Source organism: Rhodnius prolixus, unplaced genomic scaffold (assembly GCF_049639745.1).
Source record: "Rhodnius prolixus isolate KJV_2025 unplaced genomic scaffold, Rpr scaffold_3, whole genome shotgun sequence".
Taxonomy (NCBI): domain Eukaryota; kingdom Metazoa; phylum Arthropoda; class Insecta; order Hemiptera; family Reduviidae; genus Rhodnius; species Rhodnius prolixus.
Genome location: NW_027411603.1, coordinates 38,726,836 through 39,748,857, shown reverse-complemented (window position 1 = coordinate 39,748,857; position 1,022,022 = coordinate 38,726,836). Strand labels below are relative to the sequence as shown.

At 32.6% G+C, this 1,022,022-nt stretch overlaps 24 protein-coding genes, 10 long non-coding RNA genes and 1 other non-coding gene across 74 annotated transcripts; 13 read left to right on the top strand and 22 right to left on the bottom strand.

Annotated features, from left to right (window-relative positions):
- The first annotated feature begins 1,828 nt into the window (after positions 1-1,828).
- On the top strand, positions 1,829-292,138 carry LOC141452675 (neuropeptide F receptor-like). The gene is made up of 4 exons (XM_074125062.1): positions 1,829-1,967; positions 74,768-75,372; positions 247,550-247,802; positions 291,078-292,138. Exons 2-4 carry the CDS (start codon positions 74,809-74,811, stop codon positions 291,431-291,433), a joined length of 1,173 nt encoding a protein of 390 aa, XP_073981163.1. The 5' UTR covers positions 1,829-1,967; positions 74,768-74,808; the 3' UTR covers positions 291,434-292,138.
- LOC141453070 (uncharacterized) lies at positions 14,792-20,347 on the bottom strand. 5 transcript variants are annotated; one of them, XR_012457763.1, is made up of 5 exons: positions 19,957-20,278; positions 19,580-19,758; positions 19,312-19,486; positions 15,336-15,408; positions 14,792-15,250 (listed from the first exon to the last, which is right to left on the bottom strand). It is a non-coding gene; the product is annotated as an uncharacterized lncRNA (long non-coding RNA). The 5 variants fall into 5 exon arrangements; XR_012457761.1 differs by having other exon boundaries at positions 14,795-15,250; positions 19,364-19,486; positions 19,957-20,344; XR_012457764.1 differs by lacking the exon at positions 15,336-15,408 and having other exon boundaries at positions 14,794-15,250; positions 19,957-20,347.
- On the bottom strand, positions 65,865-74,153 carry LOC141452685 (uncharacterized). 4 transcript variants are annotated; one of them, XR_012457536.1, is made up of 6 exons: positions 74,020-74,153; positions 73,305-73,368; positions 73,063-73,209; positions 72,836-72,937; positions 68,917-69,045; positions 65,865-68,758 (listed from the first exon to the last, which is right to left on the bottom strand). It is a non-coding gene; the product is annotated as an uncharacterized lncRNA (long non-coding RNA). The 4 variants fall into 4 exon arrangements; XR_012457538.1 differs by having other exon boundaries at positions 73,066-73,209; XR_012457535.1 differs by having other exon boundaries at positions 72,836-73,209.
- On the bottom strand, positions 135,790-161,942 carry LOC141452687 (uncharacterized). The gene is made up of 6 exons (XR_012457539.1): positions 161,778-161,942; positions 152,336-152,803; positions 145,992-146,231; positions 144,518-144,730; positions 143,927-144,113; positions 135,790-137,685 (listed from the first exon to the last, which is right to left on the bottom strand). It is a non-coding gene; the product is annotated as an uncharacterized lncRNA (long non-coding RNA).
- LOC141452688 (uncharacterized) lies at positions 147,607-152,337 on the top strand. Of its 3 annotated transcripts, none has more exons than XR_012457542.1 (5): positions 147,613-148,236; positions 148,329-148,551; positions 149,686-149,787; positions 151,923-152,109; positions 152,198-152,337. It is a non-coding gene; the product is annotated as an uncharacterized lncRNA (long non-coding RNA). The 3 variants fall into 3 exon arrangements; XR_012457541.1 differs by having other exon boundaries at positions 147,616-148,236; positions 148,346-148,551; XR_012457540.1 differs by having other exon boundaries at positions 147,607-148,551.
- On the bottom strand, positions 171,634-174,363 carry Arl6 (ADP ribosylation factor-like 6). Its single transcript, XM_074125066.1, has 2 exons — positions 174,117-174,363; positions 171,634-172,052 (listed from the first exon to the last, which is right to left on the bottom strand). The coding sequence occupies exons 1-2, from the start codon at positions 174,295-174,297 to the stop codon at positions 171,673-171,675; spliced, it is 561 nt and encodes a 186-aa protein (XP_073981167.1). The 5' UTR covers positions 174,298-174,363; the 3' UTR covers positions 171,634-171,672.
- LOC141452676 (uncharacterized) lies at positions 201,930-208,059 on the bottom strand. The gene is made up of 3 exons (XM_074125063.1): positions 207,972-208,059; positions 207,660-207,812; positions 201,930-202,881 (listed from the first exon to the last, which is right to left on the bottom strand). The coding sequence occupies exons 1-3, from the start codon at positions 207,981-207,983 to the stop codon at positions 202,066-202,068; spliced, it is 981 nt and encodes a 326-aa protein (XP_073981164.1). The 5' UTR covers positions 207,984-208,059; the 3' UTR covers positions 201,930-202,065.
- LOC141452680 (larval cuticle protein A2B-like) lies at positions 230,882-246,830 on the bottom strand. Its single transcript, XM_074125067.1, has 5 exons — positions 246,621-246,830; positions 245,286-245,488; positions 236,430-236,558; positions 235,003-235,116; positions 230,882-231,443 (listed from the first exon to the last, which is right to left on the bottom strand). Exons 3-5 carry the CDS (start codon positions 236,442-236,444, stop codon positions 231,069-231,071), a joined length of 504 nt encoding a protein of 167 aa, XP_073981168.1. The 5' UTR covers positions 236,445-236,558; positions 245,286-245,488; positions 246,621-246,830; the 3' UTR covers positions 230,882-231,068.
- LOC141452689 (uncharacterized) lies at positions 247,239-249,698 on the bottom strand. The gene is made up of 2 exons (XR_012457543.1): positions 249,515-249,698; positions 247,239-247,443 (listed from the first exon to the last, which is right to left on the bottom strand). It is a non-coding gene; the product is annotated as an uncharacterized lncRNA (long non-coding RNA).
- Positions 292,139-301,065: 8,927 nt separating the features above from the next.
- Positions 301,066-301,937, bottom strand: LOC141453043 (uncharacterized). The gene is made up of 2 exons (XM_074125761.1): positions 301,891-301,937; positions 301,066-301,781 (listed from the first exon to the last, which is right to left on the bottom strand). Exons 1-2 carry the CDS (start codon positions 301,897-301,899, stop codon positions 301,296-301,298), a joined length of 495 nt encoding a protein of 164 aa, XP_073981862.1. The 5' UTR covers positions 301,900-301,937; the 3' UTR covers positions 301,066-301,295.
- A 2,131-nt stretch (positions 301,938-304,068) lies between these two features.
- Positions 304,069-311,836, top strand: LOC141452806 (uncharacterized). 2 transcript variants are annotated; one of them, XM_074125244.1, is made up of 4 exons: positions 304,069-304,187; positions 306,505-306,545; positions 309,990-310,115; positions 311,117-311,836. In XM_074125244.1, exons 1-4 carry the CDS (start codon positions 304,151-304,153, stop codon positions 311,768-311,770), a joined length of 858 nt encoding a protein of 285 aa, XP_073981345.1. In that variant the 5' UTR covers positions 304,069-304,150; the 3' UTR covers positions 311,771-311,836. The 2 variants fall into 2 exon arrangements, with proteins under 2 accessions (XP_073981345.1, XP_073981344.1); XM_074125243.1 differs by having other exon boundaries at positions 304,071-304,187; positions 309,918-310,115.
- A 1,574-nt stretch (positions 311,837-313,410) lies between these two features.
- LOC141452841 (uncharacterized) lies at positions 313,411-315,404 on the bottom strand. Its single transcript, XM_074125294.1, has 2 exons — positions 314,689-315,404; positions 313,411-314,579 (listed from the first exon to the last, which is right to left on the bottom strand). The coding sequence occupies exons 1-2, from the start codon at positions 314,824-314,826 to the stop codon at positions 313,659-313,661; spliced, it is 1,059 nt and encodes a 352-aa protein (XP_073981395.1). The 5' UTR covers positions 314,827-315,404; the 3' UTR covers positions 313,411-313,658.
- A 3,839-nt stretch (positions 315,405-319,243) lies between these two features.
- On the top strand, positions 319,244-585,654 carry LOC141452624 (uncharacterized). 3 transcript variants are annotated; one of them, XM_074124951.1, is made up of 14 exons: positions 319,244-319,648; positions 320,653-320,722; positions 321,980-322,418; positions 323,026-323,074; positions 575,559-575,628; positions 575,698-575,870; positions 576,396-576,456; positions 576,720-578,043; positions 578,863-579,145; positions 580,149-580,197; positions 580,501-580,606; positions 581,217-582,820; positions 583,207-583,489; positions 583,627-585,654. In XM_074124951.1, exons 1-14 carry the CDS (start codon positions 319,401-319,403, stop codon positions 583,749-583,751), a joined length of 4,884 nt encoding a protein of 1,627 aa, XP_073981052.1. In that variant the 5' UTR covers positions 319,244-319,400; the 3' UTR covers positions 583,752-585,654. The 3 variants fall into 3 exon arrangements, with proteins under 3 accessions (XP_073981052.1, XP_073981053.1, XP_073981054.1); XM_074124952.1 differs by lacking the exon at positions 319,244-319,648 and adding an exon at positions 320,342-320,429; XM_074124953.1 differs by lacking the exons at positions 319,244-319,648; positions 320,653-320,722 and adding an exon at positions 320,802-320,913.
- On the bottom strand, positions 326,150-385,958 carry LOC141452626 (uncharacterized). The gene is made up of 3 exons (XR_012457501.1): positions 385,904-385,958; positions 333,862-334,022; positions 326,150-328,890 (listed from the first exon to the last, which is right to left on the bottom strand). It is a non-coding gene; the product is annotated as an uncharacterized lncRNA (long non-coding RNA).
- On the top strand, positions 382,701-382,787 carry TRNASTOP-UCA (transfer RNA opal suppressor (anticodon UCA)). The gene has a single exon. It is a non-coding gene; the product is annotated as a tRNA-Sec (tRNA).
- Pits (Protein interacting with Ttk69 and Sin3A) lies at positions 562,164-573,867 on the top strand. The gene is made up of 4 exons (XM_074124954.1): positions 562,164-563,259; positions 566,193-566,519; positions 567,774-568,057; positions 570,076-573,867. Exons 1-4 carry the CDS (start codon positions 562,374-562,376, stop codon positions 570,199-570,201), a joined length of 1,623 nt encoding a protein of 540 aa, XP_073981055.1. The 5' UTR covers positions 562,164-562,373; the 3' UTR covers positions 570,202-573,867.
- A 4,303-nt stretch (positions 585,655-589,957) lies between the features above and the next one.
- On the top strand, positions 589,958-618,943 carry LOC141452608 (uncharacterized). Its single transcript, XM_074124916.1, has 17 exons — positions 589,958-590,146; positions 590,702-590,864; positions 595,459-595,586; positions 596,100-596,343; positions 596,433-596,516; positions 596,692-596,805; positions 596,891-597,013; positions 599,013-599,125; positions 601,028-601,211; positions 602,563-602,650; positions 603,080-603,230; positions 606,894-607,639; positions 612,696-612,939; positions 614,016-614,290; positions 614,369-614,498; positions 615,112-615,435; positions 616,733-618,943. Exons 2-17 carry the CDS (start codon positions 590,777-590,779, stop codon positions 617,186-617,188), a joined length of 3,492 nt encoding a protein of 1,163 aa, XP_073981017.1. The 5' UTR covers positions 589,958-590,146; positions 590,702-590,776; the 3' UTR covers positions 617,189-618,943.
- Positions 618,944-620,819: 1,876 nt separating this feature from the next.
- Positions 620,820-623,271, bottom strand: LOC141452612 (diablo IAP-binding mitochondrial protein-like). Of its 2 annotated transcripts, none has more exons than XM_074124926.1 (6): positions 622,996-623,271; positions 622,792-622,920; positions 622,598-622,719; positions 621,331-621,466; positions 621,140-621,265; positions 620,820-621,069 (listed from the first exon to the last, which is right to left on the bottom strand). In XM_074124926.1, the coding sequence occupies exons 1-6, from the start codon at positions 623,014-623,016 to the stop codon at positions 620,965-620,967; spliced, it is 639 nt and encodes a 212-aa protein (XP_073981027.1). In that variant the 5' UTR covers positions 623,017-623,271; the 3' UTR covers positions 620,820-620,964. The 2 variants fall into 2 exon arrangements, with proteins under 2 accessions (XP_073981027.1, XP_073981026.1); XM_074124925.1 differs by having other exon boundaries at positions 622,598-622,725; positions 622,996-623,270.
- Positions 623,272-623,354: 83 nt separating this feature from the next.
- On the top strand, positions 623,355-668,713 carry Setd3 (SET domain containing 3). 2 transcript variants are annotated; one of them, XM_074124923.1, is made up of 11 exons: positions 623,355-623,490; positions 624,493-624,582; positions 624,652-624,873; positions 624,953-625,144; positions 626,116-626,180; positions 626,378-626,436; positions 661,543-661,660; positions 662,318-662,645; positions 662,717-662,862; positions 663,442-663,612; positions 666,270-668,713. In XM_074124923.1, the coding sequence occupies exons 1-10, from the start codon at positions 623,355-623,357 to the stop codon at positions 663,589-663,591; spliced, it is 1,506 nt and encodes a 501-aa protein (XP_073981024.1). In that variant the 3' UTR covers positions 663,592-663,612; positions 666,270-668,713. The 2 variants fall into 2 exon arrangements, with proteins under 2 accessions (XP_073981024.1, XP_073981023.1); XM_074124922.1 differs by having other exon boundaries at positions 665,978-668,713.
- Positions 626,666-654,505, bottom strand: LOC141452609 (uncharacterized). Of its 4 annotated transcripts, none has more exons than XM_074124917.1 (3): positions 654,380-654,505; positions 630,115-630,234; positions 626,666-629,638 (listed from the first exon to the last, which is right to left on the bottom strand). In XM_074124917.1, exons 2-3 carry the CDS (start codon positions 630,229-630,231, stop codon positions 627,479-627,481), a joined length of 2,277 nt encoding a protein of 758 aa, XP_073981018.1. In that variant the 5' UTR covers positions 630,232-630,234; positions 654,380-654,505; the 3' UTR covers positions 626,666-627,478. The 4 variants fall into 4 exon arrangements, with proteins under 4 accessions (XP_073981018.1, XP_073981020.1, XP_073981022.1 ...); XM_074124919.1 differs by having other exon boundaries at positions 630,127-630,234; XM_074124921.1 differs by lacking the exon at positions 654,380-654,505 and adding an exon at positions 644,114-644,331 and having other exon boundaries at positions 630,127-630,234.
- Positions 668,714-668,817: 104 nt separating the features above from the next.
- Positions 668,818-672,965, top strand: LOC141452611 (ras-related protein Rab-38-like). Its single transcript, XM_074124924.1, has 7 exons — positions 668,818-669,004; positions 669,803-669,835; positions 669,910-670,006; positions 670,296-670,352; positions 670,906-670,966; positions 671,852-672,035; positions 672,775-672,965. Exons 1-7 carry the CDS (start codon positions 668,917-668,919, stop codon positions 672,912-672,914), a joined length of 660 nt encoding a protein of 219 aa, XP_073981025.1. The 5' UTR covers positions 668,818-668,916; the 3' UTR covers positions 672,915-672,965.
- Positions 672,905-675,961, bottom strand: Tim9a (translocase of inner membrane 9). The gene is made up of 3 exons (XM_074124950.1): positions 675,802-675,961; positions 674,975-675,070; positions 672,905-673,306 (listed from the first exon to the last, which is right to left on the bottom strand). Exons 1-3 carry the CDS (start codon positions 675,841-675,843, stop codon positions 673,178-673,180), a joined length of 267 nt encoding a protein of 88 aa, XP_073981051.1. The 5' UTR covers positions 675,844-675,961; the 3' UTR covers positions 672,905-673,177.
- Positions 675,962-677,471: 1,510 nt separating this feature from the next.
- On the bottom strand, positions 677,472-681,230 carry LOC141452621 (phosphorylated adapter RNA export protein-like). 2 transcript variants are annotated; one of them, XM_074124949.1, is made up of 4 exons: positions 680,468-681,230; positions 679,939-680,009; positions 678,668-678,857; positions 677,472-678,057 (listed from the first exon to the last, which is right to left on the bottom strand). In XM_074124949.1, the coding sequence occupies exons 1-4, from the start codon at positions 680,613-680,615 to the stop codon at positions 678,029-678,031; spliced, it is 438 nt and encodes a 145-aa protein (XP_073981050.1). In that variant the 5' UTR covers positions 680,616-681,230; the 3' UTR covers positions 677,472-678,028. The 2 variants fall into 2 exon arrangements, with proteins under 2 accessions (XP_073981050.1, XP_073981049.1); XM_074124948.1 differs by having other exon boundaries at positions 679,939-680,030; positions 680,468-681,228.
- A 2,334-nt stretch (positions 681,231-683,564) lies between these two features.
- On the bottom strand, positions 683,565-685,447 carry Alg13 (Alg13 UDP-N-acetylglucosaminyltransferase subunit). Its single transcript, XM_074124946.1, has 2 exons — positions 685,107-685,447; positions 683,565-684,883 (listed from the first exon to the last, which is right to left on the bottom strand). Exons 1-2 carry the CDS (start codon positions 685,185-685,187, stop codon positions 684,464-684,466), a joined length of 501 nt encoding a protein of 166 aa, XP_073981047.1. The 5' UTR covers positions 685,188-685,447; the 3' UTR covers positions 683,565-684,463.
- Positions 685,448-685,551: 104 nt separating this feature from the next.
- On the top strand, positions 685,552-694,848 carry LOC141452613 (T-box transcription factor TBX1-like). Of its 4 annotated transcripts, XM_074124929.1 has the most exons (8): positions 685,554-686,091; positions 686,360-686,593; positions 688,444-688,546; positions 689,875-689,998; positions 692,638-692,754; positions 693,017-693,173; positions 694,310-694,450; positions 694,708-694,848. In XM_074124929.1, exons 4-8 carry the CDS (start codon positions 689,976-689,978, stop codon positions 694,786-694,788), a joined length of 519 nt encoding a protein of 172 aa, XP_073981030.1. In that variant the 5' UTR covers positions 685,554-686,091; positions 686,360-686,593; positions 688,444-688,546; positions 689,875-689,975; the 3' UTR covers positions 694,789-694,848. The 4 variants fall into 4 exon arrangements, with proteins under 4 accessions (XP_073981029.1, XP_073981030.1, XP_073981031.1 ...); XM_074124928.1 differs by lacking the exon at positions 688,444-688,546 and having other exon boundaries at positions 685,552-686,091; XM_074124930.1 differs by lacking the exons at positions 686,360-686,593; positions 688,444-688,546.
- A 1,115-nt stretch (positions 694,849-695,963) lies between these two features.
- LOC141452617 (uncharacterized) lies at positions 695,964-700,781 on the bottom strand. The gene is made up of 5 exons (XM_074124937.1): positions 700,640-700,781; positions 699,366-699,496; positions 698,203-698,276; positions 697,895-697,993; positions 695,964-696,319 (listed from the first exon to the last, which is right to left on the bottom strand). Exons 1-5 carry the CDS (start codon positions 700,748-700,750, stop codon positions 696,174-696,176), a joined length of 561 nt encoding a protein of 186 aa, XP_073981038.1. The 5' UTR covers positions 700,751-700,781; the 3' UTR covers positions 695,964-696,173.
- On the top strand, positions 700,027-714,525 carry LOC141452623 (uncharacterized). Its single transcript, XR_012457500.1, has 3 exons — positions 700,027-700,308; positions 713,843-713,983; positions 714,240-714,525. It is a non-coding gene; the product is annotated as an uncharacterized lncRNA (long non-coding RNA).
- A 730-nt stretch (positions 714,526-715,255) lies between these two features.
- LOC141452615 (crustacyanin-A1 subunit-like) lies at positions 715,256-719,131 on the bottom strand. The gene is made up of 5 exons (XM_074124931.1): positions 718,939-719,131; positions 717,752-717,882; positions 716,676-716,749; positions 716,347-716,448; positions 715,256-715,695 (listed from the first exon to the last, which is right to left on the bottom strand). Exons 1-5 carry the CDS (start codon positions 719,047-719,049, stop codon positions 715,550-715,552), a joined length of 564 nt encoding a protein of 187 aa, XP_073981032.1. The 5' UTR covers positions 719,050-719,131; the 3' UTR covers positions 715,256-715,549.
- A 137-nt stretch (positions 719,132-719,268) lies between these two features.
- Positions 719,269-730,947, bottom strand: LOC141452616 (uncharacterized). Of its 4 annotated transcripts, XM_074124935.1 has the most exons (6): positions 730,925-730,947; positions 730,675-730,773; positions 727,022-727,152; positions 725,717-725,790; positions 725,464-725,565; positions 724,235-724,502 (listed from the first exon to the last, which is right to left on the bottom strand). In XM_074124935.1, the coding sequence occupies exons 3-6, from the start codon at positions 727,150-727,152 to the stop codon at positions 724,357-724,359; spliced, it is 453 nt and encodes a 150-aa protein (XP_073981036.1). In that variant the 5' UTR covers positions 730,675-730,773; positions 730,925-730,947; the 3' UTR covers positions 724,235-724,356. The 4 variants fall into 4 exon arrangements, with proteins under 4 accessions (XP_073981037.1, XP_073981036.1, XP_073981033.1 ...); XM_074124936.1 differs by lacking the exons at positions 724,235-724,502; positions 730,675-730,773; positions 730,925-730,947 and adding exons at positions 719,269-719,765; positions 729,664-730,613; XM_074124932.1 differs by lacking the exons at positions 730,675-730,773; positions 730,925-730,947 and adding an exon at positions 729,664-730,601.
- Positions 730,948-731,054: 107 nt separating this feature from the next.
- LOC141452618 (lazarillo protein-like) lies at positions 731,055-743,026 on the bottom strand. Of its 8 annotated transcripts, XM_074124944.1 has the most exons (6): positions 742,605-742,982; positions 738,132-738,262; positions 736,842-736,915; positions 736,589-736,690; positions 735,595-735,634; positions 731,055-732,323 (listed from the first exon to the last, which is right to left on the bottom strand). In XM_074124944.1, exons 1-6 carry the CDS (start codon positions 742,653-742,655, stop codon positions 732,218-732,220), a joined length of 504 nt encoding a protein of 167 aa, XP_073981045.1. In that variant the 5' UTR covers positions 742,656-742,982; the 3' UTR covers positions 731,055-732,217. The 8 variants fall into 8 exon arrangements, with proteins under 8 accessions (XP_073981045.1, XP_073981043.1, XP_073981041.1 ...); XM_074124942.1 differs by lacking the exon at positions 731,055-732,323 and adding an exon at positions 742,991-743,026 and having other exon boundaries at positions 735,599-736,690; positions 742,605-742,759; XM_074124940.1 differs by lacking the exon at positions 731,055-732,323 and having other exon boundaries at positions 735,599-736,690; positions 742,605-742,759; positions 742,974-743,025.
- Positions 743,027-745,025: 1,999 nt separating this feature from the next.
- Positions 745,026-748,664, bottom strand: LOC141452587 (uncharacterized). The gene is made up of 3 exons (XR_012457476.1): positions 746,528-748,664; positions 746,280-746,428; positions 745,026-745,738 (listed from the first exon to the last, which is right to left on the bottom strand). It is a non-coding gene; the product is annotated as an uncharacterized lncRNA (long non-coding RNA).
- A 3,349-nt stretch (positions 748,665-752,013) lies between these two features.
- On the bottom strand, positions 752,014-769,519 carry LOC141452584 (protein regulator of cytokinesis 1-like). Of its 5 annotated transcripts, none has more exons than XM_074124884.1 (14): positions 768,465-768,733; positions 768,215-768,353; positions 767,933-768,031; positions 766,664-766,801; positions 766,471-766,587; positions 765,304-765,456; positions 764,166-764,333; positions 763,832-764,055; positions 763,482-763,629; positions 762,736-762,891; positions 757,208-757,291; positions 753,787-753,897; positions 752,749-752,993; positions 752,014-752,338 (listed from the first exon to the last, which is right to left on the bottom strand). In XM_074124884.1, the coding sequence occupies exons 1-14, from the start codon at positions 768,479-768,481 to the stop codon at positions 752,290-752,292; spliced, it is 1,848 nt and encodes a 615-aa protein (XP_073980985.1). In that variant the 5' UTR covers positions 768,482-768,733; the 3' UTR covers positions 752,014-752,289. The 5 variants fall into 5 exon arrangements, with proteins under 5 accessions (XP_073980985.1, XP_073980984.1, XP_073980983.1 ...); XM_074124883.1 differs by lacking the exon at positions 768,465-768,733 and adding exons at positions 769,296-769,406; positions 769,501-769,519 and having other exon boundaries at positions 752,328-752,993; XM_074124882.1 differs by lacking the exon at positions 768,465-768,733 and adding an exon at positions 769,296-769,513 and having other exon boundaries at positions 752,328-752,993.
- LOC141452586 (uncharacterized) lies at positions 768,251-776,379 on the top strand. Of its 3 annotated transcripts, none has more exons than XR_012457473.1 (4): positions 768,251-768,389; positions 772,641-772,803; positions 773,853-774,176; positions 776,242-776,379. It is a non-coding gene; the product is annotated as an uncharacterized lncRNA (long non-coding RNA). The 3 variants fall into 3 exon arrangements; XR_012457475.1 differs by having other exon boundaries at positions 773,853-774,184; positions 776,242-776,367; XR_012457474.1 differs by lacking the exon at positions 776,242-776,379 and adding an exon at positions 774,552-775,155 and having other exon boundaries at positions 773,853-774,184.
- Positions 776,242-932,381, bottom strand: LOC141452585 (uncharacterized). Of its 3 annotated transcripts, XM_074124886.1 has the most exons (8): positions 931,921-932,381; positions 878,241-878,300; positions 850,008-850,109; positions 823,498-823,594; positions 823,278-823,401; positions 785,615-785,789; positions 783,533-783,568; positions 776,242-780,548 (listed from the first exon to the last, which is right to left on the bottom strand). In XM_074124886.1, exons 1-8 carry the CDS (start codon positions 932,294-932,296, stop codon positions 780,235-780,237), a joined length of 1,284 nt encoding a protein of 427 aa, XP_073980987.1. In that variant the 5' UTR covers positions 932,297-932,381; the 3' UTR covers positions 776,242-780,234. The 3 variants fall into 3 exon arrangements, with proteins under 3 accessions (XP_073980987.1, XP_073980988.1, XP_073980989.1); XM_074124887.1 differs by lacking the exon at positions 783,533-783,568 and having other exon boundaries at positions 931,921-932,378; XM_074124888.1 differs by lacking the exon at positions 850,008-850,109 and having other exon boundaries at positions 931,921-932,376.
- Positions 895,165-896,044, top strand: LOC141452628 (uncharacterized). The gene is made up of 2 exons (XR_012457503.1): positions 895,165-895,339; positions 895,495-896,044. It is a non-coding gene; the product is annotated as an uncharacterized lncRNA (long non-coding RNA).
- Positions 932,382-1,022,022: the final 89,641 nt, after the last annotated feature.

Genomic DNA, 1,022,022 nt, shown 5'->3' with positions numbered 1-1,022,022 from the left:
GTGGGAGGCTATAATGTTTTATTACAGTGAACATAAAAATGGGATCCAGTTAACTATACCAGAGGTTGATGGTCCATAAACGAAGAATTTACTATGTGATGAAGATCGCTTCGTCAAGAGATCAGTGCTACTACATAATCACAGCCGTAAATAGAAGTTTTTTTTTTGTTTTTGTAAATATTAGGCCATTTTATGTAAAGAGTTCTCGCGTTAATGGAAGTCCAAGTGAGTAGACGCATGTACAGTTTTATAAAAATAGATCTACTTAAGATTCATTGCTAGGCAAATAGTATTGGGTCTCTCTTTTCGTTAACATGTTAGAACATGATCGAGTAATATGGCAAAGAACAACGAACGTGCAACATGTCAGTTCATTTTTTGACAGGCTCCAATCTTAACTTTTTCAGTGTCAATGTTGATACAGCAATCTTAATATACCAACTTCATTAATACGACTCACAAGACTTGAAAAGCAAGCATCTCTCAACGTGCCCTTCATTACAGATCTCTCTAGTGATGTTCTAAATAAACTATGCATTATTTTCTTTCATCAAATCTTTTAATTCATCAGTCTCAGCTCCTATCTGACAGCATATACATATATATATTTTTGTTTTTTGAGTTGGGTGAAAGGAGAGTTAGAAACTGTTCTAGTTAAACCGCAGTAAATTTACCAAATTGCCCTTGAATTGTAGCAAAGTTGACAGTACTTTAAGTTTAGTTTGTTTGCGGTGATTTATAGCGACTTCACATTGGTGATAGTGTTTACAGCAAGCGGCAACTTAGTTGAATGTGACCATTTCCCCCGGCCACTCTAAGTAATCTCACAATTTATTTTACAATTGACTATCAGGTGGATTGGGTACTTGGGTTTGTAGACATCCCCATTTACTCGTATATTGTATAATAGACATTTAAAATTCTTTTCATTCTTTTCCAATTGTTATGATGTTAAAAGAAGAACTATCAATAATCCATTGGTAAATTGACTAGGGCTTGATTTCATAGATTACTTGTGTTTTTAATTTGTAATTTCGGATTTCATCCATATTCAGAGATGGAGTTGATAAAAATAAGTATAAAGAATTTGATTTCCTCTATATAAAGAACCATCAAAGGTTACTCTAAACCAAAACTTTGATTGGTTAATTTATTATTGGTGAATAAATAAAACTCAAATCATTGAGTAATTGGTAAGTGGTCCAAAAGTCCCAAATCAAAGCTTATTATTTTTGCTAAGAAAAGGGAAGCAGTGCTAACGTTTCGAATTTAAAGATGAAATTTAATATAAAATAAATGTTTTGAGCACTATTGAATGCGAAAAAAGTCTTAGAGAATCTCAAAAGTAAGCTAAAATTTGGCATTTCGTTTTAAGAGTTTAGTCGTTTTTAAGTTGAAATAAGACTGGAGAGGACTGGTTAATGATTCACTCTTCAAACTGTGTCCATTCGTTTTCATAAACCTTCAGTTTTGTTTGATTTTTCATATTCATATTCCCTATTAATAAAAGCAGCGAGCAGTATTTTTTTAAAAAAAATTAAGTATAATCTTTAATAGTAAGTAAATATGTTAATCTAACGTAAAACGATTCAAAATCTGTGGCGTTCACAAACCCATCTCAAGCTCTAAGATAAAAGAAAACAAAATACAAGCCAACATAACTAATGAAATATTTATTTCTATATTATCTTCGGTTTATAACTGTTTAGTTATTTGATTGTAAGTGGATTCTGCGGGAAAGCACAGCATGGGCACAATGTGGTGACGAGAAGGTTGGGGAGCGCGCCTGTGCGACAGCCAAAGAAGAGGAGCCGAGCGCCTGTTGCGCCCTTAAACTGGTTCAGTAGCGACACTAAGGCCGGCCGATGTACGCCAAGCCTCAGGGACCGTCACATAGACAAGCATTTATTACGTACAAAATCTTACCGATCGTATCGACGAAACTGCCCCATAACCCCATATACAAGGTACTAACTAAAAATATATAAAAAATAATTAATTATATCATTATATATAATTTAAAATCCTTTGTTGACTGTTTGAAGAAGAATTTTTAAACGATTTTCTTCAACTTTCGACACAAAAATAATTATATTAAAAAATTAAATATATACATACTATAAATAAAATTTTTCACTAGGATTTACTGAAAACAACTTTTCATTACAACTCATAATAATTATCATCAAATATTTCTCAAGTAAAGAATAACAAATAAAAAAATTTGCTCAAAGCAAATATTCTGAAGTTAAAAGCAGGTTGGGAATTAGGACAACTTTCCTCTATTAACAAGAGTCCTTTTCATCCACTCCACCAATTAAAATATTTCACAATTAATTTCATCCAATCTGAACTTCCTAATTACTTTATTAAATGAACTATTTTAATACTTAAGTTAAATGAAATTTATAATCTTTAAAGGTGCCTTAAATTGTTGAAATCCTTGAAAAAATTGAGGATAATTATATATTTACTTATATCAATAATACATAATTTAAAATAACATTTTCTTTAAATAAATTCTTATTTGTTATACCTACTTTTGAATTAATTTAAAGCAATTAGTTAAATTATGAGAAGCACTTAAATACAAATGTATTTTTGTTTTTAATATAATTACAAATTTAGAATGTAGGCCCAAAACTCATGATTGACGCTAATGAACTGAGAATCAATTTAACGAACTTAAAAAAACATTTTTATGTTTAAACTTTATGTGCGCAAACATTTTTATTTTATTTTGCAACTGTAATTAATTGATTTTATTAATTAATTAACAAATCTTTACACCAAAGTGTCTTATTCTTTAAAAAAAAGTAACAATTACTAAGTGTACAAAATACATAAGAGTTGTAAATATTTATGTAACAAATTCACAGCTTATCAAAGGATATTTTTCTGTGTAGTTACTTTTACATTATTTGTTAACATAATCGTTTTATCTATGCCTTGTAAGCAATCTCTTCTGAATACCATTTACAGTTTTATAGAAATGTGAAATTACAAAAGAATTTACTTAACCCTAATGAGAGATTTAAGCAATATAATCGAAAAATAATGGTACGTATTTGTTTTAATTTAATATTTATTAGATCTTTAAAATGATATTTTATATGATTCCCCCCCCCCCAAACAACCTCAAAAATATATTTATTGCTTTCAAAATCACTTCTTTAATTTTTGTATTCAAATTATTTGCCGTGCAATATGCGGAAGAATTTTTTTACGGAGATATTTCTGTGGGGTGAGTTTACATTTTAAAGTGCATTCTTCACTTATGAAGTGCATTGCTACTAAGCGGTAAGATTTTTGGATGCTGACTTTTTGAATCAACTAATATTTTAAATAAAGTTGTACATCATCAACGATCAGCTTTTTTCATTTGTCTAAATATTTTTATTAGAATAATTAATTGAAGACACATGACCTCTGCTATAAGAATAAATCGTGAAGTATAAGAAGGAATGGCGAGGAACGATTCCCTCCTCAAGCTTCAATGTTCAACTTCTCAAAGTTAAGTACTTTTGAGGTTAGTTGGATTGTTCACAAAGGGAAAAAAGATAAAAGAGTGAATAGAGGATTAGGATGATCAAAGTAGAAACAAGTTTTTTTTTGTCTTGGACAGTTTGATTAGACATTTTACGTTAAGGTTATTGTTGAAAGTTAGGTTTACTTTTAAAAGTTGAATTGTCTGAGAAGTTACTAATAATAGATTTGATTATTTGCTTGGATTTTTTTTTTATTTTATTTTTAATCTAAGGCACGTCAACATCTGAGATGATTGACTCCGAAAGTTATTACTTTCAGTGTTTCAGGACAGTGTTTTCATCTGAATGAAGACAAAAACTGAGGGTCGGTAGCTGGATTCAATCCGCTTGGAAATCCAATGCATGAACCGCTAAACTACTTCCTTCTCTTAATTTAATAATAATACAAAAACATTCTTTCCCAAGTTATTCATTTGATAAAATAATTTTTGGATTTTTTTTTAAAAATATTATCTTTCAATGTAAATTTGCATTCTCATAACTTACAAGGATGGTAAGATTGTTGGATGCTAACTTTTGATGCAACTGATGGTCAGCCGACTGTCAAACTGGGTTTCCAAAGGGTTAACCCCGGTATTTTGTTCAGTTACTTTTTCTATTTGATATTAACTGGGGTAAATTCTGCTGTATAGTGCACAGTACACTGTTACATTCGCAGTTTTAGTCAAAGAATAGCTGTCCGATTACCATTGCCATCTGAATGTCATTGTCTGAATCCAAAATGTTGAAAAAATGTTTAAAAAAAATTAATACTTAAAATACTCCACAATAGAAGCGAGGGCTGCAAAGCTAAGATTTATTGTGGTTCTAGGTTCAATTCCTGGTCTAGGCCTTGGATTTTATTTAATGTTTAATATGCTACATTTAATAGTGAAGAATGTTCGCGGCTAGTCGCCTACGCCCGCGTTACGTAAATTGGTAGTTTGACGTAAAGCCCGCCAGATAAAAATAGGCATTACTTTAGTTTACTTCAAACTTATTAAATTTGAATTAAACAAATCTACTTCTGAATTTTAGTCATTTAAATAATTTTTTTTCAAACTTATAAAGGAGTTTAGAATCGTTTTTCTTCATTCACCTTAATGTGTAGATCCTCAGTTTTTCCGAAGAACTTAGAACATTAGTGGGAAAAAAGATAACCAAGATTTTTTCATTTGTTCAGAAACATATAGATAGAACGTCCATCAAATTGTCATCAGCAGTTTTTTCTTGGAGCTAGAACAGTATACAGGACGCAGTTATTTCTTTTGTCTCTATCGACTTGGAAACTAAATGAAACAAAACAGTAGTAATATTAGAAGTTGGCAGACAACCTTATTGTTTTATTTATAAGGTTATTATTAATGTCTCATCTCTTTTAGTTTGTATTTCAAAAAATCCATTTGATAAGAAACTTCGAATTATAAAAAAGATTGACAGATTCAATTTAAAGAATAAAATAAAAGAATTTTACAGTCTCCTTGATAAGAAAACTTCCATATTTATTTCTTCAGGCTGATAATAATGAATATTTATCTACTTATTACTGTTATTTGTTTGAATGATAATTAGTACAAGTTTAACAAAAATGCCTAATTTGGTTCATTTTTAAAGAAAGGGTTCACATAGCTGCTTTATAACCGGTTATTCGGGACATAAGGGAAACGAAGCGGCAGATTTACAGGCCAGGGAAGACTCTGCTGGACACCGTTGGCCCGGAGCCCTATTTTGGGGTCTCCAAGTGTCTTAAGACTGCGGCCATTAAACTATAGGGGCAGACTAGGTCTAGGACTGGGCAGAGGCAGGTGAAGGAGTTCATCATGGGCTATTCGCCAAGGTTGACTGCAGAATTAATCCGTCAAGGCCGTGGGGCTGTAACAATAATTGTTGGCCTATTAACCTGCCACTGCAGGCTCAGAAAACACATGCATCGCAAGGGCCTGGCAGATGATAGCCTCTGTAGGTTCTGTCTGTCAGGAGGAGGAGGAAACGGTACTGCACGTGTTGTGTCAGTGTGAGGGGCTTGTCTGGGCTAAGGATGTTACTTCTCGGGGGAGGAAAAACCAAGGCCTGTGAGCTTTACCCAAGAGTAGCTCTCCAGAATTAAGAGCCTGATTAAACGGACGGGTCTGGAGGGCGAGTCCTAGAATGGGGAGAGCCACAATAGATACAAAGGGGTCGGCAGTGGCGTAGGCCTTAGGCCGCCCTACTAGAATCTTATCTTATGGCTGCTGTAACTTGAAACTTTCTTACTCCATATTCATTTAAAATAAGTTTTCCCACAATTTGGATCAAATCTCAAGCCTCTTGTGAAAAACTGTTGAGCTAAATTTCTAAAATTTGGATGTGGTCGCCAAATATCTAAAATATACGAGAAAGAGAAAGACGATAAATTAAAGCATATAATAGAAGTTGTTTTTTTAGTTTTAGCAATTTGGTTACTCTAATGTATACAAAATATACCAATTGCATGTTTTTAAAACATTTATTAGACCTGTAGTTCTTAGTAATTCACAAGTCTGGAATTTTGCGACCACGAAAACTCCGTCAAAACGGAAATCATACCCAAATTAATCAAAAGCTGACCAAATCTAATCACTTTTGGAGGCACTGTACTGGTTTCTTTGTTTTGTATGCTCTTTTAAAACAAAGAATTTTAAAGAAATTTCATAATTTCTTTGAAATGTACATTGCTGGTAAGGCACTTACCTTTTTTTTAAAAAAATATTACTAGCTGCTCTTGGAGGAAGGAATGATTCTCCGACAAATGAATACTGTTTTTTTTCTGTAAAATTTGTTTGATCTTATAATGCTTTTAAAAGTATAATACTTTCAAAATTTTGAAATTGTGTTTTTGCTTTGTGTACAAACAAATTCTCCCAAACAAGAAAGAATAATTTACATGTTCTTTTTTTCATCCGCCCGATAATTGATTGATAAATTTTCATTTGATAAATGAGTAACATTTGAAACATTTTCCTGAAAATATGTTTCTGAAATGTTACTTGTGACTTTATTATCTGTATTTATATTTCCTTTCTCTCAATTTTAGAAACTTATTCTTCTTTGTAAAAAAAAAAAAAAAAAAATCAACAATGGTATTATACATAATGTTGAATTAACATAAAACTGTGCACTTGTTGTGGCTTGCCTGTTGCTCGCATGTTCCTCGTTGCACATTCACGAACAAGATTCTGCTACAGGTATAATGTATAAAGTAAAGAAGTCGTTAACACCGGATATTTCCACTTTATTTTACTATATTTCTTAGTATACTTCTTATTTTCTACTTCACAATTCTTTTATCATTTGTATTCCTAATTAAATTTGAATTTCCTGCATAGAATCATAGAGGTATGTCTAAATGAGCAGTATCTCCATCTCGAGATAGTGGAAGTCTGCTAGAGATTATTATTGGGAGTCTTAACTTGCCCGGTATATAGAGAAGCATCTCATCTGTTGGAATATTTTATTGCTGGCTCAGGACGTAATCCCAGCTTATTTGAAAAGTCCCTTTCACTTTTCTGAAGTGAATGTATGCTTTTATCTTTTTTATTTCATAAAAAAAAAAAGCTAGCTTCTACTACTTTTTTACAACTATTTCTACTTTTAAATAACTAGACAAAACTTTAATGGGTAACTTTGTTTTTAAAAACTGGCAGCATTCTGAGAACAATATTATACTTTGTTCCATTTTGATGTTTTGTAAACATTTTTGTTTTTAAAATGTAAGTTTTATGTAATTGTGGAAGACCCATAATGTCTGAAAACTTCAGAGATAAAAATATTCACTTACAAGTTCCAAACTGTACATCCGCACAAAAGACGATCCACAATTCGCTACTCAAAAAACTTATCTGAACTTAAGTACTAGAAATTACTTATCACTTTGATGATCAACTTTTCGACAAACAACCAATTAATATCTCAGTACACATTATGATTATCTTGTATTGATATAAATTGCGGGTACTTGAACCTTATTTCTTTTGCCCTGATATCATTATTCCTCCTTTGCTTTTAACTATAAAAGTAATGTGCACAGATTGATGGTTTCACTTTGTAGATAACAAATAATTTTATTATCTTACCTCAACTCAATATTTCACACAACTCGTGTTTGTCTCTTTCTAATTGCATTAGACGTTGAGGCAAGATTTCGTCGACTATATAATATATTTGATGAGACACTAATGGTTTCCCGTCTCCTTTCACTTTTCATTGTACTAGTGAAAAACCTCGTGTCTTAATTTTCCTGTGATGACGTCGGCTTAAAAGTTACAAAGTTACAATTAATGCTTAAATGTATATTTTGAAAGGTTTTAAGTGAATTTATAGGACAAATTACACTTACCATTTTTTTTTTTTATAAAAAGTGACAGAAAGTCCAAAAAAAGCAAAACACACTAAAATAAAATTTGATGAGAATTTCAAAGTCAATGAGGCTTTATATAAATTTCACTATTTACTAGAATATTTTCCAATTATAGTTAAATTATCACAATAAGTTACACTCATATGGGTCTCACATCAGAATTTTGTTCCTTCTAACAAGATCAATAAGTTTTTTTTTTTAAATTGAGTACAAGAAGTTAACAAATTGAACGGACAAAGTTCATTACAAATGAAGGGAAAATAGAAAGAGAAAAGGCTCCCCTTGGGTATTCTGTTAGTTTACATCCTTCATACCTACTTCCAGCTCTTTAAAATATACACAGCCCAAACCTCACTAACAGGATCTTTAGATGCCAGATCATCCTGCGCTTCCTCCAGTAGAGCCGGTACTAGGATTGTGAGTAAGCTGGCATTTAAACCTTCTACCAGAGTACCAAACTATAAAATGTTAACTATTCTATCATTATTCATATTGTGTAGTTTTAATCTGTAGTAGGATTTAGTTGAAATGTTTCGTCAGTAAAATCAGTACATTATTTTTCTTGGTAATTAGTTTAATATTCAGTATAAGGGTAAAGGAAACAACCATAAGTAATGAGGCTAAATGATCCTGAAGCGCAACCATCTATTAGAGCTCTTAAATTTCTTATAAACCAGCTCTGATGTAATTATTCAAGGCAGTATTATGGAAATGTTAGCTTTTCCGGTAGAGTTAATGAGCTTCCAAACATTTATAAGATTTTCTTTTTAATCTTTTTTGTTTTTATTTGGTACATCTAGTCTATCTATGGTGGTATAATATTACCTATTCCAAAAGAGGTTGTTTAGATGTAATTCTTAATTGTACGAGGAAAATTCTATTGGTAATTCATTTATTTTACTGTAAATTGTGATTTATGAAGGGGGATGTAATTCTTGTCATTCTTGTTGGAAGTTTCGTGGACATCGTCAGTTTCCTTTTGAAGATGACGTACTTACATGTTTCAGCGTTTGGCCTAATTATTAGAGAATAATATTCAAATGATTATATTTTAACTTTTCCTAACTTAGGAAGAGACATCTGTTTAAGGTTGCATTCTTAGATCAATGAATAAATGAATGCGACAGAGTAATGGAATACTGAGGAAATTCACAGTGTATACTAAAGGAGTCCTTTGGTTAGAACAGCACACTTTTGCATTATTCATATTCTGCTTTTATTCACAGAAGGCTCACTTAGTTGATTAATTGGCATTAAATCACAATTTACATAACTATTCAAAGCGATACCATCTTTTAGTTAGTTTTGATTAAATAATATTTAACATATCTCTTTTGCATCAAATCAATGGTATCAAACCTTGACATTCCCTCTCCATTAACCGTGCCTCCTAAATCATCCGCACCTACTCAAATTCTAAATAAAATTAAACAACTTTCTGGAAAGAAAAGTACTGAATATGACTTTACATCTGGACAAATTCTTGTTCGGCTCTGTGTTCATTGGGGTTGGTAGCCATTTTCAATGTACTGCCGACCTCCAGACAGTGTTCTCTGATTACAGACAACACTATTCATCATCGGACAGTAAGCTGTACTCGTATTTTCTATATTATGTACCCTGCCTTAAATTCAACACTGTTGCCTTAACATTCCCTGTCTCTCCACTCGTATCACATCTTTTAACAGACCACAGACTCCAAGATTACATTCCCTTTTTCTGACTCTCCAAAAATATGCCCAATGAACTGCGGGAATTATTTGATAATATTTATTTGTTAGCTTTGTTTCGAGCTCAACTGTTTTTTGAAACGATTAATCATTGATAAAATAAATAAAATCAAACTAATAGAAACGGTACCGCGTACTAAAGACAAGGCATTAGGTCGTTAAGGAAGACAGTTTTCTTTGTAAAACGTTCATGTAAAGTTTAGATTCTCTTAGCTTCTCAACTTGAATCTATAATTCCAGATTATAAAATTGCTCTATCAGATCACTTTAAAATCCAAACAGCAATTTAATTTTTTAAAAAACCTATACGACAGTTATATTTACCTCTAATCTGAAGTTAGAATTAGTTACAAGAGAGAATAATTGTTGAATAACCACTAGAAGGTGGCCTCTTAGTGGAAAACTGCATAGAAATATAACAGGAAAATAGGCAGCCTTTACTGTATCCGATTTCCGGTTTCCTAGAATCTAGGAAGTACATTACTTATGGTATCGCCTATGTCAGGGAACCTTTTTTTTAAACCCAATTATATTTTACTCTTGTTATACCATAACATCACCATTATTTCGGTTAATTAACTTGAGAAATAAGGGTATACTTCATCAAAGTTTAACGAAGCCATCAATTAGTTTGAACTTTATATTGAGCATAAAATTACTTAATCAGTGTTTTGGAGTATGTGTGTTGAGGACAGGAGGGTGGTTGTTTAATAAATTGGACATCGTACACCGTTTGACGTTATGTAAACAGAATAATTATTTAGAATATCCTTTCTTAATTGAAGTAAATATAAATTGTGGTGTTTAAATTGTACGAGAAAGGTATCAAATCTTTCTTTAGAGTACTTTGTGCTTTCTCTAGGGAACCCATTGTGGACACTCTTAGTATTCACTGAGTTTCGGAGATAATAATCGATGGATGCAATTAGTGTGCATTAATTAGTGTGCTCTGGTGAAATATTGTGTTCATCTCTTTGTTCAAATTCATTTATGGCGCATTTAGAAGGTGGCTATTTGAAATACAAACAATTTAAAGGGACTACAATGCATCTTTTAGGTGATAACTGCTTTCCACCAATAGTGGCTGCATTTTCCTTTTTCTCCGCTCGTTGGGCTTGCAAAACTTCTTGCATTATGTACCTGGCTCAAGATACTAGACTCAACATCCACTACTACAAGACCAATCTAATGACGGTAAAATAAATGAATCACTTACTGAGCTACGTTAGCCAATCCCAAGGCACCTTCAGGATCCTTGTTCTCCAGTCGAACAATCCACCTGTATCATTACATTTTATTGGGTGCCCAAAAGCTGGCAGTGCCCAGAGAAGCCTCAAAACTAAAAGTCATAAGAAATTAGTTCTTCTATACCTTTATCATAACATTTATCATTACATTATGTATTGGGTTCTTTGTTTCACATATCACCCAAAGTAGTTGGTGCAATTATAATTATTGAGAGTTCCTTCTAATAAAAATATGTTGAAGTAAGCAAACGAAATTAAGTATTAACCAGATTCAATTTAATTTTCCGTAACTAGGTATAAACAATTTAATTAGTTACAGTTTTAAAGTTGGTTTTCCTTTTTCAATTAATTTCTACAGAAAGCGAGCATTGAAGTTGAAATTCTAATTGCTCTCTTTCTCTAAATTCTCTTTTTCTCTAATGCATTAACTGATATAATTCTAGAATTTCCCAGATGCATCCATTTAACTATTATTATAGTTAAATATGCAATGTTAGTTGAATCTATTTAATATTCAAATGAATTCTCTTTATCGGCAATTGTCAATCCAACTATCGTTTACCAATTCTAATGGAAAAGATATTAAGAAAAATCTAGCAATCAAATTACACGTTCTGATAACTGTGGTGCTTTTCTTCCTGTAAGTCTGTTGAAAAGCTTCTTTTTTTTTTTTCTTTGGTCCTTGAGACATAGTGTGGAAAACTAAAGATAAGGAATTAGTTGCTTCTTACAAAAATCCTTATATTTACACCTCTTTTACTCTGAAGAAGTCAATTATTTTTGTTTCCATTTCATTTGACAAGATTTAAATTAAATGTCATCAAATTTAAGTTAAACGTAGGTATTTTGTATTTTTTTTGGAGATAACTGTAATTGTTTAATTTAAATTAATGATACTGCCCCCTATAAAATTGTAATTATTTATGTTAAGCAGAAATATTATGCTATAAAATTACTATGATTTTTTTTATCTTTAAAGAAGAAGCTGCATTAACCGCTGGCGACAGTTCGTAGGCCGTCGTTTCTTTAATTTCTTGAGTACGAATACAATGATTTGTAATTTCATTTACGTTCAATTTTCGTCCAGAAAGAATCGTTTGTAAATTTTAAAGCTTTTTGCTTCTGGCATACTTGTAAAATGATCAAGTTTGGTTGTAATGATCAAGTTCGTACTTTAATAGTTTGTAGCTTTTTGTAAGTAGTTGTCTGCGATTGGATTTATTTGTAAGAATACCTTGTCTTCATCGTAAATACTAACCATATATCTTTGAATTTTTTATTTGTTTCAGCTTTCAGTTCTTCGAGAGTGTCTCTAAAAGTTTTATTTAAATGTGCTAGCTTTCTCTAAGAATTTCAATTTCATTTGAAACTTTTGAAAAACAATTTATCAGCAGGTAACTTTGAAATTAGTTTTAATAAAAGCAGAAACCAAGAAACATGACCAATTAGGGTGCGAGATTAGGTTCGTTCGTAGGGGATGTGAAAGAAAGAATTGAAGTTGATGTTTTATGCTTACTTCGTGTTTATGCCCTAGGTTCTAGCTATATTCTATTTTTGAAATGTTTTTCGGTCTTCTTCGCAACCATGGACATGAAATTGTGTACGTATTTTCTGTTGCCAGAAATTATCTTTGTCTAGTTTTAGAATTTTTTTTTTATTATTATTTCGTATATTTGTTCTATACCCTACGTATTGCAGATAACAAACTGAATCAAGGAAAAAAGTCCAGAAAAACAAGCGACAGGAAAAAAAAATTTAAGTCGTAGATCTGCGTCACTTTGGCCGCTATCACGTGATCGTCTCTTCCCAAACCTTTAACTTTTTAGGTCAAACTATTTTAGTTTTACATAATGTCTTCGGCCACACGATTCTTGCAGCTCAATACATCACAATGACATATCTATCACTTACCTTCAATGTGATTGCTGTATTTTTTCTCTTACATGTAGCAAAGCAACGTGTAGACCTACAAGGAAAGTTAGCCATTTTGCTCAAAAGATTTTTGAATCTTTGGAGATTTACTTGAAAATGGCTCTAACATTTTCGTGTAAAATACGGACGCTCATTACAGGAATTAAATACATAAGTAAAATTCCTAAGTCCAAGAAAATTGGTTGAGCAGAAATGTCACTTTTCTGAATAAGTAATTCACTTTCCGCCTCAATTCTAAGTTTTAAAGAAATTACAATGTCAATTACAATACATCTGACGGAAAATCGTATGAATTTTTTCACAATTACATTTTAGTTCTGGTGACTGACTTTTATGGCCCACTATAATTGAATTGTGACTTATTTTTACACGTTACTTTGTTACCGAAAGTGTAATGACAATTAACCACTATTTACATTTTTAAATTAAGCGAGAATCAGGTTTGGGCATGTCCCATATCTAAATGAATTGTTTTCGTGTGAGTTACTTCTAGAAATATAACTCCCTTTTGTAAACAACAAATTTAATAATACTATGAATTTACTTTTAGAAATCCTTATACAATTGAATCTCCTTAACAAAAAATTACAGTTTTAAAAGTTAAGTGTAAAGGTTGATTAAACGCCAAATGGTACACAAATCAGCAAGCACCCAACATTTTATTCATACTTCTAGTATCATATTTTTTAGAATGTATTAGATGTCCCAGACCCCTTGTGCTGGCCTTTTATCACCCATTTCTGTTTGAATAATAAAAGATGTATCTCATTATCATAGTAAGTATTAAAAAGGCATTTTATTTTAACTTTATTCCAAATTATTCTTGTGATTTACCTTTATTCTAAATAATCATCACATTCACTCGCATATTAAAAAGAAAAAGGGAAAGTTGGAGTTGGTCTCTCACTGTTGTAATTTGAATTACGGAGTTAAAATGAAATTTCAGACTTGAATTCGTCTTACGTGAGCACAAATTACGTAGTTAGTAACAAATAAATAATACTTGTAATTATAATTCATTCATTGTCAAACTTTAATTTAATTTAACCCTTTAATTGGGAACTTATTGTAAATTAGTTTTATAACCAACTAAAAATATGCGTATCTATTTTGTATTACATATATGTTTAACATTGTGGGAATAACACATAAAAACAATGTAATTGAAGAAAACTACATTAACGTTAATATTAACAAACTAGTTTGAATATGCATTCAATAGAGTTACTTGTTACTCAACGATATTCCTAAAAAAACTTTTTCTAATTGAACTTAATTATATGATTGTATTAATTATCGCCAACTAGGTAATTAAATATAAAAGTTCATCTTCAGTTAAAGTAATTAAGCGTACTCTTGATAATTATTCAAAAAAAAAACTTAATTGATCTTCAATCTTAATAATTCAATCTTTTATTAATTTAAGCAAACTCGCATTTTTAAAACTAAAAGAATTTCTTGTCAAAATTATTATCTCAAATTTGTGCATTCAAACAATAATGTCTAGTTTGTTTTTTTTAAGTAAAACATTGCTCAGGTAACTTAACTTAACTCAAACTCATTTGTCAAGCTGTAGGGTGGATGATATATGTGCATGTTCATCCATATATCATTTGTTTATCCGAACAAGATGGTAAACGTGAAAGTAGCTCCAAAAAAGGGCGAAATCCTACATAATTCTGTTGTTGACTTCTCTTTTTAGTGGGTAGTTCATTAGGCGTCATTTCATTAATAGATTAAAACTATGGTTTCCATCATGTAGTGAGAGAAATCAAAGCTTTGTACGAGAAGACCAATAGTAAATAAGAGTATGTATGTATTGTGTCAAGAAGTCTTTACGGGGATCGAAAAGAAATTCTTTCACATCTTGCTTCTACTGAGTCTAATTAAACAGACAGGATTGGAGTGAGTAATCTAACTAAAATGGGCTACAATAGACCCCTTAAGACGTTGAAGAGAAGACATTCTGGCCAACCACCAAGGAATCTAATCTAATGAGAATACCAAGTTGGTAATATTCAAATATCAATTATAGTTATTCTGCTATGTTGAACATAAATATGAAGCAGGGTGCTTTATTGTTTCCAATATTTATCCTATTGAAATATTTAAATAGAGCTAAATTATTTGAAGGAAAATAATTCTGTCCAGCTGTTAGGAAATAGCGTTATTATACTCAGTGGTTATTTATGTCATAGTTTCTTTTACTTATTTATTTCTTGATTGCATAAAAACGGGTACATTTAAAGCAGTAGAGGCTTGCTTATTTACTTGCATTAATTACCATCTAATGTTAATTCCTTTTTCTGCTTTCTTACATGTTTTAATTTTCTTTTTCTTTGTTTTTTTTAAGTAAGAGTAAAGGCTTTGGATTCACATAGAATTATCAAATCCGAATCTCTGAAATGATCACCTTGCTTCTTATTGTTGTTAGGGAAACTGAAAAAAAGGTGGAAGTAATTAAAAGGCATATTTAAACCTTTGCAGATATCCAATCGTATGCAATAAATTAAAGAAAAGCCACCTTGAGCTGATCGGATCTAATGATTGTATTATAAATCTTGTATTTTATAATCCAACAGATAATCATGTCTTTCCTGCAAATTTATTACTTAGTTTAACAGTCCTTTACTAAATTAATTGTTATTTCAATATTACTATTATTATCATCTGTCAATCTTGAGTAAAAGTAATTGAGTTCTGTATTACGAGGGTCGTTTGAAAAGTCCGTGCAAAGTCAGAGAGATAGCACTACTGGCGCGTATCGAGATGATGTTTAGTTAGTAGTATCACTTGGAAGAACACGCACCAAGTTTCAGCCAGATCGGTATATTTCTTTGTGTTTGGCATTCGTTTGAATCGAGGAAGTCGAGTGATTTTCTCACGCTTGACCAAAAACGAAATCGTGTGAAGTGTTGCAAGGACGGTTTGCAGCTGTTCCAGAAGAATCCGCAGGACTTTAAGCGTCGTTTCGTCACTGTGGATGAAACATGGATACATCACTACACTCCTGAGACCAAAGAACAATCTAAACAATGGGTTACCAAGGGGGAATCTGCGCCAAAAAAGGCGAAGACCGTTCCTTCGGCCGGAAAGATTATGGCGACTGTCTTTTGGGATTCGCAAGGAATAATCCTCATCGACTATCTGGAAAAGGGTAAAACTATTACAGGTGCATATTATTCATCGTTATTGGACCGTTTGAAAACCGAGCTGCAAGAAAAACGCCCACGATTGGCCCACAAAAAAGTCCTTTTCCATCACGACAACGCACCAGCTCACACCTCAGCAGTTGTGGTCGCAAAATTAATGGAAATAGGGTTCCAACTCGTTTCACATCCCCCCTATTCTCCAGACTTGGCTCCCTCGGACTACTATTTGTTCCCCAATATGAAGAAATGGTTGGTGGGAAAAAGATTTTATTCAAACGAGGAGGTGATTGCAGAAACGAATGGCTATTTTTCAGACTTGGACAAATCCTATTATTCGGAAGGGATCAACAAACTAGAGCAGCGTTGGACGAAGTGTATAAGCCTAAAAGGAGACTATGTTGAAAAATAAAAAAGGTTTACCCCAAAAAATTAAGTAGTTTTTATTTTTGCACGGACTTTTCAAACGACCCTCGTACACAATGGGTATTATTCATTTTTAATTGAGATATAATTAAATTTAATTGACAGGATTTTAGTTAATACTTGACGCCAATAATGCTTCTCTTTCAGATACATTTTTTTTTTTAAGCTTGCAGGTTTTTTGATAATCTGACGATTTCAAGTACTCGTCCATCGCACGAAAGGGCACCTAACTCACCTGATAGAATTATCAGATATCTCGATTTCACTGTCAAGATAATCCAGAAATGTAGAGCTTGAATTTAATAACATTCCTCACAAACGTCCAATTGTTCGACCGTAAAAAAAAAAAATTGTATTGGATTCCTGACAGGATTAACTTAAATCCTGTAGCAATCTTAATTTTAATTGGAATAACGGGCTTTGGAAAACTGTTTGGACTTACTAGTAGAGATCAATTTTGATAGGTGGTTAACTTTTATTTTTTCTTCGTTTTTCATAAACTCTTTAGAAGATTAGTGAATTACAAAATTGATTAATATTTTAAAGTGCGATTAAAAAAATGGCTGGGATCAGACAATTTTAGTTTTTTTTTTTTTTTGCCTAAATTAAAGTGTTAACCAGGAATAACATATATCCCACATATCGCTTTATACTTATATTAAGTTCTTCATACAACAAAGTTTAACATGTCAGTCAAATTTGCGCTTGGTTAATCCTTTCCTATATCAATAAGTTTAGCAAGTGAATGTGTGCAGTAAATACCACATTAAATTTTGAACAGGGAACTATATTAACTAAATAATTAATGCTGTTAATCACTTTGCTATACTTGCTGGTAAAGTTTTAAAGAAATTCTTTATTCTTTATTGATTATTAATTAAATGTGGCTAAAACATTTTAACTGAACGCGAATACATGTGGTAAAAAAGTTGAATTGTTTAGAAAGTCAATATTCAAAACAAATTATTTTGTTGGGTAACCTTTAATAACATCTAAAAATTGGAAATTAATCTCAGATTTATCTATCCTTCCCAGCAAGTACTACATAATCCTTAAGTTCTACCTATCGTACCACTTATTTCAAGTTAACCAAGATTCTTTCCCCTCTCCTATTTACCCAATCCAAAGCAGAAGTATTCTCGCTTCAATGTAGTATCTCTCTACACTCTGTATGCGGCTGCTGATCCATCTATTACCAATTCAATTTATTCGTATGCCGATGATACGGCCAACCTGTTCAATAATTCAGATCCGGTAAATGCAATCCAATTTATCCAGTCTCATCTTCATATCCTGAATCCTGTTTTCGCAAATGAAGAATTTAGTTCAACCAGGCCAAATCACACTGTATGCAACAGTGTGCAACAGGTTATGACCTTCACTCACAATTAGTACTTCTCCAAACTAAACTGAGCCAGGTTCCCATCCCTCCCGCAGGTAAAGTTTGATATTTTGGACTCTACCTCGCTTCACATGAAACTTTCGTACTCGAATCAAGCGACATGATATTGAATGATCAAAAGACTACTAAATAAACGATCCAAATTGACTCTTACGGACAAAAAAATTAACTGTACTCAGCCCCACTTGCCCCAATCTGGACACAAGGACTTGAAATGTACGGTACAGCTAATCGCTCCTATCTCAGTCGCACACAATCTCTCCAATAAAATATACTACGCGCTATCGTTAACGCACCTCTCTACATTAGCCGTCAAAGTATTCACACTGACTTGAAATTCCCTTTTGTTCTTGACTTAGCGAAATTCCATCTTGGGGACAGCCATATGGGTTCTTAGTGATCATAGAATATGATAATATTATTATCAAACAGCAACAACTTCAATTGTACGAAGGAGGTACAAGTACTAAGTTAAACTAAGCATACACTAAGAGTTACTAATACGAGTACTAGACATAATAATTACAAAACTGAGCTTACTAATTAATGATTTAAGTATAAGATGATAATATTAATTGATGATTCGGAGTACAATGATCTAAATCACTGAAATGGCTTCTAATGAGATATTTAAATGAACTCTTAAAAAACTGAAAATCCTCTTACAAACAGTCTGGCAATCCGCTTAAGACAGTTCGGTGAGAAGTAGTTGAAAGAACCATTTGCGCTAAAGAGAACGAAAAGACATCCACCTTTATCGGCTCTCCGCTTAAGCAGTCCTCATTAAGCACTGCACCAACCACTCTCTCCTAATGTTAAGACTAGAAAATTTTAAATAGTTTAAACTAAAAAAAAAAGAGTAACTAATAAAAATGAAAATAAAAGAAAAGAAATATGGTGTAATTTCTTTTTGTGTAACCTGAAAAGATGAGTATGAGCTACGTAAATGTAGCAACCATATTGGAGATGAAGATTGAATGAGATATTTGTGCAAAAGCAGTTTCTGTTTACAATTTAATGAAAACATCGTGAAAGCTTTCTACCAAGAATGAAGCATTGATCAAAGCATACCATTCTACACTACCTCAACTGAACTAACACCATAAATAAAGTTTATTGTTCCAGCAAACAGTTGCTTCCATATTATTAAACAAACAGAAATAATACAGAAAACCTCTATCGTAGAAAATAATTTCATTAGCGCACAGATTTTCGCTTGGAATATCTAACAATAAGGAATTTATTTGTTGTCAAATTAAGTACGTTGTTTTTACCCAAGTGCATTTATTAAATACAGAACAACAAAAGTGTATAGGAAATATTTGAGATGTCTTTGTTCACTCATGTTCAATTACATTCGTTAAAAGAATAAGTATTATTACCATAAATATATTGTATTACACCATTTCACCATTTATATCCAAAATTCAATTTTTAAATAAGCAACATGAGTATAAGAAGATCTAGACAATATAGGGTATTATTGTGTATAAACGAACAATATCTCAATGCCAAATATTTACATGAATCTCAAAGTTGACTTCCTAAGCAAATATTACATGATTTGACACATACTCTAGTCTTACAGTCAGCCTTTTCTCTGATCCCAAATAGTCCTCTTTGCAGTCTGAAGCGCCAGAGGCTGCTAGCATTCCTGCTTCATTAGGTTAACCATCAAATTTTAATAATACTGTCCATCTAAAAACTATGTTTAATCAGTGACTTTGCTCATTTTATTGTACATACTGTTTCAAATATCAATAAGAGTAATAACGAAAAATTTTTTATTACTTTTTAGCTCTTATACTGTACAATTTTTATTATACAGTAAGTTGATAGAATATGCAACAACTTAGTTCATTTATGCAAATAAACATTACTAACTTTAGTTGCTATATATTGAACTATTCAACTTTTCATAGAAAGCTTAAGCAGCTGGTAGTACTGTGGCTCCTGGTGTTGCCATAAATCTGAAATATAAAGTATAAAGGATGATTACTGTTATTAATCATTAAAAAAAGTATGAAAATTATTGAATCTTTTCTAGCTAAAACAATTCATTTTTAGTAACTAACAAACTATCACTGGAGCGTGGATAACGTAGTTGGGATTTGTCAGCGAAGAAATTTTTATTCACTTATTTCACGTTAGTGTAGCGAACTGGTTACCTCTTGATATGTACAGCGCTGGTAATAAATCCAAAGCCCAGGGTGGCTCTGTTATGAACAGTGACAGCGCTAGGAGAGGGCACCATAAATCCTAGGCCTGATTCAGTCGTATTCTAACACCTGTGGGGCTAACCAAGGTAAATACGCTCTCATGAAAAGAAATAAAAGCATTATATTCATACATAAAAAAAAAGGTGAGCTATTTTGAATGACAGCTGGTTTTATGTATTTCTGCTGGGAATATTAAATACATTGTTGTAATTTTTTGGTACAAATACATTATTGAATCCCTTTATTCAACTCGGAGGAATTGTACTGTTTTTTTGTTTTTTTTACTTTGCCTATCATTTTACTGATATCACAGCCTTATTTACTTTGGCGAGGAAAAAAAGAAATTTGGTTACCTTGGATACTCTACTGATTACTGATATACATGTGGAGTTCTCGGGTTTTGAATCGATCTAATAGCCTTTAGATTTCTCTTCCTAGAAGCTTCTTACTGCTCACGGTCTCAGTTGTCGACGCTCCTCAAATTATATAAATATAAATTGCTATAAAGATCCTACAGTGAAGTGTACAAAATCTTGGATTGTAAAATAATGTAATTTGCCTTTTAATCAAACATTTTGATTTAAAATGACAAAAGTGATGTAGAGAAAGAAAACTTGATTAAAAAAAATAGTGAAGCATCACTCAATTTTTAGAATTATTTCTACATTCAGACTAATTGTGCAGATACTTTACTTAGCTGAGAGCAGAGAGTGATGATGTTTTCATTCTTTTAAAGACCAATAAAATAATGGTATGTATATCCTCTAATCACATTCACCGGATGTATAGATTCGTCCATCAATCATCACTTTGCTGAAAGCTTACATTTACTTTAAAGCATAATACTATCCGTCACCAGCTAGAGCTATGTTGTACATGCCAAACTATCTGTACTGCAAACATCTCTCTAATTATACCAACAGTCTTCTCTATTCAACTAACTAAATTCCTAAAACCATGTGGGCCAGTAATTTTGAAATACCATTAATTCAAAGATTCAATATCGGATAGTGGTTGCAATTATTCTTTTAGCAATTAATGTAATTAATTTTAAATTGAAAATTATAATTTTTATTAAACAGATTGTTGGCTTTTAAAGGTTATTTAAAATAAAAGGGTGCTGGTGATTGAACAGAAGGTTACTAATTCCCTGAAATGGCAGTGAATTTATGTATCTGAGAACGAATTTCAAACCAAAGTGGTATATGTACCTAACACTCATTATATTCAAGTTCAAATAAAATTGTATCTAGAAAATGATTCCAAAATCCGATTTCGTCTACATATTTCTGAAAATAATTATTACCAAAATAGTTATTAGAACCGTAAAATATAGTGGACCATCATTTTAGAAGAGAGCTAATTTTATCTGCCTTCAAAATTTTGCTTAAATAAAACTTTATTGGAAATTAATGAATGCACAATCTTCGGTTACATTTTAAAAAAACTAGCTTAAGTTTAAGAAAACTAATCAGAAGTGTTACTTCTCTCCATCGAGTTTTGGCACTTCAAAGCGAAGACAAAAGAAGAATCATTTTCGGCATTTCACCCATGCAACAACGATCTACCAAATATAAACTGGCTTAGTATTAATGTTCAAATTTAAAGGCCTGGCGAAATCCTGAGTTGATCAAATCAATACTTCATTAACTTTACAAATACAAGCAAACAGTTTAATTTAATTTAACAATTGGTTATCTCATTCTTTTAGAATATCAGAGATTTATAGCCACTCCCTCAAAACTACTGAAGAGAAGGAGTTTTCCAGTAAAAAGTGGCCTACAAACTTTATAGATCTATCTGTACATTTATGCAACTAGTTAAAAGATACACAGAAACAATTTTTTAAAAAATCTAAATCTCACAGTGAATATTCTTTCAGTAAAAGAAAATTTCGGTTAACTGATTTCAATGTGATATGCAAACTAACCGACATATTTAATTTTCCTTTTTTTGGTTTTTACTGTCAGATGAAAGATCACCCACAACACATAAACAAATACTCAGAGCGAAAGAGTCCAATCTGGAAAAAAAAACTCATTACTTACAGAACCTCAAAATATAATTTTGTATTTTCGGTAAAATATTAAAATAAATGGATGATAGTACAAATTCTTTTTACAAGAGGTTACAAAAAGTGAAAAAATATAAACTGTATTGGTTTTATTGGTTTTTTTAAAATAAGGAAAACCATCTCAGAATTAGTAATTTTCTTTATTGCGTGAAAAATTTTATTACAAATGTGTAATAGAACTGAGATCAACTTTCTCTCTTTAATTTACACAGAATTTTAGAAATACGAATACAGTGTAGTGTAATAATACTTATTTTCAAGTTTGTAGTATTTGAATAGCTGAATACATATTACTTGAAATTCAAATTAACGCAAAGATAAAGATACAGATGACTAAGATTTAAATAATACTGAAAGATGGAAATTTTAATTATTTGTTAATGAGAATACACAGAGGAGAAACTGTAATAGAAGAGGAAGGTTTCGTTCATCTTCATCCTTAACTTCTGTAATATTTATGAAATATGAGAATATTATTGGCCACTTTCTCTACCTTCAAATTGGTAACTTAATAACTGGGCACTTGTTTTTTATTCACTCACCCATCCTATCTGTTCTCTAAAAAACATAACAAAATGTACATATAGTGGACACCGTAGACCTGTTTCAGTAAATTTAGGAGGTAATTGAAAAAAGTCTCCCCATTTCACAATATATTTGAATTCAACGGAGGTCTTTAAATTTACTCCTTCTTTGCTCTTTGGTAAAACTATTTTGGAAAAGAACCACGTTCTTTAACAGCAAAGCATTTTTTTTTTTTTTTTTTTTTACAAAAATGAGGAAATTTCTTTTTATTCAACACTGTCCACTTCATTTAAAAATAAATAAATTTATATAAAATAAAAATGAATTCATTGAACAATAAGCATGACTAGCTGATGAACAATATTAAAAGCAGATAGGAATATTTGTATTTAATCGGATTTCTAATATTTTTTTTATTTTTTTTAATTTATTTTGTTATTTACAATCTGTATAATTCACTATACAATAAGTAGATAGGGAGATAGAAGTATAGAGGCGTGAAAGGCAGGAGGAAAGAAACTGCCCAGCGGCAGCACTTTCTACAGGATATTAATTTTAGGCCTTCAGACTGCGAGGAAGTCGCTGGGCCACTGGCGATTCAGTCGGCGAGGAGGATTGTCAGGAATGTCAGAGGAGGCGAGAGACTGTACTAGAGGATTGGAGCAAGTGGAGAGAGCACTATGGAATTTTTGATATTTAGTCTTGGCTAATTGGTGTATGAAGGAGATGTTGAGGTCGTTGTGTAGAGTGAGGTTAGACACGTAGAAAGGAGCGTCAGCTATCTGTCGAAGTACTTTTGATTGAAATGTCTGTACTGTCCGTATGTTTGTAGGTTTGGCTGAACCCCACAGCTCTAGTCCGTAAGTCCACATTGGTTTGAGGATAGTATTGTATATTAATCGTTTGTGTTCAATGGGTAATTTGGAGCGTCGTCCAAGAAGTCTGTAAAGGATTTCTAATATATATTTGAAAGATTCAAAAGTTTGTACAGCTTTTGTTAGCTCAACCTGTGTAACTGACAACAACAGAAATAAATAAATAAGCCTTAAAGATAGCTTTCCTGAAGAGTCCTTCTCAGAAATGCCAGTAAGCGTTAGTGAAGCTTCTATCAACGAATTAGGAAAAAAGCTTACCACTTGGAAGAGAAAGACATCGAAGCAAGACAATAGCAGACCACTTTAAAGCTGATATGATGGCAGTAAAGTAAGCGTTCAGTACTGGCAAGCAGCATTTTAGATTGTCCTCGACTTTTAATAAAGTGTCATTAAAGAAGCGACACAGTCTTGCGAGTAAATGATGCAGAAAGTACAATTGAACGACAAGGATGGTTCTTAGTTTTGAGCAGAGTAGAACGCAAAAGCCTTGAGGTCTATGTGGGTAACAAAGAGTCCAGGCTCCCTGGAAGATTGGTAGCATCTCTCTATGAGAACCCTCCTAAATTTATCCTGATCGCTGTCGACTCGAATTATAAATTAATCTAATGTAGTTTGCAGTACCCTAGTAGATAATGAGCGCAGAGTTTCAAGTGGATGTTTATTTTTTTGCTACTGTTAATCGGTTAAATCTTTCTAAATTATATATTTTTTATTTATTGATAGACTGAACAATTATCTGGCTGCTAAAACGGGTCTCTTGACTAAGTTACTATCTTATGCACTTCCAGACTATTGAAAATATGAACTGAGAAAGCAATTCATTGCTTTATAGTATTAAAGTATTTAAAACATAGTAATATAATAAAAAGCTAATATTCACGGTAATAAAAAGAAAAGGAAATATGTAAACCTTTCATCGCTTTACCCAAGCAACATTTTTTATTTACTTACTTAATTACCCACTAATTGGGGTCGTAAAATTTGTTGCTGAAATATCATTCCAGCAAAATGTGTAAACGACATAGTTTCATATGAGCTATATAAACAGTTATTCTTCATTAATTACTACATTTTCATTTAATTATCTTACTTTAACAAAACGTAATATCAAATTACAATCTGTGCACTATGGTAATATAATTTTTTTTATTGAAAAAATAATAATTTATTGATAATAATTTACACAAAGAGCTTGTTAGGAATTTGAATACGTTTTTTCTTGGTAATTAAATTACACCACCATGAAACTGCAACAATAGTGGTAATTAATATCAATGACCGTAATATTACACCAACAATCTGGTTCCATTGGGTTTTATTGGGCCTCCACCTACCATGGATAATTTTCATCGGCCAATTACGCTGAAAAAATTTACTTTTTGAACGAGGCCAACTATCATAGTTTAATTAAATTTTAGTTTTCTTTACCTAGCAAAAGATTTCTTATGCTCGATAAAAATTAGCACAATTATGTGGCAATTATTAATAACAATAATAAACCCACTTTGATTTTTCATCTACGGATCTAAGATGAGCCTAAGAGTTAGTTGTAAATGGTGAGCGACACTGAAAATCTAAACTTAAACTTTGGGGAAAAAAATTAAGACCAAGGAAAATAATCACAAAATAAATTAGAAACATAAGATCCCAAATAAAAGGCTGAAAATGGTTTCAGAGTGGACAGAAACACTTCGTACTTAAATTAAATGTAATAAAACTGAGAAAAAATAAAAAAGACAGACTGGAAATTTGCATTTTGAATTTACCACGAACTCTAGTAATTCATTTTAATTTCATGGCCGAAATCAATAGAAAACTGTTTTTTTTTGGAAATGTCTTCCAAATTCCTATCAAGCCTGAAAAAATAGTAGACGAGAGATTTTTTAAAATTTTTCCTAGTAAAAAGAAAGTAATGTAACCGTACTAAATTTTTTGATGTCAAGTTTTCCATTAAAATTTCGTTTTGACTTCTAATTAAAAAATATGAAAAGCGTTTCGGTCAAAATTATTCAACCGAATGTACCAATTCACTGAATAGATTTTTTAGTTTTTGAGATTTCGAAAACAGGACCTTCAATTTTCTTAAAAGATGGGGTGCTTAATTGAACCATTTATTTTATTTAAAAGACTCCTCCATTGGTGCTGTTTTCTGATAATCACACTCCAAGGTATATGACTTCTTTGCTTATTGAAAGAACCTAATCATTTACATTAACATAGAGTTCGTTTACATACCAATTTCCCTCCTTGATTCTGTTATCTTCTTGTTCGTAACCAGGCCACTCTAGAATATTCATTGAATAGGCCTCAAGGAGCTTCTGCATAATGTGTGTCTCGTCCTCTTCGTTCAGAGCTGAATTTAATTTTAATACTTTCATTGGAGAAAGGAAATAGCAGTCATTAACAATTGTGCCTCAGATGTAATATTTCAGAAACTCGGGGTGCACAGTATATCAAACTAAGTCCAATTGCAGAGGTAAAATGAAAAGTATTACCGCAGTGCTTACATTTCTATTGTTCTTGTCTGGACAAAAATAATAAATTTTAAGCGGTTTCAATCTTCCTTCATGTTCTTGCTGAATCAAATAATATTTTTTGCATTTTCTTTTGTTACTTTTAAATTGTACAGATTTCTTGGATAGAGAGAAATTTAAAATGTTACTGCAAAATCACTTCATAAACTTCAATAACTATGCTCGTTTGGATAGAATAAGCATGCCTATAATTTTCACTTATTAAAGGTTTGAATCACTTGAAAACAAAAGTTTTAATATGTTGTGCAGCTTTTCAGCAGAATTTTATTCAGACAAAATGGCTTAAATAAAATAACCGTTTCAGATTGGGTCATTATTTTCAAGGAATCTTTGATTTGGCTCCAAGGATGTTTTACTCAAAGATAATTCTGATTTTCACTCTACGTTGTGTAGACGACCTGGCTTTCCTAACTGAGAATTCAAATCAAAACTTCGCATATTGTCTTAGCATGTTTATGTCAGCTGTGCAAACATGAGTTATCTAATGAACTTAAATTGATATGGTGATGGCCGCATTCTTGTTAGGTAATGTTTATGTTTACATAATATTGCAAGAATATTAACTAAAAATATCATTAGAATAAATGGTCAGGAAAGGTGTTTAATTAGTTAGCCATTCAAAAGTTGTTTTATATATTTGTATGTATACAATTTAAATAATATTAAAGCAACACTAAGTTGTAATTCAAATCCCGGAGCGGTTGAATGCGGCTGAAGATAGACTTATTATTTAGCTTATTCTTAGATATTCAGTTGGATCACATTAGATTTGAAGTTTTGCCACAATATCGGCTGCATAAACTCTCAATTTTGCCATTCTATTATTACTAATCGCCAATGAAGTTAATTGACAATCCACTAATTACAGTTTCTAGTAAAATATTGGGGCCTCCTTGCCTTTGACCAGAGTTTATTTTACCACTTGGTAGAATAGCTTTTTAGCCCAGTTAAAAAACATGTCGAGTCAATCACTCTGTATCTCTTTTGTTATAAATAATCAAACAATGTATTGAGAGTAACTATATTTTGTCCATAACATATTTCATTAAGAACTTATGAACCTTTAAAGGTGCTACCGATTTATTAAATTCAATCCAGAAGTTCATTTTGATATTTAATATACTGCAAACAAAATGTTACTGTGTGACCTGTTTTCAGCTTGATCTCTAGTAAAATGAATGTAAATAAAAAACATCCACACAGACAATACACCCATTTTAATGACGTCCTAAAATTCATTTGTCTTACAAGCGACCGTTGAAAAAAGTGGCAAAGGAAATCTTGAAGGTTGATATATTACAACCATTGTAAGCACATTGTAATAAATACTATATTATAGTACTAGTAGCTACAATTAAAAGCTGAACTATATTTTCTTTTAGATGGAGGTTGGACATCCTATTTCATGTTTTTCATTCCGCTAGCTCTGCCATTAGTTTAATGTTCAACACACACACTCCTGTATACATCAAGTTCTTGGATTTATAGTTTTCCTCTTATCAGTTGTACTTTTTTTCCACCCAAACTATATAACTATGTAGTTCAACAATTTTTTACCATGACGTTAAAATATCGCATAATTTCTAGGTGTGATGTTTACTTTTAGTTTATCATTATTTCAAGTAATTTGTTCATTTTTTTTTTGTTTAGTTTTAGCTGTTTTTTTTGCCGAACTTAGTTCTTTCAAATTTATTAGAATAAACTTCTTTTTGCCCTTTCTCTAAGGCACCACTATAGGCGAGGCCTGCAAAGCTAAGATATAATTAATGTTTGCTTCAATATATAATTTCAATCATATCCTTTTTTTAAATTAGTCAGCAAGGAGTGGGTACAAGGATACATCGGATACATTAAGCTAGATATATTGTGGCGAGTTGGACTGTGGTACACTGCACATCGTGTGTTTAATGTCTGTAATTTTTTTTTAAAAAAGTGTGGTTTTAAGTGTTGGTTTAAATTAAAAAATTTGCAGAAACCGAGTTTTAAGTGCCTTTGATTGTTTTGCGAATTTTCAACAATTTTCATCGAGCCATTTTTGTTTAATTAATTAAAATAACTTTATATAAAGGTGGAATAGGAATACAAGTACAGGTATTTTCAAGTGACGTAAATTACTAATCAGAAAGTGGGGCGAAGGGGAAGATTATTGTGCAGTTTGGAGGTAATTCAGTTTCAAAGGAAAGAGAAGAGACAGGGGCCCCTCTCACAGTCATTACTATTCGTCACTAAGTTCAAAGACTGATCTGCTTGGTATTATTTACTGATTATTGAACTATTCTGCGTTATATAGATCAAGGTCACTTCTTTTTCTCCAGTCAATAATAAAAATAATTTTAAGTACTACGTTCACTCTTTATTAAAACAGTGAAAGAATTTGTCAACAAAAAGTCTACGACCAGCCCAGTGTCCACCGAATGATCGTTTTTCAATTTTGAGATTGAAATTTTGATTTTAGGTCTTTATACTCAGTAGTAATAAGTTTTCAACTTCTGGTTCTGAAGGATTGGGTGATTCTGGACGTACTTGTGAAAAAATGCCAGACTATGGGGAAGTGGGCATGAGTAGCCCTCGGTTAATTTCAGTGATGGAGGAGGTGCTGTCTAATTTGTTAGACGCGAAATTGGCTCCTCTTGCTACCAAAGAAGATTTTGTATCGCTTAAAAATGAAATAAGTTTGCTTAAAGATGAAAATGCCGCCCTAAAGGTAGAAATAGAAGCTTTGAAATCAGTTCACGATAAGGCTGAGTCTAAGTTAGAGGACTTGGAGATTGCGGCCCGTCGAAATAACTTAATATTTAAAGGAATTAATTATTCCCCTCAAGGGGATCTGAAATTGGCGGTCAACGAATTTTGTCATGACATTTTGAAGGTTGAAGTTTCATGTGAGCATTTTAATGTCTTCCTCTTGGTCACTTGAGCAATGCTAATACGCCTTTGTTGGTGTCGTTCACTCGCCCTCAAGACAAATTTAAAATTCTTAATTCAACGAAGTTATTGCGAGGCACGGGCTTTATTATTCACCAAGATCTTCCTGAGGTCACCAGAAAGAAACGGAGTAAACTTATCTTAATTCGAAGAGAAATTCTGAGACTCAACTGTCATCTTAATGTAAAACTTCGTTCAAGCTATTTGTTGGTGGAAAATTTGAAATTCAGTTGGTGTAATCGTATGGGTTTGCGTTGCTCTGATGAAGATGGTACTCAAAAACTAAATAAACTGGTGAAGAATGATCTTACTGACTTTATTTCCGCCCTGCGTACGAATTCCTTGGCTAAAGACTACTTCCTGTGAGTTGGTCAACAAACCTCTCGCCGTTCTCATAAAGACAGCTCTCATCCACACCCAGGGTCATCCTGAAATCAATTCGCCGCCTGCAAGAAGGATTCTTTTAGTTCTGTTATTAATTCTGTTTCTATTATTTGTTATAATATTTCGGGCTTGAATTCCAAGATTAATAATTATAGTGTTAATTTTTTGAATTTTTTAAGAGGGTTTGATATATTTCTTCTACTGGAAACATTTGTAATGGAGAATTCTTTCAATTATTTTAGTAACTATTTTCCAGATTATAAGTTGGAATGGGAATCAGCAGTCAGAACTTCCAAGCATGGTCGAGCCAGTGGAGGTAAACTTATTGCAGTAAGACGATCTCTTAATAATTTAGTTATTTCTACATTCGCTGGTTATCCTGCTGTCTGTCTAAAACAAACTGATGTCATTATCTCGCTTCTTCCGGTTTACTTGAATCCTATTAAGTGGGAGGAGGATTTCTTCAAGCTTGTTGAATCCTTTGAGTTGGATGCAGCTAGGAATGTTATTGTTTTGGGAGATTTTAATGTACGGATTGGTGACTCTCAGCTTCTCTCAGAGGATTTATTTCCTAATAATCCTCAATGTTCACTCTCTAGAATTTCTAAAGATGAGGTAATTAATAAAAATGGCATTAAATTTATTGATTTTTGTAACGATAATGACTTTGTAATACTGAACGGCCGCCTTCCAGGTGATTGTCGTGGTGAATTCACCTTTGTGGGTCCCATGGGTTGTTCGGTAAACGACCTTTGTTGTGTGCCCTTTGATTTTTTACCTTTTATTGAGCATTTCGCTATTCTCAATGAAACTTTCTCAGATCATTTTCCGCTTTCCCTTACTATTAAACTCCACGTTGAATCAAATACTACCTCATTACCTCTAATTCCTCAACTGGTTTGGAAAGATTGTAATAAAGATGTGTACTGTAATAATCTGGATTCGGCCCTTGGTTCATTAAATCATATTCCTTTTAATCAAGTTTATGCAGATACACTTACTGATTGTATTAGACAGGCTTGCCCCTCCCCACCTCCTGTTCACTCTATAATTAAGTCTTTTCAAAAAAAACCCTGGTTTAATTACCGTTGTCTGGTAGCAAGGAAAAAGTCATTCAGATGCCTTAATCTATTTCGGAAAACTGATTCTTTGATTGCAAAAGTAGCTTATATGAAAGCCAAAAAAGAGTATGTTACAGTCTGTGACACACAGAAAAAAGAATATTTTTCGTCATTTTTAGAACTTTTTAAAGCTGCAACGGACTCCAAACAGTTTTGGAACTTAGTAAACCGCTTTCGTAGAAAAAGCTACGTGCTCGGAGGTGATATATCCATCGATCAACTAGTAGGCCATTTTAAATCTCTTCTCAACCCTCCAGTTCTTTCACTTTCTCTCTACGCAGAACCTTTAATTTTTTCTCCTACCTTGGACTGCCCTTTCTCGTTTGATGAGCTTTCTTTATCTATATCTAATCTTAAGCGCAATAGAGCTCCCGGACCTGATCGCATACCCTATGAATTCTACATGTTTGCTTCTTCTGCGTTTATGGAGAGACTTTTAGCTTTCTTTAATTATATTTTAGATCAAGGAGATGTTCCTCCGTCGTTCGGTAGATCAATTATTTTCCCGCTTTATAAGCATGGCGATGTCAATGATGTTGTTAATTATAGGGGAATTTCCTGTTTGAACTCCATGGCTAAAATATTCACCTCTCTCTTGCTCCGCCGTTTGGAACAATTTGTGGTACAAAATGATCTTTTAACTGAATTCCAAGCGGGTTTTAGAAGGGGATATTCCGCAATTGATAATATTTTTGTCTTAACAAACTTAATTAACCTTAAGCTTTTAGAAAAAGGGTCTAAGGTCTACTGCTTCTTTGTTGATCTAAAGGCGGCATTTGATACGGTAGAACATACTTCTTTATTTCTTAAATTATTTAATTTGGGCGTTTCTTCAAGGTTCGTGGGCATTTTGAAGAAGTTATACTCCTTTGCTGCCTGTTCCGTCCGCGACGCATCTTCGATTTCGGAATTCTTTGGGGTGGGTTCTGGGGTGAGACAGGGTTGTTTGCTGAGCCCAATTTTATTTTCCCTGTTTGTTGATGATCTTCCGTCGCTTTTGGAGGGAGGTGTGTTGGTCGGAAATAAGAAGATAAACATCTTGCGTTACGCGGATGATCTTGTTTTGTTAACTGACAATCCACATACCCTTCAAAGAAATATAAGAATTCTAGAAGCATATTGTGATCAATGGAATTTGACGGTTAATCTATCGAAGTCAAAAGTTATGGTTTTCCGGAAAGGCGGGAGATTTGCCTCTGCGGAAAAATGGTATTTTAAAGGTCAGAAAATTGATATTGTAAACAGATATAAATACCTCGGTGTTATTCTTACGCCCCGCCTAGCCTTTGGGTCTCACCTTGAGGGAAAAGTCTCTTTGGCAAAACAGGGTTTAAATAGAATTTGGAACAACTTTATTATAAGTGGAAATGTACCATTGCAGGCTAAGTTCCAGGCTTTCAGAGCTGTCTCTCGAGCTATTGTGTGTTATGGCGCTCAGGTCTGGGGGTTTCGTGCGTTTGAGGTACTGGAAAAGTTTCAAAGATATTTTATAAAGAAATTATTTGCTTTACCGTCCGCTACCCCAAACTACCTTCTGTCCATAGAGTTTTGTTTGGAACCGCTGGAAGTTTATACATTCAATCTCCATGTAAAGTATTGCCTTAAGGTATTATCTCTTCCTGCACACAGACTTCCTAGAATAGTTGCTCTTAAAATAATTGAAAAGAAAACCTATTGGTACAAGCATTGGCTTACTCTCTTCCAATCAAATAACCTCAGTTTTGAAGGCTCTTTGGATTCCTTGCATGGTTGGCGTGCCCAGCTGGATTTGTTGTCCAGAAGTATTAAGGAGTCTCATCTGGAGGAATGTGTGAACCGTGCGGTTCAATCGGAGCGTTTTGTTCTGTACAGATACTTAATCGCAGAATACAGACATAGCACCACGGCAGAGTTTTCTGAAAGTTTAACATTCCTGGAATTGCGCTGGTTTCTTAAGCTGAGGGGAGAACTTCTCTACTTAAATTATAGGCCTTGGATAGACAGAGACCCTGATTTGGAAAAGTGTTCTCTGTGTAACTGTGGTACGCGAGAGGAGGTGTATCACTTTCTTGGAGAGTGTCCTTTGTTAAGAGAATTTCGCCTTGTTTATTTCCGTAAGAGTACACTCTCCAGAGAGGATATTATTTCTTCTTTAACTGGCCAATCAGATCCTCGTCCAATTATCCGTTACGCTCGCCATGCTTGGAAGGCAAGGTACTCCTGGATTTCCGATATGTAATTCTGTTCATTTTGTTTTTTCCCACTCTTTATTTTGCGTTTGATTGAATTTGATTTAATATAAAATTGTTCTTTATATCTCAGTGGAATGCAAAGAAATTATTAATTTAGTTCATTTTATTTAACTTTTATATTAATTTACTTTATTTTATTTAAATTTTATATTAATTTACTTTATTTTATTTAAATTTTATATTAATTTACTTTATTTTATTTAAATTTTATATTAATTTACTTTATTTTATTTAAATTTTATATTAATTTACTTTATTTTATTTTAATTTTATATTAATTTACTTTATTTTATTTTAATTTTATATTAATTTACTTTATTTTATTTTAATTTTATATTAATTTACTTTATTTTATTTAAATTTTATATTAATTTACTTTATTTTATTTTAATTTTATATTAATTTACTTTATTTTATTTAAATTTTATATTAATTTACTTTATTTTATTTAAATTTTATATTAATTTACTTTATTTTATTTTAATTTTATATTAATTTACTTTATTTTATTTTAATTTTATATTAATTTACTTTATTTTATTTTAATTTTATATTAATTTACTTTATTTTATTTTAATTTTATATTAATTTACTTTATTTTATTTTAATTTTATATTAATTTACTTTATTTATTTTATGGAATATTTCGTATTTTTTAATTTATATGTAAGCAGTGCACTCAAGCAGACGGCTTTGCCATTGCTTTATTTATTTTTTAAATCTACTTTGCCTATGTATATATATGATTTCTCAATAAAATAATAATAATAAAAAATAATAATAATATATTGTGGTGATGGTACTGGGTTCGATTCCTAGTCAAGGTCTTGTATTTTATTTAATAATAATAAGAGAAATTTGAATAAGGCACTTTTGGTAACCTCTCTCTGCCTTAGAACCTCCAAGAATAATCCCATAAACAGTTATTTTGAAAATAATAAATTTTTAAGTGAAGATGAAACTATATTACATTATTAGTAGAAGAAGAGATTCCAAATTACCAAACTCAATACTATGAAGTGAATCTCTCTCTTTTTGAAAAAAAAAACTTTCCACTTTTTACTAGAAAGTAGATTGAACTAAGAATAAGAAAAATTGGCTATTACCTTTCGATTTCTAGATAAAAAGCTGTCCTTATGTCCCGTCAAAGCTTTATATTCTCTGTGAGGATTTTTACCTTAAGGATTTTCATCCTGGCCAAAAAAATGGATCGCCCACAAGCAATCAGTCCTGTACAATAGTAATGGTAGCATAAATGTGAATAGCTTATTTTGTAAAATTAAGTATAAAATATAACTATATAAGTTTTTATAATTTTTTTCCCCCCATTTTTGCATTGTATTCTCATTAAATAAGTTTTTCGGTCATACATGAGATATCGAAGATAAATTCTGCCTGTCAAGATTTACTATCCTAGAAGTGAACTACAAGTAAATTGTTTTGAAATCTTAAACAGAACAATTTTTTTAGTTCTTGACACTTTGAAATGGAATAAATGAAGAGAAATTAGTTACAGCTGTTCACCTTTTTTAAAATTATTATTCAGTTAACAATATATTCACTGTTGGTACATTAATTAATTAATTTGTGAAAAGGTACATGTACCTATTACAAAGAGAGTTCAGTTCTGGTTCATTTATTTATAAAATAACAAAACATAATAAATATAAAAGTAAAATACAACCTCTTCGTGATAAATATAATAGAATTATGAAAGTTAAAAATAAATGAGTTTATTTTTAACATATATATATTTTTTTTGTTACTATACAGGGTGTTCAGCATAAGACTACGGTAACTTCGGGAGGCGATTCTGGGCATCATTTGCAACAAAAAATTCCATATAAACTATGGCTCGATTTGGCTCCGTTTTGTAGATATTTTTAATTTTATGTTTTTTCAAGGTACTACTACTTTTTAGCAAACAGTTGTCTATATTTCACAAACTATTACAGCTAAAGAAAGTTCATTCAGCTCATTAGAAAGAAGGTTAAATTTCCTTTTAAATAAGCTAATTTATGTTTCAAAATAATAATATTAAGTATTTCACTTTGTGGCCCAAACATAAGAAATAGCAAGTTTCTAATTTTTTCCAAAAACTTTGACTTCATTTTTCTCAAAAACATTTTATATGAAAAAACCGTGCACTATTCAGGAAAAACATCTACATACGATCACCTTTCGAACGGTATACAATAATTGGGGTTATGTTAAAAATTGACGCAGAAATCTGTGATTAATTGCAAAAAAAGTAGGCCTCAAAACAGCGTCGGCATTATGAAAGGAATTCACCTACCATAAGAATATAACAGATCAGAATCATCAAATCCAGTACGAATTTTCGCAAACGTGTAATTTAATAATTAATTTATTTAAGAACTATATTCAAAAATATATAAATTACATTATAAATAATAAAATAAAATAAAAAGAAGAAAAAGATCTGTTATATTCTTATGGTAGGTGAATTCCTTTCATAATGCCGACGCTGTTTTGAGGCCTACTTTTTTGCAATTAATCACAGATTTCTGCATCAATTTTTTACATAACCCCAATTATTGTATACCGTTCGAAAGGTGATCGTATGTAGATGTTTTTCCTGAATAGTGCACGGTTTTTTCATATAAAATGTTTTTGAGAAAAATGAAGTCAAAGTTTTTGGAAAAAATTAGAAACTTGCTATTTCTTATGTTTGGGCCACAAAGTGAAATACTTGATATTATTATTTTGAAACATAAATTAGCTTATTTAAAAGGAAATTTAACCTTCTTTCTAATGAGTTGATTGAAATTGTTTTAGCTTTAATAGTTTGAGAAATATAGACAACGTTTTGCTAAAAAGTAGTAACACCTTGACAAAACATAAAATTAAAAATATTTATAAAACGGAGCCGAATCGAGCCATAGTTTATATGGAATTTTTTGTTGCAAATGATGCCCAGAATCGCCTCCCGAAGTTACCGTAGTCTTATGCTGAACACCCTGTATATTATTAAGGATGATTCTGTTGAACTCAACGTGCGGATCAATAGTTTTGTGGATGAACTATTGATTTCCAAAAAGCTCCTACATTGGGCAAGTTAAACAATTGCTAAATTATTGTCTAGATTTAATTTTCATTTTACCACTAAAAGATTAAAATTGTTTTATGCAGATATACATTTCTTAGCACTTCTCTGCCTTAACCAAAAACTATTTAATATTTCCTCATTTCAACAGTGTATCTTTTCTAGGTCCAAAACAACCAATTAAATAGTGAATTTATTTGAGATTTCTATAACATATTTCCAATTTGGTTAGAAGCTTCTTCTCTGTCTTTTCTTTATTAACTTTCTTCCTTAATGAAATGAATTATTCAAAATCTTTAGGATTGCCAATAAAAAGTTGGACTATTGCTATACAAAAGAAATTACTGATGCAGATGGCTGTTCTTACAATACTTCGTATTGCGTAAGATGATTCTTAAGTAATACATATAATGGAGATTTTTTTAAAAATGGGAATGACTTTTTTTCTGGAATACTGTGTAAAAGCTCTATTTCTCTACAAAATGAATAACCTTACAATGGAAGCAACATGAACTTTTTTTAATTTTTATTTTTAGAGGAGTTACCAATTCTTTAATCTATCGTAGTGTGTCAATATAAATCATTTCTATCTGACAGCGTCTGCATCCAAACACTCACTGGGTCACTCTCGATACCTAGAGATCATAGCGAGTCAGTAGCTAAAATCTCTTAAGGTTTTTCTGGGCAAACCACTCGGGATTTCGTCTACAGGAGTCTAAACGTAGCTCTCATCGCTTTCATTCCGCTAACTTTGTTATTTGCCGGCTAACTTCTGTTTCCAGCACAGACCAAGTTACATGCAGTGCTCATGGCAAGGAAGATTTGTGTCTCACTCATTTCAGCCCACTTCTTCCTACGGCTTAATTCCATCTAGATGGCTGGAATCCATTGTACGGCTACATTTCTGCTTTCTTCTTCGAACTTAGAATTGTAGTTCCTATATTCTATCGGAGAACAAATGTTTGGGCAAAGCTCCTTTGTGCTGGAAATGTCGGCGTTAGCTGCGTGGATGGGAATCAACCAGTATCACTAACCAAATGCTCACATACTACTGCGGCAATCACTTAATTACAAAAATCAAAAAGTTTTAAAAGAAACTTGTTACTAGTGTTATTATAAAAAATACAACCGATGCTACAGACTGGAAAAAGTGCTAAATAAGATTGTAAATAGTATTAGGGTACTAATTCATTTAGGTTTGACCTGGTGCAGAATATTTAGCTAGCACCCACCTCACTATGACAGCACTAGCACGTAAAAGTTAATTGTTTTAGCTCTAAAGGAAGTTTCAATTAAGTAAAAAACTTACGAAGAGCGTTAGCCAGGTGTGGAGTGTTTCCGTTAGACTCTCCAAGCGAAATGGCTGATTGTAACCCTTTTTATTTATCACTAGTAAAGTAGAAAGTTATCACTTGGCGATTATCACTAGTTATCACCACTACAATAAACTTGATTAAAAGCTGGCAGCCTCTTATAATATGCTTCTTCATCTTTTGTCAGAGCAACAATTGTTTAAAGAGCTAAAGCTAAGAATAAACTGTTCATTGATGTGAGCGGCTGGTCTCAAATAAATAAACACTTATTATTCTTGTTTTTGGTCACAGATCTCTCCCACACTCAGATTGCAACTGTGATTTATTTTTTTCTTGTCGAAAAGATTTAAGTATAAGTAAGGAATATAGAATATTAGGTTTTCTTGCTAGGAACTCTAAGCAATTTAAAAATGTACATACCCCTAATTCTCCATGTGACGGTTCACTAGTAAGGGGTCCTTATTACAATATTATTCGGTCGTAATACCACATATATTTCGACGGAAAATATTTCTAAGAAGAGCTAAACTTGGTTTAAGAATAGCGTTAGCTCTTACGTTCTTCTCAGTGAGCCTTGAGATAAATCAATCCTCTTTGTAATCGAAAAGAATTCATGCAGATCTTTCTAGCAATAAGTGTAAAAGATGATTTACAATAAGACAGTGTTCACATCTTAAATACAATTCATTTCCATCTTCCATCTCAGTATGACAGATTTATAAAAAAAATCTTTCCACATTGAAAGAGTTAGGAGTAATTATCATCAGAATGCACCTCTAATCAGATCTACGAATTGGGCTAACCAATTATGAAAAGCCCAGAAATATTTACCTTAAAATTTAGGCAATTTACTTTGATTACATGAAGTTATTTTTTATTTATAATTCTAAATCAACTTTATTAAACTTGTTTGTTTTCTTTATAACAAATTCTTAATCAAAGGCACCGGTCGAATGCGTTATTTTAAGATTTAAAATCTTGCCTCTACCATATTTCCAGACAATTATCCTCGTCGGCTGAGCCACTGCTCACCTTGCTACCTTTTCCGAGGCTAATCACCGTCATTGTTATTCAAGGGTTGGTTAATACTAACCAAGCAGTGTAATCTTAGGGGTAGATTCTCTCCTCACCGCCGCTATCACATCCACGCAACTCTTCAGCAGATTTACTTATTGTATTATATCGTTTGATAGTAACTTTATATTAATTGATGAAACAATCCACAAAGTGAGTTCAAATTTTTGCTCTAGTTAAAAAAAAAAACATTTAATTATCATTCTTGTGTAGAATTTAGTTTTTATTATTGGCCAGAGGTTAATATTTTGAACCTAATTATTAGGATGTCCAACCTTTCTTTTTGTAAACAGTTTGCTAATTTCACCTGAGTGAGTGATTTTATTCATACCATTAATATGGCAATGAAAACCTTTATGTAAAATCAGTATAAATAAAATTATAAATAAATAAATAAAATAAATAAATAAATAAAATATAAATAAAATTAATTTCAAATTTATTGAAGGTGCATTATTCATTTTTCTAATGCTTTACAACTATATGTAGATTTTTTTTAATATCTAGTACTGTTTTAGAGAGATCTTTGTAAATTTAAAGTGGCCGCAAATGTCTACTTTATTACATTGGGTTTACCTTTTAAAACATAGTCGGACAGTTCTTATGCACAACTTGTGTTAAAGTTTATCTAAATGTATTCAGTATAGACCCAAGAAATTGTTGTTTAGAGATTAAAGCTCATTTATCAATGATAGCTTCATTGAATTGCTATATACTGCTGATAAGTATATAATCTATCAATCTCTAAAGAACCCTTTTCATAGCTTTAATGGATCATGACAACATAGTTCATATAATGATGTGTATACCACATTTCTAATATATATATATATAAGTATATATATTTTCTTGGTCAATATATTGTACATGAATAACTTATCTATGGATACATAGTTCAACATGTTGTAAAGGAAACATTATTTATCTTGTTAACTGAAATGTAAATTGCTCTGAACTTACAAGTCTTTCGTAGAATATCCGTAAAAACCATTTTCTCCTAAAACATATACATTAGAATATGAGTATTTTTTGTAATAAGAAAAAATATTTTTCAAGAAAATTGCGAAATGTTAGAATTCATCTTTAATAAATTACAAAAAGCTATTACTTTGTACCTTCCATGACAACTACAATTATTAAATATCAGTACTGATTAACTTATTCAGAATCCCTGAATAAGAGGTTGGAGTTCTCTAAATCGTTTCAACTAAGTAATGTTGACAACACATTATTATTTTTATTTTTATTTATTTCATTATTATTATTATATTTAATGAAAGGTTAATTCTGGGTTTTAGAACTTCACAATTTAGATATTGTAAAATAGTGAATTACCAGATATGTCAAGATGTCTTTCAGCGACTATAGCGTTAGTTTCGAGTACTTCCCCAAAGGTAAACTAATCTAGCCATATCTTCGGGGATCTTGATTGCTCGACCTAACTACACATCCATTGAGACTCCCTAAGTTCTGTATGTCGTAGGGCTTGCAGTCGGTGGCCAGCTATTTAGTTTTAGCTTGACCTCACTAAATATTAAATTAATGGTTACCAACATTCATAGTATTTTGACTGAGGTTTAATTACTGAAGAAGACAAATGATTTAATTTAATAAGATTGTTTAATCAACGATGTTCTTATATGTAAACAACTAAATGTTCATGTTTAACCATAAAAAAAACTACAACAAACGTTTGGATGTGCTAGGGGCTGTTATTTTATTATTATAGTGCCCTCCACTAGATCAAGAGAATCTAAAAATTACAAAATCTGAAGAAGGAAATGACATTTTCCTCTTATTTCTTTAAAGCTCTAATAAGTAAATAATTCCTTTCAGCATTCTTCCCGTAATAGCGTCACGCTCCAAGGTCCCATTTACACTTTTTGAACTCTAAATGGCCATGATGATAATCTTTTAAATATTGTTGACAGAAACTTGGGATTGAAGGAGGGCTGGTGGTTAAATGGGATATAAAACCATTTAGTAGAATTAAATTCGGAAGTGGTGTTCATTATTAGAATGAAAGGAATGGAGAATCCCTTTTCCACTTGTTTTACATTAAGTAAATAGGGCGGAGAATCCTTCCTCTACTCCCTGGATTACTTTACACGAACTTTGCTCACCCTATTTCTAGTAAGTGATAAGAGTAGTTCCTTATTCTGACCCTTAATAAAATTACTTGGTTAAATTCATTATATTTAGAACTTAATTTTTTAAAAGCTAACTCAAGGATTAGGCCTTAAGTTCAACTCAAGAAAGAAATTTAATACTTTTTCCACAATTTCTGTTTGTTAACTTCCTTGAAAAAAGTAAGCTTTTTATCTTGATTAGAAATTTCAAGTGGTTGGCGCCCGATCTGAAGTCGTTGAATCCACAAAAACAACGTAATAATAAATGAAATATGTTTTTTTTGGTTTGTTTTATAAGCAGTAATAACTTTGCCTTATTTTGTATTAACCTTAATGAACCTTTAGCCATTTCAAAAATTTAATCATTGCTACTTTTGAAGAAACCTCCTGTGAAACTCTCACGAGCTAGTGCATTGTTTCAAACTTAAAACAGTTATTAAAATAATTATAAATGCAATTTACTAAAGGCTAAATAATTGATTCTAGACGAGATACTTGCAATATGAGTGGTTAGCGTTGCTTAGTATTGAGTACGGCAGAATGCTCTTTCTCCAACAGAACTTAAAACAAAAAAAAAGTGATTCTACAGTAAAATGAGTGAAATTTGAAGGTAGCCAATGGTATTTCTTTTTGGCGTTTACATGATCATAAGACCTCTGGCGTTTAAGTGGGGTATTGGATAAAATTAGGCTTGGAAGAGTTGGACCAGACGATTGTGAAGAGTGGTGGAACCTTTGGTACCGTTGAGGATGAAATACAAAGGCAATGAATTAGTCATTATGTAGTGTTTTGTTGGAGACATTATAAAAAGTAACGGGAGAAATTCTTAGATGGACAAACCATCTAATTAGCGAAATGGGGGGCAAAAAACTTTTCAAAAGAAGACATAGATGGCACCTACCCAAGAGGGTGCTCAAGATTTCTCACTGGTTCGATGAGATGAGATTAAAGATGCTAGGAATGCTGTTCGGATTTTAAAACTGCAGGGAACCAAGCCACCTTGAGGAGGCTAAAATCTATTTTAGTTCGATAAGAACAAACTTTTGGGATTTTTTACTGGACTTTAGTTTGTAAGGATTAGATGATTTGAAAGTTCGGAATGACTGCTCCTCCAGGCCCGCAGGATCATATATATACGTGACAAAAAAGTTTGTTTTGTTGAGTTATCTTGATAGACTGCAAAACCGGTTTTATCCTTTTCAGTCTTCCAATACTTCAAATTTAAATAATTAATAAATTAAATTAAATAATTTAATTTATTTTTAAAAATTCACCTAGTTTTTATTAAAAACTTGCGCGTAGAAAACTCCATAATTAAATTTTCATTAGCGCTTTTTAAAGAATAGATTAATTAGATCAAACGTTAAAGTCTGGCCTATTTAATTCCATTTCACTTAATCTTTTACATCAGTACTCTTTCAAAGATATTTAATTAAAACTGTCCGGTAGGACAGTTGTATAAGGGTTGACCATCAAAAACTGCACGAAAAAGCGTAACGTTGAAAAACACCCAACTTTGACAATTTTTTTCTATTTTTCTATAAAAGATAAAATTCCCAAATTTTCTTTAAATCTTACTCCAAATCCTCCTTTATAACTGTAATTTTTTTGCAACCACCCAGATCTAATAGGTTTCGAGAAAAAAGTTGCCGAAAATGAGCAAAAACGGCTTTTTCAAAAAATGTTCTTGTTGTTGTTCTTCTTCTTGTTGTTACCTTTTTTGTAAACAACGTAGCGCCTAAACGCGTGAACCGATTTTCATGAATGAGGTGTCATTCGATTTGGAATTTTATGTAGATGTGCCTTTTGGGAGTCTCGGCGCTGTACATCGAATAGGAGAGGAGTTAGCCCCCTTTATTTAAGGCCCCCTCCAAAATTATTATTACTAATAACTCTGTAAATCTTGGCCCGATTTTGATAGAATTTTGTAGGATGATAGAGTTAGGGCTCCCCTACGTAACAATAAAGCGACGATCTGCTCTTACACTTGTTAAGGGGAAGTATAACAATCGTTTCAAATTATCGACACGTGAACCGATTTTCATGAATGAAGTGTCATTCGAATCGAAATTTTGTACAGATTTGCACTTTAAAAGTCTCGACGCCGTGCTTCATAAGGAGGGGAGTTTGCCCCACCCAAATAAGGCCCTTTCTAAAACTATTATTACCAATATTTCTACAAAGCTTAGTCCGATTTTGATAAAATTTAGCACGAAGAAGTGATTAAAGCTCCTCTACGTGGCTGTGAGGTGCCATCATGCTCTTACACCTACTAAGAGGAAGTACTGCAATCGTTAAAATTATCATTGAGTGAACCTATTTACATCAATGAATTGTCGTTCGATTCAAAATCTTTGCCTTTTAGGGAGAAGTACTATAATCGCAGTTTATTTTTCTTGCTCTTCTTAAAAGGAAGTACTGAAATCACAGTTTAATTTTGCTATTTACGTACAAATACCTTCCTATTTTATTCAAAACGCTTTCTCAAAAAAATTGTTATTGAGGATGGTTTGGGGACCGCAACTATAATCATTACTCCTTAACAAAAACTTACAGTTTAAAATGTTAAGTATAAGGGTTGATTAAACGCCAAAAGGTACACAAATCAGCCGTACCCAACATTTCATGAATACTTCATTGATATTATTTAAGTAATTTTACTGCATTAATTTTCATTAATATTTCTTAGAATTTATTAGACGTCACAGACCCTTATGCTGGCCACTTTCATCTACAAATATTTGTTCAAGTAGCACTGTAGATTGACTATAATATCTATTTATCTATAATAATCAAAGTATTAATTAAAGGTTAAAAAGAAAAACGTTATAAAAAAAATTAAAAAAATTATGAGGCTAAAAAATTCAAAAACTTTTTTAAAAATTGCTTAAACCAACATTCATCAATGATTTTATTTTATTTATTTATTTTTAAATAAAAATCGTCGGTTTAAGTTCATTCTTCGATTAAAGTAATTGTTATTTTATGTAGTAGTCAAACGTGTATAATAATAGGTAATAATTACCTGGCTTTATCGCAAATAATATAGTTTTCTTCAATTACATTCTCAATCTAGGTGTTCTTACCACAATGTTGTATATATGTAATATAAAATAAATAAAATATACATATTTTTTAGGACAGCTAATTATTCCAGTATTTTACTATAAGTAAAATTAGGGGGACTAAATTAAATTATTGAGAAATGAATAATTATTGTTGAATACTCTACTTGTTATTAACTGTGTGTTATTTGTGCTCACGAATATTTTGGTAAGACGAATTTAAGACTGAAACATTGTTTTATATCCTCCGTGATTCAAATTTAAACAATAGTCGACTCTAACTTTGTCTTTTTCCACTTTAACATGCATGCATATATGACTACTCAGAAAAAAGGGCATATTAAAGATAAATCAGAAGAATAATTTGGAATAGAGTTAAAATAAAGTACCTATTGAATAACGAAGATATAATATACATTTAATCATAATTATAACAAAAAAATATTATGAATGAACTGGCCAGCATAAGGGTCTGTGACGTCTAATAAATTCTAAGAAATATTAATGAAAATTAATGCAGTAAAATTACTTAAATAATATCAATGAAGTATTCATGAAATGTTGGGTACTGCTGATTTGTGTACCTTTTGGCGTTTAATCAACCCTTATACTTAACATTTTAAACTGTAAGTTTTTGTTAAGGAGATTTTTGTACCTTTTGGATAGATTTTCCTTTTTGTCTATTTTACAAAGTTACATATCTGCTTTACAGATTTTTTTAAAATTTAGAATAAGAAATTCTATTATTATATTCTGACAAGGTGTTAAGTCGGAACCGTAACTACCAATGGAGAGATCTTTTTAAAGAATGATTATAGTTGCGGTCCCCAAACCATCCTCAATAACAAATTTTTTTTAGAAAGCGTTTTGAATAAAATAGGAAGGTATTTGTATGTAAATAGCAAAATTAAACTGCGATTTCAGTACTTCCTTTTAAGAGGAGCAAGAAAAATAAACTGCGATTACAGTAATTCTCCCTAAAAGGCAAAGATTTTGAATCGAACGACAATTCATTGATGTAAATAGGTTCACTCATTGATAATTTTAACGATTGCAGTACTTCCTCTTAGTAGGTGTAAGAGCATGATGGCACTTCACAGCCACGTAGAGGAGCTTTAATCACTTCTTCGTGCTAAATTTTATCAAAATCGGACTAAGCGTTATAGAAATATTGGTAATAATAGTTTTAGAAAGGGCCTTATTTGGGTGGGGCAAACTCCCCTCCTTATGAGGCATACCGTCGAGACTTTTTAAGTGCAGATCTGTATAAAATTTCGATTCGAATGACACTTCATTTTTAAAAATCGGTTCACGTGTCGATAATTTGAAACGATTGCTATACTTCCCCTTAACAAGTGTAAGAGCTGATCGCCGCTTTAATGTTACGTAGGGGAGCCCTAACCCTATCATCCTACCAAATTTTATCAAAATCGGGCCAAGATTTACAGAGTAATTAGTAATAATAATTTTGGAGGGGGCCTTACATAAAGGGGGCTAACTCCTCTCCCATTCGATGTACAGCGTCGGGACCCCCAAAAGGCACATCTACATAAAATATTGAATCGAATGACACCTCATTCATGAAAATCGGTTCACGCGTTTAGGCGCTACGTTGTTTACAAAAAAGGTAACAACAAGAACAACAAGAACAACAAGAAGAACAAGAACAAGAACATTTTTTGAAAAAGCGGTTTTTGCTCATTTTCGGCAACTTTTTTCTCGAAACCTATTAGATCTGGGTGGTTGCAAAAAAATTACAGTTATGAAGGAGGGTTTGGAGTAAGATTTAAAGAAAATTTGGGAATTTTATCTTTTATAGAAAAAGAGAAAAAAATTGACAAAGTTGGGTGTTTTTCAACGTTACGCTTTTTCGTGCAGTTTTTGATGGTCAACCCTTATACAACTGTCCTACCGGACAGTTTTAATTAAAAAGATTTCTCCAGTGGTAGTAACTCCGACTTAACACTTTTTCAGGTTATAATGATAGAATAGCTTATTCCAAATTTTAAAAAAATCTGTAAAGCAGATGTAACTTTGCAAATAGACAAAAAGGAAAATCTATCCAAAAGGTACAAAAATCTCCTTAACAAAAACTTACAGTTTTAAAATTAAAACTGTCCGGTAGGACAGTTGTATAAGGGTTACTTAACTTTGATTGGTTGATTAAACGCCAAAAGGTACACAAATCAGCTAGTACCCAACATTTCATTAATACTTCATTGATATAATTTAAGTAATTTTACTGCATTAACTTTTCCTTCACATTTTTTAGAATTTATTAGATGTCACAGACCCTTATGCTGGCCAATTTCATCTACAAAATATTAACTCAAGTAGCACACCATTTAACTTAGATTGACTGTAATATCTATTTATCTATAATAATCAAACTATTAATCACAGGCTAAAAAGAAAACGTTATAAAAAATATAAAGATATAATATACATTTTATCATAATTGTAACAAAATAATATTATGAATGAACTGGCCAGCATAAGGGTCTGTGACATCTAATAAATTCTAAAAAATGTGAAGGAAAAGTTAATGCAGTAAAATTACTTAAATTATATCAATGAAGTATTAATGAAATGTTGGGTACTAGCTGATTTGTGTACCTTTTGGCGTTTAATCAACCCTTATACTTAACTTTTAAAACTGTAAGTTTTTGTTAAGGAGATTCTAAATTACATTAATAACAAAAAAAAAAGGTCAGCTCTATTATAACCGAATATTTAAATTAAATTGCTCGATTGAATTTTATATTCTAGAATCAGACAATTAATTGTCTTTCGTCTTCATTTTTTCATCTGCTATCATCAAATTATTTTCGAAAATAGGTATTAAGTGTGATGTGATTTTGGCTTCAAGTAATCCAAAGATCAGAGCTGATGCCCGCTCTGATGGTTCTAATCTCATAGTATTACTGTTAATTTAATTATTATCCCTTAGATAATTTACCTTCGTACTATTCGTTCTGTGCACAGCAGTGGGCGTCAGTTTTTGGTCATAACTTTTTTATAGCAAACGTTTGAGCGAAATGAGAGAAATGTTGATCCATTGTGTGCCTTGTAAGTAAAAAAATGAAACTCAAGTAACCTTGTATCACTCAAAAACGCCAGGGCAGAGGGGGAGCGATTTCCAATTTGTCTTCAGGTTACAGGCGCTAAACTTAAGATTGTGAACATATTGATATCATTCCTCAAAGAGGTGGAGCGAAATTTTGATCTTTCTGGTCACATTTCTTAAAATATTGGTTTCTGCAACCAGTCCTAAATGTATCCTCAATGCAAATAGGTCAGTGATATAATTGTACTACTTGGAAGATGATTGGTTGGCTTTGATTAAGGTTCTTAGGTGACTTATGATTTGTGGCTTGAGATAGAACAGGATTTTTGGGAGAGAAGCTTTAGGCATTGAGTTCTAGTAACCTCTGATCTGTCAATACAGTGACAAGAAAACATTTTTGATCTTCATAGTGAACAGTCAAGCTGGTATACCTTCTTCCAACAAGAGAAAATTTGTCCTCGTTGCGCGGATTTGCCACATCATTTTTTCAATAAGAAGCTTAGAAAATTTGCCTTGGCAGCTTAAATGTTTGGTTTATGATAGATGTTTGAGGCGATTCTTCAACAAAGCATAACTTGGAGGAACGTCATCAACTTCGGCAACAGTAAGCCATCTCTTATCACACATGATAACTCATTCAAAGCAATCCCCACACTTTATTAGATTGTATTGTTAATAATATTAACCTAACGCTTTACCAAGCTTCGTTCTATAGTTTTTACTATTTGGAAGCCATAGAAGAATTAGAACTTTAATAAAAATTAAAAAAGAAGTAAATGTAGTAGTACATAACCAAATCTCACTGTCGACTTAAAGAAGTTTGCAACATTTCTTTCCGGCATTGAACAATTTTCTGCTGAAGGCTCTACTGTCGCTCTGATCAAACTTTCAGCAGTGTACGATAGATCGCAACACACTATGAAAAAGAGGACAGGTTATTCATTCTGGTAGTTACATGTAAACATAGAATAGCTGTGTTTCGAAACTACGATTACTTTACTAATACAATGCTTAACAATTTTCTTCGAAACTAAGAACTTTTTCTATCTTTTTTTTTAAACATGAGAATTATCAAACAATTCCCTACGTGTAAAAATGTTTTTCTTCATTTTTTTTTCTGCTTTCTTGCCTGTAAGATCTGTAACATTTTTAGATGCCACTCCATAGCTTGGAGACTGCCATGAGGCACATGGCCCGCCCTAAGGAGTTCGTACATGTTCTCCAATTCCCTTGAGAGGTAATATTTCTCAATGGGAAAGCCTAGAATGTTTACTAGAGATCGATCAGTCTCTGGTTTCCTTACTCCTGTCTTGACAGTGACATTTTAATTTACAAGATGTTTACCGGGAAGTGTAAGATTCTAGTTAACCTCAACAATTTGTTTTTTTGTTTACTGTAAATATTATTGTTTAATTATTTTCTCATTTTATAAAAGCGCACTTTTACTCTTTTTAACTAAGATAATTTTAAAGTAAATATTTGCATCTAATTATATGACAATTTTTTTTACAAAAAAAAATCAACATACGTATAGTGCATTCGTAAAATTGGAAAACTTTAAGTCCTACTTAAATTAAATATTTCCATAAATATCCATTTCTCATTTCTATTTTTTTCCTTTTCCTTCAGCTGAGCCTTAAAAGAAGGATTCAAAGTTTTGCAGAAGTTATTTTATTATTTTCTTTAAATTGAATCTTTTATCGATTTATTTCTAAAGATCGTTCCCTGCCGACAGTTCATAATTACCATAAATTAATTCAAGAAGTATTTTTTGATAGTTTTATTTAGTATTTAGTTACTAATTCAGTAGTCGAACTTTCATTTTGTTTTTGTTGTATTCCATTTAAATTTTTCATTTAAATTGGTTTAAATTTTTTCTTAACGATTGGTCGCGCCGGAAAAATAAAATTGAATACGGAAATCTTCGCTTACAATTGAGCTTCTATTTATTATTTATAATTTTACAAATTTAAAGAAAATTCTATTGTAACTTGAATATTGAATATTAAAAATTAAATCTGATTTTCACTTTAATGAAGAGTGAAACAGTTCCTCTACTTATTTTAGAACAAAATTTAATGTTTACAAAAATAATTAATATATATTTTTTTAATTTTTATATCTTTTAATATATTTTATTTTTTCCATTTTTTTTTCTTTGGGTTATACTAGGATTTACAAAATATTTGTTGGTGGAAAAGTGTTTAATCGCATAATGGAAATCTCTCTCTCTCTAAGTTAATCCGTTTTTCTATGGCCATGTTTGAATGAAAATCCTCTGCGTCTCTTTAAACCATTCAACATCAAACAGCATAATTCGTTTCGGAGTTTTTCACATGAACATTTAATTTAATATTACATCAAAATTTCATTTTATTCTATTTTTTTGTTGTTAATCAATCCAACTAGGAATAACTTTTCCTTCTTTTTACAAGTCCATGTTCTTTATAACAAAAGTATTTTAGATGTTGTTTTATATATTTTTGTAAAATTATTAATTTTAGAAATGTTATATAAGTCATTATGTGTTTTGAACAATTGGACATCTACAGCTTCTTATATTACCTTTGTGGGAGAAACTGCACAGGATGTTAAGGTTTACTCTAGGGTTCAAACTTGTTAAAAACCGGTCTGAAGATCACTTCTTTTCTGATAGCTGTAAATTGAGAACGCAGGTATTTCCATTGCTTCATTGCTAGCGCGGAGAAATATAGAAATCTTTTGAGAACATCTCCGACAATCGTGGTACTGTTTTTTCTTAATTTATATTACAGTAGTTTGTACATGAGATCCGCTATGAGAATTCTCTTAAGATTAGTTGATTGGTATAGCAAACTTTTGTTATTCTGATTTCTGAGTGTATTCTGATGTTTTTATGAACTCATATTTACGCAATAAAGAAGCTCTTCTGTCAACACATTTTTGTTTTGTTTTTCATATTTGAAATTATCTTTGATGACAGTAACTGGTTTTATTAAATTCAACTTGTTTACCGACAGTATGCGTCATCTACAGGAAACTCAGTTTACTGTGGGAAAGGATATTAAAATTAAGCAGGAAATTCTACTTAGTGGAAAGTTAATTAAAAGAGATATTTCCTGTTTCCCAAAAGTTTATAAGAAAAAGAAAATATGGTTGAATTATTTTTATAGACATTTGTTAAACTAAGAACAATCAATTTTAAGCATTATAAATGACCACTAAAGTATAAATGTGGTCACTTTTGATATTAATGAAGAAAGTCGCAAGTTAGGAGATACAAAATAGTTTCAGAGATTGTGCTATAAAACTACAGAAGAAGAAAACATTTAGACAATTCTGTTTACAATAAATTTTTAATGCTTAATTGTCTTTTTGTTTGTGACTTAATATTATACGTCTGCCTAACACGCTTCGTTCACAAAATATTTGAAAAATACAACGCCAACATTGTTTCGTTCATCACTTTAAGTAGTTTAAAAACAATTAGGTATTTATCGATTTTTATTTATTACTTTTTGTTGTTAAATAATGTAATTTAGGAATAATAACAATTTTCAACTTAAAAAAAAGAGCCTTTTACTTGAAATCCCAGAATGTATCACTCAATATGTCAAGCGATTTTTAAAATAATTTCACAAAGAAAGAAAGTTTTGAAAAGGTTATCTTTGTTTCAAGATCTTGTGAACTTTATCTTAGTCATTTTTTTTCAATAATATTTTAATGCTGATTCTCTTAAACACAGATATTTAAAAGGAAACATTGAATTCCTCCAAACTTTGCCTAGGCCACAATATTTCATTCGCCGAACCGGAAGATTAAAAGAAGCAAAGTAAACTTTTAGCGGAATTTAAGTAAATCCAATATGATTATTACGGACGGGGATATATGCTTAATAATAAAAAGTATTTCTAAGTCCTTTGCAATGATGCTGTAAAGATCTTCCAACTAGCCGTTTCATTTCCGCTATTTACTCTCCTCCATCTTCTTTCTTAAAAATTCATTATTCGTCCATAACTTTCAAAATCAATTTTGATTGCAGGTTAATTTTAGATTGGATATTATTTTATTCATATTTCAAAGATGTGAATATTTCAAGAGAATTCTATAGGATTTAATAATGGCCCCTAGTTGTAGGATTTAATAATGGCATTTCTTTTGGACTGCCAAACCTAATCATTTTTTTTTTTTTAATCCCACTCCTAGTAAGTATTGTGACCATGCCAAAGTTTCGAAATGGTTCTGCACCAGAAATATTTAGTCACGCGTTTTATGTACTCCTGTTTTTAGGTTTATCAAATCTAAAAAAAAAAGTGTTTAATATAAAATCGTCTGGGTCAATAGCAACACATAGCGACGATGAAAATCTTTCAATAGAAAATGCCGCTTGACTGAATAGGGTCTTCTATTTCCTCGTAAAAAAAAAAGCGAACAATTTCCTTTCAATATTTTATACGATTTTGCAAACAATTAGTTCAGTTATGAAAATTCCCGGATGAAATTGAACGATTAAAAATTCAGTTGATTGAAATTTAGGATTTAGTAAAACATGTAAAGCTGGAGATAGCGGATGAATTGAATGTTATTGAGACCCAATTTGGGGATAAAATTAAAGCCATTTTTATTTGAAATCTGGGGAACTTCTTTTGGGTACTAATAGGCACTAAAATAGGCTATATTTTATTTTAATACACTAAATCATATTTAATATGATTTATTATTCATCATAAACTGCTCCACAAAAAAAGTGGCGCACTTTGAAAAAAGCGTTTATTTTTTGTTTTATCACATTTTGGGGAAAGATTATTAGTTTTAATTATTTTCATAAACTGTCAGGGAACAATTAATCGAATCAAGGCCCAAAGTTTCACGTAAATAGAGAAGCAATTCCTCGTTTAATCCCCTTCAGTCTTTTTGTGTAAACAACAACGTGAACTTTACCTCAACAGTAAATAAATTTATTGACCTCTACAGTTGCGTTTCGACTTTTTTCAAGCTGAAAGCATTGCAAACTCTGAATTACAGCAGAGCAAGTGGCCCGTATTATTGCATTAGTTGAGGATGGACGGAGTCAGCGGTACGCAGCTCGAACGTTAGGGTTGCCTGAGACCACCGTCCGTAGAGCCATCCATTGTTACCAGGAGACAGGCCTCTGCACTCGCAGACAAGGTTCGGGTCGACCAAGAGCCACAGAAGCACTTGATGACCGATTTATCAGAATTCACACTCTTAGAAATCGTACATCAACTGCTTCTGAAACAGCTCAAACACTGCTTACTGTTCGTGGAGTTTCACTCAGTGCCGAAACCGTATGAAGAAGGTTTGCTGAAATGAATTTACGCTCTAGGAAGCAAGCCACGGGACCATTGCTCACCGTAGACCATCGGAGAGCCCGTCTAGAGTTCGCTAGGGAACACCGCAACAGGTCTGAGAACGATTGGAGAAACGTTCTCACTTCAGACGAGTCCCGTTTTGCTCTCTATGCACCTGATGGGTTTACCCAGTTTACCGAAGGCCTGGGGAGCGCTACGCTCCGTGCAATATTTCTGGTAGACTACCATTCGGAGGTGGTTCAGTGCTGGTGATGGCTGGGATTTCTATGGAGGCTAAGACTGAGCTCCACGTGTTCAACAGGACAATCTTGAATGCAGATTTGTATGTGAGGGAAATTTTGCAGTAATATGTGATACCCTATGCACCATTTATTGGGAAGAATTTTATTTTTATGCGTGATAATGCCCGACCACACACTGCCGCCTGTGTTATATCTACAGGACACTAGCATTCGTGTTTTGAGGTGGCCAGCACGCAGCCCGGATTTAAATCCAATTGAACATCTTTGGGATGAGCTGGGTAGGCGATTAAGATGGAGAAATAATCCTCCCAGGAGCTTAGAAGAGTTGCGAAGTACTCTGGTGGAGATATGGGAGGAATTAACACAAGATTTCGTGAGAAATTTAATAAGGAGTATGCCGAGGAGATTGGATGCAGTAAGCCGAGCAATACACGTTACTAAAATTCTTATTCTCTTTTTTAATCGGAAGAAATACATTTTTTTTCCAAACTCATATTTTGCCGAGAAGTACTTTCTTGTTAAATTAAAGGTTTTCATTTCTTTTAGATCATTTTTTATTTTATTTTAGCCCTCCCGTAACTTTATACTTCTTATATTTGCTAACTAAAATAAAATGTAGAACAAAAAAGTTACAGAGAAAAAAAAATAACGCATTTTTAAAGTGCGCCACTTTTTTTGTGGAGCAGTGTATTTAATACACTGAAATAAACTAAAGGAAATTTCGATTTTCAAGAAGTGTAATGTGACCGAAAATGCTAATCCCTAAAAGGGATTTTAATTTTTCCGTGATTATCTAGCAGACTATTTCATCTGATGTCTTTAAAGTTATCACGGATCACTCATATCGAAAGCTATAACTTCTCATTGACTATTTCTTTTTCTATGAAAATCTATTTTAAGCGGTGTAAGATCTAAAGTGTCCCTTCGTGTTTGGAATCTTTTTGACTAGAAGTTAGAATCACTTGAACGATTACTTGTTAGCATTAGAAAATGTCTATTCAGATTAACAGATCTCACGTCTTTGTTAGTAATTGTTGTGTTATAAATTAATTTTAAGAAAGGATTCTAGCACGAAATCCATCTTTCTAACGTTAGTGGACCTATATTAAAAGATAAATAACATGAAATATAAGTCGTAGCGTTACGAAAAGTTTGAAAATTTACAGCGAAAGATTTTATTTCTCCATTTGAGCTACACTATGAAAACAGAATGAATGTCCATATCTTTATTTAATTTGGCTTTATTATTTATTAATTTAGTTTTTTCGTATCTCATTGTTCATTTTCATCTTAATTTAATTTTACGTTTTTTGTTCTCTGTTGCTTTGTTTTTTTTTTTTTGTATTCCGCTCTTATCAAACAAAAGCTAGTCTACTTGAATTTATATTAAATTGAAAGAATTTCGATTCAATTAAAAGAGTTTTTAGAATTTTTGTTTATGATACTATGTAAATTTAATTAAATTAATGGAAGAGTAAACCTCATGTAAAAATGCAATCCTTGATTACAAAACCATAAAAGAAACTTCAGTAGAAATGGAAATTTTAGGATTTCCGTGAATACCACGACTCTGTTCTCTAAAATATGATGCGGCTGCATTTACATCATTTTGTGTCGATAAATAGTTTCTATTTATATGGATATTTGATTCAAATTTCATGGGTCCAACATGGAATTTGCTGGTTTCATTGCATGGTTTGACGCAAATATCCGCAGTTTTGGTGAGAAATTCTCTCAGAAATCGCTTGTAAAGGAACATTATTTCTCGTACCTTTACTTAACTTTTCTTTATTCACCAGTATTTTATTGGGAGCACATAAAGGATTTACGTGAATGGTGGTACAGTAAAAGCTCCTTATTCGCGCTTCCTTCATTCGCGTTTTCACTATTCGCGGATTAAAAAAATGCGACCTAATTCCTATATTCGCGGAAGTACACTATGATAATAAAAGGATTCCAATAGGTATCCAACCCAATATCCTTTGTAAATGCCGTCAAATGGACTAATAAAAAAAGTAAAATAGATCTTAGTATTACAACTTTGCCTAAAGTATGTTGTTAAATGATATCGCCGAGGACTTTGACATAAGCCGCCTTCGCCGCGATCGGTGTTTTTGAGAATGTAAACGCACAGAATGAAAGCAATTGTTCGTGATCCAGCAATAGAAAAAAATGGAAGTGGCGTTGTCATTATGGATCGAAGACCGCATCCAAAAAAAGGGTGCCCCTGAGTGGTCCAATGGTCCGGGAGAAGGCAAAGTATCTTTACGCTCATTTTAAAGAACCTGATGGTAGTTGTAGTGGCAAGTTCAAACTTTGACTGCAAACAAAAGCTTTTAAAAACTGCCAAGCAAGAGAAAATTACAAAATTCTTCAAACCATTGCCTAAGCCTTAAGATAATTAATCAAAATGTTAAAAAACTTCAATTAAATTGATTTTTTTATATATTAGTTTTTTTTTATTTTGTCACCTAGGAACGTATCCCCTATAATCCCATATAAATTACCATTCCCTATTCACGGTTTCTGTATTCGCGGCATATTTATGGAACATATACCCCGCGAATAAAGAGCTTTTACTGTACTGCAATATGTATTTTCTCTTTTTGCGTGTGCAAGATCTACGAATGCAGGAACTGCAACTTCATTACTTCCAGCAATTTTTAAGAAACTATCAGTGCTCATATCTTGAATATAAAATTAACTCTTTAGTGGAACTCCAGTAAAATATACTAGCGTTATAGAAACCTTTAACTGGACAGATCACCACTTGCAGGCACATATCACAGACATTACAGTCAGAACATCCAAGAAATGGAAATTTTCTTATTTTAACATTTCACCTGAAAATGTGGAACAAAAAGTGAAAAGAACCCAAAAAAATTATTTTTGTAATGTGTATATATGTTTGTACGTTCAGCATAGGATTTGTAAGGACCTTTGTAGGGCACACCGGTCCTCCCGGTCCCTCATGGGGATCGTTTTACAAGTAGGAGATATCAGTGCTACATCTGGATTTGATATAAAAAGACTCGATGGGAGCAGAAACGCTCTAGGACTTAATTCTCGATTGACCAATTTAAAGGGTAGCTTGAATTCGTACAACCAAAGCGTGAAGTGGCCAAATCAGAGTCCTCACTACCAGAGTTTCAGGGAAGGCATATACCTTAAACTGGCTCTGCTAGACCGTGCTTATCTTCCTTTCCATCTACAGGCTGGCATAGAATATTCATTTATATTGCGGCTGTCCTCGCTCTCAACTCATAACCGTAGTTACTGGAATAATTTTTAACTCCAATACGATTCTAACCCTATTTGAAAGCAATAGCCCTGGTATTACGCAATCTTCAGTAATTCTTAAAGCAGAACAATTTCATATGTGGTAAAGAAGTTCTTGTACAAAATAAACTAATAGAATTCCCGATTTGTTTGTGTATTTTTTTAAAAGACTTTTTCAGTTTCCACAGATTTATTTTTCAAGAAACACGACTTTCTTTACAAATGACATCCTCATCAAGTTATATCTATATTTTTTTCAAGATAATTCATTTATCGGACAATTTTTTTTGGCAGCAATCTAATGTAGGATCTAACTGATGGAACCATATGCAGTGGTCAAAAAAAGTATTCGTACACTTATTTTACTTTATCTACTGAACTTTTGTTTCTAGGATGACTATTTCTTCAGCACTGAAATCGAAGATAGTAACAATGAATTTAATGCTCTCATTTTCTTTTATAAACATAAAGAATTGATTAAAAAGCAGAAAAATAATTTATTATATGCAAAATAAGTATTCATACACTCAGTCTGAATGTTATAATTAAAGCAAAACTAAAGACCTAATATTCTGTAAGCAATCCCTTTGCATTTGTTATTGCCTGAAGCCTCCTTGGCATAGATTCCACCAGGTTTAGTGTGTCTCTTGAGATGTGATTACTGCCCATGATTTCTTTAAATTGGTTATGAGCTCTTTTCTGGAAGAACATTTCAATTTTCGAATTTTCCTCTCCAAATAAGACCATAAATTTTCAATAAGGTTTATATACAGAGACTGTGGAGGGGTGAAAGTTGTTTCCTGGCCATTATAAAGCAGCCATTCCTTAGTACTTTTGGCTGTATGTTTGGGATCGTTATCCCGAACTCTTTCATTCCATTCATTTTATTCTTTTCTTAATATTATGTTTTAAGGAGAGTTTTTGTGTGTTCTGAGTTCATGTTTTCGTAAAAAATACTGTTCTATTTTAAACAGTTAGTATTAAGCTCCTAACTTGTGGACTGCTAAGGCTAAAATTTTTCTAAACAATATAATTAATTTTATAACAGACAACTCCCAAACAACAAACCTTACTAACAATTCATGATGGCCTAAATTACATTTGAAACTAACGTGGCACCTTCGACAAGGTTCTAGAGAGCCTTAAAGGGTTGAACAATTCTAGTAAAAGAAATTAATGTGAGAATTCCAGATTTGTGTTTTTCAGTTGGGGGATCAGTGAATAGATAGCTGCTAGTACATCTAATAGTTACAGCGTTGGAAATTGCTGTACAATGGTTTTTTTAGAGAAGAATTAGTGCAATTCTTGCAGTATCATCACTTTGCCAGAAACACTGACACTTTTGGGGCGTACACATTCTCATGCTGGATGCTTGCCCGTTTTACTAAACCATTTCTACACAAAGAAAACTTACTTGTTATAATATAATAAACAATATGTTGGTAAGAAATTATTGCCAATACTTAATGGTAAATGTTCGGAAACTTCATTAGTAAGGTTAATTTATACTCTTAATTTATAGGATTAAGAACTCCTATTAAAAGAATTTCTTTTTTAATTCAACACCTGAGTTTATAGGCGCCCAGAGTTTTTTTCCAATTAATCAAGTTAATTAATTAAGTTCTTCTATATGGTTATCTATTTAAAATATAAGAGGGAGTAATGCTTTATGTTGTATAAATAAGTAAAGGAGAGAATTGCAAAAAGGCGTACTTAAAAATAAAATAAAATGAATAAATTATTAAAGGTAAATAATAATGAAATGAATACAAATAAATACAGACCTGACAGACGGATTTTATCCATTGTCTATGTGCATCCAAGTAAAGATTAGCTTGGAGAAAAAGTATGATTAGTTTTCATTTTGTTTTTGTATTATTTCTATTTTTGTAATTTTTTTTTTTTGTTATTAAATATTCAAAAAATAAATAAATACAAACAAGAAGACACAGATATCTCAATATTTACCATTTCGTATTAATACTTTAACCGCGTTGTTTAACTGAAATACGTCAACCGAAAGTTTAACTATACATTCATCCACTTATATAACGTCACAGAACACTGAAATCTTTGCTCCAAGATTAAAGTAAAATTGGTTAAAAGGAAGAGTAAATTCATTGCATAAATTTAAGAGTTTTTTTTTATTTTTATTTTGAAGAAAACGAGTGGATAACTTACTTTTACCTATAACTAAGAAGAAGCATTGAAGAGACACGTCTGGCTGCTTCCAGACTGATAAGAAGATTTATAAAAAGAATTATTCAGGTGAAACGAAGTTTTTTTCATTGGCTGATTTGGACACAATTAAGAGTTTTGATCGATTTGTTCTGAATTAATTCAGGCCAGTGTTCCTAGATTTATTAATTTCACTTATAGTGTGTTCAGATTTAGTGGTGTACTACAACAAGCAAGTGAATTATTTGGAGCTATCTTACGATATTGTAAACCCACTAGAAATTCAATACAATTCAGGGCATTTAAAGTTTTATTTTGGGATTGGTTAGGGAAGCGATAAAACCAAACTACGGTTTGTCCCATGCTATTTAAACGATCTAATAGTAATAATAATTTACCCCATATATAGAATTTTTAATTTAATTTCGCCTCTCCCAAATAGTGGAATTACGAGAGGTTTTGATTTCTGAATAATCTTTGACATTGATAATTTATATATAATATCAAGCAAAAATAGCCTTATGTTTTAAAGAGATTTTACTTTATCTGATACTTGTACCATCAATAGACATTTGTAGCACTGTTTTTATACCTCATTATTTGGAGAAATTAAACGTTTGAGAAACAAATCATTGTCATTTACAGGCACAATATGTCGTGCAAATGTTTACTCAAGATTCTTGCTTCTTGCTAAAAGATAAATCTAGTTCTGGTAGGAGCAAAGATACTGTTTTACTGTTGTGCAGTTAGAAGTGGAGACTTTTATTCCATTCTATAGTTAGTCCTTTATAACATATGTCCTAGTGGCCAAAAAGTCAATTTTAGCAAATCTACTAAAGAATTTGTTTTATAGAAAGGCAATATTCGTAAATTAACCTTGTAGAGAAATACTGGCTAAGGTCCAATTTAGCGTTTTATTGGGTCATTTTAGCAGTTCTTCAATAAAATGTTCTCCTTGTTATGGAACATTACTTTTGCTCCAATTCATTGATATTGTTTTCTTTTATATTTTTTCCACAACACTTAAGAACTAGCAAAATAATAATAGAAGAAGCAGTTACAGAAAAGAGTAAATAATTCAATAATAATAATAATAATAATTTGAATAAAAGTTGAAGAGACAATGAACTGTTAAAGTAGAGAAATATACTCGTAGATGGTAATAATTGTCAACTGATATGATTGATTCACAGAAAACCTAATTTCCTTAATGATAAATTTTATGAAGTTTTTTATTATGATTAATTGTACGTTCCAAAAACTTTTTTTTTTGTTATTAAGCTTCAAAAACCTTTGTAAACGACAGAAAATCAGGATAACAAATGTGTTACTCCTTCTTGAAATGTATTGTACAAAATATGCATCTCAGATTTATATATTAGTAACTTATATACGCTTACACTTTTATATAAAAGTTATGGAATATGATATATAATTTATGAGATTTATAAAAGTATAAGAGAGTGGCTAACACACTTTTCTCGTAGTTGAAGGGACCGTCGAAAATTTAATGTAATAAATCTGTCACAAGCGTAATAACACTTCTTGCAACAATAAAAGTAAAAACATAATCCTGTAGAGACTCGTATATTTCTGTCTGGACACTGACTGTTAACTCCAACCGGTTAGAGTTAACTGGCTTGTCTAGAACTTATCTTTTTGGCCAGTAATGTTAAAACCGTAAAGAATTCGAGATTTCAATTTTAGGAATTACTAACATATTCTCATGAATCATAGAGATTTGGGCCAGTAAGTTCGCCATCTTTTTCCTATTATTATTAAAAACAATTATTATTGTTTGGGACTCCAAGCTCAGAGAACTGGGCGTGATTTTAGTGTAAATTTGTTGAAGATTTGTCTGTTTTTTGTTGCCAATTTCCAGAAAACAGCAAAAATTAATTTCCTAATGTATAAATTACTAGTGTGTTCAATAACGGTAGAACTTTATCTAAATATATATTCTTTAGATATAAAAAAAATAATGAAAAAAAGTTTGTAAAAGTTTAAATGGAATAAAAACAATGGAATTATGGACACCAATTGAATTGAGCTTGCCTCAGTCAGAAATCCCATGGCTTTAATTGTTTTTTTGTACCCACATACATAAATTGAAACTGGTGATATTTACTGGTTATGCTAAAACATTGTTTGTGGACTAAATACGTGATTAAATGTTGTGATTTTTGGGATAAATACAGTCACAGTCACAAGAAAAAAAATGGCATATTGAAAATAGCCACTGAATTGAAAAAGAAGGTATGGGCAGCTAAAATTCTTCATTATCGGTCATTTTTTTCGGCAGCTGTCTAATGTAGCGGATCTAACAGATGGGGTTAATTTATTGGATTTTAATGGTACATCTAATAAATTATCATTTATCTTGCCATGTAAAGAAGTGAAGCAAATTATTAAATATTTACGGATATATTCTCAAGATCAGATTTCAAACATTCTCAAGAGCAGCTTTTGCAAAGAGAAGGAAGAAACAGCCTCTTAAATAAGTTTCGTTACATTTGGAATGAGTTTTGATATTTTGTTTACAGAAAAGAATAATAATGAAAAGTTGGACCTAACAAACAGGTGAAATATCTGCTTCTAGAACTATTTCTTTTGGTTAGTCGAGCATACGACTCACAAAGCACACCGAGTCTAATCTAATCTCAACTTACCTTTAAAGTTTTGAATAAGTATAGAATGAATATAGTGAAGAACTGATTTGTGCTGAATAGTTGCTTCTCAGACAGTTAAAAAATCTATTAGAAACTGTTAGATTAACATTTCCATAATCTAATAATAAAACGTAATTGTTTTTTTAACTTTTCTCATGTTTAAATCAAAAGGATTTAAAGTAGTGAAGAAAACTTTAAACCTGGGTGGTGGTTACATTAATGAGTAAAGTTGGTATGTTGTTGGTTGTCGCCTTCAAGCAAGGGAAAGTCTTGAAGTTTCAAGTTTGCAAGCGACAAGTTTTATAGTTGCTTTGACGACGTCCTTTTGTAATAGCCTTCAAATAAAGGAAACATCTTTTGTTTACGATGAGATTCATTTATATTTTTTATTTTCTAAAACTAGGTCTTTGTTTTGTTTTTTTAAATAGTAGTTTATTACAAAGTGAAAATTTGCTAAACCATCTCGTGGTTACACGAGTCATGTTAAAGATGATCTAGTTTTACAAAATTGAAGGTAAGCTCCTCTTATTTGTTGGTTAAAAAACTGTTAACAGTGAGTCAGAGTATCGCAACTTCTCTAAGTAGTTTGTGAAGCAAACAATAACATGTGCGACACAAATGCGGCATGACCCTTTTAAAGGGCAAAGAGTTGTGTGGAATGTAAATGTCATTGGCCGCTGGAAAGCCTAGCAACTTCCTGTTGGGTTTGCAAAGGAAATTAAGTGGTCTGACATCGGTGAAACCATGAGTGAAGAGAGAGACTAACTGTCTCTCTCACAGCGTGACGTTGCCTCTAGGAACGCTAACACGGATCACTTGATAAAGTACAGTTCATATCTCAATCATGTTATAAAAGAGTTAAGGGTGGACGATAAGTGCTGGAGATGACATGCAAAGCCGGAAACCATGAAACCGGAAACAATGGAAAGGGCAAGACTAAGCCTAAATAGATTACAGAAATTAAATCACAATCAAATAGCCAATTAACAAGGGAAGGGATTAGCCATGCAGTTAGCGTACTGGGCTCCCACGCGGAGGTCCCGGGTTCGAATCCAGCTGCTGACCCTTAGATTTTCTCTTCCTAGGAGCTTCTTACAGCTCACTGTCCGGTGATGGACAGTGTTGTCTGTAACGAGAGAATACTGTCTGGAGGCCGGCAGTGCACTGAAAAAAGCTCTGGGCGCCAATAACCTCAGATGATGACGCGCCTTAAATCATTAAAAAAAAAAAAGCCAAATGCATCAGCAGTTGGCTGCTAAGTGCGCTTTTATGAGAAACACCATTTTACACTATAAGTTCAGTCTCAACTCGTGCTGGAAAATAACGAATACAGTCTGTACTCTGGCCTATCCTATGTAACGGATCATATCGTGCAGTTGTTCTAAAAAACATAAGCACGCAACGGAGAATTCTCTGGTAAATCTTTTCCACCAAAAAGCAGGAAAAAAAAGTGTACGAAGCAAAAGAGGAAATCATGAGAAAGTGGCTCTCTGAAAGAGAAACTAGGCTGCTTTTTAGAATCTGATCCTGGGCTCAGCTGGCAAGATCACGAATAGCTTTCACCGCAGCGTTGAATCTCCGTCTCAGGTTATGCATATTAATGCACAATGCGGACATCTTAACTAGTTGTTGATGTGTGAAGCAGTTTTGCAACATTCCCCACCAAAATGAGAAAGAAGTCAGCGAAAACCCGTTTATTTTAGATTACCTTTAAATAAATGATAATTTCGAAGAAACGTTTAGTTCATTTATTATTCTTATCCAAGCAACATTTGTTGTCAGAATGTAAAACAGCTGCTGAAGTTATATACAATAATCTAACTCTAATAAGTTTCATTCTATTATTAAGGACATAAAGTCTTTAGTTTTCAATAGAATCAGTTAGGACATTGTTACTTAAAACTAATTCCAGTCAACATTGGAGAAACCAATAAGAAAGTAACTGATAACTGGAAGGAACAAGCTCATTACTTAACGTACACGGAGAGCCCACGGCGAGAGCTTGCTCACCCTTAATTTTCTGTTTCTAGGAACTTCTTACAACCCACTACTCGGGTCAATGACGTGAACATTCTTTAACAAGGGGACACTTATTGGAGGCCACATTGTACAGTAAAAAGGTTCTGGGAGCAAATGGTGTTGACTTGTTTTCAATAAAAATAAATAAACATATACAGTAGAAAATTAGTAGACGATTATGACTTGATGATTGAAATAATCATCTTGATTTTTTCACAGCAGAAAGAGAATCAATTACAATGATTGAAAATAATTTCAAATAAGTAAACTAATTTTCCAATCTAAGGCTCGTCTCCTTGCAACAAAATATTACGAATGACTTTATTTTCTAGAAAGTACAATTTAACAAAAAGTCCAAACTTCGGGGTTTTCATAATTTAATGAGTGCATTTGGACAAAATGTTCAAAATTCTGATCTTATCTATAGAACAAAATAAACCATAAATCGATTGGTCAAAAAAAGGAACATCATCGATCTAGGTCTAAATTATTTCTTGTTTTTTTTTTTTTTTTTTTTTTAACAAAAAAAGATAGCTGACGGTGACAGAATTCTCATTGGTAAACAGATAGCTCTCTCTAGCTGTTAGTTTCTGTAGCAGCAATAAATTTGTACGCTTGCTACTGCCATCTGTTGTTGAAACCATTAATCATGTCGTTTCTTCGCTTATATAATTATAGTTTTAATAATTATTCTGTAGTGAACATCTAAGCAATGATAACTGATGAGTAGCAACATTTGTGATGAATAATTCAATAAATTTAAATGTATTGCATTATTAGTTGTCAGAAACATTCATACGTTAGAACAGATTTGATGGTTTATGTGGCTTAGGTGTGTGCATATTAATTGTAACTATTCTGTATGTGTACTAAGTAACTATTTTGTTAACGCGTTAAATTGAGAATTTAGCTGGACTGATTTTTAAGTGGCTTTCATCATTTAATACAGAATTTTCTCGACGATGTTAAGGTGCCAACAAAGTGAGTCCCATTCTGTAGGATTGGTCATAACTGGCAAGACTGTTCATACCAAATAATTACTATAATATAATGTATCAAATGGGGATTCCATTCGCAATTTGACTATCAACAATTAAATTCTTAAAAAGAAAAATTGCTGAGGCAGGCCGAATGGTCCAAAATATGAAGCTTATAAGCCTTCCCCATCAAAATAGATTTTTCTTGCATTGTTCGATCTCTTGTCCAAAACTAACTCACATTAAACATGTATACAGTCAAGAGAACTTTAACGGGACACAAACACTAATTAAGAAAAGAGGTTATATAATATACACAAAATGTTTTTACCGAATTAGCAATGGAAAGTTTTATCCTTCACTAGGAAGACCAAGACTGGAGCCAATAAAAAAACATGTCATTAATAAGAAACATAATAAACAAATCGATACCTTAATCACGTCATTAACGGTGTGATATGTCAGCTGTATTTATCTTACTTAATAATTAAAAACTTGTTATCTTTCATAAATATGTTTTGAATTCACACGCACACATGTGCACCCTTTCACACATAAAAACATATACTTGAAACAAGGGTGCTTTTTAGAATATGTAAAGTGAACTCTAGTGTATATTGTACAAGATGTTGTTAGGATGACTTTGTTTTTTCCTAAAGTATCGCTATATAAATTGCCATTTTTATTGTTTACTGCACTATGCAGGATGTTATATACTATTTGAATAATTCATGCAATTTCTTATGTATTCTGAATTCATTTCTACGAACTTATTTCTATGAGTCAAAAGAGAGTTTATCTTTTTCTTTTTTCTACTATTTGTTTTAAAACTATTTGATTCAATGTAAACTGTTCAAAAGATAAAAATAATTTTATTGCATTTTCTCTGAGATGACGCATTGAACATCTGCTCTTGCTAAGGAATATAAACAATTGTGTTTCAAGACATGGTTGATTGAAGGCAAGAATATATATTCTTTATTTTAACCACCTTAGAAATATAAGGCAGCTACGATACGTGATATGAAGTTGAACGGAAGACCATCTGAAAAAAAACAGGCGTTATTTTAACTTTTTTTCAAAACAGACTAAATTCAAAATTGCGAAGATATTGTTTTTAATTCTTAGACGGTTTTCTTGATGTATAGCTTGCGTACAGATGGAGTCTAAGAATTAGATATCCTAGATACTAAGAGCCACACTGTTCTCTGCTTGTTGACACGCCGTTTATTCAATGATACTTCCAAGTAAGATTTGTAAATTCGCTCACTGCTTTTCATTTGGTGAGAGATTGGTATAATGCAAAATCGTGTGTACATAACATAGACAGTGGATACACAAATTATGTCCTGCAGAGTTTCCTTTGCTCTTTTCAATCCACTTGCAAATCAGTTCTTGCCAACAGACATTTTTAAACCTTATTTCTTATCTCTTGAACAGAGGTTCGAATTATGGAAGTAAAAATAAACGGGGAAAAGGTTAAATTACGTTTCCTAAGAATGTTATTCCTGAGCCCATACTTAGTACAGCATTTCAGTTCTATCTGCTAAACAATATCCGTAATTTTTGAGATTCCATATGTAAGGCACGATATAAGGAATGCCATAAATTCATTCTTTTTCAATTAATCCCTCTTCTTCTTCTTCTTCTTCGGAAGGCAATCCTCTCGAAAACGCATACGAATAGAGCTTCCTTAATTATCCTGTAGAATTTTCTTTTTATTAATTTTTATATTACTTTTTATGACTCATTAATAATATACCAACCAAGATAATAAGATATGAGGGAGCGAAATATTGGTTTTCAACCATCTAACATGTTGGAAAAAATTTAGCAGAAAAATAGTTATTATCTTTTACAGTGTAAAATAGTAAAGTCAGAAATGTGAATTTCTCAGTGAACGCCTACCACTTCCCTTATCTCTAAACGAGGGGACCCCCTTGTTTATTTTGTGGCCTAATGTGGCATCTACATAATATTTATAATTTTGTAGCTTATTTTTCATTCTAAATGTATATTTCTGGCAAAAAATGCGCACATTTCTTGCGATAGTTGTACGCCCTGCACAGTTTGGTTTACCTTTTGGATGGTTTTTAGAGGCGAAAATGCTAAGAATGAATTTGAGAAATTCAAATACAGCACAAAATATTTGGAAGTTACTGTAAATTTAATGTGAACAGGTGGGTTAACCATACAACAAAAATTGGGACATACGTTTTCAAAAATAAATCAACTTCTACATTCGTTTCAAGAATAGTTTTATGCACAGCACTTTTGAAAGGAATTTCCTGTCTTCGTGACAGTTAAAAGAATCAGATTTAAATGAATTGACTTCAGGGTTGCAAGCAGAAAAGTATCCTAATAAAAAAAAAAGGTCAGCTGGTTAGATTGTCTGAACTTTGTGAGTTCAGAGCATTAAACTGACAATCTGTGTGATGCTCTATAGCTCTGTTCACTCAATTATTCAGACTGACTTCATTTTGCCAATATTATCTCGACTGTAGAGGAGAACTGTGTAAATTTAAATAGTTATTTTAGCCATTGTTGATATTAATTAATATTAATTATATGGCAATTAATTAATTGCCATATATATATGTAGGTCTGTATCCATCCGAAATATTTCTGTCACTTACTAACTACATACAAAGATTTAGGTCCTTTTTTGCAGCTACAATCAGCTACAATAATGACTTAATAGAGTGTTGTAATTAGTTCCTCAATTCTTAAAATAAATTAATGAATATTTAAATAAAAATTATTTAAATTATAGTACAAAATAATCCAAATAGTTGTAATAGATTTATGTAAGTTTTAACATCAGAGGTAACATTGAAGCCTTTGAAAAAACAAAAACTAAATTACAGTTTTTACAAACTTAAATATTAACCAGTTAAATTGGTTTAAGCACACGTCATTATTACACCAGATAAACGCTTTAGTTATAAAATGGCTTGTTTTGTAAAATACTTATATTGTTGTATATTAAATTTCTATTGTAATGACAGAAAACTGTTATTGCTATAATTTCTATTTAAATTTGAAACATTTATTGAACTTAAATTTACAGTAATTTATTTAAGGAAAACATACAAGCAAATTTGAACATATTATATTATCTTAATTATTTGTCACAACATTATGTTCATACAAAATGTTTTACCTGAATATATATTATATAATATAAAGGAAACTTGAACTCATGTATATATCTCAAATGGACGGATTCAGAATTAATATTATTAACAATTTAAAGATAATGAATTTCTCAGCAGTTAGCTTCAAGGATTTAGGCCAAATAAGAAAACCCTAGCAGCTTATGAAGGCGGAAAAATTGTTGAATTTAAGAGAAGATCTTTGCCTTGCGAAAAACTTTTGGAAAAATTACAGAAGAGTAACTCAACGGGCAGAAGTTACACATTCTTTCACTTCTATTTTCTTAGGCTAATAGAAAAAAGCATGCATTTTTCATTTTACATTTTTACAAGCATACATTTTTTCAATGGCGAGTATTTTACTGCTTAAGCATGAGTATTCATGGATTCGTGCTTGGCTCTATATTGTTCTCAGTATTATTAATAATTTAGAGGCTATAGTTGACGTAAAATAATCACGTATGTAGACGACACTTCGTAGGTAAGCGTGAAGAGGGTCTGACAAGATAAAACTGAATAAGCAATCAAATTAAAGCCTCTATCTCCATTACTGATGGCTTCAGGCTGTACTAAATAAAAAATAATTCTGAGTATTGAAGGCGACAAAAAATAGCAGATTTAGCAAGAATCCAAATAAGAGAAAAAAAACATTTGAACAAGAAAATCGAACGCAAGGGACCGAAATCTAAAGCGCAGTAAAACATTGTTTAATTATTAAATAGTATTTGATTTTTATTTAGTTTTATGTACACTGTAACTGTCACAGGAAACTGTTAAGGAGGAAATATAAATCTGAACACCACCTGTTTACATTATTCTGTTACTGAATAACAATCTTTTGCTATAGAACATTGTACGAGTACTATTCCTGTAGCATTTCCTCCTTGAAACAACTAATTTTCTTTAGTTCATTTAATTCTCAGGGCACGTACAATATCCTGCAATTTTCTGAAAATATCCTGTGTCCCTTGTTTTCTAGACAATAATAAAGTTTTTGGTGTTTTTTTAAAAAAAAAGGTAATTTCATAAATATTGATTACCCTATGTATGTTTGTATTTTTTTCTCTACTTCACAATTTCAACTAGATAAAAAAGTTCCCATTCAACTGTAATGGCCGGTATAAACAAAAAAATAATCAAAATTCCCCTCACAACAACTTACAAAAAGTTTACAAAAACCAAAACATGGATTCGATAAACTACTACTTCCACTCAAACGAATTTCTTTAAATTTGAAATTCAATCTGAACATTTAACCATATTAATATCATGGACAGAAAAATAAGGAAATAAGAGCTAAAATGATAAGCGAAATATTGTATTTTGTCTTACGATTCCAATATTTGTAGTAGAACCAGAAGGTAAGTATTAGATCGTTCTATTTTGGAAACTGAACTTCAAAAACGATGGATAAAAATATGAAAATTAGTGCTAGAATAGCAAGGAAAATATTTAGTTTGACTTTCACCTCTAATATGCATATGATACTAGGGCAAGATTATACAGATTACGTCGTCTCACATTCGAAAAAGGATTTATAAAAGATTGAAAAATAAGGAAATAAGTACTGGAATGACTAGCAATGTAGTGTGTTACCTTTTACACTCTGAATATTTATAGCAGAACAAGATGATATATTAGGCCGCTCTAATTTGGAAACAAAACTTTATAAAATGTAAATTTATAATTCTATTTTCAGTAAGGGAAATTCTCGGGGAAGTTTCATCCCGTTTTTATTTTATTTTTTAGTGTTTTGATAAATATTAGCCTTTTTCTCGGTTTATTGCTCTTGATACGATGCAGGGGCGTACTAGAAGATCGTGTCTTTTCAACAAAAAATTAACGATGTTGAACTGTTTGTTATTGATCCTTTCGACACACCATTACATTTTCGAAAATAAATACTTGTCAAGAAGTGGCAAATCAGTAAACATTAAATGAAAATATTATGTACAATAGAAGGATGTATTTTTTCATTTCCGTTAGCTAAATATTGTGAGGGAAAATTCTTAAAAACTACTTCTCTAAAAAGGTTTGCGGTATTGTAGAAGTTGGAATACAAATCTTTTATAACACCTAAATGGCCAAAAGTACCGTTTTTCTACTAATGTCAAGATCACAATTGAAAGAGCACAATTCTCAGACTGACCCAGCACATTTGTTATTGGTCGGTAAATCATTATCAAATAAAGGAAGTCCAAGACACATTCTGGTTTCTCAAGTTATTCCTTCAACAATAATATATAAAAAGAAATATTGGTTATTCGTTAAAGGCTTGAAATAAAACTTTATATGTAATAAAAAAGGAAATGTGCCGTCACATCTCCCCCCAGAATCCCATTAAAATCAATGTTATCTAAGAAACAGTTTCAAATTTAAGTATGCGTAATACTAAGTGTAAAGTGTACTTAGATTCAACACAGGAGCCTTATCTAGATTGCACTGCCAAGAGGACTGATATTCTTGTGACTCAGCAATTTCGTTAAACATTTCATTCATCAACGTTCCAAGTTACGAGTTCTTCTAAAAAAAGTATCTAGAAAGAATGTAACAAATCAAAATAATAACCTATTTTTGTGTAGTGTAGAATAAATAATGTTCTGTTTAATACAAAAATATAGAAACTAATTTCACAAAAATTTGGGTTAAAAATAGCAAAAAATGTAAAATCAATTCAGTAAAAAAAACTCTTACATTCATCCGATCTCCTTCAATTCGCAAATTCGGTTTCTTTGTTTCTTAAGTTGCATCAACAGCTAAGGTCTTGTCGCTCGAAGCCTTTTTCGGTACAATGCGGGTCTTCGGACAGAGTTCTCATTTTGCCTACAACATATAGCTTGCATTGAGTATTATTCATTTTAAGAAATAGTTTAAGCCATTTTTTATCAAAACTAAAATACCGAAAAACCAAATGAGTTGTGTTATTATTGGTTGAGATATGTTCATCTAAAACCACATTCTTACCTCTCATGGTTTTATCTACTGAAATAGCAAGGAGAATTTCAAAGTAATATTAGAGAAACAGTTATATGAAGTAGCCATAGAAATGTAGCAGTTCTATAACATGTTGAAACGGATGGACATAGTAGCTTGATGATTAATGTGGAGGACAGGTGGTTTAATGAACTCTACTTGTTCCTGTTGGGACATGTCGCCTGAGGAACACTTTCAGCAATATTATTTCAACAGAACTGAGATTTCTAACATCATATCTGTTATTTATTGTTATTGCATTTTGCCACTCTCACTTTGGTACACAATGAGCTGTAAAAATATTCGAAGATATTTGTCGATTGTTTATTCTTAACCAGAAGAAACAGACATATAAGCATTCACAAATTATAGAAAAAAAATTTTATAACCGCAAACTCGGAAGTCTTTAGTCTTTATCATGTACTTTTTGTATTACGCTTGAAATTAAAGCTTGCGAGGCTATTCTCACAAAGATATACACAGCAAAAATTCACAAATAAAGATAGGTGCATGCCATTTTCTAAAAATATTTTGTTTTTTTTTCTAGTTATTAAAAGACAGCACAATTTTGACATTGTTTTTTCATGATCGCAAAGTGAAAGAGCAAAATCGTATGTTCAGGACCCTGAACAACCTCTCGGCTAGTCTCTTATCTTCTGCTTTAAGGCTTCAATCTCTTTTATCTAAAGACTTCTTAATCTTCCGTGTTTCTTTTCTTTTTTACTGGCTGCAGTACAGCGTAGGAATTAATCCACTCCGAATATGCAAATTTTTAAGGTTCGATTCCACAATATATTCGTCTATAGTGTAATGATAGTTTTAGTTTAGAATGAGCTAGTGTAGTGTCTTACAGCAACATTGTCAGGTGCGAAGGACCTTAGTTGTTGAGCACCTTTAAAAAGAACACAATAATAATAATAATATAGTTTGTTCAATGCAGAAAAGTCGTACAAAAATCTGAAATCTAACAGATCTCAATGGGCACTTGCTAGGTAGAATAATAAGAGAACACTTAATGATCATTAAGTATGAAATATGAGTAAAGATCAAAATCTCACTAAGAAATCCATGGTTACCGGATATTTTTACTGGTTCCCTTGTAATACAGTGGATGTTCATACAATAGTCTGGACTAGAAATAAAATAATCGCCTAATTTTTCAATCAGGACTTAACATCCAACCTAACTTAGGCGAAGTGCTGCCTCCGTATACCTTCTCACCTGAATGTTGAGCCAATCTTTGTTAAGCCTAATGTTAGACTGCGTATGCGCCAAAAATCTGAGATCCTTAGATTAAGCAAGTTCCAAACACAGGGATGGATACGAATAATGCTCCAAATTAGTTAATTTGTGTAATTTATATTAATAATTACATTTTCAGGATATATCACAGTCATTTCACTCAAAGTAACAAAGGAAAATTAACTTAATGGCTCTTAAGTTATCCTCTACTTTTTACTGACATTATTATTGTTTTTTTTTTTTTTTTTTTTTTTTGCGCATCAACAGCTGAGGTCATTAGCGCCCGGAGCTTTTTCCAGTGCACTGCCGGCCTCCGGACAGTGTTCTCTCGTTACAGACAACACTGTCCATCACCGGACAGTGAGCTGTAAGAAGCTCCTAGGAAGAGAAAATCTAAGGGTCAGCTGCTGGATTCGAACCCGGGACCTCCGCGTGGGAGTCCAGTATGCTAACCTCATAGCTAATCCCTTCCCTCATTATTATTGTTATTTTTAAACAAAAGGACCGTCGATCTTTGGTAAAAGAAAACCATTAAGAGACGGCAATGAAATTCTAGCTGTAAAGTGGAGCGAGCTACAAAATTAATACATTGTTTCCAGCTGTACGTGAGCCCTAAACTGAATAACTCCATCGCCAACATACAACCGGATATGTTCCTGAGAAACTTTTTCATAGCTTATGATAAATAAGTTTTTAAAAAAAAGGTATTTAAGTTGAACAAAGAAAAGGTCTATGGTATTATCTCCTCTTTTGTATAACTTTAAATATAAGTTAAGTAGGTGTGAACGGAGATAACACCCACATCTACTTACTTTAAAATCAATTTTATTAAAAAAACAGAATGTCTACGCATATTTTTTCTTCGTTTTTAATTTCCCCTTCATATTTTCACAAATTACTTGCCGACTATTCTTATCACAAGCATGCATTGTAGACTTTTATTAACATCCATGGTTATAGTCATTTAGAGCCGAATATAAGAGAAATCGGCTATAGAATATCTGGTACAAGATCACGTAAAATTTGTAATTAAAATTATTTCCAGGTGTGCCAACAACTATGGTCATTAGTGCCTGAAGTCTATTTCAGTGTACTGCCGCTCTTTGGACAGTGTTCTCTAGTTAGAGACAACACTGACAGTTTAGTAAATATTTAAGATAGTAAAAATCCAAGTCCAGGCAAGATTTGAACTTGGGATCTCTGCAGGGAAGTTCAGTGCATTAACCACTGAGTTACTATCTTTTTTAAAAAAATTGTAAAATAGATGATGTCCGGATGAAGAGAACATAATAAATTCTTAACTTTAAAACTAGAAAATGAAATCATTCAAAAGACAAGATAACCGCTACTATAGAGCTAATTAATAAATAAGTTGCATCTTGGGAGAAATTTGCATAGTAGGTATTATTTAGGTAATTGAAGTATGGTTAAGTTAGATTTCCTATTATGCACAACAATAAAGTGACGTTATTAAATTTTCAGTTTTAATTAGACTTCTTAAGAAAATGTTGGATTTACGGAGAGCGAGGGGATTAAATAATAGAGGGATCACTTAAATTATAACTTTGGCCAACGAGTAATGAAAGATTTAAATTAACAAAACTGAAGCTAGCAGTATAACTGGCAGCCATTACTTTTGAGTAAGTTTTGGCAGAGGGCGTGGTCGCAATGAAAGTTCCAGCTTCTGATTGGCCAAACCATCCGGCCATATTATATACCTCTACCTTTGCATTTTGACTGGTTAATTATTTAACATTGATTATTTATTAGAAAAATAATGTTTAGATTTTTTTTGACTAATTTTTCCCCCATAGGTATTTGATAAATTTTTAGAATATGCAATAAAATTTTTTTGTGAAAAATCTATTTAAATGCAATCTTAATTGTTGGTTTATATTATTTCCGAATCAAGGAAAAAGAAACTTATAACATATTTAAGTGATTTTAGAGGGAAAAAAGAATAAACAAAACCTACGGAGGTGTGGTTGAGGATCAATTTTGTAATGGCTTTGCTTTTCATTGGCTGGCGGATTGCTTTTTAATGAATACTGGTTACCCAAACATTATTGTATAAACATGAAGTTATAGAAATGATTAATATTTTAATGCTGAACAATATCTAATCCGAGCAGTAATGAACGGTTAGGATGTGAACCTTACAGAGAAACATCCTTAATTCTTCTAAAAGCTATCTGACCAGCGCCTTATATCTGATCACATATCCTATACACTCAGTGTTCAATGAGGTAGCCTCTTCCTTGTAATAGAAAGAAGTCTTTTTATGATCTCTAAAGTGTATTTACTGTAATATATTATTTATTTCAATATTATATAAATATTATTATCAAGTTGGAAATTTTGTGTATAAAATGACAAAATTGAGTGTCAATGACATCACCTTTACTTCTTTAAACTTATCATGCAACTGCACTTATATAGATGCAATCTTTTAGAGTTCACTGATTTGATGAGGTTCTGAGGAACCTGAATGCTACGCATCCTGGAAAAATAATAAAGCAAATCAAAACTAAATATTCAAAAATGTTTCAAACAATGCTAGAAGTCTAGACTGAAGTGTGAACTTCAAAATGATAATTAAATTATTATAATCATAAAAGGAGGCACCACGGTAGCCGAGCGTTTAGAGGCGATATCTGTAAAGCTAATATCGTATGTATTGTGGTACTGGATTCGATTCCCGGTCTTTGGCCTTGGATTTTGCTAGTCGCCTCCGTCCATGACACCTAATTGGTAGATGGACGTAAAGCCCGCCTGAAAAAATAGGCAATTAATTACTTACTTTAATCATAAAAGTGCCAAGAATTAATAACAAGTAGAAATAATGAAAAGAGAAATCGCATATTTACCTACTAAGTACGGCCAGGAAAGTACTTTTCTAATGTCGCACCGCTTTCTAAGTATCCTAGTAACCTGTATTAAAAGTAGTTAAATTTATCTATCTTAGGCTCCTCAGAAAATATAGTCTACAATAGTAAACACTTAGTTTAGACATTTACTTGTTAGGGAATAGTGTTTATAGATAAGCCAACTGATAACGAAGGTAGGGAAGTTTTGATTACATTAGGCCATTGCATCTAAGACAAAACATTTTTTTTTTTATCAAACCAATTTTTTATTCTGCAAGTGATCTAAACAATTTAATGAAATTTTCACAAAAATTATTTGAAAAACGCAAACTTCAACTACACTTTCCAAAGAAAAATTAATTCAAATGAAGATGCCAAACTTTTACTGGTTATACCAATGAACTATCTAGCTGATAACTTTGCCATTAAATAAAATAAATATGTACTTAAGTTTAAATCTACTTAAAGTCTATCGCTTTCTTTTATCTACTTTGCTAAAAAACTAACTTTAATCTACGTGATAACTTTTCAATGAAAAGGGTTTCAGAATATTTACATTGTCGCAGTAAATTCTGTCAGGAAATGTTGACACAATTTCATTTAAATTTTTTCTAGGCAGAATCTTGTTAGCAAAACGGAGTACTCCACAAGAAAAATGATCTTAAATGAAAGTGCTAGAATAGTAATTAGTAAAGCAAGCTTTTTTTAATCATACCTTCAGAGTTGGAGGTGCTGGATAGCAAATGACATGAACGGAAACAAATCAAACGATTTTGGAAGACGAATACAGGACTATGATACGAGTATAAACAGTATGAAGTACTATTATCTTTGGAAGTATGGTTATTGGTTACAGATGTTTTAAAGGGACAGCACAATACAGCCGGACTACTTGTGAGGTCTGGTGACCATCATACAAACTAAACAACTGGCGTGATTTGAAAATAATTTTTCTGATTTGAAAAGATTTTCCATCGATTAGATCTTACAAGAGTTTGTTTTCTCTATTCTTAGAGGGTTGTATTACTTGATTGTAGTAAGGTCATTGCTTTATTTTGCAGTGCTAAATTTGAACAATGTGGTAATAAAAGACGTTATCCAACATTGATTCGGAATCTTTCGGAATGAATGAATTTTTGGAAAATTTGAATGAAAGATTTAATGAAGAAAGAATAATGACAAATCCAGTCGTAACTTTTATTTTAGGGACTAGATCATTTTCAGGGTTTATTGACAAAGTAATACTTTAACATTATTATTTTACGTTTTAAAGTAGGTGCCTTCTGTCCTGTCTGCTTATGGAATGTGTGTGTAAAAACTAATGAACTTTTGATGAATTCCGTCAAAATAGAATTAGATATTGGAATAAAGTGGAAAAGAATGGAATGGAGTTATTAAGGCCATTAAATTCTTTAACCCAAGTAAGTAATATTTAATTTTTACACTTTCTTTTTATGTTACAGGTGGGGTATGATGGGCTGTAGGACTTCACAAAACTGTTCTAATGGTGTGCAGATTGGTCGGAACTTTTCGTAATAAAATTGAATTGTGCGTGATCATGGAATTAAATGATACATTCAATTTTAGCCTCAACGAGGTGTACAGAATACTAATTGAACACAAAAACGACGATCACAATGTTGATCCAGTGGCTGAAGCGATATTAATCGCTCTGTACGCTTTATTAATTGTTGTCGGTATATTAGCAAATTTGATTGTAAGCTTTGTTGTAGCACGGCGACCTCAAATGCATACTGCTCGGAATTTATACATTGTGAATCTTACAGTTTCGGATATGACTCTATGTTTAGTATGCATGCCGTTTACTTTAGTCAATATATTGAGAAGAGCATGGACTCTGGGTATTGTATTATGTAAACTAGTTCCCGCTTTACAAGGTACAAATATTATGGTATCAATAGGCACGATCACAGTTATCGCGTTGGACAGGTACTTCACTATAGTGAGAGGTCAGGACAGCGCAACCACTCGACGCCGAGTCATCATATCCATTGCGCTCGTCTGGTTCTTCTCCTTTCTGGCCACATTGCCAGTCGTCTTCTTCCAGGTGAGTCAGTCCAGCTTTCTTTTTATTTCATACATTAATATATTTTGGACTTTTGTCTTACAGCAACCAACAAGAGATATTAGGTAGATCTCGAATTATATTAGTAACACAGTTTATGATTTCGAAATTTGAAGTAAAGAACTGAAAAGAAAACTTTGTTTGGCTGTTGCCATTCAAAGAAGAAGTGTGTGATATAATACGAAAGCAAATTATTATATATTTATAAGTAATTGCGTAATTATGTCGTGTAATTGTTTTAAGTCAAGAAAAAGCATTAATACTTTACGTCTGGTTTATTGTTGATATTGTTTAAACCCCTCGTTTATCAACCAAATTCTCAAGAATCCCAATTTCCAGTTCCATTCATTGGTTTAAAGGTATAAACTTGTTTTAGTGATCTATATTGCAGTTAACAGTTGATAATATAATAGAGTAACCTCACAGACATTCTGATTTGCAAGGCCCTTAAAAGCAGTCATGTTCAGGTAGATTGGAAACACTATTTAGCCAATTTTAATTGGCCACATTAATCCTGAATTGGTTAACCACATGTCCTAGAACCCCGTCATTGTATTATGTAAATCTTCACCTCACCTATTCACTCGCCTACATAAATAAAACCTTAATTACACTTCTAATGGTCAGCTAGTTTCCATGTCACTAACGCTTTGCAAGGAATGTGGAAATTATACGTCGCTTCCATACTGGACAATTACTAAAGATCAATAACGTAGGTACTTTGTTCTAAACATGTTTTGTGTTAATGAATATTGAACGTTATTAAATTGAAAGATGATCTTCTATATGGATTAATATTATTACAAATATTTTCTCGCCTTGTTTATACACGACAATGCAGAACACCATAAATTAATTAAAGACAACGTAGGATGAGACCCAAGATAGTTCTAAACGTTCAAGGCGATTTTTCGGGCTAAAGAAGAAATCTGTCAAAATAAGAAAATATCTTAGAAAAAAGAAAAAACGAAAAAAAGTTGAAGGTTTACAGAACTGACTAGAATAGCGTCAGAAATGGACTACGAATATGGAAGAAACATTCTGGAATTGGAGCACGAAAAGGTTAGTTACAGGTAAACTCACTCGTAAAACTTTATCAGATTTTGGGCGTCAATTAGTTAAGATAAAGTTTTTTTGGGGGGTTTAAACCTAATAAAAATTTGTCCAAGAACTGAAGTTCTGTGTTTTTTCTTCAGAAAACCTTGAAACCAAACTCCAACAAAAATTACTAAAAGAAAAGAAGTAGCAAATATTGGAGATGAAGTTCTTTAGGCTCAATATAAATATGCATGTTTCAACACTTAAAAAAAATAAAATAAAATAACAAATATAAGTCTCATGGGCTGAATGGCTGGCAGATTGCCATATTACCCTTAAAAACATATAATCCTTTACTCGACATATATAATAAAATATAGAATAATCTTAGACTCCTTATATTCTTGTAATGAATTTTTATTAAAACATTACCTTGAATTTGCATAGTAATGAAAGTAAAATGTAGAAATAATGACACTCGAAATGACGACCATTAAAGATTATCTTTAGAAAGTTAGAAAAAACACTTACAGTTTTATTGCAGCTATTTTGCCGCATCATTGCTAATTATTTCCAGTTTTTTGTATTCTAATGTTTCATATTCATATTATAGATAGAAAAAGAAACAAACTATTTTTCACTCAATTCTATTTATTTAGAAATTGCGGTCCACCACGGGTCAATCCTCAGAATATTTGTGGATTTGCAAACATATTTTATTAAAAAATTGAGGAAGTACATACTGGCTTTGTCAAATTATTATTTAAAATTAAAACTATCATAGTTAGGGCTGCCGTATTTGAGCCAGACACTTATCAAATTATGTGCAACACTTTCATGTTCAATGCAAAGGAGTAACCATTTACTTACCTCTTAAAATTTAACAACTGTCACTTGAAGAAGATCTCGAGACCTCTGGCGCTTCACTTGATAATCTTCATTCGATTCCATTTAATCTAATTCCAGCTGCTGCTAGCCATCTAACTTTTAAAGAAAGACGTTAAGGCCTTCTTTTTTTTTTTCGAAAGAAATCCAAAAAATTCTTCGATTATATTTCTACAGTTCTATAAACTGATTTTCTTTATTTTGGAAATTCTATTGTTCCAAATCCAAGATTTTAAAGAAAAGTAATATTATTAAGTCGAATTGATTTTAGTGAGACAAACGTAACAAACTCTCTCCATTCTGTTTTTGCAAGGAAGTTCTGTTTCTCTGTTTTCTTACTCACATTTTAAAGCACGCTGTTTATTAGTTACGCCCTATTTACAAATACGAATATAGTTAAAAACAATAGATTTAAAAATATTGAACAAAATTTTGGCGTCTTTTTATGTGACAAACAAACCAAGCAATTAAGTAAGAAGCAGTATTTCACCAAAAGACTCTTCTTGAACAAGTTACTGGCGGCAACAATAATCACAAGAAGAAATTAGCATGCCTGAACATACATAAAACGTCAAAGTAACTTAACTTCATTCATCACTGATAATTAAGTACTATTTAAACGTGTAAAAGATAAATTAAACTCTGGAATACTACTACTCGTATATCTGAGTAAATATTTTCATTCCTACTCTATACAAGTTAAATGACATCAATTATGAATATATTTTACTGACTTGCAACAGGGAATTAACTTCGAAAGTGGAGCGGTTACTTTTAAAGCTATTCTAATTACTTTGATTAGTTAAATACTTTAAAATAGTGCAATCCCTGTGTTTAAAACTTTTCAACTATTTCTATGTATTCACCATTCACCAATCATATACTTTTGACATTTATTAATTAAAACTGTTAAAGGGAAATTTTAATGTTAGAGGGAAATTCTAGTAATTGCCGCCAGAACATAGCGTTGGTAACATGGAGTCTTATTCTAAGTGTAAATTATAATACGTTCTGTATTTTGTATTGTGCCCTTTTATGTGATTAGTGTTTTGCTTAAATAAAGTCTTAAGAATTTATAACGTGTCTTCTCAATTTAAGAACCATTCTATCATCAATTCTATCAAAAACTGTCCGATAGGACAGTTGTACAAGGGTTGATCGTCAAAAACTGCAAGAAAAAGCGTAACGTTAAAAAACACCCAACTTTGACCTTTTTTTCTCTGTCTAAAAGATGAAATGCCCAGATTTTCTTTAGAAAAAAGGAAAAATCGTCCTTTAAAATTGTAATTTTTTTTACAACAACCCAGATCTAATATTTGAGTAATAATTTAAGTCTGAAAATGTTTTTTTGTCTCTAAGGTTGAGAATAATGAGGGAAAAATCATTTCTTGCTTGTTGTTTTTGTGCATAACCTACATGTTATAATGTAGGTATATAACTAAGTCCATATTATATTAACCGTATACAATTCGCCCATTAAGCTCTGAATATCATGTCTGTTATTATAGTTAGCTGAAACACGCTATCAAAATTCAATGGGAAATTATCTCTCACGAGCAATATATTAAAGCGTTCACCATCATTCCAACGTTATAAATGACCCGCTATTATAATAGCCGTTTGTCTCGTTTGCTACAAAGTTTGCTTTAACGACCAATTAATGGCGTCCACATTGGATGAAGCTAAGTGCATAAATACATTTAACATTGTAGTGAAAGCTCCAAGTAGTCTAGCTTTCAGTTATAGAACAGCGCTTAAAGTCGATTTTGTTACTTTCGGAATAAAGACTTCTAGAAGTTTTATACTGATTTAGCTAGGTTTACCAAGTTTAAAGAACTTATCGGAGATAGATAAATCGCGAACTCAAAAACACTTTCAGTATAGTTTTACTTTTGATTGGCAAATTAAATAAGGAACATTATAATCGAGTTAGCTAGAAAATAAATTGAGTAGACGGTTGATAAAATTCCAGAAACTCCTGAATCCAATTTGTAAATTCACACTATGAAGTAGTGGTGCTTAAATATTTGATACATTCTCAATAAATAAGATTTCTAACATTCTTAAAATTTGGAAATTTTATTATAAATTAGATTCTCATAACTAGGGAACGGATTCGTATGTATTTACATATTTTTTTCTAGGCAATTTACAGACGTTTTTCAACTAGAAGTATTCATACTGACACTTTTTAAGCCGTTTGAGTTTACTTTTATTTCACATATTTCCACATATTTGGATGTTATCGCATATTTGATTAAAATAAATAAATATTTCTACATATTTAATCAAAATATGTACATATTTTTTCACATTTTTCATTTTGGGCATATTTTCATAATTGGGAGGTGGTTGACAGGAACTGTGAACCACAGACTGTAGGGCTGTGAATCACAGTGGGTACAATGGTTATTGTAATTTACACAGAATGCTGCTAAACAGTGATGGGCACTTGTTAGTTCTTTGAAGTTGTCTGTTCCTTTCAGCTCGTTCGTTGAAGTGACCAATTCATTTCGTTCGGTCACTTAGTGTATTCTTTTTTGGGTGAAATGCCACGAACATCGGCCTCAAACAAACAACTGGTTGCTAAATATCTTTGCGAGTTTCCAGCAGAACTTTTTCGAAGTGATGGAGACATTTTGTACTGCACAGCTTGTGACAACCGCGTTTCTTGCTCTCAACGTTCCCAAGTCACCCAACATATTGCCACCGGATCGCACATAGAGAATAAAAACAGAAAGAAAGAGAGGACGTCCTGTCAAGCCTTCCTTACATCTCCATCATCAAGTAAGTCTACTCTGAGTACAGATCTGTGTCGGGCTTTGGTTAGAGCAGATATCCCTTTCCACAAACTTAAAAATCCTCATTTCAAAGGATTTTAGTCGTTACAAGTCCATCTTACGCCCAGATCGTCGTCACTTTACGATCCAACATTTGAAATTTCATGTGGTTGCAAACAATTTCGAAGAGTGAAGTTTTCAAAATTGAAAATTTAACACATCTTTTTATAAATAGTAAAAATGTTCTTTGTTGTATAAATCATTATAACTTGTAAAAACAAATTATTTTGTTCCTAATAAATTATTTTAAATTGTAAAAATGTTCTTTTCTTGTATAAATAATTATAACTTGCCCCCCCCAAAAAAAAATCCATTTTCAAAAAAAAAAATGTTCATTTTACTTAAATATTCCAGAAAATATTTTAAGAAAATCACATATTTTCCACATAATTGACGAAAATAAATGCATATTTTAATTAAATATTTGGCATTTTTAAATACAGGGAAAATGCCTCTATTTCCGGAAGAAGTGCCTTTAATAGAATATTTACCGAAAATATTGTAATTAAAGATATAGATGTATACAATTAGTTGTGCGGCAGTTTTAAAATTAAAAAATCTTTACGAAATTCATTTGATTCTAGGAGAGAAAATTACCAATGGACTTCAAACCATAATAACATGTAAATTAGAAACAAAAAAAAATATATTTAAGAGCTAATTAAAACGGCCAATTCATTCTAGTTAACTAAGTCTATTTAAAAAATAATTTAATTAAAACTCTTTTTCGCAGCTTTTGGTGTCTCAAGCAGCTCAAATGGTTTTGGTTATGCATTTAAATTTTTCAAGATGATAATGGTAGTTGAATGAATTTTGTGACTTGAAATGCTACTGTAATATTAAGTTGGTTAAAAGAATGTCGTGATGTTTATTGTTAATAAGCGCCAGCATTTGTGGTCGTCGAGGACAGGAGCGCCTTAAGTCTTAAGTGTGCGATTGGCTATTGGTTATTGAACTTGGTTATAAGTAATTATACACTTCAATTGTAAAGTAAGATGTATCGAAATAAGTTTTCCTTGTCAAGGCTCATCAACCTCAAAAGGACACTTTTGCCTTTTTCCTCCAAACGGAACATCATTCTATGGCATCGTTAAAATGAAGGCACATGATTAAGAGCATTAATTGTTGTGTGACTAGGATTTATTCTTTTATTTTCTTTTGTGTTATAATTTTTTATATTGTTTCAGATAATAATATTTAATTTATTCAAATATTACTGTCAGAATGGTTGGTAATAAAAGCTTAAGATAGAACTGAAAGATACGTTGCTCCACTTTACATACATTTACTTATTAATTGTATATCTGTACATACTACACGATATTAGCATTACCTGTTCGTTTATATCAGCGTAGTTGTTAAACATTAGTTGAACAGAACTCATAATGACACTTAAATAGAGTTTGCAGATAGAATTACAAGGTTACAAACTATTATCATTACCACTCTTCTACGCAACATATCGAGCAGAATACAACATAACGCATCTTACTTAAATTACTAATTGCAATGAAATACTTTCTTTACTTCTTTTCTAATGTAAATTTGAAATATGTTTTTCCTTTGCGCTGTTACTTTGAAATTACGATGATAATTTTCAAACAAAATATGGGCGTTTGTAGTTCTAAATATGCACACTTAATTTTGAAAAATTGCTCTATAAATCTACTTACATTTTTTTTCCTTAATGAACAAATGGATTCATCAACTCATATTAGATATTTTGTGGCATCAAAAAAATGAACTGATTAAATTCATATAAATTAAAACTGTCCAGTAGGACAGCTGTATGAGGGTTGATTGTCAAAAACTTAACGAAAAAGTGTAATGTTGAAAAATATCCATCTTCGGCAATTTTTCCCCCCTCATTTTCAATCTTGAGGTTACAAAAGCAAAGGTTCTTCCCAAACCGTATGGGTTGCTGAAATCTGCTGACTCCCTTCCTCTAAATGAAGAGATGATAAATACCCTACCAATTTTATTATTATTAGATATATCATCTAATGCTGATTGGCCTTAACGTTCCATCATGGCAAAAAATAAAATCTGAACAAGTATTCATCTCCAAATTACGTACAAGAACATCTTGAAATAACCAAGAAAATTGCCAATTTGGTAAAAGCTCCTTGAAAGGTAACCAGTTTAGTCAGCATATTGACATGGATTTTCCACTAACAAAAGAAAGGAAAGCATGTGAAAAATTCAATTTCTCCCACTGAATACAACTTCTCTCTTTTTCTAAACTAATATTGATTGCTAGACTCTTTACTATTAATTTAATCTAACTCACAACAAAGATTTCTCAATGTTCTTCATCTCCGTCTGATTATTAATCTCCCACACTGTTACCCTCACTCTTCCGCATTCAAATAAGTCTCTATTTACTGACCTTAAAAATAAATTATCTCAACTGTGAAACTATTCATAAATTCTCAACTGAATTCAACCCTAGTTCGGCAATCAGACTCCCCGGCATCTCTAAATTATTTCCGCTTCTGAACAAAGTACTTCCTCAAAGAAGTCATCAATTTTTCTTTAATAATGACGTTTATAAATAGAAGTTTTCGAGATCAACATAATAATAACTCCTTGCGTAATAAATCACCATTTCGAAACTCCAGCTTACCTAATAAATTTTCTTAAGATGATATAATATAAAGGCCTGCTCGGTAAAAAAAAAAACTCTCCATACTTTTATTAAATAATTTTATTCAAAACCATCAGCTGTAATTTTCTGCGCGTACTGTACTTTGAAAGAGATCTACTCTGCCGTTGAAGGATAACTAAGATGGCTCCATCAAATGCAAGCACAAAAAAGAAAGAAACACATTCTTTTATTTCCACATTTTTTTTCCTAGATGGAGGTTTCATTTTACACAATGTTTTCTCAACTCTTTATTAAATTTCTCTGATTATATTTCTTTTTTTTATACTTGGCTGAATAATACAAGAATGGTTTAATGGGCAATGTAATATTTTGGAAGTAGTGGTTGGCTCTTGCAATATTAAAAATAATTAATTTTAAACAATTAACCATGGAAACATCTCCAAAGGAATCTCGGTAAGGTCTGTGGTGACTTCATCGTAGAGAAGTGAAATAATTAAAAAGTGTATATTTATGAACAAATGCGTAGGGAGTTTGTAGTAATAATTTATACAAAAATCATCATTTCCTTCAATAAACTATTTTTATCACATTTAAATTGGGACTTCTTTCCATACAGAACACAGTTTCTTATGAAGATTGTGTTGTTAGTCAGTCCAAAGAGTATCACTTCACATAGCACTGCAGCATTTAACTCAATAAGAAACAATACTATTTCACAATAAATGAATTTCATCGCTCCTTTCACCGAAACTCAATGGGTTAATTTAGACACAGTTTACAATACTTAAACTTTCACTTATTTATAGCAGCATCATGCCCTTAATTTTAATTAACTTGATCACCCTTTGAACCAACTTAGCCCTTATATATCTAACGAAACAATTACAGAAATATTGTGACTCCCAAAAGACAGGCAGCAAAAATTTGACCGATCTTTCAGAAATTTTCAACCATTTGTCCAACTTTAATTTTTTAAACTTCATTTGAAATTTATATTTTTTTATTTACATATAATTTTTTAAAACGAAATAATCATTTAATTTCGCTTTACATCTTAGACTTTAATAGAACTTTACATCTACCAATCAGTCTATTTATAAAGAGGTCCATAATAATCAAATTCGATTGAACTTTATTATGCTATTTAAGTCAGAAAGTAGTGATGGTGATTCCCTCAGCAAGTAGTCTCTATTTTCTTTAAACTAAAATAATGAAGTCATCTACCGTGTAAAATGTAAAAGTAATGCTTTTCAAAAATTGAAAACTCCAAATTGGCATCTTGGACAAGTACCTTTCAAGAGAGGGACTTATTTACTTTTAATAAGAATTGGCAGTGTTCCCAATTTTAATTTCATTTATCCACAAACTGTTCTAAACAACAGTTTTAGAATTACGGGATAAATTTGAAAATAAAAAACAAAAATAAACAAACAAAAAATAGAATATTTATTGCAATAAGAAAGAGGAATTGGAGAATGGTTGATGACTGGAGATGTATTGCGAGTTAGAAGAGATTTGATTTTTTTTTTTTTTAGATATTGTACGTCTGTGTTGTCCAAATATAAATAGTAAATAATGTGTGCTCGCTTCCTCTGTATCCTTGACATCTGATCGATGAACATAAACAGACTTTGTCTAAAAATAAGCATTGCCTTTCCTCAAAACAAATGGATAAATTATTGAATAAAATTCAATTTTCTCTAAATTTATCACTTCCCAGTTTAAAAAACACGGAAATTAATGTTTCATCATAATTAATATTATTTTCAATTCACGAAAAACTCTCACGGTAACTTATTTTAGCTGACAAAATTTCTGAACAAACAGAATACGGATGAAACATTTTAAAAATCGTTACACATTTACATGGGATTTCGATTTTAAGGTAAAACTAAGTGATTTATTGCCTGACCTATGCAGCCATTGTCTATTTTTTCTTGCTTGAATTCGTGATAGCAGTTCAATTTTAAACTAAACTCGTAGATTCGACTTCAGCTTTCAATCAAAAAAATGTTAAAAAAATTATGTTATACAACAATGTTCTTCAAATTTGTTCATTATCTATTTAATATGTGGGACTCCGGAAATCGTCAGTTTGAAAATTTATAACTATTGCAATTATACATCTTACGGCCAAAGGCTAAACAAACAATAAAGTAAATATTAAATGTAGCGTAACAATAAATTGGATTAAATAGGAATTAAAGTTTGGTCAGCCGGGTTTTTACTGGCAATACAGCTTAGCTATAGTGAACACAGAACATCCTAGTGACCCATGCATCAATCCGCACAGCTGTTGTGGATGCCTTAGTTGCTTTAGTAATACATGCCACATCTTAAAATAGATGAGAATTTAATAGGAGATTTTAATCTAACGATAAAAAAATTGAGCCTCAGAGATCCAAGAAGAGATAGCAAAAGAGAGGAAGCCAAAATATGGAAGAGAATATGAGAAAAATTAAAAACAAATCTTTATGCAAATATCTACTCAACCAAGCAACATGATTCTGGTGTATTCATGTAGTAAACTGAAGTGACAATAGTTTAAAATAACGTAATTTCTTCTTGTAATAAATAACTATGATAATGTATTAAATAAAACATAAAAATCTAGTAAAACACTTCTATAAGAATTGGAAGTTGGCCAGTAACCGAACTGTCTCGTGTTATATGTTAAAGGCGACACTAGTATTACTGCATTGTGTGCAAAAAGGTTCGAAAAATATTTCATTTTAAGTGTATTCAATTATTTTAAAAATTCACTGAAGTTTTCATAAAAAGAAAATCAAATCCAATGATTTAGTTCCACCTGAATTTTTAATTCTTTTTTTTTATCTGTAAATAATTGTTATTCAGGTGTATAATCTTAAATAAATGTCCAATTGCGTGGCTTAGATTTTTTTTTATATAAACATAATTAGGACAAGACGGTCAGTCTATTTCTTAAAATGCTTAATCTACCATTTTTACTACCATTAGATTAACATTTTATTGCTGCAGTTTGCAGGAACTGATTACGCATATAGAATTTTACATCCAACATTTGAATTCTCAAACTGTTATCTTAAAAATATTACAAGATTGAATTTTGTGAATGAAACTCAAGGAAAACATTTGCTGATTACTCATGAAGTACAAGGAATGGTTTTGATTTTATGGCTGGACTAGTACACATTCTTGTGTACTAATATTGTATTAGCTGTTGATAGAAGACAGGTACAAAAGACTTATGGAGGACTTGAAAAGTAATTAGCAATAGAGAGCTTTTTATTACTGACAGATTGTCATTCAATAATCGGTTGAAATGTACTTATTTTAAAAAGTAATCAACAAATTCTTCTGTTCTGCTTTAGAAAGCTTCGTTATAATTTAATATCATAAAGATCATTAGTATTGACAGACTACCTAATGGCCAAATCAGACTGAGTGCATCCTTTTACCTCTGCATCTTTGTACTGTAAGCTAAAAGAAGACTGATTTAATAAAAAGGAATAATTTAATAATACCTTTCGACTTGAAGAGTTATTTCATAACCTTGCATGATATGTTTGAACTGAGTGATTTTCTCTACGCATCTATAGAGTACACTGGACATCTTAAGAATAGATGGGTTAACAAAGAATCTGACTAATTACATTATCAACTAGCTTCACGAGGAGGGTGTAATTTTAAGGATATCAATTATTTCAGGCTGCAATTTCTTTCTGAGATGCAAGGGCTATGAAGGAGTAGCAAAGCACTTCTCTATCCTTACATTATTTAGTACCGACAATGTAAATTAGAATTCAATTGGTCTATTACAATCTTTAAATGACCTAGCTAGGATTATTTTAATAACAGTAGTCCTTAAATTAACTGCCCTTTCGATATTAGTAAAGTGAAAACTTTCACTTCATCCATATCTATTTAGAGAATTAATTCTAGATTCACAATAATTTAAAGACATTAATTTTTCCACTTTATGTTAAGTAGCATTTCAGAATATTTCTTGCAAGCGATGGTTGAGTTGGAAGGAATTCACCTCATGTTTTGTTGTAGTACTTGGTAACTGTTGCATGCACTAATTGATGAAGAGTTCCTAGATGAACCGACCTAATTTATCTTCACTTCACCCATTTCATCTTTCTGCATCATACACAGCGAAGTGCCTTTTCTCTTTTCTTCAAAAAGAAAAGCAGAAGAATAAGATTTTTTTCAGTAACAAATTAAATAAAGACTGCAGTAAAATTCATTTCATAATATCCCTTCAGTGAAATTTCCTTTTATGTTTTGAGTGTTCAAAGTTCGATATATTTTTGAAAAGAAATTTTCGTCCAAATTTATTGGATAAATAAAAGGTGCCTATGCTTGTTATTTATTTAAGTTTTACCAATTACTTATTTTTCTATTCTTGATGTTATGTTGTTTTCTATTCTCCACAGCTCACGAGTCTTTTCCAGTTCACTACCGGTCTCCATACAGTATTCTCTGTTTTTAGAGAACACTGTAAAAACTGTAAGAGGATTAGAAAGGAAAAGCTAAGAAATGGAAGCTGACTCGACCGGGGATCTCTGAGTGGCAGAGCACTAACTAAACTAATCTCTTAATTCAGAAAGATTATTATTTGAATTATGCGTACATTTACAAGTTTTATTGTAATTTTTCATTTGAGTTAAGTGTTTAAAAATACTTTCCATTATAAATTCAGTGAAATTTTCGAAGTACTAAAATAAAGACTACATGCAATGAACGCTTCTTCCTTGAACAATTTTTGAAGATTGCAGAAAATGCAAGATGTGCAAATAAATTACTCTCTAGAAATTTACTTTAGTCCCTTTTGGTTCCAAAATTTTTTTTTTCTAAATGTATTTTGAGGATGAGGTTACCATTCCATACCAATTTCTATCTTTTGCACTGATGAAAACAAAAAGGAAAAATCATTTCAATGCGCTCTTGTAAACAGTACGCTATTTGATCTTAGTAAAAGGAAAAATGTTTCTATTAAATTGTGAAAGGAAAAATGAGATACATGACAAAGGCAAGGTGAACTCTACTACTTCAATTATTTCCACCGGGTATGGAGAGAAAAGAATCGGTATATTGCTGAAGACATAGTAAAAATGCTAAAAAAAACATGATATTACAAACATAGGGTACCAATATTGGTAATTTTGGCAAAAAGAAGCCAATAGAAAATTGGTAAATGCCAATTCATTGTTTTATGGCCCCACCTCACTAAAAGAATCAAACCAAAAATTATTATTTAAAACTTAAAAACTAATACAAAACTAAAATTTATTTTTATTCAGTTTCACTGAGAGAAATTTGAAACTGATGTTCTGGAAAGATGGTTTTAGTCCAAAAATTAAAAAAGTCTTCTAAGACTTTTCGTAATATAGTTTTCTGATATATCTCTTAACAAAGGCATGCAGAAGATGCAAGCAAATTTTACTACAAATTTGCTTAACAAGGATGAGTTTATCGGCAAAAGGGTTTTATAATGCTAGAATTCTAGTTGGCCTATTGCAAAATACTATTATATCTCAAACACTGAATTTAGTTCTATTGTGCTTAAATGTTTTCAAATTATGAACAAGAGTGATTATGTTAAACTGAAGAACTTGTGTCCAGCCTTAATGTTGACTACCACATCTCACCAGGCGAACAGATAAAATCAAAATACGATAAATTAAAAATAAGTAGGTTAGAGCATGTCCCTTACACTTGGTTTGAGAAGGAAGCCGTTTTATTTAAGGGCAATAATTTTCTTGCATTTGACCAGCTTTACACTATATCTGCCATCAAAGAAAAACCTTATTGTTGGCCGACTCCATCATAGCTTGTTTAGCCAATCAATCAATCGGGTCACATTACTGGATTGATTTTTCACATTTTTGCCGTTTTCTCTAAAACAACTCCGATGATGTTTTTGTTTTGTATTGAAGTTCTTACACAAGCTATGCAAATATAGTACATCTGCATTTCATTTTTATTTCAAATATTTTTCTGAGAAAATTAATCTTTGGCAGATTAAAAAAGAAAAAGTGAAATTGAATAAAGAGCTGTTTTGGAATTTTACACGTTTCTAATTCTTGCCATGATTTTAATATCTTCCTTCCGAGTTTTGAAGAATCAGTTAACTTTAAATTAGTTTCTTCGGAGGTTGGCTAAACCGGCCTACTATGATTTGTTGTAGCGTCCTCCAGTCATGTCTGTTTAATTAAACTTAAAACTTTGTAGATGGACTCTAGGGTAAGGCAAGCAACTTTTTATCTCCTAAGTGCCGAACTCTTAGGCTAACACTCCTTTTTACTCAACAAGTGTAATGGCCCCACATCTTTCTGACAAAGTTATGCCGGCTATCCTTTGACAGGCGGATACAACGCATTTTTTTTTGCACAATCTGTAATCGTTAGAATGACCTTTCGGTCTTGTTGAAGTAAAACGCTAATAAAATTGCGTTCAATTTTCGTTTTTTTGTATCTCTAAACTGTGTTAGCATACTTACTGTGCATTTTGCTATCATAAAAAGCTTCAAGTCCTTTGAGGAAACCCTCCCACGACAGGAGACTGTCGTCTGGACGTCTTGGCTGCCGTTGCCTCACCCTTTGTGCTGAGTATCTCACAAAGACATAGCTTTAAGTATAATAATTACTTAATCATTAATAACTGTGAATAATTAATGTAAATTTTGCAACTTAAAGAGGTCGTGTTGCCTAAATTATTTCTTAGAAACAATCTTATTATGAAAATGGTTATGTTCCATCCTAAAATGAAAAATTTATGCATTTACTTGTAAAAACCAAAACCAGCCTCGAAAAATAAAATAATTCGGTGCTAATACAAATCTTTAGCGAACTTTTTCTTTCTCCCCTCATAACCTAAAACATCCGCACAATAATTTGGAACATTTCTTTTTAGAACGATCATCAAATTGAGCGTAAGCAAGACATAAATTCATTAAAGATGCATTAGAATAGTCTGTACCAAACTTTATGATATACCACTCGCCTAGTTCCCTAACTGATCAAAATTCATGGGACACATTTACTCCGCCGCCAACCATTAGTATTCTATACCCAGTTCAGTATGCAGCAGAAAAAGGTTATTTAATTTAAAATAAAAATATACATTTTGTACTGAATACGTTTTACGGTTTGTTATTTGTATAAACGAATCATATAGTAAATGGAGACGAGCATTCCATTAGATCATTTGGCTTAATTGAAACAGTATTTATTATTTTGTTTTTTATTAACTGTTATTTCGGTCCATGTTTAGTTTATACAAGTCGGATCTACTAATTTGTTTTAACTCATACTTACTGCTTTTTGTAATTAGGGATTAACACATCTGCTTATAGAATTCATACTCATTCATAAAAGGTTTTTTAATACAATTAGATAAAATGTGCTGCTTAATACATGTTTGGATAATAATTTAATTGATATAATTTTTCACATCAATATCATGAAACAAGTTTTGCTGATTTATTTCGCTATAACAAATAAATTTAGAGAATAAATGATTCAAACCAGACATATTAATCAATCAGCCAGATATTAATAATTAATCTCTTTGGTCCAGTCCATTAACATCGCACGATCATTTTATCCAGACCACATTAAAATTGAAAGGCCGTTAAGTATTAGTAAATGTAATGATGCTCGACAAGAATTCTAATTTTAGAAGATAAATATGTAAAAAGCTGAGCACTTTGTATAATTAAAATTTTCGAGAATTGGAATGAAAAGGACAGAAAAATTACTGGATAAATAAGTGATGTAGACTGAGAAATAAAGAGATATGAAACAGAAAGATAAGCTCTTGTTACTCTAATTTCTCTAATGAAAAAAATTATATTCATAGTTATTTACTGAAGAGAGCCAAGTCTAGTTATTCACAAGATAGAATAAAATAGGCCTCTAACTAATATTGATTTTGTTCACTCAAGCAAAGCAAACTGTCAATTAAGTTATCTTTATGCTGAGCAACCGATAGCTAAGCAGGAGGCAAATTAATCTGTTACTTTATTCTAGAAGGGCAACGACGGTTTCAAGGCCTGCTAGTAATTGTATACATCAATATTATAGTGCCCAATTGAAATCTAATCTACCATATTTAATGCTTTATTGTGGGAGTATAATGTGATACTGAGAGCATATTATTTGATCGTTGATTTTATCCGCCATTGCACGTGTGTTTGCTGTATCCTTGATCGATTTTGGAATTTCATCCCTCATCAAAGGTAGATTTAATCACTTTGGTATGGTGATTTTGATTTCACTTTCGTTACCGATCTGCACTATAGTTTAGAAGTCTGCAAAATTATGACATATTACAAAGCTCCAGCCCCATAATTATTTATTTTTAAAGAGCAATGGTGAACCTAGCATAGTTCAGCATTAGGACTAAACTGATTCTATACTAACTACTAATTTCATATTAATCCAACGGTTCTACAGATTCCGATAAGATTAACAAGAAATTAATGAATCTATTAACAGTATAAATAATTAGCTGAAATAAAATATATGAAAATAAGTTTCATTCATTTCTGATTGTTACGAAGCGAGAGATAAGGATTCAAAATTTGAATGTAAGTAAGATTCTGGTAAATTTAACAGGCTGTAACTCGTGAACTATTGTTTCTAGAACGTTCATATTTTATTCAATTGTAGTGTCAAACATGCTCTATAATGGCACAAAGTTTCATTCATTTCTGATTGTTACGAAACGAGAAATGGGGATTTAAAATGAAAAAAGAAAATGCACAGAAGAAATCCCGTCGGCGGGGCTGCTACTGAGTTATTTTAGGTAATACACATTGTTAGGACCTACAGGCGCCATTATTTTTTCGTTTAATAACAAGTTATGCATATCTTTTTTTAGTTTCTTTGTATACACTTCGCATAATGGGTAATTTATTGTAAAGGCGTAAACAACTTCTTGATGATCTGAAAATATTTTTTCGTATATTTACCAATTCAACAGCTGTATCTGAACTGAGCAGTTTTTTCAGTCTTAAAATTAATCGAAACTTTAAAAAAGTGGTCTTGTATAATACAATATTAATCACTGTGTTTTAAAGAGAGGTATACAAAATTATTCTGTAATAAATAACAGAGCTTTTACTCTATTTTTTCTTTTAAAACAGAGGTTTCCAATTAAAAATGACTTCGTGATGTACTCTACGAAGGCATTTAAAGGTAACTTCATCTCGCACTAGTGAGAACTAGTGTTTAAGTATTAAGTAGTCTTGGTTTTATTGGTTTCATGGGTCCCAGCAACTGCTGGTCATAATTACAATTCCGTTATTTTTTTTTCGGTAAGTGTAGCGAATTTTTTTAAAAATATAGTATGATACAATTTACGGATTCAGTTGTGCATTGTTTCCATTATCTGAAACTAATGTCCACAATATGAAGGTGATAAACGATGCTTCAGTGGTTTCCAGAAGGTGAAATCAAGTGCGAAAAGGAAATACCCTACTCTTCCTATTCCTGCGATCTGTGAATGGCGACCAAATTCTCTACAGTTTAATCACTTGGTTCTACTAAATCTGACAATCTATTCATAACAATAGAATATGATACAAGTATTGCTCAAAGTTGCATCACCAGCAACCAGTATACTTTATAATTTAAGCTTTCTGACTTATCTCAGCTTGTTCTTTTACCTATTTAGTCAATTGTATCCAAAAATTTTAAGTTGTAATTATAACTAAGAAATACTGTTCTTTCCAATCAAAGGCAACTAATAATCCATATTTATTGACTTACAATAAATGCACCGCAAATAATTTAAAAGTCAGCTTAACTTAATCAACAATATTTTTTAAATAGAGACGAGATAAACACCTAATAAATTATTTCACTTTTCTGGAGAAGATTAACAAAATTCTAACAATTTACTGTAGGCCAAGCTTCTTATACAAAAAAAAAAAAAAATATATAAAAAATACATTTCTCAATGACCGAGGCGTTGTCTTCTTAAAACAAAACTGTAGTCAATGATATAGCAACAGTATTTTATAACATTGACCTAAACTAATCAAGATTTATATAGAAATGAAGTCGTTCTGTGTCATGCACAGGAATTGCGTACAAGATTATTACTTGGCAGAATGTTGTTTGTGCCAACTGCAGATGTTAGCTCATTAATCATGCCTGTCTGCATCACTTTTCTAGATTACTTTTTCACCTTATTCAGCTAACGAAATATTTAATAATTTATTTCTTAGTTAGTTAGTTATCACGAAAAAAAATATAAAAGAATCTATAAAAGAAATTACTTATAATGTCACACCAGACGCCTAAACTGGGAAAGTATCCACATTTAGAGTAATTGAATTTGTGGAGATTTTTAGCATTGTCATTATTATCAAATCTAATAATAAAACTGATAGAACTTTATGAAATTTTGAGACTAGGCAGGAATGTGGTTTAATGTGTAAGATTAAAGAGGCACCCATGCAAAATTTAGGAGTCTGAATTAGTTTTCTATCGTTTTTAGTAATCATAAATATTTAGAAACATGGTACACTGAAAACTCAGCGTTTCTGTATACTACTATCTAAGAGTCATGTTTAAACATTTAGTTAAAACTTTTCTAAGAGTACAATTAGCGGTTTGCAAATTGTTCAAGTTAGTTGTGAGTATTGGCTTCCCATCAAAGTAAAGATTTTTAAACATTTAGTTGCTCCCATTTATATTTTTTCATTGTTCTTTAAATGTCAAATGTTCATTGATGGTTGGGCATTAAAGAAAATCCGGAGCTAGACAACTTTTAACCAAAGTAATTAAATGAAATGACAGAGTCCTCTATTGGATCGTTAAGGCAATAAAAAAATCAGCTCTCACAAACTTGATTTTTATTATTTTTATTTTATTTACCACGTCATGTCTTTTAGAAGTCTTTTTAGATTCTTCTTCTAGACTAGAATGCAAGTCTTTTGACTTGTTGGCTGAGTGCTGTTAGTTTTATTCAAGTGAAAATTAAAGAGATGTTATTTAAAATTCTATGATTTTTATGCAAGCTTGTTCTCAGACTCATTTATTAACTTCACTAGTAAGGGCAAACCAATCCCTATCCTTTCAGAAGGACCAATGTACGGTGATGCATTAGCCTGAAAATTCAAACAGGTGTCCAAAAAAAATCAAATAAAATCACTGACTACTTGTCAGCTGATACCGTAATGACTAAGTCCCTAAAGAAGTCCACTTCCCTATGAAAGCAGATTTTAAAAAATTGGCTTACTTCAAACCAGAATAAGTTTCAATACGTTCAAATGTATTTAGTTCTACTCTTACCAACCATTAGAACTTATTTATATATACTGCATTCTATTCAACTATTTTATTTGTAACTTAAGTTCTCTTAATTATAGAAAATACAAGCACAAAAGGCTAAAGCATATCTTGCTTTAATTAACTCTATGTAGTAAGGTTTTTTTTTAAAAATTTTTTGCCTTAGCATTAAGCTCGACTTGTATCCAATGTAAATGTTGATATGTTGTGGAGAGGATATAGGCATGAAGCCTGAAACCTCCTTTTATATATATTTGTATAAAAAATTTTAAATTGTAAATGAACATTTTCAAATTCAAATTTTATTTGTAATCATAAATGAAACAATAATAATTGGGTTTTCTTCAATAATTTTATAAAAAACAAAATCATTACGAGTTATACTAAAATTAAAGATGAAAGAGTTGTATGTTTACTAACCAATTTACAATAGTTCGCTGAAATACCTTAATATCTAATGATGCAAACAATCTAATACCATTAAAATAAATTCTAGAATAACTCCAAAGTTATTGCCATTTATGAGTTTAAATATAAATTTACTTAAATGTTTTGCGAATTAGGTTTTTCTTATGAAATAAAGCTCATTCGCGGTGTTTCATAACATTATCACTAATACTGTTTATATTACAAATAGTTATTTATATTACTAAACTTGTAGCGGATCGAAATATAGTCCAATAGATTTTCTGGCTATAATGTCGTGGCTAATTGCCAATTTTGGTGCAACCAAATATTACGAATAATTTTTAAATCGGTGGCCTGAGTTCGAATCTAATCTGCCGTTTTTGTTTTCTGTTTCTGGAGACCCATAATTCACTGTTCGCTAATTGGCAGTATGTCATTAATGAGAGAATACTGTCAGGAGGTTGATGACTGCTGCTTTTAACGGTACAGTCGACTCTCGATAAATCGAAATCCAAGGGACTACAAGAAAAATTCGAATTATCGAGACTTCGAATTATCAAGAAGGGGAAAAAAATCGAATTATTAAGAGTTTTTATTATGTATATATGTAAGTACATACATATATTGAAAATACGTATGAGCTTACCTAAGTTTTAGACATATATAGCCTCAAGTAAAAAAGTAAAAATAACGAAAACGACAAAAAAGAACAAAAAAATTACATATGTATTAACATTTCAATAAATAATAATATACATATGTACCTAATTAAAAAAAATGAAGAACTGTTTTTGTTACAATGTGGCTTGACTTAGTGTTACAAGGAAGCGTTGATGGTGGAATATTGAAAGTTTTGGCGATATCTTTTTCCACTTTTCACGGCTGCGATAATTTTTTTGTATCGGACCCATTAAGGGAGACCTGCTTCCCATCGTGACAAACTAAGATAGAGAACTGGAAAGTTAAACTGGGCTGAAAAGAGGGAAACTTTACGCAGGAAATGAGTAAGCGGAAAATGAGAAGTAAACATTACTAGGGAAAATTCGAATTATAACGAGGGGAAGCGGCCTCGTTCGAATTATAGAGCCTTCTCTCCCCCTGTTGTGAAGAAAAGAAGTTCGAGTTATCGACCGTATCTAAATACACTGAATTTTTTTGATTTACCGAAGTTAGCAGCTGTAGAGTTCGAATTATCCAAAAATTCGAATTATCGAGTTTCGAATTATCGAGTTTCGAATTATCGAGTTTCGAATTATCGAGTTTCGAAAAATCGAGTTTCGAATTATCGAGTTTCGAATTATCGAGTTTCGAATTATCGAGTTTCGAATTATCGAGTTTCGAATTATCGAGTTTCGAATTATCGAGTTTCGAATTATCGAGTTTCGAATTATCGAGAGTTGACTGTATTTAAATAAATAAAAATAATAAAGAGTTCGCTCCTCAGATAGTTATAGTATTACTTTTTTGTAAGCATCTTGCTACTGAAATTCCCTGAAGAATTTGTCGATTTTGTTTTTGAGATTGTAGGAAACTGAGGTAGGCTATGTTGTTAGTACCATTAGTGGTTGGATTACCAAGACTTTAGCCACAGGGGTGTTAGAAATATCTTAATAAGAGGTTACAAAAGGATAAATGATTTACTGAACCAATATTATTTCTAGGACTCAGACAACAGATATGAATAATCTATTGGAACTCATCAAAATCTTCTTTATCATGATGGTTGCTAATTTTCCTTTGGTCTTTACCAATTTTTCCAAGCATCATACTTAGAAGGGCTGAAGGCTACTTCACTTGGTGTGTGGAACTACTCACCAAGACTATTTCGCCATACTCCTTACATCGGAAGAAACATTTGTTGGGAAGGAAACAACTTACGACAACTCATTTCTATTTAATTGGGTGTATTGTGAAAAAAATATTAGAACAGATAAGATGGTTATTTAAATCTTTTGACCGAGGTCTGCAATGCTGTCACATCGGTCAATCATTTCTATTATCAGAACAATGTTGTTCTGTGCAGTTCATTTTTAGCATCCAAAGCCAATTTGGATTCTAAATATTAAATTCTAACGCAGACCTCAATAAAATTGTCAACTTAATTGTTGACTCGTTTAATTAAACCGGTTTCTAACCATTTCTTTACATAAAATAAAATGTGAATTTATTGCAGACTTGCAAGTTTTTAGTATGAAGTTTCAGGGTGTAATACTTTGTTTTAATCAAAAAGACTAAAGATGAATGTTTTCTTCTGCTATACAGTTTATACTGTGGCGTAACAAACTTCTTGTACATATTAAAGTGCACGTCAGCACTCACTATATTGTGTTTGGCTATAAAATGGAAGTACAAAATGTTTTATGAGTCTCGTACAAACCAACGTTTTAAGAAGCTGATAGTATACATTGTTGACTTGGCTAAAAAAGAAATAAAATTTGGGGATAAAAAAAATGCTTCTTGACCTTGTAGTCAAACAGCCCAATAGTCCAGTCTAATAGGCTATTATTAATTGTTAAGATCTGCAGGAGCCATGGCACTATGACTATTACTGACTACGGATCCGTACCCTTTAGACAAAGAGCTAAAAATACTATAAAAAGTTAATTGGAGATTTCCAAAAGTAGTTTGATGGGATCTATGTTACACTTCACTGAATATATAAAAGTAGAATATATAATTTTTTTTTTAAACTTTAATTTAAAAAGTTTTATTACAAAATATGAAATTATTTATAAAATCAGAGATTCTCTTAAAACAGCACTTGTTAGTTTTGAGGATACGGATTAGAGTTTTTGATTAGTTCTTTGGTGCAACATAGTAACTTTTCATTGCATCACATAATTTAACAATTATTGCTCTTGAAAACATTTGGTTTGATAGCGTTACTGCCTTTTAAGTTACATATTTTGAATCTACTTTCCATAGTGGTTATTACACTCTGTTCTTAAACCATATTAGTTGTTTTTAGTGTAATGGTAGTTCAAAAAATTATAATTTTTATTGAAGCACATGTTTCAAAAATTCTAGAATAAAATTTAAGTATACTGACCGTAAATTATTGAAAGTATATAAATTGTTAACAATATAAAAGAAGAGAAATCCAGTTTGAACACACAAACTATATTAACATAATTTTTTAAGTTCTAACGCATATGTAAAGTAATAGGCAATTTTTTGGAGCAGGGCTTAACGTCCATTCGTTGACGGAAGCCGGAGAACATAATTTACTAAAATAGCTTCACAAGGAATTCAAATTGAAGATCTACTCCTAATCCCCGCATTATCAAAACCCCTACACCAACACTCCGAAATTTCGAAAATGTGCACGATTGCAAGACCTTCTCTAACGAGAACGGTAACCTAGTATACAACAGACTAAGTTAATTTAAATAATAATGACGTTTAATTTATACAAGAATGGACAATTTACTTGGTTGAGATAGTAAACAATTAATTACAAATGAAGGAGGGTGCTTGATGTTTTAGAATAGCGAGTAGAAGGGACGTCTATAGTTAGTAACATACATGTTGTACCAGCAATAATCAGGAGCATATGGCCTGTCAGAAGTGAAGCTGTGCGGCTCATCTCTATGTATTACAACTAGCGGGGGCGGTGGACTGCCGCTGTTGACAATAAAAACACCAACTCTTCCGCCCTGTCATTCCATCTTGTTTACTACAGATCCTCTCATCTAATATTAATAAAAAGAAATATTAATTTGAATATGGATTCTCTATATTGACAAACTTACCATCCAAAAACTCGTTGGTACTTTAAATCAATTTTATTAATAGATAGCTGAATTATTGATTTAAATATTTATGCCCAAATTAAAATTTTGGCTAGCTTTTAATAGGTACATCACTTGGGAAAAATAGAAATAAACAAACCAAAAAGGGAATGGAACCTTATACAGATTTCTCTTACATCATTTCTTACACTTTTCAAGATAATTTTTGTTTTAGGAAAACTTGCAGCAACACCAAGTACAAATACTCATTCTCTGAATCTTTCAAAATGTCACTTTTTACGACAAATTTTGCAAGGAAAGCTGATAGGTCTTTACTACCGTATAGTACACTAACTTTAAAAATATTAGTCGTACTAGATTTCTAGAAAAACCGAGGAAACCTTAACATTTTTTTAAAAGAAAATTCTCACTTACAATCATTGAACTCGGAATATTGGGTTTTCATTTAATCCAGAATTAATCAATATTGTATAAACGAACGAAAATGGTATTTTACAGAAAATTCTAACCTATTATCCAATCCAACACAAAAGAAAAAAAAAATTGCAGTGACAGATGAGGTCGATCGATCAAATCTTATTGCATGCCTCAAGATGGTACCTAAAAGAATAATAAAAAATTGTACTTTTGCTGTTTTCTTTCTTTGACATATTAATTTGTACCATTTTTTTTTTTTTATCTTCTTCAGAGGATTTTAAAGTTGAAAATCTGCCAGATGGCCAAACTTCTAGACACAAGAAAATGTGAAAAATGTATTAATCTGTCAAAATATAAAATTAGTCAGATCTCAACTTCTTGTTTTTTAAACTAACTTTAGCGAATTAGTCACTTGACAGCATTTTCTGCAATTAATTTTGTAAAATATACTAAATATTAATGTAATATAAGCATTTTCTTCTTCAATTTAATAAGTAAAGTAAAGTTTACAAACATTATTTTAAACTTTTGTTATTAAATAGCAATTTCTTACAGCTAGAGATCCCTAAAACAAGTAATTTGTACTTACATGAATTACATTAAAGTTTTTAGAAGACATTGCTGTCAAAACACTGTCTTTCTAAAATCTCCTTCTACTTAATTGGACTACTTTTTATTAAAACAAAATATGTTTTGAGAAATATACCGGAACTGTATTCTTCAAAACCTCTTTTAATACTTATTTGTATTCGTTTGGTGTCTTCATTCTCCACCAAATATTTTATTTTAACACAATTTCTACAAAATCTGAATACTAACTAATCAACATGCAAAATATGTATTCAGGTAATCAAGTATGTAAGGCTTGAATCAGTTTTAAATTACTCTTGATTTATCCGTGCTGTTTCCAAGCTATAAATTTTGATGAATTTCCTGCCTGTAAGTGATTAGTGACTTTAAGATGAAAGATACAATTTAAAAATTAAAACGGTAGGACAGGTGCATAAGGGTTGATCGTCAATAAGTGCAAAAAATGAGAAAAACCAGCATTTTCAGAAAATTTCTTGTTCTTGTTGTTGATCATGTTGTTTTTTTTTTTTTTTTTTTTTTTTTTTTTTTTTTTCTCTGGCGCATCGACGTCTGTGGCCATTAGCGCCTGCTACACATTTTCTTTTCTTATTCAAAGGCCACTAGAGCTGGGAAGGTACCCTATTGTCCTATCAGGCTGCCACACACATATCTTGCTCAGCAAGGCAGGGTGGAGCCTAGGCAAACGGAAGCAGACCGCGCTCCCCTCTTACATCATCGGTCTAGCCGACGAGGGGGAATGCGGTTTCGCCGATGGTACCATCCCTTATGTTCACAAGTTGACATTTTCTAAAATTCATGCATTTAAAAGTACTTTGGGTTTTGCTTTAACAATTATAAACATGTGTGTAAGACTTATATAGTAGTATATGACATATGTAACAACGACTTAATCTAGTTCATGTATATAGTCTATCCTAAGGAGGCTATTTCGTAGAATCTAACTCAAGTGTGCAGTACTTTTAACAAATGTTCCTGCACACTCGAAAAGTGACCTAATCCTAAATGAATTTAAACCTAAGGGGGGTTGAAATACTTTTATAAATTTCTTTCAACCCCGGATTAAAAGCCTAAATCTAACAGTCATACCAACATTCTCGCAATAAATACACGTACACTGATAAAATCATTCATGCTAATAAATACGTTCACGCTAATAAATACATTCACGCCTATAAATACATTTACATCAATAGCAATCTCGCAAATAAATACTTTCACGCCAATAAATACACTCACGCTATTAAAAACAATATACTACTCATTCACACAAGGGGAAAGTACTCGATATTCCTTTCCCCTTTAAAAGAACTAAACTATAAACTAACCTAATCTATATCTAAATTTTATCATAATAATTTATATTTTTTAAGAAATCAAATAGCCTCCTTACATAAGGAGAACCCTCTTGGAGAATTGCGCGCTGGTCATGTGGCAGGCCTGCTCTTTCTCTTTGGCTACGCAGTGCCTGACACCCTTCCAACACGTGCGACACTGTCAGCCTTTCTCGGCATCGTGGGCACCTCGGCCTTCTTTCGGCAATAAGGAGGTACCCATGTGTCACACGTGTATGCCCAATCCTTAGCCTCGTTAAAATTACTGATTCATGCCGCGGGTAGTTCTCGACTTTAGCATTTCGCACACATGGTTTAAATTCTTTAAGTTTTTCATCAATATTATCCCACTGACTTTGCCACTTTCTATTTATAATATTTTTCATATATATTTGTAAGTCAGTGGGCCGAACAAGGATGGTATGGTTAGTTTGTGTAGAGGCTGCTCGTTTTGCAGCCTCGTCCGCCCTTTCGTTTCCGGACACGCCAATGTGGCCCGGCACCCAGGCGAACACCACACTTCGACCATGTATGCTTAGCTCGGACAATAAATAGTGTATTTTCATGACCATTGGGTCTGTCGAGAATCTATCCCGGAGAGCCATTATTGCACTTAAGGAGTCGGTAAGTATTAATGCTTTTGTGCAATAATTTCTTTTAATGAACTCTATGGCCTGGCAAATAGCATAAATCTCAGCCGTGTACACGGTCGCGTAATGCGGGAGTGTCCAACTGAGGGTGACTCCCTCCGTGTACAAGGCACTTCCAACTCCGTCGTTTACCTTCGAGCCGTCTGTAAAGATCGGTCGGAAGTCATAATAAAAGTTTAAAAGTTCTAGAAGTCTTTGTCTGTAAACGACGGGTGGTGTTTCTTCTTTTTTAAATATTGCCAGGTCCATGCGGACGCATGCGGAAGGTAGTGTCCATGGTGGGGAAGGCGAGAAGCCCCAATCCATCACCGAACACAATTGCACTCTTTCCGTGTCTAAGAGCTCTTTGGCCCGAACCCCGAGTGGGCGCGTCCGCGAGCGTTGTCTTCTAAATTCATCTTCATGTGGGCTCTCAAATATGGTAGGAAACAAAGTATGAAAACGTTTTCCCCATATTCCGGCAATGTAGGTCAGGGTGAGCTGTTCTCTCCTCAGCTGAGGAGGATGCATCCCTGACTCCACATAGAGGCTTTGCAAAGGACTAGTCCGGAAGGCGCCTGTGAATAATCTAATTCCTTCGTTGTAAATTCTATCTAATAGTTTCAGGCGAGACTTGCGCGCAGAACTATACACTGGGGCTCCATATTCTAACTTGGAACGGGTTAAGGAAATAAAAATACTCTTCAAGATTTCCCGCTCCGTCCCCCATTTGTATCTTCCAAGGAACTTCAATAAATCGAGGGTTCTCCTTGCTTTAGTGCTAATGTAATCAATGTGATCCTGCCAGGTCAACCTACTATCAAATACGAGGCCCAGGAAACGGACACTTTCTTTACAGCGGATCGGTGTGCCATCTAGTACCAGTGTTGGAGGATTGCAGTTCCGTCTTAGGCGACAAAAATGAAGGCACACGGTCTTAGTTTTAGAAAATTTAAATCCGTTCCTAGATGCCTCTTCAGCCACTCTCTCTACAGCCTGCTGTAGGGTTTCCCCGACCTCATCGATATCACTACCTGATAAATAAATAGCGAGGTCGTCAACATATAAGGATACTTGTAGTGGGTCACCTACAACTTCAGCAAGGCTGTTTACCGCTATCGTGAACAACGTAACGCTCAATACCGACCCCTGAGGTATGCCATTTTGTAGTTCGTGTGGGTCCGAAAGGACCGACCCCAGTCGCACTCGGAACCTTCGCAGTTCTAAGAAGCTACGGAGGAACCTCGGCAATCTCCCTCTCAGTCCCCACTCGTGACACTTCCGCAGAATCGCGTATCTCCACGTCGTATCATAGGCCTTCTCGAGATCGAAGAACACGGCCAGCACGTGTTCTCTACGCATAAAAGCGTTTTGCACATAGATCTCGAGGCGGCTCATCTGATCCAACGTGGAACGATATCTGCGAAATCCCGCCTGAAACTGGCTGTAAAGTCCTCTCGTTTCTAACAGATACACTAGTCTATAATTAATTATAGACTCAAGGACCTTACTTAAGCAGGTGGTCAACGAAATAGGTCTGTAACTGGAGGGGTTACTAGGGTCTTTTCCTTCCTTTGGGATCGGTATAATAATAGCGTCCCGCCAACCATCAGGGTATTGGCCGGTATCCCATATGCTGTTATACAATTGGAGAAGGCCTACCTTCCCATTTATGTCCATATTTCTGATCATTGCATATGGGATCCCATCCACTCCTGGGGCAGAGTCTTTACATTTCTGTAAGGCATTGTCTAATTCGTGAATGGTTAGCGGTTCATTGTATGTTTCATTGATAGCGGCATCAAAATCGAGTGGCTGTTGCTCCACGTCACCTTTTCGCCGGAGGAATTCCGCCGAATAGCTCCCCGAGCCAGACACTTGAGAAAAATGCCTGGCCAAGGCCTCAGCGACCTCTTCTGCCTCGGTGACGACGACATCATTTATTTTTAAGACTGGTATCGACGGGGTTTTATGTCCACCAGAGAGGGCTCTTATCTTACTCCACACCTCTTTCAACGTCGATGTTGAGGAGATTTTTGACAAGTAGGAGGTGAGGGTTTCCTTTTTTTCCTTTCTAATTATACGCCTCTCCCTGGCTCTTAATCTTTTGAAGTTTATAAGATTTTCCTCCGTCGGATGCCTTTTGAATCTGTTTAAGGCCCGCTTTTTTGCTGCATTAGCTGCCCGACATTCCGAAGTCCACCAGGGGACAGGGGGTCTAGTGACCTTCCCGCCCACCCTAGGAATAGTGGAGCCAGCTGCAAGAGTCAACCCTTTAGTAAACAAATTTGTATCAAGGTTGACATCCCCTGTAAGGGGTGGTATCAACACTTTGGCAGCATAAGCAGACCAATTTGCTCTTTTGATGTCGTATCTCCAGGGCATAACGTATTCTGACCTGGAGATGGAGCTTGCTACTAATATTGGAAAATGATCACTGTGGTATAATTCTTCTAGTGTGGTCCATTCAAGTCGAACTGCAATTGTGGGAGTTGCCACACTCAGGTCAATTGCACTGAATCCTCCTGAGTGTGCATTAAAATGAGTTGCTTCACCACTGTTGAGGAGCATCAGGTTAGCGTTGTCTATAATCTCCTCAAGAGCTCTACCTCGAGCGTCAGTTCTGACGGAACCCCACCAGGTGCTGTGACTATTAAAGTCACCCATTAGCAGCACCGGTGCAGGGAGTTGCGAGAGTAGATTCTCCAGGTCACCTCTTCGCCAATAGATATCTGGTAGGTAAATACTAACTAAAGTGACCTGCAGTGGTGTAGCTAGGCGCACGGCAACGGCTTGTAAATTAGTTTGTAGTGGTAGCCGCCTGCTGGAGATATTTTCCCTTACACAGACGGCGACTCCGCCATGCGCCCTCCCACCGGGGGCTGGTTGCACTTCTTTACTGTAAACAGTGTACCCAGGGATTCGTATGATTTGTCCTGGGCGAATCTTGGTCTCTTGGAGGCACAACCCGAATGGTTTGTGTTCTCCTACGATTCTGCGCAAACCTTCCATGTTGTTTATGAAACCCCGCATGTTCCATTGAAGAATGGACTCACACATTTAAATATTATTAGTAACCTGACCTGGCAGAAATATTCTATTAACTAAGGATAGACTATATACAATAAAAGCAATACATTTGATAAAAATCTTAAGATAATACATGTTAAAATATTTTGTAGATAAATACCGAATTGGAAGAGCTATATACTTCATTTTGCCGACTCGTAGTCAGTGCCACAATCGTCCCCAGTTTTACCCCTGGGCAAACCCTTTTTCTTTCTTCTTGGAAGGAGGGAAGAGGTGCTTTCACCACCTTCCGATTCTGAAGCATCCATGTCTGTCCCTATTAATTCTCTTTGTTGTTTTAGAGAGCTAACAACAAGCTGAGAGGACGCTTGTTGCTCTAATGTTTTAGTTTTCCCCCTTGTCTTTAAAGGGGGTGGCAAAGAGGATTTTGATATTTTCTTTTTGGGGGATCGTTTTGGTGGATTTACCACCTTCCACTCCCCATCAGAGGGACTCATTTTTTCTGGTGGGAGTGATCCCACCTTTGCATCATTCCTGCTAGTAGCAGGAATGCTTTCTGGTGGTCTTTCGACCACCAGCACCCCTAACGGGGCGTTTTGGATTGGTGGTGGGATTGCTCCCACCTTTGAAGAGTCCCTCCCCACAAATGGGGAGAGCCTCTGAGGTGGTGGGATTTCTCCCACCTTGATAATAGAATCTTTTAAGGTCGAGGAAGGGCCATTTATTTGGACTCCTCGGGTCTTTGCAGGGGTTACAATTGAGTGTGGCACTGATACGGGTGCCCTCATCTTTTCTGCATAGGATATTTCTTTTGTCGCATACGATTTGCTTTCCACTAATGCCCTAGCTTCAAGGTAGGGTAAGTTTTGCAAAGTCTTTACTTTTTGTATTTCTTTTTCCTTTGCTAAAGTTGGGCACCCCGATGATCTGGCATTATGTTCTCCGCCACAGTTCACGCATGTAATTGGTGGTGTGCAATCTCCTTCGTGAATAGATTTACCACAAATGCACACCGGTTCTGCAGCCTTACATCTCATAGCAGTGTGACCAAACTTTTGGCATTTAAAGCACCTCATTGGCGAGGGTATGTATGGACGCACTTTTAATTTATAGAAGGCTGCATCTACCATCTGCGGCGGTTGAGGACGATCGAAAGTGAGGACCAGAGAGGCGGTATCCACTAGGGATCCTTCTTGCCTCCTCTTTATTCTCCTCACTTCTATAACTCCTTGGTCAGCTAGGCCTTCTTTTATGTCCTCTATACTACTATTGAGAAAGTCCCGGCAAGTTATCACACCTTGCGATGTATTTAAACGTTTATGGGGACCAGCTTCCAATTCGGTATCCATATATTTTTGTAGGTTCAAGATAGCTCTAACTTGGTTGCGGTTATCCGCTTCAATACATATTGAACCATCGTTAAGTTTTCTGATACTCTTAGTCTTACCCAAAGTACTTTTAATAAACTTGTGAAGCTTAAAGGAACATTCGTTTGAAAATGTTCCTTCCTTCTTTTTCAAAACAAAAAATCTTCCCCAGTTGTCTTCATCTAAATTAATAAATTTAAAAAATGATTCACTTACCTTCCTGTGGCCACCCTTGGCTTTCTTCCTTGGCGGGGAAGAAGGGCTATAGGGTTGCAGTGTAATCTGCTCCCTAGAAGTCGATGTTCCTAAATCAGTGTCCATGTCCATGCCGAGTTTTCCGCCAGTTGTATCCATTGTAGGGAGTTGAGGGTTAAGGAGTTGGAGATTATTGGTAGTAGGAACGGTAAGGATTTGGGACGATGTAGGTAAGAGGAAAGGATTGGGATTCGTGGGGTGAAGGGAGGTAGTTGGTGGGCTAGGCCCGAAAAAGGTTGGTTGATTCTCCATAGCAATCAACGAAGATTCATCAGGGCGCGTGATCCCGCCTCCACGGACGCTCAATTGGATCCGGTTACTATCCGGATGGATCATCGCACCCCAACATAGACCGGTGCCGCGGAAGACAACGTTCCGGTACCAGGTACCGACCCGTGCCCCCGCGACCCCCTTCCTACCCCTAGGAACCTGTCTGAGACAGTGTTCCCTAGCCGATTTCCTGAAGTAGGGGTATCCTCCAGGTGGAGCTCTTGGGTGAAGCCGAGGCCAAAGACATGTGTTGGGATAAGAAGCCCGCAGGTCAACGTCTCCCTCAATGCCCAGGATCCTCTTTTCCACCCTAGCCCCAAAGCCTCGCCACGGCACGCGAGGGAGAGATATTTATACTCTGACTCTCGACGAGTGCGTGTCCTTGTTCGTGCAGTGTGTGTAGTCGTCTGTATAGTGTGAATGTTAAGGTGTAAGTGATTGTGTGTGGTGGGGAGCTCGAGTTTACCTGTGGGTTCGCTAAGTCCCAAGTAGCTGCACACAGCAACTACCTCTGCAGGTCCTAGGTGTAGTGTGAAAGTGTGAAGGGGTGTCAGTGTGTGTGTTGAAGTGTTGTTAGACTGGGATAACCGCAGGGACGCCAAGCTCCCTGAAGAAGTGGCTAGTCCACTCCCCCCTACGGGGTTTGATCATGTTGTTGTTTCCATTTTTGTAAACAACCTAGCACTAGAACGTGCTGACCTATTTTCATGAATGGGGTGTCATTCCATGCGGAATTTTATGCACCTTTATGGGGTCTCAAAGCTGTATATGTATGCACTTGGAGAATGCTACCTCACATGTTCCAAAAGAAGGCTACCCTTTATGTTTATTTTAGATTAGGCCTTAAAACTAGATGACAGAGACAAAAACAAGTGGAAATCTAGACGAACTGGAACCCAATTCGCTACTTTTTCGGTGTATTTTAACTCACATTTTCCAAACGAAGGCTACCCTTTATGTTTATTTTAGTTTTGGCCTTAAAACTAGATGACAGAGACAAAAACAAGTGGAAATCTAGACTAACTGGATCCCAATTCGCTACTTTTTCGGTGTATTTTAACTCACATTTTCCAAACGAAGGCTACCCTTTATGTATATTTTAGTTTTGGCCTTAAAACTAGATGACAGAGACAAAAACAAGTGGAAATCTAGACGAACTGGATCCCAATTCGCTACTTTTTTGGTGTATTTTAACTCACATTTACCAAAAGAAGGCTACCCTTTATGTATATTTTAGTTTTGGCCTTAAAACTAGATGACAGAGACAAAAACAAGTGGAAATCTAGACGAACTGGATCCCAATTCGGTATTTTTCCGGTGTATTTTATTTAGTTTTATTATTCTGGGTTGTGAGGCTCAGAGGCGTCTAGAAAAGCGTAGGGCTTATTCCTTGAAGAGTGTGGAATTCCACATTTTGAGTTAGTTGGAATTTTGGAACACATGGAATATACAATAGTACGCTAGACAGAAAATTCAAGGCATTAACTTTCGATACACTGGAAATTGTTATTTTTAACATCCATAAAACATTTTTCTTTCCTCCTTGTCAACTAGATTGATGAGGTCTTCTGCACCTGAAATCGACATCTTCATCGATGAATTATATACACAACAATATAATTAGATATATACTTATTATTATCATAAAAAATAGAAGAGTCAGTTGAAGATGAAACTTAACAAATAAAGAATTGTGCAGAGCCATTTATCTGTGAATGCAAGGCTCTTATGGTAATTGTGTGGGGGGCAATCTGACCGCCAACTCCATTGCGAGCAATGTCCGGTGGTGTACCATGTTTCTCTTTAATGGGTTGCACTTCCCAGGATATTAGGATTTGGATTTCACTATTTCACTCTGTTCGCCAAACCATTTATATGATTTTATTAAGCAGTACTTTTGTTACCTTTAAAGCTCTATTTCTAGAAAGTGACACTAAACTTTTGAGCACTCTTACCAAATAGATACCATAAAAAAGTATAGAATATTTTACTGAAGTTTTTTATTTATGATACGATAATAAAACTAGAAGTTTCTAAGCTTGTGAATCGTGACAATTTGCCACTTGAATGTATATACATATATCAAGAAAAAGACAAAGAATTATTGGTAGGACGCTTAACCACACCTCGAGCTCTTCTCTGCCAGTTTCAGATATCCGTTCCAAAAGCGTTTGATTGCGGGAAATGTTGTCAGAGGTAATGGCAAGTCTAATAATTGGCCAAATAAAACGATTATATTCAAATAATTGTCTGTGAAATTCTGATGGTCGATGGAAGACAATGATGCGGAAGAAAAGAATTTCGGTAACAATGTACGAGGGTCGTTTGAAAAGTCCGTGCAAAGTCAGAGAGATAGCACTACTGGCGCGTATCGAGGTTATGTTTAGTTAGTAGCATCTCTTGGAAGAACACACACCAAGTTTCAGCCAGTTCGGTCTATTTCTTTGTGTTTGGCATTCGTTTGAATCGAGGAAGTCGAGTGATTTTCAAATCGTGTGAAGTGTTGCAAGGACGGTTTGCAGCTGTTCCAGAAGAATCCGCAGGACTTTAAGCGTCGTTTCGTCACTGTGCATGAAACATGGATACATCACTACACTCCTGAGACCAAAGAACAATCTAAACAATGGGTTACCAAGGGGGAATCTGCGCCAAAAAAGGCGAAGACCGTTCCTTCGGCCGGAAAGATTATGGCGACTGTTTTTTGGGATTCGCAAGGAATAATCCTCATCGACTATCTGGGAAAGGGTAAAACTATTACAGGTGCATATTATTCATCGTTATTGGACCGTTTGAAAACCGAGCTGCAAGAAAAACGCCCACGATTTGCCCACAAAAAAGTCCTTTTCCATCACGACAACGCACCAGCTCACACCTCAGCAGTTGTGGTCGCAAAATTAATGGAAATAGGGTTCCAACTCGTTTCACATCCCCCCTATTCTCCAGACTTGGCTCCCTCGGACTACTATTTGTTCCCCAATATGAAGAAATGGCTGGCGGGAAAAAGATTTTATTCAAACGAGAAGGTGATTGCAGAAACGAATGACTATTTTTCAGACTTGGACAAATCCTATTATTCGGAAGGGATCAACAAACTAGAGCAGCGTTGGACGAAGTGTATAAGCCTAAAAGGAGACTATGTTGAAAAATAAAAAAGGTTTATCCCAAAAAATTAAGTAGTTTTTATTTTTGCACGGACTTTTCAAACGACCCTCGTACAAGTAAGAGTGGGCTGAAAATAACCTTAAAATTAAGGCGCAGGGATAGCTACTATACGTATGCTAGGGTAGCATTGCTAGCTACAAGAAAATGGCTTTTCTTGGATTAGTTGATGAATGAGGCAATAAATGACGATTGGGTGAAAATGGATTGGAAGATACCGTTCTTTATTAAGTTTAATATTGGTCTCGGTATGGATACACAAAAAAGAATGAATCTTTTCTTTGTTTTCTTATTACTCTTCATAATAATAAAAACAATAATGTCCCTTTTGTTATTACAGAACTTTTTTTTATGCTGTCTTATTATAACTTTGATCAATGAATAGAATTTCTTGTAAAATAGAAGATACGATAGCATATTTAGTAAGAACCTTGAATTTAATACAAGAAAAATGTATTTTTTGAAAGTGCAGAACTACATTGAAAGGCATAAGATATTGTGGTGTTTATCTCGAATAGGAAACCCAAATGTATATGAACTAAGTTCTATTTTCTTTCGAATGGCAACTGTTTTCTTATTCACTTGTCCCTGGTATTTGTTATTCCAATGTAGAATGTTCGTTGTTTTTATAACTCAATAAATTCCAGCGAATGTTTATTTCCATCATGGCAATCATTTTAATAAATGTTAGTATTATAAAGATAGTGTATTAGAACAATGTTTATGAAAAAAAAAATTATATTTCTGGCCTATATGAATGCAGTATTCCAAGCGAGAATAGATGGAAATTTTTGGAGCTATTTCTGCTATAAGACATAAAACTGTGAGAAATTCACTAGGAAAGTCGCGGTTGGAACCTTTGTGTAGCAGTCAATGTAGGTTCTAAACTTGAGAATAAAGTTTGGGCATCACGCAATCATTCGTTCTTTGAACCACCGCGTAAAAGTAGTTTTATACTTACTTAATTCTCAGATGAACTCTATGAATAAAATATGCTTTTGCAAAGTCAATTAACGTAAATTAAAGTAACATTTAATTGAGAAGAGGGGGGAATTTTACCGATTGAAATAATTATGGCCACGGGGGAGATGATTATCAAGAATAATTAGAGAGTGAATTAGAGGTTTTCTGTCTCGTGTGTCGTATTGGATTACGAATACTAAGCACGTACAAAGGCTGGTTATCCCCTGATACTCCTGCATCTTAGAAGTCTTACATTCGCGATAGACGTTAAAAATTGAACAAAACAAAACAAAATGTGAATTTTAATTTGGAGTAAATACAAACTAGTAGGTAGGTGTATGCATTTTTTTATTTTTAAATAAAAATAGTAGGCCTACTTGTTTAAAATATTTCCTAACATTTTCTCAAATATTTCAGAGAGTTTAGAATTTTTTTTTGTTTTATTTAGTGCAGTTTTTAACTTTTGACTTCCTTATTTTAAGACAGCCAACTTTAAAGTTGACTATTGGTCCATCTAAAAGAGTTTTCAATGAATTAAACAACTTGATAAACTAACACTGTTGAGTGCTCGTGAACACGTTTTCTTGTAAAACAAACTTAATTTCTCGTACGAAGATAAAAGGAATCCTGGAAAATGATATACCGTTTGAAAAGCCCATTAAACAAGGAAACTTTTTATAAAAAGTGACAGCGCCTTGGTCTGATAATGATCACATAAAGTCCTAATGAGTTTTCTTAAAAATTTCTATTAATTTTATTTTTCCAGCATCCGGAGGAAGATTGAGGCTGTTTGGAGAATAACTTATGCTTCGAAATGGTATCAATTTTTAGAAAATTTGTCTTTCCAACCGTGTCATCAGAATCGAATTCGGACTAAAACTTTCTGAGTAATTAACAGTTTTATAGGAAAAAAGTAATGATATTAGAAAAAAAAATTAAAGTGGCGTCACTCAAGAACAGTGGAAAATATGAAGTTGGCCAATACGTCATTGAATTCCACTTTAGATGTACTACCCACAGTAGGTCTATGGACAATACTTACTGGTTCACCCTGTATAGGGCTTAAACTGGAAACGAAAGTTTAATAAATAGTTTATTAGAATAACCATCTTACTTCACTCAATCAAGTTGTGAGAGAAAAGAGAAAATTTCATTCAAGATAGAAATCTAATCTTTCTTTGAAGGAGCTTGCCGCAGTTAATTCCTGTTAGGAAATTGAAAAAGGTTATTTCACCCTGAGTGCTAGACGTGTCCATTACAAGTTTTACTGCAAAGAAAAATTATCACGGATACAGCAATCATAGATAAAAATAACTAACCAACGCGACGCATCGAAATGAACAGATACGATTGCTACGCGGCAGCTTGTTTATGGTTTCATAAAAAAAAAAATAAAAAAAAAATTACTTTATGTTTACTGCAACTGGTAAATAAATCTGGATGGGATTAAAACGCTATAGATGTAAGTGGTAGGTCTGTATCAAAGAGGGAATGACAAGGATCCTAAGGGTATCCGGGCTGACATTAAAAACCATCCCACACTTTTACTGCGTAGCAGATTTTAGCGAATCTCGATAGTCACCAACACACAGGTTCAACAAACTCACGAACTCAACGGCAACAATCTGGCTTATCATCACATATTGATTCATAGGCCCAATTCGGCTTTAACAGTATAGTGCTTACATAGAGTAGATTGAAGAATAATAACTGGAGTGAACATCATTGACCAGATTAAAACTGATCGAAAAAAAAATTAAAGTTGATCCAATTTTCAGTTTCGAAAGCCTCTTTCGGATTGAAGTGAAGAAGAAGAAGAAGAAGTCTTTATTTAATTTACAAAATTACAAAATTACATACATGTAAAATAGTATTTCAATTACAGTGAAATTAAATAAAACTAAAAATAAATTCCTTATAAAGACAAACAACATGGTCCGAATTTTTGACCGTCCATGGAGTCTATGATTTATTGTTGCATTTTGTATTTATTTATTTTTGTATATATATATATTAATATATATATATTAATACATATATATATTTTTTTTTATTAAATTATTATTATTATTATTTTTATACTGTTATTATTATTATTACCTTATATACTTCCTTCTTTCTGTCTTAACTATACAATATAAAACATAAAGCATTAAACTGAAAATTGAAAACTGGAAAGCAAAAAATAGATTTATAATTATCCTGGATTAATAAGTGATACTCGTTTTGCATAAGCTACAGTACAATACTGAACCAAAGCAACCCAGTCTTTGCCGTTCAAATAATCCACAAAGCTCTGTCTAGAAAGAGTAGGCGAACCAAAGTAACGACCGCGCAGTTCAGCCAATGCTGGACAATCCGCCAGGAAGTGGAACAGGTCCTCATACTCATTACTGACACATAGATTGCATTCAAGGTCGGTATTCTTAAAATATTTGTAATTCAACGATAATAGATCACCTCGAATTTTAAATATCCATCTCATTGATTTCAAAGAAAAATCATCAGCTAAATACAATCTATTTCCTAAAGTATAATGAAGTTCTTTATAAAATGGGTGACAACTTGTATTAAATACCTTCAATTTGCAAATGTTATTAAAATCACTGTTTAAAGATTCAATTATAATATTAAGCGTAGTTTTCCACAAAACGCTATTGTTACAATTTGTGAAGTTTAAATTAAAATAAATATTAAATTTTTCAGCTTGACTCTTAATTTCTGAAAACCAAAAAATATTCTTTTTTATTATTTCAGTAGCTAAAATTTTGGGATATCTATTTTCGGAAAGGTTTAAGGATCTGAGTAGATATTTATAGTGCAGTTTTAATGTGTAAAGGAAAATAGGCGGTAATTTGGTTTCGAAATGTATTAACGCTGAGGGTGCGTATTTTGGGCATCTCATCAATCTCTTCATGAAAAAATAAAGAACCCTCTCAACCTCGTCATATCTTTTCCATCCCCACAATTGGGCACCATAGCAAATGATATTTCTAGTAACCGAGTTGAAAATTCTAATTTTTGATGAATATGAAATATTATTATTATCAATAAATTGTGACCATATTGAGTTTACGCTCAGTTTTGCTTTTGATGACTTCTTTTTAAGTGTTTAGACATAGATAATGTGGGGGTAAGAATTATGCCGAGATATTTATATTCACTGACCACTTCAATTCTGTTTAAGCCCAAAAACCATTTCTCATTTTTGGCTGGTCTACCGCCATTTTCGGATTGAAGTGATTTGACCCGATAATTCTATTACCAAGTATCTCTTTGAAGTCGTAAAAATCTTGTTTGTCTCTAATATTTTTTAAATTCTATTTTTTAAGTTAGTTTATAAAACAGTTTGATGATTAGAAATAATTGTTAGTAAATGTAAATGTGTACAAAACGGTGGCTATTGATCTGAATTTTCTTATTTGGACAATCATTGATTCCATTTCTACCATTTTAAAAAACCAATTTGTTCAAAGTGTGGCTCTGTAATTGACTTCAACCAAACTCTGAGGAGGAATGGTACAGACATTGTGATGTCATTGTTGTTAATGAATCTTTTGAAACTAATGATATCTGTACTAAATACTTTATTTACAAACTGTTCAATATATTAATTTACTAACTATTCTTTATTTATTTTTTTGGGGGGGAAATAATCCTTTTATTAATAAAATAAATGGTGTATTTTCTGTCTTTCACTTCTGCCAGTTTTAACTGCAGTAAACTTGCAGTCAGCAAGTGATGTTCTCAAATAAACTTTGTGTCACAAATAACATTAAATTCTGACATTTTTCATTTCATTAACTATTCAAACACTTGGCTTGATAATGAGTACGTTTGTGCTTCTACTTATTTAAAAAAAAAATATTTAAAATGGAATTGCGTTGTTCAATTAAGCTCTAACAGCAGTATATCTTTATTATTTATTATATTTTAAAATTTGATGAAAATTTATTATTTTTGTAACAATGATTTCCTAAAAATAAAAATAAAAGAATAATTTTTCTGCTTTAATCTTCTTATCTTTAGGAACAACTTAGATTTATGTGAAGAAAACTTTTTGTATCGTTCTACTCTCTATAAGATAGGGATAGTGACTTAAAATACCATTTCTTTTTTTTTTTTTATAGTAAGGTGTAACCATTAACTGGACTGAAGTGGAACTTAGTCTATTTATCTTTATAAAGTGGCCCAGATTCCAGCGGTCAAAGGGTCAAGCCTGAGAGCAGTGTGTCTCAGTACACTTTTTTATTTCAATTTATTTTTTAGTCTTATAAAAGTCCGTTCAATTCTCTATTGAGACTAACAATTAAAATTTTCTCGTGAAATGTAAAGAAAAAAGACATATCGATTTTAATCGTAGCCCTATGCATTTCTTTAGGCTACAAGTCGATGTTCTAAATTCCAGATTCTTGTTAGCTTCTTTTTCTTCTGCTTTTGTTTTAGCTTTTTAGTTTCTATTAACGCTGAGGAAGTACCCTAAAAATGATTCTGTGAATTAAATATTATACAAGGCTCCTAAATATTTAATAAATATTCTAGACTTAAAATAAGTTTTTTCTACGATATAGAAATTAAACAACGCTTCTAATATGTTAGTTCCAGTACAGTATTGATTGGATCGTTTAGAGGTTAGTGAAACCCATCTGCTCTAAAACCCATAAAATAAATTATTGTATACAAATGATGCAAATAGTATCATGATTTGTACATTCGTTGAAAACTTTATAAAAATCATTAATCAAGTTACTTCTTGCTTCTTCATTAACCACTGCTTCCTTAACTATCGTATTTGCCTCTCTTATACGTGTTGAACCCTGCTATTATTGTCGAACAGTCAAGTAGAAAGTCCATGGAATAGATACTTAAAAAAACTAACAAAGGGCTGGCCTGACTGAACTATCAAATCGAGTTGCAATCAATATAGTTATTTGTTCGCTTAGAGAAAAGAAACAGGCTGCAATATTCACCTTCTATTCTTGATGAAAGAATAAATTATATGATTATTGGAAGTATGAAGTGAGAAGTTAAAGACAGAAAGGTGACATTAAACTTTTTAGGGAAGGGATTAGCTATGAGGTTAGCATACTGGACTCCCATGCGGAGGTCCCGGGTTCGAATCCAGCAGCTGACCGTTAGATTTTCTCTTCCTAGGAGCTTCTTACAGCTCACTGTCCGGTGATGGACAGTGTTGTCTGTAAAGAGAGAACACTGTCCGGAGGCCGGCAGTGCACTGGAAAAAGCTCCGGGCGCTAATAACCTCAGCTGTTGATGCGCAAAAAAAAAAAAAAAAAAAAAAATATATATAGTTATTTGTTCGCTTAGAGAACAGAAACAGGCTGCAATATTCACCTTCTATTCTTGATGAAAGAATAAATTATATGATTATTGGAAGTATGAAGTGAGAAGTTAAAGACAGAAAGGTGACATTAAACTTAGAGAACGTTATTGATGGATTTTTTTTTTTTAATCAAAGCAAAACATTAATCAAATAGTGTTAAACAAAAGAACAAGTTTTTGGGTTATAATTGAGGAAATGGGCGCTAATAACCCTGCAGTTGATGCGCCGAAAAAAAAAATTGAGGAAATGGCCTTTAATAAAATTGTGTAATATTTACGAATAATGTATTTTAGAAATTATATAAATATTTGGTTATTCTAAGCGACAGAAGTATTACTTAAAAAATAAATAAATAAATAAATGATATGAGCCTCAATACTCGTAATCGGAACATTCACATGCATTGAATGGATCAGAGAGGATAATACAAGAGCTATCTGGTTGCATCACTTTTAGAGACCATTTTTTAACTCTACACTGTCTTCTTTTACCTGATATAACCTGATTATGGAGATATACTGTTTATATAGCTCTACTGATATACGAATATTTATACTATTTATCATAAAATGATTCAGGTTCCGGTGATGTATATATATTATATAATAGGGGTCACATTTTTATGCAGGTCATTTTTTAAAACTTATGTAACGATATTTATTTTAGTACTACTTCATATACTTTACTTATCTAAATGGATACATTTATACTTTCATATATTTATTTACTTACTAAATCTTTCTCAACTATTATTATTCTAGAAAACAGAATATCCCTTTTAAATCAAGGATTTGGTTGATTTTTCTGAGGTAGAACTCACACCCTGGAACTGATCTTGTTAAACACAAATAAAAAAAAGTAAATAGAACTCTTTGAACCCACCATTTACAAATTTATATAATCCATGTTTTAAGGAAGTATTGTGACCAACTTTTTGAGATCTACGAGGGTCGTTTGAAAAGTCCGTGCAAAAATAAAAACTACTTAATTTTTTGGGGTAAACCATTTTTATTTTTCAACATAGTCTCCTTTTAGGTTTATACACTTCGTCCAACGCTGCTCTAGTTTGTTGATCCCTTCCGAATAATAGGATTTGTCCAAGTCTGAAAAATAGCCATTCGTTTCTGCAATCACCTCCTCGTTTGAATAAAATCTTTTTCCCGCCAGCCATTTCTTCATATTGGGGAAAAAATAGTAGTCCGAGGGAGCCAAGTCTGGAGAATAGGGGGGATGTGAAACGAGTTGGAACCCTATTTCCATTAATTTTGCGACCACAACAGCTGAGGTGTGAGCTGGTGCGTTGTCGTGATGGAAAAGGACTTTTTTGTGGGCCAATCGTAGGCGTTTCTCTTGCAGCTCGGTTTTCAAACGGTCCAATAACGATGAATAATATGCACCTGTAATAGTTTTACCCTTTTCCAGATAGTCGATGAGGATTATTCCTTGCGAATCCCAAAAGACAGTCGCCATAATCTTTCCGGCTGAAGGAACGGTTTTCGCCTTTTTTGGCGCAGATTCCCCCTTGGTAACCCATTGTTTAGATTGTTCTTTGGTCTCAGGAGTGTAGTGATGTATCCATGTTTCATCCACTGAGACGAAACGACGCTTAAAGTCCTGCGGATTCTTCTGGAACAGCTGCAAACCGTCCTTGCAACACTTCACACGATTTCGTTTTTGGTCAAGCGTGAGCAATCGCGGCACCCATCTTGCGGATAGCTTTGTCATGTCCAAATGTTGATGCAAAATATTATGTACCCGTTCATTCGAGATGCCCACAGCACTAGCAATCTCACGCACCTTCACTCTTCTGTCATCCATCACCATGTCATGGATTTTATCAATGATTTCTGGAGTAGTAACCTCAACAGGGCGTCCAGAACGTTCAGCGTCACTTGTGCCCATATGGCCACTCCGAAAATTTTGAAACTGTTCTAATCGAAGGTGCAGAGTCACCATAATGTTTATCAAGCTTCTCTTTAGTCTCCTGAGGCGTTTTGCCTTTCATAAAGTAGTGTTTAATCAACACAAGAAATTCTTTTTCGTCCATTTTTTGAAAATCACTCGACTTCCTCGATTCAAACGAATGCCAAACACAAAGAAATAGACCGATCTGGCTGAAACTTGGTTTGTGTTCTTCCAAGAGATGCTACTAACTAAACATAACCTCGATACGCGCCAGTGGTGCTATCTCTCTGACTTTGCACGGACTTTTCAAACGACCCTCGTAGTTTTCATAGAAAAATTGTTTTTAAAGTGCCATAATTATCCTATTACACAAGCTTACTCATTCTCTCTGTTGCGACACGATTGACGTTTCTAATACGGAACTAGCTAAAATCTAGTAACTTAAAGAGCTAATTAATTGATGTTTTAAAATTGAATTGCTAACTGCTAGAATAATAAACGATAAAACTGTCATCACTCATCTTTACTGGTTACTCGTTGTATTTACACACAACTTAACAGATCTTGCCCCTCTTTGCCAACCGCTTCTGCTCTCTGACTCTACAAAAATTTCTCTAGCTCAATTCTCAGATAATAATCTGATCTCAAATCTTCAGTTCTAAATTATTATTACTGTGAAAGTTGTATAAGTAACTCAGAACATTAAAATAACTTCTCATCATAAATTTAACAGATCGTCTAGGAACAATTTTCTCACAAAAATGTGATATAGAGTCCATAAATATAGATAGCTTCTAAAATATTTTAATTTCATGTCTAGTCTAGCAGAGTAAAATATTGCCAGTACTGAGGTACAATATACCCTGAGTCAGCCATCCTTACAGTGAACTATTCTGCAATAAACAATAGCCTGTCCGGGTCCATTAACCTGGCGGCACTTTGGTTGAATTTTGAGACAAAACTTTTGCACCGAGCTCGAAACACATTGCACTCTTATGCACCACCAAAAAAAAATCTAAATTCGCCAAGGAAAAGCCACAATAAGCAATTAAAGTTTTTTTCCCGCCAAAAAAAATTTGGCCGGATTTGATTGAAACTTACTTCATTATGTTAAGTACACTTTGCACTCCATTGCACCACTTAAAAAAATTCATTAACTTTAATAATTACGGAGATATGGCCATTCAAAAGATCAAAGGAATTTGCCGCAAACACTGAATTTCGAACCGCGACTTAGTATACAGGTAGAGGAGAGCTAGCACCAGCTAGAACCACAAAAAAAATCTAATAAAATATGCACACATTCAGAAATATAAGGAATTAAAGTGCTAAAAAAAGCATTAACTTGGCGGCACTTTGGTGGAATTTTGGGTAAAAAATTATTGCACCCTGCTCAGAACACTTTGCACTCCTATGCACCACCAATAAAAAAGCTAGCACCACCAAGGAAAAGCCTCAATTTTCCATTTAAAGTTCCGCGCGAAATTTAAATTCAAAAAAAATGAGTCTTATTTGCGGGAAAATTGGAGCGCTTTTTTCCAAAATAGCAAGTACTAGTATTAGAACAACTAGCCCCACACAGGAAATGCCAAAAATTAGCATATTTTCAAAGTAATTTACAAATTATTCGACCGATTTTCCCGCCAACTTACCTTTAACCGGAAGTGCTCTAAATTGAATTGAAACTCATCCTATTTTGTTCATGGTAGCTAGCACCAATATGCACCACAAAAAGAAATTTTGAATTTACACTAAAAGCTGAGATATTGATAATAAAAGTTGCACTGACAGACGTGACCATTAACTTTGCGGCACTTTGGTGGAATTTTGAGAAAAAAATTATTGCACCCAGCTCGGAACACTTTGCAATGCCAATAATAAGCCAGCAACACAACGGAAACTGTAAAAATTCACCAATTGTACGCCAAATATAACTTTAACCGGAAGTGCCCTAAATTGAATTGAAACTCATTCCATTTTGTTCGTGATAGCTAGCACCAATGTGCACCACAAAAAGAAATTTTGAATTTACACTAAAAGCTGAGATATTGATAATAAAAGATGCACTGACAGACGTGACCATTAACTTGGCGGCACTTTGGAGGAATTTTGGGTAAAAAATTATTGCACCCTGCTCAGAACACTTTGCACTCCTATGCACCACCAATAAAAAAGCTAGCACCACCAAGGAAAAGCCTCAATTTTCCATTTAAAGTTACGCGCGAAATTTAAATTCAAAAAAAAATGAGTTTAATTTGTGGGAAAATTGGAGCGCTTTTTTCCAAAATAGCAAGTACTAGTATTAGAACCACTAGCCCCACACAGGAAATGCCAAAAATTAGCATATTTTCAAAGTAATTTACAAATTATTCAACCGATTTTCCCGCCAACTTACGATTAACTTGGCGACACTTTGGTGGAATTTTGAGAAAAAAAATTATTGCACCCAGCTCGGAACACTTTGCACTCCTATGCACCACCAATAAAAAAGCTAGCACCACCAAGGAAAAGCCTCAATTTTCCATTTAAAGTTACGCGCGAAATTTAAATTAAAAAAAAAATGAGTTTTATTTGTGGAAAAATTGGAGCGCTTTTTTCCAAATTAGCAAGTACTAGTATTAGAACCACTAGCCCCACACAGGAAATGCCAAAAATTAGCATATTTTCAAAGTAATTTACAAATTATTCAACCGATTTTCCCGCCAACTTACCATTAACTTGGCGGCACTTTGGTGGAATTTCGCGCGTAACTTTAAATGGAAAATTGAGGCTTTTCCTTGGTGGTGCTAGCTTTTTTATTGGTGGTGCATAGGAGTGCAAAGTGTTCCGAGCTGGGTGCAATAATTTTTTTTCTCAAAATTCCACCAAAGTGTCGCCAAGTTAATGGTAAGTTGGCGGGAAAATCGGTTGAATAATTTGTAAATTACTTTGAAAATATGCTAATTTTTGGCATTTCCTGTGTGGGGCTAGAGGTTCTAATACTAGTACTTGCTATTTTGGAAAAAAGCGCTCCAATTTTCCCACAAATAAAACTCATTTTCTTTTAAATTTAAATTTCGCGCGGAACTTTAAATGGAAAATTGAGGCTTTTCCTTGGTGGTGCTAGCTTTTTTATTGGTGGTGCATAGGAGTGCAAAGTGTTCTGAGCAGGGTGCAATAATTTTTTACCCAAAATTCCACCAAAGTGCCGCCAAGTTAATGCTTTTTTTAGCACTTTAATTCCTTATATTTCTGAATGTGTGCATATTTTATTAGATTTTTTTTGTGGTTCTAGCTGGTGCTAGCTCTCCTCTACCTGTATACTAAGTCGCGGTTCGAAATTCAGTGTTTGCGGCAAATTCCTTTGATCTTTTGAATGGCCATATCTCCGTAATTATTAAAGTTAATGAATTTTTTTAAGTGGTGCAATGGAGTGCAAAGTGTACTTAACATAATGAAGTAAGTTTCAATCAAATCCGGCCAAATTTTTTTTGGCGGGAAAAAAACTTTAATTGCTTATTGTGGCTTTTCCTTGGCGAATTTAGATTTTTTTTTGGTGGTGCATAAGAGTGCAATGTGTTTCGAGCTCGGTGCAAAAGTTTTGTCTCAAAATTCAACCAAAGTGCCGCCAGGTTAATGGACCCAGCCTGTCCACTATCAGACTAGAAACAAAAAGCCCCTCAGAATAGATGGATGTAACTTCTCTCATTCCAGTTTTTACTATTTACCAATCTCCGGACTATCAACTGCTTAGTGCCTACTCTGTTAGCGAATTCCACAAAAATTTAAGATGCAAATTTGATATAAATAGTATGATTACGGAAATGGTTTTTAGTGTGATGTGTGCTAGCATGCAAAGTTAAAAAAACAACAAGAAAAAGCTATTCGCAAGGAAATTGAGGAAATTGATAAAACCAGTCGTGAAGCTACCATTCACTTTTTATTTAAGGGTAGAACCTAAATAGATTGTCAAGTTAGATCTTCAAAGAAGATACAAAACTTTCTTCTTCTTTTTTTATCACGTCATGGGAATATTAAACATGTGTTCCCCGTAGGAGCTTAGTCTAGTAAATTTTTCATCTAGCTAATACTTCTTATTTCTGCAGCAAGAAAAAGTTTTTATTTTTATTTATTTAACAGACAAGATGTCGAAGTTATGTCAGTGTCAATATAGTCAAGTGTCACAAAATCATTCTTTTCCCAACTGGTAGACAGATTGAAACTGCCACAATATATCTTGCATTATTTGACAGAAAAGGGCTGACTAAGGTGATACTTCTTTTAAACGTATACTTCATCCTATAACCTTTTATTCGGTTACACCTCGTAAATCTTGGCTTTTGTTTTTATAAAATTTATTTGTGTTTCAAACTGAAGTTAATTTCTACATAAATAACAAATAATAAGAAGCTCCTTTAATCAAAAAAAGGATATTTTTATCATAATAGTTGAATATTCTGGTGTGAAATGGTTAAGACTTCAACAGAAAACCTCCAACGATGGAATGTTGCGTGGTCTCACTTCCAATGTTCATAAGGATAGTTCCATGAGATCAGTGGACAAGATCTCTCCTCCAATGAGCCCGTCTCTCATCCCGATATATCAGAAGCCTAAATTGAAATTGTCCTGGCACTTATAACGTACACAGTACTTTTTTAACAAGCTCCTGCATGTTTTGGAAGGTGTTTTGGCCTTCAGAGAAATACAGCTATTAGCAGTTCACGAAGTACCCTTCTATAAAGAAAACGCAGGTGCTGAACGCATTTGTTTTTTTTGTTTTTATTTCGGCGGACATTTTTTTTGGTGAATTCTTGGGTGTGCCAAAACGAAAACTTAAACTTCATCGGTGTTTTGTTTTGATATAATCTCAAGTGATGAGCTGTCCTTACTGCTTTACTAATTTGGAGATCGCTGTAACAAAGTTCAAGACGCTTTATAGGTAAGTGAAGAAATCAAATTTCTCCATACAAATCAGGTAAACAAACCACTGAAGTTGGTTGAAACCCAAAACTGGTTAAAAATGAAGATTTAAAAAGCATGATACGCAGTAAATCTAATTCATTCTGTGATCATCAGAAAAAAAAAGAATTGTTTTGTGAAAATAAAGAAGACTTGTATCGGTTGTTTTGACTCTCACTGTTAGTACGAGCGTATAAACGGCTGAAGCTGTCATCGAAGTGCATCAATACTATTAATGCAGTAAACAGGGGTCTGCGTGGGTACGCATTCTTATTCAGGCTGATTGATATCCTTACACCAATTTAGATACAAACACTATAATAAACTGAGGTGAACTGGAAATTTTGAAGCACTAAATGTTAATACACTGTAAAACATTTTTATTGGATGGACTACAATGCTTCTGGTTACCCTACTTTTTTTTGCTCCTTTAAAAGCTGAGATGAGAAAATTAAAATATTTTATTTTAGAACACCCACTTCTAAAGGTGAAGGTTTTATTACCACTTTCTCCGCACCAGTTCACAATCCACGCACTTTACAAGGCCTACGCAATTTTAGTTTCTTTATAAAAGTAGTTCTAAGAGGAATAACTACTTGTATATGATTTTAGAATGTGAGACTGATGTGTTCACTAAAAGAGGCGTAAATAACAACGCATTTTCTTTTAAGGCTTTTTAGATAAAAATAACATTAAACAAAAAAAAAAAGAATTAATTGTTTGTGTGAAATGTTTTAAACTCACCTAAGTATGTGGGTTACTTACAAGACTCTATCTTCCTTTTGTTGATGGGTAAATCTGTGGCCTTCAACATTTCCACAGAAATATGCACGTATATAGGAAGCAGTCTTCTTTGAAAATTGGTAAGACGGAGACGGATCAGCATTCAGAACCTGGGACTCATTAACAACAAATAAGTGTTTGTGGGTAATCGAGGGTACAGTCCATGCATTGTATACAGCATCAGATCTTAATCTAAATTCGTAAAATAAGTGAAATATTTGAATAACCAACCAAATAAGACTCGAATACCATGAGTTGCAGGAAATAAATGAATATGAACAGTTTAAAAAAAAATATATTAATTTCAGCTTTGGTTGAAGTTGGTAGATATTTATTTATTTATGTAAAACGCGTCAAGAACTCAAGATCACTGGCACCCGGAGTCTTCTCCGGAACACAACTGGCCTCCGCACACTGTTCTGTCGTTACCACTGTCTCTAACCGGACCAGTGAGCTGCAAAAAGCTTCTTCCTACTGGGAAGAGAAAAATCTAATGCATGTTATACACAAACCAAGGAGTTCCACGGAGATATTTTACCTATTATTACTTTTGTTTTTGTTTAAATATATACATAACATTAATTTGCAAATATTAAAGTAATTATTTTCAAGCAAAAGCTTTAGATGTTTCTTCTGTTTTATTTCATGTCTACTTTCATCACACTAGTTCCCATCTCGTCTTTATTCATACATTATTATTTCTACTTATCTGCATTTAAAAATAACCATCTCTTTCTTAATATGTTATGGGTTCAATTTTATTATTTTTGTTAATTTTTATTAATAAAATTGTATTCACTAACATTTTTTAGATTTATTTTTCCATCTTTAACAACGAACCAAAAACTCAGAGAAAAATCTTTTCAAATTAGTCCAGATTCTTGCTGAAATTTTCTGAGTTATACAGTCCTTTCGTCCAAGCCATCTTAGTAGCACGAATGAGCAGCTGATGGTCAGTAGTGTCTGTAAAGAAGCACAAAGCTAACTAATAAGTGATTCAGTACGACTTACATTCTCCTTACTTACCCTTGAATGTTCTTCTTCCATTGTTCGTTGCCAATGTAGTAAACGATTATTTTGTGAAAACATCTTAAAACTTCTGTGATAAAACAAATGAAACACCATGGTTATAGGGAAACTGTTTTATTTTAAACTTTCTATTGAGAGATTTTTCGTTAACCACCAATTGTAAAAGTGACCATTATTACAAAAAAAAAAAATTTGAATAATAAATTGGGTGAAAAATATAATAAATATAGAAAGTCACATTCAAATGGGGTGAAGATAGATCCGGTTAATGCTATAAATATATCAGTATCATTTTTCTCTAGCGAACGACATCCCCAGGGAATGGCAGAGCTCTTAGCTATGATTGGGGACCCTCGTCCACCACATTTTCATTTCACTTCAGCTGTGCATCATTAATAAAAGCCAGTACCAAAGGTGAGAGGTAAGTTTCATTTTAGGTGCCAGTCCTTCCACCACAAAAAAAAATCCTTCAAGCACGACTAAGAGCATGATGCTAAATTTGCAAAGAAACGGTGATGTTTCATCCATCTTACCCTACCCCAAAAAAATGGATCTTGTTCAAAAAATATTTTATGAGTTTAGAAAGCGTGACGCAAATATAATATGGAGTACTTCTCCAATAAGGTCATGCTTTCATGATTATCGTAGAGGTCCTTACATTGTTAGAGTATCAACTTTGAATGTGTCTGTGTCCAGGCCATAACTAATATTGATGATGATGACTCCAGTTCCGTATTTGAAATCCATTATTTAGCTAGGCTTTCCCGCTTAGGGCTCTCAGTTATTCTTTGGGTCCCATTTATTCTTTGTCAACAGACAGTTTTGTTTTTAAAAGTGAGAATACTATCTGGAACAAAGCGCAGCTTTTTTTTAATGTGCCGCGAATAACCTTAGCTTTAATACTTTTTTAAAATAGTAATTATTTCACAGTTAACATGTACTAATCATTAAATCATAAAACGAGGGAAGTGATTAGATATGAGGTTAGCATACTGGACTCCCACGCGGAGGTCCCGGGTTCGAATCCAGCAGCTGACCCTTAGATTTTCTCTTCCTAGGAGCTTCTTACATCTCACTGTCCGGTGATGGACAGTGTTGTCTGTAACGAGAGAACACTTTCCGGAGGCCAGCAGTGCACTGAAAAAAGCTCCGGGCGCCAATAACCTTAGATGTTGACGCGCCTTAAATCATGTAAAAAAAAAAAAAATCATAAAACTTTAGCACTGGGAGCATGCAAAGAGCTTCACAACTCATGTTGAAGTGGGTTATACTGGATAGATAGTGGAAGCACTTGAATTAAGAAGTTTCTTTTAAACTTAGCAAAATTAATTGATAAAAGAAAAAACATACAAGTATTTATTCATTAAGCATGAAAAATTTGTTACAATTCATTTTAAATTTAAAATTATCTCAACGTACCGAACTAAACAAACGATACAAACTTCTAGCCAGGCTACTCGACAAACGCTCAAAACTCTCACTACAGAACAAACGACGACTCTATACAGCCCTTCTCACACCAATATGTACTTACGGACTCGAACTTTACGGTACAGCTAAAAAATCCAACCTCAATAGACTACAAACACTGCAATCCAAAATTCTCCGCCGCATACTAGACGCTCCATTCTACGTAAGCAACCACACTATACATACAGATCTCCAAATTCCACTTATCTCCGAACTTGCCAAAATTCGATACAAAAATTTTCACCAAAAACTCTCACTGCATCCCAACCCTTTAGCTGCAAACCTGTCTACAACTACGCTACCCTCCAATCCTCGATGACGGCTGAGGCGCCGTTGGCCCCGTGACCAACTGGGTGACTAACGGCGGCCATCAATGGATGACCGTCATTCACGTCTGCCACGCTATTCACATACATTCATCGCATTTACCTATTGTACCTGTAGGTACAGGTGTAAATTTCATTAAAAGGATAATAAAAAAAAAATAAAAAAAATTATCTCAGTAAAAAATCATAGAATCGTTGGTAGATGTTTTATAATTTTTTTATACTTTTATTAATTTAATGCAATAGGAGAAAAAAAAATCAATATAATAACTTTTAACCTCCCTTCTAGTTACAAAATGCTTGAACTCAAATGTAAAAGCTTAGCCCCTCTACTTGATATAGAATTTTAATATCATACGTTATTTCTTTTGAATAACACATCATTTACTTAGTTGATTATAGTCCATTATTACAGATATTGTTCATTTTATTTTTATATTGTTCTATCTTCTTTTGGTAGAAAAACTAAACTTTAAATCAAAACTACAAAAAATAAAAAGCTGAAATAATGATCAGAGATAAGAAGTTTCTTTATAAACAAAAGTAACTACCAAAACTTTTTTATTTAAAGAATTGGTCATTAATTCCACCAAGAAAAAAGTTTTTTATTAGAAAAATAAAATAAATTATGTTCACCATTGTATTATTTTTAGTCTCTGATGAGAGGCAATTCATCGCCCGAGTAAAGTGATTCCATTAAACTCGTTTAAAGTGAAACAGCTTCACAAAAAAAACAAAAATGTGTATATTTTTTATCACGAAAGAAAAAACGAAAGCACACTTTGTGAGAGCATGAAGGGATTGCTACAAACTGGATATTTTTAAGGGTTGTTTAATGTTCATGGTATCTTACAAAACTTCAAAGAAATTCTCTGCTTCAACATTATATGGTTTAGTAAAATTCCATGCCTTGAAAATTACTTCTTGTCTGTGGCATTTAATGCCTTGCCCTTAACTAAAGAATACAGCTAATGTATGCATCTTTTTTCTAACTGTAAGAGTGTTCCTAAAAGAGACTGCTTTAAGTAAAAAAAAAAAAAAAAAGTAACAAACGAACAAGTTGAGAAATAAAAAAAATAAACCCATTTTTTTCCTAAACGGTTAAATAATTTTTGCAATAGTGTGAGCAGCGTTATCCTTTAAATACATGATTTATTGCTGTTATAATTTATTTGTTTTAAGGAATTTACCTTATCCAAGGGAGCCTTTTTTACATAAAAGTTCATACAGATCAAGTAGCTGAAATTACAAAAAACAAAAAAATATGAATAAAACTTTTCTTATTAACTTAACTAATAATAACATGTTACTAGAGGTTCGATTTTATGTTCAATTCTACACAAAACTGATTTTGTGACTACATACAATGTAGTAAAACAGATCATTAAGTTTGTAAACGCTATCTATCCACTTGAATTAAATCATTTACTCCATTTACACTACCATATTTTTAAATACAATTTGTTCTCAAACTTTCATAAATTTGTAAATCAAAGAAGTGCTGTAAAGTTTTTTAACTTTTACAAATTGTAAATAACGCATATTAATTTTGTTTCTATTTCATACTTCATATGAAAATTCAGACTGAGCTGAGAAAAACTTAATTTGGAAAATTATTTTGTTTATTTATTATCTATTGGAAATTTTAATTATTATTGTGTGCCACAATAATCCACTATTTTTCTATAATTATTATTACAATTAATTTTGAAAAATATGTACATATATTGTGACGAAGTTGACCTGGGCAGAGAAGAAAGGCCTACATTGTTCTAGGGGTTAAGCGACCAAAGTCGGTATCAGGTCACCACTGTGTAGACAAAAGGGCCGGTCTCTACCTGAACTAGAAAGGAAAGGGCTAGATTGCTCAAGGAGTTAGTGACCTGTGTAAAAGCCAGCTAAGAGAAAGGCCTCAGTTGGGGTGGTGGCATATGTGTTTTCCCAGCCAGTGATTGACAGGTAGGAGCGAGACAGAGTGTAGGAGGAGGGCGGCCCCAGCTGAGGTGGTGGCAGTATGTTTTCTCCAGCCAATGAACGTCAGGAGGGCGTGGAAACTTATGCTCAGAGAGTTGGAGGAGGGCAGTCCCAGTTGGAGGGAGGCACGCAGTTAAAAGGAGGCAGACACAGCTGGAGAAGTCAGTTTTAAGAAGTTATTAGAGTTGTTAATCAGTTTTTAATCGAGTTCTAAGAGTTTTACAGTCTTGTAGTTTCTAGTCAGTCAGTGAGTTTTGGAGTTAGTCTTGGAGAGTCAGTGTTGAGACATAGTTAGAGAGAGTCAGTGTTGTGGAGTGCTTCAGTGGTAGCTAGTTGGGCAATTAGTCAGTTGATGAGTAGAGCTGTGTTAGTGCAGCTGAGACTAGTGCAATTCGGTGCAGTGCGGACCAGGGGTCAGTCGTGGAACAGTTTTGTGGCGTTACGTAGTGAGTAAGTAACAGTAAACTGTTGTAAATGGTGACTGTAATGAATAGCGTTAGTTGCCAATAAATGTTCATGTTAGTTAATGTGTGAATAAATCAGGTTATTACTTACAAATTTAGCGAGTTTTATTATTTAATCAAACCCACACATATTATTTAATAACTAGTGGCAGGCATTAGTTATAGTTGTGAAGTTTTTAGTAAAACTTTACAATATTATTACGAATGTAATGATTTTTTAAAGACTTAATTTTATATTTTCTAAGACGCATTCTTATAGAGACAGTGACTTTAGCGATTTCTAATCTTGTAATCTGCAGAGTTAATAATGAAAACCCATTTTGTTGTGGACAGTCTTTTATTGTATCATTTACCTCAATCAATCTAATTAAGCAGATCTGTCTAAGATTTGTTTTATATGATTAAAAGCGCTGGTTATTCATTTATAAATGAACGCTTAATGATTAGATTTCTATATAGAATGGCTGTAGGCTGAATTCAATGCGATCTTTGAGTTGAGAATTAAAGCTCTGTTGAGTGACAATGTCTGTGACTAGAAATTGGGCGAGTGTAAACGTTGTTTGTATACGTGAATGAGTTGATGAATATGGCTTTAGTTAGTGAAATAACCAAACAGATGCATGCATCAACTATTTCAGCAAGTAAATTTATATTATGTGAGTGTTTAGGAAGTTAGATGATGTTTATTTGTGCTGTTAGGTAGGAGTACTCGCTAGAATACCAAGATTCATGAACAAGTAGCTAACCCACATTTGTTTATAGGAAAGATATGCTAGAACATTAAAAAACATTTTTTAAAGTAATGTTCCACAATCCAATAGCCAATCCAATAGTTATTATTAGAAAGAAAAATACCTCTACACTGCTCCAGGCTTCATTATTGTTTCTGATAGTTACCAATCTGACTTAGTACTGTTTACTTTCATAAGAAATAATTTAAAATTGTTATTATATATTTTTTGAATGTTATCAACGTACTTATAAATGGACTCATTCCATTAACAGACAAGACAGAAGACACACCAACCCTGTAATGTAAAAATATTACTTTGTAAACTAGCCCTGAAGATGACCTAGTCCGTAGGTCGAAAACTCGGCAGAATAAATGTATCACGACTGAAATGGCAATTATTTTTTTATCCTATAAGGATTATACTTTATACCTCGATCTATGAGAAGAAAAAAATTATTTCTGTACCTCCAAATCCCCCTTGAAAAACAAAATTATTACTTTTGTTAGGAAATCCTGCTAATAAAAAATGTATTCATTATAACATTTAATAAAAACGCTAAATTACAAATAATAAGAAGTCCATGAACAGACAATTCAGGTATTTCATTGCATTCAACTACTAAGCAAGTAAATGAACCTGTTGTCAATCACTTAAATTGAAACTAAAAATATTGAGTTGATAAAAAATTAGATTACGGTTTAATCATCTGGTCATTACAGATTATACTGTTTTTCTACCTTTTTAGCGGGATTCTATTTTTAGAAGAAGTTTATTGTGTTGATTCTGATTAGATGGGTGATGCCAATTTCAGATCGAACAGAAAGGCAATATTTATACACACACAAACAGAAACAAATACCATCCACATATAAAATAAACACACACCAATGTGTGTGGTAAGTCAACGGTTATTCCGGCACTGATAAAGTGTTGCAACAGTTTAGGTCTGTCAAGATTAATTAAGTTCTTTTTGCGATTCAAGCTTGAAACTAATATTAATTAACCATAATTGGTAGAATTACTGTATAATATCTAAGTAAAGATATTTCAACATATTTACTTCCGACAATTTGATTTCGACAATCTTTTACTACTTTTACACTACTAAACAAAATAAGTCATTTTGCACAGACTATGTTCTCCATATGTTTGCATTACTGCAAATGAATGCAACAAAACAATGTAATATAAAAAATTGATTCTTATAATGTTCAAAACAGAAGAAACGAATAAATAGAAATTGAATTATAAAAGCAGTAAAGTTACAAACTTAGTTGCTAAGTGCTGCAAGTTCAACTGTCCAATCATCCAACCATTTTATCTTTCAAACATTTCTCTCGCAGGCAAAGAAAGAGAAAAATAGTAAAGGAAATACTTTCTTTTCCGGCTTTTCCTTTATCTACTAACATCTGGACTTGATACCATCCTTCCAGTCTTCTTAGGGCGCTCCATCCATCACATTATTTCCGATCTGCCTTTCTTTCTGACTTTATATCTTACTGCAGCGTAATCTTCGCACTTATTTACCATTACTGTTTCATACAGGTTCACTAAGTTACTTATTATATGTGTTATTGTTATCCCAGGATTATGGAGGAATAAGAAAAAGTAAACCTCTTTCTTTCGCTTTCAACAATGGTCATTTATTATTTGAAATACTTTAGCACTTTTGATACTGCAACAAAAAGTAAATTAAACTCGCTGCTTTATCTGTTCCTTTTTCAACCAGCGGCGTGGCTGCTTACTTTCGCCAGGAATAACATTTATTAGTGTAAGGGAACACCAAATCGTCAGATAAGAAAACCTTTAATAAAAAACTACTTTCCCACAATTATCTGTTATGGTCCAAAAATTAAATTCCTCACCTGGTTCACCACCTTTTCTTGCAAATAAAGAGATCAAAGAGAGGTCAACGCGAATATATGCAAACAGAACGCAAATCAAAATTGAGGAACTAGACTGCAAACTCCACTCAGCTACCAACTTAAATTAGTCAATCCTTAATAATAATGAACTTGTGTAGTGTACTTAATTATTGCGAAAGCCTTTTGGCATAGAAATAGTAGTAATTAAGTATGAATATTTCGATAGAACATTTGAAAAAAAAATGAATGTTTTCTCGTACTGTAGTGGTTGCTTTTACCAATTTAATTTTATATTAAATTTGAAATGGTATCAACAAACTTGAAATATGAACTGGATAGAATTAATAATGTTAAATTAATTCAAGCATGAATATTATGCAACATATTGTATCTTCAAGCAAAATTTGTTATACAAGAAAATGTTTACTTTGCAAAATTTTCTGACATAGAGTGAACATAATGTTCATTATTCAGAATTAATTAAGTAGTGGTAGAAAATTGAGTCTGTAAAAGCTCTAAATTTTTTTCATTTTGTTACTCTTAATTAATTCTTATACACAAACTCATCTAAATTTCTCAATTTCTTTTAAAATTGAAATTATTACTACATCACCTCCAGGACTTGGCTAGAAAACAAAATAAAAGTATCTACAACTAAGTAGAGACTTAGTTCTGTAAATGTAGATGCAGTTTATAAATTTGAATGTGTTTTTTTCGAATAACTAGTACAATTATTCAGTGAAAAAATGCTTCTTGCATAAAATTATGGTAAATCATGAATCATTTTATTGATAGAATATAACTTGAGGAAATTACACATTTGTTTCAAAAAATATTTGATGAGGAAAGATAAGATAGATGGGACGGGGCCTACGCCCCACGGCACCGCAGCCACAAAAGGCTTATTGAGCCAGCCCCTTCTTAGTTCTAGTAAGCGAACCCTCCCCTCCTAAAGAGGTTGAGGACTTTCCCTACTAGTTCTTTTTGCGCTACTATCTCCTTCGGCCTCAGCGTTCCAAAGGTATCATTTCAGCGCAATCGAACAGCAGGTGAGAGGCCGTTTCCTCCTCTTCCTGACTTAATCTGCTCAATGGTTCCGAGCTAATAAGCCCCACCTTGCGCAGATGCTTCCTGAACCTACCGTGCCCCTGTGAATAGGCAATCAGAGTAATCTGATTTCTACCCAAGCACAGGGTCTCTTTGGTTCTTTGCTTACACAGTCAAGGCGTCATAGTATTGCTGTGTTTAACCCCAGGACACATCACCCAATTCTTTTCATGCTCCCTCCAGATCCAATCACTGAGAGCCGCACGAACTTACGAAATTACGCATTTGTTTCAAAAAATATTTGATGAAGAAAACTTCAGTGTACCCTTCCTTATACATATACATATATGTATATATTTACTGGGGCACACCCATTTCTTTTGATGAGAGATGAGATTAGTTTGGAGGAGTAAATGCATTATTTGTTCATTTTAAAACAATTCTCTCATTTAGCGTATACCACAATCATTCTTAATGAGATTGTGGTAAGAAAGTTACCTTTTAGGGTTTCGAGATTTGCAGGAAGAGAAAGTTAAAGAAGAGATTCACACAAAGTTTTATACTTTCTCAAACAGCTGTAATTTTCTATGTAAATCTAGACGGAACCACTGATTCAACCACATTATTCGTTGTAAATAACCGTTTAGGTTAGGGAATAATAATAACAATATACTACTAAATTGTCAAGATTTCTGAGAAAGTGGATATCCAAGAACTATGCTAGGAACAGGAAGTGGACCCAGTTTAGAGTTTTCCTTCTCACAGGCTAACTATAGATATAACTTCGGCAAGTTTTTATTCAACTCAGAGAGCCTTGTCAGACGCTACAAAGAAGTAGATTAACGGCTCCAAGGCGATGGATGGATTGGGAATTGCGGTATACAGGGCTTAAACTTAATAATAGGGCAGATTTAGTCGCAAAATATCTCTGCCAAGATCATTATTAAATCCCGGTTGGTAATTTTGTAGGACCGGCTACCGGCCTTAAAAGCCTTTAAGTTATGGGAAGTATATTTAGGCTGGACTGGAACTATGCATGAATTGAATAGTGAATTGAAAGTCAGAAAGAAGTCTTTCACGTCTAGGTACCCCAGTTAGACTAGACTGTAGGGGCAACAAGATGGCAGATCGCTTGTATGGAGAACAGTCCTGCCTAACATTTTCCTTAACATTTTCATAGCAAATAACTTGTCAGTGCGGCCATCAGAAAATGGTTCAGTGGTCGCAGGTGTGGTGGAGAGATACAAGAGAAAAGAAGTCCAGAGGCAGACGTAATAATTTATTATCAGCTACTCGTCTAAATTTACTTCAGCATTACCCCCAGTAAGTCTGAGCACCATTAGCCTGAACCTAGGTTCTTTAAACAGGCCATTGTAGATTGAACAAATACGTGCTTCGCATGAGCCTGACTGAGAATAGTCTGTGCACGTTCTGTCAGAAAGAAGATAAAATAGCGCGCTGTACATATTGTATCAGTGTGAAGGGCTGGTTTGAATCAATTCCAGCTATTCGGAAAAGGAAAAAATCCACGCTTTCATACTTTGCCCACAAGTCTTTTATTAGATTCTTAAGTCTACTTAAACTTCAAGAGTGGAGGGCTACTCTTTTTAGAGGATGTAAATGAAGCCTCTGGATCGAGCGGGCGTAGTATTTTGTCAATCTTTATTGACATATTAAAGAAGGTGTTTAAAGTTCTTTAATTTTATTTTTATGATAGGCAGCTAGACATTAATAGAGTACCTTTCGTCTGTAATGCCATCTAGATATCTAAAAACATCTAGATTTCTAAAAATTTCAAAGACTCTCATTTCACTAAAATACAATCAAGTTTTTAGAAATATTATTTAGCTAGAATAAAGTTATTTCTTCAACCTTAAATTTGTTTTATCTTTTAAAATTAGAGACGTTCCATTTCATTTTATCTTACCTGGTCCTCTTTTGACAAGGAAAAATTTCAACTTTCTGTAAATGAAGTAATCTTTTACAGGCAGCCTGGTACATAAAGGAGGCTGGAGGTTTATATCTTCAACTATTTTGCGTTGGCCAATTTCATACGATGTAGAATATTAGATCCTTTGCTTTCATGTTACTCCAATTCTAAAGAAGAACAAGGAAATGGCATTCTCTTTTCTTTAACGTAAATGTTTAATTTAGTAGTAACATTCAACGACTAAACAAAATTTGGATCTAATTAAAAACAAAAATAGAGAAAAAAAAGTGAGGTAGAACTACTAAAATGCAATCAACAATTTTAGTATGGCAGATATACCGAATATATTCATGGATTTAATATGAGTCCATCTTTACTGACTTAATTCAATGTCAGTTAGAATTCATTCGTGATAACATCTTTTTCGATAAAATACTGTTTTCTAAAAGTCACGTATTCAATTTTGGAGGACACAATAATAGTAGAAATGAAACTTTAATAGGATGAGACAAAACTGGAGAATTCCAAGTCATCGACTCTCGGATAAATTAGAAATTAGATTCGTTCTTCGTCTGCTCCATTTTTAGAAGCAGCTATTGGACAGTAAGCTCGATTGATAGATTCACTACGATTGTAAATGTTTTGAATATTTCCCAAATCTATATAATTTTGAGATATTTATTTTTGGGCCTCCATGGACAGAATTCATCAATAGAAAGTGCAATTTTCCGGATTTTTCCTTTCTTCATTATGCAAGCTTTAAGAAAAGTCTTCACTCATCGTTCTAGTACGAATTTTACAACAATTAAAAACCTATATGAAAGTTCACAACATATATAATTCTCATAGCGATACCAGAATATAATTAATTCAAAGTCTAACTAATAGATAAAATAGACTCAAGAGTTTTAGCCAAACTATTCCATAAATATCTACAATAATGAGTTTTGAAATAAGACTTTCTAGTGCTACTAAATCTTCTAAGTTAGCTCCAGAAACTCTTGAGCTACTAATTCTTGGATATCAATTCGTGACCAATGTTGCTTAGGGATACAGCTTCCCACGTTAAGAGGGAATAAAAGGTCCAATTACATTAAAAATAAATGCTTTTTATTCGGAAATTAAAAAGAAATAAGCTTCTTATTCTTCCCATATAAAAGTAGCATACACTAAGTGCACAGAAATTCAAGACCTTTAAACAAAATAATAAATTTTTATTAATTTTTTTAGACTGCAATGAGTGAATTAAACAATAATAATAATAAAGCTTTCTCGATATTTCATTACAGTAAAAAGCTCAAATAAACGATGATGTTTTTCACAAAGCAAAGTAAAAGGAAAAACGAAGGTTTACTGCCCGAGACTGCAGTAAAAAGAATCTCAATGTTGAACAACATGCGATAGAAAGATATATTTTTTTTTGCACCCTTTAAAGCGAGAAACTGTTTCTTATAGTTGAAAACATCTAGATCTAATCAGTTTGGTTCTTTATGTTGTTGATTTTGTCCGAGATTTGTAGCTTTGTTTTGACTCATCTTTAGAAATTGGATGAAGAATCTTATGGTTCCTCTCCGATTGTAGGAGTATCCAGATACTATCAATTTTACACTTATCTGTTGTACTATTTCTCCATGTATGCCCAAATCTCTTCACTAAATTTGTTTTCAAAAAGGCATTTTAGGCATTGCTCGCTTTTTTTTTTAAAGATCCAGATGTCAAAAAATTGTATTATGATTCCTAAGATGATCTATTCTGTTGATATAAAAATAAACACTTTTGAAGACCAAGAAAGTAACAATTGATAGCCCAAATACGCTACAATTTGCTGAGGTAATCATAAAATATCCGATTTGGGTTCAAATAACTGAAATTGTACTTATTAGAGGTCAGCTTTTAAGAAAAGTCAGACTGTTCGACAGGTTTGGAAAACTTTAACCTATGGGTTATGGTTTGCAAAATTCGCGTTTAATATAAATAAATAGTAAAAAATAAATGAATATACACACATATAAAAAAAGGAACTAGTCAGTCTTAACAAATTCAATGAAAAATTAAAAAGTTAAGAGAGTTGATGTCAAAACTAAATCAATTTAACGATAAGTGAAGCTGAGTAGTAATTTCCATATTTAATTAATGAAAGAATTAATTTATAACTATAAAGAGTAAATTACTTTTGCTTTTTTAACAATAATTCAGGGTCGTTACCTGTCGTATTAGTTAGTACTTAATTCAGCTTGAAAATACTTAAAAATATCAAAAATATTTTCAGAGGATGTCACTTTTATTACATTTTAAATTTCAACTCAGTCTAAAATAATTAGGGCAAAAGAGAGGAGACCTTCTTCGCCAACTAGAGCTCTTATACCTTGTTATAAATATGGATTTAAATTCAAGTTAAACCTTGAATTATATTACCTATTCACATCCCTTGTTTACAATATAGAATATAAGATTATATTTCATTTTGTCATAAGGTATTCTCGAGTACTAAGTCCAGTAAATTTCTATCACTACTAATTAAGGCATAGTACATGATTTATGCCATTTCTAACATAGAATAGTCAAACATAGAAAAAAAGAAATGTACATATGTATGCGCCTCATCATATTTTTCTGAAAAGAAACTTTAAAATATTAATTTTATGTTTGATTGGAGAAAAATATTATGTATTTCTTGTGCCAATGCAACAGCTAACTAAATTCTTTAAGGCTCTTCTTCATCGAAGAATTGAAGCCTTTTTTCTTGAAAATAAATAAATGACAGCAGCTTTTCGTTGAGGCTTACCTCGCTTGATACTATTACAAACATCAATATTCTATTCCGGTTGCAAAATGTTTATAGCTTTTTTGTTACTTTAAAAGCTACTTTTGGCAATATTGACAGGAAGGCTCTTATTTACATTTTCAGTGGTTGTTTAATTTAGAGATGACTTCCATTGTTTAACTGGATCAAAGAAAGATGAGGTACAATTTTTGGACGAACGTAACATTCGTTCCTGCCAAAGAAGGCGTATATTTGTCGTCTCTATCAAGAGCCAAAGTTGTTTACTTTGATTCTAGATATTAAAAACTGTAGAAGTGTTTTTAATATGCATATGATACATGGAAATAACATAATATATAAACTTAATTATTAAATTGTAAATCTTCTGCTTAGCTTTTTTCCTCTGCCATCTTTTTATTTTTTTAAGCTTCTTTAACTTCTATTATTTGTCTTTAACTTTATCTTGATTCTGTTGAAATTACAATTTCATACTTTAAGGACCACTTTTAATTTCTTTTTATTATCATTTTCTTTTCATGTATTAACTTTTAACTTCTGATTACAAAAGATTATAAAATCCATGCAGCACTATGTTTAGTAGTGCATTATTATTTATGCTATCTTCTTTGAGTTGAAATATTTGTAAAATTTAATACTGTTACAAATTCTGAATTCAGTGATATAGTGTGTACGTTGAATAGAAACTCCGTTTAATATAGAAGCTTGTCTAAATCTAAACTCATTTCTTCCTTTGTAGTCTCTCACTGTTTTAGATTCAGAAGCAACAACGTATAAAAACAAGATATTCAAACGTTTGATTAACATAGATATACGAACAATAAGTAAGTTCCACTTGATTCCATTCCCTGAATTTGCGAATTCTGTATTTTAGTACTGAAACAAAAACAAAATACATAAGAACCACTGATTGTTTAATATTAATATTTTCATTTATAAATACAGACTACTCGGAAAATTCTGTGAAATGATCTAAAACGAACGTAACGTTTCATTTGTTTTCATTTCTATAACTTAATTTCTATCTTTAGTTCAAATATTTACAATTGAAATGTTCGCAATTACAATACACTCCAATGAGCATTTCATTTTTCACATTTCAGTAAACCCCAATGTTAGAATGTTTTTTTATCTCCAGCTTCAGGGTATTTCATTTTTTGGATTGGACTTTGATTTTTCCTCTCTCCCTAAATAAATGGAAGTATTTTTTACACATCACAAATGTTAAAAGCCGGGTAGAAGTTCAAATACTTTATTTGTTATATTTGTTTATACTACAAGGGAGAAAAGTTTCATATCTATTCTTTGATCAACTTCAGTCAGAAAATCCGACACTTATAATTACTGTGTTGCACCTACAAATAACAATACATCATAGAATCATACTACTTAGTAATAAGGAAATGTAAATATTTTTAACTCTAAATTGAGATATTGTAACTAGAATACTATGTAGTTATCACCTACTAATTATTTAAGGCTAACTTTTGGACTGAAATTGGACCAAGAATAGTTTGAAACTTTAACTGATGTAAATTTAAATAATTCAACTCAAATAACACAAGGAGACTGGAGACTACAGCCTTTGGAAAGATTTGATGAGCTTAATACTACTTCCAAGATGAGTTAACCAAGTTCTAAATGTGCATTTTTATGAAATAATAATAATAATTTGAACGGCGCATGCTATAAAATAAAACACAATGGAAACCAAGCTCAGTTAAAAGAAATATTAAAATATGAATAGAAAGAAAAAATACGTATTTATCACGTATTCAGAGAAATACAAGCGTTAACATGTTATTGATGTCTCGCATTAATAATGATTGAAATAAGGAACATTCATGGGATACTGTTCATTTAATGGGATATATCAGTTACACTATTAAAAATGTATTGATAGATTATGTACTACATTGCCTCCTTAACGACCACTCCCATCGATGCTCCACATTTGTGTACATACATCACACCTAACATGTTGATAATTGATTAATATGTAAATGTTGAACAAGGAATTGTCTGAGAATGGCGTTCTCGAACATGAAGAACACCTTGACCGTTCTGCAGGTATTTTTAAAAGTTGTGGAAATCAAAAATAATGAGTGGATGCTATAAAATGTGCTAAAGAAAATAAATAAAATTTAATGAAAAGTTGAACGTGGCAGCCATATAAAAATTAGCTGTATTTGCTATCTTGGTTCATGGTAAACGAAGAAAGTAATAATTTACCAGAGGTATCTTTATTATTTCAATTCGTTTTGAACAACTTAAGATCCCCTTAAAATTTATTTTTTTCGTAACCAAATACAATCTGAACCAAAGAACGTCATAGACTGTTACAGCTATGGAATTACTGGAATGGTAGTCGTTAAATATTTCTTCTTCCTGGTTATGAAGATGTTTAAATTAGTATAGAAAAAGCATAATACTGCAAACGGCTCTACAAGGAATATATAGGGTAAAAACCCAGTATTTCATAATTGACTCAAAAGTCGATAGCAGCGCAAAATGATAGAAAACTGATGTAGTAAAAACTGAAAGTTACCACTGCTTGTTTTTATATATAAACTAAGAATCAGAAGTAGTAGAAGATGGAACCACAACAAAATTTATATATAAGCTGGGAAAGGAGATATCGTAAAGGGACTGACTAGGGTCTACTTCTCAGATTGTAGTGGCTGTAATAAAGAGTGCTGTTAGCACTGTGTAAGCCGTCGGTTCCATTTCCTTTCTTATTAAAGATGTGCTCACTTGCTTTTATGCTTAATATATAAAAAAAAGGGTATATTTTCTTAAAAGTTTATGATTTAGATATTAATGATTTTCTCTTTTTTTTGTAATTTTTTCATCTATTTTAAAGTTGGTACATAAAATGCTCAAGTGAACTTTCTTGTCAGCTGGAATCGTATATATCCAGGAATTGGAACATATTCAATGTATATTTCCAAAATACATCAATATGAATCTGTTTCAAGATAGTATCTCGATTAAAGAAGAAGATTAGCTGAGTGGTTAACGTATACAGGACTCCAACGCGGAAACCCCTGCTTCGAATTCAGCTGCTGCCCCTAAGATTTTCTCTTCCCAGCAGTTTCTTACAGCTCAATGTCCGGTGATGGACAGTAAGAGAGAACATTGTCCGGAGGCCGGCAATGCACTAGGAAAATCTCCTTAAATAATTTTAAAAAAATATTTGATTATATAAATAATATGTGATTTATAAATTCTTTCTATTTCAGCTTTAAACTGCATTGCAATTTAACAGTATTTAACTGCATATGGGAGTGAGGGAATAGCCCTAAGTTATTCCAAGTACATATTTGTTCGCAAGCTATCCCTTTATAGCAGTGTGTGATGGATTGAAGTGAGTTCGAGTTGTCTATTGGACATTAAACAATTATCTCTTGTATTCTACGTATACTGCAAGAGTATGGGGGAGTGCTTGCAAGTGTTGGTACAATAAAATAATGTCCCTCTTTACAATCTCCTCTTCCGTTGCTAAATTGTATTCCGTACTAAACGTTGGTATCAGGGATTAGACAAACCAATGTCTTGAACTTGATAAAAGTACTGATTGCCCTCTCAAATTTTCTGAGTGCATTCCAACGGTAGTCAAGTGTTATGGTGTCAGAAAGATCATGTTTTTTACTCCAGGAGGAAGTTTGTGCCTCCATTTGTGGTGGATGGGTTGCTACATCTGCTAATTGAGAAGGGATTGAGTGATATTAACGCACCAGGTGACAGATTGGTGCAAAGAGCACGAGCTGACTGTTAATTAGAAAACAAAGGACTTCTTGTGATCTTCAGGTTATAGAAAAAAAAAAAAAAAAAAGGATTCGAAACATCTTCAAAGAGCCTAAGGCGCATATGGGCTTTGTGGATGGAGACAAGTATTCTTTCTGCAATGCAATTACAGGATCATTGGGGTGGAAGTAATTCAAAACTATTATTTCTATAATCCTACAGTAATTGACGAATTTTTGTGTAAAGACTTGTGATTTGGATGAGAGTTAGAATTTTTAACGGGTAGGTAAGAAGCCTATTCGTAAACCAGGTCCTATGCCATTTTTGAGAACCTTTCAAATTGATGTTTACTTAAAATAATGGACTCTGTAATTTCAATATAATGAACATCTAAATATTTCCTAAATTAATTAGCCATTTTCTTAAAAAAATTCTTGAAATCCTGAGGTAAATAGGATTTTTGTTTTGTTTTGTTTTTCTCCTTAAAGAACGCTTACATAATTTAATATCTGTTTTTAAACAAAAAAAGGACTGAAATTTATCCAATTTGAACATAATATGTTAAATTGATATTGAAATAAATTTTCTAATATTATTATTTGACTAAGAAACATTCAAGATTTAATAATCTGAAGCTGCCACATGTGGAAAGGAAATGAATTATTTCCTCACCACCATTTCACCTGTGATGGGTGGCCTTGCTCAAGGATTCGCATGCCACTCCCCGGGTGACATCTAAATTCATGGTATAATTCTAGACCAATATGGAATAAGTCTTCAACTTGGTTACTAACAAGTTTACACTTTTCCTAAACAGAGTTAGAATTCAAAACTAATTATCTAATACTAATTTTCTATCCATAGAAATTTGTAACTTTAATAAATAAAATAAAACAGAAACATTTAAAAATATCATTTCTTTTAGAATATCAATCATTTTTCTAGATATAAGAAGGTAACAGAAGATAACAGGTTTGTGTTTACATTGTTTAGAAATGATTTGTCATAAGAAAGTTCATAGCAACCGATAGATTTCTCAAAAAACGTTTCTGTGCAACATTCTCCGGAGGTCACCACGTTTTAAGAGTCTCCCTCGTACACACTCACAAAAAAATAGCTTCAAAAAATCTATTCTAGAGTAATACTGAACTTAAAAAAAATTTTAAAACGTTTGAATCGGAAGCTACAGTGGTTGGTAATCAATACAGAAGAAAATAATTTTTTATATTAAAGCGTAGAACATCTGATTTCTCTCGACGTTATATAAAATGTTTCCCTCCTCTTTATCCATTTTAATAAAATAAGCCACTTCTTATATTAGAAAAGATCAAAATACAAGGGAATTTCATTGAGATTTTTATTAAAAGTATGTTATCTTTTACTTAATATAACTCCCGGGCATTATGTCAAGGGGATGATTGCTAAATCTCTTCCAATCTGAGTTTCACGGGTAGATCCAACTTTTTGATTCATCCTCTTCCAACTGGAACACTAAAGCTGCTTTAGATAGAATCAGAAAGGAGGTGCCAATCACTAGTGTCTAAGAACTATCCAAGATTTACTTTCCCTATCAGTGTAAGCAATAAATATAAAATTAATTCGAATATAATAACTTCTAGTGCTCCATTTCTATCATATTTTTTTTTTTCGAAAATTGTATCGTAATTTTTTGTGAATAAATCTTGCATGTTTTCCTGTTGCTTTGAATTCAAAGTAACAATTTTTCTTTAACAGCTGAATGAATCCAAGTGTATCATTAAGCTGTAAGTGCGGGACCTGGTACAGATGGAACTTTTTTCTTTAGCTTCAGGCAATTCTTTCTATTGTCTTTCCCTGATGGAGTAAAGCCAGATGGCCTATAGCATTGTCTTTCTTTTATATTGCAAATTATAAAAAAAAGACTTTTGTTTTGTTTTTTTTAAATAAACAGGCTTTCTAGTAGGTAGATAACTTGTTACTTGCGCAAAGCTATTGTTATTGTTAGTGTTTAAATAGTAAGTCTCATTAAACTGCCAGTGATAGCATCAAAAATCTTGGCCAACAATTCAACCAAAGTACAAATACTTGGGACTAACTGTTCAACTAATTCAAATACTTATGGTAATATAAATGTTAACCACAAAAAAGGATCCAAAGCAAAAATAAGCCTAAACTTGCATGGGATGTGATGTCATTAAAAAAGAAATGCCGTTAAATTTTAATTAGTAAGTGTTTACTTACCGCGATTAAGAAGTAATGTGAGTAATGGGTGAGGCCAGCTTCTAAGCTAGGTTTTTCTATAGAACGTACAGGAAAGATACAAACGGAACAAATACAAATTATTAGTTTACCTAATGAAATATTTGATAATAATTATTTTTTTTAAAAATTGCTCAACCCTGTTCGATAAAGTAATCGTAGTTTTCAAGCTACGAGCATTAACTCTGTGTTTGCTCCTACTTGAATCCGTCAGTTAGCACGATATCTGAACTCAGAGAGCCAGAATTAGTACCTAAGTGTTGATGAATGGCCGTAATATCTTGTCTCCTGAAATCCTATAAAAGCCTCATGAGATTATTACTTAATAATCAAATTATTGATTAAATAATTAACACAATACCTTACGGATTAATAACTTACGTTTTTATTATTATAATAATAAGAAAATAGTACTCATACATCTTTCCCTTGCTAAGATTTATGAAAGGATCTAACTGGACGTTCAGTCTTCTTCTTTCTACAATTCTCCTCCCTCACCAAACCTAACGATCAATCTTAGAACTCTCCATTAATAAGATTTCTTGAAAAAAAATCTATAAGTTTGAGTCAGAGCAGTTAGTAATTAAATTTAAAGGAAAACGTTTTTAACCTTTTCCAATAAATTTATTTGAAAAATAAAAAATTGGATCGATAAAAGGTTTCTAGACTAAGAAGAATATACGAGTACTTTTTAGGCTTAATTGGAATTGAACTAGTCAAGAGCTAGTAACTTTTAGTCGATTTCGACCAGTTGATTTCTATTAAAAGGAACTATGCGTGAGAGTTAATTTATTATTTTCGTATATATGAAATAACGTTGACCTTTATTTATAACTGCTGAAGAAAATTCCATACTCCCTCATATCAACATTTATTTATTTAACTGTTAATGAAGGAAATTGGTAAGTTATAATTGAAATAAGTGGAAAACAAAATTGAAGTAAAATTAATTAGTTTCGTATTCATTAAAAAAACAGACCTGGTATTGATACATTTCTTTGGAAAGCTTTGCAAACCAGTAAACGAAGTTTTTAAAACACCATTTGTGATAAAGATTTGGGTTTAATATTAAAAATACTATTTCTTCTGTCTGGAGAGAAAAAAATGGTTTAAAAATAAAAATAGAGAATACCTGAAATAATGTGAAAATTTTATCTTCCTAGCCTTTTAACAGAGTTTCAATTAATTTCTGGAAGAAGTAGAAATCCGTCCCTCGCTATTTCTGTTATCTCTTTTTTTTTCTATTTGGGTATCCTTCGTACGTTTATTTTTGTGTTTATCTTCCAATCTCAAATTCTTTTAAATAAATTTTCCTTGACCTTAAAACAAAAAAAAAGGATAAAGCTAAATGAAGATATCTTATCAAGGTTTAACCATAGGGAGAACATTTGGAAGTTTCAAACAATCCAAAATATACTTTAATGAAAGTTTGGATTTTTAATTACTTACAAATAGGTTGACAACAAACTTCTATCTTTGCCTCACATCTGTAAATATAATATAGTTTAATTTAGGAAATGTTCGAAGTTCTTGCAGTACAAGGTAATAAAAAGTTATATCACATTAGGATTTTGTTTTTTGTGAAGTAATTGCCGATATCTTTACATAACTAATTGAATCCTCTCTTTCATCTTCGTAAGAACTATATCTTAAACTATCTTATAATGCAAGCACTATTTTAAAGTCCTTAGTAGAAATTTAATTTAATTTAATGCAAACTTGCCTTAATCCAAATTTCGGTAAATGATTTCTTTGAACTGTTTACAAATGTCTGTCAGGAAAGTATTTCTCTCTACCTTTTTGTACATTTTGAAGCCTTTTGTGCACTTTTGTTGATTTTCCTCAGTTATACTGAACTCAGTTCTTTTAAAGAAAATATAAAAAAAAACAGCTTGAGAAACGTAAAATGCGAAAATATTTGAACTGTTTCATCCATCTGTAATTATTTGCTACAATCATTCTACATGGAAAAAAAGATACATATATCACAGCCTATTCTTCCTTCTTCAGAAATTGACATTGAAATTTCATATTCCCTAAAAATGCAGCATTTAATTTACACAACTGGGACAGTAACCACTACTGGAATAAAAAACAAAAAAACCGTTAGTTTGGAAATGTGTCAAAACTGTTCACAAACCCATGATGTCAATAACTGTCAATAACTGACAGGCATTGAACGTTACAAACTTTACTAAATTCACAGCCTATACTGGACTAAAATAAACTGAAATTTCATTCAGAACTACTCTCAGAGAAGCCTGTATATACTCAGAAATTTTATTATTATTATTATTATTATTATTATTATTATTATAGTATAAATATAACTATATTCTTTTGCAGTGTGAGGTGCAAAAATGGTAGCCAAAAAAGCTGCTGAAAAATAGTCAAGAAATGTGGCTTGCCATAAATTGGTGGAAGTTTGCTGAATTCAATTTAATACAAAGAAACATCTTATCAATATGTACGCCGTACATACTGTCACAGTTTTTTTTGTAGTGAAATGTCTTTTCATTGAAGAACAATCCTCTGAGGGCAAGCGACAAGCTTATTACATTGAGACCGAGATGAACTATCCCATGTTGGATACTAACACAACCAACAAGTTCTTGCGATTGTGCTCAAATATGTTTCGATGATAATTGCCCATAGAAAATACTATGAAATGCAAATTCAAATGAAAAAGAAGAGACAAAAAAACATTTGCTTTAGACCGATGTTAATTGCAAACGCTTCTGACAGCACAACTGCATCTAGAGCTTTCAACAAGAGCCAATAGATATCGTTTTAGTTACCTAAATTAACTCTGTTGATATTTCTGATTTTAGTGATACATTTAATATTTTGGTTCAGTTGTTGCTGTTTTAAAATCTTAGAAAAAGTTGTTCAAACGATTCCTAATTACATGACTTTTTTCTAGTATTTACGGAGAAAAAGTGGATTGGCTGTGACTTAATTCGCACTGATATTTTCGTGGGATCTACAATCTCTTCTTTAATAAAGGGTAGATGATGGCAACAATCTAGTCATTTGGCATCATTATTATTATTATTTTATTCTTAACAGCGTCTTTCTACCCGTCCTCCCTCGAAATCTACACCATCTACTTTCATTATTTTTGTGTTTCATTAATTTCTAGAGCTCTAATTAGTCAGTAGCTCTAAATCCACTTCATTTATTATACCAACTTTCACCTTCAGAAACTTATTCTGGAGTAGGGACCCTTGTCATAATTCTCTCTTTATCCTTTTATTAAATTTTCCTTCTTTCTTTGCTTCATAATTAACCTGCACAATATCAAATATTACCTTCTCGCCAGTAAATAATTTTACTCTTACAACAAGCAGAGTTTACTGTGGATGAATTCTAAAAGGCCTTCAACAGGAAGATTGCTGTTGATCCTTGTTAACTCTGCCATGCTTCTTTTACTAAAGCTAGAAACAAATTTGCTCAAAATAGTAATTCTTCAAAAACTCTAAAAGCCAATTTAGAAATTTATCATAAAATTACAATAGAAAACGATACTATCTATAACAGTTACACAATTAATATTAATTGGTTGGTCTGTACAAATGGTTTATGATATTCACTAAGTGATCTGGTGCATCGTTGTGCATGCACTTTCAAATAATTATACTTGTTCATGATGTAGCAGTGAATTAATTAATAATTAGTTGAAATAATGCTACACATTGTTATTCTATATGATAAGTAAACACAACTGTAATTATTATAAGTAATAAGGGGAAAAAAATATCTTTTGTTTGTTTAAGTCTTAATTAAGTTGTAATGACATCTTAACTTTTCCCATTGACGCTGACGTTTTACTAAATTAATCCTCCCTCAGTTTATCTGAATATTTTCTTTTAAACATGTTATTTTGTTGGGAATCTGCTTAATCATAATAAGATCTGTTCAAAATTATTTGACAGAGATAAGTTACCATAAATTAAGCATGGATATTCAATAGATATATTATGTATTAAATCTCTTCTAAACTTTTAAATACATAATGTATTTCAAGAAATACAAGAGGGATTTAATTTTTTTTTTAGATAGACATTAGTTGGATCGTTAAACATCTAGTAGTAACGACAAGATTTGGCAGAGTTTGGCTAACATTGGTTAGAATAAAAAAATAAATAAAATAATAGGCAATCAGCTTATTAAAATTTCAGCATGTTCAACCCCAAGTCATTCTATAAACCGAGGAAGTTGTTATAAACAGAAAAGCCTCCCTGTTTTTCAGTACCTTACAATCAATATCTGCTTTGTGAACTGATTATTAATTATTTAGACAGAATTTGACAGAAAAGCGAAAGCAAAATCAATTGGCTTGGTGTTTGAGGGACGCAATATTTATGTTCTCAATTAGCGTTCATTGGTCACTCTGATTGAAACTCTGGTTAAAAACCAGATGGGAGGTACCCCAGTTCTAGACATTTTTATTTATTTATTTTTTTATTACATTATTTACTATTACTTAAGAGTCTTACTGACGATGTTTTAATGGAATCACTGTCAAGTTGATTAAAATGGAACTTAATTGAAAATTAATTTGCTTTGGAATTCGTTTACCGAATGAACTTGGCCGACTTTTGAAGCATCTGTGTCACAGTGGTTCTGTCGGAAATCAATAATCAAATATTCGATTATCGTAGATTTTTTATAATTGTACCATCTATTTCAAAGTGTTTTGGGAACATCAATCGTTTTTAGGAAAATGAAAAATCTTTGGAACTCAACTATAATAATGTCATCATCCTAACTAATTGCCTTATTTTGTATCTAATTATTTTGACTATGAATTGTTGATTATTGTTGTATTTACTAATTTTTGGCGTTAAGAGAGTTGAGAACCCAAATGCAAATGTTTTCAGAAAAGCAGATCAGAGGAAATAGTCCATAATTTTATTCAAGTTTCCATAGTGACTACAATACAGGTGATAATTCTGGCATTATTTATGCAGATGTATGAATGCTGGAATCCGTTGTTGAAGACGAAACAGAAGTGGAAATTGACGGACATTTCCTAGTTTTTCCAATAAAAAGAGCCTTGAAAATTGGATTTGTGTATTTGGTAAAATAGTTCGCTGTATAGTAAAGCATAACTATCTTTTCTCTTTTTACTAAAAGTTAAATTGAAATTATCATAAATACAAACAAACAAATTTTATTTAAATACAACTTATGTATTTAAATATTAAATACAAACAAACTTTCAAAGTACAAATATTAATTCTGATTTTACTTCAATTACATATAATCATTTAAGCTGCTATGTAAATTGAAGAGAAAAGAAAAAGTTTGTAAAATATAAATAATGCATGATTCATAAATATTTATAAAAGGATATGATGAAGAAGTTTGTGTTAATAATTAGTACATAATTAACGATGAAAAGGATAAACTGAATTTATTTTCTACTTTAATTAAAATGTAATTTATGCTTTAATTTTATTTTCATTTTTTAAAATATCTTTTTCATGATGATTTTGTAGTTATTTTAAACTTTTTTTCACCTAAATTAGCTGAATGTATTAAATAGATGAAAATTGTTGGCCGCACTTCTGGGAGCTGATAACAAATAAAACAGGCTAATCACTTCCACACACAAAAAGGAACATTTTACTGAAAAGGAACATTAGAGAGAAATCAAAATTCAATCCTTCCCCACTTTAATTGCATTGTCGTGGAAAAACTACTCAAATAAAAGTTGTGATGCTACCAGCAACAATCCTTCCAATGTTGTCAGTAAGTGAAATCCATTTGTTTCACTTTAGTGCAATGAGAATACAAGCTTTAAAAAGAACAATCCAATCCCTTAAATGGGGCACAAAATCATAAATTACGTAGTTTTTTGGTCCCTTGGAAGAAAGCCAATCCTCGCTTCTGACAGAAGTGCCCATAAAATAATTTTTCTGAAGAAAACATTTCAAATAAAACTTTATAATCCACTATGAGTATATTTTTTCTCCACAATTTAAATTTGGTCATTGAGAGATCATTTTGAGAAAATCTCAAAAAGAAAATAACCCAATCAGTAAAATATCCTTCGTGTTAAAAAGTTTAGGACGCTACATAGTCGCTAAGCCCCAAAATGAAGTTTAATCTATTATAATATATATAGATTATCTATGTATATAATTTTCAAGACATTTGGTTCAAACGCAGTCAAAAGCATTTTTTAAAATCAAATAAAAGTTATGCTGAGATGTTTCTTAAATGAGAAAAACACTCAAAATTTTAAGTATAGCATGCATATTTTTGGTAGAATCTGTATCTCTCAAGCAAAATTTTAATTGTAAAGAATTACATACTGTAACAAAATGGATAGTAAAGATTACAAAGAGAAAAGTCGATTCTCCTTTCTATTTATTTCCTTTTCCTTTTCATTCTTTTCAAATAGATAGTAGTTCCTAATCCAAATAGATGGTTTCAAAAATTGAAAAATAAAATAAATTAATCTTTTGCCCCATCTTAAACTCTTTCAGAAGTTATAATAAAATATTTTCCCAACATATCCTTTCAATATAAGCTAAAACTTTACATAATAAGAATCGCAAACTTTCTTTCCTGCAAAAAAGTTGAACAAGATTAAAAGAACTAGATCTTTGTATGAATACAAATGATAGGAGAATATCTATTCATAAATGGACGGAGCAAGTTCTAGGCCAAATACTTGGAGCATACAGTAGAATAGAAAAACATGTAAAGAAAAAGCTAGGTTCTTTTTTTGGTTCCAAAGCAGAACATTAGTTCAAAGAAGAACTATTCTTCAGGTCTCCTATCCTGCCATAAAAAAGAGGTAGCGACTTTCATTAGCTCTTTATACTATCAGAGCGTATGATCATTCTATCTAATCTTTCTAAATTTATTTTATTTAAGCAATATTAGTGAAGAAACGTCGTTCATCTTTGTGATCGTCACTACTCCAACAGCAAGGGCCACTTAGAACATCAAGGAGTATTGGCAGGAAGGGATAGAAAAGTAAGTGACTCTGGTAAATAAAAGATCCTATACATTCAGCTAATGTTTTTAATTAGATATTGGATTCATAAGGACAGACAAGGAATAATGGCGATTAACACTAAAGGTTGGGTTAGACACAATGACATTTGTTCACAAGTATTTCGATTGTAGAATTTGTTGCTCCAGAAGAACAAAATGTACACATATACAAAATTAACAGAGTACTTTTTTAAAAGTTATTTTATTTAGTAAATTGAATGATGGGACTTTTGTAATCGATTCCTAAAAAGAATGAAAACAATTTCATTTGCAGTAATTGGAATTAACTGATTAGAATATATTTTAGTAGACAGGAAAATTTAATAGATATTGGAGGGCGTGGCAGTGAAATAAAATATTTATTTGAGTTTCAAATACAGTAATACCTGATATATTTTTACTTTTGTATTTAGAAGCAATTTAATTCTGGCAGATTTCATTTTCTGATATTAATATCAGAAATAAATTTTTTTATTCCTTTATATGGCGCTTAATAAAAGCCTTTTATCACTTTTATTGATGTAAAAAATTTACAAAATCAACAGTTTGATTGGTGATCTTAGATAGTTTTATAACAATTTTATATTTTTTATTCCATCACGTATTTTTTTAAATTTATCTTTTAGCTTGATTTACAACTCCTACTGGCAACAAATGAATATAACTGTATGAGGGCTATCCAACGATGACTATCTTGAGTCGGCTAACTCAGGATACCTATGAAATGATAAAGTGTTCGTGAGATCAACGACGCTGAAGCCTTCAGCAAGGATTTAAGGAAAAAGTAGTTTTAGACAGGTTGTGAATGAGCGGCTTGAAGTGTTGGAAAAATTGGTGTAACGGGATTTGGCTAAGTCAATAACAAAAGCTATTTTTAGGTCAGTGTGGATAGTTTGATTGTTAATGTAGAAAGGTGCAATAACGATGGTCTCTCGAGTATTTTTGATTGGAGGGATTGGATGCGGTTAAGATTGGAGGTGCTTAGCTGTACAATAATGTTCATGTCCGTATGGCCAGATTGGGGCTAGCAGGGCTGTGTTGACTTTTTTGTTTTTGTTTTTTGGTTCATTAAGGTCAATTTGGATCGTTTGTCGATTAGTTTTTTGATCATAGTTATGTAAGTTTGCTTGAGGCAGGTGTTGGGATCCAAGTGAAGTTTGTGTGATGTGTTTTGGCATCGTTGATCTTTATTTTCCATTAGCAAACGATGAAACTTTGACTTCCAGGATATGAAGAGAAGACTGGATGACAGTAATAGATGAAAACTTCAAACCTACTTTGAGGGTAAACCGTTCTGGCAAACTTATTATGAAGGATCTCATACCTTTTTAGTCATAGATTTTTTACCATACCAATTGCACAACATGCATAAAATATCAAAACTGCAGTAAAAGTTTTTTTGAATAAAAAATACTCGCTAAGAGTTTAAGTCAAAAATTACTTATAAAAAAGGAGTTTATATTTTTAACTCTAAGATAAAGTTTTTTAATAAAATTTTCAATTATAAAAAAAAAGATAAACTTATTCTTTCACAAACTTGCTATTTCATTCTTATGTCGTAACTTCCTAACAAACATTTCTGCGGTAATAAGGGCTCTACTTAGTCTTGTATAACATATATTTCCTTCAATTCGCATCTGACCTTTCATCTAATCCAAATTCAAAAGAATGAGGTTTTTTTTTTGTAGTTAAAGATAAAACTTTAAAATATAAAACCAAAAAATAAAAATCAGATATAATTTTCTTCTTTTTTTTAAACTAATTTCTTGGGCTGAGGCCAACTACAGTTTTGCGTATGGGTACAGATGACCCTTCCTTCGGCCCTAGAGATAATAAAGAATAAAAACAATACTCTACGGCTCTTGTTATCTATTTCACTTAGTCAAACTTCTTGAGGTAGTTAATTCACTGAAGCTTATGATACGACAGCAAGGTATTCATCCCAAGAGATGTCTTTTATTTACCTCATTTTATGAAACATTTATCTTAACTTCTTGGATTACCTTATAAAATGAACTATTTATTTACTTCTTCTCAACTTGGTTAAATATATTTTTTTCACTTGAAACAATATTCCTCAAGGAATTCCTTTTTTAATTTAAAATTAATTTCAGGTTCAGGTTAAAATACTATTTTAACGAAATGAATACTTAATAATGTCAGCCAAAATCAATTAAATACACCAAGAATCCAAAAAGCAAAGCTAGTTTTTCTTTCATGAAAAATACAAGTAAAACTAGCTGCAAACATTAGAGAGGCAAACAACAGAACTAAAAATTTTTTCGGCTCGTGAGATTCCCAGTAAGCTGAGCACATATTATTGCACTATTATATTATATAGCAATCATTGCTTTAAATTATTAACATTAAATGGTGTAATTTTTTCCAGATATTTGTGAAAGGTAACCTAATGTTGGAAAAAACAATTAATGAATGAAACAAAAATCAATATTTATTTTTACAGTTTTACAGAAAATTGTTCAAATATCTTACAAAGAACTATAAAAAGACAATAATAGTATCTTACCATTTGGTCAAACGCTGCGAAGCTTGTTAAATGGCCTCATTATGTGTTTGCTTGTGAATTCTATCTGCGTATCTAGTTATTTCCCTTGTTATTTCCAGTAGCAGCTTTAATTAACTTTCTACTTTATAAAGATTATATTTATCTCTATTTAATGTAAACGTAGATTTTATTCATTATCTCGCCATTATTAAACTAAAATAATATCTAGATGGACAGCTGGTCTCATTCAGTTGTGACATAATTCTTTTAGCTTCAAAAAAAAAATGAAACATATTTTTAATTGCCACCCAGTGAGTTAGGTATTAATTTTTATCTATGCTGACTGTGTTCGTCATCAGTGAATCCAGTAAATGTCCGTTTGTGGAGTAGGAACATGTTGTATTCCTCTTCATCTCGATTTTCTGAACGATTTATGAGATAAACACCATATGTTCCATTTGAAATCACTTTATTTTCACTTTAAATCGTCTGAAAAAAAATGGAAGATAATTCATATTTTATTTATTGGTATTATTTGGGCTAAATGTGTCCTATGTTACATAACCTTCAGAAATACTCGAAAAATTAGGAAGTTCCGCCTCTTTACAGCACATCAACTATATTCGCCAAGCGATCCTCATACGAGGGTCATTTGAAAAGTCCGTGCAAAAATAAAAACTACTAAATTTTTTGGGGTAAACCTTTTCTATTTTTCAACATAGTCTCCTTTTAGGCTTATACACTTCGTCCAACGCTGCTCTAGTTTGTTGATCCCTTCCGAATAATAGGATTTGTCCAAGTCTGAAAAATAGCCATTCGTTTCTGCAATCACCTCCTCGTTTGAATAAAATCTTTTTCCCGCCAGCCATTTCTTCATATTGGGGAACAAATAGTAGTCCGAGGGAGCCAAGTCTGGAGAATAGGGGGGATGTGAAACGAGTTGGAACCATATTTCCATTAATTTTGCGACCACAACTGCTGAGGTGTGAGCTGGTGCGTTGTCGTGATGGAAAAGGACTTTTTTGTGGGCCAATCGTGGGCGTTTTTCTTGCAGCTCGGTTTTCAAACGGTCCAATAACGATGAATAATATGCACCTGTAATAGTTTTACCCTTTTCCAGATAGTCGATGAGGATTATTCCTTGCGAATTCCAAAAGACAGTCGCCATAATCTTTCCGGCCGAAGGAACGGTCTTCGCCTTTTTTGGCGCAGATTCCCCCTTGGTAACCCATTGTTTAGATTGTTCTTTAATCTCAGGAGTGTAGTGATGTATCCATGTTTCATCCACAGTAACGAAACGACGCTTAAAGTCCTGCGGATTCTTCTGGAACAGCTGCAAACCGTCCTTGCAACACTTCACACGATTTCGTTTTTGGTCAAGCGTGAGCAATCGCGGCACCCATCTTGCGGATAGCTTTGTCATGTCCAAATGTTGATGCAAAATATTTTGTACCCGTTCATTCGAGATGCCCACGGCACTAGCAATCTCACGCACCTTCACTCTTCTGTCATCCATCACCATATCATGGATTTTATCAATGATTTCTGGAGTAGTAACCTCAACAGGGCGTCCAGAACGTTCAGCGTCACTTGTGCCCATATGGCCACTCCGAAAATTTTGAAACCACTTATAAACTGTTCTAATCGAAGGTGCAGAGTCACCATAATGTTTATCAAGCTTCTCTTTAGTCTCCTGAGGCGTTTTGCCTTTCATAAAGTAGTGTTTAATCAACACACGAAATTCTTTTTCGTCCATTTTTTGAAAATCACTCGACTTCCTCGATTCAAACGAATGCCAAACACAAAGAAATAGACCGATCTGGCTGAAACTTGGTGTGTGTTCTTCCAAGAGATGCTACTAACTAAACATAACCTCGATACGCGCCAGTGGGGCTATCTCTCTGACTTAGCACGGACTTTTCAAACGACCCTTGTATTTCTGTACCGAGAGGGCTCATTTTTAAACTCTTTTTTAATCTCAATAAGTCAATTAGAAATTTTGATAGAAGATAAAAAGAAAAAATATATAAGATTCAGTAGTTTTGTGTTTGAGAGTACGATTATTATTCTGACAAAACAAAAAAGTCACTATGTGATGATCATCCAGTGTTCACGACAAAGTACTATCAACTTGAGAATGGTCTGGATCCCTAGCCAAAAACTTGTTTTTAAAGTTTAAAAAAAAATGCTTTCTTTTTGCTAAAGTAATCCAAAATAATATTCAAAAAATTGTCAGTACAAAGTATTTAAATAATAAATTTTGTTAAACTTAGCAGATTTACATTTATTATGTATATTAGTACAACAAAATGTAATAACATGTAAAAGAGAACAGTAAGGAAAGTATTAATTGGGCACGAATGTTAACATTCCATATTTGGAGCAATTAATATATCATATATAGATTCGTGAAGGTGGTTTAATGCATACAGCAACACATATGCAAGCTTTAACAAGCGAAAATGAAATATGGTTTAGTATGCGAAGTCAATTTCAAATAACAACTGTTTAACAGCAACGCTAACTTCTCTCTAATAACAGAAGCCTAAGCACATAATACGCTGTTCCAATCTAGTTTCAGTGCTCCATGATTACTAAATATTATTTGGATCCGCAATTAATTACTTCATTATTAGTGTATTTACATTATTTAACGAGGGAAAAAAATCATTTCTTTTTTTTAAGCAATAATTGTGGAAATGGAGTGATTTTTGTTGATTTGTGTATTCCATTTTGTAATTTAATATGGATGCCTGCCCTTCAATAATTGTAGAAAAACTGTATTACACTTGGGAGTGGATTTTATTTGATCATAGTAATTTATGGCCATCAATCTTTTAACGATGCCCTGAGAATGATGATGGTTATTTTCTAGCGAATTCTAGATTGATTAAACAAGTTGATTTATAACACTAAACGACAATACCGATATTAAAATATGCGCTTATTAAAAGTGATGGATCGTTTGGTAATAGCTAATGGGTTTTAGTAATCTCAAAGATCTGGTAGCCTCCAGACAGCAGGGGAACGTCGTTCAGAGTTTACGGAATAAAAATCAATTCCACTCCTTCACAAGTTAAGTAATGATTTCTGCGTTATCTAAAAACGGTATTAATTATTCTTTCTTAATTCCTGTGCAAACAGCTTATTTCTCTCCACTTCCAGCCTGGGCTGCTAAGAGAAAAATACAGCTAAACAAGTACAAGCCTCTGCATTAACATTTATTTTAACACCTCTTTTAGCCGGCTTAAACAAATTGAAAAAGTTTAATTCGCAGCTCATCCAATTCAATTAAAAAGGTGCAAAGTTAATAATATATCTCTAAAAATTATAAATAATTCTATTAAAAATACTTGGAAAATTTGTTTCAGTTATTTTAAATATTCGTTTAGGACTACTAAGTTCTAGAGAAATATTTACTATTTGCGTCAATGAGGAACTATTAAAATAAATAGTATTTAAAGTACAAAAACACTTTAAATTACAATTTTTTAAATGGGCTAGGATGTCTATATTGGAATTAAAATTTACGCCGTCATCAAAAAACATTCTCCCAGTTATTATTCAAGGATTGTTTAATATTTCTGCACCGACTGTTCATTACTGCAGATCTGACTGCAGACACCGCAGCACCCAATGTCCGCAGCTAAACCAATTTTTGCTAACATAAGGATACGAATATTTCTGTTTTTATTACATTTTACTGTTTAATTTCTCTTTTTAAATTGTAAATGGATTCATAAATGATGTTTTTTGTTTTACACAAAAATGTATAAAATTATGCAGTAAGAAAGAAAATTGTTCAAAATGGTTGACACTGGATAATGGATTTCTACTTTTTTCCAATAACTTTCCTATGAATGTGTTACGAGCTTTCACATTCTCCATTTATTAACAAAAACATTTAACAAAAAAATTAGAATACTAATGGGCAAATTCAAATGAGGGATAAAGTTGACACAGTGTTAGCTTTGTTTACTTTTCAATAACTCTTTATTTATGTTCAACATTGCAATGTACATGTTTGTTTCAATATATTTGTCAGCAATTCAAGATGTTCTTTAGATTTCAACTGTTTTAATCATAAGATTGTTCACTAGAGGCTAACTTTATTTTGAACTGATCGCTGAATATCATTGTTCTAAGCAAAATGATTAACATTAGTTGAAGCTATCTCGTTCCTTGCATAAATTGGAGTCTGCCGACTAATTTAATTGCACTAAGTGAACTGTAAAAGCAATGAAGAAAAATAATAATAAATGTTTTATTCTATCTAAGGATTGAAATATTATTGATAGTTGGACAGCAATTAATTGTATATTTTTGCATTGTGCTCAATCGTATTTTTTAGTTGCAACTGGATGAAAAAGTAAAATAAATATTTTGTTTATATGAATGTTGTTTTTTTAAATTCTTTTCGAATCGGGATATTACTTTTTTTAATTAAAAATTTAATTGTAAAACAAAGTTGTATCGGCACTCACAAAGAGTTCAGTATTGTTTAAAAAAAATTAAATAAATAAATAAAAAAATCTAAAATACAAAATGTTATCTCCCACTGTTTTCATTTAATGTTATTATAAATACACTATTTTTTGTTTTTTTTTCTTTTAAAATAGAATTATTTTTTTTTAACATCTTTATGATGTTATTATATCCAAACAGAGTAAGTTTTCTGGAACTATTAAGCTGGAAAATCATTTACTAATTTATTGACTCTTCAGCTAATTGTATTGGGGCTAATTGTAATTTTGGAACTGTGCCATTTTTAAAGATCCTGGCAGATAAGATTGCCGTATTATATCTTCCAGTTTTATTAGATGAAAAAAACTACCTAAACAATTTACAATTATGTAAACATCTTGACAGTCGAATTAGAAGTTTTTCTCCTGTTATCTCTTTTTCCAAAAAAATGGTTCTTTACTTGAAACTATTGGCATCAAATGAATTTCAATCTTTCAATCTCTTAGACCAGGACAATTACTTAAAAGCAAAATTTCCAACATATCTTATATTTTTTGATTCAATATAAATTAAGTTTGGCCCATGGCCAAAATAATTCCTTAAAGAGTGTACAAGCGCCGGTTAACGGTGGCCAAAATTTATTGGATTAAAAATATGGCCAATGAATAATTTTTCCTCTTTCATTTCGGCTAAAATGCTGCATTTAAGAAGATATACTGTGATTAAATAAAACTCAGGTTTTTAAGGTAGAATATATTAAGTAGAGGGGCGTTTCTCTTTTTAATTAAGGACACCAAGAGATTCTCATTTATCTGTTACAACGCGACAGGTATACTAGATAAATTTCTGAAATAGTGCTATTAAAAAGTGATTTACTATTTTAGCGCACAATATGCAAATCAAGGCAAATTTTATTACGACAATTCTTATTAATGGATACTTCATTAACAAATATTTCTTTATTTATTCGTGTGCTCTTAATAAAATTTATTTATGTGACCAGCGGCAAGAACTATGGGTCAAGCTCTCTAGGTGGTTATGTTTTTGCTTAATTTATGTAGAACAGGTTTTGGATATGACAGCAAACCAACCGTTTGCTTAGTGTCTATGTTCTCATTTATCAACTTGTTTTATTCCGAGTTAATTCAAGAGAATCTCATAGAATGTTATTAAAAAAATCCTGTTTTTTTTTTTGTGTGTTTAACTTCTTCAAGAAAAACATAATTTCACTGCATAAGTATGAAATTTAAAATATTAATATCAGTTAATTTCCCATTGCTTCTCTTTAAATCACCATTGGCTGATTAAGTCATATTTTGAATTCTTTTAATTTTTTTTAAAGAATAAGATGGATATTTAATTTTACTTTGTCTTAAATCCGATTTTTGTTGATTTGTTGACTACCTTCCTACCTATTTCATTCCATTAAAACCCTATGACATTCACACTCAGCACTAAGCACACTCATCCATTATTCTTTTCTTGGTTAGCCTTCCTTTCCAATTAATTTCTTAACACGTTCTGTATTCTGCAAACAATGAGGGCATAAAGTTGTTAATGGTTTTACTTCGAAAAAGAAAACAACAACAGAGCCGATAAAAACATTATCAGGTTTTGTACTGGCAGGTCCAATTCTCTCAACACTAGAGCCACCAACAAATTTTAAGGGGTCGAAGTAAAAATAAACTTACTAATGAAATACAAAGTATGTAGTGGGTTAAAAAGCCCAAAAGGCGCCTAAATTTTCATCGCGTTTATCTCTAGGTCAAATCAAGGACAAGCATCAGTAGAAAGAAATTTTAAGATAGACTAATAATCATTGACGAAGATTATTTATTATTAGCTTAAACGCACCAAATAATTAAGATATTAAAACTGCATTATTAAGAAAGTAGCTGTATCATGGTTAATCGTTAAACATTGCAAGCAAAAGCGTTATGTGAAAAAACAACAAACATTGACACTTTCTTCTACTTTATAAAAAATAAAATATGAGCAATAATGTAGAGAAATGTTTGATATCTTTTATTATAATGATATATTTTTAAATGAAATTAAAATTCCACCGACGGTCTATGACCATGATTATGTCTTTATAGATGATTGTTTTATTTTGATTATTGTATTTTTAAATGAAGACTTTAAATAAAATAAAAATAATAAAATTTAAATAAAAAATAAAAAATCGTCAGCAATAAACTGTCTAGAAAGTTAAGAACAAATAAAATATTCAAGTCAGAGTGAAAAATTGTATTAAAACTTACAGGTATCTAAATTAAAATGTTTAAACCTGTGAGAAAAAAAAACGGACTTGTATTGTAAATTTATATTCTTAGAAGTGTAAATTAATTAAAAAATAAAATGAAAAACACATAACTTGAAGCAAAAGGGATAACAAAAAGTAATCATCTAAAAAATTCATAAAATCAAAAGTAGAACTAATGTGGAAAATTTATATAAAATTTTCTAGCGAAATTCGAAGCTGTGGAAAAAAAAAATCCTTTTAAGGACAAATTTATGCAAAAAGAAAAGTATTTTTTTTTTAATTTTGTTTTTTTCTGGTTATAAGTAAGTAAGTTAATGAGGAAATTTACCAGAATAGTGAATAAAAAGGCGGCAAATGTAAGAATTATTAATATATAAATAAAAGTAAGAGACCCTGCGTAACAGATCTAAATTAAGAGAGGTAAGAAATGATGTTAGAAAAGGTTTGAGGTTCACAACTCTTGGCTAAGACTAAAAAATAGCGAAGGGCATCGCGGGTAAAAAGATATAAAAAGGGAAGACGTACCATTAGTTAAAGTCAATCCTCACCAGGCCACAGTTAATCAGGTTATGCGGTTTCTGTTAAACTTCTATTAAGTCGTTTTTGGTCTTACAATGTTTTGGTACTAAGGATCTTATTTTAAAATTGTTGGAGTCATTTTAAAGAAAATCAGGGAACCTGAGAAGTAAGCATAGTTTACTTGATCTCACAAATCTTGTGGTATCATTCTTAGTTTTGTTAAAATTATTTATTTATTCATTCCAACTATCTTGCAGCTAATCACTTTCTACACACCACAAAAATAACGTTAGGGCATTTTCTTCAACTGATTGAATAAGATCTCGAGGAATCGTTCCTTGATCACTATCATTTTACAGCACTGGGGTCTGGGGAACGATCTTCTTACATTGAAAGTAAAAATTACCATTTTGGACTGAATAAGTTGTGAAAGTCTTTGTATTATATTAAATTCCCAACTTTGATGGATTCTACGGCTAGCACTTCATAAGCCTGTTTTTTCCCTTATTTTTAAGCACTTTTAAATGAAAATATTGTTATTTTTTGTTGAGTGCTTTGTTCATTAGCACTTGAGTTGTTTACATTTTCCAGTGTAGTTATCGACAGCTTGTAGATGATAGGAATAAATTAACTCCTTCGGATAACTAAGAACTGTGCAAGCGATATCTCCAAAACAAAAACTTGCTAAAAACTGGTGAAAATTTAGGATGATATGATAGCCTAACTGTATTTAATTTCGAGTAAATCTATCAATCATAATATAGTTTATCAATACATTTTTTTATACTTACTAAAAACCTATCAGATTTATTTGAAACACCTTAGCAGAGAGATTAATTTGGGGGAGCTCTTGGGTAACTGCCAAGTTCACATTCTATCTAAAAACCCATCTACAGTTACTCGATATAATTAAAAGAATGGATACATTTTCAACTTTAAATGATACTTTCTAGCACTGATGTAGAAAAACACCTATGAACATGTTAGGCACTTTTATTTGAAACACTTCTAGAAATAATGATATTAAATAGGGGCATAGAATTTGAATAACCATATGAAAGCTAATTTCGTGTTGATTCCAGCGGCACTTCATTGATTACATGAATTATTGTTGGGTAACAAATTCTGAGCACAACAAAAACAACACATAATTATATGTTAACCATTTAGATCTATTATAATACTATTTGTGTATATGTGGCTATTTCTATATGCTTTGTCCAGAAGGAAAAACAAAACAAATTCTAATAAAAAAGAACAACAACTAACCAATTTTTGAATTGGAAGATTGTTTGAAAACACAAATTAAACTGCAATAATGGCAGAATGTGAACAACGTTCAGAATTATTATACTGTTTCAATATTGGCCGGGCCGTTTAAGTTGCCCCGAAAATAATTACTAATATCATGAATTCTGCCAATTACCAAATTTTGTAGAAAACATTAAATCGTAGCATCGCGTGCTTTGAATTTTCTACATGTATTGTTCCTTTTCATGTACCATTTTATTTTTGTTAAATTATTTTACTACATAGAAAAATGTAATTACTAACATTATCAAGCTATTAAATATTTGTATTAAATTATTATAATTTTCAAATAAACCTTTTTACCCCTCGCTTAATTAATTTTCTCATTTTGATCTTATACTAAGAAAGAATTTAAAGAATATTACATAATTGCTTGATATATTATGTTTTATTAACTGATAGAAAGTGTTAAATTTAACTGGTTATGTTTTAAATTTATTACAATAGTTTAGAAAGTACTATTTCCATGAACATTTTTCTAATTTTATTTTTAAACTAAAATTGTCACTGTACACCACCAGATCTTTTTACATAACTCATTCAGATAGATGAATAAAACATCACATTAACATTCTGCCAGAATTGCTTATCAGGTGGAAATATAAAGCCAATCCCACTTCAAGCGTACATATCATCTTCATTCTTCGACAAGTCACTCTCTCTAATCTTCATCCTTGAGACTACTAAACCCTAAGTGTTGAACAATTCATTGGGAATCACACAAAATTGTAAAATGACTTAACAGGCGCTACAAAATCTTTGTTGTGGAAAAAAACAGACTTCTTTAATAAAATATTTTTTGGACATACGGATGTGGGGTTTGAGAGTTAACCAAACAATACCACTTTTAACAGTCAATCCTTCATGTCATTAATACTTAGGAAAATCACAAATTCTACGTACAAAAGTATCCATTTGAGTTCTCCACTTTGGCCTCTAATTTCTTTGACAATCAATTAAAGTTAGCTGTAAAAACAATTCCAGCTCATTCGCAAACTTTCCTCACTCACTACACCAAGCATTCATCCCTAGAGTCTGAAATGCTGCTGGCCCAAGCGACCATCTTCCTTCAAGGAACAACTCTAACTAATAAACCGAAATTTTGCATAGAGTTCCTCCACAAGAAGGCATCTCCCCACAAGGTCTCATGACATGTGATTCTTTTAACAAATAGATTCTCTTATAACATATTGCATAGTTGTGAATGTCTAAGTAAACCGTGTTTTTATATGCGAAGCTGTTTTTTTTGTTTTAGTTTTTAAATCTTGATTTAATGTTCGCATAAATTTTGTATTTGAATAATATATGTAGGTGAGTAAGAGACATTATATTATGCTAATGTAGACACTTTGAAATATTGTGCACTTATCTTTTATCGTTTTTCCAACTGTCTTGGTTAGTCATGTTTGTAATAAATTAAGGGTTAGTGAATCGGCAGGTCTTAAATCAAATTATAATGTACTTTTCACATAGTTCTTTCGATTTTTAAGGTATACATCTTCCACCTTTAAAGAAGCTCCTGACAATGGTAATTTCGCAGTGAGATAGTATTGATAAAAATTGATACTGATATTGATAAAATTGCTCAATGGCCATGGACGATAAAAACCTTCTCATAATAGTTTGTTTCATCAGACTTGAAGCATTTTTTAAAACTTATGTTGATGCTGCTTTAGAAAATATTGTATGGGGAGAGAAAAATGATTTTTTATTTAATTCTCATTGGCTACCGACTGAATACTTAAGAATTAAGTGCAACTTTGTTTTATTTTATAACTGTTTACAAGAGAATTCATTCAAGAGAAAACATTGCTAGTGGTTAACAATACATTCCAATTATATCTTTACTGAACTTATTTTTTCATAAATTTTGGGAGAAGCAAAGTTTTAAAGCATTTGAATAAGTTTCTTTGAACCAAATATTTTCTTTTATATAATTTTATTTAGACATTCATTTAGTTCAGAGAATATGGTTAGTGAATCTCTTCTTTTTCCAAAGAAATACTTGAGATGAAAGCACGAGAGCAGATGCTTCCCAGCGCTAAAGCACCATTCCTTTGAACAAGAGAATTTTTATTGACAAGTATTGGCATTATAAGTATTTATTGATAAGTATATAAGCCTTCCACTTGTATTGGGAGTACAAAGTGATGCTTGCAAGGGCCTCTACTATCAAATATGACGGCGTTATAAGCAGATAACAAATTACAAGAGACTAAGCGAACAGACATATTACTATGTTGATAGCATTGTAATTTAGAACCGAATAGAACCGAAATATCTTGAAATACTAAAATAAAATTACACGCCCGATAAACCACGCAGTAATAATCTAAAAGGATATAAACATTAATAACCAATGCTGGCCTTTTTTCTTCTTCAAAGCTTCTTACTGTTCACGGTCCAGAAATTTAAAAGAACAATTAATATCCTACATTTTTTGATAGTTTTTAGTTAATATAAGTATAAGTGCATTACAATATGAAGCTGAATGTAATATTCTTCAATTTATAAACTTTAAGGCAGCCAGATGGTAAATTAAATGAATAATTTAAGGAAGGTTGCCAGATCGCTCGAGGGTAGCCAGCTTATACATGGATAAGGAGAAGCAGACAGTATTCACTCAACTATAAAATGAGTTGTATGCTATTTCTTAACCCTTATCAGAGGGTTCTCGATTTAGTGTGTAACTAAAAAGCACCATGGGTGGGTAGGTCATCAATGGTAATGTAAACATCGTTATTTTATATCGTGACAAAAAGAAAAAAGAAATTGATTTCACCATCCAGAAAGCAATCAAACTTTTTTCGAATTTTGTGTGTGTTAAAAAAAGAAAGCATGGATAAATGTGTATTAAAATTAAATTTTAATGCTAATGAGTTGCAAACCTGTCAAAACGGGTTTGAACATTTATGGACAAGATTAAATTATAAATCTTTTAGAGCGAGAAGTTTTAAAAAGGCCCTAGTAGCTAGGGCAAACCATTAATAAAACGAGCCTAAGAACTTGGAGTTGAATGAAAGCGAATCATAGCTTATGCTATACCTATTGCTCCAGAATCAGAATTACAACTTCACCAACTTATCAAGCCCCGTTCGAAGAAAGAGACAAAATGTTTGATAAAATATCAGAAACTATTGTTTCTCTAGGCGCCACGGTAGTTGAGCGGTTCGAGGCAAGACCTGTAAAGCTAATATGTATTGTGGCACTGGGTTCGATTCCGAGTCAGTAGGCCTTGGATTTTATTTAATAGTTAATAAAAGTTTACAGTAAAGTATGTTTGCTAGTCGCCTCCGTCCAAGACACCTAATTTGGTAGTTGGACGTAAAGCCCGCCTGAAAAAATAGGCAATTACTTTACTTACTTTACTATTGTTTCTCTATTTGATGATAGAACGATAATTCAAGTAGTAAAGTTGGAAATGTGGTCACTGTTAGCAAATTTCTCCCCTTTGCCAAGAGAAGAGTATAAATTTTGGTTGTCATAATCATTAATAAAAAAAAATCAAAGCTCTGAATAATTGACTAATTCTTAATTATTTGAATTCTATCCAAATTGCAATATGGGCAGAGACTGGGTGAGGCTAATGCCTAAAAAAAAATATAAGTTTTTTGTTCAATCTGTTCTTTCTAAAACTCTTTAAAACAAAAGAATAAGAACTCCTATTGGAAAGTACCATTTCTTAAAAGAGTTGTTTCTGGTTGATTGATTTCTGTTGTATTTCTTAAAGAGAATACTTGACTAAGTTATTTTACTTCTTTAATAGGTATTTTATTTCTCTCTCTCTGTCCATAGAAAGTAATACTCAACAGAGTGCCCAGTGAAGTTCTGCCGACTAAGTAGATTTCGTCACAACTGATATTGACTGAGATAGTTTAAGAGAATTCGACAATTTCAATACTGACAGAACTTTGTTTTGGAAACCATTTATTTTTCATTAGAGCAATCTTATTTCTTATAAATTGAAAATTTATTTTAATGTATTTAACTTACGAATATGAATTAAATTATTAATTATTACACAGTTCTTTTAGGGAAGCTATTTTGAGCAAACCAAGATAACTCAGTATTGTTGTGCCCTTTGATCAATCAATTCAATAAACTTCAATAAACAACATAAAAGGAACAAACAAAACCCTATGATTAGCCTTTATATGTAGTAAGGTTTGTTTGTTCCTTTCAAGTTTGCGGTTAATGAAGGATAGATATTCTGAGTAGTTTCATTTAATTATAGCTGGTATTGTCAAACTTATATTTGAACATAATACGTAGAAAATTGAATTGAATTAATGATGGAAATAATGAGGATAATAAAGTAATTTATTGTATTGAGATTTATTGTATGTATAGAGAGATGAGAAAATCTGTAATATATGTTAATAACCGATTGAAATTTGTACATAAACTGAGGTAAGGTTAGGATAAATGATAATAACATATCAAAACAATTATTATTTATACTATACTATATTCTTAAGAATAATAAATGCACTAAATCGAGCTAATTAAGTTGATTATGATGATCTAGCTCTATGAAATGATTTAGTTGAAAAGAACATTAAGAAGAAATATTGGTTGATTATTAGAGAACTGAGTGTAGCATGATAAGCGCTTGTAGAATGATGGTGATTGAACTTGCAGATTGAGTTTTAGAAATATATTTTCTGTATGCATTATCCGCCTTTTTTACATACAAATTTCTTCGACATCTTTGTATCAGTACTTGGTGGAGATGGATTGGCTTGAATAAAAGGGTAAAAAAATAGCATTCCACTTCACATCTACTTGTCTTTCTCGCATGTAAGTGAAATATCTCAGTCTATTCCCTGTTATTTTTGAATGTAGAGAATCTGATTCTTTTTGAAAGTTGAATTCACATTCACAGCTAAAATTACGGACTAAATAGTTCGAACTTGTTATGCCAACAGTGCTGATCCGTTTATGGTAGAGTAGTTTAGAACTGACAATGCACTAAATTCTGTACGTTATGTATATTAAAGGTATTTACAAACTTTGTTAGAAAAACGTTTATATCGTATACGATTGTAAATTGCATGTCTTGAATTAAAATTCAGGATACGCAGTAATGAATTTCTCCTGTTCCCATCCTTAATATTCTAACTTTATTTCACCAATGGCTTTAACTTCCCTCATTCGAAAAAGAAACTTTAATCAACTGTATCACAGTTTAAGAAAGTTTTCTCATTTCAGAAATATTATAAGAGAAGCGAATGGATTTATTACTCAGAACATGTCAGGTGTCGTAAGATAATGGCAATGATATATTTTTTTCGGTTCAATTTGGCATAATACTCTCCAAGATTTTTGAATTTGGTTGTAATATCCACCTTGGATTAGGTTAACATTTTATAAATGTCTTCAACCCTTGTGATGCTGAAATCCGCTATGTCTCTGAACTATATTTAATGTGATATTTAAAGAGAAAATAAGGCTCCCAATATCTGCTAGCCAATGTACGACACACCAGTAAATTAGAACATACATATGCTACACATATATGAGCTTGAGAAGGTTTTATTAAGTTTAACAAATATATTTCAATGGTTTCGTTAGCTGAAAAGATATTTACATTATTATTTATATTTATTATCACAGACATGATACAGAACAATCTAATCGAACGTAGAAACCGATTGAATTCAACCTCCTATTTATGGATTTTTTGTTCAGTTTTTGTTTTACTGATCATAACACGCTTCGTGGCGTCTTAAATTTTCATTTAATTAAACATGAAAAGATTATTAAGACAGTAATACACTATGTAAATTAAATGAATGATTTTTAATTATTATTCTGGACCTTGAATTATAAATTATTAAAAGAATTAGATCATTTCTAGGGACTTACTGTTATTTATAAACTTGCTAGTATGTTTTAAAAATTCTACACTAAAGTCAGTTAAGTCATGTTTTATAAGCTCTTTCAGAAAGAATTTCATTTAACAAGTTTTTAAATTTACAACGCTGATATTTCAATTTTCGTATTCAGTTAAAATTTCTAAAATTGACTGTAACTCTTCTCAAATATGTTGGGTTCTAGAAATGTAATGTTCCTTAAATATATAATAATTTAATGTTACTCATTTAACTTGCAGTACTTTTGGCCTACTGTAAGGTTCATTTAATTTGGGCAGCTTACCTTAGGAATTTATGTTCTATTAAGGACACAGGATGTCTTGCAATCAGAGTAGTTAAATTTGAATGTACTTAAAAGTCCAATTGTCTAATTCATTTTTTCAAGTTATTAGATGCCATAATTAATTGTTCTTGTTATCCGAATAATTACAGTCAGATAAAGAACGATACAAGGCGAATGGAGGCTTCATTTATAATTTTTAAGTTACAGATTGTTGCCACATCAGAGTCAGTATTTATCAACAAGAACTTCTAAAGTCTAATATAGGGAAGGAAATATTATTTTTTCCCTAAACAGAAGAACTTTTTTCAATAATCCACTTAAAATTACATTTTATATTTTGATTTAGAATGGTTTTACTGGAAAAAAAGATAAAAGATCGAAACTGACTAAGAAACGTTTAATTGAGTGACAATCCTAAGCTTCTGTGTTTGACGTCGTTAAAAGCACACAATTGAATTGTACGTATTGTTACGTCGTGGGCGTTTGAGTGATAGGTTAAACTTTGTTAAAATTATACATTTGCGGTAACGAATGAAAATATTTCCACCTACTAGCTGTCTCCAAGTCAAAATAATTTTGTTTAATAAAAGTTAGTTGAAATGAATTGTCAAAAGCTTTTCATTGTTTGTTTTAAAATTACAAATATTACAACCATTTACAAATTAATGTATTTATTTTTGTTGTTTCGAAAAAAAAATAACTAGGTATTGGCACTCATTACTAAGGTTCAAAACGTACAATTGACCTTTACATTTAATTTTTCAGTAGACGAGTACTGTTAATCAAACCGGAAAAAACAAATTTTTCAATGCCTTGGTAAGCTCAAGTATTCTCATTTTTAGTCTTAAGCATGATTTTATTACCGCAGATCACTAAAAGGAGACTGGAAAACCAAAAGCCTATGAACTATCTTGGCAAGCGAACACCCTGTCAAAGCTCCTTGCCTGGAGTCTAAACACTTGTGGAAGGATTCATGCATTCATGTACCTAGAAGATTTAAAAAGATTTTTTTAAAAAAGTAGATTTGGAAATATTCTGCAATACTGAATTGCATTTCTGTTTTTTTTATTGTTATTTTCACGTTTCAGAAGTTTTTCCCCTCAATAAGTTCACATAATGTGTACTTTTAAAATGAATATTCAACTTTATCTTAGATATTCTCTTCCAATTTTCTTATAATTTATAGTAATTCTTTTGTTTTTCCTTTAAGGAAAACTGGATGATCCTACGAATATCCCACCCTAATCACAAGTACAACATTTATACAATTGATAGTTGTCTGTGCAACTATTTAGTTTAGAGAACCAATGGCAAACTCGAAATCATTAACACACATACTTTCACTTACACATTTAATAAGTTTTCAGAAGCCTAAATTTATGTGTAAACAATGATCCAGTAGAGAGGTAAAATAGATCTTGGAGAATGCAGTCGATTCATGTTATTTAGTTATAAAAAGAATGGCTACTGCACTTATAAACTAACTAAATCCTCATTTTTCTGTGAAGCAAATCAAAGTCTAATTACTAGACAGTTTTTATAAATCAACAAAATCATCAGGCAGAATAAATTTAAATTTAAAGTTTTAGAAATCCATTTATAAATATCACGAGCATTAATCATTAAATTCACGGAATATTTGTTTGCAAACTTTGAAGTTACTTGTTTTTAATAGCGCGTCTTACATGGCCACGATCTATCGCACTTAGATTTTCTACGCTATATTTTTGGCATTCAAATTTTAATTTAAAGAAAGTTAAGGTGATAAATTGGATTTTTTTTTAACTCCCTGTTGTTTTCTTGATAAAATCTTTATCACATTGTGTTAGATTTCAAATCAAGATAATCATTTTATCCATAATATGACACGCCAATAAAATTTAAACCTCCTTAGTTGAAATTCAGAATGTTGTTACCAAATTTGTTAAACAATGATTTTTTATTTTGATTAAAACTGCCTGTAATTTATGGGAAAGCTGATTACTCTAGGTAATTACCATTAACCTGCTGGTCGGAGTAGCTTAAACTGACCTTCATTTTAGCAATTGCATTTACATAACTAACTATATGCTAACCTATGAACTAATAACTACAAATTAGTTAGCGTAGTTATAAAAAGAAAAATAATGCTGTCACAAATGAGTCTTTAAATTAAATGGGTTACATTGGTGCTATTTTTAATTTCCACTCCAGCGATTACAAGAGCCAAACATTCAAAATACCCTAATTAGAACGGTACCGTTGTATGGCAAAGGGTAATTGATGTAACTTAATAAAGTCACGGCACATTGAACATTAATGGCTACTACCACGTAACACGCTAACATCCAGATTTTTCTGGTTGTGGTCCTGCATTCTACCTGGCTGGCACAGTATTAGAAAATTCTCACCTACTCCTATGGGAATTTTATTCTGAAGTGCATGATTCTGTTTTCTATTCGTATGTGTTAAGCTGTTAATCAAAACTATATTTCTTAAACTGTAACTGTTTGTTAACAAAACTGTCTTATCAGAATTTTCAAACGATTGCAATGGATTTTTAAATTTCCAAAACATGATATAAAATTATTTCGAACATCTTAAATAATAATTTATTTAACCGTCAAATAGAATCAAGAGCTGGTCTCTTATTTAAGCGATAAATTGCAAAGTTTATGGCGAAATGGTACTAGCTAATTTGGTCTCTATCAAGGAGATTGTTAAAATGTAAATTGCTTATATCTTTTGTCTGGCCCCACAACCAGCACGGATGTAATTCTCCACCTCATTCCTCAACTTGTCGGTGAAAGACTGGCAAAGCGAACAGCTGTTAGAGTAACTAAGACAGAAGTTTGATAAGAAGGGTATATTACCTCCGGGCAAAATGACTGTAAACCCGGTTTTCTCATTTATTTCAGCAATGTCAAAAAATTTTTTTGTGAGAATGAATATAAGGACTGAGGGAGATAGATCCACTTTGTATGGTATTAAACTTCTTTGTACTCCATTGGATTAGGGAACTGGCTTGGAATGCATGGAGCCTTTTAAAGGAAAGGGGAAAGACAAGCCTTTCTAAGATGGGAAAAGCTCTAGAGACCTCTCTCAGAGAGATAGACAGATAAAACTTTTGTGAAGAATTTTAAATTACTCGCTTTATTGTTGTAATTACAAGAATGGAGAATATAAATATGTAATTGATCTGTAAATGTGACCATTACTACTGATATTGTTTTGATGGACAATGCCAGATATATACATATAAACAAAGATGCAAAAATAATACTTAATTTCTCCGGCTTGTAGACCTTATTAATTAAAGAAACACTTGCATTGCTTAGTAGAGGTTAGCTTGTGAAAGTTCTGACTGAAAGTGGAGGAACTGATTACTGCGCGTATCGTGCGAAGTGCTCCTGGTACAGCTCAGGGTTCGACCCTTCCACCCATGCTTCCAGACTTTGCCAAAGTACACCTCTAAAGACTCCTGAGTCTAATAAAACAGGCAAGATTGGAAAAGTCGCTCTAACTGGTCAGTGCCACGATGGACCTTCTTCTAAGAAGTGAGCGTGGTTGGTTTTCTAGCCAACCAACTTGGAATCTAATTTAATCCATTTTACTTAAGCCGAAGGAATATATAAATTCTTTCCTGATATCTAATTATGATGGAATAAAAAATTTAACACATTTTTTATCAGCGTTTGTTAACAAAAAAAAATTAAATGTTAAACTTGTAACAATTTTATATAATTCACTTTCTATTTTAAGGAAGAGAGCTAAAATATTACTGTTCATAAATTGGGAAGTAAAAAAGAAAAGTTATGCAAATGGTAGTTACAATTGCAGACCTGGCCATTTCTGTATTTACTAAAATGTAACAGGTTTAATAAAATGTCGAAGAAGCGTAAAATATTGTTTATTTCCTGTTGGTGGAGATTAGTACACGCACAATGGAAATGTGTTGAATGGATATTGTAGTTAATTAGAGCAGCTACAATCTATAGAATAATTGAATTCATTATCGGTATATAAATAATTAACAGTGTTCATAATAATTGGGACGTATAATGCATTTAATAAGACCAACTAATCCACTGTAAATCCATTTAACTAGATAATTGATAATTTTTAACCCAGTATTTCGGATGGAGTTTGTTATTTTCATAAAATATAAGCGTCAGTTGAGTAAATAATGTTAGTTTATGGTGCACCAACCAGCAGGTTAACTAAGTAATAACCAAGAGTAATCAGCTCTTATATTATACTATATATTTATATATTTGAGTGGCTGTACAGATGTAAGAAGCTTTATCTTCAACTCAACCAGTTTTTGACTAGCATAGTAAATTAAAGTAAAGTAATCGCCTATTTTTTTCTGAAGGAGCTTAGGTCCCACTTTTACAAATCCATTTATAAAGCAAAACTGTTCTTCACTCATCCTAAGAAATGGAACTTCATTTCAAAAAATAGAAGTTTTTTATCTCAATTTGCTAATTCAAATAAACTAGGGATTCGCTGGTTATTCTCTTATTTTTACCAGACGTTGCAATTAGGTAATTGTAAATGATTAAAAAATTTAAGAATAAACGAAACAAAGTAACATTTGTAATAATTACAAAAATATACATTTATTTATGAAAGTATTATTTACAAAAAAAAAATTCATTTACAATGTTTGTATCAGCTGTTCAGTAAACCATTCAACCCCAACTTGTAAACCTTCACCAGTTAGTCCATTTGTAGCAAATATATGCCACGGTTTATCCTTTATATTTTCTAAACCAAAAGCTGTTGCAATTTTAACACTGGACAGCGCTTCTCTTACATCCATTTTATTAGCTAAAAATAATATTGGTATCCTTCTTGAGGCGATGTCCGGATGCTGTAGAAGCAGATGTAATTCATCTCTGGCTACAGCCAGTCGTAAACGATCACTACTATCTACTACAAATATTATACCGTCGCATGTTTTATAATATTTCTCCCATATATAGCGATATTTTCCTTGTCCAGACATATCAAACGTTGTAAATAATACATTTTGATCTGTAAACATACAAATAAATAAATACATAAAATAAATATTAGTAATTTACGCGTTACAGTAATTATGGATTCTAAAGTAAGATTAAAAACTCTAGGAAACTAATTAAATATTAGGTCAAGTTGATGTCAATCATTCTAAGAAATGGACATTAGACATTGTTGTCTCTGAGGGTATTTGGATATCCCAAGCTACAGGAAACATCACTGAACCCTAATTTCAATACAACTGAGTTTGCTCTTATGTTCAGAAGTTCGTTCCCTTTGACAGTGAACACACTACAGATCAAAACATTGATTTAAGATTACCGACACCAGTGTGAGCCTAAATAGGAAATTTAGGTCATACGCATTTGGATTTAGAGTCTAAAACTAAGTCTACATACATTGATGACTTCTTGTTAAAGGAAAAAAGTTAGACATTATTCCCTTCACATTCAGTTGGATGTGACTGTTTACTGTTTGACAGAAATTCTAAAGGCCAATTTCAACGCCTCACAAGAAAGGCAATCACATTGTGATTCACAGACATGTGGTACAACGATTGGTCAGATTGCTTCAAAGATGAAAACAAAACAACATCTGAACTTTATAAACTTATTTTAACATAGGACAACTTTAAATTGTCTAAGTTTTACTTTATTTTTCAAAGAATATCCTTAGTAATTTTAATGTTCATTTCACATCCCTTTTCAATTCCTGTTGAATATCCTACACTACCTGAGTTTCTTCAAAATTATTCTAGTATAGCAAACTCCAGGGCGTAGATCTTTTGGATTTGGTCCGGACGGGTCAACCTGGTATGCTAGTCAAGCCTGGGAAGGACAGGTATTGCATAAACCATTTTATGGCTTTCTAATCTTTTTCAGAAAAATTACTACTTACATTAGAAAGCTTGGATTTTTAAACATTTTCAGACAAGCAACAAAAAGGGAAAAGCAAAGAAGCAGTTTTACTATGGTTTATAAAAATTTAAAATAAGGACACAAAAATCCAAAAGACAAAGAAAAATAAAATAAATACAGTTCTTGAAGTTCTTTCCAACCTGGTATTCTTGCTAAATGGATCATGCCTTTAACGATAATTTACTACTATAAAAAGAAATTAGAAGGAATAAGACAGACCAGAATTAATTTTAAAATAATTTCTCTGAAAACTACTTCGTATAATTAACAGGTCCTTATCTAAATAGATGAAATAAGAAAGCTGAAAAGAAATGAATTCATGAGAGACCGATTTGTGAACAAGATGTTTTATTCAGAATTGAATTTAAGCGACACTTAATATTTGCTATTCACAACAAGTTTTTACAAATAGTGCTATTTGTGAAATAAGTACAAAAGGTAAAACTTGCCGTCGCTATAGCTGCCATAAAATGGAATAAATATCCAAGAGGAAAGTACCAAACTAAGTTATAGACTTAACTGAAACTAAGTTTAAGCTTCCTAAAATATTTTTCTCGTTTTTGAGATGTTTTTTACTTTCATACCTTTTACAAAAACCATTTTTTTCTGACCCAGAGACTTAAAACGTTAATTTGTAGAGAAATCTCACCATTAAAAATTGAATATTTCTCCAATAATAAGAGAAGTTCAAAATTAAAACAATTCCGAAAATTTTAAGGTTTGTGTGATGAAGCAACAGTTTAGCAGGTTGTTTAATTTTTCTTTTTTTTAATCAGTAACGAAATCAGTAATTAATTTTCTAAAAGAGAGTCTATATTAAAATTAATGAGAATTGAAAATTTTTCATCTTTCATTTCAGTAAAGTCAAGAAATTATAAGAAAAAAGCAGAAATTTTTCTTACTGATTAAAATTTTAATATTTTAAGGAATTTTTCGAATTAATATCGTTAAAATCTTCTTAGTCTTTTAATGGATACTGCTAGAGTTGGCAGAAAACTTGAATTGATTCCTATATGAATAAAACATTTTTGTAATTTCCTTCAACTATGCTGAATTGAACACAAAATTTGGATAACATGATCCAATGTACCACTTTACTAGCACAAGACAAAAGGAGTTAGTTTCTTGTTAGGTAAATTATAAATAAAGAAATTAAACTTACATCTGAATTGTTCAACATTTAATCCAACGGTTGGCACAATTTCTGAATTTTTTTCACCTTCTGATTTTAATTGTCCAACAATTGTAGATTTGCCACTGTTATTCAATCCAATCATAATTACTTTAACTGATTTCTTTTTAATACCAAACAGTGAGCTTATTTTTTGAAGTAATCCAGACATATATGCACTTAAGATAAAAAAGCTGACCGTTATTAACTAGAGTAACCTGAACAGTGATGGAATCAATATTACAGTTTGGCTGTATTGTTATTTTGTGGAGCACCTGGCAACCGTCAGTTGCTTGGTAGTGCGAGGCGCCACATCAATCTAATATTATTCAAATAATTTTTTTTTATTTTTTGAGGGGAATTTGGTGGACAAATATGTTTTTTCTTGTCCTATTCGCATGGACATAGGGAGGATACTTAGTTCAGGGGCATTGAAAGGGGCAGATACCCATAATCTGGATCACTACACTACTTACTACTGTACATCTTCCAGAGCCAGCTGGCTTCGGATCCGGACATTTATTGTTGAAGTGCCGACGGACAAGAAGTAAAGGAATTCTCTTTGGTGACAATAAATGGTTTATTTTTTACTCAAACAATAATTAAATTTAAGTCCATGACTGCAAGTTGTTTAAAATATTTAATGGTACTTAACCAATATCCAAGCTGGCAATGTATTAATTGTTCCATTGAATGGCTTATAAGTTTGGGCAGTTTACGGCTATAGGATTGAAAAAAATACGTATAAAAAAATATAATGAAATAGAATTGCATGCAAAAAACAGGTATTTTGATGAAAGATGGTAACTTTTTTCTAGAGAGAGAACTTTTAGAGAGCATGGTAATTGTGTAGAGAATAAATGTGGCAGCTAATTATCCGAGGCGCTACAAATCTTTATACGGTGTGGTCTAACTAAAAATTATTCCGTATTAGCCTACGGCCATTTTAGAACAATGTAATTATTCTTTCCCAGAAGAAAATGAAATCTTATCTTAGCAACTTTTTGTAGCTTAGCCATTCTTATGAATTACTTACATTCATTAAAAAATTACCCAAAAAAATATATTGGACTCGTTTAAGAACAAATTGCACACATACGAGTTTAAATTATTTATCGCAGTGTAAAAAATAAATTATAGAGTTTGGTAAATAATTTATTACCATCTTATTCCAAAATCGTAACTTTAGTTTAAGCTATTTGCAGGTTATATACTTGCCACCCTTATTGAGTGAAGGGAATAGTCCTGTTCCCCAAGGCACCGTAGCCAGAGAGGTTTATTGTACCATCCCTTAGACAGTTTAGCATGTAAATCCTTCTTATGAGATCCAGAATCTTTCCCACTGAGTATTTTTTGCGATAATCTCCTCCGATCGCAGAAAGCCAAATATCTCATATTTCCACCTTCAATTGATATTATAAATTTGATACTACCGTACTGTAGAGGAACTCTTTGAGATTCATTGCAGTTGTACGATAATATTTTGGTGCTAAGGTATATTTCAATTATGGTGTCATTCCCGCCGTTGACTGACTGAATGAGCTATTCTGCACTTTTTGTAGTTTATTATTTTGGTTACTTACATTTTTAAGATACGTTTTACTATATGTATTAATTGCTTATTTCAGAGATTTCTTTGTATTATTATTATTATTTTAATTTATGGGAAAAATTTAAAAAATAACATTCCTAGATAAAATTAGCAGTACAGAATTTGCTAATCACAATTGAACAATAGTAAGTTGTATAAAACGCTAGCAAACTAGTGAGCCAATAAAACACCAGTATTGCATTTAAGATCCAAATTTTGCAAATAATCTCCAGATTAAAAATCTATTGGAATACACGTTATTAAATTCTCTGATTACGAGAAACAAGGTATTTACAAATTAAATCCAATTGTTTCATTCAAAAACACAGTATTTTCCTTATAAACCAAATATATTAGTGTGTCTACCTGGAAGTATATTTGTGCAACTGTTTTTCAATTGTAAATAAACTTTTCAATTTCAATTGGAAGTATGTAACAAAAAACAAAACGAAATATCGTGGTGTAAAATTCGTTACTTAATCTCATCACCTGTATAATATTAAGGTTAATTAAATATGAAGTTCCAAATTTGGGGTAAATCGGTAACTAATTTAGCCACTTTACCGAATAGTTTGTTTATTTTTTAGGGTTTTTTTCCTCAAATGTTCCCTAATATTCACCTTAATTTAGTAGATCTATTATTTTATTTGATATCTTTTCCAGATAACTTCATTTAAACTTGATTCTTAAGATTCTAATTTTGTAGATTAATATTAAATTAATTTGAAACATATGAACTAACTTTCTGCGCTACATTTAGGGCAGAATGAATCTCACGTTACTTACTTTTTTCTTAAATTACAACTTCCGATACAAGCATTTACTTAACAAATCTATAAACTATTATTTCAGTCAGATGTTTAATGTCTTGAATAGTTGTTTGCTATCAATTGATATTGTAAAGTTTTGTCCTTTTACTAAAAACTTCACAACTATAACTAATGCCTGCCACTAGTTAATTTAATAAGTGTGGGTTTGATAAATAACAAAACTCGCTAAATTGGTAAGTAATAACCTGATTTATTAACACATTAACATTACTCACATTAACATTTACCACCAACTAACGCTATTCATTACAGTTACCATTTACAACAGTCACAACAGTTTACTGTTACTTATTCACTACGTAACACCACAAAACTGTTCCACGACTGACCACTGGTCCGCACTGCACTGAATTGCAAGTCTCAGCTGCACTAACAAAGCTCTACTCACTAACTGACTAACTGCCCAACTAGCTAACTTTGAAGCGCTCCGCAACACTGACTCTCTCAAAACTGTTCCTTCCAAAGTGTCTCTCCAAACTGTCTCTCAAAGACTAACTCAAAGACTAACTTCTCCAGCTGTGCCTTTCTTTTCCAGCTCAGGTAGAGACCGGCCCTTTTTGTTTACACAGTGGTGGCCTGTTACCGACTTTGGTCGCTCAACCCCTAGAACAATCTAGGCCTTTCTTTTCTGCCCAGGTCAACTTCGTTACAATATAGAGTGTTTCAAAGTTTATCTAACTTGCGTGTAATGTGTTCCGTTCAATTTTATAAAATGGGACACATTAATTGCTTACACTGATTTCTCCGCCAAACTTAATAACAGAGTTTACTCAACATTAATTACTAGATTGAAACTATGAATCAGTCACCAAAAAAAATGAAGAACATTAATTACTAGCTTAAGTTGATTTAGTGTCAAGATGGATCCGACAGGATCTTTTTTTCTATCTGGATCCATCTTAAGGAATTATATGTTGCCCGCAGAAGAGCAATCTTAGTTAAAAACAAAAATAGCTAGAGCTACTTTCAGCCAGATACTATTTGCAGAAGACTAAGACAATTTACAAACAACTTCCATGGAAAAGTATGAATTTCTTAGCGATGTTTAGAAAATTTGGGCTTGATATATTGTCTCTTTTATATCGAAAAAAAATGGCGAGTGCATTATGAAAATTAATATCATAATACATTTTTTGAAAAATTTAGATACAACTATGATTATTATACCGAGTAATATTTGTTTTGTAACAAACAAATAACATTTGCAAAATGCTTGGCTAACAGTTGTGCATTTCACGTTGCTAATGTACATAATCGACACGCGCCATTATGTTTACTGCAGTTATAATTATAATAATATAATGATGATATATTATTCAATGCATTCAGTTATCACAATTACCATTTGCATATATGTTTGTGCTCCACATATAATGCACTTTGTAAGATGATAAATGTGAATTTGATCATGTGATTAATAATATTAAGCTTTATCATTATTTATCTTGTCTATATGTTAATTTAATACAAAATTTAACTAAACAATGTATATGTTTACGTGAAAAAGACATATTTCCAGAGACTTTATTCGGTATTTTCATGAAGTAAACTTCAATAGAGTTCGATTAGAGATAAACAGGAACAATTTCTCAATTCCAACTTGAAGAAAATTAGCCATATTAAGAAATGATAATATCTATTTTACTTTTTCCCATTACAAGCTTACAAAGAAATACTTGTCTTGAGGTTCAATGGCCCCAAAATAAAAGTTTTTAGCCCGTTTTGATAATTTATACAGAAGGGATTTTTGAGTTTTCTAGTTTTTCGTTGTGCTGGAGGAGGATAAACCCACTTTTTGGGTGAGGAGAACCCTCTCACGGTTTAGATACTAGTGAGTGGCTTTCCTGGAGCCTATGCAGTTACTATATATTGAAGCGAATCGATTAGTTCTTAGATCAATTAGTAAATTTTTTAAAAAAAGTTAACGTCTTGAAATTTTGTTTTTTTATTTCTTTTTCTCTTCCTTTAAAAAGCGTTTTTCTTTTTTATTTGGAATCTTATTTACTGTATGTATTTCTGTTCGGGTACTATTTTAACTATAGTAATAATGACAATTGAATATTTTTATTTTAGAGATTAGAGATTTTGCTGTTTTATTTTTATTTTATTTATTTATTTTATTATAAATTTTGTAACTATCAACTCCTTGCCAGGAGGAAATGTACTCAAGAGGCAAATAAATATATTCTATTCTATATTCTGTTCTACATATTGAAGCGGAGGGCACCAGGATAACATAAAAGAAAACCTAACAAGAGGAAACAAAAAAAGTGTTCAGGTCCCCGCATCAGATTGTGTCACAATACTCGTTTATAAGGTTGTTATCATTTTTTTGTCAGAAAAACAACAACTTAGATAATAGAAAGTACTAGTACTTCTTTCTAGATTCATTGGGTAGTGGTGCATGGCCTTTCTTAGTTGGTGGATCGATTTGTCTGGTAAATTCCGATAACGAACAAGACTCTAGCCCAGGGGTCGGCAACCCGCGGCTCGCGAGCCGCATACGGCTCTTTTATCCAAATTGTGTGGCTCTTCAGCCTGTCCAAAATAAATTGTATATTTCAATTTTATTGAAACAAATGAAAAGTTCATTTATTAAAGTAAAGATATTTTTTTCCAAAAATGATTTTAAATGTGATAGGTTTGAAATTGAATAGAATTATATTAAAACAAAGTACGTAATTATAAAAGACTGCCACCATTTTCATTCAAATAAAGGTTTAGTTATTATTTATTCGTTTATTTACTTTGAATATGTGAAAATAAATATATAAAATTGTCAAAGTTGACGATCAACCCTTTTTACCACTGTCCTACCGAACAGTTTTAAAACATTTAAAGGTTGTTGAATATCATAAAATAATAATTTGCAAGTTCAAATGATCTACAGAGTTGTTTACACTATCATCTCTGCGGCTCTTGGTAAGATTTATTAAAATTATTTAAGGAAAAATGGCTCTCTACTTAAAATAGGTTGCCGACCCCTGCTCTAGCCTATTAACTTAAAGTGACCACATGTCCCGATTTTGGCGGGACTGTCCCGCGTCCCACCGATTTTTAAAAATGTCCCGCTTTTTAGAAAATTTCTTATTTTAAATGTACTGTAAAAATATATTACCTATTATTTATTAAGTATTATGGTGAATATAAAGGAATAAAAAATACATTAAAAAAAACACATAAAATGCATGCAGAGTAAACTAAATTAGGCTATGTACCGAGTTAGATTTACTCGGTAGTGTTCGATCATTGTCGTTACGTCTCGTACATTGGGATCGTCTAATTGGGTGACATTAAAAAAAGAGATTTTATGGGAATATGTGGAAAAATCTTTTGAATATATTAGTAACCATTTTCCGAAAAATAATATTTGCGAAAATGATCTTTTTGATGAGGTGTCATTGGCAAAAAGATATGTTACAGATGAAAAAATTAAATGTTGATTGCAAATGTGGAAACAGACAAAAAATGGACGGAGTTATTCCTTCATTTCAAACAGAATAATATTCCTAATCAAAATATTTTGAAAATTGTAGAATTCGCGCTCTCCATTCCAGGAACAAATGCAGCAACAGAACGTGTTTTTTCTAGTATCAATAAAATATGGACAACTGAAAAAACGTTGTTAAACATTAAAACTTTAAAATCTATATTAAGTGTAAAATATAATTTGACCAATTCATGTGAAATATTTCACGACATTTTAATAAATGATCCGAATCTATTGCGAGTATTCACTCGGATCAAAAATATCACCTTGAAAGAAAATCATAATTTTGTTTAAATAAAAAATTTAATTTGATTAAAAATCATGATGTTCAAATTATTTTTTACAAATATTTTTATAGTTAACAATAATTGGTAATAAATACATTTTTGTACAAGTACATGAATGTATACAATAAAATATGTATAACTAAATTGTAATTCTCATTTCATCCCATTTGTCCCGCTTTGTCTCAATGAAAATGTGGTCACTTTATATTAACTAGACCAGTGGTTCTTAACCGGTGTTCCGCGAATATGGTCCAAGTGTTCCGCCAAAATTTCAATTTTAAATGTATTGAAAACAAAAAATCGTTCCTTTCTTTTTAAATTTGAATTTTCTACTACCAAAGCTCGCCTATCTTTTTAAGTCATAGTCTTTTACAGCATTTTTCCAGTAGAAGTGAATTAGTGATGGGTAAAATCGTTCATTTTGTCTTTGGAAAAATCTTATAATGCAAAAAAATAGAGTAGATATGTTTGATTCTCTTCAAAATGAAAAGTACGACGAAATCATTCTTGATATAACAGAATATTTAACATTATTAGAAGCCAAACTTGAAAATTATTTTCCATCTTTAAATGTAGAATTTTATGATTGGATACGAAATCCATTTGGCATTTTTGATACATCGCATGCTCAATTTTCCTTACAAGAAAAAGAAGAATTAGTTTCTCTGTCAACAGACCGTAACCTTAAAATGAAATTTTTAGGGGCAACTGTTGATGAATTTTGGATTTCTATCCAAAAAGAATACCCAGTTTTGTCAAGAAAGGCACTAAAAGTTTTAATACAATGTTCAACATCTTATCTTTGCGAGTTGGGTTTCTCAACGTTAACCAACATAAAAACCAAGAAAAGACAAAGACTTACTAGAAGAGGAAATGAAGGTAGCTCCATCTCAAATAAGACCTGATATTGTTCAAATATGTAAGAATCGCCAGCCACGAATTACTCATTAAAACATTTTTTTGTTATTTGTAGCAACGTACTTTTATGTTCATTATTTGATTAATTTCGTTTTCATAATTTATTTTTTAAAACTAAGTAATAATTTATCCTTTTTAATTTTAATTAATACATATATCTTTTTTGAAAATTATATTATATTGATTTTTTATTATTCACTAATTTTAAGTTCTTGCTAAATACCGAATTTCAAATTATTTAATGCTAGTGTTCCGCGAGAAAAATATATACATATAATTGTGTTCCGCGTCTATGAAAAGGTTAAGAACCACTGATATAAACAGTTGAAAATTTTTTGGGTCATGAAATTCTGTAAAATTATGGCCGTGCTATATCTCCCACTGTGAACCACGTATTGATATGGAATTTTTTTCTCTCACACACCTTGTTTTTCTCAATTATAAACTATAGTTATTTGGTGCACAGATCTAAAAAGGTAGAAGATATAAAGGGTTGAAAATTTTATAGGTCATGAAATTCTGTAAAATTATGGCCGTTCTATAACTCCCACTGTGAACCACGTATTGATATGGAATTTTTTTCTCTCATACACTTTGTTTTTCTCAATTATAAACTATAGTTATTTTGTGCACAGATCTATAAATGTAGAAGATATAAAGGGTTGAAAATTTTTTGGGTCATGAAATTCTGTAAAATTATAGCCGTTCTATATCTCCCACTGTGAACCACGTATTGGTATGGAATTTTGTTCTCTTATACACTTTGTTTTTCTCAATTATAAACGATAGTTATTTTGTGCACAGACCTATAAATGTAGAAGATATAAAGGGTTGAAAATTTTTTGGGTCATGAAATTCTGTAAAATTATGGCCGTGCTATATCTCCCAATGTGAACCACGTATTGATATGGAATTTTTTTCTCTCACACACCTTGTTTTTCTCAATTATAAACTATAGTTATTTTGTGCACAGATCTAAAAAGGTAGAAGATATAAAGGGTTGAAAATTTTATGGGTCATGAAATTCCGTAAAATTATGGCCGTTCTATATCTCCCACTGTGAACCACGTATTGATATGGAATTTTTTTCTCTCATACACTTTGTTTTTCTCAATTATAAACTATAGTTATTTTGTGCACAGATCTATAAATGTAGAAGATATAAAGGGTTGAAAATTTTTTGGGTCATGAAATTCTGTAAAATTATAGCCGTTCTATATCTCCCACTGTGAACCACGTATTGGTATGGAATTTTGTTCTCTTATACACTTTGTTTTTCTCAATTATAAACGATAGTTATTTTGTGCACAGACCTATAAATGTAGAAGATATAAAGTGTTGAAAATTTTTTGGGTCATGAATATCTGTAAAATTATGGCCGTTCTATATCTCCGACTGTGAACCACGTATTGATATGGAATTGTGTTCTCTTGTACACTTTGTTTTTCTCAATTATAAACGATAGTTATTTTGTGCACAGACCTATAAATGTACAAGATATAAATGGTTGAAAATTTTATGGGTCATGAAATTCTGTAAAATTATGGCCGTTCTATATCTCCCACTGTGAACCACGTATTGATATGGAATTTTTTTCTCTTATACACTTTGTTTTTCTCAATTGTAAACTATAGTTATTTTGTGCACAGATCTATAAATGTAGAAGATATAAAGGGTTGGAAATTTTTTGGGTCATGAAATTCTGTAAAATTATAGCCGTTCTATATCTCCCACTGTGAACCACGTATTGATATGCAATTTTGTTCTCTTATACACTTTGTTTTTCTCAATTATAAACGATAGTTATTTTGTGCACAGACCTATAAATGTAGAAGATATAAAGGGTTGAAAATTTTTTGGGTCATGAATATCTGTAAAATTATGGCCGTTCTATATCTCCGACTGTGAACCACGTATTGATATGGAATTTTGTTCTCTTGTACACTTTGTTTTTCTCAATTATAAACTATAGTTATTTTGTGCACAGATCTATAAATGTAGAAGATATAAAAGGTTGAAAATTTTTTGGGTCATGAAATTCTGTAAAATTGTGGCCGTTCTATATCTCCCACTGTGAACCACGTATTGGTATGGAATTTTGTTCTCTTATACACTTTGTTTTTCTCAATTATAAACGATAGTTATTTTGTGCACAGACCTATAAATGTAGAAGATATAAAGGGTTGAAAATTTTTTGTCATGAAATTCTGTAAAATTATGGCCGTTCTTTATCTCCCACTGTGAACTACGTATTGATATGGAATTTTGTTCTCTTATACACTTTGTTTTTCTCAATTATAAACGATAGTTATTTTGTGCACAGACCTATAAATGTAGAAGATATAATGGGTTGAAAATTTTATGGGTCATGAAATTCTGTAAAATTATGGCCGTTCTATATCTCCGACTGTGAACTACGTATTGATATGGAATTTTGTTCTCTTGTACACTTTGTTTTTCTCAATTATAAACGATAGTTATTTTGTGCACAGACCTATAAATGTAGAAGATATAAAGGGTAGAAAATTTTTTGGGTCATGAAATTCTGTAAAATTATGGCCGTTCTATATCTCCGACTGTGAACCACGTATTGATATGGAATTTTGTTCTCTTGTACACTTTGTTTTTCTCAATTATAAACTATAGTTATTTTGTGCACAGATCTATAAATGTAGAAGATATAAAAGGTTGAAAATTTTTTGGGTCATGAAATTCTGTAAAATTGTGGCCGTTCTATATCTCCCACTGTGAACCACGTATTGGTATGGAATTTTGTTCTCTTATACACTTTGTTTTTCTCAATTATAAACGATAGTTATTTTGTGCACAGACCTATAAATGTAGAAGATATAAAGGGTTGAAAATTTTTTGTCATGAAATTCTGTAAAATTATGGCCGTTCTTTATCTCCCACTGTGAACTACGTATTGATATGGAATTTTGTTCTCTTATACACTTTGTTTTTCTCAATTATAAACGATAGTTATTTTGTGCACAGACCTATAAATGTAGAAGATATAATGGGTTGAAAATTTTATGGGTCATGAAATTCTGTAAAATTATGGCCGTTCTATATCTCCGACTGTGAACTACGTATTGATATGGAATTTTGTTCTCTTGTACACTTTGTTTTTCTCAATTATAAACGATAGTTATTTTGTGCACAGACCTATAAATGTAGAAGATATAAAGGGTAGAAAATTTTTTGGGTCATGAAATTCTGTAAAATTATGGCCGTTCTTTATCACCCACTGTGAACCACGTATTGATATGGAATTTTGTTCTTTTATACACTTTGTTTTTCTCAATTATAAACGATAGTTATTTTGTGCACAGACCTATAAATGTAGAAGATATAATGGGTTGAAATTTTTTTGGGTCATGAAATTCTGTAAAATTATGACCGTTCTATATCTCCCACTGTGAACCACGTATTGGTATGGAATTTTGTTCTCTTATACACTTTGTTTTTCTCAATTATTAACAATAGTTATTTTGTGCACAGATCTATCTATAAATGTAGAAGATATAAAGGGTTGAAAATTTTTTGGGTCATGAAATTCCGTAAAATTATGGCCGTTCTATATCTCCCACTGTGAACCACGTATTGGTATGGAATTTTGTTCTCTTATACACTTTGTTGTTCTCAATTATAAATTATAGTTATTTTGTGCACAGATCTAAAAAGGTAGAAGATATAAAGGGTTGAAAATTTTTTGGGTCATGAAATTCTGTAAAGTTATTGCCGTTCTATATCTCCCACTGTGAACCACGTATTGGTATGGAATTTAGTTCTCTTATACATATGTTTTTCTCAATTATAAACTATAGTTATTTTGTGCACAGATCTACAAATGTAGAAGATATAAAGGGTTGAAAATTTTTTGGGTCATGAAATTCTGTAAAATTGTGGCCGTTCTATATCTCTCACTGTGAACCACATATTGATATGGAATTTTTTTCTCTTATACACTTTGTTTTTCTCAATTATAAACTATAGTTATTTTGTGCAGAGACCTATAAATGTAGAAGATATAAAGGGTTGAAAATTTTTTGGGTCATGAAATTCTGTAAAATTATGGCCGTTCTATATCTCCCACTGTGAACCACGTATTGATATGGAATTTTTTTCTCTTATACACTTTGTTTTTCTCAATTGTAAACTATAGTTATTTTGTGCACAGATCTATAAATATAGAAGATATAAAGGGTTGAAAATTTTTTGGGTCATGAAATTCTGTAAAATTATGGCCGTTCTATATCTCCGACTGTGAACCACGTATTGATATGGAATTTTGTTCTCTTGTACACTTTGTTTTTCTCAATTATAAACTATAGTTATTTTGTGCACAGATCTATAAATGTAGAAGATATAAAAGGTTGAACATTTTTTGGGTCATGAAATTCTGTAAAATTGTGGCCGTTCTATATCTCACACTGTGAACCACGTATTGGTATGGAATTTTGTTCTCTTATACACTTTGTTTTTCTCAATTATAAACGATAGTTATTTTGTGCACAGACCTATAAATGTAGAAGATATAAAGGGTTGAAAATTTTTTGGGTCATGAAATTCTGTAAAATTATGGCCGTTCTTTATCTCCCACTGTGAACCACGTATTGATATGGAATTTTGTTCTCTTATACACTTTGTTTTTCTCAATTATAAACGATAGTTATTTTGTGCACAGACCTATAAATGTAGAAGATATAAAGGGTTGAAAATTTTTTGGGTCATGAAATTCTGTAAAATTGTGGCCGTTCTATATCTCTCACTGTGAACCACATATTGATATGGAATTTTTTTCTCTTATACACTTTGTTTTTCTCAATTATAAACTATAGTTATTTTGTGCAGAGACCTATAAATGTAGAAGATATAAAGGGTTGAAAATTTTTTGGGTCATGAAATTCTGTAAAATTATGGCCGTTCTATATCTCCCACTGTGAACCACGTATTGATATGGAATTTTTTTCTCTTATACACTTTGTTTTTCTCAATTGTAAACTATAGTTATTTTGTGCACAGATCTATAAATGTAGAAGATATAAAAGGTTGAACATTTTTTGGGTCATGAAATTCTGTAAAATTGTGGCCGTTCTATATCTCCCACTGTGAACCACGTATTGGTATGGAATTTTGTTCTCTTATACACTTTGTTTTTCTCAATTATAAACGATAGTTATTTTGTGCACAGACCTATAAATGTAGAAGATATAAAGGGTTGAAAATTTTTTGGGTCATGAAATTCTGTAAAATTATGGCCGTTCTTTATCTCCCACTGTGAACCACGTATTGATATGGAATTTTGTTCTCTTATACACTTTGTTTTTCTCAATTATAAACGATAGTTATTTTGTGCACAGACCTATAAATGTAGAAGATATAATGGGTTGAAAATTTTTTGGGTCATGAAATTCTGTAAAATTATGACCGTTCTATATCTCCCACTGTGAACCACGTATTGATATGGAATTTTGTTCTCTTGTACACTTTGTTTTTCTCAATTATAAACGATAGTTATTTTGTGCACAGACCTATAAATGTAGAAGATATAAAGGGTTGAAAATTTTATGGGTCATGAAATTCTGTAAAATTATGGCCGTTCTATATCTCCCACTGTGAACCACGTATTGATATGGAATTTTTTTCTCTTATACACTTTGTTTTTCTCAATTGTAAATTATAGTTATTTTGTGCACAGATCTATAAATGTAAAAGATATAAATGGTTGAAAATTTTTTGGGTCATGAAATTCTGTAAAATTATAGCCGTTCTATATCTCCCACTGTGAACCACGTATTGATATGGAATTTTGTTCTCTTATACACTTGGTTTTTCTCAATTATAAACGATAGTTATTTTGTGCACAGACCTATAAATGTAGAAGATATAAAGGGTTGAAAGATTTTTGGGTCATGAAATTCTGTAAAATTGTGGCTGTTCTATATCTCCCACTGTGAACCACGTATTGATATGGAATTTTGTTCTCTTATACACTTTGTTTTTCTCAATTATAAACGATAGTTATTTTGTGCACAGACCTATAAATGTAGAAGATATAAAGTGTTGAAAATTTTTTGGGTCATGAATATCTGTAAAATTATTGCCGTTCTATATCTCCCACTGTGAACCACGTATTGGTATGGAATTTAGTTCTCTTATACATATGTTTTTCTCAATTATAAACTATAGTTATTTTGTGCACAGGTCTATAAATGTAGAAGATATAAAAGGTTGAACATTTTTTGGGTCATGAAATTCTGTAAAATTGTGGCCGTTCTATATCTCCCACTGTGAACCACGTATTGGTATGGAATTTTGTTCTCTTATACACTTTGTTTTTCTCAATTATAAACGATAGTTATTTTGTGCACAGACCTATAAATGTAGAAGATATAAAGGGTTGAAAATTTTTTGGGTCATGAAATTCTGTAAAATTATGGCCGTTCTTTATCTCCCACTGTGAACCACGTATTGATATGGAATTTTGTTCTCTTATACACTTTGTTTTTCTCAATTATAAACGATAGTTATTTTGTGCACAGACCTATAAATGTAGAAGATATAATGGGTTGAAAATTTTTTGGGTCATGAAATTCTGTAAAATTATGACCGTTCTATATCTCCCACTGTGAACCACGTATTGATATGGAATTTTGTTCTCTTGTACACTTTGTTTTTCTCAATTATAAACGATAGTTATTTTGTGCACAGACCTATAAATGTAGAAGATATAAAGGGTTGAAAATTTTATGGGTCATGAAATTCTGTAAAATTATGGCCGTTCTATATCTCCCACTGTGAACCACGTATTGATATGGAATTTTTTTCTCTTATACACTTTGTTTTTCTCAATTGTAAATTATAGTTATTTTGTGCACAGATCTATAAATGTAAAAGATATAAATGGTTGAAAATTTTTTGGGTCATGAAATTCTGTAAAATTATGGCCGTTCTATATCTCCCACTGTGAACCACGTATTGATATGGAATTTTGTTCTCTTATACACTTGGTTTTTCTCAATTATAAACGATAGTTATTTTGTGCACAGACCTATAAATGTAGAAGATATAAAGGGTTGAAAATTTTTTGGGTCATGAAATTCTGTAAAATTATGGCCGTTCTATATCTCCCACTGTGAACCACGTATTGATATGGAATTTTGTTCTCTTATACACTTTGTTTTTCTCAATTATAAACGATAGTTATTTTGTGCACAGACCTATAAATGTAGAAGATATAAAGTGTTGAAAATTTTTTGGGTCATGAATATCTGTAAAATTATGGCCGTTCTATATCTCCCACTGTGAACCACGTATTGATATGGAATTTTGTTCTCTTATACACTTTGTTTTTCTCAATTATAAACGATAGTTATTTTGTGCACAGATCTACAAATGTAGAAGATATAAAGGGTTGAAAATTTTTTGGGTCATGAAATTCTGTAAAATTGTGGCCGTTCTATATCTCCCACCGTGAACCACATATTGATATGGAATTTTTTTCTCTTATACACTTTGTTTTTCTCAATTATAAACTATAGTTATTTTGTGCACAGACCTATAAATGTAGAAGATATAAAGGGTTGAAAATTTTTTGGGTCATGAAATTCTGTAAAATTATAGCCGTTCTATATCTCCCACTGTGAACCACGTATTGATATGGAATTTTGTTCTCTTATACACTTTGTTTTTCTCAATTATAAACGATAGTTATTTTGTGCACAGACCTATAAATGTAGAAGATATAAAGTGTTGAAAATTTTTTGGGTCATGAATATCTGTAAAATTATGGCCGTTCTATATCTCCGACCGTGAACCACGTATTGATATGGAATTGTGTTCTCTTGTACACTTTGTTTTTCTCAATTATAAACTATAGTTATTTTGTGCACAGATCTATAAATGTAGAAGATATAAAAGGTTGAAAATTTTTTGGGTCATGAAATTCTTTAAAATTGTGGCCGTTCTATATCTCCCACTGTGAACCACGTATTGGTATGGAATTTTGTTCTCTTATACACTTTGTTTTTCTCAATTATAAACGATAGTTATTTTGTGCACAGACCTATAAATGTAGAAGATATAAAGGGTTGAAAATTTTTTGGGTCATGAAATTCTGTAAAATTATGGCCGTTCTATATCTCCCACTGTGAACCACGTATTGATATGGAATTTTGTTCTCTTATACACTTTGTTTTTCTCAATTATAAACGATAGTTATTTTGTGCACAGACCTATAAATGTAGAAGATATAAAGTGTTGAAAATTTTTTGGGTCATGAATATCTGTAAAATTATGGCCGTTCTATATCTCCCACTGTGAACCACGTATTGATATGGAATTTTGTTCTCTTATACACTTTGTTTTTCTCAATTATAAACGATAGTTATTTTGTGCACAGACCTATAAATGTAGAAGATATAAAGTGTTGAAAATTTTTTGGGTCATGAATATCTGTAAAATTATGGCCGTTCTATATCTCCGACCGTGAACCACGTATTGATATGGAATTGTGTTCTCTTGTACACTTTGTTTTTCTCAATTATAAACGATAGTTATTTTGTGCACAGACCTATAAATGTAGAAGATATAATGGGTTGAAAATTTTTTGGGTCATGAAATTCTGTAAAATTATGGCCGTTCTATATCTCCCACTGTGAACCACGTATTGATATGGAATTTTTTTCTCTTATACACTTTGTTTTTCTCAATTGTAAATTATAGTTATTTTGTGCACAGATCTATAAATGTAAAAGATATAAATGGTTGAAAATTTTTTGGGTCATGAAATTCTGTAAAATTATGGCCGTTCTATATCTCCCACTGTGAACCACGTATTGATATGGAATTTTGTTCTCTTATACACTTTGTTTTTCTCAATTATAAACGATAGTTATTTTGTGCACAGACCTATAAATGTAGAAGATATAAAGTGTTGAAAATTTTTTGGGTCATGAATATCTGTAAAATTATTGCCGTTCTATATCTCCCACTGTGAACCACGTATTGGTATGGAATTTAGTTCTCTTATACATATGTTTTTCTCAATTATAAACTATAGTTATTTTGTGCACAGATCTACAAATGTAGAAGATATAAAGGGTTGAAAATTTTTTGGGTCATGAAATTCTGTAAAATTGTGGCCGTTCTATATCTCCCACCGTGAACCACATATTGATATGGAATTTTTTTCTCTTATACACTTTGTTTTTCTCAATTATAAACTATAGTTATTTTGTGCACAGACCTATAAATGTAGAAGATATAAAGGGTTGAAAATTTTTTGGGTCATGAAATTCTGTAAAATTATAGCCGTTCTATATCTCCCACTGTGAACCACGTATTGATATGGAATTTTGTTCTCTTATACACTTTGTTTTTCTCAATTATAAACGATAGTTATTTTGTGCACAGACCTATAAATGTAGAAGATATAAAGTGTTGAAAATTTTTTGGGTCATGAATATCTGTAAAATTATGGCCGTTCTATATCTCCGACCGTGAACCACGTATTGATATGGAATTGTGTTCTCTTGTACACTTTGTTTTTCTCAATTATAAACTATAGTTATTTTGTGCACAGATCTATAAATGTAGAAGATATAAAAGGTTGAAAATTTTTTGGGTCATGAAATTCTTTAAAATTGTGGCCGTTCTATATCTCCCACTGTGAACCACGTATTGGTATGGAATTTTGTTCTCTTATACACTTTGTTTTTCTCAATTATAAACGATAGTTATTTTGTGCACAGACCTATAAATGTAGAAGATATAAAGGGTTGAAAATTTTTTGGGTCATGAAATTCTGTAAAATTATAGCCGTTCTATATCTCCCACTGTGAACCACGTATTGATATGGAATTTTGTTCTCTTATACACTTTGTTTTTCTCAATTATAAACGATAGTTATTTTGTGCACAGACCTATAAATGTAGAAGATATAAAGTGTTGAAAATTTTTTGGGTCATGAATATCTGTAAAATTATTGCCGTTCTATATCTCCCACTGTGAACCACGTATTGGTATGGAATTTAGTTCTCTTATACATATGTTTTTCTCAATTATAAACTATAGTTATTTTGTGCACAGATCTACAAATGTAGAAGATATAAAGTGTTGAAAATTTTTTGGGTCATGAAATTCTGTAAAATTGTGGCCGTTCTATATCTCCCACTGTGAACCAAGTATTGATATGGAATTTTGTTCTCTTATACACTTTGTTTTTCTCATTTATAAACGATAGTTATTTTGTGCACAGACCTATAAATGTAGAAGATATAAAGTGTTGAAAATTTTTTGGGTCATGAATATCTGTAAAATTATGGCCGTTCTATATCTCCGACTGTGAACCACGTATTGATATGGAATTGTGTTCTCTTGTACACTTTGTTTTTCTCAATTATAAACTATAGTTATTTTGTGCACAGATCTATAAATGTAGAAGATATAAAAGGTTGAAAATTTTTTGGGTCATGAAATTCTTTAAAATTGTGGCCGTTCTATATCTCCCACTGTGAACCACGTATTAGTATGGAATTTTGTTCTCTTATACACTTTGTTTTTCTCAATTATAAACGATAGTTATTTTGTGCACAGACCTATAAATGTAGAAGATATAAAGGGTTGAAAATTTTTTGGGTCATGAAATTCTGTAAAATTATGGCCGTTCTTTATCTCCCACTGTGAACCACGTATTGTGTAGGCGCTCGAGTACGCCTACACCCAAATGCCCAAGTGGGCGCTGTACGGAATAATAGTAGACAAAGAAGAATAGAAAAACTAAAGAGAAATAAAAGAAAAAGGGGAAGGTACTTACCCTTTGCAAGGAGCGATGTGCGTGAGGTATGTTGATAATCTGCCTGAGAAGCGATGAGAGGAAAGGAAGCTGTGTAGCGGAAGCGTGTATATATGTTTATGTAAATGTGTGTGTGTGTGTGTTGAGCTTTGAGAAAGGGAGGCAATATTTGGGCTCAGGCTCAGAGAAGCGTAGCGGAAGTGGAAATGAGGTAAGCGGAAGAGTAAAGGGGGAATAGTGCAATAAGTGCACTATAAGCGGTGGAATATGCGTGAAGCGATATTCGGGAGAGGCGTTTAGATGCGGATGATGCGTACTGTTAGGTGTCAGCGGAAGTATGAAAGTAATAGCGTACTAAGGGCACTAGATGCAGATGAAAAATGATAGGCGTGAAGTGATGAGTGAAGCGTTGAATATAAGCGTATTAGCACAGAAACACGGAAGCGTAAATAGCGCGGTCCCGCAGAGAACTGTGTAGGCTCGAAAGGTGACCACACGGTCCTAAAGGAAGTAGTGGGGCAAAGGGCTTAGAATAGGAAAAACAAATAAAGGAAATAGAAGTGATAGGTAGTGACGCATTTGGCATAAGAAACGGAAACTAAGATTTTAATATACTGAAAATTATTGAATAAAAAATAAGACTTAGTAATTGGCGATAGTGATAGCAGGAAATTAAGGCGGATGCGTACATTAGTACGCGCGCGGGCGCGAGACTGAGCCGCGGGAGTCGGAAGTTAGTCACGACCGAACATCCCGCCCGCCCTGAAGGCTTGGCTTCAGCGAAGATTGATAAGCGGAATCTCTATTGCGATGGGAGAGGACAGAGCTTGTTTAGCGGTCGGCGGAAAGTGCCGGACGCGGTGGTCACATCAGCCACCCGACAGACGCCATCTCGTCCGGGATGTAAGGCGGTAATGCGGCCGAGCGGCCATTGGCGGGGAGGAGCATTGTCTTCGCGAAGAATGACGACAGTACCCGGCGAGATGGCTGTGGCGGGTAGCAACCATTTCTCACGCTGCTGCAGCGTATGCAGATATTCTTGACTCCAGCGCGTCCAGAAGTCCTGCTGGATACGTTGTGTCAGATTCCACCGGGACAAGCGGTTGAGTGCCAGATGGGTAAGACGGCGCTCAGGCGGAGCGGTTAGGGGGCGGAAAATTAGGAAGTGTCCCGGCGTCAGCGGCTCCGGATCCGCGGAGTCAGAGGAGAGAGCGCAGAGGGGGCGAGAATTAAGGATTGCCTCGACCTCAGTAACCACAGTGAGCAGCTCCTCATACGTTAGCGTTTGCTTCCCAATCACGCGGGAGAGGTGGTGCTTCGCGGATTTAACCGCGGCCTCCCACAATCCGCCAAAGTGAGGACTAACGGGTGGTATGAAACGCCAATCAATACCACGCGTGGAGGCGGAATCAACAAATAACTGCTGATGGCGGGGGTTGCGTATTAAGCGGCCGAGATCACGGAGCTGGTGATGGGCCCCGACAAAGTTAGTTCCGTTGTCGGAAAACACCGTGGTGGGAAGTCCGCGGCGGGCCGTGAAGCGTCTAAAGGCGGCGAGGAACGCGGATGTTGAGAGCTCCGAAGCGATTTCAAAATGAACGGCCTTGGTGGCGAAACAAATGAACGCCACCAGGTAGCCCTTAGTGGTGACAGCTCCGCGGAGGCGCGCACTGGAGATGGCGAACGGGCCAGCGTAGTCAACCCCGGTCACTGTGAATGCGGATGCGGCGGAGATGCGTTCAGTGGGTAAGTTTCCTAGCGGTTGGATAACAGGGCGCGGTTTGACAGAAAAACAGCGGTTACATTTAGCTAAGCGGTGGCGTACCACGTTTCGTCCATTGACGATCCAGTACTGTCGGCGTAAATAGGAGTGGGTAGCAAGCGCCCCAGCGTGTAGTAAGCGTAAGTGTGCGTCATCCACTATTAACCGCGTGAGATGATGATCCTTAGGTAGTAAGAGCGGGTGGCGAAAACCATAAGGCAGCGTGGAGGCGGATAAGCGCCCGCCTACGCGGAGTATTCCATCCTTGTCCGTGAACAGGTTCAACTGACGCACCAATCGATGACGCGATTGGGGGTCTTGTGCTTCCTTCATTTCGACGGGGAACGCATGAGCTTGGGATAAGCGTACTAGCGCGATGAACGCACTCCGTAATTCCGAAGTGCTAAGCCAACCCTGGCGCGGTGTAGCAGAATTACGACAGTTGAACAAAAAACGAAGGCAGTAGGCGGTAACCCGCTTCAAGCGGAGAAGCGATGAATAGCGCGTGAAAAAGGGCTCCTCTTGAGCGGGGAGCGCAAGCGTGAGCGGGGGGTCGGCGCGTTCTTCCTGCTGAACCAGATCCGAGGGCACGGGATCATTAGAGGTAGGCCAGTTATCAAGGGTCTCGGCGAGCCAGGGTGGCCCGGTCCACCAAAGCGGGTGTGGCTGCAGCTGATGCGGTTGCACGCCTCGTGAAGCGCAGTCAGCGGGATTATCCTCAGAGACCACATGCCTCCAAGCATTAGCGGGGATGAGCTCCTGGATGTCAGCTACGCGATGGCCAACAAAGGTCTTCCATCGATGGCTCTCGCCGCGAATCCAGGCAAGCGTGACGGTGGAGTCAGAAAACGCGATCAGATATGCCCCTAACTGCGGGAGCATGGACGAGGCAATGGAGTGCAGCAATTTAGCTAAGAAATGTGCTCCGCACAGCTCCAGCCGCGGCAGCGACATGGTCTTGTTAGGTGCAACTTTCGACTTGGCGGCCACCTGGTGCACTTGGCACTCTCCACGGGGGGAGGTGGTATGCAAGTAGACGACCGCGGCGTATCCATTCTCGGACGCATCGCAAAATCCGACTAAGCGGTGGGTATAAGCGGCGTCGATCGTGGGAAGCAATCGTGGTAAGCGTATACGTCCCAATTCGGGCAGGCGTTGCTGGAATTCGAGCCACGGGGCTGCGAGCTCCGTAGGGAGTTGCTGATCCCAATCAAGTTGCAGCCGGCAGAGTTGGCGAAAAAACAACTTGGCCTTGAAAACGACCGGGGTTAGCCATCCCAAGGGATCGAAAATTCTGGCCATTTGGCTAAGGATGGTACGTTTGGTGGATGCGGGTTCAGCCATGCGCACCGCGTAGAAAAAGCTATCAGTAGTGGGATCCCAACCCAGCCCCAGAATTTTGAGCACAGGATCCCGATCAAGCTGAAGGGGGTCCTCGGAGGTGGGTTGGCGGCAGTGCTCGGGGGGTAGGCTCCGGAGCAACGATGGGCAATTCGTGGCCCACTTACGTAACTCAAAACCGCCCGCCATGAGAAGCCGCCGGACCTGCTCCATCAGATGCTTTGCAGTCACCTCGGAGTCTGCTCCAGTGAGTATGTCATCGACATACACTTCTTCTTGGAGCGCGAGTTTAGCATGGGGGTATTTATCCCCTTCATCGAGCGCGAGTTGGCGGATGGTGCGCAGCGCGAGGTAAGGGGCGGAAGATACGCCGAAAGTAACGGTGTTAAGACGATACGTTTGCAACGGTTCATCTGGAGAGAATCGCCAAATTATGCGTTGATAGTCACGATGGGCAGGTAGCACCCGAATCTGGCGGTACATCTGTCGGATGTCCGCGGTGAATACCACGCGATGGAGGCGGAAACGGAGCAGGAGCGTGGCGATATCCGCTTGTAGCTTGGGTCCGGTAAATAGAAGGTCATTGAGAGAATGTCCGTTGGCGGAAGCGCATGATGCATTAAAAACTACGCGGAGTTTGTTCGGGGGATCGTCTGGGCGATGCACCGCGTGATGCGGAATATAAAATGGCTCATAAGAGGGGGGAGTATCGGACGCGGATACAAGGTCCATATGCCCGCTATCCAGGTAGTCCTGCATAACGTCATGGTACGCGTGCCGAAGCTCTGAGTCTCGAGCGAAGCGTTTTTCCAAGCGGAGAAACTGTCGCGTGGCCACATTTCTGGAAGCACCCAAATGTGGAGCCCGGAGAGGAAGCGGAACTACATAGCGGCCGTTAGCAAGACGATATGTATCGCGGAGGTAGAGGTCTTCGCAAATGCGCTCTTCAGGGGTGAGCGGCAGTCGTTCCGGAACCTTATCCACCTCCCAGAAGCGTCGGACCAAATAGGCGAGGTCTTCGTCTGCGTCTCGGGGAACGGGGTCGAGTACCACAGGAAGCGCGATAGCTGGAGCGACCGATTCGGAAGCGGAGTACGGATTTGCGGATGTGTGAGTGACGCATTCTCTGGTTTCAGCGGCGGAAGGCGCAGGGATGAGAGCCACCGCATCCAGAACGAGAGGTGACACGGAGGAACGCTGGGGAGACGGATTGGACTCGCGAGTATGAAACACAGTTCCGGGCGCGAAGCGTACGTGGATATTCCTAGACAGCGCTGGGCGGTATGGCCCATGAAGTACCCAGCCGTAGGTAGTGCGGAAAGCGCCCGGCGCGCGAAGCGTGGGGCGAATTACCCCAGTGAGCATGAGGTGCGGTAACACATCATTTCCCAACAGCAGCTCAATGGGCTGCGGATAATTAAATGAGGGGTCTGCCAGGGGGAGAGCTTGGAGATGGGGCCAACTGCCAGCAAAAGGCCGCGTGGGCAGCGGAGGAATGATATCCTCTAGGACGGTAGCATGGACCCGCAACAGGGGGGGATCTCCGCAATGGGAGATAAAGAAGTTGGTTCGATACCGGGAGTGAGCGGTAACAGCGCCACCGAGCGTGAGCAAATCGGAGGAGCACCGGTGCAAGGAGGAGCGGAGGTGGTTAGCGAACCGACGCGTAATGAGCGTTTGGTGGCTTCCAGTGTCAATTAGGGCGCGCACAAAACCGTGAATGTTTTGATTCACAGCGTGTACCGTGATGGTAGGCAAAAGTGGGTATGGATACGCGGGGGGGATGGTATAGGCGAGGGGGGTTGGCGGAAACCCTCATTCCGCGTCCAATAAGGGGCGGGGAACGCGGGAGCGGATATGCCTGCGAGAGGGGGGGAGCTCAGCCGGGTTAGGAAGAGCGGGCAAGGGGGGCGATTCATCTTCGAACGCGGGGGGGGAGGGACAGTCCGCCCAACTAAAGCGCGACGGGGGAGACGCTGAGGCAGGTGAACGGTGTGGCGAGGTGGCAGTGGGGTTGTCCACCGGAGTGGCAAGCGGTAAGCGGGGCGGGGAGGTCGAAGGGATAATCTGCGGGGCCACTGGGCGGTCAGTGGGAGACAAGGGTGCCGATGGGAAATCGGAAGACACGGGATGCAACATCGTATGATGTCGTTTGTTACAGACGCGGCAGGACTGCACCGATCTGCAGGCTGTAGTCAGATGTTTAGCGGAGAGGCAATTCCTGCATAATCGGTGAGCATCTATATATGCCCGGCGCTGGGTGATAGACAGTGTCTTAAACCGGGGACACTGCCGAATAGAATGCTTAGCTGCACAGTATTCGCAGCTGTAAACAGACACCGGGGGCGCAGGGGCTACATATTGCGCGGAGGGGTCCCGAGAGGCAATAGCTCCACGGGGCGGATACAGGGGGGTGCGAGCGGAGGCGGAGGGATTAAGCGCGGATGCCCTGCGAGGCGCAGGGGGGGAAGCGCATGCGGAGGCAGGAGTTACGGCCGCGCGAACAGGGGGACCGGAAGAGGTCACCCGAGTGACGGCGAGCGAGCGCCTACGCAGAAACGTGCGTAAGTGTTTTACGGTGGGAAAGGGCTCATCAGCGTAGGCCAGCTCGAAAGCGAGCTGACTCTCCTGGTCAAGGCGGCGAGACAGGAGCAAAAACAGTAGAAAAGAGGCCGGGTCATCCGCGGGGATATTAAGAAACGTCTCTGCACACCCCACCTGCTCCAGCAAGGCCTCCAGATGCTGAGGTGTGGTATGCGGGGGGGTCTGAGGAGCGCGGGGAAGTAACTGGTCGAGCAGCGATAAGGCGAGGTTGCGGTGGCTGTCAAAGTGGCCACACAACAAATCCCACGCCGTTAGGAATTGCGCTTCCTGGAGGGGGATGTGAGAAATGATAGAGCACGCAACCCCGGAAAGCGCCCCCCGTAGATAGGTAAACTTCTGCACCCCGGAAAGTGCGGGGTTGGCGATAATGAGGGACGCAAACTGGTCCTTAAAGTGCGGCCACTCCCGGATATTGCCGGAAAAGTCCGGTATCGGTAGTGGGGGGAGGAGCGGGGCAGCGAAGGTCGCTGCACCGACAGCGGATGAAGCGGGGCAACTTTCTTCGAAGGTGCAGATTATCTGTCGGTGTAAGTCCCGCACTTGCTGGACCTCAGCCGACAATTGGTCTTCTGAGAGGCCTTCAGGAAGCGAGTCTGCCTCTACATAAGGCTCAACGCTTTTAAGGAATGTAGCGTAATCGGCCTCGACCAATCTCGTCATCGAAGCTATGAGCGTTGAGGACAGAGGAGCGACTCTAAGTCGTTCGGCAAAGTCCTCGAGATGTCGATCCAGGGCCAATTTAGTTGCTCTGATTAAGCGAGTGAAGGCAACAAACGATAATGCACCTGCAGTGCCTTTCCCTTTTTTAGGCGCCATAGTGGGTTTTATTAAGCGATGCGGAAGAAGTGGACTGTATATGTGCGAAAATCCGGCCCGGAGGACCAAAATGTAGGCGCTCGAGTACGCCTACACCCAAATGCCCAAGTGGGCGCTGTACGGAATAATAGTAGACAAAGAAGAATAGAAAAACTAAAGAGAAATAAAAGAAAAAGGGGAAGGTACTTACCCTTTGCAAGGAGCGATGTGCGTGAGGTATGTTGATAATCTGCCTGAGAAGCGATGAGAGGAAAGGAAGCTGTGGAGCGGAAGCGTGTATATATGTTTATGTAAATGTGTGTGTGTGTGTGTTGAGCTTTGAGAAAGGGAGGCAATATTTGGGCTCAGGCTCAGAGAAGCGTAGCGGAAGTGGAAATGAGGTAAGCGGAAGAGTAAAGGGGGAATAGTGCAATAAGTGCACTATAAGCGGTGGAATATGCGTGAAGCGATATTCGGGAGAGGCGTTTAGATGCGGATGATGCGTACTGTTAGGTGTCAGCGGAAGTATGAAAGTAATAGCGTACTAAGGGCACTAGATGCAGATGAAAAATGATAGGCGTGAAGTGATGAGTGAAGCGTTGAATATAAGCGTATTAGCACAGAAACACGGAAGCGTAAATAGCGCGGTCCCGCAGAGAACTGTGTAGGCTCGAAAGGTGACCACACGGTCCTAAAGGAAGTAGTGGGGCAAAGGGCTTAGAATAGGAAAAACAAATAAAGGAAATAGAAGTGATAGGTAGTGACGCATTTGGCATAAGAAACGGAAACTAAGATTTTAATATACTGAAAATTATTGAATAAAAAATAAGACTTAGTAATTGGCGATAGTGATAGCAGGAAATTAAGGCGGATGCGTACATTAGTACGCGCGCGGGCGCGAGACTGAGCCGCGGGAGTCGGAAGTTAGTCACGACCGAACATATTGATATGGAATTTTGTTCTCTTATACACTTTGTTTTTCTCAATTATAAACGATAGTTATTTTGTGCACAGACCTATAAATGTAGAAGATATAATGGGTTGAAAATTTTTTGGGTCATGAAATTCTGTAAAATTATGACCGTTCTATATCTCCCACTGTGAACCACGTATTGGTATGGAATTTTGTTCTCTTATACACTTTGTTTTTCTCAATTATTAACAATAGTTATTTTGTGCACAGATCTATCTATAAATGTAGAAGATATAAAGGGTTGAAAATTTTTTGGGTCATGAAATTCCGTAAAATTATGGCCGTTCTATATCTCCCACTGTGAACCACGTATTGGTATGGAATTTTGTTCTCTTATACACTTTGTTGTTCTCAATTATAAATTATAGTTATTTTGTGCACAGATCTAAAAAGGTAGAAGATATAAATGGTTGAAAATTTTTTGGGTCATGAAATTCTGTAAAGTTATTGCCGTTCTATATCTCCCACTGTGAACCACGTATTGGTATGGAATTTAGTTCTCTTATACATATGTTTTTCTCAATTATAAACTATAGTTATTTTGTGCACAGATCTACAAATGTAGAAGATATAAAGGGTTGAAAATTATTTGGGTCATGAAATTCTGTAAAATTGTGGCCGTTTTATATCTCCCACTGTGAACCACATATTGATATGGAATTTTTTTCTCTTATACACTTTGTTTTTCTCAATTATAAACTATAGATATTTTGTGCACAGATCTATAAATGTAGAAGATATAAAAGGTTGAAAATTTTTTGGGTCATGAAATTCTGTAAAATTGTGGCCGTTCTATATCTCCCACTGTGAACCACGTATTGGTATGGAATTTTGTTCTCTTATACACTTTGTTTTTCTCAATTATAAACGATAGTTATTTTGTGCACAGACCTATAAATGTAGAAGATATAAAGGGTTGAAAATTTTTTGGGTCATGAAATTCTGTAAAATTATGGCCTTTCTATATCTCCCACTGTAAACCACGAATTGGTATGGAATTTTGTTATCTTATACATATGTTTTTCTCAATTATAAACTATAGTTATTTTGTGCACAGATCTACAAATGTAGAAGATATAAAGGGTTGAAAATTTTTTGGGTCATGAAATTCTGTAAAATTGTGGCCGTTCTATATCTCCCACTGTGAACCACATATTGATATGGAATTTTTTTCTCTTATACACTTTGTTTTTCTCAATTATAAACTATAGTTATTTTGTGCACAGATCTAAAAAGGTAGATGATATAAAGGGTTGAAAATTTTTTGGGTCATGAAATTCTGTAAAATTATGGCCTTTCTATATCTCCCACTGTGAACCACGTATTGGTATGGTATTTTGTTATCTTATACATATGTTTTTCTCAATTATAAACTATAGTTATTTTGTGCACAGATCTATAAATGTAGAATAAATAAAGGGTTGAAAATTTTTTGGGTCATGAAATTCTGTAAAATTGTGGCCGTTCTATATCTCCCACTGTGAACCACGTATTGGTATGGAATTTTGTTCTCTTATACACTTTGTTTTTCTCAATTAAAAACTATAGTTATTTTGTGCCCAGATCTATAATTTTAGAAGATATAAAGCTGTGGTTCTTAACCGGTGTTCCGCGAATATGGTCCAAGTTTTCCGCGAAATTTCAATTTTTTAATGTATTGAAATTTAAAACTTAGGATAGATACGAAAACAAAAAATTGTTCCTTTTTTTTTTAATTTGTATTTAATTTAAGTTCTTGCTAAATTCCGAATTTCAATTTTTTAATGTTAGTGTTCCTCGAGAAAAATATATACATATAATTGTTTTCCGCGTCTATGTAAAGGTTAAAAACTACTGAACTAGGCGGTACAGGTATCAGTAACTGATGTTATGACTGTTTATTCCAAAAGTCTTTGACTTAGAATGTTGATTATGTAGGAGCGATTTTCCTGATATCTGGCCATTAAATTTTAAAAAAGAGTTGAAGCTAACAAAGCTAGAATACTAAAAATGATAATCGTCAAAGTGATTTGGGAAATTTCCTAGTTTAGTTTTTCTTTAATTTTAATTAGAGATAAAAATACTCGATTTTCCGCAAAGAGTTCTGCCAAATTCATACATATTTTTAAAATGAATACTAGTGGATGTCCTTAGATGAGGGATTTAAAACATGATTATATAATTTCAATTTTTAACTAGTTATTTTATTGCTTTGCTTTGACTTAATACTTTGATTAGACATTTTTACTTAACACTTTGATTAGACACTTTTACTTAATACTTTGATTAGATGTAGATTTCCAGGGAATTTATTTAGATGGTACAAAAAATTCAATAAGCGAACCAGCTGTCTGTAGGAAATGGTAATGGTAATTGACAGCCACTGCCAATACACCAACTTTAATTAAAGAAGAAGGCGAAAAAATCTTAAACTTGTTAAGTAAAGTAAAGCACATTTTATTTGTTTAAATTATTACTTCAGATCAGTCTTAGTACTTTATTGTTCAGTTTATGAATACTGACTAGTGCAATACATTATTTAAAGATAAAAATACTGTAATCAGCTGGTTTATTCACGAACTTTATACTTTCGCCCAAATTTATTGGCTCCCCTTTGTCTGCGAATGGTTGGCACTGGTGCGGAACCTTCTACTTCTTGTTCATCATGGTAATGATGATGTTCTGGAACAAAATGATGCTGTATTTGATGCTCTGGTGTGTGATGCTGTGATATGTGATGTTCTGCAAGAATATGATGGTGTTCTGGTGCATGATGATGATGTTTTTCATTGATGACATGCGCTTGTTTAGCTTTATGCACATATTCATATTCTTTTTCGTGTATTATTGGTTGTAAATCTAAGTTTTGATGTAGATGATGCGGGAAATGTACTATTTGTGGTTCATGTTTATGCTCACTTGATTGATGATTTTCAACATGTTGTGGTTCAATAAAATGATGCGGATGATGTTCAAAATTTGGTATTTCTTCTAATTTATGGTGTTTTTCAGACTGAGTCTCTTCCTGATGATGATGGTGTTTAATTGGATGTTCAACATGATGATAATGTTCTTCGTGTTTATGTGGTAAATGTAGTTCCACGTGTGTCTCATGATGTGCTGGCTCATGATGATGATGTATTTCTTCTCCATGATGATGATGTTGTTGATGTTCATGATGATGTGGCTCACCACTCTTTGTTACTACCGCATTAAAGCCAGCATGCTTGTTTGAAGTATAATGCACTTCTCTCATTGTTCCATCGGCTTCCTTTACTGAATAATATCCTTTCACTTCGTCGCCTTTTCTACTCTCCTTATGACTTTTATGGTCTCCTGTATGATGGTCTTCAACGATGTACTCGAACTTATAGTCTGGCACGTGCTGTGAACAGGGAGATTGCATTTAAATGTATTTATTTCGATAAAAATATAGAAAGAAGATTAAAGATCGGTCTTTTTTTTATGAATTTTTAAATATTGTGGCATTTATCTACAATATTAATTGAAACCTTCAGTAAATATCCGAAATTGTAAAGTTTAAACGTACGAATATATAGTTTTCGTGACCGCAAATTGTTAAACTTAGGATGGAAGATTTGCGAGGAATCGGTCAAATAAAACAACTCGTCTTTTTGCCAACGTTTCTACAAATATATTGTCCTCTCCAGGGCGTGGCTATGCGGGTTGGTTGAGTTACAGAAACTTACAACCAATTCGTTACACCAATTAGTAAAATGAAATTTTTGTAATTTTTGCAGTTTGTTTTCATTGCACATATGTACATGTGCGTCCGTGAAAAGGGCAAAAATGTGTGGTGAGTTTAATGTATTTTATGAACAGGACTAGTTTTGACTGAAATGTTTGTACTGTCCGTAAGTTTGTAGGTTTGGCTGAAACCCACAGCTCTAGTCCGTAAGTCCACATGTTTGTGAATAATACTGTATATTAAGCGTTTGAGTTCAAAGGGTAATTTGGAGCGTCGTCCAAGTAGTCTGTAAAGCAGTTTTGCACGTTTTGTCATTGCTTGGCTTTTAAGTCTAGTGTGTGGGTTCCACGTGAGTCGTTTGTCTATAAAGAGCCCAAGGTAGCGCACTAGATCTGTACAAGGAAGAGGATTGCTGTTGAAGAGGACAGGTGGGCTGGAGCTCCGTCGGAAAGTAAATAAAAAAGAATTTAAAATTTTGAAAAGAAAAGGTTCGGAAAGTCTGACAAAAAAAGGAGTGCAAAATATTAAAGTATAATAATAATTAATTCTGGAAATTTTAACAAGCTGAATTTAATGATGTGCAAATTCTGGATGTTATTATTGTTCCATTTAAGGTGCGTCAAAATCAGAGTACGTTTGAGCTTTTTACAGAATACTGCAGCTGCTGGCATTCCAGAAAAAGTCCATTGATTGCAGACATCTCTGTCTACCACAGAATGGTGACTGTAGGAAACACTCGGGAAGAGAAAATCTAAATACTGGCAGCTGGATTCGAACTCGAGATCTACGCGTGGGAACAGATTGAACAAACCACTGAGCTATTAGCTTGGTTGTTGTTAAAATATTTGTTGTTAATTTAAAGATTTTCAATATAAAGATTTATCTTGATGAACTTTAAAGAAAGAATTATGGTTGTATTATGATCAAAATACCCACCTCACCAAGCTTGGAAGTGAGATTGCAGAAGTTTCTAGGTAGAGAAAAGAATTAATACACGAGAGACAGCCTTTTTAGCTTCAGAACACCACCTCTTCCTAACAACCTAATTAGCAGATTGCTCATTTTTTGTAAATCTTATTTTCTATAAAGTACCTTATATTTTTAGTAATCCATACATCAAAACGATCTTTTTTGTGTTTTTATGTTTTGTTCAAAGAAAACCTTTTAGAATTTAAAATTATATTAACTTTGTAGTCAAACGTAATCCCTTTATAATATCCTCGGAAATTGATAATGATGTTTATTAAATAGAGATTGTAATTTTGTCTGATCTCTCAAGAGATTAATTTCACTGGATGGCGTTTTGGAAAAGATGAAAGGGGAGATTAAATAGGTGTTTTCCGAGAAAATCAGGATTAACTGATTATCTTGGTATTTATAAAGAATTGGCATTTTTTTTTTAAATGAAACACTTCGATTTTACGGTAGAGCTTCTGATATTAATACTGATATTACTAGAAAACAATTCTGTTCTATGCTTAAAATGAAAGAAATATTTAATAATCATCAATTCCTATACAGAATGTCTAATTTTAGGTTTCATGAATCTGCAAAAGACAGGTAATAATTAATTCATTTCCTGAATTGATTTATTACAACAAAGTTCTTTGTATTGTAATACTCGGTTGAGAAATATAGACATTTCAAGGGTAAATTAATATATTTTGAATAATTTAATTTTCAATTGGCTTTATCTGGGGATTACCTTAATTAATTTCGTAATTTACCTTTTGTGTTATAATTTTAGGGTAGGGTAATTAGTTCGAGAATTAATTCAAGACCTTGCGCTAGGAGTTTCTTACAGATCTTATAGGTCCGGTGATGAGTAGAGTAGAGCTCTCTCTTTACAATAGAACGCTAGAAAAAGGCTCCAAACACCAATGAGGTTAAGTATTAAGGGCTTTAATATGATCAAATACAAATTTTGATATTGTTGTAACGTGACTTTTATGATCATTTGTTACAACTATTGCAATTAACGGAAAAATTAAAAAGGAAAGTCTACATCAATTTCTATACTACTGCCATTTTTCAATATTGACCTCATGTAAAGATTCTTTAAAATATGTAATTCACATTCCAATTCATTTACCTTCGTTTATCTTTCCATTATTTAATAAAACAGTACAAAATTTTAGTGATGCTCTAAGTAATATGTTAGGTTTGTTCTACTGTAAAATGATGCAATAATGCTATTACGATGCTTTTGAAGAAAGAGATGTGCTGCAGCCGTAGTAACCGAGAATATTTGCAAAATTAAACAAAAAATGGCGTTTAATTATCGATCTGCAGAAGAAATTATTCCTAGAACGGGAACACTGGTTTCGAAGAAAGAAAACAAGTGCCGAAATCTGAATGTGTGATGGGATAATCTGATCGAAACTATGGAAACTTCACAGATCTGTCATCTAATCTAGACAACGCTAGAGATCTACAATAGTATTCTCTAGTTTTTAACCTCATTTTATGCTTTTTACAGTAGTTATTGTTTAAATAAAATCTTTTTCTATTGAAAATGTCCATATCACGGCTATCTTTCTTAAGAATCTTGGCTTTCCTGCGGGTACCCTTGGTTATCAACATCAACTACACTGACAGCCCGTACACACGGTACTTGATCCTGCTAATATGGTCTGAATTGTGCTAGTTTACGAATTGTGCTCGTATACACTACTATAAAAGACAAACTATGCAATCCACCAACATAGAACTGTTGGGCAAAACAATAATTTACTGCAATTATAAATAATGACAATTACACTAATCTATTAAAAATTGTTCTACATTTTCATAAAAGAATGTTTACACTACATTATTGTTCATTTACCTTGCAGTTGGTTTAATTGCGTGCTGTGTATTTCGTTCGCAAGATAATTTAGAGCGAAAGTGTTTTCTATCCACAATATTTAACTAACAGTTAGAGATAGTCATCCATCTACACAGTTATCTGGTTTATCTAAACAGCCTGCTGCACTTCCTCTATTTCCAAACAACATTGTTAGCATAATTATCTACACATATAACGGTGAAATTCATACCCAAACTGTACACAGTCATCTATCGACTGTTTACATTGGAATTCCCTTTCAACGGCCACAGTAACTCGACATAATTAGCTGTGCTGCACATTCATGCACACTTCATTACCAATTATTTACTGGTGTTTCTATCAGGGACCAGGTAGCTCCATTACGTATTTCTTTTTATTATTTTTTGTAATAATTGTCTCAAAAAGGTAAATTTTCGTAATAAAAGGAAATGAGCAAAATAAGTAAATATATTAGCAGGATTAAAGTTTCAATCTTAGTGGTTCCACAAAAAAGCTTCCTAGTGATTTTCAATGTTCATTGTTACTGCAATTGAAACTAAAATTTCTAAACGGTACACTACATTTCGAAAAGCAATTCCTGTTCAATGACTAACCACTTTCCATTCTTCCTCTTATAACAGATACTGCTGATTTAAAGCAATTTCCAAGTAGGTCAAACAAAAACTTGTTTATAATCTAGACTTACGAAATTTACTGAAAACCAGAGAACAGACTAAACTATACATTCCCTGCCATCAACTATGCAGTCAAACGAATCAAAGCTCCACTTAACATAGCAGTTGTTTTCAGAATTCACTTTTTGTTGAAAAACGTCGTGCGAGAGCCCAGTGGAAGGACACCCTTACCCTTTGGACAAACAGATCTATAACCAACCCACCAATTAAAAGTCAGAACTTTAGTAGCTGCATGAAGAACAGATTTAGGAGTGTACAATGTCACTCACTCCAGAAGATAAATCTCTCTTGGGACAGCATATATGTAAGAAACAGTACCCACTTCCCTTCGTCATAAAGATAGCTCTTGGACTTCATCTGATGATGAAAAATCATCTCTTTTCTTTTCCTATTCCTCGCCAGCATTCACTCCTCGTCCAACACCAAACATAGATATGTTTCTCAGATAAACAACATACACTACACAACATAGTTAGACATCTCTTACCAGCCATACATGAACCTAATGGTTGATGAATTTTCTATCAACAAACCATGCGGCGTCGGCACACCTACACACAAAATTTTACGAAATAGTAACAAAGACATAGATTTCCCCGCACGTTTTTCGATTACCTCCAGACTTATAAACTTAAAGGTTATCGTATGGCCATGGTCTCCGTTTTTGTACACTAATAAAGTCACGAACACTATCTATCGGGGTGGGAATGAATTATCAAGACACAAACCATAAAATTAATAAGCTTCTTCTCTAACTCACCATATTCAAAAAAGTATCTTCTTCTGTTTTATTCGAAATATTCTTAAACTGAAAACAATACTGTAATCATTTACTCACTTAGGCCTTAAACGGCCAAATGACCACTTCGAAAAGCTAATCGGTAGGAGAGGTCATAGATGGAAAGTAAAAAAAATGATTTCCGCAGCAATAAAAATTAACACTATCTTACATAATGTTCTTCATGATGATGTTCCTCTTTGTGATGTTCTACTGGTTCATGACTCGTGCCATGCTCCTCATGTTGTAAATCGTGATGTTCAAAGCCATGATGATGTTCAAAGTGGGCTGTACTAATGGCAAAACTAGCAGCAAATAATAATACCTAATCCAATGTAACAAACAAACAAACACTTCACATTAGTAAGCAGTAAACAAGATAAAGTGATAGAAAAATAAAAAATGCAGTTAGTAATTGATAGAAGAGAAAATGATACTTTAATTGTGCTAAAGCAGAACTAAACACTTTTCTTTCACATCTTACCAGCAAATACATTCTACAGGAAATCGCGTGTTTACAACTGAAGTCTTGACAGGCCGAAGCAGTCTCTTTTATATTACTGGCCGTCGGTGCACATGACTGCACAGTCTACCTTCTAATTCTTCACATTCCAGTTGGAAATTAATGAAATAATAAATTTTAATAACATTATTTAAAGATGGATTCATTTTATTAATTACCTCTCCTTTTTTGCATGGGAATTGATGTAAATTAAATCAAATCTAATGATGCTCCATCTTCATTATGATTTTCTTCATTTCCCTATTATCCAGCATATTACTTCCCAATTAAACACTTTCATTAAAAAAGAATCATGCAGAAGAATAATTGGAAATACCTTCGCATTTATATCAGAGAACTTTTCCGTGTTAACATTTTTTATTTTGTGGTCATCGACCTAACTCAGTGGTTCGGCTTTCTTCAGCGTAACAGGATAAAAGAAATTTTAAATATGTGGAGATTTTTGGCTATTGAATTAATCACTTTTTCTTGAAACTTCGGAAAGAGAGAGATTGAAATATTTCTTGAAGAGCTATAAAATAAAATTTTATAATGATGAACGTTTCCCTCGACTAAACTACTATTTAATGAGAGTTCTTTACATTTCTCTTACGAAGTCATCAAGATCCTTTTATCCACCGAATTAAATGCTCTTCATTCAGCCTATTTTTATTTTGATTGGAAAAGAGAGGGTCTCATTCTTTTTTATGAAATGTAAAGACTAGTTTTACTTTTCGAATTCCTATTTTAGAGTATTACTATTTTCAGAGCTCGCGTCAAGTGTGGCAACGTCACTGGTCATAACCATGACGTTTCTCACCACTCGCCTGCATAAGTCCATTTCTTCCCGCTGCTTTTCATTTATCGTTCAGGTTTCATATCAGATCAATAAAAAGTACAGTACTATATCCTCTTACTAGATGATTTTCCAGCATTTGCCAATTTGATTCCTGATCTATTCACGACGTTCTGACTGCTCTGCACCTCCAGGAATCTTTCTCTTAATCTCGGCTACCGTAAATTCATGAAAGATCTCATTAAGTAATTGTCTCTGTTATCTTAATTAGGACATATAGTCCATATTCGATGATTTGGCATAACGTTTCTGGCTATAATGTCCATATTTCATAACACCAGCAGATTTGTTTTTTACTTTTGGCTATTTATAAAAATGGGTTTTCGTAAAAAGAAAGTATTTTAACCTCTGCAGCCCAAAACCAAAGAATAAAATAAAAATTTTCTTTTATACTGGAAGAAAGCTTCAATAAAAAGACTTTTCTCCCAAAAGAATAATTTCGAGGGACTTCTTTAATTTACTTCGAATAGTGAGTTATCTAGTTGGATTATGTTAGCGATAAAGAAATTAGTTAAACTTTTTTTTTTTAAGAGTTAAACTAAAAAAAATCCAAAGCGGAAGCGGAAATAATTAATCAGCAGAATGAAATAAAAGAATTAAGTGATGGAAAGTTCGTGCTAACTGCGAAGCGTTCTTCATTAAGCTTGCGGTTAGAATGTCATGTACACTGTTCATTTCAACTAAGTCAACTTCTTTTTTTTCTCTCCTTACTTTTATTATTCTAATGAGAAAATGGCTGCTAGAGGGAGCTTGATTAGAAAGAAGGAAAATAATTTCCTTTCTTTATTTTTAAAATTTTAATCGAGTAAACTTAGGAAAATGATTAATTCAGTCAAATAAAACAAATACTAACAGTTTAATTAATGTATTCATCGGCTAGAAAGTGAAGTAAGAAGGTGATATTAAGTTTTCCTCGAAATTAAAATATAGTTTATTAAGTTTAACGAGTATATCCTCACTTTGCCTAGATAAAACATATGACTTATTTTATCGTTAAAGGTAGTCTTCAGTAATTCCCATTATTCTGGCAATCTCCTATTGGCCATCACATTGTCTGTCTTGTTTTCATTGACATGCCTCTTTGTTACTGTAAACTTTATAGTCGTAAGAGTTTTTGCTCTCATAATGTGACTATCCATCATAGATTCTTCTCTTTGATTCATAGGACTTACTTCCTAGGATCGCTGCCTCATTTTTGATTCCTCGCTACTGTTCCAGAAGACTATTACTAATGATTCCACTCAGTGCACTCAGAACTTTAGAAAAAAGAACATGTTTAGCTCGAATCGTGCTTAGGATGAAAAGTAGATCGTGTATGACGACGATAAGAAATATTCTGGACAATGGTTTCGACATGGCTGAGTCCACCTAACATTTCTCAAGAAACGCAAGAAATATTACAAATTTTACAACAACTTCCGGCATACATAGGTCAAAAGAATCTCAACCAAATCCATAATAATATTCGGATATTTTAAAATACTTTACATTATAACAACGCCATGGTTATGATTTTTTTGTCCTTAAATTACAGACAATATTATGTATCTGCAAATCCATTTTATTTGAATTTTATTACTTCATAAAACTTGGCCGATTACGGGGGTAAAAAATAAAACCTTTCCTCATAATACTTAAAATTCATGCCACTAGTTTCACTTTGCTTACTCAGCATAACGCTAGTCATGTAAAGCTTGAATGCTATTTTACCAGAATGTTTAAATCACTATGTGTAAGATATGTTCCTAAAATTATTGTAAAAGGAATTCAAAGAAAATTTGTTAGGAGCTAAGAAAGTTCCAGGAATGCGCGCTGTTCTAAATTCTATAACAATAAAATTCACCGCAAGGCACTAAATTGTTATTGTAAACTTGTAGAGAATTATGGAATAAAGTAGGTAAATAATGCAGCTTACATAAAGTAAACTGCTCTTTTCTGCAAAATTAACTACGACAATGTACGGAACATGGACCTATTTGGTTACATTCAGGGTAATTTTAACTCAGTACTACTACTTATAAGTAGTATGGCATGTATGCCATAAGCATTTACACATTCTAAAGAAAAGTGGTAAAAGATAGCAAAAAAATACAATTACATTAATTTTTGAAAAAGACAAAATATCAGTTTAGATAAAATTGTTGAACTAAATAAGTATTTTTAAAGTAAAGTTTTAAAAGATGTCTATTGGCACCTTTGGTGGAAATAGTGTTAATAATTAAATAATCAATTGACGAGTGCAGAACACTTATAGTTGAACACCTTTAATTAAACCTTGAACAACTTGGAACATTTGTTCCATCAAAGAACTAAGACTTTGCTCGCTAACATCAAAGAATTAAGTTCATTTGTAATTCTCTCAAACTTTGCAAAACTTCTACCCTAACATCTTATATTATACATAGGTTTGACTTTCCTTTGCAATTACATCTTTTCCAGTTAATCTTTTTTTCTGTTTAGTTATAATTCTTTCCTGAACTTTTTAAACTAGTGTTTCTTAAATCTTCTTCTATTATTACTATATTTTATTAATGTTAGTCATAAACGTACCTTCCATTTTAAGAAACAAACTAATAAATATAAAAAGTTGTTTATTTATAAAAAAATAAATTTTATTAAAAAGTTACATTTAAAACATTTGAAATGAATTTTCTTCTTCCTTTTAGGCTTTTTCAAATCAATTTTACTGCAACTTCCCGTTTAGGGCCAGTTTCCTCGAGAGATTTGCACAATGGATTTCTTACAAAAATTTGGCAAACAAATTAGTATTATGCAGTGTATTTTGATTTTCCCTAAACAGGACATTAGCTTAACACTTGCAACAAAATTTGCATATTAACTAATCATTGTGCTCAAGGCCCTAAACCTTAAACAATTAAGGGCTTGTTAAATATGTATAACATATATGTTTTAGCAACGAACCAAGAACTGGCATAACGCTTGAATCCTTATTCAGGAGGGTTAGAATTTTTATTTTTCTGTAGATATCCTGTAGTTGCTTTTACTGATGCCAACGTCCCTGATTATCCATTTACACCAATTAGCATTCATCAAATCATCTACAATCCAAGTTGTTTAACAGAACTCAATAAATTCTGGGGTTACATTAAAACAAGTTAACAATAGTTATTTGTAGGCCATTGCGAAGTAATAACTACAATCAATGTAATAAATAAGTTGACAAAATGAAAAAATTTTACTTTTTTCATTTAAAATTTAATGCGATTTTATATAAATTATCAGTTTTTTGGTCTATTTCTTGAAATTGCGATAAGGGATCAGCTCGAAGTTGATATCCCTGATTTGTATTACTATTTATCATTGTAGAAATACACATTTTGCATAGCTGAATAGAAATTGGCAATGATATTACAAAATAAGCTAGGATTTCTTTTTTCAGTACCTATTTAACAGAACGTGATTACTTGACCAGAGAATGTTATCAGTTTTCAAGCAATATTTTCCTAAACCTATTGTAAATACAGAAAATCAATTATTATAATTGTTTTTACTGTTAAAACTTGTAATAATTGAATTAAAATTATGTAACACATATTAGACACTCTTAATTCAGATTTCAAGGCGGATAAAATATAATAGTTCATTCAGTTGATAATTCTCATTATTTCACTCATTAACACATTATACAAGTATTATCAAAATATAAATTTATTTGATTCTTGCTTGTTCAAATTTCGGTATTTATTGATATCTTTACTAAATTTATACATTAATAAAAACTATAGCAAAACAAAATACTGCTAAAGAAAGTTACATAAATATTTATTGGGTTATTGTAAAAAATCTTTTAAAGTACCTTGTGCAATAAAGATTTGTTATATAGTTTCACGGCACATAAATTGTGCTGGTCACGTAAAGGTGCAATAAGAATTGTTGGCTGGATCGAAAATTTAAAGGCTGTATTTTTCAGATCTAACAAGTCTTATGCTTTTAAAATAAATAAAAGAACAGTATTAACATTTTATTAAATATTTTCAATAAACTTAGAATAATATTTAGCAAGAATCAAGATTAATTAAACTATAAGTGAGCGTATTAAAGTGGTAGTAGTTTCCAGATAGAATCAGTAATAAAGATTAAATGCAAAGAGGATTGTATACATTTGTTCTTTTCTTTAAATAAAATATATTCTGTAATATAGTTTAAATACACTATAATAGATATACTTAAACATATATCCAAAAAAATACGGAATTGTCTGCTACATTGAATGGATTTCCACTGCTTCTTTCAAGACACCTAGAACTACAGCCAGGGATAAGTACTACATCTCAGGTCGCTCTAATTTACCAAAATACAAGTAAAAACCATTGGAAAAATACGAAATTGTCTGCTACATTGAATAGATTTCCACTGCTTCTTTCAAATGACACTTAGAACTACAGTCAGGGATAAGTAGTACATCTCAGGTCGCTCTAATTTACCAAAATACAAGTAAAAACCATTGGAAAAATACGAAATTGTCTGCAACTTTGAACAGATTTCCACTGTTTCGGTCAATGAAACCTAGTATATTCCTTCCTAGGAAGGAACGAGCGAGGATTCGGCCAAAATAAGAAAACAACTCTGTCTGTACGCCGGTGTCTTCCTCAGGGCGTGACTTTGTGAATTAGTAGAAAGGTTCTTTTTTAAAGCAATCTCAAGAATTGCTCTAATATTATGTGGATATTTATTTATTTTATGAACTTTTAATGTTTATTTTATAAACATTTATTTTACTTGGGCGTTTATTTTACTTGAAAAATATTACCAAGTTCTGTTTTGTTTTTCTGGTAGTAAGTTCATTTAATTTTTTATTTTTTAATCGAAGTTCATCAAGCTAATCATCCAATTATGAAGTTTCTCTTAAAAGTGAAGACGCTATTTCCAAAAATAAGTTTCCGAAAATGGGTACCCTTAGAAGAAAGTTGCAACGGTTTGAAGCTCGTCCCCCAAAATAATATAATCACAAAACGCTATTGATTTTACCTTACATTTTGAGTTATACTCAATAATGTTTCATTAATTAATGCTGGATATCTGTGGAAAGCTTCTGTACCAGTTTGAGAATAGCTGCATTTGATTTCTGAATAGCTGTTTCTCTTCTAAATAAGATAATAGACGGCCTTCTTCATCGTGAGGCCTCCCACAATATTCTACACCATCTGTGAAATTCTCACTAAACCAAAACTGCCTCCATTAGTCGTCAATCTAACCTAGCAAGTGAAAAGCAACTTCTAGTATGGGAGGACTTGTTTATCATCAATCTCCTTCAGCACCAAATATCTGATAACCAATTCACTAGATGTAATACAATACATTTCTAAACTCTTCATTTATAAACAGAATTTTCTGGTTTAGTTTAAATAATTCGAAATTGCTATTAGAAATTCTAACAAACATAATTCGTTATTCACTGGTTCCCAAAATCACTAAAAACACAAATTAAAATGGATTATCGTATTTTTGATATTCAGAATTTATTCGTGTGTAATTTAGAATCACGATGTGATTTTAAGATATACGGCTCCCATCCTAAATGTACAACACTGAATTTGATTATATTAAGCAAAAGAATTTATAAATTTTTCATCTTTATTTAATGAGTAGCTATCCATTTTCCCAAAATCTGGCAAATAAAAATGTTTTTTTCTTTTATTAAGGCTGTGACATGTTCAACCAGTGGACTAAGAAGCCATTGACATTCAATTATTTAATTAAAATGAAAATGAACTGAGATTACTACCCGCTTAAAAACACCAGAAATATAATCAATTTATGTATTTAAATCAAAGAGGCGTTCCAGTAAAAGTCCAAAATAACTTATTGTATAAGTAAATTGGAATTATAAGCAGTTAAAATTTGATTAATGTTTTCCACTTCACATTTTCCAAGACAACCATTAATAATAGTGGTGGAAAGCCGACTAAAGTTAGTTGAAGGAAAGTGTGACAGCGTCAAACTGATGTCTAAGATGGGCTGGTAGGTAGAAGGAGGATCCCCCTATTGGAAGAGTTGAAGTACTTGTCATCTAAAAGAAAGAGTCAGGAACTGAAAGTGGACTTGAAGAAATATTCTTTATACTACGAAGACACCAAATCTAGAATTTCCAGTCCTGAGAGGTGTATCAATTAAAAATGATTTTTTTAATATAACTGGTCAATGTTTTAGGTTAAAATCCTTATTTACTTAGTGATAGTGCAGTTAATAACAGAATAAAACTTCTATTTGTACATTATTTAGAAAACGGTTTGGATTTCTGTTTCTAAAATCTGATTACTTATTTATAATAATATCAATTGAAAATTATTACACATCATTTCCGATGACCTAATTCTCGTGTTCCCACATTGCGCTCAAGATATCCTTACCTCATGGGAGCCACGAAGAAGAAAGTAGTGGAAGAGAGTCACTGTCACCTCTTGGCAGTCTTAGAGAGGAAACAAGTGAAAGAGGCTGCGCTAATCCTCAAATTGGATATTAGAAAAGATAGGGCTGGTTTTTATCCACTAATATATTGGTAAATTGAGACAGAAGCTGTGCATACCAATATGTTGGTTTTTTTCAGCCCTAATTAACAATAATGGTTAATGTTCAAACAAGATCACAAAAACGATAAATAATTAAATAATAAAGTTCCCTCATTGCGCTGTTAATCGAAATAAGTTATTGTTAGCTAAAGAGTGTTTAATAAATTTTGTGTGGAATTTCGTATGACTTTCAAATAGTTTTAAAATCCATTTTGTCTTTCCAAAAGACGAAAATCAATTTGGAAAAATTCTAGGTCTTAATTAGTGAGCAGATTTTTACAAATGTAGCTACCTGTGTACAGCTGTAAATTCTGTGGTTTCTATTTACAATTACAGTTGAAAACCAGAGTCTTTTGTAGTAGTGTATGTTACTGGTAGAAGCATGTGATTGAGTGGAAGCCAGGGGCCTAGGTAAAGGGTTTGATAATGATTAATGAGAAGTTCCTAGTTCTCTGAGGCATCCCATTCGATGAAACTGAGAGCAGTTTCCACTTCAATTTACTATTCAAAAGTCTTACTTAATTTAACTACGAAATCTTCAGCTTTTGTCTTAGTTTATAAAGTGTTTGCTTTTAAGAAATTTTCAAAAGGTTCCAATGGCTGTGGTAGGTGGCAACTTGTCCAATAAATCTGCTCCATCCTTAGTAATATTGCCAATATTGTGCAACTTTCAACAAATATAAATATCTTCCAGAATTAACAATCTCCGAAAGACTTATTTCTTGCTTTATTTACTCATTTACTAACTAGTATGTTGTTAATAACAATTATTTAATGATAACAATAAATTAAACTTTGGTTTTTAAATCTCACTTTCTCTAAGAACAAACTCTTTAAATTAATTATAAAATTCATTTTCAAGTAAAAATCCCTTCTTTTATATTACATTGATATTTATTTGGTTTCCGTTTATTGAACAATATTAATCCACAAAATAAATAAATAAGAAATGAATTTTCCTTAGATTAGAGAAAATTAAGACAGCACTTTTTATTCGATTATATAACAGGATAAATATTACAACAAAATAAAAAATAAAAATGAGGTTTTCTCTTCTCTGTTAGAATTTGTGTACATTTATAGTATTTCTATCTCTTTATTTAATTTGACTATAGTCATAAACTTAACTTATTTGTGTTCAAATAGGAAAATTATTCGACTTCCTCGGCTAATAGCTTCAACGTAAATATTTTGTTGGTTTTATTATTCCATCGTGGGTCGTTTAGAGGAAGAAATAGATACTGTTTCTAATTATCAAAAACATTACTGTATAGACGGAAAAAGGCATATAAAACGCTTGAAGATTTAAATTTCTTTACTTATTTATTATTATGTTTCACATTAATTTTTTATGATTATTATTTTTAGAGCCTCTTTTGCTTTTCCACAGATTTGTACAAGATATTGTTGCCTCTCAAATTGTTTAAATTAAATTTTTATTTATTAAATAATTGCAGGTTGAGTCCACTAAATCTTTTCCTTATAGTATCGATTACTGCACAAAAAAAAACAAACTAGAAATGCCTTGAACAAGAGGGTGTAGTAATTTTTACTACATGTGTATCGCGGTTTCAATAAAATTACTACAGAATATTTTGATCTTTGTGCCATTATATTTAATGTTCTATTTGATATTAATGAAATTATTTCACTTTAAATCTGCGTCCCAAGTAGATGAGATAGATTTTTTGTAAGTTGATTATTCGATATAATTTGATTTGATTGCGATCAACGTCGCCAATGATTTAGCCGCCCGTATGCGCGGCATTCGAGATGCACAGAGCAGAATTCAAGACATCTTGTAAAGTGAAGTTCTCAACCTTCTGGTGAGAAAGAGCCTGATATATAGAGTGAAAGAAATTGTTGAAATGCTATTTTAACAAAATTGAAATTATAAAAGCACTACAAAATTACCAGCATTAGATGGAGGTCTTTAGATTTGCTTTTAATTTTTATTGTCAACAAAAATTAATATTATCAAGTACGCTCTTCACATAGTCTTTAACCTAAATAAATTTAAATGATAAAATGTAAAATAATGAATGGCCATACAAAGTACTTTTAAGTGAAAAGTACTAAGTACATCTTTCTTCCTTTAAAGCTGGAGTAAACTTAGACATGCACTTTTTTAATTAAAGTATCCGTCAACCAACCTACAATTTTATTCTAAAATATCTAAAGGACAATTCAAAATTAAACGTTCTAAATTAATTTAGCATTCAGCTTACCACAAGCAATTCAGCCTACCAAAATTTGATTGCCTCACAGGTACTACCATCTTCACTAAGATTAATTGAAAATAATGAAAATAGATTTAGAAATAATAAAAAAAATGATATATTTGAGTTTATCAGTCGTATCTTCGTTCTGTCCCCAACCGGTTTCGGACCACCAACCTCCTCAGAAGTAGATCATTTTAGTGTAGTTCAAACTTCATTAGGTTACCATCTCGCACTACACTTGGTGACTCAAATAATTAATAATTGTTTAATGTACTCGTGATGTTTTTTTAATTTATATTTTATATTTGCTACCGAAGTAGGATATTAGGTCATCAATAACTGTGAATGGTTCTTTAAACGAGGCATGAGAGTGGACCAAAAAATATTAGTTTAGTTGGATGCTGCCCGAAATTCAGCATGATTCGGATTGAGAACAAGAGTACACTGAAAAGAAGAATTGGTAAAAGTGGGTAGAGATTCTTTTAATTGATATTATCAGACGAAAATGTCAATATGGATGAACACTTAAGAACAAGATTTTCCGATATCGAATGAAGAGCTTGATAAAGGTAACACATTTTGACTCCTAGTAGCACGTTTTTTCTCTTTGTCTAACAGGTTTCGGATTTTCATCCTTTAACAAAGGTTGACTCAGCTGATTAAGGTAGAAAATTTAATTTCCTCTTAAAAAGTGTTGGCTATTGCATTGGCTTTCACATTGATGTTTAATAATTATTTTTTTAATTTAATTTAATTAAAATTACAAAATGTAAGATAATCCTTTCAAAGACTTAAAACTATTGATTTTCATAAATAAGAATATTTTTTTAATTTCATTTTCTTTTTTAAACAAATCAACAAATATTTTTTCGGGTCATACTGAATCGAAAGATAAAACTTTGTTGTAAATCCCTACAGAGCAACGGGGTTAAACACAACTTTTTAGCTTCATTCTTTACAAAGCTTTTAAAATAAATGTTATATAAAAAAAAAAGTTTAGGTTTAAAAAAAAACATTCACATCGAAATACTGGTTTGTTTAAAATTCTAATTCACCTATTTTTATGACTAAAGTTTAATTGTATTTAGCAACAATAAAAATATTGGAGAGCCCTCTAAAGTCTCACAGAATTTTAAATTTGTAAACCTAAATTTAAACTAAATCCTAAAATTTTTTCCGAAACTCTTTATCTGGAGCAAACTTAACGGTAAAAATTTTTAAATCATATTAATATTTATTCCCAACAATATCATCTAAAATTAAATCCACGAAATTGACACGAGACGCTCCTGGTGGACAAGTAAAAACTAAATGAAGCAATTAAAGATATTTAAAGTGTATTGTAAGTATTAATATACAGTTCGTTAATACAGCTTACTTTTATTTGGTTAGTTCTTTTTTCTTCAAATATTGTCAGACATAACTTCTCCCTTTGAACACTCCTTAAATAACCCACTTTCCTCTTATTGCTGCAATCCACGTCATAAGACAGACCCATGTTACCATAAAACCATTTCAAAATTCTTTTAAAAACATTCAAGAAACTTCTTTTTTTCTTAGTCTTTAATTCACCAAGCAGTACTGAATTATTCAGTTTAATATATAGGTATTGCTTAGCTGTGGAAGCTCTTAGGAACTTGCAGCACCTTTCACGATACTGCACATTGTGCATCAATTTCACTAGGCAATTGTGAAAGATGGAGTACAAATTCTTTGTTAATACATCATTTAAATAATTCATTTGAGTCCATTTAATTTTTGTTATTAATTAAATGACCAGTAAATACAATTTTCTTTAATTACATAAATTAGGAGGAAAAAGTCAATGCTTTCTAAATAAAAATTAATTGCTGAATAGGATAACACTGCTAATTTACTTTTAGTACGATGCAGTTGGTCGCACAATTCTTAAATTAGTTTTTTACAGTATAGTTTTATTACACATATAAAATAATATTGTATTAATTGAATTTTAACTTTAAAAGTGTGTCTAATACATAAAATAATAACAAATTTAAGAGACTCGATGGTGTTATATAAATAAGCAACTAACAAAAACCATTAATAATTATAAGAATGGTTATTGCGTAGAATGTTAGAAGTAAACACATCTGTTTTATCGAAATACAAATATTTACAAACCTCTTGCGTCTCTTGATGTTGGAAATGATAACTGATTCTGTTCAGATAATGGTGATTCTGGGACGTGGCCAATCACCCACTTATCGGATTACATCTTCTATAAGTCTTTCTAATAAAAATACCCAATCTTGCTGAGAAGTTCTCAGTTTTTGCTGGATATTTAAAACAAAAATCTCATTCAGTTTTTCATTAAAAACAAAAATCAGCCATAATAGTTATTCATATTAATTCCTTTTAATAATTTGAAAAATATTTCTAACCAGATTTGTGGATTGAATGTTTTTTTTTTTTTTTTTGTATAAATTGAGAAACCTGCAGTTTGTAGGTTAAACAAAGTATAATGTAGATAAGACTGTTATTTTAGAGGCTCCATACACAGTAAGCTTGGCGTCTCTGGGAACTCCTGGAAATATTCGAGATAAAGGAAGTTCTACTACCTTTTTGCACGCCACTATTGTCTCAGTCTCTATAAATTTTCAAGTTATAGGTATACACTAGTGAATTTAAAAAATAATATTTCAAACAACCATTTTGTGCAAGAATTATTGGGAAAGTTAGAACACCGGATAGGGATATAAGAACATCTGTTTTCCTTTCACGACAAGCTTATATTTTTTTTAATTCTAAAGAGAGATACTAAATTTTACTTTAAAGCTAATTCAACCGTTGACAGTCAACTTCAGCTTGTGGTAGTTGGACAATGCAGCAGTGTTTGTTGTGGTTGAATAATTAAATGAGATTGAAAGCTCTAAGTTAATGAATGGAAAGTATCCCTTTTAAGGTTCTACTCATTTGATGCATCTATCCATTAAGCAATTAAAGCGTTGTCTGATAGAATCAAGATATTGATTGTCTCCATTTTTCGTCTGATTTACAATCACTCACTTCATTAAGTAGTTTCAAAAGTTTCCACAACAACTAGCCAATACCTTAGACACTGACAGATCACTAACTTGGGATCTATCAATCAATGTTAAAAGCTATTATATACCGTTCAATAGGGTTTCAAAAGACCAACTTAATTATTAAATAAATAATCAAATTTTGATTGTTAAACTCATAAATAGAATTTATGGCTTTGCTTTCTTTTACGTTTCAAATCTGGCCTTTCATGATTCTTAGAGAACAAGCAAATTTGATTGTTTTCTTGTCTAGCCATTTCAATCTCAAACTTCCATTACTCGGTATTGTGCTGCTCCCAACTCTAGCAGTAAAGTAATTGGAAGAGTGACATGATTCCATTTTTAGAACCACCTTTAGCCTATACTTCTCTACTTTCTTTAGGGCGGTTGATACTTCGAGATTGCACCTGATTTATGGCATTTCTTATATATATGTATATACATCTCTTTTGTATCATTAATTTGTCGAGATAACCAAAAGTTTTATTTCCAGCTAATAAATTAGTTTTTGGGGTATGACATTTTTTTTTTTTTTTTTGTAAGTGCATTCATAGATTCCAAAAAGAAAGGAAAATCAAGATCCTTCAAAATAGGTATTTTGTTTACGTGCTACCTTAGACCCCCTTGGCGCGGCAATAAGATTTTGGCCTTAAAATTGTTATTGGTTGTTCGGTTACTCTGATTATTATCAGTTATCTTTCCTGTTTTTCTTATCTTTGTATTGGAATGATGGAAATATTCATATTCCTCACTCCTCCTGAAGTTCCTTCTTTAATGTTAAAATTCCATTACACATGAATATAAATTAATTTAACAAGCTTTTCATGAGATGAATGCTTATAATTTCTACTCTAATCAGGCAATAATAATAGTCTGCTAAGTAATGAGTTGTATTTGCGTTTGATTTAGCTCCTGCATTTCAAATAGATGAAATGTTTTTGAATTAGGTTAACGCTGTTTAAGAAATGTATTAAGGCAGTTTATATTGCCTATTGCAGGCTTGTTCGTTTCACTTCCACGTTTACGTGATTTCTTTTTTTTTTCTAAATAAACAAAATATAAAGCTTTATAAAACGTTAATAAAAACGAATCTCTACTTAAGAGAGAACACTTAATGTTGCAGAATTACAAGCAATAGTTTTTGGAACGAGGGAATTATTCAATGATTAAGAACCTATCAGGAACAGAATCAAGAAGATGAAGGTAGTATTGGTTAGCCGAGTAGAACATTAGGCTAAGTACAGAATGCTCCTGAAAAATGGATTCCCTAACAAAGGGAGAGGAATGCGCCAAAGAAAAAGGACAGATTGTCATCCTGGAGAAAAATTTAAAAAGCGGATTGACACAAGAGCATCAAAGGGGTTGTAACACCGGATGGAAGGTATCGATTAAGATAAATTCAGAACATTCAGTGTTAATACAATGTTAATCGTTCCATGCACACAAAATATTATACATATATGCAAGAGCAGCTTCAAACGCTGGATATTATTGGCTAGTTCTCCTGTACTTGTAGTTTTATTTTGTTGAAGTGTTCCCATCCCCTGTAACACTTGCACTGTTGTGAACTGGTTGTCATTTCTTGCACGATTTCCTTTTTGAAAGAGCTCTTCAACTTTGTACAATTTTCAATATATTCACCAATTTGTTATCTATTTTATTCGCAGTTAGTTTATACATGTATACTCTGCCACAAATTCTTTGAAAAATAAATTTATTCTAATCTAATTCCCTTATATACTTTAAATAAAATTAGTTTGGTTGCACTTTCAAATAAATGAAAGAATAAAGACATTTCTCTCTCTCTTCGCAATAGTTTTTTGTTTTCACAAACTAATTTATTCTTTTTACGTTCATGAGGAAAACAATTCACATTGTTTATTATTCCACTGTTTTCGTTGGATTTTGGGTTTATGCTTAAAGCTTATCTGAGTGATAAGTGTTATGGTTGCCAGTAATGAATTTGTTACACTGGGATATCCAAAAAGAAGCTACGATACCCGAACAAGCGACTTGTCTTATTTCGCTTTGCTAACCAGTTACTTTTACTCCTAGTGAGAGTCTATTGCATTAACTAATCAGCTGATCCTTTTCTTTATTATAAATTATTAAATTCATCTTTGTTAATTTACTTATGCAAAGTTTGTTGTTTAATTGGATTAAGTTTCTATGTATTTCGTTACCTAATTTGAATAGTATGTGTTATGACTCTAAACACAAAACATTTGACGTCAGTACATGACATGTTTAACTGAATAGTCCGGATTTTGATTCATTTATGTTATCTACGAAAGTTAAGAAACAAAGTTATACAACTATTTCGGAGGATATTCATTCAAATTCAAAGTGACAAATGATTACGAGTAAATCAACAATGCTTGTTAAGTATTCATGTTTTAAAAAATAATTGTAAACAATGTCAAATTATATTTTAATACAAAATTTACAAAATGCGAATGAATCTGTGTTCTGCAACTAAAAAAGAAACTAGAAGAAAACTATTCAACAATACCTAAATTATTTATTAAAAATAAGAATAATCTATAAAAATGTTATGAAAGATAACGCATGATGAAATCTGTTGCGAAACACACACACTTCTATTCACAAGATTCTAACTCACAAATATCTAATCTAAAACATCAAAACTCTAAAACTATAAGTAGAAAAGGAACTGTGGTAATCATGACAGTGGAAGCTCTTAGTTAATCTTAAAGGAATTTGGAACTCAAAGGTGGGATAATGTTTGAACATTTTCTGTTGATTACCATTCAATGAAGACAACATACTTGGCCACCTTCTTTTTTATCTGTAAATTCCCTAATATTGATCTATCCAACTTCATTTTTGTGATAATGGGTTACTCAAAACTATTCACTATTTTAATGTACATATTATTTATCTATGGGGAAAAAATATTATTGCCAATTTCGGTCAAAAATGTTTTATTTGTTTTAAAGCTATGCTATCGACATAACATAGGCACTGGATCAACTTCAGGGCTGTGGAACATATTTACAGTTTGTTAACAATGATTCTATTGAAATTACCTAGGTCGAAAGCTTGGCAAAATAAACTTTACTAGACTGAAATGGCAGTTATTTTTTCAATCCCATTGAAACTATGAATCAGTCACCAAAAAGAATGAACAACAATTTATACATAAATATTATATAACAGGACATGTACAGTATGTATTCAAAATACACTATGTATTGTAATAATAAATTATATATTGTACTTATTCAGTTCCTCACATTTTCCAAACCGCTCAGCAAAGAGAGGCTTGAAAGGTTTAGAAGCTTTTTTAAGTTAGGCTAGCATTGTTCCCTTAGCGCAAGACCGTCTGTAACAGCGCCGCTTTCTTAAGTAGATTAAACTCTTTCAGTGAGCTCCTTTCCGCCCCATACTAGAAGACAATATATTGGAATATTCTAATATCGAAAGTTTCCTGAAGGAAAAGAGAATTTCCCATTTTCGGTACATGGCTTCAACATGAAATCTAGTTATCAACTGATTATACTTTAAAAGGAAGAAAAATTTTAATTTCCAGTAATCTCAAATAGGAGCTGGGTGGTTACGTTTTTTAGGGCGTCTCAGATCAGCTCTTACGATCAGCTCGTATTGTCAACAAAGTGCGTTAAAAATTATTTAATTTTATTATTTGACATGATTTCCAGGATAACAAATTTTATATTTGATTACTGTTTATTTAAACACTCGTTGCACAAAATCTTTCTCTCTCTGATACCATTTTTTTTATTGGTTTACTGAACCACTTTAAGTGTGCTAACATTTAGTGATAAAAGGTTTCAACCACACTTTAGTTGGTAACAGAACTAATGGACCTCAAGTACAGGTCGGAAAGTAGAGCACATGTCCGATATTTCAATAGTTTTTTCGTCCTTCTAATACTCGCCGATTTCTAGTATGTCTCTCTTTCTCACAACTTTATGTTTGATTTTTTTTGTTTTTGTTCGTTGTTTTTATTTGTGTTTTCTTTCTGATTGTTATTGCTCTCTCTAATGGTTCTGCAGCGAATCAAACAATAATAGAAAATATCACTGTTATTGCTAATATCTAGGCTAATTGTGTATTATTTGTTTGGTAAACTCTTGCACATTGAGTGTGTATCATATAAATATTGAACTCCACTGAGAACATGATCTAGTATCGTACTTCACTCATTTCTAAACTAAATTGATTAACCTACATACCTCTAAAGATGCATGAAAGTCCGAATCCTATCTGGGATGTGTTACACCTTGCTTGCTAAGACTCAGCACTGCATATTTTCAATTATAAGTTAATTTTCCATTCATTCTGAAAATTAGGAATATTTGATAGAATCGCTCAAACTGGGGTGTGGCCACGTAACTGGCTGATTCGGCTTTATGATGTGCTACGTGAATGGAGTATGATCCATGTGGAAGTTATATTCTCGAGATCCAATAAGCTAGAGCAAAAAAGAAAAAAGAAAAAGTCATAACTTAGGCAATACATTTGAAATTCTTGTAAAAATTTAGTCCTGTCTTGGGAAAGGGAATACTAGTAGGGTTTTGCTACACTAGTTTATCCTTTCTTCTACTTTGAACTATATCACAAATTGTTTGCCAAAAGATAAATAGCGAATTGTAACTATATTCACAATAGAGCAAGTGTTAAGATTGTTGTAACAGAGTCACAGCTGTCATGGAAAACAGGAGATCTACAATATTATACAAACCAAGCTCCAGAGATTATACAATCCAACGTTATCATTTATCTAGGCTACAGAAGACGGCCTTTAGTTCACTATATTATACTGGTTCGGCTAGCCTTCCGTCCCCTTTCATAGAGCTAGCTAGGCCATCTGCTGTTTGGGTTGGAGATCCTGTCATGGACAAGAATAACCACTTCACTGTTACATTCTATTCTGTTCAACATTTTAGACGTTACATCCACATGTGTACTTCGCTTTTAAGGTCATGTTTCATGTTTTTACTTACTTTGGACTCTCGGTTTTTAGGAAGTTATTGAATAATGGATATAGTTATTATTTTAATCAAATAATTAAACCAAAACTTAAAACACTAATTGGATTTTGGATTCTCTTATAAGTTTTATTATCAAGGATGACAGCAGATATTTCAGCCAACGGTTTTTAGTTCTAAAATTTAAGACAGGTATTTATATTTTTCTAAAAGAAAGCAAACCGTTCAATGAAAATATAAACTAAGAGTCTTATTTATCTATTAGTAAAAAAAACCTAATTTTTTACTATCTATGTTGAAATCGTGGATATGTCTGTTAAAGTTGACGACATTCGACGGTTGTGTTACGACAATTGCCCCTCTAGATCGATGTAAACTACCTTTTAGCTGTTCGAGTGAACTTCTAGTCTACCTTCATACCACTGAAGATGATATTTGGTATTCCCAGGACTATAATTTGGAGAAAACTGAATTTGTAAGATGGTGCATTTACACTTCGGCGAAGGATTGGAAGGATTATATAGGTTTGGTGTTGGAAGATATTATGGAACTTCACAATTCTGTTCCGTAGGTACATATTAGTTAGTAATACAGTAAGAGTTTGTTGTATATCGTCAGGGTGGAGTTAAGTCCAAGGAGTTTATTGATTTCAATATTTATTTATTTATCCCAAAGATTCTAGCCATTCTATTCTAGAGAATAGACACCCTCTCCAGCTAGAATCGCTCTGCTCTCGACTACTCCATTGTGTTATATGTGTAGCCCTTCATGTATAACAGATAATAAAGTCCATCTTATTTTAACTATTACTATTTTTGGATTCTCTTATAAGTTTTATTATCAAGGATAATAGCAGTTATTTCAGCCAACGGCTTGCAGTTCTTCCCTGAGATAACTCGTACCATTTTGTTTTTAAAAATGTCGAGCTGCTCCAAATGAGTCTTAGGTGCTGTAGTTAATGGTTCGTCGTTTCCATTATACAGCTGGACGCTTATAAGATCAATGGGCCTTTTCACGAATCTATTGAGAAGCGCAGAATTTCATCCCTGATAGATGCTTTATCGATTTGATTCTACATGTTCTCTTTCGTTCAACTTCTGTATTGTGATTAGATCAGTCAAATTTGGAGACCAGCCAATCTACAGACAGTTCGTATAAAAAATGTGAATGGGTCATTTTATTCTATTTTTAAGAATAAGATAATGTAATCCAGAATGCAAACTATTCATTTACAATGGATTTCGTAAAGTTTAGTTAATTAATAAAATACCAAATCATTTCCTTAGGAATTTAATTCGATTCTTTTAGTTTCTTTTTAGTAATGCAAATACTTTAAAAATATATATTTACATATGAACGTAACTTTCACATTTAGAAGCTACTCAAGCTTAAATAATGATATTATTCATTAAACCATTTGCATACTTCCACATAAATGTGTGATGGACTTCTTGGACAGATAATCAATTCCATGTAATCCCATTTGCACAATTAGTTGAGGAATGACAGATATTTTCTCTGCTTTGACTGTATTAAAGAATTTTACTTTGAATATTTAAATGATTCCTTTTTTGTTAATAATTTCCGTTACGTTATATTTAGCATACTAATACAGATGTCTGAATTTATTATATAAATAAGCAATGAAAAGAAATGAATTTATAGCTGGAGCGCTAGTGGTTAGAGATGTTCAAGTGTATTGTGGGTGCCCTTGATTGTACTGCTATCTATTGCTTTTCTGGTTTATTAAAATAAGGCAAACAAAATAATGTTAATAATATACATCAATTAATGTTAATGTTAATTCTTTCTGAAAGCGGTAAAATTACTTTACTACATTTTAAATACTACCGTGCACGTCAATGGCGCTTTGTTTGCCTAAAGCTTTCACTATCATTTAGAGAAAGAATTAAAATGGTTTGTGGAATTTTTGTAACAGATTTTTTATTATAAATAAATAAAAAAATTGTGTGGAACTTCGGCAATTATTGTCGAAAAACATTCTTTAATGTGTGAATTTCTAACAAAGGAATAAAATATTAAAGAGCATAAATAAGCAAACAAGGCAAGGAGAATAACCGTTGGCAGAAATAATCATTATTAAATTTGGCAACTGTACAATAATAATTATATAATGACGAAAAAGCCTAAAATGTTCAACAAAGTTTAAAAGCTATGAACCATGGAGCTAATCCCAAATTTGGTGATTTATTGTAAGCACTTTTGCCTCAGATGAGAACAAAATGGACCTAACTGTCACCAGGATAAGATAGAAGGCGTTTAGAAAGAAAACGTCATGTAATTGAAAGAAAGTTTTGCTTTTCTTCCTCAATTAAATTAGGAATTAAGCGATAATTTCCTGTTGGATAAATACTCCGTTATAATTATAAATAAATCGTCGGAAGAAAATCTTTGAAAACTTGAAAGATCTAATTATCAATTTCAATATCTCACTAAGATATGGCCATACAAAGGGGTAGACGGATTCTGAAAGCGAGAAGTAATTTCAATAGGCGCAGATTAAGCTGGCAGTTCTCTGGCATATTGTCGTTTTTAACATGCAGAGCCACATCTCCAGTTTGGGACAGGAGTTTAAAAAATGGAAATTAAACATTCGCAAGAGAGATTTCTGTCACATCACGTTTATACTTTAAAAAAAACTTTCCTTCTTCTATACAGCTACCAAATTCATATTCCTTAATGATGACATTATTTACAAAGCCCCATGTTTGAAAAACATGAAACGAATAACGTCGTAGACTACTAAAAATCTGGCCAGTGAAGGGCCTCGTCTGTCTCTAGCTGAATTATCATCTTAGAGAATTAATTTTTGTTTTTTATTTTGAACATCATTGGCTTGAGGTTATTGCTCCCCAAAAATGTATGAAGTACTTTTTATTCAGATTAAGTTATACATTTTTTTTGTAAATTATGCTTTCGATTTTGGAGGTAAGTACCAAGTCGCAAATTGGCTGGCAGCGAACACTCCTCCATTATCAAGTCGGACTATTAACAACGATTTTATTGGATCCTTTCTGAAAGAAATAAGGGAACTCTAAGTAAGTAAAGTCGCAGCTTCCTTTTGTCATTTATTTTAAAAGACTTCAGGAAGCCAGGAACTTCTTGATTTCTCCTTAAATGTTGGTGATGTGATAGAGATCAGTTATCAGAGCCAGAATCTCAATAGAGCCTCTTTTTTTTTCTAGTTTAGCCATTTTTGTAATTTTGTGATATTAGATGTCATAGAGTGATAAATTCGGAACTACACCGTTAGTTTAAGAGGTTAACCTATCACCCTAGAACCTTGTGATTCTTTTTCTTTAATTGCAGTTAAGCATTTAGCACATTATTCATCTAGTTGGCCGCTTATACTCCCTAAAACATGCGTTTCCATGGAAATCAATGGCGAAAATTTGTCACGATGAAGTTGTGTGTGGCCATCATATCACAAAAAAACGAATATCGCTTAAAGTCCAAGTGATATTTCGACTCAATGCCAACAGGGAAAGCGATAATAAGGTTTAGCACGAGATTAGTGAGCAGAGAATACTACTTCTTTTCAGTTTTTTTTTAGATTTCCTGAGTAATAGCTCCTTTGGTTTTCTTCAAACTTTGCCCATTGAAATACAGTTGATCATTACTTTTATTTAGCATATTTTCACCAGAAAAATATCTTTTAGTTAGATCTAAAGAAGAGGTGAAGTTACAACTTACGTCTAAAGTGCTGTTTCAGTATATTGTAGGGTTGCATCACCTCATAACACTAATAGTAATTTATTATATTTGTAAAATTCAACTATAACTGTGCATATCGATATGTTGTTGTTTTTTTTTCAGCCCTCATTAAAAATAATGGTTAATGTGCAAACAAGACCACAAAAAGAAAAAAGTAAATATTTGTAAAATCCCAGAGTTTAAAGAAATCGTTCAATAGCAATTTTTCGTATAAATATCAAATTAACAAATTTTAAGTTTGTTAATTGCGGATAGAGAGTTATGTTAGTGTTTGCTTAATGATTGTTAAACATATTGTTTATAAAGATCATTGTTGTTTAACAAACAGCAGCATTACACCTGTTTAGCAAGCATTTAATCAATAATGTTTTGAATAAATGTTAAAGAAATCTCAACCGTAAAGAATAAATTGTTGTAGATTAGGAATAAAAAAAAATGTTGCCTTTATTGCAGAATGAAATGGAATCAAATAGAATAAACTCCAATGTAGAGGTAAATAAAGAATGGTGTGAGCTGTTTGCCAGGACACTATTTCCTCTAGACCTTAAAAAATGTAAGAAGTACACATTTTTTCCAACGACTTATTACATTTACTTCCAGTTCAACTCCCCGAGGTCGGATTAACTGATAACCTACTATGGACCTGTTACTTTTCAACTACAAAATATTTGACGCCAAACTGTCGATTATTGCATGTTTACGCTTCGTTAAATAAACGTCTGGCAAAGTTTCTTCATAAATAAATTTAGATCGTATAGTGTACATGTAGAATGTGAGTGGTCAGGATGATTTTATAGACTACTTTTTTTTGAGCTTCAATGACTGTTTTTTTAAAAAAATCTACACACATATTTCGGTAGAATCAGAAATTAAAAAGTAATTCAATACAATTTTTTCAGGCGAGATTTACGTCCAACTACCAATTAGGTATCGTGGACGGGAATCAGAAATTACATTAAATGCCTTCCTTTTCGTTATGTTTGTATTTTAACTATGTAAATTTTATAAATGTACAATTAATAAGCAATTATTCTTATAATAATATTATTATTATTCTTTTTTTTTAATTAGATGGTTCGCTTCTCATATGACGAGGCTGATTAATTTAATTAAAAAAGAAAGTCCTAAATGCTTTCATTAACGAATTAATGTACATAGTATGTCCTGAGCAAGATCCTCACGCCTTTCTATACATCTTCTTGACCAAAACAAGAAATATCAATAGTCAAACTAGACTTGCAGAATAAATGGCAGAATGTAACGATTAAACCCAACCTATACTCCGAAGTTAGGCTAGGCGAGCGAAGTTCGTCTCCTATTTCTTCAGTTAATGTTGTAATGAATGCTAATGTTTCAAAAAACCTCACAGCGAGTACTGAGCAACAGGAGGATTTCAATAATAATAGAATAAAATTGGATGTACATAGAATTATGGAGAGGCATAGTCAAGTTCAGGATATGGAAGTGCTTTTCTTGAGTAAAACAAAACTATATTATTATTAAACGATTGTACTGTATTGATTTATGCTTGTTGTTTCCTATCGACCATTTCTCTAGCGGATTTTTGTTCCAATGACTTGCGATTTTTTAAAGCAGTACAAATTCAACTATAACTATACTAAAATAAAGTTTAACAGAAAAATAAATAATAATGTATAAAAAAACAGGTACTTTACATTTCATTAACAATTACTTATAAAACTATTAATTCTCCTGCAATTAATAAACTGAAATTGGTTGTTGGCTTTGCCTGTAGTCTTCAGATCCTGGAAGTGGTAGAATGTGAACAGTTTGTCTTTTTTGCTGAAAATTTGGTTTTCTATAATCTTGCGGTAGATATTGTTGATTTTCATATTTATTATTGTTGACTACAATTTCTGGTTCAGGTGTTGGTGTACCAGATTTCTTAACAACAGCATTAAAACCATTAACTTTATCCGAAGTATAATGTACTTCTCTCAATGTACCGTCAGCTTCTTGCACTGAATAATAACCTTTTACTACATCACCTTCTCTCGTCTCGTGGTGATTTTTAAAATCGCCCGTTTGCTGATCGCTAACTTGATATGCGTACTTGTAGCTTGGCTCGTTATCCTGTAAACATGAAAAATAACATCTTTATTAAATTAAAGGATAATTATTCAGTCGGTTGATGTATGATTCCCTAGTTAATTATATTCTAAACATAATAAAACTAGAAGCGCTGCGGTGCACTTAAAATTGAATTAGCTGGAATAAAATTCAGATATAGCGAACTGTGAATTGTTGAAAGATAAGAAAAGAGTGATAATGAACTAAACTAACTTAAGCAATTATTCTCCATACTAAATTTAAGCTTGTTTAAAGTATAAATTTGGTAACAATCAAGGAAGGGGTTTTGCTGAGTAAGCTAGAGATCTCAGTTCCAATCGATTTATCATTGATCTACCTTCTTAGGAGCCTCTAAAGCTGCGGAAGCCGGTAGTGCACTAAATTTTGAAAGCCACAAATTCTACTTATTAAAAAAGAAGAAACTATGTTACATTAACCTCCCCCTTGTTTAGGGAAACCAAAAGAAAATGAACAGGATAATAAGGCACCTGCTGCCCTTTACTTTCTAGAACAAAAGCTGGAAGACCTTAAATAGTAGATGGGTATTGGAATAGAAGCTAGTTTATCCAAATATCACAAGCAATAAAATCCAACAGAGAGGGTTTTTTTGTCCATAGAAAAGGATAGTTAATGAGAAAACGTATAATTAAGTCACTAAATATTATTTACATCTTCAGTAACTGCCTCATCAAAATACTCATTTACCAAACAAGCTTCGTATATCCTTCATTACATCCTCCTTTCAATGTAGAATGAATGTTTGGCCTAGATTAACATAATATAATGTTGAATAAGGTAAACAATCTAGCAACTAGTTGTTTGAAGTGAAGAGACTGCATATGCATATGATGATATTTACTCCTGGCTGAGAAAAACATTTTATCTGCCCAACTAAAGAGTTTTTTACTGAACAAAATACCATTTAATGATATTTTGTTGCATTATTTACAGATTTTTTTTTTTTTTTTTAAAAAATTAGGTTTGTCTTTGAGAGATTCCGACTCTTTTTTTGTTTTGTTTCTTTAACCTTTAACTAATGCTTACAAGTAGAAAGGAATCAATCATGGCTATTTTTCTATGTTAATTTTATTCTAAAATAATTAAGAAAACAAACAAAAGTTTCAACAGATGCCTATAAGTGGGTAAAATGTCTATTTCAAAAGCGGCACTCGTATTAATTCATGATTCTCTCTGTAATAGATCTAACAGTTTTCTGTAAATTTCTTACACAAATGTTATTTTGAGCCACAATAGATCCATTTGGTCGCGGAGGCGTAGGCTTTTAAGGCCGCCTCTACTAGAATTTAATCTTCACTAATTAAAGCCACTGTGATGGCCATGAGGGTGGCACGGACTACGAATCTAAGATGTACTTTGGTACAGTGTTCGATTCTAATGAGAGAACTTTATAGTGAAGTATTAATATCTGTCCGCCACGTCCTTGACAACTAATCAGTGGTTGAGCGGAATTGGACTTGAATATTAGCTTTTTGCCGTAGTTGAAACGAAGCAAATATTTACATGAATAAATAACCAAAAGAAATAAATTAAACCCACCTAAAAACGTTGACATGGCTTTACATTAATAACATTATTATGTATTACTAAATATAATAAAATGCCTTTTATTCATTACTTATTTATTATTTATTCTTTAATGTAAATTTGTTGGAGGGTTCTCAGGTCTTTCTTGTCTTGTACAGTTTTTGTTTTGGGTAGTCCACTCTTCTGTGGCGCTTACGAGAATTTCAAGTATGAAAACAGTTGGTGAATGAAAGTGCTATTTTACGAATAGATTCTAGAGTATTATTTTTTTATAACAACCGATTGTCTTTAAATATGGATTGATAATTGCACTTCTAATGTTTTTCTCTTGATAAGATGAATGTAAGCTAGTTCTGGATTGTGTAGGATCTATTGCATTGATGTTAAATGATGGACACTGCTTTTGGAACTTCATAAAATACTCCAGAACCTTATTTAACTACCAGAGAAGCAACTAATCCAACCATTAATCCGAAGAAAATTAACATCTGAAGCATTATTAGTGATTTTTCATTTGTAATAACTTGCTGTAAGATAGAGAAGTCGTTTGGAGTATCATTTCAGATCATTAAGTATAGTATTACATTCTTAATACCCTTGTTAAGTGTTAATTAGTATCTAGTGTAGGGTTATGTTTGGAAGTGCAGTCTGTTTTGGGCTTAATATTGAGTTAGTTGATTTGATAATTTAGTAACGCTTAACTTGAGCTAAAATTTATGAGGAGTAATTATGAACAAAAATGTATCTAAACTTCACATTTTGCATTAACATAGAATAAAAGCTTTTATGTAGAGATAACTTCCACCAAAAAGAAAAAACAAAACAAAGTTACAACCAGTTAGTGGCAAGTTGAAAAGTTTTTTCCCCACAATTACATCACCACAAGGCAGACAATATTTCATTTCCTCCAGAGATGCCTTCTAAAGCCTTAATATTTCTTCATAAAGTTACGGCTAAAAGCGGCTACATCTAACTTGCAGGTTTTTCAGTAGTTTTCACTTTGTCGCTACACATTACTTGTTGACTTTCATGAGTAAATTACTGCTAGCACTTTATTATTTTATTTTTCTGTTTATCCAATAAAAGAAATGATTAAGACCAAAAGCAGATTTGAAAATAGTGAATGACTAAACACATTCTATTGCTTTCTCTGATTACATTTCGGCCAGTGTATGACCACTATTCATGATTGTTTTTTATTTAAACTGAAAGCTTTCTTCTTGCAACTTGAGCATCAGATGTTGTTGCTTTCAGATATAGATTAAATAATGTAAGAGAAAGACTTTCAAAGTACAAATTACTTGCATTAAGCACCCCCCATTTTATACCAGTTTAGCGATAAAGTTAAAGTGCAAGGGTTTAAGCTAAAGTTTCTTAGAATTTTCTTGACTTTGCAACTTAAAGTCACTTCTTCAAACAATGTCTCTTATGCTATTGAGAAATTATTATTAACTAAATGTATCCTTGATCTTGGATCCTTGAAGAGGCTTTATTGGTAGTAATTGTCTCTAAGATCCAAAATTTATTTTGACTGATTAAAAACATAACTTCAAGCACTAGTGTTTTAAAAAATCTCAAAATTGAAAGGCTTCACATCTTAAAAAACATCACAATAAGTATCTTCACTTATTGCTGCACTTGAATAATATGTAGTAAGTTGAAATATTGATGTCCCCACATTATTTAGAATAGTCTAGAGTTTGTAACTACAGAAACGTTTGTTTCGTAGGAAATTATTCCTATATCGTCTTTTGTCCATAGGTAAATCCTAGGATAACTCTAAGTGAAGGGTGTTCTTTTTAATTAGGAGGAGAAATGGTTTCATCTTTAAAGGTAAAGGTTTATTTACCTTTCGTTTTACATTTAATACTGCTGATTAGTACCATTTACTTAAAAGTTAAATCTCAAGTAAGGATAGGGCCAAGTATTCAAATTTAAGTTAAAAAAAAAAACTTAAAAAGTACCATTCGTAATATTCGAACGAAATTTAAGAGTTTAGAAAAACTCTTGGCATTACCTCATAATCCTTAACGTTTTCAACGTCATACAGTTGCGGTTTCACCTCTTTGCCTAGGTAGTACTGAGCTGCAGATGAAGTGGTAACACCAACCATTATCAGGCTAAATATTATCTAAAATGTAAAATTGGATTAAATACCTTTTCACCTGATGTTTAAGATATTTAGAATTTCAAATTTACTACATTATCAGATTATTCCATGGATATTTATGGAAATATATAATATATTTGGGTCGCATAATAAGCCTTACCTTTTAGATATTGATAATCGACTTATGTGGGAGTTAAATTTCAGTATTCTATGTTCATATCCCATGTTTGGATTTACTTATTTAAAAAATTCTTATTCCAAACTTGGTTTAAGTAAATAGAAATTTAAAAATTCCATAAAAAGGAAAAACGCGTGACCACGTTCAACACAAAATTAATTAAATTTATGGAATAACATTAAATTTTGTATAAATTCTTGTTTGTGCATGTTGTATAATTACCTACCCTTCTATCAAAATTAACACAAGCTTATTCTCTAATTATTTACTCTTCTGTCAACAGTTACAACGAAATAAACGTAAGCAGTATCATTTAATTTCACTTTCAAATTAAAATACACATTAATGGAGAGCTAATTATTGTATTATTGTAAACTGAATCCTAAAACAGTTTTCTCAGTTTATTTACCCGTAGTATGTGCCTGCATACAAGAACACATGTTTACTGTATGGCTAAATATAGAAGTTATTTAGAACGCTATAAAGAGATGCATAATATTTTAATGAGGAATTACATGAAAAAGTAACGAATGCCTAAAATATTAATACTTCCGTAATAGGATAGTCAGTCAGTTTTTTAATTCTCTGAATGAATAAAGTCATCAAAATGTATGAACATTTCCCTGAGTTATGACCATGTGCACAATACTCGTAGACCCCACGGGACCTGATTTGGCCAGCCCCGAGTATGTTTCTCAGGCCTTCTTATTCTTCTTATGCCCTTCAAAATTCCCAAAATCCTGTCCTTCACTCACTCTCTAATTTCTAACTATGCTGCTACTACACCAAACGATTCTTATAAATATGTTAGTACTCCAAATTCTTCATCACAATCTTTATTGTCAGGGGATCATTAAACAAAAAAAAAACAGTTGTGGCTTTCTGAATTTTTGTTTAAATTATTATTTCTTTGAAAGAAGTTTTGGGAATACTCTGAAAACATATCTTGGCTCTGCATTACATTATTTGATAGTGTGAATGACCAGATTTAGGTTATTAGCTGGGAAATGTTTGGATAATAGGAAAGAGATAAAATAAAGAGTTGTCGGAACCCATTTTAGAATCTATAACACTTAAACGTAGATCAACTTTATCTAAAGAAACTGGAAAAGCGAAGTAAACAAAAATAGAAAATAAATAAATAGAGAGAGCTTACCTGTTGATATGCCATATTGATGTTGATGTAACAGTGAATTACCAAACTATGATATTTAGTATTTAGTGACACTGCTTTTTATACCAGCCATTTATTACACAGTCGAGCGAATTGCAACAGTTTTTGATTCTGAAAGTGAAAACTTGAAAATTACTTTTTAAATGATGAGTGATCACTGGATTATAACAAAATACATTTTATGCTACCATGTGTCAGTATTCAGTTAAGTGCAACATACTATATCATGTTAAAATAAACAATACTTATCGTTATACCCTTTATAATGCTATCATTACAATTGTCCTTAATTAAAAGACGATCGCGGTGTTTAACAGCCAGAACTTCTTTTACACTTTCTTGTCAAATTATTAAGAGTTTATAAAAATATTAATTTATTATAATTATCAATATGGTGGCTCGTTTTACATAGAAAGAGTAAATTCTTGCACTATTAATCTAATTTATTTCTTTTAGGGTTATTGATACTGATAATTCTGCAATTTTCAAGTTATTTCGTGATTCAGTTTACATTCCTTCAATTGGATTGTTAAATGAATTCGTATTCAGTTGGTATTCTTTTTAACGTTTAACATTATGGAATTTAGATTAATACAAATTCTCCAAGAGCTTTTAACATTGCTGTCTTCTATGTTCAATGTTACCTATTTCTAATTTCTAGTAATGAGAAGTGTTACCAAATAGCGAACTTAGGAATTAGGTGAGATATTGGTATAACAGTTATTGCTTCTTCTATCAGCTCACAAACGATCTAAGTGTGGTGAGTGCAAAATAGCAACTTAGAATTCGATAAAATTGTTGATTATTGAACGATGTTTTTGTTCTTTTTTTATCAATTTCTCATACATGAATTCCTGGGTATCCGTTTCTAAAAACAATACTAAAAATATCATTTTTCTGACTAGAAACGTTTAATTCTCACTATGGCATTTCTGAGCGTATGTTGTTTCATGTTTTTTCCCCACTTTTCTTCGATTCGGCCACTTGAGCATCCTTCTGTGACAGTCGATCTCAACTTGGTTCTACCCTTCGCTAACACTGCTCACTTTTGAAAACACGTTCTTCATTGGTTATCTAGTTTTGGGTGCTAATATTGATTTTTTTTTTTTTTTTTTCTTAACAGATGTTAACAAAACATAAATCTCATACTATTGTTATTATAATAACAGCAATAAAAATGAAAATTTATATTGGACAGAGAATTATTTGGAGAAAGAAAGAAAACTTAATAGAGGGAACAACTTAATTTCCGGAAAGTTCTGACAATAGGAAGTGGCGCTTACCTCAGAGTAGAGATTCTGAAATAAGATTTACTCAGATGATAAGTATTTTATCTCGGTTTGCACTCAATTTCTTTTTCTTCTTTATTAAAAAATCTAGTCCTTTCTTTTCGTTGTATTTGCTTTCTTTTTAATTGTGTTTATTCAAATATTAATGCGAAGCTATTTATTTTAAAAACGACTTACATAATCTCCTGAATGTTTTTCTCTTCTCTGTTATGTTTTATAACAAAATTATTTGTCCGCTTTTTTCAGCCATTTGATAGATACCTTTGGTAATTCAAAAAATTCTATTAAAAGAATTATTTCTGGTAACTTTTTACTAAACTATTTTCTAGAGATTTCCTCTGGTTCGAATCTGAAAACTCACTCTTTCCACACATGGAATCAATTCATCAAGTTCTTACCTCGTAACTCATTACCGTTGTTCTTCACAATTTGCATATCTCCAGTGACATTCACTTCTGTACTCTTTTGTAGAAATAGAGCAGCCAGCTGCACTCAGACTCAGAACTTAATCACCATCCTAATTTATCCATATCTTGTCCAAATAGTTCTATAGCAGTAATTGAACCTTCTTCTTTGTCTCAGTACATCAGAATATACTAGAATTCTTTTCCTGACTCCGCTATTTTGCGTACATTCTTTGCTTTCACCATGTTTTCATTACTTCTTATCATCATCCTTTAAACATATAAATTCCTAAACACAAAGCTCTTCTACTGCCTAGGCATTGAGTGTGTCAATAGTTCGCTTACGCATTCCTGACCCAACTTTGGCTTCCCTTGGCCATTAGATCTTTTTAGAATTTCTTTCCCGTATCTCAGCCTACAAGTCGAAGTTAGACCCTTCTTCGCTTGACTCCGTCCGTCTTTTGCACCACTTAATGGTAATTCAACAGGCTCGTTAACTGTTACGTTACTATCAACTAACGTAATCAATTTATTAAATCGCTAGTTTTGTCACACATCATACCAATTTTCGTACAAACGGGTTAAAATTAACAACATTTTTCCCAGTTGATTAACAGCAACTATTCTTTAGATTGATTATGTCAGGACGGCAGTAGCATGTGAAATACTTGCACACTCATGTGATGATCGTTTTCTGGTAAACTTCACTTTTATATAGAAGTACATTATATTGAGCGTGGGTAAAGAGAGTGATTCAGAATTTAATCGAGATATAGTAGACACTTTGTATTAAGTGATACAAGAATGTAATAATCTGCAATGTTACATTACACCATTTTATAGTACAAGTGACGATAATATATAACATCTATTTCTTTCCTGTTCACCTAACAATTTCCATAAATAAACCATTCGGTAAAAGCTTCATCCCAGGAGCTTGGGATATGTGAACTTTCTATTGTACCACCTGGCGAGTTACTTTTCTTTTTTTATTCACTAAAAGGGTGCCATTTTGATGCCAAAAAAAAAGACACTTTCTTTATTCCCATATTTATTGTCCTAAAAATAGTTAGGAAAAAAACAAGCTACTGAAAATGACATTAGTTTTTGACTTTCTGTTACTACCAAGCTTTACGTTTCTTTAAAGGAAACACAAGTAATTCTGATTGATTGCTCATAATTCTGCTTAGTTATAATTTTGGGATAGTTAATTCGCTCTGAATTTTGGGCATTCTGAAATAAGTTCTTTTTTTATTAAAAACACAGAGCAAATATGGGACCAAGCCACAAAGCTTAGCGGTATGATTTTCTGCAGAACTCAAGATTTATAAATTTAATGTGATCAAAAATATTTTCCCGTACGGCAACTAATACACCGAAAAAATAAAAATGAAATTTACGTAAAAGCTACAGGACTTTTCACTCCCCAAAATTGTTGCGATTTAATGGAAAATTTGATTAATTATTTTAGAAAAGTAGATGAATAAATTATAAAATATAATTATTAATTTTGAATTTATCGGCTAGTTATCTATCATCCTTAAACTAGAATTAAGAATGTGTAAGAACTAATAATAAAATTTGCAAAACCAATTATAAAAATTTCAAAATAGAATTAATCAATTTAGAAGCTCTGGAACATGACAGTAAATTCAATGAATGCAAGAGAAAAATTAGTTCAAATGAAATTGCTGTTCGAATAGATATTTCCATAATTAGTATTGTTGAATAATAATCAGGTTAAGAGGGTTTAATACATTATTGATTGGAACTCTCGATAAAATTGAACTGTCACCTGTTCTAATTGAATGGTTCGTTGAAATATTCATTAATGGACTCGAATTCTTCACTTAATTAAAAAAAATGAAAAAATATGGTTTGATATTGAATGAGTATTAATTCATAACATTGTCTATTATGAATTTTATCTGACTACTAAGTCAGATTTTCAGTGATGCAAAATTGGATTATTGTATAAGGTGTTAAGAATTATTTCTTGCAGGTTAAATGTTATTTTTTGATAATTCAGAGAAGTGATTTATATTTTCTTAGAACAATAAAAATCTTGTAAGAATAATTGAAGAGCTTGGTGCAAAAAGGAGTTATCTACAGTTTTTTAAAATTTTTAGTAGGGACAAAAAAACTCGTAAATATGCTTTAAAATGTATTCCTTATGTTGTGTCTGCTGTAAGGATTAGTTAATATATTGTGATGGGGGTCATTTGGGGCTCAATTTGAACTTTCTAGGGCATTTTTTAAGCGTGCTATAAGCAAAAGTTATTTTGCAGCTAACTCTTTTTTGCACCAAAATCATAATTTTCAGTAAAACTTGAGTACTTATTAAATACTTTAGTCAACAGATTTCTTGTTTTTGAGCTTTTAAGTGACATTTTGTGTCTTGTCAAAGCGAATGTTAGATATATTATTATGCCTGTCAAAAAAAAAAAAATAATATCTACCTAATATAAACATTAAATAAACCTAATTTTTTTTTTTCAAGGAATGTAAGAAATGTAAAAGAAAGTTAACTGCAGTAGAAAACTTATTTTTGCTCCAAATCTAGCCTAGGTTAGTGAATAAGTAATAATTATAATAAACGAGTCTGCATAAATTCTACACCAAAATATGTAGAATTGAACATACAATAGGGGGGCGCCACTAAACATATTTTCTGAAAAAAATGTAGATAACTCCTTTTTGCACCAAGCTCTTCAATTACTTTTTTTTAAGGTTAGAGGAGCAATTCTCATCCAATTTTTGTTCTTTTTGCCTTTATTTCATTTCTTTACTCTAAATTATTGTTAAATAAATGCTAAATTATATATTCTCAAACTAAATTTTCGAATTTAGCGTGGTGGGATAGAATAGTTCTCACGTTATAGGGGCTTTTGTACGGTTACTGTACAGTAGTATTGGCAGTCAGCCAAACAACATGGACACATGAAATCATTAGGTTGATTTCTCTTATTCTGAGCAATCCCAAAAAATCATTATTTCAAATCTTACAAAAACAGAAAAGAAAGAAAAAAGATAAATCTAGCATATAAATGCTTACTAATGGTGAAACGAAGATCAGCAAATGTTTTTTTTATGTATTATTACGTTTTGTTACGTGCAAAATGGTGAAAAGTAAACATTTGCAACTACGAGTATACCAGCTTTTATTGCATACTAGCAAATGTGTACTTTTACCTGTACGACTGGAAATTGTAAGTTTATTGAGTCAATAATATTCACTAAACATACATTTACCAAAGTATGTGTACATACTGTGAAGCATCTTGGGAAATGTGAGTTTATGTAGTTGTGTGTACACATTTACTGGTAAATGTGCATGTCCATGATCATTTTAGGTAAATACAAATACTGCAAATTATCAAAAAGAAATGCTGATGATAAAAAACTTTATTTAAAAATGACTAATATTGAGGAAACTGTTGTTATTACTGTATAATTATGAATGAAAAATAGAATCGTGTGTAGTGGTGATTGATGTTGCAAATTCTTATTAAAATTCTCGATTGTGATGACGTTATTTCCGGAAAAAAATTTCACCTAAATTTTGAAAATTTATTGCATGTAAACATTACAAAAGACCTTAGGAATCAATGTTTGTACCACTGCATCATAAATCAGACTAGTAAAATTTGGATATTTAGTTGCCTTACGGTTGTTTAACTACATTAGTTTAAATTTGATTATAAGGCACAGTTAATACCATCATAGTTAATAAGATAAATTATTGCTGCCCTTAGATTTAGGGTTTAAACATCGCCTACTTTATGATATATTGCTGCGCTTTGGAACAAGCAATCTGTTTGCGGACCACATGGACTTGGTTTGAATTATGGTACTTAAGAACAGAAATCATTTTGTAAACCTTTTGGTTATATGTAAAAACGAGCCCTAGAATATTTATTAAGTTCTCAGGTTTATTTGATTAACCACATTTAAAATAAATATGTGATATGCAAAAAGTATTTAGCAAAAAACCATAAAACAATAAAAGTGATAGCACTGTTTATTGATTTAATTAAAACAGGCTTTTGCAGAAATTCACGTCCACGCTTAACTTCTCTCCAAACTACGAATTGTCCAATAGTTTGTAGATTAATCTTCTACAAATTAGTGATCCGTACTACGTTTCTCCGTGCAAGTTCAGCTTAGAGCCTTATCTCTGTAAGATTCACATTACCAAATGCCAAATTATATCCATAACAAGTTCCTCGTCAACCAATTTGTCTAATTCATCAGGTTTTTACAGCTGCGTGGATAAACTGTTATGCCTAAAGTGAATGTATCAATAAGTTACGATTAAACAATTGCTGTCCAGTAATCCAACTGCAATACTCTAAGGATTTCATAGTAAATTATGGCAAAATCATAACAAACATTCTGAAATCTGAAAGAAAAACAGCGTAGTAAGATTAGCTACTGAGAGAACTGCTGAACAGCAGGTGTACCTTAGCCTCGAGCAGTAGCTGTAAAGATGAACAATTATAGCGTTTCTTATTCAATGTTAACAGAATGAAAATTAATTTGGCAAAACTGATTTCTGGCAATAACTTTCCTGTAACCGCTAAAATACAGAAAGCCAAGACTTGGAATACTGGGTAACCAGAATTAAGCTTCCACTCTGTCAAATTTGAGAGTGTAACTGAACAAACCAAATAAAAATATCGATACTTTGATTCTTTTAAAATTAAAAGAGTTTTTAATATCTTTTATTTGAACATCTTTATATTGCTCATTAAAATTGATTTTTTAGAACATTTAATCTTCTCTTAGGAATACTGATTGGTCTATCAATAAATCACAAGTCCGTAATACGACCAACATGGACTTACAGAGTTAGTTGAGGGCTCAACCAAGTGCACAAATTCAAAAAGAATCCAATCCTCCCATTTCAAAATTGTCCCAAAAATCGCTCCAACAACCTGGTAAGTATCCTTCTCACTGATTTAATCCTAGCCTATATTATTCCCTCTATCCAAGGCTTAGTTTATTTCCGTTACAAACATTTCCATATATCACGATCACCCCAATACAAATCCACTTAAAGATGTCTCTGTACTTCTAAGGGATAATTCGATTTCTCTGACATCAATCCAAGAGCCACACTTTAAAACGGCGAGCATTCGATTCTCTCTTTCCCAAAAATGTTAATGTTACTGCTATTGATTCTTAATTCATTTGAAGCAGAAGTAATTCATAAATTATTTGTTTAATTTGGTGAAGATCGCTGGAATAATTCTGAGGAAGAATTGTATCTCATGTGGTATATCTTGGTGAAGTCTACCAGCAGTCTGATCTTTGCCATAAACCACGAATCAGTTTTTTTTATTAATCTAATATTAAAGTGTGTTTTACGCATGAGTTGCAAAGAAAAATCCTGCATAATAAAAATAAGATAGATAGAAATCAAGATAAATGATATATAAATTTAAAAAAAATATGTTTTTAAGTAGGATAAATATGCAATGAACTAACAAAGTTTGAATACTAACTTTACAATCTGCAACGAATTCCAAACGGAGAAAGTCGTGGTTCAAAGTCGAAAAAAATTAAAATTAAATGCAAAATATAAAAGAAAAAAATAAAGTAAAACATTTCTATTGATAAAGACGGTAAAAATACTGAGCTAAAGAAATGATTAAATAATCTCATAATAATATAGGTGAAAAGTATTAGAGAATTCAATGTTCTAACCCCAGAACTGGATAGTGTTCCACTCGTATCTTCTTTCTATTAGACTGTAGCAAGTAGACTGCAATGTTGATGCTGCCTTTAAGACGATTTTAATCCGAAAGTATGTGACATTTGAAACACTCATTTCATTCTAATGACACGTGCAGCTTAATTAAGCTAATGCTGTAGATTGTATGCATTACATTTTATTGAGAAATCTTTAGCTTGTTGATGCTAACTGTTGTGCTAAATGTAGGAATTAAATTGGCAATTTCCACACAGAAAAGGGAAAAATTTCTTGGAAAGAGTCTCGAAGTACATGTTTACAGGATAATTTCTTCATGGATATTAAACATAAGTATTCTTACATTTCTACGGGGGAATTCGTTCTATTTTTCCCTTAAGGTATGACATCATTAGAGCGTAGGTAATTGGCGTAGGTATAACAATGTTGAAAACGTTCGAAATTGATCCAAACATTTAATCTTTAACCAAAATATGCTGTTTAGAATTAAAGAATAGCTGAAAGATGTACATTACAACACCTGAAACGCAAAATGGACCAATCAATCTTCAGTATTCCCTAAATTACATCAAAACCTGCGCACTGGTTGCTGGCCAAAATTGACACATTTACTAATCTAGTGTGGTTATTAGATTTGTGGTCTAACCGCTAATACCCTTACCTTAATTAGCTTATGCAAGACAATGATGTACTACAGAGTGGCATTCCAGATGAAAACTAAATTATTGTCTACATCATTTTCATTGGATACCTTTAATTCAAATAGATTTCTGAAAATCAATGATATTTCTATAATGCTATTATGGGGAATCTAAGACGCGGAGAACCCGGGTTCAAGTTCAACCTACCCTTAGATTCTCTCTTCCTATGTGTCTCCTAGTTCACTATCTGATGATGTAACGAAAGAACACAGTCTGGAGGCCGGCCGTTTTCTGAAAAAAAGGCTGCGGGTGACTTTGATGTCCGATGTTGAAGCGCTTTGAATGAAAATAAAAAAAAAAAAATTAATAAAAAGCTTCATTTTACGCATAAATAAAAATTTCTGTTTCATTTTTGAATGTTAAAAATAAAAACTATTTAGATATTCTGAAAGTTCAGTTCTACTGTTAAATATTCAAATTATTTCTGCTATAAAATGCCCATATTTTGAAGGTTTCGAAACATATATACAATGGAGTTCCATTCCAACATCAAAACTTTTAATTTGTCATTTTTATTCAAAAAAAAAAAAAATCGCACCGAGAAAAAATGAAATGGAAATTTAAATTAGAAGCTGCCTCTGATTCTGTTTTGTATTAAAGTAGAATAAAAGTTTTCTACACTAAAAAATAATAATCTAAAGTATTAAAATGTAAATAATGCAATGTTTTAATACGGTTTCTGGTCCCTGGACCGATATTAATCCGCGCAATAATAACTGAATTAATTTTACCTGTACTTTCTTCATTTCTAGTAAGTAGTCCGTAGATATCAGATTTTTTCATCTAAGGGTGTTTGATGTTAGTAAAATTTACTAACATTAACATTTTTATGAAAAATTTTATCAGTAAAGTTTGAGATCAACCCTTTTTCACAACCCGTAATATAATTGGTAAACGTTTTGAGCTCAAATTACAAATTTTGAATCCATATACACTAAAAAAATCAAAAAACAAACAAACAAAGAATATTATTTAATGAAAATTCTGTTTCAGACGCGTTTCTAGAGGCTGCCTAGATTGCCTTAATAGATATTTATAAACGTGGAAAAGTTAACTTTGTTTGACTTTGTTTAAGGAGTCTGAGGCCAAAGTTTGTTTAATGAGTCTGTGATTTAAACACTTGAACTGAGATTGACCCTAGAAAAAGCGATAATTATAATTTAAGATATTATAATTATTTATTTGCCGCAAGTCAATTTAAAATTTAACACATGGGCTTTGTTTTGATCTGCTTTTCTGTTGTTTTTTTTTTTAATATTCCAACTCTGCTGAATCTCTTTTCTTTTTGATTATTCCGTTATTCTAACATTATCTGCACAAGAATTTAACAAAAGATGGGTTAAGAATTGACAATAGTTTAATGCTTTTGAGATTAGTGAATCCGCTTTCATGTTTCCTTTTCTTTGGAACAACTTATGAAAGTAAGTTCTAGTTTTGTGATGGGGAAAGGATTCTAAAGAAGTTGTAAAAGGTATTAAAACTTTTAATTAGGTATTCAAAAGTTGGCATTTCTTTCTTTTCTTACTGATCTTGAACTTCTAATAGACGCTTTTCTTCTCTTTACCAACAGTTTTTAAAAACCTTTATTTCCCTAGTCATTTACTTTACTTACACAAATTAATAAATTTGCCAAATACTTGTTATTAAATATCTCAATAAATGTCAAAGTTTTCAATTGATTCAAAAAGTTAAAAGGACAGCAGAAGGTGGAATTCTCTTGCACAAGACTTCTTAATAAATATTTATATTCAAAATACAAAATAACAAGTCACATCAAACGTACCAGAGTGAAAGCATGATCTTACAAAATTGATAGATGTTACTGTTACCAAATAACGTCTCATGCACAAAAAGAAGCGAACATGTACAGTTTTTCAAGTACATACTTGCTTTGACATATTCGATAAGGCAATGCACAGACATGTTTAGCTACATGTATGTATATTCATGCACACTTAGTACGTGTAAATAGTGTAGTGTCTTTTAATAACAAATTTCACCTTTATGTACGTATGTTTGGTATGCAAACTATTTAGTTGTGATTTATTTCTTAATTATGTACTTACCAACTGGAATCATAGTTATTATCAAACGGTAACAATAATCTTTCACGTCGTCAAGCCATTTTCTTTTTTTTTTCTTAAAATGATCGGTTTCACAAACATAAGCAAACTCGCTTTTAGCATTCCTTTGGTTTAAGTCCTGCCATCGAAGTCGATTCTTCACTCACTGTTATCATAAATATTGTAAGTATCGATTCATTTCTATTCGACACTTTCTTCCAAGGTAATCATTAGTTTCATTTTGTTATACAGGTTGGAATTTATACTTTTTTTCGCAATAGTAGCGAAGGATCGTTTTAAATTTTAGAGCTTTCTCTGGGATAAAGAAACATTTGTTATCAGCTGTTAATCTTGCCTCGAAATCTTGAGATTAATGATTTTTTTATTTCTAACTTCATTTGAAATCAAAAGCATTAAGTAAATATTTTCAATCATTTATTGAATTAAAATTCACAGATTTTCTTCAGATGTCAACAACCTCCACTCATGGCAAATACGAGTAGAGGTACATAGTTTTTGCTTCAAAGAGGGTAATTCAATCTTTTGTTTGCCTATTAATTTTCCCCTAAATCATATTAAACGCTATCCACATTCTACAACAATGAAACAATTTATTTGACAGAGCAGGGTTACGATTAGATTTCAAATTAAATTACACCTATCAGCCTTACCAAGAAATTACAATTGGTTACTAGCCTTCACATTGCTTTACCTGTCTTGGTGCTGTTACGTACCAAATGGAGTCTGCTTTTCAGGGAAATCCATCTTCTTAGCTATGAAAATTCTAAAGCTGTACCCGAATCTTATTGCGGATCTATTAAGGAACCTGCATTTAAATATATGTAAATTTAGGTATTTTGTAAAACAAAATAAAATGAGCATTTTTTTATAAAAGTAAATTTTTAAATAAATCTAATATTTTTATGTTACAGATAGTGGAACCATTTAAGTTTGAGGCGGTCATCCTGTACGAGACTTGCATAGAGCGATGGCCTAGCCAAGAACTGAAAGTAGCGTATGCAGTGTGCGTTCTAATGATCCAAGCAGTTATACCAGCTCTGGTAGTTGGATGTATACACGCTAAGATTGCATCATACCTTAACGCCCACGCTAAAACCCAAAGAGACTCAAAAAGGGCACAAAGAGAATTGCAAAGAAATAAAAGAACTACACTCCTACTTTCAGGTTAGTTACAATTGTCATTTATCAAACTGTGAGCAAAACTGCTCAAGTGTTAAACGGTATTATTACCATTATTTATTTTCTGTCATCGCATTTCATATTTTACGTATCCTATAAGAACAACATCAGAAGCAGAAAATATAAAAATGTGCTACTTCTGAGTTAAAGCAAAGCAAGTCCGTTAGTAATAGAGTAACAGCTAGGCACAGGTCATTCAGCAGCGTTCTGTTCCTGCAAAAGGGACATCAGACATCCATTCACCCTAATTCTTTATCGCTCATTCACTGCTGGTCATTAAACGATCATTACAGCTCATTCAATCTCATTTACTATCGCTCATTCAAAATGAATAACCATTCACGAATCTTCTGCCTTCAAACAGTTTCTTTAGTTTTTTCTATTTAGTGGATAATTGTCGTTTTCTAAGCCGAATGCAAGTCATTAAATACTACTCAATCAGTACTTCTTTGTTTGCTTTATTACCTCTTTCGTGTAACTAGTTTATTACAAATAACCGTTCAATGAAAGCTGCTGTTACTAGGGGTTTGCAGTAATCCAACAAACCCAACCAAACCGTCAGCCATATTTAGAACAATGAAGAGTTGCGAGAATAAAAATTCACGTAAAATACTTTTAAAGTATGTTCAAAAAAACCTGCTTTGTAAAACCTCTACCCTGTTGCTAGGGCTATTGGGTTAATGTTGATTAATATTACTAAAGGCAATTGTGTGAAAAAGTTAACATCATTGTTACAGACTCTCATGTACATGTTCATTTTTGACGGCTCAAATGCATTACATGCTTAAACGGTTAAACTGAGCAAAAAATGGTAGAGGAAAAATTTGTTGCCCGTCACCTCTAGTTTCAGAATATGTAAATTGATTTTAGATTCCTGCCCGCACAGATAAACAGAGCAGTTGCCCGGCTAACCTGGCTTGCGAGCCAGAGATGGCACCTTTGAAGGCATAGTACATGCTGCCCAAGCTGCATAAAGTGCATTATTTGATAAATTAAGGAATAATTTTGATCCTTTAAATGGAAGAAATTGATCACTTATATATGTAGCAGGAGGTTTCCAATTTTTTCGGTAATTAAACGCAACTCTCCCAAAATTACCGAGAAATTATTAAACCTTCTTGTTTGTAACAGATGTAAAATGATTTTTTAGCTATTTTGTGTATGCTTAAGAACATCTAAAACTCTTAACATTTGATTTTCCTTAGAAAAATCCCTCGGTAAACTATTTATTTTTCGATATTAAGAAAAATACTAGCTTTACAGCCTTGGCAATATTATCAGAAGAAAGGAGATGAAAAAATACATAAAAATGACCTATCGCGTGCTCTTCTTTCTCTTTGATAACAAGTTAAAAAATTGAAACATGATCAGATTTTGAAATGGCCTAGCACCTTTAATTTTTAAGATATCAAATTGCATTTCCCGGTTTCTTTCATAACTTTTTATATTCTTTAAAACTGTGTATATAAAAATGGGGGTCAACTGCAAATCCTTACTTTTGGACGCGCGTATGCGGGCAGGAATATAGAATCAATTCACATATTATGAAACTAGAGGTGACGGGCAACAAATTTTTCCTCTACCATTTTTTGCTCAGATCAACCGTTTAAGCATGAAATGCATTTGAGCCGTCTTAAAATGAACACCCTGTTTAAAAAAATAGTTTGCTTTGTCAATACCTTTTATTTAATACTTACATCTTTATGTAGTTACAGATAAAAAAGAAATATGCAATATCCATAATTTAAAACTATGAGATTTTATCTCTAGACTATAAGCTGGCCAATGAGGAGAGAAAATCGTTCTTGAAGATAGAAATAATCACTAAGATAGATTAATTGTAATTACATTGTATTATTGTTAAAAATGGCCGTAATAGGAGAGCGGTGAAACGTAGACTAATTGCCTTTTAACACAGCTAAAATCTCGTGACGTTTTCATTTGTATTCTTTGCTCGTTGTGTCCCCCTCTACTTCTGCTAAAGTGTATTTCATTCTATTTTATTTTGTATTCTACTTTAGATGAGAAATGTGGAGTATATATATTATCTTTCTATTCGTCGCCATTAATATTTTACAGTCATGTTCTCAATCAGTTTAGATTCTGAACCTAATACTGTAACATATAAAAGTTATTATTTGACACTTCTCCCCTTTTATCATGGTCTCTTTTAAAGTTTCTTAGTTTTCAAAAATCTTGATGTAGTATATCTGCAAACAACTCCTTTCGTGTATTTTAATATTACACCCAATATGCACTCACTATTTGTGACAGTTCTGAGGTAATTTTTAATGTTGTTCTATGTTTTTTACTGCCACTTGTCGATTCAACGGCTCTTCTTTCTTACCATCATTCTCCATCTTGGATGCCTTTGGACATCATTGCCTCCTCCACGCCGTCGGACCTATTGACATTGCTAGAATAAAGATTCTAATTGTCTACTAATAACTTTCACTCCGGTTCCACATGGACCATTTTCTTTTCTGTTGCAAGCAATTACGATGTGGTCGTCCATAATTAAGAGTATTGTTCAGAAAACAATGCTGCCCAAATTCTGGCATTTTTTTTTAACTCTGTACAAAGTTACTGTCTTGAAATTTATTGTTTAGGAAAGATTAATCACTTTCTTTTTTTTCTGATTACTTCTGCTGACATAAATAATTTGTCAGAAGCTGGTGTTGGTGTAGAAAAGTTATTTTATAAGATGATGGATGTAGAGGAGCCCTTTAGTGAGTAAAGTTGTCTCGTTTTCAATGAAAGATACAATATCCATACGGCCATGTTGAAATAAGGCATTTATCCTGCTCTTAAAAACAAGTTTTTTTAAATATGTTTTCTGTCAGGGTAATTACTGGTTTCGAATTCACCGCCATCATCAGCAAGAAAGTTAAGTTTTACTTGGGATCTGTAAAATGTAAAACAAAGAAATTCTCTCGCAGATAAACTTGTAAATATTATTGTTTATTCTTAAAAAAGTGTTTCAATGCCCAGTACAGAAACTCTGCAGAAGTTTACTGAAGGATTTAGACTGAAAGTAGGTGCTCCTGATTTCCCTCCTATCTGAAAAACAGCTTAATTTTCAGATTGTCTAGGACTCTGCTGTGTAAAACACTGGCATGTACAGACATGACGTACGGCTCAGAGATTTGAATCACCTCGAAAGTGGGTAGAAAAAGTATTGATATTTGGTAGGAAATCTTACGCCAGATATTTAGGCCAGTTTGAGTTGGATACGATTGGTGGAGATGGTCCAACCAAGAGATCTACGATCTGTTTTAGCGATCACCACCATTAAACTGGAATGGACAGGGCTTATGGCCAGAATAAGCGTTTCATGATTGTGACAGACATAGTTATTATGTTTGGAACAAGGCTAGACGGACGTTGGAAGATAAGATGGCTGAATATAGCGACGGAGGATGCCAGAAGACAACAGAAGGTTTCAACAGCAATAAAGAAGGCTAGCGGAAATGGGTATATGAGACGGGTATCTAGTGATGGGTTGTAATGCCACTCCAGTAAGTTAAACGAGTATTTAATGAGTTGCCACTTGAAGTGATTGGCGGAAGCTGAGAGGTTTCCGAAACTCAGAAAAGTAAGAGAACTGTTGAGTTCCAACTCACAAAAATCCCCCTCTCTTTTCCCTATCTCTTTCTTCAAGAGCAAAAAATTAAATTTTCTTTATCCTTGCCGCGGGACGAAAAGCACTAAATTTCAAAAGCATTTAATCATTTACTGTAGGATAATTTTCGAAATTAAATAGTTAACTCGAAATAATTCAAACAAATCAAACAATCAAACAAATAAAAGTTCATTTTTGAAACAATTTATTAGATTTTATATCCTCTTTGTTAATTAGAAATTCAATTTGTATAATCTACTTTTTGTAATCGTTCAAAGCTTTTGAACTAAACAGAATGAAATCTCTTTAGGTTTACTAAATATATTCATTCAAAAGCGGGAGCTTTTATTTTAATTTGGTCGACTGGAGCGCCCAACTTATTGGATCCGCCCTGGATTCCACTTGATTTTATTTAGGTTTATAGAGGATAGAAATCTGCAGGAGACAAAATTTTATTTCAATTCGCAAAATGTTCCTAGACTGCACTGGATCCTATTTGAAATCCCTAATTCAATATAAAATTTAAATAATACATTTTTTGGAGTGAAAATAAATTTTTAATAAAATATAGATTCTGAATATCAGATTATTTTATTAAACAAACAGGATAAGGAGTTTCAAAGCATTTGGTTTGCTACGTCCATATGCACACATAAGTTACCCACAATTCAAGACAAATGATTAATTTTATAGCCACAATTCTTTAATATTGAGGGACTTGTCATTTTAATAAAGGATCATGACGGAAAATAGGTAAATTTTAAAGGGAGAAATCAGTTAAAACTGCTTGATTTTACTGGATCTTTACATTACCATCGGCTTTGATAGACGTTTGAATTTCAAAAGTCGAACTTATTACCTTGCCTTGTCATTTTAATAAAGGATCATGACGGAAAATAGGTAAATTTTAAAGGGAGAAATCAGTTAAAACTGCTTGATTTTACTGGATCTTTACATTACCATCGGCTTTGATAGACGTTTGAATTTCAAAAGTCGAACTTATTACCTTGCCTTCTTTTTATTTAAATATTTCAGTTGCAGTAAAAAATAGTAATAATGTAGTTCTTTAAAACGATAGTTTAGGAACAGGAATTGTGAGCATTTAGTGGAAGTAATAATAAACGTTTACCAGATTTATAAAGTATTATGAAAAATATTTCTTTTGAAGAACAGGATCAATACCTTTCTCCAGCATTGCCGAAAGGAAATAGATATCCTTCATCATATAAGATAGCATTTCTACACTAAAATCACCAGTTTCTAACAGATTTTTTAAGTCAGCGTAAGTTATATAAACAAAAAGGAAGTGATTAATATTTTGTAAACAATAAATTATAAGATACCTAACTTCGTACGGAGTACGCTAAAATACCAGACATGTCTTTATGAATTAGTACTCAAGTGGTGGGCGACTAATCACATTTGCCAGCAACAGAAAAGAAAATGCCCATATATTAATTAAAAAAAAAAAGATTTAAAGATTATGTTAAATAAAGCCCTAAGAGTCAGATGTAGCGAAATGATGAAATGATGGCAACCGGAGTGAACGTTCGTTGATGCTGCTAATATCGATAAAACTGGCTGAAATTCCTTAAGGAAAGGTGGCGAGCTTTCTAATTTTAATTTAATAATAAAAAAAAAAAAAGTATCTATTTCTCTTGGGAGAAAGATGGATATTTCTCATATCCATGACTCTGGCGATGACACCCATTAATGACAGAGATTAGTTTTAGAGATTAGATTGCCAGTCTGGGACGTCTGCTCTTGAAGCTTAGGGCAATTTGGAAAACGAAACTCTTAGTCAGTAATGGATATCCAACAAACTCAGTAAAGGAAATGATTGACTCGACAGCAGTTTAAAGAGACCTATGTAGTTATGAACGATAATTTTTCACCCTGAAATATTTAGTATTTATTTTCAGTCAATTATTCGGATTTTTGGCTGATAATTTCTATCACTTTTTAAGTAAAATTAATTCAATTAACTGCGTGAAAATAAAATTAACTTGATTTCTAATCTGCATTTAGGACCATTACAAAGCGCACTCATTATAAGTGAATTTATAAATTTAATTACCTTCTAAAACCATTTAAACCAATACAAAGGGTATTAATTAATGGCTCACAAAACATGTACCGTAACCAAATTTGCATATAGCTTTAATTTGTTTTACTTGGTTGGTTACCGTATCTGCAATCTAATACTATTGGTATTGTCGTGGCAGTGGTTACAAAGCCAATAATATTCGCCAGTCTATAGTTTTTTTTTGTTGTTGTAATTGTAGATCACTGAGCTGTAAATTTTCGGCAACTCTATAAAAGTGTTTTTTGTGGAGTTTGGCTGAAACCGTATTTTGTTTCTGTTCGATATAAATATCCGCAAATCCCTGTGAATTTGAGTGTTTAAAAAATGGAGAATGTCGATTAATTTGATTATTTGCTAACAGAACTAGTAATTTGAAGAATTAAAACAGGTCCCTTTTTCCTCATGGATTCTCATTTCTCATGCATTGATCTATTGTAAATTGTACTTCGATTATTGTAAGTTAATTTATGTCAATAAACAAATGAAAGTTCTTTTCAACTTTAAAAAAAAAAAAAGATTTCGGACAAAAGGAGCTCTCTCAAGAATGGTGAACAGGACATCAGCACACCCTCTGCTCCCCTTTCCTTTGCTGCTATCCATCATTCCATCAGAACTGCAATAAAAGAAAGAAGTCCTGATTGTTTGCACCTTTTGTGATAGTTTTATTTGAATTCAGATTTATGATCACTGATGAAAAAGAATGAAGTCGCGTATTGTTTATATTTCTAAGCGTAATAAACGTCTTTTACCTTGATTAATCTCACTTCTAATTAAGGTTTTATAACCAACTCTGCCAGTATCATTGTTCCTATATAACTGCCTTGCTCTGTGTGGCTTTCTTACTACTCTGCTACCATAAACTCTGATAACTTGATTATTAATATAAAATGGTTGACAGAGTAAATACAAACTCCTTCCTATAATTAAAGCAATAATAAAATATTATTATACACCTCTTTTCTCCTATGTTGATAACTTCATTCCACGTCTCTAGCAATAAAATGAACTTGCAAATGCAATAAATTTTGCTTCTAAAGTTCTTGTCATACCAAACGTTCTTACTGTAGGTCCCTTAATGGGTTTAATTTTAGAGAATTGACGACAGTTTTCATGTATATCTGAAAGTAATTGCTGGGTGACCTGCTGTTGATGTCTAGTAAAATCTAAGTCAAACTCTAAGTCACAGATTCCTCACTTAATTTAGCAGTAACTATTACAAGAAGAATGCGAAAGAAAGAAGGTATGATAATTATCTTACTTTTTTTTTATTTATTTACATCTAAATCGTCGGTAGGCACAAATTATGCTCTACCAAGGATCACATAATATCCCTTAATCAAAAAATCTAGTACGAGGTGTGGCTAATAAATAACGAGACTGATGCTGCTACAGAAGAACTATGCATGCGCCAAAACCTAACGACCGACAGCTGTGCAGCGTAAAGCCTTCTCTTTCGATTGCAGCGTCTCACGTGCTTGTAGAGAAATCAGTCTGACCGGAACCGTCGTTTGTGTAAGAGGTGTTAGTTTCGTTTTGCCGAAAACATGATACTACACACATAGTAGAGCAACGAATTGTCGTGAAATTTCACATCAAAACTTGGTAAAATCGCTACTTAACTTATCTTTTATTAAAAGAAGTTTATGGCGATAAATACTAATCAGGTGCGCGAGTTTTTGAGTGATTCAAGCGTCCAAAACGGATGAAAATATCGATTATAATTAATGAACATTACTACCGTGTGGTGGTTGCTCAACTCCGTGAAAGAGTAAGGAAAAAACGACCCGATTTGTGGAAGAACAAGTCACAGGGTTCTCCATCAAGACACCGCGGCGGCTTACACTGCATTGTCTGCGAAGACCTTTCTAGCCAAGTTCAACATCCCAGTTTTAGGCCATCCGCCTTATTCGCCCTGACCTGGCCCCATGTGACTTTTTTCTGTTCCCCAAAGTCATATCTGCATTAAAAGGAGCACGATTTCAGTCCGTTGAAGATGTGAAAGAAAAAGCGGCACGCGTCATGCAGGAGCTGGCAGAAAAAGACTTCCAGCACTGTTTCGAACAATGGTAAATTCGCATTGAGCGTTGTAGGGTTATGGGAGGGGTGGATATTGAAGGTGATAATAACTAAATATGTATAAATTTAAAATAAAATGTTTTACAGCAATAGTCTCGTTATTTAATAGCCACACCTCGTATCCCACGATTGTTCTTATTAGTTAATACTCATTTATGTATCACATTTTTCTTCTCACACGAAAATTCACTGAAATTGTTTTGTTAAACTATTCAAGAAGCTGTTGAATCTGTCAGAAATTACCTGTAAGTGAGTAATTATAGCAGGGAAGCTTAAAATTGGGTTTGCATGAGGATTCCACCAATAAAATGTATCGTATAAAAGATGTAAGCATTTTAGTGGTAAAATAACTTAAAAAAGTAAAGAAATAGCCTATTTTTCCAGCTCGAGTTTAATGTCGAACAACCGAATTAGGTGTATTGAACGGAAAGCACAAGTTTTGCTGTTAACACTTGATCTAACAAATAGTAAGTATCTCACGCGAATCTCGAATTGGAGATCTATTATAACAAACCCACTCTCTACAGCCAAATGGTATACGGAAAATCGTTCATTTAAAAAGAAAACAAAAAAGCATCGTAACTAGTTTAAGAGTAAATCGATAGACCCATTATCGAGGCAATCGCCACAAACCTAAAAAGTTCTCTTGAGAAATTTATTCTCACATTTATTTATTTAAATTATTATTTAAATAAATTTACTTATTTATTTAACCAAAATTATGGCTGCTGATAGAATAACGAGATAGCAAAAATAAAGAATCTTCGTAAAATGGATTTATAGAAAAGCTTTTAAAAGGGAATTTAAAATATTTATCCTAGAGTATTTTCAAAAATAATTTGTCAGGAACATTAATACCTAACTTGTTCACATTCATATTTTTATTTAGTGATTATCTAACCACAGTAATCAGGATCATTATAGATAGAAATAAGCTATAATGACTATATTATGAAGATTATATTATATTATACAGTTAATATTTATTTTAGACAGATTCCGTTTAAAGTTTCCTTATTTCTGGGTAACTTCCTTGTGGGCCGCAATTTTCTGAAGTGAAAACTCTCCAGTATGGAACTTCACCATGAAAGCTCGTAGTTCTAAAAGGAATTTTCTAATTAAACATACTTTTACTAAACTAACTAAACTATAAATAGTTGATGTTTCAACAATAAAATCTTCATTCTTTATGTTGTAAGTTACGATGGCTAAAGTAAGCCCTCCTTTATGGTGTTATTATATTTACTTTGATTTTTTTTTTTTTGCTTAATCTCTTTTAAAAATAATTTTTAATAAAATAGAACATTTTCTGAAATTTCAAATACTGCTAACTTCTTCGGGTATTAATTTACATAACTCCCTGACCATTAACTTGACAAAACTTTGCCAAATTTTCAGAATTCGTAATTCCAAGCGTAATCGCAATTCTGGAATCTAGTCGCTATCGTAATATTTTCTCTTTTACTAATTAGAAATTAAATATCTAATGAGTTTCAACATAGAACGTTGAAACAAGAAGTCTTCTTTTATTAAAGAAAACCAAAAATTGATCAGCGACATTCATTTATTTAAAAAAAAAGAAAGAAAGAAGTATTGTCGAGGAAATCCTTATTATCACAATTTCTTAAATGTCAAATTGTCTTCAAGCATTGAATATAACCTGTAATTTATTCCTGAAATATAAATTGGTCAGAAGAAATATATCACTAGTCAATCAATACTATCTTCCATATTGCGGGCAGCACTAAGTTTCTATCCCCTGGGGGCTTAAAGTGGTTGACCGACTGTCGTGATAAAGAATGAGAAATCACAAGTGATAGCGGTAATAGTAGCAAGGGGAAGAACTGAGTGGGATAGGGATGAGGCGTCCCCAGATCCAACCCTCGGAGAAGGTTCCCTCTCAGGAAGGAAGGACTTTTTCCTTCAGGGGCCGTTATAACGAGCATTTTATTTTTCATCAAGAAATTATTGCAAAATATTTAACTCTATCAAGGTGAATGTACCGTGAAATACAAATTTAATGAAATGGCTCCTCATCTCATTTAATGACCCTTACCTAACGGAAAAATGATGTAAATAAAAATTATTTTGTGATAAATCTCAGATACTTATTAATTTATATAGCAGTTATTTACTACAGATTCACTTTAATTTATTACCCTTAATTTGAATGCTCTGATTCGGCTTTATTATACTATTTAAATACTTAGTTATTTTTTTTTACATTCCTTTCTCTCCATTCTTCTTAGGCACTCTTTCTTTCCCTGTGTGCGTAGTTTTTGGGTTTTAACAGAATCGCTAAACAATTACAGCTAATTTAAACTGGGTATCCCGTTTTGATGCTAGTATCGTTTCTGCTATTTAGGTGTTGGTGACAATCTTAACCTATAAATAATTCATGAGGGTAATATGAATTTATTAAGATAACTTTTAAATGCTCTCTTCCAATACAGGTAGCTCTATAGCAATTTTGGTTCCACGATTTATCGTTGCTAGGTCCAAATTGGAAATTCGAAAATTGTGAATTATTAATAGTAGACAGGTGAGGATTTCTTATCAGATCCATCTTAATTTATGCATTTACTTCTACAATCATGCTTATTAAAAAACTAACAGAATTGCCAAGTGTAATTTGTCAAATCAGAAGAAGCAGCCGTTATTTACAACAGTTTCCAAATCCAAACCCTGGTTCATTACTGGCTATAATGTACGAGATGCCCAGGATGCTTAATTTTATGGGCATTTTGAATTTTGAGTTAGAAATGTTTCATTATTCTCGCCCCAAATTAAAAGTATTAATATATTATTAGGGAAGGGAATTAGCTATGCGGGATTAGCGTACTGGACTCCCACACGGAGGTCCCGGGTTCGAATCCAGCTGCTGACCCTTAGACTTTCTCTTCCTAGGAGCTCACTGTCCGGTGATGGGCAGTGTTTTCTGTAACGAGAGAACACGGCAGTGCACTGAAAAAAAGCTCCGGGTGCCAATAACCTTAGATGTTGACGCGCCTTAAATCATTTTTAAAAAAATATATATTTAAAGTTGTTCAAATTAAACTTGGAGAGAATATTTCCAAGGGAATCAGTGATTACAAAATAGTCTTTAATAAAAATCTATCACACCTTTTACAACTACCAGACAACATGAAAGAATAAATTAAAAAAAAAAAAAGCATTTGAATCAAATGATGAATCTGCTTTGACTATTTTTGGATGTAAAGCAAATCTACAAAACGTAAATTTTATTTTTAAAAAAATCTAGTAAATTGTTTGAGTAATTACGAGTGAATTTGGAATTCTCAATTTATTAAAATGGCTAGTTTATTATTTATATTCACTTTCAACAAAATATGATCATTCTGGTCTGATAAAGTGATATAATTTTTAGCAATAATATTTTACAGAATTCTACAGATTTGTGCAGAAAAAAAGCGAGAGCATATGCATCATACGCATCAAAGTTATTTTGCCAAGGGCGTTAATAACGTAGACATTTATTCAGATGAAAAAAAAAATACTGTAACACTAGAAGAACAAAAAAAATATTTATATAATATATATAGTAATCTGCAAGCTGTACAAACTTTTTTGAAAAGTTAGGAGACGAATCACTTTTTTGACTGGCCATCTTACTATCTAAAATGAGGATATCAAGTATAAAAAGTTGGAGAATCACATCAGGCAACAGATGTTTGATCTGCACTCCGCACTAAGTACATCCATAGACGTGAAGGAAACGCAATAAATGCAGCCGTATTCACTTATAGCCATCTCCGAACACAAGCGCTTTGGATGCAAAAAATGAGCAAATATTTAGCTCCAAAAAGGAGTGTTTTTTATTGCTTTTTGAGATAGAGAAAATGATTACAGCACTAGAATTTTGCAGATTGTGTTGATAAATAATTGGGAAGGATGCACATAATGAAAGTCTTCGGAACTAATCTAGGAAGAAATAAAGAAGTGGAAATTAGCTTCAAATTGGAAGAAAACTACTGGAGATGGACATCGGATAGTAGATAAGAAAATAAAATCCACCAGAGAAGCAAAGCCCGATGAAGAAGATTGATTGTCTAGTATTAAAAGTTCATTATTTTATATTCCAAATGATAATCACCCCTTTAGAAGGTGAAAGTGACAAATTCATTAGTTTCTTCTAAAGCTACTCCCTGTGCCAAACAGTAGCTAGATAAGCTGTTATTTAGTGCGAGAGACCATTGGAGAAGATAGTAGATACGAGACTATCAATCATCTCCTTCTTCTGGTAGGGTTTTTTGATGAATTTCTGCTGAAATAGGTAAATTCGAAGCTAGCTTCATTCATCTCTTTCTTAGCTATATTAATGGAAGAAATAATGCTTACGTCCAGTAATGTAGAAATAAAAGAAATGAACTGAAAATGAATTAGTGCTGAAAATCTTGTTCTGTTGTTACTACCTCTCATATTAAATTCAAATGATTTAATTGTAGTAATAAACATTCTCGCTTGTTGCATTCGAAATGTATTTATCAAGTCATTTTTGATTGTCCAATGATATCTATTTAACCATAAATTTACCATTATAACATATGTAAACACTTGGTTTTGGACCGAACTAGTCCATTTTCTGTTTTTCTTTTTTATTTATATGTATTTCCACACTTTTTAAAAATGTATAAAAATATATGAAATAGAAGTTGAAAGGAATAGAACAGGTTTGTTTTATTTTAAATATTAAGAAAATGGACATTAGATTGCCAACTCAAGGAAAGAAGGAATTAGTTTTTAAAGAAGTAGACTTAGTATGGGTGCAAATCAGTTAATGTCTCTTGATTTAAAAAAGAGAATGGAATTGCTTATAGAATAAAGTGTGACGAAGGAGGACATGTACGATGAATATGAAGTTACCGATAGCTACTCGTGCAAGTTGTATAAAAATACGTTAATATTATTATTAAACATATCGATAATAATATTAATAATAGAATGAAAACAAAAGCCAAATATAAATGGTACATTATATATTCCAGAGAGTTAAGTAAAATGCTCATGTCACTCAGAACAGAAGGTATTTCAGAAAAGCAAATTTATTTAATGACTTCAATTAATTTTATTCTTTATCGAACAAAAAGCTGTAATTAAACAAAAGAAAGAAATTACCATCTTTACTCTGGAATCGAACATTATTTCAGCACAAAAAATACCATAAAAACAAATCTTAAAATGGGTTTTGCCAATAGAGTAGAATAGATAGATTTTATTAAAATAGTAAATTTTAGTAAATTCCACGTAGTAACTATTCAACGAACACTAACTAGATTAAATGCTAAGATCTGTAGAATTCTCAAATCCAGTCCCATTATAGAAGGAATAGATTTGAGAGCACTATAGAAGTTTAATTTTCTATTAATCTCAGTATTAAATTAATCTGATGATACATTTTCTTAGAAATCTACATAATAATTGAATTAGTTGGAGGCTATGAAGTAACTGATGATCAATATTTTGTTAGCTTTTCTCTACTACCTTATACAGTGAAACAGATACTATTTCTAATAGCCTGATGGTTGAATTCAAGGGTTTTGTAGCTGTTAATCAGGTAAAGTTACAGGACTCAATTTCAAATGCAAAAATATACTTTGACTAGTGAAGAAAGTGAGAAAGAAAATTGTTTTCTCTTTTGGAAAAATTGGACTAAACATTCCTACATAAACATGATTTCTCTGTAGAACGAAACAAACAACAAAAAACACGGCACCAACAGATCTCTCCATAAAACCCAAAAACTTAATAACAATACTTATTGTTCACTGAGGGGGCTATCCCTTAAATAAAAAATATCTGGTGCAATCTCTCTCTCATGACTTCTTATAACTTCTTCAACCTCGCAATATTTCAGCCATATTTAATTCTCAACATTATACAGTTTTTAAAACTTAATTTTAAATAACATTAAATTGAAATTCTAACATTATACAGTTGATTGACTTAAGTAATTTTCCAGTTTAATTGTAAACAACCAAACCAAAAAAGAATTGATAATTCAATAAAACAATTAAATTACTTCTGCTCTCTTTGGGATTTTCAAAGTCACTTAATTTAATTAATTTGGCTTCTTTTTTTTTTATTGGTAAATAAAAAGTAAACTCTATTAAGCTGTCAAACATTTTCTCCATTAAAGCATTTGTAAATTCTATTTTCAACTTTTGATTCTTTTTTTTTATATAGCCTGTGTCTTTACAATTGAAAAATTCTTTTGATTTATTAGCAAGGGATTAGTAGACTCAAAGCCAATAAATTGGAGTCGTTTGTGCCCTAATTTCCATCCCTTTTGTCATTTTATCCTATCAATCAGTCGATGTAATCTGTATTTTGTGATAGAAGCGAAAAATAGTGAAATGAATTAAATTGTATTATCAATCACATCAATTTAACAATTGATTTATATGACTGATCACAAATAACCAATTTGAATTATATTTAAAAAAAATACAGTATCTAACGCTAGCATGAATTTAGTATATATGCGCGCTATCTTACATGCTTGGTTGGAAGCACAAATATTTACACTCATATGCCACAATATTTATCAGTGCCGACAGTGTTTTTAACCTCCAGCAAAGTTCTAATCAATAGTTATACATTTTCTTGGTGTTTATTCTTCCATTTTTATTACGATTGTAATATAAGTTTGTAAGTTAATCATATAAGTAAAGTTTATAAGTAAATTCTCAATGAAATACAAGTTACAAATGGGTACTTTCTCCTTACTGATAGAAAACCATAAGCTTCACACACTGATTCCATTACCTCAGTTTTGCTACATTATCTTCTCAAATCTGTCAGAGACAGGCTTATAAAGTTACCTCTCTGAATTACCTTCACTCAAAAAGCAACAATCTGCATTACACAAAGGTAGTATACTCCATCGATCATGTGCACTCTTCAATGTGGCGAGCCAGTGGTAATCCCTCCAGATAATTCACTATGCTCTTTAGATCCTTCCTGCTCCATTTCATTTGATCAATGGGACCTTGACGAATAAACAGTCTGTATAAATCTCTTCGATTGGTAGCAAGCGTTAAGTTGGCGACATCTCATGTTCATATATCCTCTTTTGATTCTAGCAGCCCAAGTACAGTAAGTATAATTTGTTTTCAAAAATAGTATTTATCAAGTGCCTGTACATATCTATTTGCACAGCGGTGGATCTGTTCTAAACAAATCGAGAGGTTAATTTGACTAGGAGCATTTTCAATTCAAGCCTGGATTACCTCCGATGCGCATTCCTTGGTTCATTGAAGTCAAACTTGTATGAAGCTTTCAATTTGTGATTATTTCCTGTCACTGTGATTTTCAATTGATAAATAGTTTTGACAACTATAAACTTCGCAAACTCCTATAATTTTAAATACATGTAATATGTGATATATGACAGAATTTAATGCACTGACGAGTGTTTTAATGCCTTTTTCTTATTTACATTCTAAAACCTATCTCCTTAGTGCCTTCTCTCTAGACTATGTTCGTACATCTACCAATAGAAACTCGATCACGGTTTGCTTAATGACTCCAAGCGATTAAAGCTACTTGATCTGAATTGATCTTCAGCACACAGTTTGCACATTTTGAGAACTTTAAAAACTTTTTAAAACAATTTTCAATTAATCAGGTTTCTGTTCCACGAATACGAATGCGAAAAGCTTTCCCAATAAAGTGTTTTAATGAATCTTTTTTATTCAGATTTTCAGTAAAGTAACATTACAGCAATATAAAGCAGTCACCTAATTGTACCAAATTGATGACGGAGAAAAATATAGTACAGAATTTGAAATACTTCTTTAAAATAACTTAAATCTTGTTCATTGTTAAGTTCGCTCGAAGAGCAATTGATTGTACAGTAACCTTCTGTATTGTGCTGCTCCCTCTGAAAAATTGAATATTTTAAAATATGAGTGCAGCGTATTTACCGAGCCTTCAGTTTTCATTTATTGGATGGAGATGGATTGTTGTCCCCAAAGCTCTTGATGTATAAATGGCATTTTTATAAATCTTTAATTTCAGTTAAAAATTAATTTCTCTAATCAAAAGATCGTAATTAAAATTGTGATGTAATTCATTGAGTCAACGAAATAATAATGTAAACAAATTTCACCCAAAATTAATAAAATATTTATATGGTATGCAATAGCTTGCCTTGCATTCATAGAGAATAAGTTACGATGTTGAAATGACAAATTACGAATCTTATTACTAGATACTCTAGTATAATCAATCTTGACGAATAACATTTCACATAAAAGTGAAAATTCTTTAGGAGGTGGTGGTAAGAATTGTCGTAGATGTCGCCTGTCACAGTCGTTTTCCTTTTTTTAAACATTTCGAATATCTATCCATCATCGGGTGAAAAAGCTGTGCTCACACTAAGAAATATGTGCTAGTGAAATTCACAAAAGAATGTTTCTCACCAAATAAAATATAAATGGTAAAAAGATTTATGGCACTATAAATTATGTAAGCTGAAAAGAATCTTCAAATGTAATATGAAATAAGGAAATAAATAAAATAGTTCAAACTGGTTTGAAATGATAATTTTATGAATAGAGTTATAATAGAAATTGCGGTATTTTTTTCCTTACAACACGTTTTGTTAGAATAAGTTTTAATACTTATCTTCTTGGTGTTATTGTAATCATACAAATTTGTAAGGTGTTTGGTCAAGAGCTAATGAGTTTCCCGTTTTTCGGAAATTTGCCTTCAAAACTTCAGTCACAATCGGTACCTTTGCAAAAAGGTTACAATTCTTTTAATCGCTGTTTTCTCCCTTCCTGAAAATAAAGTTCAGAATAAGTAAACAAAAGAATAACTTAGAGATCCTCTTATACCGTCTCATTTGGCTCAGGAGAGATATATTGTTGTTCCCTTCAATTAGTTCAGAGTTCAGATATCCCCACTGATCATTCGGAGTTATAGCTGCGTTAAAAAAGAAGAACAAAAAGAACGCAAAGTACGGTGTGAGTTTACTGAATGCAGCTCAGATCAATAATTAACGTTTTCATTCTCCATACCATTCAGTACAATGATTCAGTGAAATATGTGAACCAGATAAACCAAATTCAAAAGAAGGAAATCTGAAATTGGGCTGAGTAAAAGAAAACCAGCTTAATTAAAAAAAAAAAAAAAAGTAGTGAGGTGCACCATCTGGTCGAAGAACAAAGGTATGGGAGGTTTAACGAAAACTATAGTTCTTCAGGAAGAAGGCTGAGTTCAATCTCCAGATTCTAAAATAACTAGAAATTTCCCATGGTTCAATCGGAGTCCCCATCAATGGGGTAAGCATACGTGCAGAAAAGACTGAGTGAGATTCCAGATTACAATCAAAATCGCATCCTAGAAGCCGTCATTTACTACAACAGGATTGATTAAATCTATTTTTCATGAAAAAATTGTTTTCTATGAGTTGAATTTACAATTTAATTATATTAGAAAGGTTTTGCTGATGCCGGATTCAAGGCTGCCTAAAATTTTGGCAAAGCAAATTCATCTAGAAAAGAATATTGTGGCACAAAGAAAATTTAATGTTTACAAATTTGTCAGAAGCTTTAAAAAAAGTTTTTAGAAAAGAAATGATATATAAAGCGCAAAAATCCAGTTTTCTTGCTTTGTATAAAGATCTGAAGTTGTTCTCCCTTAGAAAGTTCTCTATGATCTCTCGGATCACAATAACTTAAGGATTATAAGAGATATATTGAAACTGCGTGGACAGTTAATTAAGCTTGATTTCATTATTTGTAGATCCGAGGAACAAACTAGTTGTTCCCTTTGTAATAGTAATGAAATGGAGGATGTTTATCACTGGGGTGAATGCACTACTTTACAGGAATGGCGTGTGAAATGGTTTGGTAAGAAGTGTCTAACACTGAATGAAGTTGAATGGTGAAAATTGGATAAACTTATTTCATTTCCATAAATATGCCTATAAATATAGAAGCCTACTTGTGCACGAGTTCAAATGTTGAACACAAAGTGAAAATTGAAAAGCGAGATATCTCACTATTATTATTACATATATTATTTGTTATTATTGTATTCACTATTATTATTGTATATATAAATATTTCTTTTAATTATTTTATTTTCAAAGGTATTTATTTTATTAAAGAGATTTGATTGATTATTTAATTCTAAAAGTTTTATTTATTTTGTTTAGATTTCATGTAAATGATGCAGTACACAATGGATGACAAACTCTGGCTGAAGATGTTATAAGCACCAAGCCAATTAGCTTTGAAATTTATTCTTTTATCTATTTATATGTTATATTTTTTGTAAATAAAGCATTTCTATTCTAGTCTACTACAAAAGGGATTAGGCTGTGAAAAGGGCTTTTCTAAAACTTTTTAGCAAGAAAATATTCTAATCTACTGGACCAAACTTCTTTTAACATCGTCTTCACCAACCTTTTCACTTTGTAGGCGCACTTCTGGGAAACTGTGATTATTTCTTAAGAACTTATTTAAATTTTTAATCATCATAAAAACAACTGGAAAACTTATTAATATTCTGTTTTACAAGTTATGTTAAATTATAAAGCCTTGACTAGAAAGATATTCATGTAAAATTCTCTGCTGCCGTCCAAAACTGATTAAATAAGTCAAGAATATAATAGAAATCTGCTATTATTCCTAACAAGAAAAGTTTTTCATTTATAATGTCTTACATGCTAGTGAATGAGGTAATTTAGGTTATGAATAATGTTAAAATAAATAACGCTTTGGTTTTCTGTGCAGAATTTTCGTTGTTTGCAATAGAGGGTTTCCAAGGTTTTTATAATGATTTTTATTTATTGATTTATACTGTTTTTTTTAATAAAAAGTTCGACTTAAATACACTTTTACATTTTGTAAACCCAACCGAGAAAGTTCTTTTTCTTTTTTAGAAACCTCTTTTTTTATTACAATTTTTATTGCTCTTCTATTTTCAATATTTGAAAGTATTTTTCTAATTTAATATTTTGCAACATTCAGAGTATACTAAGCAGTTCATTTGGTTTTGTTAACTTGTGAAAAACGTTCTGCTTGAAAACTTCTGTTTATCTGATTGGAGATTACTGGATGCACTTCATTTTAAGTTGTGGTACAATTCAAATTACTCGTACTATTAAGGAGAAGTTTTAATTTAGAATTTCAACAAATGTATCAGATAGAAAACTGAACTGTATAAATTAAATAAATGTATACGGGCTCTTATTCCCAAAAAATAAAGGGTTGTATCCAATTAGTAATCAATATTTTCTTTTAAAAATACAGCTCTATTCTACTAAAACAAAATTATTTAAATCTTAAAACTAAAATATTTTTTACTTCCGCCGTATCCGAATCATTTACATTTTAAGGCTTTTCGATAGAACTGGTTGACAGAAAATTATGTTTTTCTAAAGTTTGTTCTCCCAATTTTTGCGAATTAGAATTGTGCATTCATGTCTAGATCAGAATATTTTTCTGCAGGACTCGACATGTGCTGATTTTGGTTAATTTTCTTTGCGCTATATTGTTTTGGGTGTCTTAGAAAGGAATTGATCCTAAGAACGATTAAAAAAAAAACTAATAATCTAATTCGAATACGTTTATTAAGAACATATGTTTAATCAAGGACAGTATATGCCCTATCGGATGCTTCTTTAGGATAGAATTCTATAAAAGTAGTTTATTTTATTGAGTTTAAAGCAAAAGAAACCCTGTAAACAGTTTAACCATTTGTGTAGATTAATTTTAGAACTGAATTTCTTTCAAATTATTTATACGAGGGGGTACCCAAAAATAACCGGAATTGCGTTGCCGCGCATGGAGCTTATGTAGTACGTATTTCTGCCGCTAGACGTGTATAGCGCAATTCCTTGCCAGTTCAGTCCTGCCTGTGTTGTCTGCCTGGCTTGTTCTGTTCATCTGCAGTGATTGTTTTTACCAGCGCTGTTTTGTTCTTTTTTCGTTTTTTATTTATGATGGCAAGTTTAAGTGAACAACGTGCAGCTCTGAAATTTTGTTTTCTACTCGGCAAAAATGCTGCTGAAAGTGTTTTAATGTTGAAAACAGCTTACAAAGATGACGCTATGGGAAAAACTCAAGTATACGAGTGGTTTACTCGGTTTAAAAATGGCGACATGTCGATTGATGACAAACCTCGTTCTGGACGTCCATCAACTGCCCGAATCGACGAAAATGTTGAAAAAATTCGAGAGCTGGTGTTCACAGACCGTCGACAGACAATTGATCAACTGTCAGAGAGTAGTGGGTTATCTTGGAGCTCGGTTCAGCGAATTTTAACGGAAGATTTGGGGATGAAAAGGGTTGCTGCCAAGTTTGTTCCTCGAGTTCTGACTGACAATCAAAAAGAACATCGAGTTGAAACATGTCGTGCTTGAAACTGATCCAGACTTTCTGTCAAAGGTCATTACTGGTGATGAGTCATAGTGCTATGGTTATGACCCAGAAACAAAGCAACAGTCGAGCCAATGGAAGACGTCATCTTCACCCCGACCAAAAAAATGTCGTCAAGTCAAGTCAAACATCAAAACAATGCTGATTTGCTTTTTTGATGCCAAAGGCGTAGTCCATTCAGAGTTTGTCCCCCCAGGTCAGACCGTCAATCAAACCTTGTATTTGGAAGTTTTGAAAAGATTGCGCAATAGTGTTCGCCAAAAAAGACCCGATTTGTGGCAAACAGGAGACTGGTTCTTCCACCACGACAATGCACCTGCACACACAGCCATCTCTGTTACACAGTTTTTGGCTAAAAATGGCATGGTTCCGCTGCCCCACGCACCTTACTCGCCTGACCTGGCTCCGTGCGACTTTTTCTTATTTCCTCGCATGAAAAAGGGCATGAAAGGTCACCGATTTGACAACATTGAAGAGGTCAAGAAAAAAACGAAGAAGGAGCTGTCAGCCATTTCTAAAGATGACTACAAAAAATGTTTCGAACAGTGGAAGCACCGGTGGGACAAATGTATTAGTTGTAATGGAGAGTATTTTGAAGGGGATAAGGTTGTTCTGTAAAAAATTTGTAAATAAATAGCTTTTAAAAAATAATTCCGGTTTTTTTTGGGTACCCCCTCGTAGTACTTATTCAGTTTGTTATTCTTTAAAAAAAAAAAAAAAATGAACCACACTGTAAATAAATACAAGTCAAGTACAGTTCGTAAGTTGTTTTGAATAGTTCTGTACTTGGATATGAGAAGTAAGTGGCAAAAAGCAAAATTGTTGGAAAACAACTAGTCTGACGTTCTTTAAACATAAATTTTAGTTAATTTATTGGACTATTTTCATACTTGTTTTTTTGTTGATTACTGTAATTGATTCAATTACTGATTGTAATCTAATTTCAATGAAAACTGATAATACGCTCCTTGATAATGATAATTAATATTAAGTTCTTTAGTTTTCTTTATGTTTTACTAGTAAGTAACTTCTCTTAATATCTTAAGTTAATCTTTATATTGCAATATCTTAATCTTTTAAATTATCTTCTCTTTAGGGAACTAGGTGATCAATAAAACCTATACCAGCAAAATTTGGGTTTTGGCCCAAAGTATCTGCATACTCAGGGGTTTTCATAGAGTGTTGAAGAGAGATGGATGCAAAAGCCTCTCTCTTTCAGCAAACTTTACGGATAAAAGTGTTCTTTGTGCTGGCAGTATCTCTTAATCTTCTCTCTTAAAGTCTATTTCCTTTCATTTTAGCGCAACGCTGCTATTCACATAAATAAATATAGATCAATTTCATTAAAGTTAAAATCACACTAAAGAAACTTACTTTAAAAAAAAAAAAAGCTGTATAGCAGAATAATTATTTATTTCAATTAAACGTATTGGATAGTTTAATGTACGCTTTATTAATTTAAACTGAGAAAGATAATCTCCTTTTGTACTCATATAGAAACACTTCTATTACTTACATTTTCCTCTAGAATGCATTTTTTTTAATTCTGCAACTTTCAATTTAGCTAAAGCTATAGTTTCTCTTCTTGTGCTGTCTCTCCTAGCAGCTAATAACATGTAGCGACACACTCAAGTGCGGCACACTATACAATTTCACCAAACTACAATGTGTACACCATAAAAAGAAACTTTTATATTAACTTTGTTACAAAGTAGTATATTGTGTAGCCATTAGCTATAGAAAATAAAAAGTTAAACAAAATAATAAACAAATTGATATGATGCAATATTTCAATTTAGAATTCTAACTGCACGGAAAAAGTCGCTTTCGAAATGCAGCTTTGCTATAATATTGTGCTATTTCCTTCAATGATCTTGTTTTTCTGCTCACTTTCAGCGACCGTAGCTTCTCCCGAGCACTATTATTAAAGGCGTAACAGGCTTTTAAAACTTTTTTCATGTAGTAACAGCAACAACTACCTTCCTGTTCTAGTACAGCTTTCTCATTTTTATCCTGCATTTATTTGTAAAGATGCATCTTGGGTAAACACTTAAATAGAGCCGAAATTCAGGTAAGATCCTGAACAGCACGATGGTTCAATTTCTAGGAAGATGCTTGGAGATCTCTTCCATAAAATTAGTAACCGCACTAAGGTCTTTCTTGGTTTTGTAAGTGGCCATTCAGAATGTTGTGGCAATTAGATTGCTTAGCTCGTGAGGGTTATGTTAAGATGGCCTGGGGTGCGTTCCACTTGGCGACCACAACGTCCAAAACATACTTTCAGGCGTTCCACTTGGCGACCGCGGTCGTTGTGGTCGTGGCGAAAACGTCACTAATGACGTCATTATTTTCGCCCACACAACGACCACAACGCCCCACCTTAAAAGCTGGGTCGAAGTGGGCTTTCAGAGTTGGCGCAATTTTTAAAACAAAATATGGCGACCGAAAAAATTATCTCATGTAAATGAAAGTATTATTTCATGTAAATAATAGAATGTGTTTCTCGAAAGTCGACAAAAAATAAATAAATAAATAATTACTTATCCCTTTACATACTAAATCACTGAATAACACAAAATCATTTACCTGAAATAACTTTTAAATTCTTCATTTGAATAAAGATCAATTACTCTGATAGCTAATAATACGTGGCCTAAGTTTTCGCTTTTTATCATTGCGATTTTGTAAAATTGCATTCCACTCTTCATCGGAACTAGATAAAGAACTTTCTAAAGCATTATTAATAAATATCCAACTGTTGCCACAAAAGACACTTTAATTTTATTTAAACGTAAATTTTATAAATACTCCAAAATGCAATATAAAAAATTGAATTATATATATTCTTTTAATATAAGTCAACTTTACCAATAATTAATAAAGTTTATTATAACTGCTTATAAATGGGGTTTAAATTAATAAATAACCTCTTCAAGCTTCTAACTTATTTTCGAAGCCGCCATATGTAATGTTTACATGAACGGTTAAAACGCCCACAGTCCGTTCCACTTGGGTTTTCGATCGCAACGCCCACAAGCAAGTGGAACGGCCAAAATCGCGGTCGTGGTCGTGGTCGTTGTGGTCGCCAAGTGGAAGGCACTCCTGGTAAAATTCTGCTAAAGGCAGCCATCAAAGAAAGTATGTCTACAACAGCAAGACGTCGGAATGTTTTTTTAAAGATAACGTTGCCGTCAGAAACAATTGAAAAAAATTTATTGTTAGCTACTCCCGAAATGTATCAAATTATAATTTTAATAAAACTCGCCGGCATTCAGATGGACGTTGGTCTTGTGCATCGCCATCGGTCTTCAAAACTCTTAGCCAGTTTAGTTTTGACAGTAAGAAAAGGAAATGAAGCTGCACTTACGTTTCAGTGGATGTACTTACTTGGCTCAGTGTTGTGCTTCATCGAAAAAGAAAAACTTATACTTTCTTACTTTACCCAAAGCAGTTGCTTTCTGAGTCAATGATTATAGATGAAAGTGCAAAACGGTCGGGGATACAAAAAAGAAAAAAAATGCTCGCTAGGAGGAATGAAATCAGCATTATTAGAAGTATACTCTACTAAAAATTAAAGGAGAGTCAGAATATTTCAGCACTTGGTTGAGTTGTACTTTAATACATAAAAGTCTGACAAAATCAAGATATATCACTTCCCATATTTAATAAAATAGCCGTCCATCTAATGAACTGAAATTATCTTGTTTGTTTTTACTTCAAGTTTGGCTTGAAATATTAAAAAACTAACAAGATTAAATATCCAACAAGACTAGTTGGACTTCTTTATTTTAATCAACAAATCATTAAATTTGCATGTGCTTTGTTTATGAAACATAAAGTTGGTGTTTGAAATTAGTGAGAATAAAAATAAGAACCTGCAATCATTCATGATTAAATTTTAGACCAGGCGTTTGCAGATTGGTGCCGGTGGAGAAAGATTTGTTCAAGTAGTCATGAATGAAAATTAGGACAACCAGAACGCGCACCTGTAGTTGGAAGTTTATTACTTATTGATTACAAAGCAGATGCAAATGGTGGGTTTCCCTCCATTGTGATTGAATTCTGTTAGAGAAAATTTCGTCCTTTGGAAGTTTCTCCTACTTTATACCTCTCTTTCTCTGAGAATAAGTGTGCTCTTTAAACTTCGTATATTAACTACATATTTGTTGGTGAAGATTAAGTTAAGCTTTAAGCTTTCCTCTAGCGTGTCATTACTGTAATTGTACATTTCTATCACCTGTAAAATATTTATGAGATTGAAATGCATAACCAAAATGTTTAAATTTATAAAAATATCTGATCGGGAAGTTCAAAATTCTGTAATTTTGTAGGATGATATAATTTCTCATGAAATATTGATTTTAGAACATTCTGAGGAAGATGGACGTCACACATTCTTCAATACTATCGTTTATTTTCGATGAATTTCTATTGTATCCTTTTTTTTTGCGTAAGAATTCTAAAATTCAAGAAAATTTAATGATGTAAATTGCGTTAAGGTCTTGTAAATGTTCTCAACAGATTTTGTAAATTGTTTTGTTTCATGTAAGAGCAGTATTAAAAATGAAATAGCTGTCTATCGAGAGATAAATTGCTTTAAACACAATTTGGTACTGCAAGTAAATTTAGTTAAATAATAAATATTACTACAATGAATACTGTCCGAAAATGTTAACTAGTGAAAAATATCACATTGAAATCTTATAAAATCTTTAAGAAATCTTAATCCAAAAAATAAAAAATAAATAAATACAATGAAAAATTTACTTCTACTTCTACTGTGCCTAGTGCTTTATCTAGGTATTCTATGTATAAAACTAAAAAGTACGAATTCTAGGCGAATGTCTACTATAAATCGAGTGTTTCCAACGTTTCCAAGCTTCTCAATAGCAACAGCTTGAACACTATTACGAACACTAACTAGGATAAAGTGTACCTGTCTTAATGATACAATGAGGCTATCCGTTTACACAGTTTGTTACAACTTATTGCCGATTCAGCGCGCACATTCCTTGCCATTCACAAGACAATTCAACTTTAGTCCCACGCCCCATATTTCAATAAGATAAATTCCTTATACCAACTTTCTGAATTCCAAAAATGAGGCTAAATTAACCTCATTCTGAATGTTAAAATAACTTGTTTTACAATTCACTGTAGGATTTTTTTATTTAAAAAAATCAACTATTAAGGTATTTTATTGACAGCAATTGTAATAGTAATTATAAGTTGTGACCAATTGAAGTTGTTGACGTAAATGGAGAAGTCATCCATTGATGACGCTAATTGAATAATAATTCGCAACAAAATCAAACTTATTGTAACGCAACCTAAAGTTTTATTGTTAACTGCAACAACTACTGTTGGATTTGTTTACAAATTATGTGAGAGAGAATGCAATTAATTGAACCATTTTTATTCAAATAAGAAAACTAGATCATGTGTAAGAATAGATTTGGTTAATTATGGCTGGCGGTGCTCTTAAATACGAGGGTGTGAATAAACTAATGGTTCCTTTGATTTATCGAACAAAAAAAAAAGGTTCTGTTTAAGGTACCCACAAATAAAGGGAAGGTTAGCAATTGATACAGCATCACCAAATAGTACCAATATGAGGTAAGGTGGCATCTCTTTCGTACTGTTGACTTCCTCTCCATAATCAAGATGAAAGAGCCTGGAGAATGTCTTTTCTATACAACTTGTTAGCGTTGGTTCTCTAGAAGACGAAACCTAAACTGTTTGATCTGCCACAATGACTCATTCTTATTCAAAGGTTGAAGTGCCTCATTTTTTTTTTTACCTTGTACTGTCTCTGGCAATGTTCAGTTTTCAAGGTAGCTCTGAGAGCAGCTAGTTTGTTTGTAAGATCACTGGAATAAATGCTGGAGACTTCGGAAAATAATTGTTCCCATGTCAGTCAGTATCATTTATGCAGTCGTGCCTTTTTTGAAATTATATAAACATCTTTCGAGGTTCGTCAAGGCTTCTTGAAACATCGCACCTGCTTTCATTGTTCATGACCGTTCACACTTAAAGTGTGTATCATTACTAAGGGGCTTTAACTTGCATTATTTGTTCCTGTGTTAAAATTTGAAAGCCATTATAATTGAATAACAGCTAATTTTCAACTCCAGTTTTGTTAACAGAAGAATTGTTCAGAATGTCTACCACAAGAATGTAAACTCACAGCCGGAAAATTAACTTTTCGCTTCGCTACCTTCAAATGAAAGAAATATGTATTTACAGAACTGTATATTTTATAAATAACTAGACTTTCATTTAAGTTTTAACGAGGAAAGCCACTAGAGAATATTGTATTTAATGTTAAAATGCGCAGCGCTCTTAAATAATGTTTTTGAAACTTTTGGAAGAAGAAGGTAGGAGGAGAAAAGAACAAAAATAAATAAATAATTAAGTAGATCTAGGTATATTTGGAAAAGGACAAATGAAAGATAGATAACCTAAAAGATCTGTAAATAATTGTGATTTATTTTTACCCCTTGATAGCGCCTACTTTAAATATCATATTAAAGCAATCTAGGAGAATGCAAAAAGACAAAAGTAAAAAAAGTGTATTTCGCAAAGGTAAACTTATCGCCACTTGGTAATTTAAAAATGAAATTAAATTCGTAAATCAAACTAGCCAGATTGTTTCGGCATTTTATGAACTTTTTTCTAGCAGACATTTATTTATTTTGCACATACCATGTGTGAGAGATTGAATTATTGTCCAATATGTAGTTGAGCGGCCCTCTGGACTAACGAGTGCAGCGTAAAGTTGCTGTAAAAAGTGGCTCCATCGAGTTATATGATATCTAAACACTGTGTGTAGTACTTTTAGTCTTCAATAAGCCATTCATCATAATTTTAGCTAGAATATAAGTTGCAAAATATTATTTGTTTATTGGTGCCAGTGTTTGGAGGTAGAGGGAGCTGGGGTTGCCGTAGAATTATGTAATTAGTCTAGCAGCAAGAGAGATGGTGCTCATCTCTCATTCTATCACATCATGGCCATTGCTAAGGTGATAAATAATTAAAAGCCAATAATTTCGCACATGTCTGCCACTTTGTTTATGAAGATACATTTTTTAAATATTAAAATTGTCTTCAAATATACAGGGTGATCCATTTAAAACGCACCAATCGCGTTTGGGGTTTCATAAGGGCCACTGGTTTTGACAATCAAAGACAATCACTGCTTTTAAGATCAAAGTTACAATTTTATCTATTCGTGAACGGTTTTCAATATTAATTTTCCACCAGAAATACACGTTTTAGGAGGTCCTCTGACTGCGAAAAATGTTATTGGTGACTCAAAGTAAAAAAATAAAAATAATTGAAGATTTTAAAACATGTGGTATAGCGTAATGGTTGTGGGTGAATCAGGATAAATTTGTTTTATCATCAAATAAAAGCAATCATCACACTGTGTTAATGTACCCCGTATGCAAGACTTCTTGACCTATGATTTTACAGTGTATTATGTAGTTTTCACAATCATAAACCAGTGGCCCTTATGAAACCCCAATCGGGTTTTTGGCCGTAACTCCGCCTAAAATAAAGATACAGCATCGGGGGTGGAAAATTTTAAAGCTAAAAATTAAAAAAAAACATATAGTTTACTGCGTGGGTTGTTTCGGAATTCCGCTTTCCTAAAAAGTTATTAGCGATTGGTGCGTTTTAAATGGATCACCTTGTATATCTCATTTGATATTTTAGCTCAATGTTTACCAAGTATAATACTTAAAAGTTCTTATTTTTGTTTGATTTAAACTTCAACCCATGACGCTAGGTAATAATTTCTACATAGAAATGTTTACTTCTCAAGAACCCAGCTTCTGGTTCAAATGTCTACAGAGTGTGTACTTACCACTTGTGGCAGAAGCTTGTGGAAGTCTAATTTCTTTATAAGTACCAGTAGAACCATTATCTGAAATCTTAATTGTTAACATTAGAACGGAAATACAAGCATTCTATGGCAACTGAATCATTTAGTATCGTAGGATCTCACAACGCGTAAAATTAGCGTTTTAAGTTCAGCTGAACGAGTTCAAATTGATGATTTACTGATGAATACAATACATTTCTACCCCCTAAAGTTCAAGAATCCATCATCATTTGAAAAGATTGTTGTAATTTTCTTTTAACCTCTCATTAAAACTGTCCGGTAGGACAGTTGTATAAGGGTTGATCATCAAAAACTGCACGAAAAAGCGTAACGTTGAAAAACACCCAACTTTAGCAATTTTTTTCTCTCTTTCTATAAAAGATAAAATTCCCAAATTTTCTTTAAAATATAGGGCAAATCCTCCTTTATAACTGTAATTTTTTTGCAACAACCCAGATCTAATAGGTTTAGAGAAAAAAGTTGCCGAAAATGAGCAAAAACCGCTTTTTCAAAAAATGTTCTTGTTCTTGTTCTTGTTGTTACCTTTTTTGTAAACAACGTAGCGCCTAAACGCGTGAACCGATTTTCATGAATGAGATGTCATTCGATACGGAATTTTATGTAGATGTGCCTTTTGGGGGTCTCGACTCTGTACATCGAATGGGAGAGGAGTTAGCCCCCTTAATGTAAGGCCCCCTCCAAAATTATTATTACTAATTACTCTGTAAATCTTGGCCCGATTTTGATAAAATTTGGTAGGATGATAGGGTTAGGGCTCCCCTACGTAAATTTAAAATTTAAATCACGGAGGATTTAAAACAGTATTTCAGTCTTGAATTCGTCTTACCGAAATATTCGTGAGCACAAATAACACACAGTTAATAATAAGTAGATTATTCAACATTATTTATTCATTTCTCAATTGTAATTTAATTTAGTCCCCCTAATTTTACTTATAGCAAAATACTGGAATAATTAGCTGTCCAAAAAATATGCATATCTTATTTATTTTATATTACATATATACAACATTGTGGGAAAAACACCTACATTGAGAATAACAATTACTTCAATGGAAGAATGAACTTAAGCCGACGATTTTTATTTAAAAATAAAAATAAATAAATAGATGAAGATGGCCAGCATAAGGGTCTGTGACATCTAATAAATTCTTTGAAAATAATAATGAAAATTAATGCGGTAAAATTACTTAAATAATATCAATGAAGTATTAATGAAATGTTGGGTACTTACTGATTTGTGTACCTTTTGGCGTTTAATCAACCCTTATACTTAACTTTTTAAACTGTAAGTTTTTGTTAAGGAGTTAATAACAGATTACTTTAATTTGAGTAATTTATTAAAAGCTCAATTTGTAAAATGTCAAAGTAAAGTAATGCCTGCTATTTCAGGCGGGCTTTACGTCCAACTAGCAATCAGCTGTCCTGTAAGGAGAGAAATGGTTTTCATTTTTTAATATAAATTTCTTCTTATAATAGTAAATAAATCTAAAAGCGAGACTAGGCAATCGAATCCAGAAACAGTACACATCTCAGCTTTACGTTCAGCATCTCTAACCGCTCGGCAATTGTGAAAAATTACATTATAAAGAAGAAAACAAATAATTACTTTTTCTAGAATCTTTTCTAAATCCAGAAAATAATATAAAGTGAAAACATGATTCAGGTAAACATTATTTTTGATCAGTTTTAGCGGCGATATATCCCGGTTACCTTTTAAAGACAATATTACTTAATAGCTAAGTTAATTGAGACGGCCAAAGCTCCTTTAATAAAGAGAAACGACCATTAAGGTATTTGAACAACATTCTAGCAGGTACCTTAAGTCAATCCATTAAATTAACTACAGCCAGCAAACAAACTCTGGACAAAGTATTTTTAAAAAAATAAATAAATAAATAACTGTAAATGTAAATAATTTTTTTGTTAACCATATTTCTTTTGTAAAAAAACAAATTATTAAATCTGTGTTCTTGTTTCCAGTTCTTTTACGTTTTAAATCAATTCTTCACAATATTTTAGTTGACTTTGTTTCTCATTTTTCTGGTTTATTTATTATTTATTACACTTCACATGTCACAACTTTTCGTTATGCATTTTCAATAGAGTTTCTGCAATTCTAGTATTAGATTATTGTTTACGTGAAATTTTAATCTGTTTTGTGACATAAGTTAGTCTCTTGACTTTTTCTTCAAATGTGGAACAATTTTTTGTATTATATTTCTGTCAGTTATTTATTCTTACGAGGAACTTTGAGACTAGTAAAAAGAGATAGATATATTTTATCCAATATTTTAGATTACAAAACTATTTCTGTTCTTTAAAAATAATAATAATAATAATAAATAAAACGTTTTTAGCCTCTCGCTTTCAATACTACGTCATTATTAGTTATATCATAACATACATCCTGTTTAGATTAACGTAACTCAGAGATCAGGGAACTGAACTACTGGTAACATTACCTTTACCATCATAGACTATTCATTGTCTTGAAGTGCAATACGAGAGTGAGCCAAAATGTTGAATGGTCCAAGGAGAAGCGCCTTTGTCTCTAAGGGTACGTTCACAACGGAGCTGTGAGTATAGATGATAGCAGAGATGATAACTGATAGAGTAAAATATAATCGCTGATTAGTGTGCACAACGGAGCTGTGATACATGCAACATGTCGAGTAGTGAAGAAGAGTTTTTATTGTTCACCAGCAACGAAATGGTATATTTAAAAAAAAAAAGATGTAGAAAATATCATGTACATACCATAAATAAAAAAACGAAGTACTTTGGGCGAATTTCACTATTTATATAAGGAACTTAGAAATTATCCGGATCATTTTTTTTGAATATGTGAGGATGGGTCCAACCACATTTGACTAAATTTTAGAAAAAAATAAGGTCAAAATTAAGAAAACGTAGGAAAAATTGTCATGGAAATCCTATAACTAGAGAAGAAAAACTAGTGATAACTCTGAGGTAAGGTTATATTGAGGAAAAACAAATAAATACACATAAAAATAAATGTAAGCACGATTTAAAAAACAAAATATTGTTTAAAAGTAAATAATAAAATAATAACCAAAAATAATGAGTAAAGACAGCACTAATTAATTTTTCTACCTCCATTTTGAAGCTCCGATACTGGAGTTCAGCTAGCAGAAAAATGAAAAATTCAATTCTATCATCTATGCTCGTTTATAGCAGCGAGTATGAGTCACTAGTCGAAGCTTCGTTGTGCACGCTCACATAAGAATGTACTAGGTTATTCTATAAGCGCTGATGCATCACTGCTATCATCTCCGCTATCATCTATGCTCACAGCTCCGTTGTGAACGTACCCTAAGTCTTTGGCTATGCCAGATCTCCGAATCATCCCCTCCTGGACCTTGTTTTGTCAATGAGAGTATAGAACTGAAAGTAACTAACTAAACAGTATATCCTTTACATGTTTGACGTCATAGCATGTTTGTGTTTCCAACTAAACAATATAACTTCTGATGCAGAAATAGATCTGTTTTATTATGCTACAAATTGAGAAGAATTTTTTTGGCTAGTATACTGGAAACTGAATACTATAAATGTACAGTTATAAGAGTAGAGTTTGTACTTAAAGACGAACGAGAATATCTTAAGATCTACACAGTAAAATGTGTAAACCAAAAATTACTGTACAAAATAGGAATAACTTCATTAGTATAATTGTGGCAAACTTGTTCCACAACTTGAGTCTTTCTTCTAAGCTTAGGTACAACATTTTTTTATGTAATTAGCCTATATTTATATCTCACCTCTCGAATCTGTATACCTAATAATAATTTCTCTTTACAGCATCCTGCATTAAGCACGCTTCATCACCCACATTAATCCTCTTCAATGTTAATTTAGCCTGAATTGCCAAACACTTCTAACATCATGAAGTTTAACATTAAAAATAATAATTTCTCTATTAGATAAACTGAGATTTAGTTAGTACACCCTTCTATCCTTTAATTATTACCTATTTTTATCGTACTTTAGAATTTATTTATAAATCATTTGATGATTAAATTGGCACTTTTAATGAGATGCTTTGAAATGTTCTGTTTTACTTGCAAATTGATTTAAAATCATTCGAAAAATCCTTTTATCTAAGATACAACTCATTTATTAAAGCTTTCTTAGATAAATAAGGGTAGACAACTAGATGAGACCGTAAGTTTTAGATTTTTTTGAAGAACACCCAAAATTCGTCAGTTAACACTAAAAAGTTAATTCTGGTCTCCAAATATTTAAAGTCTTTTGGCAATTTCTCACCAATCCGCATATTTCAGTTAAAAATCCTCTGTAATCTGTAAGATTAATGAAATTATCCATTACTTTAAGACATAAAAGAACTCAATTTTAATTTTTTTTTTTTTTAGAAACGATTTTGTTTTTAAGTTGCACCATTTTGCTAAAGTAAATCATTATCACAAATTAGTGATTATTTTTAAAACAAACCTTACCTATCTTTCCACTTCCTAAAATAACAAAAACAATAAAGAAACGATATTAACTACAAATTTTCTGACATAAAATAGGTTAAATTTTCTTACCATAAGTCAGCCAAAGTTATCAGTTTGAGATGGTAGTTTAAATGTATTTTTTAAAAGTAGGAGAGGCACGTATGAAACATCTTTCAAGATGGAGCATTGAGTTGATGGTTTAACTAGATTATCCTGCTACTTGGCTACACATTCTCCTCGTCTTACAACTTCCAATTTACAAGTTCACTTCAACCTTTTGCCGCAGTTAATGAAATCATTGAAAGTAAACTGTGATCGTCAGGTTACTTATTTTATTGTATATTTAATTTGAAATTAATTAATTTCGCCTCCATTTTCTGTACATCTAAATCTGATGTAGAAATAATTACACAATTATTATACACAATTCTAAACATTTGAACCGTTTGGTTGATTCCGCTTATTTCAGTATGTTTTTATTACAAATAATCTTCTTTTGTTAATTATACTATTTTTTTTGTAACTTCTTCTTTAGATATACGAGTATAAGTCTTATTAATAGACAAACATTTATCTTAGATTTCTACACAATTTATCCACAAATCTTGCTCTCCTCAAAGAAAACCATCTGTACTCCATGCTTCTTTGTGTTGACTCTTCACTTGACCAAAAGAAATGAGAGTAGAATTGATTCTCAAATGCATAGTTCTCGAACATGATTCCGAATTCTAAGAAGAGTTCTTTAAGACAGCATTATTATTTCCAAAAATATAACTCTACTTGTCATTTCTTCAATGTGACAATGCGAGAATACTGAAGCAAGTAATTGCCTATTTTTTTCAGGCGGAACTAAACGTAGGTTCACGCGGGATTCGAACCGAGTATCTCTCACTTACAGATTCACTCTTTATAATCACTACACACCAACGCACTTAGTCAATTAAATACAATAATGAAACTGATTGTTTGGTTTTCTTGAATGGTCCAGCGAAAGAAGTGAAATATGGAAATAGTAAAAGCTAATTTAAGAAAAAAGAAAAAACAGATTTTGCTTTACTGGAACAGACTAAGAAAGCTTTTATCCATCAATATTTTCAAAGCTATAGAAAATGGACTGACTCTTCTAGCCACTATTTGTACTTGGAAGTGAGATCGTTCATATTTTGTGCATCGATTGTTGTTATGCAAAAGCTGACAGTGAATGATAGTTCTTCTAGCCTTTCACCAAAGATTTTTATGTTTTTCCATAGAACTAGTGGGTGAGAATAAGGAAACTTCGAATAGGTTAAAAAAAAATCAGAGAAACCGAATCTGCAATCGTTGAAAGAGGGCTTCCTACCAATAGAATTAGTTTTATTTAAATAAAATCGTGTAGAATAAATAAATTATTCTTTGTTTTGTCTTTAAAAAAAATTATAAATTGCATAACAGTATTGATACTGAAACTAAGATAGTAAATGTTAAACAAAGTCTCTTAAAGCAAGTCCTTATCTAAAAATTGATTAGAGTTGCACCACTTAAGTGTTAGCTACTGTTCTGTGTGATAAAGAACCTTATTATTTTGAAGGACTTCATTTATTCTTATCTACAAAAGGGTCCACTTTTCCATTTTTGCTTCACTGTAGCTAAAAATGTATGTATACTAATTTAGTTTATGTTGTTGGCTACAATAATAATGGTGATGAGTATTTCTTATCTTCAACCATGGTGAGATTAAATTAAGACGGATACTTTGATGTAGAGGTTCTAGAATTTAAACAATAAAAGAAATACCTTGAATTAATATTGAAACATTTCATTGAGGCAGAAATAAAGATAATAGTACGTATTATGTTCGCTGACCAATACAGTTTGCGACTTTCACAGATGCAACTCACTATTCTGTAAATATTTATATTTAAAATTAAAACAAATTAAAGTATTATCTACATTAGATAATAGACGGATAAAATTATCCGTTTTAGAAGTTTACAAAAGGGAGAGAAAGCTATAATAAAATCTCTTTCGCCCTAAAACTGCTAAACAGTTTAAAACAGTCCATGTTGATGGATTTCAATTGGTTAAAACGTTCTAAAAAGGGATCCAAAGAGAAAGTAAAACTTTAGATTAAGGGAAGCAAAGAGTCTAAAGAACAATGAACTAAAAGTATAACAAACTTGGCTTTTCTTTCCTCTCCTAACCTTGCTATTTTGACACTTACTTCTTTGTTTTGTCTTCTGAGATAAAATAAACAAAAGTGGGAACAGATTGATGGCACTGTTTTCTTTTATCTGGTTGGATTTATGGTTGAAATTCTATAATAAGCTCATAATTATTCGAAAATGATATTAACCAATTTATGCTTTATAATCATTGCACCTTTAAATTGAGTAAATCACCTTTTTTTTTTTATAGAAATATATTTAGGTAGTACTTCATTAAATACTGTAATTCTGTTTATTTTGGCTGTCCGAAGATTATAACAAATCCGAAGTGAATACTCATTCGACTCAATTCAATCTTCATCTTTAGTTAGGTTCACTAAAAAAGCAGATAATGTGAATAAATCCCCATTGATGGATAGTATCGCTAATTTGGTATTTCCAGCAGAAATAGTTACAAAAAGAATACGCCTGAAACTAGTCGGATAACAACTAATTTAAGACCATTTGGATAAACTTAAGCAATTTAATATTGGACATAAAGTCGATAAATTTGCTGCACTTTTCAAGAAACTAGAAAAATAACAATGATTGTGCATCTATGCAGAATACATGCAAAAAAAAGAGTGATTAACGACCATTACTACGCGTAATATAGATATTACACTTGCATGTTTATATAAAAGTACATTTCAAGCTTACTTTTGTAACCATTTTAAATTTAATACTGATTTTGGTTTTTAAATTTATTTTATTCCCTTAGTTATAAGTTCATTTATATTCAGCAACATAACTCGGCTATTATATCTTGGCCCACAAACATATCAATGAGGGATGTACGATCGTAATATTTATATTTTATTCTATACTTTTTTCATGTATGTTTAGGTAATGTTTTGTTTGAAAATTCATTATTACGATATTTAATTTTACGTTGAATAAAATATTTGGTATTTTATTAAATAAGATGTTATTATTATAACATAAAAACAAAAAAATTAACCAAATCAAAATAAAGAACTCAGTTAATGAATAAAAGTAAAAAGTTAATATATTGTAAATAAACGCCTATTCTTTCAAGTGGGTTTTACAGCTAATTGTTGTTCATGTAAATAGTTAGTTAATTTAATTGCTTAAATTTCTTATCACATTAATTAAAATTCAAGAATAAGAACGTGAATCGAACCCAATAGAACAATGCATTCTGATAACGAAATAAGATCAATGAAACATTCATTAATATAAGGAACAAAAGTAATATAGGATTTCCTGTTTAAATGAAGAGATGAAGGCAAACTTGAGCCCAAACTTAATGTCGGCATTAATTTAAACAATATTTCAGGTGACTATTTGAATGTAGGTGGTAGTCTCAACATGTTTTTACTTGTGAAAGGTTTGTAATGAAGTGAAGAAATTTCTAAATCACAATTTGAATTGCTAAACAATGTTTACTGAGCTACACAAGTGCTTTTTGATTTTTTTTTTTAATCTGGCCCAGAAAGAAATAACCAATTCGAACTTTCTGCAACTTACCTGAGGAAATTTGTTAGGAAAACCACTTTTTCATCAGAAAAAGGAAAAAAAAAATCTCAAAACATGTATTCTCAGTGAAAGTCTAGAATTGAAAATCTACCCATGTGGAACCGGATCTAGCTTTTATACATGCGGTAAAATGATCACCCAAGTTTAACACAGCCTAAAGTCTTCGAGGTTTTACAAATAAGCAGCAAATGTCACCGGAAATCACAAGTCCATATTATTAAATCACCGTTTCCACCACTTCCTTTTCCTTCCACTTCTTAATTTAATTGTCGTGTTCGCTTAGTAGATGAAATGTTTTATTTCACTTAAGTCGGGCTGACTGGAAAAGAACAAAACACATGAACTCAGCCAATGTTATTTTTGAATAATAGACGTTGCGTAATATTTTTAGTTCCTTAAAAATCTTTACAAATGTCACAAACCAAGAATAATAAAAACAATTCCCTACTTTCCCATTAAATTTAAATAAATTGAAAGAACTTTCTTTAAGAAGTTTGTTTCAGTTTAATTATTTTGTTGAACATAATTTCACTTTGTTATTATTGTCATTATTGTGAAATGTACAATAACTTGGACTAGCCTAACTAGGTGAAAGTTTAGGGTTACAGTAGTCTCAGATAGAACCAAAAATCAGTTTTCTAACAAAATGTTTCAATTAAAAGTAATTGGCTAAAAGTTGAAAGCTTCATATTAAAAGTTGTATTGAGATTGCCGTTTGGGCTCAGCCCTACTTTTTTCCGCTTCTACTTCATCGTTGTTACAACTCATTACAGGGAATATATTATTTTTAGTTTGACTGTCATTTATAAAATAGCCCATTTGACCAGAGGTATGTTCGTAGAGGTTAAAAGGCTTCTTTCTTCTACCACGCGAAATGACCTTTCGGTTGCCATTGACTTCGTGGGTTAAGACTGTAGATTAGATTAGATTAGTCTAGGGCGGCCTCAAGGCCTACGCCACTGCGACCCTTTTGGGCCTATTGTGGCTCCCCTCACTTTAAAGCTCACCCTCCAGACCTGTCCTTTTAATCAGACTCTTAATGCTGGAGAGCGACTCTTGGGTAAAGCTCCTCAGGCCTTGGTTTTTCCTCCCCGAGAAGTAACATCCTTAGTCACACGAGCCCCTCACACCGACACAACACGTTCAGTGCCGTTTCCTCCTCTTCCTGACAAGAACCTACAGAGGCTATCATCTGCCAGGCCCATGAGATGCATGTGTTTTCTGAGCTTGCAGTGGCCAGTTAATAGGCCTACAATCATCCTTATAGCCCCACGGCCTTGACGGATTAATTCTGCAGTCAGCCTCGGCGAATAGCCTTTAATAAACTCCTTCGCCTGTCACTGCCCAGTAGTGGTAAGCCACCACACCTGAAACCTACTCTGCACCCATAAGTTAATGGTCGCAGTCTTAACACACTTCGGAACCCCAAAAGAGGGCTCCGGGCCAACGAAGTGTCCCGCAGAGCCTTAGGGTTAAGGCTGTAATTTAGCCAGATTTTTAAAAAATTCTCCATTCTATCTGAAGTTCTGCGTCCACTTTCAAATGTTGTGCTAGACAAAAGACAGAACAGTTGTCTTCTTGTTTACCCATTCTACCTCAGACAACTACCAAACCAAGAATAAGTATATTATGCGGATTGTCGTATTTTCTGAAATTGATTGTTTGAAATTCGAAATTACTTTAATCGGTACCCATTAACTATTCGATCAACTAGTCAGATCAGGTGAAATGTAAGTTTTGTGAGTGGCAATCAAATTCAATTGATGGAATTAAATCTCTGAAATACAAACCCGCTCCAAGATAAAGAAACAAATCAAAAAACAAACGATAACTGTATATTTAAGTTGAGAGGGGGAATTTAAGTGAAAAAGACAACGGATTTTATCAAAAACTTTCAAGGAAAAACACAGAACCAAGTAAACAGAATTCAGCATTTAAAGATTTCCGTTTTGGTTTCTAACCGAATTCAAAAAAAGAAAACCTCTCTTGAAACTCAAGCTTATCTAATACAACTTTAGAGAACTCAAAGGTCTAATCACAGGATAGCTTATTTAATCATAAATTTGGATAGTTGACTTAATAGCGAAATTTCTACTAGTACTCGTAGTAACTATAATTATAGGTAAGATGCAAATAAATTTATAGTTTGCTTGTTTGAATGGTCTGAAGTCCTATTTAATGGCGATATTAGTTTAGTTGGATGTAAACGAGCTTCTTGATTGCGTTTCAAATTCACTGCAGCCGTCCTGAAGTTTCTTACTGTATCGATTTCATGTTTAAATATCTTTGAATATTACAGTAACAAAGTTTGACTATTATTAGATAAACTTTAGATTACAAACAATTATTGTATTTATGGTAATTGCATAAGTTTGTTTGTATTATTAGTTAATTGCAAATTATTTGTGTAGATTTATAAAAAGTAACACAATTTTAAATAAGTACACTTGAAACTGGCCATAAAAACGCTAAAGATTCTCTCCAACATCGCCTATATAACTCTGTATTCAAGATATTTATTTAGTAATTTCGTAATTTAGAATCTACTTAACTTAGAGGCCATCTATAAATATGAAAATATGAAGATACTGCATTGTCTGGAACAACATGAAGGAGTAGCCTTCCCCATAATTTGGGAACTATCTTAATTGAGGTAGTCAATAAGATTTTCTGTGTTTTAAGAGGAGTTTAGCTGTATGATAAGAAGATTTGTGTGTTAGAGATGAATGGAAATTTTTATAAACGGGAAAGAACTAGGTCTTTGATTTAGGGAAATTTATGTACAGTGTGGAGAGTTCAATTTGATACTTAAAATAGGAGATTGGGCTTAAGTTTGTAGGTAATTGTTAGCTTAGTTTGTTAAGAGTAATTAATAAGAAATGAAACAAAAAGGTAAATAAATAGCCATTGTTTCACATAATATCACGTTAGCTGGGAAACCAAATTTGCCGACAAATAAAACAGTATTGTTAGAACTAACAGATAAAAATGGCGTTACTTTGTAAAGTAACTAGAATAAGATCACGTCGCTTCCTACTTATTTCTTTCTCTCTTTTTTTAATTAGGTTAAAATCAGTATTGTATTCTTTCTACTATTTATCTACTAGATCAAAAAAAAAAAAGGCTTCTGGATGAGTCTAAATTGAAATAGTGTCAGGAAGTCAGGCATCCATCTAATCAATCACTTTCTCAGCCCAGATTCTAGACATGAAATTATTTCCAGTAACACTTTTGAGGTAGAAGCTTTCGATTTATCTGCAACAATTATTTACAGGAAATCGGAAGCAAACTTTCTTCACTATAAATTTCTTTTATTAACTACCAAATATAAAACCCAAATCCTGTACCGGAACAGAGCCCAATAATACGTACAATACATATTAGCCTTGCCGATCTCGAAACAATAAATAAATTTAAGTGTTCTTTGCGTACATGTTCTTTGAGAAATAAAGCTTATTAATTGTTTGACTTTATTTACTTATTTATAAAACAGATCTTCTGTAAAATTGATAATTTAAAATGTCATTCTTTTCTAATTTTTCAGAAAATTTATTTCTATTAAATAAAAGTTATGATAAGTCAGCTGTAGGAACTAAATTCTACTGTGATTTTTATTTTTAGTAAGCTCAGTAGGTGTATTCAGAAGTAATGATGGATTAGTCATTATCTCCATTATATTCAAAAAGATATAGTTTATATTTTAGAATGATTGATAAGTCCCTTGGCTAACTTAATTACCAAATTTATTCAAAGTTTGTGGGTTGAAGGATAGTTAATATCACCTGCTTTTATACCTCAATTTTAACCTCTTTTTTTTCAGAAACATGGTTAACAATTGGGTAGTTTACAATGATTTGGCATATACGTTATTTAAATGGTGGTTTAATATTGAGTTTGGCCTCGAATTGATGTCAATAAGTGCTTAGCATCCAGGTATTTTTAGCTCCCCGTAGGCTATCAAGTGAAACGGATTGATTGAAATATTGATGTGTTGATTTATGTTATCCATCAAACATATCATAGGATGTAATCAAATAAGTTACGTATAAATGGGAAGTGTAAAATAATTTTGTTTACATTTGCCACTTCATCTCTACACCTACCAAATTCTTCTTATCTACTAAATCTGCAGAACTCGTATCTCCTAAAAATCAAACCTACATTTACAGATCATAGAACTTTCTATTAATTCAATCATTCTTGCTGCTTTGATAATTTTTTCAAACGCGATTTCCTACACATTGTTTAGCTTGGACTTAATATTCCATTATTTTAAGAAATTGTGGTTTTAAAGGCATTAAGAACTTTGTAAATTTATGTTCGATACATATTCTTGTGCTTGTATAAACGAAAAAAAGGCAGATCCAACGTTAAAATTTCATTTAAAATGGGTTATCTAGAAATATCATTTTACTGTTTTTTATTCAGAATTGTTTATACTCTTGGAAAGAAAAAATTGATTTTTCTCTAAGCCTGGGCTTAGTACTCAACTAAAGGTCCAGCAACTTCAACTGCAGAAACATTTTTCCTGGAAATTCATTTTATGAGGATTCTGACGCAACAATGATGAAGATTTTCTTATCAAACTTCGTTTTATATTATTTCCGTGTTTCTTATACATATTTGTTATAATATTTTACCACTTTTCAAATGGTTAGTGAAAGCTCTATGCAACTTTGTTTCAATAAATTCCGGTCCGCGGACGGTAACCTTCAATCTGAAACAGTTAGGGAATCGCTTAGCAATTGGATGTAAACAACATTGCAACTGTGTATAGTTTTAAGTCCATTAAAAAGGTAGGAAAAATCGAAAAGTCGTTGTTTCTAGATTTGCATCATCGCCGAAAATGGTCATGTTTGAAGATTGATTCTAGAATGCATTTGTGCAATAAAAATGGCCAATTTTTTTTATTGAATCAAGACTGGAGATGATTAGTGAATTTTTGAGATATTAGTAAAACTTTCTGGACTGTGCTTGAACAAGGCTGTGTTCAAAACACTTCCTAAATGGAAACCCCTTAAAAAAAAATACGGTAAGATGGTTGTCATACAATAGTCTTTTTTAAAAATTAATGTAACCATAAATTACAGAGAGGTATTGACAAGAAATCTACAAAATATACCGGAAATTGTTTCTATTGTTAGCATTGGTCAACGGAAGAAGCCCGAACTACCTATTTGCATGACAAAGAACACCCATATATTTCACAAACCATCCTAAAATTGAATGAGCTAGAGGTAGAAGTACTGCTTCACCCAACATAATCCCCTTAACTCTCGCCAACTGATTTTTCCACCTTAACAAATTGGACAATTTTCTTTCTGGTAGAACCTTCACCACTGAAAATCTGCAACTTCGAATCCTGTAAATGTTAAATACCCTACTACTGCAGCGATGGGATAAATTTGGCTTGTTTCTTGTTGGCAAAGAGGTGCTAACAATAATGGTACTTATTTCGATTAAACTGAACGAGTATCATGCAAGTTACCTAATTTTAAAGTATCCATTTTAAAAGTAGCAAAACTTCCCTGCCGACCACTTATTACTCGTTTCCAGGTAAGTACATTTTATGAAAGTTCTGGGAGCAAAGTGTGGTGCTTACCTGTGTAATTTCATTCAACATTCATGTCTTCCCTGTTTAATATTTACGAGAATTAAAAATTTAAGACTTCTTTATTTCCCTACTAAGATAATAACCTGTTGCTTTTTGCTGGAAAACTTTTCTTGAATATTGATCTTGGATGGCGGGTAGAGACTGTTCTTTAATCTAATTTTAAAAAAGTTATTTTTATTTTAATGCAGGCGTCCTCACCTAAAGATATAGAAATTCAATAAAAATTCAACACAAAGAAAACGCATTACTACAACTCTGAGAATTGCCAACTCTGAGAAAGACATGTTACTCTTTCACAATTATTTGGAATTTCTTCGCCTTCAGTTCATTTTTAGGTTTGTTAATCTTAAGAGTTCCTAAAAATAATGGAATATTATTACACAGATCAAAAACAGAACAAAAATAGTTGATGAAAGAGGAATTCGGTGGCGTAATTATGCAATTTAACTACGAAGCCTAATTTTACAGAATAGTTCAATCGAAATCCCTTAATATCTAATCACACTACCAAATCAGTTGGTGCTGTGGACTGGGTGCAAAAACGTCTAATTTTTTGGGGGCTCTCTAATTGAGTCAGTTACATAAGAATGTGCCCACCGCTAAAAAATTCGCTTGGCAAGCCTTATACAAAGATTGTAATTTAGAAAACAAAATGAAGTTGAAAGCTTATGAATAAGAGGACTAATGGAATCTGAGAATTTCTACTGTCTTATTGGGTTTTATTTGGTATTTTGTAAATCGAAAATGTCCATTAAAATAAGTATGTCGATTAAACACGGCAAGAGTATTATGCCCTTGCTATGTAAACAAAGAACCAAAAAAGACTCTAGGCTTGGGCAGAAATCAGATTACTCTGATTACAGGCCTATTCACAGAGGCACGGCAGGTTCAGAAAGCATCTGTACAAGGTAGGAGCTTATCAGCTAGGAACCGTTGTGCAGATTGTGTCAGGAAGTGGAGGAAATGGCCTCTCACTGGTTGTTCGCTATATCTTTAGAACTCTGTGCCCAAAAGGAACTGGTAGGGAAAGTCCTCAACCTTTTTAGAAGGGGAGGTTTCGACTATCAGACTTAGAAAGGGGAAGGCACAATAAGCCTCTTGTGGCTGCGGTGCCGTGGGGTGTAGTTCCCGGCCTGTATTCTATTTCTCTTTCTATTTATAAGTAAGTCGCTCCAAAAAGTACAAATCAAATAAAATATTAAGAATGTTAAATATTTTTATACAATTTATTTTTATTAAATTAATAAACTTTCAATTTTACTAAACGTTCTCTCACAGATTAGCCAGCCAGATTCTGCCTCCATCTATAACTTTAAATATAGCAAAAAAAGTCAAATAAAAATTGTTGAAAATAATTCATTCTCTATTTTTGTACAGCGGTAGCAGTACTGTTCGCGGTGAGCTGGCTGCCATTGGGACTGTTCTCCTTGATGGCGGACTTACTATATCCTCCAGGCAGCGAGACACACATCTCATCACAAAGTCTATACATCACTCTGGCAGCCTGTCATCTATTAGCCATGAGTTCGGCCATATCCAATCCAGTCGTTTATGGTTGGTTGAATTCAAATATTCGAAGGGAATTAGTACAATTATTGCCCAGTAGATGTACTTCCAGACAGCAGCAATCGCAACAACAGACCACAAATGCACCAAGTCCAACGATAATGTTATGCCAAAATGGGCAGAATATACCCCATCAACAACCGGCCACTACTTATACAGCTCTGTAAATACATATATTTTTTTTAAATTATTTTTGTATAAAACTAAATGTGACATTTTGTAAATCTTTAATAAACAGAATAACTGTAATAAAACAGTATTTGTTTTAATAAATATATAAATAAGTGTGATATAACTTACTTTAGTAGAATAATTAACTGTTAACTCACTGTGTATTATTTAGTAAAAAGAAAAAATATATATATACAATCTGTTTCAATGTATTTACCTAAAATATCAATGTTGTATTTTGGACTGAACATATAATTGTACAGAATAGATAATATCTCTCCTCCCTAATTCTACCATATCCCAGAAGGATGGAATTCCCTGATTTTGGCGGGGTTGAGCCACTCCATAGCCACTGTACACACAGTATATTTTTCCGCTCAATTACTAGTTTGACCCCGGTGTTGGCGGTTATGGTTTCCCGCTAATTTCAGCAGTAAATCCATCTTTTTGTTCAATAAATTTTTGAAAATTAAAAAAAATGTTTAAAATAAATTTTATATATAGAGATATATGTGTAAACTTATTGAAGCATATAAATACTGCTTATATTTTTTAATGTAAGCTCATCAATTAATAATTTATTAGTATTAATATCTATTCGAATTATTAACAAGTAAATAAAGTTATAGGCTATAGTATTAAATGAATGTTAAGTGTGAAATGTTAATATTATACAAATTAAGTTGGAAATATCAAACTTTTTGAAATCAGAATTATAAAAAAAAACATGTAATAAATAAATAAATGCTTATGGTTCGCAAAAAACTATAATTATGTTAAAAAAAAAATGTTTGGACAGCAAAAGTTTGTCTTTCTTTTTACAGGTTCTAAACAGTAAACATCAGTATTTTTTTATCATTTATTTTAGTTGAACTCTGTTAATTTTATTAACAACCAATCGAATCTACTAATTTTTATCCCAATAATATTCTGAAACACAAAATGTTGTTGCATTCTAGTAAGTACTCATCTCCATGATTCCCAAGTTTTGCAAAAACAAAACCAGTTTTATTCTATTAGCAGGGTCTAGCTTCAGTGTCAATAAAGACAGTTAAGCGAATCCTGGCAAATTTAAATAATTAATTACTTTTGCATTAAAAACAGGCATTTCCTTCATTATAACGCTGATAAAAACAGGTCTTAAAAGAAAACAGTAGAAGAAGGGAATATTTAAAATATAATAATATTACTCCTAACTTCCATCAACTTTATATAAAAATCTCTATTACAGTTCATACTAGACTGAACTCTTGGTATTTCATGTAAAAGCATGTTCCATTAAAAGTGTAGAGTGTGATTTTAAAACTGTTTTAAATGACTATCTTTGGTCGTTAGATTACCATAGGAGGCAAATGTGTCCATCTTGAGGAGAACAACACTAGCATTATTTCATTGTTTGTTTTTATAAATCATTACAACTGTTTTTTTCTGATCACACGATGAGAAGAATGGTTTAGCGAGCAGTATTTGTCCAGAACCAAATAAGAAAAATACAATTCACGTGAATTTTATGAAATATACTTTAAATGTAAAGTTTAACTTATGATTATATTTTATTTTGTTGGCAAAGAAGTTGGAAAGTTATTTAATAAATAATAAGAAATTCTAACTTGAAAGAACAGAATAGAAATAACATTGTTATACTCGATGCTATAGGAAGGAAATGTCATACATTCAAAGAGAATTTTTCGGAGACCGTATAAGAGCACTGAGAATACAATTCTGTTATCGTGTCAGAAGGTTTCCTTGGAGATTGGAAAGAAATATAAAGAGAAGAGGTTATTTTATTTTATTTTTAATCAATTTAAGGGTATACGCTCTAATATTTTCACAAAAATTGAAAACACATGAACAAACTTGTTAAATATGTATTTGAATATATTCAAAACGAGTTAGTTTTAATATTTCCTGAACTTTAAATAATGAACATAAGCAATTTAAAACTAGTTGACAAGGCCTGCTTCAGTGGACAGACTGAATAAAAACATTTCAAAGCGATAATACTGTCAAGTGACAATACCTTTACATTGTTCTTCCCAAAACTCATTTTTTTAAATTTAGTCGAACGTCATAAATGAATAGTGTTTTATTAACTACTACTGTTTAGATAAAATTTCCATTTTAATTCTGTCACGTTCATGATGAACAACTGCTTTCAGGAAAGTTTTTGATCTCCTTGTTATTCCTGTGGATCCTTGATTAGTTTCACAGGCTTAATTTCCGTTCTACAAGATTAATACTGAGAGAACAATTTCCCCCAACAGTTTCTTGTTCATTATAAAAATAATTTCCATGTTTTTAATAATTTCTGGGATTTTTTGAGGAGAGAGAAAAAAAACTAAAACGGTTTTTCCCGAATTTTTCAATCTCTTTTCTTTTAAAGAAAATTCCTTTACTGGTCGACCAATATCAATAATTAACGGCGAAGTGCTGAATCCTTAATTTAAAAAAAGAAAGAAAATTAGACCAGCTACATTTTGCAGTTAACTGGAGAGTTGTTTACATTAGTATTGGGAATGTACAATTCCATAACCCTGCCTAGAAGGTTTCTTCGAAGAACGATGCGATAGGAACCAACCACATCAGAGAGGCCAATAAATTTACACCTACAGTAAGCTAAAAAGAGATTATTTCAAGTTGTGAATGGGTCCATTCTTTGAAAATGAATGTGAACGCCACTAATGGTTGTTTCTGCAAGTACTATGCACCATTGCATCTCTCACAGGAGTTGCACACAGAGCATGATGATGTTTTTTTTCTTTTTGTTTATGAATGTAGTAGACTTCAGTAAAACAATTAACAGAATAATTCTGATTCTTCTAATTCTTATAAAGAATTGAATGCAACGAGATTAGAGACTTCCAAAGTCACAATAATTATTTATTATTATTATTTTAATGAAATGAAGATCCATTTTTAGCAAACTGTGCTTTAGATACATATAAAGGATTTACGTGATAAATCTGTTAAATGGGTTGTGCCGGATAAGTAGGCAATTTGACGGTGAATAAAACAATGTGTGGGACCAAAAACAAATTTTAATCACATCTCCTGTACTGAGTTATGACTTCTTATGATTGTGGTTTCTACTATTTCTTTCTCTTACTAAATAATGCGAAGTATTTCGATGCAGTGGACTTTCCCTAGTTGGAGAAGTTTGTCAAACGAGCCGATGAGCAAAGGTTACACAGTTGTAAAAGATAAATCTTAAGAAAAATATTTGGACCTGCGAGAACAAAGGAAGACTTGAGGACCAGGATGAACCAAGAAATGGCTGAACTGTTTGGGGAATCTAATATTGTGTTTTGTAAAAGTTGGTAGCCGGCGAGGGTTGGGGCACATTCACCGGATGGAGGATATAAAGGGTCCAAAGAAATGTGTATTTGAACATCCTGGCAGGAGCAAGCCCCGAGGCAACAGACCAAGGCTGAGATGGCCGAGAGACGTAAAGGACGACGGCCTTCGGACCGTGAAGAATGGAAAACTGTCATGGCTGAGTCTTAAGCCCATCATGGGTTGTGTTGGTCACAGAGTTAGTAAGAAAGTTTGTGAAACCATCTTAGAGGAGATCCTCCCAAAAAATGAATTCATTTATTTTCACTGACTTTATCCGTCGAAGCACCCATTTTAAAATTAACGACGATAGAATGAATACACTTTTTTGCTCCTTGTGAACCTCAAAAACCTGAGAGGCATCGCCAGCGCAGCAGCACCCAATAAAACAGTATGCTTTTGAAAATCAAAATTTATGGAAGTGCTAATATAAGAAATTGCAATAGATCTTTGTGTAAGGGGTTTTCATTGTGTTTTAAACAAAGGAATAACAATTTTTTTCCCCCATTCAGGCAGAAATACGAACTCCACTTTGTCACTTTGTGATTTATTGATCATAAAAAATGAAAAAGAATAAAAATATATATTTTTTTCATTACATCATCGATTCCTGTCGTTTGTATAATAACAAATTTAAAAACATCTTTCATCGTTACTATGAGGGGGAAACGACAGATGATATATTTGCCTACATATTTTCAGTTTTCATTTTCATATTTGATTTCCCTTTTTCTGAACTAACAAATTTGATTTATAAACATATAAATATCTGTATGTAGACGCAAGTACATATAAATACTAACAAAAAAATGTACCCAATTTACTGGCGAATTCATCTCTCACATAACCGAATCTAAGGGCACGTTTATGTGGAAAAAATGTACTAAAGTAAGAAGGAATATATCCATTAAAAACGTAATTTGTGACCATGGAAAACGTATTAATTTTACAAATAAAGTAGTGTCAAAATCTACTGAAACAGTTTAACTAAGTTTTCAAAAATGAGTTCCGCTGCTGTTAAAACGATGACTGAATTAGTTTGATGTTATAAATTCTTACTTTCGATTCTCTAATTCTCAACAATATAAGTAAAAACCATTTTTTAGTTTTTAAGAAAATCAGAATTTGATCAACCCATTCAACTCACAAAAACGATATGGTTGGATGTGGTAAAACCGTAGCAGTCTCAAAAATGTCAATTTAGAGTGATGCCCTAATATGCTACCCTCGGAAATTCTATATTTACGAAGGAGTGCTTACTTGAAAGAGTTCATTTTTATTATTTTATCGAGAAAATGGCGGAAAACTCAGGAAAGCATTTAGACTTAATTAAATATTTAGAACCCCTGGGAATTCTTATTTCTTCCAACTCTTTCTTGATTATTACAAAAAAAAAAAATGCACCCTATCACACTGCTTCCGGTAGCTGGTCGTGTTCATGTCGTCTTAATTTGGCCTTATGCCCATAAGTAGGGCAAGGAAGCCTCAGAGAAGAAGCCACACAAGTTAGAGACTCCAGCTCCTGCGCAGACTATGACAATAGATGAGGTACATTGATCTAGTTACAATGCAACCTAAGTTTGTGACATAATATTGCTTTTTTATACTATTCCTGCAAAGGATTGGTACAATAAGCCTCATTTATCTAGGAAAAGGATTCAATCTAAGAGATGAGCTTACGAAGACAGTAATCTCCGGGGAGACCATTTTGAATTTTGGCAAAAGCCTTAAAAAAAAAAAAATATTGATGGCCAAAGTATGTGTGGTTTTGCCATAAGATTTACAAAGAAATTTTAAATTTACATCAAAACGAGACTCTCAAAAAATTCTGTTTACGCGAGTGGTAACTGTACAAAATATCAAAGTTGAGCTTCTTAGTTCAAATATTTACCTCCAGAGTGAGATAAAATACTTATAGTAATTATTTTACACCAGTGATGCATTAAATTTCCATGAATTAAAACATTAATAGTAAATTATCTAAAATTCAAAATTTCTATTAATGAACTGATGAAGTTATTCTTTAAATAATCTGGCAAAAATTAATGTAATTAAAAGAAATAATCTTCAATGTGCCATAAAGGTTTTAACTACAGCAATAAACTCGAATAAATGCGAATTTAAATTAACAGATATTTGAAGAAATGTGGAAAAAATCTATTTCCAAGCATATAAACTTTATTTTCACAACTTTGGTTAAAAATTTTGCTTAACGACATAAAAAATGTGCTACATTGAATATTTAATAAATGCAAAGTATCTAAGGATTTGTAAGTAGAAAGTTTGGACTTCGTAGAAGTTCATTTTTTAATATGTAAGTATAAGTAATAAATGTACAAATATATTAATAATAAATTGTAAAATCCGTTTACTTATTCCAGTAAAAAATATTAAGTAAAGCCTAAAAATTCTATTTTAAACCCAACATTTTTAAGTTATTCTACGATTCATTCTAGTCCATTAAATATCATTCAATATTCAAGATAAGATGTTTTAAATTTTTAATAATTTTTATCTTCTTTGTTTTGAGAAACAAAATGTCAGAAGAAAAGGCCAATATACCTCTTTGTATACCCCACTCGGTGTGTGTTAAAAACATAGATATGTGTATAAGAGATTTGTTTTCTTAAATAAGAAAGCATTTGCCTGAAAGTCACTGACTCCAAGTAGTTATTAGACACATAAACGAGCTCTACAGGCAACTAGACCATAAAGGGGATCCGTTTTTTCATTTCTTACGAATATTAACTGAAAACTTGAATCTGTTTCAATTGGAAGAATAAAATTCACAGAAGAATAATCGAGTTGTAATGTTCCATATTAATTTCAATGGAGGTTTCTCCAATTTGCTGGTTTTAGATACAAAAACCCAAATTCTAGAAAATAGAAATTCGTTAGAATTGAAAAACAAAAATACTCTAAAACTTAGATCCTTAATCCTTAATTTAACCTACCAAAATAATTGCAAAATAATTTAAGGATATGTGTCAAACGTCTCCTAGCGCACTAAATTCAGTTGGTGCAGAATTAGAATTACATATGTGGACGAAAAACTTCTTTGGTTGGGATAACCTAATTTTATTTAGTTGTTTTTTGGTATCAAATGTAGAGTAAGTTTGTTTATTTAATTTTAGACTATAAATAAACATCCTTTGACGTCAATTCATCCAGAAGAAAAGCCTATATTTTTTCAATTCTCTTCTTGTACCTAAGGGTTTGTAGCAGCTGTTTCTGTTTAATTAAATATGAACCCTCACCTTTGTAGGCCATGTTCGCCGAACTTTATTAATTAACAGTTAATAAAATTCTCATGGAATGATTTGAAATTAAGCTAACCTAGTTGGGCTCTGCCAAATTGTTTTTGCTGAGTAATAAAGCTTATTTATTTTTTTTCGATAATGTTTTAATCAAGGGCAAGATTAAAAAAATATTTTTCATAGTCTGATTAAACTTTATTACCATACTCTTATAAAATTGCAAACTCTTGTTATGTTGTACAGTCAAAAATTAATTTTTATCAAAGAATAAGAAGATCAAGTCATATCTTTTTTGTATAAGATAATAAGAATTTGAGGCAAATATAAAATATATTGTACCTCTTTGTCCAAATTAATGAAAGTTATAGAACCATCCAACAATGTGGACATGACCACATTTTCAACAATTATGAAATTCTTTTGAATTATTTTAAACCTTGTTAACCTAAGTTGACTAATTAGCTTTTCGTGTACTTGTAAAGGCTCTTTGTCTTCTTTTGTATCATTTGAAAAGAAGGGTCTTTATAACATAACTTCCACTTGGTCTTGCAATCCAACACATCTCACTGCGGTATAACTTTTGATCTTCATTAAAAAAGGTAATTAAATTTAACTCTCAACAGTCCATCTGCTGCATATTTCTAAAATATATCAAGAATTTACATTATAATTTTCTGGATCTGGAAAAGATTCTTCTTCTTGTAACATCCATGATGTAGAAAACAGCAAAATTGATGTCCATTCCCGTGTATTTTTTGATAATGTTAAATCACTGGAGATTGAAAGTGTGTGTGTGTTTTTTGTATTAGTTGTTAAACTTCATCGAATACTGTGAACAAAAACAAACTTATAAATCATCAGTATTTGTTTACGATGCAAGCCGAGTCTATCTCTTTCGAACTATTTTCGGTTTTGTAATATTCTGTCAAATTTCAGCCAAATATGGGTTCTTACAGGATTGGAATATCAATTTATATGGTTTTAAATTTAAGGCAATATAGTTATTTATAAATTGTTTCTTTTAAAAAACAATTTTTTATAAAACTTACACAGAATATTTAATTTCAATTCAGCTTGAATTGACTTTAAAGTTTACTTCCTGGTTGAATTTAGACTTAAAATTGCAACAGGTTATTATGTGGTATTCTAAAATTGCTGAGAATTACCTAGAAGAGATTTCAAATGCTTTTCTCAGGAAGAACTCTGATGAATTTATTCTTGAGGTTAGATGTGTTTACCTGTAATTATTTAAATTTAAAATTATTTAATTCAACCTTCTATTTGCTGGTGGAGTGCCAGTTTCCTGAACTGTTCGCACGACTAAACCTTATCTTTAGGTCGTTACCGGTTTTCCTTCATTAAAATTATCTGGAAATTCAAGTTATTCGATAAAATATTATTAATACTTCAAACCATATATGTACTCGTAATTTGCTAAATAGAATTAGTACATATACTCGTATTTCTGACGGCTTTCTGACGTATTTCTGGGTCTAACCCAGACCTTCTTTGATTTCCTCCTTTATTTAAAACAAAATCTATAAACGTTCGAATTATTAGCGAAGAGGAAGGAGGAAACTGCTTTTCTCCAGAAGCATGAAACTTTTCCGACAAGGCAAAGGCAACAATCTGCTACGAACATTGTTTACCAACTTCAGGCTCCTCTCATATTCCTCATTTATTATATAAGTGAAATTAGCAAACCCTAGTTTCTGCGCCAGAAATACCCGGTCACTTTTGCTGTAACTTTCTCATAGCTACTCTCACCTGGGTTTTGCTGGCACTCTGAATGAGTTTCTCAAGGAAAGAAGTGCCAACAAGACTTTTATTTCTTGGGGAAAATCTAACGTTGATAAATTATTTTCTCTACATATTCTGGACAAATCTTGGTCCAAAAAGCAATAAAAGATATATAGAAGAAGTACTTAAAAGAAAAATAATTCATTACAACTTGAAAAAATCTAGAATATACTCGATGAAATAGTGTTGTTGATCTTTAAGTGGGTCATAAAATGGACCGATAAAATATCGTAACATTGATGGGTAAACCAATAGCTTATATATATACATATGCAATACTCTATTGTACCCTCTGCGCTCTGATAATTTAAAGAACTATCCTGTTTATGGGCAGATAAAAAGTTAGAGTTATGGATGGGCAATATTTCACTAGGATTTATCTACTACCCTTTCAAGAAAATATTTTCAGGTCTGCTTAGTTTATTCTTCGAAGATAAAAAAGCAATACTTATTCCAAATTAAATATTTTATATTTAGAAAAACTACACAAGAAACGTATGCAAAATGATGTAACAGTCTGAAAATTTTTTATTAATAAAAGAAAAGAACTTTACCACCTAATTTGAATTCATTGTTTAAATTATTTTTCCAGTTTTTTGTTATGTATTATTTTTATTTTTCGATAAGCAACTTCATTTTTACCGGATTGCCAAATAGTTATTAAATCTTAATACATTTTCACGATTCTATTCATCCTTGAAATTTTATTTTGTAATCAGCTGTCACATTTACCTGACATAACTTCATATTCCTTCTTACTTGGAAATTTTATTGTTAAGGAGGTAATTAAAAGTTACGTATCCTAGCAGAAGCCGGCAGTTGGAAACCTTGCAGGCGCCTACATTTCCTATAATAGCATTACTTTGTAGCATTTCTTATAAAAACAATCCTGCCTGAGGCCTTCCAAGTTTTAAAGGAACCAGAAAATTTGGCAGCCAATAATCGTTGGCAAAACGCAAACACAGCTAAGCAGCTTCTAGTCAAAGATAGTTTTCTGACTTCAAGTCTATTATCTTCAGCCTTAGTTCTTTTTTGTTATTTTTTAAGATTTCGTCAAGTTTCTAGATATTTGTAACCAAAACTTAGTCATGCAGTTAATATAAAAATAATATTTGTTTGATGAACTTAAGCTCAATTTCTAGTTAATTACTGATTCCAAATTACAGGTACAAAAAGTATTTATCCAATCACAGATTATGGTCTCAATGTAAGTGGATATCTATATTTTTTAAATAGATATAGATAGATAATTACTAAACCTGTAATTAAGAAGCTAGACATATAAAACAAATAATTTTTATATTTTTAGAAAGGATGGCAACAGTATCAACTGATCCCTTTGCCTGATAAGTATAAATATATTATCGAAACCCGTTGCAAATACGACAATTTGATCCAGCTGTACAAGATATTTCAAATCAAGTTTAGAACGAGAATAAGGTCTTTAGATTAGAGAAGGACAGGTCCTTCAATGCCAAATCACTGGAATAGGTACTGGTATGGGTACAGGTACTGGAAATGGCCGTAGTTCAGGAACTGGATGTGCTCTGGAAACTCTCACTGGGTGTGGTACGGAAACGGCAACGTGCTCCTGTTTGTTGTCGAATGTTGTCGGAGTGTTATCCTGTCCAGCTCCGATACCTAAGGCAAGTCCAGATTCTAGACCAAGTCCACTTCCAAAACCATATCCGCTACCTAATCCATGTCCGCTTTCTAAACCATATCCAGTTCCTAAACCATATCCCCTTCCTAACCTGTGTGCAAGTTTTGCATCTAAGGACAGATCACCTAAATCTCCACCAACACCGTGTAGACCTTTTACTCCAAAGCCACTGAATCCTGTTCCAATTCCTGAGCCTAATTCATGGCCGCCTGTTAAGCCTCTCTTCATTTGTTTAGCGTCATTAGTTGAAGCCCCCAAGACAACTGCAACTAGTGCTAATGAAACTGTAAGCTGAAATTCAATAATAAATTATTATAATTTTTCAGAAATTGAATAAAGTTAAATTTTTACGAAACATAATAAATAATTCAGGACAATATATTGTCTTTTTAAAAATTACCTTAAACATATTGTATTGTATGACTGACAATACAAAACAAGTCAGAAACTAACGATGTGCTGCAATTGCAGATCCTATTTATATCTAAATTGGGCGGACTTGCCAAACATATCCCACTACAGATATTTGCTTGTTCAGTTACGTTTGGTTACCACGTAGCTTTATGGTGACATATGACAGATATAAAAAACCGGTTAAACACTCTCCCAATCCCTCTGAGTCAGCTATGATATGCTACACATTTCATTAGAGATGGTTTACAACCTTTACTAGATCTCTGACTAATTTCATCAAACGCTAATCTAATATAAGAACCACCATCTTCCAACTGATATATTGAATTAAAAACTCATGAATACCTTTTGAGTAAATTTTGAATTTGAAACAAATACGTCTTTTTACATCTATGGTAAATGTAACTGTCCAAAATACTGCACAATAACTTCGCTAAACCTTCCACTGGCGCTTTCCAAAAATATCTTTGAGCTAGGGAGTCCTTCGCAGCACAACCTTCTAACATTAACTTTCTATCTGTAGTAATACTTGTTCTAATATGTGGTAATAATTCTACCAAACAATTAGAGCAGCATATAAGGCCTTTTCAAGAGATTATACAGACATCATTACAAATCTTTGCAACATTAAATACATTTGTTCGGTCTCCAAACAGATCGAAAAATATGCCACGGCAGAAAGAGTACAAAATAAATTTCTAAAAGTTTAAATTAGAGTCATCATATAAGGAATTTCAGACGGTTTAAAATCCATGTTGACAAATCTAGATTATCTGATTTAAAAAAAAAAAAGAAGTAATTTTTATGTCTGCAAATTAATGCACAATGCAATAAACAGTCCCTGAACTTCTGTCCTCTTTTAAAATTTATTTCGCGCTAATTTACACTTACCTTTAATCTTTTTTATTTAAAAATGTAATTACCTTAAACAATTTAAGAGTATCTAGGAGATGAAAATAAGAAATCAAAAGCCCGTTTAATATTTTTCATAACTTCTTTTCATAGAAAAGTTTTCCTATAACTTTTGCAGCATTTCTTGCAAAAACAATCCTGCCTGAGGCCTTCCAAGTTTTAAAGGAACCAGAAAAGTTTGGCAGCGAATAATTCTTGGTAAAACTCAAACACAGCTAAGCAGCTTCTAGTCATAGATAATTTGAAGTACTATCCTTATTAATTAAAGGAATATTTCATTTAACTCCTTGGCTCACATAAAGTTCGGTCACGTAACTACTTGGAACCAAACTTTGAGTCTGAGAGTCCTTACACTTCTTTATGATTTAAAAGTACGATACTTAGGTTTTAGTGAAGATTATGCTCAGCTGCTTGTGCAATGATTGATTATAAGTTTTATGTAAGTAAAGCTGGGAAATCAAAGTGTTACAGAAAATGATAAAAGAAGAGTGGATGCTTGAAGGGAAAAAGTAGACATAAGATAACATTTTTATTTATTTATCTAATCAATTCTTTTTTATTCAGTATTGAATTCATTCAATTCCTTTTTTATTCATTTTATTGTTTTTATATAATTTTTAAATAAATTGCGGTAGGAAAGTGTATTTACTTGTACAATTCAAAAAGTTTTTTAATTATTTAATTTTATCATTCATTTGCAACGCGCTAATGGGATAACTTCATTTGCAACGCGCTAATGGGATAACTTCATTTGCAACGCGCTAATGGGATAACTTCATTTGCAACGCGCTAATGGGATAACTTCATTTGGAACGCGCTAATGGGATAACTTCATTTGCAACGCGCTAATGGGATAACTTCATTTGCAACGCGCTAATGGGATAACTTCATTTGCAACGCGCTAATGGGATAACTTCATTTGCAACGCGCTAATGGGATAACTTCATTTGCAACGCGCTAATGGGATAACTTCATTTGCAACGCGCTAATGGGATAACTTCATTTGCAACGCGCTAATGGGATAACTTCATTTGCAACGCGCTAATGGGATAATCAACTTTGATTGAACTGCAAAAACCGCTTAGATCATTTTAAATATATTGTATCTTATTCAAAAGCGTATTTTTTTATTTTTTCTTACCATCGAAAAATTAAGCAGAATAATACAACGACTTTTCCAATGTTAGAGAAAATTTAAAGAAATAGAAACCAATTCGTTTATACAATTTTATCCGAATTTAAAATAGCAGATTGCAGTTTCCATGGATATGTAGTGCAATTATTAACTTCATAGAAGTGTATTAGCATGTAGAAGGCAGATTTATAGAAAAAAAATGAAACAAATAGTAATAATAACTTTTTTAGTAATTAGTACGTATGTATCACTTTTATTAATTGAAGTGCAATTAGTTCCTTTTAAGTGTACAGAACTGGGGACAGTGATAATCCTTAGGCGGATCACTTTGAGGTCTAACTTAAACCTGCTCTCACATTAACACTGTGAATTGAGTTCTATATTCGCATATTAAAATCATCACCACTTCTTCAGTTCAATGTGGGAAAGTAGACATAGTAAATCAGTGAACTACTTGAACTGGTGAAGTACAATTTAGAAGAATAAAGTAAAAAGCTAATATGAACATTTACTTGACTTTCTTATGCCACAAGTCTCACTGTATTTAGCTTAACAGTCCCTTGCTATTCAAAACTACGATAGATTTGCGACAAGATTTGTACAGAAAGCAACGCTAGAACGTAAGTGACAATGTCCAATTGGAAATAGAGTATTTTCTCATTCATAAAGTAAAATAACAAGAAAGAAATATGATAGAAATACAATTCAACCTTGCTTTAAATGGAAAAACAAACAAGAGCACTCTAACAGTAACTTAAGGAACTAAGAACCCTTGTTAAAAGACAATACTAACATATACAGGTTTTTTTTTCTTTACAAAATCAACTGTTGTCTTTTGAGTCTCGTGAGTGGGTTCCATGTGGGTCTAGTGTCGAAGAAGAAACCCAGATTAGCGTACTAGATTCGAGTTAGGAATGGCATAGTTGATTAAGAAAACATTGGAGCACGTTTGACGCCTGATCGTGAAAGTTATGTGGACGCATTTGCTTTCATTAATTTTAAGTGCCAACGGATGCAATGAGTGAACCTTATAGGAGATTCAAAAAAGTAATAGCTAAACAAAAGGCGCGAACAACTAAACCGCGTGATAGTTCTAGATCTAAATTAAGCAAACCTAACAAACTAACCCTGTACAAGACTTTTTATAAATCCATCTGGACTTAAAGAATCAGCGCTGTGGGGCTCAACCAAATCCTACAATATCTCCCACCTCTAATCTTTCCAATCAAAGGTCCACCTCCGTATTGTTAATGCTCGCTATTAAGTCATTAACCTCATCCTTCAGAAAGATCTAAATATCCCTTTTGCCACTGAAACGATTCCATTCACGATTCCTCAATTTCCACAAAAGCCAATCCTGCCATCCCAATTCAACAGCTCGAACTATTTACCCCATCCTAATGATCCACCACAACGTCTAAAACTATGTTGGCCTCGTGATTTTCTCTCCTAGATAATTCCATTCACTAAAATTCCCGAGAGTATCAGCACTGGCTAATTTCTCTCTTCCTGTGTCCTTATGGTTGCGTTTTGCATCGGCTTTGCCCAGCCGTTTTTCGCATCATGCATTCTAGTTTACTCTGTTCACCGTTTGTTTGATGTACACATATGTATTTTCTATACAGGTAGCAATAAACATAAATTAATAAAAGAAAAACATACTGTTCGTGGAAAATGCATTTTTACAATACGAATATTTTGTTTTTTTCTGTTTTTAAAAATAATAGTACTAAACAAATCAACTTGTTACATCAAAACAACTCTTCAGAGGAGGCTCTTACTCTGTCTGTTAATTAACAGTGTAATCTGAAACAATGGAACACGGTTCGAACTCGGGCAGTGCACTACTCATAATCACTGCGAGTAACAATAATCTCATATTTTGAAGCGCTTTAAATCTAAAAAGTATAAATAAATTTGTCCAGATCTGGTTAATGTACATTACTTTCTTGATTTTGCACTCCTTTTTGTCATATTTTCGGAATACAGTTATGAGGCATTGCTAATAATAATATTTTTAAAAAGGGCCCTTTCTTAGTTTCCAAGTTGGTTGGCAAACAATTAAAACAGTAAACAGCGTACAGTTCAAGACATTCTTTTTTGCAATTTTCGAGATCCTAATTTTAAATTTAATTCGAACAGAAACTATATTATTTCATACATTTATTCCAGATTTCGGTGCCACCTAGTAGATCTGTAAATTAGGGATTTACTAATATTGATTATTATATTGACTGTTCATATCCTTCACCAAAGGTGAGTTCTTAGAATTCAAGTTCCAAGGAGCACTGACTGTTTAAGATTTTGCTTGTTTCTGCAGTTATGTCAACGCTGATATTCACAAAGAATTAGTAAAAATCATCTAGAATTTTTTCTGACTTCAAGTTAGAAGTTATCTTCTACCGTAGTTCTTTTTTTTTTACTTTTTTTAAGATTTCGTCAAGCTTCTAGATATTTGTAACCGAAAAGTTAGTCATGTAGTTAATATAAAAATAATATTTCTTTGATAAACTTAAGCTCAACTTGTAGATAATTACTGATTCCCAATTACAGGTACAAAAAGTATTTATCCAATCACAGATTATGGTTTCAATGTAAGTGGATATCTATAAATATTAAATATAATTTAGATAGATAATTACTAAAACTGTAATTAAGAAACTAAAGAGATAAAATAAATAATTTTTATATTTTTAGAAAGGATGGCAACAGTATCAACTGATCCTTTTGCCTGATAAGTATAAAGTATATTATCTAAACCCGTTGCGACAAACGACAATTTGATCCAGCTGCACAAGATATTTCAGATCAACTTAATACAAATGCTTTGGCCGTAGAACGTGAATTAGGTTTTAGGATTGGAAAAGGCAATGAAATTGGTATTGGTACTGGAAATGGTCGTGGTTCAGGAACTGGATGTGCTCTGGAAACTCTCACCGGATGTGGTACGGAAACGGCAACGTGCTCCTGTTTGTTGTCGAATGTTGTCGGAGTTTTATCCTGTCCAGCTCCGGTACCTAAGGCAAGTCCAGATTCTAGACCAAGTCCATTCCCTAAACCATATCCGCTACCTAAACCATGTCCGCTCCCTAAACCATATCCACTTCCTAAACTGTGTCCAAGTCCTGAATCTAAGGATAGATCACCTAAATCTCCACCAACACCGTGTAGACCTTTTACTCCAAAGCCACTGAATCCTGAGCCTAATTCATGGCCGCCTGTTAAGCCTCTCTTCATTTGTTTAGCGTCATTATTTGAAGTCCCCAAGACAACTGCGTGCCAAGACTAGTGCTAATGAAACTGTAAGCTGAAAGTCAATAATAAATTATTATAATTTTTCAATAATTGAATACAGTGAAATTTTTACCAAACATAATAAATAATTCAGGACAATATATTGTCTTTTTAAAAATTACCTTAAACATATTGTACTGAATGATTGACAATCCAAAACAAGTCAGAAACCAATGATGTGCTACAGTTGAGGATCCTATTTATATCTAAATTGGGTGGCAGAAGACTGTTCCCACCAATTTTTAACTTGCTAAACATATCCCATTACAAATATTTGCTTGTTCAGTTATGTTTGGTTACCATGTATCTTTACCTTGTAAAGATTCATGGTGACATATGACAGATATAAAAAACCGGTTAAATACTCTCTCAATCCCTCTAAGTCAGCTATGATATGCTACACATTTCATTAGAGATGGTTTACAACCTTTACTAGATCTCTGACTAATTTCATCAAACGCTAATCTAATGTAAGAACCACCATCTTCCAACTGATATATTGAATTAAAAACTCATGAATACCTTTTGAGTAAATTTTGAATTTGAAACAATCTTTTTACATTTATGGTAGGTAAATGTAACTTTCCAAAATTCTGCACAATAATGATCTTCACTAAACTTTCCATTTGCGCTTGCCAAAAAATAGCTAGGGAGTCCTTCGCAGCACAACCTTCTTACATTAACTTTTTATCTGTGGTGATACTTGTGGCAAAAAAGAATAAATAAATAACACTTTGACTGTTCACAAAAACCAATCTACCTCGAACATTGTGTCATCGGCGGATTGCAGGAATTTTTGCCACAAAATTTGTTGGCCGTCTTTCTGCCAAAGAGCATGTTAATTATCCAAAACAATTAGAGCAGCATATACGGCCTTTTCAAAAGTTTATACCGACATCATTACAAATCTTTGCATCATTACATACATTTGTTCGGCCTACAAACAGATCGAAAAATATGCCACGGCAGAAAGAGTACAAAATAAATTTCTAAAAGTTTAAATTAGAGCCGTCACATAAGGAATTTCAGACGGTCTAAAAATCCATGTTGACAAATCTAGATTATCTGATTTAAATAAAAAAGAAAAAGTAAGCAATGTTTACGTCTGCAAGTTAATGCAAATTGCAATAAACAGTCCTTGACCTCTTTTCTGTCCTTTTTTAAAATTTATTTCGAGCTAATTTACGCTTACCTTAAATCTTTATTAATATAATATAATTACCTTAAACAATCTAAGAGTATCTAGGAGATGAAAATAACAAATCAAAAGCCGCTTAATATTTTTCTTAGCTACTTTTCATAGAAAGAAATTAAACATTACTTCACACTTCTGTTTATTTATTTATTTGCAACTGTACAAAAATATACATTTAGCAAAAGTGAAATACTAATAAACATTCGATTGTGCCACTGAGCTGGCTCAGAACCACAACCAGGATGACGGGATGAGAGAAACCAGCCAGCGCTGGAACTCTCTAGGAACTTATTGGGGGTTTAGGAGGCAATGGGGTCACGTGGCCAGCGCCGTTTTAAGCGACGTGGAGGATTGTCAGGATGGGACGATGTGGATAGTGATTGAGCCAGAGGATTTGGGTGATCAGAGAGTTTGCTGTGGAAATTTAGGAATCGGGTGTGGATTAACTCATTTACGAAGGGAATATTGAGATCATGATGGAGGGTGCGGTTGGAGACAGAATGGTGCGTTAACGATTCAGCGGAGGACTTTAGATAGGAAAGATTGGATAGGTTGGATGTTGGATGGTTTGGCGGAGCCCCACAATTCTGCTCCATAGGTCCAATATTGGTCGTAATAGTGTTTTGTAAAGTGTAAGTTTGTTTTGTACGTTCATAGAGGATTTCGGTCCAAGGAGTCTCCTTAGTAGTCCGTAACGTCTGTTCAGTTCTTGTCTTTTAAGTCTTGGGTGAGGGTTCCAGGTTAGACGGCTATCTAGGTAGAGCCCTAGATAACGAACCTGTGTGGAAGTCGGTAGGTCAGTATTGCTAATAGTTAGTGGAGGGCAGGTCTGTCTTCGTAATGTGAATGTTACCTGTATACATTTGGTAGTGTTAAGTTTAATCCTCCATGTTCGGCACCAAGCTTCTATGAGCTCAAGGTGTTCTTGGACAATGTTAGAGACTTAAAGAGAATCAGGGTGGGAAGATAGTATGGCGGTGTCATCAGCGTAGGTTGTGATTAGGGTTTGGGGATGGGTAAGGATGTCAGCAGTATAGATGGTGTATAGGATCGGTCCAAGTTTGCTGCCCTGTGGCACGCCAGCGTGTATTGCATGAAGATCTGAGACCTCTCCACCGCATCTCACTCTGAAACAGTGTAAGGTATCACACTTCTGTAAAATTGTTTCTGTTCATTACCTGTTCGTAATCGTTCTGATACGAATTGATAATATTACATTGAAGCTAGAAAGGCTGGCTCAGTAACGTAAAAGAGGGCAGCCCTACAACTGTGTTTAGAGATCTTAGACTAAATTCCTGAGTATCTGAAATTCGAAGCGTTGGGACAATTGGTTCTGCCTCTCCAAGAGACCTTTTAGTGTACGGAGGTAAAGAGATAAAAGATATCTATATTTTTTTGAATATGATTTAGATAGATATTTACTAAAACTGTAATTAAGAAGCTAAACAGATAAAAATAATAAGTTTTATATTTTTAGAAAGGATGGCAACAGTATCAACTGATCCCTTTGCCTGATAAGTATAAATTATATTACCGAAACCCGTTGCAGAAACGACAATTTGATCCAACCGCACAAGATATTTCAGATCAACTTGATAGAAATGCTTTGGCTGTAGAACGTGAACAAAAGAGATTACAGTCAGCCTTGCAATGGTTGTACCAAGCTCAAGCTGCGGTTAGCATATGTTTCCTATTTATACTAGACCAGCAATCACACAGAATGCACTGAAAGCCCATTAAAGACTCCATAACAAGTTAAAATTATATTTCGAAAATTTTGCCTTATCTATTAAACCAAGTATGAAGTTTGTAAAAATGGAACTAAATCGAGTTTTGGGACTATGTTGGGTTTAATCAATCGAAAGTACTTCAAACATGAAGTAGTAACATTCTAACAAGGCGTAGTAACATTCTACGAAAATAGAGCGATCCAAAAAAAAAAGTGGTGAGCCTTTGAATTTTCTGCTGCGTTAATGTAAAAGAATGTTTCATTTTCCAAACTAATATTAAAATCAAATAGTCTTTAAACAAAAAAGAGTAGATGGTGACCTTGATCTAATAAACTAATTGCACCAATCGTTTAATTCCAACTGTCCAAGACTGTTTTGCCTGTTTTTTTATAACCCTGACCAGTTTCGTACTTTCCCACCTTATTAGAAGTTAATTAATCACTTTCGAGTTGAGAATAAGTCTACTTCAATGTTTCCAATATCATACTACACTTGCTGACTCGAAACTCCGAAAGAACACCCATGTTCAGCATTACCAGCAGTGTACCTAATCACATTTTCAATATAATACAACCATGAGTCAACCTAACTAAATCCAGTTTCCTTATGCGAAGAACAGGAATAAGTTTAAACTAATTGTTGACAGTTAATGATACGCAAGTTTGAATCTCTTCAACTTCTTTTTTTATCATTCCGTCAACATGGATGAAAACCTAACGCTTTTTTTGGATTTTTTTTCGTGAACATTGATTTTTTTTTTTTGTGGTTCCGCCTATTAATTTATTTTTTTATTAATTTATTGACAAAATAACATTTAGTAAAAATGTTATTTTAAAATAAAACTTTAGAGCTATAGTATAAGTAAGTCGTGTGGTTTTCCTCATCATATGATTTAATGTCTTGAAAGATTTCAACATTTGAACATTGTATTTCTACCCAACTGTAGGAGAAATGGGAGGAAGAATCAATTCAAAGGACAGAACAAGTAGCGGACGATGCCCGTGACGATCTAGACAAAGCTACAGATGATGTGCGAATGAAAAGTGCAGACCTACAAAGAGCACGTGAAAAAGCCTCTCGAGCAGCCAGTAAAGCTCGTAAAGCTATTGTTAGCCTTTCCGCGCATGATCAGCTAATGAATCGTGCACGTCAACTAATTTACGAACTTACCGCTCAGGTGATTATGATACAGAGCCAGTTGTTGGAAGTCCAGCAGAAGTATATATTTAATGACTCCAGTACACCGTTAGAAGATACGGATCCGTATGCTTTAAAAAAGGCAAATTTAAGCAATGAATATCGTCAGTTAATTGGAGAACCTCCAGATTTGAATCAAAACTATATTGACTGGATCAGACCATCGATAAGTGCAAATCGTTTAATCAATAATAACTATTTAATTCCTCAGAAGAAAATGCAACAATATGACGTTCGGATGGCGCCGATTCCAGCTAGCAGGGTAGTTGGCTATGTTAACAAATGTCCAATAACAATGGCTCAACAAGATCCATCGCCATTGTTCATACCTGTGGCTGAAAATTGTTATTGCGCCCAACCTTTTACAATAAACAAACCATTCATAAGTTGGCAAAAAAAATAGTTATAAGAAGTGAATCTGAATGGTCGATTTGTAAACTAAATAAAAAAATAAATGCTATCTACTATACTACTGAATTTTCTTTTATTAGTTACTAAGGTGTTTCTTGTAAATTTCCAAATCCGTGCCTCTCCCGAAGGGTTTAATCTCGTTTAGAAATTATCAAGATAAACCCATTACTTTTCTAATGATTAACCAAGTTTATAATGTATCTGATGCTAATGTTTACAAGCTGTGATGGCTGAAAAGTTAATGGTAAGTTCATTACATTCTGTTTCTATTTTAATTTGTCTTGGATAAATCTTTTTAGTGATATTGAACAAAATATCACTAAAAATAGTTAAAACTGTCTGTCTATCACTGTTAAGCGCAAGAAATTATTATTATTTATTTATTTCTTTGCAATTCGGGCAATCACCCAGGTACAATTGAAATATAATTTAAAGTGACATTTAATAATAACGCAACATATAATAATTTATAGAATATACATATACATATATACACATTATTATTATTATTATTAGCTCTAATTAATCCTTGATCTATTAATTCACAAAATGATTATATTAATATCACTTAATAAATTATCATATGCATTTTCTTCTCAACGCCATTAATTATACGATAATTACAGTTTGTGTTTCATAGAGATATATTCAAAATATTCTTCATAGGATAAAAGATATTTGAACAACCTTCGTGAGATTTTATTACAGGGAAAATTTAAATTACTGTATCATTACAATTTAAATAATTTACATTTAATGTAGACTTCATTACATCTACGAAAAGAAATTTAAGACCTATAGTCTAGATTTTAATAAGTTATTAACAAAATGAAATTCATTCAGTTAAAACAGTCGCAGTTAAAAGCCATTGACTAATGTCAGTAGAATATTTTTTAGTTCCTGATTGGATTTTATTCATTGCAGATGGTTTACTCTTAATTGAAAATATTCGCCCCGATTACTCCTCCATATTATTCTATGGAGAGCATTATCCAGCCTCAGCCTATTTCTCATCAGATTCCCTAGAATCTTACCCTTCAAACTGTACTAGGGACGTTTTCTGCACCTTCTCCCTGATGTCTCCTGTCGATAGACACCTATAGATATCAGTAGTTTTAGTGATAAGCAGGTGGGGTGTTTATGTCAGTGTAATTTGTACCTAGTTGAGGCTGAAACTTACTACAGAAGCACAGTTTTTGCTGCAAGATTGAGGAAAGACATACATATGTATAAATTATATTTTGTATTTGTATTAAGTGTAAATAAAAATATAAATACGATGTGATTCTTTATATTATTTATTTATGTACTTATAAAGGACCAAATTATTAAGGATTTATGTACCAAAGGAAATATCTTATTCCTTCTTCTGATTTCTTTCCCTGACAATCGTTTCTAAAAAAAAGAATTATAAGAATAAGAATCGTTAATAAAGAATAACTTTAGCTGATAAGATGTAACTATATCAGATCTGCTGTTAAAATAGAATGAAACATTTTAATAGCCTCTCATTTTTGTCAATCAGTTTTAATTAAAGAGAAGGTTAATCAGCCACTGATTGACTTCAGAACAAAATTAATTTAAGAGCAATTACTTTTTGGAATTGTAAATAATTAAATTTTAATAAACAAATTCGTGTAACATTCTTTATTTACATTTTGAACACAACAAAAACTTTTTGATAACATTTAATGTACATCTTAAAATTAAGGTGGTGTATACAAAAATATATTAAATCTGGTTTCTTAGATCCATAGAGAAGTAGTTTCAGGCGCACTTAAGTCGTTTTATAAAAAAAAAGTTATATACATGTACATTCGAATAGCCAAAACTTAACGATTCTAAACAAAATATTTATATACATCATTCAATTGCTCTTGTTACCATTTTTTATGAAGTGCCCCAGCACCTTCCCAACCTAGACCCTCTCCACCAAATCCTGCTGATCCTTCCCAAACTGGATGTGGTTCTGGTACTACATGTGGCACAGGCACGGGTACTGGAACATGTTTGGTGACTGTAACTGGAACAGGGTGTGGATAAGGTGCAGGTACTGGATGGTTAACTGGTACTGGTACCGGCTTGGCTACGTGGACTGGTACAGGCTTGTGAACTGTTACTGGATAAGGTTTGTTGACTGGCACTGGTACAGGATGTGGCACTGGAACTGGTACTGGACGGGGTACAGGTACTGGATATGGTTGGGCTACATGAACTGGATGTGCTCTGGTAACTGTCACTGGTACTGGTTGTGGTACGGAAACGGCAACGTGCTCCTGTTTGGTGTCGAATGTAGTCGGAGTGTTATCCAGTTCAGCTCCAGAACCTAGACCAAGTCCAGATCCTAGACCAAGTCCAGATCCTAGACCAAGTCCAGATCCTAGTCCAAATCCAGTACCTAAACCATATCCACTTCCTAAACCATATCCACTTCCTAAACCATATCCGCTTCCCAAACCATATCCACTACCTAAACCATATCCACTCCCTAAACCATATCCGCTTCCTAAACCATATCCGCTACCTAATCCATGTCCGCTTCCTAAACCATATCCGCTTCCCAAACCATATCCGCTTCCTAAACCATATCCGCTACCTAAACTGTGTCCAAGTCCTGAATCTAAGGATAGATCACCTAAACCTCCACCAACACCCTGTAGACCTTTTGCTCCAAAGCCACTGAATCCTGTTCCAAGTCCTGAGCCTAATTCAAGGCCGCCTGTTAAGCCTCTCTTCTTTTGTTTAGCGTCATTAGTTGAAGCCCCTAAGACAACTGCAACTAGTGCTAATGAAACTGTAAGCTGAAATTCAATAATAAATTATTATAATTTTTCAGAAATTGAATAAAGTTAAATTTTTACGAAACATAATAAATAATTCAGGACAATATATTGTTTTTAAAAAATTTACCTTAAACATATTGTATTGTATGATTGACTTAATCCAAAACAACTCAGAAACCAATGATGTGCTACAGTTGAGGATCCTATTTATATCTAAATTGGGTGGCAGAAGACTGTTCCCACCAATTTTTAACTTGCTAAACATATCCCACTTCCAATTTTTATGTAACCCATCTTCATAACCTATATAACTTGTTCAGTTACGTTTGGTTACCACGTAGCTTTATGGTGACATATGACAGATATAAAAAACCGGTTAAGTACTCTCTCACTACCTCTAAGTCAGCTATGATATGCTACACATTTCATTAGAGATGGTTTACAACATTTACTAGATCTCTGACTAATTTAATCAAACGCTAATCTAATATAAGAACCACCATCTTCCAACTGATGTATTGAATTAAAAACTAATGAATACCTTTTATCTTTTTACATTTATGGTAAATGTAACTTTCCAAAATGCTGCACAATAATGATTTTCGATAAATTTTCCATTTGCGCTATATATAAAAGCTAGGGAGTCCTTCGCAGCACAACCTTCAAACATTAACTTTTTATCTGTGGTGATACTTGTGGCAAAAAAGAATAAATAAATAACACTTTGACTGTTCACAAAAATCAATTCTAGTAACCATAGAAAGTGCATTGTTTACTATATGATACACAAAAGTATTGCATACGTTTATACTCATAAAAAAAAAATTGCAGTAATACAGTTCATCTATTTGCAGATCTACAAACTAGTGTGAAATATTATACATTAGTTGACGGAATTGTTTTAAGTGACAATATATTTTGAGAACTAATAATTAAAAAAATAAGGTAAACGCAAAAGCACATAAATAGAAATGATTATGCTTCACCATAACGTACATATGTTATTGCACATTTAGATCTTACACTATATTAAAAATTCCAATAATACACTTGCCTGTATAAGTTCATAAACACACCGGAATGTATTCATCCCTACACACAAAATCAAAGAATGTAAAACATATCACTTGTTCAGATACTTTTATTAAAATCGCTTTCCTTGACTGAAAAGGAACGTTGAAATAAAAAAGAGTGTCCAGCAGGTCTCCAAATGGTTATCCTAGCATTATCAGGAGAAACTAAGAACATCTACAGCATTTCTAAAAGCCCCTCCATTAAGTGAATGGAGGCATTCTTCTTTTATCCAACTTTTCCAATGATTTTGCGGGAACGTGCAGACATTCAAGCCCAGCTAGCTTCTGGAGAATGCATTCATCTTGCCGCTTGAAGGAGAGATTACTTACTTGACAATCGAATCTTTCCTTCATAATTAGACAAAAGAAATTCTTTTGTACCCTACCAAGTCCTCGAAGAGCTGATTGATTCGTCTTTTTAATTATAATTTGACCGTATTTTGCAATTTTTGCGATAATTAATGAAGTAATTCTTCAGTCAGTTATCTTTTTTTATGTTATCTACTATTATATTATTATTATACTAAAAACAAGATTTCGAATAAAGCATTTTTTATTGTTGTATGAAATTATTAAACATGACAATCATTAAATGAGGAAATGTTAGAAATTTTAAATAGTTCCGATTGGCCTCTGTTAGCACAATATTGCAAAGCAATAAGTATACACAGTTCTAGTATTAGTTAAATTACTTAGAAGAAATAAATGTTAGATTTATAGGAAAATTCATTTTACATTCTGATAAAGGTTGTTATTTATTATTTACTAATGTTCTTCTGAAAACTTTTATTTACTTCAGATTATTTTCAATTCTTTGTTTTCTTAGTATTAGTTCATTGTAAAAATAATTTGTATTAACCACTCCGCCGACGGTCTTTGAACATGGTAGTGTCTTTATAATTTTTTGTACAAAGAAGTGTATTTTTATTGATATTATTATTTTTAATAAATAAAGACTATATAATAATAATGACAATCATTATTAATTTTCAAACAGTATTCGCTTATCCTAGCTGGCCAGCTTTAATCCTTTTCAGGTGATTGATTACCCATTGCAAAATCATCATTGTGATGATTGGTAATTTTAATTAATTAAAAAAATGTAAATAACTGGTCAAGTAGGAAATTTTCACCTAAAAAATCTTATATAACAGTGTACAGATGTCGCCTCATTTAGAATTTGGGCAATTTGTTTGGTTATATTATGTTGTGCTGTTAAAAGATTGCACATCACCTGATTGAAAAGGTCACCAAACTTTTATTTGAATAAGTAATTCTAACGCTTCCCCATTTTTTTTATTTTTTATGAATTATTATTTCATATTTTGGTATAGAAGATTTTATTTAGTCATTGCATTTTTTGCATTCAAAATCAATGTCACACAAGATGCAATCCAGTTAGAAGATTTGATACCGCGAAAAACTCATTACTAAACTAATCCAGAATTGTTTCAGTCTTCTTTGCTGCTGAAAAAAATACTAAGCGTTTTGTTTTTTTAACAAATTTCAGTGATACCCACTCGTCAATTTAGTTTTTCCAGGCTGAGTTGTAATCTTTAGTTTTTATTGTTTTTCTGTAGGCGAAAAGGAGGGCGAATACTAATAAGCCAGCTATTTTACTTACCTATTTATTTACCACTACAATTATGCAAAATTTTGAAAATTGGGTTCTCACTAGAAATATTCATTGTGAAGGCAATTAAGCTCAAAAAAGTAATGCTTTTTCAGTTCCATTAAAACGCGATGGCAATCTATGCCCAGTTACTTTACTAAAAACAAATGTTAAATCAGTTTACTAAATATATAATAAAACTTTATATAATTTGAGGCAAAGAAACATTTCTTTTAACCTTAATAGTTTTACTAACGCTTGAACACTCTAAAATCTTACAGTTTACTAATGTTATTGCAATCACTATCAATTGATTAGAAGATATTTACTAAAGAGAAATAAAAGAGATAAGATTTGGACGGTGAAAGCACCTTGGAAGACGATCTGCCTGCAAAAAATTGAAACGCGAAATAACGGACGCCAAAAAAAAGGCTAAATTTAAGACTCTTCCGGTATGTGTATAAAGAGATTTATAAAAATATTTACCCTTTTGCCTAATTTTTTTAATTTCAATAAATAATCTCTTGAAGAAAATTAATTACTTGATTAATAGGCACTACTATTAACATGAATACATTAAAGAAAAATAAGTAAAGATATCTATAAACGATTCTTTCGAAATTTAAAAATAAATGTGGTAACTAGCTGGTATAATGAATATTTTAGTTTCTAAAATAAACAAGAGGACAATTGCTAAGATCAGCATCACTTGAAAAGTGTTCTTTTAGTAATGAAACACATAATTCGGAACACTTTAGTTAATTAGAAATACTAAATGAAATAAAAAGCGACAAGTAAATATATACTTTATTTACAAATAATTGAAATAAAAACAGTATTAAGCCTAGTTTTTAATTTAGTGTACATAATATTCGATTTTAAAACTGAACATAAACTTGGAAATCTATTTAGAACTATTTTTATCAAATAAAATATTTAATTTGTCAGAGGGGTGATTCTACTGGTTACAAAACTTTAAAAAGTGCATTGTCCTACTATCTAGCGACAACACTTAAAACTATAATTTCGTAATAGTTCTTTGAAATGCCACTAGGTAGCACAGGCTGCCAATTGTTATCAATAATCATTTCAACTTTTTTTTTTAATTTAAACTTTCAGTAACAATAAATACTGGTTAAATAAATCACAACAAAGAAGTTGCAGTTTCAAAACATGAATTGTATTAGTTACACTTTAGCAAATAAATAGGTTTAAATTATTGTGATTTATAGATAATCACTCATATACGATGAAATAAGAAGTGGTAGTTACAAAAAAAAAAATCACTCATCAATTAATACTAACCCGCAAATTAAAAATACAGGCAAATATGAAATAATATTAGCTAGTACCAAACTATACAAAGAAAGAAACAAAAAACAAATTAAAAAAACTTGCTAATAATCAAAGAGAATGTTTGAGAAACTAATTTAAGTAAGACATTTAATGTAAGTAATAAATAGCCATCAAATTATCCTTCTGATACATCTTTATTATGCTCTTTATTCTGAATAATTATCACACGCAAGCAATCTAGAAAAGAATTAATCTATTACTGTCGTAATTTGAATTTCGGCGTTAAAACGAAATTTCAGTCTTGAATTCGAAAGCAGATCAGGAGAGCACAAATTACATACAGTAGGTAATAAATAGATAATTATTTGTACTAAGTACATCTTTATTTATTTTATAATGCAACAATATAATATTGTGAGGAGAAGATCTTAGAATAATTTAATTATTAATTTATGTGAGTGGGGCTCTAAAGAAATGAAATATCTCTCCGTTGTTTACATTTTTCGTGAAACCTTAATATGATTGAGATATTTAGTAAAATTTTTTTTTTTATTTATATTATTGTTATTATTATCATTATTATTTTAAATCTCATTGAATTTAAATTGAGAAGAATAATAAATTAAGAAACATTTTACACTTTTAATAAAAATACAGTTGATTGGTAATGGAATCGGTAACCTAGCAACATCATGTTTACAACATATGTGACAGTGTAAAGCGGGAAAAATTGCTTGTGATGTAGGTGTTTATTCACTTAAAATATTGATTTGGAAATTCTAAATGAAATAATTAAATTTTTTAATAAATTCGTTGTTTTCTTTGATTTAGTTGATGTAGATTTTTTAGTAATTTAGAATGAGTCTTCGTAATAGGAAAGCAAAATCAAACGTTTCTAGAGTAAGAAGTGCTTTATCAGCTTTAGATAATAATTTCATAAAAGTTACGAGATATTCACCCATTAAAAGGTCTAAAGTTACTTTTAACAAAACTACTTTAAATGATAAAGTACAAGAACCTGTTTTGCCATTTAATGTTCCTGATGAAATTTTACTGCAACATGAAAATCAGCCTAAAAATAGGCCAACAACTACCAGTTTAATAAGGTATGATGTACAAACTTTTCAAAATCGTTTGCACTCATTTTAACTAGTAACAAGGCCCAGAAATTGCTGCATAAACAATTTTTAACTACACAAGAAATAGAAATCTTTCTCAGAGTGTTGCAATATAATATTATTTCCAGCAAAAGGAGGTTCTCGTCAGTATTAATCAATGAAATGTTCTTTATTAGTGTGTCAATGAGAACCTTGTGATGTACTTTTGAAAAATAGTTGTGAAGAACTTAAAATATAGAAGGGTTTCTTAAATTTTGAAGTCTGTGTTCCATTATTGACGTTGTGATGAAATACAAACCAAGGTATGCGTTGATGTTTTTCATCGTTTCAAAGGAGCCTCTCTTATTCAGATGATTTAAAACCTCCGACCTGATAGATTTATGTAAAACATTATGTTATTCAATTGATCTGCATTGGTTAGGTTCCATATCCTCTTATCATTTCTTCCCAATGTAAAAAATTGTCTATTTTTCTAAATAACTTTAACTGAAAAAGTGTACACTTTATCACTTATATTTTCATCCTACTCTTATCTAATAATAATATACCGTATCTTATAATATTTATTTCGAAAGTAGAAAATCAGAAAGAGAAATATCAGAATCTTGAAAAATTTGAGATGTGCATGAAAAAAAAAACAAAAAAACATATGTGCAACAAAAGCAGGCTTCTATTTATATGATCAGTAAATCTATAATAATGAACAAATTTTCAAAATTTGTGTTCATTGAATGAACAAAATTTAGTTTAGTAGTCTGTAATTATACCTGTAATTATTTCTGTCAAATTTCTTGAAATATACCTATCTATAGATATATGTGCTTCAGTGAGTCATATATCAAAGAGGAATTGAATTCTTACTTATTAATTTAGATTTACAACAGTATATAACAAGCTGTTTTCATCTATACTAAATTTTTAATAATAAAAATGATAATTTTGAGGTTAAATGTCAATCTAATTAAGAATTAAAATACCTTTTTTTGTTGTAGGCAATACAAAAGACCCATTAGGAAGGTAAAAAAAGCTCAAAAAAATACAAGAATAGTAGATTCGAGTCAGGTAATATTGTTTAGACATTACTATTATTTTCTTAAAATTAATTTATACCGTATGGTAAATGGGGTGATTTATCAACGGCTGTTAGGACAATAGTTTTCCTAAAGTTTTATCTGAAGATGCAATGGTAATTTGTGTGGTTGCTAGTAATGAATGCTGTATCTGATTAACGGTGCTCTCTCTTACGGTTTTTTGTAAGCCTCTTTTTGTCTGTATATTATATTTCTTAAAATACATATTTCTAAGGATACACGAATTAAGGGTTGTGATTTGCTGCTTATCGGTCTATTAAGAGTCTCCTCTTTTGTTGATTTCAAATGCATAGAGTGTTAGACATTGTACTTTGTTTATCCGTCATGATGGACTTAAGGGAATCAACTACTTCTATTTTACCGTGAGTTTCAGAAGATATAGTCCTAAAAAGCGCCACTGCTTTATTTAGATCAAATTTCGGATATATGCAAATTTCTCCTCACCTCGCATATATGTATAAACGGGAAATAGTGTTAGTCAACAGCTATGCCAACGATATTAGCTATAAAGAGCTGTGTTTATAGTGGAAAATGGCAACTATTAGAGTAGTTGAAGGCAGACATCGTCTGAACGATGTCCCTGAAAGCTTTCATGATTCCTATATGTTACATTTTACCAGACCAACCTTATCAGTGGTTAGAGAGTTTAAGAGTGAAGCATTTCTGTAAGCCTTGGTACGCTAGTTTCCATCGAGTACTAATCCTAGTGATCAGTACCGCGGAGATCATCAGACAGGGAATATCCAGCGAGGTTGCTACAAGCCAGATGTGTCTGTTTGGGCCTGATAAGAATTAGTTGTTAGAATTATTCAGGATTTCTAAGCAAACATAAGTTAGATGCAATATACTTATATAATATTCGAGATCAAATCAACGTTTGCCTATTTCATCTATAAGGGAAATGTAATATACCGATCTTGGCATCTCTGCAGGTATTTCATGTAACAACATTAGCTATAGTTGTATAAAATAATAATTTGTTTTGCAATCCCTTCTTTTGCACTCTATATCTAGCCTGCATTATTTTGTAATTATAAACAGTTCGGATTTAATAAGTGCAGTGATTATACGTACCAACGCTTTACTCTGATAAGCAGTTAATATATACTTGGTATACCCGACATACTGAGGGGAGCAGGCTGCATGAAATGATCTATGATATAATAATCATGCTTTTGATTGTTATGGTAAAAATTATAATCAATTTTGCTCTGCTTGTTTGTTCCAGGACCTTGAAAAAGTCAGAATAGAAATAGATAAAATGGAAAACAAACTTATATCTAAGAGGAATGAAGCTTTAAAAGATTTAAAAAAACCTTCAACTCGACAACAAAAACCAGCTGCTGAATCAAAAGTCAAAATTGATACAATACAAGTGAACAATGCTACCTCATATGATCCGGTTGATTATATGGACGAATTTGTTTTTACCACGCCTGTACGACATCCGCTACGAATGAGTGAGGAGGAATTTTATGTTAATGAATTGAAGAAAAAGGCAATTATTAGTGATAAATTGCCATTTGAACTTGGAACTAAAATCTCCCCAGGCGATAGTGACGCGGTTAAAAAACTGAGAGAACAGTTAAAGAAATGGACTATTTCGGACACAACTCCTCCTTCTACGATACCGCACCAAGCAGCTCTAGGAGATGCGTGTCATACAGGTTAATTTTTGTATTTTTATGTCACTATGTATAATAATTAAAAATTCATATATTTCATTAATAAGATAATTTAAAGGGAAAAAGATAATTACAATTTTCTCGAAATCAGAGACTTTTTAGATAGAGAACAGAACATTAGTACGCACGCATTAACTGTTATACTATTTCACGAAAGTAACTGACTATTTCCCTTAGTACTTCCTAAAGATACTTTTATGGAAATCCCTTCACGATCTTTCATGGTTTCCTGTCTTACAAAACTTAGAGTTAATAAATGTCCAGCCTTTGAGTCTTATCAAAGAAATATGCTCTGATCCTGTCGCTTGCATAAAACTAATTAGACCACTTGATCATAAAATTAATATTTTCTCTGTTCATTACATCTGCTGAGAGAGTTCTGTATCTTAATAGTACAGATCTTAATAGTACTCGCTTTCAAGATATGTTTTTGTAAGAACGCATTCAACATCTAATAATTCTAATGGCTTTAGAAAGAAACATTTTTAAGAATTATAATAATTTGCATGTCCCTTTTCATATTTATTATTTGCTTAGTATAAGTTTAGTATTATTTTGATGGGCCTAAATTTAATATATTTTTTTATAGGTACCACTATTATAAGAGAAGAACCCGAACGAGACTATTCATCATTAAGGTAGGAAGCTCTTTTGTTTATATTTTTAATAACTTTTTCACATTTTGGCTTTATAGATTTTTAATTATCGGTTTTGCCATATTCTTCAAGAGTATTGCCTTCAGTGTTTGCATTAATGTTATAAGTGAACAAGTGAAATGAAAAGTGCAGTTAGAAAATATGAAAATAAACTAGGTAAACATGAAAATAAATTCTTGAATAAGGTAAGTGCACTACAGTTTAAAATTTTTGAATTAACCAACAAAGAAAAGCGAGTCTATATACTTTTAAAAAAACAACTCAAAAACTCTTAATATCATTTGTATTTCTGAGTAATTATATACTCTTTCTAAAACTTGAGATCTGGTGCTTTAGAAACTAAATTCTGAGTCTTTTAATGGAGTACTTTTATGTGTTTGATTCAATCGTTTGCCGCTAGATAGCAGTGATGTTCAGTTTTCGGCAGTTCTATGTTCCCTTAGTACTTTGAATTTAATTTTGTTACATGCAGTTGAAATTAATTTAGGATTTCGCCATATCAGGATAAATAATATCTGTCAAAAGATAAAGTCCGAGTTTTTTATATTTTGGTTAAAAGGTATTTTACATCAATTACAGTTTAACATACAACGGACAGTAGTTTATTGTTCATTTAGATGGCTAATTCACAGGACATTATCTATGAAAAAACTAAAGATTGCCATCTGAACTATTGCAGAAGACGTAAGTCACGTATGACCTCATTTGTTTTCGATCATTTTTTTTACTTCTTGTCTTTCTGAGCCTTCTCTAGTTGGCAGTTCTAACTTCCAAACATTTCTTTTCTTTCCACAGGTATTGTTCTTAACTTTAAAAAAAAAAAATGCCCAAGGTCTCTGTCGCCCCTAGCAACATGAATGAGCAGGTTCGAAACCGGTCCGCCTTGCATAACTATAGTAAGAGTAAAGTGACGCAATCAAACAACAAGTTGTGAGCCCTATACCCCTTCTTTTTAATGCATTATCCTTATTGTGTTTGAGTTGGACCAACACTGGCTGCGAGAGGAATTATATATTGTATTCTTCAGGATTCTATATAATTCATTAAACTGAATATATCTTCAAAATTTGTGGCATATTGGTCATTAGTAGTAAAAATTATTTAACCACACTTTGTTTTTTGTTTTCCTAAAATTTTATAGTTTCATCTATTGAATGAAATAGGAATATTTTTTATTGAACATTTTGTCAACGTTTAGTCTTTATTAAATAGATTCGAAATTAATTTCCACCTGTTTTCTTCGACACTTTTAGAACTTTTTTCATTAGTTCCTCTCTGATACAAGTTAACTACATTTATTAACATTTCTGATAAATATTATTTATTGTATTAAGGTGTCTTTCTGAATTTATTTTCATCTCATTTTGTGACCTGGTGCCACTTTGTTTTAGTGAAATATCCTTGGGGCTATTCATTTAATTATTTTGTCCAGTCTTCTTAGTTCTTTTTAAGTATTGTTTGGTGTGGAAGTATTGACGTTATTTCAACTTTGTACATTGTTTTTTGTTCATAGAAATAATTTAATTAATTTTTTTTTTAATATTGAAGTGACTGATTTTATTAAATACGAGTACAGTGGATGTACATGCCTTATTACTACATTTTATAAATAATGCATTCAGATCGGCCTAATAATGCCGCTGTTAATGTGTAATGCGAAATAGTTTGAAAATTATTCATTTAAAGGGAAGTGATTAGCTATGCGGATAGCGTATTGGATTCCTACGCGGAGATCCCGGGTTCGAATCCAGCTGCTAGAACTTACGATTTTCTCTTCCTAGAAGCTTCTTACTGCTTACTGTTCGGTGACGGACAGTGTTGTCTGTAACGTGAGCACACTGTCTTAAGGTCAGCAGTGCACTGAAAAAAGCTCTGGGCGCCAATAACCTATAGATGTTGACGCGCCTTAAATAATAATATATAATATATTAATAGAATTTTTCATTCTAGATCTATCCATTGCTAATGAAAATAACCTTCCTAATGTTATAAACAATTTTTTTGAAATTATTAAAATTTTGTTATCCTAAAAAAAAACTATTGTTTCTTCAAAATTATGGTAAACAAAAATATTGTACACGTGAATAAGAATTTACCAGGTATGTGACATGTTCTTGAGATTTTTTTAATATTTTTACTGAAACTTTTCCTGCAGGATCCTGTTTAAAATTAGCCTACCATTTCTAGGATGTTTTAAGAAGCAACCAAAGTTCTATGGTCGAGCCCGCGTATCATTCTTTTGTATACTTTTTGCTTTTGTGCTACTAAAGTCAGAGGGTACGAACCATTCTGTTTATGGTTCAACCAAACTGTGCACTGTCTGATTTTAGAAGTGTTAATAATCAAGTTGCTGGAAATAATGTGAAAATTATTTTTTCAATGTACTACTTTAAATAATAATAATAATAATAAATTTGTCACGTGCTCTTCGTTAAAAATATGTAAGAGCTGACCTGGATAGTGCATGATTATTCTTTGATCAAGATCGTTTTGTTAAGTAGATTACCCCTCTCCTTAGGGGAAGTTACTATTTCAGTTTGCTAGCCACTTCCCATTCATCAAGCTAATTCTTTTAAATAAATGTTTTGCTCAGTGAAGCATTTCTTCATTAAAGTTTTTTTATTATGATGGTAAGAAGGATGGAAACTATTGAAGGGCAGAGAGGCTGCCTATTTAGGAACCAAGGGATGATATTGTGCAATGAAGATAGTGTACAGCTGTAAATTGTCACGTGTTCTCCATCCTTTATATGAAGGCATACACACCCTATTATTTAGGTTGCTTAGGTATTATTTATATATATATATACATTATTATTTGGCCATTCATTTGTTGAAGCACCCTTTCAAGATATAGCGCTTTTTATTTCTTGGCGATCCAAAAACCTTCTATTGTTCAAGATATTTCCTATATGAAAGACAAGCTGCTTGCTTCTTTCCTACTGAGTAATAACATCTTGCACAATCCTCTACTATTAAACATTTCTTTTTATCTTCTGCTTCAAGTTACAAATAAAAAAGTATTCATAGTTCTGACACCTTCCTTCTGGCAACATATGTATTTATTAGTAACATTAAAAATGGATTTATTATTTATTGTATGTATGGTGTCGTTCAGCAGTTAAGCTACTGAACAAATCTTTATTTAATATTGCATTAAATAAAAAGATGTCTACTGATCAATGGAGAGCATGATATACATTTAAATAAATCATATTATATTAAAATAAATAATTAAAACTAAAAAAAAAAAAAATTTCTAAGAATGAGCAACAATAAAACTATCTTTTAAAAAATATAATATATGTTATTTATGATAATTATTATTAAAAATTAATAATGTAAATACAGATACATATTCCCACGTGGATTCAAATACAGCTGCAGGCTCTTAGGTTTTCTGTTACTATTAGCCTTCTTACAGCACATTGTCCAGGGACAGGGTTGTAACTAGAGAACACTGTCTTGGAGGCCGACAGAGCCCTAAATAAAAACTCAATTACTTTATGCGCACCCTAAATTAGGCGATTATTTTATTGTACTTTTACAACAGTAAAAAATAGTAAAGAAAGTTACGTACGAGAGAATTTACATCAGATTTTAAACTAATTCTGTGCATCTCACATTCCATGAAGGAAGTGCAATCCCTTTTCAGATTTTTAAACAGAAGTGACAACGCAGTTATTTACGAGATATCTTGTTACGTGCTGCACAATTTTTAGTAATAGTTTACCTACTTAAACGTCGATAACTATACTTTTTAAGAAACATTGATAAAGGAAACGATGGAAATCTGATTTATTTTATTTTCATTCATTAAGGTATGAATTGAGATAAAAATTATGAACATAGTTTTTTACATTCTTATGTTAAACAAGTATAAATAATGATAGAGCAGGTATTAAAGGCATATCGTCATACAGCTGGACTCTGAATGATGCTGTTACACGTTTTGTTTAGTGCATGATTTACGTGTTTTTTGTGCACACAGCTGACTAGATAAAGCTAGCACAGATATAGTTAGTATGTTACATTATCATTCCAGGAAAATATTTGGATGAGCGATAATAGCAAATGATAAAAACTCGTCTTATTTTTTTTATCTATATTTTTAAGAACTGTGCTAAATATTTTTTATTTTGATTCATTAAAAGACATTTTGGATACATTTGTTTACATCATTATTACACTTATACTTTGTTTTATTAATCTTTTAACCTTGACATTTTGACTTGGAAAACGTGTATTTTCCTTAAAAGTAACTCATCCAAAATTTGGCCTCTCACAATTATCACTTTATAATGCTGATTGTATAATGTAAAAGTGAATTAATTATTATTAATTTGAAAACTTATTAAGTTTAATCTTTTAGATTCAGTATTTCTTCTTTAAGACGGTAAATTAGATTTTGTAGATTTAATAATGGTGGCTACTGGTTTGCAAAAGTTGAAAATTATTAATATTTATCTTTTTAATGATTATCTTTTTTTTTTACTTTTTATTTATCAATTTTTTTTTAAGTTGTAGAACATCTTTCAGTGATTAAAATGGCTACGTATGTTATCATGTAGTCTAACAAAGAGTTATAACTTCGCACCAAATAGTGCACTTTTTTGGGGGGCAGTGGGGATGCAATTGCTTTTGAGGGTAACTTCCAGCGGTTCTCAATATCTGCAGTTTTGTTTGTTGATTTAATTTTTTTTTTTTTTAAATGAAATTAGATCTCATTATCACTCCTTATCATTGTCACAAATTATCATTCAGAGTGATCTAATTATCAAGTGTGGTTTGGTTAGGCTGAAATCGAATGGCTTACTGCAGGAGCACTGCTGAGAATGTTAGTATAGCGTTAAGCTTGGACTATTCGGATTTTGTATGGAAAAACATTTTGAATTTTTGATTCAGAATGTTTATGATGTAATGATTTTGACGATGTCTAGTCGAACAGAGCAGACGATAGATAGGGGCAGATGTATATACTCAAGAACATTTTGAAGTACACAGTTTTCAACTCCGCTTTAATGCGCATACGATTTCTTTCTGAAAGACAACCGACTGTTCCTGAAATTTGGTTCTGAATCGTTAAAAAGATTGCCGGTTTTTTTTTTTCTGCATTTAAATGATCGATGTTTCACTGTAAATAGTAAAACTTAATGAATTTTACTCTTTGCTGGACAACTTGTGTAGCCATTTTAATCTCTAAGGAATGATATAATCTATAACCTACCCAAAAATTGACATTTTAAAATTCTGACTTTTTAGTGGCCACCATGTAGTAGGGTTAGTTTACAGAGATAATATTTAACACAATTTGGATGTTGTTTTTTATTAGTTTGTCCATTTCGTGTTGTTTATTCCACTTGTTTGTACCTGTGTTATTAATTTTCTTTTTTAAAAGTCATTATTTCTTCTAATTGAGGAACTTTTAACTTGTTTAATCAAATTAAACGATAATATAAATCGATGTACGTCTTAAAATTGATTTCAATTCCCATCTCTCCCTATTTCAATGACGTGAAGATGAATAGTTACAAAAATTTAATCACCACTTTGAGGATTTAAAAAAAAACTGTAAGAATTGAAGAAGTATACCTATATATACTAGAGGAACACTTTTAGTGAAGGAAGACGGTATAGAAGTCTTATAAGAACGTGATGTGTTGGTCACGAACTGTCGTGACCACTCTTCTTGTATTCCTCTTCATGACCGTTTTTCTGACCTAGGCCTTGATTCGTGATCTACTGCCCACCACACCACCTTCTCAACATTCTCTAATCCTTACAACGTGGTCTCCTCATCTATAGGGCAAATATTCAATATAAAGAATGAAATAGGTAAAAGAAGGTTTATTGAACTTTTTCACAATTATGATTGCGATATTTACTGACTGGACATTTTTGGAATTGTCTTTTTTATTGTATTTGCTTATTTTATTATTCCACTGGTCTGTCGGAATGCTGAGTTTTATATTTATTATTATTTTTGTCTAGACTGATTTTATTCCCATATACGTTATATTTTTCTCTTTATATACAGGGTGAACCAGGGTAAGTATTGTCCATAGGCTTACTGTGTGCAGTACATCTAAAGTGGAGTTCAATGACGTATTGGCCAACTTCATATTTTCCACAGTTCTTGAGTGATGTCACTTTAGTTATTTTTTTTTTTCTAAAATCGTCGTTTTAATACTATTATTATTTAAACCAGAGTTTTCTCTTAATATTTTTAGCCACCATAAATAGAAATTTCGCAATGCATATTGTGAAGGAGCATTTATTGACAGAGAATGGATTATAGCTACTCTAATTTACAGGTTGTAACTAATATATCCTCTCTAACAAAGTGTACACAGTACGAGATTGTGATAAACATACGTTTCTTTTAAGTTAGTTTTGGTTGCTCTAAATAACATCTCAGTAAATAAACATCTGTTTTCCTTCTCCCTTTAATAAACTAAATGATTATTTACCTTAACTCAAGAAAGAAAAAATAATAAACAGAAAAAAAAAAGAACTGTAATTCTTGTTAGCTATTTGTTGCCATGGTTATTCCTTAATATGGGCCAAACTATTTTGTTTAATTAATGATTGAGAAGTGTGTTTGTAGTAAAAACTAAATTTATAATTCTTGCGAAAACCGTAATTTGTTTTTATACTTTTTTGTTTTGTTGTCCATCTTTTAGAAATGTCGAGTTATTTAGTTTGTTTTCCTTATCTTCTAGTGAATGTAGGTTTCTTTGAAAAAGGTTTGTAACTTTTTTTTCCTACTGAAAACAGAATTGAGCTCTTGCGCTGTAATTTAGAAGCTTTAAGATTCAATCGAACATCGTATCCTTTCTTAAAGGGAAAAATCGATTCGTTTTTCTTTCTTTTTTTATATTAATACCTCTTATAAAAATCATTGCCAAAGCTTTTCTTTTTGACACAAATTTCCTTTGAAAGACCAGCAAAAATATATACCGAATTCCAGATTGAATCCAAATCTGGAAACAACAAATAGGGTGAAGGGACCAGTAATTGACTGCTTAAGAAAAAATTCGAGTTTAAGATAGAATAACTTCCGTTATTTTGGCTCCAGGTGTAGGTTGTAAAATTGTACCGCTCCAGTAGGATGTACTTTATTTTATTAATATTTTAAATGCAGTAAATTCGATCTTTATGTCAACCAAAAATGACTTTTTTTGTAAGTATGTCAATGACCCAGTAATTGACATAGCGAATTTTCGGTGGAACCAGTGTTTGACATGGAGTGGGACCAGTAATTGACATACAAATATATTCATGAAACGACATAAGGTATGCATTCAGAATCACTTTTAAATCTAAATAAATCACTTAAATCACTTTTTCAATTGGATTTATACAAAAATCAGTCTATTCATAATTAATTACAATCAGTTCTTAAATAGGCAAACCTAAATAATCTAATATTTTTTCATCGTTACTCTTTTTTATGCAGTTTTTGACGATCAACCCTTACACAACTGTCCTACCGGACAGTTTTAATTAAATCTAAACCAAGACAGGTAATTTGAAGAACAGCCCTTACTTTCAATAGTACCAAGGAGATATTAGCTAACATGCTTGTTAGATCGTACACAATGTCTGTCGGCTCGCTTTTATCTCTTTCTCTCAACCCTTCCGCTTTCTTATCCTTTCAAGTTTCCGCTAAATATTTTGTTACTTAAACCTTTTTTTTTGGTTCTCACTGTACCAAACTCTACTTCCGATTGGACTATGTGGTCACATCCTTGTTTTATTCATTCCGCCTATAACGCTGCTACCGATCGCAACTACGCGACTTTGTGTTCGAGTTGTTGGTGCTTTCTAGTGAACCAAATTTCTCCTACGCTTCCCTTCTTTTGGAGCGCTTCGCTAATATTTTCCACAATCTGTGCTGCCAGTGTCATTTGCTTCGAAACCAAACTATCTGAATGTAATTCATTCTTACTTTCTGCATCTATTCAGTATTTTATTGTTTATTATTACTGAGTTACCTCTTGGGCACATGTATATTATACATTGTGTGCACGTTCATCGCGTCCCGCCACAGGTTCGCATTTGTAACAGTAATAAATAAATGAAACGTCAATGAAAAAAAAACTAGATTAAAAAATATATATCTGTTATTGACTCTTTAACTTGGAAAGGATAGGTATTAAAATACACATACCTACAAATAAACCACTGATATTCACATAACTAGGTAACCAATTGACAAAAATATGTGTTATTAAAATAGGCACACCATAAAAGAAAAAATGAATGAAAAAACAAAATATTCTTTCGGAATCCATAGGAAATGAACATCATAATATATCTTATGTAATTGATAATTAGCCATTTGAAAACCTCACAAATCAACGGTTTTATTAAATTGGTATCGTTCTCCATAAAGTAGTATAGGGCGATCCAACCTTCACGTGTTTAGGAAAGTGGTTTAAAAATGGTTTTCATACCGATTTCATTTTTTTTTAATACAGTTTAGCCTATTTAGCCTATGGGATGCTATATATTCGTCTTCGGTCAACATGTCTGTCAATTGGTAAATACAATAGATCTTACAATCTTTTTTATGTTATTAATGTGTAACATCACAAAGTCTCCAACTTCTCCACGTATGTTTGATTTCGCACCTGGTACTTCTCTTGAGGAAGCTTCACTTTTCCTCTGGCCGTTTCCTTTGATGGAATTCTATGGTTTAGCCATTTCCTCCCTTTCTTCTTTGTCATGTGGCTAGGACCCAAAACTGAGGGAGAATGAGAGATTTTCCAACTCCGATAAGTGGGCGTCGTTTTTATTAGTCACGTAGGCCTCGTGAAGCTGTTCGGCGATCACGATTATTCCAGTTTGTTGTTCATACATTGTTGTTCTCTACAGAATAATCATTCTGCATGCCCTCTTGAAATAAGGCGTACATTTGCTAATTCATTAATTTAAACATATTTTGTTGGAAGTTTCACTATTTATTTTGCCGATTTTTATCAATGATTTTATTTTACAATGTATTGAATTTTTAATTATAATAAAATTTATCAACCTATCTTACCATTTTCCCAGGAAGTCAATCACTGGTCTCAAACAAAAAAGCTGTAGGACTAGTAATTGACATACATGTCAATTACTGGGCAGATTGCCGTTTCAAGGACCAGTGATTGACAGCCCCATTTTAATCCTCAGCGCTTCTTATAATTAAAAAAAACACTACATAAATGAAATCTACAAGTAATACTAATTATAACAGAACATTGATAACCACACGAATACATGAACAAATAAACGAAAAATAAGAAAAAAGAAAAATTATTTTCTTATCAATCCTCCTTAGCAACGGCTTGATTTTTCCTTGATTTTGAACTTTTAACACAAATAACCTTCCACTGATACCAAGGAACCTTCCAATAATTAATATTTTTCCGGAACTGCTGCCCAAAAGCTTCTCAATAACGAAATTGAAAGAATCACCACTAAAAACGGCTCATATTCCTTATAATACCACTTTATTTCTGGTATGTCAATTACTGGTGCCCAGTCAATTACTGGTCCCTTCACCCTATGTCAATTTTTATCAATCTAAATCTCTTTATTAACTTTTAAAAATTAAAATGAAACCCTGAAAAAAAAAGAAGTCGTTTTTGTCACTCAAACCTAATTTGCTAAGTACAAGCCATGTGGATGTGGCTTGGGCGTGGCCGCCATGATAGTTCCAGCTTCTGATTGGCCAATTCATCCGCCCATATTTGACACCTCTGCAATCTGATTGGTTATATATTTAACACTGATTATTTTATAGAAAAATATAGTTTAGAATTTTTTTTTTTACTAATTTCCCCTTCTCCGTAGGTATTTGATAAAGTATCAGATTATGCAATAAAAATTCTGTATGAAAATATCTGCTATAATGTGATCATAGTTAATGGTACATCTTATTTGAGCTTAGGTTAAAACTAAAATTAGGTAGATTTATAACATTTTTTGGGGGAAAAAATGGATTAACATAAATCTGCTTAGATGTGGTTCAGAAAAAGTAAGTCCTCCATTTTGTTGACGTCAATATGGCAGATTTTACTGAAAAGAAAACTGGTTTCCCAAATATTGTTGAATAAACATTTAATTGAAGAGATGATTGACAGTTCAATGCTGTCATTTCAAATCAATTCCAGTAAGAACGATAAATCCGAACGCTACAACCAAATGAAGCAGACTTGAAGGGCGGCAAGCAGCAGTGCATTGATATACTCGTACTGTAGTTTGCTAACTGTGCTGTTTGGTGGCTGTAAAACAAAGAACTCTGCCGCTTGCACAATCACGGCAGCGGAGTAAATATTGCCACTGCAATAATATGCACCAAAGTTGTGTCCTCAAACAACTTTAAAGCAGGCTTATGTCTGTCTGTACAGGATCAACAAGTCTTGTTGAATTGTAAGTACACTTGTGGCTCCCCCTCTACAGCGACTTGGAAAGGAATTCAAAAAGAAACAAGTTCCCACCACCTACCTCTCATCCTGTATTCTTTGGCATCCCCCGCCCACTGCCTCTTCTTCCAACGGAACAAGTATTTCAACTTGTCTAGATTTACCACTTCTGAAATTTTTTGGGTATTTGTACACTTACAGGTTTTATATACTTACTAAGATAGAACACATTGCTCATAGATTGTGCTTAGTTCTTTGTGATTGCCCTATCCATATTTCTCCCCAAATATTTTAAAATTGCAGAATTTAATTAATTTTTGTTTGTTTGTTCGATTCTTATTCTTTTGTTTCCTACCTGCATTAATATCAGCTAACTTCCACAGTTCATCGCGATGGATGCATCTCTTCACCTGCTGTCTCTCAGCGTCTTCTAACTCATTCTAGCCTGTTCTGTCGTCCATCCCCCACTAAGTTATGAAGTGGCCTATCACATTAATGCCAGAACGATGTAGTTAACTGAAATTTAAGGTGCATCAATCAGTATCTGAGATCATTACAAGCTTTTTTCAGTGCACCTCAGCACAGTGTTCTTCACTTAGGTATTGACTTGCTTCGGCGGTACATGTACTAAAAATATTTAGAATTATTACAAAATATTTAGAAGTATTGAAAAGAAAAAAAATAACCGACAGTAAATACGTATCTAAAAGACCTAGTGAAAAAGAGGGGAGATATCTGAATTGTCGGTTAACCGGTTACGAGTGAATTAGTAGAGAATTGTGGAGTGGGGATAACCACGACGAACGATCCGAGTGTAGACTAGTAGTCGAGTGAAATGGGTGTTACATAAAAGTAACGCTGACGTAATAATGACTGAACAGGTCGTCGGCCTCACACACTAGTCAGCGCTTGCAAGGTCAAATATGGCCGCCGTGGCTCGCCTGTGTTGCTAGTTGTTGTTGTTGTTGATGTTCGTATCACTTGCTTAGTCTTGTTTCTTTATATACTAGTTTATTTTTATTTCTTTATTATTATTTTTTTTTTATTTTGTGGCCTTATGAACACACACACACACATACATAGTAATCAGGGGTTTCTTTCCAGACACGTCACAACATGTCTGCCAGCTACGGTATTACAACTTAACGTCTTTTACGTCTCTGATCTTATACCTTCATTTCTGGGAAGTATTACGCTTCAATGATTTCATATTTATTAGTATAATGTTACATTGTCTGCTGTAAAACGCTCTACGCTTCTTACTTTACTTAACAATGGAGTTACTTAAGAGCTTTGTTTAGGTTGTACTACCATTTAAATAATAAAAATAATTATTGTTTTCACTGGTAGGTAGCGCTGATGCTAACAACGAGTATTAGCCCATGATATTCCCCTTTGTAAGAAAAATAATAACTGTATTCTCTTTTATAATATTGTAGCTAGTGACTTGGTCGTCAGAATTGTGGGTTTGGTTCCTCCTATTGGTCATCCAGTTCTTAAAATAGATGACAGTGGCTGTTATATGTGAACATGGAAGGAATGCCAGAAACTAACAGCTTCTACAGCTAGAAGATGTGGTTCAACTGTTTTTAATTAGATGGGTTTGGCTTTATTCTGTTCGTATATGTACTAGAGATGCTGTTTATAGTATCCTCTGTTTCCCCTGGAGAACAAAGTCACATGTATGTGTATATAAATATAGCAACCCCACTACCATTATGGTTATGAAAGTAGAGTGGAAGCCTTAAATAAATACAAATATGCTCACACAGCTCGTTTGTGGATTAAATTTAAAGGAACAGATTATGAAGTACCAGCTTCACCGACGTTAAAACCAAATAGTTGTCCAAAAAAATCCACTACCTCTTCGGTTCTAGGGCATTGTCTTAGAGTTTGGAACCGCCAGTCTTGGAGTTGATAGTACTTAGTCTGAGATATTCGCAACCTTAGAAGCTTCTAGAGCAAGCAGAGTTTTAAAATCTTGTTAAACACTTTTGAAAAAACTCAAAGAAATGTGAGTGAGTAATAGCCTATTTTTTTTAAGGCGGGCTTTACGTCCAACTACCAAAATTAGGTGTCGTGGACGGAGGCGACTAACTAACATACTTTACTGTAAATTTCTCATATTAACCATTAAATAAAATCCAAGGCCTAAGGACCGGGAATCGAACCCTGTACCACAATGCATATTAGCTTTGCAGGTCTTGCCTCTTAACCGCTCGGCTACCGTGGCGCCTATCAAAATGTATATTTTTCTTTAAACAAAAACAAGAAACCTTTAGTATCCTTCTTCTTTACACAAATGGAACAAAACAGTTCGCTTCTGTCTGTCCTTTAGGCTGGAAACATAATGGAGCGGCGAGCAAAGCGGCGATGATAGCGAAGAGCGAAGCGGCAAAAACAAAAACTAGAAATAGATAGAGTTGCTCTATCTTCGCTTTGCTCGCCACTATGCGCGGTCCCATATGTTTACTTGTATTTGATTTCGCCGCTTCGCTCTTCGCTATCAGCGCCGCTTTGCTCGCCGCTCCACTATGTTTCCAGCCTTAGGGAACGTTTTGCGCTTTTATAATTTAAAAGCAAAACATACATCTACTTGTTCTTTTAATCCTGGTAATTAAATATTCAGTAACCACTAAGAGCCTCTTTCAAATTTATTTAAACTCAAATTGCTATTAAAACTTAAAAATTTTAAAAATAAATAAGAAATAGGCCAACAAAAATTGCAAAAGTCAAAATGTTAAATGTTGAAAATCTGGTTAAAAATATGTTTCTGACCCTTCAAAAGTAGGAGTATACTAACCTGAACGACAGTATCGTATTGCTGGTCTACAGTTTCTGGCATCAGTCATTATAAAACGCCCTGATGTTTTGTCTTTTACAATATACGTTTATAGTAAAACTGAATGCTATTTATAGGTCTATTTTATTTATTTTTTTTAATAATTAATTTGTTTTTTTTATCAATTTATTTGATAAAAGGCCGGAATTACCCACAAGCAATACAGCTGACAGTAAAACTTAAATAAAAACAACAGAGGGTAGAAACTAACCCGTTTTAAACCTCTAATTTATAAGATAAATAATAGATTTAACGCACGTTGATTCACTTCCGTAAATCATGAGCCAAGAAGAAAGACAACAGACTATGGGATTAAGAAATACTGACGTTTGGGCAGAAGATATTTTATTAGATTTCGATCCATTGGAATATGGAACGCATGGCAGAACTCTGTAGTTCAATAATTAAAGTATTTTATAGTAGCTATTTGTTTTGTTATCTAATTTTTTAAAGAGATATTCTTGTTCTGTTGTTTGAGCTTTCTGTATCGAATGTTCTTTTTTTTTTACTTAAGTCGATTGTAAGGGTTCCATGTATATTTTTTATCGATAATCGATCCTGGAAGAGGAGTTTGGTTATGAATATTAAGGAAGCAGTGTTATTTTTTGAAATGTAAAATTAATATGCCGACACTTTAATTCTATTTATTTTAAGATTACTGGGTCAGGAATAAAGGGCATTGGGATAGCAGCAGTAGAAAGATGGTAGTTTGATGTAGAGTCCGCTTGAAAAAAAGTAGGCAATTACTTTATTTTGAAATTTGGTTTCACCAAATTTTATAAAAGCGTTTCACCATTATAACACGATAAAACGTTCTAGGGGAAATATTTAAATTAAAGTTAAGGTTAGCCTAAAATTTTGTATGTTGGGATGTTTAAGTTTAAAGACTCACGTGGAACCCACACACTAGACTTAAAAGACAAGCAATGACGAAACGTGCGAAACTGCTTTACCGACTACTTGGACGACGCTCCAAATTGCCCTTAGAACTCAAACGATTACTATACAATACCATCCTCAAACCTATGTGGGACTTACGGACTAGAGCTGTGGGGTTCAGCCAAACCTACAAACATACGGACTGTACAAGACATTCCAATCAAAACTACTTCGACAGATAGCTGACGCACCTTTCTACGTGACTAACCTTACCCTTCACACCGACCTCAACATTCCCTTCATAGACCAATTCGCCAAGACTAAATATCGAAAATTCCATACTGCTCTCTCCACTTGCTCCAATCCTCTAGTACAGTCTCTCGCCTTCTCTGACATTCCTGACAATCCTCCTCGACGACTGAATCGCCAGTGGCCCCGCGACTTCCTTACTGTCTAAGAACTAAACGTAATTATTCACCTATCTCTCCTCTCTCCCACTCATATTCTCCTCTTCACATTCTCCTCTCTCCTATAGAGAGTGCTATCGTTGGGTAGCTTCTCTCCTCCTGCTCTTCCCGCATCAGTTCATCTTGTTTACCTTATTGTATATATTTATACAGATTGTAAATCACAAAATAAATTTAAAATAAAAAATGTTTAAAGAACGCCTTTTGTTCTCATTTCTGACGTTCGCTGAAAAAATAGAAATAAAATATGGAATAATCCCAGTTAGTATGCCAGAATAAAGGGAAAGCCCTTGTTTCGCTAGACTTCTGGAACTGCCTAGACGATTATGAGGAGCGCCTTGGGTAACAGGGACCTAGCTTATCTATCAATTATCAATTGTAAGGAAGGAAAATTTTCAAATGGATAATTATTTCAGAGAACAAAAAAGAACTTAAGCAAATATTTTGTTCTAAAACATGATCCATAATGCCTCGTGTTACGAGCCAATAAGATTCACAAAAAAAATTGCGTAATACCACTTTCGCAATGCAAGCAAGCCAAGCTGAATTATTTATCTATAAATATAACTCTTGAGATTGCACACAAAAAACATGGTAGCTAATAATATTGAACTAATTTTCATCATAATCACTGGTACGAGATGATGCCTTCAAATAAAATTGTAGCAAATTTGGCAAAAAAATTTGTTCACCACACGCTAAAAAAAAATCTACTTAAAACAAAATATCAATTACCAAAGGGCCCTCCCCAGATGTTAGCCAGATGTTTGCTAAAGTTTAGAGAACTGGTTCCTCCTGCACTTTTATCTGCCTCTGACTAACATAATAAATTACTTAATTTATTGCGACATTTCGAAAAATGGTATTTCTAGCCGTAAATATTAAGAAATGGCCGATGTTTAAAAATTGGTATTTCCTAGATATAAGTAGAATATATTTTCTAGTTAATTACCTCTTAACAACAGACAAACAGAAAAATGAGTCATAATTGTGGTCATATAAAAGTTTTCATCGCTATTTGTATTTATTTCAATATTTTGAAACTATTTTTGATTTATTTTCTATTTCATTTCGAGGATTTTATTTAAATTTTAATCACCAGAGAGCTTTTAATCTTACAAACGGAACTCATTAACTCGATTTCATCAGTTTTAGTCAGACTGCCCTAACTGTTTACACAGATTACCGTGGGAGATTCAAGCTTTAGATTGTTGATTATCTTCATAATTTGAACAATACATACCTGTTCCTCTATTATCCCCCAAAAGGCATATCTAGATAGTATTTCGAATCGAAATGACACCTCATTCACGAAAATCGGTTAACACGTATGCGCGCTACGTTGTTTATAACCAAAAAAAAAAACAAAAAGTAACAATTTGTGATAATCTTAGGATGGAAGATTTGCGAGAAAACTGTAACTCAACCAACCCGCATAGCCACGCCCTGAAGAGGACAATATATTTATCGAAACGTTGGCAAAGAGACGAGTTGTTTTTATTTGACCAATTCCTCGCAAATCTTCCATCCTAATTTTAACAATTTACGGTCACGAAACCTATATATTCATTTGTGAAAATGTTATTGCCCATTTTTTCGGGGTAACATTTTTCTCGAAATCTATTTGGTCTAAGTTGTAACAAGAAAAATTACAGTTATAATGGAGGATTTGCCCTATATTTAAAAAAAAATAATGGGAATTTCATATTTTATAGAAAAAGAGAAAAAAATTGTCAAAGTTGGGTGTTTTTCAACGTTACGGGGTTTTTGTGTGCATTTTTAGACGATCATGCTTTATTACAACTGGCCTACCGGGAAGTGTTTATAAATTTTATTCGTTAATTAAAAGAACGAATGAAAAATGGGGGTAATATTTATATTTCCCTCCTTTTTCCATTCCTATTATTTTAATAATTAATTTTTTTTTTTGCGTTTATTGTGCTACAATCAGCGCATGCATTAGCGCTATAAGTAACAATGATACAATAGAGTAATAAATGATAAGGTAACGAGTAGAGAAGTTACCCAGTGGTAACATTCAAAAACATTATATGGTTAGTACCACTCTCTTCACTTGAGAGGAGATCACGAGGCCACACTGTCTCTTAAGACAGTCTTGTCCGGGTTGTCAGGAAGAGTTCTAGAAGAAAAGATTTTGAGCTAGAGTAGGGGTCGGCAACCCGCGGCTCGCGAGCCGCATGCGGCTCTTTTATCCAAATTGTGTGGCTCTTCAGCCTGTCCAAAATATATTGTATATTTTAATTTTATTGAAACGAATGAAAAGTTCATTTATTAAAGTAAAGATATTTTTTCAAAAATGAATTTAAATGTGATAAGTTTGAAATTGAATTAAAATAAAGTACGTAATTATATAATATTTTCATCCAAACACAGGTTTAATTATTATTTATTTGTTTATTTACTTCGCAATATGTGAAAATAATATATAAAACATTTATTTGTTATTGAATATCATAAAGTAATAATTTGAGATTACAAATGATCTACAGAGTTCTTTACTCCTCATCCTTGCGGCTCTTGGTAAGATTTATTAAAATTATTTAAAGAAAAATGGCTCTCTGCTTAAAATAGGTTGCCGACCCCTGAGCTAGAGGATTTATATGAGATTGCTGGCTGAAGTGGAGTTTTCTGTATCGTGTTTTCAGCGACTTGTGCGATAAAAAGAATGTTAAGGTTAAGTGTGTTTAGTCCAGGTTGAAGACATAAAATGGAGTGTTTACAATAGATTGTACAGCGATTGAATCCTTTCGGAGATTGGAGCATTTTGGTTGAACCCCACAGTTCTATTCCATACGCCCAGATGGGTTTCAAAATAGAAGTATAAATCAGTCTTTTGTTTTCCAGAGAGAGTTTTGATCTGTCGTCTTTTAAGTAGTCGATAGCGTCCGTTTAGTTCTGTTCTTTTCTAGTCAAGTGTGAGGGTACCAAGAAAGTCTTCGGTCTAAGTAAAGCCCAAGATAGCGGGCAACGTTCACTACTGGTTGAGGTGTTAGGTTATATTTTTATAATATTAACGGAAATTGAATTTGAACAAAATTTTTCCAAATTTAAAAAAAAAATAGCACCGGAAATACAGATTTTCTGATTTTCTTTTCGCAATTTTCTCAAACATGGCAGCTAAATTCTTTAAACAAAATAAAGGAAAACAAAAAAAAATGTATTCTGCACGTTACGTGAACTACAGTCAGACTCCTATTAATCAGTTATATATAAACTGTACGTGTGTATGTGAGTTCGTAGTTAAAACAATTCATTAGCATTGCAGTACACGTGCTCAATGTAAGGTGCGGCAATCTGAGTCATTCTCGTAAATACTGTCCTTTTGTAATCAGTATTAGTTTTTACTGGGAAAAACAATTTAAAAAACAAAAAATAGAAAGAATATTATTATCATTTATCAGTGATGACGTTTTCTAAAAAAAAGACGTGTTCAAAGAAGATAATGATTTTTGTTTATTCATAAGAAGATAAACAAAAAAGCATTGGTGAAGAGAGATTTGTCAAACAACATCTTTACACTAACTGTACTTTATGGCTTCGTCTAAAAGGACTTTGCAAACTGGAAATGACTAATAATTCACCTGTTGATAGGATAGAAATGCTTTTGCTTTGCTTTGTTTGCAGGAGATGGAAGTCTCCCATTGGTGTCTTTTTACTTTTAAAGAAAGGCCTTTTGAATACATGCTTTTTTGCAAAAAAAAAAAGACAGATTTCTTTTTTGAAGTCCATTCTTTAAAAGATTTTTTTTTTTCTAAAAAGAATTTAGCTTTGAAAATATTTGCACATTATTCTTCTAAAAATTACCAGTTAAGTGCCGCACTAAATCCACTGAATTGGCAAATACTCTTCAGTACCTTCTGCTAGATCTATCTTCAGCTGTACTGGATAGGTCCACTAGTTGTGCTTGTTGCAACGATGTGCATGCCTCTGCAAGGATGTTGCAGCCTTCTATTTATGTCTTTCATTCTTGAAATCTGTCGGAGGTGATTAGATATTTGTTTACTTACTTACTTACTCAAGGGCTATAACGGTCCATGAAGGAGCCGAGCCTCAGCCACTACAGCTCTCCACCTCTTTCTATTTCTTGCCGACGTTCTCCATCTCTGCTGGCCAAAGGGGCTTCCAAATCGTCCTGTACGTCGTTCAACCATCCTAGTCCTACATTTAATTTCTCAGCTCAAGTAGGAAATTACGCTGATCAGTTATCTTCCTCAGGTAATCTCTCTGCCCTGGTGATCGAGAGTATTCAACTATATCTTCCATCTCAATACCCAGTAAGACGCTACATCACTGTCATATTTAGGAGACCAGGTTTTCTATTCCACAAAACATATTCTGCCAAATATATCATTAAATCCAGTCTATAGTTCTTTACTTAATTATACGAGGTCTGTAAATTATGAAATGAGACTGATTTTTTAAAATTTTACTCAAAAAGAATTACAATTCTATATTGTCACCTTCAAAATAACTTCCTTCTGAAGCCACACAGTGCTGGAGACGTTTCTTCCACTCCTCATAGCAGTGCTCGAACTCCGATACTGGAATAGCCTTCAGCTGGTCGGTTTTTACAGCCGTTTGAATATTTTCGACTGTCCCTTGAGGTGATTATTCAACTTCGGGAAGAGAAAAAAAAAAGTCACAAGGACTCAAGTCAGGCGAATAAGGAGGCTGAGGAGCCATAGGAATGTTTTTACTGGCCAAAAACTCGTTTATTTGAAATTGAAAAAAAGCAAGGATGGTCTCCAGCGCTGTGTAGCTTTAGAAGGAAGTTATTTTGAAGGTGACAATATAGAATTGTAATTCTTTTTGAATAAAAATATCAGTCTCATTACTTAATTTACAGACCTCGTAAGTAGGATTTGGAAATGCAGAAAATGGTCCATATCCTTATGAAAGTAACATTTCTTACAAATACATATTTTATTTTTCGATTCAACTTATGCAAAGAACCAAAGAGACTCTGGGCTTGGACAGATATCAGATTACTCTGGTTACAGGCCTATTCACGGGGCAAGGTAGGCTTCAGGTAGCACCTGCACAAGGTGGGGGGCTTATCAGTTCGGAACCGTTGTGCAGATTGTGTCAGGAAGTGGAGGAAATGGCCTCTCATACTCAAGAGACTGCGCTACGATATCTTTGGAACTTTGAGGCCAAGGGAGATTTTAGCGGACAAGGAACTGGTAGGGAAAGACCTCAACCTCTTTAGTAGGGGAGGTTTCATCTATTAGACTTAAAGGGGAAGGCACAATAAGCCTCTTGTGGCTGTGGTGCCGTGGGGCGTAGGCCCCGTACCGCTTTTAAAATCTAATCTATGCAGATTTAAAGTGAAGAATTAAATAAAATGTTGGATAACAGGGTTTTTGAAGCAGGGGGACGCTGTCATGTGGTTTTGTATTTCAAAATGCGTTATCAGAAGCGAAATGCATACATTACGTTAGATCAGCGGTTCCCAATCTGGGGTACACGAAAGATTGTTTAGGGGTACGCAAAAAAAAAGTTATTATGGCGGAAGATATAAAAATTATACAGATATATTATTAATGAGAAAGAAATTATATAATAAATGATTCCTACAACTTAATTACAAAATTATTATAATAAAACTGAATAACATATAAATTGGCAAGAATTAAGTACTCATTCGATGTTACTGCAGTATTTTTTTAAAAAGTAAATATATTTGTATTTCAAAAATTATTAAATTATTTCTTGAAAATGTAAAAATTCGAAAAAATGCTGCTTTAGTTTTGACTAATTATTACACATGACTCGCATATAATTTACTTCTCCTTTATTAACGCTTTGCTGTTTCAATTTACGACCCCTGCAATGGTTATTGGTTTGAAATGTTTACCTATTCATAGATGATTTCTTTAATAGGAACATATCGTATGTATATGTTCTTTACAGGCCACATTATATTCAGATTGTTATGCTGTTAATTTAAAGTATTAAAACTGTCCGGTAGGACAGTTGTATAAGGGTTGATCATCAAAAACTGCACGAAAAAGCGTAACGTTAAAAAACACCCAACTTTGACAATTTTTTTCTCTTTTTCTATAAAAGATAAAATTCCCAAATTTTCTTTAAAATAAAGGGCAAATCCTCCTTTATAGCTGTAATTTTTTTGCAACAACCTAGATTTGATAGATTTTGAGAAAAAAGATGCTGAAAATGAGCAAAAACGGCATTTTCAAAAATTGTTCTTGTTCTTGTTCTTCTTGTTCTTCTTGTTGTTGTTACCTTTTTTGTAAACAACGTAGCGCCTAAACGCGCGAACCGATTTTCATGAATGAGGTGTCATTCGATTCGGAATTTTATGTAGATGTGCCTTTTGGGGGTCTCGATGCTGTACATCGAATGGGAGAGGAGTTAGCCCCCTTTATGTAAGGCCCCCTCCAAAATTATTATTGCTAATTACTCTGTAAATCTTGGCCCGATTTTGATAAAATTTGGTAGGGTGATAGGGTTAGGGCTCCCCTACGTAACATTAAAGCGACGATCAGCTCTTACACTTTTTAAGGGGAAGTATAGCAATCGTTGCAAATTATCGACACGTGAACCGATTTTCATGAATGAAGTGTCATTCGAATCGAAATTTTGTACAGATTTGCACTTTAAAAGTCTCGACGCCGTGCCTCATAAGGAGGGGAGTTTGCCCCTCCCAAATAAGACCCTTTCTAAAACTATTATTACCAATATTTCTATAACGCTTAGTCCGATTTTGATAAAATTTAGCAAGAAGAAGCGGTTAAAGCTCCTCTACGTGGCTGTGAAGTGTCATCATGCTCTTACACCTACTAAGAGGAAGTACTGCAATCGTTATAATTTTCAATGAGTGAACCGATTTTCATCAATGAATTGTCGTTCGATTCAAAATCTTTGCCTTTTAGGGAGAAGTACTGTAATCGCAGTTTATTTTTCTTACTCCTCTTAAAGGGAAGGACGGAAATCGCAATTTAATTTTGCTATTTACATACAAATTACCTTCCTATTTTATTCAAAACGCTTTCTCAAAAAAATTGTTATTGAGGATGGTTTGGGGACCGCAACTATAATCATTCTTTAAAAAGATCTCTCCAGTGGTAGTAACTCCAACTTAACACCTTTTCAGGTTATAATGATAAAATTAAAATTTTCTATTCCCAATTTTAATAAAATCTGTAAAGCAAATATGTAACTTTGCAAAACATACAAAAAGGAAAATCTATCCAAAAGGTACAAAAATCTCTTTAACAAAAACTTACAGTTTAAAATGTTAAGTATAAGGGTTGATTAAACGCCAAAAGGTACACAAATCAGAAGTACCCAACATTTCATTAATACTTCATTGATATTATTTTAAGTAATTTTACTACATTAATTTTCATTAATATTTTTTAGAATTTATTAGATGTCACAGACCCTTATGCTGGCCTGGCCAGTTCATTCATTTTCTTTTTCTTTTTTTTTTTATGATTTAAGTCGCGTCAACATCTAAGGTTATTGGCGCCCGGAGCTTTTTTCAGTGCACTGCCGGCCTCCGGACAGTGTTCTCTCGTTACAGACAACACTGTCCATCACCCGGACAGTGAGCTGTAAGAAGCTCCTAGGAAGAGAAAATCTAAGGGTTTGCAGCTGGATCAAACCCGGAACCTCCACATGGGAATCCAATACGCTAACCGCATAGCTAATCCCTTCCCTTTGTTCATTCATAATATTTTATTTTTTTGTTATAATTATGATAAAATGTATATTATATCTTCGTAATTAAATAGGTACTTTATTTTAGTTTTATTCCAAATTATTCTTCTGATTTATCTTTATTATGCTCTTTATTCTGAGAAGTCACATATATGTATGTACAAGCACGTTAAAGTAGAAAAAGGCAAAGGCAGAGTCGGCTACTATTTAAATTTGAATCACGGATTTAAAATAATATTTCAGTCTAGAATTCGTCTTTCCGAAGTATTTGTGAGCACAAATAACGCGTAGGTAATATCAAGTAAATTATTCAACAATAATTATTCATTTCTCAATTGTAATTTAATGTAGTCCCTCTAATTTTACTTATAGTAAAATACTGGAATAATTAGCTGTCCTAAAAATATGCATATCTTATTTATCTTATACTCTTTAACAAAAACTTACAGTTTAAAATGTTAAGTATAAGGGTTGATTAAACGCCAAACACAAATCAGCAAGTACCCAACATTTCATTCATGCTTAGCTGATATAATTTAAGTAATTTTGCTGCATTAACTTTTTCTTCACATTTTTTTAGAAATTATTAGATGTCACAGACCCTTATGCTGGCTATTTTCATCTACAAAATATTTGTTCAAGTAGCACTGTAGATTGACTGTAATATCTAGTTATTTATAATAATCAAACTATTAATTACAGGTGAAAAAGAAAAACGTTATAAAAAATAAAAAAAAATTATGAGGCTAAAAAATTCAAAACCTTTTTTTAAAAAATGCTTATATCAACATACATCAATGATTTTGTTTATTTTATTTTATTTATTTTTTTAAATCGTCGGTTTAAGTTCATTCTTCGATTAAAGTAATTGTTATTTTATGTAGTAGTCAAACGTTTATAATAATAGGTAATAATTACCTGGCTTTATCGCAAATAATATAGTTTTCTTCAATTACATTCTCAATGTAGCTGTTCTTCTCACAATGTTATATATATGTAATATAAAATAAATAAGATATGCATATTTTTAGGACAGCTAATTATTCCAGTATTTTACTATAAGTAAAATTAGGGAGACTAAATTAAATTACAATTTATTGAGAAATGAATAATTGTTGAATAATCTACTTGTTATTAACTGTGAGTTATTTGTGCTCACGAATATTTCGGTAAGACGAATTCAAGACTGAAATATTCTGTTAAATCCGTGATTCAAATTTAAACAGTAGCCGACTCTAACTTTGTTTTTCTCTACTTTAACATGAATGTATATGTGACTACTAAAAATAAAGGGCATATTAAAGATAAATCCAAAGAATAATTTGAAATGGAGTTAAAATAAAGTACCTATATTTAAAAACGAAGATATAATATACATTTTATCATGATTATAACAAAATAATATTATGAATGATCTAGCCAGCATAAGGGTCTGTGACATCTAATAATTTCTAAAAAAATGTGAAGAAAAAGTTAATGCAGCAAAATTACTTAAATTATATCAGCTAAGCATGAATGAAATGTTGGGTACTTGCTGATTTGTGTTTGGCGTTTAATCAACCCTTATACTTAACATTTTAAACTGTAAGTTTTTGTTAAAGAGTATAAGATAAATAAGATATGCATATTTTTAGGACATATATACCTGAAACAATCAGGTAAAGGGGTTCACTAATGAAAAAAGATTGGGAACCGCTGCCTTAGATTGTTGTAAAAAAAAAAAATGGCAGTTTTGCTTTCAAAGAGATAAGTTGCCCAAACTTCGTGATGTTCAAAAAATTGTAAATCGTTTAAACTTCAAAAAAAATTTACGCCAATATATTTTTTAGTTGGTCGTTCATAAAAAGAGTTCGTTTTTTTTAAGAGTTTACGTCTTGGTATTTTGTCTGACCTATAGGTGTGTAAGCTGCACGTAGAAGGGGGAGAAGTAGGAATCCTGTTTGATAGTAGTGGAGGGCCACGTTGCCAGCACGGAGCAGCCTGCCGGAGTGGCAACTGTGCTTCACGATGGAGTTCAAGGACTAATGACGTCACGCCGGGTGTGGTCCCGCCGCCGTTGGGGGGCCCAACAATCCAGCCACGGAGGGGAAGGCTACACTCACGTCTCATTTCCCCCCCACCACCTCGCCACTATTTCTTTCTTTCACGTACGTACGTACCTCACGAAGCTTTCCAGCTTTTTAGGTGCACACACATGTTAGTACGTATGTACCCAAACCGGACGATAAAAAATATATCTTTCACAGCGGGAAGGAAAACAAATAATAATTTATAAGAAAAATAATTATAATAATAATAGCGATAAATGCACATTTAGCCAGCTTGGCTAGCTAGTTTTAGAGTAATTATATTGTATGAACTGCGTCACAGTGTCTATTTTCGTTGCGTTAGTCATTCAGTAATGGATGAGATAATTTCTGTCTACCATAATTTTTCTGCATTAACAAGTGTTTTGTTAAGGCACGTCAGAAATATGAATATAGAATAATTTTTTTTTTTATTTACGTTCATAATGAAACAGGACCTCGGGAATTTGCGCTGTAATGAAAGTAACGTATTTACGTTTATTTATAGCTTGTGAAAATTTATTTAAATTTTTTGGATTTAATTGTAATAAATATTAATTAACTAGCTGTACCCGTTCACACGTTGCTGTGTTTGACCACCACCCAGTCATTTTATTTTATCCATTTTTCCAATAATTACACTTGGATGAAGACTGTAAGAGTGAGTAATTGCAACCACATAAATTCAAATCAGAATGTATCGTTCGTCTTATCTGTGTCCTGCGAATTCGATTCCTTTGCTGCCTTGCTTGCCTCTGTTCACTCGTTTCTAATGATCGAGCAAGAGCAGTGTGAACTCGATCTCTTTCTTGCCTAGCTTGCCTCTGTTCACTCGTTTCTAATGATCGAGCAAGAGCAGTGTGAACTCGATCTCTTTCTTGCCTTGCTTGCCTCTGTTCACTCGTTTCTAATGATCGTGCAAGAGCAGTGTGAACTCGATCTCTTTCTTGCCTAGCTTGCCTCTGTTCACTCGTTTCTAATGATCGTGCAAGAGCAGTGTGAACTCGATCTCTTTCTTGCCTTGCTTGCCTCTGTTCACTCGTTTCTAATGATCGTGCAAGAGCAGTGTGAACTCGATCTCTTTCTTGCCTTGCTTGCCTCTGTTCACTCGTTTCTAATGATCGTGCAAGAGCAGTGTGAACTCGATCTCTTTCTTGCCTAGCTTGCCTCAGTTCACTCGTTTCTAATGATCGTGCAAGAGCAGTGTGAACTCGATCACTTTCTTGCCTTGCTTGCCTATGTTCACTCGTTTCTAATGATCGTGCAAGAGCAGTGTGAACTCGATCTCTTTCTTGCCTAGCTTGTCTCTGCTCACTTGTTTCTGAAGCTCGTTCTTCTCTTCTCCTTTTTGCTTGATTTGTAGATCGACCAATGGCACTTCGCTTTGGTGGCATAATTGTGGGGTTAAATAAAACGTATTTCCAATTATTTTCTTCAGCTGGAAATCAATAATATTTTTATTTATTCTCGTATTAATAATTTATTCTCGTATTAATAATTGCAAAAAACTGTTTTTCATAGTTTTCATGGTTACACTTTTAACAAAAAATATTTCTAATTAAATGTTATTTTGATATTTTTGGGATATTTGTTCGGGAGCACCTAGAGCCCCAACTCTGATTTTTTTAAAAAAAAATTCAAAAACCTTCCCGGGGATATACCTAATAATTTCCCAAATTTTCACGGCGATTGGATGTATGGTTTTTGAATCTATCGAGTACAAACAAACAAACAGACACACATTCATTTTCATATATAGATTGTAAACAATAAAATGGTCAATATAAATCGCTATTCAAGCAGTTTTTAAGTGTTATACACTTTTGAGTAAATGTCAACGCACTTGGGATTTCGCAATACAAGGAAAGCTGTTTCTGGAATTAAATGGGTTGCAAGTTGGAAACGAATTTTTAGTTTTTGATAAATTTTACGTTGGGAATCCATATTTAGAATTGCATTCTTCTATTTTTTAACTTATTTGCAATTTAATCGAAGATAGATATTAACAATTTATAAAAAAAGCTTGGGAATTAACCGATTTTAATTAATGAGGTGTCATTCGATTCGGAATTTTATGTATATGTGCCTTTTGGGGGTCTCGACGCTGTACATGGAATGGGAGAGGAGTTAGCCCCCTTTATATAAGGCCACCTCCAAAATTATTATCATTAATTACTCTGTAAATCTTAGCCCAATTTTGATAAAATTTGGTAGGATGACAGGGTTAGGGCTCCCCTACGACGATCTGCTCTTACACTTGTTAAGGAGTAGTATAGCAATCGTTTCAAATTATTATCGACACGTGAACCGATTTTCATGAATGAAGAGTCATTCGAATCAAAATTTTTTACAGATTTGCACTTTAAAAGTCTCGACACTTTTAGCCTCTTAAGGAGTTTATGTACAGAGTGATCCATTTAAAACGCATTAATCGCTAATAACTTTTTAGGAAAGCGGAATTCCGAAAAAACTCACTAAGTAAATTATACGTTTTTTTTTTGGTGTAATTTTGCAAATTTTCCACCCCCCGATGCTGTATCTTCATTTTTTGGCGGAGTTACGGCCAAAAATCTGATCGGGGGTTTCATAAGTCAAAAGGGTATAGTCAAATCTGTAAAAAAATTTATCAACTATAATATATTTATATATAATTTAAGGCGCATCTACATCTGAGGTTATATAGGAAGCCTTTTTTTCAGTGCACTGTCGGCCTCTGGACAGTGTTCTTTCGTTTCAGACTACTCTGTCCATCACCGGACAGTGAATTTCTCTTGTTTGCTCGTCTATCGGACTTTTCAACTTCTTAACCTAAATAAAGAAAAAAGAAGTTCTAATTCGATATTTCGATTCGATACTTCGGCAGTAAACTTTTAGACAAAAGCAACCAACTGACAAACAACTGAATAATACTGAAGGTTACAGCCAAAATGTACGATACATTATCATGTGTAATTAATTGTGTATTGTTGTGAAGATTTCTTACAGTTCATTTTTTGTGTATATTAAAATTCATTTCAAGCGATAAAGGGGTACAATTTTTACACTTATTCAGGAAATAACGTAATAATAATAACTCTTGGGGGACTGTAGCTACCGCCATTTCTGTGTAGTACAATACAGTTTAGTAGGCCCCTATTACTAATGTTGTTTATGTCGTAGATACAAATGGCCTTGGTTTACCCTCTAATATTGCGAAAAAGAAAGAAAAAAAACTGTTCTCAAAAGAGTTTAATTGTAGAAGTTTTATGATGTTTAAAGTTTCCTTGATGTTCCAGAAAAATGAACAATCAGTCTTAGGAGTTTGGGCGCTCTTAAACTAATTGCCAAAAAATTACATTTTCTGTAATTTTGACTGCAATTATTCTAATTTTGAAAGCGATTATATTCGGTTAATAATATAATCAGGCGATTATAAATATATTATTTATAATAGAGCTAAATTTTAGTCACAAATCTCCTTTTTGATTCTTAACTAGACGTTTCTTCGGTCTGTACAATTTAGTATTTCAACTCAACTCAACATACGTTATTTTATATCACATGACAATTAATACCAGTAACTAAACAACACTATTACACATCTCCCCTCTGAATTTCGCTTGCTATCACCTTCCCCTGTCCATTGTGCCTACCTTGTCAATATCCTCATCTCTCTTCGATGCGGAGCATTCAAAAAATAGCCAGGACTCTTTTGTTAAAGCCAGCTCGTACAATTGCAGCTAGCTTCTTTCTCGCGGGTCTTCTTCACCAAAGCCTGTCCTGAACCGTTGTCGACTGCAAACCGCAAACAAATTCCTTATCCTTAAGGACACTTTCCAAACTATTTCCAAATTTGCTGCCGTCGGCTGCCTGACGACCCTTTAATCTCGCAAACCATCGTGGAGATAATTTTCTCCTTTTTCCTGCTGCAAACTGTAAAAATTTTATTCGATTTCTAAAAATAGAAACCCTACTCGAAAACTGCCATGGACATCACCTCACACAGCTGCCCATAGCTGGTATCTTTTGGCAGTTCCGGGGAACATAAATCCCTAAGATACTTATAGGCTGCCTCTCTCCTAACAAAGTTGAAAATACCGGTACCTTTTTGCTTTCCGGAATATTATTGGCGATGAAGTATTGTTCCAACCGTTCTTCATAGATCTGCCAATCAACCGTTATTTTTTTTTTATATATGATTTAAGGCGCGTCAACAGCTGAGGTTATTGGCGCCCGGAGCTTTTTCCAGTGCACTGCCGGCCTCCGGACAGTGTTCTCTCGTTACAGACAACACTGTCCATCATCGGACAGTGAGCTGTAAGGAGCTCCTAGGAAGAGAAAATCTAAGGGTCAGCAACTGAGGTTATTGGCACCCGGAGCTTTTTTTCAGTGCACTGCCGGCCTCCGGACACTGTTCTCTCGTTACAGACAACACTGCCCATCATCGGATAGTGAGCTGTAAGGAGCTCCTAGGAAGAGAAAATCTAAGGGTCAGCAACTGGATTCGAACCCGGGACCTCCGCGTGGGAGTCGAGTACGCTAACCCCATAGCTAATCTCTTCCCTATCAACCGTTATTATGTTGAATTCCGGAATACTCCCAACCTGATACATCATACCTGTTGTCGGTACTTCACCCTGACTCTTCCTATTCTCTTCCTGGAGGTGCCATCATTTATTTTACTCGTCGCCAGTGTAATAACTCTACTATTACAACGGAAAGAACTCTAGAATTGTCCAGATATTCTTTAATAGGTTTTACATACAATTTAGTATTTCAACTCAATTTAACATACGTTTTTTTTGTATCACATGGCAATTAATACTAGTAACTAAACGACACTATTACACACGGTCCATCTGCAATTAGATCCACAAATTAGAAAGCCAAAAAAAAACCTTCGCAATTGCTGATGTCATATTTTAACATGTTATCTTTAAATTTAATATCGTATTATAGTTAAATTGTGGCGTATTTGTTTTGATTACTGATTCATTATATTCAAAAAGAAGATAGATTATTGTCAATTTCAGGAATAATTTTTTACTCTTTGCCAATATTCTTTTTTACTTAGTCCGCTTGGCAAAACAATTAGGACTAAAATTACCAGTAATCTTTCTTTTTGAATTATTTTTGAAAATCGTTTGTCATTTTCCTTCAAAAAAATTTTTTTCAATCAAATAATTAACTTTGTCCAAAACATCGAACAAATTCGTGACTAAACAAAAAATTATTTGTTCTGACTTCCCTGTTTTTTAACCAAAAGTTTTTGTTATTATTGTTTGCTTTCTTTGTTTGAAAACAATGTTTACAAAAAAATTGTGATTGCTATTTGATATAATTGTTAAAAGCACAATTTGATGAATAATACAATATTTCATCTATTCTAGGATTCTAATTTCATTAAATGAATAAAAGCCAGCAACATTTTTGGAGAATGTTTAAATAATTAAAATGGTTTTTTCTGCAACCATGTCGGGAAGTTCTCATTACTCTATTAAAATCAGCTGTGTAATGCCCAACTTCCCACACTAGTGGGGGGAAATTCCCATTAGTGTCACTTTCCGCACTAGTGTGTGGAAAAACTTTATTTTGCTTCCTTGATATAAGAAGTTTTGTTATTAACATAAATATTTTCTGTAAAACTTTAATAAGCTTATTTAACGTAACTAAATAATTAAAAAACGAATATTAAAAAATAAAATAAAAATTGAAAGGAATATAGAAATAAAAATAATATTTTAATAAATAATTAGATATTTTTAATTATAACAGTTAAAAAGGTTATAGTGTTACCTTATAGAAATTTAAAATGGATTCTAGTGATGCCTGTTTAGAAAACACTCCTCCATCAATAAAAGAAACAGCAGAAAATGTAATAAGTAATGTAAATACGTAAGTAATGTAAATAATTGTAATATAACAATAAATGTTTATAATAAATAAATTACTTTTTGTAGACTGTAAAAATGAAATTTTTAATTTTATTAGTTAATAAATGGTTGCAGAAAAAATATAATGTTTAACTCTAGTGTAAAGTATTTTCCTCACACTCGGTAATTTGCACTTGCACTCGCATCGCTTCGCTCGCTCGTGCGTGCAAACCCTGCCTCGCGTGAGGAAAAGTACTACTTTCCACACTTGTTAAATAAATAACTATTTTAAACACAACTCTATCATCTTATTTAATTATATTAAAAATTTCTGAAACCGATAGAAATATACAAATTGTTGGTCTTAATAGTTTTAAGATTTTCAAAATTCCCCGAATTGTGGTTAAGTTTTTTAGTGAATATATAATATAAAAGTATCATTGTTGCCAATGATGCTGGCTGCCTTATCCAGCAATGGACCAAGTATTTTAAAGTGTTAAGGGTGGCCATACTGGAGTATATATTTAACTCGACTACCAGTCTCGTGTTTACAAACAATAGTATCTAGCTCTTCACTCTTAACCCACTTGAAAACTTTGACTCGTTTCAAAACTTATTCATTTGCGTTACCATCGTATAGAGGAGACTCCCGTGTTACTAGTTTCCTTTCTTTCAGGCAGTCAAAGTAGTTCCTCTTTCCATTTTTTTTTTTTTTTTTTTTTTTTTTTGGCGCATCAACAGCTGAGGTCATTAGCGCCCGGAGCTTTTTCCAGTGCACTGCCGGCCTCCGGACAGTGTTCTCTCGTTACAGACAACACTGTCCATCACCGGACAGTGAGCTGTAAGAAGCTCCTAGGAAGAGAAAATCTAAGGGTCACCTGCTGGATTCGAACCCGGGACCTCCGCGTGGGAGTCCAGTATGCTAACCGCATAGCTAATCCCTTCCCTTTATTATTATTATTATTATTATTATTATTATTAGTGAATGGGAGTCCTGTATCAAGGCAGCATGGACAAGAGTGTTGATTCCTAGGATTAAATGATGGTATTCTAGGAAACATGGTCAAGTAAATTTCTACTTGACTCAGTCTCTAACAGGTCATGGATTCTTCAGGAAGTATCTGAAGACCATGGGAAAAGTAGAGAGTCCTTGCTGTGTTTATTGTAAGGAAGTTCATGGACGATGCACGGCACACATTTTTCGAGTGTAAGAGATGGGACCAAGAAAGAATGCAACTGGAGTTGGAGATAGGAGGAGCATTACCCCCACAGAATATCGTGGGCAAAATGTTAGCCGAGAAGTCCAATTGGACTAAGGTGGACTAGACCGTCTGCGATATTTTAAAAAAAGAAGAAAGTGGAAGGGGAAAACTTCAGCTGATGGAAAAATGACGGAGTGCATAGTGTTCCTGGTCCAGCCTGAAGTAATGTGATAAAAGGTCCCGGGCTGGGTCCATCAAGAAAATCGAGGAAGTGAGTTTTTTTAGTGGGTAGTAATCCCACATAACCTTTCGCATTGGTACCTTTATGAAGGTTTTCCTCACTTAAAAAAATTATTATTGTTCCAACCGTTCTTCATAGATCTGCCAATCAACCGTTATTATTTTTTTTTTTTTTATGATTTAAGGCGCGTCAATATCTCAAGTTATTGGCGCCCGGAGCTTTTTCCAGTGCACTGCCGGCCTCTGGACAGTGTTCTCTCGTTACAGACAACACTGTCCATCACCGGACAGTGAGCTGTAAGAAGCTCCTAGGAAGAGAAAATCTAAGGGTCAGCAGCTGGATTCGAACCCGGGACCTCCGTGTGGGAGTCCAGAATGTTAACCTCACAGCTAATCCCTTCCCTTAATATTATTATTATTATTATTATTAAAACTGTCCGGTAGGACAGTTGTATAAGGGTTGATCGTCAAAAACTGCTCGAAAAAGCGTAACGATGAAAAACAACCAACATTGACAATTTTTTTCTCTTTTTCTATAAAAGATAAAATTCCCAAATTTTCTTTAAATTATAGGGCAAACCCTCCTTTATAACTGTAATTTTTTTGCAACCACCCAGATCTAATAGGTTTCGAGAAAAAAGTTGCCGAAAATGAGCAAAAATGGCTTTTTCAAAAAATGTTCTTGTTCTTGTTCTTCTTGTTACCTTTTTTGTAAACAACGTAGCACCTAAACGCGTGAACCGATTTTCATGAATGAGGTGTCATTCGATTCGGAATTTTATGTAGATGTGCCTTTTGGGGGTCTCGGCCCTGTAAATCGAATGGGAGAGGAGTTAGCCCCCTTTATGTAAGGCTCCCTCCAAAATTATTATTACTAATTACTCTGTAAATCGTGGCCCGATTTTGATAAAATTTGGTAGGATGATAGAGTTAGGGCTCCCCTACGTAACATTAAAACGGCGATCAGCTCTTACACTTGTTAAGGGGAAGTATTGCGCTCGTTTCAAATTATCGACACGTGAACCGATTTTCATGAATGAAGTGTCATTCGAATCGAAATTTTACACAGATTTGCACTTTTAAACCCTCGACGCTATGCCTCATAAGGAGGGGAGTTTCCCCCTCCCAAGTAAGGCCCTTTCTAAAGCTATTATTACCAATATTTCTGTAACGCTTAGTCCGATTTTGATAAAATTCAGCTCGAATAAGTGGTTAAAGCTCCTCTACGTTGCTAATTCTCTTGCTCCTACTAAGAGGAAGTACTGCAATCGTTTAAATTATCAATGAGTGAACCGATTTAAATCAATGAATTGTCGTTCGATTAAAAAATCTTTGCCTTTTAGGGAGAAGTACTGCAACGTAGTTTATTTTTCTTACTCCTCTTAAAAGGAAGTACTGAAATCGCAGTTTAATTTTGCTATTTACGTACAAATACCTTCCTATGTTATTCAAAACGCTTTTTCTGAGAAATTGTTATTGAGGATGGTTTTGGGGACCGCAACTATAATCATTCTTTAAAAAGATCTCTCCAGTGGTAGTTACGGTTCCTACTTAACACCTTATCAGGTTATAATGATAGAATTGCTTATTCCAAATTTTAAAAAAATCTGTAAAGCAGATATGTAACTTTGTAAAATAGACAAAAAGGAAAATCTATCCAAAAGGTACAAAAATCTCCTTAACAAAAACTTACAGTTTAAAATGTTAAGTATAAGGGTTGATTAAATTATTATTATTGTCTTCCAATGCATGTTTACATTTAGTAAACTTTCGCTAAGTCTTTTAGGGTTTTATTTATTTTATTTTTTTTAATGCGTCATCGTAAATTGTTAACTCTATTCCTTAAATTGTAACTCTCGAGGTGATAAGAGTAAGGTTATTGAGGAGAAATGCGTACTTTGTTCGGAAACATCAGTAAAATTTGATTTCTTCATTAGCAATTGAGAATTACTTTTAGTCATAGTTATAGGAATCAGTCAGTCGATTGGCTTAATTATGCTGAACGATTTCGCTTCTATAGTATAGTAACCAAAAGAAAAAGGTCGAACGAAGGCCATTATCTAAAAACACCATCGAATGTGCTCACTTGCGGAAGTTACCGAATTTTATTTATTTATACAGATACTCGTTAGCTTCCTGTAAACAATTGTTTTAAAATAAATTTTAGAAAAATTAATAAAAACTGTGTTTATTTTCAAAAAAAAAATACCTTCTTTTGGATTTAGAACACATTCAAGGTTGTTCTTTTTCTTATTTAATTCAACAGAAACAGTATTCACAGTCTGCAAATAATCACTATTGATTAGTGGGTTCAAGAATAAACAAAACTGCTTCTAGTAATTAACAACTGGAATTGGAATTGTTCCAACAGCGGAATTAATGCTGACATTTGATGTATTAAATAAATAATTTATTGAAAAATTATAATTAAAAAAGAAAAAACTAAATTTTAGATCAAAAACATTTTACAATTCATTGACGTTTAGTGCACATCTGTGTTTCATGAATTCGTCATGATAGGTTTAATTTATTGATACGATAAATACGAGTTTGGTGTAACAAAATTTGTATAAATAATTATTCATTACGTGAAACAAAATATTCAGTTCGCAAAAAATGCGATTGTTTTTAAGATAAAAATGGTATAATATTTTTACTATAATATTTACTATTTAAATAGAATTTTGTCGCGAGATATGGCTTATCATTGCTTAATATTACTAAAAATAGAACATATGAGGTTATATAGTTGTAAAATAGATAATTTATTGTTACTTATAGTGAAATTTCTAGTTTACCCTAAAGTTACACGCAATAATAATAATAATATTTTTATATATTAAGGGAAGGGATTAGCTATACGGTTAGCATATTGGATTCCGGGTTCGAATCCAGCTGGTGGCCCTTAGATTTTCTCTTCCTAGAAGCTTCTTATAGCCTGTGAAGAAAGAACACTGTCCAGAGGCCGTGCAGTGCTCTAAAAAAAAGCTATGGGTGACAATAACCCTTAAATCATAAAATTAATAATAATTCACACCCTCATGGCGTGCTTTCTAAGAACGGCAGCAGCTTGTATGACATCATAAGAAAGAAGGAGAGTTAAAAGACTGGAAATGGGGGAAGTTTTGAATCCTGGTTTGATCATGAAGAACCAGTAGCAAACTCTTGCAAGAGTGAGAAATAAGATGGTAGGATCATTTTTGTAGTTTCTGCCGCATGAATAGGGAGTCGAATTTGCGAAAAAGAATAGGCTAATTTTAAGGGATTATTTGATTAGATTTAACTTCAATTATCTCGTAAACTACTCGATAGATTTTGTTTATATTTCACCTGCACACGGAGACAACTTTTGTATATAATTGTATAAAATTTCGTATAAATCCGTCGAATAGGAAACTAGATATTTAGAGTTAAATTTCGGTTTCGTTAGAAACAGTGAAATCACTAACTTCAATTATCTCGTAAACTACCCGATAGATTTTGTTTATATTTCACCTGTACACGGAGACAACTTTTGTATATAATTGTATAAAATTTCGTATAAATCCGTCGAATAGGAAACTAGATATTTAGAGTTAAATTTCGGTTTCGTTAGAAACAGTGAAATCTTTAACTTCAATTGTCTCGTAAACTACTCGATAGATTTTGTTTATATTTCACCTGTACATGGAGACAACTTTTGTCTATAATTGTAAAACAATCTCGTATAAATCGGTCGTATAGGAAACTAGATATTTAGAGTTAAATTTCGGTTTCGTTTGAAACAGTGAAATCTTTAACTTCAATTATCTCGTAAACTACTCGATAGATTTTGTTTATATTTCATCTGTATATGGAGACAACTTTTGTCTGTAATTGTATAAAATGTCGTATAAATCCGTCGTATAGGAAACTAGATATTTAGAGTTAAATTTCGGTTTCATTTGAAACATTGAAATCTTTAACTTCAATTATCTCATAAACTATAAGATAGATTTTGTTTATATTTCACCTGTAGATTAGTAGCGTGCCTGATGAATATTATTAAATGTTTAGGTTCGTAAATCATAACTTGAATATTTTTATTTTATAATAAATTAGTATTAGAATTCTAGGGAATAAAAATAACATACGACTACTTTGAAAACAGACAGCAAGATCTATTGTTACCACCAAGTAATAATTTCAATTTAGAGGTGTATAGAAACTAAAAGTGAAGCTAATGGACCAGGTCAGGCTATAAACTTCCACCCTAACCACAGAGAAAACTAGAGTAAGGTTTATTTAACAAAATGAAAGAAATAAAAACAGAGAGATTTTTATAGTTTCGGCCGCACACAATGGTTGGACATTTTATCACATCAGGCACTGGAAATAATTGCTTCTTGATCTCGACTTGGGTCTAACCTAACAAAAACCACTCAGTTCCTGTGGATTTTATAGTTGTAATTTTAAAAGTCACTTTGGTGACTCTTTCACCGTGAGATTTTATTATTAATGTTATTATTAGTATTACTGTTTAATGTAGTTAGAACAATTTTGAAATTCTAAAATTTCTAAAGGCTCCATTTAGATTTTGGGGAAAAGGGATTAAAATCAAGTCCAGAATAATTTATTGGACAATCGATATGTACAGAGATGAGCGAACTTCGTTCATTTCTAGCTTGAGTTCACAATTAACAGCCATAATTAACAGAAAAATCTAAACCATTCCTGGTTTTCCTTAACATTATCTTGCCCTTTTTAGACAAAATATTGTTGTACTTTTTCATTCGTATAGATTTACTTTGATCTCTTTTTGGAGAGTAAACTGGACAGAACAGTGCCAGAAATGAGCCATGTGGTTAACGGATGGCTCCAAGATGGCCTGCGGGACCGGAGCTGGAGTGTATGGGGAGAAACCTAAGGTACTCATTGAGAGTGCTCTTGGGAGATATGCCACCGTCTTTCAGGCCGAGGTTTTTGCCATTAAAGCTTGCGCTGGGGAAAATCTGCTAATGAATCTTAGAAATCGGGAGATTTGCATTTTTTCGGACAGTCAAGCTGAAGGCCCTCTCTTCCTTCAGAACTACCTCTTCCGTGGTCTGGGAGTGTAAAAAAGGCCCTAGATCAACTGGCTCGGCACAATAAAGTCCGACTTGAGTGGGTGCCGGGCCATGTGGGGATTGAGGGGAATGAAATAGCTGATCGGTTGGCCAGGAATGGAGCTAGTTCTCCCTTCTTGGCCCGGAACTAGTCCTGGGGATCACTAGGGGGTGCAGTTCGTGAGGCTCTCAGAGACTGGATCTGGAGAGAACATGAAAAGTGATGCTTCCTGGGGGTCAAACACGGCAAGAGGGTTATGCCCTTGCTGTGTAAACAAAGGACCAAAGAGACTCTAGGTTTGGGCAGGAATCAGATCACTCTGATTACAGGCCTATTCACAGGGCACGGAAGGTTCAGGAAGCATCTGCAAAAGGTAGGGCTTATTAGCTCGGAACCGATGTGCAGATTGTGCCAGGAAGAGGAAGAAACGGCCTCTCACCTGTTATTCGATTGCGTTGCAATCGAGAGACTGCGCTAAGATATCTTTGGTACCTTGATACCAGAAGAGATTGTAGCGCAGAAGGCACTGGTAGGGAACGCCCTCAACCTTCTTAGAAGAGGAGGTTTCACCTACTAGACTTAAGGGAAGGCACAATAAGCCTCTTGGTGGCTGCAGTGCCTTGGGCATGGGTCCCGTCCCGGCGTGTAAAATCTAATCTAAATCTAAAATCTACTTTGATAAATAATGGATTGTCCGGAAAATAATGCAGGATTATGGTTTCAAAAGGAAAAAAATAAAAATTAATTATTTATAACTATTTTTATTAATCAAAATAGTCTCCATTACTTTCTATACATTTCTGCCAACGTGTGGGTAACTTTTCCATATCCTCTGGTATAGAATTTGGAAACGCATTTTCTAATGTTCTTTGGTCAATAAATTTTTTTTATTTTGTAAGTAGCGGTCCAGGTGTCTAAGAAAAAAAATGGTAATCAGTAGGCGAGAGGTCCGATGAGTAGGGCGGGTGTGGCAGAGTCTCAAAGCCAAGCTCCAACAATTTTCGGGAAGTGAAACTTGAGATATGTGGCCGATCGTTGTCATGCAATAAGAATGGGCCCCTTTCGATTGACTAAAGATTGCTTCGTTATTACTAATTTCTGATGCATTACGTCAATTTGGTTACAATACGATTCGGCATTGATGGTTTGGCCAGGATTCAAGAAGCTGTAATGAATCAGACCAAATGAAGCCCACCAAACAGTAACCATCACCTTTTTTTTTTTTTGATGATTTGGGGGATGATTTGGAAAATGTCGTGCTGCTTCTCCTTTGTCCACTTTTCATCGCAAGTCACAATTCTGGACAGAAAAGGATCTCTGTTGTTTCGACAAAGAAGTGCAGCACAAATTTCATACCGCTGATCTTTTTTGGCGGTCGTTTAATGTGTGAGGAACCCAACTTTTAAGCTTTTTCACCTTCCCAATCGCCTTGAGATGGGTCATCGACGGTTGATTTGCTGACTTCGAGTTTTCCTGCCAGTTCTCGAACAGTTTGTTCTGGAATTTTCTTCTCCACCAAAGCGCGGAGAACATCGTCATCAAGGGCAGAACTTCTTCCACGGCTCCTTCTTTGTCTTCAAGGCTCAAGTATCCCACTCGAAATCTCTGGAACCACCGTTGAACAGTGCAGTCACTTGTACTGCCTTCGCCCCAAACTTCGTTGATATTTCTGGCCGTTTGGGCCCCCCGTTCCGGCCGAGTTTGAACTCGTAAAACAAAATTAATAAATGTGTTTACATTTATAAAAGTCGAAAAGTCCAACAAACATAAACAGTTCACTATTTGGAGGGGTACTTTAAAGAAAACATAAAATCCTGCATTATTTTCCGGACAACCTAATATTAATTTGTCTCTGTAATTCGCCTTCTTTCTAAAGAACCTTTTGGTGTAAGTTAACGTAGTTTACCATAATATCGCCATGGATTTTGAAAATCAAACGTCTTGGCCACAAATCTGAACTGAATACCTGGCCCTGGTTTTTCATCCCCACCATTGGCACCAGAAAGTGAACACTTAAGTAGAAATTCCAAGATAGGAGAAAATAAATCAATTCCAGTTAAAATATTTATAACAAAATAAAGTCATATGCATTTATCATTAGATTTTTTTTATTTATTTTTTCGTTTTGCAAAACATCTCTGAAGCAAATATAGTTTTATTTATAGTTCTATTAGTTCTATATCCTGTTTGTTTTCCGCGTATTTCAGTAATTCTCCAGCCTATGATTAATCGATCAAAGATATAAACAGTCTTTGAATATGTAATTAATTATTTCCTCTTATAATAAATATATGTGATTTATTGAAAGGTAAACATTTAAGGGACATTTAACCTTTTTTTTCCAATTTATTATTAGCATAATTAAATTTAGGTTATTAATTTATTTTCTGTTACGTTATTTATTTTTCAAAATTAGAACGTTCTTTGTTTACTTTTTCACAGCCTCCATTTAATTATGAATTCTTTGCTAATAATTTATATCTGTTTGATGCGATATTTAACTTAGTTTATTACTATAAATAATGTAACATCCACTTTTCCTGGAATACAAATAAATGTATCCAAACTTTTAACAAAGAATTGTATCTAAAATTACTGTTTAAATTACACCCAATCAAAATTTTCAACTAATTTAAGAATTTTATGTGAAAGGCCCACAAGATTAGTGGTGGTTGTTGAAATCTATTTGCTGGTCATATTTTTAGAAGAGAAAATGCAGGAAGTTATCCACAGAAAGCGGAAATGGCGAACTGGAGAAACAGGTATTGAGTTTGTAGCGAGAAGGTTATGGGAAGGAAGGTTTTAGTGGGGTTTCAGTGAAGAGAAGGGTTAATTTGATATTCATTCTTGATAATGATACTTGTAAAACATTACATAAATGTCATGCTGTTATAGTACTGTACTAAACTGATAAATTAGAAACATATATTTTTCTTGTAGTCCCTTGGATTTCGATTTATCGAGAGTCGACTGTAATAAAATAAGTAGGTGATAATTTCCATTAGATTTTCAACCTTGATTTTTAATTGTCTGAATAAAAAGTAGTCAAGTGATTTTTGCCATAAATAGAATGTATACCTCTGAAGTTTAGATCCGAAAATGGGTCATTGTGCCATAAATAGCTAATATTAAATATTTCCAACTAAAATTCTTGCGACTTTTATCGAATTTTTAGTACCACAGCTGCCTAAATTGGACTTTAAATAATGAGACAGTTGAAAAAAAATAAAAGTCCTCTTAGTTAAATTAAAATGTCTTTTACCACTCAGTTGCTTTTGAGCAGCGTTTCCTAACCTGTGGTTGGTGGTACGCGAAAAATAATCAATAATGGCGGACATGAAAAATTAAAAAAAAAAAAATTATTTTTTTACCGAAATTTAGAGAAAAGTTAGCTTTATATGTCGTATAAATGGCAATGTTTTAGTGATAATAGTTCATGAGATATTCAAAAATAAATTTTTGATGTTTTCAAATTCGTTTAGAATTCGGTGAAATTTCAAACGTTTACAAGGGTCGTTTGAAAAGTCCGTGCAAAGTCAGACAGATAGCACCACTGGCGCGTATCGAGGTTATGTTTAGTTAGTAGCATCTCTTGGAAGCACACACCAAGTTTCAGCCAGATCGGTCTATTTCTTTGTGTTTGGCATTCGTTTGAATCGAGGAAGTCGAGTGATTTTCAAAAAATGGACGAAAAAGAATTTCGTATGTTGATTAAACACTATTTTATGAAAGGCAAAACGCCTCAGGAGACTAAAGAGAAGCTTGATAAACATTATGGTGACTCTGCACCTTCGATTAGAACAGTTTATAAGTGGTTTCAAAATTTTCGGAGTGGCCATATGGGCACAAGTGACGCTGAACGTTCTGGACGCCCTGTTGAGGTTACTACTCCAGAAATCATTGATAAAATCCATCACCAAGATGGGTGCCGCGATTGCTCACGCTTGACCAAAAACGAAATCGTGTGAAGTGTTGCAAGGACGGTTTGCAGCTGTTCCAGAAGAATCCGCAGGACTTTAAGCGTCGTTTCGTCACTGTGGATGAAACATGGATACATCACTACACTCCTGAGACCAAGGAACAATCTAAACAATGTGTTACCAAGGGGGAATCTGCGCCAAAAAAGGCGAAGACCTTCGGCCGGAAAGATTATGGCGACTGTCTTTTGGGATTCGCAAGGAATAATCCTCATCGACTATCTGGAAAAGGGTAAAATTATTACAGGTGCATATTATTCATCGTTATTGGACCGTTTGAAAACCGAGCTGCAAGAAAAACGCCCACGATTGGCCCACAAAAAAGTCCTTTTCCATCACGACAACGCACCAGCTCACACCTCAGCAGTTGTGGTCGCAAAATTAATGGAAATAGGGTTCCAACTCGTTTCACATCCCCCCTATTCTCCAGACTTGGTTCCCTCGGACTACTATTTGTTCCCCAATATGAAGAAATGGCTGGCGGGAAAAAGATTTTATTCAAACGAGGAGGTGATTGCAGAAACGAATGGCTATTTTTCAGACTTGGATAAATCCTATTATTCGGAAGGGATCAACAAACTAGAGCAGCGTTGGACGAAGTGTATAAGCCTAAAAGGAGACTATGTTGAAAAATTAAAAAAGGTTTACCCCAAAAAATTAAGTAGTTTTTATTTTTGCACGGACTTTTCAAACGACCCTCGTATATCTCTTTTCATATTTATCAGAATTCTGTTATTTTTTTACCGAAATATAGAGAAAAGTTAGGTATATAACTGGTACTAATTGAAATGTTGTAGAGATAATAGTTAACGAGATATTGAACCTTAAATTTTGGTGGTTTTCATATTTCTACAAATTTCAAACGTCTATATCTCTTCTTGTATCTGTCCGAACTAAATAATTTCTTTACGGAAATGTAGAGAAAAGTTAGCTTTATATGTGGTATAAATGGCAATGTTTTAGTGATTGTTGTTCATGAGATATTCAAGAATAAATTTTTGACATAAGTATATAACTGGCACACCTAATTGTTAGTTACACGTAAAGCACGCCTGAAAAAAATAATAAATAAATAAAATAAAGATGATAATAATAATAATAAAATAACACGAAATACAATCATTTTTACGAAGTGGTACAATTTAGCGTGATGTACTACCAAGTGGTACGCGAGCTAAAAAAAAGGTTGGGAAATGCTGTATTAGAGCAAGAAAATGCACTAATACAACCAATTTTTGCTCTTTTTATAGTTTTTTTGTAAAAAACCACTTTATGTCTCTCGATATTTTCATTGTTCGACTAAAAAACAAAACAAATTATTCAAATGAATGATGAATGGATGTTTTAAAATATTATTTTATTTTTAGATTTATTATTTGATTAGTCAGCGTATGGATTGGTTTATTCCTCTTTCTTTGCCGGTCGCCATGACCGTGCACATTTCTACCTAATTTCATTCCCACACTTTTTGAGTTAATCGCTATTTTTGACTAATATCTTCGACATTTATCAACTTTTACAGCATGTTATTTGTTCACAGTAATTTAAAACTTCTTTATTTTTTTTTTGTCAGTTACTACTGTGTACTAAAAGAAGCGAAGAAATGATGATCTCAAAATATTTAAAAACAAAAAACAAAAAATAAATAGTTGAATAATCGGGAAGAACACAAAGTGAGGCTCGTGAATGCGAAAAATGAGGACGCATGTGGAGAAGAATATTAAAAAATAAAAATAAAAATATACTTAATACTCAAACTTAGTATTTAAAAAACTTAAATGCAATGGTGACTTAAGTTAATGCTTGTCGCTTCTTTTTCCTTTTGTGGAAAATTGGTTTTTCAAGGATTTTTTTTTTTTTTGTGAAGCCACTTTGCTTCTACGAGGGTCGTTTGAAAAGTCCGTGCAAAAATAAAAACTACTTAATTTTTAGGGGTAAACCTTTTTTATTTTTCAACATAGTCTCCTTTTAGGCTTATATACTTCGTCCAACGCTGCTCTAGTTTGTTGATCCCTTCCGAATAATAGGATTTGTCCAAGTCTGAAAAATAGCCATTCGTTTCTGCAATCACCTCCTCGTTTGAATAAAATCTTTTTCCCGCCAGCCATTTCTTCATATTGGGGAACAAATAGTAGTCCGAGGGAGCCATGTCTGGAGAATAGGGGGGATGTGAAACGAGTTGGAACCCTATTTCCATTAATTTTGCGACCACAACTGCTGAGGTGTGAGCTGGTGCGTTGTCGTGATGGAAAAGGACTTTTTTGTGGGCCAATCGTGGGCGTTTTTCTTGCAGCTCGGTTTTCAAACGGTCCAATAACGATGAATAATATGCACCTGTAATAATTTTACCCTTTTCCAGATAGTCGATGAGGATTATTCCTTGCGAATCCCAAAAGACAGTCGCCATAATCTTTCCGGCCGAAGGTCTTCGCCTTTTTTGGCGCAGATTCCCCCTTGGTAACACATTGTTTAGATTGTTCCTTGGTCTCAGGAGTGTAGTGATGTATCCATGTTTCATCCACAGTGACGAAACGACGCTTAAAGTCCTGCGGATTCTTCTGGAACAGCTGCAAACCGTCCTTGCAACACTTCACACGATTTCGTTTTTGGTCAAGCGTGAGCAATCGCGGCACCCATCTTGCGGATAGCTTTGTCATGTCCAAATGTTGATGCAAAATATTATGTACCCGTTCATTCGAGATGCCCACAGCACTAGCAATCTCACGCACCTTCACTCTTCTGTCATCCATCACCATATCATGGATTTTATCTATGATTTCTGGAGTAGTAACCTCAACAGGGCGTCCAGAACGTTCAGCGTCACTTGTGCCCATATGGCCACTCCGAAAATTTTGAAACCACTTATAAACTGTTCTAATCGAAGGTGCAGAGTCACCATAATGTTTATCAAGCTTCTCTTTAGTCTCCTGAGGCGTTTTGCCTTTCATAAAGTAGTGTTTAATCAACACACGAAATTCTTTTTCGTCCATTTTTTGAAAATCACTCGACTTCCTCGATTCAAACGAATGCCAAACACAGAAATAGACCGATCTGGCTGAAACTTGGTGTGTGTTCTTCCAAGAGATGCTACTAACTAAACATAACCTCGATACGCGCCAGTAGTGCTATCTCTCTGACTTTGCACGGACTTTTCAAACGACCCTCGTAACAGCTGTCACAAATAAGGCACCTATTAAGTCCTTGTAGAGAGCCCGCTGTTAATTATTTAGTCTCATTTTGTGGATAGGAGAAAGATGTCGGAAGATACAAACAAAAACGGAACCTTACATTATTTATTTGTGTTTTTTTTATTTATTTATTTCATATATCAAGGTGGTCAACCTTGCTGGATAAAATGGTTATAAGTCATAACGTCCAAGACTCCATAGCATTGGCCTGCTTACATACTACAAAGGACAGTGTCTGTCTGCTGTAGCTGGTGGGCAATTTATGTTTGCTACGACGTGTATTGCCCTTATACTAGTGCCAACATAAATAAAAAAAAGTGCCAATGTGGAAGGAAATTTATAATATCATTGTTTTAGACATAAATACACTTAAAAGGTTATATATTGTTCTAAAATAGTCATTCCCAGTAAATAATAAAGTATAATTCTTTCCAGTAACTGGGTAATAAATAGTTGTTAAGTAGAACTGCATACCCTAGAGCTATGAAAAACTGGTTTTTTTATAAAACCAGGTTTCAGTAAGTTAGAATGATTACCTTAATTAGATCTAAAGGTTAAAACGGCTTTCAAAGTGGTTAAGAATTAGTTCCGTTAATATTTTTTGTTTTAAGCAACCTTGTACATTGCTAACATTGTAATTAAACTGGGTTAACATCATTTAGGAGAAATAAAACGTCATTTTTGTTTTTGTTCTGTGCTCTGTTATTGACTTGGTATTGATTTAAAATAGTTTACATTATTTCTGTCATTATGGACAGAGATAAAGTTGAGAAATAGAGGATTTTGGATGAACTCGACTTATATCACTTTCTATGTAGTTCAAACATTAAAACAACCCTATTTATCAACACGTTGCAAAATTAAGTTTTAAATAAATAAAATCGAAGGGATTATACGTGCTATTTAAGACAACAAGATTAAGCGAAAATTTTGCAAATATTTTAAGTTAGCTGTGGAATTCTAGAATAAGTAGGGGAGAAGGGACATTCTCAAGAATTTACATTTTCTGTTACAGAGTGCACAGAATCGTATTATTGAACCTTTTTATTTTGTTTTCTACAACTTTCAAGTCTTCTGAACAGATCTATATCAATAAACAGTTGGTACTCTACATACGAGTATATACCTATATTTTTTTAATTTAAAAATGTGACAAATGTTAATATCTGCCCCATTGGTAGGATACCTTTGAACACAATACTCGTAAAATAGGAGGAGATGATATTACTTTACTCTGAATCTACCTTCTATCAGTTATTTCTCTCACTACTACATTACTTTCTCTTTTAGTCCACTGAAATCTAGTTCAAAAATCAAGAATGACTCAGTTCGGGGATGTTGTACCCGAAGTGTGATGGGTTTAGGAAGTTTGAACAAAATATTCGGTTTGTTACGCTTCTTAATGTAGGTTCGGACCACTTTCCCCTTCTCTGCGATTAAACAAAAAAAAGTCACAAACTTGCAGGTCGGTAGGGGCACATTTTAACTGGGATATCGAAATGTGCCCCCTCTCCTTCCATAAAAGAAAATATAATATCCAATACTTTTTGCAAGCAAGTAGATTTTTGTAAATACTAAATTAAAAAATACGAACTCCAAATGGTAATATAGACTAACAATACTTACACCTTGTCCACTACAATCTTCACAATACACTTCCTAAAGCTGCAACAAAAATTTTACTTCCACCTTACAAAATATAACATTCCTCAATTCTGGACTTTACAAACAATGAAAACGAAAGGAAACTCTGTCAATTATACAACAGGTCTACCACAACATATGGAAAAAATTATCAATCATAAATGTTTTAAATATTTGGCGGGAAATTAAAACTGTTCAAAGGTGCCCTCTCTCCCCTATATTTTAATAAAGTTAGCTTTATTAGAATGTATTTACTGTTCATTATTTTTGGTGACTGAATCATAGTTTCAGTAGGATGAAAAATTAATGCCAGTTTCAGTCATTATAAACTTTGAATATATAGTTTTCGTGCCCTCAAATTGTTAAACTTAGGATGGAAGATACGCGAGGAATCGATCAAATAAAACAACTCGTCTCTTTGCCAACGTTTCGACAAATATATTGTCCTCTTCAGGGCCTGGATATTACAAATACAAAACAATTTACAGAGTCAGTAACATTTTTTAATTTCCTATCATTTTTAATTTCCTATAAAGAATTTAGCGTATTTTACTGTTTATTTTTGTATTACTGATTTTTACTGTTTTTTCTATGTTACTGATTCTGTAAATTGTTTTGTATTTGTAATATCCAGGCCCTGAAGAGGACAATATATTTGTCTAAACGTTGGCAAAAAGGACGAGTTGTTTTATTTGACCGATTCCTCGCAAATCTTCCATTCTAAATTATAAACTTTATTATGCCGAGCTATCGACCTTAGGGACTAGGTCATCTTTAGGGCTAATTTACAATGTACTGTTTTACATCATTAGAGGGTTGGTGTGTCTTCTGTCTTGTCTGTTCACATAGAAGGCACACCTACCCTCTAATGATGTAAAACAGTACATTGTAAATTACCCCTGAAGATGGCCTAGTTCCTAGGTCGAAAGCTCGGCATAATAAGGTTTATCATGACTGAAACTGGCAGTAATTTTTCTTTCTATTGATTAGAATGTAAATTATAGAAGGAATAAGGATTAAACTGCCCTTCTTCCTTGTGCCTCGATGGTATATTCCCAGATGGTTGTATGATAGAGATAAAGAGATTGAGATAATCAGTGTTTAGTGTTGCTGAGAAACTGGACAAGACCAGAACGTTTGACAAGTGAAAGACGATGTCACGTAAAACACAAAAAAGTGACGGTCATCTTTTTTCAATATGTCACGAATCCAGAAGAAGCTTTCTTATTTGAGGGCGTACTGGACGTGGAGTAGTGGTTCACTAAATAGCACTTTAAAATGCTATGCTGGCCGTTCGCTATGAGTGGAAACCAGTGGGGACCAAATCCGTGACTGGAAACCACAAGTAACTCCTCAAACTAACTCATAACGGCCGCTAGATAGCGCCTATCGCAGACAACCCATAACCTTCTTTTCTTTATCATATAAACTTACCTTGAGACTACGCTCTCATGATCTTTTGTATCTCAGTAATTAACTGAACTACAAACTTGCTATGCACTTATAAACAAAACGAAAAAAATTAACTCATTTAAGTTACAATGAAATTAAATTGTTTGTTTTATACATTCGTTAAATTAAATATTCTGGTTATTGACTCAAAATGTGTCTAGAGCAGTGCTTCCCAATCTATGCTGTGCCACGGCTTACGGTAGAAGTGTGCCGTGGCAAAAAAACAAACAGAACTTTGATCAATTATTCCACCTGGTGCATCATATTAGCGTACCTAGATGACATATTTTTGAAGTGTTAAATGAATTCGAGTATGCAGGGCAACGAATCAAACATATTCTCTGTTACTGACAAACTATGCGCATTTCGTCAGAAACTTCGGAATGTGGTCACATGAAATAGAAGCAACTAATTCAGTAGTTATGTTTATGCTGTGGTTGTTGATCCTGGTGTAGTTGTGTTACATGACCATCGTTATTGAACATTTATCACAGCTGGATGAGAAGTTGTAACAATACTTTCCAAGTCTAACTCTTTTTTGACAAAGATTGGATCAGAAACCCATTTCATATCTAAGTTGATATGTCTGGCCTACAATTATTAATGGAAAAGGAACAGCTTATTGACGTTGCAGCTGACATTACACTGCGATTGAAGTTTCTGGAAATGAATTTAGTAGAGTTCTAGATTATGGTTGAAAAAGAATACACATTGATAGGTAGTAAGGCAGTCGGAATACTGCTGCCTTTCAGCACTACTTACCTGTGTGAGAAGGCATTCTCAGCAATGACACTGATCCAAAGGGTGTTTACAAGCACTTGAAAACGACTTACGAGTATGCTTATCAACTCACGTTAACGCTCAAATTGAAACACTTTCACGGTCCTTGCAAAGCCAGCCGGTCGCATTAACACACTGACTGGTATCTTGACTAGTAACTGTTAACTAAATTAGTAAAATACATGCCATAGCTTTTTTTATTGATTGTTTAGTTTATTTGGTAACTTTAATCTCATTTAGAGGTGCTTTTAATCACTTACTTTTAGTTACAGATTTACAAATTTTACATGAATTACAGGCCCTTCTTGACATCAATAGTGGGCAATAAAATAAAGAATTTCTTTGTCATAAGATTCCATTGCTACTGTATACATGTAGTTAATTGTATTGACAGAGAACGGTATAGTCGGGTGAATGATTGGGTTTGTTATTACTATAACAGCTTGCCACGAAATCTAGTATTTTTGTAAGATTGTAGTAGTATTGTTGTTATTACAGCACTAGTTGAGCGTAATACGAGGTCTGTAAATTAAGTAATGAGACTGATTTTTTAAAAACTTTTTATTCAAAAAGAATGACAACTCTATATTCGTCACTTTCAAAATAACTTCCTTCTGAAGCCACACAGCGCTGGAGACGTTTCTTCCACTCCTCAGAGCAGTGCTCGAACTCCGTTACCGGAATAGCCTTCAGCTGGTCGGTTACAGCCGTTTGAATGTTTTCGACTGTCCCATAGTGAGTTCCCTTGAGGTGATTTTTCAACTTTGGGATGAGGAAAAAGTCACAAGGATCACAAGTCAGGCGAATAAGGAGGCTGAGGAGCCGCAGGAATGTTTTTACTGGCCAAAAATTCGTCATCAAATGCATGCTGATTTGTTTTTTCAATATCCACGGAATTGTCCACAAAGAGTTTCTAACTCAAGGTCATATCAACCACCGAGAGGTTCTTGAAAAACTTCGAAAAAGGGTCATTCGTGTGAGACCAAACACCAAGAACAAGTGGGTGTTGCGTCACGATAATTGCTCCTTGTCACACAGCAATTTCAATTCCTGTGGCTCCTCAGCCTCCTTATTCGCCTGACTTGAGTCATTGTGACTTTTTTCTCTTCCCAAAGTTGAAAAATCACTTTAATGGAACTCATTTTGGGTGCAGTCGAAAACATTCAAACGGCTGTAACCCGACCAGCTGAAGGCTATTCCAGTATCGGAATTCGAGCACGGCTGTGAGGAGTGGAAGAAACGTCTCCAGCGCTGTGTGGCTTCAGAAGGAAGTTATTTTGAAAGTGACAATATAGAATTGTCATTCTTTTTGAATAAATTTTTTTTAAAAAAATCAGTCTCATTACTTAATTTACAGCCCTCGTAAGTGATTTTAAAATGAAATGGGAGCATTTCTGTTCCAGTATGCCGTTTACTGTATGACTTGAAATAGTCCATAAGTGAGTGGGCCTATCGGTTTGAAGGCCAACATGACTGGCCTGAACGACGGCCATTGTAACTGGAGGTTCATGACTGACACATAGACATGAACGACGTTATATTCACAGCTGATCGTGAGACCTCCGATGCTGCAAACGTCGTGAAGATTTGTAAGAAAAGTGAAGATTTCAAGTGAATCTTTTGTTTATTTTAAGCTTGCCCAACTATCTTTTTTAAATTATTCAAGTTCAAACAAAATTTATTTAATTAAACTGCAGTAGAAGAGGTCCTATGAATTGTCCTATCAGATTTTTAATCAACGCATCTGCTACATCTGTGAGTCATTTGTCCAAATTTTGGTTATAATAAATCTTGCGCTTATCACTATCTAAATATTTACTTTCAGATAGCTGAATATGGAGCGCTATTTTGTTCATTCTTTCAGCATAAATATATTTGTGTACATATCTCGGTAAATACATTATATCTGTATTGGAATGAATGACGATACAGTAATTGTAGTTTATGTATGTATAAATAAGTAGATAAGTGAGAGATAGTTGTGCTGTATAGTTTTGTGAATGATTTCTAGCGTGTATTAGTGTGAGCTAGTAGATAGGACGATGGCAGACGGTGTGTCTAGGCAGGCGTGACGTCACGCTCACAACAGCCGCTGAAGGGAAGCCACGTGTAACTTGCATGCCAAGGACATCCAGTCGACCATTAATTTGATTAAGAAAGCCACCATCCACCACTGCATACTTGTACTCTCTTGTTTTGGTATTTTCCATTCTAACTATATGTTATATAAAAATGCATTGTAGTAACATCTTTATTTGTTCTACGTCATGATCTATTAACTTGGGCTATTGGGCAATAGGAGTCTTTGTCCGTGACAAGAATTTCTTACAAGTCCACAATTTGAAAAATATCAGTTTTCTCCTGTAATTTATAAATTAAAATTGAACTGTAATTTAAACTTTAAACTTAAGTTAACTTAAATATTGTTATGTACCTAATTTCGAAATGTGTGAATCTATAGAACCTATTCAGTATCAATCAATCATTTATTTTCGCAAGAAATACATCTGTGGTAAAGAAATATTGAGTAGAAATCAATGATTATAGCAAAATGATCAATCATAAGAATGATAAAATTGATCAAATTCAAATTGAGCATAGAATCCAAAAAATATAATTTTTTTTTCTCATTTACTATTATGTATAACTTAAAAGACATTAGGTTATAACCACTATGAATTTATTATTTTCAAATTTTTAATTATAAATCTATTTTACAACTTCTATTACCTACCTCAAATATCTACAAATTTACTGCAAAGGATTATTCTGCTGAAATACTGACTGAGCTTTTATTGCAAGCTAAACCATTGTTTATTCAACATCTAATAAATAAATAATATATTGTTGAAGGGAGATTAACCTTATTTTAATCCAGAACCTTAGTAAGATCTATGTGCATTGAATTTAGTTTTAAATAAAAGCGGTAGGCCTAAATTCGTCGCCATCAGTTTAATGGAATTTCGGCAACATATACCGAGTTTACAAATAATGCTCCTTTACGAAAACTTTAAAAAGTTAAGTATAAGGGTTGATTAAACATAAAAGGTATACAAATCAGCAAGTATCCAAGACAACTAGAAAAAAGTCATGTGAGTGTGCTCATTAGATTTCGTCTAAAATAGTTCCATTAGAATGTATTGGTGATTTAAGGTAATACTATTTGGTAAATGGAAGAATACCTAACTACATACGTAGCGGTAAGGGAAAGTCGTGTGAGTGTGCTCATTAGATTTCGCCTAAAATAGTTCCATTAGAATGTATTGGTGATTTAAGGTAATACTATTTGGTAAATGGAAGAATACCTAACTACATACGTAGCGGTAAGGGAAAGTCGTGTGAGTGTGCTCATTAGATTTCGCCTAAAATAGTTCCATTAGAATGTATTGGTGATTTAAGGTAATACTATTTGGTAAATGGAAGAATACCTAACTACATACGTAGCGGTAAGGGAAAGTCGTGTGAGTGTGCTCATTAGATTTCGCCTAAAATAGTTCCATTAGAATGTATTGGTGATTTAAGGTAATACTATTTGGTAAATGGAAGAATACCTAACTACATACGTAGCGGTAAGGGAAAGTCGTGTGAGTGTGCTCATTAGATTTCGCCTAAAATAGTTCCATTAGAATGTATTGGTGATTTAAGGTAATACTATTTGGTAAATGGAAGAATACCTAACTACATACGTAGCGGTAAGGGAAAGTCGTGTGAGTGTGCTCATTAGATTTCGCCTATAATAGTTCCATTAGAATGTATTGGTGATTTAAGGTAATACTATTTGGTAAATAGAAGAATACCTAACTACATACGTAGCGGTAAGGGAAAGTCGTGTGAGTGTGCTCATTAGATTTCGCCTAAAATAGTTCCATTAGAATGTATTGGAAATCTTAGGTAACTAGAATTTAGTATAAATTTATGATTTCCAGAAAATAACAATATCGGTTCTAAAATGAGAAAAGAGAAAGTATGAGAAAGTCGTGTGAGTGTGCTCATTAGATTAGTAAATAGAAGAAAACCTAATGACATACGAATTAGTAAAAAAAAGTCGTGTGAGTGTGCTCATTAGATTTCGCCTAAAATAGTTCCATTAGAATGTATTGGTGATTTAAGGTAATACTATTTGGTAAATGGAAGAATACCTAACTACATACGTAGCGGTAAGGGAAAGTCGTGTGAGTGTGCTCATTAGATTTCGCCTAAAATAGTTCCATTAGAATGTATTGGTGATTTAAGGTAATACTATTTGGTAAATGGAAGAATACCTAACTACATACGTAGCGGTAAGGGAAAGTCGTGTGAGTGTGCTCATTAGATTTCGCCTAAAATAGTTCCATTAGAATGTATTGGTGATTTAAGGTAATACTATTTGGTAAATGGAAGAATACCTAACTACATACGTAGCGGTAAGGGAAAGTCGTGTGAGTGTGCTCATTAGATTTCGCCTAAAATAGTTCCATTAGAATGTATTGGTGATTTAAGGTAATACTATTTGGTAAATGGAAGAATACCTAACTACATACGTAGCGGTAAAGGAAAGTCGTGTGAGTGTGCTCATTAGATTTCGCCTAAAATAGTTCCATTAGAATGTATTGGTGATTTAAGGTAATACTATTTGGTAAATGGAAGAATACCTAACTACATACGTAGCGGTAAGGGAAAGTCGTGTGAGTGTGCTCATTAGATTTCGCCTAAAATAGTTCCATTAGAATGTATTGGTGATTTAAGGTAATACTATTTGGTAAATAGAAGAATACCTAACTACATACGTAGCGGTAAGGGAAAGTCGTGTGAGTGTGCTCATTAGATTTCGCCTAAAATAGTTCCATTAGAATGTATTGGTGATTTAAGGTAATACTATTTGGTAAATAGAAGAATACCTAACTACATACGTAGCGGTAAGGGAAAGTCGTGTGAGTGTGCTCATTAGATTTCGCCTAAAATAGTTCCATTAGAATGTATTGGAAATCTTAGGTAACTAGAATTTAGTATAAATTTATGATTTCCAGAAAATAACAATATCGGTTCTAAAATGAGAAAAGAGAAAGTATGAGAAAGTCGTGTGAGTGTGCTCATTAGATTAGTAAATAGAAGAAAACCTAATGACATACGAATTAGTAAAAAAAAGTCGTGTGAGTGTGCATATAAGAAGTTAAAAAATATTAAATTGGAAATAAAAATAAATATTAATTGTGCCGAAAATTACCGACAAAAACCGATCACATTCGGTTTGTTAGAGAGAAGAGAGAGAAAAGTGTAATTAAAAAGCACGGCTAAGGCACGTTGGGTTACAGATCTGGAATTCCTAGAATTTCAAGTTCTCTAACCCAACGTGCCTTGATGCCATAGGTTTGGACTGACTTTACTACTCTGTACTTAGTTTATCCGCTATATCTCAGGAACGGATAATCGTAGAAACTTCAAAATTGATATTTCGTTCAAGTGTCACCACAGGAAGCGACAATAAATTTTTGGTCAAAATAGGCCCACAGGAAGTACCACTTTACTGAATAGATTTTTCACTTTTTTCACTTTATTTCAAAAACCGCTTTTCCGATTTTCTCCAAACTTGGTATAATTATAGCTCTCAAATAGTTCTACAACTTTTATTTGAAACATTTTCCTGGAATCATTCGATTAAGGGCACTTTTGGGGGAGAGGGTGGTGGGTTTGTCAGGTAGAATGCCAGTTCGCTATAATATAGGGACTTACTCTTTTTGGTACGCTACCCTCTACTAAATAAATATTTTGTAGATGAAAATGGCGAGCATAAGTATCAGTTACATCTAATAATTCTGAAATAAATTGTAAAAGTAAGAAGTTTTTGACGATTATAACCTTATACAACTCTCCTTCCGGAAAGTTTTATTAATACAGTTTTTAGGATCGTGCATTTAAATGAAACATCAGAGTTAAACATAACTTCATGCCAAGTCACAGGATGTCAGTGGTTGCTCGGAATTTAATGTAGTCCCTGTCAAAAATTAGCTAGAAAAAAATTAACAATTCACAGCAGCTGCTTCTAGTGTTGTAATAATTGAAGCAACCGAAATTTATAAATTAAGTACACAGAGGCTTTTCCCCTAGTAATATATTGTAACAGCATTCGGTAGAATTTCACCTCATTCTGACATTTGACATCAACTTTTATTCCAGACTGTACGTATCAATTTAAACTTTGTAGTATGAAATGAAATGTTTTAAAAAAAAAAAAAATTTTTAGACGTATTTTAATGTAAAAGACTGCACGGAATGGTGGAGGCTTTCAATATCGTTTGGCGGAAATTAAAGTAGGAAATTAACTTCATACTTTTTATATTAAATTATTTATAGATTAAATGTTTTTAATTTATCTAAATGTCGTAACGTTGAAATAACTTTATTATTAATTATTATTATTATTATTATTCCCATAAATGTTTACTCATATGTGTAAATATAAAGTGTTCATTAATTTGTAGGAAAATTAAGAATCGGCAGTAAAGTGGTCATTAAGGAAGTTTTTAACAATTTATCACCTAAAATAAAACAAAACAATAGAATTGCGTATTCACACTTTGTAAACAATTTATGTAAAGCTAATATCAAGTAACATTATATTTTCTTAACTAATTTCCACTTCAGTATAGAATTCTTATATCTTATATAACAAATTTTTCCAAGGCCTTTAATATCATCTGATATATTCATATTTGTATAATTAATTTTGTTTTTTTTCCTTCCACTTTTAATGTAAAATGCAAATGCCAATTGGATATTTCTATTTCTTCTCATTCACTTTTTTATAAGTGCAAAGGAAATAACTTTTAGATTTAATATTGCTAAAGATTTATTCATTTTATACAATCTAATGTAATATTAAATTTTCGCAAATATTCCTAATTATATTCCAATTTAGTATAATTATTTAGTATAATAACTTGTCTTTTAATTATTTCTTGCATTTTAATTCTTAATAACAATTTTTGTGTGCATTAAAAAAAAAATTAGAGCTTCCCAAATTATCTATTTTTTGACGATTAGATGGTGAAATTTTAAATGACAAATACTTCGTAACCTTTTTTTTTTTTGGTTGTTTTAGCTCTAAGCAATATTTGGACAGGATGAGATCATTTATCAGTACACGAATTGTGTCATGTTCAAAAATAATTGAAATTACATCATTTTACTTTCTATGTACTGGGGAAAAGCGTACCAACTCTGTAAAGGACCTTTTTTCTGCACCCATGTAAAAATGTTCTCATTACTCAATTAAAATCAGCTGTGTAAGGCCTAACTTTACCTCACTAGTGGGGAAAAATTCCCATTAGTGTCACTTTCCTCACTAGTGAGTGGAAAAACTTTATTGTGCTTCCTTGATATAAGAAGTTTTGTTATTAAATATTTTCTGTAAAACTTTAATAAGCTTATTTAAATTTATTTTATCTAAATAATTAAAAAACGAATATTAAAAAAATAAAATAAATATTGAAAGGAATATAGAAATAAAAATAATATTTTAATAAATAGATATTTTGAATTATAGCAGTTAAAAAGGTTATAGTGTTACCTTATGGAAATTTAAAATGGATTCTAGTGATTGCTGTTTAGTTTTTTTTTTTTTAGTTAATAACCCTAATGGTATCAGAAAAAATATAATATTTAACTCGAGTGTAAAGTATTTTCCACACTTGTTAAATAAATAACTATTTTTTAATTGAATAAAGTTATTCTCGCGTTACAGTTCTAAATATGTGCAATCTAAAATACTAGAACAAAGTCTGCAGACTTATCTTGAATTAATCAGAATATAACTGGCAAAAATTTATTAATAGAAATGATTAATTTAAAAAAATCCAGTATATTTGACCTAAATAATTGAATAGAGAGAGAAGTGATCGGCCAATGAGTGTAAAGTATGAGACAGTAACAGGGCGCTCCCTTTTTATTTAAATTTATATCTTCCATATATGAACAAGTTTGCTTCCTGACAAAGCAATGTAGGCGTCCTAGATCTTGTAAAATCTCTATTAAACAGTTGTGATTATAGTTAGTTTCAAATATTTTTCACTTTAGACTTCCGTGGGCGTTGGAGTAGTGGTTATAAAAGCTGGTTTTGTAAGTGGGAAGATCCTGGTCTTTACTTACATAATACCATTAAGGGTAATGAATGTTACTAACGAATAGTTGTCTCTCGTGAATCGCAAAAGACTTGTGGGTTACGTTGATTGCCGCTGCAGGAAGGCGCGCTAGACAATGAATAGGTGAGAAAAGGAAGTGACGTAGGGGATACCTCCGGCCTGGGATCTTTTAGCGGCATTTCTTCAAAAAAGATTACAAGAACACTCGATCAGTACGAGGGGCACTATTTATATTTTGAGCCTAATAATAAAAAAAAAACAGTAATTTGTCATTGAAGATGACTTTATTGTTTTTCAAAATATTCTCCTTTATGATCTATACACTTCTGCATGCGTTCGAAACACTTGTCAAAGCATTTTTTCCATTCCGCTTGAGACAACTCCAAAACATGGTTTTCTGAATGCATCAACGGCTTCTTCTGCCGACGAAAATCGTTGTCCACGTAATTTATTCTTGACGTTCGGAAACAAAAAGAAATCATTTGGTGCCAAATCAGGACTGTACGGCGGATGACCTATTAATTCGACTTTTTTGAGTGCTCAAATTGTCGGTGTTGATGTGTGACAGCTGGCATTGTCTTGATGAAGAATGATCCGACGGCGCTTGTTTGTTTTCCTTATTTCATCGAAGACTTCCGGCAAACAAATGGTTGTGCACCATTCAGAATTGACCGTTCTACGTTCCTCTAAAGGCCACTGTTGAAAAAACAGGCGACCATTTGTTTCGAAGTACTTTTGTTGTATTTGGTTCATCTTGAAACACCCATACAGTCGACTGCTGTTTAGTTTCCGGCTCATACGCATATATCCATGATTCGTCACCTGTTACAATCTTATACACGTCTTTTGAAGCACACTGCCATTGAATTTCTTAAGCATTTGTTTGCACCAATCGACACGAGCATCTTTTTGAGATTTTGTCAGATTATGTGGGATCCAACGTTGAACAAACCTTTTTCACGGCTAAATGATCATGCAATATTTTATATATGCTTGTTGAACTAATGCCTAAGGTTGCCTCAATCTCACAGTATGTCACATGACGATCTTGCATTATTAGTTTTTGCACAGCATCAATGTTTTCTGATACAACAACTGATTTTGGACGACCTTCACCGACTTTCGTCGGTGAGCGAACTTTCGACCACGATTGAATTCTTTATACCAGCGTTTCACAGTGGCAAATGATGGGGCTTTATCGCCAAAAGTGGAAGTAAGTTTGATCGATGCACTCCTGTCTTGATAATCCACGTCGAAAGTCGTAATAAATCATTGCACGAAAATTTTCACGAGTTAATTCCACTTTTTTCGCTGAGACACAATTTTCAAGTGACTGTAAACAACACAAATCGCGCTCAAATAACAAAACGTTCTGAAGAAGGTTATGGTCAAAAATGTCAAACTTTCAAGTGGAAACGTCAGATAGCACCTGACAACACTCAGTGTTGCCAAGGCTCAAAATATAAGTAGTGCCCCTTGTATTAATAGAATTTTCATGCTAAGCCACTTTTCGCTGCATAACATTTTAAAGTAGGAATCGATTACAAAACAGGTAAACCAAATTCAAAAGAAAACAAACAAAATATTTAACTTGATTTTAAGACAAAACTAATGTTAAATACAGTTCAGAACCTAACAGAAACTTAAAACATGTTTATTAAACATCATGCAATTGAATTATGCAATCTCTGTTCTCGAACTGCACGGCTAGATCCAAAAGATCACGATGAACATGTTTTCCGCTTCCTATAATGTGTCACGTCAGTTGATTCTTGACTGGAAATGGTTAAACAAAAAAAAAAAAAAAACAAGTTGAGTTAAGACAAGTGAATGCAGACTATCTCCTTATTAAAGGGTACTGCTATAAGCACGCAGGAATTGACATTTTGATGTGCATACTGCATCGCACTTAAGTTTTAAGTTATAGTCAAATCAGTAACATAAGTATACTAGATTTTAGCGTAAAAATGGCAGATTTATTGGCCCGGGAAGGCTCTGCGGGACACTTCGTTGGCCCGGAGCCCTGTTTTGGGGTTTCGAAGTGGGTTAAGACTGCGGCCATTAATTTATGGGTGCAGAGTAGGTCTCAGGAGTGGTGGCTCGCCACCACTGGACAGAGACAGGCGAAGGAGTTTATCAGAGGCTATTCGCCGAGGCTGACTGCAGAACTAATCCGTCCAGCCCGTGGGGCTATAAGGATAATTGTAGGCTTATTAACTGGCCACTGCAGGCTCAGAAAACACATGCATCGCATGGGCCTGGCAGATGATAGCCTTTATAGGTTCTGCCAGGAAGAAGAGGAAACTGCACTGCACGTGTTGTGCCAGTGTGAGGGGCTTGTCTGGCTTAGGTTGTTACTTCTTGGGGAGGAAAAACCAAGGCCTGTGAGCTTTACCCAGAAGTCACTCTCCAGAATTAAGAGTCTGATTAAACGGACGGGTCTGGAGGGTGAGCTCTAAAGTCGGAGAGCCATAATACATCCAAAGGGGTCGCAGTGGCGTAGGCCTTGAGGCTGCCCTAATTTAATCTATTCTATTTCTAGTCTCATCTTCAACGAAATAAACAGCTCGCGTAACAATTCCTTTAAATTTGTTATCGCGAACATACACTCTGTGGATCGAAACAAATTAAATTTGTATCTAATTCAGATATTTTTTACTATCTAAGGCAGGGGTCCCCAAACTTTTTACACAGGGGAGCCAGTCCACTGTTCCTCAGACCGTTGGAGGGCCGGACTATAAGAAAAAACTATGAACAAATCCCTTTGCACAATGCACATATATTATTTTTAAATAAGAAGACAAAACGGGAACAAATATAATATTTAAAATAAAGTAAAAAGTAAAAAGTCAACCAACTGCCCAGTATTTTTCAATGGAAACTATGGGCCTGAGATAACCAATTTCCGGTTTAGTTGTAATCCTTTGCCTTTCTTCCTACTTCTGTTGTTATTTCACACTGCTTCCGGAGCCGTGACGTGTGCGTCTTGCGTCACCGGAAGTAATACTGTACGTCATCACCCGCCACATACAGTGCTCCTCTCACTGACCACCAATTAAAGAGGTGCTCCTTCCGAAGTGCGTCAGGGGGCCGGATAAATGGCCGCAGGATGTAGTTTGGGGGACCCCTGATCTACGGAAACCCATTAACCCCAGTATTCGAGATTATGTTTATTCCGTCGTAGATAAAAGTAAGCTAGCCACTTCTTCATTAAATTAAATTGATCTATTCAGTTCAATTAATGATTTGCTCAATTTCTCCAACAGCTAGAAAATTAATCTAATTCATTTATGTTAAAAAAATATTTCATGTATTTAAATAACTAAGAATGAATTCGACTATGAATTCTAGACCTAGACAGTGTTTAAGTCAAATCATATGTAATCATATGTTCAGTATAAAATTAATTTTTTATAGATTGATAGCTATCCTGTTAAAGTATTATATGTCTACTAGATAGCAGCACTTGTCGGTGTTGTAATATTAGAATTGTATGCAATTTACTTTTTTGTCATGACCTAAGACCCAAGGACGTCTTTAATAACTTTAACGAAATATGATTGTGGTATTTCTAGAAAACTACATAGTTATGTTCACAAATGGAATTTTATCTTAAATTTATAACAATATAATTTAAAAATCCACTGTGCTGTTCTCGCACAGTTAAATTGTACTGGTAATTTACTATATATAAAGAAAATGCAACAGTTTGTCTGTGCCCAGTTGAACCTCGGTGGTCCGGGGTGAAGGCTTCAAACCTTTAGCCGGCTAGCGTCGGAGTGGTTCGATTCCACCTGCTGGGCGATGTTTTTAAGTTAATTTTTGATAATTTTTTAAAACCTCTTTAAATGTATTTAGTTCTCTGCTTATAAATTTAAATTAAAATCGCCTAAAAGAACATTTAAAAATGAAATGAGACTTAAATCTCAGGACTGACAGAATTATGGGATCCAAAATATACCATAAATACAGAGGAAAAGAAAGTTAATTTTGCCACAGATATTACTATATTATACCATATTATACAGGGTGTCTACACAGGGGTGGTCGAAACTTCGGGAGGAGATTCTACAGCTCAAATGCAACAAAAAATATTCTCTTTACTTTGGCCCGATTCTCAATAGTGTCCAAGATATTTGCATTTTTAACTTTTCCGACCATACTCGCGTTTTTTCCCATAAAAACGGCCGTAACTTTTCTATCCTTTATCCTATAACAAATCTGCTTATTCCAAACGAAAGAGCATTAAATTTCCTATAAATTTGCTTGGCACAGAGCCACAGAACGATTCTTATAACAATTACATTTTTACTTTAATGTCTAAAAATTTCTTTCTCGATGATTTTTGTTAAAATTTTCAGCTGCATTTTCTCAATGGTTAATGAATCAAGGAATCACATAATTTCAGAAAAAGTTGCACATTTATTGAGCTTCAAGACCATATGGATGTTTCTGGTTTTTAATAAAACCCTACCCCGAACAGAGGGGGTGTAAATGCAGAAAACTGGGATTTTGCGAACTGACTTTTCATTACTAATTTACTCAAATGTCAATTTTTACCATTTTAGTAACCATTTTAGTTTAGAACAATTATTATTTTATAAAACGGAAGTAAAAAGTAAGGTAGCAATAAAACACAGAAGTGAAAAAGTACAATAGGCAGGTGCCTAGTTAAAATTGCTACAAAAATCGTTCGAACTATTCAAACAAGGAAGTGGGAAAGAATTGTGGCAAATTTTTAGTTTCTTGACTACAATTGTTTGTGCAACTTATTTTAACGACATAATGGAGGCTTTTTTTCATAAAAGTTAATTAATAATAATTCAAAACTAATCGATTTTTGGAGAAGGAACAAAAAGAAAATAACCATTTTCTTTTTGAATTATTATTAACTAACTTTGATGAAAAAAACCTCCATTATGTCATTAAAATAAGTTGCATAAACAATTATAGTCAACTACTGCGTTTTATTGCTACTTTATTTTTTACTTCCGTTTTATTAAATAATAATTGTTAAAAACTAAAATGGTTACTTTTCTTTTTGTTCCTTCTCCAAAAATTGACATTTGAGTAAATTAGTAGTGAAAAGTAGGTTACGCAAATCCCAGTTTTCTGCATTTACACCTCTCTGTTCGGGGTAGGGTTTTATTAAAAACCAAAAAAATCCATATGATCTTGAAGCTCAATAAATGTGCAACTTTTTCTGAAATTATGTGACTCCTTGATTCATTAATCATTGAAAGAATGCAGCTGAAAAATTTAACAAAAATCATCGAGAACGAATTTTTTAGACATTAAAGTAAAAATTTCATTGTTATAAGAATCTTTGGGTTAAGCAGATTTATAGGAAATTTAATGCTCTTTCGTTTGGAATAAGCAGATTTGTTGTAGGATAAAGGATAGAAAAGTTACGGCCGTTTTTTATGGGAAAAAACGCGAGTATGGTCGGAAAAGTTAAAAATGCAAATATCTTGGGCACTATTGAGAATCGGGCCAAAGGGAAGAGAATATTTTTTGTTCCATTTGAGCTGCTGAATCTCCTCCCGAAGTTTCGACCACTCCTCCGTATACACCCTGTATTTTACCATATTACTATATTTACCATACTATATTCTGACTCTAGCAGGAAAGTGAACTCAATTATAGTTTATCAAAATTGATTTTTCTGTGAAATATTGAAAGAAGGAAACAGGATGTTTCATTTCAAAAGTTGAGAGTTGATTAATAGAATTGAAAGCAAAAACTATTTATTTATTTTTAACTTTCTCTAATTCTTAGTAAAATTAAGTAATGCAACCGTTTAATTTTGATCATATACGAGGTGTGGCTATTAAATAACGAGACTGATGCTGCTATAGAAAAACTATGCAAATCTTAACGACCGACAGCTGTGGAGCGTAAAGCCTTCTCTTTCGATAGCAGCGTCTCACGTGTTTGTAGAGAAATCTGTCTGACGGGGACCGCCGTTTGGGTAAGAGTTTCGTTTTGCCGAAAACATGATACTACACATCTAGTAGAACAACGAATAGTCGTGAAATTTCACATGAAACTGGGTAAAACCGCTACTGAAACTTATATTTTATTAAAAGAAGTTTATGGCGATGAACGTTAATCATGTGCGCGAGTTTTTGAGTGGTTCAAAAGGTTTCCAAGATGGCTGAGAAGACGTCGGAGATGATGACCGCCCGGGTCGCCCTACCACGTCCAATACGGATGAAAATATCGATTATATAATTAATCAACATTACTACTGTGAGGTGCTTGCTCAACTCAGTGAAAGAGTAAGGAAAAAAACGGCCCGATTTGTGAAAGAACAAGTCACGGGGTTCTCCATCAAGACAACGCGCCGGCTCACACTGCATTACCCTGTCAAGACGTTTCTAGCCAAGCATAACATCCCATGGTTTTAGGCTATCTGCCTTATTCGCCTGACCTGGGGCCCCATGTGACTTTTATCTGTTTTCCCTAAAGTCAAATCTGCATTAAAAGGAACACGGATTTCAGTCCGTTGAAGCTGTGAAAGAAAAAGCGGTACGCGTCATGCAGGAGCTCAGACAGAAAAAGACTTCCAGCACTGTTTCGAACAATAGTAAATTCTCATGGAGCGTTGTAGGGATAGGGGAGGGGTGTATATTGAAGGTGATAATAACTAAATATTGTATAAATTTAAAATAAAATGTTTTACAGCAATAGTCTCGTTATTTAATAGCCACACCTCATATACAGGGTGACCAGAGATATGCTCCACCCACTTTTTTTTTTAAACGGCGGGAAATTTAGAAAAAATAAAAAACACGTATTTAATCATTTTTAGTCTAGTTTATTTTCAGTGATTGATCCATTTTTTTAAACCCCTTAATGCAAATTGATTTTAATAAAGCTTTCTTAGGTCGAAAATCATGTTATTTTAGAATACTTACTCAGGAATATTAAGTAAAATGTCCAAGTTGAAATCAAGGCGAAGTCGTGTTATTTAGTAATCACACTAATTGAAAAAGAACAGCAACAAATTATAGTCTAGAATTTTCCTTTTAATGGCGCCAAGCAAGAATTTATTTTATTGGCTTTCTTAAATTGTTATTACATCATAAAATTATAAATGGGGAACATTATGATTAGTTGTGATTATTTGGTGATTGGAATTTGGCTAACTAAATCATAACATCTTTATTTTTTAACAATCTACAAAACGCTTTTACTTTTCTTTATAATTACTTTTAGTATTTAGCTATTTATTCCTGCCTTAATTTTATAAATAGGTAATGCTAATGTATTTTTGTTTTATTGGAAAAATATATTTATAAGCATAAAAGAAAATAAGCAAACGATATGTAACTGTATTTGGTTCCACATCATCGTGAAGACTGGTCTAAAAATTTCACGTCGAATTTCTTATTTACTACAAAAGAAATTGTATCGTCTTATTGCGATTTCCGCCTTCTTCTTTTCTTTACTGAAGAATAATAATTTTAATCAATAGATTTAAAATTATTATTTAGATGCAAGGAAACTAGTCATTTAATTATTTATTAACTACTTCTGTTAATGGTGATGGCAATGAAGAATCATTCAGAGATTCTAATTCAGAAACCTTTAGAAACCTATTTAACCAAACTTTACGAGGGTCGTTTGAAAAGTCCGTGCAAAAATAGAAACTACTTAATTTTTTGGGGTAAACCTTTTTTATTTTTCAACATAGTCTCCTTTTAGGCTTATACACTTCGTCCAATGCTGCTCTAGTTTGTTGATCCCTTCCGAATAATAGGATTTGTCCAAGTCTGAAAAATAGCCATTCGTTTCTGCAATCACCTCCTCGTTTAAATAAAATCTTCGTGATGTAAAAGGACTTTTTTTTGGGCCAATCGTGGGCGTTTTTCTTGCAGCTCGGTTTTCAAACGGTCCAATAACGATGAATAATATACACCTGTAATAGTTTTACCGTTTTCCAGATAGTCGATGAGGATTATTCCTTGCGAATCCCAAAAGACAGTCGCCATAATCTTTCCGGCCGAAGGAACGGTCTTCGCCTTTTTTTGGCGCAGATTCCCCCTTGGTAACCCATTGTTTAGATTGTTCTTTGGTCTCAGGAATGTAGTGATGTATCCATGTTACATCCACAGTGACGAAACGACGCTTAAAGTCCTGCGGATTCTTCTGGAACAGCTGCAAACCGTCCTTGCAACACTTCACACGATTTCGTTTTTGGTCAAGCGTGAGCAATCGCGGCACCCATCTTGCGGATAGCTTTGTCATGTCCAAATGTTGATGCAAAATATTATGTACCCGTTCATTCGAGATGCCCACAGCACTAGCAATCTCACGCACCTTCACTCTTCTGTCATCCATCACCATATCATGGATTTTATCAATGATTTCTGGTGTAGTAACCTCAACAGGGCGTCCAGAACGTTCAGCGTCACTTGTGCCCATATGGCCACTCCGAAAATTTTGAAACTACTTATAAACTGTTCTAATCGAAGGTGCAGAGTCACCATAATGTTTATCAAGCTTCTCTTTAGTCTCCTGAGGCGTTTTGCCTTTCATAAAGTAGTGTTTAATCAACACACGAAATTCTTTTTCGTCCATTTTTTGAAAATCACTCGACTTCCTCGATTCAAACGAATGCCAAACACAAATAAATAGACCGATCTGGCTGAAACTTGGTGTGTGTTCTTCCAAGAGATGCTACTAACTAAACATAACCTCGATACGCGCCAGTAATTAGCTGTTTAGAAAAATTGTTAAATTTAGTGTCCCAATCGCTTAAGGAATATTACAAAATTACTTTCCTTATCTAGAAGGCGTTGATTATTTCCTATATTATTGTAAAGGAAATGCGTAGTAAACTGTTCTTTTAAAAAAATATAAAAAAACTGTTGTGAGTAATTTACACAATCATCCAAGTCTTTGATATGAATGTATATAATTTTTGTGTTAAATTTTTTTTTCTAGTCCATTATCATTTTTATGATAATAAAATGATAATGGTATTTTATTTCCTATGGCGATTACAGGTTTCCTTTGTACCATACATAAATCTTGGAATTTCTTTGTTTCTTTCATTATTAATTTAAATATTAATGTACAAATCATTATTTTGGAGATATTATCTAGGAATACGATGGTTACAAAAATTAAACTTAGTCAGCATTTTTTATAATATGAATATATTGGTTTCGTGACCTCAAATTGTTAAACTTAGGATGGAAGATTTGCGAGAAATCGGTCAAATAATACAACTCGTCTCTTTGCCAACGTTTCGACAAATATATTGTCCTCTTCAGGGCCTGGATATTACAAATACAAAACAATTTACAGAGTCAGTAACATAGAAAAAACAGTAAAAATCAGTAATACAAAAATAAACAGTAAAATACGATAAATTCTTAATAATTATTGAAACTTACGTGGCTCTGCGGGTTGGTTGAGTTACAGAAACTAAGAGCCAGAAATGGAGAAGCAGGTATATACGTTCCTTCGGCCGGAAAGATTATGGCGACTGTCTTTTGGGATTCGCAAGGAATAATCCTCATCGACTATCTGGAAAAGGGTAAAACTATTACAGGTGCATATTATTCATCATTATTGGACCGTTTGAAAACCGAGCTGCAAGAAAAACGCCCACGATTGGCCCACAAAAAAAGTCCTTTTCCATCACGACAACGCACCAGCTCACACCTCAGCAGTTGTGGTCGCAAAATTAATGGAAATAGGGTTCCAACTCGTTTCACATCCCCCCCTATTCTCCAGACTTGGCTCCCTCGGACTACTATTTGTTCCCCAATATGAAGAAATGGCTGGCGGGAAAAAGATTTTATTCAAACGAGGAGGTGATTGCAGAAACGAATGGCTATTTTTCAGACTTGGACAAATCCTATTATTCGGAAGGGATCAACAAACTAGAGCAGCGTTGGACGAAGTGTATAAGCCTAAAAGGAGACTATGTTGAAAAATAAAAAAGGTTTACCCCAAAAAATTAAGTAGTTTCTATTTTTGCACGGACTTTTCAAACGACCCTCGTATATACAGATATAGCGGGACTTACACGGGAATTTTGGTAATTACAATTGGACAGATACAATAGACTAATTACAACAAAAGAGTAAATACAATAAATATTGGGAAATTTCTTTAAACAACAAAAACCGTTAAACACAAAACACAGGAGAAACCAAATAACCCTTATGCACTTAATAGCAAATAACCAAAAGATTTGAAGTAAATTTAAAAAAACCCAGCAATAATTATGTACAAAATTTGGATATCTATTTATTTTTTAATGACAAAATTGTAGCAGTTGGCCAAATTCGACGTGTCTGTCCTAAAGTTAACTGTATTGTTCTGTTTTACTATGTGGCACATTTCAAGAAAATTTTGCTTATACTGGTTTTTTCCCCCTATCGAGTACTGTCACATTCTGAAAGTCGAAATTGTGTTTGTTGTCAATGTGGTGTCTGAGTAGCGCCGTGGAATTGTCGTCTTTTTTTTTTGTCTTACAATCATATTGATGCTGGTATACCCTTGCCTTGAGATACTGACTTGTCTGGCCTATATAACAATTGTCACAATCCTGGCAATCAAAAAAGACGAGTTGTTTTATTTGACCGATTCCTCGCAAATCTTCCATCCTAAATTTTTTATAATATTAAGTAAAAAAAATACCCAAGAACCTTTAAAATCATTTAGTATTACGTTTAAAAGTAAAACTTCTTTTACGTTAAAAAAGTAAAGATTTTTGTAATTCCCAAATCTTATAACTAAGGAACGGATTTTTATGTATTTCAAAATGCCAAATATTTAATTAAAATATGCATTTATTTTCGTCAATTATGTGGAAAATATGTGATTTTCTTAAAATATTTTCTGGAATATTTAAGTAAAATGGACATTTTTTTTTATGAAAATGGATTTTTTGGGGGGGGCAAGTTATAATTATTTATACAAGAAAAGAACATTTTTACAATTTATAATAATTTATTAGGAACAAAATAATTTGTTTTTACAATTTATAATGATTTATACAACAAAGAACATTTTTACTATTTATAAAAAGATGTGTTAAATTTTCAATTTTGAAAACTTCACTCTTCGAAATTGTTTGCAACCACATGAAATTTCAAATGTTGGAACGTAAAGTGACGACGATCTGGGCGTAAGATGGACTTGTAACGACTAAAAGATCGTTCAACATCTACAGATGTTATAGGTGCCTTGCTGAAAGAAGTTATCTCGTTGGTTGTAAAGGGTACACGATGTTCTGAGGTGACTTCTGTTCCACTGATAATAACAGAAATCTTGCAGATGGTCTCCCACCCTTTGTTCTTGCTCAGTACTTCTAACAGTTTTGATCTGATCAGATCTCCCTTACTCCCTGGTATTCCTTCCACCTTTTCGATGACTTTTTTAACGTTGGACACGTTTTCTGTCAGTCGAACATTTTGGGACTCAAGTTGGGTAATGGCTTGTGCAAGAAATGCGCAATTGTCAGAAATGAATGCAAGGTCGTTCCTTAAATTAGGTTTCTCGAATAGAGACTTGGCTGTATTTATCGCTACTGCTTCGTCTTCGAGATGTGAAAGGACATTCTTGATTTTATTGTAGTTTTCATAGTAATACTGAGCTGCTTCCAGCCAAGTACCCCATCTTGTCAATATTGGTTCTGGTGGAAGGCACAAGTCTGGATAGAGATCTTTTAGCATTTTAATGCGACTTGGTGCTTTTAAGAACACTTTTTTAACCAAGGAGATTAAGGAATCTACGTCACTGAACAAAGATCGAAAAAAAAATGAAAAATATGAAAAAATATGTACATATTTTGATTAAATATGTAGAAATATTTATTTATTTTAATCAAATATGTATAAATATGCGATAACATCCAAATATGTGGAAATATGTGAAATAAAAGTAGACTCAAACGGCTTAAAAAGTGTCAGTATGAATACTTCTAGTTGAAAAACGTCTGTAAATTGCCTAGAAAAAAATATGTAAATACATACGAATCCGTTCCCTACTTATAACCCATTTCATTCAAAAAGTAATTCCCATTATTTTCATTGGATGCTCTAGTGTTTCCTTTATCTTAAAGCCTATTAATGCTATTAAACATTTAACTAAATCCATTTTTATAGAAATTTTTGAAAGATCGTTTAATTTAAAAATTCTTTCCATCGAGCTGATTTTGTCTGAGAAAAAACTAAGAAAACAATTAAAAACCAAAAAAAAAGGGAAATTTGATTTGAAAGAAGCAAGGTCGTGCAAATATTTCAGCCGGAAAGAGAATGAATATGTCTAAAAACTATTTAGAAATGATGGAATCAATTTTAATTTGAATTTAATCATTTCTTTTCCTTGATAACGCATTTTGGGTATTCCCGGGATTTATTTTTTCCAGAATTCTTTTCTTTTTTTCTCATTTTTTTGAGAAAAGCAACCAGTTAAAAATAAAAACACTTCGCTGCTTAGAGTTTTGATTGTTGCTTTTGCATCTAAAATATAACTTTCGATCTCGATATTCTCCTTTCCATCTAAAAAAGAAATTTAGAATCTTTATCAATGGCTTTATTACTAATAATAATTAACTTTTTAATACTAAACTATTATCAGTTTTATCACTATTTTTCCCCATAAAATTAAGCCAAATTAAGAGGTAACCATTCCCAAACTAATCATAATAAATTTTAGTTATAATTAGAAAGTTATATTAGTTATAAATTTGTCAACTTTTCATCATTAGAACACATAAGAAAATACATGGGCATAGTTCCATCTGTCGAGTTGTATAAATTTACATACATTTTTTCAATTGATAATGATAATATGAAAAAAATGAAAGTAACTGAAATACAAAAATGGTTTATGAAAATAAACATTTTCTGCAACCATGTAGGAATGTTCTCATTGCTCAATTAAAATCAGCTGTGTAATGCCCAACTTCCCACACTAGTGGGGAAAAATTCCCATTAGTGTCACTTTCCGCACTAGTGTGTGGAAAAACTTTATTGTGCTTCCTTGATATAAGAAGTTTTGTTATTAACATAAATATTTTCTGTAAAACTTTAATAAGCTTATTTAAAGTAACTAAATAATTAAAAAACGAATATAAAAAATAAAATAAAAATTGAAAGGAATATAGAAATAAAAATAATATTTTAATAAATAATTAGATATTTTTAATTATAACAGTTAAAAAGGTTATAGTGTTACCTTATAGAAATTTAAAATGGATTCTAGTGATTCCTGTTTAGAAAACACTCCTCCATCAATAAAAGAAACAGCAGAAAATGTAATAAGTAATGTAAATACGTAAGTAATGTAAATAATTGTAATATAACAATAAATGTTTATAATAAATAAATTACTTTTTGTAGACTGTAAAAATGAAATTTTTAATTTTTTTAGTTAATAAATCTAATGGTTGCAGAAAAAATATAATATTTAACTCGAGCGTCAAGTATTTTCCTCACACTCGGCAATTAGCACTTGCACTCGCCTCGCTTCGCTCGCTCGTGCGTGCAAACCCTGCCTCGCGTGAGGAAAAGTACTACTTTCCACACTTGTTAAATAAATAACTATTTCATTCAATTTAAAAATACAATATTTAAAAGAGTAACCTTTTTTTATATAATTTTGAAATTAAAAAACTTAATCACAAAACATTTTCCCGTATTTCCCAGCTGAACGAAAATATTTATTTATTTAACTAGTGTGAAAAGTAGTACTTTTTTCATTTGTGAGGAAAATACTTTACACTTGAGTTAAATATTATATTTTTTCTGCAACCATTAGGGTTATTAACTAAAAAAAAAAACTATACAGGAATCACTAGAATCCATTTTAAATTTCTATAAGGCAACACTTTAACCTTTTTAACTGTTATAATTAAAAATAACTAATTATTTATTAAAGTATTATTTTTATTTCTATATTCCTTTCAATTTTTATTTTATTTTTTAATATTCGTTTTTTAATTATTTAGATACGTTAAATAAGCTTATTAAAGTTTTACAGAAAATATTTAATAACAAAACTTCTTATATCAAGGAAGCACAATAAAGTTTTTCCACTCACTTGTGCGGAAAGTGACACTAATGGGAATTTTTCCCCACTAGTGAGGTAAAGTTGGGCATTACACAGCTGATTTTAATTGAGTAATGAGAAAATTCCTACATGGTTGCAGAAAAATATTATTAATTAAATCAATATAACTATAAAATAATTAATAATTTTGTACAATTTGTATCTTTCTTTTAAATTGTAAATAAATTCTCATTTCAATTTCAATAATATTAATAACCTTCCAGCTCACTATCCTAAATTTCCGTTTCCTGCATTGAAGCTTGTAATTGAGGAAAGGATTAAGTTCCTTAGATTCCCACCCAGAGATTCTGGGTTCGAAAAATAAACGCCTTAAAAATAAAAGATGTAATCAGTTAAACTTTTGAATGATAATAATAATATTTATTTACACACTGTACATATGTACACAAATTTGAAATAATACAGAAATTGAGGTTTCAAGCTTAGCGCCTATAAACGAGTACACTCATCAAATTATATTTAGTTCAGATTAAAGGAAACATATTCACATATTAAGGAAAATTTTTTTAAAAAAAACCTAGCTTTATATACAGGTAGTTGTTACAAAATATGCTTTAAGCGTTTATATTTATATTTTTTATAACCAAGAGAGTTTATATTTTATATTGTAATTAACAATGGCCACTATGTGAGGGTACGGACTATTGTAACAAGTGGAGACGAATTTTTCTAAGAGACAGTAAATAGTAGTGGAGATGCTAGGAACGTCAATTACTGCGTGCATCTAGTCTATGGGCGTTCATCCTTTGAATGAATAGTTTACCTTAAAAGTTATCTTTTATTACATTTTTTGATCATAAAAATTGTTTTAAATATTATTAAATGTTGGATAATTTGTAATGTGTGCTAATTTTTCTGCAGAACATCTAAAAGAATTTAATAAAACCTTTTAATATCGTTAAAGAATAGTGAGTTTTATAACATTACCTTTGTAAGTAGTACTTGCGTGTGGTTGTTTCCTTAATATTTTTTTTTTTAAGGACTACATTAAGCCGAGTAGTTTAAACAAAGCCCCTCCCCAGCTTCATAAGCTTGGGTAACAGTTAAATGCATCCAGTTTTTTTTACATTTTTATAGAGAAATTAAATTTACTTTTTCTTTTTGTTTTTTTTTTTTTCGCTGGAACCCCACCTGGTAGAGATCGATCTATAATATATTTGGGCATCATCAGCGTGTATTGGGAAGAAGTTATGAAGCGCACTTAGTATGTCATGGTATCCTCCTCAGGAAGTCACACCACTTTCAACAATCATATCGCACATACACAAGATTAGATTGCATTATCAAAACACAAACATTACAGCAGACGCACACATACACTTACAGATGGTGATAAAAATGATGCCCTTCTCCTTCCCAGCGCCTTATCACAGCCTACCATCCCAGTTACTAAACCCGGCTACACTTATCACTGTAATATTTGGTCTTATCTAAAAGATATATTCTTCAAAAACATCTCGTTATCGCTCATGTTTACCTCAATATTTTTAACATTTTTTATCAGTTTTTTAATTTAATATTATACATTTTAATTTGTGTAATCAAGATTATTGGGGAGTTAACCATTGATGCCACTTCTTTGATTAATATAAAGATTTTTTTTGTGATTTAAAACATCATTTTTGTGCTCCTTAATTTCTCTTACACTTCGTAATAAGTAGTCTTTCCTTCGTATTGATTTTCGATTATGACTTTTTTACTGAAATGCACATATATAAGATTTCCTTAACTAGGAAAATTGTTTTTTTATCAAATAAAAGAAGATTTGTGTGGCTGTGCATGTTATTATTTTCTCTAAAACGGCCTCCATTGATTATCATTAAATTTATTTTACAAATTGCATTCCCATAGGGCTACTAATTTTATTTGAAACACTCCCTCCCTTCAGAAATTTCCATTCTAATGCAATTCTAGGTAAAGTGAATGCACGTGAAGTGTCATTTCTGCATTACAATCTTATCTAAAATACTCTACCCATCAGAATGACATAGTTACTCTTCAACTTATCAAAAACACTGGCCAAGCCTCCATTTCAAACTCTTAGACACCTTTTATCGCGTTGGTTTTCTACTGGTTACCGTAAAATTTCTGCGGATTCTTGTTTTACACAATTCCTGTATCAATCGGTTTTTCCCGTTTATTACTTAAACACTCAAGCTGAAATGCTCCACAACTCATGAATCAATTGATATACATGTAACGGGAATCCCAATTTATACTTTTTTTTATACGTCACAAAATATTGCTCAAACCAGTATTTCAAATCAAATCAATTTAAATCATTAAAATTACTTAATATTAATTCAATTACAATTAAAAACGTACAGTCTACAACCATTCCTCAAAACTTGCAAATCCCTATGGAAACTTCAAAGCATCCAACTAGAGAACTCAGCGATTTTCGTGAAAGACAAACGAGACTTCCTTGTCTAATATAAGAACTTTTTGATTGAATTGACAATCCATTGAACTCACCGATAAGTTTGGGTGTTCAAAATTTCAACGTGCAATTTCTGGTAAAATATTGAAATATGGATAGAAGTAAATACTTCTTGCTCCTCGTACTTGGAAGATAAACTGTCTATGTTCTTCATGCTAAGATGTCCATTTCTTCTACCAAATATTAAAGGAAAAAATCAAGGTTATTTTAGATTAACTATTACGAGGTAGCCAACACATTAATTTAAGATTTTAAAATTAAAGAATCGTTAAAAATATGTTTTCAAAGCAAGATGGGTGTTTGATGCGAATTGATTCTAGTGTAGGAATTATTTTTAAATTTCTTTCTCATTTAAATATTTTATTTTATTTTTTGTTTAAAGCAAATATTTAAATTATGTTATATATGCTGCGAATTTGATTATGTAAATATGAGGTAGTACTAGTCAATTGTACGAAGTATTAGTCAATATTTTGGAAATTTTTGCCCGAAATATGCAGCTCAATTTGATTTATTAATATTTTTCTACTTCTGCTTTAGTAACAATGTTGCTTACCCTATTCTAAGATGTAGTCCAAGTTTTGAAGCTCCTGAAATTTATTAGGAAATGTGTCTGCATCTATGTTATTGGATGATACAAGAAGTCTGTGATTAGCAATTGTCTGTGACAAGGGATCTTCAAAATTCAATCAGAATTACTCAGCATAAGTTCACATATTCTACAATCCATTTTATAATGGATTGTTTTGGATTTGAGGAAGTTAGTTTTGTTTTTTTTTGATGTGCGAAAGATCGTAGTCTGTTTCCGCTTTAGGAGCGTATGCTCAATTAGTTCGGAGAGTTGTTATTCTTGGGACTAGATTTTTCATGATATGTCTGTTGCTGTTTTTCTTTAGGGTAACTGAGAATAACTGACGATAATAATAATAACAGTAATGTCCTTCATTAAGGATCAGCAGTTATGGGGTTGAACCCAGGTTCTCTGGAATGCGATAACCTCTGAGTTAATCTACTTCCCAATGATTTTCTTAAAAGCAAAATTTTAAAAAAATGAGAATTTTCTATTACTTGTAATAGGTTATCAAACTATAAAATTACTAGATTACATTACAAAATCTATTTTGAAGTTTCCTTAATTTAAATTACTCTTGTGTTTGTCACTTTTTGAGGAAGCAAGGAACTTAATTGTCATGTTTATCGTAGACGAAGTAGACCCTAATTAAATTGTAAAAATGTAAAACCTTGATTCTACTTACGCAATCTTGTTAACGGTTAAACTATGGTCTGGATCTAAAACTATTACTGGCTTTTCAGTTATATTCTACAGAAGAAATATAACTAACTAAACAGTATTAGCAGCAGAAACATGGTATATCTCAGAATAATGTTTTGGTCAGTGAAAAACATAGTATTAAAATCGAAAAGTTTTAAGAACGTAGAAATAAAACGTAAGTAGAGGTGCGCCTACCAAGTGATACTGGTTAGTGTAGATACTCAAGTATCTGGTTAAACATGTTATCGACAAGTTGCAAGTTGTATAGTCAAGTAACAAGTCCTAAGGGACTTTTAATGGTGGAAGTCTATTCAATTTAAATAGTTTCTCTTATATTAAACAAACAGTTGAAGTAATAATGATAAAAAAGTAAACTATTAATTATTTTTTGCTAAGATTCTGGATAAACTTCTTCCTAGACGCAATTAATAAGCTTACCCAATACTACGAAAAGTTGAAGTATTCTGTCAATTATTGGAACTATGTACTTAATGATTCTTCCAAGAATGGGAGTTACTTCATGAACGAAGTTGTTTTTTTTATTTTTCTTTACTAAGTAAGGATAGTATTTTGAAAATGATATTCTTCTGGTTTCCTGTTTTTACCAAAAAATAAACTCTTTTGAGGTCCTCTAAGACTGAAAATATTTTAAAATTTGAAAATCGCAAGAAGCCTGAAACTTTCGATTCAATATTACCTTCGAAACCCGGAAACAGACCTGTCTGTAACTTAGGAATCAAATTCCCTTGATCGGAATTACCTCTTTTCTCGATGTATTTTTATTTTTTTTTTTCAAAAATGGCTTCAAATTTTTATGCTTAAACGTGGATTATACAGTTTAGCCTTTATTGGTAACAATCACCACGTAGCTTCTTCATTTATTTCAGTTTACAGATTATATTTCTTTGGCAGTGTGTTTGATGAATGTATTGTTGCTATATTGTTTACAATTTTCATACATTTTGAACTGTTTTCTTTCAAATTCGATCATGGTAAGCGCTAATTTCAGAGTATTAAAACTATTAGGGCTTTATTATGGAACCTAAGATGTAGTTTTCTTCTTGAGTTATAGTCTCCATCAAAACACAAACTGTAGAATGCTTTCATCAATTTTTTTGAACTAATTTTTGATTTGAGAAGTACTAGAAGGGAGCAATTCATTGCAATAAGATTTTTTGGAGAAGATCATGGTCCAATAAATGCATTGTTCAGTCTGGTTAGTAGAGGTGAACTGTGTTACATTTCCTGACAATCACGTCTTTGATATAGTTCAGTAAATTTTTGAGAATCTTCTTAATCAGCACTGGTCACGTTTGAATGCTGTTCTAGAATGATTGTACGAATAAAAATGAAACTGTTAATTCATAATCGAAGGAGAGTACGAAAGTGGACTCGATATTTACAACTAATTTAAAATTAAATTAAAAAAAAAAGCCTTCCTTTCCTTCGGCTATTGGAAAAACAATCAAATCATCTTGATTGTCCTGCAGCTGTAAGCCCCCTGACGAGATCGCACCGTGTTCATTCAGTCCTCTGCTGCATTAATTATTCAATAAGTTCTGTTATGTTCTGAACAGACCTCGCATTCAAATGATATAAACTTATAAATTTAAACTAATAAGTTATTTAAAAATGGCCTTGAATGGTAATCACAAAATTGTTATAAATATCTAATAAGTTAGTGCATTAAAAAGAAAAAAGTATTAACAATGAGTTATCTCTATTTTACAACGCGAGTTTCTCATATTATAATATGGTAATGCAATCAATCGGATTGCACGGTTTGCATTCCAGATTATAAAATATGAATTACATAATCATATAAATATAGAATGTTTAACTATAAAACTAATATTATGAACAATAACTCTTTTTTATTAATGATTGCAAGGTTGTATGCAAATGAGATCAACTGTATAAGATGATCCGACTAATTGCTAATGAATAATGATCGAATTGCAAGTGCAAAACTTTCAAGCTCGATCTAAGTGGGGTTGTTCTTAAACTTGCTGATAAAAATTCTCACCTTAAGATTAAATATTCGATCGGGTTTGGCACCCGGGCTTGCTCTGGAAACTCAAGGGCATTCTTCCGTTCACTCACTTCCACATCTTGAAGTCCTATTTGTCTGATCGTCATTTTTAAACTCAACTAGGAACATCGTATTCAGCTGAACATCGCGTTGAAGCGGGTGTTCCTCAAGGAAGCATCTTAGGACCTATCTTATATGTTATATACACAGCAGACATACCAATCCATCCTGAAACTGTCCTCTTAATTTATGCAGATGATACCGCTATACTTTCTCCTCACATTGATCCGGTGACTTCACACAGAAACCTTCAAACTCATCTCTTTTCTCTTGAGGAATGGTTTAAAAAATGGAAAATCAAGTTAAATGAAACAAAATCTCAAAATATTACTTTTACTCTCCGCCGGATCACTATGACTCAATTCCAATTCCTCCTGCCAATGTTGGCCGTTATCTTGAACTTTATTTAGACCAAAAACTGACTTGGAACCCGTACACACGACTTAAAAGAACTGAAGTTAACAGACGTTATCGACTACTTAAAAGACTACTAGACTAACGTTCAAAACTTTCACTTAATAACAAACGACTGATTTACAATTCCATACTAAAACCCGCCTAGACGTACAGTATTGAACTGTGGGGTTCAACGAAACGCTCCAAACTTCAACGAATTCAATCTCTCCAGTCTAAAATTCTCCGCACTATCGTTAATGCTCCATTTTACGTTTCAAATCTTACTATCCACACAGATCTGGAAATTCCGTTTGTAGGTCCAGGTTGCACGAACTCGCTATAAAAGTTTTCATCAGAACTTGCACTCTCATTCCAATCCTCTTGTCCCCCATTTAACATCTCATCACCATCCAGATCATCCTCCCAGACGACTAAAACGCCAGTGGCTTCACGATTTTCTCTCTTCTGAAGAGAGTACTTAAATAATGGGCATTTAAGAGCCATGTGTACTACTAAAGAGTATCATAACTGGGATCAGATGTTTCTCTTGGAGGAGGCAAATTACCTTTATCTAATATCAGCGAATCCAGGTTTTTTTACGAGGAATGGGGCATGAAACTGAAAGAAAGGCAAAGGGTTTTGTAAAGAAGGACGAACTGGGTCGATGGTGTAAAAGTTCTGGGTGAAGAATCCTCTTCTTGTCAGATGTTGACACACAAAGACTGAAAAAGAAGGAAGACCTTTAATTCAACGGTATTTGTGCTCGTATACCGAGGATAACTTGCCAGTTAATTCGAGAGAGGGGATCGCTCATTTTTTACCATTATCATCAGATTATTATCTCGAAATTCCTTGATAGAAAAGCTGCAGAAACAAGAGTATTTGGTAGAGATTCTAGGTTAAGATAGAATATTTCTCTATCAGGTTTAAGGCGACTTATCAATCAAAAAAGAATTTCGAAATACTTGACTTCAAAATCAAAAATATTGTCAATTAGCTTTTATTTTATTCAATGTTAATCAACTAGATTTTAGATTCTAATTTCTTAACTAATGGTGTGCTAAAGACTTCTCTTAAACTATTAAGAAAAATTTCCTAATAAACCGGCCCCCCTAAAACAGCAAACTGGAAGAAAATAAATTATCCTGAAAGAAGTATTTAGAGAAATGTCGATGAGGAAACAATCAATATTTTATTATTGTTTACGTTAAATATCTCATTTCAAGAAGAACCTTGAAGTTATTGACTAATTTTTGAAGAACGATCTCACCTCATTTCGGGCATTTTTTTTATTATTATTATGATGCTGATATTTATACTAGACGAAACATTTAAATTTCAAATCGATACACTGTAATAAAATGAAAAGTTAATAGCTAATAAAACTATAATGGGACAGACGGTTGGTTACTGCCCTATCACAACAACATTATCGTTAAAATATCGGCATAAAATGCGTGAATGATTGTAATTTTAATGTTTATATCAAATGAAAAGCCAAGAATGCATTAACGACCGTAAAACCAAATTGATTTGCTGTGATTTATTATCCTGTTCTTCTGTTACAATTTTGCTGCTAAATATTATTAATTGAGAAAGATTTGTAGTTTGATTAGTTTAATAAACTTATTTATCATTTCTCTCCTGCCAATGTTCGTTATCTTGGGCTTTATTTTGATAAAAGGCTGACTTGGAACTCGCACACACGACTTAAACGAACTGAAGAACGAACTAAACAGGCGTTATCGACTACTTAAAAGACCACTAGACCAACGTTCAAATCTTTCAATTAATAACTAACGACTGATTTACAATTCTATACTAAAACCCGCCTGGACGTACGGTATTGAACTGTGGGGTTCAACGAAACGCTCCAATCTTCACAGAATTCAATCTCTTCAGTCTAAAATTCTCCGCACTATCGTTAACGCTCCACACAGACCTGGAAATTTCGTTTGTGGGTCAAGTTGCCCGAACTCGTTATAAAAGTTTTCATCAGAACTTGCACTCTTATTCCAATCCTCTTGTCCGCCATTTATCATCTCATCACCATCCAGATCATCCTCCCAGACGATTAAAACGCCAGTGGCCTCGCGATTTTCTCTCTAGATAAAGAGAGTAGCTAATCCTGGGAGACGACTTAGGGAGTGTTTTCACTGGGTACTTCTCCCCTCAATTAGTGAGTTTGTAGTGGTGTCAGTTATTGTCATTGTTACCTTTGGCGCATCTAGCGCTGGTGTAACTGAACAAATGAATTGAAAAAAATGTATATTTTGTATAATGGTAACTTCTATTCAGTCACATGTCTAGTAACTTTTGTAATCCTAGGAGGGAAACAAGTTAGGATTTAAATTTAGTTTCTTGTATCTCAAATTAACTTAATTAATTGCGAATGTAAAGGAATAATTTGGAAAATGGACTGTTTTTCATTGGAGAATTTATAATAATTTGGAAGATATTTCCTTTTCTCTCAGATTTCAAAAATCAACTTTCTTGGAGAATGTTGCAAACAGAGTTAAAGGGTTCTTTATAAATGAATTGGAGGCGAAATCGGTTTTTGTTAAGCTCTCTGATAAAAAAGCTCCTACTGAAGAAAAAAACTGAATGGCCAAAAAATGCAAATTAACTGTCATTTATTTGTAAATTTTTTAATAAATTAATTGTGATTCTAGTCAAATTCATTCTACATGATGTAACTAAAAATAAAGATTAGAAAGAGTAATGTTAGTCTTCCCTTCTTATTGACTTCTTTTTCTAAGGTTGGTCACAGTGGCGCCAATTACCTCAGGATAAGCACCGTGAGAGTTCTGAACAAGGAATTGTCCTTACAATGGAGTATGTGTTCCTTGCAAGAAGATTGCCATCCCGGTCTCGCCAAACTCTACCAGACTAAAACTCACTTTACACACAATGGTAAAAGATCTGACTAACATTGCTTCATGAGAGAATTTCTTTAAGTTAATTCAAGCAAAATAAACTAACCAGCCAACCCATTCAAACGGTAATTTAGTCTCCGATTATTATTTATTTTTTAGAATTTGTTATTTTTAGCTATTTTTCGTATTCTCAAAACATCGCACTTCCAAAATTCCTTCTTGTAGTTCCTATTTTGGAAAATCTCTTTCTAATGTTGAATTTAATGAGACAATTAAGCTGCGGAAACAGAGAGAGAGAGGCAAAGATTTATGTTTATTCACATTCCTTTAAAAACATACATTATTTCAGAAATTATAAACCTATGTATCTCTTTTCGTACTGTTGAGAATTCAATGATTTCTTTACCAAATTGTAGAGAAAACTAAGCTCTATCACTGGTATAAATTGCAATGTTTTAGTGATAATAGTTAATGAGAAATAGAAGGTTTAATTTTGGGGGGTTTACAAATACGCAAAATTTCAAACCTTTGTATCTCTCTTCGTACTGTTGGGAATTCAATGAATTCTTTACAAAATTGTAGAGAAAACTAAGCTCTATCACTGGTATAAATTGCAATGTTTTAGTGATAATAGTTAATGAGAAATAGAAGGTTTAATTTTGGGGGGTTTACAAATACGCAAAATTTCAAACCTTTGTATCTCTCTTCGTACTGTTGGGAATTCAATGAATTCTTTACAAAATTGTAGAGAAAACTAAGCTCTATCACTGGTATAAATTGCAATGTTCTAGTCTGGCTAGAAGAGTGGATCTAATCCAGAACTGGATTTTCAGTAAACTCTACTTTTACGAGGGTCGTTTGAAAAGTCCGTGCAAAAATAAAAACTACTTAATTTTTTGGGGTAAACCTTTTTTATTTTTCAACATAGTCTCCTTTTAGGCTTATACACTTCGTCCAACGCTGCTCTAGTTTGTTGATCCCTTCCGAATAATAGGATTTGTCCGTCTGAAAAATAGCCATTCGTTTCTGCAATCACCTCCTCGTTTGAATAAAATCTTTTTTCCGCCAGCCATTTCTTCATATTGGGGAACAAATAGTAGTCCGAGGGAGCCAAGTCTGGAGAATAGGAGGGATGTGAAACGAGTTGGAACCCTATTTCCATTAATTTTGCGACCACAACTGCTGAGGTGTGAGCTGGTGCGTTGTCGTGATGGAAAAGGACTTTTTTGTGGGCCAATCGTGGGCGTTTTTCTTGCAGCTCGGTTTTCAAACGGTCCAATAACGATGAATAATATGCACCTGTAATAGTTTTACTCTTTTCCAGATAGTCGATGAGGATTATTCCTTGCGAATCCCAAAAGACAGTCGCCATAATCTTTCCGGCCGAAGGAACGGTCTTCGCCTTTTTTGGCGCAGATTCCCCCTTGGTAACCAATTGTTTAGATTGTTCTTTGGTCTCAGGAGTGTAGTGATGTATCCATGTTTCATCCAAAGTGACGAAACGACGCTTAAAGTCCTGCGGATTCTTCTGGTACAGCTGCAAACCGTCCTTGCAACACTTCACACGATTTCGTTTTTGGTCAAGCGTGAGCAATCGCGGCACCCATCTTGCGGATAGCTTTGTCATGTCCAAATGTTGATGCAAAATATTATGTACCCGTTCATTCGAGATGCCCACAGCACTAGCCATCTCACGCACCTTCACTCTTCTGTCATCCATCACCATATCATGGATTTTATCAATGATTTCTGGAGTAGTAACCTCAACAGGGCGTCCAGAACGTTCAGCGTCACTTGTGCCCATATGGCCACTCCGAAAATTTTGAAACCACTTATAAACTGTTCTAATCGAAGGTGCAGAGTCACCATAATGTTTATCAAGCTTCTCTTTAGTCTCCTGAGGCGTTTTGCCTTTCATAAAGTAGTGTTTAATCAACACACGAAATTCTTTTTCGTCCATTTTTTGAAAATCACTCGACTTCCTCGATTCAAACTAATGCCAAACACAAAGAAATAGACCGATCTGGCTGATACTTGGTGTGTGTTCTTCCAAGAGATGCTACTAACTAAACATAACCACGATACGCGCCAGTAGTGCTATCTCTCTGACTTTGCACGGGCTTTTCAAACGACCCTCGTACTTACTAGTTGGAATAAGGAAACCGTTTTCATTAAAGTACCTAATGCTTCGGCCTTTTCAGCGATTAGCTATTACAAACGCTTCTTTCGTTTTTATTTGATCAGTAGCCCCTCAAGGTGGAAGATTTTATATTAATTATATGAATAAGTAATAGTGAATAAAACTGACAACAATAGTGTAATTGTTCATTGTGAGTAAAACAGTTTATTAACTGATGTGTAAAGATGTTTGAAAAACCTTGTCGCTCGGCTGCCCTGGTGCGATGGTTTCCTTGCTTTACTACCTGTTTCGTAGCTTGTGTTCCTTTTATCCACCTCTTTCTTTAATAATATGAGTTAATGTTTGGAACAGAGTCGGTTTGCTTGGCCACCCATTCACGAGACCACGACTATCTCACTGTATTTACCAATCTAGTTACTACTTTTGTGCTACAAAGCACTTTTTGAAAGTTTTTTACCTAGTTAGACTTCACAGTAAATTCACCATTTGCATTTTTCTTTCGCGAATCTTTAGTTTGCGTGACTTCCCGTTTAACTTGCTTAGTTCTCTTCTTAGCTTAACGTTTACATTCTCTCTTCATTAGCAATCTAAATAAGACGTATCTTCTTTGTTCCATGTATTTAGGTAGAACCTTTACCCAAACAATACATTTAAATAAACCTTTATCTTCTTTTTTTCTATTAAATGATTTCCATAAATAGTTTTTACTATTGTAGTAACAAAGTTATCTTTAAGAAGTTGCTTAAGAAGTAAAACATTCATTATTAAGGTGTTATGTTTGAAATGGCGGTGTTTCTACAGCTCATTTCAAAATTCTACTTAGGGATTCACTGGGATAATATCCGTTAAACTTTGCTGAAGTACTGGAAGATGGATATTTGGCAGATATTATAAAGGAAATAACCGTGATCAGTGCTTTTGAAATAGTTAAAGCTGTTTACTGGTTCACTCTGGTAAACCTGGTCTAAACGAGAAAACTCTCAATGTACGATTTATTTCCGGGGTTTGTTTAAACCCTTGCAGTTATTAAAAAAAACATAGATTTTGATTCTTTTACTAAACTCAGGGTTGAATTTTATTAAAGAAAGAGGATAAAATTTGGTGCTTCATATCTTGAATTGAGAATTAGCTTTTTGTGATAAAAGATGTTACTAGTGTTAAGAAATATTTCGTCTTTAGAACTTAGGAAAAACAAAAAAAAAAACTTGCATTAGCCTTATAAATCTAGTAAACCATAGTTTTACAAAATTTCTATCTATAATGGCCCCCAAACATGTGAAAAAATTAAAGATTACTTTGCGGATCTCCTTTAAAAAAATTTATTTTTAATTATTCGGACAATTCCCCACTTATTGCAAAGTATCCGTTTAACCTAGATATATTCCTTGGAAATTATTATACGCTGACTCTGTTAGATAAAACTGGTTTGACTTGTCTGGAGTTTAGTTAGATGACGTCATATACTGGTATGACAACAAACTGCGCCCTCTTGACCAAACTTATCGTCATGTTTCAACCTTGTGTTGTGCATGCTAGTAAATATAAAATTATTGACTTATTTACTCGAATGAAAAAATTTAAAAAAAAGCAACAAAATGCTTAAATTCTGTGATTCCATAGATTTCATTTTTTAACAAGTTTACGTACATCAGATGGTCGGCAAAAAGAAGTAATTACTACTTTTAGAGGCAAACCTGACGTTTAACAAGCGACAGGTGCCGTGGATGGTAACAACCAGCAAGCTTCTATTTAAAAAATAAATTTCATATTTTCATTTTCCTCCCTCAAGAAGAAAGAGTGTTGCTCGGGTGTCTTTCTTGATCGGGTTAGGCACCCGGGCTTGCTCTGGAAACTCAAGGGCATTCTTCCGTTCACTCACTTCCTCATCTTGAAGTCCTATTTGTTTGATCGTCATTTTCGAATTCAAATCGGGACATCGTATTCAGCTAAACATCGTATTGAAGCGGGGGTGTTCCTCAAGGAAGCATCTTAGGACCTACCCTATATGTTATATACACAGCAGACATACCAATCCATCCTGAAACTGTCCTCCTAACTTATGCAGATGATACCGCTATACTTTCTCCTCACATTGATCCGGTTAACTTCACACAGAAACCTTCAAACTCATCTCTTTTCTCTTGAGGAATGGTTTAAAAAATGGTAAATCAAGTTAAATGAAACAAAATCTCAAAATATTACTTTTACTCTCCGCCGGATCACTATGACTCAATTCCAATTCCTCCTGCCAATGTTGGCCGTTATCTTGGACTTTATTTAGACCAAAAACTGACTTGGAACCCGTACACACGACTTAAAAGAACTGAAGTTAACAGACGTTATCGACTACTTAAAAGACTACTAGACTAACGTTCAAAATTTTCACTTAATAACAAACGACTGATTTACAATTCCATACTAAAACCCGCCTGGACGTACAGTATTGAACTGTGGGGTTCAACGAAACGCTCCAAACTTCAACGAATTCAATCTCTCCAGTCTAAAATTCTCCGCACTATCGTTAACGCTCCATTTTACGTTTCAAATCTTACTATCCACACAGATCTGGAAATTCCGTTTGTAGGTCAGGTTGCACGAACTCGCTATAAAAGTTTTCATCAGAACTTGCACTCTCATTCCAATCCTCTTGTCTCCCATTTAACATCTCATCACCATCCAGATCATCCTCCCAGACGACTAAAACGCCAGTGGCTTCACGATTTTCTCTCTTCTGAAGAGAGTACTTAAATAATGGGCATTTAAGAGCCATGTGTACTACTAAAGGGTATCATAACTGGGATCAGATGTTTCTCTTGGAGGAGGCAAATTACCTTTATCTAATATCAGCGAATCCAGGTTTTTTTTACGAGGAATGGGGCATGAAACTGAAAGAAAGGCAAAGGGTTTTGTAAAGAAGGACGAACTGGGTCGATGGTGTAAAAGTTCTGGGTGAAGAATCCTCTTCTTGTCAGATGTTGACACACAAAGACTGAAAAAGAAGGAAGACCTTTAATTCAACGGTATTTGTGCTCGTATACCGAGGATAACTTGCCAGTTAATTCGAGAGAGGGGATCGCTCATTTTTTACCATTATCATCAGATTATTATCTCGAAATTCCTTGATAGAAAAGCTGCAGAAACAAGAGTATTTGGTAGAGATTCTAGGTTAAGATAGAATATTTCTCTATCAGGTTTAAGGCGACTTATCAATCAAAAAAGAATTTCGAAATACTTGACTTTAAAATCAAAAATTCAATCTCTCCAGTCTAAAATTCTCCGCACTATCGTTAACGCTCCATTTTACGTTTCAAATCTAACCATCCACCCAGACCTGGAAATTCCGTTTGTTGGTCCAGGTTGCACAAACTCGCCATAAAAGCTTTCATCAGAACTTGCACTCTCATTCCAATCCTGTTGTCCGCCACTTATCATCTCATCACCATCCATATCATCCTCCTAGGCGATTAAAATGCCAGTGGCATCGCGATTTTATCTCTTCTCAAGAGAGTAGCTAATCCTGGGAGACGACTTAGGGAGTGTTATCGCTGGGTAACTTCTCCCCTCAATTAGTTAGTTCGATGTCAGTTATTGTCATTGTTACTTATAGCGTGTCTAGCGCGCTGGTCTAACTTTACAAATAAATTTTTAAGAAAATATTTTCATTTATTTATTTGTAAATAAAATGCAGCAATATGAACCAACCAGCAACTTCAAGTACTCTGTTCTTGCAACAATGACACAAACCAACAAACCAAAAGAAAGCCTACAGAAGGAAGAACGATATTTTACTGATAATACAAATAAGAAGTTCAATTAAAACTAAATATTATAGAGAAGTGATATGAAAAGAAAAACAAACGGTTTAACGAACACCAGAACAAACAGATTGGAAACAAAGTAGAAACCATGAAAAGCGAACCGTAGTTCCGAATGTTGTTTAAAGAAGACGGTAGAAGAATCGTTTAGCGTGAAGCATCAAAAAGGTGAGTAAGGTGATGGCCGGAAGCTATGCTTTGTAGACTCCTTCAACTGACACAACATCTGACGGTAGTTTTAGACTGAATGAAAAAAAGAAAATATAATTCCACTTCCTTAACAGCATGTCTTTGAAACATGTTTGAACCATAGCAAAAGGTTATGGCTGTCTAGCCCAGTGCCTTCAGCAGCAAGATGATCCTTTGCTATTACCATATATTATATAGTTACACTAAGCTGGTACCTGTATAACTTAAAATTGCACCTGTATAGTTCATGTTATTATTTACGCATAATGAACCATTTAGATGAACTCCTATTAAATGTCTACAAGTAATGTGTCTACTCCCACTCTTGTCTTTTTTCTCCAATTATTTTTGTACTGTAGGGAATATGGGTTGTTCTAATTATAATCTATTTTCCATAAGGATCTCTTACATAAAATCACCTATAAAAACGATAATAACTTTCACATTTGAGATGTAACAATACTTAATTATAATTTATTTTATTTATAGCTATCATTAACGGGCTATATTTGTAAGAGAAACCCTAAAACATTCATTGTTCTGGTTACAAAACATTTTGGCTGGTTAGACCATCAAACGATCCAAAAATAAAGGAACGGTTATGTAATTCAACTGTACTACTGACTAAAAGTAATTGTATAAATATGATGCGATATTTTGCCTCAAATTAACTTAGTCCAATATAAACTTTGATTCAAAAAGTATAATTTCTTATTCTTTTCTATTAATAACATCTTCAGAAGTCCGAGGACCGGAGACTTTAACAGAAAAGTTTTCGAAGAACTAGCTCAGGATAAAGAGTTTTGAAAACGAATTTTGTGCTCTTTCGAGTTAGAAATGATGGGTAAGTTCATCATGAATGGAATGGCGGTCTTGGATTGGCCACTGCTAAAGATGATTGATTTTGACCTTAAATTTTGCTAAGAAGAATGAAGAAATGGGAATAGTAAATAATTGCGATAAAGACTGGTTTGCATTAGAAGAGAATGCTCTGCAATAAAAATTCTTAGAGGTGTGGCAATGATTTAAATTTTAAGATCAACAAAAATATGAATAAAAGAACTTTGTTCGAGATTCAGTCCTTCGAAACATGTGTAACCACGCCAGTTGCAAGTCTTTCGACTTAGAGTTATCTAATATATCGTAGCGGTTCTAAAATGCAGATATCCAGACGCAGAATGGATATCTTTCATAGCCGCTTTCAAGATAGTCCGCGTCCATTTGCCTTTTTTGTTCAAAATGAAATGATTGTATCCTTATCTTGATGCAGCCACATAGCTGAAGAAAAACATGGCTAGTTATTAGGCTATTGAAACATACCTAGATGGTTCCGGCGGCCAGCTCCTTATCATTGGATCTTGCTAGTTCCAGATTCTCTCTGTTTTCTGTTTAAATTCTCTTTCTTTTGCTTTTTATTGTTTTTGTTCTCAAATAAAGCTCGAATTTGGCTTCAGGGATCCTTCGCGACTAAGCGCTTCTGTTCACCTATTCTCAGCTTACCCATAATTCCTCATTTTTCCTCCTTATGAGTCGATTCACCGAGTAACGGTGCAAGGATTGTACTAAAGATGGCTACCTTGGAACCAACTAGAAGGATGCACTTTCCTTTCTACTCTGTAGATCACTAGTTCTCAGCAAGTTTTACTGCTCCACTTCACCATTAAAATACGTTGCCACTCTTCCAATTGTTGAGAATACCTAGAACCAGCATTAGTACTGGTCGAAGTGACAGAATCATTCAGCACATACTTACCTACTTATCCTTCCAACAATTGAATTTCATTCATGTCTTGATCTTTCGATTCCATTGAGAATGTTTGAGCAAAATACATCCTTATCTTCCCTAAAGTTCCAACTTACAGATATCCGTTTTTATAAAAGTATCTCCCTTGTAGGAAGAACGTTATGCAGCTTTTCAGGTATATACTGTACAAGGTGGTAAGGCATCACGGCCTGTAGATTCTCTTGTAAGGCATCCATCTTTATTTAAACATTTTGTTTTGCTTTTTTGGGGGGGGGATTGGCTTTCGCCATACAGCCAGCATCGTCTAGGTGCTTATCACTAGAATATCACTCACTCTCCATTCTTACTTATAAATACATTCGCTTCACACATTCATCCCTCTACTATATAAAACTATTTACATACAAACTTACAACTAATGGATGGATCAGTACTCTATATCCCTGCCGTCCTTATAGCTTAACCGAAATTAAAATCACGTAATCCTTTCTCTAATCATTTTCTTCCATTCATTCTAACCGGCTATAACTTTTAAATACACTCATATTTCTTAGCTAGCTCTACTATCGTACAGATTTAAGTACATAGATGTTGCTATAGAGAAAATTATGTCTCGTAGCGAAAAGGTGCATCCAAATACCTGTATATGTCGTCAAACATTCGTTACCTTTCTGCTACTTAACGTGGACATATCATTATTATATGTTTGAAATCCTCCTCCTCATTGCAAATTTTAAAATTCCAAATGTAAATAAATAAGTGCAAGATATTTAGAACAGTACTGGGTTTATTTGAACAAATGCGGGCTTGTTACCGTTACAACTATTCGAATTAGGCCATCGTATTGTTTTTACAAATATTTCTTTTCTAGCGGTCCAGCCAGGTGTATTATTTAGTTAATTGATTATTTTAAAATGTGGGTCCCTAAATTGTGTTTTTTAAATTGTATTTTTGATTACATTGGTCAGCTGTTAATTAAATTATATATAGAACATGGTGGTCCAAGGGCGCGTTGCGTGCGTTAGACCCATAGAGGCTCAGGTAATTATCACCTACACTTTAAGTTTTTTTTTTAAATGAATTACTGATGGACGATAAAATTACTGTCCAGAATGGAATCGCTTCCAAAACTTTAATGATTACCAAAGACAGTAAGCCAAAAATCCTTGATAGCAATGATTTAGTTAGCAGAGTTTCTATTTACACAATGTTTAAATAGAAACACCTTATTGTGGCACATTATTTATTAAATTTTTCTTAGTGATTGTACTATCGCAGCATGCATTTTCTTTAATACTCATTAATTTTCTTCTGATTCTCACTCTTTTCACATTTGTTACGGTAATTAAGAGATCTGTAAACTGAGTTTCAACAAACTTGAATCATTCTGGACTTGATGAAGCAAATTGTGATAAGTTATAATTAGGGAACGGATTCGTATGTATTTACATATTTTTTTCTAGGCAATTTACAGACGTTTTTCAACTAGAAGTATTCATACTGACACTTTTTAAGCCGTTTGAGTCTACTTTTATTTCACATATTTCCACATATTTGGATGTTATCGCATATTTATACATATTTGATTAAAATAAATAAATATTTCTACATATTTAATCAAAATATGTACATATTTTTTCATATTTTTCATTTTGGGCATATTTTCATAATTGGGAACTGTGAACCACAGACTGTAGGGCTGTGAATCACAGTGGGTACAATGGTTATTGTAATTTTACACAGAATGCTGCTAAACAGTGACGGGCACTTGTTAGTTCTTTGAAGTTGTCTGTTCTTTCAGCTCGTTCGTTGAAGTGTCCAATTCATTTCGTTCGGTCACTTAGTGTATTCTTTTCTGACAATTGCGTATTTCTTGCACAAGCCATTACCCAACTTGAGCCCCAAAATGTTCGACTGACAGAAAACGTGTCTAACGTTAAAAAAGACATCGAAAAGGTGGAAGGAATACCTGGGAATAAAGGAGATCTGATCAGATCAAAACTGTTAGAAGTACTGAGCAAGAACAAAGGGTGGGAGACCATCTGCCAGATTTCTGATATTATCAGTGGAACAGAAGTCACCTCAGAACATCGTGTACCCTTTACAACCAACGAGATAACTTCTTTCAGCAAGGCACCTATAACATCTGTAGATGTTGAACGATCTTTTAGTCGTTACAAGTCCATCTTACGCCCAGATCGTCGTCACTTTACGTTCCAACATTTGAAATTTCATGTGGTTGCAAACAATTTCGAAGAGTGAAGTTTTCAAAATTGAAAATTTAACACATCTTTTTATAAATAGTAAAAATGTTCTTTGTTGTATAAATCATTATAACTTGTAAAAACAAATTATTTTGTTCCTAATAAATTATTATAAATTGTAAAAATATTCTTTTCTTGTATAAATAATTATAACTTCCCCCCCCCCCCAAAAAAATCCATTTTCATAAAAAAAAATGTCCATTTTACTTAAATATTCCAGAAAATATTTTAAGGAAATCACATATTTTCCACATAATTGACGAAAATAAATGCATATTTTAATTAAATATTTGGCATTTTTAAATACATAAAAATCCGTTCCTTAGTTATAATTAATCTTAAACCGAATAAATGTCAAGAAAAACATCGTACTAAGGAGTTATAAAATATGATATATTGCTGGAATTTGGCCGTTCTTAATAGCATATATCCGCCATCACTTTAGTTAGGCGATTGGAAAGTTGAAATTTGATTTTTCGATGGGCTATTAAGACAGCAATCTGCCAATCGGGGGTACCAGATTTTTTTAATTTGGGCTTTGGTCGTCTAATTTAGAGGTTGTGGCAGGCAAAAATGTTAATCTATTGAATACTTTTTTGAAAATGTCACGAGTTTTTTAGTAATTTTTGTTTTCACTTATAACTGAAATGACGAAATCAAAAGGTGACGCAAGTGAAGAGAAGAACATGGAGAACAGAGTTCCGATACAATTTCTAAGAAACTTTTTTGTGGAACCGATATTCAAGGCTCCAGATTTGAGGATTTCCAGTTACATCTTCGGGCAAAAAGAAAAATTATATTTGAAATCAAATGCAAGTTGAGAGCAGGTAACATTAGTGTTACACTACAGATAGCTCAGAACTTAGACAACTTTAAAGCCTCTTAGACTTGTTAATTCTAATATCATTGTTCTGTAAGTAAAGTTTACATTAATTGACATAAAACTCCGAATAGAATCAGATTAAAGTGCACTTGATGCGCTAGTGCACTATTTTAGAATGGTTACTTGCAAAAAAAACGATAGTATTGCAGTTGTGCTGCACCACGAACTTATTCTCCCCTTGTTTATATGAACCAACCGTTAGGTGAAAGGAACTTCAACTTTTACTCCCATTTCTGTGTCTTCCTTTCAAACAACCTTTTTCAGTTTATCTATTTTGTATGCGCCAGCAATATTATTTCTAATTATTAATATGTTTTACACCTTAATTTATTTGTATTCCCTTTGAGTTTCTTTTTCTATCTTACTTCTTGTGACCATAATTGGATTTTTAAAAGGTATTCATTCGTATTAATTACGTAATAAAAATGCCTTGCTACAAGCTAACGGTACTATTAGACATAAATCATTCATCACTGACCTATGAATTAATCGATGCTATTTAATGTTGTTTTGCCATATCTCTTGTATGCTAGAATATTGCTAAATATTTTATTACCCTCCAGAATTTTTTTACTGTCTTTAAACAATGAAAGGATCATTACCTCGTCCGACGGTCAACTATAAGTTTTTAAGGTTCAACCAGATCCTTTCAATGTTTCTTTAAACACTTCAATAACTCTTTTTTTGGTCCTTTAACCGTAGAAAAGGTCGTCTTTTTACTTTAAAGGGCTTCTGCTAACGGTACTCTTTCTTCTTTCAGTCAATTTTGTTCCCTTTTTCTGCACTTCCTTACTATTCAGTGATTGTTCTTGTCCGGGAATTCAGAACAAAACAAAAAAAAAATATTGAACTTATATTATGAATAGGTGGTTAAGAATTACGGTTAATATGAAGTTCCTAATAACTGGAGGCACATACTTAAAATTCCAAATGTTCCTTTAGTTCTCTTTAGGGTGTAGAGCTAGAGCTGTTTAACTTTTGGAAAACAATTGTAACTTTTGTCTTTTTCTTTGTATTAGCTAAAATTTCATCTTTCTGTTTAACCAAATTGACAATTCATCTTTTCTTATCTTTGGTCAATCAATATTTACTTCCAGAGAGTTTAAACTACTTGATTTCCAAGCTGTGGAGGAAGATGCTTAAACTGCTTTAACCTGTTTTTTTGTTTTCGAAGTCTTAGATTGATAAGTTACGAAATGTATAATAATTAGAATTTGAAATAATTAAATTTAGAATGTCTTGTTAATTGAAACAGCTTCTGAATTTGTTTACTGTTCAAAAAGTATAATGCACACAAATGCTTAAAAACACTTTTCAATATTTGGGCTTATCTTAATGAAATATAAGTATTCCTTAATTTGTTTTAGGCTTCATTAATTTGTTCCTTATCTAGTTCGCTTTATCGTTGTATTCATCTATTTCTCTAAGATCTTTCACGACAAACTGTAGACTTCCTTACATCCAAAATCAAATTTCTTTCTACTTTATAATGTACTTTGCTTTCCACTTCGAATTTCCAAATTTATCAGCCTCCTAAGAAGTGTTTGTTGGGGGAAGTTTTTCCAACAATTTATCAGAAAAATTAACATGTTAAAACTTGTTTATCAGTAGATCTCTCGAGGGAAGGGATTAGCTATGAGGTTAGCATACTGGACTCCCACGCGGAGGTCCCGGGTTCGAATCCAGCAGCTGACCCTTAGATTTTCTCTTCCTAGGAGCTTCTTACAGCTCATTGTCCGGTGATGGACAGTGTTGTCTGTAACGAGAGAACACTGTCCGGAGGCCGGCAGTGCACTGGAAAAAGCTCCGGGCGCTAATGACCTCAGCTGTTGATGCGCCAAAAAAAAAAAAAAAAAAATCAGTAGATCTCAGCGTCTCTTCCATTATCCTACATAATACATGTAAATCTCTCATTGAAGCTGGTTTTAATACTAGTAAACTCAAGTTATTTATACTACAATTGTTATTTGTATGAAGCATTCCTAAAGGGTCTAAGTTGTGTCAGATTTGTCCTTTTTTAAACAAACATCCTAGTTATATTATCACTTAACATTAACAATTTGTGTTCAGAAAACTTGGATTCCAATCTAGCGGCTTTGTCTTAGAATTTTTCTTCTAGGAACTTCTTCTAGTATACTGTAAAAAATACCAAATAATCTTAAGATGAGAAAGTTACACAAAAGAAATATTTTCACAGATGATACAGATAGCCAATCACAATTAACTAAAGAAATAAATTTCTGAAAACAATTAGACTACCAAGTCTCAACTCAATCAAATAAAACTAGCAGCAAACCGCCATTATAGTCAGCCACTTGTAAACCACAGTTGAGAACCTACAAACGGATTATTCTTCTATCGCCTAGCTTTTGGCATCTAAAGAACGACTAGTTGAAGATCTGCACCCAACGAACCATAATTCAAAATATAAAAGAAGCAGAAGAAAGTAAGTTTAGCAATTGTAGAGAGTATTGCAGACTACAATGTACATTGATTTTATATAAAAAATGGTTAACAAAAGTTATTTATCTTATACTTATTAACAATTATATTCAATTTTGTGTTACATTGTTAACATTAAAGGTTCTTTTCTGACGGGTTTGGTTAAATTTTTTATTTTTTTTTATATCAAATCAATGTGTTGTTATCTGTTTTGTAAAAAATATGTTCCACATCCCTGAAGACGATCTAGTCCTCTAGGTCGAAAGATTGGCAAAAAAGATTTACAAAATTATTACTGAAATTTGGGCATCTTTTGTCGTTTAATCAACCCTGATTAACTTAACTTTTTAAACTGTAAGTTTTTATTAAGGAGATTACCATTCCTTTGATTTGCTTTTATAGTTTATAGTATAGGGAATGTTTAGCTGTATTTGTAGTATAGAACTGTAGAGGTCAAAGTACTGAAGGAGAATGGGTAGACTAGTTAGTTCCAAGTCCTACCTGAATGTACAACAATATGTACCGTTAGGTTAAGACCTTTAAACCTACCTACTTAAATTTTGGTTACTCTCACAGAATTCTAAATTTAAACTTACTTCACCTTCGCATGGAGTGAGTTGCTTATCTTGCATTCCCACAATCTCTCTTCCTGTGCAACAATAACTAGGCTCTTCATTTCGCTTTTATTTGTTCATAACAGTATCCTGTATATAGTTCATTTATTTCTTTGGATTAAAATTAGCCTAGAAAACGGTTTAATGAAGAAATCTTCCAACAATATTTTAATTTTGTTATATTTATCGAAAATCCCGGACAGGAAATCCTATTTTCAACAGCGTTTTTACATTTCTTGTTAAGGTTAAAAGAAAATATTGTTAGCAAGTCAAACTTTCAAAATTGAGTTTTCTCGAAAAGTAATATACATTTTGAGATCCTACAGGGTTCGAAAAATGAGCGCAATGTGTGTGTTCGAAACAGAATATCCATTTCATATGCATTCAATCTTTGTATTCAATTTTCTTACTGAACCAACTGAAGACTTTATTGAAACGATTTGGCCAAATTGGTTCCTCAGTTTTTTTACACAATATTTACTTCCCCTCTAAATACCTATCACTTTTATTTGATACTTTTTTTGGTTGTCTAAATTGTTATTTTCGATATAGGCTTCAGAGATCTGCAACTTTAAGCTAACTATTTAAGGGTTTTTTCCAGAATCTGGCTACTGCCACCCATATTAACACGTATTATTTATTTCATTTCAGAATTGTTAGCAACATTCTCTTTAAAAATTAGTGCGTAAATTGTATATTTATGTGGGTCTATCGCGTTCCTAACATTTTTATAAGTGCCTGAGGTTGACAGGCAACATGAACATGTCCAAATCTAAATCAAAACTGAAATTACTCTTTCTTTTTAAACATTGAAGTTTTACAAAAGATAACTTAGTAAATATCTTTTATTTCAACCACATTTTCAACTTAGTAAATTTCTTTATATTTTCTAAATCATGGTATCAATATTTTTCCCTTTCCAATTCAGCACAAATTAAGGATTGTTCTCATTAAAAACTTATTATTATTACAGTTATTGGGATTCAATATAATTTCTCAGCCGGCCATTCTGATGTAAATATTTTGTGCAGTGTCTATATTTTTGCCTTTTTGACTTCCTGAATTTTAATTTTATTTGTTTGCTGCTATTTTCTGAATAATGGCTTCAAGTTTTGTTGATTTAAAATCAGCTAAATAAATCTCTTTAGATTTAGATTTTTCAGAGAATGGCTTTGAAGTTATTACCACTGCACCCTAAAATATCTATAATGGTTCTCTTAAACGTCAGTGTTTGTTTATAGAATTTAGTCAAAACGACAAAAAGTGTACAAAATGTTTAAAAATATGCAATACTGATCTGGAGAATGGCTGTGAGCATGCTAAACCAAACGGTCCAGAATTTTAGCTAATACGAGGGTCGTTTGAAAAGTCCGTGCAAAAATAAAAACTACTTAATTTTTTGGGGTAAACCTTTTTTATTTTTCAACATAGTGTCCTTTTAGGCTTATACACTTCGTCCAACGCTGCTCTAGTTTGTTGATCCCTTCCGAATAATAGGATTTGTCCAAGTCTGAAAAATAGCCATTCGTTTCTGCAATCACCTCCTCGTTTGAATAAAATCTTTTTCCCGCCAGCCATTTCTTCATATTGGGGAACAAATAGTAGTCCGAGGGAGCCAAGTCTGGAGAATAGGGGGGATGTGAAACGAGTTGGAACCCTATTTCCATTGATTTTACGGCCACAACTGCTGAGGTGTGAGCTGGTGCGTTGTCGTGATGGAAAAGGACTTTTTTGTGGGCCAATCGTGGGCGTTTTTCTTGCAGCTCGGTTTTCAAACGGTCCAATAACGATGAATAATATGCACCTGTAATAGTTTTACCCTTTTCCAGATAGTCGATGAGGATTATTTCTTGCGAATCCCAAAAGACAGTCGCCATAATCTTTCCGGCCGAAGGAACGGTCTTCGCCTTTTTTGGCGCAGATTCCCCCTTGGGTAACCCATTGTTTAGATTGTTCTTTGGTCTCAGGAGTGTAGTGATGTATCCATGTTTCATCCACAGTGACGAAACGACGCTTAAAGTCATGCGGATTCTTCTGGAACAGCTGCAAACCGTCCTTGCAACACTTCACACGATTTCGTTTTTGGTCAAGCGTGAGCAATCGCGGCACCCATCTTGCGGATAGCTTTGTCATGTTCAAATGTTGATGCAAAATATTATGTACCCGTTCATTCGAGATGCCCACAGCACTAGCAATCTCACGCACCTTCACTCTTCTGTCATCCATCAACATATCATGGATTTTATCAATGATTTCTGGAGTAGTAACCTCAACAGGGCGTCCAGAACGTTCAGCGTCACTTGTGCCCATATGGCCACTCCGAAAATTTTGAAACCACTTATAAACTGATCTAATCGAAGGTGCAGAGTCACCATAATGTTTATCAAGCTTCTCTTTAGTCTCCTGAGGCGTTTTGCCTTTCATAAAGTAGTGTTTAATCAACACACGAAATTCTTTTTCGTCCATTTTTTGAAAATCACTCGACTTCCTCGATTCAAACGAATGCCAGACACAAAGAAATAGACCGATTGGCTGAAACTTGGTGTGTGTTCTTCCAAGAGACGCCTTGAATTTTCAGAACTGGAAGTTTAGAAAAGAAAAAAGTTATTGTTACAGCTGCAACGCTAAGAGGATTTCAGAGAAATGAGTAAAGTTAGTTTCATTTTATTCCTTTCAGTTGAAACCCAGTGTGTTTATTCAAGGAATGGCGGAATCTTAAGTCCACAATCGAATTTCCAATTCACAGTAGAAAGCCTGTTGTCAACAAACAACTATGAGCTTGTTGAATGTAGTAAAAGTTTGTACACATTTCTCAATAAATATTAAATGGTATGATTGTATTTTATTTTAGTGCGAAACAAATAAAATGCTAGAGAAGGAACTCCATTTATTTCAGTTAATAGAATTGATAAAATCCAAATCTTGGTCACTCCCTTTTAGTAGTAGTTGTGATAACACAACACACAAAAGTAATTTTTTAAAAAAAAACGCTCTTATTCCGCTGTTTTAAACGAACTTCCGGTCGAGATAACGCTAGGATGTACCATTTAAAACGGTTCTTTCTTATCATTTCTATCAAAGGGATGCGATTGGACTTCCGCTTTATTGCTATGGAAATCTCACTTTTTAGATAAAATTATCAGAGGGATAATCAGGATAATTGGTCAAGTGGCAAATTAAAACGTTGTTTCCAGCTGGTATTGATAAAGCTATCGCAATAACTCCACTAATATAGAAGAAAACAATTCGAGAATCGTTTAAAAGCAATTCTTTATTTTCTTACAAGTACTTGTTTTACATCTAGACCCAGCGTTTCCCAACCTGTGGTAAGCGTAATACCAGTGGTACGCGAGTTGCTGGTTGGTGGTACGCGAAAAATAAATAATAAGGGCGGACATAAAAAACTTAAAAAAAAAAATAAAACATAAAAATATCATAGAAACGTTTTTAACTTCTAATACATAAATATTATTTTAATTAATAATATTATACAGTAAAGTTGTTACAATATTACTGTAAGGTTGGTCTGCCTCAAGATATAAGATCAAATTAAATAGCACATTCTACAGTATTAAAATTGTCTTTTATGGAGTATTTTCCCAAAACCGGAAAATACAAATGATAATTAGATTTCAAAAACCCCTTCTATAAAGAAAATTTAGGAAAAGCTACATCATTATCAATAAAAGGTGAAGAAAATTTAATAGAATTATTTTTACAATAATCTTGAAGAGAAAATAATTAACGCAATTTTTAATTATTTAAAAAAAAGTTTAAAACTAGATCTTTCACTTTACAAAGTTTATCAAGTGAATATGAACTTGGAACTCCTTTATTATGTTGTAGCTCTATACAAGTAAAGGTAACAATAATAAAATAACACACTTGGAATAACAAATTTCAAGAAATACAATCATTTTTACGAAGTGGTACACCACTGAACATGATGTACAACAAGTGGTACGCGAGCCAAAAAAGGTTGGGAAACGCTGCTGTAGACATGAAGATCCTTTCATTGCAACCAGTTTTTAGTTGGTAAAATCTTTTTAAAAAAACGTTATTTCCTCTTTTAATTGGATAGTTTGTTGTTATCTTCTGTGGTGTCGATATTTAAAGGAACTTAAAGATAAGGGAAGACCTAACTTGTTTAATGCTTTATCTACTGAAAATGGGATAAGTTCTTGTATCTGAAAGCTCTGGAGAAAAAACTAGCATAATACTCGGAGAAATTTTGCAATTTCAACGAATCCGTAATTTACAAAATTCCAGTCCAGCAGGCAGAGACGATTATCAGGAAGTAATCGAAAGAAAATAAGATCTGAATAACACCAATACAAACTATGTGATCTACAATTACGTAAATATTTCTCAGATACAAAACAAATATTAAATAATATTAATTAACCGCTTTGTTTTTTGTGCAGTTGCAATATAATTTTGTTTATCAAAATAGAAAATATTTGTAATTATCAGATCCAAACTATTCTTTATCGTGAGAATAGTTTATCCAAACTTCATAATGATTTTTTTTATCATGCATAATTATCTCATTTGAAATTTTTCATTGTTGTAGGAACGCTAACACGGAAAAAAATATGCATCATACTGTTTAATAATAATGAGAGAACTTGGGTTCCATTTTTCTTAATTCCATCCACTAAAAAAAAAAATAACGTGAGATAATAGTAATTCTTTCTTAAGAAAAAATCATTATAAAAAGAATGGCCGAGAAGATGGAAGGAATTAAAGTCGTGACTCCGACCATTATTAAAGTTATATTAAAGATGGTATAACAAAGCTACAACTAAAATTATACGTATATTATGATATCGAAGTTATAATGATTTTACTTACATCATTTTTTGTAAAGAAAATATTTATTGACTTTTTAATTAATAATGACATACATAAAGTATTTGTAAATGTATAGATAACATTACCTGCCCTGGCTGAACAAGTTATGTTAAAGGAAAGATAGATTTGGTTATTACAAAGATAGGTTGTAATACTTACTTATTCTGTTTAATTTGACCATTTTATTTAAAAAAAATTATTCATTGATATCTATCAAGTTTTTTCACGCACAATAGTAAACAAATAATCCCAAATAGTTACCAAATAACTTCCCCCTCAAGCAAAAATAATCATTTTGTTTTCTATCCAGTAAGATTTTGTATGTAGGAACTTCCCGTCTGACGAATACATTTTGAAACCTCGTACAAAAATTGTTTCGAGCATGGCGCTTACTTATGATAAACACATAATTCTATGGTAATGTTAGTGGAAAAAGTAAAATTATAATAATGGATGGTTTTAGATAATGATAACAATTATTTATAAATCAAGCTAACTTTTGCGGACGAATTTAACATATTCTGAAAAACTATCTACGAGTAGATATCCATCGCAATCTTAGAGTACAGAAAAGTTGTCAAAGGGTTGAATGTGCAATAATTTGGACAAAAACTAAAGACTGGATCTGAAAACGAACATGCAGATGTTGCCAGTGTAGTGCGTCTTCAAATAACAGAGCGCTATCCAATTAGTATATGTATAAGCCCTTCTACATCAAAGGAAGGCAAGCTGGCTCCTCAATTCATTAAGAAATGGCTACATTAATAAAAGAAAGAATTACAATCAAAAAATAAAAATAATACAAGTGATAATTCCTTCCTAATAGCTGTATTCCATTGAGTCTTAGAATCTTACAAGAATCATGGAAATCAACTCCATACAAAGGAAGTGATGTGCTTCAGAAGGTAAAAAGTTCGTCTTCTAGTTAATTCTGAGAACTTAACTTCCTGAAAATAAAAATTTGTTGGACATACGGAAGAGGTAACCTACACATCATTTGTATAATGTGTAACAGTACGAGTATTTAAGCGGAATTATGTAATGAACCAGATCTAGCTTGCGGGAATTGAGTGACGCGTCTTTGGGATTCCCTCTCAAAAAATTGCTAAACGATAAGCCAAAGGAGAGCAAAGTAAGAGAGTCAATTTATGACCAGATAGATGGCTAAGAATAATATTAAAAATGGTGGACAGAGAAGATAGTGGCGAAAAGCCTCTTACACATTAGAAACGTTGTATTTTAGTCCATCGGGAAAAGTTTTCTTGTCCTAATCATTCTTCTACTCTACCTCAGTGTTTTTCCTACCATAGATGTGGGTGATTTTGGACAGCAATGAGGGCGCTCAACAGCTTATCTTATTATCTTGAGTTTCAGTAACTTAGGAACTCGCTTATCTGTTCTTACCGTGTACTATACCCTTAACTACTTCTACAAACTCTTCTTCTGCCCAACGTTAGGACTCTTGTTAGAAACGTACTCGAGTAACTTCCATTTTCAGTTATTTCATCTTATTTTATCAATAGTAAGAGAAAACAGCTAGGATTGTTTCTCATTAGATCTGTGGTAATATATTAACATCGCACAGCATGATTTTATACGTGACTAAAAATTGTTTGTGCTAAGAATTATTTTGACTATTACTGATATTGTCATGTTGCGTAAAAATTAAAGGAAGTTACTAAACGTCAGTTTAATCACATTTTAACAGGAAATTTTTGAACTTTTACAACTGTCTCTTTCTTTTGCTCCAATTTACAACTAGTTGACTAACTTTAGATAAATATTCGGCTGTTTACATGTCCTTAAACAAAAACATCATTAATTCTCCTAAAGTTAAACAAATTAATGGAACAGAAAAATAAACAAGCATTTATTTTTACAAATGTAGTAAATTAATACTTAATTACAAGTCAAAAATAGGTACATTTTTGTTGTTGTATTCATGTAAAAAATAAAAGAAGTTGCTATTTGTAGCTGGGACAAATTGAAGTTGCCCATGACATGTATAAGATTTTATAAAGTCCTTCTAACGTTCTGTTTAGTTGGATCATGTTCTCTGCTCCAAATTATTGATCCATTTTTAAAACACTTGTTGTCCTCTCTCTCTAGCCTGGCTTCAAGTATAGTTTTATTTTTTTATTATTACTATTATTTTTATTTATTTTTAAACGTGATCTAGCTCGCTAGAGCCGCCATAATGCTACAGATTTAATTAGTTCACCTCTGGTTATTAATATTAGTTATTTTTTCTGACTATACTTGATCTATTTTTATCAAGTATTTCTCCAGTATAATTGTTTGTGCTAAAAGAGTAAGGAAGAATTCATCTGGCCGATTCTGTTTTGCGTTACATTCTCTCCATTGTACTGACGAATAGGAAAAAGCAAAAATCATCCACCATTGATGTTTTCGATTATTTTTTTATTTAAATTTTTAATTAAAAACATTTAGTTTTTCTTAAAATTTAATCATAAATATCACTGAAGTGGTACTTTACATTTTTTCTCTTTTTTTATGTAGGTCATGTTTGCATTGAGTATCACAAATACGCAAAAATATCTTTCCATCGAATCGCACATTCTGCACAACTGGTTCTTTGGGCCTCAAATCTTTAGTGTCGGGAGCGACGCAAGTCTTTAAGACGAAATAACAAGTTTGAGGTAGACCGTAGAACTTTCAAAACTCTTTTTTCGGGAAAAGTTATAGAACTTCTTTTGAAAAGAAAAGAAGAGTTAAAGTACAAATACCACTTTTTCAAAAAGTTAATTTCAAGAATAGTCCATAAAACAAAACAAAAAATGGAGAAATGCGATGAGATAATGTACATTATTTTTTTTTTTAGTTCTGTTTATAATCTAAGGATTCAAGATTGGCGAGGAATCCTTAGTTTTATAATTTACGGTCACGAAGCCTATATACGAGGGTCGTTTGAAAAGTCCGTGCAAAGTCAGAGAGATAGCACCGCTGGCGCGTATCGAGGTTATGTTTAGTTAGTAGCATCTCTTGGAAGAACACACACTAAGTTTCAGCCAGATCGGTCTATTTCTTTGTGTTTGGCATTCGTTTGAATCGAGGAAGTCGAGTGATTTTCAAAAAATGGACGAAAAAGAATTTCGTGTGTTGATTAAACACAACTTTATGAAAGGCAAAACGCCTCAGGAGACTAAAGAGAAGCTTGATAAACATTATGGTGACTCTGCACCTTCGATTAGAACAGTTTATAAGTGGTTTCAAAATTTTCGGAGTGGCCATATGGGTACAAGTGACGTTGAACGTTCTGGACGCCCTGTTGAGGTTACTACTCCAAAAATCATTGATAAATCCATGATATGGTGATGGATGACAGAAGAGTGAAGGTGCGTGACATTGCTAGTGCTGTGGGCATCTCGAATGAACGGGTACATAATATTTTGCATCAACATTTGGACATGACAAAGCTATCCGCAAGATGGGTGCCGCGATTGCTCACGCTTGACCAAAAACGAAATCGTGTAAAGTGTTGCAAGGACGGTTTGCAGCTGTTCCAGAAGAATCCGCAGGACTTTAAGCGTCGTTTCGTCACTGTGGATGAAACATGGATACATCACTACGAGTACACTCCTGAGACCAAAGAACAATCTAAACAATGGGTTACCAAGGGGGAATCTGCGCCAAAAAAGGCGAAGACCGTTCCTTCGGCCGGAAAGATTATGGCGACTGTCTTTTGGGATTCGCAAGGAATAATCTTCATCGACTATCTGGAAAAGGGTAAAACTATTACAGGTGCATATTATTCATCGTTATTGGACCGTTTGAAAACCGAGCTGCAAGAAAAACGCCCACGATTGGCCCACAAAAAAGTCCTTTTCCATCACGACAACGCACCAGCTCACACCTCAGCAGTTGTGGTCGCAAAATTAATGGAAATAGGGTTCCAACTCGTTTCACATCCCCCCTATTCTCCAGACTTGGCTCCCTCGAACTACTATTTGTTCCCACATATGAAGAAATGGCTGGCGGGAAAAAGATTTCGTATATATTCTTTTTTTAATATGAATCCAAATCAATTTACCGTTATCGTTTAGTGGCTGCTACTGAATTTGAGTTGAATTATTGCTAAGATATACTTTACAGCACGGAGTTAATCAAAATGGCTGCTGAAATAAATTATTTATTATTCTATAAAGCAAAAACAAATTTTATTATCAATAAATAAATAAATAAATAAAAAGCTATGACTGAACCAAGTGTTTTTGACACTTAAAGATATTTTAAAAAACTGCAGTTTGTCGATTTGTGCAGTGAACGTCTGATTTGTAAGTGCAAATGCCATTAAGAGTGTAATGAAATGCAATGTAGCATTTGAAAAACAAATGTTAAAAAATTGTAAATTTTAGTAAATAGATTTTCTTCGCGAAGATGACATTATATCTTAGGCTCATATTTAAATTTGGGAATTGGGACAAAATGTTGTACTATTTCGATTAAAGTAGACCCTTTTTATCTTGAAAATTCTGATTATAATATGAATTCATGTAATAACGCTGAATGAACAAACTCATTACACTGATTATGCGATTTACACCAGCCACATGTGATTAGTCTCTATTTGAAACAATTGTCTAAGAAGACTTTACATAGAAGTTAGCAAACAAGTTAGGCTTTTTTTTTTATTTATTTATTTATTTGTAAAGTTACACCAGCGCTAGACACGCTATAAGTAACAATGACAATACATCGAACTAACTAATTGAGGGGAGAAGCTACCCATTAAGTCGTCTCGGATTAGCTACTCTCTTCCGATGAGAGAAAATCGCGAGGCCACTGGCGTTTGAATCGTCTGGGAGGATGATCTGGATGGTGATGAGAGGATAAATGGCGGACAAGAAGATTGAGAGTACAAGTTCTGATGAAAACTTTTGTAACGAGTTCGAGCAACCTGACCTACAAACGGAATTTCCAGGTCTGTGTGGTTAGTTAGAAGTTAGGCTTAGTATTTACTTTTACCACCAAACCTGGTAATGATGGTTTTCTATGCACGTTTTCGACCCACTAGTGATACTCAACAAAGATTCCATCCTTGAAGAACATTTGATTATTTAGAACAGAGAGAGATTTGTTGCAAAAGTTTTATTCGCAAATTTGTTGCATAATTGTAAAGACATTGACTCCATTTTATTGTGAGTCAGCTTGCTAGAGTTTCGATTTCAGATCGTAGAGTTCTTTTTTTTTTCTTTTTCTAGTTTGAAAGAAGTGATTACTGGTGAATCAAGATAAGCTTGGAAGTTGGTTGGATACTCTTAGAATCATGCCAACTTAAGATACACTGACTAAAGTGGGGGCGTAATTCAATAAAACATTATGGGGGCGAGAATTGAAGGTTATTCGCCGTATAGATTTTGGCAACAAAACTTGATCAGCGATAACAAGTTATTTAGTTACCAAAGAGATTAGAAGCCAATCTCTACCATGATATAATTATATATACCATTTATAGCTTGTAGAATATATTTAGAGAAAATGGTAGAATGAAGCTAACGACCTGTACAAACTAAATGAAAGACAAGTAATGCAGTCCGTCCAAATTGATATAGTTAACTAAAAACAGAGTAATGTGACATTTGAAGATTAGAAATTCCTTGAGTACATATCTAGGACTATGAGTGGTATAGTTATAAACAAGGTTTGGCTCATTCACCCTGGTTTAGTGGTGTAGAGTGGCTTGCACTACACACGGCAGGAGTGGCTCCTACATACGATCGGAATGAGCCCTTGGCAGTAGTCCATCCTTCCCAATAAAACATTAACCATACCACGTAGGACTAAAAATATACCGTGGATTGACCCGACTATTAAACTGAACTAATAAACACCATGAGTTTACTACCAACTAATATACAGTACCGGCTCTCGCCCACTAACTTCGTTTTTTAACCACAACTAGTTTTAACAGCTTATTACATATTAACAAAATTAAAGTTTTAATTGTTATTAATAAATAATTCCTTTATTAACATTCAACTTTGCTTAATCCTAGTGATTTTATTTATTTTGGCACCCAATATTCAACAAACTGTAAATATTGTTCATAGTTTTTAGCGGTCAAAGTTGGCACATATTCAATGAACAGTTCATATATTATTTTTTTTAATAATACATCGGGCGATTTCTGCCCTATTTTCTGTTATTATTTCCAAGCGTAGGACCTAGGCCAAAGATTTGCTACTAATCTTAAATCGATAGAAAACCCCAAGTCTTCGTAAATGTTCTTCATATCTTATAATCCTTGTTTCAGGACTTTTTTTAAAATCCAACAGAGACAGGTTTTATGAACCTGCCTCTTTGAATTACTTCCGTCTGCAAATGTATAAGGTGTAAAGAGCATTCCTGGCTATGTAGTTTAACCCCCTAATTTTGCTAGACCCAATTTTTAACACTATTATGCCGGCCGAATTGCCTTCATGTTGAATATGTGGCCACTGATGCGTTAATGGTAATAAGTTCTATAGATTTTTCCAGCATCAGTTAATAATTCTGAGGAAGTTTATAGGCTATAAACATAACTCTTCGAGGATATGCTAGAATTAAGTTTGTCCCAACCCATGTCCGTTTTATTTAATTCCCACATTTTGGCATCCCAATAGCAATTTAGCAATACGGTCTCCAGTTCTGCTAGGGGTTGAGTCCTTCGCCAACTCATTAGAATGAACCCAAAAAAGGTTAACTAACCTTTCTTTCTTTCTTTATCCTTATCCTTATTCTTTCTTCTAAACTAAATAATCAAGTCCTCTTACACTACTTTTGGTGAATCGCTTTTACAAATCCTTTTATCATATTTCAATTTCAAATGTTCTTTCAAATGAAACCGAAAGTTGTATTTAAAAGAGGAAACTATTTTCCTTTATTATACTTTAAAAAGTATATTACGCAATTGCCAGCGAGCCTATAGTTCGTTCTAGTCTGTAGAGCGCAGCTGATTGTGACTACATCTCTTCATGTCATACAGAACCTAAACTCCCTTAGAGAAAGCTCACTGTTACCATGGTCTTGAAAATAACAAACAGAAATCTGACCATCCCTTGTCTTACCAGACATTAAATAATTCCCGGAAAGTAAATTTGATGGCATAAATAATAACTAGAGAACCAAAATTTTGAAATAGAGGACTTTTTTTTGGGGAGGTGAGGCGTCCACTGCATTCCTAAAAGTAAAAATTGTCAGAACATGTAGATTGACTAGATTATTCTAGTTTAAATTCTATTTCCAAAGAGGTAGAAAATATAATTACTAAAATATTATAACTATTTGTGGTCAAAACTTGCCTTCATGATCAGAAAACATTTCACAATCACTTGCTGTTATGATATCATCTATTTAATATCGCCCTCCGCCTGTATTAAACACGCCCAGATTTAAACTTGGATAGTTACGCCTTCAATATAACGCCAACTCACATTTTTCTCTTGGCAAATTTTCAGATTATTATTTTCCCATAATTCCAATAACATGCTAATTTTATTAGCTAACTTTTTTTTTTGTAAAATAAGTTAATAAACTTTTAGTAGCGTTTCTTTGATGTTACAGAAAACACTTTGGATGTTTAGTTTTGCTTAATATTGTTTTAGTTTTTCAAATTTTCTTATGAGAAATTTATATTATCTGTTAATATAAATTCAGTTTCAATAAATATCCGAAAAAGTTCCAAACTAAATAAAGATGTGCGTGATTCTTTCAAAAAACAAATTGCTTAAACAATGTTCTAATTAATGAAAACATAAATCATGAGTTTGTATTCATCACATATTTTCTTAAATTTAACGTAGATTAACAAATATGTGAAAAAATACAGCAATTAGTCATTAAAGAAATAAAAGTACAGAGCTTTTAAATTACCTTGTGCATACCTAGTGATGGATGAAGAACTGAAAGTGATCCATTAAAAATTAGAACAAGAAAGCAATCCACAAATCAGGCAATATGTAATTTAATCTCAATTTTGGGCCTTCGGTGATTTATTTACTTTTATCGTTTACTCAAAATCTTAAATTCATGAATCCAAACCCTTTGACTTCCTTTTACCCGCAGTATTATATGCAAAAACATGAATTTTTATTTCTAGCGTGTCAATCCAAATGACTAGAATGTGTGTGACTAAAGTGTAGCAACGAAAACAGTCACACTTTCGTAAATCATTCTCAATAAACATTTAAATTCGTTATAATAACACATTAAAAGATGTCAGAATGTCAAAATACTAATTTTGTTTAAAAACATTTTTCTATAAATTATTAAGAAATTAGATCTTGACGGAGATGAATAATTAAGGATTTCATAACATTTTTTGAATTACTTTCAAATACTTTTATTTTGATTTGTTTTCTCCAAGCTTACGTTTACCTTAGTTCTAAATTGTAAATATATATATATATATATTTCTAGAACTAAATATATTCCCAACCGGAGTTTATACTTTCTCCTCTATCTTAAAATAGTTTTTGGCAACATCTTATGTTTTAGAGAATTATGCAGAGCTAGAGCGCAGCACCGTTCCATTCCGTGTTCTTTTTTTGAATCTCCTATTTCCCTTTCTGCTTCTAGATATTTTTTTTACTTCCCAAAATATCTATACGTCACGTGGGGAATTATGTAATATCTTTATTTAGCAATAAAAAACAAAATGTTTTACTTTTATATATTGTTGAAAGGAAATATGAGATTTTAACATTCCTTTGTGAGTTCTAAAGTATAATATCTGCATTTGAACACCTAATATAGATAGACAATATTTGAATGAAATAATAAGAATCTATATTTACATTTTAGTTTCAATGAAACAGAATCCCATAACTTTACACAATTAACTTGTGCTTTTATTCAAAATTGATAAGCAATTAAAATTCGATTTGAATTCAAATAATGCAGACCCAGAAACTTGTTTAGAAATGGAGCTCAATAATTGTGAATCAGGAAATTACATCTCAAAAACTTGGAAATTGGAACTTTTGCTTGCATCTATTGGTGCCGTCACAGTCTTGCTTCTTCATTGGATTGTTTTAACTTGGACTTAAATAGCTTTTAACTAAAGAAAAATAATAATTAAATTTTTGGCAACATCGGCAAGGTATTTTATTTACCAACCATTTAGTTTTGGCCGTCAAGGTCAGACTACGAGGGTCGTTTGAAAAGTCCGTGCAAAAATAAAAACTACTTAATTTTTTGGGGTAAACCTTTTTTATTTTTCAACATAGTCTCCTTTTAGGCTTATACACTTCGTCCAACGCTGCTCTAGTTTGTTGATCCCTTTCGAATAATAGGATTTGTCCAAGTCTGAAAAATAGCCATTCGTTTCTGCAATCACCTCCTCGTTTGAATAAAATCTTTTTCCCGCCAGCCATTTCTTCATTTTGGGGAACAAATAGTAGTCCGAGGGAGCCAAGTCTGGAGAATAGGGGGAATGTGAAACGAGTTGGAACCCTATTTCCATTAATTTTGCGACCACAACTGCTGAGGTGTGAGCTGGTGCGTTGTCGTGATGGAAAAGGACTTTTTTGTGGGCCAATCGTGGGCGTTTTTCTTGCAGCTCGGTTTTCAAACGGTCCAATAACGATGAATAATATGCACCTGTAATAGTTTTACCCTTTTCCAGATAGTCGATGAGGATTATTCCTTGCGAATCCCAAAAGACAGTCGCCATAATCTTTCCGGCCGAAGGAACGGTCTTCGCCTTTTTTGGCGCAGATTCCCCCTTGGTAACCCATTGTTTATATTGTTCTTTGGTCTCAGGAGTGTAGTGATGTATCCATGTTTCATCCACAGTGACGAAACGACGCTTAAAGTCCTGCGGATTCTTCTGGAACAGCTGCAAACCGTCCTTGCAACACTTCACACGATTTCGTTTTTGGTCAAGCGTGAGAAAATCACTCGACTTCCTCGATTCAAACGAATGCCAAACACAAAGAAATAGACCGATCTGGCTGAAACTTGGTGTGTGTTCTTCCAAGAGATGCTATTAACTAAACATAACCTCGATACGCGCCAGTAGTGCTATCTCTCTGACTTTGCACGGACTTTTCAAACGACCCTCGTATTTACCATAGTTTCCTAGGATTTAATTCAGCCAGCTGGTTTTCTAGGCAGCATTGAATCCCTCTCAGAATAGAATCCTCCTACAATACAGTGTATTTATGGAGGTCTAGTAATTTCTTCTGAATGCACTGTTAAGAAAACTAAAATTTCTGTAAGGAGTTTTAGTAAAGCGTAGTCGGTCTTCACTTCCGTTATTCATTTTGTACAAACCTTACAAAATCACCAGAAGAAATGTCTTGACTTAATGTGCGAGCTAATATCTCCTAACTTATGATCATATTATAAATTTCATCCATGATATGGAGTTCTAACAGTACTTTATCGACTCTAAGAACGTACATAGAGATTTTAATTACAAATCTAAGCTGTGAATATGAACTAAATATTAGTTCGAAACTGTTCTTTTTTAAGTTGTTTATTTATGTTTATTTTTCACCTCGTTGTTATTATTTTTCTTTAACATATATTATTGCATATGGATTACATGTTTCATTGTAACTCTTACTTTTGTGCTTTTTTATAGTTTTTTCTCCTTAGCATGAAGTACTATTTTATTTATATAAAGTGTTTTTTGAAGCCTGAGTTGCTGATTATAAATTTCTTGGTGTTTGACGACTCTTTGATTTCAGACGATTTAAGGACCATGAACATGTCTGTCATGCTTTTATATTTGTATTTCAAAGTTTATAAGTACCTAAAACTTTTTAATAAAGACATTATTATTATTATTATTAGTTACATTATTATTAGTTCGAAATGTTAGCGCAAAGATTTGTTACTTCTAAACTGACCATAACTCAATATTCCTCAAAAAAAACAAAAGTCCAATAACCAAGTCCAAATAATTACTTTCTTTTTTTTTTCTTTTTTAAACTACCACGATTATAGTTTATTATACCGGGACGTTGGTGCAAATGTTGTGAAGCCAGTGTAAGCAGATGCTGTGTAACAGAGATGAAGAGTTTGGTACTTATTCTAATTTGATTACCGACTAAAACAAGTAATTTAAGAGTTGAATTTGTACACGTGGCACACCGCACAGCAAGGTGGCTTATTCTTCTTTTTTGGTTTAGGATACAAACCGTGGTATTATTAATATTATGATGTAGTGAATGGAACAGGTGGTGTTATACAAAGATGGAGTTTTCTTTTAAAGTTAGTTGGATTTAATGTAATTACTTATCATTATTAGTTTTTTTATTGTAACTTAAGAAATTGGATTGTATTAATTATGATTTACTGATACCATATAAATGTTTGGAAACATTTAGACGATGATTCTCTTTTATTATACGAGTAGAACAGATTACAGAACTAGCAGAGTTCACCTTATTGTTATTCAAGCCCTTATTATGGCTTTACAGAAGAAGGAAATAATTTGAAACGAAAAAACATTTAGAATTAGATTCTTATCTTAGCCATTAAACATTTTATTTTTATATCTATTAGGTTTCTTCAAATTTAATAGTAGAAAATATCCTACTTCCAGTGGTATTTTCAAGTAAAACATTTTCGATTAAGCCAATCAAGTTTTATTTTACATATTTTTGTTAATCAAACTTTTTCATGTTGAAACATGTTTCTCCTTTTTCATGCAGGACGTATTAATGGATGAAAACTTTGTTATTATTATTCAAAATGTAAAATTAAGGAATTATCCAGCCTGCAAATGTTATTTAGGCGTCAAATTTAGTAGTTAAGTAAATTCAGCCAATTTAAACAGCTAAAGTGATCTATCTACTAGATATCTCTCAGCTATCAAACTATGTAACAGTTACGGATGTTGAGCGAAAGTAAACATTAAAAATTTATCATAAATAACATTTTATATCCCAGGTCAGTTCGGAAATGAAATCTACCGCAGTACATCTTGCTCTATTGTGGCATCTTTCTTCTTCTATTGCTTGATTTTTATAAGATTTAAAAGATGTTAACTGTTTGCACGTTTAAATTTATCCAGAACCAATTTTCTTGAAACTAAGTATTTATACTAAACGATAGTTTGCTAATGTGATATGTATATTTCATGAGTGATTTTGGGGGAAACGTGTTAGCCCCCACCTCACCTAGAATCTGAAATCATTTAAAGAAAAAGAAAACAAACAACCATATTCTGTTCAACGAATTGGTCACTTCCTCAAAGATGTTATCCATTTCTGCAGGTGTCCCAAGCCTTACAGCATGACCAACTTCCTTTTAAACTTACATGGAACAAACATTGTATCATTTTTTTGTTTTGTTTTTCTTTCGTGAATCCCATTTTTTGATAACTAGGTTGATTTATGTTTTATTTTGCAGGTGTTTTAAAATCGTTTAATGCCTTGAAATAGAAATTATTAACAAAATAAAGATAAAAATTTGACGTTGAATTAAACATAAGCATACTTATTCGGGCAAAAAGTAGGAAAAGTTTGTTAAGTATGGATTTATTTGAATGCTATAATTTCCAGAAAACATAGCGTCGCTGAAGGTTTCACAAGTCTTAAAAACTGAAATATTAATATCATCCTGAATAATCGCTCAATGCTGGTAGTTGATGTATGAGTAAATCTTCTCAAGATTTTAGAACGCTAGCACAGACAAAGAGTAATTTATCTCTCTTAATACATACTCTCAGCCCCCATTACCGTTAGGCATGGAGGAGCGTATCAAGAGTTATATGAGGAGCTGGAGGCCGACCCAATTCTGGGCCTGCCCTCGGACTTTATGACTCCCAAATATAACTTCAACAAGCCTTTCAAAGTCTGTATTGGGGACCGGGAGGCTTGGAAAAGTGGACCCCCAGTTGTGGGAGATTCAATGTGGTACACAGATGGCTCCAAGTTGGAGGAGGGAGTAGGAGCGGGAGTGTACGGGGCGAAACCGAAATGTAGCTTTTCGGTTAGCCTAGGAAAACTAGCTACAGTTTTTCAGGCTGAGCTAGCTGCTTTTTAGGTTCTGTGCTACCGAGATTAAAGGGCGAAGAATTATTAACTCTAAGGTCGTAATTTTCTCGGATAGTCAGGCTGCTATACGGGCAATTAGTTCCTACCAGGTCAATTCAAGGCTGGTTTGGGACTGTCTGGGTGCCCTGAAGGAAATTAGTGACCAGAATATGGTCTTTCTAGTTTGGGTACCTGGTCATTCAGGACACAAGGGGAACGAAGTGGCCGATTTATTGGCCCGGGAAGGCTCTGCGGGACACTTCGTTGGCCCGGAGCCCTGCTTTGGGGTTTCGAAATGTGTTAAGTCTGCGGCCATCAATGCATGGGTGCAGAGTAAGGCTCAGGAGTGGTGGCTTGCCACCACTGGGCTACGACAGGCGAAGGAGTTCATCAGAGGCTATTCGCCGAGGCTGACCGCAGAATTAATCCGTCAAGGCCGTGGGGCTATAAGGCTAATTGTAGGCCTATTAACGGGCCACTGCAGGCTCAGAAAGCACATGCATCGCATGGGCCTGGCAGATGATAGCCTTTGTAGGTTCTGTCAGGAAGAGGAAGAAACGGCACTGCACGTGTTGTGTCAGTGTGAGGGGCTCGTATGGCTAAGGATGTTATTTCTCGGGGAGGAAAAACCAAGGCCTGAGTGCTTTACCCAGGAGCCACTCTCCAGAATTAAGAGTCTGATCAAACGGACGGGTCTGGAGGGTGAGCTCTAAAGCCGGGGAGCCACAATAGATCCATAGGGGTCGCGGTGGCGCAGGCCTTGAGGCCACCCTAATTTAATCTAATCTAATCTAATACATACTCTCCAATTCATTTTTACATATAGCTACGGTGACCATTCGTACTGTTTTTGGCAGGACAGTACTGTTTTTTAAGACGCTGTCCTTCTTTTCTTTTTTTTAAGCCTAAATGTCCTGTTTTTTATTTATTTGTACTGTTTTTAAATGAAATTTAAATTATGCTCAAATTTAATTTTTGAATGTAAAAATATAGAATAAATGTATAATAATTAACCCTCAAACCACAAGATGAATTTTCCCGACACGAACACCAAGGTAGAGTCGGATCCGACCCGATACTATATTTTCTTGCTTACAGTGAAAAACTCAAATATAACTCAAAATAACACATTTATTTCTATATAAAATGTATAAATTTTTTAATAAATTGTATAATTTTATGGCATTAGTCTATTTAGAATGGACTAATAAGTGAAGAAATGAACTTGAAAAAGGAACTTTGTCTCAATAAAAACAAAACAGTTTACAAAGAGCTTGAATGAAAATTACAGTAAAATAGTGGTGTGGTAACAAAATTATCACATTGTTAAGGAAAAAAATCATTTGATTGTTCGCCATTATCAGTGGGAACAAGTAGGACATATTTTCCAATCGTAAGGAGTAATTCCTTTGGAAAACGCTCGTTTTTCAGTCTTTTTTCTTCTAGAGGAAGCGTCAAGGCAAACGCAAGATTCTTGAGAAACGTCGAACGTGCATCTCCAGAGTAACTTTCTTCATTTTTGTTCCACTTGTGCAGGACAAAACGTATAACGTTAATACCAAGGTCGGGTCGGATCCGACCCAGAATCTGACTTACTGAAAGAAATACAAACCTAGAGAGCGAAGAGACCCCTTACCGAATCGGCGGAAACAGTGTGGCCTCTTCCTAAGGACTCACAGAAAGGGGTATACCGAGTCTAATCGCTAAGAGTTAATTGTGGGGGGAACAATGGAAATATGTTTTCGCCTCGGGTTGGATCCGACCCGCATCTTGTGGTTTGAGGGTTAAGTTCGCAAATAATCGTTTAGAAAAAAAATTTCTGTGTACATTAACTTTGGACGAACCTTTAGCGTAAAACACAACCTGTTTTACCGATAGAGTAGACTAGTCGACTAGTGTAAACAACGATCGCTAAACGTTACAAGAGTTACTATTTACATTTTGTTACTAATTAATAAGTGTATAGTTTAAGCAGTCGCTCAGTTTCGGCTGAATATGGGCCGTATTATATAGCCATTGTTTTGTAATAACCGATCTCGTGTTAATAAACGTATTAATTTTTTTTTGCTCCTTGTCCCGTTTTTTGATACAAAAATAATGGTCACCGTACATCTAGTGCACCTTTCAGTTTTACAAACTCATGTACGTGTAAATAGCATTCTATTTTACTTGATAACTAACTTTACTGAATAGTTTTATTGTGTAATTATGAAAATTAATGGTAAGAAAGCCCTGAAGTCTTTCCGCGATATCTAGTGAATACTCGTGATTCGCATTTTTGCACGAATTCATTACCTTCCTCGTCCAGGAATAGCGATTTTGTAAATTTTCTAGTCAAAAGTTTATTTGGGTCTACCAATACTTGATAGGTATTAATAGATATTTTGAAGTAGAAACAGATTAAATCTCCAAATTTGATCTCACTTTAGGTATAGTATAGATTTTTAGCTATCAATTTTTATACTTTCACTTGCTTAACATTCATTCACTTTACCTGCTTATTTATAAATCCTTTTTCATTCAATAGTTCGCGCAGTTTTCTTTTAACAGTTTACTATAATAAATTTCTACAATTTATTACTAACACCAAGTTTGAGAATCATTTATTTTATTTTAAGAAGTATTTTTCAATATTGAATTGAAAAAAAAAGAAATGAGCGTACTGAATGAATAAATAAAGCAAAAGAATAGAAACAAAAGTACCGGATATAGTTTGCAGATGGTGGTACTTATAACAAAAGTACTAAGAATAAAAAAATGTCCATGTTGTATTGTGCTTCAGGATCCCGTTGAAAATAAGAAGGAAGGAATTATAATGAAGTAAAAGAGATGGATCTTTCAATATAAATGCAAGAAGAGAAATATCGGAATTGTCATTTATTTTTTACCTTTTATTTTTTCAACCTAAAAGATTTCCGCTTCTTTTAAACACATTTTTTATTTATTTCTTTAAAGAAAAGACCCTTCATGATTTGCAATGTGATGAAAGGTATATGGATTCACGTATACTAACCATCCACGGAATGTCCGCCTTGTGTATACGTCCGAATACAGCTCCACATTCTTTGTGACGTACCTTGGCTGTTTGCTGGTAATTTCTGTATAACGCCAGCATATTAAAAATTTGGCAATCATAACCAACAGTTTCTCAAGCTACGTAGTAAACAAACTAATCCAAGAATAATAGTGAAATCTGGCCAGTATTCAATATGTATTAAAATACTGTCCATGGTTTATATTTGAAGATCTAGCTGACACCTAGGCTATATCTATTGGCTACACTTTTATAGCCACCGGCCGCACGCTGTTCCCTCTTCGTTCCCCTCTGTAGCTAACCACATCCTGCTTATGTGATCATCGCTTTATAATCACACCATATGTTCTATTTCTGTCGTTTACTACCTAGTTTTACCCCCAAAAATGACCCACCCATATCTATTCCTACTGGTGTAGACAAATACCTTTCTGAATCTTGTTATAATCATGAAATTCAGCGGTTAGTAACTTGCAAGGAAAATGTTTTCTTATTTTATATGCGTTTACAAGATTTCAAAATAATTTCTTGGGTAATGTTTATATTATTATTTTACATACAGGGTGGAACCGGATAAGTGACGAAAATTTTTTTCTGTTAAACTACATTCAAAATGTAGTACAACGCCGCCTGAACGAGTGTCCTATCTCTATCTGTTAGAAAGTTATGATTTTTTCAGGTTTTTTTAGACTAAACCCGACTTTACATCATAAAAACACTATTTCTCAACTTGTGCCTCACTTATTTACATTTTTCACCTCATTTTCGGATTTAGCATTAAATTTCCTATAATAATAGATCAATTTCGTAGTTATTTAACTTTAATCAGATTCATTTATTACAATAAGAACGTTAATTTTTTTAGTAATTTAGAATTTTCATGAATTTTCAAAAATTAGCCTCTTCGACAAAATTGGTGGGAGTAATGCGAAAACGCGCTCGGTTATGCGTCAGGAATCGAGGTCGGCATTTTGAGAACATGATACATCAATAATTACTAAATAATTATGTATTTTACATGCTTAAAGAAATTATTTAGTTAATAAATAATAATTTTGATATGCGAGTACGCTTCATCCAGTCCCCTTTGCTTCCTTCGCTAACACCGTGTTTTTCAGCACTTTCTCAGTAATAGACCAAAGAAAACAGCTATTATTGAAACTGATTATTATACCATTGGAAAGAGTATTAAAAGGAGCAGTTTTTGGGAAATTTGACAGCCTCTAAGACCAATTTTGTCGAAGAGGCTAATTTTTGAAAATTCATGAAAATTCTAAATTCCAAAAAAAAATAACGTTCTTATTGTAATAAATGAATCTGTTTAAAGTTAAATACCTACGAAAATGATCTATTATTATAGGAAATTTAATGCTGAATCCGAAAATGAGGTGAAAAATGTAAATAAGTGAGGCACAAGTTGAGAAATAGTGTTTTTATGACGTAAGGTCGGGTTTAGTCGAAAAAAAACTAAAAAATCATAACTTTCTAACAGATAGAGATAGGACACTCGTTCAGGCGGCGTTGTACTACATTTTGAATGTAGTTTAACAGAAAAAATTTTTCGTCACTTATCCGGTTCCACCCTGTATATCATTTTTTAGAACGAGCCATTGCGTTTAAGTATCTCATTGAATTCAGTTCTTAGCAGTTACTGTTCCCCTCTTTACGGCACAATCACAATCAAGAATCTGGGTTGGGAGAGGGTTTTGTTTGGGCTACACCTTAAGATCCCAGTAGAACTAGCCTTTCTCCTAAGCAATTTTATAAGCCAGGTTTGTGTTATTATTTTTAAGAAAAAGAAATTAAAGAGATATCCTAATTACGGAGAACTGTTTGAACGAATTCTATGCGTCAACATCTGAGGACATTGGTGCCTAAAGATTTTTTTTCAGTGCACTGCGAGGCTCCAGTGTTCCCTTTTTTTGGCAGACAACAACCTGCTAATCACTAGGTATTGAGCTGTAAAAAGCTCCTAAGAAGAGAAAATCTTAGGACCAGCAGATAGGTTCGAAGCCAGGATATCCGCATGGGAATCCAATAAGCTAACTCAACCTAATCCTTTACTTTTTGAATCTTACTGTGTCAAAATTTTCGTAAACATCGACTACATTGCCTCTAATTTGGTATTTTTCTCAAACTTTATTCCCTAAAGCTGGGAATTGTTTGAATGACTTCATGATCATCCAATTCAGAATCTTAATATAACTCAGTTGACACGGTTATTTAAAACCTTATTCATTTCTACGATTAAGAGATGTTTAACTAAAATTCCAAGCTGGGGAGATTACCAAAGTCCATCGTAAGTACATCATAATTTGTTTCTTACTGTAATTTTCTAAAAACCGAAGTAATTCATTTAAATTTGGAAAGAAAAACACATCAGGAAATATAGAATTTGTGGAGTTCCGGAACTGCTTGACTTAACGCATTCTTCAACCATATTATTTTCTTAAATTCAACAGTGTTACAAGTATACTTTTTGTAAAAATTATAAAAAATTAAATTAAGTTATTATCGGTAAGAAGTCGTCTATTGTACGAATTGACATCAGACTTTTTTCGTTGCATTATTTGTCGTTGAATTTGTTATTATTTGTTTATTAAAGTTGTAATTGTTAAATGAGCTTCACTACTTGCTACTTGTTTATAACTTTATGGAGAATTTAAATTAAATAAATTAATCTTAAAAAAATATTTATGGGAATAAACATTAATATATGTAGAGAGCAATGACCTTCTATAACTTCTTTTATTTTTATTTTTTTGGAAGGACTATCTATCAGAGTTAAACTTCAAAGACCAGACGGAGTCAGATGTTCTTTGCAAACTGGCTGCGAAGGTCAAGACCTCAATCTTCTCACTCTGGAACTTAAAACAAGATTTATAAAATACTTTTATACATATTCTTTTAGACAAAAAATATTGAAAGATTTTCTTTTGGAATTGAAAATACAATTCAATGTTCTGCGTAATCTACAGTTTTATTCAAATACACTAATATTGAAACATTAATTTCCTCAGTTAATGCATTCTTTATAAACTTTAAGGTTAATTAATTGTATTGACAAAAGTTGGTAGAAGAATTTAGATTGAATTCTCTGGTTTCGGCTGCAAAATCCCCCTTTTTTCAACAATCATTCAGAATCTAAAAAATACTACAGTGATACGAAAGATAGAACAAGTCTTGATAATTCAGAATCGAATTATTTTGAGAAACATTTTTAAAAAAGTAAAGATTAAATCTCTCAGCTGCCTCTTAGCTTTTGATTGTACAAAACATAAGTAGAACTAAGTATCGTCTGGGTGTTTTTGAGGTACATAGCTCTAAAAAGTCATTTTGTGAGAGGAGAATGAGGTTATTTCAAAGAAGGAAGTGTAAGGTTGCAACGAAGATACGGAAAACCTTCTCTCCTCAAGTATGACACAGAATTAAGAGCAGGTGACCTATTAATTTTCAAGCTTGACCTGCAATCCCCCAAAAAAGGAATATTTGGAGTTGATTAGGCGTATGTATCAGAAAATTGATCCTGTCCTGTAAGAACAAGCACCACACTAATAATGCTCAAGTAATAAGTAGTACTTGCAGTATTTAGTACGTAGAAAGCATCTGAGGCCAAAGCAGGACCTTTATACTATAATGACAGCAGCCTAGATCGAGTCAAAAGCCTCAAGAAATGAAAATAGTGAAGATCGTAACATTTTAGAATTGTATTGATTCATCAAACGCTCAAGTTATACTTCGAAAGTGTATTTGTTTTCTAAATGGCAAACCATTTTGGAATCTGGCCAAAATGTCAGTTATAAGTAGGAGAGAGAAATAGAGGGATAGAGTATAGGAGAGAGAACTATCAGTTTTCGGCTGACGGAGGACTACATGTCTCCTTAGTTTGAGAAATGATATTGGTGGGGAGAGATGCTGCACCCAGAAGTATATCTGGCGCCCGATCAAACAGTGAGCCGGTTCTTACTTCCGAGCGACAGACAAACGCACATTGCCCGAGCGAGTAGACATACTGTTAAGAGCCAGCTGCTAGGCCCACCACCTCTTCCTTCTTCGTAACAGCTGGCCCTGGGCTACTTCCCATTTGCATCTTCCTCATCTGGATTAGTCTTAACTGAACATAATGTAACCTTGTATTCTTTGAATATAAATTCTGGACAGCTGCTTTTCAAAATTACTATGGTCTTATCGACTCTCCTGGGATATTCAATTCTTACGCAGCTACTTAATTAAAGATTTTTGTCTGTTAAATTAGTCTTATTATTTAATATTATCGCAACCCTTTCTCGATCAGCCAACTAAAGAAATTAAAATTGGTTAAAGCTCACAGTTTAACTTAGTACTATACAATGAACAGTTGTATTATATTTTCTATGAGAAATTTCAGCGTATGACATAGCCAATTGGGCGGCATAAATGTGAAATTGACGTAATAACCACAGATGTAAAGTAAAAACTGAATAACTTCACTTTTGGCTATATTTGATCATCAATATCAAATAATTCAACATAAAACATTATAAAGATGTTTAGCTTACTATTTTGTATCAATATCTCCTGTAAAAATTCCTCAAAAGTCTAAATATATTAAAGTTGTTAATAATTTTATTGTTTATGACCTGTTAAAAAGAGGATCTTTACAAAAATAACTACCAAATTTCAGTCATATTTTGTATTTATTATTATTATGCCGAGCTTTCGACCCTTGGGACTAGGTGTCATCTTCAGGGCTAATTTACAATGTAATATTTTACATCATTAAAGAGTTGGTGAGTCTTCTGTTCTTGTCTGCTCACGGACAGTCCAAATTGGCAGTTATTTTTTCATCCTATTGAAACAATGAATCAATCTCCAAATAACTTAATAAATAACTGTGTAAAATCAGCTCAGAAAACATATTTAGTTTTTCATCCCTTTCTAAGATATGAATTATAAAGAAATTTCGGTTGTCTAAATAAATACTACTACTTACTTTCTATAAAGTTATGGCTGGCACACAAAGTGACATTTTCATTGAATTATACATAAATATATTATTCAGATTTACCCGGAATATAGACACGAACAAAGACAGTATGTAATGTTAGCATTGTATTTCCGTTTTAAAGCCCCTTAAACAATAGAACTGCGGATTGTACAAGCTTCTCACAATCTACCGAGAATAATCCTTTTAGCTGATAATCCTATAAACGATCATTTTGACAGTGCTGTTAATATGAAAATCTTATTAGTAATCCATTTTGAACAATAAGTTCAATAATGCTGTTTAAAATCATAACCGATTCCTATTTTACGTAAGAACTTCGGCTATGAATCTTCTTCAAATAGCCTTGGTCTCCATTATAAGTGGAATCAATAATTTTTTCGTTCTTTAGCCTGCAAGAACATCCTACATCTGAATTCTATACTTATCTAAAATTTACTCTAGGGTTTAGCAAATCCAAAATGTTGGTGATTAATCCGCAGTGGATCATTTTATTGGCCATTGTTCTGTAGAACCTCTAAAGAATGTCTTTGGTTTTTGACAGCCTTGTTACACCATCTCTGTCTGGCATTATAATTCGGTTGTTTTACCTACTAACTTTCCTGACGCTTCTTTTTTTAGGCATGCTTGTTCTTATATTTAATATAATCATAAACATATCCTCCTTAGTCCTTAAAACTTTAGAAGTCGTTAAACATATGTATTTAATTGTTTTAGTCGTCTTACATTGGGTGTACTAGGCAGCAACGTTACCGCAAAACAGGTGATGCTAGTGACAGTTTCTCTGGAGGCAGAGAAAGTCAGCCACATACGTTTATTTACAAGCGATGGCCAATGAAGAGCACAGAAATGAAGAACGCACGTCCTCCTATCTGCTGGGCTGCAGGTTTGCTTGGCAACAGGTGTGGCTCACCTGCCCTTACCACCTGACACTTCTGGGCCGATCAGCTGCCATCTGCAGCTTTACACGTAATTCTAACCCAGCTCACACTTCAAGGCTGTAGGGCCACTTGTTTTTGCTGGCTTTAATAATAGTACGGAGGTACTGTTGCGTTTCTAGCCGCAGAATGGTCAAACTCTGTTGTTGCTACGTCCACCACCATTAACCACCAGCTTTTTAACTCATTTCATTCAGGGTAAATTTAACCAGAGAGATTCTATACTCAGTTTGTTGAGCAATGCTATGTATCGACAGAGAAATGTTGACGATTACTTTGTCAACTATCTTTTAAACTGAGTAATTCAAGGCCACCAAAAACTTCCACGTTCTAAGGGACATCTTTGATAAAGAGCTGGTGGATAAAAGAAACTTATTTTTTTCCAATTCCTAGAAGTAATGCCATGGAAAACTCCGGAAAATGTAGCTCAAATTTCGAGACTGCATTCTTTTTGAACACCTGCTTTCCAGTAACGAAATGCATCAAACATTTTGAACTCTCTTTGAAAGTTGCGCAGTTATCTCTTTTTAAATCTTATTTTAACTAGTTTAAGACTTAACAACAACCAGTCGAATAGTCACAAGTGACCCCTGCAAAAGAAAGTTTCGCTAGTAAGGGCGTTAGAAGTGCTATTTTTATAAAATGTGAGTCATTGGAAGTCTTAAATATTTCTTTTTTATAGTATTACTCAATACCAGGGGGGACTTGCCTTCTTGAATTCTTTCATATTTCTTAGTTATTTTATTCTTTTCGTTTAATCATTTAAGAAATATATTCTGATAACCCTGACTACATAACCTGATTTTAAATAATATCCTTTTAAATTTGCACTCATTGAAATTAGATGCAACTAAAATAGTAAGTCATTTCCTTCGATTATTTTAATTAAATTTTTATTAACCTTAATAAATAAATAATAAAGTATTGTTAACAAAAATTTAATTGTATAATATTAACCATTGAATTTCAAATATATGTTCCGACTTAAATAAAAAATGTTAGCCACAAATTTAGTATAAATTTCGTTTGGCTAATCTATCGATAAATGGGAAAAGAAATTGCAGTTGGAAGATTTTCTCTTGAAATCCCATTTTGAGGTCTCTTAAGTCAGAAAAAAGTGTTTTTACAATTAGATTGAATGTACTGAGATTGTAAAAATAACTTTAAAAGGGAGAATCGTTAAAATTTCTGATATTACGATTTGTTGGCCATTGTGGGGGCCCGGCAATTAGATTTGGGACAAAAATCAGCCTAAGGGAAACGTAACTTCACTGTGTAGATCAGTGGTCGGCAACCTATGACCCACCCGCCGGTCACCTGGTTTTAGTGACCCAGTAAGAATATTCAACGAATACACGTTTAAGATATGTAACTATTCTGCTAACATTTGATGGAGTCTAAGTTATAATTAAGAATATATAGGTTTCGTGACCGTAAATTGTTAAACTTAGGATTTACGAGGGTCGTTTGAAAAGTCCGTGCAAAGTCAGAGAGATATAGCACCACTGGCGCGTATCGAGGTTATGTTTAGTTAGTAGCATCTCTTTGAAGAACACACACCAAGTTTCAGCCAGATCGGTCTATTTCTTTGTGTTTGGCATTCGTTTGAATCGAGGAAGTCGAGTGATTTTCAAAAAATGGACGAAAAAGAATTTCGTGTGTTGATTAAACACTACTTTATGAAAGGCAAAACGCCTGAGGAGACTAAAGAGAAGCTTGATAAACATTATGGTGACTCTGCACCTTCGATTAGAACAGTTTATAAGTGGTTTCAAAATTTTCGGAGTGGCCATATGGGCACAAGTGACGCTGAACCTTCTGGACGCCCTGTTGAGTTTACTACTCCAGAAATCATTGATAAAATCCATGATATGGTGATGGATGACAGAAGAGTGAAGGTGCGTGAGATTGCTAGTGCTGTGGGCATCTCGAATGAACGGGTACTTAATATTTTGCATCAACATTTGGACATGACATAGCTATCCGCAAGATGGGTGCCGCGATTGCTCACGCTTGATCAAAAACGAAATCGTGTGAAGTGTTGCAAGGACGGTTTGCAGCTGTTCCAGAAGAATCCGCATGACTTTAAGCGTCGTTTCGTCACTGTGGATGAAACATGGATACATCACTACACTCCTGAGACCAAAGAACAATCTAAACAATGGGTTACCCAAGGGGGAATCTGCGCCAAAAAAGGCGAAGACCGTTCCTTCGGCCGGAAAGATTATGGCGACTGTCTTTTGGGATTCGCAAGGAATAATCCTCATCGACTATCTGGAAAAGGGTAAAACTATTACAGGTGCATATTATTCATCGTTATTGGACCGTTTGAAAACCGAGCTGCAAGAAAAACGCCCACGATTGGCCCACAAAAAAGTCCTTTTCCATCACGACAACGCACCAGCTCACACCTCAGCAGTTGTGGTCGCAAAATTAATGGAAATAGGGTTCCAACTCGTTTCACATCCCCCCTATTCTCCAGACTTGGCTCCCTCGTACTACTATTTGTTCCCCAATATGAAGAAATGGCTGGCGGGAAAAAGATTTTATTCAAACGAGGAGGTGATTGCAGAAACGAATGGCTATTTTTCAGACTTGGACAAATCCTATTATTCGGAAGGGATCAACAAACTAGAGCAGCGTTGGACGAAGTGTATATGGCTAAAAGGAGACTATGTTGAAAAATAAAAAAGGTTTACCCCAAAAAATTATGTAGTTTTTATTTTTGCACGGACTTTTCAAACGACCCTCGTAAGATTGGCGAGGAATTGGTCAAATAAAAAACAAATTCGTCTTCTTGCCTTCTGTATCACAACCAACCCGCATAGCCACGCCCTGAAGAGGACAATATATTTGTCGAAATGTTGGCGAGAAGACGAGTTTGTTTTTTATTTGATCGATTCCTCGCCAATCTTAAATCCTAAGTTATAATTAAGAATATATTGATAATAAATTTGTAATTATATATTGGATTATCCCATCTGAATTTTTTTTGTGTGTTTTCAGCACTCTGAGATAATATGTAATCTAAAAAAGAATTGATGTGAGAAACATTACCGACTACTGGTGTTGATTTGTCTATACTTTAAGATTGAAACTTCGTATGCTCATTTTTCTGCTCTGTAACTGTTATCAGAATCTATTTCAGAGAGAAAGTGTCCTCTATGAAGTCCTGGAGAAGTGGTGCTTTTTAAAATGTCGTATAGAAGTAATTTACGGTCTCCGTTACCTTTATAGTGCTACAGGAATCCAAAAACCGATTTATTATGTTCTTTGCATTAAGATTTAATTTTTTTTATTCAATTTGATTTATGTGTTGATCATAAATTTGTTTCTGATTTTAATGGAATGTGCAACATAAATAAAACAACATACATCAAAACTATTTACAACTGTTTAAACTTAATGTAACGTAATTAAATATTAATGTTACAACTGTTGCGAGCCTGTTTACAATTTTTTTTTTTAAATCTATCAACAAATTTTTAATTATTTGTCTAAAAATGTAGACATTTTATTTGTATTTAGTTTGTGATCGCTGTTAACAAAAATTTTTCATTATTCTATTTAATTTTTGAGAGAGATACATTTTTGATGTAAATATTGTCTAGAAAAATAAAAGAGGATATTCACCCTAACTATGCAAAAAGATTATTCTAAAATATTGATATTTTTAAAAAAAACACTTAATATTTGACTACCAATTTGGCGTAAAATCTGATTTATCAGCTGGTTACGAACTGTTATTTTCTGATGGCAGAAGTACGTTCCCTTTTTAATTACAGCTCTTTTAATGTTTAACCATAGTTTTAGTTTAAGTATGAATTCTACAGTTGTAGAATTGCAATATACGAGGGTCGTTTGAAAAGTCCGTGCAAAAATAAAAACTACTTAATTTTTTGGGGTAAACCTTTTTTATTTTTCAACATAGTCTCCTTTCAGGCTTATACACTTCGTCCAACGCTGCTCTAGTTTGTTGATCCCTTCCGAATAATAGGATTTGTCCAAGTCTGAAAAATAGCCATTCGTTTCTGCAATCACCTCCTCGTTTGAATAAAATCTTTTTCCCGCCAGCCATTTCTTCATATTGGGGAACAAATAGTAGTCCGAGGGAGCAGAGTCTGGAGAATAGGGAGGATGTGAAACGAGTTGGAACCCTATTTCCATTAATTTTGCGACCACAACTGCTGAGGTGTGAGCTGGTGCGTTATCGTGATGGAAAAGGACTTTTTTGTGGGCCAATCGTGGGCGTTTTCCTTGCAGCTCGGTTTTCAAACGGTCCAATAACGATGAATAATATGCACCTGTAATAGTTTTACCCTTTTCCAGATAGTCGATGAGGATTATTCCTTGCGAATCCCAAAAGACAGTCGCCATAATCTTTCCTGCCGAAGGAACGGTCTTCGCCTTTTTGGGCGCAGATTCCCCCTTGGTAACCCATTGTTTAGATTGTTCTTTGGTCTCAGGAGTGTAGTGATGTATCCATGTTTCATCCACAGTGACGAAACGACGCTTAAAGTCCTGCTGATTCTTCTGGAACAGCTGCAAACCGTCCTTGCAACACTTCACACGATTTCGTTTTTGGTCAAGCGTGAGCAATCGCGGCACCCATCTTGCGGATAGCTTTGTCATGTCCAAATGTTGATTCAAAATATTATGTACCCGTTCATTCGAGATGCCCACAGCACTAGCAATCTCACGCATCTTCACTCTTCTGTCATCCATCACCATATCATGGATTTTATCAATGATTTCTGGAGTAGTAACCTCAACAGGGCGTCCAGAACGTTCAGCGTCACTTGTGCCCATATGGCCACTTCGAAAATTTTGAAACCACTTATAAACTGTTCTAATCGAAGGTGCAGAGTCACCATAATGTTTATCAAGCTTCTCTTTAGTCTCCTGAGGCGTTTTGCCTTTCATAAAGTAGTGTTTAATCAACACACGAAATTCTTTTTCGTCCATTTTTGAAAATCACTCGACTTCCTCGATTCAAACGAATGCCAAACACAAAGAAATAGACCGATCTGGCTGAAACTTGGTGTGTGTTCTTCCAAGAGATGCTACTAACTAAACATAACCTCGATACGCGCCAGTAGTGCTATCTCTCTGACTTTGCACGGACTTTTCAAACGACCCTCGTAAGTAAAAGAAGATTCTGTGGTTTATCTATGACGCGGCGATCTTGTAGAATACCTGCAATTCAGAGTTTTTTTCTTTTTATTAGATCAACATTCGGTAGTGAAATTAATATCAAGTGCAGTTTCTTTAAATTATGCTGCACAATTACCAAACAGTATTGTGGTACTTAAAGTAAAAGTCATCGTTGTTAACATTTCTTATTGGCCTAGGCAATATGAAGCTCCCTGTGCATCTGATGCCTAAAGTTTCTATGCCCCTTGTTCTTCAACTGCTATTTACTGGCTTGATATCGAGCTCGAAGAATGACTTTTTTGGAAAACCAAGTTCTTTTTAGTTTTATCTTCAAAGTTAGCTAATTTCTGCTACAACCTTTTGGGGGGGTCCTTGTTAGATTGTGGGATTCGCATGGATTAGGTTAAATGTGGATGTGAATTTTCACTTGAAATTGGTTTAATTTTGTTATTCAAAAGACTTTTATTATTGAAAGAAATAACCTAACACCTAACCAATCTTTTCCCTTGTCTTGCCCTACAAGAAGTTCGGCTGGAATTCCCAAGTTAAAATGAGCAGTTTTACTTTATGAAAAGTTCAAATTAAATATTTAAAGCGAGGTAAACATAAATCTTTTCCTATCATAGTGACCTTAAAACCTATTCTTCAACATTAAACTTCAACATCGCAAATCTGTCAATAGCGCAGAAAAGTCAAATATTAAAATTAATTCATTTTAAAAATAAAATAAATTAAAAAAACCTATTAATTCCAAATTCTTACTTTATCTAGTGAACAATAAATCTCACAATCTGTCAGATTAACCAATTTCTTATCGGCTCCTAAACTATGAAACTACGAAATATATTATAATGAAAATTAAATATTTTTGATATCTCATTGTCACTCAAATGAAATATTTTTATTATTATTACCGCTTAATTAGTCATTTTATATTTCTATGACGTATCCGAACGAAAAAATTTATGAAGCAATTAATGTTCCGAAAAATAAGAATAAATTAGAAGAATTACGTAAGTTTTTTACGCTGTGGTAAGTCAATATTCATAAGAGAAGTAAAATTTATCAAAATCTATTTCAAAAGGACTGAATAATTAGGAAAAACAAGTGTTTGGAACTTGCAAATATGTTTAAGACAATGGCTTACAAAGTTCACAGTGTTGATTGTACTTCTTCTGCTTCTTTGTCTTTTACTTACTGACTGCTATGCTGAAGACCACTGAACTCTAAAGTAATTTGTTGTAGAACTCTTATAGCAAAGCTGCTAAATTACTGGCATTTCATTATGAGACTGTAGATAGATTATCTTTGAGGGTTTATTGGGCCATGGTTGGATTATCGCTTCCAAACTGGATTGAACAGGGAAGGAAAAAAAAACTGGTTAAGGTGAAACGTCTTCCATCATTCTATAATGATGTTTACATCAACGCCATAAGCACCTATCTTAAAATTTATGTTGGACTAATCTACAACACTTCTGTAGCCTTTATTTAACACATTTCTTAAAAATTAATCGTATGCAATGTTAAGTACAACCAATATTTCTGCTTGTTTCAATTTATTCTCGTTCGATTTTCCAAGGTTGTTTCGTGTGGTTTTTGCGAGAAAATTCCATACCTTAAAATCTGGTTTCTGGTTAATCGATTGTTTTCAAACATAAACTATTAGTCAACGTTTTGTCATGAATGTGGGTAGATTGTAAAATTTTCTGAAGATTGATTAGAGGGGAAAGACATGCCGTCCAGATTGGTTGCAATATTATGTTCAATATTTTACAGCCTGATGAAATTTTTATAGCTTATGGTTGGGAGAAGTTGTGCAATAGGGTGACCAGTATTGTCGTTTTACTTTTGTCTGTGAGTTCTAGTAAGGACTTTTGTCTACGCACTTGGTTTACTTGGTATTTCGTAATCAAAGGGTTGTGTATGATGTTGAAACATCATGGAGGACTATTTGTTTTTTCCATATGGTGCAATGTTGCTTATTACGTCTAACTATTCAAGGTCATTTTTAGGTAATTTAAGACATTTTGAATGTTGGCATAGGTAACGTAAGAGGTTGCTAACGGAAGTTGCTCTTTAATGAAGAATTAAAGAATGAAGAACATAACGAAAAAATACGTTCTTTACAAATGGCTATAAAACTAAGTTAAGCTCATCAAGACAGATTCAATATTCATGTACGAAAACTTTAGATAAAAACGGTTTTTTTCTTCACCGTCTTTCAACCTTTCGCAGATGGTTCCCTACGTCAATTGATAAAATAATTAAGATAAAGACAGCTAAATTCTGTATTTTTACCATTTCAGTGCAAAAGAAACAGGAGTGGAAATTAATACGAAAATTGAAGGTGTAAAAAATTTAGCAATGAAAAGTTAAAAGACAATCCCAAATCTTAAAGAAGATGAACTTTTCTTTTTTGGCGACAAAAATACTCTGCTGGTATGCTTTCTTATCCAAGAATCACCACCAAGTACCCTTTCAATGTGCGTATGATCACGATACTGTCTACCCCGAAGCATGTGGCAGAGAAACGAATGAACCAAGAACCTGGTTCCAAAATTAAGAGACAACTCTTAGTTTTACAACTTCGGATACTTAATACGAATATTGCCGCGAACTTAGAACTTATTTTTTTACTTTTTCAATAAATACTATCAAGTACGCCCTTAGCCATACAAATGTTTCTTCTTTGTCCGATCTGTATCCCTCCCTGTAAGCTCTATAACAATTTTAAGCTGCCACTTGTAGCTTGGAAGCTTGCGGCGCCAATGAATGGAGATTTATCAATTAAGATTGAATCTAAAATATAGATATAGTAAAAAGCATTAAAGATTCCAATCTGTCAACATAGTATATATAAAAAAAAGTAAACTAAACATCAAGCTAACATAATCAAACTATCACCCTTCTAAAACTTTAATTTTGTTGGTATTACTTGCTTTAATGTGATATAAAATTATATTGAAGTCACAAAACTGAAGCGGATACTATCTGACCTCCTATCATCTACATACACCCTCATAATAGGAGAAGGAAGTGCTCAGGATTTCCTGTATAAATAACGGAATATGTCTCCAACATGATGTGGGTGACCTCCACACACCAATACAACACAAAATAACAAATAACATCTCAGGCCACTACAATTGGCTGTATTATTAATTGTACTATTCAGTTACAATTAGTAGACGACTGTTTCCCTTCTTCACATTGTTACCTGTCGCGATCTTCCTTTCCATCGTGTAAATTTCTAGATTACCACATTGAATTTGTTTAACATGTGAGAAAAGTATGTTTCTTTATATTCGAGTTCCAAAATAGTAATTTGAGGGAAACTAGACTTCTATACAGTAAATAATTGGGTGGATAGTTCGGTAAACTGGTCTTTACTTGAGAAGCTTAACTTTTTATCGTCTGTGTTAAGGTATGGTACCTATTAGGTATTGCTCATACCTAATTTGAAGTTTTTCAAGCGTGAATTAGTCGCTTTTTACGATGTGCTGTACATTACAAATAAATAAGATGCTTATCTGAAGCTGCTTAGATTTAAACCCAAAAAATTGCCGAAATATACTGGAATTAGAACCAAAAATGTACTTATATTTGGTTTATAAATTAAGTATAATGTTTAGCTACCATAACACTGAAACGGTAAGTCACGAATAGTTCGAACTTGATATTCTGTAAACTTAGCACAAGTAGTTATATTACTCGTATTATTGGTTTTCTCAATAAATTTTAACCGAATGAACAACTATTAAGCATAGAAAAGAATGCATTTTATAACCAACTTACGGTCGCTTTTGATCATAGATACAGATTGATCCATCAAAAATTGATACTGTAAGCATCTTCTATTCCATTTTGTGATATTATTATTAATAAACACATTTAACCCTTCTTTATAATATAATATGATACTAGATCGTACATTGTACAAATGTAATTACGAAGGAAAGCCATTCTTTATTGGAACTTTATGGGAAAAACGTTTCAATTTATACTTAGAACATCAGTAGAGTGCTCTTTTGAGCCATTTTCGAAAACAACTCAAAATTGTGTAAAAACTATTCTGTAAAGTTGAACTTCTGGTTAAAGAATTAATTCGCTCTACATCTCCAAACTATCATTATAGTTTCACCGACCTCTCATTTAACCATTTTCCTACCAAACATTTGTTCTCGAAATCAGTATCCGAATTTCAAAATGCAATTATTACTTGACAATCATCAACATTAAAATATTTCTTTAATTTTTGAAAAAATAGTGCCTTCAAATAGATTTTAGTAGTTGCGTGTTTTTATTTTATTTTAAGAGCCAGTGCTTAGCAACGTCCATTTTAGGAGCACAGTGGAACGTCTACCTCATTCAGGAAATTTAATAAAACTGGGTGACTCATCTGATATACGATTTTATTGCATGAAAGTAGCCTATCAACGTCTAGATAGGTCTGAACATTTAGTGTAGGAGTGAACCTAAGTTTCTAGCCTTTTCTTTTTTTGTTAATACAATGTAATTAATCTAATCTTACACAATAAGGGAGAAGTATTAAATATCAGCCAATTTACTGAATTGACACTGAAACTACATCAATACTCCAGCTGTTCTAGTTATTAATCTCCCCATTTTATAAACAATTTGGGTGAAACATACGTATCAGTTAAATTCAGGTTGATTCTTCTAGATAAAATAGCTCATTGCTACTATCTAAATAGATTGTAAGAAAAAGAAATGTCATCCGTTCCGAACATACGTTCATTGCCTCAATTATTTGATTCTATTCTTGCTTTACTCTTATTTAAAGTTCTTTTAATAGTTAATTATCATTAGTTGAAATTGAGACTAGTTTATTTCATTATTTGTTAAAGTTGTGATTACAGTAATAGTGTCAACGTACGAAGAATCTCCTGGCTTCAAGGAAACAAAGCAAAGCTACTCTCTGACTCTTTGGTTAACTCTGTTAGTGCACTAACAGTTGAAGAAGTGGAAGTCGCCCTACTGCAACGCTTTAGACGAACTTATTAAAGGTAATAGCAAAGTTAAGGAAGGCTGACCTTTAAGACTGAAGACAATTCTAAAACATTCTTCTTTCGTCATTCCGTGCAATTCATTGACTTCGTTAGATTCAGGTATTCGACAGTCTTTAAGCTGCACTGCACAATAACGAATGCTTTTCTGAGGAAGGTGACATCGTTCTGTTACCATCATCTTCTACATTCACTTCTATCATCTTTCTCTTTCAAGCTAGGCTTTAAATATCAAAAAACAAATACTTCAAATAAGTATTTAAATAAGTAAAACGCTGAAAAGTAGCGATTGTTTAGAAGGCTCTCAAAGTAAAACTCAGTTCGATTCCCAGTCTAGAATTGAGCTTTTACTTAATTGAATAAAACAAAATGTGTAACAAACTGTAGAGTAGATAATTTTATTTGGATAGACTGTATACTCGGTGTGACTCCTCAATTTTTATATCAGAAAAACTTCTAACGAAGGCCACCTAAAAATGTTATTTTCCAACACTTCTTTCTTTGCAGTCATAGTGTAAGATTCTTTACTGTGAAGGAAATCCCTACAAAATTTTAATTTAGCAGACAAATCTAAATAATCTTTTTTAATTTCCTGTCTGAAATACATGAGACATTGTTTCTTTGCAAACAGTTTGCACGTTTTTAACAAGAACTTACCTTAAAGAAACAGAAAGATATTCCCATTATTTTGAATGAAGAAAAACGGAGATTCCTTTAAAGGTCCTTTGTTAAATTTTCTTATTCAATTAAAGGTACAGTTACTCTTTACAATAATTTTCATTTGGATCTCAGACTTGATGAGTTGTCTTAGTATTTTATTAATTACGAATAGCTCCTCTTTTGCATGATATTCTACTTTTCTTCTGTACATGCACTTTGTGCTCAAGTTCAGTGACTTAAAGACATCCAGGAACTTCTCCCATGGTGATTGGCCAGTTCTATAAAGTTGAATCAATAACGATGCAATAAGATAAGCAGCAAGCAATCTTTACTTCCCACAAACATCATTAAAATCGTCTTCACCATTTAAACAGGAAACGAATCGAAGTTTTGGCTTCTTTTTTTACATTCATATTCATACTAATCGTGCATCCTCTTTGTATATCCTAAAGATTATCAGTACTTAAAGTATCCTCCATTTCAAATCACTTACACCTGCATTTCCTGTGTAGGTATTTATGCATTTAAATGTCACATTTTCCATTTTCGGCAACCAATTGGAAGACAATGGGGAAATAAATTTTGTATTGTTAAGAACCGTATAGATTGGCAATGATGATAAAGAAGACTTAGCCACACAAGAACCATACAAAAAGAAATAGAAATAAAAATTGTTCATTATTGGCCAAGTGTTATGCAAATGTGTTCTGTTGCGTCTAAATAAATATATGTGGGCAGTAATAAATTCAATAAAACTGCATTTCGCAAAGACGCAGCAAGCGAACAGGAGCAGCTGACATTGCGAAAAGCAGGTGTTCTTCTCCCTTTTTGTTCAATGTGAGTGCGTCTTTTTTTGTTTTGTTCGCTCGGCTTTACGAGCGGCTCGTTCCCTTTGCTCTTATCTTCGCTAATAATAAGAAACACAAAAAATAAAAGGAAGGAAAGGTTTTTTTGTTTTTTATTCTTTTTACCAATCGCAGGCCATATGTACTTCCCTTCCTTGTTCATTATAGAGGACAACACATCCTCCAGATCCTTGAAGAAGAAGAACAAGTTGTTCCAGCTTTACCACTTCCATAACAAACCGTGACCAAGGGCTCTTTCTCCCTCACTAATTCATCTTAACCTGCATTTAGCACCTGCTGCAGAACTGGTGCACACATTATCCCTGCCAAAATTGTGTACTGCTTACTGCCGCTGGCCACGTCCAATGTTATGTGATCGCTTTAATCATTATTTTAAAAATTATAAGTAGATTTCAGGGCACTATGTTTATGCAACTTCGCTTAATGTTAAGGGAACGACCAGCCTCAGGATTGGGTAATTGACCATTCTAATCAGAGAAGTTTTCTAGTTTATCTAGAAAAAGTTTACAGGCTTGTGGTAAGCCAATTCCTCAAATATTGGTGAGAATCCAGCCTAAAATCAATCATGTAGCCTAATAACAAAACTTTATGAGTGCGACAACTTGTTTAGCATACCCATAGGCAAACTTTATCACTATACACTCACTCAAACTTCCGTAATATACTCAATATACAAGCCAACTCGTTAAATATACAAAATACTAATACTGGAGGTAAGGCGCCACGGTAGCCGAGCGGTTTGAGGCTAGACCTGTAAAGCTAATATGTATTGTGGTACTGGGTTCGATTCCTGGTTTTACTTATTGGATTTTATTTAATGGTTAATAAAAGAAATTTACAGTGTAAAGTATGTTTGCTAGTCGCCTCCGTTCGCGACACCTAATTGGTAGTTGGACGTAAAGCCGGCCTGAAAAACAGGCAATTGCTTTCCTAATAGAATAGAAATTTATTATTCTGGGACAATTGTACCTTAAGAATAAATACAGGTACAAATAGAGGCCTTAATAGTTTGGCCTGTGATTAAACAGAAAATAAATAAATAAATAAGTATTTACAAAAAGTGAAAATAAAAATAACAGCAGAAATTAAGGAAATAAATTAAAACAATTAGAATTTCGGAGGAAGCTGAATAGAAAGGAGATAACTGAATAGAAGGGATTTAAAGATAGAAAGGGTAGGAGCATGGTGGACAGATGATGATAAGGAGTTCCAGAGAGAGGTAGCTTGTATTAGGAAGGATTTGTCAAAGGATGAGGTATGGTGTGAGGGAATATAGAGATCAGATGAGCGAGATCTAGTAATACGGGAATGGATGGAGGATTTAAACTTAAGGAGCTGAAAAACATAGGAAGGCCTTTGAGACTGGATGACTTGAAAAAGGAAAGAAGCTAAAAAATATTGGCGGCGATAGAGAGCAAAAAAGCCACTTCAGCTCATCGTATCAGTGCGAAATGCGAGGTAGTTCGTAGATAACGCGAATTACGCCTAATGCTTTGCCTAGAGACTTACTAGCTTGCGTGAATCAGTCCAAACATTGTTGAGGAAGGTACGGATGCTGCTACCCAAAAGCTATATAAAATGGTGTAACAATTTAGTATAAGAAACTATGAATACAAGATTTTGATGCAAGCAATGCTAAAACAGAATGCTTCTAAATAGTTACTTACAATGGTTATACAATTATTAACATTGTTTAATTCCAAACTTTAGCAACTCTTCTTATGATAAAACCACTTTTTGAAAATTTTTTGTTTACTTATTAATAAATGGTTTAGTTTCATTATAGATAAAGAAGCCAAAAAATAAAAAAAAGGTCGTACGAGGGATGGGTGGTCTAGTGAAATTAGGTGATAGCATGGCGACAGACAATCTATTCAAGAAGGACCTAACCTTTTGCTAAAATAATCTAACATAAAGCCACCTTTATATCGTGCACACCCCTCCGACGATAGTTTCATTGTTCATTAGATGGCCATGACTGCTGGACACAATTTTGTCAGTTATGAATAAATGCCATTCATTGTTGACATCGTTCATAATGACGTAAGATATTATTTTCATTGTTAAAGACCTTTTAACGTTACTGCTGCCTTTTTAATGAATGAATATTGTTCTATATTGATTAATCATTACTGAGTGTTTGTTTTTTTGGATATATTTAAGTTGAAAAGATTAGATAATAATAAAACGTAAACTTTAAGTTGTTTAATTTCTGTTATTAGATTTATGTTAAATGGTGCCCAATCAGTGCGCGTATCAGTGACAATCATTTTAAATTACAGAAGCAAGTCAACTCACTAAAGAAAACTCATTAACTTGACGAGCAAAGAAATCGTGAATTTTGCTCGCTCACAGGGAAACTTAAGGTTTTGCTATTTGTAAGTTTTAGTTTTGAAGAATATCCGACGTATTTTGGTTTTGAAGTAATTAATTACTGAAATTTTAAAATTCTTACTTTGCATCTATTCTAGATCAAGGTTTCATTGCTGTTAGGAGTACTTTACCAAACATACTTCATTAGAAGGATTCGTAAATGAGAATACGCTCGTACAAGAATTCGAGTAAATAGTTCATTAAGACAGCTTTGATTAAAAACAATAGTAACTTACTACGAATTAACAGATGTTTCCCCAATATTGTCCTTTGTTGCGAGCACATCTTGTCTAAAAACATTACTTTAGGGCAGGCAAGAGAAAAACCTTTTTTAGTTAGAAGTTCTACGTTAGATATCGTCCTATTAATCGCATGAAAACTATCGCTCGTAATCGCGTGAATTCGCAACGCAAAACTATTCTCAGATTTAAAAACGTATTCTGTATTATGAATTTGTGTATTGATTCATTTAGCGAGGAATCGGTTCAAAAACAAAAACAACTCCGTCTTTTGCCAACGTTTCAGCAAATTTGTCATTTTCAGAGCCTGGATATTACAAACTATGTATGGTTTTTGAATCTATCGAGTACAAACAAACAAACAGACACACATTCATTTTTATATATACAGGGTGTCCCAAGGTATATGGATAACGACTTTTTCTCGGAAACTAAGATAGCTAGAAAAAAACTAAAAAATACGTCTTCCCTTAGTTTTTTGTTAAGGAAAGATAGAAAAAAGTTATGAATAATCACCTTCTTTTTCAGGTATCCCCAAAGGAAATAGTCCATAGGTGTCAAATCCGGTGAACGATGTGGCCACTGAATCGCCCCCGTGTCGAGATAACACCATCAGGCATGTAAAGAGATATCTCGATAGGCAATTTGATGGGCATGTTATATCGACACGGGGGGCGATTCAGTGGCCACCTCTCTTTCCTTATTTCTGCTTACCTAAAAGCATTTCTAAATCTAAATCAAGCCGGGATTTCATCTGTAGATGAACTAAAGCAGAGAATAATAGATGCCTGTAACTCGGTTAAAGCCGAATCTATTTCTTTGGCAGTAAGGGACAATTGGCAGGAAAGAGCATCTCTAATGGTGTAGGCCAGTTCGAGCATGATCTGTAATGTTTATGAGGAGTAAAATTTATAATAAAATAGTACTTTTCTTCTTATTCAATCAAAAAACCGTTATAATATTATCATTTTGAAATTTCTTATAAGAATCATGTTTTCATTCATAACTTCTAAAATATCGCTCACAGAAAAAAACCGTTCGAGTAAATTTTTCTTTAAAAAACAGAGGAATCTACTTCTTAAATAAAAACCGCACCTCCCCATTTGAAAAAATGAAGTTGGTGCCTGTATCTCGCTTCTGGAAGCACCGAAAAAAATTTACAAAGTAAATTTGGATTCCTAACAAAAAACTAAGAGAACACGTATTTTTTAGTTTTTTTCTAGCTATCTTAGTTTCCGAGAAAAAGTCGTTATCCATATAGCTTGGGACACCCTGTATATAGACTAGCTGTACCCGTTCACACGTTGCTGTGTTTTAACAAAAAGGCAGTTTTGATACATCAAACATAATTTATTAATGACCAAATGTATACAATACATCGAAATGAAAATTAACAATAAAATTATCCCTACTTCAGAGTACAGTAGTGTCCTTGCAAAGGTAGCATTTCTACATAATGTGAAAAATTCAGTTAATGTTGTTGGCGTTGGTGACATTGCTCTTGCACGTACATTTTCTGATGTAAAATACACACGCTGTCCATTTTCAAGATGTACAGCTAAATGAACAACCGTTGAATATCGTTCATGAATGGAAAATGATATACAGGTAATACGCCATACAGCCTCATTGCTACTTATGAAGCGTCCCAGTTGATATTGGGTGACTACATCGTTAGATGCAGTTGTATTTTCCACTCCAAACACTGCCATATCGCTTCCTTTGTTCACATATTTGCAAATATATTTTATAGCTTTCACTGAATTGCAGTACTCAGCATTTATGTGTGCGTTATACGTTTTTAGTAGTAATGGAGAATATGGTACTACCCAACGATTATCAACGTCAATAGTATTGTTGAGTACTTTTAGTTTAATGGATTTTCCACCATCTTCGGTATAATTTATTCTCGTATTAATAATTGCAAAAAACTGTTTTTCATGGTTACACTTTTAACAAATATTACTAATTAAATGTTATTTTGATATTTTTGGGATATTTGTTCGAGTGCACCTAGAACCCCAACTCTGATTTTAAAAAAACTTTGCAAAAACCTTCCCGGGGATATACCTAATAATTTCCCAAATTTTCACGGCGATTGGATGTATGGTTTTTGAATCTATCGAGTACAAACAAACAGACCCACATTCATTTTTATATACAGGGTGTCCCAAGCTATATGGATAACTTTTTCTCGGAAACTAAGATAGCTAGAAAAAAACTAAAAAATACGTGTTCCCTTAGTTTTTTGTTAGGAATCCAAATTTATTTTGTAAATTTTTTTCGGTGCTTTCAGAAGCGAGATACAGGCACCAACTTCATTTTCTCAAATGGGAAGGTGCTGTTTTTATTTCAGCAATAGATTCCTCTATTTTTTTAAAGAAAAATTTACTTGAACGGTTTTTTTCTGTGAGCGATATTTTAGAAGTTATGAATGAAAACATGATTCTTATAATAAACGTCAAAATGATAATATTTTAACGGTTTTTTGATTAAATAAGAAGAAAAGTACTATTTTATCATAAATTTTACTCCTCATTAATATTACCAGAACATGCTCGAACTGGCCTCCACCATTAGAGATGCATAGACATGCTGTTTCTTGCTAATTGTCCCTTGCTGCTAAAGAAATAGATTCGGCTTTAACCGAGTTACAAGTATCTATTGTTCTCTGCTTTAGTTCATCTACAGATGCAATCCCGCCTTGATTCAGATGCACCTAGATTTAGAAATGCTTTTTGATATCCCTTCAAATTTCCTATCGAGATATCTCTTTACATGCCTGATGGTGTTATATCTATCACGGAGGCTATTCAGTGGCCACCTCTCTCACCGGATTTGACACCTATGGACTATTTCCTTTGAGGATACTAGAAAAACAAGGTGATTATTCATAACTTTTTTCTTTCTTTCCTTATTTCTGCTTATCGAAAAGCATTTCTAAATCTAGGTGCATCAGAATCAAGCCCGGATTGCATCTGTCGATGAACTAAAGCAGAGAATAATAGATACCTGTAACTCGGTTAAAGCCGAAACTATTTACCGAAAAAAATTTACAAAGTAAATTTGGATTCCTATCAAAAAACTAAGGAAACACGTATTTTTTAGTTTTTTTCTAACTATCGTAGTTTCCGAGAAAAAGTCGTTATCCATATAGCTTGGGACACCCTGTATATAGATAAGACAAATACAACAATTTAGAATATTAAACCCCAGGACTACAAATACAAAATATTAATACATCTTATTAAAACTATAAGATATTTTAAAATTTATATCATTTCAACAGTTGTATTTGTAGCCAGTGATTCAATATTCTAAATTGTTGTATTTGTCTTATTTGTAAGGAAGGCAATAAATTTGTTGAAACATTGGCAAAATACGGAGTTGTTTTTGTTTTTTGTTCTGAACCGATTCCTCGTTGTTAATTGAATCCTCAATATGTATTCTGTATTTTGTTTGTTTCCGTAATACATCTTTTTAAAACATGTTAACCTAGCTAAGACAAACATCAAATTAGCTGAGAAAGTATATGCTGCTTCGAACTATGGAATCAAAATAAAGATGTCAATACAAGGTTTTATTTAAAACAAATTGAAAATTTCTTGTTAATCTGAAAAATCTTTAGTCAGATTTTCTGGTTGTTACTAAACGAATTGTTAAAAAGTCAGGTTTTGACAGTATTCAGCTTTACTGTTCATTGACAGCGCTCACAGTCCTCCTCCGCATATTCCTTTTATACAGGGAGACAGATAGACAGCAATTAACAATGTCAGTCCTAATACGGTAAATAATTGGGTTTCAGTTTACTATAATTGATTTCCATCATGTTACATCAGCCCACGTAGTTCGCACATGCAGAAGAAGTAATACATAACACCCAGGACAGAAAACATCCTACACATTTCTTGTAACAGATGTGCTATAAATGTGTACCACTAAACCGTAAAACAGAGATCAGGTTGTCAACAGTTAGTAAATAAATGTGTGTAATAACTTGAGCTAGAAAAAAAAATGTAACATTTATAGGTAACAAATCATTTCCATTATTTAGAGATGGGTATAGTATCAAATAAATATTGGAACATTGTTATTTGAGACAGACTTTTCTTGATAAGCGACTATATTGGAAAGATTTATTATGATCTAAGTCTCGTTATTGGGAAACTGGTGGCCATTATTGTCTGGATTCCAACCTCTATTTCCCACCTCCCAAAAAGAATTCTTTTATCGTTCTATTTTCGTTTATATTTTTGCCTCACTATTTCCCATACTTTTATTTCTTCCTGTTTTTTGAACAGTAATTGCTGCCACTGCTAAATATCATTTAGGAAAATAAGTGTTCTGTTTCATTTCACAAATAATTCATTAATTGTTTGTCCTATCTTCGGTTTATGTTAGGCTTCTTTAATTCCTAAAGAATGGAATGTTGTCTATTCTTCCGAATTGGTTTTATTTACCAATCCTGCGGGAAATTATATCGTTATAAGTGCACAATTATTTGTCATGACCATTCGCAGCCTAAAAAGGATTAAAATAGGCTTATTGCCTGTTGTCTAGCACACGACACTTTTCCTAGTGCCAACATTCTCTTAATATCCTAATTACTGTACTAACCTTCATCTGATTTTTAACTTGGAGTTTCAAAACATGTTTGACAATGTGCAGTTTTAGAAACCTTTACATTACAACCAATTTCAGAATTTGTTCAATGAAGTGGCATTTTCTATAGAACTTATTGTCAAATTCGATAGTTGAACTTTAAACTAAATATCAAAATTTTGAAGTTTTAGCGATTTCCTGTGTTTTACGTTACGTTCACTGTACACCCCGGAGACAAACAAAACTGTACCCTCCAATTTATAAAAAAAAAAAATTACTTTTTTGGGCTCAGGGGATCTCACAGTTCCTGCGGTCACTCAATTTTGAATTTTTAAAACGATCGCTATTATTTTTCTTACTCATTAACAAATTTAAACCTTATTTGTACAATCTTAATTAGGTAAAACTTACAAAAGAAGTTTGAATTACACCAATTGATTTACTTACTGCCTGGTTTCAGGTTAATTTATGTTTCTAAAACACATTTGACCCATTAGAGTTGGATTTTCGTCTTTTTGCCCAACAGCATGACTACAACCTTAAGAGAAATGTATTTAGAAACCAATTAAAAGATGAAATAGTCTGATACTCTTACAGTAATACATTTCACTATATTATTAAATTTGGGTACCACCTATTGCTCCATTTAGGGACAAAATTTTGAAACAAATCCTTCTTAGTATCTCCAAGACCCAAAAGGTCCAAATTTCATATTTCTTGTTTCAGAAGATTCATCTCAGAAGATTCAAAGTCAGGTAGTACAATCAGGACAATTTTGTTTCTATAATATACGTAGATAATTTGAGCATGGTTATTATTTATGTTCTGTAACAAGGTACATTTTCATTTGGAAATGATTTTTATTCAATTTGCAGAAGCGTGGAATATAAACAAAATGACTTAAAAACGTAGAACCGAGTGTGTGTGAATGACGATTTAGAATATTGAACATTCTGTCTATCATGAAGATGGTGTCGGAGATGCCCTTGGCCATCAATACATCACCTTCGTGAGCTACGTGTGGGACGTCTTCCAGCCTCCTCTTGTCAATCTCCGCAGCTATTGTCATATCCTATTCCTTTTGTTATTGCTATCCGCGTCATACGTGTCCCTACTCCCTCATCGCTTCGTCTTTTGGATTTTTTGTTTTTTTTTATTCTTTTGTCACGTTTCTAATTAATTCATTTCTTTTTTTAACGTTCTACTTATTATTCATTTCCTTAATTTGTTTCTTCCATTTGCCTTTTTACTACTACTTCATGTTAGAAGATCTAAGTATCGTCTAGTATATATGTCGTTAAATTAATTAGTAAAACAATGATGTTTTCTTTGTTTCCCACTAACAATTTAGAAGTGGCTTACAATTGAAACCTACTCTGAAATAGTTATTTTTTTATAAATGAAGTTCGATACAAAGTAATTGTGTTCACTTTAGCACTTATCGACAGAATTTACAGACATGACAACTATTTAAGGAATTAATACTTTCAATCAAACAGTTCCACTCAAACTCTCAATTTTTCCCGATATGAATTTCCTCGGAAAATGTATAAAATAAAAGTTTTAGATCAACTTGTGCACAATGTATATAACCACGTTTCCTGGTGGCAGGCAGCTAATCGAAAATAGCAATTTTTGAACTATATTGCGATTTTCCGCTTTTAAATGGTGCTGTTGTTTAGAATACTGATAAAACTTCTGATTTTTCTAGTTACACCTTTAAGGAAATCGATTAAGAAAGCCTTTGTATTTAGAATACAATTTATTGAGATCCATTTTATTGACACACCTGCATCCTTAGTTTAGTTTGTTTTTGCTTTTTTTTTTTTTTTGTAATTATTGTTTTTTTAGCTTGTAATATAGATACTGAATCGTCTTTCAGAAAAGTTAAGAAGTCCTGCTTTAACAGGTGCTCCATTTAAATTTTTTTCTTTGTATTTCCATAGTGCTGCAACATAATCTCCATCTTTATTATCCGATCATTTTTCTAATTTTCATCTTTAATTCCAGTTTGATTTTTATTTTCATAATTATATATTTTATACGATGAAGTGTTTGCAAGTGTAGGTAAGATCACCTGCAGCTGCAGACTGAAGAAACAAGTTGTATTTGCATTTATCTAGCACACTACCTCCCATAAACAAATCCAACTTAACTGTTATTACGAACCAGATCGTGCTAGGTGTGTCGCTGCTAAGTAACATCTGTTAGCCCTTTTTAAAAATCAAAAATTCTCTTTTATATCCATATTTTTTGTATCATTAATTTGGTTAATTTTTAAAAATTATCTAGACGTCATCTTATCTACGAACCAAGATCCAATAGAAGATGGTAGAAAGGTTTCACCTTAGTTCTTCAGGAAAACGGTCCAAAGAATAGGCCATTAAATTGAATTAGACAAAATTCCAATAGATAACCTTCACTCTTCGACGCAAGACTTTTGCCTCTATCTTCTGCATCAAATGCTGTTACCAGTAGTCAACGTAGTGAGCCTTAAATCGGCAAAAGACTTATTTAGAATACTCAAACTCGACTTAGGAGATTAGCTATGTAAGTAAATTAAAGCCTATTTAACTGTAGGTTTAACCTAACGGTCTAACCTCCAAAGGATCCAATTCTTGCGAGCTAAAATTCTTCACTTCATAGCTAATACTGCTTCCTAGATTACCAATCTAAAACCATACAAAACCTAAACAATTCCTTTTGTCACGATGATCAAAGTTACTCCAAGATTTCCTAACTGTCTAGCTTTTCCATCTCTTCTCAGAAGGCTTTGACAATCGCAACAGTTCTTTAAATCAAGCCAGTTCCGAATTTTTTCTATAAACCCAATTAGTAGAGGCAATTTGGGTCAATAAAAATTTACTGGGATGAAACTATTGCCATTTTTAAAGAGAAGGGAGTCTGCATTAATTTTTTGTGGGTAAAAGAGGTCATTGTGGTATAAAAGAGAATGAAATTGTTGACAAACTTGTAAAGGAAGCCACCAATAGTGGGGAGATGGCTAATTATAAATTACCACACATCGATATCAAGTGTATAATTGCAAAAGCAGCACTACAAAAATGGCAGACAGATTACAGTAATGGGAGATTCTATTGATAAAGGGAGATTCTATAAAACTGGCAGATCAGTTACCTAGACAAACATGGTTTAAGGGAACTGTCACTAATAAATGGGTTGTTACGACAATAAGCAGGCTGAGAGTGAACCACGCTGTGTGCGGATCGTATCTACACAGGATCAACAAAAGGTCCTCTCCTCTTTGCGTAGATTGTAATGAGGAGGAGGATTTCAAACATGTAATAATGATATGTCCACGTTATGTGGTAGAAAGGAAACGAATGTTTGACGATATATACAGGTATTTAGATGCACCATTTCGCTACGAAGACATTATATTCTCCACCAACATATATGTGCTTAAATCTGTAGCAAAGCTAGCAATGAAATATGAATGTATTTAAAAGTTGTAGAATAAATGCAAGAAAATGATTACAGAAGGATTACGTGATTTCAATTTCGGTTAAGCTATAAGGATGGCAGGAATATAGAGTACTGATCCATCCATTAGTTGTAGTTTACGTAAATAGTTGGATATAGTAGAGGGATGAATGTATGAATCGAATGTATTTATAAGTAAGAATGGAGAGTGAGCACCTAGATGATGCTGGCTGTATGGCGAAAGCCAATGTCAAAAAAAAGCAAAACAAATTTACTGGAATGAAACAATAATTAGGATCGGATCTTCCAAAGGTGGGAACTACTCCGCCATTTTCTTAAGGATCCGTTTGCTTAGAATTAATGAATATTTCTTTGGAATAGTCTTGATTGAAATAGACTTAATCGGTTCATCAGCTGAAATTAGTATTATTTCTCTTTCGAAACGTAAACTGTACTTCGTTTCCCTTCTGGTAACTGAATACGTGGGCGGTAATTACCCGTCTTTGAAAGCACTTCACACTTTTAGACGAACCAGAATAATATAACGGAAGTTAGCATTCTCTAATTGATTCTAGACTTTTTTTAAAATTACTGTTGTTTAAGGGTGTGAAGATTATATGTTTTCAGTCGGTATTTTTAGAGTCAATTTTTAATTATTAAAATGGTTAAAACTAGCTAATCTATGATAACTGATGATTTGTGTATATTTGAGTTTATGCTGTGGTCTTAGTAACATTATTGTGAGTGGGTGTTGTATAGTGAACAAATCGATAAATTGGTGCCCAAAATAACATTAATGTTACATGCTATATCCATTTGCGTCATACTTTGCGAAAAAACCGATGAAATTTGTTTATAATCAATACAAAAATAACTTCTTCTTTTTTTCCCCCACTATTTCTATTAGATGATTATCCCAAACTGTTTTAGAAAACATTATTTGGTAGTACTGGAGTCGCATATATATATATATTTCCGGTCTTCTGTTTGTATTATTTCTTTTTCTAAATAATTTGGCAGTGGTTTTATTTGAAAATTAAACCGTTTGTTTTTTAAATATTTAAAATTGCCTTTCAATTAAGTGGAAAAAGTAATGACGTTTCTGTTTTATAATATTTCCAATAAACTTCCTTTGTATATTTTCAATAAACTTCCTTTGTTTATTTCCTTAATAGCGATATCCTTAATCTCCTTTTTATTAAGTTCAAACCTTTTTAGCTCTTACGCGTGTTCCCTGACTGCTATGCTAAATTACCGAGTCCAAAAATAAAGAACCAATCACGGCTATTTAACTTAATACGTTCAATAAAGATTTGAAGAAAAATGAAGTGGCTTTTCTTTGATTTGAGAAAATATTTGTTTGACTTGAAGACTAAATTCAATTAAGGGACTCCTAAATTTCTTATTCCAGAGTGTGAGTTCTGCTTGAGAGATGCAGTTATTGTTAAAATTTATTCATCCTTGAAGTCTAGACTCTAGACAATCTTGCTTTCCTGAAAAATAGATTTTACTTTTTTTTTACTTGAAAGAGCACAAGAATTTTTATAATAACTTCTTTTTTCTGCAACCATGTAGGGAAGTTCTCATTACTCAATTAAAATCAGCTGTGTAATGCCCAACTTCCCACACTAGTGGGGGGAAATTCCCATTAGTGTCACTTTCCGCACAAGTGAGTGGAAAAACTTTATTGTGCTTCCTTGATATAAGAAGTTTTGTTATTAACATAAATATTTTCTGTAAAACTCTAATAAGCTTATTTAAATTTATTTTATTTAAATAATTAAAAAACGAATATTAAAAAATAAAATAAAAATTGAAAGGAATATAGAAATAAAAATAATACTTTAATAAATAATTAGATATTTTTAATTATAACAGTTAAAAAGGTTATAGTGTTACCTTATAGAAATTTAAAATGGATTCTAGTGATGCCTGTTTAGAAAACACTCCTCCATCAATAAAAGAAACAGCAGAAAATGTAATAAGTAATGTAAATACGTAAGTAATGTAAATAATTGTAATATAACAACAAATGTTTATAATAAATAAATTACTTTTTGTAGACTGTAAAAATGAAATTTTTAATTTTATTAGTTAATAAATGGTTGCAGAAAAAATATAATATTTAACTCTAGTGTAAAGTATTTTTCTCACACTCGGCAATTTGCACTTGCACGAGCATCGCTTCGCTCGCTCGTGCGTGCAACCCTGCCTCGCGTGAGGAAAAGTACTACTTTCCACACTTGTTAAATAAATAACTATTTTGTAACATAAAATTCAATAAAACTGTCTAATCTTCTTTAATAATTAAATTTTATCTTAAGTAAGCTGAATGATTGGTAATAGTAAGACTGCATTAGCTTAGAATTACTTTTTTCGGTTATACCAGATCAACATGTTTACTATTAACCGTTAACCAAAGGAGCTAGCCATAAAAGTGATTGCCGTCGGACAATTCATAAATTTCTCTACAAAGATGCACTCTTAATGCAATTATCATTGAAACTCTTTGATGCAAAACTAATTTACCTCTTGTGGAGAAAAATAGAACATAATATAGGTAGAGGATAGAGGAATTTGTACCACTTATTGTGAAGGGCAGAAAAGTCTGTGCCGATTATTGTTGAGGGCAACTTTGCCATGTTTAGTGCAATGCAGAGGCTTATAGTGGAGGCAGTGGCATCATTCCGACTTATAGTGTGGAAGGAGAAGCATCTTCCACTTATAATGCAATGCAGGGCCACTAACTATGGGTTCCTACAAAAAATCCATAAAATACCTAATATGTAAGCTCCAATCTCCATTGATCAGCCCATGATTCCTTATTTACAATGGTGATTCTGTTCAAAATAAGCTTGATTAACTTTCAACGAGAATGATAAGTGCACTACTTGGTGTTCTTCTAAAGTTTTCTGTTATTCTTCATTTACACAGCATCCGATTTGCAGCACTTTGCTTTACGGCTGTTCCCCGAAGTTGTAGCACTGTTTTTGAGGATTCTTACTTCTTCCAAGACACGAGCTTTTGGCCATGAAGAACTTGTAATCTCTGATTTCTTTCTTTAATTTCAAATTTTGATTTTTTACTTTTAGCTATTTCCTTTTTCCATTTTTCTAGACATCTTGGCGATTGGATGATACACTAATGATCAATCAACAACGATTTATTCTTTATTTAACTTTTACGAGGGTCGTTTGAAAAGTCCGTGCAAAGTCAGAGAGATAGCACCACTGGCGCGTATCGAGGTTATGTTTAGTTAGTAGCATCTCTTGGAAGAACACACACCAAGTTTCAGCCAGATCGGTCTATTTCTTTGTGTTTGGCATTCGTTTGAATCGAGGAAGTCGAGTGATTTTCAAAAAATGGACGAAAAAGAATTTCGTGTGTTGATTAAACACTACTTTATGAAAGGCAAAACGCCTCAGGAGACTAAAGAGAAGCTTGATAAACATGGTGACTCTGCACCTTCGATTAGAACAGTTTATAAGTGGTTTCAAAATTTTCAGAGTGGCCATATGGGCACAAGTGACGCTGAACGTTCTGGACGCCCTGTTGAGGTTACTACTCCAGAAATCATTGATAAAATCCATGATATGGTGATGGACGACAGAAGAGTGAAGGTGCGTGAGATTGCTAGTGCTGTGGGCATCTCGAATGAACGGGTACATAATATTTTGCATCAACATTTGGACATGACAAAGCTATCTGCAAGATGGGTGCCGCGATTGCTCACGCTTGACCAAAAACGAAATCGTGTGAAGTGTTGCAAGGACGGTTTGCAGCTGTTGCAGAAGAATCCGCAGGACTTTAAGCGCCGTTTCGTCACTGTGGATGAAACATGGATACATCACTACACTCCTGAGACCAAAGAACAATCTAAACAATGTGTTACCAAGGGGGAATCTGCGCCAAAAAAGGCGAAGACCGTTCCTTCGGCCGGAAAGATTATGGCGACTGTCTTTTGGGATTCGCAAGGAATAATCCTCATCGACTAACTGGAAAAGGGTAAAACTATTACAGGCGCATATTATTCATCGTTATTGGACCGTTTGAAAACCGAGCTGCAAGAAAAACGCCCACGATTGGCCCACAAAAAAGTCTTTTTCCATCACGACAACGCACCAGCTCTCCTCTCCAGCAGTTGTGGTCGCAAAATTAATGGAAATAGGGTTCCAACTCGTTTCACATCCCCCCTATTCTCCAGACTTGGCTCCCTCGGACTACTATTTGTTCCCCAATATGAAGAAATGGCTGGCGGGAAAAAGATTTTATTCAAACGAGGAGGTGATTGCAGAAACGAATGGCTATTTTTCAGACTTGGACAAATCCTATTATTCGGAAGGGATCAACAAACTAGAGCAGCGTTGGACGAAGTGTATAAGCCTAAAAGGAGACTATGTTGAAAAATAAAAAAGGTTTACCCCAAAAAATTAAGTAGTTTTTATTTTTGCACGGACTTTTCAAAGACCCTCGTATGTTTTAATCTTATACTTGATCATTGAATAAATGCAAATATGTGAATTATCCTCTTCAGCTTACTTAGCGAGTAAACTTGAATAGCAAAACGATTATGGTACAGTTTTTTAACTGTAACTTTAGATTGAGAAATTTCAGAATTTGCTATCAAGAATTGATTGATGTTTTATTTCCTCGGATACTCAGATTAAAGCTCAGATTAAAACTGATTTTTATTTCATAAAAATCGCAATTAGCAAGACAGAAGAATTAAAGAAGCAGGGTATCTAGTTTATCTCTAGAGAATTGACATCTAAATTGATTATTTGAAAACAATAAATTTAAAAAAAAGAAAAAAGAAGAAAAATTAAATGAATATTATTTATGAGGCAATAACTTATTCAAGGAGATAAATATGCAACAGTAGAAGTGTATCAATACTATACAGTGTTATCAATGTTACAAGGTCAAGGGAGAATGCCCTATCATCTGCTGGACCATTACCCTGTCAGCCGATCAATATCAATCTCTAAGCTTTGTTTTGGTTTCTCTAAAGCCATTAATATTTCAGAAGATTAAATAAAAAAAATGGTTTCAATTAAGTTGTTCCACAAGTTAGATGTGGAGTTGCCCTGCGCAAACTAACCAATAAACCAGGTTGTACTAACTTTGTTACCATGTTGACACTTCTCATTGCATATTAAATCAATATGAATTTGTCTAGTAATTATTTAAACGCTTCATTAATACGCTCCAATAGATAGTATTGCTTTCTGTTCGATTTATAAATTAGTTACACAAGTTCAGCTGCTTTAATTATGCCTAAAATGTACGTAAATGTTTGCATTGTGTCAAAATTAGATCAGTTATACCGTAGAAGAAAGTTATTTTCCATAAAGAGGGATATTGAATTGAAAAGTTATCGAAAATAGTACTTGATTATAGAAATACTAAACTTCAAAATTAGTACTTTCCCATAAATACTGTTCTAACTTTCATACGCAATCGATAGAAAATAGTTCTGATAAATATTCACATTTTTCTCGAGTTGTTCTACGGCGATCGTAATGGTAAATTACGTAGTTATCTTTTTCAGATAACTTAAGTCTTTCTTAGTAAATATTTTTCAGAAAACTAATCAATTAAATTCAAAATTAAAAACTTTGTATTGACTTCTTTGATTTTTGGGTATAAATTTTTATATTTTATCTTCCAAAAATATTAATTTTACAGTTTAAATGCATTTAAATTGCTAGAATTGCATTCTGTGAAGGACCTGAATTTATCGGTTTGGATTTTGTGTGTTTGTTCGAAAAGTTCTTGAGAAAGGGGGCGAAAAGGAAATATTGCAATTGTGACTAACCTTGTAAAGAACAGTCACTTTTAGGGAAGGTCTCAGTGGTTAAGGTATACTGGATTCCAATGCGGAGATCGCTGGTTCGAATCTAGGTGCAAGCCCTTCTTAGATTATTTCTTTTTACGGTCCACTGTCCGATGATGGCCAGTGTTGTCTGTTACAAAGAGCTCCGAGTGATAATAAGCTCAGATGTTAAACTGAAGAAGAAATTAACCAAATTTGGGAGATGGTGGATGAAAACTTAGGTATTGCTCAAAAAAAAGGGAGTTTTCAAATTTCCTTATTGTGAACTCAAACTAAAAATATTCCCAGTTTCAATTATGAAATTGCCAATTTCTGTCTTATTGTTTTTAAGTATTTAAACGATGAAAGTTAGTGACTCAGTAAAGTAGTATATTATTGATGGTTTAGCGCAAATGAATGATAAATGACTTACAGACCTTGATGACGCATACTATTCAATTATATAGCCATTTGTTGTCTTTTCTTTTTTTCAAAATATCTTCTGCGATAAATATATAATTTCTATTTTGTTTACCATTATAAATAAAATATAATATTTATTTCTTTTTAATTTTTGTATTTTATTGCAGTATGTTGCAAAATATTGTTCTTACCATTGTGTTTTTTTATCTTGCATTTGAAAATTTTACTTTAATCAATTTTGGTATGTTAATTAAAAACAGAAATAAATTGTTGTCACTGTCGAAAAATTATGTATAAAGATAAGAGTATTTAATGAACATAATATAGTATAATTAAAGCAAATGAAATTTGAAAAATTGCTCATTATTAACTTCTTCACCTTTCTTTTTAATTATCACTTTTTTTTGCTGAAATCTATAAACATAAACCTTTCAGTAAAAAGGTTTATGTTTATATAAGAAAATCTAAAAAAAAACATATTTTAGAAGTAAAGAAAAGTAATGAAGGAAAACCTGGGTTCACTTGTCCAAGATTTGAAGTTTTTCCAGCTTGGGCTCGCTAGGAAATTCTCTGGTACTCCATTCCAGTTCTGTCAAACAGTAAAACTTTGTTATAAGGAAAGTTTTCTGATGAGATTAATTAAGTAATCATTTTCTTAGTAATGTTTTAAGAGTATAGTAGGGGCGCCAAGAATTATTGATTTACTCCGGGCGCTAATTTTGCTTTTTAGGGCTTTGCTCCTCGGTTATTATTGTTAATAATAGGGAGATTCTGGGGAAAATGAACCTATTTCAGGCCTCAATAATGCCGTTATTAGGTTGTAAATATTTGGTTGCATGGGGCGCCACGGTAGCCGAGCGGTTAGAGGCGAGACCTGCGAAGCTAATATGTATTGTGGTACTGGGTTCGATTTCCGGTCTTAGGCCTTGGATTTTTATTTAATGGTTAATAAATGAAATTTACAGTAAAGTATGTTTGTTGGTCACCTCCGTCCACGACACCTAATTGGTAGTTGGACGTTAAGCCCCGCCTGCAAAAAATAGGCGATTACTTTACTTTTATTTCGTTGCATTATTTGTTTATAGATAGAAAGCTACTGAACAATAAGAAAAATCGTAACTTGCAGTAGATTTAGAACTAAGGCGCCAAGATAGCCGTGTGGTTACATGCGAGCCCCGCAAAGCTAAGATATAATTGTGGTACTGGTTTCGATCTACGGTCTAAACCTTGGATGCAATGTTTAACAACAAAAACAATTTTTGAAAATGTCGTTTTTGCTCATTTTCAGCAACTTTTTTCTCGAAATCTATTAGATCTGGGTTGTTGCAAAAAAATTACAGTTATAAAGGAGGATTTGCTCTATATTTTAAAGAAAATTTGGGAATTTTATCTTTTATAGAAAAAGAGAAAAAAATTGTCAAAGTTGGGTGTTTTTCAACGTCACGTTTTTTCGTGCAGTTTTTGACGATCAACCCTTATTATACAACTGTCCTACCGGACAGTTTTAATGAGAACTTTATAGTAAAGTACGAGTATATTTACTACTCACCACCGTCCGCAACATCTAATTGGGGCAGTTGGACGTAAAGCTCGCCTGAAAAAAGTAGCATTACTTTACTCTACTTTTAATTTTAATATGAATATGTGAATTACACAACAAGCAAGTCTAATGAGTTGTTTAAAATTAAATTTTCATTTGCATTAAGTTCGTAAATACTTCTTAACAGCTACACCTTGTCACTGTTCTGCACTTATAAAACTTGAAGAAATTGTTTTCAAACAAAAACTTGCAAACAGATGTTCGCTATTTCCTTCTGTATATCATTTGTTGCATGATTAATTCAGCAATAGAATTACCCATAAATTATGAAACTGGGAATTACCATATTTGTGATTATCATCAATAAATTAGTGAATCTACAGGAGATATTTATCATCTTTCCTTCTTATTTTAATATCTTCAGCGCGATAGTGATCACATATATATGAATATATGTGATAAATAAAGAATTAAAATAGTCTTTATTAACTAGAAATATTTCTAGTCTCCTTAAAAATGATTTTATTTTATTTTTTTATAATCAGTAAATCAAACAGGAATTATAATTCATTTACATATAAACTTCTAAAATATTCACAAATACAGTAATAAATTATTAATACCCACGCTTATCTACGTATCGTTTATGAAAATTTTAGAATTCTTTCTTACTTTGTTAATGAAAACACAAACAAAACAAAAACGTAATGTCTTTGCTGTTTGAATTTAAAATTAGAAAAGTCATTCATGATTTGCTCTAAGATTGAATGGAATAAGGTTTGATGATTTTATTCCTTGATAAACGTACAGCTTTTGTGATAAATTTTGTTTTAATTAAGAGAAATCTGGTTTCAAAGCCTTATAAGACTTCCTCTTCCTGCAATTGTTAGATTTTAGCTTCTGGCTCAAACTTGATGATTGGATCCATGTTAGTTAATTAATGTGCTTTAATCCGTTTTACCAATGTTTCTTTTAATTTGGAATTCTAGCATTTTTTTTTGAAACAGAAGAGCTAACTGTTCGGAAAGCGCACCCCTTAAAGAGAAGCTTGAACAAAGGACCCCACAAAATAAAAAAAATTAATTTTCAATATTATGTAGTTTAACAGAAATACGAGTATAACTGTACTGAGACAACCTGATCTATCCTGACCAGTTTTCCTAGAAAAAGCCCTTCTATAATAACTTTACAGAACACAATTCATATGGTTTTCGAAAAAAAACATCAAAAACTGAAAGAAATTTTCTTCAGATTTCGAAATTTTGATTTCCACTAAATAATCAGAACCATGCAATATTATTTAGATGGCTCTTGATGAAGTATAACTTCGTAACTTATCACTAAGAACATTACAGACATGACTTTTTCCGAAAGTTTTGAAACAAAAGTTATACTCGTACACCTAGCTGGATGAGTATAGAGGATATGCTTTAGTTAAAAGAAAATGCCTTAGTTTCAAAATTAGGAAAATGGAAAATCGCAAAGAAAGGTGGTTTCACTTCTAGTTAACTTATTTTGAACAAAACATTATTAAGGGTTTTCTGTTGGCACAAATAAAATATACAATTTGGAAATGTCTGTACTTTTTAATATCTGTCTGATGTTAATTTCCGGCGAGAAAAGCGCTTAAATAACTGCACTGTAATCAGCCACATTCTTCTCATGTCATGAGTATAGATGACTGAGAGCAACACAATGATGTCTTTTCAATTTCCTGTCGAAGTTATCTCATTGGAAGCAATAAATATCCGCTTCCTCAAGATTGGCACGGCTGATCCTATGGTATGTACAAAATATGTATAGTTCGGCTCTAAGGATATTGACATCTACTCTCCTTGCTGCAGACCATTGATGGACATGCCCAGACCTCGCCTAGGCCAGCATTTTCTCTTAAAAATACTATTCTTTTGGCAACAGCGAATGACATCTATACAATTTTAACTTAAGGATTCAAATTGGCGAGGAATCGGTCCAAATAAAAACAACAACTCGTCTTTTTTTGCCAACGTTTCGACAAATATATTACCTTCTTCAGGAGATAAGTTTTCTGTAACTCAACCAACCCGCGTAGCCACGCCCTGAAGAAGGCAATATATTTGTCGAAACGTTGGCAAAAAGATGAGTTGTTGTTTTTATTAGGACCGATTCCTCGCCAATTTAATTTTTTTTTTAATCTTTTATTGTAATTTACCACTGCAAATATGGTTAAAGAAAAAAGAAATAGAAGAAAATCATGAGTGGAGAAGGCATCCAGTGGTGCCACTCCAGTAACGTGCTTTGCTCTCACGATAAGAGTAGATCACGAGTCCATCTTCTCTTCAATGTCCTTAGAGCAGGGGTGAGCAACCTTTTTAATCAATGGGCTAATTAAAATTTAAATTTTTTTTGGCGGGCCGCACATAGACTAACTGTTACTAATAATTTACGAAACGTCCGTATTGCATGTTTGAACAAGTCACCGACAAGTGTGTATCTCGTCACAAAAAAGTCGCGCAGCCCCGGCGCGTTCGTATTGCATGTTTAAAAACGTCGTCGACAAGTAACTCGCCATAAAAAAATATTTCGGTTTAGTATGTACTACCATTTTATTATAATTAATTTTATAACAATATATTGATGGGAGAAAGTCGATAAAATAAATTCAATTTTAGAAATGCTTGGCGGGCCGTGTGTTGCTCATCCTTGCCTTAGAGGATTGCCTGGTAATGTGGAGGAAGATAGGTGTTCTATGAGAGGATTAGGATGAGCTGCTGTAAAGGAATGAAATTTGAAGAAACGAGTGTTAGCAAGATCTGTAATGAAAGGGATTTTGAGGTCATTATGGATAGTGAGGTTAGATACACAGAACGGAACGTTAAGAAGTTTTCGAAGTATTTTTAACTGTAATGTCTGGAGGCGTAGTGAGTTGGAACGCTTAGTCGATCCCCACACTTCGATGCCGTATGACCAAATAGGTCGCAGTAACAGTAGATATACGAGTCTTTTGTTATGTAGGTTAAGTTTCGAACGTTTGTCAAGTAGTCTGGCGAGAAGTTTGTAGCGTTGGTTAATTTCTTGTCTTTTCAGTCTAGTATGGGTATTCCATGTCAACCGTTTGTCTAGGTGCAGTCCAAGGTAGCGTACTTTGTCCACAGTTGGTATAGGAGTTTGGTTCAAGATGATGGGAGGTAGGATTTTCCGTCTGAGAGTAAATACTATAAACTTTGACTTCGTAACGTTGGTTTTGATTCTCCATTTGAAAAGCCAGTCCTGTAAGTGGTTGATGTGTGTTTGTAGAGTTCGTGTAGCGATAAGAGGATCGGAATGAGGAGATAAGATTGCAGTATTGTCAGCAAAGATAGAAGGAATGGTATTTGGATGTTGAGGTATGTCTGCTGTAAATAAGGAGTAAAGAAGAGGACCTAGGACACTGCCCTGAGGAACACCAGCTCGATCTAGACGGATACCAGAGTCTGCTGCTCCACAGTTGACTCTGAAATATCGATCTTTTAGGTAGGATTCGAGGATGAGGTAGTAAGTATGAGGAAGAATCTCCCTCAGCTTAAACAGTAGTCCCTCGTGCCACACCCTGTCGAACGCCTGAGCGACGTCATGGAAAACACTCGGGCAATACTGCTTTCGCTCCTCGCCAATTTGAATCCTTAATTTAATATTTTACGGTCACTAAACCATATATGTATATATTCATACAATTTTAACCTAGTTTCGTTGCAGTGTTTTCGCCAAGACTTAATTAATAATGATTACTAAATCTTGAAGCGATCCTAAAACAAGTCTATACGACAGGTTGTAACCTGCATTTATTTTGATCATCCTACTTGCCGTCACCAATTCTATACTCTCCTATAACCACTTATATTTATGCTATGGGCTAGTTTATTAATAATTTTAATGTTTACAGTAAGTCATATTTAAATTCACTGGAAGTGTAATTGTGTTTATTTTCCACCCGATTTTACTCTCAAAACAACACAATAAAGGAACCTAAAATGTCTAACAGATTAATCCTTTCCAAAATCCAATATAAACAACAAACTGTCACTTTCACAGCCACAGTAATTAATGCAATCAACACAATCGTAGAGCAAAGACATGGCCTACAACATGTAGACGATAGGTTCTGGACCATAAAATTATGTACTCTTTGAAACAAAATGTCGCATATATGGTTGGTAATTTACATGTATTAAGAGAGGAACAAATTAACTGGTGGATTTGTCAGGTCTGTTGTTTATGACATATCTCTCTTTCTCTTTCAACATCTCTCGTGATGGTCGCGGTTAAATCCATTGTTTTAGAGGAATGTGTGGGCGGTAATGGCGTAAATGGTAGTAGGAGTGACGTAAAGCCCAAGCTCTGCTTGTCTCCCATTTCCCTATTTAGGCGTTGTTGCTATTATACATTTTGTTTATCTGCTTTTTCCTCGTTGTGTTTTCTTTATTTTTCAAAAGATAAAATGACAAGTATTATGTCTTAAATTTTTTCAAGCTGTTTAGAAATATTTTAAATAACTTTTTTAGATATCCATAATTCGTTACATCCACGGCCTTTCTGATAAAATATCTACAATTTTCAGAAAAAATTAATCTCTACAGCGTTTAAAACAAAACATTTACCACTAGATAAATATACCAAAACTAAAAATGTTAAACGCTGACTTATTGACAAAATAGATGGCAAAAATTTTAAAGGTATTTGACCCGTATCTCCCATTATGACTACCAATCCGATATAACTGTAAGACTAGAAAATTAATGGCGGTGGAACTACTCAAACATCGAATTCGAACTTACTGCGATAAGATTTGCGAAGAGAATTTTAATCTAACACAGCCGCTTTTCAGTGCAAGTGAATATTTTTTTTAAATTTATTTTGTTATTTACAATCTGTATAAATTGTATACAATAAGTAAACATGAAGACTACGATGAACTGGTGCGGGAGGAGAGAAGCTACCCAGTGGTAGCACTCTCTATAGAAGAGAGGAGACTGTGGGGAGGAGAATATGAGTAGGAGAGAGGAGAGATAGGAGAGTAATTGCGTTTAGTTCTTCAGACTGTAAGGAAGTCGCGGGGCCACTGGCGATTCAGTCGGCGAGGAGTATTAGGGATGTCAGAAGTAGTGAGAGACAGTACAAGAGGATTAGAGCTGGTCGAGAGAGTAGTGTGGAATTTTTGGTATTTAGTCTTAGCGAGTTGGTCTATGAAGGGAATGTTGAGGTCGTTGTGAAGAGTAAAGTTAGTCACCGTAGAAAGGAGAGTCAGCTATCTGTCGGAGGAGTTTTGACTGAAATGTCTTGTACAGTCCGTATGTTTTGTAGGTTTGGCTGAACCCCACAGCTCTAGTCCGTAAGTCCACATAGGTTTGAGGATTGTGTTGTATGTTAAACGTTTGAGTTCTAAGGGCAATTTGGAGCGTCGTCCAAGTAATCTGTAAAGAAGTTTCGCACATTTTGTCATTGCTTGTCTATTAAGTCTAGTGTATGGGTTCCACGTAAGTCGTTTGTCTATGTAGAGCCCAAGGTAGCGCACCAGATCTGTATAAGGAAGAGGGGATTGCTGTTGAAGAGAACAGGCGGACAGTAAACGTGGCATGCTGGCATTTCTGTGGGTTCATTTTAATTCGCTACTTCTTTGCCCAGGATTCTATTTTATGTAAGTGTGTCCTGTAACTTGTATGAAGCTGATGTAGGATGTGTACTTGTAGCTAGTATGGCAGTGTCGTCTGCATATGTACAGAGTAGTGTAGAGGGTTGTACAGGTATGTCTGATGTGTAAAAGGTGTAGAAAACAGGGCCAAGTGCAAGTGAATATAAAATCATCTAGAGCTGTATATACGTATTTTCCCCTTAACAGCAGTTAATTATTAACATTTCTTACACGCATTTCTCTTTGTATAAATTTCCAATTTTACCTAAATATTTTAGTTGTTTCCTTAAATATTATTTGAAAAGCACTGTTAACTATTGGGCTGCTAAAGACATTGAGAAAAGGGTGTTCCAAAACTTGTTTGTATTCTGTGGTGGCTAATTCGAGGATCATAAACATGTCGGAATGTAAAGAAAGTCCAGAACTAAAGCTGTTGATTTAAAGTATAAATGCTTCTGTATTAATTGTCTACTGTATTAATAATATTAATTTCTGTATTAATATTCTGTATTAATAATTGCTTGAGACTTGCCAAGTGTAAAAATAAAAATTATTTTATAGAGAAAGGTAATCCTTTAAGTGGTGCAAACCCAAAAAGAAGAACCAAAACAGTCTTAACACTTTTATTAATTTTTTTATTTCGAATCTCTCAGGACCAATCCAGAAATTTAATTAAATTAAGTACGACAGGCTCTAATTTAGAGAGATTTACAATTTTATCTAAACGATATTAAATATCTATTTTTCTAAAAAATTAAATTGTCCCAGTTCTAGGGCTCCTGTCCACCTGTCCTCTTCAATAGCAATCCTCTTCCTTATACAGATCTGGTGCGCTACCTTGGGCTCTACATAGACAAGCGACTCACGTGGAACCCATACACTAGACTTAAAAGACAAGCAATGACGAAACGTGCGAAACTGCTTTACAGACTTCTTGGACGACGCTCCAAATTACCCATTGAACTCAAACGATTAATATACAGTACTATCCTCACACCTATGTGGACTTACATGACTAGAGCTGTGGGGTTCAGCCAAACCTACAAACATACGGACTGTACAGACATTTCAATCAAAAGTACTTCGACAGATAGCTGACGCTCCTTTCTACGTGACTAACCTCACTCTACACAACGACCTCAACATCCCCTTCATACACCAATTGGCCAAGACTAAATACCAAAAATTCCATACTGCTCTCTCTACTTGCTCAAATCCTCTAGTACAGTCTCTCGCCTCCTCTGATATTCCTGACAATCCTCCTCGCCGACTGAATCGCCAGTGGCCCCGCGACTTCCTCGCAGTCTGAAGCCCTAAAATTAATATCCTGTAGAAAGTGCTGCCGCTGGGCAGTTTCTTCCCTCCTGCCTTTCACGCCTCTAAACTTCTATCTCCCTATTTACTTATTGTATAGTGTATTATACAGATTGTAAATAACTAAATAAATTAAAAAAAAAAAAAATTGCCCTAGTTAATTGTATTAATAAAAATTAAAAAAAATATTTTTATTAAATAATCAGTCTGGCTTTTTATCGTTATGTTATTATTAGATAAATGGTAGACTATTAATTATCACTTTAAATACTCTTCCACGATGTGATAAAATTATAATTGAATACTATGTCGTAATTTTATAACTACAATAACATTAGGGAATTTATATTGTTTTTATCCTATATGACGTCAATACTTAGAACTAAATAAAGCGAAACAAATTAAGAATTTTTCCGTATAAATTAATTTAAATTTATTATTTGACTTCTTTTATTATGTACTTCTCACTCAAAAAAAAAGGTGACACTTTTATTTGTTATTAATAATAATATAATAGCATTGTTTCCTTGGTGCTACTACAGTTAGTTATAACAATAACAATTCTTATAAATATCAGTGGTTATGTACGAAAGTAAACGCCCAAAGTTACTTAATATGTTTATTTAGTTGTTTGTTTGTATTGGAGATAGAAGTTAAAGCTGAGTATGACCTGAGTAGTAATTTTGGATGACTTTGAACCAACACTGTACCTTATCTTATCATCGATCTTCTGTCACACTCCTTTCCTACAATTCTGAATAATTCCGACAGATGCGTTACTTGTGTGCTAAAGTCAAAGATAAACCTCACGGTGTAATTAGGTTTGATTCAAATAACTTAAATAAAATTGTATCTAATATTAAGCCCTGAGCAAACAAAATGTATCTAATATCTATCTCAATCAATTCGTAGACCTTTGATATATTTATTTGATGTGGTCTAAGTCAATACAACTTCCGAATTCTATCAACCGTGTCTATCTACAAAACCTTCTGCGAAAGATACCAATTGATACGAGGGTCGTTTGAAAAGTCCGTGCAAAGTCAGAGAGATAGCACTACTGGCGCGTATCGAGGTTATGTTTAGTTTGTAGCATCTCTTGGAAGAACACACACAAAGTTTCAGCCAGATCGGTCTATTTCTTTGTGTTTGGCATTCGTTTGAATCGAGGAAGTCGAGTGATTTTCAAAAAATGGACGAAAAAGAATTTTGTGTATTGATTAAACACTACTTTATGAAAGGCAAAACGCCTCAGGAGACTAAAGAGAAGCTTGATAAACATTATGGTGACTCTGCACCTTCGATTAGAACAGTTTATAAGTGGTTTCAAAATTTTCGGAGTGGCCATATGGGCACAAGTGACGCTGAACGTTCTGGACGCCCTGTTGAGGTTACTACTCCAGAAATCATTGATAAAATCCATGATATGGTGATGGATGACAGAAGAGTGAAGGTGCGTGAGATTGCTAGTGCTGTGGGCATCTCGAATGAACGGGTACATAATATTTTGCATCAACATTTGGACATGACAAAGCTATCCGCAAGATGGGTGCCACGATTGCTCACGCTTGACCAAAAACGAAATCGTGTGAAGTGTTGCAAGGACGGTTTGCAGCTGTTCCAGAAGAATCCGCAGGACTTTAAGCGTCGTTTCGTCACTGTGGATGAAACATGGATACATCACTACACTCCTGAGACCAAAGAACAGTCTAAACAATGGGTTACCAAGGGGGAATCTGCGCCAAAAAAGGCGAAGACCGTTCCTTCGGCCGGAAAGATTATGGCGACTGTCTTTTGGGATTCGCAAGGAATAATCCTCATCGACTATCTGGAAAAGGGTAAAACTATTACAGGTGCATATTATTCATCGTTATTGGACCGTTTGAAAACCGAGCTGCAAGAAAAACGCCCACGATTGGCCCACAAAAAAGTCCTTTTCCATCACGACAACGCACCAGCTCACACCTCAGCAGTTGCGGTCGCAAAATTAATGGAAATAGGGTTCCAACTCGTTTCACATCCCCCCTATTCTCCAGACTTGGTTCTCTCGGACTACTATTTGTTCCCCAATATGAAGAAATGGCTGGCGGGAAAAAGATTTTATTCAAACGAGGAGGTGATTGCAGAAACGAATGGCTATTTTTCAGACTTGGACAAATCCTATTATTCGGAAGGGATCAACAAACTAGAGCAGCGTTGGACGAAGTGTATAAGCCTAAAAGGAGACTATGTTGAAAAATAAAAAAGGTTTACCCCAGAAAATTAAGTAGTTTTTATTTTTGCACGGACTTTTCAAACGACCCTCGTATAATATAACGAAATTTACAAAAATTATTTACATAGTTTACAAAGTAATATTTTTACATTACAGGGTTGGTGAGTCTTCTGTCTTGTCTGTTCATGGACTGAGTTTGATCGGTCTGTGTGTGATATGTGTTAGGTTGTGTGGAAGTCAGTGTTACCAATTGTCACAAGTATTTTTGTAGCAAGTTTGCGTATATGTTGTTTAAATTGTTCGTGTCTGTTTTGAAATTTAAACTGTTTTCTGTCTTCGATATGTATATCATTTCTAGCACTTTCCTTTTTTTGTGTGTTGTTTTCTGATCACAAACGAAAACCTAAATCATATTGAATCAATAGCGATTCCAAATAAACGAAATGATGAAGGCATAATAAAGGGGAGGCCCAAAGAGAAACACTTCTTAACTGACGCCTTAAAAAGAAATGAAAAAAATACTCTGATTAGATAAAGTTACAAGAAACAGTAACGTGATAAGTGATAAGACTTGGTAAAAGATGTGACTTGGTTACGTAAGTTTTCTGGCTGATTTGTTTCACTCACTAATTCATTTAACCTTTAATTGTACGTCTCTTTAATATATATAGCCACCACTAACACCATGGACTTATCAGCCAGTAAATACTGGAGAGGGTGTGCGAGTATTTGCGTCGTGTGTGTATATATATATACACATATATGTACTCTCAATACTGATAATGCCGGTACACATGTTTTTATCTTCCTATGTATATATACTTACAAATTTATGGCTTATTGTTATCAATAATTTCTTTATCTCATTTTAAGAGGAACGTTCTCATACATTACAGTTTCTTATATTCGGTGTTATTATTACTGTTGTCATTGCTGCCGAAGACCCATTTAGTATTTTTATTACTAAATTATCTACTATTGTAGTTTAAACAACGTAAAAGCAAATATTACTGAAGAACGATTAGTTCGATCCCGAAATTGTACTTTCTTCCTTTCCCCCCCCCCTTTGTTATTGGCATCTTGAACTTAGCAAATCAGCCACATACATTCTTCTTTCGAAGCTTCTTTAGTATATTGAATGTTTATAGAATTATCTTGTTGTTTGTTATGAACTCAAAGAGCTCTGTGTAAATGTTGCCATCATCAGCTGCCAGAATAGTATTTATATTGGCAGGTAACGGACATCCAGTCGCTACAACAGCCCTCCACAAACGTTCTCTTCCTTTAGTATTGTTAGCACATTCCAGGATTAGATGGTTGGCGTCTGCTATTATTCCAGAAGTACAGGAACACTGGTGAGATGTTTCCACCCCAATCCTGGCTAGATGGTGCGGCGAATAATTGTGGTTAAACCTCATTCTGATAAGTGTGCTAACAAACTTCCTATTATAGTTTTTGTATCTGTAAAACCAAGGTCTTTTAGGGACACTGTGTGACTGTGTAAAATTGGCCTTTTCTCGCCTTTGACAATTTGTATATCCGCTGCCATTCCGGTATAGCACTCCGCTTTTGCATAATTTTTAATATCGGAGACTGACATTGAGTATGGAGATGCTTTTTGTAAGGAGATCGCATCCTTGGCTTTACGATCCACGATTTCATTTCCTCTCAGACCTGTGTGGCTCTTAATCCAGATTAAATGTACCGATTTGCCTCTTCTTAGAATACTATTTAATAATTGGGAAGTTTCTAAGATTAAAGCGGGTGCATTATTTCCGAAATTTTGTAGTTTTTGGAGAACACTTTTGCTGTCGGTGAAAATTAAAACAAGGGATTGGTCTATTGAATCTACATACTTTAAACATTTACGAGGGTCGTTTGAAAAGTCCGTGCAAAGTCAGAGAGATAGCACCACTGGCGCGTATCGAGGTTATGTTTAGTTAGTAGCATCTCTTGGAAGAACACACACCAAGTTTCAGCCAGATCGGTCTATTTCTTTCTGTTTGGCATTCGTTTGAATCGAGGAAGTCGAGTGATTTTCAAAAAATGGACGAAAAAGAATTTCGTGTGTTGATTAAACACTACTTTATGAAAGGCAAAACGCCTGAGGAGACTAAAGAGAAGCTTGATAAACATTATGGTGACTCTGCACCTTCGATTAGAACAGTTTATAAGTGGTTTCAAAATTTTCGGAGTGGCCATATGGGCACAAGTGACGCTGAACGTTCTGGACGCCCTGTTGAGGTTACTACTCCAGAAATCATTGATAAAATCCATGATATGGTGATGGATGACAGAAGAGTGAAGGTGCGTGAGATTGCTAGTGCTGTGGGCATCTCGAATGAACGGGTACATAATATTTTGCATCAACATTTGGACATAACAAAGCTATCCGCAAGATGGGTGCCACGATTGCTCACGCTTGACCAAAAACGAAATCGTGTGAAGTGTTGCAAGGACGGTTTGCAGCTGTTCCAGAAGAATCCGCAGGACTTTAAGCGTCGTTTCGTCACTGTGGATGAAACATGGATACATCACTACACTCCTGAGACCAAAGAACAATCTAAACAATGGGTTACCAAGGGGGAATCTGCGCCAAAAAAGGCGAAGACCGTTCCTTCGGCCGGAAAGATTATGGCGACTGTCTTTTGGGATTCGCAAGGAATAATCCTCATCGACTATCTGGAAAAGGGTAAAACTATTACAGGTGCATATTATTCATCGTTATTGGACCGTTTGAAAACCGAGCTGCAAGAAAAACGCCCACGATTGGCCCACAAAAAAGTCCTTTTCCATCACGACAACGCACCAGCTCACACCTCAGCAGTTGTGGTCGCAAAATTAATGGAAATAGGGTTCCAACTCGTTTCACATCCCCCATATTCCCCAGACTTGGCTCCCTCGGACTACTATTTGTTCTCCAATACGAAGAAATGGCTGGCGGGAAAAAGATTTTATTCAAACAAGGAGGTGATTGCAGAAACGAATGGCTATTTTTCAGACTTGGACAAATCCTATTATTCGGAAGGGATCAACAAACTAGAGCAGCGTTGGACGAAGTGTATAAGCCTAAAAGGAGACTACGTTGAAAAATAAAAAAGGTTTACCCCAGAAAATTAAGTAGTTTTTATTTTTGCACGGACTTTTCAAACGACCCTCGTATATACTGCAAATAATTCGACTGTGAATATGGAAGCGAACTTATTTAATTTGAATTGTAAGGTGACGTCAGCGGAAAGATCAATCATTGCACATCCCACCCCGTCCTAATTCTTAGAGCCATCTGTGAACTACCGATATCCGTTGGGAAAGTAGCGGAGTAATTTGTTAAGAAGCAGTGCGTTGTTGCAAGAATTTTGAACTGTTTTCCTTGTATTGGAAAAAATTTGTATGAATGTTCTTAGTATTTTCCATAGAAACCAACAGCTCAAAACTGAAAACAGGGAGCAAATCATAGCGTTTTATTTCTAAGGAGAAGTGAGATACTCGTAGTTGGCTGAATTGGTTCACTAATATCGAGGCCTTCTTCTTGTGCCAGAACTTATCGGTAAAAACTCGGGCTGTTATTCTGCTTATATTTTGAATGCAGGATTGTCTTTTATTACAGAACCTTTCAATGATAAAGCGTGTAGCTAACAACTTCCTTCTGATTGCCAAGGGTTGTTGCTCTTGGCCTCTGCTAGGAGCGCATTAGTCGGCGTAGAAGTCAGGGCATCCAGACTTGCTCTCAAGGCTTTGTACCTTAAGCACGTAGAGAAACTGAAATTGTACTTAATGTTGAGTTTAATGAGATAATAGCGAAAGAAAATTATTTGCTTTATATTTCGTAGTTGTTATCCATTAATTTATTTAATAATCAAGTTACCTTTTTTTAGTTCTAGTTGCTTTAAAATACTCTCGCTTTGCTGCGATTTATGGCGCCATATCTTGATTAGAATAACAATAGGGTTAGCAACAAACATCATTCTAAATCAAATTAAAAAAAAATAATACTGATGAGCAGCAATATAAACAAAGAATTTTAGGTTAGCGTGTAAAATTTGTTGATTAGTTTTGATTACGGTTGGACTTAAGTAACTCAGCAGAAAAAGTTATTTCCATTCTCAGCTGGACAGAGAAGTGTCTATACAGTCTACATTGCTAGAAGTATGAGATAGAGATTTCATTCTCTCTCATGTGTTTTAAGTCTGTGTTATAATACTCTCCCAACTAGGGCAAAGGACGTAAGGACCTTGAGTTGTTGTTAGTCACGCCACGTAACTGTTCTGACTCATCCATTGCTTCTGCTGCCCTTTTATTTACAACTAGAAGTTGTACCCACTCATTTGGAAATTAACCAACTTATATCTATATTATCATCTTACACATAACAGCAAACAGAAGTTTTAAGTTTTTGTCTTTCAAGATTTCACAGTTAATTGCGTAATTCATATTCTTTAATTTGAAGTTAATTACAGAAAATAACGTTATTTAATTTACTACTTATTTCGCTAATTTGTTTGCAGACCCATAAATTAAGCATAATTTTCGAGGAAAATCCCACTTAATTGAATTTATTAATTTATTTTTTAAAGTTTAAACAATTTTGAATGTAAACAAATTAATTGTTTAGATTATATCTAATCCTATTTAGTTTAAAGACAGCCTTAATTAGAAATAATTTGTAATTGAAGTCATATTGTGCAAGAAATTCACTGAGATTTAAGAACAATTAATCAGAATTCATCAAGCAAAAATAAGTGCAGCATGTTGTAGGTCTCACAAGTGATGCATTGGTAAAACCGAATCTGAGGACTTTATTTCCACAGAAAATTGTAATTATCACAATAGATTCCTTGGAAACATGTTTTGCATCAACTGCAGGCCATCAATACTGATCCTCCAGGAGATATTCTGTTGAGGGACAAGCATATAGTGGACTACTACCTCATAAATCAACAGCTTGTTCCTTTTAATTTGTTTTTACAGCTTAGACTTTTTGCTGCAGAATAACGGGGATAGTGCTCAGATCGCAGCCTTGCCTTTTGTTAATACGATCCTCTATTTCACGAGCAGAGGTTCCAGACACTTAGAGTCACACCTAAATATCGGACAGAACTTTTGTTTGACTGCCCTCAGTTAGTGGACTTCTTTCCAAAGCTCGGGGTATACATTTGGAAAATAAGATCACTTCAGTTTCTCTGTTTTGCTGAAGAAATTACCTGTATCTAATGTGAAAGATAAAAAATTAAAATATATATTTAATGATTATACGAAATCCCATTTTTTCAACTGTTCATTATAAATCTATGCGCTCCCTTTGAACATAAATTTTAAACATAATTATAACTTAATTAATTATTTAGCATTTCTTTAAACTATCAACTATTGTTTCCTTTTACAACACTAGTGGTGGAACTGTCAAATTATTGAGGCTCTATGTCCTGGTTTTTACGCTTCTATTGTGTCTTTTCTTCATCTTTATCTAAGTACTGTTAGATTTCGCTGACAAATAATTGGTCTCCTTTACCAAATTGTGCACTAGCAACGTATGTTGGCCGTTGTATTTGTTGGGATAAATTATTCAAAGAGAAAAATCGATACAGTTGGAAACTATCGTGTAGATAGTAATTACCTCCACCAATAATCACCACTTCGTTGTCGAAGAACGGATGTGGAAAGAAAAAAAAAAAAGTATAAATTGATCAATCTATTATGAAATATAAGTTTCTTACTACAGAATCAAATTGATGTTACTTGGTTACGTAAAACTCTTAGGACAATTTATCAACCTCAGAATTATTTTGTCGATCTAGAAACTCTTGGCCATTTACTTAATTGAAAGAGATAGCTTAATTATTTAAAATGGTTACTTATAAGTAGGGAACGGATTCGTATGTATTTACATATTTTTTTCTAGGCAATTTACAGACGTTTTTCAACTAGAAGTATTCATACTGACACTTTTTAAGCTGTTTGAGTCAACTTTTATTTCACATATTTCCACATATTTGGATGTTATCGCATATTTATACATATTTGATTAAAATAAATAAATATTTCTACATATTTAATCAAAATATGTACATATTTTTCATTTTGGGCATATTTTCATAATTGGGAGGTGGTTAACAGGAACTGTGAATCACAGTGGTTAAAAAAGTGTTTTTAAAAGCACCAAGTCGCATTAAAATGCTAAAAGATCTCTATCCAGACTTGTGCCTTCCACCAGAACCAATATTGGCAAGATGGGGTACTTGGCTGGAAGCAGCTCAGTATTACTATGAAAACTACAATAAAATCAAGAATGTCCTTTCACATCTCGAAGACGAAGCAGTAGCGATAAATACAGCCAAGTCTCTATTCGAGAAACCTAATTTAAGGAACGACCTTGCATTCATTTCTGACAATTGCGCATTTCTTGCACAAGCCGTTACCCAACTTGAGTCCCAAAATGTTCGACTGACAGAAAACGTGTCCAACGTTAAAAAAGTCATCGAAAAGGTGGAAGGAATACCAGGGAGTAAGGGAGATCTGATCAGATCAAAACTGTTAGAAGTACTGAGCAAGAACAAAGGGTGGGAGACCATCTGCAAGATTTCTGTTATTATCAGTGGAACAGAAGTCACCTCAGAACATCGTGTACCCTTTACAACCAACGAGATAACTTCTTTCAGCAAGGCACCTATAACATCTGTAGATGTTGAACGATCTTTTAGTCGTTACAAGTCCATCTTACGCCCAGATCGTCGTCACTTTACGTTCCAACATTTGAAATTTCATGTGGTTGCAAACAATTTCGAAGAGTGAAGTTTTCAAAATTGAAAATTTAACACATCTTTTTATAAATAGTAAAAATGTTCTTTGTTGTATAAATCATTATAACTTCTAAAAACAAATTATTTTGTTCCTAATAAATTATTATAAATTGTAAAAATATTCTTTTCTTGTATAAATAATTATAACTTGCCCCCCCCCCCCAAAATCCATTTTCATAAAAAAAAATGTCCATTTTACTTAAATATTCCAGAAAATATTTTAAGAAAATCACATATTTTCCACATAATTGACGAAAATAAATGCATATTTTAGTTAAATATTTGGCATTTTTAAATACATAAAAATCCGTTCCTTACTTATAAGAAATGCCTAAATCCTCAATAAACTTCTTATTAAAACTGTCCGGTAGGACAGTTGTATAAGGGTTGATCAACAAAAAACTGCACGAAAAAGCGTAACGTTGAAGAACACCCAACTTGACAATTTTTTTCTCTTTCTCTATAAAAGATAAAATTCCCAAATTTCCTTTAAAATAAAGGGCAAATCCTCCTTTATAACTGTATTTTTTTTGCAACAACCCAGTGTAAATAGAGTTACAGGCAAGCGGTTTCTTTCCAGAGTATTTTTTGTATTAGTATTAATTATATTTTAGTATTATTAATATATATTTTTGTTATTAGTATTAATTATATTTTAGTATTATTAATATATATTTTTGTTATTAGTATTAATTATATTTTAGTATTATTAATATATATTTTTGTTATTAGTATTAATTATATTTTAGTATTATTAATATATATTTTTGTTATTAGTATTAATTATATTTTAGTATTATTAATATATATTTTTGTTATTAGTATTAATTATATTTTAGTATTATTAATATATATTTTTGTTATTAGGATTATTAAGTATTTCTTTTGGAAGAGTATTTCTATTTTAGTTGTGTGTATGTTTATTTTGAGTTAAGATTTATTTAGTTTATTGTTTTAATTTGTTTTAAAGGTAAACGAAAGCTTCTTTTTTTTCAGGCACATACACAAAATCCTTTTTCCGTAGGTTTCGCTGTTTAAAAATGCAACTTACACTGCGACTGATTTAAATATATTTCTAAATAAGTATTTTCTATTTTTAGAATAAGTTAGACGAAGAATATGGGACTCATATTCCTGATTAATAATTAAAAGATTTTCTTTGTTTTTGCGAAGTTTCGATTGCAGTTGCAATTGCTTTTAAATCAATTATATGTTACATTTTAGCCTTAAGAACAATTTTTAAAAAACTACAACGTAATTATTTGTATAATATTCAACGAAAATGCTTGACGTATGAACGATAGCGAGTCAGATATAAGGTGAGCATTTTCTTTAAAAATTTGTAATTAAATTTGTCCTCGAGAATTATCTATAAATATTTGTATACTTCTAGAAATTAACAAATGTTGTGTACATTTGTTAACTATTTATAAAATGGATATTGCCAATATAAAATTTAATTGATTTGGCTTTATTTTTTTAGTTTATTTTCTAATTTGAATTTGTAATCATGCACTTTATTTGGAAATATTATGATTATATGGCATTTGTTTTCTCAAATCTGAAAGTGATACATTAAAACTAATCCGGTATTTGAAATGTTCTGTAAATGCACAACAGATTCTTTCTTAAATCTTAAATATTTGATGCTGCGTTTAAATCGCATCATCAGATTAATTCATAAAGCACCAAACATTTTGTTTGTTAAAATAACATGAACTCTATTTGTCTATTTATTAATCATAATAATCAACACAATCAAACTAAACTTTGTTGTAATAATTAGTTTACAGTTTGTTGGGTTTTAGAATCTTAGAATTTCTTCGATAAACTTTGCCAAAGAGAAATAGAGTTTCAGTTAATATAAGTTTGTTTTCTATCTCAAGGCAGGTAGTCTCTTTGGCTAAACACAACCATGTCAGTGGCAGATATTTAATATCATAACATTGAATTTTGCTTTATATATTAATTAGAACCTGTTGATTTCACCTTTTACAATAATCCTATTGGAGTGGTTGTTTAAGCTATTAACTTTGTTTTGGATTGTGGTTAATGTTTCCTTTACCGCCTTTTGTGTCACTGGTTAAACATAAATATTTCTAATTATTTGGTGAATATATTTATAACTAATAAAGTAGCGAATTAGGGAATAGGTTAAAACTATTAAAAATGATTAATAAAAATTGTTGTAAATAAATAGAATGACTAAGGCATAGCCATCTTCTGAACAACTTTAACAAAGAATCAGTTTGCTTTTCATTGATTGGTTGCCGTTAAAAAGGCCTTTAGCTGTCTCACGTCAGAATTTTGAACACCAATTAGATACCGGTGAGGTTTAAACATCATGACGGAAAATCTATCTATTCATTAATCACATTAGATCGACTTTTAATGAATTATATTCAATCTAATTTAACTACAAATAATGGAAATTCTTAGTGTTATTAACAACAAAAATTTAATAGAATTCTATAATAATTCATTAGTACATCACAATTCTCCTAAATTATTTTAGTTTATTTATTTACAACCGGAGCCTTGCCCCCATACTAAGGAGTTTGGGTACAATCATACAAAAGTATACAATAATAATAGCTTTACAATAGTACGAGGGTCGTTCGAAAAGTCCGTGCAAAAATAAAAACTACTTAATTTTTTGGGGTAAACCTTTTTTATTTTCAACATAGTCTCCTTTTAGGCTTATACACTTCGTCCAACGCTGCTCTAGTTTGTTGATCCCTTCCGAATAATAGGATTTGTCCAAGTCTGAAAAATAGCCATTCGTTTCTGCAATCACCTCCTCGTTTGAATAAAATCTTTTTCCCGCCAGCCATTTCTTCATATTGGGGAACAAATAGTAGTCCGAGGGAGCCAAGTCTGGAGAATAGGGGGGATGTGAAACGAGTTGGAACCCTATTTCCATTAATTTTGCGACCACAACTGCTGAGGTGTGAGCTGGTGCGTTGTCGTGATGGAAAAGGACTTTTTTGTGGGCCTAATCGTGGGCGTTTTTCTTGCAGCTCGGTTTTCAAACGGTCCAATAACGATGAATAATATGAACCTGTAATAGTTTTACCCTTTTCCAGATAGTCGATGAGGATTATTCCTTGCGAATCCCAAAAGACAGTCGCCATAATCTTTCCGGCCGAAGGAACGGTCTTCGCCTTTTTTGGCGCAGATTCCCCATTGTTTAGATTGTTCTTTGGTCTCAGGAGTGTAGTGATGTATCCATGTTTCATCCACAGTGACGAAACGACGCTTAAAGTCCTGCGGATTCTTCTGGAACAGCTGCAAACCGTCCTTGCAACACTTCACACGATTTCGTTTTTGGTCAAGCGTGAGCAATCGCGGCACCCATCTTGCGGATAGCTTTGTCATGTCCAAATGTTGATGCAAAATATTATGTACCCGTTCATTCGAGATGCCCACAGCACTAGCAATCTCACGCACCTTCACTCTTCTGTTATCCATCACCATATCATGGATTTTATCAATGATTTCTGGAGTAGTAACCTCAACAGGGCGTCCAGAACATTCACCGTCACTTGTGCCCATATGGCCACTCCGAAAATTTTGAAACCACTTATAAACTGTTCTAATCGAAGGTGCAGAGTCACCATAATGTTTATCAAGCTTCTCTTTAGTCTCCTGAGGCGTTTTGCCTTTCATAAAGTAGTGTTTAATCAACACACGAAATTCTTTTTCGTCCATTTTTTGAAAATCACTCGACTTCCTCGATTCAAACGAATGCCAAACACAATGAAATAGACCGATCTGGCTGAAACTTGGTGTGTGTTCTTCCAAGAGATGCTACTAACTAAACATAACCTCGATACGCGCCAATGGTGCTATCTCTCTGACTTTGCATGGACTTTTCAAACGACCCTCGTATAACAAAATATGAAATTTGAAACTGTTATTAGATCTGTAATAAACTTACAGTTTAAAAAGTTAAGTATAAGGGTTGATTAAACGCCAAAAGGTACACAAATCAGGAAGTATCCAACATTTCATTAATACTTCATTTGCATTGATATCATTTATGCAATTTTACTGCACTAATATTTAGAATTTATTAGATGTCACATACCCTTATGCTGGCCATTTTCATCTACAAAATATTTGTTCAAGTAGTACACCATTTATATTAGATTAGTAAATATTACTAAAAGAAATAGAAGATTACAAAAGAAATTATTCTAGTTTGAAACAAAATAAGGGTGTAGATATAGAGACTACGGGTAGAATTTTGGAGAGCATGTGACAGAGACAGAGTCAAAAGTTGAGATAGGTAAAAGAGCAAATAATGGTATGAATTTAGTACGGAAGATGTTATAGACGTGGACAAATACTATGAAAATTGTAAAGACTTTCTTTAATATTTTTACAAAATGGACATAAATTTAGTGGATACAAATAATACGTATTACCAGCCTCACCTGATTATTCTCCCAAAATTATCCAAATATAGTTTTAGAATAGTGGGAAATGTATGCATGAAGACTCTGTGCGTCATCTTTTCAACCGCAATGATTTCTAAGCTGTACTCAGTGTAGCAGCCAAAAGAAAACTACTTCCAAGCTTTTCCAGAAATCGTTCATTATTTTATACACTGCCATAGTAATCTCCGATGTCCCACCTTAGCAAGATAAAGTCAGCATAGACAGTGAAAAAAGTAAAAATACTCGGTAAAGGAAGGAAGTAAAAACATCTTTCTGAATTAAATATATGAATGCGTTTAAATATAAAACCACTTAAATATGTGTAACTTGTTATAACTTAATGTCTTGTGAGAATTAAAGAAGATACAATCGAATCAGGTTCTGTGTAGATAGATGGTGATGAGTCACTCCAAAGTGAGCGAGGCCCGTTTAATTTGATGAACTAGGGCCAACTAATTAGATTAGGGAAAGTTCAAGTTGGTGGGACTGTCGATTAACCCAGTAGACACTTGGAAATGGGAATAAGTAAAACGTTCGCTGAATAAAATTGGATTTACTTGCAACTAATTTTGTCTTAAAAATTTGGGTAGTATTTTTTTGGATTTTTAGATTGCTCTAAAATAATAATCAGTGTTTCAGCAAATAATTAGTGGAATTTGCTTTTTAAATTTGTTAAAAAAATGGATTTCTTTTCAACTCACTCATTTTTGGAGGTCATCAGTCCTTCAAATAGTAGCCTTTTACGTGATCATTTTATAGCAGAGGTGGCTAACTTCTGTATGTATAAGATCGAATTTTTCTCTGAAATATTGGTCAAAAACTACTCATTAAAATCTTGATATTTAATGCATACATACTTTTAACACTTAGGGAAAGTATATTAAATCAACATAATATTTTATTAATAATATTTCTTAATTGAAAAAGGAACTAGAGAAAAAATACAGGTTTATATTTCATTTTATTGCTCTATCATTAACAGAAGAAGGCTGTGTCGTCTGCCTGTTTCTAACCAAGGAATCATAATTTGGTGAACATCCAGAGAAAGATAATGGATAAGGATTCTTCAGTATCCTTGTCCTCTCTCCAGTCGGCAGTGATCGACTAACCATTGCTTTGCGATCGACTTGTTGTTGTCAATATCACAGAATTCTGACCGGAGAAATGGATATTAATGTAACCAAGTGTTATCAGCTAGATATGAAGAGCTTGAATTAGTTTGCATTCGTCCATCGTAGTAGTATTTATACTTTTCCAAAGTATTTCAAATTAAAGTGCACTCAAAAATAAGTGCACCTGTGACTGGTTCATCACATTTAACTTTCTTATACTCCGCTAGACTAAGAGAATTTGTTAGTAACACTCAGAATTCATTAAGAGAATCATTACTATTATTATTATTGAGTGGATACTCTTGACTTGTGAAGAGAATTTAGCATAAAATCACTTGAAAGAGTCATTCAGCCTTCATCTTAACATATGTTTATTTGTCTGATGGGACAGATAACTCAAAAGTATATCTCTGGATCCCATAACCAGATGGAGGAACTTTGGCAATAGAGATAGAATGCAATTAATGATGTAGGAAGAATGTATTTGTGAAGGAATTATGTGATTAGGAGGGACAGATTTTTAAGATTTAGATTCTCGAAATTCACTATTTATTTTACTTGTAACTTTTTTTTAGAAGTATCCACGAAGTAGGCCAAGCTAATCAGAATTATAGAGTTAGAGGAAGAAGAATATTTACTAGTTATTGCGAGAAAGACATGATGGTGAAGTTAAGAGATGCCGTCAAATTAGAACTTACGAAGAATTAAGTAACTTTCTGTTAGACACGAAGGTTAGGTTAAGTTTGTTGCTCTTAATTACACTGTCAACTAAGTATATTTAATATAAGTAAAGTTTAGCTACTTTGTTCTTACAAAAAAAAAATGGTAAAATGTTAATAATACAATAAGAGCTTCCGCATTTCTGCCCAATTTTGAAGCTGGACGCCCAAACAAATAGGCGATTACTCTATTTCTTTTGTCTAGATCTAATAGTCTTTACTATTTTGAATTTTGCGAAGCTCTGGAATAAATACTTTGTTTTGTAACTTTAGTTACTTTACTGCCACTTCAAGCCCCTCTTTTTTGTATTTAGGAACTCCTAAATATATTTTGAACTACAAAACAAACTACTAAGTAAAACATATTTTAACACATTTAAAGTTACTGAATAAAAGTAACACAAATAATTTAAACATTAAAAAAAATTGCTTTTTAATGTTCATTTACTAAACCATGTTGTTAGCTATTTTTATGTTAACTATAAATAAAAAGAAAAAGTGTATAAAAAAAATACCCCCCCAAAAAAAAAAATTTCTAAAATATTTTTAGTTTTATCTACAGTTAAGAGTTGTGAAATATCTGTTGTAGGTTGCCCCGCACATTTGTGTATACTTGTTTGCACAATAACATACAAACAACAAACATATCGAAGTTCCTTTAGCTGATTTGTGTGCACAGCGGCGTACATCCTTTACAAGCCTTACACACCTTTTATATAACTACACCCTTCTTTACAGTACTAATAGAAATCTTTCACTCTCTTTGGCTGTGGCGAGTTCTCTTTGATGGTAGGCCGCCTTCCAAGATATAAGTGTATCTATTCATTCATTGATATTTTGTTTCCTTCTGTTTATAAATGCATAATCTTTTGACCTTTATTTTTTTTGTTTCTCACCTTTCTGTTAACTGTTTGAAAGTTATTTGGTGCTGTCAACAGTGGTTTGTGTCTTCTAATTGACTGACTCCCGACTCCTCCTATTATCATTCCGATCATGTTTTATCCAGATCAGTGTTGAAAGTTCTGTTTTTAGTTACAGACTTATGGATGTGGCAGAACCATTGTCCATACACCTTTTAAAGACTGTTTCTAAACAGTACTACCACTGTTACGAATAGAGTGAGAACTTACACTCAATCATATTCTATTAATGCAATTAATACTAAATTATCATAAAAATAAGTCAGTATAGCCTCTGAGTAAAAAGAAACGCCTTCTTAGCATGTCGAAGTTGAAGACCAAAGACCAACAAAACCAACAAAACATTGTAATACCTACTTGTTTAAGGACCAAAATTTGGTTAGGTTTGAAAAAAAGAGAGGAACGCCAATGTAACAGGATACTTGTACGAGGGTCGTTTGAAAAGTCCGTGCAAAGTCAGAGAGATAGCATTACTGGCGCGTATCGAGGTTATGTTTAGTTAGTAGCATCTCTTGGAAGAACACACACCAAGTTTCAGCCAGATCGGTCTATTTCTTTGGGTTTGGCATTCGTTTGAATCGAGGAAGTCGAGTGATTTTCAAAAAATGGAAGAAAAAGAATTTCGTGTGTTGATTAAACACTACTTTATGAAAGGCAAAACGCCTCAGGAGACTAAAGAGAAGCTTGATAAACATTATGGTGACTCTGCACCTTCGATTAGAACAGTTTATAAGTGGTTTCAAAATTTTCGGAGTGGCCATATGGGCACAAGTGACGCTGAACATTCTGGACGCCCTGTGGAGGTTACTACTCCAGAAATCATTGATAAAATCCATGATATGGTGATGGATGACAGAAGAGTGAAGGTGCATGAGATTGCTAGTGCTGTGGGCATCTCGAATGAACGGGTACATAATATTTTGCATCAACATTTGGACATGACAAAGCTATCCGCAAGATGGGTGCTGCGATTGCTCACGCTTGACCAAAAACGAAATCGTGTGAAGTGTTGCAAGGACGGTTTGCAGCTGTTCCAGAAGAATCCGCAGGACTTTAAGCGTCGTTTCGTCACTGTGGATCACCCTCGGACTACTATTTGTTCCACAATATGAAGAAATGGCTGGCGGGAAAAAGATTTTATTCAAACGAGGGGGTGATTGCAGAAACGAATGGCTATTTTTCAGACTTGGACAAATCCTATTATTCGGAAGGGATCAACAAACTAGAGCAGCGTTGGACGAAGTGTATAAGCCTAAAAGGAGACTATGTTCAAAAATAAAAAAGGTTTACCCCAAAAAATTAAGTAGTTTTTATTTTTGCACGGACTTTTCAAACGACCCTCGTAGAAGGTAGAAGGAAAACAAAGATGATAACTAAAAAGCTGATTGCATGCTACCGGGTGGCTACAGAAGTAAATGAAGAACTATGATACGTTGTTCGAATGATCTGAGAATGATGCTTGTAATGATTCAGAAAGAAATTAACGTGGTTAAAGTCAGTTGTTTCGAAAACAAATTATTAAATTTTAAAGGTGGAAATTATAGCAAATAATTCTGAAAAAGATAGTTTTAAAACTATTTAAGTGTGATTAATCAAAGTACTGAAGACGCTCTTCATTTATATAGGGTTTATAGACTAGACAACTAAGGAATCAAAAACCAAAACTCAAAATAACTTAAACAATGGATGTAAAGAAGACAACAGCGTAAATATTTATAAGAAGGTAATCATTGATTTTATTTTGGATATATTAATACTCAAAGGTATTTCTTCGAACACATAACATTTAAATGGCTGATTTGCTGAGTACAAGAGGCCAAAAAACAAGGTAAAAAAATTGTGTAATTGATTCAGTTCAAAACTAAAATCTAACTTAAACATTGAATTTCAGTTTTCTGAAGTTTTTTTTATTCTAAATTATGTTTTTGGATAGGAAATTGAGTCAAAGGGTTTAAACGGAAACGTACTTGATTCGATAGAAATAGATAAAGGAAATTTTGAAATATACTAATTTTAATTATTTAAATCTAGTATTCAACTAATGATGAAATCATTAATTGCTTCGACCAGAGGTTCGTAATAATATGAATAACAAAAAAAAAAAAATGATTGATGTCCTTGTCGTGAGCGTAGAGCACTTTACCGTTATTAATGTAGGACGTGACGTAAGTTGTAAGGGCGAGCGAATGACGTCAGTCCAAGAATGACCGGCGGCTAATTTTGAGTTCAGGACCCTACATGCCCTTCTTTCCACTCTGCATGTTCAAACACGCTCCACACATCCTCTTGCGTAATAAACGCAACCAGTAATTTTTTTTTTTTCTTCTTCTGACACGCATCTCTACCTGATTGGCTCATACATACGCATTAGATTTTGATTATAGCATGCTTTCAAACCGCTAACTTTACAATTCCCTTCTTTTGTACGTTGAAAGCTTGTGTGTATAGAAAAAAAACGTTTTATTTTTGTTATAACATCTGATTAAGCTGTCAGATTTCCATGTATATTATGAGGTCACTAAATCACTTAGTCTGCACATATTTATTTGCTTTTTTTAAAAAAATTAAACATTCTTGGGTTGCTTTAGGCTATTACTAATCTCAAGAGCGAATAAAAATTTAGGGAATCAAAGGAGAGCAGTTTCCAATCTAATTAGATTTTACTAAAATACATCTCTTCTTCATAAGCAATTAATCCTAATAATTATCGCTTTAAAAATCTCACATAATGGAGATAATATTGTAATTGTTTCTTCTAGTTAGCTTACCATGTCCTCGTCAATCTAGCTTTGCGACTTCTTCGTTCTCTTCAGTGAAATTAGACTAAACCTTCCTAGTTACAAAGCTTCATCAACACTTCAAGTGTCGGCTCTTGAGTGTAAAGCTAAAAATTAAAATGCTTATGGCTTAGAAATACAGTGGTCAAAAAGTATTCATACACGAAGTTTTCTTACTTTATCTACTGAACTTTAGTTTCCAGGATGACTATTTCTTCAGCACTGAAATCGAAGATAGTAACAATGAATTTAATGCTCTCATTTTCTTTTATAAACATAAAGAATTGATTAAAAAGCAGAAAAATAATTTAGGTATGCAAAATAAGTATTCAAACACTAAGTCTGAATGTTATAATTAACGCAAAACTAAAGATCTAATATTTTGTAAGCAATCCCTTTGCATTTGTTATTGCCTGAAGCCTCCTTGGCATAGATTCCACCTGGTTTAGTGTCTCTTGAGATGTGATTTCTGTCCATGATTTCTTTAAATTGGTTATGAGCTTACTTTTCTGGAAGAACATTTCAATTTTCGAATTTTCCGTCCCAAATAAGACCATAAGTTTTCAATAGGGTTTATATACGGAGACTGCGGAGGGGTGAGAAGTTGTTTCCGGGCATTATAAAGCAGCCATTCCTTAGTATTTTTTTGGCTGTATGTTTGGTATCGTTATCCTGTTGAAAGAAGTATGCGCTTCCGATGAGCACGCCAACTCTCAGAAAGCCTCGCGTATACTTTAGGGACCCTTGTTACGCCACAGACCATCAGGAATCTATGCCAAGGAAGCTTCAGGCAATAACAAATGCAAAGGGATTGCTTACAAAATATTAGGTCTTTAGTTTTGCGTTAATTATAACATTCAGACTGAGTGTATGAATACTTATTTTGCATAAAATAAATTATTTTTCGGCTTTTTAATTAATTCTTTATGTTTATAAAAGAAAATGAGAGCATTAAATTCATTGTTACTATCTTCGATTTCAGTGCTGAAGAAATAGTCATCCTAGAAACAAAAGTTCAGTAGATAAAGTAAGAAAACTTAGTGTATGAATACTTTTTTGACCCACTGTATGTTGCGAAGAGGAACAAGTCTACAAAATAGAAATAAAGCTCTTAAAAACAATAAAGCATCTGCTGCTCTAAAACTAAGAATACACTGAAATCAACTATTGGAAGTCAACCTCTAAAACTAAGTCTGGTAATGGTTGTAAATATGTAATTGGCCAAAAGAAATGAGGTTATCATTCTGTCGGGTAAAATCTAACAATATTATTCAGTGTTACTCACCCAACTAAATTTTTAATAGTTCTCAAAATATTCGTACCAATTAAAGATAACTTACATGCCTATTAAAACAATTACTTGTCTTAATGGTAATGACCTTTTTCTTTTCGGCAATTTGAAAATAGTTTCAATTTTTAAATTAAATTTGGAGAAAGCCTTTAAGCGAGCAATATACGCCATTGTTGCTGCTTTCCAAATTACTTGCTCAGTAGATCAATTTGTGCAGCTCAGTATCGTTCCAGTTTTTGGTAGAGAGCTGATTCATCATCAGCTCTGCGTAATTTCAACGTCCAAAATGATTTAAGAGATCTCACTTTATTTTTAAAAAATAAAAGCCCATTTCGTCATCTCCTTTAAAAATAATCTTGCACACACATACAAAATATCTCTAGGTTTACAAGCGGTATTATTTTTAATTCTCTTAATAACATCCGGTATGCTTGATGCCTTCCTGAGTAAGTAAATTTTTTTGGCGTCAGCATTTTTGGTGAATTAGTAAATATTGTTCTAGATTAATTCCAGCTTTTCATTTTGTATACACGAAGTGTTCTTAGGTTCCTTTTGATAATAATAGAGTTGATTATAATATTGGACTACTTTATGAGAGTTTGTTCCTAGTTTTTCTAAAATATTGTAACTAAATTAGAATTTCGTTTCCAAATGACCCAACTACGTATTCTTTAAACATTCAATTGTGTACAATCTTTTAAATAACTTGTTTAATAATAATAAATTTGCCCACTCCAGCATTATTATTATACACCAGGCGAGGTGTGGAAATTTAAAAAAGAACAAAAAAAATTAATTGTACTCGAGATAAACTACACAGTTGATTAAAATTTACTTTTTTATTACATTTTATAACGTTATTAGAGTTGATAAGGTACGTCTGATAAGGTTATCTCTATCGTATTGCAGTTTTTTATAGAACAGAAATGAAGTTGATTATGCAATAAAAGAAATATTTTTAAAAAAAGTGTTTCCCACCATGAAACAGTTTGGTTTAAAAAACAATTAAATGAGGGTTAAGGAAATTGCAGCATACTAACTGACTTCCTCTTTGTTTTTAGTTACTCTTAAATTGGTTTCCATTTTTAAACATATCTAAAAATGATCTCTTTTTATAAGAAAAGGAGAAAAAGCTGAATGAAGGTAATGAAAAGTTATTTAAGAAGAGTATAAACACTCTTAAAGTGAGTGCTCTACCACTATGCTTTCAGAACTTTAACTTTTCCGGCAAAATTTCAAATTTCAATTTAAAATTATTTAAAGTAATGAAATTAAAACAGTTGTATAAGGCTGGATCTTCATGAACTGTACGAAAAAGCGGAACGTTGACAAAGAAACACCCAACTTTGACAATTTTTTCCTCACTTTTCTTATAAAAATTAAAATTCCCAAATTGTTCTTTAAAATAAAGAGCATATCCTCCTTTTAATTAATAATAATTTAATGAAGAACATTTTTTGAGGGAAAGGAGAGAACTACAGCTTTCATAAAAACATATGGAAAGATCCACCAATAACAGCGAAATTCAGCTCGAATAGTTTTAATTAGGGCCATCAAGTCAGAATGTGAATAAAGAAAGGGATATCATCCAAGTTTTCTCATTTCTGTAGGAAAATTTGTCAGTCAGACATTAAATGTATAGGTAAATCATAATACGAGGTATATTCAAAAAATAAGGTGAATTTTCAAATTTCGCGGGCTACGTACATTCGAATTTCGATTGTTTTTTTTTTTATGTTGGTACACTTGTCTCGAACATATGTTCAAAGTTGTAGCTATATAGCATGTTTAGTTTGTTTGTGAGAGGCATAAATAAGGCAAGTGTTTTGCGAGTTCGGCGATTTTCTTCTGTCGAAAAAAATGGATCAACGAAGTTGCATCAAATTTTGTGTAAAAAATGGAATTAAGTGCTCAAAAACACTTGAAATGTTGACAGTGGCGAACGGTGAGAGTACTCTGGGTGAAAAACATGTTTACAAGTGGTACAAGCTTTTCACAGAAGGTCGAAAAGATGTGAATGACGACGCTCGCCCTGGACGCCCCAGCACATCAACAACCGATGAAAATGTTGAGAAGAATCGTCGAATCACAATTAGAGAACTTGCTGAGGTTGTCGGCATATCGGTTGGCACATGTCCTGCAATTTTTTTCGGAAATTTTGGGCATGAAGCGTGTGGCAGCGAAGTTCTTTCCAAAATTGCTGAATTTTGATCAAAAAAACCGTCGCATGAGCATCGCTCAGGAATTGTTGAATGACATTATCATGTCTCAGCCACCGTATTCACCAGATTTGGCGCCCTGCGACTTTTTCCTGTTCATATGATTGAAGAGACCCATGAAAGGACGGCGTTTTGCGACGATTGAGGAGATAAAAACCGAATCGCTGAGAGAGCTTAAGGACGTACCAAAAAGTGCATATCAGAACTGTTTCGAGGATTGGAAAAAACGCTGGCACAAATGTATTATATCTGAGTGGGACTACTTTGAAGGAGACAAAATAAAAATCGATGAATAAATAAATATTTTTTGAGAAAAATGAAAATTCACCTTATTTTTTGAACACACCTCGTATATACAGGGTGACCAGAGTTATATGCTCCACCCACTTTTTTTTTTAACGGCAGGAAATTTCGAAAAAATAAAAAACACGTATTTAATCATTTTTAGTCTAGTTTATTTTTAGTGATTGACCCATTTTTTTTAAACCCCAGTATCTCGAGATACAGCATCCAACTTTGTTTTTTTAAATGGAACGTTACGATTTTTTTTACATATTTTGATAGTATTTGAGCTCCAAAAAAAAACGAAAAAAAATTTTTTGAAATCGGTTAGGTTTTTCAAAACTTATGGTAATTTAAAATATGAAAAACAGTTTATTGTCAAAATTACGTTATTTTTTTTTTAAAGAATCTGTTCAAACTGGGCACAATCAACGGATAGGCAAGCCAAAACTCTGGGACTCCCATGCTTTGCTTGTAGCAGAACTTATGGTGGCGAAGTCAAGATCTAGACAGACTAGAGTTATTCGTAAACTGATTTCTGTAACTAAGAAACTTCAGATTTGGACTTCCATAAAAACGAAATGTACAATTAACCTCTTCGTTATCAGGATTGTTAAGGTTTTAAATAAGTATGAAGATTGATTAAGCATCAATTTTTCTTTTTTTTTAGAAACAGCTTTTTGCAGGGCGCACAAACAACAAACAATCAAATGGAATATTTTATCGTGTCTTAGTATTGCAGCTTAAGGAAGTTTAAATTTCAGCAAGAGTTAAATTTCAAATTTAATAAAATAAATAAGTTTTTACTTGATCAAGTTTAATTTAATAAAATGTTCTAAATGAGATAAAGATATTTGTTATTCAGTTAGCAAACACAGTCTTAACAATTTTATACTGAATTCTAGGGGATATATAACAACACACAGTAATAAACAATAAAAACTTATTTGAAAGGCTACCGCCATACTGTGTAAAGAATGTATGAGTGATAAAGAATCGTAGATAAGTACGATCTGTGAGGAGAAAATTTTAAGCAGGAGTGGAGCAGAAGTAAAATGGTTAGGGTAGGACTTTGTGTCCGGAATACTTAATGTAGCATGCTTAGCTACAGTTAACATTCTCGGCAAGTCCGCCCTTGTCTTGCCTCATTTTCTAATCACGTACAAGAATACCTAAAGTTTATACAACGTTTCTATTTTCTCCCACTTCGCTACCATTCATTATTATACAACTAAACCCAATTGGTTTCAAAAGTAGTTAAGTTATCTCATATATAGTTACTATATATGTATATACATATAGTATGATATGTTGGAGTAACTTGTGCAGTTATTCTGTAACCTTATCTGAATTTTAATCAAATCGTAATTGAAGTATTTACTTGTACTTGGCCGGTACAATTACTTTTTTTTATTCAAAGTGCTTTATTAAAATTACTGTGACTGTAAATTGAGTGAATAGTTACAGACTTAATTGTTACCATGATAATATTACTCTCAATTAGTTTCTGTCAAGTGTTTGAAGCCTGCAAACAAAAAATGAAAAGCTTCTATTTCTTTGAACTGCAATAATTTCAATTTTACTTCTGCTGGTTGCATAGTCCGCCACCAGATCCTATATGTGCAGTTTAAAAAGGAATAATCACTAGGATGTGAGTGATCGCTTTCAGTGGATGGATTTCAGCTTAAACCTTAGTATCATCGGTTTGAACGTGAAATTTCTAAGAATGGTGGGCCAGATGTGCACCGAAGGCACTCTTCATCTTCGGCCATAACTTATATGAATCTCAGGCTGAGGAATGGTCCAAGGTATAAAGCGGAAATCTTACACTACTTTAGCGGTTGAAAGACTCAGCTAAAGCAGAAGAATCTTCATATCAGTATCAGTGATGAAGTTCATAAAGTTAAAGTACTTTTGAGAGCTTAAAACGTACACTACCAAGGCAAACTCAATTTGTGAAATTTTCATAATGATCGCTAGAATACGTTTCAAGCATCAATGAAAACTCTGATTGAGTAATGTTGGATCAATCAAATAAGATTCGAATTGTTTCCTATTATCTCTAAGAGTACTGAGTACCAGTGATAAATGTTATCTGTGGAAGGTATTCCTTTCCCTTAGGTTTTACATCTTAATTTTCTCTTTGCAGCATTGTTTCGTTCGAGAATTTTTGATTAGCACTGTAAAAACTGAGAAACGTTCATTCTCTAAGTACAATTTGTCTCATAATTATTATAACTTTAGAGCTTTGTTTTCGAGAGCGTTTCTTGAGTGAATCAAATTCAATACTTCTGATCTTTTTCGACTCCAGCATATTCCTCAATTGCTTCATTCTCTTTCTAATTTTCTCGCACCCTGAGAACCATATTTATTTCATCCAACTAATGTCAAACTCTAAGCCACGTTCCCAGGTATCGCTATCGTAAAAAAAAAAAAAGAATCGTTTTGATTATTGATGTGATTTCTGGCCAATAAGATTCTGCTCCACAGCACTGAAATCAACCTTTCGTTCCTAATTTATCTCCCTGTTCTACTTAGGGCCAACCTTTAAATTAAATTTTTTGGCCTTCATTTGACCAATAATACAGAAGGAAAATAATTGCAGTTCTTAGCAGGACATAAGAGGTACAGTTTGATTACACTGCATTTTGAATGGATTCATCAAAGACTCTTGTATGGAAATATCTAAAATCTTGCCACCCTCGATTGCAGAATGAAGATGTAAATTGGTACTTGTTACGCATTATTAGAAATGTTTTCATATTATAGCTCTTTGTAGCCTCCTTTTTTTTGATGTAGATCCTCTGCGAGGAGCCTTTCAATTCAAAAATAATATCTAATAGGAGTTTTTATTTGTAATTATTTATCGCTCAACACATGTTATAAAGCTGCAGATCATGTTTTTGCTTCTTTTTTTTATAATGTTTATCATCAAGTGATACATACTTGAGAAGTAAATGCTCATTATCTTTACATGTATTTTAAGCGTATTCTCTTCAAATACATGTAATACTACATGCTTTTCACATATCAAGTCTTATCTTTTTTTTAATTAATAATGTCCCCGTCAAAATTTTAATTACGAACAAAAAGATGCAAATTCTATTCTAGACATATTGAGTAGCCAATCAGAACAAATACCGTAGGAAAATTACAAAATTTTTCCTGTTTTAATGTAATGACAAGAAATATCTTTATTTATTTTATACTTGAACTTAAATAATATTCTAATGAAGAACTACAATTAAAATTGACCAAAAGGAACATTACAAATTATTCACTTTAAAGACTGACAACCATGATCTGTAGGTGAAGTCGTTTGTTTGATCTTTATATGAAACATGATGCCTTTATATTATCTAATAAAAAAAAAATGTATGATAATTACATATACGATGTATATAATGTGTAATTATATATTATAATAAGTAAATATATTTTCTTAGTCGTCACTGCCCTCACAAAGTCACATTACTGTTATACGGATTTATATCTTATCAACGACTTCTAAATAAATCGCAGAGATTGCTATCAGTTCAGGTAGATGGATACTTATTTCAAAGCAGCTCTTACCTTCAATCACCGATCTCGTGATCACAGACGACCACTCAAATCAAAACTGAGCTTTCTGTAGATTGAACTGGAATCTGTGTCAGATGTTACTGAATTTTAGCCTTATATCTTCTCTAACTAGCTATTCATTGAAGTTACCTAAAGAGATTTGCTTATTGCTACCAAATATTCAATCCACTATTTACTCAAACTGCTTTTTAACAATAAGAGTAGCAACGAAGGTAGTCTATCATCTGGGATTTACAAATATGCCAAATAGAATACTTCCGTAATTATTAACCATAAAAATATGGCCCTCTCATGACTTATAAACAAAGTATTCTTTTTTTAATTGGTTCAAACAGTTAAATAGTTAATTATTTGAAGCCTGGATTGCCGTTTTTATTTCAATTTATAATTACACTTTAAACCCTTAACAATATTTAATAGGAGGTAAGTCCATACATTAAACTGAAATGCCCCTTGTGCGTAATATTTAAGCGAAGTTAAAAGAACATCATAGAAAGCACCTCTTAGACAATCTCATGTAAAGTGATCATCAATTCAGTAAAATAAGACTTCCACTGTCTGATTTTAACAAGAAACCTAATTGTCACGTCCCCTGATTGATGGAACAAATTTTATATCAAATAACGCACATCCAGACCAATTTTTGAAGCGAACTTTTTCGTGTTCCTTGGCATCTAAACATGTAACAAAAGTTCAGTTTAAGTTGGACATTTTTTAATTATTTTATGAATTAATTAAGTTAATTGCACGACAGGAAAAAACATGTCAGGGATCATTCCAGATTTTTTTAAGCTTAATTTCTTCTTTTCTCATTTAAAAAATTGAAGTTTATTTCCTGCGAGTCCAATCGTTTCAGTTCTGTACCAGACTTTCATTTTCAAACTCCATAGCATTTATTGATTGATACAACCAGAACTTTTATTAATTTCATTATTTTTCATTGTTGTTTTATTCCCGCTTATCGGAAGCGATAATGTTGTTATCTAAAACAAGATAGTCTAAATAAAAATTACATCAACTTTTTCTTTTTTTTTTAATCTTTATCCTTAATTCCATTGACTAAAGCAATTGAAAACTTCAGGAAATTTGTTTAATGTTAAAGCATTGTTATTAAAAACTTATTGTTATTCATTGTAAGACCCCCTCAAGATGGATGATAATTATTAGTGGAGAAATCTTCCTTCTTTCCTCCATGTTCGTCTGCTAAACTGTTTAATCCAATAATTCTCATTTCCTGAGAATCGAAAAGCAAAGAGAGTAGGGCGATAGATTGATGAGATTTAATGGAAAGCAAAATGGCGAAGAAAGATTCTAAAGATTTAAAGCCAGACTATTCAGCTCCAAATAGAACGGCTTCATCAGTACAACAAGAGTTATTGAAGATTGTAGAGTAGATGGTTTGCAAAAGACCTTTTGATTCTTTTGTCGTTTACATGCAGTCATTGGAGTCAACTATAAGCCAAGGAAATGCTTCATTTTTTTTTAAAGTAGAGGGTTTCAAACTCGAAAGAGACCGCTTCAGATATAAGGGCAAATTTAGCCGAAGAGTGTATTGATGAGGAACTGGCTGAATGTGGTAAGGCTGCACTTGTAGAGTGGTAAAGCCCAGATCAGCAAGCGTCAGGTATGGTGCAAAAGTTGTAGGCGAATGGCTAAGAGTGTGGCTAATGGAGAAGTTAGATGGTAGATCTGAAAAAGAGGTTGTTTTCTTGGCTGGCTGGTAAGGCGATAGCCTGACCACAGACGGACATACTTGGAAGCAGCTTTGTAACCTTCCTTACACGGTTTATGCGGTCTCGAGAAACAGGCTAACAAAGAAGTTCTCATTTTAACTCAATTCTCGATTAAGTCCTCATTTTGTTTTGTAATTAAAGGAGGCCAATCAGCAGAGGGGGTGTTTGAGTAAATTTTTAGGGTTAAAAATAACTAAACAATAAAATATTTTCCAGGCACCTCTTAATTTAAAATTTCGTGCAATTTTATTAATATGGGAGTAAGGCAGATAGACTGGTTGGTTAGTTCTAGTTTCTTTCTTTCTCTGTCTCCCTCGCTAATTGTTTAAATATAATCTGTTCCAGACATGAGACCTTGGGAATGTAGCTCACGTGATGAATAGAAACTTAGATAAACTAAGCCGTTAGAAAGATGGAGATGTCACGCGATACTACTGATATATATCTATATAATAGTTCTGGTAACCATTAGCTCTAACACTAATATATCTAATTTACGCGATTAAATAGCTACTTTGTTATTGAAGCTGTTGTAAAATACATTGTATAGTAGAAACTGTTTTGGCTTCCTTAATAATTCTTTAACAAGATAACAAATACAAACCTACACAAAAAAAAATTATAAAGTTTTCTTCAATTTAACTAGAATAACTTACTTCAAGTATTATGCAAATTACTTTGTAAACAACCCTAAATTTAAAACTTTTTTTTTGTCTCAAATTTGTATAAATTTAATTACTTCTATTGTTTTATTCCCTCTGATAACTTAAAAGTGTTATTTATTGAATTTAGAAATTCAAATATGAGCCAGCTTGGATCTTTCTATATAATAAATTATTGATAAAACTAAGATCTTATTATAGTTTGGGTTTCAATCTTCTTGTACCAGGAGGTTCTCCTTCTTGATAATGGAGCAAAGGAGGAAGTAAAAAGAAGTCGCTAGTTAGTTTGGTCTCATGGGTAAAAATACCAGCATGTCGAAGAATTAGTGTGCTGGAAATCTAGCAGCGTTTAGTACAATTAAATAGTATACAATGTTTGAAATCAATAATAGTTTGGTTATTAGCTGATATCCTGACTGGGCGGGCTTCAGAAGATGGCCAGGGGGCTTCTAAACAAAATATTTAAATAACAAAGATATCAAGAACTTCATATTTGATATTTCGAAGGCTTTGCTAAATCTGAATTTATATAATAAAACTATAAACTGAAAGAGGCGTCTATTTTCTTTCAATTTTTATAGAATTCTTTTGTTAAAAAATGAGATAGCTACAATAACCAGGGTTAAGCACTGGCTCAGTTCTTGTAAGTCATCTGGAAGCCCATAGCCTTTCTATCACAGGCCTCCGGCGAATGCAACGTCCACTTGAAGAATCTTGCACTATTCAAGTTAATGCCCATAACAATGAACATGGAACTTTATCAATTCTTCGGCTAAGCAAAATCTGTAATTAGTACTAAGAGCCAGAGGTTTATATGTTTACAGAGTCTGCTGTATCCAATCAGCAAACCTTCAAATAACTCTTGAGAATAAGAAGAATAAATAAATATTATAATAAATATATACAATACATAAAATAAATCTGGAAGTATAAATGTATAAAAACATTTCAACCTTCTTAACAAAGTGAATTAAGAGAAAAGTTAGTTGAGGAGGATTGGGATGCAGGGAAAAAGGAGGAAAAACCTGCAGCTAGTGTAGAGAGTTAGAGTAGGATGTGTTTTAGTCTTCTGGGTCTGTATGTTGTAGAGGGATCTGTAGGAGGCTATGTCGGGGCATAGTGGATTGGGATGGCAGTCTAGGATGGAAAGGAGTTTGAGCAGACGATTTTGGATAAAGGAGTGTACGGGAGCAATGGACGCAGTCTCGTGGAGTGAGTCCAAATAACTCTTGAAACAATGCAGATGTTTTTCTGTAAACTGCTGATATAGATTTTCCCTTGCTGTAGACAACATTCTTAGCAGGAAACTGTATAGCTGGACTCGAACTTCTGCTGAACTCGAATCCACCATCACACTAACCTATTCCATTCCTTCTAAAAATTCTTTTCCTGGTTTGTTCTCCTAAACGTTCAGCAAATGCATTTCATTCTGCATTAGTACCTTTTTTCTCTTACAGAGATGTATTTATGTGCATACGTAAGCACAGGTGAGATAATGGTTTCATAAAAACCTATTTTTAGAACTCACTGTTCATGAAAGATGAGCTGAAACTTCAAAATTTTTAGTCATGTTGAAACATCAACTAACTTCCTGCGGTTAATCTTTCTCTAATCTCCACTTTCAACATTCTGCTACAATATTTTAGCCTCAATGTTTTGTAATGAGCTGCATTTACAATTACAACATAAAAGTTATTATTATTTAACTTCTTAGTATTAAAATGTTAAATGATAATAAAACAAAAAAAAACTTACGTATTTAGCAATAACAATAATGCGCATATTTTGACACTGAAATTTTAATAGCTGTCATTGATAGTACTATAAAATAAATGTTGTCGTAGTCTGAAGGATACGTTTAAGGATACAAAGGAACTGATGTATCATTCCATACGTATTTGGAAGGAAGAGGTTAGTAACCTTAACTAGTTGACATTTAAACATGCGTTGTCACATCGTACATACACACACATACAATATGACATAAACACATTTCTGACAACATAAATGGTATGGAGATAGAAGTGGGAGTTAAGTCAAATATTTACAAAACATTTATAGAGTTCCGTGAACTTAACTTAGTTCTATGCTTAAAAGTTGGTATTGGTTTGTACATGAAACAGGAATATTTCGGAAAATAAGATCCGAAAATGCAGAACCCAGTAAAACTGAAGGTTTTCGTTTCCAATATGGCTTGCTACCTTAAAATAAAAAAAAATTCCTCGAACCCTGCCAGTTGTTTACTAAGCGGCTGTAAATTGAGCTCTTCACAACTTTTTATTGAGCTTAGAGATTGTTGCCCTGGTATGCGATTTTAAAATCCCTCACTTATTATAGCCCATTTTCCTCTTGCTTTTTACTTCTTCTCATTGAATAGTACCTGCCTGGTTGATGACTTCTAAGTTCTAGAGTATAGGCTCCGCGTTCCAACGCGGTATTTTTATGAACTACTGGCTACATGAAAGCCTGTAATCAATCGATCTAGGGTTACTTCCAAAATTTGTACTTTCAAAATTAATTGTTTCAAGAGAGTTGAATAAATAATAAATATTTAAATACATTTAGGAAATAAAGCTTCTAAACAGTAAATCACTGGCTAAACCCAAAATAGTTGCCGTCATTAAATACTCAAATGTTTATATTTGTGATTGTTGAGTAGATGAAGCTGGGGATTGTGACGGAGGACTAGTTCCTTGAAGAAGTGACTAGTCCACATCAGAATTTCCAAGCACTCAGACGATCTCAAGATTTATTGGTACAACTCAAAATCTCAAACTTAAACGCCATAAATTAAAAAGAAATACAAAAAATCTGCATAAAAGGTTTTTTTATTTAAACACAATTAACAAAATGAATCTATTGCTCCAAATTTCCTTACGATGAATACATTAAACATTAAGGCACGAAATGTGTCTAATTAAAATTGCAAATTATGATTTCCATATTGTTAAAAACAAGTACTTGAATAAACAATGTGAAGTAACAGATGTCTGTCACATCATAATGTGGCAGTTGAAGATTGCCGAACTAAACTGAACCTTCTGTGTTGGCAGACCCTTGTTTTAAATTAGGTACTGAACCTCTGCGTCCTTATTTCTAATTCAAGCAGTTAAAACGTCCATTTTCTTGTAAGTTTTTTAATAAGTTCAGCAAAATTAGTAATTTTTTTTGTAATAATTAGTGGACTTGTACAAATAATTTTCCATCTCCATACTTTTTGCACTCCATATTGCAGGGTAATTATTGTTAAGTGTTCCATACGGCCGAATTTGCCGTCACAACCGGCCGTTGTTAGTGCTCTATTCAATATTAGGGTCGACACAGATGATTTCATCAAGTCATTTCATGAGCTTGAAAAGTAAATGACGTGATGTGATGTGAATACATTTCAAGCTTCATTGGTAACCAAAAAGTTGATTTTTTTTTTTTGTTAATATGGACAGCGTATGTTTGATAGGATGAATAATTTTTCGCCAAATCATTGACTAGTGCCTCTTGGTTAAATTGTTTGTTAAGTACGATCTTTGTAACAATTAACATTAACAAACATTTCACATTAAATGTTAACAAACAAGCCCCAAAAAAAGTAGTTCTTTTTAGCATTTTAATTATGTTATTTCATTTTTTGTTTAAAGATCTCCATGTTATCAAGATTTTCAGATAGCTTTTTGCAATTAATAAACATCGCTAAGTTAACAGAAAATTTAATTTCGATCGTACACACTGATGTTTAATTCAATAATTGTATTTCCTTTCAGAAAATAAAGGAGAAAAACTCATTCCTTTTTCATTCCCAGAGAAAGTATTGAGTTTCTCAGAAAACACCAAACCATCCAGGAAATGTTGTTTATTACTTACAGAGTTTTAGAATTTCATTAAATGCTTTAATAAAATCTCTAATTTTAGAGATAATCGATTAACTTTACAACGATTTTACCATAACTTCCACACTTCTTGTAATTCTTGCAATCATTTTTCTTTAAAAACTGAAACTCTTTTGGCATTTAAATTTTCTACTTTCGTGTAAAATATTATTTTACAGAAAAAAAATTAATTTTAAATTAGATTTCTGGTTTCTGCAAATACATTACTCTTTAAGTGTTGCTTTTCTAAACGATTCCACTTCTGTGGGAGGAATTCAACCATTATCGATAAGAAGGTACTATTTTTAATATCCTCTCCTAAGTCCATCTAAGACTGACTTGGGTTCATCATTAATATTGTCCCCTCCAAATAAAAGTCTTCCAAGTTTTAATTATAACGATTAATTAATAGAAAAAGGGATTAGTTCAGCGAAAGCACGGTTGATTGTCAAGCATTATGAAGCTAAAAACAATCCAGAAAACTGCCTTTAGAGTTTGTCTTTCTTGAAGTTTCCACAGCGATATCCTTATTCTATAAGGAAGACGGTATTGCGATTGAAAGCCTCCAATGGCTGAAGGTGAATTGCCTTAATATTTAACATATTATTTTTGGAAGAATCTCGAGTTTTGGTCATTTATAAATAAAAAGATGACTTGAATAGGCTCACAAATTTTTACTACAGCTCTTAACCCTTGAACTGATCTTCGCACAGACGTTTAGAATTTAACCTAGTTTCAATTAAGTTTACTTTGAAATCATAATTTCATTATTTCCCCATTAGCCGGTTAGAAATGGTGAACTCCCAATAAGTAAACAAAGACTGGATAGCTGAATCACTGAGCATGGGAACTATCAACACAGTTCAACCCTCGTCAAGGCTGTAAGACTTTTTTTTTATTGGGAGTTCACAGTCAGATCCCAGCTGGGACTCCTGATGAAGGGAACATTGCCCACTTGAAGTGTCGACCCTCACTTATACTGAACAATAGAAAATTATGACGCTATTAGAGACCTCATAATGGTCTCCCAAGTTTCCTACTGGTTTTAGTAAAGATCTTTTTATCAATAACTATACATTAAAATACTTCTGGTTACAACAAGAAAAATTTTAGTTAAAACTAGTTAAAATTTTATTTTCTGATGTGATTGCAATAATATTTGCCATGTGTAAATAAAAAAAAAAAACAAATTTCAAGTAACAATTTCATTTTTTAATTATCACCACATTGAAAATGATTAAAGGATCTTAAAAAACTGTTTTTTTTCTCTTTAAATTTGGCCTAAACTAAGACATTTTCAATAAATATAACTTTGTTATAATCTGACGATTATTATAAATACAAAATACAAACTTGTAAAAAATTGCAAAAAAGTAGGCCTCAAAACAGCGTCAGCATTATGAAAAGAATTCACCTACCATAAGAATATAACTGATCAGAATCATCAAATCCAGTGCGATTTTTTGCAAACGTGTAATTTAATAAGCGTTCGGTACACCCTATCAGGAAAACATCTAGAATATTCCCGCCTAGCTTCTCCACTAGGTACTCCAATCTACGAAACCGTAGATGTATAACATATCGCGATATTCAATATTCGAATACTTTGGCATAATGATAGCAAAATGACAACTAAATATCTAATGAAAATGTAGACTTTAAACTATCTTTTCTGCTTGTTGTATTTATTTGTTTTTATAAACTGTATTAGGATAAAACATGTCAGTTTTTAACTTAGAGATTAGAGCGATAAGTAAATTCGCGGTTTATTCATTAGCTCTTTACAACCTGTTAATTCCAAAAGTTTATTGAGTAGTTCAAGAAAATCTGTGATTTGTTCACATTATTTGGCATATTTCTTTAATTAACTAAAGAATAACACACAGATTTAAACTCGTTAAACGAAAATCCTTTCTTTTGAAATTGGTACCTAACACTCATTTAACCTCATATTCATTTCTCTTCTTTTTATTTTATTTATTATTTATAATGTAAATTTTATATTTTTGAAAATAGTTCTTAAATTAATTAATTATTAAATTACATGTTTGCAAAAAATCGTACTGGATTTGATGATTCTGATCAGTTATATTCTTTTGGTAGGTGAATTCCTTTCATAATGCCCACGCTGTTTTGAGGCCTACTTTTTTGCAATTAATCACATATTTCTGCATCAATTTTTAACATAACCCTAATTATTGTATACCGTTCGAAAGGTGATCGTAATGTAGATGTTTTTCCTGAATAGTGCACGGTTTTTTCATATGAAATGTTTTTGAGAAAAATGAAGTCAAAGTTTTTGGAAAAAATTAGAAACTTGCTATTTCTTATGTTTGGGCCACAAAGTGAAATACTTAATATCATTATTTTGTAATACAAATTAGCTTATTTAAAAGGAAATTTAACCTTCTTTCTAATGAGCTTATTAAAATAGCTGTAGCTTTAATAGTTTGAGAAATATAGACAACATTTTGCTAAGAAGTAGTAACATCTTGAAAAAACATAAAATTAAAAATATCTATAAAACGGAGCCGAATCGAGCCATAGTTTATATGGAGTTTTTTGTTGCAAATGATGCCCAGAATCGCCTCCAGAAGTTACCGTAGTCTTATGCTGAACACCCTGTATATGAGGGCTGGAAAAAACCAACATATTGGTGCCGCACAATAACAGTTGGCTCCTAATTCCTCAGTTTACCAATATATCGGTGGAAAAGAACCAGCCCTATCTTTTCCCAATATACAATTTGAGGAATAGCGCAGCCTCTTTCACTTCTTTCTTCATCATGACTGCCACTTTTCTACTACATTCTGCTTCGTGGCTTCCATGAGATAAGGATATCTTGAGCGCTGCGTACTGACTTATTCCTTTCTAGAACAACGCAATGGTCTCTGAATGTGACTTCGTTATTTGATGTGAGCTTAGAATGGTGTAATTAGTAGTGTAGTTATGATAGTATTTGTGTGAGTAATTAAGAACTAAAATCGAAACTATGGATTCTCACTGCATCCTATATTTTTATTTTATTCCCTCTAATGAATTTGTAAATAATTCGTAGCGCATCAGGAATCATTATAGCTAGTATACTTTTAGCGCTACAGGGAAATCGTACTTGTGTTGCCAATTCCATAGTTAAGGGTTACCAAATATTTTTCTCAAAACCGCTAAATCCCTTGTGTCAAATAACAAACAACAAAAAAACACCTATTTGGGTTCAGAATAAGAAATAAATAATAATTTATGTACAAAGTTATATGGTAAGATTGATTAGTTTTTTAAACAACTAAATATCTGATGTCCAGTGTTACGAAATTTTCTTTTGCAATTTGAATCTTTCCTGCTTTTTTTTGACTATCAAATTTATCATTTAGTTTTTAATTTTGGTTTTATTCTGAATTCTCTCGGTACTGCCTCATATTACGCCTGAATACTAGCTGATCGTTAAAAATGCCAACTAACCAAGAAATCTGCTCTGATGATTAAAAATTTGTCTTACGTATTATTGGACAACTCTTACATTTATAAATAGCCTATTTATACAAATTTTGTCCCTAAATTAGTTTAATATTTTTTTACGAACAAAAAGTTGAAAAAAAAAATAATCATTTCCGTTATCGTGTAATTGTCTAAAGTCTTGCATCCGGAGAGAAATAATAATTAAATTATTAGTGGGGTAACTGTGTGGGTCGGACCGTTACCAGCATTCCTCTCTTATAACTGTGACGTAATGTGGGCCACTATATACCACCTGTTCTGTGTTTTAATAGTAAATAAATTGTAGCCAGGTATATACTAAAAAAAAAATTGTTATTCATACAATTACTAAGTGTACACCAATTTCCTTACCAGATGTTAGCAATTGTAATAACACCTGTTTCCCTTGTAAACTTTCTTACCAAGTGCTTGGTTTAATGTAGCGCCCTCGAGTATATACTCTTGTTCTCGTAAATTTGACTAGAAATCGGGAAAATTGAATCAGTAACTTTGACCAACGAGGCCTGCAGATAAACCAAGAGAAGACAAAGCTTTTGCGCACCTCAAGGCTCCAGAGTCAACGAGAAGTGCAAGTTCAGATTCTTAATTATACCTTCTCCACATGCTCCGTACTGACAGCAAATTTTTGACATAACCGCTGAAATAAAAGAAAGAGTAACTGCAGGAAACAGGTGTCTGTTTGCGTTACAAAAAGGTTTTGCCGTTTAAGAATTTGTCACGTCCGGGTGAAAATTATTATTTATAAAAACAATAATAAGGCCGGTAGTGGTGTACGGGTAGCGAGACTTGGGCAATGACACAAGAATGTGAGAATATGCTTAGGGGATATGGAAGCGAAAATTGTTGCGAAAAATCTAGGGGCCCGGTGTACATTGACGGGGTGAATGGAGGCTCTGAAAGAACGAAGCACTCAAGAGAACTATACGGAGAACCCGACTATAGTTTCTTGTACCAAAAAAAAGGCAGGTTGAGGTGGCTCTCGGCCTTGTTGAACGGATGCCCCATCATCGAGTTCCTAAAAAAGTATTATATGAACACCCGGGGGGGGGGGGCGCAAGATGGTAGAGGTCGTCCCAGGATAAGATGGTTGGATGACGTAGAAAGAGATCTGCGAAAGGTGGGTGTAAGAAGATGGCGCCTAAAAGCCGAAGACAGGGAAGAGTGGCACTCTCTCTTAAATGAGGTCCAGGTCCTATTATAGGACTGTAGCACCATGGGAAGAAGAAGAAGAAGAAGAAGAACATTTACCAAAGTTCCTAAATGCACTAGAATGAGCATTTTAATTCTCCCTAATTAGTGATACTCTATTCTTATTGATTTTAAGATGTGTTAGGGTAAGTTTCTGGTGCTTTGGTGGATACAAGAACTGTTTCTACCTATTGGGTATTGTAAAAGCTTAATTCTTTAAACCCAAAGTGCAACCTTTTTAAGCAATTATTACTTGAAAAAGGTTCTATACTTGGTTTTTCCCTATAAATTTAGTATACATTCTAATAGATTTAAAAATATTACCTCTTTTCTCGCTAGACATATTCATGGCGAATTCCCTGTCGACCAAACACTTTTTACTATATGGTTCTCTAAATTTATCGAATAAATCGAATAATAATTCGAAGTTTTCATTATTCAACGTAAAGTTTTATAATATTTTTAGTCTAAATTGATTGCTACTTCAGTTAAGCTGGGAGAGAGGTTTCCTTTTTTCACAAACTATAATCCTCTTTTGGTTCGTTAGGTTGAGCTGCTGATCCCTCTCTGTAACCCTCATTTTAGAACGAACACAATTCTTCATTAAATGGCCAAATGATCTTTTAGGTAAAACAGTTTCTCCAGTCCTAATTAGTTTAGTTCTTCTATTTTTAAAAAGCGTAAATGATTCTGTACAGTTCAATATTATGGCTCCTTCATTCATGGTTTTAACGAAAAGTGTTTGTAGATTTTTTTTGTCGTTATTAACAATTATTGTCACAATATAAATTATACTTATTAATTGATTCTGGATAGGTATTATGTAACTAATAATCACTTGATTTGGGTTGTTGATTTTATTTTCTCTTGCTGTTTATATCTCGTTACTTTGATATCTTCTTTTTAAGTAGTTTACTGTGTAATTAAATTTTTTATATATACATATTTGTGTGGTGCATTCTTGTGAAATATTTCTTCCAATTTCAACCTCTGCCAATCGGATTTTCTTGCCGTAAATTACTTAAGCTTTCCTTTCGCTAAATTCAGATTTAAAGAATTTTAGAGTAAAACTTTGAGAATGACTTAAAAGATGACTTAAATATGGGTGATTCTGATTAAATTTTGCATAATTGGTAAAGCAATTTGTTCAAGTTAATAGCATTAATTTCAAGTAGAAGTCCATGCTACTTTGAAGATAATGGGCGCATTCAGCAGACAAGAGCGCTACCAGATCGCTCCCAAAGGGAGCGCTTTATTTCTCTGAACGCTCTGCTACTAATATAACCTAAACATAAACTTTTTTAGAATTAATATTGGCGAGGAATCGGTCAAATAAAAAACAACTCGCCTTTTAAATTAAAGGTGCTAGGCCATTTCAAAATCTGGTGTTTATTAATTATATTCCAATTTTTTAACTTGTTATCAAAGAGAAAGAAGAGCACGCGATAGGTCATTTTTATGTATTTTTTCATCCCGTTTCTACTAAAAATATTGCCAACGCAGTAAAGCTAGTATTTTTCTTAATGTCGGGAAATAAGTAGTTTTCCGAGTGATTTTTCTAGGAAAAATCAAATGTTAAGAGCTTTAGATGTCCTCAAGCATATACGGAATGACTAAAAAATAATTTTACATCTGTTACAAACAAGAAGGTTTAATAATTATTTGGTAATTTTGGAAGAGTTGAGTTTAATTACCAAAAAAATTGGAAAAATTTCAAAATTGTTTTTATAAATACACGTACTTTGCTAGTAGCGATCACCGCTCCGTCGAAGTAGCATAGAAAATTTCCGCTCCATAAGATGGCGTCCGCTCCCACAACATGTTGTGAAAGCGATGCTAAAAGTGCGCCATTCAGCTTGTCTGCTGAATGCGCCCAATGATAAAAGATTGCAAGAGGAATCTTGGACGTCCATAATTTTCCTGGTTCTTATATTGGCCATTGCTCACAAGATGTCGAAGCTCAACCACCGACTAAGAGAGGTACCTGTGTATAAGCTGGCTTGAATGAATTTAGTTTTTGTAGAAGTCTTCACAGTTTACGGAGGACATAATGATAACCTTCCTTAGGCCTAGAAAAATGTACATTGAACGTATCCCTGAGCGCTGCAATCTCATATTGTTTTTCTAAGTGTTCAGTACTTAGTCCAACAACGCGTGATTGAAGAGCTTGGTGCAAAAAAATCTACATTTTTCTTTTCAGAACATGTGTTTAGTGGTGCCCCCCTATTGTATGTTCAATTCTACATCTTTTGGTGCATAAACGAGTCTTTATGCAGACTCGTTTATTTAATATTCTCTAACCTAGGTTAGATTTGGAGCAAAAATGTGTTTTCTACTGCAGATAACTTTCTTTTGCTCCAAACAGAAAAGATGACGCGATCAATCAAACAAAAATTATTTTATTAGGTTTATTTAATGTTTATATTAGGTAGATATTATTATTTTCCTTTTTGATAGGCATAATAATATATCGTCGCCTAAGAAGTGATACCTTGTAACTAGAAAATATCAACTTTACAGGAGAAGGAAAAAAACAGGATATAAAATTCATTTTAAGGCATACAGTAATTCTTCTTTCAATATTAACTATTAGTGTGACTGTCGTCTTGAAAGTGCATGATTGAAAAGAAATTTTTTTTCAACATTTATATATAAAAATGTAATTTTCGTTGAAATTTTAGTTACGAGGTATCACATCTTAGGCGACGATATCTAACATTCGCTTCGACAAGACACAAAATGCCACTTAAAAGCTCAAAAACAAGAAATCTTGTTGACTAAAGTACTTAATATGTACTCAAGTTTTACTAAAAATTATGATTTTGGTGCAAAAAAGAGTTATAGCAAGTAACTTTTGCTTATAGCAAGCTTAAAAAATGCCCTAGAAAGTTCAAATTGAGCCCCAAATGACCTTATCACAATATATTAACTAATCCTTACAGCAGACACAACATAAGAAATACATCTTAAAGCATATTTAGTTTTTTGTCCCTACTAAAAATTTAAAAAAACTGTAGATAACTCCTTTTTGCACCAAGCTATTCAATTGTGACCCTTAGAAAACCCAAGGCTCTGGATTAAGGTAGTATTCCATTAGAATTCCCGTAAATCGCCTCATGTCTTTTAAAGTTCCTTGGTAGTAATATTGTACCTTAGAACTCTTTCAGCGAACCCGAACTTGAAAAATAAAATAAAGGTTTATTTCTGCCTTCCCATGTAAATTCGTCTACCTTCTCTTTGGCCAATATCCTGCGTGTCCGCCATTCCAGAATAAGTGAGCGTTATAAAAAAAATCAGTTAACTAAAAACAAAACAAAAATTACTGATAAATGTATGTAAGATGTTTGAATAGCGAGGCCACTAGTGTTTGGAATTACGATGAACCACACTCTGGTGACTTGGCACGTCTGAACGTTTCTAGGTGACTTACATAATAATAGTTTGTAACCACCACATGCATACGCACGCAATTCTATACATCGACCCTCTTCTTTTTTTTTACAGGTAAACCTGCCCACCAGCTCCAGTTTGTATGCTTATTTCCGGCCAATTTACCCTCGACGCGCTGACGTCACACATGCAACACTGGTTATTCACTAAAAGGGGAATATAAACCTATTATTCCCATGACAATAGTTCTGCTACTAGCCCATCCTATCCTCATCGACCCCGCTCCTTCTTGTGCTAACCATCATCTGTTTCGTTGTTGTGCGGAGGGGAGTATTTCATGGCCTAACGGATAGTATGTGAGAAAAATTGTTCCCCTTCTACTATTTTATAAAATGTACATCCTATGCGTACGAAAGCTGCACTTTGATGGGTGACCTTGAACGGTGAGTAGGCAAGGTCAAAAATAAATATAAAAAAAACTTGTCAGAACTAGGATCTCCTCCATCTTTATCTATTCTGTGCTAGACAGCCAAGCGTGGGAGTTAGCAACCTGAAGATACAGGAGATCCTTTACCAAAAAAAAAGAAAGAAGTAACCATCAACCCCCTAAATGTGAGGTAAACAGTTTTCTCACGCAGCTTTTACCAACCACCCTGACCTGTTTATATTTTTACCTCTAGTTTTATGTAAACATTTTGGGTGTTTCGTTTGTTTTTGGTGAATGTGTGGGTAGTTATTGTTTACATACACTTATCAGTGGGACGATTGAGATGTAGGGAGTTCACTTGATCACAGTTTTCACATTTTATTGTTGAAGTATTCTCCTTGACAGTCGTCGCTTTGGTTATTAAAAAATGTAAAAAACAAGAAAATTAGAGAATGCTTTGTTAGTATTCTGTTTCTTAAAGTGATTCTCAAATATTTAAATATAATATCTTTATACTTCGCCGCTATTTTTATAAATAAATAAATAAATAAGCAATTTATTGAGCTATACAAAAAATGTAAAGTTTTTAACAAGTAATATAGCTTTAATTGATCAGCTCAAATCAGCTGGTGAGACTGAGGCCTCTTCTTAATGCAGATTAACGGATACACCTCTTGCAAACTAAACATATTTACATATTATTATTACATTAACAATATAACACAATATAAAACTTAACATATTGATATTACACTCATTTTATATAATACATACTATAATATTTTACTGTTATTATAATTATTAATTGATTATTAGAAGAGTTGTCATTTCTATTTATTACTAAGTTCTTCCACTCTTGTCTCTTCCTAGCAAATCTCATCCAATTTGCTGTGCCACACCTCATCTTAAATTCCGAGTCCCATCGAAGTTTTGGTCTACCCACTTTCCTTAATCTGTCTCTTGGATACCAGCTGTTTATTTCTGTGGACCATCTTCCATCTTCTCTTCTGCTCATATGGCCTGCCCAATTAGATTTCAGTTTCCATACCGTTTCACCAATATCCTGTAATGCCTGATTGTGCTCTTATCCAGCTGTTCCACTTTTTATCCTTCAAGGAAATATTCAGCGCTATCCTCTCCATTTTCCTTATGGCGACCATTAATTTTTCTACTATTTCTTTTTTTAATATCCAAGTTTCACAACCGTAGGTTATGGACGGAAAAACACTTTTCATAAGTACTTTTCTTTTTATTTCAATTGGGATATTTTTGCGTTTCATCAGAGTATAGTATTTTCTTAAGGATGCCCAACCTAATTGGATTCTTCTCAATATTTCTTTCTTCTGACCTTCTAGTGAAAGCAAATGACCCAAGTAGATGAACTCTGTGACTACCTCTACGGTATTATTTCCTAAATAGATCATATCTTCTCCGTTCTGCTATTTTTACTTTACCTTAATCTACTAGTAAAAGAAGACAATCTTGAGGTTTTAGCCTAAATTGGTTTCTGTAAGCCTACCAAGGTGATATGTGTAGATGTGTACTAGTATCAAAGTTCAAATTGTATATTTCGAATCTTTGCCATCGTTGCCACCATTCTCTCTCTCAAGGGCTATAACGGTCCATGAAGGGCCAGAGCCTCAGCCACTACAGCTCTCCACCTATCTCTGTTTCGCCTCTTACCGACGATCTCCATCTCTGCAATTTCTGCAAGGGCTTCCAAATCGTCCTGTACGTCGTTCAACCATCCTAGTCGAGGCCTACCCCTCGGCCTTTTTCCACCAGGGAAACAGTGCTCTCCTGGGACCTCTCATCTCAACGACTTCTCAATTCGTCCTTACAGATCCGAAAATCCTTCTTAATACTTTTCGTTCCCACATCTGCACAACCTTTTGTTCGTCCGCTTTGGTTAATAACCGTGCTTCCGAACCGTAGGTAACGATTGGACTGGTATATTCTAATCTTTATAGTTTGGGACAAGCATTTTCTTTTGAAAACTGGCTGCAGCGCCCAGAGACATCTATTACCGGCTGCGATTCTCTCACATAGACCTTCCCTAACACTGTTATTAGAGGTTAAAACTGCCCCCAAGCATTTAAATTCTTTCACCCCTTCAAAAGAGGATTCCCCCACCAGTAGGTTCCAGAATATTCTTCTTTCCCTCGAAATGACCATATACTTGGTTTTCTCGCTGTTAACCTCTAAACCAAATTCCTTAGCAGCCATATTCAGCTCCAGAAAAGCAGCTCCTGCTGCGACCTAGCCAGTATTGCCCATATCATCGGCATAAGCTATTATTTGCACCATTCTATTATAAAGGTGTCCCTAAAATTGGTTGACAACCTCCTCATAATAGCCTCTAACTCTATGTTAAACAATGTCGGTGACGTCGGGTCCCCTTGTCTCAGACCTGAGTTTATTCTAGTTATAGTTGCTAGCATTAATAATAATAATAAAGTGCCTTTATTTAAATTTTTACAAAATTACATATTTGTTTATTTAATTATATTGTGACAGACAAATACTCATGGTCAAAGAACCGTCTGAGGGTTGTCTCATCTTGTCTTCATCTTTTTTACTTAATCAGAAATTACAACGAACAGTTAAATAAAAACAGCAACAAAAGAAACGAAAATAAAATTAATGAGACAAAATAGTCTCATTACAGACAGAAGCAGAAAATGGAATACATTAAACAAAATATTCTTAACTATGGTGAACATAATTGTAACATATAATAAATCATATTTAAGGCCACTTAATTAAAACTGTCCGGTAGGACAGTTGTATAAGGGTTGATCATCAAAAACTGCAGGAAAAAGCGTAACGTTGAAAAACACCCAACTTTTACAATTTTTTTCTCTTTTTCTATAAAAGATAAAATTCCCAAATTTTCTTTAAATTATAGGACAAACCCTCCTTTATAACTGAAATTTTTTTGCAACAACATAGATCTAATAGATTTCGAGAAAAAAGTTGCCGAAAATGAGCAAAAACGGCTTTTTCAAAAATTGTTGTTGTTCTTCTTCTTGTTGTTGTTGTTGTTGTTGTTGTTGTTGTTGTTGTTGTTGTTACCTTTTTTGTAAACCGCGTACCGCCTAAACGCGTGAACCGATTTTCATGAATGAGGTGTCATTCGATTCGGAATTTTTTGTAGATGTGCCTTTTGGGGGTCTCGACGCTGTACATCGAATGGGAGAGGAGTTAGCCCCCTTTATGTAAGGCCTCCTCCAAAATTATTATTTCTAATTTCTCTGTAAATCTTGGCCCGATTTTGATAAAATTTGGTAGGATGATAGGGTTAGGGCTCCCCTACGTAACATTAAAGCGGCGATCAGCTCTTACACTTGTTAAGGGGAAGTATAGCAATCTTTCAAATTATCGAGACGTGAACCGATTTTCTTGAATAAAGTGTCATTCGAATCAAAATTTTGTACAGATTTGTACTTTAAAAGTCTCGACGCCATGCCTCATAAGGAGGGGAGTTTGCCCTACCCAAATAAGGCCCTTTCTAAAACTATTATTACCAATATTTCTATAAAGCTTAGTCCGATTTTGATAAAATTTAGCACGAAGAAGTGATTAAAGCTCCTCTACGTGGCTGTGAAGTGCCATAATGCTCTTACGCCTACCAACAGGAAGTACTGCAATCGTTAAAATTATCAATGAGTGAACCGATTTACATCAATGAATTGTCGTTCGATTCAAAATCTTTGCCTTTTAGGGAGAAGTCCAGTAATCGCAGTTTATTTTTCTTGCTCCTCTTAAAAGGAAGTACTGAAATCGCAGTTTAATTTTGCTATTTACGTACAAATACCTTCCTATTTTATTCAAAACGCTTTCTCAAAAAAATTGTTATTGAGGATGGTTTGGGGACCGCAATTATAATCGTTCTTTAAAAAGATCTCTACAGTAGTTACGGTTCCGACTTAACGCCTTATCAGGTTATAATGATAGAATTGCTTATACCAAATTTTAAAAAAATCTGTAAAGCAGATATGTAACTTTGCAAAATAGACAAAAAGAAAAATCTATCCAAAAGGTACAAAAATCTCCTTAACAAAAACTTACAGTTTAAAATGTTAAGTATAAGGGTTGATTAAACGCCAAAAGGTACACAAATCAGCAAGTACCCATCATTTCATTTATACTTCATTGATATGATTTAAGTAATTTTACTGCATTAACTTTTCCTTCACATTTTTAGAATTTATTAGATGTCACAGACCCTTATGCTGGCCAGTTCATTCATAATATTTTTTTGTTATAATTATGATAAAATGAGTTCTGAATTATTCTGAGTAGTCACATATACATGCATGTTAAAGTAGAAAAAGACAAAGTCAGAGTCAGCCACTGTTTAAATTTGAATCACGAAGGATTTAAAACAATATTTCAGTCTTGAATTCGTCTTACCGAAATATTCGTGAGCACAAATAACACACAGTTAATAACAAGTAGATTATTCAACAATAATTATTCATTTCTCAATTGTAATTTAATTTAGTCCCCCTAATTTTACTTATAGTAAAATACTGGAATAATTAGCTGTCCTAAAAATATGCAAATCTTATTTATTTTATATTACATATATACAACATTGTGGGAAGAACATCTAGATTGAGAATGTAATTGAAGAAAACTATATTATTTGCGATAAAGCCAGATAATTATTACCTATTATTATAAACGTTTGACTACTTCATAAAATAACAATTACTTTAATCGAAGAATGAACTTAAACCCACGATTTTTATTTAAAAATAAAAATAAATAAAATGAAATCATTAATGTATGTTGGTGTAAACTTTTTTTTAAAAAAGTTTTTGAAATCTTTAGCCTAATTTTTTTTTTCTTTTTAACCTGTAATTAATAGTTTGATTATTATAGATAAATAGATATTACAATCTACAGTCTAGAACAAATATTTTGTAGATGAAAATGGCCAGCATAAGGGTCTGTGACATCTAATAAATTCTAAAAATGTGAAGGAAAAGTTAATGCAGTAAAATTACTTAAATCATATCAATGAAGTATAAATGAAATGATGGGTACTTGCTGATTTGTGTACCTTTTGGCGTTTAATCAACCCTTATACTTAACATTTTAAACTGTAAGTTTTTGTTAAGGAGATATTTAACTTACTTACGGAATAGGGATATAGATACATTTAGGTGAAACAGATATATCTAACAATAGATAAATCAGTTTAATAATTAAATTCCTTCACCAGTTCGTATCTATACGCCCATGCCGCTTTACAGTAGTTCACCAAACTTTTCCAACATTTGCCATTTAAATAGTCCAAAAACTCCAGCTCATATAGAGTTATAAATTCTCTTAATATTGGGCATACCGCTATAAAGTGAAATACACTTTCTTCTCTGTTTTTTTGAATTGCAAAGGGAATACAACTTGATTTCCTAGTTGAATATGTATTTATTAAGATACAGAGATTCACCCCGAGCATCCAAGTTACTACAATGTACTAATTTGGGTTAGAGGTCTAACGTTTTATAAAGAATGTGATGCTGACTGTTTAGGGCTAAAAGCTTATATTTATTTATTAAGTAGGCAATTTTTAATATTTTCCACTATATTAAAAATTAAAATACGATATTTATATTAAAATTGAGGAAATCAGTGAACGAGATATTATAGGTATCAAAGAGTTTTACGCAATCATTTTACAGAAACAATTTTCTTGCAATAATCTCGTTCATCAAAATATTTGGGTTTCGATGCCACCATTAAATCCAGTAAAAAGATCTTTTACCTATCTAATTAGCCTACCAGGACATACCACTTTACAGGATCATTTTCTTCAATTTTTTGGGAAGGAATTTGCTTGAAAATGGCTATAACCATTTTTTCTTAATCTTCGAATTCTTAGCCATAATATTTTTACAGAAAAAATGTTTTTTAAGGTAGTTGTTTGTAGAAATGATAGGTTTAAACTTCCTTTAAATTAAATAGCCTCATTGAAGGTTTTTGTTTTTGTTCATTTTTTTTAGATATCAATATACGTATATACTAAACCCTTTCCTAAAAAATTCATTGTGACTTTTATGGATGACAGTATTTGAAAATAGAATATATAGAGTCTGTTCCAAAAAACAACGAGTATGAACCTACCAAAACCACTGTCCACAAAAACGGTTCCATAAAAATACAATTTTATATATGGTTTTCATCGATTATCTTTTTATGCATTGTATCACACTGTTAGTTAACCCTTTTGATCCCTTGTCAAATTGATTTGAGCTCAGAAATTTTATAATCTCTTCTCTTTTTTTTTTGTTTTATCATTTAAGATAAAAAACTATGACACCATCAACTGTCAACTGACTGCTATCAATAAGCGCCATAAATATGTTTTGACAGGGAAAAATAAAAATAAACATTAAATTTAACAATTATGCAATGGACTACTTTATGCTGCTGCTATCTTTGTATTGTTTATACTACAAATTTTTGAAATATGACTGCCTTATCATTATTTTTTTTCTCTCTTTTTTTTAAAGAGTTGTTATCACTGTCTTTTCTTTTTGTTTGAAAAAATTGTTACACATGTTGGACAAAGTGTTAGTTACATATTTGGCTTGATATTACCACCACTGTCATTGTAATGTTACCTCTCAAAAGATTATTATCTGTCAAAACATTTGGTTAACATATTGGCGTGTTAATGTAACCATGTTAATATTATTATCATTAAACAGTAATCATAATTTTAGTGCAAAAAGAAATGGTATTTTCTTTTTTTGAAAGTATTTTTATTCTCAAACGCTGTTAGTTAAAGAGAAGTCCATTCATATTTGGATTTTCTGAAAGTGAATTGTTCGCATGAGCACGAATACGTTGCTAAAGAGCAGTTTGAGCTCTCTACAGAATACATGGAGAGCAAATGTGTTTTTATTTATTATTTGATTTGTCTGTTTAACCTTCTTTCGTATGAGTCCTTATTATTTACTAAAAATCAAACTGGAAATAGCGAAAGTGTGTTGAAATACAATGAAAAGTATTGATTGCTCATAATGATCAGTTATTTTTGTACGATTGATACAGCTGAAAAAAGAGACCTGATTACGTCTTGTGCCGGTGATTAGATAGTGAATAAGATAAAGATGTTTCTTGTAACATTTATAAATAAAAGTTTCAAAAAATTGAACGTCAATTTGACGCTGGTATCAATGCCGTTCAGTTGATATTATTCTCTTTTACTAAAGTTCGGAATTCGACTTTACGGCCGCAATGTTTTCAATTAATATCGATTTCCTCTAATTGTTCCCATCAATTTCGATCAAACATGTTGTGCTAATTGCTTTTACTATGATTACTCTATAGAATTAAAACATTTCTCTAGAAAAATTGGTTTAAGGAGGTTTCATAGTTTTAATTTTGAATTGAAATCTGTTAAAAAAAAGTTTCTTATACATAGTTTATTGCTAAGACAAACACAAGATTCATGTTTACATATTTTGAAGAGCCTTATTGAGATGTGAATCATTTAAATCATTAAATTTGAAATAACTTCCTTGATAAATTGATGGTAACTTAAATCCATTATCTTCCCCAAGAAAATTGTCCTGCATCTCATCTAGGATCTTTGCATTCCTGCTGGTAGTCTAGACTTATAAGTGCTTGTCTGAGATTGGCACGTTTAGAAACGAACTTTACAGGAGGTAGTAAAATTCTACAACCATCTACTTTGGTATGCTTACCCATCTGCAAATACTAACTCAACTATGCTTAAGTCCATGGAGTTGCATCTTACAGAGGACTAAATTCTACGTAGAATATCCTGATAGCGAAGAAAGCCACACTAAAGGGATTTAGCTCTAGAGTTGCTCTTGCTACACTAAGTGTCTATGCAGGAACCTCTCTTTACTCCAGTAAGCCTTATTACGTTTTTAGTGCGTCTCTAAGTATAGGTGGGTGATACCATAGCATTTCCTTTGGAATTCCAATGGTGGTCTTAGAAACTTTGGCGGGATTACTGTTATCTATTACGTTTTATATCAACCATTTAGTAAGAACAAAGAAATAAATAGTTGTTCATTATCTAATAAAATAGTTTTAATGTTTTTATTCATAACTAGCTTGGTTTCATTTGAAAAGTTCGATTGTTGAGCTCTAATTTATAGTGAACAATCAAATAGAAAAATGTTTGAGCGATACAAAAATGATTCACATAAAGTTTACTTAAGCTTAAGATTGATAAGTAAAAATCATCACCAACTTCCGTTGAAAGTGGCGTAAGAGCCTGCGTACACAATTTTTTTAACATGATTCTCTTTCTTGGACCATTTCGGTTCAGTTTTCCCAATTCTATATTGGAAGACTTCCTTAACAACAACGCCTTCCTCTCATTGCCTTTCAAGACCTGCATTTGGCTCTTAAAGTAGTGACGTTAGCATTGCATGTCAAGATCGGTTCTGGTCCTTTCTTAATGAGTAGCCTACACCACCAACTCAGTCGATTACTGACCTTATTTTGTGACTGGCTCTTATAATAAGCAAAAATAAAAAATACACAGAATACTTCTAAATCTTTGATAAATTTAATGGTTCTTACAGTTTTTTTTCAGTTTGAATGAATTGACAATTCATACTGCTTTTATTTCGCTAACACCTAAAAAATTCAAGTGATGTTTAGTAAAAGGTGACCCGTTTTTAAAGGTCAGACCCTAAAATAAACGATAAATTAGAATCGTGCTCTTTAACGCAACAGAGAGAACCATTTCAATTTTACTGGAATTATGAAATTACAACAGTCATTTTTTTGTGTTTTTTTTTTTTGAATATGTAAGTTTGGGTGGTAAAATTTATCTTTTACTTTCTGTATATTCTGTTTTTTTAAATCCTGAATCATCAAAAGTACATTTCGGGAGATTAGCTAATCTGATTGTCCTGGAGACCATAAGTTTAAGCTACATTCCCTCAAATTTTCAGTTCCAATCACGCCAGTGCTGCCTGGAACAAGGCAGTTGTACACAGAGAAGGCTCACAGCGTGAATCAATTCAGTCGTAGACGTGTCTTAAATTAAAAAATATATATATTTATGTATAAATTGAACTTAATTTATCTATTTGGACTTACGGAATGGAACTTTGGGGCTCAGCCAAAGCTTCCAATATCTACAGAATCCAATCCCTCCAGTCAAAAACACTCCGCTCCTTTTTTTTTTTTTTGCCTTTGTTTTGACATAGGCTTTCGCCACACAGCCAGCATCGTTTAGGTGCTTATTACTAGAATATCACTCACTCTCCATTCTTACTTATAAATACCTTCGCTTCACACATTCATCTCTCTAACTATATACAACTATTTAAATAAACTACAGCTAATGGATGGATCAGTACTCCGTGCTTCTGCCATCCTTATAGCTTAACCGAAATTAAAATCACGTAATCCTTCTCTAATCATTTTCTTGCATTCATTCTAATCGGCTATAACTTTTAAAAACATTCATATTTCATTGCTAGCTCTGCTATAGATTTAAGCACATCTATAGCAGACGGTTGGTGGAGAATATTATATCTTCGTAGCGAAATGGTGCATCTAAATACCTGTATATATCGTCAAACATTCGTTTCCTTTCCACCACATACCGTGGACATATCATTATTATGTTTGAAATCCTCCTCCTCATTGCAATCTACGTAAAGAGGAGAGGGACTTTTTTATTGATCCTGTGAAGATACGATCCGCACACAGCGTGGTTCGCTCTCAGCCTGCTTACACCGCTCCTCACTTTGTATCAAACACTACCTTGCACCGAGATTTCCTTGGTCCTTTTGTTTCAGAAGCTGCAAGATTCCGTTACAATAAATTTCACACATCAATCACCTCACATCCTAGTCCACTAGTATTCCAACTTACTGCATGGCCTGGAAATACTAGCAAGACGGCTGAAGCGAAGGTGGCCACGCGATCTACTCTATGAAGTAAATGCCAGTGGACGTTAGGGTTTCCTGTTTTTCTTTGGGAGTTCCACCAATGGGTGAATTCTCCCCTCATGTTATTCATGTTTACACTTCTGTCATGTTGTATCAGCTTCACTTATTGCAGAAATGTACTTCAGGTTGTGAAAATAAAGGGGGAAAAAAAAATTACCTATTATTGGTGTTGTTATGTTATTTTGTTTGTCTCCTTTAAAGTACTGTTGATGAAAGTATTTTTCCATTTATAATCACAAAGGAGGAGATATTTAGAAGAGATTATTTTCAATTTATATGCAAATATGATGTAGCTAGTCATTTGGTGAATAGAATTCTAAAAATCTCGCATTTCCTGACGGTTTTTCATTGAAACGTAAACATAACATGATTTGCTTTCATGTAAAGCTTTTATGTGTAAAGTGATTCAGTAAAAAATTATGCTCTGATTCGTTATTTTCCCTCTCTATCATACTCACACATTATTATGTTTATATTTATTAGATTTGCGCAGAATTCAACCCAAATAACCCAAATCTAGCTACGAAAATGTCAGTTAATTCATTTCTCGGCGTTAACAAAACCCCAATATTAACTCTCGTAACCCGCTGCGATCATCCCAGCCCTCTATTCCAATTCCTTCGTTCCTCTCCCGTTCTTGGTTAGTCTCACTGATAACTAATGAAAGATTATGATCTAGAACGAAGATTATGTACATTTTATAAGCAAATGGATCATGTTAGAATTAATTATTGCTTCATAAGTTCACTATTGTTGGGTTATACAGATGTAAATGCTTGTTAAAGAAATATTTTTATCAGCAAGTGGTAAGCGAATATTTGTTTGATATGTTATCCACAAATGATTGAAAAATATGGTGTAAAATATTCACCTGACGTTCTCTTGTACTCCAAAAATTATTCTTATTAGGCACAATATTAGGGTAAGAATTCTTACTTTAATTCTACTTCTTTAATTTACTTTTTTTAAGTCAACTGAGACTAGGGCATCCTGATAATTGTCGTGTGATCTTTAAAGGCAGTCCTTTCAGATTCAATGTGGACACAATCACTGTATCTAGTGCAATTTAGGTGCCCCAGACACTTTATATCACTTTCTGTTGGTATGACCATCATTTAGATCTGCCAGGAACGAATATTTAGCAGAATTTATTAAAGTTAAGCACGATAACGAGGAAAATTTACTTAATTTATTAGTTATTGACAGTCTCAGTAAATTTAATAATGTGTATTACTTTGTGGTATCCGCTTAAAAAATTAGAGATATCGTTATTAATATTGAAAATTAAAGAGCAGTTTATTTTTCTTTATACATTTTAGTTCTTTTAGTTGTCTTTTATTTTGTACATTTCGTCTTTTATTTTGTTTATTTTGTATTTAGTTTTTTATCTGTACCAATACTCCATTTGTATAGGGAAGTACCCTAAGAACAAATAAATTATACTTATACTTAATTTACTTTAATACTTACTTTATTCTAAATAGAATTCTTCAGTTTCTTCAAATTAAGCAAATGGAAATGAACCTAAAGAGCACTTGGTTTGTCGTAAAAGCTTTAAACTGAAATAACTTTTCCTTTAAACCATTGAAATTACGTATTCTTGTTCAATTCTTGGCTGAAAAAAATGCTTCCATACTCGGGGGAAACATACCTGATTACTGAAATTAGTTGGTGTGACGTGTGAAAAATGATAAAGGGTAGTTAGAGATTGACCTTCAAACAGAGATCAATCTTTACAATTAATTAGGTCAATATTAGGTGATTTATGAAAGTAGATTTGTTGACACAGTACAAACGCCAACATAGCCTTTTGTGTGATATTCAAAAAGCGTAGGTAGTTTGCCTCCAGGATTGTGGAGGTCGATCACTAGAAATTGCGGGGGTGTTATACACAACGATGAAGCTGTAAGTTGCCATGGTAACGTCAGTGGAAAGAGAGAATGTGAGAGAGAGCCAAGCCTCCTGCATGCAGACATAGAGTGACGAGAGGCGGTGGCTGTTCCAGCAGGTCGGCCGGTGCACCTCCAGGGTGGCTGGAACCACCACCACTACCACTGTCTCATACTCTCGTGCCGCCATCAAATCGATACGGGACACCTCAGACTCTATCTCCTATAACCCGCTCCCCAGCCGATTCGCGGAACTGTTTCAGTGAAACAAGTGATGACGCGCAGTCGCAAATAACTAACCAATACGATTTGATTGCACACAAATTGCATACAAGACGCTTGAACTGGTGCACACTAACAAGCTGTACGTGAAGTGGGACTGCAGCGTGTAGACACTGATCATTCTTTTAGAATACAAATCATTAAAGTTACGTACCTATATCAAAATGTTACAATACCTATGCACTTGCAATATAAACGATTGCTGGCTTCACATATTAACATTTCGTTCTGCTATAATAATACAAATATTTTATATTGGTCATGGACTTTTTCTTATCTTAATCTGTATTTCTTGGTCAGTAGTTTTTACTTCATGGTTGGTAGGTCTGACTTTTCGGTCCACTGCATTTCTACTTCGTCGAAAAGTACAACATTCCCAACAGAGCGAAAACTGCAAATGATTTATATTACATCGTAGCATCTAAATCTGCCACATGTTTCCAGGAAATGTTTGAAGTTAAAAATTTTGAATTCTTTTATTTTCAATTTTGATTCGCAATACTTGTATTTTTGCAGCCTAGTTCCAGTTTCCGGTTTAAGCTTGAGGAAAACTATCGTGATGTCACCAAACAAAACAATCCGCTAGTTAAGATCAAAATTTAAAAACTTACTACTTCTTTTTTTCTTCAACGTAAATAGTTCGTTTTGACCACTATCTAGGTCATTTCAAGCAAACCGGGTTTGATTACCCGCGGTTGGTGTACCAAATATACCAAAAGGTATATCGGCAATTTCTAATTTTGGGTCGCTCTTTCTACATTCAGATGAAAGGATTCCTTTTATACATTTCTATTTTTTTTTAACTGTATGTTGTTTTTCCGCCAAGATTTAGTATCAGTTGGCAGTTATTTTATTTAAAGTTAGGAACAAATATACATTTTTCTTTTAGCTGAGGATTTGGCCTAGCTTTATCTATGGTTTAAATTTTTTCCTCGTTCTTAGACGTCATTTGGCTTTCCCTGACATTCTAGCACATTGTTTTGGATGCTTGCAGAAGCGCCAGTTTGAGCCCAGACGATGCTGCTCTAACTTTCATTAAAGAGTTGATTAGTAGCTATTCTTTTTTAGACAGAACTTCTTTTTGAATGTTTGCCATTCTCAGGCAGCCTAGCTGAAGAACAAAGACCGTATTTTGTACAAAAAGTTTGAAATATACTTGAGTTAGGCAGTTCGCGAAGCCGGAAACTGATTGCTGAATACAAGAACTTACTCTTGATTATTGCATCTACTTTTACTAATTAAAAATTCCACTGCTGGTTAAAATCTTGATGAAATTAACCTAAAACTACCTCGGTTTATGGCGAAGGAGTTCATCAGAGGCTATTCGCCGAGGCTGACTGCAGAAGTAATCCGTCAAGGCCGGGGGGCTATAAGGATAATTGTAGGCTTATTAACTGGCCACTGCAGACTCAGGAAACACATGCATCGCATGGGCCTGGCAGATGACAGCCTTTGTAGGTTCTGCCAGGAAGAAGAGGAAACTGCACTGCACGTGTTGTGTCAGTGTGAGGGGCTTGTATGGCTAAGGATGTTACTTCTCGGGGAGGAAAAACCAAGGCCTGAGAGCTTTACCCAGGAGTCACTCTCCAGAATTAAGAGTCTAATTAAACGGACGGGTCTGGAGGGTGAGCTCTAAAGTCGGGGAGCCACAATAGATCCAAAGGGGTCGCAGTGGCGTAGGCCTTGAGGCCGCCCTAATTTAATCTTACCTCGGTTTATTCATTGGAACTGACGACAATTTAATGAAGCCCTTTTTATTAAATCTTATGTAGGACTAAATTTTGATATAACAATCATATTTTATTATTTTAATTGTTTTAAATAACTTATTATCTAGATAACTGAAAACCTCATCTTCTGAATTCCGCCTATTAATAACGGCAGACTGTGTAGTAAAAAATATACTTTAGAATAGAACTTCTTTTTCTTTGCCAACTTCATCAAACTACTGAAGTATTGTTCTAAATAACTAATAAGTACCTCGATCTCCTCTAGTTGCTCCTGCTTTAAATTTATAGTAATTTAAGTTTAAGAGTTAGTGCTATTTATGTACTATGTGTTAAACGAATAAATGACTGGAATTGACAAGATAACTTAATGAAGCAACTAGAGGAGATCGAGGTACTTACTAGTTATTTAGAACAATACTTCAGTAGTTTGATGAAGTTAGCAAAGAAAAAGAAGTTCTATTCTATATAATGCTACGCTAGAACTTCGAGGACTTTAAATGATAAAATAAAACAGGATAATGCCCTTGAAATTCTTCCCAACAGGAATGAATACTTATCTTTTTTTTGCTAACAAAAAAACTAGAGTTGGTCATTGGGTGGAAAAGCGCTTATCATGGTCAAAAATATGGAAATCCTTTAATTTAATTTAACCTTAGCGCCCTGAATCATATCGGCCATTTCAATTGGGCAAAAACAAACCATTAAATTCTGGAACGCTATTTTTCTTTCATTTTGTTTTTCCAAATCAGAATTGATTTTTTTATTATGAAAGCATTCTTTTAAAATTTGGTATTAAACAAAATGAAGAGAACGATGTCTAATGAAAAACTCACCTTTCAATTCATTGAATTAGATAATGAGGACAATATTATAGAACAAGAGCCTAGGCAAATTATGAATAAATATTTCAGTCCTTTGGCCTAACTTTTATTTACAGTAGATTTAGAAATTGCGTGCATAGTAGTTTTGTATAAGTATATTATTTATTCCCTCAGACTTGATTAATATAATATGTTTCTACACGAAAGTGTATAAAAATGTCTAACAGTAAAAAAGCTGTCAGTATCATTGGAATCTATTGATTTAACATTTCTCTGCAATACAAAAGAACTTCGTTCATTCATACTTGCAACTTTGGTAATTATTAATGAAACAAAGTATATTAACTTTAAATGCAAACGTGACTTTCTATTTTATTGTACGGTAAGCAATGCTAAGTTTTTCTAATTATGTGTGATAATAATAACGTGCTATTACTCTTACTTCAGCTGCCTTGAAAATTTAATTGTTTTATTTATGAGGTAATGAAACATCTGATGTAGTTTCATTGTGTGAAGAACTAATCAGATAGCTAACTATTCTTCTACTTCTGGGAGTTATCGCGGATTAAAGCACATTCACCTGCTCAGAATCCAATCTGAAGTAACAGAATGCTGTCTTTACATTCGATTTCCTGAAAATAAATTTGGAAATCAAATTATGACTTAGAATGGCAAATTATTTCAAACAAAACCTGTGGCTAAAATCATTTGAATCGTAAAAACGATAAGAAATATCTTTTAGCTAGTCCTACCACAGCAAAGCTACGTATTCTGTTCCTTTGAAAGCGGTTCCTGTGACTGTTGCAATGATTTATCAAAGTAAAAGTTTATAATGACTTTGTTTACAAAATAAAAAAGTCAATAGTAAATTCTTATTTATTTTATAGCGTTCTCTTTAATAACTCAGATATTTTGTAAATTCAAGTGGTCTGACCACACCAACTTGGACAATATCCTTTAAATGCGGTTTGAAGTTGTTGGTAACTCATAGCGGACAATTTCTTATAACTTAAATAATAAGAGTGGTTTGGATGGGTCTAGTTATATATTACATTCTTCTAGCTATTACTTTAGATACAAAAGTTTGGCAGTAAAGTACTCTATTTTGTTTTTTACATTACAACACTTTGATTGGTCGTTTCTTTCTTGAAATTTTTGAAAACCTATATTGTTGTTAGTTTATAATAGGTATTATTCACAAACAGAAGAGTTAGATAATGATGATGGTTTGGTCGGCATGGTTGTTGTTAGCTAAATCATAAAGCAAGTGCCTCTCTTCAGAAGGATGATCAACCCGTCGACTGGAAATGGCCAGTCTGGAATAACTATTATCATCAAACGGTATCGATCAGAATGCCCAATGGCCAAAATCATTTGCTATCATTCTATTTTGTGAATTGGTGGATGGTCACGAAGATTGTGTAAAGAGGAATCGATGAACAATATAATTAGAATAATGTATTCTTTACAAGTTCGAATAAATTAAAATATTTGTAAAAATATTTCATAGTAAACTATTTATTATCGACGTTAAACGAAATATCTGCATTATTAAATATCATTTTCATTTTGAATTGTACCTATAACAGGTGTACGAGGTATGTTCAAAAAATAAGGTGAATTTTCAAATTTCGCGGGCTACGTACATTCGAATTTCGATTGTCTTTTTTTTTATGTTGGTACACTTGTCTCGAACATATTTTCAAAGTTGTAGCTATATAGCATCTTTAGTTTGTATGTTAGAGGCACAAATAAGACAAGTGTTTTGCGAGTTCGGCGATTTTCTTCTGTCGAAAAAAATGGATCAACGAATTTGAATCAAATTTTGTGTAAAAAATGGAATTAAGTGCTCAAAAACACTTGAAATGTTGAGAGTGGCGTACGGTGAGAGTACTCTGTGTCAAAAAAATGTTTACAAGTGGTACAAGCTTTTCACAGAAGGTCGAGAAGATGTGAATGACGACGCTCGCCCTGGACGCCCCAGCACATCAACAACCGATGAAAATGTTGAGAAGAATCGTCGAATCACAATTAGAGAAGTTGCTGAGGTTGTCGGCATATCGGTTGGCACATGTCCTGCAATTTTTTTCGGAAATTTTGGGCATGAAGCGTGTAGTAGCGAAGTTCGTTCCAAAATTGCTGAATTTTGATCAAAAAAACCGTCGCATGAGCATCGCTCAGGAATTGTTGAATGACATTATCATGTCTCAGTCACCGTATTCACCAGATTTGGCGCCCTGCGACTTTTTCCTGTTCCCATGATTGAAGAGACCCACGAAAGGACGGAGATTTGCGACGATTGAGGAGATAAAAACCGAATCGCTGAGAGAGCTCAAGGACATACCAAAAAGTGCATATCAGAACTGTTCCGAGGATTGGAAAAAACGCTGGCACATATGTATTATATCTGAGGGGGACTACTTTGAAGGAGACAAAATAAAAATCGATGAATAAATAAATATTTTTTAAGAAAAATGAAAATTCACCTTATTTTTTGAACACACCTCGTACACATCGCTTGCACAAACATACAGGGTGAACCAGTAAGTATTGTCAATAGGCCTACTGCGTGTAGTACATCTAAAGTGGAGTTCAATGACGTATTGGCCAACTTCATATTTTCCTCTGTTCTTGAGTGACGTCACTTTAAAGTTTTTTTCTAAAATCATTACTTTTTTCTAATAAAAATGTTATTACTCAGAAAGTTTTAGTCCGAATTCGATTCTGATGACAGATAAATTTCCTAAAAATTGACACCATTTCAAAGCATAAATTATTCTCCAAACTGCCTTAATCTTCCAACCGGAACCTAGGAAAATAAAAGTAATCGAAATTTTTAAGAAAACTCATTAGGCTCTTATGTGATCATTTTCAGACCTAGGTGCTGGCACTTTTTACAAAAGTTTCCTTGTTTAATGGGCTTTCAAACGGTATATCATTTTCCAGGATTCATTTTATCTTCGTACGAGAAATTACGTTTGTTTTGCAAGAAAACGTGTTCACGAGCATACAGCAGTGATATTGTATTGTGTTGTTTAATTCATTAAACTCTTGTGGATGGAACTGTAGTCAATTTTTAAAGTAGATTGTCTTAAAATAAGGTAGTCTAAGGTTACTTATTGCACATAGAAAAAAAAAAAAAAAATCTAAACTGAAATATTTGACAAAATGTTAGATTTTGAAACTAAGCAAATTAGCCTTCGATTATAAAAATAGCACTTGTTTAAAATATTTAGTCAAATATTTTTTTTTTTTTGACAATACTTACTGGTTCGCCCTGTATATCAGATCATAGAAAGTCGACAGTCAAAGACCAGGCTTAAAGAGAACATTTTAGAAAAAAAAGTCGATCTCCGCGATAAGCGAAAACATTTTTCCATTCTTAACAGAGTTTTTCAATTAAAGTTTTGAAATAGACTTGTTTTATTGACTCTAGAAATCTCTAATTTATAATTGTTATATTATTTAAACGTACATGTTGCTAATTCGAGGAAAAGTCCATAAAAGTGAATAATAACCAAATTTTTCTGACTTTATTTCAAATTACAAAACAAAGTACGCCATTAATCAAAGATTTGTTCAATAATGATCACATTTAATAATACTTTTCTTGTAAAATTTAGAAGTTCAGTGTTTTGTTAGGGCTAATTCCAAATTTGCGCTTTAATATTTACATTATCTGGAGGTTGAAACACGATTTAGGGAGAAGTGATGGCCACGTTTTCTCAATCTCGATTGCTCCCTTTTCGTTATATTATTTATTCAGAGATTAAAAAATCTCTTGATAAAAATTCTTCTACCAACGATAAATTCTGTTTTATTAAGATGAACTTTGTTATTTATTAATAAAAAGATGAGGAAGCGATGTTATCATCAATCAGATATTTCAAGCAATTTAAATCAACTTTCAATGATTTATGAACACTCTTCCCGTAATTTTAAATCATCTGTTGAAGTGTTAGTTATTTCAATAGAAAGTTTTATGAGTAATACATAATTATAAATGATTACCACGCCCCCCTCCCCGCTACAACCAATAAGATACCTGCTTCAAAAAATTACAAACTTTTATAGAACATTTATTTGACCACGTTTGTAATTTACGAGCGACATTTTGTTTGAAACATTGCCAAAAATTGGAAGTTGAATTTGTCCATCTTTTGATATAAAGCCATTAAAATCTCTAATTTCTTTTCCCTTTTTGTTGTCCAGTTTAGATAGTTCATTTTTTTTTAGAGTTTCATCATGCTTCATTTGATTTATTTAATGGACACTTTCATGGTTAACTGGCAGCTAGTTGGCCAAACAATTTTTCCCATATTCAGAATATTTTCAGAACAGTGTGATGTCGCTGGCTCTGCACCACACAAAAATTGGATTCTTTCTCTAATTTTCCTTGAATGCCCTGTTAGATATCCCGTTCATCTATAAAATGTTAAGCACCTGACAAATGACAAAGAAAATGAAGTGAAAAAGAATACATTTTTGACATTATCTTTTCTTTTTTTTTTTTTGTAGCTTTGACTTTGGTGAAATCTTTTTTTTTGTATTACCTCCAAAGAGATTTCTTTTTTTTTTTGTAAAGTTTATTATCTGCCCAGCACTTTAGGCTACTTAGGTCATATGTCTGTTAGGTAAACTATAACTTTTCTACGTTTTGATTAACTTTTTTCAAGATCTGTTACACATATTTGCTCTTATACACTTATGTAGAACTGTATTCACTGAACATACATAAATAAAATATAGTCGATCCTCTCAATAACGGACACTGGCGGGAGAAAGCAAAGTGGCCGCTGTTTGGAGGTGGTCGTTAGAAGGAGGTAGGCAAGTTTCATAATGAAAAAATATGGGGTTTTTTTTCAAACATCTATTTAAAAATTGTTAATTATTATGCATCAAGTTTTTCTTAATTATCCAAAAAAATTATCAAAAAACTACATATTATTGACTTAATTAATAATTTTTATAATAATCATCACATTTATTCATAACAATAATAATTTATGGTAAAATTATCATTATACTATCATCTATTATTAGAAAAATAGAACAAACCTTTTCGGCAAGTTGACGATGGCTCGATTTGGTTTTTGCAAAATCTTCCAACACATTTATTTTCTATTCTAGATTTAACCACTTTCGTTTGAGAGACATATCGGAAAAAATAATATTGTTCGTCTAAAGTTATATTGAAAAATGATTAAAATGGTAGAAGATGTATGGAGCTTATGTAGGAAACTTTAGGAAAAACCAGAAAAAAGAAAACAAAAACTTGAGAGGGGATAATTCTTTTGATCACTGCGTCAAACGAACTTTTAATAATAAGGTGGTCGTTGGTGGGAGGTGAAACATTTAATCCGTTCCATAAAATCAATGTCCGCGGTCGTTATGTAGGAGTGTCCGTTAGACGGAGGTTCTTTTATATAGAACGTGTATAGGGGTAAAACGGGGAAATCCAAAAACTGCCCCGTAAATAGAGGTGGTCGCTAGTGAGAGTGTCCTTTATGGGAGGCTCGACTGTACATAAAAGTATCAGCTTAAACTTGATCTTCTTATAAACATAGTGTATTTTAATAATTGATTACATATTTTCATTTGGGAAAATTTCCCAAAAACAACATCATGACGTCTAAAGCTGAGCGTTCTTGTCTCTCCTATATCTGTGGTCATTGCTCAGTTCTCAGTCTCTCAATCTATATTATTATTAATATTATTTAATCTACACAAGTTGAGGCACTCCCTCTAGCTGTTTAAAACGGTGATAAACATAGCCAATGTACGAATGGAGGTCTGTAACGCGTATAACGCTCGTACTGAAGAGAAGACGCGTTACCAAACTATATCATCTGCAATGAGCCGACTCAGGATCTCACCAGCCAAGTTCCAGGGAAGGTTGCAATTTTAGTCTAACTACTGCAATTCAAAGCAGCAGTTTAATTGCTCAGTACACCTGCATGTATATATTAAAAGTATCCCGTACGATAATTTGTAAGGATTGATTCATTAAACTACACGAAAAAAGCTTACTGTTCAAAATCTTTCCCTCATTTTATTTATAAGTAACATGAAAGACTGCATATTGGTGAGACCCTTAAATAGGAGTGACTGCATATCCCACACATGTAGAGCAAGCCCTGCACGTGTCCAACTCCTCCTCCGTTTACAGCTACTACTTGTCTACATCCTCCCATAAATGTTACATCCATCAGTCGGAAGTTATTGATTTTTTTCCCTTCATGTTTTCCTAGGTTAGTTATTAGATACTAAATCTACTTCTCTTGTGTTCAGAATTTGGTGAATCCAAGAGTTTATCCCAAAATTGTGGATATTTGAAAATATTTTATGAATATTGCTTTCTTTTTCTCATATTGCATTTTTAATTTTCACATTTCAGCTAAAAAAATGTCGTTATATTTAATCATTTTTAACCAAGCACTTATTGTAGTAAACTACAGATATCTGAGAGACTTTTTAAAACCTTAGGGAAATGTTTACGTAAGTTAGAAATTATCACATCAAGTGTAATAAAATGCACTTTACTTGAAGAAAAGTTGCCAATAAAGCATTCGTTCAAAGGAAAATTCATGCTGTAGTTTTTCTGAAATTATAAAAAATTAAGTAAAATTGGACAAGAAAAGTGCTTGAATCTTTAATTTGGCTTATTGTAGCCCAAATAAACACTGTACGATGTTTTTGGAAATTTGAATAAATGCTTGAATTAACAAAAGAAGATTGGAACTGGGCCAAAATAAACCCAAAATTACTGCTTAAGAAAGCTGTAAGTACAAATAGTTAAGTAGCTGAAAAAATAAAAGTTCAAGTTTTAGCTAAAAGCTAAAATATAAACTATGAGATGATGATGTCTTTTAAGAGAACAAGATTCATAAACGGTATTGATGCAGCAATATAAAAATAGTATTTTGCAAACCTAAAATTGCTTCCGGAATAATAAGTAAATTTTGTATTATATCTCGGGATTATAAAGTCAAGGAAATTCTTTAAACATATATATTTGCCAACAGTGAATCTGTTAATTACAACATAGAATCTAAACATAATCTAAATTGCCAATATGTTGGTTTCAATAAACAAATTTAGGCTCCAAAATGGTAAAGATTATTCTTTATTTAAACATTAATTCTAAATGAATCTAAATAAATCTTCAGCTTCAGTTTACTGTCAAACGTTTTGTGGAATGGTCTGCAAATTGAAGACAGAAATAGACTTCCTTATGCCGGGAAAATGAGGAAAACCTCAACTGACCTAGTTCTAGTTCATACCTGACGCTAAATTTGTGCATTTATTTAGATTCATTTAGAGGTAAGTTTAATTAAAGAATAATCTTTTCCATTTTGTAGCCGAATGTGTTAATTGAAACCAACATATTGGCAATTTTGATTAAGTGTAGATTCTATGTTGTAATTCACAGATTCACTGTTGGCAAAACTTATGTTTAAAGAATTGCCTTCACTTTAAAATTATGTTTTTTCCCCCGAGGAGATATAATACAAAATTTACTTATTATACCGGAAGTGATTTTAGGTTTACAAAATACTATTTTATATTGCTGCATCAATAAAACTGCTGATCGATTGTAAATAGTGTTAATAAAAATTATTTTTTTGTACGCAAAAAAATCCATATTGGTAAAGAGATGGTGGGTGGTATAAGATAATAGTAGTTGAGCATCGCATCCCTTCCTATGGTAGTTGGTGGTATAGTTTCAAGTCCATTCACTGTGTTGTAGATTGTCTGGGTCCTGTTGTGAAGTTAGTATTGATCCACTACCAAGCCTGGATGGGGGCCGTTAAATGGTGGGGCGGCGCTTCAGAGAGAGAGAGAGATCCAGGGTCTAGCCGGTCAATACCTTTCTCAAACACCATGCGTGCGGAGGCGGCAGCCGGCCCCCTGTTGATACAACCATCACCGTCCCCACTGAACTCTTGTCGCTCTCACTAGTAGCAACACACTTCCGTACTTCGGTCGCTAGCTAGATGAGATCCTGTTAGCAGTGTAGTATAACAAAACCAAGAGTCTCTCTTTTCTTCATTTCCTCTTCCATATAGATCGTCTTCTTCCACTTCTACTAACGTCTCTTTCCTCTAGCTAGCTACTCCACATCTCCTATTTCAGCACACATTGATCTTTCTACCCACTTAACAAATATTTCCTCAAAGATAACAAAATAGATATCATAGGACAACCATTAACTGTTTTTAGAGATAGAAAATAAAACCTCGTACTATTGACATTATCAACATGGCTTTATATCATTATATTATCAATATTTGTTTCTAACATCTTGTGGACTACAAACGACCTTGTAATTCTGTAAGACTATTATGTTACAGCGAAGACGGAAGAATATCTTACCAACAGATCTAAATAAAAACACATTTTATTTATAACAATACTCCATTTACACTCTAGTTTTTACAATGTAACATCAGTTCTAGATCGGGTCTTGATCTCCTCAAAATAATGTTCTCAAACTTAACAAAAACTTACAGTTTAAAATGTTAAGTATAAGGGTTGATTAAACGCCAAAAGGTACACAAATCAGAAGTACCCAACATTTCATTAGTACTTCATTGATATTATTTAAGTAATTTTACTGCATTAATTTTCATTAACATTTTTTAGAATTATTAGATGTCACAGACCCTTATGCTGGCCATTTTCATCTACAATATATTTGTTCAAGTAGCACACCATTTAACTTAAATTGATTGACTGTAATATCTTTTTATCTATATATATGCATTTTAATAAAATTTGCATACTTTTTAGGACAGCTAATTATTCCAGCATTTTACTATAAGTAAAATTAAGGGGACTAAATTAAATTAAAATTGAGAAATGAATAATTATTGTTGAATAATCTACTTGTTAGTAACTGTGTGTTATCTGTGCTCACGAATATTTCGGTGAGCCGAATTCAAGACTGAAATATTGTTTTAGATCCTCCGTGATTCAAATTTTTTAAACAGTAGCCGACTCTAACTTTGTCTTTTTCTACTTTAACAAGCATGAATATGTGTCAGAATAAAGGGCACATTAAAGAGAAGTCATAAGAATAATTTGGAATAGAGTTAAAATAAAGTACCTATTTAATAACGAAGATATAATATACATTTTATAACAATTATAACAAAAAAATATTATAAATGAAGTGGCCAGCATAAGGGTCTGTGACATCTAATAATTCTAAAAAATGTTAATGAAAATTAATGCAGTAAAATTACTTAAATAATATCAATGAAGTACTAATGAAATGTTGGGTACTTCTGATATGTGTACCTTTTGGCGTTTAATCAACCCTTATACTTAACATTTTAAACTGTAAGTTTTTGTTAAGGAGATTTTTGTACTTTTTGGATAGATTTTCCTTTTTGTCTATTTTGTATAGTTACATATCTGCTTTACAGATTTTTTTAAAATTTGGAATAAGCAATACTATCATTATAACCTGATAAGGTGTTAAGTCGGAACCGTAACTACCACTGAAGAGAACTTTTTAAAGAATGATTATAGTTGCGGTCCACAAACCATCCTCAATAACAATTTTTTTGAAAAAGCGTTTTGAATAAAATAGGAAGGTATTTGTACGTAAATAGAAAAATTAAACTGCGATTTCAGTACTTCCTTTTAAGAGGAGTAAGAAAAATAAACTGCGAATACAGACAAAGATTTTGAATCGAACGGCAATTCATTGATGTAAATCGGTTCACTCATTGATTATTTTAACGATTGCAGTACTTCCTCTTGGTAGGAGTAAGAGCATGATGGCACTTCACAGCCACGTAGAGGAGCTTTAACCGCTTCTTCGTGCTAAATTTTATCAAAATCGGACTAAGGGTTATAGAAATATTGGTAATAGTTTTAGAAAGGGCCTTATTTGGGTGAGGCAAACTCCTCTCCTTATAAGGCACAGCATCGAGACTTTCAAAGTGCAAATCTGTACAAAATTTCGATTCGAATGACACTTCATTCATGAAAATCGGTTCACGTGTCGATAATTTGAAATGATTGCTATACTTCCCCTTAATAAGTGTAAGAGCAGATCGCCGCTTTAATATTACGTAGGGGAGCCCTAACCCTATCATCCTACCAAATTTTATCAAAATCGGGCCGAGATTTACAGAGTAATTAGTAATAATAATTTTGGAGGGGGCCTTACATAAAGGGGGCTAACTCCGCGCCCATTCGATGTACAGCGTCGAGACCCCCAAAAGGCACATCTACATAAAATTCCGAATCGAATGACACCTCATTCATGAAAATTGGTTCACGCGTTTAGGCGCTACGTTATTTACAAAAAAGGTAACAAGAAGAACAACAACAAGAAGAACAAGAACAAGAACATTTTCTGAAAATGCCGTTTTTGCTCATTTTTGGCAACTTTTTTCTCGATACCTATTAGATGTGGGGTTGTTGCAAAAAAATTACAGCTATAAAGGAGGGTTTGCCCCATATTTTAAAGAAAATTTGGGAATTTTATCTTTTGTAGAAAAAGAGAAAAAAATTGTCAAAGTTGGGTGTTTTTCAACGTTACGCTTTTTCGTGCAGTTTTTGATGGTCAACCCTTATACAACTGTCCTTCCGGACAGTTTTAATGTTGTCAGAGGAGTCACTAAAATGTTATTTCTAAGTAGATAATTTATTCTTTGGAAATCCCAAATTTTGTGGACTTCGATTTCCTGTCTAAAATTGAGAGTATTATTACATCATCCCTGGCATTTCTTAATATTTACATAAATAAAAAGATGCCAAAGAAGTTCTTTCATAATAGTATCATTTTCCGTTTGTAGTAACCTGTTAGTTATTAATTAGAATAGGTGGGAGTTCTGCTGTTATTCAACTGTCTGGAATTCAGTTTCCTATTTTTATTTATTTATTATCATGACTATAGCTCTGGGTAAAAACTGATGGCAAGGCAAGAAGATGCAGGGTGTGGGCTTTAATATCGATTCGCCAGAGGTGTAGAGTAGTGCGCGCCGCTGGGCTCTGAGTCATCGTTCACTTCCCGAGAATGCTATCGACATTGGTAACAGCCCCGTAGTGGCACAATAACCGACACTCTGCATGGCTCATACTTCCGTGGTCGTCGCCGGTTCATGCCTTTCTCATCTGCACGCTTGCATACACTCAACTCTTACTATACATGCAATATTTCCTTCCACTCACAATCGGTGCACAATCATTCTTTTCTTTAAAGCATTTCTCTTCTGGCTTCTTTCTCTTTAATTGATCAGTCAATTTTATGGTAGGAAATTGACGCAATTCCTTTTAAATTTTATCAAATATCTTAAGCTTCTTAGTCTATTGGGAAACTATTCCGATTATTGCAATTATTGAACAAATTTGTCCAAATTAACTTTTTCTTTTGTTTGCTCCATCAAAGTGAAAATGTTATAAATTTTCTTTAAGACATTCCAACATTATTAGATTTGAAACTCCAGTCTGCATCACCTCTAAAAAAGCTCAGGATTTCAGCAAGTAGCTGTGCAACCAATGATGGTTTTTCTCCTCTTATAGAAGCCGTATAGACGGCTGGACTTACAAATAGTCATGGCAAAAAGCTAAATAGAAAGTTCGGCATGATGCCAAAAGCGGTGAGGTCGTAAAAGATTGGATTTCGTTGCAAGTTTTCTTATAATTCTCACCCGCATCTTTCATTTTTTTCTATCAATATTAACCTGTAAAAAATTTTTACAATCTTTAGCTGATGTCTACTAATGTTGCTGTTCTGCAGGCCTGTGGTAATGTTCCTTCGTTAACTTTTCAACATTGTTGAAGCTTATGAACATAAAACTACATTTACACTGAATATGATATGATTTATATTTGCCGGTTTGCCTTGTAATTTTGCTTAAAGATATTTGTGTGATTCGTTGCTCATAATTTTGCTACTTTACTCAAAATTATTGTAGCAATTTGAAGTTCATCATATAAACCATACAATACCATGATTTTCTTTTCAAAAAACAGTTTTCCCCTGTGAGAGAACGTAACCTCCTCCATTACATGGTAACGACGCAGGATTAGTGGAAATTCATAGCGCTCTCAGAATCAGAAAAAGGTATTTTTTAACGCCGACCGGCTTCCAATCTTTCAACATAATCATGACAACAATGAAACTATTCTTGCCATGGAAAAGGTCTGAATCTTCTTGGATAAGAAGTTAGTAAGCTTAAAATGGAAAACAGCAAATGGCTACAACCGGTGGAAATGGATTATTGGAGAAGATGCTGTAATTACATTTTCACCATCTACCAAACAATAAAATCTGAAAAAGATTTGAGTTACAGAGTTAATAAGATCTTAACAATGGAAGAATCAATCATTTGGCTGGCCACGTAAGTGAATGCAATCAAAATGGTTACACATTATCGAAAATCTGTGCCAAAGGAGATAAACTTCGTAGAAAAAGTTTTCAAAGATTCGTCCGGCGTGCATGGCTGCAGGGTGCTGTCGCTCAATCAGTGAACAGCTAACAAAAAAAAAATAATAGTAAAGAGTAATTTGATCTTATTGAATGGGAGGTATTGAAATAGCGTGCAAAATTGTATTAGTACATTCTGTCATAAAAATTGATTTCAAGAGTATTCCAGCAAAATTATGAAATAAAACTTTTTCCTTCAAAATATCACTTTCCTTTTCCATTTCGTTAATTCACGTAGGAGGTCTAATGGTAGTTTACAGTACCAAGAAAATTGAGCCAACCATAATTTGTGAGCAAATTGTCTGCAGTAATACAAAATGTCTTTCCCAAATCGAACCCGAGACTAAAGTTTTCTACCAGCTGCTTTCTACATCTCAAGACAGAAATCTTTCAATTACTTTAACACTAGTTTCCGCCCAATTATTCATATTGTTTCGTTAACGAGAGTAAAATAAAAGTGGAAAAATTAATGCATAAGATATGATATTAATTAGAATATAATTTTAATTTCTCTTAGTGTACACGGTCCTTCCATTATCTATTACACTGGAGTGAGACAAATACTATTAGGGCCCAGCATAATATTATAGTTAAGTTATACAGTAGGCTTTGAAATGTAAGAAGAGATGGCAGTGTTCCGTAGCGTGAAGGTCCTTCGTGTATTAATTAAAGTGAGACAGCTAGAGAGTACAGTCAAGCTGTATCTGTAGTTTCTTGTTCACGGCACAAGAAAATTAGTGGATGTTGACGTGCTCTATGGATGATTCTGTAGCATCTTCAAGGTCATTTGTAACATCTAATTTTTGTTTTTTTTTTTTTTTTGTAATATACCCTTCTTCTACTTCTTTTTTCACTGTAAAACTTGTGGCGTTATCATCTGGAAATTTGATTTCTTAGTCTCTTTACTCCAAAATGTTTAAAATAAAAGTAAAATATCTTATTATACAGAATTATAGATCCAGCACTGTTCTCTTCCATTTCCTGAACCTCAATAACAACATCAATTACTTTTGATGATGTATCTCAGAGCAGAGTATCAGTTATTCTTTGAGTTTAGAAAAGATAATTGAATGAGTTTGTAAAAACAGATTCAAAGTTTAACTACGTCCTCCATGTTTAATAATTTCAAAAAAAATACTAGTTTTAACCAGTAAATACCATTCAGTACAGTTCTCTCTAGTCTTCTTATATGAAAAATGCTTTTTTAACACCAGTTTTTTTGGAATTATGGCAGGATTAGAGCGAGAAAAGGAGTTTATCGAGAAAATAAAAGTGGCTAAGCGAGAGAATGCGATTCTTTTTTCGAATCCCAAAAGGGTTAACGATTCAAATTTAACATTTCCTATTCGCGGGTCAATTTCTCGACGAATTTTACAATATTCTACTTTCTTGTTTTACTCTGTACTTATTAATAAATGTGTACTTATTAAATGCACGTATAAAACATTACTTTGAAAGAGTAATACATTAAGTACTGTACAGTAAATTACCATTACTTTGATCATTTTTTTTATTAAATATTTGTATTTTAAATCTTACAGATGATTACGCGCATATTTTTAATGATTAAGGGTACGTTTACAACGGAGCTGTGAGTATAGATGATAGCAGAGATGATAGCTGATAGAGTAAAATATAATCGCTGATTAGTGTGCACAACGGAGCTGTGATACATGCAACATGTCGAGTAGTGAAGAAGAGTTTTTATTGTTCACCAGCAACGAAATGGTATATTTAAAAAAAAAAAGATGTAGAAAATATCATGGACATACCATAAATAAAAAAACGAAGTACTTTGGGCGAATTTCACTATTTATATAAGGAACTTAGAAATTATCCGGATCGTTTTTTTGAATATGTGAGGATGGGTCCACCCACATTTGACTAAATTTTAGAAAAAATAAAGTCAAAATTAAGAAAACGTAGGAAAAATTGTCATGGAAATCCTATAACTATAGAAGAAAAACTAGTGATAACTCTGAGGTAAGGTTATATTGAGGAAAAACAAATAAATACACATGAAAATAAATGTAAGCACGATTTAAAAAACAAAATATTGTTTAAAAGTAAATAATAAAATAATAACCAAAAATAATGAGTAAAGACAGCACTAATTAATTTTTCTATCTCCATTTTGAAGCTCCGATACTGGAGTTCAGCTAGCAGAAAAATGAAAAATTCAATTCTATCATCTATGCTCGTTTATAGCAGCGCGTATGTGTCACTAGTCGAAGCTTCGTTGTGCACGCTCACATAAGAATGTACTAGGTTATTCTATAAGCGCTGATGCATCACTGCTATCATCTCCGCTATCATCTATGCTCACAGCTCCGTTGTAAACGTACCCTAAGACAGTAAATGGATGAATGGATCTAAGGTAAAGGAACAGAGTTCTTCGTCAAAAGTTTTTAAAAGGGTACTACCCTTAAGAAGCTGTACAATTTGAGCCCTATTTCACTTTTTTTTTTAACATATCACTTAATTTTTTCGCATAACTACTCTGATCGGACAAAATAATTTCGTCAATAATGTTAAACTTAGATGAAAGTTAGGCCCATTTTATCATCCACAAGTCTTTATTTATTTTCTTTTATCAGTAGTTCTTTACCACAACTGTACAATTTCTTAGCCTCTGACTTTACTCAAGGCATGTTTTGCTCTGTTGGCAGAAGTGAAATCTAGTTTTTACATTAGATGATAGGATTTTGACTGCTTCTTATAGCAGTATGTAAGGAAGCGAAGAACATGACAATGCAAATAGCTTTTTAATGAAAAACTGTTTCATTCTCTCTCATTTCAAGTTCTATTTTGCATCCCATATTTACTTGTACAGCTTGTTATCGGCCAAGAAGATTAAGCAAATATTTACTATTGAGAATATAGAACAATCGTCGGGGACTTTCAGATCAACTTCTTCCTTCTTCACTGACACCACTTTTTCTTTTTCTTTTTAAAGTGTGTACAGTTTTCTTGCATTCGGGATTCGAAGGGATAACGGAACCGATTCTGATTTAAAATTGTTCTCCATTTCTGCCCGTCTCCATTTTGTCACAAATCACAATCATATGCTTCAAAACTTATTATCTCTCAAGCATCAATTGCTTTTAATTTTATTAACATATTGTTGAAGTGCTCATTTCAGCAAGTGTCCAAACTTAAGGCTCTGAAATTAAAGACAAAAAAAATCGATGCAAAAACTTACCCAGACACTTCTCTCAACATAATTTAAAGAAATTTCGTGAATGTTGTTTGTTAGGTGAATGAAATGTACCTTTTTAAAAAGTTAGTGTAAAAGCTAAATACCTTTCTTGGAACACCAAACTATGATAAAATCAAAACGAAAACCAATATTGAAGTCAAAATGGGATGCTAACAAAAATATCGGGAATAATTTTCTCCTTTAACAGAACTGTTGTTTGAATGTGAGGCAGATCTCGTTTGATTGTGAAAAAAAAAAAAAAAATCTATCATTACTGATTATATAAAGAAGGATAAAATGTCCTTGGGTTATTGTGTTTAATTCTGTGGAAATATGATTGAATTTCACGCCTCCGTACAATCGTCATCTTTTTTTTGAAATAGTTATCGATATATTACGTTCCTCTTCGTGAAGCTCACTTACTTAACTTACTTATGAAGTTATTCCTTAATTTTGAAAACGTATAAGACATTACTTTGAAAGAGTAATTCATTAGGTTCTGTGCAGTAAATTACCATTACTTTGATCATTTTTTTATTAACTATTTGTATTTTAAATCTTGCAGATGATTATGCCGTATATTTTTAATGATTAAGACAGTAAATGGATGAATGGATATAAGTTAAATAATAAAATACAACTGGGGAAAAAAATGGTGAATTGACAATCCTCTGTTCTATGAAAGCATCAGGACCGCTGGCTTTCGTTATTGCTTTTAGCATAACTCATGTTATACTAACGATTCCGCCATCTCTCGTACTCTATTTTAAATCAAAACTCGATTTTCAAAAAATTCATAAAAGTACAATGCAAAATTTACTTATATAAGTTTTGCGGTAAGAATTTTGTAGGTTACCAAAGAATGATTTGGAATATATCTACAACACAATTTTTGTCCATTTGATGAGCATATAACTTTTTTTTAACCTAAATTGATGCGAAGATTCTGGACAGCTGGTGATTTACGAACCAAAATGCTGTAGCACTTTCTGTTGATTGATTTCGGTCGTAAATTTTGAATCGAAAATAACAACAATTGATGCCAAAATAGAATACAAGTATTGTATCTTCTGCGGCTTTTCTATTGATATATTACGTTCACACAAAAAAGGCAGACTATCACGATTCCAGTACTTTCTTTTACTGTAGATAGTTTCTCTTACTTTAGATAGTTTCTTTTACTGTAGATAGGTTTCTCTTACTTTAGATAGTTTATTTTACTGCAGATAGTTTCTTTTACTGTAGATAGTTTCTCTTACTTTAGATAGTTTCTTTTACTGTAGATAATTTCTCTTACTTTAGATAGTTTATTTTACTGCAGATAGTTTCTTTTACTGTAGATAGTTTCTCTTACCTTAGATAGTTTCTTTTACTGTAGATAGTTTCTCTTACTTTAGATAGTTTATTTTACTGTAGATAGTTTCTCTTACTTTAGATAGTTTATTTTACTGTAGATAGGTTTCTCTTACTCTAGATAGTTTCTTTTACTGCAGATAGTTTCTCTAATTGTAGATAGTTTCTCTTACTTTAGATAGTTTATTTTACTGTAGATAGGTTTCTCTTACTCTAGATAGTTTCTTTTACTGCAGATAGTTTCTCTTATTGTAGATAGTTTTTCTAAAAGTAGTCTTTAGTATTCCTTTCTTTTGTTATTTTTATTTTGAGAGCTTTGTCCACTACAAAACCATAAAATACTCTCAACAAGTTTCAAGTTTCAATCTCAAGTCTCACAATAGTCAAAAGACCATTATTTCAAAATTCTTGTATCTCAAAAAGTCAACATTTTTACCTGTAATGTTCTGTTTGCAAGTAATATATGTATTAACTGTTCTACAATTATAACCATCGTTTTTGTTCTTAAATTATTTGTTTGGTTACAATCAGTGCAGCAACCAACATGGAAAGTATTAAAATAAACTTTTAAGAAAAGTAATAAAGAAATTTAAAAAAAAAAAATTAAAATATAAACTTTGCATAATTAAACCCTATAAAACTGTCCTATCGGACAATAAAAGTATTGTTGTAAACTTCTTCAAACAGGTTTTAGAGAGACTGACCATTTTAAACATGACTTATTAAATAAAGGTCTTTGACTATTGTTAAGGCTATTGTATGGTATTCTTGAGAACAAAAGTTCGAAAAATATGCCTAAGAAATCGACGAATAAAACAGACTGTCATAAAGAAAAAAGATCGTTTTATTTCTATCAATTTGACGTAGAATTTTGGACTAATAATTGCACCCAAAATTTTTGTTTTGTTTTGCGTCACTTCCTGTATAAAAAAAAAAAAAAGATATTTAATTGAAATGAGAGAATTTAATATTTCAAAACTAACAAATACACCTTCATTTCCTATTTACATTGGGAAAAGAAAACAGTATAATTATCTTCATTAAATGGAATATTTATGACTAAAAAGTCAGGAACAAAACAGCTGCAGATAAAACCATTATTTCACAGAACAATATTACAAATGAGAAAAAGATGTTATTTTTTTTTTTACGAATCGATAAATATTGTCCAAATAATTTAGTTCAGTGAAGCTTATCGCCAAATATTAGTTATTATAATCAATTAAAATCGATTAAAATGTGAAGTACAGAGCTGCTTTTAATTATATTTAAAAAGAAAAGAAAACAATAATTTAAATAATCCGTTTTTATGGAAGAAGTCAAAGATCTAATTCCGATTGGATCCAGAACGTAAATGTAAAGCTTCCTGCATGAAGCACAGTCCATTTTTTCTAAAACTTTTTTTTGTCAAAAAGTCAATTTCGGAAGTTTGTAACGTTCAAAATCTACTTTTTAATCGGAAGTGCGAGAAAGTAAAAGTTATGATAAAGTATAAAGAGAAATAAACAATTTTATTCGCCCTAAAGTAATTGCGCACAATATTGTTTTTTGTGTGTTAGTCTGTATGTGGCACATTAATATCCCAAATGTGATTACTTACATACATTTTAGTTGGACTACAGTTTGAGGACAGCTGATTATTATTTGGCATGCGTAAGTGTCCTTGTATGTGTTTCAAATCGTAAAGAGATACAGTTGTAGTAACATTGTCACTTGGTGACCAACATGTCAATTGTTTCCCATCACATAATCTCTTCGTGTAATGAATAATAAATAAGAAACATTCTATGTCCTCTACATACTAAATACATCCTTCTTTGTAGATATTACCTCTTTTTTTTTAAAAGCGTTTTCTTTTGATATTGTTAAATTGTACGGCAATAGAATGTATAGTAGATTACAGGCGAGGCGCACAAATTATTGATAACCGCATCGCATAGACTAAGTTACAAGTCCAGAAACGAATATTTGATTTCCCTTGTCCTTGCTTTATGTACAACAACTGGTATGAATAATAGAGAAGTAGGTTTGCTTACGATCCACTTCCGACCACAATATCTGTTCTTGAACCGAAAAATGAAGTCTCTCCAATCATCTTGAAATTTTGCAGTTGTATTTCCACCAAAAATATATAATAATTCCTATTTTACAAAACCCAAATAAACTTATTTAAAATTAATTTACTTAAAATGAATCTAAGTTGAAACTATTAGAATTTATCACACAGCACATTTCGTGAACATTAAGTGAAATTAGAAATTCTAAAAGAAAAAAAGAAAGACCACCATTATACACATGTAGGATGTTCAAAGATTTGGCATGGCCATTTTGACGTGGGCGTGGCCAGCCAACCCAAGCGCAGCTTTCTATTGGCTACACCAACACCACCCACAATTCACATCTAGGTTTCTCCATTATGATTCGACAACTTTTTATTGCCAATTATTTCTAACTAAAATAAGTTTAAAAAATTTTTAAACAATTTTTTCCCCATAGGTATTTGATGAATTATCAAAATATGCTACAAAAAAGATTTATCCAAAATACACCAAAAATCGATATTGTTTTAACGTAATATTTTCTGTTTTATGTTACTAATTCAAGGAGAAATGAAAAAAAGTTAGAAAATATTCTTTATTTAGTTAAAAAATAAAAAATTAAAACTGTGCTTATTGTTCATTTCAAAATCTGCCATAGCCTCAAGACTATTTGCAAATGGCTGTCATTTAGTTAAACCGATCTGGTATTGTATGTTTTCTTCGACTGCAATTCTCCCCATTTTATAAACGTGTAATGAAATCTTTAAGCTTTTTTTTTAAACAAATAAATACAAATCTTGTGAAAGCTGTCACAGTTGTATCTCTTCACTAATTTACAGGATTTACACTAATTTAATCTATTTTTGAAACAATTATATTCTCAACAACCTTACTTATAATCGTATCAGTTTTTTACTCAGTCTCTATAACAGTAAAATAATATTATCTTAGAAAAGAATGTTAATAATTTTGAAAATATAACCTTCTGATACACAGCTTTTAAGAAGTTGAATTGTGTGTGCTTAAGAGAACATTATATGAAATGCAACCGGTTCGACAAGTTTAACATGAAACTGCTCCTTAAAACTGATCGCATGCTCTTGCCGGCCATACTTCTTACCACAGATCTTTTTTCAAGTGTTAATTTTGCTCTTCACGATGCCACAATATCAGGGAACAATCGATGAAATAAATTATTTTACGATATAATTCTGATTGTTATTTGCTTGTTTCAATTGAACGAGATTCTCGTACGTGAGATTCTTGTGGAAGAAAGATGTTAATTTTCGTTTTGGAGTGTTTTGGTTGCCTGGCTAATAAAGAATGTCTCCATGAGTAAATTTGATTGGATAAAAGTAACTTAATGGATGAAATGTGGAAAGGTTATGCAGATAGCGGTTGAATACATTTTTACAAAGAATTAGGTTTAGGGATGACCGCTGTTATGGAATAATTCTTCCATTTTCTTGGTCCGCAAGTCATGGCGGTTTGAGTATCATCACTGAAGACATACAGTGTCGAACCTCTTTATAAGTCTCTACCTTTTTACAAGGACCGCAGTTTCCTCACCAGTTGTTTTTACATACAAAAAGAGAAACCAGGAGCCAAAGATCTCATATCAAAATCAGTCGCGATGTAAGATGACCTTTCCTCTCGTTTATCGCATTCTGGAAAAAAAAAAAAAAAGCTCCATCTACAAAGACCAGGTTAGGTAGGCGTCTACATTTGTCCTGGTTTGGATCAATCTAGAAGTTGTGCTATTGCTGTGACAGACTTGCTTGTCGCATGCTAGCACTAAACTCAAATCCTTGAAAAGTTTGGAGTTGGTTAATCCTTGAGTCTTAGAACAGTAGTAGGTTCTACACAACTGAGCCTTAGAATTCTATCGTCTAACGCAGGTTCAATTTGGGAATAATAACCTAACGATTATTAAAATTAATTATTAATAAATGATGCCAAATATTTGAGCGGGTAGGAGATATTGTTAAGAGGATATTGGCGATCATGATTATTATCACTCGCATATACTGTTTCCCAAGGGAATAATACTACGAGAGTTGTGCTAGGAACCGACGCGCATACAGGCGCGCGCGGACAATGGAAACATGGCAGATGTGCGTGACGTCACCTCGAGGTCACCGTTGGGAGGGATAGAGACTACGTCACACACGCCTCGCTCTGGCTACAATCCAGCATTTACCAACCTCCTCCTCTCTGTCCACTCTTTGCCTCTCTCTTACCATACTATCTGCGACCACCACCACTTGACGCCACTTCAAGGTTAGCAAATCATAATTACTAGCCGGTCATTCATAACCGATTTTTAAAACATTCTTTTATATTTATATTTTTGTCTTAATTATTATTTTTTTATCACGATATAAATAATAATTTAAAATTACTTAAAACATTTTATGCAATGTTTTAAAAAAAAATCTGTTTTAATAATATTTTCTATTGAATATTATCAAAACTAAATGTGCATGTGCTGGAGTAATGATGATTATGTAACAGAATTGTTGACACTGAGACAGCGTTATCGTTAGATTGATAAATTTTTATCTTCAATTTATAGTCAGTAACAGGATGCTGACACGCTTTGCATCACAATTACAGATTCTATTTGTAAATTTTAAATAATATCTGGGAATCTTTCTTAATTGCAGTTCTTTCTTTTCTTTTTTTTAAATTTGGTTGCATCATTTGTGAAGATAAATTTTGCAAATTAACCAAAATTCATTCCGAGATATGGAAGGCGCTGCATTCCGTGTTTCATGATATTATGTCGATATATCAGGCTTGTATCTAAAAATAATTTCTAACAGTTTTTTGTGTGATTAACCTCTTTTAAATAAGACTTATTAAGGTAGCCTTCTTCTTCATGTTCGGCTTTAAAAGCGTTGAACATGTATCTAGAGTCCTCCACTAACCTCGTCTATCCAGCGCATCTTGTGGCGTCCTACTCTTATTGTGCACTGGACAACATCTCCTTTCTTTCCCCATCTGGGCATCTCAACATCTGCCATTCTAATTAGATGGCCAGCCCATTAACGTTGGCTACTCAAGTTAATCATTTTAGCAACTTCCAGAGTCTAGTATAGAAGCATTTAAACTCGGCATCAACTCTAACTCTGCAGGTTTCCTGCGTCTTGCAGGATCTAGAAGTACCATCTAGAACACAATTACCATCAAAGGCCCGCAGAGAGATATTTGGTGCTTGCAATTTTTAGGGTTTTACTATACCAAAGTAAAGCCTTGTTGAGCAGTAGTCTTCTCTTTATTTTGTCTCTGGCGTTCCAAAATTAAGTAAAATATCAAATTACAACTTTCTGCGATTTTTCGTTTTTCGAGTTGCATACAGACAGACAGACCGTTTTGAAAAAAACCACTTGTTTTGGCTCTCAGAGGATCTTAAAACAGACATTTCCGGACAATTGAAAATCTGCACGATTACCCTAACTTCCATTGTTTGTAGAGTAAGTAAGTATGAAAATGTTGGGTTCCCATGTAAACATATTTAGTTTGCAAACTTTAAAGAACAAAGTTAGAAACCAAAGTGGTTTCTACGTTATTTTTGATGAAAAATGAAAGAAAAAATTGTTCTGCAAATTAATATGGACAATCGATTTTCTTCATTTTGAATTTTGGTCAAATCTTGTTTATTATTAAATAACATACGAGTTAGTATCGTTTTATTAAATTGTTTGGATGTTTTTCAATGTTACGCTTTTTCGTACAGTTTTTGACGACCAACTCACATAAAACTGTTCTACTGGATAGTTTTAATACTGATATGGCTTTTTATATGAATTTTTATATCCTCTCCTACCTTAGAACCTCCAAAAAAAGGTATATTCAGAACAAATATTTGAAGTAAGAGATACTCCTCCATTTAACTAAGTTTAAACAAAATTCATTAGAGTCGCACCTGAATAAGTGGATCTAGTGAATGGTAATGGCGCTTGCAGAATCTATAGGAAGATGAAGAGAAAAAACTCCAATACGATGCTATCATTCAAGGAAGATTCAGACACCTGGGGCAGTTACCAAGCGCTGGAAGAGGGACATATCATTCTTACAGCCCTCTCTGATTTTAGGGTTTCTCCGTTATCTGTGACTGAAAAGAATGATATTAGGGGCTCGCCTGGTACTAGAAAGGAGGCTGAGTAGATCTTGGAGGTTATAGTGCAGAGTTATACCACTTCCTCCACAACGTCGAGCCTTAACTTTCTTTGCTCTACATTCCATACCTTCAGGCTAACGTTTTTACATCTCAATCAGCTATCAAAATTACAAACAAAAGCCAGCATTGAGAGTTTATAACATCCTTCGATTTTCAAGTTGTAATCTTTCTGCATCATTTCTTGTACACTATTATTAGGCTGTCTACTGCAGTATTTCAAACATTGGGGTGCCTAGTAAATCTGGGAAATTTTACACAAGCCAGATGTAAATGTAAAATAATATTTGACAAATCTCTTGCACTAATTTTAAAAACTTTTAAATCTGATTGAAAGGGATTCACTCTGACAGAGAGTGTATTGACTTTCAGAAAAGTTTTAAGGAAATAAAGAGAATCGCTACAACATCTCTAAATTATTCTTCGTTCTACTATAAATCCTCAAATTTAGATTACCAGATGAAACACTCTGATTTGAAAATAGAAGAGGTTATCATTATTTTACAGATTAACAAACATCAAAAGAGCACTTTGAGGTAACAAAAAACAGGTAAAGAAATCCAATTGTTTTATTTTTGATTGAATTGTAACGAAGTTTTTGTTCCCTGATTATTTGTTTTCTGCCTCTGGCTTTTGATGGTGCATTTCTCTAATTGAACAAGCTTTAATTAAAGGCTGGTTTTTTAAAAAGAGGCTTTGATCTTTTTTTAACAGCATTCAAAACAAGTCACCTCATCCATTGAGTATCACAATATTTATTTTTGTTTTGTGGTGTGGCAAAACATTATCCCAGGAACCACAAAATAAATTTTCTTTCACCTTTATTTGACTCATTCTCTCTCATCCTTGATTTATTAAAATATGAAAATTTATATTTACTTTTTTTAATGAATCGCTAAATAATAGAATAATTATTGTTCTAATAGGCGCCACGGTAGCCGAGCGGTTCGATGCGAGACCTGCGAAGCTAATATGTATTGTGGTACTGGGTTCGATTCCGGGTCTCTAGGCCTTGGATTTTATTTAATAGTTAATAAAAGAAATTTATAGTAAAGAATGTTTGCTAGTCGCTCTCATCCACGACACCTAATTGGTAGTTGGATTTCTTTTTCATTTCTTTGTTAATCCGCAAAAAGTAGTTATATGAGTAGTTAAATTCTGCAATAATAAATAATAATACAAATTAAATAAGTTCTTGTATTCTGGCTAACAAATGATCAATAAAAACATAAGACGCTAAATCTTAATCTGAAAATGGAGAATACTTTCTAAAAATTCTTCTGAAAATAAATAAATTGTAGAAAAACTGTAGCAAAAGTAAACATTACCATTGTTTGGTTCAGAAAATATCATAAGTACAAAAAAAAACTGCAACAAAACTAAATCATTTGCAAGAGATTAAAATGCATTTTATATATTTATAAATTCTTTCCTAATTTTTCACCTTGCTGAACCTCAATTTTACATTCAATCTAAACTTTTCTAGACTTTACTTCCAGTTGTGTCCTTTTTTTTTTTTGTCTTCATTTAGATCTTATCTTTAGATTGCAGAACCAAGAAAGAAGTTAATAATGTAAACTTTAGGAAAGTGTATCGTTGTAAATTGGCAAAACATGGGACGCGTAAAATAAATGCCAATTGAAAAGGAAACATTCCAATCAAACTTTAGTTTTGATGCGAAATAGCAAAATTAGATCTATGGGGTAAAAAGTGAAACCATAAATAAGTATTGTTCAAATAAATTAACAAAAAAAAAGCAGTATGTAATAAATCAAGAACCAAAATTGTGTAATGAGTAATGTGAATTAAGTTATTCTTACAATTCCTACAAAAAATAATTTTAAAAATTAGTTATACTTCTGGGTCATCGATGAAAGTTGTATCAATTTTAAGCTACGTTTTGCTGTAGCTGAGGAAATACGAACAGTTTGTAAACTTCTCAAGCTAAATCAAATCTATCGTGCTCTGTTACCCAAGAAAAATAATCAAGATTATTTGAAAGCCCAAGGAACAACAACAATAATATTAATAAACGCTTATTCATATTACACTTTTTTGTATACAATATTTACAGTTTGAATTAAAGCAGAATAAGGCATGGCTATTAGCCGTCTGCCAGGAACCAAGGAACAACAATTTCAGATGTATAAAGAAATTCAAAAGTTTTTGTGTCTCAGATTGAATTAATTGCCAATAAGCTTGTTAATAAATAAATTTCTTGAATTGGAAATAATATCTTGTTCTGAAGTTCATTTTGGAAGAGTGCATAAAGTTTTTCGTGTTCTGAAAACACCTCAAAAACTTAAATTTTTATTTTGAGACGTTTCAAATAAAAGTAGATTTTAGATGGGTATTTAGATCAGTAAATTAGTGCAGAGAAGTTAAAAGAAAAAAAGTTGGAGCTGCTTTCGAGAAATCACAAAAAACTTATAAACTGTTCCAAAATAACACTTCCGTTTGTTAGTTTAAGGCTAAAACATAGGTACCGCCTAAAGCGGAAAAATAGTATAAAAATTAAATACCAAGTTAGAGTTATCTCCTAATTTACAGTTTTAGATTCTGTCAACATAAGCAGATTCTCATACATACACCATTCACTAAAAACTGTTTTCTCGTTTAAGGGACCTAAAAATATGTTCTCTAGCAAAAACTCAAAAATAATAACATGATCCCAATACTTTAACGAGTGTAAGAAAAAGTAAAAATAGTCCACAGTTACTGAAAGTGGTTTAATGATAAGTTTGCTACTAATATTATAAAACAGAGCAAAACAAAAAATAATATGAAGAGAAACTAGTAAAAAAAAAAAATTACGAAATGCCGGGCCATTTATAATAATAGAATAAAAAATGCAAAACATAAGTTTTTGTTACTGGGGTGCATTCCTAGCTGTTGGTAGTAAGAGAGAGATGGCATGAGTATGCGCAGACTGGTTTATAAATTGTTGGAAGTGCGCAGCCAGCTTCAATGGTGGAACTGCGGTGGGGGTCACGGACCAACATTCACTGCTCCACTCTGGCAGTAGCCCGTTACCAGCGATATGGTAGAAACATACTCTCAGTGGTTTGGTAAAAATACGTCTAAAGGATATGAATACTGCTAGTGAACTAGTGTCCATTTGAATGGTGTTTTGTGTGTGTTTCTTAATAACCTGTATAAGGTTAGTGGAATTCATTTCTTGGTAGTGTTGGTATCGTTAAATGGTGAAAATGTCGGTGATGCAAATGGGTAAAAGGCAGCATTGCTACCTTTGCGACTTGCCTCGTTGGCCTTGGGCAATGGTGCACGATTTTACTGAGGCTGTATGCCGTGGATGTGTAAATTATGAAGGAGCCGATCGAATTGAAGTTGTCATTGATACAGCTAGACAAATGAAACGAGCTCATGGATTTCAAGAGGCGAGGTCAGGCAGTGGTTCTACGAGCCACCACCATAGTTCAGCAAATAAGTCGGGCACTTTACACCGGTCAACTAGTGCGTCTCATGAAACAGGACACCAGAATGGGGTAGCTAGCTTGGAAGTAGTTGGAATGCCGCCGGCAGCGCATAGCAGGCAACCTGGCCAACAACCGCCTCAGGGCACACCTATTCATTCTAGTTACACCATGCACCATACTAGGCCTGGTCTTTTAACTGAATACCCAGCTCCTCCACCACCTAGAACTTCAACTTCTAACCAGATGCCTCGAACTTTGTCCAATGATGGCGAACATGAAATGGCCATGTCCCGTGGAAGTGGAGCACGCTTGGCTGGTGGCCATTTATCTAGCCATCATTTAGCTCAAAGCCATACTAGGCCGGGCTCATTACCCCCTCAGAATATTTCATTAAAAAGAGGTTTGTCAACTGGTGAAGAAGATGAACATCATTCGGGTCATCATGCTCATAATGGTGAAAATTCAGCAAAAAGGATGATGTCTGTGGAAGATCAACATGCAGCCGCAAGTAGACCTCCGCTAACAAGAGGTGATTCCCTTCCAGCAGTCAGTTTAGCCGTACCTTTTGTTGAGAGAGTCTTTAAAACTGAACCCAAACTACCTATAAGAGCTCCCTCATTTGACACGGCCACTTCGTATAAACCAAACGGTAAATATAAGAAGTAAAATATATTGAATTTTTCTAAATAATGAGATTTTTCATCTCGAATCTTGCTAAGTTTTACCTTGTAAAAATTGTGATTATCAGAGTAAAAAAAAAAATTGCAATGACATGTACTGAATTCAATTCAAAATAGTTATAAACATGTTTCTAGTGTGTACGTTGCCGATTGTTAATGTTTTGTGTAATTTCCCCCTCTTCGGTAGGAAGTGTTTACGTATAGGATCGATAAGAGAAGGAGTCCCCTTGCTCATAGGCGCCCATCTCTCGTGACGTCACGCCACATGCGCGCTGCCCAACTTTGTCAATACAATGCTGCGTTAAGCGTTACTCCACTACTTCACATTTACTTAAATCATTTTTTACTCTTTCTCTAATTTTTTTTTTTAATAAATACTGAATCAAAAATAAAATTATTAGCAATATTTGTCCCATTCTGCTTCCTTTTTATAATTTTTTTGTTGTAATGCATGAGATTAGAAATACAAGTTTTTCGTTATGACTTAAGAAAAAGAAACGTAATTTTCCCTTTGTGAATGTACTCAGAGCACGTTGCTTTAAAACAATTTGCTACCTTTATCGATACTACTATTTGTTAGATTAAATGGCATGTACAAGTATCCTTTGTAAACATTTGACGTAGTGTTTCCTTCCCCCTTCCACCTATTTTATGTGAAACTCCTCCCCAAGAGAGTAATCATCCATGATAAGCATTCTATGATGCAGTGCTTATTTGTTTTACTTTCGCTCTTATTTTTGTTCGTATTCAAATAAGTCAAATAATTTCAAGTATTAAGTATTGCTTCTCTTTTAGTAGTCTCGTTATTCGTGCCTTTTGTAACAACATAGTAGTTCTAGTCTTAATTCAAGGTTGTTTAACATTTTTGTAAAATTAGTCGCATTTTAATTTTCAACCTGATAAGTTTATAAAATCCGAAAATTAACTAGTTCAGTTAAATTATCACTTTGGCTAAGTCCTCTAGTCAGCTGGCGCACAAGTTCTTGATAAGTGCCTTCGACATTAGGTTATCGCCCTAGTTTTTTTTATCAGCATAATTTGAGGTTTTATGTTGTGTTTTAAATTAAAATTAATGTCGTAAAGAGGAGGCCATCTTCATTAAAAGAAGTAGCGATTGGTAAGAAAAGGAGTAAATTTTATCGTCCTTGGTACTCTTTCGGTCGTAAAACCGTTGCTAGTTGAGGCCGTGAAATCCGGTTGGTGAGAGGGAACAGCATCGATTTCCGCCGTGGGTTCTTGAATAGGCCTGACGTCACAGTCCAAGGCCTTGTTGTCTGGTGTGTTGTTGGTCGGTTGGAGTCGGGAGTGCTCGGAAACACCGTGGAATGCAGGCTTCTCGCTGCTCTATGAATGCCGTAATCTCCGTGCGGCCGAGTGCTAGCTTGGTACGTCACGCGAGGCCAATGTTGCCGCTTTGTCAGCTACGCAGGCGCTCCTATTCATTTGGCAACACTGTACACGTCACGTCCTGACGTCACTATAACATTGACCGAACGTACTCTCTCTGCCACCTATAGCGTTGCACAACTGACTTTATTTTCTATTATTTACTTAAAATACACAATTCTCATATCTACCTTTCTTCAATTTAGCTCCTAAAATTCTAAAATTAGTTAATATTTTCTTACGTCTTCAATTTAAATATTTCATCTATTACTCTGATGTAATTTTGATTAATTAATCATTTGCTAAGTCTGATTCGGCTGATTAGGAAAAACAGATGCATAAATTATCGTTATGTGTGAAATATTATGGAAAGTTGAGAGTAGATCATTGGTTAGAGAACTGGACTGGGAATGCGAAGGTACTGGGTTCACGTCCAGCTACCCAAGTCATGAGATTTTACATACTGCAAAAACTTATATCTAATAGCCCGGTAATAGTCAGTTCATCTCTTACGCAAGAAAAATGCCCTGAGGCCTAACATTGCCCGTAGTACCTGAGAAAGCTTCCGGCAATTATTTGTTAAAAGTCAGTTAATAAATTAAAAAAAATCTAATCTAAGTTCGTTCACAAAATTGTTCGCAAAAATAGTTCATTAAAAGAAAAATGTCCTTTGTCTAAAAATAAGATTTTTCATTGATCAGATGTTTGGTGATAATTCACGTAAGAGGCCACAACACAGTGACTGCCTGCCTGCCATTATACCAAAAATAACCTTAAAATAAATTTGGTACAAATGCTAAAGAATGGAAAAAGCCATTCTTTAGAATTGATAAACAGAATGTTTGCCATGTGTTTTGGAGCATTTCTGTGTAAATAGCCCATGTAAATATTTCATTTAGCGTATTAAGTAGAGTATTGCGTGTACTGATCTACTCAAAACCGTATTTCTTCTTAGTATCTAAAGTATATTATTCTTTTACTACCCAAAAATAAAATAATGTAAAAATGACGTATTTCTTAGAAATAATACGATTCGTCTTGTCCAAACTATAACAGATTTTTTTTTTAAATTGCACTACTAATTTATTTAAATTATTTAAGGAATTTTTCTTTTATTGCTACTGCAGCGTGGTTTTAAATTCATTCATTTACGACCGTCTATACATAATAGACTATTTTTTGTTTTTTAAATGTGATAAATTTCTTTCTAACATAAATAAAACCTAAAATCTTCATTTTTATTATTTTGAATTTGATGGATGTGAATTTTGAATTAAAAGGTCTCTGAATGTTTTTGGCTGCGTAACTCAATTTTCTTGTATGCAGTTTTCAATTTTTATTGTCTTCTTGTTTATATGGATCCCAAATATTTACAATGGGAATTTAAAAATTCATATTTTGATACAATTAAATAATTTTCCTAAATAATTATTTTTTAAAAGCTTTTCTTTGCTTTGATGTATCAAAATGTTTTTGTGATCTTTAAATGTTTCAAAATTTATTTACTCTACTTTAGGGTATCCAGGAACTGGTTTATCTAATGGAGGCAGCAGCGGAGGTAGTAACTCCCCGCTGGGAACCAGAACTAGTTCACCACCCGAACAGGGTGGTCAAGGGGCAAGTGGGGGTACTGCTGGGACTGGAGGTGCAGGCAGCGGTACTGGAGGATCCACCGGAGGCGGTAATTCCGGCCAGTCTCCTATGGCAGCATTAATGTCGGTAGCTGATAATCTGCCTCCAGGATCACCTCGTAGTGCTGGAGGCAGTCCTCCAGGTACTGTTGCCGCACCAGCTGCTCCCAGATCTGCTTCTAGAAGTTCACAGCATTCACCTAACTCTTCCGGTAAGTAATTGATAAAATTTACATTTAATTTTGTTTAAATAAAATATTTTAACCAAAAAACAGCAAAGTTTTAACGGTTTTAGTATAACAATCAAATTTTGTTTAAAGTTGTTGAGATCTCTTCTACTTTCTATGGGCTCCCAGGAATTGATATTATTTCCAATTAAAATAGAAAAAAATAAATATATATATCGTTTACACAGAAATCAGTGTTGAACTCGACTTTTAAAAATATTTGGTCCTCAGTGTTGGATAATGTGGCTGATTCTTATCTGCCTTAACAGACATGTTTTTTTTGCCTAACTTTCGTCTTTAAAAATTACAATTTTACTGGATAAATTGTATTGAAATTTTAGATTACCTGTTACAAATTAGATAGCTTGCAGATATAGGTTCTGAATTTACACCCTGCATTTCACTAATCAGCCACAAGTCTTCTAATTCTCTTAATCCAAAGATAAATTACCGGAAAATATATGTATTATACTATTGACGATATAAAAAATATAAAGATAACTAAACTAAAAGTGATAGTGAAGAATTTTTGTGATAAATTCGAAAATGTAACTTGGAAAAACACATTTCTAGTTAATTTACTCTAACTTGGGATTCTTACGTTTTTAATTTTTATTGATATTATTTATATAAAGAGCCTTGATTTTATGTTAAACTATTTTTAAGCAATACTTAAGCGGAATGCTTAACATTGCAGTCCTTCCAAAACATATCGAGAAGCTAATTTCCTTTTAGGAAAAGTTATAAATGGTTTAAAGAATGGGATTTATATCAGAAAAATAGCAAAGAACATTTGTGACAATTTAAAACAAATTATTTAAGAGAAAATGACAATATCCAAGCCCAAATTTTCTGGATCAGCCTAACTTACAATATTTTTGAGAAATGCGGTTTGTATGACGAGAATGGGAGATTCCCACAATTCCTGTAGGCTAGATTCTTCTTGAAGTAACGTTCTTCTGAATATTTATGGAAGGCGATGTAATGGAGGGGCGAGTTGGCTCTACGAAGTGGTTGTGGTAACTCCTTTTTCTGTTTCTTGATTTTCGTTTAGAGTTTTTGAGCGAATTGTTTAATCACATGGTAGTGATTCTTCAGGTCCTCCACCTGGAGGCGCTACGAGAAAGGTTGAAGTGTAGAGTACCCCGTGAAAGAAAAAGATTATGTAATTTTATAAATGTTTTTATTGTCCACTTACTAATGTAAATTAAAAATTTATAAATTTATATTAAATTGTAGGTTCAACTAGCGGAAGTGGCCGACGATCTTCAGGTAGTAAACATGTAAGTTCCACTACAGTAACATCCAGTGAAAGTAGTGGAGGTGGAGCCAATAATGGCACGGAACAAACGAATGAACCTCAAGGGGCACAACCACCAGCCCAAGCGACCACACTTAAGTGTACATTATGTCAAGAAAGATTGGAAGATACACATTTTGTACAGTGTCCGTCAGTGCCACATCACAAATTTTGTTTCCCTTGCTCAAGGGATAGTATCAAACGGCAGGGTGCCGGCTCTGAGGTAACTGTTGTAATATTTATTAAGTTTTTCTAACTAAATTAATAGTTTTTACAGTAAGATGTAAGACATTCTTCTTGTTCTTAACTAAAGAATAACTTTGTAAACAAAACTCCATTTTAAATATTTTATATCCTTTTTTTTCTTTTTATTTATTTATTTTCTTAATAGAAATAACTTTTAGCGAATTTCATCTGCGCCATAGTTTCTTGAAGAAAATATTTTACTAATACAACGCTGTTAAATTCAATTATCTTTGGGAATGACCTTAGATAAATCTGCTGCATCCTTTTATAATCCACTTTTCTCTATTGTGGCTGCCTAAATTGTTAGCGTTTTTGCATAGAATGTAGGTGCCCTCAAATAGTTAGTCTTTATATATAGAATGTAGGCGTTCTGAAACGTTAAATGTGTAAGTTTAACGAGTGTTTTGTGTTAGTTGAGCTATAGTTTTGGTAAATCCAATTGCACTCAAATATCAACCACTCACTGCAGTCCTTACGTGTATTAGTGAGTGAATGAGGTGTTGTGTAAGTGTTTTCCGTTATGTTAGACTGTGATACCCGAAGTAAAGGCAAATTTCCTTGAGAAGTGGCTAATACCACTACCCTCTTTGGTATTCGCAGATATTCAAATGTATAACGAAGATCAGTAAAAAGGTGTCATAACATTGCAAACTCTCCAGGAATAAGAATATAATGAAATTTTCTTACCTTATGTATTTCTATTGATGGATTGGAGGGCGTTATAACTGACTACCACACTGTTCCCAAAATTTCACTATTAAGCCCGGGGCCCCTTTATTTTGAGAGTGATTAACACTAACTATTGAAAACCAGCCTACATGTGGCCTAAATTTACTTATTATTTTAAATTTATTACTTTTTCCCCATGGAAAAAATTGAAATAATTTCGTTAATACAAATAGGTAAATTAAACACTTAGCAATTGGAACTGGTAACGTATCTTAAGGAAACTTGTATACATTTTGAGATAAAAGTGATGAAACGGAATATGAGATTAATTTTTTCTATTGAATTAGAAACTCCCATTAAAACTGCTTTTATTTTCCTTATTTTATATCCCTACTCCCAACAGGCTTAGTAATTTTACTTTAAATGGCATTTTGTTCAATAAATACCTTACCTTACCGTTTCATTATTGTATTGATTATAAATTTGTTTAAAATATCAATGTAATTAACCGAAGTAAAAAAAATGGATACTCTTAATTGAAAGTTCTCTATATTCCTACAATTTTACAACTGTTTATTCTTTTGGTTGTTACTTTGTTTTATACAATGAGTATTTTGGTACCTAGCCAATTTGGCTTCGTTCTTATCTTAAAAGTTTATAATTATTTCTGTTTCAAGTATTTGTCAAGTAATCATTCTCTTAAATCATTTTTATTTTTGTTTTTTGTTAGATTTTTTTTAAAATTTCATTTAAGTTCTGAGTCTTTCTGCAAATTAAAAAAAAATACCACATATCTATAAAAATAAAATAGTAATTTTTGGAGTATCATCAATAAATTATACAGCTAAACTTCACTACCCTTTATAAAATAGTATATATGTGTATAAATAACGCTCCCTTTGACATTATCTAAGTTCAAAAATTAAGAATAGTATGTTTAGAGAAGCCTTATTTTATCTTACGTTTGTTCCCTTAAAAATGCTCTTTTCAGATCTCAGAAACTTTATTGGTTGGCAAGGGTTAATAAACTTTTACTCCCTCCAATCGCTGTTAACATAAATCTTATGTTTAGTCTTTTTTTTCATGATAATTATCTGCTTTAGACTGTTTTGTCTCCCGAACTGAATTTTACTATCTCACTCATATTAAATTGAAATTTAATTTTCTTATATTTTTGGATGGCATTTAATTTATAAATATAATAATAATAATAAATTATGAACAACTTCTTAATGAATGGCTTGTCTTACATCTTACATTTTGCTGTTTATTATAACTTTACTAAAGGCAATAAATGAATGCTTAATAAATACTGTTTATCTTCAGGTATACTGCCCAAGTGGTGAAAAATGTCCTTTGGCAAACTCGAATGTTCCTTGGGCTTTTATGCAAGGAGAGATAGCGACCATCCTCGGTGAAGAGTTTAAACCGAAAAAGGAACGTGATACCTAGGTAACAAAGAGGCGTTAGCCTAACTGGCTGGTTTTTAACTCTTGTTCACTACTTAACCAGTGTATGTTAAAAAAAAAAAAAAAAAGTATTTACATTATACACTGGAATTAAGTATTTCTATGTGTAAATACCCTTTTCTGTCGTTTGCACAGCCAAAAAAGCGAGGGTAAATGATATATCTCAAATATTTAAAATAAATAAATAAATGAGATGATTTATTGTATGGTATTCTCTTCCGATTCAGGAGAGAAGTTAAAAGTAAATTTTCTGTAGCCGGTCGAAGTAAAAACTTGGCTACAAATAATTGTATAGATGTCTGTATATTATCATGAAAATTATTTGATTACATCTTTCTTAAGTGAGATTGGATCTCTCTCTTAAATCTTTGAACCAGTGAAGGAGAAAATGTGTATTTTTTTTTTAATTTTTAATTGTTATTATTTTTAAAGCGAGGCACAACTTTTACGCCTCTCGGCAAGATAGAGTGCTGGACTTTTTTTTACCATGCTAAAATGACTTTTTATTTGTCAAAAAAAATTTTTAATTTGTTTTAATAGATGCTAAATTTACTTTGCAGTTTGCCTTTATATTAAAATAGTAAAGAGATATTTTAAGGAACTATGTTGTGTCCTCCCCAACAAATTCAAAACATCTGTCAAATTTGAAAGCTTGAATAAAAGGAAAAATAAATAAATATACATATTTGTATAAATTTTTGTAAAGAAATAATCAAATATTAAGAGTTACGCTTTTATTACTATATTATTTATAAGAATGTTGGTGTATTATAGAAACTGATTGGTTGTATATATTTTTGTGGGTTATTAGTCAGAGAAGAAGCAGCAGTTTTTTTAGGCTGGGGACTGCTTTTGTGTATAAAAGTAAAATTATCAATACAGCCAAGAAAAAATAATTGTACAAATTTTACAATTTTATACTCTTCTCAGTCTTTCAGTGTCAGTGTAAACCCTTGCGCTACGCTTATTAGATTTATCTCTCATTATTATATGTTTCTTAACAAAAATAAAATAAATTAAATTTCGCACATTACAATTTCTCAGTTTAAAAAAATAATATAAATAACATTGTATAAGCATTATTTGAAGTTTTAGACATATTATGGACTATTGTTTTTTTTTTTTATATTTGTATTGTGGCAAGTAAACGCAAGGCCTAAAAAAAGAAACAAAAAAACAATCTTCACTAAAAAAGAAAAAAGAATTTAACTTACTGGAAGGGTTTAAAACAAGTTTGCCCAAAATGGAATAAAGTCTATTTGAATTCTGAATAATAATGTAATTTTTTTCATAATTTATTTATTTTTCTTTTTTATTAAGAAATACTTGTATATCAATTATGTAAGATTATTATAATTGTGTGAAGGGTTATCTTAGATTTGCCTAGTCACTCCATGGACTTATTAATGGTCCTACAGAAAGGAACTCCAGAACTCGCGTGTTTTTTAGAGAAACGTCCAAAATATGCTACGTTCTCTCTCATTCTCTCTCTCCCCCTCCCTAGGTTGAACAAATTCAACACTAAAAAGTTATTTTGTATCATATTTAGCCTTTAAGGTATTTTGTCAAACGCGAGCTATGTCCTCTATGTTGCTTTTTTTTAAAATTGAAAAAAAAATTGCATTGCTACCACTTGTTTATATTGGTGTAAAGAAATATGTAACATTAACTTTTGAAAAGAATAAAGAGACTTTTTTTTTTAAAGTGTAAATATATAATAATTATTTTTTGCCATTGTACAGAATATGGCATAATTTTTGAAGTAGTGCAAAAATATTGGTGTTACGAAAATGTTAACCTTGTAAAAAAAGGAAATGTAGGTAGTAATAGATTGTGCTCACCTTATTGCCCAAAAACTTAGATTCTAATTAATTAGTACGGGAAATGAAATGCCTACATTTAAATAAGTAACAATTTAAAAAATACCTACAAAGCGTGTGTTTTTATTCGCCATTTCTTTCTAAAGGACTTACAGAAAACAATATGGCATAATTTGTTGAAAGAATTGTGGGTTTTTTTTGTTTGAGAATATTACAGTATTGTTATTTAGTTTCTCTGGATAGTTTGCAGAAATTAGTAGTAAGAAATGTGCTGAAATTTTCAATTTTCCTGTATATAATGTTTGAAGTTTTAACAAGAATAATTTATTGGATATTTGTAAAAAAAAACTCAATATTCTGGTTACTTTTCGTTAAAACATTTGGAAATCTTGATCTTTCGGACTAAGAAAATGTCCCAACCCCGTGGGGTTAAACTCGTTTCATTGCATATTCATTGACACTTCATCATCATATTTAAAAAGGGTTACTCATGAGTCTGTCTGCACAACTACTTATGTTGAAGAAGATCGTAAAAATAATTTATTTTTATTTTTATTATCTCATCTATCAACTAACTTTTTAACATCTAATCATTGAATTTAAATTATTTGTTGTATTTAATTAAAAGCTTCAAAAAAAAAAAAAATATTTATAGCCGATAGGCAACTGTTTCTTCTCTGTTTTCATTTAAGCCCGATTGGAAAATAAAAAAACAACAAATTTTCTTGAGTTTCAGGGTTCTTTCTGCAAAACGTAAATTCTGCAACTTATCTTAGAGGAATTCCCTACCCATAACCCATACCAATCATCTTTTAAAACCCACAATTATTCCAACCAGTCATCGCAGTCAAACATAATCAAATGTAATATTTATTATTTGAATAAAAAATTATCAATAACAGCTTCTAACATTTTAAAACATACTTCTCTGACAACTTTGTTTTTGGTTCTAATCTAATAGTAAGTACTTCATTGCTTTTGTTCAAATGTATTTTTCAAAGAAAAAGATATGTTTTGCCCATATAATTAGCAAACTAATAGTTCTTTCAAGGCATCTCTATATTATTAGGATTAATAATTAAAAAATACGGATTAAGCAGTCATTATGTAAAATAGATTTTAAGGTATAAAACTTAGTAAATGTTTAAAATATTATTTCATTATACGTTGATCATCTTACTACTAATTTGTATAAGTTTGTACTGTATATGATAATCATTATTTTATAATGGAACTAGAATGCAGAAAGTTGTATAAAATAATAATATTATAAATAAGAATTGTTAGCATTAGATGTGCAAATAGAAATTTGTAAATAAAATAATATGCCTGATTAAAAGTTGCGTAAGTGATCACCACATTATCTGCTATTCTGAGGAGATAATTCACTATAAATTCTTAATTTGTTGTGATAAAGAAATAAATAAAATTTCAGATAGGGCACATAAATATTATGCTCATGTCTTGTTATATAGCGTTAGTTATCGAGCAAATTATACACCAGAATAGAGTTGGATTTTTATTTTAAATGTTTTATTTCTCCGTATAAAACTTAATTAAATTGTGAATCGATACTAATTTTTTGCACCCAACAGTACCCCTGAATCATGATTTAAATTTTTTTATAACTGTTAATCAAAGCATATTAACAAAAAATAGAAAAAGTTTAATAACAAAATATTGATGTAATTACAATCCAAGTTTATGTTATGAAAGGTTCACATATAAGCTTTTGTAGTTGTCACAACAGCAATTTGTTTAAATTATTCAGAACAGCTCTGCCATAGTTAGTTAAAAAGAAATAAAACTATTTTGGTGTTAAAAATTTATATATTATCATAGTAAACCTTTATTTAACCATAGACCTATTACTCTTCTTTCATCATAATGAACCTCCTGCCTTGGTTTCTTCTCAAATACTTTGAAAATTGAATCATCAACGTAAATCATCTCGATAACGCTGTAGGTTTCGCTACAAATGTAAATTATCGTTGCACACATCCTGGGTACATTATTTACAGAATAATAATACTTAGATTTCGTGAAAATTGTATCGTATTTCTTAGTTTGAACAAAATAAAAATGACTTCGATAGAAAGGGTAACAAGAAAAACTAAAAGAATTGTACTCGTATTTTAACAAAATTATTAAGGTGTTCACTTACGTTATTCAGATTTTCTATCCTTGGTAGAGATCAATTATCTACTCTATATTCTAGACCACAATATTTTGAGAAATTTAGTCTCTACTTCAGAGCTACAAAATAACCATTTTAAAATTATTAAGCTGTACTAAAATCTAGAATTCTTTTTTTAAAATTATTTTATTTAAATAGAATTTATATTACAGTAATAAAACATGACTGACGTTTGGTTCAAAAATATAATACTTTTTTTATTATTTATTTAAAGTTTTTCAACGGTCCTTCTAGTGCACCAGTAATTATCTTCAGAAGTTATTATGTAAAAAAGAAGTGAGAAACTACCACACTTAATAAGTGAATGATTCACGCACTAGCACTTTCACTAGAGAGGATGTCTTGAGGCCACTGATTAAGCCGTTTAGAAGGGTTGTCAGGGAGAGTTCGGGATGAGAGGCAACTGACTAATAAATTAGAATTTGAGGATGTATTTCTTCAGGATCTCGGATATTTCAGTTGTCATAGTGGATTGGATACATAAAAAGCGTTAACTATTGTACGAAGGATTTCGGATTGTAGGGACTGGATGCAGTTGAGGTTGGAAGGTCATTTGAACGAACGCTTCAGCTCGATGTTGTAAGGCCAAATAGATCAAATTAGTGATGTATGAAGTAAGTGATGTTTTGTCAGTCTTAATTTGTTGTGTAGAAGTCGTTTTAGTTGTCTCTAGTAATAAGTGAAAAGAAGTACTTAGTGTCAAGTATCTTGTATTATTAATAGAGTAACTAAGTCAAAACAATAGCGGCGAGTTTCAAACAAACTAACTGCAATCTCACTTACTTAAAAATTAGGATAATGAGCATCCTGGTTGAGTTGGGAGAACATTTGAGTAACTATCGCAATATTTTCATGTTATGCTTGTATCAGCAAATTTATAGTATTTGACAAGAATTTTAATTTGAAGCAGACTGCAACCCTTTAAAAGGAGACGGCGTAAAATATAAAAGGTGGTCACTTCGCTCTCCTTATGGGTGTACGCTTCTTGAAGGTGCTAGTTTTGAGCCCTAGATAGCTGAGGATACGTTAAGGTGATTCCTCTTGAAGGAGAATCCTAAGCCATACGTGAAAGCCGTTTTGCAACCGGGACACAATTTCTAATCTTTTCTATTTAAATATTTAAAACAATGCCGATTTTAACAAAAATATTGTTAGAAGGTTGAATCCTACACAAAATAAATGAATATCGATGGTTTATATGAATTTCCATATAGTTTTTTGCGCATGGACATTCTCGACGTTGCATCAATAATTTTAACTTTACACATTTTCAGTACTTAGTATTTTTATAATTGTAAATAACAAAAAATATCTTTGTTTCAGGTCGAACACGGAAACAGATAAATCTATTAGTCTTTCTGAAAGTAGAAATTACCCTTTGGATGATTACCTTGTAAGTTAAACTTCGTTTTTTTAAATTTTCTGTAATTGATCGCAATACTAATAATTTAGTTCATTACAGACAACTAAAGAAAATGAGTCACTTCCCGAAAGAAAACTTCGGAATATGGATGGTGTGTTATTGTTGCAAACAAAAGCCACATCACTTGCTAAAGAAGCTAAAAAACAACTTGAAAAACCTATTTTAAAAACACCTGATCCTTCTTTAGCAGTTGAATTGAGTACATCGGAAAGGTGGGTTATTTAGAACTTATTTAACTTATTCAAATATAAGGTTTCCTCAAATTTATTTCTAATATTCAATCTTGTACGATTATATAAGCTTTAAGGATCCTGAATTTCCTGGGATGGCACTGTAAAAAGAATTCCAGAAGCGAGAATCGGAACTGTCTCGTGCCAATATACGCTTTTACTCTTCCAATGAAAATTGTAGACAGGAAATCTCGGTACTAAATATGAGAACATTTGAAATTTTGAATACATTTTCTACTAATTAAAATTTTCATTATTGTAGTTGATCTAAGTATTGTTCATTGTTTTTGGTGGCTGATTCATTAATCCGGATCAAAGACAGAATCATGCCAGTTTCAGTTATGATTTTTATATTAATTTGCTGAGCTTTCGGCGTAGAGACTAAGTAATCTTCAGGGCTTATTGACAATATAGTATTTTTACATTGTCATTATAAATTTGGTGTATCTTCTGTTCTGATTGCTTATGAATTGACATTTAATGTAGTTATATTTTTTTCAATTATAGTGAAAGTGGTCGAACTGAGGAGCAAGTTGATGCCGTGTTTTATGAAACAGCTTTTCAAAAGGTATAATCCTATAATCAAATAATGAAAGAATTTATTTTTAATGATATTTCAAATTGCTATTATTAAAATCGCTATTTAAGAGACTAACTATGGTTTAATTTTTGTATACTCACTTTTTGAAATAAATAGTTTGACAACAAATATTTAAAATGTTTGACAAATTCAAAATAGGAAATCAATTATCAAAGATCGAATAATTTTAATGTTTTGAATTTAGGCATTTACTTTTTTCCAATAAAAATAATAAACATTTTTGTTTCCAGAACCACTTATCGCATTGTGTTAACTGTCAGAAACCAACTTATCAACAAAGCCATTTTAGCCAATTTGACCATAAAGCTGATTCATATTGCCATCACCATTCATTAATTTCGTCTAGAAATAATCATCACTTCCCACACGAGGAAAAATTTTCTGCAGTTAACCACAAAAATTCGCATCTTTTTGAAATGTCCAAGCCTCAGAAAACTAATTTAGGCCATAATAATTTTAGATACTCAACTCCATCTGATGAAGGTATTCGACAAGGCAATTTTGTCAGTCTAGATCAAATAGTAAGACCAAATGATTCAATAGTTGCGGTAAAAGAGAGTCCCCACAACTTTGTGAAGCAAACAGTGCACTGGTCTTCAAATTTAGAGAAGGAGTACAAGAAATTAACTCATGTCAATGAAAATACTAAATCTGGTACATGTACATCTAAACAATCTCTAGGACGTAAAATAACACATGATGTTTGCGTTAATACAGAAATGCCTAAAGTGAACACTTCCCTTATACATGTTAAAGGCAAAGATTGTTCTGTAGCTGAATCAAATGTAAAGAAAAATTTTCAGATTCAAGAATTACCTGGAGTAAATATTCGTCCCCAATTAACCAAGCAAATTGGCCCGCGCATAAATATAATTTCGACAAATAAACAATCAAAAAGTCAAAATGTTGGTATGGTAAAAATTGTTCATCAAAAGAAAGCAAGTGCTAGTTTTGAGCAGGCAGTTGCTTACAGAAACAAAACCAAACAAACAAATCAAATGGTGGATGTTCTTGAAGGAAGTCCTGCTAAGCAACGTCCTGTGTCAATTCCAGATTATGATAAAATAAGTGTGATATCGAGTACAAACGCAAGTTATGAAGAACCTGTTACTAAATCAAATAAAAAAGAAAAGAACTTCTTAGAAAAAGAAAGGCTACTATCTGCTACGAGAATGTTAAGAGAGAATACCCCTTTAACGGACGATGCCTTCATGAAATCGTTGAAAACCCTGGAAAACAGAGTGAACGAGATTTACAAGTATCAACTAGATGATTTCAAAAAAATACATGGCTTATCTTCCTCAAATCAATTACAAAGCTATGATTTACCAAATAGGATGAATATGGTAGCAAATTTATTACAAGATGAACTCAAAAATTTTGGTACCAAAGGTGAGGATCATTTTGAAAATTTTACTGCAATATTGCAGTTATTATCTGATGATATAACTGAATTTTTGGAAGAATATAACAGAAATAAAAATCTTTCATCTCAAAGTGACCATTCAAAGCATAGCACTGAACCCACTTCTCAGAGAGATCTTAATCAAAGAGGTAGGTAAGTTTAATACTTTCTATTTATTTATAGCTAAATTTTGAAAATTGAGTTTTGTTGGAGATGTCCGTTTCGAGGTCCCATGAGTCAGAAAAATATATTTTTGGAAAATGGTGTTTTTACTCCACTGATAGAAAGTTTATTTGCTTGAATCACATAACATATATCACGTGTTATACATGTTATTAAACATAAATATAATACACTAATAAAGTTCATAAAGCAAATAAGTATACATAATAATACACAACAATATGTATACTATTCAGCACAGAATAAATAATACATAATATATGTACATATTATAATATATGTATATAATACTTAATAAATGCAATGTTAATCTAAACTTTCTGTCAAAATCCAGTCAAAATTTCTCTTGATAATAAGTTTATGAAATAAAGTTAAAATGTCTTTTGAATTAAAGAAGGATCTTTTGATAGACCAGTTATGACTGGACAACGACAGGTCGTTATAATTTGTTGAATTAAATGTCGTTTCTGTCAAGTAGTGGACATTCGTAGAATTAGAGTTCCCATGACTGATCTGCACTATTGTCGCAAGGGCAGTTGATATTGTTAATTATGTGAACTTGGTGTAGGTAGTTCATCTTCCGTCAGTTTCTAGTTAATTTTCAAAACTTCCTAACTTGTACTGCCGGTATGAATTTCTGTGGCTCCCTGTCCTTCGTTGAGGTAGTCTTCTTCCTATTACTTTTATCACAAACATTTTCCTACGTAATCGAATTCCAAGAAAATTAAATTAAGAGAAATATCATGTAAATGTTTACACAAGATATTTTTTTTTTTTTGTTATAGATCCTTCAGTACGAAGTCCTCAAGCGATGATGAAATGTGAATATATTCCATATAGAAATCTATATCCTGGAAAAGGTGCTGTAAATCGTGACGTGGAGATTACTCATGATAGGGATATGGATTTACGACTTACAAGGATTAAGAAATTTTATGAAATCAATCGTAAATTACACAGTATTAAATTGCCTGAGAATATAAATGATAAAAAAATTCCGCATGGAAATAGAAGTGAAATAAATGAAGTGAAAGAGGCTTCTGCAGCACTACAGAATGAAACTTTTGTGTAATTATACTGCTTTTCTTGTTTATTTGACTGAAACAGTCAAAATTAAAAAAAAAAAAGAAAAAAAGGCAACTAACTTTTATTTATTTCGCATATTTTAGAAGCAGTATCTTATTTTCAAGAATGATTTGTAGATAAGATTCTCATTTTCTCTCTCTGTTCTCTTTTTTTTTTTTTTTTTTTTTTGGTGATATTTTCTTTAAATAACTTTATTGCACGTGCTATTGCCTCTGTAATAAGTATACCATTAATTATAAAATAGCATGAGAGGAGTTACCACCAATTGGTGGCTCTCGAATGTGACAATTATTAAAATACACTTCTCGAGGTTAATATGTCCGGAAGAGTGAAAGATGAAAGCTGATCAATGAGAGGGTTGTCTTACAGAAAAGCGAAAGCAAAACTAGTCCAGAAGTCCGACCTAGATTTGATTACAATTTTCCTCGCCCTAGTTCGTCCTTACATAAATATGATGGAGTTTATTAGTTTTATTTTTGTCTTTTTAAAAAAGTTTTGTTTTCCAAAGAGATTTATTTAAAATATTAAGTACCGCTGAATAGTCATTACGTCTGTCAACTAAGTAATTTCGCTAAAGCTGTTTATAATTTTCTAGTGTTTTTTATAGTATAGTTTGTCAGAAGGGTATAGTAGTTGGTACTACATAAATCGTGCTCTCCGTTTATTAGTTATTAATGTTGTTATGAGAAGAAGGATTTTGTTACAATTAGAGGTTTGCACTTATTTGCGTGCTACTAAGTCCAAGAAAGACTGTAAATCAAATCATGGATTGAATCGTCAGGCCAAGAGTCAAAGTATGTCTGCTATTTATTCTAATTTAATAGTGTCAAGTGTCAGAAGCACTCGAATGTGGGGTCAAATAAGAGATCGTGATTGTGTATGTAAATTAATTATTTGATTTAATTTTGTTTAAAGTCAAAATTTGCCTTAAATTTTCATTTAAATAATTTCAATTTGTTTTCAACTGCTGAAATTGTTTGTTTAGGGTTGAACCGCAGGAAAAAAATGGTTCCCTCAGTTCAGCAATTAGAAAGGTTGGTATTCAATTAAAAAATGTTAATTACATTACTAGTTATAACTTCTTTTGAAATATCAATTAAGCATAAGAAATAAAAAAAGTAAATTTATTAAAAGAAGTAGAAACTGTTGCTTTCATCAGAGAGTTTAACATTCTCGCTGTTCTTTAATGTTTCTGTCACAAGTTACTAGTGACAGATGATAATTCCGATGCCGAAACAGAAATGTATGCATGATATGATAGATAAAATTAACGATATCCAACACTGCAGAACCATCTCATTTTTATAAGTAATAATACGGCTTAATTTTTCCGCCAGGAGAACGAAGTTAATTATGAAGAAGATTGGGAAGAACATGATGAGAATGAGTCAGAAACAAGCTATGAACATAGTCACTTGAACAAGTCACTTGAACATATTCAAGGTAATGAAACTAAAAAAACAAAACAAAAACAAAAAAGAACTAATATTATACTGCATTTTGTGTCTTTTTTTCTTAAAAGGAAGGGTTATTTGGTAAAAGAATTTTTCTGTCATTAAAACTATCCTGTTATCCTTAAGCAAGATCATGTATGACAATATCAATCCATAATTGTTTCTGCGAACGAAGTAGGCAAAAGGGATTCTGTTTCTCTTACTTCCACGGTAAATCATGTTGAATATATACTTTGAAATAAAAGAATGCTTTTCGAAGTATATTTCAGAAGCCGATTTCAGATGGTAAGCTGTAGCTTGCTCTGAAGCTTGTAGTGATAAACAAAAGCTTTTCTTAGATTGTGCTTTCGAAGGCTCTAAAACAATACCGTTAGTAAGTAATTAGCAAACATGGCAAATCAAGAGATTCGTTTTGAGCCAAGAAAAAAAGTTCTAGAACATTAACAGCAACACGATTTCTGCTTCATGTGAGCTTTCCATTTTTCGTTTATTTTCCATGAAACCTTGTTTTATTTACTCGAATTGTAAATCAAAAAATTATTATTATTAAAATTATTGCATTACTAAAGTTAGTATCTTTATAATCTATTTAATTTCAGATGATGAATTGCTTGGAAAAGGTACAATGCAGACTAAGGAATTTTTGCCAGCGAAAAAAACCTTAATACAAAACCGAAGAATTGAACATGAATGTAACTCTCAGACACAAGTAGATGTGAAATCAACAAATGTATGTGAAGATACAAGAATGGAATCTAATAAGAATAAAACTAAAAATTACATTCCTAAAAATTTGACTCAGCAAAATCAAAGTACGGTAGATGAACGACAAAATTCAGTTTTGAATGAAAATTCTAATAAAAATGAGTTTCCTTCTTGCAGTGTTGCTAATGAAGACCCTAAGGACAAATCTGTTCCTTTTCCTTTTCTAAAATTAACTAATCCTCAAACAAAATCCTTATTAGAAATAAGATTTCCAGAAAAACATTCTACTTTTAAGAGTTCAATTACAGTTAATTCCTGCTCATCGAGAGATGAGATTAAATTGAGCTATGATAGGGACGAAAGGACTGTAGTACATTCTGCTGAAAGCAAGTCATCAATTTTTGCTGGAGAAGAAACATTACAAAAGAATCCTAAAGGAATTGTTCAAGAGATCACACCTCAAATTTCAGTTCAGAATGCCCAAAATGCAACCGAGAACAATTTAGGTCCTAATTTACATCCGAATCAGATGTTCTCTCCCACTTTCATGGAATATTTAGAACTAAAAATTAGAGACATTTTGAATAATTTTCAAAAGTCAACTGCAAGTAGTCATGATAGAGAAATTCAAACAAATAATAATGATTTTGATTTCTTTACTTCTCACAAATCACCCAATGGGATTCAAACTTCAAGTTTTTTACCACCCTACCAATCTGATAGTTCATTAAAGTACAGCGTTCCAAATTCAACAGTCCCTTCGGAGAAAATGAGTGAAACTAAAGGTGCGGTAACTGATTTAGAAGTGCCCAAACTTATTTTAAACCTATTTAAAGAGTCTTCTGATTCGAATTTCAACTCAAACACAAGTAGAACTGAAGATTTGCAGAGTACTGTTGAGGAAAATTTTTTTGAAGAAAGAAAATATGAAAACGATGATGCAAATTTTGTTAATTTTAAGAGATTAAGTGAGTCATTGCCTGAAGAAAGCACAGACATTCTAAACGTAAAAAGACTTCTACCATTACCACAAACTGTTATAAATGAAGAAATAGATCATGAAAACAATAGTCAAGCAAGCAGCTCACGTAGGAAACAAATTACTACTAAATTAGCTGAAGATAATACTTCAATTCCTTCAAAACAAGAAGAAAACATTGCTGAAACGCAAGAAGTTAATTCTTTAATAATGAAATCTTTACTTCCCCTTCCTTCTGATTTGCTCCCAGGCATTTACAGTAATTCACAGATAGCAAGTGATGACAGATTATCTAATTCTGATATAAGTTCACGAAATGTAACTTCAAATTTCAATTTGAGTCAACTTGAAGCTGCAAGTGATCATGGTCTTCCAACGGAATTACTTCCTGCTCCATCTGTATTAAACACGATTATCCACGAAGTCCAAGAATCGCCTCTTCCGCAAAATTTCCAAGATTGCTGTGAAGATGAATCTATTATTCCTTCCCAAAATTTGCAGATACGTTATTATAATTCAGTAAGTAACATTTATTTTTCTACTTATGGATTATATATCTTCTCTTGCGTCTCATGAGAGAAAGAATTGCAATCGTGTCGAATATTATTAATTAAAATTATTTAATTGAAGGATTTATTCATTTTTAATAAAGCTTCATTTTACTTATAAATTTAATTTAAAATTCAAAAAAAATTCTCTTCCTTCAGATATAAATTACCCTTTTATTGTGACATTTTTTTGAAGTCTTGGCTTTCCCATGATTGTATCTTTCATAGAAATACAAATTATAAAATGAATGAATCCACGACGATATTTTTGCCTTTCAAATGTTTTAGATTTATTGATGTAGTAAAGCGCAGCATAGACATTTTAAGTAAATGTTTAATTCTGATCAAACATTACAGGATGAAATGTCTGATGGAGAAATTGGATTTGTCTACACATCAAATACATACAGCAGTGGAGAAGTTAAGCCAAGGAATGGCAGTATTGAAAATTCTAGTTCTAATGTAAATTCTTTATCAGACGATCCGAAAGAATGTTCAGTTCAAAGAAAAAGCTTTCAGCATCCATTAATAGAAAAACAGAAATTACATTCCGATAATCAGTTAACCACTTCAAATGTTTATAACAATAAAGGAAATATTTCCTTAGGAGACACTCCTGAGAAACTCATCCAGACAACAGGTAAAACAAACAAATTTTAAAAGCTGATCCTTGACCCTAAAAATTTCTTCTGTTTATTATAAACAATCATCAGCACTTATTTGTATTCTAATGGTTTTGATTAGAATACTATTTATTTAGTAAATTCATTCTTACAGATTGTTTCTGCGATCTTCAACGTACACACCCTTTTGATGAAAACATTTCTTTTGAAAGTGGGAGCACTGAGGAGTCAACAACAACTACTACTACTACTACTACTACTACTTCTGAAACAACCTAAAGGAAATCTTAACGAAATTGTCTTTGTTTTGTCATAATTACTTAAAATTACTTCCTGTATGTTCTTCAAATATTGAAGAACTTAGTGGACTAACTGTCCACTGCTCCTTTTTGCAGTATGAAGTTTTTGTGATAATTTCTTGATATCTGTACTATATGGGAAGTACTTTAAAGGTATCGAAAGGAAAAGGCGGCTCACATTAATAAGTTGTAATGAGAGCATTCTGATTAAAAAATATATATATAACGACAATTATAATAATTTATTAAATAACTGTTAAAAATTACGAATAAATTATTAAAAGTTCTTAATGGCAGGTCTACACAACTTTTTCTTTGATAAAGTACCTGATTGACATTAAAAATATTGAAATGATGAACAAATAAATAATTAAAAAAGAAGACAAATAAATTTCTGAAACTAACAAGAATTGTGAAAAGAAAAATCAAATTTAAATCTAAATAGTGTGGATATAGAGAAGAGTAAATAAAATAAATATAAGGATGTTCGGTAATGATCAAGAAACGTCTTTTTGCCAAAACTATTGGTGCTCTACGTTATAACTACTAACTCTTTTAACATCCAAGAATCTTTCGACAAAGGGCACCAATTGTATTCGAAAAGTAGAGCATCATTAAAAAAAGGTTTTTAAAAGACTTTCTTTGGCCATGGCCGAACATCCTTTTCTTTATAATTTAGTGCCTTATTTTATCATTTATTAACAATATTAATTAATAAAGAGCAATTATTTATAATTTCATTAATCAACATCTATTTTCTTTTTACTTTTATGCTTGACTTTCTTTGCTTTTCAGTTTTCAGTCCAATAAATAATTCAATTCTCAGATAAACCTTATTTATTTGAATCTTCTACGCCTCATTATTTGGTTCGATTGGAAACTGGATGCGAATGGTTGAGAGTGATGCTGTTTAGGGCAATGCTTAAGTGGTGGGTAAAGTTAATCAATATGCCTGATTCTAGATTGCCTAGGATTTGTTTTTTGAATGAGGTTAGAACGGAAGGGGGATCAAAGGGTTACAATTGGGCCTCACAATTGAGATCACTGTTAATAATGGTTGGTGCTGATAACTTATGGTTGCAGCAAGATTTGTGTACCGTTCAGCTTAATCTTTCTGACTTGGTGCTGAGAATGAGAAATCATTGTATCTTATTGGATATTAATCGTGCCCTTAATTCTCGGTATAATACAATGTACAGGACTGTGAGTTTGCTTGGCGAGCCGGAGAGTTATCTCCGACTTAAATCTAATTTTAAAAAAATTAAATTTATTTGCCAAATTCGCTTGTCTTCGGATAACTTATTAAGGTTCTCTATCGCAGGTAGGTACTATTCGATTATGGCCAGTGATATATGTATTTTATGTAGCAGAGCGCCAGAAACGTTGTACCATATTTTATTTACTTGTCCAGCCTTAAACCATTTAAGATCTATATATTTAAGCGACTATGAATGCTCCCTCAGCTCACTATTTAGCGATCTCCATCTCATTCATAAAATTAATAATATATATAAATATTTTCTGCACGCCATGTCCCTAAGGAATCTTATAAACTAATTAATATATTTTCCGTGATCTGTTTCATTAGATTCATTCTATGTATTCCTTTTTGTTTATTTCATAATTTCTTTTTTCTTTTTATTACCTAGGATTATCTGATTTATTTGTTTTTGTTTCCAAGATAATGGTTTTTTTTTGTTTTTGTTCTTAAAATTATGTAATTAAAGTCTGATTTTGTTTTTATTTGTAATCAAAGTTGATTTTTATCTTACTTTCTTATTTTGTCTCTATGTATTATCAGTTTGTATAATATAGTCTGTACTGATCTTACTCTATTTGTAAAAACTTATGTTTACACAAATAAATTATTATTATTATTATTATTATTATTATTATTATTATTATTATTTGAATCTTCTAATGTCAAACCTATGCCAAACTTACTCAATAGGCAGTCTATCTACTATAGAGAGCTGTAAGATCACATGCGTAGAAACTACATTTGCAATGTGGACCCTAAAGTTCGCTTTTACCGCAGACTTCATTACTTATTTTTAATAAAGGGATCGGATTTATAGAAAAATGCTCAGATCTTAAAGAAGCGCACCAGTTTCATTTTTGAGAAGATAATGGCGTGAGCATCCTTCAGCTCTCTGACTTTATATTAACCAATATGTTCTTTCTGCTGACAGGAAATTAGTGGCAGAATATAACTTAAGCTGAGTCAGAAATACTTTTTAAAACTGAATACATTCTGCTTATATTTAAAGCGAGTCTTTCTTTTGAAAAGGATTTGGAAGCAGATTAAAGAATATTAAGACTTCTTAAAGTAGTATGGTCGAGAAAGCAACAATCAACATCAAATTTCTCATCGAGTGCAGCCGATGACAGTATAGTAATTTCTTGAAATTCTCCTTTATAGATCTTTATAGGGTTAATAAATGAATGAATAAAAAAATGAGTGTACAGAAGTACACTCATTCAGATTGATTCGAAAACAAAAATTAAGTCCAAACAACCTCTGTCAGAGCAGGCTGTCGCCTATTTCTATTTTTTCCCTCTGCCCTAGTACATAATGTACGCAAGTACCTCATTTTATCACATTTAAAATTGGAAAAAAGTATACCTTATATCGCACTACCATTCAGCAATGAAAGTACGCTTTCACGCATCTTGCCTGGCATCACTTAGTGTCTGAAATTCCACAACTCCCTATGCATTTGAAGACATATAACAGGATTCTAAGGAGTTGATTAATTCAGATCAAGAAGTTCTAAGAGCTTAAGTTAAGGTAAGATTATTATTTTTATAAAAAGTTCTAAAAACATACGAAAAACATATATATATATATATATGTATATATAAATAGGCGCCACGGTAGCCGAGCGGTTAGAGGTGAGATCTGCAAATCTATTATTTATTGTGGTACTGGGTTCGATTCCCGGTCTTAGGCCTTGAAATCCGTTATTTCTGCACCGCAATAGTTATTGTATGAAAATGGAGAATTCCAGTTGGCTGAAAACCGAAAATATTCAATAAATCAGTTATAGAAAGCGATAAATCTATTTAAATTAAACTCATTCATAACTTTGATTTTGTTTATTAAGTGATATATTTTTAAAAAAAAAAAAAAAAAAAGGATTATAATTGCAGTATTTAACATATTTTTTTCTTTATTTAGTGCATAAAAGTTTTGATTTTTCAAACGCTTAAGATTTATATTGGAATATATCCAGTTTTAAATTAATTCAATAAAACAGTCAAATTCCTATAGGCTCTTTCAGTTTGCCAAATAACTTGAAAAGTACATTATTATGCTATCTAGCGGCAACTTTTTAAACTACATTTTTGTAGTAGTGTTAAGAACCGTCACTAGATAGCACAGTAGTTTACTTTAAAAGTAAGTCCTTACATTGATACCCTTTCAATTTTTGTTTTTAATTTAAAATTTCAAAGACAATAAATATTCAGTCCAATTTATAACTTTAATGATGCTTTTATTATCAATTCAAGTGTATTATTACTACGAGTAAGTTTGAAAAAACTGGTATATTGAAGTAAATTTGATTTTTTAGCATGTTTTAAAAATAATAAAATATTGACAATTATTGAATAGGCGCTTTGGTAGCAGTTTGAATAGCCGAGCAGTTAGCGCTGAGGCTCGCTAATATTTATTGTGGTACTGGGTTCGATTCCCGATCTATGACTTTTCTATGTTTAATCTTATCAGCCATTGTATTGAACAGGTCCACTACCAAAGGAATTTCTTCAGTTGCTGGGCTGGATGAACATTAGAGCCTACATCAAATATTAAGATCAAATGATGAGAAGAAAGGTCAGCCTCCTTTACAATTTAGGAGAGGAAAATGTATTTTAGTTCTGCACTATTACATTCCCTTCCTTACTTAGGGCCAAGTTCCAGCTCTACTTCTAGACGCTCCTAATAGTAATATGATGAATAAAGCTGTCTTTTGTTTTACTATACCTCGCTGTTATTAAGGAATAGGAGAAAAAATGGCAATTAAAGAACAAGTTAATGCGTTAAGTCGACAATTCTTTCTTTGTATGAGGGGATTCGCTTACAGTTTCTCTTCCAAGCTTGCTGAAAATGATGAAGTAACTTCTTCAAGGGTTTTGCTGAGTGGAGGGAACGCGTTAGGGTAGAACCATCTTATCTACACATGTTCTACTTGAGCACTCTTATTGTTGAAAGTACGAGCTGACCGTGGTAAAATTTCTTCTAGTTCTCGTTTCTAGAAAGGTCTGGCCAATTCTTAAAAATCGAAAAGTGCAATTTACAAAGATTTTTGAGGGGGACTTCTCCTTTAAAATAAATTAACTTGTATGTAAAATTGTCCACATAATTAGTACTAATAAGTTAAAAATATCAGTGAAGCAATCTACCAACTATTCTAACTTACCTTAAAGTAAGTTTTTTTTAGATGAACCATAGATTATCTTCAGTTTTTACTTGAATGCATTGTAGTATTTTGGTTTTCAAAACTCCTAAGATTTACATTAATATATATTTAAATCTAATTGTATTTGCTATTGTTTTATTAAGCACAAATAAAAAAATAGAAAGCAAGCTGTAAACAAGTTCATCCCTTGCAATTCTAGTAGTTTTAAATTGCTCCACTAGATAGCATAGAAATGCACATTTTCATCTTTGTTTTCTTGTTGAGGAATGTATTTTGAACATGCTAAATTTTAAAAATTGATTTTTAATCAATGTACCGCTTTAATAAACGGATTTTTAACTTTTTATATTTTTCTAAAAAATCGCCCAATGAACTTTCTTTATTTTTTGGGAATGTGTACATAGCACCCTTGATGGTCAACCATTATACGTTACACATTATCAGGGAATTTGATTAAAAAGACTGGGAGATTGAGCGTGGTATATGGTGGTAAGTTTCCTCTACATTTATTGTGAAGTGCATTGTGTCATATCGGAAAAAATCCCATTTAGAAGTACAATTTTATAAAAGGGATATTTATTTCACTTTCTATGATTTTTGTTTTAAATGCTTCCTATGATTTTCATTATGCTTATAAGTGTATAGTATATACTTCTAGATTAAATATTTATTAAAGTACTTTTGATTAAATTATTTCTCTTTTTTTTGTTTTAGGGATGGATTTAAATTCCTCAAAAAAAGGGCTTTCGAAGAACTGTTTAATTCGTAATGGACAATATTTGTAAGATCTAAATAATTTAAAAATTCTATACAAGATAGAAATCTCAAGAATTTTAGTAGTAAATTAGTTTGAAATGAATGTTTAAGTCAAAATGTTTTATCAGTCAGCAATCACTATGCCAAGCCAACCTCTTAAAGATGTAAGTTATTAATTTATCCAAATGGACCTAACTTATGTGCAGTGCTATAATGCACTATAAATTTTTATGAGTTGAACTCACTCATTTGCTGGAATTAACAAAAAATACAGCTTACTACTCTTCTTCGTAATCTGAACAAAACATTGCGGGATAGGTACTTTTAATAAATGGATCCTAAATTAAAAAAAAAAACTGTTCAATTATAAACCTATTAACAGTTCATGAATTATGTAAATCTTTCTAACACCCGAGGGTAAAGGAATTCTTATTCCTGTCTTTGGTTGTACATTTGTATTAGTAATTTCAGTTCTTCAAATTAAATTGATGTTTACACTATTATCTCTGGTAGATTACGTTATAGGGCATTCTTCCACAAAATGCTTTAAGTGTAAAAAAATGAAAATAACTAATTGAAATCAAGTATGGTTTTTTTAAAGTGGAATGTATAATTATATAGACTACATTAAATTATATAAAATGGCTGGCTGGCTTAGCCACGCTATTCTATGTGTGGTTGGTTGAATCTGAGGTTAAATTAACCTTGCATTTTGGCGGGTTTAATTTTTTATAAATGTTTCGCGCCTAATAATTAATTTAGTAAGTTTTTCAAATAAATTTTGATAATTCACTAAATAAATCTCACAGCTTAGATGTTTAATGTGTGTTAAAATGTCATTAGCAATCATCCTTGCGGAGGTAGAGGTTAAAATTTTATTTCTGCGTCTCATCATCTTTAAATTAAAGTTTTAATTAATTAAACTGAAGTACGCCGTTTCAGGTTAGTAAACACTACTACAATCATCATTTGACTTAAATCTTGCTTTTATGCTCTACTCAATAGCTTTGAAATTGTTGTTGTGGACAACCTGGTTTCAGCTTCATAGTTCATATTTGTCCAAGCATAAGCTAAATATTGTGTTTGATTGTGGTTTATTTAGATATTTGATGAACTGTTATTTTTTTTTAAATGTACGTGTGTTTTATGCCAACGTTGTGATTAATAATAGTGTTAAATAATTTGGTAATTGCTGTCTGTAAGTATTGTAAATATAATATGTAATAGTAAAAAAGCTGTAGAGCGTTAACCTTTCATGGCCAAACAAGCCGATATTTCCAGAAATTTACAGTTTTCGTTTAATTGTAATTGAGTATAAGCTAAGAATGTATTTTCTAACATCATTGCTTGTTTTCCAAAAGAGAGAATACGTTAATTTCACTCTTCATAATAAGAAGATTTTCCCAATCAATATCTATTTTAAAATGTCGTAATTTCCAAAATAATTGTTTAATTTAGAAATAAATGTTTTTTAAAAAAAATGGTTTAGCCGTCATTTAAAATCATACAGAAATCAATTGATTTATATGATTATCTTATGCCCTACATATTAAATTTTAATGTTTTTTTTGAACAATTTATTATTTATATCCTGGAGTTTTAAGACATTCAATTTTTCCTTTATTTACAAACTCATTGCGTAGTGGTTGTGAGAATAGAGGACAATTACTAATTCCAAGTCTGCATCAATTGTGCCACTGATTTTATTATTTCATTTATTTAATTAATTTATTTTCATTCTTGTATTTTTTAGTATAAAAAAGGGAAAGCGGGAATGTTAGACCCAAGTGAGAGTTTGCATGTTTAATTAATAAATTTAAATCTGATCATGGGCGATACAAAGACAGAGGGTATTCAAGATAACTCGGATACACTGAAAAAAGAAAAGGAAAATGATAGCTTACCCAATGGTAATGGTACGTATTACTGTTTTTATGAAATTAATTGGAGATATTTTAAATTTTTATTTTTTAACTAAGCAGCTATAACTGACACGTTGTATAAGAATGTGCGTGATGAGTGCATAAATTATTAAAAAAAATCATTTTGGCTTATTATAAATTAAAATCTATAATTTTTGAGTTTCAAATAATCTATATTGTAACGAATCAATACGTTTTAAAACATGAAAGTGTGTAATCTCTAAATTATCCCTGTACAACCATGTAAATTACTCAATAATACTCGAACACTTAAATTATATTCTTTAATATAATATATTTATATATATACTTCAATTATTGAAGTGTATATTATAATATATACTTAAATTTGAATACTTATTCGTTTAAAAAAAGTATCCACAAAGTGTTTGTGAAAAGTAATTTTTCCTAATCATGAAGGAGTTTTTATCATTTGAACCGGTGCGGCCAGCAGGGCTTTGTTCTTTTTTCTTTTTTAACGTTTGGGCAACAACTTGTACCTTACCAGCTATTCGCAGATTTCACTTTTGCGCTTGAGAGTGACAAGCCTAATTCACTTGAGACGTTTTTTGGTGCTGGTCGAAGTACCGCTTCCAGTAGTGCTGAATCAAAAATTAGAGAACGAATATTAAAACTAGATGAAATAATTTCTCTTAACTTTTTTTGCACAAGACATGAAAAGTTCGTGTAGAAATATAGCTTTTTTTATCTACTTCTGAAACGGCTTTTTTTTTTTAAATGAGTGTCGCAAAGTTGTCAAATTCAACTCGAATAAAGACTGTAAAGGCAAAAATAGATTTTATTGTTGTTAGGAAGAGAGGCGACTTCTACCCCAGATTAGCATTTATTTCAAAAACCCTTCACTCAAATCTAATCTACATTCTACATCTTATTCTTTCTTCATCACTGCCTTCACTTTCCTTGAACTTACATTCTTCTAAATCAAAGAGGGAAAATAATATAATTTGTAAATTATAAATAAATATTCTCTTATTACTTTGCCTAAATTGTGGACATTGGTCGTACAAGAAGCGTATTATGTTTCTGTTAATTCTAGATGGCTGGCGCTATGCCTGGCCGAAGTACTTTTAGATAGAAGTAGGTCGCCCGCAACGATGGCCTAACCAGTAATCATCCAACTTATTGTGCTTCTTAGATCGATTAAATAGCATTAATTTCTAAGCAATTACTGTTCATTCCCCTTATAAGTACAATCCATCATGGAAGTCGCCTGCATGTATAATCCTTTCACTTTACACATACACGTCCAATTTTTACCTAATTCTAATTAATTTAATTCGGGATTTTTTTAAATTTTTTTTTCTTCTTTTAGATTAAGCAAATTATTAGAAAGACGCATTCTTCAAAAGTTGACTTATAGGTTATGAACATAAAATATTTAGTCTAGAACCGAAAACTTTGCTTTTGTTTATTTTTTAATTAAAAAAAAATTTAATGAGATAAACGTGAATCTTGTTAAATGTTTCTCAGTATCTACGATCTGTAATTCGATTTCCTCTTGCCCAAAATTAATTCATAATAAATTATTTCTAATTAATTCACTTTTTTTGACAATGTTACTGCACAAATTTTGTGTATATATGTATATATTTAAATTTAATCAGCTGTAATTAAAGTACCTTTATAATTAAGCAATTCTTGTGTTTTTGTGTGAATGTGAAGAGGCATTAAATAGAAGACAGCGTTATCCAACCATTGAGGAATTAAACATTCTTAGATAACTGATTCTTCTCTTTATGTAAACTTTAACCTGAGAACAGTTTTTTAGTACTTTCTCAAGTAGGGTCTCTGGAGAGTGACAAGCTGGTCTAGCAGAATGTAGATATTCAAATCAACGGTATTGTACTAAATAAATGTCAGTTAAATTGGTTGCCAGTGTTTACGGCACAATATCAATTTCACTTATGATGGAGGAGGAAATTATATAATAGGAAGGTCACTTAGAACAATGGGAGAACGGATATCTTGCTCATGAAGCTCCAATTAAAAGAATGGCACTCGTCAAAAATGAAACAATCTTTGATTATATGGTCCCAGAAGGGTACAGCACAATTCAGCTTCAGTACAACCATCAAATAAATAGGTCAACATGCTTTTGGAAAGATAGAGAAGTTTCTTGGACCACCTGACTTCTTCGTGAATGTGGAGAGATATTTCTGTTCAATTAAGGCGATCTAGGTCTTAACATCCAGCACACATTTCTCTCGATTTTGAAATAATCTCGGAATTTTTTACAGACCACATATAGAAAAAATAAAAATCTTTAATTCACCCAGCTCTAACAAACGCGGTGGAAATCTGAACCAAGATAGATGCAAGAGGCCTTTTTATTCTCGAAAGTAGAATGCCTCGGATGGTTTTACGTCCTAATAAAGCTGTGGTAGTTTCCCATTTACAATTAAAGACAAAGTGGCTAAATTTATCGAGTTTGTCAGATTCCGATGGGCTGGATACTTAGTACAAATGGGAGAAGATCGCTAAAAAATCTATCCGAACATCTATGGCACACGAGGGGTTGGGCGCCCTAAGTGGTTAGATGCTGTGCGATAGTTATGTTCGGAAATGGCTAAATATTAGCAGCTGGAGAGGAGCTGCCAGAACGGAAATTAGCGGTAGTGGAGACCATGTCCAAAAATGAGGTGTACTGTTGGATGGCGATGTTGTCGGGAGGTGCTTTCAGTGTTATGTATTCTTGTGTTTGTGTTCTAAAGAAATACAAGCAATGGCTAATTAGTAATGGTAAATTTACGAAAGAGTTGAAATGATATTACAATTTAAAAGTATTGATTTAATTTAAAAGACACCATTGTACCTAAAGTTATTCTATTTGGGCGTGATATTATTTCCATTCTTCTGCAGCTAAGTAAGTCTCCCCTCGCAACCTGGTTTTCGCTCTCCCATTTTGATATGACCATTTATGGGTTTGCTTTCTTTGAAGACTTTTATACCGAATACTGTAAATTTATAGTTTATGTTGTACGTGTAATGTGATCTTGAACTAACGGCCGAAGAAAATACTGTATGCTGAACGCGTTTCCAAACTCACCAGTCTGCGCATTAAAATCTATTTGGCAGCTTGCAGAAATGAGTAAGTACGGACTACCTAATTCGTATTAGAACGTTTGGTAGATTGTTGCAGGAATTCAACTAAAACCTTGTAGATTTGTGGATGATGTCTGTGTCTATGTTTTACTGAAGTCGTTTTTAAACTGTATGTCGCAAGCCTAATTAAAGTAGGAAGTTATTCATCAGCCAACACAATAGCAGGTCCTCAGTAACGAGTGAGTGTCTGAATTTTCTGTGTTATTTAATTGGAATCACGCATAGACGTTGTGTTTTGCAAATAAATACTACTTGGTTTCCCTTATATTACTCCCAATGGCGGTGTTTTGTGAATAGAATGTTTTGATGTAGCTTAAAAATTTGTTGGCAGTTTATAGTTTCTTAGTGAGTACATCTGAATTCGGTAATCCTTTTTACCTCAGCAGCAGAACTAATATTATTGTAACAAAACCTGAGTTATGTAACTTCTTTTAATCTGCCGTATTCCTTGCTTATCCACTTTCAAATCTCTCTGCCCGGAATTAGAATATGAAGATCTTCCGAAAGGAAATTATGAGCCATTTTCTTGGAAACTAAATCTAAAACCAGATGTGGCTTCAGCTTCTGGAATTCTTTGATATGCTCCGCTATGTATAGATGGGATGCGATTAGTAAGTTGAGTGATGGTAAATTTAAAAGTAATTCCAAGCCCACAGGTTACCCGTTATGTTCAGGTATTTTCAGTCTCTGTACGCTTTTCAGTAGTCCACATGGTTGGCCTCAAACCCACAGTGCGAGATTTTCTTCCCTTAAGACCCTTTATTTCAACCATGTGGGTATAAATCTGTAAGTTCTTCTGGTGTTCTCAATTTTTCATACTCATGGTCCACTTAGGCTCTGGCTTTGTGAGATTGGTGATTCCATGTCACGAATAGTAAATAATCAAATAATTTAATTACTTTTAAAGGCTTAAATCAGTTAGATGATCCGTAGTTCAATAATATTCCACACCTATCATTACAGAACTGGGTTTTACTTAGTTTCAGTTATAATCAAACAAGGATTTTTTTCAAACTTTGTGGTAAAATAATTCGATAAGAACATTGCCTTACTTTCTTTAATTTAAACTATAGCTTGAGTTGAGAATTCCTGTGAATTCTCTTCACTGGCAGGTTTTACATTGTGAGGAAAACTACGTGGACCGCCCTGAAACGATGCACCATTTTTAAACATTTATTACTTCTTCTTTTTTCGAAAGAAAACCTTTTTTTGACGAATTAATTTTAAAACGCTTACTTCTTTAGCAAAAAGTAAGTTTGAATTACTCATTCAAATTGTAGACATTGGAAGTTGGATTTCAATTATTCTGTTTTTTATATCAAGGACTTTCCACAAATCTTCAAATAACGGATGTTTTCTTATCGTTGACTGTACTATCTACGTACTATAAATAGTGAATTTATACGTTTCCTTCAAAGATATTGGAACTATTTTATAGTCTTAAAAATTTAATGTTTTATTCTAGTGGAGGAAGATTTGCCAAAAGAAGGAGTGGAACAGCATAAAGCATCAGAAAGCAGCAAGGAAGAAAGCGAATCTAATCGTAAAGAACAGCAATTAGGAGAATCAGCTGAATCAGAAGGTAGCGAAAAAGTAAGTTGTGGTACAATTTTGTTTTTTCAATAATTAGAGAAAATGTTTTCTAAAGCTCACTTATATTATTTCCAAATTGAGTATTTTACTTCAGAATTAAATTTAAGTTTTTGGGACCAGTCATTTGTTGAATACTAGCAAAGATAAAAGTAGTTAAAAAAGGCGAACAACAGACATTTCAATTGTTTCAACTATTTTGTTTTTGTATTGTTTAGTTCAGATTTATATCGGCACGATTAATTTAAGAAAATTTCCTAACTCACAGATCAAAATATTTAAGATTGCTAAGTGTTGTACTGTTATTTATAGTTCTCATTTAAGTTTGCACAAGGTTCACTCCAACTTTAAAAAAATTAGAAATAGTCTATTAAATTGTTTAGTTGTTGGAGTTGGATTTCTATTGTAATATCACTTGACTTCATAGCTTAAATTTACTATAATTAAGTGTACGTATTAAGCATTTAAAAGGTTATTTAAATTTTATGGATATTCCCTTAATCATCAATGTTTCAGGTTGAAACTGCCGAATACACAAGAAAACTTCGATCTAGGCCTTCAAGAACTACAAGGTCTTCTCGGTCTTCATCAATAGAATTAAAAAGTAAAGATAATCCTCTGATTTCTTCCAAAGAATCTGCAGGTGATTCTAAATCGGATGATGGACTTCATACGAATATAGCTGTTAGTGATGAAGAGGAATTTTTTGGATTTGATAGTCCAAATACAACAAATCTTGATGTTTTCTTAAAATTGTTAGGTAATTGATGAGGCCTTAACTTGATGTAAACGTAATTCTCGGATATTGAAAACTGTGGTTCAACTTTCTTTTCTTTTTTTTTTATTAAGGTAAAGACAGTGAAATCCAAGATGATGATTCAATAAACAAAGAAAATACTTCTGATTTAATAAATGATGAAAATCCACCAAGTGGTAAGTTTAAAAAGTTTCCACTTTATACTCGAAATTTGGTATGAAAAAATGTTGCATCTTGTTGTAAAAATATGTATTCGTTCTCTATTATCATTCATATTTATAATAATAAAACAATTCTCATATGAATTTTTTTCTCATAAATATTAATAGCACTTTATTATTCAATTTTTAGTTGAATCAGACAACAGTGAAGTTAACTCTGCTAAACGGCCGTTAGCTAAAACAAATAAAAAACCTGTGAATGTAAATATAAGTGACCCAAAGTACAAAAAACCATTTGATCTTGGTAAGTAAAATTTTCTTCATAAGCATAATACTTTATTTCTTTTAATAAAGAAAAAATACTAACGACTCTTTTGTACCTTTTTTAGGATGGGTGCGAGAATTAGTGTATAGAAGTTCAGGTGATTCTGCTTTTAAAAGAAGCGCTGATGTCTATTATTATACGCCAAACAAGAAAAAATTGAGAAGTGCTAAAGAAGTTTTATCACACTGTAAGTTTGATCAACTTTTCTTTTTTTAACATTGACTTCGCAAGAGAGTGTATTGAAATCTTGCAAAGTTTCGAACTCAATTTTTTTTTTTCCTTCCATATGAATGTTTTGACTAATTAGTCTCGAGTGTAACTCAAGGGACAAACGCTGGTAGTTTAATATAATGTACAGTCTTACCACTTTTACAGGGTGTTCATTTTAAGACGCCTCAAATGCATTTCATGCTTAAACGGTTAATCTGAGCAAAAAATGGTAAGGGAAAAATTTGTTGCCAGTCACCTCTAGTTTCAGAATATGTGACTTGATTTTAGATTCCTGCCCGCATACGCGGCTGACGCGTGAGGGTTCGCAGTTGATCCCCATTTTCATATACACAGTTTTAAAGAGTATAAAAAGTAATGTAAGAAACCGTACCTGTATCTCCTCAGATACAGAGAGCAGTTGATAACCTCCTGGCTAACCTGGCTTGCGAGCCAGAGGAGGCACCTTTGAAGGCACAGTACATGCTTCACAAGTCGAGTAAAGTGCATTATTTGATAAATTAAGGAATAAGTTTGATCCTTTATATGAAAGATATTGATCACTTAAATATGTAGCAGAAGGTTTCCAATTTTTTTTTAGTAATTAATCGCATCTCTCCCAAAATTACCAAATAATTATTAAACCTTCTTGTTTGTAACAGATGTAAAATTAATTTTTAGCCATTTTCTGTATGCTTGAGAACAACTAAAGCTCTTAACATTTGATTTTTCTTAGAAAAATCCCTCGGAAAACGACTTATTTCCCGATATTAAGAAAAATACTAGCTTTATTGCCTTGGCAATATTTTTATTAGAAAGGGGATGAAAAAATACATAAAAATGACCTATCGCGTGGTCTCCTTTCTCTTTGATAACAAGTTAAAAAATTGAAATATGATTAATAAATACCAGATTTTGATATAGCCTAGCACCTTTAATTTTAAAGATATCGAATTGCGGTTTCCGGTTACTTTCATTACTTTTTATACTCTTTAAAACTGTGTATATGAAAATGGGGGTCAACTGCGAACCCTCACTTTTGGTCGCGCGTCAGGAATCTAAAATAAAGTCACATATTCTGAAACTAGAGGTGATGGGCAACAAATTTTTCTTCTACCAATTTTCGCTCAGATCAACCGTTTAAGCATGAAATGCATTTGAGCCGTCTTAAAATGAACACCCTGTATAATGTTTATTATAAATTAAATGAGTTGTATAAAATCCGTGCTTGACCCATGTGCTAAGTTTTCGAAGGATTAAAAAAAAATGCTATTTTCTCGAAAAAACTTCAATTCTTTATTCTAAACCACTTCTTTATCTTTTTCTTTCTGACTTTTAGTTCATTCATATATGTATTCATATTTTTCTCGTATAATTTATTTAACCATAAAACAATAAGATAATTAATTAGAAACAATACTGAAATGTTAATGTCACGTTGCATTTGTAATTTCTCATTATCCTTAGCAGTCATCTGTAGCAGAGTTATAGAAACATTTTCCAAGCAGGTTTAAGTAAATGTACAAATTTCGGTGGTCTAATGTCACCTGAACTAAGCGATTTTTTTCCCCCAAGTGGGGCTTAACGTCCTACATGACGTGGGGCGGGGGCGGAAGCACATACTTTACTACTAACATTTTTCCGAACAAATGAAAAGTAACCATACACTGGATTCGAACTGGGATCTCCCACTTACCAATTCACTACTTCAGAGTCACTTCACCAACACATGCTCCTACAAATTTAATATTTGCTTACGATTGTAGAATATAGCGACCCAAGCTGAAGGGTGTGTTGTTTGTGTAATAGTACTAATTACCCAAGTAAGTGGTACAAAACCAGTGAAGAAGGTTTTGCACAACAAGGGAATTACATTGTTAGTTACACATTAACTACTGTAAATTGTTGACTGTTTTTGTCATTTGAACAAAAAACATTTAATACTTCATATATTTTTTTTTTTTTTTATGTTGCTGCAGTACCGGAGGATCTCACAATAGAAAATTTTACATTCGTAAAGGAAGCTATAGGAGGAGTTGGTGATAAGGAAATTGTTCGAGAAGCAAAAGCCAAAGGAGGCAAAATACCTGAGGTATGTTTATAGTGTTTATTTTTTATCAAATGTGACGTTTGGAGTTTAATAAGAATATATTATAACGGTGTTAGTGACTGACCAGTTAACTAGTGTGTTTCACACTGAGACGCTGAATACCATTTTCGGTTGGCTAATCTAACAATGAGTGTTAGGATTGAGTTATTCTATTTGCTTATGAGGGGAAGATGGATTATTATAAAGGCAGAACTTTTTTCTTTTACACTGTTAAGTTTTGTGTAAGTTCTGCCGTTACAATGTTTGGCCACTTCTGTACGAATTCGGTGATCTGTTTGGTAATTTGTTTCAAAAACTCATTTTTTTTTTTACTTTATTGCCACTGGTTCACTTTTTAGCTCTCGTCTGATATAGCCTCTATCCTATTACCTACTATTCTTGGCTCATTATAAGCATTGTTTTTACTATAATTGTTTCAAGGAAAAGTCTAGAACTTTGTTATTCAGATTAACGATTAGTTGGGATGGTTTTAGAACTAATAGATCTCACGTACATGACTTTTAGAAACGGTCTTCAATACGTTCGTATGGTGCATTGTTCTTGGTATTGCCTGTTCAGGTAATAGATAATCTAATACATGTTTTCACTTTAACAATCACAAATTGTGATTCGATATGATGATTCCACAATTAGGCTTTGTTGCACCAGAAAGGCAGAATTCTAACATCAACGCAACGGTAGCCGAGCGGATAGAGGCCAGTCCAGCGAAGCTAATATGTATTGTGGTACTGGGTTAGATTCCCGGTCTTAGGCCTTGGATTTTATTTAATGGTTAATAAAAGAAATTTACAGTAAAGTATGTTTGCTAGTCGCCACCGTCCACGACCCCTAATTTGGTAGTTGGACGTTAAGCCCCGCCTGAAAAAATAGGCGATTACTTTACTTTAAAAGATGTGAGACTTTTTCTAACTAGATTTTTTCATCAGCTTTTTTTATTTAATAATTTAACTATTTAACAATTATGTTAGTGTTAAATTTTGATATGTACAATCGTATCATAATGTTGTCATGAACTGATAAAAACGCCTCCGTTTGCCATCCTGGTAGATGACCATTTAAAAATCTAGAAGCCATTATTGAAGAGGGATCCATTGACCAAAACCATTAATTATTTTTTACATAATAACCATGGCCCTCACTATAAACTTATTTAAAACTGTCTGAAAATTCAACGATGTTAGGAAACGGATTGTATTTGGAAGAAAAAAACTATTTATTCCCTCCAATTCAAAAAGTAATTACACTTTGAAATCAGTCGTAAGTGAAAGTGTAGTTGTGTGAGTATTCATGGCATAATCTAGGTGTAGAAGATCTAGGTGTAGTAATGATAGAGGCGAAGTGGAGTCTGCATTTTGAGAAAGGTTAGAGTTTACACTGCTCGGCATCTGTCAAAATGTTTGTTAGTTGCCAAGGTTATTGTGATGTTGATAACTATATATTAGAAAGAATCTAAGTTATAAAAGTAATTTTAATTATTCAAATGCACAAAAATAATGTACTACTAGTTTGCAAGTAATTGTATAAAATCATAATTATTAGGAAAATTTATGCTTTTCCCATCTCTTTCTGACAGGAACATCAATGCTGTAAGGTTTAAGTTAGTTAAAACTATTAAAATTAGTTGTTAACATAACATGAATATTAACCTTTAGAAGGTATCTCTCTTTTAAATGATAAGATGTTTAAGCTAATGAAGAATTCTAGAGAGTTCAGTAAAATTGACAATTCGAGACAATTATGTTAGAAATCGTAGAACGGTATTAATTCATTTGTTTGGTATTTGACGCGATCAACTTAGAGAAATAGCAATCAGTATTAAAGATACTGTACCTGGCTTTGATATGTTAGATATAAAGGTAAAAAAGATTTTTTTTTTTATTATAGGATGGTGTTCTTCGAAAGAAAGCGACACCAAAAGCTACAAAGCCTGCAGCAGGTAAGCCAGTGAAAAATACGCCAACTTCAGAAAGTCCTTCAAGTAAAGGAAGTTTAACCCCTAGAGTTGTATTTAAGAATACATCCACAACTCCCAAGAGTAAAAATGCCGTTGCAGCGAAACCTAAGCCAGGTATGTGTTCTTTATTTACAATAACAGATAATACTAGCTGGGTGAATTCATTAAGTAATATCAATAAAAGTTTACTAAATTACATAACCTCGTAATATTTTAGACAATTTATAAGAGATTAACACTTCTTAGAAGTGACTTTAACCAACATTTTTCTAAAGAAGTAAAGTGAAGTAATTTTAAATGTCTTAAGATCATTTAAAATTGTAAGGGTTTAATAAAGACACTGTATTAATGCAACTTTAAAACTTTTTTGTTTTTTTTTTTATACAGTAAGCTGTTCCAAATTAGATGATCTCTCGAGTATGCGCAATGAATAATGAAATAATAAATGAATAATTGATCTGGTACGCTAAACCCAAATTGTTTACACTCGCAGCTACGTTAAAATGTTTTTGTTAGAAATATAAGTATTTGTTCACATTATTAAGCTCGGATGACAGTGGAAACGTTAAGATGTTCCATAGTAATTACAAGTTATGAAAATGACCAGATATTTTGAAAAATAAATATTTCTGTTGCCGTGGAGTTCATATTCTTACAACAATCTTTCTAAATCACAGTATTGTTTCTTGTGATTTTAAAGTGGATTTAGATTTATTTCGATTAAACCAATAAACAAAATTATTAGACTAAATCAGACGAACTACCTGAACCCTTTTCTGAAGGTACATAAAAAAAACAAAAAAAAAACGAAGTAATGTGATCCTCTCTTCCTAGGAGCTTCTTACAGCTTACTGTCCGATGATGGATAGTGTAGCCGATAATAACGAGAGAACACTGTCCGGCGACTGGCAGTGCTCTGAGATCATAGATGTTAACTCGCCTTAAATCATAAATAAAAAATTCTTTGCATATGGTGTAAAGCTGAGGCTTTTATTCACTTTTAATTGCTGTCTGACGATTAAAATAGTCATCGAAACGTCGTGATTACCTTTATCATTTTCCTGAATAAGAGTTATTTGGAGCTTTTTGGTGACCAAATCGCGACGAATCTTTGGCTCACTGATTGGTACAAGTTGCAGAAATAGCTATTTGTTATATTTAGCCCAAAAAGTAAAGTTAAAAAAAGATAAAAATAAATAAACAATAAATTTTAAGATCAAAACTCACTAATGTTAACTCAAATAAAATTAGTAACCCTCCGAGTTTTGGCCAACCCAAATTTATTTTTTATTTTTATTTATTTATTTATTTATTATTTTAATGATTTAAGGCGCGTCAACATCTAAGGCCAACCCAAATATTGCACTTTTCACTAGTAATTCATAGAATAGAACATTCTTGAGTTTGACTATCTAAACTATTTTACCATTATACTTTATGAATAAACTTGTCTTTTTTTTTGAAGCAGAGATTAAGAAGAAGAAGACAGACTCAGATGAAGCTGAAGTGCAGGATGGTGAGTCGGAATGGCACAGTCCAGAACAAAAGAATAAGTGAGTACTGATCAGTTAAATGTTATTCTTAAGAATGCAGAGTATTATATTACTTTATTCTATCAATACGTTCAGTTGTCTTTATTATTGTATACAATTTCCAAATTATTTATTTATTTTCCGATATAAACTCTGCATTTCTTTGATTATTTATTTCTCTTTACTTTTACTCCTAACTTATTCAATATAGCTTTTAGTGAAAGAAACTATAAAGAACTTTAAGAATTTACCATAATTAGTTTTATGAATTACCAAATTCTCATTTTTAGTTTTTTTTTCGCCAAATTTATAAAAAGAAATGTTTTTGGCCTTAAATTCCCCAAAAAAAAAGAAAAAAAAATTTTGTTGACCATTGATTGAAATCCCAGCAATCCCGATCCTTTTATTTTCTCCTAAAAAGTTAGCTATAGGGTCACTCATCTCCCACAGCCCTACTCGTGATGTGTGCTCTATCGAGTGCCGACTTGCTATGGGACTGATACCAACATTGCAGTGTCACCTCTGCCTTTGCCTGTATCATCCAGAATGTGTTGGTTTACAAGAGGACAAGCTAAAACCAAGCCGTGCTTATGTTTGTAAGGTAAACATACATACATATTTTACTCATTATGAATTCTTTTAATTATCCTTTTTCTCTTATTTACATACTTAATTTCTGATATAAATTCAGCATTTCTTTGTGTATATAATTTTAATATATTTTCTTTATACAGGATGGGGCAAAAGGTATGAATCGGTTTTAAAGGGATGTAAAACAAAAACAATTCAACTTACAGAAATTATGTTTATATTGTTTAATTTAGTACAGAATCTAGTTTTTTACATTAAGTTTGAAAGGTGATATCACGTAGGTGGCGGCCGTCAGCCGCGATGCACTCTTGAAGGCGAATTCTGAAGTTTTCAACCGCTCTTCTGCACATTTCGATGGGTATTGCCGTAATTTCCTCTCTGATTCTGTCATGCTTTGGGCATGTCTAGCAGGTCTTTAAGGAGAATTTTGCACGAAGATTTACAGTTTCACCCATACAAAATAATGATGGTTCAAGAGCTATTGCCCCGTGACTTTGAACATCGATGAAACTGCTGCCAAGAAATGTTGGACAGAATTCCAGCAAATTCAACATTTTTCAGCAGTGACGAGGCCCACTTCCACCTGTGTGGAGCTGATAATAAACAGAATTTTCGCTATTAGGCTAATGAAAACCCAAGGGAAATTCACCAGAGGCCACTTCACTCCCCTAAATTGACTGTATGGTGTGCAGTATCCCAATTTTCTTTGGGGGTACATGAAGGAAAAAGTTTTTAAACATCGTCCACATACCCAGGAAGAACTTAAGGACAGAATCAGAGAGGAAGTTACGGCAATACCCATCGAAATGTGCAGAAGAGCGGTTGAAAACTTCAGAATTCTCCTTCAAGAGTGCATCGCGGCTGACGGCCGCCACCTACGTGATATCATCTTTCAAACTTAATGTAAAAAACTAGATTCTGTACTGAATTAAACAATATAAACACAATTTCTGTAAGTTGAATTGTTTTTGTTTTACATCCCTTTAAAACCGGCTCATACCTTTTGCCCCACCCTGTATAATTACTTTAAAAATGTATTATAATTAAATTAAGTCATTTATATATATATGTGTATACATATAAATAATATATGGGTATTCAAAGGTATATTTCGTCTTTTTTTGGTAAGGTAGCTAGAAAAACTAAAAAATACCTAATCTAAGTTTTGTTGGACATTCAAATTTAAAGAGAAATATATTTTGTTTTCGGGCTGTTTAAAAACAAATTTAGCTTCAGTTTCATGCATCTGTTATTCCCATGTCATTTATTTTCGATTCATAAACCTATTTTTGTAAATTGTAAGTTAGAGAGGGTAAGTTATGAAGAATCATTATTTTACGTTGTAAATTCCTAAAAAGAAACAGTCCAGAGGTGTCAAATCCGCATAAGAGGGAATTACTGAGGGTTTGAATCACAAGTCACTATAACAAGCCCATCAAACTTTCTTTTTCTTTACATGCCTGCCAACACATGAGCGGGCAGCTGTCATGCTGGTACCATATCCCTCGTATTGTGGGTAGATGTTTATGAAGAAGTGATTGTAAAAATCACCATCAGCTTCCTTTCATTGACGTATAGTACAATAAGTTGAATCCCACCAATGCTACATCTTGAATTTATTCCTTAAGAGTCTGTTTCCGGTTTGTGTATGTGATTCAGGGATTTTCTTCAGAAATTCCAGTAGTTTATTAATGCTTTTTGAATGGAAAATATATTTTCTACCGTCGAGAGTATATTTTTAAAAAGTGGAGCCTTATCTTTTGTTCATTTTATAAATACACATCAGGTTAATACATTCAGAACGATTTTCAGGACCTTGTGTCGCATGAGCTAGTAGAGTAATTGCGTTTTCAACGATTTAGGATGGTCTTCCAACTTCAGAAATTAGTTCATAATCTCATACATTTTAGAATTATTTTGTTATTTATAAACTAAATATTACTATTTCTGTATATTCATTTAATGTAAGATTTTGTAACCTTTTTTTTTTTTATTATTATTCTATTTTTTTTATCCTACGCCATGGTCGTTGGCTACTTCGGCCATGCGATTGTGTGCAGCCCAATATAAATCAGATTTGCAGCAGTTGCTGCTTCGTACATCCTGCAGAGCTATGCAGTCGTCTAAATGCGAGGCAGTCATAATTTCCAATCTGCTTAACGGGCATATTGGTGATCCAGCAACACCAATGCGATGTAAATGGGACTGTAAATAGTCATGGTCCGTTTTCATCCGAAACAACGACACCTCTGTCCTACGTTTGTTTTTTGTTTTTTTTTTGCGCATCAACAGCTGAGGTTATTAGCGCTCGGAGCTTTTTCCAGAGCACTGCCGGCCTCCGGACAGTGTTCTCTCGTTACAGACAACACTGTCCATCACCGGACAGTGAGCTGTAAGAAGCTCCTAGGAAGAGAAAATCTAAGGGTTAGCAGCTGGATTCGAACCCGGGACCTCCGCGTGGGAGTCCAGTATGCTAACCTCATAGCTAATCCCTTCCCTCCCTACGTTATTATTATTATTATTATTGTGGTTCCAGGGTGGGTTTCAATGCCTCTAGGGGAGGGAGGTGGGTTTTTTAGTGGGCATTTCCCCACGACGATGCATAATGCATTTTTCCCCCTCCATTGAAAAAAAAAAAATATTACTCATAGCTAATCCCTTCCCTTATTATTATTATTATTATTATTATTATTATTATTATTATTATTATTATTATTTGTATATCAGAATTTTCTTCTTTTTTTTTTCATATTAAATATTTACTGTTTTATTGACTATTCAGTATTATCTTATCACTACAAATAAACAATATAATACAATAGATAAAAAATTTAATTTTTCAAAATCTGATTGAAATTTACGGATGGGACCAGCTAGAATTAATTGTAATAATTGTGTTAATAAGTGGGAAAAAATTATTGATATTCTCTCAAATGATATTTGAATGATAGAACAGGAATTAATTTTAGAATCATGAACCGGAAACTTCATCAATTTTTAAATTATGCAGAATTATTGTTATTAAGCTAATAATCTCAGAAGTTAACGCGCCTGAAATTAAAAAAAAAAAGAATTGTTCCTTTATTATCGTGAAACATGCGCACATTGGGAATTATGACTCAGAAACTGGAAGGTCATTTACATTTTCTATTTTTTAAGTATAATTGATAAGTTTATATAAAGAAGTAAGTTAATGTTTTATCCTTATAATAGAAAATATTTAGGTATTATTGACGTAAATCTTTTAATTGAAAAAAAATTGCATAAAACAGATTTTTTTTTTAGTTGGTTGGCAATATTAATTGAGACTTAGTTTCCTTTCACTTTTGACTTTTTCGGATTTTAGGCTTCAATGAAGTTTCTCCTCAATATTGATTAGATTAATACCATTATTGTGATCTATCTGCAATTTAGGAGCCTAAGTTAAGTTGCATTACAGGCGTTTTATCTTCATATAATGGTATCATCTACTTCTAAACAGTTATGTATATGATATACATAAACTGTTGTCTATTTTATTTTACTGCCTGGAGATATACACTATTTTTTCTTTGCAATATTTTTACTTATTTTGTGGTAGAGGAGTTTCACATTATAAAAATTAATATTAATCAATTTTGTTGTCATCAATTAATTGCATTCTTTTTATTAATTTAATTTTTCTTTTTTGCAGAATTGCCAAGTTTTAAAGAAACAAATGACATCTCAGTTTCAACAACCGAACGCACCGCTTCCTAATGCTGCTAAAGTACCTTCACCACCTAAGAAAGATGTAAAAGTTATTTCAGTACCTCGAACACAGTCAATAGTTGGTGCCTTGACCACATGGTTACCACATTCTTCTAGTATTCAAGTATCATCCGGCGCCCACAACAATAATAATAATAACAATAATCCTAGTGGTGCGAACACAGTTTCATCTAGTTCGAATGCAGGAAGTGTAAAAACATCTGGAAGTGGTACTGTTACAACAATTGCACCATCAACAAATACTAGTTTAAATATAACGAATAGTACATCTATTGATGCTGTACCACAGAGTTTGCTTACATTAAATGGACGAACATATGTATTTGTACCAAAGCACAATGTTGTTAATGTGTCTAATCAGAGCGGTGGCGTTAATACTGCACAAGTGAGTGGAACATCAACTGGACCTTCGTCAACAACAACTGCAATTGTAAGCGGTGGTGATAACTGTACAACACCAGGTTTAACTAATCTAGTAGCTACAGCTCCAGGAACATTTGTAGTATCGACACAAGCACCTCCCGTAAATCCACATGGCCTATTCCTCGTACCTTTTCCTCTCCAACAGACTACTAATGAACCTGCCCATCCGCAAGCTACCATTATCAATCATTCAATACAGGCTGTTACACCATACACCCCAGGATCTCAGCCTCTAGCTATTACTCAGTGAGTTTTTATTTGTTAACTGCAAATATTTTTTTTTTTTTTTTTGTAGTTATTTACCTTGTGTTTAGTTGAAGTTCTTAAAACTTATAATGCAATCCGAATAAACTACATCTCCTAGTAAGTAATAAAATGTTATTTTTGATTCACTTGATACTCTGATTATTATCAGAAATAGAAAGCTGGTCAGGCAAACACCATGCTGTAAGTTTTTTCTATTATTACTCTTAAGCATATATTTCTGTTATGTCTCTTCGTTATGGACTATGTAAGGTAAATTCTTCAGTAAGGTAAATTTTATTGTATTATTTTATAACTTTTATACTTTCTATATAACTTTTTTTAAGCATGATTTAAGGTAAAATTGTTGAATTGCTCAGAGAGGTAATTTGGAAGAATGCATGTAAATTGAAGGATTGGCTTGGTGCTCAGGTGTAAGATTACTATTGAGTTGATTGGTTTTTGTTACAAACCCCACATTTATTTTTGGGTGTGATTGTTATTATTTTTCTAAATGTAACTAAATATTGTGTTAAAATAAAAAATTATGTAATTATTAGTAATTGCTTTATGCAAAACAAAACTTGCAACTTATACTTTCTAGTTAATATCAGCACATTTATAAAATTAATTATTTTCCCTCCGAGAAAAATTCTGTGGATTAATTTAATAATATACTAATTAAAAAGTTATTGATTTTTTTCTTCTTCTTTATTTAACTATTATTAGTTGCTGATTTCGTTTTTCGTAACGAAGAAAATTTAGTAGTATTAGTATTAATTTCCTCCAATTTAGACTAGAAAGAAGATTGTAAACACTCTCTGTCTAACTAAGATGGAGGTGTAATCATTTTCTCTTACTGCTAATTGCCAACTTCTCTTCGAACAGGAGATTTGCATTAAATGTCTATTGTTTTCGATCTTAATATATATAGCCATACTACAAGTGGATACGATTATGGGAAACCGCCATCCATAGAAACTAGAATGAATTATTCAGAGAGTACGTTTCAAATGAAAGAGATTTACGGAGAGCATAGACAATTTTATAAAAAATTGTGTGTGTGTTGTATTTAAAAAAATACAACTAACTGAAAAGTCAGTCAATTACCTACCATGGCGTCATTTCCGGTTGATCTAATGTGATCAAATTCTTTTATTATTATTATTTTTTTACAATTTCAAAAAATCACATTTAAAATATAATCAATTCTTCAACTACTAGATCACTTCGTGAACTAGATTTCTGACCTCAGTTACATTTATATCAAGTTTATGAACTAGTATTAATATGCTCAGATTTTACATTAGTTGCAACTTGTAAATATCTTGTCCGATTCTGTACTCCTTTCCTTGGGCGAGTTTCCATTTACTTTGTCTTAAGAAGTAGATCTCAAAAACGACAATTTCAGCTGTTAATGTCAGCTGATTATGAGATTAATTAGTTCTTTTTTCAGTGCAATAAGGCAGACAATTTTATCTTCTAATGAATTTGCCAAAAAATTCTTTTGGTAACTTACAATTTAAATTTATAATTTTGATTGTGCTTTGTGGCATAGACTCCTTTCTTTTTTTATCCTCCTTCTACGCTACAGCCCTTGCAGAACCATGGCCTTCTTTAGTCCCAACTATCTCTGTCCGTGCCTCTTCTTTATCAATGTCAGACGTCCGACGCCCGTCTTAAACACATTTGCAGCCAATGCAGGGCAACCTTTGGCAGTCTTCTAGGTCTTCGAGTTCCTACATGTCTATTGAAGACCTTTCCTGGGGCTCTTTCCTCACTCATTCTGTGGAGGTTAACTAAACTACTTTTATGGCGGGCACAAGTATTTCTTCGATATAGAAAATTGATACAATTCACCATTTTTACGAAGACAGTACACTTGCAACTGCTGGGCCATAAATACAACGTAAAATTCCTCTCCCAGTAGTTCAACCTCAGCTCATCTGCAATCCGTCAGTAGAGGTCAGAGAACTGATATATGGTGACTTCGCCGGTCTGAAGACATGCTTATTGTAGAGCATGCTTCTTATCGAGATACCTGCCGAAATTCTGCTGTTAATGTCGTCGCTAACCTAATTCTTGGACGTGAGGGTAGCTCCTAAATATTTAAATATTGTCATTCCTTCGAAACGGGGTTACCCGACTATCAGATCTCTAAATCTCCTTGCTTTTCTAGACTTACCACATATATTTTGATTTCTCGGTGTGGACCTAAAACCCATAAGTGGGTACTTTTTCTTTAATACTATAAATGCGTTTTTTGTCGAGGCTGTCGAACTTGTTATAAGCGCCGTATAAACTAGATGCTGAACCAATCGGTTAAAAATACTGCCTCCTGTGCTTTTATTTACTTTTCTCTTAGCCAAGACTCTCTCGAAAGCACTCTCAGTTATTTCTTTCTCAGTTATGCTTTTAGAAGTCTTTTTTGATTTAGATTTTTTTTTTTTATAGAATTTTTGAAAAAAGTCTAAAATTATGTATTTTAGTTTGTCTTAACTTAATTTAACTTTAACTTAATTTGTCTTTGCAAGCAAGGTGAAAAACATTTATTCATTTCCTATCAAATTTTATATTAGCAAGAAGTGATATTGTATTTAATACTACACTGTCCATCACCGAACTGTGAGCTGTTAGAAGATCGTAGGAAGAGAAAATCTACGGGCAGGCAGCTGGATTCGAACCCGGAGTCTCCCTCCGAGTTGGAATTCAGTATGCTAGCTAACAACTGATCTAATCCCATCCCTAGTACAATGAAGTTATATAATTTCTAATATTTATTTCTCCTTTGATTGTAGTAGGGATTGCTAATGCATTTTATAATTTAATTTTAATTTAAGATTCCAAGCTTTTAATTTAATAAAATTTATTAATGCTTTTCAATTATACTTATTATATACAATGGGACATTTCCTTAATTGCAAGAAAGTAGAAGTGTGTACCTTTTTTTAATGTATTTAGTTAAGAGAATAATCAAGAAATAGAACTTTGTATCCAATATTGCCAAAAGTATGGAGCAAACTCTAAAGTGTCCGTAAGCGAAAACCAATGCTAACAAACGCACAAACTTGAGTGGTTTATGAGTTTTATATGCTTTAAAAGTGAAAGATTCCAATTTTGAACCTCGCTAATAAATTAGTTACTAATGCTGAACAGTGAATGTTGTTATTTATTTCAATTGTTTTAACGAATATTGAAAAAGGAAAATTTGTGGTTTTTCTATTTTTTTGTTGATAATTCATAAATATTTATTGGACGTAAATATAGACAAATTTATTTCACTCTTTATTTTTCACTCACACTTCAGATTTGAATTTGGAGATTTGATTTTTGTATTAGTGGAATATTTTTATTATTTGGACATCACCAAGTAAAGAACATAGAGCATCCTTTGATCCTTAAAAATGCGCGAAATCTCAGTAAGACTGTTGAAAGAACAAGTTGTCGATAAATATTATTCCATCACCATCATTCATAAAATCTCAGATTATTATTATTTATTTATTTATTTTTGGACTTGTTTATAGAACTTTAAATTTGAACACTTTTTCATCGAGGGAAAGAGATATGCTCTTCTTCAAACTAACAAGACACATTCTAGTTATTTGATCCTTTTGTAAAACTGACATTAAATTAAGTTAAATGTGTTTTAAGTTAAACTAATAATTTCCGATAAAAGAAAAGATTTACTTTTTTTTAAATCGTAATTTATGATTGCCAACGATTCTTCTAAGATTAAATCTTTGCAAGGCTTAAGAATAGCTCAAATGGGTTTTCTTGTGTGTCACATACAAACACAAAATTTTACATACGCATAGTATTTCTATTCATACTTAAATAAGTGTAATATACGTATAAATACCGTTCGAGAAAAGTATTAATTAAAAGAATATGATGTACTGTTCATAAACGACCATTTCAATTCTCTCATTCTCTAAATATTTATGTATGTACAATATTTCAAACAAACCCATTTCCCCATTTGTGTATATTTTTAAGTCCTTAAAAAATTCATCGTGTGTATTTATCGAAACGTTGAAAATTATAAATACTTAAATACATATTTGCTCTCACCTTAATACTTTGGAAATTTTCATTACTAAATTGGTCCAGATTTAAAGAAAAAAACTTGTTTCATTCATTTCTTCAGTATAAATAGCAAATACCATAGTAATAAAACATTGAAATAGATTAGAAGAATCATGATGATTCTGCCTCAGATACATACTGGAATCGTTTAAGAACTATCTTCTTGTACTTGTGTACTCATAATGAACGAGTATTTTATATCTATAATTTAAGATCACGGTAACGTTTATTTAATTTATGAAAAATTGAAATCTGTACATTTTGCCAAATAGTTAATAACACCCCGATTTATTAATAACTTTAAATGATCTAAAGCTTGCATTCAGAATGGAAAGTTGTTCTTGAGAAATAAGAATGGTAAAATGTGTGATAGGATCAGAATTTGTACATTTTCTTGATATTATTTTCTTTTGTGTGTTTGTTGGTGTCTTTTTTTTCCCAAACGGAGGTACCACTTGATATTTCATTCAAGATGATGCTATTTTTTTTTTAAATAATTGTAGAAGGAATAACTTTTTGTTAATGTATCCAATTATTAATGCTTAGATCAATTGATGGATGAATCTGAGAGCATCTGTAGGCTAAAATCAACTTCATCGATACATAAATAAAAATAGGTCTATTCTTTTGTTATAATTATATTTTTTGATTGTTGGTCTTTTTATTTCATAAATAATAATTAAATACGTAAAAAAAAATTTTGATAAAAATATTATTTATTTTTCAGATTATTAAGCTGTTCTGTTCCTTGGTTTATCCCTGCAACTACTCCCTTCTGTTCCATTCCTTTAATATTTCAAAACCAAGTTTTGCCCTTTTTTTACACGGTTTAAGGCCATTTTTAGATTATTAAAAAAAATAAAGTTTGTTTCTTGTGCAATTTTAATTTTTTTTTTTTAAATATTAATAATTTAAAAAACAAAAATTGGTGCGTTACAAAATTTGTTTTAATTTACTTTAAATGTTTCAGGACCAACGGTGTTAAAAGGGTGGGCGATTCACCAACGGAAGGGTCATCGCCTCCACCGGAGAAGAAAATTAAACGAAGGGATATTGCTCAAGAAAGCAGTCTTTCTCCGCCTAATTTTATGATGAATCTTAATGTTGGATTTACTGTCCTATTACATGCATTTCAATTTTTGAAAGTCCATGAACTTCTACGAGCTAGTTGTGTGTCCAAGGCGTTTGAAATGATTGCTCATCATGAATCTCTTGTATGTATTTTTGTAATATTATTAATTTGATTTTATTTATTTACTCTTTAGATTTTTTTTTTTCATTTTTTCTTGCTACTCACTACATAAGTGTAGCAACCCGACAAAATTTTCTATTCTGGGTATTTGTAGAAAATAAACATTTTAGAATCTCCAGAACAGGAAAAATGTTCGGTTTGTGTTTAAAATGTATGCGATCAGAATAATGTAAAAAGGAAGTGCACAGAAAGATCAAACCTTAATCTAATTTGGTGTATTTCCAGACAGAAACGTACCTCTTATCAGTATTTTTGTGTCGGTGTCTTTTCTTAGGGTATAGCCTAGCTAAGCAAAGAACATTAGATCTGGGCGAGCCTTGTAAAGCCTGATTTTTGGTTTTGTTTCGTTTTTTTATTTTATTCAAATGTAAGGCTGTTTATCATGTATTTGATCAAGCCAAAGATACCATGATCCTCTATATTCTTAATTAGAGAAAGTAGTTTTCGAGCCGTGAAGTTGAATTCTCCCAACCCTAGAATGGTACAGAAGTCAAAGTCAAGTTTTTGGGCACTCTTCGTCGTCCTGATTTATGACGAAATCCACATGTTTGCAGCCCTTAGAAGCCCAAGAACGTCCTTCTTTTTTTTTTGCTCGTCAGTGTATTGTAACACCCAATCATCCAGGTGGCCAGTATTTGGAGGTATTAATTACATAGGTTCCGTGGTCCTGTAGTTCGTGTCGTGATGTCCTTGATTATCATCTTTAGAGCCAAATTAAAACCTAGGCTGGCGATTGTACTGTATTTTGGATTATCGATCTTTAATTTTTGCAAATACTTACCAAGAAGAACTAAACAAAAACAGCCTTCTACTGCAGACCTACCAACTACCAACAAATTTACCTACATCCATCCAGTAACTAATATAAAACCTTAATACGCCTGGACGACACGTCCTCACCGAATTGCACGTTGTACAGCATCTCTAAAGGCGGCCCGCTTAACGTTCGATAGAACTTGAAAAAAATATTTAATTTGAATTCTTTTTATATAAACAAATCTCTCTTTCAATTTTATTTTATTTCAATTATTGTTCCAGTGGTCTACAGTAAGGATGAAAAATTCAATGGTGCGTGATTGGAATGGTTTTGGAAGAGCACTACGTTTACGGAGTACAAAAGCTTTAGATTTAAGAAAAATGCTTTTACCAGAAACACCAGAAGCTATTGCTGAAATGTGGGTTGAGCTAGGAAAAGCTGTAACAAATTTACCATCTCTCACAAAGATTGATCTAGGACGTTGTACACCTCAAGCTGTAGAAATAGTAACGGCTGCATGCCCTCAGCTTAAATCTTTGGTGACCTTAGCAATTAGGTAGAGTAATTTCTCTATTTTTATTTGAAATAAATGATTTTGTTTACTTCTAAATCGATTTTTTATTTTTATTTCCAGGGGGGCCGAGTTAGATTTATCTTGTTGTGCAAAATGTACAAATCTAACTGAGTTAAAGATTAAAAGTATCGGTGGAATTGATTTAGTGAATGTGTCTGAACTGAAAAAACTGAAGCAACTTAGACATTTGGTAAGTTCGACAAGGTCTATTATTTTATGTTCCTATGTTTTATTATGATTAAAATGAGTTGTTCCTTCTGGCAATTTGTATGAAATTCTTGTGTAAAGTTAAAGAATACCACTGCATCTAAAAAATTATCCTCCTAAGGTTTACCTTTACTAACAAGAATAAATAAAAAATAATAATCTTTTTTTTCATAATAGGAAATTTTAAATATTTTAATTTGCGAACTCACTTCGAAACTTTTGAACGGTTTAACTAAAAATGCCATGAACGATAACTAAAATTTTTATTTAAGAACTTAAGCAATCAATGGAAGCGAATCACGCACAGAAATCCACGCCACATTCTACTTTCCAACGCCAAGCTTAATCCCATTGCTCTCAAGAATTTAATAGAACAAAATATAGCTATTTTGTTATTTTCGTTTGTTAACGTGTACACTAAGTGAAAACCCTAAGGAATCAATTATTTTTAGTCATTGTTAATAGGTGTATCAGTGTTAAAAGGTACAATTATAAAGTAAAGTAATGCCTATTTTTTCAGGCGGACTTTACGTTCAACTGACAATTGTGAAGACAATTATATTTACATTATTTAATTATTTTTAATTTTTTTCAAGGCCCTAACAACCATAAAGAACTTGAATGGTATTGAAGATGTATTGCCTGATAATCTTGAAAGTTTAGAATTAGGCGAATGTACGAATTTGCCTGATACTATTGCTACTGAAGCTTTAGTAAAATTGACCAGTTTAAAAAGACTTAGGCTTGAAAAAGGACAAGGAAATTGTCCTACAGCTAAATTTTTACAAGCTGTTGCAAATCTTCCTAATCTTGTGCAGTTAGAATTGATTAATTTTGATATCAAACCAGGATTTGATGTGGCAATTGGCCAGTGTACGAATCTGAAAACTCTGTTAATAATCCCTACTTACGTTACACAGGTAAATAATGTATACATTTTGTTTATTGTCTTTTATAATATTGCTGTTTCTAACTATCTTATTACTCATGATTTTTTTTTTGTAAAAGTGGTATTTTCATTTGCGTTTCAACCATTAATGTAAAATCGCTTAAATAATTTATTGACGTTGAAATTTTATGTCAAAATATTTACTAAGGTCATACTTCCTTTCCCATTAAATTAATTTTATTTAATGGCATATTTTCTCTAACATCTCAAAAAAGACTTTTACATTGGTAGGTATTTTGTTGTCACTTCACATTGTTGTAAAAACATCAGAGGTCATTTTTCATGACGATCTTTTTTGTACGTGCTGTACTGAACGGTTTCGGGCATACGCGTAACTACAGGTCGTCATATCATAATATACACATAGAAATATCGACTTTACACCGAATTATGACGGAAATAATTTTGCGATTGCCTAGAATTAGTTTGTACTGGATAGAGGGACCAATCTATTTTCCTGCTTTACTTCTAAATTTCCTAAAGATTATACGATTTCAAGAGGTACCAGACATCAATCTTGTCAAATAGAAAAAAATTTTCTGGAACTTTAGACAGATTCCAGTAGAAAAAAGAAAAGACAGAATTCTTAACTGTCAGTAATTTCCCCATGGTAGTCTGGAAAATTTCAGATCTCTTGGTTTGCATTGAGAGTTAATATTTTCTTTTTTTATTTCCAACATTTTATGTGCGTTACGTTTTTTTATATCTTCTAAATTTTCTAGTATATCTACATATTGTAATAAAAGAATTTTGTTCGAACATATGTTTGTCAAATACACCACCATGAAAGTTTCATTGCCTCTTGAGACATCCGTTTTGGAGCGTATGTTGAGACTCCTGACGTCTGGAAGTATAGACGTCTTCACGGAAGATTTTTTTTTTTAATGAGAATAACTGAATTATTAAGCATTTGTAGTTTACAAATGAACAATGAACATTCTTTTTCAAGAGCCTCATTATTATTCAACGTGAATTTTTAAATTATTCCTAAAAAGTACAACTTTTTGTCCTTGAATGCCCATAAATGCTTTTAATGTCATGACAGAATATTTTTTAGTTATTTTTACTTTAGCTTGCTACGTTCTTCTTAATTTTATTTGTAAAACATTTTAAGATCTTGATTGATGCGGATTGATCTCAGTTCAATTGAAATCAGCTATACCTACCCCATTTTGCTATTTTTCATTTTGTGTACAACTATTTTTCAATTACTTTGAATGTCTTCTAAAAAGTATTATATTTTACTGATAAGAATATTTGAATTACAGTCCGCAACTACAAATCATGTGGTTATGGGAGGTGTCAGCAAACTGAGTCAGACATTAACTTACTTTATATGGGGTCTGACTTTAGAACTATTGCGCGTCACAGATCTGTTCATTGATCAAGTAGAAGGACAGAAAAATGGTGGCGCTGGGAAAGGAGGAAGCGTTCCAGCAATGAAGAAGCCTGGAGCTGGTGATAGTATACCTATTTTAAAACCACTATCTGAGTGTAATACATCAAGTGGTTCTGATGTCCCTGATGAAGAAGTTACACATTTATTAGGAAGAGAGACAAACAGAGATGAAAAGAACACTTCACAAGTGGATATACTAGCGTTGCCAAAATTGCAGAAGGTGCTCTCGACATTATTGCCGAATACTAAAATAAAAATATTAAAGGTTCCGTTTAGTGCCACCTGGCGGCAGACAGTTACCGATAGCCCAGCCGCTACAAATTAAATTAAGACATTAGTGGTATTATTTTCTAAGTTATTTAAAACAAAAAAGCTGTTTAAGTTTTAATTTCTTGTAAATGGTTAATGGATACATTTAGTGAAGTGAATATTAATTCTTGAGTCTTATTTTTAAAACAATTTATACTTAAATATTAAAAAGAGAAAGAGATATTAAGTGACCATAAACAGATCACAAGTGGACAAGATTTTTATTAATTTTTTAATTTATTTATTTTTGTTTTGGTTTTGTGTAGGCATTGCCTCTGTTGCCCAGTTGTAAAATTATAATGGTAAGGCACAAGAAGACCCTACTTTGTAAAAAGCAAATTTATAAAATGCATTGAAAGACCTTTTTTCATTTGTGCCCTTTTGTAAAAGATTCTTCAAAAAATCAGTTTCGAAATCTAGAAGAAAAAACAAACAACTACAATTACCATTAAAATGTTAAAAATTATTTTTGTAATCATTAAATCATTTCTTAGTAATAACCAAATAAAATTAAGGCATCTGGGCATTTTAATTGTGAGATTTTACTTAAAAATTATATAAAGCTAAAACATGTATATCGTACATAAATATTTTATTTTGTTGTAGAAGTGAATTCGTGAATTTAAAGAAAAAAAAAAAAAAAACAGCGGTACAAACTGACTCGTGGGCATGCCAAGCTATGCTTTAGTTATTTTTTTTTTTCCTTATTCTGTCCTTTTATTATTTTTATTTATTACATTCGTCTAATGTGTTAATGTAGAAATGGAAAGAAATTGAATATTTGGACTCTATTATGACTTGTTCCCATTTTTGACTTTTGTTTTAATGTTAGAAAAAACTTGTATATAAAAATTTTATATATTATAAAAAGAATACATTTTCACACACACACATATATATATAGCAATTAATTAGTATAATTAATGTGTTGTTCCCCCCCATAAACAAATTCAATATACATATTTTTTTTTCTAGAGATCATTAAAATTATATTTAATGTAAAGCTGGTATTATTTGTCGTTTTACATTACAATTGTTGTAGTTATTTTTTGTTCTATTATATTTTCTTTATATAAATTACTTTTATATATAATATAAATACATACATATTTATAAATTGTTCATTATAGGGTAATGCCGGTTTTATTAAGAGAACGGTTCAATGTTCGTTTACTATAAAATATTCAGAATAGATTAATATTTCACAGAATTTGGATAGATTGTTGTAAAAAAAAAAAAAAATGAATTGGAAAGTTGCTCTTTCAGTTAGTTTTTCTTTTAACTCAATTACAATCAGAAAAACTTTTGTTCTTGCAATTCTGTGGCTCAACAAAAATTAAATATAGTAAATTTTATTTATATGTACTAATTTGGCAGTTTATTAATTTTAATACCAATATATTCATTTAATACAGAAATATCAAAATTTAAATACATTCTTAAAAAATTTGCAATTGATAATTGATACTTTACTGTGGAATTATCCAAATTATTTTTCTACAAAGAGTACAAAAAAAAGTAGGGGATTCGGTGATTGATATCTTAAACTATTGTTTTTAAAAATAAGAGATTGCATATAGTTATTTAAATTTGGTTCTGTTTTTTCAATTTCTCTTACGCCCAGTAGGAGAAATTTTTTTTTTATTATACAGCAGTTATTGTTACTTTTCTAGGAACTTTATGTAAAAAGTGTCAGTATAGTTACATGTTACAATAATAGGCTTTGCTTTGTAAATTTAGCATTTAAATAATAGAAAATTTTTATGCATGATCAGGTTTTTAAAACTTTTTATTTTATTGATGTTTTTTAAGACGTTGAGGCTAATTTTCCCATGATGTGAAGCAGCCAGTCATGAAGTATCCATGTTTATTCTGTTTTTCAACTTCATTAATTAATCAAAATTATTAAGACTAAAGTATTCCTACACCAGTAAAAGTGGATGTATTCCTAATAATTTAATATTTCTGATGGCATAGTTAACACTTAGATAAAATGACACACATCATTTGCTTTAAGTTTCGGTCAAGAACGATGGTAACCATTTTTATATTGGAAGAGAGGTTTCTAAACTAATCACAGTAGAGTTTTCTTCAGTTAATGAATAAATGATTTGGAAATAAAATCACACTTTCATTGATAAAAAGTCTGTAACAAAATGTCACGTTTATATATTAGATGGCCAAGTACGAAGTATTCGTTCTCAATATTCAATGGACCAACAATGTCTACAGATGGAATTACTGTAAGAGAATACTTTATTAATGTCCATCGATTTAATAGCAATATGCGTCTACCACTTTAATGTTCAAAAAATGAATTATGTGACGAGTTAGTTACATTTTACAACTAGAGTTTTCTTCGAACCCCGGGTATGGTAAGTTTTTTCTCTGGCACCTTCCGATATCTTGCTTTCTCGTTTTTCTTAAATTTTATAAGAAGAAAGAATTCCATCACACGAATATGGGTCGCGCCCAGAATTTTGTGTTCCGAGATCCATTCCGATGACTCTAGTCAGAAATATTAAATTGGGACATTTTTCATGTTGAGTGATGATGAATGTGGGCAACTAAACTGAGAATAGAAGATACTGGGGTAATTTTTGGTCAATGACTGAGACAGAGTCCTTAATTACTTTACACTCTTAGGCGCCACGGTAGCCGAGCGGGTTAGAGGCGAGACCTGCGACGCTAATATGTATTGTGGTACTGGGTTCGATTCCCGGTCTTAGGCCTTGGATTTTATTTAATGGTTAATAAAAGAAATTTACAGTAAAGTATGTTTGCTAGTCGCCTCCGTCCACGACACCTAATTGGTAGTTGGACGTTAAGCCCCGCCTGAAAAAATAGGCGATTACTTTAATTTACTTACTTTACTACTTTACACTCTTAAGAACCAAAGCCTAGTGTGCATCGGCCCAAAATGTCCTTGAAAGGTATCTGCAGGGTGACTCCAGAATTTTTAAGGGTCTGTCAACATTCAAGTTTGCAGGAGGAATCTAAGGGGGTTCTCGGTAGAGAGCCTGTCTTTATCATCAACAAGGGGGACTTGAGTACCATTTCTGTGCATTTAATCTCTCATCCAGGCAGTGGACATAGTATGTTTATTATAGGTTATTTGCTCTGAGAACTTCTCTTTTCAAGTTCGTTCATAAAAAAAAATGGGTCATTATAATAAGTTCAAGATCAAAAATCGCACAGAAACAAGTATTACATTATGTAGGATTCAAAATTTGGTGGGAACATTTGCCCGACTTTCTCTTATTCAAAACAATAATTACTTTTAATTCTTACCAACGTGATTAAGTTTATAAAAGATAATACTGAAATGGAGCATGGAACCCACTTCATAATATGACTTATGAAGTCATACAAAGTTCCAAAAAACCTAAGAGTATTTTTGAGAATATCTCAAAAAAAGTGAAAAATCTCTACAGTAAAAATTGAATAAATAATGCATTCTGGTGCCACGGAACCGTAAATGTCTAAGTTCTTAATACGACTGGTAGTTTTTGAGTTAAGATGGATTCACACACAGATCAATTTGTAAAAACCACTTTTTCAGACTCAGTGGACCTCAAACGGATATTTTAAGTGAAAATTCAAAATAGATAATCTGCAGGATAACAATACAGAGTAAGAGAATGAAATATTAAAAATACATATATTATACATTACAAAAAGTTATTCACAATCACAATATATCAAGATTTATTTTTATCAATTTTTTTAAGAAAAATTATAATTCTGGTGTGTAAATAATGTACTAAGGTTTTTACTCAATAGATTTACAATTCAAAAACTATTCTTGTCACATTCAGTCGTTTCAATTATTACTTCTTTCTGTAGACTCAAAAACTCAGTTTCTAGAACTTTAATATTTCTCATGACTTCATCCACCTAAAAAATAATGAAGGATTTCTTTGTTTTTTGCTTTGTTGAGTTTTCATGTAGACGTTAAAGAACTTACCTGGATTTTTGCTGAATAGAGACGTTCACTGAGACTTGTGGAAACAAATTCTGCACCAGATAGAAAAGATGTTTCAGCAGTCGACACGACAACTTTTTCAACATAATTTAACAAGGTTTCTAGTTGCTAAAAAAAAAAGTTGAAAATTTTTGTTTTAACGTTAAAATAGATTGTAACATGAGATTACTTACTATTAATTGGTTTTTGAAATCATCTGTTTTCGCTCTTGTTGCAATTATCAAGTCTGATAAGTCTTCTTGTATTCTATTTTCACCAAAGACTTCTTTGCTTTCTCGTAAAAGAGAAATTAAATCTAACAGCGCAAGTCTAAAAGATATTAAATTTTTAGATCAGATCCGAGATGGATTACATTTAATTTCAGGCTAAATCAGATTGTGAAGCCAAATCCTCTGCGGATCTAACACATTTCCATTAAAGAATCTCTTATAAGAATCGTTTTAAAAGTATACGTTGTGAAAATATAAATGAGCTAGAGCTTAGCTGGGAGTACTATATTCCAAGAAGTTGCACTTATCAATTATCTCAGCTGACCAATAATGTAACGTTAAAAGAGGCAGCTTAAATTTTTCTGGGAAAGCTACGGGACCTTTTCTCTGAAAAAGTGTCAATAGGATATAAGGATTAAGGCTCTGACAAAGGGGAAGTAGAGTATAGAGACAAATCTCATCGTATTTGGCCACAATGTCACATAAAATAGGAAAAGAAAAGATTATTCTACATATGAGTGTGGAATACTTTCTTAAGTCGACCTTTAAGTTTGGGTATGTTGAAGACCATTGAAAAGCAATAACGTTTTGTTAGCTTATTTCCAACCTTCAGCTCCTCAATAAAAACAAATTATCAAAATAACAGAAAAATCTGTTATTAATAACCTATTAAACTTTTTCTTTTTTCTTTTTTTTTTTTTTTTAGAAATCAGGAATGTTTGATAAACTTAATTCACATCAACTTTTGATGCTACTCACATATAAGCAATAACATTCAAGAAACACGCTTGACCATTTCAAGTTTTTCTCTAAACCAAAATGTTTTCTCAGATAGTTAAGCAGAAAGAGATATGTGGTAATTTAGCTAATTGGTAAATCACATAAAATAGCCTTAATTTGACCTTTAAACCGTAGCAATAAAAAATAAAGGGGTACAAGTTTAGTTCCCCTCTATTTGGTTTTCCATCCATTCATAATTTGATGAACATTCCACAATGCTTATCAGATAGAACAAAAAGAAGAATGTAATTTGTAAAATATTTATTTCACAACTTTATGGAAGCAAGCCGCCGCGCCAGATTTACGATTGCTCCATGTAAGTGAATCCTTGAAAGCTTGTACAAAGTACATAACTAACAAAAGGTCTATCGAACTAGACCTTAAATGATTGATTTTGTTTTGAACAAATTATGTTTAATTTCAAAATATTTATTTATTGAAAATATCTTACTTATAGTCTTCGGCAGTATCAAGAATAGCAACAACCGTCTGAGTGAGTAACTGAGTGGCTGCATTCACTGCTACACTAGAAGCTTGCTGGAGTAAATATTCATGAGTCAAAACCTTTGGAGCCTGAAACTACTTATCATAATTGAGAACATATTTTCGAAAATTAATTTTTTTTTTAAATGATATCGCATTTACCTCGATTTTTTTAAGTTTTTCATTGTTGGACACACATAAAGCTACAGGAAAGAACGTATACAGTGGTTTTCCTCTTACACGAAAGAACTTATTGCGAATGATTCTGGGAATTGAATTACGAATAATGCCCTAAAATAAAATTACAATTTTTTTTTTTTTATGCATCAATAGCATATACATAAGTACTTTGAAAAATAATCATACCAGCTTCCTTAAGGCAATCATTAACGTAGTTCTTTTACTTTGAGCAGAAAAATCAAACAAAATGTATACCTTTAAAAAAGTATCTTAACAAATATCAACTGATTCTCTGTAGTCTAATACATGAGATCAGAATCTTCAGAACAAATACATTTACCGATGGTTAACAGATTATTCTGCAGATAGAACATTCCAATAGTTTTCCATTTTCTACCTTATTTTGCCCATTCAGTAAGTTCATGCAGATAACTGGATTATAACACTGGTTTCATGTTACATTATAACCACAAGAAGGTTACATATTGTGTGATAACTTGGGAGTGTGTAACTTATTTTATTATTTCCTTAATAGTGATAGAATAATGGGCAGGAAGGGACAAAATAAACAATCAAAAGCAAATAAACCAAGTGCACTTTTAAGGCCTAAAGAGGAGACTATAAAATTATCTCCCCAGAAAAGAAGTGAGTTAAATCAAATCGTTGATAAACTGCTCAAAGGTAAATATTTCCTTTTTAATTTACTGACACTTAGAAATTTATTTAAGAATGAAGCTTATACTATATATTGTTGAACTCATTAAGTGAAGCTGTCACAATTAAACTCTTTTTCTCTTATTCTTAAGTCGAAATAGGTTGGATTTTAAATGCGGGAACTTGTAAAAGATATTTTCAATTTTAACCTCCCTCATTTGTAGTTGAGTTTCGCATGTTTCAAAATGCCTTTATAAAGAATGATACCTCAGGTATCAGCAGTCTAATTATTAATTTACTAAGAAATAGAGAACGCCCGATGATCAAAAATTGATACAAGCCAACTCAGAAAGAAATCTTTTTCCCATCAACCATTCTGCGGAATGTGTAGGAGTATTAATTCAAAGAGAATAAATCCAACAACTGTGCCACAATACACTTCACAAGTTTCGATATTTTGGTTGGTATACCAACAGTTTATGGTTGTTAGCAGAAATATTGTGAAATAACTGTCGTTGAACCATATCTTTTCTTTCAACCTTATCGTAAAAATTTAACTTTTTTTGGCATTATTTTGTAAGATCTCATTGTAAACTTTTTCTTATTTCTTCAAACATCCAAATTGTGGAAAAAGTTTTTTCAGGTAATATCCATTTCGAGGAAAAATGGTTTCTAGAAAGTGGTCTCTCTGAACACAACATTATCGCAAAAACAAGAAATTTCTGGAAATAAATCTTATATTTGATTTCTTCCAGCTGGAGACTCTACAGCAACTTGGCTTATAATAGGCGTCAATGGGAAGTACAATTTACTGAATGAATTTTTCATTTTTTTGAGATTCTCTCAAAGTTGTCCCCATCTATTTTCTTTAAATTTAATATTCTTATTGTACATATCCAGGTCTGTGTCTTTTATAAGGGAATCCGTCCAAGTTATTTAGTATATTCATGACTCACCATTTTATCAAGAGTTCTGTTTCATACTATTGTTTTTGATCCACTGACTAATACTTTTTTTTACTCTTTGCAGTTACGAGTGTTGGTGTAAATTCTGGAAAGATTAGGGATAATCACATAATTATGGAAAAGCTGCTTAACAAAATAATTAGCATAGAATCAGGTAATATTCTAAATTTAAGAACATCAGTGATCCAGGCTCTATTCTCCAGTTACTTGAAATGTGTTTTAGGAATAATAAAAGATTCGATTACAAAAAAAGAAAGAGAAGTTGATACAATTACTGATTGGATGTCCAAAAATGGTGCTGTGATAGATGGTGTTGAAATAGGTGAATTTGATGGCTACGGATTCGGCTTAAAAGCAGCGAAAGATATAAAGGAGGGAGATTTGTTGATCTGCGTACCTCGAAAGTTAATGTTGACTACGGAATTTGCACGTACTAGTGAATTAGGTGAGAAAATTTGGTAAATTTTAAGTTTTTGATTGTATCACATTTGTAGTTTTCACACTGACGGAGTTTGTATTTGCAGAGTACTTGTGTAAAAATGATCCTATGTTGGCCCATATGCCCAACATAATTTTAGCATTATTCTTACTTTTGGAAAAAGTTAAAGAAGATTCGTTTTGGAAGCCATATATAGAATCTCTTCCTACTACTTATACCACAGTCATGTATTTCACACTTCAAGAATTAGATGAACTTAAAGGGTCGCCTACACATGGTAATTTTCTTTTTTCATGAAAATTTCTATCTTTAATGGAAAAAATCTGCTCGAAAACAATGCCTTTTTGGTAGAGTGAGAAAAAGAAAAAAAGATGGTGAACTAATGGAGAATTGTAATTATCACATTTAATCTAAATAGTTCATGAGATAAATTTAAAACCAAATCTTGCTCGTTATTCTGTAAAGAGCCTGGCCAACTATAGTGCCATAAGAATAACAAGTGGGCTTACTTGCGGAGTTTAATGAACAATGGACCGTAATGCTGCCAGTACCGTCAAAGCAAAAAAAAAAAAGTCGCACTTCCAGAACTCAATATGTCTTCAGGTGTGATTCGATTTGGAAAAATTTATCACACTTACCCTCGGTCTGATACGTCAAAACATATACTTTTGCTCGATTTATATTCTTTTTTTCCGAATGAGAATACCACGAACTGAACTAGCACTTTTGTGTCAGTGAATTCACAGTTAAAGAATTTAAATTTGATTAATTAAATACTAAGCCAGATGGTACTCTTAACATAGCTGTGCAGTTAAATCGAGGCATGATTTATGCAACTCGGGGATGGTATATTCCCTTGCATTGAAATCCAACCCCAGTAGCAATTTTAATTTCAAAGTTGCTTCTCTAAATTTATTATTTTATTCTCCATTGCGCACTTATAAGCACATTTGATTATTAAGGCTGTGCTCTCCGCTCACAATTACATTCGAAGAATAGCGTCAGTTCTTCTGTAAGATTAATGTTTAAAACAAGGAACATTAGATACACTCGTTGTACATATTTAATAAAACAGAATACAGAAACGTCAACTTTTTACTTTTAAAAAAGTGATATTTAACTAGCGATGCAGATAAAATTAATTTAATATTTCTTTTATTTTGCAGTCTAAAATTGATGATAAGCAAAAACTTAATGTAATTGTATCTATTATGTTATCCATTATTTATATGATTTTAATTCTCCTAGAACCAGCTATGAAACAGTGTCAGAATGTAGCGAGGCAATATGGATATTTGTACAATTTGTTTCAGGTAAATTTCCTCTTTCGTAGATTGATATAAATTTATTTTAACGTATAAAAGTGCTTGATTAATCTAAATAATGAATGAACTCAAAAAATTTTAAAATTTAAATTTAGTCGTTTGCCGATTTGTCGTATATATGAGAGTCTATATATATATGTATATATATAGAGATAAAAAGATGATTAGTTCATTGATGATTGCAGAATTCTTCCGACCATGCTAGTGAAATTCTGAAGAATTCGTTTACCTATGAGCAATATAGGTAAGTTGTCAGTTGTTTAAATTTTTTTTTCTTAATTAAATTAAATATGTTTCTTGAGTCAAACACATTCTCTCAAAGGTCTAAGAACACTATAATAAAGAAAAATAGGTCATAAAGTCACCACATTTGTATTCTTTCTACTGTGCTCTATCACTATAATGTTGTACAGGGTGACATTCTGGAAAAGGGATTTAGGTAATGATTTGATCAATTTAATTAAAAATTTTAAAAGTTATCCAGGTACGTTTATTCAAAAAAATAAAAATATTTACAATAATATTTTTAAGTATCAAATGTTCCAGTGTAAATGTGGCTATTGACTGAATTCTTGCTACAGAAACCAAAAGAGAACACTCGTTTTAATTTCAATAATACATTTTTTAATTACTTTTTCTAACATTTAAATCTAGATTTCTGAAATAATCTTATTATGTTTTAAATTTTTAATAATTATTTCCCTCTCTGCTGAACTGAAACAGCTTAAACTACTTTCTGGTGTAGAATTTTGTGCTTCAACTTAAATATATATATTTTTTTATATTATTTCTAGTTTCCAATATGTTTGTACGATATTAATATTAGAGTCTAATTTTTTTTCTTATTTTTTAAAATAAATATTTAAATAATTGGGCACCGGAAAAGAAATAGTCTGTTATCAAGATTAACACATTTACTACGATAACAAAAGAGTTATCGATTGTCATGATAATGCACGTTTACATTATTTCTGTAAAGAGAATATTTAAAAATCGTTGTTCTTATGGAGATGACTAGTATTAAACAACTTCCTTGATTTAAGAAAATAACTGTATTAATACTGTTTACATTGTATATTTATAATTTTCCTCGTCTTCGTCTTCAAATCATATGTGGTATCTACTTTTTCTTCTTATTATTATTTAGAATTTCGTTGCGACTAATAAAAATAATATATTTGATCTCTAAATACTTAATTTTTGGCAGTGTAACTTACATTAATTAATAAACCTCTGAATTCGTTAAAGCCCACAATTTTTAACCTTTTCATCAGTAATGTTTTAAGTTAATCATACTGAAATGTTTTTCTTAGAGTTCTCCATAAGTAGTAGTGTCTGGTGGATGCAGTATTAGAATGCACATTTTGACTGAATACTGGCCCTCTGTTCTGTTTTCTCAGTACAGGACTCAGACTCTGATGGCTATTCATAAAGTCATCGTTCTGTAGATGTTCGCATAAAATATCTTGTTTGGCTCGTAATCTCGCTTTCTTTTGCCTTAACCTGCATGATACAAGTACCGAAAGAAATCCAAAAATTGCCAGCACTAAAATAGCACCGCTTATAACAATAGCTGATTTTACGCTGACGGGTATTTTTCTAAATAAAAATGTGCTTTCATGATCATCTGAACTAATGGTTGCTGCAATTTTCTCTCTATGATGTATAAAATTATCTTGTTCCTCTAACAGAAAGATTTTTTCTATATCATTACCCACATAAGGTTTATGAGAGGTCAGGACGTTACTGATTTTTATTTCCTTATAATCTCCTCTTATAGATACCGGCTTTAATTTTGGGTTAGGAATAACTCTCCATGTTGGATATGGACGATTTTCTGGTATCGTAGCCTTAGTCGAAGTAAAATCTGGCATACTTTCAAATATTCTTGATTCTCTATGTTGATTTATAACCACAGGAAGATCCTTTTCAAAATTTTCAGTTTCTTCAGGAAATAAGGATATTTTCTTGTTTGGATCAAGGATATTTTCAGTAACAATATTATGCGGTAAAGTGAAATTGTCCTCAAGTAATTCCTCCTCAAATGTTAGATCTTCATGCTTACTTTCAATGAGTTCTGTGGCGTTCTCCGAATCTGTAGATTTCTCTGTTTCTATTGATTTTGGTTGCGTTCTAGAAAATATATCGGATAAATGAAATGTACTAGATCCTCTTTCTCTGTGATCAAGTAACTGTGAAAGAGTCATGTTCCTTAAATCAAGAATTCTTTTTAATCTTTGATTCCCAGCGTCAGATTTTAGTAAATCAAAGACCTCATCATCTATTGGTACTCTTGGTAGAGTATTATTATTATTAATAGAATATTGAACTGTTGATTTATCTTTTTCTTCAAATTCCTGCTGTATTTGTGTGGTAATTTCTAAATTCATTTGTGTTGTTGTGAGAGAATTTGGAGTTGTGACTTCTAGTATTTCCTCCTTGAAAATGGTTTGATTTCTTTTTATGAATAAATCTAGTTTGGGATAATTTGGTTCTTCTGTAATATGATCATTTGAAGCTTCAGAATTGATTTTATTAATTAATTCAAAAGGTGTCGGTTGATTTTTAAAGCCAGGTTGAGTTATTACTTCATTCTTTATTCTATTTCTACTTTCTATCTCACTTTCTAGATTTGCTAATGGTTTGATTATTCTTATATTGTTGCCAAAAGTGGAATTCTTTGAGTCAGTTCTAATTCTTGGTTTAAGTCTTCTTCTTAGAGTTGCTGAAGTTTCTGGAAGTCTGCGTGACGTCGAGAATAATTTTTTTCTATCTATTTTATTTCCAAATTCATTTTTAGAATTATTTTCGTTTTCTATTTTTTCCTCAAATTGCGGTACTGTGACTTCATTACTTCCATCTTTATTATTTTCTATATGCTCAGGATTTTGTAATATTCCTTTCATATTTACTGTAGAATTTGTGTTATCCATTTCGTATGTTTTGTAATTTGAATCTTCTACGTCGATAAATTTAGTACTGCCATTTGTATAATATTTTTCATAATTTAGAGGATTTTTTTCGGTGTTTTCTTCTGCAGGCATAAACTTAGTCGTTACTGGCAAATCGTAATCGACTGATATTACAGTAGTAGTTTCAATTTCATCTGTGTTGTACACTGGAGGTCTTGTTCTTTTTCTGCCTCCTTTTCTTCTTCTTGGTCTTGGCTGATCAGAATCTTGATATCGCCGTAATGGTCGTCGTCTTCTTTTACTGGTTGGTCGCCTTCTTGCTATTGTTTCTTCATTCTCCGTACTTTCTAACGAAGTAGCCGCAGTATGAAGTTCGTCCACCATGTCATCATATGGTCTTTCTGTAGTTCGAGGACGCGGTCGTAATCTTCTCCTTCTTTTAGTTCCACGATTTCTTAATCTTTTATTTACCTCTGGTCCACCTTCAAATTGTTCACTGTAGGATTCTGGATTGCTGCTACCCTTTTCCCAGCCCTGCAAATTTGAAATTAAAAAAATTATGCTTTTTGTTAAAAATTTAATAAATTAAATTAAGATTTTTGAAGACCATTCGCTAAAAAACCTAACTAAGACTGATGCGATTATTAAAATTGCAACTCAAATTTATTGACTTGGATGGGCAACCAAAACCAATTCTGTATTTTACAAGGAGAAGAATAAAATTATTTTCTTTCAAAAGTTATGTTATATTATAAAAGTTTGAAGACTCTAAGAACGTTTTCATTCCAAACGTTTGGATAATTTATCAGTTTAATGTTCATTTGTACATTTCAGAATATATTTTTTCTGAATAGAATGTTTAAAAAAAATGCTTTTAAAAGAAATCAGCTAAAAAAAAAAAAAATGTTTTCCGTATAATTTTAATCTTGCCAAAAAACTCATAGTTTATCAGGTCTCAAAAATCTCGGACATTACATTACAAGCGTTGAAATTAAATTAATTATATTTACCTGCGCACTAACCAATGTGCCGTCTTCTGCATTTTGAATAGAGCTGTTGCAGTTACAGTCTCGGGTTTGGTAGGCAATCACGCTTAACACGAGGAATATTGGCATGTGTAGCCTCATATTCTGAAATTAGAAAAATAATATATAGTTGATTTTTATTGTACTGACTTAAATATTTATTTAGGTCATAAAACAACTTAATGATAAATCTTTATATTTTTAAAATTCAAGTATGTATATATAAATAATTTTATTTTAATATAGAAGTAATAGCTTTAGATTTGTTACTGATTTTTCATAATTAAAATATTTATATGATTCTTTTAGCCCTGTTTAGTTCTCGATTTGGCCTCTTGAGGATAAAAATAGTATTAATTCAGCATTTTGCTCTAAAACTGTGTAGACCTATTGTGCGCCTATTGTGCGGTGAAACTAGCAGCTTTACAGCTCGCTAGGTGGATGAACCTGGAGGACCGTGGTAAGCTAGCAGTCCGTGCTAACACATCGTTCAATGTGATTCCTAGATTTCTGAAGAAGACTCCAGCCAATGTAAGTGTTGGTACAATCTCCAACTCCTGGTAACTAACCAGGTCTCCAGGAAAACCGGCATTCGGCATATCTACTCCCTGGAATCCAAACCTTCCAGCAATAATCTCAAATGTTCTGAGAATGACTCCTGCACCAGTTTTTGCAACCACGTTCTACAGATAATTTTTTTAAAAAGAGAGTCGACAGTCAAATATAACACCATTAATGAGGATAGTGTATTACTTCAACGCCTCCTCCAAATATTCCAAAAATGATTCAAACCTAAACTATGGGAAAGTTTTCTTGGAAAATGTCCTCGCCTACATTTCTTAACTACTTTGTCTCTCTTAGAAATACTTAGGGCCGGCTATTAGCAATATTATTATTATTATTATTATTCTTATACTTATTCTTATACTTATTCTTATACTTATTCTTATACTTATTCTTATACTTATTCTTATACTTATTCTTATACTTATTCTTATACTTATTCTTATACTTATACTTATTCTTATACTTATTCTTATACTTATTCTTATACTTATTCTTATACTTATTCTTATACTTATTCTTATACTTATTCTTATACTTATTCTTATACTTATTCTTATACTTATTCTTATACTTATTCTTATACTTATTCTTATACTTATTCTTATACTTATTCTTATACTTATTCTTATACTTATTCTTATACTTATTCTTATACTTATTCTTATACTTATTCTTATACTTATTCTTATACTTATTCTTATACTTATTCTTATACTTATTCTTATACTTATTCTTATACTTATTCTTATACTTATTCTTATACTTATTCTTACACTTATTCTTATTCTTATTCTTTCTTCAAATGTTTAATGAACTTATTTATCTCTGATTTGTAGCACGTATGTTTTTTTCTCTTCAAATGGTTTCAGACCTTCTATCATTAGAGAGCTGGTTCATCAGTTTAATGTAGAGAATTTTACTTCGGTCATTTTATTTTCATACTTGACGCTTATTAAGTTTATCAAATATAGTTCTAAAATTAGGTTTATATATAAATTTAAGGCGCCTCAACATCTAAGGTTATTGGCGTCCGTAGCTTTTTTTGTTGGATCGCCAAGCTTCTTTCGAAATATAGTTCCATTTACACTGTATTTTTTCTAATGTAGTAGCATTTATCTCTGTAATTAGTCGCACCATAATAGGAAACATTATATCTTATTAGCGCACACTGAAAAAACTATTTATTTTTGAGTGATGTTGATCTGGTGCTATATAATAAATTGATCGAATTCATGAATGTTTACAAGAAATTCTATAAACATCTTATTTGCGATACATTTAATAGTGACCCACATTTATAACTTATTCTTTTGTTGCTTAATGTTTTTTTTTCTGTTTGAAGAAGGCAGGCAGTGCCTTTGGAAAAAGTAAGTTAAAATTTAATGAAATAAAAAAATAACATTCTTCCGTTTTTTATTAAATGAGTAATTTTAAGTCCCTTCATCGTCGAAAGTGAACAATTATGAAACAAAAATATAATTCATTAAAAGACCGCCTTTTAGATTGCAATGTCTGCAAAGTACATAATGAGTTATTGTGGTATCATTGGTTCAGGTTGAAAACGTGTGTAAAGAAAGTTACTCCACTGTTTTCGCCTGACGAGACTAAAGAGGACGGCTGCTGACCTTGAATGAAAGTGAAATTGACCTGTCGTTATGAACTGTAGAAAGTTTTTTATCGTTAGACAATTAACGATTAGTTTGTGAATTATTGGAGACTTTTGTTTTTTGTTAAAAAAAAATGACAACTGTGGCCCTTCTCAGCGCTCGCTGATCTCCGAATAAGTTCTTTCGTAACGAACGAGATGCTGTTATCTCCAAGTCACAGTTTGTTGCACTAACCATTCATCTAATACTTGCCTTGAAACATTTATTTCTTATTCTTTCTCTTACAACTCAGAGTCTCATTTTGTAATTTGTGTGGCCACTGAAAAGAAGTTTGCAATTCTGAGGTTAAATAAATCTGAAATAAAATACTCTCATAATTTCTGCTTGTCTCTATCTCGAAATCAGCTTTAACGATTTTCATAAACCTTGTCAGCGGTATGTTAAAAAAAATTGTTTGAAGTAAATATTTGGTTAGAATCACTGATCTTATCGGTCATTTTTTGTAAACCCGGACATTCATCCAAGATCAAGGTTGGTCCATCCATCATTAATCATCAAACTTATTAATTTACCTTTAATATTGGTTGAAATTCCGAAACCTACAATAAGCATAAAAGTTAAGAAAGTAACAGTTAAGAGAACTACATATTTAACATGCTAGACGTATAGTTGCAGCTATCCAACAGGTTACCTTCTGTAATAATTTAAACTTAATCTAGACAAAATAGGTTTCTTTTGTTTCAATTGTTACTATTTTCCAAAAAAAAAAAAATTCTAACGCAATAGGAATTATTTTTCACATAATTGATTCACAAACAACATTTGACTCTCGTTTCATTTGTAGAAAAAAATTAGAACAACAAGTTCACATCGTCCTTATTCCATTATTTACAATATTTGTAAAGAGTAGTTAGTTGCGTATTTTCAAAAGAGTTCTGTATATAATTACGCATACTGAATTATTCTTTTGTTGTCATTTTTGTGTTGAAATTCTTTAACTACATTTCAGTTTGTTGTTTTACTGTGGTCGGAGATTATAAAATGGAAAATTATAAAGCAACATCTTATTAAAAAACAAAAAAAAATTAATACAGATACTTAACAATGAAATCTTTAAAAGATATATGAATAAAAGCCTGAAATGTATTACTAAAAGCTTAATACTACTTAGATTTTATAATGCTGTATAGGTTTTATACTAAGTAGGTTGTTGGAAAGTGAGAGGAAGGAGAATTATTTGAGATGCGGTAAGACGTTGAATACACTCTATTATTCCTTCCGCATCTTTGAGAACACGTAGAAGAAAGTTATTTCTGAGGTTTCTTTTTCTTCTTTTAATAATAGCTTTCATTCTGTTACAGTTCTTTAATGTTAAGTTTTGTCTCCCAAGCGTTACAGTATTTTATTTGTTAATGATATAGCACAAATAATTGTGCATTTTTCCTGCATATATATATATTTTTTATTTTGAAGAATTAAAATGTATTTTAATGACTAAATTGAGAAAGATTGAGCCGAAATGATAACAAGAACAGACGGTAACTGAGAGCCACCTAGTTTACCAAGTTGGTACTGTTAGTTGAGGGCAGAAATTATACTATTTTAATGAACATCAATTTTTAATAATATTAACAGTATCAGTTTATTTAAAAAAAGTTACTTTATTTTATGTCCATGAACTTGTTATTAATTAACGAGCGAAAGTATAAATAGCAAAAAGCGTTAAAAATATAAGAAAAGAATTTAAAAAAGTAATTTAATTTAAAATTATCAGGTAGACTTTTTTTACAAACTGATGATGAATTATAGAAGAAATAAAATCTATAATTTAATAAAAATGCATAATGAATAGCAACTTTGATTTACCATCTCACTAATTCCTATAAATTTTGACTCTAATTTGATAATCCTAATTATACACCATCAGAGTTTTAGTAAGTTGAGGCTACTTTTTGTTTTATTATTTGAATGATTGAAAAGAACGATTCTATGTCGAATAAAAACGAGAATTAATTAAACTTATCTTAACTAACTAAATTTCGCGTTGAATTTTTGATATTTGTGAATTGTTGGCACCTACTTCCAGTGAAAAAAGATGTTTTTTAAAAAGATTTAAGTTTGCACTCTAATATAAATAGGGAACCCAGTTTCATTTGATAATTTTTCGTACAGAAATCATTTTAGCTGGGGTTAAGTTCGAGCGTTTCCAAGGCGTACATTGTCCAACTATTTATTAGTCTAATAACATGCAAATTTATTTGCAAAATTCATAGTTTTAAGAAAATAGTCTGGCTGTAGGTTATCTGATGTTATAGTTATTCTAGACAGACTTTATGAAATGTTAAAACTCTAAACGCTATTTTTCTACTAATTACTCTCATCTCGCTCAACTTTTCTTATAAATACTTTCATCTCATTCACTATCTATCGCCAGCATTCCTCAGTACATGTAATTACCTCAGAGGGTTGTCAGTGGACAGCTGTTCCTCTCTTACACTCATCGTTTGCACTAATCACATTTACTAGTTGCAAGTTTTTGCAATTGAAAATTTTTCATTAAATAAAAGAAGAAAGGTGAAATAGTAGTAATAAAAATTCGAAGTTTAAACAAAAATAGTAAGTTAAAACTTTTCTAGATTTACAGCAAATGTTTTACATAGGATTTTAATACTACAGTTTAAATTAATGAGTACATATTAATGTGAAAGTAAAGATGTATTTTTTATTACTCAAAGGATATGATATAACATGTTGAAACGTCAGGGAATATCTGATTAATATCTCTTTTATCAATAACTGTTCTACTGTTTCTGACTTTTACTTTCTCCTTTATATGACTGATTTTCTAACGGACGCTTAATAAAAGTTATGATTTTTTAAAAATACAGTGTAGGTTATTATTAATGAGTAATTTTAATTTTATGATCAATAAAACTTACATATTTTATTCTTGGTATGATATTAGTTGGAAATCGGTTTTGTAAAAAAGAAAAAACAAATAGTAAAATGATTTAAAAAGAAAAAAGAATATTGCCAATTTCAGTCATCATTTTTTATTGTTTTTCACCTAGCTTACAACTTAAGGACTAATCTTCAGGGCTTATGCATGTTGACAATTATAATATATATTTTTGGATTCATTTTTTTAAGTAGATTAATCCCTGAAGATGACCTAGTCCCACATTCTTACGAATATAATTGCTCCTTCGCAAAATCCGTAAAGTTCGAAATATTTTACTGTTAATTCCTAAAATTACTAATCCTTTAATGATAATAATAATAATCCTTTAGGTCACTGCAGTAATAGTTAGAATTGGTATATAGTTGCAACAGAGAATCGTTAACGGTAATTTCATTTTATTTATAAGAAGGACTAGTCTTGAAAAATTCAGAACTTAAAATTTGCATTTTTATGAAAAAATCTACATTTTGAAACTTCTTAAATATTGTAATTTTTCATACAATATTTTTCACTTTGTCATAATTTTCTTGAAATTAGTTCCGACTGTTTTCTCACCATTTACTTAAGTCAAGGGAAACCAAATTATCAAAAAAAAAAATTAGTTTAAGATTGAATTTGGGACTATTAGGATGGTAGCAATTGAAGGAAGAGAAATCTTTACAGATTTCATTTCGGCCCATTTTGTCCGAAGACCGTCAGTGCACTGAAAAAGCTCCTGGTGTCAATGACTTCAGATGTTGACGCTCCTTAAACTACATTTTTTTGGGGGCTTAATCAATTTAAATTTTATAGTTCCTTTTAATTCTGCTGTGGTAGCAGTGTAGGTTTCTTTCTACTAGCAGTGAGAATTGCATTTTTTTGTAAACTCTTCCTGTGCAATATTGAATTGGTTATTCTTTTTCACATTATTATTAACAGTAATACCCTTATTTATTATTAATATTGTTTCGCTCTGTTTAATTTATATTTTACATTTTTTTTTTTTTACAATTCATTAATTAAAACATATTTTTACGATTCAACAGGTTGAACGCTTGTTTATTATAAAAATATGTTCCCTACATTCGAATTTAGTTATTACAAAATTTAGATGGAACAGTATTTCATTCTTACTATCCATTATAACTGTTTTTAGGAATGTTCCAACCACACAGTGTTTATTTACACCTACATATGTAGTTAACCTAATTTTATGTATTGAGATCAATGGTTAAAAAAAACGAAACAAAAAAACATAAGTTTTGAAATAGAATGAACTTATTTTTCTCTTATATCAGAAATAATTTGTAAGGAATTATTAGATATGACTGTACAAATCAAAGGATATTTTATATATTTCGAAGTTTTATGCGGTATAATTCACAAAATTTAATGGTTTTTCTTAAGGAATTGTCTATAATAACCAAACGTGATTTCTAAAATCTTCTGTGATTGCATTTAATTGATATGACGTAACTCGGATCATTTTCGAGATTAACAGATAATAATTTCAATTATCACATTTAATTCTATTATATTTTTATTTTTTATTTTTTGTTAACCAAGTATTCTGCTCTGCTTCAATTAGATCAGTAGACCAAAAGTATGTTCCAATCATACTACAACATCCTCAGTTGATGAATCAGTCCTTCTAAGTTCTCTTTAGGTGTGTTATAACAAAAGAAACTTCCTCTAAATTAAAAACAGAGTATTCTAGAAAGAGTATATTCCTCTCCAATATCTGGAAATAAACCAACTCTTCAGCGGGAAGTCGAAAGTTTGAGATAACCACTCCACTTCACCCATAACCTCTTAAAGTTTTAAGTATGGCTTCCCCAAATTAAGGGTTACCAGGTTTTCCTAGGATGTTCTAGGAAGAGAGGGAATCCGGAAGTCAGGAATCACCACTCCCTAAGCATCCTAAGCACCGCCAAATCAAAAAAATTTAGATGGGATACAGAAAGGGTAGTCACTCCTCTAATCCTAGTAACCATCTAGGTTTTCTAGGGGAAATCCCAGGTTCTGGGGAGCCGCCCGCCGATTGGAATAACTACAACCAGTTGCCAGACAACGCTAAATTGCAATGACTCTCATTGAATACATAAATTCCGTTAAAACTAGTAATCTGCACAGGGTTCTGTGGATGACACCTGGAATTATCACCTAGGTGTCTTCTTGGGCACTGCCGACCACTCTAGAATATTTTCTCGTTGCAGATAATTATGTTTTTCGCCGGATAGTTAGCTGTAGAGGCTCCCTGATAAAGGGAATTTTATAGATTTACACCCGGGAACTTCGGCTTTCTAGACCAGTGAAAGTCGTTTGCGCAAAAAAATAAATAAATAATTTACAAAATGTTTTTCAGCTCATTAATTTTCAAAAGTTAATTATTTGGTGGGAACGGCAGTATTTATGTAAAGTGATCAGAATAAAATTACATTAAGTGCTGCCTAAAAGCTGAATTACATTTTATTGATCTTTAGGAATAAAAGTGTAATGGTTGTCTTGTGATTATTTTCAAAAAATTGCCATCATTTTATTTACTTGGACTCATTTTTACAGGGTGAAAGTATATTTAGAAGTTGTTTTTTTTTAATTAGATGGCAGTTTATATCTTTTTTATATATTTCAAGATTACTGTTAATGTTAACTTTGAAAACAATATATTCCGCCGGGGAATTCTAGATATTTAAGAGAGCATTGAAATTATACTTAAGTATACTTAATAAATTTTCTTTACTTTATAGTATTTTATTTCATTTCACAAGTCAAATTAGAATACCTTAAATAAAGTAAAGAATTGGGAAAAACAAAAAACAAAATTATTCTCTTTGCCTTCAACTTAGTTTCAATCTACAATCCAGGAAAATCACGGTTTATTTCATTTATTATTCCGGGAATAGATGTTTGGTCAGCTACCAAACTATAACTAAATTTATTAGCTAAAATTCAATGCTAATGGAACGGTTATGTAGTGAAAAATATTCTTCTACTTTGAAACCAAGTTTCTATTTAGCATCAACTATCTTGATGCAAGGTTAAGATAATATCTTTAAAGCTTCTTTTTTTTTACAGTTATTGTGAACATCATTCATTAAAAGATCCAATCTCGGTGTAGAATTATGTCGATGTATTTCGTTAACTGGAAGATGGTGATTTGCATCTAACAGTCCATTAATTACACAATGGAGTAAAGTTTATTTTTCTTCTAAACTTTTCACTCTAGTTGGGTTATTCTTGTATTTTATTTTTCAAAGAGGATGTATTACAATCAGGTCAAAATTATTGACTGTGGTGTTTCCTTTAAATCAATTTTGAGTTTCTCTGTGAAACATTAGTTGTTATATTATTTTATAAGGAGTAACAAAAAATATACCTCAGCTTTTTTACTGTAATAAATATCAAAAAGAATTACTAGTTTATTTTGTGAAAGAATAATTGATTATTGTTAATTATTCAGTTCCTCTTAGATTTGCTCTTATTCTTTTGTTCCGACTTATGGTGGCTTATTATAAAACTTACTTATGAAGAAGAGGTCTAATTTTATAAGGAAGGTGAGAACGAAGTTCAAACTCTGGCTGTCTGAGGCGAAGTATCTCTTTCTTTATCGTATCGAAGAATCTCTTTTTTCTATTGATTGCAGAGAGGCAATTTTCAGCCAGAATTGTATAGATCTCATCCAATTGTGCAGAATAGAGTTCAGGTATGACTGACTGCTCTTTCATCGATCATTAGCCGCTTGAAATGCATTTCTTTAAAGTGTCTACCACACGCAGAGTATTTTTGGTAAACCTTTCTCTCAAGGCAAACTAGAAGAACAAACTGACCAGATCAAAGTTCGTTCATTCTTCATTAAATATTGCCCAGTACCGTTCTTAATTCACTTTTAAAGAAAATGTATATCACAGTTTTTCGCAAATATCTATGATTTTATTATATTTATGTATTTAGGTTAAATAAAAAGTAAAAATAAAATCTTTGGAGACCTTTAAAAAAACTAAAATAAAAAGTAAACTAAATACAACTAAAAAGAATAAGAAAAAAAAAAATCATATTCTTTCGAAGTTTGAAAGTATGTCAGAAAATGTTCAGAAACAGGATTTATGTGTGTGTAGAGTGAAAACAACTTCAATGTAACGATGATCTTTAACTTTCCAAAGTTTAGTAGCTTTATTGACTTAAAGCACTAACTTGATTTTAGAGAAATGAGTAACAAGTGACGAATATAAATCTAGCAGTTTATTACTTTCACTACTTACTAGAGAATGTATTCAGCTAGATATCAATGTTCCTTTCTTCTAGAGGAATATACATTTTTTAATATCTTATGTGAAACATGCAGAATTTTCTCTTACATTACACTAGTTTTCTTTACGCTTGAAAATAAAAAATAAACAAATCTTTACGATGCTAAAACTTCCTCAAAAGAGGAGTAAAAGAAAGTAAAAAAAAATTAGTTTTAAATTATATGTTGACACTCTAATGCACTAGTGTTTTTCATTCTACCTTCACCGGCTTTAATTTTTTATTATTCTGTATTTTAGAATGCGTTTATAATTTTACTGTATTATGAATACTATTTTAACTACAATAGTTAGCATATTACGCTCTGTTAGAGTGTATTGGAAAAATGGTTTAAGGAAGTATTTCTCTTTATGTATGGCCACAAAGTAGCTCTATGTTAAGAAACACTTTTCTTTTATAATACAATATCCTGCCTTAATAACCTTTACTGAAAAAAAATATTACAATCTTTATTAAAAATAAAGAATGTATTACAAAATATTTTAAATTAAAAAATTAATAATGTTTTCCAGCTCATTGTTTTGGGTGATGTTTACTTCAATCACTTGTTTTGATATTGGGAATTTTAGAACAAGTATGCCCAGTTATGAAAATTCAATTCGACCTGCTTTAAGGAGTAAGAATATTTCGAATTGATTTCTTAATAATAACTAAATGATAATTGAATTCAAAGAAAGTATCTAACTTATGTTAAAATTAACAAAGATTTGAGGACTGTCAAGGTTTTATTTATCATATCTATAAATATATTTCACAATTACTATGCCAGTCATTGAGGCAGTAAAACATCAGACTTCTTCCAACTCAGAATAAATCAACCTTCTTATTGTAGGATGTCAAAGTGGTCGTCTAAATGGTCATTACATCTCTTCAACACAGCACCCAAAATGTCTATTCTCCTTAGGCGAACAAGGTAATCTTGGCCAGCTAGTAGCCTGAAGCAAGATCCCAGTTCTTCTGGTCTGGTCACTTGCCACTCTTCTTCGCGGATCTAATTTTCTTTTTTATCCCTACTCAGCTATTTCAATAATTCTACTTTCAGCCATGATCAATTGGCTTCAATGCTCATAACAAATTTGTTTGACACATTACTGCCTCTTTCATCGTCAGAAGATATTCCCAGCTATATTTCTGCCTTCATATGTTCATAAATTAAATGCTTTCCTTTTGTTTTCTTTTAGAGACTGTACCTTTTTCATTAGCATTATTCAAAAATGGCATGGCAGAAATAAGGTAGTCCATAAAAATATATTCTGTAAAAATATGAATGAATTCTACATTTGTGCATTCAAAAAATTAAGGAATGCGACTCGTATCTTTACATTGCCCACGTACTTGAAATTAATACAAGCATATTCGTACCATATATTTCAAAAATGAAGAATTACAGGAATTTTTTACCAGATGTCTTCTCAGTATCACATGGGTTTTCTCAGAAAAGGTTCTGTCAGAAACCTCATTTCTTTAAGTGAATACTTCTTCATTATTACATTTTAATAATTTTAGAATAAGGAGCATATCAATCTTCAGCATTATATTTGTAGTGTCCGAGTTAAGCTGCCTTGGAAAGGTGTTTTTAATATTTTATTAAATGCCGTGATTAATACAAAAACTTTTAACCGTTTAAAAGTTAGTTATTATTGCTCTTAGGTAACAGTGAGATACTCTGCTTTCCTACAATTCAGTTCCCTTTGGTGATGCCAAATATTCTTTGCCTTATAAAAATTTCGAATAGTCAGATTTTAAAGCAATTTGAAAATGAAGGTATATCCCAAGAGACATGAAGTTTTATTCATTAGAAAATACAATTTGAAGCAGTTCTTTTTTTAATTTTTGTTTCAAGATTAAAGTGAACAAAAAGGAAATAGTTGTCATGAACTGCTACGTTTCGGATTTCAAAAGTTTTATAAAATATGTTTTTTTTTAATCAATGGAAATAGTAGTAATGATGTTCGGAAGCTGACAAAATTCTTCAATGATTTTAAGAAATAAATGGAATCTTAAAGGTATTTGAAGATAGCACAATTAGCTTCTATGAATTATAATAATTAAAATCTTGAATTTATAATTTCAGGACAAGCCTCAGATCTGAAATTGTCAGAAAGAGTAAAAAATGATGATCGCATTAATTTAAGAAATCTATGTTCTGTTAATTGTTAGTTTCTTTTAGTTTATTCTTAGGCAAGTATTAGTTGGTAGTTAGAAGCAAAAGAAGCCTTCTCTTTAGTTTACAACTCGTTTATAGATGTTTTTTTTTGTCAGACAAGTCTATTAGACGGTTAAGTACGCGTCACCTCTGCTAGCGAAAGAAAAATGAGCTATTTATAGGTTTTTAACTAAACTAGAATATTAGTTGCAAGTCATGGTAATTTAAGTTGAAGTAGGTCACATTCTGAACTTGCTATATCCTTAAAATTATTTACTTTCTCCCTTCATTGGGACATCTATTACATACAAGTAGGGTAATTTTTCTGCTCTACTCCTACAGTCTCATGTACTATCGAATCAGAATATGTACCTGGTATTGTGTACATTGGAAACATTCTTATGTAGACTTTCCATCTTCTTCTTTCAAAAAAAAGTAAGATCAAATGTTTGTTAGTGAAACACCGTGATAATTGCTTATTCAAAAATATGTAGCGTTCTAAAGAAACTACTGTACGCCCGCAACTTGATTGAATATCACTCTTCTCTTTTTAAAGTTTCTAATAAAAAAAAATTGGATGAGTAATTCTAGATTTTCATTTTTTACGATTCTCTTCAGCTCCTAGAATGTCAGTGATCATCTGGCCGTCAGTGTACTGAAGAAGGCTTCTTCAAACGCCATGGTCACAGAAGATAAAGTGCCTAAATTAAAATAAGAAAAAGTTTTACAGATTTATGATAGGTAAAAAGTGGTAAAATTTCACTTAAGGCGCTTCATCTAAAGTCATCGACGCCTGGAGCCTTTTACAGTATCTCGTTACAGACTCTATCACTGGACAGTAAGAAGCTCTTAGAAATACAATCTAAAAGCAAGAAAATGGACTAGAATCAGCATGAGAGTTATTTACTTAACCTCAGTAATTATATTTCTTTAATTTTCTGGAACAGTTCACCTACTAAACTGAGGTACATGTGTCGCGTTAGATGTTCATTCATAACTGATGTGAGGTAAACAGCATGACCATCAACTGCCTGCAGTCATGTGCGATGAAGTGCACTCAACCTTGAAGGAGCATCATATTCTAAAAACATCTGTTTCCATTAATAACCTGGATTCTTCCTTTTTTATGGAATACCTAAAAACTTCGGCTGGATTTATCCCAAATTATATTTCGAGGTCTTTTTTTTTTATTGAGGCATTCTATTAGGTTTTATAAAAATGTTTGAAAGTTATCATTAATTCAAGGTAAAGAATATTTGATGTTGAAGAACATTTAAATCAATGATTCCGGAACTAAATCATGAAATCATTTTTGTGTATATTTAGTTAAGCTTTTCTATCTTCTGTCAGCGATCTACTTTTTACTTCTTTTTATGATAATGAAGACCAATTGAACTGCAATGAGTAGGTATCTTTTTTGAAATTGGATTAGCTGATCCAACACATTTCTTTATCCAAAACATTTGTTTAAGCAGATAGGAAAAAAACTTGATGGTAATTTTCGTTTAAGAGCAAATGTACGCAAACACACGTTTGTGGAATATTGATTGATTGCATAATGTTCAGTTCTACCTAAGGAAAGATATCAGGCAGAAGGAGACTGCCCATTGTCCTCCGTCCATCCTTTATCTCCAAAGGGGATACCGGATCGTTACACAGACGCTGATTGGTCGCATGTTTTTTTTGTGGTCTCAGAAACTTATGTAGCTGTGAAGTAGACATTGTCTCAATATCTTCTAAGGCAGCAGTGCTGCACACCGTAATAAGTTGAAATAATAATATTACTATGTGTCCGTAATGACCGGATCATGTTCGAAAATCGGCAGTGCACTGAAAAAAGACTCAATAACCTGAGATGGACGTGTCAAAAAAAAAAAAGTATGATTATTCTTTCTTTATAAATCCATTTTATATGTCAGAAACTTATTATTTTCTATTAAACAACTTCTATTTCGAGGATTTTTTTGTTTTTAGTGAATTAATTTTTTGTTTATATAAAATTAAAATAAACGCTAAAATTCTTCCTGACACACCCTCATAAAAACATCTAGCGTGAACAAAACTTTCACCTCCAGCAAGTCTTGTAGTCTTGAATGATAAATTTTCTCCATATTGTCTGTTATTATGTCTGTTAAATTGTTTATCATATATTGCTATAAAATGGAATTTTTATCTATACCTGACTGTTACCACTAGAATTAAAATTTTACAAAACAAAACAATAATCCTCGAATAGTACTGTCTTAAATGCCTGTAGAGTTTCACCATGTTTAAAATTAACTGTGACTACTTATGTGAAAATATACTAGTAAACACTCTGGTTCCTCTCTTTTTCAAATTAAGAAGTTTTCAATCTTTTGCTTAATTTTAACGTTAATTGCAGTGAAATTATATTATTTAGAATAGAAGAAATATTACCTCCGCAATTCCCTAAGAATTATTGAAAATTAGAAGTGAGTCATCAAGCGCTTGATAAAATTGTTGATTTTTCTATTTCTGACTGGCTTGGATTTTCATTCTTCATCAGTTTGATGTAGGGAATTTAACTTTCACTATGTTTCTTTCATACCCTATACTTGCTGGCTCCCTTAAGTAACAGAAGTACATAAGATAACCTCAATGTTAATAATCGAAATCCTCATTTTCGATTCTCCAGCTGAGACTAAGAATGAGTATTTTTAATAATTGACCTTCCTTTTGTGTTATAAACAAATAAATATTTTGAAAGAAATGGTATAGTTAAAGATACATTCAACTTACGGTGAAAAAGCAATTTCAGAGGTTCGCGAAACTGTTTTACTTCTTTTAATAGTTGAAAAGGTCGCTTATCGCTGGATGATGTAACGCGTTACTGCAGTTAGTGTGAAAGACAGGAACTTCCACTTCAAATTAAGTAAGATTCTTATTCTTTCTTTACCATTTATCATTCATGTTCTACTATTTTCATTTTAAAAAATACGAAGTAATTATATTAAAACTGAAAACTAACCACGTTGGAATTAAAAAAACAACTAGAAAGTTTTAGTTAAGTTATATTAGTTATCATGGTAGAAATTGATCGCAAATATTTGGTGCATTTATTTTGTTTCTAAAAAAGGTTTTCTTACTATAAGAAGGGAAACTATAACCCATATCTGGTTTCTGGTATTTTACTACAATTTTTGCCAGTTTTCTGTATTGGTAACAACAATTCTATCTTCCATTAGACCATCTATTAGCCTTGTCCAAAACAGTCACTGAATCATCATCCATTTTGTAGTTCCGGATTTGCTCATTCTGGCCATAAGCTGCTGACCTAGTTTAACGATGGTTCAGCTCCTTGTTCGGCTGCTAGAACAAGAGCACTTTGAATGGAGTTGGTGCTTCACTTTTTTTTTTCTCGTCCAACTCGAACTGGCCTGTATAACTACCGAAATATTTTTCTTTCCAAAATCAACACTGAACTGATCTGTGTTTTATGCTATAGGCTCTTAGTAGATCTGAAAATAAAGCAACTTTTTAGATTGGAGCACAGTTTTGCAGAACATTCATCTGCATCTTTTGTCTTCCTTTGATAAGCTATAACATGTGTTGACTTTACGGCCAAGGTAAATGAATTATTTTACAATTTGGTAGAAAAAATGAATCAATCGTTATCAGAGGTATGTATGGACTACAATCCCGAAACCATACATGTGTGGTGTGACATATGTGACACATTAGTTTTACCTTCATTAATTCTAAGATCAAATTACCTCGCAGGTCTTTCTAAAACGAGAAATACCTCTACCCAACTTTTTTTACTGAACAAATGTAAAACCTGGCGGGTTCAACGGAATTTTAGCGAGAGATGCGATAGAATGTACAATAATTTAATATTCACTAAAGATATTTAAGTGGGTCTATTTCTAGTTACGGAAGTGTCGTTCCCTTAGTGAAGCGTATTCAATATAATGCATTACAAATTGAATTTACTTCTTTTTTACAGTGTTACGTAATGCCCAGTTAACCACTTTAAATAGTGAAGAATTCTGTTTCCAATCTAACAATTATGTCTATTGATACGGACATTTCATGTTCTTCCGTACATGGCTTTAGTTTGTTATTCCAGTTTCCTTTATCACTATCACTATTATTACTAACTACGTTTTTATACACAATATGGCGAACATAATATAACGTTTTGCGTTCCCTGATGAATCACACGGCTTTTTCTTACTGAAAAAATTGGACATGGAGTAAACATTCTTTATTGAATATAATTAATAAAAACAATTTACCATAACATTTCCTAATAAGCACTTTACACCTGCAAAGTGAGATTATGAACCATTTTCACGAAACAAAACAAAAATAAACACTATTTGACTTTAAAGGCGCCACGGTAGCCGAGCGGTTAGAGGCGAGACCTGCGAAGCTAATATGTATTGTGGTACTGGGTTCGATTCCCGGTCTTAGGCCTTGGATTTTATTTAATGGTTAATAAAAGAAATTTACAGTAAAGTATGTTTGCTAGTCGCCTCCGGCCACGACACCTAATTGGTAGTTGGACGTTAAGCCCCGCCTGAAAAAATAGGAAATTACTTTACTTTTACTATTTGACTTTAAGGAACCCATAGTTGGAGTTGTAGGCACCCACACTATGGAAATTTTACACAGTCTCAAAATTAGCCTCAAAATTAAGCTTCGAGGAATATCTGTGCCACTTCAATGAAGAACGGACCAAAAACTTATTAGGTTTGTCTACTAGCCTGAATCATTAATAAATTTATTAATAATAAATTATAAAAACATCTGTATGTCAAATCTTTGTTTGGCTTAATTTGTTCTGACAGATTGTTTTCATTACGTTTTAGTCGGATCTCCTTCTGCTATTTCGCATAATATTTATATTTCCTGTGATTTTTTCACGAGAATAAATTTTAAATGTTTTACAGAATTACTGCAGAAGCCCCACAACTATATTTGAGAACAAAATTTCTAAACTTTTCATAATAATAGTACTTTCTTTCAACATCAGAAAGAAAAACCTAAACTGTGGGAGTTTCTTTTTTTTTTTTAAATTATAAATAAAGAAACTAATTGTGTTTAGAATTGAACAGAAATGAATGTCCTAGTGAACGATACTCTTATAACCAGTTATTAAAAAGCTGGAATGAATAGTTTGTTTGGTAGCCTCTCTGTGGAATATAAAAATTACAAGATCATGGTAACTGCAGTTACTAGGTGAAAGCTAGAAAACAAGTACCTGCAGCTGTACGTACTATGTACAAGAAAGTGAGTAACTGTCGAACGATCGTCTGAGAAGAGCTCTGTTTTCACTACAACTTGTTACACGTGCAACCGGCTTGCTGACCGTTCTAAATGTAAAGCACCTTTTACCACTTGTTCTCAGTCAGCAATACGCTTGTTGGTTCACTTAGGAAAGAATTATGCTGCTGGATTGGCTTAGTATTTAAATTGAATCGTCTTAATTCTACTTTTTGTTTTTGTTGGATCTATTACTACAGAAGGCAGAATTCCTAGCGTGTCAGAATTTGAATATTGAGTTTTGAGGAGAAATACAAACTTGAGGTCCCCTGAATTGCAGAAAATAATTTTTACTGCAATGAGTATAAAAATATATTAATATAGAATGTCAGAAACTGAAATTTAAAAAACAAAAACCTATTTAACCTTCTGATTGATTACCTACTTGTTATAAACATTATTCCTAAAATATTTACTTTTTGGTGATTCTCTTGGAATAACTGCGTTTAGCTTCCAGCCCAATTTATAGTTCCCACTTCTACAAAACTCCAACAAACTTTAAAAGCCTTTCTTTGATTCCAAATTTAAGGAAAATAGATTTTAAGAAAGTCCAACTTTGCTGAATGTATTTGTTTTTATTTTTCGAGAAACGGGTGCATATACGAGGGTCGTTTGAAAAGTCCGTGCAAAGTCAGAGAGATAGCACCACTGGCGCGTATCGAGGTTATGTTTAGTAAGTAGCATCTCTTGGAAGAACACACACCAAGTTTCAGCCAGATCGGTCTATTTCTTTCTGTTTGGCATTCGTTTGAATCGAGGAAGTCGAGTGATTTTCAAAAAATGGACGAAAAAGAATTTCGTGTGTTGATTAAACACTACTTTATGAAAGGCAAAACGCCTCAGCTTGATAAACATTATGGTGACTCTGCACCTTCGATTAGAACAGTTTATAAGTGGTTTCAAAATTTTCGGAGTGGCCATATGGGCACAAGTGACGCTGAACGTTCTGGACGCCCTGTTGAGGTTACTACTCCAGAAATCATTGATAAAATCCATGATATGGTGATGGATGACAGAAAAGTGAAGGTGCGTGAGATTGCTAGTGCTGTGGACATCTCGAATGAACGGGTACATAATATTTTGCATCAACATTTGGACATGACAAAGCTATCCGCAAGATGGGTGCCGCGATTGCTCACGCTTGACCAAAAACGAAATCGTGTGAAGTGTTGCAAGGACGGTTTGCAGCTGTTCCAGAAGAATCCGCAGGACTTTAAGCGTCGTTTCTTCACTGTGGATGAAACATGGATACATCGCTACACTCCTGAGACCAAAGAACAATCTAAACAATGGGTTACCAAGGGGGAATCTGCGCCAAAAAAGGCGAAGACCGTTCCTTCGCCCAATGACCCAATAATTTTCAATATTTATGTTCAACTCGTTTCACATCCCCCCTATTCTCCAGACTTGGCTCCCTCGGACTACTATTTGTTCCCCAATATGAAGAAATGGCTGGCGGGAAAAAGATTTTATTCAAACGAGGAGGTGATTGCAGAAACGAATGGCTATTTTTCAGACTTGGACAAATCCTATTATTCGGAAGGGATCAACAAACTAGAGCAGCGTTGGACGAAGTGTATAAGCCTAAAAGGAGACTATGTTGAAAAATAAAAAAGGTTTACCCCAAAAAATTAAGTAGTTTTTATTTTTGCACGGACTTTTCAAACGACCCTCGTATTACCTATAAACTACTAAACTATTTAACTACCTGTTTGACTATAACCTTTCTTTAAAACATTTCATCAGAAAAAGTGATTTTGAACTGATAAATAATAGGTTGAAATTGGCAATATTTTTTTCTTCCCACAATATTACCGTTTCTTTATGAAGTTCTCTCTTCTTTCAAATTACCACTCGCAATCTAATTAATTTACATTCAGTAATTTTATGAAACATGCACACCATGTTAACAGATAATAATTACAGATAAATTGATAGTTAAAGATAATGTTTTTTATTAGGCACTTAGTGTGAATATGATCGTTCTAGTTGTGATTTTAGCCAGAACTAATGACAGCTTTGAACATATAAGTTAAGTAAAGTAAGTTCTTTATCTCTTTGCAGAATACTCAAGTAGTTATGTAAATTAAATTAGTTTCTTCTTCAGCAATTTGTTTAAAGTTATTGATAAAGTTCTTGAAAGGAGAATGCTCTTCTTTTCGTTTATTGCCTTCTTTCTCTTCTTATATATTTTGAACCAAAAATTCCAAATTGATTTTGCTCAGAAGTTTAAGTTTTTAGAATTTTTAAGCTAAGAAAATCTTATAAATTGAATTTACTCTTTACTTTTATTTTAATAATTGCCATATTATTCACAGTTTCAGCGCTTAATAATGACCCAAATCAATGTCAGATGGTTGTTATTTCATATTTTTAATTTACCAAAAATAGCCATTAATAAAAAAATCGCTAAAGAATCTGGACACCGTTTGATCAATACATGGAATGATTTATTATTAAACCTACTAGGGTATATGGAAAAGTTCTCGGTTGGGCACAGAGATAGCGCTGTTATTAATGCAATTTTATTCGATTTATGTGGTTATTTCGCGGACAAGTTGAAATATCGATTAAGTTTCTTCGAACGGCTTTTTAGAGTCTACGTATTATTTGTGTTTCGTTGAAGTGGATTAACTTGAATATAATAGGCCGTCCTAAATTTGTTTAGGAAAGTTTTAAGTTTTTTTATTTTCAACGGTGAAGAAATTAGACGCCGAATTTTAGTGGCCATTATCGTAGTATATATATTTTATTTATTTTTTTGGCGCATCAACAGCAAAGGTTATTGGCGCCAGTAAACCAGTATTGAAGCCATAATAATAGTGCTGCTCTTAGATTCTCATCACCTAGTAGCTCCCTCTTACGATGAACGTTGTCAATATCTGTAAAACACTGTTCTGGTCATGCAGTAAGAAGACTTAGTTGTTAATGCGTCTTAAATTAAAATATTCTTTTAAGATTGAAGAAAACTCTTGAAATTTGAAGTGAATAAAAAACATGTGAGTATTTTGTCAACTGTTTCCAATTTTGAATAAAAGTTTTTTTTTTTAATTAGATGAAAAGTTATTTTTATAAAAATAAAAAAAATAACGGTATTTTAAAATAACTGTAATCTACATGTTGTGGTGGGCCGCCTTCCCTAATTTGGAATCTTTATTGAATATTCTTTAGTAGTAGAATGATGCAAGCAGTAGCGGTAAATCTCAGGACCCAATAATTAAAGAAACTTGCCCCAAAAAAGACATGGAGAACTACATTTACATTTGAATCCAATATTTGATTCTATATGTAATTTATTCTATTGTAACAAAAAAAATTAAATCCTTAAAATTAAATGATTCAGAAGTGTATAAATGTAATCATCATTCGATTTAATCACTATTTATTTCACTTCTCAAAGAATTGCCAAACTTTCTTTAATCTAACTGTAGTTTTACGAGCATGCAAAATCTAGAAAATTAGATTTATTCCAACTAATTATTCAAGCTATTTTGCCAAGTTTCCTGGTTGATGTTTCTTGTATTATTTTGTAACTTTTTTTTGTTTTTAAATTATATTTATTTTAGCAAGAAAAAGAATTGTGTAAGTGTCAAATGTTTTAAATTGATTTCCCATGGACCTACATGCTACAGGCTTTTTAACTATTACAATTAAATTTGCTACTAATTAACTTTATATAATTTGTCTATAAAAACATTTTTAATGATTATGGGGAATGCTCTGTCAAAAAGAGAGCCGTTTTCTACTAGAGAAACTATAGAATACTGAGTACAACTAAACATTTTGTAAAAAAACTACACTTTGATGAGAACTTCTCTACACAAAGTGGTTAGAAAAAGCTAACTACTAGATTTTGGCCAAAAAGTTTACTTTTACAAAAGGATGAATTATTGTTTAATGTGCTATATTTAATTTATTTATTCAAATATTGTTAGAAGAATATTGTTACAAGAAGTCATTAACTATAAACAGCCAAAAGTAAGTAATACCAACTGACTAATTCTAGCAAGGAAATAGTGAGAGAGTTAACTTTATGGCAGTTGACCCGAAGGGGCAATTTATAACTAGCCGTGAAGTGTTAACGCTTCCCGGAGGAGGTCGGCAACACTTAACTCGTCAAAACAGGAAGTAATGTTATTGCCTCTTCTAGTACTTTCTTTATTATTTTGAGAAATACTAGTAATCTTTTTTTTTTTTTACAAGTTGATGTTCAAGCAATCAAATCGTTATTTGAACAACTCTCCTTTTTACTGGTATCTTAATCTTCTTGTACTTTCTGATTATTTACGAAAAATGCTGCATGAAATTATTAAACCATGCGTTTTTTACTTTAATACTTTCTTGTTTTCCCTGAAAGGGGATCGAAGCAAATTTTCAAAATTGTTTTCTTTGTGAAAAAATAGGTTTAGGTGTCATATGATTCTCGTAACATCAAAACCTAGGTGGCATTGTTTAATTACCTGCGTGAGAGCTACTGTAGGACGAGTGATCTCACTTTGCAGCAGTTGGTGAACACTATAGATCAATTGCAGAATATCACTTTAAAAGTGCATCCTTCTTCAATGTCTTTTGCCTTTTATCTAGAGTCCACCGCTCTACACCGTAGGTTAATCATGTTCTGTTATTCTCTCCAGGATTCTCTTGCCATTTAAGCTGCTCCGATCTTCGTTCATTTCTCATCTTCCATTAGCAATTCCTGGAATGTTTTACAACCTTTTTTTCCCTCAGCTATTTTTTACATTTTTTATTGCAACCTACTTAATGCAACACTACTTTTTCGTAAACAAGATACTCTGGTTTTCCAAAATTTATCTTAAAACCACCTTTTTCCAGTTTTTTTGTTTTCTAAAAAGGTGTTCTTGCTGTTGTCTATATTATTTGTCTATACTATAAGGTATCTTAAATTAAAGGGATTCCTGGGGAGGTAGCTTGATTAAGCTGTCATCTAAAATGCTATTTTGTACTTCTCACGTTAGTAAAAATATTAAAAGCACAACTTTCCATAGAATAATAATTTTTTTTTTTGCCATCAGTAACTGTAAGAATTGAAGTAAATGGAAGCCGTATACGAGGTCTGTAAATTAAGTAATGAGACTGAATTTATTAAATATTTTTATTCAAAAAGAATTACAATTCTATATTGTCACCTTCAAAATAACTTCCTTCTGAAGCCACACAGCTCTGGAGACGTTTCTTCCACTCCTCATAGCAGTGCTCGAACTCCGATACTGGAATAGCCTTCAGCTGGTCCGGTTACAGCCGTTTGAATGTTTTCCGACTGTCTCAAAATGAGTTCCCTAGAGGTGATTTATCAACTTCGGGAAGAGAAAAAAAAGTCACAAGGACTCAAGTCAGGCGAATAAGGAGGCTGAGGAGTCACAGGAATGTTTTTACTGGCCAAAAACTCTGGTTTATTGAAATTGCTGTGTGACAAGGAGCATTATCGTGATGCAACACCCCCACTTGTTCTTGATGTTTGGTCTCACACGAATGACCCTTTTTCGAAGTTTTTCAAGAACCTCTGGGTCAACTCTTTTACTTCAGCCTCCTTATTCGCCTGACTTGAGTCCTTGTGAATTTTTTTCTCTTCCCGAAGTTGAAAAATCACCTGAAGGGAACTCATTTTGGGACAGTCGAAAACATTCAAACGGCTGTAACCGGACTAGCTGAAGGCTATTCCAGTATCGGAGTTGGAGCACTGCTATGAGGAGTGGAAGAAACGTCTCCAGAGCTGTGTGGCTTCAGAAGGAAGTTATTTTGAAGGTGACAATATAGAATTGTAATTCTTTTTGAATAAAAATATTTAATAAATTCAGTCTCATTACTTAATTTACAGACCTCTCCAAATGAGATAATTTCAATCATTGGCACTTTATATTATATTGACAATTCACAGTAAAAAGAGAAAACTTTTAATTCAAAACCATGTAAAAAAAAAAAAACACGTAAAGAAAAGTTGCATATTTAGAGGAATACCTTACTGAGTTGCATACTGCAATGAGTTGATACATGAGAGAAAGAAGATTTTGAGGAAGCTACACTGAAAGTTAAAAGCTTAGACTTTAAAAGCACTTCCCAGTTGATTTCTAGGATCTGTTGTATATTTATCTGCGTGTGAATACTATGTGTAATTTAGAAACCAAACTATAACAATAAACAATAAATGTTCGCACACTCTCATCTAAATTATAGTTTTTAGAATAACATTTGTTAGCTTAATATTACTTCTCTTTGTTAGTCTATTATTAGATTGCTTTTACTTTCATTGAAAATTATTTAATATTCTTTGAAAGTAGATTTAAAAACTATATAATTGGTGTTGGGGGTCAATGAACAATGCCAGATTTTCAGTTGACTAACTTTAATTCATTTAATTGCATTAACATTATTTAGATATGCATTTACGTAATAAATCAAAGTGCAAGATTACTTTACATCTTGTTTACGATAAAATAATAAGCACTCCATGAACTATTGAAAAAACTTATCTAGTTTATTATTATTATTATTATTATTTGTAGTCAAAGAGCGACAACTACTGAAGTCTTTAGATCCCGGAATGTTTTAGTACAATGCCAGATACCGGTCATGTTCTCTCATTCATCAACATTATCGATTATCGCCAATAAGCTATAAAAATAGCTTCTGGGAAGTGAAATATCTAGAGACTGTCCATTACAACTCCGCGTGGAAGACCAGTGCACTAGCAACTGAGCTGATCCCATCCTTTATTAGCAAATCCAATATCATTGTTGTTAATGTATTTTAAAATATATTTTAAAGTTGGCGGATGCAAGTTTATTTTTTAATTCATCCTAAAATGGCTCACTTTAGTTAGGTCTTTAGCATACAGAAAGGTTTCTACACGCTTCTACGCACAGACTACCCCAGCATAAAAAGAATAATTGCTTGCGAAAAATTTTAACAATATATCCAATAGCGGCAACTCGTTTGCCACTATTTCTAGCTAGAACTGAATTTCATATAATAAAATTGATCAATTTCTGCTGGTATCAATGAATTTTATTCGAATGCCAGGCATCACAAGGTTGGTATATACCAGAAAATTGTAATGATGTTCTTTTTTATTGGCGGCGCTTTGTTACAGCGACACAAGAAAGTGGAAGCAGTCAGGGCACACTTGTTACTTGTTATACAATCATTTAATTGAGTTAATTACTAGTCTAATTATTTTAATGAGAGAAGAAAATTAGATCTCTATTGAAACAGAGTTAAAAGGAAATAAAATTTAACCTTGTATTTAATCACTATAAAAAAATAAATGTAAAATAATCCTTTCGTAAACAGTTTATACTTCCACAGAAATGTGAAGTTTTTAAAACTTATTTGAATCTCTTATTGAAATAATAATAAGTAATAAATGATACTACTTACGTAAGCGAGTGATAAGAGATGTGAGAAGTCACGGAAAGCAACATACAGGTACAAAGAAGATAGATGTTGTGTAGAACTTTATCACACATAGAGAGAGATAAACCGACTGACTTCTACTTACCCACTATCAAACTCTCTCCGCTGAAATCCCCTTCCCCTTTCTAACAGAATTTACTTTCTGTTCTTAATATCTTCATCTCATATTATACTGTAATTTAACAGCAACTCCAATATCTTTAGTCAATAAGCCTACTATGTTTAAATAAGTTGTCACACTTGTTAACCATAATGGGCTCACAATGTTTATATGCTTATTTAACCATAAATAATATTATTATCCGTTTATATAATACTCATGGATAAAGCTATGTTTATTTCCGGTCAAAAGGTAAGCGTATCCTATATTTCCCATGGTACTTTGAAATACTGAAAGTACTCAGAAATCTTGTAGATAATCTTTTGGAATATTGGTGTTTCCTTTTAGAAAATAAACTCGTTTTAGCTAATTTGATTAGGGTAAAAGACTACTTATAGTCTTTAGGAGGTAAAGAAGATGGTTAGAAACTAGACATTCAGTGTCTTCTGAAAACACTTAATCCTCGAAATCCAGCAGATAAGATCCATCATTCACCATGAGATAACCAAGCTCAAATAGTTGGTTGACCACCAGATCCATCAGGACTACAGGGTTTCATTCTCATCTGAGAACCGCGGATAAAATTTGTAGTATCTCATATTTCTATATTTAAACAAAACAAGTTATAAAACTGCCAATTCTAAAGAAAATTACCTAGTGAAATGATTGCATTACCTAGTGGCATTAGAGAATAGGACCAAAAACTAGAAACTAGAAAATCAGGTTTATCCCAAAAATAAAACATATCTCGAATCACAATATTTCGAAAAAATAATATTCTACATAGTTGCGTGAAAGATGTTACACATCCATTGAAATAGACTTATTAGTTATTAAGTAATATCAATTAATGTATGTATTACCAAATAATATGTCCAGGTATGTAACATCTAAAATAGGTAAAACAGATTTAAGAAAACAATTATATTTTGTGAAACGTACAGCGTTGATACCATCATTTAATGCTAGCATCTCCTTTGTTGCGTTACTTTTTCTCTTACATTCCTACCGCGTCTCTGGTCTGTACTATTGTTTGACTGTTGAAGTTTAGACTCTTGAACGGGTTCAGTTCCACAAATTTCGACTACAATTCCTTGCCAAGTGTGTGCCTAATTGAGAATAAATGACCTGTTTACACATCGTGTACAGTTATGATAAAAAATAGAATTATTTTTGTGAGGCTTTCCGGCTAAATAATAATATTTTTCAAACAATTATTGGAATTAAATCCATAAACTTAAGTAGAAACTATTAAAAAACTGCTGTCCATCTTAATGGATATTTCTTAGAGATCTGTTGTTATTTCTAAACGCTCGAACGATAAAGTAATAAACAAAGAAGTAAGAGATAACAACAACATACCGAAAAACGTCATCCAAACTATTGAAAATGTTAGATTATGGCGACAGAAAAAGGGAAAGAGGACATCAAATTCAGTTGGAGAGCTTTCATCAGGACTGAAGTAAACAAGCGCTTCATTAAGACGTAAATTATAAAATTTACAGAGACTTAGTCTCTGTTCTAAGGGAATCATCCTCATAGTTAGGGGATGAAGAAGAAAAAGATGATTTTTGGTTTTTATAACGTCACTATTTGTAAAGTAAAGTAATCGCCTATTTTTTCAGGCGGGGCTTAACGTCCAACTACCAATTAGGTGTCGTGGACGGAGGCGACTAGCAAACATACTTTACTGTAAATTTCTTTTATTAACCATTAAATAAAATGCAAGGCCTAAAGACTGGGAATCGAACCCAGTACCACAATGCATGTTAGCTTTGCAGGTCTCGCCTCTAACCGCTCGGCTACCGTGGCGCCTAACGTCACTATTAAGAATTCATCAGAACTAAATTCACATTTCAGAACTAAATTATTGTACTGTAGGGCTATTAAAGTTTAGATATCAGATTTTAAGAGTTAGCTTTAGATTTCGACCATTATCTGTGAAAAGTATAAAAATAAATAAACTTAATAAATAAAAATCTATGAGAATGGTGACATTAACGTATAAATATCAAGATAATGATCATCAGAGTCAAGAACTCGTGAACCATTCTTATTATTAAAATATTTTTAAAATTAAACTAATTGTCTTGAAATATCCTTGAAAATTATTTTACTCTAGTCTACCTTGTATAAATAAAAGTGTGAAAATGTGTACTTATTATACAGTGATGGAAATAATGACAATCATGTTTAATTAATATTCTTCTTATAGTGTGAGAAAGAATCATTGTATTTCATTCTTACTAATATTCTCTAAAATTTGTATTTTCAAGTCTTATTAGAGAAGAATAAAAAACTGAATGGTTAACGTACTGGATTATCCCAGGTTCGAATCCTGTTGCTGTTGATGGGTACTTGTCTGTAACGGGAATTCTATCCGGGTGACTAACAGAGTATGGAAAAAGAGCTCCGAGCGCTAGTGATCTCAGATGATAAACAAATAAATAACCTCAGATAGATGATAATGGGCCTTAAATTTATTTAAGAAAGAAAGAAATCATATTATTTGATATATGATTTTATTATTTAAATTTTTCTATCTGGGATTATACAAGCGTTCCAATAACTATAATCTTCACTGAATACAGTATAGAATCTCTTGTCTGTTCATGTTCAGTTTTATGTTTCCGCTAGAATGATTCAAAAAGATCATAACGTACCATTCATCAAGTACTTAACATCATCTCGTTTCTTTCAGTCTCACCTCTTTGGCCATCCTAATCCATTAAATAGCTGTCATTCTTACTCTCCCAACTATCCTTTTCGACTTCTGAAGTGGCCATGTGATTTCATCGGCGATGGAGATCAGTAAATAAATATTACTTTTTGGTGAGTCACCATTCAGTTATGACTCCTACTTTTTTTCAGTATTTTTACTAGATGATGAACATTGTTGTTCCGCACTTGTAGGTAAAAAAAAAAAAAAATCAGTCAACACCTAGTTACAGTATTTTCTCGTTACCTACAACAGCATCAGTCACCGGAAGTAAGCTATAAGAAGTTCCTAGTGGAAAGTAAATGCCTACAGAAACGCAATACAACATGGGATTAGAGGAACTACTCTTGTTGTAGCGCTTCTAATCGATTAGTCACTAACTGTCCATATGTTCTAATAGGTCACATGGCCTGTCGCCTTCTGGAAAATTCAGCAAGATAAGGTTAAAATACATCTAGTTAGTGTTACGTGACAATGCGTTGGAGTTACTAGAATCACATGCTGTGTACATCTGATAAATCAATAATTGTTCACATAATTATAGATCGGACTAGTGGAAATATCATAAGAAACGTTCTGTATTGAAGATTTGGGTTTGCAGAAATCAGTAGGTATAATAGAAATTGAAGCTTACTTGAACAGATCAATCCATTATTACTGACAGTTTTAACAGTTGTACCAAAATTTAGTATTCAAAAGGCTGATAAAAATGTATGCCCAGTGAATAGTGGCAAGTTCTCTTTGAATGTTTAGATTTCTTCTTCGAAATGTAGTAAATGATACGGATGATGCAAACTTCTTTATGAGATCTATTTAAAATGGGCCGAAAGCGTACGCCTAATTTCTATCGTCCGGTAGTCAGAATGTACAGGTTGATGCACTGCTGATCTTTTAAATGACGCAGGGGGCACCTCTAAAAGGTGATCATTTTAACTCAAGAGAAAAATAGCCAAATGTCAGTCTTCATTCCATTTTTGTGCCTGATCTTATGAAAGGCAATATGATAAAAGCCAATAAAAACTCTTTATCACAGTCATCTTTAGGCTGCAGACATAAGGTATCATCAAAAAGTAGAAGGAAGACAAGGAGAGACCGTATCCATTTCTTATAAGAAAGCTTAACTATCATAAAACAAGTCAAAGGTGAGTTCCAAGATTATAGATCACAAATAAAGTAGCTTCTAAAGAACTAAATTTTAGAAATACCTTAATTTAATTGGTTCAACTTTGTACACATTGTACCGAATTTTGCTGGATTATTCATGTTGAAAAAAGTTATTTAAAATCAATTCTAAAAACATTCTGAAATTGCAATAAGCATTATTAACCAAAAGAAAATGGAAGTAAACGTTATACTTGATTTGTTATCCGTTATTTTAAATTAATGAAACTACTATGATCATGTACTCTAGGCCCTAGGCTACATTTTCACTTTTTCATTTTAATGTTTATAAAGGTTAAAGTGTTCTACTTTGTACACTTTCCCAGACGTGACAGGTTCGGACACGACATTACAAACTATTCTAGTTGTCTATTTACTTTCTTCTTTTTGATGCATATTAATTTAGCTTTAATTTTCATTCTGGTAGCATTTGTTTTCAGTGTGAGTTTAGACTGAATTTGACGACTGTAATTACAACTGTTCTCCATTGAATTTAATAAATAATTACTATGAATCACGATGGCTCTTCACCTCGCTCAGAACATCAGTGTTCAGACATTCTCTGGAAGAACCCACATTCCTTTCCCATTATTTAGGCATTTTTTATGAAAGTTTAATTCCTTCTTGTTGGAAAAGTCATGGAATTGAGTTAGAATTTATTATTTTTACATATTTTCTTTCTTTCTTGTAGTAATTTCATTTTAATGACAAACGCTCGATCAGCGAAAATGTTTAAAATACTTCCGCACCATATTGTTCTTTTCTGCTCAGTTCATTCTCTTATAAAAGATATAAATACTATTATTTTAATTTTATTTCTGTTTTTATAAGAGGAATCTACTAAAATAAACGCTACCAGCTGTTATTTTTATATCGAAAAATCACTAAAAAAAAAATACTAAATTACTTGAACACTCTACGAGAAAGCATTTTCCTCACTAATTTACATAATCATTAAAAAATTGGTAAGTGATGCTGTAATGTTACTTCCTTAATCATTTTTGCCCCGAACTACTACATTAACTCAACTACATTTATATTATGTTTAGGTGAATGTGTTTAAACTCAATTACGATCATTCCTGTGTTCCCTGTAAATCCATTCATCGTAAACGCTCATAATTTCTGGTGGACAAAGATGGGCACTGATTGAAATTACAATTTAATCATAAATTTAAATGATTTTGTTTTTATGTATTAAACATATAATCGGCGAAATTAATCGCACTTTTGCAAAGATATAGAGGGTTAAATATAGGGTGTTTTCACATTCATCCAAATTTAAACCTTTATATCTCTCTTTCTACAGTTGAGAATTCCATGAATTCTGTACCAAATTGTATAGAAAATAAATCTCTATCACTGGTATAAATTGCAATGTTTTAGTCGTAATAGTTGACGAGATATAGAAGGTTAAATTTTGGAGGTTTGCAAATACGTCAAATTTGAAACCTTTATATCTCCTTTTCTACAGTTGAGAATTCAATGAATTCAGTACCAAATTATAGAGAAAAGAAACCTCTATATCTGGTATAAATAGCATTGTTTTAGTGATAATAGTTAACGAGATATAGTAGGTTAAATTTTGGAGGTTTGCAAATGCGTCAAATTTGAAACCTTTATATCTCTCTTTCTACAGTTGAGAATTCAATGAAATTAGTACCAAATTGTATAGAAAAGAAATCTCTATAACTGGTATAAATGGCAATGTTTTAATCATAAAAGTTAACGAGATATAGAAGGTTAAATTTTTTAGGTTTGCAAATACGTAAAAGTTGAAACCTTTATCTCTTATTCTACAGTTGAGAATTTAATGAATCACTGTTACTTGAAATGGATTACCTTTGAGAACTTTAACTATAACTTGCCAAATATTTTTAATTATCTATAACAAGAATCATCACTTCTTATACGTCTATTCAATTTTTCCGGGGCGATCCCTTCGTCCAGCAACATCGACTCTGGCGTGCATCTTGTTTTTCTCTCTACTTATCTAATCCAAAAACTCCTTTTCTTGAATCGTTATAGTTTTTATTTTTTCATATATAAAACAATGTCCAGTCTTCATTTTCGGAACTGTAAAGCATATTAATGTGCATTGCACCAGCGCCTTAATTATTAAGGTGCCTGCAAGAGACCTGTTCTAGATTATGCATATTGTATAATCAGCTTTCTATCAGTGGCCACTTTAATTTTGAAACCAGTAATTCAATAAAATTACTAGCTGGTATCTCAGATTCTATTGAAAATCAAAATGAAGGTATTTTTATTTGAAAGGAAACAAAAATTGTATCACAATTGATTTATCTTGAAGCTTAAAGCGAATTAATTACGCCATAAAACAGAGAGCACATGAATAAAAATTGATATTTTTGCGTGTAAATAATAATATAAAAATGCTCAATTATTTAACTTGCTGTCTTCTTATCATTTGTATAAGATAGTTCTGTTCTTAATCGATGTAAATATTTATTTATTCTAAGATTATTAAATAATATTGAAAAGTGAAAGTTTGAATTCAAATATACAAACAATGAGATGGTCAGAGGTGGAGTAAAGGTGTTTGTAAAACTTTTTTTTTCTCTATTTATAGATTGTGTTTGTATAAACTGTATCGGTTTATACTTCTTATTGCTTGAAAATTACCTTTACTTTCCAAATCAATTTTCAATATACTATTACTAACTGTAATTCCTGAGTTTATCTCGTCAACCACAAAACAAAGTAAAAGCAATTTTTTATTCATTTTTATTTTTTAAATTAAAGCGCGCGAACGCTGAACATTGAAAGCTATTAGGGAGCGATTTCAATGCACTGAGCACTGAGGGTATCCGGGCAGTAAGCTGCGATAGGTTTCTATTAAAGGAAAATGTAAGGGTAGTTTGCTGGACTCGAACCGCATCCTATAAGTTCAGTGTACTAAAACTGGACTTTAACCCTTTTTTTTAACATAAATTTTTATTAAATTTACAAGAATTTTCAATGATCAATTAAGAATGTTTAATTCGAAGAATTTATCGCCAATTCTATTTTTCCTGTTTCGTCACTACTTCCTTTATTCTTACTACTTACAATAATAATTCCTGTAAACATTGATAGGTTTTCAACAAAAACAAAAAGGTTTTATTTGAATTTATTTTAATTACAGATGGGCTGTCTCCACAGTGATGACCAGGCAAAATTTTATCCCTGCAAGTAATCCTGAAAATCCAATGATTTTAGCTCTAATTCCTTATTGGGATATGGGGAATCATGCGAATGCTAAGGTAATTATTATTTTATTTTTTTTATCACAGCACTTACTTTTATATTTCTTGCGGTTGGTCAGTCAAACACAGCCAAAGCAGGCTCTAGGACTGCTGACTGACTGCATCGGGTTACCTCGCATGCTCTTTTGCTAGAGTGGCTGATTAAGACTGCTTGAGAGGTCAACTTTAATTACTTGAACACTGTGTATACTTTTTTCATTGATTAACAACTACCTAAGCCAAATTGACTTTAAAGCTCTACTCTTATTCCTGTTCAAGTTAAATGCTCATTCGGTTATCTGCGAAAGTCTTCTAACAAGTGGCGCTGCCTGGACTGGGGGGCACTACCACTGTAGTGCTCTTCCCTTCTTCGTTAGTATTAATCTACTAAAAGATCTGGAATAATTGTACAATTTTCTATGATTTCATAAAAATTCTGAAACGCACAGTAAATCGTAACGGCTTCCTCTAATCTTTAGCTTTGAAATGCTTTACTTTTTAATAAATATCAGACAAGCAACTAAGAAACAATTAAGTCTCAATCCCAACATGCATTAGAATTTTGTTTTTTGTTTTTTATGTAGTTAGACTTAATTTCTTCCTTTGAAATCTTCCTCCTTAAATGACTGTTATCAATTAAATAAATTTTAATTTAATAATGTATTAATTTTTCAGTTGACAACCGACTACAATGTAGAAATTGATCAGAGTGAATACTATTCTTGTGGAGAATTCAAAGCTGGTACACAAGTATTTATGTCATACGGCAATCGACCAAATTCTGATCTGTTCTTACACAACGGTTTTGTACATGTAGATAATATATCAGATGGTGTTAAATTGCGATTAGGTGTTTCAAAATCAGATCCATTAGTTTCATTAAAAACGAGTTTATTACAAAAATTATCTATACCTATTTCAGCAGAATTTCTGCTTCCTTCCAGCCATTATATGCCACATGGGAAATTTATTGCTTTTTTGAGAATATTTAATATGGATAAAGGTAAGTTTATTTTATTTTCATTTTTTAATTTAATGTACTTTGTTGTAAAAGTAATTTAAGCTTTTTTTCAGAAAATTTAGAAACTTTAATGAATAGCGAAAATTTGGACGATTTAATGAATACAGATGTGGATTTTCAGCCAGCCGATCCAAAAACATGGTTATTTCTCTCAAATAGAATTAAACTCCTTCTTGCTGCTTATCCAACGTCTCGAGAGGTAACTGCTGCCATTTCTTAGCACTTCTTATTATATTAAAATTATAAATACAACAGCTTGATGACTCATTTTACTTCGAATCATTGAACCTTTAAAATAAAAAAAAAAGGAAAAGTACTTCAAAGAAAATGACCGAGGATCACCAACTTTAATATAGGAAAAACTTAAAGAAGTTCCTTTTATTATTTCTATTATTTACACACTTATTTTAGCAGGTAAATGTGAAAAAACCCAAAGTTTTACCTCCTAGACAAGTTTCGGCCTCAAAATGTCCATTCACAGGAATTTCTTCAAATGCAAGAAATATTCATTTTGAAAGTATAAGTTGATCTAGTACAAAGTAGATTGAAAATAGTATAAAATTTGCCGAATAATATGTTAATTTGTTGACCTCATTTCGCAACATTCAATGTTTGTTAAATTGACTGATTCCTCACCACTAGTGAGAAAAGAACATGTATAACAAAATCGTTTAAACTTTCGGAAAGGATTTATTTTTTTACCTATCCATGGTGCTTCTCTTTTCAGTATTGTTTACACAAATCATGGATTATTTTCCAGAAGTTGTTTACTTTGCAGGAAGATGAAAATTTATTGAAAACCAAACTGGAACCATGTCGTCATCTTGCTTTACTTCAAAGGGTAACAGAAAAGAGGATACTTATCAATTATTTAAACAACATGGAGAAGGCTCGTTGCATCTCACTTGAAAACAGTCTAATTAAGTAGAGAGAAGTAGAGCTCTCAAAGGTAAACCCTTCCTATTTTTTTGTTGTGAAAAGTGCTAACGTGCTTCTTTATTTGTTGTATCATTTATCTGTTTTCTCTTAAACGTATCCATGTTGAAACTATAGAGCCAAATTTCAAATTAAAGAATAAACAGATATTTGTAAAATTTAGCTCTAGAATAAGCATCGCAACTTCGAAGAAGGTCTTTGTTTGTTTTAGGTCTATAATTAACTTTTTTCTTGTTAAAAACATCTATTGTTTAAAGAAATTAAAAAAATGTTATTAATACTCCAATTATATTTAAAAATAAAAGTTTTTCTTCCCGCGCTTTAAGAAATTGGAGGCAAACAAATTTTTATAACAATTAAATTTGAAAAATTTAGTTTATTTTAAAAAAAGGTTGGCTGATTCAAAAGTCTTCAGTTTTCATGTAAAATTAATGTTTGAATTATGTTAAGTGTTTTATTCACTTTGACTGACTCTTACTGCTATAAATGGAAGAATTGGGATAAATAAGTGTCGAAATTGAATTTGATAATTCATACTAATGTTGTATTTGACAATAATTGAAGAGAGTAATTTAAATACTGGGGTGTCAAAATTCAATATCAATATTAAAAGTGTCTTACGTGCCAATAACCAATTAATTGTCCCCTTTTCTAGCCAAAAAATTGTTTCAATGTTAGTGCTCTAAGGCTAACAACGCTTTTCATGAATTACGGTCAATAGGCCCAGATAGGATGACATCATCCAAAGGTATTAGTGCCTAAGCATTCTCAGAGTACTGCCAACTGCTTCCGTGGAGTGTTCTCTCTTACAAACAAAACTGTTTATTTTATTAGAAAATTGGCTTTAGAGGCTCCTAGGAAGAGAAAATCTTAGTTAAAAATCAACTGGGATTCTGTTTCTACAACAGCAAAATGAACTATCGTAGAAAGCAGTTTCTAACACATAATAACGTCCAGTAGATTGCGAACTGTATCTCCGAAAGCTCGGACATTTTAAAATAAATAAAAATAAAAAACTGAATTTAATTATCATTTCAAACCCATACAATTAATTAGAAGACAAATCCAACCAAACCCTACATCATTACGCCTTCTTGAATAAATTAGATGCTGTAAATATTTAATTTAATATCGCATTACTGTACCGCAAGTACTGAAATAATTGATGAAATAGATTCTGGGCTTATTATTAAAGTTTTCTTTGCTGTATTTTTAAGAAATAATAAGCTGAATGTTCCATAATTTCCATGTCTGCTTTAGTCCACGGACAGTGGGTACTGAAGTGCTTATCTGGTAGTTTAGTATCATTATTTGACATATTGTATAGTTGTATTTTAGTTTGTCCAACTCTTTGCCAAGAGTAGGCCAGTAGAAAGAGTCAGTTATTTATTTATTTGTACCGTTTAGTATACCCTGTTGACCTTCATGAGCAACTTGTAGGATTATATTGAAGTTTCATTGTGAGTGAGACTTCATATATCTTTAGCCACCCTTCCTTGATTTTGCTTTTAAAAAAAAAATAAATTTTATTCGTAAGTTATTTAAATATATCTCTCTACATAAGCGATGCTTATAACTCATGAATTGCTTATTCATCTTAATTCTGCATATTCCTAAGATCATTGCTAATAATTTGATGGCAAAGCGCCCACATATTGAGCAGTCATGAAAATTGAATTTTAAATGAGATTCTGGGAAATTACGTTTCCGTCAAAAGTCTGTCCGTTGTGTGAATAATAATAATAATAACAATTGTAGTGATGCTAAAAAATAACGCGTAAAAATTCGAATTTGGAAGAGAGACCTGAGAATTGTAATCAGAGAAAGTGGTGAGTGACCATATTTTTATGGTAAATTGACTAAACCTGACAGTTCTCCTCATAATTACTATTTCTTGCATACTATTTAAAAATTAGAATTTAGCCTACTTGCAAATTAAATGTAGAATTGCAGTAAGAGAAAGTTAATTATTCTGCTGTAGAATTGCCTCTAATAGTTCTTTTAATTGCAAAGAAAAAGAAGTTTCAACTTTTTTGCACAACTCAAAATTTTAAATTAATTCAATTTTTATAGAAATTAATTTATTCAAAATATTCCGGTAATACATTTTTTTAAATTGCACAATGTCATAGCACTTCATAATTCATTTAATCATGTAAAAGAGCACACTAATAATTGTTTAAAAGAAAAATAAATAAAATTTTAGTATTATAGGAAAATCACTTGTTCATAAATTAGGAAATATTCTTCCAAATCTTTGTTGTCAATTCAGAAATTACGAAAAAAAAGTAAGAACAAACTTTATATATATTTATTTACTGGTAGGAATGTCGTGTTCTTAACCTAGCAAATAATTGTGGGATGTTTTTTGTTTTTAGGTAGTAAATACTTCTATGAAAATATTCTTTAAAAGAGTCGTAAATGTGAATTAATACTGAGCCAAAAATTAATTAACTCAATTAATTCTAATAAAAAAAATATATATAATTGTATTCATGTTTTGCACATCAGTAAGGTGATTATATTCTCAGTTTCAAAATGGGCCAAAATATAATTATTATAAATATTGTTATACTTGAAAATGTAGTTAGGTCTTCAGTGCTGTATTATATCTCTGTTTTTTTCTGTCTTATTTTCGTATGTTTATTGTATCGCTTATCCTGGTTTCAGACTTTCATCCATTATTAGAGGTACGTTAATCAGTTGGGTACAGAGATTTCCGCATTACTTACATTACCGTCTCACACTTCACTTACAGACTCAGATAGCATAGAGAAAATCAATGCTTATTATTCATCTTAATTAGCAGCTATTCTGATTTTGTGTTTATAGTGATACTTCCAACGCAATACACGAATGTTATGCGGGTTATCTATTATTAAATCTGTGTAGTAGAGTTACAATATTCGCTATTTGGAACTAATTGGAATCGAAGTTCGTTCCGATTATCAGACGAATGGTGTCATTAAATCACAATTAATGGTTTTAATATCTAAATCTAAAATAATACAAAATGTATAAGTTTACAACAAGATCTTAAAAAACTTGAATGAATAATTTTCTTCTAAAACTATATTTAAATTAATTGAATATAAGGTAACAGGTCAACAAATTTACCAAATTATAATCAGAAATTTAGTCGAAATGAGTGAAAAGTAGAAATTGAGAAAAGAATCATCTTATTGGTTAAATATTTTCACCTTCTTGTTACTTTCTAGTCTAATTATTATTGTACCTTAATTTATTTATAAAAATGTATTTTTAGAGGGAATGTTTCTTAAACTATTATTTATTTTTGTATAAAATATATTTCTAAATTAAATGAATGTTTTATTTTTGTAAATATTTGTTATCGTTAAACTTTAAAAAAATTAATATTCATAAATTTTTTTTGGTAATTTTTGTAAAATAAAAAGTTTCAGAGTATAGAATAAGGAAGAGTCAAAATTTTATTTTATTATTAGATTTTTTATACACATACTTCTCTTTACGCTTTTCAAAAAGAATATTTTTAATCTAAACTTTTCTATACTTCAAAAGCTCACTAATTAGTGAATCTAATTGCCTTAGAGAACGCAATAATATATAAACACAAAAAAGTATTAGATAAGTGTGGCAAAAATTATTTTAAATAAATAGAAAAGAAGTATTTTTCAAATCTTTTTTATACTATTCTCAATAAGTCTAGCATAGTCCTGTTTTTTTAAGGAAAGCCTTTCAAGAGACTGCATTTGGTGAAGGATTGTAAACATTGTAGTGCCTATTATTGGCTTAAAGTATTCTTATTAATTTTTATTATTACTCATTTTAGTCAGAATTATAAATAATTATTTCACACATTTCATATTGCTCAGGAACAGAGCCTACTCATAAGCCCCAATCTTCAAGTGATCATTACATTCAAGGAATTAGATTCTAATTTACTTGGACAATTTAAGTAATATCTTGCAACATAAATTTATAACTTATTCAATTTCTTTAACTAATAATTTATTATCTAATGAGTTAATATCTGTTTTCCACATTAAAGAGATTAAATATTCGATAAAAGAGCAGTTGGGCCACTTTCTATTGTGCCACAATAGATCTTTTGAGCTGCGCCGACTCCAGCTTGTCAACCCGCGCGGCATCTATTCTGTTAGATTGCTTTTAATTGCACACCGCCATTATATCATTACGTTCCTTCTAAGTTCTAATGGTGTTTATAATATATTTTTTTATCTTCTGCAATGTAGTTCTTTTTTCAAATGTGACATTTATTTCCAGATGAATTGCCTGGAAGCAACAATCACATATTTTTCACTTCATGTAAATGTTTGTGTTAAATGTATAAAATAAGTAAATAAGTTAAGGAATTACATGGTACTGAATCGTGAAAATAAATCGAAAAGTTATTATTTTCTGTTATAATTTGAAATTCGTATTTAATGATATCTAGAACTCGAATTGGCCACATTTAAAATAAGATTGTTCTAAATAAGAATTTTTTTTCACCTCAATGCATTGTCTTTTTAAGAATATTTTTTTAATAACCTTCACCAGTTATAATCCTGGATCAATTAATAATGTTCACGTGTCATATCTATCAGAAAAGTACTTCATTTTGAGGTAGTTATGTTGCAAATAAAATTTAAAATACAAATAAAAAATGAATAACCATAGAATATCATGATAAAAATTTAGAATTACCTATTATTACTTATCTTGCACTATTAACTTAATACTCTGCTTTTTCATAAACTATGGATATTATAAATCTTTGTATACAAGGTTTTATACAAATTTAAATCTGTCCAAAAATTTTGGATTTCTTAGTTTTTTATTTTATTTTTTTACAAAACATTTTATGAATTTTAACAAGAAGTCATTTCAGTTAATTTCATATCATCATTCTGTTCAGTATCATTCTATTCTCTGTTTAAAATGTGAAAAGACTTAAGCTTTTAGTTTATTACTGATTATTTTTTTTTTTTTAATATGAAGTGTTAGTTTTATTCTTATTTTTTCCTTTGTCATAAAGAATTAATGGAAAAACAATAAATTTGCATTTTTGTATTGCTTATGTTTTGTCAAATATATCTTATTAATCAATAAAATTGTTTCAATTTACGATACATTTTCTAAGCACATTTAATTGTTTCTGTTTAATCAGAACTATTACTCTTTAATTTGATAATTTATTCTATCGAAGATACTGGGCAAAAGGTCAAGAGAGACAAACCAGATTTAATCAGTGTGAATCAAAAAGCTGGCCCATAAAATTGTATTAATATTATTACTGCGTTATTATTACAAATTCAGTTGTGTGAGATATGTTATGGAATTTCAAAATGATTTCAGCAAATTACAGACACCGAGAAAACATCTAGTTTTCAAATTTTTAGTTATTGGTGACTACGGAGTGGGTAAGTAAAAACTAAATAATTTTTAATGAGATTGGTTGACTATCTCTCTTAGGCAGGTATTCTGTTTCATTAATACTCACTTATTAATTATCATAATTTCACCTTATTTCACTCGCATAATTATGGTTTCATTACTTAATATATCATTACTCCAATTTCATGAATAATTTCAACAAGTTTTATAGCAAATGATGTGAACTGTCTTCCTCTTTGATAAAGCAGTATAATATAGGAACATTTGTATATACCTAAATGAAAGAATGTCACTGATTTTGCATATCGATGCTTGCTTGTTAACCTTTTTAAGTCTGGTTGCGGATTATTACTTACCTTTAGAGATTGATTTCTTTTAAATTAGTGAAGAGGATTTCTTTTCGTTTTATTAAGTAAATTACTTTTTTACTTTTTTAAGAGTAATATGAGGCTAATTCCTTTTATCAATTGGAATTAAGTATCGCTCCATTATTCTCTTCCAATCGGTTAATGAATGAGTGATAGTCTTATGTTGTACCATTGTTCTTTAAATACAAAAAATTTAAATGAAATTGCTTCAGCAAAGATGTTCGTATGGCTTGTTTACAATTTGTAGAATTAGCGATTTCTTCGTATAAATTCGAAGTTTTAAGAAACTTCCATTACACGAACTGCGGTAAGAGAAAGTCAAGTGTGTGTTGGCTCCATATTTTTGATTTATTAAAATTCCTTAAATATAAATCGGCAAAATATTTATTTAAGAATATTTTCTAATTTAGTAATTTAATGTTAGTCAATGTAGTAACAGAAAACTTTGTTTTGAAGGGAAAACAGCTATCGTTAGAAGATATACAGAAGGTAATTTGATGAATTAATTATCCACAGCATAAATAACAATAAAAATGTGATAATTAAAAAAATAAATTCTTCAGGAAAATTTTCTTCAAATTACAAAATTACTATTGGCGCAGACTTTTCAGTTAAAACAGTACAGTGGGATGCTAATACTAGGGTCAGCTTACAATTGTGGTATATATTTTTATTAAGATAATTTATCATTTAATTCAAGCTTGTTTTGATTTAATGATCAATTTAATTTAATGACCTATCAAATTTTACAAAATATCAAAGTATCATCTATTTCCTGATAATTAATTTTGGATTATGTTGTATTATTTATAAAATGTGTAAAAATTGTTTGCTTTCATGCTTCTAATTAATTTTAAACCTTTTGATGTAACTGTTTAAGACTATGTTTGTTGGACGATATGGCCGCCTGAAATATAGAGACGTTACTTTATTTTTTGTAATTGTTCAGGGACGTGGCAGGACATGAAAGATTTGGATCCATGACCAGAGTCTACTATAAACATGCGTAAGCAACTGTGTAAAATTCCAGCTCATCAGTAACTCAATTTTAGGACTCAAAGGAGAAAGGATGTTTTAATCCTTTCTTTAAAAATACTTGTATCTACTAAAATAAGACTTATTTTAGGTTTCGTGAGGAAAGCATTTTCCACTGCTCCTGTGTAAACTATATGGATATAAATGTTTTGAATAAAATAACATTCATGAAAAAAATATAAATTATTACATTTTTGAAAATTTTGTTAGGTCCGCAGTGCTGGATAATATCTTTGATTTCGAAGCACGCATTTTTATTGTATTAATGACTGGTTTTGGATTTTAATCAACATCTGAGGAGATGATAGTGATTAATGAGTTTTTTGAAAAAAATTCAAATTCACTTTTGACCGATGTCACGTCTTGAATACATACATGAAGTTGAAACCAAACCATTATCATCTAGCTCTGATGATAGATTTAAGTCCGAAGCCAGTTAGAAATATAATAAACATGCGTGCTGTGATAGATGAAATCCAAGATATTATATTTTTACTCTAATATTCAAACAATTCTTTTTTTAGAATAGGATGTGCAATTGTTTTTGACATCACAAGATACTCCTCATTTCAATCGGTGCCAAAGGTATGAAAATTATTTTCTTTTGTAAAACTTTCAAATTTCTTTGAATTTTTCAAAGTTCCTACAGTAATTTTATACGGTTGGATTTCTTTTTTCATTGGCTTTACTTTAAAAAAAGTAATCAACGTTCTGATGAATATAAGATTTTATTACTTGATTGTTTATAAGTAGAATATAATAACGTATTCATTACTATTTAGTATTAATCTGAGTAAAAAGTAAACGATTGGTTTTAGGTTCTTCCTACCTACATTCTGGAAGATTAGAAATTATTCAGAAATTCGCTGTCATCATAACAAGTTATTTGATCTTTTTTAACTAGATAATTTTATGCCGAGATAAAGTTAGTGTGGGAAAATTAAGAAATCTGTGGAAGCCAGGAGACCGGTACCGCATCCTTCCTGTTTTAATGAAAACAAACATTATATTTTTCTACACAATTGTAATTGTATACGTTGGAACTCTATGGAAAAGGGTCACCGCAGATGCCTCTGATATTCTCGTGTTCAAAATTGCCCAGAGTAGGAAGAGAATGTGTTCTATTAAGAAGAATAGGTTTAAACCAATATACTTGTTGCATGACTGCTTACAGATCAATACTTCCCACATATTAAATTTGTAATTATAAAAAGCAACGGATAACGATTATCTATTATTATTTTACTAGAGTTTCACTCAACTAATAAGAACATTGAGGTTCTATGATTTATGTTAAGAAATAACAATATAGGAAAAGAGAGCTTCGGCTAACCGGGAATAAATTTGGAAATGTGTTAATCATTAATGTATACTGCTCTTAATATTATATCCAAGAACAGTGGACGAAATAGTAGTGTGAATGATCCTTTAAAAATAAACATTACTTCTTGCCCTAAAATATCATTTCAGTGGCTGTCAGATGTACGAGATAAAGTGGCCCTAAACGATGCTGGAGAAATTCCAATAATACTCTTGGCGAATAAGTGGGATATAGGGGAAAATTGTTTATCAAATGAAGCTATTTCTAAATTCGCAACGCAAAATGGATTTAAAGCATGGTTTAACACATCGGCGAAGACCAATTTAAATATAGGTAACTTAATATATATTAATTGAATCTTCTATATTTTTTTTTTCTGGTTAAAACCAAAGGGCTTCCACAAGACCTGATTTGAGGAACCACGAGCCTCAGATTTGGTTGCTACATTGAACTGGGGGAACCCTAGCTACCAAGCTTGTAGATTAGAATTTTTTTGTTGCATACTTTATTCATAATTCTGCATTAGAATAATGCATTTGCTAATGCATAATTACCTAATTTGCTTTATTCGCAATGACTGTTTTGATTAGGGAGTTCTGAAAGATTTATTAAGAAAAGGTGTTCTCCAATTTGCGAAGTTTCAAGAAATTGTATTTCCCTATTATTCCACCGGCTTTGACCTCGCCAACGTTTACTAATTCTCTTGCTGTAAATTTAAAAAAAAAAAAAAAAAAAAAAAAACCTACTCAAAATCTCCCTTAAGGTTCAGTTAAATAGTTGAACTAATCCTTTAGAAATATTAGCCGATATTAGTAGCAATTATAACATAAAAACTAAAATCCCTAAATAAAATAAATCAATTCAATTCTAAATTAAAACAAATGCTAAATTAACACTTCTGTACCAGTACAGGAAGCTTTCATGAAAATTAAAATCAGCTTTTTTTGAAGAATCAAAAACAAATTAAGATGTATAAATTACAAATTCCACATTAAAAATTTTTTTATTTACTTTTCTAGCAAAGAGTTGTTATTTACTTACAGATTCTCTCAACAGATACTCTGTTTTTCAGATGAAGCAATAAACTGCCTAATAGATGGAGCTACCATTATTACGAAAGATGATAAAACGCTTTCTTCCTCAAACACAATTGCCATTTCTTCTATTGAGCACAAAAATACAGTTACGGATAGAATAAAATGTTGCACTTAAAAAAAATCTATATTTTTAGCAAGTAAATACATTTTTTGTTTACAAAAAGGATTTGTAGTAAATTGATTGATCTATTTCATTATCATTTTCTTCATATCTTGTCTCCATATACTTAATAAGGTAATTTTAAAATGAAACTTTCGATATAATCACTTCTGCATTGCAGAGAACTGAATTATACCAAACGTTCAAATTTAAAGTAATAATATATAATGATACTGAAAACAAACTGCAACCTATAATTCTTACATATTGAAAAAGTTCTATTGCCCTCCAGCTTTTTGAGCTGCTAATAAATTTTCATTTGAAACCATTTGAAATTCTTGAAAACGCTGAGATATTCTCTGATTCATTTTTAAATATTTTTCTGTACAGTTCAAAGCACATTTTTCCTAGAAAGAAGAAAATAATAAACAAAACGAAAACATTCTTTTGTTACAGCTAACATTGCAACAAACTTAAGATAAAATTAAGCTTTGAAAGTGGATAAGCAGAAAACTCAAAAACTAACGATAACAAATATACGCCATTTTCATTAAAATAATTATTAGATTCCACAAAAGCAGTATCATAACTAATTTAGAATACGATAGAAGTTCAAAAAAACAAATGAATATGTGAAACTATTTCCTTTAGTTCCAAGAACGCTATTTCGGTCTTGGCTGCTTCATTTTATGTCATAATTAATGATCTCTTGGATATTATCAGCAAATGTCTGGAATATACGCTCTGCTATTTGCAGCCAGTCTGTTTAAGAAGACTATCCTGTTTGCATTAATCCAAGGTAGAATGGCTATGGCAAAATATGAAAATTTTATGACGGCGAATGTGGATAAAACTTTCTTCCAGCTATTCAGCGTGCCCTCAAGACTGCTACTTTAAAATGAGTTAACAAGCGAAGTTCGTTCCCGCATGATGAGAGCCCAAAGGATTTGGGAATCAAGTTTGACAGCAGGTTGAACTTTTTCACCATTTCGGTAATGCAGCTAAGAAGGGCGTAAAGGGTCAATTGTTGAAAAGATTGGCTGTAAGATTAAGGAAACACTCAGTGTGGCCTGGCACAGCTGTATTGATGCCTTTACACCAAACGAACGAACACATGGATTAGTGCCATACATGTGCTGCACCGTTCAAGAACTTCACAAAGTTTAAAGTAATTATTAATATTAACATGTAGTTTAAAGAGATCTGTTTCATAAATTATTTTGTAAACAGAATCTTAGAAACAATCTCAAACAACTGTGTTGTACCCCAAAAAAATATTTTTAAAAATAAAAAAGCAATAAATTTACTTATTAAACCAAACCACCTTGTTCAGAAAAAGTTGGGATGCGCCCCTGACAGTATCTAACTTTTGTTTGTTTTTTTGAAAATGACAGATTTTTTATTACTTATATGTGTTACCTAAATCAGCACTGAAAACAAATTGCCAGAGTTGGGTCATTCCCAAATAAAGTTTAAATTTTGCAGCGTTAGGTCAGTAAATAAGTTATTATAATAAAAAAAGTTAACTAGTTTACTGTTCGTTGCAAAAAAAAAAAAAAGGAATCAATCTCAAATAAATCTCAATTTTAATAATTAAATTCATTAACAAGGGACTTTCATTCCATGTATTAATTGCATATTTAATTAAAAGAGGCCAGTTTGTAACGTCGATAAGTGATAAGAAGTATTTGTATGCAAGTATGTACTCTATCCCGGAACACAATTTTTTCAGGTGTCATTTATATTTTGAATTTATTGATTTATTTTGGTTTTAGTACTGTATTGCATTATTATGGAATTATTTTGTATTAGATTAAAACTCAAGGTAATACAATTAACCATGCCACCATAAAATCCAAACCACTCCTCGTCCAGGAATTGAAAAACAAAATCCAACAAAGAAGATAGAATAGATGCAAATTCATTATTCTACAACGCGCTTGTTGCTTCTGGGGCAGCAACCAAACCTTAGACCGCACAAATCAGTACCCTTTATTGAGATGCACAATTTCGAATAGTGGATTTATGAAGGGCTTGTTCAATAAACCTGTATATTTAATAAAAAGGAGTTATACCTCATTTGGCTTTATAGTCCTACTCGTAAAATCGGATATGCAATCAACAAAACACACTTCTGAGAGCTTATTATAAGAAAGAAGAAAATCTCTGAACTGAAAAAAAAAAAAAATCATTAATAGGTGCCACACAGATTTTTTTTAACCCCGTTCACCAATAAGGAAACATAAGAGCAAGTTAAAACATTATTATAACCCCTTATTTCGGAAGTAGCCCTCCAAAGTAATTTAGAGAAAAATCAATAATTGATAATTGATGAAGAATAGGATATTGACGTTGTTGAACTTTGTAGTGGTCTGTGTTCTCTAAGCTACGGAACTTACAGAGCGTCACCTAATTCTTAAAAGAGTCACGAGGATCATAAGTATGCTGAATTATTCTTTGTAATTACAAAAGAAATCCACTGATTAATGGATTGCAAACATCTGTAACAGACTCATTTATGGTCTATAGAAGGTTATCAAAAACTTGGAAGTTGACCGTTCCATAATTTAATCTTAGAAATAATGTAAAGTTGAATGGTTTAACATAAGTGAACACAATGAACAGGTTCAACTATTCTAATAAATTATGAAAAGATTTTTAATCAATACTAGAAATGTGCCTATTTTTCAGGTGGTACAGCTACCAATTAGGTGTCGCAGCTGAAGGGGCGGTAGAACATACTTGGCTATTTTTCAATCAAATAAAAAACAGCTATACTCAGGGTTCGAACTGGGAATCACCCACTTACAAAGTTCTAGAAATCTATGTTTAATAGACAATCTTGCAAAAATTATGTATTTATTCCGTTAAAAACTATAGATTTATAGAAATTTTCACTTACTGATTTAATCTGTTCAGCATTTACATCATTTCCAGAAGCCATTCTGCATTAAGGATACGGAATGAAAACAAAACTATTTATCAAAAGAAATTTAAACTAAGTAATAAACTAACCACATGATCAAAGTAGGAGATAACGAGGTTATAAATATCATTGTAATCGTGTTGCTACATCGATAAAGTGTGCTCACAGATGTGTTATTCTCGTTCGGAGGGGGCCAGTTGCTCAAAATAATTGGTGTTTCAGTTCTCGTTATATTTATTCGCCTGTTTTTATTGGAATAATTGTTTCGTAAACAATGAAATCCTCATATATGCAGAAGTACCTAGAAACAAACAAACTTAGGATCTTTTGAATTTTGTCACTCATACATTTAAGTTCTGTTACTGAAATCCCTGAACTTGAACAAAAATTTGTTCTTTTACCTTGTGCATCTACGCCACATTCCTGGCACAGATTTTATGAAGAAAAGAACTTTCTTAAACCTTACCTTGGTTCTGGAACCAGACAATTTAGGTCACACAAATTCACGATTACTTCGATTTATAGTTCATCTATACAGTTCTATCCAGTTTTGTGGAAGTAACTTTCCTTTTGCTAACTGAATCTGAAGGAATAAGATGTCAGGAAGTCTTGGAAGAGAATGTTTTTGCCATGTGCAGATGTTGCCTTAATGATTAAAATCCTTACATGGTAATGTTTCGATCATTTACTCAATTCATTAGTGAATTGTGTAGCAAACACAAAATTGACGTTTGAGCGAAGGTCTATTGCATACAATTTCTTGCTAAAATTATTCATTGTTGAATACGATTCATAAGTCCACTTTTAGTGCTACCATGTGTCTCACATCTTGCTAATGTGAGACACATGGTAGCACTAAAAGTTCCTAGTGATAGTGAGTGACAAAAGCAGTAGCAACTAAAGTAATTTCAACTAAACTGGAAACAGTCCATTCCCAAAAAATTGCATTTTCATAAAATTTCAAAGATCAACTTTTCCTATAAATAACAAAAAACATTATTAAAGGATTCATAGGGAAGGGTTTAGCTAAGTAGTAGGAGAATACTGATTCCAACGCTGAAATCACGGGATTCGAATCCGGCTGCTGGCCCTTAGATTTTTCTCTTCCTACAAGCTTATTGTTCGGTGAGAGCCAGTATGGTCTGTAATGAAAGTACAGTGTCCGGAGATCTGCATTCACTGAAAAAAGCTCCGGGCGCCAATAACCTTAGATATTGACGCGCCTTATTAAGAAAAAAAAAAAGGATTCATCCATTTCCTACTATATTATGTGACCAATTATCACAGAATATTTTTTGAATACAGAATTTATTAAACAGTATTAATCACAATAACCTAGTAACTTTTTTAAAATATTACTTGACAACCACTTTATATTCAATAAAAATAAAATTTAAATCAATACATACTAATTTATTTTTCAATGAAACCTTACATTACTTAAATTGTTCAATAAATATTAAGAAATGATTTCCAGTTTCTAACTTTTCTATTTATATTTTTTTTGGAAAAAAAATAACAGTGAAATAAAGAACAGAATTAAAATATTTTTAGTTCCACCTTTTTAGAACAAAGAGATCGAAGTTTATTTTTATTAAAATATGATTAACATGTTTCTTAAAAAAATTATATTCAGGACTAGAAGATTGTAATATAAAAAAATATATAATTTTAATAAGTTTTTTTTGTTGTTGTTGGAAGACTATGTACAACAAATAGTAACCATAATTTGCGATAAATTAAGACTAGACTCAATCCTACAATACCTATAATACTAAAGACCAAGCAACTAATTCTAATTAGTGCCAAGGAATATTTTTCCAATCATTGATTATAATAACATACCACTTCAGAAAGAAACGCAATTCAAACGTTGCCGCTTATTAATTTTTTAACAATTATTACAAAAGAATTTTATGTCAAATAATATCAATTTAATAAATTAAAGTTTATGAACTTATCAAAATCCAAAATTTGGCCGCCTGGTTACACCATTTTAAATTATATGAGGAAATTAGATAGAATATGTTAAAAAAAAACAACTAAAATTAGTTCTTTTTGCATTTGTCTTAGAAGAACTCAGTCATAAAATCATTCCCATCTCTGACCTCAGCATTTGCACACAGCGATTATTTTGATTTTCCACTTAAACTGTACTTTTTCTTAGCAATAATTCAGTTTTGAGTATTTACCGCTCCACTATTTATTTAGGTAGTGTAGAGAGTAAGCCTTCTGTAAAAAAATATATATATTGTATATACATAATATACATAGATACGATAGATATGCCAACCTGTTACACTTTTAAATTATATTGGGAGCTTATCACAGCAAAGACTGTTTCTGCCAACAATGATTCGCTTTTAAACTCTCAATTTTATTGAAAATATGTATTTTAATAGCACATTGTAAGTCATAATTTATTTTAATAAATACTACTACAGTCATCAAGAAATACATATGTTTGACATATATCCTCTAAAGTTAGAGATATTGGAGTTTTCTCACTAGAAGCTCTAGGTACTGCATTACTAACTAAGTAATTACTAAGGGAAGTACCAAAATGTTAGTATGCATACAATTGAAATTTTGGACAATTTACGAGTCCCACCAAACTAATAGAATTTGAGTTTCCCGCAATTTTCCGTTTTTGAGTTATACTGGCCAAAGAAAGAAACAAAGAAGAATTTTTTAAAACAGTGAAAAGTAAAAATAGAAAATGTACACCATTAACTTACGGGTCTAAAAAAAAAAGTAAAAAATTGTCAGACTAATATGAATGGTTAATGATACTCATTTATACTAAAATTACCAATACCGTCCTATAATTTAAACAATATACCTCTAATAAGAAATTCTTTTAGTTCATTGTTTGTTTTTTTACGGCGTTCCCTCGCCTCTTCATTCTTTTTCTTTTTATTTTCTTGAGCTATATCATAAAATATTTCTTTTATCACAGTTTTGGGAATATTTTTATCAGTAGTAATTAAATGAAAAAACACACCACCCGGAGTTCTTCTTCTGGAACCATCCTAAATTAAAAAAGAAAATTACATTTAGTTAGCAAATATAAAATGATAATTCTGATTATAAACGCATTTCGAATAACTACAACTATCTCATTTTTTTATATTTAATTTATGGCGTTTTAACAAATAGAATCAAATGGCACTTGACCTTCACCATGCAATGTCAGCCTCCGACCAGGGTCCTCTCGTTACAATATTAGAAAGTTGTCATATTAGGAAAATAGTTATTTATTTCGATAATTATTAGGTAATGAGGTTCAACTGAGACTATTAAGTCAAATTTAGGAAGTTGTCAGACTGCGTTCATCCCTCTCTTAGGTAGAAAGCTCCTGTAGGTACATGTTATTCAAAGAGTAAACAGGCGGACGTACTAAACAGGATAGGAAATCTTTCAAGGGTGTGCTTAGGTCTATGACATTATCAGTTTTCAAGTCCTGGATTTGTTGCGATTTTGGGACCAGTAGGGATATTATTAACGTTCAAAATTAAGTGAAAGAGTTTATCGTGGAACCGTTGCAATAGCTAACGTCATGAGAATAGCTTTGTAAGTCCGGGTGCGGGTGACCTATTAAAACACATTAGCCTGTTGCATCTGGCAGATAATGTATACAGATCATGTTTGACTAAGAAAAAGATACCGCTCGATGTACTCTGAAGGTGTGAGTGCAGAAGAGGATGCAGTACACTTGGTCTGCTAGGCGTACCACCCTGTAATATTCTGGTCTATTTTACAGTCTACATTGTCCGTCTCTGAACTGTCAGCTATTAGGGACTCAAAGTTGAAGAAAATTTAAGAACCAAACCAGATGCTATGTCCACCAGTAACTACGAGTTAATCCATAAAGTGGCTCAAAACATGTCTAAGTATATTTTAAGTACATATCTAAGTATATGAAGCGTACATTAAGAAAAATTGGAAAGTAAAATAAAACAAATCTTGATACTTATTTTAATAATTTAAACTTTTTAAATTAGAAATGAATAGTTAAAAATTTATCATTTTAAAATCACTTTTCGTCATCTTAAAGTTGTAAGTAATGAATTTCAGTGATAATCTTTAGAGGGTATACGAATTTCCACTTACATGAACCAACATCCCTCCACTTTCTTCTATCATTCTAGTTTTTTGGTAAACGAGCAGAGCTTTCCTCACTCCTAGTGTAGAAACAATTTTTACTAAAATTTAAAAACACTTTATAAAAATCAACCTGGAGGTAAGTGGAAAAAAAGACTATTTAATGCGGTACCAATTAGAGATTTAAAAACTGAAGGACAGTAATTTTAGATTATTCTAGTGCAAGATATTTTAGATTAAATCATTCATTCTGTTTCTTCATGAAAATGTTCTGTTAGATAAACCCCTTAAATTCAGTTACAATTACTCGATATCTTAATCATTCACATCTTAAGGAACAATAATTTCACTAAGTTATACTTATTGTAATTTATTACCTATATCTGCGACGTGATTCGTATCAAGCAAATTTGACTTTATTTCCTTAATTTTGTTTATAAGAGCTAAGTGATTACTGGGACTATATATATATCAAACAAAGAAGATAATAATAAAGGAATTCATACAGGTAACAATTACATTTTGAGAAAGTACATACCGATGAGATCTCCATTTGGTTCTTGCAAGTTTACACGAATCTGTTCAGCAACCAAACTGCACACATTATCATCTCCTTGCAATGCATCCAGTTTAATATCTTTTATAGCAGAAATTTCATTCATGCTAATGTGTTTCCATGTTTCCATTTTTCTGTAATTTACCTTTACGTTTAACTGCCATTGTCAGGTGGGTTGTTCTTTAATTCCGAACTAAATCAGTAACTCAATAAATCCATTTTCACTAAAATTCAGAATAGCATTATTTTGCCATGATGACATTCTTCCAGAACTATAAGATCACTCAAGTAATACACTTTTTTGAATCTATCAAAAAACCACGTAATTCTGTGAAAATTCTGTAATTACATTAAGTAATTACCCCTTAGACCGCAACGTTAAAACTAAAGAATCAAATTTAACTGGGTTATACGATGATAGTATGGTAAGCTTAAAATGATGTTAAAAATAATCAGTACAAAAATTAAACTTGAAATGGATAATTCACTGGTATAATATTATAGCTTGTATCGTAAAGTACTTTCATAACTATAACCAAAATTTGCAAGTCACAATAATCTTGATTGGGAAGTAAGTTATTTTTCGGTTGGAATAAAGTAATTTGCGAATAGTAAAAATTCAAACGTAAGACTAATTTATTTTCATCATTTCAATTTTTTATTGCACTATGACAAAAAAGAATACAACTTTAGCACAACACTACAGCTCAACCCAATAATCAATAAAATGTTTGATAGGAGATATCACATCTTCATATGAATTGTAAACAATATCAAGAATCGATTTAAAAAATTTAATTTTTTCATTGATTTTTTCGGAAATGAAATTATATTTTAAGTTATTTCTTGTATAAATTAAATTTGAACATTTGGATATGCTTAGTTTAAAGAGATGGTATCTGAAATGGGAGGGGTACATTTAAAACAGTATATCTCCACTCTTATTGTGTCTTGACCTCCATTTTCAATAGAGAGTATGACGAAATAGGAAATTTTTTACCTTTTCCTCTTAGCCTTATGGATCACAAATTAGCCATCATTCAGTGTCCGTCTTTCAGTAGTGGTTGGAGTATCTTAGGCGGGCCAGAGGTTCAGAATGCTTTCTTTTACAGGGCTTTTGTACAGGGCTCTAGTGGACGTTAGTTCTCAATTTGGACTGTTCTTTGGTGAAAATGCAAAAAATAAGTTGCTATTGAGTGATATGCGTTGGCTTTTTGAACTCAGAGGGGAATTATTACCCTTGAGTTTTGTCCCTTGGAATGAAGAAGTGAACCCTTAGAAGCAGTGTCCTCTTTGCTCCCAAATGACTTCTACCAGAAGTGTATTCGTGGGAATGGAATTGAGAGCTCTCAAACTGGACCTCAGTGTTTTGAACTGAATTCAACTTTTGCTAAGTGGACTTGAATGGCGTCCCCATAAAGGACATATCCATAATCTATCCTGGAAAAAATTAAATGCCTGTAGAGCGTTAACGATGTTTGGATATCAGCGCCATAGTTCAGGCGGTTGATGCACCTCAGAATGTTAAGCGATTGTTCACATTTTTTTGGCAAAGTACATCGAGTGGTTCGTCTCCACCATTTTTTGTCGATAATCATGCCTAATGTTTTGATAGTTTGCTCTACACGAAGGTGATATCCTCCTAATATTAGTGAAGACGGCTTCGTGAAACTTCTCTCTCTAGTAAAGATGGTTACACGGCTTTTATTCTCCGACAATGAAAGTCCAAGACCAATACACCATCTATTCATCTTCATCATTAATGCGATAAGTTTCGTTTCGGCCTCTACTAGAGTTGGTTCTTGGTTGAAAAGTATGATGTCATCAGCATACTGAGACACAGAACCATTCGCACTTATGGCATCCTTCAGATCTGCAGTATAGATGTTGAATAGCAAGGGGCTGAGGGAAGCATGTTGGGCAATCCCGTGTGTGTCATTCGCGGGCCGTACACCGTGCCGTTATGTCGGATTTTGAGTGATCAGGAGGTGAGGAGATGAATATGTTAAAAAATATAATTCTTGATGGTACGCCCATTTATCAACCATTATTCTTTATTATTGTAACAACGATCATCAACAGAAATATTTATTCCGTATGAAACAGGCAATGTAAATTTAAGTAAACCCAATCCACTGATTATTTTTTAGTTACTGGGCACCGAAAAGTATCCGCTCGTTACAAACACTACTGTTCACAAGTGGAACTGGTGTTAGTGAGAAGCGTATTTAAAGTAGATTTCACCATCCACTTTAAACTGATTAATCGTTGCTGAAAATAGATAAAAGTGCAAAATTTGTCAGGAATTCAACAAACAGTGTACTACGATGGACAAAATCATCGATACATTTCAAATTCAGTTAATAATGTTAATGCTTAGTGATATTTCAAAGTAAGCCTGTTTTGAGATATTGTTTAAAAAATAATACTATCCTTTATTAAAAACGTCTCAAAATAAAGGAGGGATTTTTAGTGATGTTAACTTTATTTTTAATTGTTCACATTTGTTTTGGTTGATTATTATTACTCCATTATTTTGGTCACAGTGTCTAACTTAACATAAAGCTTTACTCTTAAAATAAATGATATTAGTATTTTATAATTATTGAGTCTTTTAACAAATCTTGGAACCCCCCCTCCAAGCATCAGTATTTTAGCTTGCCAGGTTTTTTATTCTGGTGTGGGTGAATTTTATAGAATACTAAATCAGTGACTCCTAAATGACAGCCTCAAGCCAGTTAAAAATTATATTTTAGTGTAACATCTAAGTAACTTCAGTATTAATTATTTTCATTTTAATTTGCCTTAATTTTTTGGGCGGATACACTTTTTTAAAAAATAGGGATTTGAATCAACTTGTTCCACCATTGGATACTTTCCAGTGGACCGAGTCCGCTCAAGTAGCACATCACTGCTGGAAAGGAGCAGTAAAAATCGTAGGAAGAAAAAATTGAGTGCTGGGAACTGGTTTCAGACTCGGGATTTCTTCTTTGGAAGCAGCAAGTAGAATTCATAATTAAAAAAATATACGAAATATTACAATTGCAAGAAAAATTTCTGAAAGAGGACTCGAAAAATATGCAGTACGAATTCCCTTTATTCAGAATATAAATATATACATGTATTTGTTTTAACAAACTTTTCAGGTACCTTAAATTCGACGAAAATATAAATTTTTGTAATTTTTATACATGATAATATCTTTAAAAAACATATGATTTGATTTGTTATAGACCGTAAATTGAATAGATCGTAAGGACTTCTACGGATTCGTCTTAATTTTCCCCAAAAACTTTTTAAACAGAAATGAAAGACAGTCAAGGGTAGCAGGTTACCCTTGGAGTATCTAATCCCAGCAACCACTCTGGCCCTCTTATGTGCGGTAATGAGTAGTGTTACTGAAACAAAAACACTGTTCGAATGACGGAAGTACACTATGAAAGGCTTAGATGATAGAATCCAATAACCACAGATGTCGAAGTATCTTGAATTAATTTAAAAAAAATAAAAACAATACAACGTTCACAGGATCCTCTTTGGATACATTTTATGTGATGCAGTATCATCTATCAGTTACTGAGGACCTCAGTTAATATGCACTTTTTATCAGATCTTAAAAAAAAAAAGTTCATTGGTCTAGTTCTGGTATCAAGTGAATAAAACTTTAGCTGTTATACACCTTTAACTTCTCACAAATTACTAAGCTTTAAAGGAAACTTTAGATGAAACATTTATTGGTGAACAGAAATCTTCCTCAAATGCTCACTAAAGTATCAAACACAAAATCAAGTTCTCTTTCAGAATAACTCGTAAATAGATAAAAGAAATCCTTACTTCTCACATTATGTACAAAAAAGCAGTTATATTTCTTTCTGTTATAAGGAATAAAAGCTACAATAGGTATTTTACATATATGTATATTAAAATACACAAACTTCTATGACAAAATGGAATGTCTATACAAAAATTTCTTTTTTTCTACATTCTTCTAAATCCCATTATATTGTCGATTGCATTTGCATATTTACAAGGATCTCTCTTTGGATACATTCTTAACCTAGTTAAATCCATCAAACGCAATGTTTCAGTCAATTTTCCGCAAGAAGTATAATATAAATAACCACAATCACTAAGTTTTTTGGCAACTTCAATTTGATGATTATTCATCAAGTCCTCATTGACAACTACTAATAAGGCTTTTTCTAATTCCAAAGTTTCTAAACAGCTACCTGCACCCGCATGACTTATGACTAGATCTGCTCTTTGTAAATCCTCCTTTATAGTATCTTTAAATCTGTAATATTCAATTGACACAGTGCCCACTTTGGAATATTCAGGTACATAGTCACCATTTCCTATTTGTAAAGTCAAATGTTGGCATCCTCTTTTCTCTAAAACCTAAAAGAGAAATAAACAAAATTAAGAAGGTACTAATAAAACTTTTAATATTGATTACAACTAACAGCACTTTATAATCTGGATAATTATGGTCAAAAGGAAAACGCAATTATCAATAAAAATCTAGAGAAATAGATAGTATGCAAGAAATTCAATGTTTACTTCTTAACAATCTTCTCTAAATTCCAAATAAACTTCAAAAAAGAAAAGTAAACAAACCTACTTTTATACATTCAATATCAGTGATTGCTCTAATGAATTTATCAAATTTTGTTGTACCAACAGTCACAAAAACGTTCAACATTTTATTAAAAGATATTCTGAATTACTAAAATGATCAAAATTAAAATCCGAGAGAACAAACTTAAGTTTTGAACAGGTGTATGATTAACAGCTACTTGTTTCAGTTAGCGTTAAATATACCTAATATTCGATAGCATTTTTTATTTAGCACTTATTTAGTAGTACTTAAAGTTTCAATTCTGTTAGGTATACGAAATAAGCACTGTTAACTTCGTCACCCATTCAATACACCATTTCGGAATAAAAAAACAAACTAAACACACCACCTTAATCGAATAATAATCGAATAATCGTTTTCAAATAATAATCGATTAAAAATTAGAATAGTTCGATTAGTAGATTGGATTCTAGATTAATGTTAATGGTTTTCTGTAATATATCAAAATTGTTTCATATTTTAATTATTATATTATCTCAAACCATAAACGCTCAGATATACATGTTGTTATATTTACCTAAATGAGCGTCCGACAGTTATGTCCGGGCAAAAATTAAAAATAAAATAATTTTTTAATTGAATCACTTTTAGGACAAATGTTAATTTGCTGTCTGCCAAGGTGTTAATTCTCAACTAGATTTGAGTTAAGAGGAAAGTCGTACATGTTATAATCACAGGTAACGTTGCCTATTGTGGAGTTTGGAGCATTTGGAAAGAACCTATTTTATGGATACTGCAATTTGCTTGTATTTAAAAATATAAGTGAGTCTTGTCGGTACTTATTTATCATTAAAGTTCAGAGCCCACCTCAAAGTGGTTAACTGTAGGAAAGAGCACATCACATTATGAACTTGTTATCTTAATTTGAAAGTGAATTAAGTGTGACTCTTGAGAATTAAGACATAGTTATTTACAAAGAAAACGGACATATATCTACAAGAATGGTGTACTTTTGAGTAAATTTATGGTAGGTGGTCAAAATTATATATTTAAAGTTTAGGTACCACTCTATTAATAGAACGGTATAAAACTATAAATTTAATTTAATTAAACAATAAATAAGCAAGATTATTAGTTTGAGTTTATATGAATGTTTATTGTCTGTGAAACAAGTGTCTCACCGATAACAGCATAAATTACTATTTCTAAGATTCCTGAAATAGTAACGTACAAACAACGCTCTGCTCTAACTGATCGTTATTATAGCATTTATTTATTTATTTTCATGATTTAAGGCGTGTCAACATTTGAGGATATTGGCACCCGGAGCTTTTTTCAGTGCACTGCCGGTCTCCGGACAGAATTCTCTCGTTACCGACATCACTGGACAGTGAGCTGTTAGAAGCTCCTGGAAAAAGAAAATCTAAGAGCTAGCAGCTGGATTCGAACCCGGGATCTCTGCGTGGGAATCCGCATAGCCTTCCTTTATATCATAGATTCGATATTCTTTTTATAATGGAAAAGAATGTGTAAGTATAAAATTTGTAACTTAAGTACAGATGCCCATTAATTAATAAAACCGTTTTTATTGGTGGCGAGAAAGGAGGTTCCTATTTTTTATTTAAATTGGCAAGTCAGACTGGTTTAGTTAAACCATTTATAGATCCTAGAAGTAAATCTAAAAAAAAAAAAAATCGGTAAAAAAATAAAGTTATTTTTTAGAGAGTGATAACCTTTTAAAGTTCAGAACAGATTTTGTTTTTGAAAACGAAAATTTCTTAAAATTTTCGTATGCCTTAAAAAGAAAGATGTTCTTCTAATTAATGATCTTGGAAAAATAACCCTTTTCATAATATAACAGTGAATGCTGGCATGATTTCTAGACAGGACCCCCTGAACATAGTACCATGAGAGTGGGGTAAAAAATTTTTAGTGTAGCTTTAGTTGGTTCACTGCCTAATAGATGCGCTTCAGATGGATTCTGCGACTAATATTCTTTGTGAGTTTTTCTTGAATTTTGCACAAAAAATTGATATAACGATATTTTAGATTTTATACATAGGTGATATCCTTCTTATTCTAAAAAACCTATTTCAGAGTGTACAACCTTTAACAAAGCAAATGCCACATTTCTTTTTTTAAAAGTTCTATGTAAAACTAATAATATATTTTACACACAGCTTACAAAATATGGTTTATATTCACTCGAGTCGGTCAATAGAAAATAAAATTAAAGAAATAGAAATAAAGATAATAAATTTCAAGAAATCCTTAAAAGTTTATTTTATTTCCAACATGAATCATGAAATTCATATTTATAAGATACAAATTAACTGAATATTTTGAATATTATTCAATATTTTTTGTTTTCTAGAAGATTTTGATTTCTATTAATATTGATTTATATTTAGTTAGTTAACTGAAGTAAACCTTAAATTTTTGTAATTCTCTGCTATCATGTATCAAATTACACGATAAGATTTGCAAAAAAAATCTTAAAATGCCTATAAAAAGTAAAAAATTAACGAAATGCCAGTAATTTTAATAGATATTTCTCATTTCATTGCATGACTTATCTCTATCTCTGCTTTAAAGAAATAATAATAACAAAAAACTCAATTCGGATCAACGGAATTAATGTTTATAGCTCATTAAGATTATATGCTCTAACCAGTTAGGCAGCACTCCTTATTACATTTCAACGAGAAATAATTGAAACATTAATTTTGAAAGTTATTTTTGAAGCAGTAACTGCATTTTTTTCTCACAAAGGTGTGGAATGCTTCCTCTTCAGGGATCTCTCAGTCAAACAATTGTACTTACTCTGAAAGATAGTTTAAGAGCAGAACTATCCCAAATAGATTCTTATTTTACCGAATGGTATCCGAGCGGTTAGAGGCGAGACCTGAGAAGCTAATATGTATTGTGGTACAGGGTTCGATTCCCGGTCTTAGGCCTTGGATTTTATTTAATGGTTAATAAAAGAAATTTACAGTAAAGTATATTTGCTAGTCACCTCCGTCCACGACACCTAATTGGTAGTTGGACGTTAAGCCCCGCCTGAAAAAATAGGCGATTAATTTACTTTTACTAACTTTATAATTAGTTTATTTGTGATTGTAATAATTATTATAATTAACTTTTGTGATCTATTAGATCATAGCAGGGGATAAACTTTGCATTCTTCGTATAAATTTTAAAATAAAGGGATAAATATATTATTTTATCAGAAGAATTTCCATTAGGTCATCAACATCTTCCACTGTTAGGGCCTTTTTTTTTTTTGTAAATATTTAATCACATGGAGATCCCTAGCTGACTGCCGTCAGGCTAAGGAAATTCTTGGCCTATCTAAAACGGTTGTAGTTGTCTTCAGCAGGTCCAGGATCCGCCAGTTGGTTCAGGTGTTGAAGGGACATGCGAATTTAGCTACCATCTTTTCAAATGCAGCCTTACCCCGTCGCCAATCTGTGCTGTCTGTGGTGAGTACAATGAAACTGTGCGGCACTTTGTAGAGGTGTGTCCAGTTTATTCTAAAACTAGATTCCTCATCTTCGGAAGGTTAAATGTTTCCCTCCCGGAGATTGTGGCATCTGGTAATCATTACAACTTTCTAGGTTTATTCAGTGCACTGGACGATTGAGTTGCCATGCTCCCTGGTGTCCTGTTGCTACTTGATTCGTTTATTGTATTGGCATCTGACAATTTTTAGCCGGATTTGTTTCTCTTGAAGCCCCGGTAACTCTCATGATATGAGAGGTGGGCGGGGAACAATGGGCATTTTGGATTGCCTGGGTTCCTTCTCCTTTTTGGTGGAACCGCCCTTTAATACAATTTAATATAATCTGTAATTATTATATGACGCAGTCAATTTTGTCTAAGCCAGAATCTGCAAAAATTTCGGAAGTTTGTAAACTAAAAACAATGTATAATTAAACAGTTCTGGAAATTACATCTAGAATTATTTGTCACAGAATTCGTGGTACATTTTTTTTAAAAAAAAAAAAAAGTTTTATTGCAATTTTTCGTAAAATTAGTAGTTTTGTTAGTTTAAAATGTCTGAATTATTCAGATCTCCAAGAGAACTCTAAAATATACGATTTGTAAAGTTAAAAATTGATGAGGTTTTGGTAAAACAAACAGGAAGATTAATTATTTGTGATTTACTATATATTTCAAACGGCTATAATGAATTTGTTACAGAATTAGCTTGGTAAAGATAACATTATTTTTTTGTTTAGGAAAGGGGAGAGACTATTTGTTCTAACCATCTTCTATGTACTCTGTATGTCACAAACTATAAATCAGAATACCAGCTTTACTAGACCAGATGTTTTCTCCTTTAACTTGACTGCTGTCGCGCTTTCTATTTTTTCTTCTCTTGGAAAGTGACTAATGCTTATTTCTGGCAGTAATAGTAATTGGACATTGACAATTCACATGAATTCGGACTTATAAATTACAGAGCTTTTAAGTAATCCTCTGTCAGTTCTCTTTAATTAATTATAAAATTAATAGTACATTGTCTTAAAATAAATAGTACAGAATTCCTTAAAAATAAAATATTTTTATTTCTCATTATTTTATTTTTTTTAATTCTGTTGTAGTAATAATATTGGAATGGATGGATAACATTTACTTACTTTAACATTAATATTATTTTTATAAAATCCTTCTTTATAATCCAGATAGAACCTTCACAATATATTTGTAAGGAACTAAAAGTAAAAACGTTTGAAAAAAACTTTCTATATTTTGAATAGGTTCTTAATCGTTAGTAATAAAAGTTACTTTCTTCTTTTTCATCCAGATGAAGATATCATAAGAGAAAACGGACAAGAATTTGGCGGAGTAACTGCAAGGCTGACGACAAACGAACTTTGGGCTGAATTTAGTCGTCTTGGTACTGAAATGATTGTTACCAAAGCTGGAAGGTTTACTTTTTTTCAAATCTTGTTTATTTATAAATTTGATAAAAGTTTAAGATAAAATTCTGCTTGTTCCTAATTTAACACCAGGGTTCTTTAAATATTGATTTTTGATATAATAATTTGTACATTAATATTGGTTGGTTACTAAACCATTCTTGGATTTTAGCTAATTACGAATTATTTTTTTCTAGTCGAAATAAGTTGGCGGCATGAGCCCAACTTGTCGATTCGCTGAAAAAGTGTTAAAAATATGTAAATAATTAATAAAATAAAAGTAAAAAAAAAATCATATAAGCAAATCCATAAATAAACAAATTTCCATGAATAAGAAACAAATTTCTCTCTTACAAATTATTGAATAATAAAAATAAACACAAAAATATACTTACACTTTATATTAATGATGAACGAAACTAATATTATGAATGATAAACGACTGATTATGGAATTAGCCCATTTCTGGGCAAAGACCTCTCCCATTGTCACCCACTCTTCTCAAGACTTTGCCTTTCCACCAAAATTTATGCCCGCTACTTTATAAATTCGTCGAGCCACCTAAGGTATTGTCTCCCTCTTTTTGTCGGCAGAGCACCGTTCCACGCAGATTCGTGTCCACCTTTTATTTTTGAATCTACATAAATGGCCAGCCCACTTCCATTTCATTTTTTTAGCTTTCATTTTCACATCTGTAAGACGTCTTCCTTCTGTTCATCGTAAATCTCACTCTATCCCTCCTTTTCATTCCAATGATGCTTCTCTCCATAGCACATTGTGTACAACGTAAACGTTATTTTTTTTTTTTGGTCAAAGATCATGTCTGAGCCCCATATAGAAGAAAAAGGGAAATGCAAGGATTAATTTTTTTTTTTGTGTTTAAGGCGCGTCAACATCCTAGGTTATTGGCGCCCGGAGCTTTTTTCAGTGCACTGCCGATCTCCAGACAGTATCCTCTCGTTAAAAACAACTATGAACTGCAAGCATTATTATTGTTATTATTTTCATTTCCATTTCCATTCTTCGTGGGGCTTTGACGACGAGTTTGAGGACCAGTATTTTTTCCAACAAATAGAGAATATTAAAAATAAATCTTCTCAAATTGAAGCGACTAAGTTCGGATCCAAGAACATCTTAAAGAAAATTCTCTGCTGCAAAACTTGGTTTTAATACAGTTTGGGCTAAGTTAATTTCGCAAAATGAAGTTCCAATTCATGTTAAGTTTCAGGTTTTCAAATCTGTTCTATTGCTTGTTTTGGCGCCCAAGTTTGGGGCCATGAAAGGTTTGAATTACTGGAAAAATATCAGCGTTATTTTATCAAAAAAATATTTCTTTTTCCAGCCTTTACTCCCAACTTCATGCTCCATATTGAGACCTCTCTAGATCCAGTGTTTTTGCATACTCTGAGGCTTCATATAAATTATTGCCTTCGTACTTTGGATCTTCCTTCTCATCGTTTGCCCAGGGTGATGGCTCTGGAAGTGGTACGACAGAGGGTTTCGTGGTTCTCATCTTGGGTTTTATTGTATTATGCGGTCAAATTTGACTCTCAGCTGACAAATAAGCTATTATGGCGTGGGCAGCTCGATGATTTGCTTTCAGCAATAAAGAATCGCAGATTCTTTTAGTCGAGCAAAGAGTTCTGAACAGTTTCTATTGTATAGATCTCTTATGGAAGTTGAGGAGGAGCCCAGGAGATTTTGCGCGCCTCTCGCCGATGTTGATATGAATTTTTCCGATTTGAGTCTATTGCTGAAAATTAGGGGTGAACTTTTGAAACTAAATTCGGTTCCTTGTATAGAGAGGGATTATCAGGAGGAACTATGTAATATGTGTTTTTTCAGTAAAGAAAATCTTCATCACTTTTTAGTAGAATGTCCCGCTCTAAGTGATTTGAGAAAACGTTTCCTTGGTAGTGCCACTCTTCAAGGGAGTGACATAGTGCAGATATTATCCTCCAAGTCGTGTAAACCTTTGCTTGAATATACTCGTAGGGCTATGGTTTTGAGGAAAAACTTGACCTCCTAATACTTCTCATTTTTATAACTAAGTTTTCATTTATTTACTAATATTTACACTTTCTTATTTATATGTTAAAGCACTTCACGTAATTCATATAATTTCTATTTTTCTTGTATTTTTCTTCTAGCAGACGGCGTTAGGTATGCGTATTAATACTGTTAATAATTTTCTTTATTTTTGTAATTTTTTGTACTTTTGTATTTTGTAAATAAAAAAAAAATTCGGATCCAAATTCCATTTCTAGGCTTGCCTTCTTCCAATAGGAGAAGCGCAATCGAGTGCATAGTTTGGGCCTTTTTGAACCGTCTCACAACAATCCCTGTTTCTCTTTAGACTCAGAGAAGAGTCATGTTTGGAAATACGAACAAAAAAAATGTATAAGAGTTTCCACTATTATTCTAACTAACCCAAACTATTCACCACAAAGACATTATTCTCAAAAATCTTAGTAGAAATATGCACTTCTCATAAAAGTTTAAATTTTATTCAAAAAATTTGTCTGATGAATTATCTGAGAGAAAAAGTTTTTTTTTTTTTAAGTGAAAATGCTACAAATGCAATTAAGCTTTTAATTAACGAAGATAAGGCAGTTAACTGTTATTGTGTTGAGAACAATAAATTTCAGAAAAATGTTTCCAACATTACAAATGCGAATTGAAGGACTACAACCATCTGCATATTACGTTCTTATGGTTGACTTTGTTGCTATTGATCCTTGCCGATATAGATACCTCTTTCACAGGTGAGTTTTATCCTAAAGTAATCTAATTTTAATTTGAATAATAATAATTATATATTAATTCCGAATAGGCTTTGAGTACCAATGACCATTGCGTTGACACGCCTCAAATAAAAATTTGAAAAGACAATGTCAGCGTTCTGTAAAAAATTGTTGCATTTTTTTAATCTTGTAATATTAAATTATTCCCTGTTTATATTAGGAATTCAATGCTCGAAGTTTCCTCATTATTGCATTATTTCAAATGTTAATAAATTCATTTCAGTTCTCGCTGGGTGACAGCCGGCAAAGCTGATCCAGTGAGTCCACCAAGAGTCTATGTACATCCAGATTCGCCGGCTACTGGTTCCCATTGGACGAGTCATGTAATTTCATTCGACAAATTAAAACTTACAAACAATCAACTGGATGATAATGGTCACGTAAGAAAATTATATTAAGCCAAAGTTTTAATTAGAAAATTTTGCTTTTGATTTTACATACTTTTTAAAGATTTCTTCAAATATTAATGATAAAATGAATATAAACATCATCAGTAAAACCCGTTCTGTTCAGGAGTTTTTAACCAAACGTTTTTACATTAAGTTTTACTAAAAACGAATTGAATTAAATTGTTTATTTTATGCCCATTCATTTTGGTGCAAAGAGATAATCAAATAAAACATTTACTGACCAATGAGCTTAGCTATTTTTTACCTCCGGGCGCATCATTTTTTTGGCCATTAGCACCTGCTTGGTTCCAGTATAATATTATACTCAGTAAAACACAACTAAATATTTTCAATGTCCAAAAAGTTTGAATTGTGAATTAATTCATCTAATTGTAATTTCTCTGTAAGAATTGGTACTCTCTGCAACCGCTAGATGGCAGAGAAATGTACTTTTCATCATTTTCCATTAAATTGCCGAGTTTGGCCAGGATTTTTATAGTTATTTCACGACTTACGATCGAGAAAATTTTTTATTTTTAATCAAAGCAATACAAACAGAAACAAAACTAATCGGTGTATAGTTTCTTTGAGGGCACATCCGCAATAATTTTCTGAGAGGTCTTCTTAAAACAAAAAGCAATCATGGAAGGATAGGATTCCGCAATAGTTTACGGTACTGTATTTTCACTACAATAAAACGGCACTTTTATTTTATTACAGTTTGCTATAACGTCTCATTCTTCATAAATAGAAGTTCAATCAAAACCAATTTGAAGTAGGTGTATTTAATGAATAAAAATAAAAGTTTGAGTTCCGAACAACTTTCTCGAAATTCAAATTGTTTGTAACATATTTTATTCACACTAACAATTAAGGAGGATAAAAAGTCATGAAATAGAGGGAAGTCTAAAAAACATTTCCTCCACATAAATGCTCATAATAATATTTTAATACAGGAGCTCATCTCTGGCCTGCCTCTGATCTTAATCATAGCGTAGTAATATTATGAGGGAGTTGAATGAAAATAATCAAACCATAGAGATTACATTAATATTTTGTATTAGTTATTTTCCTTTGAATTTGTTTTTGCATTAGTTATGATCTGTTTTTCTTTTTTTCTCTTATAGATAATATTAAATTCAATGCACAGATATCAACCACGGCTGCATATCCTTCATATCACGTCACATAGTTCATCACACTCTTTTAAAACATTTCTCTTTCCTCATACGGAATTTACTGCTGTTACAGCTTACCAAAACCAAAGGGTAGGAGTCTTATTTTACCTTTGATTTTTATTATGAAATATAATTATATCAATTTATTTCTTATAAATGTTTATCAGGTAAAGGCAATTTTTTCGCAAACTATTGTAAATATTGATTTTTTTTTTTTTAATAGTCTTAAGATAAAAATAATGATTGCTTAACAAATTTATTGGATTAAATTTTTATTTATTTATTTTAAATTTTTAATAGTTACCCAAAATTAAAAAAAATTATACTTGAAACTAAATCTGTTGTAGATAACCCAATTGAAGATAGCAAGTAATCCATTTGCTAAAGGTTTTAGAGAATGTGATCAAGATGATTGGTTTAATAAATAAAATTATTGACAAATGACAAGGTGAACTTTGCAATCTAAAAATAAAAAATTTAAATATTGATTTATAGTATTTAATTTTATTTGACATGCATTACTGTATCTTTTTTCCATTAATGTTGATGTCTTCAATTTTGTTAAGTGAATTACTTATTTGTAACAATGTTAAAATGTCCATTTCAGTCATAATTTCTAATTTTAAAAGTTCAGTTCTTGAAAGTATCTTCTCTTTACCCGAGACTACCCGTGTAGTCATGAACATTTGGCAGGGATTAATACTTAGAGCAGATACATTTTTAGTCGCCAATGCTTGCTATTTCTAAATATTTGGGCAGTTATGAAGGTTATCTTGCGTCCGACATTGGCGAAAATATCCACAAGCTATTGAGCTAGAGAAGAAGTTATATAGGACCAGCACATAGAGGTTCATCCTGTTAGATTCAAGGTACATCTCTTAGTGGTTCAATGGTAGCTGGTCGCGAGTTCTTGACCTTTGCTTTCTTGCATGGCCAAAAGGTCAGAAAACTTCTTCTCTGAGAATAAAATAGAAGCAGAGGAAACGTCTAAATAATCGAAATCTCCAAACGATGGCAGCAGACGGGTACCAAGTTTCTGCTCTCTCTCACTGCCGCTTTAGTTTTTGATTTCTCATACTGATAGAAAGGGAATGCGTTGCGAATAGATTGGTAAAAAAGGTGATATTTTTTTTTTTTAATGATTTAAGGCGCGTACAACATCAAAGGTTATTAGCGTCCGGAGCTTTTTTCAGTGCACTGCCGACCTCCGGACAGTGTACTCTCGTTACAGACTACACTTTCCATCACCGGACAATGACCTATAAGAAGCTCCTAGGAAGAGAAAATCTAAGGGTCAGCAGCTGGATTCGAACCCGGGCCCTCCGCGTGGGAGTCCAGTACGCTAACCGCATAGCTAATCCCTTCCCTAGGGGCGATAATAATCGCAGAACGAATATGTGACATGAATTAAAACTTTCGAAGAGAGTTTGGCTCGTTAAAACCAACAACGATCACTAAGAACGTTTGAAAGTAATTTAATTCATTAATCTTTTGTAGAATAAGAAAGCTGTATTCAATGTCGCACTAGGCACTATTAAATACTTTTTTTGTATTTGATAGCGCATTAAGGTACTAAGCTGTATAATTGGGAATTAAATCTCTGAGAAACATTTATCCTAATGTTAAAAAATAGTGTATATTTTATGAATGTGCATTTACATGAGGATGGATACAATGTTAAAAAATACAAATCTTTAAATAAAATAATTGAATCATTGATTCCATTATTTACTTTTATTAATTTAAACTAACTACAAATATTAAATAACCTCTTCTTTTTTTATTTTCTAAATAACGAAATTGTTCATTACTCTTAATAATGATAAGTGCAAGAATTCTGTGTGACCAGACCATACCAACTAAGATCTATATTTTGTCTTTGTAGTATGTTCTTTATTTGCGTTTCGATTTCACTAGATAAAGTTTCGATCGGCGTTGGGGTTAAGATCCATGAAGATTCTATAAAAAAAAAAGTATACATTTTTTTAGTTTTTAAGAAAGCCTCCAAGAGATTAAACGAAAATGGCAAGCCATATAAACAAATGTACAAATCTCTGCTAAGCCAAATTGATCACAATATAGGGCTATCAAATTTATAAATAATACTTCACTACCTTACTCATCCTTACTAAACATGAGCATCAATTTAACTTTGCAACAATCAAGTTTGGTGTAGTGGTTATGGCGCGAACTCAAAGTGGGGATCCCCATTTCGTGTCCTATATATTGCTAATTTTTATTTAGAAAAGTTTTAATAGAAAAGAATAGAAAGAACAGCGTCCATTCAAGACATAAAATTTAGTAAGTGGAGGTAAAGTCATGCCCGGAGAAAAAGCGATTTCTTTCTGACTAGCACTGACCTCCTACGATATTCTTTAACTTCTCATACTCATTTATAGATGCTTATTTAAATTTGTTCTTGGTACACTCATTTTAGGGCAATAAGATTTAAAATAATTAGCTTACTAAGCTAATTTACTAATAATTAGAAGCGGGTGCTTCCACTGAAGTGTCATTCTAGAGCAGATGTATAGACCCCCAGGGGTCTATTTAACAGAGGTAGGGGTCGATCTGAACCAGGGGATCGAAGGAAAAACAATTTCGAACCCCATATAGTGAACCTTGCAAAGAAACACCAGTAACACCCATCTCATTAATTAAGAAGCAATACTGTAGTTACTTTACTTATTTATAAATACTTATTATTTAATAAATATTAAGGTATTCAAATTTTAACATTAAGATATTTTTCATAAAACTATCTTTACACATTAAAGTAAAATTACTTTAATAAATGTTTAAATCCATAAAATAAATGTACAAAGTACTAATAGATATTGGGAGAATGTAGGTGATTTATCAACCCAATAAAAAACACAGTACGATTTAAGCAAAACTGACCACAGGGAAAACAAGTAAGGGCGCGTACTTAACTACGCTCACACGGTTTTTTTGTGTAACCCTCTCCAAGGTTATCCATCGATCTTATGTTCGATACAGATCCTAGATGACGTTACTGATTATGGGGCTCCCCCACAGATAGTTTAATTTTAATTAACTGAAAATTACTTTTGGTCGATAGAGATTTCGAAAAATCATTTATGATCCAAAAAGCTTGGCGTCCCCTGTTCTAGAGGAATATATGGTATATTCACAAAACGAAATAAATATGCTTATAACGACGGTTAAATGTACCAATTCCCAATATTACATTATGCCATTTGGGATTGAACTAACATCTATGGCTTTTCCAAGCATTTAGTACGGATTCCGCCAATTCCTAACCTTTAAAGGCCCAAAATTATGGAAATGCACTTTCTATGGGTGCTGTCGGACACCACAGTGGTCAATTAAAGATTACAGGTAAAGTGTCCCTGACTCACAATCGACCATCAGTAAAAGAATGGATGGATATCGGCCGTTTTTGAAAATGTTGCAGAACTTCGCTCGATGAGAAGAGTGAGTCACGATCCCTAAGAAAAATCCAGGAATTTAAATAAAAAAATAAATACAAAAATATTTATAATACAATACCTGTATGGAATGCACCAAAAAAATATTCTTTGCAGGACCACAAAATTATATAGTCGTACTGTGAATCAAGGACCATCGTATTTACGTTACTGGTCAAACCTAAAAAAAGAAAAGTGAACATTTCAATGATATACTTCTTTTTTTATTATTTATATTTTTAAGATGCCCTTAAGATTAGAATGCACACTCCTGGCACAAACACCCTTTATTATTCAACTTACGTTAAAACAATTGAATTTTTGCAATTCAATATCAATTTTTTACACAAAAGAGATTTAGAACAAAACTTGTTGAAGATTATAACTTACCTTTTCCTTCCAGTATAAAATGTGTGTAATCCACATCTTTCACCGTGTACTGACTCGATCCTTTAATATTAAACCTACAAAGAAGATTTTTATTTTTTTTTATTTCATTAGTGGATTGATTATTAGAATGAAATTGGCATATGTTTTTTTTGTAGCTGATCATTGGCAGTATTGTAATTTAAGATTACCATTTTCTAACATATATTATTCATTTTTATTAGCCAAAGCACGGATTTTTCAAGGCGCTACAGATGCAAAGTAGATAAGGTTTGTAACAAAGTTATATTCTACATAAGATTTCATCAAGATTTCTTGCCGTTCTAACATTAAAAAGTAAATAAGAATTGTTGAAATATAAATAAATAAACAAATAAATTACAATTTCTAAAGATTTAGATCTCTATTTATCTTTATCACTGACATGGAGAGGTAATGCATTCACCAGATTTAAAAAAGCTGAAGTTTATTCGAAAGAGTAATAAATATTTAAAAGTATACTTGTCACTTGCACTGTAGATAATAAATTTGCTGTACTCTATAGATTACAAATTCTGAGCACTGCTTAAGTTAAGTGAGAAATTCCGCGTGAGACCGGAATATGTTTTTAAGTAGGCTAAAAATCTAGCCTACACACACTAAGCATAGTTAAAGAGCATTGTTAGAATTAAGATTATCAATGAATAATTTGCTTGCAAAGCCAGTACGCATGCAGGTCAAAGTTCCCCGAAGACGTGACTACGGTAGGAAAGGATTCATAAGTAACAATCAGTTATTACAGGCAAAAGAGTGGTTGTTATCGCAGGACCGCTTGATTCTCCTTTTCCTCTCTTACAAAAGTGGGATTGCCAGTTGAATATATTAAATAAGTTTGCTCCAGAGAATAAAGGAAAAATAGCAGTATCCTAAATAAGTCAGCTCTGCAGGGGAAAACAACTAAATAAATGTGTAAGGATATGGGCTAAGCTAAGTAAACCCTTCGTTAGCCGTTAAGCTGCTATATACTTTTATATGCTTATACTATATACTTTTGCAATTCGCTATAGCTACTTGCAAAGTAAGTTTTTCCAAAGTTCTAGAGTCGAAGAGTTTGGATTAAAAACTTTAGCCACAACTTCTATCTTAAAAGTACTTTATATAAAGAGGTAAATTTAGCAATTATTTACAATTTTAACATGTAATCTCGTTTTATGGTCACTAATTTTTCCAGGGAGCTAATTGAATATGTTATACACTTGTAACACAACCTAGTAGTACCGTCTCCGTAGGAAGCATATTCATACCACACACCAAGCATCTAAGCAAATTAAATAAAAACATATATTATTTAAATGAAAATATAAATGAATTAATTTAGCTCTTAAAATATTCGAAAAATAAAAATTATACAATGTTCATTAAACCTTCGCATAAACTTGTAGAAACTAGCCTTATATAAACTACAAAAGGTAGTGATTTATTTAAAAGAAGCATGGACCTACTAATGCTCCCAGATGTTTGTAAATAGATTATAGGCATTTGTAATACGTAAAAAATGTTCAAAGTATGTGAAGGTGAAAGGGAGATCGGGTAGAGTATGTCTCTGGGTTCGCTAAACCCAAGAAAATGTGCATTTTAACCATTTCTGTCTTCCCCACAGAGTGTTGGTGCAGAAGTGTTAGTATTGAGTAGCTATACTGTACACCTTCAAGAACGATGAGGTTTCTATATTAAGAAATAAACAAATGTCTTGCATAATCGAATATTATAAATGGCGAATGAATATTAGATTACTGTTGAGTGTCACGATAGTGTCGCCATCTACATTCATGAAAATGGTAGTAGTTCTAGTTAGTAACATCTGTAAGAATTAGTCAGTTCATGGTTGGCGCCTATCAAGACAAGTCGTGGATCAATTTATTATAATTAATACAGTTAATAAAAGTTAATTAAAACTAAAAATAAAAGTTATTTAATAAAACATAACAGTTGTTGAAACATGTACGATTTTTTTATTCTTTTTAATTTCAAGGTGCGTTAACATCTGTAGTTCTTATAGCCGGTGTACTTTTTTGAAAGCAACCAGCCTGTTCTTCCTGTTATTGGATTCACCAAGAGTAGTGCGAGACGGTAAGGTAATGAAGTTAAAATTGCTACACGAAACTGACTGATCTAATTCAGATCACGAATGAAGTTCGAATCTTATTAGGGATACAATAAACATGCAAGAGACGACCAATAAAATCAAACTAAGTTAGAGGGATAACTGAAATGCTATAATATACCTGTTTCAATAGTAATCCATATTTAATAACTTTAGTATATGCCACTTATGATATGGTTCGAAACTTAAATGATAAAGATAAGTATAACACGTTTTAATTATGGCAATTCTGGATCATAATGTTGGTTCATGCAAGTTGAGAGCCTAAATTAATTAATGCCAGAAAAGAACACTTACCGAAGGCCAGTACGGTACATCCTCAGTATTTTTGATTGGGCATCTTCCTTTACCACAACTTACTAAAACAACTGTTGTAGTTAATATTAATATTAAAGATTTGAAAAACATAATATCTGGTTGGATTCTTATTTAAGATTTAAAAAAAAAAATCCTAAAATAAGCTGATGGAACGAATGATATTTGGCTGATACATAAAAATGATTTTATACTGCATCTCAGATATTGAAATTTCTGTTATCTAATCATATTTTAGTTTATATTGCCCTTTGTGATATATGTAAATACTGATTCTCTAAATAAAAAAGTCAATAACAATTCAAATTGTAAGAAATTAGCTTAATTAAGATAAGAATTAGGTGAGGAAATATCAGATATGATGTTTTTTCCAAACACAATTCACTTACGTCAAGAATGTATGACCTCCAATTGTTTTCCAATTTTTAGTACACTATTCTGTTTGTTCAGGCGATCTAAACAATTTCAGCGTTTAAGCTGTAAAATGGACTGAGTTAAAATCATAGGAAAAAAGTGTTCACTTTATCTTAATTTCAGGTAAGAATGGCTGCAATTTTTTTTTTATTTTTAAAATTTTTACCTTCGCCAGGTACCTCATTTGACAGGTCGATTTGCAAAATTTTGGTGTCAAGTTGGTTTCACGGTCAAAATTAGGATTTCCAACAATGTCAGTGGGTTCTCTGAAAAGCAGCGCAGGTTTAGCACTGGCAACGTTTTCATTATGTAGAGAAAATGCTGTTATTTTCTCAAAAATTTATTTATAGTGCCTAAATGTACTTCTTCCGCCTTTATTAAAATAGAAACGAACCTAATGTGAAGCTTAAAATTGTTCGTTTTTGTATTATGCTGTTAATACAGAAAAATAAATAAGTTGTTTATATGATTGCTAAAAGCACAGTAAGTTCTTACGAAATAAACGAGTTTATTATGTACTGGAGTTTAAATATGCCTACTTTCCTTGGTTCTTCTATCAAATACTATGAAGTTGATTCAAACAGTGAGTGACTGCCTTTATAGACTTACTGAAGAGCACTGATGTAGTCTCGAGTCCCGGGCGAATCAGGAAAAAAATCTATTTGACGGGAGCCTGCATCTATCGAGTTAACTGGCACGTGAGGATTCTTCCCAAAGTATTTTCAAATGGTCTGTGCCATTTGCGACAAAGCGAAATGCCACTTAAGTGCATTTAAAAGAGCATGGAACGCAGAAAGTTTTATTATATATGTATGTAAAAGTGCCACCAGAGGGAGCTGCCGACAACGCCACACAGCATGAAGGTTAGGTTATAGTCTAGGAAGGTTAAGCGTCATAGAGTGTTCACGTTACAGTTTTTCAGTGTTTTACGACGGTGAAATATAACTAGTAATTTAATTATTCTTTACAGGTATTTTATTGTTTTAATTAATTATGTATGTATGTATTAATGTTTTGTATTAATTTATTTATAAAATTATATTCTTTATAGAATAATAAAATCTGTTTTTGAAAACCGTCTTACATATATCTTATTTTTAATCAAAGTAATACAAACAGAAAGAAAATATCATTTTTTTAGTATTTTCAACTATTATATTCTACTCTAAATTATAATTTGATAATTGAAGTTAAATGTTGTAGGCTAATGTAAAGAATAGCGCCTGGAGCAGAGTTGGGCACTGATTAAAAAAAAAATTAAATTCTAAATTTAAATGATTAAATTTTTTAATTGATTGAATTTATTTTTAATTTTAATCAGAATTTAATCGGCGAATTTAATCGTAATTTTAATCATATGAAAATTATTTAATCAATTAAATTTCAGATTTAATCGTTAAACTAATTTAATCAAACTAAAAAAATTATGATTAAATCTGGGAATTAAATTGAACTTTAATTTTAATCACCGAATTAGTTCAATTTCAACCGTTAATCAAACTAATTTAATCATCCACTTTTATGGCTTTTCAACTAATGGTTCCTACCACGTTTTGGCGAGGCCTTTTATCTGAGCGTCTTCAATAAAAACTTTTCGGTTAATTTTTGTTCTTAACCGGTGTTCCGCGAATATGGTCCAAGTGTTCCGCGAAATTTTAAATGTATTGAAATTTAGAAACTTAGGAAAGATAAGAAAACAAAGAATTGTTCCTTTTATTTTAATTTCAATTTAATTTTAAGTTCTTGCTAAATACCGAATTTCAAATTATTTAATGTTAGTGTTCCGCGAGAAAAATATATACATATAATTGTGTTCCGCGTCTATGAAAAGGTTAGGAACCACTGATATAAAAGGTTGAAAATTTTTTGGGTCATGAAATTCTGTAAAATTATGGCCGTTTTATATCTCCCACTGTGAACCACGTATTGGTATGGAATTTTTATTTCTTATACACTTTGTTTTTCTCAATTAAAAACTACAGTTATTTTGTGCACAGATCTATAAATGTAGAAGATATAAAGGGTTGAAAATTTTATGGGTCATGAAATTCTGTAAAATTAAGGCCGTTTTATATCTCCCATTGTGAACCACGTATTGGTATGGAATTGTTTTCTCTTATACACTTTGTTTTTCTCAATTACAAACTACAGTTATTTTGTGCACAGATCTATAAATGTAGATCATATAAAGGGTTGAAAATTTTTTGGGTCATGAAATTCTGTAAAATTATGGTCGTTTTATATCTCCCACTGTGAACCACGTATTGGTATGGAATTTTTATCTCTTATACACTTTGTTTTTCTCAATTAAAAACTACAGTTATTTTGTGCACAGATCTATAAATGTAGAAGCTATAAAGGGTTGAAAATTTTATGGGTCATGAAATTCTGTAAAATTAAGGCCGTTCTATATCTCCCACTGTGAACCACGTATTGGTATTGAATTTTATTCTCTTATACACTTTGTTTTTCTCAATTAAAAACTTCAGTTATTTTGTGCACAGATCTATAAATGTAGATCATATAAAGGGTTGAAAATTTTTTGGGTCATGAAATTCTGTAAAATTATGGCCGTTTTATATCTCCCACTGTGAACCACGTATTGGTATGGAATTTTTATTTCTTATACACTTTGTTTTTCTCAATTAAAAACTACAGTTATTTTGTGCACAGATCTATAAATGTAGAAGATATAAAGGGTTGAAAATTTTATGGGTCATGAAATTCTGTAAAATTAAGGCCGTTTTATATCTCCCATTGTGAACCACGTATTGGTATGGAATTGTTTTCTCTTATACACTTTGTTTTTCTCAATTACAAACTACAGTTATTTTGTGCACAGATCTATAAATGTAGATCATATAAAGGGTTGAAAATTTTTTGGGTCATGAAATTCTGTAAAATTATGGCCGTTTTATATCTCCCACTGCGAACCACGTATTGGTATGGAATTTTTATCTCTTATACACTTTGTTTTTCTCAATTAAAAACTACAGTTATTTTGTGCACAAATCTATAAATGTAGAAGATATAAAGGGTTGAAAAATTTTTGGGTCATGAAATTCTGTAAAATTACGGCCATTCTATATCTCCCACTGTGAACCACGTATTGGTATGAAATTTTTATCTCTTATACACTTTGTTTTTCTCAATTGAAAACTATAGTTATTTTGTGCACTGATCTATAAATGTAGAAGATATAAAGGGTTGAAAATTTTTTGGGTCATGAAATTCTGTAAAATTATGGTCGTTCTATATCTCCCACTGTGAACCACGTATTTGTATGGAATTTTTTTCTCTTATACACTTTGTTTTTCTTAATTAAAACTATAGTTATTTTGTGCACAGATCTAAAAAGGTAGACGAAATAAAGGGTCAAAAATTTTTTGGGTCATGAAATTCTGTAAAATTATGGCCGTTCTATATCTCCCACTGAGAACCACGTATTGGTATGAAATTTTTATCTCTTATACACTTTGTTTTTCTCAATTGAAAACTATAGTTATTTTGTGCACAGATCTATAAATGTAGATCATATAAAGGGTTGAAAATTTTTTGGGTCATGAAATTCTGTAAAATTATGGCCGTTCTATATCTCCCACTGTGAACCACGTATTGGTATTGAATTTTATTCTCTTATACACTTTGTTTTTCTCAATTAAAAACTTCAGTTATTTTGTGCACAGATCTATAAATGTAGAAGATATAAAGGGTTGAATATTTTTTGGGTCATGAAATTCTGTAAAATTATGGCCGTTTTATATCTCCCACTGTGAACCACGTATTGGTATGGAATTTTTATTTCTTATACACTTTGTTTTTCTCAATTAAAAACTACAGTTATTTTGTGCACAGATCTATAAATGTAGAAGATATAAAGGGTTGAAAATTTTATGGGTCATGAAATTCTGTAAAATTAAGGCCGTTTTATATCTCCCATTGTGAACCACGTATTGGTATGGAATTGTTTTCTCTTATACACTTTGTTTTTCTCAATTACAAACTACAGTTATTTTGTGCACAGATCTATAAATGTAGATCATATAAAGGGTTGAAAATTTTTTGGGTCATGAAATTCTGTAAAATTATGGCCGTTTTATATCTCCCACTGTGAACCACGTATTGGTATGGAATTTTTATCTCTTATACACTTTGTTTTTCTCAATTAAAAACTACAGTTATTTTGTGCACAAATCTATAAATGTAGAAGATATAAAGGGTTGAAAAATTTTTGGGTCATGAAATTCTGTAAAATTACGGCCATTCTATATCTCCCACTGTGAACCACGTATTGGTATGAAATTTTTATCTCTTATACACTTTGTTTTTCTCAATTGAAAACTATAGTTATTTTGTGCACTGATCTATAAATGTAGAAGATATAAAGGGTTGAAAATTTTTTGGGTCATGAAATTCTGTAAAATTATGGCCGTTCTATATCTCCCACTGTGAACCACGTATTTGTATGGAATTTTTTTCTCTTATACACTTTGTTTTTCTTAATTAAAACTATAGTTATTTTGTGCACAGATCTAAAAAGGTAGACGAAATAAAGGGTTAAAAATTTTTTGGGTCATGAAATTCTGTAAAATTATGGCCGTTCTATATCTCCCACTGAGAACCACGTATTGGTATGAAATTTTTATCTCTTATACACTTTGTTTTTCTCAATTGAAAACTATAGTTATTTTGTGCACAGATCTATAAATGTAGATCATATAAAGGGTTGAAAATTTTTTGGGTCATGAAATTCTGTAAAATTACGGCCATTCTATATCTCCCACTGTGAACCACGTATTGGTATGAAATTTTTATCTCTTATACACTTTGTTTTTCTCAATTGAAAACTATAGTTATTTTGTGCACAGATCTAAAAAGGTAGACGAAATAAAGGGTTAAAAATTTTTTGGGTCATGAAATTCTGTAAAATTATGGCCGTTCTATATCTCCCACTGAGAACCACGTATTGGTATGAAATTTTTATCTCTTATACACTTTGTTTTTCTCAATTGAAAACTATAGTTATTTTGTGCACAGATCTATAAATGTAGATCATATAAAGGGTTGAAAATTTTTTGGGTCATGAAATTCTGTAAAATTATGGCCGTTCTATATCTCCCACTGTGAACCACGTATTGGTATTGAATTTTATTCTCTTATACACTTTGTTTTTCTCAATTAAAAACTTCAGTTATTTTGTGCACAGATCTATAAATGTAGAAGATATAAAGGGTTGAATATTTTTTGGGTCATGAAATTCTGTAAAATTATGGCCGTTTTATATCTCCCACTGTGAACCACGTATTGGTATGGAATTTTTATTTCTTATACACTTTGTTTTTCTCAATTAAAAACTACAGTTATTTTGTGCACAGATCTATAAATGTAGAAGATATAAAGGGTTGAAAATTTTATGGGTCATGAAATTCTGTAAAATTAAGGCCGTTCTATATCTCCCACTGTGAACCACGTATTGGTATTGAATTTTATTCTCTTATACACTTTGTTTTTCTCAATTAAAAACTTCAGTTATTTTGTGCACAGATCTATAAATGTAGATCATATAAAGGGTTGAAAATTTTTTGGGTCATGAAATTCTGTAAAATTATGGCCGTTTTATATCTCCCACTGTGAACCACGTATTGGTATGGAATTTTTATTTCTTATACACTTTGTTTTTCTCAATTAAAAACTACAGTTATTTTGTGCACAGATCTATAAATGTAGAAGATATAAAGGGTTGAAAATTTTATGGGTCATGAAATTCTGTAAAATTAAGGCCGTTTTATATCTCCCATTGTGAACCACGTATTGGTATGGAATTGTTTTCTCTTATACACTTTGTTTTTCTCAATTACAAACTACAGTTATTTTGTGCACAGATCTATAAATGTAGATCATATAAAGGGTTGAAAATTTTTTGGGTCATGAAATTCTGTAAAATTATGGCCGTTTTATATCTCCCACTGTGAACCACGTATTGGTATGGAATTTTTATCTCTTATACACTTTGTTTTTCTCAATTAAAAACTACAGTTATTTTGTGCACAAATCTATAAATGTAGAAGATATAAAGGGTTGAAAAATTTTTGGGTCATGAAATTCTGTAAAATTACGGCCATTCTATATCTCCCACTGTGAACCACGTATTGGTATGAAATTTTTATCTCTTATACACTTTGTTTTTCTCAATTGAAAACTATAGTTATTTTGTGCACTGATCTATAAATGTAGAAGATATAAAGGGTTGAAAATTTTTTGGGTCATGAAATTCTGTAAAATTATGGCCGTTCTATATCTCCCACTGTGAACCACGTATTTGTATGGAATTTTTTTCTCTTATACACTTTGTTTTTCTTAATTAAAACTATAGTAATTTTGTGCACAGATCTAAAAAGGTAGACGAAATAAAGGGTTAAAAATTTTTTGGGTCATGAAATTCTGTAAAATTATGGCCGTTCTATATCTCCCACTGAGAACCACGTATTGGTATGAAATTTTTATCTCTTATACACTTTGTTTTTCTCAATTGAAAACTATAGTTATTTTGTGCACAGATCTATAAATGTAGATCATAAAAAGGGTTGAAAATTTTTTGGGTCATGAAATTCTGTAAAATTATGGCCGTTCTATATCTCCCACTGTGAACCACGTATTGGTATTGAATTTTATTCTCTTATACACTTTGTTTTTCTCAATTAAAAACTTGAGTTATTTTGTGCACAGATCTATAAATGTAGAAGATATAAAGGGTTGAATATTTTTTGGGTCATGAAATTCTGTAAAATTATGGCCGTTTTATATCTCCCACTGTGAACCACGTATTGGTATGGAATTTTTATTTCTTATACACTTTGTTTTTCTCAATTAAAAACTACAGTTATTTTGTGCACAGATCTATAAATGTAGAAGATATAAAGGGTTGAAAATTTTATGGGTCATGAAATTCTGTAAAATTAAGGCCGTTTTATATCTCCCATTGTGAACCACGTATTGGTATGGAATTGTTTTCTCTTATACACTTTGTTTTTCTCAATTAAAAACTACAGTTATTTTGTGCACAAATCTATAAATGTAGAAGATATAAAGGGTTGAAAAATTTTTGGGTCATGAAATTCTGTAAAATTACGGCCATTCTATATCTCCCACTGTGAACCACGTATTGGTATGAAATTTTTATCTCTTATACACTTTGTTTTTCTCAATTGAAAACTATAGTTATTTTGTGCACAGATCTATAAATGTAGAAGATATAAAGGGTTGAAAATTTTTTGGGTCATGAAATTCTGTAAAATTATGGCCGTTCTATATCTCCCACTGTGAACCACGTATTTGTATGGAATTTTTTTCTCTTATACACTTTGTTTTTCTCAATTATAAACTATAGTTATTTTGTGCACAGATCTATAAATGTAGAAGATATGAAGGGTTGAAAATTTTTTGGGTCATGAAATTCTGTAAAATTATAGACGTTTTATATCTCCCACTGTGAACCACGTATTGGTATGGATTTTTTTTCTCTTATACACTTTGTTTTTCTCAATTACAAACTACAGTTATTTTGTGCACAGATCTATAAATGTAGATCATATAAAGGGTTGAAAATTTTTTGGGTCATGAAATTCTGTAAAATTATGGCCGTTTTATATCTCCCACTGTGAACCACGTATTGGTATGGAATTTTTATCTCTTATACACTTTGTTTTTCTCAATTGAAAACTATAGTTATTTTGTGCACAGATCTATAAATGTAGAAGATATAAAGGGTTGAAAATTTTTTGGGTCATGAAATTCTGTAAAATTATGGCCGTTTTATATCTCCCACTGTGAACCACGTATTGGTATGGAATTTTTATCTCTTATACACTTTGTTTTTCTCAATTAAAAACTTCAGTTATTTTGTGCACAAATCTATAAATGTAGAAGATATAAATGGTTGAAAATTTTTTGGGTCATGAAATTCTGTAAAATTATAGATGTTTTATATCTCCCACTGTGAACCACGTATTGGTATGGAATTTTTTTCTCTTATACACTTTGTTTTTCTCAATTGAAAACTATAGTTATTTTGTGCACAGATCTATAAATGTAGAAGATATAAAGGGTTGAAAATTTTTTGGGTCATGAAATTCTGTAAAATTATGGCCGTTCTATATCTCCCACTGTGAACCACGTATTGGTATGGAATTTTTTTCTCTTATACACTTTGTTTTTCTCAATTACAAACTACAGTTATTTAATGCACAGATCTATAAATGTAGAAGATATAAAGGGTTGAAAATTTTTTGGGTCATGAAATTCTGTAAAATTATGGCCGTTCTATATCTCCCACAGTGAACCACGTATTGGTATGGAATTTTTTTCTCTTATACACTTTGTTTTTCTCAATTACAAACTACAGTTATTTAATGCACAGATCTATAAATGTAGAAGATATAAAGGGTTGAATATTTTTTGGGTCATGAAATTCTGTAAAATTATGGCCGTTCTATATCTCCCACTGTGAACCACGTATTGGTATGGAATTTCTTTCTCTTATACACTTTGTTTTTCTCAATTACAAACTACAGTTATTTTGTGAACAGATCTATAAATGTAGAAGATATAATGGGTTGAAAATTTTTTGGGTCATGAAATTCTGTAAAATTATGGCCGTTCTATATCTCCCACTGTGAACCACGTATTGGTATGGAATTTTTTTCTCTTATACACTTTGTTTTTCTCAATTATAAACTATAGTTATTTTGTGCACAGATCTATAAATGTAGAAGATATAAAGGGTTGAAAATTTTTTGGGTCATGAAATTCTGTAAAATTATGGCCGTTCTATATCTCCCACTGTGAACCACGTATTGGTATGGAATTTTTTTCTCTTATACACTTTGTTTTTTCTCAATTATAAACTATAGTTATTTTGTGCACAGATCTATAAATGTAGAAGATATAAAGGGTTGAAAATCTTTTGGGTCATGAAATTCTGTAAAATTATAGACGTTTTATATCTCCCACTGTGAACTACGTATTGGTATGGAATTTTTATCTCTTATACACTTTGTTTTTCTCAATTAAAAACTTCAGTTATTTTGTGCACAAATCTATAAATGTAGAAGATATAAATGGTTGAAAATTTTTTGGGTCATGAAATTCTGTAAAATTATAGACGTTTTATATCTCCCACTGTGAACCACGTATTGGTATGGAATTTTTTTCTCTTATACACTTTGTTTTTCTCAATTGAAAACTATAGTTATTTTGTGCACAGATCTATAAATGTAGAAGATATAAAGGGTTGAAAATTATTTGGGTCATGAAATTCTGTAAAATTATGGCCGTTCTATATCTCCCACTGTGAACCACGTATTGGTATGAAATTTTTATCTCTTATACACTTTGTTTTTCTCAATTGAAAACTATAGTTATTTTGTGCACAGATCTATAAATGTAGAAGATATAGAGGGTTGAAAATTTTTTGGGTCATGAAATTCTGTAAAATTATAGACGTTTTATATCTCCCACTGTGAACCACGTATTGGTATGGAATTTTTATCTCTTATACACTTTTTTTTTCTCAATTAAAAACTTCAGTTATTTTGTGCACAAATCTATAAATGTAGAAGATATAAATGGTTGAAAATTTTTTGGGTCATGAAATTCTGTAAAATTATAGACGTTTTATATCTCCCACTGTGAACCACGTATTGGTATGGAATTTTTTTCTCTTATACACTTTGTTTTTCTCAATTGAAAACTATAGTTATTTTGTGCACAGATCTATAAATGTAGAAGATATAAAGGGTTGAAAATTTTTTGGGTCATGAAATTCTGTAAAATTATGGCCGTTCTATATCTCCCACTGTGAACCACGTATTGGTATGGAATTTTTTTCTCTTATACACTTTTTTTTTCTCAATTACAAACTACTGTTATTTATGCACAGATCTATAAATGTAGAAGATATAAAGGGTTGTAAATTATTTGGGTCATGAAATTCTGTAAAATTATGGCCGTTCTATATCTCCCACTGTGAACCACGTATTGGTATGGAATTTTTTTCTCTTGTACATTTTGTTTTTCTCAATTATAAACTATAGTCATTTTGTGCACAGATCTATAAATGTAGAAGATATAAAGGGTTGAAAATTTTTTGGGTCATGAAATTCTGTAAAATTATGGCCGTTCTATATCTCCCACTGTTAACCACGTATTGGTATGGAATTTTTTTCTCTTATACACTTTGTTTTTCTCAATTACAAACTACAGTTATTTTGTGCACAGATCTATAAATGTAGAAGATATAAAGGGTTGAAAATTTTTTGGGTCATGAAATTCTGTAAAATTATGGCCGTTTTATATCTCCCATTGTGAACCACGTATTGGTATGGAATTTTTTTCTCTTATACACTTTGTTTTTCTCAATTACAAACTACAGTTATTTTGTGCACAGATCTATAAATGTAGAAGATATAAAGGGTTGAAAATTTTTTGGGTCATGAAATTCTGTAAAATTATGGCCTTTTTATATCTCCCACTGTGAACCACGTATTGGTATGGAATTTCTTTCTCTTATACACTTTTTTTTTCTCAATTACAAACTACAGTTATTTTGTGCACAGATCTATAATTTTAGAAGATATAAAGTCTAGTGAGTGGTAAACATGGTGAAATGTGAGTGTAAGGTGGTCCTATCTAAGACTAGTGAGTGTTAAACATGGTGAAATGTGAGTGTAAGGTGGTCCTATCTAAGCCTAGTGAGTGGTAAACATGGTTAAATGTGAGTGTAAGGTGGTCCTATATAAGTCTTGAGAGTCACCAACATGGTATAGATGAGCACCAGACTGGTAGAATGAAGGTGCCAAGTTTGGGAAAAGTGATAATATTGATAGAGAAGAGGCACTAGCTAGGCGGTATAAAGATGCATTGGTCCGATTCTGGTTTATCCGTTGGCAATGTTTGGTTTTAAAAATTTAATCTCTCAAATTTTGATTAAATTAAAAATTTAATCGTCCAAAGTAATTAAAACTAAATTTGGAATTTAATTCAATCAATTAAAATTATGATTATTTAATTTTAATTTTTAGTTATGATTAAAAATTTTAATTGATTAAATTCCGATTAAATTAAAAGTGAATTTAATTTTAATCAACTAATTTTGGCCGATTAAATTTTTTAATTTTAATCATGATTAAAATGAAATTTCGGTTTAATTCAATTGTTTTTTAATTGATTAAATTTTTGCCCAACTCTGGCCGGGAGGTGTGGGCTGTTTATTTTTGGTGGATGCGCAGTACAGTTCAGTTACCGTTGACTTTTTAAACTGCTTCCCGCCAATGTTCAATATATTCTTTTTAAATTTTTCAACTTCCCGCTAATGTGCTGAATATAATTTTTTTGAATTTTTTACTTATTTATGTTGAGCGCGCATGCGCAGTTCACTTACTGCACAGTAACTGCTTCTTTTTCAACGTACTGTCAGTTCCTGCTAATGCCCAGTGTGTAACTTTAGGTGCCTATTTTTGAAACTTCATAAAAGATGAGCGTTTTGAATTTAGTTTCTCTTTAATTTAAAGCCAGAATGAAGTTTGAGGGAGGATGGAGAAATGAAAGTTTTATCATTTTGAATAGGTGTTCGTTTAATTAGTAATAGATACGTATTCCGAAGTGTGGAAGTGAGAATATATATATTTTTTTTTACACAAATTTCCAATTTTAATTGCTCGGACTTTTCTTCATCTTTAGTCTAGTAATTTTATCGATTCTGTCATTATTTGAAAATTGATGTTCAGTAGTTGAAGCTAGCACACTTAAGAAGGATAGGGATTACACTGAATAAGGTAGGCTACTTTTGTTTTGTTTTCCGTGAGTGAATTACAAATTAGAGTTGTGTATGTAGAACAGTGGTCAGGGTGGGGGTGTGGGGGGCGAAGCCCCCATAAAAATAAAAAATAGATCAGGGGGTGTGGGGGCGCACAGGTCCCACGAATTTTTTTTAAAATAAAATTATCAATCTTGAATTAATAATTCGAAGTGATTCTGATTCGCTGTTACCATATAACCCGCCAGATTTAAATGTAAATATAAAATAAAGAAATCTTTTTATATTTACTTTTGAATTTGGCGGGTTATATGGTAACAGCGAATCAGAATCACTTCGAATTAGGCCATAACTCCGGGCGCTATTCTTTACATTTACCGAAAACTAATCGGTGCATGGTTAGTGTCAAAGCAGTTTCTTTGAGAGCACATCCGCAATAATTTTCTGAGGGGTCTTCTTAAAAAAATAGCGATCACTTAAGGATAGGATTCCGCAATATGTTACGGTACTGTATTTTCACTGCAATAAAACGGCACTTTTATTTTATTACAGTTTGCTATAACGTCTCATTCTTCATAAATAGAAGTTCAATCAAAACCAATTTGAAGTAGGTATATTTAATGAATAAAAATAAAAGTTTGAGTTCCGAACAACTTTCTCGAAATTCAAATTGTTTGTAACATATTTTATTCACACTAACAATTAAGGAGGATAAAAAGTCATGAAATAGAGGGAAGTCTAAAAAACATTTCCTCCACATAAATGCTCATAATAATATTTTAATACAGGAGCTCATCTCTGGCCTGCCTCTGATCTTAATCATAGCGTAGTAATATTACGAGGGAGTTGAATGAAAATAATCAAACCATAGAGATTACATTAATATTTTGTATTAGTTATTTCCCCTTGAATTTGTTTTTGCATTAGTTATGATCTGTTTTTCTTTTTTTCTCTTATAGATAATATTAAATTCAATGCACAGATATCAACCACGGCTGCAAATCCTTCATATCACGTCACATAGTTCATCACACTCTTTTAAAACATTTCTCTTTCCTCATACGGAATTCACTGCTGTTACAGCTTACCAAAACCAAAGGGTAGGAGTCTTATTTTACCTTTGATTTTTATTATGAAATATAATTATATCAATTTATTTCTTATAAATGTTTATCAGGCAAAGAGAATTTTTTCGCAAACTATTGTAAATATTGATTTTTTTTTTTTTAATTGTCTTTAGATAAAAATAATGATTGCGTAACAAATTTATTTTATATAATTTTTATTTATTTATTTTAAATTTTTAAAAATTATTTAAAATTAATAAAATTGTACTTGAAACTATATCTGTTGTAGATAACCCAATTGAAGATAGCAAGTAATCCATTTGCTAAAGGTTTTAGAGAATGTGATCAAGATGATTGGTTTAATAAATAAAATTATTGACAAATGACAAGGTGAACTTTGCAATCTAAAAATAAAAAATTTAAATATTGATTTATAGTATTTAATTTTATTTGACATGCATTACTGTATTTTTTTTCCATTAATGTTGATGTCTTCAATTTTGTTAAGTGAATTACTTATTTGTAACAATGTTAAAATGTTCATTTTAGTTATAATTCCTTATTTTAAAAGTTCAGTTCTTGAAAATATTTTCATTCTCTTTACCCGAGACTACCCGTCTAGTCATGAACATTTGGCAGGGATTAATACTTAGTGCAGATACTTTTTAGTCGCCAATGCTTGCTATTTCTATATATTTGGGCATTTATGAAGGTTGTCTTGCGTCCGACATTGGCGAAAATATCCACAAGCTATTGGGCTAGAGAAGAATTTATATAGAACCAGCTCATATAGGTTCATCCTGTTAGATTCTAGACACATCTGTTAGTGGTTCGATGGTGGCTGGTCGCAAGTTCTGGACCTTTGCTTTCTTTCAAGGCCAAAAGATCAGAAAACATCTTCTCGGAGACTAAAACAGGAAGAGAGGAAACATCTAAAGAAGTCTTGTCTAAAATCTCTAAAATATGGTAGCAGACGGGTACCAAGTTTCTGCTCTCTCTCACTCCCGCTTTAGTTTTTGATTTCTCGTACTGATAGAAAGGGAATGCATTGCGAATAGATAGATAATAGGGGCGATAATCGCAGAACGAATATGTGACATGAATTAAAACTTTCGAAGAGAGTTTGGCTCGTTAAAACCAACAACGATCACTAAGAACGTTTGAAAGTAATTTAATTCATTAAACTTTTGTAGAATAAGAAAGCTTTATTCAATGTCGCACTCGGCACTATTAAATACTTTTTTGTATTGGGTAGCGCATTAAGGTACTAAGCTGTATAATTGGGAATTAAATCTCTGAGAAACATTTATCCTAATGTTAAAAAATAGTGTATATTTTATGAATGTGCATTTACATGAGGATGGATACATTGTTAAAAAATACAAATCTTTAAAGAAAAGAACAGAATCATTGATTCGATTATTTATTTTATTTTTATCTCCTTAACAAAAACTTACAGTTTAAAATGTTAAGTATGCACTTTTTGACGATTAACCCTTATACAACTGTCCTACCGGACAGTTTTAATAAGCTAACTAAACACAATATTAACATATTTGTTTATTTCTTCTTTAAAAATAATGAAAATTGTTCATACTCTTAATAATCATAAGTGCAAGAATTCTGTGTGACCGGACCATACCAGCTAAGATCTACATTTTGTTTATTTAATGCGTCCTTTATTTTCGCTTCGATTTCACTAGACAAAGTTTCGGTTGGCTTTCGGGTTAAGATCCATGACGATTCTATAAAAAAAAAATTATATATTTTTTTAGTTTTTAAGAAAGCCTCAAAGTAGACACATCCAAGAGATTAAGACGAAAATGACAAGCCATATAAACAAATATACAAATCTCTGCTAAGCCAAATTGCTCAATGTATAGGGCTATCAAATTTATAAATAATGAGATCCCCATTTTGGGCCGCATATATATTGCTAATATTTATTTGGAAAAGTTTTAATAGAAAAGAATATGCACACAGCTTATTCAAGACATAAAATTTAGTAGGTGGACGTAAAGTCGTGCCTGGAAAAAAAAAGCAATTTCTTTCTGACTTGCACTGGCTTCCTACGATATTCTTTAACTTCTCATACCGAATTATAGATGCTAAGCTAAATTTGTACTCGGTACACTCATTTTAGGGCGATAAGATTTAAAATAATTAGCTTACTAAGCTAATTTCAAATAATTAGAAGCGGATGCTTGCATTAAAGTGTCATTCTAAGGAAACATGTGGTCCATTCACTTATGAAATACAAATGTTTTTAAGGACGATTAAATGTCCCGATTACCAAGGTTACATTATCCCATCTGGAATTGTGAGTCATACTCTCTGTAGAAAAATCTACGAATTTAAATAAATAAATAAATACAAAAATATTTATAATACCATACCTGTATGGAATGCACCAAAAAAATATTCTTTGCAGGACCACAAAATTAAATAATCGTTATAAGTTGCATCAAGAAGACACGTATTTAGATTACTGGTCAAACCTAAAAAAAGAAAAGTGAACATTTCAATGATATACTTCTTTTTTAAATAATTATTTATAATTTTAAGATGCCCTTAAGCTTAGGATGCACTCTCCTGGTACTAACGCCCTTTATTATTCAACTTACGTTAACACAATTGAATGTTTGCAATTCAATATCTATTCTTTACACAAAAGAGATTTAACACAAAACTTGTGTGAACCTACTTTTTGAAGATTATAACTTACCTTTTCCTTCCAGTATAAAATTTCTGTAACCCACTGATTTCACCGTATACTGACTCGATCCTTTAATATTAAACCTACAAAGAATTAAATATGAATAAATAAATTAAATTTGAATCATTACTTTTTTATTTCATTAGTGGATTGATTATTGAAATGAAATTGGCATATGTTTTTCTTTTATAGCTGATCATTGGCAGTATTGTAATTTAAGATTCTCCAACATATATTATTAATTTTTATTAGCCAAAGCACGGATTTATTCAAGGCGCTACAGATGCAAAGTGGATAAGGAACTTGGATAACAAAGTTATTTTCTATTTAAGATTTCATCAAGATTTTTTTCCGTTCTAACGTGAAAAAGTAAATAAGAATTGTTAAAATATAAATAAACAAATAAATTACAATTTCTAAAGATTTAGATCTCTATTTATTTTAATCGCTGACATGGAGAGGTAATGCATTCACCAGATTTAAAAAAGCAGAAGTTTATTCGAAAGAGTATTAAATATTTAAAAGTATTCCTGTCACTTGCACTGTAGATAATAAATTTGCTGTACTCTGTAGATTACAAACTCTGAGCACTGCTTAAGTTAAGTGAGAGATTCTGTGTGGATCCGGAATATGTTTTTAAGTAGGCTAAAAATCTAGTAGTTTCACACACTAAGTATAGATGCCGTACATTGTTAGAATTAAGATTATCAATGAAATATTTGCTTGCAAAGCAAGTACGCATGCAGGTCAAAGTTAGCCGAAGACGTGACTGCGGTAGGAAAGGATTCATAAGATGCAATCAGTTATTACAGGCAAGAGAGTAGTTTTTATCGTAGCTTGATTCTCATTTTTCTCTCTTACAGAAGTGAGATTGCCAGTTGAATATATTAAATAAATGTGTAAGGGTATGGGCTAAACTAAGCAAAACCTTAGTTAGCCATTAAGCTGCTAAATACTTTTGCGATACGCTCTAACTACTTGCATAGTGAGTTTTTCCAAGTTCTAATGTCGGCGAATTTGGATTAAAAACATTAGCCACAACTTCAGTCTTAAAAGTACATTATAAAAAGAGGTAAATTATTTACAATTTTAACATGTAATTTCGTTTGACGGCCACTAAATCTTCCTGGGAACTAATTGAATATTTTATACACTTGTAACACAACCTAGTAGTACCGTCTCCATAGGAAGCAAATTCATACCAGTCACCAGATATCTAAGCAAATTAAATGAAAACACATATTATTTAAACGAAAATATAAATGAATTAATTTAGCTCTTAAAATATTCGAAAAATAAAAATTATACAATGTTCATTAAACCTTCGCATAAACTTGTAGAAACTAGCCTTATATAAACTACAAAATATAGTGATTTATTTAAAAGAAGCATGGATCTACTACTGCTCCCTGATGTATGTAAACAGATTGTAGGAATTTGTAAAACGTAAAAAATGTTCAATGTGTGAGTGAAAGGAAAATTGGGTAGAGTATGTCAGTGGGTTCGGTAAACCCAAGAAAATGTGCATTTTAACCATTTCTGTCTTCCCTATAGAGTGTTGGAAAAGAAGTGTTAGTATTAAGAAGCTATTCTGTACACCTTCAAGAACGATGAGGTTTTTATATTAAGAAATAAACAAATGTCTTGGATAATGGAATATTATAAAATGGAGAATGAATATAAGATTACTGTTGCGGTTATTGAAACACGTAAGATTTTTTTTTTCTTTTTATTTTCAAGGTGCGTTAAATCTGAAGTTCTTAGCGCCGGGGTACTTTTTTTGAAAGCACCCCAGCCTCCGTTCAAATAACACTGCCAACCACAGTACAGTGGGCTGTAAGAAGCTTTTAAGAAGACAGAATTTAAGGCTGGGCTTAGGAACCAGAGTTGATTCACCAAGAGTAGTGCGAGACGTTAAGGTAATGAAGTCAAAATTGGTACACCAAACTGATTAATCTAATTCAGACAACAAATGAAGTTCGAATCTTGATCAGGGATACAACAAACATGCACGAGACGACGAAGAAAATCAAACTAAGTTAGGCAGATTAAACGCTATTAGGAACTGAGATGCTATTATGCTCCTGTTTCAACAGTCATCCATATTTAATAACTTTAGTATATGACACCTATGATATGGTATGAAACTTAAAACTTAAAGATAAGTATAACACGTTTTAACTGTGGCAATTAAAGGTCTGGATCATGATGTTCGTTCATGCAAGTTGAGAGCTTAAATTAATTAATGCCAGAAAAAAAATAACAAACTCACCGAAGGCCAGTTTGGTACAGCCGCATTGTCTTTTGTTGGGCATCTTCCTTTACCACAACTTACTAAAACAACTGTTGTAGTTAATATTAATATTAAAGATTTGAAATACATTATATGTGGTTGGATTCTTATTTAAGATAAAATAAAAAAATCCTAATAAAAGCTGATGGAACAAATGATATTTGGCTGATACTTAAAAATGTTTTTATACTACATCTTAGATATTGAAATTTCTGTTATCTAATCATATTTTAGTTTGTATTGCCCTTACTGACGTATTAAATACTGATTCACTAAATAAAAAAGTCAAAAGCAATTCAAATTGTAAGAAATATTATGAATAAGCTTAATTAAGATAAGAATTAGGTGAGGAAATATCAGATACGATGTTTTTTTCATACACAATTTACTTATGTCAAGAAGGTATGACCTCCAAATGTTTTCCAATTTTTAGTACACTATTCTGTTTGTACAGGCGAGCTATACAATTTCAGCGTTTTAGCTGTAAAATGGACAGAGCTAAAAACATAGGAAAAAAGTGTCCACCCTATCTTATTTTCTAGTTAGAATGGCTACAATTTTTTATTTTTAAAATATTTTACCTTCGCCAACGGATAGTTCCTAATTTGACAGGCTGATTTTAAAAATGTTGGTGTCAAGTTGCTTACACGGTGAAAGTTAGGATTTTCAACATTGTCAGTGCGTCCTCTGAAAAGCACTGCACGTCTAGCACTGACAACGTTTTCATTATGCAGAAAAAATGCTGTTTATTTCACAAAAATGTATTTATAGTGCCTTAATATTCTTCTTCCGCCTTCTGTATTATGCTGTTAATACAGGAAAATAAATAAGTTGTTTATATGAATGCTAAGAACATAGTAAGTTCTTACCAAATAAACGGGTTTATTTTATAATGGAGTTAAAATGTACTTACATCCCGTGGTTCTTCTGACTACCAAATGCTATGAAGTTGATTCAAACAGTGAGTGACTGCCTATATAGACTTTCTGAAAAGCATTGATGTAGTCTGAGTTCCCGGGCGGATCAGGAAAAAATCTGCTTTACGGAACCTGCATCTATCGAGTTAACTCGCACATGAGGATTCTTCCCAAAGTATTCTCAAATGGTCTGTGCCATGTGCGACAAAGCGAAATGCCACTCAAGTGCATTTAAAAGAGCTTGCGAACGCACAAAATTAGATATTGCACATTTAAATAGATTTAAAAGCAAAACTCCAGATAAATGTGTTTAGTAAAAGCAACAGATACATTGCTTAAGACCAATTAACTAAATTTTAGGGAAATCTTCAAAAAATAATTCATTCAGTAAAGTTATTGCCGGTTTAGAGATTATGATCTTCAGCTAACCCACTTAATAAAGTACGGATCGTAGTTTAAAACAGTAATGCTAGACAATATCATGATGACTTGTTCTCTCGTGAAGATGAAAATCCGAAACAGCTCAAAATGGCAGAAAAACATGCTTAGAAATAACTGAAAATGCGTAACAATTGATTGTTTTATTTTAAGATGTATCTCCTTCTCCAAAATTGCTATGAATTAATTGCATTAGAAATCAGTCGAAACTCTTACAGATGCTGAACTAATTTACAAAACTCAAAGAAAAGTGTTTACATTAAGCAAATTAAGGAATGAAAAAAACCAGCAAAGAACCATGAGAATATTACTAACAGCTTAGAAACACTTCAAATAAAGCAAAATGTGATACATGATCGAATTCTGGCCTTAGACCAAAATCTTGTAAAAAGCCATTTACAAGGGCCTTTATTAAATAGTATTTAGAGATCAACTTATGAAAAAAAATATATAGTGCATTTTCATGCTTTTGGAACAATGTAATTCTCTTAGATTGTTACCTTCCACAATCTGTTTCAACTGTGTATATGTACCCAAATGTAGTCGGCAATCATCGGTATTATTCGGTTCACGTATTTTATTTAATTTAACCTTCTGATTTAGTTTTAATAGTTTGACGTTTGGAGGAACAAACAAACGTTCCTTAAATTCAATATTTTTTAAAAAATTAACATTACTAGTTGTATTCGTGTTTAGATTACTCAGTGCATAACTCCCAATTGAAAATTTATTATTATTTTACCATAATATTATTCCAATTACTTTATTAACTATGATATATTAATATCAATAAATCCATTCCAACCTAGATAAAGCTTTTAACATTTCACTGCTGATTATACTGTAACCATTTTTATGTGCTCGTAAGTTTTTTTTATTTTAATTTTCTATATACTTGAAATAAGTTTAAACCTAAAGTTTTACAAAAAATCAAGAGAGATACAACAAGGAAAATTAGATTAACTAATTACTGCACTTTTAAGTGACTGACTTGAGAGAATTAGGAACAAATTAGATTGTATTTAATAATTTTTACTTAAGGTTTAATACAAGTTATATTTATTTTCTCTCACTATTTAAGGAAAGTATTGCAATCAAGCCAAATTTTCATTGCCAGAAATATCCGTTTTTAACCCCAAAAAAGTGGTTTTTAGGCATTAGTCTGTGTGTGTGTTTATGGTTTGAATAAAATATCTCAAAAAACTACTATTTGCACGAAGATGAAATTTAATATTTAAATTAGGCTGTACTAAGGTTTACGTAGAGTATTTCTACGTATTGTCCGGGCGAAGTAGGAAAAACTCTGCTTCACGGGAGCTTGCTATTTTATCTAGTTAAGTAGAACGTGAGGATTCCTAAAGTACTCTCAAAGGTTCTGTACCGTTTGTAACAAAGTGAAATGCATCACAAGTGCATTTAAAAGAGCATGGAATGCACAAATAGAAGCAGAAATGATGTGTTAAAATCTCAAAGCAGAGGCAGCCGAAAAAGTTTTTTTTTTTTTTTTTTTTGCGCATCAACAGCTGAGGTCATTAGCGCCCGGAGCTTTTTCCGGACAGTGTTTTCTCGTTACAGACAACACTGTCCATCAGCGGACAGTGAACTGTAAGAAGCTCCTAGGAAGAGAAAATCTAAGGGTCAGCAGCTGGATTTGAACCCGAGCCTTCCGCATGGGAGTCCAGTACGCTAACCGCATAGTTAATCCCTTCCCTAGGGGCGATAATAATCGCAGAACGAATATGTGACATTAATTAAAACTTCCGAAGACAGTTTGGCTTCTTAAAACCAACAACGATCACTAAGAACGTTTGAAAGTAATTTAATTCATTAAACTTTTGTAGAATAAGAAAGCTTTATTCAATGTCGCACTCGGCACTATTAAATACTTTTTTGTATTGGGTAGCGCATTAAGGTACTAAGCTGTATAATTGGGAATTAAATCTCTGAGAAACATTTATCCTAATGTTAAAAAATAGTGTATATTTTATGAATGTGCATTTACATGAGGATGGATACATTGTTAAAAAATACAAATCTTTAAAGAAAAGAATTGAATCATTGATTCGATTATTTATTTTATTTTTATCTCCTTAACAAAAACTTACAGTTTAAAATGTTAAGTATGCACTTTTTGACGATTAACCCTTAAAACTGTCCTACCGGAACGAATATGTGACATTAATTAAAACTTCCGAAGACAGTTTGGCTTCTTAAAACGAACAACGATCACTAAGAACGTTTGAAAGTAATTTAATTCATTAAACATCTGTAAAATAAGAAAGCTGTACTCAGTGTTGCACCCGGCACTGTTAAATACTTTTTTCGGGGGGGGGGGGGTAGCGCATTAAGGTACAAAGCTGCATAATTGGGAATTAAATCTCTGTGAAACATTTATCCTAATGTTAAAAAATAGTGTATATTTTATGAATGTGCACTATAAAAAAAAGAATTGAATCATTGCTTCGATTATTTACTTTTATTAGTTTGAGCTAACTACAAATATTAAATAACCATTTTTTTGTGTGTCAAAAAATGTCAGAAAACATCTTCTCAAAGACTAAACTAGAAGCAGAGGAAACATCTAAAGAATCTTGTCTTTCTCTCTTTCATTCCCGCCTTAGTTTTTGATTTCTCATACCGATAGAAAGGGGATGCATTGCATAAGCCTCGTGTGGCTGCGGTGCCGTGGGGATGGTCCCGCCCCGTCTTTTTAAAATTTAAAAAAAAAGGGGATGCATTGCGAATAGAAAGATGATCAGGGGCGTTAATGACCTCAGCAACCACAATGCCACGTCTATTACTATTATTTGAAAACATTTTAAGAAAACTTCTTTAGACGGAGAATCTACTTCTTTAAAGTGGCGCTTGGTGAACGGATTCTGTCCCAAGTTTAATGAATGAATAAGGAATTGAATGCAAATTTCCGATATGTAACATGTGAAACTGTCCGAAGAGGCCATTCAGGTTTAATGTCACTTTGGAAATCACCGAAAAGTTTCATTTGAACAGACAATGTCGCCTACAGTTTCAAACATTTCTAAGAGAACTATGATTACAATGAACTTGTATGTTGTAAAGAAGCCAAAACCTCTTGAACAGAAATTTAAGTTTCAAAAGCATTTAATCACAAAAACTGCGATAAGAGAAAAAGCTAAATTTTCAAATAATATTTTTTTAACTACATTGCTGATAATTTTTAAAATGTAAGTGTTGTTTGCTTGCCATAAATAAAGTTTGTAGTGTTTAGAGATGCCAGTTTTGTTGATGAAAACACCATTTTCTAAATTAGTTCTAAGAAAGAAATAAATCTATCTATTTTTTTTAACTAGAAAAGTTAAACAACCAGCTGTATTATTATCCAAAAGGTCCAAAAAGTAACTTCAACGTTAATGTGTTGAAAGAGCATGTAAGAATTAAATAAAAGCACGCTTTTGTGCCGTTATTGCTATCATCTAACAATAATAGGTTTAGTTAGGTTGGACTTGAATTGTTTTTCATTCCTGCGGATTTCCCAACCTGATATCAAGAATCTTACCTTTAACAATCGAAATAAAGATTACACAGGCAATAATTGTAACTACTCCACATGACTCTAGATTTAGCGTGATGAGAGGTGACATTAATTCAGATTTCTTAAGAATTGCAATTGGCTCTTAACTTTATTAATCAACTAACTTTATTAAATACGTTTGATATTTATTTAATTCATAACACTCTAGTAGAATAAGAAAGCTGTATTTAATGTCGGATTCGGCACGATTAAATACTATTTTTATATTCGATAGTGCATTAAGTTATAAGGCTTTCGAATTGAGAATCCAGACTCCATTAAATGTTTATCCCAATGTTAAAATAGTAGTGAATATTTTTTGAATGTGCATTTGTATGTGGATGGATTCACAGAATAAAAAACTCAAATCTTTAAAGATAAGAATTCGAACCATTCATTCGATTGTTTATTTTATTTTTATAAGCTAACTAAACACAATATTAACATATTTGTTTACTTCTTCTTTAAAAATAATTGAAATTGTTCATACTCTTAATGATTTTGATCGCATGAATTCTGTGTGACCGAGCCATACCAACTGAGATCTATATTTTCTCTGTTTAGTACGCTCTTTATATCTTTTTCCATCTTATCTGTCAGCGTTTCAGTACGATATTCAGTTAAGATCCAAGACGATTCTATAACAATATATATATATATAAGAATAATTTTTTTAGTTGCAAGAAAGAGTCAGAGTAGATAAATCCAAGAGATTAGGAGGAGGAAACAAAACAAATAATGTACAAACAACAAATGTACAAATCTCTGCATATTTATCATTTAGAGTTTTCATATTATTAAATACATAGTACAGTTCTCAGTGAAAAATTCATTAAACTTCATATAACTTTGCAAGAGTCGAGTTTGGTTATGTAGTTATATCGCCGACTCAGAGTGGGTATCTTCTCTTCGTGCATAGCTATTTGCTATTTTGGAAAAATGTTAACAGGAAGATATGAGCTTTTACTGCTCGTTCAAGACCTATAATTTAGTAAGTAGCCAGGAAAATCCTCGCCTGTGAAAAAAGCGATTACTTTATGACTGCTACTGTGGTTGCTACTGTATACTTAAATTTCTCATTCTCATTAAGGATGCCTACATAAATTTATACTTAGTACATTCATTTTGGGGCAGTTAGATAGAGCGGGTGTTTCCACTAAAGTATCATTCTAGAGGAATATGTGGTTCATTCCCTTATGAAATACAAATGTTTATAACGACGATTAAATGTCCAAATTACCAAGGTTACATTATCCCATCTGGGATTGAAGTGACATCTATGGCTCTTCCTAGCATTTCGTACGGATTATGACCATTCCAAATCCCTTTACAGGATCAAAATTAAGGAAATGCACTTTTTAAGGGCGGTGTTGGACAGGACACCTCAGTAGGGAATTTAAGATTACAGCAATAGTATTTCTGAAGAACAATAGATAATAAGCGAAGGCATTAGCACGTGCACTTGAAAAGAATGGATAGGTATCCTTCGCTTTTGAAATCATGGCAGTACCTTGTTCGAGGAGAAGAGCGAGCCACTCCCCTATAGAAGGGGAAAACGTGCGCTTTAGAGAATAAAAAATAATATTTTTAACGCAATACCTGTGTGGTACATTCCAAAAAAATGTTCTTCGCAGGACCACAAAATTAAATAGTTATAATAATCACCACCAAGTAGCCACATAGATATACTTCTGGTTCCACCTGAAGAAAAAGAACAGTAATCTTTTCAATTATTTTTATCTTTTTCTCTTTAAGAGAATTGAATGTTTACATTCTATTTCAATTAATTTTTTGCAGTAAAGAGGACTGAATCATAACTTGAGAAAATTAACATTTGCAGATTATTGCTTACCTTTTCCTTCCAGCATAAAATTACTGTTATTCAGAGGCTTAACAGTGTATAGACTCGATCCATCAACATTAAATCTACAAACAGTTTAAAAAAAATTCAAAATAATTTTGAATATTTTTATTGCTTGTTTGCACTGGATAGATTATTAGAAGGAAATTGGCAATTTGTTTTCCTTTTAACTGTAAACTGGAGAACTGTAATTTGTGATGACAATTCTCTATCCTGTATTCTTTCTTTTTATTAGCGAAAAAACAGAATTATTCTGAGGGCTGCTAAGGCTTTTAACGAAGTTACTTTCTCAATAGCATTTCTTTATAATTTTTTTCAATTAAATATTAACAGGTAAATAAGTATTGTTGAAATATTGATAAATAAATTACATTATCTAAAGATCTAGATCAATTCTTTACCTTGTTCACTAACATGACGAAGAAATTCATTTATTTGTTTTAAAAAGCTAAACTCGAAAGAAAATAGAATTTTTAGGATAGCTATCGCATGCACTGTTCCTAAAAAATGTGCTGCACTCTATAGAATATAGATGCTTTTTAAATGGAAAAAGCAGCAGTTAAGTGGGGAGCTCCTGTGCGGAACTGAAATATGTTTTTTCAGTCGGCTAAACTGAAGCAGTTGCACTATCAAGCAATCTTGCAGAAATGCAAATGAATTATTTGTTTGCAAAGCAGGGGCGCGCTTAGGTCAAATTGCCCTTCAGAAGTGATTTAGGTTGCCTACGGTTGAAAGGATTCATAAGAATCAATTTTTGATTTTGAAAGGATGATTGTTATTGGAGGAAAGTTTGAATCACGTTTTGTATGAATACAGAATGATATGAAAAGTTTATTATAATAAATAAAAGTACTTCATAGAATTAATGAAGGGGGAAGCAGTAACTCGAGTAAGACTCAAAGATGTTCAGATAAATGATCTTCCAAGTTTGGCGATTCTGGGTGAGCAAAAGTGAGGTTAAAATAGTATCCATGATGAGAGACATCGTGATTTGAAACATTCATTTTAAAAATCCAAAGATAAGGGTAGGTCGGCGAGAATAATCCCAGAAGAGAAAAAGCCTTTTCTTAAATAAGACAGTTCAACAGGAAAAAAAATTAAATAAATGTGTAAAGGTACAGCTAAGCAAACCCTTCGTTAGCCATTAAGCTGCTATATACTTTTGCGATTCGCTATTGCTACTTGCTTAGTAAGTTTTTCCAAGTTCTAATGTCGGCGAGTTTGAATTTAAAACATTAGCCACAACTTCAGTCTTAAAATACATAATATACAGAGGTAAATATAGTGAAAATTTACAATTTTAATCTGTAATATCGGTTTACGGTCAGTGAACCTTCCTGGGAACTAATTGAATATTTCATACACTTGTAACACAACCTAGTAGTACCGTCTCCATAAGAAGCATATTCATGCCAGTCACCATGCATCTAAGCAAATTAAATAAAACACATATTATTTAAATGAAAATATAAATCAAGTAATTTAGCACTTAAAATAATCGAAAATTAAAAATTATGCAATGTTCATTAAACCTTCGCTTAAACTTGTAAACTATAAGAATATAAACTACAAGAGATAGTGATTTATTTCATAGAAGCAGAATCCACCGCGACCTACTACTGCTCCCAGAAGTTTGTAAATAGATTGTAGCCATTTGTAAAACTTAAAAAATGTGTGTAGATAAAAGGGAGAGTAGGTAGAGTTAGTCCTCTAGCTTCGTGTAACCCAAGAAAATATGTATTTTAATCATTTCTGTCTTCCCCACAGTGTTGGCGAAAAAGTGTTAGTTATTCTGTACACCCTCAAGAACGATGAGGTTTCTATTAAGTGATAAACGAATTTCTTGCATAATCAATTATAAATGGAACATTTCTGGTCAAATTTGTATACAGGGTGTTCATTTTAAGACGGCTCAAATGCATTTCATGCTTAAACGGTTGATCTGAGGGATAAACGGTAGAGGAAAAATTTGTTGCCCGTCACCAAATAGTTTCAGAATATGTGACTTGATTTTAGATTCCTGCTCGCATACGCGGCTGACGCGCGACCAAAAGTGAGGGTTCGCAGTTGACCACCATTTACATATTCACAGTTTTAAAGAGTATACAAAGTTATGAAAGAAACCGGAAACCGCAATTCGATATCTTTAAAATTAAAGGTGCTAGGCCATTTCAAAATCTGGTATTTATTAACTTGTTACCAATGAGGAAGAAGAGCACGCGATAGGTCATTTTTATGTATTTTTTCATCCTCTTCCTATTAAAAATATTTCTAAGGCAGTAAAACTAGTATTTTTCTCAATATCGGGAAATAAGTCGTTTTCCGAATGATTTTTCATTTCGAGTGAAATGTTATGAGCTTTAGATGTTCTCAAACATACACAAAATGGCATAAAATTAATTTTATTTAAAATTAATTCCGGTTTCTCTCATTACTTTTTATCCTCTTTAAAACTTTGTGTATGAAAATGGGGGTCAACTGCGAACCCATACTTTTGGCCGCGCGTCAGCCGCGTATGCGAGCAGGAATCTAAAATCAAGTCACATATTCTGAAATTAGAGGTGACGGGCAACAATTTTACCTTTACCATTTTTTGCTTAGATCAACCGTTTAAGCGAGAAATGCATTTGAGCCGTCTTAAAATGAACAACCTGTGTATTGATGCGTTCTCAATATTTTTATAACTTTTTTTTTATTTTTAAGGTACGTTTAAGAGGTTATTGGCACCTCTTAAGATTGGTTCTTCTTATGCACTGACAGCCACTAGGCAGTGTTCTCTTGTTCAGACAATACGAGGGTCGTTTGAAAAGTCCGTCCAAAGTCAGAGAGATAGCACTACTGGCGCGTATCGAGGTTATGTTTAGTTAGTAGCATCTCTTGGAAGAACACACACCAAGTTTCAGCCAGATCGGTCTATTTCTTTGTGTTTGGCATTCGTTTGAATCGAGGAAGTCGAGTGATTTTCAAAATATGGACGAAAAAGAATTTCGTGTGTTGATTAAACACTACTTTATGAAAGGCTAAACGCCTCAGGAGACTAAAGAGAAGCTTGATAAACATTATGGTGATTCTGCACCTTCGATTAGAACAGTTTATAAGTGGTTTCAAAATTTTCGGAGTGGCCATATGGGCACAAGTGACGCTGAACGTTCTGGACGCCCTGTTGAGGTTACTACTCCAGAAATCATTGATAAAATCCATGATACGGTGATGGATGACAGAAGAGTGAAGGTGCGTGAGATTGCTAGTGCTGTGGGCATCTCGAATGAACGGGTACATAATATTTTGCATCAACATTTGGACATGACAAAGCTATCCGCAAGATGGGTGCCGCGATTGCTCACGCTTGACCAAAAACGAAATCGTGTGAAGTGTTGCAAGGACGGTTTGCAGCTGTTCCAGAAGAATCCGCAGGACTTTAAGCGTCGTTTCGTCACTGTGGATGATGAAGCAATTACGGACTAAGTTGCTATAATGCACTTGTATCAACAGTAATCCGTGTTTAATAACTTTATTATATGGCACTTATGTTATGGTTGGAAACTTAAATCATAAAGATAAGTACAATAACACGTTTTAATTATGGCTATTAAAGGACGGGATCATTAGGTTCGCTCATGCAATTTGAAAGCTTTCATTTTTAAGCCGTTCACTGCACAACTCGATTAACCCCATACATAGTTGAGAAATGCGATGAAATAATGTACATTAGTTATTTAAATTTCCGTTTAGATTGATAAATGATAAATTCAAATCAATTTACCATTATCATTCAGCGCCTGTTACTAAATTTTAGTTGAATTATTACAACGATTTACTTTACAGCACAGAGTTAATCAAAATGGCTTAATTTATTATTCAATATTAAGATGTTTCAAAAAGTGAGATTAATCGATTTGTGCAGTGAACGGCCGAATCAAGGGCAGGAAAAAACTTACCAAATTCCAATTAATCTTAAGCGTAGAGAATTTTGTAGGGCATCTCCCTATACCAGAACTCACTAAAACAACTGTTGTAGTTAATAGTAATAATATAGATTTCGAATACATAAATGTGGTTGGAATATTATTTAAGATAAAAAAAAAATCCTAAAATAAGCTTATAGGAGAAATAATGTTTGGCTAACACACAAAATGATTTTATATGTACACCTTACTCATTGAAATTTCAGTAATCTAATCATAGTTCATCGTATATTATTAGTCATTGTGAGATATTACTAACTGATTCACTAAATGAGAAGAGGCTATAGTAATTCAATTTGTTTGGAATTTAATAAATAAACTTAATTAAGATAAAAATTAGGCGAAGAAATATCTAAATTCATAAACAATTTGCTAATCAAGAAGGAGTGGCCTTCAACAATTATTTTTAGCTTACTTTTTTGTACAGCAATCTACAAAATTTCTGCATTTTAGCCGCAAAATTAACAGGGTTTAACAACTTAGGAAAAAAGAGGCCACCTAAGCTTAATTTCTAGTTAGAATAGTTACATTTTTGTTATTTGATTTTTTAAGTTTTCCTTCGCCAATCATTAATACGTCATTAGTCATTTCCTTTGCCAATCATTAGTCTTACTATAGTAAGATCAAGTTACAAATGCTTAAAATGACGATTAAATGTCCCAATTACCAAGGTTACATTATCCCAGCTGGGAAGACGCTGACATCTATGGCTCTTCCTATGCACTTTTTAAGGGCGGTGTTGGACACCTCAGTAGGGGATTTAAGATTACAGAAATAGTATTTCTGAAGAACAATAGACAATAAGCATTAGCACGTGCACGTACACCCGAAAAGAAAGCACGTGCACCTGAAAAGAATGGATGCCTCCCGTCCCTTTGAAATCATGGCAGTATCTCGTCCGAGGAGAGGAGTGAGCCACCCTCCCTATAGAAGAAACAAAACCTGCGCTTTAGGGGATAAAAAATAATATTTATAACGCAATACCTATGTGGAACATTCCAAAGAAATGTTCTTCGCAGGATCACAAAATTAAATAGTGATGATCAGCACCAAGTATCCACATAGATAGATTACTGGTCCAACCTGAAGAAAAAGAACAGTAATCTATTCAATTATTTTTATCTTTTTCTCTTTAAGAGAATTGAATGTTAACATTCTATTTCAATTAATTTTTTACAGTAATGAGAACTGAATCATAACTCGAGGAAATTAACATTTGCAGATTATTACTTACCTTCTCCTTCCAGAATTAAACTCCTGTAATCCACAGGCTTAACCGTGTTCAGACTCGATCGATTAACATTAAATCTACAAACAGTTAAAAAAAGACTTCCAAACCATTTTGAATATTTCTATTGCTTGTTTGCACTGGATAGATTACTAGAAGGAAATTAGCAATATGTTTTCCTTTTAGCTGAAAACTGGAGAACTGTTATTTGAGATGACAATTCTCTATCCATATAGAAAATATAGAATATACTTTATAAATGGAAACTGCAACAGTTAAGTGGGAACTCCTGTACGGAACTGAAATATGTTTTTTGTGTCTGCTAAACTGAAACAGTTGCACATATCGAGCATATTTGCAGAAACGCGAATGAATTATTTGTTTGCAAAGTTGAGGCGTGCTTAGGTCAAATTTCTGTGAAAAAGACTTAGTTAGAAATAGTACACACAGATTTTTCACCAAACTGCAAGACAGTGACATACCTCTTTACAGCCAAACAGGAACATATGACATTAATATGAAATATAAATGTAACAGAGTTAAGCAAATTTTCAGTCCATAATTTTGGATCATAATTTGGCTTCAATATTTTATTTTATCTTTTAGAAGTTTATATACAAATTTTCCCTCGTATAAATGCTATAACTATGTAGGAGCTAGAATACACTATTTGGTACTCCTGTAAATACTTTGTAGTAACTTTGTAAATAAATTAATACTTTTGTCATTAAAAAAATAAAATAAATTGTTTTACATTTTTGCGGATTTCCCAACCTAATATCAAGAATCTTATCTTTAATAATAATAATAATAATAAAGATTACATAGGCAATAATTCTAACTACTGGTTATGCCTTTAGATTTAGCGTGATGAGTGTGTGACATTACGATAATTCAGATTTCTTAAGAATTGCAATTGGCTCTTAACTTAATTAATCAACTAACTTTATTAAATACGTTTGATATTAATTTAATTCATAACACTCTAGTAGAATAAGAAAGCTGTATTGAATGTTGGACTTGGCACGATTAAATACTCTTTCTGTATTTGATAGCGCATTAAGTTATAAGGCTGTCGAATTGAGAATCAAGTTTATATTAAATATTTATACTAATGTTAAAACAATAGTGTATATTTTATGAATGTACATTTATATGTGGATGGATACACAGATTAAAGTACTCAAATCTTTAAAGATAAGAATTCGATTATTTATTTTATTTTTTTAAGCTAACTAATCGCCATATTAACACATTGGTTTATTTCTTTTTTTAAAATTATGAAAATTATTGATACTTTTAATAATTATAAGGGCATGAATTCTGTGTGACCGGGCCATACCAACTGAGATCTATATTTTGGTTCTTTAGGGAGCTCTTTATTTCTTCTTCCAACTGATCTGTCCCTCCTGGGTAAGAGGTAAAACTGCATCCTGGGGGGACAGAACTCAGAGCCATAGTGAAGGCAATCTGTCTAGGAGAAGGAAAACTCTGAATTAAAACCAAGGGTAGGTCGGGCTCGGAAAGGTGTGGTGAAACCAGCCGACCTAGGAGAGGGAAACTCCGAAATCAAATGACCTGGTCCTCCAGGTTGGGGGTTGAGCGTAGGGTTGACAGCCCTGCCTCGGAAAAAATTACTATTGTTGAGAAGACTATAAGTAATATATCGGATGTGAAAAAGGTACGACATAGGCGAGGACATGGCAATTACAACTGGTTAGCTACATGGAACGTGCGAAGTTTGGGGAAACCAGGAGCCCTCAAAACGCTAAAAGAGGAACTGGATAAATATGGGATAGAGATTGCAGCGCTTCAGGAGATCAGATGGGGAAAAGAGGGAACATTCAGAGCAGGCAATCACACAATTTTTTATGGTAGTAGTAAGAAAGGGAATTTCGGAACGGGATTTATTATTAGCAATAAAATGAAAGCAGCTATCTTGAATTTTAATAATATTAATGAAAGAATCTCCACTCTTAGAATTAAATCAAAATTCTTTAATATATCGCTTATAAATGCGCATGCTCCGACGGAAGATAAAGAGGAGGAGCTGAAGGATCTATTCTATGGAGAACTGGAGGCGGTATATGACAGACTGCCAGCTAATGATGTGAAAATAGTCCTGGGGGATCTAAATGCTAAGTTGGGTAAGGAGGAATGTTACAGGCCCTTTTTAGGAAAATATAGTTTACATGAGGAGAGCAATGATAACGGCTGTAGACTGATTGATTTTGCAATATCCAAGAATATGATAGTAAGCAGCACACAATTTCCTCATAAACAAATTCACAAGGAAACTTGGAGATCTCCGGAGGGACTTACAAAGAATCAGATCGACCATGTGTTGATAGATGGTAGACATGCCTCGGACATACTAGACGTAAGAAGCTGTAGAGGGGCCGATTGCGTTTCCGACCATAACCTGGTACGCATTAAGTATAAGCAACGAATATCCTTGTTTAGGAAACGGGCAGAAAGGAAGGTGGAGAGGTGGAATCTCGACAAGTTAAAGATGGATTTAGACTGCCGACAGTTGTATGAAGAGGAAGTGGAAAAGAATTTACGAAATGCCACCACCATATCCCAGGAAATAGATGTGAACGAGGAATGGGGAATGATTAAGCAGGCAATTAATAAGGCAGTGGAGACTACAGTAGGTAAGAAAGGAAAAGCTCAGAGAAGTGAGTGGTTCGATCAGGAATGTAAAGAAAAAATAGAGGAAAGAAACAAAGCTAGATTAGACATGATTGCCAAAACTACTAGATCCGCTACAGAGAAATATAGGATAAAGCGCAGAGAAGCCGGAAAAATATGCAGGAAAAAGAAAAGAGTTTTTGAAAGAGAAAAGTTGAAGAGAATGGAAGAAGACGGTGAATGCGGAAGGATTAAAGAGTTTTATACTGCCATAAAGTTAGAGAAAAGAGGATTCCAGCCGGATATGGAGTTTTGTAGAGGAAAGAATGGAGAGTTGATAGGTGATGTAACGGAGGTAAGAAAGCGATGGGTGGATTATTTTGATGAGCTTCTGAATATGGGACATGAAGAGACAGTAAGAGATAGCATAGTAACGGAAAACGAGAGACAGGATAATGAAGACTATGTGGAGGTCCCGGAAAAAGAAGAGGTAGAGGAAATAATTGCAGAGCTGAAAAATAACAAGGCACCTGGGGAAGATGGAATATCTGCCGAAATGTTAAAATTTGGGAGTGAACTGTTAGGTGAGAAAATATTCCAATTAATTGCAGCTGTTTGGGAAAAAGAAAAGATGCCAGATGAGTGGTCCGTGGCAATTATATGCCCATTGTTTAAAAAAGGAGACCGGACCCTTTGCGAAAATTACAGAGGCATAGCAATGCTACCGGTTGTATATAAGGTAATGGCAAAGATAGTAGCAAAACGGCTAACACGTTTCGCAGATAGTATTTTGGGAGATTATCAGGCGGGCTTTCGTAGGAACCGCTCAACTATCGACCAAATATTTGCGTTAAGGTTGATGCACGAAAAATGTTACGAATATAATATAGATTTGCATCACCTGTTTATAGACTTTAAACAGGCATACGACAGTATATACAGGTCAAAAATGTATGAGACACTTCAGGAGTTTGGTATCCCCGATAAACTAATCAGGTTGGTGCGGATGTGCTTAAATAATTCGGCTGCAAGAGTGAGAGTACAAGGAGGTTTCTCGGACGTATTTAGTATCAGCAGAGGACTGAGGCAAGGGGATGTGTTGTCCACGATTTTATTCAACCTTACGTTGGAGAGAGTAATTCGCAGCGTTGATGTAAACCCAAATGGTACAATTTTTTCGAGGTCAATGCAGTATTTGGCGTACGCTGACGATGTGGTGCTGGTTTGCAGAACATTTAGAGCGTTAGAGGAAAGTTATGACCAGTTAGAAAAAGGTGCCAAAGCGGTGGGTTTACAGCTGAATTACGATAAAACGAAATATATGCTGTCCTCCAGATATGATAATAGATGTGGCAACCGACCCTCTGTAGTGGTAAATGGGATAAGTTTTGAGAATGTTAAATCCTTCAAATATTTGGGGGCCATATTTACACGGGAGCGAGAGGTTAAAACCGAGATAAAAGATAGGCTTGCTTCCGGAAATAAATGCTACTTTGCCCTAAATAGATTGTTAAAATCAACAGTTGTCTCTCGCAAGCATAAAATCAGAATTTATAAAACAGTTATACGTCCTGTTGTTACCTATGCATGTGAAACGTGGATTTTAAACAAAAGTGAATGTAATATGCTCCGAATATGGGAACGTAAAATTTTGCGGAGGATTTTCGGAGCCAAACAGATAAATGGTACATGGCAGATTAGGAAAAATTCTGAACTGCAGCAGCTGTACGCGTCACCGGATCTGGTAGGGGAAGTGAAGGGGAAAAGGCTGGACTGGGCAGGGCACGTTGTGAGAATGGTCAATGAGAGAAGTGTGCAGAAGCTGTTCTTGGGCCGACCCGAAGGCAGACGTAAGGTGGGCAGGCCGAGAAGAAGGTGGCAGGATGAGATAGAGGAGGATATGCGGCTACAGGGAGTAAGGAGATGGCGCCAAAAGGCGAGAGAGAGAGAGGAATGGAGGAAAATTACTGTAGAGGCCAGGGCTCTTCACGGGCTGTAGTGCTAAGAAAAAAAAAAAAAAAAAAAAAAAAAACTGATCTGTCAGCGTTTCAGTAGGATATTTGGTTATGATCCAAGACGATTCTATAACAATATATATATGAATAATTTTTTTAGTTGCAAGAAAGAGTCAGAGTAGATAAATCCAAGAGATTAGGAGGAGGAAACAAAACAAAGCATGTACAAACAACAAATGTACAAATCTCTGCATATTTATCATTTAGAGTTTTCATATTATTAAATACATAGTACACTTCTCAGTGAAAAATTCATTAAACTTCATATAACTTTGCAAGAGTCGAGTTTGGTTAAGTAGTTATATCGCCGACTCAGAGTGGGTATCTTCTCTTCGTGCATAGCTATTTGCTATTTTGGAAAAATGTTAACAGGAAGATATGAGCTTTTACTGCTCGTTCAAGACCTATAATTTAGTAAGTAGCCAGGAAAATCCTCGCCTGTGAAAAAAGCGATTACTTTATGACTGCTACTGTGGTTCCTATTATATACTTAAATTTCTCATTCTCATTAAGGACGCTTATCTTAATTTATACTTACATTCATTTCAGAGCAGTTAGTTGGAGAAGCGGGTGTTTCCACTAAAGTATCATTCTAGAGGAATATGCGGTTCATTCACTTATGAAATACAAATGTTTATAACGACGATTAAATGTCCAAATTACCAAGGTTACATTATCCCATCTGGGATTGAAGTGACATCTATGGCTCTTCCTAGCATTTAGTACGGATTATGACCATTCCAAATCCCTTTACAAGATCAAAATTCAGGAAATGCACTTTTTAAGGGCGGTGTTGGAATGGACACCTCAGTAGGGAATTAAAGATTACAACAACAGTATTTCTGAAGAACAATAGACAATAAGCGAAAGCATTAGCACGTGCACCTGAAAAGAATGGATAGGTACCCTTCGCTTTTGAAATCATGGCAGTACCTTGTTCGAGGAGAGCAGCGAGCCACCCCCGTATAGAAGGGAAAAACGTGCGCTTTAGGGAATAAAAAATAATATTTGTAACGAATACCTGTGTGGTACATTCCAAAGAAATGTTCTTCGCAGGACCACAAAATTAAATAGTGATCATAATCAGCACCAAGTATCCACATAGATAGATTACTGGTCCAACCTGAAGAAAAAGTACAGTAATCTATTCAATTATTTTTATCTTTTTCTCTTTAAGAGAATTGAATGTTTACATTCTATTTCAATTAATTTTTTACAGTAAATAGAACTGAATCATAACTTGAGAAAATTAACATTTGCAGATTATTACTTACCTTTTCCTTCCAGAATAAAATTCCTGTTATCCACTTGCTTAACCGCGTACAAACTCGATCCAGTAACATTAAATCTAAAAACAGTAGAAAAAAACTTCCAAACCATTTTGAATATTTTTATTGCTTGTTTGTACTGGATAGATTATTAGAAGGAAATTGGTAATTTGTTTTCCTTTTAACTGAAAACGGGAGAACTGTTATTTGAGATGACAGTTCTCTATCCTACATTATTTCTTTTTATTAGTGAAAAAACAGAATTATTCAGTGGGCTGCTAAGGCTTTTAACAAAGTTATTTTCTCAATGGCATTTCTTCACAATTTTTTTCAATTAAATATTAGCAGGTAAATAAGAATTGTTGAAATATTGATAAATAAATTACATTAACTAAAGATCTAGATCAATTCTTTACCTTTTTCACTAACATGACGAAGAAATTCATTTATTTGTTTTAAAAAGCTAAACTCGAAAGAGAATAGAATTTTTAGGATAGCTATCGCATGCACTGTTCCTAAAAAATGTGCTGTACTCTATAGAATATAGATGCTTTTTAAATGGAAACTGCAACAGTTAAGTGGGGAGCTCCCGTGCGGAACCGAAATATGTTTTTTGAGTCGGCTAAACTGAAGCAGATGCACATATCGAGTATAAGTGCTGGAATGCAAATGAATTATTTGTTTGCAAAGCAGGGGCGCACTTAAGACAAATTTCCCTGAAGGCGTGATTTGGGTTGTCTACGGTAGGAAACGATTCATAAGAATCAACAAATTTTTGATGGCAAAAGGACGATTGTTATTCGAGGACTCGTTTTCTTTTCTTATTAATACAAAAATGAGATGGACAGTTAAGTATAATAAATAAAAGTACTTCAGAGAATTAATGAATGTGAAAGGTGTAGGTAGAGTGAGACTCAAGGATGTTCAGATAAATGATCTCTAAGTATAGCGATTCTGGGAGAGCAAAAGAGAGGTTAAAATAGTATCCATCTGATGAGAGATATCGTGATTTGACACATTCATTTTAAAAACCCAAGGTGGAGGGTCGGCGAGAATAATCTCAGAAGACAAAAAGCCGTTTCTTAAATAAGACAGTTCAACAGGAAAAACAATTAAATAAATGTGTAAGGGTGTAGGCTAAGCTAGGCAAACCCTAGTTTAGGTCATTAAGCTGTTTGTATACTATACGATTCGTTTTAGATATGTATAATGTTGTATAGTTTGGATTAAAAACATTAGCCACAACTTCAGTCTTAAAATACATAATATAAAGAAGTAAATATAGCGATAATTTACAATTTTAAAACGTAATCTCGCTTTACGATCCATTCGTTTCCTTCTTTAGTAAATGAAAGTTTCATACACTTGTAACACAACCTAGTAGTACCGTCTCCATAAGAAGCGTATTCATACCAGTCTCCAGCCATCTAAACAAATTGAATAATTACACAAATTATTTTAAAATTAAATATAACTCAATTCGTTTGGCTGTTGAAAGATTCGAAAAATAAAATTATAAAGTGTTCATAAACCTTTGCATAATCTTATAAACTATACGAATATAAACTACAAGAGATAGTGGGTTTATCTAATAAAAGCAAAATCCACGGCGACCGAAAGAACTACTACTGCTCCCTAATGTTTGTAAATAGATTGTAGGCATTTGTAAAATGTAATAAATGTTCAATGTTTAAATATGTGTGGGTGAAAGGGAGATTGGGAAGACTATGTCTCTGGGTTCGCTGAACCCAAGAAAATGTCCAAGCAATGTTCTTTCGTTCAGACAATAGTATCACTGAACAATGAGCCGTAAGAAGTTCCTAGGAAGAGAAAATCTAAGGCCTGGCAGCTGGGTTGGGAACCAGACTTGAGTCACAATGAGCAGAAGCTTAAATGCCATTATGTACTGAGATGCTGTAATGCACTTGTTTCATCAGTAATCCGTGTTTAATAACTTTTCTATATGGCACTTATGTTATGGTTGGAAACTTAAATCATAAAGTACAATAATACTTTTTAATTACGGATAATAAAGGAAGGGAAAGCTTTCATTTATTAAGCTGTTCACTGCACAACTCGATTAACTCCGTACAGAGATGAGAAATGCGATGAAATATGTACATTAGTTTTTTAAAATTCCGTTTAGATATTAAATTCAATTAAATTTACCGTTATCATTCAGCGCCTGCTACTAAATTTGAGTTGAATTACTGAATTGATTTGTGCAGTGAACCGTTCATAAAAGGACAGAAAAAAAACTTACCCATTCCCATATAGTCGTACGCGTATGGTATTTTGATGGGCATCTTCCTAGACCACAACTTACTAAAACAACTGTTGTAGTTAATAGCAATAATATAGATTTAGAATACATAAGTGTGGTTTGAATATTATTTAAGATTTAAAAAAATCCTAAAATAAGCTTTCAGAAGAAATGATGTTTGGCTAACTCACAAAAATGATTTATATATACATCTTTCTCATTGAAATTTCAGTAATCTAATCATACTTCATCTTATATTATTGGTCATAGTTAAAAATTACTTATTGATTCAATAAATGAGAAGAGGTTATAGTAATTCAAATTGTTTGGAATTTAATAAATAAACTTAATTAAAACAATTAGGTGAGGTAATATCTGATATATTTTTTCATAGAAAATTTACTTACGTCAAGAAGGAGTGCTCTTAACAATTTTTTTGGCATTTTTTTGTACAGCAATCTACAAAATTTCTCCATTTAAGCCGCCAAATTAATAGAGTTTAACAACTTAGGATAAAAGAGGCCACCTAAGCTTAATTTGTAGTTAGAATAGCCACATGTTTTATTTAATTTTATGGTTACTTCCCAGGTAGCTAAATCTTCCTCGGATATTGGCTCTGCAGACAGTTGGAAAGTGAGAAAGAAAGGAATATATTTTTGGTGTCCCATACAGTGTACCTCTACATAGATAAAGTCGCCTGAGTGCAAAGATATATTTCCGGTCTCACAAAGGAAATTTTAAATAAAGAAATAAATATAAAAAACACACATTTAATTATTTTTCCTTTACAAAATTTAGTGTAGTATTTCAAATTGCATTGAAGCAAATATTATAAATATATTTAAAATAGAATTCTCAAAAAATGGACAAAACATTAAACCAGAATTGAAAGGTCATTAATCATCTAGTGCATGGGTTGGGGTTTTGTATACAACGCGCCAATTTTTTTAAAGACGAGTTCAGATGCACCATAAAACACGAACACTTTTTATATCATCTTACGTTTACGGTTAAGGGTTGGTAAATAGAGGTATTAAATCTGCTTCGCTTAAGGAAGAAATGGATTAACTTTTTCACGCAGTTAAATTAATTTATTTAGGCTAGTTAAATGATGCACCATTCTATAATAGTCATAAATGATTTTCTGTATGAGAAGTTGATCGCATTATGACTGTGCTTCATCTGCCAGAAGGTCTCGTTTGGTGAAGATTACCCTGGGACCACAGTTTTTGAAACTGAGAGTAACATCAGCTTCTCTAAATTCAAACTTGGATTTATCTAACCGTTCTTGCGTCACTTGTAATCATCTAATTCGCCACACTTGATAAATGGCCACGTTTTGGGACACCCCTGATCTAGTGTATGATATATTCCTTTGTGTGAGTGTAGACTTTATGAAGGAGAAGTAGGAATATGAGCCTTCCAGCTACTGCCCAATTAGCTCTTCTTCCTACTCTCTTAAAAAACCACGATTTTATTGCCATACTCTTAGTTTTAATATTTTTCTGCTTATTGTAACCTTCGTCGAGCAAGGTAGTATATCAAAATTTCATTACATTTATCCAAGTTTAATTTTTTTGAAATTCCGGTAACAAGTGAGATTCGGTAGAGCATCTGGTACGCATCTCAACGGTATTAACTTTAAGGAATCTCTCAAATTTTGGTTACATTTTGTTAAGTTTCAGGTAAAAATTTATTGATATTAAAATCAGGGCAGAACACTTTTTACATCTTAACTGTATTTGTTGAGGCCCACACTTCAAAGAAACTTTTTATTTTTGTTTCCAAAAATTATTCAATAAATTTGTGTCCAGTTGTAGACGTCAACGCTCGACTTGGTAATTTACAAATAATTTCAAAGCATGGTTTTGATTTAAATTCTAAGATACATTCTACAAAATAGATGTTCCAAAGGTAATGTTATCAATTCCAATGGTAGAAAATTGATAATTTTGGACTTATTTTAAAGTGATTAATTTATATTTATTTTTGTGGTTAGGGTTTCTGTCTTAAGATTGTATTACACGAGGATATATTCGCCCCACCACTTACTTTTTCGAAAGTAAAATTTCCATACTAATTTCTGGCAAGATCAAATTCTTTTTCAAAGCTCACATAAAGTGAAAATGGTTGATATGCCGGTTCGTTTCTTTCTACAACGTTCCAGAATACCTTTGATCTGGGTAGCACCCAGATCTCGCAGAACCTGGATAGCTACCAGGTGTTACAAGCTAACAGATTTCCTTATAGAGTATTGCAAAAAAAAGGACAACTAGAAGCTAGGTCTGGTCCCTGATACTCGTAGTTTCTGCAGATTGTGTGGCATGTAGAAAACTTCAATACCTCCTAACTGACTGCAGGGCCATTAATTAGCCAAGAAAAATTTAGATACCTGGAAAGTTACTATAAATAAAAAGCGTTTTCCGAGGTGGAACGCCTTTTAAACTTTTTTCTTTAATAGAGCAACTTTACAAATCAGTGACACAAGCGAGAAACTAATGGCTGGCGAAAAGTGAATTTTAAAAATCAAATAACCTAAGATGGCCACTTACAACTAAAGTGATAAGTTTGCGTTGTACATATAAAGTACAGCAAATTAAAATCTAAATTATCACTATTACAGCAACCGTATTCGAAAACACCAATAAATTTAAATATTTCATATGAAGAATGAACGGATTTTTTAGAAATATTTTTTATTCTCGGAAAAGTACATATATTTTCTAAATAGATCTAAAACATATTTATACCATTTCTTATGGATTGGCATGCTGGTTTCTATTGGATTCCAATAACTGTAAAACCAGGAAAATGTATAGTTTACTGTGAGAACGGTAATAACCAGAATCAGTGAATTTATCCAGTTTGACCGTGTGAATAAAAGAGACCTAATCCAATTTCTGGAATTAGCCAACGAATAATTTGCATAATCCCCCAGAAGGTGTTCACAATTTTTACATCGCTGGTCTTTACTATTTTTCCTCAGAACAGTTTCAAGACACTGTAAATCAATATTCTTTTCAACAAGCAATTTCTGCTGGTGTGCGAGACTGACTTCATCTTCCATCTTTTCTTTTCTTGTCTTGAAATTCACGTTCATTTACTTCTATTTCCTTTCTTTTAAACGTAATTAATTATGCATGTTATTATATGAATTCGTTTTCATTTTGTTTTGGTTTCACATGAAAATTATATTTGTTAGCAACTATGAAAATTATATTTGTTAGCAACTGTTTTTACTTAGTTACTACCGCTGCATTTCTGCGTAAAAAAATGTAGTATTTTAAAATATTGTAATCTCTTCTAGCTGGTGTTAATATTTTTCGTTACAACTAAAGTTTCTATATTGTTTGTAATTTTTAATGTACTTCAGTTAATATAAAGTAATTACAATACTACTTTTGGTTAATCTTTACAATTTACAAGAGCCCACGGAAATGTGGCCTATTTTATTTTAAGTGCATGCACATTAGAGTAATACTCTAAAAACATTCCTTACTACTTACCGCCAAAGTTAATTTATTTATTTTAACTTTTTTTCCCGCCACACAAATCATTTTTCAAGTTAGTTGTTCCCTCTACAGTGCACAGCCATATCTTTGGTGTCTATTTTTTTACTTCATTTGCCATGAGTAACATTAATTTGCAGTTTTTGTTTGGGCTGAAACATGAATGTAGTATGAGTGAGGATGGTTATATGAAAGTTCTTCAATTTTGTGTGAATGATGGGTTAATTACTGATCGATGTGTATGCCCACAGTGTAAAAGGGAATAAAATTGGTTAAACAAAACCTTGCTATTGATAAATAAAGTAAATTATTACTGTTTCAACATGATATAGAGAATAATTGGAACAAACCAAATAACCCTTTTACCTCAATGTGTTACTTACTGGACACGGACAGTTGTTTCGCTAGGAGGTTCTTTAATGTTTATATTAATAGTGTCAAAGTACATGTTCATGCTATCTAGCGGTAATCACTAAAACTAGTTCCTATGTAATTAGTAATTACATCTTCCTAGTTCAAGCTATCGCCGCTAGATAGCATTGGTAAACTGTCAATAAACACCTCAAACCGCCTCGTTATTACTTAAAAGAAAATTGAATCATTTCAACATAAGCTCTCATTCTAAACTATATTTGATATTAGCTATTATTGTTAAAGCTATTAGAGCTTATAATTCCACATCAGTAAACTAAATCCCAGGGTAATTTATTTTATCAATCACAAACTTGACTTTATAAATTTACTCAATAAAGAAGTGCATAAAGCAGAGGGTACCAGATTTGATTGAAAAATGGACTAATCATGTTCTTTCACTCGATGTCGATAGGGCTGTTCATTCTGGCTATAGTCGCCTGTATAGAGATATAAGTTTATTGGGTCTAAATGAGGATTATATTTATTATACGTACTTGCGCTTTAGACAAACTCTGGGTGGTCAACCAGATTCGAGTATCAAGTTGCAAGGCATTGAGAATAAGTGTATTTTTTGGAAATTTATTTTATTTATTAAAAAGGTTTAAGTACTTTATCTATAGTTATAGATGTTTTTCTCTAGTTTCTTAATTCAAGGTAAAATTCAAAATGCACTGTAATTTAATTAAACATTTTGCATTTTGAGATTAAACACTGCTGATACTACAGTACGGTCTGCAAAACCGTTCATCAATAGAAGACCAGGTGGAAAAGACGTAAATCATCTATCTAAGAAAATATACCTACAGATTTGATAAGGAATCAGTTAATTAAACAAGTATATAGTTACTATATTAACGTGCATGTTTACAGTCAGGATTGGGCAAAATTTCTAGACATAGCTCCAGTAGACTTATATAGGACTTCCTTTCAATCACATTTAATCATATTGAGACCCTTTCATTCACAATTATTTAAATTAATTGATTAAATGTGAGAGAATGTAAGGCTATATAAGTCTTGTGAGTCACTAATATGGTTAAATGTGTGTTTAAGATGGTCCTGTACAAGTCTTATGAGTCGCCAACATGGTTAAATATGACTGAATGGAGGTTCTGTATAAGTCTCGTGAGTCACCAGTCGATTGAAGTTTTCCGAAACTCAGTAAAGATTTTATTAAACTTATTGTAAAAAAAATTATAAATTATTTTTAAATAAAAAAAAAATTAATAATATATTTATTTTTCCTTTTAATCTCTTAAATAATAAGAAATTAAAAATAATGAAAAAAATACGAAAAAAGAAAACAAAAAAAATAGTTAAAAAAGGCCTCCAAAGACTAGAAAGAGAAATCTAATCGTTAAAATAGTGATTGTTCTGCTACCTAGATGTTACAGTACAAACTGCAGTTCATTTGTTAATAACTCCATTGTTTTTATTAATTATTATGTAGTTTGAGCTTTTATTTAATTAGGAAATATTATAGTTGGATGGCATTAAGTGTGTGTTAATTATTGACTATATTACTAAGCTAAAATAAAATGTTTTATGCTAAGAAAAATGCATTAAATATTTATTGCTTGTCGAGTGTGCAATTGAACTGCCAGACTATATAGGTAGGTTATTTTCGCAGGGTGGGAAGATTAATAATGTGGAGTACTTTTAATTTTTGACTAGACAGACAAATGTCATGAAACGTATTTCATATTTGATGATTCGAATACTTTTGTTATAACTCTTATATAGAAGAACTTCCATGTATGTTTATGATAGTGATTTTTAGATTATACAGCCACTTGGTTAACATACCTTTTTCATAATTGATTCGAATATTTTTATATTATTCTTATTTTTGACTAGACAGACAAATGTCCATCATACCTCTCTCATATTTGATGATGTGAGACTAGAGTATATATGTTTAAGGTGACGAGCGACAGAGCGATCTATTCCCCTACAGCACTCAAGTCGTACTGAAGAGAAATATTGTCAGTTGTATAGTATACAGTTTCAGTGCTACCTGGTGGCAAATATGTAAACTAAAATGTGTTTATATAGTTGACAAGTCCAGTAAGTGCTGCTACCTTGTGAACATTTGTGAAACTAATTTTTCTTTTTTACTTTTTCCTACGGTTTTAAACTAGATCAACCCAACATATACAATCTACGATTGCTTTCAATATTAACTATCAAATGCAGAAACAGCAGCATTACAGTGAAATTAATTCAACTCTCGCAGCTATTTCTAACATTTTTTCAGGTTTTCCTTTTTATTATTTTTTTATTAATTAAACCCTTTTTAACAATAAATCTGACAAACATGTTAATAAAACATCTTTAACAGTAGTTTATTTTTATTTTTGGAAATTATTTCTTTTATCCTGTTGTCTGTTCGCTATCGAAGTTTTTTGTACTTTTCCATTTTTTTTTTTTATATGAAAAGGAGAATAAATAAGATTCTTTTTTTAAATTTATATTTTTTTTTACAGCAAACAAATTAAACATTTTATTAAAAACAAAGAACATGTAATTTGAAGTAAAAATTCTAACATTGCATTGTGAAATTAACGTGCATATTATGCATAGTAAATACATAATGCTTGATTTATTAATTGATTCTTCACAAACATTTCCTAGGACAGATGATTTACGTCTATTTCACTTGGCTTCTATTAATGAACAGTTTTGCAGGCAGTACTATAGTATCAGAGTTATTTAATCTGAAAATCAACATTATGTGCAATCAGCAATATTTATGTACTTATAATAAAATTAGTTTTAACTGAGTTTAGCTTGAATTAAGAACCTAGAAAAAAAACATTTATAATAATTGATAATGTATTCATAAAAATTAAATAAATGTGACTGCAATAAAACTAAAGGCATTGATATTAAATAATTTTTTAAAAAACCTAACCCTTTCTTTCAAAGAAAATGAAATTTCTTATGGAGATTACTCTCCCCTTTAAATAAGAGAAATGTGAATATTTACGTGGAAGTTCATAATTTCCAAAACATACCCGTAATTAGCAATTTACTTGTACAGTAATAAAGACAACCAAAAATTATTAACATGTTACGAACTAAATCTACCTACTTATGACCGTTGAAACATAATGAACACTAAAATCAACTTTAAAATGCGTACACTTAAAATGCGTCTACTATCAACTGTCTTGGAAACTTGACAATTTTATAAACACTTCTAATCACATTAACTAGTAATTAAAAATAAAAGTATACACAAAAAATGTTGCTTACCTGCAAGAAGTCCTTAACGCATTAATGATGCAAAAACAAGTTTTTTAATTTCCTAGGAAGTTATCGCTTAATGCAAATTGATAATACTATCAGTTTTCTAAGCTATGTAAAGTTCTCACTGACTTAGTTACAGCAGCATCAACTTAAAACTATCAATCATAAATAAAGAAACATTAAATTATGAGGTAAATAAGGAATTTTAAACATAGAAATTTTTTTAGAGGAAAACTTCTTTTTAAAATACTGACAATATAAAATGTTTATCAACGTGGGTGAAGAACATTTAATAAATTAAGCAACTATTACTGTTTCTACATGATAAAGTGAATACTTGGAATACACTGTAGTGATGGGCTATTTGAGCGGACTCGTTCCATTGGAACGAGTCCGATGGTGGAACGAGTTGATTCAAATCCCTATTTTTAAAAAAAGTGATTCCGCCCCGCCCCAAAAAATTTAGGCAAATAAAAATGAAAATGAGGCAGCAGAAGGTTTGGAACGATTAAACATAAGAACAAATGTCACGCAATTTATTATATTATTATATCATTAAATGTTAGCTTTCCCAGTTAATAACAAAACTATATTTCTTTAACACACATTGAGTACTATCCCTAATTTCCAATTGCTCTGATAAATATAAAATTAACAACGTAATACAAATATTAACACAAAAATAGGCTAGTCAAATATAAATTAAAGCAATGCAGTTTTGTCATTATCTAGCTTGACCACTAGAAGACTGGATTTAACTTACTTCAAGAGTATTCAAGGTAGAGAAACGGAAATGGGTAGGAAATTATTCCATAAAAATTCTAACCCTTCAAAATTATAATTACTCATAATATTTATTTACTAAGAATTGAATATCAAGCTTTAAAAATATTATCTCATTATCTTACGAAAAGAAAAAGCTGTGTGCTTAATCTTTAACATAGCGCTGGACACTCTTATTCTTATCTTCATTGGGTAAGTTTGAACGTGTACATGTCAGCTAGACGGTCAAAGTAAAACTGGGCCAAAATTTAGTATTACCTAACTGGTTTACTTAGTGTAGTATCCCTCCCACTCTATCACCTATTTCACAAACATTCATCGATTAAAAATATTTTTTAGTTAAATATTCGTTTCATTGGAATACAAAAAACATTATAACGCTTTCTTAAGATGATTTGAATTTTTAAAATTTGTTTTTGTCCATTACTCTTATAAAATACGAAGAATTTCAAATAAAATATAATATACAAACACAGAATGATCTAGTGTGCAGGTGGAGTCAGTCGTAGTTACCATGACAACGGAACCGTTAAACGACTCCGGCCCAGCTCTAGCATTTTCATTGGTTAAATCCACTGGAGTTGGTGGAGTCGAATCCGGAGTGATTTAAATCCTTTTGAAACCGGACTCGTTCCATTTTTTCGTTCACTGAATCTAGCCAATAGAAATTGCTGGAGCTGGAACCGGAGTTGTTTAACGGTTCCATTGCTATGGTAACGAGGACTGACTCCACCTGCACACTAGATCATTGTGTTTGTATATTATATTTTATTTGAAATTCTTCGTATTTTATAAGAGTAATGGACAAAAACAAATTTTAAAAATTAAAATCATCTTAAGAAAGCGTTATAATGTTTTTTGTATTCAAATAAAACGAATATTTAACTAAAAATTATTTCCAATCGATGAATGTTTGTGAAATTGGTGATAGAGTGGGAGGGATACTGCAGTAAGTAAACCAATTAGGTAATACTAAATTTTGGCTCAGTGTTACTTTGACTGTCTCACGGTCATGTACACGGTTAAACTTACCCAATGAAGATAAGAATAAGAGGGTCCAGCGCTATGTTAAAGATTAAGCACACAGCTTTTTCTTTTCGTAAGATAATGAGATAATATTTTTAAAGCTTGATATACAAGTCCTAGTAAATAAATATTTCTTTATTTATGAGTAATTATCATTTTGCTTGAAGGGTTAGATTTTTTTTTTATGGGAATAATTTCCTACCCATTTCCGTTTCTCTATCTTGGATCCTCTTGAAGCACATTAACTCCAGTCTTCCAGTGGTCAAGCTAGATAATGACTAAACAGCATTGCTTTAATTTTTATAATTGACTAGTCTATTTTTATGTTAATTTTTGTGTTACGTTGTTAATTTTATATTTATCAGTGCAATTGGAAATTAGGGATAGTACTCAATGTGTGTTAAAGAAATATAGTTTTGTTATTAACTGGGAAAGCTAACATTTAATGATATTTTTTACAATGTTACTAATGCATAGGGTAAGTACAGAGACCGGAATCGGTGAACGAGTTGTTGGAATCGATTCCAACCCTGGAACTGATTCAAATCCAACGAGTCCAAAGACGGACTCGTTCTGCCCATCACTAATACACTGTAGTGATGGGCTATTTGAGCGGACTCGTTCCATTGGAACGAGTCCGATGGTGGAACGAGTTGATTCAAATCCCTATTTTTAAAAAAAGTGATTCCGCCCCGCCCCAAAAAATTTAGGCAAATAAAAATGAAAATGAGGCAGCAGAAGGTTTGGTACGATTAAACATAAGAACAAATGTCACGCAATTTATTATATTATTATATCATTAAATGTTAGCTTTCCCAGTTAATAACAAAACTATATTTCTTTAACACACATTGAGTACTATCCCTAATTTCCAATTGCTCTGATAAATATAAAATTAACAACGTAATACAAAAATTAACACAAAAATAGGCTAGTCAAATATAAATTAAAGCAATGCAGTTTTGTCATTATCTAGCTTGACCACTAGAAGACTGGAGTTAACTTACTTCAAGAGTATTCAAGGTAGAGAAACGGAAATGGGTAGGAAATTATTCCATAAAAATTCTAACCCTTCAAAATTATAATTACTCATAATATTTATTTACTAAGAATTGAATATCAAGCTTTTAAAATATTATCTTATTGTTTTACAAAAAGAAAAAGCTGTGTGCTTAATCTTAAACTTAGCGCTGGACACTTACTCTCATCTTCATTGGCGTAAGTTTGAACGTGTACATGTCAGCTAGACGGTCAAAGTAAAACTGGGCCAAAATTTAGTATTACCTAACTGGTTTACTTAGTGTAGTATCCCTCCCACTCTATCACCTATTTCACAAACATTCATCGATTAAAAATATTTTTTAGTTAAATATTCGTTTCATTGGAATACAAAAAACATTATAACGCTTTCTTAAGATGATTTGAATTTTTAAAATTTGTTTTTGTCCATTACTCTTATAAAATACGAAGAATTTCAAATAAAATATAATATACAAACACAGAATGATCTAGTGTGCAGGTGGAGTCAGTCGTAGTTACCATGACAACGGAACCGTTAAACGACTCCGGCCCAGCTCTAGCATTTTCATTGGTTAAATCCACTGGAGTTGGTGGAGTCGAATCCGGAGTGATTTAAATCCTTTTGAAACCGGACTCGTTCCATTTTTTCGTTCACTGAATCTAGCCAATAGAAATTGCTGGAGCTGGAACCGGAGTTGTTTAACGGTTCCATTGCTATGGTAACGAGGACTGACTCCACCTGCACACTAGATCATTGTGTTTGTATATTATATTTTATTTGAAATTCTTCGTATTTTATAAGAGTAATGGACAAAAACAAATTTTAAAAATTCAAATCATCTTAAGAAAGCGTTATAATGTTTTTTGTATTCAAATAAAACGAATATTTAACTAAAAATTATTTCCAATCGATGAATGTTTGTGAAATTGGTGATAGAGTGGGAGGGATACTGTAGTAAGTAAACCAATTAGGTAATACTAAATTTTGGCTCAGTGTTACTTTGACTGTCTCACGGTCATGTACACGGTTAAACTTACCCAATGAAGATAAGAATAAGAGTGTCCAGCGCTATGTTAAAGATTAAGCACACAGCTTTTTCTTTTCGTAAGATAATGAGATAATATTTTTAAAGCTTGATATACAAGTCCTAGTAAATAAATATTTCTTTATTTATGAGTAATTATCATTTTGCTTGAAGGGTTAGATTTTTTTTTATGGGAATAATTTCCTACCCATTTCCGTTTCTCTATCTTGGATCCTCTTGAAGCACATTAACTCCAGTCTTCCAGTGGTCAAGCTAGATAATGACTAAACAGCATTGCTTTAATTTTTATAATTGACTAGTCTATTTTTATGTTAATTTTTGTGTTACGTTGTTAATTTTATATTTATCAGTGCAATTGGAAATTAGGGATAGTACTCAATGTGTGTTAAAGAAATATAGTTTTGTTATTAACTGGGAAAGCTAACATTTAATGATATTTTTTAATAAATTGCGTGACAATGTTACTAATGCATAGGGTAAGTACAGAGACCGGAATCGGTGAACGAGTTGTTGGAATCGATTCCAACCCTGGAACTGATTCAAATCCAACGAGTCCAAAGACGGACTCGTTCTGCCCATCACTAATACACTGAATAACCAGCCTTTTTACCCCACTGCCTTACCGGACCGGACAGTTGTTCCGTTAGGTTATTTAATGTTTATTTTAATAGTGTCAAAGTACATGTTCATGCTACCTAGCGGTAATCACTGAAACTAGTTTCTAAGTAATTGCATCTTTCTAGTTCAAGCTATTGCCACTAGATAGCATTGGCATGACCTTAAATACGTCTATTTTTTTTTCTCCATCCCTAATTTTAAAAGTAAGAACAGAATGTACAGAATTTCTAATAAGGTTGCTCAATTTCTTTAATTTAAATCTAAGGACTTCAATTTCTGATTTATTCTTTGATTTAAATAGAGCAAATACCAAAGTAATATATCTATAAATTCCACTTTCTTCACAAGTTATGTGTGTATAATAGAACCAACCAATCTTATAAAAATATTTTAATAATTGTGGGACAATAATAAATAAGTAAAACAAGCGAGTAAAATTCTTAATAAATCCCCATAAGATGTATTGATATTTCACTATTTACACGTAACGTAACTAAAATTTCCATAAGTAAATCAATAAAAACTAACGATTTTTATAAGAAGTTGAAGATGTGGAGTAAAAGGTTGTCAATAAATCTAACGTTGTTCCTCAGCCATGCTAATCCGTATCCATCAATCAACAGTAAGAGTTCAATCTTCTGCAATTACTTTTTGCTAATATGAAAATTCATTGAAGGTGATAATGGTAAAAAAAATATATATATTTTGCAGTTTTTGTACTTCGTTTTAACATGATTTCAACTTATTTTTAGTGTGTTTTATGGCGTTCTTAAACATTGTGAGCACTTGTAGCCCAATTTCTGAAATTTTAATATCTTAAACGGTCAGCATTAAGTTTTATCTTTCTTTTTTTTTTTTTTTTTTAATAAATAGTTCCTGGAAAGGCAAGGCTAATTTGGATTTCCCTTTTATGTATTGTTTTATGAATTATATTATTTTACTACCTTTAGAGTGTGGCTATAAATAAAATTTTTATCTAAAATTCTGTAAAATTTTCACCTGTTGAGTGTGATACTGATTATTATGATAAAGCTAATCGAAGGCGGGCAACGCTCTGTATACCTCAAGAGCCAATTGTTGACACGCCTTAATGTAAAACAACAAAAAATAAAATGTGTTTTGTATTTAAACAAGTAATTGTAAAGTATATTCAATAAGTAAATATAAACAGATTTGTACAACGCACAAAAAGAACAAAAACAAAAAGTAAAACAAGTAAGAATTTGCAGAATAGAAATAATTGAATTAGCTGAAGTTTATTAAGACAGTAATAATAATAATAAGAAAGATAAAAATTAAACAATATTTGTTAAATATCAGTACCTTTTTTAAGGTAAATCAAAGTATCACTTAAGAGATTTTTTCAAAATCTATAGATATATCACTATACCAATGAAATTAATAAAAAGTACACATTACTTTAACCAATTAAATAATTTTAAAATTAAATATACATTAAACAACCATTTTTTTTGAAGATAAAATCTAGTCTTGCATTTAAAGTTATTGTATTTTGCTTGTTTCTACTCAATATTTTCTACTAGCTCGGATGGTGATCGGGCTTGATACTTCCTGGAAGAGGTCAATTGGTACATATTATTAATTAAAATATTTAACAAGGCACTTTTTCTTATAACTCACTTTTGATCATAAAATTTTAGAGATACCAAAAGTAAAATTAACGGGATTTTTAAAGTGAATATACAATAATTTGTACTAGTGTATACAAATAAATTTGGGCAACTTTAATTTATTTCGTTTTAAAACCTCATAACCTCCTTAATTTAGGAGTTGTATAAAAAAAAAAATAATAATAATATCCTTATTCTTAAATATTAAAATTTAAAAAACAATTTCAAATAATTAAATTAAACTTTCTAGCAGGTGTAAAACGTGATTTAGATAATGGTGTGGCTGTAGATTTTGGGGTGCCTTTCCTAGAAGAAGAAGTCTTGAGAATTGAGGCTGGAGTAGTTGCCAACCTGGAAGTAGATTTTGGAGTTACAGCCAATCTAGACGCAGATGCTGGGGTACCCATTTTGGTTGCTGTACGTGTAGTACCGACTTTGAGCGGTGTGATCATTGTACGTGGTGTAGTTCTCATTGTCTTAAGAGGTGTAAACGTGGGGGATGAATGTAAAGGACCTGATGGTGTAGCTGTTACCATCGTTGGATTATCATTTTCCCTTAATCTTCCAGGAGTTCTGCTTCTTGATTCTATGTGTTCCTATAAACAATAATAATAACATTAATTTCCTTTTTCGGAGAAGTTCATATGATTATTTATATTTTAATGTTATAAATTATTTAAAGCTTATCCAGATATTATTACCTATTTTTCCTAAAACCTCTTTCATTGGCAATGTATTACGAGCATCCCAGTATAAATTTCCATTACTTTCAAGATGTTATCGTGCCTAATCGATAATCCCTAGGAGTGCTGATGACACCTCAAGTTTTGTAACGTGGGTTCTACAAGTAGCGGGCAAGAAGGAGATACAGCAACCAAAATTCTGAAGAGGTGTGCCTAACTGAAGTAGTCTTGATCCGTTCAAGTCGAAAATTTCAAGCGACGAATTTTAACTATTAGGTCAGATTGTATTTGGCTAATTTTTTTCTAGAATTATAGATTTCATTGGTGCTCAAGTTGTATACTTTTCTTTTCGTTCAACAATTATAGTTCGCAGAGTAGGCTTTATTTGCAATTTAATTATTCAGCTTAATTTTTCCCCTCTAATGTTTTATGCTGTTAGAAATTCAAGTGGTGTTTCTCGATTTAGGTGCGACGATAGGCAATTAGAGCCTATCGTTTGCAGTTTGACAACGTATATAAAAACAGTTTTGGTAAAGTACGTTACTTAGCAGCTACCTTTTTTTAAGTGATGCTCCTAATAAGTTACCAGCATGCAACTTAAATTAATTTGTCATTTGTATAGTATAATTTAATTTTTAACTTGTTACAAAAAAAAAAAATTAATAATAAGATACTGTATTTATTGAAATCCTAATAAAGTAAATACCTGGAAAACAGAATAAGATGAAATTGAAGCAGAACTGAGGTCAGGAGGAGAAATTGGTGTAACAGGTCTAGATTTTGACCTAACATTAGAAGGTGTCCTACACATTTTTGCCTGAAAAATAAATTTTATTGCCATAACAACAATATCCAAGGCAATGAATATAAAATAAATAAATAGCGTTCTGCTCTTGTTCAACATGCACAACAGAATTCGTCAACTTTATTTTATTAAAGCACATAAATTTTAGATAGTCACAATTGAAATAATTAAAATTATCTTGAAAATAATGCTTTATTTTCGTAATTTTTTAAAATATAGATTATAATTAATATAAAATTTTCAAAACTGAATCTTCGAAAAATGATTTTTGAGGCACAAGGGAAATATGAAAGTCCAATCTGTATTAAAAGGAATACGATTTCAGTCCGTTGAAGCTGTGAAAGAAAAAGCGGCACGCGTCATGCAGAAGCTCAAAGGAAAAGACTTCCAGCACTGTTTCGAACAATGGTAAATTCGCATGGAGCGTTGTAGGGATAGGACAGGGGTGTACATTGAAGGAGATAATAACTAATTATGTATAAATTTAAAATGAAATGTTTTACAGCAATAGACTCGTTATTTAATAGCCACATCTCGTAAAACCTGGAATGAAATATTTACATGTTAGTTTCAAAATAAATTTCTGAATATTTTGAGAACGCGTTCAATTTCCAAACCTCGTTCGTTTTAATTATAAATTTTAATTTTAAGAATAATTGGCGTATAAAGTATGGAATGTTTCAGTAAATGATGGAATGATCAAAGCCTTAACATATTTCTTTCTTAAAAAGATGGATTGCTAGAAAAAAAAAATTGAGCTAGAATATGCTAAATGAGAGTAAAGCCAAATAAGCATGCAATCAATTGCATAGGAATCTAATAAAAATGTCATATTGTCAATATTACGCACAACTTTTATAAATAAATCTTGACATGCTAATGAACCCTTATTCCTGATTCACGAAAAAGTATAATTATAACTTTTTTTTTCTTCGCCAAAACGGCCTAAGCATCGAGAAGTACTACTACTAGTGGTCCAGAGAAGTTAAGGAGTGAAGTAATAACGCATATTTGCAGCGTGGGATCTAGGACTGATGTGATACTTATCTCCTTCCAGTTTCCAGTTCACCAGGCAATAAAAAGAAACGATTCCCTGGCCTGCCTACAATATTAAAATAAGTAGGAGATATGCCGAGATGGGCAAAAATTTAATCAATAAATTTCAATTGAATTAAAACAAAATTTGATTTTGTTTATTAACATTTTCAATCAATTAACTTTCTCATCATAAAAACAAATTAAGATTAAAATTAAATAATCAAAATTCTAAATTTAGTTTTAATTTAATCAAAATTTAAGTGATTGAATATTTATAACCACAACTTTGCCAATAGTTGAACCAGGATTTGGCCAATGCACCTTCAATCTGTCTAGCTGGTTCCTCATCACCATTAATATTATCACTTTTATGTATTCAAACCAAGGTTGGTTCAATGTAACATAAAGTGAGCATTACTGTAATGTATGCATAAGCCTAAAACAAATACTCACAAATTAATTAAGTAATGTCTTACGTGAGATCTTTCTAATCCAGGAACGTCCTACAAAACGAGGTTCCACCAGAGTGGAATAACAAGAGGTGTAAAAGATGTAGCTCAAATTACTCACTTCACTTAACATGGAGTTGTGTAGTAGATAGATTGACAGCTTAATATACTAAATACATAAATAGGTTACATGTAATGCGATAAAAATTAAGATAAATATGAGTGTAGGTTGGTCCTATATAAGTCTAGTGAGTCGTCAACATGGTTAAATGTGACTATAAAAACTGCATTTATGTTTACAGAAATTGCCTCTAGAGTTCTCCACCGGATGAAGTATAAAATAAGCTTACAGCCAATGTAATGGCGGCTTACAAGTTTGCAATATACCCATTCCTCTATAATCTATTTCACGATTAAACAATACAAATTCTTAACTTTTTTGTTTCTGTTAACGATAGTTGTGTAAAATACGAAGTATTATTCCAAAAGAAATATTATTTATCGTATTTTTAAAGAGAAATTTTTTTCTTGCTTAATTCGAAAGTTTATCAAATACCTATGGGAGAAATGTTAGGAAAAAAAATTTAATTACTTATTTCATAGAAATTATTAGGTTCAAAGTATCGGCCAATCACAGTGCAGTACGGTTGCTGACTGTGGGCGGGTCCCACCTACGTCTAGGTTAGTCACGCCCCTTCCAATGGAAATCAGTTATGGGCTGGGTCAAAGCGTATTAACAATGGTGGTTCAATGCCTTTCACTCATTTATTTAAATCTATTATTATTTTCTTATATTTTAATAAAATTTTTGGTTATTTTAGAAATAATATTAAACTTATGTAAATATTGAGAAAAAATTCTAACAAATTTTTTTTAAATATCATTTTTCAAGAAGTTTTTTATCAAGTTAAGACGGTTTTTGAATAGTTATGAATTTACGAATATTATTTAATTTTATTGTACCTTAGATGTAGCCTCGCCAAAACGTGGTCCGAAACATTAGTTGAAAAGTCATATAATGAGTGATTAACGATGAAATTAAATTGATTCGGTGATTAAAATTAAAGTTCAATTAAATTCTCTGATTTCATCTTCTTCTTTTTTTAGTTTAACGATTAAATTTATTAAATTTCAAATGTATTGTAGTTCACTACTTAATTATCAGATTATAATTCATAAAAAAATTAATCAATTAAATTGTATTTTTAATTAGTGTCCATCTCTGATCATAAGGCATCCACGATTCCAAATCTCCTACGCATTTCCGTTAGAATATACCTCTCCCGAATAGACTAAAAGCTAAACCTGGTTTTGGCGAAACAAGAACACTGACCAATGATCATAATAAACTAATATGTAGAGAAGCCCAGCACCCAGAACTCTTCTGAGTAAAGCTACTGTGTAAACTCCTACATTCTCTCACTAATTTAGAGCGCCCATAGGACGTACTGAAAGCCTTGAGCACATCCTGAACATTAAAAAAAAAATTTCCATTAGACAGAAGCATCCAGCTACACCACTGACTTTGAAAGAGCGGGCAGAAATCTCCCAAGAAATTGCCTACTTCAAACCCTGCAATCTAGTCCCAACTTCAAATAGATCTGTTTGGATCCATCTGGCAAATATGCGTCATTACACCCCTCAATTTCTTTAGCGTATCTTCTCCGGAGTAGCACTTCTCGGAACTCACTTCTTACCTGTCCCATCAGTTTGGAGAGAGAATAAAGAAGTTCGCCACCACAACTTTACTCAATTTTAACGAATTCCGATTGAATGCTTTGACCAATGATTGGACATAATAAAATTAATAATTTCAAGCTATTTTTAATACTTACGGCTGTTAGTGTGTTAGGGGTATATTGCAGTTTCCTTTTGCTGGCAGATCTTTGAAGTGATTCGCCAGGAGACATCCCACATTTCTGTAACAATCCACTTTACTTAATTTTTACATTTACTCGAAAACCTCACCAATCAGAGAGATTGTATATTTGTAAAACGATAACTTTTATTTGAAACATTTTCCAGAAAAATGTACTTTTGTGATTTGGCTTCCTTTTATAGCGTCATTTTTAAAATGTTTGTCTTTCCATTTCTACAGTATCAATAAGAATCAAACTAAATTTCTAAAATTAAGAAAATCGGCTCACTTTCTCGAAAATGAACATATAATTAACTTTTACATTTATTATTTTTCTATAAAAATGCGTATTAGGGCAGTTCTTTTAGGCTTCCAGTAAAATTACATTATTCACGGTAATACATTCTATAATGTTGGCACTAGCATATCTTATCGAATGTTCGGAGTTACATAAGAAATTTGTTAGTTGGAACCTCGAGAATGTACTTCTTTTGAGGAGTACAGCCAATTTCCCTGTATCTGGAACCTATTTTAAAGGAAAACTGATTCAATAAAACTGATTTAAGGTGAATTATGTCAACAGTAATCTCCCTTTGAAGAGCTATTTCAGTGCAGTACTAAGTTGTAAGTTTATTGCTGGATATTTAGTTTGTTTCAAGAAAACCATTTACAGTTTGTAAATTAAATTATCAAAAGAATTTTATATAGTTTCAAGATTATCTTTACTGTTTTTCTTGCGCTATTTAAAAAAAAAAAAAAATCCTGAAAGACAAAAAGAATAGGTTCATTTTTTTTAAAACTTCACCTTTCTTTCAAATTAGCAATCTGTTAGCAAAATAAAATACATGGAAAATGTAATAAAATAATTAACTAAGGAATTAAAATTAAAAGACTACTTGTTGGTATTGAAGTTCTAACAAATTTATTGCCAAACACACATGCTATCATATGTTACCCTGCAGCATAAAATTGAAAATATTTGTGCTTAGATAGGGGAAAATACATTTATATTTTTAAAATATAACCTCTAGTTATTCGGTAAAAAATGACTTAATATAGGTTTCTTCTAAACGATTTTTGTATTTTGATTCATATTTTTTATCAACAGATTTTTTTTTTCTTAACATTATATCTGCAGGGAAAATATTTTGTCTGGAGTAAGATTTTTATCAGCGTACCTAACCATTTTTTTTTTTTTTTTTAATGTTGAAGAGTGTCTTCATGTCATGGTACTTCAGCTTGATTAGTAACGATAAGTTGACAGTTCGCATTTTAAAACAATAATTCACAAAATGGTTAAATTTATTTTACTAGTTGCTGCCTGGCCTACAAGAAGAACAGAGATTAAAAGATGATGCTGAGAGTTTCAAGCATTTAACGCTCATAATGTATCAGCCGAAGAAAAATGCAATATTGCAGATTATTCTTCTTTCTTGCAGTCTGCTCCGGAAGAATCAAGGAATGATTTGCTTGAAATGAAGCCATCATACAGTGAGGCCTAAGGAATATCAACATTGATAACATTAAATAAATAATAAATTTATTTTTTGCGTACGTAATTTATTCACATTTTAGAATATATTTAAACATTTTTTAAATTGAATTATTAATTTATTTACTGCTTAATAACCTCAAGAAAAACGTAAAATTCAGCCAATTTAATAAAAAAAGATAACTAAAAACTTCCCCATCTTTACTTACATTAATTATTTTGACACTATAAATATAAAAAATTAAATAATTCATTGAACATCATTCTTTTAAAAAAAAGTGCTGAAATATTCTGGGATGAATCAAAAATACTATTCCATTTCGAAAAAGTGAAAATTCTAAATTTGCAAGTCAAATTTAGTCTAATATCAAGTTTGATACTAGGAATGTTATCAAAGTTCATTTGATAATGAGGAGAATTCCTCATATCGAAAACGTATTGAACAAAGAAATGAAGTGTTTCAGTAATAGACAATAATCCTCGTAAATAATTTCAACATTCTTATAATAAAACTTAAAAACGTATTGGCAAGGCTATCATTATGGCATTCATTAAATTAGAGGATTTGCATGGGAAAAAAACTTTGCTGTTAAATTGGTATGTGATTTATACAAATTGCTTCTATTTGCAGCATTCTGAAATAAGATAAATCAATTCATCACTATTAACAAAGAATATATTTGAAACACATTCTAATTCTTAATTGCAATTCTATCAAATTTAATCAGTATCTTCAAACATTCGAAAAAAGGACTGTGAATTAGTAAATTCACACTGTCTAAGATTAAATAACATACGTTCGTGAGGCACAGGGATGCATCGAGAATACCCTGAACTGGGTAAGGAGCGATTTGATCCGAGGTTTTGGCAAAGTCAAAGCCTTTCTATACACCTTCCAGGAGGTAATTCACACAATAGGAAAATGCTTACAGTTTCACCATGATTAGAAAAATATAAAAACAGAAGCTAGCATAGTTTCCGCTAGAGTGAGTGCCATTAAAGTACTAAGCTCATTATCGGCACGAAAATGATTTGGAAAATGCCCTTGCCAACTTATGGCCTATTACGGGGGGAAAAAAACCTGAAGAGTTCAAGGTCTGAAGATCCAAATTCTATTAAGGATATATACGATCTTATACGATTAGTGAATGATCCAAATTTACTCTATTTTCGAGAATTCCATTAATTACTTAATATTTTGGTATCAACTGACAACACAACATTTTTCCACAACACCATTTTAGGCATACACACATAGTTCCTTTAGTACGTTACCTTTTTTTTTAAATATTGACCACCTCACCCACAAGTAACATCTACATAGTTTACATTGTTTTATTTTTTAACTCCAAAGGTTAAAGAAGTTATTCGCTCTCTTTTCTCTCATTAAATATAAATCCTTTCTTTAAATTCCATTGCAAGATTCCGTTAACGTTGCTAAAGTTTTGTAACCTTCCGAACACTTAAGGTTTCCTAAGTCTACATTTCGTTTCATTAAATCAATACAAATCAGTTCTTTAAATTTTAATACTAGTTAAGAAAGTTATTAGAGTAAAACTGGGCTAATTATTTAAATTGAGATAAATTCACTCGTACATCTTTGATTAAACATAATTTCGAGAAACAGAACATGAGATTTTACTCGATTAAGTAGTTTTCATAGTGTTAAAATGAAGTTAATATTTCTATCACTTTGAAATTCTTGTTGGATTTATCTACTTCATCTTCTCGAAAATTCTTTTGAAAATTTATGGCGCAGTATAAAATCGGGAGAAGCTAAGAATCCAGCACATATTATTTTAAATTCAGAAATCACGGAGAAAACTTGCGGGTTTTCTTTAAAACCACAAGCAAATGAATTTTTTTTTAAAAAAAGTGTAAAAATCATTGATAAAATAAACATATTCTAACATTTTCTTTAAAAAAAAACAAATAACTTCATCTTAAGTGTCCAATTTTCAATGATTACTCAACGAAATGAGTTATATGAAAGCCTATTTCGCGTACTTATGGATCCTAATCTCATCATATCAATTCAAAAAAGCTTTGTGGTTGTCATAAACACACTTCTTAAGAGTGTATACTTAGTTTTGTTTAATTCTTATCTAGAATGTTAATTTCATTCCTCTCCATTCTCGACATAGTTCATTTTTTATTTAGAGATTGATAAATTGAATCTATCAAAATCTTACTACTTACTTGTAATGATTTTATTACCCAGTAACTTTAGTACAGCTCATTAATTACGAACTAATTTAACGTAGGGCTGAATAAGTGATGATAATTATAATTAAAGCAATTTTTCTAGCGAGTTTTAGATGGTCACTCCAGACTATGATTCTGGATTAGATACTTTTCACGGTTTAAGAAGCAATGTACTAGGTAGCCAAAATTGTAGACGCAAGTTTCGCAGCGTAACAGTAGCATATTCAATCAACCGAGTTTTTATACAAAATTTGACTTTCGACGGTTTTAGCTCTTAAAGCGAATTTCTTCGAAAAATGTCACATTACCTTCCAATACAGATTCATTAATAATGAAAACAAGCAAAAATTTCGATATTTTAGGTGAACATTGTAGCTCAATAATTTTAATTACCATTAATTTTCTTTGTTTTGGTTAACTTTGGAGAGGATTCTCTCTTGCGAGTTTTTTTTTTTGTAGACTAATGAAATATGTACTATATTTACAATTTATCTGATTTGACAACAAAAGTTCCGGTTAAATCGTAAGCAATCTTTTAAATTTTAAGAGGTAGGCTTTTAAAACAAGATGGCTCCAATGGATAATTAATTGTAGATTGCTTCAGATACCATTTTTAACTTCGTTCCTGTCCCACAGCTACAAGATAAAAAGAAACAAAAAGAAAAAAAAATTAAAACGATGTAATACTGAACAACATTTTTAACATGCGAATGCCGAGCAATTAAGAAGCTTATTAAGGGTAATCGCCCTTAATAAAGGTCAATCGCCAAAGTAAACGAACGGTTAGAGTGAGAACAGCTAAGCTAAGATATATTGTAGTACCGAATTAGATTTTCTGTCTAGACTCTAGGATTTATTAAAAATTACTTTGTTGTATTAGTACCAGTTCATAACAACATTAAACTCAATATTTAATTTAAACAATATAACAACTAATTAAAACAAACCAGACAAGCACAAATACATAAAGACCATTTTGATTTACACTAAGTTGACATGAACACAATACTTTCATTTACGTATTGTAATTAGAGAATGTAAATATATGTAGTTTCTAATCACTCTTTTAATCAATTGTAAGTTATTTAGACATGGATCAATATCATATCATTCTACATCACCTTTGTCAAGTAAAACCTTGTCTTAAGCGGAGAGTGCAGATATAATAAGACAGTACAAGTGCGATAAAAATGGTTTTGTACTTTACTGTAAAATTTGACAGTTAATTTCTTATGAACCATTATTGAACGATTTATATATGTATATATAAATTGTGTATATACACACATCGTTCAACACACAAATGTATAAATATGTATTTATTGCACAAAAGTTATTTCACTCAAAGCGATATCCCATTCTTCGTACTTGCATTAAAGTACATACAAACTACAAATAATTTTTCTTCTTCAAAAAGAGCAGGGTTAATTTGATGCAGTTTATTAGTTTATGCGATAACATACATCACTTTTTAGGATTATGATTAGCATGTGAATTGTTTTCTGGAGAAACACTTACGATTAGTCTATTAGTGTGTTCTCATTTATAACTTAAATTCATGGCAATAAAAATTTATAACTTCAATTTTTCATGTTTAACTTAATTTAGATTATTTACATCACTTTATTATAAAATATATGATGTACTCTCTCAATACCAACGTATTTTACATGCAAATATATTAGGATAACTTATTTGTTATATAAATTAATGTTTTCAAGACGCCAAAGATTTACCTAACACGTATCAAATCTAAAGAGTTAATTACCAAAAAAAAAGACAAAAATGTATTTTTTAAAACAACTTACGTTCAATTTTTTTTTCTTGAGCAACAATTCTCTTTCAGACCAGTCTTCCCTTAATTTGTTAAGTAAGTTCTGTCCATTCCACAAAAATGGAGCTCCATTTTTTTCTTTATAATCCAGTAATCCTTTTTCTAATTCTGCATAAACTTTGGGAAGATTCTGTGCAAACAAAAATGTATTGTATTTTATAATTTTACGGCCTAATATGATTTTTTTTTTTAATTAAATGTTAATTGTCAAGCAGTTCTTCTTCTCTTTATTTCTTCACACAAATACAGTAATAACCCTAAAAATGAAATAATAATAAGACAGACTGGATAGGAAGGCGTCAAAGCATAGCACTAGGCAATGAATTTAAGCCAACTCTCTGACTAAAGTTTTCAACAAATTGCACATTATTAAACACAGAAAACAAACAAATTGGCCTACTCTTGATATTTTATAAAGCGAAGGCTAAAGTATGCTGCAGAGGTTTCAGATTTATAGCTAACTTCTGTTAATCTATTTATTCTGTACATAGATTTTTCAACCATTCACGTTTTGTAACTTTAGAGAAAGAAATCAAAATTGAAAACCCATTAAAAAAAATATTTTTAGTTTTTTACTGGCAAATCGGTAAATTGGTCCATTATTTGGTCAATGCATATTTCTAAACATTAGTGCACTACATGTACACTCTAAAACATTTTCCTTTTAATTCAGGATCTTTAATGATCAAAATCATGCTTACAACTACAAAACAGACTGACATTTTCTACAGCTTTCCTTTCTTTTTCTTCTTTTAATAACTGTCCACCTCGGTTATCAAACAGTCGATTTTTATTCTTACTAAGTTCCTCTAGATGAATCATTCTTTCCCACAGATGACTCCATTTTTCCACAAGCTCAAACAGTAAACTAAAAACAAATTATTTTGAAGTATAATCAGACCCAAAGAATTTCTATGTCCTAAATTTCTATTAATAAATTGTTTTATAATCTATAAATTAGTTGATATTTGTGCCTTGATACAAACATAAATCATTGGCGCAGGCCAATAAATAATTTTCTTTTAAGGGATTTTATTTGATAACATATAATCTGGGCAAAATAAACTCACATGTTCTCTTCATAATACGCTGTAAGTTTATCAACTTGAATTTCTAAAAGTTCTAAAACGTCTTCATTAAAAAATGGGGAATAATATGGGCAAAATTCTTTCCTCTGTTCTTCACTCCATTTTACTTTTTCCCAAAGATTTTCTAATTTTTCTCTTGAAGCTAATATTAAAGGTTTTATGTTTTCCAATTTAATTGTTTCACATCTTGAAAATTCCTTTTCTATCTATAAAAATGTTTAAAAAAAAATAATAACCTCAAATAAATCATTCAATAATGACAAAGCTATTAGACACTGTAAGTTAATGAAATTTTATATAATTTTATATCACTAACTTTTTCAAAAACTAATGGATTAAGATCATCACCAATGCTCTCTAAAAATTCTTCTTGAACGCTGTCTGGTATCTTCAACTTAACCCATAGTTTCTTCAGTTTATCTATCTTAAATTCTTTATTTTTCTTCACTAAATCAAATTTATCAGTTAAGATAGATTCTAGTTCCTTTAAAAAAAAATAAAAATGTATTTACTTGTATTGTAAACTTAATTTAACTGAATTTTGAAGACATTATTGTTAGAATCCTATAACTTTCAGAATATTAAAATATTGTTTTAATTAAAAGACAGATATTTTCCCTGATATGTCCCTTGATATTACCCCTTGAGTTACTTTATTTAGTAAAGGTAAACATAACTTCACGAAGTGGATCACAATCACAAAAGAGTTGAGACACTTGAATTTTTGTTTCAGTAAGACTAATCACAATCACGATAATGAAAAATGAACTTTCTTCGATCCAGAGCCGCTAAGATGGCACTTTCTCCGATAAACTTTGAAACAATATGAATATTGCAACAGATACTAAAAGCGGAACTAGTGACCATTTTACCTTATCGTTAGATGTGAAATTTCTCACATCAAATATGAGAACTGGGATGTCCCTCAGCTCTGCCTTGGTTATCGTTAAAGTAAGAGCGAAATATCCAAAAAGAATTGAAATAACCTCTTGTCAACAAAGACCGTTCACTCTTCGATTTGTATACGTACACTGTCTGGCACAAATATAAAACAGTGCCACCAAATGTATACAACCTTACAGTATGTAGTGTTTGAGTCAGGAACAAATTAATGTTTCAAGCAACACAAATATGTAGATTTATATATAACCCTAATTTTTTGTGGCATATGTAAAGAATATGAATCTTTATGCAAGTTTCAGATTCGCAAATAGTAGCATACATCTATTAACTTTGTTGGTGTCGCTAGATTAATTATTGTTTTCGTTACATGACTGCATATTCGGAAAGCAAAGTCTCTGGAGAAGTGGCTAGTCCACATCTTTCTATGAGAAAAAAACTTCTTTTGCAATTTCAATGTAAAGGTAACAAAACTTAACCAAACTAGCAAAAATGAAGTTAAAATTCGATCAAACCAATGTAGATATAATATTTGAAAAATGCGTAACGCTTACCTTAATCTTATTTATATCATCATCCTTCAATGTTTCTGGCTCATCATTTGATAAAAATTTTTGTTCAAATGGTGAAAGTGGTTCTAAACCCAACAGAGACATTTGATGTAATATTCTCGTTTTTGCCTCGTTTTGAAACTCAATGCGTTCTAACTGTAATAAGCAAAATATTTTGAATGTCGCAATCAAAACATTAATTGGAAACAATAATTTCTTATAAGAAATCTAATAACAAAATGAGAAATCTAAAGTTGGTGACCAAATTGAAAGAATCGTACACAAAAAATGCAGAGATTACACCAACAGATCAGGACATATATCAATTCGAAATATAAAGGAAAAGTAAAACTCTCAATTTTTATATCAGACCTTATATCTCCTACATAAATACAGCTAGAAAGCTGCCGTATCTCACAAATGATGAAGTTGATGGGTACTATAGTTGCCCATATTTTCGCGGAGATTACAACAAAAATTCAATTGGACAAGATATACAGCAATTCGAAATATGAAGGAAATATAAGACTCCCAAATTTTATCACCCTATATTTCCTTCAAAAAATGAGCTAAGAAGCAGCAATTATGCACAAATGAAGAGGTAGATGTGTACTATAATTGTACATAATTTGGGAATGATTACACCAACAGAAGAAGAGTTAGCTATTAGAAATATGAAAGAAATGTTAAGTGCCCAAATTTTTAACACCTTATATCTCTTTTAAAAATTGAGCCAAAAAGTTGCATTTGTGCACCATTAAAGATAGAATAGAAGGTAAGATGAGTACTATAATTGAAAATATTTTCGAAGTGTTCTAGATAATAGGAAAATAGAAATTATGGACACATTTTGAAATTAATCCGAAAAATAAATAAATAAATAAACTCACTGCAAAGACCAGGGGATAGAATTCTTCCAAAAGTCTCTAAGAGCTTTTCAATACCACAGGGACGAGCGCGAACGAGTAGGGATATGAAGAGTTCAAAAGGTCTTAATGGAAAAGAATGATTTAATAAGGTACAAAGGCTCTAGCAGAAAGGCTTGATATTTAATAGTGTAAGGAAGCCCTAAATCCTTGATATACACCATACTTTGAATTATAAAATTGCATACTAATCTAGAGAATTTATTTTAGCTCATTTCATGCACTTTACTATAACAAGCATTACCTTCTCCTGACTCATTTCAAATATGTACAGTTCTAAATCTTCAAAATCCTTTTCTTTAGGAAAATGATTCTTCTGGGATTTTGTTGCTTTTCCTAAGAAATTGCAAAGCTCCACTTCCTGAAATGAAACAATATGAAGAATTATTATTACTAAAAAAGGAGAATGATGAAAATAAACAATAAACCAAAATTACCTTCTGAATGAGTGTCTCATAATGCTGCAGCTTAATTTCCTTCATTTCCTTAAATTCTTTCATTGCATTATCTAATTCCACTACCAATTGCTGCAGTGGCAAATCTGTATTAACTCTTGAAATGACAACACCCAGTTCCTAATCAACATATTTCTTTTAAATTGAAAGCATTCTTATTAACCTTCATCACCAAAAATTTACTGAAACTTCTTGTTTAAGTAATCTTCCCGAAGTATAATGTTGAAACAAATGGAAACTCGAAATAATTCAAACATACTGAAGTTCATTTTAATTTTTTCTAAAAATTAATCGTCATCGGCTCCCAGACTTTGTCAGAGCACTACCGTAGCAGATATCACTAACCAGACACAGTGAACTGTAAGAGGCTCCTAGGATAAAAAATCTAAAGCTAAGCTGGAGTCACCAGTCAGGTATTCACAATAGCTACTCTGATACTACTTTTGTTTTCTTTCTTTTACAATTCTTATAATAAACAACTCAGAAACTATGTGAACAAGACAGTTCTATCAGACAATTACACAGATCCCCTTTTTTCAGTTTTAAGAAATTTAGAATTTTCGATAACTTAGCTAAAGATTGTATCCCATTTGGGTTTTAGGATTCTATAACACAAATTAAGGTAATTAATTTAAATTATAACTAATCAAGGCAGTCAAAACAGCCTATCTAATTTAATTTTAATATAATAAAACTATAAACTTTTTACACTACTACCTAATAAATTGAATACTCATGCAATTCCATAAACTAACAACTGCCAAGAGAAATTATCGACAAGTAAAAAAAAAAAAATCCGAAAATTACGAAGACAGATTTGTCTTTAATACATGGTGTGTCTAGAAATGGAAACAAATTTCTACTATACAAACGCAAAAGTTAGAAGGTTTTGTTTGTAACCGTCATTTATTTATTCATCTTGAAATTTTTTTGATTCTTACAATTAAAATATTAGTAAAAATGTATCACTTCTTTTTATTTGTTTCATTTGTGACTTTTCTAAAATTGTTTCTATTAGTTTTAAAGTTTCCATTTGAAATTTAACTATAAAGACGTTTCCTTAAAACAACTTAATAAAAGAAACAGGTTTTTCCTGTCGACAATAGTGTCAACAGCGAACAAAGTTTATAACTTCATGTTGTTAGTACGAAGTTCAATTATTGGATAAAGGATGTGAATGTACATTTATATTACACACATTTGAAGTCATCAACCATAAGTTCAGTTAAAAACTAGAGTGTTCATTATTACCTTTTCCAGTTCAATAGTTTCAGTCAATTTCTCTTCTACTTCCTCCGACAATTTCATTAATCTCAATTCCTCAGACTCAAGCATATGTTCATACAATTGCTGTAAAAATCGAATAGAAGTTACCTAAGTACTAAAAGAGCAGCAGTATGTAAAATAAGATTGTATTGTAATAAGAAAGTGCAGCAGTGATATAAAAATAACATCTAAAAGAAAAGTTTAGAAAATAAAAGGGGTGAAAAGAGGATATGTATTTTAAAAAGCTCCTTATGTAGGTATCCCTACCTTAACATGTGATATGAAAGTTTCAAAACTACGCTTCTGAAATTCATCATTCAATTTATACATCTTTCTCCATTTCATGAACAATTCAGTCAAGGTGTTCTCGGTCAATGAGCTTATTTTTTGCACTGTTTCATCCATACTAATGGCAAACAAGTAAAACAAGATCTTAGAAATGGTAATGCATATGTAAATTAAATATTAATATAAATTTACACTTTCTTATTTAAATATTATTAAAAAGACTTCAGACCTTATATCTGCAGCCATTTTCCTAGCAATGAATTGTACTTAAAAGATAAGTTAATGAGATCACTTAAAACACAACGACAATCCCGACCAGTGAAGTATGCGGAAAAAATCAAACCGAAAAGTTAACAACGGAGAAATAAGTTACAACCCAACAAAACAAACCCGACCCTAATACTAAAGCACTGTAGCGCACAGTGACCGTTAAGGAACCATGTAGAACTCAGACTACATGCCTCTCACTTTAAACATTTCAATTTACAACTGAAATCTGAATTTGACCGCCAACTGCAACAGTGCTGACCTAATGCTTGATTTGTACTAAAAAAAGAATTCATGAATAATAGTTTTAATGATAGGTTAATTTTTTAAAAATTTCTATAGTAATATTTGTTTAGTTAGGATGATATTTATAAAAGACTTAAATACAAAACAAAATTAATGTTGCACAGCGCTCTCTGCAAGCCTCAAAAAACTAACCTTACCGTATTTGATTTTAAAATTAAATATATATTTTTTTTCTACTCATCACACCTCCCTAATTCTTTTTATACACCTTTCTGTTTTTTGGTTCACCTATTTTATTCTGTATGAAAGTATGAAAAGGCGGAACATTTTCTTGATGAGGTTGATAAAGCCAGAAATGTCTCTCCGCATGTTTAAATATTTATTTAACCAATCCGATTATGATGTTAAAAATGCTCAACGTTTGGTTTGATTATTTTGAGTGGCTGTCAGATTATTTTAAAGAAAAGTATTGACAGTTGTCTAAAAAGAAAAGTTTAATAGATTATGAAAAACTTATAAGAGACTAAAAACGATTGTTCCAACAAACCTTAGACTTTATCCTCTATTCCTTTGTGAAAAGCTTTTTAAAAAGGATAACATTAGCTAACTTTCTTGAACAGGCGATTTGAGAAGAAACACAATCTTCTGGGCGCTTTAGCTAGCAAACATTTTTTTAAATTAGAATATAAGAAATTGAATCAAATATTCCTATTGTCATTTTTTAATGGACGAAACAATAAAGATGTTATTACCATTAAACATCATTTCAAATTTAAATTATGTGGTTAGATGTAACCAAGACAATATACTCAGATGTTTTCCTTTTTGTTTGAAAACATATTTACATTAGTCTAAACCTATTATATTATATATATATATGATTGTGCAAATTACTTTCTTTTAATGTTTGATCTGATACCTAAAAAAGAAGTAGTTTTTGTAAAACATGGTTGTTCGCTCCTGTGGGCAAATTAAAAAAAAATAATAATAAGCTGACACTGTATTACTCATTAAATAAATAATTTTTTTCCAGAACTTCACTTTTGTTGAGAAAAAATAATACTTTCCATTACAATAAGCAACATAAGGGAAGGGACTGTACATAAATATTTTTTTTTTTTTTTTTTTTTTTTGGCGCATCAACAGCTGAGGTCATTAGCGCCCGGAGCTTTTTCCAGTGCAATGAAATATTTATTTCATGTATTAGGATGAATTAAAAATGTATGCTTCTAGAATTATTCTCCAATAGAGGCCCACTCGTGGTCTGCACAGGTCCTGTGCCTTAGGGCACCAGTCTCGAATAATTTTGAATTAATTTATTCATATTGAACTCAATAAATCATGAATATCATGACAAATCGCTACCAACATTCAGTAGACCCAAATCAAATACTAATTTTGAAAATAGGTGACTTACTCTTTCTAATGCAAAAGAAATTAAAAATAATAAATGTTTACTATATTGGAGGTTCTTACAGCTCACAGTAACGAGGGATAACTGTTGGTAGGTAGGTAATACAGGTACACTGAGAAATGCTCTGGACACCAATGACCTCGCCTTAAATTATATATAAAAAATATTACTGTGCATTAATGTAAAAAAATTGTAATGTAAATGGATAATTAATTTGACTCTCCTGGTATAACCAATAAAGTGGTTAATGACTTACAAGACAAAAGTTGTTTTGGAATTAGGAAAGATGATAGCAAAGAAGAGCAAATAAATTGACAATTATATGAAGTTATTTTTATCCGCTCCATAAAGTTGGACGCTGAAGAATTGGTTAATGTTTTGGAAAGACAAGTCCATGCAAATAAATTACAACCCTCCCATTCTTTTACTGCAGTTTTTCTCCTTGAGATTGGGTATGCTGGTATAAAGAGGAAGCTATATAGATTTCTTGGTGCTTTTCTTCTTAGTCAATTGTATGAGTTTAGTTTTTATATACATATTATTTTCCAGATTTATATCGTCAATCAATGATACAATGTTTTTTACAATTTAATTTAAATATAGGACAATGAGAAATATGATTGTTATTGCGTTAAAATAGTATTGGTGCTAAAGTGTGATATTTTTTTATAATAGGTCTATCTCTGAAACCGATCTCTTAACTTCAGTCGGTAGAATAATTGAAATTTCTGTTAGACATTAAATAAATAAGCAAAAATTATGTTCAATATTTATTCAATAAATCATAGACGCAGCCAGGAAGGGTTTTAGGAATTGAAACCACCCCAAAAATATATTTTAAAAATATTTTCTAATAGTATGCTGTAAACAAAAAAAAAATTGGAAGGACTCCTCAAACTACTTTCTTTTACAACTATTCTGAAGATTCTAACTTACAAATTTTCTCCATTTTTCGAATATTTTAGTTATATTATTACCAACATTATCGAATTTGCAAGTTAACTATAACAGGAAAACATTTAACTATTTACAAGAAAGCCATTCCTTAGGAACTGCTTTAAAGCAAACATTTCTCAAATAATAAATAAATGTATTTGGGTATACAAAGATTACAGACAATCCTAACAGATACTACCAACAAAACCTCATAAAAGGGTACAACCTATTGAATGAAGACGTACTTCTAGTTGTGAATTCTTTTTACAAGAGGTAGTAGGTTCATGTCGTACAATACACAGAAATGTTACTTTAGACGGAATCTGTTCATCTTCTCTCTCAAAGGAGCCTAAAGAAAATTTTACGGGAAAATTATTAACAAATAAAAGTTATACATTCCTGTGTTTTAATCATTATACGATCTCTTAATAAAACTGTATTTTTTGAGGGAAACTACAAATGCTGAAATGTCTATTCAGTAAAATGGTACTCTGTTTGGGTTAAGCCATGGGTGAATTAATTTTTTTCAAATTTGAAATTTGGGCTCACATCTGTTTGCTAATAATATTATGTAGATGGCAACAATAAAATTAACAATAAAAGCAGTTCTTAGGAAAGTTTGTCTTGAAATTCCTCATTTTTAACTTCCAGAGATCTATTTTCATGGAAGACGTTGATCACAAATATTAGGTCGGTAACTTTTGGAAGTATAAGTTAAGAAAAAATGGAAAATCGTGGCTAGTTTGAATTAGAATTCCTTATTTTTTAGTTCCAGAATTTAATATTCATGCCAGGGTTGGATCAAACAAGTTAGGCTGGCAATTTTTGGAAGTAAAAGTTCAGAAACAAGGGAAGAAGAGAAACACTTGACTAATAATTCCTTCTTTCTTTGTTCCAGAATACGATTTTCATGCCAGGTTTAGATCATATACATTAGGTCGGCTAGTTTTGGTGGTAGAACTTTAGAAAAAAAAGGAAAATATGGAAATTCTTGGCTAGTTTAGCTACCAACTCTTTATTTCTAAGTTAAGTTCGAAATTCATTCCAGGGTTAGGTCGTACACATTACTTCCAGTATTTTTGGAAGTAGAAGTTCAGAAGAAAATGAAAATGGAATATCTTGGCTACTTTTACTAGCAATTCCTTATTTTTAACTTTCAGAAGTTAGATTTTCAGGCGAAGGTTAGATCATACACATTAGGTCGGCTAGTTTTGGAGGTAGAGGTTCAGAAAAAAGAGAAAATATGGCAAATCTTGGCTAGTTTGACTAACAATTTCTTTTTTTTAAGTACCACAGTTCTATATTTTTGCCAGGGTTAGATCAACATATTAGGTTTGCTACTTTTGGAAGTAAAAGTTCAGAAAATGAGAGAAAATGGAAAATTTCTCACCTGGAATTGTTATTTACTGGAAGGATTTTTCACTTATTTTCATATTTTTCCATAATGCTATCTACGATTTGTCACATTCAAAACATCAGGTGATTAATTACGCTCCCATTGATCCATAAATTTTATTACAGTTTTTAACTGGATTGTTTTAGGGCAATACTGGGAGTGATCCGGCTTCCCGCTATGTATGGCTTGTAAACCATTATGACTGCAAACCAGTATGAAGTTAGTAAGGATTACTTCTGTTTCTAAAATTAGGAGTTTGAAGAAAAGTGGTATTACAGAATCTTGTGTGTCATAGTGAGAGAAACACATGTGAGTGTCCACAACAGATTTATATATATATATATATAGAGATTTTAGTGATTATATTATATATATAATATGTAGCTGTACATTTAACCTCATTTCGTACATGTAAAGACATGTTCATTCTAAAAGGGATTGAATTTTTTTTCTGTTTTTTTTTTAACAATTATTTTCACGTTACATGTGGCATATGTATTCGTGTTTCCTTTACTCATTTATTGGAACCAAAAGCAGTTAGTTTTGCTAGTTGAATTTCCACTAAAATCTTCGCCTTTTCTTTCGATAGAATGATTCAACAAAGTACTCCAATATGTAGTAGCCGCTAACATTCGTGCTTACTAACAAATTATTAAACATTGGTTACTTTCTTCTCGCCACCAGTATTCCTATTATTATGCGAATTAGACATTTTGTTGACTACGGCTTTTTTGATTAACTTACAATAAATAGACTTCGGTGAAGTATTTCGCCGAGGAGTTTTGTATCTTACAAATGCAGGATTTGAAGTGAGCTTATTCCATAAAAAGTCGTATTTACTTCCTTCTCTGATTGTTATATTTTAACCGTTCTAATTATATGAGAAATTTCAGTTTTTTATTAAGTTCAAATAATATAACCACCATTCTAGAGCAAATTGAAAATATGAAGAAAATAACTAGTGCTTCCAAATAATTCTCGTTTTAGTGATTGGGAAGCATCATATCTGGAAACTTAATTTCAAATTCTTTTCTTACATTTTCGTTCTTATAGATCTAACGAAAAATCTTGTTATTTATCAACGCCCCCAATTGGGCGGCTGGGTACAAAACACCCACTTGGGGGTATTCCCACTGGTACGCTTATTGCAGACGAAGTGAAAAAAAATCCCGCTAGATCGCAGGAGTTTAATGATACTCGTATATTCATCAAATATATCCTTGTGCAATCTATGTATAGCTTATCATTAGGCAGTTTACTCTTCTTAATTAATGAAATGTTATAAAAATTGATATCTTTGCAACAAATAATTATTATCTTTTATTATTTAAATTATCTAATAAAAATTTCTCTTTTAGGCTTCTTGAGAAAAATTTTGTTATGCGTAGAGCTAGTGTGATCTTAATAAACCTGCTGCTTGCTTTAATAAAAAGCAGTTATATGAGCGATGCGTGTACTATATTTTTCAACAGGGATACAACAGTATTTAAGATTTTTTCGCAAAGCTGGCTTGTACAACGTGCCGGCGCCCGAAATGGAAGTATCCTTCAAGCAGTTGCAAAATTGTAGCCATCAGAGAATTTTGTGCTCTGGAGTGTGTCCAATATGCAAACGGGGCCACAGAACTATCCTATATTTTTAACATTCAAAAAATGCAGAAAGATGTCCGGCCTGTACATCAGGTATCAAGGTTTGTGATACCGTAACATTAAGTGATTCACATCGCTTTTAACTAGGTTTGTGCTCAGTGATAGCCCGATAGGTGGAAGAGTGAGGTGGCTGCAGAGATTAGAGTTACACGGCCTTAATCAGGGAAGTTAATTCTGTTCAGACACTTCCCTTGTAACCGTACTCGCCTATGAGACTGTAAAGGACAAACAATGTTCACCACATATCGTGCTAATCAAAAATAACTCTCGAAAAGTAACCTGAAATTGCAGATTAGCCATTTTTGGCTTGTCATTTCCAAAGAAAAAAAATCATTAAATTTCAATTTGTATTTTCGTCACTTTAGTGTATATTTTCTCTCAAAATGGCCCATTTTTATTTATTTATAGAGTTTGAACAAGAACATAACCAAAAGATTCACAATTCCATAAGAATGCCAATGCAAGCAGTCTTAGAGCGGATAGTCAGCTAAAAAATGAATGGAGAAAAAGTGCGAACTCTCCAGCGACACACGCATCTTTGGTTCTCTGCAGAACAAATAACAAATTCATTTCTTATAGAGCTGCTTTCCTATTTCTTCATTACCTTCACATTTTTGCTCAAATATAAGCTTATGTGAGGTAACGAATTAATGCGACCTTTACACACACCAACCTTCGCATGCCAACGATCATTTTCAAATTTGAGGAGACTGAAAAGTTACCTGTAACCACATACAAGCTGAGGAGGGATCAATTTATTGGTAGAGACTGTGGAGGGTGATAAGGTAATACTCAAAAGTTAATTGAGTTAACTTTTGCTGTAACGAAGTAGCCTGATTGGAGTAAACCCAACTAGTACAGTTTAGGTCTGCAGCATTATTATTAAGTACAGCCTTATAAGAGGAAACAAATAGAAATTACATTTTATTTAATTCTTATGATGGTATTATCTTTTGATAAGATTATAGGCTAAAAGAATTCAAATAAATCTTGATACTAATCGCTGTTGTTATGCATTTATATATCTACATTTATAAATTCTATCCTTTGTCGGGTCTGAGTCCTTAAATTTCTAGATCTTTTCTTAGGTTGCTAGTCGCGATTCAATACCTCCTTCACAACCCAAATTATATTATAATTATAAAAATAATTACGTAAAAGTTGTGATTTAAAATAACAAATGAAAGAAAAAAATTGAAACAATGTGGGTTCAAATTTTATATATTTTTCTTCATCTTTGTTAAACATCTATTAATAAGTGACATAAACAATACAATATTTATTTATTTGTATTTAAAGAAGTTTCCAGTCCGGGCAATTAAAGGATTGTAAAAATTAGACAACAAAATGATGCTGAGTTTTTGCCTTTCACTGATTATTACTGATAATATTTATTCCATATCAATATAGAATTTCAAAATTTCTGTATTGGCCTTACAATCAAGAAATATAACGGTAATATCTTAAAGCTCACTAAGCTATTTAAAAAATAAATAATAATAATATTTACAAATTAGATATAAATTGGTTTTTAAAAATAAGTACAGAATTGTGAGCAGATGAACACATAATAAATTAGAAATTGTTTTGTGTTTTGTTCTTTTATTTATTATTATACAAAGTGGTTTTATTGTTGCATGCCGCTGGTCTAGAGTTTAGATTTGCTTTTTTTAATGACATACTTCTGGTGTAAATCATTTAAAGATGCCATTTATTAATAAGCAGCATCGATCCATTAGAAATTTAAAAAATTATTTCTCTGAAACTAATGAGAAAGTGATTTGCTGCTATTATTGCAATTCCTTCACATGTATAATAATCTAAGGTGCTTAGAGGTCACGATAGCCGAGCGATTACAGGCGATGCCCTAGGATACATGTGGTTCTGGGTATAATTCCCGGTCTAAGCGTATGATTTTAATTAATAGTTAATATGAGAAATTTATAGCAAAGTAAGTTTGCATGCACACCTACTTTGATGGTTAATTACTACCAGGATAATGTTGAACAATATTTTAGTTCATTGAATTTTATAATGTTTTTTTAATTTTTTGTTTACAACACTTCTAACTTATTTTAAATTTATTACTCGATTGCAGAAAAAAATACTGAACTCCTGTTCCGATGCTGCTTACTATAATGGAAAGCTTATTGGAATTTTCGGCTCCATGAACAATCCAATCAATACTTAACACTTAATAAAAAGTTATTGCACTTAAAAAAATAAAATACAAAATCATTTAATTATGCTGGAGTAAAGGGTGTGTTAATAGTGACAGAACTTGGCTAAAGGAAATTCACTGATGGCTAGTAAAAGAGAATGTTAATTACAATAAAGTGAAAAAAAGAAATATAATTATAATAAATAAATGGACAGAAATTATAAAAAAAATTAAGCACCATCTCATACAAAAAAAATGTGAGCACCTCGAGTTTTATAAAAAAAGTTTTGATTTTGTTAAGAAAGTAGAAGCAATCATTTTCATAATAATTATTGAAATTTTCTAATAATAACTCATCCCACCGAAAATTTTAATTTTTTCATTTTAAATATTAACACTAATGATTTACATAAACTCGTTGTAGCCTAAATTCAATAATCACATACATTTATATTATATATTTATAATATTTATATAGTCTAATTTAATCTATTTACAATTTTTTGTTTGCCACAAATATACATACTTTTCAAAATGTACAAATATTTTCTTTTGCGATATTTATATATATATGTATATATCTTTTATATTTTATATATACTGATGCTTTAAATTACAAAAAGCTTAAATTTACGTATTTCTACATCTAACATAACTATTTCTTTATATTTTTTTACATTTTTAAATATTGCACACTCGAAAATTTACAGAATCTCCAAAACTAAAAGGATTCAGAGATTTAAGCACAAATATTATCCGCCTCTATGTATTTATTAATTTAATATATTTTAAAATCTATAACTTATATATTTCTATTTATATTTGAAAATAATACAAATATATTTACAAATTATCGTTTGATGCCCAGTCACATGTACATTATTTAGTATATACTTTTTAATTTATATCTTACTTGATTTTGTTTTCTTTTAATTAGAGCACAATTTTTTTCTTTACCTCTAAAATTAAATGTTTTTTTACAGTCTTTACCAGACTTACAGCCTGAATTATGGAGTTTTAAGGCATTAAAAAAAATGGAATATTCAGGAGTTTTGCATTGAAATAAGAATGAAGGTTTTCGTTGTTTTTTTTTTATTATTATTATTATTAGTAAGTTTATTTTATAAAGTGAGGGATTTTTTGTTGAGCTAAACAAAAATTAAACAATTATTTATGGACTATGTTTTTTAAAATAGTATTCGTTGTCCAAAAATGTTCACATTTCTATAATTTGCTTAGGATCTAAAAAATTGAGCTGCTTCACGATACACATTACATAAAATAAGTACCAAATTTCCCACCGTAAGAATGTTTAATCGGTTTTTAGTAAGTTAAAAGAAAAAAAGAAGTTCAAAACTCATAATATTTGAGATTGAAAACGTCACATCATACTTCTTTCAAATTCACCACTGTGAATTAGTTTCAAAATTCAGGTAGCGAACCAAACAATGTTAGGCGAATAGAAATCTGATAGATTAACAAGGTTTATAGAGTGAATACTTTCCTTAGAACACTCTTAATTGGAGTCAATTGTGGAATATTTCGGGAGGAGTTCATCGGTTATCAAGATATTTGACTAGTGGCTTTTCTTTCTACCTGAAACTTAAGAGAATTTGGTTTTCTTTGATCTGAGAGTGTTATCATTAGAACATCTGGATACATTTGGGAGTGAGTGTGGTGAGTTTCAACGCTTCCTAGATAATATGGGTACTTATCCAAGAATTAGAGAGGAATATACGAGTATCTTTCCTAAAATACTCTTGGGCTGCTTTCTTCAGAATATTTAGAAAAGGCCATGAAGATAAGAGCTGAGTTGGCTTAAAGAAATAGTTTTCCCTAACTAATCGGCTCCCACTTCTTGTCCTTGAAGTTACTAGGAGTTTAATCACCTGGGAGCGCCGCCTAAGTCTTCCTAATGGGATGTACAATGAAATTAATAAAGGCTAGAGTGGAATTTTTAAATTCAAATTAAATTCCCTCTCAGTACAAGAAGTCAAGAATTGGGGTTCCTTAAAATGTTACATAGAAATTGATCCAAATTTTCAGAGAGAAAAAAAACTAGAGATAGTTGCTTCAGGCAGAGTAACGTTGCGATGGGCCGTTGAGAATTAATATTAAACCAAGGGCTTGAAATAACAGAAATAATAATAATAATAAAATAGTAATAATAATAATAAATTACCTATGGAAGTTGCTGCGAAAAACTTTTACTTGACTTTTCGTTTATTTTTGAAATCTACCAGTACACTTCGTATAATTGTTAAAAAGACGGATGGACCCGGAACGTTATATTTCATTCGATTTGGTTAATTTTAATTCTTTTCTTTCTTGGATTCATTTATCTATAGACTTATTCGTCAGAATGGACTAGAGAATTTCCACTTAAAAACTGATTTTAATACTGTTCCACAGATTGATCATGTATTTTTGCAATGGATGATTCTCTTTCTGTTATTCTCTTCTTCTTGGCGTCCATTCCCGTGAATGTTTTAATATTCCACAATTTCTTCTTTGTTTTACAATCTTTCTTATTCAAAAGGGGCCTAACCAATAAATAAAAGTGGTAATATATAGATAAAAGAACTTATCACCTCCTTCGATGTTTCTATCATCTTTAATTCATTAACAACGGTGATATTTTCATTTCAACTTCTCTTTAAACCTAGAAAATTAACTATCCAAAGAGGAATTAATTTTTTTACAACTCGTGGAAAATGTGATACTTTACAGACATAAAAATTTCATATTAGTGTTTAGGTCTTAAATTTTAAAACTGATAACCTTGTTATTCCTGACTAACCGATTTTTCTACTGAAAAGTGCCTACATTTATATATGCTTTATAAATGTAGTTTCAGTTTAAACGCCAAAGAAACTGATTTTAATTGAAATTTTTTATTTTATTGCAAGTTTTCCAACTTTATTTGCATGAATCATACACTTAACAGTTCAAGTTTATCAGATCAAAAATTTAAGTAGTAACTAGAACTATTGATTTTTGATTATTTTGTTTTAATTTTTTTTTTCTCCCAGATTTTGCTCGTTATTTTTTTAATATTATAGCACTATATATATAATTTATTTAAAAAATTTTGAATGCTTAATGCAATCTTTTTACAAATTTATAGTAAATTTTACATGTCACCCAACAAAATTAAAAGAGATCTAAAAATATGGAAAAAAGAGTTCATCAATATTGGAGTGCCACTTTTTTCGTTTTGTTTTTGCCTTATTCTCGTTTTGATGAAAAGATCAATTTTGGATTTTAAGGATTTATTAATCATAAAATTTTTCATTTTATTTTTTAAAGGAAGAGCTTAGGAATAGTTTGAAATTCTAGACAAATGAAAACATTTGAAAACGCTCTAGCACACGATCGCATCGCCATAAAAACAGTGGTTTCTTAAGTTCCCTTTTAAAAAAATAACTGAGAGTGTCTGATCAAGGGAAAATTGAAAGAGAGAGCCTATTACAATTTTAGACAGGCCGACGAAAAATGAGAATGATCCCTATTCCGGGCAATGGATTTGATAACAAAAAAATCTCGTTGAATATGAACTATAGAACTGCAGACCTCTCCTTTCTAACTTAGAGAAAATTATGGATAGGGCGTAATGGAAATGATAAAAAATGATGCGAAACAAGTAACTTGAATAACGAATGTCAAATTTAAGTGAGTTAAGTATTAGGTATTTCAATTCAACCTATCATTAAGTATGAAGTGCCTAAAAAAATAATAAACGGTTCTTTAATTTTGTTGGGCAACATTAATTGAATAAGCATTTACTTTACTCTATTTATAAAGAAGGTTTTATCTTTAAACAAGTTTAATTCCAATAAGTATTACATTATTTGTGCTCTTGAAGTTGAAACGTTTTAAAAGAAAAATATTTTAAAAATAGAGGCGATTTTATAGGCTATTAATAAGTACCTAATAGAGGTGGTGGTGTTGAGCAACATTATTACCATTTGTATCGGTAGCTGTGGGCCCAGCTTGCTGTTGTTGTCGCTGAGATTGTTGCTGTTGTTGGCTCTGTGATCCATCTAAACCAACCATTAACTTAGCACTATGCTCTTGGGCTTTCGCTCGTAAACAGGCAATACTTTTATTACGAAATTGTTCAGGATCATCTCCACTGCCTCCGGTCCCACCATTTCCATCTTCGCCAATTTCTGAACCACCGCCACTTGTCATTGTGTCTTCTTTTAAAGTATCAGCTGCTTCTATTGATTTACGATGCATACCTAAACAAAAAAAGAAAAAAAAAAATTGTTTTATCTTAAGAAATCTAATAAATGTACTCTGAATCATATAAATAGCCAGTTTTCTATCACATTGAACAATATATTATTTACTGGGGCTAAACCAGTCATTAGCAACTACAGGAGAGAAAAGTAGCCGTGTAAAAATTGTCATCATCGAGGATCGCCAAATAACTGTAACTTAAGACTTAAATGATGTTTTTCCCTTAGATTAGTTAATAATAAAATGCAGTTCTGTTAACTGTCATAGGCAAACACTAGAGAGGGAATCGATTTGTTCATTTGTACCAATGAAATTTAATAGAAATAGGTATAGTTATTCTCGTCCTAGGCTCCTCTAAAGATCACCATCTTTGTAACAATATAACATAGTCCAGAGGCTGCAGTGCATTCTAGCTTCGTTCAGCTTTAAATTAAACCAATGAAATATTTCTTACTAGAGCTGGCAAAATCAATAACTAGACAGAAACAAATCTCCTTTTAATTAAACGTTTGAAAGATTCTAAGGGAATCTCGAGCTCCATTTTTTGTAAGTTCGTGTCTACAAAATTTCTTAAAGATTAGTCCTCAAAATGATGGCAAAGTAATTTCAAATATAAGCAAAATCTGAATGAAAGGCAGACAAAACTGTACGAGGGTCGTTTGAAAAGTCCGAGCAAAAATAAAAACTACTTAATTTTTTGGGGTAAATCTTTTTTATTTTTCAACATACTCTCCTTTTAGGCTTATACACTTCGTCCAACGCTGCTCTAGTTTGTTGATCCCTTCCGAATAATAGGATTTGTCCAAGTCTGAAAAATAGCCATTCGTTTCTGCAATCACCTCCTCGTTTGAATAAAATGTTTTTCCCGCCAGCCATTTCTTCATATAGGGGAACAAATAGTAGTCCGAGGGAGCCAAGTCTGGAGAATAGGGAGGATGTGAAACGAGTTGGAACCCTATTTCCATTAATTTTGCGACCACAACTGCTGAGGTGTGAGCTGGTGCGTTGTCGTGTTGGAAAAGGACTTTTTTGTGGGCCAATCGTGGGCGTTTTTCTTGCAGCTCGGTTTTCAAACGGTCCAATAACGATGAATAATATGCACCTGTAATAGTTTTACCCCTTTTCCAGATAGTCGATGAGGATTATTCCTTGCGAATCCCAAAAGACAGTCTCCATAATCTTTCCGGCCGAAAGAACGGTCTTCGCCTTTTTTGGCGCAGATTCCCCCTTGGTAACCCATTGTTTAGATTGTTCTTTGGTCTCTGGAGTGTAGTGATGTATCCATGTTCCATCCACAGTGACGAAACGACGCTTAAAGTCCTGCGGATTCTTCTGGAACAGCTGCAAACCGTCCTTGCAACACTTCACACGATTTCGCTTTTGGTCAAGCGTGAGCAATCGCGGCACCCATCTTGCGGATAGCTTTGTCATGTCCAAATGTTGATGCTAAATATTATGTATCCGTTCATTCGAGATGCCCACAGCACTAGCAATCTCACGCACCTTCACTCTTCTGTCATCCATCACCATATCATGGATTTTATCAATGATTTCTGGAGTAGTAACATCAACAGGGCGTCCAGAACGTTCAGCGTCACTTATGCCCATATGGCCACTCCGAAAATTTTGAAACCACTTATAAACTGTTCAAATCGAAGGTGCAGAGTCACCATAATGTTTATCAAGCTTCTCTTTAGTCTCCTCAGGCGTTTTGCCTTTCATAAAGTAGTGTTTAATCAACACACGAAATTCTTTTTCGTCCATTTTTTGAAAATCACTCGACTTCCTCGATTCAAACGAATGCCAAACACAAAGAAATAGACCGATCTGGCTGAAACTTGGTGTGTGTTCTTCCAAGAGATGCTACGAACTAAACATAACCTCGATACGCGCCAGTGGTGCTATCTCTCTGACTTTGCACGGACTTTTCAAACGACCCTCGTAATAAATTTAGCACAAGAAAAATTGTTTCATTAAAGTGATTAGTGCTAATTATCTGACATCAGTAATATCAGTAATAATAATAATAATAATTTTAATTTTATTTACATCATTTATATTAAAAAAAGTTTATTTTGCAAGGCTACATGCAAAAGTCTGCCAGAGTTTACTGTAGATAAAAAGAGAACTATCTTTCTTAATGAAACAAACAAAACTAGAGCTAAAAATTAAGAATATCTGACATCAGTATACACAGTGGATATAAAATGAAAAGAATGACGGGGCCAATTTCGAGAAATTATAGAGGCTCCTATAAAAAAAATATATATGCATGTATAATGGACCAAAAAGAAAATGATATGAAAATGAATGAAGGAAATACAAATTTGTACACAGTTTACATCATTTTCCGTTGGAATTATAGAGCCAAAAAATTTTCTTTTTCTTAAGACCTCAAACCGACCAATAAAAACTCAATAACCCAATTATGTAAGGATCAAATCAATTGCTCTTACAGCAAGTAAGGAAAATTGGACCAAGTAGAGAATCTCTTAGAAACCATTTCAGTTAGCCCAAAATTATTTCCATTTTAAGATTCAAATAAATTAAATATCACAGAAAGATTCAAACCAATTTAAATATGATATTAAAACTTGGAAAAATTAAAATAAGTATCACAATTTTTGTTTTCTTTAATTTTTTTTAACAGCAAACTGACATGTTTATTGCGTATATGTTAATTTAATCAGATTGCCGTCATCACAGCAAAACTCAAACTATTTTATAGCACAGCCGCTAAATTGTATCCACATGTATGATAAAAACAAAACCTTTTCTAGTAAAATAAATCTAAATTTGGAATTCAATCTTAATAAATTTAATTGATTTTTATAAGATTGTGAAAAAAGAAAGGTTATTTATTTGCAGTTGACTTTTGCTATGTTCTTATCATGCTTTGGTGTTTTATTTCACCTTATCTATAACGGATTGGATAAGGTTCCAATTTAGTCAATTTTTTTCAATATTATTAAAGATTACATACCGTCGGGAGATTGTCGACCTGTATACACTTTAGCGGCTGTTCTCATTAGGACAGTGAGAAGTAGGTGAACATGGAAACACAAAAAACAATTCATTACTTTTACAACACTCAGATTATAATTCGTTTTTTTTTTTTCATTTTATTGGTGGAGACAAGGCGGCCATATTGGTGGGGAAAAAAAGGGCCATTTCTTTTCACCATTTCCCAGTAAAATGCGAGTTTAGGATTTTCAAAAAAAAAAAGAAAAAATAAAAACTGTATGAGAAATGAGTAGGTTTTGTATATGAATTGTGAACGGGAAAATTCGCGTGTTTTGTGGTAATCAAAAAGTTTTGTTCAGCCATTTTGTTCATCTCCATTCTCTGTGTTTTCTTTACTACTACCACATTCGACTACAGATTTCCCTTTTTGGTCATATGACAGGTTGTGATCCTAATAATGATTTACGGACCACTTAGTTTTGTTCCTTTAATACGCACAGTTACACACAAAACACACACACATACACACACTTTTGGGTAGAGAAGGCTTTGCAAAATGGTAAAATTCCTGGCTACTGGGATTACTTTCAGATATATATATATATATATTTGAGATTGTACTGTACCGCTTCTCATACAAAATGTACGTTATTATATCACACATAGTTTTTGTCGCCCCTTGGCTAGCTTCGCCAACACCCAATCTACCCTATATAAAACCCAACGAGAGTTATATGTTTTTGTTCTTGGTAACTTGATTACCAACGGCCCATTTTTCTTCACTTCGTGCACCCCTTCCTCAACCTATGCCGCATAGAAAATACTGGTTTCACACTGATTAAAATCCTACACTATATTTACCTTTATTTGCGCCCCACCAAGTAAACCTTCATTTTGATCAAACAAATTTATAAATACAATTTTGCAATTTAATATAACATTCAATTTAAATTATCCTGAATAATTTTTTCCCGCAATTATTCATATTAAGGTTAGGTACCTCTTGAGAATAGTATCATCTGATTGAAATCACTAGCTTTTGCTAATTTACATGCTATATCTTGAACGATATCACACATTATGTGTTTTATTTAAAATTTAACAACAGCTTGAATTTGAATTAAAAATTCTTCATCCATCCTTTTAAAAGATTGTCGGGAAAAAAGAAATTTACTAAATAAAATATTAAAATAACTTCATTTTGAAAAATACACAAATTGTCCAACAATCTTTTTAATTTATGACTTTCCTGACGAGAAATTAATTATGTTATCATTGTTCTGCCCTTTTCTCATGTTTATGCACAGAAATCAAACTAACTCATGAGTTAACATTTTTTTAAATTGTCGTTCAATCCACAACTGCCTATGTTCGAACTCCACTTATTAAAAGTTCTATTTTTACTTTTTTAATAAGTAAATATTTAGTTCTTAAATTGTACTCGTAGTTCTATTAATTTTCGTTTGGGGAATGGAGGATTAGTTTAAAGAAACAACAGGCTCTGAAAAAGTGTTTAGAAAATCTAGGAATTTGATCAATTGAAAAACTAGTGTTAACATTTGAGTAAATCAATACATCGACAGGTTTTCTTCGTCATAGATTTTGTTTATAATAAATTTATTTTGGATAACAGAAAATCTGTTGAAATATAGGCTCTTATAGAACAAAAAAAAATGCTGTTACATCCGCACCTGAACTGCATTAAGGGGTAGAATGTAAGGACAAATACAATATTTTTGAATAAATTCTAATTTATGTTGTTTAAGCATAAATAATCTTAATAAGTATATAGCAGCATAAATTGCCAGAAATGCAATGATTTTAATTCAATAGTCAGCAACAGAATTATGGAAAAATCTTTGATTTTTCCCAAAACTGCTACTCAATCGGCGAAACGCAGTCAAATATTTCTTTTAAACATATTTCTTGAGAAACATTGATGGCAGAGTGGCCATCAATTTGAGTGGCTAAAAAGATAAACGACTGCTACTGTTGTTCAAAATTTACTCTACGCGATACATTTATGATAGTAGATTATAAGAATTTTCGAAGATATCAATTTAACATAAGAAAATAGAGTTTGAAGTGTTATCATACATACCTAATAACCAAGGCGCGACGCATTCGTTCTCTTTGGCACTCTTTAATATGGTTTCTGGAAGTGGCAATGAATGCCTAACCATGGCACCATAAAGTCCATATTCAGCCATTATTGTACTTCGACCCCAACACTTTTCCGTTTTACGCCATTTCGCCCGTCGATTCTGGAACCATACCTGTCGAAAACATTTACATTTTAATCGAAATATTTAATTGTAAAAGCTTTGATGAACTGGTAGATTTGTCGGGAAAGAATGAGGCAACAACAGTTGCTTACTGCGGTAAACTATATTTTGAGGTGTATTTTGTTTGAGGTAAAACAAGCTTTCTTTACGTAACTAAAATCAAAATTTAATTGCACTGTCTACTGTTAAATCTTTTTTGGAATTTTGGTTTACGTCTGGAAGGCAACCTACTGCATTTTTCCTCACAACTTCAGACAATGTACTTAGATTATGGGGAAAAAAGTAGAAGTCCTTTTATTAGTAGACTTTACCACTTCCTCCCGAAATTTGATTGCCAAATTCTGCTGAGGAGTAGAAAGCAAGAAAATTGGATTGATTGAGAGATCTAGAGACGACATGATACAGTCCAAAGATTTAAAAAACTATATTAGAAATGACCAAAAAGCAGGAAGACTTCAGATAGTTAGAAGTAAAACAAAGAAATAAGAACAGTTGGAAGTAAGCAAGTCTCAAGAGAGGTTTGTTGGATTCTGTGATTATTTACCGCACCTCGAGGCCCAACAGCTTTGTTGTGCCAAAGAAGAAGTTTTAAGCTATCGGACAAGTTATTGGATCTGCATTGCTGTACAATATCGTTTATTTACATTGGTCACAGCATCCCTGTTTTCTTTTATCCTGACTTATTTCGGATTTTCATCTAGCTTAAGAGTGATTAATAAGATTAGAGAAATTTTACTTCGACTTATAAAGCACCTGTCTCCTGCCAAAACACTAGCTAAGATTTCAATTTTAAATTGCGTTAATCCTAGATAAATCTAGTTTGATGGAAATACGTATGCTGCCTTATAAATGGTAAAATAGTTTGTACTAGTGGTGTAAAGCTTTTTCAGAAGCTGGGAAGGTTGTTTTTAGAATAATTATGCAAATATTTCAGATTATACGAGGATAATCAAATTCCCGATTAAATTGAAATTCTTAGTTTTCTGTACTATTGAACTAACTAACTGAATGAAATGAATGTCAATACAAAAAGAAAGCAATGCGTTTTTACCATAATGGCCTCTAGAGTGACCCCCAAATTGCAGTTTGAAGAAGTGACATTTACAAGATAATAGCTGGGCTCAGCTCGGTCAACGACCAGTTATTATTTGCACTAAACACCCCACCAAATGGGACACCTTTACTAATCATGTTAGACAAGAAGAAGGGTGGCTGTAGTAACCCTTCTTGTCTCTTCGTTCAGCTTGTATTGAGAGGGTTGTGATCTATTGCTCTTCTGATTAGATCTGATGTGATTAATGAGCTTTCTTAATTTGTTTACTATGTCACATGGATTTTTAATGTTCTTTAAAAAAAAAAGTTTATTTGTTATTTATTACTGCTGCGCAAAATATACTTTTGTGGGGAATTAGGATTCGATCCAACTTAAAATGACTGACGTAATGTATTACATTTCACATTTTTACTTTCATTCCTTAATATACAAAAGAAGGCGGCAACTATAAAGCGCTGCAATTCTGAAAGCTCAACGAAGAAAGCGATTAAGAAATCTATTCTTAGTTCGTTGTTCGATGAAGAGGTTTTTGGAATGAACGATCTGCTCAAAGTTGATTTCAACTGCGTGATCGAGAACATCACGGTGAGAAATACAGCACCAATTATATCGTAAGTGGTAGATGAGAATACTCTAATGAAACTGAGACTGTACAAACAAAACTACCAGGTCTTCCGTGACGGGTCGGACAAGGTGTTGCTTAAACGGTTCTGCCTGGGTAGAACAAAAGTTTAAGGTTGATTACTGCCCTAGTATGGAAGTATCTACGTAGTATGAGACTAACTTGATATTCCAGTGCAGGAATTTTGGCCAGGGCGACGAAACTCTGTTCCATTTTCTTGGAATATGCGTGCAATATGCGACTCCTAACCTTTGACTTCTTTAATTCAGAAGTTGAAGAACTATGGCCACTAATCGAGTAATTCTGTGGATTGTTATTTGTGATGAAAAGTTATTGGCATAATCTAGATTGCGGTGGTAACAGGTTAAGTTATGGCCAGCTCAGCCCATTTAGAAACACATGATTAAAAGGGGCTGTTTTGTGAACGAGAAAAATTTATCCTTAATGAATTTATTCCTAATGGGAAACCATAAATATTCTCACCTGCACTGTGATAAACTGGAACGCATCCCTGCAACTATGTCACAAATATATCCGACTTTAATCGGCAAATGGAATACTGTTTCCACAAGATATTGCCACAGAAAAAAATTCAAAGATTTGGAACTGTTTTCACATTCTGCATACATCTAATTTTATATGGCACCATTAGGAGATTTTAGTTTATTCCAATCAATGACTCATTCATTCCCTTCAGGGCCAGCCCTTCTACACTATATGGAGGAAGCTATTGTTCAAGAATATGTTGCTCCTAAATAAGGAATGCGAATGGTAATACGCACAGAATCTAATTTTGTAGAACATTATTGGCTGAATTATAAGCACTACCTTTAACCTGACGTAATTGTTTATAAATATTTAATAATTATAAATTATTACAGTTTCATCTAAACTCCAACCTTTATTTTCTTTCTTCCTTTAATAGCCAAATAAAACTTAGAAAATATGGAAAGTGTTCTATTTACAAACGCAGCAAGGTAATACTCTAGAAAGAATTTTCATTTTGAAATACATCTTTTCATAATGTCAAACCTTAAAATAGAAAAAAGTTAAAATTAAATAAAAAATAAAAATAAATAATTATTAACGCTTTTAAAACTAATTTTCTGTATAATAAATTTATTTTTTAAATAATTTATTATATAAACTATATTATGTTAACAGTTCATTTCATTATTATCTATAATATTATTTTTTCACTTAACGAGAAAGTACAAGCTAAGAGAACTTGATAATCTTTTGAAGAGATTTATTATAAGTTTTACGTTAAATGAACATTTTACAATATAAGGCAAGAGAGGTTCCTTAAGGCAGTTAACAATATGGTTAGACTTCTCAAAAGGATTTTCAATATAGTATAAGTGTCGACAGGGATTATGTACATACATTGTGCTAACCAGCAACAACACACTCACACACACCAAACCATACGGTCAAGTTGTTTTTCCTAGCTCATTTTCTAAAAGTCATTTTTGTAAAATATTCGTGTGAAGTTGTTTACCTATTGGTTCCGGTCTATGTAGCACATGATAAGTTGAACAAAGAAACTATGTACTTGAAAACTATACAGCTCTCTTGTGATCGAGAGAAGGTGGGAAACTTGTCCAAGCGTTAATATATATATATATAATCACCCTTACCTCAAAGTCTTACGCCCCTTATCTACAGCAGCACATCTCTAGCTGGCTGGAAGTGGTGGGGCAAACCACCAGGTAAATGGCTTAACTTTATAGCCACTATAAAAGGGTGACCCCGGCCGGTCTTACAACCACATTTACTTAGGCATTTTACTTATCTAGAACATCATCTTCATCATCCACACATTTAGGATGCTTCTTAATAAAATTTTCCACTCTGTTTAGCACTTATCTAGCATTTCAGCGACTAACTTTTTAATTTAAACTAAGTCAAATTTAACTAGGATAGTAAAACTTTACTAAAAATGTTCTTAATTCTAAGATTCGAACTTCTAAAGCAGGAATTTCCAATCTATTGTACAACAGGACGTATATTCAAATATATTGCAGAATCTAATGAACATTATTCTTTTTAATTGATACTATCTCCTATTATTTTGAATAAATTAGACTCAATCTCGAATCTAGTTTCAATTCTTTAATATGTCATTTTCAGTCAACAGGCTACAAATAAAAATATTAATATTTTAAGTGATAAATCTTTAATGGGCGAATGTTGGTGAGTGGTTATGAAGTGTAGATTTGCACATGGGAGATCCTCAGTTTGAATTCTGAGTATAGCTAATTTTTATGTGTAAAAAATTAACAGTAAACTAAGTGATTCGCCTTCGTCCACAGCACGTGTTGATATATTTAACTTTGCTTTAAAATTCAAATGTTTTACTGTTCGCAAAATTCTCTAATGATACATGAGATTTTTGACGAATTATCATTCTGAAGATACAAAAACTCCTGCTAGCACTATAATGCAGATACTTCTTTGGAAATCAATTCACAAGACTATGGGTTGGTATACAAAAAAATTAATTCTTACACAAAGACAGCAAATTGTTGAAATCTCTCTCTTCATTCTTTCTAAAAAAGTTTGAAGAAGCTAATTAATGACAAGAAATTAAATTTGATTTTGTTTACAGTTCTAAAAAGAAGATAAAGTAAAATTCGAATTGGGCAGCGACAAAGAGATCGGTCATCGAAGCACAGTTCTCGTGGGCATTGGGCTGGAATCAATAAGGCAGCAGATGATTCTTGAAATATCATTTGAGATAGAAATTGATGATAATCCTGCCTCGATCTCCGGTTTAGATGCGTGACATGATCCTTAATTACTCCTGTGTGCAGTAATATATGGAAAAAAGATCGAGAGGAATAGAAAAGTCTCGCCCCGATCAGGCGACTAATATTAGGAAACGTGAAGTAGATCGTGTCTGTGACTAGGAAACGTGAAGTAGATCGTGTCTGTGACTAGGAAACGTGAAGTAGATCGTGTCTGTGACTAGGAAACGTGAAGTAGATCGTGTCTGTATCTAGGAAACGGGTAGTAGATCGTGTCTGTGACTAGGAAACGTGAAGTAGATCGTGTCTGTGACTAGGAAACGTGAAGTAGATCGTGTCTGTGACTAGGAAACTTGTAGTAGATCCTGTCTGTGTCTAGGAAACGTGAAGTAGATCGTGCCTGGGTCTAGGAAATGTGAAGTAGATCGTGTCTGTGACTAAATTTGTTCTTGAATTATATGAACTTTTTATACAGCAAAATGCTTTCAAACGATTCCTCGATTTCATCATCATTTCTTTCCTTTAACAATCCAGATATTAGCAAATATCTGTAACAACTAATATTTTGTACTGGGCAACTAAATACGATATATTTATTTATTGGAGGAAGCATAATTTTATTTTTTAGGAAATGTTGCTTTTTAAGAAAGTGTTATTATGCTTTAATGGACAGTGTATCTTTCAGATTACACTATAAACTGTCTGGCAAAGATTATAATTCCTTACATGCTGAGTAACTGAATGAAACTCGTAAAGTCTGCCAAAATGAATGAAATTGAGCTCGCAATGATGGAATGAAAACATCGATACAAACTGTTGAGCTTATTAAAAAAAAAAAACAGCTATGTCTTCTAACGAATATGAATAAGCACGGATAAGGGTTATTAAATTAAGGTGGGATCAGGAACATCTTGAACTTAGCGCTAGTTAGGAAGGGGTAGCTACTAGAAATCTGAGAGCTTTTTAAGATAAGAACTTAATAAGTTGTTGTCGCGTCGGAGGGTTTTAAATACTGGCATCACAATATTTATAGATTTACAAAACTGCTGTTTACAGAGAGTTTCACATTAAATACATTTTTGGACTGAATATTCTCTTTATTTGTTTAATTACTAATTGATCTATTAATTATGTACTTAAAATCATATTCGGGAAAGAAGGGATTAGTTCAGATGTCTGTTGACTTTTGACAGTCTCAAATTCGAATCCTGATTGTTTTATAGTCTCTTTTCTTAGAGTTCTCTTTAAAAGATGCATTAACTAGAGCATAAAAAAGTACATTTCAAAACTATTTTTAAAATTAAAAAAAAAACCTCACACAATCACTTTTGTACAATCTACTTTTTTGTGTTTGCTTTCAAGGAGCTTCAAATCGTGTTTTCCCGGCGATAACTCTAAATTAAAAAACTGCAACGTTGCATCACTACCTCTAGCGTGGGGTTACAGAAAGTAAAAAGGAGAGACATTATAATAAGCTAACAAACTTCAACCTTTGGTAATAAATAAACGTAGTTCAATAGATGTTTTGTTTTTGTCAAAAACAAATCAATCAATACTAAAGTTTGTAAAAATAGTTAGTATTTTTTTTCTAAAAGAAATGTTACGGATGGCTAATGAGATCCTAACGAGTTGTCTGTGAAAGCACGTGCAACATGTTAGAGTACACGTGTCACAATTCTGTGTCCTAGCCTTGTGCTGCACAATGTCGGATTCTCTTGCACGTCATTCGCCTGTGAGTGGAGGAGCTACTAGCACTGTAACTAACTCGTTATCGTAGCGCCGTCGGCATCATCACATCAAAACTAGAGATACAGCACATACGATCTGCTTACTGTACAGTTATCATCCAATATCTTACATTGCTCATTAATAAATGTTTTCAATCTGATCATCATAGAATCAGAAAAAATGGTCAGAGCATAAAAATATGAAAATCCAAACACCTGATTAGCTGTTAAACTTTTCGTCTAATAGCGTAAGAAAATAATATTTCTATTTCCGACCTTTATTTATTCTTTATTCATAAAACACCAATGATACAGAATTGTGTCTATTTTACTCGATTTTTCAAGAGATACATGAATAGAATAATAGTTTTGCCCTATTAATTCAGATTTGAACTTTAGTTTGTACTCGTAAGTGTCTAAGTTGAGCAAAGATTCAGGCGATCGATTATAGATTTTTTGCGGCCTTAAATAAAGGGTTCTTTTAAATTTTTGTGTACAAACCTCGTAAAGATTTCTTTATAGAGTCATTTTAGATTCACCATGGTGACGTATATTTAGAAATAAGTAAATATTTATGATTATTATTACTAAATTGGCCGCGGTAGAAGGGACGGAACCTTTCTAAAACACTTCTCGTCTTTTTCTTCCCAAAGATAAAATATAATACAAACTGAGTGTAGGTTAAAGACCCGAACTTGAGCCATAATTCTCCGCAGTCTGTATGAATTTACCTTAAGAGGAAATACCAAACTCTTCTACGTTATCTTGATCCAAGCATAGATTCTTAATATTAATCTCTTACTTTCTTAACGATCCTTTTTGAGATGAATGGCTCTTCCTCCCCAAATGGATCTGGTATTGTATGTTCTATTATGTGGAAATGTCTTTTTAAATCATAGAAAAACCCAGAACCATCTTAACATCAACTTGCCTAGATTCCTGTACTGAAGGCAACAGTCTCTCAACAATTCACCGAGCTCATCCAAAAAGATAAATGTTGTGAAGCAGTTCCCTTGTTGGAAGCTAGACAGTTAAGTAACCAGAGACATAGCAACATTAGATTTAGGATCAATAAATAGGTTAGTGATCAATTTATCGCCTCATTTCTTGAGGTACCGTATGACCTAGCACTCAGACTAGAAGTTCTTCTAGAAACAACAAACTCACAAAGTTTAGACTTGCTTTTTTTAAATTTTTATTTCCCAAAGTTTGCACCCCGTGTTTCAAGTTTAGTGAGGTGGTTTTGTTAGTTTTGGATGAAGATTTTTAAGATCAAGTTCAGAAAAGAAGGAAGCATTTGATAAAGTTATTCAATAGTTACAATAATTCAACAAATATAAGTCAAAATCCATGCAGAAGAATTAACTACATTGAGCAAGGATGGCTAAAGCTAGGACCAAAGTTTAGTTTTTGAACAAGAATACTCCAATACCACTTGCATTTATCCTCAAAAGATTCTGTGACACCTTCTAAAGGAAACATTATTCGCTGATGTTATATTATGTAGAGCTGAAAAAACGATAGCCTTCAAATGCATTCATGCTGATACACTTGGCTGCTGGTCATTAAAATTAGTTCAGACAGCCAAAGAGCTCAATTTAATGGTTTCTTCCTTAAAGGGACTCTACAATTTTGCGAAGATGTTCTATGTTTTGAAGAATGTTGCGGACAATTCAACGTCACTTACATATTGTCATTTGGTATTTCATCTGCTAAAAATTAATCTACGGTTCGTCCGCAGTTTTAACACATAAAATAGCTTTTGATTGAATTCGAGATTACTAAGCTGAACAATTATGTGCTCATGAAAAGAAAATTTTATAATTAAATCAAACATGTCAGTAGTTTTTTCTTTAAAAAGTACATTAAGCAATAGTATCGTAACTTTAAGTAAGGAGTGATCAGCTGATAACTGATGTGTGTATCAGCGTTATCACTTAATTATATCTTCTGGACTATTTTACAAATCGAGTGTACTTACAGAACGAAAATGATAAAATCGTTTTATGAATGATTTTGAGTAATGTTAATGGGCAAGATTAACCAACCGAGTCATTCATAAAAGAAAAAGAAAGTTAACTCTCGTTTTGTACGAGAATTACCTGTAATTTCCTAGTCTCGAAAACTGCTAAGCTTGTTGAGTTAATGGAGTTTTTCATATTTTTATTTTTTTGGAAGGATAAAAGTTAGGTAATTTATATTTTACGTTAAATTTTAAAGAATTAGTGGGTGGTATATGTGTTTAAAGTATATAATATGCGCATGTGTTTTGGTGTGCAGAGAGAAGAGGAAAGTAGTAGAGAGAAGAGCTTGGTATGAGGTAATAGGATTGCAGAGTAGGAAGCCGTCCATTGTCCTGGGGACTCTGGCAAAAACCTATTACTGCCAGGAGAGAGTCTACAGCGCGGGCTCCTACTTAAATTAACAAATTAAATTAGAAATTAACTTGTTCAATGAAGTCGCTTTAGGCCCTCCGCTGAGAGACAAGCGGCAAACGGGAATGCTTCTGGCGAATACATATATACCAGGCTGGGCGACCGGATGGGGAGGAAATTAATTCTAAACTTCCCTTCCATACTATATCTCTCTTTCACTCTTTCAGTTTGTCAGCCTGTCTCTATAAATTTGTCATTTTGAGTAACAATTTCTTATTCACTTTTCGAAAGGTTCACTTGATCCTATTTAATTATTTTATTTAAGATCTTTTTATAGCCTTTGGCTTCTCCAGCACGTATTTTACTTCAAATCTTTTAAAGCACCAACGATATACTGTGAGAAAAAAAATAGATTATTCAACCCAAAAAAACTCAGTCTTTCAAAAGAGAAAATAACTAATTATTCTTGTGTAAGCAGTTGCACGTATTAACTGAAGATTTTTGCCACTATTTTACAAAATAAAGTGCATAGAGTACGCCTCTAATTTGCAAGAACCTCTCCCGTTGCGAAGCATAAAAATATCTCGAACATTATCTGCAAATATGGATTACATGGAACTTAACTAACTTCGAAATAAACGGATTTAAATTGTAAACAAAATATCTTTACAAACTGTATGTACTTAGCTGTGGGATTAAAGAAGAATTATCCTAAAACAGGGGTGTAAAACTGGCGGTCCCCGAGTTAATTTCTTGTGGCTGACGATGTACTGAAATAAAATGAAAATATAAAAAGTTGTTATGAAGGAAATAGCGCTTAGGGGAGGATCGAGGCAAAATATCGTACACACAATTCCCAATTTCCGTTTAACTACTGAAGACGAGTATACACGTGGCCCCAGGGCCTTTCCTGTGGGGCCTGTGGGCTTGTATAAACGCGCTGTCTTAGTTCCAGAGACATTTAGAAGCGATATGTCTGCCACTGTCAGTGGAATTCCAGAATGATTCGGTTTTATAAGACGAAGTAGGAACTCCCCAGAATATATTCTTATTTAGGTGAGAAATATCCAAAAATGTTTGCTGTACAAATTTTGTGTTATTTTTGGTGTAAGTTCTTGTGTGAGCAACTATTTCCGTTTATGAAATTAAACAAGGCAGCATACAGATCAAGATTGACTGGATAAACATCTATCTGCTTTAATGAAGATTGTCTATTCTCAGTTTCTGAATCCTCAGATATTGAAAAACTTGGAAAAATTTGTAAATATGTTGTGGTTTAGTAGAGTTTGACACCCCTGTCCTAAAAGAAGGTTTCACTCGCTACTTTGACCAAAAATACTAACAAACCAATCCAGAATCCTAAAAACAATTGCATATTTTACATTTTACGAATCCAATTGTATCTTAACAGGGTGAAAACAGTCTTGTTAATCTTCAGAAATTTCTTTTTAAGAAATCTTGTGTCTTATTTGCAGTAAGGTGAGCGATGTAGAAGGAAAAATGAAGTACGGCAAAAAGTTGACCATACAATGAGAAACGAATTTGGTTTACACCCCTGTATAAGGAGTAGTGCACTTGTCATATTTACTGTACAGCAAATAGATTACCAAATAAATAATGGTAGAATAGGTTGGCCACTATGCACCAGAAGTGTGTACTGTTAATGTTGCGTGAAATATATCTATATGTGGGGGGGATTCTGCCCCACAATCTACTGAACAACATCAACATGCACACATTTATTGATATTAATAGCTTGGTCTAAACTTGCTCTTCTAACTGTACAAGATTTGATTTGTTTTACTCCTTGCTAGTCATTGTAGAGGTTTTACTGTTGTTCTAAAATGCTTTCAACTAGTTCCCCCCTTTTAGCGTGAAGATAACATTATATGAGCTGAACTACCAGAAGACCCAGAATCCCCTTTCCTTCTTTTCAGTGATGACATTCGATTTGTAAAATGGTCCAGACAATATAATTAGGTGACACGCTGACACATCAGTGGTACTGATTTGCATTATGACGCCCCCTAACTTGGATTTATGATGTGAATATTACAACTTGAAGATTTTAAAAAACTTCTGACTCATGTTTTATCTAATTATGTCATTCTTTTTTCTTCTTCTTCGCTACATTCACTTCTGTCCATTATAAGAGGATGTAGAGTTTCTTTAGTCTGTATTCCCATTGGCAAAACACTTGCCAACGATCAATCTTTATCAACAATGTTTATTAGTGACATTGCTAATTCAACCAAATACTATCTTGCCTTAAACGGTTTTTATATTAAATTAGTAAAAGTTTAAATGTACGCAAATATAGCCTCTGAACAGGCTTCATTCGTTATTTCAAACGATTTTAGATTTTCTTTAAACAAATTTTGTCTAGTCTCTTTCTACTCTTTGAACTTATTGTCACACATAGGAAAGCGTCGAATCAGGCAAGAGAAGAGATAAGTCATGGAATTTATACTTTCAAAAAGTAGTATTGGCCAGGCTTAGGCAAGACCCAACGGGACTATCCAATCTTCAATTCCCTGTATGAAACACCATTCCTAGTTCAACACTAGTTCTTCTTCATCTTCTTAAATGGCGCTACAACTCATGTAGAGTCTTGGTCACCTCAAGACGTGCCCGTCCAGGCGTCTCTTTTCTGTGCAGCCAACCTCCAATTTCGAAATCCTAACATACATGTAGCATCCTTTGCCACACTATCCTCCCCGCGCGGCTTTGGTCTGCCTACTCTCCAGGATGCTTTCTTCCAGCAACTTCTTAGGAATCTTATCTTCACTCATGAACACTTCACCGCATTATTTACATTATTGTTTAATTCCTGTTTTAATTTAAACTTTCCGGTACGACAGTTGTATAATGGTTGATCATCAAAAACTGCACGAAAAAGCGTAACGTTGAAAAACACCCAACTTTGACAATTTTTTTTCTCTTTTTCTATAAAAGATAAAATTCCCAAATTTTCTTTAAAATATAGGGCAAATCCTCCTTTATAAATGTATTTTTTTTTTGCAATAATTATTGTATAACATCTCTCTTTGGTATAGTTAGTGTTAAAACAATTATGTTATTGTTACGCTAGCGTTTTTCTTTTTCTAACATTCTATTATTACAATTATACTCTCTGTTAATCTGTAAAGCTACTTCGTGTTAACAACGAGGAACGTATTTTTTACCAAAAAAACAAAAAAAGACAGAATGCAATGTACATTAATTTGGTATAACTTATTTTTCCAAGTGAGAGATGACTATTAAAGCAGAAAGGCATAGAATAACAATAAAAATAATGTGAAATTTGATAATCTGGGAGTTTTGATTGGCTGTTAACACTTGTGAAAAGTGCATTTGCAGTTGGTAAGCCAATACGAAGCTGTGCTAAATGATGGTATAAAGTATTGCGGAGAAGTGAGGTTAGTATAAAATAAACACAACTGTTTTCGCTGGAACTACTTCACACGCGACATTAACTCCAACTAGTGACATGATACAACACTCCCTCCAGATCCTGCTACTGGATCCATAAACACCACAGATTTAATTACCATTAATATGGATGTTTATATTGACTAGCTGCTGTAGAGTTAATCATACAAGTCGTTCACATACTGCGATATTAGCAATATTGTTTACAAAATATCACATAACTAAACTTGCTCAATCAAAATTGAGCAATAAATTGAACAATTATTTAAATAAAGAACAGCGTTAAATAATAATAATAAGAGAATCTAAGAATTTTTTTTCCAGTATCCAGACACTTTGTGAAAAGCACTTATGAAGAAAAAATGCAAGGGCAGGCAGTTGGATTCGAACCCGAGATCTATAAATCAGAATCCATTCCACTCAACACTGAGCTAAATTGATCTTCACCATGATTTCATCTAAGTTCACCAACTAGCTGAAAGTATTCAACCAATATGTTCCTAATAACCTCGAATCATGTTTCGGTCTAATTTAGCTGAGATATCCTTTGTTTCACACGAATAAAAAACTAAGTATGGACATAGATATGAGACCAAACATTATCCCTAAACTTTTCTGAATCCTCGCAATAGATTTAAAAGAACAGAACCAAACTTCAAACGACAACTTAAACGATAGATCTAAACTGTCACTAGACAAACAAAAAGAGTAATTTATTCTACTATTTAAAAACCCATCTGGGCGTATGGAATAGAACTGTAGGGTTCAAACTCACCAATTTACAAAGAATTCAATCTCTACTATCTAAAATGCATCGATCCATAGTAAAAGCTTCATTTTATGTCTCTAACCGGATTATTCATACAGTTCTTAACCCGGCTTTAATCACCGAAGTCGCTAAAACATTATAAAGAAAACTTCATTTCAATCTGTAGTTACATGCAAATCCTCTAGCTTAAAATCTGTCTTCTAGAACTCTACCTGGCAGACAAAACAAAACGTCTCAAAAGACAGTGGCTTCGTGATCTCTCTAGTCAAGAGAGTGACTAAAAGTTCAGTGTTTTGGAGTATTACCACTGGGTAACTTCTCCTCTCGTTTACTTATTCTGTTCACTGTCATTGTTACAGCACTAATGCGCTGATTATAGCACAAATAAACTAGAAAACTTCTTTCTTTTGAGCTTATTATTTTGATTGAAAAGTAACTTTAATTTTGAATTTGTTCTAGGCTTATAATTAGGCTATTTGTATCTTGTTTTATAGGATTTCTTTGTTTTGTTTTTGTTTTTGCTTTTGAAGAAGAAGTTTTAAGGAGAACTACCACATTAATCTCTTCTCTTGAAGTACTCATGAATACAAGGCATGCATGGCTCTTGTCAGTGAAGATTTTCCCCAAAAAATATCTTTGAAAACAGCATCTAAATAGTCTAAACTATTTCTTTGGCAAAATCCATCATACCGAATAGTCGTAATGAATATATCACTTCTTTTCTTGCAGCAGCTCCAAAAGTGGAGAACATATTCAAGATTAGAAGTGTAACATCGAAGCCTAGCATCATCCTTAAAATAAAACTTACTTAGAGCTGAACACAGAGTGGGATTCTGTAGTGGAAGATGTGTTTGTGAATGAACACAATGTAGTCCATGCATTAGTGCCACTCTTCTACAACTCACAATTGGTGGTCTCAAACACTTCAGACGGTGGCAGGACACTTCACATGGCGCCATAACACTCTAACATTACCTGGGTGCCATTACACCATTATAATATCAATTTTTTTATTTTATTTTTGTTATCATTTCTCTTTCGAAACAATGTTAAAATTAAATATCACACAATCAATAAAACATCTATTTTTATTCATTGGTTCTGTTTGCAGAGAATGACTGATCTCAGTCAGTTGCTAAATCTTGTTTTCATCTTCTCCAGGCAAATTAACAAATTTTCCGAGTAAGTAGTATTAATTTCAGGCGCCACGATAGCCGAACGGTTATATGCGAGACCCGCAAAGCTAGTATGTATTGTTGGTTTAGTAGGTTCAATTCCCCTGATCAGGGCATTGGATTTTATTATTTAATGGGGTTAATACGAGAATTTATTTAGTAAAGTTTGCTAATACCTCTGTCCACGATATCTAAATGGAAGTCAGTTTCTGAATTAATTGTTGATTACAGTTGAATTATTTATTTTTAGTGAACTTTACAGGTTATTTACCATAATATATTCTTCACTTAGATAAATTTATCAAAACTAGGTTCTGGTTAATGGATTTCTCATTACGTAAAGTAAATGAATATGATTTGTTTCATAATCATTTCTTCAGTATTTTGGTGATAGCTGTGGGAGTAACCGATCACTCAAATAATCAGTTACCGAAGCGCTTGGTTATGTATCAATGCTTGGGCAAAGTGTATCTTAAAAACGAAAATTTGTGGCAATATTTTTTAGGTGCATAGATAGTCTTTTTTTCAAATTCAATAATTCACTAATTCTAAAATATAATTCAAATAATATCAAAGTTCAAAGAATTAGATTATTAATAGTGAAATTTATGAAATTGAATGAATGAATGATATGAATTGTGAAATTTAGTGAATTTATGTAAAAATTATGTAATTCGAAGGGGGCCGTGGCAGCCGAGCGGTGCGAGACCTGCGAAGCTAATGTGTATTATGGTACTGGGTTCGATTCCAGGTCTTAGGCCTTGGATTTTATTTAATGTTTAATACAAGAAATTTATAGTAAAATATGTTTGCTAGTCGCCTCCGTCCGCGACACCTAATTGGTAGTTGGACGTAAAGCCCCGCCTGAAAAAATAGGCGATTTCTTTACTTTGTTTACTTTACTTATGTAATTCGAAGTCAAATAGATGTAGTAATATTGAACATATATAATAAAATCGTATCTTTTAATAATTAATTCAATACCCGTAATAATTATTTATTAATAAAGAACACAATTTTATAATTTTGTAGCTAAAAATTAATATTTGAAAAACCGAGACGAGACCGAGATTTGTCTCGTTTCTCGTGCAGCACTATGAAGTTATTGTCCTCATTTTATTTCATTTTTTCATAATTTCAATTTAAGTGACTCTTGAAAAATTGTACCAACATTAAAAAGACGTCAACAGCTCGTCAAGACGTCTTCAGCCAGCCCAATTATTTAACAGTCGTAATTGGTAATCTAATAATTTCTAGCAATAATTTTTGATAATATGAACAATAATTAAAAAAAAAAGTATAATATTCATTGGTTAAGTTAATAAATAAAAAAAATCAATATTATTTTTTTTAAGAAGTGATATAATAGGATCTAATTGTATGGGAAAATATTTTAGGGTAAGTGAGGAGAGTTAAGCCTCAGGGGAAATGTTACCCCAAACTGGGAACCGAGGACACGTTCAATGACAATCAGTGGGGCAAACTGTCCATAACACTTCATGGCTCATTAATTCAAAGCAAGGCACATTATAGTGCGCTAGTAATTAGGGATGCACTCATCAATACTGCCAACACATGGCTTGTAAAACGTTGAAAATTTTAATTATTAATACACAAAGTTTTAGGATTAAAGGGACAAAAACCAATAAAAGCTCATTTTCAAATATTCACACATTTGTATTAGTTTATGAAGTAAGTTTTCTAACTTTAATTTATGAGAGTGAATTCTGTACTTCAAAAACGAGAGCCTGTATGCTTAACTTGCATCCAATTTCTGGCATTATCTAGTTATCAATTTCCAATCCATTGTCAATTTCAATGTGTTAAGAAGGGTGTGGAGAAAAATTTAAATAAGCACATTTAAAACTTAATTTTTAAGATCTTGAGAGTGCCAATTAAATGATAACTCATGAACAAATCTTAATTTGGATTAATACTAGAGGAGATACGGCTATTTGTTCAAATAATAAAGAAAAGATCGTCAGAATATGACTATTTCAACCAATTAAACAATAGTTTATAAATAGTTTTAAAAAGCCCTTATTTGTTTAGAAGGAAAGACTCAAAAAACATTTTTTTATTCCGGAAGCAATGAATACTTCGAAAAAGAATACGGAAGCTTCTTCAATTTTCAAGTACTGTCTGTTTTTTTCATTACTGTACAACCGAGTGCATTCTATCAGTGAATACAATTTTTATTCGTAAGTAGAAATAGTGTAATCGGTACGTTATCGATTTTTTAGTTGTCAGATAGTTTAATTGGTCATTAATATTTATAACAACGAATCTGTTTGAAACCAACAGCTAATTTTGTGTACAAATTTAAAGTTTACAAAAATGTAAGCAAGTTACAACTTTTAGAATTTTAATTTTTTAAAAGTCGTATGAGAGAGTTAGCCCGCAAAATTTTCAACTGGTTTTCCTGATGATATTTCTAGTGCGCAACAGGCGCCGGCGGGGCCTTAAGTCAGGTAGCGGAAGTCTAAGATAGCAGACATCAGTCTGTGCATCATCTTTCTCTAGTTACAATGTCCTTACGTAGCCTTTTGATGGACATCTCGCTCGGGAGTTCTTTACGATAAAGAATTCATCGTATAACCGCATCATCCTTTAGCCATTTTCTTGTATTTATTGCGTATTTAGTATAGCCTTAGTTTAATTAGTGTAAATCGTTAAGTTTTGTTAATGCTAGTCACTAAACTCTGAAATAGTACAGCTATCTTTTACTCTATTTAGCTTTTTCACAATCTTGTCAATATAAAATTATATCTCAGTATTTTAACAAAGCTAATTATCAAATATATAAGGATTTTATTATAATAATCACGATCATCATGTAGTTTTAAGTCCATTACATACTTGTAAACTCTTGGTGCCATCTGATGAAATAGTACTGTTTTATCGAATTAAATAAGTGGTTCAAGAGATGGGCTATAAAGCTCAATGAAACTAAGTCGCAATATATCACCTTCACTCTTCGTCGCATTACTCTTCCTCCAGTCTTCTATAACCTAACATCTCTACCAGTAGTGAACGTTGCCCGCTACCTGGGGCTTTACTTAGACCGAAGACTTTCTTGGAACCCCCACACTAGACGTAAAAGAACAGAACTGAACAGACGCTATCGACTACTTAAAAGACTCTTAGACGATAGATCAAAACTCTCTCTAGACAACAAAAGACTGATTTATACTTCTATTTTGAAACCCATATGGGCATGTGGAATAGAGCTGTAGGGTTCAACCAAACGCTCCAATCTCCAAAGGATTCAATCGCTACAATCTAAAATTCTTCGAACTGTCGTAAACGCTCCATTTTAGTATGTCTCCAACCTGACTATACACACTGACCTTAACATTCCTTTTGTCACCCAAATTGCTAAAACACGATACAGAAAACTCCACTTCAGCCTGCAATCTCATATAAATCCTCTAGCTCAAAATTTTTCTTCTAGAACTCTTCCTGATAACCCGACAAGACGTCTTAAAAGACAGTGGCCTCGTGATCTCCTCTCAAGTGAAGAGAGTGGTACTAACCATATAATGTTTTGGAGTGTTACCACTGGGTAATTTCTCCACTCGTTACCTTAATCATTTACTACTCTATTGCATTATTGTTACTTATAAGCGCTAATACGCTGATTGTAGCACAATAAACACAAAAAAAAATTTTTAAAAATAATTAATTTATCTGCGAGAAAGCGGAAGAATAATAGAAAACAAATTGATAAAATAATAGTAATACATTTTAAACGTTTTGCAGAGGATATTTGTGAAGAAGGGTGTTCAAAAAACCAACAAACTGTGTGTAACATGTAGAAGTATCAAAGTGGCGACGAACTACCATCATCCCAGGAGACTTTCTTTTGTATACACTTGGAAGTCATTCAATTACTTACAACCGGCAGAAGATATTATTTGGTTAAACAACTACGTATCATTTATTTATGTGGGAATTAGATATAAAGATGGTGGTGGAGAAGTGTTAGCAGAGATAATGTTCAGCAACGTATGCACCATCTCTGCACCCTCTCAGCTGTGAGCTCACAACAATAACAAACACCCTTCTGGGTTTGCACCCTCTCCCTCACTCTAACTTTGGCCGATCTGTCAGTTTGTCTGTCCCTGTTTTCCATCCGGCAGCACCCCAGGGCTTGCTACATTAACTCAACTAATAGACCATGACTGTTTATATGTTCTTTATTTAATTGCATAATTTTATTTGATTTCCATTTTATTTGAGCATTACGTAACTGATTTTATAATTATCAAAATATCTCCCACAAAATTTGTTTAGCTAACACATAGTCGAAGAAGTTAAGTTACGTGTGGCTAAGGATGTTACTTCTCGGGGAGCAAAAACCAAGGCCTGTAAGCTTTACCCAAGAGTCACTCTCCAGCATTAAGAGTCTGATTAAAAGGACAGGGACTGGAGGGTGAGCTTTAAAGTGAGGGGAGCCACAATAGATCCAAAGGGGTCGCAGTGGCGTAGGCCTTGAGGCCGCCTTAGTCTAGTCTAATCTAATCTAATCTAAGACTCTGCACTGCCAAAGAAGATCTGATATTTTCATGTGTAGTCAGACAGAAATCGACCTCTTATCCAGAATTCCTTCGAACCCTGCATTCATTTTCAACTCCCCTTAAGATTCCCTTCAAGGTGTCGTACTCCGTGTACATCAGTAAGGCACTTTTAAAGGCTGATTAGTGTAGATCTGAGAAGTGACTATTTCTGCCCAGGACAATTATACATAGCTTATTCCAGAGATAGTTCCCTTGACAGCTGTTCATTCTATATCTGATAGTAAAAACCAGGACTATTCTTATTAGGGATTTCTTTAGCACTTATCTGAGTGACATATTCTAAGACTGGTCTGGAATACCAAGATTGTTCCAAAATTTGTATATCATCTATTTTATTTTCTGTTATTATGACTATTCTGAAGGCATTATTATTGGGAAAATTTGAACCGTTTTCAAACTTATAATTAAGTTTGAAGCAGTTTTCAAGTGGAATGAAAAGTTACATCTCTTATAACTCCAATTATTGTGAATGACTCTTAATAATAATGCATTCTGTAATGAGGCCCAGATATGCAGCTGGAATCAACATATTCTTTCTTTTTTAGATTACACATACTCTAAATGTGTCTAAATTATTTCCTGCGGAAATAATAGTTGTCTTAGGGTCTGTCATCATACAGACATCGCTGAAAATAATTCATTAATCGCTAAAAAAGAAGGTAAGAATAATAAAAATTTAATCATGTAGAATAAATGAAGGAAAGGTAAAGTGATGTGATGCTGTTATATTAGCCAAGACAGAAGCAAAATGGCAGGTTAACTAACCAGGTCAGATTGTGTTAGAGTTAAGTGATGAACCAGCTCAACTCTAATTATGCTGGAACATCTTCTATCTCTTCAGATTACGGGCATTGTAATTATGTTATCCATTCGTTTATTAACGCTATCATTGTCTTATCTATTAAAGATTGTAACTTGTAAACTTCTTACAATCACTAAATATTTATTTTACTGTCTGAATTTGTTTCCATTGAATGGTAATTTAAATAACGTTGCTGTTTTCTCTTTTATTTTTAAATAGGACATTTTTTTTTTGTAGCAAAATGAATAAATAGGCACATTTTAGTCAGATAACCGATGGCAATGCGTGAAAAAAGTTCTCATGCAATTTTATTACAATAAGTGCATGCTTTGCTTGCTTCAGTGTTCAAGAGTATGGATTAAACTATCAAGCTAGAAGTGTTAGTATTCAATTAAATAGATTGTAATCTGATGTTAAAAATTGTAAACCTTAATTTTCAGAACTATTCTAAATTGTGTCTTTCTCAGTTAGTTTTATTTAACGATAAATCTAATAATAAACTAAAGTATAATTGGTATTCGCAACTGTCAAATTTATTGCTGAATTTAAATCTAGAAAATGTAAACGACTTGGTATCCTTTATAAAAGATAAGTCCCATGTTCGCACGCTGTTAGAGAAGAATAAAGAAAGTTTAATTTCCATGGATTATGACAAAATGATAAATTCTAGTTTTCTTACTTTTACCAAAAACTCTTATCTTAATAAACAAATAATACAACCATATCTTAATAACAAATTATCATTTCATATTATTAAATTATTCTTTCAATTCAGAATGTCAGGACCTTATGTACTGAAGTTTACTGTCAAAAATATTATATATACAATAGATTCAAATAAATTTTGTATGGTTTGTAATGGAGGTCAGCGTGAAAATATCGCTCATTTGTTTTTAGAGTGTCCTGCATATAGCATTTATAGGCAAAGTTTAAACCTTGATAACAACAATTTAGCGAGAGAAATGGAAATATTAGCGAATGATTATTCTCATTCAAACATTCACAACGTGTACAAATATGTTAAAAATATACTAATGTTACGGTCATTTCTGTTGAATGAGTAAAGTTTGAATTTAGTTGTATGTTAGATTCTTATTATTTAGGCGCCACGGTAGCCGAGCGGTTAGAGGCGAGACCTGCGAAGCTAATATGTATTGTGGTACTGGGTTCGATTCCCGGTCTTAGGCCTTGGATTTTATTTAATGGTTAATAAAAGAAGTTTACAGTAAAGTATGTTTGCTAGTCGCCTCCGTCCACGACACCTAATTGGTAGTTGGACGTTAAGCCCCGCCTGAAAAAATAGGCGATTACTTTACTTTACTTTACTTTTCTTATTATTTTGTTTGTATTTTTTGTACCAAGTTGTATTCATTGTTGTTAAGGATAAAAGCAACTCCTTTTGTTACAGGTTTATAACCTATAAAACAAATAAAAAAAAAAAATATAATATAATAATAATTAAATAGATTGAATTCACGTTTTTCGTGTTACAATCCCAAAAGTATTTTGTTTTCTCACTCCAGCCGTACAAAATTGTAAAATTTAGTGAATATTAAGACGATAAAGTTTACTACGAAATTTACTAAAAATTAAATTCTAACTTCAATTAATAGGAACATTAGCATGAAATTATTTTTACGAAAAGTTGGAAAAGTTCATAGTTTTAAAAAGAAGCAAAGTTTAACTTGGTTTCCAAGTTGTATTCTTTTTTTCTTCTTTCTTGTATACTGGGGGTTTAAGCAGATGGAAGAAGATATGGTGCAGCAGTGTAACTGAGGAGGAGATCCGAGATACTGCTCAATGTTGCCTGTGGGGTGGCTAACGATCGTTTGGCAAATAAGAAAGTCCAAAGAAGCGAACGAAGTAACAGGAAAAAAAAAAAATAGAAATAAAATAAATAACAGAAAACTCCCCTGGCGGAGGAGGTTGCTTGCTGGTAGAACGGCTCCGTAGAAATGGATGGGGATACAAGTAATTGTGTTACTGTCCCCACTACAAACCTCTGCTAATGATCCCGTTAATGCTCCCCTTTCTTATTTTTCACTAGAAAAGATTTTAGGAGTAGAAGAAGAAGGAGTAGAAGCAGAAGACGGGGTCTGCATTGGAGGGTTTAACATAAAGTCTTTACTCATCCAGAAGGGAATCCTCTAACTCTCTTCACAATGAGGCCTTTCTTGGCGCTGGGTTACTTCCAAGCCTCAAAATGGCCAACCTTTCCCCATTCTTACCACAGCATCTCTTTCAACCTCTCTTTTAACATCTCAATTCGCTTTCTTTTCTTTCTACTTCTTTTTACCTTAAAAAGGATCCTTCTTTCCAAATGGTACCAATTAATATCAGGACATATCAGATTGGATCAGATTTCTCTGATGTTGCCCAATTAACTAATTTAATAGTTTTTCAACTGAGTAATTGAATTAACTTCTCAAATGTTAATTATTGAGCTAAAACATCATTAGCTGAAGAAATGAGACTGTTTTAAATCAATTGTCTCTCTTTCTAATTGAGTTTAAGGAAATATTTCAAGATCATAGCTGTAATCGTAAGAAAACAGATCTCTAGCAATGCTGAATAGATCTAGAAGTTCTCTTCTTTACTTATGAAAGTATATTTGGAAAGAAACTATGAAGTACATTTTATCGATCACGGTTAGTATAAACCTCATAGAAACGAAACAGTGTGAGATCTAGGCTTTGTTTCACTTACAATCGTATTAATTCTTTAGTAGACATCTTCTTTTGACATCCATTAAACTACGCTGCAATTTCATCCCTGATTTTTACAGCTCTAAACTTCTTCTTCAATTTGAGCATAATTAAAATATGATTGAATAGTGTTGATTTCAATTTTTTATTTTTTTTTAATCTTTTATTGCAATTTACCGCTGCAACAGTTGTTGCAACAAGCAAATATGGTAAAAGAAAAAAGAAATAAAAGAAAATCATGAGTGGAGAAGGCACCCAGTGGTGCCACTCCAGTAACGTGCTTTGCTCTCACGATAAGAGAAGATCACGAGGCCATCTTCTCTTCAATCTTCTTAGAGGATTACCTGGTAATATGGAGGAAGATAGGTGTTCTATGAGCTGCTGTAGAAGAATCAAAAATTTGAAGAAACGAGTGTTAGCAAGAGATCTGTAATAAAAGGGATTTTGAGGTCATTACGGATAGTGTGAGGTTAGATACATAGAACGGAACGTTAAGAAGTTTTCGAAGTATTTTTGGACTGTAATGTCTGGAGGAGTAGTGAGTTGTAACGCTTTGTCGATCCCCACAGACTTCGATGCCGTATGACCAAATAGGTCGCAGTAACAGTAGATATAAGCGCCTATTGTTATGTAGGTTAAGTTTCGAACGTTTGTCATGTAGTCTGGCGAGAAGTTTTGTAGCGTTGATTAGTTTCTTGTCTTTTCAGTCTAGTATGGCGATTCCATGTCAACCGTTCGTCTAGGTGCAGTCCAAGGTAGCGTACTTTGTCCACGGTTGGTATAGGAGTTTGGTTCAAGATGATAGGAGGTAGGATTTTCCTTTCTGAGAGTAAATACTATAAACTTTGACTTCGTAACGTTGGTTTTTGATTCTCCATTTGAAAAGCCAGTCCTGTAAGTGGTTGATGGATTTCAATTTAAAAAAATATATTTTAATCCAGTTTATTGTTTATTATAAGTTCCAAAATAAATTATTATATGAAGAGATATATGAATATGAAAGTTTATGCAAGTTACCAACTTTAGTAAACCACGAACAAGAAGATGGTAGGCAGAAGAAGAAGAGCTTGAGAAGAAGGTTGCTGCTAACAGTGGTGAATCCAGGAGGCAGTGGAGAGATATGTGGGCGTTGAAGGCAAGTCATTGAATACAGCCAGCTAGCAGTCAGTAAATGTAATTATATTTACAGAAGGTTTGGCCTCGTCCAACTAATTGGACAAGCTGACGTGATAATAGGTCTATTGCCGGCACCGAAACCAGCATAGTCACGCCTCTTCTTCTACATCTCTTTATCACCATCCAACTGACTAGAAACTGAACGCTCTTTTTGCCTTCTTCCTTTCACCCGTCATTTTCTCCCCCTCTCACCATCCAATGCCATTACGATTAAATACAAGTTAAGGCAACTAACTAATTATATGCTAATTTTAAGCCAGTTTGTTTATTCAGTTAGAGCTAGTTGGAATTTGGATGGGTAAATTCCCAATCATGCTTAACATAAAGAGAAAGGCAAGAAAAAACTTTAAATAATTCTTTAACATTTCTTTCACACTAAAGTTAGACTAAAATTATTTTCAGGTGAGACTATAATTTATGCGTAATAAGTCCTGCATAGTCTGAAAGCCGGTACTCAGAAAAGTACTGAAAGAATCTCATAAATTAGACTAATTATCGGTACATATTCGATATTAAAGTCTTTCTTTAACGCTGAACTTCGTCATCTAGTATGTAGAAGTCAACGTTTGGAAAAGTTTACCTATACATTAGTCGTCACTAAATAAAATGAAAACTATTTTCCAGTCAAGCTAGGGCATAAAAGTATTCCCTAAAGTTTATATATTATGGTATTTATAAGAATCTGCAGTACTTCACACTGTCTAGTTAACTGTGCAATATAAACATCTGAGAGCTAAATACATAGATTTAGATATCTTCTTGGGTAGTATTGCACAATATTTAGTGGGTTTAGATTAAGAATACAGCATAAAGTTGGAGTGCCAACTTTGAGATGAGAAACGGCCATGACGTTGGTACACTTGTTGGAGAGCAAAAAATTATTGAGTTTAGACTTGTAAATGAGAGGGCACATTTCGAAAACCGTGTGTAACTAATACATTTAAAAATAACAAAAATGTTAATAGTCAATTGAAGAGCTTGGTGCAAAAAGGAGTTATCTACATTTTTTCAGAAAATGTGTTTAGTGGCGCCCCCTATTGTATGTTCAATTCTACATCTTTTGGTGCATAAACGAGTCTTTATGCAGGACTCGTTTATTATTACTTATTCTCTAACGTAGGTTAGATTAAACTTAGGATGGAAGATTTGCGAGGAATCGGTCAAATAAAACAACTCGTCTTTTTGCCAACGTTTCTAGGTTAGATTTGGAGCAAAAATGAGTTTTCTACTACAGATAACTTTCTTTTGCTCCAAACAGAAAAGATGACGCTATCAATCAAACAAAAATTTTTTTATTAGGTTTATTTAATGTTTATATTAGGTAGATATTATTATTTTTCTTTTTGACAGGCATAATAATATATCAAACATTCGCTTCGACAAGACACAAAATGCCACTTAAAAGCTCAAAAACAAGAAATCTTGTTGACTAAAGTACTTAATATGTACACAAGTTTTACTGAAAATTATGATTTTGGTGCAAAAAAGAGTTAGCTGCAAAATAACTTTTGCTTATAGCAAGTTTAAAAACTGCCCTAGAAAGTTCAAATTGAGCCCCAAATGACCTTATCACAATATATTAACTAATCCTTACAGCAGACACAACATAAGGAATACATCTTAAAGCATATTTAGTTTTTTGTCCCTACTAAAAATTTAAAAAAAGTATAGATAGCGCCTTTTTGCACCAAGCCCTTTAATTGTGGGTTCCACAACATCTTATTCGATAGCTGGACGATTAACTCGGCCTTTAAAGTAGACGATTAATTTGCATTACTACCTTACTGTCATCTAGATAAAGACAATCAGTACTGACACTATTTGATCAGCTACAATTTCTAATTAAAGGCAAGTTTCTCAAAGAAAGAGGCAATCTTCTTTTATAAGCTAAAGGAACTGAAAAAGTATATGAGTACATAGTTAAGAAATAAAAACTTTGTACTCTAATAAATTTAGTAAATTATACAGAAAACTAATTAGGTAATTGCTCATTGTTTAGTTTCAAAATTATTTTACAATTAAGAGAGTTTGGCCCAGTAATAATAGGGTTTTCAGAAAGTAGCTAGCATTGAACAACTATGACCAAGTTAGCGTTTTCAAGTTAAAGAGTTTACTCGTGTAGAATAGATAGGCTAGTAAATTAGAGTGGCCAAGTTGTAGATCGATTCAGCAAGCTTTGCAGAAGATGGAAAGGAAACCTACCACCAGCCATGTCTACCGGACTGTGATAAACCTCTGTAATAAGCTTTTGAGTTCACTACCTTCCTCTATTTAACAAAGTAATTCTTCCTGGCTGGCTGCACCGCAAGGCCATCATCATCATTGGATGATGAATTTACGTAAGGTTTCTTTGAAGACCAGTCATGTTGTTCGGATTTGATGTAAAACTGGGCTTTACTTCATTTAAAATTGAAAAATAAAGTTCTTGTTCCAATTTTATGACATAGAAATTGTAACTTTTTGTTCCATTTAGATTCTATTTTTGTGAATTTTTACGATACAGTCACTACAAGCAGGCCCCTGTTGTAATGTTTTCTTTCACTCTTAGGTAAGGTAATAATGCCTTATAATATAGGAAAAAAAGTCCAATCGGTGCGACTTGAATTATTAATTGGAACATTTTTGTTAATAAAAGTAATACGAAAGTAAGTTCAAAAACGTAATAAGTAGAATACTGTAAAGCATCTTTTTCATAAAATTAGAATCGTACTTATAAAATATTTCTTTTACAATATTTATTTATAACTTTTGTGAAAGTAAGCTTAAACTTCGTGACCCTTCTCTTTGTCTGTCCAACTAAATTCGGATAGAGAAAGGATAAACTTGTAACCTACGAATACTGTAAAACGTTGGAGAAAAAAGTATAATTTTAAGTTGTTGTTGAAATTGTATCTACAATTTCTTTTTATTTCTTAATTTTTGTGTACAAGAACAATTAATTTAGTGGCAGAATTTAGAAATTAGAAGCTGAAGAAGACAATTAGAAAGTTGAGGAAATTAAAATAGCAATTACTGACATAAAGGGTAGAAGAAAACTCTCGTTTTCTTGGGTTGTGTCTTAGAAGAGAAACTTTAAGCAGAGAAGTTACGGAACGGAGAATGAAGTAACGGATAAACAATTAGATCAATTTGCAACCTCCCACACTAATGAACCCTTTAATTATAATGGCCTTAATGTGCAAATTCTCAAATGACTAATAGGAAGGCGGGCAGGAAGTAACGGCCTCTTCTCATCCTTCTTTCTAAAACTAATGCTTCACCCTGGTGGAAAATTGATAATTAAATTATAATAAAGGAAAAGGTGGGATTCTTGTTTTATAATGATGATGGAAAGAGTATAGGCCTAATTGGTTTTGTATGAGATAGACTAGGTATGTTATATCGGCAACAGTAGGTGCTATTAAATGGTACTACTCCGAGACTCCAGATATCTGGTTGCTGTAGATGTGTGTGCACGGCGTGTGTATCCGGATGGTGTCAGGTGAGGGGTGACCTGTGGTCTGTGGGGAGGACGATCCTGGGCTGAGGATTTTTCTAAACAGTATCCATTTTCTCACTCTATTCCTCGCCCTCAAATTATTTTGTTATTTTTTTGCTGGTGCTGTAACCTTGTTATTATTAAGTGAAAACAGGGGTTGGAAAATAAAGCTTTGTATATTCTGCCGCTCTGAAGATGAAAGAAGATATTGCGGTCGTTATAGCAATAATGCCTCAAAAGTTCTTATAGAGCAAACATTTTAAAGAAAAACTGTGTAAATTAATTGGAAAAATAATAAATATCCGATAATTTTTAACATTCACGTCTCTAATGTTTAGCTAAAGTTAGAAGTTCTTTGATAATGGACCGTTTATTTTGAAAGTGATGTAGGTCCATATTCTGTTATTTCGAGAAAATTAAAGGTTAACATATCTGTTAATTATAAAATTTAGACAAATTATATGAAGTCTGGCAATGTTTCTACTGTTTTATCAATATGTAATTTGGTTATATAAATTTGTTTTAGGCGTATTTTACTAAACAGATGTATACTTACGGGCTGCAAATGGACTTACACCACTTTCAAAATTAGACGATTGTAAAAATGGTTTAATTTCAATTTCGAAAAATCAAATATTATATATATTTTCATATAATAATATACTAATATATAATAATATTTCATGTTAATAAATAATAATATACTTCATATTAATCCAATTTTGTTTACAAATAATAATGACACGTCATAAAATAGAAGTAATATTTTTAATTTTAGACGCTGATTACATTGTTAAAATTACAAGATATTGATAGTATTTAATATAAAACAAATGTAAAATAAAAGGCTACTGATCGGCAACCATCTGCTAAGCCGCCTACCTCTCTCAATTGGACTTACACCACTTTCATAATCGATGATTATGCAATTTCATTTACCGACCAATTTTAAATTCTACAAAACATGGAATTTTTTAAGAAATTAAACACGGACTAGTTATACATAAAAAATTAACATAAAATTAAGCATGAATTACGTGATATCTCATTTTTTTTTAAAAATGGACTTACACCACTTTCAAAATAAACGGTCCATATCTTACTTAGCTTAATTATACTTAATCTTTTTTATTCACCAATAATTTGAGGTAGTTCCAGGCTCTGCTGTTATGCTTTTCAATCATTAAGAATGTAGTAGAGTAGCTAATGTAATGGCGGAAAGCAAAGGAAAACTTAAATGTTAAGTTTAAGTACCGTAGATCAAGGCAACTCTGTCTCTGCGGGTACAACATTGTGCCACACGGTTTGTTCACTAATTTTGCGAACATAATCATCCAAAAAAAGAAGATCTTCATAATTATTATTCTGGAATGTTGTACTTGGCTAGAAACGTCTTGATAGACAATGCAGTGTGAGCCGGCGCGTTGTCTTGATGGAGAACCCCGTGACTTGTTCTTCCACATATCGAGTTGTTTTTTCCTTACTCTTTCACGGAGTTAAGCAAGCACCTCACGGTAGTAATGTTGATTAATTATAATCGATATTTTCATCCGTTTTGGACGTGGAAGGGCGACACGGGCGGTCATCATCTCCGGACGTCTTCTCGGCCATCTTAGAAACGCTTGAACCACTCAAAAACTTGCGCACGTGATAAAAATTCATCGCCATAAACTTCTTTTTAGTAAAAGATAAGTTTCAGTAGCGGTTTTATCCAGTTTCATGTGAAATTTCACGTCAATTCGTTGCTCTACTACATGTGTAGTATCATGTTTTCGGCAAAACGAAACTAACACCTCTTACACAAACGACGGTTCCGGTCAGACAGATTTCTCTACAAACACGTGAGACGCTGCAATCGAAAGAGAAGGCTTCACGCTGCACAGCTATCGGTCGTTATGATTTGGCGCATGCATAGTTCTTCTGTAGTAGCATCAGTCTCGTTATTTAATAGCCACACCTCGTATTATTTTACTTTTTTACATTGTGTACTTACTACAAAATGTAATTTTAGCATCTAAAAGAAATCTGAATGTAAACGAATCAGTGATTCACTTCTGTACAGGAATTATTCTAACAATAAGCTGACGGAAGCACTGAATCAAATCAAATGCAAGGGAAGCAGCGCTAAAGTTTCTTAGCAATTGGGGATTTATTTTGATTTGTAGATGATGCATTTTTCTGTTCTTTGTAAATTGACTGTCTACTTCCAAATGTTTGTGTTGTAGCTTCTTTTGGTAACCTTGTTTAATGTCTTCTTATCAAAATCTTGTTATCTTTCAGTCTGATTACTCTGTATTACAAATGCGTTGTAAGTTTTGCTTTAACAACTTATTTTTATAACTTTTTAAATCTAATTTTCAGTAAAACTTGCTTTTGGTTGATCATCTGAGCCGGATGAAGATATTTACCAGTAAGTATAGCATTGTGCCACTGTTTGAAATTGTGAATTGTTAGCTGTGCTAAGTGCAGGTACAAAGCGGTAAAACAATAAACTATTCTGTAGAATATCATTTCTGCTTTATCTATTTTCGACAAACTTGGCATGACAGCTATAGTTTTGATTTTCTTGTATACTATTTAGGTAGCCGGTAGAACAGTAAATTTTCCAGAAGAGAGAAGCTTAATTTACCAGTATTAGGCACTTATTTAAGCCGGTGAGAAGTACAGGATTTATAATGAAAAATTCAGCTGGCATTGGAATCAATGTTTCGAGTTTTCTGCTATTTTTGATTTACACACAAACGCACATGCAGGCCAGGAAATATATGATCCCCTCTGGTTTTTCACAGAAAATTCATAATTAAAGGAAGTAAAAATTAGCCAGATTTCAAAATTAGTGGTAAATTTAAACAAAATTAGTTACTTTGTAGAAATTATACAAATCTACACAGAATTTACATGGTCTATCCTCTATCATATTTGGGAACATCTAAAGTTATTGTGTACTGTGTATAGAATTTCGGGTTAGCCTAAGGCTGTTAGGCGTATGTAGCTCATTATGGTGGGTTAGTAACTGGGACCTCAAAGGGTTCCAAACATCGATCATTTAATATAAATTAGTGGAAATGGGAGTCTGCCAGATAGAGACAGTTTGTAATGGGCCATTATCTTTGTATGTAGATAATTGGCAAACGTAGCCATAGAAAGGAGACGAGACTATAGTGGCGGGGCTAAATGTAACAGGGACCAGAGTAACCAGGGTTAGCGTTACCATACCAGCCTGGCAGGGCCAGAAGGGCTGGCTGGGCAATATACGTCACAGCACACAGCCCTGTGGCGTTCTTCTCGCATGAACTAACTATTGCACAAATTATTTTGCCCTCATAATGCTGACAGTTGTCTGTAGACAGGCCCGGCTACAACACCACACATCGTCTCGCCCACGCAGCTTGGTTTTCCATCCCTCAGTCCCTTCTACTCAAATCTGTCACCCTCCTAAAACCAAATTTTCTTTCAATAAGGCCAGGATAATCATACCACCTGTTTCCTAACATTTGTTTTCATATTGACACATTTGAAAATATGTTTAATTATAGATTTATGGAAAAGTTTAGTTTAACTGAACGGTGTAACGATTCCTACAGCTGACGTAGTACGTTACTTAGGACTGTACATTGACAAGAGACTCACGTGGAACCCACATACTCGACTGAAACGACAAGACGTGAACAGACGCTACTTACTGGACTACTTGATCACAGATCCAAACTCGACTTAAATCACTGTTAAGACCCATATGGACATACGGAGCAGAAGTGTGGGGCTCAACCAAACCAACTAACTCCAAACGCCTGCAAACACTACAGACTAAAATCCTACAGAAAATCCTTAATGTTCCATATTACATTTCTAACCTCACCATTCACACTGACCTTCAAATCCCTTTTGTCTCTGATCTAATAAAGTCTCGCTACCGCAACTTTCACAGCCTCCTAGCTCTCCATCCTAATCCTCTTGTATAACAGCTCTCCTCACCTTCCCGACAATCCTCCTCGTCGCTTGAAGCGGAAATGGCCTAGGGACCTTCTGATATGAGTGCAATCCACTGAGAAAGAGTTTCACCAAAGGGTGATTACTTGACATTCATGAGAACTTAACCAGTTTCATCAAATTTACTTGATGCAACATTTGCTGCAGTTGTAAATATACTAACAAAGTGGGAAAAAAAGGTAAGGTTTTCTTCTGAACTTCATAAAAATGAATCCGATGTGACCAATCAAATAAAAAGAAAGTATCTGAGTCTTTTCCAGTTCACTACTTGTCTGCCTTGGTACATCCAAGGACCCTATCCGGTCAATGAGCTGTTAAAGGCACTATGGATGAGAAAATATCGCAGGATCTCCGCGAGGTAACATAAATTAATCACTAAGTTATTATTATCTCTTTCTTGCACAAAATTTAATTATAAAAATAACCAAATTTATTTAAAAGTTGAGTTTCCCAAAAAGAAATATTCAGGGTTGTATAAACAAGAACAATAACATTTCAAATGCTTGCACAAAAAAAGAAGAAGAAGTATTTTCCACTATTTTTAGTTACAATTAGTAGTGAGAAAGCATCAGCAAACATATCAAAGTAAGAAGTTACAGCAGAAAGAAAAGTAAGTAAGAAATAAATACAAGTATTGTAACAAGGAAAACGCCATTATCGATACAATTAATAAAATTCAAGACGGTGACGAGACAATACGTCTCTGCTTTTGCGGTCCTAACCGCAAAGCCCCCAACAACGGAAAATTATCACTATCCCCCCCCGTTCCCCAGACAATGAGTTGTAGAGGCTCATATAAAGAGAAAAACTAAAGGTACCACCACACCTGCTGGATTTGAACCTCTGACCATTGGCTTACTAGTCCAAGGCGTTATCAACTGAGCTAATCCCTTCCTTGTAAGATTAGTAATAATTTGCACTATACAGGGTGACCAGAGTTATATGCTCCACCCACTTTTTTTTTTTAACGGCGGGAAATTTCTAAAAAATAAAAAACACGTATTCAATCATTTTTAGTGTAGTTTATTTTCAATGATTGACCCATTTTTTTAAACCCCTGTATCTCGAGATACAGCATCCAACTTTGTTTTTTCAAATGGAACATTACAATTTTTTTTACATATTTTGATAGTTTTTGAGCTCCTAAAAAAAACGAAAAAATTTTTTTTGAAATCGATTAGGTTTTTCAAAAGTTATGGTAATTTAAAATATGTGAAACAAATTTCAGTTTATTGTCAAAATTACGTTATTTTTTTTTAAGGAATCTGTTCAAACTGGGCACAACCAACGGATAGGCAAGCCAAAACTCTGGACTCCCATGCTTTTCTTGTAGCAGCACTTATGGTGGCGAAGTCAAGATCTAGGCAGGCGTTTCAGATCATCGACTGAAGCCACGAGATTAAGGTTACTGTACACTTTATTTTTTAGGTATCCCCACAAAAAATAGTCCATTTTGGTTAAGTCTGGAGATCGAGGTGGCCATTGGATGGGACAATGAGTCCCTAATCATCTTTCATGGAAATGTCTGTCCAGGTAACCTTAAACCACTCTCGCATTATGTGCCGGGCAACCATCTTGTTGAAAATACATATCTAGCCGACGTTGTAGATGAACATCCTTGAAGCAGAACTGGCAAAATGTCCCTTAAAAAAAAGTTAGAAACCTTGCACCAGTTAAGTTCTCTCTGTAGAAGTATGGGCCGATTAGTTGATTCCCTAAAACTCCACACCAAACGTTTGCAGAAAAAACAACCTGAACGTCGAATAACTCTAGCCTGCGTAGATCTTGACTTCGCCACCATAAGTGCTGCTACAAGCAAAGCGTGGGAGTCCAGAGTTTTGGCTTGCCTATCCGTTGGTTGTGCCCAGTTTAAACAGATTCTTTAAAAAAAAATAACGTAATTTTGACAATAAACTGAAATTTGTTTCACATATTTTAAATTACCATAACTTTTGAAAAACCTAACCGATTTCAAAAATTTTTTTTTCGTTTTTTTTAGGAGCTCAAATACTATCAAAATATGTAAAAACATTGTAACGTTCCATTTGAAAAAACAAAGTTGGATGCTGTATCTCGAGTTGCAGGGGTTTAAAAAAATGGGTCAATCACTGAAAATAAACTAGACTAAAAATGATTAAATACGTGTTTTTTATTTTTTCGAAATTTCCCGCCGTTAAAAAAAAAAGTGGGTGGAGCATATTACTCTGGTCACCCTGTATACGAGATGTGAAGAACGGTTTCCGCAGCACATATTACCTTTAAAAGTACTTGCAGAAGGAATGTGGAAAGTGATTTTTTAATAATTATAAAAAAGGTACACCTAAGAACTTCTACTTAATTACAATGACTTTATGGAGTCACCCACAAATTTATGAATTCTCTAAAAAAAACAGATCTCAGGGTTAAAATCAAAATATAAAAAAAAGTTACAAAAAATCCAAAAAAATTTTTAGACTTTACAAATTTCTATAGAAGCTTTTTATCTAAAGCTAAAAGTTTGTGTTTGAGGATATGAATTGGATTTGCTTCATTGTTAATTAGGAATTAATGTTGTTAGAAACATGTGGAGGCTTACAGTGGGAATGGGGAGATGATTAGGGTGGCAGAGAGAGAGCAAGATTAACTAAGAATGCGCAAGCTCCGTGCCGGCTCGATAGAGAATAGCCAATGACGGTTGGCCGTTTCTCTCCCCACCAGTCATACAACGCCAATGAAAAGATGTACGGGCTGAAGCACTAACAAAACATATATATACACACACACACGCCACGTTCAAGCCAATTTGTTGAGTTTTCACAAACATACATGCATACGTACGCGCATTAAAACAACCACAATAAGATCCATTATTGTTAGATATAAATATATTTTAAATAATCTAATTATGATTATTATTATTACCTCATTTACTGATAAGAATCAATAAATTGTTTTAATAATAGTATTTTAATCTTAAATTTTTGTATGATATATTTGTCTATAACATTTTATTTTATTTTGTTTCATAACAAAAACAATCATTTCACTTCTGAAGGCATTTAAGAAAGACAAAGAATTAAATAAATAATTTACTTCAGGTAAGTACCAAACAAATCGTATACATGCACCACTAAGTTGAAGCCAATTAGTTAACTTTTGGCACACATTCAAGCATACTTGACGTGCATTAGAAAAAACCACAATCATAACCTTACAAACTGATAAGAACCAATAGTGAAAAAGTACGTAAAGTAATTGCCAATTTTTTCAGGTGGGGCTTAACGACCAACTACTAATTAGGTGACGTAGACGGAGGAGTCTAGGATAATATACTTTAACAAATAAAAAGGAGCCACACACGGGATTCTAACTAGAAATCTACCAATTACAAAGCCACGTTTCATAACCAATACAACACAGGCTCCGATGTTACAGTATTATTTGCTAAGTGAAAAGAGATCCACTGAAAAATGCACACTTTACACCAAAATGTTTGGTAATTAGTTAAAAATGTTTTCTTCTATTAAATTTATAGCAGACTTTTTCAAATCTGATGAAAAGAGGATGTATACACAAACTTTGCTGAACACAATCCTGTCTCTAAACAACATTACGATCTATCTGATCACAATCAGAAGAGGCTATAGGCGTGGTCGTCTTTGTTCCAACTTCTTATTGGCCAATCTATCCGCCCATATTTTAAACATCTACCGCTACGTTGTGATTGGATAATTATTTAACCTGATTATTTCATAGAAAAAATAATTAGATTTTTTTTTTGCTAATTTTTCTCCAGTAGGTATTTGATAAATTATCAGATAATGCAATAAAAATATCTATTCTATTGTGATTATTTTTATTGGTTTATACTATTTATGCTAAAGAGAAAAAGAAAATTAAGTAGATTTGTAATATTTTTTGGGAGAAAAAAATGGATGAACCCAAATCTGCTAAGATGTGGGCCAGGAGAAGTAAGTCCGCCATGTTGTTGATGTTAATATGACGAATTGTGCTTCAATGTAAACTGGCCTCCCAATTATTGCTGAATAAAAGTATAATTGAAGAGAAAGTTCAATGATCTATCTGTGCAAATGTGAACAATTCGAATAGATACTTTGTGAGGAAATGACCTAAATTCTACAACACAGCTATCAGACAAGAGAACTTATTTGAATATGATCTACTAACTTCTCAAGTCAGAGATCCGCGGAAATAGTCTTTTGCTCATTACAAGCTCTATTTGAAAACAAAAACCAAAAAACACCACCAATTCTACCTAAAAAAAACTGCAGACTTGTAAAAATGGTGCTGAACTACAGCACAGGTTAAAAACCTGCATGTTTTTGCCCTTGGCTTTTAATATTTCCTCTCTGCCCGTGCAATCTTTTGCCTGTCTAAAACCAGTAAACGATGCCATTCTATACCATATTCAATTATATAAAATATAAGTAGGTACAAAATTTGGCCTTGAGAGAGTTTACTTTGTAGTTTATAGTGTTCACATATAAGTTTACAAAATACATTTACATTTTTCTAAATAAATCGCTCGAATAAAATCGCCCTTCTGGTTGTTGTCTTTAAAACGACCTTTCGTTTTTGAGACATTCTTTTTAAAACACGAACACAGACCATGCGCTTAAAATAAAATATTTATTTTGTCATAAAATTCTATTTTGAAAATTTCTCATAGCCGCAATGCTTTCCTTAAAAACGAGTAAAAATGGGCAACTGAGGAATAAGTGGAAGGCTAATCTCAGTGAGATTTTCGGCCAAGACTAACGAGTCTTGGGTGCTCTCTTGAGTGCTGAAGGAGAACTCGTTAATGAATATTTGGAAACTGATAAAGTATAAAGATGAAAGTCAAACATTTCGTAGTCATAAAAGATTCGTTATCTTTTATTTGTCGACGATGGATTCAAATGTAATACAGTATGTACTTCAAGAAAAAAGATCTGAATATAAAGTAGATTTCTTATTGTAATACTGAGTATAAAGAACATTTTGCCTCAATTCTTTTCATAATTGAAATCTTTATATGAATTAATAAATTAGTGTTGATAATAATTAATTTAATTTTCTATGTCTGCGCCTTTATTCGATGAGTTTTCCTTTCAAATGATAACTAGATATTGCACTTAATTAAAGCAAATTCAAGTGTAAATAAAATAAATACTTAGCGACGGTGTGGGTTGAAATTTCCGTAAAATACTTCTTCACTTTGTTTTTCTTGATTTTTGCGATAAAAATCATGAGCTCTTCCTAAAGGTTTTTATTTTTTATAAAGGAAAGAAAATTCATACTTTCAAAATGACAGGTAACGAGAAACGAGGCAAAGAGCAATCTTTTAGGAAAGACTCTTAAAGAAGTAAAGTATGACTCCTCAATTATTGGTGAGATCTGATTTCTTTAAAAAGATTACAAAAAAAAAAAAATGCAGAAAACAAGGTGACAAGGTCTTTGATCATTTTGGTATACATTGAAGGGGCTTTAGGAAGGATGATGTGCTACTCAAACGTTGATTAAAATATTCTTAGAAACAATAATCTATCAGCTGCAGCAGAATAAAAAAGTCAACTGTGCTTCCTGGTAGGGAAAAAAAAGACGCTAAATTCACTTCTTCTTTTTGGTTGGTGATCAGTGTTAATGATGCAGGAAAACAGCTCGGCATGCTCCTGAGGGATGAACACGTCCGATAGGGTTTAGAAATTCATTTAAAAAAGTTGGGAAATTTATTTTTTGGATGCAACAAATTTATTAAGATCAGTATCGAGCAAACAAAGGAAGAAAATCCAGAGAATAGTTCATCTTAAAGGCCTGGATTCTGGTGAAGCAAGAGAAACGTTATAGGCCGGAAGGAAAGCAATACGCCTGAAAGAATATCCTATTGGAGAGGAAACGAATCAATGGATAAACAGGATGTCCGAGGAAAGATAAGTATTCCTTAGAATGGTAAGTGTATACTCAAAATTATTTTCAACGTCATTTGATAATGAAAACGATTCAAATTTACAATTATTTAAATTCAATATCGAAGGAAATTGACGAATATAAGCTCGAATTGAATAAAAAGCGAACAAACGTGCATCCTTTTAAAGATGACAACGGTTAAACTTTTTTTTTTTCAATTTTTAAGAACTGTATGCTGCTTTAAATTAATCTGTCTTCTTTGAGTAGATGCAGGATGTGACGTACAAACTAATAAAACGTCAATTTATTGCCATTCCAAGAAAGATTTGGTGCTGAAGTAATAAATAATTCTAAATTTCAGCATAAATTTCAATAGGCAACTTTTGGTAAAAATTTATGCTATTTCCTGCTCATTTACTGGTTTCCGTTCAAAAATAATTTTACATAATTTGATTGATTTTATTACCGAAGTTTGTCTATAACCATACCCGAAAATTGATTAAACATTTAATACAAAGTGAAGACACCTTATTTTCATAAATGGGTTTTTGTAGTCTTTAATATTGCCTCCTTTGCTCCTCTCCGACCTGCGGTCTAATATTGATCTGGACATGAGCAGAGGTTGTTATCAGGAAAGTGGCCAAAGAATCTGTAAAGGACTTACAGACGAGACGAAGAAGAAGTAGCCCGAGGATAATGTGGAGTGCAAAAATAAGCCTATATAAGAAAAGTAAAATTCGAAAGTTCTAGGACATGAACTTAGATATTTACTATAATTTATTAAGACAAAAACAGAAATTTACATGTTTATAAATAGCAAATTGGTCGCAGCAACTAACTTTGACGTTGGTTAGGGTGATACAACCTTTTTAATACAAAAAAACATTCAGGATATCTGAATAATCTCATTTCCGGATAACCTGAAGAAAATTGAAAAAGGAAATGAATTATTTCCTACCTGTATCCTATCTTCTGGAAGATCGGTTTTAAGCGATAACATTTCTCTAGCATAAACGTCCGGATAATGAGCTTCTTTAAACGCTTTCTCTAATTCTTCTAGTTGGTAACTGGTAAATATCGTCCTGAAATTTAGATTGTCTCTAAGAATAATTTAAAATCTATATTATTAAGGCGTTATTTTTTTATCTTATTTTTTATTATATATACATTTGGCTAACCTATGTCTTCGTTTCTTCTTTTTCTTTGACGATCCAAAACCTGTCAGACCTTCAGATGTGTAATCTTTACCAGATTCTTGGTGAAGGTGGCCCAAACCTGTGAGGAACAGAGAAATAACTTTATTTTGCATTTGCAAGTAAATATAATGAAGGCATAATTACATATATAGCTTTTTAATATTAATTAATATTAGCATTAATTAGAGCATATTAATTAGAGAAAAATGATATGGCTAAATATTAGCTATTTCGACTATTGAGTTACACTTTACTCATCTTGGTTGAGCTATAAGTGATTGTTAGTTTTCGTATAACCTACTTACAATCGTCTTCACTTTATTAGAACTAAATTTACATTCTGTACCCATGGTATATTTTGTTCTGTTTACGTATTGGAATGAAAATACATCATTTCAAAACATATTAAGTTCTCCGCTTAGAGAAAAACAGAGGAATGACTAATTTGATTTTAAATTGCTTGAATCTTGAGCTTAGGTATATTTTTTTCTTAAGATGGAAGTTCAAAATTGGCATAAGTGAATTGAATTGAAATTAAATTGAAGTAATATCAATTTTTTCAAACAGGCTTAGCGTCTAACTACCAAATTAGGTGTCTTGGACGGAGCCGATTAGCAGACATACTAGCAGACACCGATATCAAGTGTATAATTGCAAAAGCAGCACTACAAAAATGGCAGACAGATTACAGTAATGATAATAAAGGGAGATTCTATAAAACTATGACAGATCAGTTACCTAGACAACCATGGTTTAAGGGAACTGTCACTAATAAATGGGTTGTTACGACAATAAGCAGGCTGAGAGCGAACCACGCTGTGTGCGGATCGTATCTTCACAGGATCAACAAAAGGTCCTCTCCTCTTTGCGTAGATTTCAATGAGGAGGAGGATTTCAAACATATAATAATGATATGTCCACGTTATGTGGTAGAAAGGAAACGATTGTTTGACGACATATACAGGTATTTAGATGCACCATTTCGCTACGAAGACTTAATATTCTCCACCAACATATATGTGCTTAATTCTATAGCAGAGCTAGCAATGAAATATGAATGTATTTACAAGTTATAGAATGAATGAAAGAAAATGATTACAGAAGGAGTACGTGATTTTAATTTAGGTTAAGCTATAAGGATGGCAGAAATATAGAGTACTGATCCATCCATTAGCTGTAGTTTATGTAAATAGTTGTATATAGTAGAGGGATGAATGTGTGAAGCGAATGTATTTACAAGTAAGAATGGAGAGTGATATTCTGGTTATAAGCACCTAGACGACGCCAAAAAAAAAGACAAAAAAAAAAGACATACTGTAAGTTTCTCATTTAACCCAGAATCGAACCAAGTAGCTCAATACATTTGTAGCTTTGAGGGCCTTACTTCTAAACCCTCGGCTTCCGTAGCGCCTTTGAAACGAAGAAAAACACTGGTGATACATAAATAGGATAATCTGAACTCTAGATAAACAAGTTCTGAGTAAGTGAAGTCCCAGAAAGAAATAAGTAAGAAATATTTGTGTGGACCACTCACCCGACTGTTTCTGACCACTTTTATTACTTCTAATTTTTATTTTCTTAAAAAATGAAAGTTGTTAACTTCACGTAATTGTTAATTTTAGTTAATAAGGACTGGTTAAATTTTTTGAAAAAGTTTTTTATCTAGAAAAACAATGTCTTTGATTTTTTCCATCCCAACATTTGTATCACAAATTGTTGACCAAAAACTTATTTCCATATTTGAGACCATCACAATATTTTTTTTTACTAGTAGCAAACCATAAATGAAATTTTACAAATTTAAGAAAATCGAAGTCCATTAACTGCATCAATTTAATGATAAACTTTTAAAGTTAGAGCTAGTTGTTCAGGGCGACGTTATGGCGTCCCTACCTAAGACAATTCCAGTATTACAAATAGATAAACACTTACAATAAAAGCTTACACATCACACTAGGTCTCTGTAGAAGTTGAAATTGGCAAATTAAGATTTGCGTATCCAAATAAAACTTTAGAAAATGACAACTATAGAAACAGCCATAATTCAGGACTAAATAGTGTTTTATAAAGAATTATTAGAGGAATGACTGATGAGTAAAGAGGCTCAAGTTAACAGTGTAAAAGAGCTGAGAGTTATGCGCTTTCAAAACCAATTTTTAGTTCTGTACATCAAGAATAAAAATGTGGTTAATTAATTCTTAATCGCTTAAACAAAAGTACAATTTGAGAGCTTCAGAAACATGCGAGACAAAGTAATAACTCTGGGATAAGACAAAAAAATAAAGTTAAGTAAATATATGTTCTGGGATGAACAAACAAACAAAAATGAATACAGATGAAATAATAAAACTGGGATGTATTAAATGTGCTGTATGTCGTATTAAAGATGGCATGGCAGCTCACTTTGTATCTTATTCCATGAACACTTTTTTCTTTTAACAGACTCCATCCGTTTTAGTAAACTGTTGTTGTTGTTGTTTTCTTGTATTTTACTCACCACCTCACCACTACCAACCTTCTGCACTTCTACTTGCCCATTCAGATAAAACTACTATCTCATCATCGTCCAGGGATGACGAGAACTACTGTTTTCTTGTTTTATAACTTCTCCACCACTGCCACGTTGTTGTTGTAGCAAGTGAACAAAAAAGATGGGAACAAAAGAGAGTTAAAAGAAAAGAAAAAGGAAAAGTAGAAAACAGCCACAGAGTCTAAAAGGGCAATTCGTTGGTGAAAGTACTAAAACAGAGGTGCTGGAGCGCTCTGGCGGCGAGAAGTCTAACTGTGGTAAATATTTAAATAAGTACCCGAGTGGTGAGTCGTTCCAGTCCGACACAAACTTATTCAGATCTGGCAAAAGAAAGACATCATACAGTTATATAAAAATTATTTTAAAAAGAATCTACTGTATTATATCAGAATTAAAACAACAGCGAACCTCCTCGCTTTTAAGTAATCAGCAGACCTTAAGAGCCATTTTAATAAATAGATTCTATTTTTTACTACCTAAGTTCCTAAAACATTTTCATGTTCTGAGTTTTCAAGAAAATTCCATCAAATAATCTGCGGTAAAAGAAAATGGTTGCACCAGTTTTTTAAAAATTTATTTCGTCACAAATTTTCTGAGGGTAAATTATGAATAACAAGCAAGTGCAAGAAGAAAGAAATTGATTAAAAGTATAATATGAAATTATGATTCCTTATTCTCTCAAGTAATAACATTAAAGTAGTAATTACATAATGGCTAAAGTGGGAAATAATAAGAATACATTATTTGAATATATAATAAAAACATGGTGTCATTATGATTCAGCACATTATGTTTAAGTAGTTCTGAATAATGAATGAAGTGACAGCAGACATTGGAAAATAAAATATAAAAACAACTTATCATCTAATGACCTTTTCTCTTTTGCGTTAGGGTTAAATGTGTTACTTTTACCAACTTATAATCCAATTAATGAGATATATTTAAATGAAATTCTTCTTTTTTTAATTTATTATTATTTGCGATTCATTAACAGAACTTATTTCAGGCAATTTCTGTATGCGAATCCAATTTTTATTAATTATAATGATTTTAATGAGATATTGAACTAACCGCTATAATCATATAATTCTATAATTAAATTTGCCTAGACCCAGTCTTTGCCTACAGCTCCTTTCAGTGCTACAAAGAATCACTCGAGCTGAAGGGAGAATTAAAATAAATGTAATTACATTAGATTCTCCCTAAGGCGAACTATCCTTCCACTCGTTTACCTAAACCACACTCCTCTTCCTACAACAGATTGTGTTAAGTACCTAGGTATCTTCATGGACAAACGCCTAACCTGGGAACCCACATACTAGACTTAAACGGAAAGAACTGAACAGACGATTTAAACTTCTCTCTAGAATTCTTGACAAACGATTGAATCTTTCATTAAACAACAAACGACTTGTCTACCATCATGATTCTCAAACCTGTCTGGAACTTCGGGGCTCAGTTAAAGCTTCCAACATCTACAGAATCGAATCATTTCAATCAAAAAAAACTCCATCGAAATGCTAACGCTCCTTACTTTGCACCAAGTACTCTTTGATCCCTATGTTCCATGCCTCAATTTCCTCATCTTCCTAACTCTCCAGTTTCCCAACTTACTGCGTTTCCTGGAAATCCTCCTAGAGGATGAAGCGCTGGTGGCCGTGCGATCTTCTCAATGAAGTAAGTGCCAATGCATAATTATGGAACGTTCTTCTTTGGGAATTTTTTCCATTATGTGAATTCTCCTAGTGGGTCGAAACATAGAGGATGTATGTATATTTTTTTTTTATATTATTTGATATTTGATATTAAAAGGAGAAGGTATAGGTTTTTTATTGGAAGAAGAATCTATTATCGCCAAGATTTGGTTACGGAGCCGATTTCTGAAAATAGTCGTAAAATTGTGCCAAGATCTGACTTCATGAAAGGAACCCTTATTATATATCTATTCACTTCAGGACCAACTCTCATTTCAAGGGTCCTCCAAACTATTATAAGTTCTGTATTGTCAAATAACAAAGTCTAGAGGAGTAGCCTAGTATTTTCTTTAAAATAGAGTAGCTAACAAAAAAAAAGTAGCAGGTAGAAATATCGCTTAATATTAGTTAATTAGATATTGAAAATGTTATTTTAAGGAATGGAAATTTATTTGTGAAGTCATGCGGTTACATGATTAGGTGTGTAAATAAACATTGTTACTGAAAGACAGAGTGAGAGTGAGTAGACCGAATGATGATGGTGATGATGGTAGTGTGTGGGTATAACCTCGTGCCACCCGCATCATCATCAGTAACTAGATGACTGTGCGATATTATTGTTACAGTATGCTAGTGTACATGTTGTAGCTGGCCTGAATATAACATCACAAACTAGGTACAATAAAGTGATTATAGATAGCAGCACTTACCTTATTCTTTTAAAAATAAGTATAATTTTAGTTTTTACCACAGACATTTTAATAATCACTCTTGCACATTACTTTACACTTAATTCCATCTAATCTGACTGAAGATGAACCAAAATATTTGAAAAATAAATGAATATTTATCAACAGAACAAAACAATAAAAAATGTTATTAGAAATTTTCCAGTGTCTTGAGATTGCTTACTGCTTATAAGCACCTAACTTTGTCTAATAATACCTCCATCTGCATGGATCATATTATCATATTACATAGAGATTCTATATTGTAGATGCGATTTATCTTTGAGTATTTGCCAATAAAAATCTTCTTGTTGGAAGCAAATAATTGGAGGGTTTCTTCATTATTTAATCATCAGCTTCAAGTTAACAAATAATTGATTTAATATTATTTAATATTTTTTCTAGAAATCGTAATAAATAGCTGAAAGTATTTACTGTCGTGTTAAGAACATTTCTTTGAAGTTATGTTCAGCCCAAACACTATAAATGCCACATTGTTAATTAGAATATGACTTCCCTGTTGAGGGTAATTCTTATGAAAAACGCTTCTTCACGGTAATATTCAGTCGTAAATCAGTATTAATGTAGTTTGATGGGTGATGAAGGGTTGTTTACTCTGAGAATTCCCAACTTATTTTGCTTTATATTCAAGAAGAGTTAAAAATAAAATCAACTTCGCCAAAAGATGGCTAAGCTTTTTTAGCCGCTGGGTGCCTTTTTAGCATCTGATAGTAAGAGATGAAAGAAGTTGTAACTACACTAAAAATTTATCGTTTAAAAACTCTTGGATTCTGTAGAATGTTTTTTTTTTCTCACAATGGTTCTTTAAGACATTTTTTACCATTTTTTTGGAGAGCAATATGTGCTTCTGGAGTTTAGATATAAATCTGTGGCTTGGTGCAAGAAGTGCTAATGTCAGATTTTGGTAAAAATGAGTAAAAAATCTGTTTTGATATATTTACCATCAGAATTTTTCTTGCAAGGAGTGCCGAAGTCAATTTCAAATAGTGACTGAGTTACTAAAAATTAATAGTGCCAATGTCAAAATTTAGCATCAATATTTCCCCCTCTTCAGGTAAACCAAAGAGGACGGACACTCGTAATCCCTTTTTTGACATTGGCACTTCTTGCACCAAGCCACAGAAATATATGCCGACATATTGTAAGAAGGGAAACATTTTATAATGCTGAAAAACAAAAGTAAAAGGAGTCCCTTACAATATTTTACTCTCCAATTCGCCATATTTGTTTTGAAATTTGCTTATTTATTGTCGTCCTGTAGTTCACTGGGTTTTCTTATAAAACATGTCCTTCGTTTTATTCTTTTTCCTATGGTGGTAACGTCTCCATGATAACCTTCCAGGTAATCTGTTCTTTGGCAACATCTTTGAAGATCGTGTCAGTTGTTTCTTTCTTCAATTGAATCTTTGGTCTTCATTATTTCCTTGAAGATAGTACAGCAAATCTCTCCAAAAATATTTCAGTAAAATAAGGCCAAAAGCGTAAAATATCAATCTCTTTAGCATTAATGGAAGGACGAACGTGTGAAATGATACTACTAAAAACAGATTTAAATGGGAAAAGATTAACTGAATGGATAGCCTACTGGATTTTCACGTGGAGAACCCAGGTCCGAATTCTGCTGGAGGCCCTTGTCTTTTCTCTTAATAGAAGCTTCTTACAGCTTATTGTCCGTTGATGGACAGTTTTTGTCTCCAACGAGAGAACACTGAGGACGGCAGTGCATTGTAAAAAGCTTCGGGCCCTAATGATCTCAGATGTCAATTACATTTTTGGGATGAATAGTTATCTGATTATTTAGAAATAAGTGTTTAACTTTGAATTAGCGTGCTTCCTGCAATTATTTCTTAATTTAAATAAAGTTAACCTACTTTAATAAATCTGTTCACCTCAAAAATTTAACCATTCTAAAATAGGAGCACTACTTTTGGCTCAAATTTCCGAGGTTGGAGTTTGCTTGTACTGAATCAATTAAATGCTTAAGAATACTTCCAGAATTCTGTTGGAAGTTAAGACTAGAAATGGGTTACAAAGTTCCTTGAGTAATATATACTCAATATTAATAAACAAAAAGGAAGTGATCCCAGATTATCCTTATTTTGTGATTTCCATTAAACAAGAGAATGAAATAAAAAATGTTAAGGAATGTATGTTACTGTGATGACACACAGCAGGAAAACGACAAGAATGCGATCACCTATATAAATATTCAGTTCACCATCTGTTTAACAATTAACATAATAGAAAAGGAAGGGTTATTTTAGCTGTAGCGACCCCTTAACCAATCCCAACCCGAATTCACTTACTCAGTTAAACCATAAAGTAATAAAATTAACCGTTCCGGTATCAACTGGTGAACTATCCACTACTTCTAACCTACCTCGTTCCACTTGCTATTTCTGCTAATGGCCTTTGAGGAATTTTCTAATAAACCTCGTCCCCGGACGAGTTGCCACCCCCACAGAGCGCTGCCTCCACCCAGTCCTCTATGATTGCCCCTTATCCTATTATTACCGGGCCACATTCCATAGCACAGCCGGCGTGTGGATTATTCCACTAATACCAGTACAGTTTATTAGGGTAAGCCGCTTAGCGTGTTCGTTCGGCTTCCAATGGGGCTTTTTTTTTTTGTTCTTGCCGTCAAAGCTGACCCCAACTAATTTACTACTTATTGCGTGCATTATCGATTGCATATTAGACGGCAATCATGGAATTCACTTAAATAGCAATTAATTTAGTTTCTGTCTCTATTATTAATCAGAGTGAACCAATAACTGATATTATTCAAAAATCGAATTTAAATTGTCTATGATCTTATGAGGAATATGCTACAAATTACTTATTCGGACACACGGGAAACGAAGCAGCAGATTTATTGGCCAGAGAAGGCTCTGCGGGACACTTCGTTGGCCCGGAGCCCTATTTTGGGGTCTCTAAGTGTCTTAAGACTGCGGCCATTAAACTATGGGTGCAGAATAGGTCTCAAGAGTGGTGGCTTGCCACCACAGGGCAGAGACGGGCTATTCGCCAAGGCTGACTGCAGAATTAATCCGTCAAGGCCGTGGGGCTATAAGGATAATTGTAGGCCTATTAACCGGCCACTGAAGGCTCAGAAAACACATGCATCGCATGGGCCTGGCAGATCATAGCCTTTGTAGATTCTGTCAGGAAGAGGAGGAAACGGCACTGCACGTGTTGTGTCAGTGTGAGGGACTTGTCTGGCTAAGGATGTTACTTCTCGGGGAGGAAAAACCAAGGCCTGTAAGCTTTACCCAAGAGTCGCTCTCCAGAATTAAGAGTCTGATTAAACGCACAGGTCTGGAGGGTGAGCACTAAAATTGGGGAGCCGTAATAGTAGATCCAAAGGGGTCGCAGTGGCGTAGGCCTTAAGGGCCGCCCTATTAGAATCTAATCTAAATTACTTATTCCCCGAGCCTTTTAACATAAAGTTGTGATATAACTAATCATGCAGTTAGACAACATCAAAGAATAATTAAGGTGAATAATTGATTTTAGGTGAACAACAACCTCCAACAACATTAATAGAATGAAAGCAATTAAAATGGTTTGGACACCAAATAAGGTTGGATGAACTCTCAATCAACGGGCTATTTACTAAACTGAGCGAAGTTATCTTAAATATTAATAGTATTGAGAATTAGAGATGTCGCTGAAACTCCGACTTTGAAAGAGATCGCTTCACAGAAGTGTGCATTCTGTTCAGATAAAGATCCACCATTTCTTGAAAATTCTTTTCAGGAAAACTGCCTTTAAGAAAGAGTTTGGGAACCTAACACTTCCATTGAATGCTCTTTTTAATATTTATAGACAGCCTTTAGGTTCAAGTCAACATCTAATAAAAATATGTTAATAGAAAACTAAAGAAAATTGTATACATTTCTTCAAATTCCATATTATATCAATGAATTCAACAGTTGCTAACACTAAACAGTTAACAGAATCGTACATAAAACTGAAATTGCCAATGCCAATGGAAGTTCCAACAAAACTGTCCCCCAAAAATGTTTTCTGAGAAAATGTTTCTAATAAAAATAACAGTAAGTCTTTTAAGATAGAATCAAATTTAGCTGGAGTTAAAGTTGTACAGTTTTCAAATTACCTCTCACAGATTGATAATAAAACAAAAATCAAAATAAATCAAGGAAATTCCCTTATAGTTTAAACCTTACTGAAGAATTAGAAATAATAATCATTCATTGTACTTCTAACATGAATTTACTTCATTCCAAAGCTTTGTTTTAATTAAGAAAAATTAAGAATTTTGGATTTGGAGGTAAAATTAAATAGGAAAATAAGCTAATTTGATCATTTAATGCAATATCTGTGGGCGGAATAGACTTAAAATAGATATTCTGAGAATCATTAAATACAGGGAAAATTAAGAAAAAATGTTCGAGATTGTCAAAGCAGATGTTACATACGTGGCAAGGAACAACCTGCTTAAAATTTAACTGTTCTTATTATAATGCAATCTGATTTGACGGCTAATTTCCTTCTTATTTATATGGCAGTTGATAATCAAAGCAAAGTGATATTTCTATAAAATAATTAAAGTAGTACGGACATCTCGGCAAATGAGGTTGTTAGCCATTGGCTTCAACAAGTTGAGAACATTTATTTGGTACTGGTCCAGGATCCTGGACAACCCATAAGACATGTCCGATCTATTTTAACTAGGATGTACACAATTATGAGGCCCATTTAAAGGGTATATTTTCACTAATCTGTGTCATAACAGAGTCAAAGAAAATGGGATTTTGGCACTGAGGAAAGTTTTAACCACCATTTTGAAAAGTCTTTTAAATATTTTAAGCTCGATATAGTGACTGTCCGATCAATTCATGTCGTTCATAAAGGAAATGCAAAGAACGCTCGATGAATTTAAACTGGAATCTTTCTAAATATCACCTGAAGGGAAGAACTTCCAAATTTAAGCTGCATAAAGGTGTACGCTGAGCAGCGTCTATCATTTTTCAAGATAAGATTCAATGTGGTAATAATTAGCCGACTTGCCTGAGAGCTATTGTTAACAATTTACTCATATTAAGAATGGGTAAAATGGTGGCCACAAATAGTTATATTTCTTTGGTAAGTTTTATCATAATTGACCTTCAAGTAATTCTCTTTGCAATAGCTAGCCAGCACTTTCAGTTCAGGCTGAATGTCGGCCATAAATAAGCTGTAATGGTGATATAGTCAGCATACTTGCTTACTTAAGATCTATAGAACCTCTAATATTAATGCCCATTTAGATCCCATCTCTGAAAAGTATTCAACCAGATCGGTTATGAATAAATTCAAAAAGAGCGGGCTCAAGATCACTGCTTAAAGAACTCTAGAGGTGTTAACCATTACCTCAGATTGTTTAGATCTATTGTCAATGAATGTCTGAGCAAAATCATACGAGTTGTTTTAGTATTTGGATCATCTTTGGGCAAATACCCAAATTGAAAAGTTTATTCCTTAAAAGATTTAGAAGGAATAGAGTCAATTGCTCGTGAAAGATCTACAGAAATAAGTTGGATCCGAAATAACATAATTTTGTTGTTTTTAAAAGCCTAGCTAAATATGTAAATATGTAAGGCACTAAAAAATGTAAAAATTCCATCAATATTGCTTCTACCTGGACGAAAACCCGTTTGTTTCTTTGGGATTAATTGGGCCGCTTCAAACAAGTTTTTTAATCTATTACCCAATAGCTGTTCAATAAGTGTAGTATTGGTACTTATCAAACTTTTAAAAGTAAAAATCTGCAAGATTGTACAGCTCCCTTTTAACATTTTTTTAAAATAACTACAGTAGGAGCAAGTTGATTTAAGTTGAACAACAAACTTTTATTATTTAAAGGTTTACGAAAGAAAAACAGCTGCGGTCTTTAATACATTTTATTTGGCGTGATTAAGTGCCACAGAGTGTAATTTAACAATTTAACTTGGTACCTATTTGTGTGACATATGTAACAATTCCGCCACTTCCCTAGAGCTTTGTATATAATTAATTCAAAGTGGTTGTACAACGAGGGCGACTGCTGACGATGTAGATCCACCAGTTTGGAGGGTTACAGACCATGTTTTCAATTTAGTTCCAGTTGTGTACCGAATGAAATAGACCTAGTGTTTGAAAGCGCGTGCGCCAGTCTCCAGGGAGATGGCAAGGCCGTCATGTGGCAACTTGTAGCCAGCCACTCTTAACAGATAATCTTCTAGGCCCCTGCCTTAATCTCTCTCATCATAGAAAGACCACTTCTGACTGATTACAATTCGGCACCATACCCCTTTTTAGAAACTGTCAATTGCTTGTCAATTTGATTCAATATCACTTATAGGAAATTTTTGGTCTTTTCTTTGTCCCAGTATTAGGAGGTAATTTTCTACAAATTCCGGGATCATGTTTCCAATAGAACCGAAGAAATAATATGGATTTGAACGGACATGAGCTAATTAAAAAAAAAAACTTTATCTTAAAGGGTGAAACATAATTTCTAAGATTTAAGAGACAAATTTTTCATAAGTAAACCGGGAGTTTTAACAACAATTTAACTGCCACAGATTCATTTAGGTTATATTTTTTATCTAAATTTCAGAAAAATTGTTTTACCTTCTCTCAATTTTCAACTCATTCAGTCAGGTAGCAGGTTATCGATTCCAACTCAAACTTACACATCGACTTCCAAAATCTTTAAACAAAAATAATAAGTTGGGTAAACATTTGTTGTCAATTTCTGGCTAGAATTTTACTCCTCACAGATCCGTTTTCATTCAAATATGCTTTCATTTTTCCCATTAATTCTGAACGCATATCCCACAATCCTCATTCTAATTAGGGATTAGATTATTCTTCTATTAATAACATATACTTCCGCTCCTAACTATTTAAATATTCCGCATACCGAACATTATATTTATATTTCTAGTTATAATCTACATCTTTTCAAATATATATAATTTGTTGATAACTGAATCGCCCGATTGACGATGAATTATTAAGGACGTCGTAGGAAATTTATTCTGTCTACCACAACATCAGGAAATAACCAAGCGATAGCCCGGATATGGCCATTCGAAACCGAGACATCATTTCCTCCTTCCACCAAGCAGATCTATACATGATGAGACCGTCTTATTTAAATCCTCAAACGTTTCTGGTATCCGTTTAACTTCAGAGGATCTTGTCTTTAAATCTTTTAAAAGCACGATGTAAAAATTCTCACTAAGTGGATACAATTTTATTTATTTCCTGTTTATAAAATTGTTGCTAGACCAACTTGGGGATCTAACCCTTTTTTTTTTAAAGAGTATTTCGCCCCAAATCGCAGTTACACTTCTGGAACGTATGGTTAGACTTATAATGTCTCTTTGGCTGTAGGTCTTCTGTTTGAAATTCTGTTTTTACGAACGATGAAGAGTTCCGGCTAATTATAAATTACCACACACCGATATCAAGTGTATAAAATTGCAAAAGCAGCACTACAAAAATGACAGACAGATAACAGTAATGGTAATAAAGGGAGATTCTATAAAACTATGGTAGATCAGTTACCTAGACAACCATGGTTTAAGAGAGAACTGTCACTAATAAATGGATTGTTACGACAATAAGCAGGCTGAGAGCGAACCACGCGGTGTGCGGATCGTATCTTCACAGGATCAACAAAAGGTCTTGTCTCCTCTTTTCCGTAGATTGCAATGAGGAGGAGGATTTCAAACATGTAATAATGATATGTCCACGTTATGTGGTAGAAAGGAAACAAATGTTTGACGATATATACAGGTATTTAGATGCACCATTTCGCTACGAAGACATAATATTCTCCACCAACATCTCTGCTTAAATCTATAGCAGAGCTAGCACAGAAATATGAATGTATTTAAAAGTTATATAATGAATGCAAGAAAATGATTAGAGAAAGGATTACGTAATTTTAATTTCGGTTAAGCTATTAGGATGGCAGGAATATAGATTACTGATCCATCCATTAGCTGTAGTTTATGTAAATAGTTGTATATAGTAGAGGGATGAATGTGTGAAGCGAATGTATTTGTAGGTAAGAATGGAGAGTGAGTGATATTCTAGTGATAAGCACCTAGACGATGCTGGCTGTATGGCGGAAGCCAATGCCAAAAAAAGCAAAAAAAAAAAAAAAAAAAACAAGAGTTCCGGCATATCATGCTTGGCTCAAAACGCCTTTTAAATTAATAAAGCAAAATTGGGGCTAACTACTACGAGTATTTAGCAACTGTTCGAAGAATACTGAAAACCCTGAGGGTTTAAGGGAATGTCGTGGATGTGTTGATACAAAATTCTAATTTTAATGAACTCGCTACAAGATTAATAATTATACAATGGTTCGAACCATTACGATCACAGTGGTTACTAATATTGTTACCACGGGAAGGAGGGCTGTATGAACAGTGGAAAAGCTGGCCGAATGCAGTAACAGATACTGGAAGTTACAGCAAAGGGAATTGCAACTTTGGTGTACATATCCCAAGGGAGCCCTCTCCAAACCACTTGACAAACCTACCATCTATACATCTTTTCATCATTTAATGGGATTAGATGCCCAAGATTAGGGCCATCTTCTACCAATATTTTAGCTAATACATGAAATAGTTTTCTGTAATCACTTATAAATCCCCTCTATTCAGTTTATTATTTGAATTAAGTTGTGTCCTTTAATTAGTTTACATCACTCCGTGTACAACATTAAAACAGAATATAAACATTTTTAAAAAATTATTTTTGGGATTTCTTTCCCTCTCTCTATCTAAATATCATTCCCAATTCAAATCTCTTCATTCTGGAGCTCTTTACCGCCATCTTTAACCAAAAAAACTATAGCAACACCTAAAACTGAATGTACAGAACAATTATTTAGAGCAACTATTCAAAGATGACACCAATTAATTTTTAGAAAATTTAATATAAATAAATGTATAGAAAACTAAATAAATAAATGTATAGAAAACTAAATAAATAAATGTATAGAAAACTAAATAAATAAATGTATAGAAAACTAAATAAATAAATGTATAGAAAACTAAATAAATAAATGTATAGAAAACTAAATAAATAAATGTATAGAAAACTAAATAAATAAATGTATAGAAAACTAAATAAATAAATGTATAGAAAACTAAATAAATAAATGTATAGAAAACTAAATAAATAAATGTATAGAAAACTAAATAAATAAATGTATAGAAAACTAAATAAATAAATGTATAGAAAACTAAATAAATAAATGTATAGAAAACTAAATAAATAAATGTATAGAAAACTAAATAAATAAATGTATAGAAAACTAAATAAATAAATGTATAGAAAACTAAATAAATAAATGTATAGAAAACTAAATAAATAAATGTATAGAAAACTAAATAAATAAATGTATAGAAAACTAAATAAATAAATGTATAGAAAACTAAATAAATAAATGTATAAATCTAGCCACGCTAGATTTTCATTAACTTAATTTTTGGATGCTTGTTGCATTCATGCAGGAAGTCGGACAAACTCTTTAGTGAAATTGAAAGGTGAAGAATGGTAAACTCGTCCCAAAATGGAGAGTCTACAATCAATAAATCTTTATTTAGGGCTTTTACAAAAAATATACTTACAATATTGTTCAAAATTATTGTCTACGAGGTCAACATACATACAAAATTTTTTACAATGAGTAGTTCTAATGAAAATAAATTAAAAGTTCATCTTAAAAGATAAAACTAAAAGATAAATCTTGTTTTAAGGAAAAATAATTATAAAAATAATAGTTTAAACCGCTGAATTATAAATAATTAATTTTGCAGCAAATAATAAATCTGCATAAATTTAATAATACTATAATAATTAATTAATTAATAATACAAATTAATCTTAAATTTGTTAAAATTTTGTCCCACAGTCTAGACAAACCTGGAAAATTTTGTTAGCAAAGAGTATGAGAAAGAGAAAAAGAAGAGAGAAATTCGCTGAGATCAAAGTGTAAGTATCTCGAGAGTCTACAAAAATCTTTTCTTTTTCTTTTTTTTCAAAGAAAATTTTAAACCTTTAGAAACGTAGCTAAGTTTTCCGGAAGCCATTATATAATAATAATAATGTTTTATTTGTAATAAAAAGAAAGTAAATACAATTAAATAAATAAAAAAAAACATTCTACGGCATGGAAGTTCCGTCTGCCGGAGGGTTGCACAAAATTAATAAAGCAAAATAAGCACTACATAAACAGACAGTGGAAAAATTAAATTAGACAGAAAAATAAATAAATTCCGGAAGCCATTATTGTGGTTAGAAGCAAATAAAAATGAAAATGTAAAAGTTCAGGAAATTTGCGATTCAATAAAATTGTATTCACGCTCATAAAATTTAGAGATCACTTTTTGAGCAGTTCACGCATGTGCACAAGAAAAAAGAAAAAGAATTTTATAGAAAATTCCTTAAGTTAGAGGAAAATCAAGATTAAGCCTTTTAATCGTCAAAGCGCCATTAATGCAATTCCTTAATGCATTCTTAGGTATTAAAAATAATTTTGATCTGAATAAAATACAATAATCACATCAGTAAATCAAGTAATGACTTTTTTTTTAGCTATCATAATGTTTGTCTTTGTCAAATTTAGAGAAATCCAAGACCCAAATTTCTAAATTCAAATAGACACCAAATTTCTTGGTTCAAGAATCAAAGAAGGGCGATACGTTTTAATAAAAGTACCCTAGCTTTATTGAATCAATATAAAATAGTGAATAGTGTTACGTTAAGAATGAGAACATCAAGTGTTATATTACATGTAAGTCTAAACTATTGTAACGGCTGTCACAATATTATTGTTGGAGTTTGGGTTTGCTTCAACACAAAAAAAAGAAAAAGTACTCGTAGATACCCTAAATAATCACAGTGGTGTGTGTGTGTGTGTGTGAAAACGATCGGATGATGCCAGGTGATAAATGTTCAATCGATAACAATTTTTAACTCACGTTAACGATTCTTTATATTGTTACGTTGCCACTAAACACAATATCCTGTGATATTTAACCAAATAAAAGGCTTTGCTAGTTTAACAAGTGTCTTCCACAAAAAAGAAACGGTTGTTCATATTGTTGGTTATAAAGTGAATCGTTCAACGAACTAACTTCTTAATAATTTAGGTTGATGAAGTTTTTTTTTTTAGAGCTAATTGAGTAATTTTAAAAGCAACCCAATAAAAAGCACATTTTTTTTTTTTGTAATTGCCTTTTTTTAAGATTAGGTTGGCAGGTTGATGAAATTCAATATTAACAACTGAATACAAAAAACTATGACATTACCTTAACAATTAATGAATAAAATCTTCAAAACGAAATTTGTGAATACCTCAGCTTATGCTTAAGAGTGGATTCAACACTTCTAAGACAGAACTAGAACTGAAGCAAAACGGAGAGCAGAAGCAGCTTATTCGTAACCTTCGAACCCGAAACCTCCGCGTCCTGAATCCAGCCTAGTTAATCTAGACACACATATTTTATACTTATATGCAAAGAACGATCTTAGTCGCTATGGCTTTAACTTTACATTCACCAAGTACGTATTTGCAGCTACCGTATTTACTTCAGGAATAAACGGGGTTCTAAAGTAAGGTTTAAACTCATTTAAAAAAGAAATTAAGTAGGAAGGAAGTTGAGTACGCTAAAGCTTAATAGAATTTTGAAAAAGAGAATGACCACAGTCAATAAAAGAAATAAGTTCTCTACAAAATGTATTTCCTGTATTCTTTTTAACAGAATGAATGGAGGAAATAAGGATTAGTTTTATTGGTTAGTGTACAAGTACATTTTATTTAGAACTATTACATCATAATTTCCTCATTATTCATTAGAACTTCCTCTTATGTTCCTGGTGAGAATAAGAACTACAACTTCCTGCGAAGAAATCTCTCCTCTGTTTTTATAATGGCCATCGTAATGTAAAGAAAATCTTGGAAGACTAGTTTTTTGATTCACTTATCAAGTCTGTTACGTAGATTACACTGATGTGGTGGCTTTTCGAATACGAACTAGGCAATCTATAGTGTCTGACTCAATGGCCTAGATCCGGAGATGATAGCGCTAGAAAGGCTGGTTGCAAAAACTATAGAATTTACGAAAAACATTGGTTTTTACCGCGACATTTTTTTTTCTCTCTGGATTCGGTCTCATGTCTAAATCTCATCTGATCCTGATGGTTTACCGATAGCCCAATTTTTCATTTGAAAAAAAAATTATATGTTTTGATTCTCACTGTATAAGCAAAAGTTTATTGTGTTTGTATGGGAACAAAATACCACCTGAAATACAACGGACAAAAACCTGGTATGCCCTAAGTCTATAATTAGATATTGTCTGCCACTATTATCAGCAAAAATCCATTATCCGACGTGCTTTGTCCGGTGCGTTAACAGATTCATAAAAGCCGGAAACGTTTATTTTTACGTTTATCACAGGGAAATTGATTTTTTTTCTTCGAAGAAAACGAGAGGTTTTTCAGAATACCTCAATTACAGCTATCTTTCTAAAATCGCGAGAGATTAATGAACGGTTCTATCAGACAACTGGTGTTGAGAAGTAAGAAATCGCTCGCAAAGATACCCTGGTCGTGTCTGGCTTTCACCAGATTTATACCAAAGTATATAAAAGCAATACCAAAACGCTGGCGTTCACTGAGTTTAAATTTTATTTATTGAATTTATATCCAGATAAGGTGCTTTTATTAAAAACAAGGAAACAGTTAAATGGGTAGAAGAAGATAAGGGTTAAGAGCAAATTGGATTGTTTTACTAGCAGGACATGTTCTGGAGTGCGTGTTATGCTGATATGTTCAATGCAGAGTGGTACATATTGGGGGGGAAACGCCATGTCCACGTTGCCTTGACTACCACCAGCAGCCTTTCAAAATATTTGCCACCCCTTTAGCGATCCACGATAAGGGTATCCAGTTCTGACTGCCGCCACACAGTTCCGACCTAGCCACAACTTCCTGCACATCCTTCTTAATCATACCTTCCTCACCTGTGCTCCCTAAATGTCAAGAAAATATCGTTGAATAAGAGATAAAAGGAAGAAGAATCACAAATCTTATTTAAATTATTATCAAAACTTCACCCTGAATTACACTTAAGAAAACTTTTATTTGATAGGAGTTCTTTTCTTAACCGGTAAATAGCCGCCCTGTAAATTATTTGGGCAAGCTAATGTTTCAGCATGTCTCCTAAAGAAAGTGGACTTCTTGACAGCATGTAACTCTCCTAATTGGCACAACCTAATCGATTCTGAACGGTTCGCAGCTTTTACTAGTGACAAATTGCGATATTTATTTTAAATGAGAAATCTTTTTGTCAATCAATGGGTTAATTTTTTTTTTTTTTTAATATTTTAAGACATAATTTAAGCCAGCTCTTATATTTTTGGTTTGAATTTCGGATTTTTCGCAATGATCATACACCACCAAAATTCAAACTTCTTAGGAGAACATATTAAAAAAAAAAAACTCCATTCCCAGGTTATGACTAACTAACCTCAGAAACACCAACTTTGAAATTGAGATACAATTAAAATAAGATACAATTTCTACTTTTTCCAATGGTTTTTACTTCTTATTTTTCAATATAGATCGCCCCAACGTGTACAATCTAGCATTGGCTTTAATATTAACTAAGAGGTACACAAACAGCAGCATTCTATTGAAAATGGGGAACAACTCTTACTTTTTCCTATGGTTTTTACTTCTTAGTGTTCAAAATAGATCGACATTAGGTGTACAATCCGGCACTGGCCTTATTATTAACTATCGAATACTCAAACAGCAGCATTCTATTGAAAATGGGGAACAACTCTTACTTTTTCCTATGGTTTTTACTTCTTAGTGTTCAAAATAGATCGACATTAGGTGTACAATCCGGCACTGGTCTTATTATTAACTATCGAATACTCAAACAGCAGCATTCTATTGAAAATGGGGAACAACTCTTACTTTTTCCTATGATTTTTACTTCTTAGTGTTCAAAATAGATCGACATTAGGTGTACAATCCGGCACTGGCCTTATTATTAACTGTCGAATACTCAAACAGCAGCATTCTATTGAAAATGGGGAACAACTCTTACTTTTTCCTATGGTTTTTACTTCTTAGTGTTCAAAATAGATCGACATTAGGTGTACAATCCGGCACTGGCCTTATTATTAACTATCGAATACTCAAACAGCAGCATTCTATTGAAAATGGGGAACAACTCTTACTTTTTCCTATGGTTTTTACTTCTTAGTGTTCAAAATAGATCGACATTAGGTGTACAATCCGGCACTGGCATTATTATTAACTATCGAATACTCAAACAGCAGCATTCTATTGAAAATGGGGAACAACTCTTACTTTTTCCTATTTGTTTTTACTTCTTAGCTTTCAAAATAGATCGCCCCAACGTGTACAATCTAGCGTTGGCTTTAATATTACCTAAGAGATTCACAAACAGCAGCAATCTTGTGAAATTAAGAGACAATTTCAGCTATTTCTTATGGTTCTAACTTCTTATTTTTCAAAATAGTTCGCCCCAACATGTACAATCTAGCATTGGCCTAAATATTTAGCATCAAATGCAGACACATAGCAGCAGTTCAGATTTAATCGCATGATCGCCCGGAACCAAGTCAAGCTGAACATCTTTGTTCTACGAGAAGCAAAGTGTTACTTTTTCTCTTCATAAAACTTTTACATATCGTTTTAGGGTCTCTACTTCCTTATTAATTTTGGAACCAGCGTTAGTTGCGTTGTTAATTACGGAATTTGTCTGAAATAAACACATTCTTGAGCCTGTTCTGATTCACTTGTTCTTGGCATTTCAAACCGCTTCCACTTTTTCCGTTACGCTTGGCTAAAGGAAGTTAACCATTGTCTCTAAGTTTCCAAATTTATTTTTGCACCAAAAAGACATGTTTTGAGGACTCCTGAAAATAAAATTTTTGTAGAGACTGTTTCTTAGACTAGTTAGATTTAGTTAGATCTCCAAGCTACGAACTACTGTTGATTTCCAAATACAATAATAACTGTACAAAGCATTTAAAAAATACTTGAATACAATCCAGATATTTTATAAGTTAGTGACAGAACAAATAAATATTTATAAATAAAACTACGGGAAGGTGATAGGTAAATGTAGCTAATGTATTGTTAAATATATTCTAAACGTATCTACCTGTCTATTAAACAGTTATTTATAATTAGTTATAACGGAATTAGATGACTAGACATGACACACATGTTGAAATATATAAAAAAAGTCTGTACTACCGTGGTCCTAAACAAACTGAAATCTTTCTCTACTGCCATAATACAATAACATATTACATTGGAACCTAATATTTGTTTATTTAGGTCCTCACCACCGCTTCTAATAATATTTTACTATTCATTTCGTTTATATTATGTATAATTGGGCATTTTATTCATTTTTTTTTAATTGTTGAAGTTCAAACGGTAACCCTGGAATGATTAGGATGTTTATAATGGTGGCTTGAAACATAATAAAATGTATTCCTCATCTCCGATATTTCCCGATGAATTTTCTTACAAATTCATGGAATTTCTTGATGATCATCTATCAGCGCTACAATCCTCTTGAAGAGGGTCTCAGTCTCTTCTAGAAATGTTCTCCAGTTTTATTTATAATTATTGTTGCTAGGATCTGCCAAAAACTTGAGAATATTCTGAGCCACAAAAGCCTAAGATGCTACTCTTATGAATGTAGTAACATTCCTAGTTGATTTTGGATTTTTACAATCAGCAGTCCTAACATACACAAGATATTCGACTGTACGAGTGTTAAAAAAGATTCCTAACAATAATATTTCAAGTTAAGAAAAAATCGGCTTCAAGTCCACATTGGCTTTATAATACGTAAAACCAAGGAAACTGTGCCTCGCTTCTGTTCTATCGTACTTGACATCTCCTCTCTTACATAAACACTCCTTTATCTCCACTCAGGTGCACAGTATAATGTAAACATTAAGTTGATTCCTCAACTTTTTACTTCCAACATCATACCTGTATAAGAAATGAAGAATAGTAGTGATAAAGAATGCACTTATATTCTTTCAAACAAAATGATGAACTCTAAAACCTTCTCGAATGAAGAACAAAAGCAAAAGGATAAAACATTACTTCCAATTAGTCCCTAAACTACTTCCTAATCAGCCACTATAATAATTACTTCCTATCCTAACAATCTAATTATAACATTATAAAGTTTTATGTTCTATTTCGCATTCCACTTTTAGCCAAACCTACAATCAGAAAGGATCAACCCTAATAGACTTGAAAGAGGTTAAAACGCTCATGTGCAGTTCTTATATTAGCAGCAAATGAAGAACTGGATTGTAATTTACAACTTAGAACTAAATTTCTTCAGTAAGTAATTAATCGACCGGCTAACTAACTATCCTCTATTACCATCTAAAATGGATACGAAGTGAATTATTATTATTTTAAAGCCGCCAAGATTTGTGTCATTGGCGTCTGGAGCCTTCCCATTACAGTATACCATGTGTTTCCTTGCTGCAGCTGTCACTACTCATCATATAAGCCTTTAAGGGTTCCTTGGGCGAGAAAAAATATTACCTTCGGACAAAGGTTCAGCGCCACTTTCTTATTTTCGTCCTGATAATTGGTATTAGGTAACCATTAAATTAACAGCTTCTGAAATAAATTGTAAATAGTTAATAACTACTTAAAGTCATCTTTTAAATAATTTTTTTAGTTCAAACAATAGATGAAATTGCTACATCAATTCATATCTGGAAATATTCAATTTTTAATTAAGCGTAAAAACATAATCTTTGAAAGATCTCTAATTTTAATTCGAGTAACTCTGCCAGGACTACAAATGAATTTAAATGAAAGCAGGCGCCAGAACTTGATGAAACTTAAGAATAAAACAAGCCATAAAATTGCTGGTTATTGAGTAAAAGAGAAGAAATAATGGAAGTTGAATCCGTACCAACTTTGTATTTGCTTTCTTCATTATAGGATATTCAACTTAAAACATGGCTCTTAATTGAAACATAAAACTAGAAAAAAAGAGAAGGGGTAGAGGATATAAAAATAAATTGCCCGTTTGAAAATTGTTTCACTAGCGAGGGAAACAGCAGTGGATGATGACGATGAAGCCAGTAGTGAATTAAGATGTAACTGAAAGAAAGTGGTAGAACGCCGGAGAAATGGAGGGTGTTGAGCCATTTTTCTTTAGAGGGGAGCCGAAGGCCAGGAAGGGGAGTGATAATTGAGAGAAGAAAGTGCTCCTTCCCCTGGCCCCGATCTCTTGTTAGGGTGAGATAAATTGTATCAAAATAGGAAAAGGAGCTCCAGGCTCCTGGTATGCAGGACTAAGAGGGAGTAGTCGGCCAGTATTTCTTATCTTTTGTATCCTCCATAGAGCCCTGATGGTTGCACAAGGTTAGGGAGGAATGGGGCTTTACAGAGAACAGGATGCTCCAACTAATCCTCTTTATTCGGTAACCTCTTTTTTTCTGCCCCAATCTTCTTCATCCAATTGACCTCATACTGGCTGCTTTTCTGCCAAAGACTTTCGCTCCGGCCGGTAATCAAAAGTGAGATCTCTCGCTACAAATTCCTTTTTCTTTCTTAATCTCCTACCGGACTTCTCCAAAATTCTACCATTCTTTTATCATTTAACCGGTAATTTTGTTTAAATTATGGATAATTTGACTGATTGCTATATTAAGCTCAGTTAGTATTATTATTATTATTATTTTTTAATTTATTTGCTTCTTGTAACAAATTAAATGTGGCAAAATGAATCACAGAAATTATTCAGTGTTGTACTAACAGTAGCTGGACCAGCGACCACTTCGATGCCTTAAGAGAAAATATCGGCCAACTGATCACTCTATAGAAGGATTTAATGGAATTAGGTCATAAGGGCCAACGCTTTTTTGAGGATAAATTGAGGAAAAGAGCAAAAATTTGTTGCGGAAGCTAAGCAAACGATTGTTAAATGTCTATTACATAGAGAATATTAAGTTCATAGATAAGGATTGCATTGTTGATGTAGAAGAGAGCAGTTACGAATCAAAGAAGGCATTTGGATTTAAAAAACTGGATTAAGTTTTATGTTAAGCCCTTAAGATAAGTCTAAATGGATTTTATAATAGATATTAGTAACATTTGATTGTGGAAAACCTGCGGATGGAACCTAGAAATAGGGAGATTCGTATCTTTTCGGACAGCCAGGCTGCACTGAAGGCTCTTGTATCCTTCAGAATGACCTCTTCCCTGGTTTGGGAATGCAGGAAGGCCCTAGAACTACAGGCTCGGCACAACAAAGTTCGGTTGGAATGGGTGCCGGGTCATGAGGGTATTGAAGGGAATGAAAAAGCTGATCTGGCCAGGAATGGAGCTAACACTCCTTTTATCGGTACGGAGCCTGTCCTGGGAATCACCAGAGGTTCGGTTCGGTTCGGCTCTCAGAGATTGGATCTGGAGGGAGCACGAAAAGAACTGGGTGATGTGTCCTGGGGTTAAACACAGCAAGACCATGATGCCTTGGCTGTGTAAGCAAAGAACCAAAGAGACCCTGTGTTTAGGAAGAAATCAGATTACACTGATTACAGGGCCTATTCACGGGGCACGGTAGGTTCAAGAAGCATCTGCGCAAGGTGGGGCTTATCAGCTCGGAGCCGTTGTGCAGATTATGTCAGGAAGAGGAGGAAACGGCCTCTCACCTGTTGTTCGATTGCGCTATGAAACCTTTTGGAACGCTGAAGCCGAACGAAGGAGATAGTAGCGCAAAAAGAACTAGTAGGGAAAGTCCTCAACCTCTTTAGAAGGGAAGGGTTCGCCTACTAGAACTAAGAAGGGGCTGGCACAATAAGTCTTCTGTGGCTGCGGTGCCATTGGGCGTAGGTCCCGTCCCATCTACTATCTTAATCTTAATCTTAACAGTTGATTTATAAAGTTGAAGTAATGTTTATTGTTAGATGATCCTCTACTACCAAATGCCGTCCAAATTGTAAACAATAAACTACTGTTTGTTATTTATATTAATATAACACTAATATTTAAGGAAATTACTACTTTATTGGACTAAATATCATAGGAACTTCTCGACTACCTAGTTGTTACAGCAGCCGATTGACTGCGCTTAAAAGACCTGTCCTAGGTGACAAATTAAAATTAACTAAGGAGCAAATAGCTCTCAATTGATACAGTGTAATTAATAAAACAAAGGACATTGATTAGGTCAGTGACAGTGCACTGAACTGAAATCGCAGAGATGCTGGATTGGAATTGCAGCTGACTGCCAATAGATTGTTGCTTTTAACGAATCCTTACAGTCAGTCATTACGACAACGTAGTCCGTAACAAGAACAAACCTGCTCGAGAGCTGACAATGCACTAAGAAAGGCCCGTGCGCTGGTAATCTCAGATGTTACGCGTCTAGCATTGCGATGAGTGCGTGAATATATGGGTATATACATTGTAGCCCAGTTATTTTATTTGAGCAGGCTATAGCCATGGTGAATCTTCAATTTTATGTAAGTAAAACTTCTCTTTAGGAACTCCTCCGTAAATAGGATAGTCTCTTTGTATACATAAAATACAGATCATTAGATCATGATGTGAAATGCCCTACTGTAAAGCAACTCACGATATAATTTTATAATTATTAAGAAAGTTATTTCATTATTTTAAAGCTTTTACAATTGCTTAATATTAATATTAGATTTATTTTGTTAGCAGTTTTTATTTTTCTTTCTTTGCTTGTACTGAGAGCACATTATGTATGTTGTTAGGAATATTTGAAATATTATCTAATAATTTAATTTAATGCATTCCTTTTCAAGTCCAACCTGTTAATAAGTATTGATAAGATGTTTGATTAAGAAAGTAACGTAAATATTTTGTGTAGAGCGGTGCAAACGTATAACGTTTAAATGTCCCAAAGGAGAAATGAAACAAAATAAAAAAATCAAAATCATAATTTCATTTATTCAACAGCTTTGGCATCATCTCCATATTTCTGCTTCCTTTACAAGTATTGTAAATGTTTCAATTTGTTTGCAGTTAAGAGGCGGCGTTGTAGCAGAATGAAAAACATTCCCGGCCATGTTTCTATTATTCTTTCACTCCCTCGCAACATGTCCATAATATGATTACGATGAAAATAACCGTCCTGGGGTTTGTAACTTTTTTTAATTGGTATTTCTGTGTGCAAAGAGGAGGGGCTCCGCAGCTGCGCAATGTAACGAATAAGTCCAGCTGGGGACTTGGTTTGCTACAATACTTAGCAGTTCGGCACAATGATTATATCAGATACCAACAACGAATGCTAAGATAAATATATATTTATATTGTTTGATAGATTTACCAAAGAAAAACATTCACAACGAAATGTTAGTTTAAAATTTTTGAATTCAAGAAACTGAAAACATTTCAGTTGATGTTGATATGACATACGTTTTCTTATATCTATAGGGTAGTTTTCTTGAATATCGTCTCCAAATTCACGAGTTCTGTGAAAAATCGATCTTGTCATTCCACAATCATCCTTTCTTCAAGGTTAGCTTCCTCCGTCCTCCTTATTCCGAAGGAAAAACTAAAATAATGAAATTCATTCCTCGCACGAGCTTATATTGATTCCAGAAAATGTTTTTACAAACGATTAGAAAAATGTTTAGAAGGGTATAAAAGAAATCTTTTGAAGGTGATAACAGATTAAACTGTAATTATTCGTAAATTGGAGTAAGCAAGAGAGAATTACTTTATCCGTTAAAAACTGAACAGCAGTTTTCTTTTTAAGGTAAAAAGCACTCAAGTGTTAACGTTAAGCGATAAAGTACCCAGTTAACGTTAACTCATTTGCTTATTTAATTTCTTGAAGCGTTCATGTCCTTTCTTTGTTTTAATTTAATCTAATGTTACAGAAGAAGTGGACTGTACAGATTCTATGAATCCATTTCTAAACGAAAATTAAATGAACGTCTAAGTAGATTCGTAATTAAATTTTGGATAAAATTGTTAAAAGATTTCCAAATGAATAATTTTATTCTAAAATCAGAATATTTTTTAAACTATGAATGTTTACAAAATATTTATTATTATTATTCCTCACAGTAAAAAGATTTGTATTCATCCGTTTTAGTTCAAGTAAATTGTCACACATGATCCTTTTTGTAACTATTAAATAACCAATTGATTCCTGTATTACTAAGTATCTTACTATATTAGTATAAATATTTGATCTAACCAGTTGGCAGTTTAAAAAGAATATAAAATCCTCTTTCTCCAATAAACTCCTTTTAATCAATAACATCTAATTATTCCTATCACTAAAACTATTTTGATTTAACTATAAACAACATCTTTCCAAACAGAATAACTACAACTGACTAGCTTCGAAACTATCAACTACAAAACAATAAATGAGCTCAATTAAGGCGTACTAATTATAATTATGTAGATTTCTACTTTGCCTACCTGCACTTCTAGATTCGAATCCATTTTGAAAACTTTTATGTTCATTATGACGTCCACTAATTAGCCTGGCGAATTTATCGACAACTTCATTGGTCTCGACTCCTGCGATTAAAAGAATGGTTACTTTTACTGTAAATTAATTTTATATAATAATAATAATTATAATAATTTTTTATTTTAATCCTTTAATTAAAATTAAGAATATTCTATTTTGATTTTAAAATAACAAAGAGTTTAAACAAAACATTTATCCTGAAAGAAAAGTAAAGGAACAAGGGAGGGACCAGTTTCATCCTGTTTCATCCTAACTGCATGCGAAGCTTACCGCATTGATTTTCCCAATTTTCTGTTCTCAGCTCATTATTCATCCTCCTAATGAAATTTTCATGCTTTCTTGAAAATATAACACATATTTAAGGAAGCTTGTACACATTTGTCGCTCGAATACTAATTTTCCTACCTGACTGTTTCAATAATAAAGGTCAAATGTGTGAAATTAAATTAAAAATTGGCTGACAGAATGCGCTACATTACTGAATTTGATTTTTCAGTATTTTGAAACACTCACGAAAACAGCTTTTTCGATTTTATTGAAACATTGTACAGTGATTACAAGACATTTTGGATCAAGAGATGTTCTCGTCAAAGATGGGGTACAGAGCCTCTAAAGTGCCAATTCAATATCTTATGTTCTGTTAAGGTGGATAAAATGTATCCCTAAAATCGAATTTCTAGAAAATAATCCAACTAGAGGTACCTATTTTTTTTAAGGGATTCTAAAATATGATCACTGCCTCCAAAATAGCTGGTAGGCTTGTCTTTTAACTTCCTATATACCATACTCTATAAATTATAGATACATATATAACTTTTTGTAGAAAGAAATCGTTTTAATGAAGTTCTTGGAGTGGGCTTCTCTTCTCTGTATGTTTACAATTCAGGGTAATCTAAGGATTTACAAACCATATATTATTGGTAAGAAACAAATATGGCCCAAATATTCCGAGTAAAAAGAGTATTTATGAGTTAGAATGTTGAGAACATCAGTAAGAAGAAGCTTTTGTTAAGTGTTCGCAGCAATTTGTTTTTGAATAGTTATTTAAAATATCTAGCTCCTAAATTCTAGTTGAAATTTTGATTTGTTCTAAGTAATTGATAAATAAAAACAAAATTTGTTAATTGTTAGATCGCTGTAATGAAAAGATTTTGTTACATACCACACCCAAAAGTAAAAAAAAGAGTATATTATTGAACAATATGTGCCCTAAAAGAAATACAGTAATTATTCGGAAATGCACTTTTACAACTAAGACGTATTTTTTTTTTTAAATTATATTTGTTGCAACGCAATTCTTTGTGAATTCAAATGAAAATCTTCCCTGACGATATGAATACGAGGGTCGTTTGAAACGTCCGTGCAAAGTCAGAGAGATAGCACTACTGGCGCGTATCGAGGTTATGTTTAGTTAGTAGCATCTCTTGGAAGAACACACACTAAGTTTCAGCCAGATCGGTCTATTTCTTTGTGTTTGGCATTCGTTTGAATCGAGGAAGTCGAATGATTTTCAAAAAATGGACGAAAAAGAATTTCGTGTGTTGATTAAACACTACTTTATGAAAGGCAAAACGCCTCAGGAGACTAAAGAGAAGCTTGATAAACATTACGGTGACTCTGCACCTTCGATTAGAACAGTTTATAAGTGGTTTCAAAATTTTCGGAGTGGCCATATGGGCACAAGTGACGCTGAACGTTCTGGACGCCCAGTTGAGGTTACTACTCCAGAAATCATTGATAAAATCCATGATATGGTGATGGATGACAGAAGAGTGAAGGTGCGTGAGATTGCTAGTGCTGTGGGCATCTCGAATGAATGGGTACATAATATTTTGCATCAACATTTGGACATTACAAAGCTATCCGCAAGATGGGTGCCGCGATTGCTCACGCTTGACCAAAAACGAAATCGTGTGAAGTGTTGCAAGGACGGTTTGCAGCTGTTCCAGAAGAATCCGCAGGACTTTAAGCGTCGTTTCGTCACTGTGGATGAAACATGGATACATCACTACACTCCTGAGACCAAAGAACAATCTAAACAATGGGTTACCAAGGGGGGAATCTGCGCCAAAAAAGGCGAAGACCTTTCCTTCGGCCGGAAAGATTATGGCGACTGTCTTTTGGGATTCGCAAGGAATAATCCTCATCGACTATCTGGAAAAGGGTAAAACTATTACAGGTGCATATTATTCATCGTTATTGGACCGTTTGAAAACCGAGCTGCAAGAAAAACGCCCACGATTGGCCCACAAAAAAGTCCTTTTCCATCACGACAACACACCAGCACACACCTCAGCAGTTGTGGTCGCAAAATTAATGGAAATAGGGTTCCAACTCGTTTCACATCCCCCCTATTCTCCAGACTTGGCTCCCTCGGACTACAATATGAAGAAATGGCTGGCGGGAAAAAGATTTTATTCAAACGAGAAGGTGATTGCAGAAACGAATGGCTATTTTTCAGACTTGGACAAATCCTATTATTCAGAAGGGATCAACAAACTAGAGCAGCGTTGGACGAAGTGTATAAGCCTAAAAGGAGACTATGTTGAAAAATAAAAAAGGTTTACCCCAAAAAATTAAGTAGTTTTTATTTTTGCACGGACTTTTCAAACGACCCTCGTATGTAAGAGTAGAACAACAAAAAACCTCAAAATTTGTAACCAAAGAAGTCAAAATTTGGTACTTTCACACTCGGACAAATAGTCCGAGGAATTTTACTACAAAAAATTGAATGTAAACTGTAAATTGTTTACACAGGAAAAGGATGCCAACGTAATGTAAATATTCATTATAAAAGTTAATACTCTATTAGTAAAAATAACATAAAACGGAAGTGCTATTATAAGAGAAACAAGACGGTTTCCTCCTAATATAGAGATACTGTAGGTAGAAAAGATAGGTTCTGTTGGCTTCATTAGAAACAAAACCGGCTGCTTAGTAGATGTTTGTTTAAGAAAAACAAAGGATATGTTTGTTTTTTTTAAAAAGAGTAAAATCTTTTTAAATGCGTTGTTAGATAAAACAATCCCTGGGCTTGGTATCGATATAACTAACAAGGTACACACAATTTTTGTCCAAAGAAAATTAAATGTTAATTTATGCACATATATCGATTCGTGTACATATTTATATAGTTTTCTATTCTTTAATTGAACAAGTGATACAATTACCAACCAATGGAGCATACCTCACACATTGTGCGCTACACTCAGCCATTGTTATTCTATAAGGCCACACATGTGTTATCTTTACTGATATTGTTCTTTCATTTGTTTTTCACAGAGATAAACATTTTTATTAAAACAAATAATATTAGAAAAATATATTACCTTGATTACTAATCTAATAACTAGAATGGTTAACTTAGCTAAATTAAATTAAATGATAAAATGCAAGAGTTTATAGTTTAACACGTTGCCATATCATGCGCTTGCCTAATCATTGAAAATGGTAACCGCTTTCTAATATTGAAAGCACCTTGGCTGTGCTTAAGAGGTTTAAACGGTTGCACGAGAACTGAAGTAATTTTTAAGCCTGTTTAACATTATTACTTCATCTTAAGAAACAAGAACTACAATTTTACAGATTTCCAAGTTTTAGTTCACATAAGAAAAATACTTGAGTGCCATTTTAAGTTGCGGTTCTCTTATGTGTATGGGGAGGAGTGGTCGAAACTTCGGGAGGTGATTCAGCAGCTCGAATGCAACAAAAAAATATCCTCTTCACTTTGACCCGATTCTCAATAGTGTCTTAAGATATTTGCATTTTTAACTTTTTCTGTCGATATTCGCGTTTATCACCATAAAAATGGCCGTACCTTTTCCATCCTTTACCCTATAACAAATCTGCTTATTCCAAACGAAAGAGCATTAAATTTCCTATAAAGATGCTTAATCCAGAGCCTCAATACGTTTCTAATAACAATGAAATTTTTACTTTAATGTTTAAAAAATGCGTTCTCGATGATTTTTGTTAAAATTTTCAATTGCATTTTCTCAATGATTAATGAATCAAGGGATCACATAATTTCAGAAAAAGTTGCGCATTTATTGAGCTTCAAGATTTCAAGATATGGATTTTTTTTTGGTTTTTAATAAATAAAAAATGCAAATATCTTGGGCACTATTGAGAATCGGGCCAAAGTGAAGAGAATATTTTTTGCTGCATTTGAGCTGCTGAATCACCTCCCGAAGTTTCGACCACTCCTCCTGCTATTAATAAGTAGGATTGAATAGAGTTGTCAAAATACCCTCTATAAAGGATTTTCCTTAACCAAATGTGTCTAGGATTTGTCACTTTTTGAAATTTTCTTTAAAAAAAAAATGGCTCCGACGAATATCCTTGTAACTATTTCTTATCTAGTTAGATTGCAATCACATAGATTTAAAACATTTGTTTATTAAAGAAAGATTTTTTGAGTTTGAGGGATGAGTTACGCTTCCTCCTGAAGCATAATAATTTCAGTGTAGATTTTATTAAATTTGTAATTTTACTAAGAAGTAAATATGTGTCAAAAATACCTACGGAAGGCAATGTAGAAGTTAAAAGCTTCAAAATTGAAACAAGACCAGATTATACTGTTATTATACAATAACGCATTACAAAAGAGTGTTTCCAGGTTCATCATTACTGAATTGTATAATAATTAACTGTACTGTAAAATATAATGTAACCTTTCTTCCTTCTGGAATAACGAATCAGTCACCAGAAACAATATTATAAAGGCAAGCTTAAAGTATATTCTAATTTATTATAAAAGCCTTTATATTCCTCTTTTTGAGCTACCGAGACACCTGATTTGTTTTAGGTATCATCGAAAGTACATCTTTGAAGAACTAAAATTTAGAAGTAGTTATTTAAAGCTACCTAAACTGGAATGACCCCTGCAACTAACATATTCTGAAAGTAATTCAAATCAAATCAAACTTTATTTGTATAAAGATACAATGTATCTGTTACAAAGGAGTTCCAAGTTCATGTTTACTTTATAAACCTTGTAGACTATAAGCTCTTAAATTTAAAACTTTTTTTAAATAATTAAAAATGGCATACATATTTTTTCTTCAAAATTATTAATTAATTTACAAAATTCTTCTCTATGATTGTTATATTTATTTATATGCAGTGGGATTCTAAAACTTTCATATACTGGGCAACTCATAAACAGGTGAATCAATGTTTCCGGCTCATTCTGATTACACATTAAACAATGATCTTTAGGTTTGATTGTATAAATGACATAATTGATTTTAAATTTAGTAATAAAAGGGCCACCCAATCTTATTTCAAAAAGAATTCTAATAACTTGAAAAGAAATGGATTTATCTAAATATTGTTTGACCAACATTTTGTAATAAATTTTGAGAGTTCCAAAATATATTAAACATAATGTTATTTACTTTATTTAAATCAGTTAAATGCAAATATTTCCTGTACTTTTCTAAAATTATATATATATTAGGTTTTGAATTCAAGCATGAGCCCAAATCTTCTAAATGAATTTCTTTTAAGCATTGAAAATACCTGTAAATACCAATTAAATCTAATATTGCTTGGATAGAGCTTACTCAATACAATTAGTCTCTTTAAGCAGATTTTTACATAGTTATCATTTACACAAAGAATTTTATGCAGCTATCTTAATGCGAGCTTCAATACTTCATATTTTAAATGAGGTTGTTCAGTTTCAAGGCGTTCATATTCTGTAAGTAGTTTTTGTTCTTTAAATGCCATAGAAAGTTGTTTGGCTTATATTTTTTACTAATGCTATTGAAGTAAAAAAAAGCGAGTAAAATAATGTTTAGTGTAATCAGAATAAAAAAGAAAAACTGAAAATAGCACTTAAATAAAGCGACCTTATGTTCGGTTATCCGGTTTTGTCAGTTATTTTCTTGATTGTGAAAAGGTAAATGGTATAAAAAAGAAGAAGAAAAAGCACACGGGAAGTGAAAAAGACGGAAATGGATTCTACATAAACAGTCTAGGTGTACGTGTGTATGTTTGTGATGGTAGAAAGGGAAAAGATGGGGGCGTGGTCTTATATAAACACCGGAAATTACAAATACAAGGGAAGTGTTAGTAGTAGAGGAGATGGAGGAGAGCTAGTGAACAGAGAACGGATATATTGATCAGAAGAGAAGCAAGCAAGCGGAGAGGAGAGTCGGAACAGGCATAATGCCATGAGATTTGGTTAGCACCGGAGAATTCCCTTTACACCGTGTACCACCAAGGCTAATATCATTCTGTTGGCTGGTGCTACCTCCTTACGGTTGATCCTCTGTCGAGCCGAATCGTACAACTTTCTTGGGAATCTCTTCATTCCTTTCCAACTACTCCTTTTACTCTTCCTGGTGAACAATACTTCCTCTGGGTATTAGAGGCTGGAAATTCTAGAAATATCACTAGGAATTGTGAGGCTTTAAAAAGCAAAACCTAAATTAACTAGAATAATTCATTTCTATTTATTAATCAATAACTTTACTTGGAAAGTGATACTTAATCGCTATTTAGTTCTAGATTTCTTAATCGCGAGTTTTGTATTTTAAAACTTGTACGTTGTAACGTGCGCCTCTTGTTGGGATAAAATGTATTTCTTTTTTAGAAATTCTATATATTTTAAATTAATAACTAATTTAATTTAGGCAATTAAAGTACGAAGGTACGGACAGTTTAAAGGTACAGTTAATTCGTGTTCAGAGATTTCCAGATCTCCCGCTGTACAGAAACAATAGAGACATTCTTACTTAGGATATATCGAGTTTTTTTTTTTTTTTTAAGGAGAGGCGGAACAAGGTAAGTTACTGCAGAGCAGTGGTTCTCAACCTTTCTAATTGCCGTGACCCCGCAATACAGTTCCTCATGTTGCGGTGACCCCAAGCCAAAAAATAATTTTAGTGGCGACTTCATAGCTCTAATTTTGCTACAGTTATGATTCGAAATGTAAATACCTGATATGCATTATGTATTCTCATTGCTACAAATCAAACATAATTTAAACAAAGTGATTAATCACAAAAATAGTTATTTATTTAACAAGTGTGGAAAGTAGTACTTTTCCTCACGCGAGGCAGGGTTTGCACGCACGAGCGAGCGAAGCGATCCGAGTGCAAGTGCAAATTGCCGAGTGTGAGGAAAATACTTTACACTAGAGTTAAATATTATATTTTTTCTGCAACCATTTATTAACTAATAAAATTAAAAATTTCATTTTTACAGTCTACAAAAAGTAATTTATTTATTATAAACATTTATTGTTATATTACAATTATTTACATTACTTACGTATTTACATTACTTATTACATTTTCTGCTGTTTCTTTTATTGATGGAGGAGTGTTTTCTAAACAGGAATCACTAGAATCCATTTTAAATTTCTATAAGGTAACACTATAACCTTTTTAACTGTTATAATTAAAAATATCTAATTATTTATTAAAGTATTATTTTTATTTCTATATTCCTTTCAATTTTTATTTTATTTTTTAATATTCGTTTTTTAATTATTTAGTTACGTTAAATAAGCTTATTAAAGTTTTACAGAAAATATTTATGTTACTAACAAAACTTCTTATATCAAGGAAGCATAATAAAGTTTTTCCACTCACTTGTGAGGAAAGTGACACTAATGGGAATTTTTCCCCACTAGTGAGGGAAGTTGGGCATTACACAGCTGATTTTAATTGAGTAATGAAAACATTCCTACATGGTTGCAGAAAAACATAATTTAAACAAAGTGATTAATCACAAAAAACAATATTTAATTATATATTGAGAAATATTTATTACTAATTCCAATAAATAACATTAACGGCCATAAAAGCGTGCGTTCCAGCCTGAATAGCGCTGCTGCAGACGGTAGCACGGCTTCTCAGCGGCGACCCCTGTATTTTGGTCGTTCGATCCCCGTCGGGGTCGCGACCCACAGGTTGAGAACCGCTGCTATAGAGGAATCTTTGCTGCCCAGGTAGGGGATAAAATTGAATTTTCTTCGTAAAATAATGCTGTTAGTTGAGAGCTGCGTTTCAGTTTGTGAAATCTCTTCGGACGGAAGAATTTGATTTGACAAAACTGATTATAATTTTGTATTTAATAATTGATTATATTTTCAATTAAATATTTGTTGTTCTTTCACAGACCTCACGAAATCCCCATTGATAAAAGTCTTTAGTATTCAATAATAATAAATTACTTATAAATATTTTAATTAATTAATTATTTGTACATTATAAAGAATCTTCCGTCCACGACACCTAGTAAATGGTAGTTGGACGTTAAGCCCCGCCTGAAAAAATAGGCGATTACTTTACTTTATAAAGAATCGAACTCCCAAAAAGTGACTTTACAATAAATCATGTAAAATTAAAAAGAATATTACAATTATGTTCTTCGAATTAACCTCCTTACGTCATGTTCCCTTTAACGCGTTTAAAAAGAAAACCAGCACAATTTCAACATGCTTTCAACTTTCAGTATCATTTTGCAAGTGAACGTTGTTTTTTTTTGTGAGACAATACGATGTTGCTGGCGCTTAATTAATGGTAAATCAATAAACACAAACAGCCCCTCCAAGCCCGTACCTCTGGATTGACTTAATTTGTTATAATATAATTATTAACGCTCCTAAGAGATGAAAGAGATCTAATTTTAATTAGGAACTTCGTAACAAAAAAAAAAAAAATAAAATTAATTGATGCACGTACAAAGAAACAGTGCACTTAATTTTAATGATCTACATTATGATGAAAACTAAGTGACACTTCACTTAAAATTATTATAATTTTAATTTATGCAATATTTCAAAAACATCTTCAGGGAGTACATATTTTCGTCCAGAAAAGTAATCTATATTAATTTAACTAATCTGGAAATTTAAATTCTTCGACTTTTCAAACTTAAGTTTGGATTTGTTTTCCCCAAATATAAATAATTAAAAGACGCCACGGTAGCCGAACAGTCAGAGGCGAGACCTGTAAAACTAATATGCATTGGGTTCGATTCCCAGTCTTAGGATTTGGATTTTATTTAATGGTTAATAAAAGAAATTTACAGTAAAGTATGTTTGCTAGTAGAGGTTGGTATTAATATTAATGGAGGCAAGTTGAACCATTTGAGGTTCGCAGACGATGTTTGTCTTTTCGCTTCCTCAGTGGACGAATTATCTCTCATGATAAAGCAACTTCTTGACCAAACAGGTAAAGCGGGCTTGAAGATAAACGCCAAAAAAACAAAGATGATATCAAACGGACCGGAAAAATGCATCACCATAAATGGAGAGAAAGTAGATTGGGTAGAAAGTGCAGTGTACTTGGGACAACTGATCTCCTTTAGGAATAAAACCACAGAAGAAATTAACAGGAGGATTTCTATCAGTTGGAGTAAGTATTGGTCCATGAAGCACATTTTCAAATCTAATTTGAATATAGTAACTAAGAGGAAGGTGTTTAATGCCTGTATAATTCCCTGCCTTCTGTACGGGTCGCAGACTTGGTCTATGACCAGAAGAAATGAACAGCAGCTGAGAAGCACGCAGCGAGCTATGGAAAGAAGTGTTCTAAATATTAAAAAGAAAGATAAAGTAAGGAACACCGAGATTCAGAGCAGAGCTGGTTTTCTACAAGCAGTGCAAACAGCTAAAAAGTTCAAGTGGAGGTGGGCAGGGCACATATCTCGTGCTAGAAACACCTGGACAAACAGGGTAACTGAATGGTGTCCATTGGATAAGAAGAGGAATAGAGGTAGGCAGTTCTTAAGATGGAGAGACGAGATCCAGAAATTCGTGGGATCTAACTGGAGTTCTAGGGCTAGAGACAAAGAGTTATGGAGAGAATTGGGAGAGGCCTTTGCCCAAAAATGGGCCTAATTCCGAAAACAGAAATTTATTTATTTATTATGTTTGCTAGTCGCCTCCGTCCGCGGCACCTAATTTGGTAGTTGGACGTTAAGCCCCGGCTGAAAAAGTAGGCGATTACTTTTTAAATAATCTTTTCCAAAAGATGGATAGAGTCCTTCTGTTTTTAAGCAGTATTTAGAGAGATTGGACTCAATAAAAACAAAAATGTTGTACATAAGCTATAATTTTGGTTCTACGAGGGACGTTTGAAAATTCCGTGCAAAAATAAAAACTACTTAATTTTTTGGGGTAAACCTTTTTTATTTTTCAACATAGTCTCCTTTTAGGCTTATACACTTCGTCCAACGCTGCTCTAGTTTGTTGATCCCTTCCGAATAATAGGATTTGTCCAAGTCAGAAAAATAGCCATTCGATTCTGCAATCACCTCCTCGTTTGAATAAAATCTTTTTCCCGCCAGCCATTTCTTCATTATTGGGGAACAAATAGTAGTCCGAGGGAGGCCAAATCTGGAGAATAGGGGGGTTGTGAAACGAGTTGGAACCCTATTTCCATTAATTTTGCGACCACAACTGCTGAGGTGTGAGCTGGTGTGTTGTCGTGATGGAAAAGGACTTTTTTGTCGGCCAATCGTGGGCGTTTTTCTTGCAGCTCGGTTTTTAAACGGTCCAATAACGATGAATAATATGCACCTGTAATAGTTTTACCCTTTTCCAGATAGTGGATGAGGATTATTCCTTGCGAATCCCAAAAGACAGTCGCCATAATCTTTCCGGCAACTTGTAGCAACAAGCCAATTCTAGCTATTCACCACTCAGTACACTTATACTTTCAACCTGTACATTTACTCAAACGCTATTCCAGCGGTACTACAATTTGTTCATTATGTAATAGATCCGAGCAGGAGGATGTATTTCACTTTCTGGCGATCTGTCCGATTCTCAGTGAAATAAGATTCAGATTTTTTAAACAAACCAGTCTTTCTAGAGAACAACTTATAAAATACTTGAATGGCGCTAATTTTCATCTGTTAATACAATATTGCAAATTGGCTTGGTCATACAGATATAATTTAATTTTAGAGTTCAATTTTTAATTTTATACTATTTTTATTGAGCATTTATATTGTTTTTAGTGCAAAGCCTCCTTTTTATTTCTATTTCTATTTTTATTCATTTATTTTTTCTATTATTGTTTTTTGATGCAACTCCTCTGATGGTGTTTTACACCAGAGAGTATTGTCTTTATTTGTTTGTATTATCTGTAATTTAAATTCATTATAATAAAAGATATTATTATTATTATTATTATTACTCAACAGGCCACAACACTGTGACTCTGCAGAGGATTTCGTTAGTGAGCTGTTTCATCTTAATCTAAACACGAGTAATTTGTACCTTAAGAAAGTATGAGAAGGTTTCTGTCAAGTTCTATTATTAATGCAGTACGTTACATGTAAAATATGATGTTTAAATTTGTTTATTATTTGAAAGAAACTGAAATTCTATAACCTGAGCTGTTAATTAGTAAGTTTTTGAGTCATTAAATGATATGAGACAAAATAAAACAAAAATGTTTTAAAGGAGCTTACTTAACAGGTAGTTTTGTAAAGCCGGTGTAACATGTTGGCTATTAAAACTGATTTATTTTTGTTTTTTGTCTTTTTATTCAAACAGAATTTTCCAGCCTGTGATGAAAGTTTGGAAGAGGCTGTTAGGCAAAAAGCCGCCTTTTTTTTTACCCTTTCTTTACCTTTTTGTTGTTTTAAGCCTTGGCTAACGAATTGTGCAGTAAGGCTCAGATAGACTGAGGGAGGTGTTTCTACTTTAAAGCAAAAATATTCTGTTTTGAAAAAAAACAAAAAACATGAAAAAAAAATACCTTACAGAGGGACTCGTTAGAGAGTTACGATGGTGCTGAAGGCAAGAGAATTATAGTGGTGAAGAGGAGGAGGTCTACAGAAACAGCATCACTCACAGGTCCTGGACTAGTGTGAGTAAAGTGGTGAACCCTGCTCGGGTGATCACTAATTGAAAGGGGTGATTGGGTAAATTGGTCATTCATTTACCAGGTGATGGCTCACCATAACTACATCTTCTTCTAGCCACTCCCACTGACTACCAACCAACACTCTTACGCACGCACCACTCTCATGCACCAACTACTACTTACTAATACTAGTATTTTCTATCTATAGGTACACTTAGGCTCTAGCAATAGTTTTTATTAAACACCTATTAGACCTCCATGCAGTCTGCCGTGTACGTTACATCTTGCACGTGTACACATAACTTCGTGGCTCATTCCGGGTACAAATTTGGCTCAGAAAGTAATCTCATAGAATTTTTAGGGCAGCGCAAGATTTCGCCTTCAAACGCACTCCCTATATCACGGTACGCCTAGAACGATTTTAACTGAAAAGTTCACCAACATGAAAAATTTTTCTTTCTCCTTATTATTTGGGCCAAAACTAACCAAAATCCACTGAAAACCAATAATTTTTCAGGTCAAAAAACGCCATTTTTTGCATTGTTAAGCCTAATAAATGGAAAAACAATACAGTTTTTTACAAAACCAATGCATGCATTTTGAAGCTGAGAGAATTTCCGACAGATTGATGTTAAAAGAGCCCAAATAATTTTTTATCGCATTGCAGGGCTTAGCAATCCAAAAAGTTTCATTAAATGAATTTGACTTGGAAAATTTCCCTTTTCCCAGTGTATAAATATTGTATTTTGCAGGAATTTTTCTCATTTTTGAAAAGTCCCATTCCCTTCCACAAAAAAACGATGATTTATTTGTTAAGTAAGCTTTGAAATGCGAGAAACCCTTGTTTTTGCCTTATTTTGCTCAAAAATGTCTTTTTTATTGATTTTGAATGTCGTAATTTCATTTTTATCATTTATAAAAATACATCAATCTGTCGGAAATTCCCTCAGCTTCAAAATGCATGCATTGGCTTTGCAAAAAACTGTATTGTTTTTCCATTTATTAGGCTTAACAATGCAAAAAATGGCGTTTTTTGACCTGAAAAATTAAAAAAAAAAAAAAAATCCGCAACGTAAACCGATTTGGAGGCTGTGCACCTCCAAAATTGACCATAAGATTTAATCCAGAGTGAATTCTCTGTAGTACTAAAAGAAATTGGCCAGTAGATGCGCTTAGAATGTACTCCGTGGTATCTTTTGTCCTCGTGTTTTTCTTCAGCAAAGTTGAACATTCTCTTTTTTGGTTGTAGCATTGTTCAAGTGAACAATTCTTGGATCAATTTTGGAGTAGTCATTTTGTACCGTCACGTAAGTAGTCTGGGCAGCAATGAACCGCATCTATCTTGGCTTATCTCCATCAAAAAAAATTCGCTTAAAGTCCCAGCTTAGATTGGCTAACCTCAATAAAACAAAAATCTATTTCAACTCTTGTAGTACCCCTCACACTAAACTTAAAAGAACAGAACTGAACAGACGCTATCGACTACTTAAAAGACTTAGACGACAGATCAAAACTCTCTCTGAACAACAAAAGACTGATTTGTACTTCTATTTTGAAACCCATCTGGGCGTATGGAATAGAGCTGTTGTGTTCAACCAAACGCTCCAATCTCCAAAGGATTCAATCGCTACAATCTAAAATACTTTGAACTATTGTAAACACTCCATTTTATGTCTCCAACCTGACTATACACACTGACCTTAACAATCCTTTTTTTTCGCACAAGTCGCTGAAAACACGATACAGAAAACTCCACTTCAACCTGCAATCTCATATAAATCCTCTAGTTCCAAAATCTTTCTTCAAGAACTCTTCCTGACAACCCGGACAAGACGTCTTAAAAGACAGTGGCCTCGTGATCTCCTCTCTAGTGAAGAGAGTGACTAACCATATAATTTTTTGGAGTGTTACCACTGGGTAACTTCTCCAATCATTTTACCTCTTCTGTTCACTGTTATCATTGTTACTTATAGCGCTAATGCGCTGATTGTAGCACAATAAACGCAAAAAAAAAGAACTCTTGTAGTACTCTTGTACTTATGTCTTTGATAGCTCCAATATATGCACTTTATGCAAAAAATAACGTTTCAGACTCCTTGCTCCACTTCCTTTTCTCCTGCCAGGTCTTCGAGCCCTTCCGATTACATAAATTAAACAACTATATTGTAACAGCTTTGCCTGGCTCAGAAAACTATGTGAATCTATTTTCTATTAACTCTGCACATCAAATCAATGTTATATATGATTATGTCAAATTATCTTTACAAATAAGAAGTTTTTAACCCAATGAGTGGTAATTTTTTTTAAAAAAAGCTAAGATCTGATGTAAGACAGAAAGGAAAAGAATTTTTTTTAAGTGCAATTTGTAACCTTTGACTTCCTTATTTTAAGACCATCTACTTTAAAAATTGACTATTGGTCCATCTAAAAGAGTTTTCAATGAATTAAACAACTTTATAAACTAACGCTGTTCGAGTGCTCGTGAACACGTTTTCTTGTAAAAAATAACGTAATTTCTCATACGAAGATAAAAGGAATCCTGAAAAATGATATACCGTTTGAAAGCCTATTAAACAAGGAAACTTTTATAAAAAGTGCCAGCACCTAGGTCTGATAATGATCAAGTAAGGGCCTAATGAGTTTTCTTAAAAATTTCGATTACTTTTATTTTTCCAGCATTCGGAGGAAGATTGAGGCTGTTTGGAGTATAACTTATGCTTCAAAATGGTATCAATTTTTAGAAAATTTATCTGTCTTTCTAACCGTGTCATTAGAATTGAATTCGGACTAAAACTTTCTGAGTAATAACATTTTTATTGGATAAAAAAGGAATGATTTTAGAAAAAAAAATTAAAGTGACGTCACTCAAGAACAGTGGAAAATATGAAGTTGGCCAATACGTCATTGAACTCCACTTTAGATGTACTACACACAGTAGGCCTATGGACATTACTTACTGGTTCACCCTGTATGTATTAATTATTTGTCAACATTCTATGTCAAACTCCATGCTAAGGGGATAAGCCCCAAAAGCATCGTGTAATAAATAAATAAATAGAAATAAAATTTTGGAGTAGTCATCCAAAAAAGGAAAGTGTCACTCGGAAAGATTTAGTAGATTTAGTTCTTGCATTTAACTTATACCTATAAACTAACCATGAGATATCCTGAGATCTATCTGCCCAACCCAGGTTAGTTCCTCCACTAGACCTAAAACCAAATTCAGTCACAAGTTCTTGACAGATTTCCTTGTTCTCTATCAGCTGACCACTACTGATGAGCAGTATTCTTGGATATTGTTATTAGGCTTTCTTCTTCAGGTATTGTGTATACCAGTACGAGTAGAAGATTCATATTTCCCCAAAGTTAGGCTGAACAGGCAAAGTAATTGCCACGACCTCGCCGCTAAGGCAGCCTCAGCTTTCTGTTCACTTGGCAACTCCTATCTTCTTCCAATCTCTTCACATGACCTAACCAACAGTATCTTCTTTCAATGTTAAGATAGTTTCTTAATAAACTTTATACGAGCAACTACTGAAATATAGCCTTTTCTGTTTTGACTTCTAATTATACGTAGAATTAAGCAATTATCATAGCACAATATAATTTAAGAAGATAAATTTAGATGGTGTTATTATTATTATTATTTTTATAAACATTCTGGCCAGTGATAGAATTGTGCGGGTGAAAAGTGGTAAAAGGGCGGTGGTTACAGCGGACCGGTTCACCACCATCGAGGGGTGGAACTGTTGGAGCCAATCTGGCGTGACTCTCTAGAAGGCGACCCTTCTCTATAAAAAAAAATCCATAACAAGGGTATACAACAACCGGCCATGTTATCTACCCTATTTTACAACCAATTACATACTAGAATTTTATTTATATAAAATATTCTATATCTGTATTACCTATTAATCAATTTTTACCAGACCAATGAAACTGACTGTCTCATGTAAATTGAAAAAAAAAAGTGATAAGTTATACAAAAAACTGTTCTCAGTTTTAGGCATTTTGCTAATTTATATAATCATAAAAACTAGATATTCTTATTATTGATAAAAGAAATATTGCAATCGTGTAGAATGTTTGAGATTGGAAATGGACCTCCTTTTAGTTCCCTAAAAACGAAACAAAAAAACTTTTAGCGCATGCTCTGTGCATTGTAAAACGAATATCTTGAAAACGGAAAGTCAGATATATAATTAACACTCGGTATTTCATTTTGGTATCATTGTCGTTTTACTTATTTAGGCATTTACGAGGGTCGTTTGAAAAGTCCGTGCAAAAATAAAAACTACTTAATTTTTTGGGGTAAACCTTTTTTATTTTTCAACATAGTCTCCTTTTAGGCTTATACACTTCGTCCAACGCTGCTCTAGTTTGTTGATCCCTTCCGAATAATAGCATTTGTCCAAGTCTGAAAAATAGCCATTCGTTTCTGCAATCACCTCCTCGTTTGAATAAAATCTTTTTCCCGCCAGCCATTTCTTCATATTGGGGAACAAATAGTAGTCCGAGGGAGCCAAGTCTGGAGAATAGGGGGGTTGTGAAACGAGTTAGAACCCTATTTCCATTAATTTTCCGACCACAACTGCTGAGGTGTGAGCTGTTGCGTTGTCGTGATGGAAAAGGACTTTTTTGTGGGCCAATCGTGGGCGTTTTTCTTGCAGCTCGGTTTTCAAACGGTCCAATAACGATGAATAATATGCACCTGTAATAGTTTTACCCTTTTCCAGATAGTCGATGAGGATTATTCCTTGCGAATCCCAAAAGACAGTCGCCATAATCTTTCCGGCCGAAGGAACGGTCTTCGCCTTTTTTGGCGCAGATTCCCCCTTGGTAACCCATTGTTTAGATTGTTCTTTGGTCTCAGGAGTGTAGTGATATACCCATGTTTCATCCACAGTGACGAAACGACGCTTAAAGCTGCGTATTCTTCTGGAACAGCTTCAAACCGTCCTTGCAACATTTCACACGATTTTGTTTTTGGTCAAGCGTGAGCAATCGCGGCACCCATCTTGCGGATAGCTTTGTCATATCCAAATGTTGATACAAAATATTATGTACCCGTTCATTCGAGATGCCCACAGCACTAGCAATCTCACGCACCTTCACTCTTCTGTCATCCATCACCATATCATGGATTTTATCAATGATTTCTGGAGTAGTAACCTCAACAGGGCGTCCAGAACGTTCAGCGTCACTTGTGCCCATATGGCCACTCCGAAAATTTTTAAACCACTTATAAACTGTTCTAATCGAAGGTGCAGAGTCACCATAATGTTTATCAAGCTTCTCTTTAGTCTCCTGAGGAGTTTTGCCTTTCATAAAGTAGTGTTTAATCAACACACGAAATTCTTTTTCGTCCATTTTTTGAAAATCACTCGACTTCCTCGATTCAAACGAATGCCAAACACAAAGAAATAGACCGATCTGGCTGAAACTTGGTGTGTGTTCTTCCAAGAGATGCTACTAACTAAACATAACCTCGATACGCGCCAGTAGTGCTATCTCTCTGACTTTGCACGGACTTTTCAAACGACCCTCGTAGATGTATTTTGGCACTGGGTTCGACAGCTGGTCAAGCGGTTAGGTTTTTATTAAATGGTTGAAATGAGGGATTCATTCGCCCACAATTATTGGTAATTGGACATAAAGCCTGCCTAAAAAAAAAAAGAAAAATAGGCTTTGCTTTTTACTTAAAGTTTTGGCCAAAATTTGTGCAACCAAAAAATGGACTTCGCTAAAACGATTTTTTGTTTGCTTGTTTTGTTTTTGGGAAATGACTCAAACAATTTTCTTTGTACTTCGTGTAACTCTCCTAAATACCCAAAACTTTGATCTAAAACATCTTTCCCAGGAAGTTATCTTTTTGAGGACTTTACAGGAGACCCAAAAACTCTGGCTAATGGGCTCTGGCCTTGCTAAGTTCTCAAAAAATGTATAATCAATTAACATTGTGATAATATTTCCAAATTTTATTTCTTACAAAAAGAGCGCCGATTTTGAATATAGCGATCAGAAAAACTTTATTTTCTAATAAACTAGTCTTCAATCAATTGATAACTGATAAAATTTTATTATTAAGTAAAGTAATTGCCTATTTTTTCAGGCAGGGCTTTACGTCCAACTACCAATTAGGTGTCGAGGGCGGAGGCAACTAGCAAACATACATTTCTGTAGATATTTTTAATTAACCATTAAATAAAATCCAAGGCCCTAAGACCGGGAATCGAACCCAGTACCACAATACATATTAGCTTCGCTGGTCTCGCCTCTAACCGCTCGGCTACCGTGGAGCCTTAAAATTTTATTAATAATACCACGTTTCTCTCATCAATGTAGCCGAAAATCTTCATCTTTTTTTTTTCGAATAAGGATCGATTTTTACACTTGCAAATAATTATATCAAACTATTTACAATCGCTTAAACATTAGATTAACATTTTAAAATAGATCCATTATGCAGGTATTTTTTACGCCTTCCAAATTCTAAGTTATTTAAATTTGTAAAACCAAATAAAAGTAACTTTTAAACAAAAACATAAATTTATGTTATATTAAGTATTCATTTTGTCGATTTTAATTTTCATTTAATATTATTAACACTTACTAACCATTATGCAATCAAATAATTAAAATATCAATTGAATAAATAAGAATTTTAAGTTTATTTATGCGGTTGAAATTTGTGATAATTAAATCCAATTTTTTCCGTTTACATTCTTTTTATAGTTTTTATTGTTTTATTATAGAATTTATTCCATTGAACAAATAATTTGGGGATAAGTTTTCATTGAAGGTAAGGTTACTCAAATAAAATATTGGCAGCGAATAAAAAGTATAGTTTACTTTTGGATAAAAAAGATTATTTTCAAAGCAGACTATATGACATAATATGATTATGTCAAATTATCTTTACAAATAAGAAGTTTTTTACTCAATGAGTGGTAATTTTTTTAAAAAAAGCTAAGATCTGATGTAAGACAGAAAGGAAAAGAATTATTTTTTAGTGCAATTTGTAACCTTTGACTTCCTTATTTTAAGACCATCTACTTTAAAAATTGACTACTGGTCCATCTAAAAAAGTTTTCAATGAATTAAACAACTTTATAAACTAACACTGTTCGAGTGCTCGTGAACACGTTTTCTTGTAAAACAAACGTAATTTCTCATACGAAGATAAAAGGAATCCTGGAAAATGATATACCCTTTTGAAAGCCCATTAAACAAGGAAACTTTTATAAAAAGTGCCAGCACCTAGGTCTGATAATGATCACACATAAGGGCCTAATGAGTTTTCTTAAAAAAATTTCGATTACTTTTATTTTTCCAGCATTTGGAAGAAGATTGAGGCTGTTTGGAGAATAACTTATGCTTCAAGTTAAACCCTCGTAGTTAAACAAAATTATTTCCAAATCAAAATGTAAGTGAATTGTAGTTTTAGTTTTGGCAACAAAACTTCGTTTTATTTGTATTGCTAAAGAATAAATTCTATGAAAATAATTAGTTAATTCTTTGTACTTCTTATTATTTATGAGGGAGTAGCCTCTTTGAGAATATACCTCCAGGAATGCCATGAGCCGACCTGTGACCACACTCCTAACCAGACCAATCGTTTACCAGAGTCTTGAAGAAATATTTAAAACAGTCTCTGGCAGGATCTCTCTACCTTCAAAAATTATTAATTTTTTTTATATTGCTACTTGAATAATAAATACATACAGATAAACTACAATGCATGATGCAAAAACGGCCGGGCATAGCCGATGCACAACGCAACCGTACGTACACAGGAAGAGAGAAATTAGCCAGTGCTGACACTATTGGGAATTTTAATGAATGAAATTATCTAGGACAGTAGATCAAGAAGCCAATGTCGTTTTAGGCATCAAGCTAGATAATCAGGATGGATTATGGAGGAAAGAATTGGAACAGATTAATCTAAATGGCAGGATAAGGTTCTGTGGAAATTGAGGAATCCTGAATGGACAATTTCGGGGGCAAAAGAGATATTTAGGTCTTTGTGATGGATGAGGTTAGTGACATAATAGGGAGCATTTACAATACGGCGGAGGACTTTTGATTGGAAGGATTGGATGCAGGAGATATCGGAGAGTTTAGTTGAGCCACACAGCTCTGATCCGTAAGTCCAGATGGGTTGAAGTAACGTCTTGTAGAGGTTTAGTTTGCTAGGTGTGGTTAGTTTAGATTTAGGTCCGATCATGCGTCTTAATTGTCCAAACCTTCCAAACATTAATAACAATCAAGTAAAATTAGAATCCTATAAAACAAGTTACAAACAGCCTAATTATAAGCCTAGAACAAATTCAAAATTAAAATTACTTTTCAATCAAAATAATACGCTCAAAAGAAAGAATTTTTCTAGTTTATTTGTGCTACAATCAGCACATTGGCGTTATATGTTTAAGTAACAATGATAACAGTAACAAATGAAGCAAACGTCTTGGAGAAGTTACCCAGTAGTAACACTCCAAAACATTAGACTGTTAGTCTAACTCTCTTCACTTGAAAGGAGATCACGAGGCTACTGTCTCTTAAGGCGTCTTGTTAGGAAGAGTTCTTGAAGAAAGATTTTGAGCTCGATGATTTATATGAGATTGCAGGATAAAATGAAGTTTTCTGTATCGTCTTTTAGCGACTTGTGCGGTAAAAAGAATGTTAAGTTCAGTGTACAATGGTTCGAAGTATTTTAGATTGAAGCGATTGAATCTTTTAGAGATTGGAGCGTTTGGTTGAACCTCCCACGGCTCTATTCCATACGCCAAGATGGGTTTTAAAATAGAAGTATAAATTAGTCTTTTAATGTCTAAAGAGAGTTTTTATCTATCGTCTAAGAGGCTTTTAAGTTGTCGATAGCGCCTGTTTAGCTCTGTTATTTCAAGTCCTAGTGTGGAGGTTCCAAAAATTAAAAGAAAAAAAAAAGTAGGTTTTATTGGACTATTTACATCTTAGGAAGAAAAAGAATGAATCGGATTGAAAATTCCAAAGAGGGATTGTTAAAAGTCATCCCACTTTATTAAGCTCATTGCAGGTAAATGTTCAGAAATTTGAGAAAAGCATGGTATGTATATCTAGATATACAGACTTGTGAGGATGGGTATTTAGTTGATCATCAGGAGTACGCAAGAGATGAAGAAAAAGAAACAGTGTATTTGTGTGTTTAAGTGGCGCCTGAATTCACGGAAGTGTCGGCAAGCATTAGTGCCGATGAACAGCGGGGATACGGGGGGTTGCCAGTTGTTTGTTGTCAGTGAGTAGTGTTCACTAACTCATCTCAGTGTTATTGTTGCCTTGGCAACATGTTCGTGATGAGAAGCGACTGTCATTCTCGTCACACAACTGTTACACACCTCTTCTTTAACTTAAACACACTCATAAACAATACTTATTTTCAGAAGAGTGAGATTTGTGAAAGTGTTGGTGAGACCTACCGCTTCATTAACGTTCTATTCGTCCTCTTATTAACGAGTTATATTTTGTTTTCAACGACATTTTTCACGAAATCATATTTTTTTTTTTAAAGAGTTAAAATCGTGAGAACATTACAGTGAAGTTCGTTCCTTCAGATTCGAACACACTTTCCGAGATTACCAAACCACAAAACAATAACTTTAATTTAAATATGGGGATCTTTTTTTTTTACTTTAACTGCTTTTCATTTTTGCCCAGATCTGTTGCATTACCTTGGGCTCTTTATAAAGAATCGATCATCACGATGAATCCACACACTCAATGACAGACAATCAAAAAGACAATCAATGACAAAACGTGGGCAAATTCTGTACAGACTACTTGGAGGACGCTCCGCATTGCCTATAGAACTCAAGCGATTAATGTAAAAGAATTAAGGCGCCACGGTAGCCGAGCGGTTAGAGGAAAGACCTGTAAAGCTAATACGTATTGTGGTATACTGGGTTCGATTCCCCGGTCTTAGGGCCTTGGATTTTTGTTTAATGGTTAATAAAAGAAATTTACAGTAAAGTATGTTTGCTAGTCGCCTCCGTGCTCCGTCCACTACATCTAAATTGGTAGTTGGACGTTAAGCCCCGGCTGAAAAAAAATAGGCGATTGATTACTGTTCATTATTTTTGGTGACTGAATCATAGTTTCAATAGGATGAAAAATTAATACCAGTTTCAGTCATTATAAACTTTATCATGCCGAGCTTTCGACCTAGGGACTAGGTCATCTTCAGGGCTAGTTTACAAAGTAATATTTTACATTACAGGGTTGGTGTGCCTTCTGTATTGCCTGTTCAATCCATGAACAGACACGACAGAAGACACATCAACCATCTAATGATGTAAAACAGTATATTGGAAATTAGCCCTGAAGATGACCTAGTCCCTAGGTCGAAAGCTCGGCATAATAAAGTTTATAATGACTGAAAACTGTCATTAATTTTTCATGCTATAGGCGATTACTTTTACTTATAAAGAATTATCCGCAAACATAACTGTAAACAAACCGACTAAAACTGTAGGGTTCAACCAGACCAGGGGTCGGCAACCTATTTCAAGTAGAGAGCCATTTTTCTTTAAATAATTTTAATAAATCTAACCAAAAGCCGCAAAGTTGATAGAGTGTAAAAAACTCTGTAGATCATTTGCATTTTCATAAATTATGATTTTATGATATTCAATAACATATAAATGTTTTATACATTTATTTTCACATATTGCAAAGTAAATTAACAAATAAATAATAACTGTGTTTGAATGAAAGTATTATATAATTACGTACTTTATTTTAATATAATTCTTTTCCATTTCAAACCTATCACATTTAAAATTCTTTTTGAAAAAATATCTTTACTTTAACAAATGAAATTTTCTTTTCAATTGTTTCAATAAAATTAAAATATATAATATATTTTGGAAAGGCAGAAGAGCTACACAATTTGGATAAAAAAGCCGCGGGTTACCGACCCCTGAACCAGACCTACAAACATGCATTTTTGGATGTACAAAACATTCCAATCAAAACTACTTCTACTGATTGTTGACGCTCCTTTCTACGGTGACTAACCTCACTCTTCACAACGACCTCAACAATTTCCTTCTTACAACAACTCGCTAAATCACAAGTTCCATACTGCTCTCTCTTCTTACTCTAATCCATTTTACAGTCGTTCGCCTCCACTGTTATTCCTAACAATACACCACGCCAACTGAATGCCACTGACCCCCGAGACTTCCTTGAGTTCTGAGGAACATCATCGTCGATTTCTTGTACAGAATTTGTAAGAAATCACAAATAAAATTCTTCAACACAGCTTCTAACCTAAGATAGAATCTGATCTTTGCACTTTCCAAGCAGTCAGAGATTAACATTGATAGGCATTTCCTTCTCACAAAGTTTTTTTTGCACAAGGAATCCGACACAATCAGGAATCTGAAAGAAAGAAGCAGTAAAAGACTGAGTGGAATAGCTTCACAATCAAAACGGCATTTTGATTGTATCGGCAACCCGTTCGAACTCAACGAGAAGATCAATGATCTAGGCGTCTACAACCTTGTAAAAAAAAAATAATAATAATTTTCGCCTATTTGGCAAAAAATTACCATTACTCGCTCGCAGAGAACATTCTGGCAAGCCGCAGGATGTGCTGCACAACAAGAAGGTAGTCGATAGAACAACAACAATAAATTGTAAGATTTTAATAAGGAGATGTGACAGATAAGTATGAATAGCTGCGGCAGATTTTGTGCAGGCCAATAAACTAAGGAGCTAAGTGAGATGTGAAAGAGCTGTCGTGATGATGGTAGGTGGGGGATTGAGTAAGGCTGGTGGGGGGTAGGGAGGAATCGCCCACGTCGCTTCACTGTACCAATCTGGCGGCATTGGAGGCACAAGCAACCTACTGGAGGAGGTGATCCAATTTAGTTGGATTAGCAATCAGGTTGCCGACTGGCGTGCTGGCAGAGAGGACAGATCTCTCTGTCTGAGCACAATCAACTCACTCCTTCAGATCATCTCATCTACTCACTCACCTTGTGTAATCTTAACTATCTAAACTGCCGAGTCTTTATATCTGAATTTATCCACAATATCTTCATAGATATACTACAATAATTCCTTCTTCTGCACATCTTATTTCAACAGAAATTATTTTTAGGTGAAGTATTATTGGATAGTTAGATAATTTACAAATAAATATATTTTAATTTAATGAAGCTAAATGTTCAGATAAATTATAAATAAATTTTAAAAAACAAAATCTACGGCCAACTCAAGGATCTGAATCACCCATTTAATCCACTCTACGCCTCAAATTCTTATTATTACTTCAGAATTTTTATTAGCGACAAGACCATTTCTTTCACTAACATTATTTCATATACATTTGACTACAAATAACGCTTAACAGTGTATCTAGTTCAACGTACAACGGGTATTTTGACTTTTGCAGAAATAACTTTCTTGATTTAATTAGGCAAAAAAAAGCCAAACTTTTGGTCACAAATCCTTTTTCTTTTTATAATTTTTAACAAAAACGTTTCAGACCATCTTTATTTAGATATTTGGCGTTAATTGCCATTTTATAACATACAAAGATGCAATTTATTTTGTTCAAACAAACGCCAGACTGTCTTTCATTAAAAACTATTTTATTTATAAGCCACTTATGTTCGAAAACCTCGCGGTCTCCGGGATATTACTGGTGTTTTTCTTTTTGCCCACTGGAATTTAAATATGGTACAATTAATGGAAGAATCAAAACATTTGACCTCCTTTAGTGGATATGATAAATGAACATCTCATTTATCTACATAATTTTGTAATGCAATTAGCAAATAGAATATGTAACATATAATGAAAACCTGTCTTAAGTAAATAACTTCTTTTATGAAAAGAAATCTAAGCTATTAATGCTATTAATTAGATTCTTCTGTTATTTACATATGTTTTCATAGCAATAAAACCTGTCAATGCATGTAAACATTCATAATTCTAGGATAATAGTTGAGCAGAAATATCAAAACTGTCTGCTATGTAAGTGTGGTGGTGTGAGTGATCCGAATGGGTTTAGAAGACCACGTGGGGTTGATTTGGTGAGACAATGAGTGGAAGCCATGTTGGGACACCATCTTGAAACAAACGGTATCCCCTACCATTTGAACTGGTATATAGGTACACTGAACGTCATTCACACGTTTACAGAGTAGTAGTAAATAATGGGGATAGTGGTGCTGACAAAGCGTTTACAACAATGTACATTTATATGTATGTGTGTTTACACAATCCATTGTACATTAACTTTGTATACAATTAAAACATTTCACCTTACATAACTACTTATTACCTTAGTTCAAATTTGGTGATAAGGTACTTTATAACTGTAACTCTAGTTCCCAACTATATTTTGTGTAATTAAAACTGTCCGGTAGGACAGTTGTATAAGGGTTGATCGTCAAAAAGTGCACGAAAAAGCGTAACGTTGAAAAACACCCAACTTTGACAATTTTTTTCTCTTTTTCTACTAAAGATAAAATTCCCAAATTTTCTTTAAAATATGGGGCAAACCCTCCTTTATAGCTGTAATTTTTTTGCAACAACCCAGATCTAATAACTATAGTAGAAATAACTATTCTGGCTAATTCGAACACCAAGTATTGGTCTATTTCTAAACTATTTCAGATCACAGCATTCTTGAAGTGGGATGTTCGCTAGAAATTTAACTTTGAGAAAAATACTTGAAGGACTAAGTAAGTGATTTAAGATTAAATAATTCTATAAATTCCCCATAATATTGTCTTCAGAAATAGTTTGTAGAACCAGGATATCTGACTAAACCTAGTCTTATTCTATCCGTTGATTAGAGAGTTGACAGCTAGCCAATATTTCTGCCTCTTAAGATCGTACTTTCTGATAAGCAAATACTGGTTAAGGCCACGGTAGACGAATTTTAGAGGTGAAGCCCCCAAAACTATCTGTAGTGCCTTGGATTATTATTTAATGGTTAGAATAAGAAATTTATAGTAAACTATGTTTGTTTACTTGTATAGCCTCCATCCACGAACACCTGATATAAAATCCGCCTAAAAATATAGCCATTACTTTTTACTTTTGTAGCAAAAAGCTTGCAATTACTTTTACCATTTAAACCCCAATAAAGTGATCGTTTTATGGACAATTTTACAAAGATAAATGAATTCTATAATTATTTATTAGAGAATTCTGTTTATTTTTGTTTTGTTTTCATGAAATCTACCATTTAGAATTTGAGACTTTATTCAAGACATTTTAGAGTCAACAGTATTTTTAGTGTCAATTCCATTTGATGACAAATATATCAATGTTTAAAATTCATTTTGAATATACGTTATAGTCGCGTTGATTAGTTATCTCATTTCCTCTCTCTCTGTATATATATATAATTGAAAATTAAATTTATCAATTTAGCTATTTATATGAAAGCTGATAGTATTTGAGTTCGCTAGAGTGAAAGCTAGCCTTTATATCAAAGGAGTTCCATATTATTCAAATTAGTGGTCCTTTGACCATCTCTTCTGACTAATAACTAAACACAAATTGAGAATTAATTAATTAATATCACAGAAGCAGTGGAAATAGATTTTTTTTTTTTCTCGAAATCTCTGAAAATTATTATTTCAATCGTAATTATATTATTAAGTAATGTTACATATTTTTTTTTTTTTTTTTTTTTGGCGCATCAACAGCTGAGGTCATTAGCGCCCGGAGCTTTTTCCAGTGCACTGCCGGCCTCCGGACAGTGTTCTCTCTTTACAGACAACACTGTCCATCACCGGACAGTGAGCTGTAAGAAGCTCCTAGGAAGAGAAAATCTAAGGGTCAGCTGCTGGATTCGAACCCGGGACCTCCGCGTGGGAGTCCAGTATGCTAACCTCATAGCTAATCCCTTCCCGAAAATGTTACATATTATTCTCAATTTAGGGTGCGTCAACTATTGGGGGCCATTTGCCATTGTTTTCCATTGCATTGTCAGCACAGGTAATTTCAGGTTCAGGTGACTATAGTTATTGGGATATTCGCAGGCAAAGACTTGGTCATTTGTTTTACAGGTGAATTTAGATATGTTTGTTTATTTCATCAATTAACTTTATTCTTTCTTGCCTTTGGCAAGAGACAAATGGTAAAGCTAACTGCTAGGGATGTCCTTACAGTTGTACAACTTATTTGTATTTTTCTTTTTATTTCCACTGCCAATTCACTATTTCTTGCGATAGTTTGATTTATATTTTCTCCTACTTCCTTACAGTCTGAAGAACTAAACGCCATTACTCTCCTCTCTCCTCATATTCTCCTCCTCACATTCTCCTCTCTCCTATAGAGAGTGCTACCGCTGGGTAGCTTCTCTCCTCCTGCTCTTCATGCTCTAGTTCATCTCATTCACCTCCTATTTTCTTATTGTATATCTTAGGATGGAAGATTTGCGAGGAATCGGTCAAATAAAACAACTCGTCTCTTTGCCAACGTTTCAACAAATATATTGTCCTCTTCAGGGTCTGGATATTACAAATACAAAACAATTTACAGAGTCAGTAACATAGAAAATCGTGACTCTGTAAATTGTTTTGTATTTGTAATATCCAGGCCCTGAAGAGGACAATATATTTGTCGAAACGTTGGCAAAGAGACGAGTTGTTTTATTTGACCGATTCCTCGCAAATCTTCCATCCTAAGTTTAACAATTTACGGTCACGAAACCTATATATTCTTATTGTATATATTTATACAGATTGTAAATTACAAAATAAATTAAAAAAATATATATATATTCTCCTAAAGCGTCTAACATATATAATATTACAACTACAATCCTCTTTCTTACGATTTAGGGCAACAAATATCTGGGTTTTTGTTGAAAACTGTTCTATAAGTTGTCTACGATTTGACACTAGGGTTCAAGGGCTTTAAATAAATAGCTCTAGACGGTACTTTAATCAAATGAACAACATTATTATTATTCTGCCTGCAAGCTTGCTGAGCTTTCGCAGTCTGATTCAGTAAGCTATTGTGTATAGGGGAAATTTAACACCAGCTGGTGGAAGAACTTTAAATTCAGCAACATTTCAACAACAAATAAAATGATTTCCTTTTAATTAATAAGTAATTTTTAATCTTCTAATCATCAAAATCAATTCACACACTGTTCTTAAATTTAATGATTAAGTGTGGAGAGCTCTAAGACTGTTGATTAAAACTTTAATTAAGTAAGTAAATAAACGTCCTCACAATTTAAATCCATTTAGACGATGAAAGGTAATTAAAGTTATTATCTAATAAAAAAATAATCAATGATTGTAAACTAATAATAATATTTATAATTACCTGGCATGCAGGTCGTGGCAGAAGGAAACGATGCTGCTCCTTTCTGCAGCTGGGCGAAACCTAAAAAGATAACATCATGTCATAAGTATTCCAGAACTAGCAGTACGCTTGGGTATGTGATTGTGCCGACAATTTTTTATCAAGAGGTTTGCTTGGTGCTAATAATTCTAGTCCGAATGATGGTTTTGGTTTTTTTTCGACCGTTGTTGATAGATGATTTTTTGGGTATATCGAGGTCCGGTCATCAATGAAAACAACTTCTATGATGAACAGTTATGATGATATACTCGTAGCTCTACATTAAACTTCACAAACTTTTTTTATAATACCCTGAAGAAGGTAGTAAAAATTACTGAAACGTTGGTATAAAGCAAAAAGTTGTTTTTATTGATGACCGCACCTCGGTATTCCCAAAAAATCATCTAGTCCGAATGTAATAATTTTTGTACAGTTATTAGGTATTTTCTTGCGTATTAATTTGTAGTCTGTACCTATTAAGCGTCTTCATCAAGAAAACCATTGTACTCAGCTGTCAAAAGAACATCCAAATAATGGCTTTGCTTTTTGTCGGTGGCCTAGGCCAGGGGTCGGCAACCTATTTCAAGTAGAGAGCCATTTCTTCTTAAATAATTTTAATAAATCTTACCAAGAGCCGCAAGGATGATAATGTAAAAACCTCTGGTAGATCATTTGTATTCACAAATTATTATTTTATGATATTCAATAACATTTAAATGTTTTATATATTTATTATTATATACTGCAAAGTAAATAAACAAATAAATAATAACGAATGAAAGGGCGGCAGTCCTACAATATAAATCAAGTACTTTATTTTGATATTGTATAATTCTATTCAATTTCGAACCTATCACATTTAAAATTATTTTTGAAAAAATACCTTTAGGTAATAAATGGAATTTTCATTCGTTTCAATAAAATTTGGGCAAGCTGAAGAGCCACACAATTTGGATAAAAGAGCCGCATGCGGCTCGCGAGCCGCGGGTTGCCGACCCCTGGCCTAGGCTATGTGGTGTCCAACATGTACCACCTCCGAATGTAGATGGACACAATATGTAGCCTCCTTTCGCAGATAGGATAGAATTAGTTGGACTGAACGAAGTGAACAAAATAACTCAAAAGATTCTTAAGAGGGTCCGATATGTTCCCGTACACCTTAATGTGCTTCTATACGAGTACGTCTTCTAAAATAGACGATAGTTATGAAAAAATAAGTGTTCAAATGATGCAGACCTTACATGATCGTAAGTATGAATGAAAAGATTTTTAAAGTCAATAACTATTCCAATAGTCAAAAACTAATTTTATAATTAATGTTTTTTTTTATTATTATTAAAAGATTATGTCTGCTCTTAGTCTGCGAAGGGTGTGAAATATTTTCTGAAACACAAGAAGGAATAACAAACAATGGCTAAGATCGTACAATAGAGAGATTTAGTGTTGACATGAGCTACTGCCGTGATGAACTGTTCACAAAGATTTTGCCTTTTTTTTTTTTTTTTTACTTTTGAAAGAAATAAGTGGCTAGAAAGAAGGAGGGGTGAGGTGTGCAGGAAGAAAGAAGACTTGAAGTAATCCAACACCTAGATATCAGACACCACATGTTACAGACAGTAGACCTAAAAACCTTCCACTACTTCGTCTTTCTATCAAAAAACAATTATTCTAGACAACGCCCAAAAACTGTACTTTCATACAATCAAAACCACAAACAAAACCAATTTTGGTTTCCCCCAAAATTGGTTTTGTTTACTATTTATTAAAGAAATCTGATATATTTTAAGAATTGGAGGATTCCAATAGTCGGACAATGCCCGTGGATGAATGCAAGACCTAACTATTCAAGAAAAACTAATCTTTTTTTTCAGGTGAGTCTAATAATAGAGAACTAATAACAAACTCTGCCAATTTTTTGTTTTTCTATTATATGATTTAATTGTCAAGAAGAAAAGGTCTTTATCAATCTTTCTCTGAGATTCCATTAAAATCTTGAAATAATAAACTGTTTTGTTGGTACTGTGACAAGAAGAAATAAAATCAAACTAACTAAAGATATCTTCAAGGCACATAAAAGTTATTCTCACAGTACTTTTTAAAATTATTGTTTTACTAACTATACTTTTTTGCTTTTAATAAAGAATAAAACTGTCACTAATAAATGGGTTGTTACGACAATAAGCAGGCAGAGAGCGAACACATGCGGTGGGTGGATCGTTTCTTCACAGGATCAACAAAAAGGTCCTCTCTCTCCTCTTTGCGTAGATTGCAATGAGAAGGAGGATTTCAAACATATAATAATGATATGTCCACGTTATGTGGTAGAAAGGAAACGAATGTTTGACGACATATACAGGTATTTAGATGCACCATTTCGCTTCGAAGACATAATATTCCCTACCAACATCTGTGTGCTTAAACTGTAGCAGAGCTAGCAATGAAATATGAATGTATTTAAAAGTTATAGCCGATTAAAATGAATGGAAGAAAATGATTAGAGAAGGATTACGTGATTTTAATTTAGGTTAAGCTATAAGGTTGACAGGAATATAGAGTACTGATCCATCCATTAGCTACAGATTATGTAAATATGTAGTTGTACATCGTACAGTAGAGTGAAGCGAATGTATTTATAAGTAAGAATGGAGAGTGAGTGATATTCTAGTGATAAGCACCTAGACGATGCTGGCTGTATGGCGAAAGCCAATGCCAAAAAACAAAATTATTTTGCAATCATAACTTTACAGCAAATTGTTACAGGAAATTGAAATAATAAATGAGAAGTATACTTAAGAATACAGTTGAAAAAAAGGAATACTAAATCATGGAAAAAGATTAATGTAACCATGGAGGTAATTGCCTTATAGAGTATAGGTAGAAGGGTAAATAAAAGAGCGGAAATAGAAGTTAAACTGTTTAAGGTGGAAAAACAGAAGTGATTTTCAAGAAGTAGCTTGATATTATAAAGGAACAGGATATTCCAACTTAAACAGGAAATTGTAGATTTGGTTGTACGTTACCACAGAAACGAATCAATGTTTGGTTGTTCCCTTCTTTGAAATATTTAAGTGTAATTACCTTCAAACAATGCGCCACGGTAGCCGAGCGGTTAGAGGCGAGACCTGCGAAGCTAAGATGTATTGTGTGTGGTACTGGGTTCGATTCCCGGTCTTAGGCCTTGGATTTTATTTAATGGTTAATAAAAGAAATTTACAGTAAAGTATGTTTGCTAGTCGCCTCCGTCCGCGACACCTAATTGGTAGCTGGACGTTAAGCCCCGCCTGAAAAAATAGGCGATTACTTTACTTTTTTTTACTTACCTTCAAACAAATACGAAGAATGTTTGCATTATTTATTTTATTTCATTTAAAGAAGTTTAAATTAACAGAATTTTGTCCTTATAATAAGTTAACCGCGTTCTTACAAAGCATACTGTATTCATATATACACACACTTATTTCCGACCTTCTCCAATTAAAATCATGCAATGATGTAAAAAAAGAGATAATTGAAAAGAACTGAATTAAATTTTTTATTTTATTTATTAATCCTTTTAATGAGATTCACACCTGTACCTACAGGGTGCAATAGGTAAATGTGATAGGTACGAGGGGGTACCCAAAAAAAACCGGAATTATTTTTTAAAAGCTATTTATTTACAAATTTTTTACAGAACAACCTTATCCCCTTCAAAATACTATCCATTACAACTAATACATTTGTCCCACCGGTGCTTCCACTGTTCGAAACATTTTTTGTAGTCATCTTTAGAAATGGCTGACAGCTCCTTCTTCGTTTTTTTCTTGACCTCTTCAATGTTGTCAAATCGGTGACCTTTCATGCCCTTTTTCATGCGTGGAAATAAGAAAAAGTCGCACGGAGCCAGGTCAGGCGAGTAAGGTGCGTGGGGCAGCGGAACCATGCCATTTTTAGCCAAAAACTGTATAACAGAGATGGCTGTGTGTGCAGGTGCATTGTCGTGGTGGAAGAACCAGTCTCCTGTTTGCCACAAATCGGGTCTTTTTTGGCGAACACTATTGCGCAATCTTTTCAAAACTTCCAAATACAAGGTTTGATTGAGGTTTGACCTGGGGGGACAAACTCTGAATGGACTACGCCTTTGGCATCAAAAAAGCAAATCAGCATTGTTTTGATGTTTGACTTGACTTGACGACATTTTTTTGGTCGGGGTGAAGATGACGTCTTCCATTGGCTCGACTGTTGCTTTGTTTCTGGGTTATAACCATAGCACCATGACTCATCACCAGTAATGACCTTTGACAGAAAGTCTGGATCAGTTTCAAGCTGTTGTTTCAAAGCACATGTTTCAACTCGATGTTCTTTTTGATTGTCAGTCAGAACTCGAGGAACAAACTTGGCAGCAACCCTTTTCATCCCCAAATCTTCCGTTAAAATTCGCTGAACCGAGCTCCAAGATAACCCACTACTCTCTGACAGTTGATCAATTGTCTGTCGACGGTCTGTGAACACCAGCTCTCGAATTTTTTCAACATTTTCGCCGATTCGGGCAGTTGATGGACGTCCAGAACGAGGTTTGTCATCAATCGACATGTCGCCATTTTTAAACCGAGTAAACCACTCGTATACTTGAGTTTTTCCCATAGCGTCATCTTTGTAAGCTGTTTTCAACATTAAAACACTTTCAGCAGCATTTTTGCCGAGTAGAAAACAAAATTTCAGAGCTGCACGTTGTTCACTTAAACTTGCCATCATAAAAAACGAAAAAAGAACAAAACAGCGCTGGTAAAAACAATCACTGCAGATGAACAGAACAAGCCAGGCAGACAACACAGGCAGGACTGAACTGGCAAGGAATTGCGCTATACACGTCTAGCGGCAGAAATGCGTACTACATAAGCTCCATGCGCGGCTACGCAATTCCGATTATTTTTGGGTACCCCCTCGTATAAATCAATAGCGTGTCAGACGTGAATGACGGTCATCCAGTGATGGCCGCCATTAGTCACTCAGTTGGTCACGAGATCAGCAGTGTACTGAGAAAAGCTCCAAGTGCCCAATAACCTCAAATTTTGATGCTTTTTAAATAAAAAAAAAGAATTGTAATTATAAAAATTAAAGGTTCTCTCAGTCTCTCCCAAAAATCTAACTCAATTATTAATGATTTTCAGAAAGTTGAATCAAAACATCACCGAAAAGGTGAAACAAGATTGATTGGGCTTCCTGTGACGTTGCGTTTTTTTTTAAATTTCTCATCTGACAATATTCTGATTTATAACACACACCCATGATTCTATCTATGCTTAAAAAAAATGTCTATTATTTTAAATAAATTTCCAAAAAATATATATTAACGGTGAAACCTTTTTATTTTATTTTTTTAATCTTTTATTGGAATTTGCTACTGCAACGGTTGTTGCAACAAGCAAATATGGTAGCTGATAAAAAAAATAAAAGAAAATCACGAGTGGAGAAGGCACCCAGTGGTGTCACTCCAGTAACGTGCTTTGCTCTCACGATAAGAGTAGATCACGAGGTGATCGAAGTGTTCGTTTGAATCACCCCCCCCCCTCTCAGACAGTAAACGGAAGTAGAATGACAACTTTAAAACGATTCGTAACGCGTTGTTTTTTGTGCGTAATAATTCAAATTACACACTAGAATAACAATAGTTAACTTGAAATTGGTTTGCTAAATTGAAGGAGCCATCTTCCCTTCAATCTCCTTAGAGGATTACCTGGTAGGATGTGGAGGAAGATAGGTATTCTATGAGAGGGTTAGGATGAGCTGCTGTAGAGTGGAATGAAATTTGAAGAAACGAGTGTTAGCAAGATCAGTAATGAAAGGGATTTTGAGGTCATTATGTATAGTGAGGTTAGATATATAGAACGGAGCGTTAAGAAGTTTCTACAGTATTTTTGACCGTAATGTCTGCGAGGCGTACAGAGTTGGTACGTTTAGTCGATCGCTATATTTCGATGCCGTATGACCAAATAGGTCGCAGTGGCAGAAGGTAAAGGAGTCTTTTGTTATGTAGGTTGAGTTTAGATCGTTTGTCAAGTAGTCTGGCGAAAAGTTTTGTAGCGTTGGTTAGTTTCTTGTCTTTTCAGTCTAGTATGGGGATTCCATGTTAAAAGTTTGTCTAGGTACAGTCCTAGGTAGCACACTTTGTCCACAGTTGGTATAGGAGTTTGGTTCAAGATGATGGGAGGTAGGATTTTCCGTCTGAGAGTAAATACTATAAATTTTGATTTCGTAACGTTGGTTTTGATTCTCCATTTGAAAAGCCAGTCCTGGAAGTGATTGATATGTTTGTAGAGCTCGTGTAGCGATAAGAGGTGAAAACTTAAAATTAAAAATGTTTACACAATAACTTTGCTTTGTCTTACTAGAGAGCCTTTCATCGGAACAAACCCCGAACAACTTACATAATTAGAGTATCATGATACTTATAATTTTGTGTAGAACAATCGCTAGAAACCATTTAATTTTCACAATAAAGTAACGTTTTCAGAGAACAGATTTTTTTTTTCACATTTGGAATTAACTTAAACTAAAAAACATTGACTTAGTGCTAAGATTGTTCTGTTCTTTCTTTCTGTGACTTTTTTTTATATATCTGGATTCGTTGATTAACTAGCAAGAACGAGCGCCTAGAAATTGGTTTATTAGTCATACATATTTGGATAAAATTAACTGCAATAAAAATGCGACTCTGTTTACAGGGCCGAATAGGAAGGGCTGCGATGGTATGAAATCCGTTATTGAGGTAGCAATGAGATAAGAGGTAATAAGGGAAGCGTTCTGGGTTATTAATAGAGTGTAAGATATATGGAGGATATGGCTATTAACATTCCAACACTTGGAGGCGGCACTGCCACCAACATTCCAACAACAGAGCGGCTGCAGTCTCCCCTCTGGACCTGCCACCTCCGCCAGGGGGCGGTGTTTGCTGCATTCTTCTCATTATACTACCAAACTACTTCCTCGCCTTCACCAAACTTTACCATTCTCTAAATATCGATTGATTCAATTATCTAACTCCATTCAACTCAATTCTTAATCACACAATTATGTAATTTTTATTAAATAACTTTCTAATGCGTACCAAGTTTTTAAGTTGGGCCTTTAACTATTGAACTAATAAGAATTTCCAGGCGAATATAAACCCCCCCAAAAAAGATTTGACTGTTTAAAAAATTATGGTTTCAGCATACTCCGTCAGTAGCAGCACATTCTGTTTTAAGAATTTCATTCATCATGAATACCACGTCAAAAATCCTCGCGAAATCAAACTCCATGTCCGACGGTCTTTCATTGTAGCAGAAATAGTCTACATTGTGTACGATATCCGAGTACAATGTCCCTTGTTGATATAGGCTAGAGTGTCTAACAAATCTTTAAAGAAAGAAATCCAATGATTTGCAATCATAGATTGGAAACATCTCAAGATCAAGAAAAGCTATTTCTGACTACTACACTATTTCAGAAGCAGCAAGGAACAGCTGTAAGCTCTAGAAGCGAAATTTATCCAAAGTTAAAACAAAATATACACTTTACCTCCACATTACTTACATTCTAATAGATATTTAGTTAATGCTGTACTATGCAATGTTATTTATTGCATCCATGGACATAATTTAAATGAATTTTAGTAAAAGGCATTAACTGAACTAGTTATTTATCACATATAACTTTTCTAAATAACAGATTCGATTTAACACTGACATAATAATGAGTTCTCTTAACTACAGAGCGTTTTATTTTCCACAAATCTCAATTTAAAATTGGAAATTCTGACTTCAATTTAAACCTTTTATTTCTACCATCTTCACCGAATTTTTCTAAAAAATGTTACTTAGTGATTATAATGAACAGTAAACGTTGTTCGTGTTTAAAGAAACGTTGGAGTCAATATGAGAAAATTACCACAACAGAGAAGTTTACCCTAATTTGTTTGCTCTTACTGATTATCTCCAAATTTGAAATTTTATCAATGTACTTAAAGAACAAAAATCATTGATTTCTAATTTATTATGTTAAATTTTAAATTAGTTACCTTTTTTTTTTTTTTTTAATTTAGGGCATCTTTGGCCATCTTTACGCAAAAACTGATCTACAACATTGTTAACTAACGACAACCATATTTCTCCGCTTAATAATTCTTTTACACTAACCATACGAAGAATAGAGGAATTAAGTAAACCAAAAAATGGATAGAACCACTTCCTCTTAAAAGTGCATTCTACGAGGGTCGTTTGAAAAGTCCGTGCAAAGTCAGAGAGATAGCACTACTGGCGCGTGTCGAGGTTATGTTTAGTTAGTAGCATCTCTTGGAAGAACACACACCAAGTTTCAGCCAGATCGGTCTATTTCTTTGTGTTTGGCATTCGTTTGAATCGAGGAAGACGAGTGATTTTCAAAAAATGGACGAAAAAGAATTTCGTGTGTTGATTAAACACTACTTTATGAAAGGCAAAACGCCTCAGGAGACTAAAGAGAAGCTTGATAAACATTATGGTGACTCTGACACCTTCGATTAGAACAGTTTATAAGTGGTTTCAAAATTTTCGGAGTGGCCATATGGGCACAAGTGACGCTGAACGTTCTGGACGCCCTGTTGAGGTTACTACTCCAGAAATCATTGATAAAATCCATGATATGGTGATGGATGACAGAAGAGTGAAGGTGCGTGAGATTGCTAGTGCTGTGGGCATCTCGAATGAACGGGTACATAATATTTAGCATCGACATTTGGACATGACAAAGCTATCCGCAAGATGGGTGCCGCGATTGCTCACGCTTGACCAAAAACGAAATCGTGTGAAGTGTTGCAAGGACGGTTTGCAGCTGTTCCAGAAGAATCCGCAGGACTTTAAGCGTCGTTTCGTCACTGTGGATGTAACATGGGTACATCACTACACTCCTGAGACCAAAGAACAATCTAAACAATGGGTTACCAAGAGGGAATCTGCGCCAAAAAAAGGCGAAGACCGTTCCTTCGGCCGGAAAGATTATGGCGACTGTCTTTTGGGATTCGCAAGGAATAATTCACATCGACTATCTGGAAAAGGGTAAAACTATTACAGGTGCATATTATTCATTGTTATTGGACCGTTTGAAAACCGAGCTGTAAGAAAAACGCCCACGATTGGCCCACAAAAAAGTCCTTTTCCATCACGACAACGCACCAGCTCACACCTCAGCAGTTGTGGTCGCAAAATTAATGGAAATAGGGTTCCAACTCGTTTCAAAATTAAGTAGTTTTTATTTTTGCACGGACTTTTCAAACGACCCTCGTACATAGTAAATCCTTTATTTCCATAATAATAATAATAATGCAAATAATGGAATAAACAAAAAACAAATTTGAGCGTTTCCTACAGTTTCATTGTTGGCGTTTCTATGGTTTAAAACTCAATTTTGAAAATTTAAAACAGACGCCAGATCTCCCAATATAGGTGGCCGTGGTGATAGAAGTGTTCGTTTGAATCACCTCCCCCCCCTCTCAGTCAGTAAACGGAAGTAGAATGACAACTTTAAAACGATTCGTAACGCGTTGTTTTTTGTGCGTAATAATTCAAATTACACACTAGAATAACAATAGTTAACTTGAAATTGGTTTGCTAAATTGATATAGAGGGCTGCAGTAGGATGGATACAGTAAGTGATTGCACATTTAATTCATCAGTTTCAATACGTAAGCAATGAAAAGGAATCGATTGTAAGTGTCAAAAACACTAAGCGGAAGTAAAGTGTGGCAGCGTTGAACGGAAGTGCGAAGGGTGGAAGATGAGAGGACAAGGGAGGTCCAGGATGTGCTCACCACACCCACTGCTGCCTGAATCTGACTTATCACTCAAATACAGACACATTTTATTTTATTGCAATCATTTCTACTTATTTAATTTTGTACTACAATTACATAAGCATAATTGAATTACTTGTTGCACACTATTCAATTACATAAGAATATTGATTGCTACTGATTTTTCAACACCTAATAGCTTAAGTCAAGTGTATATATTCCAGGTTATCAGTCCTTTCGATTATTATATCCACAATTTGAGCCAGAAATGATAATTGATTTTTAGATACTAAAAATGGCTTTTAATTTGTCGTTACTGGAAAGAAACTTAGATTTTAAAATGGGGAGCGACCGAGTGGAATTTAGTTTCCATTTCTGATTTCCAGATATTGTGAGTTCTCTTGCAATTATTTTTCTCTGTCCAATCCACCCAATTAAGATTATTTAAATTGTCATGTTTGAGGATCAATCGCTGAGACTTCAGCAAATTGATATTTCATAACGTAATCCAAAATTGGGGAGTAAAACTTGTGAAGTCGAGTTGCTATCCCCAATTTCAAATGTTGCGAGTATTATTTTTTATTTACAGAATATTGTCTAATTATTTTCTTTAAATATTATGATTAATAATATTATTTCCGTTAGTAATGCCCCTAAAAGTAGCTTTATAACATTTTTTTTTCTTTTTTTTAATAAAGTGAATATAATAGATAAAGTGAAGTAATCGCCTATTTTTTCAGGCGGGGCTTAAAGTCCAACTACCATTTACTAGGTGTCGTGGACAGAGGCGCCTAGAAAACGTCCTTTACTATTTCTCATTTAACCATTAAATAAAATCCAAGGCCAAGACCAGGAATCGAACCCAGTACCACAATGCATATTAGCTTTGCAGGTCTCGCCTTTTAACCCGCTAGGTTAGGTCCTCGGTGAAAAGGCAGTTTTCGCATCCGATAGTAATTACCTACTTCGGTGTGCTGTAATATCGTAACTAATCGATTTATTGAGCCCAGATGGTGGTGGTTCTTGCACCCTAACATTACCAAAGGTCCGATATGTCCAAGTGTACCTACGTTAGGTTGTTATATGGCTTAGCAATCAGCGAAAAATCTCAAGTTATGTCTAAAGACAAACTGGAAGCCCAATACAGAACTCAAACATTTCAAAAAATACAATAGATAAAATAATTACAGTTTCATAAATATCTTTAAAAAACAGATTATTTTACTATTGGTACAGATTTTACGTTTTCTCTAGATGGATAATTTATTTTGAGAATGTTCCTGAAGATTGAAGGACTCTACTCTAAAATACTAGACCACTGGGTACTTCTAGCAAACATTAAGCCTTCAGGAAAAGTGTAAACTTTGAAGAATATCTCGTAAATATTAATAGAGAATTTATAACGAAGTCTGGTGGGCGTTTGACATTAATTTTTAAATAGACTAATGCTCAATGAATCTATTTCCAACAAATCTGTTGACCAAAAGAATTTCAGCTCAATATAACCACAATGAATGAACCATACTATTTGAATAGCATTACTTGTCCATAGTAAGTGAAGTTGTTGCTACTATATGGGTGTACTTAAAGATAATTTGTAAAAGAGCGGAGAAACATGGTGGATAACTAGATTATTGCTTACTCATGGAATTACCTGCTAACAATGTGAGGTGTAGTACCTATTGTGATGGCTATGGTTTAGTACCTGGAATGTTGGTATACAGTGGCGCGGTCAGGACATGCTAAATCCGTCCTATTGTATCCGTATCAAGAAGGGTACGGAAGGAAGAAGTAGCAGTGGCTAGGAGAGGGTAGAGTGAGTGTGTTAGCTGTCCGAGTTAAGTGGTTGACAGAGGTGGCTGCCTATATTCTATGGTACATGTTCCTCTGGGAGGAGGCGTTCTGTTGTCATTCCTACTGACAATAGCCACACCACCACCTGGCCTTCTCGTCAACTCGACACCGTGCCGCCACAAACTAAACTACAAGAACACACTCCTCACCACTACTTCTACTGCCCTCCATCTCACACTAATGTGTTCTCTTCAATTTCCAGACATAGCCACCAATAAAGTAAAGGATTTCTGTCTTCTATTCAACATAGTTCACCGTTACAACTAATAATATCTACACATCCCTTCAACAATGTGATCTGTGACCCATAATAAGTATTTACCCAACAGAAACTCTTCGCTCCCATAAATATCCTTATTTACTTATATCAGCAAGTTAAAAGCTTTAAAAGATGAATAGTAACCGTTGTAATTACAGCAATAAATGTCCAAATTTTATAAAGTGCATTTCAGTAGATTTTAAGAAGAATTGAATTTCATTTTGGAGCTGTAACTGGGTGATTTTCAGATCCATTCTTGCTTATAGATAGATAGATAAATAGATAAAGATGTTTATTAATTTTTTCTTATACAGGTTCAAAAAGAAACATACAAATCATCACAAGACAATGATCTTTATGACCGTCTGTCAAGTTGTTATCAAACTAATAAGAAAAATATATACACGATATATGAATTAGTAAAGAGAAAGTAAATGAAAAAATATGCTCCGATTTAAAACAAAAGAAAGGAAAAAATAAGACATACAATTTTTTTTTTAACTCTATTTATTTAATTTATGACTGGCTATTGGCAACAAGTAAAACGGATTACAATACAAAATAAGAAATGGCTTGAATGATTTGGATGAGGACCATCCAACGATAACCATCATGAGTCAACTAACACAAGATACCGCTGAAGTGAATTCGAAGGTTTCCCTTTTTCTATCATACGATCGCGAGGCCATCGACGCTTCAGTCTTCGGCGAGGATTCCGAGGGAAGAGTAGTCTGGGATAGATTGTTTATGAGCGAATTGAAGTGTTGGGAAAGTTTGGGAATGAAATTTGGTTGTAACAGGATTTGGCTAGGTCCAAGGACAAAAGGGATGACTTATACAAAGTAAACAAAATATCATACTCGTGCAACTAAAAATCATAATTCCTTTGTAAGTAAAAATTAAATTCTGTAATTAAAACATTTCTGTAAGAAGATGGTGCTATAATAAACTAAACTAATCTTATCCAGTCTCCGCCATTTAAATAAAATAAACATTGTTCATTATCCAATTGGCTCCTGTTAAAACAGGTTATTCTAAATTCTTTTAAAGTCGGACACTGCCAAAAAATTGTAGTGCTTTCAACAACGTTTAGATTGCATAAAAAACAAAAGAAATTTTTATCTTTTAACCAGGGCTTATAATTTAATGGTAATGACTCTTGTTTCTCTTCAAAACGAATAAATCTTTCACCTTTCACTTGCTTATAACTGCTAATCTTAATTTTTTAAAAAAATATATCAGATTTTGCTGAATCAATAGAAGTACAGGAGGTTGGGATAGATAAATACTTCTTTATTTTATTTTTTAAAGTTGTCTTTAACAAAAAAAGTGGAAGATTTTAAATTTCTCAGACTTAGCTATAAATATAAAAATAATATAACTAAAAAAATAAAAAATAAAATCTTCAATAAGTTTGTCCAATATGTAAGTACAGAAATTAAGTTTCTTCAGAAGTGCAGAGAAAAGGAGATAGTAAACATTTGAGGTACTACAGTCGGCAGAAGAAACTAGAAAGCCGACGACGGAGACGGGAGAGAGTAGTGTGAGTAATGCAGACGATAAGGGGCGGCAAGTAAACTGTTTAATCAAACCGCCCTCGCTGGCCTCGGCACCGCCTTCCACCTATATTAGAACCCAGTACTACTACCGGAACGATATAAATTTAATAAGGTCTTTTCCTAATTCACCCACAGTTTTCACAATGTTCTTGTCCCAGCATCAGTACGAAGGCGCCGCCCGCCTATTGCGCGACCTTCCTTTTCCATGGCATTTCTCCTATTCCTGCGAAAAACCCCCTCTTTCTGGGTAAGACCACTTAATTACAAGAACAAAACTTCTACCTCTTTCCTCATTTGGAATGTCTAATCCAACTCCTCAGCAGTAAAAGAAGAAACTTTTGTTCATTCTTTTACTGGAAGAAGTTGATGCTAAAATGGCTTCATTTTCCAGTAAAGATCTCTGTAATACGTTCTTATTATTATTATTATTTTTAATCTACCACAAAAGATCTAAAATTAAAAATACTTTTACTTCCTTTCTTCATAAGAGAAAATATTGTTTTTCACACTCTTCTGATGTAAAGAAAAAGTACAACCTGTACTGTTTCTCATTCATGTTTTCATAGGAAAGTTACGTTTTACAATATATATTTCCTTAACATGTTCCATCTAGGACTGAAAAAAATAACAATATGGTCAATATCCGCCCATCAGAAATAGTTTATTTTTATAGAAGAGACTGATTAAGCTGCTTTCTTATAAAGTGGTGCCATTTCTAAAGAAAAAAACTGGGTTGAAGGGAAATGGGAACTGAATATTTTTCAGTCTTTGGCAACTTTCAGTGATCGGCTCAAACGATCTGACGTCTGCTTATGTATTCTCTAGGTAAAATAAGTTTTTATTTTAAACATATGATCTGAGTGAATTGACGTCACGCTCCTCTTATGAATAGCGGTTGACAAAATGTAAATAATTTGAGTATAATTATATTTATTAAGTATAGCCATTACAGTTTTAACCAATCAGTGTTGTGTTAATCGTTAACAAAGTAATTGATTTAAACTTAACAGTTAATATAACCGCAAATAGAGATAAAGGCAAAGACGTCTTGGTTTCTTTGGTAAACTGGTTGAGGACCAGGTAAGATATATAACAGCCATTGGTAGAAATATGCACGAATTAAGGTAGACTCTATTAAGCTAGGAGATTATGCTGCCATCACCACTTTTGGCGGACAAAGGTGGAGTGTCTAGAAGAGGGAAATGGATGTAAAGGCTTGAACTGTAAGATTGGATAGATTAGTGGGCAAGATAAGGTAAGATGGGCTGATTTATTCATGAATAAAAGATGTATTCAGGACTTTGTGGAGGTTGAATCATTGGAAAAGTTAAGAGGAGAGATCACGACGAATAGCTTTGCAAGTAATACGAGGGTCGTTTGAAAAGTCCGTGCAAAAATAAAAACTATTTAATTTTTTGGGGTAAACCTTTTTTATTTTTCAACATAGTCTCCTTTTAGGCTTATACACTTCGTCCAACGTTGCTCTAGTTTGTTGATCCCTTCCGAATAATAGGATTCGTCCAAGTCTGAAAAATAGCCATTCGTTTCTGCAATCACCTCCTCGTTTGAATAAAATCTTTTTCCCGCCAGCCATTTCTTCATATTGGGGAACAAATAGTAGTCCGAGGGAGCCAAGTCTGGAGAATAGGGGGGATGTGAAACGAGTTGGAACCCTATTTCCATTAATTTTGCGACCACAACTGCTGAGGTGTGAGCTGGTGCGTTGTCGTGATGGAAAAGGACTTTTTTGTGGGCCAATCGTGGGCGTTTTTCTTGCAGCACGGTTTTCAAACGGTCCAATAACGATGAATAATATGCACCTGTAATAGTTTTACCCTTTTCCAGATAGTCGATGAGGATTATTCCTTGCGTATCCCAAAAGACAGTCGCCATAATCTTTCCGGCCGAAGGAACGGTCTTCGCCTTTTTTGGCGCAGATTCCCCCTTGGTAACCCATTGTTTAGATTGTTCTTTGGTCTCAGGAGTGTAGTGATGTATCCATGTTTCATCCACAGTGACGAAACGACGCTTAAAGTCCTGCGGATTCTTCTGGAACAGCTGCAAACCGTCCTTGCAACACTTCACACGATTTCGTTTTTGGTCAAGCGTGAGCAATCGCGGCACCCATCTTGCGGATAGCATTGTCATGTCCAAATGTTGATGCAAAATATTATGTACCCGTTCATTCGAGATGTCCACAGCACTAGCGATCTCACGCACCTTCACTCTTCTGTCATCCATCACCTTATCATGGATTTTATCAATGATTTCTGGAGTAGTAACCTCAACAGGGCGTCCAGAACGTTCAGCGTCACTTGTGCCCAAATGGCCACTCCGAAAATTTTGAAACCACTTATAAACTGTTCTAATCGAAGGTGCAGAGTCACCATAATGTTTATCAAGCTTCTCTTTAGTCTCCTGAGGCATTTTGCCTTTCATAAAGTAGTGTTTAATCAACACACGAAATTCTTTTTCGTCCATTTTTTGAAAATCACTCGTCTTCCTCGATTCAAACGAATGCCAAACACAAAGAAATAGACCGATCTGGCTGAAACTTGGTGTGTGTGTTCTTCCAAGAGATGCTACTAACTAAACATAACCTCGATACGCGCCAGTAGTGCTATCTCTCTGACTTTGCACGGACTTTTCAAACGACCCTGTCTATAGTGTACATGTGTATTTGCATTTTTGTAATTTTGTAAATAAAAACACTATCTATCTATCTATCTGTTCCTATAGAGTGACCATTTCAAATACACTGTTCTGGAATAGTTATGTCAGTAATATTTCAAACAGTATTTACAAGTCACTGTACCAGCTAAGACTCTACAAAGACTTGCTACCTATACCGTTCCGTAGACAGCTGGTCAGTACACTGATATTCCCTTATTTAGATTATTGTTGCCTAGTGTATGCTGATTTGACTGCGGAACTCAACTTAAAGTTAAAACGTTCACTAAACTCATGTGTCCGTTTTATATTAAATGTGCGAAAAGATGCAACACATAACAGCACATTACTTGGGGGTGGTTTAATGTTGAGTTCCGCAGGAAATATTTTAAGCACAATTTTCTGTAACAGTTGTTCAGGACGCAGACTCCACGATATCTGTTATGTTTACTGCTAAGACATGTTACAGTTATGACATGTTTACTGCTAAGGGTGTACTGGACTTACGGCCTACAAGAACTGTCCCACACCAGACTGTACATACCAACTTACAGGACTGCTACCTATCAGAATTCTTTTTTCGTTACTTCCTGTAGACTGTGGAACGACCTACCAACGGACCTTAGGAACAGGAAAACAGATTTTAATTTCAGATTTTTATTTTATGACTATTTATAACAGGAATTTAGGAGGGAATAGTTTATTTTATTTATTTTGTTGTTTTCTAGTTGTGAAAGTATTTATTGTAAATAATTGTTTGTGAACAGCTGTGTAGATTTTATATTATATTTTATTATTTTAACCGAGAGTTTTCTGTGTATATCACGTAAATTTTATTTATTTTTGTTGCTCTTAAGGGGCATGAGTCCCAGAGCATAATAAATGTATCTTTCTTTCCCAACTGTAAGATCTGTGTAATAATATGTTCAGTTTATGTGAGACCTCTGAAAGTGTAATAATTTTTTATTTTATTAGTCAGAGAAATCAGTTCTAATTAATAGGGAAGTAATTTATGTCTTTGAAACCCAATTCTAACAAGGAAAGAGAGAATAGGATAAGTCATAGTTAACTTAATTATTATTAACACTTTATAATAATATTTTGCAGTGAAAATTTTAATAATAAAATAAAGCGATGAGAAGAAAAAAACCCGCTCCGGTAGACTATATAAAGAGGAGGAATAAGGGCAGTTAGAGCGGTCGGGAAGAGAAACAGAATGAAAAGCGGATGAAGTTGGGTAAGGACTTATTAGAAGAATTTCATTAGTGCTGGAAGGCCTTGCTCATTACCTCAGGCACCTCAGAGCTGGCTTCTACCTCCGGCGGGAATTGCCTTTTGTTATGTTATTAAATTTACCTCAGCGCCACCTGGCCTGACACTAAAGGGATTAAACCCTGTTCCAACCTCCATTAGACTTTAGTGTAACACGCCACACCAAGAACATTTGAGAGACTCTAAATAGAGTGGAAGAAGGTGAAGAAGAAGAAGAAGTAGAGGAAAGGTAAGACCGTCGTCGTACTACACACCTGACAACACTCGGCTTTACAACTTGAAATATTTAATTTGTTTTAACGTCATGTCTAATTTTCTAACACAAATCAGAACAACAATCTACTCTTTTCTTATCACTATTAATAAAAACTGGGTTTATATCCACCATCTGCGTTTCCTTCTTAGCTCGTATAACTTATATTAGTTTAAATGATAATGATAGTAGATGTAAGGACAAAATTTACAAACGTAAGGTTCTGCCCTTCCAATAATCCAGAACGCTTTGCCAAGAACGCTGGAGACGATGGAGCGATTTTCTAAAGTAAGATATTCCAGGTTCCAGCTGAATTCTGTTCAAGTATAAGTCTAATTTAGAACGTCCCATTGCGTTCTTTAATTTATCTGTTTACTGTTAACTTAACTCCATATTTAACTCTCACTTCGCTTCTATTACAATTATGATAAGACAAATCATTTATAATTTCCCGTACCTATTAATCCATTTAAGACATAATTGATTTGGTTAGCCAGAAATGATCTCAAAAGGCACAGTAATGAAACCAAAATTCATCACCATGCACAGCAGGACAATTACAGAATGTCTCCAAATTAAGTCCGTTTCACATTATCACTGGAAAACCCAGTATATTTTTGAAGTCAGCGCCCACAAAGTTGGGTGTAGTGCCTTGTCTGACATCCTCTTGGTTGCAGAATGAAAAAGTGGGCGGAAGATATCGACATTTCCATCCCCATTGATGGGCATTTGAACTCCATATATGGCAAAAAAAGAAAGAAATGAAACCCCAAGGTACTTATAATAGCCTAAAAGAGTTCTAACACCTTAACATTGCAAGGTTTATATAACCCATTGTTACAATCTGCAAAGGGCTTGTGCTTATTTCCACCGTTACATATACAGGGAATTCTTGGTGCCCTATAGGATAGGTTATTCAGTGATTTAGATTATGGTATTGCCAGAAAACTTTTAAATTATCCCTTAAGCATGATTGGAAAAAGCTTTCGCTCTAGAAATTTACCTCAAAACCATGGATTAAAGTAATAATTATGTGTAACAAGTTAAGGAAAGTCATAGAATTCCTTCTTTTTTAAGAAAACACAGAAAAACCCCTCGCTTAACGCAGCCGAATATGCTGCAAGAAATGTCAGTATGGCTGACGATAAAAAATTAAATATAATCTTTTATTCTCTAAGCATACTATCCACAATGACCTTAAAATTCCCTTCGTCTCTGTTCTCGCCAAATCCCGTTACATAAAATTCCATTCCCAACTATCCTCTCACATGAATCCTTTAGTCTAAGCCCTTTCTTAACCTCTACCCTCCACGACGGTTGAGGCGTCGGTAGCCTCGCGACCATCTGCGAATGTAGCGTCGGCTATCTAGTGTGACAGTCGTGTTTCTCCTGCTATTATAGCATATTACGACTGCTATCGCTGGATGGCCGTCGTTCATGTTAGTCATGTCAATGTGTGCTTGTTGGCCTAGCCTATCTGCACACTCTATTATCGACCATCTGTTTTGCTTGTTACATTGATTTCTGTGCAGTTGTAAAAATCTAAATAAAGGTTACAAAAAATCCTTTATTCTATAAATTTATTACTGCTGTAGTTAATTTAGGGTTCTGTTTATTAGAAAAATGTTAATACGAGTGGAAAAAAATGTTAGATTAGATTCTAGTAGGGCGGTCTTAAAGGCCTACGCCACCGCGAACCAATGGATCTATTGTGGCTTCCACCACTCTAGAGCTCGCCTTTCAAACCCGTCCGCGTATAACCAACTAAAATTTTAACAAACTATATGTAAAACTAAATTAAATTGATAAAATAAATGCTGAAATAGATGAACAAACGAAAAATAATTAATAAAAGAAAAGTAAATGCTTTCAACTCAATTTTGAAATTAATTAATTTCTTTTTTGCCCTGTAAAATCTTAGTAAGATTTGTTTTTCTTTTGGGGAAACTTGCTGTTTCAAGGAAAATGAGATTATCTTACTGGGTCATCCATGAACTAGCTGTTTTTATCACTAATAACTCAGAGAAACTACACTCTCCAATGCTGCAGCAATTTCAATTATTATTTAATTTAAAAAAAATGGAGCCTTTTCACTGCATTATACCCTAAGAATTGAGTTTTTAGCCACAGACAACATTGTCCATCACGGAGTAATACTGAAATAGATAATTTGACTTGTCCGGAAAACTGAATTTATATAGGATGAAAAGTTAATGCCAGTTTCAGTCATTAAAAACTTTATTATGCCGAGCTTTCGACCTAGGGGCTAGGTCATCTTCAGGGCTCTAATGTTCATAGACTCTACAGTCCATGAACACACAAGACAGAAGACACTCCAACCCTCCAATGATGTAAAACATGACATTGTAAATTAGCCCTGAAGATGACCTGGTCCCTAAGTCGAAAGTTCGGTATAATAAAGTTTATAATGACTGAAACTGGCATTAATTTTTCATCCTACTGAAACTATGATTCAGTCACCAAAAATAATGAACAGTAATGAATTTATTGTATATATTTAATTTGGGAATTAGTAATAAGAAAGAAATATACCTTAAAAGGTGCTGAAGTTTTTGAATTTATTTAGTTTTTTTGGTTTATTTAAGTGAAACAGTTCTTTTTAAAAGTCGATAGTTAATAAACTAATAGTAGTTTTAGAGGAGTAGAACTAGTTTTTCAAATAATACTTTGTATAGAGTAGAAACTTGACGGCGTTGGAGGACTTTCTTTTGATCGTTAGAACATTTCAAGCAATAGGTTCACTTTTCTAGTAAGTTCTTTTTTTTTTTCTTTTATTTTGCCTTCTTCCTCTTGCTGTTTCTGTTGTTGAGCCAGTCAAAGGAGGTGTAAAACGAGGCGAGTTGATTATCGATCCTGTTTGTGAGATTAGCCAGTAGAGGCGGTAGTTTACCCTTGGGTGGTTAGCTACGTCATGTGTTGGTGTGACTGTGTTGGTGCACTCCACTTCCTGCCTGCCAAACCGTCGACACCAACTACTGCTGCAGAACAAAAGTAATGAACAGAAGAACGTTCGCTATATATATGTGTCTGCGTGTAGAGAAAGAGAAGGAATGACAGCGTATAGTGAAACACTGTTTTGAGTAGCACAGTGGACTAATTGGGCCACTCCACTGTAGTTCCAATTAATATTGTACAGAACTGGCGGCCGACACGCTGCTTTGTTCTTAACAGTTTGGTCTCCAGGATTAGATATGTCGGATACGCTTTTTCCCGACTTCAAGTTTTGCCCTCAACTAGTACATTCTAACAAATAAATTTGCTAAATTATCTATCTTTCTACATAAACATCTATAGTTCTACTTAATCTAATTGACGATATACTTTTAGCTTGTTACAATGATGAGTCTGTTATTTTAAGACTTGCTCTTAATTGCCAAATGTCCAGCAAGGAACTGGGCCTTCTTCAGTGGCTCTGTTAAAATATGATGTAACATGCGTAGAGATTATATATTATTGAGGTTACATTCAGTCGAATGCAATGTTAGCCAAGTTGCCGCTGCTATTAAATTTTGTTTGTCTATTTAAATAAATTTAATGTGGGTCAACATCTGAGGTCATTGGCTGTTCCAGCGAAATACCTGTTTCAGATGGTGGTCTCTTTTTACAGCCACACTGTCCCACACCGGATCTTGTGCTTTAAGAAAGTTCCTAAGAAAAGGAAATCTGAGGTAGGGCAGGCTGGATTCGAACCCGCGATCTCTGAGTGTAAATCCATGCGCCAACCACTTCCTTCTAATTCCTTTTCTATTTCCTGTTATACTTCTCCTTTCTTGTGCTGTTTAATCCTTTTATACAACAAAAAATTTAGCAAGTCCTTAAACTAATCCAGCTTCCCTCTAGGAAAAACTTAACCCTCAAACCACAAGATGCGGGTCGGATCCGACCCGGGGCGAAAACAAATTTCCATTGTTCCCCCCACAATTAACTCTTAGCGATTAGACTCGGTATACCCTTTCTGTGAGTCCTTAGGAAGAGGCCATACTGTTTCCGCCGATTCGTTAAGGGTCTCTCCGCTCTCTAGGTTTTTATTTCTTTCAGTAAGTCAGATTCTGGGTCGGATCCGACCCGACCTTGGTATTAACGTTATACGTTTTGTCCTGCACAAGTGGAACAAAAATGAAGAAAGTTACTCTGGAGATGCACGTTCGACGTTTCTCAAGAATCTTGCGTTTGCCTTGACGCTTCCTCTAGAAGAAAAAAGACTGAAAAACGAGCGTTTTCCAAAGGAATTACTCCTTACGATTGGAAAATATGTCCTACTTGTTCCCACTGATAATGGCGAACAATCAAATGATTTTTTTCCTTAACAATGTGATAATTTTGTTACCACACTATTTTACTTTAATTTTCATTCAACCTTTTTGTAAACTGTTTTATTTTTATTGAAACAAAGTTCCTTTTTCAAGTTCATTTCTTCACTTATTAGTCCATTCTAAATAGACTAATGCCATAAAATTATAAAATTTATTAAAAAATTTATACATTTTATATAGAAATAAATGTGTTATTTTGAGTTATATTTGAGTTTTTTACTGTAAGCAAGAAAATATAGTATCGGGTCGGATTCGACCCTAACTTAGTGTTCGTGTCAAGAAAATTCATCTTGTGGTTTGAGGGTTAAGGACGAAGCTCAAACCTAGCACAGAGTTTGCAGCCGAGCTATGTTAGAGATAGCCATCAAGAAAGCTGGAGACGGAAGATTTTGGATCACTTTAAAGGATAGAACCTTTTCATGCGCTGGTAATTTTGGAGCAATCACTATTACATTGTTAGTTAGAAGTGTAATATTAGAGTGTACATATTTACCTGGCCGTGAGAGTAAACAGTAAGGAACTTAAGGCTTAAATGTACTGAGAACGATTACAGGTTTCACCGTACTTTTTACTTAATTCGTTAGAATGCAGTTTACAGTAAATTAATTTATAAGAGATTTAAAGGTATGTTCTTTCGCCTCTTCAAGACAGATTTATTTTTTAAGTGAAGCGTTTTCGAGGCATAATGCAATTCAATTTTCTAGGGACCCGGAAAAATCTGCCCCAAGATATTTTTTGTAGGCAGGAGATCCTTACAGCTTTAACACTCTTTGATGAACAGTGTCTATGTAAAGAGAACGGCTCCTAAGAAGCTCTGGAGCTTCGCAGTACACTGAAGAAAGCCCCGGATACCAATGACAGATATTAAAAATACAATAAAGTGATAACAATACTTACAGAATGAAATTACAAGAACGAAGATTTTGTTTTTATAGGTATAATTTTCTGATTTACTTCACTCATTTAAATGTTTATTAGTGTAGTAGAAGTGCAGTCAAATGTTCGAAATAATTATCAATAGAAAAATAAAGAAGCTGCTGAAGGATAACAATGATGCAAAACAATACTTTGCCAAAGGCCTAAAGCTTCCTAAAACAATTCTTTTGAAACTGCCTGTCGAAGTGGTCTAACAAATCAAATCCTATTTTTAAAGCATAATTAGTTTATTAGAAGATTAGAAATAGAAATAGAAAAGAAATTTATTATTCTGGGACAATTGTCCCCTAAGAATAAATACAGGAACAAATAGAGGCCTTAACAGTTTGGCCTGTGATTATACAGAAATTAAATAAATAAATAAGTATTTACAAAAGTGAAAATATAATAAGTGAAAATGAAAGGAAAAATAAAATAATGAAACAGCAGAAATTAAGGAAATAAATTAAAACAATTAGAATTTCGGAGGAAGCTGAATAGAAAGTAGATAACTGAATAGACGGGATTTAAAGATGGATAGGGTAGGAGCATGGCGGACAGATGAAGGCAAGGAGTTCCAGAGAGAGGTAGCACGTATTAGGAAGGACTTGTCAAAGGATGAGGTACGGTGAGAGGGAATATAGAGAACAGATGAGCGAGATCTAGTGTTACGGGAATGGATGGAGGATTTAAACTTAAGGAGTTGAAAAATATAGGAAGGCCTTTGAGACTGGATGACTTGAAAAAGGAAAGAAGCCAAAAAATATTGGCGGCTTTTAGACAGGAAAAAGCCACTTCAACTCATCGTAGCAGTGCAAAATGCGAGAGTCTCTGGAAATGCTGAAAATAAATCTTATGAAGCAGTTCATGAGGCGCTTAAGCTTAGCTTCAATATCACCAGAAAGACCGCCATACACTAAGCAAACATAGTCGAAATGGGGGAAAATAATAGAGGAAACTAGGAGTTGCCGGGTCTTAATTGGAAAAAGGTGACGGGAACTATTAAACTGCTTAAGGATATGGATGGAACGACGAGAGATTTGGGAAACATGGTTTTTCCAGGATAGGTTTTGATCGAAAGTGATACCAAGGTTTTTCACAGAGGAACAATATTTTATTGGGGTATTGTAAAGGAAAAGATTAGTTATTTTAATTGAATCAATTATGGTGAAGTTTTTTGTTTGATCAAAAAATTTATTCAATTTAAACAAATCGTGAAAAACAAAGTCTCTCCAAATTTCAGTTTGACTTAGAAAAATTCTCAATTAGAAGTGGTATTAGTAATATTTGTAAGTTTTTATATTGATTGAATTTGGCGAAATTTTTTTAAAATGTTCTTGATTTTTCAATCATCCGCTAGATGGATTTTAATCTGAAATATCATGCCAGATTCTAGAATGTTCGGTAAATAGAATCACCATTTGTAATATTTATTTGTGAAATCTTTTTGTTAAATTAAGACCAATACTTGAAAAACTTGAAAAAATACTTGAAATGATATTAAAGTAAAATATTTAAAAAAAGAAGTGTTTTACGTTTACCTAGTATTTATTCCTAAAAACTTGAAACATTTATTTATTTATTTATTTATTTATTGTTATAGTGGTCTTGTTTGCACATTAACCAAACTTGAAACATATAAATATAAAAAGTGTTGTTAAATTATCATACAGAATATATGTATTACGATAATACATAAAACTATATATACAGTTTTTATCAGACCTAAAGCACGCATTTTATGGTAATAAGTTTCTAAGATAATATCTGAGAATTTATTGGGATTTTACATATTACATAAAGATTAATTTTTTGATGATAAAACGTAATTGTGGGTATTACTTGAAAAGAGCAGGATCCGCGTGTTAGCAAGATATCTTAGATATGCGAGGCGGAAAGAATAAAACGTGTTATTTTAAATGAAATAATTAGTATGGATATTTTATGGAAATAGATTTCATTAAACACTAGAGTAGATGATTAAAACAAAATTACTTACGTGACCAATAAAAGTACATTATCCTAAAATGTAACTAACAAATCTGAGACCAAATAAATCCAGGTGCAATATGACAGTTTCAACTTCACCGCATGAACACTGAATCTGTACTAACCTTCTAAACAAATCTGGACTCGCAGGTTTTTTTCTTGCTCTATCACCTACCTCGTAGCGAACCATTTTCGACACCTCCTTTTCTGTTTACTGTATAAATTGTTTTTTAGGTGCACATAGTATTTATGATTAATGGTTACTTTAAATAATCCAGACAATTTTTAAAAATCAGAATTGTGTTTATTTCTATCGCATTTAATCTTCTAGATCAAAGTTAACAGCTGATGGTTAGGCTAATGCGTTGAATACATTGGTAAATATGGTTACAGAAAATTATTTCTCCCGTCACCCATGTTTGAAACAATTCGTCCTGTAAGGACTCAAAATGGATAAGTTTGAGGAATGTTAGGTAAGTTAGAGATGATCTGGTGAGGGAGAATGCCGAAATGGCAACAGCAAAATATTTCGTTGATTTAATCATGTTTTTCTTACTTCTAACAGATTTCTCACTTTCATCCGCCTTCAGAGGTTCATTTATCGTAAAGAGAAGAGTTTATTTTCTACTTACAAGAGTTCATCGCGAAATCCTTCCCGACTTTCTTCCTCTTTATTTATATCTGTAGGGATGTTTCATTTTGATTTTTTTTTTTTTGTTTTCTTTTTTTGGCATTGGCTTCCGCCATACAGCCAGCATCGTCTAGGTGCTTATCACTAGAATATCACTCACTCTCCATTCTTACCTACAAATACATTCGCTTCACACATTCATCCCTCTACTATATACCGCTATTTACATAAACTACTGCTAATGGATGGAGCAGCACTCTGTGCTCCTGCCATCCTTCTCGCTTAACCAAAATTGAAATCACGTAATCCTTCTCTAAGCATTTTGTTCCATTCATTCTGATTCGGCTTTGAACTTTATTAGTACCACTATGAAAATGCCGCTAATTATAATCTCTTCAATTTATTTTCCAAAATTTAAGTATATTAAGCCACAAGTACAGAAACAAGATAATTTTTCTAATATAAGATTCAACTTACAGCTCAAATTGTTGAACATGCAAAAACTTAGGAACATTTTGTGTATGTAGAGAGGTAGTTTTTAGTTTTGAGAGGATCGTTTGGCCTAATAAAAGGCAAAAAACTGCAGCTAGCAAGAAAGAGAGCGAAGTCCGAAGGAGAAAATAGCGAAAAAGTTAAGATTTTTTAATGTTAATGTAAATGAGCTCATTATGGAATCATTATCTAACTATAAAACATTAAGCAAATACAAATTTATGTTTAACCATAATTTTACTTTAGTTGGCAAGAAAGAATCATTCAAATGAACTATTTCTGGTGTTTGATTGGGTATTTTATTCATTTATTTTTTACCATTTCGATCTTTTTAAATAACTTTGCAATATACATATATAAAGTAAAATAATGCCTATATATTTTTTTTTTAAGTCGAGCTTTTCGACAAGATATCCATTAGCTGTCGTAGTCGAAGGCGGATCGCTAACATACTTTGCTTAAATTTCTTATTTTAACCATTAAACAAAATCTAAAGCTAAGGCCGGGGAATCGAGGACCGTACAGTTTAGCTTGACGGGCTGCGCCTCTTCCCTATTCGAATAACTACCGAATACTGGGACATTATTTTGCTGATTAGAATGATTCCAGTATTCTCTGATAATGGTAGTAAATAAATTTCTTGAGATAAACGCTTTTTCTGCTTTTAGAAATGAATAATGCCATAAGAGAAAATACATTAATTTTAGAGAGTGACTGATAAGACATGACCGTGTACAAACTAAACTAGACCCGATGAAAGGTAAGGAACATAGAAAATAAAATACAGAACGATAGAGGAGGATAAAAAAAAAAAATTTGGAATAGAATAGAATGAAGAAGGAACGTGTGAATATACTTGGCACATGGGGAAGTAAGAAGTGGCCCAGGTGGCAGGTAGATCTAAGATATCATGCACATATCTTTTCACATCTGAATCAAGTTCAGTACTACCTACATCTAGCCAAGTTTGTTGTCATCATTAACTGGATTCGAAATATTAATATTATTCTAAACAAACGAATGTTGAAAGTTTGGAAAGAAACTAAAAATTGGGACCTTTCCGAATCGTTGCTTTGTTGTTATTCATCTGTTCCTTAGGTTTACCTAAAAATTGACAAGTAGAAATCAAAAATGATGAATTTTTTCTCGAGATATTTGTGATTGTATTACATTGTTTCAATAAATAAATTTTAAAAAAACCTAAATGTTAATATAAAATTTCATCCGCAACAAGATGTGATTTCATCGACCTGAATACTGAGTTAACACATTAAACCTAAGTATTGTTCTGGTCTGAGCAATGTTAAGGTTTGGGACATCATATTTGGGTTCCCAAACTAAATGTTGCTGGACACTAATCATGCATTTTAAACTAAAGATCATTTTTAAGGGTTCAATTGTATGATTGAATTCATTTTTAAGTAACTTGACTGGAAAATTAAGAAATAAGATCTGAAAGGGATTTTTTGATCAGTTCAGAAGGTGTGGTTTCTGGTATGAGACCTATTAGGTATTCTTAGCCTCTGAACTAAGGTGATGCAATTAGCCTCTTACGATTGAGGATTCCTTTTACCGCTTCCTCTGCCCTGATTCCTTCCTTATGCAGGGTTGTTGGTAACTATTCCTAAATCAGTAGATGGCAAGTGGAACACAATCCGGGCGTACGATCAGCCAGCCGCAATCTTAGTGTAGTGAACTATTGAAGCGTCAGCTCCTGATCCAATTGCTTGCATTGTAGATCTGGAATCGTAATGGAATGAGTCGAGCGGAAGGAAATCGAGTATAAATTAAGCTTGTTACAGGTAAGAACAAGATGTATGCGGCCCATACTGGAGCCTTTAGGGTGCCTTCCACAGCTGAGGTTAGTGACCTCTTTGTGGGATAATCATTGCACTGCTTACCTCAAATAGGGTAAGCAAGAGTTCCGTCTTGGGGTGCTTCCGCTACGCATGGGTTATGCGCACCATCCAGGATGGAATGGTGAAGGCTTCATCTTCTTATTTTGATTATCGGCTCCCACTGCAGAGCAGTTGCAGCCCTGTTCCTAGACGTTCAAGACATCTAAGAAAAATCAACATCCACTAATGGATATCCACATCATTCTATCACAAACGCTCTATCAGATTCTATCACTGATCCTGACATTGTCTAGCATTGCGACTCTACATGAGTGTTCATCAATGATTGAATCATTTTTGAGTTTATGAAACTGAAGATAACACAGAGATTAATTTCTGTAATCAATTTACAGTAATCAATTTATATATTATATGATCAGTATATTTTCTTTTCAGTGGTTGGTATTCCTTTAACCTGTTTATCTTCTGTTGATGAAATGTCAATGTGTTTTAGCGATTTACCAGTTCATAAAAAATAGAACAAGAGGCAGGGAAGACCAAACTAAAAGTGAGCAAACACTTTTTCGATACGTAGTGAAGTAGTGATTTGTAGAGCGTCAACCTGAATACCGTTTATCATATTCTTCTAGTTATGTTGTTAATTTCAATTATTCTTGTTATTAATGAAACAGATGAGCAGAAATTTTTTAATCACAGAACTTCACGAAAAAACATGCAGTTTCCATCTCCATAACCACAAACGGGTACCGTTCAGTTCAGTATATAACTACTTAACAGTAGTTAACACTGATTCACTCCAGCCAGTGATTGGCAACTAAGTCGCAAGAAAAAAAGAGTCACAATTTGTAGTGGCGAGTAAGTATTGTAGAAAAAAGATGAAAAATAAAACTTGAAATGAGTAAGAAGTAACTGTTAGAATTGAACTTATAACCAGAAAGATTAATTTATTCCGGAAGCCAATAGTAGAAAAGATGGGTAAATATCTGAAATATCAAATAATTTTGCAATCAGTCTACCGGATGAACATCTGTGAAGAATAAAAGAATAAATAATAATTGACTTGTTTATTGAATTTCCTTAAGCAACTGAACATCCTTATTAAAATGAAAAAATATTTGTAGTCTTTCCTGTCTTATTTAATCTTAATTGGATTGATTTCATTTCTAACAATTCCAGTATCACCAATATTCTTGTATTACTTAATAAAGAACTAATCGAGTTGCTATTGTTTAAAAATATCTCTCTTCACAGATATTCTTTAAAATTTGTAGCATTATATGTAGATCTGTAAGTTATATTCGAAAGATTTAGCCATAAAAATCCTTTTTGAAGTAGTTCTGGAAGGAGAGGAGAAGATAGCTCCCTTTAATGGGTCACTTTAAAGAGTAAAATGCTGCCTCATTATCTGTACGGTATTAAATATATGTATAAAATACCACTGAAGGAAATTAGTTGAGCAGAAATGCCATTTCAAGAAAAAATATTGCGCTTTCTGTAGCGTTTTCCATACAATTTCTAAGTTGCTAGAAAATTTTAATCCTTAAATTATAACAAGATTAAGCCGTTAGGGCTGTTCGCATCTAAATTTTGCAAATTCATGTAATGCTATGATACTTATCTGTACAAGTCATGTTTAAACCAATTAATAGTAAATCATTTAATAGTTTGTAGTACTAATCATAGTGTGAGGAAAAATATTTTTGTTTGATTCTTTGCGTAGTCAAAATTTGGAGTTTTGTTTTTTCCTGTGATTTTAATACCGATCACCGATCAACTAAATAGATTTAGCGAACCTACAGGCAAACTGTACACTGTTACAAACATTTTATTCGAAACGTTCAGGTGCCTACATTATTTTCTTTGTAGGAAACTAGTCAGCTAGCAAGCATTTCGCGCGAACGGAAGCATTCTAGGTAATGACTACAATTATTGATGTTGTTGCAAGTGCAATAACAAAAACAAATCAAGAAGGTTAAATAAAGTTTCTCTTAAGGGCAAAGTTTGATGATAGAAATTAGAAATCTTTAAATAAAACGTCACAGTGTAAAAGAACAGGACAATCTAAGCACTATTTCTGCTCTTATTGTTCAATAATATAAGTCGCGATTAAATATTAAATTTATCAAAATTTAAAGAAATACAGTTGATCATAATGTTACTTCTTCATGCCTTAAACCCCTAAAATTATGAACTTTTTTTTTACCGGCAACTAAAATTGAATTGTGACTTTCTTACGAAGACAAAATTGTGACTTTTTCCACAGTATCTTTATTACAGACCACCGAGAAAAAATGCGGAATACCAGCCTGAATTGAAACGTAGGAGAAAGCTCAAGCAAAACCAGCGTGCCAACTATCCTTACAGAAAAGCAATGAAATATTTAATATAGGCCGGGAATTACTATTTATTCAATACATTAAAAACATATTTTATGATCTTAAGATAGGAAAGAAACCTCAATGTTGCTTTATAATTACATAATTCTGTCATTTAATGGACAGTGCAAACTACACAGTTTTGGTCTAAGGAATGGTGTTTTTTGGGGGGGTCATTTCAATAATCTTACAATTTTGTTAAATGTACAGAGATAATTTGTGGTAGAGGCGTGATTTTATTAAAGAAAATTAAGAATAACATTTCACACTTTTGCTCTTTTATTTAATGCAGAAAACCAAAAAAAAAAATTCCCAAAGTTAAAGAAATCAGAGCAATTAGCGGGCAACATAAATAACTAGCGTGCGAGTTATGAATTATTCGATGTTAAGAGTGTGTTTTTAGGTAGATGAATCCGGAGGAGGTGTTAGATTCGTCCTACTTAACAATTCTCAACGAATACCTTACCCTATTTTATAGGGAGCTATTGTGAAGGTATGAGGCGATAGGAAAAAAATAAAAGAGTTGGTTTTGTGTATAACTATAAATACGAGAATAAGCGAGTTGGTATGTGTGCATGCTAATTACCAAGGGTCTGTCCATTGTGTAAACTAGAGGTCTGTGTATGCACTCATAAAACCTCGTCGTCTGCTCCACACACAGACTCCACATATTGTCTTCACAACTCATTTACTATTTCATACTTTGTACTGACGAGCGCGCCACCCAGCTACCTCACGATGTGCGCCACCGTCTGCACTTCACACGCCTACCTTCTCCATTCTCATTCATATTTTAAGGATTTCTTTCTTTTTCTTTTTTTAAGTTTTGTTTTATATTTTGTCACTCATTCACTTTATCTACCACTCTTTATCTATGTTTCTTACTAATTCACTTATTCCCACAAGGTTTTGTCCTTATTTATTTTTTTGTATTTCATCAGTGAGTACTTCTACTGAAGAACATATACGTATATAAAATATCTTCAGAGAAGAAGATCTAGTACTAAGTAGAACATCTATTTCTTGTTTAACCCTTAACTGGTATCCTCAAAATCTCAACTTCAACTGGCATCGTCGGGTCAGCTTTGACTTTTTGTTTCCATAATTCTGCAAGTACTGAATTATAATGATGCGAGTATAACATACTTGTTTTGTTTTGGTACAAAAAACCACCGTTTTGTTGCCAGTAAAAACTAACAATGAAGTTCCGGCGGTAGTTTTTTTTATTTGGAATTATATAAGAGGGGTTTTCTTTTTTTATATTCTTCGTAATGTCCCCGAGTAAGACAAATTTAGCTTTCCTAGTTCATGGACCAACTTAACTGAACAGAACCAGTTAATATTTACTATATAAAATAGAACAGAAAACAACCTCCAAAACATTAAAATAAAAAATATTAAGAAAAAAAGTTATAACGTAAATGGTATTGTCGGGTCAAATTTGACCCAAAAGCTATATTTACTTGCACTGCTCACGAACGACTGATTTATACAGTCGATTGTTGGTGAGGATGTAAGAGGAGAATTCAGAGAAGGGGAGATGTTTATAGTTAGTTTCTACAAAATGCCACACAAAAGAAAAACGCGCGGGTCAAATTTGACCAGTTGAAGGATAACTCTTCAGGTAACCTGGACTGTTGCAGACGTATACAAAACAGAGTATTTAGAGAGCACAGAGTTGTACTTTAGTTGTTTCCAAGCATCCCAAAGATTATCAAAACGAGGCTCAAATGTACTGAAAAATAGGGGCTCATTAACTGCAAAGTCACACAATTAATTACATAAACAACACACGCTGAATAATGTTACTTTGGCTGCACTAATTTTGTTTCAATTTAAGACGCGATAACATAGCGCTTTCGAGACTTCGGTCTCAAGTTTCAGTGCACTGCTAGCCCCACTGGACCATTTTCTCCTCGTTACAAGACTACACTGTCCATCAAACCTGTCGTTCTTCTTTCAAAATGTGTGACGAATATTATCTTCTAGTAAGAAGGCGAGGGTGATTCAAACCCGAGATCCTCACAAGGAAGAAGTAGTCGTTGCTAACCACATAGCTAGTCCACTTCTTTATTTGCTTATTTTTATTATACGTTTGCTGTTCTTAAGGTGAACAATGCTATTTTGGCAGAAAAATAAAGGATATATCGAAGAAAATAAAAAAATACCTTATAAAATTCATGTTTAGAACACTACCACGAAAATAGTGCAAAACAGCTATGCATACATTAAAATTTTAAACACAATTTAATCAATTTCAAATTATTACACATACACACACATTGTAAACATTTAAATAACATTAATTGTGATACCTTTCAGTAGGATTAATTTAATTTTATTAAGAGAACAGAACGGTGAAATAAAGGACGTATGGTTACCGTAACTATACCTTTAGTCGGAACCTATCTTTAACCTCTCCATAACTTCTACGCCAAACGCAGGTACCCATCTGAATAAGATACGCCGGTGGATATGCGCTGAACTCAAAACAGATGCACATATTTACTGTCTCTTCAGACCTTTTATTTTGAGGTTCTTAGTGTAGTGATTGGAAGTTAGAGGTTTATTAACGTCTTAATGTCTTTCATTTCTAATCAGCTATTAAGCATTTCGGCGAACGGAAGCATTCTTGGTAATGCAAATGATGTTGCTGCAAGAGCAAAAACAAAACAAGAAGGTTAAATAAAGTTTCCTTTAAAGTTTGATGATAGAAAATAGAAATCTTCAAATAAAAAGTTGCAGGGTAAAAGAACAGGTTAATCTAAGCACTATTTCTGCTCTTATTGTTTAATAATATAAGTCGCGATTAAGTATTTAAATTATCAAAATTTAAAGAAATGAAGATGAGCATTTCATTACCGTAGGCAAAAAAGAAGGAGTCGACAAAGGGGGAGCAAATATCCATTTAAAACGTGGCTAGTGTACGTCTTACAAGAAGTGCAATTACGAGTATGCGAGAAGTGCAAATGCGTATACACGCATTTCAGGGTAAAAGAGTAGTGAAATGGAAGTAAAAGTGTTTTTCCAATGATGTCCTACTAGAGATTCAGGCAGTCTAATGTTTGGATGGTGGGTTCTGTAACCTCTTCATTGCCATCAAAATTTTTCAACTTGTCTGACTGGAATTGTGTGACTATTATTATATTCTAGTACCATACGATCGATCAATACCGGCTCATTTTGAGTAGATTGTTTGGTTTTTTAAGTGTATTTTTGAATATATTAATTTAAGGGAAGTAAAGGATGAAATTCAAGTAAAGTCCATCATGAACAAATGAATTACTTCTCCCGGACGCATTTGTTGACTTTTCTTAAATTCCTCTTTTGTTCCAAACGGAAATGCCATTTTACCAGAGCCGAATATTGGCTATAAGTTCCATGATTTCTCCGGTAAATCAGCTTCGATTTCCAGCGCATTCACTATTCATTTAGATGGATTTTGGAACAAGAAGTGTCCAAGATACTTCTGGAGGCTGTTTGAAAGGAAAGTATGTGCGACATAATCCTTCATCCAATTTTATATCTTTACCACAGAAAGAATACATCGGTTTAAGGTTCCACTCCAGTTCTGCATAACACCCAAATTAGTTCCTCTTATTCGACAGCATCCCGTAAAGTCTTTCATCGAAGGACACGAATCTATCTTTCTTTCTAAAGTTGCGTCACCAAATTTAAAGCGTAGTTCTAAGACGAACGAGTGTTTTTTTTCCACCACTAACTAAACTAAACTTTGTTGGTATTGCATTATTTTATGGTTAAGTAAGAAACTGCTTGGGTTCAGTGAACCCACCAACAAACACTAACTCATGTTATACCTCAAGCACTACTAAACCCATTTATAATGCCATTTTAAGAACGCATATTAAGCATCAACTATGACACAATGGAACCGCCATAGATCTTTTTAAGTTGCAGTTAATTTAAGATAATGGACCGTTTATTTTGAAAGTGATGTAGGTCCATATTCTGTTATTTCGAGAAAATTAAAGGTTAACATATCTGTTAATTATAAAATTTAGACAAATTATATGAAGTCTGGCAATGTTTCTACTGTTTTATCAATACGTAATTTGGTTATATACTCGTAAATTTGTTTTAAGCGTATTTTACTAAACTAATGTATACTTACGGGCTGCAAATGGACTTACACCACTTTCAAAATTAGACGATTGTAAAAATCGTTTAATTTCAATTTCGAAAAATCAAATAATATATATTTTCAAATAATAATATACTAATTTATAATAATATTTCATGTTAATAAATAATAATATACTTCATATTAATCCAATTTTGTTTACAAATAATAATGACACTACATGAAGTAATATTTTTAATTTTAGACGCTAATTACATTGTTAAAATTACAAGACATTGATAGTATTTAATATAAAACAAATGTAAAATAACAGGCTACTGATCGGCAACCGTCTGCTAAGCCGCCTACCTCTGTCAATTGGACTTACACCACTTTCATAATCGATGATTATGCAATTTCATTTACCGACCAATTTTAAATTCTACAAAACATGGAATTTTTTAAGAAATTAAACACGGACTAGTTATACATAAAAAAAAAATAACATAAATTAAGAATGAATTACGTGATATCTCATTTTTTTCAAAAATGGACTTACACCACTTTCAAAATAAACGGTCCAATATGTACCAACCTTGGTGATATTGAAATGGTTTTACCAAGAAACTGAGCTTAATTTGGTTTGAATATAAGCAAAGTAAAATTATTCATTTTTTATAATTAATGCAAGAATTGCCCTTCTTCTGTTTTAACGAGGTGACAATCAACTTGGACAAGGAGCTCAAAATGGATGAAAATAATTAGTGTGCCTTTTCATTTAATAAATGAAAAAAAAAAGTCATATTATAAGTATAAGATCGTAATGAATAATAAAATGTCAAAATGTGGATTTAAAGTACAGTTGATTATCTAGATGTATGTATGAATGGAGTGAATGAGAAAGATATCAGTGGTTGTTAAATGATAAAGAGAGACAGTAGATGAAGAAGGTGGGTAAGGACCGTGGTCCACAAGCTGGGTAGTACGCTTGGAGTGGTCCACACAATACTCTGGAGGGGTAACATGGCCTTTTGTGTGGGTACGTCCCTCTCTGTCGCTCCTTCCATCCCCTTCTGGGTATCGATCCAGCGCCGCGTGTCTCGCTCAGCGCGTTACCCATCGTTGCACTAACATACCTTTATCAGGGCCACACACCAACCGCCAACTTTTATCTGCTACAGATCTCTCACTACATCCCAAATATCTGTTTTTTTACTATTAATATATGCATACCTACAACTACTCATCTTAAAAACTATGGTACTAACCAATAAGAATGGCAATATATTTGAGGTGCTATGATTTCTCTGGAGTAGTTTGACCATGAGGAATGTCCTTAGACTGCTGTTAATCCTTATCTTGAAGGAAAAGTTTCAATTTTTTCCTTGTTATACTTTCTAGCATTCTGCACTGAATAAAATTTGAAAAATATTGAATCCAATCCGAGAATTTTAGAGCAGAATTTTATCATCTGCGTTTAGACACCTTTCACTACCACCCTTTCCAAGTTTCGAGAACAGTTTGGGTGTTGCATCTAGAATATAATACAGCTTGACTCTTACATTCGATAAAGGTTTCGCAAATTAAGATTTTGCAGGCTCAATGAAATTAATGAGCGAGAAACAAATCTGTCTCTACTTTGGGAATCATGGTTGGCTATCGCTTTAGACCAAGGATGATATTTGAATGGCCATGGACAAATGAAATGTTAATAATTTATAATTTACCAGTAAATAACAGACGTTGACGATCTGCTTCGAGAAACTACAGTGAAGAGATTATTTTAAAATTTATTCTTGCAATGATACCTGGCCAAAGTTGTGCTTGGCCAAAGTGAGGCTGAATATGGCGTCTCAAAGGCTTTACTAGGTCTACGATCGGTAATATCCATTCCACGGACCCTATTTTCGTGATTTTAAGATGGAAACTGTGTTATGAAGAACGTAGGCTCTCCAAACGGTTTTTATCCCACCCAATCAAGGCACCAATTCAGGGACAAATCCCTGATTCTGTTTCTTTCCAATAAGTACATAGAGAATGTCCACTGAAACGAGTTCGTAAAGTAAAAAAAAAGTAAAGTAATTGCCTATTTTTTCAGGCGGGCTTTACGTCCAACTACCAAATTAGGTGTCGTGGACGGAGGCGACTAGCAAACATACTTTACCGTAAATTTCTTTTATTAACCATTAAATAAATCCAAGGCCTAAGACGGGGAATCGAACCCAGTACCACAATACATATTAGCTTTGCAGGTCTCGCCTCTAAACGCTCGGCTCCCATGGCGCCTAAATCGTGTATGTATTATCTATATAGAAGCAGTGCGCTATTGTTACTTTTACTTTTTCGATCACGCATTGCCAGTTTTGAGTCTCTTCAATCATGCCCATGTTGATAAGGTGACACAAACTATTGAGTGACCAATGATCAGGTTCATCCAGTTCCTCATTCAAATCAATTCTACTCAAATTAACAAGTTCTAAAGAAACTAGTTGAGTGACTTTAAGTACAAATCTCTTAGACTGAGCGCAAGTCGATGAAGCTTGCTTCATCATCTTATGGAGTTCCCACTTCTAAAAGAAACTAACTATCGTTGGTTTCTAGATGAACCAACTATCGCTAACTCATCTACCTTTTCAATACTAGTAATTGCCTTATGTCTGGTAATTAAAAATTCTTCAGTATCCTGTCTTATTTCACAAGTTTTGACGAGCCTTCTTAAATAGTCAGGGTCGTGATTAATTTATTTCCTACATTAAGATCAATTGCGCTGCTTAGGATGTAATTGAGTGATTTAGAAATGCTTCCTTTGTGAACATGGAAGTTATTTTCTAACAAAAAGATATTTTCTCTTATTACAGTTAATTTCATCCCAAAATTACAAAGTTTTCCCCCTGAAAATTTCTAAGAGATTTTCAATTTCACTACTATGACTGATTAATTTCTCGCTCTGGGCAAAATTTCATTTTTATCAGACATTCGGTTATCTTTTCTGTCACTTTATAAACAATAAATCCTCATACAGGTTGTTTTTTATACAATGTTAAGAACAACTTTTATACGACGAGAATTTATACGGATAATTGATTTGGGCTGACAATAAAGCCAAGAATCAAGAATGAGCTCCTCAGGGAAGTGCAGATTAACTCGATAATCAGAATTAGGGCTAGATTTATCCTAAATGAGATAATGCTTTTTCTAAAGAAGTAACAGGGAGATTACAAAGAAATTAAAATATGTTCGGATGGCCATGCAGCGTTCAACGCTTTTGTTGCAGCTTCAAATTAGTGGGTGCTTACTCAAATTATATTTGTGTCTACGATTATATATTTTAAAGAAAGTATTTCCTTTTGTGGCCAGTAACTTCTCTATAAAATTTCTGATCATCTCCCTTATTGCTACGAGTTTTTTTTTTAAAAATACAAAGGTGAAACAGAGATTCAAAAAATTCTAATTTGTTAAGAACGTACGAAAATCTTTGTTATGCTACTTTTGAGAGGGGCATTGTACGTGAAACGTTTCTCGAAGGTAATCGATCTTGAAGGCTCTTGGAAGATCGAGTTTGCAATGAGTATGTCAAGAATATATAACGAATTGAGCTTCGTGAAAGCTATCAACCAGTTGAATAACATCAAGAAAGACATGAACTTCAGAATATAGTAGCAAACTGCATTCTAAATTCTAAATGCATTGAGAAACTGATAGAACTAGAGTTCACCAAGAGAAGTAGGTTCCAAAAGCCCAAGTTCGAATCAGTATTGAGTTAACAAATCTAAATGAAGTGTTAAGCAAGTCTCACTATATCAAAATGTTCTTTAAATCCTTCAGGACATGTCGAGTGGATAGCAATGTCTTTCTTCGGGAATTTCATCTTTGGGAGATTCTTTCTTTTCGTCCTTTATCTTGGTCACCTCTCCAATAAACTTTTGTCTTATTTTTTTGGCTCTTTCAATTCTCAAAACTGCTCTCACTTCTCAATTAAATTCCTTTGACAGAATTGATATGGCCTAAAACTTTAAACTTGGTTTGAAAAAACAGTTGTTTTTTTTTGCTCTTATTAATATTATTCAATCAATCTAATGTTTTTCTTCTTTGAATGAAAGCTCTATTGTTTTCCAAAATAAGAATTTCATTTATGTGTGCAACATTTTTTGCCCATGAAGGATTTTACCAATACAATTTCGAAAATTTTTTGGAGCCACAAATATTCTAAAACGTAATTTCAGGAATTTTAAGGGACGAGCCAATGATGTAAGTAAAAATTCCCAAATCTTAAAGAAGTTGTACACTTCCTTAGTTTTCAAGATTAAAAGTAAACTTGTACTAATATAATTCAAGTGACTTCTAATTCATGAACACTAGGAAGCAATAAATTAGAGTTAATACAGCAAGTGTCTGTTTCTGATCGCAGAATGATGGCGTCTCCTACCAGAAGGATGAAAAAGTAAAAAGTATTATTTTATTTTATTAAGTTCAGGAGGATAATTGCTGTAGGTCATTCCTTTGATCCTAATTAGTAAGGGGAATATCTAAAACTGATATCTAAATGTAAACCGTACACCGTACTGCGCCAAACAATGTACATTTGGGTTGGCTCAATTATGTTTCAAAATTTATAAGAATGTATTTTGAGATAACTATGAAGACGGATAATCAATTCGGCTGGAAGTTTAAGAGAAAAATTTTAAACATTGTCTTTACCAATTACTTTCTGGTTTTCCAGAATACAATTATGATCTATTACACAACTCCTGCTCGTTAGGGTGGGGCAAATGTCTTTTTTGGTGTAATGTTCCTTCTCCATCTTTAGTCAAACTCACAAGGAAAACAACCAATGCCTTCTTCATATAATCTCTATTCGATGAGGATGGTTGTTTCAGGAATGCTCAATCGAGGCAAATATCAATTGGATAAATCATTATCCCAAATTGTTCAATTGATTAATATGTGATCAAAATATTGGAAACATTGTTCGAACTGATAGCTTTACTAACGATGGGAGATGAAGACACTGTGAAGAGGATTAATGGTGCTGAAACCCTGGATTGCTAGTTGTAAGTAGAGATTTAATGCAATAGTTTACTGTGATTCATCAAGTTTTCTGAGTTTAATTATTCTCATAAGTTCCTTCTGTGGCTTATCTTGGAAACCACTCTTGGCAAAGCTACTCCTTAATTAGTGGGTTGTGTAAGGACATTTTCATTGGAAACTAACTGAAAAATTACCAAAAGTAAAATGTGTGCAAAATGTTAATTTAATAATTTATTTATACAAATTATTTCATATAAATTATAACTTTAATAAATCTTTCAGATAATGGTTTTTAAATTTATGTTAGAAACAAAATGAAATCTTTTAAGGTTGGGACAGAATAATGGTCCAGTTAAGTGGTGATCAAAGTTACTGGCATTCAATTAGATAGAAACAAAAGTTCAACATTGTTCGCAACGATAGGAGATAAAGATACTGTAGAAGATTGATGCTGCTTGGATTGCTAGTTGTAAGTAGAGATTTAATGCAATAGTTTACTGTGATTCATCAAGTTTTCTGAAAAAGTCCAACCTTCATCATTAGTGTGAAATAAAAGAGGTTTTTTGCCTCCAATATCATATGGGGAATTATAAATCGGACTTACAAGTGAGTGTTGTGAATCTCAATGCTCAATTTGATTCAATTCAACCAAATGTAAATGTATAAATAATTATAAAAACGGTGTTAGTAATGAACAACTTCTCTCTTACTTCTAAGTTCCCATAAGACCCTTGAATAAGTCCTGGATTGTTGAAGTAAATGTTAATTATTCAACAATAACATATACCAATCCAACTTAATCTCCCTCAACTTCTTAAAAATAATAGAAATGAGGTTTTCAGAAAAAATTATGATAAATGCCTTCAAAGGATAAGCCATAAGATCCTCATCGAATGGTGATGAACTGGAAAAGAAGAATAAGACACTGGTATTTTCCTTATGAGATTGACTAAAGATGGGAAAGAAACATTACACTGAATTCTTTGTTACGATTCAGCTTTTTTAAAAGCGATGAAATTATCGCTAAGCGTATTTAAACTCCGAATTACCCGAAATTGGAATCTTTAAAAGTTTGGGGAACGTCTTTCAGAGAACTCTTAAAGAGGAACTATTCTTTATATTCTTTAAAGTGTTTCTACTATATCAATATTAGAGTGCTTTAAGATACAAAAATGGCTTAACCATTTCTGGAACCAGTGATTCGTAAGTGTAAAGAAATCAGAGTAGTAGATTATGAGATGAAGCGGGATATCGACACTATTTCCACAAATTCTCAACCAAAGAACTCACAAAATGAATCAATATAAGTAATTGGGCTTTGAATTAAGAGTAACTACAGTTTTATAGAGATTGTGATCATTTTTTCTGGGCCCTAAGAAGAGGGTATCATGATTGTGAAATGTTGACAACGATAGGACAGGATCGTGAACATCTAAAGGTAAAGCCAACTGCGTCCATTATACGTAGTTTTAGTAGCAGTAGTTCTGATTATCAAAGAGAACTCAACAATCAAAGCTATCTAATCGAACTTGATTGCAGTCAAAAGTTATAACTTTCTTAGAATCAAGGCAACGGTTAAGTTATCATCAACATAATCATCTCTCTTTTCCTGTTCGAGGTAACCAGTGTCCGATCAAAGTCAGCGCGCTTGATCATCATTTAAATCTATTTTTAAAATAACCCTAAGGCCTGCAATTTAACCTGATGTATGCTGTAAATAAATAAAAATTAACCCAGAATGCAACAACATTAAGGGCACTTTTCTAGCCACTTGTGGGTAACGTTAGTTATAGTTTTTAGTAATTAGTAATAAAGTTTTTAGTAGCAAAGCTAGTAATTATTTTATTTGAAATATTATTTATGGGAAAAATCTATAAAACTGAAAGTTCTATGTATTTCTCGTAATGTATCAATTCAGAATAATATATGCCCTTGTGTCTTATGTACATATTAAAGATTATATAAATAATAATGTATTTATGAGAAATAAATGGTTAAAACTTAAAAGTATTAGAGTGAAAATGCAATAAAAGCTTTTTATCATTTTCTATAATGGTTTTTCCTCTTTTTTGAGTTTCCATCAATTCTTCTAAAGCTTCTTTTGTAAATTACACACAGATTGAAAACTGTTTTGTTTTCTCACTTTTCCTTAGAGGTTTTATCTTTTTCTCATCACAGTCTTTTGGCTTTCACCATCCACCCTTGATATCTCTGAACATTTACTCAAAAAGAATGGTGTAAACTAAATTCTAACGAACCTCCTTAAGGTCGTCTCGGTTATTTTACTTTTTGTATCTTTTATATGCTTAAATGTTTCTTTTAAATATTAGTATACCGCACCATGAACAATTCCATAGAAAAAGGAAAACTACTTAAACAACTAAAAAGGAGAATAAGTAAAATGGGCTAATTCCCAAATGTACAAAATATTATTTAATATTTCACTATCAGATATCTGTTTATCAGCAGGTTGGTCAAAATAGATCTGCTGATCCTGTTTCTGGATGTAAAATAAGTCGGAGCAAGATTCTTTACTCAAAAAAACAGTTCAATTAACAAATAAATACTATTATTAAATCCAGTTTTCTATAAAAACTGGCCCAGTTTTACATTAATTTCAACAATAATTTTACTTTATTTTTTTGTAAATTTAGGAAATTACTTGATTAGTTTTCTTGAAAAGAGCGAATTCGTGGTACATATGTGCTGAACAATAGGCGAGCTACGCTTGGTATAGATTCTGATTTCAGGAAATAAAACCTCGAAGTTTATAAAAATAATTAAAATGCTTTTGTACAGTTTTGTCTTATTGTCCAATTCTATTATTGTTTATTTCTATTTTAATGTATTTTATATTTTTAAAATATTTACCATTTTTCTTTTCTCTTGTACCTCATTTTTAAAGTCGAAAAGGCTTCATCTCCATGTAAGTTTCTTATAAAATGTACAGAGGTACGAGGGTCGTTTGAAAAGTCCGTGCAAAGTCAGAGAGATAGCACTACTGGCGCGTATCGAGGTTATGTTTAGTTAGTAGCATCTCTTGGAAGAACACACACCAAGTTTCAGCCATATCGGTCTATTTCTTTGTGTTTGGCATTCGTTTGAATCGAGGAAGTCGAGTGATTTTCAAAAAATGGACGAAAAAGAATTTCGTGTGTTGATTAAACACTACTTTATGAAAGGCAAAACGCCTCAGGAGACTAAAGAGAAGCTTTATAAACATTATGGTGACTCTGCACCTTCGATTAGAACAGTTTATAAGTGGTTTCAATATTTTCGGAGTGGCCATATGGGCACAAGTGACGCTGAACGTTCTGGTCGCCCTGTTGAGGTTACTACTCCAGAAATCATTGATAAAATCCATGAAATGGTGATGGATGACAGAAGAGTGAAGGTGCGTGAGATTTCTAGTGCTGTGGGCATCTCGAATGAACGGGTACATAATATTTTGCATCAACATTTGGACATGACAAAGCTATCCGCAAGATGGGTGCCGCGATTGCTCACGCTTGACCAAAAACGAAATCGTGTGAAGTGTTGCAAGGACGGTTTGCAGCTGTTCCAGAAGAATCCGCAGGACTTTAAGCGTCGTTTCGTCACTGTGGATGAAACATGGATACATCACTACACTCCTGAGACCAAAGAACAATCTAAACAATGGGTTACCAAGTGGGAATCTGCGCCAAAAAAGGCGAAGACCGTTCCTTCGGCCGGAAAGATTATGGCGACTGTCTTTTGGGATTCGCAAGGAATAATCCTCATCGACTATCTGGAAAAGGGTAAAACTTTTACAGGTGCATATTATTCATCGTTATTGGACCGTTTGAAAACCGAGCTACAAGAAAAACGCCCACGATTTGCCCACAAAAAAGTCCTTTTCCATCACGACCACGCACCAGCTCACACATCAGCAGTTGTGGTCGCAAAATTAATGGAAATAGGGTTCCAACTCGTTTCACATCCCCTCTATTCTCCAGACTTGGCTCCCTCGGACTACTATTTGTTCCCCAATATGAAGAAATGGCTGGCTGGAAAAAGATTTTATTCAAACGAGGAGGTGATTGCAGAAACGAATGGCTATTTTTCAGACTTGGACAAATCCTATTATTCGGAAGGGATCAACAAACTAGAGCAGCGTTGGACGAAGTGTATAAGCCTAAAAGGAGACTATGTTGAAAAATAAAAAAGGTTTACCCCAAAAAATTAAGTAGTTTTTATTTTTGCACGGACTTTTCAAACGACCCTCGTATTATACAAACTGTAGAAAGTAAGACACTGTTTCCTAAATCTCTTTAATTACAACTTTCTCTAGAAATAATCTCTTAGTCCTGAATTAGATTAAGAATTTCAAGTAATAAGAAAGGTCCTTAAAAACTCTCCTTAAATGTGGTATTTTAAGGAAAAGATTCCTTTGATCTTTTTTATTGATTTGTTTAAAATAATAAAATAAACTTATTCTTATTCTTAAATCTTGTTGAACAGAGGTTCGGAGGAGTTAGTCCTATATATAAAGATTCCTAGCTGTTTGTAGTTAGGTGTTTATTGGCTAGTGAAGACATCAGACAGCAGCAGTCAATATGAGGTAGTAATTTGAGGAGATCTGAAGACAGTTTTTGTTTATTGTACTTAAATTTGGTATACTACTGCTTAAAATTTCTTTTATCTGTTCAGTCGAGGAGAGTGTCTAGATTCCTTTCTGAATTAACCAGAGGGAAGATCTCTTCATTTATATGCAACAGCAAGAGTGAGTTAGTCATAACAAAGCATTAATAACTACCTCAGGAGGCCACAAAATGGTGTTTTAAAAGCAGAATAGAGATCCACCAAGATCTACGGTTGTAATTAATTAATTTAGGAGCAGCTCCAGAAAGTGCACAGGCCCTTCTACTATGTTTGGGGATGTTTAAGAGACTAGATGAACTAGTACAAGGTTATGTTAATATGGAGCTTGTGGGACTGGCAAAATAGTTTGGGTTAAGTGATGAGCACAACTCTGCAAGACCCACCAGTGGTTAGTGGACATAGTCCTTCCTCTCAGACCACATTTCTTGAGATGGTCACTTGACCGAGGCACTCTTTTTTACATTGCCGAATTACTCACTTAGTTTTAATAATAATAAATTTTGTATTTATTGTTTTATTGAAGGTTTATTTATTGTTATACTTAATAAATGTTGTATTTAATGATAATATAATGCATTAATGATAATTGCAAATGCCATTTCCTACATAGTGCCAAATGCACAACACGGGTATAAACGAAAATCTGGAGTGGGTAATTACGAATCTCTCTTCCTATAATATTCAACCATTTCTACAAAATTCAAAGCTTTGCCATAAAATAAATGTTCAGGAACAGAATTTAAAACAGAAGCGAAGTCTTTCTATCCGAATAGACGATTTAAGAAAGCTAATTATTTGTCTTTCATTATATACACAAGTCAGATCAATTGATTCTTTTCTTGATTTATGAATTTTAGCGACAGACATAATTCACGTTAAGATGATAAGACACATTAAGATGGAAATGCTGTACAGTGAAATGGCTCCACTGTCTTCCTAGGTGAAGAAAACTTACACCTACCAATGCACCATAACTCATCGGGAAAATCGTTTCAATCGAAAGTTATCGTCGTTTTATGGGTACTTATTTGAGTAAGTAAGATACCCAGAGCTTCGTAAAGCTTGAACAAAGCTGTAGGAGTGATGTTTAGTAAGCTGTTCTGTATTTTAAGTAAATAGTTACAGTCAATTATTATATGAAACGTAGAATTATTTAAAGAACCTACATTTTGGTTTAGGAAATACTCTTAATTTCTAGACAATAAAGATGGTCAGGGCCGGATTTTCCTGTAGGCTAACTAGGCTTCAGCCTAGGGCCTCAAGATCAAGAAGGGCCTACATTCAAATTGTTAGCAAAATTAAAATTACACTATTCTAAAAACAGTGAACACTAAAACACTGAACCGAAAATAAGGAGAATTTCTACGCATATGACTAATAAACAAACATAAAAATGTATTGGTTAAGATCAACACGTTCGGCTCATTGGGTCTTTTCGTTTTGTATGAGGGCCTCATAAGTGGAATAGCCTAGGGCCTCTTTTCATCTAAATCCGGCCCTGAAGATGGTACGAAATAGGATCGTTCGTTAAGAGAATCTTCTCGCTAACAACTTTCTTTAGAAGGACAGCTAATAGAGACAATATGTGGCAATATTATTACTCAAATACTTTCTTAATAACTGCTTTAAGAAACATTCTAGAATCCCTGAGAGTATCTTCTGCATCCCCTTTAAGATTTATAATAAACGATACACTTCCTAACGTAATCTGAACTTTCTGTAATCTGGACGAAGCTGAGGATCTCCAGCAATAAGGAAAATGGCGCTAATAAAAAGAAAATAATGAAATAAAAACAAATTAAACGTTGGCTCAAAAATGTTTACCAAAAATGTTGTCCGATATACCAAATATCTAATCTGGTCCTAAGTTTCATAAATAAATCATAACTTCCAGCGAGATTTACTTTAAATGTAAAGTTTTCAAGGTTACAAACACACAAATCTATATAAATACATGAAAGTTAGATAGATCGATAAGTAGATACATAGATAGATAATATAAGGGAGAGGAAATTTTATAAAATCCATTCTGAATACATAATACTTGTATTTACAATGGCTCAAAAATGTATCCATCAGCAAATCTAATCTTTTATACTTTAAATAAAAAGAAAGAAGTCAAGGATTGAAATTATATTTCACAATCATCTACAAAAAGTTAGAACTACATTTTGGAAATCCTTACCATCCAGATGTGAAGAATGTCTAGCCTAAGAGGCTACTGAACTAATTTGAGTTACTGAGACCCACAGAACGTCAGTATGATCTAAAATAATAATAGTAAGTAGTAGCCCAAAATTTAAAAAGTTACGTTCAATAAAATTCTACATTTTTTTTATTTATTTATTTTTTGCCTGTGTACATAAATACAATATAAAAGGCACGTCAAACATAAGAAAAACAATAACAACCATATGCCACTAATCTAGAATAACGGACTTCGCACTGTGTATTAAAACTAACTTTATATTATATATTAAAACTTTCAGTCTTGTTTGAAATGTTCATCACTCCACTCTGCGTTTATAAATTCTTTTATATCATAAAAGCAGTTCCTCATCAAAAAACGGGTGATGGTTCGTTTGAAGTGATTAAACTTACTGCATTAACAAACTGTAAAATTGTTGTTAAAATGCTACAGAAAATGGATATGTCTAAGAATGTTTTATCGGTAGTAATCAAGGTGGCTAATTATCCAAAATGAAGACAAGATTATGGTCTCTGCCATACTGACAGTTCTTTGCTAAATAAATCTATTTGAAGAGACCGAAATCCCAAGGCCCCATATTTGTAATTCCATCTTCTAAACTGCTCTTTGCATTTTTCTTGTTATTAGCGCATATTCATTGTACATTGTTTCATTTCTATATTTCTTCTCCAAATGAATGTTCATAGTTTCGTGTTAATTGATGTTTACGTCAAGTGACACTCCATGTTCCCTTTTTGACCACTACAATATCTGCATTTCTTGTGTACAAGTGCGTGCTTTCTTTGTTGATTCTTTTTAAAGGATGGATATTCTATTGATTATTCACAAAGATATTTCCTTAAACAACATCTGTAAATAATGAATTGAATAATTTTGTTGAGTTCGTGGGCAGAGAAGGAAAACCCCTTTAAGGACAAACTGCTTGGTTTTAGATCAGTTTCTTGAACGTATTTGGAACAGAAATTATTGGTAGAACAGATGATTTTACTTAAAAGAAAGATGGATCCCTTTTTGTTTAAGTTTTTTTTTTTTTAATTTCCTTCGAATATATCTTTAGTATAACTAAAAGGATTTCTGATCTTGACTCCAATTGTAGTGGCTCTAATATTGAACTGCTTATTTTACTGTTTTTCTAGTTACTCAGTTGTAATAAGATAATCAAGAAGGCGGCGTAGAAGAAGATGAGCGAAAACCGAGTATCCTCTAACAATTTTTTAATCAAGAAGCACCATTTTCCTGCCTAGAGCTTCAAGTTTCTTGGCAGAATATTAAATAATTCTGTTTGAACTAGATCAATCATAAGTTAACTGGTAAATGAGTCTAAACGAAAGTGTGTAAAACATTATTAATTATTATTGGGTTGAGTTATCGCATTGTGCAGACGATACGACAAGAATTGAAGCTCTTTTGGGGCTTCTATTGAAGATGATAACTTGAAGGAATCTAGCTTCATTATTTCAAAATTACGAAACCGACAACAAAAGTTATTTCCTACATATTGTTTTTTACTTATTTGTAGCCTTTACTTCTTTTTTGTTCAACACTACTTTCTCAGAAGCTGCCTAGTAATAGTTAATTTTTTCAATTTTCATTATTTATCGTGTCAAAAGTCGAACTTTATAATATTTACTCAAACTCCAAAGCTCTAATTAGGGCTCTATAGTTCCAGATTATGACAATTGGGTTCTTCTTTTTTTTGCGGATTGGCTGTAATTGTATAATTTAGGTGAATAAGTGAGTGAAATGTTGGATAGAGTTCGCTAAGCCCAAAATACAGCCTACAACTATCTCCACCATATTGTGTGTGATAGTTTGGCGGCTAAAAGGGTTGTTCGCTTTTATTAGGCCTGGTTAATACCAACTAGGAGATGCCAAAATCCTTGCAGAAATGTCTGGCATCATCCTTGTAACGATCCTTGTGACGATTTTCGCCATTTATTTTATTCCATTAAAGTAAAACAATTAGAAAAGAAAAGAGCTCATGTTTGGAAAGTAACTAATTTGAACTTTTCCTTAATTAATAATAGGTTAAGAAATCCGTCGAAAGCAGGTAGATTCTGAGTTTTATTTCAATTAACAAATATTCCAATCATCTTTAAGGCTACGACAACTTCCGATATGACTGGTTAGTTATATGCATTACCAACCAAAAAAAGAAACATGCAGGATTCAGGGAAAATCTATTGATGGATACCTAAAATTCATTAAAGAGGAAAAACGGAACTATTTATTTAGAGAGAGATTTATAGGAATGATCAATATTTTGAGAAATTTCTTACAAGTGGATATTATAAAATCCACAAGGAGATTTAAACAAGTACTTTAGGGAGACAATGGACACTTGTATTTAAAGTTTTACAACCAACTCTGGTCCAAGTGACCTATTCTCAAAAGTTGGTTATCTACTCTCAGCAAGAACTAAACTAGCTGGACAGACCTAGTACTGAAGTTTCTTGTAGTAATCAGAATACTTGTACAATAGTTCTTATTTACCTCCCTTCTAGATATCCTTTTTTTTATTTTTAAACAAACAAAAATATTAATTATAATTATTATTATTTTAAATATTCCAGTCCTATAATATCTGTTACTCCAGATTAAGGACTTCTTATAAGTGGGTGAATAGCAAAGTGCTAGCGTCCATTAGCACGAAGGAGAGGCTGAGAACAAATTCCTTACGTTCCGAATAATTTTCTAACCAAATATGTGAAAATGGCATCAAGTGTACAGGTGTTTAAGAGGATCCTGGGTTACTGGTTGCGCATCATGAACATTAGTGAAAACCGATTGCCTAAACTTGCGTTTTGTAAAATGAGGGGTTTGAGTCAAAAAGTCGAGTGGAACAGGTTCTCCCAATTGCAGCAATGGCTTGGCTGTTATTGGCGAATCTAACTTCTTTCATTGCTATAATGAGAAGTGCGCATAAAACAGAGGGTACCAGATTTGATTGAAAAGTGGACTAATCATGTTCTTTCGCTCGATGTCGATAGAGGCTGTTCATTCTGGCTATAGTCGCCTGTATAGAGATATAAGTTTATTGGGTCTAAATGAGGATTATATCTATTATACTTGCGCTTTAGACAAATTCAGGGTGGTCAGCCAGATTCGAGTATCGTGTTGCAAGGCATTGAGAATCAGGTCTAGAAATGGTTATTACCACATAGACACCAACTCAATCTGTACAATGTGCAATTTAAATAGAAATGAAACCCTGAAGCACTTTCTCTTTATATGTCCGCTGTATTCACCGTTGAGAAGACACTACCTGGGAGAGTTTCTTCAAAAAGAGTCCCAACTAATAAATATTCTAAAATATTTAAACACATATGATCGCCTAAATAAGATCTACCATTATGTTATAGAATCTTTAAAACTAAGATCATTTGTAAGAAATGAATAAAGAAATAGAATTTATTGCAGCTAAAATGTTTAATTTACATCAGTATGATTATTATTATTTTGTTTATACAGAAGTATTTAATTTAGTGTAATTTATTTTATTATATTTAATGTTTATATTTACAATATAACAGTGGTTATTTGAAATTATTGTACATTTCAGAACCCCTGTAATATGTTAATTACATCAAATACTGAAATTTATCTATCTGTCTATCTACTATCTGTTACTCCAGATTAAGGACTTCTTATAAATGGGTGAATAGTAATTTAAGCTTGCGTCCATTAGCACGAAGGAGAGGCTACAAACAAATTCCTTTCGTTCCGACTAATTTTCTAACCAAATATGTGAATATTTTCCGTGAGATCACAGTCGATTTTGAACTCGATTACTTTTTAATAAAATACATAATGTCTTAAGAGCTTTAGTATACTGTAGAGGACTACAATTCATAATGAGGACCGTAGAGGAGATAATGGGTACGAGAATTCTCTGACCTTCTTTTCTAGATAATCTACTGCATTCGTAACATCTTCCCCTTAATGCAATTACTGCATACCGTGAAAACTTAATGGCATAATTATTCTCTAAACCTGTCAATGGTTAACACCATTCAGTCATTAATGGGTTGAATTTATAATTAGAATGCTTCATTTCCAGGTTATATCAGATTTAAAACGTTTTAGTAATCATGGCAAATCTTTGTCAATTCAAAGCTATCTTTATTGAAAGTTCTAGTAAGCTGAATTTTCAAAAGTGAGGAAGGAGTTTGCTCTGAAAGATCTTGATACCGATTTGGTCATTGATTGGCCTTGATTTAATGCCATTTTGTCGAAACCTCAAAGCACATCCTTAGCACTATTTAAAAAAGAGTATGATAAAAGTAAATTAAGAATCACAAATTTAACATGTTTATCAATGGGATCGTCTTCCCAAAATTCTGCCCAGAAAGTTGGAGACGAAAGTCTTAGTATTAAGCTGGAGCAATGATGTAGAGCAGTAGACTAATTGTCAGTGAAATTGTTTTTTGAAATCGTAATGGACACTGAAGATAGCGACATAGAAAAGGATCTTCAGTCTCCCAGAGTAGCTTAAACAAGAGTAGTTCTTCAGTTTGTCGTTTTGTCGAAACCATTTGAGGTTTCGCTTTGGTTTGATGAACTTTGGCTCATTCTTAACACTCTTCAGGAGAGTACTCATATAATAAAGCCTATTAAGAAATTTAACATAACATTTGAGAATAATTTGTCTCCACAAAATTCTGCTTAAATATGGGCATGTACAAATCATTGATTTAATGTCAGTTGAATTGACTGAAAAGGATGCAATTTTTAAGGAAGGAATGGAGTCCAACATCACTTTTACATTCCATGCAAAGCAACATTTTTTGGCTATTAAAGAAATTCCTAGAAGATAAAGGGGCTAAATTACTGATATTGCTAAAACATACTCTGATGATGAAGGCAGATATTTAATTATTGCTAAATCTAAGCACTTTTAAGTCTAAAAAAAATGTAATGAATTACGTTTAAAAACAGAATAACGTTCCTAATGCAGACAAATATAAACAGAAAACCTGTTTCTGGTAATATATTATACTATGAACCTTGTTACAGTAATTGGTAACAGTTAACTGGTCATGTATTTTCAGAAGAAATTATCGCTACCAAAGTATGTGTTAGTAAATACTTAAAAAATAAGAACACTACTAATTTCTGACGTCAGCATTATTTACTATTGTTAATAAGATACTTTTTGAAGTAAAATACACTATTTCTTTTATTCAACAACAATTGCTATCCGAAATCTCACACCTATTGATCAATTGTAATTTTTTTTAATCCATAATGTTGAAGTATTTTCTGTCAATTTTATTTAATTTCCTTAAACAACTGTACTCTACAGCAACTCTAAATTGTTTCGTTAGGAAAAGTGCACTTTAACGATCTTGTTCCTCCGGATATCCCAGCCAAACATAACACAGAAACAATGGTTAGATTTAGATGTGTGCAGAGGAAGTGGATTTGAGTTTACCGAATCCATAGGGACAAACTCTGGCTCAGAGAATAGCTTGATGTACATGTTCCCAGAGGGGCTTTGCAAAGCTCTTCACAGACCAATAACAATAATACTAATCTCAGAATTGAGATTTACAGATAAGTACTCGAACGATGAAGTTTTCAAAGCTGTTCTTTACTAAATGTCACTTTGGCTGTGCTTGATCAAATCAACCACAATAATTGACTTGACTCAGCAGCTTTTAAAGTCTTACGCTAGTCTTTCTTAAGTTTATTTAAAGTCTCTACAGATGAGATTAATGCTTAGAATGTTATTCATTTAATATTTAATGAATTTAGGAAGGACATCAGATACTTATTTATAGAAAATTAATCCTCAATAAACATAATTCGAATCTGCTAGGATCTGTCAGTTTAGTCAACGACAAGCAGCTACCTTTTGTTTATTGGAACTAATAAAGTGATTAGATTAGCCTTTTGAATCACCAAATTATTCCATTATTACAGTAATCAAAGCGGAAGTTGGCTATCCGATAAAACTCCAGTCAAATGTAGAAAATACATCTAGCTAATAACAATTCATTTCAATAAAATTAATTTATAATTAATTAATTTGTATACAAATTTAGACATTTTTTAGCGCGTGACTTATAATATAATTCGTTCAATCCAAATTTTTTTATATCGATTTATCTATTTGTACAAAAATAGGAAATTAACTTTGCTAATCTAATTGCATTTATTGCCATCAGGCTGTTTTTTTTAAAAGTTACAGAACTAGAACAGAACAGACCTTCATAAACTAGTGTTTTAAAGCACCAAAGAAGCCGGTGTTACAAGTATGTGATACAAATACTTTGTTAATTTCCTATCAAACCTCCTTGTTACATCCCTCGTTCGGAAATAAATCTAATATTATATAGGTTCATAATATTAGCATACTTCAGATCAAAGTTTGGAAAAATTCTTAAGAAATAGTTATTAAAAATTATTTCCACTATAGTATATTTTAAACAGTGATAAATAAGTACAAAATGCTAGAATAAAAACATCTATAGCTTTAATAATAAGAAGTTAAATTTAGAATCAAATAAAACCAATCTCTTAAGTTGGTTCTGACAGCAAATTTCTAAACTGATTCATTCCATGCCAAAAATCAAACTACAATAAGATTTGTGCCAAAAAAATTTCGAAAAACTGAAAAGGAGAAGAAATGGTTAATTTCTAGTAATGGGCAGAAATGATTTTAAACTTTGTTTTTTAAAATACATTTTTTTCCCCCGAAATTGAAAATTAATTAAGTAAATCGGCTAAAAAGAAAATTATAGTTCAAATTTGTCATTTGTGTCACTGAATACAGTAGAAATGGTTTAAAATAAGCAAAATAACGCGTTTTAAAAAAATTAATTTGTCTATGAAACAAGAAAATAATATTCAGGTTTCAGAAATCTAAGCCGAAAATATTCTCTGCAAAAGAAATTAGTTTAACTTATTTATACAAATCATAAGAATTAAACAACAAATTAATCAAGTGATTTAAATATTATTTCCAGTCTTTTTACATGAATTTAAATACTATAATGCGAATTAAATTAATTAATTTGGATATTAAGCCGTTATTTACTTTAGATACAATTTTTATTTTATTTCTATGGGTTATCTCGAGCAAAAAAATCACTAAATAACAACCACCAACATCCAAATTTCCCCAAGAATTTGAGATTGATTTCATTCAAATTTCCTGTATTGAATATTTTGAGTAAATGTATTGAATTTTGTGTTGGCTCTTTGTGATAATTTCTTAATGATATTGCTTGCGTTGTGCTTTGTCACGTTTTGAGTTAATATTTTAAACTTTTTACAAATATGCGATTGATTGGCTTAGTGATGTGTTAAGCCAATGATTTTTGCTTGCTTAGTGCTTTAGTAAAGTTGGATTTTAAGATTTTTCAGAATGGCTACCCGTGAGATTATCTGCTGGGCACACTAACGTTTAAAATCGTGACTGACAACGTTTATATAATAGCAAATTTTGTATGAAAATGTGGACTGACCTGGAGGCGGTGAAGGATGATGCAGTGGAGGTTGCGGCTGAGGTAGGAATGCCGTTGCAGCTGCCACGGCCGCTTGTGCATTGAAATAGGCCATCCTGGAGGCGGTGAACATGGCCTGAGTGTGCAGACTGGATGCCGTGTGATGATGGTGATGATGAGCGTTGGTCGGCCTATGGTGATAATCATCTTGACCGCCGCCGCCCGGCGGTTCATTTGCTGCGCCCAAACCTAAAAGTTCCTGTATGGCAAACGGTGAACGTTGCGGCGGACGTTTTGACAACGATGTACTGTTAGCATTGTTTGGTCCGGTTGTGGCCGTTACTTCGTGTAACGATGGAGCTGCCACTCTCACTGTGCTCGTCTTGGTCTCACTCATGACTGAGTGCCGCCCTAAAGTGTTGAAGCTGTGTTTAGTTTAGTAAAAGACAAGCAGCCACATGCCTCCAGGGGCGTGGTTCGTAACTCCGCCCATCAATGCAACTTCACCACCGTCGCCATTGCACCCTCCTTCGCCCCACTATAGATCCGGCTACTATGCGGACCCTCTCTGTCAGCGCTGCTCTACTCTACCAACCCTTGTTAACTAAATCCCCGACCACCCCAATCAAACCCACTTGATTAACTCAAAACATTTGTCTCCTCCCTACCTCTTCTGTCGCCGCCGTCTAATTAACAATTTATACTACAATACTAGCTAGCCTGCGATCAGCACGCAAAATTAATTAATAAACTACGTTTAAACTAAAGCAAACATTACTGGATAATAAAAAACCCTAATTATATAAATATTAGAAATTTTAAAAAATTTAAGCCCTCAATTTAAAAGATATGGGCTTCTCAAGTTTAAGCAGCGATAGTCAAATTCTCAGGAAGATCCCAATTTTCTAAAAGTGCAATTTTTGTTATTGATATTTTTATCTTTTAGACATTTATTGCGTTTGAATAATTTTATTTGTTTTCCTTTCTCTCTCACACACACTACAACCCTCTCTCTACAAGATTAAATGTATTAAATGCTAAAGTTATCTTATGGGACGCGTGTTGGTCTAGTGGTCAAGAACATTGCTTCGTAACTGGGAGATCCCCAGTTCGAATCCCGCATAAGAAAACTTTTTATTTGGTAGAAAAAATTGTTTATAGTAAAGTATGAGCTTCTGTCCCCGTCCACGACACGTTGGTAATTGGACGTTAAGCACCGCCTGAAAAATTAGGCGATTACTTTACTGTAAAGTTACCTAATTCCTAAGAAAGAAAATCGAAGACCATCTCTTAAAAAACATAATAATAGCCTCGTTCGAGAATTGATTTCGAGTGAGATTAGATTGGAGCAAGTTATCAAAAGTTGACTGAACGTAAAAAATAAGCTTAAATTGTGCAATTCAGGTATTAATTCAAAATTATTTGTAACTGATGTCAGTTCGAGAAACCTGGAAAAAGATAGCAACATTGAGATCGATCTGGTAATAACACATTTAATGGCGCTAATGACCTTTGCTGTCGAAGCGCCCTAAAAAAAAGTAACAATAAATCAATTAAAGGTTCAGGACAGCATATTTTAATGTAAAGGACAAAACGATGCAATGAAATGACGTTGCAGTAGTTTCCAACGAGGGATAATTGCATCGATAGATGAATCTAGGACGGCAATGCACTTAAAGGCACCAAAAGTCAACGACATCTCTTCTTGTTGATATTAATCCAAGATAAAGATAAAGCTATATTGAAAAAGTCAAAGAAAAATTTAGCCTTCATTTCTAAATTCAAGTTCAACCCATCTTTACTTTAATAATAACATTAATTACAAAACTGTAATAGGATGTATCTTTTTTGAAAAAGCCCATTTAAACAACATTTAATTTGCTAATATTAAAGTACTGGAAGTTGGTCGGAGATTAGTTTTATTTTAATTTAAAAAAGCAAAACACTCAATCAATATTTGCTGTAATATAAAAATAAGAATGTTAATTGCATAATAATGACTATTTCGCAATTGCTTTTTCTTATTAAATCTATGAAAGAAGGCGCAGGGAATATAAGTAAAAACTTTTAATATGTAGCTAAATTTATTAAACTACAGAGTAACGTTATTCGTCTATTAAAGAAGCTATAATATGGATACAGGACTAAAGGAACCAGTAAGATAGGATCTGTGGGTTTAGTAGATGTTTAGAGAGGTAAGTACCAAGTAGGGGGACCAGCAGCGGCCTACCAGACACAAAGAGGAATATAACTTGGGAAACCCTGAACGTGTAATGAAGATAAAGTATCCCTACTTTACTGTAGAAAGAGATGGAGAGAGTCAAACTACTCTTGAGATAAATTTCACGTGTTTACCAACGAGGGTATGAACCGTGAGGCTGTTTATCTTGATTTGCCGGATAAAAGAGATTAATCCACAATTATATCCGTGAGAAGAGTGGTTGGGGGGTGCTTCTGTCTGAATGGGGAAAGTTGGAAATTTAGGGATGAGGCACGCCCACTCGTACTTGGTCCTCACCAACTGCAACAATAACAATGTTTACACACGCTCACGTACACACACTTTGGATGTAATAGGGGTGGCCAGCAAACTGGTATAGTCAGCAGGGAAAAGAGCAAATTGATCAATATCTTCAAATGGAGCCTCTATTTTTGCCCACTAGCCATTACAATTCTTCAAAATATTTTCTTCCTTCAAAAACTCTATTCTTTAAAAAGAAAGTAGCGCATACGGAACGCTGCTCTTCCATATTCCCTATTCATTTTAATTAAAAACATTATCTGGTTAGCACTTAATTTAAATATATATTTATTGTTCAAAAATGGAGAAACAACTTTTCTAAATTGATCGTTAGCTCCTTCTTTTAAATTATCCAAGCTCAATTTTTGCTTTTTTTGCAAAATGACAGACAAATTGAAACCTAGATACAATTAAAATAAGTTTTTTTTGAATGAATTGATTTAAAATTACATTAGTTACGTCAACGATGCCGGAAACACCAAATACTTCTTCAGGATGCCTGAAGGTTTCAAAAAGAAAACCTGATTGCCAGGCATTTGCCTTATCATTAGACTGATAAAAACTGAAAATAGATAAACTTAGAACGCAAACCTACTTACGATTATTTATTTATTTAATTTGAGGAAATTGCTACCGAGCACCAGTATTATTACGCAATTCATCAGGATGTACTGAAAACTGGCGAAACAGAAACCTGTCGATGATTAAAAGTAAAACGGGAAGAAAACTAGAAGATAATTAGGGAAATTAGATATTTGCGGTAATTTTGCTTTCAGTTAAACTTTATTATTTTTCATTTTATTACTTCCTTATTAAGGATAAAAAAGGATGTAGTAGATTTGTTGTTTCTATCTGGCAGTTTATTTCACTTCGCCAGTTTTAGATAAATCATTATTAATGTTCTAGTTGTACTGGATGCAATTCTCTAGCGTAAGTGTTTACACACAAAGCAATAACTATTTCACGTTTCCTTGTATAATTCTTCGTTTCTTAAGACGAATTTCATATGCATGCATACAACAAGTAGCGTAACGTGATTATATTATCTAGGCAGGATCTCCCATTGTGATTTTCTAATTGTTATAAAACATTCTCTGGTGTTCATCTTTGGATCGAGCGCTGTACTGAGTAATATTTTTTTTACTTTTCAAACAATTTACTGGCAGAAATAATAAGAATCTGTTTTTGGAAATCACACATATATACGAGGTCTGTAAATTAAGTAATGAGACTGATTTTTTAAAAAAAATTTATTCAAAAAGAATTACAATTCTATATTGTCTACCTTCAAAATAACTTCCTTCTGAAGCCACACAGCGCTGGAGACGTTTCTTCCACTCCTCATAGCAGTGCTCGAACTCCGATACTGGAATAGCCTTAAGCTGGTCAGTTACAGACTTTTGAATGTTTTCTACTGTCCCAAAATGAGTTCCCTTGAGGTGATTTTTCAACTTCGGGAAGAGAAAAAAGTTACAAGGACTCAAGTCAGGCGAATAAGGAGGCTCTGAGGAGCCACAGGAATGTTTTTACTGGCCAAAAACTCTGGTTTATTGAAATTGCTGTGTGACAAGGAGCATTATCGTGATGCAACACCCACTTGTTCTTGATGTTTGGTCTCAAACGAATGACCCTTTTTCGAAATTTTTCAAGAACCTCTCGGTAAAAGTGTTGATTGACCGTTTGACCTTAAGGTAGAAACTCTTTGTGGACGATTCCGTGGATATCGAAAAAACAAATCAGCATGCATTTGATCTTCGATTTCGCCAACCTTGCTTTTTTGGGTCTTGGAGAGATTGAAGTGTGCCACTCCATGCTCTGGCGCTTGGTTTCTTGGGTCGTACTCAAACACCCAAGACTCGTCACCAGTAAACGGGGAAAATCACCTCAAGGGAACTCATTTTGAGACAGTCGAAAACATTCAAACGGCTGTAACCGACCAGCTGAAGGCTATTCCAGTATCGGAGTTCGAGCACTGCTATGAGGAGTGGAAGAAACGTCTCCAGCACTGTGTGGCTTCAGAAGGAAGTTATTTTGAAGATGACAATATAGAATTGTAATTCTTTTTGAATAAATTTTTTTTAAAAAATCAGTCTCATTACCTAATTTATAGTCCTCTATTTTACAGAACTTGAGTAAGTAAATAAACCAGTAGATTCTATTCAAATATCTGTTAAGTTTTCTTCTGAGTCAATGGCATAATCTCTGTTTAAACCCAAGTTTAAGACATAGCCTTCCTATGCTTAATACGAGAATAGAAAAATATTTCGCATCTGAGCCTAATGTTGTAATCTTACCTGTTACACATTACTGTTTTATCCCCCCAAAATGTTAAAATTGAATCTAACTGGATGCTTTATGTATTCTAAGATAATAAGACAGAAATATCAACAAGAAATTTATGGAAAATACGAAAAGAGTTTGCAACTCGGCGACATTTTAATAAATTTTAAATAAATACTATTCAGAAAGTCACCACTAAGTTGTAAACAAAAATCACATGCGCAATACTTCAATTTTTACTGAAGCGACCCACATAAATTGATGTCAAGTTTTAAAAATATATTGTATCATACATAATTACAGATCCAGAAGAATAATCGGAGAATAAAATGCCTACACTCTATTTCTCTATAAAATTGTTGTAAAAATAAACTAGCAATAATTCATTAAACTCTATGAACAATGGAAAATTTAATGAGTGTATGGTTTGCAGTTTCCCAAGTCTGGGAATACGGTGACCTATTATTAATTGTTTGAAAGATCAATTGCAACTTAGATACTTTCAATATTTTGTTCATTATTTTTTTATGGTATATATAACAAAAATTATCATTTTGAAAGCTTTTTTTTTCTTATAAATCTTACGGCTGAACCACAGAATTTCACTCAGCTTCTTTCCTGCATTTTCTTTTTACAGTAGTTCCAATTTATGAATTTTCTTAAAACTAAAAGTTTTCATCACTTAAAAGTAGTTAGAAGGGATTGCACTTAAAAGTTCCTGGCTAAGATTAATGAAGGAATCTAAGATTTATGGATGTAGCCCTTCGGTCTTTTTCCCTTTTCGAACTCTTCTCCCTTATCAATCCTAACAATACTTAGATCACAGAACTGTTTAAAAATTATTGTGTTAAAAAAATGATTGAAATAAAAGGCTATAGGTTAATATTACAATGTTTAGTCATAATTTGAAGATGGAAACTTTTTTTAGCTGAAAAAGCGGGAAACAAAACACAATTCCCTTTTTTTTGTTGTTTCTTGGTTGGCCTTGAAGAGCCTTTGGCTTCCGCAACCAGTTTCCTCCACTTCTCTCGGTTCTGGGGCCACTTTTACACATCTTCTCAAACTCCCTACAGCCTCAGGAACTCTTCTACGTCTTTCAGCCAACCTAAACGAGGACTTCCTCTTTTCCTTCTAATCCTCGAATAGATGAAAAGTTTTTGGAAGTATTCTGCCTTCCTCTATTATTTGTAATTGATGCAACCATCTCAGCTTCCTGGGTTTTATTGTGCCCTCCATATCCTGCTCCACATTAAGCCTTTTCAGTTCTTGAGTTTCCTTTCAAACAACATTTCAGAGATTTTTTCTTTTAACAAATGATCATCAGCTTTTCCTCATCTAAAAGTTAAAGTCCACGACTCAAATGCAAAAGCAAAGTTAAAGCCATGTTAAATTGAAATTTAATTCTTTTTCTAACGACCAAAAACAACTTTTCGACTGCTGTTCGGGCTTTAACATATTCTCTTAAAGAATTATAAACCATATTTTTGTGTGAAATTAAGTACTGAACAGTATTGTATTATTTATTTATACAGTCTTTATTTATTAAAATAAAAATAAAAATAAAATACATTTCTGGGTGTACAAAATAAATTATAAAGACATCTGCCATAGTCAATGACCGTCGGCGGAGTGGTTAATACAATTTATTATTATTATTATTATTAAAGAAACCAGAGAATATTGTATTAATGCAAACAAAAATGCACACAATTGTTTGATAACGCACACTTATACTGAAATAAGTTCAGTTTGAATTTCATTGATATAATCTAATACTAAAACTAAGTTTTAATAATAATAATAATCTAAAATCTAGAATAATAATCTAGATAATAATAATCTAAAACTAAGTTACAATAACAAAATAGTGAACAGAATGATCGTTTTCCTAAATGTAATTAAATACTAAATTACTGTAGTTCTCTCTCTTGATGAATTAAATAACTGGAAATAATTATAACTGCTCACAATTAATATTATATTCCATGGAATGTAAAGATTTACTCCATATTTTGTATTAAATTTAATTTTCATTGAAGTCATAATACGTTATTGTATGTAGTACAAAAGTTAATTAGTAATAAAGTAATTGGCAAACAGAATTACAAAGTTAATATTAATTAGAAGTTTTACGTTAATAAATTATATGTAATGGTTATTAAATTTAGTGAACTTGGCTGTAATATGATCAATGCAAAATTGGTAACTTTTCACATAATTTAACGATATTGTATGAAATATTATCAAAATCCCTAATTAATGTATTCAAACAGATAATTTAATCCCTTTAACATTAAAGGGTCATATATTAATATTATCCTCATTTTTTCTTTGTTTCCTGTACATTAAAGCAATTATAAATTTGGTATTAATAATTTGGTAATTGTAATCCCCTTGGATTAGTCCAAAAAATGACCCAAATCCCTTTAATAAATGAGACAGAAATTATAATAAAAGTTTTTATTCTTCTTTGATAAAAGTCAGAAGCTGAAACATGAAGATACTTTGCTGGGAATTTAATCTTACAGCAATTCAAGGTCTCTTTGCCTAATTTAATCAGAAACGAAAATTTAGATACTCACGAATAGTTCTTACTGATTCAGTTACATGGCAATTTCACTTTTTATCATCTTTTAGATCAGGTTAAACAGAATTTTCTAATCTAAGGAATGGAAGATTTGTTTATTTTTTTAATGTATATGTTGCAAGATGAATTGTAAACTTAATTGTATTTGTAAGCGACATGTATTCTTATTAAATTTCTTCAAAATTGGTAAAATAAAAAAAAGTTTACATATGCACATTGTGTAGCCTTGCTTTTACGAGAAAGTGACATGTTTCTGATGACATTTAATACCTTAAATTTTGAACAAATCATAGGCAGACACAGTTTATAGTAGTCCTTTCCGAGATCTCAAACTCCGAACTCGAGAATATCTAAGAAATCATTGTCACAGGTCTCTTGCCTCTTATAATATTTCACCATCATAGCCGCCAAGTGATTCGTTCTTGATTTTTTTTTTTTTTTTTTGTAAACTGATTTAACCCATTAAGTACGATTAAAGAAAAATGGCAATCGTCGAAAAAATGAGAAGAAAAATCTACAGAGTTAATATTTTCTGCATTTTTTTTTGCACCTAGGACTTTTTTCACATAGTAATAACCAAAACAAACATTAGGCCCAGATTTGAAAAACTAAGCGCGGCAAGGTGAGAAGTTCATTTGGATGAGTAATTAATGAGTAGAATCCACAAAAGGGCAACTCATTAAGGAATTTAGGAATTTGTACATCTTAATTAATTGCGGTGTGGAACCGAGGTTTTTTTCTTTAATACAAATGTAAAATGAATACTTTTAGATAGGGTGAACCAGTGGTGACTATATATCTGTGGGTGTCGGTATGTCTGTCCATTGAGAGAAAGAGAGAGGATTTCTGTTGCAAAATATTCACATTTGAGGAGTATTACTGTTACTCGAGGGGGGGGGGCGGACTAGGAGATGTTGGTTAATAATGTGCAGCAGCAGCAGAGCACAGAGTGCAGTAGTAACTTTGCGGATGCACTTTATCCCCACTTCTATATGGTTGCATTCTCTTATAAATGTGCAGAGAGTGTAGAGCAGTAGTTGCTATTAGCGGTCCTGCATAATGACACAGCTTCACCTCGTTCTGTCCCCTTTTGTATTCAGGCGCTAGCGGCCATGAAAGAAAAGAGGGAATGGCAATGGAAGAAGTATAATCCCTACAGGGTCCCCCTGTATATACTGTTGAAGAGATGAAGGGGTTAGAGAGCACCTTAACATCAGCGAACAAAGAAGGCATGTTGTGAAGAAAGGTGATGATGAAGTAGTGGAGAAGATGAATATAAAAAAACATGGTGGTCGCCCAGCCAATAGCAATGGATATTAGGAGGGCCGAAGGTGTAGCATTACATTCATGTCAAAATATTTGCATACAAGACAATACGAACCAGTGACAGCGCTTGTCAACACCCTTAAAATTTTATCTAGGATTCCATCTTAGTGCCTTTATAAACATCGAATAAGAAGCAAATGTTTTCACATGTGAAATTTAATCCTCTTTACAATATATTTATTCTGCAATGTTTTCAAAAAATAGTCTAAAAACACTATTTATCTAACATCGTATCTATTTATCGAACAAAAAATTATAAATATCACAAATATTATTCTTATAATACAGTTTTTTCTATTACTAACGTTGAGCAAACGAATGAACACAGAATAACTTAGAATTATTTCGCTTTTTATTGAAAATTACTGCAACATCTTGTCTCTTAAGAGTGATGATTTGTGGAAATAAAGTTTCATCTTAATCATCGTAAGCATTGCCAGCCATTTGGTGGCATCCTTGGCTTGCAACCACTCTCGACAAATGGCATCGTAAGGCCTAAAACATTCCCAGCGATGTGATACACAACAACTGCACTGCTGACTTCACTGCAGTAGATTGTCGATCGCAGTCTTGGGCTTTCGGCAAATTCTATACTCTCCAGGCATAATTCTATAACGGAATGCCTCCTAGTTTTGTAGAAAATTCAGAAACAGGCATCCTGAGCAATACAGAAGTTTTACAGAAAGGATAAACGTTGAAGGGCAGACTAGTTCGTTTAGATCAGCGTTTCCCAATTTGTGGTACAAGTATCACTGGTGGTACGCAAGTTTGTTGGTCGGTGGTACGCGAAAAATAATCAATAATGGCGGACATAAAAAATATAAAAATATTAAACATTAAAATATAATAGAAAACGTTTTTATAGAAACGTTTTTTCCTATAATTCATAAAAATTATTTTAATTAATAATATTATACAGTAAAGTTGTTAATATGTACAGTAAAAAAGTTTAGTAACTCCTTAGTAACAGATACATTGTATCTCTATACAAATAAATGTAATAATAGTAAAATAACACACTCGGAATAACAAATTTCACAAAATACAATCATTTTTACGAAGTAGTACAGTTTAGCATGTTGTACTCCCAAAAGTGGTACCCGAGAGAAAAAAGGTTGGGAAACGCTGGTTTAGATGAATAGTATTAGAGGACAGTATTCTCAAAATTGAAACACGTTAAGGTAACGTTTTCTAACTCAGTGGGTGACCCTTTAGAGAGTGCAAGACCATCGCAAGAGGGACTCAACATTTAACAAAATATCTTTTTAAGCACAAACAAAAACAAATGATTTTATTTATCTTTGTAGGTAATCAAAAAGTTGGCCTACGTTTAGTTAATTTCTTTTCTTCTTTTGTCAAATATTTTAGTAAATGTATGTTACAAGTAGTAGATACATTTTTACACAGCAATACACTTTCAAGATTACCTAGTTTATCATGTAACAGAAGGATCTGATACCAATCAGGATCACGGGCAGAGGTAGACCAAACTTGCTTAAATCTAAAGCAAATACCTAGAATCAAACCCTGAACGTGCATACCTACCGTTTGGCACACTTAACACTAATCTTTTGAGATTTTGTAATTTAAGACCAAATACGAAACACAGGGTAGGCTGTTTTCCAACGGAATTCAATCTAAAATCCAGAGGTTTACAATAATCTATCTTCGATTAAAAAACATTTTTATTTATGCGCAGAAACATAAATGTTCTTACTGATTGGAAATATATTTGTGGTCGAGAAGAAATAACACCAAATAGTAACAGAAATTTAGTGCAAATGGGGTAATGACATCTTCTGAACATCTGATTTTGTCTGGTATGTGTCTTTTTACAAATAAACATTACAAAACTGCATAACAATTAATAAAATGAAAAAAAAAAAACCTGTAGTAATTTCAGAACAGTGCAGTTACAAATTTTGATTTTACTAACATTCTAGACAAAGAACGAATTACCTATTAAATAAATTATTTCTTTAAAATCTACTTATCTGATGTATTTTGAATGGTACGCAAAAATATCTCATGTATTTATTTGTGATTTTCTTTCTTTATAAAAACAAAACAAAACTAAAAAACACCTACACACTACATACATTCATAGATACCAATAAATTCAATGCTAGAGATCATAAAAAGGTTACTTAGAATTGTCATAATTTGTTGAAGTTCTTAACAAGATAATTTATTTTCACGAACAGCAGTGTAATTTGTTGCTATTAAAAGCACAAAAAAGCTACAAAATTGTAAATGTTACCTTCGATGCCTCTTTTGGGCCGTAAATTAAGCAAAGGATGTTAGGAGATAAAGGAAGTATTAAGTGTTTTCGGAAAAATTCGTATGCCTGAATTACCTAATTATTCTACAGTATAAAGAATGAATTTTTCTGATAAGAACTTTAAAAAACCTTTTGCGGTTCATTAAATTAGATATAATATAAGAATAAAATGGATAAAATCAAACTGCCAAAAAATGTGGGGGAGGCGCTACAATTTAATATTGCCATTGGCAGTTTAAAGGCAAATGATTTACAAATATCAGATCTATTATTAATAAGTAACTGGAAATCTCTGAAAATTTAATATTGCTAAGGAAATTCTATTATTCATATAGCTAAGAATCAGTAGTATGTCAGTAAAAAATAAAAATGCAAGTAAAGAGAGAAATGACAGGGATATCTTGTAAAAGGAGAAAAAAGGTCATAGCCTGAAAGAATATGTAATGTCGTAATACATTTGCCTTATATTATATTAAATAGGTCATGGCATACTATGATGGCGTATGATAGATTGCCTACATGGGATATTGAAATGATGGACTTTATATTCATGTAAATGGCAGTCTATGTTATTTACCTCTTCAATGAAATAAGGTTTAGCATCAATTTTAAATATGTATAAACGTTCTTGGATCATAAAAAAAATGGAATGCAATGTTAGCCATGTCAGTTATTAATCAAATCAAATTAATGGTTTTAGAAACTTCTGCCAAATATCTAGGATTTTTTTGTTTTCTTTTAATTACGAATGAAATTATTGAATAGATCTAACGCAATACAGCTTCCTCTTGTCCGCATTTATGGAATGAAATTTTCTTAAAACGATCGATGCGAAAAAAATCGCTAAAGAAATCAAATAAACATTTAAGAAATTTACAATTTTATTTAACAAATAAAATTTCTGTTTTAAAGTAAGTCTTTCTTTACACTTCGATGGTACATTAGAGAGGAATTTAACTCAAAGGTTTACAGATTTTCAATAATTTTTACTCTCATATAACGTTTTCATTTTATTTTATTTTTTTAATTAAGTGTTTGCTACAGATTTTTGTTATTAATTAGATAATTTGTACAATAAAAGGTGTAATTAATGCGATAATTGCATTCAATATTTTTGAAGAGTATCGGAATATATTGTAAATAATAGTTTTAAATGTTTCATTTCATTGCTTTGCTCAATATTCAATTTACTGCTCTAACTATTCCTTCATATTTATACTTAATTCTAAGATATAAATAAAAATTTCCAATCTTGAATTAGCTGCTTATTTTTTATTTAGTTTTAAAAACTGCTGAGTTATATTCTTCTTTGGTAGGTCAAAGTTTATTTCTATGATGTTTCAACAAAAGTAAGCTGGGCGTGGTTTGTCTTTTTTTCGAGATCTAGCTCAATAATCAGAATATTAACTGAACTGTTTTGGAAAGTTTCTAAGTTTCAAAGATTCAAAACTCATGTACAAAATTCTGCTATTAATACCTAAGGTGATGAAATACATCTAACGAATTTAGCTTTCTGAAAATTATTGTTCCAGTATCCGTTTACCAGTAACTAAATCATAACTAAATACGATCTTATTCAGTCTAATAAGGAAAAGATTCTAATCCGAAATATAAACTTCATTGAATTCTTTAGTAATTTCGATAATCTATCCCTAATCTAGGTAGATCATATCATTGAAGTGTACAGTATCCTGGCTCTATTAAGTGGAAGCGACTCAAATGTTTCTATAAGTTCATTTGATTTACGAAAGTTTTGCAACAAAAAAGTGTAGCTCTTTAAATTGGATAAAACAGAGTAAGAAATGATTTAAGAAGTTTATTTTATTAATGAATAAAATAAGTACTTTGAAAACATTAACTTTTACTGTCTAGCGGGGATACAATAAGTATATTTTTTTTAACGTTTTCAAAGCCTTGATCAATTCTATTCAATTGTAAATAGCACCTGCAACAACATGAACTCTTGAAGCGAAACAGAAATGGTTAGCACCTTTGTCTCCTGTATGACAGGATGTGGACTCCAAATAGCAGTAAAAATTGGTAAAGTACATTGCAAGAAATGGGTGTCACGACAATGGTAGAGGACTTTCTCAAATAGATTGTTAGCGTGTGAGGTAAGGTTCGTTATTAATTATGGATATACTAATACTTAGCAGAGTGACACAACAAATGCAATAGGTTTATAATTAAATGCATAATCTAGATGGAATGATAGACATGCTGACAGTTTGATAATGAGCTTCTGTCAGTTACTAGTTACGGCTTAATGGCTGTTAGAAATTAAAGAAAAATAAGCGTAATGATAATAAACTAGAACAAGTAATGGAATAAGCAGAGCGGACACATCATTCAAAACGCTCATTGGCAGTTAGCTCACATTGTACAGAAACAAAATGTTAACTCATTTCCGTTATTGTTTTCACTGCAGTAACCTACTTATCTTCTCAAACTGTCATTAGTTTTTATCACCATTATTAATTCCTTTCTCGCTTTGTACTTTTTAGTGTTCAAATCTCTGCAGATCAATGATCTTTGTTAAGAAAGTGTTTCTTAATTGAATAATAAATTCACTTCAACTAAATCACACCTTGTTCTTTCATTCGTATATGTAGTTTGATTACCAATGATCAGACTAGAAATACAGTCATCAAATGGTCCACAATTCAATTATATTAGCCTTAAAATGGCGACAAAAAATTAAAATAACAATTCAAGCTGATACGATACTGGTGTTGTAACAGCAAATTAGAGTTAATTGTCACTTTAAAGGAAGCTAACTCCTACTTCTTTCCAAAATTGTTTAAAGTACGATTTTATTTGAAATAATAAGTTACAGATCTTCAGGATATGCTGTGAGTTACCAATTTGAATCAAAATCTTTGGAGCCTTTTAACAGAACTCTTTATTCGTTTATTTATGCTATAATCAGCGCATTGGCGACAATAAGCAACAATGATATAACAGTTACAAAGAAAGTATTGATAATGCTAATGGCGCTAATGACCAAGGCTATCGATGCGCCAAAAGAAAAAACGAAGGAAGTAAACGAGTGCAGAAGTTACCCAGTGGTAATACTCAAAGAAAGTGAACTATTAGCCACTCTCCTCACTAGAGAGAAGATCACGAGGTCACTGCCTTTTAAGGCTTCTTGTCGGGTTATCAGGAAGAGTTCTAGAAGAAAGATTTCAAGCTAGAGGATTGCAGGTTGAAATGGAGTTTTATGTATGTTTTGGTGACTTGGGTGATACAAGATACATATGTTAAGTTCTGTAGGTATAGTCCGGTTTAGAGACGTAAAATGGAGCGTTTACTGTAGTTCGAAGTATTTTAGATTGAAGAGATCGAATTCTTTGGAGATTTATGAGTTTGGTTGAGCCCTACAGCTCTATTCTATACGCCCAGATTGGTTTTCAAAGTAAAAAGTATAAATCAGTCTTTTGTTGTCTACAGACAGTTTAAAACTATCGTCTAAGAGTCTTTTAAGTAGTCGATAGCGTCTGTTTAGTTCTGTTCTTTTAAGTCTAGTGTGGGGGTTCCAAGAAAGTCTTCGGTCTAAGTAAAGCCCAAGGTAGCGGGCAACGTTCACTACTGGTAGAGGTGTTAGGTTATAGAAGACTGGAGGAAGAGTAATGCGGCGAAGAGTGGAGGTAATGTTTTGGGGCTTAGTTTCATTTAGCCCAAATAGCCCATCTCTTGATCCACTGTTCTAATGAGGAGAGATGTGACTGCAGATTTCTGTGAGCAAGTACAGGATCATGATTAATGGACAGTAAGGCGGTGTCATCTGCGTATGTGAGAAGTGTGGTGTTAGGATGAGTTGGTATGTCTGAAGTGTAAATGGGGTAGAGAATAGGACCCAGAATGCTGCCCTGTAGAACTCCATCGTTACCAAATTTAAAAATAATTTCAAAAAAGACTTCTAATTAACCAATTATTACACTGCAGGTTGTAACAAATAAAAGGTCATTAAACATCATTGACGGAATTGACATTGTGAGATATTGCGTAGCAAGAATGGCACGGCCGAAGCTGTAATTATCATACAAACACATAATAAGGACTACCTAATTAAAAAAAGTTCAATTGATGGAGAAGATAAGGGCTTGGCAGTCAATGAGTCGCAGCCATAAAGCTATTTGTCACCCAAAAGACCTAAAAGATTGGACAGAGGGTTCTCAGGAAGTGCCATAAGTTTCCCCTAAAAGCCCATTTTCAAATTTGACTTTTAGCTACCATTTTCTATTTCTCATTTACTGATAAAAGTCAGCTTCTTTTTCGATTAAAGGAAATAAAACTTCAACATTCAAGACTTCATGAGTATTGCGAGAATGTTGAGTCTTAAACTATAACACTTCCAGAGGCTACAAAAACTATAAACGAATGTCAACTGCCAATTTCATAGATCGTATTCTTTCACAGAACATGGAGTTAAAATAGAAACCATTGAAGTCTCTATGAAGTTAGCAAAGATGAAGAACATTAACTTAATGCAGAAAAATCTGGCTTCTTCAAGATTGAGTCCCGTATTCTAATTTACGACTTCATTTAAACTGACATCTCGCCATTACTTTGATGGTGTCTGCTGGTTGAAAAGACGATGAGCTAGAGCCAGCCGAACTTAATTGAAGAGCTTGGTGCAAAAAGGAGTTATCTACATTTTTTTCAGAAAATGGGTTTAGTGGAGCCCCCTATTGTATGTTCAATTCTAGATCTTTTGGTGCATAAGCGAGTCTGCATAAAGACTCGTTTATTATTACTTATTCTCTAACCTATTATTTACTTTGTACTTTGTAATGTATGAGCACATTGTGAGAAAAAATAAAACATTTCATTTCTACGAGTATAATTTCTCGTATAATACATTCTTTACATTCCTTGGAAAAAAAATATTTTTTTTATTAGGTTTATTTAATGTTTATATTAGGTAGATATTATTATTTTTCTTTTTGATAGGCATAATAATATATCTAACATTCACTTCGACAAGACACAGAATGCCACTTAAAAACTCAAAAACAAGAAATCTTGTTGACTAAAGTACTTAATATGTACTCAAGTTTTACTGAAAATTATGATTTTGGTGCAAAAAAGAGTTATGTAGCTGCAAAATAACTTTTGCTTAAAGAATGCCCTATAAAGTTCAAATTGAGCCCCAAATGACCCCATCACTAATCCTTACAGCAGACACAACATAAGGAATACATCTTAAAGCATATTTAGTTTTTTTGTCCCTACTAAAAATTTTAAAAAACTGTAGATAACTCCTTTTTTGCACCAAGCTCTTCAATTGCCATAATTATCCAACCACAAAATTTACTATTATCTATTAGAAGGAAAATAAGTTGAATTTCTTACAAATTCCGCTAATATTGTAAATCTTTGGATTTAAGAAAATATTAAAATTTTAAGATATACAGCATATTAAAAATATAATGAGAATTAACTTTACAAAAAAAAAAATCCGCCCTCGAGGTGCCGTGAACTTTATAGGTGAGTAACCATATAGTTTTTTTAGATAAAAAGAAAAACTTAAAATACAAAATTTTATAAAAAAAAAAACAAAGGCTTAAATCTCCCTTGGACCCTTTTCTTTCCACCTCGTTCGCCTAAACAAGAACCTGTTAGTGGTTGACAAGCCACTAAGTTGCAAAATAGAAAGGTGCTTGCAAATCAGGCCCCTAAGTCCACTGCGTATACATAAAAGGGATTTTCATCTTATTCCTTCATAAAAGGGACACTAACTTAAAGAGAAAAAAAAGTCACTTATTTCTTTCTTGCCCTAATGGCCGAAAAGCTTCATCTGGCCTCCCCCCCCCTTCATTACCCACTTCCTCTATACTTTTTCATATAAAAAATAAAATGAAGAGAATAAAAAAAAAAACTTCCGTTTTCTTTATACACAAGTATAAAATTCCGCCTGAAAAGATTTCGATACGAAATGGTGAATATTCACTCCACTCATCCTTTACTTAAGATGTATTTCTTATCTTTATGAAAAGTATTCCCATTCCACTAAGGCGGAAGTCCCCCTTTTCTTCTGAAGATAAAGGGAAGTAGTCGCTAAAGAACTTGAAACAACCTGATGAATTTATAATTTCTAATTGGTCAGCGTTTTTCAATCAGTAAATCTCTTGAACTCAATAAGTTTATATTCTAATTTCAGATATAACTAACGATTGATACAGCAGAGAAAGGACCCTTTTATAAATAATTTAACTCGAATTTCCTTTGAAATGCTCATTCTATTATAAAATGCAAAGCCAATAGTTTAAATTAATAATTTCAAATCAATTTATACGCTTTTCTTTAAATGAATTCCCAACTTATTGAATTAGTACTCCTTCTTTATTAAGTACTAAGCTGAAATTGATCTAAATCTCGATATAAAATTATTCTATACTCTTGCTAACTCATCTTTACAAATTAGTTAATTGTTTTTTCAAATAGTAGAAACTAGATTTCCACTTTTATATAAAAGTTTTTTTGAATATCAAATAAACTATTTCGGATTAATGCTATGTACCAGGTTTTTTAGTAATTGAGTTAATCTAACCTTACTAACATCATCACAGATCGTTTACAAATCAGAAATAGGTAGCAATTTCGATGAAAGTAACTGGGAAATGGAGAATAAAAATAGAAGAAACAGATGTTTTAGCTGAGAAGAAGATAGAAGCTGAAGAAGGAGACAGGGACGATCTCTGGTATCCAAGAAGTACGCGAAAGATATCTTCGAACAGGAAAAACAAACTAGGAATAGATCTTCTAAAGGATTTGAGTCTAGTAAGTACGACTTAAATATTAGGACAATTACACGATCAAGAGGAATAGTTTGTTATATAATTGGCTTACAAGAATGGACGAACAGAGAGATCTCTTTGGATCTCCTTAAACCTTTTTCAAATGAGGAAACTTCTTTGTCAGCCAGTGATGAACTGAAACGTAGGATGGAAATGAAAGAAATTAGAAGAGTAAGTCACAGAAAACATTTTACCTCCCACTTTAAAATTGTTGTTGATCTTGTAAGCTCACAAATTTCGCTTTGTTTCAATCTGACTTTAAGATTTCAATTATTTTTTTTTTAAATTCCATTTTCGTGAAGCCTTTAAACCGTTAACTTGGGCTCTTCATAAACAAATGACATCCACACACTAGACTGTTTGACAAGCGATAACAAGACGTGCGAAACTTCTTTACAACTTACTTGATGGGCGCCTTGAATTGGCTAGCGATTAATATTGAATTCTATCCGCAAACCTAACTGTAAACATAACAAAACTACTCCGAGAGATAGTTGAAGCTCCTTTCTACGTGACTAACCTCACTCTTCATAACGACCTCAATATCCCATTCGTACTTGCCAAGACGAAATATCGCAGCTTCCATACTGCTCTCTGTAATTGATCTAATCCATTTGTACAGTCTCTTGCCATTTACAGTCATTCCTACCTTATAATCCACAACGTCGACTAAATCGCCAGCAGCCCCGGGACTTCCTTGAAGTCTGAGAATCATCATCTCATCATTCATCTCCTGTACAGAGTGCTACCACTGGGCAGTTTCTCTCCTCCTGCTCTTTACGTACCAATTAATTGGTTGTTGAGATTATAAATGTTAAACTGGTTTAAGTTAATTCCGCTTAAGATGAAACTAAATAATAAGTAGATTTTTCTGAATTCGTTTTTTTGATTAAAAACAATAGAAAACGATTAGCAGATATACTTTTCACAATGTTAATTATTTTAATTGATCTCTTAATGCAAAAATGTGATCATTAATCATTCCTAAAATTGCGACATTTGAGATTGCAGTTGTGTAAACACGAACATTTTGAAATTTTAGTTAAGTTGATAAAAATGCAATGCGTGCGTAGTAATAATTAGTTATGAAAATATAATATTGATCTTTACAAGGCTAGTTCTTGATTGATAATTGTTCTTGATTGATAATTGTTCTTGATTGATAATTGTTCTTGAATAAAAGAAGCCACAAATGGTTGGTTATTAACCAAAATTTTCTCTTCATTCATCAGAACATTGCTCAAGATTTAATCAGCTTTTACCTTACTGTTGACTGAAAATAATTAAATAACTCCTTTTTAAAGATTTTGGAAATGTTGGTAAGTATGAAACCAAAGTTCGTAAGTATGAGCTGATTTTAATTTCAATTCATGTTACGATGAATTTCCATCAATAAATAGGCCCTCTTTCAGTTGCAATCTCTAGTAATAGAAATGATAATTTCTGGTCTTTAAAACAGCGCCCAGTTATCTGCTAAGCTGAAAAATGTGACTGATAATTTAGCTGATAAGTTAGAATTAGGTCAGGAATAGGCTCTAGTTGAGTAGGGATTGTATTGGGAAAACAGTAAATGAAATAATCTCCAGAATTGAGTTAGTAATGGTAGAAGTTTTATAACAGAATTTACAACTTTCGCCTGAAATTAAATACGTTTTTATTAACTAAAGGGTCTTTCACAGATTGATCAGAAAATATAAGTGAAATACAATTCTTATTTATTGATTATTATGTTTAATTCTAGGTTCCGTTTGGTATTGAATAAGAAATCTTTTAAATAACTCCCACAACAATAATTTCTTTAAAAAGTCTCCTTATTTTTAGGTCCTTTTGTGTGGTGTTGTTCGTAAGAACAGTGCTTTGTTGAATTAAGTCTCTACAGAAATGTGGATAGGTAGGGGAACAATAGGTTCTCTAATTTCTAGATATATGTTTTGGACTGTTTGCCTTGTTATTTGTCCTGTAGGTAGAGCTGAACAGAGGATGTATAAACCGTTAGACAAGTTGATTGGCTGAATTCAGTAGACTGTAAATGCGGAGTCATTACTATTTACTATTTTGTACGGTATTTAATAATAAGAACTACGATAAAGAAAAATAAATAAATGAATTCAATGCACGTATGTTACCTAGTTCAGAAAAATGAAGATGCAATGAAGTACATCTTAGAAGAGAAATAAATAAATCTCTGCAGAATTTCCTTCTTTTCAACGTTTAAACTAAAATTGTTATAAAAAAGAATTAAAAAAAAAGTTCATATTTTAAACTAAGCGTTTATACTGCAAACATTTACCAACAGCACCATGAAATACATTTCTTTTTATCAGATTCCATTTAAAGTTTGTAGTATGTATAAAACATTCACTTAATTAAACATCGCCTAAAGTAAAGGTGTACTCCCGGTAAGTCCTCGTCCTATGGCAGCCATATTTGGTGCAAAGTAATTAAAATGGAGGAGGCTGTGTAGAAATTGTAGGAGAGCACTAATGAGCAGGACACGCTTTCACATTGATAGCTCTGCAGCTTCCAATGGCAGCTGACATGGCAATTCGTTTGACTTCTCTTTGTGTTATTACAAAGAATTATTTATCTTACCTTGCTATTAATTAATTGAATAAAGTAAACAAAATTTTCTAATTAAACTTTGGATTGGATAATCAACCACAATCATGGAATTATTTAAAGTGCAACTATTTATTATCTATCGCCCAATTAAATGAAAGGACGCATGTTCTTCCACCAGCGGCTCTTAAGGCTTTTTGAACAGTACAGTTAGTTATTTAAGTCCAGCGTTGCGTCATACTATTAGCCTGTTTCGGTCAAGGCAATCGACACAATTCCTAGTGGTACCGTTGGTAACTTGATCGCGGAGGTTGTCCCGGACTAAGCCGATTTAATCTGGACTTCTTATCAGGCAATATAGGAAAACAAATCTCCCGGTTATGTATTGCTCTAGGTGGATTCAAACCCTATGGTAACTGTGACAGGAGAAGAGCGAACATCTCTTCCATTTGATAAGTTTACCAGATTTTTTACCTGAAATCCAGGGGACTCCTGGCAGCTCCATGTATACAGATGATCGTATCGCTGCTGGTGTCGTCCACTGATAAGAGTTCAGTTTCTCAAAGTAAATTCAATACTACTATTATTATACACTATAAATGTAATTATTAATACTTGAAAAAACATAATATTCTTGTTATAACACAAAGTCACAAGTATTTTTGTGATGAATGTATTTTTTGTAATATGCCATCTCTTGAACTAAGTTTTGTAGCCAATTCTTGGACAAGTCATAGGAAAGTTAGTGATGATAGTTAACATAGAACGCACTGTTTTAACACTCATTCTTGATCGCTGTGAAGTCCATATCATGTTCATTGCTGAGAAAACTCTTTTGACAGGTGCATTACTCCCTGGCGAACAGAGAGATATTTCAACCAGCTTTTGCAGATTATTAAATGATACTATTCTGCTAGTGAAATGTGAAAACACATCACTCCATACAATACATACTAAGTGCACTTTCATCCAGAGATGCCATCAACGTGATCTGCCAATGATATCAAAAATAAAAATGCAAACCTAAATATCTTTATTACTTCCTCTGCAATTGATCAGTTGCCACCAAAAAGTGCAATTTCACAGGGAATAATTAATACTGATTACTTTCTAAATGAAATCGTTTCATGAAAACACATTTTCTTGAATACTTAAAGCTACGTACAACATAAATTACAATAATAATTGACGGTCATTAAAAATTTGAATTAGTAATTTATGTTTCGAAACAGGTTGAACGGAATTAATCTAAGATGTGCTATCTTTGTAAGCCTAAGAAAAATAGCCTATCAGAAAGAACTAGTTACAATACAGTTGTGGTCTTCTTTAAATTGTTAGAAGGATAATAACTTTCTAAGTCTCAGAACTCGACGGCTTTTCTTGATATCCAATCATTTAAAGAGTGTACCTGGATATATTCTGATGGGTAGTGGTAGATATTGACTGGATTCAGGACAAAAGCGTATTGGACTATATTTTCCTTGCCCGGAAATCTTCATCCTAACCTCGAAGAACTTGGAACCATTTATGACGAAGGAAAATGCCGCAGTACTGCAGTAAACAAAGCGTTTTAGTAAGTTGTAGCAATCGTTAGATGAAAATCTTTGGCCACAGGCGAAAAAAAACGCATTACATGCCATTAGCAAAAGATTATTTCATCCCGCATCACTCCATCTAGGCCAGGAGGCCATTCGGTAGATCGTAGACTTCTTGAAGGACCGAGTAAACACATGCATGTGTAGATCAGATAGTCTTTGTAGGTCTGACAGAAGGTACCGGCCCTTTAAATTGTGTATCTTTTGTCAACATGGAAAAACGCATGTGTGGCTAACGAGTTCAGCACTAAAATCTTGCACCTTCAAGCTTTACCGAACAGTTCCTCTTCAGATTATTATGACTAATTTGACTTGAACGGAGTGATGCTAAAAAAAAGGTTGCCAAAACGAATCCCAAATTCGCGGTGGTATTTGATGAGTGGCCTAAATCCCAAGGAGCGCAATGTAATTTAAACTTATGCCCATATTTTAGATTAAAGAACTAAGTTTAGAATGTCGTCTGATTAATGTTTCTACAGAGATGTAGAAGGGTTAAACCATATAATGTTGTCTTAAAGCTGGATTTTGTTTACAGAATATTATTGCAAAACTAGGTAACACCGTAGCCAAGCAGTCCTGCAAAGCTAATATGTATTGTGGTTCTGGGTTCGATTCCCGGTCTTGGTCTTTGAATTTATTTAATGTTTTATATGAGAACTTTGTAGTAAAGAACGTTTGTTAATCGCCTCCGTCCACATCACCTAATTGGTAGTTGGACGTAAAGCCTGCCTGAAAAACGTGGGCATTACTTTACTTTATTTTTACTTTACTTATTGCAAAACTTTTATTTTTCCATGTAATATAGAAGGAGAGTGTGATTGCCTATTCCCTCCCTGCTGGGTGCGTATATGTTCGCTAAAATCTGACAAAGACAGATTTCAACTTTCAAATAACAGGTTTTGTAGATATCGCTCCCAAAATTTTTCATTCCTTCGAAATACCTACAAAAATCTGTTTCCGAGAAAGAGTTTTTGGACATCATCAATCTCATTATTATTATTATTATTATTATCATTTTCCCTGCATCAGTTACATTGTTTTTTTCAGAATTCAAGAGTGCTTATGGCCTAACTAAAGAAATAATTCGCTTATCTTCAATCGAAGTGGCAAGCGGCAACATTATTATATTTTTTAAATTGAAGAGATGCTTACGATAACTGATTAAATCAATTTTCATGAGAGCAGAAGTCTGGCGAGTCAGAAATCACTGAAAAAAAGAAGGGGCACTTTGGTTATTAAAACTGCCGTAAGAGTGTGTTAGCGTACAGTAGTATTAGCTACCGACATCTAGTAGAATGTTTATGAACTAAAAAGAAACTAAGTTGAAAGTACCTTTGAGAAATAATGATAACAAATTGACTTCATTTGATATAAAACGGTATATTCTGTAAAATCTTATAAGAAATACGATCCTATTTTAAAGATGATCGATTTGAAAAGGATATCATTTACAATTGGAAATGAAACCTCATTTAAAAATTGTCACCGTAGTCACGTTTCATTTCTAGCATTGAAGAAGTTTAAAACTTTAGAAGTTTATTCAGTTTTTAAATCAAGATATAGATTACTTTTGTGGTCGTTAGTAACAGTATCTTATTTGAAGAGTTATCGTTAACGAATTCCACCATTATACTTGCTATAGAACTTCTCTTTTCTTTAAAAACTCTTATATGTATAATCCTTTTAGCAAAGGCGCTAACAATATTTCAATAAAATCAGTTACTGCAAATTATTATTAGGTTTTCCAATTTGTTTCTACCTTTTGGGGGTAAATTATTTATCTTAATCCAAACTTAGATATATTAGATATAAATTTGTAATTATCTTTAAACAGTCTTCGTTCAGTTTGCTAATTAATGTTTTTGATTAGTTTAGACTTAATCATGTATTAGTAACTTTAAAATAAAATTTTAATTTTCTAAATAAGTTCAATTTACAGCTGTTAGGAATTATTGTAGGGTTTAGATCATTACATTGAATCACATGTTTTTTTTATTATAAGAAATTTCCAGTTATTATTAAACATTGTGCAAAATAAAATAAAATAAGAGAATTTAATAGTATTTTGATTTTTTAATAGTCTAGGGATCTTCTTTTATCTTAGATACTCTCTAAAATCACCAATGTTGTTGACTCAGTCGGTCAAAGTGAGAATGTATCAATTCTGCATTCTGCAAGTGTGAATGTATCAATTCTGCATTCTGCAAGTGTGAATGTATCTGCATTCGGTTATTGAAGAAATTTTCTCTCCTACCAACATTTTGAACTCAGTTTCAAGAACCAATGGACAACTTGTAGTTTAAAAATTCCAAGCGATTGTGATCATTTGTGAAATAAGAGAGTGAGTAACCGGTTATAAATGGATTGAGTTTTTGCGAAATTAATTTAGGAAGAGGTTACCTCTTTTTGGGAAAAAGTTTCAGTTTTCTAAGGTGCTCTCTATCTACATTAATATGATTGGTAACCCTTATTTACGGTGATGAAGCCTCAAGTTATTCGTCTAAAGATGAGTCTTCAAAAATCTATAGATTACAAATTCAATTTCCTTTTCCAAACGAAATTGTCAACAGTATTAACATTTTTTAGCTGGAACCACTGTCTTATAGGTATACTCATAAGATAAAAACAGGGTAATATGGCAGCGGTCAATAATTCTGACCCTATTGAATTCATATGATGGCAATGATTGTCAATGTAGGTGATTAAGTCGCTGATTTTTAGAGTTATTTTATGGTTCAGCCGTTTCCCTTGGGCTCAGCTGAAAGTAGCCGATAAGCTACAAAAAAAAAGGTGGTGATGTTGGTAGGCCAGACGACGGATGGTGTGCAGATGTTTACCCCAGAAGTAAGATGATTGCTTGTTATGATGAGTTTTTCAAAGTGTCACATTTTCTTCTTTAAATAAATATTTACCATTATTAATTTTGATCAACATTTCATGACATTAAAATATTTGAAAGAATAGAAACCTACTGTAATCGAGAACTGTTAGCCTCACTAAACGAAGTAACAGAAATGAGGTGGTCATAACCATTTTATGTAAGGATTTTCGAAAGGAAAGCCGAATTGTTAACAAGAAAACTTTACATTGAAGTAATAGCCTAGACAGAATTGTCATAACATTAAGGAAAAGACAACGGTTTTTAATAATGCATGTTCACAGACTTTGGCAAGAAATGCTAACCATGAGTAACTCACTGTAGTAACTGTAGATAAAGTTATATAGTAAGAGTTAGATCGGCTGGAAAGAGGAGATTATACATGTTGGCGTTGGGGTGTCGTTAAGGAGCACGAAGATCCGTGCCTGTAACTGGTTCTTGTTAGTGATAGCTGCTGTCGCCCTTCAGACCACAATCTGTCTATATCAGTTATTACCTTTGTTAACAACTCATGATATACTTTGGCCTGTTTGGCACGAACACATACATGTCCTCAAATGAATACCTATATATGTGTTCTTGATCTCTAACACCATAGTTGTTAATAAAGTAAAACAAAAATGTTAAAAATCGTGCTTTTTATTTTTCCCAAACTGCAGTAATCTTATCATTTGTTATTCGCAAATGATATGGACTTTGTTGCAGATTCACCCGTAATAAAGCTAAAGAAAGGACAGATATAAAACTGCGGGTAAAACTGCGCAAATAACTGCAACTGTATAAACTGCGGGTGGAAATATAAAGCAGAGAGGGTCTTGGAAAAGAACAGCTCCTTAAGCGTCACTTTTAAGTATAAGCAACCTTAATGAGAATTTTGAAAAGAAGGTTCGGCAAAGTTAACTCGGAATTAAGCAAAATCAAATGTATTTTCAAATCATCGCTGCCAGTACAAGTATAGAAGAGAACTAGCAAGGTGCTATGATTTAGTCCAGGTTATTCTATAATGGGGCCTAAGTTTGGGATCATCATTACCATTAAGAGTTTGATGGAGTACAGAAATTGTTTGTAAAATGTTTTTTTGGCCTTCTAAAAACATGCTTTTTCTAGAAGCCAGTAGAAGTTTAATGTACAATCTATTCATCACTAGACTCTAGGGATTAAATGCGAAATATGAGCATAAATTCTAGTAGTATGATTCTTAGCCCCTTCTATTTATCGTGGCTACTGTTTCAAAAAGTAATGTTTGGTTAAAGGAGTGGGACGAGTTGGCTGAATTTTTAAGTTGAGATTTAGTTAGTCTTCGTAACTGTGGACAGATGGCAAGAGCTAAATGGTAAAAGTTAGTAGAGATGAATGACTTGAGTTGTACTCCGCAGTACAATACCATGTGAAAACTATACAATATCTGTAGTTATGTTAACGATTATTATAATTTTGACTTGGGTAATATTTAAAGTGAGCTGTTTAAGAAAAGTAAGTTATGTAGTGGACAAAAGTCTCGTATTAAATGGCTGAGGACATAAATATCTGGGACCATTGGTTTAAAATCGTCAGCAAGTTATTCAATTTTAAAATGGTAACGTTTGTCAACAGCTATATTTGTATATTAAATGTTCATTAAGATAAATTGAATAATGTTTTTAATAAAAAGCCCGTAAAACTTTCAACTCAGTAATCTGACCAATCTGAAATTTGCCAGCCATTTCTCACTTCCCAAGCAGTCAAAGACCAATGGGATTAGTCTATTTGGAAGTTCTGGTATAAGCAGTATTATATAGTAATCTCTTCTGAGACCATAATGCATTTTGATTGCATCGGCTGCATAATAAAATCAATCATAAAAGGTGTAAACGTTTCTAGTGAAATCTTAATTCCTGAAATCTAAAACGATCCCAATCTGGGGCCAAAAGTTGCGCCAGAATCTCCTGTACCAATGTTTCCAGAATATACATTAACTGCAATTGAATTACACAAGAGCAAATTCCAGGAAACCCAAATGCCTATTCGGTCAATTAGCATTTGTGGTTGACCATTTTACACCTACTATAAGGGTCTTAAACTGACAATAGACAATAGTACTGAAAGTTTTATAAAACGGTATTTTTCAGGTTTTACCATTTTTCAACTTTAGCAGATCGAATAGTAATTTGTTTCCATTAAAAATTTTGTTCATTTAAAGAGAAATGCAACATTAGGATTGAGTAAAACTGTACAAATTACATACAGGCTGTTGTAATAATACATTTTTCGTTCGACTAGAAATCTATCCACGTGAGATAGTAAGTACGGATCACAGAGTTCTTCATGACTAGATGGCAATTAAACTATCTCGAATTTTATAAAGAAAGTAATGCAAAAACTGTATCACCTGTTTTAGCATTGCGACGGCATCAATAGCTCTGATAGGATGAGAGGGTTTTTACAAGATCTACACCAGCATAACAGCATTCAAAACTAAAAGAACAAATGAAATAGGTAATAAGTAAAAAACCTAGACAATTCTTTATGGATTTAATATTTAATGACGGATCTTTATTTACACATGAACATCTTCATTTAAACAAGAAATTTTAGGATCTGTATTTTTGATGTGCACTCTCTCACCTGCCCAAAAGCATTTTGTGCTGCTAATAAGCGCATCATTCACTGAAACGGTTCGGTGCAACCACCTTTACTTGATTTGTGAAGTTGACTCGTATTTTGGCTGAAAGTTAGGGTCAAGTCTTACACCTGATTCTTACAGAATAGAAAACGCTGAAGCCCGCCCATAACATAACCATTGCCTAATGTTTAATTGCATTCAAGTGATTGAAAAGCCAACAACACCCTATTTGTTGCTTTGACATGGAAGAAAGAAACGTTGGCTGCATCCATTTATAATTTAAAGATACGAATCTGCGCTATATTCATCTGTAACAATTAGATATATCATTTCTCTGCAGATAATCTTCACCAAATTATTGCTTTTTTAAAAAAAATATTTGTAGCAGTGAGAGTAACAATGTGTGATTGGAGTCCTGACGGGCGATGAAGAACATTTCGTCGAAGCGAAGGCCTAGAAGCAAAAACAAAATAAGATGTAGGAGCATCATTTAGTACCAACAAGAAGAGGATGCTCCTTACAAAGTGAAATCTAATTGATCCTTTGTAAAAATGATAACTCTCAAGGATTTGATTTCGGCAAATAAGAACTTATTGAGTAGGCAGAGCAGTAGGCTCTGGTTCAAGATTTTGAGGATATAAGTTTCTTATTGTCTAGATAGATTATATTCAGAAAAGTATTCTGGATCTTTCGCCAAGTTTCGTTTTGATCAACGGTTCATTGTTTTTTTGGTTCACATCAACTAAAGCGGGTTGATTCAGATAGTGATCATTGCCAGCCCAGAACTCAGAATCAGATTCTTTTCTAATTTATTTGTCCTTGACTTGGTTGATTTCGAATATATTTCGCACCTCGATATCTTGTCGCCATATTATTTTTCTTCCTGTTTATCTCAAACACGTTAGACATCCTTTTATTTTTTCCAGTACGTGCCTTACTTCTCATTAACCAGGGTTCCACACAACTTAAGAATAATGGTCATTTCCAAGATATGAATTATTATATATCCTGATGATATTGTCACTTTTCAAGACCAGGATTACAAATAGATTTCTCCATCGTTGGCTATAGTCAGTTGAACTGTAGATACCTTTTATTGAAGCATGATTTTTGTGTCTTTAGCTAACATATAACATTCATTCATGGCAGCATTCAACTCATCATTATGTTGCCCAATAATTCGTAAACTATAGTTTAAGCTAAGAGAATATAAACCTCAAAAATACATAAATGTATTTAGCGACGCCAAGAATCACTAAAGTTCATTAATATTAATGTAGCCCATTTCGGGGTTTTTAAGCCACAAAGAACAGAAGTATATTTTAATTTATGTATTTAGATAAAAGCAAGTAATATGAACAAAAAAAAAAATATATTCATATTTCGTTCTTAGTTATTATGGCCGTGCTGAAATAATACATGTGCTGTAATGAAAAACAGCCGAATCATTATATTTTTAATCACTTGCGTTGCAGCCTTGTTGCCCAAGGGAGAGGACCCTTTTGTTAGGACCCCCCTCTGCTCTGGTTTTACATTTTAATTCAGCTGAGGTCCAAAGTAAAACATCTTAATGAAGAAATGCTCACCATGTTTCTAATCTTACCCAACCTTTCGTGATACTAACGAGCAGCAACTTCCATCTCCGTCTTTATCGCTCTTATCAGTTTTGTGTTGTATGCAAGGTAGATATTATAAAGCAACAAGCGCATATCTACATTTCTTGTAAATGAATACGGAGAAATTCTCCTTTGAAAAAGAAGAAAAATAAACTGTCCTTATATTCTGTCATTAGGCCAAAAATTAATTGAATTTCCATAGATACATCCACATCTGAAGCTCTTTGACTTAAAACTTTTGAGGAAAGGGCACTAAATTGATTTTACCCAGAAAATTAGAATTGGTAATAATCTTTTTACTTCAGAACTTTTTTTCTTACCTTTACATTTCGAATTCTTACTTAATCGTTGGTTTTCTTGATGAACAAGACGTCAGTATTCAAGAGATTTCTTCGGCAAAGTTCTGTGTGCGACGTTGGAAAGTACTGTCCACAATTATAGATCTCAATTTTCCTCGATAAAAATGAATTAGAGAACACTTTATCGTAGATTGATACAAATCTAAATGGAAATTATAAGAATAAGTAATTGAATAAAAAAAAAAAGTATTGCATTCAAAAAAGAGATCTTTTCAAAACAATAGAACCTTCTTTAGAACATTCTTAACAAAGAATTTACGGTTTGTGTCTCATATATTTACTTTCGTCTTAAGAAGATATTCAGCTAATAAAACAGTGATAATAGATCAGCAGATGATTATAATTGAACATCACTCTAGAAATGTTATTTAAATTGGTAGAAATCAGCGAAGATCCGAGCTGAGACCCCTGCAGTGAATTCCATCACCAATTTTCTAGTCATATCATCAATAACCACTAGCTTCTGTTTTTTCTAAAAGATTCAAATCACTTGAGTGCTCCAATAGAGAAATAATATCTTGTACGGTCAAGGATATGGTGATTTAGGCCCCGAGAAATAGGATTAGAGAAAAAAGAGAAACCAGAAACTAAGTAGACCTCCTTCAAAGGTTCAAAAACTACCAGATTTTGTTTTTTAATCATTCACTTTCAGCTGCTATCTCCTCCTTTTTTTCAAATTCTAAATTATTTTTTGAAAAAAGATCTAAGACTATCAACGTTTCTTCAAACATTAACTTATTCTTAAAGGCTGGGAATCTTGGGTTCCAGGCAACCAGATCTTCTGATTCTGAAGGGAGATGATTTCCATTTTCTGGCGTTGTGTTCCGTTTGAAAAGAATTTCATAAAAGATATCTGTGGCAAGCAAAAGCTCAAGAGATTGCCATACTTGCTTGTAAACATTGGGAGCAATTGCAATAAATTTAATTAAGCAGAACAGTCCATAAATTGTATGAAAAGACAATATTTTTAGTCTGTACAAATAATTTAGTCTGCAAAAGATTTAATTTCAACATGTCAATCATTTTTCTTCTGTACTTGGTTTCTTGTTTCTATTCTATTACTACAAAGTTGCATCCTTTAATAATGCTACAAAGCCACTTGAGAATTTGATATTCCCTCGTCGATAAGAACTTGCTGACCATAACTCTTTACATAACATTCTAATTAAAGACAATTTCATTTCCTAAAATTGAATTTTTCCAATAAATGCACTTTTAATTTCTAATAATATATTTTTTGAAATGTCCTGGAATTATTTATTTTTTCTTATAATAGCAACGATTAAATAGAATGTTTATATTCTAATGGAACATTACGGCATTAAATTGTAATACAATAATGTTTCAGCACATCTGTAAATGTTTATAAAAATTTTCGAGTATTGATAAAAATCTGGAGTTACGAGGGTCGTTTGAAAAGTCCGTGCAAAAATAAAAACTACTTAATTTTTTGGGGTAAACCTTTTTTATTTTTCAACATAGTCTCCTTTTAGGCTTATACACTTCGTTCAACGCTGCTCTAGTTTGTTGATCCCATCCGAATAATAGGATTTGTCCAAGTCTGAAAAATAGCCATTCGTTTCTGCAATCACCTGCTCGTTTGAATAAAATCTTTTTCCCGCCAGCCATTTCTTCATATTGGGGAACAAATAGTAGTCCGAGGGAGCCAAGTCTGGAGAATAGGGGGGATGTGAAACGAGTTGGAACCCTATTTCCATTAATTTTGCGACCACAACTGCTGAGGTGTGAGCTGGTGCGTTGTCGTGATGGAAAAGGACTTTTTTGTGGGCCAATCGTGGGCGTTTTTTTGCAGCTCGGTTTTCAAACGGTCCAATAACGATGAATAATATGCACCTGTAATAGTTTTACCCTTTTCCAGATAGTCGATGAGGATTATTCCTTGCGAATCCCAAAAGACAGTCGCCATAATCTTTCCGGCCGAAGGAACGGTCTTCGCCTTTTTTGGCGCAGATTCCCCCTTGGTAACCCATTGTTTAGATTGTTCTTTGGTCTCAGGAGTGTAGTGATGTATCCATGTTTCATCCACAGTGACGAAACGACGCTTAAAGTCCTGCGGATTCTTCTGGAACAGCTGCAAACCGTCCTTGCAACACTTCACACGATTTCGTTTTTGGTCAAGCGTGAGCAATCGCGGCACCCATCTTGCGGATAGCTTTGTCATGTCCAAATGTTGATGCAAAATATTATGTACCCGTTCATTCGAGATGCCCACAGCACTAGCAATCTCACGCACCTTCACTCTTCTGTCATCCATCACCATATCATGGATTTTATCAATGATTTCTGGAGTAGTAACCTCAACAGGGCGTCCAGAACGTTCAGCGACACTTGTGCCCATATGGCCACTCCGAAAATTTTGAAACCACTTATAAACTGTTCTAATCGAAGGTGCAGAGTCACCATAATGTTTATAAAGCTTCTCTTTAGTCTCCTGAGGCGTTTTGCCTTTCATAAAGTAGTGTTTAATCAACACACGAAATTCTTTTTCGTCCATTTTTTGAAAATCACTCGACTTCCTCGATTCAAACGAATGCCAAACACAAAGAAATAGACCGATCTGGCTGAAACTTGGTGTGTGTTCTTCCAAGAGATGCTACTAACTAAACATAACCTCGATACGCGCCAGTAGTGCTATCTCTCTGACTTTGCACGGACTTTTCAAACACCCTCGTATGTTAAAGTTGGAAGTTAAAGGTTTAACTGAAAACTAAAAACTGAGAAAGATGCAACATCAACTATTTCACAACAAAACCAAAAAACTACTAACAATTAAGCTATTCATTGTTTCATAATAAAAGATAACGACAATGCTGAATAAATAACAGAAAAAGATATATTAGGCGTAAGAAATGTTACTTTTTAGATGAAGTTATAGATATGGTTAGGAAAAGAAAGAAAGAAATATTGGGTATGTGGAGCAATTTTACCTCAATTTGCCCACTGTCGGCCAGTCGCAGACCCTCACTTGGTCATACTTACACTCACAAACAACTTTCAAATACTTCACACATGTTTACACCAACTTGAAATATAGAAAGATACAGAATACCATTTGAGTGTACAAATATTGTAACCTGCTTATACCCTCCTACAAACCTACCTTCTTGTCATTCTCGCAAGTAAATGCTACTACTATCTACAAGCAGAGAATACAAACATGTTACTATGACGTTCCCACTTTGGCCGAGTGATTGCGTTTTCTAGACATATATAAACAAAGTTCTCTTCCCAGATTTTATTGTAAACGGTATAAGTTACTTTTATATTTCTTTACGTTTGTTACAGGCTCTTTTCCTCTTTCTTTATATTCTAAGAATAATGGAAAATTCAGGTAGTTTTTCGAGTAAAAATTCTACAGGTTTAAGAAAAAGTTGAAAGTTGATTATTTAATATCATTTAATAAAATAAATATTATCGTTTGTCCCATTAATTTAGAATCAGTTTATATTAACCAATTGTTTGCCTTATTTTTTTACCAAATTATACTTTTTTAGTTTAGAAATGTAATGATTCTTAACATATCGTATTTTAAACAATGAAGTTAATTTAAAGAGAAGTAAAATCTAAAATTATTATATTGAACATATTTCTACCGAATTCAGGCGACTAAAATACAACTTTTTTTTTGTAAGAATACAATCAAGTTTCAAAAATGTTTTGTGAAACACTTGCCGACTTTCTTTTACAGTAAACTTTACTATTCGAAACAATTTACAGTTTGTGTTTCAGATATTTACTTTCGTCCTAAGAAGATATTCAGCTAGTAAAACTGTAATATAGATCAGCAGATGATTACAATTGATCATCACTCTAGAAATGTTATTTAAATTGGTAGAAATCAGCAAATATCCGAGCTTCACCGCACAGCTCCAATCACCAATTTTCTAGTCATATCATCAAACTTGCTTCTGTTTTTTCCCCCTAAAAGATTCAAATCACTTGAGTGCTCTAACAGAGAAACTGATATCTTGTACGGTCAAGGCTTAGAAGGAAGTAGGATTAGAGAAAAAAGAGAAACAATTTTAAATTGTTTTTTGAAAGACGACTTTGTTTTACAGAAAACTTTACAATTCGAAGCAATTATTATTAGTATTATTATTATTTTTATTTTATTTAAGGCGCGTCAACATCTAAGGTTATTAGCGCCCGGAGCTTTTTCCAGTGCACTGCCGGCCTCCGGACAGTGTTCTCTCGTTACAGACAACACTGTCCATCACCGGACAGTGAGCTGTAAGAAGCTCCTAGGAAGAGAAAATCTAAGGGTCAGCAGCTGGATTCGAACCCGGGACCTCCGCGTGGGAGTCCAGTATGCTAACCTCATAGCTAATCCCTTCCCTTATTATTATTATTATTATTATTATTACTATAATTATTATTATTATTTATTATTATTGACATTTCATTTAACAAATCGAACGGTTGCTTTAACTACCACAGGTTCGAAAATCTGTACAAACAAACTTCTCTCCTTACTTGGATTAGTAACCCTAACGATAACTTAAATTCTGTTTAAATGTTACTGATTAAAGCCAGATCTTTTTATCGGTGCCTAAAATTCACTCAAAAGCAATGCTTGTTTATTCTTATTGCTTATAGTCTAATTTGTTTTTTAACATTCCACAATAGTTTTAATGTACGTTCAATTAATAGAATCTTCACTTCATTTGTAAGGAGAAAATTTGAATTTTCTCATTAACAACAACCAAAACGTGTTTTACCAGTGTTTATTGTTTTATTGCAATTTCAAATATACCATTTGTTTAGGTTTTATTGCTAAAAGCATACTCTTTTTTCTTACATTATGCTCCCTAATTTGAAATTGTGTATAAATTAAATAAAAATAGAAATTTAAAACTTATCGCTACCTCTTTCTTTTATTGAATAATCACCATTTAATTACACCATTTGATCCTGTTACCTATTGGAATTTCCCTGAAGATCAATAGTTGTTGACGTTAAACCTGGTCCTAGAAGGTACCTAAATAAATTACAATCAAGTGATAGCGAATGGTTTACTTATAATGCAGAGCTTGCTTATTTTTCTCAGATATTGTGAGGCTCAACCCTCTGATTTTTTGTTTTGTTTTGGAGGCGAGATCCATAGGTCTTTAAGGATAGGCGTTTGTGGTTCTCAATCAATCAATCGTAGGACAGGAAAAAAAGGAGATTCTGCCGTTGATTACCTTTCAAGTGGATTACCTGTTTTTCTAAAGACATTTTAAAAATAAACTATTGCTAAAGAGCGGTTAAATAATACATATAATGAATTATTGTATTGTATTTTTGGTAATTTTCGGACTTGATGCCAAAAATAGCAGCCACAGTAGGAGTACTTCCGAATATGAGCTCCTCTTTCCACCGATTCGGTGACGTCCTAAGTCCGTAGGAAGGTGCTCTGCGATAATTTCATTAATGACGCACAAGGATCAACTGGGAGACCTAACTAGAACTAGCATATATAGATATATATGCAAAAGTTCATGCCCAGATAAATAAACAGTGTTTCTTTATTAAATGTGAGAGTATGCTGGCAAGTCGATGACTACTTATCCTCGTACTTCGTGCTTTTTGAATGAAAACCTTATTAACATACAACATGTTGCTCATTGAAACATACAATACTGCACGTGCATGTTTCTACTCTTTGAATACTGATTGGAAACACTGTAGATTCTCTAATTTTAAACACGGCTGCTCCCCAGGTTAACTTTGCCTGCGGCTAGGCATCCCTGCTGACAAACATTGACTCTTTAAATCACCCAAAACTCCCAATCAACAATAAATATATCTATTTAAAATAATTGAGGGGTGCCTCCTGCCAAGTTTAACCTCTCCAGCTGTTCTCATTATTTTCCTAATTTGGTACAAAATGATACTACATATATCGCAGCGGGAGGTTTTTTTTGGTAAAATCGTGACTTTAATAACAATGAATTATTCAGACCTACAAGAAATGTTTCTCTTATTTTGTTTATTAAAACAACTCAACCATTATTTCTCTATCAGATTTGCGGCACTTCGTCATTACTATCAAGAACTTACCTTTGGTTTAGTTTAGTTTTATTCTGCTACTTTTGATTGCTAACTGATCTCTTCATTTTAAAATTCTTCATATTAAAAAGTAATTAGTTGGTAGACGGGTAAGACTTTATATATTTAATTTCTTAATTTAGGGCATCAATTACTGAGGTTCTTTTTCTATTCAGCGTCGTTCCCCTTGGGCAGATTTATTATCGTTTTAGAGGTAATTGTCCATCACTAAATGGCTTAGCTACAAGTAGGTCCAATAAAGAGATAATCTTAGGGCAGGCAGCAGGTTTCTCCTGGGTTTTCTGCACAGAAATCCAGTACGCTAAGCACTGAGCTAATCCTTTCTCTGATAACTTTTTAGTAATTCCAATTAAATCCCCAGTATCACTGTTATTGTTTAAATATTATCGTAATGCAGGGTTTGAATAAACAAGAACAAAGAACTAGAATATGAAGCAAATACTGTGGCTTCAGCAGTCTGAAAATCCAGTTGTATTTGCGCAGTAAGAATAATATAAATGATAAGTTTCTTTTCTAAACATAATTATTTTGTATTAATATTTTTGGAGCCTCAATGTAAATTGTTGTAACTGAATAATCACACAAACGTTTCTTAACTTGAATCTATGATTAATTGCCCTCAATATTTTACAAGGAGAGGTTCGTTCTACAACGTCTAGTTTAGATCTTTTTCTTATCTCGAATCATTCAAAAATAAGGATTTTAGGAGAAAGTTAGCTCTCTTGGCTTTGTTAGATTTTGTGAAAAAAAGATTTTACTAAATGAATTAAAGTAACAACTGACTGAACATTAAATCATTTCATAAATTTAGATTAAAAAAAAAAATGGTGCTCAGTTCGACAATTACAACTAATAACAGAACAATTCTTGAGCGGATTTGAATAAGAACAAACAATATTCAACAGTTAACTATCATTGATCGTAGTTTAAGTATTCGTCTTGGTAGAACACCTGAACATTCCTTTAACAGGACAGAACATTTAAGGTAAAAGTGTACTAAATCTATGCGTACTATCCACCAAACAGCACCAGTATTCCTTACAACTTATGCCGACCACAGCCTCCTTCTTTCAAGACATCACACACTCTCTGAAGCAATAGATAATAATATAAACATCACATTAATAGAGTGGGGTTCCCTAATGGAAACTGGGCATAAACGTACAAAAAATATATGTCAACAATTTTACTCTATGTAGAAAGCTAACTTCTGAAAGACTTACATTCAATGGGTTAATCCGAATAAATAAATCTGCCCAAAAAAAAAAAAGGCCGACCAAACTTTTGGACATCTTTACTTTATCCGACGGAAAACTCCATAGACAGACCTTTACAGACACGCTTATAAGGTGGAGCCTTGTAAGGCTGCAACGAAAAAAAAAAAAAAGCTGCAGGTTTTACAATATAATGCGCTACAATCGCCTTGGCACGTTCCATACAGATTGCATTAAATAGGAATTTGGAATTACCGCAAAATTACGTAGGACAGTATTGTACAGATATTTCTAGAAAACCTATTAACTTCGGAACCTGGACAATATCACCTAATTTTTGCCAAAAAACTGGCCAAAAAAGAATGAAACCAAAACTACCATAGCGTTTTCTTTGAAAATTTAAATAATTACGACTATTTAAGAAGGTGCCTGTAAATTGTGCATTTCACAAGTGATTAATGATGTACGGCGGAAATAATCTGCCTACCAAAACAACGTGTTTTTCTTCTTGTTTTAAATAATTTATATTCGTAAAATATGTTTCTTACAATTATTCTTGCTAATAAGCAAAGTAATTGTTTTAATCCTGAGCAATTCGATCGTTTCTCTAGTTATTAAAATCTTTTTTATAAGCATAAAAACAACGAAAACTAACTATTCGCAGAAAATCAGTTTGTCTCTTAAACTCATCTGCAAAAGTCGTGCTGATTTAGCTTTAACGCACACTATATTTGGCTGTATTGAGCTTCTCATTAGATACATTTATATAAGAGAATGATATAATGGCCTTTAACCCTTACATCTCCGAGAGAACTTGTCATTAGTTTAACGATAACGAACAATCTGCCAACGCAGATAGGGGAGAAAGGGTTCTAAAGTTGTGCAGGGTGAGGATACAGGACGGCTGTGCAGGGGGTGAGAGGGCAGAAGGAAGAACTGTCTAAGCGACAAATTACATAATGTCTGTAAGGTCGAGTGTGCCTCCACAGATACTCAACTCTACCAATTAGTCTGACTAGAACTGCTGTGCCCAATTATCTAGCCAGTCTGCCATCACCACAGTCCTGCAGCCTGCTCCAACACCTCCTCCACGACTATACAGAGACAAGGACGAGGGCAGGATAAAGGAAGAGAATAAAAAAGCGAGGTGGTTCATTAGGGCGGGTAAACGTATTATATAATGGCGGTGGGCGCCATGTTACTACCGACGGAATGCTGCTCCTTCCCCAAGTTAAACCTAACGCTTCGTCGAGTTGGTGGAATAGAGAGAAAAAAAAGAAGAGAAAAGGAAAAAATAAAAGAGAAAGAGAGACCACCCTAGTTTGCGGACTGGAGACGAAGAGTTGGGAACTGCCAGTTCGTCCTTTTCACTGAATACGATTAATTTTCCTGGTTTAGAGGAGTTCAGCTCTACACGGCTGTTTCCTATCTAAATGGGAAGTTCCTCTGGGCGCCCTTTCCACTAATTACCGGAGGAAGCCCTTTTTTACTAACGAGGTTAAAAACACGACTTTGCGCCCCCATTAAAACTGATATGCCCTTATACCCTCACACAACTCAACATGAAATTCAATAACGAGCGTTTCCCCATTTCTTTGTAACACTTGAATATTTTCTGCAAAAGTTTTATTACATGTACATAAGTTATTTGTCAGGATACTGTATTACACTTTTCTTCTTTATAGACATAACATTTCTGACTCAGGAAAGCAATGCTTTTTGTCCAAACAACAGTAACTACCAATGCCATAGACCAAAACTTGATTGCTTCAGTGAATTTACTAGGGAGCGGTTGTAAAGCCAAATCCACAGCGAACAAAGTTACCTATTGTAGCCCCATCTAATGTTAGTTGTTTTTGTAGAAGGCTGATGCCCGGTAAAGTGAACATAAATGTGAGAAAATAAGCTAAAATTTTATTAAGAATTCTTCAACTATCCGTGAGTTGCCCATATCAATTATCTCTGTTGCACTATATACTGTAAACATAATGATAATTTAAAAAATAAATAAAGAAAACAAAGTTAATTAAAAGGAAGCCATTTTAGCCCAAATTCCTATAATTATTAATTGTTATTTATTTGAAATAGATTAATTTCATTACTGCAATGAGCCATTCAGTTGATTGCCTTTAGTTATGATTTATCCCTCTCTTTCTTTTTCTAATTTTGTTCTTACTTATGTTCATAAGATTGTTCTCTTTAGTTAATTAATTGATAGCTAATACTTTTTCTTTATTCAATTTTACTAATATATGCTAATTAATTAATGTATTAAAACTATAATAAATTTTGTATCTATAAATTAGTAAGGCCAACCCTTGCTATGAGATCTGTAATCTCTGTAAGCAATAAAGATTTCATTTCATTCCAACAATTACCTCTGTTGGCTAGGTTAAGTTTGATATGTGCAGGAGGTGTGAATGCTTTAACTTTTTTATTTTAAGCTATTGTTTAGTTTATGATATAGCATATTCAGGATTAAACTAGCGACAACTTGTAACTAGTAACAACTTGAGTTATAGTTTATAAACTATGATGCCTTACTGTGTTAACAAAGAGCCAAGAGACTCTGTGCTAGTAAGCAGATTAATCTGATTACAGGCCTATTCACGGGGCTTATTGGTACGCTCAGGAAGCATCTGAACAAGGTGGGGCTTATCAGCTCGGAACCGTTGTGCAGATTGTGTTAGGAAGAAGAGGAAACGGCCTCTCACTTGTTGTTGGAATTTTGAGACCAAAGGAGATGGTAGCGTAAAAAGAACTAATAGGGAAAGTCATCAACCTCTTCAGAAGGGGAGGTTTCGTCTATTATATCCAAAAGGGAAGGCACAAGAAGCCTCTTTTGGCTGCAATGCCATGGGGCATAGGTCCCGTCACTATAGTTTTTAATCATAATCTTACAATTTTTTTTTTAATCAAAACTGCTTAGTTTTAGGGACAGGAGAAGTAAGTCCGTCATGTTTTTATAACTACAAATATAACTAATAATTCCTTTATATAATAAGCATACCTACCTTTACTGAAAACTCATTCCCCAAATATTATTGAATAAATATACAGTTGTAAAGTTAATAGGTAAATAAATTGTTATATAATAAAAGATATTTAATGAATAGAATGACGAAATTTATTTATAATGTAGATATATTATGCATTTTTAACAATAAGTACAATTTGCTGAGGTTTACATAACTTTTCGCCACCATTAAAGCACCTTCACTTGCGAGTAAAAATTAAATCTTGTTACGAGCACTGTCTTAAATTAAATTATTTGTTTAAGTTCATGGCTTATGTCTACACAATCATGAATTTAAATTTTTCTTAAGTTTTAAAGTTAGATAATTATTATTTAGCATTTGTTTATGCTAGTTAGATTTTTACAACGCCATTTTGTGAACCATAATCTCTTCTTAAAGCATTTTTAAGTTGTCCTATCTTATAGAATTCATGATTAATTATTTACAGTTATACGGGGACTCTATGTTTTTAAGTAAAATTACTTACTAGAACTTATTTGGTTAATAATGATTGACTAACAACCAACCAGGCCCTCCAAACTTTAAATGCGCGATAGTGTTTATCCAATCACAAAATTTTCTGTTAAAGTAATAAATATTTATTATCGATGGAAAATAATTTATTAATCAATTCGATTGGTGTGTGTGTGGACTTGTGATACATTCAAGAAAACCCTATAAAAGAATTTGAACAGTTAACAAGTATCTGGAAAGAAAGTTGCTTCATAAATTTTCGCATTTAAAAAGTGTTTGTCCATCACTTCTCGCCTATAAAGCGCTGCTTGATTGTGTACAATAAAGCTTTGTTAAACATTATAATTCCATATTCAAGGGTGTAGATCCTAACTTAACACGTAACAGCGAATTTTAATTAAGTGTACTTTATCTTCTACTACTTGACGTTATCTGATATTAACATAAATTGAGTTGCTATTAAGTGACAATCTAAATTTTGCTGATGTCATTTTATTGTAATTCCTCTTGGTTAAGTTGTAGAAATAAACCAGTTAACATGTTTTACATTAATTTGTATAAAAAATTAGAATTTTTTTATAAAAATGAATGAACTTAACTTCTGGAAATATTTAATTTTTGTAAGTTTTTAGTAGACATTTTGAACTAATCGCCATCTTTTAGACTTTATATTTCCACAACTGAGTAACAATATTGGCCTTGATTAAAAACTAATTGGTTTGTACTTTAAACAATTTTGTACTTAAGATTGGCTATATTTGTTGTTATCTGTTTCAGAATTTGATAATAAAATGCAAACGATCGAAACGTTTTTTTTTGTTATTTAAGTACAAATAAATAAATGTAGATTTTCGCGACTACGTATAAACGCCTAGTTGAGAATTCCATTTACACAAAAGTTCTTCGGGTGGAAATCCTTCAGTTGCACTTCTACTCTTTCTAGAACCTACTCTTTCTAGAGAGTCAGAGTATTAAAGCTGCTAAAGGAGAAAATACAGTGGAACCTCGCATAACGAGCACCTCGCTTAACGAGTAATTCGCATAACGAGTAAAACAAATTGATTCTTATAGCGAGCGATATTTCGCATAACGATAGTTTTCTAATGACATTTCGCTGACTGCGCAGTTTTCGCTGACTCATCGAAAACTGCGCATTCTTCGATTAGTCATTCCTGTTTACGCATATGCGTTTCATATTCTCCACGTATCTAATGCACTGATACAGTCGAAACCGAACTTCACCGAATGAGTGGTGTATAGGGAAAGTCCATATAGTGACATTTGTGTTTAAATATTGTAACGAAGTTGACCTGGGCAGAGAAGAAAGGCTTAGATTGTTCTAGGGGTTGAACGATCATAGTCAAGAGCTATCCACAGAGGAACTTGTTGAGTTGCAACACATTTCACAACAAGAATTGGTGGAAGAGACTTTATTAGACAAAGAGGAGAAAATATCAGAGGAACAACAATCTTCCAGCGCAATAAGAGAAATGTTGAAAGCATGGGAAACTGTTGCAACACACGTAGAAAACTATCACCCGAATAAGGCTGTGGCTATGCGATCTATAAATTTATTTAATGATAATGTTGTGTCACATTTTGAAGCGACGGCAGAAACAAGGAACATTGGACAAATTTATAATTAAAAAGGATTAATTATGAATGTACATATTTATCTCAATTAATATATGTAATTTATATTATATTACATCATATGTACATATGTATATAATTTTTTCGAAATAAATGTTATAAAAAAAAATTTTATCAATATTTTTTTTGCATGGAACCAATTATCCCCTTTTATTTTAATTTAAATGAAAAAAATTGTTTCGCTTAACGAGTATTTCGCTTAACGAGTAAGGTTCTGGAACGAATTATGCTCGTTAAGCGAGGTTCGACTGTACTTCCTAAGTTTGAGTAGGCCAAAGATCTCAACAAGTGCACACAAAGAAAATCGTTAGTGCGCCATTTTAGTAAGAAAAATTGAGAAAAAAATTGAAAAATCCATTTAGTAACGTGGAATTTCCGGTAGAAAGGATCTTTCAGCTGGTTCCATCCGATTCAGCTGTTTTTCACTTTAGTGGTAGTGCACATCACATACACAGAGATCTTTTTCTAAAAAAAAACCCACTTTTGGATTCAATTGATCTCAACATCGTACATTTTCTGTGGAAATTCTTTATCAAAATCTATTTGCTCTGAGTTGTGGACAATAATTACACTTATAAACAAGGATATGTTTTTTAATTGAAAGAAAATTTTACAATTTTAAATATATTTAATAAGAAAAAAAGTGGAAAAATTTGTCGAAACCGGGATTTACGCTTTTTATTGGCAGTTTTTAACGACCAATTCTTATAAAACCTGTTCTCTTCATACTTTCTCTAATTAAGAGAAAGAAAACACCTTCTCGTTTGTCGAACAATAAAAAACTATACTACATAAAATTGGTGCATACAAATGCAGGTACTCTTGATATTGGCCAATTCTAAATTGCTGCCCTATATAGAACAAAACTTTTATTGGTATCTAAAGGTTTTAGACACAATGCGAAATCTGTAATTGGTTTAGTCCACTTTTTGGGTAAACTCAAACTGGTAAAAACGCTGAAAAATTTGTTGGATTTTGATTTGACATTAATCGTATCATAATTTACAACATTATAACTTGATTTTCTCAATAATATTTAGAGCCAGAATTGAAATTAATTTTTCGTTTTTTCCTTAACAAAGAAAATTGTAAATACACTTTTAAAGTTTAAAAATTTCTTTGTATCAAGGATTCCAAATCATTGTAAAGAACTAGGTTGCTAATAAATACCGTTATTAACCCAAAATAGTTCATACATAAATCTGTAATGGCAAATAAGTGGATTAATACATTCTATTGGTTACTATAGAATGGCATAGAGGGGCTTTTCGTCAATATATTCCGAGAGTATAGTGTGGACCTCCCCAAATAACTTACATGATGAGAAGCGCTGCACTGTAAATTACATACAATCAGTGTGCATGGTGGGTATGTTGTCTCTATGCTGTATGTATTGGCCTATTACCATAGTAAACAGGCCGGCTGCTGGTCTCCACGCCATTTTATATATACATCTGCATCGACAGATGGTCTTATATACAATATAATTCAGTTATGTCACACTTCTCTAATATTCAAAATCTGATGACAGATTATGATGTCATTTTTGATGGGGAACGGAATTTATTTATTAATATTTTTCTTTTTTTGCTCCTTCCCCTTTGTTAATAGATCAGCTGAGAGCCAGATGGTGTTTATAGTTAGTTATGTTGCTATAGTGTCGGGAAAGTTGATTAATTAAACGAAAATTAGTATTTAGTAAATCTTTGTTTTTCATTTATGGAATACTTTTCAAAAACATTTGGATGTAATAATTTTATTCCATCTACCATCGCAAAGGTCATCAGCCTAACTGGAAAACAATGACAATATTTAGTCAGCTTTGATATTTTATAAGATTGTGATGTGTGTATCTTATTTAGTTTTTCTTGAAAGTTATTTAGAAAAATGAGCTATGATTTCCATGCCAAAAAATACCAGTTTTTAGCTACCGTATATGAGTTTATTTATTTGTAATTTTTAACTGTACTATTATTACCACTGGGGCAACTTCTCAATTCTTTATTTCTATCTGTTCGCTGTTATAAACTTCACTAATAAGCAAAATACGCTGATTGTAGCACAAATAAGGGGAAAGGGAGTAAAAACATGCTTAATTAAGCTTTGTGCTTATTTTCATCCAATATAATTAAATTCACGCTAACGAAAACATCTTTCGTAAGATTTTTGAATCGATAAAAAGCGGTTCGACAAAGGCGGACATTTCTCGTCAATATTTTTTTTTTAAAAAAATGAAAGAAAAAGAAACGCTGCTTCTAAAACTCATGAATCATAGAAGAAAGTTTCAGTTTCTACTTCGGTAAACATTCTGTTTCGATGAATCTTATAGAAGATAAAATGAAGCTGAAAGCAAGCTTTCCCCCTATTTAATCTAACATCTTCTAAAATTTAGATTCAACTCTTCTAACTTCAAAACAGAAGTTTCAAAAATGGACACAACCACTTTTGCCGACAATTTGTCAGTTGAATCAGGCACATCGCTATCAATCATAAATCTGTGAACAGTGGCACGGTATCTAGAAGTTGAAGAAACATTCTTCACATCAACTTCTGCTCCTGTAAAAAATATCTTCAGCAGTCCTTTTAACAAGTCATCGCAAGGCACCTCGCGTTAATATCAAAAAATGATTGCATCCTTGGCTCACAGGTGAACTCAACTTTTAGTAAATTACCATTTATATTTCCAAAACTAAGTCTAAAGGGCGAATAAACAATTTAGTTATTTATTTTGTGAGTCACATAGACTTCACTTACACTTCGTTGATTCCTTTAAGAAGAAATTGATCAAGTTATATCTAATAGTACTTTATAAAACTACTATTATTTAAAGATGACGGAACATAATGTTTTCATAAGTTCTCCTTGATAGTTTACCAAATTATGTTCCTAACTAATCGTTTAACAATTTATTTAACAAAAATCTTTTGGCATTTTACCCTTTGTCTTAAAGATTAATATTAGCGCTCAAAAAGCAAATGTAAAAGAAAAAGAGATAAGGAGTACGGGATAATGAATATTTTTATTGACTTCACTACTAGATTTCATTTTCTCTTTTGCTTAGAAAATGATCTTTTCAAGAACAAATTGAAACACAATTAGACATTGAAACTTTTTCGAAACATTTTTTCAAAATTATCGGTGAAAAAAACACGATTTCATCGAAACTACCACAGGATCTTCTTCCAATTAGTAAGTTAATTAATGGCTATTTTTTTCAGGCGAGCTTTACGTCCGTCTACCGAATTAGGTGACGTGAACAGAGGCGACTAGCAAACATACTTTACTATATAAAGTTCTCATATTAAACCTTAAATAAAATCCAAGTTTTGTACGGGGGAATCGAACCCAGTACCACAATACACCGCTTTGCGGGTCTCATCTTAATAAACTGCACGGCTACTGTGGCGCCATTATTGTAAAGGAAGTTCTCTAGTTAGTATACGAGTATTTCCAAAGAAACAAAAAGACTGAAATTTTCTGTGGAGTTTAGGCCCGCAAAGCTAAGATGTATTGTGATTGCTGGGTTCGATTCTCTCTCTAGGCTTGGATTTTATTTAATGATTAATAAGAGAACTTTATAGTAAAGTATGTTTGCTAGTCGCAACTGTCCACGACACCTAATTTTGGTAGTTGGACGTAAAGCTCGCCTGGAAAAATAATCATTACTTAACTATCATTACTTACAGGTAATTTTGAGCATCAAATAGTGCTGCACGAGACCGAGACGAGGCGAGACTTTATGCAGTCTCGATCTCGGTCTCGGTCTCGGTCGCTCAAGTCTCGGTCTCGGTCTCGTCGAGATATCTCGGTCTCGGTCTCAGTTTTTTGAATTTTTGTTTAAGTATTAAAAGCGGTTTGCTATTAATAATCTTTTCACGGTAAATGAGTACAAGTACTTGGGCGTGACATTGACTTCTAGATTGTCATTTGTAAAGCATATTAAAAGTAATGTGTCTAAAGCCAAACAAGGGCTGAACACGTTATGGAGTCGACTTATAGAAAATAATAGCATAAAGTATTATTCGAAACTAAAATTATTTAACAGTGTAAGTCGCTCTATGGCTTGTTATGGGGCCCAGGTTTGGGGAGGAGACCAATATGAAGATCTAGAAAAGCTATACCGTTTCTTTATTAAAAAAGTGTTTAAACTGCCATTATTTGTCCCATCTGCCTTTATCTATTGTGAAACTGGTTACCTTCCAATTTATATTCACACCCTCAAATTACAATTAAAATACATTGTTAAAGTTCTTGCTATGAGTGACAACAGGTTACCAAAAGTAGTTGCGACCCAAATTGTTTCTAAGAAGCTTTTTTGGTTTCTAGAAATCATCAACCATTTAAAAAAATATCATATAAACTTTGAATGTAATACTAACAATATAGCCTCATGGAACAATATTTTTAATAAATTAGTAAAATGTGTCCAACTACAATTTAAAGAGGAATTTATGCAGAAAGTTTTGGAACTCGATTCCTATAACATTTATAAAGAGCTTAATTTTAGCTTAGGTAACAAACATTACTTCAATTGTAGTTTATCATTGGAGCAAGTCAGGTGGATAATTAAGGCTCGTGCTGGTTTATTGTATTTAGGTAGTTCGCCGCCATACCACCATGATAATACCGAAGAAGTTTGTCTCTTATGTAATGACCTAATGCTTGATCGAATGTACCATATATTGGTAGTTTGTTCTAGACTGAGTGAGGTCAGACTAAAATATTTTAGGAATATTTCTATAACAAATGTAGAAATATTAGAAATATTAAATGGTTCTGATTGGCCTCGGTTAGCACAATATTGTAAAGCAATAAGTATATACGGTTCTAGTATTGGTTAAATTACATGATAGAAATAAATGTTGGATTTATAGGGTAATCCATTACTTTCTGGAAAAGGTTATTATTAATTATTCGCAAAGGATTTTTTGAAAACTTTTATATACCAAATTTTTTTTTTAACTCTCTGGTTTCTTTAATAATAATAATAATAATTAATAATAATAAAAAGAAGAAGAAGAAAAAAAAAAATTGTATTAACCACTCCGCCGACGGTCATTGACCATGGCAGATGTCTTTGTAATTATTTTGTACACCCAGGAATGTATTTTATTTTTATTTTTATTTTAATAAATAAAGACTGTATAAATAATATTAATAATCTTTTCAAAAAATGTTATTATTTTCTAATAATTATTTTAATTTATATATTGGTAATGAAAATGTGTGTAAAAGAAGACAACTATTTACACTTCAATGCATCATATATTACTATTACTGTTATATATCTTTATATAATTTCAAAAAGATGTTAAAAACGCGCCAAATGAAAGACCCAAATAACATATCTGCCTGCTATAACAAGTCGATTCGTGAAATAAAAAATACACCTCCCAACAAACTTCCCGCTCCATTAGTTATGGCTGTTGGTGAAGATAAAGAATCTGATGATTCACCTTTTGACGACGACGACGACTGCATCAATATTTTTGCACCATTTGCTCAAAAATCAGCAAATATCACCGAAGCATGGAAGACAGAAATAATTAATTACACCAAATTAGACCAAGCACCAGTTGACGTTGACATTTTAGAATGGTGGAAAACACTTGAGAATTTCTTCAAAATTTGTCTAGAATGGCAAAAGATATTTTTAGTATCTGTGCAACTTCAGTGCCATCGGAAAGATTATTTTCGCAAGCTGCGATGATGATGACCAATAGAAGATCTTCTCTAACTTCTGACTCAGTAAAAGCTCTTTTATGTATCAATGCTTGGGCAAAGTGTATCTTAAAAACGAAAATTTGTGGCAATATTTTTTAGGTGCATAGATAGTCTTTTTTTTCAAATTCACTAATTCCAAAATTCTAAAATATAATTCAAATAATATCTAAGTTCAAAGTATTAGATTATTAATAGTGAAATTTATGAAATTGAATGAATGAATGATGTGAATAGTGAAATTTAGTGAATTTATGTAAAAATTATGTAATTCGAAGGGGGCCGCCACGGTAGCCGAGCGGTGCGAGACCTGCGAAGCTAATGTGTATTGTGGTACTGGGTTCGATTCCCGGTCTTAGGCCTTGGATTTTATCTAATGGTTAATATGAGCAATTTACAGTAAAGTATGTTTGCTAGTCGCCTCCGTCCGCGACACCTAATTGGTAGTTGGACGTAAAGCCCCGCCTGAAAAAATAGGCGATTACTTTGCTTACTTTACTTATGTAATTCGAAGTCAAATAGATGTAGCAATATTGAACATATATAATAAAATCGTATCTTTTAATAATTAATTCAATACCCGTAATGATTATTTATTAATAAAGAACACAATTTTATAATTTTGTAGCTAAAAGTTAATATTTGAAAAACCGAGACGAGACCGAGATTTCTCGACGAGATATATATCATGTCTCGATCTCGGTCTCGGTCTCGGTTGCTCAAGTCTCGAGATTTGTCTCGTTTCTCGTGCTGCACTAGCATCAAAATTGCTACTTAATCTTTACGTATTCTTACCCGTACAGTTTTGTAAATCCAGGAAATAGTCTTATATTATTTTAATGTTTGGAAAAAATTGGTCTATTCGGAGTTTCAAAAATGTATGAGAAATTTGTCCCAGAATCCCTAGTTCTTTTTCATTAGCTTAAATTATTTATTCTTTGTTACCAGATTAACTTTATTTTGAAATGGTGATGTGGGATTGAAGCTAACTCTATTCCGAATCGTCTTTTACTTCCGAGAAAAAACTTTCGAAAGAGCCTCATCGAGAATTACTTACAGCCTACCACTTTAATAGAAGATTATAAGTACGATATATTCATCCAGCTTTCAAATACAAATATATTACAAAGGCATTAAACAATAATTATTGAAATATTTTACTTCTTATTTCTTACATCTGTTATTAGCTCCGCTACTTCGCAAGACAGAGATTCTTTTGGTAAGCCATTTTAGTTTAAGCTGCAATTAAACAGTTGTTTTCGTTCGGCGTTTGCTACTGGCATCCTCACCAAGAAAAGTCCTTGATAAATTGTGGTAATTTCAGCGAAATATTTGGGTTTAAATTACCCAAAGTGCGAACCTACTCGTGGCTACATTTAAATGAGGAATGTAGTTACAACTGACTTTAGATCATAACAGAATTTTCCCTCCTACTGAATCAATTCTTAGCCTCAATAACTAATTTTTGCACAATTTATTTTCGTTTGAAAAGTACTTTGAAAATTGAAATTTAATTCTAAATTCCTTTGTCACTTTAACGTCGAAATTCATTTTCTACTTTCATTTGTCTACGTTAAACTAATTAGCATAGCGGAAAATAGAAAATGCGCTAGCTTTCCCAGAAGCACCAAAGTGCATCTTTCTCATATGAGTGTTCCTATGAACTCTTTTTTTCTTTACTTCATGACCTCTGGGTTATCTTACAAAGATGCGTTAAAATGAAATGTTTGAAAGCTAGATGTCTGCAGCAGCTTAGTTACAATGGGTGCATATATTAGATGGGCGTGGCTACTGGTGGGGTTCACAGTCCAGCCAATGGTAGTGGATCTTACAAATAGGGCATCTCTTACACCCCCGGAGTTCTGGGAGCCCACCACCGACCTTGACAGCTTCTTCTACATCCAGCCACCTACCAAGTATCTCACTATTACCCCCTATCTTTCCTTTTTCCCGCCCTGATGTCTTTTTTTTATTTTTTGTTCCTCCAGAGTCTTGCACGTCCTTTATGTACTTATTTTCCCAACAGTACCAGCTAGAGAAACTGTTTTGAAATGTTGTAAAACTGGAAAAGAGGCCCCCGAACACATTAGAGACAACGACTTTGCAACCGCGTAGTTTTTTACCCCCCATCCCTCGTTGTGTTTCTCCTCTGCCTGCATTTGAATAATGGTATATTTTGTAAAGGAGACCGATGCAGTCTACAAGTGTCCAATCTACATTAATGCAAACTTTGCTAAAAATTGTACAGGCACTTCACTGCTGTTGTTGCTGTCGGCGTTTTCTTAATGGATTGGAAATATGAGAATCACATTTTATTTTTTTTCCCCGCTGTTAAGTCTCTGCATGTTAATTTGTTCCCTTAGATATTAAAACCAAGAAGGATCCAAACAATTAAAATTACAAAATACATTTCACTCATTTCGTGAAAAATTTATTCATTTTAAAATACATTTTCTTAATGCATTGCTTCAATGTAACTAAAAACTCCTTTTTGCGAAATAAAAGAGATTAAGAAAATGATCTTTAATATCTTTTAGTAATTATTTTAGTTCAGCTCTTTCTTTAGTTCAGATAACTTTCATTAATATTTTTATATTCCTTTACAATTGTAAAAAGTAATTTTTCTTGTGGAATACTCGTCCATTAAGTTCATTCCTGTTTTTTTAAAATTCTTCTCACAACTTATCTGTTATTCAAGTATTTTAGATAGATGTACAATTTGTCTTAAGATTGCTTTCGTTACAGTGTTTTCTCTTTTCATGTTATTTTTAATGGTGTACGTGCAATAGAGCCTGAAGCCTTCTTAATCCCATGACGAACAATAAATAACACAACCTTTGTTAGGCCAGTAAGCCAATGGAGCCTCTTGAAAGAGGAAACAAGCCTCTTAAGAGGAGTTTAAAAACAGTGATCTCTAAAAGGCTTCCTAGAAGAGAAAATCTAAGAGCAGGCAAGCAGCTAGATTCGAACACGGGATCTTCGCGTAGGCTACCAGTTCACTTAAACAGAAACCTAACTCCTTGCTTTGTGATAACATATTATTTAAATCTAGGAACCATTGCCTGCGCAAGCCAATTGCTAACTTCCTTCACCAGGTGACCGAGAGCGGTTAGAAGCGAGGCTGCAAAGCTAAAATGTACTAAATTCGATTCTCCGTCTGGCCCTTGGATTTTATTTAATGGTTTATGTTAGAATTTAATACTAAAGTACGTTTTGCTGGTAGTCTCCGTTCACGACACCTAATTTGGTAATTGGACGGACGTAAAAGCCGCCTGAAAAAAATAGACATTACTTCCCTTTACTTTTTTACTTACTTCCTTCAAAGTCATCTAATCTAATCCAGAATCAAGATTCCATACGAATTACTGCTCCACAGATTGCCTCATTGTGCCTCACTAAAACGACTTGAACTCTTTTATCATTTGTGAAGCTTGGGTAGATTTCAGGATGTTCTTTTCTAAGTAGTATCTGCTGAGATATTGCAATATTGGTCTTCTAAGATACCAACAATTAGTCACTCATAAATGGCTATTTGCCTTATCGATAATTTTCAAATGAAACATTCAACCTCTTTATATTTTATAGCTTTTAAAATCCATGGATTGTCCGAGGAGATATTTAACTATAATTTTTATTAAATTTTTCTTCAAATCAAAAACATTATTTGAAGTTTTGATGAGTCTTTCCTTTTAAACTTTGTATTTATCAAATACTAGTGTACTCGATAAAAACTGATTTATATTAATACTACAATCAATAATAAAAAGAAACTAAAAGAAATAGTTAACAAGATAATCAGGTAAAGAAAGATAATTCTCTTGTATAACAATAAAAGAAGTTTAACAATAGACAGGTGTGTGTACGTTTCTAGTAAACATTGTCCTTCTTCATCAAGAACATCTTCAACAAATAGTAAGTTTTGACAAGCAACTGTCAATTTCCATTCTTATTCATTCTGTAGTGTTAGAATGAAGACCTAACACTGCCAGCTCTTCACACATTTAAACGGCTCCTTCACACGAAATAACATTGGGACATATGTTATTTGAATTGTCTGCTTGTTATGTTCGCATGCCCTTTATTTACCTTTTAACGTATGAATATAAATACCATAAATATAGGACCTAGTACTCTCTTGAACACGCTACTCCTTATTTTCGTTGATATTGTAAATAAGTTTTTCACTTACTTTTAGAGGTGAAATTTTTTTGATTCATTTGAATTTGACAAGAAAAACTAAAACAGAGCAGTTTCTTTCTTGGAGTATTTCATTGCTTAAAAACATTGACTACTTGTTCAAGATTATTTAAAACCTGAACCACACAATCAGAAATAGTGAAAACGTTTGCTGGTTTTTGTTTTAATGGAAAAAATCCAACCACACTACTTATCATTGTATGCATTTCCCGATAATTTTTATTTAGCAATTTATTGGTTGTAATAAAAAAATAATATATGTCGTTACTTTGCCAGTAAAGAAAACTGTACTGTTGTCCTTGTTTGCTAATGACACGCCATGATATGGATCATTATCGCGTATTTACTCTATTTCGAACAATCTTTCACAAAACTGCAACCCAATTTTGAAAGTAAATATCGAAAAACGCAAGATATACTGTTTAACGGAATAAATTGGGTGCAGCAAAACAAGGTTTGCCATTGATGCTCCAAGATATACGTACAACTATTGATGACTTGCAGGAACTTACTTACTTAATCTCTTTCAAAACCCATACAACAGTATAAATCCGTTAATTGGTAATATATCTAATTATGTTGTAAACGATCCCCAAAAACTTTTAACGAATTAAACTTTTTTATTTTTGTTCGCCAACATAATTTGGTCCAATTAGAGCTAGGTTTATATCTTTCTCTGCCCCCAGCATAAGTAGAACCTCAAGAAAAGTGTGATTGAATCAAAGAAGTGTAATTTTACGAGTAGTGAAAATTGAATTTCGAGGTGGTTGGCATTAGAAGAAGTGAAAACCCAACCAAAAGTCTTTAATAGACTTTGTAGATTCAAGTTTTCTAACTTTCTTACTTAAGTTTGCAGCGCTTAAGGTTAGTATTTACTTAAAAAATGGTTCCAATTTATTAGAATTATTAGCCAACGAAACCCAGCCTTGACGGAATTCTTGATGTTATACCCTGTTCAAAGATGAATTTTTTGCTCAAGAAGTAACTTCAGTTATAGTTGATCTTAGGTCTTAACATATTGCACGTGTTGTAATAAACGAACAACTCCTGTAAGTAAAGAAGTTACCCCAAATTATAATTTAAAGTAAAAATGAATGAATAAATTTTCTATTGAATTGAAATATAAATAACATACAAAAAAAAAAGATGGGCAATTTTATTAAATAAAATAGAAATTGTCGTAAAGATCAATAAAGTTTTCACTATTCTTTAAACCTTTGTTGGCCTGGGATGTGGAAATAGCCTGCACTGGAGAGATTGAAGTATTGACGGTTCAGCAAATGGTAGTTGATGGTAAAATGATAAAATTGCTGGTTGATCCGCTCCATTGGGCACGATTTTTTTCACCCTGTTCAAGTTCTTCAGAGCAGCAACTCTCAAGGAGAATTTCCTAATTGTACAATAAGAAGAAATGACGTACCACTAAATCTACTTTTCTGCACTACTTTTTTACTAAATATCTACGCAATTAATTTGGTAATTTAACTTTTTCATAATCAATTAATTATATATTTTTATTAATTCATTTATTTAGAATTTAGTTATTTACGTAGCTTCTAGTAATTTAGAATGGTAATTGAAGGTATTGAAAAACAAATTGAAACTAGAAAAGTAGTTCAGCGATTAAGCAACATCTTAATCATCTTAATTAACAAAAGTAAATTAAAGTAAAGTAATTGCCTATTTTGCAGGCGAACTTTACGTCTAACTACCAATTAGGTGTCGTGGACGGAGGCGACTAGCAATCATACTTTAATGTAAATTTCTTTTTTCTGCAACCATGTAGGGAAGTTCTCATTACTCAATTAAAATCAGCTGTGTAATGCCCAACTTCCCACACTAGTGGGGGGAAATTCCCATTAGTGTCACTTTCCGCACAAGTGAGTGGAAAAACTTTATTGTGCTTCCTTGATATAAGAAGTTTTGTTATTAACATAAATATTTTCTGTAAAACTCTAATAAGCTTATTTAAATTTATTTTATTTAAATAATTAAAAAACGAATATTAAAAAATAAAATAAAAATTGAAAGGAATATAGAAATAAAAATAATACTTTAATAAATAATTAGATATTTTTAATTATAACAGTTAAAAAGGTTATAGTGTTACCTTATAGAAATTTAAAATGGATTCTAGTGATGCCTGTTTAGAAAACACTCCTCCATCAATAAAAGAAACAGCAGAAAATGTAATAAGTAATGTAAATACGTAAGTAATGTAAATAATTGTAATATAACAATAAATGTTTATAATAAATAAATTACTTTTTGTAGACTGTAAAAATGAAATTTTTAATTTTATTAGTTAATAAATGGTTGCAGAAAAAATATAACATTTAACTCTAGTGTAAAGTATTTTCCTCACACTCGGCAATTTGCACTTGCACTCGCATCGCTTCGCTCGCTCGTGCGTGCAAACCCTGCCTCGCGGTGCGTGCAAACCCTGCCTCGCGTGAGGAAAAGTACTACTTTCCACACTTGTTAAATAAATAACTATTATTAGCCACTAAATAAAATCCAAGGCCTAAGACCGGGGATCGAACCCAGTACCACAATACATATTAGCTTTGCAGGTCTCGCCTCTAACCGCTCCCTAATCGTCTTAATTAAAAAATCTGTGTAACGATCTTCTTGTTAATTATTACAGTTAATGTTAAAGACGCTAATGTTAAGGTCAAATAAATGTAATATATAAATAAATTATTATTATTGACAGAAGGGGAAATGGATTCCGACTCGAAGATCCGGGTCTGTCTGTCCTTAGATCTAGCTGAAGATCTAGCTGCCTGATCTTACAATTGTTTAGAGAGCTTCTTAAAAGTTCTCTCCGTCAATGGACACTATCTATTCCGGCGACTGGAACATCACTAAAAAAGGATCTGGGAGCCAATGACCTGAGATTTTTATTTATTGTATTAGTCCTCCATATACATAGTTGATGGTTTAAATAAAACCACATTTTCAGTTATTAACCTTAAATTAAAAAATATATATAAAATAAAATTATTAAAAGGGACATTTTTTATTATTGCTAGTTCCCACGAGATGTTCAGACTGAGCTTCTGCAGAACAGCGAATCATGAAAAGCATTCTTAAACAAAATACAAAAAAAAAAGCACTTTAAAAATAAAGTCAAGCACAAAGTTAACAACAATAATTCTTCGTTAAGCACACCATTTTAAAGTTATAATAAAGGTGCCCGCATCTGTTGGCTGATTGTTAATACGGTCACAGTACGTACCCTCATGTAAACTTGTGTAAAGAGAAGATTCAATCTCCAGTCGAGATGGAAATGTCACGCCTGAGGCTGTTGCAACGTTAACACACTTTCTTGGTGTGAACGGTTAGTGGCTAAGTCACTCCGTAGATAAGTGGGACTTTAATAACGCTTCACTGAACATTACAAAGTACATATTTTGTACATGTATTGTAGAATTTATGTATGTATTTCTGGTTTGAAAATACAGTTTATACGTAATAAAGGAATAATCATTCGATTTGCTTTTTCCTACTGCTGATAAGAGCAGGAATTGCTATCATGTCGAATTTGCTATTGTTGTCTTTTTGGTGCTAAGTTTTCAGTAATTTCCGTCGGAAAGACTTATTAAGACAATTACTCAGTTTCATTGCGATTATCACAAGATTGTTTGGAACGAGTTTTTTGTTTTATTCCCTAAATTGCAAATACACGCAAAAGTAAAGGCTATCAAAATTATTTTTTAATTGGGAGTTCCTTTTCAGTGCATTGCTAGCCTCTGGACAATGTTCTCTCGTTAAACTGTCTTTTCCGAACAGTCTAAATTGTAAGAAGCTCCTAGAAAGAGAAACATCTGTGCACCAACAGCCGGATTCAAACCCGGGATTTCCGGCGCTAGTCCTTCCATCTCTTTCAAACAACTACTTGAAACTTTTTCCCAGCCAAAAAAAAATGCTTGAGGCACCTTTCTAAATTGCATCTTCAAAACAATGAATCGTTTTGTGGACTAGAAAAGCGCTGGAAGAATTTTAAATATAAAGTTAATAGTCTAAGCCAAGGGTCGGCAACCTATTTCAAGTAGAGAGCCATTTTCCCTTAAATAATTTTAATAAATCTTACCAAGAGCCGCAAGGATGATACGAGTAAACACCTCTGAAGATAATTTGTATTCACAGATTATTGTTTTATGATATTCAATAACATTTAAATGTTTTATTTATTTATTTTCATATATTGCAAAGTAAATAAACAAATAAATAATAACTAAACCTGTGTTTGAATGAAAATGGCGGCAGTCCTATATATTACGTACTGTATTTTAATATAATTCTATTCAATTTCAAACCTATCACATTTAAAATTCTTTTTGAAAAAATATCTTTACTTTAATTACTTTACTATAATAAATGAAATTTTAATTTATTTCAATAAAATTGAAATATAAAATTTATTTTGGACAGGCTTAAGAGCCACACAATTTGAATAAATGAGCCGCATGCGGCTCGCGAACCGCGGGTTGCCGACCCCTGGTCTAACCGAATGTACGACCGTATACAGGGTAATATCTGAGTTTATTATTTTGGAATATAATAATTCTTCTAAATTATTAAACTAACATCAACCGACTTCAAACCTTACAGTCTAAAATCTTAAGAACAATAGTTAACGCTCCCTTTTACGTCTCCAATCATACTATACACTCTAATCTAAATACTCCTCTCGTCTCTGAAATAGCCCCATTCTCGGAACACAAAACTCTACTCAAATCTACACAGTCATTACAACCCGTCTGATACACAACATGTCTACAACACTTCCTTCAAATCCACATCGCAGTGCATATGTATTTGCACCATTTCCTTACCATCATCTCTTTTGCTGATTGTAATTGATTACAGTACTCTAAATACATAAATAATAATAATTATTATTAAAAGGGGAGGGATTAGCTATGTGGTTAGCGTACTCGATTCCCACGCGGAGGTCCCGGGTTCGAATCCAGCTGCTGACCCTTAGATTTTCTCTTCCTAGGAGCTTCTTACAGCTCACTGTCCGGTGATGGACAGTGTTGTCTGTAACGAGAGAACACTGTCCGGAGGCCGGCAGTGCACTGAAAAAAGCTCCGGGCGCCAATAACCATAGATGTTGACGCGCCTTAAATCATTAAAAAAAAAAAAAAAAAAAAATTATTATTAAACGTGGAATGCTATTTATTAAAAAATGAATATCGTAAGTCGCACAAAGCGTTCGAGATTCAATTCTGACTAATAAACTTAATTTTAGTCGTAAATTTTGGTGCAGTATTTAATTTAAAGTGTTAATCCGTCGTTCGTTAAGGATCGAAAGTAATTATTCACTAGAATTTCTTTCAATTCCAATAAAAATCGTTTGATTAGAGTTTTTTTGAAAAGTTAATTTCTATTAAAGAATTATTTTCTAATAAACGAACTATTATTAAGCAAATAAAAGTGATTAAATAATGATAATAAAGATGATTGTGAAGTGTGAAATATTGGCAACAAATTGCTGGGTATTTAATTTCCCTGCTGGGATACCCACTGGGAGTTACATCCCTCCAATTCTTCCTTCCAATTTGACTAATGGGCGAACCGTACATCCACTTCCTCCATCTTCACCAGTACGAATGAATGGCTGGCTGCTGCAGATATATTTTTAAAAAAATTCGATTTCACAAATCACTCGGTGACTCACCCATCCTTCCTAAAAAAAAAAAAAGTTTCGCATGACTAGCTTGTAAATAAAAATGGACGGTCATTAAAGTACTGAGCTAGCAAGTACTATTCCCTCAAGTCCCCTCAAGACGCCTAAGTCCCCCCCCCCCTTAAATGGTTAGTGGGAATTTTCTTCTTTTTTTTATTAAGCGTATTCAATTACATAGCTCTTTATGCCAACCAATTTAAAAATACTTTTTTAATTATTTTAGTTTTTATGATCAGAAGAAAAAGTTCTGTAAACTCCTAGTCTGAGAACTCCTCTTCAATTCTTTTGAATCTATTAATAACCTAAATTTGTCTTTTCAGCCGTTGTTAAAGTTGTATTATTTTTGCCTTTATAGACTTTAAAAGTCATTTTTAAATGCGTATGGCTCTTGATGTCACATATTTCATTGAATAAGATTACTGATGGCTTATTTGATCCATTTTATTTTGATTAAAGAGAGTGGGAACAGGTTTTTATTAATTTGTCAAATTGAAAGCAAACTGCATGATTTGTTGGGAGCGCTGTGTGTGAAAACTAATCAACTGTCGTACAGTTAGTTGCAGTGCACTAACTGTTCGTAAAGGCTAACTAAATATGTTCAGTAAAAATTCAATATTAGGAAAAATTAGTCATATAAATATAATTGCCGAAAAAAAGTCATACAAGTACTCACTCGTTCTCTGTAACTTAAGTTTTTTTAATTAAGGCACGCCAATTTTTAAGTCATTAACGTCCTAAAGTGTTGTTTTCCTATCGGTCTCCTAAACTGTTCTTTCGTTACACACAACAGTATCCTCACCGGTCTGTGAGGTGAAAGAAATAGCAATCGCTATGGGGGAAAAAAAAATCTAAGAAGTGCCATTTTATAAGATTTTCGATTTTATGTTATACTATTCCTATATTGTTTGAAATATTTATTTTAAACATGCTACTATATCCTACCCTAATTATTTTTCTACAAACTCTAGCCTATGGTGTGCTCAAATGCGAGGCATAAAACATATGTGTTTTATAAAATACTCAAGTTTTTTTGTTTTTTTTCTGTATCAACGATTTTAAAAACAATCACCCCAGATGACAATATCCTCAGAGGGTAAAAGAGGAAATATGGCCACTTATTTTCGACAAAAGTACCATATCCGTCCGTCCAGCTGACTCTGTGCAATGATCCCTGAGAATGGTAACCCAATCCGTGCCATGATACTCAGCTCACCACACAATAACTATGTGAAAACCACGCCATCAGTAATTTCACCAAATTGCCTTGAAAAACAAATAATACTTGTATTTTGAACTCACCAATTTGTTGTACATGTTGTGACAGCTAAGTGACAGGTATTCCTCTACATGATTACAAAAGATTGTTTTTGTGCGTTGTATAATGCGCACCAACAGTTGATTAACTGGTATCATACTCCATGCCAATACAATACCACTTTCATACATCCATCAGTATCATGTATTCAAGCACTTTGTACTTCATAGCCATTTCAAGCAGCACAAAAAAAATAATGGTACAAATTAACTGTATGTACTTCATTTTATTCTCAGCACAAAAAATAAAGACAATGTCTGCCAAACAAACTAAATAATACAAACTTTTGTCTGCACACCTTTAATAGCTTCTTTCCTTTCGTAAACGGATGGATCGATTATGAAATCAGAAAAATGTTCACCATCTAAACCATAGAATTTTCAATATTAAGGCTTACTTTCCACTTTGTCTGTCAGTGATCTTAAGAAATAGAGATCATTAAATTTGAAATAATTTCTTCAAGAATTCAATGTGTCTCAGATGAGTCAGAAATATCATTTATTTAAACCTGAATTTATAGTTTTTTGCCTCTATTAAAAATGTTTATCGAATGAGAAAAAGAATTAAATAGAAGCCATTAATAGAAATCAACGTGAGAAGAAATAAAATGTGATTTCTATTAACTAAAAACTGCATTACTAACTCAAAAGTACTACTTCAGTTAATTGATTAATTAGTGAACGAAAACTATTGAAAAAGTTCCATTTCAAAAAAAAAAACATTTGTGGGAACTAAAGAAATAAATAAATAAAGGTTTTTTATAATGTTCTACAATTTTATAAATATATTTCTGTTTGCTGTGGGAGTTCTGCAATAGATTTTTGTTGTAGCTGCTGCTATCTGTATTTTACATTCTTACATCAAATTTGTAGAGTGGCTTGGAACTGTTTCTTTTTATTATTATTCATCTGTTCAGTAAGGGGTAGAGCAAAGGAGTTAGGCAAAGGTTTTAACTTGTTTTTATAATGTGAGAACGTACAATTTATAACTAAAATTATATTGAATATTACTATCAATAATTTAACAAAGTCAATTATCTAGAAAATGACATCATGACAACTTTATTATCTCTTTCCATTTGTATTTATTCGAGACTTTCCATTATGATTACCTATAATTGAACAAAAGAAGCATTCATTTGGGAAAATAATAATTAATCATAAATTCATACCACAAAATAATTTGGGGTGTACCAAAATACTTACAAACTAAATAAATAAAATTCAAATTAAGATATCAGTTAATATACTGCCTAGCAAAGTTTGTAAAAGTAAAAGTATAATGAACACATGCGAATGGCAAACTTAGGAAAGTTCCACAAACATATAATTCTGTCCCGCGTCTGTGAAAAGGTTAAGAACAACTGATATAAAGGGTTGAAAATTTTTTGGGTCATGAAATTCTGTAAAATTGTGGCCGTTCTATATCTCTCACTGTGAACCAAGTATTGATAAGGAATTTTGTTCTCTTATACACTTTGTTTTTCTTAATTATAAACTATAGTTATTTTGTGCACAGATCTAAAAAGGTAGAATATATAAAGGGCTGAAAATTTTTTGGGTCATGAAATTCTGTAAAATTATGGCCGTTCTATATCTCCCACTGTGAACCACGTATTGGTATGGAATTTTGTTGTCTTGTACACTTTGTTTTTCTCAATTATAAACTATAGTTATTTCGTGCACAAATCTAAAAAGGTAGAATATATAAAGGGTTGAAATTTTTTTGGGTCATGAAATTCTGTAAAATTATGGCCGTTCTATATCTCCCACTGTGAACCACGTATTCGTATGAAATTTTGTTCCCTTGTACACTTTGTTTTTCTCAATTATGAACTATAGTTATTTTGTGCACAGATCTATAAATGTAGAAGATATAAAGGGTTGAAAATTTTTTGGGTCATCAAATTCTGTAAAATTATGGCCGTTCTATATCTCCCACTGTGAACCACGTATTGGTATGGAATTTTGTTGTCTTATACACTTTGTTTTTCTCAATTATAAACTATAGTTATTTTGTGCACAGATCTAAAAAGGTAGAATATATAAAGGGCTGAAAATTTTTTGGGTCATGAAATTCTGTAAAATTATGGCCGTTCTATATCTCCCACTGTGAACCACGTATTGGTATGGAATTTTGTTGTCTTGTACACTTTGTTTTTCTCAATTATAAACTATAGTTATTTCGTGCACAAATCTAAAAAGGTAGAATATATAAAGGGTTGAAATTTTTTTGGGTCATGAAATTCTGTAAAATTATGGCCGTTCTATATCTCCCACTGTGAACCACGTATTCGTATGAAATTTTGTTCCCTTGTACACTTTGTTTTTCTCAATTATGAACTATAGTTATTTTGTGCACAGATCTATAAATGTAGAAGATATAAAGGGTTGAAAATTTTTTGGGTCATGAAATTCTGTAAAATTATGGCCATTCTATATCTCCCACTGTGAACCACGTATTCGTATGAAATTTTGTTCTCTTGTACACTTTGTTTTTCTCAATTATAAACTATAGTTACTTTGTGCACAGATCTATAAATGTAGAAGATATAAAGGGTTGAAAATTTTTTGGGTCATGAAATTCTGTAAAATTATGGCCGTTTTATATCTCCCACTATGAACCACGTATTCGCATGAAATTTTGTTCTCCTGTACACTTTGTTTTTCTCAATTATAAACTATAGTTATTTTGTGCACAGATCTATAAATGTAGAAGATATAAATGGTTGAAATTTTTTTGGGTCATGAAATTCTGTAAAATTATGGCCGTTCTATATCTCCCACTGTGAACCACGTATTCGTATGAAATTTTGTTCCCTTGTACACTTTGTTTTTCTCAATTATGAACTATAGTTATTTTGTGCACAGATCTATAAATGTAGAAGATATAAAGGGTTGAAAATTTTTTGGGTCATGAAATTCTGTAAAATTATGGCCATTCTATATCTCCCACTGTGAACCACGTATTCGTATGAAATTTTGTTCTCTTGTACACTTTGTTTTTCTCAATTATAAACTATAGTTACTTTGTGCACAGATCTATAAATGTAGAAGATATAAAGGGTTGAAAATTTTTTGGGTCATGAAATTCTGTAAAATTATGGCCGTTTTATATCTCCCACTATGAACCACGTATTCGCATGAAATTTTGTTCTCCTGTACACTTTGTTTTTCTCAATTATAAACTATAGTTATTTTGTGCACAGATCTATAAATGTAGAAGATATAAATGGTTGAAATTTTTTTGGGTCATGAAATTCTGTAAAATTATGGCCGTTCTATATCTCCCACTGTGAACCACGTATTCGTATGAAATTTTGTTCTCTTGTACACTTTGTTTTTCTCAATTATAAACTATAGTTACTTTGTGCACCGATCTATAAATGTAGAAGATATAAAGGGTTGAAAATTTTTTGGGTCATGAAATTCTGTAAAATTATAGCCGTTTTATATCTCCCACTATGAACCACGTATTCGCATGAAATTTTGTTCTCCTGTACACTTTGTTTTTCTCAATTATAAACTATAGTTATTTTGTGCACAGATCTATAAATGTAGAAGATATAAAGGGTTGAAAATTTTTTGGGTCATGAAATTCTGTAAAATTATGGCCGTTCTATATCTCCCACTGTGAACCACGTATTGGTATGGAATTTTGTTGTCTTGTACACTTTGTTTTTCTCAATTATAAACTATAGTTATTTTGTGCACAGATCTATAAATGTAGAAGATATAAAGGGTTGAAAATTTTTTGGGTCATGAAATTCTGTAAAATTATGGCCGTTCTATATCTCCCACTGTGAACCAAGTATTCGTATGAAATTTTGTTCTCTTGTACACTTTGTTTTTCTTAATTATAAACTATAGTTATTTTGTGCACAGATCTATAAATGTAGAAGATATAAATGGTTGAAAATTTTTTGGGTCATGAAATTCTGTAAAATTATGGCCGTTTTATATCTCCCACTATGAACCACGTATTCGCAAGAAATTTTGTTCTCCTGTACACTTTGTTTTTCTCAATTATAAACTATAGTTATTTTGTGCACAGATCTATAAATGTAGAAGATATAAAGGGTTAAAAATTTTTTGGGTCATAAAATTCTGTAAAATTATGGCCGTTCTATATCTCCCACTGTGAACCACGTATTGGTATGGAATTTTGTTGTCTTGTACACTTTGTTTTTCTCCATTATAAACTATAGTTATTTTGTGCACAGATCTAAAAAGATAGAAGATATAAATGGTTGAAAATTTTTTGGGTCATGAAATTCTGTAAAATTTCGGCCGTTCTATATCTCCCACTGTGAACCACGTATTCGTATGAAATTTTGTTCTCTTGTACACTTTGTTTTTCTCAATTATAAACTATAGTTATTTTGTGCACAGATCTATAAATGTAGAAGATATAAAGGGTTGAAAATTTTTTAGGTCATGAAATTCTGTAAAATTATGGCCATTCTATATCTCCCACTGTGAACCACGTATTCGTATGAAATTTTGTTCTCTTGTACACTTTGTTTTTCTCAATTATAAACTATAGTTATTTTGTGCACAGATCTATAAATGTAGAAGATATAAAGGGTTGAAAATTTTTTGGGTCATGAAATTCTGTAAAATTGTGGCCGTTCTATATCTCCCACAGAGAACCACGTATTAATATGGAATTTTGTTCTCTTGTACACTTTGTTTTTCTCAATTATTAACTATAGTTATTTTGTGCACAGATCTATAAATGTAGAAGATATAAAGGGTTGAAAATTTTTTGGGTCATGAAATTCTGTAAAATTATGGCCGTTCTATATCTCCCACTGTGAACCACGTATTGGTATGGAATTTTGTTGTCTTGTACACTTTGTTTTTCTCAATTATAAACTATAGTTTTTTTGTGCACAGATCTATAAATGTAGAAGATATAAAGGGTTGAAAATTTTTTGGGTCATGAAATTCTGTAAAATTATGGCCGTTCTATATCTCCCACTGTGAACCAAGTATTCGTATGAAATTTTGTTCTCTTGTACACTTTGTTTTTCTTAATTATAAACTATAGTTATTTTGTGCACAGATCTATAAATGTAGAAGATATAAATGGTTGAAAATTTTTTGGGTCATGAAATTCTGTAAAATTATGGCCGTTTTATATCTCCCACTATGAACCACGTATTCGCATGAAATTTTGTTCTCCTGTACACTTTGTTTTTCTCAATTATAAACTATAGTTATTTTGTGCACAGATCTATAAATGTAGAAGATATAAAGGGTTGAAAATTTTTTGGGTCATGAAATTCTGTAAAATTATGGCCGTTCTATATCTCCCACTGTGAACCACGTATTGGTATGGAATTTTGTTGTCTTGTACACTTTGTTTTTCTCAATTATAAACTATAGTTTTTTTGTGCACAGATCTATAAATGTAGAAGATATAAAGGGTTGAAAATTTTTTGGGTCATGAAATTCTGTAAAATTATGGCCGTTCTATATCTCCCACTGTGAACCAAGTATTCGTATGAAATTTTGTTCTCTTGTACACTTTGTTTTTCTTAATTATAAACTATAGTTATTTTGTGCACAGATCTATAAATGTAGAAGATATAAATGGTTGAAAATTTTTTGGGTCATGAAATTCTGTAAAATTATGGCCGTTTTATATCTCCCACTATGAACCACGTATTCGCATGAAATTTTGTTCTCCTGTACACTTTGTTTTTCTCAATTATAAACTATAGTTATTTTGTGCACAGATCTATAAATGTAGAAGATATAAAGGGTTGAAAATTTTTTGGGTCATGAAATTCTGTAAAATTATGGCCGTTCTATATCTCCCACTGTGAACCACGTATTGGTATGGAATTTTGTTGTCTTGTATACTTTGTTTTTCTCCATTATAAACTATAGTTATTTTGTGCACAGATCTAAAAAGATAGAAGATATAAATCTTTGAAAATTTTTTGGGTCATGAAATTCTGTAAAATTTCGGCCGTTCTATATCTCCCACTGTGAACCACGTATTCGTATGAAATTTTGTTCTCTTGTACACTTTGTTCTTCTCAATTATAAACTATAGTTATTTTGTGCACAGATCTATAAATGTAGAAGATATAAAGGGTTGAAAATTTTTTAGGTCATGAAATTCTGTAAAATTGTGGCCGTTCTATATCTCCCACAGAGAACCACGTATTAATATGGAATTTTGTTCTCTTGTACACTTTGTTTTTCTCAATTATTAACTATAGTTATTTTGTGCACAGATCTATAAATGTAGAAGATATAAAGGGTTGAAAATTTTTTGGGTCATGAAATTCTGTAAAATTATGGCCGTTCTATATCTCCCACTGTGAACCACGTATTGGTATGAAATTTTGTTGACTTGTACACTTTGTTTTTCTCCATTATAAACTATAGTTATTTTGTGCACAGATCTAAAATGATAGAAGATATAAATGGTTGAAAATTTTTTGGGTCATGAAATTCTGTAAAATTATGGCCGTTCTATATCTCCCACTGTGAACCACGTATTCGTATGAAATTTTGTTCTCTTGTAAACTTTTGTTTTTCTCAATTATAAACTATAGTTATTTTGAGCACAGATCTATAAATGTAGATGATGTAAAGGGTTGAAAATTTTTTGGGTCATGAAATTCTGTAAAATTGTGGCCGTTCTATATCTCCCACTGAGAACCACGTATTAATATGGAATTTTGTTCTGTTATACACTTTGTTTTTCTCAATTATAAACTATAGTTTTTTTGTGCACTGATCTAAAAAGGTAGAAGATATAAAGTGTTGATATTTTTTGGGTCATGAAATTCTGTAAAATTATGGCCGTTCTATATCTCCCACTGTGAACCACGTATTGGTATGAAATTTTGTTGTTTTGTACACTTTGTTTTTCTCCATTATAAACTATAGTTATTTTGTGCACAGATCTAAAAAGATAGAAGATATAAATGGTTGAAAATTTTTTGGGTCATGAAATTCTGTAAAATTATGGCCGTTCTATATCTCCCACTGAGAACCACGTATTAATATGGAATTTTGTTCTGTTATACACTTTGTTTTTCTCAATTATAAACTATAGTTTTTTTGTGCACTGATCTAAAAAGGTAGAAGATATAAAGTGTTGAATATTTTTTGGGTCATGAAATTCTGTAAAATTATGGCCGTTCTATATCTCCCACTGTGAACCAAGTATTGATAAGGAATTTTGTTCTCTTGTACACTTTGTTTTTCTCAATTATAAACTATAGTTATTTTGTGCACAGATCTAAAAAGATAGAAGATATAAATAGTTGAAAATTTTTTAGGTCATGAAATTCTGTAAAATTATGGCCGTTCTATATCTCCCACTGTGAACCAAGTATTCGTATGAAATTTTGTTCTCTTGTACACTCTGTTTTTCTCAATTATAAACTATAGTTATTTTGTGCACAGATCTATAAATGTAGAAGTTATAAAGGGTTGAAAATTTTTTGGGTCATGAAATTTTGTAAAATAGTAGCCGTTCTATATCTCCCACTGAGAACCACGTATTAATATGGAATTTTGTTCTGTTATACACTTTGTTTTTCTCAATTATAAACTATAGTTTTTTTGTGCACTGATCTATAAAGGTAGAAGATATAAAGTGTTGAAAATTTTTTGGGTCATGAAATTCTGTAAAATTTCGGCCGTTCTATATCTCCCACTGTGAACCACGTATTCGTATGAAATTTTGTTCCCTTGTACACTTTGTTTTTCACAATTATGAACTATAGTTATTTTGTGCACAGATCTATAAATGTAGAAGATATAAAGGGTTGAAAATTTTTTGGGTCATGAAATTCTGTAAAATTATGGCCATTCTGTATCTCCCACTGTGAACCACGTATTCGTATGAAATTTTGTTCTCTTGTACACTTTGTTTTTCTCAATTATAAACTATAGTTATTTTGTGCACAGATCTATAAATGTAGAAGATATAAAGTGTTGAAAATTTTTTGGGTCATGAAATTCTGTAAAATTGTGGCCGTTCTATATCTCCCACAGAGAACCACGTATTAATATGGAATTTTGTTCTCTTGTACACTTTGTTTTTCTCAATTATTAACTATAGTTATTTTGTGCACAGATCTATAAATGTAGAAGATATAAAGGGTTGAAAATTTTTTGGGTCATGAAATTCTGTAAAATTATGGCCGTTCTATATCTCCCACTATGAACCACGTATTGTTATGAAATTTTGTTGTCTTGTACACTTTGTTTTTCTCCATTATAAACTATAGTTATTTTGTGCACAGATCTATAAATGTAGAAGATATAAAGGGTTGAAAATTTTTTGGGTCATGAAATTCTGTAAAATTATGGCCGTTCTATATCTCCCATTGTGAACCACGTATTAATATGGAATTTTGTTCTCTTGTACACTTTGTTTTTCTCAATTATTAACTATAGTTATTTTGTGCACAGATCTATAAATGTAGAAGATATAAAGTGTTGAATATTTTTTGAATCATGAAATTCTGTAAAATTATGGCCGTTCTATATCTCCCACTGTGAACCAAGTATTGATAAGGAATTTTGTTCTCTTGTACACTTTGTTTTTCTCAATTATAAACTATAGTTATTTTGTGCACAGATCTAAAAAGATAGAAGATATAAATGGTTGAAAATTTTTTGGGTCATGAAATTCTGTAAAATTATGGCCGTTCTATATCTCCCACTGTGAACCACGTATTAGTATGGAATTTTGTTCCCTTGTACACTTTGTTTTTCTCAATTATGAACTATAGTTATTTTGTGCACAGATCTATAAATGTAGAAGATATAAATGGTTGAAAATTTTTTGGGTCATGAAATTCTGTAAAATTATGGCCGTTCTATATCTCCTACTGTGAACCACGTATTCATATGAAATTTTGTTCTCTTGTACACTTTGTTTTTCTCAATTATAAACTATAGTTATTTTGTGCACAGATCTATAAATGTAGAAGATATAAAGGGTTGAAAATTTTTTGGGTCATGAAATTCTGTAAAATTATGGCCGTTCTATATCTCCCACTGTGAACCACGTATTGGTATGAAATTTAGTTGTCTTGTACACTTTGTTTTTCTCCATTATAAACTATAGTTATTTTGTGCACAGATCTATAAATGTAGAAGATATTAAGGGTTGAAATTTTTTTGGGTCATGAAATTCTTTAAAATAGTGGCCGTTCTATATCTCCCACTGAGAACCACGTATTAATATGTAATTTAGTTTTGTTATACACTTTGTTTTTTTCAATTATAAAGTATAGTTTTTTTGTGCACAGATCTAACAAGGTAGAAGATATAAAGGGTTGCTAATTTTTTGGATCATTAAATTATGTAAAATTTGGCCGTTCTACATCTCCCACTGTGAACCACGTATTGGTATGGAATTTTGTTGTCTCGTACACTTTGTTTTTCTCCATTATAAAGTATAGTTATTTTGTGCACTGATCTATAAATGTAGAAGATATAAATGGTTGAAAATTTTTTGGGTCATGAAATTCTGTAAAATTATGGCCGTTCTATATCTCCCACTGAGAACCACGTATTAATATGGAATTTTGTTCTGTTATACACTTTGTTTTTCTCAATTATAAACTATAGTTTTTTTGTGCACTGATCTAAAAAGGTAGAAGATATAAAGTGTTGAATATTTTTTGGGTCATGAAATTCTGTAAAATTATGGCCGTTCTATATCTCCCACTGTGAACCAAGTATTGATAAGGAATTTTGTTCTCTTGTACACTTTGTTTTTCTCAATTATAAACTATAGTTATTTTGTGCACAGATCTAAAAAGATAGAAGATATAAATAGTTGAAAATTTTTTAGGTCATGAAATTCTGTAAAATTATGGCCGTTCTATATCTCCCACTGTGAACCAAGTATTCGTATGAAATTTTGTTCTCTTGTACACTCTGTTTTTCTCAATTATAAACTATAGTTATTTTGTGCACAGATCTATAAATGTAGAAGTTATAAAGGGTTGAAAATTTTTTGGGTCATGAAATTTTGTAAAATAGTAGCCGTTCTATATCTCCCACTGAGAACCACGTATTAATATGGAATTTTGTTCTGTTATACACTTTGTTTTTCTCAATTATAAACTATAGTTTTTTTGTGCACTGATCTATAAAGGTAGAAGATATAAAGTGTTGAAAATTTTTTGGGTCATGAAATTCTGTAAAATTTCGGCCGTTCTATATCTCCCACTGTGAACCACGTATTCGTATGAAATTTTGTTCCCTTGTACACTTTGTTTTTCACAATTATGAACTATAGTTATTTTGTGCACAGATCTATAAATGTAGAAGATATAAAGGGTTGAAAATTTTTTGGGTCATGAAATTCTGTAAAATTATGGCCATTCTGTATCTCCCACTGTGTACCACGTATTCGTATGAAATTTTGTTCTCTTGTACACTTTGTTTTTCTCAATTATAAACTATAGTTATTTTGTGCACAGATCTATAAATGTAGAAGATATAAAGTGTTGAAAATTTTTTGGGTCATGAAATTCTGTAAAATTGTGGCCGTTCTATATCTCCCACAGAGAACCACGTATTAATATGGAATTTTGTTCTCTTGTACACTTTGTTTTTCTCAATTATTAACTATAGTTATTTTGTGCACAGATCTATAAATGTAGAAGATATAAAGGGTTGAAAATTTTTTGGGTCATGAAATTCTGTAAAATTATGGCCGTTCTATATCTCCCACTATGAACCACGTATTGTTATGAAATTTTGTTGTCTTGTACACTTTGTTTTTCTCCATTATAAACTATAGTTATTTTGTGCACAGATCTATAAATGTAGAAGATATAAAGGGTTGAAAATTTTTTGGGTCATGAAATTCTGTAAAATTATGGCCGTTCTATATCTCCCATTGTGAACCACGTATTAATATGGAATTTTGTTCTCTTGTACACTTTGTTTTTCTCAATTATTAACTATAGTTATTTTGTGCACAGATCTATAAATGTAGAAGATATAAAGTGTTGAATATTTTTTGAATCATGAAATTCTGTAAAATTATGGCCGTTCTATATCTCCCACTGTGAACCAAGTATTGATAAGGAATTTTGTTCTCTTGTACACTTTGTTTTTCTCAATTATAAACTATAGTTATTTTGTGCACAGATCTAAAAAGATAGAAGATATAAATGGTTGAAAATTTTTTGGGTCATGAAATTCTGTAAAATTATGGCCGTTCTATATCTCCCACTGTGAACCACGTATTAGTATGGAATTTTGTTCCCTTGTACACTTTGTTTTTCTCAATTATGAACTATAGTTATTTTGTGCACAGATCTATAAATGTAGAAGATATAAATGGTTGAAAATTTTTTGGGTCATGAAATTCTGTAAAATTATGGCCGTTCTATATCTCCTACTGTGAACCACGTATTCATATGAAATTTTGTTCTCTTGTACACTTTGTTTTTCTCAATTATAAACTATAGTTATTTTGTGCACAGATCTATAAATGTAGAAGATATAAAGGGTTGAAAATTTTTTGGGTCATGAAATTCTGTAAAATTATGGCCGTTCTATATCTCCCACTGTGAACCACGTATTGGTATGAAATTTAGTTGTCTTGTACACTTTGTTTTTCTCCATTATAAACTATAGTTATTTTGTGCACAGATCTATAAATGTAGAAGATATTAAGGGTTGAAATTTTTTTGGGTCATGAAATTCTTTAAAATAGTGGCCGTTCTATATCTCCCACTGAGAACCACGTATTAATATGTAATTTAGTTTTGTTATACACTTTGTTTTTTTCAATTATAAAGTATAGTTTTTTTGTGCACAGATCTAAAAAGGTAGAAGATATAAAGGGTTGCTAATTTTTTGGATCATTAAATTATGTAAAATTTGGCCGTTCTACATCTCCCACTGTGAACCACGTATTGGAATGGAATTTTGTTGTCTCGTACACTTTGTTTTTCTCCATTATAAAGTATAGTTATTTTGTGCACTGATCTATAAATGTAGAAGATATAAATGGTTGAAAATTTTTTGGGTCATGAAATTCTGTAAAATTATGGCCGTTCTATAGCTCCCACTGTGAACCACGTATTGATATGGAATTTTGTTCTCTTGTACACTTTGTTTTTCTCAATTATAAACTATAGTTATTTTGTGCACAGATCTGTAAATGTAGAAGATATAAAGGGTTGAAATTTTTTTGGGTCATGAAATTCTGTAAAATTATGGCCGTTCTATAGCTCCCACTGTGAACCACGTATTGATATGCAATTTTGTTCTGTTATACACTTTGTTTTTCTCAATTATTCACTATAGTTATTTTGTGCACAGATCTATAAATGTAGAAGATATAAAGGGTTGAAAATTTTTTGGGTCATGAAATTCTGTAAAAGAGTGGCCGTTCTATATCTCCCACTGAGAACCACTTATTAATATGGAATTTTGTTCTGTTATACACTTTGTTTTTCTCAATTATAAACTATAGTTTTTTTGTGAACTGATCTAAAAAGGTAGAAGATATAAAGGGTTGAAAATTTTATGGGTCATGAAATTCTGTAAAATTATGGCCGTTCTATATCTCCCACTGTCAACCACGTATTGGTATGGAATTTTGTTGTCTTGTACACTTTGTTTTTCTCCATTATAAACTATAGTTATTTTGTGCACAGATCTATAAATGTAGAAGATATAAAGGGTTGAAAGTTTTTTGGGTCATGAAATTTTGTGCACAGATTCTGTAAAATTATGGCCGTTCTATATCTCCTACTGTGAACCACGTATTTGTATGAAATTTTGTTCTCTGGTACACTTTGTTTTTCTCAATTATAAACTATAGTTATTTTGTGCAGAGATCTAAAAAGATAGAAGATATAAATGGTTGAAAATTTTTTGGGTCATGAAATTCTGTAAAATTAAGGCCGTTCTATAGCTCCCACTGTGAACCACGTATTGATATGGAATTTTGTTCTCTTGTACACTTTGTTTTTCTCAATTATAAACTATAGTTATTTTGTGCACAGATCTATAAATGTAGAAGATATAAAGGGTTGAATATTTTTTGGATCACAAAATTCTGTAAAATTATGGCCGTTCTATATCTCCCACTTTGAACCACGTATTGATATGGAATTTTGTTCTGTTATACACTTTGTTTTTCTCAATTATAAACTATAGTTATTTTGTGCACAGATCTATAATTTTAGAAGATATAAAGGGTTGAATATTTTTTGGATCACAAAATTCTGTAAAATTATGGCCGTTCTATATCTCCCACTTTGAACCACGTATTGATATGGAATTTTGTTCTGTTATACACTTTGTTTTTCTCAATTATAAACTATAGTTATTTTGTGCACAGATCTATAATTTTAGAAGATATAAAGCAGTGGTTTTTAACCGGTGTTCGGCGAATATGGTCCAAGTGTTCAGTGAAATTTCAATTTTAAATGCATTGAAATTTAGAAACTTAGGAAAGATACGAAAACACAAAATGGTTCCTTTTTTTATAATTTGAATTTAATTTTAAGTTCTTGCTAAATACCGAATTTCAAATTATTTAATGTTAGTGTTTCTTGAGAAAAATATATACATATAATTGTGTTCCGCGTCCATGAAAAGGTTAAGAACCACTGGTCTAGAGACTCGTGAAGAAGTCCAAGTCTTCAAAAATTAACCGAAAAGTATTTATTGAAGACGCTTAGACAAAGGGCCTCGCCAAAACGTGGTTCTAACCATTGGTTGAAAAGCCATAAAAGTGGATGATTAAATTAGTTTGATTAACGATTAAATCTGAAATTTAATTGATTAAATAATTGTCATATGATTAAAATTACGATTAAATTCGCCGATTAAATTCTGATTAAAATTAAAAATAAATTTAATCAATTAAAAAATTTAATCAATTAAAAAATTTATTCAATTAAATTTAGAATTTAATTTTTATATTACGATATATGGCAAGTTACCAAATATAAATTGCCGTCGGTTTAAAGTCCAGCCTGGGATACATGAAACTGTGGCAGCCTTGCCTACTCTGCAGGCGTTTAAATCTTATTCTACAAATAGAACAGTAGCCACTTTTTCTCATCCAATTTAAGTACGCACTTGCGACAGAAAATGAGTACAATTTTTTTGCTGCCAAATGCTATATTTTGTTTTTTTAAAAAAAACATAATAATAATAAAATCAAGAAAACGTTCTTTGACAGTCACTTTTATATTAACTAATTTATTCTAAATTCTTTCATAATTATTCAATTAAAAAAAAAATCTTTGAATCAGAAACATCACTGAAGTGTATACTTAGTAAATTTTACATGATTGTGCAGGAGGTGCGTTTAGAGTACTGAGTTAGCGCTTAATTTTTGAGTTTAAATAAATTTGGCTTCTTTTAGCAAATTCCTCTTTTTCTTTTTATTCCTTGTTTTCTGTTTTTATGATGGGGTATTTTGCACAGCAAATTAGATCTATTGCGATCGATAATCCCTCCTTAGGCCAAGAAAGACGTTGCGACACTCCCAAGTGTTGAAACAATTCCTCCATTGTAGGTATACTTCTGAAGAGAAGAAGTAGAAGCTAGCAGCTATTACTATTCCCAGGAGCCTGTTCAACCTTCCCTACATTGTCAATATTCTGTAGAGGCAATGTTCTAGGAAGGTTAAACCTGGTAACCTCACCTGGCTCTTAAAAACATAAGTGCTCTCCATCCAAGCTAGTCCCCAAAAGTTCATCGAATGTTGTGAGGATGGCTCCTTCAGATCAAATAGAGAATGAAGTTCTCCATGGAAGCTTGTTCCTTTAGTTGTCCGGGGCGAGCACTACAAGGGGATAAAGATCGCATAGAGCTCTCCAATTCCCTGCCTAAGATGTTACAGCTTTTTGGGGTTTGTATCCGATAGTAAAATCAGAACTTTGCAATAAAACATTTTAATTGTGTTCTAAGGAAGTTTTGAGAACCCACCTACAGTAAAAAAAAAGTGAACATCGATAAAAACATGTTCGTTTTTAAATCGTTATTATTAAATAACAATGATTATTTATCCAAATCAAAGGATCAGAAAGATTTTTTTTTTTCTTCTGTTCTAGAAAATGAAAAAAAATGGCGAACAAAATGAATATGCAAATGGGGAAAGTGTGAATATGGAGGGTTCAGTTAAGATGGCGTCGACGTTTCATGCATATGGTTGTGCCTGCATCAGTAGTATTGTATGCCACCCCTTTGCAACAAGCAACCATATACTGCCCTGCCCCTCAAAACATTTCTTCCAGCTATCCGATCATGAGTCAAATTTTATTTCGAGCTTTAATATTTGTTTGAAAAATAGTTAATATTTTAATTACAGTTTCTGCAATTCGTGGGACACATTTCAAAGTTAGAATTCCAACAAAACAGATATTAATTTGTTAAATTCTAATATTAATTTTAAAGAAGATTACTTTTCTGGTCCAGATTTAACAAATGATTATAATAATGTTGTATAAATACATTTTTCAGAAGCAAGTCTACGATAAAATGTCATTTCTTTTAGAACAGAATACTTAAAATTTAAAATACTAAATTTCACCTTCAGGATAGTTTACTTTCAGTCTGACCGGAATCAGATTTTCGGAAATGAACTCTACGAGTTCCTTTAAACATAATTGCACTGGGCAAGGAATATCAAAGTATGATAAGGATTTAATTTGAGTAATAAGGATTTAATTTGTAATAAAAATTCCAAAAAAAGATAATTGAGGTTGACAGGATTTTTAACATTTTGTAGCAATAGTTCCTTAAAGTGAGCGTGGATATAGAAGTAACTTCTAATTAGAGCAAATTTTAAGTTTTAAGAAAATTTATGAACGTAAACTGCGGTAAGAGAGACTCGTGCGAGTCTTCAAACCGGATATTTTAATCATAAATTCTTGATACAGATCTCTTTATCCGGGAGAACAAAGATTCGAATTCATACTACCTTTTTTCCTCCACCGGGTTTGTCTATGTCCTTCTCTTAAAGTCATTCCCATAATTGTAGGACTCAGTAGGCAGAGAGAAATCAAGTTTCCGTCCTAAACTCCGCTAAGACCTAGCTCCTGCAAGCTCCACCTTTTCTGGTGATGAGTCCCTATGTACCAAAATAAAAAAATAATAAAGCTTCCAAAACGCAACTTACCTCAGCTCTTAGATTTCAAACTGAACGCCATTACCAGCTAATCACTGTTTTAGCTTAAAAATTAGATAAACTAATTGCTGAATCCATAGAATTTTTGCTGAATCATAAATCTAAATAAATAGTTGCGCATAAATTTGCAATTAGCGCTTCTGACAGACAGCCAAATAGCTGTTGTCACAATTACTTTTGTAAAAATTTGTTTTTTCTTTGTAAATTATTAATGTATTAAATAAAAGTTTATCTATCTAATGGTTGCACATTATGCTTCACGTTTTTGGCGAACATTTGGTCGAGTGCGATTGCTGTGCTACAACATTTTGATGCTAGAGTTTTTGAGATTACTTTGTTTCTTGAGATACTGAGATTATTTCGCTTCTTGAGTATATTCTGTTCAAAACATCCTTATATCCAACACATTGGCATCTTCTTAATTTTGGAAAGTATCTAGGATATCTTAGAAAAAAATCTAGAACTACAGTGTTTTCCAATTGAATGCTGAGATCTCCTTAATCTATGATAATCTTAGTATAAAGCAATAGTATTTCCAATAGGCAAACCTTTTCAAAGAAATTAGTTTATTTGCAGCACCAAGATTGTTTACTGTAAGACCTACTAACTTTTAGCGCAATTATGATCTGTATTTATCTAATTACTGATCTTACAGCACGTTAACGATTAAGACATTTTTTTTTTTTTTGTTTTTACAAAATAATTCAAAAAAGGATGTATTCATAGTTTTATAACTGCGTAACAAAGAAAAAGTAAGATAATATCTAGCCTTCAAGCGGTTTTACGCGCTACTATTGAACAGGCGTCGTGAACGATAACAAATAGTTGATTTACTTTACCATTTCACAGATTAACATGTCAGTTAATAAATCAGATTTATTCAGTACCTCAAAACATCTTGGGTTTGCGATTCTCGCTTCTAACCATTCGGCTACCCAGAGAAAAATGTTTAGAATTTGAAAGATTTTGTTTTTTGTAGGTATTTGAAAAAGATGTCAAATATAATGGATGTCGAAATGGTTCGGATTCTAATCATCAAAATAACTTCAAAGTACACAGGTTGTGTTGAACAATGGTAATTTGTAATACATCATTTCTTAAATTTCTCCATTTGGTATCTGTACTAAAATCTCGGTATTTCTAAGAACTTGGTGTATCTTTGATAAAAAAAATGACGTTTTATCAGGTCTTCACCAAAGCACCAGAAGTTACTTTCACTAAATTCATCCAAAATTATTTATATTAAGTCTTCTTACCCCAGTAAGTTCTAGTAACATACAGAGAGAAAAAACTAAATAATAAAGTAAGTACTTCGAGCACAGCGTTCTGATTAGTCGCATGAGACCAGACAGAACATGTCTGCTGAATAGAAATAGAAAGATTTGTGAATATAAACATTTAATAATTAAAAAAATAGTTATTTATTGACACGCAGAATTTCAATAAAATCACTCAAACATTCAGAGTGATAAAGAAATGTACAGCTTGAAGATGTTATTAATTTCCGTTACATTTAATGTTACAAATATAAAACAAAAATATCACTTCCAGCCAGATAGAGTTTTAATGAATAAAATAAATAATCCAAATTAGAAGATATAAATCCGTAGATGAATTAAAGAATGACTCAGAATCCGAAGAGAATTCGAGATCATTGTTCCCGCCGGGTAGTCAAATGTAGAACAATAGAACTCGTCAAAAAATAAACCAGCCGAAGTTATATCTTTAATTACATTAATTTAATTATTAAACCAACCAATAAGGCTTAGAAACCTCTGTAATGATTGGAACTTGAAGGAATTTCTAGTTCAGGGAGAATTAGGCAGTGATATCAAAGATAAAAATGCATCCAAGTGAGAGAGAGCCCAAATATGATTAACCTTTATTAATCTATTCGCCAATCTGCTAAATTTAAAATAATATTTGTTTCGATAAGTTTGTATAAAATGAGGAATTAATCTGTTATTTTACTGCAGTTTCTTACTAAAACGAAGGTTGAAAATTAGATTTGTTCATATTATTGCTGCTTTGAATGAATGATATAATTGCTGTCGTAAATTATGCTAAGAAAGTTGTAAATTACAGAGAATGTATTCCAAGGATTTATATAAAATTGAAATGATTTGTTGTAAAAGCCAAATGGAAATACAATTATTACTTTACAGAAGTAAAGTTCTGGTCTGGATAATCCCCAGTGGTTTTTGAATAAGGGAATTTTCTTACAAAATGAACTCTGATGACAAGTGAAGAAGATTGGTCTGTAATTCTTCCAAAAGAAAATTCTCTTACCACCACTTCTGCCTTGGAATTATGCAAATATGATAAACCAGTTAACAGTTTCGAGTTTTTCCTCTCTCAGAAGCTTTTACCACAACACTTTTAGAGGAAACTCTACAAGAATATTTCCACGGCAAACTTCTTGTTAAGATGTTTTCTTAACAATACTACTGTAGGAGTATAATATTTGGAGTCAATATACATATTTTAAGAGTTGCTTGATGTTTAAAAATGTTACATTATTCATTTCCGTTGGGAATGGAAATCAAACTAGAAACTAAGGACCGCAGGCAGCTCCTAAAAAGTTACTTATTCCATCCCTTCTCCCGAGCAAAATTCAAATAAGACATAACGATTGTGATCTGGAGGAACAAATAGCTGGATTCAAAGCATTGTTTAGGTATAAAGCAAGAGTAATTTATGAAATTCTAAGCTTTCTGCAATCGATGTCAGTAATCCATTAAAACTGAATACTAATTATTAACATTAGGGCTGTTGAACAGCTCTACAATGCAGTTTAGCTAGTCGATTTTTCATTAGTAAAAGTCCGCATAATAAAGGCAGAATGTTATCCGGATCTCCACTCAGTTCTCTAGAGCCGCAATATTCTTCTTTAAAAGAAAATGAATCGTTTACAAAAGTTATTTTGGATTCAATATTGACATTAACAATAATAATTGCGTGCAAAATCTTGCTGAAAATTAAATACGAAACTATGAAGAAAGCTTGTTGATGTCTAAATAGATCCGTAAATCAATAGAGGAGAAAAGATTGTTATTGTTCGGACCTGTGAAAAAGAAAGCAAAAGAAATTATTGATTAGGGTTAGTAACAAAAATGGTTCGATCCTGAAATTTGAAAATCATTTTTCCATAGATACATTTGAATAAAACTATTGTTTTGTGACAGAGTTTTGTTCAGAAAAAGATTCTAGCGGTTCTCCAGCCATTTCCGAAAATCACATGTGTATAAAGCACAACTTGTTAAAAACAAACTACCAGCGTTACTTTTAATTTCCCTAGATATTTCAGAAAGGTGCATAACAGTAAATTGTATATATAAAACACAATAGCGAGTGTTATAATCAACGGTTTTCAATAAAAGGAGTGTTAGATTATATTCAAACGCATGACCTAGATAAGATCATATTAATAGAATGAATGAAATGAGTTTCATATTTCTGGGAAGAAAAGATAATATTCATCAATAATATAAAAATGGTAATTAGAATTATAACTGTAATAATTAACACAATTTTTTCAACAAAACTTTCTGGTTATAGTTTAAAAAAGAGCCATTTATAGTAATTGATAGTTTATTGTGGTGCTTTCTTTGTGGCAGTTACCAGGAGAATCTCTTTTTTCAAGATTTGATTCTCCAAACTTTTTGCAGTAGTCTATGATTCCTCAGTACTCTACGATATGTCACTTCTACCTTCTTTTGTGTTTTTGCTCATGCAAATTGCGTATATTTTCCGTCACAATGAGTCTTTAATGAATCGTTACTTCAGTTATTTAAGTTTTTTTCTTTAAAAACGGCTTCTAAAAGTTCTTTTAAAACTTTTTTAAACTTATTTTGATTAAAGGGCACTTCTGGGCAAGTTAGTGGTTGAGTATTTCTCTTGAGTACCATTTCAGTATTATGCGAAGACTTACCACCAATTTAATATTAATTTATAAATCAAATATGTAAATAAAACTCCTGATTTAAAAAAAAATCATCTGACAGAATGAGCCACATTACAGAATATATTTTTCAGTTTGTAAACGATTTTTAGTTATAACTTCCATTGATGAGAAATTAGTAGTTTTAAAGTCAACTATCTCTTTAGAACAGAACTTTTTAAAAACACGTAGCTTATTTAAGGCCTAAAGCAAAAAAATAAATCAATAATAATTTATTTTAAAAATTTAGCAATCTTTTCTTTTAGTATGTAATGAGTGTGGGAGGGAAAGAGTGTGATCGTTAAAAGAGTGTGGTCCACAAAGTGGGAAGCTGTGAAAAAAAAACCTGAAAGACTGGAGAAGGAGGACTTTGCTAAATCTTTAATCACCCTTGAGTTTCTTTTAATTACAGACCGTCAGAGGTCTGTCTCAGCACTAACGAGCTATCCATCTTTCACTGAACCATACCTTGCCAGCTCTGTTTCCGTCACACTCCACTCATCAGCCGCCTATCTCACTATATGGACACAGTCGGGTAATAATTTTGTTCATTTTTTTTTCCCGAACAAAATACCTTTCAGTGAGTTACCATTCAGGTGAATGAATTCCTATTCATGCACTCCACTTGGCCCTGAATTTTTGTTTTCTCTCTAATTAAAAGTTGTTCAATTCAGATTATTTTAACTAAAATATTCTACCGTAATTAAACATAGCTCATTTATTAAAAATGGAAGTTTAAAGTTATCTAAAAAGTGTTATTTAGCCAATTTAATAGCTATAAATATTTTAATTAAAAGACGACATTGTTGTACTATGCAGGTACTAAAACTATAAACAAATATTTTATTAAGTTTATAAATGTTCCAATTTTTCGACAGCTCTTCTGGAACGAATAGAAGCGAAACTAAAACATTGTCTTTAGAGGAATCACCACTCTTAGGTGGCGCTCAAAGGAATCCATTATTAATCTCCACAAAGTCTGAAATGAAAAAAAGGTTAACAGAAGGAGACAAATTGTTTAAGATGGTTAATGATAAGGTTAGGCTGATTGGAGTGTTCACAATGAACTTTCTTGTATCTGGCGACGATTACTTTTTAAAAAGATGCACTTGCACATCGCAGGGAATTGGTACTGAAGCATTGATTTTACTATAAAGCAATTCTTAACTGAATTTGGTTGGAGCCAGCTAATATTTATATGTTATGCCTCTGAATTCGAACCAGCAGGTCCAATTCGGTTTCAATAGCGTGTTATGTATGACCAGTTAGTTGTCAACGAAAACCAAATTGCGTTCACGCATATTTTTGATAGATTTCAGTATAAAACTGAGAACATAGGGCAAAATTGAAGAAAACTGGTACCTACTTAATGCTCCACTTGTATTCCCAAAGATATTTCCCTAAAGGTCCCATATCTGACGAAATACCTGCTATTAATATTTCCTATTCTATTAGAAGGACGCTCTTCATACTCCTTATGAAACTCAATAACATTGTATCTCTTAAAAATTTAATTAAGTGTAAATCTTGCCCAAGTAACTTGGTTAATGTTATACTTCATCAATTTGTATAGAAAACCCTAACCGTTCTAGTTTTAATCGCAATGTTATTACTGCTCACAACACAATGTCTTAACTTTAACCATTTAAATTCAGTATGGAGCTCTATTTTTATTAGTTATTTCCTGTAAAATTGAAAGATTATTTGCTCTTATTCAACTTCAAACCTTTGTGACAGTAATTTAAGTGAAATCGGTTCTTACTGTCCTTCATCTATCGCTGCTACTAAATACTGGAATTTCAACCAAGGAAAACCCTAAGAATGTCATCATGTGAATAAGGTTTTTGGCACAGTCTCACCCCACCAGAAAGGCTATCAATAATAACGTGGGTAATAAATGGCATTCAAGATATAGAATTCAATTTAAACGCTAAAAATCTTGTTGAAACTAAATAAGTTACACTATTAAATTACAATGTTGTTAGTCTGCTGTAAAAATAAGATTTACCTGAACAATGATTAACATTATGGGAACCTAGCATTATTAGGTTTTTTTCTTTTTGAAAGCTGAATAGGTTTAAGTTTATTTGAAATACCAGAAGTAGAAAGAAAGCATAAGAAATACCAGAAGAAGAAAGGTGAAATCTAGTAAAATATTCTATTTACTGAATCTGTCCAGTTCAAAATGTGGTGGGCGTTAGGTGTGAAGATGACCTTGTCAATGAATAGATTGTTGTAGGTGTGAATGATTGTTGTAAGGTGAAGTATTTCTCTTTCTGTTTATTTGCTGTGAATGTCGGGTATTGTGCATGTAGATGAAGTAGATAATGTGCAGTGTTGTGATGTTGTTGTGAAAGGCTGGTACACCACTAAACAACACCATCCCTCTTTCTCTATGTATATATATATTACAATAATAGAGTTGTAATGCTGCTGAATGGACTTGGATCAGGTTACTATGGTGATATCACATACAAATCATTCTTCACACACAACCTTTTAACCAGAAACCTTCTTTTAATGTTTTCATCTCTTTCTTATTCCTCACGCATTAATGTACTAAAAAAAAAAAAAAATCATCGACAACATCCGAAGGTCTGGCTTTTGATAAGATTCTATCTTCAGACGGAATTATCTTGATTTCATAGTGGGATGTAACAAAATAAAATATCCATACTGAAGCTACAGTCAAATAAGTTTTAGATCTACCCAATAAACAGTTCCTTAAAATTTGAGCGAACAAATAAAGATAGCATATTAAATTAATTTTGTAGTGCTAAACCATATTAAAAAAATTGCCACGCATCCTCGCACAATGACTGTGATAAGTGTGAACACACTCAAAGCATCAGACGACTTTAAAGCGATTTTAGTCAACCATTTGAAACTAAATTCATATGGAGATTTTCGAGTAAACCAACCTTGAATCTTTTTAACAACTATTTATAGTTGGTTGACGTTTCACACAAATCTTAATAGAAAAGCCATTGTAATAAGCACACATCTAATACAAAATAATTGTTTACTAAGTAAATCGTTTCCCAGGCTTATATTACCGAATACTCTGTAGAAAACGCAATATACCTCATCAAATTCTTTTACAGCACTCGAAAAATTATTCTATTAGTTGAGAAATATTAAAACATTATGATGAATATCGTCGAAAAATCAAATTCTATCAAGAAAATTCAAGCTGGACAATGAATGCCCACTAGAGCACTCTGCTTGTACAGCCTAGAACTTCTATAAACAATTTAATCTTATATCTCATTCATGCTTTACATCTGAACTCCTTTAATTTCAATTTTTTTCGGAAAAGATTTCAGATAATTGTGATGAAAGTGAGTTGGGCTAAAAACCACAGTATCAGGAACGGCAGAGCACAAAACGGAACTTCACCTTGAGTTTTCTATGGCTTTTCGTTTAAAGGCACACTCATCCTGACCATGGTTAGAATAATTTTTGCCGCATCAGAGAACATTAAAACTATTTGAGATAAAAACACGGCTCAGAAAATTTGTAGGAGAAAAAGTAAATGTAAAATCAAAATAACTACTACAACTAGGACTATTAAAGTTGACTAGGCTGTGAAACGTCAATTCTTCTATTATATCAAAATTTATGAATTAAATTAACCATAGTGACCATAGTTACCCAAAAATTCATGTGGTAGAAGCAAATGAACAAATGAATTCGTCTAGTACATAAATGATAATATTTATCTAGGCAAAGTGAAATGTTTCTGTTTTTACAAACATAAAAGGGGCAGGTACCCGCAGCTACTTAACATTCTCAAGTAAGCAGTAAATAGTCATCAGTTAATCCTTGAGAGCTTATCATTCTAAAGTGATTGCCGGGGAACGAATTTAGAATAGATTGATTGTCTAAATCAGTTTAATTATACTTTAAAGTTTCAAGTACTTCCCTTTTATAAAAAATAATCTTTGACGACCACATGTTCATGTCAAACACTTTTCATGTAACTTTTTGGAGACTTATTTTAGGGGCTTTTAACAGCGTCAAATCCAGTCCTTCAATCCGTTAAAGCAAAATTTCGCTTACTAAATGAATTCAAAGACCCAGAATTCATTTCATGATTTTATAATTGATTTGAATTTGCCTAGATACTATTTCCACCATGTAAGCATTAGGTGAATTTAAAATTTGGGAGTTAATATTGAATAAGCTAAGTGATATTCCTTGATTATTACTATAACAGATTTAGTAGTTCAACAATAAATAAATGTTATTAAGGTTATTCCTCAATATTTGTTAAAGAAACCAAACGGGATACTTGAAGAGCACAGGTTCTGAGAGGTCTGTAAAGGAGGAAAAGACGCTTGGTTCAATTAAAGCAAGAACACGTTCATGGAATAATTATTTAATTTTGTAGAATACTCAATCACTAACGAAGATTCTTACCCAGCATTAATGACAGAAGAAAGTTGAAATTAAAAAAAATAAAAATACATTTTTTATATTAACACAAAAAGAAAAAGCGGTTTATTTACTTTCACCACATTGCTTAAAATCCGCGTCATTTTTCATGTTATTAGTCATGAAGAGGGCATAAACCTCTAGTTATTACAACTGCTTACGACAAAAGCGACGAATATAAAGTAATTGTTTTTGAAGGATTACTTAAATCCAATAACACCTTGACGCAATTTGAGTTCAAAACAGCTGTTAAATATAGGTCAAAACTTTCCCAAATATATTAACCAAAAATAGACATCACATTCATTCTTCAAAAATATCTAGAACTTCAGGATTTTTTGGGCTAAATTTAGAAAAATTTTATTTACAAAAAAAAGAACAATATATTTTTGTAAAGAAAAACAGATTTTTGGCCAGAATTAATAAATTTTTAAATGTTGTGGTATAGCTAAATTTTATTTAAGTACGATTATGATCAGATTAATTGAAATACCAATCAGACGTTTATCAGAACCATTCCTTAGATCCCATCAAGTGAAGTTCAGAAAAGTTTGTTGTAATAAACATTCTAATTTAAAATAAACCGGGGATAACTGTACCCTCATTCTTCTTGAAGCGAACGATTCATTGGCATGGCGTTTTCAGGGCACGAACTTCAGATGCCTTGGGCTAGCACTGCACGGATCTCTGCACAGTGACATTAGATAGAGAAACGATAAAGGTAATGATCTTTATTCGGACCTTATTCCAACTGCTACATTTGGGAGCTGCTCCTAACAACTTAGTAGTTAGACCATTAATTAATTAGAAGATAAACCATCCAATGGAAGCACTCCGCATTGCAGATTTTAATAACTGCAACCAGATATATTCACTCGAGCAAACCGCGAGGCCATTGAAGCTTAAGATGTCTAGGAGTAAGTTCAAGAAGAAAGGCGAAATACTAAAGGATTCTGATGTACATTTCTTGCAGCAGGTTGAGGTTACGTCAGATGAATAAATATTATACTTATAAATGTAGAATTTCTTTATCGCCGCTAAATGCCGCTTTATCTTATCAGATTCAGCATCTTTTGTTTCTGGCATAACGGCAAGGAAGAATTGTTTGGTTGTAGCCAATTAAAATTTTCACCAGAGTCCATGGTTCTATTGAGATGGATTTCTTTTTTTTTTTGCCGTAATTAGTGACAGAAATATTTTTTTACAAAGTCCTTTTAAATGATTAACTAGAATAAAGAAAATTTTAGTGACCACACAAAAGTTATAGCATTAATTACAAAGTTTCACAATAGAAGTTGACACAATATCGCAACTCTAGTAACAGAAAAACAAATCAATGTAAGATTATGTAGAAAGAGTAGGAATTATATGTACATATGTATTTACTACTTCTCCTAATGTTACACCTGTTACGAAATGTTATATATGGCAAAGTCATTATTGTTGAAAATAAACATGACTCATTAGTTTAAAATTGAACCGTAATTTGTAAAAACCAGTTAAAGTAAGATTGGTTCATTTTTAATTTCACTTATATTCTACAACTATCTTTTTAACAAAAGTTACGGCAGATTTTATTAAGGGAAAAATTGCAGGGCACCAGTGCTTCTAGCCTGCCGCGTTGGTACACAGTTCTACGCGGCTATTACATCTAAGAATTTACCTATAACTTGCCGACTAACTTGGCCAACTTAAATCTATCCTCCGCGGCTATACTTCTTTTTTTTTTAAAGTGAAGGTTTTTACATTTATTTTTGATGCTAAAAATTTATATAAATAAGCTGCAGAAAAAGCTCCCTTCGATTATATCTAGCTAAATAGCTTTTGAAGTTCTGAAGTAAAATTGCTATTTTTTTGCTATCTTTTTCTTATCTATTTTTGTTATCTTTCCTTACCTAGAATTGAAATAAGTTCTATGGCATTAGCTTTGAAATTTTATCAAAAACAACAGATTTGTTTTCTTTGTTAATTAACTAAAAGCAAGTTCAATTAAACCAGAGTATTATAACATTCTTCAAATTTTTTTGCTGTACCAAGTCTCATGATAAGCTAGATTTTAAAACGTGCAAAATTAACATTTAACCACAAGAAATAAAAATAACCTAATTTTATAAAAAAAAAAAAGAAATGTTAACCAAAGTGAAATTTAACAGGTAAATAACTGCAATAAAGATTGAAATTTCTACTTTCTGTTCACACTTTCTTATAGATGAAAAAATGCAAAACAATTTTTGTTAAATGTTTAAGAAATCAACATTTCTTAAAGAAAAGAAAAATTTAATTTTAATTTTGACAGATAAAAATAAACACTATTGTTTTCTAAAAACATTTTCTCTAGAATCTATGGAAAATACTAGATAACTATATGGACTAGCAGAAGCCTAATATTAATAGAAAGTGAGGGAAAGAACAAGTTTTTAAATGATGGTTTAGATTTTAGCGTTTTAGGTTGTTAAAAATTTATTAGACCAGATCATTTCAAATAAATGTTCATTTTTAAAAAATTTATTTTTAAAACGCAAAAAATTTTAGGGTAATTAAGCTAAATCAGTATTACTGAACTGGTAAATAATTAGTGCTGCACGAGACCGAGAGGAGGCGAGACTTTATGCAGTCTCGATCTCGGTCTCGGTCTCGGTCGCTCAAATCTCGGTCTCGTCGAGATATCTCGGTCTCGGTATCAGTTTTTTTGAATTTTTGTTTAAGTATTAAAAGTGGTTTGCTATTAATAATCTTTTCAAAAAATGTTATTATTTTCTAATAATTATTTTAATTTATATATTGGTAATGAAAATGTGTGTAAAAGAAGACAACTACTTATACTTCAATGCATCATATGTTACTATTACTGTTATATATCTTTTTATAATTTCAAAAAGATGTTAAAAACGCGCCAAATGAAAGACCCAAATAACATATCTGCCTACTATAACAAGTTGATTCGTGAAAGAAGTTTCTACTTCCCGCTCCATTAGTTATGGCTGTTGGTGAAGATAAAGAATCTGATGATTCACCTTTTGACGACGACGACGACGACTGCATCAATATTTTTGCACCATTTGCTCAAAAATCAGCAAATATCACCGAAGCATGGAAGACAGAAATAATTAATTATACCAAATTAGACCAAGCACCAGTAGACGTTGACATTTTAGAATGGTGGAAAACACTTGAGAATTCCTTCAAAAATTTGTCTAGAATGGCGAAAGATATTTTTAGTATCTGTGCAACTTCAGTGCCATCGGAAAGATTATTTTCGCAAGCTGCGATGATAATGACCAATAGAAGATCTTCTTTAACTTCTGATTCAGTAAAAGCTCTTTTATGTATCAATGCTCAGGCAAAGAGTATCTTAAAAACGAAAATAGTGCGAGACCTGCGAAGCTAATGAGTATTGTGGTACTGGGTTCGATTCCCGGTCTTAGGCCTTGGATTTTATTTAATGATTAGTAGAAGAAATTTACAGTAAAGTAAGTTTGCTAGTCGCCTCCGTCCGCGACACCTAATTGGTAGTTGGACGTAAAGCCCCGCCTGAAAAATAGGCGATTACTTTACTTTGCTTACTTTACTTATGTAATTCGAAGTCAAATAGATGTAGTAATATTGAACATATATAATAAAATCGTAACTTTTAATAATTAATTCAATACCCGTAATGATTATTTATTAATAAAGAACACAATTTTATAATTTTGTAGCTAAAAATTAATATTTGAAAAACCGAGACGAGACCGAGATTTCTCGTCGAGATATATATCATGTCTCGATCTCGGTCTCGGTCTCGGTTGCTCAAGTCTCGTCTCGTTTCTCGTGCAGCACTATAAATAATTTACTTTAAATATACTGTGAGTTTGGTTGAAGTTTAAAGAACAGGTTAAAGTAAATCAACTTGACATATTGTAGATTGGCTTAATTTTTTTACCAAAAAAAGAATCTATAATTATTAAAGTCTACGAAAAATATTCAATATAGATTACCATTAAGTTGAGTTAACAATAGTTTCGCTTTAAGCTGGATTGTCTCGTAAGAAGATATGTTCCCGGCCTCACAGCATTTTGTCTCGGTTATTTGTTTAAAATCTAAATGTTTTGAAGTACCAGCTGAACGCTAAAAGAAAAATTTAATAAAATATAAATTATAGAATCCATTTTCAGCCTGCCAAACATAACTGCAACTGATGATCTCAATTAAGAATAACTTATGGTCTGAAGAATAAGGTAGATAGATAATCAGAATCAACAGTAAAAGGTTTATTTAGTCGTAAACTCAAAATTGTTAACTAAATTTTATGGAATTATTTGAAGCAAATAAAAATAACATAAAACGAAGATAAACGAATTCTCTTGCTAGTGTTAAAAATCATACATTTTTTAATGCAATAAAGAGCGACTGAAAATTAAGATTTCAAAATATTTGCTTATTGGGAACTCTTTAAATTTATTCCAAATAGCGAAAGGAGATGTTACTTTTTTGATTTTGAGCCAACTCTTAAAATCGACCGGGTTTGAGAACAAATTATTACGATAATCGAACACTAAGAAAGCTAGTTTCAAATCATTCCCAGAACAAAATTGTTGGGCTGGTAGTAAATGTAGAGAAATGTAAATTAGAGTTAGGTCAGATCTTTCTCAAACCACCAAAGAAATGAGAAAATGTGGCCGGCCATTAAATTAAAGGGTAAGCTATATTTACATATTTACAATAATATCCAACATAAGAACATTGTAAGATTAATCAAAAGTTGAATGTATAATCTGTAGGGCTTTTAAGATCCAAGATGTCGTAGGAGAATAATGTAAAAACAGGATAGGTTTGCGCCAATCTATCTGCTTAACAAAACTAGTTACTCAATCCAAAATTCCCCAAAATGTAGAAAAATCCCTTACATATTTCTTTCGCCTTCAAATTTTTAAAAATTAGCAATTAAAATTCTTCTAATTCATTCTTCGACTAATGAAAGCGAACGAATGTCAGATAATTAATTTGCTTAACTAGATAAATCGTAGGACTATCCTGCCAGCTATGAAGTCACTAACTTGGCAGGATCAATGTAGCATGCCGGGTAAGATACGATCAAACGGAAACCGCCGATTCGATTCCAGACAGAGCAGCAATTCCTATTGTTTTTCTGTTTAGAACTAAACGCTTCATACTCAGTACAACCGTAAAGACGTAAAAGCCTACTGAAAAGGCTTGGAGCACTTTAAGAAATGGAGATCCCTAAGTACTTAATCTTCTGAATACTAAGCTTCTAAATGCTAGTATCTTCAAAGATGGTTCTTTCTTTTTTTATGTACGAACGAAACTTTGCGGAACATGATAATCTCAGCTATGAGATCTAAAAATAAATGTTTATTTTTTATCGAATAATGAAAACAAAAGCAAAAACATCACAATCTTCATCAACCAATCTTGTACCTGAGCAAAAAGTAAAATTAAATATCTATTTTGAAAGAAAGAAAAAACTGAATGAAGGAAGTGAGTAATTCAATAATATTAACATGCAATTACAAATTTAACATGATGAATTTATTTTAATTAGAAATTCATGTAAATAATAAAGATTACCATGAATTCTATAAAAATATAATTAGGAAGTTAGGCCAGGGTTGATATTTTAAAGGACGCAGAATTGCTAAAATTGATTTAGGATTCATTATCAGATAAGTATCTTCAAAAAAATGTTTCGTTGATTTCCTCTGAGTTTAGTTTTACATTAATTAAACACGTTTAGTAAATTAACAAAATATATGTTATAAAGATTAGTCAGGGAAAAAAACTTACATTCTGTTTCTTTTATGTTATTCTCCTGAAGGTTTAAAAAAGTAAGGAATTGGGTGTCCTTCCCCGACAGTTAAGAAGTTTGCTGTTACCCAAATATTAGAAATAACTTCAGATTTCTGCTTCAAATTTGATCGACTCGTCCGGTAAGTGCTTGGCTACGATGTTCTAGCTACAGATGTTTTTGTTTTTTGTACTTACCTTCCACACTCTATAGGAGACTAGAATGCAGCGAACTGATGCGTTTTTCAATAAAAATGCTGATGAAGGGCAGTTTGCATTTATACATTTTTATAATACTATATTGCCACAAATTTCGACAAATTTGAGTTGTTACAAACACAAAATCTTTGTTCACTTCATCCTTGAGTTTCTCAAAAGGAAACTAATTTAACAATTACTTTCAAAAACTCGTGTTTGGCTGATTGAATGTTGAAATTCTATTTGAGGCTCCGCTGTTAATTAAGCCGTATCGCCGACCTTGTCAAAAAAACAGAAAAGTAAATAAGTAATTTATTACGAAAGTGAAAACAGATTTCTAAATTGTGTTTAAACTTCCTTTCAATCAAGGTTTATTTTGGCGAAATCCAAAAAAACAATTTATCAGAAAAATCCAATGAGAATTCGTTATCACTTTGTCACAATTTATCTCAGCTTCTTAATTATAAATATCTTCTCGCTTGGAATTATTTAAAATATTATTTAAGTCAGGTTTGATTGCAAGTTTACGTCGTTCAAAAGAGGCACCGCGCGTACCTGTCTACATTTTCGTAATCAAGGCACCTGATTTTCACCATTTTCGTCTCTTTTAAAATCTACTGAATTAGAAAACCTAACTGCAAAGTCCATTTCCTGCAGCAGTGGATGAATTGATTTACTTATTTAAAAGTTTTTATTTTATCGATAAATTACGCTAATTATACAATATAATAAGTGTAACATTTGCTTCGTAACTATTACACTTCCGTTAAACTTAAATTGCATCGATTTATGAACTTCATTCAATAAATTAAGCATAAATTTACTTTAGTAAAGAGGA

Coding starts and splice junctions, on each gene's coding strand:
- LOC141452841 (XM_074125294.1), bottom strand. CDS start 314,826: ATGTTTAGCAAGTTAAAAATTGGTGGGAACAGTCTTCTGCCACCCAAT. Junction 314,580..314,688: donor TACAATACAATATGTTTAAG/GTAAATTTTTTA, acceptor ATTGAATTTCAG/CTTACAGTTTCATTAGCACT.
- LOC141452617 (XM_074124937.1), bottom strand. CDS start 700,750: ATGTTTTTCAAATCTTTAATATTAATATTAACTACAACAGTTGTTTTA. Junction 698,277..699,365: donor CGAGATTACATGTTAAAATT/GTAAATAATTGC, acceptor TCTTCTTTGTAG/GTTTAATATTAAAGGATCGA. Junction 697,994..698,202: donor TTTTATACTGGAAGGAAAAG/GTAAGTTATAAT, acceptor TTCTTTTTTTAG/GTTTGACCAGTAACGTAAAT.
- Arl6 (XM_074125066.1), bottom strand. CDS start 174,297: ATGTCTGGATTACTTCAAAAAATAAGCTCACTGTTTGGTATTAAAAAG. Junction 172,053..174,116: donor AAATGTTGAACAATTCAGAT/GTAAGTTTAATT, acceptor GTATGTTTACAG/ATCAAAATGTATTATTTACA.
- LOC141452618 (XM_074124942.1), bottom strand. CDS start 742,655: ATGATTTGTGTGGCGGGAAAAAAAGTTAAAATAAATAAATTAACTTTG. Junction 738,263..742,604: donor TAAATAAATTAACTTTGGCG/GTAAGTAGTAAG, acceptor CAATTTGTTTAG/ATGGCTGGAGACTGGTATGA. Junction 736,691..736,841: donor TTTTATTCTGGAAGGAAAAG/GTAAGTAATAAT, acceptor CTTTTTCTTCAG/GTTGGACCAGTAATCTATCT.
- LOC141452584 (XM_074124881.1), bottom strand. Junction 768,032..768,214: donor CTTTCATATCACATGTTAAG/GTAGGGATACCT, acceptor CGATTTTTACAG/CAATTGTATGAACATATGCT. Junction 763,630..763,831: donor GCGTATTATGAAGAGAACAT/GTGAGTTTATTT, acceptor ATTTGTTTTTAG/TTTACTGTTTGAGCTTGTGG.
- Setd3 (XM_074124923.1), top strand. CDS start 623,355: ATGGGCAGGAAGGGACAAAATAAACAATCAAAAGCAAATAAACCAAGT. Junction 624,583..624,651: donor AATAATTAGCATAGAATCAG/GTAATATTCTAA, acceptor AATGTGTTTTAG/GAATAATAAAAGATTCGATT. Junction 626,181..626,377: donor ATTTGTACAATTTGTTTCAG/GTAAATTTCCTC, acceptor TGATGATTGCAG/AATTCTTCCGACCATGCTAG.
- LOC141452675 (XM_074125062.1), top strand. CDS start 74,809: ATGGTGTGCAGATTGGTCGGAACTTTTCGTAATAAAATTGAATTGTGC. Junction 75,373..247,549: donor TGCCAGTCGTCTTCTTCCAG/GTGAGTCAGTCC, acceptor TTTATGTTACAG/ATAGTGGAACCATTTAAGTT. Junction 247,803..291,077: donor AACTACACTCCTACTTTCAG/GTTAGTTACAAT, acceptor ATTTTTGTACAG/CGGTAGCAGTACTGTTCGCG.
- LOC141452676 (XM_074125063.1), bottom strand. Junction 202,882..207,659: donor ATCATCATGAAGAACATTAT/GTAAGATAGTGT, acceptor CCCTGTTCACAG/CACGTGCCAGACTATAAGTT.
- Tim9a (XM_074124950.1), bottom strand. CDS start 675,843: ATGGCTTCTGGAAATGATGTAAATGCTGAACAGATTAAATCA. Junction 675,071..675,801: donor ATGCTGAACAGATTAAATCA/GTAAGTGAAAAT, acceptor TTTTTTTTTCAG/TTCAGAGATTTTCTTCTTTC. Junction 673,307..674,974: donor GGACTATAAAGCCAAATGAG/GTATAACTCCTT, acceptor TCTTCTTTCTAG/GAAAAATGTGCTTTGAACTG.
- LOC141452624 (XM_074124951.1), top strand. CDS start 319,401: ATGAGTCTTCGTAATAGGAAAGCAAAATCAAACGTTTCTAGAGTAAGA. Junction 320,723..321,979: donor GAATAGTAGATTCGAGTCAG/GTAATATTGTTT, acceptor TGTTTGTTCCAG/GACCTTGAAAAAGTCAGAAT. Junction 575,871..576,395: donor GAATTGAGTACATCGGAAAG/GTGGGTTATTTA, acceptor TTTCAATTATAG/TGAAAGTGGTCGAACTGAGG.
- LOC141452611 (XM_074124924.1), top strand. CDS start 668,917: ATGGAATTTCAAAATGATTTCAGCAAATTACAGACACCGAGAAAACAT. Junction 670,007..670,295: donor AGGGTCAGCTTACAATTGTG/GTATATATTTTT, acceptor GTAATTGTTCAG/GGACGTGGCAGGACATGAAA. Junction 672,036..672,774: donor GAAGACCAATTTAAATATAG/GTAACTTAATAT, acceptor TCTGTTTTTCAG/ATGAAGCAATAAACTGCCTA.
- LOC141452806 (XM_074125243.1), top strand. CDS start 304,151: ATGAAACAAATAGTAATAATAACTTTTTTAGTAATTA. Junction 304,188..306,504: donor AATAACTTTTTTAGTAATTA/GTACGTATGTAT, acceptor TCCCAATTACAG/GTACAAAAAGTATTTATCCA. Junction 310,116..311,116: donor TGTACCAAGCTCAAGCTGCG/GTTAGCATATGT, acceptor ACCCAACTGTAG/GAGAAATGGGAGGAAGAATC.
- Pits (XM_074124954.1), top strand. CDS start 562,374: ATGGTGAAAATGTCGGTGATGCAAATGGGTAAAAGGCAGCATTGCTAC. Junction 563,260..566,192: donor CACTTCGTATAAACCAAACG/GTAAATATAAGA, acceptor ACTCTACTTTAG/GGTATCCAGGAACTGGTTTA. Junction 566,520..567,773: donor GCATTCACCTAACTCTTCCG/GTAAGTAATTGA, acceptor ATTAAATTGTAG/GTTCAACTAGCGGAAGTGGC.
- LOC141452585 (XM_074124886.1), bottom strand. CDS start 932,296: ATGAGTGAGACCAAGACGAGCACAGTGAGAGTGGCAGCTCCATCGTTA. Junction 850,110..878,240: donor TGCCACGACCTGCATGCCAG/GTAATTATAAAT, acceptor TTTTAATCGCAG/GAGTCGAGACCAATGAAGTT. Junction 823,595..850,007: donor ATTCGAATCTAGAAGTGCAG/GTAGGCAAAGTA, acceptor TGTTCCTCACAG/GTTTGGGCCACCTTCACCAA.
- LOC141452621 (XM_074124948.1), bottom strand. CDS start 680,615: ATGGAAACATGGAAACACATTAGCATGAATGAAATTTCTGCTATAAAA. Junction 680,031..680,467: donor ACCAAATGGAGATCTCATCG/GTATGTACTTTC, acceptor TTTAAATTTTAG/TAAAAATTGTTTCTACACTA. Junction 678,058..678,667: donor AAAAGAATTTCTTATTAGAG/GTATATTGTTTA, acceptor ATTTTTTTACAG/AAGGCTTACTCTCTACACTA.
- LOC141452609 (XM_074124917.1), bottom strand. CDS start 630,231: ATGAGGCTACACATGCCAATATTCCTCGTGTTAAGCGTGATTGCCTAC. Junction 629,639..630,114: donor GCACATTGGTTAGTGCGCAG/GTAAATATAATT, acceptor TCAAATTTGCAG/GGCTGGGAAAAGGGTAGCAG.
- LOC141452613 (XM_074124927.1), top strand. CDS start 687,039: ATGGATTCTGCGACTAATATTCTTT. Junction 687,064..689,874: donor TTCTGCGACTAATATTCTTT/GTGAGTTTTTCT, acceptor TTTTTCATCCAG/ATGAAGATATCATAAGAGAA. Junction 692,755..693,016: donor TATAGATACCTCTTTCACAG/GTGAGTTTTATC, acceptor AATTCATTTCAG/TTCTCGCTGGGTGACAGCCG.
- Alg13 (XM_074124946.1), bottom strand. CDS start 685,187: ATGTTGAACGTTTTTGTGACTGTTGGTACAACAAAATTTGATAAATTC. Junction 684,884..685,106: donor CTGATATTGAATGTATAAAA/GTAGGTTTGTTT, acceptor TTTCTCTTTTAG/GTTTTAGAGAAAAGAGGATG.
- LOC141452608 (XM_074124916.1), top strand. CDS start 590,777: ATGGGCGATACAAAGACAGAGGGTATTCAAGATAACTCGGATACACTG. Junction 596,517..596,691: donor TGATGAAAATCCACCAAGTG/GTAAGTTTAAAA, acceptor TTCAATTTTTAG/TTGAATCAGACAACAGTGAA. Junction 603,231..606,893: donor GCCGTGCTTATGTTTGTAAG/GTAAACATACAT, acceptor TCTTTTTTGCAG/AATTGCCAAGTTTTAAAGAA.
- LOC141452615 (XM_074124931.1), bottom strand. CDS start 719,049: ATGTATTTCAAATCTTTAATATTAATATTAACTACAACAGTTGTTTTA. Junction 717,883..718,938: donor CTGTACCAAACTGGCCTTCG/GTGAGTTTGTTA, acceptor TAATTTGCTTAG/ATATCTGGTGACTGGTATGA. Junction 716,750..717,751: donor CGAAATTACATGTTAAAATT/GTAAATAATTTA, acceptor AATTCTTTGTAG/GTTTAATATTAAAGGATCGA.
- LOC141452616 (XM_074124932.1), bottom strand. CDS start 729,774: ATGTATTCGAAATCTATATTATTACTATTAACTACAACAGTTGTTTTA. Junction 727,153..729,663: donor TTAAGATTAATTGGAATTTG/GTAAGTTTTTTC, acceptor TAATTTGCTTAG/ATGCATGGTGACTGGCATGA. Junction 725,791..727,021: donor CGATATTACAGATTAAAATT/GTAAATTTTCAC, acceptor AACTGTTTGTAG/ATTTAATGTTGATGGATCGA.
- LOC141452612 (XM_074124925.1), bottom strand. CDS start 623,016: ATGATTGCCTTAAGGAAGCTG. Junction 622,726..622,791: donor AAAAACTTAAAAAAATCGAG/GTAAATGCGATA, acceptor TATGATAAGTAG/TTTCAGGCTCCAAAGGTTTT. Junction 621,266..621,330: donor ATTTCAAAAACCAATTAATA/GTAAGTAATCTC, acceptor TTTTTTTTTTAG/CAACTAGAAACCTTGTTAAA.
- LOC141452680 (XM_074125067.1), bottom strand. Junction 231,444..235,002: donor AAAACGTTAAGGATTATGAG/GTAATGCCAAGA, acceptor TCATGTTTACAG/GATAACGAGCCAAGCTACAA.